Raw genomic sequence first — 1,153,433 nt, 5'->3', positions numbered from 1 at the left:
TCAGGTCCTGATGTTTGTGCAGCCAGCGATTTACTGGTTAAATCTTTTCCTTAGCCTTGTACTACGCCGTGTGTGTGTGTGTGTGTGTGTGTGTGTGTGTGTGTGTGTGTATGAAATAGAGAAAGAGAGAGGAAGAAAGAGAGTTTTGAGACAGTCTCACTATGTAGTCCCAGCTGTCCTAAAACTTGGTGTGTAGATGTATTAGTTATTTTTCTACTGCTATGATAAGACACCATGACAAGTGCAACTTATAAAAGAGTTTAGTTGGGGCCTATAGCTTCAGAGGGCTAGAATCAATGACGGCAGAATGTAGGTGGCAGGCAGCAGGTATTTGGAGGGGCAACTAAGAGCTCACATCTTGCAACACAATCAAGAGGCAAAGAGCTGACTGAAAATGGCTTGAGTCTTTGGAAATCTCAAAGCCCATCCCCAAGGCCACACCTTCTAATCTTTCCTAAACAGTTTTACCAACTGGGGACTAAGTATGCAAATATGAGTCTATGGGGGTCATTCTCATTCAAACCTCTATAGTAGACCAGTCTGGCCTTAAACTCACAGAGATCTGCCAGCCTCTGCCTCCTGAGTGCTGGGATTAAAGACATGTGCCCCCACTCTCGACTGTACCTCTTGTATATTATTATGGAGCCAGCCTTAATAATATACTTCCCAGGGGCCCAGAAGAGAAATTACGAATGGTGTGAATTATTTTCAGGTAAAGAATCTAAGTACACCAAGCTCTTTGTCCATCTACTTTATTCCTCTGGGATAAAATCCTATCTACACAGCTTCAGTTCTGTTCTGGTGCCTAGCTCCTTTCTTGCCTGATTTCTCTCTATATTTACCTACTGTCCCCTCTGAGTTCTATCTTAATTCTCTCATCTTAATTCTGCCTCAACTAGGTTCTTCTCATTTCTTTCTTACCCATCTAGTACTTCCCCATCTGGCTCTTCCTCATCTTCCATCTTGTCTTCAAGTTCTCCATCTAGTTCTCCTATTCTCTTCTCCATCTAGTCTTCTCTGAAAATAAAACTGCCTTTTTGTCGTTTTGACCCTTATCTCTCCAAGCTGTCTCTGCTCCTGCCGTTTCTGGTGAGTGTGCTCAGTTGCTAGGCAACTTGGCTAGGCAACTTCCATCATAGCTAGATGTACCTGTAAGTTGGAACCCTTTAGTTCTGAGTTAATTAAGGGTGGATCTAAAACTAGAGATAAGACTTTGGAAAGGAGAAAGTTAAGCTTAATTAGCACATCTGCCAGGCCTTCTCAAACAGGTAGCCTGGCCGTTTAAGTCTGTTCTTAATACAAAGGTATCTCTGATAAAATACTTTCCTCCATCTGGGGATGGACCTGGCAGGATGCTGCCAATGATGATAATTACAGGGAGGCTTGAACTGGGGTTCTGGCTGAGCGTAGCTGTCAGTGCACAAGGTTATGTAAATATTCCATTAGTAGAGGGGAAATGGTTGCCAGTAAAAGTTGTAAAAGCTGCAATAGCACCCAAGAAATTCATAGTAGGAAATGGCTGATAATCAAAAGCCAAATATCACCAAGGTTCCTTGAGTCTCAGCTTGAACTCTGGAAGGCCCTTGGCTTCTTCTAGGTGTTAGCTTGTCATAATCAGCTGAAACGCTACTTTGTATATTTTTGCGGCTTGTAGTTTCATTTAGTAAAAAAAGGAGAATGTTTAATTCTCTCTAGGGCAGCAAATATGTAGATAAACTTAAATTTGGAGATTACTTGTAAAATGATAAGCAATGATTAATTAATATTGATATTTAATCGATATTGTATCAATTATATATATTTATAATCAATAGTCTATATAGATGGCAGGCTGAGAATTAGTTTAATCATCTAACAGGTATAGTTGTATGTATTTAGAATATCTCTGTCCCAAAAAGGGAGCAGAGGAGTAACATAAAAATCCATCATTAGCTAGTATGGCATAATATGGTCAAATGTGTCTAAATACTATAATTGTGACTTATCAAAAAGAAATGGTTAGTTTTGAACATTAACTCTATTAATCTTTGATTAGTGGTATTAATTTGGTTAAACTGTTTTTTAAAGAGGCATTGTTAGATAGTTACCTGAGTTAGTCATGAGCACTTGTGTGACCAAGGCTGCAGCTGAACCTTACCTAATTTAAATTTGTAATCAACGCAATATTAAACCATCAGCTATGAGAGGACAGTAATAACCTGTGTCAGGGTATGCATAGCAAGACTTACATACAGAACAATTGTCATAAGTACATGAGGAGAATGTCTGGTAGTACACACAATTCAGGATCATGGGCAGAAATTATACAATTAATAATAGAACGTTTTTTAAGGGCAGTCCGGCCCCTGGGCTGGAGAGTTCAGTATAGAAAGAAGGGTACGTGACAAAGGGGCTGTAGAAATCATCCATGGTTACTTCCTGATGAGATGCGGGCAAAGCTGAGGGTCTTGAAGGCTGGAATGCAGTGGAAACCCAGGAAGAGCAGGCTGTTTCAGGCTCTGTGAGACATGTGCTTATAGCAGGATTTCTTGTCTCATGGGCTAGATGGCCGGATGCAAGGCTGAGCTGGACAGCACATCGGTGTGGACTGGGGGATGGGGTGCAGACCTGTAGCTAGACAGCATGTCTATGGTCCAGAGGATGACAACCTCTAACTCTTTAAATGGTTAGAATTTCTGATGGAAACAAATATATGTATTAGTGGTAGAACATGCAGTTGAGGAGTTTTAAGGAGGAAACTTTTTCTCTTAGGTGTACCTATGGAATATCAAATGCATGGTTAGCAGATGGAAGAGGGACTTTGGGGCCAGGGAGAGGGAGAAAGTTCCCCTCCCCACCCCAGAGAAGAAAAAGAAAATTTGCAAGTGAGAGAAACTGTAGTCAGGTTACATTCCTCCCGGTCCTTCGGTCCTTCTTGGCTTGTGAGCATTGGTGAATTTTGATCTCCTGAAGCTTATAAGAACCTTCTTAAAAAGACAAAATCTTTAGACATATTAGCAATATAACAGAGGTGAATTTTGTTAGAGCAAAATTATGAATCTTTGGAGTCTCAACAAAACATCAGGATAGCCAGAGAATGAAATCTGAAATGTTTCATTTATATATATCTCAAATCTTGTTTATCTTTTGACCAGAATTAATAAAATACATTTAGAACAGAATTATTATTTCTAATCATATTTCTATAAGTTTTATATCATTAATGAACAGTTCATCAAAAGGATCTGGAATTGTATCAATTTATTCATAAATCCAAAGCTCAATATTTAAGAATCTATGAGTAATTAATAGTCTGTAATCAGACTGGCAGTTATAGAGCACCTTTGTCCTGCAGCAGCCTAGCTGTAAGGTGTAACCAGGCAATCCAGGATTCAGAAGGTAATGCCTATAGTGGGTGATATGAAAAATTAAGCACCAGTACTTAAGAGCTCTTGAAGTATATGTAAGGCTTTTGTCCATATATGCACTCTAGGCATTCCTAAAATTGAAAAGAAGTGAAAAAAATATTGTAGTACCTCTTATAGCCATAAATCATAAGGATGTAGGCCTTGTGGGTGAGCTTCTGTAGGGAGAGACATAAGAAAGTACGAGTATATCCTGTAGACCTGTCAATCAATAGACTCCTAAGTTTTATAGTTTGATATAAATATAATATCACCTGTGCAATAAATGTATTGCAATATATATGTACATACACACACACACACACACACACATATATATATATATATATATATATATATATTATTGGGTTGGGGGACTGTGAGGAAAGTATAACTGACAGTACTGACAGTTAATCTGTACATATAATGAGGAACTCTGACCAATAAAATGAGTCCTGGATAAACAGAACTCGTAAAGAAGCAATCTTGTAAGTCTATGACAATTATATTTTTTGATTTCTAAGCATGGCTGTGGGAGATGGTAAGCCAGGCTGTGAGATTCCCCTTGCCTTCAATAAATTTTATTTAATTTCTTAGGTCTTGTAACAGTCTATAAGCCTGATTTTTCTTTTTTTTTTTCCGGTTTTTTTTTTTTTTTTTTTTTTTTTGAGACAGGGTTTCTCTGTGTAGCCTTGCGCCTTTCCTGAAACTCACTTGGTAGTCCAGGCTGGCCTCGAACTCATAGAGATCCGCCTGGCTCTGCCTCCCAAGTGATGGGATTAAAGGCGTGCGCCACCACCGCCCGGCAAGCCTGATTTTTCTAAATAACAAATATTTGGGTGATTTAAGGGCTGGTGGGGGGCCTTATATGCCCAATCTTTAAGTTTTTCCTCCACCAGACAGGTATCAGTTACAATTCTCTCAGCCTTTAAAGGTCATTGCTTAACCCAGATAGGAGCATCAGTTTTACAAGTAATGAGGTCACTCATTAACAGCATGTCTCTTCCCCACAGAGTGTTAGGTATAAAGGGATGACATATAGGCAGAATATACCATGATTTTATCTATCTGACAATCTTAATATTTTTGAGCTGCTGGCTACATTATTAGCTTGACCTAGGCCTGTAAGAGAGGGAGTAATAATCGTCTTAAGTATTTGGCCAATGTTTTCCTGAAATGTAAGAGATGTCCGTGCTTTTGTCTAGCAAGTCAATTATTTTCTTTCCCTGTATTTTAAGCATTTAGTTGGTCTAGAATATTTAATTTCCTGAACCCAGAAGGCCATATCAGTAGAATCCAAACCAGCAGCTCCCTTAGGTGCTGCCCTGCACGAATCTGAATTTGTTTTTGTAGTAAAGTCAGAATCTCACATCCATGGGGCAACATTAATACCTTGTACAGCAGAGAAGCTATGGCCTATAATTAGCCCCAGTGTCCCTTCTTGGGAGGTCCATAGACTCTTGTATTAAGGCATACATAAGTCCATTTCTAAGGCCTATATATCTCAGACCTCAATAAAAATTTTATCCATAGATATAACTTAGACGTACATTCTCAGTATCTCTAGGTCATTTACTGAGACTTAGGTATCATTTATAACATATCTAGATGTTCATATGTTATATTTCTCTATCCTAATGACTTGCACTACACATATAATAAATTATTTTTTAACGTTCTTTTTTTTTTTTTTTTCAGAGCTGAGGACTGAACCCAGGGCCTTGCACTTGCTAGGTAAGCGCTCTACCACTGAGCTAAATCCCCAACCCCTTCTTAACGTTCTTAAATATTCTTTATATCTAATCCTTCATATCCTTATAAAAACTTTACATCTAAAAGCATTTTTTAAAGATTTATTTATTTATTATATATACAATATTCTGCCTCCAAGTATGCCTGCACACCAGAAGAGGGTACCAGATCTCATTATAGATGACTGTGAGCCACCATGTAGTTGCTGGGAATTGAACTCAGGACCTCTGGAAGAGCAGCCAGTACTCTTAGCCTCTGAGCCATCTCTCCAGCTCCCTAAAAGCATTTTTGTATTTAATTCATCAGGAGATGTAGTGATTGATTATTGAGAGCAGCCAATGTGGTAAATTCCTTTAAACAAAAGAACAGTCAAAGATTATTTTGAAATCTGTTTGGCGAGCTATCTTTTATTTGAAGTTGGATAGCAAGGCAAATTATCTTTAGGCCTGGTAAATGGGGATATAATCTAAATGATCTCCATGATCTCAAAGTGCAGTTTGGACAAAACCCTGGCAGTAAGAGGCATGCCATAGTCTAAAGTGGGAAGCTTAAACATTTTTTAATATGCCAGGGGCTAAGTAAGAAATTTATTATATTAATATTCAGCATACTTAGCATGTATATAAATATGATTTTATATACGTTAGAGAATTTGATCATTATTAAGATGATCAAGCTTTAACTTGTATCCTAATAATTATTTTTAATAGCTTATAATTCACATATAACTTATCCTTAACAGTGTACAGTTTAGGTCAGCCAATCAATCAATAAATTGTATTTCTTAATTATATTTAACTAAAGTAAACTTATTCTTAACAATTTATAAGTTAGTTGTCCTTATAAACTTAGAACTTAAGTTTTATACCTGTCAAGTTTAGCCTTAAAAATAATGTTTGTGCCGGGCGGTGGTGGCGCACGCCTTTAATCCCAGCACTCGAGAGGCAGAGCCAGGTGGATCTCTGTGAGTTCGAGGCCAGCCTGGGCTACCAAGTGAGTTCCAGGAAAGGCGCAAAGCTACACAGAGAAACCCTGTCTCGAAAAACCAAGAAAAAAAAATGTTTGTACTGAAATTATTTTAATATAGAAATAAGAGCTCTTATTAAAAATATAGTATATAAAGAGAGTTACAATTTAATAAATTCTTTATGGTGTATCATGAATTAAGATAAGCACCGCAAAAAAACCTAAACTAAAACAGAGGAGGATTTTTTTTGTAGCAGCCCAGGCCGGTTTGTCCAGTCTGTATCAAGCCAGATAGCTGCTGGGAATGCCGAGGTGAGGGGAGGGGAGGGGATGAAGACACAGGCTGAAGTAAGCTGAGATGTAGACAGTTAGGATTAGAGAGAAAAAGAAGGCAGATGTTCAAAATGAAGTAAGCATGTATTTAGGTAGGATTTCTCAGTCCTTCAGATATCTCTGAACTCCAGGAAACCCATAAGATTTCCAGATTGTGGAAGGGCATCCCCTTTCCACAGGTCTGGTTCTGAATGAGTTAACTAGAAGTTCTTGTACTTGGCCAAGATTTTTGTAAATTACAAAGAACTTAATAGTCAACACTAGCAGAGCTCCTAGCTAGCTGCAGGACAATTGAGAAGTTTACAGCTCAAGTTAGCCCTTATATTTCAGTGGGTCATAGCAAAAAACAAAACAAAACAAAACAAAAAAAACAAAACAAAAAAAACCCAACAACAACAAAAAACAAAAACAAAAACAAAACACCAAAAAACAAAAAAAACCCAAAACAAACAAACAAACAAACAAAACTGTTTGTAGCAGGACGCTGCTGCTACAGAGAACATAGTGAACTTCATTAACTCTGGTTTATACTCTCAGGAGGTCTTGTAGTGTGATAATATTGTGTTATCTCTTTATAAGACCCTGAATGAAATAATGACTGGTTTCTCCTTAGAAGGGAGGGGGTTAGAATCTCTGCTGTTTATCATAGTCAGCCAGTAAATCCATTCCACAATGTTGGCGGCTTTCAGGGGTCCCCTAAAACTTTCCTTATGTTTTTTTAGAAGGCCTTATGGGATTAAGATAGTCTGTTGCTTCCTTATCTAAGCCTGTAAACCGACTGGAGCTGACTGAAATTTTTTTCATCTTAAGCTTGTATTCTGTAACTTCTATCAACAGCTGATTCTCTTTAGACTCCTTCTGACTCATGGTACAAGAAAGAGTCTTAGTTGGAAAAGGGTATTCAACTAAGAGGCATGGGGTTCATCCTGGTCTGCAGCACCTTTGGTGAGGTCTGTTGGTAGCCAGAACTTCAGGGGTCACCTTTTTGAGTCCCTGGGGAAACTGCCTCATCTCTGGACAGCCTCCGCCAAGTGACACCTTCCTTTTTGAGTGTGCTTGGTTGATTACTCTTCTGAGTCTGGGTACCCAAGGGCACCAGGTCTTATTAAGGCTGGCCCCATAATAATATATAATATACTTCCCAGGGGCCCAGAAGAGAAATTACGAACGGTGAGAATTATTTTCAGGTAAAGAATCTAAGTACACCAAGCTCTTTGTCCATCTACTTTATTCCTCTGGGATAAAATCCTATCTACACAGCTTCAGTTCTGTTCTGGTGCCTAGCTCCTTTCTTGCCTGATTTCTCTCTATATTTACCTACTGTCCCCTCTGAGTTCTATCTTAATTCTCTCATCTTAATTCTGCCTCAACTAGGTTCTTCTCATTTCTTTCTTACCCATCTAGTACTTCCCCATCTGGCTCTTCCTCATCTTCCATCTTGTCTTCAAGTTCTCCATCTAGTTCTCCTATTCTCTTCTCCATCTAGTCTTCTCTGAAAATAAAACTGCCTTTTTGTCGTTTTGACCCTTATCTCTCCAAGCTGTCTCTGCTCCTGCCGTTTCTGGTGAGTGTGCTCAGTTGCTAGGCAACTTGGCTAGGCAACTTCCATCATAGCTAGATGTACCTGTAAGTTGGAACCCTTTAGTTCTGAGTTAATTAAGGGTGGATCTAAAACTAGAGATAAGACTTTGGAAAGGAGAAAGTTAAGCTTAATTAGCACATCTGCCAGGCCTTCTCAAACAGGTAGCCTGGCCGCTTAAGTCTGTTCTTAGTACAGAGGTATCTCTGATAAAATACTTTCCTCCATCTGGGGATGGACCTGGCAGGATGCTGCCAATGATGATAATTACAGGGAGGCTTGAACTGGGGTTCTGGTTGAGCGTAGCTGTCAGTGCACAAGGTTATGTAAATATTCCATTAGTAGAGGGGAAATGGTTGCCAGTAAAAGATGGAAAAGCTGCAATAGCACCCAAGAAATTCATAGTAGGAAATGGCTAATAATCAAAAGCCAAATATCACCAAGGCTCCTTGAGTCTCAGCTTGAACTCTGGAAGGCCCTTGGCTTCTTCCAGGTATGAGGTTATCATAATCAGCTGAAATCCTACTTTATATATTTTTGTGGCTTGCAGCATGTACCTTTGTTTTTATCATCCAGTTGGAGAAGTTTATTGGCAGCTGAATGGCAGCTCTGGGCCTTAGAAGACACTGCTATACTTTTGATTGGGAACATTTTCCAAAGGGCACATTTAAAAGCATAAAGCAATTGGAAAGTGATAGAAATCTTTAAGAGGTGTGGATTCCAAACCAAAGCAAAACAAAGCAGGGCTTGTGAGAAGGCTCAACAGTTAAAGTGCTTCAGGCTCCCAGAAATCCACTAAAATGCCTCAGAAAGTGGCGACAAGGGATCCCTAGAATAAATTGCCTAGGAAGACTAGCTATATTGTCTAATTCTAGCCTCAGAAGGTGGAGACAAGGAATACCGATAGATCAAGTTGGATAGGAAGACTAGCCATATTGATGAACAATGGGTTTGGTTGAGAAACCCTGCCTCAATTACTGAAGTGGAAGGGCCATTGATTCCTGACATCAACCTGAGGTGTCCACATACACTCTCATATACCTATGAATAACACACACACACACACACACACACACACACACACACACACACACATAAGCAAAATAAACGATAAGAAAAAGTGAATAAGATAATTATGCTGATTTAATAAATGCACTCTGTGCACATGTATTGAAATAGCACATTCTGCCCCATTAATATTCACAGTGATTACGTGCTAATCAAAAACAAAAGCCAGGTATGGTAGGTAGGGCATGCCTGTAATACTAGTACTTTGGGGACTGAGATAGGAGGATCCCTGGGCCCAGGGAATTTGGAACCAGCTTGAACAACATAGTAAGACCCTATTTGAAGAAGTTAAAGGACTAGAGCGATAGCTTACTGGTTGAGAACACTTCCAGAGGACTCAGGTTTAATTCCAAACTACCACATGCTAGCTCACAACCTTCCGTGGCTCCAGTTCCAGAGATATCTAGTGCCCTCTTCTGGCCTTTGTGGACACCACGTGTGCAAGTGGCGCACAGACAAGTAGGCAAAACACTCACATACGTAAAAATAGACAAATTTTAAAAAGTTAAATTAAAAAGTAAACCAAATTTAAAAGAATATTGAAAATGTCTAGTGGCTGTTGTTAGTGTGTAGAGCCACAAACTCCAATATAAAGTGCCAAGTAAGCAATATTTATAGGTTGTCTTCCTTATCCAAACTGCTGAGGTGCAGAAGTATTTAAGATTTTTGTTTCTCAGATTTTGGAATATTTCTTTATAAATAATGAAATGTTTAGGGGGATAAGACAGAAGACTAGACATAAAGTTCATTTTTGCTTTCTACGTGTCTGATATATATAACTGAAGGTAATTTTATACAATTTTTGTGTGCTTGCATTTTGACTATAAGCAGTTATATATGGTAAGCTATAAAAATTTCCACTTACGTTATAACACCAGTATTCAAAAAGTTTGGATTTTGGAACAGTTTGTATTTTGCATTAGGAGTGCTCATACTGTGCGAAGAATGTAGGCCAGATCGATACTTGAGGTTTGAGGTCACTAGTTGGGCCTGCCTTGTAGCATGAATTGTTAGAAGGTCTTAATAAAAACAAACCTGGGACCAGGTATTGGGGTGAATGCTGAAAGATCAGAGAGACAGAACAGGTCACAGCCACCTCACCTCACCAATTCCTCAGCTGATCCTGTTTCCTCAGACTGGAAACCTCTGAGTCCTCATCCAGAATGGATCTTAGCTGAACTGCTGCTCAAAAGCCTAAAAGCTTAAAAAGGCTCTAGTTCCTGGTCCTCACGCCTTATATACCTTTCTGCTTCCTGCCATCACTTCCTAGGATTAAAGGCGTGTGTCATCATGCCTGGCTGTTTCCATTGTGGCTTTGAACTCACAGAGATCCGGATCTCTGTCTCTAGAATGCTAGGATTAAAGGTGTGTGTGCCACCATTTTCTGGCTTCCATGTCTATCCAGTGACTGTTCTGTCCTCTGACCCCAGATAAGTTTATTAGGATGCACAACATATTGGGGGACACAATATATCACCACACTGTCTACTTTAGCTGTATATTACTGCATGAAAACTGCATGGACTTTGAAGACCATCTGGGAATCTGGATTTTATTTTGAAATGTCCTGATTTTAAATGTTGGCTCAGTTTTTGAAAGTGACATTCTTCTACATAAAATAGATGTATTAATAGTGAACTACCTAGTTTCATTTAATAGTCTCTGTTGAAGGATGACAAGGGAAGGGTATATAGGACAAAGCTGTGAGAAGTCTGGTTGAAAGAATACATTCAAAGATCTGATCTGGCATGGTGATCCATGCATGTGATCCTAGCTCTCAGAAGGCAGAGGCTGAGATGCTGGAGAAGCATGTCTCAAAAGCAACAAATGAATGATGGAGTAGAAAGAGGGGTGGCCGTACAAGTAGACCAGAAGAGCAGAGTGTCCTGAAAGCCAGGGCAAGAGGGCATTCCATCATCCATACTCATGGTGGAAAATATCTGGCCAACGTCCATTTTTCTCTAATCTGGAAGACAGAGATTCAAGATTTTCAAACCTCGTGGCATTTATATGTATAGTCCTATAAACACTGTCACAAGTTCCATTCTTTCCATAGCCCAAACCTCACTATTATTTGTAAACTTATTTATTTATTTATTTATTTATTTATTTATTTATTTATTATTTATTTATTTATTATTTAGTATTGAAAGAGGTATTATTATGTTACCCAGGCTTGCCTGGAGCTCCATTATTTTTTTAATCACTCTTTTTTTTATTTTGTAATTTAATTTAATTTTACATATCAGCCACGGATTCCCTTGTTCTCCCCCCTCCCGCCCCTCCATTCTTTCCATAGCCCAAACCTCACTATTATTTGTAAACTTATTTATTTATTTATTATTGAAAGAGGTATTATTATGTTACCCAAGCTTGCCTGGAGCTCCATTCTTTCCATAGCCCAAACCCTTTGTAAACTTATTTATTTATTTATTTATTTATTTACTTATTTATTTATTATTTAGTATTAAAAGAGGTATTATTATGTTACCCAAGCTTGTCTGGAGCTCCATTCTTTCCATAGCCCAAACCCTTTGTAAACTTATTTATTTATTTATTTATTTATTTATTTACTTCTTTATTTATTATTTAGTATTGAAAGAGGTATTATTATGTTACCCAGGCTGGAGCTCCTGGGCTCAACCAACCCTTCTGTATAAGCCTCCAAAATAATTGGGAGTATAAGTGTATACCACTGTGTCTGGCTACCACTGACTTTATAATTTTAAAAGTGTTGTTTTTGTTTTGGGTTATAATTTTGTTTACTTCAAAGAGAGAAAGTTTAACTCTTAAGAAAAGGTTATTGAGCCGGGCGGTGGTGGCGCACGCCTTTAATCCCAGCACTCGGGAGGCAGAGCCAGGCAGATCTCTGTGAGTTCGAGGCCAGCCTGGGCTACCAAGTGAGTCCCAGGAAAGGCGCAAAGCTACACAGAGAAACCCTGTCTCGAAAAACCAAAAAAAAAAAAAAAAAAAAAAAGAAAAGGTTATGGCCCTACCCAAAGCTATATAGGCTGTGTTTCAAAGACTCCCTTGAATTAAACTGAAAGCAATAAAGGGAATAATGTGTTAAGAGTAGAGGAAATTGGTCATGGTAAGACACACCTGTGATCCTAGCACTTGGGAGGTGAAGGAAGGAGGGTCAGGTGTTCAAAGCCATTTTCAACTACATACTGTTATGCTATATTATGCTAGGACCCCGAGGGTATTCTGAGAATGCAGGGAAACATGCTGGCATGCTGGGCAGATGCAGTTGTGGGCTGGTAGGTGACTCATTCCTTGTGGGCATGGTGGCAGGGCAACAGGTGGACATTCACAACCCAGATGCTACATCTGCATGGAAATGGTTTATTTGGTTTTTTTTTTTTTTGTTTTTTTTGGTTTTGGTTTTGGTTTTTTTTGTGTGTTTTTTTTTTTTTTTTTTTTTTTTTTTTTTTTTTTTTTTGGTTTTTCGAGACAGGGTTTCTCTGTGTAGCTTTGCGCCTTTCCTGGAACTCACTTGGTAGCCCAGGCTGGCCTCGAACTCGCAGCGATCTGCCGGCCTCTGCCTCCCGAGTGCTGGGATTAAAGGTGTGCGCCACCACCGCCCAGCGGAAATGGTTTATTATAATAGAGAGACGGAGAGAAGATAGGAAAGAGGGAGAGAAGAGAAAAAGAGAGAGAGAGAGATCAAGGGCTACACACCTCATGGGAATGGAGAGAGAGAGAGAGAGAGAGAGAGAGAGAGAGAGAGAGAGAGAGAGAAGTGGAGGTTTTCCTTAAGAAGAAGCTTCTATATCAAGTCACAGGGTGGCCCCAAGGGGTGAGATTTCAAGGGGGTAGGCCAGAATATTAACATTCCTCCATTTTGATTATTATAAAAAGAGGTGAGTTATGGAAGCAAGTGGGGGAACAAGGGTGTTGAGTTTTTGAGGCTACTTCAAGCTGACGGGGGGCAAAGTGGGGAGGGGAGAACCTAGAGTCACACATGGCAGAAGATCTCAGGAATGTTCCTTGAGGGAGCTGAGCAGGCAGGTTGCAGCAGTGGTGTTCAGGAGCCTGGGGGGAAATGGCACAGCAAATCAGGAGTATAGAAGCCATGGCATCTGCTGTTTCTCTGGAGGTCAGGTGGGAACAATGAATCTGCAAAATATGCTCGAAAAATAGGCGGGGTCAGAAATGGGCTCTGGAGATTGTTAGTTTTCATCAGACCAAATTTCTGGATGCAGTAGCAAAACCTTTCCCAGGAGTCTGTAGGTATCTGTAAGACAGCTGGAATTTACATCATGGCAAAAGGGTTAAAAATCCATTTAAGGACTCTTAAGAACTCTTTGTAGTCAATGTTCTATCAGTTTATGAAAGCTGCATTTATCAGTATTAAAACTTTGAACCTCAGGAGTTATATCTGAAACCAGTCTATCCCGTACCATGAAGTCTGTAAATGAGGCATAGCTGTCTGTAATTTTAATAGGAAACTTATTAATGAGCTATCTTTGGATTGGGACTGATAAACCGATACCCTAGTCATCAAACATCATCAGTTCTGAGAAGGATAAATTTAAGAAGTGAGACAGCTTTCCAGCTACCTAGGCAGCAATCCCAAGTCTCTCCCTGGTCGTTGGGGACAGAAGCCCCAAAGGCAGCACTTGTTCAGCTGATAGGCCCAGAAGATCTGACAGATTTTATCTGTGGAGTAGAAATTTGGGGAGACTGACCCACCCTGACTTTGCAGTATGGGCAGTTGGTCTTCCATTGTTCCACTTATTCAGAGTCTGGACAGGATCTCAGCTTTTTGTTGCGTGTCCAGCCTTGGCCATAAGCTTCCAGGTGGAAGTTCTTCTGGGGCCATTCATCTTCTTGGAGGAGATACAGGATGCTGCCAGGAGCTGACATGTCTCTTTATCATAAAAAGGTTTTATAGTAAATGCCGTATTTTCAGATCTCTACAAGTATTTTTGGGGACTGGGGGAATAAAATATGTTAGATGTATTTATAACTTTGAGAGCATATATATGACTTAAATCTGAATATACAGGTTTCCCAGTTAGTTACACCTTAATGAAGTTAGCAAGGACAGGGGGGCTGATCTTTGAGTACAGCCAGATTATAATACCGAAATCCAGATCATAGAAAAGCAAGTAATGAGTAACCAAGAAAATTTAGAATCCTTTTAAAATCCTGAGCTTGTGACCCCAAGTGTATCAGACTTGTATTAATGTTAAAATCTGAAATTTGAAATCTTAATATAACAATACCGCCTGCATGTGATGCCCTGGAGGGGAGTGCATACCTCTCTGGATCTGCCCACACAAGCAGCTACGGAGGAATGAATGGCTGGCCATGACTGGACTTCCCTCTACCCAGATAGGCTGCAACTGGACTTCCCTCTGCCTGGATGGCTGGAGCCTGAAAGAGTCATATGGGAAATGCCAGGCCAAGGCCAGAGGACTTTTCCTCGGCCCATAAATCAATGATGAAACAGTGTGCAGCAGGAAGCGATTGATTCCCTAACCTCCCTCCATACCTACAGGCGCCCCGCCCATGCTACCCTTAGTGAAAATGGCAGTGAGGTCATATGACCTGGTTGTTTTGACCTTAGCCAAGATGTTGGCTAGACCACATGGTTGTCCTTAGTTTAGATGGTACCTTGATCATGTGGTTGCATTTAAGATGGTGCCACCTGGTCATGTGATCACCCCTATCAAATATGGCACCTGACCACATGTTTTTTTGTTTGTTTGTTTGTTTGTTTTTTGTTTTTGCCAAGACAAGCTGAACAGATAAGGAACAGGTAAAGTGAAGCATTTAAACGTTAGTCGAAAACAAGTTAATGAGGCCATCTCTCAAGCTCTGGTAGTGGCAGCAGTAGAGGAAAGGTGGGCTGCAGGAGGGAGGAGGGGCTTGGCTCTGAGCCGTGGCAGAGCAGCTGGTCGGGGCAGGGTTCGCAGCTGTGGCCAAAGTCCAGAGGGTGGAACAAGAGGTCCTGGCAACAGAGTTAAGTGAGAGGGAAAAGATTTAAGAGGTGCAATTACAGACAAGGAGAGGAATTTGAGGCAAGGGACAGGCAGAGAGAGTCTGCTTTTCCTGGAGGGCAATTTTAAATGTCACGGAAAGGCACCTGGGGACAGGTGATGATGTAATTGCTTAGTGGAGGCTGGAGGAGCATGGGGAGTTGGCGATGAGGAAAGAGCTGGGATAGGGTAGGCACATTTTTCCACAATGAGGTATAATGGAACAAGATAGCCAATGGACCATCCTCACAAAGACTATGGGCCGTGGAGGGCACAGGCTGCCTCCAATGCCGTTGCATAGTGGCAGGGGCTGAGGGGTTATGAGCCCAAAAGACACGTGGTGCCAGCACCACAATCGTGAGAGACAAGCGAATCCTCAGTTGTGGAAAAATGGCCAAAAGTGAGGCTTACCGAAGGGGGTGGGGCTTACGGATTATGCCAGTGTTGGATGAAGTGAGGGTTGAAGGTTCCAGGGTTCCTAGCATGTCTCAGGCTGACGGCAGGCAGGAGAAATGTGCCAGGAAGACCCCTGCTGAGTCACTAGCACCAATGTTATGATATATTACAAGGGGACCCCGAGGGTATCCCACGCGTGCAGGGAAACATGCTGGCATGCTGGGCAGATACAGCAGCGGGCTGGAGGGCAACCCACTCCATGTGGGCATGGCGGCAGGGCGGCGGGTGGATTTTCACAACCCAGACGCTACATCCATGTGGAAATGGTTTATTATAATAGAGAGACAGAGAGAAGGTAGGAAAGAGGGAGAGAAGAGAGAAAGATAGATAGATAGATAGATAGATAGAGGTAGAGCTTGAGGGGTACACACCTTGTGGGGAGAGAGAGAGAGAGACAGAGAGAGACAGAGAGAGAGACAGAGAGACAGAGAGAGAGACAGAGAGACAGAGAGAGACAGAGACACAGAGAGAGACAGAGACACAGAGAGAGACAGAGACACAGAGAGAGACAGAGACAGAGAGAGAGAGAGAGAGAGAGAGAGAGAGAGAGAAAGGGGTAGAGTTTTTCCTTAAGAAGAGGCTTCTACAACAGGATGTGGGGCAGCCCCAAGGGGTGAGGCAGGTCAGAATATCAACACATACTAAATTTGAGGCCAGCCATACATTGAGTTTGAGCCATCCTGGGTTGTATGAGGCCTTTTCTAACAAGAAAAGGGAAAAATCTCAAATATATTTTATAGACTTCTATTATGGTTTAATAGAAAAGGCATTTTTACAGAAAGGAATAAGAAAGCCTTACCATATCTTACCATATGCTTTTAGCTGACTTAGCTATGAGTAAGGGTGCTAATATCTCTACTCATACTGCATGGGCTTGTATGCATAAAAAACATGTAAGCACCCCAAAGTGAATGAAAAATGTTTTACCTCTTAAGTTAGTGTGTGAAGTGTTAGGCATCATTGTAACATTTTGCTTCTTTTTTGAGATAAGCTTTTACTTGAACTGATGGCTATTCTCCTGTCTCTGCCCCTGAGTGCTGGGCTTGTATGCATGCACCGCCACTCCTGGCAAAAACAGTTAAAATATCAGTTGGCTGTGGTGGCATACCCTTACTTTCCTAGATACCCAGGAGGCAGAAAGAGGACCACTTGATCCTGGGAGTTCAAGGCCAGCCTAGGCAATACAGTTGAGACTTCCTGTCAAAGAAAACAAATCAACAGGAAACAAGAAAGGGCTGGAGGGTGTGGCTCAGGCGTAGAGCCCTTACCTGGTATAAGGTCAGTGATAAGGAGAGACAGGGGAAAGCAAAGCAACTGAGTGACAACATAAGCTTTATTTGGGAAAAGACTGTGGAGGGAGGATCTCTACTGTAAAGAACCAGAGTCCACAGGCCGCTTGCAGGCTGGCCTAGGGTAGGTACAGGGTAGAAAATGAAAAGGGAGAAGGGACCTGACAATTCTCCAGTTTTTGACTCACGCATGATTAGCTGTCGATAGGCCAGCTAGGGAAATAAGGTCAGCATTGGACTGGGCACTACTGGGGTAAGGAAGGGAGGGCAAGAATCTAGAAAGATAGGTCACTTGAATTTAGAGAATTGCCATGATTTTACCAAAAGTGGAGGCACTTTACAACCTGGCATGACCATGGTTAACACCAAATACGTACGAGGCCCTGGGTTCCATGCCTGGTACTGCAAGATAAAAAGTAAAATAAAAAATTAATATGAACTAACAACATAAAGTATCAATACGAAAAGCTGATATGAGTATTAATCTAGCATAGCAATATAAAACGTAACTTTTAGAACTTGAGAACTCTTTTTTTTTTTTGGAGCTGAGGATCGAACCCAGGGCCTTGCGCTTGCTAGGCAAGTGCTCTACCACTGAGCTAAATCCCCAACCCTGAACTTGAGAACTCTTAATGCAGACATCCATAAATTATGTTGCCCAATACTTACTTATATACTAGTGATGTTAAATAGCTTCAGTGATCTCTATAATTTATTGTACAAACCAGAACATATTGGAATATGAAAACAGGTGCTTTTAATAGTCATTTCGAGACAACAGGCCAAACACAAGGCCATCCGGGTAATATGAGACACATGATCACCCCAAGTAGAGATAGCATATCCCTGGATATAGAATTACATTATCAGATTGGTATAATGACATAAGATATGTGTGTGTGAAATGACTTTTCCCACACAATCTCATTCAATTGGATGCACTGTAATTACGTCTCATTTTTACACCCTGGGCTAAGTGAGGGAAAAGAAAATAGGAAGTATAAAACTTACCATCTCCAGTTCTCTTCCTGGCTTTCAGAGCACTTTGAGAAATTCAACAGGATTTGCTTTGTCCCAGCCTTCCGAAGCTTGGCCAGGTAATTTTAGCTACAAGTCTTAGAGAAGAAGGTTCTGATGGGTGAAAAGAAGAATGGACAGGTCTTTGCTGAAAGCCAATGAAAATATTAACTAGAGGAATTAGCACACACAAGATGGTAGGTTCAGTAGCGTCATATCTCAAGCAAACTAATGTACAGTGCATTTATATTCTCATGCAAGCAGATGCCATTCAATGGGATGCAGAGAATTTGAATGTTTCCTATGACTCATTTGGAGCCTGGCTCCGAGCTCTAGCTAGCCCCTGTAGGCTGGAATGATTTGGGGAATTGGTGGGTGAGATTAACAGGACAATAATTTACATATGTTTTCAGTTTTCGTTTTTTTCTATCTTTGTAAGTTTGAGGTGGATTTCATACCTTTTTGAGAAGTCTCGCTGGAACGTGATTGAGTCACGGTGGCAGCTGATGGTACTCTTAGAAGATACTGCTACAGATGGGCATTTCGCAGTAATCAGGTAAGTAGGCAAGCTGGTCTTTGTTCTCTGCATAATCTCAAGCGCTCTCTGCTCCGCAGCACGGCACATGAAAAGCAGCACATCTGAATTGACAAAGAGATCTTTATTTCTCTCCCACAATGAGCAGAGAAAAGGGAGAAAGAGAATTGGGAGTGTGAATTTGTTTCTTTGGGAGTGTGCACTATCAGTTTGAGCAAAGGAAATGCTAATGGAACTTATGTTCCTGCCTGGAGACTGCATTTCCTGCCCGACTGTTGTATTATGTTTTGTGCTGGGTCCAGAAGCCCAGCCTCCCACTCAGTGGGCCTGGATGGGAAAGCAAAAAGAACAGCTGCTTGAGAGAGAGGAATCCATCTTCACTCTAGATCTACTCCTGGCTAAAAGTAATATTGCTCCTAGCTGGGTAGGACCAGAGTGTTCCTGTTTTGAAAATCTACATATATAGACAGTGGAGGCTGGAATAAAATGATTAACATGCCAAACTTTTGAGTTTGTTGAAAGTAGGTTGCTGTCTGAATATTGCCTTTGGATAAATCACATTAGAGTAGTATTTAGTTATTTATTTTCTGGACCCAAATCCTGTATTCTACATACAGGTGATCCTGCTGAAGTTAATGTCTATGTCTAGCATACATTCCCTTGCTGACTCTGGGCTGCATAACAGTGTGACCATCACTGTTTTATGCTGTTTTGGTAACTGAACAGTCAAAACAATTCTTGCTTCACTGGGAATGGGTTGGTTTTATTATTTTTCTAAGACAGGGTCTCATTATGTTGCCCAGACGGATTGTCCTGAACTCCTGGGCTCAAGCTTCCAGAGCATTAGGACGACAGGTATACACTCCCATGTCTGTCTTATTTTAGTTTGAAGCTTATTACTTATGGCTCAATTCTAACATTAGTACTTTAGTTTATGGATCCTGTGCAGTGATTCTTATGGGGGCATGCTAGAGGCCTATTTACTGCTACTTGTCTGTCCAGTTGGAAATTAATTTTTAAAGAAAATAAGCACATCAACTTATGGCCCCCCATACACAAACACTTTAATAGGGGCTTGTGTTGCTCAGTATGGTCTTCAAGTCCTGGGCTCAAAGGATTCTCTTGTCTTAGTCTCCCAAGTGCCGTCAATATTGGTGTGTACCACTGTCCTAGGGAAGCAGGACTTTCCATTAGCCTTCTATTCTTTAAGAAAAATGGTGTGTGTGTGTGTGCTCACGCGCATGCATGCCCAAACACACTTGTGCATGAACACTTGCACACAGCACACACTCATGCTTGATGTGTATATGTGGGTGTATATGGCATGGCATGCATGTGGAGGTCAGAGGGATACTTTGTGGAGTTGGTTCTTTCCAGCTACCTTTATGTGGTTTCTAGGGATCTAACTCAGGTTGCCATGCTTGGGTATCAAGTGCCTTTATCTGCTGAACTGGCCCTGGAGCCTTCATTCTTACGCTGGTTGAATGATGTGTTATATCAAATGTCTCTTAGACTCTAGTACCTAAAGTACTTGATGCCAACCAATTGAGACACTTAGAGAGGAGGGAAGCCACATGTGAGAGTGGTCATCTCTGACCTAGGATTTCTTGCTCAAGTATTTGATAAGTGAACATTGAATACTTTACTTGAATCATGTGTTTTCTAGGCTCTGGGAATGCCACAGGAATTTCAGAGCATCCTGTTCCATATGGGGTTGTCAGTTAAGTGTATCCTTCATTCAATGCTTGGTGGTATTTTGGAACTCTGAACAGGGAGTACCAACAGTTCATGAGGAACATGGGAAGGTTTAAAGCCATATGTCTTTCAGCGATGCTCTCTCTCTCTCTCTCTCTCTCTCTCTCTCTCTCTCTCTCTCTCTCTCTCTCTCTCTCTCTCTCTCTCGTGTGTGTGTGTGTGTGTGTGTGTGTGTGTGTGTGTGTGTGTGTGTGTGATATGCTACAGCACACATGTGAAGGTTAAAGGAAAACTTTGTGGAGTGACTTCTGTCCTTCCACCCTGGTTTCTGGGGATCAAACTTAGGTTGTAAGGCTTGCAGCAGGTGCTCCCAGGCTAAGCTGCCTCCCCTTACCAGTCTTCTCTTTTACTTAGCACAATGCTAGTTAAAAATCTCACTGGATATTCAGACAGGCAAATTCCTAGCAGATGCTTCTTATCTTTGACATCATGTGTGAGGGGTCAGAGTTAAACACCATGGAGTTAAGTTCGATTCCTGGGGCTTCCATTTTCCTCTGCCTTCTTTGGAAATCATTTCCTGGTGTTCTAATTATGTATCTTGCCAACGAGCAAAAACACTAGGAAAACTCCCGGAAGTAGCTTGTGGTTAAGTTTCAAGTTTTTTGGCTCTTATCCAAACACTCATGAGCTTCATTTGTGTTCACATATAAGAAAAGCCAACCCAGATCTCCTAATAATGCTTTATTTAGTGCTTAAACTTTAATTGCAGGGTATAAATGATACCATTAGGAACTGATATCAATACTAATGCCACCTATATTATTATTTACTCGGCTGAAAACTAAGCTTGTTGAAATATATTTATTAACGCTGCACCCTAGAACTACACATTTAAAGCTTAATTCTGTGGCTGTTCATGAATTCTCAGCATACTGCGGTGTTGAGGAGGCTTCTTAGCTTGAGATAAGTTCATTATTAATTTCGAGTGATGTGTTAGGGCTTTTCTTTCAGGTCACAAAAATAAACTATTTTATTCAAAGGATGAAACACTTTGTGAAATTCTGGCCCTTTTACCCAACAAACAGTTAAATTTGGCATCTATGATGTATCAACTTTGCTCCTTAGCATTCAAATGTACTTGTTTCATTCTGTAGATTTCTCTTTCAACCATGGCTATTGTTTGTCACTAACAGCTAGCTTTTGTGAAGTTAATAAATGTGCATAATAAGGACATAAAGGTATGGAGAAGTAATACTGTAATCCTTTTGTTTGGATAATCAGTCTAATGTATGCAAATTAAACCTTATTAGTACTAGGGTTTTGTGTCTGCTTATCAAAATGTGCCATTTTCATGAAAATTGGAAGTCCATTATATAAAGTTATTATTAACAATCATTTAGGAATTATATACGGTATGCAAATTAAAGTTGATTACAACTAATTAAGGGCTTTCTTTGTTATTTGACCTTGTCTGCTTTTTATGTAAATATGTTTCTTTTGGTCTGGCATATTTTTAGACTCAGAAAAGTATATTAAGACAAGTTACATTATGTATTTTTTAATATATCTTTGTGTTGCCATTGTCTGTGGCCCTCATTTTCCAGAGGCACATATGATATGTTAGAGCCATGCAGCTCACTGTTTGGTGCTAGTTCTCTAGGTGAGTAGGATTTCAGAAATAGAAAACAATCAAATCTCCAAGTCCCTTCAGTAAGATTAATGGAAAATGAGCACAAACCCAGTATAACATGTAAACAGTCTTCATGCCCCAATACCCCTTCTTTCCACTATTTATTGACTTCAGTCAGTCTTGAGTTATGGAGTTCTAAACAGAGCTAAGTAATACATGATCATTACTCGCTCCCAAGATATCCTTCAAACATGATTGTTTGTATCTGCGAAGGCACTCAACTCAAGATTAGTGACTTCATCACAGAAAGTATAACAAGTCAGTACCAATGGCTTTACAAAGAAGTATGTGTTCCCTATAACATGAGAAGTTTCTTACTAGGTGAAGAGGAAACATGTAGAGAGTAGAAAGGTTTTTTTTCCTTTACGTTTAGTGTGTGTGTGTGTGTGTGTGTGTGTGTGTGTGTGTGTGTGTGTGTGTACCATGACTTGTGTGTAGAGATCAGAGGACAACTTGTGGCAACTCTCTCCTACCATGTGGGTTTCAGAGATTGGACTGAGGCCATCAAGCTTGGTGGTTAGTGCCTTTACCTGGTAAATCATCTTGCTGGCTATAGATTGAGAAATCTTTTTAAAGATTTATTTATTTTATTTTAGGTGTAGGATTGTTTGGCCTGTCTGTGTGTCTGTGCACCATGTGCATGCCTGGTGTGTGTGGCAGTCAGAAGAGGGCATCAGATCCCCTGGATTTCGAGTTACAGATGGTTGTGAACCACCACGTGGGTTCTGGGAAATGAACCCCAGTCCTCTGCAACAAGTGCTCTTACCCCCTGAGCCATCTCTCCAACCCCAGGAATGGGACTTCTAAATACTTAAGTTATATCTTTTATTTAGTGCAATTGTTACAGTTGTTTATAGTGACTAATGAGGCTCAATGCTGTGGTTTAAGTAAAGGATCCCGAGGTACTTGTTTTGATTCTGGAATAGAAAAGGCCCACTAACTAATAGTTTTCAAGTGCCTTAAAGTATATGGGCAGGAAAAAAGAATAGGAAAATAAAGGACCCGAGGAAAGATGTCAGATGGGCTTAGGAGTGTTGCTCAGTGGTAGAGTGCTTGCCTAGCATGCACAAGGTCCTGGGTTGAATCCCCAACACCATAGAAATTGGGCATGGTGGCATGAGACAACGTTTAGCAGGCAAAGGCAGAAGGATCAAAAGTTCAAGGTTATCATTAACTACATAGTGAGTTCAAGGCCAGCTGGAGCTACCTGAGATTCTGTCTCAAAATATAATAAGATAAAACAAAATGTCAGCATTTTTTTCCAAGAGTAGGGGGAAAGACAGGTAGTATCTATATGTTTCAAAAAGGCAAACGGGCTGAGAAAATGGTTCAGCAGGTAAAGGTGTTGCCACCAAAGCTGACAACCTGAGTTCAATTCTTGTAATGTGCATGGAGGAAGGAGAGAACCAGCTTCTACAAGTTATCCTCTGATTTCCATTTGTTCTCCATGGAGCATGCATGTCTGGCCCACATACACATACACACACAAGATAAATTTTAAAATGAGAAAAAAAGGAAGACGAGAAACTAAGATTGTACTACCACTCATCTAAATTTTGAACATTTATTTTTTTCTATTTTGAAAATTGGTAATTTAATCTTTAAAAATACCATTTGAATTCTTACTTTATTTTTTTTTAATGTTAACACAGTTATCCACAATGATCTTACGGTTCCCCATACCTATTGCTAAGAAACATAAGGACCTAACTCGCCTTGGCTTACAGGGGAGTGACCCAAAGCATTGCTATGTGCCACTAGATGTTTCCAGGGTGAGCATACTTGCAAGTGTCCCTTCGTGCTGCTTCTTGGGCTCAACAAACTGCTTCCCACAGCCCTATTCTGCTGACGCCACGTAGTTGTGGAGTATCCAGTGTTAACAAAGTTCTCTGGCTGCTTCTCGGAAGTGTCAAGAGGAAACTGGCTTTTCCCAAGATCTTCCAGATGTGTTACAGTAAACATGAACCAGGAGAGTTAAGCTTCCTTTTGACCACAGCAGCTATGTAGAAGCAGCTGCAGCTTTGATAAGGGCTGCCGTTTGAACTGTTTTAAAGGGATTGAAAGCTACATTAAAAAAAACTTTTCTTTATCTCCTCATGTGCATGCACGTGTGTGTGTGTGTGTGTGTGTGTGTGTGTGTGTGTGTGTGTGTGTGCAAGCTCATGTGGAATTGAGAAGACAACTTTCAGGAATCAGTTCTGTCCTTCCACTATTTAGGTTTCCGGACTCGGTGGCAAGTGCTCTTCCCCACTTAGCCATCTCACCAGCCCCAAAAGCAGCCTTTCAATTTACACTTGAGGCCAGAGAGATGGCTTAGAGATTAAGAGCATTTACTGCTGTTGTAGAGGACCTGGCTTCAATTCCCAATACCCACATGGCAGCTCACAACTGTCTGTCCTTTCAGTTCCAGGGGATCTGACATCTCATCTGTGCACGTATGTATAAGACGGAAAAACCACTAATACACATAAAATAAAATAAATAAACTTAAAAATTTAAAGTGTTACATAAAGACAGAAAAGTACACATATGTAAGTGGGCAGCTCATTAAATTTTCAAAAACCCAACACTCTGATGTAACTATGATCCAGATCAAGAGGTGGTACATTAAGTCAGATGTGGTGGTACTCGTCTTTAATCTCAGCACTCAAGGCAGAATTCTGTGAATTCAAGGTCAGCCTGGTCCACACAGTGAGTTCCAGGACAGCCAGGACTACACAGAGAAATCCTGTCTTGAAAAAAAAAACCAAAGGAAAAAAAGAAAGAAAGTGATACACTAATAATATTACAGTAGTTCTTTGCTTTTTCATAAATTAGGTGACAGGATATATACAGGTCTTTTTCTGGTATCTCTTGAAGAAAACTGTCATCTGCACAACATTGAGAAGCCCAAAACCTCTACATGGTACAGTACCTCTCTTATAAAGGGAGGCTTTATGCTTCAAAGGTCTTTCTGGAAAGTGTAGGAAAACCAAGAAGAGGTTAAGTTCATGCCTTTCTCTGAGGCCATAAGAATCCCTGCATGGAATGGATGTTCCAGGTCACTATAACCTCTAGAAAGGATGCAGATGTGCCCCTGGGTTCCATCAAATGGTTAAAGCTTTCCCACAGAGTCTCCCATTTTCTAGGTATCGCATTCATTATCCTTCCCACTACAGGTGTCCATTGTCTTCATCCCTCCACAGGACGGCCTTCATCATTTCTTGCTTTGGCTTGAGTTCCCTTGTTCAGTATAACAGAACTCAGCACTTTGCCAGACTCCACTGTAGGTACAGTGTTTTTAATAAACGGTTTCTGTCCTGTGCCCCAAATAAGCAAAACTTGTCCTTTTCAGGGTCACAACACGTCCAGCCAAAGTTCACAAACCATTATGGAGTTCTCATGTTTTCTCAAGAACAAGGTTTTCTAATAGTTCCAGACATTTCTTTCCCGTAAGCAACATGGGGTTAGATACTGAAATTGCCAGCTCCAAAGATATTTAAAAAGACTCTCCATTTGCACCACAGCTCAGTAGGTGCGGGTGGAAAAAGGATCTCCCGATATTGGCCTCACAGATAATACCGGCAGTGTCTGTATTGTACCACAATAAAGGGGCTGCCGTGGGTGCAGCTTTCCGCCTTCTAAGAAGATCCTTTGCTCTGTAGGAGTTACTGGGTGTGCCTGGAGAAGCTCCAAGAAGGTTAATAAGTGCCTGTGAAAGCAAGAGGGGGAAGATTGAAAGAGAACCCAGGAAATTCTCACAATGATACACGGAAAAGGAGGCAAATGCCAACTCCTTAGTCAGGCTTCAGAACACTAAAGAGAAACATAAACATATGAAGAGGGATGGGCGCCGCCTCTTCTGTCAGGTGACTGGATATGTAATCAGCGTTTCCTTTCCCACGTGCTGACTGCTCCGAGCCTGGGAAGGGGAAACAGGGACAGAAAATGCTCAGTAAATGGTCCTCAGTAAACACTGAAGAACACCCTGGGATGCTCTCATGCCTGCCCAGTAAGAAAACACCGTCTTGCTTTAGAAGATTTATCACTTTATATTTCTCAAAATAACACAGTAGAATTATAGGCAATACAAGATTCAAGCTATGTGAGTCTTTTAATTCAGGCAGGATTGAATGTATAATTAAGATTAATTATAGCATGATGGAATTGGAGACATACGATTATTGCATCATATTCCTCGCAGACATGCATCTTGCATTCACATCATTTTGGTTTTTCAGGTTAAAAAGTATGCTGGGAGGAAGAGGCAATGGAGCTGAGCTGCATTTTGCTGCTAGGGTGTTGTAGAAGTTAATTTTTGCCAATGGCTGTCTCAGGGGTGTTGAAATGTACCCAGATACGATGGGGTTTAGAATATGCTGCCTTTATTTCACTTCCTTTGAGAAAAAGTCAACCTTAAAATATCTCCATCAGAAGATGAAAGCATTTGTATTAACAAGCTGACGGAGTCACCTGACTGCATGGGTTGTATGTTAAGGTGAAGTGAATTAATTTTTCAGTCATAAACCCAAAATAGGAGTGGGAGCCTGGAAATATTTGAGAGTAGGTCTCGCTTGAATCAAAGAAGACAGGCAGACCTTCATAGTTTTGACTCTCCTATTAGAGAAAAATAAAACCAAAGAAGGAAATTATATTGTAGATTATGGTATATTATTTCTTTGAGATTTTATTTATTTTGATGTGAATGAGTGTTTGCCTGAATGTGTATCTGTGCACCATATGTATACCTGGTACGTATACCTGGTACCTGTAGAAGAGACCAGAAGAGGGCATAGGATCCCCTGGGGCTGGAGTTATAGATAGTTGTGAGCTGCCTTGTGGGTGTTAGGAATTGAACTGGGTCCTCTGGGAAAGAAGCCAGTGTTCTTAACTGCTGAGCTATCTCTCCACTCCTTTGTATATTATTTAAATATTAAAATATATAGTGACAGGGCACTATTTAAGCCTGTCTGTGTATTAGACCTAAGAGAGCATTTTTAAACTATATTTTGGCAAGTTCATAATATATACAATGTATTGTGATCATATTCACCCTCCATTATCCTTCCTCATTCTCTTTTCACTCCTGCAAGACTCCCTTCTTCCCAACTAGACCTCCTCCTACTTACATGCTTTTATTTTTGTGACTGAGTTGAATTTGGCTTGCTTAGATGAGCATGATGAGGGGTTATTTAGTTGAGCACAGGCCACTTCCCATTGGCTATACCAGTGAAAAACCCTCTCCTAGCCGTTAACTGTCAATAATTCCTCAAGGAGGGGTGAGATTCCATGAGCTTCCACCCCATCATGATGGAACGTTGAAAGGCCAGATCTTCCCCAGGTCCAGGCAGCCACAGCTATGCTATGTAGAATCTCTCTCTCTCTCTCTCTCTCTCTCTCTCTCTCTCTCTCTCTCTCTGTCATCTATGTCTATCTATCTATCTATCTATCTATCTATCTATCTATCTATCTCTATTTATCATCTATCTATCAATCATCTATATCTATCTATCTATCGATCTATCTATCATCTGTGTTTATCTATCTATCATCTATCTATCATCTGTGTTTATCTATCTATCATCTATCTATCTATCTATCTATCTATCTATCTATCTATCTATCTATCATCTGTGTTTGTCTATCTATCTATCTATCTATCTATCTATCTATCTATCTATCTATCTCTATTTGTCATCTATCTATCAATCATCTATATCTATCTATCTATCTATCAATCATCTGTGTTTATCTATCTATCATCTATCTATCTATCATCTGTGTTTATCTATCTATCTATCTATCTATCTATCTATCTATCTATCTATCTATCATCTATCTATCGAGACATGGTCTCACCGTGTAGCTCTAGATGATCTGGAACTAGAACTCACAGAGATCCAGCTGCTGCTGCCTTCCAACTGCTGAGATTAAAGGCTATACTGTGCTTTTTGGTTTTTGTTTTTCCAGACAGAATTTCTCTGTTTAACAGCCCTGGCTGTCCTGGAACTTTCTTTGTAGACCAGGCTTGCCTCAAACTCACAGAGATCCACCTGCTTCTGCCTCCCAAGTGCTGGGATTTAAGGCATGTGTTCCCTTGCCTGGCAGGGCTATACAGTGGTTTAATTTCAGTTTTCTTGGGTACTATTGTAACACTAAAAGGGATGGTCCTCAAAATTGAGTAAATTACATATTTTAATTAATATATACTTTTTATTATGAAGATTTTTGAAATACACATTCAAACTCCTTTCAAAGAAAAAATTCTTGAACTCTATTATTGTCTTACATTATTTTATTTTTATTATGTGTTAATACAAGATCAGTTAAAACTCCTGCTTATAGCTCTTAATCAAGCTTAGGGTCAAATTAATGCATAGGAAACATAGGCAAATGTATAAACTATAACATTTAAATTCAAATACTCATTTAAGGTACAGGAGGATGTGATTTTTTTCCTAAAAGTACTCTTTAAATATATTTACAGTCTTTTTTCCCATTTGAATTACTTACAAATCATCCCGCTCTGGCCAAAATGGTCATAATTCTATCTGAAAACCAGAACACTGAAACAGGGTAATACTTTCCATCAAGGTGGAGCATTCATTAAGATGAACATCTATATTAGCTATTTTTGAGGCAGCTGCTTATTTTGTAGCCTCTTATCAGGGAACAGAGCATTCATGCCAGAAGTGGAGGTGGCCCAGAATGCAGAAGACTTACCACATCAGTGATCCACTTCCTTCAGCTAGGTACCACCTCCTAAAGGTTCCACAACTTCCAAGAGTAGTACCATCAACTGAAGACCAAGTGTTCAAACACATGAGCCTATGATGCCACATTGTCTTCTAAATAGTCACATCTATGCCCATAGATCAACTCTGGACATCCATTACTGAAGAGACTCCTAACACATCTAAGTGCAGAGAATAAGTTACTGTTGAATATATTAGAATTGCTTTTGATTTTTCAAGACAGGGGTTCTCTGTGTAACAGCCCTAGCTGTCTTGGAACTCACTTTGTAGATCAGGCTGGCCTTGAACTCACAGAGTTCACCTGCCTCTGCCTCCTGAGTGCTGGGATTAAAGGCATGCCCCCCACCTGGCAGAAATATTTATTTAATTTGAAATTTTTATTAGTTCTTTGAGCATTTCATACAATGTGTTTTGATCATAATCATATTTGCTCCTGGCCTCCAGTCATCCCAAATCCACATCCTCTTCCCTGCCCACCCAAGTCTGTGTCCATTTTTTTAAACCTATCAAGACCAATTTGTGTTGCTCAAATATTCTTGGATGTGCGGCCAACTTTCCAGAGGCTACAACCTTAACACTGTCTCTCCCTCTCCTAGGAGCTAAAAATTCCTAACAGTTCCCTGGTAGGATTTCATGCCTAACCCCCTTCTCCATGCTAGGATGTGGTCTAGCCTGGGTTTGCACAGACGTTATGCATGCTGTCACAACTGTTGTGAGTTCAGATGTGTAGCTGTGCTGCTATGTCTGGAAGACACTGTTTTCTTATAGTCAACTAGCATGTCTGGTTCTTAACACTATGTATTCTCTCTTTTCCACAGTGATCCTCGAGTCTTAGGAGGGGCTATAGTTGTTTTTAGGGCTGAAGGTTGAGAGATGCATTGATCTATGGGCATGAGGATAAGTCTTTAGGAGTTCATTTTTAGATTCTCCCCCAGGGCCTATGACCTGTCTTGCCATAGTGAAAATTTGGTATATTTCCATGGTGGAATATTATTCATGTATTAAGAAAAATGAAAATCATAGTAGAGTAGATGGAGCTGGAAACAGTCATTCTGAATGAGGCAACCCCAGAACCAGAAAGACAAATATCACATGTTTTCTCTCATTTGTTGCATGCTTTCTCTTATTTATGGATGTTATCTTTGGACCATCAGACATTTGTGTTTTATTTGGAATATCCATAGAAGTTAGTAATTATTAGGGGCATGGGGGGGGGGCTGAAGGAAGGGGAGATAGAATGCACTGATACAAAAGATTAAAAGGGACTGGGAACAGAAAAGGTTAAATTGGAATGGGGGAGCTGAGTGCAGCTTACAGGAAGGAGTATGGGGAGGGATAAATAATACTGAAGGACTTTCAAAATAGTCGTATGGAAGCCTACTGTAAAAGTGTATCTGTATGTGTGTGTGTGTGTGTGTGTGTGTGTGTGTGTGTGTGTGTGTGTGTAATTAAACTGGAGTTACCCTATAAGAGGCAACAATGCCCATACTAGACACTAGGGGCTAACAAATACCTTGGTTTGAGACCCAGCACCCACATCGTGGCTTACAATCTATAACTCTAGTTCCAGTGAATCCAGTGCTCTCTTCTGGCCTCCAGGAGCACCAGTCATGCACATACTGACTGCACAGACATATATTCAAGCAAAACACCCATACATATAAAATGAAAATGATAAAAATGAATCTGAAAAAAGTGTAAAGTCCAGTTCCAGGAATTGGTTACTTCTTTTGGAGTTGCTGGCCAGTGAGATCAAAACATTACAGTCTGTTGCCATTACTCTGGTTACCCTCCAGAACTTGACAGAAAGACCCTGTTAGTGAAGACAACATGTACTTCTGTAGCAGGAATCTTAAAAGGTCTTATTAATAAAAAACAAACCCGGTGCCAGTTATTGGGGTAAATGCTGGAAGATCAGAGAAGCAGAACAAGCCACAGCTTCCTCACCTCGCCAGTTCCTCAGCTGATCCTGTTTCCTCAGACTGGAAGCCTCTGAGTCCTCATCCGGAATGGATCTCAGCTGAACTGTGCTGCTCAAAAGCCTAAAAGCTGAGCCAGCCTAGTTTCTGGTCCTCACGCCTTATATACCTTTCTGCTTTCTGCCATTACTTCCTGGGATTAAAGGCGTGAGTCACCATGCCTGGCTATTTCCAGTGTGGCTTTGAACTCACAGAGATCCGGATGGATCTCTGCCTCCAGAAGGCTAGGATTAAAGGTGTGAGTGCCACCATTTTCTGGCCTCTATGTCTGTCTTGTGGCTGTTCCGTTCTCTGACCCCAAATAAGTTTATTAGGATGCACAATATATTGGGGGACACAATATCACCACATACTTCAGTCATAGAATACAGAGAAATCAAACTGACCTGGAAGCTTCATCCCTTCTGGCTAGCTTTCACAGTGCTTGAAAAATCACCTATCATACCCAGCTATGAACCTTGCCAGCTACAATGGCTGGCCTGGCAAAACATGCCCACTGGATAGTTGAACTCAGTTACACACACACAGTGAGTACTCTTACCTGCTGAGCTGTCTTTCCAGTTTCTTTCCCCCTTCAGTTTTTATTTTTTTGTGTGTGTGTGTATAGGTGTTTTGCCTGCATGTATGTCTGTGCAAAAGCTTGTGGAGGCCAAAAGAGGGCATCAGATTCTCTGGTACTGGAGTTCTAGACAGTTGTGAGCCACTCTGGGGATTCTGGGAATTGAATCCTAGTCCTCTGGAACAGCAGCCAGTGCAGAGCTATTTCTCCAGCCCTTGGTTTTTTGAAAGAATATCTTACATAGCCCAAGTTATATAGCTGAGACTAGACATGAATATCTGATTCCCCTGTCTCAACTCCCAAGGGCTGGGATTAGTATTATACATCATCAGACACAGGTAAGCATTAATTAAGAAAACTGTTTCATATACACATTTTTTTCCTTTTTTACCTCAGTGTTTCAATAAAATATGCTGCATCTTACATGTAGGAACATTTTATTCCAACCAAAACACCGTCTAAATTACGGAACATAAAATGTTTACTGTGAAAAACAGGACCTAATAGTAAAAACTCTGCACTTGTCAAGTCATATGTGGATGACTCAGCCCTGAAAGACTTGAGGGCCAGCTGGCCCAAACAAGTAAAAAAGATACTTTCTGAGAGCCAGCCTGGGTCTGCCTAAGGGTCTTAGCAACAGCAGCTGAGACATGATCTGGAGATGACCTGGACCAATGAGAGGCAGCCATGTCACACCAGCAGATGCATATTCATCAGACCTTCCCCCAGGGAGGGGTGGAGGGTATATAAGGCTTGCCTCTTCCTGAATAAACTGAGCTTGTTGTTTCCACATTCTCCCCATTCTCCCGGAGTCTGTGTGGTTTGACTCTGTGCCTACTTGGCCCCCTCCCCCAAAGGGAACAGCAGCACAGGACCCTGCCCCAGTCATATAGACACTTAGAACTGTTCAACTCTGCCACTGTGTTATGAAAGGGGACAGTGTGATTGATCTATAGAATGGAGCTTGTCAATCCTTGATCTAAATGAAGATTTAGCACTGAATATTCTCGGGGAAACCTTTGTTGGTGCCTATTTGAAAAATAATCTTTACCCCAAATTTCTAGTACATTGCGTGTAAGTATGTATGTAGAGTATTTAAAATCAGATTTAGGACTGCAGAGATGGCTCAGCAATTAAGAGCACTAGCTGCTCTTCCAGAGGACCCCAGTTCAGTTCCCAGCACCCACATGGTGGCTCATAACCGTCTGTAACTTCAGTACCAGGGTATCTGATGGCTTCTTCTGGCTTCCATAGACACTGCACTCATGTGGGACACAGACATACATGCTGGTAAAACATCCATACCCGCACAATAATAAAATAAAAATTAGATTAAAAAGCTATGTGAAACATTCATATTTTGACAAGTATAAGTAAGGTTACTTAATGTTAATCTTTACCCCACTTTCTCTGTTCTCACCGCAATCAATCGATAATAATGGCTTTATTCACAACTGGTGTTTTTTCATGATTGGGGATATCTATAAATGTATATAGGTTGTTCCTCTACTCCATCCATTTGGTAAGTCTCTTCTATATGTGTTTTTCAGCAGGTTTCAAAAAGCTAGACAAGGGACCATTAATATTTCATCATGGACTGGGGAGAGGCTTATGAGTCTCCACCCCTCCCTGAGGGCCAGTTGGTCCATATTGGCTGCCAGAAGAGGTGTACTACCTTCTCCAGTGGTGTAACTGCCAGTAAGTTGCTTACGTTCCAGGCAATAACCTCTTATCCACACTCATGAAAGCAGCCTTAACCTAGCTCAGTGTCTCGTGCTCCAAGAGGATATGAAAGGAAGAGGGAGACTTGTTGGAGAAGTGTCCCAGTGGGTGAAGGCGAGCAGATGAGAGGGCAATGGGATGAAAATGATCAGAATTTGTTATATACATGGATGAACTAGTCAAAGAATTAAGAAATAAAGATAATATTATCTCTCCATCTAGGTCAATATATACATATTTTTATTTTTCTTCAATTTTTATTGCAAAAAGTTGAAATAATAGTAAAATGAATTCCTATGCAACTGTTGCCTAGGTCCAATCATTGTTAAGTTTTTATGGTGTTTTTGCAGATGCTTTTCCCTGATTTGTTAGGCTAAATCATGTAAAATTGCCGATACTCAAAAACTGTTTTTGACTTACGAAATGGCAATTTGATTCAGCACAATCTAATGCAGTGGTTCTCAACCTTCCTAATGCTGTGACCCTTTAATACAGTTCCTCATGTTGTAGTGACCCCAACCATAAAATTATTTCATTGCTACATCATAATTGTAATTTTGCTACTGTTAAGAATTGTAAATATCTGATATGCAGGATATCTGATATGTGACCCCCAAAGGGGTCATGACCCACAAGTTGAGAACTGCTGATCTAATGGATTTTTTTCCTCTTGAAACATTTGAGACACAGTAAATTGGAGTTTATAATACTTCACCATGAAGAAATATGGTATCCATTGCCTAAAAAAAAAATAGGACCTTTTCATTTACACTCGCAATATCATCACCAAACTTTAGAAAATAAAAAAATCATAATATTTGAAAATTAATTGTATTACTGTTATTATAATTGTAGTGCTGGGAAGAAAGAAAAAAGAGAGAAAATAGTACTTATAGTGCTGGGGATTGACTGAACCTAAGGCCTCACCCTGTCAGGCAAACACTCTACGACTGAGTTATACTCCCAGTCACTAAAATTTATTTATTTTTAACTGAAAACGTAAAAATAAAAATCACACTTGGCGATGGGGTACCATGCAGTGTTTTTACACATGTATTCATTGTGTGATGCTTAAATCAGGTTAAACATATTTATCTCCTCAAACATTTGTCATTTCTTTACAGTGAAAGTTTTAAAAATCCTTTCTTGTAGCTTTTTGAAATGTAAAGTATATTATTGTTATCTGCAGTGCAATAAAATACCAGAACTAATTTATTTGTATTCTCTATTTTGTTTATATTCAAATTTATCTAACAAAAATCCTTTTATAGCTATTTTTAAAGAAAAAATGTGTATTGATGTATTAGTGTTTTCTCTGCATGCGTATCTGTATACCATGTGTGTGTGCCATGTCCTTGGAATGTAGAAGAGGGTATCAGTCCTCTGGGACTAGAGTGACAGATGATGGTTGAGAGCTGCCGTGTGGGTTCTGATAATTAAACCTAGAACCTGGGACCTGGAAAATCAGCTAGTGATCTTAACTTCTGAGTCATGTCTGCAGCCCAATAGTTATTTTTTAAAGAATCAAAATTTATTGAAAGTTCACATATAACAATTGTCTTATGTCTCTTTAATCTTTTATTTTATAATAGTTTCTCACTGTTTTGTTTCATTTTCTGATGCAGAGTCTTGCTTTTAGCCCACCCTGGCCTTGAACTTACTCCTGTCTCAGTCTCATGAACACTGAGATTACAGGCATGGGCCATCTTACTCTGACTCCCCACCTGTGGTGACTTGAATGAGTGTGGCTCCCATAGGCTCATATATTTGAATGCTTGGTCCCTAGTTGGTGGGACTGTTTGGGAAGGATTCAAATGTGTGGCCTTGTTGGAGGAGGTGTGTCACTAGGGGTGGGCTTTGAGGTTTCAACTGCCAATGCCAGGCTCAGTCTCTTTCTTTCTTTCTTTCTTTCTTTCTTTCTTTCTTTCTTTCTTTCTTTCTTTCTTTCTTTCTTTCTTTCTTTCGGCCTCCTGCTTGTATATCAAGATGTAATCTCTTGGCTACTGCTCCAGCACCATGACTGCCTACCTGCCTGTTTCCATTCCCCACACCACAATGGTCATGGACTCTAACCCTTTGAAACTATAAGTGCCCCCCCCAACCCTCTTTCTTCTATACATTACCTTGGTCATGGTGTCTTATCACAACAATCAAAAACTAACAAGACACCTTTTCTCCTTTGATCTCAACCCCTGGAAGCAGCCATATCAGTTATCTTGCAGAATAGCTCATATTTCTTTTTTGTGTGTTTATTTCCTCAGGGTTTAACTTTGTTCTTCTATTTCATGTATTTCTTGGAAATGAGAAGCTAAGCCTAAAGGTTTGGTCAGATTTAGGTTTGATCATATTTGGCAAGACCAGTTCATAGATGATTCTGTTTATTTCTATTTTTTTCATGTTAGAGGGATATAACATCCAAGTGTTCCATTGTAAGCAGTTTGATAATGTGGTTAACTAAAATTATGACCATCATATTTTCCATTGTGAAGATATGCCTTTTCCTGAACAGGCTTCAAAAATAACTGTAATGTTGTATTGTATGAATAAATATGAATAAGCAAATTACAGTTTATTCATGTACTCTTTCATTGGTAGAAATTCAATTTGTTTCTATTTCCTTTTGGCATTGAAATGTCTTACTGAGCAATTTTATGCTTAAATTTTCTTAAATATTAATGCTTTTATTTCGGTGGAATAGATTTCTCATTGTGGAACATGAAGTATGCGTATTTTTAATTTTGACATTTTTATTTGCCTGACATTTAAACTTTTTATTTGATATTATAAAAATTTCCTCCAAATTTATAACTTGGATTTGGAGAAATGGCTCAATGACTAAAAGCTTTTGATTCTCAGCATCCACTTGGCAGCTCAGAACAGTCTGTAACTTGAGTTCCAGAGGATTAATGTCCTCTACTGGCCTCTGTGGGAACCAGGCGCGCGCGCACACACACACACACACACACACACGTTCTGGCAAAACATCGATATACATAAAATAAAAACAAATTCTTATTTCTACCACTATTATATGAGACAACTTTTTCCCCAAATTCTCAGCAATATTCTTTATAATTATCTTTTAATTTTAATGCCCAGCTCTGATGAGTAAAAACTTGGATTTTATTTTGAATTTCTGTGACTACTAATGAGGCTGTGAAGTTTATTATACAGTCTCTGCCTGCATTTCTTGCTTGCTCTTTACTCATTTCCCTTCATGTCTCCTCGTCTGTGGCTTATTTTTGCCATACAAAAATTAAAACTTAAAAGACACAGTCAAGGTATGCCTTGTGGTTCACATCTGTGAACCTGACCAGTCTGAGGCAGGAGGAGTGCTATGAGTTTGAGGCCAACCTGGGGTACATAATGAGTTTGAGGTTAGCCTGGGCTACAGCCTGAGAACATGTCTTGAAAAAGAAAGCCCAATGTATTTATCTATGGCCCTTACCACTCCTCAGTTACCTATCTTATTCCAGAAAGTTTCCTATGTGGAATTAATATGCAATTATCTTGATATTTTATTATTCTACTTTTGATTTATTGTATGATACAAGGTAAAGGTCTAGTTTTGCTTTTTTGTTAACTAGTAGTATCCCAACTGTGGAATTTCTACTCATGTAGTGATGTTGTCCCCCACAACCCTTCCCTTTTGTTTGACATAGTGGTCTACTGTGTATCCCAGGCTGATCTCAAACTCCTGGAATTAAGTGACCCACCTGCCTCAGCCTTCTCAGTAGCTGGGAACACATGTACATGCCATGCTGCTGGCTCTTGTAGTTAGTTACAAGGTATGTTCGGATCTATTTCTGAATTCCTCATTCTCTTTCGTTACCTATTTCCATAACATCTTATCTTTGTTAAGTATTTTTAAAGTAATTAAAAAATGTGTGTGTGTGTGTGTGTGTGTGTGTGTGTGTGTGTGTGTGTGTGTATTTGCATGTGCATGAGGATGTCCACAAGAGCCCAGAAGAGGGTGGGTGTCAAATCTGGAGCTGGAGGTGCAGGGTGAGCTTCCCAGTGTAGGTGCTTGGGCTGAATTTGGCCCCTGTGGAAAAACAGGAAGCCCTCTTACCAACTGAGATGTCACTCTAGCCCCTTAAAAACGTTTTTTAGTAGCATATAAATCTTCACTCTATTTCCCCCTTAAGCATATGTAGGTAATCAGTTTGTAGCCATTTATTATTCTATATAAGCTTCTTTTTTAATTTTTAAAACATTTTTTATTAAGAAAGTTTTTATTCATTTTACATAACAACCACAGATTCCCCTCTCTTCCTTCCTCCCTTCCCCCCAGCCTTGTCCCCCAACCCACTCCCCATTCCCTCCTCTGAAAAGGTAAGGCCTCCCATAGGGAGTTAGTACAGCCTGGTACATTCAGCTGAGGCAGGTCCAAGCCACTCCCCCTGCGTCAAGGCTGTACAAGGTGTCCCACAATAGGTAATGGCTTCCAAAAAGCCAGCTCATGCACCAGGAATGAATCCTGATCCTACTGCCAGGGACCCTTAAACAGATCAACCTACACAACTGTTTTGCTTATGCAGAGGGCCTAGTCCAGTCCCATGGAGGCTCCACAGCTGTTGGTCTAAAGTTCATGAGTTCCCACTAGTTTGGTTTGGTTGTCTCTGTAGGTTTTCCCATCATGATCTTGTTGCCCCTTGCTCATAGAATCCTTCTTCTCTGTCTTCTACTGGACTCCGGGAGCTCAGACTGGTTCTTGGCTGTGGATCTCTCTGCATCTGCTTCCATCAGTTACTGGATGAAGGCTCTATGATGAGAGTTAGTGTATTCACCAATCTGATTACTGGAGTAAGCCAATTCAGGCATCTTCTCTACTATTGCTAGTAGTCTAAGGTGAGGTCATCCTTGTGGATTCCTGAGAACTTCCCAGCACCCTGTTTTCCCCTGTTCCCTTGATGTCTCCATCTATCATGGTATCTCTTTCATTGCTCTCCCACTCCATCTTTGTTCCAGCTTGACCACCCCATTCCCTTATGTTCTCATCCCCTACCCGCTTCCCTCTATTGCCCCCTCACCCCCAATTTACTCAGGAGATCTCATCTATTTCCCCTTCCCAGGGTGATCTATGTGTCCCTCTTAGCGTCCTCTTTGTTATCTTCTCTGGAGCTGTGGGTTGTAGTCTGGTTATCCTTTGCTTTACATCTAGCTAAGCAAGTGAAAGACCTATATGACAAGAACTTTAAGTCTCTGAAGAAAGAAATTGAAGAGGATATCAGAAAATGGAAAGATCTCCCATGCTCCTGGATAGGTAGGATTAACATAGTAAAAATGGCAATCTTAGCCGGGCGGTGGTGGCGCACGCCTTTAATCCCAGCACTTGGGAGGCAGAGCCTGGCAGATCTCTGTGAGTTCGAGGCCAGCCTGGGCTACCAAGTGAGTCCCAGGAAAGCCGCAAAGCTACACAGAGAAACCCTGTCTCGAAAAACCAAAAAAAAAAAAAAAAATGGCAATCTTACCAAAAGCAATCTACAGATTCAATGCAATCCCTATCAAAATCCCAACACCATTCTTCACAGACCTTCAAAGAACAGTACTCAACATCATTTGGAAAAACAGAAAACCCAGGATAGCTAAAAGAATCCTGTACAATAAAGCCACCTCTGGAGGCATCACCATCCCTGACCAAAAGCTCTACTATAGGGTTATAGTAATAAAAAACAGCTTGGTAGTGGCATAAAAACCAGCATGTGGATCAATGAAATCAAATTGAAGAACCTGACATTAATCTGCACACCTGTGAACACCTGATTTTTGACAAAGAAGCCAAAACTGTACAATGGATAAAAGAAAGTATCTTCAACAAATGGTGCTTTCATAACTGAATGTCAACATGTAGAAGATTGCAAATAAATCCATATCTATGGCCATGCAGAAGACTCAAGTCCAAGTGGATCAAAGACCTCAACATAAATCCAGTTACCCTGAATCTGAAAGAAGAGAAAGTAAGAAGTAGTCTTGAATGCATTGGCACAGGAGACTACTTCCTAAACATAACACCAGTAGCATAGATACTGAGGGCAACAATTAATAAATGGGACCTCCTGAAACTGAGAATCTTTTGTTAAGCAAAGGACACAGTAAATAAGACAAAATGACAACATACAGAATGGGAAAAGATCTTCACCAACCCCACAACTGACAGAGGGCTGATCTCCAAAATATATAAGGAACTCAAGAAACTAGACATCAAAATACCAAACAATTCAATTAAAAAATGGGCTACAGATCTAAACAGAGAATTCTCAACAGAAGAATCTCAAATAGTTGAAAGACATTTAAGGAATTGCTCAACATCCTTAATCATTAGGGAAATGCAAATCAAAATGACTCTGAGATACCATCTTACACCTGTCAGAGTGGCTAAGATAAAAATTACTGATGACAGCTTTTGCTGGAGAGGATGTGGAGCAAGGAGAACACTCCTCCACTGTTGGTGGGAGTGCAAACTTGTACAGACACTCTGGAAATCAATATGGTGGTTTCTCAAAAAATTGGGAATCAATCTACCCCAAGACCCAATGATACCACTCTTGGGCATATACCCAAGGAATGCTCAATCATACCACAAGGACACTTGCTCAACTATGTTCATAGTAATATTATTTGTAATAGCCAGTACCTGGGAACAATCTAGATGCCCCTCAACCAAAGACTGGATAAAGAAAATTATACACACACACACACACACACACACACAGACACACACACACACACACACACACAGACACACACACACAATGGAGGATTACTCAGTGGTAAAAAAAAAACCAATGACATCATGAAATTTGTAGGCAAATGAATGAAACTAGAAAATATCATCCTGAACCAGGTAACCCAGACTCAAAAAGACAAACATAGTATGTACTCACTCATAAGTGGATATATGAACTTCTTGCAATACATGCAGGCAAAATACTGTTTCAATATGATCTCTTATTCCCACACAGGTTCTTCATCAGAGGGCCACTAAATCTTGGACTTTCAGCCTCCAAAGTTATAAGCTAACTAAATGTCTTTTTTGGGTCTTTGTTTTATTTTGATATAGGGTCTCACTATGTTGTCAGGCTGGCCTTGAACCCACAATCCTTCTTTCTCAACCTTTTAAATGCTGGGATTTTAAGTATGTGTTACCAAACCTGTCTAATAATGAAAAGTAAACTAATAGAATATATATGCATGTATAATAATGAAATCTAAAAGTAAATAATATATATAATATTGGAGATGAATTTATTTTTAATAAGATGAATGCATGTTTATGACTGCATAAATGTGTACTGTATTTTGTAAAGAACAAAAATATGAATGTTTAGTCATGTGATAGTGATATATCAAAAGAGAGGATATCTCACCAAAAATGCTTTACCCTTGCTGATGATGTCCAAAACTCAAAAAAATTTAAAGTTTGAGTTCAGGACACAAAATTAGGAGATTTAGATGTCACTGCAATGAATGCAGTTTTCTTTTGAGTTGTGAAAGGTAGCATTTTTTTTTTTTTTTTTGCTGTGGGAATAACTGTGTATTGGTGTGTTCCTATAATGTGTCAGTAATGTATTCCCAGGTGTGCTTGAGAACCTGTCTAGATACTATTAATGTCTTAGTAAATCTATTTTCATCTGTCACACTATAATGTATCCTTTCTGTGTTTGCCCTCAACATACAAATACTCAGTTTAAAACTTCAAATTGGAGACTTTTTGCACAGGTCAAACACTATAGTGCACTCTGCAGGTTGTCAGAGGCCTTCTGAATCATTTGGTGTGGCGTGAGAATTGCCTTCTCAGTTCACACAGCCTGTTGCTCAGTGCTCAGGAGGTGGGATGGCACAGCATGGACATGGGGCCCTCCCATGGGGCCAATATTTCTGTAAGCAGCCACAGGGCTTCTCTGGTTGCAGTTTCTCCAGTCCTATCTTTTTATTCTTTAGGGTCATTGACCTTGGACAAAGCATTCAAGAGCCTTACATGGGAATTTAGCTAGCTGGGTGTACTAGCTAGATTTTTTTTTTATTTTTTATTTTTTGTCAACTTGACACAAGGTCATCTGGGAAGAAGGAACTTTAGTTGAGAAAATGCCTCCATTAGATTGGCTTGCAGGCAAGTCTGTAAGGCATTTTCTTGATTGATGATTAATGCAGAAGGGCCCGACCCACTGTAAGCCGTGCCATCCCTCAGTAGGTGATCTTGGGTAGTATAAGAAAGCAGGCTGAGCAAGCCATGGGGAGCAAACCTAGGAAGCCCCAATTTCCCATGGACTCTGCATCAATTCCTGTCTCTGGTTTCTGTCTTGACTTCCCTCAGTGATGGAGTGTGATCTGAAAATTGTAAGAGGTAGTAACCCCCTTCCTTCCCAAGTTGCTTTTAGTCATGGTGTTTTATCATAGCAGTAGAAACCCTAATTAAAATGGTAGGGTAAGCTGGATTTATTAGGAAGCAGTAGGAATGTTCTCTTTGTAAGAGATAGGTAGAAACAGCCAATATATAGAAAAAGCAAAAGAATCTAGAAACTCTGTACTCAAGACTGAGTCTCATTGGCAGTGTCAGCAGCCTGGGTTGTGCTTAGAGGTGTTTTTTTTTTTTTTTTTTTTTGTCAACTTGACACTAGCTAGAGTCATCTGGAAAAAGGAAACCTAAATTGAGAAAATGCCATCAGATTGCTTGTAGGCAAGTTTGTGTTGTATTTTCTTGGTTAGTGATTGATAAAGGAGAGCCTAGCCCACTGTGGGGAATGCTACAGTGGTCCTGAGTTGTATAAGAAAAGCAAATTGAGTGAGTCTTTGGAAACAAGCCAGTGAGCAGCATTCTCCCATGGTCTTTGCTTCAGCTTTTGCCCCCAGGTTCATGTCTTGACTTCCTATGGTAGTTTGAATGAGAATGGCCCCCATAGGCTCATATATTTGAATACTTGGTCCCCAGTTGGCAGAACTGTTTGGGAAGGATTAGGAGGTGTGACTTTCTTGGAGGAAGTGTGTTACTAGGGGTGGGCTTTGAGGTCTCAAATGTCCATGCCAGGTCCAATCTTGCTCTCTTTTTTCTGCATACTTGTGGATCAGATGTAAGCTCTCAGCTACTGCTCTAGCACCATGCCTTCCTGCCTGCTCCCATGTTCACTGCCATGATGATCATACACTTTGGTATGATGAGTCCTCAAATTAAATACATTCTTTTCTAAATTGCCTTGGTCATAATGTTTTGTCATGACAATAGAAAAGTAACTAAGACACTTACATAATGGTAAGCTGTAAGATATAGCAAACCTTTCCCTCCCCAAGTTGCCTTGGATCATGATATTTTATCACATCAACAGAAAAGTAATTAAAACAGTGATATACATCATCGAAAACCTCAGTTTTTCAAGTGCAAATTGGAGGTTAAAATGTCTCTGAAGTCAAGGCCAGTGTGAAGACTTAAAGGACCTGATGCATGTAATGCATTTGAAACCATGCTTACTTGGTATAAAACATGTACTTTGTAAGTATTTGCTGTATTATCATTTACCCTTATAAGAAAAACTTGATAATGAGTATGAGATGAGAGAAAAAAAGTAGGATGGTGACAGATTATGAAGGTTTTAGGTAGGTGGTCAGGGGTGTATTTCTTTGAAGTTCACTTTTGGTATTACTAACATTTTTATTATTATTTAAGACATTGTTTCACTGTATAGTCTAAGCTGGTATAGAACTGATCCTCCTGCCTCAGCATCCTCAGTGTTGGGATTATAGATGTGAGTCACCATATCTGACTAGAGTAGATTTGTAATCCTGTAGAGAGAGCTAAACTATGCAGCAAGAAATTGATTTTTTTTGCAGTGCTGGGGATTGAACCCAGGGTCTTGCATATACTAGGCAAGTGCTGTACCACTGAGCTTGACCATGGCCCCCAAAGCCAGCAATTGAGATTAAATTGCTCTTGTGTAGGTACTGCTTCAGGGCTTAGAGAAGAACTGAAAAATACCTAGTGACTGTGTGTGCCTAGGTGTCAACACTAGTCACTGTAGATACTGGGTCTGTCTATAGCAATGTAACCAACTCCAGACCTCACCTGCTGAGGTGCTGACCAAGAATGGCTGAGTTTCTTCAAAATGAAGAGCATCAATAAAATGGACCTTGTATGACAGAATGTCCCTTTCCTTCTTCCTATTTTTTTTTTGAGACAAGTTATCATATAGTCTAGGCTGGCCTCAAACTTACTACAAACAAGGCTTGCCTCAAACTTACTGTGAGCAAGGCTGGCCTTGAACTTCTGATCATCTTGCTTCCATCTCCCAAGTGCTGGGATTACAGGCATGAGCATCATTCCCACCTGTTCTTTCTTTTTTAGTGAAAAATTTCAGGTACATCTAAAAGTAGAGACAGCAACATAGTATGTTTTTCTGAACCCATCCATTATCAACTCCTGTTTTGTTCTTATCCTTATTCACTCTCCCACCCTGAATATTTTGAAACAAAGCTCAACACCACTATATCCATATTTCTAAAAAATACAGATTTTTATTTATTTATTTTATAAATTATTTTTATTGTGTAAATATAAGCTTGTCCATCTAAACTTTTTATTATTATTATTATTTTATTTTTTTGAGATCTCTCCCTTCCTTTTGCTGCCTCCAAACCCTCCCATATACCCCTCCTTGCTCTTTTTCATGTTTATGGTCTTTTTTCATTAATTATGTGTTATATAAATACATAAATATAACTTGGTCAGTCTGTATAAGTCACTCATAAGTATATGTGAGTGAGAAGCTACATTCATGAAGTCTCACCAACATGACTGCCTAAATTGAGCTGAACAAGGACAACAACAGAAAAGTCAAAGTGGATTGGAAAAGCCCAAGAGGCCTCCACCCTACACAAAGAACTACAGGCAACTAAGAAGTGCTGAGGGCAGGAAAAATAGTTTTCCCCAGGGAAGAGCACACCGATAGGCTATCCAATACCATTTGAACTATTTTTAAATTCAGTGGTGTAAGTACACATCTATGTTGTGTAGCTATCACTGTCATCTAACACTGTCCTCCCACAGACTCTGTACCCCTTAAGCATTAATACTGCCTTCCCATTCTCCAGCCTCTGGCACCTATGAATTTGACTGTCCTAGGTACCTCATATATATAGACATACACAATAGTCATACTTTTTATGTCTGACCTAATTTTACTTAGCATGGCATGTTCAAAGTTCATCCACACTGTAGCATGTAGCTAGAGTTTTCCTGCCTGGCCCACGGTCAGGGCAAATCTCTCTCACCTGCCAGTCCCACAGCCGTTCAGACCCAACCAAGTAAACACAGAGACTTTATATAGGTTACAAACTGTATGGCTGTGGCAGGCTTCTTGCTAACTGTTCTTACAGCTTAAATTAATCCATTTTTATAAATCTATACCTTGCCACATGGCTCGTGGCTTACCGGCATCTTCACAAACTGTTTGTCATCATGGCTGCTGGCAGTGTCTCTCTGCCTCAGCCTTCCACTTCCCAGCTTTATTCTCCTCCTCCCCCCTTGTCCCGCCTATACTTCCTGCCTAGCCAATGGCCAATCAGTGTTTTATTTATTGACCAATCAGAGCAACACATTTGACATACAGAACATCCCACAGTAGTAGCATGTATCGGAATTGTATTCATTTGTAAGGTTGGGATTACCAGAGTCTTGTGTATGCTGGGCAAGTAGTATATCAATGGAGCTACAGCCCTAACCCCTCCATTGTCATTCTTATTGCTATATAAGCAATCCTTTCATTGGTCAGTGGGGTATTTTTTAAGTTGGCTTCCTCATTCTTTGGACACAACACTAGCATGACAGCTCCCTTGCTTCCAGTTATAATCAGAAGATTCAGGTACATCTTGTATATTTCTTGCCCTTACCATTTTCCCAAAACATCCTGGTTCTTATTAATGGGAAGTAGTGTTTAGGAATCACAATCTGGGTCATGCAGTGCTCATCACTGTTGGATTAGCTCTTATTTTACAATACATCGTTTGAACTGGGAGTGTTCCTCAGCCTAACATGTTCAAGGACTTGGGTTCCATCCTTAATATCATATACAACTCTAAACCCAAATTAAACATTCTTCTTCCAGATTGTAAAGATGCTAATATTCATTGTATAACATTTGGAAAGAGATCAGTTTAAAATATATGGCAATATGTTAGTGAAGTTTTCTTCTAGAATTATCCATTAGATAGGAAGGTATCAGCTTATATGTGAGTTCTTATAAAAATCCCTTTCATCTGCTGGGTGAAGCCTCTCTGATGACAATTGGGCTAGGCAACAATCTATGAGTATAGCAGAATATCATTAGACATCATTACATTGACGTTTCTTTTGCCAGTCATGTTTGGTTCTATCCTAGGTCTCTGGGCTATCTAGCCTCTGAGTCCTGGTATTTCAGGCAGTGTCAGGGGTGGGCTCACTCTCATGGCATGGGTCTCATGGCATGGGTCTCAGGCTGGACCAGTCATTGGTTGGCCACTCCCACAATCTCTGAGTCACCCTTACCCCAGCATATCTTGTAGGCTTGACAAATTGTAGGTGGAAGGTTTTGTGGCTGGGTTGGTGTCCCAGTCCCTCCACTGGAAGTCTTGCCTTGTCACAGGAAATGGTCAGTTCAGGCTATGTATCCCCTATTGCTAGGAGTCTTAGCTGGGGTCGTCCTTGTAGATTCCTGGGGAGTTTCCCTTGCACCCGAGAAACCTCATCCTGAAATGGATTTCCAGATTTCTCTTCCAGTACTCTCCTCCTCCACCTCCACCTGATTATATTCCCATCCCCACATGCACCCAGTCCATCCACGAGAACTATTCTATTTCCTCTTCCCAGGGAGATTCCTGTGTCTACCCTTGAGCCCTCTTTGTTACTTAGCCTCTCTAGGGCTGTGGATTATAACATGGTTATCCTTTACTTTACAGCAAATATCTATCAAAAGTGAGTGCATACCATGTTTGTCTTTCTGGGTCTGAGTTACCTCACTCAGGATGATTTTTTTCTTGTACCATCTATTTGCCTTTGAATTTCATAATGTCATTGTTTTTAACAGCTGAGTAATACTCCATTGTGTAAATGCGTCACATTTTCTTTATGTGACGTATGCCTTTCGGTTGAAGGGCATCTAGGTTGTTTCCAGGTTCTGGCTATTGCAAATAAAGCTGCTATGAACATAGTTGAGCAAATGTCCTTATGGTAGGATGACATGTCCTTTGGGTATTTGCCCAGGAGTGCTATAGCTGGGTTTTGGGGTGAATCGATTCCCAATTTTCTGAGAAACTGCCATATTGATTTCCAAAGTGGCTATACTAGTTTGTACACCCACCAGCAATGGAGGAGTGTTCGCCTTGCTCCACATCCTCTCCAGTATGAGCTGTTGCTTGTGTTTTTGATCTTAGCCATTCTGACAGGTGTAAGATGAAATCTCAGAGTTGTTTTGATTTGCATTTTCCTAATCCTTGGCTAAGGATGTTGAACATTTCCTTAAGTGTTTCTCAGCCATTTGAGATTCCTCTGTTGAGAATTCTCTGTTTAGATCTGTACCCCATTTTTTTTTGAGACAGACAAGGTTTCTTTGTGTAACAGTCCTGATTATCCTGGAATTTGCTTTGTAGACCATACTGGCCTTGAACTCACTGAGATCCCCCTGCTTCTGTGAAAGGGCATGTAGACATGAGAATCTGTTCCTCTATCATGGATGTGCTTGGGAAAAGTTAATTTTAGAAAAGAGTAAATTTAGGGATTCCTTTCCATCTGCCTCCATGTACTTGCTTGGGAGGTGCTTACATTATTACACACACACACACACACACACACACACACACACACACGTATGTCACTTGTCTTGAGATTAAATGCTCTATTATCTCAAACGTAGACTCCAGAATCTCACTGTGAGAGGACCCAAAATATGATTCTGGTGGTCACAAGCACAGGAAAAGAGAGAGAGAATAAAATTGTTTTATGCAAAATTAAGAGTAAAAAAAAGCAGTATTGCCGGGCGATGGTGGCGCACGCCTTTAATCCCAGCACTCGGGAGGCAGAGCCAGGCGGATCTCTGTGAGTTCAAGGCCAGCCTGGGCTACCAAGTGAGTCCCAGGAAAGGCGCAAAGCTACACAGAGAAACCCTGTCTCGAAAAACCAAAAAAAAAAAAAAAAGCAGTATTTACTAATTAATATTTAGTTTATAATTTGTGGGATTTTAAGCACAAATATGTAACTAAATAATTACTGTAAGTTGATATTTTGCTGTGTTATCAACATCTATAATAGATGTCTTAGGGTTTCTGTTCCTATGATAAAACACCATGATCATAAGCAACTTGGAGAGGGAAGGGCTTATTTCCCTTCCACTTCCACATTATAGTCCACCATCGAGGGAAGTCAGGATAGGAGCTTAAATCAGGAAACTGGAGGCAGGAACTGATGCAGAGGAAATCTCAATTGTGAAAATGCACCCACCAAATTGACCTGTCAGTAAGCCTGTGTGCATTTTCTTGATTGATGATTGATATGGGGGGTGGGGCTAGCTCACTGTGGTCAGTACCATTCTTGGGCTGGTGGTCCTGGTTGGTAGAATAAAACACTCTGAGCAAGACATGAGGAATAAGCCATTAAGCACCATTCCTCCATGGTCTCTGCTTCAGTTCCAGCTGCCGAGTTCCTGCCCTGCTTGAGTTCCTGCCCTGACTCCCCTTCCTGATGGACACTAAACAGTAGCCTGAAATCAACCCTGTTGCTTTCCATCCCCGTGCTCTATGACAGCAATAGAAATGCTAAGACGGAGGAGAAGATGGGGGAGGAGAAGCAAGAACACCAAATTTTGTTTGAAAATGTCACAATCTAATACTGTGTACGCTAATTTGAAACTTTTAAAACAATAAAAAAAATTGATGTTGCCAGTTATCTCAGGTCCTCAGATTCAGTGAAGTCCTCTTGTAAGTCCTATCTCCTCCCCATTTTTCCTGAAGAATCATAATATAGTGTCCTTAAATGAATAACGAGGTTGGGTGTGATGATACATACTTATAATTCCAACTCTTAGGAGGCAGAGACAGGAAGATTATGAGTCATGGCTGTCCTGGGCTTACATAGCAAGATCCTGTCTCAAACAGACAAATCAACAAAGAAAACTGATTAAACTGTGATACTTCCATACCTGGACTACTACTCTAGAACCAAACACATACCACCTCCCCACAACTGTCATTATCTACAGCTTCAGTGAGTCTCAGAGGACGCGTACTAGGTGAAGAGACTGTCCTGAGGTGACAAAGTCAACTGTTCCATGTCTGTCACATTTTCGTCATGCCACAATGGCGGTAGTAAAGAAGAGTTTCCTGTGTTCCAGGAGCGGGGAAGGGAGGGGACTGTGTTTGCAATGGAGAAGCACAAGGGGCCCTTTGTGATGGACTTCTAAAAAGGAAGTCAGCAAATGTGGTCTCTTTACATATTCTCATTTTCCCCTCCTTTCTAGGTACCACTTCAGACTTAGGCCTAAATCAGTGAAACAAACTGTCAATGGAAGACATACATATTTGAGGAGTTGCACATTTTAGTTATGTAATTTGCTGACATTAAACTCAATCTTTTTTTTTCATTTTTTTTTTGAGACAGGGTTTCTCTCTATAACAGTCCTGGTTGTTCTGGAACTCACTTTGTAGACCAGGCTGGCCTTGAACTCACTGAGATCCTCCTGCCTCTGCCTCCCAAGTGCTGGGCCTAAAGGTGTGTGCCAGCACCGCCCCGCTTGAACTCTATCTTTTTAAAGAAGTTGTTCACTCTTATTCTTTTAGTGACATTTTCTTCAGTATCTACATGTGGCAAAGTGCATCCAACTCTACATATTTGAAGCATGCTCATTTTGTTGGTTTCTTTTTTTTTTTTTTTCAGAGCTGAGGACCGAACCCAGGGCCTCGCACTTGTTAGGCAAGTGCTCTACCACTGAGCTAAATCCCCAACCCCTCTGGTTTCTTTTTTAAGATGACACTACCTCCAGGGATGAAGAAAATTGGAAAAAGTAAAGGGTGAAGATATTTAGATGGGCAGACATATTATTTGAAAATCCCTTATAGAGTGTAGACCATGCTTCTTGCTTTATCGACAGCATTGGAGGCGGACCTGCAGCCTAACTCTAGCCCAAAGTCCAAACTTTTGAAGGGAGTGAGCTATCAGTGCTGCACTGTGGCTTCTAAACACTATTAGTTCCCTTGGGGTGCTATTAGTACTTTATTATTTTTATTTAGACAAGTTCTCATGTATCCAGGCTGGCCTGGAACTTGCTTTGTAGCCAAAAATGACCTTGAACCTTTGATCCCGGTTTCTACTTTCCAAGTGTATTTCTGGGATTCTAGACATGCACGCAGTTTATGCAGTGCTGGGGTTCAAACCTAGAGCTTCATGCATGCTAGGCAAGCTACATCCCCAGCATCTATCTACTAATACTTTTTATTAGGGTGATGTTTTTGGCCCTTCTGAGGGTCTTTAAAATGATTAATATAGAGTAGGGTATAAGAAACACCACTGGGAGGTAGGTATCTTTGATACTGACAACTCTATATCTCTCATTCTGTGGGTTCTACAGTTCATATTCTCAAGCAGTGTTCCTGCCCCCTGCCAGAACACACATAGCCCTGAGGGCTGGGAGAATGGCTCACTGGGTAAGACCATTTGCTGTACATACTTAAATACCTGAGTTTGAATCCCCAGCACCCACAAGCAGCATGTCTGTAACCTAGCATTGTGAGGTAGAGGCAGGTGAACCCCAAAGGTTGCTGGCCTAGATGAATTGGCTATGACCTATTCAGGCATGGACACAGGTGCCTGCCTATTCAAATGCATGTAACCTCCCCACTCAAGAAATGCCCATCCCTTTTCATCCTTCACCCATGGGATAAAGTATCAGGAAGGAATGTGTCTCTAGTGCTCCATGCTAGCTCAGTCTCAACCATCCAGTGTCCGCCAGACATTGCATTTGCTTGTCTGGCCCTCACCCCTGTAGGACCCAGTACTCCCCACTTCTTGTTTCTCCCTTCTTCCTTCTTCCCCTCCTCCGCCTTCCTTCCCCCTCCTTCTCCCCCCTTTCTTCCCCCCTCCTTCCTCTCTTCTCCTTCCTCTCCCCTTTCTTCCCCCTCCTTCCTTCCCTCCCTTCCTCCCCTCCTTCCCCCTCCTTCCCTCCCTTCCTCCCTCCTCCCTCCTTACTTGCCCTCCTCCCTCCTCCCTCCCTCCTCCTTCCTTGTCCTCCTCCCTCCTCCCCCTCCTTCCTTCCCCTCCTCCCTCTCCCTTCCTTCCCCTCCTCCCTCTCCCTTCCTTCCCCTCCTCCCTCCTCCCTCCCTCCTCCCTCCTTCCCCTCCTCCTTCTCCCGTCCTTCCTCCTCCCCTCCTTCCTCCCCCTCCTTCCTTCCCCTCCTCCCCCTTCTCCCTCCCCCTCCTTCCCTCCTTCCTCCCCCTCCTTCCTTCCCCCCTCCTTCCTCCCATGCTCCACCATTAGAGATTCTCAGTGATACATCGTTTTCATTTCAGATTGATTTTATTTTCATCAACATCGAAGTGTTGTGTAGGAAAATTCAGCCTACACAGTTCCACATTGCCTAGTTGCCAGACCTTTGCGCAGATGGCTAGGTCTCTTGTGGCATTCTGAGGCTATTGGCTTTCCAGGTCGCTTGTCGAGACGCTGCTGCTCTCCAAGCTGCTTTGCCCTGGATCAGTCTCGGTCCTGGCCATCTCTTCCATCAGGCGGTGGTAGTGACCAAACAGTGACTTCTTATTGGCTTTTTTGGTCTTTTTTGTAGAGGTTGTAGTTTTCTCAGAAGCCTTTCTCTTTGGGCTCCGAGGTCGGGTTTTCTTGACCTTGGTAATCACTTGCGCCTGGAACAGACAAGAGAGTAAAGTGACAAGGGCATGTGGGTCTTCGAGAAGATGGAATACATGAAGGGGACTGAAGGAGAAGGGCTGTGGGTTGAGGAAGGGGTTAACGCTAGGCCAAGAAAGGGTTAAGAGTGGAAATCACTGGAGAAAGGAGTACACTTAGCTTGGATCTTCTTACCACTTTACAGCTTCTGGAACTGGGTTCACCATCCTTCTTGCCAGCAGTTCTGGTTTTGGTCTCACGGCGAGTTTTGGCTTTCTTAGCCTTGGTACCCGAAGTTGATGGTTTGATATTTTTGGTAGGATCCTGTGACTTCTTAGTTGCCTTCGCCATACTGAAGCTTGGCTTGGTCTGAGCTCAGGGCTCCGAGGCACGGCCTTATGAAGCCACCGAGAACAATGGAAGGCCACACCCCTGAGTCCTGATAGGTCAGCTGCTTTGACATCACAAAGCCCAACTGTGGACACCTCCTAGCCCTGATCTGAGTAGGCACTGGACTGGAGATCATGGTGTGGCTCAAAATCAGAAAGTACCATCTTTGACAGTCCTGGTTGGGGGAGAGGCTATCAAGGCCGTAGAGTCTGGATCCAGACAGGAGGCTTTTCTTGAACTTCTCCAAGAGACTCATGCCATCCTCGTTAATATTCCCAATGTTGTGATAGAACATGTGGCAGAGGGTTTGGTCCAGTGAACTCTTCCGGAAACCCCCCACCCCACTTCAATGGTTCATTCTGCCATGTCCCTTCCTTAGTAAGTTAGCTAGAATTCAGTGTATTTTACCTTAAGTCCTTCCAAAATTAATATTGAAGTATCTGCATACGTGAATAACCCCATAAATAAAGACAAAAAGAATCTATTCATGAATGAATATCTCCCTACCTGGTGAATTTGGCATTAAAACCTGACAATTTTAGCCAGGGGTGGTGGCGCACACCTTTAATCAAAGCACTTGGGAGGCAGAGACAGGCAGGTCTCAGTGAATTCGAGGCCATCTGGTCTGCAAAGCAAGTTCCAGCACAGGATGGTTACACAGAAAAACCTCAAAAAACCACTTGCCCTGGCCGGGCGGTGGTGGCGCACGCCTTTAATCCCAGCACTCGGGAGGCAGAGGCAGGCGGATCTCTGTGAGTTCGAGGCCAGCCTGGTCTCCAAAGCGAGTTCCAGGAAAGGCGGAAAGCTACACAGAGAAAAACCCTGTCTTGAAAAACCAACAAAACAAAAAACAAAACAAAACAAAACAAAACCACCTGCCCCAAATTGAAAAAAAATTTGTTTACTTATTTATAAGTAAGCTTCTGTGTACACGTGTGCAGGTGCCTGAAGGATCTCCTGGTGAGCCACTTATGTGGGTGCTGGGAACTAAATTCTGGGTCCTCTACAAGAGCAATAACCACTCTTAACTGCTGAGCCATCTCTCTGGTCCCCAAGGAATGCTTTTTAATAAAATTGGCCTTTAATCCCAGCACTTGGGAGGCAGAGTGAGGCAGATCTCTGTAAGTTCGAGGCCAGCCTGGTCTACAGAGTGAGATCCAGGAAAGGCGCAAAGCTACACAGAGAAACCCTGTCTCGAAAAACAAACAAACAAACAAAAATTGGCAATTTGCATGCCGTTATTCAATCACAGTTTGAAAGTTGCTGACATGTGACTAATATTTACAGCTTGGCCAAATAGAATAAGGGCCATTATGGTTGAAAGTACTGTGGCTTCAGCTTTGATACAAGTTGTCACCTCTTCCGTTTATTGTATAAGGTGCTCACGACTACAGTATTTTGGTAATAAATTAAAGCATATTAACATACCTAGAGGGTGTATTGTTATTAAGTGCTAAGTGGCTTATATAAGAAAAGTCTTCATGGTCATCTGGGAGAACATATGTGAAAACAGGTAAATACCAGAAATAGCCAAACCACGCTGATTTGCTGGTAAACTGCAGATTCGACTTAAGCCCTTGAACAGATAAATATATGTGTTTTGGATTTGATTCCAGCTGTTTTAAATGGTGATGCTTAATGATATATTTGGAACAGTTTATTTTGACTCTTGTTCATTTAGTAAACATCAGCTGACTACCTGGTATGTACTGGGCATTGTTCTAGGTGCCTGGGGCAGACACATCAAGGAATAAAAGATAAACTCTTTTTTTCCCTTCACAGAATTTCAATTTGTGCGGCAACATCAGCAGGTCAGGATTTAATAAGCATTTAAAATTGTGATATTTTCTTTTTATTGTTATTGGAAAATAAAAACATTGTTTCTTTTATGTGTATGGGTGTTTTGCCTGCATGTATGCCTGTGTACTGCGTATGTATAATGAATCCAGAAGAGAGTGTCAGATCCCTGGGAACTGGAGTGACAGATGCTTGTAAGCCAACTTGTGAGTGCTGGGAACTGGACCCTGGTCTGCTGGAAAAGCAGCAAGTGCTGTTAAGTGCTCAGTCATCTCTCCAGCCCTGGAAAATACATCTTATATTTTTTTCATTTTCCATGGTGTGTGTGTGTGTGTGTGTGTGTGTGTGGTGAGCATATGCCTTTCTGTTCCAATGAGTGTGAGTGCCCATGTGTGTGCATATGAATGCCCAAAATGGTTATTTGGAGTCTTCCTTGATCACTTTCTGCCTTGCTTACTGAGGCTGTGTATCTCAGCTGAACCCACAGCTCATCCATGTGTCTAGTGTAGCCAGTCAGCTTGCTTCATGGATTCCTTGTCTTGGTCTTCCTAGTACTGGAGTTATGGCAGGTTGCTGTGCTCACCCAGCATTTATATGGATTCTGAGGACCTGACTCTGATCCTTATACTTTCTGCTTAGGACTTTAACCAGGGAGCCGTCTTCCTAGCCCACTTTTAAATATTTTAATTAAAACATACTAATCGTATGTATGTAGGAAGTCCAGCATGACATTTTAATACGTGCACACAATATATGGTGATCAGATCAAGGTAAATATGTGTTCTTTCTTTGCATTATGAACATTAAAAATTCTTTTTAAAGTCAGATATGTTTTTATTAGTTCTTTGAGAGTTTCATATATGTTTTGGTCAAAATCACCTCCTGCAAGTCTTTCCAGATCCATCTCCCCTTTCCTTACTGTGGCGGTATTGTGGTGGTTTGAATAAAAATGGCCCCCATAGGTCCATAGCGAGAGGCACTATTAGGAGGTGTGGCCTTGTTGGAGTAGGTGTGGCTTTATTGGAGGAGGTGTGTCACTAGGGGGTGGGCTTTGAGGTCTCAGAAGCTCAAGCCAGTTCTCTTCCTGCTGCCTGCCTATCCAGACGCAGAACCCTCAGCTCCTTCTCCAGCACCATGTCTGCCTGCACACTGCCACAATACCCACCATGGTGAAAATGGACTAAACCTCTGAACTGTAAGCCAGCCCCGATTAAATGTTTTCCTTTATAAGAGTTGCTGTGGTCCTGGTGTCTCTTCCCAGCAATAGAAACCCATACTCTAAGACACTTACTTATTCAACTTTGTGCCTTTTTTAAACCCATTAAGAGCAAGTTGTGCTGCTCAAATATTCTTGGATGTGTGACCTTCCACTAGAGAATAGTTAATTTACCAGGGGCTAAACTCTTAGAGAAAACTGTCTCTTCCTCTCCTAACAGCTAATGGTTGCTCATAGCTCCACAGTCATGGGTGCTATTTTCTTCCCAGTTTCTATCTCCATGCTGTGGTTTGGTCTGGCTTGGGCTTCCACAGGTTTGGTGCATGCTGCTCCAACTACTAAGAGATCATATGTGTAGCTGTCCTGATATGTCCAGATACTCTTTCCTTGTGGTCATCCATTGCCTTTGGCTCTTGCACTTTTTCTGCTCCCTCTTTTGCAATAATCCCTTAGCCTTGGGAGAAGAAGGTGTGGCTTATATGTTCAATTTAGGGTTGAGTGTTCTGCAGTCTCTTATTCTTTGCACCTTGGCCAGTTGTGGTCACTGTGCTAATCACCATCTAGTGCAAATAGAGGCTTCTCAAATGAGGGTTGAGCAATGCATTAATCTTTGTTTATAATGAAACTTCGTAAGGAGTCAGTTTAATGATAGTTTAGCAAGGTAATAGTAGTAGGTTCTCCCCTAGGGACTACCACCTGCCTAGCCCATAGGTTCTTGCTCGGATAATGGTGCCAAGTATGGGTTTCATCTTGTGGAGCAGGAGGGATTTCATTCCAATTAGGAAGAGGCTGGTTACTCCCCTGATGTTTATGCCACGATTGCACCAGTGAGCATGTCTTGCCAGGTCAGTCATTTTTTTTTTAGCTCTCAGGGTTCACAACTGGATGTGATTCATGGTTAATCTTCTCCTCTAGTAGTGTGCACCTTCCATCACAATGAAAGCTAGTCAGTAGAAATAAAACTTCCTGACCACTGCCAGCCTGATCTCTCCATTTTCTATGTAGTTTCTTCAGCAGCAGGCTCTTACCAAAAGCAATGGCAATAGCCTGTAAAATTTTGGGAGTCTATGGGACCTCATTGGCCAACGATTTCAAAAGAAGTAGTCCATTCCTGGCACTGGACTTATTTGTTAGCTTCTGGTGTCTAGTAGAGGCATTGCTATCTTGTTATAGGATAAGTCTATTTTAACTCGCCCCTCTTTCTCTCTCTGTATATGTGTGTGTTAAAAATTCTTTCTATTGCAGGGTGGTGGTGGCACACACCTTTGATCACAGTGTAGTGCCTGTGTCACGAGACCCCCCCCCCCAAAAAAAAAAACAAGGTCACCACAGAGCCGATATCCCATGCAAACACACAGGGATTTATTGATTACAAGCTTGAGCTTGGACTGTTCTCCAGCACTCTAACGCAGTGGGTGGAGGAGAACGGCCCTGAGCTCTTGGGTTTGGGGTTTTTAAAGGGAAAAACTGCAAGCAATGAGGTACAAGCCTTGATGTCTCAGGATTGGGTGAGGGTATGTAACCTTTGAATTCACTGGTTGGGGTCTGGAGGAATTTTTAACAATGGTTATCAGAAAGCCACAAGGCCATTTGGAGCCTGTAGATATTGTTTACCAAAGTTCCTCATCAGCCAGCCCACCCTGGTGGGGTCGCCTTGACTGGGGCCCTGGCTGTTTGGGATTTTTCTTGGAACTGTTTGTGGTTTTTACTGGAACCAGGTTCAGCCCCTGGTCAAGTCCTGTTTAAAATGGAGTTCTTTCTTAAAATGGAGTCTGTCTTGCTCTCTCAGCAGCACTCAGGAGGCAGAGGCAGGCAGATCTCTGAGTTTGAGACCAGCCTGGTCTACAGAGTGAGTTCCAGCACAGCCAGAGCTACACAGAGAAACTCGGCCTTGAACCCTCCCCATAATTCATTCATTCATTCATTCATTCTTTTTTCTTTTCTTTTCTTTTCTTTCTTTTTTTTTTTTTTGGTTTTTTGAGACAGGGTATCTCTGTGTAGCTTTGTGCCTTTCCTGGAACTCACTCTGTAGCAGGCTGTCCTCGAACTCACAGAGTGCTGGGATTAAAGGCGTGCACCACCACTACCCGGCCCCCAAAATTCTTTCTATTAATTTTCTTTTTGTATTTTGAGATAGAAGGTCATATAGCCCAGGTTGGCCTCAAGTTGGCCTCAAATTTACTACATAGCTAAGGATGACCTTGGCCTCTTAGTCCTCCAGCCTCTTCCTGTCAAGCACCAGGATTATAGTACTGAGCTGTCACTCTTAGTCTGTATGGTACTGGGTGGAGATTAATTAAGGCTTTGTGTATGTTGGGCAAGTACTCTAGCAACTGAGCTACATCCCCATTCCTCTACTAGGTACTTTGAATAGTCAATGATTTGCTGCCAACCATGTTTATTTTACTATGCTATAGAACATTAGAAGTTTTTCCTCCTATCTAGCCCCATTCCTGTATCCACTAGCCATCCTCTCTCTATCACCCCCCCCCCCCCCCGCAATGATGTCAACATTTTATTGGAACCTAACATATATACTTCCAAGTACACAATCATAATTGAAATCATGATACGTTTTCTTAGCATGAACAAGCCAGTGTACCTAGGGCCCCAGATGCTCTTTGTACTGCTGGGTTTCTATTAATCTCTTTCCTGCCTTCTAACATAGTAGAACATTTTCACCCGTTCTCAAACTTCATTTACGTGGAATTATGCACTAGTTGCTCTTCTTTTCTCTTAATTAAAAATTACATTTTTATTTGCTTTGTATGTGCATGTGTATATGTGTGCTGGTATGTTAGGGGGTCAACTTGCCAAGAGTCAGTTCTCACTTTACACCATGTAAGGAGAATTTAAGGGTCCTGGGAACCAAACTCAGGTCTTCAGGCTTGGCAGCAGGCACCTTTACCTGATGTGCCGTATCATTGGCACCTTAATTAATTAATTAATCAATTAAGTTTTTAATCTTTTTTTGAGACAGGATCTCTATATCTCAGGCTGGTATTGCAAGTGCCACAGCTCTGGAGGGAAAGGTATTCTCACTTATTGGAAAGTCAGGCTATACCTACAGCTGTGAAGGGAGGTGTCCTGGATACCCACAGCTCTGGAGGGAAAGGTATCCTGACTTCTCAGGAAGTCAGGCTATACCTACAGCTGTGAAGGGAGGTATCCTGGATACCTATAGCTTTGGAGAGAAAGGTATCCTGACTTGTTGGGAAGTCAGGCTATACCTACAGCTGTGAGGAGAAAGGTATCCTGACTTGTCAGAAAGTCAGGCTACACTTGAACCTGGGGTCCAGTGGGAGATGGTCTCCGTTCAGGAGGTGGCAATCCCTCTCCTCTCCAAGAGAGAGCAGTTACAGCTGAGCTCTGCTCCACCCCTCTAAGGGAGTTTCCCAGCAGAGGTATCCTTTTCTTCTCAGCTCCAACCGAAGATGTTACTTCTTCGGCTTCACTCTGCTAAGCGGGAAACCCCTGCAGAAATGTAGCAATCTGCTCCAGCTCCGGTGAAAAGTTGTTACTTCTGCTCCATCCCCAAGGGAGTTTCCCAGAAGAGGTGTCAGTGGCTTCTTCTACTCTGCTCCCCTAAGGGAGCTTCCCAGCAGAGATTGTGCTCTGCACCAGGGAAAGATCTTCACCCAAAACTCTTTCAAGAGATTTATTTGGGAAGGAGGAATCCAGGAAGGTGGCTGCCTCTGCCAGGGTGGAGAAGGACAGCGGCCAACTGAACAGGCACAGGGGCTTATATAGTGCTTCTTAGGGGTGGAGTTTTTCTAGGGAGAAGATTTTCAGGAAGGGAATTGGTCAAATTTTGATCCTCTTGAGCTTGGACAAGCTCAGATTGGCTAGATTTCCTGCTCAGGGATTTGTTGGTTTTCCTGCTCAGGGATTGGTTGATTTCATGTTCATTTGGTCAGGGGGCAGATTTGGCTCTAGATTCACACACAGCCAGCGTGTTTCTTTCAATGGCTCTGGTTCCAGGGCCAAAGTGTGTTTCTTTGGCTCTGGTTTCAGGGTCAGGGTGTGTTTCTTTGGTTCTGGTTTCAGGGCCAAAAGGTTTCTTTCACTGGCTCTGGGTTCAGGGACAGGGTGTGCTTCTTTGGCTGGCTCTGGTTTCAGGGTCAGGGTGGGTTTCTTTGGCTGGCCCTTTTACCCTAGAGGTCTTAAACTTGTGGAATGGACAGTGACCTTGAACTTCTGACCATCAAGGATGCACAAGCTTCCATGATGGGTTTGTGTAGTACTGGGGATGGAACTCAAAGCTTGGTCATGCTAGGCAAGCATTCTACCAGCTGAGCTACATCCAAGCACAAGTTATTCTGTGACTGGATTCTCTCTCTCAACACTTGGTCTATGAGATTCATCTGTTTGTTTTGTGTGTTCAAAGTTCACTTATTTTTCTTTCCTATCTAGTATTCCATTATGTGAGTATACTACATTGTTATTCTCCATTCTGCAGCTCATAGGCATTACATTGCCTCTGATTCTTGGCTTTTATGAGTAGTGTTGCTGTAAATATTCTGAAACTGGCCCTTTCAGTGGATATTTGTGTACATTTCCATTATGTTAAACATGAAGCATGGGAACATGGCCTTAGGAAATGCTTATGTTCAACTTTAGTAGATACTGACAGTTTTCCAAATTATTTGAACCAATCACTATTCTCCCTGCAATGTAGTTTTAGTTGCTCCATATTCCTATCAGCACCTGGTCCTGTTTGTAATTTTGATTCTAGCTATTCTGTGGCTGCAAAGTGGCAAGGAATTATTATTTGCATTTCCTCAATATAGAAATGGGGCCCCTTCCCTTTTTTTTGCACCCATTTGGATTTTCCCTTTTGTGTAGTGACTTATCAAGTTTTTCTTACCCATTTTTGTATTGAACTGTCTACTTCTTTCGAATAAGCTTTTCTCTTATGTACATCATAGCATCTTGCTTTGAAAGACCCTAGGTATACTTACATAATCTGATTTAAATTTTGTTTGCATAATTTCCCAATAACATTAGGCTGCTTAATTTATGCTGAAAGAACCAAGAGCCTTATTTTTATGCTCACTGTGTGTTGCTTTCAAAATGATGTTGTAAGTAACTTGGCAAGGAAAACAAGTATTTTGAAAAATTTCACCACTTCAACTGTGCTGATGGTGTGTGCTGTTTTAACATGCTAAAGCTTAGCAGCTAGAAGAGGTTCAGCCACCATTCCATTCTGCTTTAGCAGACATTGTGTGAGTGAGCATTTTAGGTCCGTCATTTTCAGTTTACGTCCTGCAGATTGCTAGAGAAAGATTCATTTGATCCCAATATGTGATTTTTGTTGTTTCATCTTCAGCCCAATCATTCCATTACCCCCATCACCGTGCTTTTGTTTCTAATGTCCTGTTTTTAATCTGTAACCCATCTCCAGCTTTACAGGTGATAATTTCAAGCAATCTGGTAAAATGTAAACAGTAATAGCTCAACAAGAGATTGCCAAGTACTAGGCATATTCTGGCTTTAGATTTTAACTCATTTAACCCATATGAATAAGGTAATGGTATCAGCTTCATTTTACAGATGGTAAAGCTGAAACCCAGGAGAAGTAATTTGGCAAAGTCATGAAGATGGTAAGTGGGGCATATAGAATTTGAGCCCTGATGCCTATCCCTCAGTACCTTTACCTGACATTGTCAGAGAGACATGGCAGACTTCCCACTACTAGAATGCTCATTGACATCTCACTTTGTGTGTGTGTGTGTGTGTTGTGTGTGTGTGTGTGTATGTGTGTGTGTGTGTGTGTGTGTGTGTGTGTGTGTGTGTGTGAGAGAGAGAGAGAGAGAGAGAGAGAGAGAGAGAGAGAGAGAGAGAGAGAGAGAGAGAGAAATCATTATTGGTTCTTACCATGAAGTCCAAATTGCCTTTGATGCCCAGGGTGGCCTTAAACTTGCTATCCTCTTGCTTTGGCTTACCAATTGCTGAGATTGCAGGCATGTACCACTACCTGTGGCCACACTTCACATATTTTCCCTCTATTGATACAATTGTCGGGTACAAGGAAACTCTAAGTGGTTGACTGTGAAAACTAGCAAGATTGGTCATGATGTTTCATGCATCCCAGTTGCTGGTACATGGCTCCATCTTCTTACTCTTTCTCTACAAGCTCAGGCAGGCCATTTGCACTCTTCTGCCTCTTCCTTCTGTGGACCAGAGCTTGGCCTTGGGGTAGATAGTAGCAAAATCCAGGCCATCTCTTTGCCTCCAGTCTTACATTTGGACTTGGGGCCTTCTGGATCTTAAACCCCAGCAATGCTTTCTACTCTGGGGATGAATGAGATGTCTATATCTGTATTTTGAACATCAACCCAGCTGATGACAAAGATGTATTGCAATTCCCCATTTGCTGCTATCCCTAATGTAAATCTCAATGGGATAGCAAGCTTGGCCCATACAAATGATGTTGGGGGTTATTAAATATGATTTTCATTTAGAAAGAAGATCCCCTGGGTGGCTCTTATCTTTGTTTTGGGAAACAAATTGGCCCTTCTCTAGCGTTCTGAATATTAAAATAGAATTGGATATGGAATTCTGCTTTGGACTTCATCCAAAAGATTCTAATTATTCAAGGCATACTAAGAACTAGATATAAAGTAGTCTTGCCTACAAGGTGGGCCCGACCCCAAGCATACTGTTAGTAAAGATTTGGCTGTTCACTTGTGTCTTCTTATACCTGTGAGTTCTTCTTTTAAAAATAAACACTTTTTTCTTATATGATAACATGACAAATATTTTAAAATATCTGTCTTCAGGGAGGGAAAGAAAAAAGAAAAAGAGGAATGCTTTGGCTTTTTGTTTTTCAGCTGTGGCCCCAATGGTCCCATTTAGAACTCTGCAAATAGGAGTTTTTCTAAATTATGTTTAGTGGAAATTATTAAGTGGAGGCCTTGAGAGTCAGACTCACTGTCTGGAATTTGCTCTCTAACCTGTAGCATTTTTTATGGAGTGATTAGTCCTTCAGGATCCACTTTGTGAGACCACATTTTAAAAATGTGTATCTGGCAGAGGCCACTGTGCTTGGGCACTAAGCAGAGGTCAATGTGGGTGGCTAATGTTCTGAGAAGCAAGGGATATACCCAGAGCTATTGCTTGTCTCTGGGGCTTGGCTCGCTCTTCTGCCTGAGCTTTGAGTCTTTCCACTTTGGCCAGGTGTTTCTCTTTCTTGCACGGCAGGGAGGAGTGTTCAACAACATAGTCATCCAATAGCGCACACCCTCCTTCCCGCAACTCAAGATATCTTTGCTTCTCATCTGCTCTGTCTTGATTCTGTCACTTTCTCTGCTTTTGGCGGAGGAAGACTTTATGATTTATTTGGCACTCAATCTAGAAGTTTCTGCTAGGTATTACAGTCATAAAACTGGGTTTTCTTGCTACACACAATGCAGATTAATTAATTCTGTTATGAGGAATTATGTATGGCCTTACGTTTGGCTTTCTTTCATTTATAGTTTATGGAGACAGGGTTTTACTATCTAACACTGTCTGGCCTGGAACTCCCTCTGTAGACAAGGCTGACTTGAGGTTACAGAAATCTGCCTGCCTCTGCCTCCTGAGTGCTAAGGTTAAAGGCATGTGGCTACCATTTCTGGCCTACATTTTTTTTTTAAACTCATCAAAATGAGACATTTTAAGAGAATATTTTTCTATGTTTTCTTTTTGGTGTTATGCAATAAATTATTATAATGTGAATGTCTCTGGTTCCCACTTACTCATGAGCACAGATGCAACCGACCTTCAGGGTCTCTCTGTGACCCCTTCAGTCCTGGGGTCTTCACTGCCACTGAAAGTGTGTCTTCTTCACCAATGGCCTCTCCTGGCCTCTCCCAGTACCATTTTTTTCTAGATGCTCTCCATGATCCCTTCAAATCCTGCAACATTCATTTCACCCAAACCAGTAAGTAACACATGGGAGACTCTTACACATTACCAAGTTCTGCTACCAACCTGAGATGCGGCCTTGGCCCCTTTTGGACCACAGGTTCTGTGCTCTGTGAAATACTCCCAGATTTCACCTCGGTGATGCTCTTCTCTTGTTAATCACAACTGGTTTTTCAGCCCCAGCTAACCAGTGTCAACTGTCCCAGTAAAGGAAAAGCTTCACTTCAGTGGTGCTGCTCTCTTGTTAATCACAGGTGATTTTTCAGTCCCAGCTGACCAGAAACAGATTCCCTTTATTATGATACAGGGTCTCATTATGTAGCCCTGGATGGTTTGGAGCTCTCTATGTAGATCAGGTTGGCCTTGAACTTACGTAGATCTGCCTGCCTTTGTCTCCTAAGTGCTAGGATTAAAGGTGTGAGTCACCACGCCCAGCCAACTACAGACTCTTAAGATGCACCCCAAGAACAACCCTGATAGTCTTTGAGGAACTCTCAAACTCCTCTCTGGGACTTCACAAGCCACCTCCATGATCTTCCTTTTGCTCACTGTTATCTTCCAAGCTTCCAGAGAGCAGCTCATTGAGCTCTGGGCACTTCTTCAGTTCTCTCAAAATCAACATTGTCACGTTTGTCACCTGATCTGGTACCAATTTCTTTCTTGGTTAGGTTTCTATTGCTGTCACAAAACACCATGACCAAAAGCAACTTGGAGAGGAAAGGGTTTATTTCAGCTTACGTCCTGCAGAGTCCACCATACTGGAAATCAGGCAGGAACCTGGAGGCAGGAACTGATGCAGAGACCATGGAGGGTTGCTGCTTACTGCTTTGCTCAGCCTGCTTTCTTATAGAACCCAGAATCACCTGCCCACAGTGGGCTAGGCCCACACCAACACTAGTCAAGAAAACACTCCACAAACTTGCTAATCTGATAGAGGCATTTTCTCAGTTGAAGTTCCCTCTTTCCAGATGACTCTGGTTTGTGTCAAGTTGACAAAAATGTAATCATTATGTAGAAAGGATCCAGATTTGCCACCTCAAAAAAGACATCCAGCTTTCGTGAATTCCCTCCTCAAAATTATTTCTGTCAGTCGGTAGGGGAAAGGATCATTCTGCAGCATCAGCCATAATATTTCTCTCATGCTCCAAATCTTCCTTGTTGACGTTTACTTAAACTGCTACTTTATGATACCTCCACTAGTTTTCATGTTGCCTCTGGTACCTCTTGTAGTAACACCGAAGTGACTATCTTTTCATGTACAATTTGTGTGTGTGTGTGTGTGTGTGTGTGTGTGTGTGTGTGTGTGTGTGCATTTGTGTACTTGTGTGTGCATGCACATGGAGGCCAGTGGTTGATGCTGGACATCTTCAATGCTCTCCCTCTTACTTGTCTTTTGAGACACACCTTCATATAGCCCAGGAAGTCCTTTAACTGACTTTGTAATCTTGAAGTCTTGATCTCCCTGCCTGTACCTCCCAAGAGCTGGAATTACAGGTTCTAGGCTTCTGTGTCTGGCCTTTTGTGTGAGTGTTGAGCTTCTACACTCAGGTCCTCATGCTTGGGAGATAAGCACTGTACTCACTGAGCCCTGTTTTTATGAGATAGGGTTTCACTGTATACCTGCCCATGCTGTAGCCCAGGTTGGCCTTGAATTCATAGTGATTCTCTTACCTCCCCCTCCAGAATGCTGGGATTATAGCCATGTGCCACCATGCTTGGCAAAGGGGCTTTGTTGATGCTCACTGGCTCTTTCATTCTCAGGAGTCATGGTGGCTTTACAGAGTGGCTTTTCATTCTGCCTTGTCACTAGAGAGATGAAAACAATGCTTTTGTTCCCATCAACTCATGCTTCCTAGAATCTTTATGGAGCATGGGCCTTTGTTTTCTCCTGTACCCTCTCCCTCCACACTCCTCCCTCCTTCCCCTTCCTCTTTCTACCCCTTTCCCTTCCCTTTTCCCTCTCTCATCCTTTTCTCCTTCTATTCCCTTCCTTCTTCCCCTCCCCTTCATTTATTTTTTCCTCTCTCCCCTCTGTTTTTGAGACAGGGTCTCTCTCTGTTGTTCAGGCTGCCCTTAAACTGATGTGCTCAAGTCATCCTTCTGCCTATGTGTCCTGAGTAGTTGGGACTCCAGGTGTGTCACCATTTCTAGTTCTGCTCTTCTTCTCTTCAGTTCTGGGAATGGGGCTCATGCTCTTCCTAGCCAATCGTTTGACTGAGCTCCATTCCCAGCCCCTGGACTCCCATTAAATGAACTTGGACTCTCTTTTCTGACCTTATTCAAAAGATAGTACTAGGGTAGTCTCCATTTCCCCTCCCATGTCTTACTCATGTCTCTGGTACTAGCATTGAAAGACGACTTCCCTACTTTATTAAAGAGTGTGTCAACACACAGACACAGACACACACACACAGACACACACACAGACACAGACACACACACACAGACACACACACAGACACAGACACACACACACAGACACACACACAGACACACACACACACACACACACACACACACACACAGACACTCAGACACAGAGGGGGTGGGGAGAGAGAGACAGGGAGAGGGAGAGTGGGAGAGAGAGAAAGATTGAGATTCCTTCCAAAGGGGGTGTGCTGATCTCTCAAGACACCCAGTCTCAGGCTGACCAGGCTCCATGCTAATCTGATCAGAACTCTTTCAGGTCTCTGTGTCAAAACCTTGGTACCTTGAGATGGTAATGAGCACTGGAAAGAGCTGCCAGCCTGGCTGCCCTGCCTGCCACTGTCACTCTCCTGACTGGATTCCCTTTCTTTTATCTCTGCGGTTCTTTGCATGTAGCAAACTTTGGTGAAATGCATTAGTGTTCAACCTGTTATGTGTTTTGCTTCAGTGAACATTTTGCCATTTTCCTGTCCTTTAATGAGTGCGTTTAAGAACCAGACAGATTACACTGGAAATATTTTCGACATGACTATCATAATTTAGGTGATGCTGCCTTCATCTTATTCCATGGTGAAGGCAGGTTGGGATGCAGCAGTCCCTTGTATCTGGCTGTGTGTTAGAATCTCCTGGAGAAAAAACAGGATGTAGCAGAACATTGTCTGATTCCAGCATTCAGGAGGCTGAAGCAAGAGGATTGCTATGGGTTGGAAGTTTGTCTAAGATACATTGTGAGACCCTGTATTTTATTTATATATATATAATATAATATACGTGTGTGTGTGTGTGTGTGTGTGTGTGTGTGTGTATGTATGTATGTATGTATGAGGCTGGAAAGAGGACCTAAGTTTGGTTTCCAGTACCCACATCACGTGGCTCACTACCCCTATAACTCTAGCACTGGCACATGTAGACACATACACACCAAAACAATTAATCTTTAAAAAGTCTCCTGGAGAGCTTGAAAAAACTGGTAAGGCTGAGCCCTTACAGAGCTTCTCGTTTAACTAGTTTGATTCCCAGTAAAGATTGTGTGTCAGACCAAGTCTGTTTCTTTAATATACATTTTTCTTAGCATATATTAATTGCACAAAGTAATGGGTTTCATTATGACATCTCTACACATGCATGCAATGTACTTTGATCATATTCACCCCCTCTATTACCCTTTCTCATCCCTCCTTCTCCTTTCCCCTTTCACATCCCTAATCGCCAGACTAAGTCTTGATGCTAAAGATGGAACATTGGAGGGAACCCTGACCTTTGATTCCAGGGACCACTTAAACTGTCAGAAATCTCCACATATATCCTTGGGTTAGCATTGCCTCCTGATGTGTTTTATCAAAAAATGTGGGAACAACAAATAGCTGGTCTAGACTGAAACTGCTGGCATCCAATTTAGCATACTTAAAACCATTTCATAAACATGTAAGTTTTCCAGCTTTCATTCTCATTATCTTATCTCGCCAGTTCTCTCCTATTTTCTGTGGAGGAGAATATTCTCTGACAGCTCACAAGAATGGAATGAAGATGAGGTTAGCAGCATTCATATGCACAAGAATATGACATTTCCCGAGGATTTTTAATGTTTAAATTAAGAACACACCTGCACAAATGTTAGTGATAGGCCCAAATACAATATAAATAGGTCATTAATACAGTTAGCTATGGTGCTTCACACATTAGCAATCTGTAGAGGGGGATGGTAGATGTAGCTTTAGTGGTAAAGTGAGTGCTTGCCTAGCGTGCACAAGGTCCTGGGTTTGATCTCCAGCATTGCACATGAGCATTCAGGCATTCATGCATACAGATAAAAACAGCAACTACTCAAACCCTGGAGATCTGGATAAGATAATGTGAGGCTAATGTGAGTGAAACTGTGATCAACGTGCAAGCACAGAGCGAGCTTGAGATGGTCTGTGTTGCAGCCGCTCTGTGGGTCTTCTTGATATGTACACGCACATGTTGACACGACAAGAGAAAGCATCCCAGCATTAACTCAGATTGTGAGATAATTATGACTTATTCATAGCACTGCAGGCCGATTACAATAATGATTACATTTCTCTAACAGTTTCCTCCCATCCTCCTTCCTGTCCCCGGGAAGCCTAAAGAACGTCACTCATTTATTTTCACTACACACCCATGGTTGAGTTAAATTTGTTTCTTTAAACCACAAAGGCGTGAATCAAAGGGAAAAAAAATGGTAACTCAAATTCATGAAATAAGGCAGAATTAAAGTGGACCTAAAATTATTTGCCTTAACCAGCATAGATTTTATAAGATCATGAGAAAATCATAAACACTCGCTATGAGTTCTTTTTAAAATGGTCAGAGCCAAAGAGAAAGGGAACAAACAATAGGGGAACATACAAGTTTGAGAAGTGGTTCAGCAGCATTTAGTACAGTTAAATAGCCACCGCATACCTGGTGATTCAGGAATTGCACTTCTGACCAGATGACTAAGAGAAATTATGGCACATGCCCACCAAAAGATGCTTTGCAAAGTTATTTCAACCAGAATTATTCATAATAGCCTCAAATTGGAGACAAATGCATATTGATGTGAGAATGGGTAAGCAATTTGTAATGTATGCATATGAGATAATCCTCAGCTCAAAACAAGGAAACGAAGAAACCAACTGTAGTTATATCATGTTCCCCAAAATATTGTGCACTCTAATAAACTTATCTGGGGTCAGAGAACAGAACAGCCACTAGATACACAGGCTAGAAAATGGTGGTATACACACCTTTAATCCTAGCATTCCAGAGGCAGAGATCTACCTGGATCTCTGTGTGTTCAAGGATACAGCCAAGCATGGTGACTCACGCCTTTAATCCCAGAAAGCGAGCCTTTAATCCCAGGGAGTGATGGCAGAAAGCAGAAAGATATATAAGGCGTGAAGACCAGAAACTAGAGTTCAGCTGAGATTCATTCTGGATGAGGACTGAGAGGCTTCCAGTCTGAGGAAACAGGATCAACTGAGGAACTGGTGAGGTGAGGAAGCTGTAGCTTGTTCTGCTTCTCTGATCTTCCAGCATTCATCCCAATATCTGGCTCCAGGTTTGTTTTTATTAATAAGACCCTTTAAGATTCATGCTACAACAAACTATTGATTTTCATAGGTATTATGGAAGATGCTAGTCATAAACAGAAAACAAAGCCCCAAATCCACCAAAGCACAAATTGTATGGCATATCACTAAGCTTAAGAATGGGCAACAGTGCCAGGTGTGGTGGACATACATGCCTGTGATCCCAGTACTCCTGAGAGTGAGGTGGGAGGATCATGAGGTTGAGCTACCCTGGACTATAAAGTTAGACTCTGCAGCAGCAGTAGCAACAACAAAAAATAGCTAAAATTAATATACAGAGGAATGGTTTTGTTTGTTTGAGACAGGGTCTCATGCAGGTCAGTCTGGTCTCTAACATGTGGTGTAAACAAGGATGACCTTGAACTTTTGATCCTCTTGTCTCCACATCCTAAGTGCTAGGTTTATAGGAAGGTACCATTCCTCCTCGTCTATGAGGTGTTGAGGATCCAATCCAGACCCCAACGATGTTAAGAAAGTACTCTACCAACTGAGCTATATTCATAGCTCTTGAGATTATTTTTATTACTTAAATATTGACTGAGATAAGACCTTCTGGATTATGGAAATATTCTAGATTACAATTTCATTGTGATGGTGCATGAATGTGTCAGAAACCATTGAAATTAGAGTACATTCTATACTGGACCTCAATAAAAACAAAGAGAAAACAAAGAATAATAGGGAGGGAAGTCAACAAGTGACAGTTAAAAAGTTAGGTACTATATATAGTAAAAAAAAGGAAAGTTGATTTTATTATTTTAACAGAACAGACTCAAAATTGTTTTCATATGCTAGTAAATTATTCAACTTCAAAGGGCCATCTGGTAGGCAATTAGCAAGGTGAATTTATATTTTCTTTCTCTCTTTATGAATGAGACAACCATTAGATTTTGTATTACTTGTAAGGGTAATTGTGGCAGACCACCTAGCAGTCATTTAAGACGAGATCTGGTGCATTCAGGGTGGTATGGCCATTTCAAATCTTTTGTCTTTTATAGGTTTATTATTTTTTTTAGATGTTGGAAAAACCAGAGAGACACTTTCTTAGCCTCCCCTTGAGTTTTGTTGCACATAATTGATTGTAGCTCTTGATGGGAGTTCCCTTGAAGAATCTGTGAGCACGTTTTATAACTGACACAACATCTACAAGTGATACAAATTACTCTACACTTTTGGCTTTCGGTGACTTAACTAGGAGAAACGGGAAACCAAGCACACCCCCCTAGGTTCCAACATGCCTCCATTGTATTCTTGGCTTATAGATAGTCATAGGAGGCTATAAGCAAAAACAGTGGGGGAGGGCTATGGCTAAGGCAAGTCAGCTGTGTCTGCCAGAGATTTTGTGCTCCTCTTTTGTTGGGCCAGACACTAATGGGCCAAGTAAGAAATTCTTTTCAAAAAGAGATAATGGACGGTATGTTGAATTTTGAACAAAGAAAACCACATCTTTCTATGGAGAATTAATGCACTCTTGCAATTAAATAGCCTTAGAATTTACCCAATTTAAAGGATAGATAAAATAAAAATAACTTAGATCTCTGAAATAATTGGATCATACCCATTGAGCTATTAAAAGAGAAGGGCCCCACATTCCTTCTCTTATTTTCTTGGCATAAAACAAGCCAGGGTGGCCTCATGGGTCTTATCACTTTGTGCGTGAAGAAAGCTTTGAACACAAGCTCTGTTTTAAAGCAGGATGAGAAAAAAAGCATTCATTAGAACATCTAACAAGATAGAAGAATTCCCGGTGAATGTGCAGGATTGTATGTCAGTGGCTCAAAACTGTTTTCATGTGCTAGTAAATTACTAGTCCCCAAATAGCCATCTGGTAGGCAAGTCTCTTCTTAAAATGAGAAAGGGAAACAGAAGTCTGGAAAGACAAGAACAAGAATTAGGTATTTCTAATTACCTTTAAGGTATATAGTACAGGGTCTCTCATATTTAGCAAGTATACAGAATTTAAATATTTATGACATTTGAGACTGAAGCAGCAAGCACAGGGCCTACATGGGTCTGTTTGCACCAGATCCTCTGTGTACAGCTATTAGCTTAGTAGTCTTATGGGACTCCCAACTGTGAGTGGGTCTGACTCTTATGCCTGCTCTTGGGACTCTTTTCCTCCTCTTGGGTTACTGTGTCAAGCTTCAATATGATATTTTATTATTCATTATATATTATTATTTCATCTTATTGTATTTTATTTGTCATGCTTGGCTGTTATCTCTTAGAAGCCTGTTCTTTTCTAATGAGCGACAAAGGGAGTAGATCCAGAGGAGAGGGGAGGTGGGGAGGAGCAGGGAAGAGTAGAGGGAGGGGAAACCATAATCAGGATATACTGTGTGAGAAAAGACTCTATTTCTAGTAAGAGAAAAACTTAAAAATTTGAAACTGAGTTAGAAAAAATATTTATGTATTTAATTTTGTAAGTTTTTGATTTGTTCTAATATTTATATTAATAAAACAGAAAAATTGTCCTGTCAATACCCACATGCCCAATTCTAGATTCTACACTGAGCTCTTTGGTGCATTCTATCACCTATCTATCTGTTGTGGCTCCTCCTCCATCAGTCCACCCTATTTTTCTGGTGCATTTTAAAATAAGCTGCAAGCAGAGCACACTCTCATGAATCCTTTGGCCATTTATTTTCATTTTTATGAAAAAGATAATTTGGGCAGAACTAGGTGCTTTCTCTTCTCTCACTTATCCATGTCTTACATTGAGCAATTTGTCATGGACTTATGCTAATAACTAACATGTATTGAAAACATCTTAGATTCTAGGCACATACTTTTTTTTTGGTAATAAATCCCTGAGGAAGGTATTATCATTCTTCCCTTATAGGTGACAAAACTGAGATGTGATGACTTAACTAACTTGTTTAGTAGTGGAGCTGGGATTTTGAGTTATGAGTCTAATTCCTGGCCCACCAATAAGAGTAACCATGCTGTAGATTTTATGCTCAGCTGGGAAGAGCCACTTTAGACTTACCCACTTGGTAAGGTTAACAGAGACTGTGCCTTGCTAATGCTTATCACTCTTTCCATTTCTTGTATGCAAGAGGGAACTGTAATGTTTCAATAAAGATTTTTTTTCATAGAAACTAAGTAAACTTTCTGTTTTTTTTCCTTTTTGTGTGCCTCTGTGTGTGTGTGTGTGTGTGTGTGTGTGTGTGTGTGTGTGTGTGTGTGTGTATCCTTGTTTGGTGGGAGGTAATTTTTCCTTTGTTTTTGACCACTGTATAGCTGCAGTGTAAGTACACCTACTCCCAAACTCTATGGATAAAAATCAATAGGTGTGTTAATCTCTTATTTGCCCTGTAGTTTTAATTTGAAAAGTCCCTTTCATCAAAGTATGCATAAAGGTGCTCTCCTAACAAACTGATCATACCCTTGTGTGATAGGAATAGAGAGATTGTGAATTGGACACACATACACATGCCCAGCCACATACGCATGGTGCTTCTGCAAAAGCCATAATAGCTACTTCTTTGCTGTGCTTACATTTTAAGTGGAGACCAAAGTAAATATTGGTTACACAGTCACTAGGCTTATTTATTAAATTGACAAATGGTATGCCAATAATATTTATAGATTAACATTACTTCAGGTGAGACATACACACTAGTCACAAGCAGATGTGAAAACTGAAACTCTCTAGGTAGAACTAAACCCATGTTTTTATTCAGTTCCTATTTTTTCCTTTGTCCTCATTTTTTTCTGTTCTTGACGTTCTCTATGTTATGTAAAACTGTTTTTACCCTTTTACTTTCTATATCTTGAAGAACGTTAATAAATAAAAGATGTGAAAACCAAATTGCTATTCAAATTCAATTGTTTCCAATTATACCAGCAACTAAACAGAACCCAGCAATTCACAGCTTCTGAGCGTGAAAGCAGCTCAATGTCATTCAATCTTCTGTAAGAGAAATATAGAGAGGAAAAGGGGAAAGGGGGAAGAATTCAGAGACGGGAAAACATGACAACAGCTTAATACTGAGGAGACCCCAACTTCAGCAGCAGCCTCTGGAATGTCATTGTCAAGATCCAGCATTCTCGGCCTGATTCCCAGCGTCTTCACGTCGACAGTCTTTTGGGAGCCTCGGGCACTTCTTGCTTTCTATTCATTTTTCTGTCTTCCTTTGATCAATTGGCAGTGTACACTATCCTACAGTGTGTACTTATTTCGAGACTGATGACAGCAGCTATAAATATTTCTCGTGTGCAGAGGGAGGTAAATAAATGACAGGTGAGCTTCAGTATGGAGAGATTCTGAACCACCCCCAAAACTCGAATGTGTCAAAAGGGTTCAGGAAATAAAACCGTTGACAGCCTTTCTTTCTATAGAGGCTTTAGTTAGTTAGTTACTTCTTTCTTTTATTGTGTGTGCATGGTGGGGGGCGCATGTGCATGGCAGGGGTCAGTGGACAATTTTGTGGAATTGTTTCTCTCCTTCCACCTTTTCAGAGACTCTGGGGATCAAAGTCAGGTGGTCAGACTTAGATTCTTGGATAGCAAGTGCCTTTATCTTCTGAGCCCTCTGCCGAGGTTTTAAGGAGGAAAATTTAAGCTAGTCATTTTGAAATGAGTGTCAAATATAGTTCTCTGCAGATACACAGGGCATGAATTGGAATGCCATTTTCAAAGGAAGTAATGTAGCATTGATATTTGGTAAGGATAATTTGTTGTCTCATTCAGACAGGAAACAGATGGGCAAGTGTCCTGTACCGTTACAAAGGTTTTGTTGCTTGTGAGTTGCAAAGCCGTCTATTGGCACAGTAGATTGGGAAGAAGTGCTAGGCATCATTACCTGCAGTAACAAATATCCTCCCTTTATATTTCAGTAGCTCACAAAAATACTTCTTTGTCTTATTGTTCAAGTGTCTGCTTGTTAGCTTGCTTTTGCTGGGTTCAGCTGGGCTGGCTTAGGGCTCGGAACCTGCCCCATAGCTGGGACTCAGGCTAAAGGGCAGCAGTTTATCTGAGGCCTCTTTTTCTTTTCTTTTTCTTTTTTTAAATTTTATTTTATAATTTAATTTAATTTTACATATCAGCCACGGATTCCCTTGTTCTCCCCCCTCCCGCCCCCCCCCCACTTCCCCCTAGCCCACCCCCATTCCCATCTCCTCCAGGGCAAAGACTCCCCTGGGGATTGAGTTCAACTTGGTAGATTCAGTCCAGGCAGGTCCAGTCCCCTCCTCCCAGGCTGAGTAAAGTGTCCCTGCATAGGCCCCAGGTTCCAAACAGCCAGTTCATGCACTGAGGACAGGACCCAGTCCCACTGCCTGGATGCCTCCCAAACAGATCAGGCTAATCAACTGTCTCACCCATTCAGAGGGCCTGATCCAGTTGGGGGCTCCTCAGCCATTGGTTCATAGTTCATGTGTTTCCGTTCCTTTGGCTGTTTGTCCCTGTGCTTTTTCCAATCTTGGTCTCAACAATTCTTGCTCATACAAACCCTCCTCTTTCTCGCCAATTGGACTCCCGGAGCTCCACCTGGGGCCTGGCCGTGGATCTCTCTCTGCATCCAGTTCCCTCAGTCATCGGATGTTTCTAGCACGACAATTAGGGTGTTTGGCTGAGGCCTGTTTTTCATCTGACAAATGACAGAAGCGTAGCAGTTGCTGGTGTAAGCTTTTCAGGCCTCTTAAAATTTCTGATGGGATTGTCTTCTCCATTAATGTATGCTCATTAATGTGAACACAGAGTGCATGGGTCAGAGGGCATCTTTCAGGAGTTTGTTCTCTCCTTTAACCATGAGGTTCAGGGACTGAACTAGGGTTTTCAGTCTTGTGTGGCAAGTGCTTTTTCCCCACTGAGCCATATAGCTGGCCCCTCTAGTCACATACTATTGGTTGAAACAAGTCACATGACTAGACATCTAGCTAGCTAGTTGGTTGGAAAGATTTACTTTGCAAACTTGATTGCAAAATCAAGCGGCAAAGGCTATGAACTTATAACATGATCACAGGAGGGGAATATTGAGCTAGGAAGAATAGCCCAAAGGATCACTGAAGGCCTATACTAGGGAAAGGCCTTAGGGTTAAGGTAGCATGAGTTTTACCTTTTCCCCATGTCAGAGATGATCCAAAGTAGACCAAGGGATGTCTCTAAGTTGCATTGAAAGCACACGTAGGAACACTAAGATGTAGGGATCTTTTTCATTTGTTTATAGTATTGGGGTTTGAACCTAGAACCTCACACATTCAAGGTAAGTGCTTTACTCCTGAGTTGTATCTCCAGTCTTTTTACTTCTTAAGTTTGATACAGGGTCTTGTTTAGTTGCTAAAGTGGCTGTGTAGATCAGGCAGGCCTTGAATTTTCAACTTTGTATCTCAGCCTACTAAGTAGCTGAGGTTATAGCCCTACCTAGAATGAATACCTACAGCAATTCACCCAATGGACAATGTGAGTGAATCAATAGGATTTAGTCTTTACTCCTGGTCACTGTCTAGCTCAGTGTGAACAGACCAAGTATTCAGACACACAGACGAATGGAGAGGAAGAGGGAACAGTGCTTTCTTTGTGCTCTTAGATAAGATCTGAGATTTCAGTCCTGAGCTGGGCTGTGGAGGCCCCGTCCTCCTACACTGCCATCACATGTCATACACTTGCGTCTGCCATTTAAGATTATAACATAAAGGTGAATGTGAGCTGAGTCATCCTTGTGTGGGCAGTGTCTGCATCTCCAGCTCACACACATGAGGCAGAGAAGAGATCAGTTTGAGCCTTCTTTTCCTTGCTTGTGTCAAAATATACAATGGGCTGCTCTCCTCACTTTAGAGAAAGGATCCTTGTGAAATGCTGTCCCCTGGGCATGACGTGACTTTTGCCTTCCTGAAATCCCGGAAGCTGTGATTACTCCCATGAGAAGTATACAAGACTGAACAATTAATGTTCCATCCATCATGGATGGGGGAGGGAATCATGATGCCCTGTGCCTGCCTGGGGATGTATAGGCAGTCAACAGTTGCTGGGCGTGGGGGGAGGCTCACAAGTCCCTGCGTCCTCCTGACAACATATAGGTATTAACAGTAGTGGAGGGGGATGTTCAAGAGGCTCTACTCCTACTGAGCATTTCTAGGTAGTTGACTATTGCTAGTGGAGAGGGCCTCAAGAGGCATGCTGCACCCCTACTGAGCGTTTCTAGGTAGTTGCTAGTTGCTAGAAGAGAGAGGCCCCAAAGGCTCTATTCCTCCCTGAGCATTAGCTGCTAGAGGAGGGAAGGGGCTCAAGAGAGATGCTCCGCCCATCGTGAGCATTCATAGGCAGTTGACAGTTGCTACAAGGGACGGGCTCAGAAGGGTTCACCCCTCCTTCCCTGAGCATCTATACATGGTTGCTGGGAGACAGAGGTTCTCTTTCTCTTTCCCTCCCTCCCTTCCTCCCTCCCTCCCTCCCCTCCTCCCATTAGACACATGTACATTTAACTCATACAAAGTGACCAATAAGTGTTATTTTAATACAAAATACCTTATGGCTAATGAAATCCTTTTAACATTTTTGCTGTGTTAATCAGATAAAATCTGTTTTTGTTGTGTCTTTCCTCTACTTCTTTCCCATCCCCTCTTCCTCCCTTGTATTGTCCCACCCTCAGAAGCTCCTTTTTTATTTCTATGTCACCACATGTGACTTTTTACATCCCCATTCCCTTTCTCAATACCTCTTAATCTCCCCCCATGGTGCCTATCTAGTTAGTTTCATGGTTCATACTAACTTTCACAACTCTTTATTTATCTATATATAAACATTAAAACTTAGAATCCCATATAAGAGAGAAGATGTCATTTTTACCTTTCTGAGACTGAGTCACCTCACTTAATACTTTCCAGTTCCATCCATTTTCCTGAAATTTTCATTCTTTCACTGTTCTTAACAGTCAAATAATATTCCATTTTGTATATATGCCACATTTTCATTGTCCATTGGTCGATGGACATCTAGACTGAATCCATTTCCTTGCTGTTGCAGAGAGTGCAGCAATAATCATTGGTGTGCAAGTACCTCTGTGGCAGAACATAGAATCCTTTTGGTATAGGCCTAGAAACGATGTACCTGGGTCAACTTTTTTTGGTAGAATTTCCATAGGGATTGCACTAGTTTATACCCACCAGCAGTGGATAAAGTTCCTATTTTTTCACAATCTCACCAGCATTTATTGTCCTTTTTTTTCCTGATTGTGGTCATTCTGACTGGGGTGACATGGACTTAACCCCCTGTCTGAGGTATACCTGGAAAAGATTTTCTCTCATTCTGTAGGCTGTTTCTTGACTTTGATGATAATTTCTTTTGTTGTGTGGATACTATAATTTCACATAGTCCTATTTTTTTTTATTCTTGGGACTATTTCCTGTGCTATTGGAGTCGTGTTCAGAAAGTTCTTGCCTATACCTATTGTTTCTAGTCTGTTTTTCTGTAACAGTTTCACCTCTACAATGAGAACTTTAGGACCTTGAGAAAAGAAATTAAAGAAAATTACAAATGATACAGGGAACTTCCATGTTTCTGGATTGGCAGAAATAATATTGTGAAAATGGCTATATTTCCAAAAGTAATCTACGGAATCATTAAAATTCCCATCAAAATTCCAATGTTGTTCTTCCTAGAACTAGGAGAAAATCATCCACAGGCCATGTGGAAACACAGAAGGCCAGGCATAGCTGAAGCAATCCTCAGCACAAAGAGCCCTGCTGCGGTTACCACGACACCTGACTTCAAATGATATATACTACGGCCTGCTAGTGGTGGGCAAGCAGACAAGCAGACTGGTCTAGAGGACCCAGACATAAACCCATGCAGCTATGGCCATCTTAGTTTTGACAAAGGCATCAAGAACATGGGCGAAAAAGAGCCTGTAGACAGTGAATGGTGCTAGCAAACTAGATACCAACATGCAGAACAATGAACTTAGATTCCCATCTCTCATAATGCATAAAAACCAATTCATAGTGGATTCAAAGTTAATTTAAAACCTGAAATGCTAAAACTGCTAGACGGAGAGACTTTTTTCCCCCGTGGTGTAGTCAGTCATTCATACGTTGCCTATGATCCTGTAAATAACTTTTCACTCATGTTCCTATAAGTAACATTAATTAAATTCTGGTTCACCAAACTGAACTTGAGTGGAATAGTTTCTGTGGTCTAGTGTGTGTGCCCTATCTGGGATAAATACACATTTGCTCATCTCCCCAGGAAAGTTTCATGAGTACCGTCTTTTCTCCATTGATATGAGTTTTTCAACCACAACTTGAATTCTTTCCCATGGTGAGTAGTGACTGTGGGCTGGAAAGAACAGTGACTTCAAGTGACAAGTTGATCATTCTGTAATGAGACTGAAAAGCAAGATCAAGCCATGAGCTTGCATGAGACTTGGAAATCTCCCTTGAATTCCTATTTGGAAAACACCCGGTTTGCCTAATGAATACATTTAAAGAAAGGTATTCCCGCCAGGTTTTCAGAAGTGGATAAATGACCTAATCTCTGCTTGGATCAGAATCAGAATCCAATCTGTCAGTAGAAAAATGAGCCTAGAAGAGTTCTACAGCAACTATCCGTTCGATTCCATGCTGCCTGCTAGTGCATCAAGATTGGGTTCATCCTGGCCATTCTGCAAGGCAGGCAGGCACCGCACAACTAACTTGCCCTGTAGCTGCTTCAAAATGGGTTTAGTGCCCCTTACAAAACGCAGCTGTGCTTTGTGGGCAGTAATTATACAGATAAAGAAATAGGTTCTTTCTGGAGGCAGTGAGTTTTAGAGGCATCTACTGTTGCAGTCACCAGTACATAGATGGGGACAGCCCCTGCTTGGATCTGTTATCATTCAGTTGGAACTGGGTTATTATGTTTTGTAGTATAGCATTACTTTTAATTAGAGTTTTAATCTTATTTGAAATCAAGGACTCCATGAAGACCAATAGAAGATCTAGTGTCTGGATTGGTAGGGAGGTAGTGGCAGGAAGATTTCTATGAGTTTCAGGACAGCCTGGTCTACATAGCAAGTTCCAGGCTAGACTAGACAGGACTATATATGGAGACCTTGTCTCAAACATAGAAAAAAAAGAAAAAAGAAAAAAGCTGTAGGCCTCCCCATGAAACATGTCCACACACATGCACATGCACACACATGTGCTTCTGACATTTGATTTTATGGGAACCCATGAAGCTAAATTGCAGATTAGGAGTACCTGCTTAAAATTCTTCTATTTAGCAGTATCTCTTTTTAGACTATTTAATGGATAGAAAGACACCACTTAGGGACAGGAACGGGACAAGATGTGGCTGCTAAGGCTTATTCAATTATTTGCTGGCCCCCAGGATCGTGATGAGCCTGCGTTTCTTAATTTGTAACTTGTAGAGGGCATTGTAGCACCTTTTTCAAGGGGCTGTTAAGAATGAGATGAGACTATTTTCCTGACTTTTGAGAAAGGAGGTGTTGAAATGACAGGAAGTGTTGTTATGGATATTGTTAACATGTTAGGGAACTGAGAAATGTAAAGGACCCCTCAGCATCTCACTTCAGAAGTTGGAATGAAATAATGTTTTTAAGGTTTCTGCCTTCTGTTAAGTTACTCAGTACACATACAGTTTTTTTTTTTTTAAATTTGACATCCATGGCACGTGACAAACCCTTATCATCTCCAAACACGGCTACCTAAGTATTTTGAAGAAAATTCAGGATAAATAGTAGGTGCTTAATCAAAATTAATCTCTTTGATTATTAGTATCACCACTGTTGTTATTATTACACTTGCCAAGTCATAGGGCATTTTCCAATGAAACTTTAGTTTCAGGAAAAAGAGATCCTTAACTGATGTTTTTCTTTTTTTTTTATTAAGACAATTTTTTCATTCATTTTACACACCAATCAAAGATCCCCCTCTTCCCTCCTCCCACTCTCCCAGCCTCCTCCCTCAACCTACCCCCTTCTCCCCTCCACAAGAAGGCAAGGCCTCCCATGGGGAGACACATCCAGTAGAGGCAAGTCCAAGCTCTTCTCCCTACCTCAAGGCTGCAGGAGGTGTCCCATCATAGGTAGTGGGCTCCAAAAAGCCTGCTCATGCACCTTAACTGATGTTTTTCAAGGAGAGGAGAATATTACAAAGTCATTGTGGTAAGAGGTACAACATTTATTCTACTCAAGATAGACTGGAATGCAGAAGCTTAGCAGCTCTTTGGGGACAAATGGTTGAGCTGTTTCTATAGTTTTTGCTGGAACATTCCACGACAAAATGAGGAAGTGTGTTGGTCAAATGTCCCCCACTACTGGATTGGGCTAACTCTAGGTTCTCCTGCCCCAAATTACTGTGTATTTAAGGTTTCTTTCCTCTTCCTTCAGTGAGTGATGTTTGGTCCATAGGTCCTTATTTCTCTTGAAGGTGAAAATGACTAAACACAGATAAAAGTGTGAGAACACATCTCATTTGTATTTTCACTGGAATTCAAGTTCAAGGTCATGTCTTCATACATCTAGTACCTGGCAAAGCCTCAACAAAGTTGAACAAAGTAAAGGAGTTGAAGCCAGTTGAATATCTGTTTATGGGAAGGAGGCATTTTGAGAGATGTGGAAGGCTTTTTAAGTGCCCTTGAAATCTCACTGTTTTCTCTTGCTCCAAACATTCTGGTTGTGATCTTTGAACACCACTCTGTTATTACTGCATTTTTGAACTTGGAATTCTATTCTCACTCCCACCTGGTGTTGCTAGGGTAGTCCAGATTTTTAGCACAGTAAGCTTTTTTCAAGGTGTGAGAGAGTGTGATTGAAGGCACTGTTCTGGTTAGTTATTACTCCCAAACACGGCCCCTTCAATCAATAACCATTAGTCTTTTGCTCAGGCTCTTGCTATCTGGACCAGGGTCAGTTGGGAAGTTCCTCTGCCAGCTTTCCAGTGTTTACTTGTCTGGCTGCAGTCAGTTGGTGAGTTCACTGAGGGCTGGGTTTAACTGGGAAGAATGGGATGCCAAGCTTCTTCCTCTCTCTCTCCACAGCCTCGTATTCTCTTTCACCTATTTTGCTTCTCTATGTGGTCCTTCCAGCAGGGTAATTAGACTCTTGCCTGGTGGCTTGGGATCACACGAACACACATATGGAAGCTGCCAGGCCTTCTTAACTCTTAGTTTGGAATTGGCTCAGCCACCATTGCTTGTGCATTTCATCAGTTACAGTATGGTATGAGAGCAATGGAGATTTCTCATCAAGATGAGTGGACTATATAGGGCAGTGTATATAACATAGAATGTTTCAGTGGGAACCACCTATGCACTGCATTGCTTTAGCCACCATGCCTGGTTTTCAAAAAATGTTAAAGGATTTATTTCATTTATATGTATATATGCTACATGTACACTGGTGTCCTCAGACACCAGAAAATGACATTAGATCTGTTAGAGCTGGAGTTATTTGTGGTTGTGAGCCACCTGATGTGGGTGCTGGGAATCTAACTTGGGTTCTCTGGAAGAGCAGCAAGTGCTCTTACTGCTGAGCCATCTTTCCCACTCCTGACTTATAAAATTTTAATGTGTTACATAACCTAACAGTGTACCACCTTTTGTAATTAGATTATGGAATTGTTCATCCTACATAACTGACTTACATCTCATCATTTGTGCCCCCTTATTACCCCTACTAACCACCTGTGGTTTGAATGAAAATGGTTTCCATAGGCTCATATGTTTGAATACTTGGTCCCCAGTTGGTAGAACTATTTGGGAAGGATTAAGAGTTATGGCCTTGTTGGACGAGGTGTGTCACTGGGGGCCAGCTTAGTTTTACGTCAACTAGACACAAAGTAGAGTAACTGGAGAAGAGGGACCCTCAATTGAGAAAATGTTTCCATAAGATTGGGCTGCAGGCAAACCTGTAGGGCATTTTCTTAATTAGTGACTGACAGGGTGGGCCCAGCCCACTGTGGGTGGAGTCTTCCCCAGGCTGGATCCGGTCCTGGATTCTATAAGGAAACAGTCTGAGCAAGCCATGGGGAGCACTCCTCCATGGCCTCTGCATCAGCTCCTGCCTCCCGGTTCCCGCCCTGTTTGAGTTCTTGTCCTGGCTTCCTTCAGTGATGTACTACAATGTGCAAGTGTAAGCTGAATAAATCTTTTCCTCCTTGATTTGCTTTTTGGTCATGGCGTTTCATCAGCAACAGAAACCTTAACCAAGACACTGCTGTCATTTCCACTGTGATCTCTACATCTTACTTGTAGCTCAAAATGTGAGCTCTTAGCTGTTCCTGCTGCCAAGCCTTCACTTCTTCATCACAGACTCTAACCCTCTGGGACTGTAAGCCCAATTAAATGCTTTCTTTTGCAAATTTCCCTTGCCAAGGTGTTTTATTACAGCAATAGAAAATTAACTAAAACACACTGTTTTCTCTGGTTCTATGTGTTTGTCTTTTCAAAGATTCCAGGTATCAGTGAAGCCATGTAACCTCTTCTCTCTTTTGTATTTGGCTTTTTTTTTCCTTTGTGAGTTTTTGGAATAGGGTCTTGTGATGTAGCCTGGACTGGTCTTAAACTTGAAATATTCCTATCTCAGTCAGCATCCCAAATGTTGGGATTTATAGGCATTGCTACCATGCCAAGCCTTGTCTGACTTATTTTACTGACCATAGTATTTTTGGGGGTGATTCATCTTAACACAAATTATAGTATCTTATTTTTTTCAGTACTAGGAACCTTGTGTGTGCTAGGCAAGTACTTTACCACAAAGCTATCTATATACCTAGCCCTCTTTTTAAAAAGGTTTATTTTTCAATTTTTATTTACATGTATCTATGTGTCTATGTGAGTATATGCCATGTGTGTAGGTATGCATGGAAGATAGAAGAGTGTGTTGGGTTTCCTGGAACTGGAGTTACAGGTAGTTGTGAGCCACCTTATACGGTTGCTGGAAACCGAATTTGGATCTTCTGGAAGGGAAGCAAGGGCTCTTAACTACCAAGACATCTCTTTAGCCCCACCTAACACTCTTTTCACTTTTTGTTTCGAGACAGGATCTCATTAATTTGCTCAGGCTAGCCTTGAACTCACATTGTAGCCAAGAAAGGCCTTGAACTTTTGATCCTCCTGCCTCAGTCTCCAGTGTAGCTGAGATTACAGGCCTGAGCCACGAGGCCTATCTGGAGCTCCTTGTTTTTATGGCTGACTAATATGCTGACATATACATTTGCGTATAATGCTGTAATGAGTACAGGGATGCAGTCATCCGTAAGGAAGAAGATGCTTAGTACGATTTCAGTCTTCAACTTTTAAGTCTTGTTTTGTGACATAACCCGTGATATATCCTGGAAGGGGATATGCATCCTAGTGAAGACTGTATAATATGCCCTTGGGTGAAAAGTTCTGAGAGTGTCTATTAAATCCATGAGGCCTGTATATTGTTCACAGTTACTTTCTTTAAAAATATTTGTAAGTTATCTTTTTGTCTTGATGCATAATATTTGTACATAGTTGTTGTGTATGGTATGGTAACCTGATACATTAATATAATTTATGATGATCAAACCATGGTTATCAGTGTTTCTATATCCTCAAACTTTTATGATTTCTGTGTTTGGGAAAACGCAGACTCTTCCTCTTATTTTGAAATATATTATGGATTGTTGTAGATTATAACCACCTTACTGTATTACATAGATCATCGAATTAATTCCTCCTATCTAAGTGTATTCTGGTAGCTGCTATCTAATTTTTCTTCATCCCCTCCCCTCCTCTTTCTAGTCTAATGACCACTATTCAACTCTCTTCTAGGAAAGTGACTTTCTAAGCTTTTGCAGATCTGTAAGCACATATGATATTAGACTTTCTGTGTTTGATTCAGTAACACATGCTTCCCAGTTCCAGCCACATTGCTGTAAATGGCAGCATTCTATTCTGTTGGTGACTAACTAGGGTTCCATTGTGCCTGTATCATAGTTTCTTTGTCCACTTATGTCAGTGAATCATTCCTGTCAAGCAAATCCACAGTCAAGCAAATCCTTTCATTTCACATTTCACATCCATTTCATTAAGCACACTTTCTAGAGATGAATCTTGTTCCTTTATTTAGAATACAATTCCTCGATCCTTCCTTTGCCTTGGCTCTCTGTGTTGGTTTCTGTGCATAAGATAAGCAAAATCCCTTTGCTTGTGTTGTCAGACTGTTGTCATTTAAGAGCTGGGCCTGCCAGTCAGCTTTGCTAGGTGTCTCTCAAGTCTCTGTGTTTTTCCTAACTGTTCTTGGGAGATAAGGGTGTATGAAGTCTTATCGGTATTCTGAGACAGAGTATTCAAGAGAGATCTGGAAAAGCTGGCTATTACATATGTTTCAGTTCCTTGTATCCTCAGGGAGCTGCTATAAGTGGGGTTTGTCTCCCCCTTACTCTGTCTTGTCTATGGAAAGTACCTGTATTCTCATTCAAACTGAGTACTATGCACTTAAGGGCTCAGGGAATATCCTGGAAGAGGGGGAAAAAGAATGTTTGAGTCAAAGGAAGGGGTAGAGTAGGGTGGTACTGTCTTCCAGGCACAACATGGCCATTTCATTCTTGAAATCTGAGCAGCTGTGGTTACCTGTACAAGATCATGGGGCCCCTATTCTATTTGATGATTTAGAGTTAGTTGTTCCTAGGCCCCAACTCCCTCTGAGGATGTATAAGCAGTTGGTTGCTTGCGAAGTGAGAGATATTTTCTTCAATGTTGCAGCCACTGGCAAGCTGCTCATGTTTCTGTAAGTAATTCTTTACCCGTGCTCCTGTAAGCAACTCTAATGAAATCCATTGGGGGGCACACACATAGACACATAAACACACACAGACACACTGACACACACACACACACACAGACACACAGACACACACAGATGTAAAAGTAGAAGGGAGTGTGGCAATACTGTGCAGCAGATAAAGGCATTTACCATGGAACACAAGAGAAACGATGACTCCACAGAGTTGTTCACTGGCCTCCACACATGTGCTGTGGCATGTATCCCTATCCGGCATACATACACACACAACAATGATAAGCGCTAAATTAGTTTTCAGAAAGTAGGAGAGGGCCTAGTTGGAAAGAAGGAGACCAGTGGTGGAGTGGGAGAGGAACACGAGAGGGTAATGGGGGATGAGTACAATCAAAATGTGTTATATGCATATATGAAAATGCTATAATGAAACACATTATTGTTCATAATTAATGCATGCTTATTGAAAATGTAATAAAAATAACAAATGTGACACAATTTCATAGATATTTTAAAAGCATAATTCAGAAATGAAAATTATTTTTCTATGATTAGAGCTCTAATTCTTAGAACTGTGGCAATGTTACACATAAACGCTTCCTATAAAGTGCATAATGAAAGTAAGGGGATGTATAGAAAATCCACAACCTAAGAAGTAGTAACAAAGTCATCTATTGTATAGCAAATAAATGACGTAGCTCCTCATAGGGTTGGAGAAGTCAAGAACTAAGCAAATGAGTTTAAAAAGTGTTATTTTGATGTTCTAAAGCAAAACCCAAAAACAACTAAATGAAATATTATACTCCAGTTCATAAATGTGCTTTTTACATGAATATGTGTTAACAATGTGGGACCACTTTATGCATATATTGAGTTTGAGCAAGAAGACAACAGATTATAGAGAATGAGAGGCAGGTTTCTCCTTGTAAGCCTTACATACAAGAAAAGAGGAAAGTCTAAAATGATCACCATGGGCCTGTATTGGAATTAGAGGGCCAGCATAAGCTAATACTCTTAATATAAATTCAGATATAATTTTCAGGTTGTGAATACACAGGACAATATATATGCACATATTGTTCATCTCTGTCTTTTGAGGGAGCTTAGACTTAATGATAATTCAGCACTAATGAATGCACATATAATGTATCATCATTATTCAATGAAAAGAATCAGATTTCCTTGGAGACAATGTTGATTCTAGAGCAAGTCTTAGAGAAAACAAGATTAGCCTGGAGCATCTAGTTGTCTCTAGAAATACTGAAGTGCTCATGAAGTGAAGGGAACATGTAGAAAGAATACAAGATCTGGCATTGTATGATTCCCCAAGTGGCCCAAATCTGGGACACACTGAATAACAAAATAAACAATGACAGCTAGATATTAGAATCTATAGAATAAATCAACACCTTTGAGTCTATAGTGATAGTAATTAGTTAATGGGAGAGGAGGGATATCTCTCCTTCCAGCAAATTTACAGTTAACAAATATGGAAAGAATGAAGGTGATTGCCAATTTGTCACCATTGGACATATGTCACAGTAATAATTCTTATAAACAAGAAGCATCATTAGATATTAAAATCACTGGGCAGAGCATGGTGTGAAACCAGATACTTGAATGTTCTTGCAGCATTTTCCTATAAGATATATATTGATTAAAAGGAAATAATGGTGTCTGAAGAGTGGAAAAAGCTAGCATGTACCACCTTAACCAAGTGATAAAGTTGATATACTAAATAAGGCACGTTGGCATCATTGTGCCTGATGCAATACGCTAAAAAGAGCATATCACTTCTGCATTTATTTTGCCTAAAATGCTTTTTTGTTTAAATGTATTTATTATGTTCATGCATGCTGTGGGGGAGGGACATGTATACATGTCCACAGTCTACATGGAGGTCAGAGGAAACCTCTGTGGAGTCGGTTGTCCCCTTTATGTGAGCCCTCTCACTGGCCCCTCAAATGCTTTTATTCTATCTGATCATGAAAAAAAATCAGACAAATCCAATTCACGGGACCTTCAACAAATCTCTGACCAATATTTTTCAAAAATGTCAAGGACATGAAAAGCGAGGAAAAACTATAAACTGTTATAGAGTGGAAGAGACAATTAAATGAAATAACAGCCCTAGATTAGATCGTGCATCAGAAATGTGTCCTGTGCTAGGGGACAAATAGGTCAAAACCAAAATTGTGTCTGAAATCCAGTGTTGTAGCAATATGTGGATGCCCTTTGCTCTTTTATGAGATTATATCTTAAAACTCGTTGTAAATTGAAAACATCATAAGCTCAAGATGAACGTATTGTACCAACTGGACTTCCAGCTGCAGCACAGGATACTATGGGGAGTCCAGTGTTTCCAGGAATGTCTGCATTGCCCACTGCTGCTCTCTAGAATCTAGAGAGAATATTTACTTATCATTAGCCTGGGCAAAGGTCAAACGTCAAAAGCTAAAGTGTAGCTTGTAGTGAATGTATACTGGTTTTGCGCCATTGTCAAGTTGACAAATCCCAAGTGAAAAAAAGACCTAAGTAGGGATTCTCCATGTAATTCTTCGCTGCAATAAATGAAATCACAGGTTATGTAAGTACTAATATTATAGGGAAGTTCCTAGTTTCCTCTGGTCTACACTTGAGCAGCAGTCTGAGCTCTTGTGCTCCTGAAAGAGAAGACTCTAGATGGGACACAGTGGTAGAGCAAGAAGTCTATCTTTTAAATAGAGCAAGTGAGGAAGCAAGAACCCACTCTTTGGAAAAATAGGCCAAGGTAAAAAGCAATGTAGCCTCTGCTTCTAGGAAACAGGCAGACTTTCACAGAAGCCTGTTTTACCCAGAATTCAGTTTGTTACAAGTAAATGTATAAGATGTAAAAATATGTATAGTTGCTTAAGTACACCGAAAGTTGAAAGATTTCCTGGGGGAAAGGGTAACAGCACTCTCTGCATGCTCCCCAGGAGAGGAAGTCTTGAAGTTACTTTAATGTGACCCAGTTAGTGACTACTATACCATTGTCCCTTGGATCTTGTTCTTTGGCCTCCGAGGTGGCCCATCTGGAGTCCACACTACCACTGCCTTCCTATCTTGATCAACAGTTGGCCACCACCACTATCTTCACAGCCTGTTTCAGGCCTTGAGTGGGCCAACCATTGTTCTTTAGGTCTTGTCTCTGGGGCCCTGCCGGTCATTCTTTCCTGGAGTTAATTTACTGCCTAACATGACTATTAAAGGTAGCCAGCTGAAGGGTAGATGGCAACTCTGTGCTCTTTTGCAGAAAAAGTTCAAAATAAAACACTAAAAATGAAGGTGTATATATGGAGCATGAAGTCTCTGGTGGCTCAAGGTCTGAAGTCAGAACCCATTTGGAGTTTTTTTCCAACCATCCAGGTGAAAAATGATGTTGTTATGCAGCAAAGTGATTGTAATCAAGGGATGAGCAATAGATTGCATTTATCTGGAGAATGTACGTAACAGGATTCACTGCTGTACTGTTTGTAGGAGGAAGAGAAAGAGAGGAGTTGAGGCCATATAGAGAGCTCTGAGAACATACTTCCCTTCTCCACTGTGTCTTAGGGTAGAAGACTTAAAAATCAAACAAAAATTTACTCTCAGAATAGGGCACCTTTATATCAAGTAACAGTAATGAAGGTTTGAGACATGAGGAACCTGCAAGCTGAGGACCTAGAGAAAATTGGTCCTGTTGGAGTGCAAATGTCCAGCAACCATCTTAATTTAGTTATCATCTTTGATAACTCATTGGTTTCCTCCCTCATATTAGACAGTGGATAGAATATAGAAATAAGAAAGTGTGAACTGAGAAAACAATGGATAGCCAAGCAGGAAAGGAACTTTTCGTCAGCAGTGTTATCACTGGCCTGTAATACTTAAATGTATTATAAGACCCCTAATATAAAAAGTTTTCCAAATCCTAGACTAGGCATTTGAGAGGTGTTGTGTGCACATGAGTGTGTTATATATGCTGCCTAACATGCTGTAGGAAAACTAACACCGTGACATATAAAATGGAGAAAGCTGACAATGAAAGCCCATTGTAATCCATAATTCACTTATGAACAATCCCCACCTGAAATCTCAGTCCACTGGCATCACTTTGTAATATCTCCTCTTATTCCCGGGCTAATCTCCCTGTGATGGAAGCAAGACATCCATCCCCACTGTTGAACCTGTCACACTGTGTTTATTTGCTCCTTATGCCTATTTTTGGCCCCCTTCTTAGTTCTTTTCTAGAAATTACCCCTCCTCTGTTCCTCTTAGTCTCTCCCCCTTAGATCCTCACCCGATTCTGACAGCGTGATTACTTAATGCTTACCTGCCAAATTAACTGACTTATTTTACCAACTGGGTGGATATACAATACCTTGACACTTGCTATTTGAGTATTTTACTGAATTTTTTGTATGTCCATGATGAATAAATAATGATGCAAGTATTCAAATATTGGTAATTGGCCTGTTTTGTATTAAAATATGCACCGCGGCATATATTATCTTTCTCACTGTTTGACTTCAGTTCAGCGAAGATTAATAGGTTAATATTAAAATCAGCAATGCCTTCCATACCTCTTTGCTTTCTAGATCCCCTTTCTATTTCTTTAAGTTGGAGTGTTTACAGCAAAAGAGGAAAAGGTGTTTAGCCAACTGAACAATGTGTATAACAGAATAGTCCAATTATTTGAAAAAAGAATACACTTCAGTAGTTCCCAAACACTGCAGTTTTAAATTTAATTTTTGTTTTTTTTTAAATGTATATAAGTGTTTTGCCTACATGGATATCTGTACACCACATGTGTATCTGGTGCCTATGGTAGCCAGAAGATAGTGTTAGATCCCTTGGAACTAGAGTTACAAATAGTTGTGAGCCACCATGTAGGTGCTGGGAATCTGAACCTGCGTCCTCTGCAAGAGCAGCCAGTGCTCTAAACCACTGAGCCATCTCTCCAGCCTAACATCATGGTTTTGAAATGGCCCTTACATGTATCGGCACCAAGCAGATGCTAAGGCAGTCATCTGTTGGTGCTGTTTGTTATTTAACTAGAAGACTGAATTGTATTTCCTAACATAAAACACATTGTCATCACTAAAATACATATGACTGTTCTTTATCTTCCTCCTTCCCTATCTTTTTTACTTATCTCCCCCCACTTTTTTTTTCAAGACAGGGTTTCTCTGTGTAGCTCTGGCTATCTTGGAACTCATGCTGTAGACCAGGCTGGCCTCGAACTCACAGAGATCCGCCTGCCTCTGCCTCCCGAGTGCTGGGATCAAAGGTGTGCACCACCACGCCTGGCTACTTCCTTCCCTTTTATTATCCTACATCCCTCACTCTTCCCTTTCCTTTCCTGTAATTTGTATCTTCAAATTTATATGTTCCACTATGGAATATGTAGTTGAGTGGTAGAGCACTTACCTAGCATAACTGAGCCTTTGAGTTTAATTTTTGCCAAAATAACATTTACGTTAATGGTTTGTTTCCAAGAATACTTTCTTTACTTAATAGTTTTTTTTCCCCCACTTGGGACCGTGTCATTAATATCAATCCATGTTGATGTGTGTCCAGCTACTTGGTTGTTTAAAACTTCACTATGCACTGGCTTTCACTTCCAGAGTCCCCCAGGACTGGTGGTTAAGTTGTTCTTTGTTTTCTTTTCAAAAATTTTAAACAGTCTTTTAACTTTTATTGACTCTTTGTGGATTTCACATCATGCATTCCCATCCCACTTATCTCCCTGTCACCTCATATCTGTCCTCGGCCCTTGCAACCTCCCCCCAAATCAAAACCAAATTTCAAAGAACAGTCAAAAACCAAACCAAACCAAACCAAACAAAAAGAGGGAGAAGAATCTTGCCGTGGAAGTTGCACTGTGGCCCAGTGAGTCACACAGTTTACCCTTTAGTCCACATATCTTTACTTGCGAGTGTTCATTGCTGTGAGTCAGTGGTCTGGTTTGAGGCTTCTGGCTTCAGCTGCACTACTGATAATGGGTTCTCCCTGGGGATCCTCTTGGATATCCTGTTGTCCCGTGTCAGGGAGATCCTGTATCTTTGGATCTGCAGGTCTGGCCCCTTCACATACTCCAGCAGTTCATAGATGAGGTGGATGTTGGGATGGGCCAACTCATAGCTCTGGTTTTGGGCTTAGATAGCAGCTGGGTTAATCATCCTGCCAGCTTTCCCTCATGGTCGTTATCTGGGTGAGCTATCTAGCGCTGTCCCAGCTCTAGCACTGTCCCAGCTAGCTCACCCAGTGTCTACGTTTTCTTAGAACAAATAATGCAAATTATGCTCCTTTTCAATGTCTCATTTGGGGCCGTATCTTGGATATATTCTGAGGTATATTCTCAGATTGAGCTTTGTAATAGCTGAGCATGCTTGTGTGTGTGTGTGTGTGTGTGTGTGTGTGTGTATGTGTGTGTGTGTTTGTGTGTGTGTGTGTGTGTGTGTGTGTGTGTAGACCTAAGGTAAAATACTATGTATTAGTTATTATTCTTGAAAATCCACAGTCATATTAGGGACCACTGTTTGGGACAGATAAAAATAGGGACCACACTAGCTTTTCTTCTGGAATTCAGTCTGTGTCTTTACTAATAACAAAAATAGCTTCTACAGGGTGAGTGAGGAGGCTAAGCAGGTAAAGGCATCTGCCACCAAGTTTGACCATGTGAGTTTGATGACCAGGCTCCACATGCTAGAATGGGAGAACTGACTCCTGCGAGTTGCCCTCAGACCTCCATACACATGCACACACCCAGTAAATACGTAAGTGTAATTTAAAAAATAGGTACCAAGCTAGCGGTGGTGGCACACACTTTTTTTTTTTTTTTGTTTGTGGGTTTTTTGTTTTTTGTTTTTTGTTTTTTTGAGACAGGGTTTCTCTGTGTAGCTTTGCGCCTTTCCTGGATCTCGCTCTGTAGACCAGGCTGGCCTCAAACTCACAGAGATCCGCCTGCCTCTGCCTCCCGAGTGCTGGGATTAAAGGCATGAGCCACCACTGCCCGGCCGGCATACTCTTTTAATTCCAGTACTCAGGAGGCAGAGAGAGGTAGATCTCTGTGAATTTAAGATCAGTGTGGTCTACAGAGCAAGTTCCAAGACAGCCAGGGCTGCTACACAGAGAAACCCTATTTTGAACAACAACAACAACAACAACAACAACAACAACAACAACAACAACAATAACAAAATAAGTGAGCATTTGATATGTGCCAGAAACTATGTTAGGTACTTTCCATTTTAAAAAATGTGTTTCTTCTTAACAAAATGTTATAAAGAAGCTGTTAGCATAATAACCTCTGTTTTACACATGTGAAAACCTAGGTTGAGAGGGTTTTAGTGACTAGTACATTTCAGATGGGATGGGCTCATGTCTGTTTCATGCAATCCTAATGCCATGATACCTCCCTGTCATCCCTTCAGCCCAAAGGACTTTTTGAAATACTTGACACCCTCCCGTCATTTCTCTGTGGACTGTAGGTGCTAGAGCATCGGCTTAATGGGTTGATGGTGACGTGTGCACAGAGCAGATTGAGCGATGCTGTAGAGCAGAACCGATTGCTGCTGCAGCCCTGCTCCTCTGTGTTCAACACATCCTGAGTGAGTAGCTTTGCATTCTGATTTATCTTGGTTATTGCCATGGTTAGCTTAGGTATCAGCTGGACTAGATTAAAGAATAACTGGAAAGCTGGGAAAGCACCACTTTGGGGTGTGCCGGAGAGGGTGCTTCTAAAGGAGACTAGTGTGGGAATTTGAATGGACTAACAAATCTGCTCTCAGTGTGAATGGATGTCATTCAAAAATGAACAAAAACAGAAATATCTTTCTATCTTACTGTTTCTCTCTGCTAATGTCTCAGAGGAAGTATTTTTAATTTAAAAATTATTTTATTTTTACTTATGTGAATGTGTCTTTCTGTGTGTGGGTATGCACAGATACCTATAGAGGCTTAGAGAGGGTGTCCAGTCACCTAGTGCTGGAGTTACAGGTGGTGTGAGCCATTCAATGTGAGTGCAGAGAACTAAGTCCAGTAGGCGCTTTTAACCATTCTCCAGCCCTAGAACCATTTTATAAAAATGTGTGCGTGTGTGTGTGTGTGTGTGTGTGTGTGTGTGTGTGTGTGTGTGAGAGAGAGAGAGAGAGCAACTTTGTGGAGCTGATTGTCTCCTTCCATCATTACTTGGGTTCTGGGGCTCAAACTCAGGTCGTCAGATAACAGAATACACATTTGCCTTCAGAGTCCTCTACCTGACCCTCAGAAGAACTCTTTCTCAAAACTCAAATCGTAACTTCACAGCAAGGAGCAGCAGCAGCCAATGGCAAGCACTCCCTACCTTTTTGAGATTGTAATTCTTAGTAGTTTTGGAGGTCACATGCCTTTTGAAAATCAAGGGACAGGGCTGTGGATGTGACTCAGTGGCAGAGCACATGTCTAATACACTGGCCCAGAATTCAATCTGTATAGCTCTGAGAAGAAAAATCAGTAAATGACTTCAAACCCTTCCTCCAAAAGATTCAATGCACACAGATTTTTATATACATATTTTGCAGAGTGGTTTTGGAGTTTTAAAAAGCCATCTGTAGATCCAGGCTTTTCCCAGCTCTACTTGATAGGACATAAGAAGGTAGAGGTCTAAGTTATTCTAAACCAGCTGTTCTCAACCTTTTGGTCACAATCCCTTTGGGGGGTCTCACATCAGATATCTTGCACATCAGACATTTGCATTACGATTCATAAGAGCAGCAAAATTACAGTTATGAATTAGCAACAAAATAATTTTATGGTTGCGGGTCACCACAACATGAGGAGCTGTATTAAAGGATGGCAGCATTAGGAAGGTTGAGAACCACTGATTTAAACTCTGTCATCAACTAGTTCGGTTACCTTAGCCTAACCAGTCAACTTTTGTGTGCCTCAGTCTCCTTATCAGTCAGACAAGAAGCTTGCCACATATTAGTCTTGGCAGTCCAGTTCTGTATAATTGTATTCTGACTCCCCAGTCTATTTTTATGAAGAGGAACTTGAGTTTAATTTCAGAAAAAGCTTGAAATATTTTTTTTTTCAGAAAAGAGAACCAACTGCAAGTGGCTAGGTCTAAAGACATTATGCTGTCTTTTGTTAACACAAACATGCATCGGAGAGCCTATTATGAGCCCAGGTCTGTGAGAAACACTGGTGTTCATAGACAAATAAGGCTCCGTCCTTGCAAGCCTCCCAGACTGGGGGAGGTTTCAGTGCATTTACACGTACATATTCTGTTTTGAGAAGTGAGAAAAAGGCCAAGTTATGTGAGTTTCCCTAGGCCTGAATAAAAACCTGCTTAAATGGTCTCTATTCAAGCTTTTCCTGGCAGCTATGCTTCTAATTCAGCTCCCTCCTTCAGGGGGAAAAGCTAATGTATGGAGAACCAGGCTTCTTTGCTATTCTGCAACTCTGTGCTTGCCAGAGACCAGATTTTAATTCTTAAAGGGACCAAGCCTTTCTTCTTAGAAACCTTTAAAAACACCTCTCAACAGCATCATTCACAAGCAGTCAGGCCATGGTTTCCTCACCCCACATTGCTCTCCAGACTTCCAAGACGGAGGAAAGAGTCCTGCAGGGTTGAACTGGTTCACGAGGGATACAATGGAGCATTGAGACGTTCTCATTTTTATTTACTCATTTGATAATCTGCTACTTATTTTATTTTTTCTCCTCTGTTCCTCTTAGTCTCTCCCCCTTAGATCCTCACCCGATTCTGACAGCGTGATTACTTAATGCTTACCTGCCAAATTAACTGACTTATTTTACCAACTGGGTGGATATACAATACCTTGACACTTGCTATTTGAGTATTTTACTGACTGTAAAAAAAAAAATGTCCCTGGTGATATCTTATCCAAAGGCAAACCCCAGGGCTCCCTTTATTAAAAAAAAAAACACCTTACATTTGTCGCTTTTATATTTATAAAGCACATTTGGTTATATACATATTCTGCTGTAAGATAAAATGAACTGGTATTCTCCTTCCAGTTATAAATGGTGAAACATACATACATACATATGTACATATGTACACACACACACACACACACACACACACACATATATATATATATATATATATGCATTCCAGTTGAATTTTGTAGAAATTACTCTGCCATCCCATAAGATAAGTATGGCTTTGTTCACAGACATGGATTGGGCCAATTAAGTTAGTTTTCTTGTTTGACATTTTTATTATGTACAGTCAGTGATGAATAAATAAAATATTTCCCAAATACCAAATAACTGTCTTCTTTCGTGAGAAGTGAGATTAGTGATTTTTTTTCTTGTCTTGTCTTTCTAGAAATGAAACCACTGCTGGTCTCTAGCATACAAATTTCTTCTACTAGATTAGTATAAAAGCGTAAAAGAAAAGGGTATAATAAGAAATAAAAAAAAGAAAAGGGTAAAATAAAATGTTTCTTCATTTTGTGTTTGTTCAAACAAACGTTGAGTCTTGAAACGTATCTTGGGGTGTAGGAGAGTGGCATGCTTTCTATTATTTTTTTTCCTAGGATATAGTTACATATTCTGACTAACATTTGTAGCCTCCTCTGAGAAGGTAGGATTTGGGTCTCAGAAAAGATCAAGTTATATGAATTTCCCTAGGACAGTATAAAAATGTCTAAATGGCCTGATAAATTGAAGCCTTCCTTGCCATATATGACATTGTCATAGTTACTGTTCTATTGCTATGAAGAGACAATATGACCAAGGCATCTTAGAACAGAAAAGAGGGGTCTTCCTTACAGTTTCCATGTCTTAGTCCATGATCATCATGGCAGGAGGCAAGCAAGACAGCATGGTGCTGAAGAAGGAGCTGAGAGCTACATTGTGATCTGCAGGCAGTGAGAGGAGGAGGGAGGGACAAAGGAAGGGGAGAGAGAGAGAGAGAGAGAGAGAGAGAGAGAGAGAGAGAGAGAGAGAGACTTGGCTTGTTGTGGGTTTTTGAAACCTCAAAGCCCACCCCTGGTGACACATCTATAACAAGGCCACACCTCCCAATTCTTTCCAAATAGTCTACCAACTGAGAATCAAACATTCAAAGATATGAATCCCTGGGGGGTCACTGTCATTCAAACCACCATAGATAGTTGTGGCCATTGTAGATGGTTTTTTATTCTTTGGGGGCCTGCCACCCAGCTCCCAAATAAATACATGGAGACTTGTTCTTACTTAGGAATGCCCAGCTTTAGCTTGGCTTGTTTCTAGCCAGCTTTTCTAACTTAAATTAACATGTTTCTCTTCTGTTTTGCCTCTGGGCTTTTTACCTGTATTTATTCTATATATCTTTCTTCCCTTCTTACTTTGTGGCTGGTTGTGTGGCTCAGTGGTTGGTCCCTGGTGTCTTCCTCTCTTTCTCCTCTTCTTGCTCTTCCCTCTATCGTTCTTCTCGAGCCTAGATTTCTTCCCCTATCTAATTTCTCTGTCTGTCAGCTCCACCTATCCTTTCTCCTTCCTTGCTATTGGCCATTCAGATCTTTATTAGCCCATCAGATGTTTTAAATAGGCACAGTAACACAGCTTCACAGAGTTAAACAAATGCAGCATAAAAGAAAGCAGCATATCTTTGCACATAAAACAAATATTCCAGCCGGGCGGTGGTGGCGCACGTCTTTAATCGCAGCACTTGGGAGGCAGAGCCAGGCGGATCTCTGTGAGTTCTAGGCCAGCCTGGGCTACCAAGTGAGTTCCAGGAGAGGCGCAAAGCTACACAGAGAAACCCTGTCTCGAAAAACCAAAAAACAAAAAAAAAAAAAAACAAAAAACAAAAACAAAAACAAATATTCCACAACATAAACGAATATAATACATCTTAAACTAATATTCCACAACAGGCCCTCTGTGTTTGGGCTTCTACAAACAGAGGAAAGGGGATAAAAAGTGCCAGAATACAGTAATCTGATGAGAGGCTGGAAGCCAGGTTGGATGCTTTCTGTTTACTTAATAAGCACTAACAATGAAGATGATGCTTAAATGGCATTTGGTGACCCTGGGGCCATCTTGCTAGGCTTTATTGACCTATGATTTAAAGCACAAGACAGTTAACAAACACCTGTTGTTTACTTTCCACTTGACCCACAGGCTTTGTCTTTACCCATTTTGATTTTCTAGAAATAATTTCAGTCTCTAAATTTGTCTAACAGTGGTTCTCAAAGTGGGGTGTACACCAGACAGGGTTTCTCTGTGTAGCTTTGCGCCTTTCCTGGGACTCACTTGGTAGTCCAGGCTGGCCTCGAACTCACAGAGATCCACCTGGCTCTGCCTCCCGAGTGCTGGGATTAAAGGCGTGCGCCACCACCGCCCGGCTAAAACTATTTTCATGCTAATAGTATAGAAGTTTTTTTTTTTTTTTTTTTTTTTTTTTTTTCAAACTCTCTCTCTTAATTTCATCCTTCCCACTCTGTATACTTTTTGTATCTTTTACATGTACAAGATTGAGCTCATTAACATTTCATCATGGAGTGTGGAAGGGGTTCATAATCCCCCCTCCATCTTGAGGATATATGAGGAATTAAGAGTTGCTAGGGGAAAGGGCTCACAAGCCCCCAGCCCTCCCTGAGGAAGTATTGGCAGTTAATAGTTGCTGGGACAAGGAAAGTCATTTTCTTCAGAAGTGTAGCCACTGATAATTTGCCTATGTTTCCATAAATAACCTTCCATCCATGCTAAGCAACTCTAATGAGGTTCACTGTGTCACCCCACAAAAGACATGAAAACAAAGTAGAAAGAAGTGTTTTGGAAGAGGAAGGGGATCAGGAAGAGTAGGAGTGGGACATGAGATGGTAATAATGGGCAAATATGGTCAAATAACAATGTCATAATGGAAATCCTTATTGTATAGTTAATATACACTACTAAAGCCCAGGGAGAAAGCAGTTGGTATGATATGAGTCCAATCCCAAGAACCCACATAAAGCCAGGTATGGTGACCTATGCTTGTAATACCTGTGCTGGGGAGAAAGAGACGGTGGACCCCTGAGGCTTGCTGGTCACCAAGCCGACCCTACTTTGTGAACGACACTGTGTCAAAACATGGTGGGACTGAGGAGATGGCTCAGTTGTTAAAGTGTCTGCTTTGCAAACAAGATGACTAAGTTCAGATTCCTAGAACCCACATGAGAAGCTGGGGGTGAGGTAGGAGGATCTCCTGGAACTTAGCACTGGGGTAATGGGGAGGCAGCTTAGATAAAGTCATGAACTTCAGATCGAAAGACTCAAAAATAAATGGTCCAGAGTGATCCTGTCCCGGACAGTCACATGTACACATACCCACAAACACACATGCTTACACCCACACTAATAAGTACATACATCACACACATTACATGCATACACAAAAAAAGGTAGGTGATACCTGGGAATGGACAACTCAGTTTATCTGCTGCCCCCCTCCCTGCACTTGCACACATGCACACACGTTAATAAAGTATTCAAAAAGAAAATGAATTCCCCCTTTGTTTGAGTCTATAGTAGTGTTTTCCCGAAGTTACCCGGTATGCATTACTGCAAGAGACTGAATGCAGAGGTACACATTTGAAGCAGCTGTCATTTGTTCAAGCACACATTAAACAGATTTGCAAAAATAGAGACGAGGCCACTCCTGTTGTGATTTGTTTTGTGAAGTAGTGTCCATCATGGCTGTTGCACAGATGGGCTCACAGCAGCAGTGGTTACCTCTGCAAGACCTGGAGAAGATCAAACCAGTTAAACATTTAGGCTGCAGAGGGTTCTCCCGTGCTCAGGGGGCACGCATGCATTCACAACAGGGCAGGGTACCCACCACCTTTCCAGTGGCACAAAGTGTGGCTATTGTCTGGCCCAAACATAGTGAACGCAGGCAGGACTAGCGCGGACCGACCGCTTCGGGATACAGAAACAAGAGTAAGACAGGGAACTGTGAAAATAGACGCATCATTCTTTAAGAGGGAGGCCCGAGTGAAAATATAGGAATGACAAATCGGTTAGAGGAGGATGTGAGGTGAGGGTCTGGCACAATTAGGGGCAAGTGGCATCCAAACTCAGTGTTGGGTGGGGCGGGATGGGGGGGTGGGGGGAGGGAGGCGTCGACAGGAATTTCACACCATTTAGGTTTCCTTTTAAAAAACACTTCACCACATGGGGTTTTGCTTTTGTTGTTGTTCTGTTTGTTGTTCCCCCCTCCACCTCCCCACCTCCCACCAACCCCCCAACCCCCCTTTCTCTCCACCCCTGCATTCTCAGACTAAATACAGAGTTAGAGCAATTTAGAACAACAGTGGAATACTTTAAATTTCTGTTTGTATTTTATTTTCAGGAATACTTCTTCATGGTGATGAAAATGCAATTTGGTCAGAAAAAAATTATTTAAAAAAACCTAGCATGAGAGTAGGAGGGACTCCCAAGGTCCCACCGCTAGCTGAGGAGCTATTGGCAGTTGATGGCTACTGGGGGAGGGAGAAACTTTTCTCCTCTTTTTCAATAACAATTTTTAAATGTGTATGGGTAGTTTGCTCATATATATGTCTGTATGAGGTGCCTAGGGCCCAAGGATACCAGAGGAGGACATCAGATGCTCTGGGACTGGAGTTACAGTTGTGAGCTGCCATGTGAATGCTGGGAGTTGAACCTGGGTCCTCAGGAAGAGTAGCTAGTGCTCTTAACCACTGAACCACCCCTAAAAGTCATTTTTCTTTAATTTCCCTGTGCTCTGGTGAATGACTCCATGCTCATGGGCATGTGGGCAACATTAACTGAACTCAAGGGGTTTAAAAGATAAAAAATAATTAAAAAATTACAAAAGGAAGATGTTAAATTAGGAGGGAGATGAGATAAGGGGTGAGTCCTGAAGGGAGATGAAATGGGGAATAGAGGAATGATCAAGATGCAGTGAATACATGTTGCTGTGTATATCGCTCTGTATAAATAAAATGCTGATTGGTCAGTAGCCAGGCAGGAAGTAGAGGCGGGACAAGCAGAAAAGAGAATTCTGGGAACAGGAAGGCTGAGTCAGGAGATGCCAGCCTGCCGCCCGGGGAGCAGCATGTAAAGGCAACAGGTAAAGCCACGGAACACATGGCGACATATAGATTAATAGAAATGGGCTGAGTTAAGTGTAAGAGCTAGTTAGCTAGAAGTCTGAGCCATTAGGCCAAACAATTTAAATAATATAAGCGTCTGTGTGTTTATTTTATAAGTGGGCTGCAGGACTGCCGGGGCTTGGGGGGAGCTGGAGAGAAGCTCTCTAGCTACAACATGTATGAAATATTCAAAGAATAAAAATTTTAAAATACAGTTGTTTTACATTCAACATATTGTTATTTATTACATAGTATGATACTATTAGCTTTATTCAAATTAATAGAAAAATTAAAACCTCAGTTTGCATTTATAACAAGGCAAATATCCATAGATATAACCATGCTAGTCAAAGGTTTTTCCGGTCCTCAGTAATATTTAAGAGTGCAGGAGGTTCTGAAATCAAAAAGCTTGGGACCTGCTGAGCCGTTGGCACATCCATGTTGACCACTGGAGAAAAAGCAAAAGGAACAGAGTACAAACAGCTCAGAAAAGCAGCTACTACGGAGCCTAAGGGCTTTTTCCTCCCGCAGAATGGCAATACCATCTAAATTTCAACACTGTCACAACTTCATGCTTTACAGCAAATTGCTGGTGTGACATTAACCATTCTCTGTCAAATGAGTCTGCTTAAATTCAGAAACGCAGGGGTAATTGCCACCACTCTTTGTAATTTGACCATTGTTCTACAGCTGACGTTTTCTTCATTTGTCACTGAATTGGAATATTTAACCATTGTTCCTCAGGTGAAGTTAGTGGCATTTACCATTTGTTCTGGTTTGTGCATATTTTGTTGGCTCTTGAAGATAAACAGTATTTGGCCAATTGTTTAGTGCAATTATCCGTGATCATCTGGAATTTATAACTACTGTGTATTTGTTAATTAACTTAAAAAGGTGCTAGCTTCAGAAAATAACTGCTAATGGTGTTGATGGAACTGTAAAATTTTGACATTTGAGTTGGCTCTCCTAATTATGTTTCCTTTACTCTGATCTTATATATTTTGTTCTTCCTATTCTTCAGTGAGGGCTGTGTCTAGTTCTGAATGATTTAAATAAGAGTAAGGAGCATTTAGAAGGAGATTTTATTGAAGAAAAGTGTCAATTAATTGAGACTGTTTAGCTTGAAGAAGAGGACTTAACAGAAATCTCCAAGTATAGAGTGCCTTATTTTGCAAAGGACAGAAACCAGCTGTCCTTCAACTCAAGGAGACTAGGATAAGAGGACACAGACTCCAAGTGTAATCAGAGGGATTTAGTTAAGATGCACTGAACGTATTTGCACACAGCAAAGGCTAGCAGATCCTGGAGTGGGCTCCTGAAGGCGGCTGTGGACTTTCTCCGGAGCCCTAGGAATTTGACGTTTTCATGTTGATCAGCTGTAGGCAGAAACTAGGCGACAGCTTCCTGGTGATTTAGACTCTGGCATTTTGATGTTTTCCAGTTCTCACTACAACATCTGAAAAGGGAAGATAGTCTTTTGTAGAATTATAACTGAGCATGATAATGAAGAATGAAAGAAAAAGAACAGACCACAAATGCATAGAATCCATGTAAAGAAACGCTTTCTGCCTGTCTGTTTGATTCTTTCCCCTACAGTTTATAGTCTACCCAGCAGGCTCACGGGATAGTTTATCTATGTATCTATCTGTCTGTCTGTCTATCATCTATCTATTTAATTTATCATTTGAGAATTTCACATATGTGAAATTTTAACCAAATAGGAAGTTTTCACCAAATCCAACATCTACTCTGTCTCCTCCAACTCCTCCCATATACTTACTCTTCCCCACCACTTTTCTCTCCCAATTTCATCTACTCTTTTTAAAAACCACTGAGTCTGCTAGGAGGTGCAAGTATGTGGATGGGTATAGCTAGGGCCATTCACTACACAGTGAGCAGCCTGTCTGGGGCTGGATTCTTGAAGAAAACTCCTTGTCCAGCATCCCAGCTGAGGAGCTATTTGTATTTATTTTAAATCTATTACACAAAATACATACTTTTATGTGTGTGTTTGTGTTTGTGTTTGTGTGTGTGTGTGTGTGTGTGTGTGTGTGTGTGTGTAGTGAGTTTAATTGGGACTGCCCACAGGAACGCGGGTGAGGAGTTACTTCCAGAAGTGTGGGTACCTTACCAGGAGCTATCCAACTGAATGAAATGTCTTTCTCTCCCAGCTACCATTAACTGCTTATAAATGGTTAAGGAGGGTTAAGGCATCCTGCTCCCTTCCCCCTAGCAACTGTTAACTGCCAATAAGTCCCAGGGAGGGGTAGGGCCTTGTGAGCCCTTCCCCCACTCCATAAAGGAATTTGACAGGCTCAGTCTTGGGGAGGTCTCATGTCGATAACCACAGCTGCTGAGTGCAAGGGCCAGGCTGAGCAGAGGACTCAGTGGGTAAAATGCTTGTCCTTCAAGCTTGATGGCCCAAGTTTGACTCCTAGAGTCCATGCGAAGTTGGAAGGAGAAAAATCACTCCACAAAGTTGTCCTCTGACCTCCACATGTGCACCATGGCATCTGCGCCCCCCCATCATGCACGCACATAATAATAAGTAATAAACAAAATAATAAAACAAAACAGAATGCGACTGTCATGCCATGCCCAGAAGACAGAACTCACTGCAGCGGATGAAGAGATGGCTCAGCAGTTAGGAGTACTCATTGCTCTTGCAAAGGACCTGGGATTAGTTCCCAGCTCCTACATGGCAGCTCACAACCTTCTGTTATTCCAGTCCCAGGGGATATGACACCTTCTTCTGGCCTTCACGAGTACCAGGAATGCTTATGGTACATAGACATTGATGCAAACAAGACATATAATAATTTTTTTAAAGAACCCACTGTGGTTCTACCTTCCTCTGTAAGCTGGATCAATCACTGTACCCTATTACTTTGCCTTCATTTTTCATATCCCCTAATGATTTTAAGTGAATTCTATGTCTGAGCCTTTTCCTTTCCTGGACTGGTTCTCCTTGGGTTTTTTCATATCTTCTTTCTTTTCAATACTATTTTGCCTCTGAAACGACCTATTAAGAAAGGCCTTCTCTTTCCTGTGTGCTATTTCCTGTTTCTTTCTACCACTTAACAACCACTTGGAATTATTTCATCTTCCTTTATGATATATGTAGAAGCCATACATGTGGCTGCAATCCCAGTACTCTAGAGGCAGGGGCAGCAAGTACGGTCAGACTGAGCTACATAGTGAGTTTGAGGACAGTTAGGGCTGCACATTGTCCCCCCCCAAAAAATGTTACAGAGTGTTTCAGCTTTTCACCCTCCACTTTGTCTTCCTGCTTAAGTGAGTGTCACCATGGCTGCAATGACTGCCTCTGAACTTGCTCTGCCCTCTGTGGTGTTTTCATCACCCAAAGGAATCTTCAAAACAGCAGTCAGATCACGTGAGTCTCCATTTCTCTCCCGATATGGCCCATGGTGACCTTTGTAACTGCAACTGATGCTGCACCTCCATTTCAGCCATTTTGTCTTTATAACACTGGCCTTTTTACTGGTTCTTCATTAAGTCAAACCCGCTCTTGACTTATTCTTTTTAACATTCTGTAGCATTCTTTTATTTGTCTATCATATTTATTGCTTCCTGATTATCTGTAGAATATTTGGCTATATTACCACAAGGTATGGTTTTTGTGTCTATTTTATTCTATACAACATATACAATACCTAGAACAGTACCTGCCATATGATACACACATATGAATTGAGATGTGTCTCCCCAAAAGATATATTGAAGTCCTAATCTCTGGTCACTGTGAATGTGGTCTTAGCTGTAAATAAGGGGCTTAATATAATCAGATTAGGATGAGGTTATTACAGTAACCCTTAGTCTAATAGGGACCAGTGTCCTGATAAAGAACAATAGGTATGTAATGACAGAGCAACACAGGCAATTTTATGCTGAAAACTATATTCATGTGATTTGCTTTGTATTTTATTGATATGGACCCAATTTAACAAAGAGCATCATTATCTTGGAACAATTCACGTTACTGCTTTTTCCTTGCCAGCATGCCTGGCCTATCATCATCATTATTATTATTATTACACTTGCAAGACAGGTGCAGTAAATAGGTGCCAATGAGATTATGGATCACACAAAAGTCTTGTCAACAGTAAAACAAAAGTAGAATGCAGCGCCTGTCACTTCAGGCTGAGAGTACTTTCAGATCCGGCTGAAATATTAACTGAGCTGGTTAGTAATTGGTTAGTTACCACTCGACTCATTCAGTCAAATCTCTTTTGTGTGTAGACACCATCTAGGAATCCCAGATTTCAATGTCTCCTCCCACTGGCACTATTGTATCCTAGGTTTTAGGAAGAAGGCTTGTGAACGAGTGATAGGTTCTCATGTCACCCAGTCTAGGAGAGAGAAAAGGAACCGCTAAATTGAATCCTATTAGGTCCTAAGACTTAGCCTAGAAATGGGCAATGTCACTGAGAATTCTCAGTGGCAAGAGGGGCAGGAGGAACATGGCTCTAGAGCCACTACTGATATGATCTTGCCCAGATAATCTGCATTCACTCATGTTCAAAGCAGGTAATGGAAGACGTGCTTTCCCCACTTTACACGGTTTTTTTATCACAGAGGAAACAATATTTGTTCTAGTGATTTGTAAGATATAACATATTATGCAAAGCTAGTTATAATTATGACTTATGTTATCATATGGACATAGTACAGGAAAAGTATTTACAGTGGACTTCATGATAGTTTGGGGTAATTGAGTAATTTAAAATGAATATGCATCAACAGTCTTGTGGCTTCATGGTGATTAGGGCTCCAGGGTAATCTCAGGTTTAATGGGGTGTTTAGAAAATTTATGACACTTTTCGTGGAACAAATGTTCCCTCACTTCCAGATGAAGAAATATATACTGTGTCCTTTGCCTTGACCTGTACAGCTTAAGGATTCACCTAACTAGGGCAACAGAGGATGAAGAAACAACAAACACAGACAGAGAAAAGCTAGGGTGTGATGGGCCGTGCACTCTGATGGAGATGTGGCAACAGTAACCCAGAAACTCATCTTGTTTGTTTTATACATGTGAAAAGAGGAGGTAGGTGTATTGTGTACTAGTGAACAAGGAGGTGAGTTTGCCTAGTCTTGGTAGGGGGTATTTATAGAGGATACATCTCAGGCTATAGACATCTGGGAGGAGGAACTTCTATGGACATGTTCTGCACACATTGCCAACGTGCACACATGGATCTAAGGCATTGGCATGCCCATGTCAGCACACATTTACTCAGGACTTCATCCTCTCCTTATACCATTCACTAAGGGCTTCCTCAAATCCCCAGTCTTTTGTCCTGTGTCTTTGCAGTGGACAAAATGGAATAGATGGAGCACATTTCTCCAACCCATTGATGTTGCTTTGGCTATGGACTTGCTTTGGCCAATGGAATGTTCTCTGGTAAGATACTCCAGTGTCCTTCAGATGCTTCCACTTGTTCAGCTTGTGTTGCCCGTTTGTCCGTAGAAAGGCATACTTTCCGTAGTCATTGACCTAAAGAGAATAGGAAGTATAACACAGACTTGGACTCCATCTATAGCCCAAGTCAAGCCTAGCCAGTTTGCAGCTTTGGGGACACCCCAGGTGATCAGAAGACCTATGAATAAGGAAAATAATTGTATCATTATACAAGGCTACTGAAATTGAAGCTGTTGGCTACCCATTATTTGTGCAGCAGAAACGTGACAAATATATAGGGAAATAACTCATTTTTCTTTTAGCACAAAGGAATCTCTATACAATTGCTTTCTTTGGCTTTATTTTCCAGTCAATTGCTCTGAATTTCTCCCTTCCTTCTTTCCTTTCTTCCCTCCTTCTCTCCATAGTCACAAGAAGATGCCATCACCAGGATTATCCCACTGATGACATAGTCATCGATACTCGTGGTCTTCTTTCCTCCTTGGTCTCTTGGGAGGGCTCATACTTTTTCAAACTTTGGCTGGCTCCTTTATTTTTGAAATTTAGATTCACATATAAATATTATATAATATTTAAGATGTGTGTGTGTGTGTGTGTGTGTGTGTGTGTGTGTGTGTGTAGTAGTAGTAGAACACAGTCCTAACTAATAATACAAATCCTTGTTAATTTAGGAAAATTGGCCATTTGAAAATATCTCCATGGGGTAGTATATGTATTTGTTCTGCTCTAATAGAAGTCATTAATCTCAAACACTTTATCAAAGAATAAATTCATTATGGGATTGAATTTAAGAGAACCAGAAAATAGGGGGTATTGAGACAGCACAGTGGGTAAAAGTTTCAGCGGCCAAACCAGGTGACCTATTTAAGTACCCAGGTCCTAGACAGTGCAAAGAGAGAAATTACTTCCACAAGTTTTTCTCTGACCTCTACATTTATACTATGGTGTACACACACACACATGCACACACACAAAAATAAATAAATTTTAAAATATAAAAATAAAAGTTTTAAAACAACCAGAAAAAAAAAGCTCATTAATGACCAGAACATTGGCTTAAGGCTAAAATTCAAAGGATAGCCAGGTTAATCCTGGCTAAGTGATAAATCTCATCACTTCCTCACACATACACAATATCCCTGGTAGCACCCCCTGCTCTTAAGCCAACAAAGCATTACCTAACAACAAGACTCCACATAGCTTTTTGGTCATTTAGGAAGGTTGTGCAAACCTGTCTATTTAATGAATGCTGCATACAGCTGTGCCCCAGGAAATGATCCCCAAACCTTTGGTTTATTTCAGAATTTCTGGAATCCTCTGAAGTCTATTTCAGGTTTATACCCAAATCAGAAATTTATACGGATCCAGCCCACAGGTCTCAACTGGCTGTGCTAGGACCTTCTAAGTCAATTTAGTTAATTTCCTTCTTCACTCCCCTGGCTGACTATGGGTAATTAAGAGGTTAACATAACAAAAGTAGAGAGTGTGCACTCCTGGTGGGAACCTGCACAAAGAGTGACCTTTGAGCCTTCCACCTGTCGCTGCCCATTCTGGCCACACACCAGTTTTCTTTGTAATCACAAAAAAAGCACTTTGGGGCCTCAGCAAAGGTGGCCAGCTGTCCTGAAATCCTAAAATTTCCTAACAGCGAGGGGATGGAAAGCTGTGGTGTGAATTGTTAATAAATATGAACTACACAAATTGTGCCAGTGTATAAATTAAAGATTAGTCAGAAACAATTCAGAAATGGGATTTTACAAGGGTTGAATTGTATTTGTTTATTGAAACATTCCTCACAGTAAGAATCAAAATTACACACACACACACACACACACACACACACACTCCTCTACCTCTCGCTCTTTTGTACTGAACAATTACATTTGACCAAAAGATGGCATTGATAAAAATGAATTTGGTGTCAATAGATACATTGTTAATTTAGAACAAACTCAAATTGACCAAGGATGGGGAAAAAAACCAAAGTGTTTTCCTGAAACAGCATCTCTGAAAATCACCTTTAGAGAAAAGCACATGTTTCCACGTGCTCATGTCTGGGTCCTGGCTCAAATAAGAACATATTCAGATATTTTATGTACATCTAGTATTTATCAGCAGAAAATTCACAGTTCCTGTACCTGTCCATTTTTCTGCTTGTTAAAGGAGAAATGGAAAGGTCGGCAGATAATTTCCTTTTAGGAAACAGACAGCGGCAATGCAAGTCCTAGCGCCTGCCATTTATTAGCTGTGTGGCGTTGGCAAGTAATTTGACCTCCCTGTGCCTTGGTTTTCTCATACAAAACTAAGTTTGAGAAAAACTGTGCCTTATGACTTTTCTTTTTATGAGGACCATGTGAATCCATGTACCAAAGTACTTAGACTGAAGATGGGTACATAGAAAGATATTATCTTGTTATCATCATACTATTATTCATGCTTTCAAAGATATGGTAGATACTGGAGTCACTAGAATGTAACTTTAATTTACCTGACAAGGTTAGAATGCACTATCAGAACACCAAGCTTTCATTGGACAGAACTAAAAAATAAAAATAAAAAAGGAATGACTCCCTCATCTCAGATCTTCTGTCTCCTGCCCTTCCTCCTCCTTTCCCTCCCCCTCCTCTTTTTCTTCCTCCCCTTTTTTTCCTCCTTCTTCAGCAGCTCTGGGGCTGGAACCCGGGACCTTATGTATGTTAGTGAAGTACTCCACAACAGAACTATATCATTTTTATTCCTTGATACCCTTTGAGAAAAATGAAAGGATCCACATAGGTATAAGAGTTGGCTTCAGTCGTCCTCCTGCAGCAGATGGGAATAAATGTGGAGACCCACAGCCAGACTTATGCAGAGAGTGAGAGACCTTGGAACGCTCAGCCCTAAATGGGGTGTCTCCATCAAATCCCTCCCCTCAGGGCTCAGAAAAGGAGAAAATAGTGTAAGAACCAGAAGGGATGGAGGACACCAAGAAAACAAGGTCCTCCAAACCACTGAGACTGAGACAGCATGCACAGGGTCTACACCAGGTCCTCTACATATACATTCTGGTTTCCAGTTTAGTGTTTCTTTGGGATCCTTAAGTGCGCAAACAGGTGGGTCTCTGATTCTTGTGTCTTCTCTTGGGCTCGTTTCCTTCTGTTTGTTTTTATTTTATCATATTTTATTATAATTTATTTTATTATTATCCTTTAGAAGCCTGTTTGTTTTATAATGAGAGACATACAGGGAGCAGACCTGGGCAGGAGGAGAGGTGGGGAGGAACTGGGAGGAGTAGAAGTTGGGATAACCATAAGCAGGATATATTATGTGAGAAAAAGATCCATTTTCAATAAAGGAAACAAAATTTAAAAAAAGATGGCTTCAAATGCTTTGCTACTTATCTTCACAATGGGGAGTTTGTATGTCTACTCGACTTGAGTCTGAGAAAGCTTTAGGACCATGTTGACTAACAGAATAGAGCAGAGGTAATATGTTACCCATTTCCTGTCCACACACTGAAACGCTGGCAGCTTTTTCTGTCTCTTTAAATGCTCTCTTGGGATATTTTCTCTGGGAATCCAGCCACCATGGTACTAGAAGCTCAGGCCACTAGGAGGGACCATATGTAGGCACTTTAGATGGCAGTACCAGCTCAACTTGAGCTGACAGACATCCATCCTTGCCTGTGTGCTGAACATGTGAGTGAAGCAGCCATTACGGAGCTCAACCATCACACCACAGCCACCCTAGCTGATGTCACGTAGATCAGGAATGAACTGCCCAGGAGGGTCCTTCCCGAATTTCTGGGCCACTAAGTTTCTAGGTAATTTGTTGCTCAGGAATAAATAACCGATACAATAGAATTGTATTATCATACTTTTTTTTCCGGCACTAAGTGAATGAATGGAGTTGTAATTTAAATTCTGCCTTAAGTTTCTTTCCTCCTTATCCCAAACCACACTTGGTCACATAAATTTCAGTTAAAATCAATTTTTTTGCAATGCTGGGATAAGTTATAATTTTAAATTATAAACAGTTTATATATAAATCTTCAAACTGCAAAAAGAATATTTGTTTCTATTGAACACATCTCAATTATAATTTTAAATTACATACAATATCTATATAGATCTCTCAAATTTGCCAAGCATGCTGGTGCATGCCTTTAATCCCAGCATCCAGGAGGCAGAGACAGGCAGATCTCTGTGAGTTTGAGGCCAGCCTGGTCTACAAAATGAGTTTCAGGATAGCCAGGACTGTTACACAGAGAAACCCTGTCTTGAAAAGCCAAAAAAAACAAAAAACAAAAACAAAGCAAAACAACAGCAAAACAACAACAACAAAACAAAAAACTCTCAAATTCAAAAAACTTGGGGGAGGTAGATAATAATTTTTTTCTTAAGTAGATGTCTCTGTAAGAAATACTAATACTCATAGGCTGGAGAAAATATAGTTTACAGGAAACTTCCAAATTTAAGAAAATATCTACAATATCAGAAATTGAGGTCAAAGAAAGAGATTTAGTAATATGTTCTAAGAGTAGGGATTCAGGAGAAGGGCAGCAAAATTAACATCTGAAAGAAGGCAATTGGCAGGAAGACTTGAAACCTCTCCCTATTAGGACTATAAGTGAAGGATAGAGCATGCAGTTGAAAATCCAAGGTCTCCAAATATGGGAAACAGTGGGTGGATGTTATGTATGATAAAAGATGAACAACAATGGTAGATAAAGAGAGGAAGTGGATACACATAATTTCTTTTAGAAGTATGGCATTTATTAGGAGAAAAGGCCTTTGGTGCCATGATTATGCTTGGAGATAGGAGGGAAAATGTGAGACAGAACCAAACAGTAGATGGAGATCTAAACATGGTGGGTCCTTAGAGGGAAGGAGAGGCCTGCCATTAAAGCCTGGAGAAGAGCTTCATTAAGAATAGGAATATGAATGAGAAAGAGAGAGACAGAGACAGAGACAGACAGAGACAGAGACAGACAGAGAGACAGAAAGAGAGAAAGGAATAAGAGACAGAGAGGGATGGAGAGAGGGAGAGAGAGGAAGAGACACACACAGAGACAGAGAGAGAAACAGAGAGAGAGAGACAGAGAGAAACAGAGCGAGGAATAAGAGGGAGTGAGGGACAGAGAGGGATGGAGGCAGGGAGAGAGGAAGACACACACACACACACACACACACACACAGACAGACAGACAGACAGAGAGACAGAGAGATGACATGAGGTTAGTAGGGAGGCCAGAAGAACTTCAAGAGGGCAGGCTTCAGAGATATCTCCCCGGCAGTCCTCCTGAGAAATCTTGGACCTAATTTCTTGAACAAAGGAGGTCTGACTTTTCCTGACATTTTAGGGGTTGTGGGAAGTTTCATATCAAACTTTAACAAAGCATACTTGACAAAGAACATGGAGGAACCAGGTACTGATTAGGACCATAAATCAAGGTCTACTGTTAGGTCACAGCACAAACAGCTTCTTAATTTTCTGGCCCAGAGAGAACTGCAGGGAAGTGTGGCCTGATTGAGGCTATGGAATCTGCCCTAAAGGTTCAGGCCTATGTCTAACCCTGTCTAAATGACCCATATAAGCCTACTACTTTCAGGAATGTGTCACTTGGAGTGTCTATCTTTTCCCAGCTCTTTGGCTACTACCTTTCTTAAGAATGTTAACTCTCTGTTTTCATCAGCAGCCATATGTCTGTGGCCTACTTCTTTATTAAGAGGCACATCAACACAGAAATCTCAATGGGTACCTTCTGATCTGCAATCCAGGGGCTAGAATAGCAGTAATTCATCTTAGGTCACAAAGCAAATAAAGGCTAGTGGTTTTCATATTCACTAGTGTTACCTGTTTTCTGTCTAATTTATCAATTTCCACTGTTTTTTATTGAGAGACGTATCTGGCTCCCAAGTATAAGGTAGAAAATAAATTTCAGAGAAGATTTCAGTAAGAGTTCATTGAATATGTTATCTGGAGAAAGCATTCCTTTATCCAGGTGAGGTAACACACATATAATTCTAGTACTGGGGAGGCTGAGGCAGGAGGATCTTAAGTTGGAGTTTGGCCTGTGCTACATACTGTCACCCTATCAGTAACAAAAATCAAAACCCAAATGACAACCAGTGGGCCCCTTTGTACTTTTGGGGTTTCTGTTGTGCTTAGTTGCTAGTTAGCTGGAGCATCTACCACCTTGGCACCACATATATTAATTACTACTATGAACATAGTGAATAAGTGACTCAATTAGGAAAGCTAAAGAAAATAGTTTCAGATATATTTAGTCATCCTTCCAATAAATAACTGTATGAACATGAACATAGACATGTAGATTGACCATTCCCCGAAGTACAATATGAACCGCGATGGCACAGTCTATGAAGGGCCATGATGGAGCAAGTCATCCTGTTAGGAGGGTTTATTGAGGGTTCCACAGGAAAGGTACTTTTGTGGAATCTTTAAAAGAGGAAGAGTTTCTTGGGTAGAGAAAGGGAGTAAACAGAGGGACTAGAACGCACAAATATACAGCATATGAAAGAACGTTTGCAGGTCTATGAATGGCTTCGTGTGGCTGAAACAGAATGTATGCATACACTGAGGACCTTGTAGCAGAACATGGAAAAATGAATTGGAATGAGACAGTAAAAGAGCTGTCAAGAAACATGAAACCATAGGAAAGATAGAGAAAAAGATATGCCCAGGGTTGTATGGAGAAAGGTAACTCCCTCTTTGGTGGGGGTGGGAGGAAGGGGGATAGCTCAGCAGGTGGGTCCTGCTGAGAACAGTGGTAGTGGTGTGGATGAGGACATTAGACACTCCAGGGACATCTTGGACATACTGCTTACTGTGTTTGAATTGTTTAGTGTAGCAAAGGGATGTGTGAGATAGATGGGAGGTTTGGGATTTTGTTTAGGCCTACTGATTGAAATGGTGAGTTCTAGAATAAGATGCAGGTTAGGGAGGGGAATGAAAAAGTCAGTTCTGCTATGCTGGCTGTGAAGAGTCTGAAATGGAGAGGTAGGGTTGGCTAGTGGGATGCTGTAGCTCAGGAGAAAGCAAGGATTAAAAGTAGAGATTTAGGATTCAGCACATAAAGAGGCCAATTAAACCTTCATGATCAGTGTGGTCACATGGAGGGAGATGGGCTACAACTGACTAAAGATCAGAGGGAACAAGGAAAGGAAGTTGCTTGGTGGACAGGGGAGAGAATCCCAAAGGAGTGCACAGTTGGCAAAGCCCAGTAATCCAGGGAGTCGGAGGAGAACAAAGATGGTTAAGAAACCTTAGGATTTAGCATTTAGGGAGCCATGAGTGACCAAGTTAATTAAAAAGCCGGTTTCAAATAATTTATGAACTGTACCCCCAGATGTTATACATTTTCTTAACAGTTTATCAGACATTGTGGTGGGACAGATTCCTAACTAGACTGCTTACATCCAGGTGATAGGACAGGGATAATTGTTATTACTCTTTTTTGTTGGGTTTGGGTATATGCACAGTCAAAATGGCCTGCAATGACTGTGGATTAGTGGTAAAGGAAAATGGTAAAAATACTTATCAAAGGAAGGCATCAGTGACCTTGGTGAGAGCACTTTCAGTGGAGTGACGGAAGCAAGCAAACATTGTGTTCTGATGGACAGAGGAGATCAATGGGGCTGAGGAAATGGGGGGGACTGACTCCCTGTTGGTGGCAACAAAAGAACAAAGGAGCCTGAGTAAGTGGCAGGGTGTAGAACAGAGGTTTTTGGTTTTCTTTCAGAGTAGCAGTTCTCAAACCTTCTGCTGTCAGGACACATTTCCACTTGGAAAATTTGTTGAGGAATCCTAGGAGCTCCTGTCTATAGAAATAACATCTGTTAATATTGGGCAATTTATACACAGAACTTAAAAATTGATTAATCCAAGAATAGTACACTCATTACTTCTTCATAATAGCCAAGACAGCTGTTGCTTAACGTAAAAAGTAATAGAGAAAAGAATAGCATTTTTGTTTCTACAAATCACTTTTAATGTCTGCCTTAGCAAAAGACAACTGGATTATTGTATTTATACTTTTCCATTTTACATCCAATCTGTTGCAATACATTGCCTTAGCCAAAGTAATAAGAACTATCAGAGCTGACACAGCTGTGGAGTTGGTAAAAGGAAGACCTTGGAGACCCCCTGAAAGTGCTTTGGAGACCCCAGCCCTGGTAGGAATTCTTACACCATGCTTTGAGACACATTAGTTTACATTTTGGGAGGAGGTTTGAATCTACTTACTAAATGAACATAAGGAAGTAACAACGAGGCAGAGAATAAAAATCCGGAGAAGGGGTGTAACTGTTAGAATATACAAATGCAGATAGAGGGGCAATCTTCTTCATGAGAGAGGCAGGCAGGATAGAGTTCTAAATGTGGGTACTTTCCCCTTCCTTGCTGTTTTTTGTTCTGTTTTGTTTTGTTTTTTAAGTCAGGGCATCATTTTTTTTTTTTAAGGCTGGTTTCAAATTCTGTATGCAGCCAAGAAAAACCTTGAACCTCTGATCCTCTTCCTTCTACTTCCAGAGAGTTTTAGATTGCAGGCATGTACTACTATGGCTAGTTTATGTAGCACTGAGGATTGAACCCTGGGCTTTGTGTATGCTAGGCAAGTATTCTACCACCTGTGCTGCATCTGCAACCCTTAAGATTTCTATAACCTTCTGTAGATGAGATGTGCACCATGGGAAGGTGTAAGTGTTCCTGCATCTCTCATGGAATATAAAGCATTCTCAAACTGTATATATTCACCCAGGAGCCTTCTCTGGCACAATTCTGTCAAAGTGAGTCAAGTTAACGTAAATATCAAGACTACTCTTGCTTGAAGAATTGTAAGAATGTCCTGAGCCTGAGGTCTATATGGGCACAATAGTGGCAACAGTAGAAAGATGTGTGTGTGTGTGTGTGTGTGTGTGTGTGTGAGAGAGAGAGAGAGAGAGAGAGAGAGAGAGAGAGAGAGAGAGAGAGAGAGAGAGAGAGAGAGAGAGAGGTGCCATGGCATGCATGCGGTGGTCAGAGAACAACTTGTAGGAGATAGCTCTCATAGTTCTCTCTTTCCATCATGTGGGTCCCCAGGTTCAAACTTAGGTCATCAGGCTTGGTGACAAGGGAACTTTACTTGCTCAGCCATTTTGCCAGACCTTTCCTTGTTTCAATAAGGGATTCTAGTTAAGTAGTCCAATGTATATATGAACCATGCACTTGAAACTTTAGTATCTGTAGCATAATTTACTGTACCATTAAAGGGGATGTCCTCCAATCCAGTGTGTTTATAGGGTAGGCTGGTCTCTGTATTGGTACTGTAGTAGATTTTATATATTTAGATTAGGATAGCTGGAGATACATTCATGTGCATTGGTTCATGAAAGGTAGACTCCTTATTTTGTTTAGCAACACTTTATTTTAAGTATCTTTGGTGTTCATGTATTTCTTTTTTTTGTATTTATTTATTTATTTATTTATTTTTGTTTTTTTGAGACAGGGTTTCTCTGTGTAGCTTTGTGCCTTTCCTGGAACTCACTTGGTAGCCCAGGCTGGCCTCGAACTCACAGAGATCCGCCTGGCTCTGCCTCCCGAGTGCGGGATTAAAGGCGTGCGCCACCACTGCCGCCTGGCTGTATTTCTTAAAATACTCCCAAGATTAAAGAAATGTAGAAGCTGGATGGTGGTAGCACACACCTTTAAGCCCAGCACTCAGGAGACAGAGGCAGTCTGATCTCTGTGAGTTTGAGGCCAGCCTGATCTACAGAGTACGTTCCAGGACAGCCAGGGCTACACAGAGAAACAAACAAGCAAGCAAACAAACACAAGAATTGTATAGGCAAAAAGGAAGATTAAGCCAGTAGTATACCTGCAGAAGAAATTTTAGTGTGACAATTAGAAGTGTAAATATTTTATACAGATTTTTTTTTGTTCATGTGCTTAAAACAAATTTAACTTATTTAATCAAAGCCATTTTGGATGAGTGATTTAAAAATATGCTCAGTTTTGAGACAGGGTTTCTCTGTGTAAGCCTGGCTGTCCTGGGACTCTCTCTGTAGATCAAGCTGGCCTCTAACTCAGCAACCTGCTTGCCTCTGCCTCCTGAGTACTAGGATCAAAGGCGTGCACCACCACTGCCCAGCCACTTTATATATTTGATCTTAGTTGAGTACTTAGTTAGTACTTAGTTGAGTTTGTGAACTAAAGCATTCCTAGTACTCTCAGAATCTCTCTTGATACCCTGTTTAATTCATGATATTGCAGTATTGTCTTTTCTCTTTCTGTTTTTGTAAATTATGCTAAAGTTTAACAACTTTGAATTTTGAAGAGGAGTTAGCCTTTTTTCTTTCATTATTTTCTTTATGCTTCTATTTTCAATTCCATTCATTTCTTTTCAAATCCTCTATTTGCTTTGTGTTTATTTCTCTTCTTTTTCTGCTTTCTCAGGCAGAATTATTGATCTGAGACGTCTCTTCTAATATAAACGATTGATTGGTATTACATATTTACCTTGCAGTATTACTTGGACTGTAACACACATACACAGATACACAGACACAGACACAGACACACACACACACACACACACACACACACACACACACACACACACATTTATAGTCCTGGGAATAGAGCCCAGGGTCTTTCTTCAGTGTGCTAGACAAATGCTCTACCACCAAACTAGACCTCTAGCCCCCATTTTTTTCATTTTTATTTAGTTGCAGATAAAATTTATTCTTCTTTTAGCTCCTCTTTGGTCTATGGATCATTTAGAAGTGCTTTTGTTAGTTTCTAACTTTTCAAAGATTTCCTTTCTTTCATTGTTATTTGTTTCTAGTTTTGACTCCATTGTCTTTAGAGAACATATTCCATGCAGTCCAGTGTTTGGTGAAGTCTAAGACAGTCTATCTTGGTTAATGTCCTATGGGAACTCAGAAAAAAATGTGTATTCTGTTACTATTGGGTGAATGTTCAAATCTTCTATATCCTTAACAATTTTGTGTCATGAGGTCCTATCAGGTGCTAATAGAAGGAGAGGTATTGTGATCTCATAATTGTAGATTTGTGTATACATACTTTCAGCTCTACTACTTTTTTTTTTCCGAGACAGGGTTTCTCTGTGTAGCTTTGGAGCCTGTCCTGGAGCTCTCTCTGTAGACCAGGCTGGCCTCGAACTCACAGAGATCCACCTGCCTCTGCCTCCCGAGTACTGGGATTAAAGATGTGTGCCACCACCACCTGGTACTCTACTACTTTCTGCTTCACATATTTTTGGTTTGTTTGTTTTCTGAGACAGGTTTTCTCTGTGTAGTCCTGGCTGTCTTGAAATTTACCTTGTAGATCAGGCTGGCCTCAAACTCACAGAGATCGGCCTGTCTCTGCCTCCCGAGTGGTGGGATTAAAGGTGTGAGCCACCACTGACCCGCTTGCTTCACATATTTTGAGTTGGTGTTATTTAAATATGTACACACTTATTATTGCTGGGTTGATGTCCAAACTTTATATGTTGAAGGCAGGGTCCAAAATGAAGCACAACTGGTATATAATTGGATCATGAAGGCTCTGACTGTGGATTTTTAACTCTATGAGTTATGAGCAGGTGGTAGAAACATCGGGAGATGAGGCCTAAGGTGTGAAACTCTTCCTAGGGAGACATGTATAGGCATCTTTTCCCTTAGAGAACGATCAACAGATCAAAGTACAACTTGGTGAACTAGTGAATTTGTTGGGATTACTTACTGGAATATGGGCAAGGGTTACTTAGGAGAGCAGAAAGGACAAAAAGCCAGCTGCACCACTAAAGCCCACCCCAGCACGAATGACGGCTCATGGAAGCCGAAAACCTGCAGTTTACTGAACAAACTCCAAGCAGCTTAACGGGCTGGAGGAGGTCTCTTCCAGACAACTCAGTTCATCTGAGCCGCTCTAGGCGGCTTATCTGGTCAGAACCCTCCCACCTTTATTTTAGAACATCCTGTGTCATCATGAGCTTTCCTCTGAGGTAGAATTTTATTTTTTTCGAGACAGAGTTTCTCTGTGTAGTTCCTGGCTGTCCTGGAACTTGCTCTGTAGACCAGGCGGTCCTCTAACTCACAGAGATCCACCTGCCTCTGCTTCCTGAGTGCTGAGATTAAAGGTGTGTGCCCCCCACACCCGGGCCAAGGCAGAATGTTTTATCTTGGGGGAAATTGCTACATACCACCTAGTTAATGGAAGAAGTTATGGGAGCCATGCCCATGAAGAACGTATTTCATCCCTAGCCTCTAATGGCCTCTTTCTCTTAGTTCCTGGCTAGCAGGAGGTGAACAATGTTGTGCTTCATCAAAGGCCCAGGAAAAATGGAGCCAAGTGACAAGAGACAGAATCTTTGGAAACTATGGTCAAAAGAAATCTTTCCTCCTTTTAAGTTGTTTTTCTCAGCTATTTTGCCACAGTGACAGGAAGTTAACACAGTTCTTCTAGCTTTGATTTACTTACAGTTTTGAATTTAAGGTGATTTTCTTGTATATAAGTTTTTTCACTCTGGCACTGCCAGTCTATAACTTTTAATAGGTCAATTTAGACCAATTTACTTTTAACATACTTCCCAGGCTGTAAGTCTTCCAATTATTCCTTGCTCTTTCTGTTTCATGGTCTACTTTTATTTTGTTTCCTTTTGGGGGGTTATAGGAACAATTTTAGCATGCTACCCTGTTTTATGTATGTCTTTGAATGTATTTCTTTGTATAATTTTCTTAGTGGTAACTTTGGATATACTGATGTGACACCACATTCTGCTCATATTAACAAATAGATGTGTCAATAGTTTTATTCTATCTAGATCCCTTTACTTTTTTCACTCTTAAATACCACTTTCTTTAGTTAGTGGTGTTACTGTATTGGATTCATTTACCATATAGGAAAAATAGGAAAAAGCTTGGGATGACAAGGATATTTTGTTGTATGATTCTATATTTCTGTCCCTTTTCATTGTATTTTTTCTTCCTTTACACCTTCTATTTTTAGATGTTCCTTTGACCATTCTTTAAGTATAGGTTTGCTACTGACAACTTATTTTTCCCCTCTGATAATGCTTTTATTTCCCCTTTGTTATTGATAGATTTTATTAGCTATAGAATTCATAGTCAACATTGCTTTTTTTTTTTTCTTTTGGTCTAGCACTTTAAAAATATTATGCCACTTTATTTTGGTCTCCCTGGATTCAGATGAGACATTTCTACCCTTTGAATTGATTTTCCACAATATGACACTTCTCTTAAGATGATTTTTAGGAGTATTTGCCATCAATTTTTAGAAGCTGAGTTGTTATGTTCCTTAGCACAAATTCATTTGGGTTTATCTTATTCAAGTTTTTTCCCAAGCCTTGAATATACAGATTTGTATTTGTCTCCAAATTTGGTAAGTTTTCGTCTGTTATTTTTTGAATACTCTTGCAGTTCTATGTTTTAGACCCCCCTTCTCTCCCCTCCTCCTCCTTCCCTCCCCCGCTTTGTCTTTTTTTTTTTTTTTCTCGGTAACACAGATTGAGTGAGCTCCATTGTTATGTCTTCAGGTTCGCTGCTTATTTCCTTTCTCTTCTCCAGTCTGCTGTCAAGCTCATTTATTACATTGAAAAATTTTGATATTATCATTACGTTGCATTACTGGGGCTCAAACCCAGGACTTCCCACACAATTGGCTGTAATTTTTGGCTCTACAGTTTCATTTGGTTCCATTTTATACCTTCCGTTTATTTACTGCTGTCTCCTACCTTTTCATGTTTCTCATGAGAGTTTTTCACAACTTGAAGAATTCTTATTAAATTTGCTTGAAAATTCTTGTCAGATGACTGTAACCTGATTCATTGGTATCAGTTGATCATTTTGCTTGACTCAAACTGTGATTTCCTTGTTTTCTATATGATGGGCAGTTTTTCTTTTGGTCTGTTTAAGTCAGGGTTTCTCTGTGTAGCCCTGGATGTCCTGGAACTTACTCTGTAGACCAGACTGGCCTCGAACTCACAGAGATCCGCATGCCTCTGCCTCCCGAGTGCTGGGATTAAAGGTGTTAGCAGCAGCTGCCACAGCTGATGGGGGATTTTTAATCTATCATGGGCATTTTGGTTATTGTGTTAGGAGACTGTTAGTCTTAGCTATTTATACACACAATCTCCCTTTTTATGTGTATTGTGAAGATTCTTCAGTTTTGTAGGATTTTTTTTTTGAGAAAGGGCTTTTCTGTATAGCTTTGGAGCCTGTCCTAGAACTCGCTCTGTAGACCAGGCTGGCCTCAAACTCACAGAAATCTGCCTGCCTCTGCCTCCCGAGTGCTGGGATTAAAGGCATGTGCCACCACCACTCAGCTGTGTTGTAGGATTTTAAAATGCTGCATATACACTGAAATATAACATTTCAAAACTTATACAAAATTGGTAAATTAAAAAATCCAAATTACCAAAAGCAATTCTTAAGGAATTTCCAAACATGAACAAGTCCATACTCATTTAAGAAATTGACTTAGTAGTAAAAAGTTTGACCACTACTGTGCTCCTAATATTTTACTGATCTCACCAAACAAGATACAGAAGTTTTATAAATTAAGTCTACCAATTTAGAGGCATATGCAATATCTATCTTATAAAAACTATTCTAGAGAATAGAGACCATGGGAAAATTCTCTAGTACATTTTACGTGGCTAGTGAGAAATGACGGGAAGTGATCTCAAGAGAAGTGACTTCAAAGCAGCACGTGTTGTGTTTTATCTTTGTTTCTCAGATGATACATACCCTACCCCCGCCCCTGTCTTGCAAAGTTAACTGAAATCATAGAACTCAAGCTTCTTCAGATGCCTGGAATCATGCTTCAGCCTCTTTTTTGGGCAACTGAGGAGACATCTAATGCTTGGACTGATAAGTGAGTAATCCTTCTAGTCCTGCAGAACTAATGCTTACACAAACAAAGAAATGTGATAGATTCTTCAGGACCATGGTGTCTTTTACAGAACTTAACATCTTCTAGCCAGGGGACTTTGACTTCTGTTTTCCCAGGCTTGGCTGCTCCTATCTTCAGTTAACAAAGTGGCTCTGTATTAGATATTGTGTCATTCTATGCTTCTGGGTTAAACAAACATACTTTCTCTTGTATGAGATTCAATGGTTAAGACTGTTAATTTTTGGTTTCAGCAAATACATTAAGATAAAATATATCTCATAACAAATATAAAGAGTTAGATTAAAAAATTAGAATTAGTAAATAACCAAAACAAGACAAAATTCTCAACAAAGTAAGACTGAGGATAGAATCAGTAAAGTTGAAAATAGAATTGGGGCGTGGGAAGCTGTAGAGGCATCTCAGTGCATAAGAGCACTGGTTGTCCTTCCAGAGGCCATGGATTGAGTTCCCAGCAACCACGTGGTGGCTCACAACTATCCATAACTCCAGTTCCAGGTGATCAAACTCCTTTTTCTGACCTCCACAGGCACAGGTACACACCTAGCACACATATGTACACACAGGCAAGACACTTGACACATAAGTAAATTTTTTTTGAATTAAAAATATTTTCATTCAAACAACAAACAGAAAGTAAATTAGAAGTTGAGAAATGACTCAGATGAGAAAAATCCTCTGTCTAACAGAAGCTCTCAAGAGGATAGAAGAACATGGGATGCAAAAGTGCTCAGCATAGTGCTTGAAAAGCCTCCAGATTTAGCAATGACACAAACCTACAGGCTCAAGAAGCAGAGAGAACACAAAACTTGATAGATATCAACAAATCCATATGAAGATACATTTAGTCAAACTTCCATAGAGAAATGATACTACAGGAGAAAAACAAAGTTTGGATGACAGAAATCACGGCGGCTGGAAAGAAATGTGTTGTTGGTTGTTTTTGCTCTTTTTTGAGGGGCCCATCACCCGGCTACCAAATAAATCACACACAAAGGCTTATTCTTAATTACAAATGCCTGGCCTTATCTTGGCTTGTTTCTTGCCAGCTTTTCTTAACTTTAAATTATCCCATCTACCTTTTGCCTCTGGGCCTTTATCTTTCTCTATTTCTGTATACCTTTTTTTTTTTAAACTTCTTTCTCCATGGCTTGCTGTGTAGCTAGGTGGCTGGCCCCTGAAGTCCTCCTCTCCTTGTTCTCTCTCTCTTTCTTCTTTTCCTCCCAGATTTCTCCTTCTGTTTATTCTCTCTGCCTGCCAACCCCACCTATTCTTTCTCTTGCTTCACTATTGGCCATTCAGCTCTTTATTAGACCATCAGGTGTTTGAGACAGGCAAAGTAACACAGATTCACAGAGTTAACAAATGCAACATAAAAGAATGCAACACATCTTTGCATCATTAAACAAATATTCCACAGCATAAACAAATGTAACATATCTTAAAATAATATTCTACAACAGAAATGGTTAAATTTTCAAGTACTGAAAGAAAAGACTTGCCAACCACACACTTAAAAAACAAACAAAAAGCATAAGAAAAACCCACTAAGGACAACAACAACAACAATCTATCCTTTAGAAATGAAGACATTCTCAGACTAAGAAAAAAATAAAATGATTTGTAGATAGCAGACCTATCCCTAAAAATGGTTTACAGAAATTCTTTAAACAGAAAAGAAATGGAAGAATCTTAAAGTATCAGGAAGGAAGGAAGAATAAAAATACATGAATGTATAATAGATTTCCTTTCTCCTGTTGAGTTTTCTTAATTTTATTTGACAGTTAAATCAAAAAGTGTGGAAACTTTTGATATGATTCTTAATGTACTAAAGGAAATATGTCAGGTAATTATATCGTGAGTATGGCATGATAAAGGGACTTAAAGGGGGTGGTTTCTAGATTTCACTTCAACTGGTACAATTTCAACACTAATTGACCAATGTATGTTATGTAATGAATGTAATACTCAGAGTATGTAATACCTAGAGTGACTGCTAACATTAAATGCATTCCATAACTTCATAGGGCATTATTCTAAGTAACAAGAGATACTTTAAAGGGTCACATATTGTATGACTCCATATATATGTATATATATATATATAAACATTCTTAAAGATTTATTTTATTATTATGCATGTGTGTGTATGTGTGTGTGAGAGAGAGAGAAAGAAGAAAGAAAGAAAGAAGGAAGGAGACAGAGAGAGAGAGAGAGAGAGAGAGAGAGAGAGAGAGAGAGACATGTGTCTACTCGTGGAGGTTAGAAGAGAAAGCTGGAGTCCAGGAGCTGGAGTTACAGGCAGTTTTGAGCTATCTGATAAGCTGCTTGGAACTGAGCCTGTATCCTTTTCAAGAGCAGAAATTACTCTTAACCACTGAGCCCTCTCTCCATCCTTCTATACAACATTCTTAAAATGACACTGAGTAACAACAACAAAGAAAAAGAGACCTTGAATTTGAGAGGAACTGTAAAAAGCACAGAAAAAGTTGGAGGGAGAAAAAAGACGGGGGGTGGGCGGATGATGTGATATATTTCAATTTTTAAAAAATTAAAAAAGAAATTAGTGGAGAGCAAATTAGTGAGTGTCAAGGACTGGGGGTAGTGAATGGATAGGACTGTAAAAGGGAACACAGTGGAGATCTTTGTGGTGATGGACTAGACTTCAGGATGTTTACATGAACTGACAGATGTGATAAAACCGCACAAAGCTATAGAGCAGGGGTTCTCAACCTTGCTAGTGCTATAACCCTTTAATATAGTTCCTCATGTTGTGACGACCCCCAACCATAAAATGATTTTTGGTGCTACTTCAGAACTGCAATTTTACTACTCTTATGAATCATAATGTAAGTATCTGTGATTTATGATGGTCTTAGATGACCCTTGTGAAAAGGTCCTTTGACCCCCAAAGGTTTGAGACCCACAGGCTGACAACCATTACTGTAGATGTGTATTAAACAAAAGTTTATTTTCTACTTTTAATATTATTATAGATATGTAGGATGTAACCATTGAGATAGAGTGTACCAGACTGCAACTCTTTGCAACGTCTTAGAAATTTTTTATTATTTTAAAATTAAAGGGAAACTAATTAAAAGGGAAAAAACTTTGGAGAAAATATTTTTGCTTTTATTTTAATTTTATTTAAGAATGTTTTACAAAATGGAACATACTATTTTATTTTTTACCATTGTAAAATTTGAGTGTCACATAGAAATATTAGATAACAGAAGCAAATCTTCTTTTAGAAGATTTTTTTCTCTCTTAAATGTGATTTTGCCATCTGACTCACCATACTTGAGATGGTATCAGTATTTGATAACACAGAAGGCTGTGACTGTCCTCTTCCTAATGTATTGCAGCTGGACCCCTTCTGCTCTGTGAGGTTACTTTTCAGTAAGAATATTAAAAGCAGCCCAACCCCTCTCTGCCTATCTTCCCCCGTGTCCTAGTTTTATGAGATTATTGCCTGTAGTCAGCCGTGTAGCAGCTGCTGGAGAATGGAGTTCTCCCTACATGAAGTTGTAACCTTGACTAACTGAACTTGGATTAGCTGCAAGATTTTTCTTATGACTATCATGCTTTCTTGTAATTAATCAAATTTTCCGGAAGCTCTATCTGTACAACTAACTAGACTAGATCTCTCTGCAGATGTGGACATTGAAATTACTATGGGAATCTTGATTGTGTTACTGATTTGCATAGTGCTAATGATTTTTATGTTAATAGAACTGGGAGGCCAAAGGACTGTATGTCAGTAGAATCTGTTTCCTGTTTCTAGTTCTGCAACTGTCACTGGTCAACTTCAACTTCTTTTCTGGAGACCTTTTTTCATTTTTTTGGTTATAGCCAGAATTTACTTATAGCTATTGCTTATTTGAAAGGTTACTTTGACCTCTCTGCTACCATTGAGGTGTTCCTATTGCCCCAAATAACGATCCTTTAACTAGAATATTAGAATTTCGGTATTCTATCATGGTAGAACTATATAAGATACCAAACTAAAATAAAAAATGGAAGAATGCTAAATACATTGTATATGACACACTGGACATTTAGCTTGACACAATAGAATTACTAAAGATATTTTTAGTTGATTTGATGTCATCTTAATGCACACAATAGAGGAAATTTGGGGACCATCTGTTGAAAAAGTTTCTACAAGCTAGAGTAAAGCCAGCATTAAAAAAACTCACCCTGCTATTTGCTTTCTTTATACCACCAGTGTTCATCTTGAGGAAGTTTCTAATTAAGTATTATTATAGATGTAAGAATAAAAGTGGATCTCTGCATCCGCTTCCATCAGTCATTGGATGAGAGTTTTATCATGACAGTTAGGGTGTTCGGCCATCCAATCCCCAGAGTAGGTCAGTTCGGGCTTTCTCTCAACCATTGCCAATAGTCTATTGTGGAGGTATCTTTGTGGATTTCTGGGGACCTCTCTAGCACTTTGCTTCTTCCTATTCTCATGGGGACTTAATTTATCATGGTGTCTCTTTCCTTGTTCTCCCTCTCTGTTCTTGATCCAGCTGGGATCTCCCACTCCCCTAAGTTCTCTTTCCCCTGACCCTTGCCCTTCATTACCCCCACTCACGTCCAGTTTGCTCATGTAGATCTCATCCATTTCTCTGTTGTTGGGCGATCCCTGTGTCTTTCTTAGGGTCCTCTTTACTAGGTAGACTCCCTGGAGTTGTGAGTAGCAGTCTAGTAATCCTTTGTTTTATATCTAGTATCCACCTATGAGTGAGTACATACCATGTTTGTCTTTCTGAGTCTGGGTTACCTCACTCAGGATGATTTTTTTTTTTAGATCCATCCATTTGCCTGCTAACCTCATGATGTCATTGTTTTTCTCTGCTGAGTAGTACTCCATTGTGTATATGTACCACATTTTATTTATCCCTTCTTCAGTTGAAGGGCATCTAGGTTGTTTCCAGGTTCTGGCTATTACAAACAACGCTGCTATGTACATAGCTGAGCATGTGCTCTTGTGGTATGATTGAGCATTCCTTGGCCAGGAGTGGGGTGGAGCTCTGGGAGTCCAATCGTCGAGAGAGAGGAGGGATTGTATGAGCGAAAGATGTGGAGACCATGATTGGAAAAAGCACAGGGACAAATAGCCAAACTAGTGGAAACACATGAACTATGAACCAATAGCTGAGGAACCCCCATGGAACTGGATCAGGCCCTCTGGATAAGTGAGACAGTTGATTAGCTTGAACTGTTTGGGAGGCCCCCAGGCAGTGGGACTGGGACCTGTCCTTAGTGCATGAGCTGGCTTTTTGGAGCCTGGGGCCTATGCTGGGATACTTTGCTCAGCCTGGGTAAAGGAAGGAGGGGACTGGATCTGAATCTACCAGGCTGAGCTGAATCCCCAGGGGAATCCTTGCCCTGGAGGAGATGGGAATGGAGGGTGGATTGGGGGGAGGGTGGGGCAGGGGGAGGAGGGAGGACAGGGGAATCCGTGGCTGATATGTAAAATTAAATTAATTATAAAATTAAAAAAATAAAATCCCACCTCTACTCATAAAAAAAAGAATAAAAGTGAAATGAGTTTTAGTATATTTCTGTGTACCCCTAGGCTAAATGACAATGAGTCACTACTAGTCATCACGATAAAGGAAATATACTTAGAAGTGATGTCTGCCTTATGGTATTCATGGCGTTAGATAATCCCCCACCCTTGAAATATGGGCTAGGCTTATTGACTTGGTTACAGTGAACAGAATACGGCAGAAGCAATGGGATACTAACTTGCAATGCTAAGCCATAAAAAGATTATGGCTTTCTGTCTTGGGCACACTCTCTTGTACTGCTCATTTTGAGATGTATTAGTCAACCCAGGCTACCTTAACAAAATACAGTGGTTCAGACAGGTTAAATCATAGAAACTAGTTTTCTCATAATTTTGAAGGCTGGAAATTCCAGGTCAATGTGACCAGTTTGTTTTCTGGTAAGAGTTGTAGGTGACTGCCATCTTGTATGTGTTCATAGGAACTTTTTTGGTGTGTTCTCTAAGGAGGAATTGAGGAAGGGAAAAAGAGAATGAGGGGGAGAGAGAGAAAGAAGTGGAAGAGGGAGGAGAGAGGGAGGGAGAGAGAGGAGGGAGACAGAGAGGGGAAGAGGGAGAGAGGGAGAGACTGAGACTCTTCAGTATCCCTTTTTATAAGAACATTAAAATCTTATCAGACCTGGGCTCCATCCTGTCACCCACTTAACTTTACTTCTTTTTTTTTTGTTGTTTTGTTTTTCTAGACAGGGTTTCTCTGTGTAGCTTTGCGCCTTTCCTGGAACTCACTTGGTAGTCCAGGCTGGCCTCGAACTCACAGAGATCCGCCTGACTCTGCCTCCCGAGTGCTGGGATTAATGGAATGTGCTACCACCACCCGGCTTAACTTGACTTCTTTAGAGCCCCTCTCACCAAATACAGGGGTTAGGCCTTCAACATAGGACGTATGAACACAAACATTCAATCCACAACATAGGAGGCAACCACGTAGAGTGGCTCCCACTAGTGAGCTAGAAACAGATCTTTTGTGGCTTAACCAACAGCCATGTGAATGATCTTTGAAATCAATGCTCCAGTAGTTGGCCAAGCGTCTGATTGCAGCCTCCTGAGGGACTGAAACACTGCCACCAGCTTTGCTGCTCTTGGATTGACGTTGGTTAATCATAGAAACTGGAGGTAATAACTGTTTGTTGTTTGCAGCTGCTCCACTTTGCCGAATGTATTACATATAACAACACATAATGAATATACATAGTATCAGTTAGCATTTGGCTCTTCAATTCCCATTTCACAAGCTTTAGAAGTAGGATATATTATTAGGAGAGTAATTATTAGCAAGGAATAGAAGAACAGGGCACGTGAAAAAGAACCAAAAACTTTCCTTTTGTATACAATCTTTTTTCCAGAAAGAATTCTTGTATTCTGTTCCTATCATGATAGGTATGATTTTTTTTTTGACTCAGGGAATTGGGTGTCTTATGGAAGCTACCTATAAGCCTTATGATTCTGCAGGTGCCTTCTGAATAGATTGTATGGAACTATGTGTTACTACAAGATTTTGCATGTGGAAATTCTTTGTCACTACAGGATTTTGAGGATGCAACTGTCACTGACTGTGTGTATGTGTATTTGTTTTAAATAAACCATCACCACACAATCTATAGAGATGGACATTTGATAGACAGCAGGAGGTAGAGGTTGGCAAAGAAATCATTTACATTTACTGTGCCACCAACTAATTCTCAAATTTCCTCAAATGTATGTCTATCATAAGGATCTTTTGCCTCGAGCCTCAAGGCCCAGCTCCATTGGCATGCGGGAGTAGTTACATTCGTAGCCAATTAGCAGGGTGGCACACACTCCGCCAAGAAGCCCTAGTCTCTATAGAGCCGGTATAGAGAGTGAAATTAGCTGAGACAAATACCTGTTAATCCTCGGTTCTTGGCTGGCATGGAACGCCTACTGTGCAGTGCTAATAGTTCTGGGAAATCCCAATTCCCAGTGTCAAGAGTTGAACAGACTAAGTCTGTTAAATGAAGAAATTTACAGCACATTAGCTTTGATCAAGAAATTCTAGGTGCAAGTCTCTTAAACAAATGAAGGCTGCTTGGGAATACAGGTCACTCTTTCTGGGAAGCCGTCCTTTGAGGGAGTTTATCTCCACTTTCTTTCCCATGCCAGAGCCGGGGGCAGAAGAGTGGCAGTTTGAGTGGCCGAAGGGGCCGTAGCATAGTCTTATTTAATCATGAGACGAGAACTGTGTGACTATACTAGAGTCCAGTCAAAGGGAGCTAGGATGCGGTTTATTTGAAACCGCGAAATCTTTAACAAAAACCGCAGGAGCCCTTACAGCTTCCGGGGACGGTTCCTTCATACTTCTATGTGTAAGCCGCGCCCTCTGCTGGCTACATTAAGCCATGTCCCTGTCCTCCTCCCTTCCTGGGAAAATCATGTTGTATTTTCCCATTTGAATTATGTTTTTAGTTGCATTCTATCAGCCCGTTGCTGTCTATGCAAAGAATGAGGCAAGCAGAATTTAAATCGTGGCTTGTACATGCTTCCTGTCACTCAAAGCTCTTCAGAGCGGTTCTCAGAGAAAGGCGAAGAATTTGGCAGTTCCTGGAGACACAACATGAATGTTCAGATTCCGCTTCTTTGGCTGAGTCCAGGTTCCTTTTTCTTTCTTTTTTTTTTTGGTATATCTTTTAATATTTGTTCCACTGTGGAAGGCATAAAAATACCAAGAAATGCTTTGAGCTCAGACAAGCTTTCAATTCTTGTTTGAAAAATATAAGGGAGTTTGGCCATTGCCTTCAAGCTCCAGGTGAAGGGGGGGGAGAGAGAGAGGAGAGGAGAGAGAGAGAGAGAGAGAGAGAGAGAGAGAGAGAGAGAGAGAGAGAGAGAGAGAGAGAGAGAGAGAGAGAGAGAGAGAGAGAGAGAGAGAGAGAATATAAAGAGAACGGCACTGAGAGGAGGGTGGGATGATGAGGCCAGTGAAGGGGAGGACAGGTGATAGTATGCTCCAGGGTCATGCTGCCTTGCCTGTAGAAGGAAAGATGATTTACATTTTGACGAGCCTGGGTAAAGAAACCAGAAGCCCTACAATTTGTTAAGAGCTTCTCCTTACAAGGCACTACCAATTTCTTTCTTCCAAACGACGACGACGAAGAAAGAATTATCCATTTCAGGGACGACACAGGAGCAAAATGCAGCTCTGTCTACTGGGCTGAGTTAAGCCTGCCATAAGGAGCCGAGGTAGTAGATGGTGCTGTAGAACTCCGTTTCTGGAAAGGCGTTTTCAAAATGACCAGGGTAAAAATGAAACTATATCATCCTAATCCCTGTGGACATTGCCATACAAAATTGACCCTTCTCCGCCTACCTCTCTGCACAGAGGTTGGCAGTGTTTGTTATAGTTGGCAGAACTAAGACGCATGACAAGTAATGCAGGTGCTTTTATAAATTAGAATTAAGTCACAATTAGCAGAGTCACACAGCTGGTCTGTTTGGCTAACCCTCTCTCCTTGGTCAGCTTTAGTTGATGAAAGCATTCCCTAATAATGATGGTCACTGTATGCTCATTCTGTTAATCCCAATTCATAAAAGTCAAATCTACAGCAAAGAAGTTTCTATTGATGTTAGGCCATAGAAAACTCGCTTTCAGGCTGAGGCCATGTGTGGAGGATGTTAAGCTTTTGCAACAATGGATTCCAGCTACTCATGTTTACCAAGGGCTAGGGATCAGGACCTATGCTGTTATTCTACAATAAAATATTATGGTGATTGCATGGGGACGCTCCACAGACAAGTTAAATCTGCAATTTGTATGCCATATAATATTGCTGAAACCTTTTAGCTGCTGTGATCCCCGAGTAATAAAATCTTAAGTGTTTTCCTTGCCATTTTGATTTTAAAGACTGTATTTTTGGCATTTTTTCCCCCGATATGTGCAATGTATTCAGGTTAGTGATTGTACGGTAAACTAAACCTCATAATCTGAGAATTGTTCCTTTTATACCAAAGTGTTTACCAATAAGTTACTATGGCAATGGTCAAAAGCACAAGTTGTGGAGTCCAACAGATCTGAATTTGACATTAATAGATGTATGGTGGTCTTAGTTCTGCTTCTGGATTTTAGTTTCTTTAATTATAAAGTGATTATGATGACAATATCTATCATGGCTTTGTAAGAATTTACTTATGTATAAGAAATTTAGCCCAATTCTTGACCCGTGTAATTTCCAGAAACATTAGCTGTGTATATCAAATGGACTAAAATCTTGGGATCAAATCAGAAGGCATCATTGTTTTGTGTCTCTCATTGTTCCTTCTCATTTTTAACTGGAAAAACCTTCTTTTCCAGCTATGCATAAAACCAGTTAGATCCCATGAGTTCTTGGCTTCCCAGAGAAAAAAGCAAATTTTACGGTGACTCTAATTCGCAAACCCAGTTTCAGACCAATTAATATTGTTAGCTCCCAGATATTCCAAGCCTGAGTTAGAGTTAAATTTCTTCCCCCCACTTATGGTTTTTCCCCAGATCTTTGCTTAGGCTTTCTGGCCCTTTTGGATTTGAATCATAGAAAGAGAGAGAGGGAAGAATGACCCATTTCAGGGTGATTTGTCACTACTGGTCAAATGTTACACAGGATGAGCCCCGAGCACTTTTGTGGATTCTATGCCTCATTCTTTGGGTTGAGCCAGTGTCTCTATTCCTTTTCCTTCTCTGTCTGGGTGACACACACAGCCTCTCAGTCCTGGAGGGCTCTGTAGTCGGCAGGCTGCTGTTGTGGGCAGTGTCGACATATGGTCGCTGAGATTTACACACATTTGAACTGTCACTGGAGGGGAGTGTATTTACTTCCTAGACACAGCCTTTTAATCTGATGTGTCCAGCTACATTGACTTTCTAAAGTGTGTCAACTACCAGTTCAGTGTGTGCCATCTGCCACTGAGCACACATTAAGCTCTTCAAGTGGTTCCTGTGAGGCCATGTCACCTGGCTTGGGGAGTGGAGTCAAATCTCCCTATCTTCTGTCCCCTTAGAGATCAACAACTGTGAGATTCAAAACTTAGCCTTCTTTAGAAGGGAAAAATGTATCCTTTTATGTGTTCTCGTACTTTCTAATACAAACCCTCTTTTTATGTGTGTGCATACATGTGTGATGTATATGTGAGTGTGTATGTGTATTTAAATGTGTGTGAGGGGAGTGCATGTCCAGAGGTTAACACTGGGTGTTTGCCTTAATTATTCTCTGCCTTATACATTGAGACAGAGTTCCTCACTTAAACCCAGAGTTTGCTGTCTGGAGCCATTCTAGCTAGACAGCTTGCTCTACTGGGATTACAGTCAGGCCAGGCCACCATTTGAATGGGTGTTGGGAATCTAAACTCCAGTTCTTCAATTTGCACAGCTGTGCCATCTCCACAGTCCCCCAAACTCTTCCTTTATAATCTTGACGTGGATGAAATATTGAACTGGATTTATTCTCTTACTATAAACTCTTCCCACAGTACTCTATCTCACATGTTCTTTTGAATCTGAAGACCTGGGTTCTCAGGTTAAAATCCCCACTTAATCATCTTATAGAGGTTGTGGCCTTTGAATTGCTTATGCCTTCCTCTCATATAGTTTCATTATGACCATGTGATATATGTTTAAAAGTAGAACCAGAATCTTATTCATTCTGAGAAATTTAGTTCTAATTAGTGACTCGAAATAATTTCTCCTAGAACTATTGATTGTAGAGCTGTTTAACGTCAGTCTCAGAGAAAATTATGTCTAAGATATCATTAATATGCTGTATTTTCTAGGAGTTTTAGAAAACTTGAGAGTCTTAGAAATATGGAAGCATACAAAAAATGTCTGAAAAGGTGTTTATTGCAGTGTTGTTTATAATAATGAAGCATTAAGACAATGTCAATGTCTATAAAAATATAGGTTAGGGTATTTCTGAATTGAACAATGGAATATTAAGCCATTCTTAAAATGATACTGTAGAAGAATATTTAATGGCTTGAATGATTGTCATTGTTCATAATACAGTATTACTAAAAATGAAAATATGGGAAATAAGAAATATCCATGTATAATTTTGTTTTGGTAAAAACATGCAAAGCTATATTTACAAAGAAGACCATATGGATATCCACCAAAACGTAAGTGGTGCGTTTCTGTGTGATTATATATTTCAATAAGATGTTTAAAGTGTAGCCATGGATCTCATATATTAATAATGCGATTTTTGTGTTTTCTTTATTCCTATGCACATCACTATATAAAAACAATATTTAGTTACTTCCATGATGACCTGTATATAGTTCCCAGGCTAAAAGGGCACTATGAGCAGAGAGATAACTTCATAAAGATACTGGTCTTGCTGTACATGCCTCTGGGTCTGTAGACACTGCTCAAAATCAAGATGTAGGATCTGGTTCTAGGTTCCACCATTCTAAGATAGGACTTTCATTTTGTTTTGTTTTTGTCTTTTGAGACAGGGTCTCACTATGTAGCTCTGGCTGTCATGTAACTCACTCTGTAGACTAGGCTGGCCTTGACCCCAAAATTCGCTTGCCTATGCCTCCTAGGCACTGGGATTAAAGGTGTGCGCCACTACTGCATGGCTTAAATAGAACTTTCTAAATGGTCTTGATTTGTGAAATTTGTTGTAGAGTGTTCCTAAATGTATGTAGGAAACAGAAGCTGCCCTGAGCAGGTGTAGTACTTCACAAGTCAATTCCTGACCCTTGACTTTCAGCCCAAGTGAAGCAGAGCCTGAGAATGTAGTCAATTCTTTTATCATTTGCCCAAGCTTGGTTCTGCAGCTTATGGAAACTAAACCTACTGTAATTATTGGCCAGCTGTCTCCAGCACCTAAGCTCCAGAGGATCTAAGGGAGATGATGAATAAGAGAGGTTTGTGGTAGGAGGATGCTGACATGTAACAAGCCTCTCTATGAATATTAATATCACATGGCTCATTCACCAAAGCCCTTCAGGTTTTCGCTCAGGGAAGAGCTCAAGACTTGTGGCAACAGGATATCTAGAGATGGGGATTTTGGACTGGGGAATGGCACAGTCATGTTTTTTTTTTTTTGATGGTCATTTTGAGTTGAAGGGGGAAAGATGAAGTCATGAAGATCTGCTAGGAGGTTGTAGTAAGTCCAAGGCCTAGATATAAGTGGTAGGAACAGAGATGGGAAGCAAGGGGGCAGAATGAAGTAGCTTGGGGACATAGGACTGATGAGACTTGGCTATGGACTGTGGGTTCTGAACATAGCTTATGGATATAGGAAGGCTTCATGGTGAATTATGTGAAAGGAAACATGTTAACTTGGGTAGATGTAAATTATAGTGTGAGTTTCATTCAATTTTTTGAAAATATGGAGTGACTGCCACTTAGCAGGCATTGGGTAAATATTTGTTGACTCACTGAATGAATTTTAGCTTAATAAAGGAACATAGCTGGGCTGTTCATATAAATAAGTTGCACAGCATAATTGTAACTTAGCTATAAAACCCAAAGGGCTATTTTAAAAAACAAATCCCCTTTTCATCACAGTGGGTTTGTGTGCTGCCTTAGCTGGTCATTGTAGGAGGGTCCCTTGAAGAAGAGGTAGTGCTACCCGTGGGTGGATGACAGGGAAACACAGTGAAAGGAGCTTGTTGAAGTGACCACATTCTTGGCTCACGTTTAGTTTCATCCTTTTGCAGTTATAGTCTGCCAGCAGTTTTCTGTGAAAATGTAATCATCTCTCTGAAACTGGCTCTGTGTGTGTTTGTGTGTGTGTGTGTGTGTGTGTGTGTGTGTGTGTGTGTGTGTGTGTGTGTTGCTGTGGGATAGAGAAATAGAAGACCTTTCTGGGATGCCATTTCAACCAAGCAAGTCAACACTTTTGTCCATGGACCTGGAATTTAAAGAGGGTTCTTCCCTTCTTTCTGCAGAGTTTCATGGGAATTAGGTTTGCAAAATAGAGGAATGAGTGGTTTGGGTCGATATGTCCTATCTCCAAGTGAGAATTCATGGCAGTGTCACTGGGTATCTAAGTTGAAGCCAGAATGATATATCTTGACTGTATGCATTTATCAAGCTAACCAGGTAACTATCAAACTGATGGGAATGATGACCTTTGCTATGTACACACAGTATATGTGTGTCAGCCTGAAGGAATACATGTCTACTTTTAAACAAATGATGGAGGATGTATTTACAGCAGCTGGAGGAGAGTAATGAGTTCGGTGTTTGGAGGACGACTGACTTTCTACAAGGAGCTACAAATACAAATGGGGCTCAATTAAAACATTAATCCAGCTGTAAGCTCTATTATTGAATATAAAAAGAAACAAATTGACAAGGTGGCTTGTTTTTGAACAAAGCAACTGGCCCATGATGATATTATTTTGATGTATCTGGAATTATCATAATAGCAAAGTCCAACAATAAATGGAAAAGTGAATGGCATTGAGAATCCAACAGAGACCGTTTCTCTAAGAATAGGAGTCAGAACATGCACCATTGTATTCACAGTATCATTAAAATATGAATAAACAGCAGCAACTTTTTATTATACAGTGAAAGAGCCTCCTACAGGGCACTGAAAATTGAGTGGTGTGTGTTTAATAAATTAAAACCAACAAGAAATGGCTATTTACCAGGATGCAGGAAGGACTCAGATAATAATGGAGGTTTCACCAGAGATGTAAATGGAACTCACTTATTATTAGGTGGGATTTTAAAGGTTTAAAAATTTTAATTATATGGCAAAAGTTGGGAGGGGAGGAGAGGGAACAGTGAGAGAGGAGATTGTAGCAGTTAGCTGGCATTAAATTATGAAGAACTGCATTATAGTACGCTAAGATATTTAGGCTTTATCTTGAGAGAATTCACTATGGGATTCTAAATAGGAGACAAAATGATTTGTTTGTTTTAGTATACAGCATAACAGCTGAAAAGAATAGTCTTTTATTATTTATCGTGAATATGTGGAGAGTTTATGCTAGCCCCTGGTGTAGGCCAGTTCAGCTGGGGCTGGCTGGTCCTTCATCTCTTCTGAATATCAGTTGATATGGCTGGCATCTCTCTCCAATATGATATTTCAGGCTTGTTTCCATGATGATGGAAGGATCACAAGCAGCAAGAGAGGACAAACCTCTCTTGGAACCTCTGCAAGTGGAGGGGATTTAGAATTCTGCCTATCCCATTAGAACTAAAGGTGTAGAATGCATACTGTGGAAAGTGAATCAATTTTAAGTTTGCTTTCTTTCCCTAGAAAAAGCTGATATGCTTGGGCTAAATTATGTTCATAAGTGAGTTATGAAAAAAGTCTTCTAATAAGTTTCTTTCTGTGTAAGGATGCTTTATTATGACCTCTTCTCATCCACCTAATCCTATATAAAGACTTACTTAATAATATTAAAATGTCTTTTACTTGTAGTACTTGTTTGTTTTAGTGAAAATATAGCCACTCACTCTTTTTATATAAATTATACAAAATGAAGTGGAGGACTCTAGCACCTTTATGGATAATTCAGCTTTTCATAACTTAGGTTTTAAAACATAGCTGAAAATTTAAAACTAAGGCACATATATTTGTATGTTTATATATATATATATAATATGTAAATGTAAATAAATACATTTCTCATTTGCTTTTTCTAGATAGTTTTTGTAAGGTTAGCATTTGGTTTAAGCTTTCCATGTGGGACTAGAGAGATGGCTTAGTGGTTAAGAGTACTTGTTCTTGCAGAGTTCTTGGATTCGATTCCCAGCAGCCATGTGATGGCTCACAATGTAACTCCAGTACAAGGGAATCTGATGCCTCCTTCTGACCTCCTCAGGCACCAGGCAGGCACGTGGCTCACAGACATACGTGTAAAGCAAACACACACACACATCTTTTTTTTTTTTCTTAAAGCAAGTACAATTTAATGGAAACATCAATGACAAAATATTTCTGTGGCCAAGGTGAAGATGTATAAATCATTAAAATTCTCCAAGGTTGTGAGGAATAGTAAAAACCCAATTTCAAAGAGTTTTTGGGTAAATGTGTTTGAAATAGTTGCTGCTTGAGGAGCACATAGGGCAGCTGGCCTTGTTCCTTTGGCAAGTATCCTGAGAATGTTCATCTCCCCCAGGGAGTGGAAAGCACCATCTTGACCTTTCACATTATCTGTTCTCATCATCTGGGTGCATTATACTTGCTGAAGTCAAGTGAAAATGTATAAAGTATAAAGGCAGATTTTTTAAAATTAATTAATCAATTAATTAATTTTTCTCAGTCCTATCACAGTTTTACCTCCCTTTCTCCTGTCTTCTCAGTCCCTCCTCCACCCTCCCATCCACTTCTCCCTTCCCTTCAGAAAAGTACAGGCCTTGATCAATGGAACCGAATTGAAGACCCAGATGTAAATCCACATACCTGTAGACATGTGATTTTTGATAAAAGAAGCTAGAAATATGCAATGGATAAAAGAAAGCATCTTCAACAAATGGTGCTGGTCTAACTTGATGTTGGCATGTAGAGGAATGCAAATAGGTCCATATCTATCACCCTGCACAAAATTCAAGTCCAAGTGGATCAAAGACCTCAACATAAATCCAGTTACCCTGAATCTGATAGAAGAGAAAGTAGGAAGTAGTCTTGAATGCATTGGCACAGGAGACTACTTCCTAAATATAACACCAGTAACACAGACACTGAGAGAAACAATTAATAAATGGGACCTCTTGAAACTGAGAACCTTCTGTAAGGCAAAGGACACTGTCAATAGGACAAAATGGCAGCCTACAGAATGGGAAAAGGTCTTCACCAACTCCACATCTGACAGAGCAATGATTTCCAAAATATATAAAGAACTCAAGAAACTAGACATCAAAAAAACAAATAATCCAATTTAAAAATGGAGTACAGCTCTAAACAAAGAATTCACAACAGAAGACTCTCAAATGGCTGAGAAACACCTAAAGAAATGTTCAACAACCTTAGCCACCAGGGAAATGCAAATCAAAACAACTCTGAGACACCATTATACACCTATCAGAATGTCTAAGATAAAAAGCACAAGTGACAGCTCATGCTGGAGAGGATGTGGAGTAAGGGGAACACTCCTCCACTGCTGGTGGGAATGCAAACTTATACAGCCACTTTGAAAATCAATATGGTGGTGTCTCACAAAATTGGGAATTGATGTACCTCAGATCCAGTTATACCACTCCTCGGCATATATACAAATAAATCTTTAAAAAAACTTTCCAAGGTGACTTTGGTTTTCTTTCTTTGATTTTCCACTGTATTTATGAGAAACTTTCCATATTGAAAAGAAGCTGGAGTCAAAGTAAAAATGTCTTTGTACTTACATTTGATGATCAGGGTACCTTTGTTTCACTTCCTAAAGAAAAACGTTAGTTTTGACATTCCTGAAACTGCTGATGGTGATGATAGAAAATAAAATAATAATGACCAACAATTTTCATGCATTTCTCTGCTTTTCTTTTCACACAACTCTGTCATCCTGGCACTAATTTTAATCACCATTTTATAGAATATTTAAGCAAGTTGTGCTTGTGAGATGACTCAGTAGTTAAGGATAGGTACTATTCTTGCAGAGGACCTGAGTTCAGTCCCCAGCACCCATATTGAGTGGCTCAAAACTGCTAGCAACTCCAGTTCCAAGGTTATTACTAACAGTGATGTGTTTGTGTGCCAAAGTAACAAGGGGTAGACTTGTGATAGCTAATCTTGGTTGCCAACTTGACACAGCTGGGAAGAGGGAAAGCTCAGCTGAACAATTGCCTTGGTCACGCTGGCCTGTAGCCATGGTTGTGAGGCATTGCTTAATTGTTAATGGATATAGTAGGACCTCGTCCACCATGGGTAGTGCCATCATCGGGCAGGTAGGCCTGGGCTGCATGGGAAATGTAGTTCACCATGAGCCTGGGAGTAAACCAGTAAGCAGCGTTCCTCCCTGGCCTCTGTTCAGTTCTTGCCTCTAGGTTCCTTCTTTGCACTCCTGCCATGGCTTTCCCAACAATGGATTGTAATCTCTAAGCCAAAGAAATCCTTTCCTTCCCAAGCTGATGTTAGTCATGGTGTTTATCATAGCAACTGAAGCCAGACTAGGACAGACGCCCTCTTCTGGTCTTCACTTGTGTGCACATACTCTTCTACCTCTATACATGTAGTTAAAAAAAATCCCTCTGGGGGGAAAAAAGTGTAACAAAGAAACAGTGTTTGAAACACTTGACCAAAGCTGCATGATAAACAGTAATATCTAGAACAGAGCCTGTGGAAGGCTAGATTATTGTTTAAAAATGTTCAGTACTCATACCTCCAGGGAAGTATATTTGGTCACCCCATTGCTGCTGGTCTTGGTATTGTGACTCACTTTAATCTCATGGTGGGTGGTGTAAACTTGATTTCCCATTACCATTGAGCTTGATCATGTACTTGAGTTGACAAGTGTGATTAAGCAGAAATGATGTAAGCCCGGATGTGAAATCTTCTCATGTGATTCATCATGAACTCATACATTTCTATTATGTCATAAGGGCATGTGCTAGTTAACCTGCTGACTCAAAGAAGATCTAGACCTAATCAGTAACTTGAAGCTAAGCCTGCTGACTCACTGCTGTTTTAATTTACTGAATTTGATACACTCTGTTATATATTGAGAGCTAACTAATAGTCTAAGCAGTATAAATCCAAGAACTTACTAGATTTAATGGGTTCTATTTGTTATTATCAGAGCATCACATTTAGAATTACTTCTGAGTCAACATATCTAAAAAAATGAAACCAAGAAGTGTCAGTCCAATGTATGCACGTGGGTGCAATGGTAGCAGAAATGTTATGTGGCAATCAACCAATTTCTGATTGGATTTAAGATATTCACTACAGGAGAAAACACATGATTAATACTGTAAATCTGCCTAAGAATAAATGGTTGTGGAGCTCATAGGCTCCAAGAGTGAATCTACTATAATTATTCTGCTAAATGGACATAGTACCAAACATCCCTCTAAATTCGCTATACCCATAGTTTAGTGTAGATCTCAGACATTATCAGAGAAGTTCCTTTGTGCAGTGCATGGTGGTTAACACAGAACCTCTTAACTGGTCAAAGTGTAGAGAATAATTGTTAGTGGAGTGCTCAGCCACATATGGGACATCTGTATCATACCTCCTCTCCAAGACTCGGGGACTATCACAGAAGAGGGACCAGAAATATTGTGAGAGCAAGGTCAGGAAGAATTAGTTAAATAGTGTCTCTGGATATGACAGGACAGCTGCACTCATGAACACACAGGAGCTGTGGTTACCTGCACAAGCACTGCACAAGTTCAAGGCACTCAACATTTTAGCACAGAGTGGGAAGAGGTTTATGAATCCCCAATCCCAAACCAAGGCGCTCCTGACAGTTGATGGCTTCTAAGGGAGGGAAAGTCAGTTTTCCTTAAAGTTCCTGGTAGGTCAACTCTGTTCCAGTGGATGGCCCCATATCAGGAGAATATGGGTAATGTAAATTGGAATGAATGGGTCATTAAAAAAAGAGGATATGAAGTCGGGGCAAGTTAGGGAGGTGGCCTAGATCTGGAAGATGTTAGGGGAAATGGGAGTGAATATGATCAAAATACATTGCATGAAGTTCTCATAGAATTAATAAAAAAGTTCTAGCTATCTGAAACGATTAACTCTGCAGTAGGATTTGATATAATTCTACAACTATTCTCCTTGGAAGTTATACATTTTTGTACTATTTCTCTCACATATTTAAAAATCAGAAATATAGTTACTTAGTTTTGTTCAATGTCAAGTTCACACAGCTTACATGTTCACTTCTTGCCCCTCAACTTCCAGATGTAATCCACTTAAGAGTTTGGGAACATGTCTGCCACTCTGAAACAATACCTGAGATGGATAAGTGAACATATTTTGAATGACACAAATGGTTCCCATCCACGGAAAGCAATGACAGGTAAGGAAATGGAAAACTGGATATTTGCAATAAAAATAACTAACGACACGAAGAGGTTTCTTCTGCACCAATGGGCCAGAGATGTAAAATTTAGATAGAGACGTGGACAATAGCTACCTGGGTAATGACAGACTTTGTTTTTACCCTTTTAAGGTGTTGATCTTCTGCATTTACAATAAGGCTGAGAAATGTGGAAAGCAGGTCAAGGTCTTGGGTTGAACTTGCCTGTGCTTCATTCTTGAAGCTTTAGGGCATAAAATCCATGGGAGATTATATCGCTTAGACACCCCTGGTGATTGTCTAGCTTCCTCCTGTGCACCCTACATTTATTTCACATGATATTTTCTAAAATGTGTTCTATGTGTTTATGATTTTCTGAGTATATAGGTTTTGCAAATGCATGATCATTCAAAAATTCATTTTATTGCAAGAATTCTCATGGACATCTATGTAGGAAGCTGTATTATAAAAATCTTCAGAGAGTGGTGGGGCATGCAGCATCTTTTAGACTATTTGTCTACATATACTGTTCAAGGAGTAACTTCTAGGGCCAAAGTGATACAGAACATATGTTGGGCAATTTTTTCTCTAACATGTTTCTCTAATGAAATTTGTGGTGCTTCAGGGAACCTTATTCTTATAACATTCAGTGAGATAAGTAGGAAATCTGTTTTATTGACCAGATTCTTCTTGATGGAGAAGGGGAAACTGCCTGCATAAATCTCCATGGCAGTGTGTAAGATGTATAAGTTCTGCCATCTAACTTGTTGAAATAAAATGCTAGGTTTAGCTGGGTGATGGTGGTGTACCCCTTTAATCCCAGCACTCGGGAGGCAGAGCCAGGCGGATCTCTGTGAATTCAAGGCCAGCCTGGTCTACAGAGCGAGATCTAGGACAGGAACCAAAACTACACAGAGAAATCCTGTCTCGAAAAACAACAACAACAAAAAATTCTAGCTTTACTACTTGTGAATGGTATGAGTTTGTGTGTCTGTGCTACACAGCTCAATCTTACAAGTTTGTTGTGAAAATTTAATGTTATAATAATTAGAAGACAGCATAATCCCTCATACATGGTAGGTTCTCAATACACATCATCTTAAATTATAATTCTTATACATCTTAACAAGGAGCTTGTATCCAGGATACATAGATAAAAATTGGAACTCAGTTATAAAAGACAACCTCACCTATTTCCCTGAAAAAGGACAAAATATCTAAATAGCAAAATGAAATGTATAAATGGCTTAAGAACACATGAAAAAATGTTCAACATTGTTAGTTACCAGAGAAATAAAGAACCACAATGAGATACTATTTTATCCCTACTAGGATGGCTACAAGACAAAAGAGGGGATGCTGGAGAGATGGATCAGTGATTAAAAGCACTGGCTGCTCTTCCAGAGGCAGCAGGTTCAATTCCTAACACCCACATGACAGCTCACAACAGTCTATAACGCTAGGTCCAGGAAATCTGATATCCTCTTCTAGCTTTTGCAGGCACCAGGAATGCATGTGGTGCACATGCATACACACAAGCAAAGCACCCATACACATAAGATAAACAAACAAACTAACAAAAGAAAACATGTAGTAAGCATTGAAGAGGATATAGAGACTCCAGAAGCTTTATATACTGGTATAAGAATGTTAATATGATATAGCTGCTTTGAAAGCAGTTTAGACATTCTTAAAATGGTTAATACTAGATTTAGTATGAGATGGCAATCCTACTTCTAAGTGTATACCCAAGAGAAATAAAAAAAAACACATAAAACTTGTACATTATTGGTCATAACAGTTTAATTCATAATAGACCCCAAGTGAAAATAATGTAAATGTCTAGCAACTCATGAATGAGTAAAGAAATTGTGGTATAGCCATTCAATGGAATTTTTTTTAGGAATAAAAGGACATGAGATACTGATACATGCTATAATGGATGAATTTGGAAAATAGTATCGCAACTGAAAGAAGCTAGTCACAGAAGTCCACTTGGTGTAAGGTGCATATGTATTAAATCTCCAGAATATGCAAATTATTATGTAGAACTGGCAGAAGAGAGAAGCTCTGAGAAGGATTGGGGAATGACTTCTAATGGCTACAGGAAAGGTAAAAATGTTATCAAATTAAATTTTAGTGACATTTGTACAACTCTGTAAACATACTAAAAAGCACTGAATTCTATGCTTTTTTTGTGCTGTGCTGGGATCAAAAGCAGTGCCTTATGAATGCTATGCAGGATCACACAACTTGAATGAGTAAATTGTGAGATATGTGAATTATTTTCTACAGGATTATTAAAATTATATTTAGTATTATTAAGCATGATTGCTAGTACAGGGTCTTGGGAATTCTTCCCAATTTATGGAATGCTTGGTAACAGTTGGATACTTTTCATAGCTGCTAATTGTGTTGTGGATTAAGCCATTTCCAGGGGAGTCTCACAAATGAGTTGGAAGAACTGGAAAATTGCTTCCTCCCTCTATGATTATGGTAGAGCTTTTTGTTGAGGCTTGTTTCATTATAGTCTTGCCTTCTGATTGCTAAATTGGTTGAGGCAAGGTGTAGAGAAGGCCAAAACCAAAGCCCATTGAGATGATCATGACTGCGTACCTTTGATTCCTACTGGCCAGAGAATTCCTTCTTATTTGCAGATTGGCTTTGGAGAATTTATCTTAGAGAGTTAGTCTTCAGCTGGGAAGTAATGATTTTATTCAGTTTGATTGATGTGCTCCTCTCTTCTTCATTTATGGAAGTGAGCTCATTATTTATGTTCTGTAAAACAGAGCATAAAAACCACTTCCTATGCCGGGCGGTGGTGGTGCACGCCTTTAATCCCAGCACTCCGGAGGCAGAGCCAGGCAGATCTCTGTGAGTTCGAGGCCAGCCTGGGCTACCAAGTGAGTTCCAGGAAAAGGTGCAAAGCTACACAGAGAAACCCTGTCTCGAAAAACCAAAAAAAACAAACAAACAAACAAAACAAAACAAAAAAAAACCCAAAAAACCCACTTCCGTTCAATCAGTACACAGCATATCTGGCAATGTGTAGTCTTAGATTTCACATTCAGGTTTAGATTGACAACCAATGTCTCTCCTGCCTCCTTCCCTACCTTTTCCCCATTTCTTCCCTATGTTATTTTGTACAGTACTGTTTGAGGGATTATTGCAGATGACATGAAGACATTCTACTACATAACCACAATAACGATTAGTCCCAGGAAACAACATTCATCAAACTACTATCCTATATATAGGATACACACACACACACACACACACACACACACACACACACACACACAATCTTCAGATGTCCTCAGTTATCATCCACTTTTGTTTTGGTAATCTTTCTGGAAATTCCATCTATTATTTAGGTAGGCTACTGTATTCATTTCTTGTTTTATTGCTGAGACAAAATACTCCACAAAATCAACTTAAAGAAGGGAGAATTTATTTTGGCTCACAGTTTGAAGGTATAATCCATCATGAAGGAGAAGACATGGTGGGAAGCCTTTGGCAGCTCGTCCCATCATATCTGCAGTCAGGAACAGAGGGAGAATGCTTGTGCTCAGCTCACTTGCTCCTTCTATTTAGTGGAGGACTCCACTCCATGGAATGGTGCTACCGCATTTAGGGTGGGTCTTCACACCTCAATTAACCTAATTTAGATAGTCCCTCACAGCATGCCCAGAGGCTAATGTAATCTAGATATTCTCTATTCTGTCAAGTTAACAATCAAGATTAGTCATCACATACACCTTTGTCTTTACCATGCAGTATTCTTCTCTTTTCACTTGCTGTCACTCTGCTGGTCTCAGTTTACAGCTTTGCTCACTGTTGAGTCTTTAGTACAAGTTTTCCCACACTTCTGCTCACACTATCCCACAGTATGCTGCTGATAGAAGACGCTCAATAAATGTTTGAGAAGTTAGATTGAGGTGAATATGACACTGTGAAATCCATGTACTGATGCCAGGAAAGGTGGAGGGTTGTGGAAGGCTGGGAGGTTGAAGAGATTTCTAGGACTCATAGGCAGTAAGATATGCTTTGTTCAGTCCAGGTGAAGGCTGCCAGGCTGGCAGCTGCCAGCAGGCACCCAGGTACATGCCAGCACATACAGGCCACACATAGGCAGGGACAGGCACATGTGTAGAGCAGCACATAGGCTTACAGTCAGGCTGGCTGGAGAATGAAAAGGTTCTGAACTAATGACTGTATTTATACCTACTCACACAAAAGTGGCACTCTGCCAAATCCAGTTATATAACAGATTGCCTCACTGTTTACTAGGGGTCCCTAGATATCTGGCATCAGCCATGTTTTAGGAGACCTATACCAGATATCCATATCAGTGTCATGTTGTCTAAACATAAACTGGCCCTTCTGGCCTTCTGTTGCCTACAGCCAGTCAGGGTCCATGTTGCAGACATAAATGTTGATTCTTCTGGTTGTCTACTTTCAAAGCTCAATGTGAGTTTCTAAGGAATGCCATTTTTTTTTCTTTACGTTTTTTTGGCACTGTTATTTGCCTTTTACATTCTGTTTTTACTATACTTGTATCAGCACAGGTCTATTTTTTTCAATGGGAAAAAAAGAAAGAAAAGTCTGTAAGAACTGGCACTGTTCTTCAAATTTGTAAGAGCTCTAAAATTTTGATTTTTACTGTAGACTTATCCTCCTGAGCTAGATTCCAAATTTTGCTTCTGTGCAATGATGCTAATTGTTCCTGGCTCTTTTGTGTGTGTATATATGCTTCTTGTATTATGTAAATCTTCTAAAAGGTAAAGCTAGGGAGAACATTTTACCAAGCTTGTATTCAGCAAACTGGAGTTGCTAATGATGCCCTTCAGTTTGTCAAGATTCAGAAAAAAAAATTCCAGGTGATGTTTTTTAAAAAATTAATTAATGTGTGTGTGTGTGTGTGTGTGTGTGTGTGTGTGTGTGTGTGTGTCCTCACACAGGTGTACAGGTCAGGATTCTCTTCTGCCACCTTTTTGGATTCAAACTCGGGTTCTCAGATCTGCCTGCTAGCATCTCTACCATCTGAATCATCTCACTGGCCCCTGGTGATATTTTTAGTGGAGTGATGCTCAATTTATAAATTAATCTAGAGAAAAGTAATGTATTTATCATGTTAATGTTTCCTAACTGAAAGCATAACTCATCACTTCATTAATTTTCCACGTTCTTTTCTTAACTGCTTTTACTTGTATATAAGAAGGTTATTGATTTTTATGTTAATTTTATAGTGTTCTACTTCATTAAACTGTCCCATTTGTTTGTAGTAGTTTTCCCATTGACTCTGGATTTTACAGATTTATTATAATATCATCTCTCAGTGAAGATAGTGTTATTTTTTCTTTTAAAATGTTTTCTGTTCCCAATTACTTTTTCCTGTATTCTTGCATTAATTAATGGCTACAACATAGTATCAATAGTAGTAGGAAGAGTGGGCATCCATGTCTTCTTATACCTGACCTTAGCAAGAAGGCATCTAGTATGTCTCCAGTAAATTCTACCTTGGCTTTTGTATGGATACTTACAAAGCTGGGAAAGTACTCACCATTGTATCATTTTTTATTTTTGTTTACATGCATAACTATTAAATTTGTTGAATACCTTTAACATCCATAAAAGCAAGTGAATGACTACCTTTTTGTGGCATTTTATAAAACTCTAAATTGGGCCACCTTTTTATTCCTGGTAAAACACCCGATTGTTATACACTATTTTAAAGGCATGTACTATTCGATTCTTCATGTTAATAGTTAATTTACAATTTTTTGAGACCATGTGGCCCAGGCTGACCTTGAACTCATAATCTTCTTGAATGCTGGGACCACAGGCATATGCTACATTCCTGGCTATCTGCTTCTTTCTTTTACATTTAATTTTAGCTACTTGGTTGTTTAAATTATTTTTCCTTTTTTCATATAGTTTGATGCTTTAAAATTTCCTTTTGTAGCTGGGCGGTGGTGGCACACGCCTTTAATCCCAGCACTCGGGAGGCAGAGGCAGGCGGATCTCTGTGAGTTCGAGGCCAGCCTGGGCTACAGAGTGAGATCGAGGAAAGGCGCAAAGCTACACAGAGAAACCCTGCCTTGAAAAACCAAAAAACAAACAAACAAACAAACAAACAAACAAACAAGCAAACAAAACTCCCCCCAAATTTCCTTTTGTAAAAGTTTTGCTTGTAGTCCACATATTTTATATGTTGTATCTTCATTAAAAATTATTTTCAATACATTTTATAATTTCCTTTTGTACTGCTGTTTTCTCTTACAAGTTTTTTTCACAAGTACATACGCGCGCGCACGCGCGTGCGTGTGTGTGTGTGTGTGTGTGTGTGTGTGTGTGTGCGCACATGTGTACGTGCATGTATGCACACATGGAGGTCAGACGTTGATATTGCTGTGCTCGACCCTGCTCCACTTTATTATTTTTGAGACACAGTTTCTCACTGACCATGGTGTTCATTGATTTGTCTAAACTGACTGGCCAGCAAGCCTCAGGGATCCTATTGTCTCCATTTCCTCAACCCTGGGATATCATCATTCACCGGTGCCATGCCCAGCTGGATCCAAACTCAGGTCTTCATGCATGCACATTAAACTCTTTACCCACTGAGCCATCTTCCTAGTCTCCATTAGTATGCCTTTTAAATTTCCGTTTGGTAAGGTCTTGTTTGAGTTTGTGATTAATTTCTATTTTTATTATATCACTGATTGAGAATGTTATGTGTATTAGTTATATTATTTGGAATTTAAAAATTTGTTATGGCTTAGATACAGTAAATGTTTATGAATGTCCAGGTAAGTTTTGATTTTTTTTTTCATTTTTGAGACAGGGTTTTTCTGTGTAGCCCTGCCTGGTATGGACCTTGCTCTGTAGACCAGGCTGGCCTCGAACTCACAGAGATCTGCCTGCCTCTTCCTCCCAAGTGCTAGGATTAAAGGCATATGCCACAACACTCAGCCAAACATGGTTTGGAAAGAACATCTACTCTCTGTTACCAGGGTTCAGTATTAAATATAAACATATGTAACATATATGAGTTATAATATATCATTATCACACTGATTTGATTATTTAGGTTTTTCTCTTTATTAACTTGCTAATTTTTCTCTAGAATGCAGTCCTAGAGATAATTGAGAATATGACATATGACTACTTTATGAGAAAAGTTTGTGCATGGTACATCTTTCATTAAGGATGTATAGCTTCTATTTTATAAACATATTCCTTATTGCTCAGTGTAAGCCTATATGCATTATGGGGCCAAAGGCTTGTTAGAACGTTTTAAAATGCAATTATAGAATTTAGTAAGAATGTGGCATATTATTCCATTCCATGTGAGATGCTTGCACACACCTTTTATCTCTAACCTGAATAGGTTCTGTTTTATAGGCACACATTTTCTGTGGCTCAGAATAGGCCTATCTGTATTGTGGAATAAGACACTTTGAACTTTCCATTTGATTGATTGTATATTGACAAAAGTGTAATCATGTGATAGAAATATCAGAGAACATGGAATTTACCAAAAAGTCAGGCTTAAACTAAAAGAACTTATGTCTATAAATGTTAAAAGAGAGCACAGAACACTAGAGGAACGGTAATTCATAAGTTGACATTAGGATATATACATGAAATCACTTATGCGGCTGTTCAATACACACTTAGTGATTATGCTATAGGCAAAAGATTAGGAATATGAAGGAACCAAATGTCAACTCTCATATTGAGCTAGAATATAATCCTCATAGATCACTACTTCTTTATCTTTTTAACTTTTCTCCTGGGGCCTTTTAACTCCAGCAGTGTTCAGCTCAGGTTTTTGGGACCAAAGATTACCCAAAGTAAGGAGAGTTTTAAATGAACTTAAGCTCATTAGCTGTGATGGCCAAACCTAAATCTGTCAGTTGGGCTCTCCCAATTCTCTGCTTAATGGAGACAACTGGGTCCAAGTTGCCATTCGGTGGAACTCTAGACTAGGTATGGCAGCCCTTGGAATTCTGGGTTGCCCAGCCTTTGCAGTTCAACATGACGGTTGTCTGTAGGAAGGAGTCTCATTCCCTTTTCCCTTCTAAGAAGTCTACACTATAGTGCTCTTATTTTAAGAGAATAAAAATACAAAAGCACTAAGACTTTTTGGTTTGCTACATTCCAGAGAATTCATCATTCTTTGAGGGACTCTTTGTGACCATCTACAGGACGTGTACTATATCTGAATTGCTTAGAAACTCTTTGATGATTGATGAAATTGACCTGGAATGAGAAATTAATCATTTCATGTCTCTTCATGTTGTTTCAAAGTTAAATTTAAGTCTAAAGTCCAAAGTTTTACCTTTTGACACAAAAGTAAACAGTGATAATAGTATTGTGAAAGTGAACCAAATTTTACATCATGTACCAAAAGATTGCAGAAATTTCTACTTGGTTTATTTGGATCTACAGCTTAGTCTTAGTCCACAATAACGAACACTGAAAACTCAGCAGTGTTCAGAAAGTTAAAGTGAAAAAAAAAATGGATGTATTATTCTATGCAAGTTTTTAGTGGCGGTAGAATAGTCAGACTTAATTTGAGCTGTGGTGATTCTGCTAGGGTTTTGGCCCAGTGATCAACTGTATGTTTGGCTAGGCCCTGTGTGTTATTTCCAACTGTAATAAAAATGCCACATAAAAGTCATCTAGTCCATGGAAACTTCGAGCAAGTGAGCAGAGCTTAATCTTAATGCTCAGCTCGGGTCGTATAGCGTTGTTAGGCATTGCTGTGTATTTCCCCAGTAACCCAGGCCTTTTAATGTGTATATACAGGCCAATGTGTTTTCTGTGTAAACCCACCTGTTTGTCCTATCTTCCTGTTTAGGTGTTAATCTTTGGAACCTTAGGAACTTCATCTTCATGTTTGGCTGTATGAGAGAAATATTAAATCCATATTAGGTACACAAGAAATATTAGAGACGCAAAAATTGTTCATGACATTTTGAATGTTTAAATCAGCATCTTCCTTTGCCTTCCAGTCACAAAATAGAAATGCTGAGCTAGTGAAATTGCTTGGACTTGACATGTACCTGATGGCCAGAGCAGTAGCGAATCTGCCGTCAGCCTTGGACAGGAGAAAAAAAAAAAAAAAACACGTTGAAATGTTTGTAATGCCGTTTCAGGGAAAAGATATTTTTAAAGAAGTGAAACATTATTTAGAGGCTGTGGATGTAATCCAGGCCTTTGAAGTGGGAAGAAGATCTTAATTAGTAAGAAATGGGAAGATTGAATGTCTTCCTGGAGAACCCAACTTGAAGAGGTGTGCTTATCATAGATGCAGATGATATATATTGCACACTGGCTGCAGCGCTGCTTTGACAGGACAGAAGCCTTTAAAGTTGTGCAGCACATCTGTCCTCAAGTTTGCTCAGCATCTAATGAGCACGCATTAATCATGTCCAACTTGGAGGCAGTTCATAAAGGGACAGGGAAGATGATTTAAAGCTTGGAAAATAAAGCCTGTAAGGAGAGGTTCAAACAAATCACATTATTAGCTTGGCAACGAGGGCTTGAGGAGTGAAGCCTCGCAGTCAGCCCATGCAAGGTTGGTTTTGTTAGGATGGCGTGCTTAATGAGAAGCTTTTTTGCAGGAATTCTAAAATTTCATTTTGTTGTTCTTATTATAAAGGCATATTCATACAAAAACTCAGGAAACATGTACGAGGAAAGAGAACATCTTTTAACCTTATCTTCCAGAAGAGCTCTTCAAAGCTGGTGTGGAGAGGCTGAGCACAATGTCTGGGACCAGGGTTTGCTTAGATGGAAATGGTTTTGCAGTATTTCTCTTGGTTTCAGTTAACAGATGACACATACACTTATTTATCTACTGTGCTTTCCCGACTAGACAAGCTCTACAGGGCTAGGAATTATATTCCTCTTTTCACTAATGTGCTCTCAGAACCTAACATAATGCTTAGGACATAAGAAGTACTTAATAACAATTTTAAAACCAGGCATAGTGGCTCATGGTTGTAATCCCAGTACCAGGGAGACTGAAGCAGGAGCATTATTGCAACCATGGAGCCAGTCTGGGCTATATAGTAAGTTTGAGGCCAGTCTGGGCTAAATCTCAGACTGTCTCAGAAAAAGGAAAGAAATACACAAAGTTTTACTATGAACATAAAGACTACAGACACACATAATATCCATATGAAAAAGATCACCCTGTACATGTTATTTTTGTACTTTTTATGAGTGTGACAATCTTTTCATGTTATTACTATTCAACATTATCTTGAATAACAGCAAGATGCCTTGCCATGTGGTTGTAGCCTCAAGTATTTAACCATTGCTCTACTTGGGGCCACTTAAGGTGTTTCTAGTTTGTTATTTCTAATAATACAGAAATAATTGTGATTATAACGAAATACTTCTTCATAGGAATTTTTCAAAAGGGGATTTTTACGAGACAGTGAGGTGTCCCTCCCTGAAGGTCTTGCTTTAGCCAATGTTGCTATAGTCTTGCATGGAGCTGGTGAACTCAGGATCAAATTGGACTTGAACTTTCAGTATGCGCATAGATTACTGTCTAAGCTACCCATGCCTCCAACACACAGCAGAATAGAGAGCTTGTAAAAGTTATGGAGGAAGGAAGAATATTCTCTGGAGATAGGAGAGAAATTATAATATTTAAAACAGGAATCGTGGTGTTAATTTTCTCTTGCCGTGTGTTATTTATCAGCATCAGAATGGCTGGTAAATTGAATCATAGCATAAAGGAAAATATTGACTGCTCGTGTTAGACTTAGCTGAGCATTCTTTCTTTTTTTTAAACACTGGAAAACTAAAGTTATTCACAGTGTCTATTGCTGTGATAAAACACCATGGCCAAAGCAACTTGGGAAGTAAAGGATTTATTTTATTTTATGACTTTTTGGTCATACTCCATTATTGAAAGAAATCAGGGCAGGAACCTAGAGGCAAGATTTGGTGCAGAGGCCACAGTGTGTGTGTGTGTGTGTGTGTGTGTGTGTGTGTGTGTGTGTGTGTGTGTGTGTTCCTTACTGGCTTGCTCCTCATGGCTTGTTCAGCCTGCTTTCTTATAAAACTTGATGCCCAGGGTTGGCACCACCCATAGTGGGTTGGGCCGTCTCTCTGCCCCTCCATCCATCACTCCCTTCTTTCCTTTCCTCTTTTTTTTCTTTCCCTCTTCCTTCCTATGGTATTTGGGGTTGAACCTAAAACCTTGTGTATGTATGATAGGTAGATTCTCTACCACCTTTATAAAACTTTCTGTTTGGATAAGGGTCTTACTAAGTGCCCCAGAGTAGTCTTGAAGTTGTTATCCTCCTGTCTCAGCATTCCAAATAGCAAGGATTACAGACCTGCACCACCAGACCTAGCTGATTTATGTTTCATGAAATTAATTATTTCTAAGGATTGTCTGTGTATAAAATTGTCTGTGTAAAAAGTTCTGTCTAACACTTCATTCATCCAATTGGAAGATGTGTTCTGGAAAACAGATTATGAAACTCATTCAAACATGGCCTTTAGAATCTATACACCAGATAATATTTTCTTCACCATACATGTTCTTTTATTAGCAAGGTTGTCCTATTATTTTGCCATTGTGAGCATGCCTGCCTTTGCTGTGGTTTGTTATGGACTTAATGCAAAAACTCTGAGCTGAGCATTCCAATTTGAGATTTATGACTGTACTCTCTAAACTTTTTTTTTCTATTTTCTCTTATCAGATCTACTATTGTGGCTGTTGCTTTGGGATATTGGTCCTTGTTTATCCGTGTTGTCCTTTACAATGTCTCTTCCGGGCATTGTATGTCATTCTTGGACTCTTTGCCTCAACCTCTGAGTTAGATAAATCCTGTGTGTCCTCAAATTTGCTATGATACCCTCTGGGAACAGGAGATGCTCCCTCTTTCCTCTTGTACAATCACTTTGTGATCTTGCTGAATGAGGTGGTATTGTTGCAAAAGTGAGACTTTGGCAGAACAAGTGGAGTAGAGTAAGTCAACTCCCATCACCACGAGGAAGGACAATCATGTCCTCCCTGGGGTGCACACTTGCCGATTCTGCTGCCTGCAGTGTTCATCTCTCATTCCTTCCCATGATTTTCCTGAACTCTGAGGGCATTTCTACCTTATCCTGCCTGCAGTTAGTCTGCCACAGCTCATGGCTGCTGGCAGAGCTGAGACTTCTGGGTAGGAGACAATGGACTTTATTATTCATGACAACAGTATTGTTTGGAGCATCACGATTTTCTTTTGCTGATTCTCTGAGACCCAGTTCCCACAAGGAGCTACAAAGAGGGCCAGGTGACACCAGAACATGTCATGGGTTTTCTAACTGGAGCTGGGCTCTGATGTTAGGAAACACGGGTTGCCTAAAATGACAAATGACTGTGACTGCCATTTTCTCCAGAGGGATGTGTTGTCTTTGTTATTTACTCATTGAGCAGTGAGTAAATGTGCTCTTTATTTTGGAAGGAGACATTATCTCTACTGTCTATGGACATTTGCTTCATACACGTCCTTGGAAAGCTATCCAGAGTAAAGGTAGTAAGGGCCTCTGCTTCCAAATTGTGCAAAAACACAGGACACCTGTGGAGAATCATTTCTCAGCTGGGACTTGCTCTCTCATTTTCTTTGGGTCTCTGTTCAAAGGTTACCTTATCACTGAAGTAGATACGAGCATCTAATATTAAGTAGCTACATATGAACACATGTCAAATAATTCTTTACCATCACTCCAATGCTAAACTGTTCATATTGTAGTTTTTATCACTGTCTTCTCATATGTTTGTTCTTCTATGTACTTGTCTGTTCACTTTGTTGGTTGTATAAGCTCTGTGTTGGTTGAGACTGTTTTCGTGACTGTTCTAACAACAGAGCCCAGTGTAGTTCCTGGTACGTGGTAGATATTCACTAAATATTTGATGGCCAAATGAATGAATCGTTGCACCACACTAGCTGAGGAGATTATACAATATTTTTATATCTATATCTATATCTTTCACTTTCCAAAAATAAAATTATATACATTAAATGCTTTGTTTTACAAAAAGAAGTCGGTCAGTACCATTTCTGGCTGGAAGCACTGTTCTAAGTATCAAGTTCTGTTTTAACTACCTAATTTCCAGGCTTTTCCTCAGACTGGGTTTCCCCTCTATGCACATTGCTTCCTACACTCCACTTTCAGAACCCAGCTCCGCGTCTGTCACTGCCTTATGCCCCGACGTAGATAAGGCAACCCTAAAAAACAAAAACAAGACCAGCAAGCTAGGACTGGCAGTTTATTTGCAGAGCAAGTGATACACAGTAATTGTTCGTTTTCGTGGTGTAAAGACTTTCATCATTGTTGTTTTTAAGATATCAAGTGGACAGATTGTTCAAGAGTTCTTCTATTTCCCCTTCCCAGGGAAATCCGCGCACCCCCTTTTGAGTGCTCCTTGTTACTTAGCCTCTCTGGGGCTGTGGATTGTAGCATAGTTATCCTTTATTTTATAGCTAATACCCACTTATGAGTTAGTACAGACCATGTTTGTCTTTCTGAGTCTGGGTTACCTCACTCAGGATGATTTTTTTCTAGTTCCATCCATTTGCCTTCGAATTTCCTGGTGTCCTTGTTTTTAACAGCTGAGTAAATCTCCATTGTGCAAATGTACCACATTTTCTTTATCCATTCTTCAAGAGCTTAGTCCTACCTCAACTTGATATGCCATGCTTTATTGACACTCATGGGAGGCCTGCCCTTTCTAAATAGAAACAGAGGAGGAATGGATTGGGGGGACAGGGGGAAGGTGGGGAAAGGGAATGGGAGGAGAGGATGGAGGGGAAACTGTGGTCTGGGTGTAAAATAAATGAATAACTTTAACTATTAATAATAAAAAAGAGTGTTTGCTGCTCTCAGAGTCAACTGGAGTTCAATTCCCAGCACCCACACTGGGTAGTTTACAACTGCCTGTAACTCTGGCACCAGAGGATCAGACTCCCTCTTCTGACTTCCTTGGGCACCTGCACGCCCAGAACACCCATTCTCTCTCTCTCTCTCTCTCTCTCTCTCTCTCTCTCTCTCTCTCTCTCTCTCTCTCTCTCACACACACACACACACACACACACACACACACACACACACACGCACACACACACACACACATACACACACATACATACACATAAATAATGAAAATAAATCTTCAAGAAAGATATTGAGTGGTTTGAAAATTCCTGGCTATTTAACAATGAGCTCTCCCAAGCTGATAAGGGTTGGCTCCAGTACCTCATCCTGGTAAGATCAGAATTAGATGGCATATTGTCACAAGAAGTAACTTACACAATAGAAAACTTGTATTTTTACTTGGTACAGTAGCATATTTATTTTCACTTGGTCCAGTAGCACAGAGGCTTAAAGAAAACACATCTGTTGGTCAAGATAACTCTGTACTCTTGAACCTGTGTTTTTGCAACTTCTTATTCTCACATCATCTGGTAGGATGCTGCTCACACTATAGCACACATCAGAATATTCAGGGGGAGTGCCTAAGGCAGATGGCTAGTCCATCCCCCTCCCTGAGGTTCTGAGCTAGCATCTGGGTGGAGCCTGAGAATCTGTATGTCTACCAAGTCTCCAGGTGATGCTGCTGTGAGTACAGACATCAACCTTGAGAGCTGTTACCCCAGTGTGATCACATGCAAAACCCTTTGCCCCAAGTTCTGCTCCTACATGCTGCATGGAAGAGGCAAGTTGTTGCTGATGTCGTTTTAAGTAAACAGTATACGTGGACCAAAGGGAGGAAGGAAAAGCCACAAAATCAAAGAAATAGGAAAACGTGCTAGAAAAGGCTGAACAGTGGCTAAATCTGATCACTACAGATCGCAAAGAGAAGGTGAATTTGGGTATATGGGAACACACAATCTCTTGATTCGTAACCCTGTTGTATGCTGGCTTCCTAAAGGAGGAGGCCTGGCTGGGAATAGTTTTGATGAGGGCACGAATCTCGAGGCTTGCTGGGTAACCTCTCCTTTAGATGACAGGGAGCAAAGATCACTTATTTGAGGGCCTGCATTTCAAACAACCTTGAAAAAAAAAATGATTCACCCATTACCATGTGGTACTCATGCAAATAAGAGGGCTTGGGCAAAGAGGGAACACTTACCCTTGATTAGATGGGACACATTAGCTTCCTGAAATTTTCTCACCTGTTTAAGCAGCTCTCAATCACAAAGCCTGACAGGATAGACACTCATGGTGGGAAGGATTAACAGGGCTCAGCTAAACCCAAGGGGTGTCACACTCATCCTAGATCTCCAGGGCAATATATGATTTTCTCTATCCCTCCAAAATTCCATTTGCATAGGTACTGGACAATAGCCTTTTCCTTTGCAAGTTCTCCAGGGGCCAGTGTTGTAGGCATGCTACTCAGCCTGGCATTTTTGCAATTGATTTAATACCAGGGCTGGTTAATTCACAGAAGACAGGGCAAAACAGGATAGGAATGTGATTTGACACAGGGAATCCTGGTAGAATGGGATGGCAGTAAAAGTCTGATTTTCCTGAGTTGAGCTATTTTGTCGTTTGCTGGGGAACCAAACCTGACCTTGGCGCTTATGCACAGCTTGTCTCGACAAGCTCTATTGGAAATCAGCAGAGGAGAAAGACAGTTGTTAGTTCATTATCAAACGTCTAGGCACAGTAGTTTGGAGGAAGAAAGAGGCTGAACCTCTATCTTACTAGGCTTTCTGTGCTCTGCTTCGAAAAAACCTTGCATTGCTCTGGGCCCAGGGATTTCTATGTGATAGCTATAAAGCAACAAGGCTGCTTTCCTCTTTGCGGCTTCACCAGCTTTTACCCAGCTCCATGGGTATCATTACCCTTCCTGGAGGGAATGAATATCAGGGGGTTGGAGGATGGCGGGTCCCTAGGAGGAAGCCTTTTGCCTGTGGATCTGTGGTCTTTATGACTAGATGACTCTTCAGGTCGAAGGATCCTGTTGTCCAAGCTACTTCCTTTTAGTCATCTTTTAGAGAACTGTAGGCAATGTTAGTGGGGCAGAGTCATCAATGCTTGCTATGGGGCTTTGCAAATTATAGTCCTGGGATCAGGAATATCAATACTAGCATCAGTATCCCTGGGCCGTGAAATGCCGGTTCTTGGGCCCCACACCTGGCCTGGGACTCAGTGACCTGGCTAGTACAAACCCTCCAGGGGGATCCTGACGCATGCCAAAGCTTGAGATCTGCATGCCTATATGAACATTGTCTCTTGCAGGCCTCCTGTGGTAGCAGACAGACAGCAAACAGCTTGAGGCATTTGGGATGAGCTGTTTCTTGGCAGCTCTCTTTCCTACTCTGGTTGCATTTAAAGTGCCATTTTGGCTATTTAAAAGGTAAGTGAAACTGCTTTTTGGTAAGTAGATCTGAAAAGGCATGTGCATAAAGGATGCTCTTTGCTTTACGATTCATTTTTTACCTACTGTGTGAGTATGGCTGGAACATTCACTCTAACTTATCCCTCTTCTCTGGACCAGATCATTTCAGGTCTATAATCATACATATTATAAATTGGTTTGGAATCTGTTTTACAGGATGCTTTATGACTGCAACATGGTAGCAGGGCTTTGTTCCTGACACATCCCTTAGACTTGGATTGACTTACTGCCCATATGGCAAGAATATAGGCTGTTAGAGTGAGGGGCTAACTAAGATCCGTGTGACAGTATTTTATTAAAGATCATACAATTGTTCATCTTGTGAACTTTAATGCACCCTGATGAAATGCAGGTCTTCATTGCAGGTTGAGCCAGCCTGGCATTTAGGATCCATTTGAAAATACATATAACTTCTCTTCCCCATCAAGGGCACCTAACAGATCAGGTCTATAATGAAGACATCAAAGTAAAATTTTCACGAGCTAGAAAATGGGTGAGGCAACTAAGGAAAAGGTAGTCTTTGAGAAACTTACTTTAAGCTGTAATTTACTTACCTGAAAAGTGGGTACAAAACAGGGCTTAGGGTCACTGCTGGAATTGTACATGCAATGTCCTCAGCTGAGTGTGCAACTCTGTGTGTGATCAGAGTTCCAGAGCCATTTAAGATGTTATACATGTGGATGTGGCTCTACACGTATGAATTCATGGATGCACTCATAATTCATAGTATATAATCTTGTCTTCATACAATGCATGTCTAATACAAACGCATAATGCATGGCTGAATAATAGGCTACTATGTGAGTTGGAGTGACTAGAACAAGGTACACCTCAACCTGTTCCATTCTTTCCCCCTTCATATGCTCTTCCCTATCATTGCCATATTACCATATTGCCATATTGCCATAATTATCTCTGGAAAAAAAAACACTCATGTGGCTAAGATCCATCACTGGCTGCCCTTCCAAAATTTACTGTGATTTGGGATGGGCTAGTGGAGAGGGATGTTCAGAAGGCCCAGAAGCTATAGGAAAAAAATTGAGAATGGGAATGAGATATAGATTCCGGCACTTACCTCCCTCACAGTGTGCTCAGGGATATCACAGAGTGAAGCTAAGGCCACTTTGTCTTTGTAGTATGTGCTGACTCTTAGCAAAATCTCTTCTCTGACTCTTAGAATGAAAGTTATCTTTGGACACTAGTGATCAATCAGTCATCCCAAGTGTGTGTATGTGAGGCATGCATGTGATGGCCACATAGCTCTGGCCTCTGCCTGACCCCACAGTCTTGGCAAACTCCACTCTCCCTTTTGTTTTCTGTGCTCCTATATCATAGGTCTAGTTCAGTGTACTCTATTTTCTCTATCCCTAGGGTCCTTGGATGTGCCTCCCTCCCTCCCTCCTTCCTTTCCTTTTCCTCCTCTCTTTCTCTCTTTCACTTTGTAGCCCTGGCTTGCCTGGAATCCATTATTAGACCAGGCTTGTCTCAGACCCACAGAGATCCTCCTGCCTCTGCCTCCTAAGTGCTGGGATCAAAAGTGTGCACACCATGCCTGGCTATACCTTTTCTTTTTGCAATGTTCTTTCACTCTTGGCTTAGTGATTATATCGCTTCTGATTTAGGTATTAGTTTAAATACTACTTCTTTAAGGAGATTTCTCTAATCTCTCCCAGACTAGGTTTTTATTTCAACTATGTGGCCTGTTTTCCAAACTCATATTCTGAGAGCATAACACAGTGATTACTATGTGGAGCACATTATTATTCACAGATGGACAAGCATATGAATGTTATGTGGATTCTGAGAGTTGAGAGAAAGGAAACTAATATGGATCTCCTTACCTCTTTCCTGTCTTGACTAAAATTCATTCTTGAACCTCTAAGATACAAGCTGTTCAAGCACAGGAAACTGCTACAGTTAGGAAAATGAAAAAAAAAATTCACAGCTCATGTGAATTTCTTTACCTTCCTTCAATTTTATGGCATGACAAACTCTTATTCTATAAGCTCTGGGGGCTCAACTGTTAGCTTGTGACTATGAGATGCACCTTCCCTCTGAGCTCAGTTGCAAAATGGGTACTTTATAAATCATAGAAATAAAAACGCATTTTACCTTTTCTATTTTGGTAGGTGGGAGCATCAAGAATTTCTGGGGATTTGAACATTTCTTTCACAACACTGTGCAGGAAGTGGTTTATCACTTCACTTTGAGTTGGTGTTCCTGGTAATAACATTCACATACCTAGGAGAGAGAGGCAATTGTTTAGCTGTCACCCCCAAACTTAGTCATTCCATTGATCTGACATCAGAAAGTGCTTATCCTATTGATCTAGTGTCAGATGGGTGGTATAATAGTAATAATGGGCTTTGATTGACAGCTTGAGTTGACAGATTATCAAGTCACAGTTTTCCTCAGCCAAGCTGCTGGCAGGTTTGGAACATTACCTTGCTGACACAGATCCACTTGACCTTTAGCTTTGTATTACATGTGCTAAATCCAGTCCTCATATGATGGCATTATAAATGCTTCCAATTCAGTTTATTTAAAACAAATAGGTGGAGAACTATCTAAACTTAGGGAGAGCATTAAGAATAAGATAAATAAATATTATTGATTTTCAGGTGTGGTGGTACATGCCTCAAATCCCAAGACTGCAGAGGCAGAGACAGGGCAATGGAGAGTATGAGGCCTGCCTGGGTTACAGGGTAAAATGTTACCTAAAAAAACACACTCCAAAGAAAAATAAGACTGCACAACAACAAATAAACGTGTTGAGTGCTTGAATAAGTGAATTGATGTCTATGGCTGTGTACTAGCACTTAGAAAGGTGCCCAGAGATGGTGAGGTTGCACTGGCCTTCCACTCTCAGGCTTCTAGAGAGAGCTTGTCATAGCAACCCCATCTATGTCACCAATGACAGTAACACGAATTGCTAAATGGTCTTATTAATAGAAAACCTGGAGCCAGATATTGGGGTAAAAACCTGAGAGATCAGAGGAATAGGAAAAGCCCCAGCTAACCTCACCTTGCAGTCTCCGAAGAAACCTGCTTCCTGTACACCCACACCTATATGCCTTTCTGTTCTTTCATCTCATTTCCTCTGTCTGCCCAGCTACACCACTTCCTCTTTCCGCCCAGCTCTATCACTTCCGGTCTGTCTGTACAGACCTCCAGACCTTTATGGTTAACTAGTGTGTTGGAATTTAAGGTGTGTGCCACCACACCTGGCTCTGTTCCCAGTGTGGCCTGGAACTCACAGAGATCCGGATGGATCCCTGCCTCCTGAATGACAGGACTAAAGGCGTGTGCTACCACTGTCTGACCTCTATGTTTAATATAGTGGCTGGCTTTGTCCTCTGATCCTCAGATAAGCTTTATTAGGGTGCACAAAGAAAATAGCACAAATGACAGATATTCCAGGTTCTGGGACACTGATTAGAAAAAGGAGGGTAACTTGAAATTAAGGGTGCCTGCAAGAATCCACACCTGAGTCTCCACTATTAGTTGTTTGGTTTTGTAGTTCTAAAATTTCCCCCATGGTATGCTCCTGGGCCAACAGCAGCAGCAGCAGCAGCCCCAGGGGGCTGTGAGAAATGTCAATTTTCTGCTTCTATTGAGTCCTAAGCAGTGAGGATCAGCAGTTTAACAAGATCCCCAGGTGATTCTCATTAAAGTTTGAGCAGCATTTGTTTAAGGGTTTCATCCTCTTCAGATGCAAATTTCCTTAAAGTAAAATCTTCCCGAGGACTGCAGGAGGTTAAACTCTAGGTTTTAGGTTCTTAACCTCCACAGTCGATCTTTAGAAGGTCAGGAGTTCTGAGCTTTAAGCAATAGAAATATGTTTGGGTTGAGCTAAATGACTTACTAGAAAGTATTGCGTAGTTCTCAGAAGGACCAAGAAAGAGCAGGCATAAGGCTGATAAATAAGGAATGCTAGTTAGCTGGGTCTGTAGCCAAAACTGCGCCAGATAATCATTTTGATGAGGTTGTTGCCGCCACTCTCGCCGAGGCCGCTGCTGCTACAACAAGCCACCTTGTGCCAGCTTGTGAGGGCCAATTGCCTGCCTCTCAGCATTCACTGAGGCCTTGTCCATTTGGATGCTTGAAATCAGCTGTACAGAGAGCTTTTCCACTGTAAAACTCAGCAAGTGCTACAAATCAGGGCGCTTTTTGAGAGCCGATTTGCCAGCACACTGCTGTCCTAAGTCCATTACTGGAACCGCTAGCCCTGCTTCCCTTGGAGACTGGATGCTATAGACCTAGCAGATGTCAACATGGATATTCACCTGCACTTTATTGTTTTTTCTTTTTATCATTAGCCCGAGGGAAGGGTCATGAAGGCCTTAACTCAGCAATTCCTACTTTTGGCTGTAGGAATTTGTGGAATTACGTGGAAAACCTGAAAAAAAAAAAAGACTAATGCTTAGCTTTCTTCCTCAAAATTCTGATTAGTTTATTTGGGTGAGAGATTATTGAAGTGTGGACCAGCTGTAACAGTAGAACTTAGAAACTCATGAGCAATAAATTCTGGAGCCCCACCCTAGATCTGGTAATAAATTCTAGAGGTGGGGACCACTGATTTGAGTTGTAGTAAGTCCTCTCGATGACTGTGATGGAGCTACAATTGAAGTTGATTTTTCTGCAGGGTGATAGATATGGGTCTAATTTCCTTCCAGTTTCCCCAGTACTGCTTGTATTTTTGTTAAATATCACATGGCAGTAATTTCACCCGCTTAGGTTTGGGTCTTCCTATTTTGCTCCATTGATCCACACGACTACTTTGGTACCAGTACAACTCTGGCAGCTACTAGATGCAACACTTTCCAACAGTAGTACTCTACTTACGATCAAAGAGGACCTTATACTTGCAGGTGCCCTTGGAGGCTGGAAGACAGTACCAGATGCCCTGAAGCTGGAGTTATATGCAGTTGTGACCTGACCAACATGGGTGCTGGGAACTGAACTCAGGTCTTCGGGAAGTACAGGATGTCCCCTTAACCACTAAGCTATTTTTCCAGCCCCAACACATGATTTAAATAAACCCAAGTGAAGCAGTTTTGGTCCATGGCTGATTCCGTGAAATGCTTATAAAATTCCAACAAAAATAGGTTCTGAGTTTGACATGTAGCTCAGTGGTAGAGTGTTTCTTTCATATGTGACAGATTGTTAAGTTCAACATTCACTACCTGAGTGTGTGTGTGTGTGTGTGTGTGTGTGTGTGTGTGTGTGTGTGTGTATGTGTGTGTGTGTTCTAATTTCAGAGATCATAGCAGTGTACTTGGGAATTTGCAATGAACACTCAAAATGCCTCGATCTTGAAAACAGTCCAAACTCTCATAACTGGGAGTCTTTTAGCTCTTTATTATGTGTGTTTGATTACGCTTAATTAAGAAGAAATAGAAAAGGAGATATACAAAGAAATAACCTTATTTCAGTTTTTATTAGTGTTTTTTTGTTTTGTTTTGTTTTTGTTTTTTGGGAGACAGAGTTTCTCTGTGTAACAGCCCTGGCTGTCCTAGAAATCCCTTTGTAGACCAGGCTGGCCTCAAACTCACAGAGATCCACCTACCTCTGCCTCCTACATGTTGGGATTAAAGGCATGTGCCATTACTGCCAAGCTCAGTTTTTATTAGATTTTTAAACACTTATTTATTTATTCTGTGTGTGTGCATGTGTAACATGATAGACTGAGCAGTTATATTTTGGAATACATATAATATATTATATGTATATGTATATATATATATATATATATATATATATATATATATATATATTATATATATGAGACCGGACCACACACACATTCATGTAACACAATTAATGAAAAAAGAAGCCATGAAAAGAGGGGCATATGGGAGGGTTTGTGGGGAGAAAAGGGAAGGGTGGGATGTTGCAAGTAATTATAAGAAAATAACAAAAAGAAATAATTTTAAAAATTAAGAAAGACCCTGATGGCTGACATTAGAAAAAGTAGTATTGTGGAGATCTCATGATTATTATTATTTCGAAATTAACTAATTAAGAGCTGGAGAGATGGCTCAGTGGTTAAGAGCATGTACTATTCTTGCAAAGGGCCCAAGTTCAGTTCCCAGCACCCATCTCTGGCAGCTCACAACTACCTGGAACTCCCACTCCAGGGAATCCATCATCTCATTATGGACTCCTTGGGCACTGCACATACAGGCACATATCCCCTCCTCTGCCACATTTTTAAGTTTAAAAATCTTAAACTTAACAACATAGCTCTAATTTCAAAGCCTTGTATGTGGGTACACACATACATTTGTGTATGTGTGTGTGTAGGCTAGAGATCAATCTTAGATGTTTTTTTTTTTTCCTCGGGTATGATCCACATTGTTTTTCAGGACAGGTTTCTTACTAGGCTGGAGCTCACGGACTTGGTTGTGTTGGTTGGCTAGTGAGCCCCAGCGATCCACCTATCTCCACCTTAGTTTTGAAAGCTTATATTCGCTCATTGATATTGCTTGACAGTTTGGGGAGATACATATATTTAACCCCAGCTCTCAGAGGAGGAAGTCAAGCGGTTGAGGAAATTGTCTATGCTCTTAAGTGGTAGACTTGAGAAATAAATGTAGAAGTTGTTTGTTCAAGATAAGTTTTAGGGCTGGGGATGAAGTTCCATGGTAGAGCAATTACCTAGCACATGCGAGACCTTGGGTTCAATCTCCAACTCCATAAAACAAAACAAAACAAAACAAAACAAAACAAATCAAAAGGCAAATCTTAAGTCCACAATTTGCTCTCTATGTTATTTTCTGATTGAGGAAAAAAAAAAACCCAAAGGAGGTTTTTTTTTTTATTATTGTTTTGTTTGTTTTTCATAGGAAAAATGTTGATGGAATCACACTACAGGAAAGAATAAAAGCAAAAGAAAGACAGGAACTGAGCCAGTTGCTCCTGAGGCTAAAGGAGGTGTTTTTGCTCACAAGTAGTTTTGCCAGAGGCTGGAAAAGAAGCATGCTGACAGCTGAGGAAAGACTTCTGGGTATAGTTTAAATGATAATTGGCTCCTGGTCCCTGGTGGTACAAAGTTCAGTGTGACTTAGATTAACTGTGGCTGAGGGAAGGCATTATGCCTAGTTTTAGCAGTGACTGGTTACAGTTTACAGGCCTGGGAACAAAAAGAAATGCTTACAACTTGAATAGTTTTGTTTGACATACTGCTTTCTCTTCAAGGAAAGACAAGTATGGTTTTATTTTATGAGGAGAAAACTGCAACATAGGAAGGTTCTGGAATTTACCCCAAATCGTAGAGATGATAGTGTAGCAGAGTTGATTGACATTTTCTGACTCTCATACTATGGTGCTTAGATCCAGGTGGGGATTTGTAAATAGTTATGTCTTATTAATTATAAAATATACATTTCTTTTGTATTCATTGATACTAGAGCAGATCAACACTTATGTTTATTGATTTAAATAAGCATTTATTGATTCCTGAGTACCAGCTCAAGAGATTTTGACTTAGTTGATGTATGGTGTGGCTTGTGATTTGGGATTTTAAAAAGTGTTCCTGATGTGCTAGAAAATTCTCTGTCTCTTGCTGTATTATCTTGCCCTTATCCACTTTTAGGGCATTTTTGAGAACATGAGGCCATAAACGAATCAACTCATTAATATGTTAGCATAACAGCCGGCCAGGAAGTAACCTGGCAAACTCATGCTCAGAAATGGGAAACATAAATTTGACACTCAGTCAAATTTGGAGAATAGCTTCATCTTTCATGCATCCAGAGACTGTCCCAAGTCTGTCAAAACTGAGGAGTAAATGCTGGCTAATTTCTAACATCATCAGGTGGGACTTTTTTTGTTTTTGTTTTTTGTTTTTCATTTTTAGAGACAGGGTTTCTCTGTGTAGCCCTGGCTGTCCTGGAACTCACTCTGTAGACCATGCTGGCCTTGAACTCAGAGATCCGCCTGCCTCTGCCTTCTGAGTGCTGGGATTAAAGGCGTGTGCTGCCACTGCCTGGCATCAGCTGGACTTTTATTTGTTCTTTGAATGCCATGGCAGTTGGTATGCAAGCCTGATAGATACAATAAGAAAATAGTTCTTGGATTTCTGCAAATATGTCTCTTTTTCATTCTAACATCTGTAAAGTTGAGGATGACAGAACCAGATTTCTAGGCCTAGGACTAGATTCTGTAAGTTTGTGTATAGCACCTAGAACCATTTTTGACACAAAAAATGGTTCTTATACTTCAGGTATTACAGTTTCCTGGCTTTATCTACCTTATTGTACTTAGAAGCTCAACTAAAGCATTTAGGAGCTGAGATACTAGCTAAATCATAAGTGATAGCACTTTGGAGGCTGAGGCAAGAGGGTCATGAGTTCAAGGCCATCCTAGGCTGTGTACTGAGATACTGTTTCCAAACATAGAACCCAAACCCAAAGCAAAGCAAAAACTAAACAAACAAACATACACCATAAGTGGATACTGTGAAAATAATGACAAAATCAGTGCTCGATTTCACATATGTGCAATTTTTTTTTCATTCCAGGAGAGGCATATTTTTTTTGAACTGAAATAACATTAGCCATAGTTTAGTTCACCCTAAGATCCTCAATACAAATTCTACTTGAGGTTTATATTTTAAAATAAAAACAATGCTAGATATTCATTTCATCATTGCAGGCTAAAATCTGTTGTGTAATTGAGCCGCATAGACATAAACTGAGAAGCCAAGAGTGTTTGCATTAACTTACATCTTGTTCCTTCTTCACGGGATTTTGTCCTTTTCCTGTGATCTCTGTTCATAGGTGTCACATGATGGTAGTCACTCTGCTTTGGGTGCATTGTTGTTATTATTTTTTTAAGTGTTCCTTTATCTTAGTAAAACATGCTTTGAGTGTTTGAGGAAAGTGGAATTTCCATCACTTAAAGGGAAGGGCAAAGAGAAATATAGAAATACTTTATTTTTGATGTATGTGCTTTTATTCTGAGACCTCATGGCGGTAAATAAAGAACATTGGAAGAACAGAAAAAAAGGCACCACAGCAACATGTCTTGTCACGTTCTGCTCACCCCTACACCTGATTTCAAATGTAAATTGCACGGCATTTAGCACTAATGAAAATACTCTAGTGAAGGAAATTGTTAAGATTTTCTGGTGCTCCCCTAGGGGTAATATTAAAACCCCTGTTACTAACATCTCACTCCAAGAAGACAAAAATGTGCACTGAGAATACAAAAGCCCTGTTGGCATCTAAATGTGGGCCAATTAATTTGCTGTTATCGACATGTGGCTTTGCGAGGAGATGCGAAAGTAAGGCCCAGGAACGCTATTGAGACCTCTGTATTGCAGGGCTCCTTGACCCTGGAATTTTCAATGCTTGCTTAATCATGACAGTCTGCTTTCTATTTATTTATACAGTTGCTTCAATGAACAAATTAATAATTATACAGCACATTGACAAACATGCCGGGTAATATTTGCCAGATTTTAAATTAATTTAATTCAAGGGCCACTTCATTTCCAGGGTTCATCCGCACATCAGGCATCAGCCTTACCTCGTTGCTATTCATGCTACACCAAGATTTGTCATCATTTTTTCCCTTCTTTTCTTCTTTGCAGACAAAGACAGCACAACTTGCCATGCCAAATAAATAGACACTAACAAGCAGGTGGAAGACAGATAGATGACAGACAAATAGGAATATAGATAAATGCACAGATGACATAAATTTAGAAGAGAGGATAATAGCTGCTCCTATAATATGTGGAAAACAATTAGAATCCACTAAGATCTTGTATTTATTTTCTCTTTAGCTCCAATTTGCAATTTATCTTCTCTTGTTTCATATCCACACGCCTTCTTCACAATTTACAGACTGGAAATTCAAACGAATAGCTCATAGTTTGAGAAATGATTACTTTTCTTGGAAACAATGACAGAAAAATCGTATGAAAATTTAGCTTCTTGGATTTGGGAAGCCAGGCAAGATTTCAGGTTGCTTTGCATATCAGGAAGGCGTGAGTCAAAGTTAATGAGGTTGGATTGTATAGAAGGGGCCAGCTGATTTTAGAGACATTGCAATTGACTTACCAACTATAATTGAATTTGTATTCTTAAGAAAAAGTTTTAATTGAAATGTGATGTATTATAATATATGCTGTCACAGGTAAAGATGAAACCTTGGCCCTTTAGAAGGACTAGTACCAAGCAAACTAATGAACCAGATTTCAAGGATATGTCTTTATTACTGATGCCAGTATGGAAAGATATTGACTGAGCTAGGGTTTCTGCCATTAAAAGAAGGTCTGGACACCAAGCACATTATCTCATGTTCATGGACAATAATAAAATGAATCAAATGGAGTATTAAGTGGTTACCTCAAACAAGAGAGCCATAAACTAGATGCCAGGTAATGACCTTGGAAGTTGTTTCTTATTCGGCTGGCATTCTAGGATTTGGAGCATTAGTTGGTCCTTGTTGGCATACGGCCTTTCTGAATGCATGGAAATCAATCATCAGCAGTTTATGTTTAGGGAGAGATGAGATATTTCTATAAATATTGCTCCCATATTGTTGTTTATCCCGTGTGTGGATCAATACCTATCTGAAGATTATGCTAAGATTGGTAACTATTTCAAGCAAACCCGTCACAGGATATGGTGATTATGGTGATATAATACCTACTACTGAAAATACAGATGCAAGTGTGTGTGTGTGTGTGTGTGTGTGTGTGTGTGTGTGTGTGTACTCTGTCATATCAAGAGATGCTTTTTCTCCTGAATGTGTTTCTTCCTTACACTTGGTTTAGGTTTTCCATGTTGGGATGGGGGTGGGGAAGCCACAGGGTAGTGTTGCTAAAGATAAACCTTTTCTTTTGGGGGAGATAAATACCAATGTATACACTATTTTGCCAATGGGAATAGTTGTTTGTCTGTCCAGGATAAATTATTCCTATAATGCTGTACTTTCATTTTCTAAACAGAGAAAGCTATTTATGTTTAGTGCTATAAGGTGGCTTTTTTTTTTATATGAGAAAATGGAGCAACCATTTAGCGAAAATCAGGCAAAGTCTAGGCTGATAATTTTAGTGCAAGCAGGCTTTTGCTTCAGTACCCAAGATAATTGTCTCAATCTCCTTTTTACTCTGCAGGGTCACAGATGTCAAAAGGCATTCCCACATGCAAGTGGAAATTGTACAATACATAGCCCAGAAATTATGTCTTTTGCTTTAAAAAATTCAGGTAGACCTATACGCCACAATAATTATAAAAATTATACTAGCATTTATTTGGTTATATTAATATGCTATTTGTATTAACTAGTTTTACTAATTACCTAATTACTGCCCGCTAGGGTAATTACTCATCTTGATTAAATGAATGTTGAAAGGTGAACTCACAGGCATGAATTTGGTAATCATTTTCCTATCTAGAATAATAATGCTGAGGGCAGATGCTCAATCCATTTAGTATTCTCATTGATTGTAGAGCTAGAAGGAGTTTTTAAGGTGTAGTTCATAAAACAAGTGCAACTAAATAGAAGATTGAAGAAAATCGGTGTACATTAGAAGCACTTACTGGTGTTTCCTTGGATAAAAATGGAACATTAAAATGAGTGATTTGAAAGTCACTTAAGAAAGCAAAGACACTGGCACCAGATGGACTTGAGATCGAATCTTCACTTTATATGGTCAAGAGCAACCTTGTCTCTGTTAGTCTTATTTTCTTAGTCTGTTCAATTTGGATATTGTATTCAATGTCAGCATCTGGTGCTGTAGGGATGAGGGAGTCAAATAATGATCGGAAAGTGTCTAGAACGAAGGAAGCATCTTGAAAATCTATATGTACTTCTCTAAGATTCAGGATTTATAAGCTTGACATACAATTTAACTACTAACAAGAAATCAACTTTTGAGATGGAAGTTATTAGAATGCTCACAGTGTGGAGAAAAGAGCATTCCCATAACACGTGTGTCATCACAACAACTAAATTTCAGTGTTGTCAGTCTTATGATATCCTGGTTATAGGACATAGGTATGCATTTCAACATACATGGCACCCATAGGAATATATGCATCCTGAAGGCAGAGATTTGGACCCTTTTGTCTAATTCTGCATTTTCAGGGTTTATAATAAACGAAGTGAAATCTGCTTAAGAAATACTGTTGAAAATGTATGGAATTAATGACTGATTATCTAAGAGTTAGAATAATACATGTGTGTATCTTTTGTGTCCCCCAGGGTCCTGAGTTCTGAACGTCATTTTAGGGAGTACAGTGGTGTTCCAAAACTGTAAGATGTTATCACTGTGGGCAGCTTTTTCTGTGTGTTAGCAGCTGCTGTGGACTGCTATGGATTATATGGCCCAGCTATTATCACATAGTATCCAAAGTGATAAGGAGCTGTATCTTCCCTCCATCCTCTTACCACAGGTATGCAGTTTGTTTCATATGAAGTTTCTTCTGCTCCCAGAGTGCTTCACCAGAAGGACTACCAAGGTCATCATGACTGATGTTGAGATTAGGCCAGCAATAGGGACACACTTATTTCATAAAGACATGAGTCTTTCCTAGTTGTTATAAGTGCAGTCTCTGCTCATATTAAAAAGCCAGCTGTGGTGATTCAGAGAGAGAAAAACAACAAATTCACTCCCTACAGGAGTCCAATGGACAAGACAACTGACCACCTAACTGACAGCAACAGTGCAATAAATGACCATGGATAGGATGTTCAAGTGCAGAAGAGGACTTGCTCAGTACTTCCTGAGATCATCTGTTTGGAGGCATGCCAGCTACCTTTGAATGGCTTGTAACATGGATGTAGTAGAGGGAAGGGCTAATCCAGCAAGTATCCTTGAGAGAGTCTACACAGTTTAAAACTCTCCCTGTTAGTTTTCTCAAGGATATACCTGAAGTGTTAGCCTTAGCGCTGTTGATAAGATTCAGGGTGATGGTATAAGTTAACCATGAATACCACCATCAACAGGGTTAATTATCTATCTATCTATCTATCTATCTATCTATCTATCTATCTATCTATCTCTGTTCCTCCTTCCAGGCCACTCTTATTTAAAAAGAATCGTCAAGAAAGCCCACAGCTGCCATCTCTACATTGTTGCCTCCTAGTCTCCTCTGCTTCTGTATCACTAGAACCGTTTCTGTTGAGAGCAGACTGGGTTGTTTAGTGGTTTGCTCTCAGATCCACTCTTTACATTCTTTGTTCAACTGGAGTTTGTAACGAACAGCTGCCGCTGATTTCTGACCTCCAGGCTGGGGTGCACCAGCAGATTATTGCAGAGTAGAAGAGAGAGGTCGGGAACAGTCTCTGGCTCTGGCTCTCTCTCTCCTCTTTCCCTCACCCTCTCATTGCTGCAAACTACTTTTCAGGAGCTGAACTCTCTAATAACCCCTGTTAAACTCTCTTTGCACTTTGCTTTTGTTTTTCTCTGCTTTTCCTATACCTCTCAGCTCAATCCTTTGTAGTTTTCCTCAGGCTGCTCTCCACTTACCCTGTCTTAAATGTTCTGTAGGTTGTAACCTTTTCATTGTAAATATTCTTCTTGGGCCACCTCATCAGATTGCATGATACATTAACCAAGTGATTCTCAAATCTGAGTTTCAGTTCGGGCCTTCTTTTCTCTGACTTTTAGACCTATATATGTCCTACTGTATTATGGGTATCCATCTATATGACATATTTCAAAATGATCACTAATCTTTCATACAAATCTTCACTATTTGTGTTTCATTTCCTGTGAATGCAACTTCACCAATCCCAGGAATTAAAATGTTGCACATGGCTCCCCAATCTTCTGTGCACCTATTCATGTTCTAGTGGGTCTTTCAATAGTGTCTTTTTCTTGTTCTGTGTGCTGATTGCTAATGAGCAAATTCAAACACACAACCTTCTTGCCTTCACTTATGGTTCTAATGTTTGTTTTATTACTCTGCTTCTCTTTCTATTCTTTTTTTTTTTCTTTTGGTTTTTTGAGACAGGGTTTCTCTGTGTAGTTTTGCGCCTTTTTTGGGACTCACTTGGTAGACCAGGCTGGCCTTGAACTCACAGAGATCCACCTGGCTCTGCCTCCCAAGTGCTGGGATTAAAGGCGTGCGCCACCACCGCCCGGCCTCTTTCTATTCTTGTCCCATCTCCCAATCTATGTTCCATATTGCCACCCGAGTCCTATTTCCCAAGTAAGAAACTGGTCATTTATTTTGTTGTATAAAGCCATTCAAAGATTACCCATTTGCCTCATAATTAAATTGTGAGTAGCAAAGTTTTGCATTGCCACTATTGTTTAGTTATCAGAATTATAACTATCTCTCAACACCCCTGACAACTGGGACTGGAGGATGCTCTGTCCAAAGATTCAGGGACCCTGGCTTCTACTATATGCTGGATCCACTAAGTCCTTGGAGTCTTTTCCATTCAGCCAGATGATGCATGGTGAAAGAGAATGAGTGTTGAGTGTGAGATTTTTTTTTCTGGGCCAGATTTGGAGGTGGTGCACATCACGTATGCTTATACTCACAACTAACGTGTGGTAACATTTTACTGTAATCTGCAGGGGAGACTTAGAAATTTCATGGGAACATGAGCAATCAGGTTGGGGGTACAGGGGGAGGGTACTGAAAGAGACTACTGGAAAGGGGTCATTTTGGGGTTAGATAAAAACTTGCTGCAAGGGAATCTCCCAAGAAGACCTCAGCTCAGACCCCTAGCAGTAAGCAGATACATAGCCTGAACTGGCCATCTCCTGTGACCAGATTGATGCCCAGCCTAATTGTCATCAGAGAGGCTTCATCCAGCAACTGATGGAAAGAGATGCAGACCCACAACCTTTTTTACTGGCCTTTGGGACTCTACTCCTCATACTGGGTCACCTCGCTCAGCCTTAACACATGGGGAGGTGCTTAGTCTTACTGCAACTTGATAGGCTATGTTTTGTTGATATCCATGGGAGACCTGCCCTTTCCTGAACAGAAACAGGAGGAGGAGTGGATTGGGGAATGTGTACAGAAGCGGGAGGGAGAGGTGCTAGGAGGAAGGGGAAACTGTGGCGGGGATGTAAAATAATTAAATAAATTTATTAAAAACATTTCACGTGCTCATGCTCCTCCAAAGAAAAGGAGTGATAATGGTTTTTGCCACAATGACCAAAAGGAAAACAGCATTCACCACATCACCCTTTATAAACTCCTAACTTCTCTAGCCCTAACTGGGAATGCTTTTTCTTAATGGCTGTACTTACCATGCTGCGTTTCAGTTATTTCATGAGTGGTAGTGAGGGACTTGGGTAAGCGACTTGTGGACTATGACAGTGCTCTACCTACAGCAGTGTCTGAACTACAGTTTATATTTGGTAGAAATTGCTTGAATTGATTATTAAATGAATTGTAGCTTTTCGAAAACAGTTTTAGTATTCTTCAACAGTAGGTATCTGCCTAAATCAATATATTTTGCCAATTTCCATCAGGATAAAAATGTTGATTTTGTTTTTATATTAAGTTCTCCTTTGGGGCCTCAGAGCCCATCAAGATAAAATGATGTCTCCCACTCTAGATTGCTTAATAATTAGGTTTCAGAGTGAAAGGGCAAATGCAAACACATTTTATCCCTCATGTAAGAAAGAAGGCAGTAATAAAGGCAGCCGTTGTCACTTGAGCAAGGCATGAGCTGGGTTTAAAGGAGGCACAAGCCCAGTTTTGAGTGGAGATCACTAGATGATAGGTCTTGCCTGTGTGCTTTGCACAGCCGGCAGCAAGCCTCCATCATGTCAGTGGGGCCAGAAGCTGGAGAGACAATCAGTAAGGTTGCTTAGGCCACAGCACTTCAGGTACTTTTTAAGAGCAATTCATCTAGTGCTCTTCAGAGAACCTTCTCTTGTATTCTGCACTGGAGGCACATGGCTTAATGTAGAGAACTGAATTGTTCTCTAATTACTTAATGAGCTTAATCTTTTCTAAGCCAAGAGGTTGGGAGTATGTCTATAAAGCATCTTCACAAAATATTTTCCTTTGGAAATCTTTGTCTATTTAGATGCTTAGGATACAAAGGATCCTGCAAATCAGTTTGTCCAGTGGTCATCGGCTGATGCCAGGAGTCAGTGGAGGTGGCTTAAAGGGACTTGGGTGGTGGGGAAGTGAGGGATAGGAAAGGGATAGTAGTGATGGATGTATGTGGCCTGCTGTGGGATGTATGGCAAATGTGTTGCTAATTAATCAATAAAACACTGATTGGCCGTTGGCTAGGCAGGAAGTATAGGCAGGGCAAGGAGGAGAATAAAGCTGGGAAGTGGAAGGCTGAGTCAGAGAGACACTGCCAGCCGCCATGATGAGAAACAGCTTGTGAAGATGCCGGTAAGCCACGAGCCATGTGGCAAGGTATAGATTAATGGAAATGGATTAATTTAAGCTGTAGGAACAGTTAGCAAGAAGCCTGCATGGCCATACAGTTTGTAACCAATATAAGTCTCTGTATTTACTTGGTTGGGTCTGAGGCTGTGGGACTGGCAGGTGAGAGAGATTTGCCCTGACCGTGGGCCAGGCAGAAAAACTTAAGCTACAGTGGCCTTTCTGCCTTTTGATGGCGTTGGTGCATGTAGGTTCTGGAAACTTTTTTTGAACATAAAAATAGATCCACTGTTAAAATAAATATGTGAAAACCTACCGATTTTGTTGCCTCTTGTTTTAGTCATAAGCAAACAGGAAGAAAGAGTTAAATTCGCACATCTAGTTGGTGATGAGTATAGTTGGTAGAAAGTCAATTTTTTTATTCCCCCAGACTAGTTCCTTTTTTACTGAGGCACAATCATTCTCTGTTTCTGACATTTAGAAGTTAATGAATTTATTTTAGGATGGCCACATTACACATTTGTACACAACATAATCTTATTTCAGACCATGAGCAAATCACTCATGGCTATTCTAGAATTTACATCCCTAGAGCTATGAGAAGGAAATTGAATTTGCTGTTAAACACTCCCCAGAGACTGCATCCAACACCATAAGCTATGAAACTTGAAGAAGGTAGCAACTGTGGAACTCTCCAAAGCCGAGCTGCTTCCCTACCTTGAATGATGGAGAGTACAGCTCTGCTCAGTCAATGCCCAATTACTGCACTCAGAGAGAAATTCAGAGTTAAGAAGCAAGTTTGCAGATGCCAGGGCCTGCAGGTCATTCCGCCTTTGTCCCTATAGCAATTAGCCACAAGGTGGCCACACTTCACCCCTCCACCTGCATAGACTGTCTCCATTGTGTGTTCCTCAACCCCCTTATGAAAAGAATTTTAAGTACATTAGGCAGTGTTTTTGGAAGACAAGAATATGTATGATTTCATCTTTAATCAGTGAATCTATGTTTTTTTTATGAAAGCTGAATGAAAGGCAACATAATACTTTCAGCTGAAAACGGATATAGCAAGATAAAAAAACAGCTCATAGGCAGTTTTATTGGCCATTTTTTTAAAAATACTGAAATGAGAAAAGAAGATGATGCTGATATCTTGAGATTATATACATCATAATTTTTTTGTAAGTAAACATTTCACTATGGTGAAGGAAAGGCAAATTCACTTCTATCCATGTAATGTATTTCTCTAGTGGCCACTTTGGCATTCTTGGTCTCTACAAAAATTTGTTGCATTCCTTCCTCACTGCCTTGTATATGAGATTAAATTGATAACTTATGTGAAAGCTTGAAGCACATTGGCATGTCACAGGCATTTTGTAATTGTAAGTTCCTCCTACTGAGTACACAGAAACAATTAGGTCAGGTTGTTTAGATGAATATAAAGTCCTTATCAATCAAAGTGGATACAAAGTACCCAAGAGAACAAGACTTGCTGGGCTTTTGGGTTAGCTCAAGTACTAAGACCCTGTACACATAGCAGTATTACAGTTCCTTTTCACAGTATAAAATGAAATTATAACTGAAAATGCAGGAAAGAGAGAGCGAGGGAGAAAGACAGAGAGAGAGAGAGAGAGAGAGAGAGAGAGAGAGAGAGAGAGAGAGAGAGAGAGAGAGAGAGAAAGAGAAATACCAACACTATTTTGCCTTGTAGGGCATATGGATAGGAAATAGGATCTGTCTAGCAAACAGCTGATGATCAGGTATTGTTGTCACTAAAAACTGCCCTGTGAGCAATGACTGAAGAGCCAACACAAGAAAATGGCTCCTGGAAGGAAGGAATGCTTAGTCCATTTCACAGGTAGTGAAACTGAGGCAGTTCAACATGATTAAGCAACCTTCAGCACCAGCATAATGAAAATAGTTTTTGTTGAACCACATGAAATTGCCCCTTTGAAGGCCCAAATTAATCAAATATTGGCAACTTCAAGTGATTCTGCTCAATATTTTATCCACAAAGAAGACATGTGTTGACATGAGTCGTTACAGGGAGGCTGTGGAGCTTTACTTTTTCTTCCTGAAGTTATCTGGTGGGAGCCTGGAGAGTTTTGTGTCCTGTGTTACTCATACATTTAGTTCCCTGAAATGCAGGGGAGTTCCCTGAAACACAGGGGTGAGTGAGATAATGTCAAGACAAATTCATCTGTCTCCTCTGTGATGCTTGGGGAAACCAAAGGGAAGAGTCCAGGATTTCATAGAAATGAAACCCATCAGGATTGTCCTCCTCCATTGTTCATGGGGGAGGCATTTCATAAAATCAGAGTTTCACAGTCCTGCCACTAATACCATGGGGCTGAATGGTCCTTTGTTGTGGAGTCATCCTGTTCCCTTCCCACTAGATAGTGGTAGCATCCTTCTACACTGAGATGCCTCTAAACATTGCCAAATGTCCCATGGCAGGCAAAATCAATCCCACAAACCACTGCTCTAGATAGCAGTTCCAACCTGAGAACTGGTTTGATTAGTTCTTGGGGAAAAAACAAAAACAAAACCCAAGACCTGACCTGATACTCCACCTGCAATGTCATGTCTTTTACCTGCCCAACATTCATTCCTTGACTGCCCTTGGGCATTTTCGCTGAAGCAGCATGCTTATATTTTTTGAAATGTTTGTTTAAGCTTCCTTTTTACATATTCATTAATTTTTGAGACAGGGTTTCTCTGTGTAGCCTTGGCTGGCCTAGAACTCACTATATAGACCAGGCTAGCCTCAACAGAGATCTGCCTGCCTTTGCTTCCTGAGTGCTAGGATTAAAGGCCTTAAAAGTATATCTCTGGCTGGCCTTGAATTCATGATCCTCCTGCCTCAGCCTCTTCAGCATATCCTACCACTGTGCCACCATAACCATCTTGAGCTTTTTTTTTTTTTTTGGTTTTTCGAGACAGGGTTTCTCTGTGTAGCTTTGTGCCTTTTCCTGGAACTCACTTGGCAGTCCAGGCTGGCCTCGAACTCACAGAGATCCGCCTGGCTCTGCCTCCCAAGTGCTGGGATTAAAGGCGTGCGCCACCACCGCCTGGCATCTTGAGCTTTTTAAAACCTGAAATTTCCAGTGGAAAACTTGTTCTGTCATCGTTGTCATCTATTATGTATTGCATCTCGAGTCTCTGGGATAAAGCATTATTGCTTGTTCCTAGGTGACTCTATCCAATGATGTCACCACTGGATCAGCTAGTGGTAGAGCAATCTCTATCTGGTATACCTGCAAAAGCCTGAAGTGTATATACAGAACTTGTAAGTTACACAGAGCTATGTATTCTAAGGTGTACTTGGGCTTGAACTTTCTTTTTTTTATTATTAAGAAATTTTCTGTTCATTTTACATACTAACCACAGGTGCCCCTCTCCTTCCTCCTCCCACCGCCCCCAGCCTTCCTCCCAACACACCCCCCATTCCCACCTCCTCCAAGGCAAGGCCTCCCATGGGGAGTCAGTAGAGCCTGGTGCATTCAGTTGAGGCAGGTCCAAGCCCCTCTCCCTGCATCAAGGCTGCACAAGGTGTCCCACCATAGGCACTGGGCTCCAAAAAGCCAGCTCATGCACCAGGGATGGGTCCTGATCCCACTGCCAGGGGCCCCTTAAGCACGTCAAGCTACACAACTGTTTTGCCTATACACAGGGCCTAGTCCAGTCCCATGGGGGCTCTGTAGGTATTGGTCCATAGTTCATGAGTTCCCACTATCGGTTGTCTCTGTAGATTTCCGCAGCATGATCTTGAAGCCCGCTTGCTCATAGAATCCCTCTTCTCTCTCTTCGACTGGACTCCTGGAGCTTGGCCTGGTGTTTGGTTGTGATCTCTGCATCTGTTTCCATCAGTTACTCTTTACTCACTAGCCCAAGCAAATTGTAGTTGTGTGGATGGTTAAATGACTATCACTGGGCTCTAGACACAGTGCTGATGTCCCAAACGGTTGAAAGCTGCATGTATTTAAAGTCTCTCCCAGCTGGACTTGATACAGTGTTGCCTTTCTCTCTAAGATCTTACATAGCAATGAAGTGTCTCCAAGCTGTTGAAGGGTTGTGTGGACCTTTTAGATTATCTGCCTGTGTATGCTAGGCCCTAAGGGAGGTTTGGAGGCCAAGTACGACAATGACCCTGTGATGACTGCTACAACTGTAAGTACAAGAAACTGCAGCTTTTCTTCCTCAGAGTTTCTCAGGAGCATTGCGAAGGCTGAGGTCAGGAAAGCAGAGTGCTGCTGCTGCATACACCAGCTCAGAGGGTGAGCAGGGACTGTGAAAAGGGCCAGCTGCTGCTGATTTTTTTTCTGTACTGCCAAAATAAAAGCAATTTCCTTGCCTTGTGCAAAAGCATAGCAGTGTTGACAGCTGAGAATGTATGTGCGAATACTTTGGAGGCAGTGGAACACCATATCAGGAAGAGTCCATTTTTTTAAGAGGTCATTTATATAGCACTCTTGAGTGATGTCCTCGCACTCCAACTCACCTTTTATATCATGGGTTCCAAACTCTGGCTTCACATTTGAATCATGCGGAGAGCTAGTAAATAATTTGGATGCCCGGCCCTACTTTACATGAACTAGGGTGGAATTTCTGATGAGGGGCCCACCTGAACATTTTCAGTGTTATAGTTTGGCAGCTGACTTTAATATGTGGTGTTAAGACTATTTGCTGTTCTTCCTTCTTTTATAATCTAACACCTTGAGATTGCTTCATTTGTCTACATACTTGGTCCTTGAAATCTATTGCTGGGCCCTTCCCCAGAATTTCTGATTCACTCTGGGGTAGTGAATTTACATCTCCAAGCAAAGTCCAGGTGTTGCTGCTATTGCTGGTCCTAGGGCCACATTTTGCGAACCACTGCTTTGTGGTTGCATTAACTCTTCTGGATTCTTGCATTAAGACTTTTTGTTACTGCCCCTCATCCTTGATTTGCATATAAAGTATACATCCCTCACATTTATTACTCCTTTGCGATGATAAACTCTTTCCTTATGACCCTCATTTATTTATTCATCCTTATGCAGGCAAATCCGGGCTACCCGATACACTGGGAACAGACTTCTTTCTTTCATTAAATCCTCATATAGTTGTGGATGCTGTGGTAGTTTGAATGAGAATGACCCTATAGGAATGCCTTGTTCCAGGTTGGTGGACTGTCTGGAAGGATTAGGAGGTGTGGTCTCATTGGAGTAGATGCGGCCTTGTTGGAAGAAGTGTGTCACTGGATGTGGGCTTTGAGGTTTCAAAAGTCCACACCAGGCTCTAGTCTGTCTCTCTGTCTGTCTTTCTCTCATCCCCACTTCTCAGTTGTCTACTGAGTTTATGACTTTACTTGTTTGGAGGCATATTTAGTTTCTTCCCGTCTTTGTATTTAAAGACTAGGCTGTACATGTGGGTTTTTCTTTTTGCAAGGAAGACACAGAATGGGGAGCTTGGACATGTAGCTCTCAGTTGGTAGAGTGCTTGCTCAGTATGCACAAAGCCCTGGGTTGGATCCCTGGCACTGGGTACAGTGATCCATTACTATAATCCCAGTATTGGGGAGGGGGAGGCAGGATGATCAGAAGCTGAAGGTCATCTCAGCTACGTAGTGAGTTTGGGGACAGCCTGAGATACATGAGATAGTGTCCTAAAAATGTTACAGAATGGTGGTTTATAGTCAGTGAGCAATGCTGGGTGGGGCAAACCATTCTGAAATGAATATAAGAGCTCCATTCTAGAGCCTTTGCTTTCAGTTCTGGAAAAGTGGAATGATAACGCTTGTTTTAACTTGTGTTAATTTTTGGTTTTATTGCCTCCATTACTTTCATGGGTTAAGATTTCCCCATTGTTGATTCTTCATGGCTATCTTTGCTTTTTGTTGCTGCATAACACATTTTCAGAGACTTAGAATCTTAAAACAAAAGTCATGCATTGTATTATAGTTTATGTGGATCAAAAGTTTTCATATAAAGTGAGTTGATTTTTTTTTTTTGCTCTGGGTCCTGTAAGGCTGAAATTGAAGCATTATCTAGGCTGACCTCTCATCTCAAGAACTCACTAGGGAAAGATATGTTCATTCTAAGATCACATGGTTATTGGCAGAATCCATTTCTTTTTTTTTTTTAAAGATTTATTTATTTATTATGTATACAGTGTTCTGTTTGCATGTATCCCTGCAGGCCAGAAGAGGCAGCCAGATCTCATTACAGATGGTTGTGAGCCACCATGTGAGTGCTAGGAATTGAACTCAGGACCTCTGGAAGAACAGCCAGTGTTCTTAAACTCTGAGCCATCTCTCCAGCCCCCAGAATCCATTTCTTTAAGTCCACTAATGGAAGGTTGCTTCTTCAAAGTCAGCCTTTGAAGTCTCCATTTCTTTAATTCTCCATCCAGACCCTTTTAAACACACCATGTAATTAGGTCAGGCACACTCAGGGTCTCCTCCACAGTTTTTCGGACAGGAGCTTGCTTATGCAGCCCTAGTTGGCCTCTAAATCATGATCCTCCTGTATTATCAGGGATTACAGAATGCAATATCACACTCAGATGTGATCTTTCTTTGCAACAATGAATTCAGCTGATTACGAACTTTTGTTACATCTGGAAAAGACTTCCACCATATTCCTTTGGTTAGATGGAATTTATAGGACCTACTCCTCAATCAAGTGTCAGGGTTTATAAAAGAGTGTGAGTTATTTTGTCTACCACAATGGCTATAATGGAATGTTTGTCAACAGGTACAGAATGCCATATGTAGTATAGAACTATAACTATGCAGTCATATTGCTATATTCAGATAAATGCCTTAGGGATGGAGATTCTTGATTATAGTGTGGGAGACAGAGTTTGTTCCTTGAGAAGCGGCACTATCACTCATGGAAAGAAATTGATTTGGCAGGAGCATCCTTTTCTCCTTCTACACCAAAATTCATTCTTGATTTATTCTTCTGTACTGCATTCCAGTTTTTATTTCCAGTATATTTTCTAAATAAACCAATAATAAGTTATATTCATGTCACTGAAGACAAAACAGTGAACTAACCTTTATCCATTTACTCCAAAATAAATGGGGGTCTTTAATCAGACAGAACTAAGCTAGCCAGAGTAAAACCCTTCATAAATCATATCCCTTTGACTATGTGTAACCAGTAGAGTGAGCTTAAAACTTGTCTACAAATTGCAGTCAAGATGAAGTGCAAGGGCAACTTGCCTTAAACCGGCTACAGAAGAATCAATGGCCCTGGAGTTTTGCTATTTTATGGTAGTTTAGGAATCCTCTTCTGTGTTCTAGACCCAAATGTAGCCTGATTGATACCAAGTATAATGGGCTTTCAAGCTATTGACACTGAGGGTAATCTTTCCTTAGCTTGTTGGGGAAATAACATTGTGAGGTCTGAGTGAGCATCAAATGCGGGGTGTGGAGAATAGATGAAAAGGAGGCAAGTCACGTAGTGTGAAGGATGTTGTGGGAGAATTGTGGTGATGCTGCTGGAATAGGTAGAGCTAATAAGCTACATCCTTTGCTCTAGCTCTCCAGTAACCTTCTTGAGATTTCCAGGCAGTCTGCTTTTCCAAAGACAATGCTAAAGTGAGCAACCTAAGCATCTTCTGTCGCAAGCAGATCAGCTGGTCAATTCAAATCACCTCTCTTTTACATTTAGTAGCATTGCTTTTTTATTTCATAATTGTTCCTATGGGCATAGAAGCCAAGGTCATCTTGAATCACATGACTCAGTGATATGAGCTATGTTTAGTAGTGTTTCCTCTAAGTGTCCGTACAAAATGATCTTCTGAATGCTATTAAAAAGGGGAATAAAGCCAGATGCCCTAAAAAGCACATAAAATAGGTTTAGAGATTTAATTACAGTAAAATTATTATAAAACTCTATGAAAGGCTACTGGAGTCTGTATACCGGTCTGCTTTATTTCAAGGAACCCTGATAAGCTTCTGATCTAATGATTATTTATAAATATTGCCGAAGTATCCTTTGTTGTTCAAAAGGATTCACTCAAGGGTTTCTTTAAATAGTGTCTTTAAATGTTTGTTTATAAACTATTAACTACTTGACAGAGAAGCAGGGAAACTTAAACTGTTGGGAGCCACTGCCAGTTGAAGATTAATCCAAAATGTAGATAAAGCCACTCTCTGATTATAATGTAAGTCAATGAGAAAATATAATTAAATTTATAAAAATTTAATCACCACAGAACTCTTCAGGAGCAGATCTTTTGCAAGGAAGGAGGTACACCTGTGGTCGGTTGGTCTCTCTCTCTCTCTCTCTCTCTCTCTCTCTCTCTCTCTCTCTCTCTCTCTCTCTCTCTCTCTGTCTTTCCCTCTCTGGTCCCCCTCCCCTATCCTGCAAATTCTTCTACAAGTCATTGTCTCACAAATCTCTTCTCAGCCTACGCACTCTCTTGGGCTTTGTTCACATGTGCCAAGACTTCACTGCTTTGCATTCTGCTCCCCTCATTGTGCCTGGCAGACGGCCTAGATCACAAGACTCCCTGGTAGGTATTTGTTGATTTGACATGAGACATCCCTTCAGGAGTAGGCCAAGAAATGGACATCACACATATGGCTTGTATTGGGTTGGAATAAGTCCGGCTATGACTTCCAAAGTCATTTTGGAAGCAGTGATGAGGATTTACACCTCCGGGCTGAGGGGACATAAACATCAACCTGAACTCTATAAATTCATAGTCCTTTTCTCAAGGACAGTTCTCACAGAAATCAAACCTAAGTGAAGTGGAAAGGAAGACAAATTCTTCTGTTTATTTATTATGTTTTCATTTACTTATGTATTTTTCACTGGAAAAACTTAGACATAGAGCAGAAGATAAGACAATCATAAAGCATAATTAATTATTATAAGGTCAGCATTCTTTTAAATGCCACCCAAGTCAAGAAATAGAATCTCGTCAGTCACCTAAGGAGCCCCAAGGCTAGCCAAGTGTCCCATATCAACTTCAACTACCCTCTCCTCCCTATTGGACTTTTACAGTAATTACTCTTTCCTATGTATTTATAGTTTTATCATACAGTGGCGCATCTTTAAATCCTATAGCTTAGGTTTTTTTTCAGTTAAAATATACATGTCTTCTAAGCATATTTTCATCTAAAACACCCCCTCCATTTCTGTCTTTTATCCCAGAAACTTAGTCATCAAAATGTATTCGTCAAATGCTGTGTATCATTTGATCTATGCAGATTCTCACAGTACATTTTGGTGATTGGATCCATGTGGCTTAATTTATCACATTCATCTGTCCTCTGTTTCTCATATGGAATGATAGTTGCATATAGACCAGTGGTTAACTAGGACTGATTTGCACAATTTTCTGTTCCATGAGAGACATTGGCAGTGCTTAGGAGAAATTTTTGATTTTTACAATGGAGTAAGTAGTATTATCAATATCTAGTTTAATAGGTACAGGCTAGTGATAGTGATGGACATCCTACCATGCACAGAACAACCCCAGTTGAAACCTCTTGAAAAGTTTTATCCACTTCCAAATGTCATCAGTGCCGAGTTTGAGAATCCCTAGTTTAGAGGTTTGCTCATATTCAGGTGTATGTATGGCATGTATGAGTGCATGTATGTATGTATGTATGTGTATATATATTTATGTATTTGGCAAAGTTGTTGGTGGTATGATCTTTATCAACAGTCACATAAAGTATAGATATCATTTAGAAGTCTGTGATATTCAATACTTATATTAATAGTTATAAAATGACTAATTCCTATTTTATTTATAAGTTGAAAAACTCCAGAAAAAGACCTTTTCCTTCATCTTTCATTTGGCTATTCACTGGTGCAGTTCACATATAGTTATATAAATACTTGATTCTTCAAGGTTATGAAATAAAAGACTTTGAAAGTGTTTATGTGTGTGTATGCTTAAATCTTGATATCTATATTCTCTAGATGTGATAGTGAGCAAGTTATTTAAACCACTTGAGTGCTACTTTCTGAATCAATAAAACAAGTATAGTATTTGTCTTGTAGTAGACTTAGATGAAAACAAAATGAGATAAATCTATTCTTCCATTAATTCTGCAATTATTGATAGTCCATTCTGTATTAGGCAGTGCTCTGGATCCTGGTTATTTTGTTTGGAGATTTTGTTCTGGTGAAGGTAGAAAGACAAATGTAAAATATATAGCATTCCTGATGATGAAATCAGTGAAAGAGCATGTTGGTTTATTTATTAATTTGAGTCTTTATATTTTTAAAAAATTAAAATAGGCTATTCAGAGAAAATTTCACTGGAAAGATGACATTTGAGCCAAGACCATAAAAGGATGAAGGAGCAGACAGAGCAGATCTGGGTAAAGATCACTCCAGGAAGAGGGGTTACCAAATGACAAGGCTTTGAGGTGGAAGGAGAAAGGTGGCATTTAAAGAAAAGGAGACTGGGTGTGGGGATCGCAACTTTAACCCCAGCACTCAGAGGCAGTGTAAAGGAGGTCTCTGTAAGGGCTTATGTAGTGAGCTCCAGGACAGACAAAGCTACATAATGAGACCCTGTCTCAAGAAAAAAAAAAAAGAAAGAAAGCAAAGGAATCTATCTACTGTGATTCAAGTGGAGGTATGAGGAGAGTATAAGAAGAGCTGAAGTTAGAGAGGCATCTATAGGGAGAGTATTATAGGGACTTGGCAAGACTAAATTTTATTTTAAATGAGATAGGAAGGCACTAAATTGTTAGTTCTCAACCTTTCTAATACTTTGACCCTTTAATATGGTTCCTCATGTTGTGGTGACCCCCCCCCCCCAATTACAAAATTATTTTCATTGCTACTTCATAACTGTAATTTTTCTACTGTTATGAATTGTAATGTAAACATCCGTACTTTCCAATGGTGTTAGGCAACCCTTGTGAAAGGCTCTTTCAACTCCCAAAGGGGTCACGACCCATGTCATTACACTAGAAGGTCTCAAGCAGGAGAATGACATGACATGAGGTTTTTTTTTTTTTTTTTTACAGGAATGTTCCTAGCCACTATGTCAAAGTAATACTGTAGTGGAGCTAAGGTTAGAGCAAAAATCCTGTGTGTCTAAGACTATGGATTAATGAATAGTCATTTTTGTAGTGGCTGGATTTAGATGTTAAAGTGAAGAGGATTTACTGCTCGATCAGGAATGAAAGGCTAGAGAATAAAGGATTCAAAGATGATGCTGAATTATTTTAATGAGCAATTATATTGATAGAGGCTGCTATTTACCAAGATAGAGAACAGTATGGGGATCTTGGGATTTGGGGAAATATGAGGAATTTAGTTTGAGACCTGAAAAGTCTGAGATACGTGCTGTGGAAGCATATTTCAGTGGAGTCCTGAATTGGCAAGTAAACATAGTTGTCTGGGTGCTAGTGGGAATGATTTAGTAGAAAGGGCTACTTGGAGATAAGAGAGAGGGCATGATTTATGGGGAGATGTCTTTGATTAATGAAGAGAGGTAGGATCTAATACAAAAGTGGAGAACTTGGTTTGTGACCACAGAATGAACAACCCATCCCTTGTATCATAAACAAAGGTAGAACATACAGAAAATGATGAAAGTAGGGGAGTGATGAAAGTAGATGGAGAGGCATAAAACGGAGTGAATTCCCTTCTGGTTGTTTCTATGTTTCCTATTAATCAGGGAATAGGGCCATCAATGGAGAGTAAGTAAGGAGGAAGAAACATAGGGGCTTGAAGACAGAAGAAGGAATGAGAAAAGTCTAGTGGAAGACTCTGGATAAAGGAAATATAGGACTGCCAATCTTACTAAGGACCTGATTGAGATAATCACTTGTGAATATGAGTAATCAGTTCTATGGCCATGTTCCTATTGCATGGCTACAGGCCTGCAGTGAACAGCCAACTGAGTTTATAATTACTAGGCAATTATGATGAATAAAGAAAGGAGCAATGGAACTGACAGCAGATGCAAGGGAGTGATTGACAAGTCAATAGGAGAGAGACCACGGTGTAGAGATGACAGACAGTGAAACCATGGAAAGTCTCAATAGCTTGGATATATTAGTGAGGTAAACAGGTTATTGGAAGGATGGGCACATGGTGGGGTAAACCAGAAAGATAAGACATGGTAGAGAGTTAAATCATTAAGATAACACAGGGGCACTGTTATTGATAATGATAAAAGTCTTTAATATGGCCATGGGAGCATATGGTTGAGGTAAGGCTAATACATTCAGTACTTGGCATATATCAAGCTATCAAAATGTTCAGTTCCTTTCTTATTCCTTTACTCCTATTCAGTTATAGCTCCATACATCTAAATCACTTCTTACCAATGAATTTTCTATTGAAATGAGCCAAACAACCCAATAGCACCTTTAAATCCATGACTCATATCTGGATTGAGGTCTTGTATTTCACTTTTAAGAAATTATGGCAGTTAATGAAAATTTTTTGATACCAATAGTTCCTCTTTCACACACATTGTTGATCTTGCTGATTGATCTAAACATGTTTTCTCTTGGATGTGGCCTCAGAATCTTTCTCAACACAGCATCCACATTTCTATTACCAACCAGCAGGTGTTGTTGTGTATGATTAAACCTATTTGTCATCCTTGAGCTACTGATAAGGTCACTTGGAAATTGTTTGAGTTTATTGATTTTGTGAAACTCAATTATTTTTAAGTAAAGGTCTTGAACCATATTTAATTTTTCAGCATGAGAATAACTGCTTTTGTAGGTGAGAAAGGAAAGTGACTTTCAATTTTGAGTAATGATTTTTCAGATGCACAGTTTCTACAGTGCCGTGCTTCCACTAGGACAGTCTCATGGACTCTCTCTCTCTCTCTCTCTCTCTCTCTCTCTCTCTCTCTCTCTCTCTCTCTCTCTCTCTCTCTCTCTCTTCTCTCTCTCTTCAGATTAGCTTAATAAAAAGAAAAAATGGTAGCAAATTAGTTTCTCCAGGATACTTTTATACCAGATCATTATTATTAGTTAGAGTTTGTCCTAAAGAGTGGCACTAATTTGAAATGTTAGGTTTTGAGCATGCATTTTAAATCTTTAAATTATAACCATTCAGATAATTGTATTGGATTATTTTAGTTTTATCAGAGAAAGCAAAATGAGTAATGCCTTAAAAAATATTCATGTTTCAGAGTAACTTTGGATTCTAAGTGACTAAAAACATGAGCTGTTTCTGAGTCACTTTGCTTTAACTATATTTTGGGGGTTGCTTGATTTATTTGATTGCTTTCAGCAGAACACATTTGTGTGCTAGTGATGGCTCACTCTCCCCCTGCTTTCATGGGGGTGAAACACTTTGGAGATGCAAAGTGATTATTTTTGGTTTCATCAGTCAAAAGGAATAGAATGAGATAAAAAGCATTAACATTTCTTTGCTCAACTTAAATTTTGAACAATCTCCAAAGATGACTGCTGCTTAGCAAAGGATGTTGGTAGAGTTCGTTTGATTGCAAAATTATTGGAATAGTTGTTTTGAAAGTTATCTCTTTGTTGAAGTTCCAATTAAATCTTATATAATGAGTAGGGAACAGTGATAAGTACTGTGGGGATTATAGAGAAGTATTATTTACAGTACTGTATGCAATGTTTTGTAGTCTAGTTCGGAAGACATTTTGTGCATCAAAATGCAACAAACATGGAAAAATGTAAGTGTTCAATATTAAAGATTAAGGAAGTGTAGAACCTTAGAGGACAGAACCACACTGTCTTGAGTAGGTGGAGCTGTATGTATATAGCAATAAAGGCCTGGGACTAGAAGCTCACAGGAGCACATCCTTGTTCTTCCTTCTTAGAATTGTCAAAGCTTATGCAAGCTACTTAACTAGTCAGCCTCATTTTCTCTCTTCTGTTCAAATGGCACAGTAGAAGTACTTATCCTATAAGGCAATCATAAGATTTATAGTCAATGCAAATATCTTACTATGTTCATTTATTCATTTACTAGTGACAGACATGATGATAACAGTCAATAAGTCTTAGTTGTTGGGGAATACCTCCTTCTAGAGTTGTCTTTGTCATATTAACTTCATTAAAAATAGAATACTTTGCTATTTCTACACTAATAATTTTGAGGAAACCGTGGTTCACTATTTCTTCTTTCTTTTTTTTCTTACTTAAATTTCTTGGATAGTTCTTCACCAATTTGCCTTTTTTTCTTTGGAGTTGTCTCTGGTTCTGTATAATTTTTCTGATACTCCTCCAACCACCAACCACTTACTTTCATTTTTAATATTTTATAAGAATTTGGCTGTGGTGGTTTGAGTGAGAATGCCCCCTCACAGTCTCATATGTATGAATACTTGGTCCCCAGTTGATGGAACTGCTTGGGAAGAATTAGGAGGTATGGTTTTTTTGGAGGAGGTGTGTCATTGGGAGTAGGCTTGAGACTTCAAAAGCTCAGGCCATTTCTCGGTAATCTCTCTGCCTCATACCTATGGATCAGATATAACTCTCAGCTACTGCTTCAATACCATGCCTGCCTGCCTGTTGCCATGCTTCCTGCCATGATGGTCATGGACTCCAACTCTGTAGAACCATGAACCCACAAATTAAATGCTTTCTTTTATGAGTTGCCTTGGTCATGATATCTCATTACAGCAATAGGAAATTAAAATAAAAGTTAGTACCAGGGAGTGGGCTATTTTTATGACAGGCCTGAACATGCTGTTTTTTTTTTTAAGAGAAATGTAGAAAACTGTGGGGCTTTGGATTAGGAAAGTGGGTGAACATTGTTAAGTGGGGCTTAGTGGAACATTCTAGTAGGAACTTGGAAGACAGTAGTGGTGGGAGCCATGTGGACTATGAAGGCCAGCTTAAGAGGTTTCAGAAGGAAACAATATTAGCAGCTGGGATAGAGACCATTCTTGTGATATTTTCCCAAAGAATGTGGCTTTTTGCCCTTGTGCTAAGAATCTGCCTGAAGCTAAATGGAAGTGTTTTGGACTAATTTCATTGCCAGAGGAGATTTTAAGATAGCCTACTGTGTCATATGATTATTAGTGATCACTCTTAGTGCAGATCTACATGAAAAGGAGCAAGCAGGACAAAAAGAAACACAAAATGTACAGGTTGAGGAGAAAAAGAACACCAGGAAATTTAATGTTGGAGCCTTGGTTTGTGCTTCAAGAGATAAGGAGAAATGGAAATAAAGGGAGTGGCACCCTCAGGGCAGTGCCCTACCCAGCTAACACTGCAAGTTGTGAAAAGAAAGGGACTAAGGAATTATCTGTTCATAAAACTTTCAAAAAAACCCCCAAAGCTTATACAAATGTAATTCAAGGGGAGGGCCAGGTTCCCACTCAAGTGAGCAACAGAACTTGGTAGCTTTGGCCATGTGGCTTTAGAGTCATGAAGGATACATGAGTGAAGAGGTTGTGTAACCTTCCTCCAAGATTAAGGAGAGCCACTGATACCATGTGTGTGGCAGGAGAGTCCCTATTTTGCGACCCTGAGAGGCCATTGGGTGAAGCTGTAAATGTGAAGCCTGGATTGCGTTGGAGACTCCAGGTTGTTGGAGTTGTGGGATATTTATTTGCCAAGGAAAGCTGCAGACAGGGAGTGGAACCAACCCAAGAAAGAGAAGTGTGTTGTAGTCAACAAAGGTGGAAGGGTGGAGCCATCTAACCCTTTGGTGTCAGACATAGAGCTACAGGATTTCGGGTTTATCCTACTAGGTTTCAGTCTTGATTTGGTCTAGTTTTTGTTTTACTACACCCTCTTTCCTCCCTTTTGGAATGGTATGTATATTCTGTATCATTCTATGTTTGAAGTATGTAATTAGATTTTTTTATCTTGATTTTATAGGGGTTACAGTTAAGAGATTGACTTCAGTCTCAGAAGAGACTTTGGACTTTTAAACTATATTGATATTGTGAGAGACTGGGGATTTTTGAAGTTGTGCTAAATGCATTTTGCATTATGATATGGCCATAAGCCAATGGAGGTCATAGAATAGAATGTGGTGGTTTGAATGAGAATGGCCCCTATAGGCTCACATGTTTGAATGCTTGGTCCCCAGTTAATGGAACTTCTTAGGAAGGATCAGGAGGTGTGGCCTTGTTGGAGGAGGTATGTCATTGGGAGTGGCCTTTGAAGTTCCAAAGGCCCATGCCATTTCTCAGTTGGTTCTCACTGCATTGTGTCTGTGGATCAGATATAATCTCTCAGCTACTGCTCCAGTACCATCTCTGCCTGCTAGTTGCCATGCTCCCTGACATGATGGTCATGGACTCCAGCCCTTTGGAACTGTGAGTCCCTGAATTAAGTGCTCTCTTTTCAAAGTTGCCTTGGTCATGGCGTCTCATCACAGCAAATAGAAAAGTAACTAAGACATCAGCTAAAAGTTAATAAGCATCCATTCAGTTGGTTCTTGACATCTATATAATACTAAATTTCAATAAACATATTATTTTTAATTAAAAATTAATTAAATTAAAAATGTATATGAGTGTTTTGCCTGCATTTATACCTGTGTACCACATGAAGACCTAGTGCCCAGTTGGATGCCCTGGAACTGGAGTTACAGGTTGTTAAGAGCCACCATATTAGTGCTGGGAACTGAACCTGGGTCCTCTGCAAGAGCAGCAAGTGTTCTTTTTTTTTTAAATTTATTTTATTTTTTTAAGTTATTTTTTTTTAAGATTTATTTATTTATTATGAATACAGAAGAGGGCACCAGATCTCATTACAGATGGCTGTGAGTCACCATGTAGGTGCTGGGAATTGAACTCAGGACCTCTGGAAGAGCAGTTGGTGCTCTTAACCTCTGAGCCATCTCTCCAGCCCGCAGCAAGTGTTCTTAACTGCTCAGCCAACTATTTGTTGACTTATTGTAGAAACATATAAAATTAGCAGAATTCAAATCCATCTTCTCCTTGTAATCTAATGTTTCTAGCTCTTAAACATTGAGCTGTTTCTTTTACTTCCACACTTACAAATGCAGTTTTATACCAGTAGATTCTTTATGGAACTGGCTTTAACAGAAGGTAAAGGATGGAGAGCCTTCTTATCATATAAAGAATAGATGGGGGCTCTTACTCTGCCCCCCTTTTCCATGTAATATGATCTAGTCATGTTTGAAGGACATGAACAAAGTTGGTTTCCTGTGTCCTTAAGGGATGATTCACCTCTTTTAGGCTCAGCACACATTTTCTCAACCTTTGTATCCTTAGGCTGAAAACTGCAGTTTAAACATGGCATCCCAATGAGTCAGGAAATGACTTCATTTCTTACCGAACTGCTTTTCACACTAATGGGAAGCCCTGAAATAGATGTGCCTCACATCCCTGCTGCAAGCCTTTGCTGTCATTTAGAGGAGCTATTGCTCTATCAGAATTCACACTGAAGCCTATTATTCCAGGGAGACAATTTTGTTATAAAGAAGTGATTTGTTATTTTAAGACTTGGCAAACAAGCATATGGGGGGGGGGAGTTTATTTGGAGAGATGGCAATAACTCTCAGCGAGGTGTGCTTTTTCCTTACTTTGTTCTGCTTTACAGAAAGGACCAGGATTTGGCACAAGCTAAAATTCTATAAAACTAATTTATCAGGCTCTGCCAGCGTCTGCTCATTGCCCTTGAAAATAAACTGCCTTTTCTTTTATACACCTACGTGTGGTACTCCTTCTGTTGCCTAAGTGGGACACAGTTGGGAGATATATTCAACAAAGCAGTACAAATGCCTAGTGATCATAATCAGGAATCGGTGAAATTGACACATGACAAAATAATGTGTACTAAGTTTTCCAAAGCCTTGCAATGTCTCTACCAGTGATTGCCCGTGCTGACTTATCATTTATTCAAAGTCTCATTGGCAGCAATTACAGACATTTTAGAATAGGCAGTCAAAATAACAAGTCATTTAGACCAGCAATTATGCATTATATGCAGTTGTCCTTTCTATTAGAAGATGACACTATTGATGCCACAACCTCCTCATGTTAAAAAAAATGTGGCTGAAAGATTGAAGTGTGACTGTCAGATTCTTCCCCTTGGATCACACATACTGCTTGTCATTTTGCTGTGAACTAAAGTGGCAGCCTGCAGGCGTCCTGGCTTTTCTTTTCCACCTCTTAGCCTCATGGTCAGGGCCTAATTAGGCATCACGAGCAGGCAAAGAACATACTCGCAAAGTCAGCTCATGTGGGAGATGGTTTAGAGGTCTCTGTGAGGGTTAGGGCTTCTGGGTGATTCTTATGCTTTGACCCACTGGAGGAGCAGTCTGCAGCAGTCTACTTGGCAGGCATTTTCCTTATTCTGTTAAAATAGAGATGCTTTTTTTTTTTTTTTTTTTTTGCCAAGCTTAGTGTCCTTCAGACCTTCACATTGTTCCTTGTCTTAACAGAGGCTAGGAACACAGAGAATTTATTTGTCAAATTTATATTTATGGAATGTTGCACTCTAACTGTGTTTAATGTGTTTGGTTGATTTGCAAAATGGGCTGTCTCCTTAAAAAAGTCAAGTTGTAAGACTGTATCTTTTGCCGAGAGGCTGAGTTAATAAGGAACAGCTGGGGCCGAGTGATGTCATGTGCCACCTGCATGAAAGGCCGCCCAGAGGCGCACACCAAAAGAGAGTGCTCCAGACAAGTGCCTTTCAAACCTATTATTATTTTTTGTCATTTTTTTTTTTTGCAGAGCAACATTTTCCCTATTGAAATCATTTCCCAAACCCCCAAATATATCAGAAAGACGCAGTCTGACTTGCCAGGAGTGAAGTTACAGTGGAGAGTCTGGGACCCATTCAACTTTCCCGTCACCAGCAACAGTCCTTGAAGTTCCTCCTTGGAATTTTAGGGAGCAGAGGGCTTTCAGTAATGGGATGTGTGTACTCAGAGAGTTACCAAGATGATTCATTTGGATATTGGAAGAATTACTGATGCTATTTACTTTTATTTTTTCTTATCTTTAAAACTTTGTTTTTGATTTTTTTTCTTGAGAAAAAGAAAGAACATGGAGTTGGGTGGGTAGGGAGGAGAGGGGTTTGTGAGATGGTTGGGGAGGGGAAAGTATGATCAAAATATATTGTATGAAAAATTTTAATTAAAACTAAAATTCTTACTTTTATATACCCAAATAATGGAACAATGCATTGATACGTTGTAGGATAAACATACTACATTAAGAATGAGGTACATTAGGGCTGGAGGGATGGCTCAGAGGTTAAGAGCACTGACTCCTCTTCCAGAGGTCCTGAGTTCAATTCCCAGCAACCACATGGTGGCTCACAACCACCTGTAATGAGATCTGGCGCCCTCTTCTGGCCTGCAGGCATACATGCTGTATACATAATAAATAAATAAAATCTTTAAAAAAAAAAAAAAAAAAAAAAAAAAAAAAAAAAGCCGGGCGGTGGTGGCGCACGCCTTTAATCCCAGCACTCGGGAGGCAGAGGCAGGCGGATCTCTGTGAGTTCGAGGCCAGCCTGGGCTACCAAGTGAGTTCCAGGAAAAGGCGCAAAGCTACACAGAGAAACCCTGTCTCGAAAAAAAAAAAAAAAAAAAAAAAAAAAAGAATGAGGTACATTAATATCAAGGATATATGGAGACTGATGCTGGTGTAGAAGTCCAAAAAATGATTTATTGGTGCATTGTAGGTGATTCATAGACACACTGCAAGAAAACTGGGTGACTTGTTGGCATTGTAAGCAGTAGGACAGTGTCACTGGGCATGGGTTGCTGTGGGATGTTCTGTATGGCAAATGTGTTGCTCTGATTGGTCAATAAATAAAACACTGATTGGCCAGTGCCTAGGCAGGAAGTATAGGCGGGACTAACAGAGAGGAGAAAAAAAGAGGACAGGAAGGCAGAAGGAGTCACTGCCAGCCGCCACCAGGACAAGCAGCATGTGAAGATCCTGGTAAGCCACGAGCCACGTGGCAAGGTATAGATTTATGGAAATTGATTAATTTAAGCTATAAGAACAGTTAGCAAGAAGCCTGCCACGGCAATACAGTTTGTAAGCAATATAAGTCTCTGCGTTTACTTGGTTGGGTCTGAGCGGCTGTGGGACTGGCAGGTGACAAAGATTTGTCCTGACTGTGGGCAAGGCAGGAAAACTCTAGCTACAATGGGTGGCTTTATATTTGGATATTGTGGTTGTACTAGATGGTGGTCCTAAAGACACCAGGCTATAACTCCTTGATCATATTAGGAAAATGTTTTAAATGTGAGGTAACACAGGGTCTGAAAGACAAATACTGTATGTTCTCTCTCATGCATGGATCCTAGCTTCACTTTGTAATATATTCGTATTTAATGTAGGTTTATGTATTGTGGCAGGAAACTAGGAATTGACCAATAATAGAAAAAGAAGCCTTAAAAGCAGAGGAATGATAATGCAGGGAGGGTAAAAGAACACATAGGATTTGAAAGTGGAATGGTAATATTGGAGGTAGAAGGGTTTAAGCAGCAATGGAGAGTAGAGAGATAAGGGAGAGGATGAGGGGAGATGAGGGGTCACCCAAAACTAAGTGTGCATGGAAATGCCTGCAGAAATCTGCTACTTTGTAAATTAATGGAAAAATTATAATTAAAAAGGAATCACCCAAGACTACCTGGATGGGCACTGAATGTCATTGCAAACTTCTTCAGAGGGGACATAGGGAGATTTCACACACACACACACACACACACACACACACACACACACACACACACACAGAGAGAGAGAGAGAGAGAGAGAGAGAGAGAGAGAGAGAGAGAGAGAGAGAGAGAGAGAGAAGATAATAAAATGAAGATATAGGCAGATATTGGTACAATGCAGCCATAAACCAGGGGATGATGGTGGCTGCCAAAACCTGGAAGAGGCAAGGAATGGATTGTTCCCTAGAGTCTGTAGGTTTTTATAACCCAATTTCTTTCTTTTTTTTAAAAATATTTTTATTTTATAATTAACTTAATTTCACATATCAGCCACGGATTCCCCCGTCCTCCCTCCTCCCACCCCCAGCCTTCCCCCCCAATCCATCCCCCATTCCCACCTCCTCCAAGGCAAGGTCTCCCCTGGGGAGTCAGTCCAGCCTGGTAGATTCAGTTGAGACAGGTCCAGTCCGCTCCTCCCTACACCAAGGCCAAGCAAAGAATCCCAGCATAGGCCCCAGGCTCCAAAAAGCCAGCCCATGCACCAAGGACAGGTCCCGGTCTCACTGCCTGGGGGCCTCCCAAACAGTTCAAGCTAATCAACTGTCCCACTTATCCAGAGGGCCTGGTCCAGTTCCATGGGGGCTCCTCAGCTATTGATTTATAGTTCATGTGTTTCCACTAGTTTGGCTATTTGTCCCTGTGCTTTTTCCAATCTTATAATCCAATTTCTTAACCTAGTCTTCCAGTCACAAGGACAAACCACAAAGTTAAAATAAAGTGGGTCTTGTTATGATTTTGATATTCCAAATAGGTCATAGCCAGATTTTTAGGCACCGTAGGCCAGAGATTTTAAATTCTGGAAAAGGTTTTGTGTTAGGCTATGTGTACCTATTAGCACTAAGAAGAGTTGAATCCTAGGTCTTAGCCAACTTGTTGTAAAGCAAGAAATTAGCAATTCCTAAAACAGTAAATTGCAATGGCTTCTTGGAGGAGATAAAGATGAAAGAGCAGTGATAAGTTTCTAGCCCACCAGGATTCACATCAATTTTGTTTAGAATCATCCTTTTAGGTTTCATACTAACACTCAATTTTAAATGGTTGTTTTGCCAGCATGGAGGACCTTTGTAGTATTAAAAGCCATCTTAGAGAAATGATATACAATTCATACATTTCTAGTTGTATATTTGTATTTTATAAAGCATATGCCCATGTTAATTGCCATCCATACAAATAAAGCATTAGTTGTATCTCAGAAGCTTCCCAAATGTCCCTTCCCATCAACTGCATTCCCTCCCTGACAGATATAGCTACCATCTTGATTTTGCATAGTAATCATAATTTTCATTATTCATTAGTTTAGTGTTTTTTATTTTAATTATTTTGCAGTGATGGGAAATGAACAGAGTTTCATGCATCCTAAGCAAGTTGTCTACCATCAAGTACAGCTCCAGTCCTTTTTGTAGTTCTGTTAACTATTAGCATCCCTAAAGAATGGTAGTTTTTACTCTTTGGAACTTTATTTTAATTATAAAATCATATTGTTTGTATTTGTTGTGCTTTCTCTGCTCCATATTGTGTTTCTGTGACTCATGTATACTCTTGTATAGTTCTCATTCAGGGGTTTTCATTGCCATGTAACATTTCATTGTACGGTAATGTCATAGTATATCCTTTCTATTGTTGAGACTATTTCTAGTTTGGGGTAATTATAACCAATGGACTTTTTTATGTGTGTCCATATATATCTATTTTTTGTGTGTATTCCTGATTAAAGAAACATATTTTTCTGCAAATTGGCAGATTGCACCAGACTGTTTCTCAAAATGGTGGTTGAGCCAGTTAATACTTCGGCATCAGTATGTGAGAGTTCTTGGTTCTCTTTGTCCTTGCAACACTAGGACTTTGTTTTGCCAAAATGATGTCATATCTCATCAAGACTTTAATTTCTGTTTTTTGAATTACTACTGACTTTAAGCTCTTTAAAGTACATATTGAAATATGTATATATGTGAAATATATTCTTTGGTTATTCAGTCTGCCTTTTATTACCACAGTGCTTGGGATTAAGCCTAGGGTCGCATGCTATGTAAGTGCTCTATCACTGAGATATATAATCAGTTCACAATTCCTCCTTTAAAAGTTGTTACTGAAACCCACTTTGTACTGTTTTACTTGTGTCTTATTGATTCGTGGGAGTTCCTTTTCTGTATGGCACAAGAACACTTGCAGATTTCCTTTTTACTGTTGAAATTATATCTCAGATGAACATTATTTTAATGTAGTCAAGTTACCTTATGGTGTCTTTTCCTGGTTACCAAAGTAGTACATGTTTATTATAGAAATTTTAGAAACACAGAAAGAATGGATAGCACATGATTCATTCCCTCAAGGATCATCATGATTAGCATGTCATATAACATTCTTTAATGATATTATCATATGACATTTCCTTTATGAAAGAAAATTAATAGTCACACACAAATATTTACTGATGCAGAGATGCTCACACATGCCATTACGATACATATAGCTTGTTAAGTCAGAAACAGACAAGATTGTAAGTGTGTGTGACACTGTGTTATATGGATTCTGATATAGAAGCCAAAGGAGGAATGCTTGCTTCTACCTGGATGGGCTAGGGAAGACGCTATCCCGGAGATTCTATAAGCCGAGCAGTGGGGAAGAAGTAGAGTATACAGTCAAGGGCCCTTAAGACCAGATACAATTTCACATGGCGTGATGTGGTTAGAATGTGATTACTGGGGGCTTAGGGGTGGGCAGAGAAGTTACTGAGACAAGCCCTACCTGACAGTTGGAGACTCGCCTATCTTCCTTGACTGCTTTCTCTGCTTTCTTCCAGTCGCTTTTGGTTTGATGGTATCCTCTCATAGCGATGCTATCAGGCAGGGCATTGGAAAGAACTCTCTGGATAGCACAAACAAAACATAAGAATTTGAAAACATTTCTTAGAGTTATTTTGTTTCCTTAATACTTGGCTGAAAATCTCCTGCTTAACTTTAAGGTTTGATCAAGAAGAAATGACAGGACCTAGCAAGAGTGGTTAGGTGATGCTTTGGAGACTGTAAGGTGGGGCTGTGTCTCTGAGACCTGGGATAGCATGGATGGTGAAGGCATAGGCTTCAGAGACAGACCATTCTACAAACCTGTATAGAATCTTAGCTCTGTCATTCCTTAGCTTTGTGGACAAGGATAAGTCATGTCATCTTTCCAAGTCATAGTTTCCCCTTTTGTCACAAAGAATGACAAATTTTACTTATTAAGTTATTGTCATGATTCCATGTAATAAGTAAATATACAACTTAGAAGAATGTTTTATATTTATACCATATAGTTTCTCTGCTACCATTGCCTACCTAAAACAAGAAACAGAAAGCAAAAGAAAAATGAAACTCAATCTAATCCTAGAAGTTACCATTTTCTGAAATGTATTATACACAATTCTTTTCTTCCTTAAGAAACTAAGTTGAAATGGAGTATATCTACTTTTTCTTTTGAATTATTTTTCAAATTAAACTTAAAAAGGCATTTATTTATTTTATGTGTATGAGTATGTTGCTTACATGTATGTATGTCTGTGTACCGCTTGCATGGCTGGTGTCCACTGAAGCCAGAAGAGGGCATTGTATCTCCTAGAACTGGAGTTATAGATGGTTGTGAGCCACTATGTGGGTGCTGGGAATTGAACCAAGGGCCTCTGCAAGAACAGCCATTGCTCTTAACTGCTGAGCTATCTCTCCAGCTCCCCGCTCTGATGAAGTTTTTGTTTTTAACATAATACACCCACATAGTTTATAAAACAAAGACTATTAAAGGGTTTATAATGAAAAAAGAAAAAAAAAACAATTGCAGCCTCCCTTTTCTCTCCTTATAGACTGGTATGTTGCCCACAGATGATCACTTCCAACAATTACAGCAGATTCTGATGGCCTGTATTTACAACTTAAAAAAAAAGATTTTTCTGGAAGAAGCAGCATCAGTTTTCTTTAAGAGTATTACCCCTGGTAGGTTGACTATACTTCAGAGGATGGCCCCATATCCAAAAGTATTTGGGTAACACAAATTATACTCCATAGCATAAAAAAAAATAAGCGGTCTGAATTCAGTTGATTAGGGAGGTTGAGGATGGATTGGGAGGAGTTTGGAGATAGAGGTGCATATGATCAAAATACAGTATGAAATTCTCAAGGAATTAATAAAATACTATTAAAAGTAACAAAATGTGCTGGGCGATGGTGGCATACACCTTTAATCCCAGGACTCAGGAGATAGAGGCAGGCAGCTCTCTGTGAGTTCGAGGCCAGCCTGGTCTACAGAGTGAGTTCCAGGATAGCTAGGGCTACACAGAGAAACCCTGTCTCAAAAAAAAAAACCCAACCAAACGAACAAAAAACAAAATGCAATTTCTGAGACAAAAGAGATTTTTAAAAATTCATTGCTTTTTATATGTCTGTTAATTTCTTGCTATGGTAACTGAAAATTTTGCCCTATCATTCACACAAATCTATATATGCACATACTCTACACAATCAACCTTCCCTCATTTGCATGTAGTTTTGCTACTATTTTCATAACTCAGGAGTATTTACATTATTATGATTATTCCAATATTGTTTACTACTAAGCCAAATTGTGTCTGTTGCTGCCTTTCATTATATGGCTGGTTGTTTCTTTTGAAGTTACAATTGATCTATTTTGTCACCTTTAAACTTTGTTTTTTTCTATATGCTCTATTGGATCTGTTATATACCTATTACAATTATCTTCTAAACAGAAAATTGGCTGTTGCTACCCCTGCTGTGGAGTTTCCTCCTGACGGCCATCATCTTGTTCTGTTGATCAGAGTCTCCTTCCCCTACCTGTCTGTTTTCCATCTACTGTCTCATGGATTCTATGCTTTTTTTAGTTTCTTTTTATTAGAAAAGATTTCCCCATGTAACTTTCCAAGAAAAGGAACATAAGAAAGAAATGGCTGAAAAGACATAATTCTAAATACAGAATTGATTTTTAATTTGGCTGCATTTAGAGTTATCTTTCATTACTGTAAATTGAAAAATAATTTTCCCCTTTGCATTTTGAAGACACTCCTTCATGTGTGTCTTGTTATAAAAGGTTATGCTATTCTGATCCCAATCTTTTAGAATCTTGTCTTTTTCTTGTTGTTCTGAATTTTCTTATAGTGCTTCCTACACTTGGCTGACCCTGGGGCTTCATATCTGTCCCTTCTGAACCAAGGCCTACGTGTATAGTGTAATTTGAGCAAATGCACTCTGGGAAGAAATAGCTTGGCACCACATTTCCACTTTACTCTTTGGATAGTCCTTCCTCCACAGTTTAGTCCATGCGTTTAGCTATTTGATGCTTTTAAGGTGATTAAAACAATTTTATCTAGTTGTAAAAATTCTTTTCTAAATGATGCCTTGATCTGCATCACTGGAAACTAGTATTTGTATTCTCTTTGAGTGTACCATATTGGTTAGTATATTCAGTGAATATATATTTAATTTTTAAGACATTACTATATATAATTCTTTAAATCTTGGTAAGTTTTATGAATCCAGTTTCTTCTCAGTTCCCTTTCCCATGTATTCAAAGAAACTCTTGTCTAATAGGCACATTAACTTCTCTGAGTGCTAGTAACACCCTCTTTACTACTGGCTTCTAGACATTGTTTTTTTTAATGTAATGCAAATTAATTTATGTGATGGGTAACTTTCTATGTTAACTTGCCTGAGGTAAGGGATAGCCAGAGAGCTGGCAAAACATTATGGCTTACTGTATCTGTGAAGGTATACCCCAAACAGATTGGTGCTTGAATCAGTAGATCCAGTAAAGAAGATATAGCTTCACTAGTATGCATGGGCAGCACACAATTTGATGAGGGAACAGACAGAAGAAAAAGGCAGAGGGATGACAGATTGCCTCTGTCCTCTTGTAGTGGAACATCTGTTTTGATCTACCTCTGGATGTTAAAGTCTGTGGTCCTCATCCTTTCAGACTGTGGTACTTCTGCCACTGTTCCTCCCCTCTCCCTTGTTTCTGAGGCTTCAAAATAGGATAGAATACCACCACCAGCACTCCTTATTATTCAGCATACAGATGTCATGGAACTGCTTGAACTCCACACACACACAAAGCCATTCCTGTAAGGCTCACCTTAGATAGCTACATAATACTATCAGTGCTATTTCTCCATGGACGCCTAATCTAATTACTGGATTACTTGGTGGTGTGTCAGAAAACAGTGAGTCTGTTCTTAAGAAGAAATAATATATAAAATAAAATATAAAAATAAATAACATATAAATAACATATAAATTGGATTTAAATGACACGTAAAGCAAGGTTGGAGCTGAGAAAGCAGTGGTCTTGATTGTAGACCTTCTAGGTCATGTAGCAAAAAGGAATAGATGTTCACAGCAAGGTTTGATGGTAGACTTGGGGAGAAGAACACAAAATGCATCTGTGAATATGAATTAATGTAAATCTGGTACTTGTTAGGTGCCACATCTCTGCTACAGTTACTGCATAGGCTATTCATGAAGTGCTAGAGGGAAAGAAAACTGAAGGCAGCAACAGTAAGCTATTTCCTAATTTTATACTGCTGGAGATAGCTAAGCTCCTTTAATATTTACACCTAAAACTGTTTCCAACAGCTAGGGTCAAGGGGAGTCATATGTAAAATTGCCAATCTGATATTTTGTGGTAACAGTCACATCTCAATTCATAAATGGAGCAAAGAAGAATTCAAGAAATAACTTTTATCAAACACCTCTTTGGAGCTGTCAATTGTTAGGGTCTGAGAGAAGCCCCCATGAAAGACCAACAATAGTCATGTATGGAATTTAGCAAGAGCATTTATTTCCAACAGGTTAGGGTGGCAAATAGTGACCCAGAAGGGGGGTGTCTCAAGCTCCTTTTAAGTGGAGTTAGGGGAATTCCAGGGAGGAGGGATTAATCTGGTGCTGATTGGTGGAGGAAAGATTAGTCTGGGAGCTGATTGGTTGGAGGCTGTAGTGTCTAGGGGCTTTTGATGGGAGGGTAGGAAAAGCTATCTTTAGCTAGCAGAAGGCTGGGAGGCATCTGCTAAGCCAGCAGAAGGTTGAAGGGTGCCTGCTGAGCCGGCAGAAGGGGTTTTGGGGTACATGCTGAGCCAGCAGAAGGCCGTGGGGCCTGCTGATTGGTTGCCCCTGAGTTGTGGTCTTCCCAGAACTGCTTGCTCAGCTCCGGCCAGTTCCAGTAAAACCGAAACTAAGCCGGGTGGTGGTGGCGCACGCCTTTAATCCCAGCACTCAGGAGGCAGAGCCAGGCGGATCTCTGTGAGTTCGAGGCCAGCCTGGACTACCAAGTGAGTTCCAGGAAAGGCACAAAGCTACACAGAGAAACCCTGTCTCGAAAAAACAAACAAACAAACAAACAAAACAAAACAAAACAAAACAAAACTGAAACTAAGGCCTGGTTCCCTGGCAGGGCTATTCGAAACCTGTCATGGCTCTGGTCTGGCTCCCGGGCCCTCTCATTAATAAGCACCAGAATGTATTCATTTGAACTTCATAGTTTGAGCCAATGTATAACCTCTATGAAGCCTGATAAAATGGTTAAATTACAGGCATGAGCAGTGGGGAGACTTGGATCATCCTCAAATTGGATAATTATCACCCATATTATTGTCAGTATATAGGATTCATTTTCATTGTGACAAAAGGGGGAGTTAAGGTCTACAGGCCGTTTCCTCTTGGAATCTCTGTAGTAATAAACACTTGTAATAACTTAGTGTAATCCCTCGTTCTGGCACCAGGCAGGATTTGCACCATAGAATCTGAGTGAAAGAAATGACAAACACAGAGCTAAGGATTTGTTAGTTCATCCTGCCTTTTAGCAATTGCTTGGCCTTCAAAGGCTAAAGACTTCAGCTGTTACAGCACTGCTTGGAGGTAAGGAGCTGGCTCTCAGGAGAATTCTTGCTGAAAACAAGGACTGTCTGGCTTGGCCTCTTTAAAAACGCTGCAGTTAAACCTTGGGCCACACTGCCTCCTCACTATTTCTGTTCATTGGCAATATCCTCTTGAAATGCTATCATCTAATCTCCCCCATGCTTTACTCAACCATGTGTTGAACTGCTAAATACTACTTCAACTAATGCTATCATTCAACATAGAATGATCTCTATGCAGTCTCCAGAGACTAGAAAAAAAAAAAAACCACAAAAACCAAAAAAACCTCAGCTCCAATCCAAACTCTGAAGCGAAGAGCCTCAATGATTTTGCTTGCGACAGTTTTAGGTAAAGTCAGAAATCATATGGGAAATGCTCAGGAAATCATTGTTGGCATATATTATGTCTTGCCAGAACTGTTTTCCTTCCATGGACTATAATAGTGAGAGTCTTTAGATTTGTGCTCAGACTTTTAGCATTGCCACACATAATTCTTGGTGCTTCATCTAAGTCCATTTAAAAAGCACAGCACCCTGTGAAGGAAGCAATAATCACTTCATTTCATGGAAAGAACCTATGACATAGACATTTTTAATTGCTATCAGTCAGCGTTTCATCAACCAAGTGCAATCTGGCTTCAGGCTCTGTGAATTCCCAACTTTAACTTGAAAATTTGGTGTCCATTTGAAAGAATTTCCCTCCCAGGAATATTGCAGGCTGAGATCATTAATGAAATAATTGACTCTCTTGAGAGTTTCCTTATGGGAAAACTGCTCCGGCAGTTGATGATTGGGGAACCAGCATAGTGCATATTTTCCCATTACAATGTCTCCTTTGCGAAGGACAAAAACAAACCAACCATGTTTATCAGTTGTGGTTCAAATGAGGAACTGAATACATAACAAAAAAAACTGTAGCCAAATTAAGAGTATTTTTTTAACTAGATGACTCCTGCTTGGAGATTGATTTCATTATTTGGAAAAATAATGACTTAATACTTGTTATATGCCAGGCATACTTACACCGTTAGCGATACAGTGGTGAGAAAAATAGATAACACCCTCACCCTCACAATGCTTCCCTTCTAACAGGAATATAGGAGAAGCATACCACACTCAAAATAAAGACATGAAAATATGCAGCATATTAAGCGGTTATAAAGGAGGCTGTAGTAGCATTTAGCTTCTGCTTCAATACTTGCTTCAAACTGACTTTGTCTTTGCCCTTTGGAACTCCTAAATAGCCAAATACTTATTTCAGTGTCATTTCTGGGACCCTTGACTATGTGATCAATTATGTTACCACTAAATATAATGAACATAACAGTAAAATTAAACAGGCACACTATTTGGACTTATTCTTAATATTTAGCTTTCCTGGCAACTTAGAAAATACAATTTGCTCCCTAAATTTGGTGCAGTATCTGTGTCCTGGTATTTCTCTAATGAAATTCCCCACACTAGATGGCCCGAATTGGCAGAAATACATAGTCTTACAGTTGTGTAAGTTAGAAGTCCCAAATTAAGTTGTCAGAATTGATTCTAAGTACTATGAGGAAGAATCAGCCCCATGGCTCTTTCCTAGCTTCTGCTGGTCTCCAGGCTACAAGTCTTGGCTTATAGAGAAACTTCCTTGCATCTTTATATCATTTTTCCTCTCTTGGTGTTTGTCTCTGTGTCCAAATTTTCCTTTTTAAAAATTAATCAGTTATAATGAAGTAAGACTCATAATGGCCTCATCTTAACTTCATTATCTGTAAAGACCCTATTTCCAAATAAACTCATATGATGGGTCTTGGGATTTAGGACTTTAACATATTTTTGAGGGCGGTTAAAATTGACCCATAACAGATGTTGATGTAATATTTGAATTATATTACCATCAGTTTAAATATATATTTAAAATCTTGAGAATAAGAAGGTCAGAGAAGCTTCCTCCTGCAGCAGATGGGAACAGACACAGAGACCCACAGTTAGACATTACACACACACAGAGATACAGACCTTTGAACACACAGCTCTTAATGGGATGTCTCCATCCAATCCTTACCCCCAGAGCGCAAGGAACCCCGTGGAAGAGGAGGCAGAAAGAGTGTAAGAGCCAGAGGGCATAGAGGACACCAGGAGAACAAGGCCCTCTGACTCAACATGATCAAAGTTCAAATGAACTCAGAGAGACTGAAGCATCAAGCACAGGTCCTACATGGGTCTGCACCAGTTCATCTGTGTATATATTGTAGTATTGCAGAATATTTGTTTAACTATGTAAAGATGTGTTGTATTTGTTTAATTATGTAAAGATGTGTTGCAGTTTTACCTTGCCTATCTAAGGCACCTGATTGGTCTAATAAAAACCTTAATGGCCAATAACAAGGGAGGAGGTATAGACAGACTTTCTGGGCAGGGAGACTAAGTAGGAGGAGGAATTTAGGCTTGGGAGAGAAAGAAGGGTAGAAAGAAAAAGAGACATCAGGGTCCAGCCAGCCATATACACAGGAAGCAGGGAAGTGCGATGTACAGAAAGAAAGAAAGGTTAAAAAACCCTGAGGCAAAACACAGATGAATAGAAATAGGTCAAATTAAGATAAAAGAGCGAGTGGGACAAGCCTAAGCTAAGGCCACACATTTATAATTAATAATAAGTCCCCATGTCTTTATTTGGGAGCTTGTTGAGGGCCTAAAAAAAATCCCAACTACATTATAGCTGTCAGCTTAGTATTTTTATGGGGCTCCTGAGTGTGTCAACGAGTGTGTCTCTGATTCTTGTACCTGATCTTGGGGACTTTTTCCCTCTGATGGTTTGACTCGTTTAACTTCAATATGAATATTTTTTCTTCATATTATATTTTATTTTGTCATGTTTGGTTGTTATCCCTTAGAAACCTGTTCTTTCCTAATGAGAGACAAAAAGGGAGTGGATCTGGATGAGAGGGGAAGTGAGGAAGAACTAGGAGGAGTAGAGGGAGAGGAAACTATAATTATGTATATCATATAAGAAAAGAATCTATTTTTAATAAAAGGAAAAAAGAAAAACAAAACACAAAAGTGTAAGATGGTATAGTAATTACTAATAAATTTAAATGTCTCATTTCTCTCATATAAGCTGATTATTAAAAATCTTCCAGCTATACCGTTCCTGGTCATATACCCAAAGGACCCTAATTTCTACTACAGAGACATGTTCATAGCTGCTTTATTCATAGTAGCCAGTGGAACAGAGTCCATCAAATAAGGAATAGATAATGAAAATATGGTATCTATACACACTGGAATTTTATTTAGCAGCAAAGAAAAATTAAAATTATGAAATTCGTAGATAAATGGATGGAACTGGAAAACATTATACTGAGTGAAGTAACTCAGATCAAGAAAGACCAAGCCTTTTGTAATCACTCAGATGTACCTTAGTGTCGAACATTTAAATTTGTGTGTTTAACGTGGTGTAACTGTAGATTCCAGGAAACTAGAAAGGGGCCATTGGTGGGGAAGAGGAAGGGAGCTCTGAAGGGAGGGGAGATGGTAGAACAGAGGTGATGTGAAGGCAAAGGGGGAATATTGGGGAGGAAAATTTCAGTGGAGAAAGTGATGAGGGTAGGGTAAAGAACAGGGTCTTGATAACTAACACTAACGATGTTTGAGAAGCTGTATAGAAACCCACTATTTTATATGATCATGGGTACAATGGCGGCATAAGCGCTGCAGGGGAAGCCTACTACTTTTCTGAATGGATTTAAGGCTGACTCCACAGAAGAAAACACATGCCTGGTACTGTAAATCTGACCGTGAACCCATGGGGGAGCTGACAGGTCCCAGGAAGAAACCTATTAAATGAACAAACTGCTCTTTACATTCACAAAATTTATATTCATAGATTAGTGCAGTTCTCAGATCTTATCAGAGAAGTTTCTGCAGTGCTAAGTGCTTATCATGGAAACTCACAACTGATCAAAGTGCTGAGAATAACTGTTTGTGGAGTGCTCAGCTACAAATGGGGCATTGCTATCACACTCCCTTCCCCCAAGACGCAGGAACCATCAGAGAAGAAGAGGCAGAAAGATTATAAGAGCCAGAGGTTATCAAGAACTGGAGCAAAACAACAGGGTCTTCTGAACATGACAGGCTGTCTCTGCTTATGAACACACAGCAGCTGTGATTGCTTCCACAAGACTCACACAAGACCAAGACAACCAATATTCTAGAATGGATGGTGGAGGGGCTCACAAGCCTCCACTTCTAGCTGAGGGAGTATGGGCAGTTGATGGCTTTTACGGGAGGGAGACTCAGTGTTGTTTAAGGGCATGGCCCTTGATTGATCAAACATGTTTCAGTTGCTGGCCCTACACTTTGAGTATATGGGCAGCACAAATTGGATTTGGTGGGTGAAGCTTCTTTGATGAGGGGTGAGAGCTACAGTTATATGAGGATAAAAGTTTTAGAATGTAGTTAGAAATTATGCTCTTATACCTTTTTTCCCCCTTATAACTTAATTTAACCTGTTTCTCTTCATCTATGTTTTGCCTTGGGGCTTTTTTACCTTTCTTTCATTCTATATGTCCTACTTTCACTGCTTCCTCCATGTATATCTGGATGGTGGCTGTCTGCTTGGCACCTGCCTGGCTGGTTGGCCCTGGGAATCTCCCTCTTTTTCTCCCTTTCTCTCTTGTCTCTTGAGAATAGATTCCTCCTCCTATTTATTTTCTCTGCCCTCCAGCCCTGCCTATCCCTCTACTACCTAGCTATTGGCCATTCAGCTTTTTATTAGACCAATCAGGTGCCTTTGGCAGGCAAGGTAAAACAGCAACACATCTTTACATAATTAAACAAATGCAACACACCTTTATGTAGTTAAAGTAATATTCTGCAACATAAACAAATCTTTACATAGACACATAAATACATCTTTACATGGTTAAAGTAATATTCCACAACAGAGTTACTTAGACTACTCTGACCAACAATTCAAATGGGGGATTTCTCACAACTGGTACTGGGCAAAGAAGCTTCTTTTTACAACTTCTCTTTCCATTACAGAAAATCACAACTGAACACATTGCAGAAATCAATGGATTTCGGGAAGCCTGGCCTATAATCCACAATGCAACTCCCATACCTAAGGCCCAAGGAATATCATGGAAGAGGGCATCAAAAGATTGTAAGAGCCAAAGGACCAAGACATCTGGTGTGAGACTGTGTCTCCTAGAAATGGCCACCTAAAGAATACCTGACAAATGACAGTATCAATATTCGTGCTAATGTGGAAGAAGGACACTATCATGGGGTCTTGCTCCCAGACAAAAAAACTACAGGCAACTAATGGCAGCTGAAAGATGGAAAATTAGCCTCTCCCAAGGATGAGCTTCCTATTGATTATTCAATCGAAAGTGGTCAGCCCTGAAACCATAAGCACACAAGTGACAAAAAATGGACTTGGTGGGTTGTATTTATATATTTGTACATATATATGTAACAAAAATAATCAAAGAAAAAGAGTATATCAATTTGAGAGTGGGGGCATGGGAGGGTTTGAAAGGAGTGGACATTGGAGAAGCTGGAGGCAGAAAAGAGAAGGGAGAAGTAATGTAATTATATTTTCACTAAAAATACAAAAAGTTCTTAAAGAATAAAGTATATTAAAAAGATCTTTCAAATCATGAAATAGGGATATTGACAGATAATTGTAAACTAAAAGTATATTGATAATTTTAGGAAGAACATTATATATCATTGGGCCAGCAATTTTTAAACATGTAAATAAAAATATAGAACAATATAGATTATACTACAATAGCATCATGATATTTATCAAATTGTTGGGCTTGCTAACATCATATTACCAAGTAAAATAGTCTTTAGAATGGCATGGGAAATCAGCTCTTGTGGCATCCTGAAGGACAAAATACTTTCTAAAGGATAGGGCTTTATTTGATTCATATATTCCAAAGGGAGTATGTCACTTTTAAGACTATAAAATCCCTGGGCTGACTTGACTCAATGGACTGAATCAGTAGTCTTACTTCTTCAGTGTTTAATTTTTGAGTTGGCAATAAATTTGTTTAGGTGAACAGGAAGTAAAGGAATTTGGAATATTCTGTCGCAGAACATTCTACAATGGCATAGAGTTATTTCGATTAGAAGGCAATTAAGAATCAACAGTTGGGAGAGGGAAAACTGTGACCAGAATATATTGTATGAAAACATTTATTTCCAGTTAAAAAGAAAAAAAAGTGTTAATAGTTGCAGGACAAGTTCTCTGCCTTTCCCTTAGATGCCTACAATTCTGGGTAAAATTTTCTCTGTGAAGGTGTTGTAAAAAAACAGCTCCCTTCCTAGATCACATTTCTTCAGTGGTGCTTCTTTTTCTTTGCAGCAGATGGAGGCTGTTACAGAGACACACAACTGGTCAAATTACAGAGAATAAGTGACTGCGGCATATCTATATGACGCTTACGGCTGGAGCTAGAGAGCCGGTGCTGAGATGAGTCTGTATAAACAAACTTTACCAATTAACCCTTCTCTTTATTTGTCTCCCTCATATATTTCCTAGTCATGCTCTCACAATTTACTGAAGTCCAATTCCTCTTTCCCTTGTCTTATTTCTTCTCCATAATTTATTGCCTTTTATTTAACTGCTATATGAGCCTCTGAATCAATTACTTTTTTGGTTTTCACTTATTTTCTATGAAGCCCTTGTGTACTTAAAAATTAAAAATTAACAAAATTTGTGTGTTTTTTTCCCCTTGCTTATCAGTCTATTGGCAGTTTAATTTGTGGTCCCCAGCACTGAATAAAATAGAGTAGAGGAAGTTCCCCAGCCTAGAGGTGTTAATGAAAATGATTCAAGAAAATATTTGAATATATTCAGATCATTTGTTTTGTCCTCTTTGAATTCTATTTCTCACCTTGAGAAGAATGTGTTTCAGGCAGGAAGGGCAGAGCCATGTGCAACAGAGTTGGACCTAATTTATAGCCATGAATAGAGATCTGAACCCAGTTTCTATCAGTGAAATGTTGCTGTTCTGGAGTTAGAAATAACACTATTGAGTGTCTTTGAATTTGCACAGGTGATTCTTCTGGAGCGCTGTTGTGGCGATGGCTACCTGACAGTATTATTTCTGAAGAACATTTAAGTATTGGGATAGAGAGATGGCTAGGTGGACTAAGTGCTTACTGAGTAACTGTGATGATCTGAGTTCAGAGCCTAAGAACCCAAACAAGAGTCAGGTGTGGTGGATGCATCTGTGGCCTCAGCGTTAGAAGGGTGGAAACAGGAGGAGCTCGGGGTTTTGGGTGGGGCGATTGCTGGCCAGCCACTTTAGCCAGAATAGTGAAAATCAGATTCTTTGAGAAATCTGTCGCAAAAAGGAAGGTGGAGACAATAGACAAAGGTATCTCATGGCAGTCTCTGGACCCAACAAACATGCACAATTATGTGTACAAACAAACTCATAACACACACACACACACACACACACACACACACACACACACACATCCATATAAGATTATTTAAGTATCACTGCAATAGTCCAACAAACTGAAGTCTTATCAGATAGACTTCTATAGTTGAACTTCTTGACTTCATCATTTCCAGGCCTCCAAGGTGACCATGAGAAAACTTTTATCTTTTGGAAAAAGAGAATGGTAAGTATTTTTAAAGCAACAGTGATTTTTTTTTTAACTTTGACTTTTTGTACTATTTCAAACGACATGTCTTTATTAGGGGTTTTACTTTTTCAGAGAGTGATCGTCATCAGCTACACATGGGTAGCTATTTTTTCAAAGGCTTGATCAAATACACTTGTGAGTTGTTCACAGTGTGCTAGATTCACTGCTTTTTAGACTTCAGGAGCTTTTTGCTCCTCAAGAGCACATCTTGATTACTTAAGAGTTGTGGTTCTCCACTTTTTCTGCGAAAGAAACCATTTCTGAGTGGAGTGCAAAATAAAAGAAGAAAATGTATCTTATTTCCTTTGATTCTTTAGGATGGGTTTGAACAACAAATTCCAGTCTTCATAAAAGAAGAAAAGATATTTTGTTAATCTATTTCAAATTCATGAGGAGTTGCAGTATCCCAAGCAAATCAAGAGCTATCTCTGTTACTGGCAGGGTATTGAATGGTGCAGATCCACGGGGCTTTAGTTTGCCAAATCATTCTGCATAACTGATAATTTTCTAATGTATTATGTGGAGATGATGAATTTCACTGTTGTATCAACACTTCTGTAATGCTGTTCTAAGACATTTAGACTCATTCTAGCAATATTACACATACCGTATCAATTTTGAAAACTACTTGGAAACCTACTACTCTATAAGCTCTCTTAAAACATGTACTTTGATTGGAGTCATCCCACATGGAGGGGAATAATGCTACCCACCAGAAGCCATAGCCTACCAAACAAAAAGCCCAGTGCCAGGAAAGGGACATCTTCAAGTTGTTGGTCAGGGAGGTCTAAGAGCCCCCCACCCCCAAACAATAATCCACTATTGTTATTGCTTTTGGTTACCTGCCAGAACTTGAGGGTAAGATGATATTGCTGAAGATACCACACATATTGGTTATAGGAATTGGAGAAATCAAGTTGGGACTGACCTGAAAGCTTCCCTGATGATGGCTAGCTCTCATAATGCTGGATAGTGCTATGTAAGCTGTCCATCAGTGTAATAGCTGCACTAGTATCTTGGGGATAGTCAATAGCTGTCTGATTATACTCAGATTCTACTCAATAGGAGAGAGCTCATGCCTGGTACTGGAAATCTAGCCAAGTACCCATAGCTGGAGAGATCAAAGACCCTAAAGGAAAACCTAGTACTACCATTTTACTAAATTGATATGCTATCTAACTGTCTTATAAATACTTATATGCAGAGATGAGTGAAGACCTCTCTCTCATCAAAGAAACTTCTTTTTTCAACTTGTGGAGGCTATTACTGAGAACCACAACTGGTCAAAGTGAAGAGAGTAAGCAACTGAGGAGTGCCTAGCCCTAAATGGGATATCTGTAACATAGTTACTACATCCAAGTCTGAGAGAACATAATGGAAGAGGGGCTAGAAAGATCCTAAGAGCCAGAGGACTGGAAGAACTGTAAGGACTGCCAACAAAATAGTGTCTTCTGGTTATGACCAGGCTTTTGTGTCCACAGACTCTCAAAATTATGATTGCTTGCATAAGACCTGCAAGACTACACCAATCACATTCTAGCATGGATGAAGGAAGGCTTTACAAGGCCTCACACCTAGTTGAGTATCTCCAAGTAGTGAACAGCTGATGAGGGATAGTTTTCTTTAGGGGCAAGCCCCTTGTTAGGTTACCAAGGCCCCAGTGGTCAGCCCTATACCTGTGTATGTGGAGGCACCTGTAATATGTAAGTTTACGTTAAAGAACTAGGCAAAGGACCCGAATGTCTCAAAATACAGTCTCAATTATTTTTCAATGTATTTTATCAACATAAATTCATTTTATGGTGTAGCTAGAGTTTTCCTGCCTGGCCCACAGTCAGGACAAATCTCTCTCACCTGCCAGTCCCACAGCCGCTCAGACCCGACCAAGTAAACACAGAGACTTATATTGCTTATAAACTGTATGGCCGTGGCAGGCTTCTTGCTAACTGTTCTTACAGCTTAAATTAATCCATTTCCATTAATCTATACCTTGCCACATGGCTCGTGGCTTAAAGGCATCTTCATATGCTGTTTGTCATCGTGGCGGCTGGCAGTGTCTCCGACTCAGCCTTCCACTTCCCAGCTTTATTCTCCTCCTTGTCCCTCCTATACTTCCTGCCTGGCCACTGGCCAATCAGTGATTTATTTATTGACCAATCAGAGCAACACATTTGCCATACAGAACATCCCACAGCATTATGGAATAATGGGTTTTCTTAGGACATTTTTATACATGTACATAATATATTTTAATCATATTCATCCTCCACTCCTTACCCTTCCTTGTTCCCCTCCACTGATGCTAATCTTCCCAAACTAGAGCATCCTCTACTTTCATGTCCATTTTTTTTTGTTTTGGGGATTATAATATAATTACATCATTTCTCCCTTCCTCTCAAACCCTCCAATATATCTCTTCTTGCTCTCTTTCAAATTCATGACCTCTTTATTCATTTATTGTTTTTACTTGTATATCTGTATATATATATATATATATATATATATATATATAGTAGTGCCATGGGATATCTGTATATATATATATATACATATATGTATATATATATACACATACACAGATGTATATACAGATCTATTTCTAAATACAACTTATTCAGTCTGTATAATATTACTTCTTGTAGTGGCTAGTTTTATGTCAACTTGACACAAATTAGAGTCATCAGAAAGGATGGAGCCTCAACTGAGAAAATGCCTTCATGAGATTTGGCTGTATGGCCTAAGATTAGTGATCAATGGGAAAGGGTCTGACCCATTGTGGGTGATGCTATTTGTGGGCTGGTGGTCCTGAGTTCTATAAGAAAGCAGGCTGAACAAGCCATGAGGAGCAAGCCAGTATAGGCAGCACCCCTCCAAGGTCTCTGCATCAGCTCCTGCCTGCAGGATCCTGCTCTGTGTGAGTTCCTACCCTCACTCTTTTGATGATGAACTGTGAGTGAAATAAACCCTTTACTCCCCAAGTTGCTTTTGGTCATGGTGCTTCATCACAGCAATAGTAACCCTAACTAAGACAGTTGGTATCTGGATAGTGGGGTATTGCTGTGACAGACCTGACCATGTTGTTTTTGGGAGGATTGTGGAAGGACTTTGGAACTTTGAGCTAGAAAAGCCATTGAGTGTTGAGAGCTCAGTGGGATGTTTTATAGGAGCTTGGAAGATAAGAATGTTGAGAGCAGAGCAGATGATGGAGGCCAGGCTTGTGAAGTTTCAGAGGGAACTTTGCAGACTCTGTTGGGGCCATTTGTTACTTTAAATTAAGATTTTGTGGTTTTGATTAGCTAGGACTGAATAATCATCTGTGATTAACAAGATACCAGAACTACTAAAGTGAAACCTTTGCTTTGCTGGGATACTCAATGCTGGTCAGCTGGAGCTAAGAAATTAGTGGTGATTAAGAAGAGACCAACATCACTGAGGGGAAATTTTCTGGGAAGTATTTCCTGAGAGTCAGCACACAGATGCTGTTGCAGACATGGCCAAGGATATACCTTGTGCTGGCAGCTGAACTTGGTAGTGTAAGAATCTCCCAGGTGGTACTGGCTTGGAAGTCATGAAGAAGTCATGGAGAGCAGCTGAGGCTTGGCACTGTGTGGCAGGGCTGGAGTCCCCAAAGATAGTCCAGGAGGGGCTATTGGTCAAAGTACAGCCAAGCTGCAATAGAAAACTCTAGCACTTTGGAGATGGTAGTGCCATGGGATGCCTGCCAAAAACAGCAGCAGCAGTGGAGTGAAGCTAGTCAAAGCTGTGTGTGCTACAGGGTGCAGAGCTGGAGCAGTGACCCAAGCCCCAGAAGACTGTAAATGAATCCCAGACAGTTGGATATTGAGTTATTTACACTGTTGGAGTTTGTTTTTGCTTGGTTCAGATTATGACTGTACCCTGGTTTTTCCCTCTCAAAGAAAGTATTTAAATGAATTTTTTATTTTTACAGGAGCCCACAGCTTAAAGACTTTAAATTTTTTAAAAGAGATTTTGAACTTTTAAAGAGATTGGATATTTTAAAGAGACTGAATTTTTCATGTGTTTGAATTTGTAGCGACTGTGGGACTTTTATTTATGTTCTATATCGTGATATCAATATTAATGTTCTATCGTGGGGATAAATGAGAAAGGAAAGGTTATAATTGAAAAGTGATGTGTTTGTGTGTCAAGTTGACAAGAGGTTAGTTGTTCTGGCTAGTTTTATGTCAAATCGACACAAGCTAGAGTTATCAGAGAGAAGGGAGCCTCAGCTGAGGAAATGCTTCCATACAATGGGGATGTAGGCAAGCCTGTAGGGCATTTTCTTAACTAGTGGTTGATAGAGGAATGCCCAGTCCATTGTGGGTGGGACTGTGCCTGGGATGATAGCCCTGGGTTCTATAAGAAAGCAGGCTGAGCAAGCCATGGAGAGCAAGCAAGTAAGCAGCACTCCTCTATGGGTCTCCACATCAGCTTCTGCCTCCAGTTTCCTACCCTCACTGCTTTTGATGATGAACTATTATAGCTATAGTTTTTCTCTCCAGATTCTGCCAATCCCCAGCAGTCCCGTAGCCCACTTATAAAATAAACATACAGATGCTTATATTATTTAAACTGCTCGGCCATTAGCTCAGGCCCACCATTGTCTAGCTCTTACTCTTATACTCAGCCCATTTCTGTTAATCTATATGTCGCCACATGTTCCATAGCTTTACCTGCTGCCTTTACGTGATGCTCCCTGGATGGCAGGCTGGCCTCTCCTCCTCTCCGCCTTTTTGTTCTCTCAATTCTCCTCTCTGATAGTCCCGCCTATACTTCCTGCCTGGCTACTGGCCAATCACTGTTTTATTTATCAATCAATCATCCACAGCAAACTATTATATGGAACTGTGAAGGAAATAAACCCTTTCCTCCCCAAATTGCTTTTGGTCATAGTGTTTTATCACAGCAATAATAACCCAAACTAACACACACACACACACACACACACACACACACACACACACACAGATGTTTTCTGGGCTAGCCATGTGGTATTGGATAAGCAGTTGTTGTGCTCTTCCCTCAGGAAGACTATTTCTCCCATTCTCAGCATTCCTTAGTTACCTGTGGCTCTTTGCGTAAGGTTGAGGCCTTGTGGTCTTATCCCTTCCACACGTCATGCTGGTGACACTTTATGGGTATAATTTCTGTCATTATTACAAAATTCAGTCTCACAGTAAACTCCCTGATCTGCTGGCTTTTACAAATTTCCACCCCTCTTCTATAATGTTCCCTAAGCTTCAGGTGTGGGAGTATTTTGTATATGTACCCATTGGGACTGGGATCCATAGCTCTGCAGTTTGATTGGTTATGGTATTCTGTAGTCATCTCCATCTGTTGCAAAGAGAAATTTCCTTGATGAGGGGAAAAGACTAACCTTATTTGTGGGTATATGTAGCTGGAAGTTTCTCCAGGCGAATCTTTCCCACCCACTGTCCTGCAGCTGCTTATAAAATAATCACTCAGAGGCTTATATTAATTATAAACTGTATGGCCTATGGCTCAGGCTTCTTGCTAACCAGCTCTTACAACTTAACTCACTCCATTCCTATTAATCTATGTATTACCACGTGGCTTCGTGGCATTACCTGTTCTCTCACATCTTGCTTCTCCTGGCAGCAGCTCGCAGCATTTCTCTGACTCCGCCTTTCTTCTTTCTCTATCTCTCTTGGATTTCCTGCCTGGCTCCATCCTGCCCTGCCATAGGCCAATGCAGCTTTATAGTTGCAGTTACAATCCTCTCATATCTTAGCTAAGAACATATTAGATACTAGAGTTAGATTCTTCTGGATAGGACAGCATTTGGAGTAATCTCTACAATTTGCCTTTTACCTATAGTCTGGATATTTAGCATGTTTCTTGCTTGACGTTCTTGTTGGTTGTAGTTCCATTTTTATTTATTTTATTACCCTTTCTTTCTCCTGACAATACTTAATAATCATTCTTATTGTATATAGTTTGAATTAGGTTTAGGACCTTCTTATTTAGACAAAAAGGGGAAATATAGTGGTATTTGCTCTGCCCTTGGGCTATATAGCTGAAAGAGGTGGTATTTCTTGCCTTCATACATGACCTCTTAAAAGGAAAGGGAGAGAGGTCATATGCTTCCTGCTTCCTTCTTCCTGGCATGATCGGACAGCCAGGTACATTTGCTCCAGGACAGAACAGAGGACGACTTCAGCTGTTTACTCAGTTCTATATTCATGAGTATATTTCCTCAATTTATATCTTAGTAAATCCCTATTATCCATTAAATAGACTCATGTGCATTCATCTTAACAGGTATAAGGACAAAAGTTTAGATTATTAGAAATTATGCTACTTTAGTAAAGTGGTAGTTGTGGGTTCTCCTCCAAGATCCATGACTTTACTAGCTCTGAGTAGTTGGCTAGGTTTCTAGTACCAGGTGTGGTTTCCCTCTCATTGAACAGGTAGTAAGTTAAAGTAGAGAGCTATTGGTTACTGCCAAGGTCTGTGTGCCACTATTGTAATCTTAGGGTTATTGTGCCATGCTGGTTGTTGATGTGGTTCACAGGCGTTATACCTGGGTGGGACTGTTGGTTGCCTCCCTCCTTTGGAAGCTTGTGCCTGGTACTATCTGGTACCATGAAAATCAATCCTTAGGGAAGAGGCCTGAGTTCCAGCTCAGGGGTTTCTTAGCCCTGTGTCTGAAAGGAATAGTATTTTTAGCATTAGGAACTTACTTTCCACCTCTGAGGAGCAACCAAGGGTAATAGCAGTAATCCATTTACCTTGAGAATCTCTTGGATAATCCTGACCAATATCTCAAAAGAGGACTTCTCATGCCTGGTGTTGGGAGTTTTGATCTTTGGCTCTTGGAGGGAACATTGTCAGCCCAGATGAGAAAATTTCATGTATATTTATTCGTAGACTTATTTGTATTACAGTCTTTTAGGTAAATAGTTAATAGTATGATTCCTTATGATTTTTTCAGATATCGTTTATTTAACCCTCTTCCCTCCTTCTGTATTTGTCTCCATCTCCCTCCCTAATTAAAGACCCCTTTTCCATTTTCATGATAGATCACTTGTATCCTACCATCCCTCTCTGTATTATCTCCTACCCCTACCCCAGAAATGATCCCTTTTTATTTCCTGGTTTTTGCAGTTACTCCAATATATGTACTCACCTCTGAAGATGTGGATCTAGGAGCCTATAATGAGAGAGAATGTATGATGTTTGTTTTTAAAAACTACATTAAAAACTAGGCAAAGGACATCAATTTCTCATACTACCCCTTGTTTATTGACTAATATTTAAAAAATGATAATTTTATATGTATGGGGTATTTTGCCTGTATGTATGGGTTCACATTCATACAGTACCACCAGAGGCCAGAAGAGTGCATCGGATCCCCTGGAACTGGAGATACACATAGTTGTGAGTTGCCATGTTAGTGCTGGGAATTGAACCTGGGTTCTCTGGAAGGGCAGCTAGTTGTTGAACCATCTCTCCAGCTTCTAGTTATTAGATTCTTATGACCTTATTTTAGAAGACAAATGTGTATATGTATATATATGATTAAGATAAAAATCTATATGAAAATGTCAACAGTGAGTATATTTGTGTTTTTGAACTACATGTGCTTTTTAGAACAGCTATGAACTTTGGACTTTGGAGACAGTTTCTGAGTCTTAAAGAAGTGAAGACCTATGGGTCAGTATCTTACATTTATATGACACTTTGCCTCATAATATATGGTTGGTAGATGTCTTAGTTTCTTCTATTGTTTTGATAAAATATCTCAACAAAGCAACTTAAGAGGGAAAAAGTTCATTTCAGCTCCCAGTTAAAGATTTTATATAGTCCCTGTGAGTTCATATGTGCATCAGTCCTGTGTCTCTATGTGTATGTGTGTCTCATGCTTTTTTTAATTTTTTGTTTATTTTATTCCAGTTATTTGTTTTTATCTGCCTATTTATTTTCTATAGAGAGAAAAAGAAGGTGTGGAGTTGGAGGGGTCATAGGGAGGATCTGGGAAGAGATGAGGGAGAGACAACCTCGATCAAAATATATTATAAATATAAAAATAAAGAAATAGTCTATTGTGGTGAGGAAGTCAATGCATTAAGGAACTGAAGCAACTGCTCACATCACATTCACAATCAGGAAGCAGAGAAGGATGAATGCATGCTCTTCCATAGTTCCCTTGCTCTACTTACATAGACCAAGAACCCAGCTAGGGAATGATGCTACTCACATTTGGAGAGTCCCCAGCACAATTAAAATAAAGCCCCATAAGCATGCCCAGAGGCTAACCTAACCTAGATAGTACCTCACAGTTATGCCTGGGGGAAACTTTTCTCCCAGGTGATCCTAGAGCCTGTCAGTTGAGAATTAACACCAAATATCACAATAGGTTTGTGAGCTGGGGTGTGGCTTATGTCATATAAATAAGGTTATTTTTCTTCTGTTCTATGTAATAATGAGTGGCGAAAGTTGGATCTTGGGAGGCCAAAGTGGTAGAGAATGTGGGATCTAAGTGACAAAAAAATATTGCTTATATTTATTTATTCAACCAGCACTTACAGTCTCCTTACAAATTTAGTAGTGTGATTGATACTGGAGTGCTTATTATGGCATGAAGGACATGCTTAATAGTTTGAATCAAAGCACAAGCATGTGACTAAATGAATTTTCTAGTTCCCTGATTTATGTCTCATGACATTCATTTCTCTGGTGATTTAAAAAAATATTTTTACTGAAAATAGATTTTTCCATACAATATATTCTAATTAAGGGTTCCCCTCCCCTTAGTCCTCCCAGTTTTTCCCCACCTCTCCTCCCCTCCCATTCAGATCCACCCCCTTTCTGTCTCACATTAGAAAACAGATAGGCATCTAAGAGATAGTAATAAAATATAAGATAAAAACAAGACAAAACAATCCAACAGGACAGAACAAGGCCTTGTTTCCTTTGTATCCTCCATCCTCTCTGGCTCCTGTACTCTTTTTTAAAGGACTTGTTTATTTATTTATTTTTATTTTCTGTGTAGGGGTGTTTTGCCTGCATATATGTTTGTGCACCACATGCATACAGAGGCCATCAGATCCTCTGGAACTACAATTACAGATGGCAGTAAGTCATGATGTGGGTACTGGGAGTCAAACCTGGATCCTCTAGAAGATCAGCCAGGGCTCTTAACCACTGAGCCATCTTTCCAGCCTCCTCTTGTACTTTTTCAGGCACCTCTTTCATAGGGTTCCCTGAGCCCTAAGGGGAGGAATTTGAGAGAGACATCCAGTTTAGGGCCTGAGTGTTCCAAGGTTTCTCACTCTCTGCATAATATTTGGCTGTGGGTCTCTATAAGTTTTCCCAAATGCTGCAGGAGGAAGCTTCTCTGATGATGGCTGAGCAAGACACTGATCTATGAGTATAGCAGAATATCATTAGGAGTCATTTTATTGCTATATTTCTTTAGTAGAACAGTAGTATTTGGTTTTCTTCTAGGCCCCTGGACTGTCTAGTCTCAGGTTCTTGGCCACCTAAGCAGCATTGGGTATAGGTTCCATCTTGAGTCAAACCAGATAGTGATTGGTTGCTCCCACAAGCTTTGTGCCATCATTTCCCTAGTGTGTATTGCAGGCAGGCCACCATTGTTGATCAAAGGGTTTATAAATGGGTTGGTGTTTCCCTTTCTCCCTCCTTTGATAGTATGCAGAATACCTTCCAGTACCATGAACATTAGCCAGTAGGGGTGAAGGCTCTGTGTGGGCACTAGCTCTACTTTTCCATGTTCAATGGGTTGTGTAGGTGTTATTTTCAGCTAGGAGGCCTTGGCAACAGTTTGTGGAGAGCCACCTATAGCTTTGGCAACAGATTGGGTTGTGTGGGGGTTCCCATGGGACCCCTTCAGCCAAAAACTCAATTAGCAGTAACCCATTCACAGTTCTGGAAGCTTCATTAGGTCATGAGAGATGTCCAGTTAGGGCTTTGTCTCTCTTATTATTTGAAGATTTTATTTAGAAGGCCTTCACATATGTATGTATTTTTAGGAAGCTTTTACTGTATTAGGTTTTCATACTGCCCTTCAAATGCCCCTTGATTTTAACTGTACCTTCCCTTATTCCCTTTGTCAGTCCCCCCTTCCTTCTCTCTCCCTGTTTGATAGTCCAATCCAGTCTCCCCCTCCTTGTTCATCCATAACTATTCTATTTCCCTTTCCTGATGAGATCTGTCTATACCCCCAATTCCTTATTTTACACCCACTCTTTTTAGTTCTATAGATTGTAGCTTGCTTATTATTGACTTGACAGCTAATATCCACATAAAAGCAAATACATACCATATTTATCTTTACGGGTCTGGGATACCTTGCTCAGGATGATTTTTTTTATTTCCATCCATTTAGCTATGAATTTCATGATTTCATTTTTTAATGGCTGAGTAATACTACATTTTGTAAATGTATCACACTTTCTTTATTCATTTATCTGTCGATGGATGTCTGGATTGCTTCAATTTCTGGCTTTTATGAATAGAGCAGCAATGAATATAATTGAGGAAGTGTCTCTACAGTAGGATGAAGTGTCCTTTATGTATATGTCTGTGTGGTAGAGATGGATCTTGAAGTAACTCGATTCCCATCTTCCTGAGGAATGCCACACTGATTTCCATAGTGGCTGTACAAGTTCGCACTCCCACCAGCAAATAGAAGAATGCTCCCCTTATTCAACATCTTCACCAACATGAGCTGTAACTTGTTTTATTGATCTTGGCCCTTCTGATGGATGTGAGATGAAATCTCATAGTTTTGACTTGTATTTCCCCAATGACTAACAATGTTGAACATTTCAGCCAGTTGAGTTTCTTCTTTTGAGAATGCTGTTTAGATCTGTATCCCATTTTTAATTGGGTTTGTGTTTTCTTGATATTGAGTTTTTGGGTACTTTTTATATTTGGATATTAGCCCTCTGTAGGATGTGTACTTGGTAAAAATCTTTTCCCGTTTTGTAGGCTGTTGCTTTGAATCACAGTGTCCTTTGTGGTGCAGACGCTTCTCAGTTTCATGAGGTCTCATTTATTGCTTGTGATCTTAGTGCCTGTGTTAATGGTGTTCTGTTCAGAAAGACGTTTTTAAAATTATTTTTTATTTCTTTAACTTTATTGACTCTTTGGGAGTTTCACATCATGCACCCCAATTCTGTTCACCTCTCGGTCCCTCCATATCCTCCCCTCATCCCTGCCACTTCCCCCCCCCCCATATAAGGAAACAAATCAAAGTATGCAAGCAAGTGAACTAAAGCAAGAGCAAAAGCAAAAACAAAACAAAAAACCCAAAATCAAAACAAAACAAAACCCACAACAACAGAAAAATCTTATTGCTTCTCTTTATTTCCTGCCTCTCCATCATCTCTTCATTTGTCCTGGTGGAAATAGAGGCTTCAGTCTGCCATATAGTATACCCCTTTGTCCCATCAGTTTTACTGGCAAATGTTTTTTGCAATGAGTCACTGGTCTGGTTCAAGGCCTCTGGCTTCTGGTTCACCATCATCACTGGATCCTCACCAGAACTCCTCTGGGATATCCTGTGGCTGCCATGAGTCTTAGAGATCTTGTGGGTATCATTCCACAGAACCAGTCCCTTCACCAGCTCCAGCAGATCCTAGATGGGGTAGTTGCTAGGGTGGGTCAACCCAAGGACTGGTTGTGGGCCTGGATGGTAACCAAGATAGTCAGTTTGGGCCCCTGAGCCAACCACCTTGGGCGAGGGGGTGGAGAAAGACTTTTCTTGTGTCAGGGAGTTCAAGGCTATTCCCCACTTTCTCTTCTATCGTGTTCAGTATATGTGATCTTATGTTGAGCTCTTTGATCTATTTGGAGTTGAGTTTTGTGCAGGGTAATAAGTATGGATCTATTTGCATTCTTCCATTTGTTGATGATGCTGTCTTTTTTTCCAGTGTGTATTTTTGGCTTCTTTATAAAAAATTATGTGACAATGGGTATGTGGACTTAATGTCTGGGTCTTTGATTTTATTCCATTGATCAACATGTCTGTTTTTGTGCTGTTTTTATTACTATATTTATTACTTTATTACCATAACTCTATAGCACAATTTGAGGTCAGTGATGGTAATGCCTCCAGCAGTTCTTTTATCATTCAGGACTGTTTTAGCTATCCCGTTGTGGGTTGTGTGTGTGTGTGTGTGTGTGTGTGTGTGTGTGTGTGTGTGTGTGTGTGTGTATGTGTGTGTGTGTTTCCATATGAAGCTGAAAATTGTCCTTTCAATTTCTGTGAAGAATCATGTTGGAATTTTGGTGAGGATTGTATTGAATTTGTAGATTGCTTTTAGTAAGATGGCCATTTTTACTATATTAATCCTACTGATCCATGTACATGGGAGATCTTTCCATCTTCTGATGGTCACATTGTCTCATTTTTTTTGGTATTTCAGATTCTGATTTTTATGTAAGCAGACAAGAAACATTAATTGGATGAATGAGAACTGTGAAGATTTGAAAAGGAGGACAAGGCAGGCTGAAGTGGATGGAGAGATTTGTGAGAGAGACAGGAAACTTGTACCAGAACTGAAAGGGGGTGTATGTGCTTAGGAAGGAGGAATGTTTTGGATCAGAAGGGAAATCAGGTAGGAACTGCATTTTAGACCTACATGGAATAGTGAGGGTTTAAATGGATGAGCTTTATATTTGAGTAGTGAGGATGGAAAATCTAGGTGTTATAAGAAAGCACTTAAAGGAAAGGGAAAAGATGACTTCATAGAAAAAAAGACTAGATTATAAATTTAGCCAAAATTGCAAATAATTTATTTCCTCAGGAAAGCTTATTATATAATTGTTATCTGAAGAGTGAACTAAAATTTGAAAGGTATGTATAGTCAATGCTTCTCAAAGTTCCCAGCACATTTGGAGGTATCACATGTTCATTGTTCATCTTTAAGCTGTCAACAAAGAATAAAGCAGATGTCTACTTAATAATGTTTTGTAATTGACAGCCTCTGTCATGATTTAATATGAGTAGTAATCCTCAACATGTTCACTTATTCAATTGTTATTTCCATTTTTCATTTAAGGAAACAGACACAAAAGACTTGAATAACTTACTTGTCATTGTCCAACTAGTAAAGGGCAGGCCTAGAACTGGATTTTGGTTACTTTTGCTTCGTGATCTGTATCTCTAACCATTGATTTATACCTCTCTATCTTGTACAGCAGAAATTGTATTTACTAATTTTAATTTTAAATATACTTAAATAATTCATGTGAAATTCAAAAGCAAGAAACATCCCCAGGGCAAGTGAGGAGAAGATAAATATATTAGATGATAACATTGTATTAATTATCTGTGAAGATTTTTTATGAACTAATATATATTCATTCATGTATATTACTTTGAGCAATGCTATCTAATAGAGGTATAACACACAGCACATCTGCATTTAAACAATTTTAGTAGCCACCTTAAAAATGAGAATAAATATATAATGTAATTTCTTTCCATGTTGGGTATTGAACCTGTGGTCTTGCATGTGCTGTTAAGTGCTCTACCACTGAACTGCATTCCCAGCCCCTGAAGTCATCTTGATAATGTATTTTATTTAACCAAGTACATCTGAAATCCTGTCATTTTATCATGTAATCAAGATATTAATTATTTTTGCATCTAAGTTTTATTTTTGTATTGACATAAAGTTGTTTCTATTTGCTGTGTACAACATCATCTTTTGAATGATGTGTGCATCATTAAATGACTAACTCCAGCTAATTAACATATGCATTTCCTCACATAGTTCTCATTTTTGTGGTAAAAACACTTTATAACCCATTTTCTTATCATTTCAAGTATGCAATATATTATTAACTATAATCACCATATTGTACACCAGATCTCCTGAACTTATCCCTTCTATTTAACTGAAAAATTTTAACCTTTGACTGACATCTCTCTACTCTCCATCTCAACCCTGCCTCTGGCAACCATCATTTTACTGTATGTTTATGAGATATTTTTTCAGATTCTACATGTGAGTGAGTTCATATGGTATTTGTTTTTTTGCACATTGTTTATTTCACCCTATTTAATGTTCTCGATGTGTTTAAGGGTACCGGGGCTTGTCTTCCCTTAGTGGTCCTGAGCAATGCACTATGATTCCTTTGCCAAGTCTTCTCTGAAAGTAGTCACTATATGGGTTTGAGTGTGAAGTCATGAGTTTGGGTCCAGTCTTTTCTTACCATGCTTTCTCTCTTACTATTTAATTGACTTACGAAGTTAGACAGCTCCTTGGCCAGCCCAAGGAACCCTCACTAAGAATGTCAGAGTCAAACCCCTTTGGTGTCAGACTTTTCTTAGCCAGGTGAGTGATAATATGTGGCTATGCCAATGACAAGAGTCAAGCTAAGATCTGGATTTTGAAGATACAGCGTTGTAGTGGTATTTGCTCACCCCATGACCTTGGGCTATATGGCCTGAAGGAGGAGGTACTTCTTGTACATGACCGTTGGGCATCAGATGAAGCAAGAAATCCATGGGAGTCTGCTTACGGAATATTAGGGAATTTATTAAGATATAATTTGAGGAAATACACTCATGAATACAGAACCGAGTAGACAGCAGTAGACTGAAGTCATCCTCTGATCTGACCTGGAGCAAATCCACTTGGCAGTTCATTCACACCAGGAAGCAGGAAGCAGGGAGAAAAGCCCTCATGACCCCTCTCCCTTTCCTTTTAAGAGGTCACATACAGTGGCAAGAAGCACCTCCTCTTTCAGGTGTATAGCCCAAGGCCATGGGCAGAGCAAATACCACTCCACAGCTCTTTACTTTTTGGGGACAGGGGCAACAGGGTTTAGATGATGCTAGCCTCATACTCACTGGGTAGCCCTGGATAGCCTGGAACTCATGTCAATCCCCATGCCTTAGTCTCCCAAGTGTTAAGTGTACAGGTATGCACCACCCCAGTTAATGTTCTTTTGATTACTATAGCTTTATGATATCTTTTGAACTAAAGTTGTATGATGCTTTCAACTCCCACCTTCTTCAAGGATGCTTTGGCTATTTAAGATCTATTATATATAGTTCCATAAGGATTTTAGATTTTTTTTAATGTATGTGAGGAATATCACTGATACTTTGGTAGGAATCATACTGGAACTACAGCTTGCTTTAGGTAGTATGAATATTTCAATAACGTTCTTTGAATCCAAGAGTGTGGGATGTATTTCCACTTTTCTTTCCTCACTTTTTCTTCAGTGTTTCATAGTTTAAAAGTGTATAGATCTTTTACTTAAAATTGCTTAATCAGTTTTTACATATTATGCACACACGTACATGCACAGGTCATTTCTCTACTTCTACCATGTGTATCCTGCAGATTAAACTCAGGTTGTCAGAGCTGGTGACACTTGGCTTTATGCACTACACTATCTTACAAACCCTCATTTTTTTTGTTAGACTTATTCTCAAGTTGTTTTTTGGAGTATGTACTTTGTTTCTTATGATTTATCAATTAATTTTTTGTTTTTGTTTTTTGAGACAGGGTTTCTCTGTATAGCCCTGGCTATCCTGGAACTTGCTTTATAGGCCAGACTGGCCTCTGCCTTCCAAGTGTTGGGATTAAAGGGATCTACTACCATGCCTAGTCAAAGAGAGTTTTGTTTGTGTGTGTGTATGTTGTTTATTTTTTAATGTAGTTCATCGTTAATATGTAGAAGGAATACTGATTGTTTTTAGTACTCAGCTACCTTACTGGATTTATTAGTTTTAGCATTTGGTTTTTAGAGAAGACACTAGGGTTTTTTTTGTGTGTGTGTATAGAAATCATATCATCTGTACACAGGGATGGTTTTGCTTTTTCCTTTCTGATTTGGATGTAATTTCTTTCTTTTGTGTAATTGCCATCTCTAGACCTTGCATACCATATTGAACAGAATTGATAAACTGGGCATCTTTGACTACTTTTGGCTCAAGTTTTTATTATTTACCCAGAGAATATAACGTTAGCTTCAGACATGTCATATATGGCTTTTATTTTGCTACATGATTTAATAATGTTATATTCTTTACTATTACCTTAAATCTGCTACACAGTTTACACTTAAAATACATCAGTCCAGAGTGACCATATTTCCCATGCTACATAGCTGGTAGCTATGATGCTAGGCAGGGTGACCTCAACAGATTAAATATCTTGGGAATGGCTCTCATTTTGTTTAATATTTTCATGCATTTTTCTAAGTTTATTTACCTTTAATTACACATATATCTTACAATGTTATTTAGTTTGTCTAAAAAACTTAGTGGGTCTATTCTAATGCTTTATAAAGAGTGTTGTGTTAATAGCAAAGCCCAAGAATTTGAGCCTTCCTACTGACTTTAAAATTACATAAAATTTGATAGTGTGTGTGGTAACTCTGATCTTATATTTGATGGATCACTTTTTTTGAGGTGTATCCAGATAAATTACTGAGAGTTTCTTATTTGTTTCAGAGTCCCTGCTCTCCCCTCCTCTACCATTTGGGCTGATGAAGTAAATTCATGGGAAAATGAAAGCCTGAGTATTTGACATTTTTGGTGCCATAACAGTGTTCTTCCACAGAACACCTTAAAATTTAATTCTACCCTCCAAGGAATTTCAGCGATGTCCATAGCTTTTCTGATAGCTTTCCAGGGTCTAGGCAATTAACCTCTTCCCAATAAGCCTGAAGAATTCGTATTTGGGAAACAACTATTTTCTCCAAAGTGATTAAACTTCTGTTTCCTGTTTCCTAGAAATTATATTGAAGTATATTTAGAGGCTTAACATTGAAATGGAAGCAATAGCTTGAGAGAGACTAAAACAAGATCTGAAAATCAATGTATTTGTTTTATATAACTCCATTAACTACCAACCCAACACAAAATGCAAGCTTATTATATATATAAGACACATGCAACATACATGCAAATATATGCTTATATATACAATACACATTTGTATATATATGCATAATGAATATATATATACTCAACATTTGAATTTCTTTCCTTAAACTTTAGGAAGTTTTTGGTAATTTGAAATATTTCAAGTGATCAAATGGTATAAATTAATAACTCACTAAGAAGCAAAGCAACTCACTTTGGAGACCAGGCCAAAATGAGTTCCAGGAAAGGCGCAAAGCTACACAGAGAAACCCTGTCTCAAAAAACCAAAAAAAAAAAAAAAAAGAAGCAAAGCAAATATTGAAACTATATTACTTACAAAATAAGAACTTTCTGAGTTTATTTATTTATTGTTGGAACAAGCGGCATTGACTCTGGATGAAACTGTAGCAATATCTTGGCCAGTTAGACAAGATGCAACTTTTCTTTCTCTACTAACTCCTGTCATGACAAAATGGATTGTTATCTCAAGGGAGTTAAAAAATGTATAATTCTCATATGGTACGGCCATGGTAGCCAGCAACAGTTTTGGGAATACACTAACCCTCTACTGAGTTTAGGAAGAATTTTGGGGTAATCTTGCTACCCACTGGATGTCACTGTTGCTGCACCAAAAATGTCAAGTATTCAGGCATTTTTCAGTTCCCCAAAAGGCAAATAAGAAAATTTCAGTTGGAATATCAGTGCTAATGTTGTGGGATAGGATAGAGAAGACCAATAGTTAGGTTTTCAGGTTGATAATTAAAATGTTGAGCTGTATCATTCTTGATTTTAACCACAATAACTGTCTTTAAAACACTTTTCTGTTTCCAGGAAAGTCTCATGGAGTGACCCAGAGCTGCCTTTGCTATCACAGTAGTGGTTTTATTACTATTATTTTGAACTAGGACAGATGTTTCTAACATCTGTTTCTTTTCATCCCAATGAAGGTTGAGAGGAGTCTTGCTTGATTGAGTCCCTCCTCTTAGATAAGGAATATGGAAATTATATTTTTTAACCTTGTGTGACTGGACTGCTAAGTAACAGTAAAAGAAAACATCTTTAGATGGATTGTTTCTAGAAGTTTTCCACTTCAGTGGTATAGAATGCATCTATATTACAGCTGTCAAATCTTCTCAAGAATTAAGAGTACGGTTTTTGTTATTTTCATTTTCCTCATTTGTTCATATGTGGTCATTTGATTTGCTGTCATTTATTTCTCTATAATAAACAGACTGAAGCAGTTTCAAAAGAATTTAAAAACTTGTACGGGCATAGGACATGCTTTGAATTTAAAAGACTAGAATTGAAATTAATATATTTATCTTTATATCACAAAATGATCATGCCTGCCCAGTGTTGTATTTATTTAGCTTTCTAAAACATGCTATGTCTAAGTGATTCATGGAGAACATTAGCCTTTCTGTTAAATTCTTTTTCTTATTTTTTTTTTTTTTTTAGCATCTCTGGGGCTCAGCATGGCATCAGTCATATGGTAGGTATTCAGAAATGTTGGTTGGATTATTTCTTGACAGCTTGATAAGCAAGGGACTAGTACATGATTCTTGTTGCTTTAGGGATCTTGTGAACTAGGTGAAAAGAAAGCATTCTGTAAACAAACACTAGAAGAACCCTCTTATGGCATTACCACTCATAAGGGCACTTCAGTATTTATTAGTTTGTGCACTTCCCTGACTGTGGGGTTATAGAATGTTGTAATATAAGGAGAAACAGTTGAGAGGCAATTCTAGATGGAAACATCCAATTCATCTATGTAAAATATTTTTAAAAGTTACCTTGTTTATATAGGCTTCTCTATTTATTACTTTTACATGATGAGCTGAAATTGCAAGGGCAGGGAGATGGCTTCCTGAAATGTTGCTTCTCAAAAAGAAGCCTGCAGATACCAGCATTGGCATTGCTTAGAGCTTGATAGGGATGCCAAATCTCAGATCAACTGAATCAGAATCAGAAGTACTGATCTAGGGCACATGTCATGCTAAGGATAGGTCAAGTAAATGTGGAGGCCTTTAAGTAAAGGAGAACAACCTTTTATTGTTAGAACAGTGAACCTTACAGTGATGTTTACTAGGGAATGATTAATGGAGGGAAATGGTAGAAATACTATGACTGAAGTCTTTTACAAAGGGGCATTTGGAAAAGACTTGCCAGCACATTGAGGGAGTCATTCTAAATTAGTGAAGAAATGGAAAAGTGAACAAATCCAGACTGATTTGTACCTTTCCCCAGATGCTTACTTTACATGGGAAGCTGCTCTGTTGATTCTCCAAGATCAATTGAGCCTTGTGGATTTTTCTACACCCCCTGCTTTAGACCTGAAGCAACAAAAGCTAGAATTCTGCTTCACAGCCAGCTGCTTCTTTGGGAAAAGAGGTTACTAACTTTGTATAATAATGTTTTATGGCTTACCTCGCCTCCTCCCACAAATTACTTCCATAATGAGAGGATGGAGGACCTGTGGATTCTGCAGAACCTTCAGTTGACAAGACGTCTGTGAATGGTGATGCACAGATGGGCTGGGATGAGCTTAATTCATTATTGCACACACACTACAGCTTTGTTTATTATTAATGACATGGCATACATTTTCCTTAGCTCTGGAACTGAATAAAGCAATAACCCCACCATAAGGGAGACAGGAATTGGGAGATAATAAATATTTATCACCAAATCTCTCACTTTCCTAGCAACCACAAATGGAGGAGGAAATGAGCATCTCATTTTTTTGAGAGCCAGTGCCAGAAAAACAAAAAGCTTAAAAAAAATCTCATTAATCAAGCAGATTGATTGCTGTGGGTTCTAGAAATCTCAATATGGTTTTTTAATCGAGGGAGATGCAATGATTGAACACAGTTAAGATACTCTTTGAGACCTGCAAATCTTGGCCAGATGCCACTTGCAAAAATGACTATCGTCTATCAGGAGTATTAAATAATACAATCTGCTAGCTATGTTCTCTGAAGAGCATTGTTTTGTTTTCCTAAACTCAATACACAGTGCAACAACAAAAGCATGGAACTAGTTTTCACATAGCAGGTTGAGTTCATTTCAGGAAATTTACTAATATATTAGAATTGTGTTTTCAAATTAGGAGTAAATAGAGATGTGTCATATTCATGGAATTTTAACTTTTTCTGGTATAAAATGGTACCTTTGAAGGAGTTGTCAGAGTGTTGAAGGGGTCAGAGTGTTTCAAATTATCAGAAGAGCTTGGCTTCTTCACGTGTAGGCAACAATACCCTCAGTTTATGCTTTTTCTTGCTGTTATTTAATGCCAAAGATAAAATTTTCGATATGAGCCTCTAGTCTACTCACTGTAACTGATCAACAGTGTGACTTTTTACAAGTTGTTTGGAGGCTCTGGATCACAGAATCCTCTTCCGCCCCCCCCCCCGAATCCTCATTTTATAAATGGTAGGAGTTCAAAAGTGAGCTCTTAAAGCCTTATCTTCCACTAGAATTGATCTGCACAGCTCTATCGCTAGCCTTGGTTTTGCTTATTTGGGTCACTATCCTCAGACTACCTTACAACCTTGCCATCAAAACTGTCACAAACATATTTTTACTCATCAGCTCATTTCCTTCTGTCTTTTTAATTCAGTGGATCTCTATTTGATCTTTATTTTATATTATCTTGTGCTCATTTACAAATCACAAGATAACTATGATTTGGCGTGTGACTCAATTTTAGCACGGGCAAGCAGAGAAACACCCACATAATTTTGTTTGTGGCTGTGTTTGTCAAGTGGTGTTTATATATAGTTTGTTCTTTCATTGTTGGGTCCAAATAAATGAAGAAATCCTGATCATGCATCTTTCTTCCCAAAAGATATAACTGATAGAGATAAGATAGAAAGAAAACCTATTAGTCTTGACCATTTCTTATTGAGCATTTGTGGTCTAATTGTTTGCCTCAGTGTGCCAAAGACATGTGTGTGTGCGCGCATATGTGTGTGTATGTGTGTGTGTCACACTTTTGGTTCCAAATTAGTAATTCTCAGTACTTAGTATTATATAATCATTGGGCCACATTTCATGGGAGTAACCACTTTGAACATAGCAGATAATGCACTTCTCATTTCTTGCTTTGTTCTTGTGCTATTTATTGGCCTGGGGATACAATTTGCTAAATGCTACACTAGTAGACTGAAGAAGTTAATATACCTCTAAAAATGTCTACCTTAAACCCAGGGAGCAACTCATTCCCCATATTATCATATCTTATATATTATAGAAACGGTAGTATAGTCATCACTATCACCATTTCACTTTCACAACTTCTTTTCAACTTTTTATCTAATTGAGATATAAACTTTCTCAACCCCAAAGGGGCCTCTATTCAGTAATAAAAGACATGTATCCTTATTAATCAACATGAATGGAGATAGATTTATGATTTTCAAAAACATACATGAATATCAAAATGATCTAGTAGTATGAGAGCATTCTAACCATATTAGTAATGGTGATCATTGCACCAAAATACACATCTTTAATAGTACTGGTAATTTTAAATGAATTTATTTTCCAGCATTCATTCAAATACCTGTACAATTCTGGGCCAGTATTCTGTGCAGCTCTTGAATTTTCAAGATTCATTTTCTAATCAGTGAAATCATTTACTGCTCTCAGATGCTAGGCCAGGAGTAATGGAGCAGAGAGAGTTGTTAGCTATGACACGCTGCCTTTTCTCTCATTTATCTGGGAAAAGCAAGAAAAAGAACACCTTAACATCCTCTTTCTTCTCCCCAAAAGGAAACAGACACTAATCAACATTCAATTCTGCCTCCAAATCCAGCAACTCAATTGTCCACAATGTCATCGTGCTGTCTGTTACCTCGGCTCCTAATCATGAAATCTTAGAAGAATGGCAAGTAGCCTTCGTGTATCCCAGGTGTAATCTGACATGATGCTCAGGACCATCAGAAGAGAAAAATGATAATGATCAGCAAAGTGGTGGTATTTCTTTTTAAAATTTCTACCACACAGTGTGACTTAAAGCATTGTAGAATGGCAGACAATGTGCTATGTTTTCACAATTGTAAAAATCAGAATGTTTAGAAAGATTTGCATTTTCTATAAGGAAAGGAATGTGATAGATTTAGGCTTCTATGAAGTTATTGCAAGTAACAGTGTTGACAGAAATGTTATAAGGACCTGAAAAACACCATCTCTTTAAAATGATTTAGGAGGAGCTATTTTTATGCAATGATAATATGTATTAATTTCTGGTTGTCTAGCATTTTGGATAGAAGTCAAAATTTTAGGCATCTTACTTTTAAGTCTATTTGAACATTGATGAAACATGTAGATTGGGAAAGACAGGACCATGAAATTGACAGTGGCTGCCTAACTGTATCTGAGATAAATTCAATCTTGTCTCGTCACATCCTTCCCATTAAACCTGACTGTTCCCAAATGCCTTTCACTAGGCTTTAGTGGTAGACAAATCAGTAAATGGGACACATCTTGCCAGGGACTGATTGGCTCACTAAAATCTTTATTTCTGATAGATTGTCTTCTCATTATTTCCCAGGTTAGAGTCAAAGTTTATTTTTCATTTTTGTTATTCAGAAAGACCATGAGAAGTCTTAGAGAAGGTTGTAAAATAGGTTTGTGATCTCACTGACATAGTCTTTCCAAAGGTTGATCATTATCTGATGCCATGGAACATTCAAACAAGTCTTTATTGTTGATCTTAAATGGAAGGGTATAGAGAGACAAACTGTAGAAAACTGTAGGTAACCCATAGACTCATGGATTACTACAATTTTGTTTTGATTGAAAGTTAAATCATTTTTATTTCAAATATTTTAGTTTTTTTACATTTGTTTAGTGTGTGTGTGTGTGTGTTTTTACATATATACAACTTATAGAAGTCTTTTCTCTTCTTCTACCATATGAGTTCTGGTGATTGAACTCAGGTTGTCAGGCTTGACAGCAGGTGCCTTTACCTATTACCCATCTCTCTTATCCAAAAATATTTTCTTTGCACTTATTTCTGTTTTCTGTATTTTTCCACTTGGAAGAGCCCATTACTCTGGTTGCCTATTCAAGGACATACCGAATAGTTTATATTTAGGGATATATATTTATATATATATAAAATGACTGCAATAGCACTTAGTAGAAAATGCCATGAATTTGAAGGAGAGAAGAGAGGGATACATGGGAAGGTTTAGAGGGAGGAAAAGGAAGGAAGAAATGTTGTAATCAAATAATAATTTAAAAAGAAAATCACAGAACTGCTCTTGGAGGTTTTGCTACCTGCTTTTCCTGCAGTTCTATAATTGATACTCAGAGATGGAGCTGAGAGGAAAATAATGTGGACATCTACTATCACATTGGTTGCTTTCTTAAACTTTAACTTCATTTCCTAGTTCTCCTACTATTATAGTCCTTGCAGAGTTCTCAGGATCTTGCCTTTTATATATAGTGTATTATTTTGGTTGTAGCTGATAGGATACATTCTAGTAGGCTTATTCCATTTTGGCCAGCCTTGGAAGTCCTGGTTTGTGCCTTGAAAAGATCAATCTATTGTGACAAATAAGAGGAAAGACACTACAGTTCATGTCTAGATCACTGTACTAGTCTAGGTAGGAGGTGGTGAGAGCTTTGACAAGGAAGATAGCAGGTGTGTGATGAAGAGTCTGAGTTCAAGAGACACACTCAAGGTGGAATTCATTGGATTCTAACAATCTAGAAGCAGGGAATGAGGGGGAATTGTAAAAGATGCTTCTTAGAATTCTGGCTTGAGAAAATGGATGAATGATAGTACCATTTGCCGAGATAGGAAATATTTGAAGAGCATTATTTTAAATGTGTAGTTATGTGTGTAAGGAAGATTGCAGATGGATATGAATTCAGGTTTGAAAAAACAGATTTTGAACTGTGTTTGAGACACCCAAACGAAATGCTAAGTAGGGAAATATGTATATACATAGCAATGAGACCCATAGGAGAACTCTTTGGGTTGAAGATATAAATTTATGCATTATTTACCTAAAATAGCAATCAAAGTCAGTGACGTAATTTTATATAGGAAGTAATGATTTTGCACCAAGAAAAGAGAAGAGTACCAAACCAACCACAGAGGAATTTAGACAATGACTTTCTATGAAAAAGAGAGTTAGAAAGAGCAAAGGTAAAAGTTAGAAGAAAGCTAGAGGTGGGTGTAAAGTCAAGCAAAGAATGTTAAAAATTGGTTGGCTCACAATAGTCAGTGCTTTTAGACATTAAAGAAGATGAAGATGGAAAACTGCCATTTTTAGTGCAGGAATATGGCTGTCATTGGTGACATTAGTATAAACTACACAGTGGGGAATGATTGGGCTGTGAGCAGGTGGAGGTCACAAATATGCATGAGTTGATTCAAGTTTTCTTGTGAGGAAGATGGAAATCACCATCTACTTGGAGGATATGTGGTAGGATTTTTTTTTAATGGGAGAAATTTGAGCATGTTTAAGATTTATGGGACCGAATTATTTGATAAGAGGAGATTGAATATATAAAAGAATATAAGTCTTCTGTGAAGCATTGGACTGGAGAAAGCACTCAGAACAGTTAGGACCGAATGATAGTTTCTGTGTTTGATAATGGGTGGGGGGAGTTTTGTTTGGTACCTTCTATTTTGTCTATAAATATTAGCTAAAGTTGTTTTCAGAAAAATAAGGATGTATAATGGATTTAGATAAGGATACACTGAAGTTTGAGGATGCAAATACTCTAAAGCAGAACAAGCTGTTTAAGGAAGTCTAGACACGTGGCTCCTTTTAACTCCATGCTTCAGACATACTGCACATTTTTCAATTACTAAAACCTGTCACCCCCCACCCCGCTGCCTGAAATGTGACCTAAGACATTATCTCTGACTGGAATACACCCTCATCTGATGATCTCTACTCATGTTTCGGGTCTTAATTTAGATGCTACTTCCTGTATAAAGCCCTTTTCTATGTTTAGAAGCCCTCACTGTATGTTTCTATCACCACCCTTACCTTCTCTATAGCCACTGCATAGGCCATGTTGTTGTTATTGCATGTTTAACTCACATTCTACCCACTAAAGGTAAGCTGTGAGAGGTCAGGGAGCAAATCAGTAGGGATATAATCTATACCATAGGGCCACCACATAATAGGTAGTGCTGAAGGTACAGCTGATGACTGGATGCTGTGAACTCACTGCTGTAAGATAACTGGTCAAATGGTTACAAAGATGGTAAAAGTTTTAATAGTGGTCTATCTAGATGAAAGATATAGTCTCTAAGACACACTAAGCCATCCATTAGCTGAAACATTGGCCACTGTGTAGTTGTGATATTAAGGAAAGAAATGAGTGAGATGTGAGTCTGGGATTCATCTCTACTGTCAGGGATTGCTAGGGGATGTACTGGCCTGCGTTGTCCCAGCTGCTTTAAAAACCTACTATTGCTGAAAGGGGGCACTGTGGGTACTGGAGGGTGGAGACACTGGTGGAAAGGGACCCCACCCTTCTGAATGACTCATTAATTTGCACTGAATCAAATGTGGTCATGAGCTACGGTGGTTCATTTCAAGACTGTTATTTAATGGTGCTCATTATTTCAGCAACCTGGGAATAACAGCTGGACTGTGTGGGATAAAAGCAACTTCTAGGTATAGGCAATCAGATCATGGTAGTTCTCTCGGAGAAATGTCAATTGTTAGCTAAAAAATTAAATCTCCACTTTTTGGTCCTCATTAAAAAAATGTCAAGATGTAGAGGTGTACCTGTGTGTAAGATAAGGGAAGGACAGATTTAAACTAGAAGAATAATTTCATGTTAGGCTGCCTCCTTCTCTCTCAAAGCCTGATAAATACAAATGCCAGTTAGGCACTGAATTTAAAGTTATTTTTGCACATGCCCCCAAAACTCACTAATCTTTGGGGAATTTTAGCTCATGGAGAAAACAAGTCAGTACTGAGAAGTTCAATTACTCTACTAAAATATCAAGAGCTTAACAGTAAAAAAGCCAAACAGCAGGCCTCTTTCCGTATCGAGTGTATTCTCAAGGTATCTATAAAGGCTTTCTACAAACAGCAAGAATGGACTAGCTGTAAATGTTACTCAGTGGGAAGGCTTGGGAATGGTGGGTTTGCCTCTGGGTCTCCAGTTTGGGATTGGGACTGGTGCTCTGCCACTTCCCAGCAGGAGAGGCTCCTCCTGTGCTTCCCTTGCCTTTGTTTTAATTAGGACCCACTTTTCACAGCAGCTGGACTACTTTGCAGGTCTTCTGTATGGAATTTCTGTTTGGTTTTGTTTCTGGAGTGACTAGTCTACTCTTGCAGGATCCAGTTTTGGCTTCTTCAGGTGTACCTGCTAAGCCAGGGGCTTCACTGTTTTCTGACCTGTCTCATACCTCTTCAGCAGTACCATAATGTAATCAGACCAGTGTCCTCCAGGGCCTCTACATTTTCAGGGCTTCTAGTTCAGTCTATGATATTTAATAAACACATTTTAGGGGTATAGAGTTGCTTATTGAAATGCTTTAATTGGAGATAGCTGCCTTTTCCGTACAGCTGAGATTATGATGGGAACTTGTGTCTTTGGATCACTTGCTTTATAGAAAGACAAAGTATCTGACAAGGAATTAGCTTTGGAGAAAGATTATTAGGTTATTCTCCATAGCTAAACCAAATAGATTCATAGTATTATATGCTGAGTGTTTCTATTGACTCTTTTCATGTGAAAACAAATCCACGACAAATAATATATATGTATTATATATATGTATGTGTGATATGTGTAACATATACATATACATACATATATACATATATTTATCTGATCTTCAGTTACATAAAAACCCTTACATTTAAAGACATCTTAACCTCAAAGAACATTTCAACACAGCAAATCCTTATTTATAACCTATATAGAAGTGGGGCATGATGTATCACAGTGGTTGAGAAATGTATTTAGGGGCTCAAGGATGTAGATTCTAGCTATTTGAGTTTAAGTTAGCCATTTTGCTCTCATAAGCCTCTTATTTGTAAATTGGACAAAACTATTGTTCATTTGACTATTTGTTGTTGTTCTGGGATGGGGTAGCTTGAGGCCCAAATAGGTCTCAAACTTATGATCCTTCTGCTTCAGTCTCTCTAGTTATGGTTTTACAGGCATACACCACCATGATCAGCTTGTTCACATAATTTAACAGAACATTCTATCACATAGATACATGCTCAGCCATGTTCTTTGCTACTCTAATCACACTAGCTACTAAGTGAAAACAATCTAATATAACTGACAAATGGAGAATGAAAATATGGTATATATACACTATGGAATACTACTCAGCTGTAAACAAAAAGGAAATGATTTTTGTTTACTTTCTTTTCTGACCATTTTTTCCCCAGAAAAATCAGATCCACCTCCAGCCAGAACATAGGTGCTATGACATACTTGGATAGTTTTGTGTAAGAAATTTTGCGAGTAGAGACCGAGAAGCTTCAATTCTTCTGCCTAGTCTTTTTTTCTTACTATCCTCCTACTTTGCTTTACGGGCTTTCTTGACATTTAATCACTATTGTGGGTTGAGTTACAGCCCTCCCAAAGTATATTGAAATGGATATTAGCTTTCCAAGCCTCCCATAACAAATAGCACAGACTGAGTGGCTGAAACATCAATCTATTTCCTTACACTTCTAGAGACTAGGAGGCCCCAGATCAAGGTGCCAGCAAGGTTCACTGCTTTTGAACTTCTCTCTATGGCTTATAGTGTTCTCTCTGTGTCATAATCTCCTCTTCACAGAACTAAACCATTTGTGCTACATTAGGGCCTCCCCAAATGGCTTCCTTTAACCTTAACTACCTCTTTAAAGACTGTGTGTCCAAATACAGCCATATTCTGGGATATCAATGGTAAGGACTTAAGCATATGACTTTTGGGGAGAAGGAGGAACACATGTCAGCTCAGCTCATAACAAAATCTTCACTTCTTAGTACTTATGAACGTGACTTTGTTTGGAAATTGGATTACAGATATAATCAAGTTAAGATGAAGTCACACTGAATTAAGATGAGTTTTAAATCTAAATGTTTCCTGACGTTAAAAGGAAAGCATGATATGGGGAGGTTTATAGAGAGGAAGGAGGAGGCAGTCCTGCTGACATAAGCCAAAGAATGCCAAGGTTCAAAAGCCACCATCAGAAGCTAGAAGCAAGGATGAATACTTTCTTAATGCCATGGGGGGATATCAACCTGAGAATAAATTTTGTTTGTTTGTTTGTTTGTTTGTTTGTTTGTTTTGAGACAAGGTTTCTCTGTATAGTTTTGGTGCCTGTCCTGAATCTCACTCTGTAGACCAGGCTGGCCTTGAACTCATAGAGATCACCTGGCTCTGCCTCCTGAGTGCTGGGATTAAAGGCGTGTGCCACCACCACCTGGCTCTGAGAATATCTTTATTTCAGACTTTTAGCTTCCAGAAAGTCACCCACCAAGTTTGTGGTAGTACGTCATGGAACCTTGGAGGACTAATATGCTACCTGGAATTATGTGTTTGTTAATTATCGTCTATATCTTCCACTAGAAGGACAGTTTTCTTAAGCTAAGGAGTTGGTTGCCTGCATCACTGTTTTATGTTCAGCCTAGTGGGTATTTACTAACTGAATGAGTACTAAATGAATGGGCAATACTGAAAGAAAGGGGGTTAGGAGCACTGGTAGGAAAAGGAAAAAATAGAGGAATACATTGAAAACTCAAAAATTAACTAATCTCGAATGTACTAACCTACTAAATAAGTGAACTTTCAAATGGGAGCTGGTGAAGGAATTGAGTTCCTTTATTGCCATGTCCAGTCTGATATGACAATAAAGAAAAGCAAAATATTGAAATTAGAGCAAAGGTTCCCTGAAAGCATAAATACCTAGTGGGAAGAAATGGAACAGAGTGCGTTGAACTTCTATAGGTCATAGAAGTAGCAGAATGTAAGCCACCAATTATACCTTGTTGCAAGGAGCAAGGTGACATTTCGCTTATATTTTAGGTATGTAGTCTCCTACATTCATACTCTGTGTTTCCTACACTTTTATCCTCTGAGTATAGAAAAAAATTCCCCAGCTTGTAATTGTATAGTTTGTTGTAGGAGCATATCTGATGCTAGTATATTTTTTCATCTGAACTCAGTCTTTTCTGACTTTAGGTAGCTTTGTTTTAGGAGAAAAATCATTTCACATTTTCTAATAAATCCAAATGATAGATTGTGGAGTTCCAAATTACTCAAGGTCAGAGAATCTGAGCTTGCTTTACTCAGCAGGGCTGCATAATAGGATGATTTGACCATGGGCATGTTTACCAGGTGTTTGGAAGGGTCTACACTTGGCTGTATGGTGTGCTTTGATCTTGCAAGGAGGAATTCTTTTGCCTCTCCCCTAGGTAGTGTATAAAAAGCCCTTTGAATAAATGTAAAAGGCCATTGGATAGTGATCCAGGCCCTCCTGAAGCTATCCTGTGTTTCTGTCTTTCTTCTCATCAACTAGGTCTCTCTTTCTACCTAACATTTTCCTATCCCCTCTTTTTTTTTTTTTTTTTTTTGGTTTTTCGAGACAGGGTTTCTCTGTGTAGCTTTGCGCCTTTTCCTGGAACTCACTTGGTAGCCCAGGCTGGCCTCGAACTCACAGAGATCCACCTGGCTCTGCCTCCCAAGTGCTGGGATTAAAGGCGTGCGCCACCACCGCCCGGCTCCTATCCCCTCTTATAAGAACCCTTGAAAATATGGGAGCTGGCCTCCCACAGATGGCACCTGAACAGGGACTTAGGTACGAAGGATAAGAGAGGGAGGGGACATCGTGGAAGCAGGGGGACATGTCTGGTTATGAATTAATGAATTAAGTTGAGGCAGTGGAATTCTAATCTTCTATTTACAATAAATCTTATATTTACAATCTTAATTATAAATATAAAGCAAAGTAAAGTTAGGCCGCAGCAGTTATCTGTCTCTATGTTTCTCTGTTTTTCTTTCTCTAAAGTTGTAAAAAAATTTGGTGAAGTTTAGTTTGAGAAGTGTAGGCTTAGGTTTATTAGGGTAGAATAAGCTGTAGGTCCAGGGATATGTTGAAGGTTTAATAAAAAAAAATCACTTAATGTTTCTCTGTTTTTCTTTCTCTAAAGTTGTAAAAAAATTTGGTGAAGTTTAGTTTGAGAAGTGTAGGCTTAGGTTTATTAGGGTAGAATAAGCTGTAGGTCCAGGGATATGGTGAAGGTTTAATAAAAAAAATCACTTAGGGTAAGAGCAGATTTTCCCAAGTGGGACCTGGGGCACACAGGACTGAGCAGACACTGCAAACCTGGCAGTCCAAAAATGAAAAGCCACTTTAGAAACTGCCAGCTTCAGAAAGCAGCAGCAGAACATGAGTGGCTGCCCCAGCCAGGTATCAGTGGCTGAGACCCATGCGGTGTCATAGCTTCCCAGGCAGCAGGTGCTAAGAGCCCGGGAAAGCAGAGGAGTTCTGCATGCTTTCTGCCATGAAAGAGCCACTCTATGAGAGTGGCGAACAGTAGGCAGTGGTCTGGAGAGTGCAACAGAGACTTCAGACTCCAGTGGCCAGAGCACTGAGAGCCAGAGTCCCTGGCAGTGAGTGCCCAGCAGAGACATCAGCAGCAAGAGCAGAAGCAGCCAGATGCACAGCTGAGACTGACACAGCCTGAGCTCCCAGCAACAGAGTGAGGCAGAAACAGAGCAGTGTGGCTACCCTGGGAGCTGTGTTTGGCCATGCAAGCAGAGTAGCACACAGAGGCTTCCAGGACTGGGGTACTAAGCTCAGGGCCACTGGCAGGGCAGGTAATGGGACCCATGGAAACTGCAGCTCATAGCAGCTGGGTTTCATCTGGGACCAGGGTACTAAACGAGAAGCAGCAGCTCATAGAAGTGGGGAGGAGCCTTGAGCCCCTGGGGTGAGAGGTGGTTGAGAGTCCTTGGCCCCAGGAACAGAACTTTGAAAAAAAAAAAGCAGACTGGGACAAAGGCTTTTGCTGCTATTTGAGCCAGCAGCCAAATCTATGCAGTTTTTGTTTGCTGACTGTAAGGAGGTTTCTTTTGAGAGGACTCTGTACCAGCCAGTTATCATGGAGCTAATAGCTTTTGCTCTGGAGCAAAAATTGCCCAAGGGAAGGCTACAGACTGCAAAGAACAGCTTTAGTTGAGCGTGAAAGTGCAGATACTCTGATTTGAATTGAGTTATTGAATTCAGGGGAACTGCAATAAGTTTTGGTAATGGGGTTCCTCATATTTGGAGTTGTTTGCTTCAGAGTCATTATGACTCTGACAGCTATACAAAGACTTCAGGGCAGCTGATGAACCAGGCCCTGATTTTGAGCACTCAGAGGAACTTTAAGACTGGTACCAGAACTGTCTTTTTGAACTTTTCAGACTTAAGAAATGGGATGGACAGGAGTGATTCAATTGCTATGGGACAGCTTTGAATTCACTAATGCATATAGACTTTATTAACTGTGTAGAAATGGAACTGTTTGTGTAAGAAATGAAAATCTTTTGTATAGAAATAGAGAAGTTTATTTTTCTACCCAGGCTCAAGATGTAGCTTAAAAAAAGAAAAGGGGAGTTAATATTCCTTAGTCTCTTTAATTAAAAAAAGTTTTTCTTGTCCCCTGAGTGGATTAATGCTAACTCATGTTAATGTACCCTATGTTTTGTTAGCAAGAAATTATAAATAGTTCTATTAAGAGATTGCTTTTGGACGTTTGTTAAAGTTTGTGAAGTGTAAGTAGTTCTATTGAGAGTTTGCTTTTGGATGTAAATTTGTAAGAATTGTAATTCTGTATGGTAATAGTCATACAAGAATTATGTTAACCTGTTAATGTTAATGTTAGTGGTGATGCTAAGGGAGTCTTTAGGTTTGATGTGGTTGAATCAGGAGTTCATTGATTTAAAAAAGGGCTTGGTGCAGCTAAGACTGCTATAGTCATCTTAGATTCATTAAAAAAGGACATTTTATCTTTATCATCCTCTACTTCTTTACTGGGAGCTGTGGCAGCCCTAGGGAGCAGGAGTATTGCTATGGTAATTGCAGCTATTTGCAAGCTCTTAGTGGGAAAGCTGATTTAGAGCTGCATAGAGTTAAGCTCTGTACCCCCACTTGAGATTTATATTACTAAGGAGGGGGAATTTGTGGAGGCCCAAATTACTCAGGGTCAGAGAATCTGAGCTTGCTTTACCCAGCGTGACTGCATAATGGGATGATTTGACCATGGGCATGTTTACCAGGTGTTTGGAAGGGTCTATGCTTGGCTGTACAGTGTACTTTGATCTTGCAAGGGGGAGGTCCTTTGCCTCACCCCTTTTCATATTATAAAAACCTTTTGAATAAATGTAAAAGACTGTTGGGTTGTGATCCAGACCCTCCTAAAGCTATCCTGTGTTTCTGTCTTTCTTCTCGTCAATTAGGTCTCTCTTTCTACCTAATATTTTCTTACCCTTCTCTCATAAGAACACTAGAAAAGGTGGGAGCTGGTCTCCCCTGACAGATTTTATATCTTTATGTTTTAAAACATTATTTGTGTGTCTGTGCCTGTGTGAATGTATGCCATATGTGTGCATGTGCCTGTGGAGGACAAAAGAGGGTGCCAGGTCCCCTGGGTCTGGGATTACAGGCTGTTTTGGGCATCTCATTCCTGGGAAATGTGGAAGGGTGACATGTTGGAAAGATGACAATAGATTAAGGAATGAATTTAACAGTACATGGGAAATAACAAATGGGACCACACATAATACTTTATGGTCAAAGCACATCTAGATAAGACTGGGTGAAGTAGAGGAAAAAGGAACTTAAAACATTTCAGGATGTTTATGAGTATTCATATACAGGACAGAGTGATACCAGCCTTAGCCTGGTAAGACAAACAGGCTGAGAAAAACAAGATTGCTCTAGCAGAATGTTAACAAGGACAATCTCATGGGTAAGTCCCAGAGAGATGGAGAATACAAGAGACATACCTCAACATGATAAAGGCAGTTTACAGCAAACCTATATTCAACATCATATTAAATGGAGAGAAACTCAAAGCAGTTCCACCAAACAAGTCTGTCCACTCTTTCCATACCTATTCAATATAGTACTTGAAGTCTTAGCTACAACAGTAAGACAACTGAAGGAAATCGAGGGAATATAAATAAGAAGGAAGAAGTCAAAGTATCATCATTTGCAGATGATACGATAGTATACATAAGTGACCCTAAAAACTCCACTAGAAAACTCCTACAGTTGACACTTTCAGCAAAGTGGCTGGATGCAAGATTAACTAAAAAAAAAAAACATCAGTAGCCCTACTTTATATAAGTGACAAACAGAGAAAGAAATCAGGGAAACAACATCCTTCACAATTAGCCTCAAATAATATAAAATATCTTGGGGTAAGTCTAACTAAGCAAAACAAAAAACATCAAGTCTTTGAGAAAGAAATTGAAGAGGATATCAGAAGATGGAAAGATTTTCCATGCTCATCAATCTGTAGATTAACACAGTAAAAATGTCCATCTTACCAAAAGCAATCTATAGATTCAATGCAATTCCTATGAAAATTCCAACACAATTTTTTACAGACCTTGAAAGTACAATTCTGAACTTCATGTGGAAAAACAAAAATCCAGGATATCTAAACAATCCCGTACAATAAAAGAACTTCTGGAGATATCACCATCTGTGATTTCAATTTGAACTCTAGACCTATAGTAATAGAAATTGCATGGTATTGGCATAAAAACAGATATATTAATCAATGAAATAAAATTGAAGATTCAGACATAAATCCAGACATCTTTGGACACCTGCATTTTGATAAAGAAGCCAGAGATACACACTGGAAAAAAAGCATCTTCAACAAATGGTGCTGGCCTAACTAGATGTCTACATGTAGAAGCATGCAAATTGATCCATATCTATCACCCTGCACAAACTCAAGTCCAAGTGGATTGAAGACCTCAACATAAAACCAGATATACTAAACCTGTCAGAAGAGAAAGTGAGAAATAATTTCAAATGCATTGGCATAGGAGACAACTTCCTGAACAGGACACCAATAGCACAGTCACTAAGATCAACAATTAATAAATGGGACCTCATGAAACTGAAAAGCAGAAGGCAAAGGACACCATCAATCAGACAAAGTGGCAGCCTACAGAATGGAAAAAGATCACATGATCAGGCAACCTGGTTTCTTCCCTTCCTCTTATGTCCCAGGGCATATCTTCAGCTAGGGCTTTGTCCTTAGGGTTACTCTTCTGCTGATAGCATTACATACAAACATGTACAGTGAAAAAAAGAGGCATTTCAGTTTAATTCTCATTGCAATATGAACCAGTTCATATAAGTCCCCACAATAGCCTTTCCTGACTCCCTGAGCACTAAACTGTTTGGTTGTATAAGAGCCTGGCAAATTAATAAATGGGACCACATGAAACTGAAAAGCTTCTGTAAGCCAAAGGACACTGTAATATGTACAAAATGGCAGCCTACAGAATGGGAAAAGATTTTCACCAACTGCTAATATCCAAAATATATCAAGAACTCAAGGAATCAGATCTCAAAAAACCAAATAATCCACTTAAAAATGATGAACAGATCTAAACAGATTTCTCAATTAGAGGAATCTCAAATGGCCCCAAAGGCAGTGTTCTTGTCTGCTCTAGTACTACCAGTTGTGTTGGCTGAATTTTGAGATGGAAGTTGGTGGCATTTAGATGTGTGATAATTGCTTAGCCAGAGAAGCCATTTAAGTGGGGAAACCTTTCTTTCCATCATAAACTTTGAATATATATATATATATATATATATATATATATATATATATATATATATATATATAAATGATCTATGTGATAGTCCTTTAGAAAGAAAACATAGTTTATTAAATTCTTAGCTGATCATGAAAATCTGTAAAATCAGGTCTCAGTTAAGCTAGTCTGATAATTTGAACTTTGGACTTAAAACAAATTAAATGTGTTTTCATTATACAAATATTTTCCAACAGTTTAAGTGTTAACTTTTATGGTGAACATTAAGATACAATTAAGATTCAATAGACTTTCCATCAGTACAATTATTTTGAAAAGTAAACTCCAACTGAAAAGAAAGTTATTTTCATGCTTGGTAAGAATACATTGTTCTAAATCATGATTATGATGGAGAAATTAGAAGAAACGTTGCTTTTGCCCAGCAGGGATTGTATCCTGAGAACTCAATAAATTTAGGCTAATTTGATTATTTTAAAAGCACAATTTCTTCTCTATACACAATTGCATCAGCTGGATACTCTATTTGGCAGGAAATTTCAGAAAAATCTAGAAATGCTGAGAAAATTAATGGATCACTTAATGTTTAAGCATATGGCAAAGAAATAAAAATTTCTTCTCTCTTTGCTATATTCCACCTTAACCAATGGCTATTTCACTTTGGGCATCATGTAACAGCCAGGCAAGATGAAAAAGGAAGAACACCAGTTAACTTTAACTGTGTCCCATGGTATAAGAAAAACTACTGATTTTTGTATGTTGTTTTTGTATCCTACAACTTCGCTGAAAAAAAAATGTACGTAGTTTTTGAGGTTTTTAGTGGCATCTTAGGAGTTATTTTAATGTACATGACTGCTTGTTAAGAATAAGAAGAGATTTTGTGGTGAGGATGATAGAAGATAATGGGGGAGAGTGAAAATATAATAAAATACACTATATATGTATAAATTGTGAAAGAATAAATAAAAAGACTTATCTGCAAACAATTTAATGTTCTCTTGCCTGATTGGGACTTTTAGTGATATATTGATGGTCTTGTTCTAGATCTTAGAGAGCTTTCAGATTTTTCTCACTGAGTATAATTGTAGCTGTTGACATGTTATATGTGGTCTATATTATACTGACATTTATTATTTATTTGCTTAATTAATTCAGCACTTTTATTAAAAAGGAAGATTTATTTTATCAAATGCTTTTAATGTTTCTGTTGAGATGTTTTTATGGCCTTTGTACTTGATTCTGCTGATATAGTGTATCTTAGTTACTGACTGCTTATGAACCATCTTTATATCTTTCAAATAAATCCCACTTATCATGGTAAACAATACTGTTGATATTCAATTGCATTTGGTTTGATGAAGATTTGAATGTTGTGTTGAAGTATTTGCATTCATATTCATTAGGAATTTAGCTTCATATAATGAGTTTGGAAGAATGCCTTTATTAATCTTTTGGAGTAATTGGAGAAAAATTGGTATTAGTTCTTCACAAGTTTGGTAGAATTCAGTATGAAACTATCTGGTCATAAGACATTTTTGTGATAGGAGGTGTTTTATTGATTTAGTCTTGTTTCTTATTATTGTTTGTTCAGACTTTTTTTTTTGGTTTTTCGAGACAGGGTTTTTCTGTGTAGCTTTGCGCCTTTCCTGGGACTCACTTGGTAGTCCAGGCTGGCCTCGAACTCACAGAGATCCGCCTGGCTCTGCCTCCCAAGTGCTGGGATTAAAGGCGTGCACCACCACCGCCCGGCTTTGTTCAGACTTTTTATGTCTTCATGATTCTGTCTTATTAAGGAGAATGTGTCCAACAACTTAGTAATTTGTGTAGGATCAAATATGTTGGCATATATATGTCTCTAATGTAGTCTAAGACCCTTTTGCCTTTGGTGGTATCATTTGTCTCCCTTTTTGTCTCCAATTTTGCATATTTGAGTATTCTATCTCTTTTTTCTAATATAACAAAGGTTTTAGTAATTTTGTTGATTTTGTTAAGAACTACTTATTTTCATTGAGTTTTATATTACTTTGAAAGTCTATTGAATTTCTTTCTATTGTGCTGTGGGATGGTCTGTATGTTGCTCTGTTTGGTCAATAAATAGAACACTGATTGGCCAGTGGCCAGGCAGGAAGTATAGGCGGGACTAACAGAGAGGAGAATTGAGAGAACAGGAAGGTGGAGGGAGACATTGCCAGCCGCCGCCATGACAAGCAGCATGTGAAGACGCCGGTAAGCCACGAGCCATGTGGCAAGGTATAGATTTATAGAAATAGATTAATTTAAGATGTAAAAACTAGATAGCTAGAAGCCTGAGCCATTAGGCCAAACAGTTTAAATAATATAAGCGTCTGTGTATTTATTTTATAAGTGGGCTCCGGAACTGGTGGGGTTTGGTGGGACCCGGAGAGAAAACTCTCCAGCTACACTATTGGCATATTTTAATCTGTCCATTTGCAACCTGAACAATTCACCCCTCTTTAGGCAACCTGATGGTTCCTTTTCTACAAAAGTTACCATATTGATGCCAAATATAGTGCATACACTGGTTGGAATAGCCCAAAAGTCCTGGGCCCAAATGGTCCTGTCTTAGCTTCCCAAGTAGGTAGGACTACAGGCATGTACCACCATGTCCAACCTATTTACATATTTTAATTGTACAAAAGAATGGGATTCATTGATATAATTCTACACATGCATATATTTTGGTCACATTTACCCGGTATTACCCTATATTATACTTCCTACCCTATAACCATTCTCTTCTTTACACAAATAATTTCACCTTCTACTTTCATGTCTTAGTATTTTTTAAAATCTAGATTCCTCCTAATATAGAAAATATGAAACTTGTATGAATATGGCTTATCTCACTTAACGTGATGATCTCAAGCTCCATTTCCCTGTAAATAGTGTCATTTCAGTCTTGATGAAATGTGATGAAAAATATGATGGGTGGACCTTTTAAATGTATTTACTGTCTATTTGTACATTTTTGGAAAATGTCCATTCAGTTCATTTGCCCATTTATTGATTCTATTATTTGCTTATTTGCTGTTTAATTTTTGAGGTATTTATATATCCTTGACTGGATAAATATCTACAAAGATTTCCTCCAACTGTAGTCTGTCTCTTTATTCTAATTTTTTCTTTTATTGTGCAGAAGCTTTGGAATTTGATTCAAGACCTTTTGTCATTCTCTGCTATTATTGTCTGAGCTATTGGTGTCCTGTTTTAGAAGGTCATTGCCCATCCCATATTTTGAAATATTTTCCTCTAGTAGTTTCAAAGTTTTGGACCTTACGTTACTATTTTTGGTTCATTTTTTAAAATTTATTTTTTATGTGTATGAGTGTTTTGCCCATGTTTATGTGGACCATATTCATATTCAGTGCCTGTGGAGGCCAGAAGAGGGCATCAGATCCTCTGGAAATGGGTTATGCATGGTTTTGAGCTGCCATGTATGTGCTGAAAACTAAAACTAGAACCTCTGCAGGAGTAATCAGCACTATCAATCACTGAACATCTTTCTAACATCTATATCTTTGACTTGGTTTTGTGCCAGGTAAGAGATAGGGATCTAAACTCAGTTTTCTATAAATAGATATCTTTTACCCCCCAGAACTACCTGTAAAAGAGGCAATCTATTTTCCAATGTATGTTTTGTTACTTAGCAGAGAGTTTATTCCACTCTATTCAATTCTATTCCATTCCACACTATGTCACACCATGCCATGCCATACCACTCCACTCCATCCATTAATTTGTCTTCTCTCTCTCTCTCTCTCTCTCTCTCTCTCTCTCTCTCTCTCTCTCTCTCTCTGTGTGTGTGTGCCAACACCATGTGGTTTTTATTACAATTGCTCTATAGTATAATTTGTGATACTTCCAACATTGCTTTGACTATTCAGGGTCATCAGAAAAAGTCTGATGATTCTTTGTCTAAAGTGAAGTAGCTCTTGGTGAACATTTTCAAGGAATTAGCACTTAAGTATCACTGGCCTACTTGGACTTTAGTCCAGATGTCTTTGCAGTCTTTGTTACCTTTAACCCTTTCCAGTGTCTTTCTGTCACTACAGATAAAAATGAAAACAGATTATTTAGGATCTACTAGCAACAATACTCTGTGTTAAAGGAAAAATGCTATAACTTTCTGCAGTGGATGTTTGACAGAAGAAATGAAGTACTATGTTAATTGTCAAAACCCTAAGCAGTGACCTTGGCTTCATTTTCAGCAAAGAGACTGTTTTAAAAATTGTAGCAAGTAGGAATTTCAAGTACCATGAAGAGCAGACCTCCATATTTTTGATTTATTAACATCTAAGTAGTTCATGTCCCAAGATTCACTTATAGAAGCATGTAGGTTTTGATTATTATTGATCTTAGTGAAGGTAAGATGAAATCTTATAAGATAGTTTTTTCTTTGTACATCAAGGTTATATAAAAGAAGGTAAATTTATCATCTGAAGAATTCTTTATAACTTTGTATAAAACATTCATTGCCTTCATCATATCACTATCTATATCTGAGGCAGACAGTGTAGATTCCATTCCCAACTTACTGATGACGAAATGAAAAAACGATAGATTAAAACATAGCTAATTACATATTAGTGAAGCTGGAGCAGAAATCCAGGCCTGTTGCCTTTTAATGTAATGTTCTTTGCACTAAACCACTTGACTACTTACTGTGTGCACAGCATTGTATGAAACAGTGGGAACTTACAGTGAAATAATACTTACAGTAGTACTTATATTTAAATGCCACTTTAAATTCCCCCTCCCACAAACATTTATTTTCTGTGCTGAAATTAGTATATATTAGATTACTCTTGTTCATGCTGTCTTGTTTAGTAGCTGTCAAGTGAATTTCTATACACTTGAGCTTTACATTGTAATCGATGTAACACAATTGGTATCTAGAGGAAAAGGCTTTTATCTATTAATGCCTCCTTTATTAGTTCCATGTTCCATAAGAAACAGAGCTAACACAAGAAACCCTTTTGAATTTCAGGCTTTTACTTATAATTCTATATGCAGAGGATGCCTTAGACACTTAAAAATTAAAATAAGGAGGTAATTCTTTATTTGACAGGTCATGTGGGGGGTTATTTATTTATTATTTATATTTTTCCATTTTTCTAAACAAGATTTCTCCATGTAGCCCTGGCTGTCCTGGAATTCACACAAAAAAATAACAAACAGAAGTTTTAGTGATACTATGAAAAGTGTGTTTCATTTCATGGGAGAGCTGTATGGTAGAAGTTGGTCTAATTTACTTAACTGAAAAATATAGAAACCAATGAAAAGAATTTATCTCTATAATATATCTTACCATTTAGAAGCATAGAAAGTATTTTTCCAATTATGAAGTTATATGGACATTGTGAAAATATGAGTACTTCGGAATGTTGATAAAGATTTATCCATGACTCACCTAAGGATATTTACCCTACATTAACATACTAGTACATTTGCTTCTGGGTAAAACTTCTCCACGAGTGATAATGTACATAGCTTATTATTGTTAAAATATGTTAGGACACGCTGATATAATTCACAACCTTCAAATCATGGGGGTTTAAGCAGTACACTCATGGTTCAAGTTGTCACAGACATGTTGAGTGCTTTGCTCCATAGTGCCTTTTTCTCAGCACTGTACTTAGCTAATGGGAAGTTGTTTTTTGGAAGTTGCTGTGACTGAATGGAAAAAAAGCACTGGAGGCTTTTATACCAGAAATCAAATGTTCTGGTCTGCAATGACAAATACCACTTCTACTTACAACTTATTGCCCAAAATTACTACTCATGTGGGCCATGAAGCACCATCATGCTATCTGGTGAGACAATGAGAAAACCACAAAAGTTTGGCAAATAGTACTACTAATGACTGATACACACATGCACTGAAATGACCTCTATCATTTGCTTTTCCATTCCACTAAGATACATCACAAATGTCATTGTATTAAGTGGATGAGCCAGAACATATATAAATACTTCCCAATTAGATTTAGATTGTTTCAAATATCTCAGTGTTACATGCATTTTATTTTTAAATGCCTTAGGATGAGCATGAATAATCAAGTGTGGTAAAACATGTCTATAATCCTAGCACTCTTCTAGTCTAAGAAACTGGGATCTGAGGGATACAAACTTGAGGCAAGCCTGCATGACTTCTACATAGACTGAGAGCCTGTTTAAAAGGCCATAAACAAACACACAAAAATACTGTAATCTGCTTCTCCCACACATACAAAAAAGAAAAAGAAAAAAATCTGAAGAAATTTTTCTTTTCTTTCTTTTTTTTTAACCAGTTGTCTTCAGTTCAGGGAAAGACAAAAAAGATTCTTTACTACTTCTAAACAAAACAAATAGGTAATTTCATTTAGTTGTGCAAAAGATGGAATTCAGGAAGGTGTATATCAAAATGATATTGTAAGAATCGCCTCCATGTTTATTGGAAATTCAATCACCTTAAATAGTCACCTGATGAGTATTTCAGATTTTGGGTCCCAGATTATAGCACATGAACTCAACTTGGATATTGGGAAGAGGCTTCTAAGTAGTTTGGTTCTTATCTAATTAGAAATACCAATTCACTGAGGACAGCTTTATATCATGTGCCATTAGAACATGCTTATGTATCATTATGTTTCTTTTCATTAGGGCTGTGAGTTCTATGTGATAACTAGAAAGGTATAGGAATACTTTTGATTGACAGCCTCCAAAGGAGATTAAAACCAGTCTTCTAATTTGCCTTTAATGCTGCTCACATAGTCTGTTGATGTGTTTTGAATATATTCTATTTTCATGATGAGTCACTTAAAAAAGAGTTTATCGTGGACTTTTCTAGAGTGAATAGCAAATCCTTGGTTTCACAGTAGCTTCCCTTTTAAACTATGAGTTATACTTTATTATCTCTTATAAGCATTTAATGTATTGAACTTTTTTGTGTGTGAATGTGGAAGTCTAAGTGAATTTTGTGGGATACAAACATATATCTTTACTACATTCTTTGCATAGTTTAGTGGCCAGATTTCTAAATGTTGAAATCTTGGAAGGATGTGTTCTTTTAATATGATTTTACTTCTTATTTTATGAACAAGTCCAATACATTTTCTCCCCACTACATACACTTCTCTGCAAACTTTTGTGTAGCCTAAAAATGCATTTTTTTTCTGTTTATGAGTACATTTATCACTGTAGGTCAATTCACCAATAGCATGGCAGTTATTCTACTTCAGAACAAAAAAAATATGGTGGCAAAGTTTGAAAAACTTGGGGTGTTAATTATGGATAATTACATATGAGGAAAGAACTCAAAATATGTCTTTAGGTCTTTGAGGTATAGATGGAAGGTCTCCAATAGTTTCTATTATACTACTGTAAGGCTTAGTGTCAGCATCACTCACAAGTACTCTTTTCTTTGGTTAACATTTCCTCCTCTTCTTGCTGGTGGTCCTTCCTCATACAGTCCCTATCACTGGGAAAGAAATGTAGAAAGACAAATGTTTGAATTCACATACTAATTTAGTGAAGCTTGATGAAGACTCAAATGAATGTTTGTTTTGATATTAGTCTTTTAGGGTTGCCAAGCCATCTGCCTCATTCAGCAATGGTTTCATTATTTTTCACGCTTATTCTGCATTTTGTTGATAGATTTATTTAATAGATTTTTAGGAGCCATTTGCCAATCTTACTATCTCTTTCAAAAAGCATCCAACATAACAAGAAATGATCTATGATGATCTTCTTGCACTTTGAAAATGTTAGTATGAGCAGTATGAAGTTGGTTGGGAAACTGAGATACCCTTTTAGTTGGAGATGTCTTTCAAGGGAGATAGTTGATAGTTTAGTTTGGGCCGGAGCTTTCCAAAGCTTGTGTGAGCTTCAATTGCTGGTGTGCCTAGTTCTATGGAGCAAGCTGGTAACAGTTTACTGACATAGTGGCTTGTTTTAAGCCCTGGGTTATCTCATTATGAACATCCAGATCAATGTTGAATCCTAGACTCAGAATAATTCTCTTTATTCTATAAAGGTCTTCAAAATATATTTAACTGACATTTACTTATAGATTATTTACTTCTAAAATTATTTAAGATAGATTACATGGAATAATACTAAAATACAGAATAATTATGTAGGAGAAACTATCACCAGAGTTAGAGGTTAATTAAGAAACAGTAATTTGAAAATGTGTAATTAGTAGCATAAATTTTGAGGTAAGGGATCTGTGATGAACATTTGATAAATGTCTACAAAATGATATTTCAATATAATTATTGAAATTAAATCAATGACTTAACTAGAACCTTCTTCATAGGTAGGAATGGGATAACATAAAATGGATGATAGCTTTTGGAAGGAGGGAACTTCCTGGAAGACATCAAACATAACTTTAGTTCTCCCATTGAGAAAGTTTGAAGTGATGGAGAGTTCCTTCTTCTCTACTGTCTTTGCTTTGAGAAACAATTTATTTTGTCAAGTGTGATACTATCGGGGTTTGACAACTTTTGCCTCAAATTCAGATATTTCTCAGTCATTTGCATCTTATGGGGCTATTAGAGAGAAATGATTTAGGCTTACAAGCAAAAAGATAAGACAATTGATTTTTAAACCAAGAACTAATTGTGGGAAGGCTAAGCTACCCGTGAGTATATTGCCAATTGATAATTTTTGAGAGCCACAGATCATTATAAGGGCAGGACAGGGAAGATAGGAAAAGAGTAGCTGGAGATGCAAGAGAAAGCAACTTAAAAAAAAGGGAATAGAGGTTGGTAATATGACTTAGTGGGCAAGAATGCTTAGTGTGAAGTCATGAGGACTTGATTTTGAAACCACAGGACTTGCATTTAAAAAGCCTAAAAATGTTAGGTGCGGTTGCCCATACCTTTATCTTCAGCACTGGGGCAGAGACAAAAGGATAATTTGGACTTCATAGCTATCATGTAGCTAAACAAAAAGCAACTATAAGTTCTGTAAGAGATCTGTCTTGAGATAGAGTGGAGAGTGATAGGAGACATCTAATATTTTCTCCACATGTGTACAGGAGTGTACACAGATGTAATCACATATGCACACATACGTACTACACACTCACTCACATACAAAAATGGTAATGCTTACAAGAACAGAATTGTAGTAATTTTTGTGATATTAACACCTGACTAGATATATTCAAAGAATTCTGTATCTTACTGTATCGATAGTTGCACATCCATGTTTGTTGCTGCTCTATTTACAATAGCTGGAGAATGGGATCAGCCCACATGTCTATCAAATGATGAGTAGAAAATGGAATTTCTTCTTTTTCTGAGACAGGGTTTCTCTGTGTAGTTTTGGAGCCTGTCCTGGAACTCGCTCTGTAGACCAGGCTGGCCTCAAATTCACAGAGATCTGCCTGCCCTTGTCTCCCAAGAGCTGGTATTAAAGATATGCACCAGCATGCCTCCTGGCTGAGTAGAAAATGGAAACATGGCACATAAGAAGTGGAATTCTATTCACCACTAAAGAAAAATGAAAGTATAAAAGTTTCAGGAAAATGGATAGATAGTATTATACTGAGCAAGGAAACCCAGGCACAGGAAAATATATGTTCTTTCGTATATGTGTATCCTAGTTTCTAAGTTTTGAATTTTGAGGGTAAGTTGGAGTGAGTGTCTGAAGAACTCAGGAAGCTTGAGAGAAGCCATCAGAGGAGGCATTAGTGCAGTGGGGTTATTGAAATACCTGGGTTATAACAGTATGGGGGACTATTATATATAGAAAGGTTTAAACAGAGATGGGGCAGGATAATGGGGGTGAGGTGGAGTAGGGAAGAAATAAGGATGTATGAAAAAACAATATAGAAACTTATTACTATGTAAGCTAAGAAAAATATAATTGGAAACCAGTTGGGAACATTCTTATCATGTATGGGTGTAAACTGCTGCTCTCAGAAACCATAGTTTGTAAGTGAAAATTTCAGTATTAGGTAAAAGATAATTCCTTATGAATTGTTGACCAGAGACTCCCCAAAATAATGCTGAGTATTGTCATTGTTCTTGTTTGTCCACAAGGCTGGAAAGGTAAGATCTTGTTGCTGAGGATATCACATACTTTGGTTACAGGATATTGAAAAAAATCAAGCTGGAATTGACAGCTCCAGTCCTGCTGGCTAGTGTTTTTGGCATCAGAAAGTGTTATTTAGTGTTGTTAGTGGAGAACAATCATTAACAATTTTATCCAGCTGTGGTCCCTGAGGCTCCTATACTAATATTCCAGAAAAGATATGCCCACTGGAAGAATAGTGACGTGACAGTTTTGGTAGTAACCAACTGTTTTCTGACTGGATTTGAAATCCATTCATTGACAGGGAATGAACACCTTAGGTACTGAAAACCCAGACAAAAGCCTATGGCTGGGGAGGTCATAGGCCCTAGGAATGAATCTGCTACTACAGTTTCCTAAATGGTCGTGATATCAAATTGCCTTCTAAGTAATTATGATCATACCCATAGACCAGGGAAGTTCTTAGCCTTGGACAGAGAAACTCTGTTTTGTAGCAGTCAATGATTACTCTGCTCAAAGTGCTGAGAAATGCGGGACTGCTTAGTGCTCTACCATGAATGGGATATCTATGTCACTTCTAATGCATGAACATAGCAGAAGAGGGGTTAGAATAAAATAATAGCTGAGGATGGGGATTAGTGCTTTGACGTTTTGCCAACTGGTTATGAAATGGTTGCTACAAACATGAACACACAGCGGTTATGGTTGTCTGAACAAGGCCTGTGTGACACTGACCTGGTTAATAGTCCATATTTCTGAGAACTATTGACAATTGATGGGTACCACAGGAGGGGCTTTCATTTTATTTAGTAGTGTGGCCACTGGAGGGCTCTACATACTCCACATATTTAGTAGGCCAAAAAAGAGAGAAAGGAATGGCATGTATGATCTTGGCTGGTAACTTGACTACATCTGGAATCAGCTAAAATCTAAGCAATTGGGAACACCCATGAATGATTTTCTTGATCAGATCTTTCGAGTGTGGAAGACCCACACTAAATTTGGATTATACCTTCTGGTATCAGCCTACGTAAAAGAACATGGAATAAAGAAGCTTTTGCTTTTTGCCTGCTTGCCCTCATTCTTTATGGCAAGTTCATCTACCCTGCTGCTGAGGCATTGATATTAGAACCTACTTCTTTAGGATTCCAACATATGCTGAAGACTGGCTGAGGTATCCAGCCTCATAGACTGAAAAACTACCAGATTCTTGGCCTTTCTGTTTGGAGACAGCCACTGTTGTACTATCCAGACTACAGTCATAGCCTGAAAGCTACTCTAATGAATCCCATTAATATATATTCAGGAACAGTGTTGTTCCACTAGAGAATGCACATGAAAGTGTGTGGGGGGACTGGTTGAGGAATAGGAGGAGTTCAGAGGGATGGTAATAGGGGTGGGAAATAAGATCACAATGCATTGCATTGTACGTAGTATGGAACTGTCTAAAAATAAAACAACAACATTGATAATAAACAAAAATCTATTCAATGTAGCTCTGTGAGCACTGCCACAGAACCTCTGCCATGCAATTGTGAGGCAAATAAACCAAATAGTTCCTTACACTATGGAACTAGCTTCTTAGAAGTCAGTGTGGCACAACACTAGCCATTGGTTATCTGTCTGTGTTTTAATTCTAGCAGTCTTTAAATTGTCAAGTAACATGAACATTGGTGGCCACCTAACCATTCAATGACTACATTGGTTATTTGATTCTATGTAATCCTGACAGCCCTTAAATTGGAAGAAGACCCCAATTGGAAAGGGTATCTACAATTCCACACCCTTTACCTCCTTCTTTTCTATGTGCACGTACTAGGTGACATGCTTAATGCACTGTTACTCTTGCAGATCAGCCTAAGAACACTCAATACCCAATGGATAGAGAGTGTTAAAGTTTTAACAGAATGGATAACCAGGTACTACTTTCATCCTCTCAAGAACTGCTCTGGACATGACCACCACTGTGAGCCCAGTGGGAGAGCTGGAGGGCTTATTGTTGGGCAGCAGCACCAGTGCCAAGCCAAATGTAGTTTGTGGACTTCTGAAGACAATAGAGGGCTACATTGCTTGAGGCTGCATTTGACATGCTCCCTCTTATAGTTCTCATTCTCACATTGTGGTGGTTTTTATTCCTATTGTAGCTGGAAATATATACAGATTAAAAAGAGTTGTCTCAGTTGAAGAGAAGAATAAAGAGTTTCACTTTGGAAATTGTGGGGAAAAATATAAAAGTAGGTGTGATAATTTGTCAGTCCTAAACAGTGCTTCAAGGATTGGAAACACTGTTCATCTGGAAACGATCCAGTTTGCCATGTAGTTTGTGGTTTAGCTCTGTTAAATATATACATAAAATATAATATATATATATATATATACTATTATGTAAGTGTAAATGTTTTTACTTATAGCTTCTTACAGAGTTATAGAGTCAAGAAAGGTATACATTATATACAGAGTGAATGATATTAAAATGATTGTAAACTTTTCTACTTCATGCTCTATTCTGTTTGTATCAATATCTATAATTCTATACCTGAGATGTTAGAGTAAGGAAGTAAGTAAGTCCTATCAGATGGCTGCAATCTTCTCTGGAATAAATATCTGGAATCCTCATCTCTGTAGCTCTAAAAGTAAAGATTCATTTATATGTTTATTCCTTTGTAGCATCTTGGTTAAAGCTTTGATATACGCCGGGCGGTGGTGGCGCACGCCTTTAATCCCAGCACTCGGGAGGCAGAGCCAGGCGGATCTCTGTGAGTTCGAGGCCAGCCTGGGCTACCAAGTGAGTTCCAGGAAAAGGCACAAAGCTACACATAGAAACCCTGTCTCAAAAAACCAAAAAAAAAAAAAAGCTTTGATATACAACCAATAATCCCTCTAAAAGATTATTTCAGCAATCTTCAAGTCCTTCTGATGCGGAGTACACACCCTGAGTAAAATTCAGTTTACCTGGATCAAAGACAAAGTTCAGTCCAGTGGGTGAAGCTAATCACATTTTTGAGGAATTATGAATTATTTCATGTAAAGGTGGGGTTCCTGAAGAATATGGAGGGGAAGTGCTTAACCAAAGAATTTTAAATGTTGTAAAACCACATGACTGATAAATAATAAGGCCTTGCTATTCTTAGTTAACCCTTCCCATTTTAAGCCGGGCGGTGGTGGTGCATGTCTTTAATCCCAGCACTCGGGAGGCAGAGCCAGGCGGATCTCTGTGAGTTCGAGGCCAGCCTGGGCTACCAAGTGAGTTCCAGGAAAAGGCACAAAGCTACACATAGAAACCCTGTCTCAAAAAACCAAAAAAAAAAAAAAGCTTTGATATACAACCAATAATCCCTCTAAAAGATTATTTCAGCAATCTTCAAGTCCTTCTGATGCGGAGTACACACCCTGAGTAAAATTCAGTTTACCTGGATCAAAGACAAAGTTCAGTCCAGTGGGTGAAGCTAATCACATTTTTGAGGAATTATGAATTATTTCATGTGAAGGTGGGGTTCCTGAAGAATATGGAGGGGAAGTGCTTAACCAAAGAATTTTAAATGTTGTAAAACCACATGACTGATAAGTAATAAGGCCTTGCTATTCTTAGTTAACCCTTCCCATTTTAAGCCGGGCGGTGGTGGTGCACGTCTTTAATCCCAGCACTCGGGAGGCAGAGCCAGGCGGATCTCTGTGAGTTCGAGGCCAGCCTGGACTACCAAGTGAGCTCCAGGAAAGGCGCAAAGCTACACAGAGAAACCCTGTCCCGAAAAACCAAAACAACAACAACAACAACAACAACAACAACAAAAACAAACAAACAAACAAACAAACAAACCCTTCCCATTTTATCCCTTCTAGTATCTGATCTCTTTCCCTTTCTGGTCTTGCTCCTAGAGCCTGACCACCAAGGCTATCATCATTAAAGCTTCCATTGCCAGCTGGTCTTATATTTGATTTGGCCAATTGGAAGAAACTGTAAGAACCTGGGGTAATACAGAAGAGAAATGGCAGATTTTTTATTTCCTGTTGTCTCCCAACTTGGACCTGTGATTTTGGCTTTGGGTCATCTTTCATGATCACAGTCCCTGCCAGGAAATCCTCCCTCTATAGCTCTATGTCTCACTGGATCCCAGGCAGAGGTACCACTTCATCCTCAAGTACCATCACCATTGCGTTAAAGGATTCCTATTGTTGCTAATGTCTGGTGTTTCATTAGTTCCTGTGAATTTCTTCATTGTGCCCACACTTTTAGAAGTCCCTTGAATCATTTGACATGGGTTTTGTTGTTTTTTTCCCTCCAGAGACCTTGATGATAGAAAATGTGAAGCATTTGTTGAAGATCATTCTGTGGAAGCAATGACAAATTTGGTAAAATTCCACCCAATTCCCAAAATTTTGCCCATCACTCTACACCACAGATCTGCCTGTATTTTTCTAACTTTTTCAGGAAGTTCTTAGGGGGAAAGTCTTTAAAACTTGAACAGCCATGAATTATTAATTTTTTTCTCTAGGTCCTGGCTGGACGTTCTGTCCACAGCAATAGAGGTCTGCAATGAGAAATACATTCTGGAGCATCCTGTCTGCTCCAGCTGCAGATGTGACAGGGAGAATGAGGCTAAGTAAAGATGATGAAACACAAGCTAAATGTACTGGGATGAGCAATAAAGTAGTTTAGTGCTGTAGATGAATTCCTTGAGTTCCTTTTAAAAATATGAAGATTCATGAATTTGCATGTCATGCTTGCACAAGGGCCATACTAATTTGTATAATCTTTCCAATTTTAGTATATGTCCTGCCAAAGTGAGCATTCCTGGAGTTCTTTTACCTACCTTAGTTTTTTTTTTTTCAATTAAGAAAACTGAAGTATACTTTATATATAGTAAAATTTGCTTTGCTAGGCTATATCTCTGTGGAGTTTCACAAACACATACAATCATAAACATCCACCACAATAAAGACACAAAACAGTTTTGTTTTAAATAGCTCCTGCCAGCTGCCCATTTGTACTCTGCCTCTTACTGCCCAGGCCTGCATTGCCTGTTAAGCAATAGTCTCTTTTCCATTCTTATAATTTTGGCTTATCAAGAATGTCATGTAAGTGGAATCAGAGAATATGTATCTTTTGAGTCTGCCCTTCATCTCTTAGTCTAGTACAGTGGTTCTCAATCTTCCTAGAGCTACAACCCTTTCATACAGTTACTCATAGTGTGGTGACCCCCAACCATAAAATTATTTTTGTTGCTACTTCATAAATGTAATTTTGCTACTGTCATGAATCGTAATGGAAATATATTTGGAGATAGAGGTTTGCCAAAGGGGTAACGACCCCTATATTAGAACTGCTGGGCTAATATATTAGATTCATTCATCCATTTGTCTGTATCAGGAGTTTTTTCCTAGTTATTACTGACCAATATTATAATCTGCTTATGCACAATATTTTATCCATTCCCCTATCCACTAGAGAGGGAAAATTTAGTTATTTACACTTTGGAGATATTATTAATAAAACTACTGTCATCAGCCATGCTCAGGTTTTTATGTGAACATTAATTTTCATTTCATCTGGGAGTGAGATGCCAATAACATGGTGAGGTTATACCTATGAGAAAATACCAAATGGTTTTATAAAATGTCTGTACTATTTTGTATCCCAACATTTTCCCACAAGGTGTTTTATTTATAAGTATCAGCAGACATTAGAACCATACAAATAAACACTTTTCTAAAATGCACTCCAAACATAAATAATCTGACTAAAGAAGATTTATAGTTCCTTGATCATGTGTTTTTGGAGCTTCTTAACCTAATCATGCTTGGTCTTTGAAAAGACAGCCTTACATACATAAAGAGGACTTTTTGAGCCAACAGGACATAAGACACTGAGAGGACATGGATGAAATAATGAAAAGCAGCTAATGGGCCTATTATAGTCCATTATTACTTTTTTAGCAGAAGTAATTTAGCAATTAGGAATGTCACAAACCTCTGGGTTCTTATCGCTTTAGGAGATACAATAGACATCTAATATGGAAGAGAACGGTGGTGAGATAAGGACCGATTGCCATTAGTACATGGCAGCATTGTTAGTTGTTATGCAGGTGGTGCTCAACCTCTTTTTTTTTTTTTTTTTTTTTTTTTGGTTTGGAGCAGCCTATTGATTTTGCTGTTGTTGAGCTCCAAGTCCAGAGAAATGGATAGTGCATGTTAACAACAAACCACAACAATCTCCCCTTCCTGCGACCTGCTGCTGCTTGCTGTGTAGGGGGCAGCTGCCTAGTAGATGTGAATAATTGATTTTTCAGCTGGCGCCCCAGCGTCAGTCATTTTCATCAGTCAGCAGGTGAAGACACTCTGCAGCTTCTCACTGTCCCTGGCTCTAAACATGTGACATCTTTGCTTAAGAAGGCCTGCAATGTGGTGACTGCTAATTGCCTGCACTTATGAAGTGACTTTTCTTGGGCTCTCATTGTCTCCCTCCAAACCCATTTTAAAGTATATATTACTGCGCTGATTTTATCTCCTGAATTGAATTGGCTGATGAGCTCTGGGCAGCTGTGATTTGTCATATCTATGTTTATCTTCAGCTCTCAGATGACTGGTGATTAGAAAGCAGACCAAGTAGGGGATATGGTGTTAGAGGTCATGAAGTCATGACCCGATGATCATGAGCAGCCCTTACTGGGTAACAGTTCATGTGCTCCCCGTATTTCTATCAAAATCAGTCATGTAAGTGTTTACTGAGATAGGGAACAAAAGGGCTCCTTGTTAAGATCTTCTTTGAAGGAATCATGTTATATAAGAAAGGTTTCAGTTCTCTAAACTTCTAGAAATGAGGCTACTGGTGTTTTACAAGATTAGAAAAGTGATATATGAATATATGATAAGTAATATGGAAACTAAAATATAACATTTATAAAAGTTTTAAAAGTTTCTAAACACTTAAAGAGTGTATATAATGTGTAAGCATATACAATATATATGTAAAATTTATAACTGGGATTATACTACTTATGCAGTTTTATAAACCTACTGTTTTCCTTAACAGTATCTTATGATTATTTTTCTATGTCATTAAATGGAAAGATATGTCTTTTATTTTGTCATATTTTGGCAAATACTATTAAACAATGGTTTAATAAGTTTCATTAGCCTACAACTACAAGTTCTCATCTGATTCTTTCTGGTTTTGTTTATTTGTTTGTTTTTGAGATGGGTCTCACTGTGTAGATCTGCTTGCCTGGAACTTGGTATGTAGCCCAGGCTGGCCTTGAACTCATGAAGATCTGCTTGCCTGTGCTTCCTGAGTGTTGGGATTAGAAGTGTGTACCACCACACCTACCCCTTATCTGATTTTTTTTATGGGAAAATTACTACAAGTAAAATTGGCTAAAACTGTATGCATATTTAAATACTTAAAATTGAATATATGTACATATTCAAATCACTTTGGAAGAGCATATAAACAATTTATCTTTCAACAAACAGGCACACAATACCAATAGACATGATCATTTTGTTTGTCTTTGCTATATTGGCTAGTAGTCAATCGCTCTCATCTTTTGTAGCTCATTTTATATTTTTTTCTTGTGGATTGTCTGTTCACAGACCTTGTCTAGTATAGTTTTATCTTTCTTTTTTTTATTTCCAAGTAAACTTAACCTGCTCAAGATATTAAATTTCCCTCATAAATATTTTCTCATGTTTTTCCAGTCTTCTGTAGAACTCAGTGATTAGGGAGTTAGATCCTGAAGAGAGGGATGCTTTGGTTCAAAAACTGGCTCTGCTGCTTAGAAACTAACATTGATTTCTGTTATAGCTATTTTGTACATTATTCTCCTCATCCTAAAATAGTATCAAATGACTTAAGTCATGTAAAATACTTAGAATGGCACTTGGTACTTAGTAAACACTATATATGGTTGTTATATTTTAATTACGTCCTCAGTGTGGTATGTCAGTAAGTCTTCCATTTAGTATAGGGATACCTGCAACCCCAATAGCTAGGAAGCTGAGATGGGGGCATGTCAAGTTTAAGGCCAGCCTGGACTAAGAAAGACAATCTCAAGACCAAACCAAACCCAAAGTCCCCCAAACTAAAACCATAGCAAAAAAAAAAAAAAAAACACCATCATATCTATCCATTTTTTATACCTGAGCTTTCTGTTTATAATTCATGTATAAAAAGATCTTCACCTAAAGTTTTTTTCCTTTAAAAAAATGACAACCCCTTTTGAGATTCAAATCTCAAATCTTGTAGATTGAAAAACTCTTAACACTTTTCTTTGGTTATATTTTTGATTATGCTGAGGTTTGAAACATCTTGGGATGAAGAAGCATCTTGTTTAGGAAGGTTATTGACACTTGACAATCACAACAAAGCAAATACAGTACTTCTGTAGAATAAAATAATAAGTTAGGTGCAGTTGAAGTATTTAGTTGTACAATTTCAGAGGATTCTCATTTCAGCTATATCAGAAAACTAGATAGTTGAACACAGATCAGAGTTGCTATTAGTAGGTTGAAAGGGTGGAGTAATCTGAGAATTAAGGGGAGATGAATGTAAAATTCTGGGCAGTTGTAGTGGTTGTTGACCAAATACTTGGGGAGAGCCTTTCTTATCTTTCGAGAGATAGTTTGTATTATTGTGTTTTGTTAGAGCTGTGTAGCCAGTAAAGGGGCCCTCATATGTGATTATTGCATGACAGTTGGAAAAATGTCACAGGCAAGGAGAACAGCTGTATAAGCAGGAAATTTGGCTAATGATATATGGTTTTAAGTAAATAGATCAATAAAGACTTTTTACTTGAAAAATATATACAATATGTGTCTATTCATAAAAAAGAAAAGGATGGCACAGAATTTTGCTTTTTTTTCCATCAAAAAATTGAGTATGAGTTGCCCATATAACTTTACTTGATAATAGTATGTGGTATGGGGCTTCCACAACCTCCATTCTCTTCATGTGCTGCCCTGGACTATCATTGTATAAGGAGGGCTTATATTAAGAGCCACAAGGAGGGACAAGTTAGCTATGTCATGTGTTCTGGCTGAACCAGTCCATAGCTGTGCTGCTCATCAAATATCAGTCCTATGGAGATCAGCAGAAGAACTACATAGTCAATGTATAGAATTGTGTGAAGTGATAAATTGTTGTTGTTTTAAGCCACTGAGTTTTGCGGTGGTTGGTTTATAGCAATAAACTGAATGCATAATTCTAGAGGATTTTCATCTCAGCTGTGCACATTTTTTTCCATTAGGAGTGCTTGGCACAGAAAAGAAATCTAAGGCTTTAACAAAGTTCTTTTTATCTCTGATTGCCAATAAGAATGCATCTATCCTCCCCACTTCCAAAATTGTGTCTACTTTAGTTTTTTTTGCTGTATTTCAGAGGAAGAGCATAAGGGTGCAATTTTGGAATTGAGCCCATGTTTATAGAGAGCTCCTTGGACTAGCTGTGAGATCATTACATCATTTAGCTCTTTGTGATTTTCATATGTTGAACTCTTACTAAGTGTCAGGCTGTTTTTTTGATTTAAAATTCCTAAACTCAATTTCCCCAAGGTTCTGAAATTGCCATATGATTGGGGGTTAGAATCAAGAGGCATTCACAGTGCAGTGGAACTTTTTTTTTAGAGTTGGTACAAGGCTGTAAAACATAGGAAAGCCATTCACCTTTCTGTCCCCGTTTCCTCAGCTGTAGAGCAAGGTGTATGAACCATATTAATTCTAAATTGATTTCTAATTCAGAACATCTCTGATTTCCTTTCCATTTTGTCTGTTGTGAGCATTTAAAAATGCTTTATGTATTTCTTGAATACATAAAGCATTTATTGAATACATAGTTATTTCTTCATAACTTTTAAAATATTTTATCATAGATCTCTGGGCTACCCAGCCTCCAATTTCTGGTCATCCAGATAGTGTCAGTTATGGGCTCCCTCTCATGGTGTGGGGCTCAAGTTAGACCACTCATTGGCTGGTTACTCCGACAAGTTCTGTGCCTCCATTGTCCTAGTATATCTTGAAGGTGGGATAGATTATAGGCCAAAAGTTTTGTGGGTGGGTTGGTGTCCCAGTCCCACCTTTGGAAGCCTTTCCTGGTTACAGAGGATGGCCAGTTCAGGTTCCAAATCCTGTTATTAGGAGTCCTTGCTACGATCACTCTTATAGATTCTTTGGAGTTTCCATTGCACTAGGTTTCTACATCCCCAAATGCCCTCTAATTTCAGTCATACCATCTACTACTCTCTCTTTTCCATCTCCCCCCATCCCTCCTATTCCCATCCCCACCTTCCCCAAGTCCACATGCAAAATCTATTCTATTTCCTCTTCCCAGGGAGATCCATGTGTCCCCCTTAGAGCCCTCCTTGTTACTTAGGCTTTCTTGGTTTGTGGATTTTAACATGATTATCATTTACGTAACAGTTAATATCCACTAATAAGTGAGTATATACCATGTTTGTCTTTCTGGGTCTGGATCACTTCATTCAGGATGATTTTTTTCTAGTACCATCCATTTGACAGCCAATTTAATGATGTCATTTTTTTAACAGCTGAGTAATATTTTACTGTGTAAATGTATCATATCTTCTTTATCCATTCTTCTGTTGAGGGACATCTAGTTTGTTTCCAGGTTCTGGCTATTATGAATAAAGCTGCTATGGACATAGTTGAGCAAGTGTCCATGTGGTATGATTGAGCATCCTTTGGGTATATGTCTAAGAGTGGTATAGCTGGGTCTTGAGATAGATCACTTCTCAGTTTTCTGAGGATCCACCATATTGATTTCCACAGTGGTTGTACAAGTTTGCATTCCTACCAGCAGTGGAGGAGTGTTCCCCTTGCTCCACATCCTTGCCATCATGAGATGTCACTTGTGTTATTGATCTTAGCCATCTTAACAGTTGTAAGATAGAATCTCAAAGTCATTTTGATTTGTATTTCCCTGATGGCTAAGGATGTTGAACATTTTTTTAGGTGTTTCTCAGCCATTTGCATTTACTCTATTGAGAATTCTCTGTTCAGATCTGTACCCCATTTAAAAAAATTGGATTATTTGTATTCTTGATATTTAGTTTTTTGATTTCTTTATATATTTTGGAAATAAGCCCTCTATCTGATATGAAGTTGGTGAAAATCTTTTCCCATTCTATAGGCTGTCGTTTTGTCCTATTGACAGTGTCCTTTGTCTTACAGATGCTTTTCAGTTTCACAAGGTCCCATTTATTAATTGTTGATCTTAGTGCCTGTGCTATTAGTGTTCTGTTCAGCAAGTTGTCTTCTGTGCCAATGTATTCAAGACTACTTTCCACTTTCTCTTCTATCAAGCTCAGTGTATCTGGATTTATATTGTTGATTTTGATCAATTTAGACTTTAGTTTTGTGCAGGGTAATAAATATGGACCTATTTGTATTCTTCTATATGCAGACATCCAGTTAGACCGACACCATTTGTTGAAGATGCCTTTTTTCCCCCCAGTGTGTATTTTTGGCTTTTTTAAAAATTAAAAAAATCAGGTGTCCATATGTGTGTGGATATACATTTGGGTCTTCAATTCGATTCTATTGATCAACATGTCTGTTTTCATGTCAATACCATGCTGTTTTTATTACTATAGCTCTGTAGTAGAACTTGAAATCTGGGATGGTGATACCTCTGAAAGTTCTTTTATTGTTCAGGATTGTTTTAGCTATCCCGGGTTTTTTGTTTTTCCATATGAAGTTGAGTATTGTCCTTTCAAGGTCTATAAAGAATTTTGATAGGGATTGTGTTAAATTTGTAGATTGCTCTTAGTAAGATGGTCATTTTTACTATGTTTATTCTACTGATCCGTGAGCATGGGAAATCTTTCCATCTTCTGATATCTTCCTCGGTTTCTTTCTTCAAAGACTTGAAGTTTTTGATGGGAAGAGCTGCAAAGTCACATTATGAAGGGAGCTTAGATGTTGAAGTCAGCAAAACTTGTCCTAATTTTTTTTTTTTGCAGTCTATCATGGGATCAAAGAGCATATGTTTGTTCACTGACCATTACTATGGCATCTTAATTTCCTAGACAGAATTCCCTTGGAAAAGCCATTTCCTTCTGTTTTATAAGATTGATAAAAAGCCTCTGTTTTACTTCAAACATAAGTTAATTTTAGAAAACTTATAATTAATAAAAATAGGAAGACAGAATAAAAATAACATCTAGTTTTATCAGCCAAGAATAACTATTATTCTGTTACTTGTGTAAGAATCTAATATAAGAAAGATGTTCTATTTTTAAATTTATTTTCTATTTTTTAAAAATTCATTTTTTGAAAATCTCATTCATGTATACAATGAAATATGGTCATATCTACTCCCAATTTTCTCCTTTAACTCACTCTATATCTTTCCCAACATGCCCCTCCCAAATTCACATCTTTTTTTTTATAACCTACTAAGTCTAGTTAGAGATTCCTATATGTGAATGGGTATGAAACCATCCACTAGAACATAAAAAATCCTATCAGTGGCTATATAGTCCATAATTAATGATTCTCACTCTTCCAGCAACTACCACTTGCCAATAGCTTCTCAGTATGAGGTGGAATGTGGAAATAATTTACCATATCATGCTGGGATTTTGGCTGATTTGATCTTGTATGGCTCTTGTGGAGGTAACCTCATATACTGTGAGATAATGATTGTAATAGCCATACTATGTTCAAAAGACTGCATTTTACTGCACTCCTCCTCATTTGATGGATCAAATATTCTTTCTACCTCCTCTTCTACAATGTTCCCTGAGTCTGGTAGTGGTAGAGCTATGTTCTGTTTAGGGTTGAACACTGAGTCTTAGATTAAGAAACATGTTCTTATTATATATCCCAATATTGTAGTTACACAAAATATATATGAACTCAGAAAGCTGTACAGTTCCATTATTTTAGCATACTTTTGTCATTTTCCTCTATAATTTTCCATATGGAGTCTTTTCATAATTATTTAGGGTACAGGTTAAGCAAAAAATGTACATCCCCCAATATAGTAGCTTAAATAAGACAGAAGATAGATATAAGATGTTCATTTCTCTCTCAGGTAAAATTCCAAAGGTAATTTAGATTGAAAGAAAATTTCTGTTTCACCATGTAGGGTGGGTAGTATTGACTGTTAATTTTCCAGGATCTGGACTCACCTAGGAGACAAAGCCCCAGAACCAGCAGTAAGGAATTATCTTGATTTTGTTAGCCTCTTGCCTTTTAGAGATTATTTTGCATAGTTGAATTGAGGTGAAAGAGACATCCTAAAAGTGGCCAGCACCATTCCCTGGGTTTGTGTCCTGGACTACATAAAAAGAGAAACCCAGCATTTGTTCACTAGTATTCATCATTCTCTGCTTCCTAACTTTTGATATGATGAGATCATCTACCTCAAGATCCTAACCATCAAGACTTCCTCAGCTCAATAGACTGCACCCTTGAACTGTGTTAGAAAATAATCACTTCCTTTCTTAGCTTGATTTTGTCAGGTTGTTTTGTCACATCAATGTGAAAAGAAAACACCAGCCATTCTATGACTCAGGCTACTGAATGAACCTTGCTGTCTTCAATATGTGGCTTCTGGATCTTGGTCCAAGGAGGAAGCTATATTGTGGCTATTTCTCAATGAGAAGGGAGATAGAAGTTATCCACAGAAACATCTTTATTTTGAGATGAATTGAGAGTTGCACGTAAGACTTTCTTTTATATCCATCAGCCCGATCTTGGTCAAACAGCTACACCTAGCTGTTAGGGTAGCCAGCCACACATCAGATAAAACTGTAGAAGACTGTTAGCTAAAGAAATAAAATAGACACTGGAAAGCATAGCATTTTCTGTTATTTTAGGAAAATTATGTATGTCTAGATGAATTTTTCCACTTAAATATGTAGTCCTACATGGTGGATATTTTTTGTTTTGTTTTTATTTGTGCCCTCTCCTTTCTGTTCAGGCCATGGTGCTTTGATTTTCCTTTGGAAAACTCTCAGACCATGTTTCTCTATACTTTCCTTTATGATAGGGAATTGTATGTGACCTCGCCCTGATGAGTAGAACATACACACCTTCATATTTCATTGCAAATATTGAAAAGATGAAACTTTATTTTTCTCCTGCCAGGATATATGTCCTGGTAGATTGAAGGATAGGAAAGGATTTCCAGAGGAAAACAGAAATGAAGAATGGAGACTGAGGGAGAAATGGAATCCTCAGGGCATTGTTTCAGCCTGCAGTTCAAACCACTACTAAAGCTATATTATCCATGAACTTTGAGTTGAAATATTAAAAAAACTCTCATTTGCTTCATTTGAGCCATATTGTATTGGATTCCTATCAGCTGCAATGAAAAGATGACATATCAATCTACTTATTCTTACTAAACTTCAATTCCTTTGGGTCTCTTGCTTTCCTATCTAGGAATGTGTGAATTTAAATCATGTCAAGTAAAGTCAAGACTATTTTATAGTGGGGTCTTATTGACAAATTTATTTCTGGGTCTTTGATGGAATGGTACCAGAGATTCTGGTATTGGGTGTTATTGACCACCAATTACTGGATTGTTCTCCTCTTCTTAGCCTTTCATTTCTCTTTAATTTTTTCTATACCTACTACATATATAGTAGAAAGGTGGATAAGAGTTAGGTAGTATGGAGGGGGAAAGTCATGATGATACAGGAAGAAGAACATATAAATAAAAAGCACTTGCTACTTTAAGCCACTGACTTACCTTTGTTCCAACTCTCAGTTAGAGTGATTGGATGGTAGAATTGGCCCAGAGTCAGGGCAAATTGAAAATTGTCAGTAAAAGTGATGCTACTGGTATTGTGAGTAGCATGAATAGGATGTTTAGAGTGAGGCCAGTGGTATCCAGCAGAGACCAAGCTATTTGAGTGTCATTAAATTCATTACATTGCTTCTTGTGTTGCTTTCACTTTTATTCCATCACCTAACAATTTGAGGGTTAAGGCCAGCCATCTCCCTATGCCTAGGTTTTTTTAAAAATTTTTTTTGTTATGTCTGTATCAGTACTAGTGACAGCTATTGATTAATTCCTATGATGTCAGGACAAATAACTACAAAATCTGCTGGGTCTTCCATTATGGTAGCTGATTACAAAATGATTTATAGACATAAAAATCACTATGGCTAATTAAGAAAATCCCAGATTAGGTCTTTCCTTTCCTTCTTCTACAGGTTATAGAACTTTAATCCTTGATAAAGAATCACACAAAATTAGTGCTTTTTCAGATGCGAAGGTCAGTTCTACATATGATATTGACTTGAGCCTACTGACAGGAAGTCTCATAAATTAATCAGAGATTGTGACCATTTCACAAAAGGGGAAGTGGTCATGATATACACAGGTCCTAAAATGACCATATTCATGTTATGCACAATATATCCATTATAAGCTGTGCCCATTTATGGCCAAATGACCTACTATAGCTTCCTCTAACAATACCCTGGAGGAGAGTGCTAGATAAGAAGGGTAGATAGAAGGGCTAGCATAGACAATCAGCATCTTCTTTAGACGGGAATCTATTATTTGACATGTGTACACCAGTGGAGTTCCCTGTGGGAATATTTTCAATAGTCTTGCAACTTCATCTTTATGAATTATTTTGAGGAGCCTGGCTGAATTTCAGCACTATATGAACATATTATAGTCTTATTTTAAAAAGGTGCTGCTCACCGTCCCCATAACGGATCTTTTAGCTGACTTTTTGTTATTTTCCCTTGTTATTGTGTCTCGGCAGGAACCATATCGGAGAAAATCAGCAGATCAACAGAATACTGCTGGTGTGCTGGAGCTTTTGTTTGTGCCTGTGTGCCAGTGTAAACATGAGCAGCATTTCAGCCACCCTCCCAGTGCTCGTTATTTGAAGCCATTTCCACAGCATGGTATCCCACAATACTAAGGAAAAGTTGAGTCCACTATTACTTGAATGAAACTGAGAATAAAAGAATCCATTCTTAGTGGAGAGAAAATTTGTCCATGCTCAAACTGAAGGAAATCACCAAAAATAGGCCATACTTTTTTTTATTGTTGTTAAACCCAAGAAGACTTATTCATTGGCCTATAATGTTCAATAAATCTCTAAATTTTTCTGTAATTATTAAATAGTTTTTTTAGAGATTTCCTTTCAATGTATCTATATTTTATGATGATTTTCAGAGTTAAAAAATAACATTAGCATTTTCTGAACCCTTAAATGGTGAATGTTACATAACATTTCTCTTTTATTTTATTTGCAAATTCTACTGTCCATTTTTTGTTGGAAAATGAGTTTTGTAGGTCAACTCATATATATCTGGTTTATTTTTTCCACTCGACCAATCAGAATCATAGCAGGTGGGAAATTCTTTGAATTACCCAATCAAAACCTTTAATGTCTGATACCATTACAACCCTTTAAAAGGGAAGACTGATATGGATTAACTGTGCTTGTGGATGGGCCTTAGTGATAAGAGTAAAAGTTACATCTGTGTTTGAAAGCTGTTAGCACTAAAAATAGTCCCAATAGAAGTTAACTATATCCTTTTCAGGAAAATAATAGCTATTATCATTGCAATGATGGTGTTCTTTTTCAGGGGTGTCTTCTGAGATTGACACTTTTACTATCTATCTATCTATCTATCTATCTATCTATCTATCTATCTATCTATCTATCTATCTGCAAACTTATTGTGACTATACTATGCTGTGGCACTGTAAATGAGTTACATAAACAATTAGAAAATTTCTGATTCTAACAGTTTTGCAAAAAAGATATTGTTGTCCTTATTTTATGGAGGAAAAACTCTATAACTCAGCTTTATGAACTGCTAAGTGACAAAGTCAGAATCTGGGATTGTGTCCACCCAATGTTAAGCCCATGGTTTTTCAACATAATATTGCCTCATCATACAAAATATACATTAACTATAAAGAGAAGCTCTTTTGGCAGTGACTAAGATGTCCATTTTAGTAGTGCTTTAGTGGAAAGAATTATGTGAAAGTCAAAAGAAGGCGAGAGAAACAAGCTACTCTACCATTGGTATTCTGCAGAGTTTCTCTGCTGATTTCACTCTCATTTTAGAATATTGCATTTAATTACCTGTCAAACATATATCTTTACTTTCTAGAGGCAGGAGGGTCAGCCCAATTAGTGTTGTTATTTTTCTGTTTAGTTTTCTGAATATACTTAGTGCATTTAAAGTCTGTTCTTAACAATAACAATTTCAGGTACAGAGTTTCTTATTAGTAAATCTTTTAACCCTGAGAATCTTGAAGTAAGTTTATTTGATTTTTATAACCAAACTGGAGACTCAGTATGAATGTCTAATTTGGGTGTTCAACCCTTTTTATAATGTGACTTCTAAATTTCTTAGATTGTGTTCTGTGTTCCCTTAGTAGAACCTGTGGATTTTTTTCCTTGAAAAGTTGAACTTTGAAACTTTTATTTTCAATGTTGACATTGATATTCTAGAAGACCTCTTCATAGAAGAAGTATATCCTAGTCTCCCTATACCATGCTTTCAGAAAAAGCAGAATCTTCTTGCATCCATCCTTGAAAGACAGGGAAAGAGCAAGGACCTTACCTTTGTTTAGAATGAAGCATTGATGAAGCCAATGCTATCCAATTACTTTTAAGGGATCATTCAAGACTTTTGGCTCAGTTAAAATAAATTGCTTCCAATTGAAATGTTCAGACTCCTAAATGATCATGAACGTTACCACAGTTTTCAGCAAGGAGAAAGATAGCATTAGATATTGGCAGTCTGAACTCAGAACAGTGTGTAGTTTATAAGGTACTAGCTTGTATACAACTTAATCTTTTTGATATCTTTATTATTTCTCACATTTTAAAAGTGAGGGTTTTAATTTTATTTCTAGAAAAGTATGTACCTCTCCTCTTATCTGTTGAATACATAAAAACTCTCTTCAAATATTTCCAAATCAAACCTTGATTATTTTGGTGTAATTTTTAAATATGCTTTAGGATTGGTCCAGACATATGGTTCTGTTTAATATCTTACTTACTTGCCTTAGAATTTAATGTGTTTACTGAGGTATGAATGCAGTTTCTTAAGGAAGTTGGACTATTTAATGAAAAAATTTTGTTGATGACTAACCTACTTATCTCTGTCTAGAATAAACTGCATTTAATTTTGAAATTAATATAATGTCAACATTATATTGTCAAATATTTTATAGGTTTTAGGATGAAGAGATGTCTCAGTGAATAGAGTGCTTGCCATATAAACATGAAGACCTCTGTTTGGATATATAGAGCTTCTGTAAAAGCTGGGTGTAGTAGTGTATGCCTATAATCTCTGTACTTCTCTGGTAAGATGGAAGGTGTAGATAGATGAATCCTCTGAAACTTGTGGGGAATCTAGCCTAGCATATCAGTGTCCAGTAAGAGACCTTGCCTCAGATAAGACAGAAGTTGAGGACCAACATCCAAGGTTGGCTTCTGACCTCCACATGCATATTGTGGCATGTCATACATGAGCATTAACACACACATGAACATCATATGCTCACATAAAGGTGAAAATAATTTACAGGTTTCAAAACTCACTTCCTTAGCTGATTCTCAACACCATTGTGAGGTAGGCAAGAAAGGTATTCTATATTCATTTCATACAAAGAAACTGAGAAATGTGTGGGTAGAAACATCATTAATGCTTGCTCAAAAATTTTCCCTGTTTCTTTACTTACTAATTCAAGTTGAAAATTCCTTCTCAAAAGTTATACTCACAGTCGTTAAAGATGAGATAAAAATAATTTATTTCATTTTATTAGTGTTTTATTGTAGCCCTTTAGTTGATGTCAGGGTCATAGGGGAGTTAGAAAATTGTCACTTGAGTAAAGTGTAGAAGAACAATGTTTTCAAGAATATTGTAGGTACCATTTCTCAGGTTCAAAGTTCTTATGAAGTTTTTTTTTTTTTGGTAGACATTGATCTCTTATGTACTTGATGTATGAATTCTTTATTGCTCTGCACCTTACAATTTTGAAAACAGCAAGCTAACAAAGGCTTGGGATTTTATATGCAGTATAGACTTCATGCAGCTAGTTCAATGCAGTATCTTAAAATGTGTTCAAATAATAAAACTTGCTGAGGAAGAACCTTTGAGAATTCAGAATGATTCACTGGTAAAAGTGTTCAAAAGGTATAAAATTCCTAACGTAAGCTAATGTGTACTGAAAAAAGTAAAACAAAACAGCCAAAGTCATGATTTGATTTGATTTGAATAAATTTAGTTTTAATTTTTTTCTTTTATTTGAGAAGGTCTCACTATGTAACCCTGGATGGCCTAGAACTCACTGTATTGATAAGGCTGGTATCATACTTGCGATGAATCCTGCTTCTGCCTCCCAAGTGCCCAGATTACAGGTATGAACCACTATGCCCCACAATGTAGGTTCTTTTGAGCCAGGGTAACAAGTAGACTGGCCTTGAACTTGCTGTGTAGCTGAGGATGACTTTGAATTCATGATCCTCTTGCCTCTGCCTCTTGAGTGCTGGGATTATAGAAATGCTACCATGTCTGGCCAAGTACAGTCACTTTAATAATTAGTTTGTAGTACTTACTATGTGTATAATTCTGGAGGGTATGAAGAATCAAGGCTGCAACAACATTGAATTTACCATCTGTACATATGTATTTACATACAAATCATTAAAAAGTCAACAATACTCAACTTCATATGGAAAAACAAAAAAACCCAGGATAGCCAAAAGAATCCTGTACAATAAAACAACCTCTGGAGGCATCACGATCCCTGACTTCAAGTTCTACTATAGAGCTACAGTAATAAAAACAGCTTGGTACTAGTATAAAAACCGACATGTGGACCAATGGAATTGAACTGAAGACCCTGACATTAATCCACACACCTATGAACATATGATTTTCGACAAAGAAGCCACAACTATACAATGGAAAAAAGAAAGCATCTTCAACAAATGGTGCTGGCATAACTGGATGTCAACATGTGGAAGACTGCAAATAGATCCATATCTGTCACCATGCACAAAACTTAAGTCCAGGTGGATCAAAGACCTCAACATAAATCCAGTTACTCTGAACCTGATAGAAGAGAAAGTAGGAAGTAGTCTTGAATGCATTGGCACCAGAGATCACTTCCTAAATATAACATCAGTAGCACAGACACTGAGAGAAACAATTAATAAATGGGACCTCTTGAAACTGAGAACCTTTTGTAGGGCAAAGGACACAGTTAACAAGACAAAATGACAGCCTACAGAATGGGAAAAGATCTTCACCAACCCTACATCTGACAGAGGGCTGATATCCAGAACATATAAAGAACTCAAGAAATTAGACATCAAAATACCCAACAGTCCAATTAAAAAATGGGCTATAGAGCTAAACAGATAATTATCAATAGAAGAATCTCAAATGGCCAAAAGACATTTAAGGAATTGTGCAACATCCTTAGTCATCAGGGAAATGCAAATCAAAACGACTATGAGATACCATCTTACACCTGTCAGAATGGCTAAGATCAAAAACACTGAAGACATCTTATGTTGGAGAGGATGTGGAGCAAGGGGAACACTCCTCCACTGTTGATGGGAATGCAAATTTGTACAGCCACTTTGGAAATCAATATGGCAGTTTCTTAGAAAATTGGGAATCAACCTCCCTCAAGAACCAGCTATACCACTTTTGGACATATACCCAAGGAATGCTCAATCATACCACACCACAAGGACACATGCTCAGCTATGTTCATAGCAGCATTATTTGTAATAGCCAGAACCTGGAAACAACCTAGATGCCCTTCAACTGAAGAATGGATAAATAAAATGTGGTACATATACACAGTGGAGTACTACTCAGAAGAGAAAAACAATGGCATCATGAGATTTGCAGGCAAATGGATGGAACTAGAAAATATCATCCTGAGTGAGGTAACCCAGACTCAGAAACACAAACATGGTATGTACTTACTCATAAGTGGATACTAGATGTAAAGCAAAGGATAACGAGACTGCAACTCACAATTCTAGGGAGGCTACCTAGTAAAGCGGACCCTGAGAAAGACAGAGGGATTGCCCAAGGACAGAGAAATGGATGAGATCTACATGAGCAAACTTGGGGTTGGGGAGTAATGGAGGGCAAGGGTCAGGGGAAAGACAGCTTAGGAGAGTGGGACGTCCCAGCTGGATCAGGAACAGAGTGGGAGAATGGGGAGGGAGATACCATGATGAATGTAGACCCCATGGGAATAGGAAGAAGCAGAGTGCTAGAGAGGTCCCCAGAAATCTACAAAGATACCTCCACTGTAGACTACTGGCAATGGTTGAGAGAATGCTTGAGCTGACCTGCTCTGGTGATCGGATGGCCGAACACCCTGTCATGATAGAACTCTCATCCAGCGTCTGATGGAAGCAGATGCAGAGATCCACGGCCGAGCCCCAGGTGGAGCTCTGGGAGTCCAATCGGCAAGAGAGAGGAGGGACTGTATAAGTAAGAGATATGGAGACCATGATTGGAAAAAGCACAGAGACAAATAGCCAAACTAGTGGAAACACATGAACTGTGAAACAATGGCTGAGGAGCCCCCATAGAACTGGACCAGGCCCTCTGGATAAGTGAGACAGTTGATTAGCTTGAACTGTTTGGGAGGCCCCCAGGCAGTGGAGCCGGGACAGGTCCTTGGTGCATGGGCTGGCTTTTTGGAGCCTGGGGCCTATGCTGGGACACTTTGCTCAGCCTTGGTGTAGGGAGGAGGAGACTGGACCTGCCTCGGCTGAGTCTGCCAGCCTGGGCTGACTCCTCAGGGGAGATCTTGCCTTGGAGGAGGTGGGAATGGGGGGTGGATTGGGGAGGAGGGCTGGGAGGTGGGAGGAGGGAGAATGGGGGAATCCATGGCTGATATGTGAAATTAAGTTAATTATAAAATAAAAATATTAAATAAAAAATAAATAAAAGTCAACCTCAACTACTGATATGTATCACTTACCAACAAATGATGGACTAGCTTGTGAAAATTGTTCTAATTGGTGGCAAAGAGCCATGGGATTCCTTTTTTTTTCTAGAAATATTTATCTTACTGTGCTAAAAATACAGAACAAAAGTTACTGTTTTAACTCTCTCTCTCTCTCTCTCTCTCTCTCTCTCTCTCTCTCTCTCTGTGTGTGTGTGTGTGTGTGTGTGTGTATGTGTGTGTGTGTATGTGTGTGTGTAGGGGTGCATGCTCTCATATATGCATGTGTGGAGGTCAGAGGTTGATGTTGGTTGTCTTCTTCATTTGGTCTCCACCTCATTTTTTTTTTTGAGGCAGAATCTCTCACTAAACCTGGAATTAGTTGTCTTGGTTAGACTGACTGGTCATCTAGTTCCACAGATATATCTTTGCCTGTATCCCCTCACCCCAGACATGCAAGGTCCACCTTTTGTGGGGAGGAGTGTGGAGATCCAAATTAATCTTTTTGTGCTCTTGCAGCAAGCACTGAAGCTATGGAACCATCTTCCCAGCATCCATTTAAACCATTTTAATTGTAAGCTCAGTGATCTCTCTCTCTCTCTCTCTCTCTCTCTCTCTCTCTCTCTCTCTCTCATCTATCTATTCTATGTATGTATATATGTATGTATGTATGTATGTATCTATCTATCTATCTATCCATCCATCTATCTAATCTCTCTGTCCCCCCAGTCCCTTACTCTATACCTAACTTCTTTTGTTCCAATGCATAGTGGATTGGTTATCACATTGACTTAACAGCTAATATCTACATATAAGTGAATACATACCATATTTGTATTTCTGGGTCTGGGATACCTCACTCAGGATGATTTTTTTCTCAGCCCGTAAATTTAGCTGTGAATTTCATTATTTTTTAATAGCTGAGTAATACTCCATTATATAAATGTACTGCATTTTCTTTTTCCATTCATTCATTAACAGATATCTGGATTGTTTCCAGTTTCTGTATATTATGAATAGAGCAGGAATGAACAATGAACAATGAAGCAAGTGTCTTTGTAGTAGGATGAAGCATCCATCCTTTGTGTATATACCTGAGTGGTATAGCTGGATCTTGGGGTCAATTGATTCCCATCCTCATGAAGAACAACCACACTGTTTTCCATAGTGGCTATTACAAGTTTGCACTCCCACCCACAATAGATGAGTGTTACCCTTACTACACATTTTCACTAGCATGAGCTGTCACTTGTTTTTATTGATCTTAGCCATTCTGATGGTTGTAAGATGAAATCTCAATGTAGTTTTGATTTTCATTTCCCCAGTGGCTAAGGATATTGAACATTTCTGTGTTTTTCAGCTATTTCAGTTTCCTCTTTTGAGAATTCTATTTATATCTGTACCCCATTTTAATTGGATTATTTGTTTTTTTGATATCTAGTTTTTTGAATTCTTTATATATTTTGTATATTTATTATACACCTATTGAATATGTTCTTGGCAAGAATATTTTCTCATTCCATAGGCTGCTGCTTTGTCCAAATGATGGTGTCCTTTGCTTTACAGAAGCTTCTCAGTTTAATGAAGTCCCATTTATTAATTGTTAATTTTAGTGCCTTTGTTAACAGTGTTCTGTTCAGAAAGTCTTTTCCTGTACAAAGGGATTCAAAGCTATTCCCTACTTTCTTTTCTATCATATTTAGTATATCTTAGTTCTTTGATCCATTTGGAGTTGAGTTTTGAACAGGGAAATGTGGATCTATTTGGATTATTCCTCTATGTGCAGCTATCCATTTTTTTGTGTGTTTACATATGACACCAAAAATTGTCCTTTCAAGATTCATGAAGAATTGTGTTGGAATTTTGATGGGGATTGTAATGGATCTGCAGATTGCTTTTGGTAGGGTGGCTATTTTTACTCTGTTAATCCATGAGCATGTGAGATCTTTCCATCTTCTCATATCTTCTTCAATTTCTTTCTTCAGTGTCTTAAAATTTTCATCATACAAGTCTTTCACTTGCTTGGTTAGAGTTACCTCAAGATAGTTTATATTATTTGAGGCTATTGTGACAGGTGTTTCTCTGATTTCTTTCTTAAACAATTTGCCATTTTTACATAGGAGGACTACTGATTTTCATGAGTTAATCTTGTACACAGCTACTTCGTTGAAAGTGTTTATTAGCTATAGGTATTGCCCAGTGGAATTTTTAAGGTTACTTATGTATACTCTCATATCATCTGCAATCAAAGATACTTTGACTTCTTCTTTTCTATTTGTACCTTCTTGATCTCCCTCAAGTGTCTTATTGCTCTAGCTAAAATTCATACAGTATTTTGAGTAGTATGAAGAGAGTGGACAGCCTTGTCTTGTTTCTAATTTTAGTGAAATTGCATTGTGTTTCTCTCCATTTAATTTGATATTGGCTATAGGCTTGCTGTAAACTGCCTTTATCATGTTAAAGTATATCTCATATCTCTAATCTCTCCAGGACTTTTATCATTGAAGAGGTGTTGAAGGGTGTTGGAATTTGTCAAAGACCTTTTCTGCATCCGGTGAGATGACCATGTGGCTTTTGTCTTTTAGTTTATTTATATGATGAGTTACATTTATCGAGATCCATTCATGGATCTCTGGAATGAAGCCTACTTGACCATGGTTGATGACATTTTCATGTGTTCTAGAATTCAGTTTGCAAATATTTTATTGCAGATTTTTGAATCTATATCCATAAGGGAAATTGGTCTGTAATTTTCTTTGTTTGTTGGGTCTTATGATTTGGGTATTGAGATAATTGTGGCATCATAAAATGAGTTAGCTAATGTTTCTTCTGTTCCTATTTTGTGGGATATTGATTTTAACTTTTTTTCAAAGTGTGGTAGAATCTTGTAGTTGGAATTGTCTTTGGGATGCCAACCAGCTCCCAAATAAAGAAATGGAGACTTATTATTTGTGAATACTTGGCCTTAGTTTTAGCTTGCTCTTCTAGCTCTTTTAACTTAATTTAACCTGCTTCTATTGATCTACATTTTGCTTTAGGGCTTTTACCTTTCTTTCATTCTGTATGCCCTACTTTCCTGCCTTCTCCATGTTGTAAACTTTCTGTTTGTGTTGTTGCTGTTGATATCCAGCTTTAATCTGCGGTAGTCAGATAGGATGTGGGGTGTTATTTTAATTTTCTTGTATCTACATACTTATGTTTGAGTATGTGGCCACTTTTAAGGACAGCTCCATGAGGTGCTGAGAAGAAGGTATATTCTTTTGTGTTTTGGTGAAATGTCCCATAAATATCTGTTAGGTCCATTTGATTAACATCAGTTAGCTCCAGTATTTATCTCTTTAGTTTTTGTCTGGATGACCTGTCTGTTGGTGAGAATTGGTATTGAAGTCTTCCACTATCAGTGTTTGAGGGTTAAGATGTGATTTCAACTGTAGTATTGTTTATTTTACAGAATTGGTACATAGATATTAAGAATTACAGTGTCTTCTTGGTGGATTTTCCTTTGATGAATATGTATTGTCCTTCCCTATCATTTCTGAGTAGTTTTGATTTGAAGTCTATTTTGTCTGATATTAAAATGACTACCCTAGCTTGCTTCTTTTTTTAAATTTATTTTTTGAGACAGGGTCTCCCTAGCTCAGGACAGTCCCAGCTGTCCTGGAACTTGCTTTGTAGACCAGGTTGGCCTCGAACTCACAGAGATCCATCTGCCTCTGTCTCCCAAGTGCTGGGATTAAAGGCATGCACCAACACGACCTGGCTCCCTAGCTTGCTTCATCTATTATGATTGGGTATAGTACACTGGGCTACTGAAAATTGTGCTAGATATAGTAGTCTGGTCTGGTATCTGTGGTCTCTTAGAGTCTGTATGACATCTGTCTAGGCCCTTCTGGCTTTTAAGAGTCTCCATTTAGAACATTAGTTGTTATTCTACTAGGTCTGCCTTTATGTCTTTTTCCATTGAAGCTTTTAATGTTCTTTCTTTCTTCTTTACATTTAATGTTTTGATTATTATGTGTGGAGGGGAATTTCTTTTCTGGTCCAGTGTATTTGATGTTCTGTATGTTTCTTGTACCTTTATAGGCATCTCCATCTTTTGGTTAGGGAAATTTTCTTCTATGATTTTTAAAAAATATTTTCTGCTTAATGTTTTTGCATCTGTTTGTGTCATGTTTTGTTGATACTCATGGGAGGCCTGCCCCTTTCTGAACAGAAACAGAGGAGGAGTGGATTGGAGGGTGGGTGGAGGGGAGGTTCAGGGAGAGAATGGGAGGAGAAGAGGGAGGGGGAAATGCTGTTGTGATGTAAAATAAATAAATAAATTTAATTAAAAATATTTTATGTGACTTTGACCTGAGTTTCTTTATTCCTATTACTCTTAGATTTGGTCTTTTAATAGTGGCGCAAATTTCCTGAATGTTTTGTCCCTGAATTTTTTTTTTTTTAGATTTCACATTTTCTTTGACTGGGGTATCTATTTCTTCTATCATGTCTTAAATGCCTGAATTCTCTCTTCCATCTTTTGTATTCTGTTGGTAAGGCTTACCTCTGAGGTTCCTGTTCAAGTTCCCAAGTTTTTCATTTCCAGATGTTTGGGTTTTCTTTATTAATCCTTTTTCCACTTTCAGGTTTTGAATGGTTTTATTCTTTTTTTCCCACACTGTGTTTTCATAGATCTCTCTCTCTCCTCTCTCTCTCTCTCTCTCTCTCTCTCTCTCTCTCTCTCTCTCTCTTTCTCTCTGTTTTTCGAGACATGGTTTCTCTGTGAAACAGTCCTGGCTGTCCTGGAACTCACTCTGTTTCTCACAGAGATCCACCAGCCACTGTCTCCCAAATTCTGGGATTAAAGGCATGGACCACCACCACCCGAACTTTCATAGATTTCTTTAAGGGGTTTATTCATTTCTTTTTTAAGGATCTCTATCATATGCAAAGAGACTATTTTAAGGTCTTTTTCTTATGCTTCAGCTATGTTGCAGTACTCAGGGCCTGCTGTGGTAGGGTGGCTGAGCTCTAGTGGAGACATACTGTTCTGACTGTAATTGTTTTTGTTTATACATTGGCATCTAAGCATCCGGATTTGGGAAGATTGTAATTCTAGGTGCTGCTATCTGGTCTTGTCGTTGTTGATTGGGTGTTTTGTTCCTTGATTTCTGTTGCCTTCTCAGATTCTTTGTTTTTTATTTATTTTATTTTATTATTTTATTTTATTTTTTAGTTTTTCGAGACAGGGTTTCTCTGTGTAGCTTTGCACCTTTCCTGGCACTTACTCTGTAGCCCAGGCTGGCCTCGAACTCATAGCGATCCGCCTGGCTTTGCCTCCCGAGTGCTGGGATTAAAGGTGTGCGCCACTACCGCCAGGCCCTTCTCAGATTCTTAGGAGAGTGTGATGGCTGTGTATTCCCTGGTAGGAAATTCTAGGATCCTGATAGGTGTGTTTCCAAGTAAAATGTGTTTCTAGGTACTGGGCTGGCACTTAGGAATGGGGATGGGTTAGGGGTGATAGTTTGGCTAAAGGATTCCACAGGAGAGAGGAAAGTGGGGTGTTTCACCAAGTTCTGGTTAGTTCCCTGGGAATGAGGGCAGAGAACGAGGAGATGGAATAACAGGTGGTCTGCTACAGATCTGGGAATGAGACTGAGGCCAAGGATGTTTCTCATTCCTTTCTCAACTCACCACCTAAATATTGACATATTTAGCTCTATAAAAAAAAAAAACCCGCAGATGATAATTTCTCCATCTACTATCCAAGCACAGCTCTCTCTAAACTTAATAGAGACAACAAATGAAGTACATTTCTGTCTTCTAATTGTGTGCTTGTACTCCGGTGGGAGCAGGGGCTGTTTCCAACTCTTTTACTGGCTTTTGGGACCCTATTCCTCATACTGGGTTGCCTTGCCCAGCCTTAATACATGGGGAGGTACTTAGTCTTACCGCAACTTGATATGCCATGTTTTGTGATACTCATGGGAGACCTGCCCTTTCCTGAACAGAAATGGAGGGGGAGTGGATTGAGGAGTGGGAACAGAGGGGCGTGGGAGGAGGGACTGGGAGGAGAGGAGGGAGAGGAAACTGGGGCCAGGATGTAAAATAAATAAATTTATTTTTAAGAAAGTTAAAACCAGGAATGTTTTCAAATCTTACTTGTTATTGTAGTTGGCTTCTCCTCGAAATAGGAGTGGTGAACACAAATCCAAGTGAAGACAACTCCCAAGGAGGACTGACATAAAACAAACAAACAAAAGGTATGGTAAAGATTGGAAAAAACCTGGGGGACACCCCATCCCAAAAGGTGTGCAAAACACAACACAGAAACATAAAATGTGAGCAATAATTCACTATGATACAAGCTCACGACTCCTCAACATTGGGAACAAAAGATAATGACAGCGAAATGCTAGGAAAAGGTTTCAGAATTCCACTGTAAATAGGATTAATGACCATATAGAGAGCTCAAATACGTAGATGAATGAAGGAAGAATATAAGTCCAAGAACTGGTCAATAAGGTTAAAAAATGAATGAAATGGTCAGTAACTTATAGGGAAAATTCAAAAATATGGAAGAAAAATTCAGCAAAGAAACTGAGACTCTGGAAAAGAGCCAAACATGTTCCAGAAATAATCAATCAATTAAATTAAACATATGTATATGGGAAAAATAATGAGCATAACAAAATCTGCAAGAACTCTGGGTACATTAAAGAGACAAAGCATAGCAATCCATGGAGGTACAAGAAGGAGCTAAGACAAAGTTAAAAAAGAAAGTCAATAAAAAGTATAGCAGAAAATGTTCAAAAGTCAGAGAAAAAAAGATAGACATTCAAACTCTAAAGACTCTAGAACTCTAAAGGAACATAACTAGAGAAGATCCTCTCACAATATATCATAGTTAAGATGTCAACAATACCCCACCTTGGACTGCTGACAGTGGTCCAGAGGGTGCCTGGTCTGGTCTACTCTGGTGACCAGTCTAGCAAATACCCTGTCATCATAGAGCCTTTGTCCAGTGATTGATCGAGGCAGATGCAGAAATCCACGGCCAGGCACCAGGCTGAGCTCCGGGAATCCAACCGATGAGAGAGAGGAGGGATTCTGCTGACATGATGGGAAGACCGACGTGCAGAGATGACCGGCCATACTAGAGGAAGCACATGAACTGTAGATTAGTGGCTGTGGAGGCCCCATGGGACTGGACTAGGTCCTTGGATATGGAAGACGGTTGTTTGGCTTGAACTGTTTGGGGGGCACCCAGGCAGGGGGATCCGGATCCATCCCTGGTGTATAGGCAGGCTTTTGGGAATCCGATGCCTGTGGTGTGATGCCTTGCTCAGCCTTGGTGCAGTGGGAAGGGACTTGGACCTGCCTAGGCTCAATGTGCTGGACTTTGCTGACTCCCCTTGGGAAACCTTGATTTGGGAGACATGGGGATGTGGGGTGGCTTGGGAGAGAGGGCTGGGGGGTGGGAGGAGGGAGAAGCTTAGATCTGTGGGTGGTATGTAGAGTGAGTAGAAAATTTCTTAATAAGGAAAAATGGAAAAAAAGATGTCAACAATACAAAGCAAACAAACAACATTAAAAACTTATAGGGAAAACAGCAACTCATATTCAAAGGCAGAAATATCAGCAGAATATTAGATCTCTTGTCAGCAATGCTGAAAACCAAGAGATCATAGAACAATATATTTCAAGCTTTGAAAGTAAATAACTGTCATGAAATTTACTATACCCAACAAAGCTATCTCTTAAAATTGATGAAGAAATAAGAACATTACAAAATAAACACAAGCTATAGCAACTCATGACAATCAATCCAACACTGCAGAAAATATATAAATGAATAATATACACAGTGGTAAAAGAAAGATGGTCCCATTCATGAAAACACAGGAAAGAATATATCTGATTAAGGTACTACATGAACATAGGATAGATGAGAAGGAATCCCTCATATCCAGCACAGTATATACTAAAGCCCCAATATTAACAGAAGGAGAAAAGAACTTTCCCAAACCTAACTAACCAGAACAGTAACCTACAAAATCATAGGGAATAAGAAAGCCCCTCAGCCAGACGGTGGTGGCACACGCCTTTAATCCCAGCACTCGGGAGGCAGAGCCAGGCGGATCTCTGTGAGTTCGAGGCCAGCCTGGACTACCAAGTGAGTCCCAGGAAAGGCACAAAGCTACACAGAGAAACCCTGTCTCGAAAAACCAAAAAAAAAAAAAAAAAGCCCCTCAATAATAACCCTAGATGGAAATGGTCTCAACCCACTAATTAAATGATGCAGCCTAACTGATTAGATTACAAATTGTGATCCAACTGTTATTTCCAAGAAGTTCACTGACAAAGATATCCAAAATCAGATTTGAAGGTGGCAATCAAACTACTAAGCAAATGGAAGCCATGGACAAACTGGCATAGCTATTCTCACATCTGATGAGGTAGAACTATTCAGAAGAGATAAGGACACTACATATTAAAAAGGCAACAGTTAAAAATATATGAGTTGTAAGCCAACACAAAATGTTGACTTTCTCAAGATCTCAGTTTCATAAAACAGACACTAAAAGTAATGAAATATCTACTAGATCTTGAAACAATAATAATATGAAACTTTCATGCCCAATTCTCATCTTTAGATGAGTCTTCCAATTGCAAACCATCAATGAAAGCTTAGTGTTAAATCATACCACAGATCAACTGGGTTTAAATTATATTTACATAATATTTCATCCAACAGATAGGGAATATACTCTTCTCAATAGCCATGGAAGCATTCCCTAAATCGATCACATTATAGGACAGAAAGCATGTCAACCAATCAATAAAACTTAATTAATTCCATGTATATAATCAGATCATGGGGGAATAAAACTAGCAATTAACAGCAAGAGAACCCACAGAAACTACACAAATACTCGGAACAGTACAATTTCGGATGAACAGTATGACATTGAAGAAAAGGAGAGTGGATAAAAAAATATAATCAAACGAAAATGGCAACAAAATTTACTAGCCCTTTGAGATTCAGCTAAGGCAGTTCTAAGAAGAAAGTTCATAGTATGAGTGCTTACATTAAAAAATATTAGAGACATCTCAAACAAACAATTGAATGAAGTACCTCAAGGTTCTAGGAAAACAAGAAGCCACCAAACTCAAATGTTGTAGATAGCAAAACATGATAAAATTAGAGTATAAATGAATGAAGACAAATAATAATAATATAATGTCAATCAAAGACTTAGTTCTTTTAAAAGATAATAAGATAAGATCCAAAAACCCTTGGTTAAACTAACAAAAAGAAGGAAAATAAGGATGAATTAAGATTAAATGTGAAAAGGAAGTTACAGCAGATTCCAGTAAAATCTAAAAGGTCATTAGCAACTACATTGGGAGCTTATATTCCATAAAACTGGAAAACCTATAAGAAATGCATATATTTCCAAATATGCATGACTTAGCAAAATTAAATCAGGAAGCCATAAGCAACTGAAATAGACCTGTAACTACCAACAACGATGAAACAATTATAGAAATACTTCCACAATGAGTCCATGAGTGTACAAATTTATTGCTGAATTCTGCCAAACACTTTTTTTTGTGTGTGGGGTGTGTGTGCATGCACATGTATGTGTATATGAGTGCATATTGAGGCCAGAGAACATCCTCAGGTATCATTTCTCAGGTTCTTTCTACCCCCTTTTTTGAGACTTGGTTTCTCACTGGCCTGGACTCACCGAATAGACTAAGCTAACTAGCCAGAGAATTTCAGGGACATGCTTGTTCAGTGCTGGTATAAGCTTGTGCCACTACACCTAGATTTTAAAAATATTGGTTCTGGGAAACAAACTCAAGTCCTTGTGCTCACAAGGCATGCATTTTGCTTACTTATAGCAAGCTTACAAAGATATTTAACCCAGAGATTTGTGGGTTTTTGTTTTGCTTGTTTTGAGATATGGTTTCTCTGTGTGGCTGTCCTGGAAATCACCGTAGATCATGCTGGCCTTGAACTGAGATCTGCCTGCCTCTACCTCCCAAGTGCTGGGATTGAAGGCATGCTCCATACAGCTGCAGAGACCCATAGTCAAACACTAGGCCAAGCTCAGGGAATCCTGCTGAAGAGAGGGAAGAAGGAGTGTAGGAGCCAGAGGGGTCAAGGACACCACAAGAAAATCCACAGAATAAAATAACCTTGGCTCATAGGTGCTCAAAGAGACTGAACCAACAACCAGGACCCTGCATGGGACTGACCTAGGCACTCTGCTTATATGTGATAGTTGTGTGGCTTGGTCTTCTTGTGGGAATCCTAACAATAGGAGCAGAGGCTGTCTCTGACATCTTTACTGTCTTCTGGAACCCTATTCCTCATACTAAGTTGCCTGGCCCAGCCATAATACTGCAACTCTGTTGACATCCATGGGAGGCCTGTCCTTTTGTGAATAGAAACAGAGAAGTGGACGGGGGGGGGGGGGTGAGGGGGCTGGAGAAAGAGGGGGAGGGACTTGGAGGAGAGGAGGTAGGGGAAACCGTAGTTGGGATGTAAAATAAATATTTGTACAAAAAAAGAAGAATGTCTAACCCTAATAATTCTCAAAATGTTTGACAAAATTGAAAAGGAAGGAATACCGAACACCCCTTTCTGTGAACCTAATATTACTTTAACACCCAAACCAGATGAAGATACAACAAAGAAAATTTCAGACTGATTTCTCAGAAGAATGTGAATGCTAAAATTCTCATGAAAATTCTTACAAACTCTATGAAAAGGTGTTAATTAAAAAGATCATATATTGTGACCAAGTTGGTTCCAATCCAGAGATGCAAAGTTGGTTCAATTATACACTAATAAATAAATGTAAAGCACCATTTAAATAGACTTTACAACAGAAATCATGTATAGAAGCAGAAAGGAAATTTGATGTTCAATATGGCTTACTGGAAGAATGTTCTGAAGAAACTAGGAATAGGAGGGAAATACTTCAACTTTCCGAAGGCTACATATAACAAACCTATAGTCAACATTATACTAAATGGGGGAAAATGACAGCATTTTTTTGAAGTCTCAAAAGATGCCCTCTCTCTCAAAGTCTTAGCAGTAAGACAAGAGAAAGAAGATACTATAAATATGAATGGAAGAGTTCAAATTAATTTGCAGATGATAAGTTCCCATGCTTAAAAGTTTCTACAGATGCCACTAGAAAATGCTTATATTTGAAATACACTGTGTGGTGGTTTGAATGAAAATGGCCCCCTACGTTCATAGGGTGTTGTACTATATTAGGAGGTGTGGCCTTGTTGGAGTAGGTGTGGCCTTATTGGAGGAAGTGAGTCACTGGTGGGGGGTGTCACTTTGAGGTTTCAGATGCTCCAGCCAGGCTCAGTGTCTCACTTTCTTCCTGCAGCCTGCCAATCTGGATGTAGAATTCTCAGCTACTTCTCCAGCACCATGTCTGCCTGCAGGCCACCATGCTTCCTGACACGACAATAATGAACTAAACCTCTGAACTCTAAACCAGTCACAATGGAATGTTTCCTTATAAGAGTTGTCATGGTCGTGGTGTCTCTTCACAGCACTACAACACTGACGAAGATACACTATCAGTTATAGCAATATATAAAAATAGTATGCAAAAATAAATAACCTTTGTATATACCAATACTAAACTTTCCAAGAAAGAAATTAGGAAAGATATTCCATCTGTAACAATTCAAAAAATATTATCCCTTGGAAGAAACCTACCAAGGAGGTGGGAGATCTTTACAGTGAAAACTTAGAGTCATTTAAGAAAGAAATTGAATATTTTATTGGATGTAAGACCTCCCGTTCTCATATACTGGCGGAATATTACAGAATGTCTGTTATTGAAAACAGCCTACAGATTCAACTCAAACCCATCAAAGTTCCAATGAGATTCTGCACCAACTAGAAAAACAATCCTAAAATTTGTATGGAGACACAAAAGACCCCAAATAACCACAGCAATCCACGTTTTTCTTAGCAATGCTAGAATCACTCTACACCATGAGCACAAATTATGCTACAGAGCTATAGGTGTCAAAGACAGTGTGATGCTGGCACAAAAGCAGATATATGTGCCAGTGGAGTAGAATGGAAGACACAGAGACACACAGCTACAGCCACCTAGTTTTTTTTGACAAAGGTAAAATAATGTATGTTGAAAAAAAGATACTCATTTGACAAATGGTGCTAGGTTAAGTTGAATATCCACATAATTACATCTTTATCTCTTACCTGCTGTGGGATGGTCTGTATGTCAAATGTGTTGCTGATTGGTCAATAAATAAATCCTGATTGGCCAGTGGCCAGGCAGGAAGTATAGGCGGGACTAACAGAGAGGAGAATTAAGAGAACAGGAAGCTGGGTGAGGGAGACACTGCCAGCCACCGCCATGACAAGCCGCATGTGAAGATCCCGGTAAGCCACGAGCCATGTGGCAAGATATAGATTTATAAAAATGGATTAATTTAAGCTGTAAGAACAGTTAGCAAGAAGCCTGCCATGGCCATACAGTTTGTAAGCAATATAAGTCTCTGTGTTTACTTGGTCGGGTCTGAGCAGCTGTGGGACTGGCAGGTGAGAGAGATTTATCCTGAGGTGGGCCAAGCAGGAAAACTCTAGCTACACTTACCCTGTACAAAAATAAATTCAAATGGATCTTAGTATAAAATCTGAAACACTGATATGGATAGAGCAGAGGAAAACATGAACAGAATGATCTGTGGAGGACTCTAATAGTATATGAAACAATCCCAAGAACTGACAAAGGAGATTACATGAAATTAAAAGTCTTCCAAAACAACTTTGACTATTGCTATTGCTGTTGACCTTGGTTAACTCTCAGAGGATGAAGGTAAGTTCCTATTGCTGAAGACAGTATACACTTTAGACACAGAACTCAGATGACTCAAACTGGATCTAATCTGAAAGCCTCCTGAAGCTAACTGGAAAGCCTCCTTCCTGCAGTCTAGCTTCCATAGTATGAGAAAGTACTATGCAATCTGTCAAGGGAGGGAAGCAATCAATAGTCCTATCCAGTTGTGATGCCTATGAGCCACATCAATGACCAGCATGGCAAGTTATCCCTAAAGGTGCGATAGTGGCTCTCTTTTGGGCAGTAACCAACAGCAGTCTAATTGGTCTTAAGGCCCATTCAACAGGAGGAAAATCATTCCTGGTTACCGGAAACCTAGCTAACTACTTGGAGCTAGTGAGATCGTGGTTCCTGAAGGAGAACTCACTACCACCACTCTACTAGGCCAGCATAATTCCTACCTGCATTCTGAATGCTCATCCTTATACCTACAGGTCTGTGTAGCTTTCACCCTTCATCAAAGAAGCTTCTCTTTTTCGCATATGGAAACCATTACAGAAAAGCACAACTGGTCAAACTACAGAGAACAGCTGATAATGGAGTGTAGGCCACTCCACGTAGTTAAAAGGAGATTTATTTAATGGCGTAACTTACAAATTAAGGGATAGGTAGGTCGCGGGGTCTGGGGAAGGTGTATCACAGTCCAGCGGTGTTCTCTGGAGCTCTGCTTTGTCCACCTCCACCATCCAGGCTCCTGGAACCAAGAGAGTGTTCCCCGATCCAGATCTCAGATCTCGGGTCCCCAGGCGCCTCCCTTGGCCCCGCCTTGTAGGCGTGACAGTTGCCGAAGTCTCAATGGGGGTTGGAACTTCCAGAACAAAGCTGGAATGGCTACCCACTCCTGCACCTTAGGCTCAAGGAAAATTGAGGAAGAGAGGGCAGAAACATTTAAGAGCCAGAGGATCAGGAAAGCTGCTGTGAGAATTGTATCTCTTATAAATGACAAAGAAATGGCATCCATGATACTGTAACAATATGGCTGCCTAAACAAAATCTAAACAATGACAATACCAACAGGCTTGCTAAAAAGGGTGGGGGCCTTGAGATGACCCACCCCTAGACAAAGAACTACAGGTAACTAACAACTGTTGAGAGAGGGAGAATTAGTCTTCCTCGGGGAAGCACTCCCTAATTGGTTATATATTACTAAAAGATCAGCCCTGAAATCGTGTACCTACAAACAATGCCAAATGGGCTCAACAGATTCCACTTATATACTTATGCATTTACATGTATGTGTAGCAGTAATAAAGAGAAAGGGGCCACAGATTTGAAGTTGAGACATGGAGCAGTTGCAGGTAGGAAAGGGAAGTGGGAAATTAGGTAATTATATTTTAATTAAAAATATTAAGACAAAGTCTGCATAAGAAGGAAAACTATCAGCAGAGTAAACAGCTTATAGAATAGGAATAGACCTTCCAGCTATACTTCAGACAGGAAGATAATATCTAGAATATATAAACAATAGCAAAATTTAAACACCACCCCCAAATCTTCCAGTCAATAAATGTGCCTATGAAATTAATAAACAGTGCCAAAAATACAAATGACCAAAAACATTTTAAAAGATATTCAGTATCTATAGACAATAGATAAATGCAAATTAAAACTACTTTGAGACTCTACCTCACCTCAGTCAGAACAGGTTATGTAAGTGAATGTATGACAGTTAAATAAATCTTAAACAAACAAGGATGTAGAGATTCCTTAGCAAGTAAGGGCACTTGCCTTCCCCCCCAATAAATATTTAAAATAATGAAATGTTGGGAATAGACATATATTTAAGATTGAGGACCTTCCTCTAGGGTTTTGGACTATTTGTATATACACAGTGAGATATCTTAGGGAAGTGATCCAGGTTTAAACACAACTGCCTGTAGCCCAAGCCCCAGGGTATCCGATACCTTCTTCTGGTGTCCATGGGCACATGCATGCATGTGGTATATACACAAACTTAAAAAAAGGAAGTCCTTCACCATGTCAAAGTTATAAACTAAATACTAACATGTTCTTTTAGTACTTTAGTGATTTAAGGTTTAGGGTTTAAACACATAACTTTGTATTTCATTTTGGTATATCACATGCTACATAGACTACACACACACACACACACACACACACACACACACACACGCACACACATATATACATACATATATGTATATCTATATATCTCTCTCTATATATATATCTATATATATCTACTAACACATCTTTTACTTCCAGTTCTCCATTCTTTGGACTTCTTTTTGTAGTCAGACCACAACAGCTTTTCCTGATTGTTCTTGCTCCATTTTCCCATATAGACTTTACAATCAGCCTGTAAATGTCAAGAATTAAATATTGGTACTTTTTAGAATTTATTTTTATTATATTTAACTCTTTGTATATGTGTGTGTATTTGTGTGTGAGTATGTGCATGTGAAAGCAGGTGTCCCTGGCACTGTAATTATAGTCAGTTGTGAACCACCCAACATGGGTGTTGGGAACTAATGGATCCTCTAGAAGAACAGTGAGTGCTCACCACGTGGGTTCAGAGGACTGAATTCATGTCCTCAGCCTTAGCAGCAAGCCCCTTACCTGCTGAGCTATCTTGCCAGCTCATCTGTTGTATTTTTTTTTAAAATGAGGATTATGGTAAATTTAAAGACTATTTTAGGACAAGTGATGTATTTATAATCAAGAATGTGGTATAGTCAGGTATGCTGGCATACATCTTTAATCGCAGCATTTGGGAGGCAGAGGCAGGTGGATCTTTGTGAGTTGGAGGCCAGCCCGGTCTACATAGTAAGACCCTGTTTCAAAACAAACAAACAAGCAAAGAAACCAAATCAAACTAAAAACAACATTGGTTTAGAATAATGTTAAATTTTCCAAGGTGATTTTTGTGTCTTTTGAGATGATTTATAAGTTTTTCTCATACAGGTTTTTTAATTTGTTAAATTACCTCCACAGTGTTTTATCTTCTCTGTTACTCTTGTATATAGGGTCTTATCCCCCATTGTACTGGCTTATATTTTGGGTTTGTATGTAGGATGACTTTGTTTCTGAGTATTAATTTTAATGCTCTATTTTGTACTTGTTTTTCAGTGGATTCTCTTAGATTATCCAGGTATATAATCATATCATCAGCAAGTTGAGATATATTGTGTTTCTTCTTTAGCTGAAATATGTAAAATTTCTTTCTCCTATTTAATTTAATTGTTTAACATCTCAAGCAAAACCATTTGGGTAATGCTAGTCTGGAGAAGTATAGTAATATCTAGAATCAAGTGATTTGAAGGCTTATTATTTCAAATATTTTCCCCTATTAGTGCCATAGTGAAGCTCTAAGACTGACATCGTAAGTGCCATGCTGCTAGGGCTTTAGACTCAACGCTAGCTTTGAAGTCTACTTAGCGCTATTGGGAACTTTGGGAGGATAGATGGATCCTCAAAACATTCTGAATGGCAGAGACACAAGACCTAGTGCCGAGTTGATTTGGGAACCCTGCCTGACCAACAGGGCCCAGACAGAGTTAGGCGGAGTCAGGCGGAGTCAGTCAGGCAGAGTCAGTCAGTCAGGCAGAGTCAGTCAGTCAGGCAGAGTCAGACAGAGTCAGTCAGTCAGGCAAAGTCAGTCAGGCAGAGTCAGGCGGAGTCAGGCGGAGTCAGGCGGAGTCAGTCAGGCAGAGTCAGGCGGAGTTAGGCGGAGTCAGGCAGAGTCAGTCAGGCGGAGTCAGTCAGTCAGGCAGAGTCAGGTGGAGTCAGGCGGAGTCAGTCAGGCGGAGTCAGGCGGAGTCAGGCGGAGTCAGTCAGGCAGAGTCAGGCGGAGTTAGGCGGAGTCAGGCAGAGTCAGTCAGGCGGAGTCAGTCAGTCAGGCAGAGTCAGGTGGAGTCAGGCGGAGTCAGTCAGGCGGAGTCAGGCGGAGTCAGGCAGAGTCAGGCAGAGTCAGTCAGTCAGGCAGAGTCAGGCAGAGTCAGGCGGAGTCAGTCAGTCAGGCAGAGTCAGGTGGAGTCAATCAGTCAGGCGGAGTCAGGCGGAGTCAGGCAGAGTCAGTCAGTCAGGTGGAGTCAGTCAGGCGGAGTCAGGCAGAGTCAGGCAGAGTCAGTCAGTCAGGCAGAGTCAGGCAGAGTCAGGCGGAGTCAGGCAGAGTCAGGCAGAGTCAGTCAGTCAGGCAGAGTCAGGCGGAGTCAGGCGGAGTCAGGCAGAGTCAGGCAGAGTCAGGCAGAGTCAGCCAGGCAGAGTCAGGCGGAGTCAGGCAGAGTCAGGCAGAGTCAGTCAGTCAGGCAGAGTCAGGCGGAGTCAGGCGGAGTCAGGCGGAGTCAGGCAGAGTCAGGCAGAGTCAGCCAGGCAGAGTCAGGCGGAGTCAGGCAGAGTCAGGCAGAGTCAGTCAGTCAGGCAAAGTCAGGCAGAGTCAGTCAGTCAGGCGGAATCAGGCGGAGTCAGTCAGTCAGGCGGAGTCAGGCGGAGTCAGGCAGAGTCAGTCAGTCAGGCGGAGTCAGTCAGGCGGAGTCAGGCAGAGTCAGGCAGAGTCAGTCAGTCAGGCAGAGTCAGGCGGAGTCAGTCAGTTAGGCGGAGTCAGTCAGTCAGGCGGAGTCAGGCAGAGTCAGGCAGAGTCAGTCAGTCAGGCAGAGTCAGGCGAAGTCAGTCAGTCAGGCAGAGTCAGGCAGAGTCAGGCGGAGTCAGGCAGAGTCAGGCGGAGTCAGGCGGAGTCAGGCAGAGTCAGGCGGAGTCAGTCAGGCGGGGTCAGTCAGGCGGGGTCAGGCGGAGTCAGGCGGAGTCAGTCAGTTAGGCGGAGTCAGGCGGAGTCAGTCAGGCGGAGTCAGGCAGAGTCAGGCGGAGTCAGGCGGAGTCAGGCAGAGTCAGTCAGTCAGGCAGAGTCAGGCGGAGTCAGTCAGTCAGGCGGAATCAGGCGGAGTCAGTCAGGCGGAGTCAGGCAGAGTCAGTCAGTCAGGCAGAGTCAGGCGGAGTCAGTCAGTCAGGTAGAGTCAGGTGGAGTCAGTCAGGCGGAGTCAGGCAGAGTCAGGCGGAGTCAGGCGGAGTCAGGCAGAGTCAGGCAGAGTCAGTCAGGTGGGGTCAGGCGGAGTCAGGCAGAGTCAGTCAGTTAGGCGGAGTCAGGCGGAGTCAGTCAGGCAGAGTCAGGCGGAGTCAGTCAGTCAGGCGGAGTCAGGCGGAGTCAGGCGGAGTCAGGTGGAGTCAGTCAGGCAGAGTCAGGCGGAGTCAGGCAGAGTCAGGCGGAGTCAGGCAGAGTCAGTCAGTCAGGCAGAGTCAGGCGGAGTCAGTCAGTCAGGCGGAATCAGGCGGAGTCAGTCAGGCGGAGTCAGGCAGAGTCAGTCAGTCAGGCGGAGTCAGTCAGTCAGGTAGAGTCAGGTGGAGTCAGTCAGGCGGAGTCAGGCAGAGTCAGGCGGAGTCAGGCGGAGTCAGGCAGAGTCAGGCGGAGTCAGTCAGGCGGGGTCAGGCGGAGTCAGGCAGAGTCAGGCAGAGTCAGTCAGTCAGGCAGAGTCAGGCAGAGTCAGTCAGTCAGGCAGAGTCAGGCGGAGTCAGGCAGAGTCAGGCAGAGTCAGTCAGTCAGGCAGAGTCAGGCGGAGTCAGGCGGAGTCAGTCAGTCAGGCAGAGTCAGGTGGAGTCAGTCAGTCAGGCGGAGTCAGGCGGAGTCAGGCGGAGTCAGTCAGTCAGGCGGAGTCAGGCGGAGTCAGTCAGGCGGAGTCAGGCAGAGTCAGGCAGAGTCAGTCAGTCAGGCAGAGTCAGGCGGAGTCAGGCAGAGTCAGGCAGAGTCAGCCAGGCAGAGTCAGGCAGAGTCAGTCAGTCAGGCAAAGTCAGGCAGAGTCAGTCAGTCAGGCGGAATCAGGCGGAGTCAGTCAGGCGGAGTCAGGCAGAGTCAGGCAGAGTCAGTCAGTCAGGCAGAGTCAGGCGGAGTCAGGCGGAGTCAGTCAGTCAGGCAGAGTCAGGCAGAGTCAGCCAGGCAGAGTCAGGCGGAGTCAGGCAGAGTCAGGCAGAGTCAGTCAGTCAGGCAAAGTCAGGCAGAGTCAGTCAGTCAGGCGGAATCAGGCGGAGTCAGTCAGTCAGGCGGAGTCAGGCGGAGTCAGGCAGAGTCAGTCAGTCAGGCGGAGTCAGTCAGGCGGAGTCAGGCAGAGTCAGGCAGAGTCAGTCAGTCAGGCAGAGTCAGGCGGAGTCAGTCAGTTAGGCGGAGTCAGTCAGTCAGGCGGAGTCAGGCAGAGTCAGGCAGAGTCAGTCAGTCAGGCAGAGTCAGGCGAAGTCAGTCAGTCAGGCAGAGTCAGGCAGAGTCAGGCGGAGTCAGGCAGAGTCAGGCGGAGTCAGGCGGAGTCAGGCAGAGTCAGGCGGAGTCAGTCAGGCGGGGTCAGTCAGGCGGGGTCAGGCGGAGTCAGGCGGAGTCAGTCAGTTAGGCGGAGTCAGGCGGAGTCAGTCAGGCGGAGTCAGGCAGAGTCAGGCGGAGTCAGGCGGAGTCAGGCAGAGTCAGTCAGTCAGGCAGAGTCAGGCGGAGTCAGTCAGTCAGGCGGAATCAGGCGGAGTCAGTCAGGCGGAGTCAGGCAGAGTCAGTCAGTCAGGCAGAGTCAGGCGGAGTCAGTCAGTCAGGTAGAGTCAGGTGGAGTCAGTCAGGCGGAGTCAGGCAGAGTCAGGCGGAGTCAGGCGGAGTCAGGCAGAGTCAGGCAGAGTCAGTCAGGTGGGGTCAGGCGGAGTCAGGCAGAGTCAGTCAGTTAGGCGGAGTCAGGCGGAGTCAGTCAGGCAGAGTCAGGCGGAGTCAGTCAGTCAGGCGGAGTCAGGCGGAGTCAGGCGGAGTCAGGTGGAGTCAGTCAGGCAGAGTCAGGCGGAGTCAGGCAGAGTCAGGCGGAGTCAGGCAGAGTCAGTCAGTCAGGCAGAGTCAGGCGGAGTCAGTCAGTCAGGCGGAATCAGGCGGAGTCAGTCAGGCGGAGTCAGGCAGAGTCAGTCAGTCAGGCGGAGTCAGTCAGTCAGGTAGAGTCAGGTGGAGTCAGTCAGGCGGAGTCAGGCAGAGTCAGGCGGAGTCAGGCGGAGTCAGGCAGAGTCAGGCGGAGTCAGTCAGGCGGGGTCAGGCGGAGTCAGGCAGAGTCAGGCAGAGTCAGTCAGTCAGGCAGAGTCAGGCAGAGTCAGTCAGTCAGGCAGAGTCAGGCGGAGTCAGGCAGAGTCAGGCAGAGTCAGTCAGTCAGGCAGAGTCAGGCGGAGTCAGGCGGAGTCAGTCAGTCAGGCAGAGTCAGGTGGAGTCAGTCAGTCAGGCGGAGTCAGGCGGAGTCAGGCGGAGTCAGTCAGTCAGGCGGAGTCAGGCGGAGTCAGTCAGGCGGAGTCAGGCAGAGTCAGGCAGAGTCAGTCAGTCAGGCAGAGTCAGGCGGAGTCAGGCAGAGTCAGGCAGAGTCAGCCAGGCAGAGTCAGGCAGAGTCAGTCAGTCAGGCAAAGTCAGGCAGAGTCAGTCAGTCAGGCGGAATCAGGCGGAGTCAGTCAGGCGGAGTCAGGCAGAGTCAGGCAGAGTCAGTCAGTCAGGCAGAGTCAGGCGGAGTCAGGCGGAGTCAGTCAGTCAGGCGGAGTCAGGCGGAGTCAGTCAGGCGGGGTCAGTCAGGCGGGGTCAGGCGGAGTCAGGCGGAGTCAGTCAGTTAGGCGGAGTCAGGCGGAGTCAGTCAGGCGGAGTCAGGCAGAGTCAGGCGGAGTCAGGCGGAGTCAGGCAGAGTCAGTCAGTCAGGCAGAGTCAGGCGGAGTCAGTCAGTCAGGCGGAATCAGGCGGAGTCAGTCAGGCGGAGTCAGGCAGAGTCAGTCAGTCAGGCAGAGTCAGGCGGAGTCAGTCAGTCAGGTAGAGTCAGGTGGAGTCAGTCAGGCGGAGTCAGGCAGAGTCAGGCGGAGTCAGGCGGAGTCAGGCAGAGTCAGGCAGAGTCAGTCAGGTGGGGTCAGGCGGAGTCAGGCAGAGTCAGTCAGTTAGGCGGAGTCAGGCGGAGTCAGTCAGGCAGAGTCAGGCGGAGTCAGTCAGTCAGGCGGAGTCAGGCGGAGTCAGGCGGAGTCAGGTGGAGTCAGTCAGGCAGAGTCAGGCGGAGTCAGGCAGAGTCAGGCGGAGTCAGGCAGAGTCAGTCAGTCAGGCAGAGTCAGGCGGAGTCAGTCAGTCAGGCGGAATCAGGCGGAGTCAGTCAGGCGGAGTCAGGCAGAGTCAGTCAGTCAGGCGGAGTCAGTCAGTCAGGTAGAGTCAGGTGGAGTCAGTCAGGCGGAGTCAGGCAGAGTCAGGCGGAGTCAGGCGGAGTCAGGCAGAGTCAGGCGGAGTCAGTCAGGCGGGGTCAGGCGGAGTCAGGCAGAGTCAGGCAGAGTCAGTCAGTCAGGCAGAGTCAGGCAGAGTCAGTCAGTCAGGCAGAGTCAGGCGGAGTCAGGCAGAGTCAGGCAGAGTCAGTCAGTCAGGCAGAGTCAGGCGGAGTCAGGCGGAGTCAGTCAGTCAGGCAGAGTCAGGTGGAGTCAGTCAGTCAGGCGGAGTCAGGCGGAGTCAGGCGGAGTCAGTCAGTCAGGCGGAGTCAGGCGGAGTCAGTCAGGCGGAGTCAGGCAGAGTCAGGCAGAGTCAGTCAGTCAGGCAGAGTCAGGCGGAGTCAGGCAGAGTCAGGCAGAGTCAGCCAGGCAGAGTCAGGCAGAGTCAGTCAGTCAGGCAAAGTCAGGCAGAGTCAGTCAGTCAGGCGGAATCAGGCGGAGTCAGTCAGGCGGAGTCAGGCAGAGTCAGGCAGAGTCAGTCAGTCAGGCAGAGTCAGGCGGAGTCAGGCGGAGTCAGTCAGTCAGGCGGAGTCAGGCGGAGTCAGTCAGTCAGGCGGAGTCAGGCGGAGTCAGTCAGGCGGAGTCAGGCAGAGTCAGGCAGAGTCAGTCAGTCAGGCAGAGTCAGGCGGAGTCAGGCGGAGTCAGGCAGAGTCAGCCAGGCAGAGTCAGGCGGAGTCAGGCAGAGTCAGGCAGAGTCAGTCAGTCAGGCAAAGTCAGGCAGAGTCAGTCAGTCAGGCGGAGTCAGGCAGAGTCAGGCAGAGTCAGTCAGTCAGGCAGAGTCAGGCGGAGTCAGTCAGTCAGGCAGAGTCAGGCAGAGTCAGGCGGAGTCAGGCGGAGTCAGGCGGAGTCAGGCGGAGTCAGGCAGAGTCAGGCGGAGTCAGGCGGAGTCAGGCAGAGTCAGGCGGAGTCAGTCAGGTGGAGTCAGTCAGGCGGAGTCAGTCAGGCGGTGTCAGGCGGAGTCAGGCAGAGTCAATCAGTTAGGCGGAGTCAGGCGGAGTCAGTCAGGCAGAGTCAGGCAGAGTCAGGCGGAGTCAGGCGGACTCAGGCAGAGTCAGGCGGAGTCAGTCAGGCGGGGTCAGGCGGAGTCAGGCAGAGTCAGTCAGTTAGGCGGAGTCAGGCGGAGTCAGTCAGGCGGAGTCAGGCAGAGTCAGGCAGAGTCAGTCAGTCAGGCAGAGTCAGGCGGAGTCAGGCGGAGTCAGGCGGAGTCAGTCAGTCAGGCGGAGTCAGTCAGTCAGGCAGAGTCAGTCAGTTAGGCGGAGTCAGGCGGAGTCAGTCAGGCGGAGTCAGGCAGAGTCAGGCAGAGTCAGGCAGAGTCAGTCAGTCAGGCAGAGTCAGGCGGAGTCAGGCGGAGTCAGTCAGTCAGGCGGAGTCAGGCGGAGTCAGTCAGTCAGGCGGAGTCAGGCGGAGTCAGTCAGGCGGAGTCAGGCAGAGTCAGGCAGAGTCAGTCAGTCAGGCAGAGTCAGGCGGAGTCAGGCGGAGTCAGGCAGAGTCAGCCAGGCAGAGTCAGGCGGAGTCAGGCAGAGTCAGGCAGAGTCAGTCAGTCAGGCAAAGTCAGGCAGAGTCAGTCAGTCAGGCGGAGTCAGGCAGAGTCAGGCAGAGTCAGTCAGTCAGGCAGAGTCAGGCGGAGTCAGTCAGTCAGGCAGAGTCAGGCAGAGTCAGGCGGAGTCAGGCGGAGTCAGGCGGAGTCAGGCGGAGTCAGGCAGAGTCAGGCGGAGTCAGGCGGAGTCAGGCAGAGTCAGGCGGAGTCAGTCAGGTGGAGTCAGTCAGGCGGAGTCAGTCAGGCGGTGTCAGGCGGAGTCAGGCAGAGTCAATCAGTTAGGCGGAGTCAGGCGGAGTCAGTCAGGCAGAGTCAGGCAGAGTCAGGCGGAGTCAGGCGGACTCAGGCAGAGTCAGGCGGAGTCAGTCAGGCGGGGTCAGGCGGAGTCAGGCAGAGTCAGTCAGTTAGGCGGAGTCAGGCGGAGTCAGTCAGGCGGAGTCAGGCAGAGTCAGGCAGAGTCAGTCAGTCAGGCAGAGTCAGGCGGAGTCAGGCGGAGTCAGGCGGAGTCAGTCAGTCAGGCGGAGTCAGTCAGTCAGGCAGAGTCAGTCAGTTAGGCGGAGTCAGGCGGAGTCAGTCAGGCGGAGTCAGGCAGAGTCAGGCAGAGTCAGGCAGAGTCAGTCAGTCAGGCAGAGTCAGGCGGAGTCAGGCGGAGTCAGTCAGTCAGGCGGAGTCAGGCGGAGTCAGGCGGAGTCAGTCAGGCAGAGTCAGGCGGAGTCAGGCGGAGTCAGTCAGAGTCAGGCAGAGTCAGTCAGTCAGGCAGAGTCAGTCAGTTAGGCGGAGTCAGGCAGAGTCAGTCAGGCGGAGTCAGTCAGTCAGGCAGAGTCAGGTGGAGTCAGTCAGTCAGGCAGAGTCAGGCGGAGTCAGGCGGAGTCAGGCAGAGTCAGTCAGTCAGGCGGAGTCAGGCGGAGTCAGTCAGTCAGGCAGAGTCAGGCGGAGTCAGGCGGAGTCAGTCAGGCGGAGTCAGGCGGAGTCAGGGTGCTATTGGGGTCACATTTCCTCCTTGCTTATTCCTGCTTTTTGCTTTACTCTGTTACATAGGACCCTTTTTCTTTTTCATTCTTATCTTTGCTGCCCTACTTGCCATTTTCCTTTTTATTACATTTTTTTTTTGCAGTTTAAAAAGTTTAAGGAGGTTTTCTGACAAAGAGATTGGGCTTAAATCCTATGCCACCTTGAAGAATGTTAAAACAGGGTGCTATGATAGACCAAGAGGAGCCCAGAAAATAGTGTGAAGAACTTTTATTTATTTTTAAATTATGCTTCTGAGAAGTTGTCTTCTGAAGTACACGACACTCAGGATGTGACCCATGAGGGGCCTATACCAGGGATTTACTCAACCAAAACACCCTTCTCAGAAGCTAGACTGTTGCTATATTACTTTGCTTGACCCCCATTTTGTTGGTTGGCCACTTTATTCTATAGTAAGGATCCAGTTTTTGTCGTAGTTTATTAACAGAAGTTGTACTTTGGACTAGGAGCAATTACCAGCACATTTGTGTCAGGATTCCTGTACCTCAAAGTCAGAAAAATATAGGCAGCAAAAAGCTTCTTCATGAAACACTGCTTTGGTAAGTTCACAGTACTTTCTCTTACACATAAAGTATATTCTCCAAATCTCCCAGTGAGTGCCTGAAAAATAAATAATTTTGAGTCCTGTATATTATGATTTTTTTCTTTTTTTTAGTTTAAGGAAGAAATTTTTGTTATTTTAAAAAGCTTTAAAAATTAACCAAATTTGTTCATTGACAATTTTTATATGTATATAATTCGGTCTGATTATTCTTATCCCTACCCTCTTTTGTATCCCTCCCACTTATACATCCATATCTATCATAATTTTCAATACATAAATTAGATATAGTAAGAAGTAGCAATTAATAAAGTGAGCAATAAACACAGTATGTGGTAATGAAATCCATTAAAACATGAATTTCTTTTTATGGATTAATTTTCTGTTCTTTGATAATTTCATACCATGTATAATATATCCTGAGTACTCTCTCCCCACCCTTTCTTATCTTTCTCCCACTCCTATCAATGCCCCCTACCAATCTCTTTCCCAGATTCATGACTTTGGATTTTGTTTTATGACCTTCTTAGTTTAACCATGGCAATTTGTGTGAGCACTGCAATGAAACTATCCAATGGAGCCTGGTGGAGTCATTAGGGAGTACCCAACTGAAGGTAATATTTCTGTTTCTCCCTGAATCTGTTAGAAGCAAATAATTTAGCAGTGAGGGCTGGGGCCCCCTGAATACTTCCTACACCAATGTCCGACTGTTGATGGGCTGATTCTTGTTCAGATCCAGCATAGGCATCTGCAGCTGCTGTGAGTTCATGATGGCTAGATCTTGCCCAGAAGATGGCATTTTATAGCCCTTCTCTCTATCTTCTGGTGCTTACACATATCCTGTCTTTTCTTCCACAGAGGGGATGGTGTAAATATCTTGTCAGGGCTGAATAATCACTTGTCACTAATTCTCAGAACAATATATAGCCATGACTCCCTGTATTTACCACTGTTTACTGGAAAGAGGGGCTTCTTTGTTTAAGGCTGAAAGTAGCAGTTGTCTATGGCTATAAACATAAATATCTGGAAGGCAGTTTGGCACTATGACAATTTAAACAGCAATATTCAGTTCCTTCTTAGGACCCATGCTCTCCCCCAGCATGGATTTTTGACTAGTTTTACAATACCAGGAATGGGTTCCTTCCTGGGGAGTGGGCCTTAAATTCATGTAGAGAGAAATTGGTTACTCCTATAACAGTAAATAGTACCATTATTTCACACTGGGCACATCTTGCTTACATCTTGTATTTCATAGAGTTCACAGCTGGGCAATAAAACACAAATTACTTTTTCTTTTTTGAGATTTTATTTATTTTTATTTTATGTGTATGAGTCTTTGTCTGAATTATGACTGTGCACCATGTGCATACACTGCCCACTGAGGCCAGAAAAGGGCATTGGGTCTCCTGGGACCAGAATTACAGATGGTTGTGAGCCTCTATGTGAGAGTAGGGAATTGAACCTGGGTCCTCTGGAAGAAGAGCCAGTGCTCTTAACCACTGAGCCATATCTCCAGTCTTCAAAACATGAATTATTTGTGTAATTTTCTACTTAATATTACTGAGGTTTAGTTGAACATGGTAACTGAAACCACAGAAAGGAAAAGCCTTAGATAAGAGTGGCTCCTACACTTATATTTTTTATTTTAGTGTCTCATAGGCCTTTAAAGGTATTTGCTAGGAAGAACAAGGGTTTGGGAACAAAATTGTGAAGTCATAGGAATTCTCCAATTTTCAGCTACTTAATTGCTATAATCCTAAAGTTTTTTCATCTGTGAACAGAAATGATAATGTATACCTCCTAGGAATTTTATGAAGGAATAGATAGATGATATATGTGAAGGGTTTTACTCCATATCTAAAGACTAGTAAGTATTCTACAAGTCTTAATTGTATCAACATTACTACATTAACATTTAATAATAAAATTCACCTTCAATATTTTAACTACTTATACTAAGACCTAGAGCAAAGTTACTTACAAACCCAGGTTTCTAAAATGCCTGTAGGATTTCAGAATAAAATCACAGTATCAAACTTCTGCTATAAATCAAATAACTATTGTTTGATTGCATCCCTTGACCTGATTCTGTTTGGATTTTTAATGTTGGGGATACCCCCCTTTGTCTGGGATTAAATTGAAGGATTGAAGAATAAATGCTTTTTATCTTTTGTAGCTATGAAACCTGCAGATTATATTCCCATCTTTGAGGAGAATTTTATAGGTTGACAATTTGGGGAACAACAGAGTTCCTTATAAAGCTCACATTATAATAAAACCAACTCACTCTCTCAAATGTTTTCCCTCTCTGTCACATTTTACTAATTTCCAACTCTTCCCTTTCAGACTATGTATAGCAAATCACTCTTTACTGGGCTGAATAGGTTATTCTCTTCTCTTGAGGGCTGGTAGTTGATAGTTTTAACCCTAAAGTGTACATGTCTAATCTATAAATTATTTTTATTCTCATTCATTTTATGTAACCTTCTGTTTTCTTGGTTTGTTCCCTGGTTCTTCTCAGACGTCTATGATTCTCAGTTCTCTTCTTGTCAGAGTAACATTAGAGGCCATAAAGAACACTGTCTTCAGGCTGATTCATTTAGTGGGAGATTCTTCAGATTGATTTAATCAGCAGTGGACAGGAGAAAGCAAAACTTTTCTAATGTTTCTACTTGTACCACATAAATTAAATTGGAAATAGTTAGACAACCATGTAAATGCACTCTCTTATCTCACAGGCTTTTAGCAAAATTTACAACATATAACATCTGTTCTCTTTGCCTGAGTAAATCAAATTTACTCTCTTTTATTATCATGTTTATCAATAGAAAAGTAGAGAAAAAGTAACAAGCAGTTAAGCTACTTTAAGTTCTTTGCCTCAAGGCTAATCAGAGCACAGTCTATACTTTTGTAATAATACCTTCCAATTTGGTGACTACAAACCTCTTATTATATGCCTTTAGTTACTTGTAATATAGCTATATTGAGTTTCATTTATCAAAAAGGTTAATGAGCTAATTTTCTTAGGTAATTTCTTAGTCCAAAAAAGAATTTGCTCTACTTGTAAATTTTTTTTTATTATCAGCTCGCATAGTTTAGAGATGTTTTGTAAATTTTATACCACCTTGATCATAGTGGAACTTATAATGATGTAAAAATCTATCTCAATAAGTTATGTTTTTGACAGAAAGTAGTTCAATTAAAACAGAATAATAGCAAACATTAGTTTTTACTGCACTGCATGCATTGTTCTGAATGATTTCTAGATTTTAAAACTTAAATATCCCCTTGTAACTCTAAACATTTATATCCTCCGTTTTCACAGGAAAAGAAATGGAAGTTCAAGTTAGACTCCCTAAGGCCTCACTGGCACTACGTGGTAAATCTGGTCTGACTTCCCATGTCGTCACTTTCTAGTACCAAGTCAACCTGTGGGAAATGTAAGCTGATTAAAGTGATATGATGCTGGAGTGAAATTGCTCCTATGTTTTGGGACATACATGTCTAGAATCATAATGTCTTCTTGATGGATTTCTTCCTTATCAGTAAGAAGTGACCCTATTTATTTTTTCTCACTGGTTTTGAACTGAAGTTTATTTTGTAGACATTAGAACCGTGATAATTTCTATGATGTTTATAAGTCACAATTTAAGTCCTGAAGGTTACAGGAAACTTAAGTGCAAAGTATGCTAGGGTATGCTGTTTGGTTTCATAATTCTGTTTCTTTCCTCTGTTTTCAATTCGTAGTTTGTAGCATTGAAATGTAATAGTTTACCAGGTTTTTACCATTTTGTTAAACATTAGAGAAATGATTTCCCAGAAATCTTTGTTTTTTCTAAATGTATTAGGCTGATATATTTCCATCTAGTTCTTAATTGTCACCAAATTTCAACATATATGGGAACAATTATCATAATATTTGTGGAGACAAGAAATAGGGGGAGAATTATTATTTAAATCTAGCCCACTTTTTATTGAATTTTATGTTTTTCAAAGGTTGACATGATGCTGGAAAATTTCCTTCAGTCTATGGCTGCCCTGGAGGGGGCAAAGCCCTCAAATAAATCTTATCCATCAATGCAACATAATTATCAATGTGTTATTTGTGGTTCATCACCCCAAAGGGTTACAGGTGAGTAGAAACTAAAGTATATGATAAAGATCATGCTTTGAGAATGGAGAGAAGACCTTTGAAAATTGAGCTTATGGGGTCGTGCCATTTCAAAGAGCCTTACTGTAGCAAGAGGACTGCCTACATTCTCAGCTTGCTTTTGCTCCCGGTCCCAGCTTTGTTTGCTTTGTAGCCATCAATCATTTATGAAGGGACAGGCTGCTGGTGCTGCTTCCGAATCACTAACAAGAGATGGTTAAAACAAAACAAAAACCAGTGGCCAGTTCAATGCAAATGAGAAGCACTGGAGAAGGGATTGTAACAAGGCAAAGGTGCTCTCAAATTCCTGTCAACCCTCTGGCCCTGGAAGCCAAGTCTGATCAACTATGAAATTAATGTTTCTATCTCATAATATCATTCCCCCAAAAGGAGGATTATAATAATAAATAAAAGTTGTGAAAGCTCCCAAAACAAACCCAACTAAGCCAGAAGCTGAACCCTGTGTTTCAGAAATACCTAGTATTTTGGGGTACTATTTAAACATTTTTTGATTTTACATTCCAGGTACAGTTTCAAGAATTAGCTTGAGATTCCTTCTTTCTCTTTCCTCACTTCATGAAATTTTTTAGTGGAAGCATAAATATTGCTATTGAGCATGTGAATCACTTCATAAGCAAATCAAATATGCTTTCCTTGTTTTATGTATTCAAAGGATCCTCTCATCCACAAATAAATGTATCTTAGCACAAATAGGTCCTTCAGCTGTGATCACATTATCAAGGATGCATATAGCTAAAAAGCTTTCTGTGGGTAAAATTTGGGGGCAACAACATCCACTGCTGATTTATTCCTCTTCCCCAGGAAATTAAGATGATGTGAGGGGATATTGTAGGTCCTAGCACGGTTATTCAGAAAAACTAAAAGAATGGGGTGCTGTCTTTTAATTGAAGTTATATGTTAGCTTTTCTAATGAAAAATGGATTTATAGGATACAGTAGAGAGTGGGGAGCGCTTATCACCCACAGAGCATAGAAAGTACATAGACCAAAACAATGACTGTACATCTTTAGCATGGTTCTGATGAGAGGTTGAATAACTCACCTGTGTGAGAGACACATGCACCTCAGCGTTACAGGGTTTTTTCTTTCTATAGGATGAATGACTGCTCATCCAACCTGGGCCATTATTGTGAGTGATTTTGGAAGTGATATAATTAATTCAGGGCATCAGTGCAAGTGGAGTTCCCCTGGAAAAATCCTAATTTCATTCCTTTAATCCCCATGCTGTGTTTGCTAAGCAAACTTTTGATCACAATCAGTAATTCTATGAAGTTATAGCTATAAAGAGAATTCAGTGGAAGTTCATTTATTTAACACATGAATATTATGTGTATCACTGACGCTAAAAAGAACTGGGAAGTACTATATATACTGATATTAATAGGTCTCTCAGATACATTCAGTAAAGAAAGGAAAAAATATGTCTGTAGTATAGGAAAGGTTGCTTTACCTGATCTAGATTCACAGCTGAGATTCCTATAATAAAGGACAGATTAACACGAGAAAGAGCTCAGATGTATTTATATGTTGTACTTTAATTTTCTTTTTATTTATATGGGCATTTTGCCTGCACGTGTGCCTATATATCATGTTCATGCAGTGCCCATAGAGGCCAGAAGAGAGCATCAGATCCCCTAGGACCGGAGTTATAGATGATTGTGAGCAGTATAGGTGCTGGGAATCTAACCCATATCATTTGGAAGCAGTCACTGCTCTTAACCGCTGAGCCAGCTCTCCAGCCCTGTATTGTACTTTTTGATAGCCTCTTTAAATTCCATTATTTAACCAAAAATATATTAGCTTCTTTAATGTATTAACTTGTTTCCTTTAATGATTATGTACATGTCTGGACTCTTATCAGTCACCACAATTTAAAACAGTGCTATAGTGAACAAAGCATACACACACACACACACACACACACACACACACACACACACACACACACAGAGGCACACACTCACTAAATATGAGCATTTAGAACTAATCCATTGACATCCTGAAGGGAGAGGAGGAAATAAGTTGACAAGCGTGAGATGATGCAGAGTTTATATAATGTGACAACTGATTGCAGACTACACATGAGGGAGAGGGAGAATTTTGCATTGCTCTGTGTTTCCAGTTCCTAAGAGAACACATATGCTTGACATGGATTTTCTGAATGCAACCCCAAGAGCAGTTTCAAAATTCTCATATCAACTACGAGTTACAGTAAATGAGCCATTCTAACACTTGTGCTTGTTTTGGTTGTCATCACCTCTCTCCTCTGGCATTCCTGGAGGAGTTGGAGGTTGATAGCTTACAGACAAGCAGTCAATGACATTTATCGAGCAACTCATTTTGCAACTCCATAGGATTTTTGTAGCGCACATTATGGGCAGTGCAGAGGTTAATAAATAATTACAGATCCAATTGTGGCATACTAATGTTCTTAAGCAGTATTCTGTGAATCAGAACAAACATAATATTTAGGTTTCCAGTTAATTTCAAGGTTAATGATATTTAAGAAAATTGAAATTTACAGCAGGTAATGGTTTTAATCAGCGGCTAGAAGATTTGCCATTTTCTCCATCTGTTTGTACCGTGGGATATTTCTGTATCTTGTCTCACTTTACAAACTTCAATTTATTTCTCAGAATTCTCTGCAAATCTCCTTTCCTCCCTAATTAAGCTATGATTTAAAGGCATGGTAAGATTATAATTAAGCTAGTGTTGACCCCCACACAATAAACACTCAGAATTTCAGTATATTCCTAATTTATGATAGAGTTTCACAACATTAGTGATTGATATAATCAAATCACTGTACTAACCAAGATATGTTTATTTAGGAAAATCTGCAATGAGATACTTGTTTCATGTTTATTGTGACTCTTTACACTCAGTAATCAGAAACAACTTGATTAGCACTGGTTAGCATAAACTTCCCTGTTAGCACCTAAAATCAATTAATCTCCCTTCTCTCTCTCTCTCTCTCTCTCTCTCTCTCTCTCTCTCTCTCTCTCTCTCTCTCTCTCTCATATATATATATGTGTGTGTGTGTGTGTGTGTGTGTGTGTGTGTGTGTGTGTGTGTGTGAGTGCACAAACATATATTATATATAGATATGCTTTTGGCAATAAAATATAAAATTTCTACTTGAGTAGTTTCCATTAACCTTACTAAGACCTTTTAAATTATTTGATTTAGACATGGAAAGCCAGATTTAGTCTCATGTAAAACTGCCCTCCAGCAACCTAGCAACACTTTGGCTGCAATTTAAGTAGAAATTAAATGTTACAGATTTTATAGGTAAACCTTATGGCTCAGTATATTTCCCGTTATATAAAACTTGAAAAGAACAGGTTTCATGCCAGCCTGGGCTACAAACTGAAACTAAGTGTCGACAAACAAAACAAAACACAACTCCCAAACCCAACCCAAACCCCAAACAAAACCACCAACACAACACAAAATCCGACTTGAAAGGAGACTCAATAAAGAAATAGGATAGCCTTGCATCTCCAGCCACACTGATTAGGAAATTAGCCATTTGATATGCTCTGAAACCAAAACAATTTTTCAAAAAGGATTACCAAAGCCTAATAAATTGACCCAGTCTCTTTCCTGTGCTTTCAATATCCATTGCAAAGTTATTTTGCTACAGATCATAGAAATTTATAGACTTATGAACATTTGAAAAGCTTCTTCATTATCCTAACAATATGTAGCACTATTTTACTTGCTTTATGCAAACTTTCTATAGCTCATATCTTTTCTTCGTGATTATTCTGGCTATAGACCACCGGTCAGAGAGCCCATTTTAATGCGCTGAATGAGGGAAGGACAAGTAAAAATACATTGTATAATGTGCAATGCACATTTATGTTTTTATGTTGTGTAGCCAACCTGGCTTCCTACTCACCATACTTCTTTTTTCTTGTTTTTCTTTTGTGAATTTCATATATGTATACAGTGAGATATGATCATATGCGCCCTGTTTTTTTTTAACCTCCAAATCTCCTCATATACTAAAATATCTTAGTTAGATTTCTATTGCTGTTAATAGAACATCATGACCAAAAGCAATTTGAGGAGAAAAGGATTTATTTCATCTTATAGCTTGTAGTCTATCATCCCTGAAACTCAGGGCAGAAATTCAAAGGAACCTTGGAGCAGTAACTGCTGCAGAGACCATGGAGGACTACTGTTTATTGCCTTGCTCCCCATGGCTTGCTCAACTTGCTTTCTTATACTGTCCAGGACTATCTGCCCAAAGGAGGCACTGCCCACAGTGAGTTGGGGACTTCTACATCAATTTTCAAACAAGAAAATGCCCTACAAATCTGGTGCCTGTGGTGTGATGCTTTGCACAGCCTTGGTGCAGTGGGAAGGGGCTTGGACCTGCCTAGGCTCAGTGTGCTGGGCTCTGCTGACTCCTCATGGGAGACCTTGATTTGGGGGATGTGGGGATGTGGGGATGCGGGGTGGCTTGGAAAAGAGGTCTGGGGGTGGGAGGAGGGAAGAGGGGGGAATCTGTAGATGGTATGTGGAGTGAGTAGAAAATTTCTTAATAAAGAAAAAAAAAAAAGAAAATGCCCTACAGACTTACCCATAGGCTATTACTATGGAAGTTAGTAAATTAAATTTCTCAATCAAAGTTCTTTCTTCCAAAATGACTCTAACTTATATTAAGTTGACATAATAACATCCAGCACACCCTATATGTTCACCTTCCAATTTCGCACTTGCTTGTTTGATTCCTTCCTGCCTGCCTGCCTTCCTTTCTCTCTCCCTCCCTCCCTTTCTCTCTTTCATTATTTACCTTCCTTTTTCTTTATTTTTTTGACAACCCACTACGTCCAGTTAGTGATACCCATATGTGCATGGGGATGGGGTCATAGACTGGAGCATGGGAAACCTGCCAGTAGCTACACTCTCAAAAGAAGAATGATTCTCCCTTTTCCAGCAACTATCAATTTCCAATAGCTCCTCAGTTAGGAGTTGGGCCATGGAGAAGCTCTTCTACCTATGCTAGAACATTAGACGGTTTAATCTTGTGCAGGTCTTGTGCAGGTAACCTTAGCTGCTATTAGTTCACAAGAGTGTTACCCATGTCATGTCCAGAAGACAGCATTTCCAATGTTCCTTCCAATCCCCAGACTCTTACAATCCTTCTGCCTCCTCTTCCAAGTTGTTCCCGGAGTCTTGGGGGTAGGAGTGATACAGATGTTCCATTTAGAGGTGAACACTCACAGTCTCTTGTTTTCAAAATTTTGATCAGTTATGCAACTAATCTCGTTTGCCTGCACTTCTCAGTACTAGAATTACAGGTACACACAACACCAGGCTTACAAATGTATTTTTGGAATGTATTTCAAGCATGTAAAAAGTATTAGAATGTTTAGACAAACATTCCTGTATAACACCATCCGCTGTGTTGCACCATATCTTTTATGTTGCAACACCTGGTTTAGATCCTTTCTTGGAACTGAAATACTACATGCATGTTTGAAGCTGCCTATATCCACCTTCCTGCCATCATTTACCTGCCTCATTCATCAGAAATATTATCCCAAGCACAGTTTATTTTCATAGTAAATATTATTTTGTGTGTTTCAGTGATACATTGTAAATTCTTCTTTGACAGGTTTCTTCATCAGCATGTATTTTAGATTTATTCACACTCATGTATCATTTACTTTATTGCCTTAGAGTTTCTGTGAATATATCATAATTCATTTATGCATTGTCTTGTGGATGTGCATTTGATTTGTTGCCAACTGTTTACCAATGCACACAGTGCTTCAATGAATATCCCTTAATAACAAGTCTATCTCTTTTTTTTAAACACAGATAAGAATATATGTAATTCCAAAACTTACTGTATCCCTTTAAAGAGACAGAATGAAAACAGTTTTATTGGGTAATGTGGTATAGAGAAACAATTCAGTGTTTCTAGAATAAAAAGATTCTTGCATTTTATGAGTGCGAATGATACAGATGGGAAGGCCATACCGTGAGTTTAGAGAGATAAGTGACAGATCTAGTATGTTAGAGCTTTGAGTGATTTTTAAATGGGAGAATTATTTGATTTTTCTCACTTCAAAGCTACTGTTCTGGTGAGTTTTATGGTAGACAGTTGGTGGTCTTTGTTATAAATAGAACATGGTGACTCGTGTGTCTATCTTGAATGATTGATAATATTAGTCAACATGTTAGAGATTATAAAGGCTAAAATTAAAATGTGTCTAGGTATATGCAGAGATGAATTTAAATGAAGATATCTTGAGTTTGATGTGCATATGAGCCATACAGTTGGAAATATGTAATTGGGAGATGGCTTTACCAGCCTGGTCTTTATGAACAGAAGTTGGGAATGTATGTAGAGGTTTGAAAGTCAACCATTATAAAAGGGTTGATCCCTTGCAATAATTTTTGCTTAGAAGTATTATCGTAAAGCTCACCTGCCTCTTTTTTGTATCCCACTCCTTCAATCATATGACATTTTTAGGCAGTTTTCCCCCAACCAGTTTGACAGTTCAATACTTGCAATAGCTTAATGTATTCTTTAAATCTGAAGACGTCTTTCTCTCACACATTGTTTATAAAAATGTCAAAATAATATCAGTGCTACATGATGGCTAGGGGATCCCATTGTTAGCATGATGCCAACTGGATAAGTGGTTTATAATCACTGCCTTTGATTGCCTGTCTTTAATTCAGCTCTCTGTGCTTGACAAAACAATTAAGATTTTAAAACAAATTATCTGTGAGTTGCCCCTTATTCATATAATTTCTTATGTTGGTTCTGTATGATTTTTCCTTAGAGAAATTGTATTTCCCTTTCTTTTAAAAACTTGTAACTGCCAGCAATTTCTCTGACCCTGTATTTGCAATTGAGTTCAAAGATATTACAGGTAAGAAATAGGACTCACAGTTGTGAAGCTTACCTCTACTAAACCCATTATGGAAGAGATTCCTATTTTAAGAAAACTCCTTCAAAAAGAGGAAATAGGGGCTGGTGAGTTAATAAGTGGTTAAGAGCACCAGCTGCTTCTCCAGAGGACGCAGGTTTAATTCCTAGCATACACATGGTGGTTCATAACTATCTATAACTATAGACCCAGGGCATTCAGTGCCCTCTTCTGAACTCCATGGGGCATCAGGCATACATGTGGTACACAGACACACATGTAGACAAAACACTCATACATATAAACTAAATTAATAATAATAATAAAATAAGTCATAAATACAATTAATAAAAAAGAAAGGAAATACTGCTGTATTATTTGACCTTGAGGAACATTTGTTTGTAATTAAAGAACTGTAATGTGTTTTCCAGATATTTTCATGTATTTATTAAAAGATATGTTAGAAATTATTCATAATTATCTATTCAGTGTGATGGCCCTTTTCCTAACCTGCCAGATAATCTTGTAAATTCATGGGATACTTTTATTATGAGGAACCTTAATACTTTCTAGGATGGAACAATTCTGTTTATTACTTATTCAATTGAGCTCAAATATGCCTGCTTCTGCTTGTATATCTCTAGAGAAGTAGGTATCGTTCCGGTTATATTCTTGTAGTCAACTGGCTATAATATGACTACATTTTTAGATCATTTAAGAAAGTGTCATATAGGGAGAAGAAGGTATAGAGGAGGAGAGAGAGAGAGAGAGAGAGAGAGAGAGAGAGAGAGAGAGAGAGAGAGAGAGAGAGAGAGAGAGAGAATGCCTCAGTACATCTTGGTAGCATGATAAAGAGACCCCTTTATAGCTTATATTAAAGTAAATCACTTGCAAATGTTCACATTTTAATCATTATAAATAAAAAATGGTGTGCCACTCATCTCCAGAATAAAATAAAATATAGAGTTCCTTAAGTTTTTTTAAAAGTAGCTGTAATATTCCACCCCTTGACTTCTCCTTATGGTTGTTCCATGTTCTTTTATCCCATTCATTTCTCATACTATGATTTCTAGACCCTTGCTGTTCTGTTCTCTTTCTGTACAAATGATTATTTGTTAGTGTCCTTAAATTGTAACATACCTAAGACTGGATACTTTTTCCATATATTGTCTTTACAATGTATAATCCGTCGCCTGGTGGGAGCTGCGTATGGTAAAATTCTAGAGGATAGAGAAGTAAGATGGCAGTATTTCCTCCAATATTTTAAATGCTAAGTGCAAAGAATTCTAGCTATGTATGTGTGTTCTTTGATTCAAAATATGTCTGCTGTTATCAAGAATCTGTTAAAAGTTTTGGCAAACTGATTATTTACTAATTTGTACCAGAGTTATTGAATTACTGAATCCACAGCAGAATTCATAATTAGTGTTCTACTTATATTATATTTAGTAAAAACATTTGTTAGTGTTAATTACAACCTATATATTGGTTACATGCGTCATCATTTTAATAGAGTCAGATTTAAACAGGTAAACACATTGTCTGATATATCTTATTTGTGAAAGTTTCTTACATATTTTCCTGCTCCTCTGGGAATTCAAAGACACTTTAGATTTTCCTGCAGCTTTATTTTGCTTTTTCAGCTGGAAGCAGTTTACTTTTTGTTTGAATAATGTTAGTTTTCTCTTTCTTTATCATACCTACTATGGATTTAATATGGTTTATATCCTCCAAGGGTCAATTGTGATAACATGTATGATCTCTACAGGGGTAGTGCTGGTAGGTGGTAAAACTTTTGGGTGGTGGGACCTACTAGAAGATACACATGTCACTTGCCTGTACATGTTCTCTTCCCTTTTGTTCAAGGTGTGATTGTGTGCTCCAACATATGTTCTTGCCATTGCCATCTAATATTTTCCATGAGATTCTCACCAGAACTGAGGCACGACAGATGCCATGCTTTTGAGTGTCCTGAATTATGAGCTATTGGCCTCTTTCATTTACAGAGTTCACTCAGGTATTTGAATGTAACAACACAAAGCTGCTGACTAATATAACACCCTACACCATATTATGGATATTTTTATATATGGTTAGTTTCTTATAAGAGAATATAGACTTAATGATAAAATAATATGTTCATCATTAAATGTCTCAAACAGTCTAGGCCAGTGGTTCTTAAACTTCCTAATGATGTGACCCTTTAATACAGTTTCCCATATTGTGGTGACCTCCCCAACCATAACATTATTTTTGTTGCTACTTCATAACTGTGATTTTACTACTGTTATGAATCATAACGTAATTAATTTTGGTGATAGAGGTTTGCCAAAGAGGTTGCAACCCATAGGCTGAGAGTCACTGGTCTAAGTCATTGCTTTCCTTGAATCTAATCTAATTTATGCTCAGTGGTCATTGAATTAAATGTGAATACATTCATGCATTGGGATTAAAGACATGTGCTAGTATGCCTCCATCAATTTACATGGTCACATGACTATTTTGGGGGCATTTAGAGCACATACTCTTAATCAAGATGCTTTCTTTTCTTATACGTGTGGTGATTTTTAGATATTACTATCAACGTAAAGGCACATAAAGCAAGAGGTACTGGAGAAGCATATGGTTCTACTGTTTTTATAGAACTTTCTGGAAAAACATCATTTCTACTTAATGGGATGCTAGTGTTATCTCTACCAGGTGGTAACTGAGTTACAATAGCATAGGGTTTTTTTTAATATAAATTTATGAAAAGGATTCACATCATGTCAGGAAGACTAGAATCTAGCTAATTCTTAAATGAAAACAGGATTCACATCAGCAGAGAGATGGAAGAGGACATTTCAGACTAGAGAAGGAGGCAGAAGAACAGAGCATGAAAAAACATAGATCTTCTCTAAAGAAGATCAAAATTTAGCTAAATTCTAAATGTTGGGTTTGAGTTACTGTAAATTCCAAGGAGTCATTTTATATTTACCTAAATTTATATTATCACATATATGTACACATATACATACACACATATACATACACACACATATATGGAAGTTAAGCTACTTGAGCTTACAATGTTTTAATATATTAATAAATATATATCTATTGATTTATTATCTTCGAGGGACAATATTTCCAGTATTTGAGGACAACTACTATGTTTTGACATTCATTTTTTCCAAGATAAACTTGTGAATTTCTTCAAATTCTCTAACAAGCTAGGATTTGGGGGCTTCTAACTATTTGGGATACTTTCTAGTAGACCAATAGCCTTCATAACCTGATTGTAGAGTTCCACTTACTGTCTGACCTCATATGGAAGCACTGTGGTTGTTCCCTTTCTTGATAGTGTATTCTGTTTTGTGAGCAGTCACACCACCTAAAACAGCATTTGTGTGAGTTTTCAACTTATTGCCTCAATTCTAGATCCAACTTTGTTTTTCCTGTTCTGTAAGAAGTTGAGTTGACTTGGTTTTATAGAGTACTTTTAAGTTTACAGGAAAACTGAGGAGAAAGCACCAAGAATCCCTATATATTACTTTTCTCTCCTCAAGTTTCCTGTGATTAACTTCTATTAGTGGAGAAATTTTTGTTAAGATCAATACAAGATTATTGATATACCATTAGCTAAAGTTTGTAGTCTACATGTAAGTTCAATCCTTGGTTTTGTATATTCCTTGTTTTTGATAGAATCTTAGTATCTAGACTGGCCTCCAACTTATGGCAATCCTTCTGTCTCAGCCTCCCAAGTGCTAGGATTACAGATGTCTACCATTATGCATGGATTAATTCAATGGATTTTGATGAATGCATACTGTATATGCCTAATAATATAGCATCATATAATTTCACTTCCCTGAAAGTGTCCTGCATTCCAGCTATTTATCTAGTCTTCTATCTTTTGCTTAGATCCTGGATAACCATTGACCTTTCCTCCGTTTCTATAGATTGCCTTTTCCATGCCATCTATAGTTGGAAGCATCTAGTATATACCCTTTTCACACTAGACATGGACATTTGTCCATGCTTTTTCATGGCCTAATAAGTCATTTCTTTTTATTGTGTAGCTAGCTGCACTATAGTTTTTCCACTCACCTACTGGAAGGTATCTTGGTTGTTTCCAAGTTTAAACAATCATTTAAAAAAGGTATTGTAAACATGTGCAAGTTTTTCATAGACATGTTTTGACCAATTAATTTAATTGTTGGATCATGTGGTAAGAGTGTTTAGCTTTGTAAGTGTGTGTCAAACTGCCTTTCAAAGTGACTTTTTCCTTTTCTCTTAACTCCCACCAGTAAGAATGTGAGGTCTGATTGCTTCATATCCTTGCCAGAATTTGGTGGTGTCTGTGTTCTGCACTTTAGCCATCTTAGTATATATTTAGTGGCATCCCATTGTTGACAATTTACAATTCTCTTATGATATATGGTATTGAAAACCCATTAATATGCTTATATACTCCCTGTAACACATGAAGTTTCCAAAATTTTGCCCATTTTTAAAATGGATGATTTTCTTACTGTTCTGTTTTGAGAATTATTTGCATATTTTGGATATATGTCTGGATCTGGTTATATCTATATGCATACAAATATAAACACATTGTCTTAGGTACTTTTCTCATGGCTGTGATTAAGTACCTAACCAAAGTAACTTAAGGAAAGAAGCTTATGGTTAGAAGATATCATCCATCTTGGCTGAGAGGGCATAGCCACAGGAGCACTAGGCAGCTAGTCACACTGTATGTGTAGTTAGAGGAGCAGAGAGAGAGAGATGAATATTATTAAGGTTGCTTTCTCCTTTTTATGATGTCCAATACCCTAGTCTGTGGAATGGTGTTGGCCATGTTTAAGGTATATCTTTCCACCTCAATTAATTAAATCTAGAAACTCATAGACATACCCAGAGGTTCATATCCTAGGCGGTCCTATGCTCTGTCAGCTTGACAATCAGTATTATCCTTAACATACACCCAAATACATCTTTGTCCAATAGATATTTTGCAGCTTTGTTTCTCTTAGTCTGTGGTGTATCTTTTCATTCTTTCCAGTGTCATTGGCAGAGGCTTTTAATTTTAATAAAGTTCAACTTACCAATGTATTCCTTTATGGATTGTGCTTTTAGTGTTGGTTCTAAAGACTTCTGCTAAACCCCAAGCCTGCATTTTCTATTATATTTTCTTCTAGAAATTTATGTTGCATTTTATATTTAAGGCTACAGTTCATTTTTTGCGAGAAGTGTAAGTTTTGTAAAATATGTAAAGTCAGGGTAAAAATGAATTTTATGGCATGGGGAAGTCTTTGACTGGAATGATTATCCTTTCATAATTGAACAGTGTTTTTTCCTTTGTCAAAGACTAGTTGAGTATATGAATCTATTTCTGGGATGTCTATTTTGACCCGTTGATCTCTTTGTCTATTCTTTTGCAGCATCACACAGTCGTTGTACCACAGTATTGATATATGGTGGTGTCAGTTCTCAACTGCTAATTTTTTCTTCAATATTGTGTGTTAAATCTTTTGTTGCCCACATAAAATCTTCAATAAGTTTCTTACCATACACAAAGTCACTTGGTATTTTGATTTCCTTTGGGTTGAATATATAAATCAAGCTGGACAGAACAAACACTTGTACTAATTGAGTTTTTATATCCATGAACATGAACTATTTTTTAAAATTCTAGGTTACTTTGGCTCATTTAATCAGTGCTTTATAGTTTTTCTTATGTGAATCATATATATATATATATATATATATATATATATGTATACATATATGTTTGTGCCCAAGTATTTCACTTTTAGGTGCTAATGTGAATAATATTGTATTTTGAGTTTCAAATTCCAGTTGTTAATTGAAATGTATAGGGAACCTGTTGGTTTTTATGTATTAAACTGGTATCCTGTACTTTTATATGTAAATTTTCATTAGTTCTAAAAGGTTTTATTTATGTATTTGTTATTTTGTGATTTTCCGTGTAGACAATCATATCCTAAAGGAACAAAGGCAGTTTTAATTTTTGATTCAACATTTAATTTATTGTCCAGGGCATCTAATATGATACTGAACAGGAATGTGAGAATGTATGCCTTGTTTGTAATCTGCAAGCTGGATCTTGTCATTTCATTTGCCGGCAGGCATAGCATAAACCTTGTCAGTAGAGGGCACTGTAGGTATACTGCAAGGTGTCACAGTGGCAAGGAATTGCTTCAGTTGGGGTGCTTTGCTCTGAATCTGTTGTTGCCAGTAGTGTGTAGGAGAATAAGTGGTATTCACCATCCGGGGGTTCTGTAGCACTTTGATGGGTAGATTTCTCTTCACTATCATGAACCAGCTCTGCCTGTGGCACCTCAGTGCTCTTCTCTACCAGTCAGCTGCCATCACACTGTTGAGATGGGAAAAACTTGGTCCTTCATATTTTCCTTCAGGCCCAGAGGGAAAGCCTGTTCTTCATCTTTCCCATGCTAGTACTCTTGAGTACCAGACTTAGACTTTAGAAGTCAACCTCTTTTACCTAGTTATCAGTTCTTATATTGTATTTTTCCTATTTGAAATTACTGGTTTGGTTTCTTAAAGTGACATTGCATCTTTTGAATTTCAGGTCAACTTAAACCCTCAAGTAGATGTCTTTTGTCCCTAGTCATAATTACAGTGGGTGGAGGAAGAAGAGAACATAGGAAAGGGAGGTCTAGCCATGGTAATAGGAACAATAATTTTTGTCTCTGTGAGAAACTCAGGTGTGTTAATGTATGGGGTGAGAGTGAGGGGTGGGCAAGACTACCAGCCAGTGGCTGGGTACTGGTATCCTTCAAAACCCTTCCATCATGACCCTATTTGGGTGATGTGGCAGGGATAGGAGATTTGTCCTGCTGGAGCAGAAGTAAGCAAGGCAGCCAAGCCTTTTTGCTTACTGTCTCAAAGAAAATGGAACAGACTACTGAGGCCATGAGGGGTTGGCATCTCTGGTTAAATCTTGAGAACTGGTCCAGGAATCTGTGATAGTCCATCTGTCCTGGCTTTTAAGCCGCTGGTGGCCTTGTTGATAGCCAGGGGAAAAAAACTCCACAACCTTGAGGGTTTGAATCCTTCTGCTGAGCAGACAACTTACAGATATTTATACAATGCTGTGTAGACATTCTAACAAAATACAAGGTGTCAGGGAATGGTTCATCTAAACTGTACACATTGGTTGTTAATAGCAACCATTTGCATCAGGAATTTGTTTTCCTTCCCGTGTACACTCTCCTGTCCCTGGGGATATGGATGAGCAAAGTGTTATGCTGTTCTGCCTCGCCCCTGCTGGCAGTGGCACAGGTGCAGAACTGTGGGCATGATGAATCAAACGCCAATTGCATCACTGACGCCTGTGCTTAGCTCCGATTGCCGTTAGTGAAGGAAATAGAATTCATTAGTTTTCTTTCAGGGCACATGCAAACACATGAGTTTCAAAGAATGCATAATGGTAACAAGGAGAAATGGGCAAGCCCAGCCTTTTCCTTTCCCCGAGAATCACTGGCAACAGAGGAACTGATGAGCATTTTGGAAGCACTCTGTAGATAATCGAGAAGACAGTATCACTGTGGCAGGATGCTCTGTTGATAACTGATGGCAAATTTTTTATTCTCTCCCAAGGCTATAGAGAAAAATCATATTGATTTGTTAAAGAATAAAAAAGTTACAAATGCTCACAGGAAAGATTACTGAATACTCAAATAACCATTTTAAAGAAGTTAGACAAAAATATAATGTGTGAAAATCACTTTTTTCCTGATATATACGAGGAGTTATCTATTGTGATGAGTTCAGAGTTTCTGTTGGTGTCTACTTTCCTTTTGGCATTTGCTGTACTAATGCCATTTGACAAGCCTGGGGTTTGAAGGGAAGACAGAACACTACATTTGCAGAAAAAAAAAAAACAGGCTTAAAAACCCTCCATCCCAGTCAGGGTTTTTGAGGTAGATGAAGGCTTGGAGAAAGCTTGCACCAGGATGCGGTTCCCTATCTGCCACACTAGACTGATCTTAAAGAGAATTCTGTGATGGGACTTAAGAATATGTGTTTTTAATAAGCACACAAGGATATAAATTTAATCCCAGCACTTTGAAAAACACTTTGTATATATACTGAAAGGGGAAGTTAATTTTTACCAAGTAGATTTCTTGCTTGTCCAGGTCTCAGTTCTCAGCATTTGGGGGAAATATTTTTAAAATGTCCACATTGAACTGAATTAACTGAAAGGCAAACATTTGGATTTTTCTTCACAGCTATGCTGCTTGGCTTGGTAGACTGCAATGAAATTTATTCACATCAAATTTAATCCTCATTCTCCTTAGTGAACCATGCCTCTTTTTCACCCCTTTAAAGCACAGGATTTATTCCTTTTTCCAATTGTAAAAATAATTAACACTCAATGCCAAAAGTTTGCAAGAGAAAACAAAACAAAACAAAAAACCACCCGGAGATAACCTCACTATATTTTCTAAAGAAGTAATGCTATGTGATTCTTGAGGCTTGTAATTACAATATATCATGAGTGTGTAATGAGAAAAAGTAATTCTAAGTTTATGAAGGAACCTTAAGGGTAACCTATAGGAAATGGAAATTTGCTCCTGCTCTATTTCCATGTTTTAAGAAATACTGATATTTCAAACTGCCTTCAGAATTCTGAATTTATATTTCTAGAATACATAAATTCTGCCTTCTAAAGTTGTTGTGTATTAGATATATGATTATTTTTAGATACATGATTCTTCAAAGATTTTTGTAATATTAGTCACTTCTTTCATTTTAATCTCTATCATTGTTGTTGAGCATTTATTATGTAAATGAAAATCTAATGAGCCCATCAGATTCCCTGCCTACAATGAGCTTTATATATAGTGTAAAGAAATGAGCAATTAAACAAATTAACAAGACTATTTTAGATTCTTTGGGTTGGGTAGAAAAGGAAATCTACTTTGAGGAAGTGACATCAGAGTTGATAATTAAAAGACTAAATAAAAGGGGTCCCAGCATTAGGAATATGAAAAGATCTGTTTCTTTAAAAATTCTAGCAACAGAGTAGGGTACTAAATAGCTTTGGCTTTTCTTTTTATTAATTCTTCAATTATCACACAAAATAATAAATTTTATCATGACATTTTCACACATGTATAATTGTACTTCTTTGTTCATATTCACCCCCATTACCATACTCTGTCCATCTTCCATTTTCCCTATGGTGCCCTTCATCTTCCAAATAATCTCTAGTCTGCTTATATCACACACACACACACACACACACACTCCAGATTCTGTATTTGAGAAACAAACATGCAATATAGTTTTGAATAACAAATATCCTAGTAAGTTGCAGTTTGTCTAGAGTGAACATTTCTTAATTCAGTGAAATGTTTTTTCTTTTGGTTTGTTTGAGACAGAGTCTTGGGAAGTCATGACAGCAGGAATGTGAGGTAGCTGCCCAGCATCCACACCCAGGAAGCACACAGAAATGAATGTGGGTATTCTGCTTGCTTTCTCTTTTTTTCAGCTCTGGGGCCCATTCCAAGGAGTGGTAGTGCCCACATTTAGAGCAAGTGCTCTTTTTAACTAAATCTCTATCTTTCTATTTTATCAATAATGACTCTGAAGCCAGATGCTGGAGTGAAACCCTGCTAGCTCAGAGAGGCAGAGAAGTTACTCAGCTGCTTCCTCTTCCACTGTCACTCCAGAAAGAGGGCTTCCTCCTACACCATCCTCTCAAGCAACAAAAAACTCCTACTGGATGTACCTCCTTTCTACTTCTCTCTCTCTCTCTCTCTCTCTCTCTCTCTCTCTCTCTCTCTCTCTCTCTCTCTCTCTCTCTCTCTCTCCCTCCCTCCCTCCCTCCCTCTCTCCTCCTGACTTCCTCCCACTCTCTATGGCTCTTTTCCTGTTGACTGGTTGCTTGCTCCACCTCTTGACCTAAGGTTGATTTTATTTAGTCCTGTTTACAATATCCAAGCAGACAGCTCTTGGATTAAAGGTTTGTTCTAGGTCTGGGGCACACCACAACTAGAAACAGGTTATCCAGTAAATAAGGCAGTCTCAGGGTTACAGTGTGATCAAATATACAACAGGCAAGTCAGTTAGCATAATCTAGAGACTCCCTCCTAAACATGCCCAGAGGCCTGCCTCCTAGGTGAATCTAGATCATGTCAAGTTGAGGTCAATTTTAACCATCACAGGGGTAATTAATGTCACCATATTGAATTGTCATTCTTTCCTTTTTCTTTCTTTTTTTTTTTTGGTTTTTTTGAAACAGGGTTTCTCTGTGTTGTTTTGGTGCCTGTCCTGGATCTCGCTCTGTAGAACAGGCTGGAGTCAGGAGGCAGAGCCAGGCATTGCCATTCTTTGAAAAGAGGCTGTTCCCCAGGGTTTCTAGCCCCAGGCTGGTGAGAGAACAACAGCAACAGCTCTGCACCATGCCTTGTGGCTGAGGAAGGCAGGATTCAAACAGGAGTCTGCCTGGCACTCCTGCCTTTTTCTTTTTATTTATTCTTCTCTCATACAGTGCATTCTGACTGCAGCTCCCCTTCCTCCACTCCTCCCAGCCCTTCCCATCTCCCTTCTCCTCCATACCCATTGCTCCTCTGTTTCCCTTCGGAAAGAGCAGGTATATATACATATATGTATATATACATATATATGTATAAAATACTAGAAATAAAAAAAATCTAATAGCTGAAATTGATAATTCAGTGGGTGAATATTGTGGCAGATTAGATACTGTGAAACAGAGAATTATAGTAGCTAAATCCGAATTACTTAAAAATACTCAAATGGAAGCATGAATAGACAAAAGAAAATACTTAGAAGAGTGTTAGAAATATTAAGTGGAAATTATATATATATATATATATATATATATATATATATATATATATATATAGTTTCAGAGGAGAGAAGGTACAGAATAGGGACAGAGATAGTATTTGGAGAGGACTTGGATAGAAAATTCAAATATTGAAAGAATGATGAAAGATATCAATCCTTGTACAAAGAAATGATACAAATGCCAGTAAATCTAAATATAAAGAAAACTACCTTAATGTATGTCATAGCAGAAGTTTCCATAAACAGAAAAAAATAACCATTGTTAAAAGTATCCAAAAAAAGAGCTATATAACCTTCAAGAAGAGCAAAGATAACATTGATATCTGGGTTTTGAACAGAACTAAAAGAACTAGAATGGGAACACAATGCAATGAGAAAGAAACCATCAATTCAAGATACTATATCAATTGTAGATATCCTCTAAAATGTGGATAACAGAAAACTATAGATATTGCTCCGTGGTAGAATGCTAGCCAGACTGTACAAGGTCCTGTGTTCCATTCCCAGCACCACAAAAAGTGTTACTAAATGTAGGTGATGGTACAAGCAAGCACTGTGAATAAAATATCAAAAATAAAATATGCATTTATTTCAGCAATCCTACTCTTGGGTTTTGTTTTGTTTTTTGTTTTGTTTTTCAAGACAGAGTTTCTCAGTATAGTTTTGGTGCCTGTCCTGGCTCTTGCTCTGTAGACCAGGCCTGGCTCTGCCTCCCAAGTGCTGAGATTAAAGGCGTGCACCACCGCTGCCCGGCTCTACTCTTGTTTTTTTTTTTTTTTTAGACAGAGTATCATTGTGTATTGGTAGCTGGCCTGGAGCTTGCTATGTAGACCAGACTGGCCTCAAACTGACACCTGCCTCTGCCTCAAGTTCTAGGATTAAAGGTATGCACCACTACACCCTGAAGCAAACTTACTCTTGAATAAATATCCAAAGAAATTGATACCAGGAACTGAAAGAGGTATTGTGGCACACTTGTGTTCATTGAAGTATTATTATTATTATTATTATTATTATTATTATTATTATTACTATTATTATTATTTTGGTTTTTTTCAAGACAGGATTTCTCTGTGTAGCTTTGCACCTTTCCTGGATCTCACTCTATAGACCAGGCTGGCCTCAAACTCACAAAGATCTGCCTACCTCTGCCTCCTGAGTGCTGGGATTAAAGGTGTGTGCCACCACTGCCTGGCGAAGTATTATTTTTTAAAAGCCAGATTTAGAAACAACCTAATTGTCCATCAACAGAAAAATGAACAAAGAAAATATGATACAGTGGATATTATCCATCTCTTAAAAGGAAATAAATCATGTTATTTATGACAACATGGATGGATCTGGGCAATACTATTTTAAGTGAAATGAGCCAGATATAAAAGGACAAATACTGCATTTTATTGTTCATCATAAAGAATTGAAGATAGTCAAATCCAAAGAAATAGGGTGTCTTAGTTATTGTTATATTGCTGTGAGGAGACACTATGACCAAGGAAACTTATAAAAACATTAATTGGGAGTTTGCTTACAGTTTCAGAAAGTCAGTCCATGATCATCATGGCATGGAGTATGGTGGCAGGCAGTCAGACATATGCTGCAGCAGTACCTGAGAGCTCACTTCTGATCTGCAAGTTGCAGAGAGAGAGAGAGAGAGAGACAGAGAGACAGAGAGACAGAGAGACAGAGAGACAGAGACAGAGAGACACTAGGCCTGACATGGGCTTTTGAAACCTCAAAGTCCAATCCCAGTGACACACTACAAGGCCACACTTCCTAATCCTTCACAAACAGCTCTACTAACTGGAGACCAACATTCAACATTCAAACATATGAGCCTATGGGGACCATTCTCATTCAAACCGCCACAGAAGGGTAAAGTAGTGGTTACTGCGATCTGAGTGGAGGCGTTTGCTCAATGAATATAAAGTTTGAGGCCAAAGGGATGGCTCAGCAGTCAAGAGCACTAGCGGGTTTTACAGAGGATCTGAATTTGATTCCCAGCACATACATGGCAACTCACAGCCATCTGTATCTCCAGTTGTAAGGTTTCTGACACCCTCTCTGGCCTCTGTGGACATCAGGCATGTACAAAGTACAAAGACATACATGCCAGCACAACACCCATATACATGAAATAAAAGTAAATAAAAAAATATAAAGTTCAGCTGTGAGAAAAGGTAAAGGAAACAAGTGTTTTAAAACATAGCAATGTATTTGAATTTTAATGTGTCCTGTTGCATAATATACTAAGTGGCTCATTCAGGCCAATAGCTTATACCAAATCACTCAGTTATAAAAAATTCATTAATGTGGAAATGGTAAGAATCCTTATCCTTTGCAAGGATTGATTTGTTATTTATCTTTACATGGTGAGGATGATAAAAGCAAAATTATTCCACTTCACCTTTCCTGGATTTTACTGTAAAAAAAATTAACCACAAATAAATAAAGTGCTTAAAAATACTTAGTGGGACTGGGAAGATGACTGTTGATAAAATATTTGCCAAGGGAGCATGGGGTCCTGAGTAAGAGCCAGGTGGTGGGCATGATCTAAAACACTAAAGTGGTGATCTTGTAATCCTTGTGCTAGGGAGGTAGAGACAGACTGATCTCTGGAGCTTACTGGTCACCCAGCCAATGTCGATGGCTGAGGAATGACACTCGAGGTTGACAGCTGGCCTACACACATGCACACAAATACTCTACATCTCAGATATTCTAAAAACTTTATTTTTCAACTCTTTCCTTTGCAGATAGAGTGTTGCCATATTGAGATGATCTTGCTATGTAGACCTTGGTGGCTTGGAACTCACAGAATTCTGCTTTCCTCTTCCCCCAGAGTGCTGGGATTAAAGGCATGTACCATCATGCCTTGCTTCCATCTTTGAAAAATGTCTGCAATTTCCTTAACATATTTTGTGTCATCTGAAAAAGGACAGTCATGCTTTGACTTATCAGAGGACTAGCAAATGTATATACTGATTGCTATCTCTTGTGAAACTCAATCAATTTTCCAATCCTGAGGAATAAAAAACAAGCCACTTGAAACATTTTTTTTGTTATTTTATTTTAAGCTTGGTATGAATAAGTGAATAGTAGTAAAATCAGAGTTAGTTGGAAATTTTTACATTAAATTAGTTTCAGGAGGTATCTATGTGAGTTAAAATATTTGAACTTTTAAGATCTTAGAGTAGTTAAGAGCACTGAGGTGTTCTGAATATAGGACAAAAATATCAATGTAATATATGGTTTAATAATTTTTCTCTTGATTAGACCAAAACTGTGTTTTATATTAATGTATATATAGAGGTTTCTTGGTGTAGTTAATTGGATGAAATTAAGAATTTATTTATAGCCTTGCTTATTTAAATTTTCGCTTTAAGTTTATCTTTGATAGTTCAGCCTAAATAATCAAAAATATGGAATTATGGATGGTGAAAATTTTGTCCTCATTATATATTGTTGCCTTGGTTTGAAGATTCTTTCATACAGCATTTTTACTATGTTTCTACATGAAATATTCCCTCCCTCCCTTCTTTTTTCCCTCCTCCCTTTTATCCTTCCTCTCTCCCTCCACTTCTGTCCTCTCCATACTCTTTTTGACACCATGTAAAATTTATAAAATAGTGATATGTATTTGTTTGCTTCTAGTTTTGGCTTAGGCAGTATTTTGAACTTGAATTGTTCAAAGGTCGATTAAAAACTGCCTGGCTTTTCGCAGTCTCTCAGACAGCCTGCATCTCTGGCAGTACTGCAGTAAGTCCACTTAGAATAGATCAGATAGAACTAGGTGGCACTACTGCTGTGGTACAGGCAGTTCTTGCACGTTCCCATTTACCCTAGCCTTATCACTTCTTGTTGGTTCTTGACATACAGGCCTAGTTTGTTGTCATTTATCATTGGACACTGGACCTCAAGTTCAAATCCATGTTATCAGTCACACAGAATACCACGGATTCTGGTTTAACAGTAATAACAATGAGGACAGTTGTAAAATAAAGAAATAAGTGATGGAAATTTGGCTCTTGCGGGAATTGTACTTTAGCCTCTGTAAGGATAATGTGCTTATTTGCAAATGGCCATTTCTTCAAGCTAGATGTAGTCATTGGTTGTTATCTGGCAACTCTTTGATTTTCCTTTTACTTTAAGCCAGAAAAAGATCATGCTGCCTCTGATTCTCTCTCTCTCTCTCTCTCTCTCTCTCTCTCTCTCTCTCTCTCTCTCTCTCTCTCTCTCTGTTTTTTGAGACAGGGTTTCTCTGTGTAGTTTTGGTGCCTGTCCTGGATCTCAATCTGTAGACCAGGCTGGCCTCTAACTCTCAGAGAGCCGTATGGCTCTGCCTCCCAAGTGCTGGGATTAAAGGCATGAGCCATCACCGCCCAACCTCTGATATCTCTTAATCAGCCTGTTTTGTGTATTTGTCTACTGTGCGCAATTTTCCAATTTCATGGAGCTGGACTAAATTGTGGAAAGCTATGCTATTGGATTCCTATGACTGTGTAAATACTGTGAGAGCTGAGTGTAAGGAGTCAAACAAGTGTGAGTTAAATGATGATACTATTTCCAATATCTTCTTCGCTATTCTCTTACATGGCCAAGCAGCCTAGCTTTGGAGTTCTGGTCATTAAAGTGACAGAATGAAGTTAATGTGACAAAATGACAGCTTTACTTTTGCTAGAACTGAATGATGCAAATGCCCTTAATTAGATTTGATTCTAATATGCCCAGAACGCTTCCTCAGAAAAGATAGAGTATTAATATCTTGCACTGATGAAGGGCCTTTTATCCAGTTTCTACACATGATCTAACAACCAATATGACACAGTAAAAGTAAAGTAAAAGTGTCTTTAATCACAAAAGGAATGTAACAACTGTTTAATGGTCTATAGCAAAACACTGTGTATCAGGAGTTATAAAAATCACTTAAAATTAGCATTCACATTTATCTTAAATAGCAAGTATTATTTAACAAGAAAAGTTGAAGTTTTTAAAAACTAAGTCTTTTGAGAGTGAGAACTACCTATTTTAAGTACTGAGGACAGATCACAAAGTGGTTTTCCAAAGTGTCATGATATGGTTATGCTTGTTAATTTCAGTATCCTTTCAAAATGGGTATGAGAGTAGGATTGACATAGTAAAAATGGCCATCTTACCAAAAGCAATCTACAGACTTAATGCAATTCTCATTAAGATCTCAACACAATTCTTTACAGACCTTGAAAGAACAATACTGGGCTTCACATGGAAAAACAAAAATCCCAGGATAGCTAAAACAATCCTGCATAATAAAAGAACTTTCAAGCTCTACTAAAGAGCTATCAAAATAAAAACCAAATGGTATTGTCATAAAAACACACAGGTGGATCAATGGAATTGAATTGAAGACCCAGGTGTAAATCCACATACCTATGGGCTCCTGATATTTGACAAAGAACCCAAAATTATACAATGGAAAAAATAAAGCATCTTCAACAAATCGTGGTGGCATCACTGGATGTCAGAATGTAGAAGATTGCAAATAGATCCATATATATCACCCTGAACAAAACTCAAGTCCAAGTGGATCAAAGACATCAATATAAATCCAGATAAACTGAACCTGATAGAAGAGAAAGTGGGAAATAGCCTTGAATGCATTGGCACAGGAGACAACTTCTTCAACAGGACACAAATAGCGCAGCCACTAAGATCAAACTTCATAAATGGAACCTCATGAAACTGAAAAGTTTCTGTAATGAAAGGATTCATCAATAAGACAAAACAGTAGCTTACAGAATGGGGAAAGATCTTCAGCAACCCTACATCTGACAGAGGGCTGATTTCAAAAATATATAAAGAACTCAAGAAACTATATAAAGAATCAACAAACCAGATAATCCAATTAGAAATAGAGTACAGGTCTAAACAGAGAACTCTCAACAGAGGAATCTCAAATGAGAAATACTTAAGGAAATGTTCAACATCCTTATCCATCAAGGAAATGCAAATCAAAATGACTGTGAGATTCCATCTTATAACTATAAGAATGGCTAAGATAAAAAACACAAGTGGCAGCTCATGCTGGATAGGATGTGGAGCAAGGAGAACACTCCTCCATTGCTGGTAGGAATGCAAACTTGTATAGTCACTTTGGAAATCAGTGTGGTGGTTTCTCAGGAAACTGGGAATCAATCTACCACAAGAGCCAACTATACTATTGAGAATATACAAAAAGGATGCTCAATCATACCACATGGACACTTGCTCAACTATGTTTATAGCAGCTTCATTTGTAATAGCCAGAAACTGGAGACAACCTAGATGTCCCTCAACCAAAAGATAGATAAAGAAGATATGGTACATTTGCACAATTGAGTATTACTCAGTTGTTGAAAAAATACATCATGAAATTTGAAGGCAAATGGATGAAACTAGAAAAAAAAACACCTTGAGTGAGGTAACTCAGATTAGTGGATATTAGCTGTTAAGTAAATAATAATCATGTTAGAATCCACACACAGAAAGCCTAAGTAACAAGGAAGGCTCTAAGGGGGACACATGGATCTCCCTAAGAAGGGGAAATAGAATAGATTTTGCAGGTGGACTTGGGGCAGGTGAGGATGGGAACATGAGTGGTCAGGTTTGGAACAGACAGAGGAGGAGAGTACTGAAAGAAATGACTGGAAAGGGTTGGGACATTTTGGAGTCAGGTAAAAATCTGGCGCAAGGAAATTTCCCAGGAATCTACAAGGATGGCCCCAGCTAAGACTCCTAGCAATAGTGGATACATATCTTGAACTGGCCATCTACTGTGACCAGATAAGACTTCAAGTGGTGGGAGTAGGAAGCTAACCCAGGTACATAACCTTCCATCTACAGTCTGTCCTGCCTATGGGATGTACTTGAGGTATGGGTGGCCAAGAGATTGAGGGCATGGCCAACCAATAACCAGTCTAGCCTAAAACCCATGCCAGGAGAGTAAGCCCACTCCTGAAACTGCCTGGAACACCAGGACCCACAGAATGGATGACCCAGAGACCTAGGATAAAACCAAACATGACTGGAGGAAAAGAATGTCAATGTAATGATGCCTAAGGATATTCTGTTATACTCATAGATGGGTGCCTAGCCCAATTGTCATCAGGGAGGCTTCATCTAGCAACTGATGGAAATAGACCCACAGCCAAACATTAGGCAGAACTCAGGGAATCCTGTAGAACTCAAGGTGGGGTCAAGAGCAAGTCAAGGTGGAGCAAGAGGGGTCAAGAACACTCCAAGAAAGCTCACAGAATCAACTAACTTAGGCTCATAGGGGTTCACAGAGACTGAACCAACAACCAGGGAGCCCGCATGGGACTGACATAGATCCTTTGCATATATGTTACAGTTGTGTAGCTTGGTCTTCTTGTGGGACTCCTAACAATGGGAACAGGGGCTTTCTCTGACTCTTTTACAGGCTTTTGGGACCCTACTCCTCATACTGGGTCACCTTGGCCAGCCTTAATACATGAGAAGCTTAGTCTTACTACAACTTGATATGCCATGTTTTGTTGATATTCATGGGAGACCTGCCCTTTCCTGAACAGAAACGGAGGAGGAGTGGATTGGGGGAACAGAGAAGTGGGTAGAGGTAGGGACTGGGAGAAAAGAAGGGAGGAGAAACTGTGTCCAGGATGTAAAATAAAAAAACAAATAAACAATGGGTATGGGAGGAGGGAAGACTTGGGTATGTGTGATACCACAGCATACTTTTGCTAACAAAGATATTGTAAATGTGTGTGTGTATGTATGTATGTATGTATGTATGTTTATGTGCATGTATGTGTGTGTATTTGAACTTGTAGAGAAAGGAAAATTAGAAGCTCATAGAAGGTGAGAAATTTATTTATAATTTAATTAACTCAAATTAAGTCTGTTCAGTTTTAAGCCCACATTTCTCCTATTCAGCCATTCAACCTTTAGCTGATGCTATTATTCTCTTGTGCTAAAAATATTAGAGATTGTTTTCTGTTGTAGAATATTATTTTAAGATGTGTTACATCTGCTTATGCTGTAGAACATTTGTTTAATGATGCAAAGATGTGCTGCATTCCTTTATGTTGCATTTGTTTAACTCTGTGAAACTGTATTATTTTGCCTGTCTAAAACACCTGATTGGTCTAAAAAGGAGCTGAACAGTCAATATCAAGGCAGGAGAAAGAATAGGCAGGGCTGGTAGGCAGAAAGAATAAATAGAAGGAGAAATCTGGGAGAAGAAGGAGCAAGAGAGGAAGGAGAAGAGAACGCTAGGGACCAGCCACCCAGCCACACAGCCAGCCACAGAGTGAAAGTAAGATGTACAGAAGTAAGAAAAAGAAAAAGTCCAGAGGCAAAAGTAGATGGGATAATTTGTTAAGAAAAGCTGGCAAGAAACAAGCCAAGCTAAGGCTGGGCATTCATAATAAGAAAACATCTCCATGTTGTGTGATTATTTGGGAACTGGGTGGCAGGCCCCTCAAAGGAGCAAAAACAACCAACAACATTTTTGTGCCCAATGTAGGGCTCTTGAATGTCTATAGTGCCTTAGAAAGCTTAAAAAAAAGGATATGGCTCCTTCAAGAGTTTCTGCCTACTGGTGAGCCCTTGAGCAGGCACTATGTTAAGTAGGAACAAAAAAGTAAGTAAAAATGTCTGCCACAGTGCAAGCACTGGCATTCTAGAACTCTGGGAAGGTTGAATGAAGTTCTCAGTCACGAACCTCCAACTGGGCTGTGAGCTTTAGACCTGACTTTCACAATTTTCATGACCCAGAAAGCAAAAAGTGAGCAGAGCCAGCTGAGAGCTTTGTGGAGGATCCAGGTGTAGGTTAGCAGTTTAAAGGTTTGCTCACATGGTCAAAAAAGGCTAAAAGATACACATTAATAGGGGTCCAGATGGAAAAAATCTCTTAACAGGTTCTAGTGTGTTTTACAATGTGTCTAGGCTTAAGAAAGAAAGAACATGGATATAGACAGTCATAAAAAGAAATAAATAGGTTAAAAATAAAAAAGTTTTTAAAGAGAGAAGTAAAGTAATGTTAAAAAAAAGAATAAGCCACACAGAGGTGAGAAATACACAGGGAGTCTGAATTCTGTATGTTATTGTGTTGATCTTGAATTTTTTGATTATTGATAAGCAAACAACAGCCGCTGGGAGACATGAGATTCTGAGAAGGACTGCAAAATTAAACAGACTTAGATACTTTAGTATATCTTAACTTTAAATAAGAAGACAAAAAATATATTTGTCCAATGGAAATCAAAAATGTTTTGGAGTTTTGTTCCCACAGGAGACGAGAGGCTGTGGATTCCTTCAGGTTAATACAGATCAGGTTTGATCAGGGGAGATCTGAATCTTGACAGGTGATATCTATCAACAAATGTTATAGCTGGTTGTCCCAGGATTTGGCCATTATCTCAAATTTTCTCTCTGGGACCCTATGGATGCTTAGTTCACATACAGCAGAAAGCAGTCTAGAGAACACTATGCCCACATTCCCAAGAGATGGGGTGAGTGGTCTTTGATTATTTGGAGGGTTATGGGTGTTTGTTATCATTTAGGGGAATATAGGAATGATAAGATAATGAAAGACCCCCGGAGGAGATCTTCTCTCAGGAGAGACCCCAAGTCCAAGGAACACACCGAAACCACGGATCAGATGCAAACAGCAAGAGGGTTTATTCAGATACACAGGTACCTGGGGCGACAAAGTCTCTCGGAGGACTTGCACGCCTTCCTAGGGTAAGGGGGACTTTTTATAGGATCCCAGGGGCAGAGGCGCGGTTACAGAAGCGAGAAGCATAGTTCCAGGGTTCCCATTGGTTGATTCAAATAAGGCCAGGGTGAACTTGGGGACATATTTTTAATTCTCGAAAATTTGATGTGTGTGGCTGACTTGGCCTTGTGGGTGTTTTCCCAGCCCAACTGTTTATTCCCCAAGGCCAGGTGGCCAACCACAGATATCTTATTTTGACTCAACGGTTTCTCTCCCAAGGCCGGGTGGCCGACCACAGTTATGAACTCCTGTTTTTCTGGTACTTGCCTTGCAGAATGGCGTTTCTTAGGCTAAGTAAAAGCCTGCTATAAGCGGGGTCTTTCATTCCCCCATTTTCTTATGGTCCCAAAATGGAATCTTTCATTTTAGGATGGAGAATAAGGGGTCATCTCCATCTCCGACTGTCTTAGCCTCTGATATTGTTGGGTCAGGACCAAAGCCTGGACAACAGAAACCCTGTCCTTGACGAATTGTATCAATCTATTGAAGATGCATGGCCCAAACATTAAAACGAGCAGGAGGATGATTAGGGGGCCCATAATGGTGGAGACAAGGGTGGTGAACCAGGGTGACCTTTGGAACCATCCTTCAAACCATCCCTGTTGCAACTCGAATAGTTGTTGTCTCTGTTTCAATCTCTCTCTCAATTTAGCCATGTTATCCCTGACTACTCCAGTATGATCTGCATAGAAGCAACATTCTTCTTTAAGGGCCGCACATAGGCCACCTTCTTGTAGGAAGAGGATGTCTAACCCTCTCCTGTTTTGTAAAACAACCTCAGATAGAGATGTAAGGGATTTTTCTAGGGCACTTATAGATTCCTCTAGGGCCTGGATATCAGTATGCATGGCTGCTTGAAGTTGTCTAAATTGACTGGTCTCCATGAGGGCTGCAGTCCCCGTACCTACCCCCGCAGCGATTCCCCCCATGGTGATCCCTCCCAACAACAGGGCTAGAGTTAGGGAAACAGGCTCTTTTTTAAATCGGGTGTTTCTCATTTCAAAGTGACTATAAATATATTCAGGTTCATGATAAGTAACCTTGGGCCATAATTCTATCAGCACGCAATAATCAGAGGTCTGGTTCAGCACCGTGGCAGAAACGCAGGGAGTGAGTCCTGTGTTACATGCCCAATATGTCCCGTTAGGGGCTGCAAGATAATAAGTTCCTGATGGAAGGGTCTGGATGGATTTGCAAAGACTCTCATGGGAGGAGGGAACGACCCCTAAGCAGAGCCCTTGTCCGGAGACCTCGGAGAGAGTTAGCTTGTGCTGGGGGGCGGAGATACAGCTCGCGGGAGAAGTCTGGTTAGTATAGTTGCCAGTCACTGCTATCCCTTCATAGTAAGGTGGAATGGAGATTAGGCACAGCCAGCATTCCTGGGTTTTATCTGGGTCGGTAAAGTTTAAAGCTAGGAAAGCACCCTTGACCAAATTGAGCAGCCTATCTCCAGTTCCTGGGTAGGGGGAAATCTCTGTGGCGGGAGCCTGTGAGGGTGGAGGGGAAGTGGTCGCTTCGCCAGCATTATTTTCTATTTTTAATCGTATTTTGAATGTAACCCCTGCATCCCAGCCGTCTAAATACCAGCAAAGGCCCCATGTCCTTCCCGTGGGCCAGCCTGTGAAGCCCTTGCCTTTTGGAGTGAATGAAATGTTTAATGGTAAGGACTTGCCGTACTGTGGTTGTAGTTCCTTTTGGGTAGCATAGCATTGGCCCCTTTTTACATAGCCCCGGGAAACCGTTATAAGGTCCCATGAGGAGGAAGGCTTCCAGTAAGCTGCCCCAGTAGTCTCGCAGGACCAGGCTTTGCAAAAAAAATTTTCATATCCCCCACATCTTGCCGTGAGGGCACGACTTCTGCCGTCTTTAGGGCAAACATAAAAATCATATAAGGACAGTAAACAGCGAGCGGCAGGGGTGGCACATCCGGGTCCTCGAGTGGGGGGGTTTCCAAAAGCGGGTTTAGGGGCTGGGCCAACAAGAGTATGTTCGGCTTCAGGTATATCCCAGGTGTCAAGTCCAGCTGCAAGCTCGCAAAAATCAGGGGTAAGGGATGGCCACCAAGTGTTAGGAGCATGGTCGGCAGTCGTTTGCCAAACTGTCTCCCCTGTCTGCGAGATAACCTGCCAAGTGAGAGTTTTTACAAGATGGGGGCTACTCTCTGCTGGCCCCTGCTCCATGACCAGGAGTATCCATACCAGGATTAGGGTCCCTCCCCTCTGATAAGTCTTATCTTTAGTGGGTTTGGAGAGCGTTGAACCTTCCATGTAGACGTCTCGGCGTTCTCCGCTTCGTCGGGTTCTTTGGCAGCCTTCACATGTGACGCGTGGACCCAAGCCGCTATCCTGTCAACCTTGAGTGAGGTGGGAGTTGTTAACAAGACGGTGTACGGTCCTTTCCATCTCGGCTCTAGGTTCTTGGATTGATGGCGTCGAACCCAGACAGAGTCCCCAATCTTGAATGGATGAGGCACCACCGGGCGGTTCAGTTGCTCCCGGTAGGCATCGGCCAGGGGTTTCCACACCGTCTTCTGTACCAGTTGGAGGGCTTGGAGGTGTGCCTCCAGGGTAGGGCTAGTGGCAAAAGAGGAGATATCAGGGTGAAGGAAATTTACAATTGGTGGGGGAGCCCCATATAGAATCTCAAACGGGGTTAGGCCGTGAGGCCCAGGAGTATTCCGGGCTCGGTAAAGGGCTAGTGGGAGTAGAAGCACCCAATCTCTAGTGCCAGTTGCAAGCGTTAATTTGGTTAAAGTCTCCTTAATGGTTCTATTCGCGCATTCTACCTGTCCTGAGCTCTGGGGGCGGTATGCACAATGGAGTTTCCAATCGATCCCCAATAGCCTGGCCACCTTCTGACTTACCTGGGAGACGAAGGCGGGCCCATTGTCTGACCCCAATATCTGGGGCATTCCATACCTGGGAAAGATGTCATCCAGGAGTTTCTTGGTTACCACATTAGCGGTCTCCTTCTTGGTAGGGAAGGCCTCTGTCCATCCTGAAAAGGTGTCTACAAAAACCAGAAGGTATCTGTATCCATACTGTCCGGGTTTTACCTCTGTGAAGTCAATTTCCCAATGGACTCTAGGGCGGTGGCCTCGCAGATGGCTCCCTCCGCTCAGACGGGCTTTTCCTGGATTAACTTGAGCACAAGCAGGGCAGCTGGAAGTCACCTGTTGGAGGACCTGTTCAGTAATACAGTGTCCGAAGCCTCATCAGCCAGAAGGGCTTTCATCTTGATTTTGCTTAAATGGGTTAGCGCGTGAAGGAACTTGACCAAGTATTTGGTGTGGGATGTTGGCATAACTAATTTGCCATCCATGATATAAGCTTGTCGCTCGGGGCTCCATTCCGCCCCCATTTTCTTTGCTAGTTCCTGGTCCTCCGGGCTGAAGGGCATGGGGTCCCTGCTTGGCTGTTGGTCCTGCAAGACCAACAGCTGGCCGCCCCTGGGGGTTTGTAAGGCGACTGTCCGGGCCGTCAGATCGGCCAGCCGATTTCCCCGAGCTATGACAGAGTCACCCTTTTGGTGCCCGGGACAATGTATAATGCTGAGCTGGTGTGGGAGGAACAATGCCCTTAAGAGGTCTAAAATTTCTTTTTTGTTTTTAATTTCCTTGCCCTCCGAGGTCAGGAGGCCTCTCCTTCTGTAGATTTCTCCATGAACATGGGCAGTGGCGAAGGCATATCTGCTATCGGTATAGACCGTGAGTCTCTTACCTTCCGCCATCCGGAGGGCCTGGGTTAGCGCAACCAGCTCTGCCTTTTGGGCCGATGTTCCGGGCGGCAGCGGCGAGGCCCAAATTACCTCTGATTCAGTGGTGACGGCTGCTCTGGCCCTCTGTTCTCCTTCTTGGAGGAAGCTGCTCCCATCCGTGAACCAGATGAAATCTGGGTTCGACAGCGGTTGATCTGTTAGGTCTGAGCGGGTGCCATGGGCCTCCGCCAGAATCTGGAGGCAGTTGTGCTCCTTGGATGGGTCTGGCAAGGGCATCAGGGTTGCGGGGTTGAGGGAGACAACTGGTCCGAACATCACTCGGTCTGTGTCTAACAATAGAGCCTGGTAGTGGGTCATCCTGGAATTTGAGAGCCATTTATCTGGGGGCTGCCGGACCAGAGCTTCTACCGCATGGGAGGATAACACAGTTAATGGCTGTCCCAAAGTCAGTTTCCCTGCGTCCTTGAGCAAGACAGCAATGGCGGCTACCATGCGCAGACAAGGGGGCCAACCTGCAGCTACCGGGTCTAATTTCTTGGATAGATAGGCTACAGGTCTCTTCCATGGCCCCAGTCTCTGTACCAGCACTCCTTTTGCAAAGCCTGAGTTCTCGTCCACGAACAGTTCAAAGGGCTTAGTCAGATCTGGTAGACCAAGGGCTGGTGACTCGAGTAAAGTTCTCTTAATTCGTTGAAAGGCCTGTTGTTGTTCCTCTCCCCAGTGGAACAGGACCACGGGCTTGGTGAGAGGGTACAGAGGGGCAGCCATCTCAGCAAAACCCGGGATCCAGAGGCGGCAGTAGCCGGCTGTACCTAGGAACTCCCGCACCTGGCGGGGGTTCCTTGGAGGGGGTATGGAGATTATGGCCTCCTTCCTTGCTTCCATGAGCCATCTCTGTCCTCCCTCCAGGGTGTAACCCAGGTAAATGACTCTGCTTTGGCAAATCTGGGCCTTCTTGGCCGAAGCCCGATAGCCCTTCTGTCCCAGTTTAGCCAAAAGGGCCCGAGTGCCTCTTAAACATTCAGCCTGGGTTCTGGCCGCTAGGAGGAGGTCATCCACATATTGAAGCAAGATTAAGGCTGGGTGTTCAACCCGGAACTCGGCCAGGTCTGAGTGTAGGGCTTCATCAAAGAGGGTTGGGCTGTTCTTAAACCCCTGGGGGAGCCGAGTCCAGGTCAACTGTCCTGAGAGTCCCATCTCTGGGTCCCTCCATTCAAAAGCAAACAGCAGCTGGCTCTGGGGATGCAATCTCAGACAGAAGAAGGCATCCTTTAAGTCCAGTATCGTATACCAAATGTGGGTTTGTGGAAGAGTGCTGAGGAGGTTGTAAGGGTTTGGCACTGTGGGGTGTATATCTTCAACTCGTTTATTAACCTCTCTCAAGTCTTGAACCGGTCTGTAATCCCCTGTCCCAGGCTTTTTTACAGGCAGGAGGGGGGTATTCCAAGGGGATCGACAGGGCACAAGTACCCCCTGGTCCAAGAGCCTCCGGATGTGTGGTTTAATGCCCTCGTGGGCTTCCCAGGACATGGGATACTGTTTGATTGAAATGGGAGTGGCGGAGGCTTTTAACTGAATAACAAGTGGGGGTTGGTCGTGAGCCATCCCCAAGCCGCCAGTCTCGGCCCATGCCGAGGGAAATTCTCTCAACCAGTCCTGCATCTCTTGTGGTGGCCCCTTAGGGGGCTCGGATTCAAATAGGCGGTATTCTTCTTCCAATTTTAGGGCTAGGACTTGTAGGGGGGTCCCTTTGGGTCCCGTAACGGTCGACCCCTTGTCATCAAAATAGATCTGAGCCTTGAGCTTAGTCAACAGGTCTCGGCCCAATAATGGGTGAGGGCAATCAGGTATATGCAAAAAAGAGTGGGTTACCTGTCCAGATGCCAGCTGAACCTTTCTCTCGGTGGTCCATCAATACCTTCTGCTACCCGTGGCCCCCTGCACCAAAGCTGTGCGGTCACTGAGAGAGCCTCCGGTATGAGTCAGGACTGAATGTTGAGCCCCGGTGTCCACTAAGAAGGTTACTGGCTGCCCCCCGATCTTGAGAGTTATCCTAGGCTCGGGGGGGGGGCTCCTGGCCTTGACTTCCCTAATCCTCCAGATTGAGGAGGTCCATGGCCCTTGGCTTAGTTCTCCGAGACCCTTGAGGTTTCCTTGGGCAATCACGAGCCCAATGTCCTCTCTCTTTGCAGTAAGCACACTGGTCTTTGTCAAGTGGTATCCTTCTTTGATCTCCCGTCCTAACTCCCTCTCTACCCTGTCCCTGAGATATTACAGCGGCCAGGACTTTACTTATTTCTCTGTGACGTTTCTTATCCCTTTCTTCCTGTTTCTGCCACATCCTCTCCTCCCGCTCTTCGGGAGTTTCTCTCTTATTAAACACTTTCTCAGCCTCTCTCAATAAATCTGACAAACTGAACGAATGCAATCCCTCTAGTCTCTGTAATTTGGCGCTTATATCTGGACTTGACTGATAGATGAAAGACAAGATGACGCCCGGCGCCTGTCCTGGATCTTCTGGATCGTACAGGGTATACATCCTATAGGCCTCTTTGAGTCTTTCCAAGAATGCTGCCGGCGTCTCATCCTTTCCCTGGACCACATTTCTAACCTGAGCCAAATTGGTAGGGCATCTAGCAGCCCGCCGGAGACCCGCTAAGAGCAACTGGCGATAGAGACGTAGGTGCTCCCTACATTCTGGGGTCATGAAGTCCCAGTTCGGGCGGGTGAGGGGAAAGGCTGCATCAATGATATTAGGCAATTGGGTGGGTCTTCCATCATCTCCAGGAACCTGCTTCCAAGCCTCCAAGAAGACTCGCTGCTTCTCCTCCACTGTCAGGAGGGTCTGCAATAACTGCTGACAGTCGTCCCACATAGGCTGGTGGGTCACTAAAATGGACTCAATCAGGTTAGTCAAGGCAACAGGGTCCTTAGAGAAAGGAGGATTATGTTACTTCCAGTTGTAAAGATCAGAGGCCGAAAATGGCCAGTATTGGAGCTGGTGATTGGGGCCCTCCCGGAGAGGGAAGGCCCTGGATTCTTTGGCTGGTTCGTCGCACCTTCCTCGGAGGTGACCGGCAATTGGGGAGGGAGCCAGAGCCTCATCCGCAATTGGGGAGGGAGCCGGAGCTTCATCCGCAATTGGGGAGGGAGCCGGAGCCTCATCTGCAATTGGGGAGGGAGCCGGAGCCTCATCCTCCCGCTCTCTCTGTAGCGGATGTTCGGGGGCCGCCGGTCCCTCTGGCCCCCGATTCCCTGGGTATGGCAGTGGGTCCTCTGTCAGGAGGTCAATAAGAGGTGTATTGGGGTCCGGGGGAAGGACAGGGGTCTTAGGGGGATCCTTTCGTGGGAGAACAGGGTAAAGGGAGGAGGCAGGAGGGGCGAGAGGGGGCGGCGGTGCCGTCGGGGGGCAGGCCTGGGGTGCTGGAGGGGAGAGGAACGGCCTAACCCGGGGGGGGGGTTCGGTTGCCAGGAGTCTCCATATGGCGATGTATGGGACCTGGTCTGGGTGACCATGGGGACTCGGAGCGAAAACTTTTCCCTCCACCTATGAAATAAGACTGAGGTTAAAGGTTCCCTCGCGAGGCCATCCTACATCCATCATGACCCATTCGGCCTCGCAAAGGGTGATCCATTTATTCTTTTTGACTACAACTCCTTTGTTGTTGGCTCGTGCCTTCACGTCTGACCAGTGGTCAAGCGTGAGGCTCAAGGGGGTGGTGACAGTCTGTCCCATGGCTGTTTCTAGGAGGAGAACGGTTAAACAGAAAACGAAAAACGACAGACAAATATAAATAAGACTAACATGCGCTGCGCGGCTTCGGTTCCAAACCAAAAGCAAAAACTCAGAAGGAGACTGCGAGGGTCCAGACCCCTCGTCTCCGACCAACACCACGTATCCCTCGGATACGTGAGTGGCCCCGAAAAACCGTGCCCCTGAGGGGACTTCAGACACCCGTGGAACGTCTTCCAGGGTTACGGTGGGCGAAGTCCGAGCTCGTCAGCTCCTTCAGCCCCCACCGCCACAGACAGATTACCAGATGCGTGCAGACAGACGAACAACACTCAGACAAGACAGGGATGACATATACCGAGGCTGGCCAGCTTACCTCCTGATGGTGGGTCGGTGGTCCCAGGGAGGGGTCTCAAATCTCGGTGGAACCTCCAAATGAAAGACCCCCGGAGGAGATCTTCCCTCAGGAGAGACCCCAAGTCCAAGGAACACACTGAAACCACAGATCAGATGCAAACAGCAAGAGGGTTTGTTCAGATACACAGATACCTGGGACGACAAAGTCTCTCGGAGGACTTGCGCACCTTCCTAGGGTAAGGGGGACTTTTTATAGGATCCCAGGGGCAGAGGCGCAGTTATAGAAGCGAGAAGCATAGTTCCAGGGTTCCCATTTGATTCAAATAAAGCCAGGGTGAACTTGGGGACATATTTTTAATTCTCGAAAATTTGATGTGTGTGGCTGACTTGGCCTTGTGGGTGTTTTCCCAGCCCAACTGTTTATTCCCCAAGGCCAGGTGGCCAACCACAGATATCTTATTTTGACTCAATGGTTTCTCTCCCAAGGCCGGGTGGCCGACCACAGTTATGAACTCCTATTTTTCTGGTACTTGCCTTGCAGAATGGCGTTTCTTAGGCTAAGTAAAAGCCTGCTATAAGCGGGGTCTTTCAATAAAAGGGTAGATTATTGAATCTACTTTAAATTAAAAAAACAACTATTAATCTCAAATATATTTTATTTGTAAGGACTTTTGTATATTGATACAAATTTAAGGTAATTTTTGTTACAATACACTGTATATATGTTTCTATTCTTGTTTAAAGGATTTTGGTATATTGATACAAATTTTAAAGTTATTTTTGTTATAGTGTATATATGTTTCTACACTTGTTTAAGGTATTGTACCTATGCAGTTCATTTTAAAATGTAAGTTAAAATTCTAGTTTTTGAAAGCTATTATAAACTATTTAGGGTAATCATGAGACATAGGTTAGTAGTTATTTATAACAATCAAATTTGTAGATAAATTACATATGTTTTCAAAATCAGACAAAGTTATATTTTAGATAGAGAAATGGTCTTCAAACACTTCAAAGATCTATAGAATATGACATTTAAAATGCTTTGTTAACTTAAGGTTTTTCATGACAATGAAACACATCTGCTCCTGGCAGCACCAATTCACTTCAGAGATGGTGAGCATTGAAGAAACTCCTTATGGGGTTTGCTTTCATTGTGACAGGTTTAGCCACTGGGCAAAGAAGTTGCTGTTGCTTTTGACTGCTGATAATGTGCTGTGCAGCCTAGACATACAGGACACACAGGGAAAATACTGTTGAATTTTGTCAAAACAAGTCAGGACAGTCCTTTGAGATTCCTGCGTCACAGAAGAGTCTGTCAGATATTCTGCAGGACACAGAAGAAAGCAACTGATGAACCTTGCCAATACAAGGCAGGACAGTTCTTCAAATTTCCTGTTCCACTGAAAAGTCTGCCTGATACTCTAGGCCTGTAGGCTGAAGAAGGATGCCACAACATTGCAAAGGAACTTTGAGTGACTGCCCAGGTTTTTCTATGTAACAGATCTTTTGTCTCCTCTGTAAATCTTTTATATTAAATCTCCTAGAAGCATATGGAAGACCTGGTCCTGTCACACTTCCATGTGCTTTCATAATAAACACTAGCTAATGGTCTCCTAATAGTTTACATACATTCTCTCGTTAGCATAGTGTGATTTCCTTGCTTCACCAATGGTACTTTTTCCATGTTGTTCAAGTGTTCTTGAGTTTGACTTGCTGACCTGGGTTGTGACTTAGAGAGTTCTGACCTTGTTGTTATGGTACTTTCAGAGGCTCTCAAGGTCATATGCAAATAGATCACTTCCTCTGTATTCCAGAAGTTTTGGCTTCTTCTCCAGGAGCAACTTTACATTAGCTAATAACATTGTTTTGCCTTCTTGTTTTCCTCCAGAATGTCAATTCTAAACTTATTTTCTTCTGTCCATATAAGGAAACCAACAAACTTCTTTAGCTTGTCTTATAGTTACCCTCCCTTCCTCCAGTGTTGATAGTTATATTGCATTTGTGTTCATGGAGCACAGGATTGCTATCACACCATGTTTATCTCTACCAGAGTGAGAAAAACACTGAATGTAGTATTTTATTTTTATGTCACATTGAAAACACTCTTTGCTGTACTTCACGTTTAGGTAAGATATATGTTATTGTGCCTGAGGATTGGACCTTGGTTGTTTTCCACCTCTAGCTTCTTTTTTTCTAGTGTGACTTTGGGACGATTGAAACCAACAAACAATAACAACAAGAAAACTGCAGCTTTGGTCCTAGCCATGCAGCTTAACAGTTCCAAAACTCTCCTGGTCAGAAAAGGATTACAGATACACAATAGGACGTATTCAGATGGAAAATACCTCTAAATGGTTTACAGTGTCTATAAAATATATGTAGGCTTGGAAGAGAGAGGAAAAGGAGTATAGGCAGTTTATAAAGAAATAAATAGTTTAAAAAATAAAGTCTTTAAAGAGACAGTAAAAGTAATATAAAAGAAATAAGCCATGTGAAGATGGAAAATACACAGAGAGTCTGGATTATGTATATTATTTATTATTGTGTTTACTTTGAATTTTTTGACTGTTAATGAGGTAACTGCAGAAAGACATTTGATTGTAAAGACTGCTAAGTTAAACCAACATATATATTTAAAGACCAAAATTTGAGTCTAAGAATATGTTACTTTGGAAAAGAGGTTCTGCTTTTGTTTCCACAGAATATGAGAACCAGTGGATTGCTTCCAGGTTAATATGGTTTGATTGAATAAGATCCCCTGAAAAATCTCCAATGGGAACAGAGGGCCTAGATGATCCAACATTTCAGAACACCTCTGTTGCAGTTTCCTCTGAGTTCTGCATCCATAAAGGCTTCAAGGCTGCTGGCTGAGATGATCCAGCCTCACAGACTACTCCACTCAGGATTTGATCATAATCCTACATTTTCTCAGGGTCCCCCAAAGATTACCAACACACCCAATCAGCAGGAAGTAGCCTAGAAAACTGTACCCACATTCCCCCAAAATGGATTATGGATGTTTGTCTTTATTTAGGAGGTTTGGTTACAAATTGTTATTGGTTATAGCCAATCTCTTTCTAAAAGAAGAAAGGAGGATATGATATAGAAATGATGAAAAAAGGTAGATTATTAAATCTACTTTAATCCAAAAAAACAACTATTAATCTCAAAATACTTTACAGTGGTATGGATTTTAGGTTATTGATACAAATTTAAGGTCAGTTTTGTTATACTTTATGTATATTTCTACTCCTGTTTAAGGTATTATGTTTATGCAGCTCATTTAAAAATGTAATGCATAGTTAAGAAATACAAATTAATAGTCATCTATATTAATCAAACTTAATTGTCATGTTAGTTAGGTTTTATAGATATGCAGAGATATATTTCAGATAGATAGGCAATCTTCAAACACTTCAAAGACCTACATAATATGGCATTTGAAATGTTTAAGAAACTTAGACTTTTCTGGACAATGAGACACATCTGCTCCTGGCAGCAGCAATTTACTTCAAAGAGGAAGATGAACATTGAAGACACTCCATGTGGAGTTTATCTTCTTTTTGGCAAAGTTAGCCATTTAAGCAAGAAACTGCTCTTGCCTGGACTGCATGACAGTATGTTGTATAAAGTGGACATACAGGACCCATTGGAAAATGACCACTGAATTTTGCCAAAACAAGGAGAGATTGTTCTTCAGGTTCCTGCTTCACAGAGGAGACTGACAGACATTCTGCAGGACACAGAGAGAAGCGATTGATGAACTTTGCCAATAGGCAAGACAATCCTTCAAATTTCCTGCTTCACTAAAAAATCTGCCAGAGACTCTAGGCCTGTAGGCTGAAGATGGATGCCCCAACATTGCAGAGGAAATTTGGGTGACTGTCCAGGTAACCAGATGTCTCTAGTCATTTCTAGAGTTTTGGAAGTTGCTTACAATATACTTCCTGTTTACTCAGGTAATATTATATTCTTCTGTGGTCTTTGATGAAGTTGAAGACTAGATAGTTATAGTTTTCCTTAATTATGACAAAAGGTAAATTAAATATAAAATTTTAGACTCCCCAAAATAGGATAGATGATAGAATATTTTCTTTATTTTTGCCAAATGCAAATAGACTAGATATTGTAACTGTATTTCTTACTTGATATCTGTTTTGTTATATGTAATTTTACTATGCTAAAGTTAAAACCTTCCTTTTTGATTAGATAGAAAAGGGGAAGTGCTGTGGGATATCTTTCTGTATGCTGTGAATATGTATTGCTACCATTGGTTAACAAAGAAGCTGCCTCGGCCGGCCTTTGGCAAGGCAGCTTTGAGGCAGGTGGGGAATCCAAGCAGAGAGACAGAGGAAGAAAGGCAGAGTCAGAGGAGATGCTGTGAGCAACCACCAGAAGCAAGATGTGAGAGAACAGGTAATACCACAGCCACAGCCAAACATAGATGAATAGAAATGGGTTAATTTAAGATGAAAGAGCTTGTTAGCAAGAAGCTTGAGCCATAGGCCATACAGTTTGTAATTAATATAAACTTCTGTGTGTTTACTTGGGACCCAGTGGTTACAGGACTAGGTGGGACACAAGAAAACTTCCCACTACACATGGTCTCTTGGTAGACCCCTCTCTTGTCTCTTCAGCTATTCCTGAAATGGAATCCATTGGCTTCTTATGCCACCACATTTCTTTCTCTATTTTGTTTCTTGTTTTATTCTTTAGTCTTGAGTTTCTTCCTTGGAGTTTGTCCTTAATGTAGAGTTCTTGGCTTTCTTGGGGGCCCTATAGGGCTTGAATATCCAGTACCTCAACCCCCCATGCACTCATCTCTAATGGGAGGACGAGAATTTTCCTCCTTTGCATGGTAATTATTATTGGCAATATCTGTGTTCCCTTGCTCCCAGAACTAATAGAAATCTCCATATCTTCCCTGATTTTCTGTGGAGCTTCTATCCTCCACATTTAACTTGCTGCCTCCCGATATTCTTGCCTAAGGGAAAGTCATTTCTCAAAATGTTAATGACATGGTCTTTGAATCAATCCATATCTTTCCTCTCTTTTCATATGCTATCCTGGTTGCTTTTTCTACTTTTGAAAGGAGCTCAAGAAGCTTTAAAATCTATGCAATTTCCATCAATGTCTTGATAAAGTATGATAATCTCTTGCCTCCTTCTTTCTGTATTCATATACCATAGTCTACTCTGGATATAGAATGACGCAGTAAAGCTATGTTAGACTACATTCGGGGAAAACTCTTCAATGACTCTCAATCTAATTCAGAGAAAAGCTGAGATCCTTACCAGGATCAATAAGGTTCTTCACAATCTTACCTCTTTTACCTCTTCTGCTATTCTTCTCCTCCCTTTCTCACTCTGATTCTCCATTATTCTACAACAAATGTAGAATGTTTCAAACTTTGGCATTTTGCACATGCTGTTTCCTCTGCCTTGAATGATCTTTTCTAAGACAGATATTTGTTCTGCTACCTCACTTGCATCTTGTCTTTTCTTAAATGTCATCTCTTCCATAAACCCCTTTGTGCCCATCTTTTCTGGAATGGTATACTTGGTGGCATTTTTCAGCCTCTTCTCTGTTTGCTTTTTCCTCTTTAGTAGCTATCACCATTTATCCTCCTATGCAGTGTACTTATCATTTTGTTCATTGTCTGTCTCTCCACTAGACAGCAGGTGATGCCTACTTGGTTTATTTCTGTATTTCCAGCTCTAAGAAAAAGTTCTAACACATGACGGTTAAACAATAGAAATAGTCAAATGCATTAATAAGGATAGGTAAATGGGGAAATTGTGCTATAAAAGTTCAGAGTGAGGCATGGCTTAATCTCGCAAGGTATAAAAGATGGAGCAAGGGCAAGAGCTGATGCTGAATTAGTTTTCAAAAGATGAATGAGATTTAAACAGGTTTGTCTGGTGCTGTAATTTCACAGAGATATGCATTTATTTCAGACAGGTGTTTGACATGTTAAAGAGATAGAAATGACAGGGTCGTAAGGAAGATGAAGTTGTAAAAGTGATGCCATGTTTGAGTGTTAATGGTTTGGAAGATGTTTGGTCTACAGGTGTTAAAGGAGGTTGTTACATTTGGGTTGTGCTTTGAATCATTAGGGTTCCTGGTTGCCTTAAATATGAAACAGGCCAGGCTATGATAAGGAAAAGGAATTTGCTGGAAGGATTTGGGTTCATAGAACTGATGGAAGGTTTGACAAGTTAAGAGCTGACCAATTCCTGAGCAAGTGGCACACATCTGCAATCCTAACAGGAGGTAGATACTGAATATTGTATATTCCACTCCATTATGGGCTATAAAATGAGACCTTATCTATAAGGAAAAAAAGAAGAGAAGGCTAACAGAACACTAATTGCTAAAAAAACCCAATTTCCACTTCCTCTAAAATTAATACTTAACCTATTGCCCATCTTCCAGATGAAGGTCATTTGGTGGTTTATTTTAGTGGTAATGAATAAAGATATTTTTAGTATTTGCATATACACAAAATTATACACACTTGGGTACATATTTAAAAGTTGTATGGTAACCTTATTTACAAGGAAGTGCTGATCTATTTTCTAGAATAAAAGTGCACCACTAATATAGACAGTGATGAGAATTCTAGCTACTCTGAATCCTTGTCTATACTCAGTTTCATTTTTAAGCTCATCCTAATAGACATGTGGTGATATGTCATTATGAATCTAATTTACACATCCCTAATGACACATGGTGTTGGACATCCTTTCATGTTTATTTGCCATTTGTGTGTCTTAGGCAAAGAGTTTTATACTATAAATATGAAACAAAAAATGGCAAACTGTACTTTTTAGAGATTAGTAAATATTTAAGTAGATATGAGAGGTATATAATAAAGTAAGAAAATCCAGGTTGAAACTAGTGGGAACTCATGAAATTTAGATCAACAGCTGTGGAGCCTGCATGGAACTAGACTAGACCCTCTGCATAGCAAGACAGTTATGTAGCTTGATCTGCTTAAGGGACCCCCTGGCAGTAGGATCAGGATCCATCCCCTGCTGCATGAGCTGGCTTTTTGGAGCCCACTACCTATGGTGGAACACCTAGAACAGCCTTGAGACAGGGGGAGGGGCTTGGATCTGTCTCTACTAAATGTACCTCCTCATGGGAGTCCTTACCTTCTTGTAGGAGGGAATGGGGGGTGAGTTGGGAGGGGGAGACTGGAGGGGCAAGAGGAGGGAAGAGGGGGATCTTTTGATTGGTATGGAAAATGAATAAAAATTTTTCTTAATAAAAAATAAATAAAAATTCAAATAAATAAATAAATAAATAAAACAAAAAGAAAATCCAAGTTCTAGTATGTACATTCATTAGGTATTTTAGTGGACTCTCTGAAGGATGACAAAATATTAGATACTGAAGAAGTTAAAGAAAAGTCAGGTATGACTGAGGGATAGAATGTGTCAAGGAACAGGAAAAGAAGGAAGTTACAGAGTTGCCATCAGTGAGTTAGAACAAAGTTTCAAGGGATGCCAGTTCCTGTGGCATGACCATGCTTGGGGTAAGTAAGGTGAGTGAAGATGAGGCTTTTTTAAAGACCCAGAGCTCTAAGGTCAGGGACAAAACAGTTAAATAATATAATGAAAAATTAAAAGTATGAACCAAAAGTGACAGGAGCAGATCATATGGCATTGGCAGATGTTGAAATCATCTAGGCTGGTGGGCTAGTGTTTCTGCCATGAATCAACAAGTACTTCCTACATCCAATTTGCATATCCTGCTTATCTTATTCTTACCTTCTTGCTGAATTGTTTCTTTTTTATTTATATGGACATTTTCCAATTAGCAACACGCAAAGAAACAAGACTAGGAAATATTAACCTACACCTGCTTCTTGATATTCTATAGGGTAGGAATTTAAATCTCTCCTAGGACTGACTCTGGGTAACATATTAGAAACTGAATACTGACATCTTGATAATAGAATATGGGTGCTATGGGCTCCCAGAGACTGAAGTGGCAAGCATGGGACCTGCATGGGTCTGCACCAAGTCCTATGCAGACATATTATGGCTGTTAGCTTGATGTTTTTGTGGGATTCCTAATAGTGGGAGTGGGGGTGTCTCTGACTCTTTGGCCTGCTCTTGGGACCCTTTTCCTTTTACTGGGCTGCAGCTATATTCATTTCTATGTACACAAAATTTTATGCTATTGATTCTTCCCCACTTTATCATTATACAAATAGTGATTCACTATTATTTTAATTAGGCTTTAAGACAGTGGTTCTCAACCTGTGGGTTGTGACCCTTTTGCTGGTCATACAACCCTTTCACGGGGGTCGCATATCAAGTATCCTGCATATTAGGTATTTACATTATGACTTATAACAGTAGATAAATTATAGTTATGAAGTAGCAACAAAATAATTTTATGGTTGGGATCACTATAATACAAGGAACTGTATTAAAGTATTAAAAACAGCATTACAAAGGTTGAGAACCACTGCTTTAAGATATATTGAAGGTAAATGTCTGTGTTCAACCTTCTGGTGGGAATCTCCTTGCTTTTTTCTTCTTTTGAATTCATATAGATTATTTTTTCAAGACAGGGTTTCTCTGTGTAACCCAGGCTGTCCTAAAACTCGCTCTAGAGACCAGGCTGACCTCAACCTCAGAGATCCACCTGCCTCTGACTCCTGAATGCTGGGATTAAAAGTGTGCACTGCCACCTCCCAGCTAAATTTAATACATCACATTAAAAACAACATTTGGAATATTATCCCATTTATGAGGTAGTCTCTATGGTGATATTTTAATTGTACTGAAATGTGATTTTATTTGTATGTTAAAAATAAAGTTGCCTGGGGGTCAGAGCTAATAGCAAGCCATAGCAGAGCTGGGCGTTCCTGGCGCACACCTTTAATCCCAGCACTTGGTAGGCAGAGCTAGGTAGATCTCTGTGTGTTCAAGGATACAGCCAGCATTGGAGACACACGCCTTTAATCTCAATACCATAGAAGACCTGGAGGGCTGTATATACAGGCAGTGACGAGGCAGTCATGTGTTTGGGTTTACAACCAATGAGAAGGCAGAACAGAAAGTCTATATAAAGACAAACAGACAGGAAGTAGGTCTCTTTTGGAGAGGTCTCTTGGCTTAAGAGGCTAGCTGCAGCAGGAGGGTAAGGCTCTTAGCTCCGATCTTTTGGCTTTCTTCTTTGCATTGGTTCTGTGTTTCTTGTTTAATAAGACGGTTGATTACATCTAGAAGTCTCTGTCAATATATCTTTTACTATTTAATGTTTCCTCACTGGTGTTTCTTTCTAACATTATATTTATCCATTTTTTCATCCTACTCTGTAAGCATAGCAAGAAGCTTGATATATTAACCACCTAATATTGACTATGTGATGTGGCTTAGAGTAATTCTTTGATTTCTAATTTTTTTATTACTTGTCTTTTAGAAATAATGCACAAGAGTCCATTTTACTTAAATGATAAAACAATCATGTAAATACTCACCAAATTAATGCCTTGGAAATTAAGGGTATAGGCTACCTCAAAGTCTACATGGGTGACATCAAACATAGAAAAAATGTTGAAGATGACAAAGACTAAAATTGGTTAATTGTCTCTCCGATGGAGAAGGATGTAGGTCTGGCATCCTCGTATCCATGTGGCAATTTGAATTTTGATCTCAGAGGGCAAGAAGTATATACTAACCCATACTATATCACAATTACAACCTCATGGGTTATAAGAAATTTATATATATATATATATATATATATATATATATATATATATATATATATGGAGTCATGCATAACTCTGATGTGAATGAAAACATTATTTCTAAAACTAAAGCTATAATCTGGTCTTTTCTTGAGTAGTATAAAAATAACATTAGCACGAAATTCTTATTTAAATATCTCTCAGCATCATCAGCATGAAAAATACCAATATAAATGCTCATTTCCTAAATATACAAGATCAATAGATGAATGTTACCTGGGAGGAGAAGCTCAACATTATATATCCAGGAAACTTACCATCCCAAGGGCAGGGTAAATGGACCATAATAGGAGAAAATAGCATGAGATCAGGGACATTTGCTCAGCATGAATATTACCCTTCAGTTTGGACTAGTGTGTAGGATCATAACTTCCTAGTTCTGAGTTCTGGGCTCAGGATAGCAAAGTAACCTTATCAGTTCCCAGCTGAAAGTCAAAAAGTAGGAACTCATGTCATGTGCACACGCTTGGAAGTCACATACCAGTATTGTTCACTATGAATAAGAGTGAAGGTCAGTTCTCCTTTTTATTTCTTTGCTTTTGTTTGTTCTGTATGTGAGCTTTGTCACCTTTAATTATATCTTTTTTCTATACAAATCAATGAAATAAACTGTCATTTGTGACATGGAAGAAAGGTTATTGTTAGAAGTAACAATGTCAACTGTACTTGGAATAGTTTACAAATGTATGTTGTGAGGATACACTCTAGATCCACAGAACTCATCCCCCAGTGGTTATGGCTCGAGTATACACATATTTATTGGTTTTCTAGCTGACAGTACCAAATAATAAGATACTTGAGCCACCTGGTAAAAGTCTCTTCCTTATACAGTTGATAGATAATTTTCTTTGAGTCTGTCATGATTTCCACAGCTTACACTGCTTATCATACAATTGAGATTCCCTGTGCTCAGTGTTCCTCAGCCATTCTGAATACCCATTGCAGGTGCTGAAGCACCATCTATGTCTCCCCTCTGTGTAACACTACGTGACTTGCCAATGAAGAGGAATTGTTGTAAACTTGACACTCACTTGTTGGCTAGGCTGAATTTGTCTCTGATCCAGGAGTCTCTTGTCTTCTGCCAGCATTTGAGAAACCATGACAAAACTGCTTGGTCAGCTTATAAATGGGTAAAAATCTCATACCTTTCATAGTTCTTGATAAATACTTCTTCACTGACTTGAGAGCTATGAGTTATTTGAAAAAAAATTATTAGAAACTCATTGTTTGTGTTTGGGATCCTGCAACCCCAGATGTTCTCTAACAAAGCATAACATTATCTGAAAGTGTGGCCTTAGTTATCCATCTTAAGTTTGTCTGATAAAGTAGCACAGAAGGCCTCAAGAAATGAAAGGTTATTTTTAAGAGTCGAGAGCTGGATATACATTGAACAAAAGTATTCATGAGATGGTCGCCCTCAAAGAGTTGCCCTAGAGTGAGAAAGGTCTTGAGGATACATATTTGTGCTCTAAAATATTTCCTGGAGTCTGCTCGGCTAGCATCCATCTCAGCTGGACACACAATACACACTGATTTCCTATAATTCCATTCCTCATTCACTGTGAATCAAGGGCATCTGCTGGCAATGTTGTGGATTCTGTTGTTTGCAAACAAGAAGTAAACATCATCCATTGTCTGAGCTTTTTGGAATGGAAGTTGTTATAACATGGGCAGTAAGAAGTTTTACCAGTGAGAGAAATGGAAGGAAAAAGAGCTAATAAGACGAAGAAAGACACTAGGGGTTATCTCCATCACCAATCTGTGCTGAAGAAATGTTGGCCTAAATCCATTGTTGAGAATTCCTGGAGTGACATACAGATGGCCCACAAATATTTGTTTTAAAAACACAAATCAGATTTTATGTTTAGAAGTACAATGTCAATAACTGGAAATAGAATTTCTGGTTCATTGCTTATTCTAGTTAACTGATGACTTGCAATTATGTATGAATATCCAAAGTTTTACATTCTAAATTGGAATATTTTATTTGAAAAGTACATTCCTACTTAGGCAATGACAGAACATGGCGAATTTAGACAGTCTTAGAAAAGCCACAATAGTTACCCTTCAGTTCAGCTATACACATTTTAATTACATTAATATTAGTATATGATTAAATACATTAGGTCTCAAAATACAGAACACAGTTTTTCTGGTGGTCTGAAGATTTTGGAGTCATATGATTAATATTTAAAATATTGTTTGAATTTTGGGATGTTTTAGTTTGTGTGATTCTGCATAAATTGTGTTTCAGTAGGTACAATTTTGAAAACAAACTTCAGTGCAGAGCCTGGGACTACAGCTTAGTGAAATAGTATGTTTTTGATGGTGTACAATATCCCAGGTTATATAGCCAGCACTAAAAACAAAATTTATTTTGCCCTAATTGCAGTTATACTTTCTGTCTAATTGATGAAGATTTTTTTTGAAGTTGCAAATTTTCCTTTTAAATTTACTATTTTTGAGAATTTCATACATACTCTATCTCTATTTCATTTCCATCCCTTTATCACCCCTTCCAACTCCTCCTATGTCCTTCTCAATCCCTCACATTCAAGCTCTTCTTCAGTTATTGTTTTACACACACACACACACACACACACACACACACACACACACACACACACACATTCTAGTGAGTCCATTCAGGAATATAACTGAAAAATATTAATTTTGTACTGAGTTATGTAATTCACACCAAGACAAACGAACACTCCATGTTCTCTCTTATTTGTAGATCCTACCTTGAAATCCTTAGATATAAACAGAAAAGCAAGGAAAGTAAAGAGAGCCATAGAGGTAGAAGGTAGGTTAATATAAAGGGAGAGGAAAGAAGCAGAGATAGTCACAAGTTCTTAATTTCTGATTTAGAGTTCATTCTATGGAATTCCAAGGTAACCTATAATGTGATAACAGTAACCATAATAATATAGTAAAAATAACATAAAATTGACTGTCACTGAAAACAGAATTATCCAGTATGTATGTTATTTATTTTGTTCATGTATTATCTTGCCTTATAGTAGTTACACTCACAAAATTGGACATTTTGAGGAAAGACATTAGCATGTAGGAAAGTCCTTTATTTAATTGCCTTAATGGTAGCAAATGTGAAAAACTTCAAGAGAATCCCGTTGACAGAGTCCTTTGCTGAGTTCACAAAGAATTCTAAAAGAAGCACAGTGCTCTGGGAAAAAACTTCTGAAATTTCTCGAGGTTAATCTACATTTTGTGTGTAGTTTAAGTTCTTGAATTTATGAGATTGTTATTATGAACTTCAGAAGATTTTAGTATTACAAAGAATGCATTTAATACTTATATATCTTTATATAGCACATTAATACATTTATCCATCCATTTCTTTACTCAATAAATATTGGATTTCTACTATGTGAAACAGCTGGTCAACATTAAGGACAAAAATATTACTAAGACAAAAATTCTTTCTCTTTAATAGTTCAAAAAATTGGCAGGAAAGCAGTGGTATGAAAAAACTATTACGCAAATCATGACAAAACCCTTCAGTAAAATATGCACCAAGTTCTATAAAGTAGAAGAGAGGGTGAATAATCCAGCCTGGAGGCAGAACACACAGAGAAGCTGATATCTGATATGTGACAAAGGAGCAATGCTCAGGATTATTCTAGGAAACATTACTGTTTTGTCACAGCAGGGGTAGACACAGTAAAAATAGCAACAGTAGCTATTTGCCAGGGGCAAAACACTGAATACTTGATGTGGACTATTTTCTTATCTACTAACCAGAATGATAGATGATGCTATTAGAAGTAGACTGAAATTTTCGGAAACAACTTTTACAGGACCATAGAGGCAGAAAACAGGAAATATCTGATGAATAGGATCATACAACATTCATAAAATGGGAGTTGAAGTATCTCACTATCAAATTATAATGCCTCAATATACTATGTAATTCATATTAGATTATCCAAGAACGTGGCCTAAGTAACTCCAACTTCTCTTTGAAAGGAATCAGAAGCTGTTCATCTAGTCTTCTTTCAGGAAAGCTATCCCTTAGCATTACAAAACTTTCTACCAGTTCCAGTAATTTCTCCTCAAAGGGCAGTTATCTACTAAGCAGAGTGAGACATGTTGACTTATTTCTATTGGCTAAAATCACACTGGTATTTTTAATGATCCCTCCCTTTGAGCCTGAATAACACTTTTATGCCTCAAAAAAAGTGGATAATTTTGTCATTTGTCTGAGACAGGATCTCATGTGGCCAAGGCTGGCCTGAAATCACTATCATTCTGAGGATGAGCTTGACTTCCTCATCGTCTTGCTTTCACCTCCTAAGTGCTGGGATCAAAGGCATGCACCACCATGCCTAGCTTAAAAACAGTGTTTTCGATGTATATAATTCCTTTTATCTGCATGTAGGCTTATAATGTGCATGATGTGTAATGGCTGCTTTCTTTCTCCTTACACAATTTCTTCTTAAGTGGTCTTATATATTTTTCTTTTATATTTCACTAAATGTTTGGCTACTTTCTAGGAGCCTCATTCAGTAAGTATCTATTGAACTCTTTCTTTTAGGCACATTTATTATGATTCTTCTAAAATCTTTAACAGTCTAAAGTGGATATCATGTATCTCATGTACAAATTAGAATGTGGAAAATTTGACGTATGGCTCAAGATCACACATGTTTAAAGTCATAGACCCAGCAAAATTATATTCAAATGTTGTTATACAATGATCATTATTTGCCCAACACAAATAGAAGATATTCTCATAAATAAGAGTATTTTTCCTATAGCATGGCTAAGATAAAATTGCCACACATGAGTTCAGCAGTTAAAAGCTCTGGCTGTTCTGGCAGAGGACCCAGGTTCAGTTCCCAGCACCAAGATGGTCACTTACAACTGTCTGCCACTCCACTTCCGGAGGATCTGATGCCCTCTTCTAGCCTCCATACATACCAGGCACACATGTGATGCAGACGCACATGCAGGCAAAGCACTCATATATATAAAATAAGCAGAAGCTGCCACACACTCAACAATTCAAGACAGTCACTATCTGCATTAAAAAGGTGACTCTTGTAAATAAGTGCTACAGCGTTAGAGTTGATATGATCAATGGTGACATGGGATTAGGTTGACTGTGGGTAGAACAAAACCAAAAAAGATCTTTCCTTGAGTGGAAGAAAACATCAGTAATGATATTGTTGGTGTTAAGCATGTGATTTGAAGACAAATAAAAAAAAACTTTCCCTGATTATAATGGTTTCACAAACAGAATTTTCAATGTTTCTTTTTAGCCTTGCCTTCAATATGGTTTTGGCTGAGATTGTATGGAAACATGAAAATAAAACCTGGAAGGAGAACCTGAATCCACTTTAAAACTCATATTAATGTGCAGAGAACCAGAATGGTGGCTGTTTAATTTGACAGAGTTGACAACACACACCCACACACAAAACAATGCAGGGTTAGGAACTTAATGCAGGTTAAACAAGGTATATTTGATGGCATATATGCAGAAAAACCACGATTTTGCTTTATTTTTATTTTATTTCAGTGAGTACAAGCATATTACATATTCCACTTGCAATCATTTTTCTCAGCAGTTCATCCATTGACATGCACACACACGCATGTGAGCAGATGTTTTCTAGTACCTTTGGCAGAAGAATTTAGTGCCTTGTACACATCACACCTGCCATGTCATGCTTATTGATTGAACGATTCAGCTCACTGAAAGGTACTGGGTGAGATATTAATTTTAAAATGAAAGCCTTCACATCTGCTAATGCCTGTCAGTCTCTGGAGTGAATATGTCATTCGAGCCAACGGAAGTGGGCAGAAGCAGCCCTCATGGGTAGGGCTGACAAGTTATTTTGAGTCTGCTGAATTACTTTTATTGTTACCCCATACTTATAGGCAGACCTCTCCTTCCGTTAAGCTCCAGTGCTCACAGTACTCCTGAAAATAGCTCTAGTCGCTTGGGACCCATCTTCCTAGGTTTTCACGTAAATGGAATATTTGTGGTAGTTGAGTGATAAATGGTGAGATAATGGTGTTTTACAGGCAGTGAAATGACAAGGTCAGTTTTAATTAAGCTGAGATCAACCTCAGTCTGTATTGCACACTTCTGATTAGGTTATTTCAAATTAACATAAGTTTTTGGAGACTTCGCTGAAGTCAGTGGTGTTAAACACCAGCTGTGCTGGCAAAGAAGCGTGGGATATGAGAAGGAGATAGCATTCACATTGAAATTAGCACTTGGCACAATATAATTCTCTGATTGCAAACTATGTGGAGTTGCCTGTGCTAATTGGTTGATTTTATTTGAAGCAGATGTTGTTAGCTTTCCCACTAATGATCTGGAGAGAAATTCTTTTGAAAGACATGCCATGTTAGGATCTCTGCAGTATAATAAGCTAATTACAACTTTAAGTACTTGCAGTAATTAGCACAATGTGTATAAAGTGCTCCTGATCTTTTCACCCTGCCGCATTATTGTCAGGGCAGCTTGAAAAACAAAAAGGAACGCTGCTAGCTGGATTGAGTCTCTCTGGTCTAGCCTCTTCATTTCCCAGACTTCTGCACTGAAGAGATAATAAACTCAACTTAAATCCTTCTCTATTAGGCATGCTAAAAAGGTCTAGGATCAACTGCTTACCCTGTATTACCCAAAGACTGGGAAGTGAAATTTTGCCTTCAACACATGTGCTGTTAAGGCCAGTGAAACTGGCCAACATTAGCAAGCCAAAGTACTTGAGGACATCATTAGTATATTTATCTCATGCTCATTTGACTCTTTATCTATTCAGACTAGGGATCGAAACTATCTTTTATCTGGGAATATTGCTCCAGAAGACTTCTAAGTTAAAGCTCTGACTCACATATAGAAAGCTTTATGTGCTTGATATTTCTGTAAGCCCCAAATTGAGTCTTTCCATATTCCTAAAAATCAGGTTGGTACAGACATGAATTTGGCTTATACTAATTCTGATAGTACAGACACAACATAAGTTGGTGTGGGAAGAGTGGGAAAGGTCAGATGGATGAATCAGAAAGAAAAGTCAACAGATTCTGAACAGCATAGCAGGCAAAGTCCATAAGGCAGAAAGTTCTAATAGTGGTAGTGAATCTGACATTTGAAGCAAATGACTTTTTAGTATCTATGAAGAGGTAAGCTTTTCAGTATAAAGTAAAGTAAAATGTCACTATTTCAATGTCTTCGTGGCCTTAAAAGGCCTACAGGGGCTGGCCGGCATGCCTGCCTGCCTGTCTTCCCTCCCTCCCTCCCTCTTTCCTTCTTTCCCTTCTTCCTTCTCTCATGTGATACATCCTGCCCACAGTTTCCCCTCCCTCCCCTCCTCCGAGCTCCTCTCCTCACCATCCCCTCTCCCCAGATCCAGTGCTCCTCTGTTTCCCTTCAGAAAGGAGCAGGCCTCCCTGGGATATCAACCAAACACGGCATAGCAAGTTACAATAAGACTAGGCATATACCCTCTTATCAAGGCTGGATGAGGCAACCCAGTAAGAGGAAAAGGGTTCCCAAAGCAGGCAAAACCCTTTTTGAAGATCCAGTGTTTGAGATTCCCAGCCATGACTAAGCCTTCTGGGACAGGCGAATGTGTTGAACTTTTGTGACTTCTGAAGTCCCCTTCTTTGGTTTTCTACTTTTAGGAAACTTCTTGAATGGGTGGAGACTAGTAAGCTTTCCATTTAAATTACCTTTAAAGAAATCTGGTGGCTCATTCCATTGGCTCTAATTTCTGATGTCATATTCTGAACTTGCTCCAGAAAGGGGGTGAAAAATTTCCCTCTATATATTTCAAGTGTGGGGTTCTCAGTTTGAGAATCAAAAGCTAACGTTCCTATGGTTACTCAGTTTGCATATATTTCTATTTGTGCAAAATTTCACAAGAGAAATAGCCAAGGTCTTGATAACTTCGACGGGATGGACTCTAAAGGGAGGAGAAGTGAAACAAAAGGATCACAGGTCTCCTAAAAGAGCTAAAACAAAGTGGTCTTGGAGAGATTAATCTTAAGAAATGATTGCAAAGAAGGAAGGTTGAAGGTTAAAGGGGTTCCTAATGCTGTAAATATTCTACATAAATAACTGATTATGAAACCTTACTGACATAAGTAATGACAAATCAAACAGAAAAATGTTATTTTTCTTTCATTATAATTCCACAGCTTCTCAAGTGCTCAGTGGAACCCAATAAGAAAAATAAATCAGTTTAATTAAAACATTCAAAGACAGAGTTTAGATCAAATATGGCATGACATACGTTTTAGGTATTAGAGAAAGGGTGAATGAATGAATGATTTTTTTGGTGAAGTTAATCTCTGTCACTGCCATGTAGTTTAATGTGTTTCTATAATATTATAATGTGTTTCTGAAAATATTGTAATTAATTAAATCTACTCAAAATGATACATACTTCTAAATGATCTCAAGCTACTTACTGGCGTTTTATGTAAAAGTTCAGTGTACACACTGGGCAGTTGAGGTTTTGGAATGTAGCATCTTTATTGATAGGAGTTAACCATCTTGTTTGTATATGGGAAGCCACTACTTATCTAGCAATGGAGCATTTGTTAGAATAACACAAAGCTCTCTGACAATAGGATTCTGTGTTGGTGTTGTTACCTTATTTTGTTTACCTAAATATAAAGTATCTCTTATTTACTCCTTATATAATACAAAGTCCATTCCCATAAGTGTTTTTTTGTGCTCACTAGAAATGATCTGCATAATTTTGTTATACTAAGGATGGAACCCACAGCCTCCTACATGCTAGTATTTACTCTTCCTCCAAGTTATACTTTAGTCATATTGTCACATAATTTAGTCTACATTTTCATACATTTGTGAAAATTGGAAAGTTTTCAATTATTGCTAGATGCTTGAAATGAAATTATGTTTATACATATATGAATAATGAATACCATGTTAGATATAGATATATACCTGTATATAACATATTTGCTATAAATTATCATGTAGGCAAATGTTTATGAGTACAAATATCTATATATGTATATATTTATATATTTGCACGTTTATCATCTTTCCAGGGAGGTTATTGTTGGAAAGACTGTAAGCAAATGATGCATTTTATAATATTGTTATGTTTTGATAACATTTCTTTGGAATGTGTCAATGACTAATCCAAGACTTTTTTCCTACAAAAAACCTAGTTTCACAGATGACAGAGCTAGATGACTTTTGAAACTTCCCAGCTTTCTAGGATTACAGAATTTTCCTAAAGAGAAGGCCTTGGCTTTTAGAGGAATCAGCAGGCTGATAGATGACCTTTCATAATGTTCATGCTCATTGCTGGCCTTCGGTGTTTCAACATGGCACTCCTCTGTTCTATCATGAATTTATGAAGCAAGTAGCTCTATGTGACTCACTCCTAGAAAGCCCACAAAAATAATTTCTTGTACATGCAATATGCAAAGTGGGGACAAAAAACTCTCATTTAGTTGTTGAGAAAAATTAAAAACTAATTTTTAGCATAAATAACTGTTATTTGATCTCTAGTAGATACAACAATTATACATGAAAGTCTTTCATATACCATTTTCTAAAAGTCAATCCCATGCCTTCACTTTTGTAGTATTACCAGTTGCTAGGATTGGACCAAATAATATCATTTTGCAAAATAGATTTCCCCTATTTCCAAATACATTTTTCTTTTTGCCACAAAAGCTTGAACAAAAAAAAACCCAAAACAAAACAAACTCCCTGAGGCACCAGAAACAGGAGTAAGTGGGGTGGTTTGGCTGCAGCCCAGAGCAGCACAATGGGTTTCTGCTTCCTTTCTGTTCATCGCTTTCCCTTCCCCTTCAAAGCACACACAAAACCCTGCATGACTTTCTGGTTTCAGGCTCCAGTTTTACAATTTTTCCACTGTGTGTTGGGAAGAAATTGAAATGCAAACATATCCTCTGAAACAATCATATTGTTTGGGGGTATAGGAGGAAGGAGTGGTATGGGGATGAGTTTCTCTCTCTCTTTTTAAAAAATGCTACTGTGTGCCACAATACCCATCTCTTGCTGATCAATGAAACACTCAGCTTTTTTTTTTTTTTATAAAAATCATAACTCTTATTTAATTTTGCAAAATAGTAGCTTAGCCACTGAGAAAATTGTGCAGAGGAAAGAAAATTTCTTCCTGATAAGGGATTATGCTCGGCAGAATTGCAATAGTATACCGTGTCACTGTTTCTATGTGCTATTTTCTCTCCTGTGGGCACACTCCATTTCACATGTATATCCAGTAAGTTATTGGGTTGAAAATTTGGCAGGCCAAGGAGTCAAGAAGGGATGATTTCAGTTCTAGTCATAGCAGGTAATGGATTTGGTAATGAAGGTTTCAGTATTGCTTCAAGGAAATTGGAAATGACTAATGTGGTGACTAACACTAAGATTTAAGACAAAAGCATCAGTGTCTGAACTATCATAAGAATGAGGGACCTTTTTGGCTTGGAAGAGAAGACAAGAAGGTGGAAGAATAATTGAGAGGAAGATTTCAGAATAAATGTACTGTTAGTATTTAAATGCAATCAATTCATCGGATAGGCTCTGGCAGGTGAAGTCTTAATACTCATGCCATCTATGGGCAAAGCCCAAATAATTATAAGCATTAATTAGTTTTAAATATTTTGAAAAAGATGGTTTTATTTAACATGACAGTTATCAAGTAAAAATTTAATGTAAACCTCTTTGTCTCTTATACAATAGTATATGCCCATAGGCTTTTGTTTGGGAGGGGGCAATAGACTTTCTTTTTAAGCAAGCAGTTTTTGATTGCCAGAAAATTGAATGCAAGTCAGAGACCCCATTGATCCCCTTCCTCAACATGCAGAACCTCCTCCTACTAACAACATTTCCCTACTAGAAAGATACATTATCGTAGTTGTCTGAACTTAAACTGATGCATCATTATCACCCATAGTTCTTGGTTTACATTAAGGCTTGCTCTTGATATGGCACATCTTTTGGGTTTGGACATGTGTGTACTATTATAGCACCACATAGAATAGTTTCACTGCTTTGAGCATCCTCTATGCCCTGCCAACACATGCATCCCACATGCTTTACAAAAGAAATGATGCAGTCATAGTAGTGGTTGCATCAGCATTGACTATATTTCTTCAAATGCTGGAAGCAAGAAAACTACAGTCCTTATGTCTATATGTGCTCACTTCTTGGCCATCCCTACTCAAATACCTGCCACCATGGCAGCATTTCTCAACCTGTAGGTCGCGATCCATTTGGAGGATGCATTTCAGATTTTTGCATTATGATTAATAACAGTAGTAAATTACAATTATGAAGTAGCAATGACTTAAAGTTCTTGTCATATAGGTCCTTCACTTGCTTGGTTAGTGTTGCCCCAAGGTATTTTATGTCATTTTTGGCTATTGTAAAGGGTGATGTGTCTCTGATTTCCTTCTCAGCCTCTTTGTCAATTGTATACAGGAGGGCTACTGATTTTTTTGAGTTGATCTTGTATCCTGCTATGTTGCTGAAGGTGTTTATAAGCTGTATCAGTTCCTTGGTTGAATCTTTGGGGTCACTCAAGTATACTATCATGTCATCTGCAAATAGGGAAAGCTTGACTTCTTCCTTTCCAATTTGTATCCCTTTAATCTCCTTATGTTGTCTTATTGCTCTGGCTAGAACTTCAAGTACTATATTGAATAAGTATGGGGAGAGCGGACAGCCTTGCCTCATTCCTGATTTTAGTTGGAATTGCTTTGAGTTTCTCTCCATTTAATTTGATGTTGGCTGTTGGCTTGCTGTAAATTGCCTTTATTATGTTTAGGTATGTTTCCTGTATTCCTGATCGCTCCAAGACCTTTATCATGAAGGGGTGTTGGATTTTGTCAAATGCCTTTTCTGCATCTAGTGAGATGATCATGTGTTTTTTTTCTTTGAGTTTGTTTATATGGTGTATTATGTTGATGGACTTTCGTATGTTGAACCACCCTTGCATCCCTGGGATGAAGCCTACTTGATCATGGTGGATAATTGTTTTGATGTGTTCTTGGGGTCTGTTTGCCAGTATTTTATTGAGTATTTTTGCATCAATGTTCATGAGAGAGATCGGTCTGTAGTTCTCTTTCTTTGTTGTATCCTTGTTTGGTTTAGGAATCAAAATTTTATGGTTGTGGGTCACTATACCATAATACCAACTGTATTAAAGGGTCAAAACATTAGGAAGGCTGAGAACCACTGCATGGTATGGGTTTGTAGAGCGGACATTTGATGGGTTATGTGAGTTTGGGATACAAACCTTTTACGGACCCATATCATTTTGTGATTTCACTTAATGGCAGACCTTCAGCAAGATGAGATAGGCCTCATCTTGCTTTGCTTTGCTTCCCTGGGAGCTTACTTCACTGAAATACTGTCAAACATTAAAAATGATAAGTTAATATTTTAGGACTATGAATGCGGAGACTCAAGAGTGAGAATTTCTATCAATAGTTAAAAATTATGCATATTATATACATTTTAATGAGAAAGAACTCATAACTCTTATCATATAATTTATGAATTCAGAATCACAGTTTTTGATTATGAGAATAACTCTGATATAAAGGTAATCATCAGTAGTATTTTATATCGTGACTTCACTCTGGTCCATAGTTTAGTCACAATTTTGAAGCCTATTTAGTTAATCTTTTTTACATTGTCAGGACTATTACTTTAATTGGCATTAGAAGTAGTTAGTTATAACAAATGACAGTTACTACCCCTTCAAGGAAGTGGATATTATTTACCTGCCATACCAAAAGCTAGCTCAAAATAAATTAAATGGTATTTTTGTAGACTTTTTGTCTCATTTTGCTTTATTTGGGTGCTTTTGTCTTACTGGTCTTTTGCTTGTTTACTTTGATTTTTGTTTTTGTGGGGTTCTTTGTGTGAATGTTTCTTTTGTTGTTTATTTGTTTTAAAGACACACACACACACACACACACACACACACACAGAGAGAGAGAGAGAGAGAGAGAGAGAGAGAGAGAGAGAGAGAGAGAGAGAGCACAAAATTGGTTCTAAAGGGAGGTGAGGAGGATCTAGGAGAAACTGGGGGAGAGAAAATCATGATCAAAATAGGGATGCACTGGTTGCCCTGGGAAGAGGAACTAGATGAGATCTCCATGAGTAAACTGGGGATGAGGGGGGCAATGGAGGGTAGCGGGTAGGGGATGAGAACATATGGGAATGGGATGGTTGAACTGGAACAGGGATAGAGTGGGAGAGCAATGAAAGAGATACCATGTTAGAGGGAGACATCATGGGGATAGGGAGAAACTGGGCACTAAGGTAGTTCCCAGGAATCCACAAGGATAACCCCAGCTTAGACTACTAGCAATAGTGGAGAGGGTGCCTGAACTGGCTTATGCCAGTAATCAGAGTGGTGAATACCCTAACTCTCGTCATAGAGCCTTCATCCAGTAACTGATGGAAGCAGATACAGAGATCCACAACCAAACACTAGGCCGAGCTCCAGGAGTCCAGTCAAAGAGAGAGAAAAGGGATTATATGAGCAAGGGCATCAAGATCATGATGGGGAAATCTACAGAGACAACCAAACCAAACTAGTGGGCACTCATGAACTTTAGACCAATACCTGTGGAGCCTCCACGGGACTAGACTAGGCCCTCTGCATAAGCAAGACAGTTGTGGAACTTGATCTGCTTAAGGGGCCCCCTGGCAGTAGGATCAGGATCCATCCCTGGTCCATGAACTGGCGTTTTGGAACCCGCTACCTATGGTGGGACATCTCGCACAGCCTTGATGCAGGGGGAGGGGCTTGGTCCTGCCTCTACTGTATGTACCAGGCTCTGCTGACTCCCTATGGGAGGCCATACCTTCTTGTTGGAGGGAATGAGGGGTGGGTTGGCGGGGTGGAAGGCTGGAGGAAGGAAGAGGGGGATCTGTGTTTGGTATGTAAAATGAATAAAAAATTTCTTAATAATAAAAAAGATTTTTCAATAAATTTTTTTTAAAAGTGACTTGTATATACTAGAGTAAAGGAAAAACTGTAAATTTTCTAAGAAATCTGACTAGCATTACATTAATCAGGTAATATGTAATAATTGGGGATGTCTAATATCCCCAATGTGATGTGATGAGAAAGTTACTCCATCTTTATGATTTTCCTCCTCCAAATACCTAACCGTAGTCTAGTCATGAGAGAGACAGACAACTCCACTTTGAAGTACTTTCTATAGGATATCAGGTCTATATGAAATGCAAGTAAAAAACAAAACAAAATAAAAAACCCAACCAGAAACTGGTAAGAGTTGACAAGTAATTAATTCAGCCTGGTATTATGGGAAGATCCTGGAAAAGAAAGATGCTATTACTGGAAATGGCAGTAAAACCTGAATAATTTTTTAATTTAACTTTTATTGATTCTTTGTGGATTTCACATCCTGCATCCCAGTCCCACTTATCTCCCTATCCCTCAAATCCACCCTCTGCCCATGCAACCTATCTCCTAAAACAAAACAAAAAAGAAAATCTAAAAAACCAAACCAAACAAACAAACCGAGAGAGAGAGAGAGAGAGAGAGAGAGAGAGAGAGAGAGAGAGAGAGAGAGAGAGAGAGAGAGAGAGAAGAATCTTATCATGGAAGCTATAGTGTGGCCCGCTGAGTCACACTGTTAACCCTTTAGTCCATTCATCTTTACTTGTTAGTGTTCATTGCTATGAGTCATTGGTCTGACTCCAGGCCTCTGGCCTCTGTTACACCATCAATGATGGGCTCTCACTGGGACTCCTCACTGGGATATCCTGTTGTCCTGTGTCATGGAGATCATGCAGTTTTGGATCTGTAGGTTCGTCCTCTTCACATGCCCCCACAGTTCATAGATGATGTGGGTGTATAAAGATTTTAATGACTAGTGGTGTTCCTATGTTGGTCTTTTAGTTTTGATGAATACATCATGGAAATGCAAAGTTAAGTTACCTGAATTGTTATAAAAGATTTATTATTTTTTCCTGTGTGTCTGGTGGTCAGAGGACAACTATTTTGGGAGTTGGTTCTCTCCTTCTACCTCAGCTTTGAGGCAGGATCTGTCTTATTTCTGGTGTAGCACTGCACATATGAGCTTCCCATTAATTTGCCTATCTCCACTTAGCACAACACAGGAGTGTTGGGATGACAGAAGCTTGCCACTACATCTAGGTTTTTTTTTTTTAATATGTGGGTTCCAGGGATCAATCTTGGACCATCAGGCTTGTACTTTTATTCACTGGCCTTCTTTCTGGAACTATCTGGATTTTTTATGAAGAAATATTTTTATTCTTCAAGAATTTCATACTTTGTATTTTAATTTCTTACCCATCTTTTCTCATATCCATACTCACCCAGTTTCCTGTCTTAATTTTAAAAAAATCTATTGAATCCTATGGGTGTTGCCTGCATACTCTTAGGTATGTGAACATCAACTGAGATATGTTAGATCTAATAGGGGCCACACCTTTTTTTTTTTTTTTTTGGTTTTTCGAGACAGGGTTCTCTGTGTAGTTTTGCGCCTCCCTGGAACTCACTTGGTAGCCCAGGCTGGCCTCGAACTCACAGAGATCCACCTGGCTCCGCCTCCCAAGTGCTGGGATTAAAGGCGTGCGCCACCACTGCCCGGCAGGGGCCACACCTTTAAAGAGAAACAACTCTCCCTTTTCTGGTGGCTATCAATTACCAATACTTCAGTTAGGGGTGGCACTTCGTGCCCACCTTAGCCCTCTATGCTGGTAGTGTTGTCTGGTTTGAACTTGCGCAGATCTTGTGCATGCTGTCACAACTGCTGTGAGTTCATATATCCAGCTGCTCCAGTGTGTCCAGAAAATACTGCTTCCTTGTAGTTATCCAGTGACTCTGACTCTTTTTTCCTCCCCTTCCACAATGATCCCTGAACCTTAGGAGGAGGATGGGGTATGATATAGATGTCCCATTTATATCTGAACACTCTTCAGTCATCATTTTCTGCACCTTTACCAGCTGTGGGTTTCTGTTTCAATCACCATCTACTCCAACAGGAAGCTTTTCTCATGAGGTTTGAGAGATGAATTAGTCTACAGGTGCAATATGAAGTCATTACAAGTCAGTCTAATACTATGTCTCATTTGCAGAATAGTTGTAGCAGGGTCTCCCCTACAACTTGTCTGGCCCCATGTTCTTGGTCTCAATAACTGTGTGATCTGTGGTTCCATATTGTGGAGCAGGTCTCAAAATCCAACCAGAAAGTTGTTGGTTACTCCCATGACATTCATGTCACTACTGTACCAGTGGTCACATCTTAGCAAACAGATTGTAATTGTTGCTCACAGTGTTCACATTTTGATAAGACTGATAATCCTTTTTCCCCCCTCTGGTAGCAAGCATAGTACTTTCCAGCAGTGTGAAAATTATCCAATAGGGATGAAACTTGGTTTCTCCATGTTCTAAGAATCAAGTATGTGGTGTCTTTAGCAATAGGGTCTTACTGTTCTGGAGAGTAAACAATAGTAATGGAGTGCATCAGGCATCACTGACCAACAACTCCAATAGAGGTAACCCATTTCTGATATCAGAAAATCTTGTTGCTGTTGTTAGCCTGTGACATCCAGTAGGGGAATTGTTGCCCCATTATAGGGTAACTCTAGTTTACGTTCTTTTTACATATGTATATGTTTATATTTTAGGATGTTTCTGCAGTAGTGGTTTTAAATGTGGTTTTATTTTAAAACAAGGAAAATGAAATGTAATTTCTAAGTCAAGTTAGCAATAGTTCTCTGTACAATAAAAACATTAAGCTACCACCGAACAGGTATTTGGAATTATTATTTTTAATATATGAAAAAGTGACATTAATTTTTTTAAATTAAGGATTAAAAACTCAGTTGATTAATAAGAAATCAAGAATAAGTTTAAGATAATCTTTACTAAAAGCTTACTGTATAATTTGCAGGGACCCTTCCTCTCCATTTTTCACCCTGAATTAGTTAACTCTTGCCAAGTAGGAATCCCTTCCTTCTAGAATTTAAATTATATTACTTTGCTGACACAGTAATCAGAAAGCAGTAAAGCAATTAATGCCTGTGATTTCAGGATGAATACAAATCATGTCCCAGATTTTCGACTGAGAAGAGAGTCTGAAGACAGACTCAGGCAAAGGGAATATTCCTGCAAGAACAGACAGGCGTGGAGACACATTTAAATATTAGACATCACAGTGGTCCAGCTGGGAAGGCATGTATAGAATTAAGGTGCACTGTTCTAAGTGTTCCCTCCTTAAATTATGTTGACTATGAATCCTCACATACTACTGTCATTTTTATTTAGTGGAGATTTCGTTTGGACAGCATACACCATGCTCCTTTCCTCCTCACACTTCTGTTCATTTATTTTTCTTCAGAAATAAATGAAGATGCCATATGACTTCTCCTTGATCTTGACTTCCTATCTAGATGTTTTAACCTTTAATTTTTAATGATATTGATAGTCCAAAAAATACAAAACAGAAATTAAATTTAAATAGTTAAATATAAAGATATGGCTGCAGATTCAAGGTACACTTTGTCCTTGAGTTACCATAACAAATATCATCTTTTCTGGAACTCTTTCATTTGGCCTTTTATCCTAAGTCACTAACAGAATTAATTGTGAGTTATGAGACACATTCTTGTCTAGTAGTTTTGAATCGGACTTTTAGAATCATTACTTTGAGAGTTTGAAGTCGGGCTCTAATGGAGGCATTACTTGTTCTTTCCCTTCTTTGTAAAATGTTAACCTATATCTATCTTAAGGCTAGAGTGAGCATGCAACTTAAAGTAGTAGAGTTACTGTTCTCAGACTAGTGCCTGGCATGCATTAAGGACTGAATATCTCATGGCAGCAATGATGACAGTGACATATCATCATTATGTTATGTCATAAATATCTAATTGTTTATACCTGCTACCTAGTTCTCTTTTGAATTGCTGAGTTACTTAAGGATAGAAACCATGTTTTATTTGTTTTCCTACTCCTAGCAAATTGAAACATTTAATATATATTATGTATTTGAATTTACATGAAAATGATAAAATTATAGATTGTTAAGGGCAAGTGTTTGAATTCTGAGAAGGTAGAAATCATAGCAAAACTGAGTAATGTAAAAGAATTTGAGATAATTCACTTATGTTGAACACCCAACATATCTAGCTTTCCTGCAAAGCCTAACAGAAAATTAGCTAGTTTTTTATTAAGAAAATTTTTTATTCATTTTATAGACCAAGGATCCCCCTCTTCCCTCCTCCTGCCCTTCCAGCCTCCCCCTCCCAACCCACCCCCCATTCCCTCCTACATGAAGGTAAGGCCTCTCCTGCCTCAAGGCTGTGTGAGGTTTTTATAAAATGTACACCAAAGCTTGTAAAGTATTCTTGGGAATTCTAGGAGTAGAGTTGTTTTTTTAGTTTTTTAATATAATACTATTATTTTATTATTGAGGGGAAATTTAATTTCAAAACATTTACTAACACATGAAAAGACCTTAATATTTTAATTTTTGAAATAAAAGTATAATTACCTCAAAGGACTTGTTTTTTAAAAAAGAAAATAGGTTGAGAAATTAGCTGTACTGGAATTGATGGTAGAGAGTGGAATTGAGGTAGGCTTTGACATGTGTATGACTGTCCCTAGCAAACAGACAGTGATAACAAGAGTTGGAAAAGGGGAGTTTGTTTGGGATTCTTATTCACTTTTTTGACATACATAAATACATTTATTTATTTATTCAGTGCGTTGTGTGCATGCATACACCTGTGTGTGTGTGTGTGTGTGTGTGTGTGTGTGTGTGTGTGTGACAGTATACCTGTGGTGGTCAGAGGACAACTTGCAGGAGTTGGGTCTTTGCTTCTAATATGTGGGCTCTAGGGATCAAACTCAGGTAACCAGCCTTGATGGCAAGCACCTGTACCCTCTGAGGCACATCGCAGAGCCTTTGTTCAGTTTGGACAGTAATGTGTTTTTTCCTTAAAATTATGCAGTAATCAGTTAACCACATGGAAAGCTTTTTAGTCATGCTATATTTGTGACATATATCAGTTATTTTTCCAAATTCTTTTCACAGTAACTAGAAAGAGTTATGCATAGAAAGAGTGTTCAAAATGAAACTATCTGGCCAGAAGCCTACCATATGTTTGACAACTTACCCCAGCTCCATGTTCATGACAAACTATAAGCCAAGCTCATATTCTTGCCATGCATTTGGAAGTCCACATTCCACTTACATAATTTAGGCACCCAAGTTATACTGCTTCATCTTACAGGGTGTAAAGTAATTCTTGTGTTTCATATATTATCACTGTACCCAAGGCTATACATGGTTTGGAAGAGAGGCTTGGGAATGTCATCTGTATTTGGGGGACAGAGCTATTTGGCAGTAGTTGCTATGGCCAATTTTTGAACCTTGCTTTTCAGATTGAATTTTCCAGGACTGTAACTGACTAAATTTGGTGCATGGAATTCCAGATGCTCTGGTAATTATAGTACTAGACTACATTTTTCTGTTCTCATTTGTCCTTTTAAAGTACTTTCATTTCTCATTTGGTCTCTTTCACCCAGTGTTTAGGGGTTATAACTTTTATGAGTAAAATTTAGTTTTAAATGGAAGACAATTTCACTGTTACAACTATGCTACTAGTTAATCATAAGTTCATAAAAAAAGCTAACATACTGGGTCAGAGAGCCAGCATTAAAATGTGATCCATTTGGGGAAAATAAATTAAAAAGGTCTGGTAGAAAGATTGCACTCTGGAGTTTCTTCCCTGCCATCTGTCATCAGAGGCATAAACCTGTGCCCTTGTGTGTACCCAATTGCAATGTATCTCTTCTATCTAAAGCCAGATAATTACAAGGTTCCATAGTCCCTTGGCAGATTGAATAAAGGGTTACTTTAATTTCTTTTCATAGGCTCTGGATGTACATTGTGTGCTATAAAGACACTGTACACAGTTATGTAGAAAGGAGGCTACAAGCAGTATATAAATTAGTATATATTTAGCTAATGGTAACTAGTTATTGGCTTAAGAACATGCAACATGTGGTTGACTTTAGGATATGGAATGGACATATAATTTTTATCATTACCTTCATTAAGAGGTGTCATTTACAAATCAAACAGTAGATACTTACTAGTTGTTTTTGGCTCAACATAAATGACATATAGTCATTGGAAGAAAGGGAAGACCATTAGCTCATTGTCATTATTTATGAGCTCATTATCATTAGCCCATTACCATTATTTATGGGAAAATATATTACAGAGCAGTGATAAATGTACTGGCAGGTAAAGAGATAGTCTCTTCAGTTAAGGGGCCTTTCATATAAAATAATAAACAGGAAAGAAAGAGATTAGGGAAAGGTTTGATTTCAAAAGGAAAGATAAGGTCTTTGTGAGCAAAGATTGCTTTTTCCTCTTAAATTTTTTTGTGCTGAACAAAAGAGCCCAACACTGGAAAAGGATCCAGAGATAGGAAGTATTTAACAGGAGACTGTTTAACAGGAGCTGGGGGTAGGTACCCAGGTACTGCACTGAGGACTTAGTTGCCTAGAGTGTAAGAGGCCTTGGGTTGGATTCCAGGGGTCTCAAAAACCCAAATCAACCAACTAAAATAGATTGTTTCCTTGGTGGAAGATGATATGAGGTTATTCCACAAAAATTGTGAATTTTAACTTAATATAAAATAATACGTGGTTTTAGACATGACAGAGAACAATATCTTAGCTGCCTCTTGGTACGTTTTTTAATATAATTTAAGATCATTTAAAAATTATAATGTGTTCATTTAAATAAATAATTTAAAATAAGATATCTACTTATGGTATGAAAAAAAACAATAGACAGAATTTTTCAAAGCACCCTGTGAGCTCCACAAATTTTAATTTATGGTGGTAATACAAAGAAAGCAATCAAAATAATCAAATAATTTAAGGGTTTGAAAAATGCAAACAAAGATTAATGTAACCCCCCTTACTTTACTTTAAGAGGAGAAGGGTGTGAGATTACTGGGTTGGTAGCTTTAAGTCTAGAAATCATTTGGTTGAGGAGAGATAAGCATTAGTGAAGAACAGTTTTTAAAAGGAAGAATAATATGAAATAATATTGCTTGATAAGATAGCCAATTTTAAATTTAAAATGTTCAGTATTCAATTCCCAACCCCTGCTTAAATGTTGTCCAAACACAATTTTAATTGTTAGGTTTTTTTTCTGTGCTGTAATAAACATGTATACTCTAATATATTCACCAACAAAGTAAGGTTGTAGAACATTTCTGTGACATAAAAGTATTTCCTTGTGTATGTTTTCTGCATCAAATTTCTGACTCTCTGCCCCCAAACAGTTACTTCTTGGCTTTTTGTTACTATAGATTAGATTAACCTCAGTAGCCTTTGAGTGGGTCTTCTTTAGCTCTGGGCACTAGGACCTTGGACTGAGCCTCTGTCTCCAGGCACTGGACAATTTTTTAAATACGTTAGTGCCTTGCCACAGTGTTGGACCCAATGAAAATAAGGCTTTTGTAGTAGAAATTATCCCTTAGGTGAGATATGATGCTAAAAGGGACTGGAATTAGAGAAATACCTTTTCCCAGGTGTGATAAAGATTTGGAAAGGCCTTTACATATGGAGAGTAGGCTTTCATTACTGGGAGTGCGATAGACATGATTTTCATGCTGACCTTGTCTGTAGTTCTGTTCTTCTGCCAGAGCCATGAGTGGGTTTATCTTGAATTTTCATTTATCATGGTATCTCTTTCCTTGTTCTCCCACTCTGTTCCTGATCCAGCTGGGACCTCCCACTCCCCTAAGCTTTCTTTCCCCCAACCCTTGCCCTCCATTACCCCGCCTCACGTCTAGTTTGCTCATGTAGATCTCATCCATTTCTCTGTCGTTGAGTGATCCCTATGTCTTTCTTAGGGTCCTCTTTACAAGGTAACCTCCCTGGAGTTGTGAGTAGCAGTCTAGTCATCCTTTGTTTTACAACTACTATCCACCTATGAGTGAGTACATACCATGTTTGTCTTTCTGAGTCTGGGTTACCTCACTCAGGATGATTTTTTCTAGTTCTATCAATTTGCTTGCAAACCTCATGATGTCATTGTTTTTCTCTGTTGAGTAGTATTCATTGTGTATATGTACCACATTTTATTTATCCATTCTTCAGTTGAAGGGCATCTAGGTTGTTTCCAGGTTCTGGCTATTACAAACAGTGCTGATATGAACATAGCTGAGCATGTGCCCTTGTGGTATGATTGAGCATTCCTTGGGTATATTCCCAGGAGTGATATGGCTGGGTCTTGGGGGAGATTGATTCCCAATTTTCTAAGAAAGCGCCATATTGATTTCCAAAGTGTCTGTACAAGCTTGCATTCCCACCAACAGTGGAGGAGAGTTCCCCTTGCTCCACATCCTCTGCAGCATAAGCTGTCTTCAGTGTTTTTGATCTTAGTCATTCTGGTGGGTGTAATGTAGTATCTCAGAGTTGAATTTTCATGTGAGAACTAGGTGAGCTTGGTGAAGGTAAAAATCTCACAAGAATGTAAGTTTCTCTAACTCCTGACTCCCAGAAATTTTTGCTCTCATCTCAGTCCAACACTCAATACTCCTTAACCTGTCAAAACTACCATTGTTCCTCTTAGTTTTGGGGTTCAATATCTCTTCGAGGTAAGTACATTTAGCTATGCAATTCCACATGTACCCCTTTCTCCATATTTCAAAGTGATGGCTTGCCCTTGTGACCTCAGCTCTCTGATGGAGCTACAAAGAGTCTTGACTTTTAATTTGTCCAACATTGTATTGTTGGAAGGACGGGAGCGATGACTTTTAAGCTCTTTACATGTTGGAGTTGAAACTAGATCCCTTCCATCTTGATTTTTGAAAGGTATTTTTATTAAGGGTATAATTCTAGATTGACATTTTTTTCTTCCAATGCTTTAAAGACATACTTCTATTGCCTAAAGTCTTGAATAGATTTTTAAAAATTTATTTTACATCCCAGCTGCAGTTTCCCCTCCCTCCTCTCCTCTCAGCCCCTCCTCCCCCACCTCCCCATCTGTTCCCACCCCCCAATCCGCTCCTCCTCCATTTCTGTTCAGGAAAGGGCAGGTCTCCCATGAATATCAACAAAACATGGCATATCAAGTTGCAGTAAGACTATGCATCTTCTCATGTATTAAGGCTGGCCAAGGCAACCCAGTATGAGAAGTAGGGTCCCAAAAGCCAGTAAGAGTCTGAGATAGCCCCTGTTCCCATTGTTAGGAGTTCCACAAGAAGACCAAGCTACACAACTGTAACATATATTCAGAGTGCCTAGGTCAGTCCCACAAAAATTGAATAATTTTTTATATTTATCCCTCTATGACTTTTCTTCTGGAATGACAATTAATATTAATGTATTAAGTGACATGACATTATCTGACAGATCATCAAATTTCAATTTGGTTTTCAGGTAGTTTTCTGGTTGAATAGTTTTTACTTTTTTGCACATTTGAATTTATCCATCAAATCTAATTTATATTCTATTTTGTCTATTTATGAGTTTTTGTCTTTTTTCAGTTTTATTTTTGACTTATTTTGCTGTATAAATTCCCATGTATTGTTGTTGTTTTTAAATATTTGAACAAAATGGTGCTGGTGATAAGAAATTTTAAAACCTTTAAGCAAGGAAACAAGTAAGGAAAACAGAGGGCATAAGGTCAAAACAAATGTGTAATTCTATTTCAACATTAATGTATTTAATATGCTAATTTAATGCATTTGCATATGGGTTATAAATATGATAACTGAGAAGCCTATGTTAGAAGGCATATGCATGGCGGATAGAGACAGGAAAATGGCAATGGCAGGAGGAAGGTGACAGACCCTAAAAGAAGTAGAAGACTGATGATTGATATTCAGAATTGAGACAGTTCTTCATCAAGACTAGATTAAATTCATTTCATTAATGTTTTATGTGAGAAAGCAGAAAAAGAGTAACTTTGTGTTTGGGACTGAAATGAAATTGCTTAATGCTCCAATTACTTTTACTATGATGTGAGCTCACATATCATAAAAAACAGGAAAAAAGTATTTTCTTTATCTGCTTGGCAGATGCATTTTAATTGCAGTTGATAGGGTGTGGTAACAAAAATGCCTTTAATGATCTGCTGCCTTTCAGGGTTCTGCAAAGAATGCTTTTTAATGTCACAGGTGCTAGAAGAAGAGTTTTTCATAGCACTCTTCCCAGTATTTGAGATGTGATTTTTAAAAATTATTACGTTTATTCTTTCTCTCTCCCCTCTCTCTTCCTTCTTTACTCCCTCCCTCTCTCATTTCCCCACCTACACACACACACACACACACACACACACACACACCCCACATGTGTGTGTGAAAGCCAGAGAACAACTTGTAGGAGGCTGTTTTTTTCCTTTTACCATGTAGGTCCTGAGGATAGAACTCATGTCTTCAGGCTTGAAAGCAATCACCTTTACTGTCCTCCCTTTCAGCTATCTCATAAGTCTAGAGATGTGATCTTATCTGTGCTGTGTGGCACATGTGTTGATGTACTTGGGTTTTCTGCCTATCCACACAGGTCCATTGTCTCTTGTGCCCTTTCTTGGATTTGAATGGACTTTTATCAGGATGAAATTTATATTACCGTATTGTGTAATGATTTTAATTCTCACCAGTGTCTAGCACTCTGTGCTATAGTGTGCTAGATGAGAGACCGTGCCCCCCCCCACCCCGTACCATCACTGGGTACAGGTGATCATTATCTATATTTTTAGAGACTCCAATCAGCAGGAACTGAGTTTTGGGACACTTTACAAAGTGACATTTCTACTCTCAGGGACATTTTGAGAGATCTTTGCTTCAACCAAGTCTTTTCTTTTCTGTTTTTGCATTAAAGACCTTGGCTCTAATGATTTACACAGTTAAGATGACCTATGTCTTATTTTAGCCTTAAGGTTCTCTCAGTCTTGTTTAAAAGGAGAGATACTCTCAGGATGAGAACTCCACCCTCCCTAAGTCTGTATAAACATTAAACTCTTAGGTCTTGAGCTCTACTTGAAGTATTTTTTTTTCAGTTGAGATAGCAAGAAAGATGATTTATTGTATACAAATTACACTTGGCCACAAGTGAGAACAGAAGTAGTCCAGAATGCCACAGGTCCAGGGCAGAGGGCTAGTGGGACTGTTTTGCTTGTACAGAAGGCAAACAGTCTCTCAGGAGGTCTTGGCGAGCAGATGGTGATGTCCCAGATCCACTGAGACGTATTACCAACAATAATATACAGTCCAACAACTTGTCCCAGTGCCCAGGCCTTCAGCATCCCTTATTTCTGCTCCTGCAGTCTTGATGGGCGCACAAGCTAATTTATTTGCACCTCTGCCTCATCTTTCTTCGCTTGCACTTCAGTCTGTGCAATTGCTTCTTCCTTTGCTTTACTCTCATGGGGCAGGAGTTTCAAGGAAGATGGCACTAAGGCAGAGAGCTACTTGCATTACTTGAATTCTTCATTTTGGGGCCTTTGTTTGAGATAAAGCCCTATAACATGGACAAAGTTTTCTTTGAATTTAACTTAATGAACGTTTTGATTCTGAAATCTATCTTAGATTCATTCTTTTGTGTCTCAAGGTTGAGCAGTTTGTTAATTTTTCCATTTTGCATTTATTAAGGCTTAATGCCTGCCAGAAACAATGAAATAATATTTATTTTGTTATGGGAAATGAAGTGATAAAATGAGTTTTATATTTCATATTCTGCCCATGCAATCATATCTTTAGGGTAATCACATTTATGTTTATGAAAATTCATGTTGTATGCAGGTAATATTTTTGAAATATCACAGTATACGTTTGGATCATGATATAATATAAATAATTAAAAATAAGGCCAAATGCAGTAATTTTTTCTTATAATTTAGAATTCCTTTAGGAGATTTTTTATTAGCTAAGGACAATTTAAACATCATTTATTATGTAATTATTGTGATGAGTATATGTTCTGTTTAAGAGATTTGTGGGAATATTGTCAGTTTCTTTAAGAAATGAACGTGTTTTGACATTGTTTTGGTTAAAATATATTCCTCTGTAGATATATGAGGAATATAGTAAAAAGAATGCACTCAGTTGGCATTTGGAAAAGAAATTATTTCCTTTTCTATTCTCTGCAGGCAAAGAACACAGATAAAAATAATCAGAATAATAATGTCCTTAGGTATCAAGAATTTATTACAATCAGAGCACTTACTAATTCAGAGCAAATGAGATCTCTATATTGTTAATTGTAGCTTGGCATCTTTTATAAGAAAGTCTCATGTAGCGAGCACATTGTCCCTTCAGTAAATGAGTAGCGATTATCAGGGAGATTACTGTGATTTATAAGCTCACTTTCTTCATTTTACTTTACACGTGCCAGACACTGACTCATACAATAGAAAAAACAAAACAAGCCAGAGTTTCAGAATTTAAATACTTCATTGATTATTGTTGTTCATAACAGAAAGATATAATATATGGGATTTTGAGTATATAGCATGTAAATTTTCAAAGTGGTAGGCAAACTACTTTATTTTAAAGTTAGATGATAAACTTTGACTTCAGTATACTCCATTCCTGCTAGAATTTAAAACTTCTACCCAGATAGAAGTAGTATTAACTTTATTGTAGGAGAAATTATTTTCTTGGAAGTGGTTCCACTTTATCCCCAAATACGTCCTCTTTAGATAAGTGTGACATCTACAGTAACATGCAGGATTTTCTATCTTCAATCTTTGTGAAGGAAAAGATCCAACATGATGAGTAATCAAGGAGCCTGACTGCAACCAACTTGCCACTTCTTAGCTTTCCATAAATGGTTTTTGGTAGCTTCAGTTATCAAAGGAATTGATTAGATCTCTACATTTTTTTTTCTACATGCAAAGTTAAGTGGAGAGTTTGGCACAATTATTCTGATTGTTGAGAGGCAGTAAAACATAGCTTGGGTCCTGTAGCTAGATTGCATGGATTCTGATCACATCTATACCAGTGTGGTCTTGAGTAATTTATTTAACCTTTCTGGGCTTGCTTTCTTCAACTGTAAAACAGGAATGCTAATATTATCTAGATAATCTAGGTAATTCTATGATTCATAGAATTAAATGAGTTCATACACATAAATAGAATGGTGCCAAACACATAATAACCTCTGAATAATTGCTAGTTATTACTATGGTTCAGGTAAATGACATTCAAGTTCACATTCTCGGAGTGATTTTCATTGATCAATTAAAGTAAATTACTCTTACAATTTAAACATTTAAAAACATTTGGAAACAGTCCACTGATTTATGTATACTGGTGAGGGAAATGTGCTCTGGGGAGAAAGAAACCCATCCTTTCAGAAGAAACATAGGCTTTGAAGGTGACAAATGAATTTGTATATCATTTCTGTCCTTTGCTCTTAATAGAAACTTTGGAATACAATTTAATAATATAAAGGCTAAGTTTTCCCATATGCTAACTAAAGGCAATGTTACCTTGACATGTTGTGAGAGTTTGTGACGTGCACATAAGGTTCATGTTATAACACTTGTAAATAAAAGGAAACAAGATATAATTTAGCTGGTAGTTCCAACCAGCTTACTGACTAGAATTCCATATGTTCTATCATTTCCTTTCCCCTCATTTCCCTCCTCCTATACTTTTCTCTTCACCCTAATACTGTTCCTTATCTTTCTTCTTCTGCTTCATGTAGCTCTGGAGCCAGAATGATATCTTGAGGGTACATCTGGATGGAAAATGTATCAATCCACTGTCTCACCAGCAGCAAGTTTACTTTGGAGGTCAATATTGGTCAAAGTCAGTTATATGAGTGGGAAGAAGCTGCTACTTAAATCTACAGGAGTGGGAGCTCAGCGTAACAAATAGAATTGTAAAAGCTAGGCATGTTTCCAGTTATATAAAATATTTATTTTATTTTATGTGTATGAGGGCTTTCCTTGACTGTGACTGTGCACAACACACATGCAGTGCCTGAAGAGTCCAGAAGAAGGAGCTGGAGCCCCAGATGCTTGTGAGCCACCACCATTCTTGGTGCTGAGAATCCAACCTGAGTCCTCTGCAAAAGCAGCCAGTGCTCTTAACCCTGAACCATCTCTCCAGGCCCTAGATTTCCAGTTTTGGAAGTTCCAAAATATTCTTCAGATTTTCAAAGTAAAACAAAATATGAGTGATAGAAAAAATAAAAACAGGATTTATTTTTCTGAATGTTAAAGTTAATCAAACTGAGATTTGGAGAAACTATAAAACTAAAGTAGAGTTAGCAAATGTAATAGAGATCTAAACTGGTCTGTCTAGTTTAGGTAGCTATATCAAGGACATTGACAGACACTCTGGTTTCTCTTCAGCTCATATAAGTCTTTTTCCTCTTCAAAGGACATGGACAGAAGTTGTTCTCGTGAAAATGGGAGAAGCTCAAATACCACATTGTCAGTAGAGGCCAGAGATCTAGGATGGCTTGATCCTGTGCCATGGTGCTGCTCTAGAGTACTGTAAATTTCCATAGGTTAAGGTCACTATCCACTGTAGCATGAATCTTAACTGGTCTTATCAATAAAAACAAACTTGAGGCCAATTATTGGGGTGAATGCTGGAAGATCAGAGAAGCAGAACAAGCCACAGCTACCTCACCTCGCCAGTTCCTCAGCTGGTCTGTTTCCTCAGACTGGAAGCTTCTGAGTCCTCATTCAGAATGAATCTCAGCTGAACTGTGCTGCTCAAAAGCCTAAAAGCTTAACTAGCCAAATGCTTCTAGTTTCTGGTCTTCACACCTTATATATCTTTCCCTTCTGCCATCACTCCCTGGGATTAAAGGCTCACTTCTTGAGATTAAAGGTGTTTGTCACCATGTCTGGTGTTTCCAATGTGGCCTTGACCTCTTAGAGATCCAGAGGGATTTCTATCTCTGAAATGCTAGGATTAAAGATGTGAGTGCCACCATTTTCTAGCCTTTGTATCTAGTGGCTGTTCTGTCTCTGACCCCAGATAAGTTTATTAGGGTGCACAATATTTTGGGGAACACAATACCACCACAATCTACCCATTACTGCAGTACTTTGAATGGTTACTTGGAGTCTGCAAAATGCAAAAAATTAGTGTGCAGCTCTAAGTACATTTGCGGTCCAATTTGTTATCATGGAGAGATAGAGTCATATTTATGGTGAACAATAAGAATATTTAAGTTAGGGATATGGAGGTATCTTGACAGTGTTTCATATGGAATCTTTTTGCTCTCTGAGTTTAATTAAATAAGGCAACACCAAAGCTTCTTGTTTTAAAGGAACTAGGAAAATGAAAGGAAGTATTATCGTTAAATTGCTAAGAGGGCCAAAACAGATGTCATCATCACTAAATTTTGTTTCTAAAGTTTCATATTTAATTCTCTTCCCATTAAAATATACTATATACCTAAAACCATGTACATTATATATGTAATTTACTATTTGAAGACTGGATTTTTTAGGATGGTAAGGTCAGGATATGGTTCCATCAAATTGGTCTTTCTCTGAGGCTGCCTCAAAGTCAAAGTATTTTACACTATAACCCATGACTTGATTTGCAACATTTAAAAAATGTAGATCAGATGATTTGTTTCACATCAAGCTAGATGAAAATGGTCTGTAAACAATTTCATATTCTCTATTATCAGACAGTAAGCTATTTGTTTGGTCTTTTAAAAAATCATCTTATTTAGTTTGAGGATGTTTCCTTGGACCCAGAAATAGTCTTAGGTCAGGGACAGGGCTCATTATATTGTCAAAATTTGTGGACAGCGATAGCTAAAGTTAAATTTGAAATACTCCAAAGAAAGGTTTATACTTTGTATGGGCTGTGCATTTGACAAAATTTGGAATGGAGGAGGATTTGTTTGTCACTCCTTTTCACATACTTTATTTTTACCTAATATATATATATATATATTATATAGTATATAAATATATATTTACCTAAAATGATTATATATATAATTATATATATTATATATTATATATATTATAATTATATATATTATATATATAATCATTTTAGGTAAAAATTAAGTATATATGTGTATCTGCATTATTATATATATTATATATATTATATATATTATATATATTATATATATATATAGTGGTGTTTTAGGTAAAAATAAAATATGATCCCTTAGGGCTTTATCAAACAACCTTGCTGTTACTTGCCCCTCCTCCTCCCCTCCTCCTTCTGTATTGACTTCTTTCCTTCCTCCTCAGTTGGAGCCCCCTCCTGGCTAGTCTGTTGTCTACTTCGTATTTCCTGTATCCTACTATTCCATTCCCAAAGAAAACCCCTCCAACTTTGGTCCCTTTATACTTTATACTTTCCTGATTTCTGTGGTTAGTTCACGTTATGTACTTACATCTGAAGATTTGGGCTAGGAAGCACAGATGAGTGGGAACATGTGGTATTTGTCTTTCTGGTTCTGGGTTATCTCACACAATATGCCATCCATTTACTTGCAAATTTCATGATTTTATCCTTCTTTGCTGCTGAATAATATTCTACATGAACCACATTTTCATTTCCCGTGAATCTGTTGAAGGACATTTAGGTTGTTTCCATTTCCTAGCTATTGTGAGTAGGGAAGCAATGAACTTGGCTGAGCAAATATCTGTGGACTAGGATGTCAAGTCCTTTGGGCATATGCTAAGGAGTGGTATGTAGCTAGAGTTTTCCTGCCTGGCCCACAGTCAGGACAAATCTCTCTCACCTGCCAGTCCCACAGCCGCTCAGACCCAACCAAGTAAACACAGAGACTTATATTGCTTACAAAATGTATGACCATGGCAGGCTTCTTGCTAACTGTTCTTATATCTTAAATTAATCCATTTCTATAAATCTATACCTTCCCACGTAGCTCGCGGCTTACCGGCATCTTCACATGCTGTTTGTCATGGTGGCGGCTGGCAGTGTCTCTCTCTGCCTTCCTGTTCTTTCTTTTCTCCTCTCTGTTAGTCCCGCCTATACTTCCTGCCTAGCCACTGGCCAATCAGTGTTTTATTTATTGACCAATCAGAGCAACACATTTGCCATACAGAACATCCCACAGCAGTGGTATAGCTGGATCACATGATCAATAGATCTACTTTTAGCTTTTTGAGGGTTCTCTGTACTGATTTCCGGAGTAGCTATACCAATTTGCATTCCCACTGACAGTGAATGAGAGTTCTTCTTTCCCTACATCCTTGCCATCCGTTTTGTTGATCTAGCCATTCTGACTGGGGTAAGATGAAATTTCAATATTGTTGTAGTCTGCCTTTCCCTAATTGTTAAGGATGATGAACACCTTTTGAGGTGTTTTTTTTTATCCATTTTATTACTTATATTGAAGAAATTACTTATATTGAAGAAATGAAAACCTACTTTATAACCGGGTCATTTGTTTTCTTGATTGTTTTTTTATTTTTTTATTTAATTAAAGTGTATCATAAATACATAATACCATAGAACCTTAAAACATAAACAAAGTTATAATTTTCTTTGTCAAAGTTTTTTTTGTTTCAGGCTCAATCCACATCTGTACATAATTGTTACATTTTATTCAATTAATTTTATCATCACAAAGGTTCTTTCTTTGATGTGTGTGTGGGTACCCATGTATGTTTGTTTGGAGGTATGCCTCTCCATGCCTGCCTATGTGGAGGCCAGAGATCTTTACTGAGTGTCTTCCTCTATCACTGACTTTATTTTTTTCAGACAGGATTTCTCAGTGAACCTGTAACTCACTGTTTTGGCTAGACTGACTGGTCGGTGAATTCCTGGGATTTACCTTTCTCTGCTACCCTCATTGTTGGAGTTACAGATGCATGCCACCATGCCCTACTTTTATGTGAGTACTAGGAATCTGAACTCAGGTCCTCAAACACCTTCTCGCTGAGCTTTTTCCTTAGATCACACTGAGATATTGTCTTAGTTAGGGTTTCTATTGCTGTGATGAAACACCATGACCAAAAGGCAAGTTGAGAAGGAAAGGGTTTATTTGACTTACACTTCTAGCATAATCCATTATTAGGGGAAGTCAGAACAAGAACTTAAGCAGGGCAGGCTGTGGTGGTATTGTGTTCCCCAAAATATTGTGCACCCTAATAAATTTATCTGGGGTCAGAGACAGAACAGCCACTAGATACAAAGGCTAGAAAATGGTGGCACTCACACCTTTAATCCTAGCATTCCAGAGGTAGAAATCCCTCTGGATCTCTATGAGGTCAAGGCCACATTGGAAACAGCCAGGCATGGTGACACATGCCTTTAATCCCAGAAAGTGAGCCTTTAATCCCAGGGAGTAATGGCAGAAGGGAAAGATATATAAGGTGTGAAGACCAGAAACTAGAAGCATTTGGCTGGCTAAGCTTTTAGGCTTTTGAGCAGCACAGTTCAGCTGAGAGCCATTCGGATATGAGGACACAGAGGCATCCAGTCTGAGGAAACAAGACCAGCTGAGAAGTTGGCCAGGTGAGGTTAGCTGTGGCTTGTTCTGTCTCTCTGACCATCCAGCATTTCACCCCAATAACTGTCTCTAGGTTTGATTTTATTAATAAGACTCTCTAAGATTCCTGCAAGAGCAGGCACCTGGAGGCAGGAGCTGAGGCCATTGTGGGGTGCTACTTACTGGCTTGCTTCCCCTTGCTTGCTCAGCTTGCTTTTTTATAGAACCCAGGACCACCAGCCCAGGGATGGCACCACTCACAATGGACTGGGCCCTTCCCCACTGATCACTAATTGAAAAAAAAATGCCTTACAGCTGGATCTCATGGAGGCATTTCCTCAACTGAGGCTACTTTCTCATAAAACTAGCCAGTACAGATATTTCAAAAGATTTTTTCACTTACTTTTTTCTCCTCAAACTTCACAATTATTAGTTCATCATTATTAAATTCTTTTTAAAATTTTTTTTATTTTATAATTAATTTAATTTTACATATCAGCCATGGATTCCCCTGTCCTCCCTCCTCCCTCCCAGCCTTCCCCTCCCCAATGCACCCCCCATTCCCACCTCCTCCAAGGCAAGGTCTCCCCTGGGGAGTCAGCCCAGCCTGGTAGATTCAGTTGAGGGAGGTCCAGTCCCCTCCTCCCTACACCAAGGCTGAGCAAAGTATCTCAGCATAGGTCCTAGGTTCCAAAAAGCCAGCTCATGCACCAAGGGACAGGTCCTGGTTCCACTGCCTGGGGGCTTTCTAAACAGCTAATTAGTTCAAGCTAATCAACTGTCTCACTTATCCGGAGGGCCTGGTCCAGTTCCATGGGGGCTCCTCAGCTACTGGTTCACAGTTCATGTGTTTTCACTAGTTTGGCTATTTGTCCCTGTGCTTTTTCCAATCATGGTCTTGATATCTCTTGCTCATAGAATCCCTCTTCTCTCTCGCCAATTGGACTCCTGGAGCTCCACCTGGGGCTTGGCCGTGGATCTCTGCATCTGCTTCCATCAGTCACTGGATGAGAGTTCTATCATGACAGGGTGTTCGGCCATCCGATCACCAGAGTAGGTCAGCTCAGGCACTCTCTCGACCATTGCCAGTAGTCTATAGTGGAGGTATCTTTGTGGATTTCTGGGGACCTCTCTAGCACTCTGCTTCTTCCTATTCCCATGGGGTCTTCATTTATTATGGTTTCTCTTTCCTTGTTCTCCCACTCTGTTCCTGATCCAGCTGGGACCTCCCACTCCCCTAAGCTCTCTTTCCCCTGACCCTTGCCCTCCATTACCCTCCCCTCACCCCCACTTTGCTCATGCAGCTCTCATCCATTTCTAAATTCTTAACATGCATGCATTTAATTATTTCAATGTAATTTAATACATTCATAAACAACTATAAAAATAAATATAGGTTTTAAACTATGTCACTTGGGCAACAAATATTTGTAATGTAACAATATCTTTTCACTAACGTCCCCTTTTCTTTAGAAACTGCTGCACTGTATTTCAATGAACAGTTTGAACATAATATAGTTGATCATTCTCATATAGATGGACATTTATATTGTTTCTCACTTTCTACTCTAATGAATAATATTAAAATTAACATATTTTTCTTTTCATCTTTCTTTTCTTGAAAATAGATTTTTATGTACTCAGTTATAGGTGGACATTAGCTGTAAAATAAAGGATAACTATGCTAAATCCACAGATGCGAAGAGGCCAAGTAAGGAGTGCTCAAAGATGAATGCGTGGATCTCCCTGGGAAGGAGAAATAGAATAGATGTTGTGGGTGGACTGGGAATGGTTGGGATGGGAACAGGAGGGATCAGAGAAGGGCGTGGAGGGAGAGAGTACTGGGAGAGATGGCTGGAACTGTGGGGTGCATTTCAGTGATGAGGTAGAAACCTAGTGCAATGGAAACTCCCAGGAATCAATGTGAGTGTCCCTAGGGAAGAGTCCTAGTAATGGGGGACATGGAGCCTGAACTGGCCATCTTCTGTAACCAGGGAAGGCTCACAGTGGAGGGATTGGGACACCAATCCAGCCACAAAACCTCCAAAGTACAATTTGTCCTGTCTGATGAGCTGGGGTAAAGGTGGCACAGAATTTGCGGGAGTGGCCACCCAATGATTGGTCCAACTTGAGACCCAGGTCACAAGAGGGAGGTCACGTCTGACACTGCCTGGATAGTCCAGAGATCTAGGATAGAACCAAATATAACTGACAAAAAATATACCAAAAGCAAACAACAACAAAACAAACAAACAAAAACCAAACCAAACAAAAACCAGTCAATGAAATGATTCCTAATGATAGTCTATACTTGAGCCTAGCATAATCATCACCAGAAGGGCTCCATCCAACAACTGATGGGAGCAGATGCAGAGACCCACAGCCAAACATTAGGCAGAGCTAGGGGAATCTACAGAAGAAAAGGAAGGATTATAGGAGCCAAATAGCTCCAGGATAGCACAAGAACACGGCCCATGGAATCAGTTAAGCAGAGCTCATAGGGGCTCACAGAGACTGAGGGGACAGTCAGGGAGCCTGTATGGGCTTGACCTAGGGCCTCTGAATATATGTTATGGTTGTATAGTTTAGTGTTCTTGTGGGACTCCAAACAGTGACAGTGGGGGCTGTCTCTGACTCTTTTGCCTGCTCTTGGGACCCTTTTCTTCCTGTTGGGTTGCCTTGTCTAGCTTGATAAGAGGGTTTGTGCCTAGTCTTATCTTGTTAAGCCACATTGGGTTGATATCCCTGGGAGGTCTGCCCTTTCCTGAAGGGAAAGGAGGAGGAGTAGATCTGGGGGAGAGAGGAAGTGGCAGGGACTGGGAGGAGAGGAGGGAGGGGAAATTGTGGTCAGGATGTAATATATGAGAGGAGAATAAATAAATAAAAAATAGATTTTTTTCATACAATATATTCTGATTACCATTTTCCCTCCCCCAACTCCTTCTAGATTCTCGCGATCTCCTCTTCCATTTAAATTCACACCCCCTTTTTCTCTCTCATTAGAAAACAAACAAGCATCTAAAAAATAAAATAGAATAAGATAAAACAAAGGAACAACAAAAAAAACAGAATAGGACAAAACAAACAGAAGAAAAAGAGCCACAGAAAAGCACAAAAAACATATATATACAGAGACGCATACACATTTGCACACACAGATATCCCATAAAAACACAAAACTGAGAACAGTGATACATATGCAAAAGACCTGTAAAGTTAAAAAAAAAGGAAAAAAAATGCCTCAATGAAGCAGTAGATAAACAACACAAAACAAACTTGATGGCATTTTTGGAGGTTCTTTGCCTCATAGAATGACTATCTTTGAATATGAAGTTACTGGGACAGAGAATGTCTTCATTTTATTTGACTTTGAATAGGACTCTTAAGTTTCTTTTATGGTTGTCAGGCTTTTAAAACATGATCTTTATTCAATTTTGGTAACTAATTTACTGTGTGGTTTAGGAGATCATTCAGATCATCTGGCTTATCAAATAATATAAAATGTTATATCATTTTTTGCAATTTTATTTAATATTATCTATCAACTCATGTGTCACTTAACCGTCTGAGTGTGTGGAGTATATGTGTGTATGTATATATATATATATGTTATATGTATATGTATGTATATGTCTATATACATATGTCTATCTATATGTGTTCTGTTGCTCATTCTGAGGTTTTCTTTTTTTATACTTTCCCAGTTTGTTTTAAGCTTCTTTTAAAATATATTTTATTAATTATTTGAGAATTTCATAGGCCCATACATATATTTGAATGCTTAGTCATCATGGAGTGGCACTATTTGAGAAGAATTACAAGGGATAGGAGATGTAGCACTACTGGAAAAAGTGTGTCACCAGGGGTGGGCTTTAAGGTTTCAAAAGCCCAAGACATACTCAGGGCTCTTCCTCTTTCTGCTGCCTGTGGATCCAGATAGTGAACTCTCGGCTACTTCTCCAGCACCACACCTGCCCGTCACCATGCTCACTGCCACAATGAGAATAGACTAAGCCTCTGAAACTGTAAGCAAGCCTGCAATTAAATGCTGTGTCTTATAAGTGTTGCCTTGGCTGTGGTATCTTGTCACAGCAATAGGACAGTGACTAAGACTGTATTTTGATCACATTCACCCTGCACTCCTCTTCCTAATTCCCCCTAGAGCAATCCCACCATTTCTCTACCCCCTCCCAACTTCATGACCTTTGTTATTTTTTAAATAATCCACTGTCATGGTTTGCTTTCTGATGCTATGATAAACAACACCATGACCGAAAACAACTTAGGAAGGATAGTTTATTTCATTTTATAGGTTACTGTACCTCATTGAAGGTACTTGAAGCAGAAAACATGGAGGAATCCTGCATTCTGGTTTGCTTGAGGCTCATTTTCAGCCACCTTTATTATATAGCCCAGGTCCAGCTGCCTAGAAACTGTACCACCCACAGAGGGCTGGATCCTCGTACACTAGCCAGCAATCAAGAAAATTCCTGAACAGACATGGTCACAGACTATCTGGTAGAGGCAATTTTGAGGCTCCCTCATCCCAGGAATATTCAATTTGACAGCTAACACCACCTATGAGATCCACCAAGTCCAAATTGTGCTGTCCATATACTCATTCATGGGTGTAGGGTATCCACTAGAACAGTATAGTATATTTTATTTTTACCCAGTTAAACAGATCTTTTATAGGTCATAGACCTCTCATTTTGTTGTAAAACTCTCCAACCATTAATTAATACATATATTCTAACTTTATTTAAACTTGCTAAATTTTTTGCTCTTCATTTAAGCATTCAGCTTATCTGCAGCTTATTTTTGTGCATGTGGTGAGGTAGGGATCCAACTTTGCTGTGGGATAATGTTTTTGTACATTGGTTTAATAAAATGCTGATTGGCCAGTAGCCAGGCAGGAAGTATAGGTGGGATAAGCAGACAAGGAGAATTATGGGAAGAGGAAGGCTGAGTGAGGAGACGCTAGCTCACTGTCCAGGGAGCAGCATGTAATGGCACACAGGTAAAGCCACGGAATGCGTGGCAACATACAGATTAACAGAAATGGGCTGAGTTTAAGTGTAAGAGCTAGTCAGTAGTAAGCCTGAACTAACGGTTGAGCAGTTTTAATTAATATAAGCCTCTATGTGTTTACTTGGGTCTGAGTGGCTTCGCACCAAGTGGGACACAGGAAAACTTTCAGCTACATAGCTTTATTTTTTACAGGTGAAAAGCCAGTTGTGATAGTACCATTTATTAATGTATAACACATTTTTCATATTGAAATGAAATACAAATGAGGTATATTGGGATTTATTTCTTCACCCTCTCATTCCAGTAATGTATTATTCATTCCTGTCAGGAAAATACTCTTGAATATAATCACAATATAGTATGTTTATTATCTAAAAATCATTTATAATTGGGTCTAATTATTCTCACAGACCTACTCTTCTAAAAGCAACTCAGTGAAAAGAAGCTCTTTGAGATTCTCAGTAGAGTTGCAAGAAATGTATACATTAACTTTGGGTGAATTGACTTTTTTATGATTTGTTTCTTCAAGGTTTTCTTAATTAGCTTTTTAAATAGCTAGTTAATTTCTACTTTGTTTTAGCTTTGATTTGTATTTTAATTTCCTTTTTAAAAGTTAGTCATACATGTATACAATTTATAGTCAAGCGTTTCTACAAAGCATGTTGTGAGAAATATTGAGCACCCTTCTGTTTTCTGTTTTTTCATGGACAACCACACTCAATTGTTTTAGATGAATCTAAACCTTTCGATCAGTCTGCATCTTGAAGGCTCAGCTTGGGGCACTTCAAACTGATTTCCTACCATAGAGGTAGAGACTTAGCTTTCTGTCTCACTGCTCCCCACCCTTACCCTACCACACACTTTTCTACTCTCTAAGCTTCCAATTTACTCTAGTTGGTGCTTACATCAATATTCAGTGTATTCTGAATAATCAGTGTCACACTGCCTGCCCATTTACAACACCTGGGGAGCTTAAAAATACCAATGCTGTTTCCGATGTGATGATCTATGTGTGGCTTGGGCATCTGGATTTTTAAAAAAAGCTTCTTAGGAAATTCTAATATTCAGCCAAGGTTGTGAACCAAGGAATAGTTATTCACAGCTGATTGCTCTGCTTTCCTCTTTAGAAAACCCTCTAATTTTCTTTAGAGCTAATAATTATCTTGTTTTTATATTTGCTTAATTTTCTATGTTCTTATCCCTAGTTTAACTTCAAAATCTTTTCAATATATACATGTACATTGAGTACTTGGTTTCTTCTTGGAAAAATCACTTATTTGACCCTTTGAAAAGTTTTTGTCTTCTTCGCTTGGTGGCTGTCTATTTTGTAAGTAGTCACTCCACCATCATCTGGGGAGCTCCATCTTTCTCCCTTTCCTGTTGGAGCTTAGTAGGCTGTGTCCTATTTGTTCCTCTCTCTTAGTGTACTCTCATCATTAGACCAACTCCCTTAATGACGTCTGTGTGAAGAACTTCTCAAACATGAAGTTTTAGATGTTATTTATACACTTTAATTTATCTGGCTATAGAGATATGTTTTAGACCAGGGTTACAGTATCTATTGGCAGTGGATAATTCCTGGGGTTGGGGTGGGAGAATCATTCCTTATTGAGGATATGGCCACTGGTAGTTCTCCCATGCTCCAATAGATGGCCCCATACTCATGAGAATATGGGTAGATTTAATTGAACTTAGTTTTATAGAAAAAAAAAGACATGAAGTTGAAAGGGGACATGTTGGAGAGGATGTAGAGAAGTTGGAAGGGGTAGATATTGACCATATTTCATTATATACATGTACTAAGTTTTCAAAAGTAAAGACAAAAATTAAATGTGGGTTAGAGGTCGTTCTTCAGAATTTAAAAGATAGTACCCTGCTTCATTGCCTTCTAATTTTCAGTAATATTGCTAGGAAGTCTGAAGTCACTTTCATTTCAAATGAAATCTACTTTTCCTGTCTGAAAACATTAAGAATTTTCCCTTTAGTGTTTCTGTTTTATAATTATGTGAATTGGGGGAACCTATTTTTATCTATTAATAGGTTATTTCTATCTAGACACTCAGGTGCTTTAGTTATATGAAATAATATAATATAGTTATATTTTATTTTATGTGTATGGGTGATTTTCCTGCATGTATGTTTGTGCATCCTGTGCATGCCTGTGGCTTCAGATCTCCTGGGACTGGAGTTACACATGGTTGTGAACTGCCTGTGGGTTCTGGGAATTCAATCTGGGTCCTCTGTACGAGCAGCCAGTGCTCTTAGCCACTGAGACACCTTTCTAGCCATATAGGGAATATTTTTGAATAATGTTTTAAATAGCTTCTTTCTTTATTTTCTCTTCTTGCTTTCTGCATTTTATGATGCTAAAATTCTTGAAAGAGCCCTATAATTTTCTTTTTCACCTTTTACTTTGATTCTTTTAAAATATCCACAACAGTATTTTTAATTCTTTGGCAAAAATTGTGAGTCTTTATATTATTTCTCTTTTATTTCCAAGAGTTCTTTAATTTATTTGATTCTTCTTTTCATAGTATCCCTGTGTCCTTTCATGAAATCAACAGCTTATTTCCTGTTTAGGTAAATAAGACTTTTATTTAAGCTTCCTTTGTTATGTATGATCTACTTCTTCCAATTTCCTTTTAGAATATCTAGGTGAGTGTATGAGCTCTACATTGTTGTTCATTTGCATATTTCAGTTTTACTGAAAAAACTCATTGGTAACTTGATTTCCAGGCTTGTGAATTGTAGTTTCTGGACAGACATGCTTGCAACAGACTATCATGTCAATTAAAAAAAAAAAAAACAGTTCTTTTCAGTGAGTTAAATTTTGTAGAAAAGTGTTCTTCACATTTTCTCCCTAGAGTGTATAAGTCTGGCCACTACATTTTGAGAACTTAGTGGAGAAAGATTAGAAATATTTTTATTATTATTATTAAGGATTTTTTTATTCATTTTACACACCGATCACAGATCCCCCTCTCCTACTTCCTCCTGCCCCCCAGCCTTCCCCCTCAACCCACACCCCATTCCCTCCTCCAACAAGGCAAGGTCTCCCATGGGGAGTCCTCAGCTTTTCTACTTTCTTCCAAGGCTGCCCTCTCAATTTGCATGGTGCTCTCTTTCAACTCTGCCTGAAATGGCAAAGCTCAAATAACCTGGGTCTTTTCCTCTGCAGAGGATATGTACTAGTTTCAGTGTTAGAGAGGGAGTTAACTTGGCTTTATGGAATGAGAGGGGAGAGCTTCATTTACATCACCGCATTTGACTTTATCCTCTTGTTTTAGCTGTTGTGTCTTCAGAAGTAGAACACATCTTAATCTTTCTGTGAGATAAGGTTCCTTCTGTGCTTTTTCCTAGGGATAAATGTTCTCAATTTTGATACACCATGAACTGACGGCTTATTTACTTTTCAGCTTCCACAATCTGTTTGGTCTTTTCTGGTTTCTGTAGCTGTGAAATATATAACTTTAATGAACTGTTTTGAAGAAATAAACAGGAACTAGATGTGTTCTACATAGAGTTTATAAATGGTTCAATTATTTTGTTCGCAGAGAATTTTATTTGCATGGTTTCAATTCCTTTAAATCTGTTAAATTTTGTTTCACGGTCTAGAAGATAGTCTGTCCTGGCATGCATTTGAAAAAAGATGTCCTATAAATGCCAATCAGATCAAGTGGGCTGCCAGTGTTGTTGAGGTCATATATATCCTGATAATTTTCTTTTCATTTTCTGTAAATGGGTGTTTAACTTTATTGTTGTAATTATTTTGTCTACTATTTAAAGCATTTAGGAGTGATGCTATTTTAAGCATTTTCACTTTCTAAAAAAAAAAAACCTTATAAAAGGCAGTGACAAGTCTTCCAAATATTATTTGGCTCTGGTAATACAATATTTCCTATGTGCTATCTGATTGTCAGTCAATGAATAATATTTTAAAATGGTTTTTGAGTGCATCTTAGCAAAGAAAATATTTTTTTTTTTTTTTTTTTTTTTGTTTTTCGAGACAGGGTTTCTCTGTGTAGCTTTGCGCCTTTCCTGGGACTCACTTGGTAGCCCAGGCTGGCCTCGAACTCACAGAGATCCGCCTGGCTCTGCCTCCCGAGTGCTGGGATTAAAGGCGTGCGCCACCACCGCCCGGCAAAGAAAATATTTTAAAACTTTACTTTCCAGACAGAACTGACAACAAAACCAGTCGTTCGGTTGTACTACATCTATAGATGTGTTGAAATTCATAGAAAAATAGTTTTTACTTTATGAACATTTTAGTGATGCTAGGGATTGTACCTAGTCCTTGTATATGTGAGACACACAATACCAGGAATTTGACCTTACAGCAAAAAAATTTTTAAATTTCCTATTTTTTAACACAGTAACCTCTCTGATAATTCATACAGGTAGGTATACAGTGTATTATGGTTAAAATACTTAATTACTCTCTTATCCTCCTCCTCCTCCTATTGAATCTTTTCTTTCCAAGTACTACCTCTTCCTAATTTTCTGCCTTTTTGTGTGTGCAGGTCCTGTGCAAATGGTTACAACTGCTATATGTTCATGCTTATAACAGCTATGACATACCTAGAGGACAATATTGTATAGCAGTCTTCCCCATTTTCCAGTTCTTACAATCTGTCTGCTCTCTCTTCCATTATGTACCTGAGCTTTGTAGGGTGGTAAAGATAACTCCATTTAAAGATAAGCACTTAACAGTTAGTTATTTTCATCATTTAGACAAGTAATGAGTCTCTGTTAACCATTGCCTACTGCTAAAAGAAGCTTCTCTGACCAAGGCTAAAAGTAGCATTAGTCTATGGGTAGAAATGTAAATACTTAAAAGGTAGTTTGACTACATGTCCATTTAGCAAAACAACAGAATTAGGGCCCTCTATGACCTGTGAACCTCAGCTATAGGCTTCTGGTCAGGTTTACAATAATAAGCATTTATTCTATTCTATGGGCAGGTCTTGAACTTAATAAGAAAGAGGTTTGTGGCCCCCCAAAAGTGATGCCATTATTTCTCAAGTGGGCCAGTCTTGACTGGCAGGTCAGTATTGTAGCATACAGGATCCACAGCTGGGTACAACTGTTAATTGTTTTTCTTCCCCAGTAGCCTGCATAGTACCTTACAGCACTATGAATGCTAGCCAGAAGAGAAGCTTCCAGATCAGTTCCAGCTTGATTTCTCTGTGTCCTGTATCTAAACTATGTGGTGTGGCATCTTAAACAACAGGGCCTTACCAACTAGTTACAGAGGGTAACCAAGAGCAATGGCTATAGGCTCTGTTGTTTTGTGAGGGTCTGGAGCCTCTTTAGCTAATAATTCATTAGGTGGTTATCTCACACATGACACTGGGATTTTCTTTAAAATCTCATGGTTTCTGGGAGGACCATTATACAGTCATGCAGGATACCTCTGTTTAAATTATTTTTAAAACAATATTTTCTAGTTAACTTACAAAGTGGTAGGATTCTGTATGGGTTTTTTATACATCCTTATTTTGGTTAACCACCCCCTTATCCCTACATCTTCCATAGGCCCAGCCCTATTCCAGTTTAAACTTTCCCACATTTAGTAAGTATAGTATACCAAACTGAAATCAGTGATCTGATGCTAACTTTTGGAATTTTCTTCCTGTGGTTTTGTACAAAGTTTTGCCTGTGGAATCTTTGTATTTATCTTAAATTTATTAAAACATATATGAAATAGCAAAATATATTAGGTTGATTATCTAATAAATGTTTTCCTGTTATCTCACTAAGTAACAAAATACTCCACTTTTCTATTGACTTGCATTTTGCCATTTCCTATTTAACTTGTTTTAAACATTTTTTAATAAGTTTAACTCTGCTTTTATAATAGTTCTTAATTTGCTAGTTTTCTTTGTGTTTCTAAACTCAGATTTGTTTTGTGATGTGGGGCTATCTTCACATAACATTTATTTATCTATCTGTCTATGTTGTTGTTTGTTTTTTATTCTTTACTCTTTTGGCTTTTTGGGAGCTCACCACCCAGCTCCCAAATAAATCACACACGGAGGCTTATTCTTAACCATAAATGCCCAGCCTTAGCTTGGCTTGTTTCTAGCCAGCTTTTCTTAACTTAAATTAGCCCATCTACCTTTTGCCTTTGGGCATTTTCCTTTTCTTACTTCTGTAATCTTACTTTCACTCTTACTCTGTGACTGACTAGTTGGCTGGGTGGCTGGCCCTTAGTGTCCTCTTCCTTCCTCTTTCATTCATTCTTCTCCCTTCTATTTATTCTTTCTGGATGCCAGTCCCACCTATCCTTTGTCCTGCCTCGCTATTGGCTATTCAGCTCTTTATTAGACCACCAGATATTTTAGACAGGCACACTAACACAGCTTCACAGAGTTAGACAAATGCAACATAAAAGAATGCAACATATTTTTGCATCCTTAAATAAATATTCCACAGCATAAACAAATATAACACACCTTAAAATAATATTCTACAACATATCTATCTATCTATCTATCTATCTATCTATCTATCTATCTATCTATCTATAGTGTGTATGCCTGTGTGTGTGTGTGTGTGTGTGTGTGTGTGTGAGCATCACAGCATTGTGTATGTGTGCAGGGAGGTTAGAGGGCAGCTGTGGTAGTAGGTTCTCTTCTACCATATGAATATAGGGATTGAACTCAGGTCTTCAGACTTGAGTTAAGGTTTACCCATTATGGCGTCAGGCTGATCCATTAAATATTGCTGGTCCAGCATGGTGCACTTTTTGCTTGTTGGATATCACAAATATAATTCGTCTAGTGTGTGGCACTTCTTTTATTTTTCAATTTCTTACTCTTACACCAAATTTCTGAAAATTCTGAAATTTATAGTTTTCCACTTTTGGTTTTGCTTATTTGCTTTAAAAAGTTCTGACTTACGTACTTAAATATAATGTTGTTACATCCCCAAATGTTTATGATAGGTGTACATTTGTTGGATTGTACTGTTTGTGAATATAAAAATCAATATAGGGATTAGCAAGCTGGCTTAGTAGCAAGTAAAATGACTTGCCACAAGGCCTGATGACTGCAGTTTGATTACCAGGACCCACATGGTGGAAGTACAGAACTGACTCAAACAAGTTATTCTCTCACCTCCATAAGCTCATCATGGCATGTGTGTGCATGTATGCGCGCACACGCTCATGCACACACACACACACACACACACACACACACACACACACACACGCATGCGCGCGCGCACACTTATTTCCCATCAATAAATAGTATAAATAAAAAGAGAAGGTATTTAAAAACACAAAATAAAATATTTTTACCCACTTTAATGCTTTGCTTTTTATTCTACTCTATATTTTCTTTATTATTGGCTAGGGTATTGTTTCTCATTTATTCATTTTTTTTCAAGTCAAGCAAGAACTCATTTATTGATAGGCAGTAAGCTTCTTTTATACCAGAAAACCTCCAAACCCTAGGAGGGAGTGAAGGAACAAACCAATCATTTTAAAGGGCACCCTATTTACAGGTTGTTTATGTCCTGACACTATCTCTTGATTTTAGTATCTTATCTTAGCATAAATAACTTGAGCTAACTTTCTTTCTCACCATTTGTATCCACTCTCTGCATAAACACCTTAAAGCTTAAGCTCTATTTTTTTGACTTTTTTATTTAATTTTTTTAATTTTTATTTTGCAATACAATTCAGTTCTACATATCAGCCACGGATTCCCTTATTCTTCCCCCTCCCGCCCCCCTCACCTTCCCCCCAGCCCACATCACCAGGGAGGCTACCTGGAAAACAGGACCCCCCAAAAAAACACAGGGATTGCCCAATGACAGAGAAATGGATGAGATCTACATGAACAGCCTGGATATGAGTGGGGGTAGTGAAGGGTGAGGGTCGAGAGAAAGAGAGCTTGGGGGATCGGGAGAACCCAGCTGGATCAACAGCAGAGAGGGAGAACAAGAAATAGGAGACCATGATAAATGAAGACCACATGAGAATAGGAAGAAGCAAAATGCTAGAGAGGCCCACAGAAACCCACAAAGATACCCCCACAACAGACTGCTGGCAATGGTCGAGATACAGCCCGAACTGACCTACTCTGGTGATGGGATGGCCAAACACCCTAATTGTCATGCTAGAAACCTCATCCAACTACTGAGGGATCTGGATGCAGAGATCCATGGCTAGGCCCCGGGTGGATCTCTGGGAGTCCAATTAGCGAGAATGAGGAGGGTTTATATGAGTGAGAATTGTTGAGACCAAGGTTGGATAAAGCACAGGGACAAATAGCCAAATAGATGGAAACACATGAACTATGAACCAATGGCTGAGGGGTCACCAACTGGTTCAGGCCCTCTGAATGGGTGAGACAGTTGATAGGCTTGATCTGTTTGGGAGGCATCCAGGCAGTGGGACCGGGCCCTGTGCTCATTGCATGAATCGGCTGTTTGAAACCTGGGGCCTATGCAGGATCGCTTGGCTCGGCCTGGGAGGAGGGGACTGGACCTACCTGGACTGAGTCTACCAGGTTGATCTCAATCCGCGGGGAAGGCTTTGCCCATTTATTCATTTTAAAGCATCACTTTAAGAATGTGTTGTATGGAATGGGACCTCATGAAACTGAAATGCTTCTGTAAGGCAAAGGACACTGTCGATAGGACAAAATGGCAGCCTACAGAATGGGAAAAGACCTTTAACAACCCCATAACCACTATCTAAAATATATAAGCAACTCAAGAAACCAGACATTGAAAAACTGAAAACCCAGTTGAAAAATGGGGTACAGATCTAAACAGATAATGCTCAACAAAGGAATCTCAAATGGCTGAAAAACACTTAAAGAAATGTTTGTCATCCTTCGTCATCAGGGAAATGCAAATTAAAATGACTCTGAGATTCCATCTTACACCTGTCAGAATGGCTATGATCAAAAACACTGATGACAGCTTATGCTGGAGAGGATGTGGAACAAGGGGAACACTCCTCCATTTCTGGTGGGAGTGAAAACTTGTACAGTCACTTTGGAAATAAATATGATAGTTTCTCAGAAAATTGGGAATTGATCTACCTCAAGACTCAGCTATACCAGTCTTGGGAATATATCCAAAGGAGTCTCCACCATACCACAAGGACACTTGCTAAACTATGTTCACAGCAGCTTTATTTGTAGTAGCCAGAAACTGGAAACAACCTAGATGTTCCTCAACCAAATGGGATAAAAAGAAAATGTGTTACATTTGCACAATGTACTGAGAGCCTTGCTCCAAATGGGTCTGATAACCTGGGATAGAGTGTGAAGTTGGCTCAACGAAGAAACTGTGACCACCTGTTTCAAACAAGTGGCACTGGGGAGCCTGGGCTGTTTTTATTTGTACAATTTCAATGGTTTGCATGAACAGTTTTTCAATCAATTTTTGTTTCCTTAAGTTTCTAAAAATGGTTACAATAATTTCCAGTTCGTTCCTTTACCTCATTACCCTACTGTCCCCCACTTTCCCACAGGTAACCATTACCTATTTGATTCATAGCTCTAATGTCAGAAGCATAAGCTAGGTTGCAAGTGACAAAGAAAATTTTCTAACTAGGCACACCTACAGGTAAAACAGTGTGCCCAGTTGGCAGCATTTACAATTACAGCATCATGCAAAATGAAGTACAGTTTTGCCTCAAGTGGTTAACATTTACTTCTGGTAAGGTATAAGTTCTCACAATCAACTCACCAGCCAAAGATGGATCAATTTATTCTTATTCTGTGCTACTCTGTCTCCTAAGGCAATATACCAGGATTTTTCCTATCATCTTGTAAGCAACATAACTTAAAAGCTTACTCAATAGTTGGCATTGCTTATCCCTTGTTCTCATGTCCTCTTCCTGTCAACTTTCTATAGTATTGGCACAGCTATTAGAAATGAGGGCATTGTGGATTTCTATGATTCTGCTTCATTCCTTGTTCTTAGTCTGTTCCAATTAACTCTTAATATCATCTATTTATTTGCATTTCTCCTAGACTCTTGTGGTTAAAATCATTCTCTCCAGAATAGTTATGCAAATATGTAATATTAAACTTTGAGCTACTCTGACTCTTTCAGGCTAGTTACAGGATGTGTTGGAAAGGCAACATCCTGTTCTTAAAAAGCCTGAATTCATGTCCATACCTAAAACATTAAAGGCTTTAGGAACTGAATCAGGTCCACTGCATATTTTTAACAACATTCCTCTGGGGATCTGTGGTTGTTATGTAAAATGAACAGAAAATTTCTTAATAATAAAACAAAAAATAAAAAGAAGAAAAAAATAATGACATCATGAAATTTGCTGGCAAATGGATGGAACTAGAAAATATCATCCTGAGTGAGGTAACCCAGACCCAGAAAGACAAACATGGTATGTACTCACTCATAAGTGGACATTAGCTGTAAAGTAAAGGATAACCATGTTACAATCCACAGACCCAGAGAAGCTAAGTAACAAGGAGGGCTCAAGGGGGAGTGGGGTAGAATGCATGAGTCTTGCTATGAAGTGAAAATAGAATAGGCATCACCATTGGATGTGGGGAGGGATCTGGATGGATGGGTAAAGATGGGAACAGGAAGAGTCAGATGAGGGGAAAATGGAGGGAGAGAGTACTGGGAGAGACAACTGGGATCTGGGGGCATCTCTGGGAAGAGCTAGAAACCTAGGGCAATGGAAACTCCCAGAAATCTATGAGGGTGACCCTAGCTAAGACTCCCAGAAAACATGAACCAGCCATCTCCTGTCACCAGGCAAGACTTCCAGTGCAGGGATTAGCACACCAACCCAGTCACAAAATCTTAGATCTACAGTTTGTCCTGCCTACAAGATATGCTGGACACAGAAATTGTGATAGTGACCAACCAATGAATGGTCCAGCCTGAGACCCATACCATGAGAAGGAGCACATCCCTGAGGGCCAGGACCCAGAGGCGGGATAGCCCAGAAACCCAGGATAGATCCAAACACAATTGCCAAACACGACTGTCAATGAAATAATTCCTAATGTCTAGCCCAATTATTATCAGAGAGACTTCATCCAGCATCTGATGGAAACAGATGCAGAGACTTACACCAAACAGTAGGCGGAGCTTGGGAAACCCTGCAGAATATATATATCTGTTTGCACTCACCTGCAGAACATGCTGTTTTCAGTTTAGATAAACTTCAACTTTCAAGAAGGACCCTGTTACTAGTTGAATTTTTTTACCCAAAAGATGGGTTTGAGGTCTGAACACTTAATACCTCAGGATATGGTTTTATTTGGAAACAGGGTCATTGCAGTTTTTATCAGTTAATATGAGGTCAGAATACCATATGGATCCTTAATTCAATGTGAAGGGGAGAGAGTTGGGCACAGAAACATGAGTGGAGAATGGCTACTATGTGATGATATGGCAAGTGTGGAAGTGCTGCACTTTAAAGTCAAGGATCGCCCAAGGCTTGACAGTCACCTCCAGAAACCAAGACGCGGCAAGGAAGTATTCCCTGAAGGGTCTCAGTGAGTATGGCCCCATAGACACTTTGATTTCAGACTTATAACTTCAGTACTTTAAAATAATAGATTTCTATTATTTTAAGCAAGTTTTTGGTATCTCATTATAACAGCCCTTTGAAACTATTGCAGAACATATTATGTTAGCCAGAGGGTTATGACTGAAGCATCCTAGCCAAATGGGCCACCTTATCCTAAGTGAAGCAGAAAATAGTATTTTCAGTGTGGAAGTGCTAATGTGACTAAGTAGAAACTGGCAAGTGGTGAAGGGCTATCAGGTTGGAGGGAGGGAGACTGCTGTCTCTCCCCTCAGAAATTGGGATTTTCTCATTCATTTGCTCAGTTTTCAGATAAGGATAATAAAGAAATTTGATTCTCTATTATGTACTATACAGTCTAGGAACCCTGGTGAATAATAAAATGACATTTATCATGATTGAATCATTTGAAATTGTTATTTTGTTAATTAATTTTTGGATAAAATTTGATTAAATACTGTTAATTTCATACCAATCTAAGGATTTGTACAACAATGTACATATATATATTTAAAACAATAGAAAAGTGCATTCAATAAACTTTGTAAATTATAGCAACTTTAAGGAGGGAATGAGTCAGGAAGACTCTGGAAAGTGATACCATAGGGTGGGTAACAAAGGGAATGATATCAGGAGGGGCATAGGTCTACATGCAGTGTACTTCAGTAGGAAAAAATGAAGGAAAATTATCTTGACAACTTATAAAGGAGAATTATTAATGCCTGATTAAGGACCTTCACTTCAGGTTTACAAAACTGGACAATGAATTGTCAGAGATTAACTGGATGGACAGAATTGCTATGAAATTGATGATTTAGGAAAATTACCTTGGCATGCATTTATTTAGTAACAATCTCCTTGTACAAAAAAGAGGGCTTTTATTTGTACAAGGAGATTGGAGAGTTATAGAACTGGACACCAACTGAGAGGGGGCTGTTGCACTTTAATACACACACACACACACACACACACACACACACACACACACACATATACTATATATGCTGGAACTGCATGGCAGGAGTGAACAGAGAGAAGTACACTGATTTCAGAGGATCTGTGGAAATTTGGTGACAGTTTTTCATTGTACAGAAGGAAACAGTGTCAAAGGTAACACCAGAGTTTTACGTTTGAATGAATGTAAGACTGGCACCTCAGAAATAGAGTAGGCAAGAGCTGTCTTGGGGATTCAGGTGGTAATTTTTGTATTATGCTAGAGCTGAAATAATGGTAGGACATCTTAGTAGAACTGTTTAAACATAAGGCAGAGAATAAGTGCTGTAATTGGAGTGTGCTTTGCCACTTTCATAGTCATATTGAAATTTGATTTCTGCTGCTGTGTTGGCAGATGAGAACTTTATGAGATATTAATGCCTTTCTTATGTGAGTGGCTTAATTCTAGAGAGAAGGAGCAAGTTCTTGCTGTCACAGGACTAGATTAGGTGCTATGTGAGTGCGTTGCTATAAAACAAAGCTGCCCCTTGTGAGTTCTGTCTCTTGAGCACAAGCCTGCTTTCTCCAGCCCTTTCCATGTTATGATGCAACATGGGGACTTTACCTTGGACCTCAATCCGGGATTTCCCTGTATTCAAAGCTTTGAGCCAAAATAAACCTTTCTTTTAGAAATTACTACCTCAAATAGTCTGTAACAGACTGTTATAATCTGAAGCAATAATGTTAATTCATCATCCCTGAGAGGGCGGTGATGGTTGAGGTCATGGTAGTGGAGCAGATCTCCAAGAGAGAAATCACATCAGAGAGAAGCAGGAGGCCATATCTTGCAGGATGACCATGAGTAAATTTAACTTTTATGTATTATTTCACTTTTGTGCTTTTGAATCATCAACCTTCTTTGACAGTTCTTTGTAGACTACAAAGTCATGCTGGTTTACATCCTAGATTAAAAGGCATCTCTACACCATTTTTAAAGTCACACTACATATTTTCTCTATTATCACCACATGACTTTGTAAAATGGCAGAATGATAGATATCTGGTTTAGTTTTCAGCACGTTCATGTTCTAGAAACTTAGGCCTCTAAAGGAGGAAGCCTATCTTATTTAACTTTGTATTTTGAACATTCAGCATAGCACTCACTACACAGTAGGTAGTTAATTCATGATTTGAAACACAAATGCATTTCAGAGAAACTGTAAATGAAAGATGCAAAAATGAATTAAAATGCTTAGTAAGACAGTGCAGTTCATCCAAACATCTGAAATCCTGTTTTTTTTTTTAATCATTCTGTTGACTCATAGCTTTTATGAAAACCAGGGAGTTAAGTGCACAAGGAAAGTTTGAAAAACACATCTCTACCTTTTATACATTAACTATTGTACAATGCCAGCTTTACTATTTGCTAAACTGTAACTGTTAAAATCACTTGTCAAAATTCCTTCTCAATCTCCAAAATAAAGTATATTAGGCCTGTTATAAAGTTTCCACCAGTTTGTACATTTTTTCTTGCTTATCAGCAGAGTTAAAGACCCTTTTCCCTTGGCACTTAAACCACAAGGAAGACAAGGATAAATTGGGTCCTTTTACAAGCTTGCAGACTGCTCTGCTCCAGGCAGCAAGCAGGAAGCATCAGGTAGCCTGATTGAATTCATTTCCTCCATGCACCAGCTGCCATCACATTCCAGATCTTGAAATTCCCAGGGATCATTTATCTTCACAATTTCTTACTTGACAGTGAGAAGAAGAGTACCAAGCTGATTCTGCATTTAATGTACTATAATGCCAATCTTGATGTATTGTTTTATGAATTATAGTTAAAAGAGCTTATACAGGTATTTGATAAAAAGACAATTTCCACTTGTTTGTGAAGACAGTTAATCATAAGAGTTAGGAGCAGGGCAAGCTATTCCCTTCTGGAAGTCAACTATGATTTTGTGATCAAGTTACATAGAATTGGAATCAGATAAAATTCAAGACAGAGTTGGCCATTGACTAAACTTAGTGGATAAAAGTTAATTTATTTGCTTTTTTCTCATTGTCACATGTAAGGGACATGGCAGGTAATCATTATTTAATAAACTTTTTGAGTATTTTATTTATTATAAGTCTATACTGTTAGTAGCTATAATTAAATTTCATTGTAAGTGTAATTGTTTTGTTCTGAGTTAAATATATATTATTTTAACAGAAAATAATAGTTGGTGAGTCTGAATTACATTGGTAGATCATCATCTTAATTATACCTCATTTTATTTCATGTCATTTGTTATTTTCAGAGATGAGGTCAGCATTTGGTTTGTAGCCATCTTAGAAGACGGGGAAAGATATAGGAGGCTGTGGCTGAGATACTTCATAAGGTATCTTACTAGTCTAAAGTCGTATATCCTGTGTTGAAAAGTGTCTTTATGGGACCCTGAGTTTGATCCTTGGTACTGCAAAAAATAGTCATACTTTCAATATTTTTGATGTGTTGTCTTTTCTGTTGGATAGAGACATCCTATCCATATCTATTAGTACAGTCCCTTAATAATGTTCAGAAACAAGCATTCAGACATTTGCCTTGGGTAATACACTGAAATTAAGTTTCATTTGCCTGCTGATTTACCTTAGAATGACTAATAAGAAATATTTTCTCTCCATTCTTCACATTGTGACATTTATTGTACATACTACTGGAGTAGTACATACCACAATTATTTTGGATTCACTAGAAAACAATATCCAATTCATCAATGTGATTCACAAAATATTCACTAAAGGAGTAAATGTTTCTTGGATGGCAGAAAAAACTATTGCTAAATATTAAATATGGATTTATCCCATCAAAAATCTAATGTTGTATCTTAATTTCTCAATGTGACAATGATGAGAGGTAAGGTCTACTATGAAGCATGTAATATGGTCAGAGGCCTTGGGAATGAGTTTATACCTTTTCTTTGGGAATGGGCTAACTCCTACAGTTCATCCTCCCTTTCTCCTTTCCATTTTCTTCCATGATGTTAGGCAGCACAAGACCCTCACCAGCAACCAAACAGTTGCTGGTGTTCATGTTCTTAGACTTCCCAGTCTCAATAACCATGAGGCAAAAGAATCATTTTTTCTTTATAAATTACTTAGTCTCAGACATTATATTATTTCAACAATAATAAAAACTAAGACAACTGGCAAGGTTTCTTAGCACAGCAGTCATGACAAGATTCAGCAATCTGTGGATTATTTGTGTGTTGGGACCATAGATAATAGGAAACAACCAGATGCCAATCAGTGTAGAAGAACATCTTGAATCAATTCCACCTCATTAGTCTCAGTAAGTAACTCTGGGAAATAAAATGCCATATTGATTTACCCTGCACCCAACATAGAGAGTTCAACAGGGGAAACGTGTACAGTGCATCTTACATTTTAGTGTCTGAGTCCTGGAAGTGATAAGATGTAGGAAATACTACAACTTTTCTTAACAGTAGCTATGATGGTTAATCTTCATTGTCAACTTGACTGGATTTGAAATCACCTAGGAGACACATCTCTGGGCATACATGTGAAGGATTATCTAGATCATATAAAATAAGGTGGCAAGACCCATTATGAATGTTGGCAGTGGGGCTGTGTTCCTAGACTGAAAAAAAATAAGAGAAAACACTACCATTCACCTCTATTTCCTGACTATGAACACAATTTGATCAGATGCTTTATACTCTCACTCATACACCTTCTCTGCAATGATGGAGCACACCTTCAAAATGTGAGGAAAAATAAACCTTTCTTCATTTAAACTGCTGGTTGTCGGGTCTTTCATCATAATAATGATAAACATCACTATTGTAGTAGCTAACTAAATTTCTCTTTATAGACTTATTCTGTGAGGCCAGCTCTTAATTTTAGTGGGCCTCTCCCTTCTCCTCACCTGTAGTAATCTTGAAGTCTGTGAGTAAACACCATATCACTATCACACACATTATCCTATAGTTGTATCAGTATAAATAGAAGACCTGTTACAGATAACACACACATGTTAGAGGAGAACACTCATCAGTAGACTAGGTTTACTTACTAAGTGACCTGCTCTTGCCTGTCCTCCTTGTTTACATTTGCACTTTAAGGTGATTTTCAGTTATTGCGTGTCATAGGTATGTAGCATATCTTAGGAAGAGTAGAAATTGTTCATTGAAAATCTGAGAATGTTGATTGTTTGCTGGAGTCTGTACATGTTGACAACCTAAAAGAGAAGAAAGGACATTCCCCTTCTACACTCATTTCACCACTGCTGATGCCAGGATGCTATTTTGTTCAAACAGAAACTGAAGGATTTTCACATTCTGTTTAGGCAGTATATTTTTTTATATCACTTCATATGTCCTTAGATACCTATACATGTACACATCCTTTAATGGCCTTGAGTACCAGTAAGTCTGAATTCAGAATTTTAAAATAATTTTAAGCTAACATGCAATGGTATTTTCATACCTATATGACATTATATTTTGTTCTCATCCATTCCCTTTCTCCACTGCCATCCTGCTCCTCCTCTTTGTCTCCCCTTTAATGGTTCCCTTCCTTCTCTCTCTCGATTATTTGAGAGAAATAATGTGGTATTTGTCTTTCTGAATCTGACTTACACTTAATATTATGATCCCCAATTACACCAATTTTCCTGGATATATCCTGATTTCACTTTTCTATATGGTGGAATAAAATTCCCTTTCATATATGTATCACATTTTCTTTACTCATTTATCTGTTAATAGACATGTAGGCTAGAGACCAAGATGAAGCTCATTTGATCTCTTGGCTATGCCACTTATTAGCTGTCTGACTTGTTGAGCTATTGGATCTTTCTTAGCCTAATTTATTCATCTAATTGTACCCTTTGTATATTGTAAAGATTTAATGATAAAGATCATAGTAAGACAGATTGAACATGGAATAAATTAGATGCTTACCAAATATTGGTTCATCTCTCCCTACTCTCCATATTGGTAAAGTAAGTTATAATTCACCAACATCATGGATATTTTGAAGATAATTTTAAAGATTGCTAAATGTGTACACATCTTTCAAAATTTCAGCATTCCTTTAATATAAACATTGCTAATTGTATGTGTCCACATGAAAGGTACATGTAAATTTATGTAAACTGGAAATACAATTGAAGTGGTAAATTGGTCAAGGTCCTATTTCACTTCATCATCTACAAGTTGGCTTTAAACCTGTAACTCCTGATAACCTAATTCTAGATGTCAGCAGAATTGGAGAAGTGGGATCAATATTCAGATAACACAAGCAAGAAACAGCCCAGGCAAGAAGGTAATTTTATCTTTTTTCTTAGGCATACTGTCACATAACATCATATTTTTAAAACATTTATTCACAGTAGGTATAAAGCTTAAAGTGAGTGAAGATGTATTTCCTTTAAAGGTTTTATAAATATCAATGATGAAGAATAGAATGCTGTTTATTGCAGCTCCAGTGTGCCATCTACTGTGAAAATGGAGCTGAGAGAAGAAAACACACATTTATGTCAATCATCAGGAGAAGAGTTTTGAGGCTGAATTATCCAGATAATTGCCCTAATTTTTCATCCTGTCCTGTGAGCATTACTTTTCTGCCTTACACAGGTTTTCCTTTTTTCTTTGCCCTCATCATTTCATACTTTCTGACATCTTCTGTGTCAGCTGGCCATGTTATTGACTTCTATTTTTGCTGGGGTCACTTCCATAGGAGCATCTCTTTAGCTCCTGATTGCCCTCAGTAGTGAGGAATTTGAATAAAAATGTAAGACAGATGTTAGTGCGATGGGGGAAGGGTTTTGCTGTGGAGAGGTGAATCATAATGTGAAAGCTGTATAACTCAATCCCCCAAACACCCACTCCAATTTTGGCTCTTTGACAATGCTGTCTCTTCAAGAAAGAAGAACAGTTTGATCTGAATTCTTATTAGGTTCTGAGCCACCAAATTAGAATCTAATAAGCTCATTTGGAAGGGTTTTGAATTAGCTTAAAACAGACCCACGCTGAGCTCATACAAGAGACCCTCCTACTCTTTTCAGGCAACCTGGAGTTTGTAGACTTAATTTTCAGTCTCTTCTTTGTGTCTTTTCTCATCTTATACTTGTGTTCTTTTCTCCTTTCAGACTGACTACGCGCAGATATGTCTTACTCTTTAGGGAGACATGTGACAGACCTTATTCATTCTATTTTTTAAAAAGAAGATCATATATTTAGTTGGGAGAAAGAAAAGATATATTTATTTAGTATGAAAAAAGTTTACTGTTTGGACTCTTCCAGGTTGGTATCCTCCACTATTGCTAGTTACCTTTGAATGAAAAATAGTTTGATGTACATGAAATATGCTCCTCAAATACTACAGCTTATAGTTACCTTATTTACAGATGTCAATAAATATTCACAAGCTTGGGAAAATTTGATATATATGGAAATGTGTTTGGGAGTCTAAGATGGATAGCTGGGGAAGAAATGATGATGTAGTTAGCTTGTTCGCTGTCTGAGGAAAGGAAGGAAGTGAAAGAGGGATTACTAGCTAACAGCAACTTGCACAGGTGTGTATGGGCCTACTCTAGTTAGCTAGGTCAGTATGATTCTATGTCTACGATTTGGATTGGTGTAAACTCACTAGCAGGATAAAATGCTGCTAGTAGAGCTGCACTGTTAAGGGATATTTAATTTTCACTTTTGTACCTATGACAAATCGATCACTGTAAATGTTATCGGATTAGATTTTTGAAGAAATGCACTAGGGCTACTTAGAGACTTTTTCTTTTAGTTTTCTCAAATTCTATGCTACTGGCAAGAACTATGAGACCAGTCCTATTGCCGCTACCTCTCAGATAGCTTTTATCATGGTTCAGAAATCTTTTTTTTTTTTTTTGTTTTGTTTTTTTTTTTTTTTTTTGAGACAGGGTTTCTTTGTGTAGCTTTGCGCCTTTCCTGGAACTCACTTGGTAGTCCAGGCTGGCCTCGAACTCACAGAGATCCGCCTGGCTCTGCCTCCTGAGTGCTGGGATTAAAGGCGTGCGCCACCGCCGCCCGGCATGGTTCAGAAATCTTATCAGTAATTGCCTATGTGTCATTTTTATTATTACTGCTTAACATTTGCTGGGTGTTACAATTTGAAGAGTCATCTTTCCTCAGCCTAACAAATATTTTCTCTACCCTGCACCTCCAGTAGATCTGATATTGGAACCAGTGAATTTACCCTACACACCTTTTAGGTTTTGCGTCATAGTTTTTATCACTCTGTATTGTACTCTGGGAAATGTCTTGATTTGATTTTCTTTTTGTTAACGTAACCTGAGCTAACTCATTGAGATTTTAAGAAGTAGCTGTAAGATTTTAAAATTTCAGATACTTTGTTGTTTCTTTGTCAGAGAAGATTTTTTTTTAATGGAGCAGTCTCACTAAACACTCTGTATTGATAGGTTATTTAAATGTTTCTTCTATTTGTGTTCTGTGGGGTATTATTTCTTCCTATTTGTATGTGTTTTTTTTCCATTTTTGTTCATTTTTCCTCAAATATTTGTGGGTTCTTGGTTGTCTGTTCAGACTTATAGTTGCTGGGATAGATTGGTCACTGTTCCTAGAGGCATAATTTCTACATATGAGGAGAGGTCCTAGTTCCTTGGCAATGAGTGAGCATTTTGATGATAGGGTACCGGAACCCAGCACTTAAGTGAAGGAGCCAGAGTTTATGCAGTGGTGCCCTTTCATTTTTAGACAGTGTGTGTATGTATGTTGTTTTCTGAGTGTGGGGGTCTTCCCTTCTCTCATAATAGCCTAACATGGTCTCCATGTTCTACTTTTCCCACCCCAATGGACACACCAGAGGTAGATGTTCCAAGTGCTTTAATGTATGGAGCAAATGCCAGGGCCATTTTCCCATAGTTAATGGGTACATCAAATTCTACCATTTTTTAACTGATAGCTCTTTCTCAGCCACTGTAGCTTCTACTGTTGCAATTATCTCAGGCTTCATCTGGGAAAATTCACATTTCAACCCCGTTGCCTTGCCATATTAATGAATTCTTTAACAGTTCTGTACTTTTCTGTGAATTTGAGATGCTTTATATCTTTGGGAATTTCTTTACTGTTCTGGATTTCCCAGCCTCCTAATACTAATACAGATTTGCATTGTTATTTTTTTCTGGATTTTCAATCATATCTGAGAATGGAGTTGTTTGTGTGTATTCTCTATTACTAGTAATAATTTTGTATTTTTAAGCTTGTAGCTATTTTAAGATAAATCTAACATTTTTAAGGCCTACCTGTTTCTCTTTGTAAATTACTAAGGTAATTAAAATTCTTTAGATTACCACTTAACATAAATTGAAATTAGTAATTGTGAAATTAATAATTATAGAGTGTCAGTGTCAGAATTTTCTCAAGATTTCTTTCTTTCACTTTTTATAATTTAATTACCATTGTTTAGATTCTCATTTCACAGCTGAGATGCCAAAATCCAAAAAATAATAGGTACTATAGTTTCAAACCATGATTTATGGAGGAAAACAGCTGCTTCCTTGTTTTTCATTACTTTTAGGTTTCTGCCATAGTTTAGACTGAGGGACAAAATGAAATCATGAACTCCTTGGTTTCTATTGTCTTGTGATAATATATCAGTCTAAGATTTGATTGCAGCTTTATTAATGCTCTTTTGAGGAATTGCTCCACTTTTCGTGAAGCATGTTAAACCTTTTAAATCTACAAGAGATGCTAAAATTATGATTGATTGTTATGCTTTTAAAATCTCCAATCTTTTTTCTCATTTTGAACTAGAAAAACATATTGACTTTTTTCAGTGGAACATTCATATTTATTTAGCTGGAGAGAGAAGATTATGAATTTAAAATTTGAAAGCCATTTCTTAGTCAAAGGGTAATGGAATTTTAGGGCTGCAAGGCATCTCCAGATAGCTTTATGAAGATGTGTGAAGAGCGGACATCTAAGTCAGAAAACTTAAGGTCAGACTCACACTTTCAACTTTCTGGCTGTGTGACCCGTCTTAAATTAAAGACACTCTATAAACTGCATTTCCTCACCTATGAAAGGAAGATAATCACTGCCTGGTTAATTTTATCACTTCATTGTTAGATTGAAATAACATAATATAAAAAAGTTTGTCAAGAACTGAGAGGTGCTATTCAAAAATATGCACAAAAATTCATTAAAATATATATAAAAGAAACTCCTGTTTATTATGAAATTTACCTAATTTTACCAGTTAATTAGTGGTAGATCCTCCTAAATGAGCCTGATAATCTTCCTACTAAAGTGTAAATTTTAAAATTTGCTGGCCAGGCTTAGCAGCACATACCTTTAATTACAGAATTTGGAAGCAGAGACAGGCAGATATCTATAAGTTCAAGGCCTGATCTACACAGGGAGTTCCAGGCCAACTAAGGCTACATGGTGTGATACTGCCTAAAATTATCTCACTCTGCAAAAAGACAAGACATGACTACTGAATCTTTTCCTGGAAGAGAGGGAACACTTGGTTTATCTTCCATAAGCTTGTTTCATCAGCAGTAGTAGAATAAAGAGCTAAAGCTGGTCCTCTTTTTACTGGTTGTACTATGACAAAAATTTCCATGACATATCTTCAGGGTTATTTGTCTGCCTTAAACCTGCCCCTTATCAAACTTTACCACATGTTTCTTCTATGGGCCTTTATTAATTCGGATCCCTAAACTGTAGAACTGGCTTTTATTTGATTTGATAAACTATACAGGAGTTCCCATCAGATTTTTCTTTGTGGAGTCTGTATGTCTTGCTTTGTTTTTCTTCCACAGCTGCTTCTACTAAGCATCAAATAGCCAGAATATGACTCTGCACCTCAGGCAGTCCAAGGTCAGTTGGAATAAAGCAGTCCCAATTTTCTGCCAGATTTCCAAAGACTATTAAAAGGAAGAGGAATGTCTTGTGTTCAATAGAATGGTTTTGGTGTATTTAAGTAAAAGTGACAAGGAAAAGGAGCTTGACTCTTCAGATTTAAAATATACCTAATTAAAACTTACATTGTTATTCATTCAAGCAGATATGGGAAACCAGAAAATAAGTCATTTCAAATATGGAAAAGTAAAGATTTGTGGATATCCAGAGAGACGATAAGTGGAGGGATACTTGAAAACTTTACAAAAATCACCAGATATTTTTCTGAAATATGCACTTTTTTGTTGTTATATTTGGAATGCACTTGAATTGGATAGCTACTTATTAAGACTAAAATTTTAAAATTAAAAATTAAGTTTAGAATAGTTTCAGATTTATAGGAAAGTTGCAGTAATAGTACAGAGATACCTCATCAGGAGTTTCCCCTATTTTTAATGTCATGGTGGTATGATTAATTTTCCACAATTGGTAAATCTGTATTTTTATATTAGAACTAATTGAAATCTGTATTCAGATTTCTTTACATTTTTGCTTTAACTCTGATATCCTTTTATCTCTTCCAAGGTTCTTTCTTTCCACAATACCAAATTGCACCTAGTCACCAGGTCTCCTCGGGCTCTTTTGGTCTGTGATAGTTGATTAGACTTGTTTCCAACAATCTCGACAGTTTTGAGGAGTACTGCTTGGGTATTTTATAGAATGTCTCTCTATTCTCATCTGTCCAACGGGAAGACTAGGGTTCCAGGCTCTTGGGAAGAAGAGCATAGGGATGAAATGCCATTTCTTTCACAACATTTCTAGAGGACACACAAGCATCCTGGCTTTTCACTGTTGACAGCAACCTTCATAACTTGCCTAAGGAAGTGCTTGCTTCTTAATTGACTCCCCCTTTCCTCCTTTCCATGCTACAGTCTATGGAGTCATTGCCTGAGGCTTGCATTTGTGGTTTGGGGAGGAAAAGATAGAATTTTAATTATAACAAAAAAATTCATTACTGTTGGTAAGCATTCTGTTCTCAGACTGAGCATTATAGGAATTGCATTTACCTAGCTCATTTGACCCATGACCACAGAGACGTGTATTTTGCAGCTAATGTATTAGTAGGAAAAGCAAGTGACCTTGTTTCCTCTAGGAGGACCATGTCTTTGAGCAGAGTTACAAGTTGCAAAAACTCAGTCTGCCACAGCTTCCTTTTCTCTGGCGTATTCCAGTTCCTACCTGCTTTTGAGTAAAGTGGAGTACTTCTCACTTGAGGGAGTATCCGAATCAGCTTTAAATCAGCAATTCAAATACGCCACGCCCACTTTCTGGTTTACTATGTCTAGATGGGGCCTTGCAATTTACATTCTTTCATGTTCTCAAGTGATTTTGATGCTGAGGGCCATACTTTGAGAGCCTTTTGTACCAAAGCTTCAAAACATGTGAACTACTTTATTTGCTGAAGTTTTCTGTAAGGCTGATTCTACAAACATTGTTATCTGACACTTTTTCTATTGATATCCTGTTCCTCTACTTCTAAAGCATCTGCTTTCACTAAGAAACCGACAGAGGCTCCACACATTGTAAAGAGAACATTCTACCTCAACATGTAGAGGGTGTATAATATCACTTAAAATTATGTTTACTCCTCCACTTGAAGTTTATTTTTTGTGTTGTTCTTTGCCCCAAATTTACAATCTATTTTTGTGTTTGTATCATACTAAGTGAAACATAATTCTTTTAAAATTTTTCATTATTTTTTCATACAATACATATTAATAATGTTTTTCCTCTCCATCCACCAACTCCTCCAAGATTCTCCCCATTTCCCTAACCACTTAAATTCATCTCTCTCTCTTCCTCAAAAACAAATAAAATGGCAAACACAAAACAAAAATTAAACTAAAAAATCAATAATACAAAAATGTCCAAATGAAACAAAGCTGTACAAAAAGCCCACAAACACAAAGCCTATGGAGTTCTTTTTGTGTTGGCCAACTACTCACGGACACAAGGTCTGCCCTGGAGTGTGGTTGATACACCTAGTGACACTCCATTACAGATCACTGATTTTCCCTTTCCCCACAGGTGTCAACTGCAAGTGGCTTGCTTCTTGGTTAAAGGTGGGACTTTCTACTCACTTCTCCTTTTCAGTGATGAAATTTTGTCTGCCTTGTAACATGCAGGTCTTGTGTATCTGCCACAATCTCTGGGAGTTCATATGTGCATCAGTAATATTGTATCAGGTGAATGACTCCTTGACTCTTATAGGCTTTCTACCTCCTTTTCTGAATAGATCTCTGAGCCTTGAGGGAAGGTGTTGTCTGATGAAGGCATCCCATTCGGGACTGAGTGCTCCAAAGTCTCTCACTCTCTGCATATTGTCCAGTTGTGGGTCTTTGTGTTAGTTTTCACCTACTCCAAGAAGAAGCGTCTGTGATAAGGGTTGAGCAAGGCACCACTTTATGAGTATAGCAGTATGTCCTTAGTAGTCATTTTATTTCCTGTGTTCCTTTAGTAGAATAATAATAGTGGATTTTCCCCTGGGCTCATGACCTATCTAGTCTTATGTTCTTGGCCACTTTAAGCAGTGTTAGATATAGGTTCCATCTCTTAGGGTTTTTCAGAAGATTTTGTGTTAGTTGTCTCTCCCCATGTTCTTTCTTTTACTCTGCTCTCCCATGCCCTTCCCCATTTAATCCTCCTATTATAGTTTCCTCTTTATCTCTTCATGATATTTTATTTTATTTTCCCTTCCTTGGGAGATCCTCTCCTCCCTGTTGTTATCTTACTAGGTACCTGTCCTTTGTGGTTATTCAGATTATAACACACATATTGAAAGTTTAAATCTAACATCCACTATAAGAGGGAATACGCAATGTTTGTCTTTTGATGTCTGCGTTAAATCACTTGGTGATTTTTTTCACCCAGCAACATCCATTTACCTGAAAATTTCATTTTTCTCAACAGCTGAATAATATTCCATTGTATAAATGTACCACATTTTAATCATCCATTTTTCAGCTGAACAACATCTAAGCTGTTTCCAATTTCTAGCTATTATGAATAGAGCAGAAATGAACATGGATGAGCAAATATCTCTGTAGTAGGATGTAAAGTCCTTTTTAAAAATGACAATATTGATTGCATATATTAATGTATACTCATTTAGCATTTGCATTCCTATTAAGTTTTAGATATGAAAAGTTACATCAATTACCTTAAAGGTTATAAGGTCACTCAACTATAAAATTGTGTATCAGGGCTGTGACTTATTTTTCTCACTCTAATTGCTGTCCCTCTCTTCTTTTGAATTTAGGAAGAGGATACTGTGGGATGAAATGGAGATCAGGTGGCTATTTGTTGCATGTGTTGTTTTCAAACTCAGCTTCTCCCTTCCTAATATGTGAGATATTTCTACTTTCCTCAGAGGGTTTTCTTGAGTATAGAAGCAAACCATGTATAGAAAGTAGGTAGTAGATTGTATTGTTCCTAGTAAGTACTCCATTCACTGTGCTCTTTCTCTCAAAGCCACTGGCTCACTTAAAACTATTTTATTTAATTGTTAATAAGAACCTTCTTTTATAAGGTAATGACGTGAATGAATAAAGAAAATATTGCCAGTTTGAGTACTACTGGCACTAGAGTTTGTAACCATACTTTAAAAATTCTCCTCTTATGAATTCTCCATTATTATACAAGTATTAAAAATAAACTTAAAAGGCTGTTATGACAATTTTAAAGCAATCTGCAACTTAGAATAGTGTTCTCATTTTATCTTTGGATAAAATAATTCTAGGGCCTGAGGACCATAATTGGAGTTTAAGATCCTCAGAATAAACTAGAAAACTGAGTATAGTACAACAGACTGAAATCAGTGAAGTGTTTCCCGTTATGGGAATCATGCAGTCACACCTGCACTGAGCTGTGTGTGGTTTTGTACAAAAATTTGTCTATAGAATTCTTTGTATCTATTTTTCATTTGCTATAATTACATATGGAATAACAAAATATATTAAATCTATAATCTAATAAAGATTTTCCTGTTAATTACCTCATTTAGGCTGCATAATACTCCACATTTTCCCATTGATTTTCATTTTGCCATTTCCCTTTTTCGTTATTTTAATTAATATATTTTAAGTGTACAAATTAATAAGGTCAACTATAATGATTTATCCAGTTTTACTTTGCTTATGTTTTATATTTCAAAAATCATATTTGTTTTGAGATGTGGAATTTTTAAAAGATCCATTTCATTTGGTTTGTGTATGCATGTAAGTGGAAGCCAGAGGACCATCTGTGGGAGTTACTTCTCTCCTTCCACCAGGAGGTTCCTGGGATGCACCTCTGGCTGTTCATTTGGCTGCAGGCACCATTACACACTGAGCCATTTCTGCAAGCCTCATATGTCCTCAAAGTCAGCATGTGGTCTGAGTGTAGTAGCTGAGGCTGGGATGGGAAATGCTATAGATGTTGGTGTCTGTTGCCTCTGAATCAGATAGATCTAGCCTGGAGCAAATGCTCCTTTAACAAAATGTTAATGTCTAGGATATAAGATTCAAATGAGAAAATAAGAAGTCCAAGGTCAAACATAATTTTTAAGAAGATTGTATTCCCAGATTGTCAGAATGTCTGCTCTTTTCTGTTAGTGTAAGCAATCCATAATTGATTAATGATGTTCAGCGTTCCTCTGCCTGTTTGTAAATCAGGCATTTGCATTCATCATTCCTTATCTTTCCTTCCTGATTGGGGGAACTGGCTCATTTCAATGCTAAATATTCCCGGAATTTAAAATGCCATCTCCTTTTTGCTGAGGTTCTTATTTAAAAGATTTTCTTGAAGTGTTGATAGTTGCAGAAAAAATAGCAGTACCGTAAGATGAGCATATGAGCTTTGAAGGCAGATAATATGCTGTGAATCTCTGACCAGATCACTCAAATACATTGTCTCCATTTCCATATGTGTGAAAAACGTATCATAACAATTTGGTACAATTGTGGTAAGGGTAAAATCAAATAACAGAAATTCATAGCCTGGGAGCAGGGGAGGTGGGGGTCGAAGGTATATTACATGCTCAAAATTTGTATTTCCTAGGATTCATATGGTTAAGTTTTGTATAAAAACACACAAAAGGAAAATGCTTTACACAATTTTCAATCTAAAAATATGGGGAAATGCAAATAAGTCAGTACCCTTTTGAAAGTCAAAACATCTCACTCCTCACCATCAGTCAGAAATGACAAATGTCATTAAATGATAAACTGATAAGTAAATTTCCCATTAGAGAAATTATACTATCTAGAGGATTTATAGTAACTTGAAGTCCAGTTGACACTCTTTGACTAATATTTAAAATAAATAACAGACAACAAAATTAATAGGTGGCATTTTAAGTGCTGCAAGTTGTCACCTAATACTGTAGCTCCTTGAACCATTAGCTGCCACCTCATGTAATTGGTAGAATAGCATGTGCTTCACCAGCATCACTGAAATGTTTTATAATACCCGCCGACAATTCTCTGGCCTATTTTTGGTGCTCCATTTAACTTTTTGCCAAATCTGAATTACTGGGGTGTGAACAGTTCAAATGCTACCTCATGCAGGCTTTTAGATTGATCCTAATTGCATTAATTGATAGTAATTTCCCCATCCAAAATTTTTGGGGAGTAATTTAGTCTTGGTAAGGTTTCTGAAGCCACTAATGTGCCACCACCTGATGACTCAGTGCAGTACAGTGACAAGAAATAAATGCGTGCTACACTTCAAGTTTGGAAAATAAGTTTAAGCCATATATTTTATGACAATTGGTCTCTGATCTATTGGCAAATAATAGTTCTATAGAAGTTAAAGAGAGAATTGAATAAAGCAAAAATAGAACAAAGAAGAAGGAATAAGCTTTCAAAGAGTATTGAGTTTCCCTAGGCACTCTTTGGTTGAGTGATACTGGGGGTTGAATCTGGAACATTTTACGTGATAGTCAAGTGTTCTACTATTAACTCATACACACAGCCATATAGATCTATTGTAGAAGTCACTTACTTCTCTCATTTTTCTAGAGCTTCCATTAGTTCCTCACAAAGTCAATAAATCTTGAGAGCTCCTATGGGAGAAACAGTGTGTGCACCTATCTATGTAAAAGAGTAGATAGGATAGGAAAGGTAATGATTTTGCATTTTAAAATTCTGCATTTTAATTTGAAACATAGCTTATATCCCTGAAATAGTAGTATAATACTAACAAAGTGAATGTGTAGTTTTTCTCATATAAAATGGACATGTTTTGCATATACACGACTTTAAATCATCTCTAGATATTTATGGAATAATGACAAGGAAGAAAGGCACCATTTATATCCATCCTTAGCCTAACTAAATAGTTCATGTCAGTAACAATTTATTTTTTGAATATTATCTATATGTAGTTCAATGAATCTATGTATCCTTCCCACATAAAGGACCAACTATATCATGGTTTTATATATATTTAATGTGGATGGAAATAACTGAACACACACAAATATATATACATATAATGTAAAATTTATAAAAAAAGTAACCTCTAAATTTTAGTACTATTTTGGTAACATGCCAGTAAGTAAGCATAGAAAGATGGAGTGCAAAATCTTTATTTTAGGCCCTTTATTGCTAAAATGTTTATGTAAATATTACCTTTGCATTCTAATAATATCCAAATAAGTACTTAACAAGAAAAATGGATAAGTTCCAAGAGTAGAATAAAAAAATGATGAAAATGACAGAGATATAATTATTAATGATAAGTACTGAAATATCCAGAGTACTTGCTGTTCCAAAAACTGAACCCTTGACATACATTATATTATTTGCATTTTTATGTTAGGAAAAGAACCGATTACTTTAAAGATACTTCTTTCTGAAAAAGCTGGTGTTTATGTCTTGAAAAGGAACTAAAACACGGTAAGATTAACTAAGTTGCTCCAAGTCCCAAACTAAGCAAGTAAGTGGTAGAACCTGGGCTGGGACTGCTGTTTACTAAGCTATGGTTTTCTTTAGCCTGTTGCACAGCATTTTCTGTGTTCTCAGTTGTTTAAGCAGTGAAGATTACTACTCTGTGCTAACCACAATCATATGATGGGGCTGGGAAAGTATAGAGGGGGGCTATTCTACTTTCAGGGTTGTTTTGGTATGAAACAGGAAGCTTAATTCCATAGTGTTTTCCATCTAAAGGCATCAATTTTTTAATAAGTATTCTTGTGTGTGCAAGAGAGTGTTGACATTTTCAGCAATTTGTAGTGATTTCTCAGCTTTCATAGGATTGATTTCTTGATCTGTTTGCTACACATACATGTCCATAACAGAATAAGAAAGGCAGCTTGGGAGGATTAGGTAACATTGGAGCTGAGGATGATCAACAGAATAACTGTGACCACTGTAGCATGACTATTATCACTTCACATAGATGTGTTAAGGTGGAGGAGGCAATTTTTTTTCCTTCTAACAGTTTCACTGTATTCTTGGATAATACATTGGAAATACAGAATCATTGACTTCCAGTCACTTTTCATTGCAGAGTGCCCTCTGCTGAAGAAGCAGGGAGGCTCGCTAAGAATTTTTCAAATGAATAGCACTCCTTAATTTTCTGTTCAGTTATTCCCATCCATATTGAATAATAATGAAACTTGTTAGCTTTTCACAGCACAAGCTTTTATGAGGCTTTAAAGTATATCGCACAGCCCCAACACACACACACACACACACACACACACACACACACACACACACACCAAACGAAGCAACACACAACTATCAAATCATTGCACTTCTTCTATAGTTTTTTTTTATCCTTGAAACATAAACATGTCTGCTTGTTAACATTCAAAAGACTATCAAAGTATCCACTTTCTTCAATGTGCCACAAGGTGTACAAATGTGCTTCTAATTTCAAGTAGGCTTTTGTGAATTCATTGTAGTCCTCTTGGTCTTCCTTGGTTCTTGTACTGGCTCAGAAACCTGTTTCATACCTTCTTTCCCAACTATTTAGAGTGTACAAACTTTCTTTACAAGTTTGTAAAAAGCTTTCATAGAGGGAATGGTATGTTGTAGTTTAGTCTATTCTGTTTCCAGTTTCTCATACAGAACTGTATGGAATTTCCTTTTTTTTTTAGTAATCTTTGTGAATTATGTGTGTAGATAATGAAATTAAAGTTTAGTTAAAATGAGCCATAATTTATCAAAAATTATAAAATGCTTATAAACTGCTATTCTCCAAGTCTTTGAAGAAAGAAATTGAAGAAGCTATGAGAAGATGGAAAGATCTCTTATGCTCATGGGTCAGTACAATCAACATAGTAAAAATGGCCATCCTACCAAAAACAATCTACAGATTCAACACAATGCCCATCAAAATTCCAACACAATTCTTATAGATCTTGAAAGAGCAATACTCAAGTTCATATGGAAAAACAAACAACTCAGGATAGCTGAAACAGTCCTGTACAGTAAAGGAACTGCTGGAAGCATCCCCGTCCCTGACTTCAAGCTCTACTCCACAGTTACAACAGAAAACTGATATTCTTACTGTTGTAAATTAAATAGAAACAGGTACACTTTAAAACGCGATGGTAAGAAAATACCTCAAGGACATTTCAGGGAACATGATTGCATTTCTTCAGGCAAGCATATTTTATAAAGCTAGGTAATGCTATGCACTGTATCTAAACAAAAGCAAAAATATAAACACAACATTTTAGTTCACTAAGAATAAAGCACAAGCCGGGCAGTGGTGGCGCACGCCTTTAATCCCAGCACTCGGGAGGCAGAGGCAGGCGGATCTCTGTGAGTTCGAGGCCAGCCTGGTCTCCAAAGCGAGTTCCAGGAAAGGCGCAAAGCTACACAGAGAAACCCTGTCTCGAAAAACCAAAAAAAAAAAAAAAAAAAAAAAAAAGAATAAAGCACAAGAAGGCCATGAATAATACGTTTTAATTTTTTATTTTGTATTTATATTTCTTATCAGTACAACATCTCAGATAATTAAAACTCTGACAAACATAATCTCTTTGAATGTCTAAGTAGGCCATGTAGTCCAAGAAACTATCAGAGCCTTTAACTATTACCTTATATGATTGTCGACCAATTTTTAATGTTTTTAGATTGTATTCTATTTATGTATTACAACACCAAAGTAGTTGACAGATACTTATAATTTGAAAGATACTCATTATCAAAACCCAGTATATGGGCATCAAAATCATTTGGTGTCGAATTTGATATACATAGCCCATGATTGCTCCAGGTGAATGAGAACTGACATTTGACTCAGAAGAGACCCAAATCCACCATCATATCATACTGACTCCCTTTAGCACTACAAAGACTTGTCTTCATGTTGGAGATCTAAAGCAGAACATAAAGCAAGTTTGGAGCAAGTCTGTGAACCAAGCCTGTGCCCTGTGTATTACACAGTGTGGCTTCCTCTCCTGGCATCATGTTACAAATGGAAATTGCAAGCAGCACTTTGGTCCAAAATAAGTGCTGAGCTGTAGGGGATGCTTTTCCTTTGAGACATGAGTTTGCTTCATTTCACAAGCATGTCTAGGCAACAGGTCAGACACAAAGTCTTTCCCTGGCTCCCTGCTGGGTGGGTACTTACATACTAAAAATGAACCAGCAAACGAATTAAAATAAACAAAGGAATTCAATGAACACTTCCTTTTAGGATATTCCCACAAGAGTCACAATTCAGTAATTCTATCTGCTGTTTCAAGATTTGTTGTAATTTATGATTGACATATAACACCCTCTGAGTCATGAACACACTGAGAAAATGTTACATGAAAGGTTTAGCATGTTGCTCAGTGTTGGAGTACTTGCCTAGTATGTGCATAATGCTGAGCTTAACCCTTATCACCAACCAACCAAACCAAACCAAACAAAAGCTGCACAAGGGTGTTGTGTTATGTTAATCCATTTGTAATACAGGAAACCTTTTTTATAAGGAGAATACTTTGATTCTATTTATTTTATAATAAGATTTGGGGGAAATTTGTTTCCTTTTATTGAAAACAGATTTTTTTTCTTACGTAATATATCCTGATTACAGGTCCTCCTATTCTATTCCAATCAGTTCCTCCCCACCTCCCCTCCCAGATTCATTCCCTTTCTGTCTCTCATTAGACAACAAACAAGCTTATCCCGTAGGATAATAATAAAATAAAATAAAACAAGAACCAACACACCAGAATTTGACAAGACAAACAGAAGGAAAAGAGCCCAAGAGAAGGTACAAGAATCAGAGACCCACTCTTTCTCATACTCTGGAATCCTATAGAAACCTGGCAGCCATACATATATACATACAGACATACACACACACACACACACACACACACACACACACACACACACACACACATATGCAGAGGATCTAAAGGAGACCCAGAGCCCTGTGCATGCTGCTTCAGTCTCGGAGTTCATAAAAACTTTGTTCATATTGATTTAAAGGGCCTTCTTTGCATGGTGTCCTTCTCCCCTTTTGTCTCTTTCATTCTTTCTGCCTCTTTTTCCATGCGGTTCCCTGAGCCCTGAAGGGAGGTATTTAATATAGTCATCCTATTTAGGACTGAGTGTTCCAAGGTTTCTCACTCTTTCAATAATGTCTGGCCGTTGGTCTCTGTGTTTGTTCCTATCTGCTGCAGCTGCAGGATGAAGGTTCTCTGATGATGGCTGAACAAGGCACTGATCTATGAGGATAGCAAAATGTCATTAGGAATCATTTTACAGTAATTTTATTGCTAAGGATTTGTTGTTGTTGTCGTTTAAGAACAGTAGTATATGATTGTACCTTAGGTCCCTGGGCTATCTAGTCTCAGGATCTTGGTCACCCAAGCAATGTTGGGTAAGGGTTCCATCTTGTAGACCTTACGTGAAATCATATATTGGTTGGTTGTTCCCCCAAGCTTTGGGCTACCATTACCTGAGCATATTTTGCAGGCAGGACAAATTGTAGATTGAAGGGTTTATGGTTGGGTTGGTGTTCATGTTTCTCCTTTGGCAGCCTGCAGTGCACCTTCCTGTACCAAAGACACTAGAACTTAGGAGCGAAGGCTCTATGTAGACACCAGCTCGGCTTCTCCATGTTCAATGAGTTGTGTGGGTGTTGCCTTCAGCAATAGGATCTTGCTGTCAGTTTGTGAAGAGCAAACCTATAGTCTTGGCAAGGCGATTTTTAATTTTCTAATACTTTGGAAGTAGTGTTGAATAAATGTAGGTAAAGGTATTCTTAAGCTTCTTTCCTGGGATACTGATTAATTGTATTAATTACTCAATACGTTTATTAATAATATGAGTGTAGAAAGAGGGTCAACTTCATTTATGGATACTTTGATTGTATGGGCCTTTGGGGATTTATTGAATACATGGCTATTATAGTAAGAACAAAACTGTTTGGGTCAGAATCTTTTGTTTCATTTTCTTTCTTTCTGTTTTTTGTTGTTTGTTTGTTTTGTTAGTTTCTAGTTCCATTTAGGGCTTAGTGCTAATGTTGGAAATATGCTGCTTGGTAGGGTATTAAAAGTATATCTGAAATGTTTTTGTTGTTTTCTCTCTTCATTTCACAAATACATTTACTCTAGTTTACAAATTTCCAAAAAGAGTGCTGTTGGTGGGGGGATGTCAAAATATCTTCAAATATATCCCATTATATTCTTTGTTGCTTAGCTATATTTTCATTTTTATTTCTGATTTACTATTAAATGGTTTTTTTTCTTACTTGAAGTATTTGAAGTCTGTCAAAACAGTGCATTTAACATCTCTGCATCATCATGATCTAATGTTTTATTTTCTCTTAGATGGGCAGCCTAAAATGCATAATTCATATGTAATTTTTGACACTACTACAACCTTCTCTATGAATCCTGACCAAGAATGAGCTCAATATTCTAGGTTTACTCTAGATCTTGGACTGAATAATTTGGGTAGGGTAAGTAAGTGTTCTCTGGAAAGCTCGTTACTTCTGATGTTTGTTTGGAAGCATGGCATTTGATTTGCATGTGTATTTTTGGCTTTGTGTACACAGAATATTGAATCCTGTTTTCACACTTGGCACACTCAAAATCTCCTTGTTTTCTGTTGGCTTGAAATCTTTCTGACAGGAAAAAAGCAACTGAAATGTCTATTTATAAAACTTCATTGATTTTCAATTCAAGTGAAAAACTTACTTTAAAGATATATAAATCAGAAAGGACTGTTTGCATTGCACCTCTTTGTTTTTGCAAAATTATTTGAAGTGGGGAAGTGCCAATTGGATTTTAGTCAATATAACTGGGCAAGCAATGATGCCAGTCCAACTACCTACCTTTTCCCATTAGAAAAAAATGTTACTGTGGAATTGGAAATCAGCTTTTATTGTTGGCATCCAATGGTGGCTATTCCCACCCCCTTGAATTGTACTTATGCAGCAGATGGTGTTGAATACATGCATACAATTTTGTGGTCAATGTCAAGATGAAGTCTGAATTAGTACAGTAGATAAGTATGTAATGGCAACATAGCTGAAAAGTGTTAGAGTTAGGTGTTAGATTAATTCCTTGCCATCTGTCTTTATTTTGTTAATCCACTTCTGTGGACAACACACAAGCATTGTAAATTTCTTTCCAAAACTTGAAGTGTGTATGTGTGTATGTTTCCTGGCACACAAATCCCAGAAACAGCTACAACACCCTTCCCTGACCTCAGGTTAAAATACAAAGCAAAATAAGAAACAGGGAAGTTTTTGTTTTTTTGTTTTTTTTTAAAAAAAATACATTTCTATTAGCATTGTAAATCTTTTTATAGACTTTATTTATATCTAAAGTGTTCTATAGATGGGGAGAAAATAAGTCAAATTGGTTTAAATACAGTATAAGAAGTTTATTTGAGACCTCAATAAAATAAACATTGGCAGTTTTAGGTGTTGCTGTGACAATGTTCGGTGTTTATTTGTGCCCTCAAGATTGAACTGTGTAATGTTAATATTGTAATTTCTGTAAATAATATTAGCTACTTTAGAGGAAAATATTTTAATACATTTAGTGCATATCAGAAATAACCAGTGGATTAAAAATATTTTCCCCTCCAAACTTCCCTAGCCCTGCTCATTTACCAGTTTCATCCCCAGCTCTATAGCAGACCAGCTCCCCAGTGTAGATGTAATTCTAAATGATCTTATTAAATAAGAAACACAGAGCCAAATAAAGAGTTAAAAGCCCAGAGATCCAGCAGTAGCCAAGAGCTAAGACCACCTTATCTTATCACTTGCTGCTGTCCTCCTGAGAGAGAGAGAGAGAGAGAGAGAGAGAGAGAGAGAGAGAGAGAGAGAGAGAGCTTCTTCCTGTGTCCTGTCTTTTTATTGCCTTTCTGTTCTGCCTTCTCATTGGCTGTAAACCCAACCACATGACTTCCTCGTCACTGCCTGTGTATACAGACCTCCAGGTCTCTATGGTTCGTACTGAGATTAGAGGTTTGGGTCACCACTTGCCTGTGTCCTTCAACAAACAGAGATTCTGCCTGCCATGTGATTGGATTAAGGGCATGTGCCACCACTGCCAGACTTCTGCTAAATGGCTTGCTCTTAGCTCTTATCTCCAGGCAACTTTATTAACATACAAATAAAATCACATTTCAGCATAAATAAAATATCACCATGTTTCCCTCTTCTATTCTAATAAAAAGAAAATGGAAAAAATTTATAACTAATATAAGAAAAATTATATACAGTAAGTACAATAACTATATACAGTATATATAGGCAATAAATACCTAAACAATGTCTAGTCCATTTGCATTTGACCTGATTCACTTTCTATGGTAACTTATATTACTAACAGAACTATCTTATAATATCTTTCAAATTTGTACACTTACAACTCTTTAGTGAGCTTCTTTTCTAAAATTCTTTTTTTGTTTGTTTTTTTAGTTTCTTTTTTTTAATTAATTATTTTTTATTTTTATTTTGCAATACAATTCAGTTTTACATATCAGCCACAGATTCCCTTGTTCTCCCCCCTCCCGCCACCCTCACCTTCCCCCCAGCCCACCCTCCATTCCCACCTCCTCCAGGGAAAAGCCTTCCCCGCAGACTGAGATCAACCTGGTAGACTCAGTGCAGGTAGGTCCAGTCCCCTCCTCCCAGGCCGAGCCAAGGGACCCTGCATAGGCCCCAGGTTTCAAACAGCCAACTCATGCAATGAGCACAGGACCTGGTCCCACTGCCTGGATGCCTCCCAAACAGATCAAGCCAATCAACTCTCTCACCCATTCAGAGGGCCTGATCTAGTTGGGGGCCCCTCAGCCATTGGTTCATAGTTCATGTGTTTCCATCTGTTTGGCTATTTGTCCCTGTGCTTTATCCAACCTTGGTCTCAACAATTCTCGCTCATATAAACCCTCCTCATTCTCGCTAATTGGACTCCCAGAGATCCACCCGGGGCCTAGCCATGGATCTCTGCATCCAGTTTCCTCAGTAGTTGGATGAGGTTTCTAGCACAACAATTAGGGTGTTTGGTCATCCCATCACCAGAGTAGGTCAGTTCGGGCTGTCTCTCAACCATTGCCAGCAGTCTGTTGTGAGGGTATCTTTGTGGATTTCTGTGGGCCTCTCTAGCACTTTGCTTCTTCCTATTCTCATGTGGTCTTCATTTACCATGGTCTCCTATTCCTTGTTCTCCCTCTCTGTTGTTGATCCAGCTGGGATCTCCCGCTCCCCCAAGCTCTCTTTCCCTCGACCCTCGCCCTTCACTACTCCCACTCATGTCCAGGCTGTTCATGTAGATCTCATTCCATTTCTCTGTCAATAGGCGATCCCCGTGTCTTTCTTGGGGTCCTGTTTTCCAGGTAGCCTCCCTGGTGATGTGAGTAGCAGTCCAGTCATCCTTGTTCCATCTAGTATCCTCCTATGAGTGAGTACATATCATGTTTGTCTTTCTGAGTCTGGGTTACCTCACTCAGGATGATTTTTTCTAGATCCATCCATTTGTCTGCAAACCTCATGATGTCGTTGTTTTGCTCTGCTGAGTAGTATTCCATTGTGTATATGTACCACATTTTGTTTATCCATTCTTCAGTTGAAGGGCATCTAGGTTGTTTCCATGTTCTGGCTATTACAAACAATGCTGATATGAACATAGCTGAACAAGTGCTCTTGTGGTGTGGTTGAGCATTCCTTGGGTATATGTCCAAGAGTGGTATAGCTGGATCTTGGGGGAGATGGATTCCCAATTTTCTAAGAAAGCACCATATTGATTTCCAAAGTGGTTGTACAAGCTTGCATTCCCACCAGCAGTGGAGGAGAGTTCCCCTAGCTCCACATCCTCTCCAGCATAAGGTGTCTTCAGTGTTTTTGATCTTAGCCATTCTGACAGGCGTAAGGTGGTATCTCAGAGTTGTTTTGATTTGCATTTCCCTGATGATTAGGGATGTTGAGCAATTCCTTAAATGTCTTTCAGCCTTTTGAGTTTCCTCTCTTGAGAATTCTCTGTTTAGTTCTGTAGCCCATTTCTTAATTGGACTGTTGGGCATTTTAAGGTCTAATTTCTTGAGTTCCTTATATATTCTGGATATCAGTCCTCTGTCAGATGTGGGGTTGGTGAAGATCTTTTCCCATTATCTAGGCTGTCGCTTTGCCTTGTTGACCGTATCCTTTGCTCTACAAAAGCTTCTCAGTTTTAAGAGGTCCCAATGATTGATTGTTTCTCTCAGTGTCTGTGCTACTGGTGTTCTATTTAGGAAGTGGTCTCCTATGCCAATGCGTTCAAGACTACTTCCTACTTTCTCTTCTAGCAGGTTCAGAGTAGCTGAATTTATGTTAAGGTCCTTGATCCACTTGGACTTAAGTTTTGTGCATGGTGATAGATATGGATCTATTTGCAGCCTTCTACATGTTGATATCCAGTTTTGCCAGCACCATTTGTTGAAGATGCTTTCTTTTTTCCATTGTGCACTTTTGGCTTCTTTGTCAAAAATTATATGTTCATAGGTGTGTGGATTAATGTCAGGGTCTTCAATTCGATTCCATTGGTCCACATGTTGGTTTTTATGCCAGTACCAAGCTGTTTTTATTACTGTAGCTCTATAGTAGAGCTTGCAGTCAGAGATCGTGATGCCTCCAGAGGTTGTGTTATTGTACAGGATTCTTTTGGCTATCCTGGGTTTTTTGTTTTTCCATATGAAGTTGAGTATTATTCTTTTCAGGTCTGTGAAGAATTGTGTTGGTATTTTGATGGGGATTGCATTGAATCTGTAGATTGCTTTTGGTAAGATTGCCATTTTTGCTATGTTAGTCCTGCCTATCCATGAGCATGGGAGATCTTTCCATTTTCTGACATCTTCTTCAATTTCTTTTTTCAGGGACTTGAAGTTCTTGTCATATAGGTCCTTCACTTGCTTGGTTAGTGTTACCCCAAGGCATTTTATGTCATTTGTGGCTATAGTAAAGGGTGATGTATCTCTGATTTCCTTCTTCACTTCTTTGTCTATTGTATATAGGAGGGCTACTGATTTTTTTGAGTTGATCTTGTATCCTGCTATGTTGCTGAAGGTGTTTATAAGCTGTATCAGTTCCTTGGTGGAATCTTTGGGGTTGTTCAAGTATACTATCATGTCATCTGCAAATAGGGAAAGCTTGACTTCTTCCTTTCCAGTTTGTATCCCTTAATCTCCTTATGTTGTCTTATTGCTCTGGCTAGAACTTCAAGTACTATATTGAATAAGTATGGGGAGAGCAGACAGCCTTGCCTCGTTCCTGATTTTAGTGGCATTGCTTTGAGTTTCTCTCCATTTAATTTGATGTTGGCTGTTGGCTTGCTGTAAATTGCCTTTATTATGTTTAGGTATGTTCTCTGTATTCCTCATCGCTCCAAGACCTTTATCGTGAAGGGGTGTTGGATTTTGTCAAATGCCTTTTCTGCATCTAGTGAGATGATCATGTGATTTTTTTTCTTTGAGTTTGTTTATATGGTGTATTACATTGACGGACTTTCGTATGTTGAACCACGCTTGCATCGCTGGAATGAAGCCTACTTGATCATGGTGGATAATTGTTTTGATGTGTTCTTGGAGTCTGTTTGCCAGTATTTTATTGAGTATTTTTGCATCAATGTTCATGAGGGAGATCGGTCTGTAGTTCTCTTTCTTTGTTGTATCCTTGTTTGGTTTAGGAATCAGGGTAATTGTAGCCTCATAGAAGGAGTTTGGTAATGTTCCTTCTGTTTCTATTGTGTGGAACAATTTTGAGAGTATTGGTATTAACTCTTCTTTGAAGATCTGGTAGAATTCTGTGCTGAAACCATCTGGTCCTGGGCTTTTTTTGGTTGGGAGACTTTTTTTTTTTAATTTTTATTTTGCAATACAATTCAGTTCTACATATCAGCCACAGATTCCCTTGTTCTCCCCCCTCCCTCCCCCCTCACCTTCCCCCCAGACTGCCCCCATTCCAATCTCCTCCAGGGCAAAGCCTTCCCCACAGACTGAGATCAACTTGGTGGACTCACTCCAGGTAGGTCCAGTCCCCTCCAACCAGGCCGAGCCAAGGGACCCTGCATAGGCCCCAGGTTTCAAACAGCCGACTCATGCAATGAGCACAGGACCCGGTGCCACTGCGTGGATGGTTGGGAGACTTTTAATGACTGTTTCTATTTCGTTAGGGGTTATTGGACTATTTAAATAGTTTATCTGGTCTTGATTTAACTTAGGTATGTGGTACCTATCCAGAAAGTTATCCATTTCTCTTAGATTTTCCAGTTTTGTGGAATAGAGGTTTTTGAAGTATGACCTGATGATTCTCTGGATTTCCTCAATGTCTGTTGTTATGTCCCCCTTTTCATTTCTAATTTTGTTGATTTGGATGCTCTCTCTCTGTCTTTTGGTTAGTTTGGATAAGGGCTTGTCTATCTTGTTGATTTTCTCAAAGAACCAACTCTTTGTTTCATTAATTTTTTGTATTGTTCTCTTTTTTTCTATTTTATTGATTTCAGCTCTCACTTTGATAATTTCCTGGCGTCTATTTTTTTCTGGGAGACTTTGCTTCTTCTTATTCTAGAGCTTTCAGGTGTGCTGTTAAGTCACTATTGTGAGATTTCTCCAGCTTATTTATGTGGGCATTTAGTGCTATGAATTTCCTTCTTAGCACTGCTTTCATAGTGTCCCATAGGTATGGATATGTGGTGTCTTCATTTTCGTTGATCTCTAGGAAGTCTTTAATTTCTTTATTTCTTCCTTAACCCATTGGTGATTCAGTTGGGTATTATTCAGTTTCCATGAGATTGTAGGTTTTCTGTAGTTTTTTTTGTTGTTGAAATCCAACTTTAGACCATGGTGGTCTGATAGAACACAGGAGGTTATTCCAATTGTTTTGTGTCTGTTTAGATTTGTTTTGTGGCCAAGTATATGGTCGATTTTAGAGAAGGTTCCATGGGGTGCTGAGAAGAAGGTATATTCTTTTTTGTTAGGATGGAATGTTCTGTAGATATTGATTAAGTCCATTTGAGTCATGACATCAGTTAAGTCCTTTATTTCTCTGTTAAGTTTCGATTTGGGAGATCTGTCCAGTGGTGAAAGTGGGGTGTTGAGGTCTCCCACTATTAATGTGTAGGGTTTTATATGTGGTTTAAGCTTTAATAATGTTTCTTTTACATATGTGGGTGCCCTTGTGTTTGGGGCATAAATGTTCAGAATTGAAACTTCATCTTGGTGGATCTTTCCTGTGATGAGTATGTAATGCCCTTCTTGATCTCTTTTGATTGATTTTAGTTTGAAGTCTATTTTGCTGGATATCAGGATGGCTACACCCGCTTGTTTCTTAAGACCGTTTGATTGGAAAGTCTTTTCCCAGCCTCTTATTTTTAGGTAGTGTCTATCTTTGAATTTGAGATGTGTTTCTTGTATGCAGCAGAAAGATGGGTCCTGCTTTCGTATCCATTCTGTAAGCCTATGTCTTTTTATAGGTGAATTAAGTCCATTGATATTGAGGGATATTAATGACCAGTGATTGTTCATTCCTTTTATTTTTTGGTGGTGATGTGTGTGTACTTCTCTTCGTTGGGGTTTACTGCTGTGGCTTTATCTATTGCCTGTGTTTTCGAGGTTGTATCTGACTTCCTTAGGTTGGAATTTTCCTTCTAATGCTTTCTGTAGGGCTGGGTTTGTGGTTAAGTATTGTTTAAATCTGGCTTTGTCATGGAATGTCTTGTTCACTCCATCTATGATGATGGAAAGTTTTGCTGGGTATATTAGTCTAGGCTGGCATCCATGGTCTCTTAGTGTCTGCATTACATCTGTCTAGGTCCTTCTGGCTTTCAAAGTCTCCATTGAGAAATCGGGTGTTATTGTGATGGGTTTGCCTTTATATGTCACTTGGCCTTTTTCCTTTGCTGTTCTTAATATTCTTTCTTTATTCTGTACGTTTAGTTGTTTAATTATTATGTGGCGAGGGGACTTTTTTGGGGGGTCTAGTCTGTTTGGTGTTCTATAGGCTTCTTGTATCTTCATAGGCATTTACTTCTTTAAGTTGGGAAAGTTTTCTTCTATGATCTTGTTGAATATATTTTCTGTGCCCTTGAGTTGGTATTCTTCTCCTTCTTCTACCCCTATTATTTGTAGGTTTGGTCTTTTCATGGTGTCCCAAATTTCTTGGACATTTTGGGTCATGACTTTGTTGGCTTTTGTGTTTTCTTTGACTAATGAATCTATTTCTTCTACTGTATCTTCAATGCCAGAGATCCTCTCTTCCATCTCTTGCATTCTGTTGATTATACTTGCATCTGAAGTTCCCAATCATTTACTCAGATTTTCTATTTCCAGCATTCCCTCTGTTTGTGTCTTCTTCATTTTTTCTATTTCCTTTTTCAGGTCTTGGACTGTTTCTTTCATTTGTTTCATTGATTTTTCTTGATTTTCTTTCAGTACTTTATTGTTTTCTTCCAGGACTTTATTGATTTCTTCTAATTTGTTTGCCCTTTCCTCTAGTTGTTTACAGCATTCTTCCCATTTTTTGTCTTTTCCTCTACACAAGCCTCTATCTTCTTCATGATGTCATTCATAAGGCTGTTTTCTTCTGCTTCTTCCAATTTCTGATGTTCAGGTGTTGGAGGAGGGCTAGGTCCTGGTGATGCTGTATTGCTATTCATTTTGTTGTATGTGTTTCTGCCTTGACATCTGCCCATCTCCTTGTGGTTCGTTCTTGGTCTTATCCGCACACTTGGTTCAGACAGAGCTGACAGATTCAGGAAGTCTCCCTCTCTTGTCTAGATGGGAGCTCTCTTGTTCAAATTGGACATCTGGGGCAGGATAGGAGCTCTTCTCTCTCTCTCTCTCTCTCTCTCTCTCTCTCTCTCTCTCTCTCTCTGCTCCAGAAGGGAAGTCTGGGGCAGGATGGGAGCTGGGGGCCAGTCTCTAAGTCTCAGGAAGTGGCTGGGGTCTGTGCTCCAGAAGGGAAGTCTGGGGCAAGATGGGAGCTGGGGGCCAGCCTCTAAGTCTCAGGAAGAGGCTGTGTGCTAAGGCAGATGGGCGTGGGGGCAGGGTGTGGAGATTGCAGGGTCTGCTGGGGGTCTTGGAGAAGGGGATCCTTCCTGGTGGGGCTAGAAGGGAACCTGCCCAGTGGCAAGAACCTGGGGCCAAGTTGGGCAGGTCTTCCCCAGAGTGGCTGGTGCCCAGGGATGGGGTCCGGGCCCAGCTAGGGCACTCACCTGTGTTCCAGAAGGGAAGTCCATGGCAGGATGGGAGCTGGGGGCCGGCCTCTAACTCTCAGGAAGAGGCTGGGGGCTAGGGCAGATGGGCGTGGGGGCAAGGCGTAGAGATTGCAGGGTCTGCCAGGGGTCTTGGAGAAGGGGATCCTTCCAGGTGGGGCTAGAAGGGAACCTGCCCGGTGGCCAGAACCTGGGGCCAAGTTGGGCAGGTCTTCCCCAGAGTAGCTGGTGCCCAGGGATGGGGTCCGGGCCCTGCTAGGGCACTCATCTGTGCTCCAGAAGGGAAGTCCCTTTTCTAAAATTCTTAAAAGAAACCAAGAAAGACTATAAGACAAGTGGCATATATGCTGATCCCTCTACTATGGGAACAACTCTGAGACTGGATGAAACATGATAAATCTTATTGGCTGTGGAATCCACATGACTTATTATTATATGCCATCCTTTCATATGGCATGGATAGAGGTTTGGTTATACAGTACAAACAAATGTATAAAGTTAACAGAAGACTTTGACATGTTCAAATATAAAACAAAAAATCATCTTTAACTGACTTGTCTATACCACAAATTCCATACTTGTGTTAATGCAGATATATATGTTACCTTGAAAAGCTTGTGTGTTTTCAGAAAAAAAAAGGATCAGACATCAGTGAAAACAAGTAACCCAGGTAATCTAACCTCAGAATGCACCTGTTTCAGTTTCCTCAAAATTCTGCATCAGAACAACTTCAAAGCTGCCAGCTGAGATGGTTCAACCTTACAGAGTGTCCAGCCAAAACTTCAGATAAGCTCTACACTTTCCCATCACACAGAAACTATATTAAAAAAACACAACTAGCTCTCCCAGGACTTGAACATTATCCCAATTTTCTCAGGGTCCCATAAAGATGCTATTGCCACCAGACAACAGGAAGCAGTCTAGAGAACATGTTGGCCACATTCCCGAGAGTTGGAGGTAGATGGCTTTTGCTCATTTGGTGGGTTATGGATGTTTGTCATTGTTTGGGGGGGTTGGTTACAAGTTATTATTGGTCATGGTCAGGAAAAAAGCTGAACAAAAGAGATTAGATTCAGGGATCTCTTTCTGAATGGAAAAAGGGGGGATATAGTGTAGAGAGCTGAGTGCAGCCGTGCCTCAAAGATGACGCTGGCTTCTGCCTTCCACCCTCCTGACAGTGAGTGCTCTCTGTGATAAACAACTCCTTATTTGGCTAAGGCTAGGATCTGGCTTGCTTCCGCGTACCTGGACCTATCCGCAATACCCACGTGGCAGACTGGGGTTGGCTACCCAGAGGCTATTTAGGTTGTGGGTTGGCTCTCCCCGGGGTCAGAAGATTGTCTCAAGGTTCCTGAATAAACTGCTTGGAGAAGAGCCTGGTGTTGCGTCTTCCTTGCTGGTCGAGGCGGACGCGACATAAATGTGTGGATTTGTTGAGTCTACTTTTGAACAACCACTAGTCTCAAATATTTTACGCTAGTATGGATTTTTATATATTGATACAAATTTAAGGTTATTTTTGTTATACTGTATAGATATTTCTATTCTTGTTTAAGTTATTGTAACTATGCAGCTCATTGAAAAATGTAAAGTTTTAGTCCTTGAAAACTATTTAGAATAATAACGAAATACAGGTTAATAGTTATTACATTAGTTATAATAATCAAACTTATAGTCATGTTAGGTATGCTTTCAGGGTCACACAGAGATATAGAGATATATTTTAGACAGATAGGCAATCTTCAAACACTTTAAAGACCTAAAGAATAAGGCATTTTAAATGTTTAAATAAAATAAGGCTTTTCATGACAGTGAGACACGTCTGCTCCTGGCAGCACCAAAAAAAAAAAAAAAAAAAAAAGGATGATGGACATTGAAGAACTTCCATATGGAGTTTGCTTTCAATGTGGCAAAACTAGCCATTTGGGCAAGAAACTGCTTTTGCCTCGGCTCCTGACAGTATGCTGTCCAAACTGGACAAGCAGGGCACAAAAGAAAGCAACTGTCAAGCTTTGCCAAGACAAGGTAGGACAGTCCTTCAAATTTACTGCTTTACAGAAAAGTCTGTTAGATATTCTAGGCTTGTGGGCCAAAGATGGATGCCTCAATGTTGCAGAGGAACCTTGGGGGACTGTCCAGGCAGCCAGCTGTTTCTGCCACTTCTATAGTTTTGGAAGTTGCTTGCTCTGCACCTCCTGCTTACTCAAGTAATATTATATCCTTTTTGGGTCTTTGATGGGGTTGAAGATCAGATAGTTATAGTTAAAGTTTTTCTTATTACTAAATTCAGAATAGAAACTTACATAAGAGATGTAAAGATTATAAGTTGAGAAACATAAAAGCTTACATTGTTTATCTAAGAAGATGTTTTAAGGTCTAAAAAGATATATTAGGATGGTAATACAAGTTATGATAAAAATAGTCTAAGTATAAAACTTTGGGCTCACTAAGATAAGATAGATAATATAGTACTTTCTCTAAATTTGCCAAAACAAATGGACTGGATGTTGTAAATGTAATTCTTATCTGATAATTGTCTTTATTGTATATAGTTTTACTGGGTTAGAGTAAAAAAGTTTTCATTTTTATTTAGACAAAAAAGGGAAAATGTTGTGGGATATTTTTATACTGTGGGATGTGTGTAATGCTGTGATTGGTATAATAAAAAGTTAAATGGGCAATAACTAGGCAGGAGATATAGGCAGGATTTCCAGGTGCAAAGGAGTTGCCAGAAGACACAGGTAGGTAACAGGAGATACAAGATGGAAAAGAGGTAATGCCACATAATAGAACACAGATTAATATAAACATGTTAATTTAAGTTATAAGAGCTAGTTAGGAACAAGCCTAAGCTATTAGCTGAGCTTCCATAATTAATAATAAGTCTCATCTGGGTGGCGACAGCACATGCCTTTAAGCCCAGCACTTGGGAGGCAAAGGCAGGCAGATCTCTATGAGTTCAAGGCCACCCTGGTCTACAGAGTGAGTTCCAGGACAGCCAGGACTATTTCACAGAGAAACCCTGTCTCAAAAAACAAAAAAAAAATATAATTCTCAGTCTTAGCCATTTTTCCTTTGTATGGGATGGCAGACCCCAGCATGCTGGAATAAAAGTGCTCTTGATGATGGCATACATGGATGGTGATCTTTTATGGGACTTCTCTAGGACCCTAACAGCAAGCAGCAGAACTTGGCAGCTTCAGCCACATGATTCTGGCTTTAGAATCAAGGATTGAAGAAAGGGGCTATGGAGTCTCCCTCTTTGACTAAGGAAAGCCACTGAGGCCAGGTATGTGTCAGAGTGTCCCTGAATGGAGACCTAAAAAAAACCTTGTGTGAAGCTGTGAAGGTGAAGCCTGGATTGCCTTAGAGACTCTAAGATGTTGGAGATGCCAGAGCTGTGGGATACCTGCAAAGGAGAGCTGCTAACAGGGAGTGCAACCAGCCTGAGAGAAAGAAATGTGTTGCAGTCAACAAAGATGAAACGAGTTGGAGATCTGAAGAACATTTTGATATTAGACATGGAGATGCAGAGTTTGGAGTTTGGGCAGCTAGTTGTCAGTCTTGCTTTGGTCCAGTATTTCCTCACTCCACTCCCTTCCCTATGTTTTGGAATTGTAGTATATATCTGTGCTGCTATAGGTTGGAAGTATGTGATCTGTTTTTTAATTTTGGTTTTACAGGGGTTACAGTTAACAGATTGCCATTAGTCTCTGAAGAGACGTTTTGGATTTTGGACTTTTTAAACAGGATTGAGACTGTAAAAGACTATGAGGACTTCTGAAGTTGGACTAAATGCATTTGGTGTTATGGTATGTCTACAAGCATATGGGGTTCAGGGAGTAGAATGTGGTAGTTTTAATAAAAATGGCCCCCACAAAAATTATAATTATCTGTGTCATTATTTGTGAGATGACAGTACAAATAAAAATCTGACTACATTGTGGTTCCTCAGGAATATGGGAATCGATCTGTCTCAAGATCAGGCTATAATACTCTTGGGCATAAACCCAAAGGATGCTTCACACTACCACAAGGACACTTAATTAACCATATTCATTGCTGTTCTATTCATAATTTTGCCTTCATCCACTGCTATCTCTGCCAGCAACTGCAACTCTGCAGTTACCAACCTGCTTCTCTAGCTGTGGCCTGGCCACTCAGGCCACAGCCTGGTGAGAATTCTGCTCCCACAAGCACTGGCACTGTTGCTGCTGCTAAAAGTAGCTTTAACTAAATCCCTATCTTTCTAATTATGAATGAAAATCAAGATTGAAAAGCTAGGGTGAAAACCCAAGAGCTCAAAGAGGCTAAATAGCAACTATGCTAACCCCTTCTCCCTGCTGGCATCCACTGAAGACTCATGCTTCTGCTTCACCAAACCTGAAAAACCTACACTACTCCAAATCCCACCCTACTATCTCCTGTGTCTTCTATCTCTCCCAGATGCCCTTTGAGGCTCTATGATTACTTCCTGTCAACTAGTTGCTAATGCAGCTTCCTGACCCAAGGTTAATTTTATTTAATGCAAATGCAAACTCAGAGTTCACAGTGTGATCTAATATCCCACCACAAGCCAGAAATTGGAAACAACCTAGATGTCCCTCAACAGAATGGACTAAGAGAGTAAGATACATTAACACAATGAAGTATTACCCAGCCATTAAAAAGAATGAAATTTGCAGGTACCCAGACCCAGAAATCCAAAATGTTATGTATACACTTATATGTGGGTATTAGCTGTTATATCACTGATAACCTAGCTACAATCTACAGAACCACAGAGTATGGAACTGGGGGGTGGAAGATGGATTTCCCTAGGAAAGGCAACTAGAATAGATATTTATGGATGGATGGAGGAGTTAGAACAGCAGAATCAAGTGGACACAGTGAGTGAAGAGGGAGACAAGAGAGGAAATATGGAAGAGACAGCTAAATCAAGGGCAATTTGAGGGCTACTATGCAAATGTAATGTAATAGAAGCTTCCTAAAATGTATACATATATGGAGGGATTCTGAATGAAATTGCCAAATAATGGGACTTCTAATTGAGTTATTGGCCAAAGGGATCCCAGGCTGTTGCTACAACTAAGGTTTGATCCACCTTCCAAACTGACAGCAAGACTATATTGCTAAGGACAACAACCACATAACTCATGGAACGTGGAGAAGTTGAGCTGATACCTACATAGAGCCTTCACACATACATTCTAGCATCTTTGCTATAGGAAGGTATACTGCAGGCTACCAAAAGAAAAACATAAACATCAGCCCAGCCAGAAACCCTTTCATCTACAATGATATCCTGTCTGCAAGACATGCTAGGGTAATGGTGGCACAAAGCTGGTGGGAGCAACCAACCAATATCTGATTTCACTTAAGGCTCACTTCATGCGTTGGAACCATACCAGACATTGCTTGGGCAACGAAGAACCTGAGACTACATAGCCCAAGGATCTGGGGTAAAACCAAATACTACTGTTCTTTAAAAAGGAAACAAGCAAGCAAACAAACAACAATAAAATGTAGCAATAAAATTACTTTGAATGACATTCTGCCATACTCATAAATCAGTGCCTCTTTCACCAGTCTTTGGAGAAACTTCCTCTTGCAGCAGATGGGAACAAACACAGAGACCCACAGCCAGATATTATGCAGAGAGTGAGACCTTGAAACATAACAGCTCTACATGGGATGTTTGCATCAAATCATTCCTGTTAGAGCTCAGGGAACCCCAAGGAAAAGGAAGCAGCTAAGAGTATAAGCTCCAGAGGGCATAGAGGACACCAAGAAAACAAGCCCTCTAAATCAGCTGAGCCAAGGTCATATGAACTCACAGAGATTGAAGCAGCATGGACAGGGCTTGCATGGATCTGCACCAAATGGGGTACTAGATCTGAAAGGAGTAGACAGATGCCCCATCTCTAACACAGAAGCTCTCTCCAGTTGATAACTACTTGCAAATGAAAATTTACTTTATTCTTAGGAAGGTTACTTGCAGAAAGAGATCAGGAGAATGTGCTCAGGGATCAACTTAAAACATATATGTGTGTGTGTGTGTGTGTGTGTGTGTGTGTGTGTATGTGTGTGTATGTGTGTGTGTGTGTATGTGTGTGTGTGTGTGTGTGTGTGTGTGTGTGTGTGTATGTGTGTGTGTGTGTGTATCAAAATGTCACAATGAAGCTTCTTACTCTGTATTCTAGTTTCAAAAACTAGTAAGAAGCCTATTTATCATTTGTCTGTTTAAAAACGTTGATCATAAATTTTATCTAAAAGTTATAAATATTGCAGTAAGTAAAATTAGTATTTTAATATTAATGATACACCTAATTGCTTTAGGTCTGAGGTTTACTCATATTTTATTTTATTAAGTTTTTATTTTACTTTTGCAATTTTTGTTACTGTTTGGTTAATTGCTTACTAAATCTTATATTCTTTTATATTTAGTATTTATAATGGTGATACACATAGATGACTCTGTGGTGTATGTGTGTGTGTGTGTGTGTGTGTGTGTGTGTGTGTGTGTGTGTGTATGTATGTATGTATGTATGTATGTATGTGTGTTGTAAGATTTTTTTCAGAAACAGTACCAAAATGAAGCAGTCTCTTACTGTGGCTTTTAATGTCCAAAAATGCCAAGCTATCCCCCCTTAGGAAACATATTTTGTAGTTTATGATTTCTGCTGATTGACGTGAAGGTCACAGCTCCTAGCCATACTCACTATCCTGCTTGTCATACTCTAATATTCTAGTATTACTTGATTTTAAGCAGATTAATATCAGTTAGTTTGTGTAGGGGACTAGATAGAATTTTAAGGACCTTGGTTGACAATATTTCTACATGATAAGACAACTCACATTTTCTTGTTTTCTCTGTTGCAATTGTGTGTTGCAAATACTCTGAAATACTTGCTTCTTAACCCACATTAATATTGTTAGGAAAGTATACTTTATATCTGCAAAGTTTCTTGATTATTCTTAGAATGAAAGATGCCATCGAAATGCCAGATTTTACATATATTGATTGCTTAGTACAGTGTACTTTGTGTGCATCCTGTCCAACATAATTTTCTCACTAAAAACTTTGCCCTCTTTCCTGCTGAGAGTTTCCTTTCACTACTTCATGTCGGCTTCTCTCCCTTTTCTGCCCATGCTGTGATAAAAATCACTATGGTTACAGCCAAAGTCAAACCTTTTAGGTATCTAATTATTTTTTCCTATCTATGATAAAATATCACTGATCAGAAATCTAAAGTGTGTCAGGGGAAGAAAGGCTTAAATAACTCGTCCAAAATGCAAGTACACACAACAGTAAAAAGAAAAAAAAAACAACTCCTTGAATTGTGCCATCATGCTGGGGCACTTTCATGAGGCTTATGTATAGAGAGGCACTTTCATAGCCACTGGTCAGGTCTTTAATTGGAATCGCTGTAGCTGGTAGAACTGCTGTTATTGACAGCATCTCTTTTTTTTCCCTCTTTACTATAACTTATATATGGTAAAGATTTACAGATATGACAGGAAATAATGGATTTATTAATAAATTCCACAGGTTGAGAAAGACTTCAAGCTGAAAGCTGATCAGTTTTAGTTCTAAAAGCTGTAAGTACTGAGCATTTTAGAAAAAAGCTTTTCCAGAAGTTTAGACAATTTTAGTGAATTGTGAAGTCCTTGAACTATTGTTGAATCTATATTTTTTCAGCAGGCTGGAAAACCACCAAGAAAATGACTAAGAAGTCGTTTAATGCATTGCCATATAGTTTCTAAAGTTCAAGTGGTAAACAAATAAAGGATGGAAATGTCATTCTGGTTTCTAAAAATACCATAATTTCTTTATGAGATTCCTCTTATCAGGAAACTTCCGCCCTTAGGACTTTTTGACATCTAATTTGTTGAACTGTTTATAAAACACAGAAATGTGAAGATGCATTAGATGTTATTTACAAAATATTCATGGACCAAACTAGCAAAAATCTACTTTGAAGTTGTAAGTGTTGATTGTATAGACTGTCCCAGAAATGGAATAGTTCAACTGGTGATTTATTTTTTAACATTTTTTTTATTGATTATTTGGAAATTCCACATCATACACCTCAATTTCACTCATTTCCCACTCCCTCCTTATCCATCCTTCACCCTTGCAGTGCCCCCCAAAAAGGCATAAAAATAAAAATACTAGTTAAAAAGCAAAAGCAAAATTACTTCACTTCTCCTTTCCCACCTCTCCATCCCCTCTTTAATTGTCTTGGTGGCATTGGGAGCTGCTTTGTCTCGTGCAGTATATCTCTTTGTCCAAACAACTATAGTTACAAATGTTCATTGTGTATTGTGTTGTTTCTCTGGTTCAAGGCCTCTGGCTTCTGGTACACCATCAAACTTAACCCTCACCAAAACTCCTCTTGGATATCCTGCTGTTGCCCTAAGTCATGGAGATTCTGTTGCTATGGTTCCGCAGGACCAGTCCCTTCTCCTCCAGCAGGTCATAGATGGTGTTGATGTTGGGGTGGGTCAATCAAAAGCACTGGATATGGGCTTGGGTGGTAGCTGCATTGATCATTCTGAGCTTCAAGGCAATAACAAGAAAACATAACAAAATAAAATATAATAAGATATTATTATATAAATGATAACCGTCCTACTGAAGTTGGACAAGACAAGCCAACAGAAAAATAAAAGAGCTCAAAGAGAAGGCACAAGAATCAGATACACACTCATTTACACATTCAGGAGTCCCATAAAAGTACTGAGCTGAAAGTTGCAGTATATATGCAGAGGACCTGGTGCAGATTCATGCGCATACTGCTTCAGTCTCTGTGAGTTCATAAGAGCTTTGCTCAGTTGTTTTAGAGGGCCTTGTTCTCCTGGTGTTCTCTGTTCCCTCTGTCTCCTCCATTCCTTCTGCTTCTTCTTCTAAGGGTTCCCTCAGCTCTTGGAGGAGGGCTTTGATTAGAGCTGTGTGTTCCAAGATCTCACTCTCTGTGTAATGTCTTGCTCTGGGTCTATTTGTTCCCATTTGCTGTAAAAGGAATCCTCTCTGATGATGGCTGCATAAGGCATGGATTTGTTGAGTACAATGGAATATCATTAGGAGTCATCTTATTGTTACAGTCTTTTAGACCAGTAGTATTTGGTTTTATCCTAGGTCTCTGGGCTATCTAGACTCTGGTTCTTGGTCACTCCATCAGTGTCCAGTGTGGGTTCCATCTCATCAAGTGTGCTTTAAGTCAAGGTTTGTGCTGCTGTTGCCCTAGCATATTTTGCAGGCAGAATAGATTGTAGATCAAAGGTTTTGTGGTTAGGTTGGGAACACAGGTACAATTATTCTTTGTCTGGAAGTTCTTCTAAATTACTCTAATTTGGAGCCATTATTATGTGGTTAGTAATTTTGGTGGAAGACATGTTATCTTGGTTCTGTTTCTGTGCTGGAACTTGCACATCTGGAATTAGTTTGGTGCTGATTTTTGATTTCATTTTGTATATTTTTTAAAAATTCAATTTCCCCTTTTTTCTTTAGTGGTGGTATTTGTAATGTTCAGGAGAGTACTGGGTTGTAGTATGGGTGAGATGTCATTTCCTGAGTATCTGTAGCCTTTCTCTGAGGGTCAAGTGAAAACAAGAAGAGTGAGAAAAAAAGCTCAGTAGAAAGCCTCACCAACAGGATATCAGAGCTGGAAGACAAAATAGAGGAACTATATCATTCAGTAATGATCAATTGTACACTTTAGAAAATATATGAGTGGAACATGGGACAGCCTGGGATGCCACAAGCAGGCAGAAGAATACTGCATCCAAATCATAGAAAATAATTTCAATAAAATCATAGAAGAAAACTTCCCAAATTCAGAGAAAGCTATCTCCAACCAGGTGTATAAAACCTGCAGAACACCAAAGTAGACAGGACAAGAAAATAAACTCACCACAAACTCTCTGTCAGCCCACACCTCCTGACTGGGTCTGTAATTTGCCCTGTGTGTTATAGAACTCCATGCATGCCTGTGGGCCTCATGGTCAGTCAGTTTTGGTATCCACACTGGGTCCTAAGCATCCTCTGGATCCACTGGGAGATGTGGAGCTTCCCTTGTGCTTTCTGTCCTAATCCAGATGTCCGTCTAACATCTGCTGCTTCTGCTGAAGCCAGTATAAGATGTGGAACTTACTGTGGCACCAATAGGCCAGTTCAGTTCCAGTCCCTTTACTTACTTACTTACTTACTTACTTACTTACTTACTTACTTACTTACTTATATAGGGTGTTGGAAATAGGGTCTTATTCTGTAGATTAGGCTGACCTGAACTTGCAGCAATTCTACTCTGCCTTTTATATGCTAGGATTCCAGTCATGACCCACCATGTCCAGTTTTGTGATTCATTTTTGGAGACTGTATACAGTGGCTGAGGTTATGGCTCACCTTTTAAGAGCACATGCTATTCCATCATGAGTTTGAATCCCTAGTGACCACATAAAAACCTGGGCATGGCCACACATTAGAGAAGCCAGCATTGGAGAACAGAGACTGGCAGATCCCAGGAGATTTCTGGCAAGCTTATGGTTCAGTGTGAGACCCTGCCACAAGGAAATAGATGTAAAGTGATGGAGGAAGAAACTTCATGCCCTCTTGTCTCTGCATGTTCCTACATAGGCATGTGCACCTACACACTCATGCACATCTATTTAGGTTTCATCTACATATTTTAGGAAATGGCTTTTCTTAGAGAATAGGTTCACATTCATTTTCTACTGGTATTGCTCTTTCTGAAGTGCCTCCATGACTTCATATACACTGACATTAACATTTGCTATTAAAATTTCTCATCTTCTATGCCATGCCTCTATGGTGTTTTGAGTACTCCAAAATCCACTCTGCATGCATTCATATAGATCACAAATTTGGTAGAGAGACTACGGGATCAAATAACAATTCTATTATCTTTTTGTCTTACTATGCACACAATTATTTTTGAACCAGTAAGTAACTTGGCTGACTCATTCAAGCAAATGTGGTGTTAATTCTTTAAAAGCTCCTGGAATTTCATCAGCTGGAAGGAATACCAGTGCAGACAAATGACACATTTTTAAATGAAGTTTTCACTTTGCTGAGTCGTAGAGGCAATCCTTTCCCCAGATTTTGCTTTCTGCCTCTCTTATTTTTGTTAAAATGATAATTGAAGTTTTCATTTGGAGTTTTAATTTTGAGGGATTATGATTTGAGATGTTTTAGGCTTTAAGGATTTCAATATTTGAGGTTGTGGTGTTTGAGATTATGTTCAGAAGGATTGTAGAAGGAACTGGAATAAACTGAGTCTGAGAGTTGTTGCCCAGACTAGGGAATAGGAAGAAAGGATTTCCAGAGAGGTAGAACGGAGTGGTTAAAGGCTATAGTCTGTCTCCCTTATGGCTGTTTACTTGTGGTTTATGACAGTAACAGGAGTGCCCACCTAGAGTTTGAGCTACCTCTTCTAAACCATGCTCAAGGTATTTGTGGCTTAGGAATTTTCTTCCCAGATGATCTTATTTCCAGGTCCTATACAAATTTCTTCCAAATATATATTTTCCCAATAGAGGATTACAATTGGTGTTTGCACCTCTAGATCTCAGGGATGGCCAAGAGGTATCTGTTTGGGTATGTGGGTGGTACTTACACAAAGTTGTGGTGTCCATACATTTGTTAGAGAAGCCTCTCATAGGATGGGACTAAATTTGGTCTTGGTAGAAAAAAAAAGGAAGGAACATAGCTTGCATTGCCCTAGGTTATATAAGAATTGGGCATAAACATGCATAGGAACTCTAATTGTAATCGTATCAGGAGGAAAAAATGTTCTCCGAAATGGTTAAAAATAACAAGGGTTTCAAAGAGAGCAGTACATGTCTAGAAAAGCCTCTTAAAATTAATTTTGTTTTTTCTAACTTCATATACAAACAGTGCATCTATATCAATCCACCTGCTGCCTCTCTCCTCCAACTCCTCCCTCCTCCTGTTGCCCACCCCCGTTCATAATTTCTCCTTTGTGATTGTCATCCCGATCTCTGTCTCTGTCTCTGTCTCTCTCTTTGTGTGTGTACAACCTACTGAATTCATTTAGAATTTCCCTGTATACATTTGTCTAGGGCTGACCACTTGGAATTAGAGAACCTATGTGGGAGCTCATCCCTAGAGGAAACTGATTCTCCCTCTCTTAGCAGCCACTGATCATCTATAGCTCTTCAGCCAGAAGTAAAAACCATGTGGAATTTCCCTGTTAACATTGCTATATCAGCTGATGTTGCCATTATGCCAGTTTTGTTCAGACAATCATATTGTAGAGAGTGCATGTGTGCATTTCCCTTGTTTTGTCTATCTAGAAGCAAAGCATCTTGTGCTTCTGGATCTTATGATCCTTCTTTCCCCTCTTCTGCAATATTCCCTGAGCCTTAGGTGTAGGAGTGATGTTGCAGACATATCAGTTGGGGTTGGTCACCTCATAGTCACTCTGAATTTTGACCAGTTGTGAAAAGAAGCTCTTTTTTTTATGAGGCATAAGAGCTCATTTATCTGTGGTACAAAGATAAATATTTAGAATATATTCCAAAATTATATTGGTTTAAGAAAATGACAATAGTAGGTTCTTCTCTCAGGACCCATGACCTTTCCAGCCATGGGTAATTGTCTCTATTTATAGTACTAGGCATGAATTCCCTTTTATTGAGTGAGACTTAAGTCCAATTGGACAACTACTGGTTGCACACAAGATAAAAGTGCCATTACTGCACCACTGTGGATGTCTTGCCAGTCCAGTCATTAAGTCCTATGTGTGAAGTATGTGGTATCTTTAGCAATAGGGTCTTAGCTTCAAGTTCTGGAAAGCAATAAAGGACAATGTCAATACTCAACATTGTTTCAGAAATGCTTGTAATCCTCTAACCAACTCCATGAAGAGTGGTTTCCCATGCCTTGCACTACAGTTTTTTTTTTTTTAGATAATTCACAGCTCTTTGGGGGAGCATTATTACCTCATGGGGCATAAATCAATTTAAAAATATATGTGTGCACATACATATATATGCATACATATGTGTATTGTTTTAAGTGTATATAATAATATGTTATATACCTTTTCATACATCCTTAGTGTTATTTATCCCTTGCTTTCCCTTAACCCTTGTATCACCTCTCTCCCCAGTCACCAATTAAAGTTCCCACAATTATTTTGATTATTTCCTCATAGCACGTGTATCTTACTTTCTGGAGCTTCCTTTTTACCCATCCCTCCAGAGTCTCCTTTTGCCTTTCTGGCTTTTTTTAATACTTCAGGTTATATATTAAAATCTAAAGACTTGAAACTGGCTAATAATAATAAGGGTTTCAAAGAGAGTTGTATATGTTCAGAAAAGCTTTTTCAAAATTTAATGCAACATACTAAAATAATAAATAATGTACATGTCTTACTACAACAATAAAAGCAAGAACATTAGAGTGTTTCAAACAGGGGGACAACCTGTAGTTAGAAATCATGGTTCTGCCATGAAACTTCTCTGAACAAAGAATTTTCTCTTTCTCTCAGCAGAGTCCATAGGCCAGATATATGAGGAGGGAAGTACTTTCTAGTTCCTATTATAAGGTGAGTGATATCAAGGTAAATGCTACTGAAGCATAGAAAATTGACTTGTCTGGAAGTGTTGGTAAGAATACTTAAAATGATTCTTCAGGAAGTTTAAATTCAGTGAAGAAATGTGTGGCTCTAATCTGGGGGAAAAAAAGAAGGATGTAATCTCAGTTGTGTGGTACATTAGTGGTAATGATGACTGTTAATCGTCAGTTTGACAGAATCTGGAATCACATGGGAGACAGGCCTCTGCTAATGTGTGTATGTGTGTAAAGAATCATCTTGATTGCATTAATTGAGGTGGGAAGAGATACCTACAATAAATGACATCATTCCTTGACTGTAATCCTGTATTGAATAAATACAACAAGGAGTTGGGCATCAGTATTCATTCATTACTCTCTATTCATGATTATGAATGCACCATGACTAGCTGCTTCAAATTCCTGCCACCTTGACCTTCCCACTATGATGAATAGCACTAGTGAATTGTGAGCCAAAGCAAACATTTCTCTCTTAAGTTCCTCTTGTTACTATATCTGATTACAGCAATGAGAAAATTGAACCTAGAAGTGGGACCATCGCTGTGATTAACCTGATCATTTGGTTCTTAGGCCCTGTTTTGTGGCTGGAATGTGGAAGAATTGGGAATTTTGGTTTAGAAAAGTCCTTGAATGCTCTAATTAGAGCATAATGGACCTTTCTGGTCAGAACTTTGAAGAAAAGCATGCTGTGAGAAATGGAGACAGTGGGACCCAGCTCATGGAGTTTCACTGCTTCTGAGAGTTAATAGTACACATGGCCCAGAGCTGGAGATGAATTACCTCTGCCATGTTGAAAAGCTGAAGTGGGCAGAGTCAGCAGCTAAGGCTGCTGCTTTTCATTCTGGCCATGCAGTTTAGCAGTTTAGCAGTTTAAAATCTCTCCTGGTCAGAGAAGGATTATAGATCCACAATAAGGCAGATTCAAATGGAATAAAACTTTAAACAGTTTACAATGTGTGTAAAAATGTACATAGGCTTAAAAGAAAGAGGAAAAGGAAGACAGGCAGTTAAATGAAGAAATACATAGTTTTAAAAAATGAAATCTTTAAAGAGACAGTAAAAGTGATATAAAAATAAGCCACGTAAAGATGGAAATCCAGAGAGAGTCTGGATTATATTGTCTTTGGGATTTTTTAACTGCAGAAAGACATTTGATTGTAAAGGCTGCTAAGTTAAACCAATGTATATATTTTAAAGATATCTTGATTTCAAAATCTATGTCTAAGGATATATTGCTTTGGAAAAGAGGTTCTGCTTTTGTTTCCATAGAAGATGAAAACCTGTGGGTTGATTCCAGGCTAATATGGTTTGACTAAGACCCCCTGAGGGGCTCAGATGATCCAACATCCAAGAACAACTTTAAGGCAACTGGCTTAGGGAATACAACATCACAGACTATTCCAGTCAGGACTTGACTATAATTCTTAATTTTCTCAGGATCCCCATAAGAATACAGCACCCTCTACCAGCAGGAGGTAGCCTAGAAAACTATGCCCACATTCCCAAAAAATAGATTATGGATGTTTGTCTTTGTTTAGGTAGTTGGTTACAAAATGTTGTTGGTCATTATCAATATTTTTCTAAAAGAAGAAAGGGGGATATGATATGGAAATATAAGATATAGATATGATAGGATAAAAGGGTGGATTGTTGAACTTACTTTTAAAGAGCAACTAGTTTAAAATGTTTTACATTGGTATAAATTTTAGTTTATTGATACAAATTTAGAGTTGATTTTGTTATACTATATATTTATTTCTACTCTCCTTTAAGGTATTATGTTTATGTAACTCATTTAAATTGTAATGGATAATTAAGAAATACAGATTAATAATTAGTCTTCTATGATAGTCAAACTTATAGTTATGTTAAGTTTTCTAAGTATACATAGCTATAATTCAGTTAGGAAGGTAATCTTCAAACGCTTCAAAGACCTACAGAATATGACATTTAAAATGTTTTAAAAACTTAGACTTTTCTGGACAGTGAGACACGTCTGCTCCTGGCAGCACTGGTTTACTTCAAAGAGAAAGATGGGCATTGAAGACACTCTATATGGAGTTTATCTTCTTGGCAAAAGTTAGCCATTTGGGCAAGAAACTGTTCTTGCCTAGACTGCTTGACAATATGTTGTATTGACTGGCCATGCAGGACCCATAGGAAGGTGACCACTGAACTTTGCAAGATGAAATGGTCCTTCAGGTTCCTGCTTAACAGAAGAAACTGCCAGATATTCTTCAGGATACAGAGAGAAGCAACTGAGAGACTCTAGACCTGTAGGCTGAAGAATGGATGCCCCAATGTTGCAGAATAACTTTGGGTAACTGTCCAGGCAGCCTGCTGTCTCTGTCATTCTAGATTTTTGGAAGTTGTTTACAATGTATTTCCTGTTTACTTAGGTAATATTATATCCTTCTGGGGTCTTTGATGTAGTTGAAGAGTAGATAGTTATAATTTTCCTTGGTTATGATAAAAGGTAAATTAAATATGAAACTTTAGATTCACAAATATAGGATAGATAAAATATTTTCTTTAATTTTGCCAAATACAAATAGACTAGATATTGTACTGTAATTCTTGTTTGATAACTGTTTTGTTATATGTAATTTTACTATGTTGAAGTTAAAACCTTCCTTTTGAATATAAAGAAAAGGGGAAGTGATGGGTGATGTCGTTCTGTATGCTGTGAATATATGTTGCTCTGATTGGTTGATAAATAAAGCTGCTTGGCCAATGGTGAGGCAGGATAAGGTTAAGAGGGACTTTCTAACTAGAGAGAGAGGAAGGAGAAAAAAAGAGCAGGCAGACACTGCTAGCCGCCACCAGGAAAAGCAAGATGTCAAGGTATTGGTAAGCCACAAGCCACATGGCAAAACATAGATTTATAGAAATGGGTTAACTTAAGATATAAGAGCTAGCTAGCAAGAAGCCTGCCATGGCCATAGTTTAAAAATAATATAAGCCTGTGTGTGTTTATTTGTGTCTGAGCAGCTGCAGACTGGGAGGGACACAGGAAAACTTTCAACAACAAATGTCTTGATCAGGAAATGACCTAGAAGCCATTCATGCTTAATTTTGGCCAAGAATTTTGATCTTGTCCTGAGAACGTCAGTGAAACTGACTATGAAGATAATGGACTAATGTATTTGGTGCAGGAATGGTGTGTGAGCAAGGTGAATGTTTTATATGAGAAGAGGACAGACAACAAAGGAGCTGTGCCTGTTGAGAGGCTAGCACTATTAAAGAGAAACCTAACACTGCACTGTGAAAATAGAAAATGTGTCCTGAGGGCAAGTTCACACTTATTAAAAGTTCCCACTTTTAAAGATGCAAATTTATATGAAAGGAGAAATCTGGAACTGAGAATTCAGCTGAGGGTATTCCATGCTTCTCAAAAGTAGTACCTAAAAGAGTGTTCTCTCAGATTCAGTACCTAGAATCGGATACAATTATGATCCAAGGAGCCTAGGCTCCATCCTAAGCTGACAGCATATCTTGACTGTATTATCCAGGTGGTACTGGTTTTGTAAGCATGAGAGGTGGAAGACTGAGGTGGCACTGAGTTTTACTTCTGGATTTCAGAGAGGGCCTAATGCCAGGCAATGTATGGTAGAGCCATAGTCCCCGAAAAGAAGCCCTGAGCAGCCATTTCATGAAGCTGTGAAGGTGAAGCTTAAGTTACAGTGGAGACCCCAGAATATTGTTGATACTAGAACCATGGTGACCCTCCAAGGAAAATTACAGGAACAGAAGTGGAGCTGTATGAGACATCCTCAAGGATGTTGAAGTTGCACAGTGTGAGATCAGGGTTCAGGGTTGAAAGGAAGACTGTAAGGAGCTACCAGAAATATGCATTTGGCTATAAGGAAGAGACATAGATTAAGTAGAGCCAGATTATAAAAAAATTTATAGTAGGCAGATGTGAACACCTTTAATCCCAGCACCCCAGAGGTAGAGGCAGGCAGATCTCTGAGTTCTAGGTCAGCCTGGTCCACAGAGCAAGTTCCAGGAGCTATACAAAGAAACCATGTATTGAAAAAAATGATAGCAAAAACATTTCTTTAGGAGAATGAATGAAAACAATGGTTTCCAAAAACAATGAAAGCAAGGTGCAGCTACTGGATGTTCAAAAGTTACTTAACATGGCTCTTTCCCTCAAGTCACTTTCAGGAAGTCAGGGAGGTTAATGCATAATGTTATATGTGGAGAGAAATTATAATAAGAGCACTCATTGAATGTTATAGAGAAAAAGGATCCCTCAAATGTAGTACTTTTAAAGAATACCTGGAATTTGTTGTTGTGTGTGTGTTATAAAATAGCACGCTTCCATTTGAAGGACTGTGTAAGTGGTAAAATCTTGAAAGAACCAAATTTTAGCTGATTAAAACTTCTATTTCTAGAAATACGGTGGACTATTCAACACAGCTTTTCCTACATGTGAAGTATTGAAAAATTAAAGCAAAAGGCAGCTGAATAAAAAGTAGTAAGTTCTGATAAGAAATTTCTTTTGTGTGAGAGTAGAGACTTATTTGAAAAATTTTGAGTCAGAACAATTGTGTGCCAGTTAATGTTTAAAAACTGGCTCTTTGTTTGAAGAAACCTTGATGTGCTATGCTCCCCAATTCCCATTGTATAAATACTCCTGTTGTGGCTGCAATTTATCAACATAATGTAACAAAATTCGAAGTTGGTAGGACATGCATACAATGAGTAACAAGCTTGTATAAGGTAATTCTCGCATACTACTGAATCAAAACTGCAGAAATAAAATCTTAGATAAGAATTTGCAGGATAATAGTTGCTTGGTGTAGGAAATTCTAGTGAAAACTAAAGAAGCTTACTCGACTTGAAGTGTTTCCTTTTGAGGGCAGCCATCAAGGGTGTTAGAAACGAGGTTTTGTTGGATAAAATGCCCTTGACACAAGGCAGGTTCAGTTAAATTATGATCAATTTCCCCAGGATGGCTAATCAGATACTGATGGAATTTCATTTTGGGGTCTCTCAAGAAGGTTTGGCCTAGCGTAAAGAGGAGATTAGTTTTTGATAGCATCAACAAGAATGTGGATACGTTGAACGAAATATGAGCCAAGTTTATTGACTATCAGCATGCAAATTCATATTGCTGTGCATAGATAATGCAGACTTTGGGGATTGCTGATAGGTGACGGCTAACCCAGAGGTATTGCTTGGATCCAATGGTACTGTATCTACTAAACAGTATACATTTTTAAAAAAAACAACACAAAATCTCATCACATATGGGATCTGCATCCACATAGAATGCTTTACATCTTCAGGAATATTTGCATTCTTATGAAAATATCTGGCACTCTGACCAGGGAAGCATATAAGGAAATCTTCACCTCTCTCTGAACTTTCCCAAATCCAATCTCACAGTCTCATCCCTAGCTCTGCAGCAGACCACTGGTTGTGACCTACCCCTTCCTCTTTGACCCCTTCTCTAGTGGATCACATAGATCTTCCCTTAAAACTTCCTTCCCTGTACTCTTTGCTTTACCCCAGACCCAAATCCAACAGGCATTCCCTGGGCCACCAAGGCTGGGGAAGAAGGTAGACCAGCTTCAGAACTTCATTCTCCCTCCTCTCCTTCAAATCCAATACCCTAGTCTCAACCACAGCTCTGTAGCAGACCACGTGCTGCTGCCTCTCCTCATTCTCTGTCCCCATTCCAGGGGACCAAGCAGATCCTGGTGGAACATCCTGCATTCCTCCCATACCTAGCCCATCCCAATTCTTAAGTGTCAGCTCCCAATTCCTAGAAACACATTTTTACCTGGACCCCTTGATGGCCACACCAGGATTCCAGAAGAATTTCTTACCAGGCAACAGCAACATGTAGCTACCACACTCTCCAAAGAACCAGAGAGAGCAACAGAAACCAACCACCCACCAATGAGGTGGGTGGAACAAACACCCACCCAATAATGACAAGACCAGATATCAGCACTAGAATTACTATCTTCCCAAACCCAGATGCCTAGATTCCAGCAAAAAACAAAAACAAGCAAACAAACAACAAAAACAATCCAAAACAGCCAGGACAATGTCTTCATTAGAGCCCAGCAACACTACTACAGCAGGCCCTGACTATTGTAACATAGCTGAAGCACAAGAAAAATACCTTAAAATGGCCTTTCTGAATAGGGATCTTTAATATGATAGAGGCACTTAAAGAAGAAGCGAATAAACCCCTTAAAGAAATCTTTATAAAGAAAAAACAAATAGCAGAAGGAAAGGAATAAAACAGTTTAAGACCTGTAAGTGGAACAGAATCAGTAAAGAAGACCCAAAGTGAGGCAAATCTGGAACGAAAAATTTAAAGATGAACAGGAACCTCAGAGGCAAGCCTCACCACAGTACAAGAGATGGAAGAAATAATTTCGGACACTGAAGACATGATAAAAAAATTTTATACCTCAGTCAAAGAGAATGTTAAAATCTAAAAAAAATCTGGCACAAAACATTCAGGAAATCTGAGTCACTATGAAAAGACCAAATTTAAGAACAAAAGGAATAGAGGAAGAAAAAGAAACCCAAGTCAAAGGCAATGAAAATATTTCAACAAAATAATGAAAGACAATGTCCCTAACTTAAAGAAGGAGATGCCTATCAGGGTACAAGAAGCATACAGAACACCAAATAGACTGGGCCAGAAAAGAAAGCCCCTTTGGCACATAATAATACAGAACAAAGAAAGACTATTAAAAACTTCGAGGGTTTAAAAAGACCAAGTAGCATATAAAGGCAGACTTATTAGAATTACACATGACCTCTCAGTGGAGACTCTAAATGCCAGAACAGTATGGACACATGTTCTAAAGACGCTACAAGACCAGATGCCAGCCCAGACTTTATATCACAATAGATTGACTCAGTCTAGGAGAGAAACAGAGCCAGGCAGTGGTGACACACACCTTTAATCCTAGCACTTGAGATCTCACACCTTTAATCCCAGTATTTAGGAAGTCACATGCCTTTAATCCCAGCAATAGGAAGTAAGTAATAATGGTGGGCTGAGAAAGGTATATAAGGTGTGAGGAGACAGAAACTAAGGCTTTTCAGCTGAGGGAGCTCATTTGGCTAGACACCTAATGGCTGAGGCTTTTTCAGGCTGAGGAGTCCTAGAGGTAAGACAGGGCTTGTTCCTTTGTCTCTCTGATCTTTCAGCATTTACCCCAATATCTATCACCTGGGTTTTTTATTAAAAGATCATTTAGCAATTCGTGTTACAAGCACACTATAAAATTATAAGAATAATCAACTTAAAGTAGTTACAGATATAAATCACTGCAATTACTTTTAATCAACAGTGCTAAGATAGCAACAATAAATTTCCTGGTGGGGGAGGGTTGAAAAATTGGTAGGTTGCAAAGAGAGTTGGAAGGCACCATGAAAAATGGATGACCCCAAAGCTTGTTGCTTTTGTTCTTTGGCTGAGAAATGTGAGTCCCTGCCATGATAAATTCCATAGCTTCTGGAAAAATACATATGAAAGAAGAAAGAACCACCTGCAAAACAGATTTACCAAATCAACCCTTGTGATCTATCGAGTGGCACACAGGGTGGCCAAGTTGTTCTCAAATACAAGCTGGCTGCTTCAGGCCCTTGGCCCCGCTAGTTATACGGACTAAAATTTGTGTATAATCTTGTATTGTATATACTTTGTGTATAAACAAAAGATTTGCTCACATCATCATATACTTGCCAATGTTCCTTTATTTAAAGGCTCTGAAGAGTTCCAAGTACGATACGTAGTCTCTTCCCTTCCAAATCTGATTCTCCAGTGGGATTCTTTTTATGTATTTATTGTATAATAGAACTATGTTTTTTGTTTTTGTATTAAGACATTTTTTATTCATTTTACATACCAATCACAGATCCCCCTATCTTCCCTCCTCTCGCCCCCCCCATCCTTCCCCCCCACAGCAACCCATCCCCCATTCCCTCCTCAAACAAGGTAAGGCAGAGCCTGGTACATTCAGTTGAGAACTATGCTTTTAATGAAACAAAATTAACCAATTTCAGGGAAACATCTTCTAGACCTCTTTCAAGTCCATTCCCCATCTTAGCTTTTGCTAGGCTTATTCTAAGAAGCTCTGGGTGTGGGAGGAGGAATTATTATTTAGTCTCACCTTAAAGGAATTGTAAAATCAAGCCATATTGTGTACCTAGATTTCTTAGGTAACTAATTTGTTATGTAGCTCCTGCATTAAAAATACATGAAGGTTTTAATTACATAAATACTGTTCTAGAAATTCTTTAGTTCTCTAATTCCACTATTGTTTAGACAGGGTGGTATGACCTCATAAACACTGGCTGGGGGTATTATATGGATTTTTATGTGTATAATAAAACTTGTATTGTAAGATTGATGGATGTTTTTCATTCTAAGAAAGTCAATTTCCTGTTATATGGGGAAAGCAGACCTTTAGTGGCAGTAAATAATTGAATGACATAAAATTCCACAGGCTCATGATAGTTCATTTAACTGTCGATCATGTTTTAACCTGTTAGCAGAGAGGATATTTTCGATTGAAACCATTTCCTGTTTAACTAAAAGTGGATAAATACATGACGTCTTGGGAAAATAGGCAAAGTAGGCATTTTTCTTTCTATTTTAGAATTTCTAGATACATGCAGCATAGTCTTGTTTTTCTGCTCCTAGCCACATCTGTCCTAACAGCATTACATTTTAAAGTATAATGTTCCCTTTCCATCACTGTGGCTGCTAACTTTATCATCTGTGAAAACTTCCTTAGAAGCTGAGTCTCTTCAGAAATAGTGCTTTTTTTCCTTAACTGGTCTATCAAGCTTTTCTTTTTCTTTCTTTTTTTTTTTGATCAGGGTATTTGTCTAATAATAGAGGTTTTGCATATTTTTTCTTACACACTCTATAAGCAGAATGTATTATGCTTCAATTTATTCCTTACCCTTGGATAGTCATAAGAGAGGTACAGCATCCTCAGGAGGATTCCAAGGACTCAGAGCCAGTGTAAGCTGCTTTTGTTATTTATATCATAAAATGATTATTAAAAGTCAGTTCTAGAGGAAAAAATGCTCTCCTGATTGTATTGCAATTCTGCCATTACCTTGAAGAAAAAGTGCACAGCTGGGGTGATTTTTGATGCCTTAAGGCCTTGATTTTTTGATAGATGAGAAGGCATCTGTATAGTGGGGTTTATTGATAAATTTAGTTTTCTCCATGAAAGAGCAGTATAATGAATGGGCAGGAATTTTTAATAAGTAGAGCAGCACTGAAAAAACAGTTCAAAGGGGCTGGGTGGGGCAATCATAACTCCAAGCCGATGTATTGTTGTTACTGTGGTACCTCTTTGAAGATGAACATCTGTATTATTTGCCATGGACAGAAGATGACTGTCTTAGTTAAGGTTTCTATTGCTGTGAAGAGACATCATGACCACGGCAACTCTTATAAAGAAAAATATTTAATTGAGGCTGGCTTACAGTTCAGAAGTTTAGTCCATTATCATCATGGTGGGAAACATGGCAGCATGCAGGCAGACATAGTGCTGGAGAAGGAGCTGAGATTCACAGGCAGCAGGGAAAGACTATGAGCCACATTGTGCATATCTTGAGCATCTGAGCCCTCAAAGCCTGCCTCCACAGTGACACATTTCCAACACTCTTCCTCCAACGAAGTCACACCTACTCCGACAAGGCCACACCTATTAATAGTGCCACTCTCTATGGGCCAAGCATTCAAGCCCATGTGTCTATGGGTGTCATTCCTATTCAAACCATCACGACTAAGGTTTACGAGCCTCATTTTCATCCCTCTGAAATTGGAAGCACTCTCTACAATTACAATTGAACAATACAATGAAATATTAAATTATTCCACATTAATTGTAACCACTCTGAGGTTACTTACTTTTTCAACCATCTCCATCTTTATTCTTGTCATCCAGCTTTATATGTCTCTTTACTTCCCCATGTATTCCTAATACATTATAAACTCTTTTGGGCACTATAACCAAATTCTTATTGTTCCGTTCTACCACTTAGTACAATACTATGTACCTGCTATGTGTTAAATAAGGAACTGGGTTGTGAATCTAGCCTTTCAATGTCTGACACATCTCTCCTGCCCTCAATAATTTTTAAAAGAGCATATAAAATGGGAATACTCTTATAATGTTAGGAAATTATATGGGTAATGAACTGTTATAGTGATACATATTTTATGAATGACTGAAAAATGTCATAGTTGTTCATTAAATGCAGACCTTTGTTGTCTTCATAGTCTCATTCTCTTGCACTTCTGTATTTTTTTTCCTCTTGGAGAACTCATTGTCTTGTATAACCTCCATGAATCATGCAAGTGGTGATGTCTCTTTTAACTTAAAATGTAAGGCATGATTTCTCTTCCAACTTCTGCTTGCACTTATTGCTGAATCTTGTCATTCAACCATGTTCTGAGTTCTTCTTAGAGTAAGTTTCTCCTCTTAAAAATTTAATATTAATATTTATCAGTTTGTAAATATGTTATTTTGTTCCTTATTTACTACTGCCTGTTTGACTAATTCACTGTATTTTGTACACCAATTTCTTGAATGAATTTACTTTCTCTTCTCATTTTAAACCAGTCAAGACATGATTGTGAGCCATACTTACTTTGCAGAATCTTTATTTGCCTTTCTGACTTGATTCAGTTATTTTTCCAGATAAATATTTTGGCAATCTTTTACAAAAGACAACATAGTGGGTATTAGTTTCTGTAGGCTGTACAGTTCCTACTGAGACTACTCAACTGCCTCTGCAATAGGTATATTTATACTTAGATTACCTATGCATATATGTTTATGTATAATAAGTAATAAATAAATCAGTAAGTTTTCTAGCAACAGGGAACTTGAATTAATAGTCTCACCTCTAACACTAAAGCTAGCCCCTAGTAACTTCAATTTACTCATCCACAAATTGGGCATAATTATGAACTCGGAGTTGTGGAAGGTTTTAGTGAGTTAAAAAATCTTGGCCTAATAAATTTATATTACATTCATTGAATACTAGATGTTACTAAATTCGACAATAAAACCAAGTGCATTTATTGAAGAGCTTTGTATACCAGAAATTTTTTTTTCCAATTTTAGGGTCTAGAAAGATGCTTACTCCGGGCGGTGGTGGCGCACGCCTTTAATCCCAGCACTCGGGAGGCAGAGCCAGGCGGATCTCTGTGAGTTCGAGGCCAGCCTGGGCTACCAAGTGAGTTCCAGGAAAGGCGCAAAGCTACACGGAGAAACCCTGTCTCGAAAAACCAAAAAAAAAGAAAGATGCTTACACATTCCTTGCCTTCGAAAATCCTATAGTCTGTGAGGAAAGGCCAACCTTTGGTGGTTACTTATAGAGAAATGAGAAATAAGTGCACTTATAGTTACACACACATACACATACATACATACTACACACATTTCTGGGAGCCAGAGAATTCTTGCTCTTGATGTATGTGGCAGATTTTAAGCTGGATCATGAGGAGTTAGTAGGAGCTAGTCACCAGGAAGAGAAAATGGAAACAGATTTCCAGGTGGAAGCAAGTACAAACAATGACATGTTATTAGTCCAAGTATGCTTGGGGACACTAACAGTAAGTCCAGTCTGATAACAGGAAAACTTGGTAGTGAGGGGCTTCTCAAAGGGATTTATTTGCATATGGAGTTGTGGTATATATTAATGTTTCATTTTGAAAACATTTTTATTTATTTTATGAATACTTTGCTTGCATATTTGTGCATGCACCATGTGCATGCCTATGCCTACAGAAGTCAGAAGAGGACATTAGGTACCGTGAAACTGGAGTTACTGTATAGGTGCTGGAAACAGAACAGAAGTCCTCTTAAAGTGACAAGTGCTCTTAGCCACTGAGCCATTTCCCCAGTTCCTTTTAACATTGTTTAAAACATACGTCAAATAATTTTTTCTTTTTGTTTTTTTGGGAAAGGGTTTCTCTGTGTAACAGCCCTGGCTGTTCTGGAACTTGCTTTGTAGACCAGGCTGGCCTCAAACTCACAGAGATCTGCCTGCCTCTGCCTCCTGAGTGCTGGATTAAAGGCATGTGACACCACACTGGCTTGTGTCAAATAATTTATCAAGGAACTGGAGAGATATCTCAGTTGGTAAAGTGCTTTCCACTGAAGCATGAGGAACTGACTTCAGATCCCCAGCAACCATGTCAACAGTGAGACTCAGTGGCACATCTATAATCTAAGCACTGGGCAGGCAGAGACAGGTGGATTCCTGATGTTCATGGGTCAGCCAACTTAATTCATTTGGTGAGCTCCAGACTCAGTAACAGATAGCCCCAAACAATAATGTAGAGGTTGACTGAGGAACAGACATCTGATGTTGACCTCTGGCCACATATATGTGCATCCACATGCAAACATCCACACAAACACCATACACATATACATAGAAATCCTTGTGTGTGTGCACACACTTCAAATTATCAATATTTTATTTAGATTGTCAGTTCTGAACCTTGCTAGTTTATTTGCAGTCTTTTTATTTTCTTAGTGTTCATTGACCAGCACCTAGGAACAAAATGCAGGAAAGTACAAAGAAACTATGGGGAAGAAAAATACAAATTGATCATTTAGAAGTACAGTGATTACAGATACAATTTTGCAGAAAGAAACTTTTGGGTATCAAAATGGCACAATAGAATTTAGATATTTGTACACAGAAGATCATGTCATCTGTGAACAGAAATAATTACATTTCTTTGTTAATGACTTGCAGGACTGTTTTCTTTTTATATCTGCCTTTTTGCTAGGGCTGAGACTCTCAATGCTATGTTGAATAGGGGTGGCAGAAACAGACCATGTTGTCTTTGTTCTGATCTTAAAGGGGAATCCTTCAATTTCTCCACATTAAGTGTGATGTTAGTGATGTGCCTCATATATGCCTTTTAGTGTGTCATAGCTATAACTTCCTTAATTTTTTAGTTTGTTGTCTTACTGTGACTCAATGTTGAACCTTTTTGTTCATTTTTTAGATGATTGTGTAATTTTTATCTTCCATTTGGCTAATGTGATAGATAGCACCAATTATCATGTGTCTAATGATACTTGCATTCCAGGTACAGCATCTTACTTGGTCATGGTGTGTAATCTTCTTTATATGCTGCTCAATTCAGTTTGCTAATAATATGTTGAGGATTTTTGCAAGAATATTCATCAGGGCTATCCACTGTAGTTGCCTTCCACTGTCAATGTAGTGGAGGTATTCCCTAATGTTTTCATTCTGTAGTTTTTTCTTAGTTTCTGGTCATATTTAAGCCTCTGGTTTATTTTTGGCTTGATTTCTGTATACGAGGTGAGACAATGATCTAATTTCATTGTTCTGCACAAAGATACCCACTTTCCCCACCACTATATTATATAGACTGCCCTTTCTCCATTGTGTGTTCTTGGGACCCTTGTCAAAGCCTTGTCTAAAGTATGTAGTTTTTATTTCTGTATTGTCTATTCTTGTAGCTGGCATTCTAGTCACAGTAAGTGACAATTGATAGGTTGGCTAGGTAGATGTTTATGGCAAATATTGATCTCAGTTCTTCTATGCCAGGAGTTCAAGTGCAGGTTTACCTAAAATAGCTAAAGCCAATCACTCATAGATGATCAATATGTAAAGTGGATACATGCTGAAAGATGGCTTTGAAAATGGCAGGTAGTGGGAAACTTTCTTGCAGAAAATAAATGTTTTTAATATTGAATGACCTGTTTAGAATTTAATAAACTTCCCATTTTTAATAATGGTGTATTTTTAAATTTAATTTTTTTCTAGATAATAGAATGATGATAGTTTTGCTAAGAAATTATTTATAGATAAAAATAAAATGGTAATGGAAAGATCTTTTTTTGAATATAAAGAAGACAACTGATCTCTGGAGAAATAAAGTGTCCAAGGCTTATTCCTATGAGAATGAAGTTTTTGTCTCCTGAAAAACGTGTTTATGGGTTTAGAAACAAAATGGAGCTGCACTGATAATTAATCCTTGTTGTCCTCACCATTCTACATTTCTTGAAAATGTTTATTTTACACAACAAGATTACCATTCTCTTAGCTATTAACCTAGATTCCTGAATGTTTGTCTTCTCCCTGTCTCTGTCCCTATCAAGGCCTGTTTCTCCTGCTTCCTAGAGGTTTTTTTTTTTTTTCTGTTCTCTCCTCTCCAACTGGATAGAAGCAGTCAGAATTTCAAACCTCCATAATCTCTAATGCAAACTCACTTTTTCTTAATTGCTAGATTGCCTTCAACTCCGCCACCATCCAATTAACCTTCCCTGTGCCATCAGTCGCCTTTCTCAGGAATAACTGTCCTAACAGTCTTCTGTTTGTCAGCCTTCACAATGAAACTTACTATGTGCTAGACTGCTGTGTAGCAATTGAAACACTCCCTCCTGGAGGAGGGAGGGAGTCGCCTAAGACCCAGGAAGTAACAAGTTTCAGAAAGCCCCAGAACTTATAAGATTCACAAGGCCCCTTTCCAAGGTTATCTAAACAGTAACACTTGCTGGGCAAAGGAGACTCTCCAGCCGACAGAGCTGCCTGCAAGCCATGCAGGGAGCTCCAGAGACTCAGCGTTGGTGAGTCATCACCCATGCTGTAGTGGGATTTTTGGTGATTCCGCTGGCTGTGAGACATCCATGCTGTATGGGTAAGTAACTCCTCACCCATACTCCGTAAGTAATCCCAACAACTGTTCGTCTGCTAAGCTAGACCTGGGTGCAATCATTTCTTCACTGTTATTGGTGCCCTATCTAAGGTGAACAGACTTTTGTTCACATCTTCCCAGGAAAAGTCCCACAACACAGGTTAAAATTCTTTAGCACTTGAGTCATTGGGCAGTGGGGTTCTGTGCTCTGTTCTGTTGCATATGGGTGGACTTTGTGAGAGTTTTCACTAAAAAATAAATATGACTAATGTAAAGCTGTTCATGTTTCTTGGCTTAGGAGTTACGACACCGGCTGTTTGTAATTTTTGTTTCTTGGACCACTTTCTCTTAGGATACTCCCTCCTGTAACATAGTTAGGCAAACTCCAGGCCACTTGGAAAAGTCATGCATACCGTGTTCCAATCGACAGCTCCAGATGTGCTCTCAGCACCAACTGATAGCCATGGGATTGAGGAAAGTTGAATCTCTAGGCCAGTTGATGCAGTTGATGGAGGTTTCATATGAACTGTATTCTCAGCCAACATTTGATTGCAACATCCTAGCATACAAAAGTTCAGAAAAGAAGCAGCAGTGAGACTGGTCCAAAAAAAGAAAAAGCAGGGCATGTTAAAAAATGAACTAGAAATAGGACAAATAACACTGAGCTATTGTTTTACACCACAGTTCTGAGCTGACTTGTTTTGCAGTAATAGATAACTGAAAGAACTTGGCTTAAAATGTGCCTTTTGTTCTCTGTTGACCTGCTTTTAACTATCATTTTACGATTATAGGTGTCTTTGAACACTTAGTGAGTTCTTTTGACACTGGATGTTGCTTGTACCTTTTCCTAAATATACCTTTATTTTTTTACCCAGAAAATTCTTAGTCTTCATAACTCAGCTTTGGTCACTTCTGTGAGGCTGCCTTCATCTTCCTCTGGATAGAAGTAGTTTTTGTCTTCCGTTCAGCTCCCATAGTACTTTCAAACCACAGTTCTTACTACCTGACCTGTTCTGTGGTATTTTCCCTTATTCCTCCTGGAGGGCAGAGTCAAGTTTTATTATTTATTTCTTTATATAGTCTAAGATTTATTTTTAATTATGCATATGTGTTTGTGTGTGTGTGTGTGTGTGTGTGTGTGTGTGTGTGTGTGTGTGTGTGTTCAGTGCCCATGGAAGCCAGAAGAGGAGAGGGCATCAGATACCCAGGAGCTGAAGTTACAGGTGGTTTTGAGCCACTGTGTGGGTGCTGGGAATTGAACCCAAGTACTCTGAAGAGCAGCCAATACACTTAATCCCTGAGCCATCTCTCCAGCCCTGATCATGTTTTATTTAATCCGTGTTTCTTGAATGTAGTTCTTGACAGGGAGTCCATAGCATATCCCTTCCTGAGTCTATGTGTGTCTATGCATGAACACACAAGTGAAATGGAAACATGTATTTGTGGGTCTAATGCAGGTCTAATATATTAGGGTATCTGATACTTTGCTCTTTTCTTTTTAAGTAAAATAAAATTCAATGATTTGATTTATGATGCCCGCAATTCTAAGGAGTAGGTCCTCTAAGTAAAATGTCAAAGTAAAGAAATTCCATAGATTTTTAGAGACTTGTTTTGGATTAGGCATATCAAAAATAGTTATACATACATATATATGTATAACTATATATACTGTCAAATAAACTCTGATTTATTAGTCTAGTGATTTCTTTTACCTCTCAGTACCATACTATTTTTGTCACATAAGGTCTGCTGTACTTTAAGAGATTCTTCTTGGAAGCTTTCTTTTAGCAGACAGTGCCTCAAGAACCCAAGTAAGATCATGTTGTGATTTTAACTTTCTAACGTAAGGCGTCCATAGTTGCTAAGGACAGACACAAGGGTAAAGGGATAATGTAAGTTTTTTGAAGTGGGAAAGCAGAGTATGCCTTTCCCATTCCCTTCAACATACAGTTCATTTTCCAGAACTTATCCTATGGTCCTGCTTAACTCTAAGAGGACCAGGTACATAGGAAGAATAAATAAAATAAAACAAGTTTGGTGAGTACCAGTAATTTCTCTTTCTCTTCATCCCTGAAGATTATTCTGAACTTTACATTGTAAATACTCTCATATCAGATATTTGGTATGAACTTTTGACACAATGTAATAAAATTTGATGCCAATTCTAGATAGGTTGGATAACTTCTAACATTTGTTAACCAAGATTATATTGTGGGCAGGAAATTTATTCTCTTAAGAAAATGGAAGTGATGTGTGAAAGAAGATATGATTGACCAGTAAGATCCTAAAAGTTTATAAAATACGTATTATCTCTATAGAGTTGTCTATGACTTTATGGTGCATGACTGTGCCCTATAGTTGAATGTGCATTTCTCATCAACCTTTGGCCTTTTAAATAATTGCCACATTGACCATATTTATTCATAAACAATATAAATACATTCAAATTAGCTTTCATTTTGTTAAATGAGGCATAGATTTAGGCACAAGAGTGTTATTAAACTCCAAATGATCAAACCACTCTCAGTAATGATGGCAATGAGGAACTGCAGTGTGCTGATGTCAAAGTTGCTTTCTTTTGATTGTGACATAATTCATCATCACTGCATCCGTCTCCTCCCTATCCTTCAGTTTTCTGTTTTTCTCTAATTGTCTATGCATAACAATAAAAATGTTTGCTCCGCCGGGCGGTGGTGGCACACGCCTTTAATCCCAGCACTCGGGAGGCAGAGCCAGGCGGATCTCTGTGAGTTCGAGGCCAGCCTGGGCTACCAAGTGAGTTCCAGGAAAGGCGCAAAGCTACACAGAGAAACCCTGTCTCGAAAAAAAAAAAAATGTTTGCTCCATGCAATCATGTTTTCTCATGTAGCAGAATAATAGAAACTATCCATACATACTTGTGAAACAAGTCCAGTAATAAAATATGGAGACATTTTAGAAATTAGATATGGAGAGGAAAATTTCATAAGTAGGGGCAAAATTGAGAACAGTGTAAGAAATTTTCTCATTCAGGAGGTGACAACATGGATGGAGCCTGTTATACAGCTTTAAAAAGTACTTGCTCCTGCCAGGCGGTGGTGGCACACACCTTTAATCCCTGTACTCAGGTGATCTCTGTGAGTTCGAGGTCAGCCTGGTCTACAGAGCGAGATCCAGGACAGGCACCAAAAACTACATGGAGAAACCCTGTCTCAAAAAACTAAAAAAAAAAAAAAAAAAAAAAAAGTACATGCTCCCAAAATATGAACTGACAGGAAGCACCTAAACAGTGTAATTTAATAAGACTAAGGTTAACATAAAATGGTGGTCTTATTAGTTTTTTTAAAATTATTTGTATTATTTGGGGGGATTATAATTATATATTTACCCCTTCCCTTCCCTCCTTCCAAATGCTCCCATATACCTCTCCTTGGTCTCTTTGAAATTCATGGCCTCTTTTTATATTATTTATTTTACACACACACACACACACACACACACACACACACACACACACACACATTCCTAAATACATAAATATACCCTGATCAATATATGGTTACTTGTTGTATGTGTTTTCAGGGTTGACCATTTGGTATTGGATAACAAACTGGTGTGCTCTTCCCTAGCTCTCATCATTCCTTAGTTGCATGGCTTTAATGTCACATAATTATGCATGCTCAGTGTGTCTTCAGTTTTACCTGTTCCCACAAATGTCAAATATGGATATTTTCTTCCTTTTCGTATTTCTGATATGGTGTTCTGTAGCTTATTAAATCAGAGTTTATGACAAAGTTTTGTCAAAAGTTTATCCCCTCACCACCTTAGTAGTTCAGTTTACTGGATGCCATATTTGTGTTTTCTCTGTAGTAATTGTAGGAAAGAGGGTCAAGGAGAGGAAGTAGTAAGTACAGAAACATCTGGGTCTCATTGTGTAGCTGCAATCAGTGCCATCATTAATCTTTGAGATCTTCACCCCTATTTACTAATAAACAGTGAGTTCACCAAGAGTAACACAGCAATCAGAGTTAAGTGGCGAAGTTAATTGGAATCCAACAGTCTCTCACATTTCCAGACTTTCGCTATTGCTTTGTGTTAAGCACAGAAGTGCTTAATAATCCTGTTTATTTTTTTTTAATTTTTTACTTAATAGGAGAGATGTGGAGTCAGCAAGTGTAGGAGAAGGGCAGGTGAGGGTAATGGGGACTGAATACGATCAAAATACATTCTAAACATGTATGTAATTATCAAAAATAAATTTTAAATGCTACCAGAATATAAAATGGGAGATTTAAAGAAGATTTTTAAAAGCAGTTTTAAGAAGATGGATTTATATCTTGTAATTAGTTTTATTTTCCTTTAAGATATGGTACTTCAAACCTGTAACTTGGGAGGAAGGAGGAGGAGAGTTCCTTTGCTCTTTGTGGCCTTCTTTACAGCAGTCCCTACTGAAAAACAAAAGGAAGCAGGAGAAACAAGCGTAAAGGACTGAAGCCCAATATTCCTCCCCAGCTTTCCCCCCATTCATGCATATATTTAAGTTTTTCACTTTCTTTGAAGGTCAGAGCTAATGCCTCCAAAGTGGGAAACAGAGATGGGGCTCAAAGTTGTTCAGGTCTAAGGGGAATACTAATAAGTACATACTTTGAGTCACCTCAGCTAGAATTAGCAGGTACTAATTAAATAGGTAAAGATGATAAGGGAAAAATATTCTAATTTTATTTTATTTCTAATTTTCAATAATATAATGCCTTATTAATTCTTTGAGACTATTGTACAATGTATTTTGATCATATTCACCTCCACTTCTCTCTCTTTTTTTTAAAAAAGAAAGACTATCTCTCAGGAGATGTCCTGGTCTTCCCACTCCTGCAATCTTTCTCCCTCTTTCTCTGCAATGTTTCCTGAGCCTTTGGTGTAGGTGTAGCATTGTGGATGTATCAGTTGGTGTCGGGCATCCTATGGTCAGTTGTACTCTGCATTTTGAGCAGTTGTGGGTCTCCATTTGCTGCAAAAAGAAGCTGCTTTGATGAAAGGTGGCTATAAGGGTACATTTAGAATGCAGCTACAAATTATACTGGTTTAGGAAGCTGGTAGTAGTAGGTCACCTCTCTAGAGTCCATGACTCTTATCAGCCATGGATAGCTGGCTAGGTTTACAGTACCAGGCACGAATTCCCTCCCATTGGGTAAGTCTTAAATCCAGTTAGGTGACTGTTGGTCACACCCAGAGTATTGCACCATTCAGAATATCTTGCCATTTTGATATTGTTGAAGTTCATATGCATTACAGTTAGACAAGACTATTGATTGCTTTTCTTCCTTGGTAGTTTGTATAGCTCCCGCTGAAACTATAAGAAGCAGTTGTCAGTGATGAGGCTTCCTGGTGTGATCCAGATTGATTCCTCCAAGTCTTATGTCTGAAGTGTGTGGTGTCTTCATCCGTAGGAGCTTACCTTCTTTTCTGGAAGGCATTATTACTGTTTTAACTTCTAAAAAAATTTTCTTTGAGAATTTTATGCAAGCATTTTATGAAATATGAGCATGTCCACTCCTCATTTCCTCCTTGTAACTCTCCTCCAACCTCTCTCAAAACATCCTCCTCCCTACTTCATGTCCTCTCCTCAAGAAAAAAAATGCCATTATATCTAGTTAGTATGGCCCATATGTGCATGGCTATGGGACTATTCACCAGAGCAGGGATGGCCACACCACCAAAAGAAAAATTATTCTCTCTCCCTTAGTAGCTATTAACTGTCAGTAGCTGCTTAGTTAGGTGTGAGACCTTATGAGTACCTTCCTTATCTACATTGAAACTTGGGCTGACTTGATCTTATGAAGGTCTTGTGTAGGTAACAGTAGCATGTTGTAAGCTCATGGGTAGTAGTGGTGTCATGTTCAGAAGGCAGCAGTTTATGGTTGGGAGCAGTCTTCTAATTTTAGTTAATATTTTAAAGACTTATTTTATTTATTTATGTGTATGTGCATGTGGATGCCTACAGAGGCCAAAAGAGGACATCAGATTTCCTAGAGCTGAAGTTACAGCCAATTGTGAGATGTGGGTGCTGGGAATCAACAGAGGCCTTCTACAAGAATAGTAAATGCTCGTAACCTTTGAGCCATCTCTTTAGCCCCTTATAACTTTATATAAGTTGAATTTCAAAAATAATATGGACATAACCTACATAGAAGTTTACTCTATTACTTTATATAATGAAAAGTTGCTAATTTTCTAGCATTTCATGCTGCTAGAATTGACATATATTTACTTACAATTTGAGAAACTCCAGAATAATAGCATTTGCTGTGTCTTACACATGGAATTACAAATCAAATCACCCAGAAGAAAATTGGATAGGGTTAGGTAGGTAGGAGAAGATATTCATAAGGTGCTCTAAGCAACTCTTTGAAAGTTTAACATGTTCTAGCCTTGTAATTTCCCCTGCCTCTAAGGAACACAAAAGGTAACTCAAAAGCAGGGGACTATAAACATCTACCTGATCTTTATTGTTGGCTATCTCTGGTAAAGACAGTAAGATAAAGGTATTGCAAAAACTTCTTACTTAATGACTCAGTTTCATGTACTGTGGTCCACAGGAGATGAAGAGAATGAGCCTGAGTTGAGAGTGTTGGCCTTCCTGAGATGCTCCTAAAATGGAAAACCATTCCATCATATTACCAATATACTTCTCTTACATTGCTGAAGAAGTAATCACCACCCCATTCATTTTTTTTGCATTTAGCCATTAGTTTTAATATGATGATGTAACAGTTTTGCTATTCTGTTGCAAAAATATCTTTTCTATAGTATTTCAATAATTATTCCTTCAGAGTTGTGCATAAATCCACTCACTGATTGTTAGAGTTGAAAGGAACTTTTGTTATTACCTTGTTCAACACCTTAACCAATACAACTTTCATTAGAGATGGATATTTACTTTTACTCCTTGTTTACTTATAATAATGGATCTTCTTGGTCACAAAATGTAGATGATTCAAGAGAAAACTGGGAATTTTCTGGACTTAGGGATTTCAGTGCACCAAGAGGGATATGTACTCATCTATTTAAAAGCAAGTGTCACATCTTTACACAACTTTATACAGGTGGTAAATCCATTCTAATTTTCACTTCCTATTGTCTGCATAAAGATGTAGGGTAGAGTAAGGGAAGAGAGATTGCTGTATAGACAGGACCTAACTGTAGTCAGAAGTTTTCCTGTGTTCCTGCCCAGTCCCATGCAGTCCAGACAAATTTCTCTCACCTGGAGTCCCACAGCCACTCATAAAATAATAATTCAGAGGCTCATTATTAATTATCAACTGTATGGCTGTGGCCCATGCCTCAAGCTTCTTGGTAGCTAGCTCTTATAACTAAACTCAGCCCATTTCTTTTAATCTATATGTCGCCACGTGTTCCATGGCTTTACTTGTGTGCCATTACATGCTGCTCCCTGGATGGTGGGATGGTGTCTCTTCCGCCTCTCCTTTCCTTTTCTTCTCTCTCTCTCAAGCCTACATACATTTTTACACACATTGTAAACCATTTAGAGTTTTATTTTATCTGAATCTGTCTCATTGTGAATCTATAATCCCTCTCTGACAAGAAGAGATTTTAAACTGCTAAACCATGTTCAGGACTGAAATGGCAGTCTTGGCTGCTGATTCCTCCCATTTCAACTTATCAACATGGTGGAGGTAATTCACCTCCAGCTCTGGGAGCCACGCTTTCCATTAACTCTGGGAGGCAGTGGGTCCATGCCTCCATCCAGCAGCGTGTAGCCCAGAAACTTTTTTTTTGTACTTACAAACTGTCTCATGCTCTACCAACTGAGCTAGCTGGGTGAGACTGAAGAAACCTTCTGACTACATTTGGTACCCTCCTAGTGTGTCTCTCAGGCCAACTTTCCAACTACACCTAACAGATCCAAAGAGGGCTCATTTCACATCTGATTAGTGATTACTACATGACTGTGATGAGTCACTTGAAAGGATGAGAAAGAAAAACTACTAGTGCTCACTCAAGTCTAGGAAAATGTATTGTTCTCACAAAGCAGTGTGCAAGATATCACAGTTCCTGAACACTGAGTAGAATGTCCTGAACCAAGAAAGCTTAAAATTCTGGTATAGAAAGCATAAAACAAAGAAGAAATTATATAAAGAAGAACAAGTAAAACAAAAAATAAGTATATGAAACAAATATGATTCAGAACAGAAATATGGGAACCAATGGCCTGGAACACAGAAAAATCCACAAAACTGAGTCACTTCTTTGATATCAATTCCACTGATGAAACTCTGCCTGGACCATGAGAGAAACAGCAGACACAAATTGCCAGTATCAGGAGTGAGAGATTATCTCATGACAGACACTGCAGATAGCAAAACGATGACAAGATTGCCATAAAGAACTTTATCAGGCCGGGCGGTGGTGGCGCACACCTTTAATCCCAGCACTTGGGAGGCAGAGGCAGGTGGATCTTCGTGAGTTCAAGGCCGGCCTGGTCTATAGAGCGAGATCCAGGAAAGGCGCGAAGCTACACAGAGAAACCCTGTCTCGAAAAACCAAAAAAAAAAAAAAAAAAAAGAACTTTATCAGTATATTTGATGTCAGTATATTATAACAATAAACAGTTCAACTCTCTTCATGGTCAATCTTTATTAAGATTCTGACTCCTAAATATCTTTAAAAAATTTTAATCTTTCTTCTCCTTCTAGCATTGTATTCTAGCTTAGGTTGCAATCCCACATTACTGTATGGCATTCCTTGCTGAATCCATTCAATTTCTCCTAATCTTCCTATTTTTAAAATATAGAAACTTGGTTCTATCAGCTGCTTTGTTCATGATCAATTGGGTTTTTTTATTACCTTAAGAAATCCAAGGTGTGTGTTTGTGTGTGTGGAGGGGTGGTAGCGGTCAAAAGACAGCTCAGCAGTTAAGAGAAGTGGCTGCTGCTTTTGCAAAGGACCCTGGTTTACTTCCCAGCATCCACTTCGTTGCTTACGACTGTTCAAAACTCCACTTTCCATGGTCTCTTCTTACCTCTGAGGGCCCCAGACATGCACATGGTTCACAGATGTACATGCAAGCAAAACACTCATATATGTAAAATGAATTTTACAAAGAAGGAGGAGGAGACAGAGGAGGAGGAAGAGGAGGAGGAGGAGAAGGAGGAGAAGGAGGAGGAGGAGGAGGAGGAGGAGGAGGAGGAGGAGAAGGAGGAGAAGGAGAAGGAGAAGGAGAAGGAGAAGGAGAAGGAGAAGGAGAAGGAGAAGGAGAAGGAGAAGGAGAAGGAGAAGGAGAAGGAGAAGGAGAAGGAGAAGGAGAAGGAGAAGGAGAAGAAGAAGAAGAAGAAGAAGAAGAAGAAGAAGAAGAAGAAGAAGAAGAAGAAGAAGAAGAAGAAGAAGAAGAAGAAGAAGAAAGTCATCCAGGAATTGGAGAGTTGGCTCAGCAAACCAGAGTTTGATTCCCAGCATGCACATGGGGCAGTTCACAACAGTGTGTAACTTCAGTTTCAAGGGATCTGACTCTCTCTTCCAGCTTCCATGAGCACCCAAACACACATGCGCGCGCACACACACACACACACACACACACACACACACACACACACACACGAGAAAAAAAATTAAATCCTCTTTAAAAATAAATCCATCTTGCCTTCATTAAACTCTTCCTTCTATTTTTCTCACCAATCATTCTGCACATTCTTATACTCCATTAATGAGCTGTGTGTTTTCGTGTTATGCTTTGCATACATTAATATTTTTCTACCTATAGTTCTTTTCTTCATAATAATTGGTTAACATTTTAGCTCCTGTTGTAGCTTGGATGTGAAATGCTTCCCCCCAAAGTTCTGTTTAGGTCTTGATTCCAGCTGGAGGCACTGGGGAGAGGTGATTGGATCACATGGATCCACTGGCGAATTCCTGCTGACTTCATACACAATAGGCTATTCATTTGAAGGTCAGGCCTGGTGGGAGGCGATAAGGAACTGTGGCTTAGCCTGTGGATACATTTTGTACCTAGTCTCACTCATCCTTGGGCTTTATCTCTGCCTCTTGCTTACTACAAAGTGAGCCTTTGCTCCATCCTGCCATGGTGTTCTGCATCACCACACAGGAGAGCAGAAGCAATGAAACCAAGTAACCATGCACTAAGACTCCTCAAATTGACAGCCCAAATGAACATTTCTTCCTTTAAATTGTTATTTCAGGTATTTGTCCCGTCAGCACAAAATCCAACTAAGACAATCTGTTGCAGGTCTCAGCTTAAACATATATTCTTTCAGAAAAGCTGTCTTGACCACTTGTATCTGAGATAAATGGCCCTTATGTGCCATCAAAGCTTTATGTGCTCATCCTAGCACATATCTATGCCATAACTGCTTGTTTACTTCTCTGTGACACTTAACAGGCTGAGGAACTTAACACAATGGGGGAATACTTAATTTTTTTTCATTGTATTGACGTCACCATCTGAAAGAGGTACAAGGTAGTCTGTTTATAACTGTTAGAATGGTGACTTAAATTTTACTCAATTCTCAAAACCCAAATTCAGTGACAGTTTAATTTTCAGCACAGGTTATTTAAGGTAGGATACAAACAACGGGGCTTTTAATTCTACCTTCTGATTGCCTGCTGATACTCAGTACATATTGAATATGTGATTTTCTTCCTTTTAAAATTCCTTGATTTTATATGTGTTTGCATTATCAGTCTATTATCCAAAAATGAATTCTGGTTTAGTAATTTAATGATAGACTTTAGTGAGTATTCATAAAATGTGAAACAGAGTGAAGATTTTTAATTGGATCATGGCATTTTATTCTATCAAAGAGTATAAAATTGATTGAACAGCATATTATACCTTATGAAATTGTTTTTCTTTCAGTCTTATTTCAAAGTTCCTTTTCTTTGTCTTTGTGCTTTTGGCTAGAGCCACTTCCATAATGAAGATTCTAAGTAACTCCCATTCCAGAGGAGACTAATTCTTTTATTAGTTCCTCCCATTAAAAAAAAAACTTTGGTAAATTTTATACCAACAGCAACCTATGTCTGCTAACCAGAGAACCTTCATGGTAGTTTATTCTCTCATTCATATTTTCCTTCTTCATCTCAGTTTTTCTGAATTACAAAAGTCCTTTTGCTTATTGCCAAATTTCTGAAATGGAAATAACTTTAGAAGGGAGAAATGACATGCAGCGATGAAGGTCTGCTTTGAACACACTTGAATGTATTTTTCATGCTAGTACACTATCTACTTTTGAGTTCTTCTTTTGCTATAATTGCTACAAATAATTTCCTCTTATTTGGTTTTAATTTTGTCTATGAATTTTGGTCCAAATATTTTGAATATGGACACTTTTATCTTTTGTGTAAGCAAATCTATTCTTTTATTTATCTCGCTGCTTTATGAATAGAAGTGACTTTTTCTCACGAAATGTGCCTATTTACATATTTTAATCCTTTATTTTAGGATTTCCAGGACTGGAGACTAAATCTAGGGCTTTGTGCATGCTAGGCAACACTTGTATCACAGAGCTGTACTCCAGCCCTCTTTTTGCTTGTTTTTTTTTGTTTGTTTATTTTGTTTTTGTTTTTGTTTTGAGAAAGGATCTAAGTTGCCCAGATTTTCCTTGAGCTTGCTGTACAGTCCGGGCTGTCCTTGGCCTTACAATCCTCCTGCCTTAACTTCCTGAACAGCTTGGAATGGATTGCAGGCCTGTGCCATGAGCTTCTCTCTCTCTTTCCCTCCTTCCTTCCCTCTGTCCCTCCCTTGCTTTCCACTCACCACTACCTCTTACTGTCTCCTGCCTTCCCTGCTCCATTCCCATGTAGCACAGACTAGCCTAGAACTTGTTATGTAGTTCATGCTGTCTTAAAACTTAGAGTCTTTGAATAAGTATTTTTGAATCCCCGGTAGTGGGGTTTCTCTGCCGATGCAATAAGTCAAATCAGGCATAATTAAAAGGTAAGACTAGTTTTAATCTGGGCAAAGCACTTCCAGATGATCTTGGGGGAAGGGAGGAGGAGAAATCACATGGCAGGTCTATGGACCAGAGCTTAAATACCCTGTATTTTTCTGCTAATGCATGTTCTTGAAATAAAAGTATCAATTTTATTTATTTATTATTTGATTTATTTGTGTATATGTCTGTATGTGCACATTTGTGTATGGGTGCATGTGCCTGTGTATGCACATGGAGGACAGAAGAGGGCATCTGATGTCCTCCTCTGTTGCTCTCAGAGTGGTTTCTATGGTTCTCTGCCTGAACCTGGAGCTGGTGTTTTCTCAGTTAGGCTGGAAGCCAAGAAGCTCCAGAAATCCTGTTTTTTCCCCTCAGAGTTGGGTTTTCAGGTGTAAATGGGATGCCCAGCTTGGTACATGGGTCCAAGATTCCAAACTCCAGCCCTTGTAATTATACAGCAAACATTATTAACACTGAACTATTTTTAACCATGCTCCAGCCCCCAAAGTGCCACTTTTTTTTTGTTTTGTTTTTTTTGGTTTTTTTTTTTTTTTTTTTGTTTTTTTTTTTGGTTTTTCGAGACAGGGTTTCTCTGTGTAGCTTTGCGCCTTTCCTGGAACTCATTTGGTAGCCCACGCTGGCCTCGAACTCACAGAGATCCACCTGGCTCTGCCTCCCGCATGCTGGGATTAAAGGCGTGCGCCACCACCGCCCGGCGGTGCCACTTTTAAAAGCTTTGTATGTATTGATTTGTTCTAGTCAGTACAACAAAACACAAGAAAATGTGAAGTATACACAGCAAAAATGTAGTTTCCTCACAATTCTGACAGGTGGAAATCTATGACCAGGACTTCAAAAGATTTGGTTCCCAGTGACGCCTCTTTTCCTGGTTTATAGATGGCATTTTCTTACTGTGTACTCACATGACCTCTTGTTTTGTGTATGAGAAGAGAGACAACCCTAGTCTCTCTCTCTCTTATAAAGGACACCAGTTCTACAGGACTAGGACACTGTTCTCATGCCCTTATTTAACTTTTACATTTTCTTATAGACTCAGTATCGAAACATGCCACGTTGTAGAGAGATTAAGACTTCAGTGTATCATTGTAGATGACTGAAACTTTCAAACTGAAACATTTGATTTGCAAAAGGCTCAGCCTGGAACAATATTAGCTAGATCAGCAGAACAGTGTACATGGGAATGCATGGGACATTTTGCAGGGCATGTGAAAAACAAAAGAGCATCAAAGGTAACTGTTAAGTCTTCACCCCAGAAAGTCAGCTGAGGGAACGTGATTTTCAGGCTTTGAAGTATTACTGTGGATATGCTTATTGTAACATCTCAGTGAAGCTGGTTGAGTGTTAGGAATCCACTAGATGAAAGTCTGTTGCATCCTGCTATAACATGTCTTATTCATCACTTCATATTATGTTTGCATCCTTTCTGTTTAGTTCAGAGTATGAGAGTTTAGAGAGTGCTCCTATATCTTGTTTAAAGTGATGTTTACAACTCAAACAGCAGTATCTTCTATTTATATATGCTTACTACTTGATGAATAAACCTTTTGGCATCGATAACTTAAGATATTTTTATTACAATTTTTTGACACAAGTTCTCAAGTCAATGCTCGCCTGAAACTGGAAATCCTTCTGCATTACAACATCTGGCTTAAAAATTTTTTTTTGAAGACAAACAAATACAGAAACAGATAGACAAACAGTAGACTTATAGGTGAATATAAAATGCTATTGATCTCACTTTGTTGTTTTTACTTTACTTGGCAAATGAGTGTATAGTTTTCTGGCACTGTTTTAACTATTATAGGATTCTTGGTATAGAATCATGAAGACATGTTTTAATAGGAATGACAAGATTTTCATGAAGTAAGGTAAACATTCTAAATCCTCTTATAATCCAAGGGTAAGAAAAAAGTTTCCATAAAGGGATACATAGTAAATATCAGAGGATTTGCAGGCTACATGATCTTTACTGCAACAGCAGGGTCCTGCCATTGTGCTTCACAAAAGCCAGGTAGTACATAGATGGATGCATATGGCCATGTTCCAATGAAACATTATTTATAAAATAGTCTTAAGGTTGGATTTAGTTCATGGACTGTAACTTGATGATTCCTGGTGTAACACATTATGAAGAGTACTTTTTAAATGCAATTAGTGTTAGGAACAGTATGTTGAGGTAGATAAATGGTATATGTGGTTACTATGCTCAGAGAAGTTGAAGTGCTACAATTTTTAAAGGCCTCAGAACCTTTAATGTATTTTTTCAGTAACTCAAAATATTTGTATGGGAAGGGAGATGGGGAGGAACTAGAAGGAGTAGAGTGAGGGAAAACCATAATCAGGATATATTATATGAGAAAAGAATCTATTTCAAGGGGAAAATTGCTCTAAATTATTAGGAGTTTGGTATGTTTAACAAGCAGGATTGGGTGGTATATAACTTAGAAAAGTTTCTAAATGTTAGTTTTAGTCACCGCCTTCATTTTTATCCAATTAATGAGACCCGAGTTACATATTTATGGGATATAACCTATCATGTTGTTTTAATATAAGTATACACTGTGAAAGTCACTTCTCTTTCTGTCTTGTTGACTGCAAATGGAGCATGCAAATATTCAACATATGGGGACTAATTATTAATATTAATAGTCTCATCTGACCTAATCAATCATGAATTTTGTTAAATCTAATTTTTAATCTCTTCCTTGGTTATTCCTTGGAGAAGAGTTAGATTGCAATACAGTTCACAGTAGAGAGGCAAATACTATAATAGAGGAATATTGAAAGGAACCTTACAAATTGGCTAAATGATCTGTGTGTATTTGACAAGAATAATTCATGAATCTGAGGGAAGGAGAAGCATCCAACAGAGCTATCTCAAAGCCTTTTTATTAGTCAGTGTTTTATGGGCATTATTTTTCATTTATTTTCTTGTTGAGTGTGATCCATGTGTTTGTGTGGGTGCATATATGAGTGCATGCTTGTGCTCATGTGGCCATCAGAAGTCAAAGTTTGATGTCCTCCTCAGTAATTTCCTATTTTATTTTAGAGACAACTCTCTCATTAAACCTAGAGCTCATTGACTGACTAGATTGATTGGACAATCTAGCTCCAGGGATCCTCCTTTCTCTGTCTCTCCAGTACTGAGATTGCAGAGGCTGGACAGCACTCCCGGGTTTTTACATGGATTCTGGGGATCTGAACTCAAGTCCTGATACTTGCATAGCAAGCACTTTATCAACTGAGCCAACTCAGCCTGCACTAACAGTTGTAATTCCCACTAAAGAGCAAAGTCTAAAGAGCAATGAGTAGCTTTATTTATGCTAACTAGAGTCAAGATGTCTGATAATGGAAATTTGTTAAATAATCTCAGCATTCATCAATCCATTTTCCCTTCCCCTTGTTGTTGGCCTTCCTGCACGCAGACTTACTACTATCTCTGATATCTGTCATTTGTAGTTACAGCTTGGCCTTCTACTCAGTTCGCCATGGCAATTTCCTGGTGAAATCACCGAAGCCATTTTATTTGTCCTTTGACAATTTTTTTATGAAAAATAAAATATTCACTGGGTTGTTCCTAAAAATTAGGAAACAAACATCCAAAAGCAAGCAAGCAAGAAAACAAACAAGAGCAGTATTATTAACCAGGAAATTGCACAGATTCTAAAAATCTTGTTGGTAAGGGAATTTCAGAAATTCTGCAATAAACATAACCTTACTAATGAAGTTTTTAAGAGACACCTTGCTTTTATCACTCACTGATTTTTTAAAAATCTCTCTACTTGATTGATAAACTTAGAAATGAGCTTTGAATAAACAGAGGTACGTGCCGGGCGGTGGTGGCGCACACCTTTAATCCCAGCACTCAGGAGGCAGAGGCAGGCGGATCTCTGTGAGTTCGAGGCCAGCCTGGTCTCCAAAGCGAGTTCCAGGAAAGGCGCAAAGCTACACAGAGAAACCCTGTCTCGAAAAACCAAAAAAAAAAAAAAAAACAAAAAAACAAACAAACAAAAAAACCCAGAGGTACTAGGGCTCAGTCTATTTTCTTGTCAAGATCTTTAGTAGTTTGTGTGTTCCTGTGTGTGTGTACATATGTGTGAGTGTAGTTGACTATCATGATAAAAATCCATCTAATTAGCCATCAATATTTGACAGAGTACTTTTTAGCAGTGCCGTTCATTCAGCTCAACAGAGCAGTCATTTCAATCAAGGAAAGCATACCAGCCATTCAAATGAGAGAATGCTGACAGAGCTGGATTTCATCTTAATGGGCTCAACAAAGGATACAAAACCTCAAGGTTTCTATTAGCCAATATATTTTATTAATATTGTGACTGAGACTGTCAGTATCCATTCTCAAAGCCATCAGTGTTTAGAACTCATCTTGAATAGATAAGACAAAAGGGAAACAGGCTTTATGTTATTTCTCATTCAGCAACACATAGATTTCTTCATCATGCCATCAAAAGTATATGAAAAACATGTATCATGTATAGCATCATAAATGTCATTGGCTCTTTATTTTCTTTTCCTATTCCTTTAAAAATTGTTATTATGGCATGTGTTATAGTAATAGAAATATAATAAGTGAGAAAAGAAGGAGGAGGAGGAAAGAGTGTGAATACATGTCACAGCATGAATATGGAGGTCAGAGAACAAATTTGTGGAGTCTGGTCTCTCCTTCCATCCTTAAATTGGTTCATTTGTTCTAGGGACTAAACTTAGGTCTCTAGATTTGCGCTTGTACAGCAGCGCCTTTACCCTCTCAGCCATCTTGGGTGACTATAGCTATGCTACTTAATTTCCAGGAGACTCTGATTGTTCTACTTTACTTTTCTGAATGATCCTCTCACTTATTATAAAGTAAGAATGATAATGTCATGAATATCAGATTATATTCTATAATAGCCAAAGTATTTCTGAGGCTTACAAGAACATGCATAATTCTAATGTATATGTTAATGTATCTTCAGGGTTATATGGACTTTACTGTAATTGCCTCCTGCCTCAGGTTGGGTCTGGGTCAATGACACAGGCTCCTTATTCTGATACCAGCATTCTGGGACATGTTCTTTTTTGGTGGTAGCAAAAGCATAATTATATAAGCCCTCTTCATGTCTTCGCTAGCATCCTACTATACAAAGCAGGCCATATATTCATATTAATGGGATGAAGAAATATACTTTATATGACATGTGTGAAGTAGGGAGTGAATACTTTATGAAAGATAATCTAGTATAATCTACCATAACCAACACCTCCCTACATCTGAGAATTTTATGAAATTAGGTATCTGAGAGCACTTCATCTGTTTTAAATCATACTATGTAACTATGGCATTTATGAATTCTGTTACAAATTACTAACATGATTTCCTTTAATATCAACCTACTAAGCATCCCATAACCTTATAATAAGAAAAGACACATACACTGCTTATTAGCAGCTGTTGACTTAGATTACCAAGGTATTATTGCACATTATTATAGTAGAGGCCAAAAAGCAGGATTATCTATTACAGTCTAGGATGTTTAAACTACTTCTTGGCTTTCCATAGACTTTAAATTCAAGGAGAAAGCAAGCCAAGGAAAGAGGGTTACGCTTGAACAGTCTTCATGATAAAATAGTAGTAATTAGTTTGAGTAAAATCCCATAATAGTTTTCCCCCTCACTTTGCAAGGAACCAAATGGCAGACAGATAAAACAAATTACTTTATTCGGCATAATTAGCGAGCGATTATAAGGTTCTGCCTCTGTTCTCCCAAGAGCACAAAGATCATGCCCTGTTTTTCGAAGAACTTTATGTGGCTTAATACCTAATCTATCTAAACTCACTGCAAACTGTGACAGCAACCTTGTGATGAACACTCATCCACACAAAGTAGTTGAGGCACTAGGAATTCTCACTGAATTAAGAGAGGGAGGTGGGGAGCAAAACTATGATGCCTTTCTTTCATTTTCTTACCCTTTTCCCACTTTTGTTAGTCCCCCACACTGCATTTTCCTTAATGTAGGTGTGATGGTCATTCCTAAGATTTAAGGTCTGCATGGCACTAAAGCCTAGGATTATGAACTAAAATATTATTGTACATTTAAGTTCAGGGCATTTCATTTGAAAACAGTAGCATCAATGAGAGAATTGTCCTCTTGATAGAGGTCACAGGGAATTCAAATTAATTTCTAATCACAGATGACTCAGGAAAACAGTTCACATAATGTTTTGATTGAAGGACATTGAGACCTTCAGAATAAGGTTGCTGCCAATTAATAAAAATGGAGGCATCTGACTTTTTATACGGGGGAAAATAACACAGGAATAAATTAAATATAGGTTCTCTTTGGACACAGAGGCCATAAGACCTAGCCACATTAAATATGGTAGACCCTTATGACAAGGAAACACATCTGTTAACACACATCACTAAAAGTCTTCTCTGTTCACATATTCACAGCAAAGGAAAATACACATATGGAGTTTCACCTTGTGATGAGATTGATTTTTTTTCCTCTTTAATTTATAAAGTCGTTTTTAATGTGTAAAGTCAAATCTTTCTAAGTTGTTCATTGTGTTTTCATTTTCTACACACAGTTATATTTGGGAATGGTTTGTAATACATTTTGGATATATAAGTATCTACAAAGATACAAAGCTTGTTTTCATTCCAAACCTGGCTCTTAAAGGCTTTGGTATTAGAGATGTGCTAATTTGCTTGTTTTATTGAAGAAGACCCAGAAGTATTAGATACACACCATAACCAAACAAATTGAGAAAAAAAAAAGAAATGTCCAATAGGATTACACAGCACTGGATATGTTTATCTCATGTTTATAGAGTGAATCTATAAAGAGAGCATGAGTCACTGCCAGACAGATGCAGTTTATGTAATGGTAAGGCTGGAATTCAAGGTCAAGCTCTCTTGCCATGCTTGTGCTGTATAAGCTACCTGGTCCTTTTATTTGATCTTACTGTGATACAGCTATTCAATTTACAAAACGAAAGTGGAAGTTCTACTTATTGAATGTGGCTCTTGTAAGAATAAAGTGGGATAGTGTTAATAAAATTGCACCAATGCAATGTGTGATGACAATAGCAAGTTCCAGGCCTGCCAGAGCTACATAGTAAGACCTATCAGAAAACAAGGAACAAAGAAACAAAACCCAAGGAATTGTATTGTTACTAGAGCAAAATGTATTAGTAGGCTATCAGCAAATCTCAAATGGCATGGTAATGAAGGAGAGGAGCCATTGTAAAATGAGAAGAAAGTAAAAGTCCTGAGTCCTATGACTTAATAGGGTACCAGAAATAGAAAAACATTTTCTTAGTCAAATAAATGAATGCTATTAACCCCCTTTGAAGAGTTAGAGTTGTGAGTAGATTTATTGTTCTTTAAAGTTAATAGATTCCCTGTGTCACATTGTGTAACATTGAAATTCAAGTTGTTCTTTTTCATTTTTTTTGGATATTTTGGTGCAAATCAATTGATTATATTATAGGCCCAAATTTTTCTTGCTTCTGTGTATCTGTGCTTTGTGGTAGTGCCACCAACATTTCCATGGGCTTGGCCTAGGGAATGCCTGGTCTGATGTTGAGATCAGCTGAGACAATTAGGTTTTCTGCTGTACTTCTTTTGCATTCTTCCCACAGCCTGGCCCAGGTGCACCTCAGATTAGAGACCGGAGGTCCGGAAGAGCAAAGAGACATGCACAATTGCTTTTTCAAGTCTCTGCCAACATCGGACTTGCTATTATTTATTTGTCAGTCCTCTTATTTCTCCTTGTAGTATTTTCCTTGAAATAATTTTATGCAAAATGTCTTTAGAAAGTAGATCATATTTCCCTACGGGAACAATGCTGCACTTAGCAGGGATGACTTTGACTTTTCTTCATCCACTTCATCGCCAGCCTATTAATTGTGTAGCATTCATCTAAACCATTTGCACCAGATCCTTCATTTAACCTAACTAAACAGCCCCTTTTCAATCTTACTCTTCTGTTCCACCAGCACCGTCTGTCACTACTAATTTTACATTCTACATTCTTGCCATGTGTTAGAACAAAAATTTCCCGAGTATCAGTATGCAATGTTCTTCTTTAGCTCTCTGCAAATTTATGTACTTTTATTTACGGGGAAAACTCCTATTGCATCTCCAAACCCCAATTTACATATTCTCTCCTATTTTGCTCTCCCCTGTGTAACCCTCATTGTAGTTTGACTAAATATTATAACAATTACTAGAGATACTTGTGCTATTTATTGAAATTGTATAAATACTAATATAATCATCTGTCTCTTTCTACAAAATGATCACAAATATGTGAGGTTCTAAATCATTGTTTTACTTTTCTTTCACTCCAAGTAGCAAAGACAATGCCTGGTACAAAGAATGTTTTATAAATACAATTAAATATTAACTAAATAAATGGATGATGATAACATGGTTTTTAAAGAGGGAGTGGAGGGAGGAAAGGGAGAGTACAAAGTGATGTAATTCTGTTCAATTAAATATTTCTTTCAAAAAGATAATAAGCAAACCACATGCTAGCAGGAAATAAAAGGTGATATGAAAGAATTTTAAGCTTCTAGTTGATTGAAATCTGAAAAATTTAGAGAAACATGGCTCAGAATTTAATACCCCTTGATGCTCTTTCAGAAGACCTGCATTTGGTTCCCCGTACACACATGTTGGCTCACCATCATCTGTAACTCTGGTTTTCAAGGATCTGTCACCATCTTCTGGCCTCTGCAGGTACCAAGCATGCATACACAGTGCACATACATGCTCGCAGGCAAAATACTCAACACATAAAATTAAAATAAATAAATCTTTTGATAGATCAAAATCTGAAATATTCAAATAAAAATTAAGATTGAAGGCCAGTACAGTAGCCATTATTTTATACTTGAGGTATCAGTTATTGACTATTCTGTGTTTAGATTAATTCAGTGATCCCTGCTAGAACTTCCATGCCATGGCTTTTTTGGTGTGGCACTTGATTATCAGAATTTTAGCTTTGAGACTGAATTTTATGATTCTAGCAAGAGTTTGTGAAAATATTTTGAAGTAAGTTTTTGCTGTATTCTGCCCCCACCCCCAACCACTACACCCCAAACAGACAGGATCACATGTAGCACAGGCTGACCTCACATTCACTATGTAGCTACAGATGATATCGAACTTTCGGGTCTATTGCTTTCATCTCCCCAAATGTATATATTAAGGCTGTATTCCACCAAACTTGGTTTTATGGTGTGATGGGCATTGACCCAGTGCTTCATACATGCCTGGCAAATACTCTACCATCTAAGCTACATCTGTAGCCTGAAAACTTACATTCCTTTCATTCAGTGTTTATTTCCATGTACTGTTCTACTATTTATTTGTAGAATTGAAGCAAAAACTTACTTCAAAATATTTTTACAATATTTTTCATTTTCTGTACTCATGTCCTTGCTAAATTTAACCACTTGATTATGTCATTGGACCATAGTTGTAGTAACTTTTGTGTGCATTTCTTGCAGATCCTGGGGAAACACTTTGTTAGGTCATTGGTTTTGAGCAGTTGCTGAACCCTTTCAGTGGCATCCTTGCTTTTAGGCTCTATCCTTTAAATTAATTCGCACTAAGTTTCTCCTTGATGATGTTAATTTCTAACAATTTTTACTGCCTTTTCAGCTGCTTTGTCTACAACCTTAAATCCACGACTTTCTTTATCAAATGACACATTTATTAATATTTTTTGGTTCCACTTGTACTCCCTCATTGTAAGCAGAAAGTAATAACCACGACACTGTTTTGAAATTTCTCCCAGCAAATAAATTAGTCCATTACTTTTGAAATCAGCCTAACTCAAGTTCTCAGGTCATGGACAAAATGCATCCAGATTCTCTGCCATGAGGCAACATGAGTGGCCTCTAGCCCACTCTCCAATAAGATTCTCATTCCCTTCTGAACCCTCATGAGCTGGGTCACAATTGTTGGTGTTTTTTTTCTTTTTCATTCTGATCTTCCAAAGTGCTACCAGAGTGAGCAATTAATATCTGTTTGCAACATCCTAAGGCTTATGGAGCTCAAAGTGTCAACCAAAAGACTGGATTCTCACAGCTATTGCCCACTCGCCCCCAGTTCATGGAATACGTTTTCTTACCTACTTTTGTTGTTGTGTCCAAATACCTAGTGAGAAGCTACTTAAGGGAGGAAAGACTTATTTGGGCTTACAGTTTAAGAAGGAACACAATTTCTCATGGTGGGGAAGGCTTGGTGGTAGCAACGTGAGGTAGTTCTTGTCACATTGTGGGTCTAGCCAGAAGGCAGAGAGAAGATAAGATGAGCCAAGCTATAAAATCACAAGGATCATTCTGAAATGACTCACTTATTCTTTTAGTGAGGCTCTACCTCCGGAAGCTTCCATAACATTCCCAAATAGGGCCACCTGCTGGGAAACAAGTTTTGAAGCAAATGAACCTATGGATGTTATTTTACATTCAAACTACAACACAAAGCTGCTAAATATCACAAAGGATTTAAATCTGGTTCTACAATCTGCTTGTAACTGCCACATCACTCTACCTTTAGCATTACTACATGGTTCTACTAAAGATGAAAAGTGTGTGTGTGTGTGTGTGTGTGTGTGTGTGTTTATGTGCAGTTTTTTTTGTTGTTGTTTAAATGTATGTGTCTGGAGACCAGAGGTGGTTGTTGGATATTCCCCTCTAACACTTTCTTCCTTACCCACTTGAGATAGGCTCTCTCACTGAAGCTGGAGCTTGCTGTCTTGTGACTAGGCTGGCAGCCCACAAGCTCCCGTGATCTTCTTTCCCTGCCTTTCCTCTCTGCGTTGGGGTTACCGGTGTGTAGCACATGGTGTTTTATGTGAGTGCTAGTGATCTGAACTCAGGTCTTTATACTTGGGCTGTAAGTATTCTTACCCATTGAGCTGACCCCCAACCCTAAAGAGGACAGTTTTTAATTTCCAATATCATAAATGTTCTACTGTTTGGTTGGTTAAAATGTCACAAAGATGGAAAAAAAGGATACTGTAATCAGAAAACCCAGTCAAGTGGTTGATAGAAGAGTGGTTTGTTGTATTGGGTGATGTGGAGCAAGTAGAACTATTTGATTTTGTCGTGTGTGTGTGTCTCATCCTTCAGTCAAAGGCAGAGGTCTTCTGAGGTCTTGGAAAATCTCCCTTGCACATTTTCTATGGTGGTTTTTCTGATCAAAAGAGTTATTCATACTTTGTGGAGTGAAGAAAATCAGCTCCCAAAACACTGAAGACCCCTGAAATTCAATATTGATGTAGCAACTTAGTGGAATTGACTCAAATATTATATTAAATATGTCTTATTGCTCTGAAGTAGTAGTGGATACTAGAGATCTCTCCAGAAGACACAGGACATGCTGGAATAAAGGCAAGTCAGGAGAAAAAAAGCAGATTGTCTAAAACCTCAACTGTCTGTACTTCACTGGGGAAAGGTCAGAAATTCTCTCCTGTGCTAATGTTGTACTCATCCTTTCTGCAAACCCTTTCAAAAGAGATTAGGTTCCTATTACTTTACAACTGTAATAAAATGTACAGCCAAACTTCTGGACTGAAAGGACTTGCTGCTATAGAAGCCACAATAGAAGGAGCTATCAGTTAAGTGTCAGCTTGAAAAATTGCCATACAGGCAATCTTTCCCAGAGAAAATCCGCTCTAATGTCTTGCTGCAGAATATGCACTATCAGATGTGTAATGACATCGATATGCACTACTCGATACGTCATGACATAGGTTTCAAGAGTCCTTAATTTTTAAATACAACACAGAGCATCATTAGCTATGGTTGATATTTTACTGATGATAGAACTGTTAGTTAACCAGCTAGTCTTAGGTAAATTCATTGCTTAATTAATGAGCGTCTTAGTTAGGGTGTCTATTATTATGATTAAACACCATGACTTACAATTTTGGGCGGAAAGTGTTTGTTTAGTCTTACAGCTTGTAATCCATCATTGAAGGGAAGTCAGGGCAAGAACTCAAGGCAGGAATTGATGGAGGGGCCATGAAGGAGTAAGTGCTGCTTACTGGCTTGTTCCCCATGGCTCACTCAGCTTGTTTTCTTAGACAACCCAGGCCCAACCACCGGCCTAAGGGTGGGAACCATCCACAGTGAGCTGGGCTCTCTCATATCAATCATCATCAATCAAGAAAATGCCCTACAGACTTGCCTATAGGTAAATACCATGGAGGCATTTTCTCTATTAAGATTCCTTATTACCAAATGACTAGGGTGTATCAAATTGACATAAAACAAGCTAACATGACAAGCATTATTTTTAAGTTTGTGCTATTAAACATCAAAAAGTTTCTAATCATACCTCTGTTTGTCTCTTTTGCTTCTTCCCATGTCCTATCCTCTTTTGTTTTAGAGTTAACTACAAACAGAAGTTTCTATCCTGCCCAGTCCCGTAGCCTTTCAGTCCCAAATAAACACACCAAGGCTTATATTGATTATAAATTGTTCAGTCTATGGCTCAGGCTTATCGTTACCTAGCTCTTACAAATTAATTCAACCCATTTCTATTAATCTTTGCTTTGCTATGTGTCTTCGTAGCATTATCTGTGTTCCATTACATCTTGCTCCCCCGTCAGTGCTCTGCATCTCTCCTCCCACCTTGCCTTTCTTCTCCTTGTCTCTCTGCTTGGGTTCCCTGCCTGGCTCTATTCTGACTTGCCATAGGCCATAGCAGCTTGTTTATTAACCAATGGTAGCAACACATATTCACAGTGTACAGAAAGACCATCCCACAGCAGTGGACTTTTCCTTTTCTATGACTGCTCAGATGAAACAAGCATGGTGACTTCTCAGTCATTTCTCAAAGAATAAACTGTGTTCTCATTACATGCAGTGTAGGTCCAGGGTTACTTTGGGATAGAAGGTCACAATCAGGGCCATGTGTCTGAATTTTCATAGTAGAGCAAGGGATTTTTTTTGTAATGTGATCCACGGATTTCTTTCAACAGATGCTGTCTTTGCAAGCAAGCAAGAGACACTCAACACACACATTTTTATGCCTACTTTCTTTGTCTACAGAAGCCTCGGTGAAATAAATAACAGAAGAGCTTTTGCAAACACAAGATACATTGTTTTAGTTTCAATGAAAGGAACCATGAGATATTACACAAAAGTCAATATTGTATTTTAATGTGACTAACATAATATTTATATTGATGTACTTTGAGAGTAATCCACAGTTTCAAGCCATGTGAATCTTTTAATATGCTATTAAACAATTTTATGGCACAATAACAGCATTATGATGATATGCTGCTGAGAATTTGTAAGGGAGATATGTTTATCTTACTCTCCATTTCATTCTCCTAAGTCATGTCTCTGACTTGAGTAACCCATTACTTATCCTACCTAGTGCTTTCATTGATATTACCTATCTTGTTCTTCAGAGCAATTTAGCATATGGGAAAGGCAGATAAGGCTGTTTCCAGTTTGCTAATATGACAAAGGGATCTCATAGAAGCTAAGTGACCTAGGAAGTAAAAGTTAGAAACCAGAGTTTCTTTATTATACTCCAAAAAAATGGTAGTCTGATAGCAAGAGTCTGACTACTGAGTAACGGTCTTATCATGAAGGTTACCACAAGTGGATAAGAAACAGCTTTCTCTTTTTAATTATTTTTTCATACGCTATATTTTTTATCATAGTCTTTCCCCTCCCCATACTCCTCCCAGATCCTCCCTACCTCGAAACCCACCCAACTTCATGTTTTTCTCTCTTCTTGTCTCTCTTTCAAAGGGAAAAAAAACCCAAAGGTTGGAACAAACTTAAAAAGTAGGACAACAAATACCAACAAAACAAAAATTGCACACATACAAAAAAAAAATCCCAGAATTTCTTTTTTATTGGCCAACTGCTCCTGGGTATGCAGCCTGCCCTGGAGTGTGGTTGATATGTCCAGTGACACTTCATTAGAAAGAACTAATTGTTCCTTTGCCAGCTGCTATCAATTGCAAATAGCTTCTTATTTAGGGGTGGGACTTGTGTCCACTTCCCCCTCTCATCTGACTTGAACCTGTGCAGGTCTTGTGTGTGCTGCCAGTCTCTGTGAGTTCACGTGTGCTTTGGTACTGTTGTGTCTGGAAGATGCTGTTTCGTCGGAGTCCTCCACCACCTCAGGCTCTTACAGTCTTTCTGTCTCTTCTTCCACATAGATCCCTGAGCCTTGAGGGGAGGGATTTGGTGAAGATATCCCATTTAGGACTGAATGCTCCAAAGTGTCTTGTTCTCTGCACACTGTCCAGTTGTAGATTTCCATATGGCTTTTCTAAAGGCATTTAGTATGAGTTGTCCCTCCCCATATTACCTCCTTTACCCTACTCACTTGCCTATCCCCCTTCCCATTTACTCCTCCTATTCTAGTTTCCTTTTATCTGTTTACAACACTATATTTTATTTCCCCTTCCTTTTCTTTTCTTTTCTTTTCTTTTCTTTTCTTTTCTTTTCTTTTCTTTCTTTTCTTTTCTTTTCTCTCCCATCTCTTCCACTTCTGTCCCTTTTCCACTCATTTCAGATCCTCCTGCTCCTCCTCCTCCTCCTCCAGGCAGGCTGGCCTATAAGTCAGTAAGTAGAACAGGATGACCTTGAACTAGTGATATCCTTGCCTATTCTTCATGAATACTAGGATTACAAACTATGGCTGATACCGGAGCTTTAGCTGGCACCTCTGCTTCTTCTATGGGGTGTGGTGTAAGAGGGACTTGTATATTATACAAAAGACTAACTTTTCATTTGAACATAAGCTATGTCTTTTGTGATAATTGAGAAAAACATTTGCTCAGAGACTTTCTTTTCAAAAACCAGTGTAAACTTTAGAACAAATTATTTTGTATCTCAGTATGTTCTTTTGGGTATCTGATAACTGACAGTGGATTCCACTAATAAGTATCATTGTTTCTTGAGCTGCATGTCCTCTCAGAATCAGCCCCGGGACACCTTGTTCCCTGTGGGTATAATTGGCACGTTGCCTGAAGCAGATAGGATGGTTCATACCAGCATTTCAATCATGAATTTACTTCCTCTCTGGAGGTCTTTGAAGCCAGATGAACCTGTTAACCATCATTGGAAGTGCCATCATTAAATAATTTAACAAAGGAAAAAAACTTGATTATCTGGCAGTGACTTGGTAAGTAGGTGGTTCATGGAAAGATAAAGTAAGATTATTTGCTACTTGATCTGAAATGTCTTGCATCTTCTTGCAATTTAATTATTCCTTTGCAAAAGCATTCTTTTGTTTGCAAGTTTTGCAACATTTCACAAAATTTTGCTTTCGTTTTCCTACTTGCTGTCATTTGAATTTCAATTAATGATCCTAAACCTGTGTAGAAAAAACTTCGTTCCATCATTCTGGCTTGCTGTGGGATGTTCTGTATGTCAAATATGTTGCTCTGATTGGTTAGTAAATAAAACACTGATTGGCCAGTAGCCAGGCAGGAAGGATAGGCAGGACAAGCAGAGAAGAGAATTCTGGGAAGTGGAAGGCTGAGTCAGAGAGACACTGCCAGCTGCCACCATGACAAACAGCATGTGAAGATGCCGGTAAGCCATGAGCCACGTGGCAAGGTATAGATTTATAGAAATGGATTAATTTAAGATATAAGAACAGTTAGCAAGAAGCCTGCCACGGCCATACAGTTTGTAAGCAATATAAGTCTCTGTGTTTACTTGGTTGGGTCTGAGCGGCTGTGGGACTGGAGGGTGAGAGAGATTTGTCCTGACTGTGGGCCAGGCAGGAAAACTCTAGCAACACTGGCTTTTTGTCTTCTTGAAGCAAATCCTATCAGGGCAAATTTCTGGCATCTAAAGTAGCAAAATTAGTAAGCTACATTAAGGCTTCTAGGGAATTGATTTCAACTTAGGCCTGTTGATATATATCATGGTAGAGAAAACAATTTTTAGTTTATAGAACTTTGGAATAAAAATATATTATAATGATGCATTATATTTCATACACTTCAATTATTATGAAGTCATACACTTCAATTATTATGAAGTCATGCACTTCAATTATTCCTTTGAAAAAGCATAGTTTTTGACCTCAGCGTGCTAAAGCATATTGAAAACTCCCAAAGTACAGTAAATATATAAAATTATTATTGTCAATTAAAAATATTTAAAAGTTTCCAGGCTGCTGAAGATAAAAATTATAAATTTTATTTACTTATTTATAAGCACATAAAACATTATCTTTTTGTGTCTTCATTTGAATTTAAGTTATACTTCTAGGAAGGAAGTTGTTAAATTGAGAGAATTATACCAAGACGTCAGAAGGAGAATGATAGAAATAATTGATGGAGTACTCTGACTTAAATATTTATTGATTTTACTTCAATTAATGGTAGTTATTTTCTTAGTACCTCCACTTATTTGGCACATGTATGGAAGAAAGAGGGGGTAGATTTTTGCTAACACTTTGCTTTATTTTCTCGTGACTTGGCACTTTGTCCTTTATCAATCACATTTTGTTTTCCATCAACTCCTTGTAATTTGTTCTTGTCTCTTCTAAGAATTTGTGGATTCAGTAGTAAGAAGACTTACAAATGAGATTTACTTTTGAGTTCCAAATGTCTATTTCATCTCTGTGTAAGACATCACTCATTTTTCAACTTTTAGACCATTCAGAATATTTTTTTTCTTTTTTTATGAGAGCTTTATAACTAGGATATGGTGATATTTCATTGAAGTTTTGATTTGAATGTCCATGTTGATTAGTGATGTTGAACGTTTTTCATGTTCTTTTTGGTCACTTGTATGTTGTAGAATATTAGTTGAAGATATGCTACATTTGTTTATGCTGTGGAATATTGTTTGATGATGCAAAGATGTATTGCATTCTTTTATGTTGCATTTGTTTAACTCTGTGAAGCTGTGTTTGCCTGTCTAAAACACCTGATTGATCTAATAAAGAGCTGAATGGCCAATAGCTAGGCAGGAGAAAGGATAGTTGGGGCTGACAGACAGAGAGAATAAAATGGTGGAGAAATCTGGGAGGAAAAGAAGAAAGAGCGAGAGAACAAGGAGAGGACTTCAGGGGCCAGTCACCCAGCTACACAGCAAGCCATGGAATAAGAAGTAAAAAAAAAGCCGGGCGATGGTGGCGCACACCTTTAATCCCAGCACTCGGGAGGCAGAGGCAGATGGATCTCTGTGAGTTCGAGGCCAGCCTGGTCTACAGAGAGTTCGAGGCCAGCCTGGTCTACAGAGCGAGATCCAGGAAAGGCACAAAGCTACACAGAGAAACCCTGTCTCGAAAAACCAAAAAAAAAAAAAAAAAAGTAAAGAAAAGTATATAGAAAGGTAAAAGCCCAGAGGCAAAAGATAGATGGTATAATTTAAGTTAAGAAAAGCTGGCTAGAAATAAACCAAGCTAAGGCCAGGCATTCATAAGCAAGAATATATCTCTGTGCATTTATTTGGGAGCTGGGTGGCAGACCCCCCAAAGAGTAAAAAGTAAAAACAACCAACTACACTTGTAATCCCCTTTTGAGAGTGCCTAGTAAGTCCATTGCCCACATTTAAATTAATCAAATGCTGTGCAGATATTTTTAGTTTAATGTAATCCCATTTTGTTTATTTTTGGATTTTTAACATATATATGCTTCTTACACACTATCAGAATAGTAAATTAGTAAAGATATCATGGAAACAATATGAAGGTTCCTCAAAGAAGGAAAATATTAGGCAACACGTAATGGTACATGACTCTAATGCCAAAACTTGGCTGACTAAAGCAGGAGGATTATTGGATTGATACAAGTCTGAGCTACATAATGAGTTGCAGACCATCTTAGAGTATATAGCAAAACTCTGTCTCAAAACTCTAAAAATTGAATTACCATCATATAATCCGTATTATTCATTACATGCATTTAAAGAAATGCCTAAAATGGTGTTTTATTTACAATTAGAATTAAAATTGTTGAGAAGAATAGTGTCAGTGGGACAGGGTAGGATAAGTGAGGAAAATGGGAAGTGAAAGTGGCTGAGATTCAATTGGGAGAGAGGGCCCTGTACCTTGCCTGGGCAAAACAGTAGAGCTAGTCCTGGTGATATGAGTGAGGGAGACCAGGATCTGAGTGCTCCAAGAGAGCAGAAGAACTGGTCCTTCTTCCTTCTGGAGGCTGCATTGTGTGAGCTAGCTGAGGTAGTGTTGGAGAGCTCATCAGGATAGTGATGATGAGGGAAAGCTGGAGGTCTGAACAAATCAACTATCACCCAGGCCCAGAGCCAGGGCTGAGTTAGGCCACCCCAACATCCACCTCATCTATGAACTGTTGGAGCTGTGAAGGGGACAAAACTATAGATCCAAAACAGTAGGATCTCCAGGACACAGGACAGCAACAGGATATCCAAGAGGATCCCCAGTGAGAGAGCTCATTATCTGTGGTATAGCAGAAACCAGAGGCCTGGAGCCAGGCTAATGACTTCTGGCAGTGAACACTTGCAAGTAAAGATGAATGAATAAAAGGTAAACTGTGTCACTCAACGGGCCACAGTATAGCTTCCACAAGAAGATTCTTCTTCTCTTTCTGTTTGTTTTGTTTTGTTTTTTCTTTGAAATTTGGTTTTGTTTTTGGAGGGAGATTGGAAGGGCAGAGGGTGGATGTGAGGGAACAGGGACATAAGTGGAATCAGAATGCTTGATGTGAAATCCACAAAGAATCAATAAAAGTAAAAGATAAGAAAGAAAATGGCTGAAATTCATCATATAAATGTGTTAATATTTCCAGAAAAATAGAAATGGAAGGAAAATTTATATTGATCTTACTTTATTTTTTAAGTATTCCTAGGATTTTGGAAATGTTAAGCTACTGCAAGATAATCTCATCTAAAAAAAGAGGACATGAACAGGGGATGAGGGCATGGATCTGGGAAGAGTAAGAGGTGACTACGATCAAGATATATTTTGAAATTCTCTAAGAATTAATAAAAATACTATACTTTTAAAAGTCTAATTTGATTAGGACTTTCAGAATGAGATGTTGCTCAATTTTATTTCAAATCAGTATGATTAAAATTCAATTTTCATAAATTAGATAATTTTTTTTAGTAACAAATCAATTCCGTTATTTTTTGAGCATTTACTAGTTATTCTGTATATTGTGAGGACATAGACACAATAACACAAAATACAAATTAACAGATCTAGTTGCTGGAAAAAGTTATAGCTTTATGAGAATATAAATAATGATTCATTTTATGCTTTGTCCAAGTGAATCAGGAAGTGATGAGTCAGAATGCTCAGGATGGATTCTAGAGGGATATTCAGTTTGAACTGACAGGAAGTAAGAGCTAAGTTGCAAGAGACTAGTAGGGTTCATGATAATGAGCAAGCATGATAGGGAACAGTATCATATCAGTTGCTTCCTAGTGTCTTTCTTCTTCCTGTCCATAAGTTGAATACAATTTTGAAATTGATTTATTGCTTTGATTGCTTGAAGTATATATCGGAGGAATTAGTAAATACTGTCAGGTCTTTTCCTTATGGGAAAGATGGATCTCTTCTATGATAGATAAAAGTCTTCTTAGTTTATTATAGCAGCCATCCATGCAATGAAAACTTCTTACTTCTTAATTATTTTTTGTTTAAAATGTTTTTCATGCAATATATTTTGATCATGTTCTTTCCTTTCCCTCAATTCTCCCCCATCTTCTCCATCTTCCTAGCCACCCAACTTAATGTCCTCTTTCTCTCAAAAAAAGAAAAACAGTATGTTTGCTTGTAATTTTTTATTTTGATAATGATTGACTGTTAGAATTAAGTGAAACAAGTATAGCTTTATTCAGGATTCACAAATAAGAGGCATGATGTAGTTATTAGTATATGACAATTTTTTATATTTACCCCACGTCTTCTATGATGAAATAGTTGACTTGATGTTACTGGGCCTTATGTATTGTAGCCATATTTTTTTAATTGATTTATTTTTTGAGATTATAATGTAGTTATATCATATCTCACTAACCTTTCTTCCCTTCAAACCCTCCCATATGTCCCTCCTTGCTCTTTCATATTCTTGGCCTCTTTTTTCACTAATTGTTGTTATATACATTTATGTATACATACTTCTAAATACACAAGTGCAACCTCCTCAGTCTGAATAGTATTACTTGTATGTAACACAGACACATTTTATATTATCTTCTATGTATTGGTCCTTGAAGGTGATCAAGGTTGTTTAAGTATCCAAAGTTGCTAGATGTCTCTCAATGGGACCTGGCTAGTACTAAAAAGGATGGCAGGCAAATAAAGAAATACAGCTCAGTGAGCAGTTAAATCAATAGTGTAAATGGACTCTTAGCACCTCATTGACTTTTATTGGTCATTGACTGTCCATGCTGTTTGTTGAGGATCAGTAAAGTAATTTTTTCCCTCTTTTTATCATCTGCTTAGTATTGTTCCTTTTTGAGGCCACAGCTACACACACACACACACACACACACACACACACACACACACACATGCGCGCGCGCGTGCGCGCGCAAACAAACACACACACACACTTTCTTGAGGTGTAAAAGTACTTTTCAAATTTGGATAATCATTGCAATTAGTCAGAGTGTTTTTATAAAATATAGTTGCCTGAAATTCTGTCTGTACCATTTAGATAAAGATCTCCATGCTGAGCTGGCACACCGATATATGCCTTCAAAGCTGCCAGTACTGCTGGAGTTCCATGAGATTTGAGAGCTTCTAACATCTCGTGAGCAGCACCAAGAGGATACAATGCATTCATTTGTATATGTTCTCTTTTGTCAGATGCTTTAAATGAAGACATCAACCAAAATGCATTTCCAGACTTTGGATCATTGAGTTTTTTTTTTTTGTTTTTTTTTTTTGTTTTTTTTTTTTTTTTTTTTGGTTTTTCAAGACAGGGTTTCTCTGTGTAGCTTTGTGCCTTTCCTGGGACTCACTTGGTAGACCAGGCTGGCCTCGAACTCACTGAGATCCACCTGGCTCTGCCTCCCAAGTGCTGGGATTAAAGGCGTGCGCCACCACCGCCCGGCTGGATCATTGAGTTTTAAGTAAGATGAAGTGCATGACAGAATAGCAAGGATGTGAAGAGAGCCAGGACAGGTGGAGGTGTCTCTGATGCAGCAGATGCTGACCCAAAGAAATGAACACCAAGGTCACAGTTGTAGCAGTGTCTCTAGAAGGATCAGCTATGGGCTGGAGAGAGGGCTCAGCTGCCAAAGTCTAGGCTCACAACCAAACATATAAGGATTAGTGACTCTACAGTGCCTTTATGCCAGGGATAAGTAGGTATCAAAATTCTAATTCCTGCTGGTGACTGAGTGGATGTTATCATCCACTAGATCCTCATTGGGAAAACAAAGCTAATTCAGCTATACCAACCTATTACATATGGGGAGTAAGAAGTGAGGACCCAAGGAGAGAAACTAGTCCTTATTCCTTGGAAGGATAAAGAATGAGCAGGAGGAGAGGGGGCGAAGAAACTAAAAAGTCCGCATACAAAATCTTTTCTATGTGTAAGATGCTGTGTAATAGCCAGGAATCATTGTCCTCCCATCTCATTGCAGCATGGTGGCTGTATATAATCTCCTTCTCAGATTGCTTCTCATAGGTTTAGATTTTGAATGTCTCCCCAAAATCTGTTTTTAATGCTTGGTTTCCAGCACATGCCATCATTGTGAGGGGATAAGACCATTAAGGGCCTAGTGTAAGGAAGTTAGGTCACATAAGTATGTCTCCACTGCTCCTGTCTCTTGGGCTCTCTATGTGTTACCTCTTCCTTTCTCTGTCTTTCGCCTTGCTATTCTCAGTGAGATGAGAAGCTTTCTTCTATAATATACAACCATATGATGTGCATCTTTACCCAAACCTCAAAAGTGATGTAGCTCACCAATCATAAACTGAAATCTATGAAACCATGAATAATATTAATCTTTTCTTTTTAGTTGGTTTATCTCACATATTGGTTATGGTAATGGAATGCTAACTACTACACTATAAGCAGGAAATCAGTCACAAAGCATTTAGAATTTAGACTCCAATTCAAATTTAACCAATTATTAATATTTTATTATTGTGCTTATTAGTTTTTTGTCAACTTGACAGAATCTAGAGTCATCTGAGAAAATGCCTCTGTCAGACTGGCCTGGCCTGTAGGCACAGCTGTGGGGAGTTTTTTTAAATGTAGTTTAAAAAAGTTATTCTTTTTAATTAATTAATTAATTAATTAATTATTTTTATTAAGAGATTTTCTATTCAATTTGCATATCAACCTCAGATCCCCCTGTCCTCCCTCCTCCCACCCCCCAGCCTTACCTCCCAACCCACCCCCCATTCCCACCTCCTCCAAGGCAGGGTCTCCCATGGGGAGTCAACAGAGCCTTGTACATTCAGTTGAGGCAGGTCCAAGCCCCTCCTCCCTGCATCAAGGCTGAGTAAAGTGTCTCAGCATAGGCCCTAGGTTCCAAAAAGCCAGCTCATGCACTATGGACAGGTCCCAGTCCCACTGCCTGGCCCCCCCCAAACAGTTCTAGCTAAATAACTGTCTCACTTATCCAGAGGGCCTAGTCCAGTACCATGGGGGCTCCTCAGCTATTGGTCCACAGTTCATGTGTTTCCACTAGTTTGGCTATTTGTCCCTGTGCTTTTTCCAATCATTGTCTCGATATCTCTTGCTCATAGAATCCCTCCTCTCTCTTGCCAGTTGGACTCCTGGAGCTCCACCTGGGGCTTGGCCGTGGATCTCTTCATCTGCTTCCATCAGTCACTGATGAGAGTTCTATCATGGCAGTTAGGATGTTCAGCCATCTGATCTCCAGTATAGGTCAGCTCTGGCACCCTCTTGACCATTGCCAGTAGTCTATGGTTTATTTTTTAAAATTATAATATAATTCCATTATTCTCCCTTTCCTGTTCCTCCTTCCAAAACCTTCTATAGTATACCTTCTTGCTCTTTTTCAAACTTATGGCCTAATTTTTCATTAATTGTAATAACATTTCATTATATGTTATTTCATATATATACATACACACACACATATATATATATATATATATATATATATATATATATATATATATATATATACCTGCTCAGTCTGTATAATGCTACTTGTATGTATGTTTTCAGGGATGACAATTTGGTATTGGATAACCAATCAGTGTGCTCTTCCTTGAGGAATACTATTTATCCCACTGTCAGTGTTCCTTAACACTGCTCTTTGTACAGGATTGAGGCCTCAAGGGCTTTCCCATGTCCACTTTAGCATGTGTATTGTTGTTCAGCTCATGTTTAGATAGTTATATTGGTGAGACTTTGTGGGTATAGCTTCTGACATTCCTAAGAGACACAGTCTTACAGTAAACTACCTGTTCTTCTGTCTCTTAAAACCAGTCTTTCTTCTTCTATAATGTTCCCTTAGCATTAGGTGTGGAAGCTGTAGTTGTATGCATTGGGACTGGCCTCCACACCTTGGCCTTTTGATTGGTTGTAGTTTTCTGTACTCATCTCCCTCTGTTGCAAGGAGAAGTTTCTTATCTGTGGGTATGAGGACAAATATTTTGAATGTGGTTAGGGGTTGCTATGTTGTTTTATTAATGTGGCTGCTGTAGGTTTTTCTCCAAGACTCATGACTTCACTAGCCTTAGGTAATTGGCAAAGTTTCCACAATCAAATCTGATCTCCTTCTTGTCTTAAGCAGGTCTTAAGCCCAATTAGAAAGCTGGTGGTTAGTGCCAATGTATGTGTGCCACAACTACACCCTTGGGGTTATTGTGCAGAGGTTATTTTTTAATTTGATTGTGTTATAAACCATTGCTGTTGTTATTCTGATGGTCAAATTTTCTTTCAGTGAGAACCCATTTAATCTGATTTGTGTGTTCTTTTGAGTTTCTGGGTGCTTCCATTCTTGCTTTCTTTTTAAAGTTGTCCAGGCTCACCTCTGTGTGTGTGTGCATGCGTGAGTGTGTGTGTGTGTGTGTGTGTGTGTGTGTGTATGTGTGGTGTGTGTGTGTGTGTGTGTGTGTAGCTGAAAGTTTTTTTTTGTTCTGCATGGTCCCATAGCCACTCAGACCCAAATAAACACACAGAGGCTTATATTAATTACAAACTGTATGATCATGGCCTACGGCTCAAGCTTCTTGCTAGCTAGCTCTTATAACTAAACTCAGTCCATTTCTATTAATATATATGTTGCTACATGTTCCATGGCTTTACCTGTGTGCCATTACATGCTGCTCTCTGGATGGTGGGATGGCATCTCATCCACCTCTGCCTTTCCTCTTACAGTCTATCTGCTTGTATTGCCTGCTTGCCTCTGAGCTGCCTTGCCATAGGCCAATATAGCTTTCTTTATTAACCAGTCAAAGCAACACATATTCACAGCATACAGAAAGACATCCCACAGCATGTGTGTGTGAGAGACCTTCTTCAATATTGTATCAGCTATTTCTCCCAAGAGCTTTATTCCTTTCCCAGAGAACTTATATACATATCATTTTTTAAGTTTATGAAATCAAGTGGCAGGTGGCTAGAAAGATGGCTCAGTGGTTAAGAGCACTGCCTGCTCTTACAGAGGACCAGGGTTCAATTCCCAGTGCTCACAAGGTGGCTTACCACAGTCTGTAATTCCACTTACAGGGTATTTGACACCCTTTTTCGGCATCTGTGGGCACCAGACACATGTGGTACGCATAAACACATGCAGGCAAAACATTCATACACATAAAATAAAAATAAATACAACTTTAAAAAATACTGTCAAATAATAACAGTATCCAAATTGTCTGAGAGTCAAATGAGAAAATTTATATGAAAGGCTTTGAGTAATACTTGAAACAGAATATGATGAATACATTGATTTTTTTCCTAATGATTATTAAGGGAGTATAAATAAATTATGGCTGGATACCTTTTAACAAAAATTAGATAAATTAGATGAAACATACAGATTTTTCACAATAGGTCTAGATCTATGTACTTTTCTTCTCACTGCACAGAGAAAAACAAGTTTGCAATCACGTGTAGTATTTTAGCATAAACAGTTCCCAATCTTGTTCTCAAGTTCTTATGCAAATAACATTAAAAATAAGTCATACTCTCAAGGAAATGAATTCTTAGTTTTGATGATTTGGGAAGAGATTTTACATAAAATGTTCAATCCTAAAGCATTTCACTTAAAATTATTTGCAAAAAATCTGCAAGAAAAAAGTATCATATGTAACAAGATTGATCTCATTTAGATCTACATCTAGATCCAAGCAACATTTAATCCCAGAATCTTATGGCAAAGAGATTATATTGCTTCACCATTTCTAAGTTCTTATCATTTGATTGGATGCTTGGTCTTCATGTGTTTTATTTTTTCTTATAATTACTAAAGTTTTTCTTTTTAAAACAAGCAATCCATGCTAATTATGGGTAAATTAGGATATGTGAGTAAGCAAAAGGGGAAAAGGCTATTATCACTTCAGCAGTGAGGGGTAACTAAGGCACCGAGGAGCTGGTTCAGGCAATCAAGTGCTTGCCATGCAAGTGTGAGTACCTGAATTCAGAGCCCAAGCACCCAAGTAAAAATCTAGGTGTGATGGGATGGATGCTTGTAATCCTAGAGCTGGGGTGACAGAAAAAGATCCCTGAGGCTCTCTGGCCAAGTCAGTCTAGTTGAATCAGTGAGCCTTGGATTCAGTGAGAGATTCTGACTATAAAAAAAGATTAAGATATAGAGTGGTTGAGAAAGACACTTGATGCCAACCTTTAGCCTTTATATCAATGTGCATATGTTATGCACATTACGCATATATGCATGCACACAGAGAGAGAGAGAGACAGAGAGACAGAGAGACAGAGAGACAGAGAGAGAGAGGAACATATACATACACGAAATAAAGGTGACTATAATTAACATTTTAGTCAATAATATATTTATCGGTGTTTATATCATTTTCACATAACAAGTATGTGCTGATGCTACAGTATTGTATCTACCTACCTTTAAAAAAGAATTCTATTTTATTTTTAATTATGTGTATAACTGTGTCAGTTTGTGTATGTGAATGTGCTTGCCACAGAAACCAGAAGAGGGTGTCAGATCCTCTGGAGTTGGAGTTACAGGCAGTTGGGAGCCACCCAGTGTTGGTGCTGAGAACCCAACTGGGGTCCTCTGCAAGAGTAGTGTGCACTCTTCATTGCTGAGCCATCTCCACAGCCACCCCCTTGCTGAAAACTATACCAGAAACATAATTTCATGTTGATACATATTATGTTAAATCATTTTCAAGGACAGAAAAAAGTTAAATGACGCTATAAAGATTTATTTAGCAACCTGTTTCTGAGCATTATTTTTAATACTTCTCTTATAGACAGTAGCCTTTTCCATATTCATCTCTCATGCTAGAGAGGAGATGGGGGAGCTTAAAGACTTGGGGAATATCTTGTTTATTTGAGTTTTCCTAGCACACAGTAATATGTCTGGATCCATTTAGGAGTCAATAAATATTTTTTCAAGGCATGCATAGTTCAAAAATATCTCAAGTTCATTCCTATCTTGGGAATTTTGTGTTCCTGGTAGCATGCTTGGTAAGACAGAATCTAAAAACAGTTTTAGCAAAAGAAATTTCAAATTGCTTCTCCCAGGGTACAGGAATACATAGCTTGAGGAGGGATGTTATCTGAATCTTTCTTAAACCTCTATATAACATTTTAATTATAGAAATAGAAGGTAAAGGGACACCACAGTCATTATGATTTGATGGATAGTTTTATGATACTCCTTAATATGTATAGTTATTTCCTGGAGAGAAGGGAAACTTTCACATTAGGGCAAGGGGCTCCGTGTGAGCAAAGATGGTGATGTCTGTTCATTTGGATAGCCTCTCTCTCACTTTGGTAGATCAGTACAGATACTTATTACAGAAAAAGTGAGAATAATCTTTTCCCCTAAGGATTGATCTAGAAGGTCTTGGGGAGGGCTGGATTTTGTTGTTTGTGGTTGAGACTTTGAGGTGTTCTGTTTCAGCTAGTTGAGAGCAAGTGATAAGCATGTAAGTAGATGTCTCTGAAAGTGTTCTAGCTTTGAGAATTCTAGGGGTGGTACTCAGTCCTGCAAAGGCATCGAAACTAGTTTGGCTGTCATCACAGTGAAGACTGAGAGACACTTAAAACACATAAGTGATGGGAGCAGGGAAAGCTGACAAGTGGGAACTATCATTTGTGTCGGGGCCACTGTTGGCCTCTTCTGGTTTGATTTCAGCTGAGTTAGTGATCACATTTCTTGACTGTATGAGAGGAATATTAGTTTTGACAGGGCACTTCAGAAACCCTGGAAATACGGACTTGTAGAGTGATGAGTAATTGGTGAAGTAAAGGAAATGTGAAACATTTGCATTTAAAGCTGGCCAGGCATATTTTGTTAGAAACAGTTGCATTTTTTTTTAATTTAGTTTTTTTTTTTTGAGAATTGAATAGCTGCATTCTTGTTTTACCCTTAACTTATTCAAATTATAGCCTGTCTCCAAGTGTATAAACTTAGCCATTGTTATGTAACAATACTCATTGACAGAATCCTTTGGCATCTCTGAAGGTGTCTAACCTATATTGGCCATGGTTGGATAGCTCCACTTCACACTGTGTCACTGAATTTGGCTCCATGCAGAAAACTAGGATAAGGTCTGGTCTAGATATGTTCCTTCTTGGACTGTATTAGCTGGGGTTCTCTGAAGGATCAGAACAGATAGAATAAGTATATATTAAAAGGGGTGGTTTTTAGAGTCAGGCTAGTCACAGCAATGGCTATTTCTCAAAGGAAAAACCAAGAGTCAGGTAGCTGTCAATCCATAAGGCTGAATGTTTCAGCTAGTCTTCAGTCCATGGTGGAATCCCAAAGAAGTAGGTTCTAATGCTAGTGAAGGAATGCCTCAGCAGCAGGATACATGAACTTGCCAGTCAGAGTGAGCGCAAGCAGAAGAAAAGCAAAAGCTGCCTTTTTCCTTGTCCTTCTATGTGGACTACCACCAAGATGTGGCCCAGATTTACGGTGAATTTTCCCATAACAAATGATTCAAACAAACAAACAAACAAAAATCCCTCACAATTGTGCCCAGCTCCTTGAGTTTTAGTTGATTCCAGATGTACTCCAGTTAACAACCAAGATTAGTCATTACAGGGACCAAGCCAGGGAGAGCAGCAGCTATTTGTGGGAGATGCTTCCTTCTCAAATGGATATGTGAAGCACAAAAATACCTTATCATGATAAGTGACTTATCTTAGGAGCACATTTTAAGTCTTTGCTTGCTAATGCTCCATTTGTCAAAGCAAGCATAATATCCAGAGCAACACAGTTTCTATTGGAGGAACTGTGCAGTTACATGCCAGTCCCTGTGGATGGAGGCTAGAGTGAATAATGGAGGCAATAAGTCTATCTAAATATTTTTATTACAACTTCATTTTACTTATTGATTGTGTATGCACATGATGTGGACATATACATGGATGCCATACCATGCATGTGGAGATCAGGGACAGCTTCTGAAAGTCAGTTCTCTCCTTAAACCATGTGAGTCTCAGGAACCAAATTCAGGCTTTCAGGCTTGGTGGCAAGTGCCCTTACCTATTGAGTCATTTCACTGGCTTCAATTAACCAATTAATCACTTCAAAGATCACAGTGTCTTCCACTCTGAGCTTTTCTTTGCCAATTCTTTTATGTCCTTTAAAAATACTTATTTATTAAAATACAATTACATCATTTTCCCTCTCTCTCCTTCCCTCCATCCCCTCTTGCCCCTCTTGAAATTATGGTCTCTTTTTCTTTAACTGTTATTATTACACACATGTCACACATATACACATACCTAAATATATAAATATAATCTGCTCAATCCTTTTAGTGTTGTTTGTATATATATGATTTCAGGACTGAACAGTTGGTATTGAATAACTAATTAGGGGGTCTCATCCCTGGAGAAAACTTTCTTCCATTCTTAGCATTCCTTAGTTGCTTACAGTTCTTTGTCTAGAAGTGTGGCCCCATGAGATTTCCCCCTTCCATGTTAGCATGTTTATTGATGTTGTTGTTGAGGTCTTGTTTAGGCAGCCATATTGTTAAGGCTTCATGGGTTCAGCTTCACTGTCATCATCTATGAGATTCAATCTTGCAACAGATTTCCCAGTTCTCTGGCTTTTACAATGTTTCTCTCTCCCTTTCCCCCAATATTCCCTGAGCAGGAGTTCTGTTGTAGATGTATCAATTGGCATTGGACATCTCACGGTCACTCATTCTCTGCATTTTGATCAGTTGTGGTTTTTTTTGTAATGGTCTCCTTCTGTTGCAAAAAGAAGTTTTTCTGTTGATGAATGAGAGCTATATTTATGTGTGGGAATGAGGATAAATATTTAGAATGCAGTTAAGACTTATGCTAATTTAGTAAAGTGGCAGTTATAGGTTTTTCTCTCAGATCTATGACCTCACTAGCTATGAGTAGTTGACTAACATTCTTCTAGTACCAGGCATGATTTCCCTCTTGTTGAATGGGTGTTAAGTCCAATTAGAGAGCTTTGGTTACTGGCAAGATATGAATGCCATTATTTAGGCATATCTTATGGAGATCTTGCCATATCATGTTAGTTCATAGATACCATAGCTGGGTAGTACTATTTTGGTTGCTTCCTTCCTTTGGAAGCTTGCATAGCTCCATCTGGTGCTATAAAAGCTAGTACTCAGGGAGAGGATTTCACATCAGTTCATTCTCAGAGCCTCTGGATCTTCAGTGTGTGGTGTCTTCAGCAATAGGGACTTAGCATCATCCTTTGGGGGGCAGCCAAGGGCAATAGTGATAGCTTATGTCTCTTGGACTCTCCTGACCAACAACTGAAAATTGAATTTCTCATGCCTGGTATGGGAATTTTGTTAGTCTATAGATCTTGAAGGGAGTCTCCAAGGTCAACTCAAGTGGTATAAGTTCATTAAAACTCTTTATGTACATGTATACACCCAAACTTATATGTATTATACACAATTTTAGTAAATAAATAATAATATGGTTCTTTATGGCTTTCAAGATACCATTAGTATGATTTTCCCCTCCCATCTCCTTCTCCTTCTGTATTGACCTTCTTTCCCTCTCCTCAATTAAGGCACCTCCTTTTCACTCATTTCCCCCTTCAAATCACTTATATCTTGCCATTCCCTTCCCTAGTGATCTCCCATAGTTCCCTTCATATTTTCCTGGTTTTTGCAGTTACTCCATGTTCTATACTCAATCTGAACACTTTGGAGTCAGAAACAACAGATTAAAGAGAACATGTGGTGTTTGTCTTTCTGTGGCTGTGTTTTTTTCAGTCAATAAAATCTTTTCTAGTTCTATCCATCTACCTGCAAATTTTATGATTTCATTTTTTTACAGCTATATGTACCATATTTTCATTATCCAGTAGTCAGTTGATGAACATTGAGGTTGTTTCCATTTCCTAAGTATTGTGAACACAGTGGCAATGAATGTGGCTGATCAAGTATCTGTGTAGTGGGAGGTCAAGTCCTTTCGTATATGGCAGGGAGTGGTATAGCTGGGCCATTTGATAGATTTATTTTTAGCTTTTGGAGGATTCTCTAACTCTTACTTCCGTAGTGGCTTCACCAGTTTGCATTCCTACCAACAGTGAGTGAGGGTTGCCTTTTCCCAAGAACCTCTCTGGCATTTGTTCTTAGTTGTTTTGTTTACTTTAGTCATTCTGACTGGGGTGAGATGAAATATCAAAGTTCGTTTGACTTCCATCTCCCCTAGTTGCTAAGAACAATGAACAGTTTTTGAGATACATCTTGGCTACTTTATTCATTCTCCTGAGAGCTCTCTATTCAGATCTGTAGTCTGTTCTTTTTAAATAGGTGGTTTGTTCTTCTCTCTCTCTCTCTCTCTCTCTCTCTCTCTCTCTCTCTCTCTCTCTCTCTCTGTTTTTGTTCTTTATGGATTCTGGATACTAATCTTCTGTGAGATGCACAAGTGGCGAAGAACTCATGTCTTCAGGCTTGGTGAAAGGGCCTTTATCCACTGAGTCACTTCACCAGCTCCAATAAGTCAATCTATCACTTCACATCAAATATCACAATATCCCCTAATATGAGTGCTTCTTTACAAGTTTCCAAATTTCTACATTTTTTTTTGCTGAAGTTGTTCCTTTTAAAACCCATATACAAGTAACTTTATTTTAGGATTTAGTTGTATATGATACCAATAACACCCAAGTATATATTTATGAAAATCACATTAGAAATACTTCCTGGAGGAAAATAATCCTTATAAGTGCTAAGATTTTAATCTACATTCTCATAAAAGCTAGGCTGTAAGCATATAAAACCTTAAAGAATTTGGCATGAACTCACTGCCTAGACCTTTCCAAATAAATATAAATCTGAAAGCAGAAGGAGTTGTATATTTCTAGGCTGCCTACTGATGTAATATTAATTATTTCTGGTATAATGGCAGGCTGTCTCCTCTATAATCAAAGAGTATATACAGATTGTCAATGCTTCAAACTATTCAAATATCTTTTAAAAATAAGGCTGGTGATAAGTAGTAGGCATTTTGCATATGCTGGTTATTTTGATCTGATAGATTTTCAAATTTCTTGTATGGAAAGAACATTAAAAAATCAACTGCAGTCTATTTTTAAGTACAAGACTTGTGTGCAGCAAATGAAGTCACTTTATTTATTTATTTATTTATTTATTTATTTATTTATTTATTTATTTATTTATTCATTTATTTGTTTGTGCTGTTGGAAAACCACTTAGTAGTGAGTATGAGGGAGAATGCTAATTAGACTAATAACAAGAATAGTAGAAATGAAGCATATAGATAAATCTGCTTCTAGAAAATAATGTGGAGTTACAGAAGGCTAGGAATCTGCAAAGATCAGTGGATGCCAAGAGCTAAAAGTAGATAAGTAAAACAGAGGAAAATGAAAATGAATGACAGTGTTTAGGATGACTGTTTTGTCTTTATTCCACATTGAAATTTCTGGAATTTCATTAGAAATTTAGATATTCCTTCAAATCGGTTATTTGTATTCTGCACATGTTGATATAATTTCCTATGGGTGTCATTCTCTACTATGTTAGACATAGTCATGTGTGTGTACACACAAGTTACACACACACATACACACACACATACACACTCACACTACCTTTGATTTATATAGTGAAATACACTGTCAGTAGAAGGTATTGGTATGGGAAATAAATAAATGAGTATGTTTGTAACAAGTAATTCAGGTTCTTAAACATAATTCTTCCTATAGCCACATATGATTTTGTAACTGCTGTTATCGTAGTTGAAACACCCTCCTGTAACATAAGAGATAATATGTTATGCTTTCCTTAACAGAAATGCAGATGTTTCAATATACTGGTTCTGGCTTCCTTTCAGTTTTCAATGCAGTATCATGAAACATGTTTTCTCTTTGTGAAGATGTTTATTCACAGTGAAACCAGAAGATATTGGCATAAAGGAAGCTGTTTTGTCTACACATACTTTTTTATTTCTCTCTCCTTCATCAGCCAAAGGAATTTCCAAGTCCTATGTTCAAGAGGGGATGAAGATTTGAAAAAAGGTTCATTTTTTTTTTGTTTCTAGTTGTCTTGTATTCATAACATTGTTGATCCAAGCCTATACTTCACAGTCCATTCTGAAACATTGAAAGAAAATAGTTAAATATGGTACATTCCATTTATTTGTGCATTACCTCTGTTTTTCAATTATAATTTTGGAGTTCTTCTCATATCCTTACTAGATACAAGGGCCAACAGCTCCAATTTCTGACCTGTGGTCTTTAGAAACCTGAAAAGGGATTATGGGATATTTTGTTGTTCATTGTGTTTTTTGCTTTTAGACGATGTCTCACTATGTGTCCCTGGCTAGCCTGGCAATTCACTATATAGACCAGATTGGCTTCACACTTGCAGCAAATTCTCCTGAATGCAAAGATTACAGGTGTAGGTCACCACATCCAGCTTGATGCTTGGAGTCTATATAATGTTGACTTCTTAGGACTATCAAAGCATCAGTCTGGTTTGCCAAGCATTTCCATATAATTTTACATGCTATCATTCCCAAATTGTAACAGTGGCAGAACTGACTTTTCTTCATGCCTCTTGATATGGTTTGTAGGTGGTCACCTTTCCTCATGACTTTGTGTGTACACAGAAAGAAATACCATATTCCAAATTAGCGAGGACCAGAATTTTAATATGTGACTAGGAGGATAAATTTATAAAATACTTTTATTAACATAATGTAAGAATGTTTTATGTCACTTCTACCTGCTTCAACCCCTATCATTTTGAATCAATGCAAATATTTGCAGTTCAGCATATGTTTGGCAAGCCAAAAGTGCTTCAGGGCATTCAAAAATGTTGTAGCTATTCCAGCACATTTGGTAGATAATCCAGTCATATTGGGCAGACTGCCTGACTTTCATATCTACATGTACACTGAATTGAGGCCAAAATGTATTTTTCTACCTTCTGCTGTCCTCCTATCCCAAATGAGATGGAATTACTTGGGAAAAAAATGTTGAAAGTAAAAGAATCTAGAAGACACTGAAAGCACTTCCTGAATGTATATATGCTTTAGAAGAGTCTGTTCATATAAACAAAGATATGTGTTTTATATGCACACATATTTTTTTCAAATATATTATGGTGGGAATGGTATAATGTAACTCTTTATATAATCTCTGTTAGGTGCTTTTCTACAAATATCTGAGGTGCCATATTACCCTCCCCCCTTATTCCGCCCTCCCTCCCTGTTTCCTTTGTCTCTTTCTTTCTCTTCTTTCTCTCTTTCCTTGATCCACTAACTCTGCAATTCTCACATACAAGGAGAAGGGCCCACCTCCAGTAAACTGATTGCTAATGTCATTCATTTACCACCCGTCCCTGTGATCACTCCAAGTCATCTGAGGAGGACAATGAAGCTAATAATGACATGGAAAAGAAGAGAAGCAGGGAAGGTTAGTGACAAGTACAGGGTTGCACAGCCTAGGGGAAGAGGGCAGACTCTAACCTTTGTGAGGGACACCAGGCAGGTAGGAGCAAGAGGGTACCTCTCCTTGTGACCCTCAGTGGAATAAAATGCAGCTGATCACATTACCCACATAGATTGCCTGCCAAAAAACTTAAATGAAGCAAAGGTGGTGTTCTTTTTTTTTAAGTTTACTTATTTTATATCCCTATCACAAAACCCCTCCCTTCTCTCCTCTTATTCCCTCTCCTACCTCCCCTCTGCTGCTCTCCCCACCCCGACCTCTCTTCTGTTTCTGTTCAGGAAGGGGCAGGCCTCCCAGGGGTATCAGCAAAGCATGGTATATCAAGTTGCCATAAGATTAAGCACTTCCCCTTGTATTTAGGCTGGGCAAGACAATCCAGTATGAAAAATAGGTTCCCAAGAGTAAGCCAAAGCTTTAGGGATAGCTCCTGCTCCCATTGTTAGGAGTTCCACAAATAGACCAAGCTACACAACTGTCACATATGTGTAGAGGGCTTAGGTCAGTCACATGCAGGCTCCCTGGTTGTTGGTTCAGACTCTGTGAGTTCCTATGAGCCAGGTTAGTTGTTTCTGTGGGTTTCCTTATGATGTCCTTGACCCTTCTGGCTCCTACAATACTTCCTCCCTCTCTTTAGCAGGATTCCCCAAGCTCAGCCTAATGTTTGGCTGTGGGACTCTACCTCTTTTCATCCATTACTGGATGAAGACTTTCTGATGACAATTAGGGTAATCACCAGTTTGATCACAGGGGATGGCCAGTTCAGGCTACTATCCACTGTTGCTAGGAGTCTTAGCTGGGGTCATCCTTGTAAATTCACAGGGTTTTTCCATGCATACGGTTTCTATGTGACCCCCAAAAGCCCCCTTTCCAGTCATCTCTTTCAGTACTCTCCCCCCTCCACCCACCCTCAACCAGATTCCTCAAGTTCCCATGCTCACCTGCCCCAAATCCACCCAGGAGATCTCTTCTATTTCCCCTTCCCAGGGAGATCTATGTGTTCCCTCTTGGGCTTTTCTTGTTACCTAGCCTCTCTGGGTCTGTGGATTGTAGCATGGTTATCCCTTACTTTACAGTTAATATCCATTTATGAGTGAGTACATACCATGTTTTCTTTCTGGGTCTGGGTTATCTTACTGAGGATTATTTTTTTTTTCTAGTTCCATCCATTTGCCTTCAAATTTCCTGATGTCTTTGTTTTTTTAACAGCTGAGTAATACTCAATTGTGTAAATGTACCACAATTTCTTTATCCATTCTTTGGTTGAGGGGCATCTAGGTTGTTTCAAAGTTCTGACTATAAAGCTGCTATGAACACAGCTGAGCAAGTGTCCTTGTAGTATGATTGAGGATTCTTTGAGTATATGCCCAAGAGTGGTATTGTGGGATCATGAGGTAGATTGATTCCCCATTTTCTGGGAACTGCTATACTGATTTCCAAAGTGGTTGTACAAGTTTGCACTCCCACCAGCAATGGGGGAGTGCTCCCCTTGCTCCACATTCTCTGCAACATAAGCTGTCATTTGTGTTTTTTTATCTTAGCCATTCTGACAGGTGTAAAATGGAGTGCCAGAGTCATTTTGGTTTTCATTTCCCTGATGGCTAAATATTTCTTTAAGTGTATCTCAGCCATCTGAGATGCTTCTGTTGAGAATTCTCTGTTTAGAACTGTACCCCATTTTAAAATTGGATTATTTGTTTTTTTTATGTGTAGTTTCTTGGGTTCTTTATATATTATGGAGATTAGCCCTCTGTCAGATGTGGCGTTGGTGAAGATCTTTTCCCATTCTGTAGGCTGCTGCTTTGTCCTACTGACAGTGTCCTTTGCCTTATAGAAACTTTTCAGTTTCATGAGGTCCCATTTATCAATTGTCTATCTTAGTGCCTATGCTACTGGCATTCTAGTTAGGAAGTTGTTTCCTGTGCCAATGCATTCACAACTATTCTCTACTTTCTCTTCTATTGGGTGCAGTGCATCTGGATTTATGTTGAGGACTTTGATCTACATGCACTTGAGTTTTGTGTAGGGTGACAGATATGGATCTACTTAAATTCTTCTACATGCCAACATCCAGTTATGCCAGCACCATTTGTTGGAAATGCTTTCTTTTCTCCATTGTATATTTTTTGGCTTCTTTGTCAAAAACCAAGTGTCCATAGGAGTGTGGATTTATGTCTAGGATTTCTGTTTGGAGATGACATGATAGCATACATAAGCAACCCCAAAATTCTACCAGGGAACTCCTATAGCTAATAAACACCGTTAGCAAAGTGGCAAGATAGAAGATTAACTCAAAAATATCAGTAACCCTATCATATACAAATGATGAATGAGCTGAGAAAGAAATCAGGGAAACAACACCCTCCATAATATCCACAAATCATATAAAATATCTTGGTGCAACTCTAACCAAGCAAGTTAAACCTCTGCATGACAAGAACTTTAAGTCTTTGAAGAAGAAATTGGAGAAAATATCAGAAGATGGAAAGCTCTCCCATGCTCATAGATAGGTAGAATTAATATAGTAAAAATGGCAGTCTTACCAAAAGCTGTCTACAGATTCAATGTAATCCCCATCAAAATTCCAAAACATTTTTCACAGACCTTGAAATAACAATACTCAACCTTATATGGAAAAACAAATAAACAAACAAAAACCCAGGATAGCTAAAACAGTCTTGTATAATAAAAGAACTTCTGGAGGTATCACCTTCCCTGATCTCAAGCTTTACTACAGAGCTATAGTAATAACAACATCATAGTATTGACATAAAAATAGACAGGTGGATCAATGGAATCAAATCAATGACTAGACAAAAATCCAAAGGTGTTATTCTGAAGAGAATATGCACATAAGAATGATTGGCTTTGGGATATTATTTCTTTGTTCTACAGAATAATATATTCTTTATAGAAGTGTTACCAGACTCACACATTTTCTACAGGTATGAAAGAATAATTTACCAACAAATATCAAAATCTACCAATGTAAAAAGCATCAAGGTTGTAACAAAGAAGATCTTCCTTCCTTCTTTTCATGGAATCGAAAGAGCTAATTTGTTTCTTGGTAAACTGGTCCAGTGTTATAAGAAAGAATTACAAAGAGCACATTTGATTTTCTGCTTGATTGTCAGAAGTAACTTCAATAGATTCCTGACTTTTGTCACTAGAAAAACCAGGAACATATGGAAGTTATTTGCATTTGTTAATATGTTTTTGCTGAAAGTAATTGTAAAGAGGATTTATCTTAACCATTTTAGGATTTACTAATTAGACAGTTACAGATGAGAACTGGGAGGATTGATTACTTCAGGTGCATTTACTAACAGGCCATTGTGAAAGTAGGATTTTATCTGGCAGAGAACACTATATTCATTCCATCTGTCCAAATGGCACAGTTGTTAAAGGATCCTGGGACCCAAGCCAAGGTCAGAAGGCAACACCTGGTGATAGATCAATAAATACTTTTAAGAATCTCTTATGGTTGAACATTTCCCTAGCAAAGAGAAACATGCTTAAAACAGTGTGGGTCATAGGTTCAGTGTGGGAAGTTATCAATTCCACAATCCTAGTTAAACTCACTCCCCACCCCCCACCCCCCACCCCCCCACCCCCTCGCTTTGGTAAGTTTATCTACAAAAGTTAAGGTAACAATAACAATGGTATCTACCTACCTATAAAGGTGTTTGAAGGTCCAGTAAGACTGTATAGGCAAGCCTGATACAATATTGATCACACAGCAAATAATAATTTTTCTTATTAGTCTTGTTATTGTTATATTTAAAATATGCATAAACTTCATTACACATGTTAGAAAGGAAAAATTGTAGTTGGACTTTCTGTGGACTGCCAGCTCCCAAATAGTGACAAGGAGACTTATTAATTATGAAAGCTTGGCCTCAGCTTAGGTTTGTTCCCAACCAGCTCTTAAAAATTAAATTAACCCATTTCTATTAACCTACTTTCTGCCACATGGCTCCTTACCTCTCCTCCATACTGTATGTCTGATTTGCCCTGTGTTTTGCTGGTAAATTCTGCCTTTCTGATTCTTTCCTTGAGTTATTCTCTCTCTCTGGAAGTTCTGCTTATCCTCTCCTGCCTATCTATTGGCTATTCAGCTCTTTATTAAACCAATCAGAAGGTACCTTAAGCAGATGAGGTAAAATAAACATATCTTCACAGTGTACAAAAAGATTATCCCCCAACAGAAAACCCAAACTTAAAAGTATTGAAGGAAGAGTAGTACTCAGCCTTGAAAATTTTGATGGTATTCATTGCAAAATAGTGTGTCTAAGTTAGGAAAATATAATGAAAATGTTTTCTGTATGTGAAAATTTTTTTGGCAGGGAATAGTATCTGTCATGGGATCTCTGTACGTAGCTCAGGCTGACCTCAAACTTGCCATCATCCCACCTCAGCCTACTCAGTTCAGAAATTACAGATATCTGCCACCATCTGCCATCTGAGATCCACCTGCCATCTGCCTGTTTAGGAAAATTCTTCTCTTTTTGAGATTATAATAAAGTTTTTTTTTTTTTTTACATATAACCAAAAGTGTATTAAGCTGTGCTTTGGTTTATTTTATTTTTCCTGCTTCTTTGCCACTCAACAATATTGTTCCTATCTGAATAATAGTTTATATTGTTTTCTTTGGTTATAATGCTTTCCTAAAATTACACAATTGTAACATTTTGATTGAATAAGTAGGCTTCATTGGATGTATTTATAAAGTAATTTAATTTTGCCTATACATATCTATCTCCTGAAGTTTATTCCATAGGGTTGAATTTTTTGTTGTTGGCCTCCAATCAAATTTAAATAAAGTCCCATGATTTTGTTGTTGTTTGTTTGTTTGTTTTTCAAGACAGGGCTTCTCTGTGTCACCGTGGCTGTCCTGGAACTCACTCTATTTGACTATGTGCCTCAAAGTCACAGAGATCCACCTGCCTCTGCCTCCTGAGTGCTGGGGTTAAAGAAAGGCGTGTGCCACTAGCATCTGGGCATGTCCCATGATTTTGATGATTATTCTCAGGCAAGAAAATAACCTTCAGTGCATAGTTCTGTCTTGTGAAAATAATAAATTTTATTGCAAGCTTTATTGTTTGTTCTGTTCTGTTTTGTTGTCGTCTGTTTGTTGCAGGCTCGTTTCTAGTCAGTGGGTGGTGTATGGTCAATCCTGATTGCCTTTCTTTTCCTTCTTCCTCTTGTATATTAACCCCTTCACCGAGAAATATTTTCAAAACATGATAGGTTTTGTGCTGCAGGGGCCAGATGAGTAAAAGACAAGAAAATTCTGCCTTGTCTGCCATTGCTTACTGACCTACTACTGATTCTCTCTGGAGTCGGTAGGTGTTTAAAATTAAGTCTTGCGATGGGACATCTAGTTCAGTGATATAAAAAATCTAGTATATAAGGGGTCCTGGTCCCATACTTACCACTACAAAAATGAATACATGACTAAATACATAATTAAAAATTAAAGCAAACAATCTTTAAGAAATATCTTATTGGTTCACGAAAGACCTCTGGCCATTTGCTTCACTTCATTACTCAGTCTCTTTCTCCTACTCAGTGTTCCCTTGGTAGAGCCAAATGTATCTATGATTTCTTTTGGCTGATTGCTAACTCCTTTAGCTCCTAGTCATCTGGTGGCACTTTCAAATTCTACTTGTCCCTTCAGCAAAATCTCTTAGATAAAACCTGAGATGAAGGAAGCCACACTAACTCTGTTGTGTGCATCAGAATGCCTCTCCCAAATTGTTCCAGGGATGCACATGACCCTCTAATGAAGCAGTATTTTGTGCACTACTGTTTTACAGCAGTCTGTTGGCTAGATCCTGGACACTTGCATTACTTAGGGATGAGTCTGACCCTTATCCAGTATGCATTTCCACCTGCATGAGAAATACATGTAACTTTTCAGACAGTCTCATCAGAGTTCTTTCCCCAGTGTGGGGAAGTAGGCTCAATAAATCATTAGTTTTTCCAAACTTCCTCTTCTAGTTTCAACTACTTTTAGTCTTTTTATATCTTTAACTTTAGTGTGAAGTTAAGGGTAAAATAATAGGTTATTTTTCTTTGAATCTTAACTGAAGGGTAACAGTCTACTATTGTTGAAAATACAATTATTATGTAGTGTGTCACAATACAGGATCAATTATTATAAAGTCTTGTGCAGCTATGTACTATGTACTGTTCTTTACTCTCCTTTATGAAGTTTCATTTAAAGATATACAGATTTGAATTAATATGGTACATAACATACATTTATTATATGCAAAATTGTGATAAAAACATATAACACAATTTACCTCGCACATCTTTTTAAGTATGCAATTTAGTAATGTTTATTCACACTGTAGTTGAACATAGACCTTATTTTAAATATCTCCCTGTGTATTAAAGAATTCCAGCTATCTGTGATCAAGTTTTAAAAGAATTTTGATTCTATTGTTGGTTGTGAAGCCTTACCTAAGCTGATTAACAGAGGATGAAGCAATATCATGACAGGCATGGTCAATAAGGAGATGGAATCTCAAGACAATTCAAGCTCTTACAGTAGCAAGACTCATGAGAATTATTGTTGCAAGACAAGGTAGGAATAGAGGGATGACTTCTGAAACCTCAGCTACATGAGTATCCATTCTATAGCCACCCTGTTTATAGGATTTGGGTGTTCCTAACATGTTTACTTCTTTTTAAACTGACCATATCTGATTATTGTTTCTTTTTATTTTATATATAATCTTTAATGTTGCATTTTTTTATTTTCCCACAGTTTATGGTTCATAAGATTTTCTTTCTACTGACTTTATGGTCCTGACAAATTGTTCATAACTCTAGCTTATCCTCATAGCAAAACTCATTTATTTGATACTGATATTTCCTGACTTAAATTTTCAAGAGAAGAAATGGAATTTCCCATGCTTATCTTTTAATACTATGTGAGGATGTCCGGCTCAAGGACTGGCTGCCCGTGGGTCAAAATATGGCTCATATGGCTCCTCCTTGAACAGAGGTTGAAGTGGACATTTGTTTCTGAGAATAAACCCTGAGTATGGCAGATGACATGATTCATTTCATGTGTAGTTGGTAGAAAGAAGGAAGGAAATAAAGAAAAGAGAAAAAGGAAGAAATGAAGGAAGGAAAGAAGGAAGGAATCCTCTTTGTACATTCTTAAGTAAGAATGACCACTTCTCTGTATATTCATGTTGTCAATATTTGTCTGAAAACAGGACTTTTTTTTAATTTTTATTTTGCAATACAATTCAGTTCTACATATCAGCCACAGATTCCCTTGTTCTCCCCCCTCCCCCCCCCCCTCACCTTCCCCCCAGCCCGCCGCCCATTCCAATCTCCTCCAGGGCAAAGCCTTCCCCGCAGACTGAGATCAACCTGGTGGACTCAATAGGAGAAGGGTATGAAAGATGCTTTCCAAGAACAGTTTATTTTAAATGTACTTTGAGTTTCTGATTGCAGGGATTTGTTTTGAAGAGTGGGTGAGTCATTTTCCTGATTTGGGTTACCCCAAGAAAAGAATGCTACTACAAACTTTTTGTTTGGGAGATGACAGCAGGAAACAAAGGCAGGAGAAGGGAAGAATGAGATAAAGAGAGGGCAGCCAATGAAAATATATTATTATGTAATTCACACTATAGCTTATTATAATTAACTCTAAAAAATACAGAACATGCTTCAGAGTTATCCCACATGAGAATACAGGATGCTAGGTATTTCTCCAGCAGAATCCTGTCCATTAATAACTTAAAAATGCTTCTGGGAGTATCAATTTTCTGGTAATTTTGACTCACCCTGGACACATATAGCTTCCTGCCCAGGAGTCGATAGCATGGAGACTGCCAGTGGGGCACTGGATCATCTACTCCCATGTTCTTGAGTAAGCCTAACCTCACCTAGGCATTTATTTCTTAAGCTAGGTGGCCTTACCAAAATTCTAAGAATAAATTTTGAAGTTTAGCCAGTTGTGGGAATTCTATTCTCTGTGTGTTGTTATGTAAGATAGGCTATGCTGGGCAAAGGCCTCTCCATTCTTAGAAAGAGGCAGGAAAAGGCAGCTTCTTATTTTGCACTAGAATTGCCACATATTAGTATATCACCTGCAGATGTTAGAGCCATCAGTGTACCACAAACCCTAAAGTAGCTAAACCCAAAGATGGCTTACCTTATAATTTCTCCTTTTGAGAGAAGATACCTTTTACTGATAGCTGAAATACTTTTTATGTACAACTTACTGTTACCTGCGGTGAGAGATATCCTAGTTGGTACAAGGACAAAATAAGTACAAGATGACAAATCTCATTTTATAATGCTTGCAAAAATGGCTATTGAAAGATTATAACATAATGCTAATATGCTGTAACAACTCCTAACTCCCTTTGTGCAACAACTATACCCCTCCTATGTACAAATCAAATTTGGTCTTACTGTGTTTATTCAGTCTCAATCCTTTGTGGCTGTACCTTTTAAATCTTTTGTATCATTAAATTGGAATTGTGCATCAAACACTACTTCTACATGATGAGATGCAATAGCTATCTTAAAGAAGATCACCTGTTGAGTACTGGTTGAGGTATGAGCTGAACTAATCACATTCCCCCTGGAATATTTTCTTTACCCAAAAGAAAGACTGACAAAAAAAAAATTCATGACCCAAGTTTAAATAGCAGTAGACATTTTCTCCAAATTGAGCAAGGTAAACCTGTAATTTCAAGCAAAAAGACTGACAATATGTGTTGTCAATGATAGCTTTAAGCTTTCAAGTAAAATTAAGATTTGGGGAACATTTTATATGCCAAAGAAACAACTGTCAATGCTTAAAATACTTTTGATTAGATTAGTGGTGAGATTAACAAATTGAGTCTCCTGATATTGTGTAATAAAATGTTTCATCATTTAGAACTCAGTAAAGCACTAATTTTTTCAAACTGCAGAGGCATGGTATTATTGTACACATAAGTATATGGTGAATTATTACATATATAGGTATAGGGCAGATTAACAGACCATAGTATAACAAAATATAAATGTATTTATTAATGTACTTTTACATTCCACATTGTAACTAATTTTTAAAGCTACAATTTTCTAAGTTTTGTTAGAGTGTCGAAAGAGAATAGCCACAATTATCTATGAAGATTCTTAAAATATTCCTCTTTTCCTAATCACATATCCAGAAAAGGCTGAGTTTTCCTTATATACTTCAACTAAAATAGCATATCACAACAGATTGAATGCAAAAACAGATATGAGTTCAGCTGTCTATTAAGCCAGGCTTTTGAGAGACTTATGAAATGTAAAATAATGTCTCTCTTCCCACTATATTTTTGCTTTAAATATTAGATCATTCAGTAAAATAATATTTTATGTCAATGTGTATTGCATTTAATATTTAAATGAATATATGTTAATTTTTAAACTTCTATTAAAGCAAGTATCAATAACTATAATCCACACACACAAAACTCTTTGGTATCTTTAATAATGGTGAAAATTTTCCAGGAGTCTTGTGACCCCCAAAAATGTTTAAATACTAGTTACGGGGGTTGTAGAAGAGGAAGAGTAGGAGTTGCAGAGGAATGAGAGGTAGAACCAGAAAAGAGATGTGCAGAGCCTGTGGTAAAGAAGTCTCAGAGCACTGAGAATAAACCATGAACACTTGTTTGATGAATGACACAAACAGAAGTGTAGAGCAACTCATTAGACTTAATGTTCCTGAAATGAAGATAAGTAGAGAAGCTGAGATGTTAGGTTAGAAGGAATGTGTCAAGAAATTAGCAAAAGCAAGGCATTTCTGTACTCCCTCTTGAACCCTGTAGATTGAGGAATGGAGATCAATGGAAGAGAAAAAGAGAACTGGAGTAATACATTACATGGTCCTTGGTGTTCATTATATCTACATTAAACAAGCAAACAAAAGTAAAAGGCAGTTTTGGAAGTTCTTTCGTTAGAAATGAGTACATTTGATGTCTTCATTTTGTGGAGATTTGGAGTTAATAAAATTGTGGCTCTTTCTAATGTGAATGATGGGGACCCCTCAGCATGAAGAAGAACATAGAAATCCTCAGAGAACCACAATTTTCACCTTGCTCCTTGAAATTACATCAATTTTTATCATGAAGTTCCTTATCCTTGAGTTTTAGGTGAAAGGACTTGTCTACTCGATACCTAAACTTCAAAATATATGTACTCCTTAGAATAAATCTTGTTAATAATTTGCAAAGCAGAAAAGGAGTAAATGTAATCTGTCAAGCTGCCAATTATTTAATGTTATTATATACAAGGAATAATCCATGTCAAATTGCTCTGAAGAAATTGGACAGAGAAACCTTGTTAAAGTACCCATTTTGCATTTTTCTACTTGTTGCTAAATACCGGAGAAAAAGTAATCTAAGGAAGTTAAGAGTTGATTTTGGCTCACAGTTTGAGGGTACAGTCCATCCTGGTGGGTGGAGAAGGTGTGGAGGGGAATGTGGCTCTAGTTATGGCTAAGAGAATCTAGTTAAGAGCATTGAACAGATGGTCCCAATGCATCTGCACTCAGAAAACAGAAAGAGATGAATTCTAATTATTCACTTGCTTTAAAAAATAATTCAGTCCAGGTCTCTAGTCCACATGATAGTGTTACTCACATTCAGGGTGAGTCTTTCCACCTCACTTAAGCCTCTCTAGAAACATGCTCACAGACACAGCCAGAGTTTCGTCTCCTAGATAACTCTAAATCCTGTCAAGTTAATATTGAAGATTAATCACCACAAATTTAAAACTTGCCAACTTGGCACCCAAACATAAGTCTCATCTTCATCTTATTCCAAAATGTATTTAATAGACACCTAAAAGTCCCAGTGTCTTAAAAGTTCCAACATTATTCATACATGTAAGTGCAGAATCTCTTCTGATACGCAGGCAATCTCTTATCTCTGAGCCACATAAAATCAAAGCTGTAAGGCACATACTTCCAATGTACCATGGCACAGGGTAAATTGTCCTATTCCAAAAGGAAAGAATAGGAGGATAGTGAGGAACGATCAAGACTGAGGCTTGACAAGGCAAATACAAACCTCTGCAACTCCTTGTCTGGTATCTGGGGCTTTTGGTGGCATTATTTTTGTTCTAATTGCTTTGGATAGCTCCACTCTTCTAGTTCTGCCACCTACAACCCACAGGCTCTTGTGCTGGCTCTAATCTCTGCCTGCAGCTTCCCTTAGTGGTTAACTCATTGTCCTGACACTTGCAACATCCTGGGGATTTTATTGCAATTTAAGAATCACCCTGACAGTTTCATTCAGTGTCCTTTTGATCCCTGCTTGTAGAGAAACAATCACACAATGCTCTGCTTTGGTGGCTGTCTAGAATCTTGGTGCAGGCCTCTATGACTCTTTACACCTTGCAAAGTGTATGCCTCCAAAACAAAGTGAATGATGCTGCAAGTTGTACCAAATGAAAGTATAGAATGGTTCCCCCTTCTAACTATGCCTGTAGTGGCCTCTATGCACTTTTGTGCATGAACTGAGGAAAACAGTTCTGTAGGCAGTTGTTCTCATCTATGTAATTGCAGATGCTATGCATCCTCCTTGTATGCAACTTTAAATTAGTTGACATTACACTCCTTGCCAAATTTCAGGTTTTTCATGTCTTTCTGCCACATACATGTTCTCTCTTAGTTCTAAAAATCTATGACACAACCTGAATACTATTGTCTTGAAATTTTCTCTGCCAAACAAATTTGCCCACTACTTTTGAACTTATTGTCACCCAAGTTCTCAGGATATGGGCACAACACAGTCTGATTCTTTGAGAATATGATATGAATGGCCACTAGCTTCATTCCCAAATGAAGACTCCCAAAGGAGTCTGCTCCCCACTAAAACCTCATGAGAACCATCTTTATTGTCAGGATTTCTGTTAGCATTCTTGTCTTGTCTTAATGGAGCATTAGAATGACTCATTAAGCTCTATTTACAGTACTCAAAGGCTTTTCTAGCCTGTAGCTCCAAAACTCCACATTCCTCCAGCAAAGAAAATGTAGAGATCTACAAATCACGTGACCAGGTTTATCACACCATGAACTCCTTGTACCAACTTTCTATATTACCTTTCTTATTTATGTGACAAAATTCTTGACAAAACAACTTAAGGACTAACAGTTCATTTTACCTCACAATTTGAGGGTGCAGTCCATTATGATGTGGAAGGCATAGTGGTATGAGCATGAATCTGTCATCATTGCATCTATAGTCTGGAAGCAGAGAGAGAGATGATTTGCTCTGTTTTTTTTTTTTTTATTCAGTCTCTAGAATGTTGCCACTCACAGTCAGTGTAAGTCTCCCCTCCTTGTTTAAACTACTCTGGAAACACTCACACAGATACAAACTTTGGTCTCCTGATTCTAAATTCTATCAGGTTTTCATCTAAGATCAACTCTTTTTTTCACTTTCACACGTATGTGTGTGTGTATGTGTATGTGTGTGTGTGTGTGTGTGTGTGTGTGTACGTTTGGGAAAAAGAAATGGGTAGAACAAACATCACAGTCCAATTCAAAAGTAAAGGTATATGTGAACCAGATTTGAGCAGTAGTGTTTATTTTTAAAAGTTGGAACATTGAGAATGGAGGGAGATTTACTCAAGGAAGGAGGATTTATTCAATTATCAAACATTTATAAATGCCACTGTGGTTTCAAACCTTCTGTAACTTAGCTCATTTTATTCTTCAACAACTTCTGATGTACATTTTGCTCTGTTTTACTTATGAAGTAACAAGAGTAAAGAAAAGATTAGATAAACTGCCTAACATCAAAGACTAAAAGGTTTCACCATCGTTTTTATGGCTTCTTGTATATCTCCACCTTAGGTCTTATAATAAATATGCCTGTTAACTATATGGAAATATGAAAAGATAACACATTGCTGAAATAACTGTTCCTATTTATGTCACTTAGTATTACTTCTTATTTTTATTGTTCTCTTGAGCATTTGAGAAGCAAGTAGGGGAGAATTTTAGGAACAGAGTTAGGAATGTACTTAATGCTCAGTCTTTTGACCATTGAACCAAAACTTTTGCCCAGATATAGCACTGGGTCAGAAGGACTAATTTTTGCTGCCCCAAATAGATAAAGTATATAAATTCTCTGTTTCTGTTTTCTAAGTGTTGAGCAAGGAGTTACAAAACCACTCTGACAATGGTCATCTGCAGTATACAAAGTGGTGTGGTCTTCAAAGGAAAGATTCCTTTTTTCTTTTTTCGTTTTAGCTACTAATTTAGAAGGAATTTAAAATCAATACCTTTAACACAGTGGCACTTTTAGATGAAATTATATCTTCATTTTTATCTTTAAAATATCATTTTTATTAAAAATAGATACATTCTCATACAATATATCCTGATTATACTTTCCCTCCCTCCACTCCTCCCAGTTCCTTCCCACTTTCCCTCCCCTCCAGATCCACTCCTTTCCTTTTTCTCATTAAAGAAGAACAGTCTTCTAAGAGATAACAATCAAACATTGCTGTGGGATATCTTTCTGTATGCTGTGAATATGTGTTGCTCTGATTGGTTGATAAATAAAGCTGTTTGATCGGCCGGGCGGTGGTGGCGCACGCCTTTAATCCCAGCACTCAGGAGGCAGAGCCAGGCGGATCTCTGTGAGTTCGAGGCCAGCCTGGTCTCCAAAGTGAGTTCCAGGAAAGGCGCAAAGCTACACAGAGAAACCCTGTCTCGAAAAACAAAAAAACAAACAAACAAAAAAAAAAAACAAAAAAAAACCCCAAAAGCTGTTTGATCAATGGTGAGGCAGAATAAGAAGAGGTGGTATATTTGAACTGGGGAGAGAGGAGAAGGGAAGGAGAGTGGGGCAGACACTGTGAGCCACCACCAGGAGAAGCAAGATGTGAAAGTACCAGTGAGCCATGAAGCTACGTGGCAATGCATAGATTAATAGAAATGAGCTGAGTTAAGTTGTAAGAGCTAGATAGATAGAATCCTGAGCCATTAGGCCTCGCAGTTTGTAAATAATATAAGCCTCTGTATGTTTACTTGGGACCAAGTGACTGAGGGATGCGGGTGGGAGAGATTTGTCCTGACCATGGGGCTGGGCAGGACTGGAGAAACTTACAACTACAAAACATTACAAAATAAAATATAGTAAGATGAAGCAAAACTATCATATCAAATTTGGATATGGCAACCCAAGAGGAATGGAAGATTCCCAAGAGCAGGCAAGCAAAAGAATCAGAGACCCACTCATTTTCACTGTCAGGAGTCCCATAAAAACACTAAGTTAATAGCTATTGTTGTACGAGTCCTAAATGGTTTTATAATAAAAACTCGGAGCCAGATATTGGGGTAAATGCTGAAAGATCAGAGCAAACAAGCCACAGTCATTTATCACCTCGCCAACTCCTCAGCCAACCCTGCTTCTACGAATCTTCAGACTGAATGCCTTTGAGTCCTCAGCCAAAAGGCTCTCTAGTTCCTATCTCCTCACACCTTATATGCCCTTCTATGCCCAGCCATTTCACTTCCTATCTCAGCCTTTCTAGTGCTGAGATTAATGGCATGTGTGCTTCTTAAATACTGGGATTAAAGGCGTGTGCCACCACAGCCTGACCTCTATGTTTAACTCTGGGGCTTTTTAAAAATAATATATATGTAGAGGACCTGGTGTAGACCCTAATGTAGACCCTGTGCTTGCTGCTTCAGTCTCTGTGAGCTCATATGCACCTTGATTAGCTGATTCAGAGGGTCTTGTTCTCCTGGTGTTTATCCATCCCCTCTGGCTCTTATAATCTTTCTGCTTCCTCTTCTTCAGGATTCCCTGAGCAGAAGGATGGATACTGTTTTTGTTAGCCTGTGTCTTTTTATTAGGAAATTGAGACTATTGATATTGAGAGATATCAATGACCAGTGATTGCTGATTTGATTCCTGGGGCTTTTTTTTTTTTGGTGGTGGTATTTGTGGTGGTGGTAATGTGTGTGTGTTTCCATTCTTTTGATTTACCTGGTGTGGGATTATTTATTTTTTGTGTTTTCATTGATATAGTTAACCTTCTTAGGTTGGAGTTTTCCCTCTAGCAACTTTTGTAGGGCAGGATTTGTAGATTGATATTGTTTAGTTTTTACTTTATCATGGAATATCTTATTTTCTCCATCTATTGTGGTTAAAAGTTTTGCTGGATCTGGGCTGGCATCTGTGATCTCTTATAGTCTGCATAACATCTATCCAGGCCATTCTGTCTTTTAGAGTCTCCATTGAGAATTCAGATGAAATTCTAAAAGGTCTGCCTTTGTATGTTACTTGGTCTTTTTCCCTTGTAGCTTTTAATGTTCTCTATGTTTAGTGTTTTGATTATTATGTGTTGAGTGGACTTTCTTTTCTGGTCCCATTTATTTGGTGTTCTGTGTGCTTCTTGTACCTTTATAGGCATGCCCTTCTTTAGGTTAGAAAATTTTTCTTCTATGATTTTGTTAAAAACATTTTTTGGGCCTTTGAGCTGGGTTTCTTCTCCTTCCTTAATTCTTATTACTGTTAGGTTCTGTCTTTTCATAGTGCCCCAGATATCCTGGATGTCTTATTTCAGGAGTATTTTAGATTTAACAATTTTATTTGACAGATGTTTCCCTTTCTTTAATCTTATCTTTAATGCCTGAGTTTTACTCTTCTTCCTCTTATATTCTGTTTGTGAAGCTGACCTCTGTAGTCCCTGTTCAAATTCATAAATTTTTCCTTTCCAAAATGCCCTCAGTTTGGGTTTTCTTTTCTTATTCTATTTCCAATTTCAGGTCTTGACCGGTTTTATTTATTTCTTTATACTGTTTGTTTGTGTTTTCCTGGATTTCTGTAAGGGATTTATTCATTTCCTCTTTAAGGACCTCTATCATATTCATAAAGGCTTTTTTAAGGTCTTCTTCTTGTGCTTCAGCTATGTTGGAATATTCAGGGTCTGCTGTGGTAAGATATCTGGGCTCTAGTGGAGACATACTACCCTAGGTGCTATTGATTGTGATTTTATGCTGCCATCTAGGCATCTGGGTTGGGGATGGTTATAGATCTAGGTACTGATTTCTGGATTTGTCTTTTGCTGGGTGGGTGCTTTGTTCCTTGGTTTTTGTTTCTTCTCTAGTTTTTCAGAGAGCTTGATGGCTGTGTGTGTGTGTCTCCTGTTTTGCTGACCTGTTCACCTTATGTGTTCATAGAAAATACCTCTTGGTGTTGGAGGCTAAGTAATTGGGATGAATTGGGGGAAAAAAGGTTGGAAGAGCAGGGCTTTGTCATCTTTTGGGGATGGGGTCAGATATGAAAGGGAGACCACAGCATGTTTTCAGCTGCAGAGCTAGGGATGCGACTGACTGGGGCAAGAGGTTGGATCTCAGGAGCAGTAGGAGTAATGTGGGTCTGCCTTCAGCCTACTTGTTGCCCTGGGAGCAGTAGCCCTTAGTTTAGCAGGGGATGCCCACTGGAGTTAGGGAGGGAGGTTGGGAGAGGATGGTCTGTGGAATCTACAGGAGATATGGGCAAGAGGGATGGAAGGCTGCAGCTGGTGCTCTGTTAGAAAGCAAGGGATGACACTGGGGGATTGGGAAAGAGTCCTTTTCAAGCTCTCTGAGTTTTGTGGAAGAAGGCTCCCAAAACTAACTTTGCACTGTCAGTTTAATACTGTCGTGATTCTGTTTCTGGACTGTATTGTTCTAGAGTTAAGCAGAAACTTCATAATCATGTTTTCTATTATCATTCCATCAGCCTTTACTCAAAGTTATCTAATTCATTTTCAGTTTTTGTACTGTCCTGCTTTGCTATGTCTTTGTAAATTTTTTTCCTAAGTGACCTCGACCAGGTTTTAGAGTTCAAAAACTAAACACTATGTACCATGCATCAGAAGCTACTCAACTTAAGTTTTAGTTTAATTTTTCAAAATTTGGAAATAAAAATACTATCTCCTACAGTTTTCTGAAGTAAATGAAGTAATTAATATTTTTAAAGCCATTAACCAAAGAATTTATACCCATTATTCCAACTAGCAACTTGGTAACATTTAGTATGAAATTAAGCTGTCTGATGAGATGCCTCAAAGCCAAAAGTTTGTCTTGTGTAAAGCATTGGTATTCAGAGATATCATTCTCAGAACTGCACGTGAGAGACTATTTGGAAATATGTACATGAACTCTCCCCTCTGATAATCCGAATTTTGTTAGAAAAATCTCAACAAAGAGATATTTTTAAAAATATTTATTCTTTTATAATTTAATACATAGAGGTAATGTTCTTTGATTGAAGTACTCCGTCACCATCCTCTTTTCTCTCCTTCTCCCTCTCACCAAATCCCTTCCTTGTTCCAAATCCCCCTTCTAATTTCATGTCCTTTTTTGTATGTGACCCACTGTATTTAAGTAGGGTTGGCTGAATGAACATGGGAGGGGGATTATGTGCTTGTGTGGAGACAATCCACCACTGTCTGCTCTACTAAGGAATATGGTGCTCTCTCCCTCTGCAACCTTTAACTGTACATAGCTCCTCTGGGAGGGGTGAGGCACCATGGAATGTTGATGGGCTCAGTCTTGTGCAAGTCTTGTGCAATTAGTCACTGCTGCCGCTTGAATTTGTAAAAGTTCATACGAATGTGGGGAAAACACTGTAGAAAAATTAAGGGTGAGGATTATCAGTTTCATGAGGTATTATTCATTTGCATACACAATGAGAGAAAAATAGAATTTAAGAAAGTGCCTCAAATTTCATATTTTAAAAATGAGTTATATGTGGCTCCTTATTTAAGATCTTGAAATTATAAACATAGGAATTCATAGATAAAATTGGCAGCATGTCTAGGAGGCTAGCCATGACCTTGTTAACATTTGGGGAGTGAATGTGCACAAGATTGAGACAGACACTAGGATGCCAACTGATTAAGATCCCACGAGATTTGTCAAAGTTCGGTGTCTGCACAAGTGCTTCCTTGTCTGTAGTCCATTCAGCACATAACCCAAAGTTTGCCTTGTTGAGTAAGAAAGAGGATGCCATGAAAATTCCCAGCTAAAATAGATGAACAAATCTTCTGAATGAGAAGTTGCTTTGCTACTAGAACCAGGATATTTTAAGTTACTTGGTAAGAATGTTCTTTGTCAGAGTTGTGTGTGCCCAGTGTTTGGTATTTCCTATGTATTTGTCCCCTTTTTTTGTGATTCATCATGAGTTTCTGTAAATACCCACTTTCTCCTTATCTCCCTCAGCACCATAGTTTCTATTGCTGTTTTGGCACACTGATATTCCTGATTTGCCTGGGCTCAGTGCTTCTCAATGCTGGATGCACATTAGAGTCACGTTTTGAATTTATCAGTTTAATCAATTATATCAGAAAGCCTCATTGCTAGATCTTATGTGCTGGAAAGTTTAAAAACCTCCCCAGGCAATTACAATGCATATTTAGGGTTAGAACACTGGATGGGATCTTCGGAGAAGGCTATTTATTTATGTTTTTAAAATTTATTTATTTAAAAGAGGTTGTTTTTTTTTTCATTTTACATACCAATCCCAGTTCCCCCTCCCTCCCCTTCTCTCCACCACCTCCTAATTTATTTTCTTCCCTTTCAGGATGGCTAAATTATGTGTCTAGGTAGTCCCTTTCTGTGTTTTCTTTCAGAAGGCAGTATCTGTTTCTGTATTTCTAGGTTTGGGGAGATATCTTTTTGTAGCCTCAAAGTGCAGTAAAAAAATAAGCATATGTTGCACATTAAAATGATATTGTTCTGTCAGGTTAAGGATATTTTAAATTGTTCCTTCTCAGTATTTGAAAGTACAATGTTATTCAACTTTGACTGCATTTTGAAATCACCTGAGGAATTTTTTTAAAATATTGATGGCATGGAAGGGATAGAGAAATTCTGTTGAAATTGGTCTCAGGTGCAGCTAGGGTACTGGAATAAAAAAACAGTCTCCACATAATGCTATAATAGAGTATTAGCAATAACACATGTATGTTTAAGTTATGTAAATAATGTTAGGTAAATGATATGCTAATCCATCATTGAACCAGTTAAGCACAATTCCTCATGGGAATTGCTTAGAATCAGGGAGCTTTGAAAAATACTGATGCCTGTGCATTATGTTCTAGTAATTATGATACTATTAGTCTGGGTGGCCAGCTACATTTAGAGACTCTTAGGAGATGCCTAGTGATTCTGATTTGTAGTGAAGTTAGGGGGCTACAGTACATCTATCCAATTTCAATAGTTGGTGTCATAGTAAGGGTGTTTTGAAGGGGCTGTATGTGAAACTGAGTCTTTGGTGGCTTAATATATGTATATATATATATATATATATATATATATATATATATATATATATTAGTATATTCTCCCTTCATCCCCTTATTTATTTCCAAATAAAAGTTTCATGTTGTGAAAATTGATTATAGTAGAGGACCCTACACTTCATTATTTTGAGTTACTGTTCAAATTGCTATTATTGAATTGGGGCTTTATTTGGTCTGTGTTTGAATATAAGTTTCAGTGGGAAGGCCAATATCTTTAACTGTTTTTAAGTATTGATCACACATCTTTCCAGTGTTCAGATGAATGTCAGTGATTGTTCCAGAGTTCAATGGGACTTATATAAGTGGCTGCCTATTAAATTCTCTATAAGGTGGATTTTCCGAAACCTAACAGATACTCAGGGTATGGGTGGACATGTTTTTTTTTTTCCTTAACCTCTCTTTTGGAGAAAAGAAAAACATGATAGCACCGGTTTTTAGCAGGACTTCCCAGAAACTGTGCTTTTTACTTCGAAAGGAAACTCGTGTATTTAACTGGTGACAATAACATGGAGGAGAAGGTATTGATTTTTTGCAGCAAATATGTGGTTCATTTTTATTAAAGTTCAACGCAATTGCCAATATCCTTTATATAGAAAGCATTTAAATAAAGTTGACATCCTTGGTAGAGAAACAGAGCAAGGCTTTCATTTGCAAGCTGTTGCCACTGGGGGTCACCATTACAATTGCTAAGTGTTGCCTGTGGCTCAGGAGCAACTGCTGCAACTTGGCTGAAATGAGGAGGAAGGTGGGCGGAGGACTGATGCCTTTAAGCAGCTTCTTTTCCTTAGTGTCACAGAGAAGCATTTTCAGATATTAAGATAAATATTTGTGTTTTGTGGGTAGGATACTCACCTGTGATAAGAAGGGACTCAATAAGTTGTCTTGTCTGTGTAACAGATAAAATGATTCTTCATGGTTATAGCTCATTCAGAGCTCTGTGCTGTCCTTCAGAGAGGGTGATCAATATATACTTTTCTGCCCTTCTACATTTTTCAAACATTTAACTGGGATTGGTCTGCAATGTGTTTTCAAATAACTCATCCTTGTTTGCTTTATGAGTACCAACCCCTCCTGTCTTATGTCATTAGTCAATACATTGTTTCTGTCTAGAAAAATCCCTTCAGCTATTTGCTTTCTTACTCATTACACCACTGCTGTTGCCGTTACATCAGAGGAAATGAAGAAAGGAGGAAAGCAAAGCCAGAGTCTCCTAAAGTGTGAGCCATCCCAGAACAAACAAGGCTTTTGGATGAAGTGAGGTTATATACACATCTTGCAATACAGATGGTCAGGGAGAAGACGCTGAGACAGGGCAAAATGACAGCAGATGACATTCACTCCTCGATGTGTGCTTAGCAGGCTATCTTACTATGCAGCAGACTCCACTTACGTTAGACTTTGCCCAGGTAAACCTTCCCTTTTCACACAACTCTCCTGACCTTCATTGTTTGCTTGGTACATTTAATTAACATCTCTCCAACATTCCCATGGTAAGAATCATGGCTAAAACAATATTTTTGCCCTCAAGGCCAGCTCCTGAAGTTAAGACTTGTACGTACAGGGCCTGCTACTCAGAAGCATCCTTCCACTCAACATTGTCTTAAAATTCTTAATACTTTTAAAATGAGGGCCCTGCATTTTCATTATCCTTTGGGGTTCAAAAATTATGTATTTGAACCTGACTGCCCCCAAAGGATTCCCATTGTAAGGGAGAGACAAAGAAAGTATAATCAGTAGTTATTATGCTAAGATTTAAAGTCTGATCTGTTAGCTTTTTGAACAAAATATTATGGAAAGGGTATTATTCTGTCTGCAGAGAAGTGGAGAGAATTTAGGAGGGTTTTATTCATGATTCACATATTATTGAATACTTACTATGTGCAAAGCACTGTGCTAAATGACTCGGGGATTCAAAAACGAATTAACTGTGAGTCTTGCCATCCATCTCAAGTTAACTCAGTGTATGAAAAGCATACACAGAGCATAGTGGGTTTGATGTGATTAGATAGTCCGTGGAGCTGGAATGGGACATCTGGTGAATGCTACATTTTTTTTTCATTTTCATGTTTTCTTTTTCTTATCTATCTCACATGGGCTTGCTGAACTGTTTTTTTTTTTTAACACATCCCTTTGAAAATACCCCTATCCGCTACCTCTTGAAATAAATTCTGGACCCCTTATCATATCATCCAAGATATACTACAGTATACATCTAACTTTCTTTGTATGTGTGTGTGTTTGCATTGTGGCATCATTGCATATTGACTGTGATATTAGATGGGTCATTTATTTTTTTTCAAGCCTCAGCTTTTTTAATTATACTAAGAGAAATTTAAATTGACCTTGTAGGTTTTCTGTGGTTTAAAATGAGATTATGTATTTATATACAGTAGGCCACTATTTGAATTTTAGCATATATCACTGAAGAATTTTGCTGGAATGTAGAGTCCAATACAACAGGTGTATAGTATAGGTAAAGTATAGCCCAAGACTCCTTTGTTCTAAAATAGCTCTTAATACATGAATGTTTAAAATAAAATTTAACAAAAATATACAATTTACCAAGTTAAACATTTCTCCTTATAAATTTGTGTGTCAGAATGAAAAGTTTTAGGACAAATCACCAATGAGCATAGAATTCTGCTTTGTTGAAGGGTTTAATATTAATAATGTTTGTACCTCTTTTTTTTTAAACACTGTCTCTCATCAGATAAAGAAAGAGGGTTCTAGTGAAAAATAAAATTGAGAGGGATTACAGCATTCACCTGGAAAATATTTCAGGGAGTTTTCCTTCCTTGGGTAGTTTGTACAAAGCTGGAGGTTTTGCTCAAGTTCTCTTTGCATGGGAAGATATTCTGAGCTGCATTGTCATACCTGTTAACTTGTGGTTTGAAGATCTGGAAATTATATCACTGTTATAATGAACTAGGTTCAGTCTAGTTTATAACCATTTCGGGAACTCCTGTAACATAGCATGACGAAGTTTTATGGGAAGCAGATGCTTATAGTCTATCATGGGAGAAGGATATGCCAAATCCATTCATTCATTGTGGCATAAGACACACAAAAGTTACAGAGATAATAGATGGGAAGTAGGTAGGCTATAGGCTAAAGTGGGAATTGGGCAGGAATGTCTTTATAACTGAGGCCTCATTTCTTATTTGTAAAGATGAAGTTAAAGTCTTGTTTCTGCTGTTTAACATTGAAGACAAGCAAACTTGGAAAACTAGACTCCTTTCATCTATAATGGATAATTCTCTTCTCTCTGAAGTTCTTGAGGAAACTATGTGCCTGAGAACAGAGCACTGTGAACATTAAAGGTTTAATCACCCTTTCATCCACTGGGTAACTGTTTACTACCCAAACTCTGGCCTCCCTAAGTGATGCAGGAGCAAGTGTCTCTCCTTTTCCCCTCAGTCCTCAGATCTTTAGACTGTCTAAACGGATCATGTGTTTCCCAGACTGCTGTTGCTGTGGTGAAACGCCTGAGAAAAACTATTTGAATGTGGGAAATAGCTTTTTTTGGGCTCTTGGTTTAGAGGTTTCTGTACAAGATCAGCTATCTCTATCATCTTTAGGCTTAAGTCAGGAGAGGTGAGGAGCACATGGTGCTCAAAACTGCCTATAACTCTAGTTTCTAGGGGATTCAAGCTCTTTTTGCTTGTGTGAGCCTGCACACACATGGTGCACATATATACACTCAGACAGATAGACAGACAGACAGACAGACACACACACATTTTTAAAGGAGGTAGTGAGGGTTTTGGAGGAGTGAAGAAAAAACTCATAAATCATAAATATGGAGCTGTATTCAAGTCAAAGAACAAATGAGGAAAGATTTTGCTAATAGTTATAGCTCTACCATTCATTTTCAGTAGTGTATTTGGTGTTTAGTTCCTCTTATTTAGTAGATAAAACTGTACTGGGAAAGGGGGCACATGTACTAGCTCAACTTCTTTTTTTTTTAATTTTTATTTTGCAATACAATTCAGTTCTACATATCAGCCACGGATTCCCTTGTTCTCCCCTCTCCCGCCCCCCCTCACCTTCCCCCCCAGCCTGCCCCCCATTCCAATCTCCTCCAGGGCAAAGCCTTCCCCGCAGACTGAGATCAACCTGGTAGACTCAGTGCAGGTAGGTCCAGTCCCCTCCTCCCAGGCCGAGCCAAGGGACCCTGCATAGGCCCCAGGTTTCAAACAGCCTATTCATGCAATGAGCACAGGACCCGGTCCCACTGCCTGGATGCCTCCCAAACAGATCAGGCCAATCAACTGTCTCACCCACTCAGAGGGCCTGATCCAGTTGGTGACCCCTCAGCCATTGGTTCATATTTCATGTGTTTCCGTTCGTTTGGCTATTTGTTCCTGTGCTTTATCCAACCTTGGTCTCAACAATTCTCGCTCATATAAACTCTCCTCATTCTCGCTAATTGGACTCCCAGAGATCCACCCGGGGCCTAGTCATGGATCTCTGCATCCAGATCCCTCAGTAGTTGGATGAGGTTTCTAGCACAACAATTAGGGTGTTTGGCCATCCCATCCCCAGAGTAGGTCAGTTCGGGCTGTCTCTCGACCATTGCCAGCAGTCTGTTGTATGGGTATCTTTGTGGATTTCTCTGGGCCTCTCTAGCACTTTGCTTCTTCCTATTCTCATGTGGTCTTCATTTACCATGGTCTCCTATTCCTTGTTCGCCCTCTCTGTTGTTGATCCAGCTGGGATCTCCCGCTCCCCCAAACTCTCTTTCCCTCAACCCTTGCCCTTCACTACCCCCACTCATGTCCAGGCTGTTCATGTAGATCTCATTCCATTTCTCTGTCATTGGGCGATCCCTGTGTCTTTCTTGGGGTCCTGTTTTCCAGGTAGCCTCCCTGGTGATGTGAGTTAGCTCAACTTCTTAATTATTGACCATTCCCAATTTTAAAACTATGTCATGAATTAATACATGCCAAAGAAGCACACATAGTATATCTAATTTTATCTAATAACTTGATAATCTTTCTCTAGCTTTCTGTGTTATCATTCCTCTTCTTTTGATGCAAACAATGAGTGATAAACTATACGTATGTTATTTAAGGCCATATGATTAATATATTTGTTAAGATAGGATGAATATTATAAAGGGAGTATCAACAGTGAAATTTAAGTGGTTTAATGCAGATAAAAGCTTATTTGAACTTACTGTATTTATTATCCTTCATGCTACATATCCAGTGTGGGCTCATGGGGGAGGCTGTATTACATACAGTTATTAAGAGATCCAAGATGATGGATGTTATGCCACCTTGTACTTATGTCATATAGGATAAGTTTCAGTGAAAGTAAAGAGAAAAGCAATGCATGAAACATATTATTCTTAACTGCTTGCCCATTCGCCAGAGCAGTCATGTGAAGCTACACAACTAAAAGGAAGGCTAGTTAAATGTTTGTACAAAAATGTAAACTTATATCTGTTTCAATTAAAAATTCTTTGTCATGTGTACATCAAACCCTCTGCCACGTTTCCCTAAGAGCAGAGAGGGTTTCTGGAATCAATATTAAGGTGTTAGAAAATTCTAGGACTAGAGCATCAAACAAAATTGAATTGAAGAGATCAAATGGAAGCAGTCATTCCAAGAATTAAGGAATACAAGGTAAGCCATGAAAAGAAAGAAGTACGACAGTTTTGAGACAGAAAAAATGTAATCAATACAGATGTCAAAGCATTAAGGCTAGCGTAAACAAGGAATTGGAGACATCAAGCAGCAATCAATATAGAGCAAGCAAAGGTGGTTTGTAGTTGTGGGTAGATGAAAGGCAGTTTAAGACCCAGCCAGGGACATATCCTGCTTACACTGACAGCAGGCCTCTGTTCTTATTTTTGTATCCTTTCAGTGTGCCAATTGTAAAAACCCATGCTAGGCAGCCAGTGTCCTATGAAGACTATTGTTTAAAAATCCATCAGTGGCCCCAAGTGCCTTCACCAGTTGAACCAGGTCTATCTGTTTGCTGCATGCTAGCCTTGTGACGGCCAGATAATATTTGCAAATCTTCAAGCATGGTATATATTTTCATATTTCTATGCCCTTAATCTTCAAGAGATATTTTATAGAATATGTCTTTATACTTTCTCTATCAATCTAAAATCATCTCAATATTGTTGAAGCAATAGGTACAAGAGAAAGTGGTCTGAACAAACAAAAGATGCCTTTTGTTTCTATGGCAACCTGGACATGTTTCTATCGTTGCATTTATCACATGATCTTTTAACTACTGGTTTTCTTCTAGTTAAGAGATTTGTGTCTCTTCACAAAGCACAGAGTTTGGCCACATAGAAGGTACTCTTACTATTTGTTGAACGTGTGTTCAGGGGCCATTTGATGACATGGAGCCCCAGACAAGGTGCATGTATTATTTTGAGAGTGAACATAAACATTAACATCAATCAAAAATCAAATGTACCTTATTTAGCACAAAGCAGCATTGTATAAGAGTCAGAAATTTTGTTTTCTCCTGAAAATAAAAACATTTTGGTTAATTATTTGTAGTTTCTGTCAATTATTTTCTTTCACTCATCTGTCTATTGTCAACAAGACTTGATGTATTTTCTTGCTTTTGATTTATAAGATAATATAATACAATAGAGTAGCTTATCAATCCAAGTTTGCTCAGGAGAATGTTTCACATCAAGTGTTTTAACTGACATAACTTAGTAAAAACACACACCCACACCACTACCACCCACCCTCCCCTGCCCACACAAAACAAACTGTGTTGTGGAACACTGTCCTCTGAATGTAACAGCCGTTATCATCTTAATTAGATCAGCAGTTATTGCCTACAAAAAACCTTCAAGATTGTGCCCACTGATGTTTTCTCATATAAGGGAAAGGTAGGAAAGGCCATTAGATGCTCACCAGGGATTCCAGCCTCTGTAACTCATCCCAGTTACATGTAATTCTGACTCTGCTGCATGTGGTCTTGGAAGCTACTAGAGTATATAAGGAGTGGAAAGTTAACTGGGCGGGCTTCTTCTATGCAGCTATAAGAAAGTTCATATGCCCACTAGGTGAGACTTTTTTGGTGATGCAGCTGTCCTAAGCTAGATGGGTGAGGTCATTACTTTGGTCTGTTGTTGGTACTCAATGTGTGGCAAAGGGGTGATTTTGTCTTCCCAGGAAAAGTTAACACATGAAAAAATGTAATCGGGTATTAGAGAATGGAAAATGCAAAGTGGAGATGTGGCAGTCTACTAGTGATAGTGACAGTATGAAACTATTAAGGCTTTCCAGGACTGCAAGCACAAAGAAATAAGGTTGAAGGGATTAAGAAACACACTTAAAAGGAGACTTGAGGAACTAGGACTTAGATGGGTGGAGATAGGGTGCCAGTTATGAGGTGCTGGAATCTGTGAAGTTAAAATGAGATAGGTTCTGTGTATGTGTAAAAAAAAAAAAAAAGTCCTACAAATTAGAACTAAATGCTGCTTCTGGCGTAAAGAGTCATGTTGGGCTGATGAACAACTGAGAACAAGTATAAAAAGCAAGTCTTTTTCTTCCTTCTCCAGTTTTATAATCTCTGTCATGTAAACTCTCATGGTATTGAATAAAAGAACATGAAGCTGAACTGTAATGGGATACACACAGGTATAACATTACTAGTAACTAGTAATAGAAAAGAAGCATATTACCATAAGACATCTATTGTGATATTTTGAATTTCAATGTGAATTTTCTTTATATAGTTTCAACATTATTCTTTGATACTGCATTAAAATAATTATTGGTTTTCTATATTATATTAACAATCATCATGTTAATGGTTAGCAATTGTCTTGGTCATCCATTGGTTATACCAAATTTATTAAATTGTTCTTTGAAAGTTCAATATTTATGTAGTCTAATTTATTGCTAATATAGATGACTTTTTAACAACTTTATGCATATATCATTTTCCTTCTGTTTAATATCCCTTGGAGTAGAATTGTTATTTTAAAAAACATGAGCATTTTTATGTGTTGTTTTCTTGCAGTAGATGAGTCCACCTGTTTTAACAGTAAACAGTGATTTTAAAGCTCTCCTGTGAAATCACAGAAAAACAAAAGGCACATATTTGGAGGCAATGATAAAATACATTATGGGATGGGGGCATTTAAAATTTGGCTTTTAAAACCTACAGTTTTCTCTTTAAACAGAAAATATGGCCGCAATATAAAGCTGACATAGTTCTTAGCTTGGTTTAGGCTTTCCAGTTAACTGATTACTTAAGATGGTTCTTAAGTGTGATACCTGGGCCAGCAGCATTGGCACAAAAGTAAACTATTGGCCTGTATTTCAGTTCTACTGAGTTAGGAATCCTGAGGGAGGGGGATTCAGGGATTTGAGATTTCAGAGTTTCTCTGCTACATACTGAATTTGGTGACCAACCAATGTTATGCATATTCTGAAAGACAGCATATGAGTATTAGCTCTACTTTATATATGAATCATATCTAAAAACATTTTGATTTTGTATTAGGAAATAATAAAAAGGGAAAATCTAGACACATGGTTATGTTAACATTAAAATACTTCTTTCTTCTCAGCTTGAACTTGATATGTGTCAGAAAAATCTTTTTACAGTGAGAATATGGAGCTCACTACATGGATCCAGTTTTATCCCATGTTTATGAGTAGACTGTTTAACTTTTAGTTGTTTGTAATGGCGCCTCAAACACAGAGGCACATATTTTAAACTATCTGAGAAGAAAACTCAGAGGTTTATACGTACTATCCTGAACCTAAATAATTATGTTCTTGATCTGTATTGGACTTGAAATTCTTTCAGCTCTTTTATGTTCATGTTTATTGTGTTAATATTTTTTTTTTGAGACAGGGCTTCTCTGTGTAGCCCTTGCTCTCCTGAAACTCACTTTTGTAGACTAGGCTGGCCTTAAACTGAGATCCACTTACTTCTGCTTCCTGAGTGCTGGAATTAAAGGTGGGCACCACCACATAAGAAACAAAAATCTGACTCAAATCAGTTAAGCCAAAAGGAGACGTTTGGGAATTGTATTCCCCTAAGCGTTGGCAGCTGGGGCTTAGGACAGAAACCCAAGAATGATCACACTTAAGCAGTCTTTCCAGTTTTGGTCTGTGTTTTTCTACTTACTTCTTTTCTACAGTCAGGAACACGGCTGTCTAAACCACTGACTCAGATGATGACAATAGTGGTATAAAGTAGCAACTGACTCATGACGAATGTTTAGTATCTTTTAGTTACTATGGTGAATCACAGTAAATGGTTTAAGTAAAATGTATATGATTATATGGATTTGAAATATGAGAAGACACAGTTGGTAGTTTATTCAAAGTCATAGAATGTTTTTTAAATGGAAAGAGGACCCAAATTTAGAAAGTCCAATTGTAGACTCCAGGTTATAATGCATAGGCAATACTGAACTAGTGAAGAGTGGCCAACATAGTTATTCATAAAGAATTAGGACTTTCTTATTGAACCACGTAATTAAAATTGGAAAAGTATTTTCCCAGAGACAAAGTGCCTTGTTTGTTCGTTTGTTTGTTTGTTTTTCAGTAGAGAGTATAATATCAGGCCACCAAATCCAATGTGGACACATAACATTGTATGAATTGTGTTGATAGCTCCATTTTAGAGCTTTAAGGGGCTTAAGTAATTTGCCACAGGGAAGTTGGAACTAAAATAGATCTTTGAACTGTGAGATTTGTGTTTCCTTCATTGTACATTTTTATCTCAATTATAGTCTCTCTGTATTTTGACCAATTGTGGAGAAGCTACAACCACCATTTCCCCAAACTAATATAATTTCTAACTATATTCTGTTTCTATTTTGTGTTTTGAGATAGGGTCTCTCTATGCAGTCCTGGCTGTCCTGGAACTTGCTATGTAGACCAGGCTAAACTCTAACTCACTGTTATCTCCCTGCTTCTTCCTCCAGAGTGCTGAGATTAAAGGAATGTGTCAGCATGTCTGGCTCTAACTATATTCTAAGTACTTATCCTCATATCAACATATAAGTGTAACTCTCACCCCTCATTGAGAAGATTCCATGGGCAACAGATGAACACTACTACAGAGATCCACAATTGTTCATATGATTTTTTTTTTTTTTTGGTTTTTCGAGACAGGGTTTCTCTGTGTAGCTTTGCGCCTCTCTTGGGACTCACTTGGTAGCCCAGGCTGGCCTCGAACTAACAGAGATCCGCCTGGCTCTGCCTCCCGAGTGCTGGGATTAAAGGCGTGTGCCACCACCGCCCGGCTTCATATGAATTTTTATGTGTTGATGTTTTATTTATATTTTCGGTTCATATACACATATTTGGATAGCCTTAAAGAAATTTTTGATAAATAATACCATAGGCTTCTGTTTCTTCTTTTACCCTAGCTAATTTTCTCTGGGTAAAGTCACATTGAGGAGATCAAGGTGATGTTTTTAAATGTGATATAAGATACAAAATATGAAGAAGATAGTTGTAGAAATAGATGTAGGAGGAAAGATAATTCCATCAAAGTTGTTCTTTTTATTCTCATTAGTTGAAGAGGGTTTTGTTTGAGAAGTGCTTTCTTTGGAGCTCCATAACCAATAATCTTTACAGGGGCTAAAGTTTGCATTAAAGATGTGATGTTAAGGAACTAGTAGACCTATTGTCCTAAACTCTGTCCACTTACGTATAGTCTATCAGCATCATGTTCCATGTCTTTCTGTTCTATCTGCTCCTCCTTTCCCTGTTTCCTCCCCATTCCTTTTCTTGTTTTCTTCATAGATGAGAGTGACTCGTAGTTTCTGAAGTTATGTGCTCTTTTTCCACACTGTCTCTCTTCATTTAAATATTTTGATACAATCTGTTTTGATCATATTCTTTCTGCTATCCCAACTCCTTCCTAATACTACTTCATGCTCTCTCCCTCTCTCTCTCTCTCTCTCTCTCTCTCTCTCTCTCTCTCTCTCTCTCTCTCTCTCCCTCTCTCTGAGTGTGTGTGTGTGTGTGTAAGAAAAAATAAAACTCAAAACAAATAATCCAACAAGTCAAAAACAATGAAATGAAACAAAAATCACACAAGAACATGGAGTCTGTTTTGTGCTAGCCAGTTACTACTGGGCATGGGGCCTGCCCTGGGGTGTGGTTTATATACTCAGTACCACTCCATTGGAGAAAATTGATTTTCCCTTTCCCCGCAGGTATTAATTGCAAATAGCTTCTTGGTTAGGGGTAGGATTTTGTGTCTACTTCCCCTTCTCAGTGCTGGGATTTTGTCTGGTTTAAACCTGTGTAGGTCTTCTACATGCTGTCACAGCTTCTGTGAGCTCATATTCTACACTGTCTCTTTAAAATTGCTGTTTGTAATACCAACTTGGAGAGCACAGTGACTTTCACAGTGACTTAGTTAATGCCTCAAAAATCTAAGGAGTGATACATTTCCTCTTAATTTGTCAAAGGCAGTAGGACTTAGCAGTTAAAATGTGATAAACAAAGAGGAATCCCAATCTAACATGCCTCTTAATAGAGGAGATGATTGCACTGTGCTTTTTTTCTCACAGATGCAGGCTGACATTTCATTGTGTGGGCGATGCAGACAGACCTAATGCATGTGTAACTGTAGAAGAGATGAGCTCTGCTCTTCACTATTGTCTATGGGCTCTTAAACATTGCAGCAGTAATTCCCCGTTTGTGCTGGCTGCTCTTTAGACAGTTTTATGAACCTCAGCACTTTTACTGTCAAAAGGGTAAAGATTTCCTGAAGACTGAGGGGAAAAGGTCCTGAAACTTCCACCTTGCCTTTTGTCTTTGAAGGTGTTTGTGTGACATGATGATGTGGGTGGGGGGGGGGAGAGTGAGCCGGCGAAATTCTGCATAACAAAATAATGACAAATAGTGTCTGGCTTCTGTGATTACAATTGAAGGCATTCAGGCATACTACAAGCTTTCAGAAAGTCAATAGTTTAAAAAGTGTATTGATTGTTACCAGGACTCTTAGAGAATGGCTTGGAAATTTCTAGCTGATCAAAGGTGGCATTGTGAGAACAGCAAACTTTTCTAGATAGGAATTAAAAATGAGTAATGTTAAACTTGGCCACATTTAATGCTTTCATTTGGAAAAAAATAGAAAAGTAATCGAAATTTGCATATGTACTCACAACTGCCACAAAATTATTCTCCCACTCCTCAAATTAATTTATTTATGATTAAGAATGATTCTATAAAGTGATATAATGAGAATGGCAAAATTTAAAATTCTTAATGCAATCCAATCCACTAAAAATGTTTCATTCTGAATGCATTTTAAAGAAAAGAAGAGTTCTGAAGGTCCAAGCTGAGATTGTAGTTCTCAGGATATTAGTGATGGCATGTGGGAAATGTAACCTTTTTAATCTCTCTTCTTCTCTGCAAGGTGGGGATGGTATCTGATGTGGCATTTAGTGAGTACTTAATAAAAAGTCATACTCCTTTGTTTTCCCTATGCATTGGATTGTTAGATATTGGAATAATTAGCAGACTTATTTGTTTGTTGTACGTACACATCCCTTATGACGTCTGACTTAAGAACATACCTACTAGTTTCAGTGCTTCTGGAGTACTAGGATTTGGTTTTCCATGGGAAGCATATAGATGAACTATCTTCTTGAGGCTTCTTGGAAGAGTGATTTAGTCACTGCAAGCAACTGAAGTATCTATTTTTAAAAGAATGTCTGTACCTCTCCTTTCTGCTTTGTGTTTCTACTTTGGTTTCTGTCTCATGCCCAGTCTTTGCTTTCACTGAATCACTACCTGGTTAAAGAGCTGCTGTGGACTGTCAGGACTTATCAACATGCCACTTAGGATTACAGTAAGCTTCTGTGGTCTATAAAGTGTACATGTAGTTGAAACTCCCACTTTAATAATTGCTCTCCACCAATATCCCTACAAAATATTATCCCTAAAAGAAACGGAAGAAAGGAATTAGTTCATCAAGTGTGACCAAGTGTTTGGTTCTGGATTTTGTCTCTAACATGTTGGCAATTCTGAGAGATTAACTTATTTTTGTTCCCTAGGTTGTAGGTTATGCAAGTACAAAATGGAAGTATTTACCCTTTCCTAAATTTGAATAATAGTGAAGAATGATCAAATATATTGCAAATAAAAATTACTATTGCATAAAATAAAACTAAAGGCTTTTTAAACTCTTATTCGAGGCTTTATTAGTTAGTTTATATATCCTCACTCGGGCACCAAAAGGTCATAAGATCATTGCTTCCACTGTTGCATATTGTGAACTTGTACAGACTCTTCACTCTGCCTTGACGTCTTTTTGCAATTCATCACCACAGAGTGAAATGGAGTAATAGCTAAAGGTTTTAGTCATGTGTGGGTTGCTGAAATTAACATTCTTTGATCATGCAATTATGTGCCTGATGCTGAGTAAATGGCCCTGTTTCTCAGTTGAATGTTGGTTTTGTGTTTTTTTTTTCCTTTGGAGGCAAAGCAAGTATACATTAAATGTGGGTTTCTAGAGAAGTTACCTGACCTGTCTTTTGTCAAGCAGGACACAAATGGAGAAGGATAGACTCTGAAGTGATTTGTTGTAGCAAGAACAATTTCCTGCTATAGACAGTAGGAAATACTGCCTTCATTTGGGAGAGGGTTCCGGAGGCCTTGAGAAGGACATAAGGAGGCTATAGTTTATTGAGCTCTGCTGTGTTTAAGGCACTGAACATTCTTATTCATATAGGTCACATTGTTTAATTAGTTCCCCAAGTAGCATATTCTTTCCTCATAGGCAAGTTGCACACAAAATCAAATTACAATCCCAGAGTTCTGTATTAGCATGAAATCTGAATGAAAGACTTTATTATTTAATATGAATATTTAATATTTGTGAAAACGTTTGTATTACATCTATATGCCTGCACGTATAGATGAGAGAAGTTTTGTACTTTGGTCTAATCTGCCTCACTCTTGAATAGATCTTAGACAGGTAAAACATTTTTCATACTTTCTCTTGTCTGTTTTCTGTATCTTACTATTCCTATTGTAGTGGACATAGGCCTCAGAGGTTGCTGCATTATTTTCAAATAACATATTTTCAAAGCCTGTATTTTCAAACTCGAGGACTGTAGCTCAGGTAGGATTCAGCTGAGCTAGGCTCTATTTCACTGGATCAGATTAGACATCATACTTGTGGGCAGGTTCAGATCTGATTCTTGTGTCTTCTAGAGGCAAGGTTTGAGGGGACATGGCTACTTGGGGATGCTCTTCTAATAGCAGATGGCAGGAGCACAAGAGGCAAGCTCAAATAGGTGATGTTTCTGGAGGCCTTGGTTTTGAGCTGTCACATTGTAATTTCTTCCAAACCAACAACTGTCTAGTCACAAGGCCAAGCGTTGCTAGAGCGCAGAAGTGTACTCTTCTAAAAGGGAGGCTTAAAGGGAAAAGAGCACAGATGCCAACTCTCTAAAGAAAGAGAGGGAGAGTGCAGAACTGAGAACAACCGTCTAATCCACCAGGATAACTCTGAAGTTGTGTATTCTAATTCACCATGTGTTGGTTCAATAGATTCATTCTCAGAATACTAATTTCTTTAGAGTCTTGGCAGTGGCAGCGGAGTGTGGCATCTCAATTTTGCTTTCTGTTCTCATGGTCGGGGAAGGGCCATGCCTGAATCATCCTCTATTTTCAAATTTTTTTAAATTCATTTTACATACCAACCACAGATTCCCCCTCTTATCCCTCCTCCTGACCCTCCCCCCCCCCACGCCTTCCCTCTTACTCCTTATCCCCTCCTCCCATGGCAGGACAGCTAAGCCTGGTACATTCAGTTGAGGCAGGAAAAAGTACCTCCCCACTTTATGGGGGTGAGCAAGGTGTCCAACCATAGGTAGTGGGCTCCAAAAAGCCAGCTCATGCACCAGGGATGAATCTTATTCCCACTGCCAGGGGCCCCTCAAACAGACACAGCTACATAACTGTCTTCAGAATGCAGAGGGTCTAGTCCGGTCCCATGCAGGTTCTACAGCTGTCAGTCTAAAGTTCGTGAGTTCCTTTGAGCTTGGTTCAGTTGTCTCTGTGGATTTCCCCATCATGATCTTGATCCCCCTTGCTCATACAATCCCTCTTCCCTCTCTTTGACTGGACTCCCAGAGCTCGGGCCTAGTGCTTGATTATGGATCTATGCATCTGCTTCCATATTTGAACATTTGCTTTGAGCCAAACTGACTCTTATCCTTGTTATCAAGTACATTAATGGTGTAAACAATTGTGCAAGGGACCACAAACCTGGGGAATGCCTTGCTTGGCTTGATGTCAAGGCAGGTGACAGACTCTATTAAATCTTCACCTTTATCCCTTCATGATAAATAGGCCTCATCTATCTTTGTTGAAACTAATTTTCAGGCTTTCTCAAGGGCATTGTTGCTATCTGCTTTACTGGTTACTCGTGAGAACTAAATTGCTCATGTATTTCAATAAATCTAATGATTATTATTTTCATTTGAAAAGACTGTGAAATATATCACATTGGTAGGGAGTGTATACACAGATTAAGAGTAATTATAAAACTATAGTCTATGTCATGAATATAGCACCCCTTTAATAATCAATTTTTGTTGATGGATATTTGATTTTTCTCTATTTGGAACTATTATGATCAATGCATCTATGAGCATTTTGATACAGGTATTCTGGGGCAGTTGTATTTTTCTTAAGAGTTTTCCTAAGACATGTAACAGTCAACTCTGAGCCAGAGGATATGAACAATCAATTACCAATCTCTGTGTAAAAAGACATCATAAACATATTAACTTCAAACAGCCACCATTTTATTTGCTTATAAATTCTATGGATCAGAAATCTGGGCTGGTTTCTGCTAAGCAGTTAATTTGCTGGTCTCTCCAAGGCTCATTTATATTATTGCCATCATCTGGCAGCTCTGCTAGAATGAGATGGTCCAAGCTTGCCTTATCCATGTGTCTGGCATGCAGTGCTGGCTGTCAATCAGATGTTTCTCTTCCTTTATATTCTAGTCTTTAAAGTCTAGCTTTGTTTCTTAGCAACTTCATGGCAGCAAGGGGACAGGTTAAAAGCTGCAAGGTCTCTTGAGGTCTGCACTTCATATCTTCCTATGCTAACACCTAAGTTTTCTAGTCAAAGCCTGTCATAAATTCTACCTAGAATAAAGAAAAGAGATGGTAGGAGCATCAAGACCATACTGGAAAGGGGATGTACTTACAGGAATGGGAAGAATTATAGAATATTTTGCAGAAGACACATTTCTGACTTTACCTGATGTAGCGGTTTGAATGAAGTATATCCACTATAGGCTCACGTATTTGAATACTTGTTCCCCAGCTGGTGGTGCTGTTTGGGAGGTTATGGAACCTTTAGAAGGTGCAGGAGAAAGCACATGGCTGGAGGCAGGTTTTGAGACTTTATAGCCTTGCCCAACTTCCAGTTTGCTTTCTGCCTCCTGCACATAAATGAAATGTGATCAGCCAGCTTTCTGCTCCAGTCACCTGCTGCCATGCCTCTCCCACCATCATATTCTCTTTCTCTCTCTCTCTCTCTCTCTCTCTCTCTCTCTCTCTCTCTCTCTCTCTCTCTCTCTCTCTCTCTCTCTGTGTGTGTGTATGTCTCTGTGTCTCTGTCTCTGTCTCTCTCTCTCTCTCTCTCTCTCTCTCTCTCTCTCTCTCTCTCTCTCATAATAAGCCAAAATAATATGTTTCTATTATAAGCTGGGTTTGGTCATGGAATTTCATCATAGCAACAGAAAAGTAACTAATATACTAGGTAATGATGAATCACTTTTCAATGTGTTTTTTTCTTTAAAGTTTATATATTCATTATTGATGAGTTATGTTTTTATGCTATCTTTCCTTTCCCAATCTTGATAACATTAAATTGTTAAGTTTTATTTGTTTGCTGAATCTTTAATTGCATGGTTTTTAATTTTAAACTTCATAATTAGTAAATAAGCTGAACATGTTATGTTTGTCATTTGGATTTCATGTTTTATAAAGTGTCTCTTTCTGAAGAGTTGAAAATTTTGAATCAAATTTAATTTTTCATCAAAAGTTATATATTGTCCTTAATCATAGTAGTTTTTCTTCTTTCAATTTTCAGACCTTCCTTGTATTTGGTTGCTTTTGGGTTTTTTGATTTAAGGAAGTTTTTCCTATGTTCCACATATTGATCCTTTGTTGGTTATAAGAACTCTGAATTATTTTCCTTATTTTATCTTTTTCTTCAGTGCTATGGCCATAACACAGGGCATTGAACTTGCTATATAGTGTCTTTTCATGAACCTTATCATTGTCCTTGTTCTCTTCCTCCTCCTCATCCTTTCCCTTACCTCCCTCCATTTCATTGCCTTCTTTCTCCTCCTCCTGATAAATTCCAAATCTTTTTCTTCATACTGGGAAATGAATCCAAAGCCACGCACATGCTAAACATGTATCCTGCCACTGAGCTGTACCCAGGCCTCAAGAATACTTCTTATATTTTAGTCAAATTTAATATTTTCCTTTTGTTTAGTACTATTTATAATTTTCTAGATTCCTCTTTGAAGTTTCTGACTTTTCTGAATGCTATGAAGATATCTCCTCATTCTCACCGAGATTATGGCCCCTTTGACAAACCTCTATCTCCAAAAGTATTTATATTACAATTCATAACAGTAGAAAAATTATAGTTATGAAGTAGCAATGAAAAGAATTTTATGGTTGGGGATCACCACAACATGAGGAACTGTATTAAAGGTTCACATCATTGGGAAGGTTGAGAACCACTGCTGTAGCTGCTTTAAGTTTTCTTTCATGATTAGGTTTTTTATTAGTCCGTAACCAATTTTTGTTGTATAAGTCATTCTCATTTTGGTTGTTATAGCTGAATTTCCAACAGGTGAAAAAAGGTTTTCCTTAATACAATTTTTAAATTGACAGATGAATATATAACTTTCCTGTATACAGAAAGTTTTGAAACATACATGCATTGTAGAATAGCTAAATGAGGTGAATTAGCATGTATAATACCTTATATAGGTACAATTTGATCTAGTCTCACACTTCTAAAAATGTAAGTTGTTATCAACTTTAGTCACCAATTGTATCTCTTAAATATATCGTTCTTGTCTGAGATTTGATAATCCCAACTTACCCCTCACTGCCTGAGCTCTTAGTAACTATCATTCTGCGTCCTACTTCTAAACACAACTGTGTTTAGACTATGAGTGAGAACCTGTAGTATTTGTGCTTTCTGAGGTGCAAAAGAAGTTTCTGTCAGCTGCTTTCCTAACCAAAAGACAGGGTGTAGGTAAGTGGAAACAAAATCGTTTGCTTAAATGAGGTATTTATGAGATACTGCTTTTTTAAAGAAGCAAGCCTGAAATAAACAAAGGCTATATGTACCTCCCAATCCTGTCACTTCACTCCCTTGGGGAAACAACCTTTTTTTGTTAGGGTTTTTACTGGTGAGATAAAATACCATGACCAAAAGAAACTTGCGGAGAAGGGGGCTTATTTCACTTTAGAGTTCCACATCACACTCTCACTGAGGGAAGTCATGGGAGGAACTCAAATAGGGTAGGGATCTGGAGGCAGGAGTTGATGTAGAAGCCATAAAGGATCATTGCTTACTGGCTTGCTCTTTATGACTTGCTCAGCCTGCTTTCCTATACAACCCAGGACCCTCACCCACAGTGAGCTGGTCCCTTCCACAACAATCACCAAATCACCAATAAAGAAAATACTGTACAGACTTTTCTATGGGCAAATCTTTTTTTTTTTTTTTTTTTTTTATCTTTTTTTTTTTTTTTAAGATTTATTTATTTATTTTGTATACAGCATGTATGACCAGAAGAGGGCACCAGATCTCATTACAGATGGTTGTGAGCCACCATGTGGTTGCTGGGAATTGAACTCAGGACCTCTGGAAGAGCAGTCAGTGCTCTTAACCTCTGAGCCATCTCTCCAGCCCTCTATGGGCAAATCTTATAGAGTCATTTCCTCAATAGAGTCCCTCTTCCCAAATGACTCCACCTTGTGTCAAGTTGACATAAAACTAGCTAGGACAATTGACTCCTTGTCAACCTGACACACCAATATAACACTATTAAGTAATAACCTTTCCATTGTTTTCATCCCCAAGAGCTCATATTACTATCACAATGTAAACATAGTATGACTTTAAAAGTTGCATTGTCTTTCAATTTTCAATACTTTAAAAATTCAGTTTTTTTAAAAACTAAAGTCTTTCTAAAAATATAAAGCCCCTCTATATCTAAGTGTATCTAAAACTCCAAAATCTCCCTAAAATATTTGAAGTCTCTCTAAAATTTCAGTCTCTCAGGAAGGAAGAACCAGGGCACAGTCACAATCAGAACAAAGCAAAACCAAACTCCAACACTGTAAATAACTGAATTCCCAATGTCTAGAATTCATTCAGGATCTTCTGGGCTACCCCCAAAGAGCCTGGGCTACTTATCCAGCTCCATTGTTGGCAGTACACATTGCTTGTCTCTTGGGCTTCAGCCAGCTCCATGTCACATCCACGGTTATTGGCATCTTCAAAATGCTGAGATCTTCACTGCAACTGGACTTCACCTTCACCAGTAGTCTCGTCTGGGCTGTTTGCAGGGACTCTGACCCTGCCAAATGGTACCAAGTCTCAAGACTCCTCCAACCACGGGGTTTCTACCTCAAATGGGGCTGCACATTCACTAATAGCCTCTTATGTTGCCAAGCCTCAGGTGCTCTCTATGACGATGTCACACCTTTGAAACCAGAGCCACCTGGGAAATTCTCACACATTACCAAGTTTTGCTTTCAGTAAAGGTACAGCCTTGGCACCCTCTGGGACAGAGCTTCTGTATGTATGCTGACTCCCAGAAATTTTGCCTCAATGATGACATTCTAGTCTTAATCACATCTGATTCTTCAATCCCAGCCATCAATTGTCCCAGCAAAGATTTCACTTTCTGGTTCTTCAAAATATCATTTGAATTCTCCGATAGAATCTTTGCTTCCCTCTGAAACTCCAGAAGCCAAGCCTCCATTTTCTTCACTGCTATCAGCATTACATTCTAAGTTTCCACAACAGCTCAAGTTTCAAACACCCAATGGCTTTTCTAGCCCGAAGTTCCAAAGTCCTTCTACAATCCTCCCCAAAACACGTGGTCTTGTCTGTTACAGCAATATCCCACAACCTGGTACCAATTTCTGACTTAGTTGGGGTTTGTCTTGCTGTGAATGAACACATGACAAAAATAACCTGAGGAGAAATGGATTTATTTTAGCTTACAGTTCCTCATCATATTTTATCACTGAGGGACACCAGGGCAGGAACTCAAACAGGGCAGGAACTTGAAGGCAGGAGCTGATGCAGAGGCCCTGGATGGGTGCTGCTTACTGAATTGCTCTCCATGGCTTGCTCAGCCTGCTTTCTTATAGAATCCAGGACCACCAGCCCAGAGATGGCACCACCTAGGATGACGTGGGTCCTCCCTCATCAATCATCAATCAGGAAAATGCCCCACAGGCTTGCTTATAGGCTAATTTGGAGGGGACATTTTCTCAGCTGAGGTTCCCTCTTCCCAAATGGCCCTAACTTATGTCAAGTTTACTAAAACTCACTAGCACACATGCCTGAGGGAATGTGGTCAAATAAGCTAAATGGATTATATTACACTATAGAAACAGACTGTTTCTCTCTTCTAAAGAAATGGGGTTAAAGGAGTGTGCCACCACCGCCTGGCTACACAGCCAGAGGCAGGCAGATCTTTGTGAGTTCAAGGCCAGCCTGGTCTACAGAGTGAGATCCAGGCGCAAAGCTACACAGAGAAACCCTGTGTCTAAAAACAAACAAACAAACAAAGAAATGGAGAACTAAAATTTGGATGTTCTACTACCTTCAAACATTTCTGTTCTTTACTAAAGAGGTGAGCCAGGTAAAAACTCTAGCCCTGTTTTGTTTCTGTGAATGAATTATCTTTAGAACCCTTGAGCCAGGAAAGGAAATAATGAATTGTACCAAAATTTTAGAGGACACTACAAGGTGAGCTCAACTAGTTATAAATTAGGACACTGGTATGTCAGGTATTGCTGCCAATCAAGATATCTAGGAACAAGTTACTTTCATTTTCAAGGCTTCAGACTCATTCCCAGCAAGAAAATTTAACTAGGTGATCATGAAGGCTCTTTCTGTCTCTGGTAATTGTTAGTTTCATTATAGTAGTTTATTAAGGGGGCAGCATATTCAAAAATCGCATCTACAGTGTCAGTGTAGTAAACCTTACCTGTTGGTCAGTTCTGTTTTTTATGTCTTCTTTATTTCTCAATGTTAGCATTGCATTCTTTGCTTCCTCCTTCTTTATATGTATATAGCACACATGGATACTATATGCAGTATGTCTGGCATAATAGAGATAATCATGCGTTGATTTTTCACAGCATCAAATTAAATGGAAAGTAGCCATATACTTTTTATATTCAAATATTAAAGATCAGATAAGTTCTTACAAAATTTAAGAAAAGAATAGATCCTTCTGTATTATCATAATCTTTTTAAGACTCTAATAAAATGTCAACCTGATCTTATTGCTTTAAAATAAATGAGAATTTGTTTCTCAACGCTGAGGATCAAACCCAGTTCCATGTTCATGCTAGGAAAACACACCACCTCTAAGTTCCATTTCCAGACAACAATAGTAATAATTAAATCATGACAGTAATTAGTATTTTAAACAATAACAATTATAAAATTATAACACTAAGTTTAAAGTATAAATATGACTGTCAGATATTGGCTCATTTACCTCTTTCCATATGCTGGAAGATGATTCATGATATCTCAGTTACGTATAAGGTTTCCTGATGGTTTGCCCAAGGAAACATTTGGGGGTTGTAGTCTAGTCTCTTTCCTATAAGAGAAAGACAGGGCAATAGAAACTGATGGGTATTTCTAGATTGTTTTATCTCATGCTAAAGACAAGTGAGCCTATCATGCCTATTAAAAACGTAGACAGGCTTTGCAAATAAAGCTTTGTGGTCAGTATTTATTGAATTATTTTCAAACGCTGGTATTATATTATTTTGAGACCAATTTAGTTTCACTACCTATAAGAAATAAGGCTTAGAATAAGGGCTCAGTTTCAGTTTTTTTAGTCATTGGACATGGGTAGACTCTTGTAAATTTATTTTAACAGAAGCAAATGTGAACTTCTTATATTATAATATTTTAATAGTTAACTAATATTTGGAGAAGACTTAATTGTTTTATGTCACTTTTTTCATAAATTTTTACTCACTAGTTTCAAAAAGAAAAACAAATAGGATCCATCAGGCTTACCACTTTATTTAGACAATGTCCACGAGGACTTGTTAACTTGCCACATGATCATTATGACATAATATTAAGAGAGTGACTTTTCTGAAAGTGTCATCAGCTGTAGAAGTTTCCTGTTTGAGTCTTTGTGTGGTTTTTGATTCCAGGGTAATAGTGGCTTTATAAAGAGAGTTAGGAAATATTCCTTTTGTTTCTATTTTTTCAGAATAACTTGAGTATTAGCTGCTTCTTTGAAGGTTTGGTAGAACTCTGCACTGAGAAAGGGAAGCGATTACAAAGTCCCAACCCTAATGAAGAAGCTGTTTGCAATTGATACCCGCTGAGAAAGGAATTTTTCTTATAAGGACTCTTTTCTGCTTCTCTTTCACCTAATGCAGACCCATTGCTCAACGTATTTCCAGATAATCAGCATTAACATCATGTGGGAAACTGTCAGAAACTAAACAAAACAAACAAACAAACAAAAAAACCATGTAGGCTCTACCCTAGACTTACTGAATTAGAAACTGTATTTAAAAAAAAAATCCTCATGGGATTTGTGATGCCATTATGGATTGAGAAGCACAAGTATATGCATAATATGTTTCCATTCATGTGATGGATGTTTTGGAACAAGCTAAAATAATCCTTGATGACTAAAACTTCAAGCAGTAACTACCTTGTGGAGGTAGTGGGGTTGAGGAGTTATCATAAAGGAGCTTGAAGGAACTTCTAGGCTGGTAGGAATTTTCCATATTGTGAGGAGGAGGTAGGTCACATAGGTATATAAATTTACCATGTGATATCAAAGATTTGCATCTTTAATAGTGTGTAAAATATAATTTAACTGACAATGTAAGAAAAGATTCTGTGCTTGGGTCCTACTGTAGAAATTCTGATTTACCTGGCTTGAGGGTGCAACCAAGTCATCTGGGGATTTTTAAGTATTCCTAGGGGATTCTAATGGGTAGCTCTGTTTGACCCAGTGCTCTGTTGAATGTAGAAAGTAGCTGTGAACTATCCTATAGGCATGAGAACGAGGCAGGGGAGAGGTGGAAGGGCAGACTACAGGAAACAGAAGGCAAACAGAAAAGATTCATGTTAAGAAACGGGATAGTTTAAAAGACAATTGTTTTAAAGAATGCCCTGGAGCCGACTAGAACAAAAATGAAGCTTTAAAAAATGTCTATTCTTGGGCTGGAGAGATGGCTCAGCCGTTAAAGGCTAGGCTCACAACCAAAAATATAAAAAAATGTCTATTCTTTTAAAAATATTTTTATTTTATAATTAATTTAACTTTACACATCAGCCACAGATTCCCCTGTCCTCCCTCCTCCCATCCCCCAGCCTCCCCCCCAATCCACCCCCCATTCCCACCTCCTCCAAGGCAAAGTCTCCCCTGGGGAGTCAGCCCAGCCTGATAGATTCAGTTGAGGCAGGTCCAGTCCCATCCTCCCTACACCAAGGCTGAGCAAAGTGTTCCAGCATAGGCCCTAGGTTCCAAAAAGCCAGCTCATACACCAAGGACAGGTCCTGGTCCCACTGCCTGGGGGCCTCCTAAATAGTTCAAACTAATCAACTGTCTCACTTATCCAGAGGGCCTGGTCCAGTTCCATGGGGGCTCCTCAGCTACTGGTTCACAGTTCATGTGTTTTCACTAGTTTGGCTATTTGTCCCTTTGCTTTTTCCAATCATGGTCTAGATATCTCTTGCTCATATAATCCCTCCTCTCTCTCGCCAATTGGACTCCTGGAGCTCCACCTGGGGCTTGGTTGTGGATCTCTGCATCTGCTTCCATCAGTCACTGGATGAGAGTTCTATCATGACAGCCAGGGTGTTCGGCCATCTGATCACCAGAGTAGGTCAGCTCAGGCACTCTCTTGACCATTGCCAGTAGTCTATAGTGGGGGTATCTTTGTGGATTTCTGGGGACCTCTCTAGCACTCTGCTTCTTCCTATTCCCATGGGGTCTTCATTTACCATGGTATCTCTTTCCTTGTTCTCCCACTCTGTTCCTGATCCAGCTGGGACCTCCCACTCCCCTAAGCTTTCTTTTCCCCGACCCTTGCCCTCCATTACCCCCCTTCACCCCCAGTTTCCTCATGTAGATCTCATCCATTTCTCTGTCACTGGGTGATCCCTGTGTCTTTCTTAGGGTCCTCTTTACTAGGTAGCCTCCCTGGAGTTGTGAGTTGCAGTCTGGTTATCCTTTGCTTTATATCTAGTATCCATTTATGAGTGAATACATACCATGTTTGTCTTTCTGAGTCTGAGTTACCTCACTCATGATGATTTTTTTCTAGATCCATCCATTTGTCTGTAACCTCATGATGTCATTGTTTTTCTCTGCTGAGTAGTACTCAACATTGTATATATGTACCACATTTTATTTATCCATTCTTCAATTGAAGGGCATCTAGGTTGTTTCCAGGTTCTGGCTATTACAAATAATGCTGCTATGAACATAGTTGAGCATGTGTCCTTGTATGACTGAGCATTCCTTGGGTATAAGCCCAAGAGTGGTATAACTGGGTCTTGAGGGAGGTTGATTCCCAATTTTCTAAGAAAGCGCCATATTGATTTCCAAAGTGGCTGTACAAGTTTGCATTCCCACCAACAGTGGAGGAGTGTTCCCCTTGCTCTATATCCAACATAAGCTGTCCTCAGTGTTTTTGATCTTAGCCATTCTGACAGGTGTAACATGTTATCTCAGAGTTGTTTTGATTTGCATTTCCCTGATGACTAGGGATGTTGAGCAATTCCTTAAACATCTTTCAGCAATTTGAGCTTCTTCTGTTGAGAATTCTCTGTTTGGCTCTAGAGCCCATTTTCTAATTGGACTGTTTGGTATTTTGATGTCTAATTTCTTGAGTTCTTTATATGTTCTGGATATCAGCCCTCTGTCAGGTGTGGGGTTGGTGAAGATCTTTTCCCATTCTGTAGGCTGTCGTTTGAACATATGATTTTCAACAAAGAAGCCACAACTATACAATGGAAAAAAGAAAGCATCTTCAACAAATGGTACTGGCATAACTGGATGTCAACATGTAGAAGACTGCAAATAGATCCATATCTATCACCATGCACAAAACTTAAGTCCAAGTGGATCAAAGACCTCAGCATAAATCCAGTTACTCTGAACCTGATAGAAGAGAAAGTAGGATGTAGTCTTGAATGCACTGGCACCAGAGAATCACTTCCTAAATATAACACCAGTAGCATAGACACTGAGAGAAACAATTAAGAAATGGGACCTCTTGAAACTGAGAAGCTTTTGTAAGGCAAAGGACATGGTCAACAAGACAAAAAGTCTATTCTTATGAGTTGGTCTGAGTAGAAATCTGGAGACTGAAATAGATTGCAGTGTGTCATTGAAGAAATTTGTAGAAAAAAAGAAGATAACAAGTGTATCATTAACTTGGATGACCTTTAAAAGCATATGCCAATCACACCCAAATCTGACTTTTACCCTTATGTGAGTAATAAAATATTCCTGTGGATTTCAGATATCCTGAAAATATTTGTTAGACTGTTATTCTTGCAGAACAGTTTATGTCCCTTCAAGGAGAATTGAAGCAGAGAGCCTTCCTTTTTGGGTAGTTGGAAGTGACATAACCATTTTGTTTATTCTGCTGCTGTTATCCAAGTGCAAAATGTTTCTGTTGTTGCACAGTTTCCAACTGTGAGTTAATCCTATAGCAAGGACTCTTGGAAGAGAGTTGTTATAAAGGTTTAGGAAAAGTTTGTGACTGTATAATATATGAAACACTTCATCCTCCTTCCTAGTGCACAAATCACTCTCCCAGTCCATAGAGAGCTGAACTATAAACATGAAGACTTTCCCTCCATAAGCATCCATAGAGTCTTCCTGCATGGATAGAGCGAAGAATCACTGTAGAAAACTGTAACATTGTAAATTTTGGCTTCTGTCAACTTTTAACTGTATACTGTTACATCATCTGTGAGAGTTAAGTCATTTTCCCCAAAGTCTTTTGGGAAACCACAGGAACATTCCATCCTAGTATTATTGTTCAGAGAAAAAATTAAATTCAAACATTAACTTGGGGGTGGATATGCATGACAGAAAGAGCTTTGAGCCTAAGCTTTTTTCCATATTTGCCTACTAGCTAATCCAAAGTCTGTTGAATTAGATGTAAGTGAAGGACCTTCAAAACCTGGAGTGGAGTTTTCTACAGTGATTCTTTGCTCTATCCATACAGGAAGACTCTATGGATGCTTATGGAGGGAAAGTCTTTATGTTTATAGTTCAGCTCTCTATGGACTGGAAGAGTGATTTGTGCACTAGGAATGAGGATGAAGTGTTTCATATATTATGAATTAGTGTGTCACATTCAATATTGAGTGTCAGAGAAACAGATACCTGCTCATCAGCATCCTCTCCTGAAGGAATCACAGCAAAAATCATAGAAACCTTCGGACTGTCTGTGCCCTCTCAAATAAAAATACCCTTACCTGAATCACATCACTCTTGCTAGAACAGTTAGCACAGTAATAAGCTCTGTTTGATGTCACTCAAGTTGACCTCTAGCATGCTTTCTGTATTGGTAATCTGCTGTGTCTAGAGACAGTCGAGGGGAACAACAATAATCAGACCTTAAAGAAATTGGCCTGCTTGACAGTGACAAATTAAGGTACTGTCACCTCTGGCAGAAAAGTGGACCTTGAAGCAATATTAGCTCAAAAGCTTTGGTTTTCAGAAGTTTGTGAAGCAGCGCTCTGTCTTTTGGCAGGGGTGGCATTTTCACACAAGGGGATGATTTTGTGGATAAGAGTCAATGATTCCTCCTGTATCCTGCTCTCTTGCTCCAGTTCCCAGAGTGCTTACTTCTCTCCACCTGATAGCTACAGAAGAGGTGGGGAATTTTGTTTTATGAGCTACTACTTATTTGCATCATATTCATTACCTTTCTGTGATTAATACTTTCAGAAAGCATAAATACTTGGGAATTGAGTCTCAGTACTGAAGCATTAGATGTTTTATGTATAATACGAAAATAAGAAAGGGAAGCTGCTGGCTTAAAGCTATATCTATGAAGTTTTAAATTTTGTTTTATTTTTTTCAGATCTTGAAAGGTAATGTCAGGTTATTTGGTGCCTAATAAAATCTAACATTGGTATGAGGGCCAACCTCATTGCAAATTCTGTTCGTGATTCTTGCTAGGTGGTATCCTCTGTTCATTTGTGTGATTCTATTTCTGGAAGACAAGAAATATAACAGTTTTATGGGAATCAAAGCTATGACAGAGATTGGTGTTAGGAGAAATTGAAAAGGGAAGCTTGAAGTTTAATGACCTTGGGAAAGTCATGTATGTTATGGCTTGTCACTCATTTATCTTATTAAAATACTCTTCCTAGTTCTGCTTCATGAGAGCAGTATTTCATAATATAAGGAAATCCCCATGTTTCTAAATCAAGAGACTGAAAACTTATCTGAAGGACATTAATTTTCATATGTGTGATTGGGATAAGATTAATACTTTTCCATAGTCTACAAAGGTGTTATTCTGTAGAAGGAGGAGGGCCCAGCAAGTGTCACCCTCACCTTTAGGAGTCACATAAATCTGAGACAAAACTCCAGAGCCCCCACATGCTGTGGGATGTATGGCAAATGTGTTGCTAATTAATCAATAAAACACTGATTGGCCGTTGGCTAGGCAGGAAGTATAGGCGGGGCAAGGAGGAGAATAAAGCTGGGAAGTGGAAGGCTGAGTCAGAGAGACACTGCCAGCCGCCATGATGAGAAACAGCTTGTGAAGATGCCGGTAAGCCACGAGCCATGTGGCAAGGTATAGATTAAAGGAAATGGATTAATTTAAGCTATAAGAACAGTTAGCAAGAAGCCTGCCACGGCCATACAGTTTGAAAGCAACATAAGTCTCTGTGTGTTTACTTGGTCGGGTCTGAGAGGCTGTGGGACTGGCAGGTGAAAGAGATATATCCTGACTGTGGGCCAGGCAGGAAAACTCAAGCAACACCCACATGCTAGGTTTATAAGTCATGACATTTTCAGTCTATTTTCCTTTTAATTATTTGAAAATCAATGCAAAAATCCCAAACCTTTAAATTTTCTGTAAGGATGTAATACAAGCAAGTATCTGAGGAAGGTTTACTGTTTGCAAAAGATTTTGGCCCGGGAAAGTGTCAGGAAGATGCAAGGTATGTATTACTGAGTGTCAACCAAGATGAACAGAACAATCTAAGAATGCCTACACAAATGAAAGGACTATAGACAACTTTTGCTTTCAATTCATTCATCAAACATTTCATAATCACCCACTGTATAGAACTCTTCAGTTTTGAACTAAAACAGCCAGTATAATGACAGTAACTTGTATAGCAGACAGACTGTAGTATACAAATTAGGGGACTTGGATTTTGGTCTCAGTTGTTCGCTGGCTTTGTCACCTGGAGAATGCCTTTTAAGTGCTCTGATTTTTATTTTCTTGAATACTTTACTAGCCGCATTACATAATAGGATTGTATGCTTTTTTTCATTTCTAGTATTGAACAAATAGGACTATTTGGCCTAATTCAACTTGATTTCAGATATCTACCTGCATTCTATGGTATTAACAGAAGTAGTAAGATAACAGCTCTCTCCACAAATACAGAGAAGTTTATTGATAAACAAATGAAGAACTTTTCAATGTGCTAGACCTAAAAATTGTTAGATTAATCCCAGAGGCTGATGGTATGCTGAATAATAAGCCAATTTTCCCCAAAGTAGAATTATTTCATTAGATTTGGTTCTTCCATCTTAAGAAAATACTCACTAACTAATATATACTAAGTGCCATAAGCTTGATAGAATTGTGTTAAAATTTTTATGGAAATTGTAGTGATATGGAAATATAAAGGTGTATTTGGCCTTTTTCCAATTTCTTTTGCTTATGAGTCATCTTAATACTATCATCTTGGTTATGCACCTCTATGGAAGATAAAGAAATATTCTTTTACAGTATGAAATGAAGGATCTTATTACCTTAAAAGAAGATTTAGTAAGGGCAAAATGAAGACTGCTTCCATGGATATAGTAGTATCATAAAAGTACATATAACCATGGATACCTTTAGAAACTTGTCCAATAATACTTGCTTTATTTCCTCTGATGTGCTTTCATCATTTTAGATGCTCTATTCACCTTTGTGGTAGCCTTTGCTTAAGTGCACTCATGTCGTTGACAAAATTTCCCTTTAGTATGTTAATGTACTCCAGTGTCATCTCTTTCAGTGATCAGTGTGAAAATATTTCTTCCAGGTAGTTTTGAACACTGTATCAATTATTGATATGTCACAAATCACAGTGGAACTCAGTGATTAAGATTGAAATCCTTTTTAATTTTCAATCTGTCATTCATATTGGAAGGTGGCTGACTTGAGCAGGTTTTGACTGAGGTCACTTAGTTATCTTTGCCAGAGCCTGGACTGTGACCAGTCCCAACTGAACTTGAATAGGAGGATCTTGTCCATGTGTCTAAATCTGTACTTGAATCAGTGAAGAAGCCCTTCTTTGTTTTAGCAGTAGCAGAGTGTAGGTGGAGTTATCTCCAGTCCTGCCTGGCAGCCACTCAGACTCAAATAAACACACAGATGCTTATATTATTTAAACTGTTTGGCCTAATGGCTCAGGCTTCTTGCTATCTAGTTCTTATATCTTAAACCAACCCATTTTTATAAATCTATACCTTGCCACGTGGCTTGTGGCTTACTGGTACTTTACATCCTGCTCCCCATGCTGGTAGCTCTCACTTAGCCTTCCAATTCCCAGACTTCTCCTCTCTCTTTGTCCTGCCTATACTTCCTGCGTAGCTACTGGCCAATCAGCGTTTTATTTATCAATCATCCATAGCAGCAGAGATTCATGAGACCAAGACCACTTTGCAAAAAAATTTCCAAGTATCTGCTCGTGTCACTTCTGTTTACATGCTAATGTCAAAACAAAACATTGTAGTTGAACCAAAAATTGGATGGCAGGAAATCATTCTCCATTTGTTATGGAAACTACAAAGTCACATAGCAAAGGACACAGATAATGAAGTATGAATAATTGGGGCCATTGATTAAATATACTAAAGCTAACACCCATTTTGCCTCTATTGAAATGTATTAATCTTTTTTTTTTGTAAATTCCAAATTGTTTACCCAGTGTCGTTTTTTACCAAAATATGTTTCCTTAAGGTAAGGATTAGTGGATTTACAATAAACCAACTTCCAAGAAAGTAGATGGCCTGTATGTAAAGTCTCTGAAAATTATTTATGTTACAGAGTATGCGATGGTCAATTCAGAAGGCTTGCTTAGATTGTGACCAAGCTACAGCAGTCATGTAAGGAGAGAGTGTTCATTGCTTCCACAAACCCATGGTTGAGGAACTGAATGTTGTTGCTAGCTTGCTGTGTCATGTAGCTGTAAATACAAGCATTAGATCCCAGCATCCTGATCCAGTCAGTGAAGAACCCAATGCTGTTCCCAAGTATTGGTGAGTTGACAGGACAGAGCTGGATACAAGGTTTTGAATGTCAGATTAAAATTATACTCTATTCTCCTTATTACACCAAGGCAGAGGCTGATGGCTCTTTTAGATCTCTGTAGGTGTCTCAGGATTGAATGACTAAAGGAGGACATGCACATCTACCACTGGTATTTTCTTTGGGAATGCTTCCCTAAATGTTCTTGTATATCTGATGTGATGTACATTCCAATACTAACATTCCTACTTTATTATTAAGATAGAATAGTTATAAAAATTTGAGACCATATAATTTAATACCTGTAAAAAATGTGTGAAAATGAAATCAGAGTAATTAGCATATTTTGTGCCTTAAACATTTATTATTTCTTTGGATTGGAAATCTTCAATATCTCCTTTTTCTAGTTACTTATAAAATATGTAACAAATTACTGTGTACTGTTGTGTGATAAAACATTAGAACTCATTCCTACCTCGGTGCTTGTTATTTAATTTCCTTCTATTCCTCCCCCCTCCCTGTTAACTACCCTAGTTTCTAGTAACTTCTGTTCTCTATTTCTATGAAACTAATGGTTTTAGCTTCCACATTTGAATGGGAACATGTGATATTTATCTTATGTGCCTAGTTTATTTCACTTAAGATAATGACTTCCAGTTTCATCTCTGTTGCTGCAAATGAGAAAGTTTCATTCTCTTTTGTGTTTGAATATCCCTCATTTTCAGATGTAAACCTGCAGATGATATGGACTGTATATGTGGCTATTTTATCACTCTGTCCATACACATGAATATCATTTGAGGAAGCTGAGAAAAGTTAGAAATGTACTGAGTTTCTGACACTCAATTTTATTTTTATCTGGGTAAATTTTCTGATTTTGATATATATGAGTTGGGGTCAAATTAGGAAGGATGAATTGAGAAATTGCTCTTGAGAAACAGTGGTATAGCCTTAGAAACCGTAAAATTTTATTGATTCTGATAAGATTGTGCTGGACTTGAAGAGCCTTTTCCTGGAAACTTCACATTAGATCTCTCTACTTTACTGCTCAGGCATTGTGGGTTTCAGGGCATGAGCACAAATCCCCTCATTCTGTTGCATTGCTGGTGCCTTAAATGACATTTTCTCAAGAAGGTTACAAAGTTACTGAGGGATAAAAACTCCTATGGTGATGCCCTATTTGTCCTTATCTAAGTACCATATCACATATAGCATAGTAAGTATTTGAATACTTCATTATAAATGAAATGGATTAATGAAACAGAAGAAATATAATAGAATAAGCTCATGATATAAAAAGGGATGCTACTATCCAAGGCAATCATATTTTTCTCAAACTTTAATAAAATCCATCTTTGTCTCCCAGGAACTCTCTCAAAAGTCTTCTCTTACTGTTTCCAGCTCAAATCCCTTGTAGCTCAGGGCTATTACACAGAATGAGACTCTGAGGGAGAGTATTTGGGTATTTATTGATTCTTTTAATGACAGCCACTTTCTTTTATAGACCACAAAGTAGAATACTCCTCTCTTGCTCTCTTGCAGATTTACCTTGTCTCATGGAAAGAAAATCTGTGGGTCCAAAGGAATGTACCTATCCCAATACTGTACTCCCTCTTGTATACCATGTTCTGGTTAACTACTATTCCAGAATGTTTCTACAAAGAATTTATTCTTGCATTAAGGGCCATTTTGGTCCTCTCCAAGTCAATCCAAGGTGCACTCAGTAGGTCCAAGAAGTGGTCAGACCATAACGCTTTACAGAACTTTGGGGCACAGTTGAAGTGTTCAATCTAAAATGCCTGTGTATGTCTATAAATTTAATGTGTTGAATGTAGAGAAAGAGAAGGGAATAGCTCACAGGCCACATACTTTTCTCATATGGCCATGTTCTTACTCAGAACATCAGACTCCTGAAATTCTTTTATTAGTTTTTAAACATTAACATATAAAATAATGTATTTCATTATGCCATTTTCTCTTTTTAAAAAGACTTTGTGTGTGTGTGTGTGTGTATGTTTCTGCATAAATATATGTACACATGTGTGCATGCACCTATGTGCATCAAGGCCAGAAGAGGATATCAGATCATGTGGAGCTGGAGTTACTGGCATTGGCTTATCATACAGGTGCGAGAATCTTACCTCCAGTACTCACGATTGAGCAGCAAGCACTCTTAACCCCCAATCCATTTCTCCAGCAGCTTCATTATGTCATTTTCATACATACTTGGTTATGTCTGGTCCTTGATCCTTCCCCCTGCTGTTGACTTTCTTCCTCCATAGCCTCAACCTCCCTCCTGCTTCCATTTATTCCAATTATCTTAATTTCTGTTCCCAACCTTCCCTTAGGGCCTATATTTCCCTTCTTATATCCCTTCTGGTTTCATGACCTATATCCACATAAACATATATAAATACATATATACACATAACACTTAAAATATACTATCTATAAATGAAAAAAAATGTGGTATTTGTGCTTTTGAGTCTAGGACACTTGGCTTATAATTTCCAGCAAATGCCATGATTTTCTCTTTATAACTAAATAAAATTTCATTAGGTACATATACTATAATTTTCATCAGTTTATGGAAATCTATACTCTTTTCATTTCTTAACTATTGTGACTACAGTAGCAATAAACATGGATACTTAAGTATCTTTGTGGTATAGTATTCTCAGAATTCTAAATTCAAACCTTGATTTCTAGGTTGTTAGAAAGACATCTGATGTGTGGGGCTTTGTATGTATTTGTGACAATCCCACAAATATTAAGGAAGGATCTTTCAACAAAACAGAATGTTTCAGTGTATTTTTCCTTTTATCTGTCTGTGTTTTTATTCTTGCTAAATGATGGCCACAAATACATTGTTCCTTGTATGGCTTTTCTCTAATGAGATATATAGATACCTCAGCCAATTGTAAAATCCATGGTAAGGTAAATTATCTTTTACTTTACACAACTTATGAATGTAATGAGTTTTTGTGACTTAGATGGTCATGAAATATTTGTAATCTGATCAATAGTGAACTGTGATCAAGAACAACAAATACACAAGTTATTTTTAGAATTTTAGACAGTATATTAATTCAGACTTCTATAATAAAGTACCAGAGATGGCTAGAGAGATGGCTCAGTGAGTAAGAGAACCTGCTGCTTTTGCAGAGGTTCTGGGTTTGGTTCCCAGCACCCACATGGCACCAACAGCTGCCCATAACCCCAGCTCCAGGGGATCTCGTGCTCTCTAGTAGAACCTGCACTCATATGAACATACCCCCCCCACAGACACATAAATTCACAATTCAATAATAATAAAAATAAATCTTAAAAAAAATTATGGACAGGATGGCTTAAATAACACTGATTTTTTTTTTACAGTTCTAGAGAAAAAAGTTCAAGGTCAAGATGGATGCATATTGAGGTTGGATTTGCAGATAGCTGTTTCTGGCATAAAAACTATTTTGTCCTTCTCTTTCTACATACATTAATAACTTCATGAATGGCTCACTCTTGTGACTTCCTCAAACTCCAATCACCTACCACAGGGACTTAACAATCAAATATCATCACACTGGGGATTGGACTACATTTTCTTAAACATTCAGTACACAACAGATTATTTAGTTTAGCTGGAATTTCCTGCATGTATTAAAGATTAAGCTTTTTTGTATGTGCAAAAGAAACCATATCTATAATTGGGTGCTGGGAATCAAACTGGGGGTCTCATACATACTAGGAAAACACCCCACTACTGCACAAGCCCAGTCCTTATTCTGTTACAAAGTTAGACTCATTCAATTGAATTATTATTATTATCTTTTCCTCAACTTTTTGAGAAAGGTTTTTTTAGTCTTGCATTTAATCAGTTTTCCCCTAGAACATTTAGTTCTCAGGGAGTTTCATGATATTCTCATTCTCAAATGGAGATCATTGTGGTTGATTCATCTTCTTTATCTTGTCAAATATTTCACTCATCTTGACATTTGCAGAAGGCCTTGAAGGTGTGTCTTCTATTAGTAATATTAAGTTCCAATTGCTCTCATAATTTTCAGTAGAGTGTGAATAGAACACAGAAAATTACCAGAATATCTGATTTTGGCATTTGTTAACTGAATGATGCATTGTCGACAACCTTGGCTTTTTGTTCTGCTATGTTCAATTGAGAAAGTAAAGCCCTCTGAAAATAATACCATTTTATTTCTTTACAACAAACATGAATAGACAGCACTTGTGGTGTTGGCTTTCATTTCAGTCCAGCTCGGGGTTTTGTATGATAGGCTGTGCACCAAGTGGTTCAGGCAGTCTCTGGACCCTTCCCAATGCCTCAGCCTGGATGTCCTTATGAAATACTATTTAAATCAGCCTAGAACAACGGTCTAGAGAAAATCTGAATTATGTATCCCAAATGATCACAGCAATATTGTTAGTTATGACAGAAATTAAAAATAACCTAAAACACCTTCAGCAGGAAAAAACAGCAGCCGTGAGAATGAATCAACTAAATCGACATTTATTAACATGGATAGATCTCAGGAGCACACTGAGAGAAAAAGAAAGTTCACAGGAAGGCATGTGACATGTGTAGCTGCCTTCGTTCCTTTTCCCATATATCTAGTTTCTCTTTCTGATGGGGAACACAAGGTTATTTTATATCCTGTTCCCTTGAAGTTAGGTGTTATCAGAGACATGGCTTAGCTAATAAAGCGTGGGTAATAGTGATATCCATCACATCATGGGAGCATATAAATGCTGCCTACTGCATCAGGCCTGTATACTTCTCTCGCAAACACTGGGGATTAGTGGAGACACACTGTGTTATGTGTCATGTAGAATTTTGTGGCATTTCCTCAACCTGCATCAGCCCTGGAGTAAGTAAGAAATCAGCCTTGGTTGTTTGAAGTCACTGAATTGTTCTGCTGAGGTTTTTTAATTTATTTTATTTTTTTTGAGAAGTTGGAATGTTTATCCCCTAACTTCTGTTCCTTTTCAGTAGAAGACATCCTGAAACTGCAAGGTGTTTCATCTGTCAGCAGAAAATTCTTCATGCAGAAAGACAGGAATGTGGGTGTTTTTTTTCTTTGAGATTGTAATATAATTACAACATTTTCCCCCTTCCCTTTCATCCCTCCAAACCCTCTCATATTATCCTCCCCACTTCTTCAAATTCATATCCTTTTTTCACTAATTGTTATTGCATTCATAGATGTATATGTATATATATATGTGTGTGTGTGTGTGTGTGTGTGTGTGTGTGTAATGTATAATATACATTCCTAAATATAGCCTGCTCTGCCCATATAATATTACTTGTACATATGTTTTCAGGGCTGGCCATGTGGCACTGGACAAGCAATTGGTGTGTTTTTCCTGAGGAAGACCACCCCTCTGGCTCTCAGCTTTCCTCAGTTACCAATAGTTCTTTGTGTAGGGCTGAGTTCTTGTGGACATTTCTCCATCCAGTTTGGCATGTCTGTTTGTGTCATCCTTGCTCAGCTCATGTTTGGGCAGCTATGTTTGTGTGAATTTGTAGGTGTTGCTTCTGATGTTACTAGGAGACACAGTCTCACACTGTACTCCTTGATCCTCTTACTCTTCCACAATGTTCCCTGAGCCTTAGGTGTAGGGGTGTTTTGTGAATGTATCCATGGGGACTGGGCTCCACAACTCATTTTGTTTTGTGGTTTTCTGTAGTGATCTCCATCTGTTGCAAAGAGAAATTTCCTTGATGAGGGGTGAAAACTACACTAATCTGTGGGTATAAGAAAAAAATGTTTATAGATTGTTGTTGTGGATTATGCTGACTTGGTAAATTAGAAGTTGTAGATTAAGGGGAAAATCTCAGCATACACATGGATTATCAGTTGCAACTTCACATGAAGGCAAAGGTGAAATGCAATGTTCTCAGTCTCTGCTATGGTTCAGACAATCAAATACACACTTGTTCTAGCTATTGGCAGCAGAAGATGCACTTTTTGTCTTAAATATTCATGGAGGGTGTTGCTATATTTTGGAAATCTCAGAGAACAACAGATAATATGTTATATAAGAAACAAAATCATACACGTAAAAGAGATCAAATGTTAGAAAGAAGGAAAGCAAAAAATATATGCAGTGATGATTCATAGAAATAAAAGAAAGTATGAGGGTGAGAGTTCTCCAAAGGTAAAGTTTATTCAATTACCAAAAGATCAAGTAATTTTTTATTAAAAAAAATTCTTCCCTTTTACATACCAGCCCCTGTTCTGCCTCCTTCTTCTTCTCTGGCTCCCCCCACCTACCCCTATCCCACCCCCATCCTCTCCTCATAGAGGGTAAGGCCTCCCTTGAGTAGTCAACACAGGCTGGCATACCATGTTGGGGCTGAACCTAGCCCCTCCTCCTTGCATCAAGGCTGAGTAAGGCAAATGAGTCCTTTCCTCCCCAGTTTGCTTTTTGGTCATGGAGTTTCATCACAGCAATAGAAACCCTAACTATGACAGAGTTTGGAACCAGAATAGTGGAGTATTTCTGTGACAGACATCATCATGTTGTTTTGGGGAGGACTGTGGAAGGACTTTGGAACTTTGGGCTAGAAAAGCCGTTGAGTGTTGAGAGCTCAGTGAGCTGTTCTATGGGGGCTTGGAAGATAAAATTATTGAGAGTTGTGAAGACAATGGAGGCCTGGCTCATGAAGTTTCAGAGGAAAGTTTAAAGACTCTATGTGGCCATTTGCTATTTTAAGTTGAGAATCTGTGGTTCTGGTTAGCTGAGACTGAAGAATCAGCTGTGATTAACAAGAGACCAGAATTACTATAGTGAAATCTTCACTTTACTGGGACAATTGATTCTGGTCACCTGGTGCTAAGAAATTAGTGGTGATTAATTAGAGACCTGCATCACTGATGTGAAATCTGGGAAGTGTTTTGTCAGAGGCAGCACACACTTCCAGATCATAGTCTAGAACTACGTTGAAAGTTGAATGCCATACTGTATTTCTCACTTCATTTTTTCATTATAGTAATTTTTAAAGGTAGATATATATAGACATTCATCTTTATAAAACCCATAAAACCCCAAAAGTAAATATTTTTCTTACAACTCTATTGGCAATTCAGTTTTACCCCACCTGAAATTTTCTGCCAGCAAGTACTGGTATAAGATGTCAAGGAGCTATTTAGTCTCAATCTTGCATGGTGTGAACATTTCTATATTTTACTGCCTAAATGCATTTTATTGGATAGTGTGATCCTGAACATCATGAAGTATTGAGTAATATAAAAACAAAAACTGTACTATTTTTCAAACTCTAAAAAGTTATAAAGTCCAAAAGATAACTAGACATTGTGGTGTGGGACAAAACCTAATAAAGCTGTGTTCCAAAGGCATGGCTATGCTTCAATAAAGTTTTTTTTTCTAAAAAAAAATCTCATAGTAGGTTGTATTTAATCCATGGGCTACAGATGGACAATTTCTTTCTTTTTTTTTTTTTTTGTGTGTGTGTGTATGTGTGTGTGTGTGTGTGTGTGTGTGTGTGTGTGTGTGTGAGAGAGAGAGAGAGAGAGAGAGAGAGAGAGAGAGAGAGAGAGAGAGAGAGAGAAAGAGAAAGAGAGAGAGAGAGAAGTTAAATTAATCCCTTCCTTAAAATTTTTTTTAAAGCAAGGTCTTACTATGTAACCTCAAGCTCACTATGTAGTTCAGGTTGATACTGAAACTGCAGTCCTCCTGAGTGTTGGAATTTTATATATGCACTACCATTGTTGGCTCAAGATTTTGTAGCTATCTAATTCACTAAGTTTATAATGTCTTTAGTATACATCATATGTTATATTTTAGGAATAATTTACTACTTTATGATATACACATAATGCTGAAACCTTGCAAAGTGTGTTTTTACTTTCTTTTCATCGTGTTTATGTGTGCACGCATATGTGTACATGTGTGTTTGGAGATGAGTGGCTGATATTGAGTGCCTTGTTCAATCATTCCTTGATTTTACTTTTGAGACAATGACTCTCATGGAACCTGGAACTCACTGACTGAACTAGACTCCCTGGCCAGCAAACCCCAGGAGTCCTCCATCTCTCCTTGCCTGCACTGGAATTATCGATGTATGTTACTGTTACTAGCTTTTACATGGATACTGGGGATCTGAACTCAGATCGTCATTCTTGTGTGCTTGTGTGTCAAGCACATTATTGACTGAGTCTCCTTCCCAGCCATGCCAAGTGTGTTTGAAGGACAAGTTTAATATAGAAAATAGATAGAATGATACTGGATACTTAATGAATTCCCTTCACATTTTAATTTTCATCACTCAGCTAAAAGGGCACTCAGTGAATGACTCTGACTCTTTGAGACTTAAGCCATGGACAATTTTTTTTGCTAGGTGTAGTGGCTCATGTCTGTAATCCTAAGAAGCTGAAGCTGAAGGATTGCAAATTCAAGGCCAGCTCAAGTTATCTCACAAGATCTTTCTCACAAAACAAATCCAACACCCTTGTACCCCAAACTGTATCTTTCCAAATATCCAGTAAATTTAGACTTGTAGGTTTACCTTTGTAAAGAATACTATAGGTCAAGTTAAAAATCATTTGCAAAAAATCACTTGATCTTAAAAGCTGACAAGATAGTAAAACTTCATATTTAAATACATTTTCAAGTTTTACAAAATAATTTCATTTCCACTAACCATCAAAATCTGTCTCAAAGGAAACAAAAACTAAAAATCAGGAAGAAAATAAATTTTCCTATTCCTTCCTTTATACCTAGGGGTGATAGATTTGAGTAAAATAAGATTTGAGTAAAATAAGATAAGTAGAAAAAAACCCTACCCACTGAATGTTGTATTCTGATCAAGAGAAATTGTAGTGACCCTAGTGCCTTCAAGCTCAAAAGCAAAAATAAGTTCTGCTTAGTGCAGTACCAGAGTTTCAACCTGTCACTCTAGCAAGTCACTCTGATCTAAGAAAGATTCAACTTCTGACCTGTGAAAAAGAGGTCTCAAAGGTTTTGATGAAAGTTATTTTCAATGGCATCCAATTTAGAATGTGCTGAAACAAGCCCAAACAGACATATGGGGGAAAATAACAACCACTAAAGCGTATAAAGACACTCACCAATAAATTAGCAAAATATAGTGATAGGGGGATATTTCAAACTGGTTAGTCCTAGAACAGACTTTAGTCATATAATAGAAATACAGCAACAACATTTTAAGGGTGGACACAGCATGTGTTACTGTTCTTTCTAGACATTTGAAAATATATGTACAAATTCACACAGATACATACATATAAATGATTATGGTTAGAAAATGAATGCAGTAAGCAATGGTTTTCTCCAGCAGAGATGTTAAACTTCAGAAATCAAAAACATACATGAGCTAGGAAACCTGTGACTGATTTTTTTATGCCAGTTTCTGCCTTGGCAGCAGTGGCCAGATTAATGCTGTAAACACAGAACTTTGACAACAAGATCCTGCACATAGACAATGAGTACAAGTAGATGTTGGAAGTGAAAAAGCATGGTGATTTGTGGTTCATTTTATCTCTATCAATCCAATGATATTTAATCAGTTTTGATCTTTTCACAGCTGGGAATGGAAAGACAGATCAAATATTTCATATCTGTGAAATCACCTCATAAATTAGAAGGGGATTAAGATCTGTTTGACTTATTTTCAGAATAATGATGGTGTAAAATATATAATTTCCTTCATAATGTGTATATTGAATACTAATGCCTGGCTTCTGCTGATAACAAAAGAAAACATGTTCCTCCATGGCAAGCATATGAACTAAATAAAAAGAAAGAACCATAGAAGAAAGTTAGTAATACAGAAAGAAAACAACAGGGGGCGGAAAAACTACTACTGATACTTCACTATAAACCCAGGAGAAGTTAGCAAAAGAAGGATCAAATAATGAAGTGGGGTCCTAATTAATGTGGAACTTACAGCAAAGGAAATAGGAAACCAACAGAGATGCCAAAGTAACAGTTACATAATTATTGAAAACATTAGAATAAAACTGGGAATGAGAAGGGGCTACAAGTGATGAGTTGAAACAAACAATCAAAAGCAGATAAGTAAGACTGAGTAAAGAAATGTCCAATAATTTCATATTTTCAGTAAGTTTTAAAAAAGAGTTAGTGTATTTTAAATTGTCTGCATTGCGCACATGTACACATGCACAAGCGCGCGCGCACACACACACACACACACACACACACACACACACTCACACGTGCACTCTTAAATGCCTTTGGCATTCAGAAGAGGGCATCAGATTTCCTGGAGCTGGAGTTAACAGGTGGTTGTGAGCTATTTGATGTGAGTTCTAGGAACTAAACTTGTGACCTCTGCAAGAGCCATATGTAACCACTGCTCCATGTCTCCAGCCTCCCATTTCAGTATATTTGTATTTTATTTTATTGATTGATTGATTGATATTGGCTTTTCAAGACAGGGTTTCTCTGTGTCGTTTTGGTGACTGTCCTGGAACTCACTCTGTAGACCAGGCTGGCCTTGAACTTCCAGAGATCCACCTGGCTCTGCCTCCTGAGTGCTGGGATTAAAGGCATGTGCCACCACCCCCCAGCCTCAGTATATTTTTAAAAATATAAAACAAAACGGCATTTGCAGAAGTTCACTGGAAATGTGTTGTATTTTTTCCACCCCCCTCAGTGTTATGGAACATGTACACAGGGCATATGTATTATATTCACAATATGTCAAGGACAGATTTATTATTTTCCTTATTTTAAAAATAAAGAAAAAAGAAAAAAAATGCCGGGTGGTGGTGGCGCACGCCTTTAATCCCAGCACTTGGGAGGCAGAGACAGGTGGATCTCTGTGAGTTCGAGGCCAGCCTGGGCTACCAAGTGAGTTCCAGGAAAGGCGCAAAGCTACACAGAGAAACCCTGTCTCGAAAAACCAAAAAAAAAAAAAAATAAAAAATAAATAAAAATAAAGAAATGGGGGCATAGCAAGGTGAGGTATCTTTTCCAAAGCTAATTTGAAATCAGGAGTTCTTTCTCCAGAGAGTTCACATTTAATTTTTGATCTTTACTTATCTTGGCCTTTTGGTATTGGTAGTTTACTTTTAAATATTTATTTATTTTTATTTTATATATATGTCTATGTTTGCCTGCATGTATGTCTGTACACCACAGGCATGCTTGCTGTCTGTGGATGCCTCTATGAAGGTGTCAAATCCCCTGAAGTTACACATAGAATTGTATGTTAGCCTCTGGTTCCATCCACAGCATTATCAAATTTTGAAACTTTTCTCAACTAGTATGATTTAAATATAAAGTGTCCCCTTGAAAGTTTCATGTATTAAAAGCTTCATCCCCAACTGGTGGTGTTATTTTGGAGTGTGTGGAACAAAACTTGGTGTGGTGGTTTTAAAGAAAATGGCCCCCATAAACCCATAGGGAGTGGCACTATGAAGAGGTGTGTCCTTGTTGAAGGAAGTGTGTCACTGGGAGGTAGACTTTGAGATTTCAGATGCTCAAGCCAGGCCCAGGATTTTTCTCTCTTCATGCTGCCTGAGGATCCAGATGTAGAACTCCCAGCTTCCTCTCCAGTACCATTTCTACCTGCATGCCAACCATTGCTTTCCACCATGATGATAATGTACTAAACTTCTGAACTGTATACGAGAACTAATTAAGTGCTTTTCTTTATAAGAGTTGTTGTATTCATGGTATCTCTTCTTAGCAATAGAAACCCTAACTAAGACACCTGGGGAGATGTGATGTAGCTGGAAGAGTTGAGTCACTGGGTCAGGTCTTTCATGATATATTATCACTGGTCTCTTTCTATCTCCTTCTGTGCTTCCTGTTCTGTAGAGGTGAAGTACCTCTTCTATCACTTGCTCACACTGATATTATGTTCTGCCAAAACACATGGAGCTGAGTAATAATGGACTGACGACCTTGAAACTGTGAGCCACATAAATTTATCCTCTTATAAGGTATTTTGTAATAGAAGTAAAAATTATGACTAATACAGAATCTTGAACTTAGTTATATCCTTATATTTAGCATCTTATTTAACTATTCGGTGTAATAATTTCTTAATATGTCAAAATGAATATTATAGAATCTGCTTATCTTGTTTATTGTTTGTCTAAGAGTATATATATTTTACTTATCTTTTGGTTTATTTGTCTAATAGGATGCCAAATCTGCTAGGATGGAGTTTTCCATCTATTCTGTTCATTCTTTCATATTATCACATGTATAACAGTACCTGTAGACACACTGAGAAACATAAAGAAGAGGGGTTACAAGATGAATTTGGGAAAATCTTCAGGAAAATAAAGCAAAAAGAGTAAGTGACAGAAATAAGGAGATATAAAGAGTTATGAAAATTCCAGGTCAAATCTGGATGATCTAATAACCAAACAGTGGGAGTTCCAGAAAGAGAAAATGGAAAATAGAGGGGATAGTATTATATCATATAAGCAACTCAGAAAAATCTCCCTATGAAATTGCTCAGCTAGGTCAATTGTTAAAATGATATCCATACCAAACAACACCATTATGGCTTTATGGAATGCTGGAGATAGATATTTTAAAAGTATGAAGAATTAAAAAAAATCAAATTATAAAGAAGGAGTAATAGTAATCCTGAGACTTTTTCAACAGCAAGACTAGAATCTAGAATTCATGCTTTCAAATTTAAGGAAGAAAATAAATAGTAGCCTCAAATTCTAAAACATATCAGCCCGTTAATTAAATGTATTTATATTATGCATATGTGTTCAGATTGCCTGGGAATCATAATATTAACTTCTCACACATTCTTTCTTAGAAAACTGGTAAACAAGACTTCAAAATATATGAAAGTTAGCACAGAAAATGGGATATCTATGATTTGTGAAGAGTTACCATGAGAGAATTGAAAAAAAATTTGAGGCTCATGGCCATGCAGTTTGCCTAGAGAGCCACCAGTTTTGACTAGGGCAGGACAGAAGTTTTGAGAGATGTCTCCATGGAAAAGAGAGTGATAAATATCTGAAAATGGAATATATTGACAAGAATGTACATAATTTAGGAATAATTTAATAAATAATATGCAGAAAGCTAAGGAAAACAGCATTATTATGAACTCCAAGAAGGAAAAGTTATTCAAGAAAATCAAAGAGTAACCCTAAGTCAATCTGTCATCCAAATGTGAATATAATATATTAGCCAAAATAATGCAATTATTGATTACCATATATCAAAGCTATGTGTGTTTGTGTCACTAGTGGATACTTCTTGAAGGAACCAGAGAGCAAGTGATCCAAATGGTTTGCTTTCATCAATAAATAATGCCCACAATGGTAACAAACCTAGAAAGAGTAAAATAAACATGTTATTTAGGCTTATGTAGTTAGTAAAAAAAGTAAGTATTCTAGCTAGAATGATTGGAAGTACTTGCTTCTATGGCCCATGAAAGGTCATGGGAGAACTGCCATCTTTGTAATATAATTTGTAGATCTTTTTGATCATTTGCATTATATTATAGACCACCTCACTAAACATCAATACAACACAACTTTTATAGTAAGAATTATAAAACAGATAGGAACAACAGAACTACTATTGTATGTCTTATTAGTTAGTTAATAAGATATTTTCCTTAGTTGAAAAGCCACAAGATCCTTTTTGACTCAAAAGCAGTCACTTCTACCTCAGAGGTGTGAATATTGAAAAGCTTAGCAGTCATCTTTAGCCCTGCTTAGAATTGTTCTGTGGCACTCATTTGAAGTGCCACAGCTCTTTACTTAGTTCTTGTCCTATATTCATAGGACTCTTGATGGCAATCTTAGATAGCCCCATATCAGCCTCTAATATTTTCTCCTTTTAGAAATCATGTTTTAAAACAGTGAAGCATCTTCAACTGGACTTAGAAAAAGAAAATTGGGAGGTCTTATGGGTGGTAAATATTTTGAAAGGTCTGGATGTGATGCCACAGTGGCTGTCCTTTTAGAAACTACTTTCCCATCATCAAGTTATATTTTATATGAAGCAATGTATGAGTCTTATTTTTTTCAAGTAGCTGCAAGTGTACTTGTCATAAAAATAGCTGGGTTCTAATGATCATAATGATTCTTAAGCTTTGGATTGAAAGCATAATACAGTAGCACTAGTACCATTGACTGCACTAAATTGTGGCTTGAATTTTCTTTAAACTTTCTGAGATTTATATGAATTTATTTTCTGTATATTTATCTAGCTGAATTTAACACAAAGCTAACACAAATACCTTATTTTAAAATATACTGCTGAATTATCTGTTTCATGCTTGTCTGGGTTATATTTCCAAGGGTTCTCTGGAGTTTAGAGAAGGTACTGTGAATCGGATACAATTTAAATTTTAGAGAAATAATTAATGACATTTTATAACATTTACTTGGCATCACTCACTACTGGTTTTCTCTAGGCTATGTTGACTGTGACGTGGAATACAACACGTTCTTGATGGTCTCCACATCTTTTCCCATTAATGGGCAGCATTGGCATTGCATCTCCATGTTTAGCCTCACTGAATCACTTAATCTAGCTGCAGTGATAACATTCACCATTAGAATAACCTTTCAGCTTGTTAATTTGAGAGGCTAACACAGCATCCAGGATTTAATATGTGTACTTTGTCTATTTGTAGTTTACAAATTAGAAGTGCTGTGAGATATGGGATATAGAAGATTCAAACATAATCTAACTGGAGCAGGTAGAAGAGAAGAGTAGCAATGAGTAGGGTGCCATGAGTGAGCAGATTCCAATATAGGTAAAACACATTTGTAAAGTTTCTCAAAGAAATAATGTTCTTGATAATATTTTTGTTACACTGTCAGTCCAATGTCTACATAGAAATCTATAAAGCTGAAATATTTTCCTAAGAAAAATTTCTCTGCTAGCATCAAAAATAAAGAAACATGCAGAGCTTTATTGTTTTTAAATGACATTAAGTCAACCTAGAATCAATATATTGAGTTATGTCTTTATAGGACTGAATCAGAAATTCTTTTTTAAGAAGCCAGTTTTTGGTCTACTCCCTATAAAAGCCAGAAGGCAAAAATCATCCACTGAGAACAGTTTTGGAGTCACTTGGAGAGGGGAGCTTGGTAAATAGGATGCAAGTGTGGCCATAAAGAAAAAAAGATCATGAATTAGTTCATGCAGCTGTGGGGCAATTTATACTATACTCTTCATTGTTATCTGGCCCTTGTTTCCTGTTACATGCGATTATTATTAATATAAGCATTTATAAAAATAAACCTTAAAAATACAAGAAAAGAAAAATCATGATGAATAAATACATGGCTTATCATAGAAGCATGCTCCTTTGTGCTCACGCATGTGTGCATGGTCTGTATGGGTATGTGCATGCACACCTAATAATGAACATGTGAGCACCTGTATTTGGTTAGCAATGCCACTGAGATTTTATTGTTTGGGGCTAGGGTTTTCACTTTCTGTGATGAGTTCTTGAACTTGCTTCCTCACCTAAGCTCTAGAGTTTTTCTATTACATTGGGCATTCTTTGGACCACTCTAATATCCAAAATCAAGAGAAATGAAGAGTTGTTAAGAGAGCTGCTTCCTGGGGACAGGAAACAGAATAGGAGTGGGACCTTGATTTGGAATCAGTGGGGTTCTTAGGTAGGAGTACTTATGTATCTTGTTTACTATGGTAGACTTACTTCAAGAGTCAAAGAATGGATAGAGAAATACAGATAACTTTTCTCTTTTTTTGTTTAAAAATTTTTTTCATTTTACATACCAACCACAGTTCCCCCTCCTGACCCTCCTCCCGACCACTCCCCACTTCCCTTTCACCCCCTCCACTCATCAGAGAGGGTAAGGCCTCCCATGGGTAGTCAACAAAGTCTAGCATATCAAGTTGAGGCAGGACCAAGCTTCTCCTCCCTGTGTCGAGGCTAAGCAAGGTATCCCTCCATAGGGAAAGGGCTCCAAAAAGCCAGTTCATGCACTAGGGATAAATCCTGGTCCCACTGCAAGGGGCCCCTCAAACTGCCCAAGCCACACAACTGTCACCCATACTCAGAGTGTCTAGTTCAGTTCCATGCAGGTTCCCTAGCTGATAACTTTTAAGAGGCTTGATGATGATGGTTAGATATAGAGATCAAAGTAAGAAAAAGTAGGGTTAACTTTCCTAGTTATCAAGCAATTTACACAGTAGACCTTTTCTTTGATGTATGAAAAACTAGACCTTTCCCATACATTTTAGTTCAATGTTTGTTTACTTGTAATTTGACTGGGTTCCTCAAAAGTTTGCTTTTGAGTGGGAGGGTCTACAGTATTTCTCATATCCCAGATGCTTATTCTTTCCATTTGTTTTAATTTCCTGAGGGTTGTGGCAGTGTTTTGATTTTTTGTCATCTTTTCAGAGGATGGAATTGTGTGTGCATAGTGGGAAACATCACAATATAAAATCTCTGGAAAAACTGTAAAAATACAGTAATGTATTATTTATTCTCCTAATAATATTTCTCATTTACAGTTTGCTACAATAAATCAGTGAAACAGACAAATGATATTTCTGCCCTTGTGGATATTATAGTCTCAGGCAATCTGTGGATATAATGAGGGCCAAGGCTATATAGACACAGATGAGAGGATGCTCATATATAATAAGAAAAATAATAGATATCGCATACATCAAGTGCCATTTAGTAGAGATTGATTACTTCCAAAGGTGAGAGAGAAATTATTCCATGAATGAGTTATGTGTGCAAAAGTATGAATACAAGAATGCAATGAACAATGGATTTATTATTTGTCTGGCATTCAGAGATGGTATATGGGAGTAGTAGGCTACAACACTTGAAGGGTAGATAAAGAACCACTGAAATTTTGTGAACAAAAAGATAACATAATAAAGTTGATGATACTGGAACAGATATAGAAATCAAGTTAAGAAGCAGCACAGTGAAATAGATGAAGGAGTTACTTACCCAAATTGATCATATGACACTGAGTACTGGAAGGATATACCAATACTATGTCCTGTTCTATATAATGAGAGCCATATTATTGTGACATTATAGGAGCTTCTTGGTCCCTATAAATTCAAAAGAGTGTTGCTATATTTGACTGCTTTGTTAATGGTTTATTATTTCCCTTCATATCAGCCTTGACTTAAATAATTTTTGTCTCCTCTGTAGAGTTCTGTCTCTTTTAGCCCCTTTTGTGATTATGACTATGAAATAATATTCCTCATATAACTTAACCTTGGATAAGCCTCTACTCTTCTGCCATCTTGCTTCTACAGCAATTGTAGATAGCATATACTTTTGGTTCAAGTCTAGATTCTAAGTTTATTTAATAACAGTGCTGCTGGATGCTGGTCTTAGTTCAGAAATTCTGACTGAGCTTTCAAATATAACCTGCCTGTATATTTTTTTCTTTATTCAATGGGGCTGACATTATTAGGGTTTGCCCCAATCCTGATATCGAATGCCCCTTTTCTGCTTTCTACAATAAAGCCAAACACATGAGGCATATCATGGAAACATTTAGCTCTTGAAATTAGGTAAGGAATAACTCAAGCATTTATTGTAAAAAACAGTCATCAATACTGACTGATACTTTTGTCTCTTCTGTAAGAATTTTCCAGCTTCTACCTAGTCAGCTGAGGTGTGTGTGTGTGTGTGTGTGTGTGTGTGTGTGTGTGTGTGTGTGTGTGTGTACTCTTTCCCTAGGGTGCCTAGTCTGATTCTACTACTATTCTGTTGAGGTTTATCCCTTGTTCCTATTCTTCCCTGTTGAATATTTTTGCTGCTGTTATTGTTCTTTTGGGACAATGTCTCACTATATAGCCCTGGCTGTCCTGGAACTCACTATGTTGACTAGGCTGTCCTTGAATTCACAGAGATCTACCTGCCTCTGCCTCCTGGGTGCTGGATAAAGGAATGCACTATCACACTCAGCCTTTCTGTTGAATATTAACTATGCTATCTCCCTGTTAACAGAGAGAACAATTCCAGCCAAACCTAGTTTCCAAATGTTCACATGGCTTATTATGATGACTAAGTTTTTCTTCTGAAGCCGCTACACTATGTCCTCTAATCACTTTTACACAATGCCAACAACTTTTCTGAGAGATACCACACTGTATTAGCTTATGTATCAAGTTTGTTTTACTTTGGTAATATGCAGAGTAGGTTTTAAAATCCAGAGAGTGCTGGCACATGAATTTGATCCAGCCTTCATTATACACTGCCAATACACTAAAGGAGGAGAATAAACTTTTCAAAGATGTGACCCAGGAGAGTCCAAACCAGCTATCTTTATGAGTTATCATACTAATTACTCTGCAATTGGTCTTTGATCATCTAATATAAAAGAAACTCTAGATCCCTGGTCTTTCTTACAACAGTATAAAATTATGATTTCTTAATGACTTCTGATTAGTAAATAGTAGTCCTCTTTCATTCAAGTAGTCCAATTTTGTTCTCAGTGAAAGATGGCCAGGAATAGTCACCTTCTGCAGTTAGATGGTACCTTGCAAAGCATAGATTAATGCTAGTTATTGCTATTTCCTACAGCACTGACTGTAGGTAAACCTTTGCTTTGGTACCTGAGCTGATATGTGTTGGTTTTGTAGATTGACTGGGCCACTTTTAACCATTATGCAGTGTCTGGTATTTGCTTTTAGTTTCTCTATTACAGCCATGTGGCTTCACCGTAAAATTGCTTTCATTATACCCTAGAATTTGCCATCTGCTGACTATGGGTGATACAGGCTCAAGTAACTGTGGAGAGGTTTTAAGCGAGCACAGATTTAAAGCAGAGAATCTTCTTGTGCCATTTTCTACTGCTGGGCTGCTATGTAATCTTTGAAACTTAAGTTTTTTCCCCCAGTAGCAGTCCTTCCAGATACTTAGTCCTTGAAAACAATTGGGCAAAAGTAGAATTTGGTGACTTTTGATTTTTAAGGTCATGCCAGTTTGCTGTGACCTCCTGCCAAACTTCCTAAAGGCTCCACAATTTTTACTTCTCTAATCTGGTGCTTGACCTCCTAATCCATATGGTAATTCAGGGAGAATATCCAGCCAAATGACCATTTAGTAATTGCAAGCCACCTTTAAAGTTTATTATGAATGGCTTAAATGGTAACATAATTTATGCATTACTCAGTTTAAGTGAGTGTGTCTCTTGTATTGATGAAAAATTAGTATTTACTGAGCACAAAGTGCCACGACCCTATTCTGTATATTTACAGATTATTGGATATTGCTTTGTCAACTTTGCCCAATAGAAACAGTATTCAGGAAAACCACATTCTAACTATAGAGGTGAAAAATGACTAGAAGGGAAATGACCTCATATGAACAAGCAGATGATCCAATAAGCCTATAAAACCAATGAGATGGAACCACTCCAACTGTGACAGTGAATCAAATGGACAACACACACTTTCCTAGACGATTACACTCCCTCTCTGACATATGAACAAGCGTAGCCACACCTGTTCTGGTCCCTTCTGTACTATCTAAGTCACCTTTCCTGGCTGCCTCCAAAGACAGCTATGGCATTCAGATATTCTTCCTCCATATCCCAGCTTACTGTGAAAGAAAGGGCACAGGCTTCAGAAGAAAAAAATTGTGCTGTCACTACAGCTCCAATTATGATTATGAAACTTTTCTGGAATTCAGTTTTCTCATCTGTGAAAGGAAGCATTCCATTAAATAAATGGCACAATGCTTGCCATGCAATGGCCAGTTAATATTTTCACCTCTTCCATTCTTCACTCTTTTTTTTTGTTTTCCTTTTTCTATAAACTCAAAACTTTCACCTCAGGTCTCTGAGATAGACTGTCATGCATTTGCTTCCTGGTTTGATCCATTCTTATCTTCATCTGCAAAGGTATATATATTTTACTTATGCCTCACTGTCCCTTAAGATACTTTTGGTAGGCTGAAACAAGTACTGTCTAATGTGTTCTGAATATGCTGTCTGTTGTAACAAATTAGTTGCCCCATGAGATATGACTCTTGGCTTAGGCCTTTGGGTCATACATTCTTATGAACCTAGAGCAATATCCATATATTATATATAATGCTACACATTGTATAATGTTAAATATATATAAAGTATCACAAAATATGTTACATAATGGCTATTGTGGAATATATAACATAACATACATTATATATTATATCATATATAATGCATGATATATATTATGTGATATCTATTACAAATTAGACATTATATAGTTGTATTATGTATTGCACATTATATAAAGTATGTTGTATGTTATATAACAATCATACGAAGTATATTGTACCTGATATTATACAATATACACAAGCATTATAAATTATGTGTTATAGTATACATTGTATAATATATACCATACATTTATCACTATGTAGTATATATTGCCCATTATGTATTATATATTACATATTATATATGTATGTTATATATTATGCATTCAATATTAAATAATATATAATATTTTATAGATAATATATGTAGTGTTTTGATAATTGAAGGCTGTAGGGAGCATCAACAACACCATTGGAGCTATGGTTTATATGTGGAGGCACAGTATATAAGGCAATAATAAAACAAGTTACAGGCCAGTGAGATGGCTTAACAGGTAATGATGCTAATATTAAAGCCTGATGACCCTTGTTAAATCTTGAGAATCCACATGATTGAATCCCACAGACTGTCCATTGGTCTCCACATGGTTTCTGTGGCAAGCATGGACACACATACATATACACACATAATAAATAAATATAAAATTAAAAAATAAATCAAAGTGCAAATAACAGCTTCCCTAGTCAGTAGGCCCTGTAAATTCAAAGGGATTTGCAACATTCAACTCCATATTCCTAATATGTCAAAAAAGCATAATAGTGGTTGGAGATTATTGGTTGACGTTAAGTGAGTTAATAGCCATAGAATTACTAATTTAGTTTCTGGAACTTATTCACTGAAGAATGTTTGTCAAAGTACTAAACAGCAATAAGCATGTTCATAGAGATGTGCTAGAACTGGAGTCTGATTGGATTCACATTTGATCATTTTTATCTGCCAAAATCGTCTCAATTTGTTGCTGATTGTGATTATTGGTTTAAGACAATTAGATTCTAACCAGATTTTGTACTATAAGAGAGGAATATTCCACATTAAGCATTGAGCCATTTTATAATTATTAAAATGTTAAAATTTATTTAAAATTGAAAGGAGAATAAACTAAATGCATATCTTTTACATTTGGTATAAGAGTGCAAGTTTTGAATATACTGTGTGTCCAAAAATACTTTCAGTTTGTGATTCAGGATCTGAAATTGGGTATATAACAGCTTCTAGATCATTACTTCAAATATTTACGAGGTAACAACACTTTTCTCAAGTGTGTGAACTTCATGCTGTTTTTCAGTTTTTATACGTCATTGTTTTGTGTTTGAATTAGCTTTTTTACTGTTACAACTAATTGCTTTCATTCAAAGGCTGACTAGCAAATGCCATGTGAAAGAGGAAGTTTTTTTTTTTTTTTGTGTGTGTGTGTGTGTGTGTGTGTGTATGTTCAGACTGATGACTGTTTATTTGTCCTTAGTAAAGGCTTTTTTACATGAATGCAATAATGGTAAACTTTATTTACATTGCTCAACCAAAACAAATAAAAGAACGTCTTAAAACAGCATAGTGATCTCAAAGCTTGTCATATCTTCCATATCTGAGATATAATTGGACTTTAGGGGATGTGGCATAGTCAGTAAGAGTTCACGGCCTAGAGGTTTAATCATTCTCTAAAAATAGTAGACATTAGAATAGTCCAAAGATGCATCCTTGTAATGAGAAGTTAGGTGGATGGTGAATTTCTTACTAGGCTTCTCTACTTTAAGAATACTTGAGGTGATTTAAAAAGAAACCTCAATCTCTCACTCTCACTTTCACCTTCCCAGAGTCCTTTAGTCATTTACACACTCTCCTGCTCTCTCCCATCCCCTTTGCTTTCCTCCAGCCCATATGAATTAGAAGTTTTCTACAAAAATGTAGACTGAAATGTTTCTGCCCTGGCTTGATCTTATGGTATCTTCCACTTTTGCATGGAAAAGTGGGGCTAGGAGCTTCAAAGGATCTTCAGAGTAAGAACTTCATAGCAGTATGAGACAATGAACTTTGAAAATATGAATACCTCTCTGAATGACCTTAAACAAGCAAAAAATGGCTGCAGTGGATAAGTGAGCCTTGACTACAGGAAGCAGGAGGGTAGTGGTGCTAGAAGTGAGCAAAAATCACAGCAAACTTTATTAAGGAGACATGCTCTATCTCAGTTGAGGAAAACAGCTACTGTGTCCCTGGACCAGTAGAGAAGCCTTCTGAAGTTAAATACCTGAGTCACTGCTCTAAATCTTTGTAATTCCAAGGTGATTCCACTGCAAAGTCTTTTATAATTAATTGCATGTATATTGCCATTCACTTGAGAGATAGGTGATTACTTGCCTCGGTGTTACTGTAACACATTACAATATCAATAATGCTACTGATTTTAATTAAAACCTCCAAATGTGTACCTGTTGAAATATTCATTATTGCACCCTTGATTGTGTGTGAGAATTCAAAGTCTTCTGTGCTCATTTTTTTCATATAATAATACCAAGGCCAATTAACAGAAGACTGCAAAATGTTTCTTTTTCTTTTTTTGAAGGGAGAATTAACATCGTTATTGAGAAATAGCATTATTTTTTCTTCGAATTGATAATCTTTTATTATGTCCATTTATGTTTTCTAGTTTTTTTTCTTACTTTTGAAAATTGTTTTTTTTCTCACATAGTATATTCTGATTAAGGTTTCCCTTGTCTCTACTCCTCCCAGTTCCTCCCCTCTTCCCCTCCATTCCAGATCCACTCCCTTTCTGCCTTTTATTAGAAGACAAACAGGCTTCTAAGGAACAGTAATAAAATAAAACAAAATGCAATATAATATGATAAGACAAAAACACATAGGAATTGGACAAAACAAACAGAAGGGAAAGAGCTCTCAGATAAAGCACATTTCCATTTTTAATAGCATAATGTATTTGTGTATGTGTGTGCATGCATGCACACACATGCCCACATGTGTGAGTGTGTACATGTGTGTGTCCCTTTCTGATTTTGTTTATATTACTCTAAAATTGTCTTTTGGTGTAGCTGAAGTTTTCCTGTGTCCTGCCTGGGCTGTAGTCAGGACAAATCTCTCTCACCTGCCCATCTCACAGCCACTCAGACCCAAGTAAACACATAGAGGCTTATATTAATTAAAACTGCTCAGGCTTACTACTGACTCGCTCTTACACTTAAACTCAGCCCATTTTTGTTAATCTTTATGTTGCCACATGTTCCATGGCTTTACCTGTGTGCCATTACATGTTGCTCCCTGGACAGCAGGCTAGTGTCTCCTGACTCAGCCTTCCTCTTCCCAGAATTCTCCTTGTCTGCTTATCCCGCCTATACTTCCTGCCTGGCTACTGGCCAATTAGCATTTTATTAAACCAGTGTACAAAAGCATTATCCCATAGCACTTTGGCCTCCAAAAGTAATTGTCCATTGTTAAAGTCAGTAGATGAAGTGAAACCAAAGGTTAAAGGACAGCATGAATGAATAATCCTTCCCTGGCTCACTTAGTGTTTCTATTGCTGTGAAGAGACACCATGACACAGCAACTCTTATAAGGAAAACATTTAGTTGAGGGGGCTCACTTACAATTTCAGAGGTTCAGTCCATTATCATAATGATTTGTGACAATGAGCAAAGCTTAAGCAAAAGAGACTTCAAAGCGTGCCCCCACATATGGTGATATTTTGTTTGTGCTGAAATGTGATTTTATTTGTATGTTAATAAATAAAGTTGCCTGGAGATCAGATGTCAAAGTGAGCCATAAGCAGAGTCAGGCGGTAGTAGCACACACCCTTAATCCGATCACATGGCAGGCAGAGTCTCTGTGTGGTCAAGGACACAGGCAAGCGTGGTGACACAAACATTTAATCCCAGTACCAACCATAGAGACCTGGAGGTCTGTATAGACAGGTAGTGACGAGGAAGTCATGTGCCAATGAGAAGGCAGACCAGAAAGGCAATAAAAAGACAAGTCAGACAGGAACAAACTCTCTCTCTCTGGGGAAGCTACTGCTGGTGGTAAGATAAGGTAGTCATGGCTCTTGCTCTGATCTCTTTGGCTATTAACTCTGTATTTGGCTCTGTGTTTCTTATTTAATAAGATTGTTTAGAAATTCATCTACACCCACAGTGACACACTTCCCTCAACAAGGCCACACCTACTTCAACAAGGCCACACCTCCCAATAGTGCCACTCCGTATGAGGTTATGGAGGCCAATTAAATTCCAACTACCACATTCCCTAACCAGTTACTTGTATTTGGATTTCAGTTTATGTGTAAGAATAATAATAATAATTCTCATCTCTCTTTAAGGCATATAGACCTGTATTTTGAAGCCATATACTTAAGGTACTCAGAGAAAAGGCTGCATGGAATAGGCAGGCAATCTGTTGATGGGGCTGTCTGCTTTCTCCATGTCATACTCTGTGGCTCATAGGGCCAGGTTTACCAAGGACAACTCATAAGGGACAGTAGGGATGATCCAAGGTCATATCTTTATTTTATACACTGTAATTGTAAAAATCATTTCTGGTGAGTGTTGTTTGGTACAGTAATGAAGAAATATTCATGCCAGATGGTGGTGGTACAGGCCTTTAATCCAAGAACTTGGAAGGCAGACACAAGCAGTTCTCTGAGTTCAAGGCCAGCCTGGTCTACAAAGTGAGTCCCAGGACAGCCAGAGATGTTACACAGAGAAACCTTGTCTTGAACAACAAACAAACAAACAAACAAACAAACAAATAAATAAATAAGAAGAGGAAGAAGAAATCTTCCCTATGGTAGATGGTCCCAATTTTTGTAATCCAAATTTTTTCATTCTCACAGTTGAAATATAGAGGTGTACGTGTGTGTGTGTGTGTGTGTGTGTGTGTGTGTGTGTGTGTGTGTGTGTGTTCATAGCATGTCTACAGTCTTTGTGTCCCAGTGTTGTTTTCTGACATGGAAAATAGTGTTCTGAAACTTGTTGAGAAATCACTGTTGCTGTTTTTGAAGAAAGTTCATTACAGTATAGTTTTCTTTCTCTTGGAATCTTAATATAAGGTTACATTTTATATGATTTTGAAGCATTGAGTGACTCCATTAGAAACGTTTGTAGTGAAGGTGAGTCATATTCAGGATATCACTTCCTTATGTGAGAAAGCATGATAAGGCAACTGCAGTACAGGCAGGACACTGCAGAACAACAGGTAGTTTTATTCAGTTGGATATTCAGGGCATACACAGACTGAACTGGAACAGGTAGGCTGCTAAGCTACAGATTTCTTTACAAGAGAGAAAAGCTAGTCTTGATTGCTTCAACTTTGTGCTGACTCTGGAGAGTAGTTTCAATTAAAACTTTCCCTCTAGCTTTAGAGACAGATCTCTTCCTTCTTTATTAAAGTTGGTTTGGGGATGAAACTTTGAAAACTAGACAGAGTCGTAACATTAAGAGTTTAGATTCAGTATGTGGGGGAAAAAGATAAAAATCCAGATGTCCTTTGTAGATTTCAAGTGAAAACAATACTTTAATTATAGCTGTATTTGTAGGTAAGCAAATCCCCAAAGCACTGGAACCTGCTTTGCAACATCAGAGAAGAGCTGTGGCTTGGTTATGATGTCTTTAGTGATGTGGGCAAATACAACTCATCTTTTTACTCCAGTCTCTTAACTTAATTGGTGGTCATCTTTCTTCTGTTTTAAAAATCTCTTATTTTCACCTTCCATGCCAGAATTTCTTTTACTCTATGACTTGTTTTCAGAATGACACTAGATATTAAGAAAGCTCTTGATCCCTTACTTTGCCCTGAGCTTGAACCACACTGAAAATTTGCTATTCATCCAAATTTTTCCCAGTAGATGTTCCTGACGTTTTGTCTTTAGACTTTTAATTTTTCATTTATTTTTGGAAGATTTCTAAAGAAGTAATAATTTTCTCATCCTTTTATACTCATCCTACTATTCATTTTTTCTTTCTTTTTGAATTTTACTATGCATTCAAATTTTAAGGAAATATATGCAAACACATTTGCAGATCCTAAGTGTATTACCATTTTTTTGAGGTTTGACACATCTATGCAACTGTGTAATTGATATTCTAAGAAGGATATAAAATATTTTCATCACCCCAGAAAGCTTGCTCATGGGTCTTTTTTTTTCAGAATTGTTAGCGAAAGAAATATCCATTTTCCTGATTAATTCTTCCTACTTAAAATTTTATGTAAAGGTATAGCAGTATGATCTTTTGAGTCCAGCTTCCTTTGTTCAGTATAATATCTGTAGGATTCATTATGTTGTTGCATAAACCAGTAAGTAGTTTGTTACTTTTTTTTCCCAGTAGTTCACTGGTATGTGGATGTATCTTTCTCTTGCTTATAGCTGGATTATTTCTAGTTTTGGCTGTTGCATATGAAGCTACTCTGAATATTCCTATATGGCTTTCTTTTTAGTTTCTTTTCCCTTTGCTTTTGGTCAGCATTGGTAGACAGTCTCTAAAACAGTCTTTAAGGACCACTTCTTGGGAGAAGGCTCAGTGGTTAAATAAATTTGATATGCAAGCAGGAGAACCTGAGTCTGAATCCCCAAAACTCATATAGAAGACATAGGGCATGCCTGTAATCCAAGTTCCCCTATAGAGAAATGGGTGGAGTGACAGAAAAATCTTCAGAAGCTTTTGGGCCAACTCACTTCATATATTCCATAGAAAACAACAAAGACATCTTATTTCAAACAACGTGGAAGGTGAGGATCCATACCTGGATTGGTCCCTAACCTGAACATGTGTGTGTGTGCACGCGCGCGCACACACACACACACACACACACACACACACACACACACACACACACACAGAGAGAGAGAGAGAGAGAGAGAGAGAGAGAGAGAGAGAGAGAGAGAGAGAGAGAGAGAATCTTCACCTCGTAGATCTTCACCTCGTAGCATTAATGCCATTGAATGTCAGCTAAGATAGCTGTTTTAGTTCTAGTGAATGGAATATTGGCGGCATCAAGGGGACTGCTAATTTGGAGACTGAGTGCTGTCTGTCTCTCATTTTTTTGCCTTGTTAACTCTAGGGAAACCATCTTTCAAATTGTGAGGTAAGCCCAGAGAAAGGCCTCCATGGGTCAGTTTGGAAGGTGAGCTGATGAGGTCTTGTCAAGTTATGTGAAAGCAGAAGTGGCTTCTTTGCCAATTGAGTCTTGAGATGGCTAGAGTTCTGGCAAGCCTTTTTTATTGCAGTGCTGTAAAAGACTACATTCAAAGCATCTAGCTGATTTTAGGATTCCTGACACCCAAAATGGTGAGATAACAGATGTTTGTTGTTTCTGTCCATTAAATGTCAGGGTGATTTCTTATAGAGAGTAGGTAGCTAGGTATATTCCATGTGTAGTTCTTTGCTGATTCTTTAGTAGAGGAAAATTCAGTAGGAGTTCTGTGTTGTTCAGATCTATGGTTGAAAATAGAATTTAGGTTCTTCATGACAGAGAAAAGTTTATGTAATTTCTTCATGCATTTTCAAAAGACAGCTGAAGAACTTAATTTTTCCCTCAAAATAAGTTTTATTCTTTATTGTGAAAAACAGAAACTCATTTTAAAAAGCCCAGTGAATAAGGAAGAAATGATGTAGAAATTATATAAAATCACCATTACAACATAATCACTGTTAAAATTATGCTGTTCACTTCCCTAGATTTTTACCCTAAAACACACATACAAATGAGCTTGCTTACATTTAAAGAGCTAAAGTCACATGAGACTGTAGCTCGAGTTTTCCTGCGTGGCCCACAGTCAGGACAAATCGCTATCACCTGCCAGTCCCACAGCCACTCAGACCCAACCAAGTAAACACAGAGACTTATATTGGTTACAAACTGTATGGCCGTGGCAGGCTTCTTGCTAACTGTTCTTACAGCTTAAATTAATCCATTTCCATTAATCTATACCTTGCCACGTGGCTCGTGGCTTACCGGCATCTTCACATGCTGGTTGTCATCGTGGCGGCTGGCAGTGCTTCTCTGACTCAGCCTTCCACTTCCCAGCTTTATTCTCCTCCTTGTCCTGCCCATACTTCCTGCCTAGCCAATGGCCAATCAGTGTTTTATTTAATGACCAATCAGCAACACATTTGACATATAGACCATCCCACAGCATGAGACCTGCTTTTTACATTTCCTTTCCCCGGACAGCATATTTTGATATTAATTCAATGCCAATAAAGACACACATATACACTTATTTTAATTGTTTCTTATACTCATTATGTATTCATAGTTTACCTATTCTGTACCTCTGATCAGTCATTCAAAACTTTCCACTGTTTATTTCATAGTTGACAATAGTCATATATAAACATTTTTGGTCATTCATCATTTGCACATACCAAACATTTCCTTAGCCTACTCTATCAAGGAACTATTTCTTGATGAGTATGTACATTTAAGGGACTTGAATGAAAATTATAAAATGCCATTCAGACAGAAGAGACTCAGTTGTAGAATGTGAGACTTTTTTTCCCCAAAGCTGGCTGAATAACACTGAGCATATTAAATTTTTAAATATCTAGCATTGTGACAAGCCATTTTAAACTGCAATGAAAGTTTAAACTGTGATTCAATATTTTGTTTTTCTCTTCTAGGCTCAGAATTAAACCCAGGGCCTCACATATATTAAGGATATATTCTACCACTGAGTTATACCACATTTCCTAGGCATCTTTTATACTTTTTTTGAGCCATAATGTATTGGAGCATTTTCATTTACTCTCTTACTCTTTCTTCTACCAGTCCCATTTTGCCCCCAGGTCATCCCTCATTTATGTCCATCTCATTATTTCCTCCATAAGTTCATTATATGAGAGTTTGCAGTATGAGTTAATGTTATGATCTCTATTTCTTTCCATTTCCCTATAAATGACACAACTTAATTCTTTTTAAGTGAATAAAACTTGATTATATTAAAATACAATACATTTTCTTTACTCATCCATCTCTTAGCAAACACCTAGACTGATTTCAAAAGCTGTTAACTGTAAATATCAGTGTGATAAATATGAGTATATGTTATCTATATAATAGGATAGCTTTGACTCTCTTGGGTTTATTCCCAGGAATGGTATAGGCAGATTATATCATAATGTCATAATTCTCTATTTCCTTTTATTGAAAGTAGATTTTTTTCATACAATATACTCTTGATTATGGCTTCCCCTTCCCCAACTAATTCCAGTTCTTCCCCACCTCCCCTCCCATCTGGATCTACAGATTGTTTCTGTCTATCAGTAGAAAACTAACAGTTATCTAAGGAATAATAATAAAATAAAATACATAATACTATATTTAATTCATTAAGGAATATTCACACTGATTTCCATAGTGGTTGGGTCAATTTACATTTCCATCAACAACTAATTAAGGATTCACTGCCTGACCCAATCTTTCCAAAATTTATTGTTTAATTTTTTTCCTCACAATTTGCATGCTATCTGGAATAAGATAGAATTTTAATGCAGTTATATTTTCATTTCCATGATGGCTATGACTATTGAACAATTTTCATGTATTCAATAGCTATTTGTACTTCTTTTGAGGACTATCTGCTAGCTCACTTTCTTATTTATTGATTGGATTATTTATTCTGTTGGTGCTTGATTATTTGAGTTCTTTATATATTCTGGTATTAATATTTCATTGAACAAAGAGCTGGCAAAGATTTTCTCCTATTTTATATGCCATGTCTTCCATCTGATACTTCCTTTGCTTTTTAATTTAATGTATTCCCATTTGTCAGTTTTTGCTATTATGCAACTCCTCTAACATATCCCTCTAAACACTAACTAGCCTTTTGCAGGCGTTAAAGCAAAGTATAAAGCCCAATAGTAGTTAAAGTCATGAAAGCAGATTCAATAAGAAACTGTTAAATGAGGAGAAAGGAGACTTCAGTATAGAACTGGGTTCAACTCTGAATACAAGAAAAGGAGGGGGTGTATAGTCAATGGGGGAATCAATGAAAGGAAACAATTAAGAAAGTAGGGCAATTCTTTGCTAAATTGACCTAATAGGATTCTTGTTGAAAACAAGCCAAGGAAGTCAAATACTGAGGGTGGACTTCTCTCTTAAGATGATGCAGAACAATCTTTTCTAAAATGTGATAAGCCTCTCAACAGCCATTTAGTGGTACTTCCCTACATGTAACAGAGGGATTCCAGACCATTATTGTGAAGTAGAAAGGAATTTTTAAGAAAATTTCCAAAAACTACATGCTAGTTAATTTTATGTGAAAAAAAAGTTTAAATATTTTCTTTAGAAACTTCTTTGAAGATATTTCAGTGAATTTAAGTTTCAAGCACAAGGTAGAGATGAACCTCATTTTTCAGATATTTGACTTTTTAGCCACGTATACTTTATACATTAGATATTGACTACCTCACTGTGTGTTGGTAATGAAATTCATACTTTCATACATGAATTGATGAAAAACATTTCAATCTATTGAATGATAACTCAGCTTGCAAGGCAGTATTTTCCATCACATCATCTTTGTCTGTTATTTTAAAAGCAATTATTTCAATATTATTCTTCATTGCAGTACTGCATTACTATTTTAAATTGAGAAGAAAAAGTTTGAAATAAATGTATGAACACTATTGAAAAATGCTTTGGTCTCATAAACTTCATACAACTGAGGCAACAAAAGAAATCTGCTGAAAATGGTGTGGTGTTTCTTAAGCCCCAACCATTTGTTCACAGCCTTATGCCAGTAGACTGTCTGTAAAGAAAGTAATATAAGGAATATATAGATATATGAGAAGACTGTATCCAAGAGGCAAAATGTAACTAATGCTATTCTATTTTTAGTTTTCAAATGTTGGTTAAAAATTATAGGAGGCCATTGTTTTCTACCCTGAGCCCTGGTAGAATACACTGCAAATGAAGTTTCATGTCAACTAACAGAAACTCAGTTGTTTCCTAGTCTTACTACCTGGCATGCACATGATCCCTTGAAAAACTAAGTTGTGGTAATTTTTTTTCCTTTGAAGTAGGGTCTTGGTTTGCAGGCCAGACTGACCTCAAACTGGGATCCTTTTGTCTCAGGCTTCTGAGTAGTTGGATTATAGGTGTGTGTCAGTAAACCTTGAACTAAACTATTATCTGATTTTTCTAGCTAACGAGGAGGTAGAGAAAGCAAAGATAACAGCCAAATTTTTCAAACAGGCTAGTTATGACTAGCATGGTAGTGGGTATTCTTTATGCCTAAATCATTACACAAAAAAGGCAACCTGTGTTGGGCATCATAGAGTAGGGTAGTGTAATCCTGTAATCCCAGTACTAGGGAGGCTGAAGTGGGAAGATAGAGAATTTGAAGCTAGCCTGGGCTATAAAGATTCTGTCTCAGAAAACACAACAAACAAAAAAGTGATCTGAAATAATATGATATTAACCAATACGTTTTTTTTTTCTGTTCTGTCTTTTATCATCCTCTTATGGGGAAAGTTACTTTGAAATAACCAATCAAAGTTTTTTTCTTTCTTTCTGCTTTCTATAGCCTTTCTCTGTCTGTAAATCTAAGCTCCTCCATTCATCTCATTGAAAAGCTTATTCTGTTTTTTAAATGAAGTATTTCCTCACTCTAGAATGTCAAATGAAGCCAGTTACTATCTTTAAACAAAAGTAACAACAGTGATCTTGCCCTTTGACACATCCAAAACATTCCTTTAAAGTGGGCTGCTAAATTCACCTGACATGCTTCTATTGATATTCACTTGGCTTATTTGCATCAGATACTACTTAAATCCTTCTCTTCCTTTGGATTTTATTCTTCATATCATCTTGCTCGCTGACTTTTTCTTTTCAGGTTTTATATACTAGAGTTCTTTTATGCCCAAATATAGCCATTTCCTCATACCACTTTTTTATACCACTCTATTTCTCCTCCCTTTGTTATCAAGGCTTGCAGCACAGTGTACAGTTGCAGTAAGTGCTAAAAATGTTTTTATTTTTTTAATAATATGAGTGTATTATATGAGTAATGACCAGTGTACTGGCTGAGTTTGTATGTGAACTTGACATCATCATCATCAGAGAGCAAGGAGCCTCAGTTGAGAAAATGCCTCCTTGAGATCCAGCTGTTTGGTATTTTCTCAATTAGTGATCAATTAGAGAGGGCTCAGTCCATGGTGAGTGGTGCTATCCATGGGCCGGGTGCTATCCCTGCTTTTTTTAAATTTTATTTTATAATTTAATTTAATTTTACAGATCAGCCATGGACTCCCCCTCCTGCCCCCCTTGCCTTCCCCCCAGCCTACCCCCCATTCCCATCTCCTCCATGGCAAAGACTCCCCTGAGGATTGAGTCAACTTGGTAGATTCAATCCAGGAAGGTCCAGTCCCCTCCTCCCAGGCTGAGCCAAGTGTCCCTGTATAAGCCCCAGGTTCCAAACAGCCAGCACATGCACTGAGGACAGGTCCCAGTCCCACTGCCTGGATGCCTCCCAAACATATCAAGCGAATCAACTGTCTCACTTATCCAGAGGACCTGATCCAGTTGGGGGCTCCTCAGCTATTGGTTCATAGTTCATGTGTTTCCATTCTTTGGCTATTTGTCCCTGTGCTTTTTCCAACCTTGGTCTCAACAATTCTCGCTCATACAAACCCTCCTCTTTCTCGCCAATTGGACTCCTGGAGCTCCACCTGGCACCTGGCCATGGATCTCTGCATCCGGTTCCCTCAGTCATTGGATGAGGTTTCTAGCATGACAATTAGAGTGTTTGGCCATCCTATCACCAGAGTAGGTCATTTTGGGCTGTCTCTTGACCATTGCCAGTAGTCTATTGTGGAGGTATCCTTGTGGATTTCTGTGGACCTCTCTAGCACCCTGCTTCTTTCTATTCTCATGTGGTTTCCATTTACCATGGTCTCTTATTCCTTGTTCTCCCCCTCTGTTCTTGATCCAGCTGGGATCTCCCGCTACCCCAAGATCTCTTTCCCTCGACCCTTGCCCTTCATTACCCCCACTCACGTCCAGGTTGTCCATGTAGATCTCATCCATTTCTCTGTCACTAGGTGATCCCTGTGTCTTTCCCAGGGTCCTGCTCTCTAGGTAGCCTCCCTGGAGTTGTGAGTAGCAGTCCAGTTATCCCTGCTTTACATCTAGTATCCTCCTATGAGTGAGTACATACCATGTTTTTCTTTCTGAGTCTGGGTTACCTCACTCAGGATGATTTTTTCTAGATCCATCCATTTGCCTGCAAACCTCATGATGTCATTGTTTTTCTCTGCTGAGTAGTATTGCATTGTGTATATGTACCACATTTTATTTATCTATTCTTCAGTTGAAGGGCATCTAGGTTGTTTCCAGGTTCTGGCTATTACAAACAATGCTGATATGAACATAGCTGAGCAAGTGCCCTTGTGGTATGATTGAGCATTCCTTGGGTATATGCCCAAGAGTGGTATAGCTGGATCTTGGGGGAGATTGATTCCCAATTTTCTAAGAAAGCACCATATTGATTTCCAAAGTGGTTGTACAAGCTTGCATTCCCACCAGCAGTGGAGGAGAGTTCCCCTAGCTCCACATCCTCTGCAGCATAAGCTGTCTTCAGTGTTTTTGATCTTAGCCATTCTGATAGGTGCAAGGTGGTATCTCAGAGTCGTTTTGATTTGCATTTCCCTGATAATTAGGGATGTTGAGCAATTCATTAAATATCTTTCAGCCATTTGAGTTTCCACTGTTGAGAATTCTCTGTTTAGTTCTATAGACCATTTCTTAATTGGACTGTTGCGCTATCCCTGGTTTTATAAGAAGGTAGGCTGAGCAAGCCATGACAAGCAAGCTACTAAGCAGCTCCCCTCCATGGCCTCTGCATCAGCTTCTGCCTCCAGGCTCCTGTCTTGTTTGAGTTCCTGTCCTATCCAATGACATCTTCAGATACCCTCCATTTGCAGTCAGCAAGTCTCCCTATGATTCCTGGTATTTTTTCAGCAATTTCTATGATGATTATATAATGTCAATGTCATTTCTTCCCTAGCTTAAGCTACTTTTAACTTCCTGTTTCCTCATTCAGAATTATGCTCAAATTGTATCTTCTTCAATAAATTCTTTTCAAATACTTTAACTTGTAATGAATTCCACTGTTCAATGTAGTATTTGTGTCCCCTTTCCACTGCTAGGACGGTCATGGACTACTTGGTTAAATGATGTCTCCACTAGTGAAAAGTATTTTCTATGTTTTCTGAGATGGTGTCTCACTATATAGCCTAGGTTGACCTGGAATTCTTGATCCTCAGGCTTCTGAGTGATGGGATCGTAGGTGTGCACCACTATTCCCAGCCAATGGGTAACCAGTGAGCAGAAACACATTTTTTGATATGGGATAGTTACACAACCTAAGTAGGCTATAAATTTTTGTTGGCAGGTTATAGGTAGTGCAATATCTATCTATGACAATTTAATATTCACATGAGAAGAGAGGAAAAAGCACTGTGACAATGTACTGTTAGTATACAGTGAATCAATTTACCTTTCTCCCTCCCTTAAAACAAGGTCTTGCTGCACTTAAAGCTGTTTGCCTAGGCTGGATGGCCAGTTAGCTCCTGCATCCACCTGTCTCTGTCCCTGGACAGTGGAGTGAAATGCACTTGGGGACATGATTGGTTTTACATGGGTGCTGTGGGTTTGAACTTAGGCCCTCTTGCTTTCACAGAAAACACTCTTATCCACTAAGTTATTCCTGAAGCCCTCGGCTTTTTAATACCGAAAATCATTTTGATTTTCATTAGTTGATAATAAAAACGTAAGTAGGCCTTATATAAAGAAGTATATTTTTCTTCTGCTACATTAGTCACTTGCCTAATATTGCATGTTTTCAAAAACATTTCTATGTAGTATTGACTGTATGCTAAATAAACAATAGATGGTATGCAGCACCACTTTTTTCTTCCTCTATGCCTTCTTTTATTCCTATTCTTCTCTCCTGCAGAGTACCCTTAAAAAAACTGCCATTTCCTCTTTAGGAAGAGATAAGTACATTTGATGTTCTGCTAACTAAAAATTCATCGTTCTTGTCTCAATGCATGTCCTTACTTAGTTCCATTCTCCTTAGAAAATATTCATATACTAAAATATTTCACAATAAAATAAAAGGTTAAAAGCATTACTTGTACAGTAATGTTCTTATATGTACATACCATGTGTTGCTATAAGAAATGATAAACTTTGTAAGGCTTTGAAATAGTCATTTTGGAATATTAACTTAGCTCAGTTAAATAGTGAACTTTAGAATATCAGTAGCAATTTATTTCAAGACATATGTAGGAAGCAAATAGTTCACAGATACCATTCCATAGCATAAACAATTACTATGGAAGAAGACAAGAGAATTTTAGTGTTTATTACATCAATATTTTCTCCTATTTGGTTTTTCTAGCACTCCCTCACAAACTTATCTCTATTTACATGATGATGAATAATCTTATGTACTCAGCACCCTTAAGACTAATGTCAGTAGTAAAAATTGCAAACCACAGACTATGCAAATTCTCCTCAGTATCTCAAACATTAAAAGAATGAGGAGTGCTTCCTTTCTTTAGAAATTCATTTTCTGCCGTCAGAGCCAAGGCTCAAATGACCTTGCAGCTCACAATTAGAACTGCAAAAGAACTGGCTTTGACAGCCAGTGCCATAAAAGAAAAGAAAGCAATTCCAAAATTTAAAAAATGGGCTGTTAAAGCCAGGCCTGTGACGAGAATATGGTTCTTGCTTACAAGCTAAACTCATTACAGAACTGCACCTTTCAGGTCTTAAACTTAAAACATAGGGGAAAAAAAAAACCGAAGAAGGTGAATTGCCCAACAAAAATGGGCCTCTCATGCAAATGTCTTTGGTAATTAAGGGGAGGGTGCTAAATGTGCAATATTCTTTCAAAGCAGAATTGTTTCTAAATGCAGGGGTAGGTTAACACTGTAGTCTACCAGGCAACAGCTGTTCTTAAGAGAACGCTGTCAATGTTGATAAGTAACTTTTAAAACTAAATCTGTTTGCTGAGCTCATGTAGTTTGGAAAACCATGAAGAATGAAATCTTTAATGATTTTTTTCTTGGAAAAAAAAAACTGGGGACAAATCCTATCAATTGCAAGCCAAGGCAGAATTCTACAAGCTGCACAACCTGGTAAGATCCTAGGGTGAGCTCCTTTATAGGAGGAGAGAGGAAAACACTAGGCAGATGGGAATTTGGAGCCTCTCATCTGAATAACAATTTTACACTCTGAACATGCACTGATCGCATTCTTTCAGTCCTTTTTACGGAATGGCTTAGTGGAGGAGCAAAGGCTATTTTCAAAGTTTCCTTTTTGTTTGTTTCCCAGGGTCCATTTGTTGTTCAAGATGTCCTGGCCAAAATTAGCTTCAGTCATCATTCCTCACTTTATTTTATGTGCTACTCTGGGCATTGTTTAACCACCCAAAGTAGGAGAAAGCCTATTGTCTAGTGACATTTAGGAAGTACTGTGAAAAATTAGGAGAATGTGAAGAATTGTGGAAATGTGATTGTATGAGGAAATGTGAGAAATTATTTTCTCTCTTCAGTATGATAACTATTCTAAACCCCAATCAGTGCCATAATTATTCAGTTTCTTTCTAGGCCTCAGTATGAAGCCTAAGAGTCTTGGTGAACTACATTTCAGATTTTTTTTTTTGTAATTTTGGGGTATGGGGTGTTGCTTTGTATTCTTGGCTGGCTTGGGAATTGCAGTCCCCCCCCCCCAGTCTCCTGAGCTCTGGGATTACAGATGCAAACCACCATGCCTGGTTATCATTTTGGTTCTTTTGTTGTGGAGCTGCTTTTCTGTTTTTGAGACAGGCTATTTCTAGGAAGAAACTATGCAACCTAGGATGACCTCAAACTCATTCTCCTTTCACTTTGGCCTCCAAAGTACTAAGACTGCCAGTGTGTGCTAGCAGGCTTAGTTATTGTGATTTTAATTTTCATCTCCCTAGTGTACAACGATGTACATATTTTCCAAGTGCTCATTGGCTATTGTATGTCTTCTTTCACAAAGTTATAATACCACTCTTCCTTTCATGTGTTGTGCACAGTGAAAGGCATAACAGCAGCATGACATTTTTATTATCTCCAGCAAGGTCAACAAACATTTTCTGTAAAGGGCCTGATTGTAAATATTTCCAGCTTTGTGGTCCATATGGTCTCTGTCTCAATCACTCAAGTCTGTCATTGTAGTCTGATAGCAGCCATAAACAGTGTACTCCTGTGTTCTGATAAAACATTATTTACAGAGAGCATGTCAGGTGGCAGATGTAGGTCACCCCTGATTTAGAGAACCGTTCTGGAGGAAGTTGTGTGTCTGCTTATAACATTACCTTCTAAAGTTAGCAGCAGACCTGAGAAGAGATGCGACTTTGGATTTAATTCTTTCAAATCAGTGGGCATTGGCAATAGAGGGAGCTAAGAAAGAGAGACTGGGAATTTTTTAACTACTAGAATTTTTAAAATGCAGTAGTTCTGAGAAGTCCTAAAACTTAGCAGGAACACCTGGAAGTTGTCCTTCTGGGTCAATCTGAGGGAAGAGTCCAAAGACAGGGGCTAGTTTTCCCTTTTGTCCTACAGTGAAGAGAGTTCTGCTCTCCTCTTCAGGTCAAGTGTGTTACAGTTCTACGTTCTGCTCCTGATTCGTTCACAACATTTATTACAAACTGCAAGAGTTGCTAATGTGAGTTTGGATCATAAGTGTTTACCTTAAGAATCTAGTCAATTCTTAATCTGGATTGGATAAGACATACTTTCTCTTGAAAGGAAGATCTATATTATTTCCTTCATCCTTCAGGGAATAAACCATATTTTTTCCTAGTTATCTCCTAACAGCTTTTTATCTTCCCTGTTTGTTAGTTTCATAATTTTTAAAATAAATACCAAGCAAAGGTAGAGTAATCATAATGAAAGCAGTGAGAAGGGAGATAAGATGGGAGACTCAGACTTCGAAGGAAGCTGTGCATAGAGGTGGTTATAAGTGGGGAAGAGTGGCTCCAATTCCTCTGGTGATTTCTGCAGGACAGGTTTTGAAATAAACTCTTGGTTTTGTACTGCAGATTCTTGTAGAGTGGGCTCCTGAGTCTGGGCTGCCACTTTCTTGAAGACACTTGTACCAACTAGGAGAGCTTGGCTGACCTGCCTGCTCTGGATCATGAATACTCTCATCCAGGGAGGCGGGACAGAAGTGGCCTTGTGCCAGGACAAAATATATCCAACTTGATTCCGTTGGCCATGATTCCCATGGATGATATTTACTATTACCCAGTGCCCTCAGGGGGCCAAGTTGACCCCAAACTTGGGCCACTCAAGCTCACAAAACATTCTCAGCCAGCTCCTAGTGATAGGATAGTCAACATTTTCCTTAACTATAGAGGGTATATTTGTTAAAGTTTTTTAGAACACAAGTCAGAGGGCTGTCTAGTTTACCAATCATGTTTCCCATGTTGTTCATCTAATTTAGTAACACCAAGTGGTAACACATAAAGACAGACCAGACTCAAAACATGACCCAAAGCAAGGATAACAACAAAGAAGACAGTAACAAGTGGTGTCCCACAGGTTTCAACAGTCGGACCAACAGAATGTAACAGGAGGCTCTTTTAGTTGTCTCCTTGTACAACCTCTAGACTGCCTAATGTCCTCACACTGGACCTCTCCAAATTCTAGGTCTGGCCCCCCAGTGTCCTTGGCTTTGTTGGGCAGCCTATTGGTTGGAACTCTGATGATGGTGCCAAAGTGCTGGGCCTCTCTAAGTTTCTAAACCCGGTCCCCAATGTCACCAGGGCATCCTCAGTGCACCAAGGCAGGTCAGACTCTGACCAAACTCCCAATTAGCCAGAAATAACCAGTGGGCTATTGAACATCTCTCTTTGCCCTGGACAAAGGATTGGTGGCCCTCATCAGGTCCCCCACATCCCCAGACTAGGATCCCACAGAACCATTGACTTACCAGACGGAAGCTTCCTCAAAAAAAAAAAAAAAGGAAAAAATGCTTGCTGTTTTCCTTTCAAGTATAGCCATTCACCAGGGAGTTTGCATAGTGGAAGGCACTTCTCAGGGCCTTGGATCAGCTAGGTTATCTATCCTAAGGTGAATGCACCCTTGGGGTGGCTCACCAGCTTCTCAAGGATCCTGGAATGAAAACCCCTGCCCCAGCTTCAGCAAAGTTTGGGTGGACAGTCTATCTTGCTGGGGCCTCCATATATTAATCCTGAGAGTCACAACAAAGAAAAGACCTATTCCACAACTGTCCAAATTAAAGTAAGCTGTATTGGGGTGTACCTGGAACTGACTAGCAAGCTGTCTCCCCCTAAGTTGGGGTTTGAGAGTGCAGCCCTCACAGGCCTCTTGAAGTCCCTCTTATAGGAGAGATAGGTGTTCACAGGGTTAAGAGGGTTGGTGATTATTCACTGTTAAAAGAATACAATGAAAATGGGAGGAACAAAAGCAAGGATATACATCAAGTAAATGGAGGTAAATACAATGAAAAGGGGAGGAACAAAGGCAAGGATATACATCAACTGAGTGGGGTTTACATGCAGTTTACATCAGACCAGGAACTTACCCTTGATTACAAACAAAAACCATAATTGGCAGGGACTTAACACAGGACAAATGAACTTGTCTTAGTTAGGATTTAGCACCAAACAAGCAGGAACTTTTTAAAAACTGTTTTGGCTGTAAATAGAACTCTTAATCTGTAAAGGTATATTTTTGGCTTTGGTCTTCCATCAACCTGTGAGGCATTTGTTCCTGTTGTGGTTTTACAATAGTCCTATAAATAGATTCTATGATAAGCTTAAATCAACTCAGACAATTTCCCTGTCCCGAAAAAGTTTGCCTGGCCACATGTCTGCCTATTGGCCAGGCTTTCTTCCTGCCTGCCATATTTACTATTTTCTTTTGTAAGGCTAGAAGAATACTTTTATTTCATTGTAGAAAAATGCTTTCTGGTACTGCTCTAGCATTCTGTTTGAAGCTACAAAGTTTTGAAAAATCAAAACTAAAGCCTGAGGTTATGGCTCAGTGGTCGAATGCTTGCCTGGCATGAAGTCCTGGGTTTGAACCCTGTCATTGCATAATCCAGGTGTGATAATAGAAATAACCTTTAATACCAGCATTCAGGAGGTGAAGGCAAGTTCAAGGTCATTCTGTGCTACTTATTTTGAGGCCAGCCTGGGCTATGAAACCTTGCTTCAATGGGAAAAAATATGATGTTCTTGGACTTCTCAACTTAGAATTGTTTGTCAGATCCTTACTATGTAACTATCAGATTCTATGTGATAAAGGGAGATCATATAACATTTAGTCATTACTTTCTCAGTTAGAATCTAATAAGACATGAAATGCAGGAAGATTATTTAGCTATTAGTTTTATAATATATATTGATTAGTTTTGCTTTAGACTTGTAATTTTCTTTACTTACACAATGTTTAAATTTGATTGGTTTAAGAACTGCCTTGAGTTCTGGGTATATCTATGAAGGTGTTTTTGGAATATCATCTGAGAGAGGAAGACCCATCGTTAATGTGGACAACACCATCTCATGACCTAGGGACAAACTGAGGAAAAAGGGATAAAGGAAAAAGCAAGCTCTAAGCATGGCCAGTCCCTTTTCTCTACTTTCTGGTTAGCCACATAGTGAACAACTCTTTTCTGCAACATATTGTGGCTGCCATGATGCTCTGACAAGCCAATCGAACCAAACAACCATAAATGGCGATCTCTAAAACTGTGAGAAAAAAATCATCCCTTTAAGGTGTTTCTGATAGGTATTTTGGTGACAGTACCATAAAATAACTAGTACAGTTTATATGTGTTCATTTGAAAGTTTTGAATTCCACACATTTTTTTTAAATCCTGATAAATAGTTTTTAAATTCACCAGGAAAAGGTATAAATCATATTCCACTTCAAGGTGAAATCATGTTTTATAGAGCTTTATACACCAAGTGCTTGGTGCATAGCATAATCTCAATATATATTTCTTGAGTTAAATATAGTTGGTAGAAATGCCAATGAAAGGAGAATTTAGACTTTAAAACTATTTTACAATCAATTTATTTGTTAAAACAGGGAAAAACTTTTCTTTTATGTGTAATATATCTATCATAAAAACATTATGGGAAACATCAGGTATTAACATATTTTGAATGTTTGGAGGACATAGAAGATAAAGCACTAAGTGCAGACACAGTACATATAGACAGTGGTAAATATAGAGAGATGTTATACTGTGATCTGAAAAAAGTATCCAGGTGGAGCAAAAGAATGTAAAACAAATTGAAAAACTTCCAGCCAGGTGAGATGGCTCATGCCCATAATTCTAGCATTTGGAAGGCTGAGGCAAGTGGATCATTGAATTTGAGACCAGCCTGAGCTACATAATGAGTTCTAGGATACTCTGGGATACAGGACAAGAACTGTGTCTCAAACCAAACCTGATAAACAAACAAATACAGGAAAAGAGAAGCATCCTTGTCACTAATACTATAGTCTCACTCTGGTCTCCCTTTTGCTCCCCATTTCAAGCATTCAGAAGAGAAACATGGAGCATAATGTGATAGATTGGTGGCATTTATTATAAGGTAAAGTAGTGGCACTCTCAAAGGTAAAAGTGGGCAATGGCCAAAGTGACCATTTTCTAGAGACAGAAATACTGCCATGTGGGGAGAGTGGGCTGTGGTCCCAGAGACCATTCTGTCAACCCACATTTTAGGCTAGCTTTATACTGTTTCTTAAAGTTTTGAGAAAACTTCTTGAGGGGCATTTCCCTTCCCAGATGATCGACAGCGTTGTTTGTTTGGATTAACTTTTGAGGGAGAAGATAATGTTATGTCTTGTTCTTTACAAGAAAGCCTCTTGCTAGACAGAGTGTAATCTTATTATCTTTCTGGCAGTAGAATCTCATGTCTCTATTCAGGTCCAGAAATACAATTAAGTACTCATTCTGTTGACTAGTAATCAAAGTCCTACCTATTTCATTTCTGCTTTTACAAGCCACTGCGTGTGAGGAATGGAGGTCTATCCTCAACGACATCCAAACCTGCTAGTATGTGACTATTCATCTAACTGTACTGTCCTAAAAGGGTTAGAGTCAGTTGCTAATATTAAGTGTCAGAACCCAACGTAAGTACCTTCTGCCCACAAGACCAGTATGAATGGGTTAAAAGAACATCTCCATGAACATCCCGAGTAAGACTTCTTTAAGTGTATAATACCCAAGGTTCAGAATACTGAAATTTTCTTTTATTCTTATCATATTGATTCTGAACACATCAGTTTGCAGTACTAGGCTTCTACCTATTGTTTGCGTAGTTTAAGTTAGCAAATAAATAAGAGATCACATGGAGTTTTCCAGTGTGCATATTTACTCCTTAAATGGACTAATGGAAGCACCTCTTATTTACTCCCATCCCTTGCACTGTCGCACTCCCCAGAGCCCCAGTTCACCAATGCTGTGAGCACAGAGGGCTTTGTCCTCCTAACTCATTCTTTGTCTCCATTCTCCTCATTCATCCATACCCTCACAAGTTAGAAAAAGGCATATACTTATCTCCATTTATTTGCTCATTCACTCATTTTATCTTTAAAACTGTTAGTTTGACATTGGCATGTCAATAGGGGCCATTTTATATTGGAGTGTAGAACATATAATGCTTTTTAATTACATTTTCTCCTCTAATTCTACATGGAAGGTCAATGTTATAATGCAGATACATAAACACAAGTAAAGGAATGCACATAATCACTTTAACAATTCCACAAGCATTATATTTGCATGCCTTTGAGGTTGAATGTACTTGAAATTGTCATTGAGTTTTGGGTGACCTTTCATGGTGATATTCTCTGCCTGAGAAACATTTATAACTTTATGTCTTTATTTATTCTACTTTAGTGAAATTAATATAAATAATCTCTTCTAATGTGTTGCCCTTTATCCAACGAGTACACATGGCAGGAGTGGAAAGGGTGTGGAAAACAATCCCATTTACACTCTGATAAGCACACACAAAAGTAAATCTTTATTAGGAAGTTCCCTTGAATAAGGGTAGTTTCAACATTAACTATTGTATCTAACTTTCCAACCAAATACATTAGCATATGTATATGCTCTGAAGATCATTATGAGATGTGTAGTCAAAAATGCTTCAAAAATGGCAGTATGTTTGGCCTTAATAGATATTTAAGTTATTTGGATTATAAAAGAGTGTTTTGGGGAACCACAGACAGTGTTTATTCCTATATTAATAATGCAGGTGTTAATAAAGTATGACTGTGCATATTGAAATATCTGAAAATACATTAAAGACATTTTTCAGGGTGAAAAAATACATTTTTCTTTAATAGTTTATTATTAGTTTTAAGACTTTGCATGTGTTATATAGCTGAAGCAATGGAATTGTTGACAAACTTTATTGAAAACATTGCACTCAGAGTACTTGGGAAGCATGAATTTGATTTATGTTCAGAAATCTTATGCAGTTGGGAGGTATAATTGTCAAAATCCTGAATTCAAGATGAACTAAAACTGAAATAATCTGGAAATCAGAACTAGGTAGTAAATACATGCCAAGTGGCTAGAGATCATGAATTCTACTCTGACACCTAAGAAAGATGAAAGATGGATTTATGTGTAGAATTGGAGAAGGTGGCTAGAAACCCATTCCTGCTATGTTATTTCTCTAAGGGCATTGGGCAAGCTTTAGAGTACTTGTCCCCACAACTTCATTGTGCTTCTGTGTCACTAGGGATATAGAAAAAAATGTAGATTCTGGTATACAGTATTCTTGCATTGATGGTACATAAAAGATAGTGGTTTCATCATCAATCCTGTGCAAGAAATATTTCTTATTTTATTTCACAGGAGAATATATTTCATGGCTAGAAAAGAACAGTTGTCAAACATTGACAAAATATGAACTCTCACCATTTCTTCTTGGAAATAAATCTTTTCAAAATCTTTTAAATAAATGTAGACTCTGAACCACTAAGTGTGGGATGGAGACTGAAGGGATACATTTCTAAGCAGTTGCCAGATGATGCTGGTCCAAATTTGAGCAGCAGAGGTCTAGACATGTAACAAAGAGTTAGAAAATGGTTAAAAGCATAGTTCCTATAGTTATATAATTTTCTAACCACTCACAGAAGAGGTCTATAGAAATTGGAAGCCAGCTAGTGTTTATGTTCCTAAGCCACAAGTGCATTTCTTGGCTATGATGTTTTATTTAAATGTCTTATCTTATTCTGCACCGACTCTGTGAGAGGTACTGTTATTATCTACACTTTACAGATGAGTAAGTGAACTTAAGAGATGTTAAGTAATATATCCACAACACATAGAATTACTGAGAGTTCAAATTAGAATTACACGGCTACATAAGCTGTACTTTCAACAATCTTATAACTGCCAGCTATGTGCCAGAGCCATCTAGTTAAGTCCAACATTTATGATGAGAATGAGGGAGTCTGTCAAGAATGATAGAAACTGAGTTCCAAAGAGAGAAAACAACTTAACCTACTTGAGTTATTTGTGTTAGAGCAGGGATACAGACTAAAGCTATTTGACTCCAAAGAGGAGAGAACTTGGGGTAATGTCTGTGGAGAAAAAAGAACAACCAAATCTCAAATAGTTGCAAGGGTATGGTTGCAAGTAATTTAAAAATGGAGAAGATGTTTCCAGAACTTAAAGTGCAAGTCATATCATTTGCACGAGGATAGGAGGGATGGATCAGAAACTGAAGATATATTGACTGCCATTTAAGTCCTCAGCTTCTAACTTCTATACCCTACTACTTAGAAAAATACTTATATATTTCAACATTAATTTAAAATATCATCATTCTATCTACCAGGTGTGTCTAACATTTCTACATTATGACATGCATGACATTGTCATCTGCAAAGTTCATACTTAACAACTATGCAATTAAGTTACAAAAAATGCCACAAATTTTAATGTTTTAAGCAAGTTTATGAGTTTGTATCAATTTCATAACTATCCTCAACAGCATATGGTCTGTGGGCTATGGACTGGGCATGCCTGAACTTTACTTAAGAATTGAATATTGAAAGATAACTAGTATTCTAGGGATACAGCTTGTTGGTCAGTTAAATGAGTATGTTCTATAAATGGAGCCCATTTAAAGTGACTTTAAGCTGGGCGGTGGTGGTGCACGCCTTTAATCCCAGCACTCGGGAGGCAGAGCCAGGCGGATCTCTGTGAGTTCGAGGCCAGCCTGGGCTACCAAGTGAGTTCCAGGAAAAAGGCGCAAAGCTACACAGAGAAACCCTGTCTCACAGAGAAACTCTGTCTTGAAAAATCAAAAAAAAATAAAAAAAAAATAGTTACTTAATTTTTTTCTCTAAATCACTACCCAAATAGTTTGTATTTAAAGTAATTAATTCTTTCTTCTTTAGGTTTGTAAGTATTTTATTGAGAATTTTTTGCATCTATGTTCCATCAGAGATACCAGCATAATTTTCTATTCCTCCTTTTATTTAAAATAGATTCTTTTCTCATACGATATATCCTGATTATAGTTTCCCCTCTCTCTAATCCTGAGTTCCTCCCTCCCTCCTCTTCCCTTCAGATACACTTCCTTTTTGTCTTTCATTAGAAAGGAACAGGCTTCTAAGACATAATAATAAAATATAATTAAATAAAATATAATATGATAAAAGAAAAACTATCATATTAAAGTTGGACATAGCAACCCAACAGGATGTAAAGTGTCCCAAGAGCAGGCACAAGAGTCAGAGACCTACTCGTTCTTATAGTCAGGAGTCCCATAAAAATACTAAGCTGAAAGTTATATACACAGAGGACTTGGTGCAGACCCATGTAGACCCCGTGCTTGTTGCTTCAGTCCCTGTGACTTCATATGAGCTTTGCTTAGTTGATTCAGAAGGCCTTGTTCTCCTAGTGTCCTCCACCCCTCTGGCTCTTACAATCATTCTTCCTCATCTTCCATGGGATTCCCTGAGCTCTGAAGGGAGGGATTTGATAGAGACCTCCCATTTAGACTCTCTCTCCACATAATGTTGGCTGTGGGTTTCTGCAGCTATGTTCCCATATGCTGCTAGAGGAAGCTTCTCTGATGATGACTGGATAAGGCACTGATCTACGAGTATAGCAGAATATCATAGGGAGTCATTTTATTGACACTTTTGTTTTGGACCAGTAATATTTGTTTTTTTCCTAGGTCTCGGTGTTATCTAATCTCTGGTTCTTGATCACCCAACAGTGGAAGGTATGGGTTCCATCTCATGTAATGGGCCTTAAGTCAAATCAGACATTGGTTGGCTACTCCCACAAGTTCTGTGCCACCATTGTCCTAGCACATCTTGCAGACAGGACAGACTGTAGGTCAAAGGGTTAGTGGCTGGGTTGGTGTTCATGTTTTTCTTTTGGTAGGCTGCTGAGTACGTTCTTATACCAAAGACACCTGAACTTAGGGGTGAAGGTTCCATGTAGGCACCACCTTGACCTTCCCATGCAACTTTGTAAGCAATTTTTGCTTAAATCAATGTATGTCTATTTCTTCTGGCCCACAGAACAGTGAGACAATAGAGTTTTGGTGTTTACATCAATCAATTTGTAATATTTGTATGACATTACTAAAAAAATAATACATTTTCTGTGCTTGAGAAATTGGTTGAAGCTCAAGTCTTTTTTTTTTCTAGGTGTTGTGCTGTTTGTTCTTACTGTGGCCATGAAAAAGCACCTATGGAAGTAACTGGTCCAGCAGATGTAAGCAACTGAAAAAACTTGTAAGTAGATATGACCATGGTCTGGGAACAAACATAAAAGCATAAGGAGAAATCATACTGAAGGACAATTGGTCTGTATGTGCATCAATTGATGATCAAGTGTAGATCATGTAGAGATGGGTGCAGCTTGGGTGGAGTCTACCAGGAGGGAAGCTGAGTCCATCTGCTAGCCTGTACTTTGCCTCTAGTATGGTAATCACCTTGATGGTAGCAATATAGCTACTTAACCATCCCCATGAGAGAGACTTTTATAATAGATATATTGTATTGTCTCTAAACTATTGGAGAACTGAGAGTAACCCTAGGTTGTTTATAGTATACAAGGATATTTCAAAGGATCTACAAATATGAGATCATATCAATAAAAGAATTTTAAAAATGTTTAGCACAAATGAAATATAACTTGAATAGAGATACTAATTCTCAAAGCAACTACTTGGAACCAGTCAACAAAACTGGGTATATGTCAGGTCTTAGGTCTGGCTGTTGACTACTTATAATGCTTCTCAAAACTCAAGATCTTATGGTATAACTAAGTGAAAAATCAATTACATTACTGTAGAGCAGCATGTTCTATCAGTCACCTACTAGATGTTTTCAATTGTCTTCTCAGGCAGGTTCTAAGTTGACAAATGTACATATCCCAGTACCTGAGCATTTCAACAAAGTACCTTTCCTATTAAAACAAATGAACAAATCAAAATAAAAACTCAATAAGGGGCTACAAAGAAGCTGAAATTCCTATTGTGAGGTGATTAGTGGATCAAAATATCAGATATTAATCCGTAATGGGCATCATTTCTTTTCACAAAATTATACTGGAAAAGAGGAGATTTGTTTTACGATGATAGATTGTATAGATTATGCTCTGCTCTAACTGTATAACTTGTAAGATATAAGTCCGTGGGGAGCTGGGTTCATAGATAGTATTTCAGAACCAGCCAGTATTATCTCAACTTGTCCCTTGATAGGAAAGGATGTAAAAAAAAAAAAAACTGATGTAGTTGTGTTTGCGAAGCTGTCATGTGAATGGTATTATTATTTTTTACAACGATAACCCTGGATTTTACTAAAATGGAGCCTTTAAGTAGTTTTACTGTCTTTCTGCCACTTTGGGTACTGGAAGATTTCCCAATGCAATAGTGTTCTTCTAGGAAGAGAGACTGAATTCCACACACACTTTTACCTCCTTGGGGCCTAGTGAATTGTCTTGAGAGTAGCAGTTGAGCGGTAGTCAGTAAGGCTTTTGGAATCACCATGATTCTGTAGTGTCTGGAAACTTTTAATTGGGTGTATTCTTTGTGGATGACTAAAGGAATGTAAGCATGTGTCGATGTAAACTTGTATATATAAGGCCTGGGCATGTTGTATGGGAAAACTTGGTTCTTTCTAGACCCTGATAGAGTCAACTGGAATTGAACCAGCTTGGAGACAGAAACAAGTCTAACAGCTGTTTGACTTCCTGTGTTCAGCCAGCTGTGAAGCTTCTAATTTACCTGGCAGTGCATGTTGAATAAATAGGAAACTTTTGTCCAAAATTTTTGTCTCTGAGTTAAAATTCCCAGAGAAATAGTTAGCTTTCCAGGAATTCTCTCCAAGTTGTAATAAACCACCTGCCTTCTGTAAGCATAACCCACAGAAGTAGAATATGGGCCAGCATTACTATTCACATTTAACTTAATCACACTAGCCTTGTCTCAAAACTCCTTATATAGTGAAATTGTTCACTCCATACTTACTTGTTAAGATGTTAGCGTTAGAATTACTTATTTTTGGAAAAGATCTGATAAACTCAATTGGGATTGATTGGAAGTAAAAATTCCCAAAATCCACTCACAAACATTTTATTACAGTTGGGATTGCTAGTACACACCTGTTATCCCAGCACTTTGGAGGCAGAAGCAGTATGAACAGCATTTCAAGACCAGCCTCAGCCATATAACTAGTTATATGTCAGCTGGGGCTACATGAGGCCCTGTCTGAAAAAAACAAAAAATAAATCAGCTCATATAGAAAATAATTAGAGAGATTGTATGTGGTTGAATATCTATACTGATGACTAGTTTTAAAGGAATCCAAATTTTATATAACAGGGTTTTAATATCCTAACCAAAATTGAAAAAAAATTAAGCAGACTAGAAGGACACTTTCATATCTGCCTTATAATTTGTCAGAATGATCTGACATCATCTGCAGCAGGATGCTCTGATTATCAGGCTTCTGCAGCACACATGTTTCCTATTACTATTACTTCTGAGTTTCCAGCTATTGGTTTGAGAATGTTGCTGCTATCTTCTCATTTTTCATTTACTTATGGATGTGGGTGACCAAGGATCAGCAAGTTTGAAATGCCACAGTTCAGAACTGCACTGGCACATATTGCCCACAATGGTAGATCACAGAAGTGGTCACTCTCTCCCATCCCCACAAGACAGACAATAGATTCTTTCCCCCTGCTATTCCATGTGGAGAGCTCTGTGATATTTCATGAATCTGAGCCCAAACGCACTCTTTGGAAGTAACTTTGAGCCATCCCATTTGTTCTCTCCAGCACTGATTGAGATTTCTCTTCGATTTTATGGTGCAGCAGATACATTTTTATGTGCTGTCTTTAGTGTACAAAACATTGACTATACTTTTCTCTTAGTGTTTTTCCTTTTCACTTTTAAGACCCCCCCTATCATCCAGGCAGTGGCACCGGGTCCTGTGCTCATTGCATGAGTCGGCTGTTTGAAACCTGGGGCCTATGCAGGGTCCCTTGGCTCGGCCTGGGAGGAGGGGACTGGACCTATCTGGACTGAGTCCACCAGGTTGATCTCAGTCTGTGGGGAAGGCTTTGCCCTGGAGGAGATTGGAATGGGGGGCGGGCTGGGGGGAAGGTGAGGGGGGCGGGAGGGGGGAGAACAAGGGAATCTGTGGCTGATATGTAGAACTGAATTCTATTGCAAAATAAAAATTTTAAAAAAAAAGACCCCCCCTATCTTTCAAGTGGTAGGAAATAAAAATATAGTAAGTTCTGGAAACCTAGTTACTTAAGATTTAAATGCATTCAATTAAGAATAACTTACCTCCTCTCTTCTCAATATAGCAAGTACATTACATGCTTTACATAGCATTATAGTTTTGGTGTACTTTTTGTGGTGATTGGAGGTGACTTGGGAATGACGAGAAGTGGAGGTTGGTACTAGATGTCAGCAATCATGGAACCTACATTGGTATATGTCCTAATTAGCTTCAGCTGTCAACTTGACACAGTACAGAGTATCTGAAGATGTCTAAATTGGGGGATTTCCCAAATCATATTGGCCTGTGGCCATGTCTGTGAGAGGTTGTCTCTTTTTTTTCCTTTGATAATTTGTTAGGAGGGCCAAGCCTGCACATGGCAGTATCCCTGGGCATATGGTCCTGGGATGTATAAGAAAGCCATGTGAACATGAGCCAACAGAGCCAGCCAGGAAGTAGCATTGCTTTGTGGTCTCCTATTCTTTTTCTGCTCCAGGTTCTTGAGATGAGCTCATTCCCTGGCTTTCTTCAGTGATGAACTGTTACCTGGAAGTGAAAGCTGAACTAAACCCTTTCCTTTGCAAGTTGCTTTAGGTCATAGTGTTTAATCACAGCAACAGACAGCAAACCAGAGCGGTATCTACCAAGGCGGATTGTACTATATTTCTCCTTGGAACCAGACAAAGTATCTCTGTTCCCATTATCCCTGTGGGTCTCATTAGTGCTGCCTTAATATATGTCTGGCTTTTCCCCAGATGTGCAGTGGTGGAAGGGAGCAGCTGCAAGACTACTTTCAGGCCTTTTGCTCCTTATGAAATAGTGGCTTAGGAAGTAAGGGAAGCTCTGTGGACCACCTCCCTTTTCTTCTTAGTTAGCAAAATCTTGACTGTCAATTTTCTTATCCTCTGCATAGATTAAATGACTACTTCTGTGATGAAAAATCCCTTTCAGGGTAATGGTGGTCTCAAACCATGATGACACGTTTTCTAGAGGAAGTACAGGATAAATACACATCACTTAATGCTTAAAAATAAACCATCCTACATAGGTTACACAAGCAAACTTAACTGCTATGGGGAAAATTTTGGTTACCAGAAATAAAAGTTAGTACAATGGGATATGTATGACTATATAGTGGATCTCCTGTGGGTCTGGAATTAAAGGGAAATGTTAAATGTATATAGGTAATGTGGGGAATGGTTTAGCACTGCACAGGGATGAAAAGCAGTTAATGTGCAGATTTAGATGGTTTTCATTACTTGTAGGTATGATACAAAGAGACAAATATGTATGTTCAGTATTATACCTACTAAGCATATGTTGTTTTACATGCATAAGTACACACATACGTATATATGTATACACACTTGCTCTTTGATACTGTAAATTGTTACTTTGTCCTTATATTTTGTAGCTGCTTACTGTTGGTCTACATGGGAAGTAGTACTTTTTTATGTGTGTATAATAAAATGACCACTTACTCAACTTCATTTTTCATTTCATAAAATTTAATGTGTATACATGTGCACAAATGCATCTGTACATCACATTAAGCATGTAGAGGTTAGAGAATAACTTTCTTTAAAAAGATTTATTTAATTGATCATGGTACTACATGCCTTTAATCCTAGCAATTGGGAGCCAGAAGAAGATAGATCTCTGTGAGTTCAAGGCCAGCCTGGTCTACATAGGGAGTTCCAGGACAGCCAGCGCCACATAGAAAGACCCTGTCTAAAAAAATAATTTACTTATTTTTATTTTACATATACGGATGTTTTGTCTGCATGTATATATGTGCACCAGATGCAAGCCAGTGCCTACAGAGGCCAGAAGATGGCATTAGATTCCCTGGAACTGGAGATATAGATAGTTGTTAGCCATAATGTGGATATTGGAAATTGAACCTAGGTCTTCTAAAAGAGCAGCAAGAACTTTCCACCACTGAATCATCTTTTCAGTGCCTCAACTTTACTTTTATGATATAGTTTCTCAGTAGACGATTCTGCAAATAATTGTAATTTTTAAAAAATTTTCCTAATTTATCAAAACTCCCTTTGTTGTTGTTGTTTCTTTTTTCGATAAAAAATAAGGTACTCATACTTAACATTGGCATGGTATTTATGCACAAACAGTTTTATTCTGGATGATCATACTGCGCAATTCTTGAACTCTTAGAATTGTTTTGGAGTGTCTTCCTTATAAAATCAATGCTTAGTTTAATATGGGGCTAGTTTAGACCTGACTTGGTAACTATTTGCAGTAATTTTTACTGAGTCAGTTATTAATCAGTTAATAATTTATTAGAGTACATTGTAAGAGCATGTATTTGTATTAATTTATTAGGGCACATTGTACATAAGAGTATGTATTTTTTATTTGTTTGTTTGTTTCGAGACAGGGTTTCTCTGTGTAGCTCTGGCTGTCCTGGAACTCACTCTGTAGACCAGGCTGACCTCCAACCCACAGAGATCTGCCTGGCTCTGCCTCCCGAGTGCTGGGATTAAAGGTGTGTGCCACCACCACCTGGACAGTATATATTTTTATGTGTACTACTTTTGCAAAGCTTGAGAACCAGATATGGAGCTGGTTCATGAAGTGTGTGTGTACATGTACATGTAGGAGTGTACACTTGTGTGATATAGAGGTCAGTGCTAGCATGTTTGCCTCAATTACGTTCCACCTTATTTTTTGAGGCAGGGTTTCTATACTGAATCTATAGCTCACTATTTAGGCTAAGCTAAATGGCCAGAAAGCCCCAGGAATTTGCTTTTCTTGGTCTTCCTGCACTGGAGTTACAGATGTTTAAAGGTACATCTGGCTTTTTATGTGGGTGCTGGGGATTCTAACTCAGGTCCTCATGTCTGCACAGCCATATCCTCAGCCCCATGTTTATTAATTTTTGTTTGTTGAATATTGGACACTTGGCCCTTTGTCCTTCATCTTTGTGTGTACTAATATTTGCATTTTTCTCTTAAGGTGACTCTGATTTTCTTCCACGTTGTAATATGTGCTGTTATCTCACTAGTCTTTGTAACTAAATTAAATAGTAATTTCTGTTTGATCTTTTCTTTAACAAAAGTTATTTAGAAGAACATTTGAGTTTACCAATGCATAGACGTCTCTACCTTCTGTTTGTAAATTTCTTGTTTGGCTTTGCTGTAAGTGAATGAGGTCTGCATAATTTCTATTTCAATGACTTTTGGTGACATACTGAAATTTTGTAATCATTCCATGTTGACTTGACAAATTCACTTTCAGTTTTGAAGAATGAAAGCTGTGTATCATTTATTAAAGCTCTTATCTATTCAAAAATAATAAGTGATGCTCATCAATTAAACAAAAGGTACATTTTTATTATAAAGTCTCCCCATTCTCTAATAATGCCTCAGTTTGCCTGTTGTATTATGATATAGGCCACACCCTAGAATTCATAAGTTCCAGATTTGATTACCCAAGAAAAATCAGGCATGTTCTGTGAAAAGCATTTCAAATTCTGTTAGCAAATAGTACTAAAATATGAAGTACTTTGACCAAATTCCATAGTCTTTTCCTCAGGAAAGGAATAATGAGATTCAGGTGAGTTGTAACATTTTTCTTCCTAATTGTTATGAAACAATTCCATGTAGGCAAAGAGAAAATGTTTATAATCAGGAAATCAAATCCCAGGTGCTTTCAAACAAAATTGAAAACAAGAATGAATGAAATAAAGGAGAATAAAAAGTAGACATACAATTATGTGATATATATCTGCTATTTCTAATCTCATTCTTCCCCATACTCTCTATCCTCTTGCCACCAAGGTTTACTTTTCATTACTCAAATACATTGTATTTGTTCTATCTTAGCTTTTGTGTTGTCCAATCCCTCCCCTGGAAACATCTTCCAAGTCTTGAGGGATCTAATTCTTTCTTGGAAAGCTTTTATAGTGTACTTATTGAGACTCTATTCTAAATCTAGATTTGTGTATGTTTGAGTTCCATCTCTATCATTAATGAACAAGGTGGTGTTAACTCTCTGAGCCTTAGTTTCACCATGTATTAAATGGGAATAATAACCTTACCTCTTTCAATTCTGATTATTAAATAAGCCAAACCATAATGATAATAATTATTTCTCATGATCATAATTCATGTCTTAGTTACTTGTTCACTGTCTCATTCATTGTGAAATTTAAATAGTAAAACAATTATTCACCTCTATGAATTGAGAGGTCCTTTTATTTTTCTAAATTGGAAGTGAATTAACCTCACCATTGGCGTGCCCACCAAATAGATTAGATGTTGATGTTTACAGGACCTATACAATACAATTTCACTATTTTGGTAGTTAAAAACATTCTGAAACAAGCTAATACTATTATTGCTAAGTGCTATATCAGCATATCTTTGATTGTATCTATGCATGCATTCAATGGTTTTCTTTGCAAGTGAATGTCAACAGTAATATGCTATTACCTAAAGCTTTATTTTTACTCTTAGTGGCAATGCTCCTTAACAAAAGACATAGCTTATAGCTTATTGCAAGCTTCATTACTCTCGACCCTGCTGATCTTTATAATTTGGATCAACATTTATTGACCAACATGATCCAACAGACTCGTTTGAATTCAGTCAATATAATCAACCTGCTGTGAATCTCAATATAGGTCAATAAATTTATATTCGGACATTAATGACTTATTGAAAACTTTATGAAGCAATACAAGACAGTATCTTGTTAGGTACATTAGTTCTGTCATTCATTTGACTTGCAGGTCTGGCTTTGGTGAGAAGAAGGTTGTAGGAGTGTTTAAGTAAAATTTTAAGAATCAAATTGTATTAATAGATATTCATATATAACCTTATAAACCACAGAATGGAAAGAGATCTACAGAATAACACTTTAAAATAACAGGTCTTTCATCAAACACATTTTGGGAGATGTGACAGAGTAAAGGCATTTGTGTTCAATTACATTCTTGTGCCGTTTTGCTTGCTCCTAGCACATTTTAATCAGAATTTCAGATTTTGTTCCTCCTAAATCGGCCTCATTTATGCATTGTTTATGATTGCGAGTATATATTTTTCTCAGCAGGGCTTTGTGATTTGAATAGTTGCCTGCATTCAATATTAATAAACAGTTGGACTTTATTAGGCCTCTCTACCTTTCTATTCTAGAACACTACATACAACGTCTGTTAAGATACTAACAGGAAAAAAAATCACAAGAGTTTAGGCATTTGTCTGTAATTCTTTTTGTTATCCTGCTATGTTTATGTATTATTTTCTGCAACTCTATATGATCAGAAATAGAATCCAGGACTACTTGTAGTTTTTCTTCGTGGTGGTGGGTTTGGTAGGAAAGGCTGTAAGAGTAACAAAATGACATTCCTTGGGATTCATGTTTGGATCTAGGAAAGAAAGTAAATTGTACCAACATTGAATTAGAAGTGTAAATAATGCTACCATTTGAATTTGTAATGTTTCCATGAAGTCTAGCTTCATTTTAATTTCATTCTTTTTTCAAGGCAGGGTCTCACCATATAATAGACGCTATTCTGGAACTTTCTACATAACCTGGGACAGTCTTGACCTCACGATTTCCTTGCCTTAACTTCTTGAGTGCTATAATTTCATCATACCGGTTTTATGTCCATTAGACCAATAGTTGTCAATCAGGAATGATTTTACTTCCCTGAGGAACATGTGACAATATCTTGGACCTTATAATTGACATAACTGGTATGCAAGGGTAGGGATTCTTACTGGGACCTAGTGCATTAAACTTTCTTCATTGCATAGTACAGCCTCTACCTACGAGTTATCTCGTCTTAACAGTCACAATGCCATATTGAAAAACCTTGATTTTGCAGAGGTATCACACCTTTTGCTTTAGCTCTAGTCATCAGAAGAAGACTCCAAATAATCCATTATTCATTCCCACATCTAGTTCATATTATACAACTCTATTTCTAAATTGCAATTTACTTGTGTCAAATGCACAGTAGTGAATTGCCTTCTCCATATGAGGGAAATTGTTTTCTGCTAACTGATGACCTCAACTTAGCAGTTCCTTTCTCAGCACATCAAAGCTCACAGTGAGACTTGCTGCAGCAAGTGCACTTTTGAATAGCTTTATGACATCTAAAGACCTTCTTTGGCTTTCATACTGTGCTGTTCTATTGTTTATAAGCTAGCAGTAAATTATTTATGGAGATTGGACTCATATGTGCTTGCTCACTTTCTCCTTCTCACTCTTCTCTCTCTCTTTCTGATCTTCATTTTCTCTCTTCCTCTCCCATCCCCTCCCTCTGTTTCTTACTTTTCCCTAAAATTATATAACTATATTTTATCTGGAAGCAAGATTTTAAGTGAAAGCCACCCTGCTCTTCTCTCTCTCTCTCTCTCTCTCTCTCTCTCTCTCTCTCTCTCTCTCTGTCTGTCCTCTTGGTATTTACATGACAATTTATATTACTAATGTCACCTCCTTTTGATTTTTAAAAACCTGTTTTGTAAGTAATTATTAACTATCTCACACATACAGCAAATCATATGTTTTGTTTGTCCTTAGAATTCCTGTTTTCATGTAATTTCAAGAAGGTCCTTCCTGAATCAGTTTAGAGTAGCACTGTGAACAAAACGTCATTTTGGATCTAAACTCTTTATGTTTCTATAAACTGCTAATGTATAGAATTGACAAATACCATGGACACCAAAGGATGACTATGTATATGAATATAGATGTATGTATATCTATTTGTATGCTGGCCATAAGGACTCTGCTCCAACTACTCAAGTTATAAATGAATGAGTATGGCTGTACTCCAATAAAACTGTATTCATTGACACTGAAAGTTCTGAATATATAATCCTTTGGCATCCACATGATTTGTTTCCAAGACTCTAATGACTACCAACATCTTCATATGGTGAAGTCCTCTATATAAAATAGCGTATCATTTGCATATAACCTATATAATCCTATTTACATTAATTCTTTTCTAGATAACTCAAGGCACAAATCATAATATGAATATTATGTAAAATTGTTATTCTATATTATTTAAAATATTAATCTAAAAAGTCTGTACATAGTATAGTTGATTTTCTTGAATATTTTATTTTTTAAGATTTATTTTTATTTTACATGCATGAGTGTTTACCTGTATGTTTGTATGTGTACCATGTGTTTGCTGGGTACCTGTGGAGGTCAGAAGAGGGTGTCAGAGCTCCTGAAACACGAGTTACCAAGGGCTGTGAGCTGAAATACAGGCACAGAGAACCAAAACCCAGTCCTATATATAAACATTAAGTGCACTACTTTTATCCACTGAGCCACCTCTGCTGACCCATTTTTCTTGGATATTTTCAATCTATTGTTGGTTGAATCTGCAGGTTCTGTAGATAAGGAACCCATGCAAACAGGTGGATAATTGTGCATTAGTTGATCTCTAAAGAACTCACCCAGGGTATTGTCTTCATTACTTTCCCTGTTGCTATGATAAAAAAGAAACCTAAAAGAAAAACAGTTCATTTTGTCTCACAGTTCAAGGGTACAGGCCATCACTGCAGGGAAGTCATGGTAACAGGAGCTCAAGGCAGATGCTCACTTATACCCATATAAGCTCACTTATACCCAAGAAGCAGAGAACATCAAATGTTTGTGCTTATCTCATTTTCTTCTTTTTATGTAATATAGGATCTCTCCTCAATTAGGTCAGTCAAAATGGTAGCCCATGCACAGAGGTCCATCTTCCAAGTGATTCTACATCTTATCAAGTTAACAACTGAGATTAACCATCACATATATACAGCCATTTTTGCCAACATGAATTTCCTTTTAAAAATGTACATAATTCTAGGTATGGTGGTACACATCTTTAATTCTAACAGTTGGGAGGCAGATAGATTTCTGTGAATTCAAGGCTAGCCTGGTCTAAAAGAGAGTTCTAGGCCAGCCAGGGATATACAGTAAGGCCCTGTTTTGTGTGTGTGTGTGTGTGTGTGTGTGTGTGTACATGCACACATTATTTCTAGCTGAGTTTTTGCTGATACATTTCCAACCAAAATTTTGATTTTTTTTCTTATTCCTGTCTCTCCATATCCTTATCTGGCAAATTTTTCTTCATTGTCAGGCATTTTTATATTGACTGTATAATATTGAATATATATAGATATCAGTACTAATAAAATGCATAGGTCAACCAAAATCTCCATAGCTTTCTCAGTAAATGTTTACATTTAGACTAGTAAATTATCTATTGAGACAAAAAAGAGACTGCTGTACATCAGCAAGAATAAGCTTCCTCGAGAATTTCATTGGGACATAGAAAATACATGATGAGAGTTTACGTTCTAAACAGTTTCTAAGATCTTATTAAAATTAAGGGACAAAAGATTAAAGTTTACTTGGAATAAAGTCATTGTTCCCCAGGTTGGTTGAAAATATAGGCAAAAAGAATATTCAAATGTAATATTATTTTTAAAATGTATTTCTTTGTCTTATAAACACATCATATCAAGGTCTTGAGGGCTCATAGTTTAGAAGTGGTATTAGTTTAAAACACAACATGACTATATGTGTGTTTCTGCTATAGAGAAGCTGGAAAACACATTAGCTCACCTGAAATGTCAGATACCGTAACACTCTATCTTTTGGGTGATTGTATTTTATTGGTTGGATTAATTAGTTGATGAGAAAGTAGCATTAGCAGGTAAATACTTTAGAAAAAATCAATCTCAATGGATATGGTATTTTCAGAGTTGTACATGTCATTATACATTCATATGTCTATGTATGATATGAATTTGGTTTATATATGATTGGAAGGCAGATGAAATAAGGAAAACTAGCACTGTAATAACAAAAAACTCCAGTTAAATACTTTAAATGTATTGAACAACATTAAGTTGTTGGCATATCCTGGTTTATGACTTGTTTTATTTCTCAAAAATGTCCCTGTTGTGTAATTTAGCCTTGCTGTGGCTGAATAGTACCCCATTCTGTGTATTTATACATTTGCTCCCTGATAGACACTTAGGTGGTTTCCATATCTTGGCTATTGTGAATTGTACTACAGTGGACACAGGAGTGCAGAAGGATTTACAATGCAGTAACTTCACTTCTTTTATTTGTATACCCAGAATACTGATTGCTAGGTCATCTGGTAGTTGTGATTTTCAATTTCTTTAGGAACTTCTATAATGTTCACTGCAGTGATTGTACCAATATGCATTCTTACTAACAATATGCTGAGGTTTCATATTCTATATATTGCCAACATTTCTTACTAGACTAAAAGCTTTAAATGAATACAGGTAGATTTTAAAATAGTGGTTGCCAAGGGTAGAGGTGTTGGGGACAAAATGACAATATGTATGCCAGAAGACACCACATGAGTTAATGAAATTATACTGCTTTGAGGATTTCATCTAAATGAGTAGATTTTAGCTGTCCCTGCCAGAAATAAAGTTGGTATCTGTTTTACTATATATTATTTCATGGCATCATGTTGTATACTTACAGTTATACACAGTGGAATTTAGTTTTTTGAAATGTTCCTTAGATGAAAATGTTTGTGGATATCTCTGGAGGTTTGAATTAGAATGCCCCCCAGAGGCTCATATGTTTGAAAACACGGTCCCTAGTTTTTTTTTTTTTTTTAACTGCTTGAGAAAGATTAGGAAGTGTGGCCTTGTTGATGGAGGTGTGCCACTGTGAGGGGACTTTGAGGTTTCAAAAGACTCATGCTGGTCCTGTTGTGCTCTCTGCCTCCTGCTGTAGTTGAGATGTGAGCTCTCAGCTGTTCCTGCCCCCATGCCTTTGCTCCCCTATCATGGACTTTAACCCTATGGAACCAGAAGATGAATTCAGTGCTTTCTTTTCCAATTGCCATGGTCGTGTTGTTCTATCACAGCAATAGAAAAGTAAATAATATAGCACCTGAAAGAACATAAGTGAACCCTGTGTTTGAACTTATTAAATTGGTACACTTCACATTTCTAAAGGTAGTTTGGTTTCATCATACCTTTATTTTTTCCTCACACAGAGAAGGTATCTTAATTTCTTAACTGTTATTTGTGATCATTTCATGAAATCCATTTCACATTTAAATGATTGTCATTATTTGGATTCTATTCAACATAAGCTTGTAATGTACTTCTTAATAAATCATGATTTCTTACATCTTCTTAAATATTTGTACAGTCTTCCTGTATTAGGAACATAGTAACTTATAAATTGTTGGTCAGTTGATTTTGAGGAATTTATCCTTTAAAAAGCCTAGATGGAAAAAAATTATATTTAAGATTTCTGACACTAGCTACTACTGAGTATACAGTTGTATTTGAATCAGTGATTCTTTGCTTATTTTAAATCTCACACCGCTTTTTCCTATGACGATCTAATCAAAGTTGATTCTTTTCCATGAAAAAATACACTCATAAAAACTTCCAAAAATTTAGTGGGTTCAAGTACCCCTTTGTGTCCATAAAAGCATTTTAATTTCAAAAATACAGTCCTAGAACACAGACAAGACATAATTTCCATCAAAATAATACTTTCTGGCTTCTTATCCTCCTTTAAAAGGCATAAATCTCAAATTGTTAGTAATAGGTAAAAAATACTTCCATGTTAAATGTTGTATTTATCTTTAAAAATTAATATTTTGTTTTTATTAGTGTATATTGATTTATATATTATATATAGTATGTATTGTTAGTTTTCATAAGGATAGTATCTTTCAAAATACACCAAATACTTTGACCATATTTACCTCACATATCCTCTTTATCCTTTTTCCACCTTTCCCCTGCATTGTAATATCTCTCCTTTTTCCAGTTTCCTTTCTGTTTTCATGTCACATACATATATATATATATATGTGTGTGTGTGTGTGTGTGTGTGTGTGTGTGTGTGTGTGTGTGTGTGTATGTTTTTATGTCTCAACATAAAATCCAGAATCTGCATGTGGGAGAAAATATGTAATTTTGTCTTTCTGAACCTGCTTTATTTAACTTAATGTGGTGATCTCCAGATGTATCTATTTCCCAGTAAATGGTAAAATGTCACTCTTCTTTATGCCTGTATATAATCTCACATTGATATATTATGTAATAATATAGTATACCATATTATGTATTATATGGCATTATATATATGTATATACAGACACCATTTTCTTTATTCCTCTGTTAATGGACATATAAGTTAATTCTATAACTTAGTTACTGTGACTAGTGTTGCAATAAAGTTCTAATTTTAACTAGGGAATTATGTATTAACTGATTCCGTGGCCTAAAGCCCCCTAAATTTCTGTAATTATGCTCCTGGAAATTCTACCAAGTTCTCTCTCACCCTGAATTTCTAGTCTGTCCTACAATCATTTCGAAATAAAAATGAACTTAACTATTTACTACTATCTCTACTACTAGTGTTCTATGCATCTGAGATGTTTCATTTATGATCTGTCAATTTCAGACTCCACAGGTAATAAACAGCCCTCTTTATCATTGTTATCTATTCCAATGATCATGTTAAGCTATAAATACCATTCATAATCAGATGCCATTGGCTCTTTCAGAAGCACATGGGTTTATATAATTTAATAGACATGTGTCATGTGTGATTACTTATGCAAATTCTTTCTCTTTCTAACCCTTCTTCTTTGAGACAGTCTCTCTGTGTTACTAAGGATGGCCTTAAGCTCACATTACCCCTGCCTCACAGCATCAGGAGTGCTAGGATTACTAGTACCACCATGCCCATTAAGTGGACATTATTGTTAAGAGAATCAAAGGAAGATCTTTCATTCTTCATCTCCTCTTCCTCTTCCTCCTCATCTTTCCTGTGTAGTCCTGGCTGTCTTGGAATCTGCTCTGTAGACTAGGCTAGCCTCAAACTTACAGAGATCTGCATGCTTCTAACCCCAAGTACTGGGATTAAAGGCATGAGCCAACACTATCCACCCTTTGCCTTTTTCTTAAGAGATTTTCTAAGCTTAACACAATGGAGGATCAGAGAGTTAGTTACAAAATATTGTGTTTTCTCTTATATGGTAGTGTAGCTAAACTATTACAAAAGTACACTCTGTGGAAAAACAATGCAATTTTCTATTATATATATGAATGATTAGCTGGCTCTATAAAAGAGCAAGTATGAATTCATAAAGATTGGTGGAAATAGAATTAAACATAAGAGAAAGGTATTAAATGAATCTATTAGGTACTTAACATCTTTTATTGTTTTCATTTGATCTATTTACATACGATTACATTTGCTTTGTTTTGTACTTGTTTGGTTTATTATTATTTTTATTGTAGATTTATAGGTAAATAACATAATAATTTTAAAGTATAGTTATTTAAAAAGACCTATTTGTTGTAGAATTTTTAAAACCTGCTCAGAAGTAGAGAAAATAATGTAATAAAATCCAGTCATGACTTAACAAGATTCTACTAGTTAGTATGTTGTTTTTAATATATTCCCTCCTATTCTTTAGTTTCTTTAAATTTCAGCCCTTGAGCTATTTCACCCATAAATACCTCAGTACATAACTATTTCATTATTGACTGTTGCATAATAATCCATCTTAACCTAGAATGTGTGATTCTGTGCCTTGGTGTTGGCTGAGCTGTGTGACATGTCTGTATTCCAGTGATGTTATCTGGGTTTCTTCTAACATTTTCAGTCATATACTATTTAATCTGAGGCTGAAGGATGGAAAGGACTTCACTCAAATGCCTGCCATTTGCTGATGGCTGTACAAAGAAGCATCTTGAATTTTCTTCACAAGACTTTACCCTCCAATAAGCTAAATCTGGCTTTTTCACAGCAAGATGGTCTAAGGGTTCTAAGACTGAGAGAAGAGGCCTCAAAGTTACAACATCATTTTATTCTGCATTGTAATGATCACAGCAAGTCATAGAGGTATTCTAGAAATACCAGAAGATAAATATAACCTGCCTCTGGATGGAAGGAGGGCCAAGGTCAAGTTACACAGAGACATAAAAGAGGTGGCTGCTATTTTTAGATGTTTTGGTATTTTGTGTCATCTTCCTACCACTAACAGATGTAACAAATTCAGCAATATTTTACTGTTGAAATTAATTTCAACTTCCTTTTCATTTTCTTTTATGTATGTTGCTGGGTATCAAACCCCAAGTGTTATACATACTAAGTAAGGACTCTATCACTGAACTACATGCCCCGCCCTTAAAATTAATTCTTTTGAATTTGGACAAAACTGCTGTTTTGAGCTAATGTCATGATAACCATCCAAAGACAGCCAAAGATTGAAGAAAACTTAAGAAGAAACGAATGTGAAAATTTAAGGACACATATAAATATGTTGAAAATGATAGGGGATGAGTCTGAAACAAAACTATCAGAGTTTAGAAGAGCAAAATAATAATGATAACATAAATTTATTTTTATTCCTGATGCCAAGCTTTATTGCACCATGGTTGAACAGGATACATGGGGTTATATGAATTTTTCTGCGTTTTTTTTTTTTTTGAGAATTGTATTGTGTCTCAATGTGTGGTTTATTTTAGAAAAAATCCCACAGGCTGCTGAATAGAATCCATATTCTCTGGTGTTGGGGTGAAATATTCCTTAGGTACTTGTTAGGTTCATTTTGTGTGTGATGTCATTTAATTCTGGTATTTCTGTTTATATTTCATTCAGATTTGCTGTTTATTGGAAAAAGTGGGGTACTGAAATTACTTACTATCACTGAGTTGAGGTTATTACCTGTGTTGATATGCTGAAGTACACATTTTATGCAATGGGTGTGTCAGAATTTGGTACATACACATTTAGGATTGTAATGTCTTCTCAGTTAGTTGTTTCTTTGATCAGAATGAAATGTTATCTCTTTAGATTAATTCTAGTTTGGAGTCTATTTTCTCAGATATTAGGAGAGTGATGCCTGCTTGTTTCCTTGTTCCATTTGCCTGAAATATTTTTTCTATCCTTTCATTCTGAGATGATGAGTTTCTTGTAAACAAACAAAAGCAAAAAAAATGTTTTTTCTTAATCTATTCAACTCATTTGTGCCTTTAATTGGAGTTTTTGTTGTTGTTGTTGTTTTTGTTTTTTGTTTTTTTGAGACAGGGTTTCTCTGTGTAGCTTTGTGCCTGGAACTCACTCTGTAGCCCAGGCTGGCCTCGAACTCACAGAGATCTGCCTGGCTCTGCCTCCCGAGTGCTGGGATTAAAGGAATTTTGAGGCCAGTAATGCTTCAAATTATTGAAAAGTGTATGTTTGATTTTCATTCTTTTTTCTGTTTGTGTTCTTAGTTGTATTTTGAATTTCATTTGTTTTCTTTCTATAGTCTCTTGGCTATGTTTATTCTTCTCTTTGGTCCAAAGTATTGTTTCCAGTGTTCTTTTTAGGGATGGTTTTGTGGGCATGAATTAATTTTACCTATTTACATAGTGGAATGTTGTTCTTTATCCTTGAACTATGCGTATTGTTCTGTTGTGTAAAATAATCTGGCATTTGTGGTCTTAGAATTTGGAGTGCATTACTCCAGGCTCTTCCGGTTTTTTATGTTTCCGTTGGGTGAAAAAAAAAAAACCCAGCTTCTGTTGTGTTGGATTTTGCTTTATATGGGACTTCTTTTTCTCTTGCACTTTTGGTGCCTTATTTTAGTTCTGTATAATTAGTGTTTTAACTAGAATATGCTGTGAGGAGGTTCTTTTCTGGTCCTGACTATTTGATGTTCTATGTGCTTCTTGTATCTCTATGGGTATGTCTTTTCTTAGTTTGGGGAAATTTTCTTCTATGATCCTGTTGAAGATCTGGTCTGTGCCACTGACCTGGAATTCTTCTCCTTGTTTTATCCCTATAATTCATAGAATTGGTCTTTTCATCATGTCTCAGAGTTCCTGCATATCCTTTGGAGTTTTTTTTAAACATTAGTCATATTCTCTGATTGATTAATCTAATTCCTCTACTTTATCTTCAAGTCCTAATAGTCTATCTTTTACTTGATTCATTCTATTTTAAGGCTTTCTGCCGAGTTTTCTGATTGAGTTACTGAGTTTTTCAATTTCAGCCTCTGTTTTCTTTAGTATTTCTGTCTTCTTAGTGGATCCAGTTTTCAAATACTGAATTGTCTTTATCATTTCTCTCGACAACATATTTTTTGTTTTCTTGGACTTCACTCAGTTTATTCATACCTCATGGTTACTGAGTTGTTTGTTAGTATCCTCTTTAAATACAAATACTTTGATCATATTTATGATTGTTCTTTTTAAATTCTGTATCCTGGGAGTCATCTAGGTAATTACCACTGGATAAGGTTTCTATAGTTATAGTGGGTTGGTGGGGGAGAAGAAATTATCTTGGCTTTTCATATTATTTGTGTTTTTGAAATGTGACCTGTGCATGTGGAATTCTTTTATTGGTTGAATGTCTGATATGAGATTCTAGCCTGCCTCTGTTAAGTATTTGTTTTTGCTATTGATGGAGTTTGGTTGATTTCAGACAGAAGAGTTGGTAGTCATCTGACCTGGCTGGTTCACAGACCAGAAGACTTAAAATAGGCATTCTGGGAGTATGGAAATGGTATGGATTGGTGGGGATCCGAGACATTCACCTGACTGGACCGGTGTACAGGCTTCATGAGCCAAACAGCCTTGGTGTATTTACCTGGTATGGGCTAATAGGTATGAAGCACTAACTTAGATGGGATGGTGAGCAGGCTGCATGGCTGAAAGTAGGCCTGGGGATATAGGGAAGGTAGGGGTAGGTGGTGGTCTGAGCATTACATTTGGCTCTTTTTGTTTTGTTTTGTTTTGTTTTACTTTTAAGCATTAAAATTCTTTAACTCCAGGATCTTGATGCTTTTCTCTCTTATTTTCTTCTCTAAAAGTTTGATCATTTTAAAATTTATATTTGTATGCGTGGTACACTTAATTATGTGTAAGGTTTGTGTTATGCAGAGAAGTTGTCCAACTGTCCATCAACATTTCTTGAAAAGACGCTTTTCTTCATTGAATTTGAAATTTATCTGCATTTCTGTACACTTATTACTGTGTTTCTAATTTTTTCAACTGATCTATGTACCCATCTTTTCATTATTATTATACTATCTTGATTATAGCAACTTTATAGTAAGTTTTAAACAAGAAGTGTGAATTTCTAACTTTAGTGTTTGAATAGTAGCTCATAAATATAATTTAATATCCATTCCATATTTAGTTTTTTCCCAAACATTATAAACGTTATCTCTATCTAATTGTTTTATTTGATTAGGATCAAGAGCTGAGGATATCGCTCAGTAGTGGAACCCTTGTAGCATGCTTAGGCAGGCCCTTGGCTTGATCTAAAGAAAATAAACATGATGTAACAAAGTATATATACTGGATTAGATTGTCTCTTAACTGTATTCTATAAGAGTGTCTTCTCTCCCAGCTTACCATGCCATAAAAACTATGTCATTTGGCAATAATATGCCACATACTCATTTTGGCTAATTTCCCCATTTGTGCTGTCATTATTGCAAATGTTACCATTCTGGAGAGAAAGGTATCCTGAATGTTGTAAGTCAGGCTATACCTACATCTGTGAAGGGAAGGAATCCTGGATACCTACAGCTCTGGAGAGAAAGGTATTCTGACTTCTCAGGAAGTCAGGCTATACCTACAGCTGTGAAGGGAAGGCATCCTGGATACCTACAGCTCTGGAGAGAAAGGTATCTTGACTTCTCAGGAAGTCAGGCTATACCTACAGCTGTGAAGGGAAGGCATCCTGGATACCTACATCTCTGAAGAGAAAGATTTCCTGACTATCAGGGGGTCAGGGTAAGCTTATAGCTGTGTTTTGGTAGGGGTTGGTCTCCCCGCAGGATGTAACAGTCCTGATCCTCTCCAAGAGAGCCATTGCTCCACTCTGCTAAAGGAGTTTCTCAGCAGAGATGTCCATTGGTTCTCTGCTCCGCTCTGGCAAAAGAAGGTCTTCACCCAAAACTCATTCGAGAGATTTATTGGGAGGACGAATCCAGGAGAGTGGCTGCCTCTGCCAGGGTGGAAAAAGGCAGCTCCCAACAAAGCAGGTAGAGGGGCTTATATATGGCTTCTTAGGGGTGCAGTTTTTCCAGGGGGAAAATTTTCAGGGTGAGAATTGGTGGAATTTCAGTCCCTGAGCTTGAACAAGCTCAAGAGACTGGCTGGATTTCGTGCTGAGGGATTGGTTGGTTTTCCTGCTCAGGGATTGCTTGCTTTGGGGCTCAGTTGGTCAGGGGCTGAGTGTTTGGCTCTGGTTTCAGGGCCAGGGTGTGTTTCCTTCTTTGGCTCTGGTTTCAGGGACAAAGTGTGTTTCTGTCACTGACTCTGGTTTCAAGGTCAGGGTGTGTTTCTTTCACTGGCTCTGGTTTCAGAGTCAGGGTGGGTTTTTTTTTTTTTGTTTGTTTGTTTTGATTTTTTGTTTTTTGTTTTGTTTTGTTTTGTTTTTCCACTGGCTCTGGTTTCAGGGTTAGGGTGTGTGTGTGTGTGTGTGTGTGTGTGTGTGTGTGTGTGTGTGTGTGTATATATATATCTTTGGCTGGCCTTTTTGCCCTACAATTATTTTATTTTATTTTTGTGACATATTCCCATTCTGCTGGCATGGAATTTACATGTATCCCATGGTTGGCATGAGTTCATTGCAGTCTTCCTGCTTCAGCCTGGAATCATGCTGTGATTCTAGGTATGTGTACTTATGGTATCATTTAAGGTATTTTGTATTCTGCAGGTGTCTTATAAAGAGGTGATTGAATACTGTTTGAATGCATATCTAAATTTTCGATAGGCTACTTTTCAGATTGCTTTTAAACTAACATGACTGACCTAATACCTAGTTATCCTGGTTTAAGTGCTACTTTATTTGACTGGTGACTTCAGAAAATTTTGGCTTTTATCCAGTCCCTATAAAATTCTCCATTAACCTATCATCTAATGGAATTATCAGAGACTGATGCTGTTTCTCTATATTCATTATTTTCCCGAAAAATTTTTTCCCTTATTTTTATTTTGTGAGTATGGGTATTTTGCTTACATGTTTTTCTGTGCACGAGCTGCATAGAGCGCCCATGGAAGCCATAGGAGGTCCTTGGATTCACCAACTGGAGTTTCAGGCAGCTCTGAGCTACCATAGGACTGGGAATCGAACTCAGGCCCCGGCAAAGCACTCGGTGCTCTTTCCTGCTTGAGTCGTTACTCCAGCTCCTAGAGTCATTATGGAATTAATGGTTGTACAATGGTAACATTCTGAGATATGCTTCTCCCTTAATCAACTGGGAAGTTTATATACAGAAAGACTTGCCACTGTTAACTCTTTGGTTCTCTTCAAATATGTTTAGCAAGGGGAAAGGAAGGACAAATGTTCAATTTTTTATTTTTTCGTGTTCAGAATAACAAGTGTGCCCCTAGTTGTACCAGTAATTATTGTTACTCTTATTATGAATTTATATGCACCTCATACATTTAAATTTACTGGTCATGATTATTTCTGATGCTTAAATTATCTTTCAGTGAATTCTAGGTTCCTTTATCTCATAATTAACCAATTGGTCTTCAATAGCTTTCTTGCTGTTCAGCATAGCCATTTTTCCAAGGATTCCTTAGAACTTTGAAATAAAAAGTAGGATTTAGAAGTCATATTTTTTGAACCATGGTAAAATACACACATTTCAACTATTACTTGTCATTTTTTAGTTTTTGGTGTCTAAAGATGTCTAAAACCTTCATGGAAATTTTTATAATTATAGTTTTCTCATAACCTATGGTGAATTGTCAGTATAAGAGACTGGCCCTATCATAGGAATTTATTAACTGTAAGTCCTAAATTCCTGTAGCAATTCATTAGTTTGTCTATGGTTGGAAGGGACTGGAACATTCAGGAGGGAACCAATTTACTGAAGGATTTCTTTGAGGCAACAATTCACAACTGTGTAAATACCTGTGACCTGCCAATAGGGCTGAATTGTTGTTATGTTTATAAGGAGGGCCAATTTTAACCATATATCAAGTTTTAGTTTGTCAGGTCACCAATTTCCCTTTCACTACTGTCAAACTTACTTTCCTGTCATATTTGCTTACTCAAAATGGAGGAAAAAGACATGCTCCAGGATTAAATCTGGTGTGTGTATACACAATTTTATTAAACTAGACAATTCTCAGAATGTGTGGATTTTAAATTGACAAATTTTGTATGGAACTAGCTAGACATCTTGATTTCATTATCTTGAATAAAGTTATGTTCTACTTTGCATAAATGTGTTTATTCTGTTATTCGCATCTGAAAATGACTTTTGCTCATTAGTGATGCCTGCTGCAATATAAAAAATGCTATATAATTTAGCGGTCCTATGACAATACTCAGACAGGTACTGTTTATTGCCTCAGTCTGTCCATTTTTCATTTTCAAGAAAAGCCAAATGATAAACTTTCTTGTGATCAGAATGTTCTTCCCCTACTTTTCCCTAAGTCTTATTTGTACAGAGTATTCAAATAAACAAAGATGTACATGAGAAGGATCCTAAGTATTTGACTCTCTGTATGTCTATAGTATGCCTATGTGCTGTGGGATGGTCTGTATGTCAAATGGCCATACAGTTTGTAAGCAATATAAGTCTCTGTGTTTACTTGGTTGGGTCTGAGTGGCTGTGGGACTGGTGGGTGCCAGAGATTTGTCCTGACTATGGGCCAGGCAGGAAAACTCTAGCTACAAATGGCGCCCAACGTGTTGGCAAGAGTTTCCACCTAAAACCTAAGAAAAAAGATTCTAAAACGGAGCTAAAAACAGCTTCTTAATTGTCTCTCTCAAATGAGCAGCAGCCTACTGGTTTGAGCTACTGGTGGGTTCCTAGCGTGTGTGCTCGATCTGCAGTATGGCGGGAATGAGGCCTCTGCAAGTGGCACATTAAGCTGCGTGGTGGATTTATCCTTTGCTAGTACAAAACAAAAAAAGAAGTTTCTGGGCTACACACTGCTTTGATAGAAGCATAGACCCACTATTTCTGAGAGTTGATGATCCCCAGAGCTGGCAGAAAACATACCACCGCCATGTTGGGAAGCTGAAGTGGGCGGAGCCAGCAGCCACAGTGCCCTTTCAATCTTAGAAGGCTGCAGTTTAAAGCAATAGGCTCAAGGTAATATAAAAAATAAGCCACGTAAAGATGGCTACCACACAGAGAATCTGGATTATGTTCTATTTGATATTCATAACTGAAGAAAAACATCTGATTGCAAAAGCTGTTGAGTTATGCCAAAATGTATATTTTAAAGGTACCTTGACTTCAAAATTTGGATGTAAGGATATGTTGCTTTGGAAAGGAGGCTCTGCTTTTGTTTCCACAGAAAGCCAGAGGCTATGGATTTGTTCCAGATTAAGATACATCAGTTTTGACCAGCCAAGACCCCCTGAAAGGTCTCTGATGACACCATGGCCTGGATGATCCAACATCCAGAATGGTTTGAAGGCAACTGGCTCAGACGATACACCCTCATGGACTACTCCATAATCCTAAAATTTTCTTTGTGTCCCCATAAGATACAGCGCCCCCCTCCAGCAGGAAGTAGTAAGAGAAGCTATGCCCAAATTCCCAAATTATATGTAATTTTACTATGTTAAGGTCAAAACCTTCCTTTTTGAAAAAAAAAAAGAAAAAGGGAAGTGCTGTGGGATGGTCTGTATGTCAAATGCTCTGATTGGTCAATAAATAAAACACTGATTGGCCAGTAGCCAGGCAGGAAGTATAGACAGGACTAACAGAGAGGAGAAAGGAGAGAACAGGAAGGCAGAAGGGAGACACTGCTAGCCGCCACCATGACAAGAAGCATGTGAAGACGCCGGTAAGCCACAAGCCATGTGGCAAGGTATAGATTTATAAAAATGGATTCATTTAAGATATATGAACAGTTAGCAAGAAGCCTGCCACGGACATACAGTTTATAAGCAATATAAGTCTCTGTGTTTACTTGGTTGGGTCTGAGCAGCTGTGGGACTGGCGGGTGCAAGAGATTTGTCCTGACTGTGGTGGGCCAGGCAGGAAAACTCTAGCTACACCTATGTTTATAGCTTTATATCGCTATCTACTTCTATCAAGTTACATGGTTCAACTTGTAAGAACTGGCTGACATTTTAGTATGTTTTCTTTGTCTTTGCTTGCTGGAATTTTATCAGCCAACATCCCAGAATAAGCAAAGCTGGTGCTATATTTTTTATTATCCTGGGACTTGGGAGACAATAGGCAGGAGGATCCAGGGTTCAGAATCATCATAGTACTTGGGAAGTGAGAGGCAGTAGGAACAGGAACTCAAGGCCATGCTTAAATACAAAAATAACTCCCCCTCCAAAATACAGAGTAATGATAATGAAAAATGTTTAGACATCTGACTTCTGATATGCATGTATTTGGTATTGATTCAAACCCAAAAAAGTTTTGCCCAAGTATTTTAGTAGTGCAGTCTCTATGCAGTCCTCCAACAGGAACTTGATTACTGGCCTGAGGATCTTACACTGATGATGACATCACTCTAGCTATTTTGTAGAAAGAATAGGGCATATCTGTTTATTGTGCTGCGAAGAGTCAGGGGGTCTTTACAAATATTTTGGCTCTACTTGTATTCCATCTGAAATAAAATGGACTGTAGTTAAGGCTTTAAAAACAGCACCATTTATGTATCCTTCATACTGCATGACAGTCCATTGTGTAGCACTGGGGCAAGCCATTCCCCTTGTCTTTGCATTTTATTTATGAATTTTACATGAAATCATTACCATTTTTGTATTCAGTTCTTTTTCAGTAGCGGAAGCAGGAATCTAAACAGGCTGTTACATCTCAAAGACACATTCATTAGGCCTGAATTATGAGTTCAGCACATCCTGAAAATAGGAACTGCTCAGAACCTCCTCACAGCTGTCGCTTTGCTTCTCCCTTACAACTGCCATCGTCCCACACAGAATGACGACGCCATTCCACACCCACCAGATGTTTTTGCCCCCATTTTAGGGCATCAGCCTTGAATACAGAAATCTTGGTTTTCTTCACAATCAAAATAGGCTGTTTTTAAGAAAGATGGGGGAATGAAAAGAGAAGGTTGTTGACATTAGTGTGGAGCAGCTAGAAAAAATATCTACTGGCTTTAGTCATTCTTCAGAAGGTAGGAAAACCTGAATATGTTGTATAAAGATAAAAGACCTGGCCAACATCTCTAAAAGAAGGGTGTCTTATCCCTACAAAATATAACCTGATTTAATCCAAAAAGGAAGGCAATAAATACCAACATCAATATTGTTTTTAACTAACAAATTAATATACTTATTTTATTATAATAGTAACATATTTAATGTAAAGTCATACAATTCTATGAGAATCTCATCTAATAGAAATATCAGTTATACACCTTTGTGTGTATAATATACTAATCAACTTTCCCAATTCTTTTATGTGAAAAATATCTTGGCAGAAATGGAATGAAAAGAGTTCAGGGTTCCCTAAAAATAAGAAGAGAAGTAAAAGCTGCAAGGAAATTTTAATTGTACATCCACGTTCATTCATATTAACATATCCATTTCATATTTAGCATTCGTAAAACATTCTGGTAGATGTTGGAGGTAATTATATTAGGTTGTGACGAAAGCTGAAATATCCCATGTGTTTTAAGTTGTTATGTAATTTATTTGGTTTAACCCTTTCAATTCTCATGTAAAGGAAGAGTTCATACCCCAACACTACAATGCAGATATTAGATTGAAGATCATTATCTGATTTTTTTCCACGATGCAGAGTGAAAAATATGGTAGAATAATTGCTTAATATCTGTTTCAATAAAATGATGCTATATCACTTGTGCAAGGTCATGAGTTTCTAAGTACACCAAGAATGAAGGGCATTTAAGGTTCAGCTTCTGAGAATGAAAGAACTTCTCTTGTTTTGGCAATTACTGAGAGTGAAGGAAGGTTAGGGTCTGAAATCAATGAGTGGTAATAGAAAGACAAACCCTTATATATTGGCCTACAACTTAGAAAGTATTTATTTTTAATTTATTGTTTGAGAATTTTATACATAATATAATGTGTGTTGATCAAATCCACTCCATACTACTACCATTATAGTTCCTTCTATACCTATGCCTACAACTTTTCTGTCCCAACTTCATGTATTTTTTTTAAAACCAACGAGACCATTTAGTGCTCCCAGTATGTGCATGGGTATAGGACCACCTACTAGAGCACAGATAGCCACTGATATGTTAATCCCGGAAGAAAACTGACTCATCTTTAGTAGTCATGAATTGCCAATAGCTTTTCAACATGGGGTGGGACTTCTTGAGCCCTTCCCCCATCCATGCAGAGATTTTGTCTGCTATGATTTCATACAGGTCTTGTGTATACAGTCAAGCCACTTAAGCTCATGTATATAATGACCATGTCATGTCCAGAAAACACTATTATAACACTTTGTGGAACAATCCTCCAATAACTCTGGCTCTTATAATCTTTCACTCCTTCCTTCATTCCTTCCTTCCTTCCTTCCTTCCTTCCTTCCTTCCTTCCTCCCTCCCTCCCTCCCTCCCTCCCTCCTCTCTCTTTTTCCTTCTTTCTTCCTTTTTGATTTTTTGAGACAGGGTTTCTCTGTGTAGTTTTGGTGCCTGTCCTGGATCTCGATCTGTAGACCAGGCTGGCCTTGAACTCACAGCGATCCACCTGGTTCTGCCTCCTGAGTGCTGGGATTAAAGATGTGTACCACCACGCCCAGCTCACTCCTTCATAGTGATCTCTAAGCCTTGGGGTAAAGTGTGACAATCAGTGATGCATTTAGAGCTGAGAAATCAATTCTATTAATTAAGAATTCAAAGATACCTTCCTAGGATGTTGTGTAACTTTAATCATATGGTGGGTACGCTTCATTGTTTGATTTACTTTCCTCATTATAGTGAATGGCAATCATGAATCCATAGTTCAATTTGTTAGTAGATCCCATCATGTAGACATATTACAAGCTCTACATTCAATTACTGATAAAAATAGAGACTATCATAGTTTTGATCCTTATAAATAAAGACTCTAATTTGCAATTGATACCTACTAGCAAAGGAAAAATTCAGTTTTCTCCAATGGAATGTCACTGAGTATAGCAACAACATTCCAGGGCAAACACCTGTAGTTGGTCAATACAAAATAAACTAAATAATTGTGTGTGTGTGTGTGTGTGTGTGTGTGTGTACTTTTTGTTTTGTCTTGTTTGGTTTTGGCATATTTGTCTTGTTAGTCTTTCCTCTTGTTTTTAGTTTTTTTGTGTTTTGTTGTTGTTTTGAGACAGACAGACAGACAGACAGAGACAGAGAAAAAAGTTAGATGGGTAAGGATGTAGGGAGGATCTGGAGTGAGTTGAGAGAGGGAAAAGATAAAAAATGTAATTTAAAAAAGAATGCATTAAAAATAAATGAAGCTTCTATAGACTTACAAATACTTTAAAGGATGTATGTTTACATTTTCTTGAGTAGATTTCTAGCTACACTTGAATAGCATTTTTAAACCCTTTAAATATCTGTGTTTTAAAGTAGATTCCTTTATAGAAAGCACAGCACTACTGGTTGAATTTTTAATCAATTCTGACAATTTATGTCTTTTGATTGGAATAGTCAGATCATTTTTTGGAACCTGACTACAGAATTAACAAGTTTATTCTGCCTTTTTCTGCATCTATCTTTCCCATATGCTCTTTGTTCTTTATTGTCTAGTCTTCATATCTTCATTTAGATAATTTGATTATGTGTTGTTTTATTTCTTCTATGTAGATTTTATGTAGTTTCTTTCTCAGACATTGATCTAGATCATGTAGTATTAATTTTAATTTATCCATTTTCACAGTCTACTTTCCAACAATATTACACATTCTTGCAAATCACATTAAAACTGCTATGGTAGTAATCCTTATTTCTTCTATTGTCCTTTGTGCATTCTAAGGCATAAGGAAAATCAATGTACACAGCGAAATCCTGTAAACTGTGAAGTTCTGTATGATAATGAGTCAATGTAACAGAGCCATGAAGATTTTGTTTAATTTCTCATTTTGAGAAAAACAAGATAGTAAAGTACATTGACTTTTTAATTGAAAACAACTGAAAACTAATGATAAGTGAAAACGGAAACTTAAAAATATTAAAAAGGTAACAAGATTGTGAGAAAGTACAAGGCTAAGATGATGCTGCATGAAATGGGCTTAAAGTATGCTTTTGTATTGAGACCAGTACCTAATACGAGAGAGTTATTGTGAATTTGAATATGGTTTGGGTGATCTTATATCATAAACAAAATATTAGTTAGCAAATGATATAAAATGAACAGATGGCTTAATAGGTACTTCAGCGAGAGGAAATTCAAGCAGCTGCCAAATATATGAAAACCTGTTCTAGTTTATTGGTGATTAGCATAAAACAAATTAAAACCACAAAGCAATAATAGTACATAGCTACTAAAAAAAGTAAAATGCATAATGATTACAAATTTTGTCAAGGAAGACAAGCAATATGGACACATACTTTACTGGCAGTAGTATTATTTGCTTATAACTTCTTAGAGACTTTTATATTTAATAATTGAATACACCTAATTACATCACTTCACTGATAAAGATGTGCACACATCTTCCAGTACACATGTACAAAATTGTTCACAGTGTATTTTGTAGAGGCAAGACATAATATCCTCTGGAATTAATTCATATCTACACATAAGAAAATTGATATGGAGTACACAGTACAGCTAAACAGTAGCACCTTATGTAATATGGAAATGTACACTACCTTGCATGTTTAACAGAAAGCCAACAGGATTGCACAGAGTTTAATTTTGTTTCTATGAAAGAAATAGTCATTGATATGTTTGTCATGTTGCCTCATTACTTCATATAACTGAAATGGTAACATCAATATTGGACTAATGGAAAAGGCTATGGAACATTTTAACCATTTTGATGTTGAATTTTAGGGCCCTGATCAGTAACTTCTCTTCAGTCTTCTGAGAGTACTGTATGTTCAGCTCAGATGCAACTCTCCAATATTACTCATCTAAATGATAAATTTTGATAATGCAAGGGATTATTGGGAATGCATATTTTTCTCAGTCGTTATTTTCCCATATGTAGCTAGATGTCTGGTGAAATTTATCATTGTATTTTTTCTTTTATGATGTGGATTTACAAGTATTTTATTATTATTGCCCTATTTGACTGAAGGTTTAGTTGTCTCCTTTGTTATATATGGTATTAACGTATTTTATGAGTCATTTTTGTATATTCCTCTGTTGAAATATTTATTGTAAAAATTAACCCACAGGAATTATCTGTATAAGAATGTTTTTTTTCTGCTTGTCTGTTATGTATATTGCAAGTATGCTTCCCAGATTATCATTTTTTTACATTTATGTGATAATGTTTTCATAAATCATCCTAAGATTGTAGATGATCAAGCTTGACTATTTTTCCTTATGACTTTGAGTCATTATTGTTAGATTCTTCCTAGAAGCCTTCTCCCATTTATATTATATTGTACATGTTACTGCTTGAAAATGTGTTTTAAGCATTGGCAATCATTGGCTTATCGAGGATGGCTTGTTGGGGCACAAGCTGTGCCCCCCAAATTTGGAAAAACTAGAAATGTTAATAGATCCCAGAATTGGAATGTAATTTAAAGAAAAGTTCCATCAGTAAAGATTTGCAATTAATTATTGTAATTGAAAAATTATAAATATAGTCTATACAGAATAATATTTTTGAATATGCATGGTTAAATAAAAATCTTCATTACCTCAAATTTATCATTCTTCATGGTGAGAATGTTAAAACTCTTAGGTGTTTTAAAAAATGAAATATAGCTATAACAATTATTAATTTATGGCATATGAAGAAGTCTGTCACAAAGGTTAAAATATGCTCATGATACCACAAAATCATAACATAATCAATCTTGCTCATCACCAAAATAAATAATTCATAGGACACAATCCAGCATCACTCAAAAGTGATGCTTTATAGCCTTCTGGGACACCAAAACATATTCTTTTGTCGTTCATATAACCAGTTTGTGATTTCAGACAAATAGGTAAGAATAGGCCAACATAGCCCATAGAAAGAACGCAGCAGGGTTTAGAAATTGTATTAATTACACACAGCTTATTTAATTATACTTCACTTACAGGCAGTATATCCCACAAATATACAAATTCTATGTTTATGTGTACACAAAAAATCTTGTATGAATACCATTAGCATGTTTACAGGAAGGTCTGCTTAAAGTAATTCATCCAGCTAATAGGTCAGGAATAAGTCAGGTTTGTTGCTTAACTATTCCTTCCCAAGACTTGTCCTATTGTGTCTTTAGATCAGTTTTTTTTTCAGGGCTGGGGATGTGGTTTAGGATTAGAGTACTTGCCCAACATCTGAGAGAACCTTGGCTCAATAGCCAACTCTATAAAAATCAACAACCCAAATCTTTTCTTCAGTACCTTTCTTGCACACAGCATGTGATTTCAGGCTAGAAAGAGCATAATATATGTTGTTTAATATGAAATTTTATCTTTGAAGGCTTTTTCCTAGAGATGATTTTGATAGTTAATTTTTGAGTAGCCCATTTATTTTATTGTCTATGTCCAGTATTTTTCTTTTCACCTGAGAGCCTAATGTGTTCTAGGCAGTATGCTAAGTACTTTCCAAAGTCATCCCAGTATCAAATTGCATATTCAACACTTGCAACCTTTAAGTTAGTGAGTTATCAAAGTCTTTAGAGAAGTAAAATAGGTGGCGATAACTTTTACTTGATATTATACAGAAAAGTGATTTTTCTTTTGAGCACATCTACTGCAATTAATAATTCTGAAATTTGAAACGTAAGAAAAATATTATTATTTTGCATTATCTAACACTTTTAAGCAACAAAAGTCAAATGTTCTTGTATAAATTACCTTTTGCTGTGTAACAAACCATCCCAAAATTAAGTGACCTAAGACTCAAAATTCTGTAGCTTGGCAATTAGGACAAGGATCAGCTGGGAAATTAGTTTTTTGAGATATGTGTGGGTTTTGTGTTTCTTAGCTTGGCATTATATCTCTGTTAAGATGCAGGTTAACATGATGGCTCTACCTCTAGAATTTATGGGTTGTCAGTCACAATGATGGGGACAACTAGGCTTTATACATGGCCTCTTGCAGAGTAGTAGTAGCATGTCACATGGCAGAAGTTTCTAAGCAAAGGAAAGGAATCTCAGATCCTGAAAGAGAGTTTTAAATCTCACAAGCACCAAAGCAAGTTGTAGAGCACAGTCTTGAATGAGTGAGGGAGAGGACTTCCCAAAGAAAAGGGCTCGGGCTGGGAGGGGTACACTTGGGAGGTGGTATGGAAACCTAGTGCAGTGGAAACCTCCTGGAATCTATGAGGGTGATCCTAGTGAGGACTCCTAATTTTGGAGGATACAGAGTCTCAACTGGCCATCTTTCATAACCAGGCAAGACTTCCAGTGGTGGGGACTGGTTTGAGTTGTTGGTCGAAGCTGGTCCCATGGAGATTTCTAAACAACCCAGACTGATGCTATGACAAATGATCTCTCTGAAAACTCAGAGTGGGGCCCCATTGCAGTCAATGCTAGAGAAGTCAAGCTAGTGCAGGCATGGAGTCTTCATCCCTACCTTCTAATCTCTTGGGCATGAGAAAATACTCTGAAGGCTACAGAAAGAGAAACATGGACACCTGCAAATTTTTCTGGGGCAATGGTGACACAGAACTTTTGGGAGTGAGCAGCCAATGTTTGATTTGACTTGAGGCCCATAGCACAAAAGGAATCTTATAACCTATACTATCTGGATGGCCAGCAACTGGAGACTGGATAGTACAGAGACCTAGGTCTGAGCCTTATCCAATCATCATCAGAGAGGTTTCTTTGGCAGCAGATGGGAGTGGGTAAAGATACCCACAGCCAGACATTATACAGAGAGAGATTATAAATTGGATGTCTTCATCAGGTCCCTCCTCTAGGAGATCAGGGAACCCCATAGAAGAGGAGGAGGAAAGACTTTGTTGGAGTCAGAGAGGAAGAAAGACTCCAGAACATGTCCCACTGAATCAACTAAGCAGGGCTCACAGGGGCTCACAGAGACTGAAGCAACAAGCATAGGGCCTACATGAATCTGCACCAGGTCCTCTGTGTATATGCTATGGCTGTTAGCTTGGTGTTCTTATAGGACTCCTAACAGTGGGAGCTGGTGTGTCTCTGACTCCTCTGCCTGTTCTTGGGAGTCTTTTCCTCCTATTGGATTGCCTTGTCCAGAATCAATATCAGGGTTTCTGCCTTATCTTATTGTATCTTGTTTTGTCCTGTTTAGCTGTCATCTCTTGAAGGCCTGCTCTTTTCTGAAGAGTAAATGGAGGGGGAGTAGAAGTGGGGGAAAGGGGAAGTGGGGTAGAGCTAGGAGGAGTGGAGGAAGGGGAAACTGTGGTTGGGAGGTATTTTATGAGAGAAGAATCTATTTAATAAGAGAAAGAAGAAAAGAAAAGAAAAATCACCCAACCAACATACTTAGATTCAAAATATTTAGAGTGTAAAGGAGAAAAAGCTATTTTGGAATGGGCAGCAAAAATTACCAGGGACTTTAAGGAGATGCAGCTCTCTTGAGAGACAATTCACTTATCAGGAAGCAATCCTCACCTGGACCCAAACCTTCCTGGGACAGAGATCATAGATGGAGCGAATCCAGTTGCATCCAACTCTGGGCTCGCATCTCATCTCTTAAGAAGTTTTTATGCAACTGAGTTAAATCATTATTGAAAATCGAAGTGTTTTGAATTAAAGGGATCTCCTTACCTAAATGTAAAACTCCCAAAATGTTAGAAATCCATTTAATAAATAATGTCCCATTAAACAATGAAGAAAAAGAAAAGGAGAAAAGTACATGCAAGCAAATTATGGACCATCACTGCTATAGTCTGCCTCAAGAAATATACTTTGTTTTAATAACATTTCATTTTCCAAATTTTCCCCAAGTCCTCCAATTAACAGCTTGCCTATCTCATCCAATTACCTCACAGCTCAATGTCTCTCCTCTCTCCTTTCCCCCTCTCAACGCGCGCGCACGCACACACACACACACACACACACACACACACACACACACACACAATTTGTCTTCTGTCAATATTCTTGATGGAGAACATTAGGCCAGTAGCATGGTTCAGAATGAAGACAAGATTTTCATTTTTGTCTCACTCTAGGTCTCTGAAACATCCATAGGTAGGTTTTGGAGACTATACAAGTAGATTGCTATCAAAAATAAAAACCCTTAAATTAGCTTTTGAAAGCAAACAAAACTGACTATGGACTAGACATCACCAGAGAAGTGCTGAACACAGCAGCTAGAGCAGTGAAAGACTGTTGGAAAAGAGCAGCATACCAAATTGCCTTGCCAACCTTGCTGCAGTCGCTGTTCAACAGGGTTCCCAGGCTGTGTTCAAGTCTTAGTTTCTATTTGTGCTCTGCTTCAGTGTTAACTTCCAATTTAGGCTTTTTAAATGGAAACTCAATCTTAAAATCAGCTTGGATGCCAGAAAAGCACTTTTTGAAAAGGCAAGAAAAAGAAGGCATTATGTTTACATAAAAAGTGGGCAGATTGAGAAACTGTAATAAGAATTTCAAGAGTGACTTTTATTCTAGGGTGTCCTTTTTCTGCTACTTCAATATAGTCTGTACCTCTAGATAACTTACAAGATTTGATTAAAAAGTTTTACTGGTCAATTAAAATACATATTTAGAAAAATGCATAACCCTTTTATGTTTTCAAAAGACACTTAATAAACAAAACATGAAAACCATGAGCTAAAATAATATATGGAACTATTAATATTCAAGTTATAGTCTTTTATAATTCACAACTAAATGATATTTTTCTTGATTTATTCAAGAAAGTTCTACACCTCAACAAAGTGTGAGCCCTTAGGTAATAAAGTGGCATTGCCGAAATTTGAACATGTAATTCCATCTCTGACTTTAAAACCCATATTCTTTTCACTGCCTTTTCCTACTTTCCCTTAAAAATCAAAATAGGTAGCCAGGCATGGTGGTGTGTACCTTTAATCCCAGCACTCAGGAGGCAGGGGTGCGGGGCATTTACCCACCAACCCCACAGTTCTCCAAAGTATTCTTGAGTGCAAGCAGCAGGAAATATTAGATAGAAGGATTTAGATTGTGGAGATAAAAAGATAGAAAATAAAGGATAGCCTCAAGAGGGCCTGGAACCTTTTCCGATGGGCCTTGACTGTCTCTGCCCCAGGTTATTTATAGAAACGCCAAGGGGTGGAGCAAAAGACCTCCCTCCCCAGCACAGCCAAGTGCAGACCATCTCAGACACCTGCATTCAGGCCTGTGGTCCAATCATCTTCTCTATGCAGACCTGCTGAGTAAAGCCACTAGGAACCTAAAAGTGGGCTCCCACACAGGAGCAGGCAGATCTCTGAGTTCAAGGCCAGCCTGAACTACAGAATGAGTTCCAGGACATCCAGGGTTACACAGAGAAACCCTGTCTCGAAAAACGAAAACAGACAAAAATCAACATAGTTATCCTATTTCTTAAAATGTGTATAAATACTTTCCTTCATGTAGGTCTGGGTACCATGTGTATGTATGGTGCCCATGGAGGCCAGAAGAGGGCATCAGATCTCCTGCAACAAGAGTTACAGACAACTATAAGGCATTCTATGGGTTGGAGTTAAACCCAGTGCCTATAGGAGAGCAGTCAGTGCTCTTAACTGCTGAGGCATCTCTCAACACTGCCCCCCCACCTCCATGCCTTAAACTCTGCTTTATTGTATCTTTTTAAAGATTTATTTCATGTGTATGAGTGTTTTGTCTACATGTATATCTGTACACTGTAGTGGGTAGCTGTTCCAGCCTTGACCTTGAAACACTGCCCCCTAGTGTGACAGCAAGTAATGGCCACACCTGCCTATGACCTGCCCCTGGGGTGTGGCTGAGAGGAGACCCCTTAAGACCCAAGGTGTGTACATGCTTGGGTCTCTCACTCTCTCTTGATCCCTCATGGTCCTGGAGGCTGGACTGTACCTCATCTCTCCTTGATCCTGTAACAGACCCCTTATTGGCTGTAAGTTACCCCAGAAATAAACCTCTCTTGATTACCAGATAAACTTCGTGGAATTGCCTCGTTAATTATAGTGATAGTACACCATGAGTATGCCATCGCATGGAGGCCAGAAGAGGGTGTGAGATCTCTTGGAACTTGAATTAGTGATGGCTGTTAACAACCATGTGGGTACTGGAAATCAAACTCAGGCCCACTTGGATGAGCAGCCAATACTGTTAACTACTGAGTGATATCTCCATCCCTTGCATCCTTTCTTTTATAGACAGAAAATATATAGCAGGTATTCATTAAGTTGAATTAAATGTTTACATTTATAGCATTTATGCTCAGGCCTAATTCGATTATTTTGCTACTTTCTACTAAGACTATTCATGATTATAATTTTGGACTTAAAAAAAATCCAGTGATGCCTCTCATGAACAGTAACAAAAACATAGTTTTTATTTTGAAATTTCATATCCATTGTGGATGTATCATTTTGGGAATATTATACCAATTGCTTATCCCATACCAAATGGTCAGTGCTGAAAACATACACACACAAGTAACATTATGTAGACTTAGTAGATTGTATTTATTCATTTAGGAATAACAATTTATATATAAATTGTATTTATATAATAATTTTTTAAAGATGCCATATTTGGAAGAGAGCAAGAGAGTACAACAGGGGGCTTCTAGGGAAGAAAGATAAGGGAGAAATGATGTAATCATATTATAATCTCAAAAATTTTAAAACTGAGAATAAAAAGCACAAAAATAAGAAAAAATGAGATGAAGGTGAAATGACCAAGAGATACAATCCAAGTATTTTCGTTGTTTCTCCTGACTGTTTAAGAAAACCTCTCAAGCACAATTATTCCCACAGTTTATATTTAACTCTTTTAGGACTGGCACAGTTTGAGAATGCATAGTTGGTGAACTTACATACTTTAGTAGTCCATGGTGCTATTTAAACAATGTTATTATACTAAACTGTTGGCCTTACATGAAACAACTTGTTGTTGCTCTCTCTCTTTCTCTTTCAATACTTGTATGTTTGTGAACTGTTATGAAGTAGCCTCTAACATCTGTTGTAATGTGAAAACAAAAGGAAAATAAGAATGGATAGAGGAAAAATAAGAAAAAAATTAAACAAGTGTGTAACTGGAGTATTCCTGTGTCCACCTGGCTCCTGTAGCCACTCAGACCCAATTAAACACACAGAGACTTATATTGTTTACAAACTGTATGGCCGTGGAAGGCTTCTTGTTATCTGTTCTTATATCTTAAATTAACTCATTTCTATTAATCTATAAGTTGCCACGTGTCTCATGGCTTACTGGTATCTTAACATCTGCTTCTCATTGTGGCAGCTGGAAGCGTTTCTCTGCCTCAGCCTTCCACTTCCCAGAATTCTCCTCTCTCTTTATCCCAGCTATAATTCCTGCCTGGCTACTGGCCAATCAGCATTTTATTTATCAATCAATTATAGCAATATATATTCACAGTATACAGGACATCCATCCCACAGCACAAGTGTCTGCCTATTCATCTAAAAGCTTACCTAGAAAAGATTCAGAAACTATAATTATATACAGTGGAGAATAACGGGGACATGTGGCAAAATTCAGGAACAGATACTATATTAAGTACAAATATTTAGTAAAATTGTTTTCCATTTAATTGGACTGTAGTCACGTAATGATATGTTCTTGGTCTTAAGAATAAACACTGAAGGCATTTACCTGAACAATGACCTGCTAACTGTTATGCATTCTCCAAATATTTAGGAAAACAGTGTTAGTAATTGATGCATCTCACTAAGTACTATACTGAAGGATTTTTCTTTTTAATTTAAAATAGACAAAAGACACTTGAATTTACAGTGTGTTTTCTGAATTTGAAAAGGGAGAAACAGAAACTACAGCAACTTGCTGTTAGATCAAGTCCACCATCTTTCTATACTTACTAGTACATTTTGACATAATTTTAACCTGTAGACCTTGAAGTGTAGTACATTATTTTTAAGCCTGTATTTACCCTGGCAGAATTGTATACAATATTTAAAAATAATGCACTAGATGCTGAATATAATGAATCTCTTGCCAGATGCTTAATCTCCTGTGAAATCCAGCTGCTGTGGAAATAATTTGATAAAATGGTTTCATTGTTAAAGTATTTGAATGTGTGGACTGAATTATAGCTGTCCCAGTCTTTAGCTCAGAGGTGGCCTACAAAGCAAAACTAGCATCCAGGAGTTGGCAATTTTGATTTCTTTGGATTTGTTATTTTAGAAAGTACCTGACAATGGCATCTGTTATTAAATATGAACAGTTTTATATATATATATATATAGTCTTTAAGAGTATTTCATATCTTTAAATTCTTTAATGCTTTTATTAAAATAAATAAAACTATAAGACATATTATATGCTTTCCACCAGCACATTAATTGGCAATCAGATAAAATCAAGAATTTCTAAACATGGAAATTGGGCATTTAGAAATACTCTATTTTTTTGTTGGGCTCTTAGGGCTCAGATGAGGGCAGGGGACACACTGTCAATCAACCATGAGGTTGTTTTCAGGAATAAAGTAAGATGCCCTTTGTGTACTTAATAATAAAGTAAGCTAAAAGCTGAAAACAAGAAAACATGCACAAATGAAGCCCACACACACACACACACACACACACACACACACACACACACACACACACATATATATATATATATATATATATATATATATATATATATATATATCGAATTATTTATTTTGCAGATAGGGGCAAAAGTTAAGACCCCCAAACTGAGAAAGGTATGTTTTGTACAGTCTAGGAAAAAGCAGAATGTATGAAAATCATGAAGTTATTTATATTATTAAAGAATATGAGGCCATGGGGATCTATAGTTGGAGAAACTGCCTTTGGAGTCAGAAATGGTTCCTCAAATGGCTCTTTGCAGCTCATGAGATGTCAGTATACAGTTGACAGCATTTTTTATTTTAGTCTTGGAGCAGGAGGTCCTTCCATGATGTACAGAGAACACTCATGAGATTGAGAGGACAACAACATTCCTTTTTGGCTTATTTTTTTAAAAATCTGATTTTACATGTTTACAAAGGCTTATGTCTGAAAAAAAATCTCTGCCCAACTTCGAGTCTAACAGAAGGGGCCTTTAACAATTTAACCAAATTTTACCTTTAACATTCAAACTGTCTCAGTTTTGCATATTCAGTATAATTTAAAATAAATATTATCCAAAGTTTTAATTAACTAGCTCAAATTATTTCCCCACTCATACATCCACTAGAATTCTTCCAATATAGTATATTGTTTCTACTACTAGCTTCAGGAAGCATACTATTTTGGAGATACTGATCCAACCCATTTTCTATCTCCATAACCTTTAATTCTCAGTCTTCATATAAAATATAGGCCAGGAACTATCTTACAATGTAAACTTAAATAAATAAAAGACAAATAAATTTCAAAATTCATTTTCTCAGTTGCACTAGTGATATCTCACAGACTCAGTAGCCTATATGAGCCTAGTGGTAAGTACATTGGTCAGTAAACACAGAACACTTCAGTGGTTGTGAAAAATTCTCTTAGATATCATTAACAAAGAATTTGCTGATTTGTGGTATAATTGATTTCTACATTGTTTAGAGCACTGGCTATGTATGTTATGATCGACTCTTCAATCTCCTTCACTGATTATTGGATTTCTTTACAAAGAATTTCCAGTAACTATGTATAAATCTAACATTCTTGTAGGAACCAAATATCTTTGGGGGTTCAAAGTTCCAGAAGAACTATTCCTGTTATTAAGTAGAAGAAAAGACAAGAAATGAGATGACATGCCTATTTACTGACAATATTCACTGTTCCTTCAGTTACAAAATATTGTGGCCCCACGGTTTTTGCAGAACTACAAACTGACACTATTTTTTGTTAGACTCTACATGTGTCTCCTTAGCACTTTGGAGAGAGTGAACAGCACAAATCATTCTTCTTGACTTAAATAGTTTCATTCCATTGTCTCTTTGTAACCACCAGACAATAGAGTTTGATTTCCAGTAGAAAGCTTGTATTTGAGTCATGTACTATAAACAGTTTCAGTTCAGGCATCTCATAATCAATGCTATCCAAAGAAGGCTGATCCTGCCAATAGCCATCCTCCAGGAGGATCAGAGTAAATGAAACTTGATGTGCTAGTTCTTTAGAGAGTCAGAAAGTCAAGCTTGTGTATTTCTTGCTTGCAGAAAATACAAAATTGTCCAACAAATGGCAGACTTTTCTGGATGATCAGCCAGACCACGTTCCTTCCTCACTTCATTCCTTCTGGAAATACATTTTTACAACTTAATACAGAAATGATACATTATTAACTAATGATGTTAGCATAATGCCATCAGCTATCAGTTTTTTAAAGTACCTTAGTAGTTTAAGCAATACCTCTCAATGTAGAATAGAAGTGTTCTAGTTTGTGTGTTAAATGATTCAAGCAAAAGTAAGTATAGCAGTTCATTTGTCTCTACTGTTTCCTGTATGTTTTATAGCATTCATTTTTAACTTTAACTTTCTGCTCCTTAACTTCTTAATAGTGAAGACTTCTCATAGAATTTCATAATTTGATATGATATCTGAACTACAATTTAAATGAAGATTACCTTTCTGATGGATACCTTGGGGTCTTAAATTTCTTTAATGTCTCATAAGCTTTTAATAGATTCTTCTTCCCTCCTGCTTTTCCTTCAAACTCTGTCTTCTTCTCTTTCAGCTGCTCATCATTTTTTTTCAAGCTTGTGCTTATATTCTTGGCTTTTTCTTTTTATTTCTTTCATCTTTAATTTTTTCTTTATTTTTTAAATTTCAAAAATGTATATGATGAGATATCATAAAGTTCCCCCATCTCCTCCTGCAACTCCTCAGGTTTCACTATGTAGCCCAGCCTTATCCTTAATTAATTCCCTCAAGTGCTAGGGTGGAATATTGATTTTATTTTACTAAGTCAAATATGTAAAAACCTTTATTGTTTTCATGTGTGGATATTAAAATGAGACTGAGTAAAATATGGCATGGAAGTCCAGAGAGACCTATTGTGGTGATATTTTATTTGTACTCTAATAAATAAAACTTACTTAAAGATCAGAGGAAAAAGCCAGCCACTATATTAAACATAGAAGTCAGGCAATGATAGTACATGCCTTTAAACCTAGCATTAGGGAGGCAGAGATTCATCCGGATTTCTGCGAGTTCAAGGCCACACTGGGGACAGAACTAGGTGTGGTGTCACATACCTTTAATTCCCAGCACTAGTTAACCATAGAGGTCTGGAGGTCTGTACAGACAGACAGGAAGTGATAGAGCTAGGAAGAAAGAGGAAGTGATGTAGCTGGGTGGAGAGAGAAAATGAGATGGCAGGGCACAGAAAGGTTATGGGTACAGGAAGTAACTCTCTTTGGAGGCTGAGGAGTTGGTGAGGTGAGGTTGGCTGTGGCTTGTCCTATTCCTCTGATCTTTCAGTTTTTACCCCATTATCTGGCTCCAGGGTTCTTATTAATAAGACTGTTTAGCAATTTGTCTTACAACCTAACATGACTCTACCCAAAATTCTTCTGATTTGATGGTCTTTACCTACTATAACTCTTTGAGCAAACCCATTAAAATTTTCAACCTTAGTATCTTTCTTAGCAAAAGAGGAAATAACAACTTCAAGGATTTGAACTAAGATGAAATGAGATATTGCCTATAAAGTTCTAAGGGTTACAGGCATGTAGTAAGTAGTTAATAACATTGACAATTATTAACATGATGGGAATGCAAATTTCAGGTGCTATTGAGTTCCTTCAGAAATATGGAAACATCACCTAGTGTGTCAAAGTACCTGACCCAAATTAATCATACACCATTGAATTCTAGTTCTTGTGCTGCTTGTTTCTACTCAATTGATTTTAGAGCACATTAGCTCATCATAGAGTAGTTATGGGAAGACTATATAGGTAAAAACACATATGCATGTGTGCATGGGGACACATACACACACATGCAGAGGAACATACTGATTTAATTAAAAAGCTGTTTGTGACAGACAATCCCCAAGTTGACTGATTATGTGTCTTTAAATTCATTGATAATAGGTTATAGATTCTGGGAAATAAAAATAAATGAAAAACTACATATATTTAGTGGATATTATTATTGCCATAAAATTTGAGTCCTGAATAAATTTAATGATTGAAATTGGTCAGATATCTATCGGGGCAATTCCAAGGTAATCTCAGTATCTTCAAGAATTCCATAGTTAATGTACTAATATTTATAACAGTTTTTAGTGTTACAAAGATTTCTGTTTCTATGCCCTATCTTCTTTTTTGTCCAAAGAAACTCTAACATAAAATCTTCAAACTTCTATGCCAAGAGTAGTACTTAGTTTGTTGCTACACAGGTAATTTCTTAGTTGCATGTTCTGCATTGGGCAGTGATTCCTGACTAGGAATGGTTTTGCCCCCATACATAGGGAACAGATGGCAAGGTCTGGCAACAATTTTATTTCTCATGTCTGAAGTCATGGGGAAAAGGATATTGGTATCTAGCAAATAGAATTCAAGCATTCTGCTAATTATCCTATAATGCTCAAGATACCTTCCCCATCAACACTAATTATTTGTCCCCCAGTGCTATTGAGATGTAGTGGAGAAACCCTGACATTTCATTTATTTCAAAACCTGGTGGTCCAGAGCAGAAATTTAAGTGGCATCCTTTATTTCTTTCTGGCTCCATTTTATATAAAATATGTATAAGTCAATCCATCAAAAGTAATTTGTTTCTGTCTAAAACTTCTCTTCTATCACTACTTCAAAACAAAATGGATTTTGCTTCAATTTTTTAGGTATCGCTAACAATAAATTTATTTTCTTTTTTAAAAATTTTCTTCTTATTTATTCTTTGTGTCTTTCACATCATGCATCTTGATGCCAATCATTTTCCATCCCTTCATATCTGCCCTCTGCCCTTGCAACCTCCTCCACAAATAACGTAAAACAAAATAAAATTTAAGAGAAAAATAAAAGAAAAATAGGAAGAAATCTCATCACGGAAGCTGTAATGTGACATAGTTGGTCATGCAGTAAACATTTTTATCCATATATCTTTACGTACAAGTGTTCATTGCTATGAGTCATTGTAACATGAATCTTAAAAGGTCTTATAATAAAAAACCCAATACCAGATATTAGGGTAAAAGCTGAAAGATCAGAGAAGCAGAACAGCCAGCCACTAGCTTACCTCTATGAAATCCTCAGCCTCAAGAGAGTTCCTGTTTCCTTGTGCCATATATACCTTTCTGTGTCATGCCATATTATTTCCTGGGATTAAAGACTTATGTTACCACTTCCTGGTTCTGTTTCTCTCATGTAGCCCAGTGTGGCTTTGAACTCACAGAGAGAACTCTGCCTCCCGGAGTCATAGGATTAAAGGTGTGTGCCACCGCTGCCTGACCTCTATGTTTAATTTAGTGGCTGGCTCTGTCCTCTGATCCCCAGGTAAGCTTTATTGGTGTACACAATGTATCATCACATTTCCCCTTTTTTTGTCTAACATACTAAAGATTATAACTAATATAAGAAGAACGATATGCAACAAGTACAACAAGTATATACAATATATACAGGCAATAAATACATCACCAAGTCATTGGTCTGGTTTGAGGCCTCTGGCTTCTGCTACACTATGGATTCTGGGCCCTCACTGGAACTCCTCTTGGTTATCCTGCTATTTCCCTGTGTCATGGAGATGTTGCAGCTTTGGGTCTGCAAGACTGGGCACTTCACATGCTCCAGGAGATGATTTTTCTATTGCTCCAATATTTTCCTCTCAGAAAGCACAGGTCTTAGAACTGGATCACTTGGCCCTTTCTCTTCTTGTCTCCTCCCAGTTCAAAATGCTTGCATCTCTTAATGGCCAGCATCCTCCTGGAGCTGCAGTTGGGCTCAAAACACTCAAGCCTGAGCACAATCTTCTTTCTGGTTTTGGCATTTCAGAAAACTGGCTTTGTTTGCCCAACTGTAACCACTCTGCTTCCGATCATAGCATCACTTTCCTTGGGCGTATAGGGAATCATTCATTGCCCTTGTTATACTGGGTCACTTTGTTAAGCTGATGCTTGCCACATTTCTTACAGAAAGTCCTTTGGGTTTTAGGTACATTGACCATCTTTGCAGTAGAGGTGTCTACTTGATAAACATGAGAGACCCAGCATCCAAGATCACTGCCTCAACCGCACACCTCCTTCAAATTTTTATAATTTCTTCAGAAATAGTTCATATGTTTATGTTTTCAGAATTTTCTAAAATGCAAGATTTGACATATACCATTTATAATGCTCTAAGAATTAAACAAAAACAAAAAATAGATTAGAAATCCTTTAAATATTAGAATTACTACTCTACCTCTCCAGGATCACATCTTGTTAAAACCCGATTTGCACTACCAGCTCTTGGTGTGTGGAAAGACCTGCCATATTTGAATCTCTCCCTCTGCCACATCTTTTGATTTCTCAAACCTCTGTGCTTTTGTCATCCTGGGTGGTTTGATTAAAATGTTTTTCAAGCAAATTCCACACCATCTCAGCAACTCCTCATTAATGCATTAGTTATTTTTCTGTTGCAGTAATAAAATACCATGACCAAAGCTACCTAAAAAAGAAATGAATCTTTTGGATTATGGTTCCAAAGGGATAGTCATTATGGTGAGGAAGGTATGGCAACAGAAGTAAAAAGTGAAAAGTTATATTTTGTCCAAACATAGGAGAGAAAGGGGTAGGGAAGAATAACATGAAGTCGAGTGAGTCTATAAACCCTCAAAGGCTAACCCCAGTGACATACGTCTTCTAGTGAGGCTGTACCTCCTAAATGTTCTGTAACCTCCCCAAACAGCATCAGCAACTGTGGACCAAATGTTCAAATACATGAGCCTATGGAAGACATTTCTCATTTAAACCACTAGAAGAAGTGCTATGATTTTTGTGTGTGTCCAAGAAGTTTATGCACTAGAACCTTAGTCTTTGGTGTAACAGTTGTAGGAGGTTAGGGGCTAGTAGGAATTACTGGGAACATGGGGATTAGAGCTGTGATGAATAGTTAACTACATTGGTAAATCAGACGTTTCTACTTTCTTGGGACTGGCTTAGTTTCCAGGAGAGTCCATTGTTATAAATCAAGGTGGCATTTTCCCATATTTTAATTCCATTGTGTGTGTCTGCTTGCCTCCATTTTTTTCTGCCATGAGTTGTTGTAGCAGCATAAGGCCCTCACCAAATGGCCCTTCTTCATGGACTTCCCACCTATTAGAACCCTGAATCAAATGAGTGTCTCTTCCTTATAAATTACAAGGCTCAGATACTCTATTACAGCATCAGAAAATGTACTAAGCCATGAAAGCTCTTTCTGACTCTTGGTTTTTGAATTAAGCTACCTTCCCTTGTAATATCCTCTATAATACTATTATATATATAATATATATGATATACAAAACATAATATATATATATGTATATATATTTATATATACACAAGAACTTTTTGTTATTGAAAGACCAGAGTTGAACTAAGTTTTACAGACTATTGCCTTATGACAAATATAATAAGCCCCAACTAAACAATTAAATACCCGGATTAACAATATAGAGATTATGTAGTATGAGACATCTTTTTTGCAGAAGTGGGAACCAGAAGAGAATGCACAGGGAACTGTGGCTACTCATCTAAAGAACCTGTTGTCATCCAGGGGTAAATGAACCAAGACAGTTTGAGGTGGCGGGGCACAGAGACAGGCTTAGAGAGATGAATGAATGAAGAATGAGGCAGCTTCCAGATATAGCTGACAGTTCCCTTGCTGGTATTAACTTGGCTGAAGCCAACTGCAAATAATACAGCAGGAGAGCATGTCAATGGAGCTCATATAAATTAGGATCCCTCAATAGAATGTAAATCTGAATGGAACAAACAAAAAGCACCCACCACAGAAACGGGATAGCATAAAACATGTTCTTGAACTCTAACAGATCTTAGTTTCAAATGCAAGTGTTCCTAGTCTCTAGTTGTGTGGTCTTTGACAAACTTGTTCAGTATCTGTGTTTTGTTTGGAGTAATAGCAGAAAATCCTTTGCATGACAATCATTAGGTTGGAAGAAGATAGTGTATAGATATGACTTAGGCATTGCTAGCTTGTAGTTGGGCTAAAAAGATCAAGATCAGAATTTCAGTGTTATTTTTAAAAGGTTAAATTTACTCTGTAATTTCTTAACAAAATAAAATTGTGCTTTTCATCCTTGCCAATCATCTCACAACTGGTAGGACTATAGCAGAACTAGTTACATTAATGGAAAGTTTCCCAGCTCATCCTGAGTCAGTATTATTCTCATGAGCTTTTGTATATATGTACATACAAAATGAGGAGGCTCAAAACTGCCTGCATCTGTAATTTCAGTATCTGTTTATTTTACAGTGAAGTGAAATTTGCTTGAGAAGTATTTATATATTCCTCATATAGACTATATCTGCGTTCAGATGTAGTCCGGTTTAAATAGCAAGAATTAATCCATTGAAGAGAGACACAATTAGGCTGAAACATCTGTTTGATATTCTGTGCAACTAACTCTATCTTTTCTCCATACAAAAAGAACACAATCTTACTTATAATAAACATCTTTTGTAACAGCAATCATGCAGCTGCAGGAAACATGGCTTATCATTAGATAATCACATCCTTGGGGGATTGGATGCACCCAACTGTGTCTCAGGCTTTCTATGTTTGAAATTTAATTTTCTTATCAATGTCAGAAATGTTGCTTTCCACATATTGCTTAATTAATAACTGAACCATAATTCCATCCTCATAAACTATATTTAAATCTATATACTATATGTATGTATGTACAATACAAGTATGACTAAATATAGATAATGCAGAATTTTGCATATCAGATAAGTGTATTTACATTTTATGCCCTAGTATTAAGTTGCTCTAGTGGGTATATTTCTTCCATCCATGAAAACATCAACTCATAAAACTGGTTTAATTGAAAAGACCTAGAACAGTTGTTAAAGTCTTGCTCATCCCTGCCCTGATAACATATCATCAGTTCAAATTTAAGAAAATCAAGGTAATGGTAAAAATAAAGGTGAATAAGAAATGAAAGCTGATGACTTTAAAAACTGAACCTGAATCCTAATCGTCACTTGTAATCAACCAGATATATTTTGGTAACTGAGAGAAGATTGGCCATTTCTGGCATTATAGTAAGAGGTATGTACATTTGCATTCTTTTTCTTTTAGTGTTTAAAATAAAAATTGTCCCTCATTGCAAATCCTCCATCTTCTGCAATGATATAGCTAAATTGCTGGTAGCATAAAGATCTGTGATGGCTCATATCACTTGGAATGTAATTCAGGTTTGAACAGGCTAGCCTTTGAGCAATTGCCTCTGGAAGGAATCCCTTCCTCTAGAAGGCAGCATTGAGAGAACTAGGGGACTGAGAAATGGATTTCTAAGGCTGCTTCAGTTTAGCAATCCTTTCAATTAGTATAAAACCAAGTGAAATATTGCAGCAATTACTCAACTAGTCAGGATACCTCTTGAATTTCTTTAACAACTATTGAACAAATACATTGATCCCCAGAGGAGGATGAAAGCCACATGGAGCAGAGCCACTCCCAGTTGATGCTGCCTGAAATCAATTTTGTTTCTGGCTTGTGGTCCACTCATGAGTAAGCAAAGCCCAGTTCAGATCAAATAATCGGACAGCCACTAAATACATGTTTGTTTTTGTATGCCATTGTGATTTTATAACTTTTGTTTTGCAGTGTGATGATCATCATTAACTAGTCATTTGCCCTGTTTTCTTCTTATCTCCCCTACTGACATTAGTAAACCTCTGCTGTGTAGGGATGGTGGTTGCCACTCACTTACTTGATCACCTACCATGTGGCATGTGTTTTTCATGATTTTGAACTTATATATATTAAAGATAGTTATACAGGTAAGATATAGGTAAGTAAAACCAAGTCCAAGAACGTGAAGTTCATGTAATTACTTCCTTAGCTTTCCTGTCTTGAATTCTTAGGCATAGCCAACATTTAATTAAAATGGGGGGGGGCTTAACTTCCCCCTAGTTAATAACAATCCTATTTTTCTGGTTTCTCTGAAACAAAACATAAGACTTGTATTGGCTTTTCTATCATTCCTTGAATTCTGTTCATCAATAAATTCTATTGAAAATAGAGTCAACATACTTACAGAATCAGACTACTTCTCACCACATTCACAGCTAATATTCTAGTATGACCATCACGTCTTGACTGGATTCTTTGTGACAGTCATTTACCTGAATACTCTACCTTACTTTTCTTCTTTTTATTCCTGATTCTTAACATAAAATCTAGAGTAATCATCTAAAAATGTTAGATAATGTCATTCTATTGCTAGTGATATTTTCAGAATAAAAGACAGAGTCACTGAAATAACATCTAATCCTTATCAATAAACTTCATGAGGGCAGAGGCTGTTATGTTTTATTTATTGATGTTTCTCTGGAAGCCTGCAGTAGTACCTGCACTATATAGGGTGCTTGCCTAATATTCGATGATTGAATTAATAAAAATGAACTTGAGTAAAAGTCATTCTATCAAACAAGTGGTTGTCTCTGCCTATTGTGGTGTTATACAAATAACTGAATGTAGATAATTTACAAAGAACATTATCCCAGTTCTGGAGTCCTGGAAGCCCATGATCAGGGTGTCAGTAGTTCAGGACTCAGGTTTTCTGCTTCTGCATCCTCTGGAAGGGAAGACTTTGTACCTCTTCTCATGGTAGAAAAGCTGGGGAGAGAGAAGCTCACTTCTACAAGTCCTTTTTTTTTATAGTGATACCATTTTTATAGTAGTGCCATTTATGAGGTAGAGCTCTCATTACCCATGTATCTCCCAGCAGGCCTCACTTCTCACTTCCCAACACTGTTGCATTGGTGATTACACATCTACTATGAATTTGGAAATGATTCATTCAGAACACAGAAGTGGCTGAGTTTAAATCATTTTTTATCTAACTTCAATGACTTTCTATTTCAACACTTGCGCAGCATTTAACTTTTGGGAAATAACAATTCAGAATGTTTGATTCTTTCCCTATTATCTCATATTCTTCCTTCCTTTAACTGTTCTTTATGGAAGTTTTCTTGGATAAAAAGTTTGATTGGGGGCTGGGACATAGCTCATTGGGTGTTCTTATTGTACAAGCCTGGGAACCTGAGTTTGAATTCTAAGCACCTATGTAAAAGCAGAATGTGGAGTACATACCTATAATATTTTCAGCACTGCAGGTTTGGAAACAGATAGGTTCCAGGGGTTCACTGGTCAGGCAGTCTAGAAAAAACATTGAAATTTAGGTTTAGTGAAAAATTATGTTTCAAAACAGAATAGAATGGGGAAGCAATTTATAAAGATATCCTGGTGTCCATCTACAGTATTTAAACACACACACTATCAAATACACTCCCTGCCCCACATCTCCCATACATACATGCAAAATAAGTAGGTTGGTGGTTGTGGTAGTAGAGAGTGATTACTAAGGCAAATATTTGGATTGCATGAGGTTATCTTAGAAGATTGAAGAGAGATTCTGACACTTCCCTGTTGGCCTAGTGTTAGAAGAAGTTATGCATACCAAGGTGAGACTGGAAGGGGCTCTTAAAAAGGCTCTTGCCTCTCTTTTGATAGCAAACTTTATGTAATTTTAAAACATTTGCATCTATAACCTGAGACTCGTGTTTTGTAAGCCTGCGGTGGAATGCATCACAGCGTTCCTCAGAAAATAGTAATTCTAGATATTTTTCATTGTTTCTTTTTACTCTGTCAGTGCCAGAGATAGACACTCATTTCTTGAGATAAACACTCATTTCTTTTCACATAAGCCTTCATGTTTTGGAGATCATTATTAAAACACCTCCTGCCTTTCTATTCTTTAGTTTTTGATAATTTCCTAAATCCTGTTTCTAAAACTTAAATCATTTTTATTACTTTTCTGTAAGTCCTCTTCACATTTTTCCTGTATTAAAAGTTGAAAGTATTCTATTCCCATCCTCCACCGTGGGATTTTTCTATTTTGTTGTTGAATATATAAGCACAGTAGGATTTAAATACACAGCCTCTTTTGAGCCTTATGCTTGACCAAAATATACATGTAATATATATCTTATATGGACATTATTATACTGCTGCTTTATGTATTAGTGACATATTTGTTTTGATAGTATTATTCAGTCAATTTCAGATGATTTTAAGCAATTCTCCTTTGTGTACAAATCATATTCTAAACCATTTATAGTTCCTGTTTTCCAAGGACTTATGATCACGTACCTTTGTGATTTTTATATTTAGAGCATTATTCTTTTAATTTATGACAGAAATAGTACTGAAATACTACAAAATACTACTACAAAATACTCTTACCCAAAAAAGAACTTTGGCCCCACCAAAAGAATTGAATTGCATGATATGTGCCTTATTCTTTATGTGTTACCAAAGCATTCTCTTTCCATGGGGCTAAAAGGCTGATCTGGAGTTTCCAAATTTTCTTTATAATCATAGCTTCTTCCTAAGATTACTGACAGCAAGATGACTATTTGTTTCTGCTTGTTGTCTGACCAACATTATACAAATGAGAAAGTTCACTGGTAGAAACTTCTAGTCTAATGCAATATCTTTTACATAGATTTAACCAATAAAACAATTCTTGTCTTAACCTTCAAATTCAATAAGATGCACTGGCATAGCTGCTGATGTTTGTAACTTTCATTAATGGCAAGAACTTAACTCAGATCCAATCACATAGTAAAGTGATAAGGTGCCTATCAGTGTAATTTTAATCTGACATCTACATTATACTCTATTTTGAAATTAGTAATTGTAAAGCAAGCTAAGGCCTTCTATCATCAAAGTTTAACTGAAAAGTTTTTAAAAGTAAAGATACAGATATTTATGGTTAACATTACACCAGTAATGTTACAGTGATATTCAGAGGAAACTTACACAAAGATGGAAATTTAACCCTCTGTCTACAGAAAGTACCAGTGTAGCCTTGGATCACATGTAGCTATTGAACTTTTGAAATACAGCTATTGAAATGAATTTGTAACTTTATAAACTCAATAAAGTAAATTTAATTCAATTCAGTGCACTGAGCTGAGTAATTGAACTTATAATTTAACTTTAATTTAAAAGTATCTAGTCCTTTGTGGGTTAAATGCCTATTGCTATTGGTGTTACTTGTTTACCAGCTTCCTTTCTGCCCAGAAGAGAAAGTTATGTCATCCATGACAACATTGAATGGGCAGTTTTAGACCTCTGTTCTGGTTATCAGTTGATTAATAACAAGTCAGCCCAAATTTTAGCAATTTTTATGAACATTATAGCAAATATTGCAACCACATTATTTAGAGACATCTTCCAAATTTTATCTATTGTTATCCAGCCATTTGTTTGTATTGAATCATTATTCCTGATTTGGTTCCAAGTTTTATTAACTGATTTGCTTCTAACTTCTAACATTGGGAAATGCCATTTGAAACCTAGTATGCTCCCCATGGCTGCTAGGTCTGGTTCTTTTATGAAAGTTTTCAGTTGAGGGAAAGAGTTACTTTAATATTATTTGAATAAATAATGACAAATGTGCATACTGTTTTTTTAGTAGTGCTGAGAACTGGATCCAGTGCTTCACACATGCTAAGCACACCCTCCACCATTGAGCCCTAAAGGCTTTTTTTTTTTTCAACCTCTACATTTGATCACGTACATGGAAGTGATGAAGAAATCAGTAGCATTCTTGATGTTTTTATAGTCTATGTGATCTTCATTATATTCTACAGTTAATTTTACATTTTTTTCTTTTTGGATGCTATCCAATGTATATGTAAAGAATAACATCCCTTAAAATTAAATAAAAGTTATGAAAACAACAGTTATAGATTTCTTGAAGTAATTACTTTTTGGTTTAGAATTGTGAGGTATACCAGGTGCTATGGCCCTTGAAATTCATAGCTATTTAGTGACAACATTGACTTCTCTGGAGCAGGTGTCTCACTAGAAAAATTCAAATTATTATAGCAGCAGTGTAACTGGTTTTTAACTTACAATTGTGACTCAGATGTTTGTGAATTTTTATCTTTCATATTGAACTTTAGTTCACAAAAATTTCATTTGATGATATTATAGTTAAGATCATGTAGCCTACTGTCAACTCAGAATTCAAAGTCAAATAATTCCGTACTTTCTATCTCCTTATTCTTCACTGTGCAGAGAGGGATTTGAAGGTCCTTTATAACTTACACCGAATGCATACATTTTCATAGATGTGTGTTATTTGTCACTGCATAACAAGCCATCTCAGAAATAAATGGCTTAAAAATGAAACTTGTTATTATTGTTCACAAGTACTCAGGCAGGTGTTCTTCATTGCTCTTGCTGGGTTAATTTGGGTATCTAAAGAACTACTGATTTGTCTGGTGAGTCATATGCCAAGAGTCTGGTCCATGTTTGCTTTTTCTGAGGTAACTGTATTTTCCTGTAAGTTATCTTTCATTCTTCAGTAGGATAGTCTCAGCTTGTTTATGTGGTTATGGAAAGGCTCCAAAAGACTATACAAAAGGAAAAATAGTCTATCAAGGTTCAAGTCAGAGCTGGCATACCAACACTGTGTTTCATTCTGTTGGTCAAAAATCATTGCAAGACTAGATCAGTTTCACAAGTTGGGAGAATAGATCCCGTCTTGTGATTGGGATGTGTGGATTAGGGTAATTATTTTGGTATCAGGTTGGTACAGTGATATAAGCAGAAAAGACTCAGGGTGGTGTGCAGGGCTTCATCTTTGATCACCCCCTCTGGAGAACTTTCATCCATCTGACTGTTGGATGTCATTCTTGTTGCTTGGCTCCACCATGAAGTATCTGAATTTCTATGATGTCCTCTGATCATGATGGCTATGAACTTATGTTCTCCTTATCGCAATATGTGGTTAACTAAAGTGTCCATTATATTCTAACTAATTTTGATCTTCTACTGGATTATCTCTATTAAGCATATATTTATTGCCATATACCAGCTTAAACATTTTACAGTGTTATCCTAGGTTTTCATACTCTACTAGTTAGTATATCTCTAAGAGAGAGAGAGAGAGAGAGAGAGAGAGAGAGAGAGAGAGAGAGAGAGAGAGAGAGAGAGAATTATCTTGTTTGAATCATTGCTATACTCCTAGCACTCAAAGCAGTGAGAAATTAGTTACATCAACAAATGTTTTAACTCCTCATACCTATCTGCTTACAAATCTCCCTCAATTTTTATTCTTTACTATTCAAGTCTAAGTCTGTTAAATGTCTGGATATTAATATGTATGAAAAGTCTTTATAATAAAAAACAGAGGAAAATAATTTGTGTACCTATTGTGGCTTCTTTGATTGAAACCATCGTTTTTCAGAAATACCATGTCTGCTATTTATTTTTGTTTCTCTGAGGAAATTATTTAACTGTGATAGTTAATTTATCTTCTCCTTGAGGATATTGAGTAGTAAGAAGCAGAATAATGGGATCACAGAAACTTATAAAGAGGAAAAAAACTCATCAATGTCTTGAAATATTGTCCTGCTTCACAAGTTAAAATTATTTCTCGCACATTCCAATAACATTGATTCCTTAGAAGATTGAAAGCTTAGCTAAGGTGTATAAATTTATTGAATTAATTTCATTGTTCAGAATTTAAGGCAGAAAATCTTCTCTAAATTAATTTATAATGGATGAGATTATCCTAAATTGTGTCTCAAGAAACAAACAAAAAAAAAAACCCAAACAAACCTCGTGTAGCTATTCTGAAAAACACCTTTATAAAGCTTCATTAATCCTAAAGAAACAAAAAACCCAGCTAAGGTACTATGGAAAAAAGGAAAAAAATCAATAATTTATAAAAAAAAGAAGCCAAGATATACTTAAAGAATACATTAAATTATTGTGAAATTCCGGTCTTCAGATGATTATGCTCCCCTCCATTCTTTGTTTTTTTTTTCCTTTCTGATGTATTTGGAAGGATATCAGTCTTGTGTAACATAAGGCAATGCTTCAAAGCTAGATGTAGCTCACTGTTACAGAATAGATAGAACTCAGATATCTTCAGTTGGTGTTTCAGATTTGCTACAGGCTCAAAAGGACTCTAAACACCTTTTCCTGTTTTATTTTAACCACTGACTTGTGAAATCTGTTTATGAAGAAACGAGGAGCTGGAATTCAGTCCACAATGATGTTAACTGCTCTGGGGTTAGATGATTATTTTTTTGAACCAAGTCAAAATTGACCTACCAGTGGAGGAAAGACTCTACTCACAATCTGTGAAAGCAGTAGATAGGCATATTGCTGAGGTCATGTTAACAGCCAGTCAGATGTGTGAGTGAGCTCTGCCTTCATTGTCTCAAGTTCATCAATGCTTCCAGTTCCAAGTGTGGCACTAGACATCTTATTTACTCTGGACCCTATATATGAACCTGATAAACCAATCAGATAGTTCTTTCTATCAGAAGTACTCTTATTTATACTAAAAGGGAAAGGGACTGGCAGTTTTTAAGAAGCTACATAATGCCAGTTTTTAAATAAATATTGTTATTTTATAATTAATTTAATTTTACATATCAGGCACAGATTCCCCTGTCCTCCCTCCTCCAATCCTCCAGCGTTCTCCCCCAATCCATCCCCCATTCCCACCTCCTCCAAGGCAAGGTCTCCCCTGGGGAGTCAGCTCAGCCTGGTAGATTCAGTTGAGGCAGGTCCAGTCCCCTCCTCCCTGTGGTTTGCCAGAAACTATGCCAAATATATTTAATCTTAGAAGTAGAAAGCTTGATTATTTTTCCCCTTATTTATCTTTTCTGTTTTCAGTATCATCAACATAGATGAGCTATGGGTTTTAAGATAAATGTCATTTAAAATTGAGATTGTATAATACCAATTTATATTCAGATGAGCTTCAAACTCTTAGAAAATATACATAAATTGTTCAGGGAATTGTTTGTGTTTGTATAAATAAACATGACAAATAAGACTTTCGTTTTTTACCATGTAATTGTTTCAGTATGAGGGAGGGGGAAAGTTTTGTGCCACTTTACTACATTTCATATATTTTTTTGCTAATCATTATGCACATTATGTATTTGCTGATGGAAAGCAAATAGTTAACTGCTAGATTCACTGAGAGATTAGTGTCTTCTTTGTGGAAGATTTTGGTTGTTCTTATTTCTGGTAAGATGCAGTGGAAATGACAGAAAAATGTAAGAATGATAGGGGGAAGTAATTCTAGTTGTTAGGTACATATAAACAGTAGGAAGGGCGATACTTTTCAAATTGAATTCTCTATACTCAAGGATGATAGAAAGCAGTAAAATCTAAAAGAAGACAGTATTTGAGGGAATTATGGACAAAGAAACATCTCCTTGTATATCATTTGGAGCATGGGAGAAGAATCACACTGAGTACATAATGTTGTTAGAACTATAATGTGTGCTCTGTTTCAGAAAGAAGAATTGATTTGTATCATAGCTCCTGAAATGAAACTTGTAGCTTACAAAAAATTACATTTTTTGAAGCTAGGCTTCTAATATGGACTGAATGTTTGTGCCTCCTCAAAGTCCATGTGTTGAATCCTAGGTCTCAAAGTAATTGTATTAGTAAGAGCACCTTTGAGAAGTCATAATGCCGGTCATAATGGTGGGCCACTCCTGAAATTATGAGATTGTGAAAGAAGACATGAAGATGGTGGAGTAGAATGTGTGTTTAGTGTGCATAAGGCTAGATTCTCTTTCATGTTATGTGTATGACTGTTTTGCCTACATGTATGTCTGTGTACTGCATGCATACCAACAATCACAGAGGCCAGAAAAGATCATCAGATGCCTGAACTAGAGTTAAAGACAGTTGTGAGCCATCATTTAGGTTCTGGAAATTGAACCCAGGCCCTCTGGAAGAGAAGCCAATACTCTTAACCACTGAGCAATCTTTCCAGTCCCCACAAGGCTGGTTTCTATCCCCAGCATAAAGAAATGAGTAGTCACTAGAGATAATACATTCATATTCCCTCTCTTCTCTCTCTTCTCCCCTCCTTCCCTCTGCCACATGGGGATACTGGAAGAAGCTATCCATCTACAGAACAGGAATAGTGCCCTTATAGGAAGAGAATAACCATATACCTTGATCTGTACTTTTACAGTGTAAGGAATGAATTTATTTAGTGTAAGCTACATAGTCTATGGAATTTTTGTTTTAAAAGTCTTGAAGTAACTAAGATACTTTTTGCAAGAATTTTTGGTTTTAGCAACAGAAGTTGCTTATTTCAAATCCTTATGAGAAATTTATTGAGTAATTTTCTACATGGTGGGTATTTTAGTACACACTGTCTCTCTGAGTTCAGTAAAAATTGATTTTCTTCTTGAGTTCTATACTCTTTTAGAGGAAATTTCTTAGGCAAACCTCCTTTGATTTCCAGAATAATATTCTGTATTAGTCTTCCCCTGTCTAGATATATTCCACACACACACATCCTCCTCTTCTAGCTTTTTCTTTGTGTTGTCATTTCCTACTCTCCATTAGAATAATCTCATCCTTTAACTCTGCATACTGATACCAAAAAAAGCAAAAAACAAAAGAAAACAAAAAACTCTTATCTCTAGCTTGAACACAAGCCCAAAAATGTCACGTTTTATAACAGGGTGACCACAGAATTCATTGCAAAAGCATAATAGCAGAGGAGAGGGAAAGCTGATACTATCACCTTGCTGAGTGTTTTGTACCAAGGTCCCTTCAAAGTCCATAAGGTAAAATATTACTCTTTAGCATGAGCATGATGTTGGTAGGTGGTAGATCTCATAAGAGATGGGACCTAGTGAGAGTGCTTCTAGTAATTGAGGGTATCCCACTGAAAGAGAGTGGAACCTGAGGTTCTTTGTCTTCTCTTTTTTACTTTCTATCCAGGAAGTGAGTGGTTATAATCTTCCATTCATTCATGTCATGATTTGTTGCTTTACCACAAGCCCAAAGCAACAACCATGGGCTAAACTATCTAAAACTGAGCCAAAGTAAACCTTTATTGTTATAGCTTAAATCTTTTTTTTTGTTACAATTTGACCATCACACATATTTTTGCAGTAACAGAAAGCTAACCTATGGGGCAACAATCCTAAGTAATAAATATTCTGGGCAAATCTATAACTATGGTCACCTTATATATATCCTCCAGTCTATTGATAAAAGCAGATAGTATATTTGACCAGTCAAAGGGCTTAGAAGTGATGACTATAGTTTATTGGATAGCTGTAAAGGTGTGTTTTATGTATGTGTTTGTGCACACACATGGGATGGTTACAGCTTAATCTTTGGTGTTTTTCAGTTGTTATCCTTTTAAATTCATATTTAATTAATTTCTTTAGATGGAGCCTTTCACTGTCCTGGAACTTTTCAAGTAGGCTAGGATTGCTGGACAATGAGTCTTGGGGTTCTACCTGATTCCACCTCCCCAGTGTGGGGATTCCAAGGGCATTCTATCTTCTCTGGATTGTGATGTGTGTGTGTGTGTGTGTGTGTGTGTGTGTGTGTGTGTGTGTGTGTGTGTGTTAGTCTATGTGCATATTCCCATTTTGTTGGGTGTCTTTGGGAATCTAAAACAGTGGAGGCTGAGAGAATTCAATTTGCTTGCCTTCTGTCTTGCTCCTCTTACATTCTCTATTTCAACATCATTGCCCAGGCCAGAAATATAAATAGTATCCAAAACTTAAATCTCAACACCTTCTCTTCTACAGGTTACAAGATTCTGTTAAAATGTTTTCCTTAATGATGCCTTCTATTATTGCCCAATGTTTCTGTGTCTCTATGCTTAGATTACCAGATAGCCTTCAAACGGATTCTCTCTCTCTCTCTCTCTCTCTCTCTCTCTCTCTCTCTCTCTCTCTCTCTCTCTCTCTGTGTGTGTGTGTGTGTGTGTGTGTGTGTGTGTGTGTGTGTGAGAGAGAGAGAGAGAGAGAGAGAGAGAGAGAGAGAGAGAGAGAGAGAGAGAGAATTTCATTTGAAAAACTTTCATGCTTCCCCAAATTTTTCTTTTAAAGATAAAACTCTACATAACCACACAGTTTGGCTATTTGAGATTTTATCATAATTACTTACTGTTGCATAACACTATTCCTGGAGAGACAAGAACAAATGCTACTCACTCCAGATAGGGAACTGACGACATACCAAATTAACAGTTGTTACAGTTGAGTTTTATTGGGGTTACTTACTAGAATGTAGATCCAGGTTTACTTACACAGCAGAAATTACTTAGTTGCATCATCAAATACTACCTCTGAATGCATAGTAGCTCACAAAAGCTGGAAACCTAGAGTATACAACACAACTTGCAGGCAGCTCAATGGGTTGGAGGATGTCTACTTTATGGAGTTCAGTTCATTTGAGCTCTTCCAGGCAGCTTAGCTGGTTTCTGCTTCTTCCAAGCAGCTTGGCTAATGTATGTTTCTTCTAGAAATTTTGGCTGGTCTGAGCCTCTTTTAGGCAGCTTGGTTGGTCTGAGCCTTTTCTAGGCAGCTAGTCTTGTCTGAGAATGATTTTTAGCAGTCTTCTTAAATATGGTCAGAAAGGGAGGAGCCTAGTGATTTTGGTTAGTTTCAGGGACTTCCTAAAGCTACTTTGAATTGTTTACTTCCTGAGCTTAACAAGTTTCCTTGTAAAATGGAGTGATTTACCTCCTCTTAGAATATCCTGTTGTTTTATCTTCCTATAAACCTCCTGTATCTTACTGAGCTTCCTTCTGCGATGGAAGGTTTTAATCTCGGAGGAAACAGCTATATAACACTTTCCCCAAAGGTACGTATTTTTCTGATCCTGCTCTAGCAGTTTTATTCTCTGACTATAATTATCATTCTTCAAGGCTACTATTGGATACTAATTCTCCTTGAAAATTTTGACAGATTTTTCTTGAATTTCTGAATTTTTCTTTGTTGCAGAGTAATTTTTGTTCATTTCCACCCAAAATATTTTTTCTACTTAGTATAATTCTTTTAAAAATTTTATCAAATTTACATACAGTACAATACACAGATGTTCACTGAATTACCAGACAAATTTTGACAAATGTATGCACACATTTTCCCAGCCAACCGAGATATCAAACCTTTATGCCATCCTAGAATAGCCTATCATGTGTACTTCTAATCCACTTCTGTGACCCGAGAACAGCCACTCTTCTGATTGTTATACTTAAAGATTCATTTCTCCTCTGTGATTTCATTTATTTTACCCATTTAAACTGAACTGCAAACCAGTGGTTATCCTGACAAATGCCATTACATAATTAGATTTTTATTGAGCACAGTCAATTTAAATGCTTGTAGTTGGTAAATTTCTTTGAACTATTTCAAAATATATTTTGTTTCAGAGTCCAAAATTATGTTCACTTTTGTAGACTGGCCTATAGCTTGTATTTCAAGAATTCAGTATTATCTCCTTTTCTCTTTTATAAAAATGAGGGTCTGCTTCATTCAGCAAAATTCTGCTTAATAAGGCACACTTACAATGTTAGAAATATGCCAACTATGAACAATAATGCATGTAACTTGAGCAAGAGTCCTAATGAGCTCTGCAGGGGCAATTGTGCTTTAGAGTTCCAAATAAAGAGAAGCTAATTGTTAGCCAAATTCAGTAAAAGGAGAAGGATCAGTGACTATATTAATGCTGGGATTGGGAACTATATTGCACATTAGAAAAAAAATCAGCCTTTCTTATATAATACTTACTGGTTGAGACTACTTTTTATAACAGTAGTTACTGCCTGGAAAATGGGAGAAGAGGTTTATTAGACAATAGCAAGGCAAAAATAAGGGCAGTAATTTATCTAATTTACCAGTGTAGACACCAGTTCTGATAAGAAAAGTCTAGACTAAAAATATAATTAGTAAAATTTTAATAAATAAGCTAGGCACTGGTAGCACATGCCTTTAATTCCAGCACTTGGGAGGCAGAGCCAGGCAGATCTCTGTGAGTTCGAGGCCAGCCTGGTCTACAGAGCAAGATCTAGGACAGGCACCAAAAACTACAGGGAGAAATTTTGTCTCAAAAAACAACAAAAAATTAAACAAATGAATAAGTGATCATATCGTTGCATTTTTGGCTATGGTATATTACATAGTCTAAGGAAAGGAAGAACTTTCATTTCTTTAAATCATGTATGTTCAATTCTCACATGGAATGCTGTGCATAGAAAATGGAATAGTCGAGACTTTTGAAGGACCTAGTGATACTGCTGACAATGTTATATTGTTTCATAGGATCTACAGTTGAGGCCAGGCTGCATCCACATGGCACAGAGGTTAAAACAGTGGGCTATTTTGTAACTTTTGGCTAGAGCATTGCATTTTTACCTAAGTAGAGTTCAAACCTCTTTCAGCAGCCATCTCTTTCAGCAGCCATCTCCATATACACTGTCTTTTGATTGTTAGCTGCTGAAGGGCTTGACTTTTGGAAAAAAACATTTTTCACTTTCTCTGATCTAACGTATAAACTGTATATATACCCCATACTTTTATGAGATTGCTGTAGAACTGAGAAAATGGGTATTGACTGAGAGAAGTGACTAATCCTGGAACTTCCCTTAAAAGAAAAAAGACAAGAAGCTTGTAAGATAACATGGAGCTATAGTTAAGCTGGTAAATGTTGCTGTCTGCAAGTCACTTTGACTCTATGCATTTAAAAACAATAAGGTCTGCATTAATTGATGTCATTGTTAATTGTTTATCTTAGTAAATAAGTATTTTGTACATCTGTTACCCTTAAATTAATGATTGCATCTCTTCATTGAATATAAGAAATTTGTCTTTGAGAGTTTGAAAAGGGATGCAGGAAAATGACATCAATTCTTTGAATGAATGAAGGAAGAAAAATAAGGAGTATGATGAGTTCTTGAGTCACCTTGATAAAGTCATTTAATTTTCTTTATCATGAAGCCCCTGGTTTTTGTGTTTGTGTATTTAGTGTTAGGACATTTAGTCTTTGAAATATCTGTATCCTGAACTGTCTATAGTAGCTTATGAAGTTTATCCATTTTGATGAAAAAAGTATGAAAATAGTGTTTTAGAGGGAATTATCAATCTACTTAAGAATCTAATGAGATTAAACACGAGTGAATGGGAGTCAGGGAAAAAGCAATAATAATAAAAACAACACATACTCTCTTCTTGATGAAAACTTGAAAGCCTTTTGTAATAATAATCAAAAGGGTTAATTCCTTAAATCCTGTGTAGTTGTAAGATGAAGTTCTGCTTAAATATCAGTGATTGATAAATTACTCTAAATGTGTTTTTGAAATGTGTATTGGATAATTACATATGCTACTATTACATCTCTCCAGTGGGGAAGTCATCAGAAGGGGAGACACCGTGGGGAAGAAGGCTGGAGAAAAGAATAGAGACTCAGTGATTAAAACCAACAAGTTCACATCAAAATTCTAAGGGATCATTTTTAGGGCAACCCAAGTTCTGAAAGCACTTTAAATACAGTATACAGCAACCCGTCACTTTCTAATTATAAATTCTTTTTGGCTGGGGAAATGAAGTGTTCTTATGGAGATCTTTTATGTTCAGCAAGCAGAGTTGAATTGTAGGAAAACAGAGCAATGAAAGAAACCCATGCTGTGAGGAGGACTAAAGCACTGCCATTACTGAGCACTATGGGCCCCATGGGCTGGAGTAGATGACTCTTAAGCATTAGTTCATGTTTTCCCAATTAAGCATAAGTTGTGTTTCTTTATGTGCTATGGAAGTGTTAGTCATTTAGTTCCCATAAGGAGCATTTTGTCAAGAGCAACAATTATAGCCAGAGACAAAGGAGCTTGTAACAGGATTATAGGCCTCCCCTGACTCTAGCTGGACTCAACTCCTTACATAGCTAATTGTGATGTAATAGTGATAGCTTTTGGAACAAAAACAGTTGTCAGTAAAAGAATAAGGCAGCAAGATATTATGAATGTAATGATGGTGAGGAAATAAAATACGTTAAGACTTACAGAATTACATGAATAAGTATAAGAGAAATGAGCATATATATAACATTTAACTTGTGTTTATTTTAGTATTTTATTGGTTCTGGTTATATGGATATGTTTTCTGGATCTTAATTTGTATTTTCAGGCCTGAGATCTATTTGAAAGTGGTTGGACATCTTCATGTTTTAAATTTGGATTTAAATTAAAGATGGTTTATCATTTCACAATATGTTTGAGTCAGAAATCTTTGTTTTGTGCCTACTAAAGTTTATATAATATTCAATCACCCTTAAAAGGAAAAGGAGCCTCCCATATACACCATTAAAAGATTATATAGGTTCTTCCAGGTTATACAAATGGTACATCAAATGACACTATTCTTCTAGGCATGTGAAGTATGCTTATCCAGTTGATTCACATAGGTCTTGCTCATGTAGGGTACAACAAATGTGTTCCAATTCCAACTTAATCAGAGGACACATCAGTTGTGGCATTTACTTCTCTCTTGCTTTGCAATAGAATGGGGTGATTGTGAAGTGAATTTAATTTTGGATTTCAGAAACATCTGCTTACTTCTTCCACTTCTAAAAACTAGTTCTATTTCTCATAGGAAAAAGTAAGGAAATAATAATACACTCATGGGTTCTTGTGGGACAATAAAGGAAAACAACAAAAGGATCAGTAGAGTATTTGCCATGTCACTGATACTCAAAAATACCAGCTCTTGTTACTGCCAAGATTAATTGGACAAACCAGAGGGAAGTTTTACTTTCAGGTTCCTCTCACTGATAATGTGTGTGAACTTTTCAGATTAGAAGGTCTTGCTTACTGAAACCTTAATGAAGGGCACCAAGGAAACAAAGGTTTGTCTGTTTCTTTGGAAGGCAAATTAAATAATTGCTGGCATTGTAGAATCAGTTTGGAATTGTGGCTTATGCTTCCTCATTTTATCTGATGGTGTAAACAAGCCCCTGTCATGTCATTATTGTTGCTTTTCATTGTAGCTGGAGGTGGGATGAAAAGGTAGACAATTCCATAGTATTTAAATATGCAGCAGAATAACATTTTTAGTATTTTTCCAATGTTAATATGCATAGAATTCTCGTGTAGTTCCTCCTGCCATTACACATCCTGTGTTTGGGTAGCTAGGTTCAATGACTTACTTAACTCTGAATTTATGGCATAAGGAAGAAGTGACTGAGTTCTTAGTGTTTGGACTCCAAAAGGTTATACTTTAGAGAGGAATGGAAAAGCCTAGAACATAAAAAATAGTTTTGGAGAAATTAATAAGTATCAGTAAATTTTACTGCCCTTAACTGTAGACATATGCTAAAAATGAGTCAGGGAGAGTCAAGAAGCTACCACAAAGTGGGTGTGGGTACTCCCAGGGAAAAGGTCTTTGGAACATGCTAGTGCCCTGTTTTTGCTAGTATCCCAAGCAGAAATCTCATGTAGATATACAAGAATAGAGGACACTGGTGATTCATATCTATTTCTTCCCTTTCAAGATGAGAACACAGGAAGTCAGAAGCTGTTTCTCTATAATAAGAATGGTGGGTTTGAGACCCTGTCACAGAATTTTATGGTAGGAGCATCAGAATATGTTTCATACACTTGAAAGTGGAATGGGCCTGACATAAACAGCTAAGATATTTGGTGATGGTTTGTTTTGGAGGCATGTGGTTCAGTGTAGATGAATTTCTAAACAGTCTTATTAAATAAGAAACACAGAGCCAAATACAGAGGCCAAAGAGATCAGAGAACTAGCAAAGAGCCACAACTACCTTATCTTACCACCTCGCCACCATCGCTTCCCCAGAGAGAGCTTCTTCCCGTCTAACTTGTGTTTTTATTGACTTCCTGTTCTGCCTTCTCATTTACTCTAAGCCCAGCCACATGACTTCCTTGTCACTGCCTGTCTATACAAACCTCAAGGTCTCTATGGTTCGTACTAGGATTAAAGGCTCATGTTACCATGCTTGGCTGTGTCCTTGACCACACAGAGACTCTGCCTGCCATGTGATCAGATTAAGGGAATGTGCTACCACTGTCTGACTCCTGTTTATGGCTATGTGACCTCTGATCTCCAGGTAAACTATTTATTAACATACAAATAAAATCACATTTCAGCAAAATTAAAATATCACTACATTTCCCCTTTTATTCTAATAAAAAGAAAAAAGGAAAAAAGTTATAACTAATATAAGAAAAACTATATACAATAAGTAAAATAACTATATACAATATATACAAGCAATAAATACCTCAACAATGTCTATTCCATTTGCATTTGACAGACTCAGAGAAAATATTCCATTATCTCTCCTATTTTGGTAAGCCCAAAATGTACCTGTTTCACTTTCTATCCTATCTTATATTACTAACAGAGAACTACCTTATAATGTCTTTCAAATTTATACACTTATACCATTTTAGTGAGTTTCAAAAAAAAAGAAAAGGGCAATTGCTGGGCATGTCTTTCTGTATGCTGTGAATGTGTGCTGCTCTGATTGGTTAATAAATAAAATGCTGATTGGCCAGTAGCCAGGCAGGAAGTATAGTATAGGTGAGATAAGCAGAGAGAATTCTGGGAACAGGAAGGCTGAGTCAGGAGTTGCCAGCCAAACACAGAGGAAGCAAGACATAAAAGTACTGGTAAGCCATAAGCCACATGGCCACATATAGATTAATAGAAATGGGCTAATTTAAGATATAAGAACTAGATAGCAAGAAGTCTGCCAAGGCCATACAGTTTATAAGTAATATAAGTCTATGTGTGTTTACTTGGGTCCAAGTGGCTGTGGGACTGGCTGGTAAGAGAGCTTTGTCCTGACTACCCACAGGCTGGGACACAGGAAATCTTCTAGCTACAGTTCAGTGTATTGTGAAACCCTGAAAAATAAGTGCTGACAACCAGGTAATGTGCATAGAGTGAGAGACTTTGGCACACTCAGCACTAAATGGAATCTTTAGTAAACCCCTCTCCTCAAGGCTCAAGGATCTATGAGGAAAAGGAGGTGGAATGATTGTAAGAGCCAGAGATGGTAAATGACTCCAAGGAAACAGCACATTCCAGGAACAACAGGCCTGATAAATATATGAACTCACAGAGACCATGACAGCATTCAGAAGATCTGCAGTGATTAAAACCAGAAAACAATCTCCACACTTTGAGGGAAGTAGACAAAGTCCTACCACTAACCAAGAAGCTGTTTGCAGCTGATGCCTACTGGGAATGGGAAAATCAGTTTTCTTTAATGGAGTGTCACTGGGTATATCTACCACACTCTAGGGCAGGCCCCATGCTCAAGAGTAGTTGGCCAACACAAAATAGATCAAAAGTTTTTTGTGTGCTTTTTGTTGTTGTTGTTGTTTTGCTTTTGTTTTAGTATTTTTTGTCTTCTTGTTTTTTCTAAATGGTTTTGATTTGGGGATTTTTTTAAAACATGAATTTGGGTGGGTAAGGAGGTGGGGAGGATCTGTGAGGAGTTTGGGGAAGGGATAGAACAAAATCAAAATATACTGTATGGGAAAATGATAAAACTTATTAATAAATACAAAAAATGTTTTAAAATTTTTTTATCCAAATCAGTAAGTGGTAAAGTGAATATAGAAGTGGAAACAAGCAGATAAGAGAAGAACATCTCCACAGGCCATACCTGCCCATGTGGATTGCCTGGCACTATACTTTCCTTCAAAAATTTTATATTATTTTAAAATGTGTGTGTGTGTGTGTGTGTGTGTGTGTGTGTGTGTGTATGTGTGTGTGTGTCTTGCAATATGTATATCTGAGTGAAGTTGCCCACAAGTGCCAGAAGAGAGTGTCAGTTCCCTTGGAGCTGGAGTTACAGGTGGTTGTGAACTACCCATGTGGGTGCTAGGAAATGAACCTGGCTCCTCTTTAAGAGCACTAAGTGATCTTTAACTCCTGAGTGATCTCTCCAGCCCTAGTATTGCAATTTCTACTTAATGGGAAATTGAGAACAAAAAACATCATGTTGGTCCAGATACAGCAATTCCTACATTTGTGGTATAAAACGGATACCTTTTCACATACAGTTTGGGGATCTAAGTACCAAGTATATGCCAGAAATATAACTAGACATGCAAGTTTTCATTTCAGAGAAGGAATAATAATAAAGGGAACAGGTGATAAGTGTCATTTTCCAGAGTACTTCCATTTCAAGTGTGTGTGGGAGAGAAGACAGATTTGTCTTGATGGCTGTGCACCACTTAAGAGTGAGACGTGAGTAGGTGCACTAAGGAAATCATGAGGTGTAATGAGATTCTGCTGTGAGTCCAGCTAGAGCTCAGCTCTGTATTTTTTGCACCAGGTTCATTCAAATGTGTGGGTACAGGTGTGACTTGTGATTCTACCAACATGCTGTAGGCTTGAAGCAATAGCTTGTTCTGAGGGAGTGCCTAAATTTACAAAGTATTTTTCCAAACTGAGGAAATAATTCCTTGAAAGCCCTCTCCATTATACCAGTATCTCAAGGAAGGAACATCATATTCATCTTTTTGTATAAGCTTATCAGATTTGCATAAAAATATTTTTCTCTGTATCAGTTTGATGTCTCTGAGAACAGTTGTCTGGTTTCTGTCTCCTATCAAATGAGCACAGTAAACTTTTTTTAAATAATGAAATATAACATAAAACAAAAACTAACCCTTTGAAATTGGACAAAACAAATAGAAATAAGAAAAGGAGCATAAGAGGAGGCATAAAAATTAGAGATGTACTTGTTAACACTCAGCAATTCCATAAAACACTAAACTGGAAGCTATGATATATATGCAGAGGACCTGGTGAAAACCTGTGCAGAGGTCAATAAAATTTACCTCAGGAAGTTGTGTAGGGTTCTAGATGAGTACCTGACACGTGGTAATCATCTTATAAATGTTAAGTATCTTTGTTACACTTTATTTTCTCTTTTCATACAGGACCATGCCATACAACTCAGGCTGCTCTTGAATTCATGACCCTCCTGCCTCAGTCTTTAAAGTGCTAGGAATAATCATTTGTATCACCATGTCCATCTCTCTCTCTCTCTCTCTCTCTCTCTCTCTCTCTCTCTCTCTCTCTCTCTCTCCCTCCCTCCCTCCCTCCCTCCCTCCCTCTCTCTCTCTCTCTCTTTCTCTCTCTCAATTCTGCCAGGAATAAAAAGGTGAGGTCAGAGTCACCAAAAAGCAAAAGCAGTTAACATTCTGTAGGTAGACCCCATATCATTTTCAAATGTATGATTATTTATTATTAATAACTTTGGGACCTAGATCTTTGGGACCTAGATGTTGGGTAATTCATGTAATCACAAAAGTCTTCCTCAGGAGGCTGAAGTTATTTATCTAAGCTATCCAGCTACAGATTCTAGAGGGATATTACTGCTCCTTGAATGTTTCTTTTTATGAATCAGAATTTTGGTATACAGCTAAGGCTCTCCTCAAACTTGTAGTCATCCTGCCTCAGCCTCTCCAGTGCTGAGGGTATAGGCATGTGCCACAAGACACTTCTTCAATTTCAATATGTGTGGGAATAACCAGAAGGAGAACTTGAGTGAACAAAATACAAATTCTGGTTTGGAGGGCCTGTGGTAGGCCTGAGGGTCTCCATTTCTGAGAATTTCCAGGTCATGCTGATGCTAATATGCTACAGAACACACCTTTTTCTTATGAAGCATTGTTTTCAGGGCACACTAATGTTTCTAAAGGCTAGTAAGTATGTCAGGCTTCAGTTAGGATTATGTGGACTCCTTATAGGGGGCGTGTCTTTGCTTCCCGTGAGTAAACATAAATGATCACTTGAGACAATATAGTCCCTAAACTGCATACACTTGTGAGAGAATGCCCATTTTGTTCTAGTTATGCATGTGAAATAGTGCTGTGCTCATCATACATGATATTCTGATGTTAGAAGGACTGAAATTCAGAAATACTCATGTAGCACCAAAATTACACTAAATATAATTTAATAGTGCAAGCCAGGAGGCATTTGAGGACCTTGTAGATGTGCTACAATCATCAACCTGGCAAAGAGAAGCGGAGCTAGTTGATAGAGATTCAATATTGCTAGAATACTGCTTAAATTGGCTTTTGGGGTACTTTTGATGGTAATACCAAATGAACTTGGAGAAATGGCACACCAGAAATACATGGACCATTATCCATTAACAGTCTTCGAGCCATTCAGTTTGATTTACAGTTTATCTCTTCTCTGTCATCGGAGACAAATTAACAAATACAAGCGATTGCCTCAGTTTAAAACTGAAAGGTTGTGTGACATTGGGATTTACTAGGTATCTGTTAGAGTATTAATAATACTTTTAAAAGGTTCAACTATATGCACTCTTAGCAAGTGTACTGGAAATAGAAATCAAACTGCAAAGGTGTTTATGTATGTTAAAGCTTTCACATATTCCACGAAGTATGTCTGAGTGTGAGAGAATTGAACTTCAGTTCACTGGCCTTTAATAAAGTTATTTAGCTATAATCCTTTGGTGGATATAAGAAAATCACAAGTGCTTGATTCAGATAGACACCAGGTGAAATGAAAAGAAAACTAAAGCCTGGAACTCAGGGAAAACTAATGCTACACAAGCTTTATCAAATCCTCCCACCAGCACTATAATACTCAGTAAAGCTCAGCATGACAGTTCCAAATAAAACAGGGGCATGACAAGGCAATAACTCTGGGAGCATTAGAGCAAGGTACAATAAGTTTTCTTTCTCCTACTCCTTCCACTTGAATTCTCCTAAAATAGCCGAGGGAGTCAAAGGAGCATTGTAATTTATTCTTGCATGTACAGAAACATTTTCCCTTTCTTTTTGTGGCTTCTTAACCAGCTAGCCCTTGTGGTTATTGAACTTTTCTTTAGAGACCTTAATCGTGAGTAAAAAGGGAAGTGTGAGTTAGCAATGATAACAACAGTGCTGTCTAACAACAAGCCACAAAATCTCCTAGGCAAACAGCAATCAATAAGGATTGATTCCAATCATGAGTGTGGTGACTGGCTGGGACTAAACTGGTATGCACTAAGTTTTCCTGGAGTGGCTGCATGTCTGTCTCATCCTGTGACAGGTCATGACACAGAAGCACAAGTGAGCCATGGAAAAGCAAGCTAATTTCCTTGATTCTCAACATTGGAAATGGCAGACCATCATGGCAGCCCCCAAATTTGGTTTAGGAAAGTGTTGAAATGGAGAGTTACAGTGCGTAGATACAGAAGTGGTGTGAATTTTGGTTGTTAACACGACAAACTTGAAAAAGACGAGGACTAGAAGTTTGTATCTATTTTAAGTAAAATTGTTGCAGAAGAAAGGAAAAATGAACAAAGGTGAATCCAAATAGGGATACTTAGTTGAATCTGGCCTTCAGATGAATGATTTCTTTTCTACAGAAGAGTTATGGATCATGCAGTATTTGGTGAATGGCTCAGAGTAACTGATCTCTATTGGGACCATGACATATTTGGGGCATACAAAATAATTATTCATTATTTGTCTTAAATTCAGTTTTCCTTATTATTCTTTCCTTGAGTTTTACAACAGAGTGAAGCTGTTTAGAGTGATGAGCTCACAACTAAAAATACGTGAGTGATAATTACAAACTAAAAGTAAAGGCACGATGAGGCTTAGAAAAAATAAACTTTATAAAACTTATTTCCTACTTCCCAGTAGAATAGTCTACCAATTTAAAATGTTTGATCATACCTGTTTCCCTTCAGGAACACCATTTTTGTTTGTTTCTTTGTTTTGGCAGATCTGATATTTGGTTAGTGGATGGCTATATAGTAAACAGTTAATATTCTCTCTGATAGATTGGGCATGGAAGTGATTGGTCCATGCCCATATATTATCAGTTCAATACTCAGATTATTGCCCTTAGCTACTGGAAAATAAGAAGGTACCTGAATATAAGATGGTGATATAATTCCTTTGAAAAATCTGATCATTAGTACCTCAGAAAACATTAATCTTTTAATGTGTCCAAAGCCTTTATTTAAAATCAAGACTGAGCATTACAAGAAGAAAGGACAGATTGCATAACCCTCTCAGCAAATATGAGCTCGATAGTTTCAAAAAATTCTTTCCTTAGAAAGCAATTTCAAGCCTGTCTGCTCTTATCTGACTGTTAATTTCCTATTGCTACATAACACATTTTCACAAACATAGTAGTTTAAATCAACACCTAGATAAGGGCTCACAATTCTATGGTTTAAATATATAGCATCGGCCAGGTGTAGTGTTGCACACCTTTAATCTCAGCACTCAGAGGCAGAAGCAGGTGGATCTCTGTGAATTCAATGCCACCCCGTCTAAACAAAGAGTTCAAGGCCAGACAGCTATATAGTGAGATCATTTATAAAAAAAATACAGCATGGTCTGGTGTGGTGGTATTGTGTTCCCCGAAATATTGTGCACCCTAATAAACTTATCTGGGGTCAGAGACAAAACAGCCACAATATTAAACATAGAGGATAGGCAGTGGTAGCACACACCATTAATCCCAGCACTTGGGAGGCAGAGTTAAGCAGAAATCCATGTGTTCAAGGATACAGCCAAGCATGGTGACTCACGCCTTTAATCCCAGAAAGCGAGCCTTTAATCTCAGGGAGTGATGGTAGAAGGCAGAAAGATATATAAGGCGTGAGGACCAGGAACTAGAAGCATTTGGCCTGGTTAGGCATTTGGCCTGGTTAAGCATTCAGGCTTTTGAGCAGTTCAGTTGAGACCCATTCTGGATGAGGACTCAGAGGCCTCCAGTCTGAGGAAACAAGACCAGCTAAGGATCCGGCGAGGTGAGGTAGCTGTGGCCTGTTCTGGTTCTCTGATCTTCCAGTTCACCCCAATACCTGGCTCAGGTTTGATTTTATTAATAAGAACTTTTAAGATTCCTACTACATCTGGCACGCAACGTTCGTGGTACGAATTCATGAAAAAGCTGCTTGTCTGTGGCCTTGTGGGCCCCAACTCAGGCCCGAGCTACACTCGGCCAGTTGTGGTGGCACATGCCAGTAGGTTTTACTGAAGGAGAGGCAGGAGGATCCCGAGTTTGAGGCCAGCCTAGGAGACTTGGGAGAAGCTTCGGCCAGGACCGAACCACAAACAGTGGTGGGACCCTGGAGGCAGTGGCTGCTACTCCAAGTTGCTGGCTTCTTCTCATCTTGTTGGTGACTACGGTGATGCTGGTACCTGGGACAAACGGTTTACCACTGTTTATTCAGAGAAGAATTGCCGGGACCATCATGTTACAAGAAAGCATCGACAAAGGTCAGTTTGGAAAAGTTTGGCAAGACAAATGGTGGGGAGAAATTGCTGTGAAGATATTCTCTTCTAGGGAAGAACATTTGTGGTTCCAAGAGACAGACATTTATTAGACTGTGATTGCTCCAAACCTCAGAGGAGGAAAAAAAAATCTGCAGGGAACCATGACCATGCCTAACAGCGACTTTGAAATGTTCAAAAAGATGACAGAATTCCACAACGATGATTCTACATGGACTATGATAAAACCATTAAGCTGATTAACACCACGAAAAGATCGACTTTGGACTACAAACTGGTCAAGACAATTTCAAGATGACTAGCTGAGATGATTCAGCCTGACAGACTACTCGAACAAGGACTTGTGACAAGCCCTAAAATTTCCTATTATACAGTGACTGGATGAATGATACAGGACTTGACAATTAACCCCAAAATTTTCTTTTCAGGATTCCCTAAAGATGTCTTCACCCCTAGAAAGCAGAAAGTAATTTTAAGAAAACGACACCCACATTCCCAAGAGGTGGGATGGGAGGTTTTTGGTCGTTTGAGTTATGGATATTGTCAATGTTTATGATGGTTGTTTACAAGTTGTTAATTGTTAATGGTCAGGAAAAATGCTGAACAAGGAGATTAGATTCAGAGTTTTTGTTTAAAAAAAGATAAAGAAATAATAGGAAAAATGGGTAGATCACTGAATCTACACTAAAAAGAAAAAGGGGAAGATATAAAAATGACAAAAGGTAGATTACTGAATCTATTATGAAAAGAAAAATACTTTTAAAAAGGAGCTACTTGTTTTAAATAAGATAAGTAATGAAAATTTTTTGTCTGAGTTTATCAAATGTTACTGGACTGGACATTGTTATATATATAAAATGGATTTTTTTGTCTGAATCTGTCAAATGTTAATGGACTAGACATCGTTAATGTAATCTTGACTGTGTATATTGTATATACTTATTGGATATAATTTTTCTTGTATTAGTTATAATCTTTTTTTAATTTTAGACAAAAAAAGGGAAATGTGGTGGTATTGTGTTCCCCGAAATATTGTGCACCCTAATAAACTTACCTGGGGTCAGAGACAAAACAGCCACAATAATAAACAAAGAGGATAGGCAGTGGTAGCACACGCCTTTAATCCCAGCACTTGGGAGGCAGAGCTAAGCAGAAATCCACGTGTTCAAGGATACAGCCAAGCATGGTGACTCACGCCTTTAATCCCAGAAAGCGAGCCTTTAATCCCAAAGAGTGATGGTAGAAGGCAGAAAGATATATAAGGCATGAGGACCAGGAACTAGAAGCATTTGGCCTGGTTAAGTATTCAGGCTTTTGAGAAGCAGTTCAGCTGAGACCCATTCTGGATGAGGACTCAGAAGCCTCCAGTCTGAGGAAACAAGACCAGCTGAGGATCCGGCGAGGTGAGGTAGCTGTGGCCTGTTCTGGTTCTCTGATCTTCCAGTTCACCCCAATACCTGGCTCAGGTTTGATTTTATTAATAAGAACTTTTAAGATTCCTGCTACAGTCTGGCCAAAGTTTAAGTATAAAGGTATCACAGACTAAAATCAAGGTGTCATCCAGGCAGAATTCTCAGAATTAGGCTCTAGAGGAAAATCTGCTTCTAAGTGATTTTTGTGTTGCTAGCATAATTCAGTTATTTACAGATGTGACACTGAGGTCTCTGTACCCATGGTGGCTATGAGCAGGGGCTACTTCTCAACGCTGGGGTTCCTTTTCATCTTCAAGCCAACAACTGTAAAGCAATACTTCAGATTTCTGAGTCCCTCTTTTTTAACCAGCATTAATACACCTCTCTCTTAAAGGACTCATGTGTTTAAGTCAGGACCATACCAATGCTCTTTGTATCTCAAAGTAAACTTAATGCATTTGATTGAATAACTGGGCAAAAGTAAATATGTACCAGGGCTTTAGAATCTTAAATGGGGCATCTTAGAATTCTGCTTGCCATACTAATTATGTCCCTGGGACACTTCACATCTTTTGCCCTACTCTAGGATTCTCCTCTTCTACCATCAAGTCCATGCATTCCATTTAGCTATGTCCATCAAAACTTTTTTGAGAAAAAAAATTGTTTCTTCATAAACTTTCTTTTTCAAGACTGTTTTCAGTGCCCCACATACCCTGAATGAACCTATCTGTGATTCCAGTCTGTGCAATCATTTATTGACTGTGTATGATCTGCCGCGGCACTTTTCTTCCGTAAATTTCTCAGTTCCATTTTGTGTTACATTCATGTGTAGTGACAGGTAGAAAGACTTACAGCTTTTATTTAATTCTGTTTAATTTTTATATTTTTAAGTGACACGAGCTGCTGGAAAAGAGGTTGCTGTTCTTGTGCAGTTGCTGGTTAACACCAGAAACTAGCTCCCTCTTATTTCTTCCTAGTGATTAGCAACTAACATGCATCTTCAGACTTTTGTTTTGGTGCACAAATACATAATCTCTTTTCCTCAGGATTCTGACATTTTAAAATATCGTAATTATTTCTTATTCCACTTATTCCAGAAGATGGCGCTGCTGCTTCTGAAGTGAAACAACATGGGAGGGGGGGTTGCAGCCCGATATTTTAGTGTTTCAAAATAACACACCAAGCATCCATATTGGCAAACACATACTTTTAATTGACATTTGAAATACATACTACATTATTTTTCATCCTTATGCTGAGTTTAGTTTTATAGAAAAAAATAATCACAAACACAGTTTTATAGAAAAGATAATTAAATATGTTGAGGCAGAAGGAGTAGAGAGCCTCTAAGCTTCTCTGGTGTCAGAATCAGGACTCCAGTAATGCCTGAATTGAAAGGACAGTGCTTGGAGCAGATGCTGGCGGTGCTGATACTGCAGTGAGGCCTTTTTCACTGATTCTGCTTTTGTCACCAGAGCTGTTCATTTGCAGCATGTGCTGTACACATTGTCACCGATAGAAACTGGAGCTCTTACTATTGAATTAAGGGAGGTGTGTGTGTGTGTGTGTGTGTGTGTGTGTGTGTGTGTGCATGTGCGTGTGCATGTGCTGTCGAGCACAAATACGTTTGCAGAATTCAGTAAGTGTCAGAGATCAACCACTATTTTATACCTGGAAACGTCATGTTGAATTTAAAATTTGCCAGTCAGGTATTTAAACGCTGAATGCCTTACACCTGGGTCACATCTTACTTAGCAATTAGTACCATTGTGCTGTGTTTTCTCCTACTGAGGCTTATTGCAGAAGACAAATCCAGAAAAATGGGATCTAAATCTTTACCAGCAACAGGAAACCTAGGAGTAAAGTTATTGTCTGCCTAGAATAAGAGGACTGAAAACAATTGTGTGCCACTGAATTCCTCAGGAAGTAATACATTACCTTTTGAAATACATTCATTCCAAGACAATTCTGAAGTAATGGTCACTTCTTCATCTATGGTTTGTAGAATAGTACCTGGCATATATTAGGATTTAATAAGTAATTAATGAAAATTATATTCCTGACATATTATGAAGTGTTATTGTACCCCATTTCACTTTATTTTAAATTGATAACATGTTATCCATATTTTATAACTTTCAAAATAGAGACTGAATGGTTAAGTAAATTTCACCAAGTTATAAAATATACAAATGGCACAGCTGGAGCTCAAATGTAAGTGACCTATCGCCCAAATCTGACTTTTCTCCTCTCCCTTCTTCCCCTCCCTCTCTCCACTTCTGCTCTATTATGAATACTGCTACCATTAAAATGGCTCTGCAGCTGTGCAGTGGTGCACACTTTTAATCGCAGTACTTGGGAGGCAGAGGCAGGTGGATCTCTATGAGTTCAAGGCCAGCCTGGTCTACAGAGCAACTTCCAGGACAGGAACCAAAACTACACAAAGAAACCTTGCCTTGAAAAAAAAAAGAAAGAAAGAAAGAAAGAAAGAAAGAAAGAAAGAAAGAAAGAAAGAAAGAAAGAAAGAAAGAAAGAAAGAAATTAAATGGCTGTGCAAATATTTCTTTGATATTCTTTGATATCCTGTTTGAATTTCTTTGGATATGAATTGTAGTCATACATTACTGATTATTTTGAAGGGCTTGTTTGAGAAATTATTAATGGGATTTCATAGTTGCTGTTTTCAACCTTGAATTTAGAATGTATTTTATCTAAGTTTTCTCATTTCTGTACAATAATGACATACTTCTCTTTAGGTATTAACAGTTAAGTAGTTGAAACAGCTAAGATACCAAGCAAATCTAACCATCATTTATTTTCAAGGAAAAGAGAATCACTCCGAATTTACTTTGTGGGACAGGCGAGACAGCACAGTTGGTAATGTATTCAAGCACAAAGACCTGAGTTTGACCTCAGAACCTATCTCAAATAGCCATTGGTGGTGGCACATACTTGTAATTCCAGCACTGGGAAGGTGTAGAAACCCTGAAGCTCAATGGCTGGGCAGCCTAGTGGAACTGTGGATTGCAAGGCCAGCCAGAGACCCTGTCTCACAAAACAAAATCAATGACACCTAAAGAGTGACCACTGAAGTTGATGTCTGGCTTCGAAATAACATGTGCACACATGTGCACCCACATAAACATGAATCACATGTGCATACACACACAATTATTTTGCATTTTATTGGTGTGTCTGCTTAGTTATTTAGTGATAAGTCCAGTGGGATATTCTGCATTTGTTTTTACCCTAAACTATATTGCTTTCATAATTTTATTAGAATAACTTTAGAAATCTGACATAAAATTCCTTAGTATTTTTTTTCTGCCTGTGGCAATATTAGAAACAAATTGGGAGCTGGAAGGAATTTTTTCAAATGCTTGTAGGAAAGGGAGCATGGCCTGTGACAACTCTTGTAACAATAGAGTTTTTAAATACACTGACACCCAAAGTTGAAGCAGGCTATTTGCAAAGATCTTGTTGAAGAACACCAAGTTAGGAAGGATGATTGAGGAGTTGAGACTGCTTTAAAAACGCTGAGCTTGAGACAGTTTTGAAAGCTCTAAGTAGTGATACCAAATAAGCATTTGGATGAGCTCAGAGAAGAGAGGGCAAAATAAGCCTTTTATGAACTTACTCATTCCCTAAATGAATTTTTGATCACTTATATATTGGGCTATTAGGTACTCTACCATATTCTAGCAATATTTAGCTAAATCATAATTTTCTCAGACTTAGCTGGGTCAATGTCTGAAAATTCATATTTGAAAATATGAAATATGCTATGACCTAAATGAGTTGACTGTAATCACCAAGTATGATAGACAAATGAGAAAAAAAGTCAAATTAAGTGTTGCTAACTGAAAGCACACATAGAATACAGATGCTGAGGCATTCAAGCACTTTTCAGTAAAGTGTGATATTTAATTGAAGTGAAAATATTGGTTCATATAAAGAGATGAATAGCACCAAATGAAAACAATATTAAGATATGATTAAGTAAAGAAAAGGGTGGTTTCTAGAGCAAAAATGTGACAGAAAATGATACAGAGATAATTGAAGGAGCAGGCTTTAAATATTTTATTTATTCTTTGGTAGTTTCATACTTGAATACAATGTATCTGGATCATATTCACTCCCTACTCCCCCCTCCTCCTCTTCTCTTTATAATTTTGAGAGTCCAATTAGTGCTGCCCAAGGGTATAGGGCCATCTATGTGAGAATGAGAAAACTATCATGGACCATACCTTTACAGGAGACTGACTCTCCCTCCCCAAGCAGCCACCAACACTCAACTGCTTCTAAGTTCAGATTCCCAGCGTGCACATAAACACCCAGTAGTGCAGTACACGCCTATAATCCCAGCATGGGGGGAGGCAAAGACAAGAAGATCCTTGTGGCTTGCTAGCAATCCAGTCTAATCAATGAGAGACCCCATATGTAAATATATATTTATATAGACTATATATATATTTTTTTTCTTTTTTCCCAAACAGGGCCTTACTATGCAGCTCTGGCTTTCCTGAAGCTCACTATGTAAATCAGGCTGGCTTTGAACTCACAGAGATCCTCTTTATTCTGCCTCTCCATTGCTAGGATTTGTAGCACGAATCTTAAAAGTTCTTAGTAATAAAAACAAACCTGGAGCCAGGTACTGGGGTCAATGCTGGAAGATCAGAGAAGCAGAACAAGCCACAGCTTCCTCACCTTGCCAATTCCTCAGCTGATCCTGTTTCCTCAGACTGGAAGCCTCTGTGTCTTCATCCAAATGGATCTCAGCTGAACTGCTTCTCAAAAGCCTGATAGCTTAACCAGGCTCTAGTTCCTGGTCCTCATGCCTTAAATACATTTCTGCTTCCTGTCACCAATTCCTGGGATTAAAGGCATGTGTCCCTATGCCTGGCTGTTTCCAGTGTGGCTTTGAACTCACAGGGATCCAGACAGATCTCTGCCTTTGAAATGCTAGGATTAAAGGCGTGTGTGCCACCATTTTCTGGCCTCTATGTCTATCTAGTGGCTGTTCTGTTCTCTGACCCCAGATAAGTTTATTAGGGTCACAATATTTTGGGGAACACAATATCACCACAAGGATTAAAGATGAACGCCACCACACCCAGGTGTAAATATATTAAAGTAGAGAACAATTAAAGAAAACAGTGACGCCGGGCGGTGGTGGCCCACGCCTTTAATCCCAGCACTCGGGAGGCAGAGCCAGGCGGATCTCTGTGAGTTCGAGGCCAGCCTGGGCTACTAAGTGAGTTCTAGGAGAGGCGCAAAGCTACACAGAGAAACCCTGTCTCGAAACACCCCCCCCAAAAAAAGAAGAAGACAGTGACAATGACATTTCATACTTTTGTACACACGTGAGCACTTTACCAACTGAGCCATTTCTCCATCTCTCACCTTTCAGGAAATTTTCATATAAATGCTATATGCCATAAAAACATATAATTTATCTTTCCTATTCTCTAGAACAGTAAAGTGGCTTTAGTTAATTTAGCCTTTGATATGTTGGGTATATATTTTTTTGGTAACTTTGTATATTTCTTTTATAGACATTGGTATATTAACATTTCTCTTTCTATTAGAATTAGTTTGTGTAAGTTATATTTCTCAGGAAATTACCAGTTTTATTATTTATTTTGTGCTTTTCTTATATGTTTATAATAAATAGAATATGACTTTTTAAAATCAGTCAAAATTCTGCTAGGTAACAGCTATCATATTCAATATGGTAATTTGGAGGAAAGTTAGTAAAAGGGTAATGAATACTGATGCATGGAATGCCAGAAGAAGCCGGAAAGAAATGATAAAGAATCCGAGGCCGGGAAAAGGGAAGGCATGATGACTGAAACTGAGCGGGAAGGAGCTGTGGCTTTTGGAGAGGAATGTAGCTGATTCAAAGCAGTCTGGTGAAAGAGCTTTTTGGGAGCAGGGAGCTAAATATCCCAGTCTCATTACCTGGCCTTTCATCAGTCTTTTGTTTGGAGAAGCCCAAAAGGAAGCCAGAGGACTAAGACCACTCTAACATGTGTGAGTCAGCCTTCTACAGTGACAGGGAGCGGCAAATGGAAGGTGTCTATCACAATTTCTTCATTTGAACATTTTTGTACAAAGAAGGATTATGTCAGGATTAGTTCTTTGTGGTGAAATAATTTTCTTACTTTGCAGTTTATTCTTAGCTTAGTTTACACTTTGGCCCTTATAAAATATTTATTTTCATTTATGTGAATGTATTTCTGCCTACTTGTCTATGTATGTGCCATATGCATGCAGGTGCCCTTGGAAATCAGAAGAGTCTGTGTGATATCCCTGGAACTGGAGTCACAGGCACTTGTAAATGGCCCAATGGGGAGCTGGGGACCAAACCTGGGTCTTCTGCAAGAGCAGCAAGTATTTTTTCTCATGGCATTAAGGTTAGGTCAGGTGATCGGCTAATTGCCTGTCCTGAATTTTATATGATTGTTTCCTCATGGTATTAACATTTTTATCTACTCTCATGTTTCTTGAGGTTATAAGGTCAATTTGATTCATATTGTTTACACATATTTAGTGAGAAGGCTATACAAGTGACATATAGTGCAACCCATCATCATACGATGTAAGTTATTCCACAACGATGTTAAACTTGATAATTGATGAAAATTATCAAGTGATTGCCAGGTCACGCTGTAATTATGGCTAAATTTTAATTGTAATGAACAATCTGTAGAATGAGGTTTTAGCCTTACAAATATTCATTTTGCCAATATTTTATCCACATCATTTCTTCTGTATATCTCGTGCTTCCTTTTCCTGATTATGTGTTAGTAGTTGGTCTGTTTTCTGGTTTTCAGGATGTTTCCTCTCCCCACTTCCTCTCTCCTTTAGCTCATTAAAATAATAGCTTCCTTATTTCCTTCCCACTTTCTTTTTGTTTCTTTTTCTCACCTCTCTGGTTGGTTGACTGATTTATGTTAATTTTTGTTCCAGTTTTTCAGTGTTTACAATAATAGGCTTTGTTGTGCTGGAACTGCATCCTTTACCACTTTTGTTCTTTCCAAGACTTTTGTTTTGGGTTCCTGAGTTCCTAATTTATACCTGCAGATATGAATTGTAAATAAGCTTTTTAAGGAGCACTAACAATCAGCAATACTTTCCCATATATCAACAAATACCCATTTGCAGGACAATTCAAAGAAAATAACAGTCCAATGACCATAGAAACTGGTGCATGTAAGTCTCAATAATTTTACCAGCCACAGCATTTTATGTGGAATTAAAAGGTGTTATTGCTGAAACAATCTTTGTCAGAGTAGCAACATGCTGTTCAATAGTCTACATTAGCTGGCTATACTCTGGCATTAGTACGGTGAAGATGCTTTACTAAACTATCCAAGTGTGTCAATAAAAACTGTCTCCCAAAATGAGAAAATTAGAAAATTAAATGTCATATTTTATCTACTATGTCATAAAATTTTATTTTTTACACTATTCCTATGTATTATCAAAGTATTAAGTCAAAAATTAAAATGAGATATTTAAATATATTACTTTTAATTCTAATAAATTTTAAAGATACATCCTGTTCAAAGAATTATTTTTGTTTGTGTATGGTGCTGTGTGAGTATTTTCTAATTAGGGAAGGAAGATAGTCCTTTTAATTTAGGATTCATTTAGGAACATGACTTTAAATATGATTTTTATCTCTTACAAATTGATTTATTTGAGATACTTAACTCTTACTATAGTTAACAAGTTGGGAATATTTAATTATTTCTATATGCTAAGCAGGCTGTCTGAAATGGTTTTACATGTAAAGAATGTATTTCAGCTTTTAACATGGAAGTTAATTAGTATATTAATGAGAGGTTAATGACTATAAGATTATTGCATATTTGTTTCTGCCTTCAGCCTTTCATAGACTGTGTTTCAGGATTTATTCTATCCTTTAATGGTAGCAAACATAGAGTGTTATTTCCATAATTATTTCCTTTGAATGATTCCTTTGTCCATAGCAACAAAAACAATGTAAGGCACACATTCAAGGGGAGTTGGGGAAAAAAGCAGAATAAGTGATATTATTAAAATTGAAATGGGAACATAAACAAATTAAATGCCTTCCAGGTAGCAACTAATGCAGGAATTAGTGTGATTTATTACAGGAGCAACAATGTTGGACACAAACATGCATTCCAGTTTTCCTCTGAAAACCATTTAAGCTGTATATTCTTAGGGGAGTTCTTTGACATCTCAACTTACACATCTAGTACAATGTTAAAAAATGATATTAAAATGGCTGAAAATTGGGGGAGAGATGGGGAGGGAGAGCAATGAAAGAGATATCTTGACAGAGTGTACCATTAAAGGAGATGGGGAGAAATCTGCAGCTTGGGAAAACCCCAGGAACTCACAAGATTGTCCCCAGCTAAGACTCATAACAGTGGTGGAGAGGGTTCTTGAACTAGCCTTCCCCTGCACTCAGATTGTGTCTACCTTTAATTGTTATCATGGAAGCTACATCCAGTGACTGATGCAAGCAGATGCAGAGACCCACAGCCAAGCACTTGGCCAAGATCCTGGAGTTCAGTTGAAGAGAGGGAGGAAAGAGTATAAGAGCAAGGGGGCAGAGTCAGAATCATGATGGAAATAGCTGACCCAAGCTGGTGGGAGCTCATGGACTCTGGACTGACAGCTGGGGAGCCTGCATGGGACCAAACTAGGCCCTCTGAATGGGAGTGAAAGTTGCATGGCTTGATGTGTTTGTGGGTCCTCTGGTAATGGGACCAGGACTTACCCCGGGTACACAAACTGGCTTTTTAGAGCCCCTTCCCTGTGGTGCAATGCCTTACTCAGCCTCGATGCAGGAGGGAGGGGCTAGGTCTGGCCCCAACATGGTATAATAATAGCCTGTGTTGACTACCCAAGGGAGGCCTTACTCTCTATGAGGAAGTGATGGGGATGGGGTGGGCGTAGGTAGGGGGAGTGGGAGAAAAGGAGGGAGAGGGAATAGCGGTTGGTATATAAAAGGAAAGAAAATCTTTTTTTAATAAAAAATTATACATAAAAATTAATTTTCTAGATCATAGCATTGTTCTGTGGATTACTTTGAGCTTTTGTGGTTGTGTCTATATGTTGTACTCATAGTATTACCTTGTCTATATTAACATCCATACGTTGGCATTTTTGGTTCATTCAGGAAGAAGGATAGCTTGTCCCTAAATAGCATAGACAACATATTTCTCATATATTCCATACTTTATATATTTTTTTCTTGGTTTATCTCTGTTAATTGGATTAGATATATAAGTAGTTGCCAGTATAGCCTTTCTTTTTAAATTTCTTTTACTTTGGGGGATTATAATATAATTAAATCATTATTGTCCCTACCGATCCCTCCCTACAGACTCCCTTCTTGATCTCTTTCACATTCATGACTTCTTTTTTCATTAATTGTTACACACATATATGTATATTCCTAAATAGAACTTTCTCAGTCTGTATAATGTTACTTGTATGCATGTTTTCAGGGCTGACCATTTGGTATTGGATAAACAATTAGTGTGCTTTTCCCTGAGGAAGACCATTTCTCCTGGCCTCAGTGATCTTTAGCTGCCTTTAGTTCTTTAGTATAGGATTTCTAATGAAATAGTTAAACACTGATGCCATTCTGGAAAAAAATAGTTGGATTCTTCTTTTAATGTAGACAAAATGTCCCAACTGAACAATGACAATAAACCCCTGTATTCATAGCTTGGCAATTATTTCTTACTTGTGAAGTAATTATGCTGAAAAACAATGGAGAAAATGAACTATCTTTTTTTTTGTAATGGAATCAATGTGCTACAAAACAAATCCTTCACAATTAAGTTCTGCTACACAGGTTTGTGTCAAAGAAAGAATGTTCCTGGAGCTGAATCTTAGCTGCTTGTTTTCCCTGTCCTAGACATTTCTTTTTCTCTTCTGGAATTTTTTTTTTTTACATTGCAGAATAAAACTACCATATTCTATATTGTCAGTAATGCTATTTGTTAACAATTGAATTCACTTCCTAATATTGATTATTTTGAAGGGACATACTAAGATTCTAAAATTCTGTTCTTTGTTCTTAAGTCTTAGTCTTTTAAGAAATAATGAAGCCTATTTCAGACTTAGTAAAGAAAAGAACACAGCCAATGTCTTGGATGCAGAAAAGTTTGAGAAACTTACAGAACTACTGAGAAATCAGTGCATGTTGATTGAATGAAAGCATGTATCTCTGTTCTTTGAAATAGTGAAAGAGAAAAATAATGAATGCATACAAGGGACAAAATGAGTGATAATGCATATTGAATTACAGTGTACAGTAGTTCTCAAAAAACAAAATGTAATTGTGAAGTACAAGACAATATAATCTGAGGTTGCAATATCATTTCATAATTTAATTAAAATGAAGTTTTGCTAAGTTGAAAACAATTCAGGGAAATGGATAAACTTCTCAACTTAAGCACAATGGGAGATATATATTAGAGAACCGTGTGTGTGTGTGTGTGTGTGTGTGTGTGTGTGTGTGTGTGTGTGTATGTGTGTATGTGTTCCAGTATAATTAAATTTGGGTAGTATTTCTTAGATATTGGCTGGCCTAATAAAATCCTGATAGTCCAGTCTCTAATGCTAGTGTAGACTCTAGATTGATAGGCTGTGCTCTTATTTTTTCAGCTGTTTCATGTAAATCTTCTCTCCATGACTTCTTGCTTTCATTAATACCATACCAGAGTATTTCACTAAAAATTATTATCTAGCTTTCTTTTTCTACAATGACATACCTTCCAACCCAGTCATTTTATTCTTTGACTGGTAGTTTACTATTGTTTTGAGACAGGATCTCAATATTTAGGCTATTCTGGCCATTAACTTGCTATGTAGTCCAAGCTATCCTAAAACCCCTGATTGTTGTCTCCACCTTCTGTGTTAAGACTACAGGCATATGACACAATATATAACTATTGAAATATTTGTTGTTTTTATTTATTAGTGTGCATTAAGCACACAAAATAATAGGTTTTGTCATGCCATTTTGTGTGTGTATATAATGTACTTTGATCATTTACTTTTGTTTTAAACCCTGTGGTGATTTTGTATCCACCAATATATTTTGCACCCTAATAAATTTATCTGGAGTCAGAGAACAAAACAGCCACTAGATAGACATAGAGGCCAGAAAATGGTGGCACATACACCTTTAATCCTATCACTTGGGAGGCAGAGATCCATCTGGATCTCTGTGAGTTCAAGGCCACACTGGAAACAGCCAGTCATAGTGACACACACCTTTAATCCCAGGAAGTGATGGCAGGAAGCAGAAAGGTATATAAGGCATGAAGACCAGGAACTAGAGGCTTTTAAGCTTTTAGGCTTTTAGCAATTTATAATACAAACCACAATGGACTTCTGAGTTATAGCACATGTTTCACAACTTTGAGTGTTGGATAGACAAAAGGAGTTGACATGTACAACCAGACATTTTAGGACGGGAGCCCTCCTCAATCCCCAAGACTGTTGAATTCCAAATGAAGGCTGACTGAAGAAACTCAGCAAAATATTTACTAACTCTCTGAAAGACTGCTCAGGCTCTTGTAATAGGTTCACTCAAATGTAGAGCAAGACATAGACAAAGAAAGAGCATAAGCCGACAGTTTCTGAAAGTCTTTGGCTTTTATCTGGGGTACAGATTTGTGTCTATTTCCTTCTCACGTTTACCAGGCATGATCCTCTTCAATGATTTTGTTCCTGTGGTTTGTGTAAGAAACAGCATTAAAATGGTCCTACATGTTTTCTGGCTCTACACCACTAGTTATAAACCCACAGAGACAAGAATTGTATTTAACATCCAGCACTGTGTTTACTGATGGATCTCCTACATGGGCAAGCCTATGGCAACTTACCTCACAGATAAAAACCACTATTGGAGATGCATACACATTTTGATGTTAAACAAATGAATGAAGCCCAACAATGCATCACAACAATGTGACACATTCCTGTGATTCCTGTGAAAGGAAAGCCAGGGTTAAAAAAATTAAAAGATCGCATCCAAGTATTTGGAAATCGAACCTGAGCTTTTATCTCATAACTCCAAATCTTGGAGATTTTACTACATATACTACTTCTATTCTGAGGTCAGAATATTAATTTGGGTACACTGGCTCACAAATCACTTCATTAATGCTGCTACTAATTTTTATAAAACACTCTATGACAGGGTTTTATGATTTCTTTACATTTAAGCTACGTCAATCTTCAGACAAACTCCAAAGTAGATGTCATTACAATGCCCATTTTATAGATGATGACATTTAAGTTGAAAGGATTAAATAACACACTTAAGATTGTAGTGCAAATATTAATAAACTAATGTTCTTAAACATGTAGATATCCTGCTCTGGTTAAGATTTTATGGAAGACTTTTTATAAAGATTATTTTTATTTAATGTTTTACCTTATTTTATATATTTTAATGTATTTTACCTAGATTTATAAATGTATGCATCGTGTGCATGCAGTGCTCATGGAGAGCAGAAGAGGATATAGATAGTTTTGAGTGGCCATGTGGGTGTTGGGAACTGAACCCTGACCCCAACCCTGGGTCTTTTACAAAATCAGTAAGTGCTTTTAACCAATGAGCCATCTCTCCAGTCCTATGATAGACTTTTGATCTTTGTCTTTATTTTATTTAACCTCTACCTCACTGTCTTGCTCTCAAACTCCCTCCAAATACCACATCAGACAGACTGACAGACATACAATCATGTATGTTCTATGTGACTCAGACTGTTTAAGTATGACAGTTCTTCTATCTCCAACAACTTGAACAGAAAATTTCTCTGGTGAGCAGGATTGTGTAATTGGCATAATGGTTTAAGCATGTGTGTTGTTATTAACTTACATTTATGTGTCTGCATTTCTCAATGTTGGAAGTGGAACCCAGGGATTTGCAGACTCTAGGCAAGTGGTCTTCGTGGACTGTCTTCCAGAGCCAGGTTATTTTTTCACACTTCGTATTATTTATTTTTCACTGCCTTCCTCTTTGGCCCTCCCCTCCCCTACTTCTGCTAGAGCCTGCTGTTTCTACATTTTTCTCCTCTGGTGTCATTTCCTTAAAAATATTTTTATTAACTCTTTGAGAATTCCACTGTTATTTCTTATTTTCTTTTCTTGTACAGTTCTTATGATCCTTCCTTCTAAATACTAAATATTTCATTTAAAATTGTCTGGTTCATTTGATTCTTTTCCCCACGAGTTCATTTCACAGATCTTTTTTCTTTCTCACTGGAGCTGTGAGAACCAAAATGCTGAATCAGTCTTTCAAAGAACTTGGTAAGTTTTTTTTTTTTAATGTTGACATTAATTACAGTAGTCAATGCCCTCTTTTTACTTTTAATGAACACAGACAAAACACTTCATACTTACCTGCTCAAATCATGCCTTCTGAAGATTAGAGAATTTGTTCACAGTGCTGAAAAGCACATGTGGTTGTTTTTTGCCCTTTCTCTGTTTTGTTTTGTTTTCTTTTTTTTTTTTTTGCCTTACTCTGTTTCAGTATTTACTGACCTTAAGAAAGTCAAAATATATGCATCATGAAAAGGATATAAGTGAAAAAGTATTTCCAAGGGAATGATGACAAGAAATAAAATTACTTAGAGGGAGATAACTCTTACTATATTTATGATAGCTTACAAATATTTTGATAGGCTTTAGGGTTGGATGGGGTAGATAGTAACTCAAGGAAGTTCTAGTAAATAAATGAAACAGAGGAAAGAGTATGTATTTTTTTAAATTAGTAATCATGATATAATTCTCTAGGGAGCTCAAGGCATATATGTTTGTAAAGTGGCAACAGAAGTGAGGCATTCATTTGCCTGTGTCCTCTTTCAGATTTGCTTTCCTATAACTGAAGTATTAAAAGATGTCCAAAAAGAGAAGATGAAATTGTTCTTCAAATGAATGCCATCAATCACTTTAAAAGATTTAAAAATTAGATGAAAATTACTCAGATGATTATGATAAAGAGAACAGAGGATGGGATAATTTGTCTTGAAATGATGCCAACACTTCAAGACAGAGAGAGAATGAGAAAGTGGAGCCATTAGTGGAGGCTAAACTGGCTTGACCTTTTGGAACAGGGTTGAGTAAGGTTAAACATCCTGAGGTATTTGGGGGGAACTTGGTGAACAGAAGTTCCTAGTGTCAATTGGGAAATGTAAAGCTCAACTTTTTCTTTATTTTATTTTATTTTTTTATTCTTTTTTTTAATTAAGAGATTTTCTATTCATTTTACATACCAACCACAGATTCCCCTGTCCTCCCTCCTCCTGCCCCCCAACCTTCCCCCCCAACACACCCCCCATTTCCACTTCCTCCAAGGCAAAGGTCTCCCATGGGGAGTCAGCAGAGCCTGGTACATTCAGTTGAGGCAGGTCCAAGCCCCTCCTCCCAAGAACAATACTCAACTTCATATGGAAAAACAAAAAACCCAGGACAGCTAAAAGAATCTTGTACAACAAAGCAACCTCTGGAGGCATCACAATCCCTGACTTCAAGCTCTATTATAGAGCTACAGTAATAAAGCTCAACTTCTAAGAGCCAAGACAGGCAGCATGGTGACAGAGAAACAGAAGTAGCTACTGTCTACCCTCATCCCAAGTAAATTTGCATACACATCTGCAAGTGTTTGTCAATTAGTGACCATCACTCAAATGTTGACAGTGATGCAAAGGAGAACTAGTAATTGCTGCCATTGCTGCTGGTGCAAGAAGAACAAGAAGCAATATTTTCTGTTGGTTCAGGACAGAGATTTAAAATAATAAATCTGTTAAAAGCATAATATTTAAAACTTTGTGTTTAGAATTTAACCGTGAGTGAGGGACTTGTTAGTTAGGATTAAAACAAAACAAAACAAAACAAAATCTCTAAAGATATTCATAAGAAAGATAATACTATCAAAATGTATAAATACGATTTCTGTACTAATAATTGTCATCAAACATATGCACTAAATAGAGAAATTGTGTATCTATATATGGAAAATACTGAGATTTTATATCAGTAAATGTCTCACGTGATGATAATATAACATTGAATTTACAATATTTTTCAAAGTAAGTGGGTTCCGATGGATTACTTACTTTATTCAAGAAGAGAGTCACTGACTCCTTAAATCAGTGGAAAAATTGACTGTTGTAGCTCAAACTTTCTCCACTCTCACATTCCTTTACAACACTATTTGTCAGGGTTTTGTTGAACCATCTTAGGTTCAGAGGCTTTTGACAAATTCAAAGATGAAAGAGGTGTGGTAAAAGTGGTCTGAGCATCTAGTATTGTTTAAAATGAAGAGGTGAACTATAAAAATAAAACTGAAATTATAAAAACTTGAAAAAGCTTATTAAACTAGCTAAGAACCTGTTACATTGTGTTTTCCAAGGCTTATGAGTCATGCTTTAGAAATAAGAGGATATGTGGTTAAGCAGAATTAATATATGATAACAATGACACTAAAACTCAATGGAGAAAATGCAGTTTGGGCAGTGGATGGTGGTAATAAGATGAACTTATTTTATATAAAACATCAGTTTATATGTCCAAAACTCATCAGATTATTTATTAAATATACAAGTTTCTATGTGTTAGTAATACCTCAATAAAGCTGTTGAAACTATAAATGTATTATTATATCACTGTGCATTTTATGTACATAAACACAATACATATATATCTATATAAAGTTGAAATGGTTTAATATCTGATATGAGATTCAAAACTATAAAATCAATGCAAAAAAATTAAGAGTATTTGGGGAGACTAAGGTATGGGGAGAACTTCTTGATAGACTCTTCAAAGTACAAATGTGCTAATAGTTATTCTAAAAAAGAATCTGATGGCATGCCATTAAATATACGTATTTCTAGTGACCTTGCATCATTATCCAAGGTAAATATCTCAAAGACTATCACACAGGTGCATTAGGGGGATCTGTGGATAGTATGTGGAGTGAGTAGAAAATTTCTTAATAAAGAAAAATGAAAGAAAACATTTAAGTGGACATTTGTCGTAGAGTTGTTTTTGAGAGCAAAAGTAGGAGACAGGGTTCAACCTCAGAGGAAAGTTATACATGAAACATAGTTGATAAATAGTATGGACTCCTATGCATAAGTTAAAAGCAACAAACTATGCAGGTCTATGTAGTTAGGAGTAACTAGTCATAAAACATAGTGCTAAGTTTACACAGCAAGAGAAAAATTAAAACGCATACATAGAGTACAATTTAAATACAGAGAATAATGAATATCCAGCAATTTAGGAAAGTAGTCAGTGACAGTATGAGAATAGAGAATGGGAGTAGGAGATACTTAATATATATTTTTTATGAAAATGGAGCATGAAAATAAAAAATAATACATAAAACAGGAGATTGGCTTTCAAAGGATGAATGATGTTTTTGTTCTGTGTACTAAGGTGTATGATTAATTCAAAACTACACACAAAAAATAAAGCAAAGCAATGAACTCATAATTAATGACTTAGAAATACAAATTAGCTGGATGTTATTTAGACAAAGGGGAAATTTGTTTATTCTAGTGACTTTGGGTAAAGCCGATGGCTAAATGGAAAAGAAAAATCCTGGTCTACTCAAGGAAAACCCTAAAAGATATATTATAAGAGACTGGGATTGAGTCTTGAGTTTTAGTAAAATGATGTCACTTTTAAAAATTATTAAACTCTTTGAGCCTCATTTTTCTTTTTATTAGGATATATAATTACACAAAATATCATTTCGTTGTGCCATTTGTATATATCTATAAAATGTATTTTGGTTCTATTTCTTTCCAATGCCATCTTTTGTCCACTACTCACTTCTGCCACTCTCTTTCTACTACCCAAATAGCCATTTATATTTCGGTATTTTGAAAAATTTATATGCCACATAACATTTATCTTTCTGAGTCTAGTTTATTTCACTTATCATGCTTTGCATTTCTGTTTTCCTGCCTGTATGTTATGATTTGATTTATTTTATGCCTGAGTAAAATTCAAATATGAATATGTTCTACATTTTCTTTATTTATTCATCGATTGATGGACATCCAGGCTGATTCTGTTTCTTAGCTATTATGGCTATTGCTGAAATAAGCACAAGTTTGCAGGAATCTTTGTTGTGTGGTGACTTCAAGTCTTTCACATATTAGATCATATGGTAGTTCTATTTTCAATCTTTTGATAAATCTCTGTCCTGCTCTCCATGGTGACTGGACTAATTTATATCCCGACCAAAAGTTTTTAAGTGTCTTTCTTCATTGCATCTTCTTTGGCATCTGTTGGTCTTTGTTTTTCGTGATGATAGCCATTTTGACTGAAGCGAGATGAAATCTCAGTGTAGTTTCATCTGTGTTGCCTTATGACTAAAGATGTTGAACACTTTTTCATGCATTTATTGACCATTTGTATCTTTATTTTTTAGAACTGTTTAGTTCACCCGATTATGTGAGGTTTGGATTTTTTTATTATTATTTTTATATTTAATTTTGTGAGTTATTTATATACTCTTGTTATAAGTCTTGTTAGATGAATGGCTATCAACAATTTTCTACATTCCATAAGCTGTCTCTTCACTTTAGTAACTGATTTGCTGTACGGAAGTTTTTAATTTGATGCAATCTCGTGATTCAGTTCTTAAGATTATTTCCTGGACTATTAGAGTCTTTTTCAGAAAGCCTCAAATACTTCATCAAAGTCTAAGTTTTTTTCTAATGGTTTCAAAGTTTTGGCTCTCGTGTTAAAGTGTATGATCCAGGTTTTGTTATTTTTTCTTTTGTTTTTCTCTACAAGTTAAAAAATAGGAGCCTGTTTCATGCTTTTACATATGGATATCCAATTTTCACAACATTATTTGTTGAAGAAGCTATCTTTTTTTCAGCTTGTGTTTTAGAGATCTGTGTCAAGAATATTTCTAGTCTTGCATACTATATTAATGGTCTCTATGTGTTTATGCTCTAGTACCAGGATGTTATATGAGAGCCTAAGTTTCCTAACATGTACATAAGAATGCTAATTATTTTGAGTTTATAGCACTGTTTTATACATGTTTAAATCTAGAAAGTACTATTAATATTATAAATATTCTGGGCTGTAGAGATGGCTCATTGTTTAAGAGTGCTTATTGCTCTTACAGAGGACATTGGTTTGGTTCTCAGTACCAATGTGGTGGCACATAACCATCTGTAACTTTAATTACAGGGGATCCAATGCCCTCTTCTGACCTCTGTGAATACCAGTCATGCACATGATGTACACACATAATACACAGGAAGCACACACACACACACACACACACATATGTATATATAAAATTATTAAGTCTTTACAAATTGAAAATATATTATAAATATTCATGGTGCCTGCATAGGTTTTAGATGTCAGCCTCAATTACTTTGTGTATACTACTATCTCCCAGACCTTTTGTTCCTTCCTACTTGGAATCACAGTCTCTGGCTTAACATCTCTATTTGAATATCTAGCACAAACATATCAAAACTGAGTCTTTATTCTCATCTTTTTTCCTATTTTTTCCTTTCCTCAGTGAATGGTATCATTATCCACATGCTTCCTAAGACAAACATCTCAAAAATCTCAACACTTCATTTTCCTTTCATTTACTTGTTCTAATAATGAAGTTCCATTCATTGCAACTTAGGAATTTGCTCTTTACTATTCTCAAGCAATTGTCTTCATTTTGGCATCATTAGCAATTGCTTAAATTATTCCCAAACAGAACAAAAACAAACGAAACTCTTGAAATTGCCCTTATATCCCAAAGCCTTTCTCATGCTTTCTGGAATCATTTAGAGTATTTTTTTCTAAATATAAATGAGAGTAACTTACACCTATGCCCCTGCTCAAATCTTTTCACACACACCACATTTTCTAATGTATCATGTCTAATCTGAATGTTTTATCATAATGTGATCCCTGCTTCTTGCCTCTCAACCATTGCAAAGTGCAGGTCATTGCACTTTAATAGGTCAAGTCCTATGTGGCAGTGGACATTCACAAATACTTCTAAATGAAACATTAAATACAGAAAATAGAACACATCACCTGCAGTATTTTATGGGGTTTTTTTGGTTATAGCTGATTCATACATCCATATGTGTACATGCATATATGTGTATATATGCACATATAAAAGTACACATACATATTATATATGGATGCAAAATTTGCTAAGTATTCTCACACCCAGGTCTTCATCTTACTGCCTATTCTACGTGATAATTGATATTAGTATACTGTTTGTAGATCCTTCAAGTGCACATTGAGTTTTCTTTCTTCTTGGGATATTGTTGGAATACAGTCCAAGAATGTAGTTGTACAAGAATTCTGAGTACTTGTGAGAAAACGCCAAGAAAACAAGACAAGAGTCTTGTGACTTCAGTCTCTTCAAAAACATGTAATTGTTCTTGGAATATGTTTTTGCTCCAAGAGTAGCAGATAGGCGTGAGTTTACTTCAGATTATTCATTACAACTGGTTATTGTTATTTGTTTACAAATACCTCTATGGAAAAACATGTTTTTGCCACACACAGTTTGTCATTGTGATTTTACAATTTACTCATGTGACTCTTCTTAAAAATCAGAATATAAGTTGCCTGATGCCCTGAATAAAGTTGGCTATTACATGAGACTTTAGTCTGCCTCATGTTTAGGCTTCATTCTCCCAGGTTCAACACCTTTGGAGTGATAAACAGAATAGCTAGTCCCATTTCTTAATATACCTTTACTTTATGTGGACTGTATATGTCTTAATCTGTATGGATTTAACTTACCAGTAACATCCTCAGGAAAGTTATTTTGATCCTAACAGCCTTCAAATCAAGAGATAATGCCATATTTGTAGCTCTATAATCTTCCATATTAATATCTATTTGCCCTTTGTTTTACTATATTGTAATTTCTTGGTTGGATATTCTCATTAAACTGGAAGCTCCTTAGGACAAAAATATATATTGCTATCATGTTCAATTTACCTTCCATAAACTGATGGAACATGCAAGATAATCTCCCAAATCCCCCCACCAGGAAATTTGTAGACACATATAATTCTTGTTGTTGACATTTCAGAGAAGATTTATGGGAAAGCATGTGAGAGAGTTGACTGCTACAGTGTAGTCATCAATGTGCTCATTTCAAAGTGCTTCTGTCTGTTATTGATTAAATCTCAACAATTGTGGCATGGTATAATTCTACAATTGGTGCCAATATCTAAGAAAGAAAATATTACACATTGAGGTTTGAGTGGTTTCTTTTAGGCTCTGGCTGTGCCCATGAAAGCCTATCAAAATATATTTAAAAATCTAACTATTTAGTTATGTCTTCAAATATTCAGTTGTCTGCCATAATGATATCATACAATTTCACATTGCTATTTTATTTTAATCCATGTGTTTCAACATTTTGTATATTATACACTTGTGTTGGCCTTACATCAGAAAATTTAAATGATAAATGATATCTTTATTAACATGTAATCATCAAAATACATAGTAAAGTACCCCTCCTTTGGCATTTTCAATAAACTAAAGTTATCATTCTTCTCTAAGGGAATGTTGACACATGGAAATAATGACAGTACCAAAACAGCCAATTTTGTTAGGGCCAAAAGCGAAAGAGGAGAAAAAAATCAACAACCTAACTATTTACCTAATGAAAACAAATCAATGGTAAGAAAAAGGACATTGTTATAAATGCGCTAGCTCTGCTGATTAACCATCTCATTTTTCTTTTTAGAGTAAAAAAATAAATCTCAAGAAAATCCTTTGGGCAAATGGTTTTCTGAATGCTGTTAATGCATGATTTTAAATCTAAATTTACATTGCCAGACACTGTTAGAAATTCCTTCACTTTGACTATTCTAGTTTTAAAATCCCTTTAGAGTTCAGTTATCACTTTATATCTTCAATTTATTCAGAGAGCTGTAGGAGCTTTAAATTAGTGCCCCTTCCTGCTCTCTTGTCTCCTGCAGTTGCTATCAACTACCCTGCACTTTTCCTGATCAAACTCCCTCCTCCTTCCTTCTCAAAGAACTGCATTGTCTTTTTCTTTCTTTCTTTCTTTCTTTCTTTCTTTCTTTCTTTCTTTCTTTCTTTCTTCCTTCCTTCCTTCCTTCCTTCCTTCCTTCCTTTCTTTCTTTTCTTTTCTTTTCTTTCTTTTTTTTGGCTTTTTTGAGACAGGGTTTCTCTGTATAGCCTTGGTTGTCCCGGAACTCTCTCTGTAGACCAGGCTGGCCTCAGACTCACAGAGATCCACCTGCCTCTGCCTCCCAAGTGCTCGGATTAAAAGCATGCACTACCACAGCTTCTTTGCTGTGAAAGAGATTCATTCCTTCTCCTGAAGAAATTAGGATACAAAGAATGTTTTATTTCACTTTGTCTCAATCATTTTACATTGATTCATTTATGAAACAATTTTTGAACCATTACTAAGTGATAGTCTGGTTTATATGTACTTGGGAGAACAGAAACACGAACATTCCTGGAGTCTGCTCTTGCAAAATCTAAATAGTCTATTTTAATGGATGTTCTTGAATATGAATATCTTCTACCTGTGGCATAACTCCAGAAGACAGTTCACTCATAAAGACAAGATTTAATGCACTCTCTAAACGCTGTATTAAAATTGGATGATATAATACTCAGATACAGGAAGGTAAAATAAAAACTCTTCTTTTATATGTATACCCATGACATTCAATAGTTTAACATTATATCATTGAAGAATAGTACATCTATAGATATATTTAGTTGATGAGACAGCATATGGTATTTAGAAGGCAGACCATTGCCATTCCTAAAGGACCACTTCTGAAACACCTTTACTTATGTAGCTGGTTCCTAAAATAACCATTGACCACTAAGATAAAAAGTGAAAAAAAAAGAGCTCAAATCTCCTTTGCATTTTAAAAAGTTGATTTCAAGTTTTGATGTGATTAGTTTACTGTCTTCTATAAAAGGTGAAGTACTTAATATTCTTTAAGAATTATTCCACACTTTGATTTTGTGGTGCTTATGTTTTTGTCAACATTTACAGAAGAATCTTTAACATACACATCTAATTTACAAGCAAGCTTTTAATCTTCACAATCACATGTAAATTTATTAGCATTTAGTATGTTGACAGATGTTTGGCATTTAAACAAATTAGAGTAAATTTTGTAGGCAAGAATGAACTCTTCATAATTCTTGATCACATTTCCATTCACCGCTGGATTTTTTTTTAATTCATAGAGAGGTGTATAGTGAATAAATCCATAATATTAAGACAGAATGGAATCAAATCTGCCAGAGAGCAAAACTGGTTTTGAGTTTTCCAACCACCCCCATGCACATCAAGTATTTGTTAATTCTCTTAAAAGTAGAGTTGTTTGCATGCTAAATACCTGCATAAAGATTTCCTTCTGTTTCTTCTGTTTGTCAAAGAAGTGACAAAGTAATGGGTTTTATTGTGATATTTTCAGACATACATGCCATTCTACTTTGTCCTCATCTGCCCTCCCTCACTCATCCCCCTTCACTGATCTCAATCCCTTCTGCCACAGTCCTGTTTTTTCCCTTCCCCTGCCCTTTGCTGCCACACTATTTTCCTCCAATTTCGCCTTCTCTCTCCTGCTTTAAGATCTCTTCTTCCCTTTCCATGGTCCCACATTTAGATCCATGACCTATACACACATTATCTAGAAAACAGAATTAGATGTCAGTTGACAGATAAATGGATAAAGAAAATGCACACAATGCAAATTTCATTCAGCCATATATAAAGATGAAATCATAATATTTGCAGGAAAATGGATGGAACTTGAGATGATTATGTTAAGTGAAAGAAAAAACAGACTCAGAAAGACAAACACCTCACATTTTCTGTCATACGTGGAAGCTAGATTTAAAGTAGTTTTTCAGTAAGTGAAGTATTTATAACATTTAACATACTAGGCCACTAACAGAACCATGTATTAGATTCCATTAGTTTTTCTAATGGAATTCTTTTGATGAATTTTTGGGGTAGACTTACAATAATATGACTTTTATATACATCTTAACTTGTAAGCAAATAATTCATAATCCCATATAACATTTGATATGCATATAAATATTCATATTTCAAATTATGTTATGTGCTTGTATATATGTAGGATATGTTGCAGTTGTTCTTGCTTTTTAAGTTCGGTTATTTATAGTTTCATTATTCCCCCACCATCCTTTTTATCCTCTCACAGGTATTTGACTCATGAGTTATTTTGTTTTATCCCTTGGCTTCCTGAACTTTTTTGTAGAGTAGATTTTCAAAAAAAGTATCTTGAGGAGCTGACTTCTTTAATGTTTAAAAATCTCTCCCTGTTACTGATCTTCTTAAACAACAATGCGTCTAACAGCCTAGACCTGGTCCTCAGAACTCATAGACAATATTCTACTGCCCTCTGGCACTAACTACTCATGTGGAGACTTTGAGGCCCATCTACAACTCCCCTTTGATAGGTGACTTGCTTTTTCTGCTTTGATGCCTGAAGAATTATTCATTTATATTTAAAAACCTATTAAGTCTTTACATTAGAACTTCAACAAATTTTTGCTAGTGGATCTTTTGATTTTAAGATTATCATCTTTACTCATTTACTTAATATTTCCAAACAGTTATCACTCCTAGAAATAGTTTTATGCTTGAGTACAGTTTCATATTTGAATTGTTGGATCACCTATTTGGGGATCATTAATTATGCATATGATTTTCTTTTCAGACAGGGAATTTTAGTTACCTTGTAAATATCAGATGTTGAAATCTTCTTTTTGTTGTTATTGTAATATAAGAGTGGCAATTTGGTGAGATATATATTGCTTTTTTTTTTTTGCTAAATGGAAACAACCATATAGAGTAGTAAAGAAATGAACAATACAATATTTCTAAAGTTCATCTAATTTTTTCTATATAGTTTTCCAACATGATTGTTAGTTTCTTTTGTTTTATATTATTTTTATTTGTTTTATTTTTGAGATTATAATCTCCCTTCCCTTTACTCCCACAAAACCCTCACATGTATTTCTCTCTAATGTCCTTCAAATTCAAAGCCCCTTTTAAAATAATTTTTATTTGCATGTATCTATATATGTATGTGTATATATATATATATTAATAAATATAACCTCTCCTGTCCATATACTATTACTTGTATGTATGTTTTCAGGTTCATCATGACATTAACCATGGTTATAATCAATAGTGAAGGATAGTTATAACCATAATGAAGGATGATGAAGGAAGAGAGGCTACATTTATGGTTTTCTAAATAACCTCTGTGAAAAGAGAAAGAAATGAGTTGGACCCTGTGATTTCTCTGGCCTGTTGCTTGAAACCATGTGCTGTTCCCTCTATAGGAAAAGGAATTCCAAGTTGAGCTGGGAAGTTTCTCTGACTCAAACTAACAAATGAACAAAACCAAAAAAACCAAACCCTAGGAAAGCCAAGGAGCCCAATCTTGAAAGGTGGAATTTGATGCTAAAGATAACACATGTGGAGAAAACGCACCGCAAGCCTGAACAGGAATACTCTTGGTTTCTTTCATAACACTAAGTCAGTCATGTATATGGAAAAGTATTAGCAATATAGACTTTTCACCAAAAAAAAAAAGGAATAGCAAGAAAGTTGTAAACTCAGTAGTCTTTAGAAATTGTTTATGACTAAAACAGTCCCTAATAGAAATAATATAACTCGGCAAATAGTCCCTAATTGTTTTGGTGTTTTTTAATGAGATAAATTGTTTCTATCAGCACACAGTTCAATGCTTAGTCCATTATGACAGAAAAGTTAAGGTAGCAGGAGCTTGGGGGAACTTGTCATGTTGCGTCCACTATGAGCAAGCAGAGATGTTAGTGATCAGCTCACTTTCTCCATCTTATACAACCACACAGGGAATGACTTCACCACAATGAAAGCAGCTCTTCCTATATCAATTAACATAATCATTATAACACTACTCACAGACGTAGTCAGAGGCCCATCTTCCAGGTGATTCTTGATTCTGTCAAATTGGAAATATTAACCATCACAATAGTCACTCTACTTTTCACTTTCTGCACTGAGTTCAAAATATCTCATGAGATATTCAACACTTTTAAAATATGTTTTATGTTCTATATGACTTTGCCTAACTCTGAGCCAATGTAAATGTAACCTAAGATTCTCCTATCATATCTTTTCTCTTCAGAGAGAAGTGCTTCTGATAGCAGAATTCTGCTTTTCTCCATGCAATGTTGCTAGGGTAGTCCTTACTCATTTTCTACCATGAAGCAATTTCCTTTGGCAAGGGTGGCACTGGCCCTAGTTAACTTTTCCTTTGTCTGAAATTCCCACCATCTATTTGGAACTACTTCCTATTTCAAGTTCTGAGGAATAAAATTTCCTTAATTTTTCTCTTATGCTTATTAGTCACCTTTTCTCGCCCTATTATTATGCTAGTTCATCCATAATAGGTGTCTTCTATGTCCCAGTTCATTGATTATGTCCACATGGTATTCTTACAATGTAAAAAGTTAACACCCACATAAAAACTGTGTGGAAAATTTTATGTACTTTCAGAATTTTCTAGAGAGAAAATTTAAGTTTAAGATAAGCTGGGAAAGTATTTCTTACAAATATGATGGATTTAGAATAGTCCCCAATCTGTGCAATATTAATATTCCAATCATTTTTTACTTTTGCTTGAGAGCCTATTGTGCATGTTACAGACTATCTAGCATTATCCTTGGTGTCTACCATCCAAATGTCTCACTTATGATGACCAAAAAGTTTTCCACACAATGTCAATATTTCTTATTAAGAAATCAGACACCTAAAATTTATATGAAATGATTCTATTTACAAGTAATTTAATAGTACTAAATATTAGAAAAATATATGTTATAGAATGGGTAAATAAAAACTCTCATCCTTTTATCACTCTCAAGACATAATCAATTTAAAATAGCCATGGGGTGGGGTAGTCAAAGTGTGTAATCATTCTCAGTTTTACTGTAGGTAAAACTGAAATAGAGACAGAACAATCACTCTAGCATCTGATTTCTATCTTCTAACCCAAGATCTTGAAAAGTTTATATATCTTGAAAATGAGAGGGACTTCTGACTTACTTAGGGTTCCTATTTCTGTGAAGAGACACTATGACCACAGAAACTCTTATAAATGAAAACATTTAATTGGGACTAGCTTATAGTTTCAGAGGTTTAGTCCATTATCATTATGGTGGAAAGTACAGCAGCATGCAGGCAGACATAGTGCTAGAGAAGGAGCTGAGAGTTCTACATCTGGATTGGCAGGCAGCAGGAAGAGAGACTGAGACACACTTTGTAGTGGGTAGCCATTCCAGCTTTGATCTGGAAGTTTCAACCCCCATTGAGGCTTCGGTAACTGTCACGCCTACAAGGCGGGGCCAAGACTGGACGCTGAAGGTAGACCGAGTAGAATTCTCCAGAGAACACCACCGGACTGCACCTTTCCCAGACCCTGTAGCCTATCCCTTCACTTGTAAGTTACCTCACAAAATAAACCTCCCTTTTAACTACGTGGAATGGCCTTAATAATTTCACCAATAACACTTCCTCCAACAAAGCCACACCTACTCCAGCAAGGCCACACCTTCTAATAGTGCCACAACCTGTGAGCTTATGGGGGCCATTTTCTTTTAAACCACCACAGATGGGGAATGGTTGATAAAGATCAGAAGACAACTTTCAGGAGTCTGTTCTCTCCTTTCACCATATGGATCCTGTGGATTGAACTCAGGTCATGGGGGTTAATGGCAAATGAGTTTACCTACTGAGTTATCTTGCTGGAACCTAGCCTGTGATGCTATCAAGATGGCAAATGCATTTACATACTGAGCTTTCTTGCTGGAACCTAGCCTGTGATGCTATCAGGAGGCAATAGAATTTTTTAAAAGGTCTAGGAGGGAGGTATTCCAGTCACTGGAGACACGACCTTTAAAGGGATATTGGAACCCTCAGCCTATGTTGACTATCTGTCTTTGGTTCATGACTGATATGATGTGAATGAGTTGTATCCTCTTTAATGGTTTTTTGGCCATGATGCTCTGCCTTGAAATGGGTACTTAAAATACAGGGCCAACCAACCATGGAATGAAAGTAAATGTTATTTTTTTTTTTTACTTCTTCTAAATTGATTATTTCAACTACTCTGTAATAGTGCTTGAAAGTCCACAAAGTTTCTTGATGAGGTAAGTAAAAATAAAGATTACAATTGTATACACAGTATTAAGTCAATTTACTTTGATCAACAATATAGATTATCTCTGTGAAAAGAGGTACAGAATAATGAAAAAGGTTTTGTTTTGTACATATGGTTTTCCCCCTCTAGTTTATAAAATACATATGACAACAAATTAAAATATTTGCTAGCTCTTTTATGGAAAAGTTGCTGCTAGCACAATTTGGGATTGATGCATTTGATCACTGGCATAATTAGATGGCATGCCTTATTCCTACATGTACAAATTATTTGGAGACAGACCTTATACCAGCTTGACAATGGCATAAGATAGAAAGAATAAGAGAACAATCAATGGGTAAGGAAATGGTCATGTGGTACATAAACTTCTGTATTATTTACTTTTTTCTTGCTGAGATAAAACACCATGACTAAGTCAGCTTGTAGGAGAAAGGGTTTATTCGTGCTTATAGCTTCAAAGGAGTGATGTCCATCATGTAAGGGAAGCATAGTAGCAAGCAACAGGCACAGAGGCAGGAGCAGGACGTTGAGAGAGCACATCTTTTTTTTTTTAAAGGAAAGCAAACTTCTTTATTGTACACAGTACAGAATATAATGCAGCTCGGCAGGATGTACACAGCCCTGTGCAGGGGGGAGTATCTCAAATCAACTGGCAAGCCAAAGCCTTTCTGCACTGTACTCTTTCTACACTCTGGAAAAGAAGCAAATGAAGGAAAGAACTCCTACACCCTGAAGGAAACAGCTATCTGGGGGGTACATGAGTCGAATGGGAATGCAAAGTGACGCTGCTGCTGTCCTATGCCCCTTACAGCGCACGCTGTGCAGTCACAGCAGGGCAGGGGCAGCTCAGGTCACAGAAGGTTCTTCTCATACTCAGTAAAACAGCATAAATTCATTAAAAAACAGAACAACAAAAAACCCCAAACCAGTATAAGTAAAGAGAGGAAGCACATCTTTAACCTTGAGCACAAAGCAGAGAGAGAAAGATGGGGAAGGGCACAAGGGCACTGGGAATGGCACCAGGCTTTGAAACTTCAAAACTCATCCATAGTGCTGTTCTTCCTTCAGCAAGGCCACACCACCAAGACCTCCCCAAACAGTGCCACCAAATGGGGACCATGTGTTTAAATAAATGAGCCCATGAGAGACATTCTGATCCAAACCATCACACAACATCTATTTAGTTATGATTCAACTATGTAAGTAAATTAAAATGAAGACAATTCATATGTGGTTGGGAGCTTGAGTTGGCAGAAAGTGTGTTCAGAATTGACCTTCAAGATTCAGGTGGTCAGCATTTGACTGATACATAATAGAAACCAAGATAACTAATATTGACCAACTAGCTCATGTTCTAAGAATTCTGCATTTAAAAAAATGTCACTTAGGCAGGTAAAACATCTGTAAGCTCCTAGCCGAAAAGAAGACCCTGCTTGCCATTCATGCCTGTCTAAATTTTATTGAGAATCTGCTCTGAGCAAGCTTGATGTAGGTATCCAAAGGCTGTTGGTAATTGAGAACAGTTGGCTGCATAGTGAATGAGGCCAGGGGACCGATTATCTTGGCAGAGATATTTCATCAACACCTGTTGTGCTTTATAAGTTCCACATTTGCTTCTTAATATTTCTGCTCCTCCTTTGCTGCTGATCTGACACCTTTCATAGCATATTTACAGCAGAGCATTAACTTTGCTTCATATTTGAAGCTCTTACTTCATGTGCATAGCAAACAGATAACTCAACATTTTCAAAATATATTGAGTGTGCTAACATGTTTCATTTGGTTCCTGCTTTACTATATTACTTTCTGAGAGTGAGGTTTGTGTTTTAAATGACTTTACTTTTGTGTCTGATAGGGCTTAGATGGTGAGGAGCAGTAGCTCTTTAAGTCTGTGGTTCAATCAGCCTTATCAGCACCACCTGGGAATGCAAATTCTTTTGCCTCAATGCAGAGTTAATGAATCAAGACCTCTGGGGTAGTACTCAGCTTTCTGTGTTTTAAGCGTGCCAGTGGACTCTGGCACACTTTCAAATCTGAGAACCACTGAACTTGAGCCTTGCTATTGAAAGCATGGTTAGTGGAAGACCATACAAATTATGAGAAGGCTTATTGGAAATCCAGGATATTGGGCCAAGCCCCAGAATGAATTATTCATCCTTTGCACATGAATCACTTGGTTTCCAGTTAAAGTTTAAGAAGCTCTGTTTGAGACTCATACTTGAGTTCTGTTTATTGGCATTTCTTAAGCTTTATTTGAGGCCTAGACCTCTTGTTATGATTCTTTAAGAATTTATGAAACATAATATGAATATAGTATATACACTAAATAGCAACTTGTGCCTTGGTATTTTATTTATTTATTGTTTTAAATATTGTGTGTATGTGTATGGGTGTTTTGCTTGCATATATATATATATATATATATATATATATATATATATATATATATATGTGCACCATGTGTGTGCAGTGCCCAAGGAGGCCAGAAAAGGGCATCAGATTCCCTGAGATTGGAGTTACAGATAGTTGTAAACTGTCATGTGGGTGCTGGGAATCAAACCCTGGTCCCCTGGAAGAGCAGACAGTGCTGTTAACCAGTGAACCATCTCTCCAGTTCCAAGCCTTGGTATTTTTAAAGCTCTCTCAAATAACTGTAATATGAGAGCAGAGCTGAGTTCCCATATTGAGAAGGGAAAATAATAAAAAATAAAAAACAAAGCCAAAACAACAACAAAATCTCTTGTGTTTTTAAGAACTTTCATTTCTTACTCACTGAAATCACATTTTAATTTGTTGTTGTTCTTATGAGGCTGTCTGCAATTGTTGTTAATTATGCATGCCTTCTTCCGACAATATGGACACTAACCACATTTACAATTAGGATACTCTCAGTGTGTTATCTTTTCAGAAGATTCTCTGAGCGTTCCTTTCTTGAAGATGCCAAGGATTTGAAAAATTTGCTCTGCTCAACTTCATTAATATTTAGTGAAGTGCTTAGATTAAATTGGGCTGATCATCAAACAGGTGCAAAGGGACCTGATTAATAAACAGAGTATTTCTATAACATCAACATAGTCATATTCTTTGTAGAAAAATAAATATGATTTGGTTTGTATTCATGAAGCACAATTTCTCTGTTGGCCCAGATGTTGATTACCAACACTAAAATTGAGGAGGACAATCTAAATCTGGATGGAGATCTAAAGTGTTTGTTGAAAATGAAAAATATTTGTGGCTCCAACTGTAAGAAATGCTATACTGTTTAGCCCCTTGCCATGGATAATTAGTATCAGAGTAACAGTCCAGATTATGCTGCTTAGGCAAAGTAAACAAACAACATCAATAATTCAATTTATGTGGTTATAAAACTGTGCCATTGATATCTTTACTCTTGTAGGCTGTTGGGCTAAAAATGAACTGCAGAAGGGTAAGGGGATGATGGCTCAGTGAAATGTTTATTATGCAACAGTAAGACTCTGAGTTTGGGTCTCCAATACACATTTAAAAACCAAATGTGGTGGTGTCCATCTGTAACTCCAGTGCTCTGGGGAAGATAGGCAGATCCCAGGGGTTCAATTGTCAGCCAGTGTGTAACCAATTGATGAGCTATGCTTTGATTGATCAGGTAATAAGAAATAGAGGCTGCAAATGTTGGACTCTGACCTCCACATGTACACACATACATTGGAGCATACAAAACAGATACAAACACCACACACACACACACACACACACACACACACACACACACACACACACACATTTTAAATAAATGAAAAGGCTACCCTGCGGGGTGGTGGTGGCACATGCCTTTAATCCCAGCACTAGGGAGGCAGAGACAGGCAGATCTCTGTGCGTTCGAGGCCAGCCTGGTATACAGAGTGAGTTCCAGGACAGGCTCCAAAGCTATACAGAGAAACCCTGTCTCAAAAAACTAAAAGAAAAAAAAAGGGAAAAAGAAATGGAATGTCAAACTACAAAATTAACATTGGCCTTTAAGCGTTTCCACCTTCACTATTAAACAAAAAAAGAAGGACCCCCCCATTGGTGAAACTATTAAGGCCACTCCACGGAGTTAAAAGGGAAGTTTATTTTGTGGGGTAACTTACAAGTGAAGGGATAGGCTACAGGGTCTGGGAAAGGTATGGCACAGTCCGGCGGTGTTCTCTGGAGAACTCTGCACGGGCTAGCTCTAGCGTCCAGGGTCCAGGAACCAAGAGAGCCCACGCCTCCGAGTCTCGGGTCTTCAGAGTCCTCTCTCAGCCCCGCCTTGTAGGCGTGACCATTACTGAAGCCTCAATGGGGGTTGGAACTTCCAGGTCAAAGCTGGAATGGCTACCCACTACACCCCTGCAATGGCTGTTATTTCTATGAGTAGCTTTAGTTTTATAATAATAAGAAAAAGGTACCTCAAACAAGAGGAACAATTGTTATTAAGGTTGGTCTAAGTTATCACATAACATGTGAGCAAAAGCATCCATAAATGAGACATATTGACAGAATGTAATTTAAACTACCACTCCTGTGCACAGTTCCAGTGATTTGGAATCCATCTCTAATTGAAAAAAAAAACCAACAACAACAACACTGCTCTGTCTTATGACTTATGCAGGTTCTAAAAGCCCAACATGGATAAGCATATGAGCTCTATAGTATTGTTATTACTTTAAATGAACAATAGTAAGGAGATTTAAGAAGGAGAAGTACAAGGTTATTGGGATTTGCAGATATATCATGGGTAGGAGAAGCAACAAAAGTCAGAATACTCACATTAGACATTGTGCATTAAAACCAGGAGTTTATTTTTATGTTACTGAAACCAAAAAGGTCATGAAGAAAATATAATCCCAAGAAAAAGGGAAAGATGGGTATTTTGATTGTAATGATAACAGTTATGAGAAAAATAATCTGTTGTAATCTTGTAATTAAAGATGAATTAAGGATTGAAGCCCTCAGGCAATGCTGATAGAAATGTAAAATGATATAGTCCATTTAGAAAAGTTTTACATTTACTCAAAATATTAAACATACAACCATGTAATTCTACTCCCAATAGAACTGAACACATAACCATAAGGCTGAGGATATAAACCAGTGTTACAGTGTTTGTCTAATGTTTGTGAGGCCACAGATTCAACTTCCCAGCAATCTAGCACTGGGAGAAAGAAGAAGGATGATGGGAAGGAGAGGAGGAAGAGGAGTGAGAGACGGAGAGAAAAAAAGACCACAAAAATTTATTGCATAGATATTCACAACAGCAATGTTCATATTGTCTGTATAAATGTTTTGCCTGTTTGTATGTTTGTGCACTATGTGTGTGCAGTACCATTGGAGGCCAGAAGATGGTATCAGATGCCCTGGAACTGGTGCTACAGATGATTGTACGCCTCCAGGTGGGTGCTGGGAAATGAACCCGGGTCTTCCAGTGGACCAGTTAGTGCTCTTAACTGCTGAGCCATTTGTCTAGTCCCCAGAACCACATTCATAATGGCCCAAACATAGTAAAATCAGAATGTACGCCTGCATAATCAAAATCGGTATATCCATACAATGAAAGATTATTTAATAATAAAAGCATAAATTATTGCTGTATATTACAACATAGGTAAGGTCTTTAAATATGAAGAGACTATAGTACATTGCTTAATTTATACAACATGTCCAGAATAGGGAAATTCATACCATAAAATATTAACTACACAGTGATAATCAAACACTAATTACTTCATGGAAGCTGTGACTTGAGGAAGACTGGAAGTGATAGAGAGTTCGTTTTCTATACTAGGGATATTGTGAAGTTGATGTACATAGCTGGCAGAAACACGAACTTTTTATGTCAAATTTTAAACAACGAATAAGAGTAATTCATGTTGTGTTTGTAAGGTTCAGGTCGTGTGTAAATTGAAGTGAGGGGGGAAATAACCGAATTTAACAATTCACTGACATCAACGAAATAATTCTTTTGAGGCCACTGTTTGAAATTACTGATTTGTTAATTGGACTCCCAGAGATCCACCTGGGGCCTAGTCATGGATCTCTGCATCCAGATCCCTCAGTAGTTGGGTGAGGTTTCTAGCACGACAATTAGGGTGTTTGGCCATCCCATCACCAGAGTAGGTCAGTTCGGACTGTCTCTCGACCATTGCCAGCAGTCTGTTGTGGGGGTATCTTTGTGGATTTCTGTGGGCCTCTCTAGCACTTTGTTTCTTCCTATTCTCATGTGGTCTTCATTTACCATGGTCTCCTATTCCTTGTTCTCCCTCTCTGTTGTTGATCCAGCTGGGATCTCCCACTCACCCAAGCTCTCTTTCCCTCGACCCTCGCCCTTCACTACCCCCACTCATGTCCAGGCTGTTCATGTAGATCTCATTCCATTTCTCTGTCATTGGGCGATCCCTGTGTCTTTCTTGGGGTCCTTTTTTCCAGGTAGCCTGCCTGGTGATGTGAGTAGCAGTCCAGTCATCCTTGTTCCACATCTAGTATCCTGTTATGAGTGAGTACATACCATGTTTGTCTTTCTGAGTCTGGAATACCTCACTCAGGATGATTTTTTCTAGATCCATCCATTTGTCTGCAAACCTCATGATGTCATTGTTTTTCTCTGCTGAGTAGTATTCCATTGTGTATATGTACCACATTTTGTTTATCCATTCTTCAGTTGAAGGGCATCTAGGTTGTTTCCATGTTCTGGCTATTACAAACAACGCTGATATGAACATAGCTGAACAAGTGCTCTTGTGGTGTGGTTGAGCATTCCTTGGGTATATGCCCAAGAGTGGTATAGCTGGATCTTGGGGGAGATGGATTCCCAATTTTCTAAGAAATCGCCATATTGATTTCCAAAGTGGTTGTAGAATGAGGAGGGTTTATATGAGCGAGAATTGTTGAGACCAAGGTCGGATAAAGCACAGAGACAAATAGCCAAACAAATGGAAACACATGAAATATGAACCAATGGCTGAGGGGTCACCAACTGGATCAGGCCCTCTGAGTGGGCGAGACAGTTGATTGGCCTGATCTGTTTGGGAGGCATCCAGGCAGTGGCACCGGGTCCTGTGCTCACTGCATGAGTCGGCTGTTTGAAACCTGGGGCCTATGCAGGGTCCCTTGGCTCGGCCTGGGAGGAGGGGACTGGACCTACCTGGACTGAGTCCACCAGGTTGATCTCAGTCTGTGGGGAAGGCTTTGCCCTGGAGGAGATTGGAATGGGGGGCGGGTTGGGGGGAAGGTGAGGGGGGGAGGGGGGAGAACAAGGGAATCTGTGGCTGATATGTAGAACTGAATTGTATTACAAAATAAAAATTAAAAAAAAAAGAAATTACTGATTTGAACTGTAATTAGTAACATTTCTTTGTATTTTCTACATTTGTTGAACTGAGATTCTGGGGTTTTTTTTTGTTTGTTTGTTTGTTTGTTTTGGCATGCTTAAATGTTCCAAGTAAAACCAATTGTGTGAAGTAATGAAATATTATTCTACAAGAAACTGTGAAGTTATATGATTTGCTTTGTGAATTATCATAGTCAAGACTAATTAAATTTCACAGAAAACATTCAACTTAGTAAATCCAAAATATATTTTTCTAGCATTTTTGTACTTTAGAAACTTTAGATTTTAATGTTGAATCCCTAGCATCACTCCAGGCATGATAGTTACAGAACTGAAATTTGGGTTGTGAAAAGAGAAGCACAAACATTACTTTTCCTCTTGCTACTTTACCATTTAGCTTGGTCCTCAAATTGCCTATTTGGATTAGTCCACCAGTGAGCTATCAATTGGATTACATGTTACAGTGATGGAATTAAATTATAGATAAGTATATAAAAGTAACACAAGGATTTATCAGAGGACCACCTAGCTTATTCTGTTTACAGTCTGTAGAGAAGTCTACAGAAATGTGTGCAATGAGTTTATGTTGTAAACAAATTGGTGAGAAAGAGAGGAATGTAATAAGCCATGTATTAAAGGATTTACTTGAGCTGCTGTGTTTTTGAGAATTTTAAGTTACTGATGATATACTGGTCAAATGTTATATATGATATTGTAGATTTTCTACAGTTTTTGAGACAGAGTCTCACTGTGTAGCCCTAACTGGCCTGAAACTCATGATGTAGACCAGGCTGGCCTCAAACTCACAGAAATTCTTTTCTTCTGCCTCCTGATTGCTGAGATTAAAAGGTGTGCTCCACTACACCTGACAGATTTTCTGTATTTTCTCACTTCTAGATGACAGAATTCTGGAAACCCAAAGCTGGTTATGTAGTAAGTAGTCCTGGGCATGTAGCGCTTTTGGTGCTAGGTGTTAGTTTAATGGAGCTTAAAACAATTTCTGCAGATGGAGCAATGGAATTGGGATCATTTATATAGTTATAATTAAAATGTATATAATAAATTATGGTTTTGAATTTTATGAGTTGAATTTAGTGGAGCACAGCCATGGAGAATAGAAATTGTGAGTGTTTTCTGCATAGCTAATATCTCAACTTTGATATTGGGACATAAGCATTTATAAGTTACAGTACTTTGCATATTTATTTTGTATTCTCAATATTACTTTGGATTTATGTTCAAGTATCTTTCATTTGGCTTGGGGAATTGGAGCTATAACATAATAGCTAAGAGCTTCCACAAAAAATAAGAGTTCACCAGAGTTTATGCAACAGCAATGAACGTGGGTAAAGGAGAATGAACAAAGAAGGTGCTTAAGTAGTAGATCTCACATACAGTATTTCTTGTGCATACATTTAGATACATGGTATTGAAAACTGGATAATGTTATATAAAACTGGATAATTTTATATAATAACTTTAAATTCAGTATATTAGTTATTTTTGTTGCTGTAATAAAGTAACACAAACAAAAGCTTATTCGGAAGGAGTTTATTTAATGTTATTGTTACAAAGGGATAAGAATCCGGTTGTTATTGAAAACTGCCTTTTGAATGAATCGGCTGTTTCTTGTTGTAAACTTCTTGTGCAATAACAGCTATGATATCTTCACATTACCATGCATCTTCATGTAATGTATATATCTAATATCATTATTACATCTCAGTCTTATGGGCACATACATCTGTGGTTGGTCAGGAAGATGACTTTTTATTTAGCTGTATACTTTTGATATATAAAAAATATACTAGGATATGCTTCATAACCAGATCCATTGTCCCATGAGACTGCAGACACTTTTGCTCAGACTAACACAGAAAATAATAATCTCTCCTCAGTTTAACACAAACTGCAGGCATTTAGCTCATTTTTACCTCAGAGCAAGTTCAATCTATGTAAATAGATCATAAGTTTAAAACTTTATAGTTATGCACACGGTCAGAGTCACAGGTGTGTCACCAAGGTTACTAACACAAAACACCCTAAGAAAAGCCTGCTAATTCTTCATTTGCCAAGTCTGTTGAAAAAAGCTATGTCTCAGAGTTTGTGGCACTGGGCACTGCACCCCCTCCCTCTGGTCCTGAGACCTTGGAACCTTGTGTTACCATGGTAATGGCTGTGCTCCTTATAGTCTATTCTAGGAATGTGCTATGACCTTGAGGCTTTTGAAAATTTCTCAGGATTGCAAGGAGTCTCCTGTGAGAAATGTGAGAAGTCAGGCAACAGAGAGGAGGAGAGAGAAAAGAGGCTGTTGTAGACCTAGAGAAAGAAGAAAGAGAACAGAAAAGAGATCAGAGAATTGACTTAGAAGAATAAAGTGAATGGACTGAAAGAGCTCAGTGTTCGTAGATTCATTTGATATCCCTCAGATTAGATATCCAGCCTCTTGTAAGTGTTTTCTCCAGAACTCTGGGAGAAAACCCCATGGGGCAGGTACTTGCGGGGCTTTTGTTACATTGTGGTGAGGAAGCATGGCAGTAAGCAACAGGTATGGTAACAAGAGCAGTAAGGTGAGAGCTCAAGTCTTCAAATGGCAGAGAGTGAACTGCAAATGATACAAGGCTTTAAACTCTCAAAGCCAACCTCTAGTGACACAGTTCCTCCAGCACAATCTTAACAATGAATCTATTCAGTTTGACCTTGGCTATGCTTTTCACTACCTTAATTACTATGTCCAAAAGAATGCAAACCAAAACTGGCAAGATGGCTCAGGGGTAAAGGCATTTGTAGGACATACCTGATGACCTGAGTTTGATTCTTGAAACCCACAGGGTAGATGGAGACAACCGACAGCACAAAGCTGTCTTGTGACCTTCACATGTGCACACTGGCATGTGCATGTGTATGCATATGTGCACACATACACACAAACCAATAATAATAATAATAAACCACTTCATAGTTTTGTGGATCTTTTTTCTTTGTATTATAAACCTCTCCCATGTGTTGCCTGATTTTTAAATTCAATTTTAAATGTATAAAGCCATTCCATTTATTTCTTTAGGTACCATTTATGTTATTCCTTTTTCTTATTAAAATGGGTTGCAATCTTTGAAGTCTTTCTTTATTAGTACTCACATTGCATTTTCAACAACAAACTTTTCATTATATTTCAAAACTCTTTATTTATAGGATAATGGATTATTAGCAGCCTAGTGTAGGAATTATCTAATTCACATTAACTAATATTTAGCACATTTTATAGACATTATTTTAAAAATCCATGTAATACAATACCAAGTTTTGAATTCTCTTCCTCACTGTAGTACTGATATAAAATGAGGACATCATTTTAATTCATTGTCATAATTCATCTTAATAATTCTATCACATTTTAAAGTACATTTGTGACCAATTGTAAGCCCTCTTTCTATGGTGGCCACTTTGTCCTTTCAAACATTAACTCATTTCCCTGAGTCTGTCTCTTTCATACAATAACACAATTTCTCTGTCTCTTTAATACAATGACACATTTCAAGATTATCTTTATTTTATTGCCAAAATAAGAGATGTTTCTCTTTAAAAAAATAAAATGAAGGAGTTCCCTTTAAGAAAGAAGAAGGAAGCTCAGTGGTAGAACATTTGTATTGCAAGCACAAGACCCAGCACTAAAAAATAAAATGGAGAATTAATAGTTCATATTAATTTTTCAGTTTATCTTTCTCTTTACTGAACTCCCTTTATCTACTTTTCTATTTTTTCTGTGTTTACCCCCTTTATTGAAAATAGCATTTTCCCCCTCCTCACATAATATATCCTGATTATGGGTCCCCTTGCTCTACTCCTCCAAGTACCTTCCACCTTCCCTTACATCTGGATCTACCCTCTTTCTGTCTCTCATTAGAAAACAAATGGCTGGGCAGTGTGGTGCACGCCTTTAATCCCAGCACTTGGGAGACAGAGCCAGGTGAATGTCTGTGAGTTCGAGGCCAACCTGGTCTACAGAGCGAGATCCAGGACAGGCACCAAAGCTACACAGAGAAACCCTGTCTCAAAAAAAAAAAGGATGAGCTTCTGGGGGATAATGATAAAATACAATATAATAAGTGAAAACAAAAGCTAATATATCAGAATAGGACAAAACAAACAGAAGGAAAAGAGTCCTCAAAAAGGCACATGAAAGAGATATAGATGCAGATAGATGCAGAGATCCACTTGGTTGCACATTCAGAAATTCCATAAAAACACTAAACTGGAAGCCATAATATATATGCAAAGGATCTGTAGGATAGAAAGAGGGAATATATATATATATATATATATATATATATATATATATATATATATATGAATATATATATGTAGTGAAAATAATAAAAATAGCCCTTCCATGACATTATGACATAAGGAACCTCCAATGATGCCATTGAGTTAATTTTGTGTTGGCCATCTACTGCTAGGCATGAGGCTTGGAATTATGAGTGAGATTCCATTGGAGAATACTAAATTTTTATTTGCAAATGTTTATCAATTGGAGATAGCTTCTGGGTTGGGGTTGGGTGCAGGGCGTTTACCCACCAACCCCACAGTTCCCCCAGAGTTTTCTTGAGTGCGAGCAGCAGGAAATATTAGATAGAAGGATTTAGATTGGGAGATAAACAGAAAATGAAGGATAACCTCGAGAGGGCCTGGAACCTATTCCAATGAGCCCTGACTGTCTCTGCCCTAAGGCATTTATAGAAACACCAAGGGGTGGAGCAAAAGACCTCCCCCTCCCCCAGCACAGCCAAGTGCAGACCATCTCAGGCCTATGGTCCAATCATCCTCTCTTTGCAGACCTGCTGGGTAAAGCCACGAGGAACCTGAAAATGGGCTTCCACAGTTGGGGTTAGGTGTCCAGTTCTCCTTTCAGCCCTAGGACTCAATCTGGTCCAGACTCATGCAGGCCCTGTGCATGCTGCCTCAGTCTCTGAGTTCATATGTCCATCAACCATACTGATTTAGATGGTCTTATTTTCTTGGTGTACTCCATGCAATTTGGCTCTTACATTCTTTCTACTTCTGCTTCTGCAGGGTTCCCTGTGCCTTGAGGGGAGGGATTTGATGGAGAGATCCCATTTATGGCTGAGTGCTTGCAAGGTCTTTCATTCTCTGTGTAATGTCTGACTGTGTCTGTTTTTGCTCCCATCTGCTGCAGGAGGAAGTTTCTCTGATGATGGATGAGGGAGGTACTGATCTATGAGTATAGCAGAATGTCATTAAGAGTCATTTTATTGCTACCTGTTTTGGACAGTAGTATTTATTTGGTTTTACCCTAGATCCCTGGACTCTCCAGTCTCAGGTTTTTGATCATTCAAGCAGTATGGTATGGGTTCCATCTCATGGCATGGCCTTCAGTCAAATCACAAACTTTGTGACATCATTGTACTATTATATTTTGCAGACAGGACACAACTGTAGATCAAAGATCAAAGGGTTTGTAGCTGGCTTCCTGTTTATGTTTCTCCTTGGTAGCATGCAGAGTACCTTCTTGTACCAAGGACACTAGCATGTAGATGTGAAGCTCTATACAGGCAACAACTCTATTTCTCCATAGTCAATGAGTTTTATAGGTGTTATTTTCAACATGAGGCCTTACCTTCAGTTTGGGGGGAGCAATGTATAGTCTTGGCAGCATCCTTATTGTTTGGGAGTTCCTTTGGGTCACCTTTGGCTAATATGTCAATTAGATGTAAACCAATTCCGGTAATGGAAGCTTCATTTCTACTGTATCAGGTTTACATACTATCCCTCAAATGGCCCTTAATTTAATTTCTTTCCTTGCATTTTCTTCCTCATCCTCCTCTTTTCTTCCCCTCCACACTTGATCCTCTCATTCTAGCTCCCCCACTTCTATCCATAACTATCTATTCCATTTCCCTTTCCCAGGGAGATCTATCTGCCCACCTTCCCCCAGCCCCTCACTCTGTACCTAACTTCTGTGTTTTCACTGACTGTAGTTTGGTTATCATTGTCTTAACAGCTAATATCCATATATAAGTAAATATATGCCACATTTATCTTTCTGGATCTGAGATACCTCACTTGGGATGCTTTTCTTTTTTAGTTCTATTTATTTGCCTGCAATTTTCATGATTTCAGTTTTTAATGGCTCTTTAATATTCCATTGTGTAAATGTACCAAATTTTCTTTATCCATTACTCTATTGGGGGATATCTAGATTGTTTCCAATTTCTGGCTATTATGAATAGATCTTTCAGCAAGTGTTTCTGTGGTAGAATGAAGTAGTCTTTGGGTATATGCCCAAGAATGGTATAGCTGGATCTTGAGGTAGATGAAATCCCATCTTCTTGAGGAAACACCACATTGATTTCCATAGTGTTATACTAGTTTATACTCTCATCAGCAATGGACCAGGGTTCCCCTTACTCCACATTCTCTCCAGCTTTAACTGTCACTTATTTTACTGCTCTTAGCCATTAGGACAGGTGTAAGATCAAATCTCAAAGCAGTTTTGATTTTCAATTCCCTGATGATTAAGGATGTTGCTCATTTCCTTAAGAGTTTCTCTCTCTCTCTCTCTCTCTCTCTCTCTCTCTCTCTCTCTCTCTCTCTCTCTCTCACTCTTTTACTTAACATAGCTTTATTTGAACATTCTTAGATATTTTCCTTTCATTTTTTTTTAAAAATTGAAATTCTCTTTTGCTTATTCTTTTTTTTATTTTTTTTATTTTACAATACAATTCAGTTCTACATATCAGCCACGGATTCCCTTGTTCTCCCTCCTCCCGCCTCCCTCACCTTCCCCCCAGCCCATGCCCTATTCCCACCTCCTCCAGCGCAAAGCCTCCCCTGAGGACTGAGATCAACCTGGTAGGCAGGTCCAGTCCCCTCCTCCCAGGCTGAGCCAAGGGACCCTGCATAGGCCCCAGGTTTCAAACAGCCAACTCATGCAATGAGCACAGGACCTGGTCCCACTGCCTGGATGCCTCCCAAACAGATCAAGCCAATCAACTGTCTCACCCATTCAGAGGGCCTGATCCAGTTGGTGACACCTCAGCCATTGGTTCATAGTTCATGTGTTTCCATTCGTTTGGCTATTTGTCCCTGTGCTTTATCCAACCTTGGTCTCAACAATTCTCGCTCATATAAACCCTCCTCATTCTCGCTAATTGGACTCCCAGAGCTCCACCCGGGGCCTAGCCTTAAGAGTTTCTCAGCCATTTGAGTTTCCTCTATTTATTACTCTGTTTTGATCTGTACTCTGTTTTTAATTGGGTTATTTGTTTTCTTTTTTTTTGTTTTTTGTTTTTTGGGTTTTGTTTGTTTGTTTGTTTTTTGTTTTTTTTCGAGACAGGGTTTCTCTGTGTAGCTTTGCGCCTTTCCTGGAACTCACTTGGTAGCCCAGGCTGGCCTCGAACTCACAGAGATCCGCCTGGCTCTGCCTCCCGAGTGCTAGGATTAAAGGCGTGTGCCACCACCGCCTGGCTGTTTTCTTGATATCTAGTTTTTGAGTTCTTAAAATATTTTGGACATTAGCTGTATATAAAATGTGTAGTTGATAAAAATCCTTTTCTTTCTGTAGGCTGCCACTTTGTCCAATTGATGGTGTCCTTTTCCTTATAAAAGCTTTTCAATTTCATGAGGACCCATTATTAATTGATGATCTTAGTGCGTGTGCTATGTGCTATCAGTGTTCAGTTCAGAAAGTCTATTCCTGTGCCAATGAGTTCAAGACTATTACCACTTTCTCTTCTATTAGGTTCAGTGTATTTTGGTTTTATGTTGAGATTTTTGATTCATTTGGACTTGAGTTTGATTCTTATGTGGGAAAATTTTACACAACAGCCAAAAAGTTTATTTTGTGTCTTATCTACCATATTTACGTGAAAATAATAATGCTCTATTAATTTTAATTATGTATTATAAATCAGACTTTCTATTTACAGAATTAAAATTTGAATCATTTGAGTATTTTTTACACATCATTAATATGGTGAATTGGACTAACTAGCAAAATGCAGACAAATTAGTCTGTGCATGTTTCAAATAAAAGTCACAATATTTTTACTCTTTCCCCCAATTGACTTACTCATTTTCTTCCTAGGTATTTGTTTGTATTTATATTAAATGTGTGCAGCTTATCTGTGTGAAATTTTCGTTTGCTATTGGAAATGCCATCTTCTGATCATCCACTATGTTGCTTGTTTTTTTTCCTCAACACCAAAAAAGACCATTACAGGGTGTAGAACACTGAACTCAAAAGACAAAGGGCATACTCTGTCTTTAAACATCTGAAAAAAGTTGAGCAAACTGCTTTATCACAACAAGCCTCAGTGATCTCATACTAAAATAGAGAGATAAAACTTTTGCCAACTGATGTTTACAGTGCCTATACATCTATTTTAGATAGCCTTTTGTTTATTGTGTTTAAGCCATTATAATTATTCTTTTCACCATACTCAGTTTTTTTGTTTAAGTATATGGATTTAATGTGGTTATTATGTGACTTTAATATTTTGGTGTCCTTCTGGGATTGGTTTGGATTTCTTTTCTTTCTAGGGAGACTGGGTTCAGGTGAAGTCAACAGAATAGGAGGTATAAAATATTCTGGCAGGAATATCATTGTAATTTAGTCATTTACAGATTTTTAGTATGACAAATATAAGAGTTGTTAACTAAGAATTATAGGCAGGAAAAAAATTGAGGAAATGCTCAGAGAAGAAAAGTAGGGTAAGGGCTGTTGTGTAAAATTTACTGACATAATTATCATTTCCACTTATTTTTCCATGTTAAAATTCTCAATATAATTTTATATTATTTATGGCACAGTGGCTTCCATATATTATGATATATTATATATACACCTACTGTTATTTTATTGCTTCAGAAGCCCATTTATCACTGTATCAGAAGAGTACATGTATGCTTTACAACTTTCTATGTGTGTTTTTCTCAGCTAAGTCCTAAAATGGGATGAGACACTCATTCTCAGATTGGGAATGAGTCAGAAAAAATCCTTTGTCACTTATCTTCCTAGTAGATATTGTTGACTTCCCCTCTAAGTAAACTAGAATATAACCACCATACAATGACGAGGAAATTGAAGTTTTCTAAGTAAGTTATCAGATGGAAGTGATTGTTTTCACAGATCTCTTGAACACTATTGAAATGGTTAAAATTGTTACAGTTTTTTTTTTTTTTGGTTTTTTGAGACAAGATTTTGTAGCTGGAGAATTTTTCTCCGGCTCCTGCCACCAAGTCCCGCCAGTCCCAGAGCCCACTTATAAAATAAACACACAAACTCTTATATTATTTAAACTGCTTGGCCATTAGCTCAGGCCTGTTATTGTCTAGCTCTTACTCTTATATTTAGCCCATTTCTATTAATCTTTACTTTGCCACATGGCTCATGGCTTACTGGTACCTTACATCTTCCTTGTCCTGGCGGCGGCTCCAGGCAGTCTCCCTCTCAGCCTTCCACTTCCCAGAATTCTTCTCCTTGTCCCGCCTATACTTTCTGCCTAGCCAATGGCCAATCAGTGATTTATTTACTGACCAATCAGCAACACACTTGACATACAGACCATCCCACAGCACTTCCCCTTTTCTTTTCTTAAAAAGGAAGGTTTTAACCTTTACATATCTCCAAAGTCAGCTTGGTATATTTGGGAATTTGGGCGTAGTTTCTCTTACTACTTCCTGCTGGAGGGGGGCGCTGTATCTTATGGGGATACAAAGAAAATTTTAGAATTATGGAATAGTCCATGAGGGTATGTCGTCTGAGCCAGTTGCCTTGAAACCATTCTGGATGTTGGATCATCAGGGCCATGGTGTCATTGGAGACCTTTCAGGTGGTCTTGGCTGGTCAAACCTGATGTATCTTAATCTGGAACAAATCCATAGCCTCTGGCTTTCTGTGGAAACAAAAGAGACTCTTTTCCAAAGCAACATATCCTTATATCCAAATTTTGAAGTCAAGGTATCTTTAAAATATACATTTTGGCATAGCTCTATAGCTTTTACAATCAAATGTTTTTCTGCAGTTAAAAATCCCAAAGACAACACAATCCAGATTCTCTGTGTAATATCCATTTTTACGTGGCTTATTTTTTATACTACCTTTACTGTCTCTTTAATGACTTTATTTTTTAAAACTATGTATTTGTTTCTATAACTCTATATATCACCTTTTTTGTCTCTTTCAAGCCTAAGTATCTTTTACACACATTGTAAACTATTACATCTGAATCTGTCTTATTGTGAATCTCTTGCCTTAAACTGCAGCAGCTGTGGCTGCTGGCTCCGCCCACCTCAGCTTCCCAACATGGCTACATTTACCGCCAGCTCTGGGAGCTATCGTGGGTCAATGCTTTTATCCAAGCAGCGTGTAGCCCAGAAACCTCTTTTTTTGTTTTGTACCTGCAAAGGCTAAATCCACCACGCAGCTTAATGTGCCACTTGCAGAGGCCTGATTCCCGCCATACTGCAGGTTGAGCGCACACGCCAGGAACCCGCCAGTAGCTCAAACCGGCAGCTGCTGCTCATTTGAGAGAGACAATTAGGAAGCTGTTTTTAGCTCCGTTTTAGAATCTTTTTTCTCAGTTTTTAGGTGGAAACTCTTGCCCCACGTTGGGCACCATTTGTAGCTGGAGAATTTTTCTCCGGCTCCTGCCACCAAGTCCCGCCAGTCCCAGAGCCCACTTATAAAATAAACACACAAACTCTTATATTATTTAAACTGCTTGGCCATTAGCTCAGGCCTGTTATTGTCTAGCTCTTACTCTTATATTTAGCCCATTTCTATTAATCTTTACTTTGCCACATGGCTCATGGCTTACTGGTACCTTACATCTTCCTTGTCCTGGCGGCGGCTCCAGGCAGTCTCCCTCTCAGCCTTCCACTTCCCAGAATTCTTCTCCTTGTCCCGCCTATACTTTCTGCCTAGCCAATGGCCAATCAGTGATTTATTTACTGACCAATCAGCAACACACTTGACATACAGACCATCCCACAGCAAGATTTCTCTATGTAGCTTTGCTCCTTTCCTGGAACTCACTTTGAAGACCAGGCCAGCCTTGAACTCATAGAGATCTGCCTGCCTCTGCCTCCCAAGTGCTGGGATTAAAGGAGTGCATCACCACTGCCCCGCTTAAAATGGTTACAATTTCTTATGCATTTAAAATGTGTTATGATAGGCTGGCTCAGCAGTTAAGAACTCTTGTTGCTCTTGCAAAGGACCTGGGTTCAGTTCTTAGCACCCTCATAGTGGCCAAAAACCATCTGTAACTCTAGTTCCAAAGGATCTGATATCTTCTGGCCTCTGAGGACACTGCAAATGGTGCACTGATACACAAGTAGACAAAACACCCATACACATAAAATTAAAAAAATCTTTAAAATGCATTGTGCAGTGACCATCTTTAGAGTAATATGTACTTGCCATTTGCAGTGGGAGTATGTGGGCTTGTATAAAAATATAATAAAATTATTATGGGTTTGGTTTCATGAAGACTGAGACAAATGAGTCAGAATTTGTACAAAGAGGACATAAGATTGACAGACAAAATTTGGTAGCTGTTTATTAATTATCTGTGATGTATGTGAACTTAATGGCCAAGTTGTAGAAAAGTCTGTTGAACTCAAATGTTAGTAAACTTATGGAGGTATTAGTAGAAATGTGACACCAAAGACATGGTCTTCTGTTTCTTGTTGTTTGAAATAAAGGGCAAGGCAATATACCTCATTAGTAATGAAATGTAATAGGAGGAAAAAAAACATACCAGATTCCATGATGATAAGCAAGATACTATGTATATTTATGAATAATTCTCTAATGAGTTTGGTCTTAAAATGTAATATATTTGATTATTCCAAAAGTAATGTCAGGCAAAAATTCTGGACTCATATTCTCATTCTGTACTGCTGACACTGTTCAATTTTCTGTGGCCAAATAAATGATTCCAGCAATGAGTTAGCTCACCAGAGGTTTCTTGGCCTTCTAATCCTGGCAAGTTGATAACACTGTTATTAATTCACTTGGTTATCATGTACTAACAGTTTTAGGGATCCTGAGTCCCTGTGGTTCTCTAAACCTTCCATTTTACTTAGAGCTGCCCCCATTATATTAAAACTTAAAAGATCTTCTGTAGTTAGAAGTTTCTCTGTGTCCCACCAGGTCCCTCAGATGTTAGGTCCCAAGTAAACACACAGAGGCTTATATTAATTACAAAATGTATGGACTATGGCTCAGGCTCATTTCTAACTAACTCTTATGACTTAACTCAACCCATTCCTATTAATCTATGTATTGCCATGTGACTTTGTGGAATTACCTGTTCTCCCACATCTTTATTCTCCTGATGGCAGCTCACAGCATCTCTCTGACTCTGCCTTTCTTCTCTCTCTATTTCTCTTGGATTTCCTGACTGGCTCCATTCTGCTCTGCTATAAGCCAATGCAGCTTTATTTATTAACCAATGGGAGAAAACACATATTCACAGTATACACAAAGACATCCACTGTAAACCTCAGTACTTTCATGGTTCTCTAAGACATCTCTAAGACAGATCATTTTTAACTCCGTGTTTAATTTTCATAAGGAAGTTGACTCTGAACCAGTTTGAAGGGTAGTAAAAGAGAATAAAGATGATGATGCAATTTAAAATCATGCAAAATGACTTTTATCATCAATTGGAAACATGCTTATTTTTTGACTTTTAAAAATTCTTTTCAAGATAGTAAAACTTATTTTCATCTATAAATACATGAGGAAAAATAGAGTAAAACTTATGTTTAGTACTTTGTAATTTAAGCATTGAAAATTAAAACACTTTATTTATAAACAAATTTGAGAAGTTTGTACAATGCTTGCCTTCTTTTTATTCTATCATATAACTTAGGAAACAGAATTTCTTTGTTTTGATGAATTGCTATACTTCTCTTCTAGTACTTGATAGAATTTCAGCATCATACCTATCCATTCAATGTCATGAACTAACTCCAATGGTTCATTTAATGTTAAGATTTTCTATAAGCATAAAAAATTAACAGCATAACTTCTTCTGAGGTGAGTGTCATCTTTTTGTCATAATCAGTTCTCTATACTATGTCACTAAGTCCATCTTTAACAAGTTCCTCTGGAATGTATCTCTGGAGTCCCTCAAATGATAGTGATGTTAACATTTCTTTGGCCAGCTATTTCTTTCATAAATCTACTGATGACCTATTTGAATTTCTTTTCTGGCACTGTCACTTTTTGTGTGTTTCTGGATGGTTTTGTGAAGTGCCACATAGGTTTACAATAGAGACACTAGGAGGCCACAAAACTATAAACTTTTCTGTCTGTGTGAATGGAATAATAAATACCAAGTAATCACTAATTAGATTTTGAAAGGGATGTGATTTGTTGCTAGCCACGATGCACACTGTTATTTATAGTCTCATCAGTAGGCTAAGGAGCCAACAACACATAATGTGTTTTAAAGGATTACTCAGAGTTAAAATATAGTGATAATTGAAATTTGAATGGTGTTGTCCAGGACTGGTGGTTTTTGACTAAATCATGTCAACAGGAGTTTGCAAATCAGAGCTATGTGCGATGATAACATTATAAACATTTTCAACTTGATGAAAAGTAACACTAGTAAAGTCACCATGAAGAGGTACTGTTTCCAGAATCTTGAGCAAACATTTCCCCAGACAGCACATTCAATAATTCAACTTGTGGAGCTTGCTAATATCTTAATGTTTAGAGTCTTTTTGAGTAATTAAAGATTCCTTTATTCATCAAACACTTAGCAAGGTACTGCATGTAGAGTGATGTAGTAGGATATGAAAAAATAATCAGAAGCTCACAGATCCTGAGTGTGAAAAGAATTGTGAGTGTTAATAGGATGAAAGCTTTCACTTGCTGACTGGACCAAAAGTAAAAAGGAAGTGAGCCAGATAGAAAGTTGTCAAGAAAATAATCCTGGGCTCTGGCAGGTGGCAGTGGCACTACACTGAAAGAGAGGACAGTACAGCACTATGCCAGGTGTGGTGCTCCTGAAATGAGCCCTCTGAACTGCCAGTGTTTCGTAGTTTTCACCTGGTTCGTTCATTACTAATAATTACCAAATTAACTTTTAATATTTTTGCTCAAGGAGAGTGTTAATGCTACAGATGCAAGGAGAAAGACCACCAACCCAAATCATCATGGCAAAATTAATTAAAGCAAGCAATTAATTAAGGCAAGTCTTTAAATTTGTGTACATGGGCTAAGTGGGGTTCAGCATTGGATATGGGTAAGATAAGAGTTTTTATACTTTAGGGATAGGGGGTTTCCAAATGAGGAACTTGTCAGATAAGTAGGCAGGGTTACATGTGGTAATATTTTGTTGTACCCTAATAAAATTGGCCTGAAGATCAGAAGACAGAACAAGCCACCTGATTAAACATGTAGGCCAGGCAGTGGTGGCAGACACCTTTAATCCTTGCACTCGGGAGGCAGAGCTTTGGATCTCTGTGAGTTCAAAGCCACCCTGGATTACATGAGATTGATTCAGTCTAGGAGAGAAACAGAGCCAGGCAGTGGTGGCACACACCTTTAATCCCAGCAGTTTGGAATCACACGCCTTTAATCCCAGCACTTGAGATCTCATGCCTCTGCTACCAGTATTTGGGAAGCACACATGCCTTTAATCCTAGTACTAGGAAGAAAGTAATATGGCTGGGCAGAGAAAGGTATGTAAGGCGTGAGGAGCCCTTTTCAGGTGACTCCTTTCGGCTGAGGAAGCCTTTCTGGCTGGGGACTCAGAGTCATTCAGTCAGAGGATTCGGGGAGCTGACGAGGTGAGAAGTGGCTGTGGCTTGCTTCCTCTGATCTTGCAGCATTTACCCCAATATCTGGCTCCTGGAATTTTATTAAAAGACCATTTAGGTATTTGTGCTACAGTTACAGGAATAGAACATAAGCATAGAAAGTTGGTCATAACAATTTCCTGAAACAAAGACATGGTTGCAAGGTGGTCATAACAAGGTAGTCATAATCAGGTGGTCAAAATAACCTTTTGAAATAAAGACATAGTTGCCATGTCCTGGAACAGGCAGTACAGAAACAACGATTTGTAGTTAAGATTATAGGTATGATATAGCACAATCCTTAAGAAACAGAGATTAAATCATAAATAATAATGAATTTAGTTTGTCTTTACTATAAAATGGCTTTCAAGCCCAAGATGGAGGCAGTCAGGGTCATCAAGAGTAGTATTGGATGAATTTAAAGTAGGGAATCCAAATAAAACATGTCCCCTGATATGACATTATGAATTTGACAAAGTGGCAAAAAAAGAATGATTTTCCATATCTCTATTGTTACTATCAGTTCTGACTCATTAATGACGACAGAAAGCCACTTTATTTATTAGTTTCCAAGCTGTTTAAGAGTATTTATAAGCAGCTGGGCATGGTGGTGCACAACTTTAATCACAGCACTTGGGAGGCAGAGGCAGGAGGGTCTCAGAGTTCAAAGCCATCCTGGTCTACAGAGCAAGTTCCAGGACAGGCTCCAAAGCTACACAGAGAAATCTGGTCTCAATAAAATAAAATAAGATAAAATAAAAGAAAAGAAAAGAAAAGAAAAGAACTTCATATTGTCTTACAAAGTAAAAGGCCAGCAATAAATTCTATTTCTTTCCCTTATTCTGGCGACAGCTTTTAACCTCTGTTGGGAGCAGAGGAAGCCCTAAGTGAATGAAGTCCTGAGTGAATGTGTATTTTGGCATGGACATGGCCTGTCAAGGACTCCAAGGTCAATTGACACATGGGAAATTGGCAAAGCCATTACCCATATGGGCCTGGCTCAAGAGGAATAGTAAAGCTTTTCTTGGGAGCCTGAGTATAAGAGTTTATGAATAATTGATCAGCGTGTAAAAACACAAGCAACTGCAGCTTCCTTCTTCAGGATATTTACAGACTGAGACTGCTCACCTACAGACACCTCCTTCAGAGAGTAGCTAAACCCTCTCCCTGTGCTGTATGTAATATGCACGCTGAGGTTTCAGGTTGTGGCAGTGTGCATTTCAGTGCCCCACCTCATTCAACTTCACTACACATGTGTCTGTCTGCCTTTTCTTCATTTCCTCTCCTAAGGTTATAAATCAGCACTCACTATGCCCTTTAAGGCTCTAAATGCTTTTCCTCATCACATCTTTCTTTCTATTTATATATGCCCCTTTTCTGCTTTTTTATTCATTTTCAAAAAAATGGGTGAGTTTCTTGACAATTCTAAATCTCCACTCTCAAATATGAAACTGATAATGGTAGTAAATACTGTAAATGAGTGTTACAGCTCTGGAGGGGGAAAGGTAACCTGACTGCTCGGGAAGTCAGGCTATACCTGGAGCTGCTAGGACAGCTCTGGTGGCTGGAGCTGCAATGGGACAGCTCACCTCTGAAGAGAAAGGTATCCTGACTGTTCGGGGAGTCAGGCTGTACCTGGAGCTGGGGTGCAGTGGGGGGGGGGGTCTCCCTGCCCAATATAGCAATCCTGCACCTCTCCTGGAGAGCTGTTATAGCTGAACTTTGCTCAGTCCCCACTTAAAGGGGCTTCCCAGTAGAGCTCTGCTTCTCCAGTCCAAGATGTTGCTTCTTTTGCTTCACTCTGCTAAAGGGGAAACCCCTGCAGAAATGGAGCAATCTCCTCCAGCTCGGTGAAAAGTTGTTGCTTTTTCTGCTCCACCTTGCTCAGCCCCCTAAGGGAATGTCTCTACAAGTTTTTTTCTGCTCAGTCCTCCAAGGGATGTATCAGCAAGGTTCCTCTTCTCCGTGCCGGTGAATGAGTGAATGAAGATCTTTACACCCAAGACTCTTTTGAGAAAGAGATTTATTTGAGAAGGAGGAGCCCAGGAGAGTAGCTGCCTCTACCAGGGAGGGAAAGTACAGCCAACAACTGAACAGAGAGGGTGGTTGATGTAGGTTTCCTTAGGAGTGGAGCTTCTCCAGTGAGAAGGTTTTTATGTTCAGAGATTGGTTAGTTTCATTGGCCAGGGACAGAGATGGCCCTGATTGCAGTCAAACTGTTTCTTTCACCGGTCTTTCTTAGCTTTTTGGCTCTAATTCTAAAGCCAGAGCATATTTCTTTCACTGTCTCTGATTCTAGGGACAAAATGTGTTTCTTTAGCACTGGTTTTGAAGAGGCAAAACCAGCAACCATCTTGAGAATAGGCCTCCATCTTGAGGCATCTGTTGACTGGGGGCTGAACTCAAGGCCCAGGAAATGGTAACTGAGGGCTGAACTCATGTGGGAATGTGCTGAAATAATAAAGCTAAAAATGTATATATCCTGGACCCAGCAAAACAGGATACAGGCAGTAAAAAATTAACAAAGACCAGATGTCTCTGCAGATGTCCTGCATCCTGTCAGCATCTTGATATTTCCTACAGATATCATGTCAGCTGTTAGCAATTTTGCACTTATAGCCCAACCAATAATTTCAAAGGATTACTTCCTTCCTAGTTCCCTCATCCAATCCTGAGACACCAAGACATGTAACCCACTGCTTGTAAGCTTTTTCCTATATAAACCCCTTGTAATAGATGCTCTGGGCCTTCCTCTCTCACTTGCTGTGTGGGAGTGTTGGATGAGGTCCTTGCCTGTGCTCGAATAAATAAACCTTTTGTTCTTGCATCAGAAAGTCAGCTCTGTGGTGGTCTTGTTGGGGGACTGGAGCTGTGGGCCTAACAGTTTCAAAGTCAGGGCATGTTTCTTTGGTTCTCGGTTCAGGGATAAAGTATTTCTTTCACTGGCTTAGGTTCCAGATCCAGGCTGTTTCTTTCTCTGGTTCTGGGTTCCAGGGTCAGGGTGCTCAGGGATTGGTTGGTTTCCTGCTCTGTGATTGGTTGGTTTCATTGGTTTGTTGTCAGGGGCAGAGATGGCTCTGATCTCAGAGCCAAACTATGTTTCTTTCACTGGTCTTTTTAGCTTTTTTTGGCTCTAATACTAAGGCCAGGGCACATTTCTTTCACTGGCTCTGATTCTAGGGACAAAATGTGTTTCTTTGGCACTGGTTTCAGAGTCAGGGCATGTTCCTTTGGTTCTGGGTTCAGGGATAAAGTGTTTCTCTCATTGGCTCCGGTCCCAGATCTAGTCTATGTTTCTTTCACTGGTTCTGGGCTCTGGGTCAGGGTGAGCTTCTTTAGCTGGTCTCCTTTCCCTACAAATACTATCCCATTATGGTTCAAATTAAGAAAAGAAAATATTTCAAGTATTTAAAATAGAATCTGGCAAATAGTATGTGTTTAATAATTTCAAGTATCATTGCTGAAAGAATTTACTATTGCTTCTCATATTCAGTAGTTCACTATTTTGTACTCAAAAACTTCCCTTTATCTGGCATTATCTTGGTATGATTAATAAGATATTTTGATGAAAAGTATTCTGTCTTGATTGCACATAATAAGGAGGAAGTTAAAGTCTTTAATTGAATTAATTTCCCATTTAAGAAAAAAATAGATTACATTTGACTTCCAAACCATTCAAACTATAATTTGTTCATCAATTACTGAGGAAGTACTTAAGAGTAATGTAGAACCTGAGGGTCTTTCTTAGAGCCATCTGTTATAATTGCATTATGGGTATGTAGTTGATCCAATTAATATACAATGTTAGTCAACAGAGTCTTGAATAAAGTCGATCATATTATAAGGTTAGAGCAATGGCTCAGGGATAAAGAGCAAAGGATCTAGGGTCAGTTCTCAGCATGTGCGGGGCAGATCACAACTATCCTTAAGTCCAATTCCAGGGGATATAAAACCCTCTTCAGACCTCCAAGGGCGCTAAGCACATACAGCATCTGTGATGCACATACATACATGCAGGCAAAACGCTTGTACACATAAAACAAAAATAAATAAACCTTTAAAAACTGATCACAGTGTATTGTCTAGTTTATCCATTTATTTTCTTTACTTTTTAATTTTTATTTTTCAGTTAACAATTATTTCATTTTTAATTGACACACAATTGCCCATACTTATGGTGTGATGTTTTATTTCATTAAACGGAGTATTTTTACTTCCATTATTGGCAGACACAGTTTTTGTTTTCTGTTGGCAAACTGTTCAAAAATGATGAGCTACATGTAATGACATATTGGAAGGTATGACTATAAATTCTCTTCTAAAAATTATCTGTGATAATAAGTGGAAGAGCCCTGGTTGTCTGCTTGATCTTCCTCCCTCTGAAAAGCAGTTGTTCCAAAGCTCATTTATTTGCCCTCATTTGGCCAGACTCAAATCCATCTGGTTTCTGATGCTTGGCTTCATCCCTGTTAACACTGACCCTGGCTCTCTCATTGGACCTGATGTTTCTCTCTTCTTTTCCTGGCTTTCACTCTTAGCTTTTCTCAAGGACATTGGCCTAGATTTGCATCAGGAGCTCTTTAGAGGGCCCACAGTATGATGACATCCTCAGAAAGAGTTCCCTTGGCTTTAATAGGCAAGCCAAGCAACAGACTGGGCTAGACTGTTCAAAGGACTCCTCTAATCAAAGAGAGCGTTGAAACATGAGGCTTTTCATCAAGCTCTTTGGAAGCTTTGAACTATGTGAAATTATTTTCCTTAATAGTCTTCAATTACTCTTGGAGGGATAGGATTTGCAAGTCAAAATAAATTCTTGAAGGAGAAACATCATTATAATAGGTAATTCCACTTAAAACCTTCTGGTCACATGTTGATCTGTTTCTCTTCTGCAATGCTAAGAATATTAAATATGTAGCCATGTCTTTTCATTTCTGCTTTCAAAAGTCTTTTCTAAACAGCATTGGGTATCAACCTTCACATGGAGAAGAAAACGCAAGTACCCAAAATCTAAAGCCAGAGAGAGTTCATGATATCTGAGGTTAGTTTTTCAACATGCATTCCTGCAGGCATAATTAAATTCTGTGTGGTTTTTAAACTATGATCTTAGAAATGAAGAGTTCCTCATTGTTTTATTTATCTGTCTGACATAAACACTGGTGGTTTCAAATAATAAAACAATGAAAATTGTTGACATTTTCAGCTTGCAATTAGCAAGCAATGTTGCTTTAAGCACTTACTTTGAAGTAAGAATTTGCACATTTATGACATTTATAAATGAAAACATTTGGCTGGTTGATTTTAATGGTAGGATTGTGTGAGATATATTTCAGAAAAGTGAAAACTGCTTTTCTTTCTTTTTGGTTCATGTTTCAGTGTAGCAGTTTGCTATAAATATGTCAACTTTCTCTAATTGTTCAATATAGCAATCAGTAACAGAGATTCTGTATTCAAGATATGTGTGGACATCTACAGGCTAAAGTCAAGACCAGTAATCTGAACATGAAAGTAAGAATTGATTATTTTTCCCAAGGTCAAATAAAGTAGTATGAGATTGACTTGCAGGTGGTAAAAGACATGTTAGTAAAAGTTCAACCCAATGGGCTATATCTTAGCTGATGGGTACAAGGTAAAGGCTAAAGCACTTTAGAAGTGTGGAGGGTAACAGTGGGGATTTCTTTGGTATCATATATGGGATGATGTATGGAATCAGACATTAAGAAGGTAGGATGTAAGCAAAGATAACTTCAAAGAGAAGCTACAAGGCCTGTGGTGCAACATAACATAGTTTGATTAGAGAAGTGGAGAGGATTTAGTTATGCAGGATTCAGGAGTAACAAAGGGCTAATCCAAGTTTGAGGCAGTTTTCCTGGGCTAACTATTAGCATTGCAGATGGAAAAATTTAGGGATAGAGAATGGAATAAAGACCTACATGATAGTAAGTAAAATATTAATTTTCTGAGCTAAAGTATTATGATTAAGGAAAACAGGCTACTGTAACTTGATTCTTTTATTTTTGTTTTATGTATATGGGTGTTTTGCCTGCATGTCAAGTCTGTGCATCATATGCATGAAGTGCCTATAGAGGCCAGAAGAGGGCACCAGATCTCCTTGGACTAGAGTTATAGATTGTTAGCACCCATGTGAGTTTTGAGAGTTGAACCCTGGTCCTCTGGAAGAGCAGCCAGTATTCTTAACCATTGGCCCATATCTCCAGGCCTCTATAATATGATTTTTTTCCTAAGATTGTGTCAGTAAAAGAGGAAATTAAAAAAAATACTGGAAATAAAGAATTAACTAATTTCAAAGGTTAGCTGGAGGTATTTAGGGTACCTGGAAATAGTTAATATAAAAGCAATGAGTCAGTAGGAGATGCACTTTGGGATGAGGAGAATGGTTCAATGTATGCATGCTGAGTTTAATATAACTGTTGATTGTGGAAACAATTATGCAAATAAATGAGCCATTGAAGGAAAAATTCCATGTTTCGCCACTGTGGATGTTGTTCATTTAGGGAGAGACTCTTCCTGTAAGCCTTGGCTTACCTGGTACTCATGGTGTAGCCTGGGCTAACTCAGAACTTTGGGCAAATCTCCAGCTTCATCTTGAGATTACAGACATGGACCCTCACTTCTAGCTTATTTATGTCAGCCATGGCAAGCTAACACAACACCTAATCTAGCAATACAGGAAAAAGGACAATAAACTCTAAAAATGATGATTTATTAATAGATTGCTGAATTGGAAGTATATTTAAAAATTCATCAATGTAATTTAGTCATTAACATACAAAGGGAGAAAAATCTTGGGGCTGGAACTCAGGCTAGGCAGTTCTGCAATGTTCTTGACACATGCAATAATAATAATTTGAAAAGCTCAACTACCATTTATAATTTTAATAAATTTTCATAATTATGAAAACAAGGATATTCAATAATTTGGTAAAGAACAGCTACAAAACTAGACCAGTCCTTGTAGATGAAAAAGCATGAAAAGGTTTCCTCCAGAGACAAGTGAGATAAGGCTTCATGCTGTCATTGTCTCTATTAAACACAATAATGGGAATTTGATGTAGGATATTGTGTTAAAGAAATGAAGTACAACTGTGAAAAAATGTCACTCTGATTGGTGTAATAAAAATCTGAACAGCCAATAGCTAGGCAAGATTTCCAGGCACAGAGGATGCTAGGAAGAAGAAGGGAGGAGACATTAGGAGACACGGAGGAAGCAGGAAAACAGGATAGAAAGTATACAGATGAGGTAAACGAGCCCCAGGGCAGCACACAGATTAATCGAAATGGGATAATTTAAGTTATAAGAGCTAGCTAAAAACAAGCTTAAGCTATTGGCCAAGCTTTCATAATAAAAAAGAAAGAAAGAAATGAAGTACAATGTACATGCCTTAGAATGGAAGAGATAAAAGTCATGTAGCCTGAAATGGAAGAAATGAAACTGAAATAAAAGTGAGAGAAACTAAAATACACCCAGAATTAAGCTAATGGAATTGTACTGTTTCATTACAAATCCGTAAAAATCAGCTATACACAGAAGAAACAAATAGAACGCATAGGAAATGATATGTTAAAAGATAAATTTTATGATGCCATCAAATATATAGGAATAAATCTAACAAAGTATGTGTAAGTCTGATATGGGATTGTGTCTCCTAGAAATGCCAGTGAAGCTACACCTATGAAATCTCACATTTCCTAAAAAACATCTGAACAAGGATGATACCAACAGACATGTATGGTGATATTTTATTTGTGCTGAAATGTGATTTTATTTGTATGTTAATAAATAAAGTTGCCTGGAGATCAGAGGTCATAGCCATTAAGCAGAAGCCTGGCAGTGGTAGCACATGCCCTTAATCTGATCACATGGCAGGCAGTCTCTGTGTTCAAGGACACAGCATGGTGACACACACCTTTATTTTATTTATTTTTTATTTATTTATTTTTTTTGAGACAGGGTTTCTCTGTGTAGCTTTGCGCCTTTCCTGGAACTCGCTTTGGATACCAGGCTGGCCTCGAACTCACAGAGATCCGCCTGCCTCTGCCTCCCGAGTGCTGGGACTAAAGGCGTGTGCCACCACCGCCCGGCAGACACACACCTTTAATCCCAGTACCAACCATAGAGACCTGGAGTGACAGGCAGTGATGAGGAAGTCATATGGTTGGGTTTAGAGCCAATGAGAAGGTAGAACAGAAAGGCAATAAAAAGACAGGACATAGGAAGAAGGTCTCTCTCTCTCTCAGGGGAAGAGTCGGCAGCGACTGGTAAGCTAAAGGTAGTCCTAGGCTTTGCTAGTGCTCTGATCTCTTAGGCTGTAACTCTGTATTTGGCTCTGTGTTTCTTATTTACTAAGACTGTTTAGAATTTCATCTACAGACATGCTAACATGCAAAGGGAAAAACTCTTGGGCCTCAACCCTAGCAAAAGAACTGCAGGCAATAAGGTATTCTGAAAGAGGAAAAAAAATGTTTTCCTCAGGGAAGAACACAGCAATTGATTATACAATACCAACTGGTCAGCCCTGAAAACATATATACAAGTAACACTATATAGAGCAAAAAATTGTATCTATATATTATATATTTAGGAATATATATGTATCTACATATACATACATGTATATATTAACAATTAATAAAAAAAGAGGCCATGAATTTAAAGAAAGCAGGGAGGGTTTATGGAAAGGCTGTAGGGAAGAAAGGAAAGGGGGAAATGATATATTATTATCTCAACAAATTTACAAAACTATAACTAGAAAAAAAACAAAATACTCTTAAAGTTTTTTTTTTTTGCTTTTATGTAGTTTTGGTGCCTGTCCTGGATCTCGCTCTGTAGGTCAGGCTGGCCTTGAACTCACAGGGATCTGCCTGGCTCTGCCTCCCAAGTGCTGGGATTAAAGGCATGCACCACCGCCGCCCATCCAACAAAATACTCTTAATACACATATCTAATAGAGTATCACAGCCTGGAGGCCAGCCTCCAAGCAGTGCAAGGCTCAAAGGGAATCCACAGAGTTGGCATGTACTGTGACTTTTTTGTATGAGGGGGTTGAGGGAAAAAACATACACTCTTAATGTTTTCCTTCTTTATTATTCTGTATTCTTCATTCTGTGTTCTATATTCTCTTTTCTTATCTCTATTCAGAAATGTCCCTTCTGTCTTTCTAGATCTTTTCCTTTTCCTTCTAACTCTCTTGATGTTATCCTTCTAACTCTCTCATTCTTGATGTTTTCCTTCTAACTCATTTTAACTCTATTTTTATTCTTTCCCTTACAGCTTTTATACCCCAGCAAAACTTTCAGGTAATATAAAAATTACAAAGTGGCCGGGCGGTGGTGGCGCACGCCTTTAATCCCAGCACTCAGGAGGCAGAGGCAGGTGGATCTTTGTGAGTTCGAGGCCAGCCTGGTCTACAGAGTGAGATCCAGGAAAAGGCCCAAAGCTACACAGAGAAACCCTGTCTCAAAAAATTTAAAAAAAAAATTACAAAGTGGTTACATTCTGTTTTTCAAGTAAATTATTACAATGGATACAAGTAAAAAACAGCACGATTTACATATCCCTAACATAATTAAACATTTTACCTACTACACATGAAAAACAAATATCCCAAGAACCCATGTACATTCCTACCCAAGCAACTGTTGTATATTAACATTGTAAGCAAGCAATTATTTTACTGGCAGGCTGCATTTTGCAGTTACAAACAAAGGACCAATTACCTTATTACTTATCTTGAAAAGTAATCTTATAAGGAATCTTAAAGTAATCACAAACCTAAACTTTTATACATGGAAAAAAAAATCAGTCATCTATTTTAAATCTTTATGGTGCATACCCACTCATCAATAGTTTTTTTTATATATATCAGGATATTGAGGGCAAAATAAAGAGTTAATTATCACCTTTGCTCATCAACCAATCCTAGCAAGAAAGGCACATCAGCTAATGATAATTGGGCTGCTTTTTATTCTTGTTCCCTGACCTTAAAGAGTTCCTCATTCAGCTATGTACCTTTCTAAAACTTTAGATTGTCTTCTTGGGTTTTTCACCTCAAAGCTATTTGACAAAAACATCTCAATCTAAGTTTAAGTTATTTTCAAAGCTTTGTTTCGGCTATGATACACTCCAAAAACCTGTGAACACATCTCCCGACATTAAGATTAGAAGAACTTAAACTAGCTGGGCTACTGGTACTCAATTGTTTTCCTTAATCATTAACCTAAGCCACAGTCTATAATGCTCCTCAATAGAAACTCATGTGTTCTAGCTGTGTGACACTTCCTTGTTTTGCTTTTTATCATCACAACTCTATTTAAACTAATATTATTATTATCAATTAGACAGTACAGCTTAGAAAGAAATCATATTCATAGTAATACACAGGTAAAAAAATGCCCAGTAGAACAGGATATTTTCATGAGATAATCATACTACATTATAGGCAGTGGGGATCTCCCCACATCCATTCACACCATGCCAGAGAAAGCTGGCAGTGGTAAACATGTAATGGCGCAACAGAAGCAAAAGACATTCTGGAGTCTATGGTGTGGGTGATATAGTGTGCACCCCAATAAACTTATCTGAGGATCAGAGAACAGAACAGCCACTATATTAAACATAGAGGTTAGGCAGTGGTAGCACATGCCTTTAATCCTAGCATTCTGGAGTCAGTGATCCATCTGGATCTCTGTAAGTTCAAGGCTACACTGGAAACAGCCAGGCATGGTGACACATACCTTTAATCCCACCACTTGAGATCTCATGTCTTGCTTGGGAAAGACACATGCCTTTAATCCCAGGAAGTGATGGCAAGAAGCAGAAAGGTATATAAGGCATGAGGACCAGGAACTTTAGTTTTTAAGCTTTTAGACTTTTTAGCAGCAGTTCAGCTGAGATCCATTTGAATGAGGACTCAGAGGCTTTCAGTCGGAGGAAACAAGATCAGCTGAGAAGTTGGCAAGCTGAGGTTGAATGTGCCTTGTTCTGTTTCTCTGATCTTTCAGCATTCACCCCAATACCTGGCTTCAGGTTTGTTTTTATTAATAAGACCTTTTAAGATTCGTGCTACACTGTGGTCTCAGGGCCTTGCCTATATGAGATTCATCCATCAGTGATTTTCCTCCTGGTAGGCTGACACCTGAATTTCAATTGCCACCTGCTGCTCCTCTGACATATCCACCAGCAACAGAGGCTTGTATTAGACTCCTACAGATCATTTAAAACTCAACTGTAATGGCAAATAAAGAGTTGGGAAATAGTTCATAAAAGGAGACATCCAAATGGGTAAGAAATATATGAAAACATAGTAAATCACAATTAAGCATTAGAACAAAATTGGGACAGAGAACATCCAAGTTTTGCTTTCCCAGAAGCTCTTGCACAAGTGATATTATATCACTTGGTAAACTTTATCTCTGAGAGGGATGAAAGCATTTACCTTTAACTTGTGTAAGTGGCCAAATGAAAAGGGGTGCATATTGATAGGGAACAGGTCTCTAACACCGTGTAATAGTCAAGGGGAATGGCTAGGTTGTAAGGAAGGTGGACTGGATATAAAAGTTCAGAAGCTGGTCATCATGGCTCATGCTTGTAATTCTAGCACTTGGGAGCCTACAGCCTGAGAATCATTGCAAGTTTGAGGTGAGGGTGGGCTATATAGTGAGTAACAGGCTATTCAGGGCTACTTAGTATGACACAGTATCTAAAGAACCGAAAGAAAAAAAAATAAAGCTGGAATTTGGCAGAGAAGATAGTCTGGAAATGAAAATGGAGGTCCATAAAATACAGTGGGCAATTAAAAGCCATGGGTATCAATATAATCACTGAAGAAGAATGAAGAGTCGCCAAATTGAGTACATCACCGAGTCAACAATCTCGCTGTGGACAAGAATTTGTGGAGGCAGAAATCACACATGAGCTTGAAAGGTAATCAGAAAGGAAAAACATCAAGAGAGAATAAAACTAGAAGAGTATTAGGTGTAAGAAGCAAGTAGAAGCGGCTTTCAAGTAGAAATTTGGCAACACTTCAAGCCTAATGCTCTATCAGGCTAGGTAAAGTCTGAAAGAGTCTTACTTAAACCCAAGAAGATGCAAAAATTCTAACAGGTCTATCAGAAAATACTTACCTGAGGCCATTTCACTTTAGGTCTCTAAAATACTGTTTTGTTGTTGTTGTTCAGCATAATTCAGAATCAGTATTCTGATTTATTTAACACCTCTCATGATTATTCTCTGAGCTCTAGCACTGAGTGCCTCATTCACAGCCCCTAAAAATCACTAATGCAATTGATTGAGAAAATTTACTTTCTAAATGTATAATCTCGATGCTAGTTGTTTTTTTTTTTTGTATTTTTGTTGTTGTTGTTCTTTTTGTTAGCCTGATGAGAACTGGGGTGAATATTGCAGCATGTTTTTCATTTTCTTTTAACTGAGAGGGACAATAGTCCCCCATATTTCTTTTCTTTTTTTTTCTTTTCTTTCTTTTTTTTTTTTTCCTTTTTTTCGAGACAGGGTTTCTCTGTGTAGCTTTGCGTCTTTCCTGGAACTCACTTGGTAGCCCAAGCTGGCCTTGAACTCACAGAGATTCGCCTGGCTCTGCCTCCCAAGTGCTGGGATTAAAGGCGTGCGCCACCACCGCCCGGCTCCCCCATATTTCTTAATGTCCACAAAGCACTCGGTTATGCATGTTAGCCACTCCCATGCTGAAAAAGATTGAAAGAAAAGCAGTCATTTCCTTTGTTAAAGCAGTCATCAAATTATACTCAGATTCTTGATATGCACTATCCAATGTGCTATCAATGACCTAAATGGAAGTGAGAAAATAAAACCTGTGAGTTAAATAAATTACTTTTCATCAGATTTTGTAAGATCAAACTTTCCTGCATCTTTTGCTAAACAAACTAGTTGTGAGTACTGGATGCTAATTTCCAGCAGAAAAGGTTATCAGCAGGTTGCATGTTGAGCATTCCTTTCCAACTATATATAAGAAAATGAATACTAGAAGCTTATGTGTCTCAAAGAGAATCAGCTACTTCCTTGTGTTATATTTTAGGTTGTACTGTGTTGTAGGTTGACTTATCCCAGTTGTTAAATGTGGAGCCTGCATTTTTGCAAGTTGCATGCATCAGATAGATAAAACTCTTGTGAATCCCCATAGACATGTCCGCAGAAACCTGCCTGATATTCTACCACCATGCTGACAAGTTTAGTTCATGGACTGCTTCTTTTACTAAAACACTGATCATTTACCTCTGACAGGTTTTGTACCCCTCTCACAATGCCTTTACTTCCCCTTTAAATATTCTGGATGAATTTGTATTTGTGATTTTTTTTGGATAATAAATCATTAAGATTTTTCCTCTTTCAGAGAGATTCCTCACACATTAGTACAACTTGTTTAAAAAAAAGCACTAGCTCTACATAGTAGCTTATTCATTGATCATATTCTATGACATGTAGAAGCATGGGCGATGATTTTGCTTTTGATTTGTATATTTTATCAACACGAAGATTAGTCAAACATATGCTTCGAAGTCATCTTTTTAATCACTGTGGTTTACTGCTACAGTGGTACAACTTAGAAAAGTAGCATGCTCCTGAAAGACAACCTAATTTGGTTTCTCTGGTGACAATATTTCCCACTTAATATAGCCACTAAACAGATGTGTTATACATGCCTTTCCCTTACTCTAATCAGTTTCTGAGGTAGATTTATTTCTGTCTTTATTTTGGGAGAGACACAAGTATTTCCTGTAAACACTTGGCTCCAAATGAAAACAGAAGTAAATAAAGAACATTCCTGGCCTGAAAGGTACTTGAGTCTCCTTTCTTCAAAAGATACCATAAAGTTTCAGGAAGGAGCCTCAGGAAATCCAAATAGACTCATGTAGTAGGTTGTCCACCTTCATTGTGATTTTAAGACAGGTGTGTGTGCAAAAATCAAAGATTTCCAGAGTATTTTTGTAAAAATACATTTAGGTATGATTGTTATGCTTATAAATAATTTCCACCTTAAGACTAGATAGGTAGAAGGTGAGTGAATTTCATAAACTTGGTTTGCTTTCTTCCTTATAATTATTTTGAAATGTACAGAGTCATGTGATTATTCTGCAGTTCATATTTTGGTAGCCAGCCTCATCTTTACCTGTGTTTTACTGCATTTTTGCCTCCCAATTACAGTTACACTGTGACTCCTTTCCCCCTGTGCATCTTGGCAAGGGATAAAAGTAGAAATTCTCAGAGTTGAATGTTCCATCTAAAAGAGTTAGTTTTCTAGTCAAACCTCTTTTGTCCTTAATGCATTAATTATTTGAAGAAATTTGGTGGTATTAATTCTGTGCCAATATCAAGATGTTCTAAGTTATCAATATATGCTTTGTAGTCACCTGCCTAATAGAGTGACATAGAGCTTAATGATGGCAGAGAGTAGATTGGTTCAATTTATAAAGTCAAACAGTATGTCCTTGTAAAATTTAGTTTGACTGTCAGTCATGTTTATTTTTTTCCCCTAGAAGCTTGAAATGGCAACTAAGTGCTTTGCTAGTATTCTAAAGAGCCTTTTATTGCTATCATGGTTACTGGTCCATCTAACTAGCAAAAGAGCTACCATTTGGCAAAATAGTCACTATATGAGAGTAGGCAGTTGAAATGTCCATTCTTGCTGTGCTCTGGGCAATATTGCAGTCATAATAGGTTTATTCTCTTGTAAGATGGTGTAGGGATCATTGTTGGGAAAAAATACCATATGTTCTATTAATATGTTAATAGTTTCATGTGCCTCATGAAGAAATCCACTGCAGTCTCAGAATATAAGTCCACAGCAAGTGATCTTTGCCGATATGTAGGAGTGGAAAAATGATAGGCCCTCATATGATTCTCTTGTCTTGTAGTACCCTAGATCAGAAGTCAGAGATCCAACCCAATATAATTTTGAATAAAAATTATTACATTAAATATAATTTAAACTCAACAGGATACAGAAGGTGAAATAGCTCCACTCTTCAAAGGTAATAGTTTGTTTTTAATATTTCACATATTTCTTAGCAACTCTGAAAGATCCATACCCTTCCATTTTCTGATTGATTATCTTCAAGCAATAGAGACTGACTCTGTTATGGAAAAAAAGATTGTCTACCTCTTATAACATATCCTCCTCTCCCATGTGGTTCACAAAATCATTTTTATTACCTATATTTTATTTCATAATTACATAAGGTTATATTTCTTTATCAGTTTTAGAAAGTTATTTCTCAATCTCCACAATGTAAAGTGATGACTCTAGACCCCTCCACTTCCCTCGGGCTCTATCTTTTCATTTTTTACCTTTTATCAGTTACAAATTTTTTTATTTTCAAAGTAAAAATATCAAAAATCACATGTTGAAGAAAATTAAATGATGAAAAATTGTATCTCAGGATGCTTTAATTTGCATTTCTTCTATTTTGAGTGATGTTGAAGAGCTTTAGCAAGTTGAATTTTAACTTTTTCTGTGCATTGCCTGATTGCATCTTCTGCCTACTTTAAAAATTTAAAGTTCAAATTTTTGAGAATTTCATATGTAACTACTATATTTGCAGTACTTCTACCACTCCCTCTCCCCCTCCAACTCCTTCCATGTGCTTTTCTTACTCCCTCTCAAGTTCATGACCTCTTCCTTAATTATTGCTACATGTATATATATATATATATATAACTTGCTGAGTCCATTTAGTGTTGTTTATAATGTGTATGTGTTTAGGGCTAACTGCTTAGGACTGAATAATCTATCATGGGCCTTATACCTAGAGAAGACTGATTCTCCGTTTTTCAGCACCTGTTGCTTTCAGCTCTTCATCTAGAGGTTGGGAGGGTCTTGTCACATTTTCCTAATCCGTATTGGAATGTCAACTGGTGTCATTGTTCAGGTCTTATGGAAGTAGCCATGTTTTTGATGATTCCATAGGTACAGCTTCCTTGTCATACATAGATAACTCTATCTCACAGTAGACTGTCTGATCCTCTGGTTCTTAGAGTCTTTCTGTCCCATCTTCTGCAATGTTCCCTGAGCTTTAGGTGCAGGAGTTTTGTTGTAGAGGTATCAAATGGGATTGGGCATCCCTTGGTAATTGCTCTCTGAATTTTGACCAGTTGTGGCTCTTTATTGTTTCTTTCATCTGCTGTAAAAAGAAGTTGATTGTGTATGGTTATGAGTATGTGCCCATGTAAGCCAGAAGAAAGTTTGGGATTCCCTGGAGCTAGAATTACAGGTGGTTGTGAACCACCTGACATGAGTGCTGGGAACCAAACATGGGGCCTCTACAAGAGAAGTAGGTACTTCTAACTCTTGAGCCATCCTCTAGCCCCCTTTTCATATGTTTACATTAAATATTTATTTATTTATTATTTATTTATTTTTTGTACCTGTGTATGTGTATAGGTGTTCCTGTGTGGACATCAGGGCACAACTGTGAGAGTTGGTTCTCTCATTCCATCACATTAATTCTGGGAGACTAAATTGATTTCTTCAGGATTGCTTGCAGGCACCTTTATCTGTATCCATCTTGCTGGCCCAGCATTCTTTTTTTTTAAATGGACTGTTGACTTCTTGCTTAATTTCAGATCACAGCTCATATGGAAAATATATAAGTTAATACATACTTCATGGTATTTGTCAGCAGTGAATTAGGGACTTACACACTTATGGCCTTACGTGGACAATAGCCCATTTTAAGACAATGGTATTTTTATTGGAGATTTAAAAAATTGTTTGTAATTGGAATATCATATCTGTGTCTTACATAAGGATACATTTGGGGAATAGAAGACCCACATTTATGGACAGAAATTGCCCAAGATAGTAGGAAAAAGTTTCTCACTTAATTATTTCTGTTCTCCCTCTGTGTTTCATCAAAGACCACATTTGTGGTCTCCTCTTCATGCATGGACTGGAAACAGGGTGTGCTAAAACACACTGAAAGTGTTTCTAGCTTTCCATTGAGGACATATCTTTGAAATTGGTATTTTACACACTGAAAAACATAATATTGCTTCAAAATTTAGAAAAATAATATCAATCAAGATCTAATAGGAGTCAGAGGGGCTACATAGGTGATCCCAGATGCAGACATGAATCTAATAGTAATGAGAATTATAAGCATTCCTGGAGAAATATGAATTACCACATTTTACTCTAGATTTTCTAGTTTAGGTTTATTTTTCTTACTTATTAAAAGTTAACATGAAGGGTAATCATGGAGATTTTTAAGAATTTAATTTAAAAATTAGTGATAAAGATGACCAAGTCATTGAAATATTATTTCACATCTTACAATTCATTTTTGTCATATTCTATTTACTTTGACAGAACTTCTAGTTAGTGTCACTTCAGAACAGAATAATTTAAATGGATTTTATTTGCTCTTATATCATTAAGGGAAATGAACTTATCATAGTCTACATAAGAAGTTGAAGACAAGTCTAGGCTACATAGAGATAACATGCCACAAAAAATCTATGATATGTATATATATTCTTCCTTTTTTAGACAGACAAAATTGCCCTCTGTAGCCCACACTGACCTTGAGATTCCAATTCTCCTGCCTTCACCTCTTGAGTGTTGGGATTATTGGCATGTGCCACCACACCTGATATTTAAAAAGTGCACTGCTCACTTGAGGGAAGGACCTTTATAGTTTTGAATGGTACTATGTTTAAACATCTCTCATAATTTGTTTTGTATTCTGCCATATGTCTTACTCAGTTGTAATTTTCCTATCTTTATTATTAAATTATAAATTCACTTTCAAATATACTATGCTTTAAATGCTTTTTTCTTTTTTTATTATTAAGAAAATTTCTATTCATTTTACATACCAACCATAGATCCTCCTCTCCTCCCTCCCCTCACCCACCAGCCTTCCCCCGCAACCCACCACTCATTCCCACCTCCTCCAAGGCAAGGTCTCCCATGGGGAGTCAGCAGAGCCTGGTACATTCAGTTGAGGCAGGTCCAAGCCCCTTCCCCTGAACCAAGGCTGCACAGGTGTCCCACCATAGGCACTGGACTCCAAAAAGCCGGCTCATGCACCAGGGATGGATTCTGATCCCACTGCCAGGGGGCCCCTTATACAGTTCAAGCTAGACAACTGTCTCGCCTATGAAGAGGGCCTAGTCCAGTCCCATGGGGGCTCCACAGGTGTTGGTCTAAATTTCATGAGTTTCCACTAGCTTAGGAACTAGTTTCTGCCATATGTCTGACTCATTTGTAATTTTCCTATCTTTATTATTAAATTATAAATTTTATATATATATATGTATATATATACATATATATATATATATAATCTGTTTTAAATACTTTTTAACAGCTGCCAAATACACCATAACAGGTTGCCTATAATGGAAGCTCAAATGGGATTTCTTCACTTGTGTTATTGAAAATATTTCCTTATTGTTCATATTTCTTCCTAAAGTTCTAATTATCACTATATTTATAATAGGATGCTTAAATAGCCTCAGGAATTACTATTTGTTAAAGAGACTGTTGCATAATTTTGAGTTTATTAACTTTATTTCCATTCTTTGTTTTTCTTGAGATATCAAGGAGTAAAATATGCAAAAACAGAACAACATGGAATTTTAGTGTAGAGTGTGTGTATGTGTGTGTGTGTGTGTGTGTGTGTGTGTGTGTGTGTGTGTATTAGCATGTGAATATGGAAGGCAGAATTTAACCTTCAATGGTTAAAAAACTTCCACCTTTTAATTGTTTTGTTTTTGTGGGGAGGAATGGTTGCAGATCTCTATTTAGCCTAGAGCTGGACAATTGGGCTCAAGTGGGTGGCTAGGGAGGCCAGGTATTTTCCTGTATCTGTCTTTCCAGTGCTTGGGATAACAATCACTCACTACAATGCCTAGCTTTTTTATATAAGTCCTGGGAATGAAACTCAGATCTTCATGTTTGCAAGGCAAGCACATTACTAACTGAGCTATCTCTGCAGCCTTGGTTATGATAAGAGAAAAGGTAGATATAAAACTTTAGACTCACAAATAAAGGATAGATGATAAAATATTTTCTTTAATTTTGCCAAATACAAATAGACTAGATATTATAACTGTAATTCTTGCTTGATAACTGTTTTATTATATGTAATTTTAGTATGTTGAAGTTAAAACCTTCCTTTTAAATAGAAAGGAAAGGGGAAATGATGGATGATGTCGCTCTGTATGCTGTGAATGTGTTGCTCTGATTGGTTGATAAATAAATTACTTATTGGCTAGTAGCCAGGCAGGAAGTATAGGCAGGATGAGCTGACAAGGAGAATTCTGGGAAGAAGAAGGCTGAGTCAGGAGTCACCAGCCAGACACAGAGGAAGCAAGATGTGAAGGCAGAACTGAGAAAAGGTACCAAGCCATGTGGCTAAACATAAATAAAAATTATGGGTTAGTTTAAGTGTAACAGCTAGTCAATAGTTAGCCTGAGCTAATGGCCGAGCAGTTTTAATTAATATAAGCTTCTGTGTGTTTACTTGGGTCCAAGCACCTGCAGGGCCATGGGAGCCTGGTAGGACCAGGAAAACTTCAGCTACAACCTAATGTGTTTTCTTTATTTTGTTTTTTTTTTTTTGGGGGGGGCATAGAGTCTCAGTATGTAGCTCTGGCTGGCTTGGAACTCACTATATAGACCAGGCTAACCTTGAACTCATACAGATCCACCTGCTTCTGTGCCCTGAATGCTGGGATTAAATACATATACTTTTCTTCTCCCTAGTATATTTTCAATATATGCAAGTAGAGTTTTTACAATTACAATTTGGATAATCAAATTCAGAATTAAAACCTACTGATTTAATTCATTCATCATTTATACAAATAGGGACCTTAGATTTTAATCTATAAGAGTGGTTCGCAATCTGTTGGCCACTACCCACTAGACAAAACTCTATCTCTAAAAATATTTACATTATGATTCATAATGGTAGCAAAATTATAGTTATGAAATAGCAATGAAAATAGTTTTATGGTTGGGGGTCACCAAAGCATGAAGAACTATATTAAAAGGTTACAGTGTTAGGAAGGTTGAGACCCACTGCTCTAGAAGGAAAGGCAAATTAATGAATAATAATCAAATAAATTAGTAGGAAATATTTATTTGGAAATTGAGAAGTTTTCTATGAAAATCATAAATAGGAAGATGTGATATAAACTAAGCTGGGAATTTTCATTCAGTATGATCAGAGAAGGCTTGACTTAGAAGATGTTCAAATGAAGACTTCAAAGATCAAACAAGCCAACTCTAGGAAGGAAAAGGCAGGCAAAGTACCTAGACAAACAGAAGACCATGTGAAAAACCCCTAGGGAAGAACTGGTTATTCAATTGAAAGATTAGTTATTCTACTTCAAGTTTTGCTTGTATATATTTGATATCTTAGCTAGTTATACTTGGTATAAAAATAAGGTAAATTATAATTTATTAGTTTTTATATGTCAGTTTTTTCTAGATGTTTTCAATTTCCAAATGAATGCCCCATAAACACCTCATATTCCAGAAGCTTAATATTAAGCTCGTCATGTTCTCATTTCTACCTGTTACTTTTGAAATTTCTTATCTTGATAAACCAGAGTTGCCAGCCATTCTATTTTCCACATCCCAAAACTAAAACTACTCCTAGATTGCCTGCCCCATGCTTAGTACATTCACATATTTACTCATTCAAACACATAGGTTAAGTTTTGATCTCTATGCTTAGTATTGATCCCTATTGAAATTCTCAGCAGTTTATACCTATGCTATTTAATCCATCTTTACTCTTCTCTCTCCCTTAATTTTACCCATCTGAAAGCTCATCTTCAAATTCATGAAAGCCAGAATGAGCCTTCTGGAATAAAAATGACTTAGTTTCTTGCTCAAAATATTTGGCTCTTGTCATCAATAGGAAAAAAATTCAAATTCTTGGCAAGGCATACCATCTTAATATAATATTCTAAAGCTGTTCTCTCTTTTTAAAAATTTTGTAATAAATTTATTTATTTATTTGTTTGTTTATTTTACATCCTGGCTACAGTTTTCCCTCCCTTCTTTCCTCCCAGCCCCCTCCTCTGTTCCCACTCCCTCAATTCACTTTTCCTCCATTTCTGTTCAGGAAAGGGCAGGCCTCCCACGGATATCAACAAAACATGACAAATCAAGTTGCAGTAAGACTAGCACCTCTGCATGTATTAAGGCTGGGCAAGGAGACCCAGTATGAGGAATAGGGTCCCAAAAGCCAGTAAAAGAGTCAGAGACAGTGTCTGCTCCCACTATTAGGAGTCCCACAAGTAAACCAAACTATTCAACTGCCACATATATGTAGAGGGCCTAGGTTAGTATCATGCAGGTCCCTGGTTGTTGATTCAGTCTCTGTGAGCCCTTATGAGCCAGGTTAGTTGATTCTGTGAGTTTTCCTGTGGTTACATTCTCCTATCACAAGTATTTTGTCTCAAACTACTATTTCTTCTTCAGTTCATCTATATCATTTTTTATTCTGTGTAGAATATGATCTCTAATAAACTTTTATTTGATATCTTAATTTCAGTGCAAAATGGCCTTCCTTATGAGGAATTTCCTTCTTTATCTAGGAAATCTATATTTCCTTCCCATGTCCATCCACCATACATGGCAATGACAGCAACTGCCATACTCTATTACAGTAGTTTTCATTTCAGCACCCCAAACATCATCTACTCCCCTTGAAGATCTGCTTTTCATCTTCAGCTTCTTGATCCTTGCATCTTACTTGAACTAGTAAATAGTCTATAAAAATAAAGGTGTGGAATATCAGTCAAATCAAAGTACTTCTTGGTCTTTTCAATAGTTCCTTTATGTTTTTTCTCACAATAAGCTGAGATATAGCAGAGTTAAACCGTGATTACATAGTAGCATTTCCATTTGGTGCCAGGATTATTTGACAGTAATGTCATCATTTCTTTTTTGTATGAGGTTGTTTCATATACTTGCATTTACTATACACATGCTTACAGATATTGCTGAGCTTAGTTTAAGGAGTTCCTGACATAGGCCCAGCCAAATCTACAGTAAATTGGGCACATTTGGAATAAATGGACCTTTCTACAATTCAGTCTTATTATCTTGGTCACGTTCTAGGTATTTTGAAACAAAGAAAGACTCTCCATGTAGACAAACATGTTTTTAACTATCCTTATCACATGACTTTGCCATCATTTATGAGCAACAACAGCCATGGTAAAGTGCATATAGACAATAGAGACTTTAAATGCAATATTAGAATGACAGCTACACCAAGCAATTTATAAATACTGCTTTTACAACATAGTGTTTTTGGCTTTTCTGGAGTATTGGATTGTTGGTCAGAATAAAATAAAATTTTTGTGAGATATAATTTAAAGCATTTGATTTGTTTTTGTGTTTTTGAATCAAGGTCTTGGTATATAGCCCAGGCTGTTAACAAATTTTTGTATAGACCAGGTTGATATTAAGTTTGCAATGTTCTAGCATCAGTTTCTTTCCTGATTTTACACACACACACACACACACACACACACACACACACACACACACACATACACACATATATCAGGATTTGAAGTTTTTGTATAATTGATTTAATTTGCTGTGTTTATTGAGCAACTACAGCAGTTAATTTTCCTGAAAATGTATCTTTTTTAACATCCTCTACACCATTACTAGTAGCTAAAATGGTAATTGTCAACATTACTGTATCTTTGATAGCTTTTTAAATATCTCAATTTCCAGATCTTACTCCAGGTAAATGTAATAATTAATAGAATTCAGGCACCCACATTTTCTCTAGTTCCTCTGGTTATTTCAACATACAGTACACAAGCAGTGATAAATGCTTCTCTTTTATTTATAATTTCTAAATATAATGCTGACATCTCATTTTAGAGTTGCATCATTTATTGTATGTTGGTGTCAATGTTTAGGCTTCCATTTTAGCATGGTGTTAAAAAAAGGATCTAATTTTATTTTTTCTTCTCTGACTTTTCAGAGATCATAAGAGTCGGAAAAACTTACTCCCAAAGTTTATAGGCTGGATCTAAAGTATGTGTTATATCGAGTTTAACAGCTATTTGAAATCTGTACTCTGCCTCAGAATACGGAAAATGAAAGCTGAAAATAGTGTTAGCCTCAGAAGTGGAATTCAAATCCATAGTTGAAAACAGAGGATGCTACATCACACAAAAAGAAGCTAATGTCTTTACCCTACACATTTATCAATGTTTCATACAGGATGTATCATGAGAAAATAGCAGTGAAAAAAAGTACTGGAAAGAAAGCAAGACCTAATGGAACTGGAATGGGAAGTTTAACAGCCTGAAAGAGAAATCCTAACACTCACAGTGTAGTTTTTCTCATCAATTTATTGTACTGTGTTCTTTGCTTGCACTCCATGAAGGGAATGACTGTAAATTCATGTTGTTGCAGTTAAGTGTTCAGAACTTGCTGGAAAACAGAATGATGTAGAGGCACCTGCTACTCAGATGGAAGTTGCTTTCTTTCTTGTCTGTCCTCATCAGTGAATCTGGCCATGAGTGTCTTCTCCAAAAACGTTCTTTAAGTTCACTTAAATCTTGTAATTCCTGCATTTTAGAGTAAATCCTAAAAGTAGTTTGCTCATATTAACTACACATGATTTTGTGAAACATCTTCCATGGAGGAGAATACATTTACCTTATGCTTATTACCCCTCAAGATGTCTCATAAAAATAAGATTGAAATTCTTATTTGTCCTATTGGCCTTATTAGGTCTCTACAAGAGGAAAAAGAAAATGTGTGAATCAGAATCTGGGTTAGAATCATTAGATATTTATTCTTTGTCCATTAACAAATAACCTAAGAATATGTAATATTTGGAACTTCCCTAGATATTTAAAATAATATTGCATAACCCACGCCATTTCCCATCATCCTTACAAGTAACCAGATATCATTAAACCTGCACTTTTCCCACAGAATAATATTTTGAATATGACGTATGTTCTTTGAGAAAAGGATTAATTTTAATTCTGAAATTTTCAATAAAACACGTCACATACTATACAATCATAATTGTTAAAATCAATAAGTCAAACATTGTGGTAAGTATAGCTTTGCATATCTTTGACCATACTTTTCAAAAGAAATGTATGTATAACTATTTTGAATCAATATATTTTCAAGATTAGTTTATTTTTTGTATGTGTGAGCTTGTGTTTTTATGTGCATTACATTTGTTCAGGTGCCCACAGATAACAGAAGAGAATGTGGATTCTCTGGAATTGGAGTTATAGGAAGTAGTGAGCAGCCAGATGTGGGTTCTGGGAACCCAATCTGGTTCCTCTGCAAGAGCAGTAAGTGCTCTTAACTACTGTACCATCACCTCTCCTCCCTTGACATCAAAATTTGAAATATATTGAATTGTATTTAAAATGCATTTGTATTTTAAGATCAATAGAAAACTGGCAACTAGGCTCTGATCTGAAAATTGCCCATCACCTCAGTACATTACTATGCCAGTCTACCTTTCATTTACTGTGTGTCAATCATGCTCAGTGGGTTTGCATTTTCTCTAGTGATGCAAAAATCCATCTACCTCACCCTTTTTGCATATACTGCCTCCCAGAAATAATCTTCTCCCACCCCTGTTTTCTCACTTTGAAGACACAATTTTTCCTTCGTCTTTTCCTGCTTTGAATTTTTAATGCAGGTACTTGCTATTTAGACCTGGCTGTCCTAGAACTTGTGACGGTGGTCCCCCTTTGCCTACCATGTGTTTGTGTTACAGGAGAGTGCTACTATGCCTAGAAAAATTTACTCTATTTTAGAAGATTTGATAGTCTCCATGCTCTTGGCACTTCTTTGTAACATTTATCATGAGTAAAAGTATTCATATTGTTATTTAATAGGTTTCTTCTAGCAAACCCTAAGTTCAATCAGGACAAAAACTATAGTATGCATGCCAATTAGAAATGACAATATGAATGTTCCTGTTCCATAGCACATTTCAATTTCCTAAATGTGGACTCCACTAAGAGAAGATCTTTGTCTTTTTCATTTATTACTTTGGTTTCATTTGGTTTCAGCCTCTTGCTACAGGATCTAGTATATGGTGTTCATTCACAAATTGTTGATAAATTAATTGGCAAGTGAAACATTTTTTTTTTATGCAGTGAAAGGTTATGTACTCACTTTTATCTGTCACGGAAATTTTCTAATTCTTTTAGGTTTTTTTCTTTTATATATTCATTCAGTAGCCAACATTTTAAGAAACCGAGATTTTATTTTTCACATGTATAGGTATTTTTTGCTGCATGTAAATCTGTGCACCATATGCATGCCTGGTACCTGAAGAGGTCAGAAGACCATGTGAGATCCCTGGAACTGGAGTTAGAGATGGTTGTATCCCACCATGTGGGTGCTAGAAACTGTACCTGTGTCCTTTGTAAGAGCAACAAGGGCTCCTAACCACTGCCTGACTATTAATTTTGATTTTGTATCCTGAAATTTCAAATTTTTTCAGTCAGTTCTAATAGTATTAGTGGGGTCTTTATGGTCTTAGCTGCATAAAATCATGTCATCTGTGAAAAAAATACTATTGGTGTATATTTTGTTTCTTTCCTTTGCTCAGTTGCACTAGGATTTCTAGTCTTATGTTGGGTAAATGAATTGTCTGGTAAATCTGTCTCTCTCTCAATCATTAACTCTTCCAATATCTATCCCTACCCTCTATCTCCCCACCTCCTTTTCATTTCAATGTAGTCTTAGCTGGCTTTGAACTCAAAATGTTCCTGCCTCAGCCTCCTGAGTGTCCACTGCCATCGGCAGCTATAAATATGTGTTAAGTCCATTAAGCTTAGGGTATAGTTTAAATGAGAGATATTACATTCACATTCTCCTACTGTTACTACACCAAAGCTTCTTGTTATATTTGCTCTAGTAATATCTGTTTTATAAACTTAGGTAATCTTAAGTTCAAGTCCCTCTACTTACTCTCCCACATGCATGTGCACACGCACACACACGCACACACACACACACACACACACACACACACACACACACACATCACAAAAAAATGAAAAAAATATGGCATTATGTGAGTTAAAATTATTTTATTTTGTTTTTGACTGATCATTTCTTCATAACACAGTGGCCTTTTGTCTCTATTTTGCTGTATTTTTTTTTGTTTTTTTTCCATCCCGTCTATTTTGTCTGATAGAAGAATAGCTACGTCAGTGTGCTTGTGCTGTGGAGTGGCATGGGCTGTCTCTTACCAGCATTTCACTTTTGGTCTCTGTGCATTTTTGCTAGGGAAGTGATTTTCTTGGAAATATCCTGTGTCTTCTTTTTATATCCATTTAGCCACTCTGCATTTTTAATTGGAGAATTTAGTTCATTTACAGTCAAGGTTTTTATTGGTCAGTAAGTGTTTATACCTATCATTTTATTCATTTTTTTTCATTTGTTTTGGATATCATTTGTTGCTCATTTTGTGGTCTGATAATTATATGGATAGTCTCTTTGGTGCATCTTTAATTTAAACAACTTTCTTAGTTTCATGTGGTTGTTTCATGATGGTAGTTATCTTTTTTCTGTTGTTGAATGTAGGCTTTCTTTAAGCATCTTTTATAAAACCAGTCAGGGTTGATGAATTTTCTGTAGTACTTTTGGATTACAATCATTTTCTCTTGGACTTTAAAATAGTCATTCTATTTCTTTCTGTCCTATCAGGTTCCTACTTAGAAATATACTGTTCATGTAATATGCATTTGCTTACATGTGACTTGGTGCATTTAGTATTTGGGATTCTCTATATGCTCTTTATTTTTGACAATTATGCAATGAGTACGTCATGATATGACCTCTTGTCATATGTCTATTTTATTTAGTTCATAAGGGCTCCCTATACTTAGATGGCCAGATCTTTCCCAAGACAAGTTTCCAGGTGTTATTCCATTGAATAGATTTTCTTTGTGTCTTGAATTGTCTTTCACTTTGGGAAACTCCAAAATGGTTAATATTTGTTTAATGACCCAGTCTTTCTTACTTTTAACAAGTTTTGTTTTTGTTTTATTGTTACATTTGAAAATAGTCATCATCAAGTTGGTATGCTCTTTCTCCTGTTTGATCTGGCCTTTGTAGAGGCATTGCATTTTTTTTTTTTTTTTTTTTGGTTTTTCGAGACAGGGTTTCTCTGTGTAGCTTTGCGCCTTTCCTGGAACTCACTTGGTAGTCCAGGCTGGCCTCGAACTCACAGAGATCCGCCTGGCTCTGCCTCCCGAGTGCTGGGATTAAAGGCGTGCGCCACCACCGCCCGGCGCATTGTATTTTTTGATAACTAAATTCATTTCCTTTTCTGTTCTGTTCTTTTTCAAGAGCTCTCTCTCTTTGATGAATTTCTCAGTGTTTTCTAACTATCAGTATTTTTAAGTATCTGTATCATGTCAGATTCCACTGAACTTTAAAAAAATTTTTTTTTGGTTTGTACCAGGCATTTTCATTAATATTCATTTTCTTCATAGCCTATTAGTAGTTAGTGTGTTCTTCTGAGTGTTTCATGTTACTTTTTTTCATGTATCTCATGATCCTGCATTAAGATTTGCATGTGTGGTGGATTAGTTATATCTATCATTTTTATAAGATGGCTTCAGAGTAAATGAATTTCTCGGGAAAATGTGTCTTAGAGTATTAATTTGTTGTGCCGTTTTGTTTCCAGCTGGGTGCCAGAATGTATTACCTCTGTAGCTTCCTTTGCTGTAGTTAATGGCTTTGGATTTAGCACATGCCATGGCATTGTCTAAGAGACCCACTTTCTAGGAACTATACAATGTTAGTGATGAGATTGATAACTGTATGTTCACTATGACAATAGGAGCCAATGATGGACATTTCTTTATGCACTTAAGGTTTGAGCTCTGATGATAGTGAGGGACCTCTAGGATACTCAGTCCAAGTAGCATAGGTGGGCTTAATGGAGGAGGCTGAATACTTTCTTACTCCTGGTGGTGATATCAGCCTTGTGAGGTATGAGAAGAGGAGGCAATACCTTGGTCTCACAGTGGCATATGCCTATATTTGTGGTCAGGCATCAGCAGGTAAATTCAAGGCGCTTTTGGTACCTGCTCTTAGTTCTGGCAGTGGCACACAACCTACATGCTTTATGAGGGGTAGGTTATGGTGAAAAACTGTGTCACAACCCTAACATGTGTCATTGGTCACAGAAATAGCATGACACATATCTGTGCTGGTGCATATCAGTACTGGTGGTGACCATATGTGGTACCCATTTTTGGTGGCTATTTTAATTCCAGGGAGTGACATGAGCCCAGAGGCATCTGCCCATGTGACTTCTCTTTCTGCTTTACCATCTCAGTATCAATGATTATGAAACTAACAGAATTTTTCTTTGTGGGTGGATGTGTACTCAGAAGGCTAGAAAGCCCTTTTAGTAAGCAAACACAGCTCCTAGTTAAAAGACCAAAGAACCTTCAATCATGTTTGTTATTATGTTGTGTCCAAAACTGCTAAATTATTATTATTTCTATATTAAAATGTGTAACTTGCCTCTGTCTTATTGCCAACTTGTCATATGTATCTTTATGAGTGATGTGCCTGGTAGCCCTGAAAATGACTAGCTCCCTGGTTGGTTGGTTCTTTTGTGGCAAAATCAGAAACTTGCCTTTCCAGTCTTGACTCACAGAATGTAGCTGAATAATGTAAGTTACTTATATTCAGTTCTACTGGAACTAGAGATCAATTTTGATTCATGTGCTTGGTCAGCCATGAATTGAACTGACTTGGCACTTTAGATTCGGTGAGATCTTTGACAGAAAGCACAAAAGGAAACAGAGGCAATATAAGTCAAATTAGAAATAACTCAAAGTTAGTATTTTAAAACTTTGGAATTTTCTTATTAGACAGAATTGTATTAGCTATTAAAATCCAAAATTGTCAGGTGGCAACACCACAACATTTGAAAAGGTTTGGGGAAATGTTGAGAAAATTGAAAATTCAGTGAGACGTGTTTTAGAAACAGACATCTCAAAATCTCTTGAATATGAATTACAATACTATGTATAACATGCACAATCTCTATTATGCTTGAACACATTTTCACTCATTTTCCCCAACTATTAATGGAAATTTATACAGCCAAATCAGAGAGAGGGTATTGTTGAACAGGTTAAAAAAAAGCTTTAATAAAATTTGAATGGGCACTGTGTCATAACGTCTAAAGGTGTGCAATATCACTCACTGCCATTAAAAGAAATCTAAATTATTGGGAGAATACCATAATTGGAAGGAAAATGCAAATCCTACTCTGAGAAAACTATTGATTCTCTTCCTTCAGAGTGTTCATTTATTTAAGACCAAATGCACAAGCTCCACCACAGAGCCCCAAATCACCTTGGAGCTGCTGTCTCAGGAATGCTTCTGCAGCTAATAGAGACAGGCTTGCATTTTCTCCTGAAGTCTTCTATCTTCTGTTAGTGTCATTGAGCAAGGGCTGCTGAAGTGTCAGGAAAAATTGATTGCTCTTCCATATGTCACTGCCCTCCTGCCATTGACATGTGTACTCATCAGTCAAACGGAAACTACCCACCATCTCTGATTTACTGCAGTTGAAGGAAATCAGTTTGTGGGTTCCTATAACATAAACCATTTTGCTAGAGATTAATGCTCTGATTTGCATGCAGTTCTGGAAGTTATATCATTAGTTTTCACGATCTATCAGGACTAAATGTAAGAATTGCATCTGTTTTTCTCCATGTGTCTTGCATTTCTTTCCCCTCCCTAACATATTCAGTAACTTTCCTCTTATTCCGTAAAGTGCTAGGTCTGAAGTCCTCTGAAGAATAAGTGATTAAGTTTTATCAACACAGAAACCAAAAATAAAGTCCCTTTTTAAGAGACATGGTAAATGATACGAACAGCAACATACTTTCTCATTGTTTTTTTAATAATCCAAAATGGTAAATCTGCAGAAAATAAAACTGAGTTGTCTTCCTGACATCTATATTCCATTTACAGTATGCAAGGGACATGGAAAGGAAAGATTTTCAGAGCTTCTTAATGATAAGAAAAATTTCTAACATCCTCCAATTCTGTGTAGACTTCAAAATGTATCTGTCTAAACTGACATTTCTGTTTTATGAGTAAATGCTCCATGGGTCCATAAAACTGAATCTACTTTGATTAGCTACACTTGGTTGCTACATGGTATCTGTGATGATGGATAGACAGATGACCAGACAGCTTCATTTATTCAGGCACAGATTCAGAAATGGATAACCATTGAGTTCTTGCATATCTCACCATCCTCAACAAAATTCCTGAATTGCTAAAAGAAAACATCACAGTAAATTCAAAAGGACTTTACTGTAATGCATATAAACAGTGCTTTGCATTTTTAGAAATTAGTCAGTAGATTATAAAGATTACATAAGCAGGTATCACAAACTGTTCAAATTAGTAAAATTTAGTTGAATTTAGAATATATCAAACCAGCATCCAAAGTTGCTTTTTATACATTGACAGTGAGTCACACACAAAAAGGAAATGAATAATGTTTGCAATAGCATCAACAATAATGAAATCCTTAGGAATAAAATGACTGTAACTGATGTACAAAACATATGAAAGAAATTAAAAGATACTCAAATAAATAATAAAGACCCAATGTTTATGGATTGGTGAACTCAAGACTGGTATAATGCCTGTAACCACACAAAGCAATATACAGCATAATACTATCCTCATCAGAATTCCATTGGTGCATGCTTGTGATGCATTGCACCATTTAGGAAACCAAGGTAAAGATTGTGAGTTTGAGATCAGTCTGAGCTTCATGATGAGTTCCAGGGTAGCCTGGATTATGAAACACCCTTTCTCCAATGCAAAAATGGCAATACTAAAACTAAGCTAAGAGAGACAAAAGAACAAATTTCCACCGGAGTCCTAGAACTTGTTTGAACTAAGCTAACCCAGGATAGTCAAAATGATCTTGAGAAAGTAGAGTTAAACTGGACAATAACTGAAACCATGTGATACTAGTTTAAGAAAGGTAGAAATACAAAGCAGTGGAATACAAACCCATATATTCAGCATTTGCTGAACTTTGTAAACAGTGTCAAGAATATACAAGAAGAGAGGATAATCTTCAACAGATCCTGCTGATAAACCTCATTGTCAACGTGTAAAAGAGTGAAATTAGAGTTCTATGTTATACTGTTCCCCAAATTTGATAGAAAATTGTCTGACAACTTAAATGTGACACCTGAATCCATAAATTTTTTAGAAGAAATTGATGTTGGCAGTATTTCCTTAGATTAGGAAAAACTGGCACAAAATAAGAAAAAATAGACAGGTAGTACTACATCAGACTAAAATGGTCTACACACTGAAAGATAAATTATCCAGAATAGAAAATAGATAACCTATGGAACAGGTGGAACAGGGGAAGATACTTTCAAACCATACATCAGATTAGAAGTTTTACCAAATACACAAATAACTGCACAACTCAGTAGAAACAAACCATATTAGAAAATGAACAGAGGACTTGGCAAGACATTTTTTTTCCAAAGAGGAAAGATGGCTAACAGGTATATGAAAATATGCTAACCGTAATTATCAGGAAAATTGTGGTGATATATTGTGTACTCTAATAAAATTTGCCTGAAGATCAAAGGACAGAACAAGCCACTAGATTAAACATAGAGGCCAGACAGTGGTGGCACACACCTTTAATCCCAGCACTCATGAGGCAGAGATCCATCTGGATCTCTGTGAGTTCAAAGCCATCCTGGACTACCTGAGACTGACTCAGTCTAGGAGAGAAAAGAGAGCTGGGCGGTGGTGGCACACACATTTAATCCCAAGAAGTGATGGCTGGGCAAGAAAGGTATATAAGGCGTGAGAGACAGAAACTAAAGGCTTTTCGGCAGAAGCATCCCTTTCAGCTAGAAGCCCTTTTGGCTGGAGCTTTTTCAGGCTAAGGAAGCTCATTCTGCTAGAGGCCTATCGGCTGAGGCTTTTTTCAGGCTGAGGAGTCCTAGAGGTCCGATGTGGCTTATTCCTTTGTCTCTCTGATCTTTCAACATTTACCCCAATATCTGGTTCTGGGTTTTTATTATAAGACCATTTAAAATAAGAGTTACAAAAATTCAAACAAAATCTATAATGAGATACCTACTGAGGCCTGTTAGGATAGATACCATCAGACAATGGAAGATAATAAGTGTCTACAAGGATGTGGAGAAAGGTAATATACTTACATACTTTTGTAGAAAATGTAAACCAGTATGGTCAATATGGGGCACAGTATGAGAATCTCCTAAGAACTAAAATAGAATTACTATATAACTCGCGGTTTGACTTCTGCACATGTATACACAAGAAATGAAATCAGTATGTTGAAAGAAAAATGTAGTACCATGTTCATTATAGTGTCTATGATTATGGAATTTACCTATATGGTGATGAATGGCTTAGTAAAATGTAGTGTGTATAAACAAAATATTTGAGCTTGAAAAATAAGTCAATCTTTCATTTGCCATATCTATTTTTTATGTGTGTGTTTTGGGGATGTATCAGAAGAGAACTTTGTGGGAACTGGTTCTCTCCTTCTAATATGGAGATTCTTGGGACTGAACTCAGGTGGTCAGTCTTAGTGGCAGGTAACTTTACCTGCTGAACATCTTGCTAATTGTGATAACATGTGTGAACATGTAAGGGCATTATGTTACATGAAATGTGACAAAACTGTGAAACACATACTACTTGATTCTACAAACACAGCATTTCTATAATAAACTCATACAAGTGCAGGAGACAGAAGAGAGTGTCCTGGCTTGAGTCATCCTTAGTATGTCCTGTCTAACCTCATGCTACAATAAGTGAACAATAATCTGTATCTCTATAGCTACATTTGAAGAAGGCAGTGCAGGAGTAATTAAAGATTTGTTTCAGTTTCAGCCCTTCTCTTCTTTGACTATGTCATTTTGGACAAAGTAATCTGTCTTTGAAACCTCCGATTTTTCTTCAAATATGATTGGAAAAATATGTGAAAGAGTGAAGCCCCAAGTGTTCAGAAGACAGAAATAAGTGAAGAAATTTTAGCTAGTATTGCTCATATGAATAATATTTAACCCCGTAGAAACTACGCAATACCAGACCACCACTGTTATTATTTATGTATTTATTTAGTGGTTCTAGCAATTATACCTAGGTCTTTCAAATGATACACAAGTAGTCTACCACTGATTTGTATCATTGCCCTTTAATTAAAGGATGCCCTTTGAGATGTGGGCATGCAGGGTGGCTTGGGAGAGAGGACTGGGGGTGGGAGGAGGGAGGAGGGAGGCTCTGTGGGTGGTATGTGATGTGAGTAGAAAATTTCTTAATAAAGAAAAAAGAAAAAAAAGAAGGAAAAAAGTCACAAATGAACTTTCTAATGGAAGTGGACATTAGAGAATCAAGGGCATGATGCAGAGAAGATTTAATTAATCCCTTTGGTAAACTGACATTGCTACTTTTTTCAACTTTGCTGTGAAAAAACCCCACTGCTTATATAAGAAATTATATCTACAATAAAGACTCAAACACACACCCAAGTACTAGGAATGCTGAAGCATATATGCTCATTGAAATGACTGGAGTTACCACTCTCTAACTGAAAGGATTACCCCCATCATTGCTCTTTATTCTAGTAGAATGTCCATGAGCATGTATTTTGGGGTAGATTCTGCATTATGCCATCTTCTGTAATTGTCAAATTTATTTTTTAGCTTCACTGATTACACTGCCAGCACATCACTGTAACTGTGCTCCCTCTATGAGTAAACATTCTTTCACACTTTCAAATTTATGACAATGCTTATGCAGAACAAAGAAGAAAGATGATATTGATAAAAAATTTTTCTCAATTTCATGTTGAAAAAAAAGAATAATTTTACATTAGCTGGGTTATGCATTCCAGAGTGTATATAACAGGTTTTAAAACCTTCTATGTTTATTACTATTTCCTGTCATGGTGGTGCAGCTACATTGACTGTATATTTCATTTCTGGTGGCAATCTAGATCAGGTTTCCATGTGATTTCATTTATTCTGTTTAGTATTCACTTGCATGTGAAGCTTGTTCATAGTTGTATAACAAATATTTGTATGAAGATGATAGTTTATCATCCTTTTATGGACAATTTATCAGAGAACAAAGAAAAATTTCCCTGGAAGAATCAGACAGAAGCACAACAAGCATTTTACTATAAGAAGCAACAATTGTGACTGCACAATCCTTTGCATAAGAAATTTCAGAGAGTAAATTTAAATGCATATAAAAAGCAAACTTTCCACTTAAACTTGCATGATTAAGACTAAAACCTTAAAGTAACTCAAGTATATTTCTCCTGTCCACTTCCTATCCTACTCACACACAAACATCCATATACAGTATGGGGTTAGGTTCTATGTTGTCACTTTTGTGGATGATTATTCCTATGTTGCTTTGGAGTGATAAGCATCTATTCGTGAAAGATTTAACTGGTAGGATTAAATAGTAGGCAGCTTGGGATAGACCACCTCAATGATCATGAATTCCAACCTAGAGCCATTTTATTGTTAAAATTTGCATTTGCTATCTCTTCCTACTTTTCACTAGTTTAGTTTCTAATGACTCTGAGAGCATAATTAATGACTTTGTGAACTAATTGCACTCAGATCAGCCATATCTTCTAACTACATTTGCTTATTTCTTTTGTTCATGAGACAAAGTTGTGTTGTGTTTTCTAGGCTGGCCTTGAACCCCTGAGCTCAACCAGTTTTCCTGCCTCAACCTCTTAAGTAGTCAAGATTACCAAAAACACAGGCATCTTGGTTATAGTTTTTAAAACACTATGCTGTAGGCCGGGCAGTGGTGGCACACACCTTTAATCCCAGCTCTCGGGAGGTAGAGCCAGGCAGATTTCTGTGAGTTCAAGGCCAGCCTGGTCTACAGAGTGAGATCCAGGACAGGCACCAAAACTACACAGAGAAACCCTGTCTCAAAAAAAAAAAAGACTATGCTGTCATTACTAGGTGCAAAAATCGATCAGGTCCCACTGTCCCTTGTCACAACAAAGATAACAGCACCTAGGCATAGCCACCAGCTCTAGAATGGAAGGAAGGGGGAATCTGATCATTTTGCATGGACTATACCTAAACTTCTATTAATAAAGCTATTTATATGGCACTGTGTTAGAGGGTAGGAAGTTCCTAGCTTTCAGAGACAAATCTGTCCTTTTAGATTCATTGCTAAACACATTGACTCATTTAAGACCTTTTAAGCACTAAGGAAAGTCTACTTCAATAAAATTACCAGTATTCTGCTTCAGATTTTTCACAGTTCTGAGTACAGCTTCTTTAAACACAATTCGGGTAAATGAGTATCTATAATCTAAATCTCATCACAAAATAGTGTTGTTTTCTTTGCTGGTGTCTCACTGAAATTCTGTGGGCAATTAAGCATCACACATTTCTCCCAAGATTCCTCGTTAGTATCTTCTTTCTGTCTAATATAAGAACCCAACATGTGATCCTAGACTCTGCTTTGACTTCCTCTTCCTCTAATTTCAAACTTGTTTTGACACTTGGCCAGAACTTAAAGAATCCTATCTTTGTTTACAAAATTCATGTGTTTTATTCAATAAATTGAGTTTTTCAGATTTAGTTCTTGGCTAGTTATCTTTTTTATTCTGGCCTCAGAAAACTGAAACTTTGCCACTTCAATCAATAATAAAGATTGCAGTGAATTTGTTTGCCACATTTCTGGCTCGATGTAAATCTATACAATCATTCCTGTTTACTTCCTTTTGTACTGAGATCATTTGTGCTCCTTGCCATTGCCATCCAGTCATTGATCCATTCATGCTAAAAAAAAAAAAAAAAAGAAAGAAAGCATCATCTTATAATTACCGTGTTTCCCACATAACTGATCTCACGTCATTGCTCCCTCCTTTGCCTTTTTCTCTCTCATGCACACACTTTCACCATCTAAAAGCTTAAGTAACTTGAATCTTGGATGAATGGCTTCTTGTTTGATCCATAGACTGTGACATTAAGTGCACTTTGAATTGATATTTAGTGATAATACTGTTAAAAAACCCGAAGTGAAAAAGATTTGTCTCATGAAAAATGGTGCATTATCTCCGTAAATTGAAAGAATTGACTTCTCAGTTGGAAGTCGATGACATTTGGACCAGTTTCTTAAAGGAGTCTAGGATTAAATCTTACAAGTGCACTTATTTCTCTATGGACAAAACAAATAAGAATGTGCAATTCACTTTCTCGGCTTTCAGTTTTATGGGCCCACTAGGCAATTATTAATGGATTAGGGAAAAGGCAAGCTATATAAAATAAACTCTTCAATGGTTACCACCACTTTTCCTGTAAAGACACCACACAGATTTAAAGGCACTCCAGAGGTGGGTAAATAAACTGAAGATCTGAAGGGGCTAAGATGGATACAGGTGAAGTAAAACTTTCTCAAATGCAAAAAGAAGTTAAAAGCTTTGATATCAAGAAAGCCAAGAATGATGGGACAAACAGGAGCTGATAAAGTCCCTACTATTGAAGTTTGAATTGATACGTTCCACATGGGAAATTTTAGCAGTTGTTCCTTTATTATTAGAAAGGGAAAAGGCTCTGTATGCATTATGATCTTAATCACTGTTTAATCTTCCATTCATATGTGAAAATCATACTTGTAATTGTTCATCGAGAAAGTATATCAGATAGGAGAAATAGCTGTTAATATAAAGTGAACAGAGTATTGAAAATATGCAAATTAATTCAGTGTTTTGAGAAACACAGGCGAGGAACAGGTGGGAAGAAGGAAGACTTAATATTTCTGCTGGAAATGCAGCCTTCAGATTAAATAATATTTGCAAGAATGTTAGAACTCAGTGACACTAGGAAGTCTTGGAGCTAATTCCCATCTTTTTAAGAGACTTGCTTGCAGTCTTTTAAAGGATGACTCTCAACACTTGTGTGCGAGCTTAGTGGTACCATGGGATTGTCCTACAGTATATCCCAAAGAAGTTTCTTTCCTACCAACTGAGTTTTGAGTGCTCCTCTTTGGAGCTTTGCAAAAAGCAGCTTTCATGTTCACAGAGGAAAAAGGACTAATTAGCTTTTGAACAAGTTGTGGTCGTTGCAGCCCTAGTAGAAACTTTAGCAATCAATTTAAATGGCTTGAGTGACTATACTGGAAAAAATCTGCCACTATCATAAAGTACCACATGGGATAAGGCTTAAAATGTGCATGGACACATGTGTACATGGATGAGTATGCACACACAGGTAGTCTTATATATTTTTTTTCCTTTTCTTTAAAAGTCCAGAAGAATGTCACTGCTAGAGAAGAAGGAATAACAAGGGAAGATTTACCTTTCTGCCTGAAACAATAAAATGTAGATGAATTGCTAAACAGTCTTATTATAAAAAATTTGGAGCCAGAAATTGGGGTTAAAGCCTGAGAGAGATCAGAGGAATAGGAAAAGCCACAGCTAACCTCACTTCACCAACTCCACAGCTTCCAAAGCGAGCTATTTCCTGTCTACCCACACCTATATGCTTTTCTGTTCTGTTCTCTCATTTGTTCTCTCAGCCCAGCTACATCACTTCCTCTTCCTGCCCAGCTGTGTCATTTCCTGTCTGTCTGTACAGATCTCCAGACCTCTATGGTTGGTGCTGGGATTAAAGGCGTGTGTCACCATGCCTGGCTCTGTTCCCCAGTGTGGCCTTAAACTCACAGAGACCCAGACAGATTCCTGCCTGACAAGTGATAGGATTAAAGGCATGTGCTACCATTGCCTGACTTCTGTTTAATACAATGGCTGGCTTTTTCCTCTGATCTCCAGGCAAGTTTTATTTATTAGCGCACAAATGAAATATCACCACAATAAAAAGCAAAAATATGAATGAAATCCTTGACATCAAGAAATAAAGAAGTCCCTGAGAGAGAACAAAGCCATGTGATTGAGAGTTGATTACCACAGGGTGTTTCTTGGCTCTGATCCTGGTGTATTGGGGAGGGGAGTGACAACCCAGATGAGTTCAGTAAAGTCACTAATTAGAGGAGAAAAAGTGGAGAGACCTGAAAGACAAAGGTGACTAAAGCTAGTGGGACAGAAGAGCATACTTCAGAACTGGAGTACTTCACAAGCAGAACACCCCAAAGATCTGGAAAGAATTCCACTCAACCTAATTACTGATCTGCAGTGTATGCTGGGAAAGCAACAAAAGCATGGGAAAGAAAAATCTAAAAGAATTAAAGGCAAAGTATGGAGAATGTAGACAGGTCTAACAAAAGTGCTTAATCCCACCAGTCAGAAAGTAGGAGTTTATGACTAAGGAAGCATTCCATAGAATTCTTTTGTCAGTGGTGAACACTACTCTGGTATTTCTGAATGTTGATAAAAGAAGGAAGAGAAAGAAGAGGAAGAAGAAGGAGAAGGAGGAGGAGGAGAAGGAAGAGGAGAAGGAGGAGAAGAAGGAGAAGAAGAAGAAAATGATTTCTGGTAGCTTAATGGCATTTCAGGATAAAGCTAAATATTTTAGTAATACAAAATACCCAGCACCCATCAAAGTAAAAATTAATGTCTGAAATATTGTAAAATTTTGTCTTTGGCCATACACCTTTAATATGATCTCCTGAAATACTGTAAAACCACACCAGGAATGTCAATGCACAATAAAATAGCATCCATCATGTAGGAAGAAATTTGTCAAAAGTGACCCAGTATTGATAAAAGTTATTTAACTCATTAGTGTCCATAGATGGTTGGAAACCATCCTTCTATACACTATCATATGTCTGTAGGATATACATGTGCCCACAGTGCCTGGATATAGTGGATCTTAGCCTTTCTTGGAGATTTATTTAGAGAAAATAAAAAATTAGAAAATTTGCTAATCAATCAATAGATATACACCTGGACTGTTTCCCACCCCATAAATTATTTTCTCCTTAACATTGGGGTATTTCCTGTTAGATTGGAGGTATGGCCTCTCCCTGATTGTTGCAAGTTGCAAGAAAAACTGACACAGCACTTTAAAAAGTATGGCATAAATAACTTAAATGACAAATGTTTCTGTGGTGCCTAGTTTTATGTCAACCTGACACAAGCTAGAATCATCTTATAGGAGGAAATCCCAATTGTGTAAATGTCTCCATATGATCAGGCTGAAGGCCCTACAGTGTAGGCCACTTTCTTAATTAGTGATTGATGGAGAAGGGCCCAGACCACTCTGGGTGGGGATACATGTGAGCTGGTGGTCCTGGGTTCAATAGAATGAGCTATGAAGAGAAAGCCAATAAGTAGCACTCTTCTATGGTTTCTGCATCAATTCCTGCCTCCTCCAGGCTCCGTCCTGCCCTGACTTCTTTCTACAATGAGCTGTGATATGAAAATATAAGAGAATTGGTGGTCCATTACAGCAACAGAAACTTTTACTAAGACAGAAATTGATACCAGGATCATGAGGTACTGCTCTGATGGACCTGACCATGTGTTGTTGGGAGAATTGTGGAAGAACTTTGGAACTTTGGTCTGGAAAAGCATTGAGTATTCAAAGTTTGGTGAACTCTTGTGAGAACTTGCAAGATTCCAGGCTAATTTTGAAAGCAGTACATGGGTCCCAATGATAGGAGCCTAGCTTGTGAAGTTTCAGAGCAGAGAAAAGACTATCGGGCTGTTTGATATTTTGAATTAAGAATCTGTGGTTCTGATCAGTTGGGGCTGAAGAACCAGTGGTGGTTAACAAGAGACCAGCATCACTGAAGTTAATCTGATGCTTTACTGGGACAGTTGATGCTGGTTAGCTGGAGCTAAGAAATTAGTGGTGATTAAGAAGAAAGCATCATAGCCATGTGATGGTGCATACCTTTAATCTCAGCACTCAAGATGGGGAGGCAGGTGGATCTCTGAGTTTGAGGCCACCCTAGTCTACAGAGTATAGTGTCCTAAGTTCTAGAACAGCCAGGACTATACAGAGAAACCTCGTCCCAAAAAACAAACAAACAAAAAGAAACCACCATCAATGAGGTGAAATCTAGGAAGTGTTTTTTCGGGGTCATTTATGTTCTAGAGCTAACATTGTACCTTATGCTGGCAGCCAAACTTGGTCATGTGCAAGAATCTCCCAGGGAGTACCAGTTTTTAAAGCGTGAAACTGTGAGAGGCCAGAAGAGGCCATTGGTGTGGAAGTGCAGCCTCTGTGGCAGCTGAAGCCCTGGGATTGAAGGCGTCATGCAGAGAGTTGAGATTTAGCACCATGAAGAGAGCCAATTAGAGGCTCTCTACTGGTGAAAGTGCAGTCCAGTTGCATCAGAGGACCCCAGCATTTTAGAGATGCCAGTGCCATGGGATGACCATCAGGGACAGCAGCGGCCATAGAGTGGAACTGGCTTGAACCAAGGAGACAATCTGGGCTGCAGAGGTTGTAGCCTGAGACATGACCTTTAGCCTTTGCAGGAGCCCATGAAACCCATCCATCATAGGTGAATCATAGACAGTGGACACTGAGTTATTTACACTGTTAGGGTTTAGTTTTACTTTGATTGTGACTGTGCCCTGGCTTTTCCCTCTTGGAATAAGAAATTATTTAATTTTGATTTTACAGGAGCCCACAGTTGAGAGGCTTTGAACTTTTAAGGAGATTTTAGACTTTTAAGGAGACTGAATTTTAAAGTGTCTGAATTTGTAAAGATTATGGGACTTTTAGATTTGTAATATATTGGGGTATTTATTAATTTGAGGTTTGGGGGATGAACAAGAAAGGAAACATTATGGCTTAACAGTTATGTACTTGTGTATCAAGGTGAGAAGGGGTTGATAGTGATGGCTAGTTTTATGTCGGCTTGACATAGCTAGAGTCATCTGAGAGGAGGGAACCCCAACTGAGAAAACATCATCATAAGATCCAGCTGAAGGCAGGCAAGCCTATAAGGCATTTTCTTCATTAGTGATTGATGGGGAGGGCCCAGGCACTGTAGGTGGGGATACTCCTGACCTTATGGTCCTAGGTTCTATTAGAAAGCAGGCTGCATAATCCACGTGAAGCAAGCCAGTAAGCAGCACTCCTTCATGTCCTCTGCATCAGTTCCTGCCTCCAGGTTCCTGCCCTGACTTCTTTGGATGATAAACATATGGAACTGTAAGAGAAATAAATAAACCCTTTCTTCCCTACATTGCTTTTGGTCATGGTGTTCCATCACTACAGTAGAAACCCTAACTAATACAGTTTCATAAGTGAGATTGAAAGGATAAAAGCTCTCAATGTTTTGTTTGTTTGTTTGGTTGCTTTACAGTGCAATCTTTTTTAAATTAGAGGGCTACCTAAAGCCAAAAATGAGGTGGAAGATTTCTTATGATACATATTTCTGTTGGAAATAGTAATATATATATATATATATATATATATATATATATATATATATTCAACTTGACTCACTCTTCTTTTATTCTAATAGGATTGTGTGTAAGTTCTGCATATATAGAAAGTGTATTTAAGCCGGGCAGTGGTGGCACACGCCTTTAATCCCAGCACTCGGGAGGCAGAGGCAGGCGGATCTCTGTGAGTTCGAGGCCAGCCTGGGCTACCAAGTGAGTTCCAGGAAAGGCGCAAAGCTACACAGAGAAACCCTGTCTCGAAAAACCAAAAAAAAAAAAAAAAAGAAGAAGAAAAAAAAGAAAGTGTATTTATATATAAAAAGTATATTTCAGTGACATTTCATTAATGTGAATTCTAAAAGAAAGGACTGATTTCTGATGTTTGGTGTTTCTTCTTTAATTCTAACCTTAAGTAGTGATTGTAAAAGTGTTGGTGTTTTGTTTTATTTGAAGCATGCTGTTAATTCATGCCACTGAGGAAAAGATATACAGAGATTCTGTTTTATCCCACCACAGGTGAGATGACTTTTGACATTTGACAGAAACATCCTGAGAGCTTGACTTGTGTTCCTTGATATGTAGGGACAGATGTGATTGGATTATATGTGGGTCAGCTAAAGAGACATCTTACTTGAGCCTTTATATCTTGCCCAAAGGGCTAACTTCAAACAGCCACAGGACAATAGAAAATTTGTGTGGAATGGCCTGTCTTTAAGGGGAGTTTCTTATATCATAGGAAGTATAAATGACTCTACTCCCTGGTAGAGTCTCTAAGAAAAATATTAAAGATGCCTACAGGAGAAAGAATCAATAGAACACATTTTCTAAGCCTAGAGTGCATGATAACCTATGCACCAATGGCAGTTAATTCAGTTTGACTTTTCTGTCTTCACTCAGCCCTCCTCACTTCATATTGGCCCAGCTAGGGGAGTGTTGGGTGTTGAACTATAAATATAGCTCAGTTTTTATATTCCATTTTTTTGAAATTGGGTTATTTCTGTGTGCTATATGTGTGTACATAAGATTTCAAGGGACTTTCTGACTGATTTCCTGTCCTGATTGAGTTTTTAATGGGGGACAGGAGAAAACACTATGCTTTGAATACATTTGAAGGCTAACTAGAGCTAAGTGTGTAGCTCTGTGATAGTATACTTGCTTAAAACGCACAAGATTCTGATTCTGAACTTCAACATGGCTGAAAATTTACTTAATACAAAACTGGGAGCTTTAGTGCATGCCTATAATTTTCAGCTGATGGGATTCTGAGCCAGGAGAACAGAGAGCCCAAGGCCAGCCTGGACTGAATTGAGGAACCATGTATGAAATAAATGGTTGATTTGACTCTGGTTCTCATGGCTGAAAAATACCAAGAGCATAGTGCCAAAATGCTGCTTGCACACTACAGCATGACAGATGACCTCCTATAGCAAGTAAAGAGGGAAAGGAGGAAGAGACAGGGGAAGGGCCCAGCTTGCCCTTTTCAAGCTACTTGTTTAGAAACTACCCCAGTCTTGTGCAAACGTCCACATGTAGTGCCTGCATAATCAAACCTTACCTCTTTGAGGCTCTGTCACCTCAGTTTCATGATATTGTGCATCTAGCTCATGAACATTCGGGAGACACACTTGTATAGGCTATCATAACGATTTCAATGCTTTTGCCGCTTTTTGAGCAATTTTGACAGAATTTTACCAAATTGCTGATTTCATTGAAGTTGTTTTCACACTGAAGTTACTTTTAGTGTTTTCATAAAAGTTTAAAGATATTGTGTTTTCATTTGTGACACGGTGATTTTAGCTTTTCTCCTTCACTTTTTGTTTGTTTTTTGTTTGTGGGTTTATTTTCTAATGTCTACTATCCTAGTTCAGGGCACAGGAATGGAAGGTTATGAAGAGTAAAAAAAAAAAAAATAAGAGAATGGATCCCCCTTAGTAAATCACAAATAGAAGGGAATCTTCCATGGCTCTGAATTAAAAACTATATAGAACATCCATTCTCATACAAAGGAAGTGAGGAACATTCATGAACTACCCCTAATTTCCTATTTGTCTAACAATGATCCTGTGACACATTAACAAACTTGTATATTCAGTTTGTTCATCATAAGGGTGAAATTCCTTGCTATAGTTGCTCAGTGCCAAGTATTTAAATAAATGTAGAAAGCATGACATATACATTGCAATGCAATTCATATTTGCAGTTGACTTCTAGATATCTAGAGTTAAAGTTTGGCCTAGAAATTGTGGGACATGTCTTTAAGATCCCAATATATCTTATTCATCTTTGTAAACACTGAGATTTAGGTTTTTAGGATAATCTTTTAAGACCCTATCCTATTTTTTCTTTTTTTATCATTAAGAAATTTTTTGTTCATTTTACATACCAACCACAGATGCCCATTTCCTCCCACCTCCTGCCCCCCAACCCACCCACCCCCATTCCCACCTCTTCCAAGGCAAGGACTCCCATGGGGAGTCGGCAGAGCCTGGTACATTCAGGTAAAGCAGGTCCAAGCCCCTCCCCCTGCACCCAGGCTGTGTAAGGTGTTCCATCATGGGCACTGGGCTTCAAAAAGCCGGCTCATTCACCAGGGATGGATCCTGATCCCACTGCCAGGGGCCCCTTAAGCAGGTCAAGCTACACAACTGTCTCACCTATGCAGAGGACCTAGTCCAGGCCCATGGAGGCTCCACAGCTATTGGTCCACAGTTCATAAGTTCCCACTAGTTTGGTTTGGTTGTCTTTGTACATTTCCCCATCATGATCTTGATGCCCTTGCTCATAGAATCCCTCTTCTCTCTTTGACTGGACTCCTGAAGCTCAACCTGGTGCTTGGCTGTGGATCTTTGCATCTGCTTCCATCAGTTACTGAATGGAGGCTCCATGATGGCAGTTAGGGTAATCCCCAATCTGATTACCAGAGTAGGCCAGTTCAGGCACCTTCTCCACCATTGCTAATAGTCTAAAGTGGGGTCATCCTAGTGGACTCCTGGGAACTTCTCTAGCACCTTGTTTCTCCCTGTTTCCATGATTTTTCCTTCTATCATGGTATCTCTTTCATTGCTCTCCCACTCTATGCCTGTTCCAATTGAACCATCCCGTTCCCTCATGTTCTCATCCTCCATCCCCTATCCTCATTGCCCCCCCCACCCCCAGTTTGCTCCTGGAGATCTCATCTATTTCCCCTTCCCAGGGCAATCCATGCATCCCTCTTAGGGCTCTCTGTAGCTAGAATATTCCTGCCTGGCCCACGGTTAGGACAAATCTCTCTCACTCGCCAGTCCCACAACTGCTCAGACCCAACCAAGTAAACACACAGAGACTTATATTGCTTACAAACTGTATGGCCATGGCAGGCTTCTTGCTAACTGTTCTTATATCTTAAATTAACCTATTTCTATAAATCTATACCTTGCCACATGGCTCGTGGCTTACCAGTATCTTACATGTTGGTACTCATGGCGGCAGCTGGCAGCGTGTCCCTGCCTCAGCCTTCCACTTTCCAGAATTCTGTTCTCTGCTTGTCCCGCCTATACGCCTATACTTCCTGCCTGGCTACTGGCCAATCATCATTTTATTTATACAGAGCGATATCCATAGCAATTCTCCTTCTTAGCTAGCTTCTCTGGAGCTGTGGGTTGTAGTCTGGTTATCCTTTGCTTTACATCTAGTATCCACTTATGAGTGAGTATATACCATGTTTGTCCTTCTGAGTCTGGGTTACCTCACTCAGGATGATATTTTCTAGTTCCATCCATTTGCCTGCAAATTTCATAATGTCATTGCTTTTTACTGCTGAGTAGTACTCCATTGTGTACATTCACCACATTTTCTTTATCCATTCTTCAGGAGAGGGGCATCTAGGTTGTTTCCAGGTTCTGGTTATTACAAATAATGCTGCTATGAACATAGTTGAGCATGTGTCCTTGTGGTATGATTGAGCATTCCTTGGGTATACGCCCAAGAGTGGTATAGCTGGGTCTTGAGGTAGATTGATTCCCAATTTTCTGAAAAACCGCCATACTGATTTCCAAAGTGGCTGTTTAAGTTTGCATTCCCACCAACAGTATAGGAGTGTTTCCCTTGCTCTACATCCTCTCCAACATAAGCTGTCATCAGTGTTTTTTAACTCAACCATTCTGACAGGTATAAGAATGTATCTCAGAGTCATTTTGATTTGCATTTCCCTGATGACTAAAGATGCTGAGCAATTCCTTAAATGTTTTTCAGCCATTTGAGATTCTTCTGTTGAGAATTCTCTGTTCAGCAATGTAGCCCATTTTTTAATTGGATTATTTGGTATTTAATGTCTAGTTTCTTGAATTCTTACATATTTTGGAGATCAGCCCTCTGTCAGATGTGGGGTTGTTGAAGATCTTTTCCCATTCTGTAGGCTGTCGTTTTGTCTTAGTAACTGTGTCCTTTGCCCTACAAAAGCTTCTCAGTTTCAGGAGGTCCCATTTATTAATTGTAAATCCCTATTCTGAAAACGTGTATTTTACTTTCTTTGTTTCTTTCCTTTTATTTGTCCTATGATTTTTTTAAACTTTTGGAATTAGTAAATATCGATTTTCTTTAAGTGTTGAGTATATATGGACATATAGATACAGCTATAGAGTTCCCTATTTATTGAGCTACACCTGAACATTTTGTATATATCTTATTTTGTTATAATTTGACTGTAAATAAGTTTAAATTTCCACAATCAATTTTCTTAAATAATTGAAAAGGACACTATTACATTCATAATCATATTAGTTTTGGCCACCAGGCAAGTAATTGGTTTTTATTGTCTGATAGTTATTTCTCTTGACTTTTGATTTCTTTTTTAGTTTAGTACAGAGTCCCATCTTGTCAATACCCATATATGCATGAGAATGGTATGAGGTTTGAGAAGAGAAATCTATAAACATATGAATATTCAAATTTACTGGGTTTTATATTTTTACTTATCAAACTTCCTTGATTTTTATAATCCTGACTGAATGATACCTGATTAAAGCTTTGTTAAAGTTATCCTCAAATATTTGGGAGATTTTATTAAGTAACCCATGTAGTTTTATAAACATTAACTTTATTTTTCATCAAAAAAGGAATGTGACTATTATTTTCTAGGTAGGTGCCCTTCTGAAGTGACACATTGTCTTTTGTAGTCTTTTGCTTGTTATATACATTATTTTTAATCATTTTTGAATATATTTTGTATTCTTTTGATTTTAAGTTTCCAAAGTTGTTTCCCCTTATTTATTTTTCTTTCATAAAATGTAAAGACTAAAATAGTTACAGTGAAGCAAAATAACATGTCTAATATTCCCCATAGTTAACTTTTGTGTGTGGTAATAGCTAACATATGCAACTAAGTTAAGTGTCCATAGATCAGTGAATAGATATATCTAATATATACATATATATATATATATGTATTACAAATGTAATGTAGCACATTATCCAGTCTTAAAAACAATGTTCCTTCTATTTCTCACATGGATTAACTTGAAAGACAATGCACTGAATGAAATCTCATATCTATAGAAAAAAGGTCCACCATTTGCTTTAAATTTGGTGTGAAGGTCTTGCATTTGGAGAATTTGAAACCTTGACATATACTAATATTTATGTTTATTCATGCCAACCTCTGTTATTTTGTTATGTGCTGTATGCTATTTTCTTTTATTCTTCTGGCTTTGTGTTGGGTTGTGAAAATATTTCTTTTTTCATTTATATCTTCTGTTTTCAAATTTACAATCTTTAATCCATTGTAATTTTCAAATATTCTAATTTTTATGAGTCTGTAAACCATTGTTAAATATTTAATAGGCATACTTAACCTGTTAAAATTTTCTATGAAGTCTGTGATTATAAGTCTCCAAACCAAAATGAAAACTTGACCACACTCTTCCTTTTGTCAGCTCTTCTCATTTCAAGTATCATTTCTTCCATTATTGGGGACTTTGTTTTTAGATTTGTTTTTTCATTTTTATCATTTGAGAATTTTATACATACACATAATATATTTGATCAAACCATCCCCAGTTCTCTCCCCTCCAATTTCTCCCCTATTTCCCCAACCCCTTCTTTTGTGTCAAATTTGTATGTTCATTTTTTTAAACCCCACTGAGTACACTTAGTGCTGCCTATATGTGAAAGGTGTAAGGCCATCTACAGGAACAAGGGTAGCCTTCTGGGGTCTGTGTCCCTGAAGAAAATGGATTTTCCCTCCCCCAGCAACCATCAATTGTCAGTAGCTCCTCAATTAGGCGTGGGAGTTCATGCACATCTCGCCTACACATGCTGACATTTTTGCTGTCTTGGTTCTTGCGTACAGGTCTTGTGCATGCACTCACAACTACTGTGACTTCATTTGTACAATGGGTCTGTCATGTCTGGCAAATACTGTTTTATAAGGATTTTAGTTACATATTTGCAAGACTGGAGAGTCTGGCATCATGTGGTGACAAGCAACAAGATTCAATACTTTGTAAGCACAATACTTTATAATAAATCATTAGTTTTAAGGAGTTCCTGATTTTGCCACTTTGTTTACCATTGCTTCTTATGTCTCAGACCTTCCTTCTAGTGTTATTTTCCTTTGGCTGGAATATGTCTTTTGGTAGCCCTTTTCTGAAGTGTGCTCATGCATGGTAATATCTCTGAGTTTTTGTATGTATGAAAATGTAGTATGTTCATATTTTTTTCTTTTTCTATTTCTTCCCCCTTTTTAAGATTTCTCACAGTCTTTATGTTTCTAATGTTGCTTATTAGATGTGTGATGCTATTTGTTTAATTATAGGTTATCTGGCTTTCCCCTACCATTAATTTGAAATTCTTCTCATACATGCCAGGAATAGGCTTATAAAAAGCCTGGTTTTCATGGAAGGTTTTAGCTTCAGTGTAAAAAATACAGCCCATTCTTAGTTTGGAGAAATGGTGAAGCATTATACTTAGATTCTTTATTATCTTTTACATGTACTGAATGCTGCAATACATTTTATGGATTCAAAAAATTGTTCCGGATTCGTTATTTGCATCACTTAACAATTTTTACTAAACTATAACTTGGTTATATATTTTCGAGGAACTTTCTGTTTCCTATTTCATAGTTTAAATTTAGTATTTAAAAATGAAATACCTTTGATTCTACATCCTCACATATATTTGTTATATATTAGCACATATTCTTATTTTGATAAATTTATATTTGGATGAAGCCATTTTGTAGCTGGAGAATTTCTCTCCAACTCCCGCCACCAAGTCCGGCCAGTCTCAGAGCCCACTTATAAAATAAACACACAGACTCTTACATTATTTAAACTGCTTGGCCATTAGCTCAGGCCTGTTATTGTCTAGCTCTTACTCTTATATTTAGCCCATTTCTATTAATCTTTACTTTGCCACGTGGCTTGTGGCTTACCGGTACTTTACATCTTCCTTGTCCTGATGGCGGCTGGCAGTGTCTCTCCCTCAGCCTTCCACTTCCCAGAATTCTTCTCCTTGTCCCGCCTATACTTTCTGCCTAGCCAATGGCCAATCAGTGATTTATTTACTGACCAATCAGCAACACACTTGACATACAGACCATCCCACAGCACTTCCCCTTTTCTTTTCTTAAAAAGGAAGGTTTTAACTTTAACATAGTAAAATTACATATAACAAAACAATTATCAAGCAAGAATTATAGTTACAATATTAAAGAAGAGATCCTATCTATCTTCTATTTATAAGTTTAAGGTTTTATATCTAACTTATCTTTTATTATAACTAAGGAAAATTGTAAGTATCTAGTCTTTAACCACATCAAAGACCTCAGAAGGATATACTACTACCTGAGAAATGGAGAAGGATATAAGCAACTTTTAGGAGTCTTGTAGGGTAGACAGAGACAGCTGGCAGCCTGGACAGTCATTCAAAGTTCTCTTGTAAAGTTGGGGCATCTGTCTTCAGCCCACAGGCCTAGAGTCTCTTATTCATTTTTCTCTGTGTCCTGTAGAATGTCTGGCAGTTTTCTCTGCAAAGCAGGAACCTGAAGGACCATTTTGTCAAGCAAAGTTCAGTGGTCACCTTTGTATGGGTCCTGCATGTCCAGTTGATCAGGCAGTCCAGGCAAGAACAGTTTCTTGCCCAAATGGCTATTTTTGTCAAGGTGAGGATAAACTCCATATGGAGTGTCTTCGATGCCCATCCTCCTCTCTGAAGTAAATCGGTGCTGTCAGGAGCAGACATGTCTCACTGTCCAAAGTCTAAACTTTTAAAACATTTTAAATGCCATATTCTGTAGGTCTTTGAAGTGTTTGAAGACTACCTATCTATCTGAAATATATCTATGTATACCTAGAGGACTTAACTAACATGGCTACAAATATGATTATCATAGATGACTAATTATTAATCTATTTTTTAATTATCCATTATAATTTTAAATGAGTTACATAAACATAATACCTCAAACAAGAATAGAAATATATATATACAGTATAACAAAATTAAGTTTAAATTTGTATCAATAAACTAAAATCTATAGCAATGTAAAACATTTTAAACAAGTTGTTACTCTTTAAAAGTAGGTTCATTAATCTACCCTTTCATCCTATCATATCTAAACTATCCCCCTTTTTGTTTTAGAAAGAGATTGTATTTATAATCAACCTGATTTAAATAAAAATATTGTTTTTTCTCTGTCCCACACCAGAGGGCTCTTCTGATTTGGGACACAAGAATCTCTTAACCATTTTTTTTTTTTTGAGCAATATGTCTGGGTTTAGAGGGGGAGTGAGCCAATTCCATCTCTAAAGCCAGCTTGGTATATTTGGGAATTTGGGCGTAGCTTCTCTTACTACTTCCTGCTGGAGGGGGGCGCTGTATCTTATGGGGACACGAAGAAAATTTTAGGATCATGGAGTAGTCCATGAGGCTGTATCGTCTGAGCCAGTTGCCTTGGAACCATTCTGGATGTTGAGTCATCTGGGCCATGGTGTCATTGGAGACCTTTCAGGGGGTCTTGGCTGGTCAAACCTGATGTATCTTAATCTGGAACAAATCCATAGTCTCTGGCTTTCTGTGGAAACAAAAGCAGAGACTCTTTTCCAAAGCAACATATCCTTATATCCAAATTTTGAAGTCAAGGTACCTTTAAAATATACATTTTGGCATAACTCAACAGCTTTTACAATCAAATGTTTTTCTTCAGTTACAAATATCAAAGACAACATAATCCAGATTCTCTGTGTGATAGCCATTCTTTACATGGCTTATTACCTTTAATGTTTCCTTAAAGACTTATTTTTAAAAACTATCTATTTGTTTATATAACTGTATATATTTCTTTTTTCTCTCTTTTAAGCCTACGTACATTTTACACACATTGTGAACTATTCCATCTGAATCAGTCTTATTGTGAACCTTTTGATTTAAATAAACTGCAGCCTTCTAAGACTGAAATGGTGCTGTGGCTGTTGGCTCCGCCCACTTCAGTTTCCCAACATGGCGGTGGTCCGCTTTCCGCCAGCTCTGGGAGCCGTAACTCTCAGAAATAGTGGGTCTACACTTTTACCAAAGTAGCGTGTAGCCCAGAAACCTCTTTTTTTGTTTTGTACTAGCAAAGGCTAAATCCACCACACAGTTTAATGTGCTACTTGCAGAGGTCTCATTCCCACCATACTGCAGGTCGAGAGCGCACACTAGGAACCCGCCAGTAGCTCAAACCGGCAGCTGCCGCTCATTTGAGAGAGACAATTAGGAAGCTGTTTTTAGGTCCGTTTTTGAATCTTTTTTCTAAGTTTTTAGGTGGAAACTCTTGCCACCACGTTGGACGCCATTTGTAGCTGGAGAATTTCTCTCCAACTCCCGCCACCAAGTCCGGCCAGTCTCAGAGCCCACTTATAAAATAAACACACAGACTCTTACATTATTTAAACTGCTTGGCCATTAGCTCAGGCCTGTTATTGTCTAGCTCTTACTCTTATATTTAGCCCATTTCTATTAATCTTTACTTTGCCACGTGGCTTGTGGCTTACCGGTACTTTACATCTTCCTTGTCCTGATGGCGGCTGGCAGTGTCTCTCCCTCAGCCTTCCACTTCCCAGAATTCTTCTCCTTGTCCCGCCTATACTTTCTGCCTAGCCAATGGCCAATCAGTGATTTATTTACTGACCAATCAGCAACACACTTGACATACAGACCATCCCACAGCACCATTTTATTAGCTCTGGGCAATATGTTATACTACATTTCAGGCTTGAATCCCTACCTTTTCCTATTTGCTCCCAACATGCTCTTTCCTTCTGTTCATCGGGTAGCCAGGTGCATAAAACTAAATGGTTAAGGGTTAGACCCCTGAGTCTCTACTGGAAGGAGAAACCCCTGATCAGGAACATATGTATTGAACTCTGAATGAGAAAGAAATGCATTTTGAGTAAGCCACTCAGTGTTTGCAGTTTCTAGGTTTCCACAGGGTGAGAAAGCCTCTTCTCCACCCTGACTTTAACTGTTTATTTTATTTATTCATTTATCTATTTATTTATTTATTTACATATTTACATATTTATTTACATATTTATTTACTTATTTACTTATTTACTTATTTATTTATTTATTTATTTATTTATTTATTTATTTATTTAGTTAGTTAGTTAGTTAGTTAGTTAGTTATTTTTGGGTTTTTGAGACAGGGTTTCTCCCTGTAGTTTTGGTGCCTGTCCTGGATCTCACTCTGTAGACCAGGCTGGCCTTGAACTCACAGAGATTCACCTGGCTCTGCCTCCCGAGTGCTGGGATTAAAGACAGGCACCACCATTGCCTGGCTGCAGTTGTATTTTTAAGCATGTGATTCTTTTAAATTTTTATTTATTTTTATGTGTATGGGTGTTTTGTATGCATGTATGTCTATGCATCACATGTGTGCCTGGTGCCCACAGAGACCAGAAGAGGGGATTTTGATCCCCTGGAACTGAAGTTGCAGATTGTTTTGAGCTTCCATGTGGGTGCTGGGAACTGAATCAAAGTCCTCTACAAAAGCAGAAAGTGCTCTTAACCATTGAGCCAACTCTCCGGCTCCAAGCATATGATGTTATTTACTCTAGTACAGACATAAAACAACAGTATCAAATATAATCCTGGCATTTGAGAAGATTACACAAAATAAAAAAGACAATTTAATTTATTTGAATCTTGTTGCTTGTCACCACATGATGCCAGACTCTCCAGTCTTGCAAAGAATGTTACTCTGTTTACTTGTCTGTTCCTTTACCATACTCTTGATTGTATAATTCATCACTTACTATAATTCATCACTCATACTAGCCCTTCAGAAGCTTCCTTGAAATTAAATTAATTTAGTCCTATATCTTAACAGTAGATTTTTCACCATATTTAAAATCAGTATTTTGAAAAAATTCTCAATTTTAGAATTTGCCACATTACACATTTTGCACACTTTAAAAAATACTTTCATAAATTTTTTATTTCATTTTAAGAGTTTGAATGTTTTGCTTGCATGGATGTCTATGCACCACACACATATAACACCCATGGAAACCAGAGGAGGGTATCAGGTCTCCTGCAACTGGAGTTACAGATAGATGGTTGTGAGCTACCATGTAGATGCAAGGAACCAAACCTGGGTCCTCTCGATCAACAGCCAGTGCTCTTACCCACCAAGCCATCTCTTCAGCCCCATCAGAGCTTTTTCTATTAGTATCTTCATTTTGTTTTTCTGTTATTAGTATTCCCAATTTCTAATTATCATCAATTTATATGTGATTATTAAACCACAGTATTTAGCTTTTGTTCAGTTTATTGTGGGAATGTACTTTAGATATTTGTCATAAATTTTGGTTATTATCTGAAAATTCTCCATTTTGTTTTTTAATTTCATGGCAAAAGAAGTGAGAACCAGAGATGAATCAGCACTTAAAAAGATATCTAAGATAGCTAACAGGTACAGACAGTGCATTACATATTATTAATTTTCAGACTTCCTTTACTAAGTACCTACCTTTAAGTATCATTTTTTTTTACAGATGAGGAATGTTAACCCTAAATGTATTAAATGACTGAGATAATAAGTAGAAATTTCAGAATTTAAAACCATGCATATGCAAGGGCCATGTTATTATTTACTGTTTATCTTCTTATCCATTACGTTAATTTCCCCCACATAAAGGAGTATAGGATTATAGAAACACTTGGTAGCATTTAGGGAGGTTAAAAATGATGAGACTGTTCCCTTCGTGGTTGGTTCTGAAACCATGGCATCTACAATATGAGTGATCCTTGTGTTAGCCACTGAGGCTAAATGGGATCTCTACCACTAACAGAATCAGCCCTGTGATAGCCCTTCTTTTCGTTCTTATGTCAAAATCCCTTGCTTCTACTGTAAACATAACATAATATTGTAGAAAGAATGTAGGCTTTTGCTAGCTGTTCATCATGGACTTGATTTCAAGTTTTAACATTTACTAGATCTGTGACTTTGAAAATTATTTTACATGCTATATTGCTGCATTTTTAAATTTATAAAATAGAAACCTTAATCAAATGTATACTACTATTTGGGGGACACTTACTTTATTACTGTCACTGTAGTGAATATTTTAGCTTAAGAGACTACGATTCCTGTTAGGACTTTTTTTTTTTTTTTTTTTTTTTTTTTGGTTTTTTGAGACAGGGTTTCTCTGTGTGTAGCTTTGTGCCTTTTCCTGGAACTCACTTGGTAGCCCAGGCTGGCCTCGAACTCACAGAGATCCGCCTGGCTCTGCCTCTCGAGTGCTGGGATTAAAGGCGTGCGCCACCACCGCCTGGCTCTGTTAGGACTTTTGTAATCTCTGTGATAGACTATCTTCTAGAAGCAGTTTAAGGGCAGGAGCACTGAGTTTGGTTAACAGTTAAAGAATATACTCTATCGTGGTTGGGGAGGGATAGTAGCTAAAATGGCTTGATTCATGGTGTCAGGACCTTGGAGGATCAGCTTCTTAATACAGCTCACAACAAGGAAATGAAGAACAGAACCATAAGAAGGGCTGAATTGTCACCTCTACTATCCACCCCTGTTTCCCATAAATTCCACAACCTCCCAAAGCACTGCCACCAGCTTGGAAATCTGTGATCAAACACATGAATTTCTGGGGGATATTTCACACCTAAACTGTAACAGCCTGCCCATTATGCCCATGAAATAGGTACTATTACCCTTGATAGTATACATGAGAATTTAGAAAATTTGTCAAGATTAATCTCCGTAAAATGAACTGAAGATTCAAACCTAGATTTTGCAGATGGCAGAACCAAATTCAGTATCACTTTTGTTATTTTGAAAAGGATACAAGGCGGCTGGAGAGATGGCTCAATGGTTAAGAATACTTTTTCTTCCAGAGGACCCAGATTTGGTTCCCAGCACCACAAGGCTGGCTCACAAACATCTGTAACTCCAGTTCCAGGGGATTTGACTCTGTCTTCTGCTCATCATGGGCACTGGACATGTGCATGGTGCACATACCTACCATATATACATACAGACAAAATACTCATAAGATGTGTGAACCCACAAAAGTCTATTAAATAATTTATTAAGGGGTACAATGGAAATACAGAGTCACTAATACAAGGAATAAGGAAGATGCCACTGCTGATTCTACTGCGACTGTCCTGTCATTTTGCCCAAGGGCACTGGGGACCAACAGCAAGGCTTGCTTCTTCTCAGACCACCCAAGAGAGCGCATGCCACTGCCTCCTGAATGCTGGGATTAAAGGCATGTACCACCACCACCCGGCTCTTCCTCTGCTCCTAAGCAGTCACATACACAAGCAAGACCACACCCTAGGGCTTCCTACCCCAAAGCCATTGCCTGAATGGAACAAATTCCCACAATCCATACACTTAAAAATAAGTAAATCTAAAGAAAAATAAAAACTATGCACAAATTCACTTTTTCTTTCATTTTTCCTGATAATTTGACATATGGTAAACCCAGTGTAATGTCTCATGCTAAAGTCTTATGTTCTTAGGCTAACCTCAAACTCACAAAAGATCCACCTGCTTCTGCCCACTGAGTGCTGGAATTAAAGGCATGTGCCGTCAATCCTCTTGTATTTTCATGAACATAGTCTACTTGTTTGGTCCTTCTACCATTTCTAAAGGCTTTTTCTTTTTCCTCTACTGTTCTGAGTTAACATCTATTGCCTGCTTTGAATTCATCTAGCTCTTTATGTTTTTTCATGGACCTCACTGTCTGTGAGTAGTGCTTTCTGTTAGAGTTATCAATAAATATTTACTAAATACCAACAATCAAAGATACTTATACACATGCATATATTATTTTGCTCTTACTGTGATTGCATGTAAGTAAGAGGTAAGCTACAAATAGAACTAAATATAACACACAAAGAACTAACTAATATGCAGTAGAGGAAGTAAATTAAGCTTCAGGAAAGGCAGAAAATCTGTGTGAATTTTAAGGAATGAGAATGAGTCAACCAAAGTCTTTGAGTACCTAAAATACAATAGGTACTGTCATATGTCTTATTTCAATTTGTTATAATCCTGGGAAGAATCCATTGCTATATCTATTTTACCAAATAAGAAATTATGGGAACAAATTACAAAGTACAGTGCTTCAGAACATTGTGCAGTGTGGACAAAAATGATCAGCTGGTTTGAACAGATGAAGTCCTCACATATTTGTGCATGTCTAATCTCTGTAGTCCAGTCTTCTTCTATTATGCCATTTTATGAACAGTGTCCAGGAATTCAATTTCTCCACTTTAAAAAAACTCTATTCATATTTTTGCCTCCTGGTTTAGGACAAAGAAGAGAGTGAGAAATGTCAACAGGGGTGGAAAAGCAAGTTATTTAAAGATATACATTCATTTTTGAAAAATACATGTTTTAGATTTAGTTCATGCTGGAGAATTTTTCTCACATATATGTGAGTTTCTGGTGCCCATGGAAGTCAGAAGAGGGTGTGTGATGCCCTGGTACTGGTTATGTATGGTTGTGAGCTACCCTCTGAGTATTGAACTCAGGTACTCTGAAAGAGTAAGTGCTTTTAACCACTAAGCTATCTCTCCAACCCCAAAGATATATGTCCTTAAACCTTATAAAATCTTACTAATGTTACATCTCACTATTTTTTTTATTTCACAATGCAACAAAGCTAAATAGACTAGCCTGTTCCTAGTCTTTACCTAGATTATCTCTTACTCTCAAACTTGTGTCTCTTCACATATAGAGGTTCCCCCCAAATATTTACAGGGTTTACCTGTTAATCTGACACTAGGAAAATGTCTTCCTTAATGGGATTAGTTCCCTGCCCATACATGCCAACAGTATGTGATTATCTGCTATCCATTTCAAGGCAGGCTGGCTCAGCATTGATGCTCAGAAGTTGATCACGTAGAATAAGTATTGTATGTAGTATAAGCAAACATCAATCTGAACTGCAAGTACTGATTTTGTGTTCAGAATGTTACTTGTTTTCTTTGCTTCAAATCCTCTCATTCTTGTGCATTTCCTCCTTGGATCTAGGACACACTTGTTTTTCCACTGCCATGCACCTCTGCAAACCTTTATTCATACATTACAGATGTTTAGGTGGTTCTGTCTTCCTTGTGTATCTTTCTACAAGTTCACTGGTCATAAGAGACTCACCTGGGATGCATGGTCCACATCTTAGTTATTGACAAATCACTGTCTAGGGCAGCAACAGCTTCCTTGAAGTAATTATTTTAGGTCTTGGGAGATTGATGATATTTTGTACTATTATTGAGAGTTATATATGAAAGCAGTAGAAGAATGAAAAATCTTTTAATATAGATATCTCCATGAGCTGAGTAGACACCATAGTCTTGATAGGTGGATGGATTTGGTTTTTTTGCTGCTTGGTATCAGATTTTGACTACAATAATATTAATGTTAGAAACTGGCATTTCTTTTAGGGGTAAAGACTGAGATTACTCACACACACACACACATACACACACATATGTAAGTACTCCAACTAGGATATCACATATGTAAATAGAGAACAAATGTTAGATATAAAGTAAAAGTGTGCTTTTCTTAAAATGTTGTTTAATTAATATCTGGTGGTTTTATCTTTGTCACTGAGATACTTTAAAGCTAAGTTGGAGAGCCACATTTACATAATAAAATAATTTATGAATAGGTCAGCCACACTCTGAGAGTGAAAGGTCACACATCAAAAAGTATATTGGACTTGATATGAGGGTTTGTGCCTAGTCTTATTGTAACTTGTTAGGCCATTTTTGGTTGATATCACTGGGAGGCCTTCTCTTTTTTTTAATGGAAATGGAGGAGAAGTCAATTAAGGCGAGAGAGGAGGTTGAGGGTCTGGGAGGAGTAGAGGGAGGGAAAACTGTGATCAGGATGTAATGTACGAGAAAAGAATAATCAAAAAGATAAACATACAAAACAAATATTCAAAACTAGGCTCCACGTACATGAGAGAACTTGAAACATTTTTCATTCTAGGCCATGGTGACCTCAATCACTATGATTTTTTTTCATGTTCCATCCAGTTACCTGTAAATTTCATTTTTCTTTACCGCTTAGTACATGCTCCACATTTTCCTTATCCATTAATTAAATGATAGAGATTTAGGTTAATGGAATTTCCTGACTTTTATGAATAAAGCAGCACTGAACATGAAAAACAATTTTAAAGGACATAAAGTTGAGTGGGTAGGGAAGAAAAGTAGATCTGGAGCAGTGACACACTTCCTTGAACAAGATCATACCCACTCCAACAAAGCCACACCTCCTAATAGTGCCACTCCTTATGAGATTCCAAATTACCATATATAGAAGTGTGGTTTATTTTACTTGTTCTTTGCTGATCATAATACATATGTATTATTTTTAAAAAACCTTACATTTGTAAAACTTTAGAGATGTTATCTTAGCTAGGGTTTTTATTGCTGTAAAGAGACACCATGACCATGGCAACTCTTATAAAGGAAAACATTTAATTGGGGTGGCTTACAGTTAAGAGGTTTAGTCCATTGTGGTATATAGGCAGACATGATGCAGGAGAAGGAGTTAAGAGTTCTACATCTTGATCTTCAAGCAACAGGAAGTGAACTGTGACACTGGCCATAGATTGAGCATAACAAAGCCCACCCCCACAGTGACACACTTCCTCCAAAAGGGCCACACCTACACCAGCAAGGCCACAGCTACCCTATGGGGACTATTTTCTTTCAAACCACCACAGATAGTATACAAATTAAAGACATAAAGATGATGGATTTGAGCCTCTTTTTCTGGTGATGGATATCTGTCAGAATATGAACAAAAGTTCTTTCAAGTGTTATATGGATTTGTAAAATGTAAACACTACTACAACCAGCTGAAATCATAGTTGAGTGCCTTTATTTTGAACTGCTGTCATAAGATAAAATGGCAAAAAAAATGTTGGAGAAGAAAGGATTTGTTGTATTTTGCACTTACAGGTAACAACGGTCCGTCACTGAGGGAAGTTAAGGCAGGAATTGAAGCAGGACAGGAACCTGGACTCAGGAAATGTTGCAGAGGCCATGAAGGAGTGCTGCTTACAGGATTGCTCCTCCTAGTGTGCTCAGTTTGCTTTTTTACAGCACCCAGGTTCACCTGCTCAGGTTGGCACCATTCATAGTGTGCTAGGCCCTCCCACATTAATCATCAATCAAGAATATGTACCATAGGCCAATCTGGTGAGAAGATTTTCTCAATTGAGGTTTGCTCTTCCTAAATGACTTCTGCTTGTGTCATGTTGACATAAAACTACACAGCACAAGTGCCATTAGAGTTAAGAGATCATTAAAATCACCCAAAAATGTCAGCAAAGTCATTTAGTGAGTACTGGCTATCTACTGGTGTAGATAATTGCTTCTCAATCTCACATTATGCTTCTTAGTTCAATTACTGTGACATGGTTAAGAAAGATGTCTGCTTATTAGTGATGATATATTTTTGAAATGGGAATTAACATTCCTATGCTTATGTTTGACTACTGTTCCTCATTTTAATGCCTTTATTAATTTTTCCTAGTATATAAAAATTACAGATGAGCATACAATAGTAAATATAGTGAGTGGAAAAATCTATTTATATATACTTACACATAAATGTGTATTATATGTGTTTGTGTGTGTATGTATGTATGTATGCATGAGAATGAGAAACTAATTCATTGCATTTTTCAATTTTGAAAATGTACTTACAAATTAATAATGACATTACCTAGCAATTCCATTCTTAGCTATATAAAGGCATGTTTACCCAAAGCACATATCAGGATGTCCCATGTATCACTGCTTGTGATTGTGATAACCCTACAGTAAAACATTCACATTCCAGAAATAAGAAAAAATATACACTGGATCTATAGTTGCATAAAAGAATACTACTTAGTAACAAACACTAACAGCAACTGCAGTACATGAAGCAATGTGGATGAATCCCTCAAATATGACTTTGAAAGATGAAACCAGTCAAAAATGAGTCTATTCTGTGTGATTCTATGACATAAACTTTAATGTCAGGCAAAAAATTATTTATGCTCTTGGAAAGCAGGGTAAGAGCTGCTTTCCAATAGCATATAGAGGTGGCATGACAGGCTCCTGTAATGCTGTCTTTCTTAATTTGGCTATGAGTTCTATTATTATACGCTTTGCAAAGATTTACTGAGATAGATACTTGTAAAATCCAATTATATCATAATATGATTTCATCACAAATTTTCCAAAAGAATAAAGTCTCTTGACTTCTACCCTAAGAAGTTTTTTTCTAAAGCATGATAAATAACTTATTGTTCAGAGAAAGAAAGAACAAATTTCAGGCTTCAGATACAAAAGAGCTTTTAACAGTATATTACACATTATAGTTGATGGACCAGTGTGTTTTATTCTATTGATCATTTTGAAGCAGGTTAACATGCCAGGGTAAATATTTGTAATAAGTGTAGGTAAGACAAATCATCCTTTAGATAACTCCTTAAAGGTTTACCCTTGGAGTATTGAGTGGTGCCTAATGTATCTTTTTTAAAAGTACAGAAGCTCCTAATGTCTATTAAAGTACACATACTCAGTTTCAAAGGATGATGCTAACTACCTGATTTATCTCTATTAGTAATTTCTGTTTGGCTTCACCTCTCCTTTTAAATGGTGTTTATTGAATTTACCAAGGACAGTAATTTGTTTATCATTATGATGATTCATTGCTGTAACAGATTGTTAGCTTGATTTTTTTTCACAAAGAGGTTATTTCTTATATTGATTGAATAGTTTTTGACATTTAGGAAAATATGTATTTAGAAAATGGACCGTCACTATTAAATTAGGATGAAGAGAGATAGAGTTAAGTACTTCAGAAGAGTTTGTTAAATGTATCATTTTCTATAGTAAATATTGGAATAAAAATAATCTAGCTCACACATGTTGAAGTTTTGAAAAACTGAAGTACATATTAAAAAGTATTCAATCACTACAATGCAGTCTGATTACCAACTTCCAATTTAAGTTGGCATTGAAGGGTAAATTGAGCTCTAGAGGACTCTGCTTAGACTTATCTTGAATTAGTCTATGTTAAAGTCTGATAACTACCTATCTATCTATTATATACAGAGAGAGGGAGAGAAAGAAAGAAAAGGAAGGAAACAAGTAAGAAAAGGAAGGAGGGAAGGAAGGAAAGAAGGGAGAGAGAGTACATTTTCTTATATAGGACAAGTTATTTTGATTTTTATTAGATTTACTCATTTTATGTGTATGGGAATTTTCCCTGCAGAAATTCATATGCACCACATGTGTGTATGCCTATGGATGGTTACAAGCCACCATATGGGTGGCGGGAACCAAACCCAGGTCTTCTACCAAAATAGCAAGTGTTCCTAACTGCTAGGCCATCTCTTCAGCCCCCAAAAGTGAGTATATTTGCCAAATGCTGTATTTTTATTATTTCAGCATCAGATAGGAATTTTAAAAATTACCTTCCATCTTTTCTTTATCTTCATATGTAATTCTCATGTATTACCTTAAAAGCATTTTCTGTCCTTCATTTTTGGACTCAGTTGTTTCATATAAATCTAACTCCAATTTCTTCTCAATGGACTTGTCAGTAAAAGTTTATGTGTCTTCTTGAGCTGCAATGCCAGTGCAAAGTCTTGAGCTATTCTGTTTTATGAGAACGTCTTCTGCATGGATCCCGGGAGGTGCTGGAAGTCTTTGTTGAGGAAAGCTCTGCAGCAATAGGCTAGCTTTAAGAATCTGGTTGCATTTTAAAGACATGAACTACCAGCCTCTGAAAAATACACAAGGGAAAGCTGAATAAATGAGAGATGGGAGGAAATAAAAGTTGCAGAGGTTGAGGCTAGAGCTATTGGGCTCTTTAGATGCAGTCCTACACATGCTGAATCTCAGGGAAGTTTGGAGATGTTACAGAAATGAATGAAAAAAAATAAATTTGAGGTGATTCAAGAATTCTTTATTGAAAGCAAAATGCCACTTTATAAAAACACAAGAGTAAAAGCAGCATTGAGTTAAAGATCGATTAATTTAAAAAAGGTAATACCTCTACTATCTTTGCCATACAGATTAAACTATTTGGGTTTGGTAGAGAAGCTGGTTTCTCATTAAACTAAGGACCGCTGGTTTCTCATTAAACTAAGGACCGGAAACAAAAACGTCTTGATAGTCTTACATACTTTCCTTCATTGTCTTCTACTGCAGCATTCTGACCTTGTACTTGTATAAAATTACATAACAATGAAGCCTAGTCAAAATTCACACATATTTTAATATGTTTTTATTATTTTAAATTATGTGTAGTGTGTGTGTGTCTGCATGTGGGTAAGTGCACCTGAGTGCAGGTGCCCGCAGAGCCTAGAGGAATCAGATTCCCCACAGCGGCAGTTGCAGGTAGTTATGAACTGCCAGATGTGGCTGCTGGGAACTGAGTTCTAGTCCTCTGGAAGAGCAATAAATGTTCTTAACTACTGAGCCACCCCTCCAGCCCCCAAATGCCTACAGGTTTTAAAACATTACTAGCATTTAACCTTCTCTAACCTCCTTCCATCTTTGTGTCAAACTTTTGAGGGCAGGACCCACTCAGTTTGTATTATCAATAGCCAGGTATGATTCTGAAGGGTAACATTATACATTTGGCTTTTACCATGACTTAAATTTTTTTCCTACGTTTTTCTTTTGTACGTGTGTGTGTGTGTGTGTGTGTGTGTGTGTGTGTGTGTGTGTGTGCCAATGCATGCCACAGTACACATGTGGGGGTCGGAGGACAGTTTGAGGGAGGCAGTTTTCTCTTATACCAGCCAGGTCCAAGGGGATCAAACACAGGTTATTTAGCTTGGTGCCAAGTGCCTTTACCTACTGAGCCATCTTGCCAGCACTGTTTTACCATAATGTTAATATGTATTTTCTAGTTATATATAGATGATCAAGAATTTATATCACCTGTACCACTGGTTTGCAATGCACCTGAGAAAAATTGTACATTTAAAACTGTCTACCTCTGGTTATAATGATTTTTAGTTCTGTACTAACATAGAAATTACTATTACAATGCTTGGTCAAAACCCAAGCAACACAATATTTACTTTCAAAGTAGTGGTGTTTGTATAATTTCATTAAAAAATTATACTTCATCACTTCAGGGATTCTGACATAGTAATCCACAAGTCTTATCAAATATTCAAACTTCCTGTAGTAATCCACAAGTCTTATCAAATATTCAAACTTCCTGTAGGTATTAGAAAAAGTAGGCATTCAAAACTGAAAAACCTAGCAGTTATATTTCTTGGCAGTTTTAATACTCTATAATATTACACTTTCATGTTAATTTTCATATAACTTAACAAATTTTGACATGCAATAAAATATTTAGGCAAGTCCTTTGTTAAAGTTGGAAAGTGCAACACATTCTTTGAATATACTTTTTGTGAAATTTTGCAAATGTACATACACATTCTTTTATCAGCAATTTTTTTATTATTTTTGCTGCTGTATGAATTTGTTAATACAATGCCTTAGTTAGGGTTTCTATTGCTGTGAAAAAACACCATGACCAAAGCAACTTGGGGGAGGAAAGGGTTCCTTTTAGCTTACACTTCCACATCACAGTTCATCAGTGAGAAAAGTCAGAGCAAGAACTCAAACAGAGCAGAAACCTGGAGGCAGGAGCTGATGCAGAGGCCATGGAGGAGTGCTGCTTACTTGGCTTGCTCCACATGGATTGATTAGAGTGGGTTCAGTTCCTAGCACATGTAGTAGCTCAAAACTGCCTAAAACTTCAGTTCAAGGTGATATGATGCTCTCTTCTGGCCTCCGCAGGTACCAGACACACATGTAGTGCATATACATACATGTGCACTCCTATACATGAACCAAAAATAAATCTTTTTAAAGAGTTTAAAGAAGTACTCAAACTAGAAAATGGACAATTTATTCATCAACCTTCACATTTGATCCTGCTGCATGAGATTAACCTTTGCTTTTTACTTATAGTCTATAACCATGATATAACTTATAATATTTCCTGTTTTGTTGTGTGAGTATGAAAGCATGATTCTAAAGACACTTGGCAAACAAAGTGAGCACAGGGTCCTCTAAATAGTCTGCTCCATTTGGATTCCTCCAAGATCTCCCTGCTTTTAATTTTCAGAGCTTCAGGCATTTCTATAATTTAGAAAACTTTATTTATTATTGTGTGTCTGTGTGTGTCCGGGGCGGGGTGCATGCATGCATACCACAGTGTGTGTTTGGAGGACAACTTTTAGAGTCAGTTCTCTCCTCCCCCCTTTATGTGTGTTCTGGGGATCAAACTCAGCTCACCAGGCTTGAGTGGCAAGCGCCTCTAGTCATTAAGCCACTCACCAGCTTGACTTTTACATTTTATTCAGAGATTTTGCTGAAAGCAGCAGAAAGATGAGCTTCCAGAGCCAACCAAAAAGTGCAAGTTTTGATATATGTTCAAAGATAAAAGAAATAGGAACAGTGCCTAGAACTCGCCCCAAAATCTTTACCAACTTCACACTTATTTCCATGCTACTTTTGTACTTCATCATTCCTTCTCTCTTTATCTATAGATGTATTTGCATGCACACATTTTCTCAAGTCCATTAAAGTACTCTCTGCTGCAGTTAACTCATGGAAAATAGCTATATTTTTACACATAATTCTTAAGTTTGGAGTAATGGCATACATTTATTTATTCATTTTTTAGACAGGGTCTTACTATGTAACTCTGCTGTCCTGGAATTCCCCATGTAGACTAGGCCTTGCAATTTGGAGTAATGTTTGAGTCTTTAGAAGCACACTTTCTCATCCATTTTTCTCTAACCACATTTATCTTCCATTCACACTTGTTCTGTGCATTCTCCTATAAGGGAGAGCTTTCCTTTATCCTTCATTTATCTAGTTAAACATGGAAACACAGATGACCTGATTCTTACATTTCATGGTGGGTAAAACCTCATTTTCCCATTTCCTTTGATGACTGTGTTTTTGCAGACTTAGGCTGTGTAAGTCTTTCCACCTGGCTATGGTATGTTCTAATGTGTATCTCACCATTATTACCCTAGTTAAGTAAACATAGATTTCAGTTGCATAGCTATATTTTTATTATTAATGGACATTTAGGTTTTGCTTGTATTTTAGTTGTTATGAATAAACCATTTTAGACATTCTTACAATTCTTGTGGTCATACTTGCATCCCCCCAAACAATTTTCATTCAAGCATATATTGCATTGTACATTAAGCATATTTCCCCTATCCTCCTACCCTATTTTGTGTACCCCCTTCCCAACAATTCCCCTTTGTTTCTCAAGACAGTTTCACTTCTATCTCCATGTCATATATACATATATGATTTTATGTAATGACAGAAAACACATACAGTAAAAGACTGGATTGATTTGTTTGATATCATTATCTCCATTTGCATACTTTTTTTCATTCCAAGTATATAAGCTAGTGTACTGTTCCACATGCTCTTCATTTTTTGTTCTTTTGTTTTTGTTTCTTTTTTTTAAAAAATTTTTATTTTGCAATGCAATTAAGTTCTACATACAGGCACAGATTCCCTTGTTCTCCCCCCTCCCGCCCCCCTCACCTTCCCCCCAGCCCGCCCCCCATTCCAATCTCCTCCAGGGCAAAGCCTTCCTCACAGACTGAGATCAACCTGGTGGACTCAGTCCAGGTAGGTCCAGTCCCCTCCTCCCAGGCCGAGCCAAGGGACCCTGCATAGGCCCCAGGTTTCAAACAGCCAACTCATGCAATGAGCACAGGACCCGGTCCCACTGCCTGGATGCCTCCCAAACAGATCAGGCCAATCAACTGTCTCACCCACTCAGAGGGCCTGATCCAGTTGGTGACCTCTCAGCCATTGGTTCATATTTCATGTGTTTCAGTTTGTTTGGCTATTTGTCTCTGTGCTTTATCCGACCTTGGTCTCAACAATTCTCTCTCATATAAACCCTCCTCATTCTCGCTAATTGGACTCCCAGAGATCCACCTGGGGCCTAGTCATGGATCTCTGCATCCAGATCCCTCAGTAGTTGGATGAGGTTTCTAGCACGACAATGAGGGTGTTTGGCCATCCCGTCACCAGAGTAGGTCAATTCGGACTGTCTCTCGACCATTGCCAGCAGTCTGTTGCGGGGGTATCTTTGTGGATTTCTGTGGGCCTCTCTAGTACTTTGTTTCTTCCTATTCTCATGTGGTCTTCATTTACCATGGTCTCCTATTCCTTGTTCTCCCTCTCTGTTGTTGATCCAGCTGGGATCTCCCACTCACCCAAGCTCTCTTTCCCTCGACCCTCGCCCTTCACTACCCCCACTCATGTCCAGGCTGTTCATGTAGATCTCATTCCATTTCTCTGTCATTGGGCGATCCCTGTGTCTTTCTTGGGGTCCTGTTTTCCAGGTAGCCTCCCTGGTGATGTGAGTAGCAGTCCAGTCATCCTTGTTCCTTAAGTTTCATGTGTATGGGTGTCTTACCTGCATGAATGTCTTTGAACTCACATATGTGCCTGGTACCCAGGGATCTCTGGAAATAGAGTTAGTTACAGGCAGTTCTGAGCTGCTGTGTGGGTGCTAGGAATCAAACCCTGGTCCTCTGGAGGAGTAGCAGCTGCCCTTAACTGATGAGCTTCTCTCCAGCCCCTCTCTCATGGTTTTGGGTATATGGGGCAAGAGGATTGAAAGTTGTGCATGCTACAACTTTAATGTGAATGTTCTCTCTCTCTCTCTCTCTCTCTCTCTCTCTCTCTCTCTCTCTCTCTCTCTTCTCCTTTCCTCCCTCCATCCTTCCCTTCCTCCCTCCTTCCCTTCCACCAACCCCCATTTTGACAGGGTATCACTGTGCATACAGCCTTGGCTGGATGGAGCTCCCTTTGCTCTCTTTGTATATTTCCTTCTAAGACAAGGTATCACTGTCTTACCCAGGTTGGCTTGAACTTGCTCTGGAGACCAAGGTGGATTCTACAATTTAAGAATAATGTTTCATATTTTCCAATTAAATCATCTTGGTTGATTTTATTACACAGAGTCTTTGTGGTTTTCAATAAACCCTTTTGGTATATTTGTTCCATCGATTGCCAAGCAATAGATATTAAAATATTCAATTATTGTAACAGGTCTGGCAGAAATGAAGATATTCTAAAGAGAATCTGACTATCAGTCTCTTGAAACAATGAACCCCAAAGAAATGGTAACTTCTCCAAGATCTCATGCTAGGAGGAAGAAAAGGCACCAGCCATGGCAGAGTGTGGGGAGCTTATATCCAAGAAAGAGATTTCCCACAGTTCTAACAATTTGTCAGAGCACCTTACAGGCTGAGACTGATGCCCAGACAATGATGGGACATAGGTGGGCAGGAGCATGCCCTGGCCTTGATTGCTTAGATGTGCATATCCTTAGTCCTCTATTTCAGCTTTAATCTCACTTCAGAATCCCAAGGATGAACTTGGCAGTGGTGGTGGTGGGGTGTCGCTGAAACTTTATGTCTTTCTTTCCGATGTGGCCACATTCAGTATGTCTCCTTTTCCTGCTTCCACTTTTAATTTGACTCTTTAAATTGGCTTATTAAGGACAGGTGACCAGAACTGGCTTGGGGCATCTTCAAGTTTATAACAAAATGGTGACACATTTTTGATAAGAAAATAGTAACCATAAGTTTGATAACAAAATGGATTGAGACACATTTTTGGAATGTCTGCCACTGGCAGTGAGCTAACCCTAAGTGGAGAGGAAAGATGTTCCCAGCAGCTTCTCAAATCATTTTTTCTCCAGGGACATTTTTGTAACTTTCCACTTCAGCAGCATCAGCTGCTTTTTACCTGTACTTGGTGCCATAGAAAAACAATTTTGGACTTTGTTTGGATTCCTGAGAATATCTGACCCTTGGTAAGTCTCCCTAATTGGGTGTACCTCAAGCTTTACTTTCCTGTTTGCCTTTGGACTCTTGAGCAATTTGGTTCTTTTGAATTTGGGGCAGTCCCAATTTGATGAATGAATTTGTCTTTTGGGGATTCTTCTGTTGAACAATATTGGGGTATTATTATTAAATAGAGATACACAGTGACCATGACCATGAAAGAGAGAGAGAGAGAGAGAGAGAGAGAGAGAGAGAGAGAGAGAGAGAGAGAGAGAGAGAGAGAGAGAACACTCTAGAAGGCATTCAGAACCTGAACATAACTCAAGGTCAAGGACTGTAGCAGCTTTCTCTGTACTGCCAGCCCCCAAAATAACTACACAAAGACTTTTTATTAATTATGAAAGCTCGGCCTTAGCTTAGACTTGTTTCTAACTAGCTCTTATAACTTATAACCCATTTCTATTCATCTACATGCTGCCACGTGGATCTTGGCTTTTATCTCTCTTCCTGCAAGTCCTGCTTCCTCTCAGTCCTCTCTGGCGTATCTTGAACCTATGCACCTGGATTCATCTCTTTTTCTTCTCTCTGTGCCAAGAAGTCCCGCCTAACCTCTCGCTGCCCAGTTATTGACCATTCAGCTCTTTATTAAACCAATCAGAAGGCGCCTTGGCAAAGACACATCTTCATAGTATACAAAAAGATTATTCCACAACAAGGAATAACAGAGACAGAGAAATGGCTCCTGCCATTCTTGCAATTCAAGGCTTCAGGGATGTAGTTAGGTCTCCTTTGTCTTGTGTTTACTGCCCCCTGGTTGAATCCTTACTGTGGGGGTCTGTCACCTCTAAGGGGAATGTAGCTAGATTTCTTCAGTCTAAGAAGTCTGACATTGTAGTATAAAGAGACAGGTCCATTATCTAACAAATGTCATTTGTAGGACAGGTCTTGACAATTTGGAAGCTCTTTTGAGCAAATCTTGGGTTCTGTTGAATTATTTGGGGCATCTGCCAGGGAATAGGAAAGGTTTGTGCCATTGGGGTTCTCTATTGAGCCATTTAGAATAGAGAGCCAAGGATGTTGGGACAATCTGCCATGACATGGGTAACCATGAAAATACTTTTATTACTTTGCTGCCTGCCAGTCTTTTATAAATCCAGGATGATGCCTAAGACAATAATGAGGTGAATAACCATTTTTGCCCCTGGAACTCGTGGAGAGAAAACTGTGGCCACTTCAGTTTTTCATGTCTTTACTCATTATGTGCTGATAATCATGATTGGAATGCCTTTTAAAAAATGTTTGTGTGTGTGAATATATACACATATTATTTTGGACTATACAAGAGCAGTTGCTGCTGTGTCTTTAAAAAAAAAGACAAAATAAAGCCAAAATCTAAGGATTCAGGAAGTGTAAATTTAAGAAAAAAGAGACTGGTTTTGGAGTTTACCTCTGGCAGGCTTATCTAAATTTAATTGAAATGTTAATTTTAAGCTTACTCATTAAAATTAAGTGGGTCTGTTCCTTTTGAATGTTAATTATGAAAATTTGGGTTGAGAGAAAATCTTCTTAACAGAATTTAGGGGAGATAACCTAAAGATAGCTAAAAAAATATACCATTTTATTAAATTCAAAAATTATGGAACAGATTTTGTTAGACAAACTTAAAATGTAAAATTAAAGGATGAGTTTCAGGATTGATCTGTATACAGAGAACCATTAGACTTCATCCTTTTGAAATGTGCATATACTGACCATGTTAAGATGGGATAACTTTGGCATTAGAATTGTTACTAAAATTATATTTTAATGCATCAATATATTTCTGGAGCTCCCTTTTCTTGGTTCTTAGTCTCCTTGGGGTTCAGGACCATTTAGATTTTTTAAAAGGACAAAGCAGGTGTGTTACCAGGGCCCTGAGGACCTACTACCCACCACCTCTACGAAAACAAATAACAAGATCATAATTGGTAGAGGTAGTATTCGTGTCTGGGCTTGGAAACATGGTGTAGAACCATATGTCACACAGAAAATCAGACCCAATTTTAAAAATGGGAAGTGGTCTCAGGGGCTTTTAAGACACAGTAAATGAAAAAAAAAAATCCACATTCAGTAAGCTCCATCTTCTCTGGTGGAAGCTCCATGGATGACAGAGACTTGCTCTGAATCTTTGGGAGTTTTTCAGGCTGTGGAAAAATCTTGCATCTGAATTAACATACTAATTGTTAATTGCAAAGGGAGTGGTCTACAAAAGTTAAAGAACCAAGTGGGAAAAGTTTACAAGTGAGGAAAGGTCTCTGGTGAGTCCAGGTATGAGGAGGCAAGGCTTCCTTACCAGGCATATCAAAGCTTCACAAAAAAAAAAAAAAAAAAAAAAAAAAGCTCCCTGCTTCCTGGGAAGACACAGCTCCTCCTTTGTAAATCCCTGTGGCGCCTATCATTTTAGTCTTCTCTGTTACAAGAAAAGCCACAAATATGTCCAGTGTCAGAACAGGCATTGCAATTTGGGTCAGCATCCAATTGTTTTTAAGTTATGTGTTTTTTAAAAAGAAAGAGCTTAATCTTATGCTTAACATATAGATCTGGTAAACAAAACAGTTTGATGTAAACATAGATAGTAAACCAACATAAAAATATCATCCACAAAAGGGTGTTAGAATAATATGTCACCCCAAAAATAAAACCCAGTTTAAGAACTAATTTAAAAATGACTAATGTTCTAATATAAAGATACAAATGTAAAACTTAAACCAATGTCCAAAACAAGCCATTGTTTCAAGTCTAACAGATGGAGAAAACATCTTAGAATAGGTTCATCTCTGCCATGCCTATTTCCATTGAGTTCTAATCTCAATCCATGTAGAGTGTAGGAGAGTTCAGTAAAAATACCAGTTTTGTAAGCTTTCACCTTACCAAATTGTGTAAAAAGACTGTCACTCAGCTGAGATCATCACCTACTTATCATTAGAAAAGGGAACATTTGTTCTTTTCTTTTCAGATAGTTTTCCAATGTAGCCTCTGCCTACCTGGAACCTATGATGTAGACTAGGAACTCAGGGCTCTTCCTGTTTTCACCTCCAGACAGATCTTTTTAGCTTGACTTACTTAGTTCCTCAAATGCAGAAGGGGTAAATCCAAGTAGTTGTTTACAAATAAAGTCTGTATGTTTTGTAGGGCATTTGTGTGCTGGGGATCAAAACCAATAAAGTAATTAATTTAAAAAACTTCACGATAACCATACATGCACACACACACACATGTATATGTATGTAAACAGCCTGTAGATGGCTGCCTTCTAACAATGTAAAACTTAAATCTTGAATTGGTACTTAATGTGGTCCAGCATGGCTAATAGACATGCGATTGGAGATTTAGAGAATAGTCAATTTTTGGAACGTTCTTCTAATGAGACAGTTGCTGTGAGTCTATAAGTTCATGAAAGCCTGTCTGTCCTCCTCTGGTTTCCCATTCAGCCCAATTACTAAATGTTTCCTTTAAGATATTGTACTTAATATTTCTGGACTTTCTATCTCCTCCTGAAATTCTCCATTATTTCTTTCTATATTTTATTTTTAATTATGTGTACATGTTTTAGTGGTAGGCAGCAGAGGAAGGGTATGTGTGTTTGTGCATGTGAGTATAGTACCTTCAGTGGCCAGCAGAAGACGACAGAGCCCGTGGACAGAAGCTGCCAGGTGGTTGTGAAATGCCTGAGCTGGTTTCTGGAGAATGAACACGGGTCCTCTGCCAGAGCAGTATAGGTTCCTAACTGATGAACCATATTTTTCAGCCTCATTCACTATGACTAGTTTTTCTCACAGTCTTGAATATAGTTTAATAGCTGATTTTTAAATTGTTGCCTCCTAGTTTTATCACTAGGCAATTTTACGGTTGCTTTCATATTAATTCTTAGTATTAGGTCATATATACTACTTCACATTTACCAACTCATCACTGAGTAGAGATTAATTGATAATTAATTTTTAAATTATTTCTTTTATTTTTTGAGATTAGAATTACATCATTTTCCCCCTTCCCTTTCCTCCCTCAAAGCTCTCTCACATACCCCTTGTTGCTCTTTTTAAAATTTATGGTCTTTTTTTTCATTAATTGTTGTTAGTACATACAAGAATTCTTGTTAAAGGTTGTGAGCAAAATATAAAGCAAACAAACATAAAGTAATTTTAGTCTTGAAATAAGAGAATTCATGGTATCATTAAAAATACCTCTAACAGAGAGGTGATGGTATTAGAATTCATTAACATATGTACTAATCAAATAAAATTGGTGACAAAATTTCCATGACATTAAAAATTATAGTTGAACCTGAAAATTCAAACTATGAATTATCTTTTGCAGTAACTCAGAAGCTATCATTATAGGTGATATTTTAGTTCAGAAAAACATAAATTTAAAAACTTAATATTCTGTTATTTTATTTAGCTTTAGTAACAGAAGTATGTCCACAGTGCTACCTGATATGTGCTTTGTACTTTTAAGTGGATTTACACATCAGCGTAATCTGGCCATACTAATTTAATTATTCAATGGACAGATTGGAGATAGGTAATCTTTGTAAGTCCTTGCAACTGTTTCTACTGAATATAAATTATATACAATCTCTAAAAATCATCTGTGTTGCTTGCTACGACTAAATGAAGACAAATTAACTTCAAATATCATTTACATTTAATTTAAACTGATTTATAAAGTAGCACAATGCAAACAAGAAAGGAAATTCAGAAATTCATAGTTTTTATTATAGTTCAAGGAATGTATTTGGCTCCTTTTGTTAACATGGATGAAAGTAGAAACATTCAGATTTATTCATTACTTATTTATTGGATCTCTGACTGCCATAGAAAACTTACCATGGGGCTTTACCTTGGACCTATTAATTTATTTTCTCATTAGGTTGAATGGCAAATCATGACTAATGAAGTTTTAAAAAATTTCTAAGATCCAATTTGTGGCTCAAATGCATATAGTCATTTATCAGACATAGTTATTGGAAGTGCTTATCCTTGTAAGTACTCTGTATTAGTCAACAGATGGCATGCCTTGCACATTAAGTACTCCACCCTATTAACACATATACTTTAGCATAGAAAACATCTGTTTCCTCAAGAAAAGAATCTCAAATATTATCTCCTTATTTGCAGGTTAATGTTCATTTGTGAACTACTTAGTGATAATCAAAGAAGGTGATATTTTATCTTGATTTAGTTTAGAGTAGATTCAATCAAGTATAAAATGAGATGAAAATATATTCAACAATTCCATTGTAAGGGTTCGGGAAAAGAGCAGTTAGCGCTGGGCAATGGTGGCATACCCCTTTAATCCCAAAACTTGGGAGGCAGAGGTGGGCGGATCTCTATGAGGCCAGCCTGGTCTATAGAGCATGTTCCTGGATAGCCAGGACTACACAGAGAAACCTTGTCTTAAAACAAACAAACAAAAAGCAACAACAACAACAACAAACCCAACAGTCATAATCAGGAACAACTGCTTTCCTGCTTTGGCTAGAGGATTGCACAGGGGATAGAAGCCTTTCAGAGACAGTTTGCCTTCCATGAAATTTAGAAGAGTAAATATCATTTCTTGTTGCATGTGGGTAAGTGCAGCAATTCAAACTCTAATGTTCTGAGTCATCTATATAAGATAGCTCTCTACTAGCCTAATTGGGGAACTTCTTCATGTATAAAAACATTTTCACATTTACAGGCTTTTCTTTGAGTGGTTTCAAAGGATAATTTGCCTGGTGATGCTCTAACACGATGTATAGCCTAGCATATTTTATGTCAAACTGGTACCCATCTGTCAGCGTGGCATGATGCCTATTCCCAGGGTATCAGGTCACTCTGCAGGGCCGAGTTGTATATGTGAAGGCTCTCTCCAGAGAGCAGAGAGCTAACTTACGCTGTATATGAGAGTGAGCACATAATGGAAACAGAAGTACACACTAAGTAAACTGCATCAGTCAAAATGGAGAGAAGAGGTATTTGCCTCCCTATACATCTGACTCTCCCATAGAATGGTTCTTTGGCTGAAATAATGGCCTTTTAACTGTGAGTTTGAATAAGGGCCAATTCTATTTGGAAGAACTAGAATAACTTTGTAGATTTTATTTTTATTAAAAGTCCCCCACTCCTACATATAACAACTAATTAAATAGCTATTTGCAAACTACACAAACCTTAGCATTAATATTATGAAGAAATAAATTGAAATATATTTCCCCAAGGAAATAGATGCATACAGACCTAAATAGTTTATTTATTGTATTCCTTACCATTTCAGTAGCTCTATTTTCCTTCTGCTGAGAAAGATTGCTTCCTTTGTGTTCAAAGAACAAAATCTTTCAAACAGAAACTGCTACTTCGGTGTTTAATTTATTCACGGTCTGTCTGGAGTTGTATTGGGTCAGGGACATTAATGACAAGGCCACTCATTTAACTTGTTTGATATTCTTCAAAATTACTTTTGAGAAAGGGAAATGATCAGCCAAGACAATGCCTGAGGATTTTACCCTGTTGCTAAGTCCTGGGTGTGGATGTGGGAGATTTGAGTAGGGTTACTATTTTAGCTGCTGGCTTTTAAAGTAGCACAGTGTGTCTGTCACTGATCGATGACTGCATTTTTTGCTTCCAGTTTCTTCTGTATTCCAGACTCCCAGAGCATTTCACTAGGATGGGTATGTAAGTAACACTGTTTCCTTGGGAAAATTGATGAAGGTACACATCACAGGCAGAAGAAAAGTAGGAAGCATGTCAAATAGTAGTTATCTTGTATATCTGCTAGACCTGCTGTGTTTTAAACAATGAGTTCTCTGCACTTGATGGTTATGCCCCAAATCTTCATTGTTTAGTTGGCTTACATTATGTTTCATTTTACCTAAGGTAGCACTAATTCGACACCTTGAAAAGAAATGATGGCCTGTATTTTCATAGGGATTTGTTCCATCTAGGCACTCTGAAGTTATTAAGTGATCCAGGAGAACTTTTTTTCATTGGAAAGAATGAAAATGACTTAAAAAAGAAGAATACCAATTCCCTTTCTCAGTGACAGGAAATTGATGCCACAAGTTAGTGTGTGTCTACTTTACTGTAATGACAAGAGATATAAAAATCAAATTGTCACTTCTGCCTGGTAGATGTAGGTGACCTGCGGCCACAGGCAAATCATTATACCTGTAGGTGCCAGATACTCCAGGAATTGGCATCCGGCCTACCTTATGCTCAGAAGCCAGCTGGCCAGGCATTAGGGAAAAGTAGAGTGGTTCCTGCTGATTGGGGGTTAAAATATCGTTTGTGAAAGATGCATACAAGAGCAGGATGTCGTTTTATGATTAAACAATACTTTTGATTAGGATAATGAGTAAAAGCAATGTGAATTTCCTCCTTACTCCTCACATTGTTTCCCATCTCCAAACTTGCCTTTGTCCTGCTCCCCCAGCACCAATGCTCAGTAAACACACCAGGCAACATGTAATCATGTCACTCTGTCACCAGATCTCCTTCTCAATGGAATTCAGGTGTCCAAACAGAAAGGAGCAATGGCAGATTTCCCCTGTCTTCCAGCTGAAAACTAAGGAAATGCTTTCAGGAAGATGAAAAGGACATTTTTTGTGTCATCATAAATCATCTGTATAACACTCAGCATACAAATATTGAACCTCTTGGCGTCGACTGTTTATTGCTAGGGTTAGGACAGGAATACATTTTCTGTCAATACTTGATTAGGTGAAAAATTCCCTGCAACTTGAAGCTGAATTGCTTGTGAAAAGATGGTTTATACTGAAGAAAGAATAAAAGCCCTCATGAGATAATTAATTTTACAAAGGACAAATCAGTCTTTCACAATGAAACAGTAGTATTAGTCTTGAAATTCATATGTAAAATGGCTTCAAAAAACTTCAAATAATTTTAGGTAGTCATTTAGACAGTATTGGTAAATGCACATCAAGAAATATATTTAAGTGATAGAAATACAAACATTATAATAAATTTAGAACCTTATTGTACTTTTATAGTTTACTTAAATTATTTCTATTATCAGTTATTTATTCACATATATATATAAATACATAAACATATATCATATATATTGATATATCAATTCATTGATTCTTTGGGAATTTCACATCATATACCCTGATCTTGCTTACTTCCCAGTTCTTCCATATCTGCCCCTCACCCCTGCAGCATCAGCCCAAAGAACCTCCTCTAAAAAAATTAATTAAAAATAAAACAAAAAACCACCATGCTTTTCCATTTTTCCTGTCTCTCCAACACTTCTTCATTTATCCTAGTGGCATTGGGAGCTGTGGTGTGTCATGCAGTACACCCTTTTGTCCAATCAGCCTCACCCACAAATGTTCATTGCAAAGAGTCATTGGTCTGGTTCAAAGCTTCTGGCACACCATCATCACTGGACCTTTACTGAAACTCCTCTCGGATATCCTGCTGTTGCCCTGAGTCATGGGGATCCTGCTGCAGGACCAGTCCCTTCACATCCTCCAGCAGGTCATAGATGGAATAGATGTTGAAGTGGGCCGAAACAAGGCCCAGGATGTGGTTCTGGGTGGTAGTTGAGCTGGTCAGTTTGGGCCCCTAGGACTGCCCCCCTCAGGCAAGGGGCTGAACCAGCTCTCCTAGGCCCGTGCCATCTGGGCCAGCTCTCCCACAACCATGGTGAAGAGTAGGGTTATCTCTTCAGAGTGGAGGGTTGAGTACTGGGGGCCAGCTCTTCTTCCATGGGGGTGAGGCCAGCTCTCCTGCTGCAGTGACCAGCGAGAAGTAGGGTCAGTTATCCCAGAGCCAGTGAGGAAAGGGGATAGCTCACAGGCCAAGAGCATCATCATGGACCTCAGCTATAGCCAGGACACAGACCGAGGCGCAGTCCTAGGCAGCAGCTCAGGCCCATATGTTACTATGGCCCCCAGTGGCAGCACAGGCCACCCAGATCACTATGGCCCCAATTACAGCATGGCCCTCGGACATCAACATGTTCTCAGGTGGCTGACCAGACCCCAGGCACCTGCAGAGCCTTCGGTGATAACAGGAGGATGGACATTAACTCAGACCCTGGCTGGTGTAGGGCCAAGGACCCAGACATGCATAGCTATGCATCTTAATCAGATTACATGTGCTTAACCTGAAGGCAGAAACTAATTAAAAGAAATGGCTTCCTGTTGAAAACTAGAGAATGTCTCTACCCCTTTACTACTAAACTCAGATAACATGCACTGTGTTTAAGTCACTTTGTTTCTTTCTTAGAAACAAGATCTGGCTATGTAAGCCAGACTGTTTTGGAGTGTAATTTCTAGCTAGCCTCAAATTCAATATCCTCCTGTCTCAGCCTCTAGAGTCCTGGAATTACAGGTATACCACCACCATACTTAGCTTGAGTCCATTTTTTATTTGAGAATTTCATATATAAGCACACTGTATTTGCATTGTTTCCACCTCTCCCTCTACCCCCTACTTCTCCTGAGTTATCACCACCATCCCCACAACAATTTATGGCCTCTTCTATACTTATTGTTTATGTATATGTGCTAAAAATTGTGGCTGAGTTTTCGACGTCTTTAATATCATTGTTTACGTTATACCTAAGCTGTTAAAATATCCAGCAGTTTACCTGTGAGAATATACTAGTATGTTTTTTCAACTGCTCAGAAAAAAAAACAGTGTTTGTTTTACCGTAGAAACATAATGCAATGAAATGAATTTATTCACATACCAACTGTCATGTTCAATTCTGCACTTGGTAACAGCATCTCGATATTAAAAAATAGTAGTGGGTGATACTGTTTGAAATTCTGAGACTTTCACTGAAATTTTAATTTAAAGAAGATACACATGCTAAAAATCCAGTAATTAGTATGTAAGAGCTATCAACACCACTGACTCTCATCACTTTTTCCACCTGTCTGCCTACCAGGCTGACAGTTTCTAAAATAGAACATCCACACTACAAAGTATCACAAGACCCAAGGCATGTTAAAAATGAGTACCCAAAACCTTCAAGTGGGGCCAGTGACATGGACTGGTAGATAAGAATGCTTTCTGGCAGACCTGACTCAGTGGGTAAGCTGCAGCCAAGCCTGAAAACCTGAGTTCCATCCTCAGGACCCACACTGTAGAAAGAGAACTGACTCCTAAAAGTGGTACTCTAACTTCTATATGAGTTCTGTAGTATGTGAGCAGCACCCTCTCCCCCACACCTATGCCCCCAAACACATAGGTAAACAAATAAAATGTAAAAAAATAATATTAAAAGGCTTGGAGTATGCTTAGTGGCTGAGTGCTTGCCTAGCATCCATAAAGACCTAAGTTCAATGCTGAGGATCTGAAAAAAAAAAAACATATAAAACAAAACAATCCTTAAAGTATGTAGGTTGTGTTGAAGTGCCAACATGGAGTCCTTCAGTAGGTAAAGAGGTGAGAAATCTTCTTTACAGTAAAGGATCCACGATGCATTAAAATTTGTAACAATTTCTCAGGGGTGGCACAACTTGTCTTCAATATTGGATTGGTTGGGACAGTCAATCACAAAAAGAAACTTTCAAGTTTTTCATTATTAAAAATGCTGTTTTGAAATTGAAAAAAAATACAGGTCCATATTAAGCTTTGCATTCAAGGTAACCTAGCATTGGCTGACAGTGTTATTGCTAGGGGAAATATGGTCTACCCATGTAACACGTGTACCAGATCTGCTATTGTCCCAACATAACGGGTACATTCTTCTTTCTCAGCCCCGTTTCTCCCATTACCTGACATGTCCTACTCACCAGCCTACTCAGCTTCTGCTCCCTTCCCCCATATTAATATGTTTCCCACTTTCCTTGTTCAAAGCCAACTCTGTCAAGAGCCTTTTGTTTAGCCTCACAAGCTGCTATGAGCACATTTTCCTCTTCTAGTCTCCCACAAGTACAGATAATCTTTAGATAGTACTACAGCTAACAATTTAATTTGATATTACAATTCATGCTGGCGTTATCTTTCCTAGAGTCTATAGTTTCCATTTTTAATAAAAATTAACTAAAGTGATTTCCCCATAATTAACTTTTCTAGCATATTTTTCATTTATATAAAAAGACTCAAAGAATTACATTGGCTGAGTTTCGGTAGTTCTTTCTGTGACCAGGGAATTGTTTATGCTTTGAAAGAGTTGTTTTTTTTTTTCTCTTGTCACCTCTTGCAGACTTCAGATAACTCTTGACCATGCTGTTTAGTTTGAAGATCATGGTCTTTGATAGGAAGTCTTCAAAGCCAATGTTGAGAGCTTCTGCATTCTTAGATTAAATTTCATACTTACTGATATCATGTTCTGTTCTATTCTTGTTCATAGGGTTCTAGTTTTACCTCATATGTTTTTGTTCTGTTTTAAAGTCAAATAAATTTTCAGCTTTATGTTTTCTATGTATCTCGCAGCTTCCATATGTACCCTGTGTTCGTAATCGGTATCATTTTGGTACTGGTTCTCACTATAAACATTCTTTTTTTTTAACGATCTGTTTTATTTTTAGTCATGGCTATTTTTGTGGGGTATATGCTTGGGAGCTCGGGTACATTTAGAGGTTAAGAAGAGGGCATGGAATCTGCTGGAGTTGCAGGTGGTTTTGAGACACTAATATGGGTGTTGGGAAGCACACTGCAGTCCTGTGGAAAAGCACTCCTAACTACTAGCCATCTTTCTAGCTCCTTATTGTCAATTTCTAGTCTTCTTTGTGCCTGTAAGCACATTTCAAGCTACAAGAATTTCCTTAATTCTAGTTGGATAATTTCATCTGGTTCACTGTGATTGTTCCAGGGATTTTAACCCTTTCTACTTGACCCTTAACTTTCTAATGGATAGGACTTAATACTTCTTACTGGATCATAAACTGTTGGAGTAAGAATATGTTGTTTGATCTATGTTCAAAAGAATGTTACTTCTAGCAGATGACCAAGAACTGTTAGGGTGTATCTCTCTGATACTTTGCAAATTTGCCTTAGTATAATCTTTTCCTGATTATTTCCTAGAGTCACAGGGAATCACATCTTTTTGGAGTTTAGTTTGTTCTTTTGTTATATATACAATTTTTTATTAAAAATTTTTCTTTCCTTTTACATGCCAACCCCTGTTCCCCCTCCCTCCTCTTCTCCCGCTCCCCCCCACCTACCCCCATCCCCTCTTCATAGAGGGTAAGGCCTCCCTCGGATAGTCAACATAGGCTGGCAAACATGTTGAGGATGGACCTAGCCCCTCTCCCCTGCATCAAGGCTGAGTAAGGCATCACACCACACTCTAAAAAAGCCAGTTTGTGTACCAGGATAAGTTCTGATCCCATTGCCAGAGGACCCACAAACACATCAAGCCATGCATCTTTCACCCACATTCAGATGGCCTAGTTTGGTCCCATGCAGGCTCCCCAGCTGTCAGTCCAGAGTCTATGAGCTCCCATTGGCTTGGGTCAGCTATGAAATTTGTAGGCAAATGGATGGAACTAGAAAAAAATCATCCTGAGTGAGGTAACCCAGACCCAGAAAGACAAACAAGGTATGTACTCACTTTTAAGTGAATGTTAGACACAAAGCAAAGGATAAGCAGGCTACAATCCACAACCCCAGAGAAGCTAGGTAAAGGAGAGGACACTAAGAGGGACATGCATGGATCATCCTGGGAAGGGAAAATGGTTAAAATGTCCTAGGTAAACTGAAAGGGAGGAATAGAGGGGAGGGAAGGGGAGGTGGGAACATGGGGGGAGATGGGGAGGGAGAGCAATGAAAGAGATATCTTGACAGTGTGTACCATTAAGGGGATGGGGAGAAATCTGCGGCTAGGGAAAACTCCAGGAACTCACAAGATTGTCCCCAGCTAAGATTCATAGTAATGGTGGAGAGGGTTCTTGAACTAGCCTTCCCCTGCACTCAGATTGGTGTCTACCCTAATCATCATCATAGAACCTACATCCAGTGACTGATAGAAGCAGATACAGAGACCCATAGCCAAGCACTTGGCCAAGATCCTGGAGTTCAGTTGAAGAGAAGGAGAAAGGGTTATAAGAGCAAGAGGGGGGGGGGCGTTAAAATCATGATGGGAAAAACCACAGAAATAGCTGACTCAAGCTAGTGGAAGCTCATAGTTTGTTCTTTAAGAGGCATTTCCACTCTCTTTTTATACTGCCTATCTTCTCCCTTGTATTTGACTATCTTTTCCTTTTCTATACTGAATGTTTTCTAGGCTTAAGAAATAGTCAGGAAATATATTTACAGCCAGTGTTCCTGAACAACTGAAACTGTCATGAGATATGTTACACTTACTGCTCCCACAGTTACTTTGTAATTTATTCCTCACAAAGAGAAAAACAACCACTCTCACTTTTGAAAATAAAATAAACCAGCAAATCCAGTCCAATTGTTACCTTTTTATTATAGCCTATTAAAATCCTGTTTTCCTAAGATTTAAAGAAAACTACTCGTGCGTTTTCTGTATATCTGTATATTCTTTATAACCATTGTTGCTGACCTATGATCCTAACTTTGATCCATGTCTCTTTTTCTCATCCAGTATATACTACTAGAGTAACTCAGCCCACACAAATGGCTTCAACTAGCTTCTAAATGCGTTGGAACTCCTGATTTATGTGACTGAAAGCTCATTTTATGAGCTTCACATGCTTAGATCCACTGTCAACTTGCTTTGGTGCCTCAAAATTCTCTTGAAAGTGCTGAGGGAACAGTCATAAAACCATTGGTCAACCAATTCTCTTGTAATTTTTATTTTGTATTTTTACCTCTTTGGTTTCATGTTCTTCAGTTTTAGATCTTTGCCTAGGTTATCTTTCTTAATGCCATGTAAATTATATTTTCAATTATTCAATTTGAAAATATTTGTCATGCTTATAATAAGAGCACCTTGCTTTTGAGTGGTGGAGAAGCTATACGGTACATGTTGGAGATGGAGACTATGTAACATTGATTATATGCCTGTAAAAATAACTTCCTGTGTACTGGATATCATCTGACACTGAATTTTGCCCTTTAATCATCTCTTATAATCACATGATTGAGTAAATAATTTCTGGGGTTAGCACCATATTGGCAGTGAATTAGTTTTTCTCATGGTAATACCATATATGTGATAGGTAAATATTTAATCCCAAACAATTGTGAAATAGAAGTGAAGGTCGCTGTTGTAAAGATGAAAGAATATTGTCTCAAAGGGTCCTAAAGAAAGCTAGGATTAGAAGAAAGAACTCTGGACTCCTGGGTCTACTCTCTTGTTACTGAAACATAGAACTTACTTACATCTTCTCAACAATATTGCTGTAAACAACATGTATGTTCCTTATTGGATCTGACTAGTCACACCATTGTGAGAGAGCCAGAAACATTAACCTCAAAAATCTTCATCTGAATTCACAGACAAATGTTAGCATCTGTAAATATGAGGAAAAATGGAGCAATTGTACTCTAGCTCTGTGACTTTGTGATCTTAAAGATCAAAGGTTTTATTCAGGGATATGTAAGATTCATTCAGGGAAGGTTAATGATCCCCCTCCCACCATACCTGCCCACCAGTGAGTATTACCAAAGCTTCTCTATAATTAGATACCAAGTGAAGTGGAAATTTGAATCCCCTTCAGGCTTTCAAGTGTCCTTACAATTTTGGAAGTCAGCAGATTTCTTACAAAGATATAAGATGACTGGTGGGGAAATGGCAGAAATTATAGTAACATTTAGAAATGGAATTGGATTTAGAAATTTCAGAGAGGAAAAAGTCTTGCATAACATTTACAGATAGGACTATTATAACAAATGTGTAGTGTTTTGTTCACTAAAATAAAACAGCCACACAAATGTTGCAATTGGAAATCAAAAGAAGAAAGGCTTGCTTTCACTGGCAGATGATCATTATGTGTGCATCTTCCTAACAGTCATCACAAATTAATGTTTAGCAACATCAATTGTTTCAGTGGATTGCTCAGTTTATGTCAAAAATCAAATTGTTGTTCTGAAATAAATTGCTGTTTGGTGCAGAGAGAGTATTTCACAATGCTTTGGGGAACTGGTATGGCTATTTCTCCAGTAAAGCTTTAGTGTTTCCTAAATTGAATTAGAGATGCATTTAACCTGCTATGAAGGAAAGATGCTCTTGATGGCAGTAGAATTCTTGTCATAGAGTTTCCAAGTACATGACATTATTTCCCTTTCTGCTTTTTATACTGTATACCTCTGCTGTGTGGGCAGCTGAACAACACCTATAAGATTAGTGCCTGTTAGGGAGCATCTAGTTTGAAGCTGTACTTTATAACAGTAACAACTGATAAACCTCTTTTAGGCAAAGTGCCGTCAGCCTGTGTTAATTTTAATAACGTTGAAAGGGTGACATTCACGTTTCCATTTCTGAGAGTACTCACTCCCAGTCCACCCTCACACGTGGAATTCTTCTAAATAAATTCAATGCTGGTAATCATCTGACTCATTAGCAAGTGTTCTCTCCCTGCCCGAAACTAAGTGGGTGCAATGGAGGATAGATTAATCTTTAAATCCCGTGGAATACACATCTGTTCTCTTTGCTTTTTGGTTTTTATGTCGGTAGCATAATTAGAAATAAAAAATGTGTTGCTATGTCAGTAGAGACAAGCTGGAAAATACACATGAAACAGAGTATAATCATCCAATAATTAATAATCATGCTGATGTAATCTTTCAATTTATGTATAATATGGGCTTTAGATGGAAGGTGAAAAGCTGCATACAAACTCAGCAAAAATCCTTGAAGTTTTAGACTTCTTGCTACATAGAATTTTTCCTCCCTTTGGTACTGGCTGCCCTCATTGTTTCCATGCTACCCCCTCGGTTGGAGCACAGTTATTTATCTCTCCTGACACTGGAGGTATGAAAGTGTATCACAGTCTTCATGCCCATTTAAATACAGCTTTACAGTGATCTTATTATCATTCACTTTTATAAAACAATGGATTAACAGAACTCTCAGTCATGTACCTTAGATTTTCAACCAAATGATCCTTTTCACTATGCTATGTTTTGTATCTTGTTATCCTTATTAGTGTTGTTCTTTACCTGTTGATCCCCAACAGTGCTTAGGAAATGGATTTCTACTTTATTATAATTAAGAAAACTATTTTAAATGGCACAAAAAACAATTCTACACATTAGTAGGATACCACTTAATGATTTGATAATGTATGCACTGAATGATGCTTAAAATTAGACTGAACATTTATTTATTTATTTATTTGTTTGTTTGTTTATTTATTTATAGTTTTTTAAACAACATCTCTCCTCATAGCTCCGGCTATCCTGGAACTCAGTATGTACACCAGGCTATCCTCAAACTCACAGAAATCCTGTTGCATCTCCTTCCCTAGTGCTACAATTAAAGCATGGGCCACTGTGCCTGGCTAACATTTCTCTTCTTAAGCATTGGTTATTTCATTTTGGTGAATACTTTTAAAATATTTCTTTAGGCTTTTAAAAATATATACTATTGGCTGGGCATAGTGGTGTGCACTTTGAATCTCAGTGCTGGAGGCAGAGACAGATAAATCTCTATGAGTTGGAGTCCACCATTATCTATGCAGTGAATTACTATGTAGGGCTACATAGTGAGACCTTGTCTTAAAAACCATATACTATATTATTTTATGTTATTAGTTGATCTATTATGCATTAATATACCTAAAATTTTTATTTCTATGATACTGTATCATAGTACCCACTGATTAACCTTTCTCCACCCTCTGCCTTCTACTATTCTCATTTTTCAGGTAAAGGTTGATCATTTGTATGTCTTACTTTGAGAAATGTGTATTTGGCCTTATTGCTCATTTAAGTTAGTTTCTCATTTTGTAATTGAGCTTTGAACTTCCTTTATATTCTAGATATCAACTACCTCTCACATGTATATTTTGGAAGCATCTTTTCCTCATTCTACACTATCTCTCTACTGTTTGTCTGCTTTTTGTACAGAAGCTTTAAGTTTGATGTCATCTAATTTGTCTATTTTTGCTCCCATTTCCTGTACTTTGGGATGTTTCCCAACACATTCTTGTCCATTCCTTGGCCCTAAAGCAACTCTTCTATACTTTCCTTTGATGATTTTATAGTTTGAGACTTCCCATTTAAATCTTTTATCAACTTTAATTTGATTCTGGTAAGTGGTGAGAGTCATCTCCCCAGCCCCATCTTACTGCTCTGTTACTGTTTCTGCTTTTTCATTGTTTCATCTTTAAGAGGACTATATGTCCACGAAGCTATCAGTTTCTTCCTTATCAAATCTTGTGGCACAGAGTTGTCATAACATAATGTTTTGCATTTCCATGGTGCTATTTGCCATGTTGTAGTATTCTCTCTCCTTTTCTTAGTTAAGGGCTTGTTTCTGCCTCTTAGGCTGGTGTGAAAGTTAGCACACTTAAGTCAAAATGCTTCAAGGACCTGCACAGACTGACCCATGATAAAGTAGCTAGTGATGCAGGTCAAAACAAACACTAGTCTGTGCCTGGTGAAAGGAATGGTCTTGAAACCATCTTCAAACACTGGACTTGTGGTGGGTGTGCTTCTTGAGTTTAGGTGCTATGGTAGAGAGAATCCCTCATTTACTAAGGCCTGCTTCTTTAGTGCAATTAGGATGTCCTCTATAGCTGAAAGTTTTCCCGTGTCCTACCCAGTCCTCAGCCACTCAGACCCAAGTAAACACACAGAGGTGTATAATAATTAAAACTGCTTGGCCATTAGCTCAGGCTTCCCAATGACAAGCTCTTACACTTAAACTCAGCCCATTTTTGTTAATCTATATGTCGCCATGTTTTTTTGTGGCTTTACCTGTGTGCCATTACATGCTGCTCCCTGGATGGCAGGCTGGCATCTCCTCACTCAGCCTTCCTCTTCCTAGAATTCTCCTTGTCTGCTTATCCTGCCTATACTTCCTGCCTGGCTACTGGCCAATCAGCATTTTATTAAACCAGTGTACAAAATCATTATCCCACAGCAGTCCTCACTGTAAAGATGGCAGATACTGAAACACATAATCCAGATAGAGTATACTTACATGCATAATGAGACACAATGTAGGACACACAGACCTTCCCAAACAGTTTGTTTTATATATTTGTTATAATTTAAAAGGGGACAAAGTATTTTGGCCAAAAAGTTGCAAGTACTTTCTTAGATAAGACGATTTTTTTGTTTATTTGTTTGTTTGTTTGTTTTTGAGACAGGGTTTCTCTGTGTAGCTTTGTAGCCTGTCTTAGAACTCACTCTGTAGACTAGGCTGGCCTCAAACTCACAGAGACTCACCTGTCTCTTCCTCCCAAGTGCTGGGATGAAAGGCATGCACCACCACCACCTGGCGACAAGACAATTTTTAAATTAAAAAATAGTTTGACACATCCATGGATATACATCACAATTTTTGTCATTTTCACCCCTTTCATGCCTTTCCTTCTCTACTGGATACTTGTCTTCTTCCCTATAAATTCCTCCTCTGCTACTTTCATGTCATTTTTTACAGCACAAATGTTTTACTTAGTGGTCCTTGAATGAACATGTATAATGGATAACTTACCAGTGGCTACACTACTGATAAAATGACACTCCCCCTACTTTTGCAACCATTAATTCTCAATAGTTCAACAAGGAGGACTGGGGCAGCATGAGCCACTCCCCAGTCCATGATGGAATGTTGACTGGCTCTTAATGTATAGGTAATCTATCACTGCTGAGAGTTCATAAGTATAGTAGCCATGTCATACTCAAAAGATAGCATTTCTCAGGTCTACTCTCCATCCTGAAACTTTTTCATTTAGTCTTCTTCTGTGATGTGCCCTGTGCCTTAGATGGAGTTATAACAATGTTCAATTTATGGCTGTTCAGACAATTTCTTGACATATGTTTAGATTTTTATTTTCAGAACATCTATCTAATCAATTATATATAGATACAAATTTTATTATTTATTTATCTAATCAATTATATATAGATACAAATTTATTTATTTAGTTATTTAGTTATTTAGTTTTTTTGAGACAGGGTTTCTCTGTGTAGCTTTGGAGCCTGTCCTGGAACTCTCTTTGTAGACCAGGCTGGCCTCGAACTCACAGAGCTCTGCCTCCCGAGTGCCAGGATCAAAGGTGTGCACCACCACCACCGGCAAGATACAAATTTTAAAGTGTGGTCAGGATGAAACCTATATGCTAACTGCTCAAATCTTGTGGGATTAAACTGTGGATACTTGAAGAATAGCTAGCCTATGAGGTAGCAAAGAAAGAACAGAAACTTTAGGAAGCTAAACAGAATGGGCAGGACTAGAGGGTTCTGCATTACATTTGAATTAGGTGCACATGAGGAAGACTGTGGCTTAAGAAAAAAAAATCTCAAAATCTGCACTGTAATTTCAGCACTAAATAAAGAGTGGAGAGATTGGGGAGACAGAAGTTGCACAAGGCATCCCAAAAAAGAGACTGAGGAAGGATTTTTGGAGCTAGAGGTGTCAAGGACACCACTGAGAACATGGGCCACAGAATCAACTCAGCGGAGCTCACGGGGGCTCACAGAGACTGAAGCAACAACCAGGGAGCCTGCATGAGACTGCTCTAGACCCTCTGTGTATATGTTACAGTTGTATAGCTTGATCTTCTTGTGGTATTCTCAACTATGGGAGTTGAGTGTGCCTCTGACTCTTTTGCCTGCTCTTGGGACCATTTCCTTCCTACTGGGTTGCCTCATCCAGTCTTAATATGAGGGTTTGTGCCTAGTCTTAGTGCATCTTGTTATGCCTTGTTTGGTTAATATCACTGGGAGGCCTGCTCTTTTTTCTAATGGGAAATGGAGGACAAATGGATTTAGAGGAGGTGGGAGTTGTAGGGGGAGAGGTTAGGAGGGTAGAGGGAGAAGGACTGCAGTTAGGATATAATGTATGTGAAGAATAAAAATAAAACATGCTGCAGCCACATCAGATGTTAGAACATAGAAAGCAGGATGCATGGATTTAAAATAAATGATTTTTTTTTACAAGAATAAGTAAGAGCACTTGCAGTTCAAGCATGAGAACCTGAGTTAGAATCCCAAGTGTGCACATAGAAAGAGGGCCATGGTTATGTATGTTTGTAACTTCAGCACTGGGAGTGGGAGACAGGCTGATCCCAGGAGCTCTCTGGCTAGCCAGCCGGGACCAAAGGCAAGCCTTGGGTTCAGCAGAAAGACAGACAGGGATAGAGGAAGACATATGATATCCTCCTCTAGAGTCCACATGCAGGTGCATGGGCACACCGACCTCCGTCCAAAGTAAAAAAAAAAAAAATTACAATATCATGATAGATGCATGCACAGAAAAGAAAAGTCTGGCTTTCTAAATCATCCTGAGTAAGACAGCTGGGCCATCTAATCACAAGATAACTAAAGTTATCTTATAATGAATTTAATTTAAATTTTACTTGATTATGAAGTTATGAAAGCTTTACATATTAATAATAGAAATATAGAAGATGAAGAAAACTAATGTAAATTATGTAATTTTTTAGCTGAAGGTATATTGATACTAGATTTGCAAGTATCCTTGGATATAGGTGTACATATATTTTAGGTATTTTGGTTCTTAGTGCATGTATAGTTATGCATCTTTTAAAAATTAATTTGATAGTAGAAAACAAGTATAAATAACATATCTGTAAGAGTTGTTAGGCCAAGAACTAAGTTACAATAATATGATGGAAAGTCAGTGAACAGATTTTCAGATTAAGTGATCCAAGAGCTTTTGTGGAGATTCTCTGGAACATTACAGTACATAAGAGCTATAGTTAGTTTCAAAAAAAAAAAGCAGGTACAAATCATTGTGTGTTATAGAAACAGTAGTGTACAGAAATTTTAATAGGCTTGAACTTGGCATGTTGTGGGAGCAGGAATAGCTCAACTGAACAATAGAGGTAAACTTAGAGGTCCTATGAAATTAGACGATAGAAAAGTTAGTGGAGACAGGACCATGCTTGGCCTGACGTTCAGTGGTAGTTTTGTAAACCGGCAGTTCTGAAGGATTACATTCCAGCATGCATCATAGTAATGCATGTAAGGGATGATGTTTTCTTTACCAACTATGGTTTGAGTCCAGGGGTGTTTCTCCTAGTGGAAACTTAAATATTAACTGGTGGTTTATTTTGTGAGAATTCAGGAAAGCAAAAATCAAGGGTGACTCCAAGATTTTTTGTTTAAACAACATGGATGATAGCCTAGGATAACTTCCTCATCTTGGTGTGGCTGAGATTTTCCTAGTTTGGCTACTGAAATTTGTGTGTTCCAGAAAAGAAGCCTTAGTTGTAGGCAAATTGGTACAGTTGTTTAAAATAAATGTGATTATATGTAGAACAGCTTCATTACTGTGGGTAAGAACAGGAGCCAACAGTTACGGTTTGGTCTTTTTAAAGTAGGAGAAGACTGTGCATATCAGAGTTGAAGGGGGAGGATTACAGGACTTGCAAAAAATAATGAGGAACTGCTTAAATCATATCAGAAAATAGTTATGGAGGGAAACATTTATTACAAATATGTTATAGCTCACTTTTCTTACAGTACTGAAAACATTGCATAATCATGATCTGTTTAATATATTCAGACATAAATTAACTTTGGAATATAGATGTATATCTATCTGTATAGTATGTTTAAACTGCTGAATTGTTATTGAATTACTCCAGATATTCCTGTTTAAATCAAGTGCTAACAGTATCAGATCCAGGAAAAGAGACTTACTGACTCAATAAAAAACTGTGTATGCTCATTTGCATAAAACCTTACATATTCATTAAAAGTCAAGATGTTCAAGAATCTCTCCTATAAATCCCATATGATTTGTCTTCAGTATTTCCTTATCTTCTTCTTAACAAAGTCTTCAGGCACTTTGGATGTCAGTTTGCATAATTTATTCTGATGTAGAGAACTAAAACAAGGTCCATATTATGTTAAGTTTCAGTCACTGATTAAATAATCCAAATGTGAAAGAGGTAAAAGAGTGGAAGAAAACAAACTGAAGGATTTTGGGAGAACAAAATTCTTTGGAGAGAACAAATGTTCTTTGTGATATCTAGTTACATTTGCACTGATTTGTCTTACTGAAAAATAGAAAAATAAAAACATGGAAAGTAGTTGAGAGCCTTAGAGTCAGGCAGCACAGATGAACATTCTATCTTAACTGATATGTACAGACACATTTATATTGAAGAACAGCTATCTACACAGCTATTCAGCCATCTGTATTCAGGTTCATACTTTACATATTTTGCCACTCATTTCATTTGAAGAAAAAAACCATAACTGTATGCACCAGAATGCTTTTCACTGGAGTAAATGATGGGATTCTGCAAATTCCTCCAGGTCCAAATATTTCTCCTATCTTTACTGAATCTTTCAACTAAACCTGTGATTTTCCATGGCTATATACTTGAATACATTTATTACGGTCATTGTACATAAAAATTTTTCATGTTTTCATATGCCTAATACACTAAAAAGAAATCATTAGACTGTTTTTGAGAAATTGTTTACTAGCATTGTAGCCAGAGAATAAGCTAGGCTTGGATTTCATATGTGATGGGAAATGTATAATATGATAGTCATAGTTTAATAGAGGTGTAATGAACAGGAATTAAGTCAGTCTGAGCCATTTAAGGGTTAAAGCTAGGTAATTTTCAGTTGTTCATCCATTGATCAGAGAGAGCTGACAAATAACATTTTATTATTTAGGAGCATTACAAAGAACAATCATCTCAGTTAATTCTTATCTCCTCTGCAACCCTTTATCAGTTATCTTTGGTATAATATGTTAATTTATATACAACTCTTGACATTTTCTACTTAAGTATTTTCCTGTAAAGATGGAAATTGGGGTTGGATAAATGTCTCTATGGTTAAAAGCACATACATCTCTTGCAGAAGTCCTGAGTTCAGTTTCCAGCACCCACATCAGGAGGTTCACAGCTACCCATAACTCCAGCTCCTGGGAGGTGGTGGTGGATCCAGTTACCTTTTCTGGCCTCTTGAAGTACCCGCATCTAAATGCACATGCCCACATGCATACACCTATACACATATATGGTTTTAAAAATAATAAAAATAAATCATTAAAACACATTGAAACTATTAACAGCAGGGACTTTGTGTCAGGTGTTTGGTGATCCTCCCTCACTTCTCAGTGCTAGAGTTCCTACATGCTTGTCCTTTGCCATCACCAGTGAAGCTTAAACTCAGTGGCACAGAGGTAATATTGTCTCCCCTTTCATTTTTCATAACGTATTTGGGAAACAACTTCTCTTATGCAGCATTTTTTACTTACCAATCCAGAAATATTTTGCTTTCTGAGAATTAAAAAAAAATAAATAATTTGATCCCAGTAGTCCTACTATAGAAGCAGAAATGGAGTCTTGAATTACATGGGTTGGTACTTACAGACAGGTTTTGCTAACTTCCCTTCATCAACCAAATATTCTTTATATTACAGGAGATTATTTTAAAAATAGTAAGCCAGTGGTTGCTGAAAGGGGCTACCAGATGATGTCATCTCTCTTTTCCTCCTATGCAAAATGTGAAGAGAGGTCTTCATTTCTCTTTATAACTACTATTGTGGAAATAAAACAATTAAGCCTGTCAGGAAAAAAAATCTGCTGAATTTTAATATATATTTTCATGCACCGTTTTCCCTTTTCTCTGGCTACTTAAAGGAATGTCTTTTTTCTTCTCCTTTTGTTAAAGGTCAGGAAATACACACCAGGGAACCAACCTCAAACTGCAAACTCAGCTTCCAATTCCCTCAATGAGCCTGGGGTTTAGCTTGAGTGACAGTGGAATCCCCAGCTAGCCAATTAGAGAGTGGTCGAATTGAAGGAAGGCTGAGAGATGCAAGACACAGAGTCATGCTGGACTGTATGGGTGGGTGAGGCACGCCAGGAAGTGCCCTGCAGCTGGCAGCAGTGATTAGTTTTGATTTAAATTGAGTTTTCTAACGCTGGTACTAGAGCAGAGAGCAGCGAGATTTGCATGGATGAAATGGACTTTGCTGAAAAGTAGTGCCATAAGGCAGTCAGAAATGAGCATGATGCCAACCATTGTGAAGGGCTCATTAGCCGTGTTTCAGTTTCATGACATCCTGTAAATGACATTCCAGATAGCTTTTTCCTCGCTTTCTTGCAACCTGAAATCAGTGTTTCTCTGTGTGGTAAATATGCCCTTTTATAATTAGTCTGAAAGACTAATTATATTTAAGTCCTCTAATATTTCTGAGAATTTGTACAGTTTGTAATAATGGACTATCAGTACTGAAACAGCATATTTGCTGGGTATTTCTTGTCTTAAAGGCTATCAAGGCAGAGATTGCTAGTATGAGGGAACTCTGTCCTTGGGTGACTATAAGGAAAATGGTTTATAATTGTTTTTGTAATTCAAGTACTGAGTTGCTGACTGACTATGCAGACAGAGACTTGAGTTTTTAAAAATTTGTATTACTTTATTGTTCATGAATGCATATGTGCCACAATACATGTTTGGGGGCAGTCGGAGTAAAACTGGCAGCTCTCTCTCCACAATGTGGGTCCTAGAGGTTGTGCTAAAGTCATTAAGCTTGGTGGCAAGTGCCCTTACCCACTGAGCCATCTCACTGAGCCAGATACTAGGTTTTTGTTTATTAAGTAGTAGTAATCTTGTTTTACTATCTTACGAAGTATATTTCCCTTTCTGCTTTCTGGAAGCTATCATTTTCTTCATCTCAAGCTTTTTTTATTATATTTTTATTCATTTATTTTGTGTGCATGTGTGCATGGAGGTCAGAACATAACTTGCAGTAGTCAGTTCTCTTCTTCCACCATGTCAGTCCCAGGGATTGGACTCCTGTGATCAGGCTGGGTGTCAAGTGCCTTCCCATTTTGCAGGACTCTAGGCTGACATTTCAAAATGCCATGTGGGTACTGTTGGTTTTTCTTCTCTATAACACCTGTCTGATAGATTTCTCGGTAATCAATCCAACTGCTATGACTCACCTAATGAAAAAAAAAGCAAAGCAAAACATTTTTTCCCTGGAATTTATTATTTCATTTTCTCTTTACTGATCTCTGCTGCAGTTTTCTATACAAACAGAGGCAATACTTAACTTGGCACAAATTATACCCAAGTATTATATTTTATGTTTATGCATAACTTGAAATCCGGTTTCTATATTTGAAAAGATAAACATTTTCAAAGCATTCAAAGATATCTTATTAGAAAATTTTAAAATAATTAACTTAAAAAACAAGTGATTCATGTAGTCAACAAAATGTTATTTGATTGATTTTCTTTGACAAAAACATATAATTAATTTTTCATATTATCATAATTAATATTAATAAACTTATAGATTTCTCCACTGATTTCTTTTTGCCAACAACCAAGAAAGTAGGTTAAGCTGTTCCAGCTGTTGGGACAATTATTTTGTGCAACAAACAGAACACATTATATTCAAATTTAAAGAATCAAGGAGTAACCACAAAACATGAAGGAAAACCCAGCAATGTGCTTCTGTAGGCACTACTCATTCCTTCAGAATTCCTCTTGAAAATTAATGCTCATTGTTGTAGTGTGAAGAGGCCAGGCCTTTGAGAAGTAAACCATGAGAGTTTTACCCTCGAAAATGAGATTAATACATCTGATTGGATTTAAGGTGCACATCATGAGATGGAACCCATCCCTAACACTACTGACTCAGTTGGCCAAGAATCTGAGACTAGATAGGTCGGGACTTAGGAGAGAACCAAATATTACTGTTCTGCTAAAGGAACATTTTGATAAAATGAGTCCTAACAACATTTTGCTATACTCATAGATCAGTGCCTTGTTCTGCCATCATCAGAGAAGTTTCCTCCTGCAACAAATAAAGAACAAATACAGAACCCCACAGCTAGACAATGTGCAGAGAGTGAGAGGTCTTGGATCACTCAGCCCGAAATGGGAAGTCTCCATCAATCCCTCCCCTCAGGGCTCAGGGAACCCTCTGGAAGAGTAGGCAGAAAGAGTGTAAGAGCCAGAGGGGATAGAAGACACCAAGGAAATAATAAGACCTTGTAAATACAGCACCCCTGAAGCACATATGAATTTACAGAGACTGTGGCAGCATGTACAGGGCCTGCAATGGTCTGCACCAGATGGGGTCCCAGCACTGAGAGAGGAAGTCAGCATAAGTCCCAATCCCCGATCCAGAGGTTATCTCTAATTGATAACCTCTGGCAGATGAAAAATTAGTTTTCTCCAACAAAGTCTCACTATGGATACAAACCACTCTTAAGAGCAGTCCCCATGCCCAGTAGTAGATGGGCACAAGATGAAGAATTCAGTGGTAGCATCTTTAGAGGTTCTTGGTTTCATAAGGTTTTATCAAGCCGTTTTTTGTTTGTTTGTTTGTTTGTTTTTCCCAATATAGGTCCTTTGTGTATATATTATGACTTCTGGTTTGGTGTTTTTATGGGATTCCTGTGTGTACAAACATGTGTATCTCTGCATCTATATGTGTTTATTGGGCTTTTCTTTGTTTTTCTTCCCTTCTGTTTGTATGTTTTTGTTTTATCTTATTATATTATCCTTTAGATACCTGTTTTCTAAGGAGAGACAGAAAGGGTGTGGATTTGGATAGACAGGGAAGTGGGGTGGATCTTGGAAGTATTGGGGAAGGGGAAGCCATAATTAGAATATATTGTATGAAAACATCTATTTTTAAAATATTTATTAAACACTGAAATCATAAAGAGGGGAAAACTAGGCAAAAAAACAATAAATAAAATTTCAAACACACCTCATCTGTGAAATATTGCTAATGACAGTCTCTTAAACTTACATTAAGTGGGCAGCAAAAGCTGGATTTTCAGAGAAGATGAATCACTAACTCGTCTTTAATTACCCTAGAAATACTCCAGTTACAGAAATTATTAGCCCTGAAAGACTAATTTCTCTGTTTATTTTCAGGATGAAATATACCTTGGATTTGCATATTACTTTTACTTTGAAGTTTGGGTTTAAGTATAAATGATTGTCTATAGCCTACATAAGCTAAATAGGTTTAAATAAAAAAAAAACTGGTCAAATTCTGAATAAACAGATGCAAGTGGTAATAGCCATGCCAGCATGTTGAGTTTCAAATGAAAAGTTTTAATTGTGCTTGGGACAATTAAATTGACTTTGAGAGAAATTCCTTAAACCTGGAAATGATTGTATTTCACATGAACATAAGAAGGTCAGGGGAATCTGTGCCTGATATGTAAAACGACTAGAAAATCTCTTATATAAAATTAAAAAAAAAAGAAGATCAGTGCAATGTCTATTAGATCAGGTTCCTCAGTTTGTCATTTTGGATATTCACTAACAAACTAGAAGATGAGATGTATCCTGATAAACATTATTCTTTGGAGCTATAAAAAATTGTATTTTCATGCCGGGTGGTGGTGGCACACGCCTTTAATCCCAGCACTCGGGAGGCAGAGCCAGGCGGATCTCTGTGAGTTGGAGGCCAGCCTGGGCTACCAAGTGAGTCCCAGGAAAGGCCCAAAGCTACACAGAGAAACCCTGTCTCGAAAAAAAACAAAAAAAAAAAATCTATTTTCATTGGGTGGTAGTGGTGCATGCCTTTAATCCCAGCACAATAGAGGCAGAGGCAGTCAGATTTCTGAGTTTGAGGCTAGCCCGTTCTACAGAGAGAGTTCCAGGACAGCCAGGGCTACACAGAGAAACGCTGTCATGAAAAGAAAAAACAAGCAAACAACAAAACAAGATCTATTTTCAACAAAAAAAGGAAAAGATAAGATTAAAACCCTTATAAAGAGAGGCTTCCGCCGGGCGGTGGTGGCGCACGCCTTTAATCCCAGCACTCGGGAGGCAGAGCCAGGCGGATCTCTGTGAGTTGGAGGCCAGCCTGGGCTACCAAGTGAGTCCCAGGAAAGGCACAAAGCTACACAGAGAAACCCTGTCTCAAAAAACCAAAAAAAAAAAAAAAAAAAAAAAGAGAGGCTTTCATGGCTAGTTGACCTTAATCTTTATTGCCTTTGTGAGGGCGCTTCAAGAAGCAGGCTATCTATGGGACAAGCCTCCACTACCCACTAAATCTGCTAGCATTGCCTTGGACTTTACACACTCTAGACCTTAGAAAAATAAATTTCTATAATTTACAAATTACTTAAGCTGAGAGTTTTTCTAATAGGGACATGATTGGACTAAGACAGACATATATCATTTTTATTGCTTAATCATGTACTGCTCACATACACTAGGGTATTCTCACTAAAACTACATTAACACATAATGTGCAAGTAGTATTTGGTGTGGGGATATAATAGATATATAGTGTGAGTTCTGAGTTAAACAATAAATAGTATTACCCAGTTTATATGTTATGGTTGTTTATGTTTGTTTTTTTGTGGGATTCCTAACAGTGGGAGCAGGGACTGTCTCTGACTCTTTTGCCTGCTTTTGAGGTTGCCTTGTCCAAACCTAATTTGAGGGTCTGTGCCTAGTCTTATTGTATCTTGTCATGCCACGTTCAGTTGATATCTCTGGGAGGCCTGCTCTTTTTTGAAGGGAAATGGAGTAGCAGTGCATCTGGGGAAGAGGGAAGGTGGGAGGAAGGCTGTGAGGAGAGGAGGGAGGGGAAACCGCAGGTCAGATGTATGTATGAGAGAAAAATAAAAAAGAGAGAAATATCATATCCTAAGAAAACACACAAAATGAATGGTCCCACTGCTAAGCCTCATGAACTGAGTTTGATCCCTGGATCCCACAAAGTAGAAGGAGAGAATCAATTCTTGGAAGTTGTCCACTGACAACTTCCACCTGTAAATTATGAGGTGTCATGTGTGCATACACACTCACACACACACACACACACTCACACACACACACACACATGCATATAGGCACATATTCACATGCCAAATAGATGTAAATAAAATAAATTCCTTATTTTCTCATCTCAAAATTTTCACACTTAAATTAATCCATAATTTGTAGCTATTGAATAAAAGCAGAAGTTGCCAATCTATCTCATTTAACTGAGTACTCCTGTTTATGCTAAAAAATGTGTTGTTTTTCTTTCCTCTTTTGAGTTCTAGTAATCTTTGTTTCAAAGTGTTTGTTTACCTTTTTCATTTTATATTTAAGGTAGAAACTTCCTAAAATAAGCAAATATGTTAAATCAAAAAAAAACCCTTTTCATACTGAAAAATATGTCTAATACTTTCATGTAAGTAGGAGTAGGAATTAATGAATAAATAAGTTCTGGTATATCTATAAAATAGAATTCTGCTTAGTCAGCAAAAAGAAAGAATTGATAACATATAATAACATGGATAAATCAGAAAGATTATTTTACTCAATGAAAAAAGCCATGCTCAGAAGAATACACATTACATGATTCTTTTAAAATAAAGACTAGATGAGACAAATTTAAATTATGATGAGGAAAGATAACTAGTTCTCTCTGATAAAAATATGAATTAAACTATTTGTATTGTATCAGTATAGGTAATGTTAAGCTTTGAAAATAGTTTCTCATTATATTTCATGTGTATGGGTGTTTTCCTTGATACATATCTGAGCAGCACATGCTTGCAGAGGCCAGCAAAGAAAGTCAGAGCCCCTGGAACAGCAGTTACAGACAGCTATGAGCTGCCGTGTGAGTGCTGGGAATTGAACCTGGGTCCTTTAGAAGAACAGCTACTGCTCTTACCACTAAAAATCCTCTTCAGACCCCAAACAACTATTTGTGTTAAAAGCCAGTGGTTTTACAAATTTCAAGCATACAATATTATATTACTATTAATACTCTTCCTACTGTAAAAAGCCCACAAGAAAGTCATGCTCCTACCTATCTATAAATTAATACTCTTCAATTGCTCTTTCTTTTTTTAAAATTTTTTTTCAAGACAGGGTTTCTCTATGTAATAGTCCTAGCTGTCCTGAAACTAGCTCTGTAGTACAGGCTGGCCTTGAACTCACAGAGATCTGCCTGCTTCTGCCTCCCAAGTGCTGGGATTAAATGTGTGCACCATCACTGCCTGGATGGATTACTCGTTCTTTATTCCCTCTCCAATGTAATCCTGTCCCATCTCTAGTAACCACCATTCTCTCAACTTCTATGAAATCAACTTTTTTTTTTTTTTTTTTTTATTTATTTATAAACTGTTTGGCTGTGGCAGGCTTCTTGCTATCTAGCTCTTCTATCTTAAATTAACCCATTTCTGTAGATCTATACCTTGATACGTGACCTGTGGCTTACTGGTATCTTTACATCTCATGGGGGTGGCAACTGGCAGCATCTCCTGACTTCCACTTCCCAGAATTCTCCCCTTTCTTTGTCCCACCTATACTTGCTGCCTGGCTACTGGCCAATCAGCATTTTATTTATCAATCAATCAGAGCAACACATTTACAGTATACAGAAAGACATCCCCAGCGTGCTTTCTTACACAACCCTTGACCAATGCCCAGGAAAGGCACTGCCTACGTTGGGATGAGTACCCTCACATTAATTATTAATTATGAAAATGCCCTACAAACATGCTCTCAGGCCAATCTAATGCATGCAATTTCTTATTTGAAGTTTCCTCTTTCTAGAACTCTACTTTGTAGCAAAAGACAAAATGAACCAGCATGCTCTGTCTCAAAATAAATAAAATTAAGTTAAAATAAAGTAGACCTCCAAAAGGCTGCTAAAGAGAAGCTAATATTCCTACATACAAGAGTGTGGTATACTTTGGAGAGAAAAATCTATGTGGGAGATTGTAGCTGGAGTGTTCTCCAGTTACGCCCAGGCCTGCAGCCACTCAGACTCAAATAAACACACAGAGGTTTATATTAATTAAAACTGTATGGCCTAATCACTCAGGCTTCTTGCTAGCTAGGCCTTATATCTTAAATTAACCTATTTCTATAAATCTATACCTTGTCACATGGCTCATGGCTAACCTGTATCTTTATATCTTGCTTCCTCTGTATCTAGCTGGTGACTCCTGACTCAGCCTTCCTGTTCCCAGAGTTCTCCTCTCTCTTTGTCCTGCCTATACTTCCTGCCTTGTTACTGGCCAATCAGCACTTTATTTATTAACCAATCAGAGCAACACATTCACAGTATACAGCAGGAGATACACTTCATTCAGGCACAAGATAAAACACCCTTTGTCCTGAGTTCAATGTGAATGAATCAGTAATACTTATCGTAAGGTAGCTTTAAACACAAGCCTACATAAAGCAAGGTTATATATTGTTCATTTTCAGATATTTCAGACACTTCAGACTAGGACATTTCAAAATCTTTGTTCCCCTAGTAACAGTGGATCAGTGATTCTTAATTCAGTGTTTTGAGTCTTAAAAAAGAAAAACTAGAGAAATTAACAGAGATTATTTGAGAAAGAATGATTCATAAAGAATGGTATTCAATCAGAAAAATTTTAGAAAGCTCCTTGTGAAATGTGAGTAGTGAGTAATTGTAGATAGCAGAGAGCTGAGTGTAGTCACAGTTTAAGTAGTCAAAGCTAGGAGACCACCTTATGTGGACATTGGTCAGTTGCTACCTATTGTGCTTACCTCTTCAACTGAAGAATGGATAAACAAATTGTGGTACATATACACAATGGAATACTACTCAGCAGAGAAAAACAATGACATCATGAGGTTTGCAGACAAATGGATGGATCTAGAAAAAATCATCCTGAGTGAGGTATCCCAGACTCAGAAAGACAAACATGGTATGTACTCACTCATAACAGGATACTAGATGTGGAACAAGGATGACTGGACTGCTACTCACATCACCAGGCAGGCTACCTGGAAAACAGGACCCCAAGAAAGACACAGGGATCGCCCAATGACAGAGAAATGGAATGAGATCTACATGAACAGCCTGGACAGGAGTGGGGGTAGTGAAGGGCGAGGGTCGAGGGAAAGAGAGCTTGGGTGAGTGGGAGATCCCAGCTGGATCAAAAACAGAGAGGGAGAACAAGGAATAGGAAACCATGGTAAATGAAGACCACATGAGAATAGGAAGAAACAAAGTGCTAGAGAGGCCCACAGAAATCCACAAAGATACCCCCACAACAGACTGCTGGCAATGGTCGAGCGACAATCCGAACTGACCTACTCTGGTGATGGGATGGCCAAACACCCTAATTGTCGTGCTAGAAACCTCATCCAACTACTGATGGACCTGGAGGCAGAGATCCATGACTAGGCCCCAGGTGGATCTCTGGGAGTCCAATTAGCGAGAATGAGGAGGGTTTATATGAGAGAGAATTGTTGAGACCAAGGTCGGATAAAGCACAGAGACAAATAGCCAAACAAACGGAAACACATGAAATATGAACCAATGGCTGAGGGGTCACCAACTGGATCAGGCCCTCTGAGTGGGTGAGACAGTTGATTGGCCTGATCTGTTTGGGAGGCATCCAGGCAGTGGGACCGGGTCCTGTGCTCATTGCATGAGTTGGCTGTTTGAAACCTGGGGCCTATGCAGGGTCCCTTGGCTCAGCATGGGAGGAGGGGACTGGACCTACCTGGACTGAGTCCACCAGGTTGATCTCAGTCTGTGGGGAAGGCTTTGCCCTGGAGGAGATTGGAATGGGGGGCGGGCTGGGGGGAAGGTGAGGGGGGCGGGAGGGGGGAGAACAAGGGAATCTGTGGCTGATATGTAGAACTGAATTGTATTGCAAAATAAAAATTAAAAAAAAAAAAGAAATCAACTTTTTAAAGTCCACATGCGAGTGATATCATTTGGTATGTGTCTTTCTGTGCTTGGTTTATTTTACTTAACATTATGGCTCAATTTCTCTCCATTTTGATACAAATATTAGACCATTACTTAAGTCATTAACATTCCTGTTGTGTGATATTTGTTTATGTTCTGACAAATAAAGCTTTCCTGGAGATCAGAGGCTGGAGCTAGCCACTAGTTAACCATAGAGGGTGGTGGCACACACCTTTAATCCCAGCACTTAGGAGGAGGAAGCAGGAAGATCAAGAGTTCAAGGCCACCTTGGGCTACATGAGATTGAACCAGTCTAAAAGAGAAACAGAGCTGGGTAGTGGTGGTGCATGCCTTTAATCCCAGCCCTAGGGAGGTAGAGACAGGACTATAAGGCAGGTGGATACAGGATCTCGGTGGCCCATTCAGTCTGAGGATTCATAGAGGCAGAAGGCCCACCATTTGGTCTGAGGATTCAGAGAGGTAAGAAGTGATTATGGCTGCACCTTTGCTTCTCTGATCTTTCAGCTTATTACCCTGATATTTGACTCTGGGTTTTTACTGTTAAGACTTAATTAGGATCACGCTTCACATTGCACATTTTCCTTATTCATTTACCCATTGATGAGTAACTGCTGGTAGGAATACAAATTAATATGGTGAACAATCCAGAAGATTTTTTTAAAAAAATAAAAGTTCTACCACAGGATTGACCCATCATACAGCTCAAAAAATTGGGCATATGAATAGTGAAAATTATATCACTCTATCTGTAACAAAAAGCTAGTTTGTGGAACTTTGGAATTACAACCCTAGCAAACTAATATAGAAATAACTGGAAGCAATGTAGGTATCTAATAAACAGATGATAATAAATTAAAATAAAATTAAGCAAAGAACTAACAAAATTTATAAACAAGATATTATATATAATGTTAACTATATTACTGATGTGAAAAACTATTCAGAATACATTAAGTATATGTGTGCGTACTGTTGTGTGTGTGTGTGTATGTGTGTGTGTGTGTGTGTGTGTGTGTGTGTGTGTGTGTGTCTAGATTTCTGTATATAAGGAAACAATAGGGATATCACTAGTAGAATTTCTATAACCAGAAAATGGAGAAATGAGAGAAATTATGGTTTAATTTATTTTACAAGGATTGAGTAGTTTTCTTTTCTTCCTTCCTCCTTCCTTCCTTTCCTTCTCTGTCTCTCTGTTTCCATCTCTGTCTCTGTCTCTGTCTCTCTCTGTCTCTCTGTCTCTCTCTCTCTCTCTCTCTCTCTCTCTCTCTCTCTCTCTCTCCCTCTCCCTCTATCTTTCTTTCTCTCTTTATCTTTCTGAGGAGAGCATTGTTTCATTCTAGAGCACATGCTATACTTTTTTCTCTTATTGAAACAGGATTTTTTTAAGAAGTTTTCATTCCCTACTTAACTCTAGCTTACTCCTGAGCAAAACAGTTACAAGTAAAGTTGCCTATTTAATATTTTCTAAGTTTAAGATTTTTTTATTTTCCATAACTTTAAACTTTTAAGTAACTGGAACACATCTATCATATCCTTATCTATCCAGTTCCTCAAGTGTCAGTATCTTATAATTGTTTTTACATGCTTTTTCTTTCTTAAATTAGAAAATTCCATTGATTTTAGCTGCAAAATGTACTCAAAATTTGTCTGATTTTCTGCTTCTTCTCTTTTTCTTGATATACTTTTGCTATAACCAAACATACGGTAATAGCTTCTTGATCATTCACTCTTTATTGAAGTAAAATCTATTTACTATATATCACCCAAGGCAATGCTTTACAAATAAGTTGTTGTTATAGCCCAAAAATAAACTGTAAGAAAATATATCCATGATTCCTGTTTCTTTCTGCAAATTTTGTTTGCAATCCTATACTTAACTTGCTCGTATGTTTGTTTGTTTATTAGTTTGTATTTCTTTTCTCTGAAATGGACTTTTTCCTGATTTTCCTAAAGGAAATAAAATGCAGTGGTTCATTTACTGGACACCACTCATGGTTCCTGACTACTTTCAGCAAGTTAAGCTAGTCCTTTTTGCCTGAGTTCTAAATTCCTGTAGAAAAGACTAACCAAGCTGAGTCGGATTTCTGATCCAGTGCTGATTATCTTCACCTTCCAGGGTACACCAGAAGCAAAGTTTGTGTGCAACATTTAACTTATTTGATTGCCTGTATTTTTCTCCACACAGCATGATGTGCTGCAAAGAAGAGAGGGGAGAGTGTCAGTCTGAATTTTTGAAACCATACTTAGCTCTTTCTTTGTGTGTGCTTTTACTATTTCCAGAGACAGAATATTGCAACTTGATGCTAATATTTCCTAGAGCAATGTAATTTCTCTGATTATGGAAACTATCTCTTCAGCTGTGAAAAAGGCTGAATGATGAAAACTAATGTCTGTCTTAGTAACTGAATGAGATAACTGTAAGCAGTGCTGTGTTACAAGAGAACTTTTGACTTATGGATACGGATATCTTAGCACCAGTAAAGAAGTACAGCTTTAGGTATTGGTGCCTGAAATCATCTTTCACAGAGCTACTACTTTCATTTTTAGAATAATAGTTTTAAGGGCTCTGTTAGTCACATCACAGGTTGCTACACGGGTCACACATCTCTGTAAACTGTGTCAGATATTCTCCCACACTAAGCTATGCTGGTCTCAGGGATGTCATATTTCTCTACATCTAGTCATGGCAGGCACTTCTGCTGATCAGAGCTGTGTCAGAGCTGGTATCACTTTCCTATGGTGATAAGAATGCATTTCTAACAAAGACAATCACAAAGTGACCCAACCTTTCAAAAGTAGAATCAGTATGACAGAATTTGCTTTTGCTGCCTCATTTGACAGCAATATAAGAATCTTACACACACAATTACCAAAGGAATCTTTGCTCTTTTACTGTTTGGTTCCTAAAGATACTTGACTCTTGTCTCAGGGCAAGTCAAAAGAAAGTTCATACGGGGTATAAGCTTTAGTCTTTTAAGCCAAAGAAGACTTAGGTCAGTACTTCTCAAATAACATTCTATTCCTTCCACTCTGCTTGCTTGATGCTAATTTTCCATGGTGCCTTATCTCAGTAATATCTTTCAACCAGGGAGACCAAAATGACCAGAGTGAACAAAATCTTCACTTTAGATTCTGCTGCAAAACTAAGGTGTTTATTGCACATCAACAAATTAAGCCTTGTGTTTACTTTCCCTTTTTAAAGTGATGATGGTCACCTTCCTGTGGTTGTTTGTAATGGGTTTTCTGAACAGATTTTGAAAGAATCACTGCTACCAAAATTCTCTCATCTAAAATCATATACCTGGGAGCTTGAGAAGTAAATTGGTTATCAATTTTTGAATGATAGAAAAGTGCCAAAAATTCCTTTCTTTGGATGTTTCAGATATTTTTCATAGTGGGAAATTCTTTTGAATACCTGACCTAAATGTCTAATGGTCCATAGGTTACAAATAAAATCTTCTATGTGTCAAAGTAAGCCACAGTTGGCAGGAGAGGTAAAAGGCAGAAAAATGTCTCCCCATTCTTGGGGTACCAGTGTTTCCTAGGCTTCTGTAATTTTGTAGGATAAACAGAGCTCCTCTTATTCATAGTTGATAATTCTAGGATCTAGGCAGTAGAGCAAAGAGAAAATGCTTTCATGTTGATTAAGAATTAATTTTTCATGTAGCACTTTACTCACCAATTTATTGTGGTGGCCCAAGAGCTAATCCTGTTTGCCATTTTTAACCATCATCCAATGTTCTACCCTTCTTTCAGGTTTGGCTCAATTCTAATTCCCATGATTATAGCTCTTAATTTGAAAAAGCCCATAAAAGTCAATAATTTGAAATGTCCAGAGCAATAGGGCAAAGCACAGAGGATTCTGATGATATAGCCCTTGAAGCTATAGCTCTGTATATAAACAATGAAACAACAGCTAAAATTCCTGAGATAACATACAGGGAGGATTTAGGATACTCCAGCTCATTAAGTCTTCACTTGTCATGGTAAGTTCTATAATATTCCTGACATGGTAATGTCTTAAATAAAACCAATAATCAGATGCCTGTGGCCAAACTGCTATTGGGCAGACAGCTCCCTGAATTTAGAGAGCACCAGGCTTATAAGTTACCAAAGTAAGCTGGGTAGTGGTGGCGCACGTCTTTAACCCCAGCACTCAGGAAGGCAAAGGCAGGACGATCTCCATGAGTTCCAGGCCAGCCTGGCCTACAGAGTGAGTTCCAGGAAAGGCTCCAAAGTTACACAGAGAAACCCTGTCTCAAAAAACAAAAACAAACGAACAAAAAGTTACCAAAGTAGTGTGGTTTTTGTGATTCAAGTTGGATAGAGTTGTTTGTAAAGAAAAGGGACTCAAAGGCATACTGGAAAGGGAGGCAGTATGACCTACAAGAAGAAAAGGCTGGTGTCAATCTGGCAATGGATTGCTGGGATAAGTTGAACATCAAAACACTGCATAGGGTAGGTTACAGCTAAATCAGACATAGGTTTAGGATGACTTTCTTATTACACCTCTCTCCATTTTATGTAACCTTCACTCGTTACTGCTCATACTTTTCAGACCATTTTATTTTCATCATCTTTTAGAGTCACTGCAAAGATAAATCCCAAAACACAGCTCTGTTAGGCTCCTGACAATGCTTTAGGAATGAAAACAATCATTTGTATGAGGCAATATATTCACAATTTTCATTTTAAATCAGCCAAAGATTAGAAAAACTAGATTCCAGTGAGAAGACATAGTGAAGGAGATAACAGTCCTGTTCTCCCCACAGAAAAAAGAAGTGTTGTCACATGCAGGTGGGACATAGCCAGGCCCTACCGTGCTGCGTGATTCTTCTTCCCACAGTGCTATCTGGGAGACATCTTTGGCATATCTCCTTCCAAAGCTTCTTTATTGTAAAGAATGCTCTTTTCCAAAACCAAATAGGAAAAAAAGGATAATAATTAGCCCTGTTTAATCATGTTGGCAAGTACTGACTGTGTATTGCAGAATGGTCATTTCCCCACATCCCTTTTTGCCCCTTGGAGAGTTAAGTTTGACTGATATATCAAACTATAGCTAAAAATATGAGCACATTAATTTAGATCGAGAATTGTCTTATTCTCAGTCAGGAAAAACTTGACTCTTTGTAAAATTATCTTTAACTTTCTATAGCACCATACCTTAGAGTTTTAAATAAATAAGAATTTTTAAAAAGTTAGCAAAGTAGCTTTAAATATTTATATTTCAATATCTTAGACAAAAGCAGATTCACAGACACAATATATTCTGATTCAGTAGGTCTCTAGAAGGACCAAGTAGCCCCATTTATAGAGAAAGAAGCCTGGGCAATTTTAATATGACTTGTGAAAGCACACTAAGGAACTCTGGCCTCATGAGGTATAATGTGTCTTAAAATCTAAGGCATCAGGTAAGAAGAGAGTTGCTCATAGTTGGAAACCAGATAAAACCAGATAATAACTGTCACATTTGTTACTAGTAATCACACAAGTGCTGAGTGTAGCAATTTAATACATTCATTTATTTTTCCTTTGGCTTCATCTGTTGGTGAGCATGTATGTGTACTATTCTCGGACATAAACCCAGCCACAAAACCTTCAACTTACATTCAGTCCTGGGACAATAATGGCACAGAACTTGTGAGAGTAGCCAACCTATTACTGGTCCAACTTGGGGCCCACTCCACATGTGACTCTGCCTGAATGTCCAGGAACCAGAGAAAGTACAGCCCACAGACCCAGGATAGAACCAAACATGACTGGCAAAAAAAAAAAGTCAATGAAATGATTCCTCATGATAGTCTGTTATACTCATAGATCAGTCCCTAGCCAAATTGTCATCAGAGGGGTGTCACCTAGCAACCAATGGGATCAGATACTGAGACCCAGAGCCAAGCACTAGCCGGAGCCAGGGTAACCCCACAGAAGAGGTGGAGAAAAGATTGTAGGAGCCACAGGGGACAAGGATACCTGAAAACATGGCCTACAGAATTAACTAAGCAGGGCTTATAGGAGCTCACAGAGACTAAGCAGACAATTAGGGAGCCTGTATGGGTCTGAGGTTGGCCCTCTGCATATATGTTATGCCTGTGTAGCTTGATATTCTTGTGGGACTCCCAACAATCTGAGTGGAGGCTGTCTCTGACTCTTCTGTCTGTGCGTGGGACCCTTTTCCTCCTACTAGGTTTCCATGCCTTAGTGTATCTTGCTAGTCTATGTTCAGTGGATATTCCTGGGATGCCGGCTCTTTCTTTTTTGGAGGGAAACAGAACAGGGGATGATCTGGGGGGAGGGGAGGTAAGTGGAGGGGCTGGGAGGAGGGGAGGGAAGAGAAAATGTGGTTGGGAATGTAATGTATGAGAGAAGAATAAAAGTTTAGAAAATTGTATAATTGCCAAAGTAATTTTGAGTTCTCTGGTTTTCTCAATTTTGTAGGCCTAACTTTAATAACTTTAGGTTGAATAGTGGAAATATCTCTTTCTAAGTAGGATGGAGTTACTGATGATCCTGTCATTAGTTTCTAAGTCTAACTTATTTCAATCTGTTAAGCCCCAGTTGCAAACAGCATTACCCACACAGGGATTCAACAAAGCAGCCCATGAAGTAGACTAGAAAATAAGTTCCTGAAATTGTACAACAGTCTACTTCTGTATCAGTGAGAAACTCTGAATGCTCACATACAAAAATGCCTGAATAAAATAATTTAGAAAACAGCAAGACCATGGTTCTCAGCTATTCTCAAATGATAGACTTCTCACTACATGCTGGCTCTGGTGATGTCTAAAAGTCAGGGGACAATTTCTTGCATGAGTAACAACTCAGGAATCACAGCATCATGAACACACAGAGCCTCTATGTGCTGCTTCTTTGCAGGCAAAATAATATATTAAGGGAACTTAGTCTCTAAATCTTCAGTCTTACTGAACTTTGAATAAAGACTTTGCAAGCTAGACTAGTCCAACAGGCATTGTCCACTTGGACTATCAAATATTAGATTATTTAATAATCCCTATGTGGTTTCTTAATGGTAGGTAGAATTACTTCATCCTTATAGCTTATAATGCCTGTTAGGGGGAAACTAGGCAGCACAGCTCCCTGGAGACTGCTTTTAAAGAAACACTGAATTGGCCACCTTGCTACATTGTTAGTGATGTTTTCATTTTCAGTCACGGTTTTCATCATGCCACTACCATTTGCAGACTCCTATGGTGGTTCTCAATTGACTCTCAAGTTGAATTCAATTTCTTGATCCTGGGTGGTAAGGTTCTCAACTTCTTCATTCACCGTTTATCTAAAAGTTTCTATTTTCTACTCTGTCCTGTGCACGGCTCTGTGGCATTACAAACCTAATTACTTCAGTGAGTTTTCTTTCAGTTGCTTCTGAGTTTTCATATTTCTTGGAAAATACTCCCCCCAAAATTTGCTATGCCGATTAATATTTTCTTCATTTTTTTTCTGAAGAAGAAAACGACCTTTAAAACATATTTGTAAATTTTTTCACTAATCAATAAAATACCACTCTGAGTCTAGTGATCCTCACCCTCCACTGAACATAGCAATCACTTGTGGAACAACAGAAGAATATTCCAGACCAACTCTATCAAATTACTGGGGCTGCAATCTATCTTACAGCACTTATTCATGCTCCCAAGATAATTCTAACGTAATGAAAAGGTTGGCAGCAATCACCTGAAGTTGTTTCTCAGATGTTGATATGCATAAATGTTAAAGATGCAGATCCTTGGGCAAGCACTGGGGACCACTGATGTTGCCTTTTTCTTGCTATGTTTGTAGTCTTAAAAAGCACAAGCATCTGAAAATGCCATTTAAGATCTTAATGCTCTTAGCTAGAGAAACGATCTCCTTTCTTCTCTTAGCTCCTGTCTTTATGTTTAGTCATGAAAGTTTGCCATGGAATTCTATTACTATGGTGAAATTTATAAGTGACCAGGTTAGAAGTGATGACTGACTGTTTCTGTGTTACATTAATTCTGGGGTAGAAACAGTACCATGCTTGCTTCTGTGTGAAGACCTGGTATCTCTGCTCTTTTTCTTTAAATTCTCTGACTAGAATACTGGGTCAAATAGAAGGAAATAAGTCATTTTATTAGAAGTATCCTAAAGCTTAACACTAAAGTGAAGGCTCATTAACTCAGTGATAATGCTGGTTTGCCAGTTACTTTGATGAAAGTGGTGATATAAAAATACTGGGTGTATTAGTTAGGGTTACTATTGCTGTGATGAAGCACCATGACCAAAAGCAACATGAGGAGGAAAGGGTTTATTTGGCTTATATATCACAGTCCATTGAGGGGAGCTAAGGCAGGAACTCAAACTGGATAGAACCTGGAGGCAGGAGCTGATGCAGAGATCATGAAGGATTGGTGCTTACTGGCTTGCTCCTTATGGCTTACTCAAGCTACTTTCTTAAAGAACCCAGAATCACTAGCCCAGGGTGATGTTTATATAATGACCCCTTTTCAGTTTCCCTGTTATATAGAAACCTTAACAAGAATATACCCCAGAATGTTTACTTGTATCAAATCAAAACTTGTAGTGATGGATATAGAATTCAGGGAATTGCACATCCACCAAGCTAGTTTAAATTTGTACCATACTTTTACTCATTCATTTATTGATTGTTTTCAAATTTTGACCATTGTCAACAACATTGCAATATATAGGAAAGTCTCAATATCTCCTGGATTTCAATTCTTTAGACAAATACCCAGAAATGCTACTAGTTGCATGCATGTTTTGCTTATAATTTCTTTGAGGAACTGCGACATTATTTTCCATGGTGGATTCATCATTGTTCATCCCCACTAACTGTACTAAGTACTTTAATTTATCTGTAACCTTCCAACTCTTACTATACTTTTTATCCTAGAGTTTCTTTTTTTAATAACTATCCTAACAAGTATGGCATGACATCTTTTTTGTGGTTTTTATTTGTTTTCATATAACTGTTGAACCCTGGTATGTCTCCTTGGGGGAAAAACAGTACATTAAAATCCCTGAGTAGAGGCTGGGAAGATGGCTCAGTCAATAGAGCATTTACCATACAAGCATAAGGACTTGAGTTCAGATCCCCTCAACCCACATGTTTAAAAAGAGGTGTTGTGCTGCATGCCTGTAAACCTAGTGCCTAGGCGGGGACTTGGTGGCAGAATCCTTGAACTACAGGCTCAATCTTATGTATTTTGAAAACATGCTTTCTTTTTGGAACACGTTCACAAATATTTCCTCAAACTTCTTAGGTTGCTCTTCCTCATTCTCTATATATTCATTTTAGGGCCAGGAATATAGCTCAGAAGTTCAGTGCTTTTTTTTCTAATTTGATCCTTAGCACTACCAAACAAGTGCTTCTTTGGCTGTGCTTACCTGTTGTTGTTGTTGTTTTTCTGATGCTGTCCCATTTGTCTACTATGCTTTTGTTGTCCGTAATTTTGATGTCAAATCCATGAAGTCATTACTAATAACAGTGTCACAAGGATTTACTCCTATTGAAAGATTCTCACAATTTCCAGTGTTACCTTTAAATCTTTTTTATATTTTCAGCTGAATATTAAGTATAAAGTTCAGTTTAATTGTTTTTCATGTTTCTGGGTAATTGCTTCCATTCCCCTGACATATATGCCTGCATTAATGTCAGTGTTATATTGTTTTATTATTACTGAAATCAAGAACTGTAATATCTAATCTTGATTTTCATCATCAACATGGTTGGCTATTTGTGGCGTTTTGTAGTACCACATGAATATTAAGGTAGTTTTTCTTTTTTCTTTAGAAGATACCATTGAGGTTTAGAAAGTGATCACATTGAATGTGTTGATTGTTTTTGGTAGTAGGGTCATTTTGAATGCATCACTTCCTCCTGTGCATAAAGGCAAAATGTCTTTTAAAATTTATTTCATTAAAAACTGAAATGTATTTCATTATTGTGTACAAATCCTTTATCTTAGTTTACTCTTATTTTACTGGTTTTGATGCAGACCATTAGAATGACAAGGACTTGAAATCTTTAACATTGCTGGCCTTGTATTTCTTCAAATAGTAATATTGGAAAACAACTCATTTCTGTTTTCCCCATAATATAAATTAGCAAGGTCTGCTCCATATGAATGGCAGCCAAGATATCAGTCATGATACTCCTTCATCACTGGGATTACTAATGGTATCACAGCAGAATCCAAGAGTAACTTCTCTTTGTAATATGTACCTACCTAGCTATTCGGTAGAAACTTATACTTTGATATATGGAGTTTGTTTTTTTTTTCCTTTGTTTTATTGGGAGGGGGTGGTCTGTCTGTTTCAGTCTCTTAGAAGAGAATTTCTTTCTCTATATTGACTTCTATGTTTCAAAGTCATTCATAGGCATCTTCATGCTCACATCCCAGAAGGGTAATGAGGCAAACGCATCCTTGTATTTGGACAGATTCAGGGCCTGCTAATTAGGTGCTATTCTATAAGTTTTATCATCTTCTTTGTGTTGTTCAATGAACATTATAAATGTAGTCTTCTAATTTGATCCCATTTTGTCCTATGAATCTTGCTATATTTTAAAAATAACTTTATTTTTTTTTTCAGTTTTCACACAATATAATTTGAGCATATTCTTTGCCCTCGCCCAAGTCCTTCTAGATCATCCCCACTTCCCTACACCATCCAACTTCATGTTCTTTCTCTTTCCCAAAAAGAAAAAGGCAAGATAAATAAATGAATAAGTAAAAAACAAAAAAACTATAACAAACCACAATATTAACAACAAAAGCAGCACACAAAAAACATGTGGAATCCTTTTGATGTTGTTGTTCTACTAATTCTGAGTATGGTTGATAAATCCAGTGCCCCCCTTTTGAAAAAAACTGATTTTCCCTCCCCCAGCTATCTACTGCAAAGAGCTTCTTGGTTAGGGATAGGACTTTGTACCAGTTTCCCCTTTTCAAGCTGGGATTTTGTTTGGCTTGCATCTGTGTAGTTCTTGTGCATACTCACAGTCTAGAAGACTCTTTCATTAGAGTCATCTACCACCTTTAGCTCTTAAATTTTCTCACTTCCTCTTCTGAGTTCATAGCCGAACCTTGAGAGGAGGGGGAAGGGTTTGATGAAAACATCACATTTAGGGCTGAGTGCTTCAAGGTCCCTTACTGTCTACATATTATGTAGTTGTGAGTCTCTGTGAAAATAACAATCTACTTCAAGAAGAAGCTTCTCTGATGAGGGCTGAGTGATATAGTCAGTGATCTGGGTCCCACCTGAGAGACTCTCATTGCTTGCTAGCTTAAATCCACAACTACAGTGCAGCATATGTGTTCTTTTTGAGATTTATACAGCTCTCTCTCTCTCTCTCTCTCTCTCTCTCTCTCTCTCTCTCTCTCGTGAAAAAAATCTATTAATTTGGAATTATATTAAGATGATGAAACTGAGACATCTGAAGCGCTACCATACAAGTTACATGGAGAAGAACCAAGATCATTTAGGTCCTAGATTCTAGGAAGTCCAGGCCCAAACTCTATACCCTCAGCCAACATGCTATGCTAGTTTCTACATCTCTTCTATATTACCTTTAACCTCTTTGCAATAATGGTTTCAATGTTGCTGCAAATTTCTTTCCCTTTGTCCATTCTTCAGTTGTGGGACATCTAGGTTGTTTCCAGGTTCTTGCTATTATGAATAATGCTGATATGAACATAGTTGAGCATGTGTCCTTGTGGTATGATTGAGCATTCCTTGGGTATATGCCCAAGAGTGGTATAGCTGGGTCTTGAGGTAGATTCCCAATTTTCTGAGAAACCACCATACTAATTTCCAAAGTGGCTGTACAAGTTTGTACTCAACACCAACAGTGGAAGAGTGTTCCCCTTGCTCCACATCCTCTCCAACAAGCTGTTATCAGTGTTTTTGATCATAGCCATTTTGAAAGGTGTAAGATGGTATCTCAGGAGCCGGGCGGTGGTGGCGCACGCCTTTAATCCCAGCACTCGGGAGGCAGAGCCAGGCGGATCTCTGTGAGTTCGAGGCCAGCCCGGGCTACCAAGTGAGTTCCAGGAGAGGCACAAAGCTACACAGAGAAACCCTGTCTCGAAAAACCAAAAAAAAAAAAAAAAAAAAAAGATGGTATCTCAGAGTCATTTTGATTTGCATTTCCCTGATGACTAAGGATGTTGAGCAATTCCTTAAATGTCTTTTGGCCATTTGAGATTTTTTTTGTTGAAAATTCTCTGTTTAGCTCTGTAGCTCATTTTTAATTGAATTATTCAGTATTTTGATGTCTAGTTTCTCGAATTGTTTATATATTTTGGAGATCAGCCCTCTGTCAGATGTGTGGCACATATACATAATGGAATACTCCTCAGCAGTAAAAACAATGACATCATGAAATTTGCAGGCAAATGGGTGAAACTAGAAAATATCATCCTGAGTGAGGTAACCCAGACTCAGAGGAACAAACATGGTATGTGCTCACTCATAAGCAGATATTAGATGTAAAGCAAAGGATAACCAGACTACAATCCACAGCTCCAGAGAAGCTAGCTAAGGAGGAGAACCCTAAGAGGGATGCATGGATTGCCCTGGGAAGGAGAAATAGATGAGATCTCCATGAGTAAACTGGGGGTGAAGGGGGCAATGGAGGGTAGGGGATGGGGGATGAGAACATAAGGGAATGGGATGGTTGAGCTGGGGGAGGGACAGAGTGGGAGAGCAAGGAAAGAGATACCTTGATAGAGGGAGACATTATGGGAATAGGAAGAAACAGGGTACTAGGGAAGTTCCCAGGAATCCACAAGGATAACCCCACCTTATGAATAGTGGAGAGGGTGCCTGAATTGGCCTACTCTGGTAATCACATTGGTGAATACCCTAACTGTCATCATAGAGCATCCATCCAGTAATTGATGGACACAGACGCAGAGATCCACAGCCAAGCATCAGGCCAAGCTCTAAGAGTCCAGTTGAAGAGAGAGAAGAGGGATTCTATGGGCAAGGGACATCAATATCATGATGGGGAAACCTCCAGGGACTACCAAACCAAACTAGTGGGAACTCATGAACTTTAGACCAACAGCTGTGGAGCCTCCATGGAACTGGACTAGGTCCTTTGCATAGGCAAGACAGTTGTTTAGCTTGACCTGCTTAAGGGGCCCCCTGGTAGTGGGATCAGGATCCATCCCTGGTGCATGAGCGGGCTTTTTGGAGCCCAGTGCCTATGGTGGGAAACCTTGTGCAGCCTTGGTTCATGAGGAGGGGCTTGGACCTGCCTCACCTGAATGTACCAGCCTCTGCTGACTCCTCATGGGAGGCCTTGCCTTGGAGGAGGTGGAAATGGGGGGGTGGGTTGAGGGGGAAGTCTGAGGGGGGCGGGAGGAGGGAGGAGAGGGGCATCTGTGTTTAGTATGTAAAATTAACAGAAATTACTTAATAGTAAAAAAAAAGTTAAAAAAAGAAACAAAAAGAACATTTTTTTTCACTCTCATCTGGTCCTTCAGTCAGTCTTCATTCTACTGACAAAGTCCATATCACATCAACAGTATTTTACATTGTGTTTTAAGGCAATTTTTCATAGGCGCATATGGTCTGTTTTGCCCTATTAGTCTGGTTATTCAAATTTGTTTGAGTGACTTTTCAAAAAGTTACTGTACTTACACTTCCTACAGCATTAAGAAATAGAAAAGTTTGTTCTTTTCTCTTTAACATCTGTAAGAGATTTTTTTCCCTCTTGACTGAGATTTTCACCCACATAGGATTAACTAAAATCCTTTGTTAGGCGCTTTTCTTACTACCTACAAAAGCATTGTATTCTCTCTCTTCCTAATTGGAAACTATCCATCTGGAAGTTTTGAAACTTGAATATTTTAATGGTGAAAGCTTCTTTTTCAAGTGTATCTTTGCTGATATAGGCGATTGGTTATTTTAGGCACAGACAATTTGCAAAGCAAGCAGTTGAAGTAGGTAGAATTCAACCCATTAAAGTAGTACTTTTACCTAATATCCAGATTATATTTAATGCATTCTAACTGCTTATTCTAATTAAGGAGAAGGGTATTGTGTTGGGTTTTTAACGTTTATAAGGGAAATCCTAGAATTACCAAATGTCAAGGGTGGGACTAGGAATAAGATAAAAATACATATGTCTTATTCAACTTGTTTATGAGGAACAAAACACACCCTCAATACCTGCCTCCAGACTTCACTTGGTTGTGTTAATCTTACTGAGATTTTCTAAGTATGTTTTAAAGCTAAAAAGTGGTAGAAGTTGTGAGGGATTCACTGGAATCTCTAGGTTGTGTTAAAGCGGCCCAAATAACACCTTAAGATTCACTGGAATTTTGGATGTCAATATGATTCTTTAAAACACTAGTCATAGATCATGTTTGAAAGTCAGAAAATCCACATGTAAAGTGATTTGGGATTTAGGGATATTTGTTCGTGTGGTACTATTCATTATTCACAGATATTTATTGAGTGGCTATAAGTGCTCAATCATGGGAATAGAATGACAGCAGAGAAGAAGACAAAACACCCCAAAAGGAAAAAAAATAGGAACTAGATGGAACTATTTTTGTATTATAATAGGTACTGACAAATACAGATTTATTAAAACTTAGAAAATATAGAAATACATCCACTTGTTTATGTATCAGAAACAAATGATTTATTTGTTCTTTTATAAATAATTGACATGGTATAGGCCCGTTTTACAGACCCTTTACAGAGGTGCCCAACTTTGTCACTGCCAAGGATACTAAACTGCAATAGTGATGTTTCTAGGTCAACTCTTATTATAAATGGTTCAAGAAATATTTTAAATGTTAATGATAATTTTTTGAAAAACTATCATGCTTTTTAAAAATCTGTATCTTTCTTCATGAAAATATTTGTGATAATATGGTGATTTTAATTTTGGAGACAGGGTCCCTTTACATAATCCTGGCTGTCCTGGAATTCATAGACCAGGCTGGTTTCAAACTCACAAAGATCTCCTGCCTCTCTGCTTCCTAAATCCTGGGATTAAAGGCATATACCAGCATGCTCGGCTCAAGTGATTTTTTTTAACTTGTAAAACTCTTATTGATACTAATTCAAAGGAATTAGTATTTTTGTAAAGTTTCTTTTCTTTCTCTTTCTCTGTCTTCCTCCTTCCCTCCCTTCTTCTCTCTTGGTGGTACTGAGGTTTCAAACAAGAGCCTTGTTCATGCTAAGCAGCAAATGGTCTATCACACAACTATATACTGCAGCATCCAAAGAATATAATTCTTAAAAGATAGTTGATATTTAGAATCCAATTTGTGCATTTAAAAAAAATCCCATGTACCAACCAACATGGCAAAAAGAAGAACTTTTCTGTATAATATATATTGTTGATGTCATGTAATTACATTAAGAAGTATAATGAAAGAATTGTATTCACATACTCTGGAACCATCCTGCCTGTATTCAAATTCCAGCACAGACACTAGCAGTATGCATTTATCTGTAAAAAGAACAGAAAAATAATAACTACCTCAGATTCCTTTAAAAAATCAATAAATATTAGCACCAAAGAATGATGTAATATTTTCTTTTGACTTCACATTTTTCCAAGTCTATCTTCAAAATTTCATGTAATAAATAAGATTACTTTCTTATCAGATTAGAAATCACTGGTAGTCATAGCAATTATGTCAAACTGCTGCCTCTTTTTTAATTTGAGAATTTAATACATGAATAAAAAGTTTTTATTTTTTGTTTTGTTTTTAAGTCAATTTAACCTATACTTCCTCTCTATTGTGTTCCTGGGATCAAATTCAGGTTGTCAGCATTGGTGGCAATGGCCTTACCCATTGAGGCATTTGCTGCCCCTCTACTGCTAGTTTCTGCAGTTTCTTTTTATTGTTTTGTTTTGTTCTTCATTAAGAATGCTGACTGCGGCCAAAGGTATCTTTGGGGCCTAATGGCATGAGCAAGTGATTTCAGTATGGAAATATTTGTGTGCTGTGTTATGCCTATAAATTGGGCTGTGTTGAATTGTTCTTGTATCACTGGAAGGAAAACAACATGGCCATGATGTATGATCTTCTGTAGTTTTTTAAAAAAATATATGTTTGTAAAAATTCTACTAGAGGTCAGGCGGTGGTAGCACATGCCTTTAATCCCACCACTCAGGAGGCAGAGCCAGGCAGATCTGTGTGAGTTCGAGGCCAGCCTGGTCTACAAAGTGAGATCCAGGACAGGCACCAAAGCTACACAGAGAAACCCTGTCTTGAAAAATTTAAAAAAAAAATCTACTAGGATATGTAGTTATGTTCATGAGGGAAACTGACATAATTTCAGCTAGAGGTATAGAAGAAAATGAAAATACAAGGATCAAAGAAAAAGGAAATAAAAATGGATAAAGTACTGGAACTTCTTTCTGAGTCCTTACAAAGTGAAAACTGCTGGTTATAGGCAGTTTTAGGGTCCCCTTTCTTTGTGGTTTTTATTGTTGCTGAGTTTGTATTGGACCAAGCATCTAATGTCCACCAGAGCTGTCTTCAGGTTAGCAGCTTCTCTGTATGTGCACCACAGCATCTGGTGGGCACACTCAGCATTAGAATCCATAGGCAGAACAGGTTCTCTCATCTTCTCTAGACTTCCCAGGTCATACACCCTGGAATGACTAATGTTGTAGGTAGGTAGTACATTGGAAATGTGGGATGCAACCACAGCACTGAGATCTATAAAGGTGGAAAACCTGCTTTCATATTCTCAAGACCATTTTAGAAATAATTACCCTACTGGAAGGTTGCAGTTGTGGTTATCAAGACCAGTACTGGAACTCCAGAGTTCTCAGGCTCTGCAGCCTGAACACCAGTTGGGTATCTGCATAGGTTGAGCCACCCACTGATACTAAGGCTGTTTTCAGTTGATCAGATATGCTCCAGGTCACAAGAGTGGGGCTGTCTTTGCCCAAGCTGAACCTCCTCCTGCTTGACTTTATAGCTTGCACTCTTTCTGCTCTCCACAGTTTCCTCACCCTGGGCCTTCTGTTACTCAGGCCAAACTGAGGCTCTTAGATTTTTAGTTATTCCCTCTTCCCAGGCATCCAGGGTAGCTCAGCTTTTTTTTTTTTAAATTTAAGAATTATTTTATTCATTTCACATACCAGCCACAGATCCTCCACTTATCCCCCCTCCTGCTCCCTTCCAGTCTTCCACCCAACCCTCTCATCCCCTCCCCCAAAAGGGTAAGGGCTCCCATGGGGAGTCAGCAAAGCCTTGTACATTCAGTTGAGGCAGAACCAAGCCCCTCCTCCCTGCATCTAGGCTCAGCAAGGCATCGCACCATAGGGAATGGGCTCCAAAAAGCCAGCTCATGCACCAGGGATAGCTCTTGATCCCACTGGCAGGGGCCCCTCAAACAGACCCAGCTACACAACTGTCTCCCATATACAGAGGGCCTAGTCTAGCCCCATGGAGGCTCCACAGCTGTTGGTCTAAAGTTCATGAGTTCCCATTAGCTTGGTTCGGTTGTATCTGTAGATTTCCCCATCATGATCTTGATGCCCCTTGCTCATATAATCCCTCTTCCCTCTCTTTGACTGGACTCCTGGAGCTCAGCCTAGTGTTTGGCTGTGGATCTCTGCATCTGTTTCCATCAGTTACTGGGTGAAGGTTCTATGATGACAGTTAGGGTATTCACCAATCTGATTACTGGAGTAGGCCTCTTCACTATTGCTAGTAGTCCAAGCTGGGGTCATCCTTGTGGATTCCCGGGAATTTACCTAGCACCAGGTTTCTCCCTAACCCCATGATGTCTCCCTCTATCAAGATATCTCTTTCATTGTTCTCCCACTCTGTCCCTCCCCCAGCTCATCCATCCCATTTCCTCATGTTCTCATTCCCCCATCCCCTACCCTCCATTGCCCCCCTTCACCCCCAGTTTACTCATGGAGATCTCATCTATTTCCCCTTCCCAAGGCGATCCATGGGTCTTCCCATGGATCTCAGGATCTTCCTTGTTACCTAGCTTCTCTGGAGCTGTGGGTTATAGTCTGATTATCCTTTGTTTTACATCTAGTATCAGCTTATGAGTGAGTACATACCATGTTTGTCTTTCTGAGTCTGGTTTACCTCACTCAGGATGATATTTTCTAGTTCCATCCATTTGCCTGCAAATTTCATGATGTCATTGTTTTGTACAGCTCAGTAATGCTCCATTGTGTAAATGTACTACATTTTCTTTATCCATTCTTTGGTTGAGGGGCATCTAGCTTGTTTCCAGGTTATGACTATTAGGAATAATGTTGCTATGAACATAGTTGTGTAGCCCCATTGTTAACAACAATTTCTGTCTAAATACATTATCTGGCCATGATGTTCTGTATTTGGTAGTATGATAAAATGGTATTCCTCTACATTTCTGACCATCCAGTGAGAGGAATCACTGTCTCAAAAAACAAAAACAAAACAAAAAAACTAACCAAACACACACAACACACACACACACACACACACACACACACACACACACACACACACACATTCACCCCTAACTGGATTTGAGGATTTGAGGATTGTGGGGGCTGTGTGCTTGTTCTGAAGGTTTGGTTACTTATCTCTCCCTGGCTAACCTTTTGGATGTGCCTTATAATTCTCTCTTCCCACCAGGGAACTATCAGCTGTACTTTGTGTTAATCATCTTTTTTAATTTTTATGTTTACAGATATTTTACATATATGTATATCTGTGCACCACACTCATGCTTGGTGCCGGTAAAGTTAACAGATGGTTGTAAACTGCCATGTGGTTTCTTAGAATTGATCCCAGGTCCACTGGAAAAGCATCCATTTCTCTTAACTGCTGAGCCATGATTCCATCACCATTCTTTTTTTTCTTTTCCTTTTTTCTACCCCACCCATATTTTTGCTTACTTTTCATGCATAATTTTGCTACCTGAACTTATCTGAGGCAAAGATGGCACTACTCTTGATGGCCTCAATTTCTCTCTTTGAAATTCAGCATTATATCTTTTCTTTTCTGTTCTTTCCTTCCTTCCTTCCTTCCTTCCTTCCTTCCTTCCTTCCTTCTTGTCATTTTTAGTACTAATCCTTTACAAATGATGTTTATTGAATGAAAAATATTTGAAATGTCTTTGATAAGGTTTATGTACAAGTTTTATATCTATTTAACAAATTGAAAGTTAAGATATTTATTGTAAATCATGCATATTATGGAAGAAACCGATTTTGGTATATTAGCTTGCCTTTTGAATAATAACAAATAGTATACCTTATCATACTTCTAAATTCAAATGCACATACTTGATTTGGTATTGAATTTAAAGTTGCATAAATTTTTCTTTTCCTTCCTTATTTTTGAGAACTTCATATATGATCACTGCATTTGTTTCATTTACTGTGTGTGTATAAGTAATAATGATTAAAGAGAACGAGGTCATGAATTTGGGAATGAGTTGTGGAACATGGGAGGATTTGGAGAGATAAGAGGAGCATTCTCCTGTTCCATCACCCCCATCCATATACAACTATCTCTACCTTTCCCATTCTTAGTAAGATCTATCTGCCCCACCACCCCCAGTCCCTTACTCTGCGTATAACCTCTGTGGTTCTACAGATTGTAATTCAGTTATCATTGACTTAACAGCTAATAACATCTGAATATAGTCCATAATTTTGTTTCAGGGATTGGGTTACCTTACTCAAGATGATTTTTTCAGGTTCTATCCATTTACCTGTGAATTTCATGTTTTCATTTTTTTAATGGCTAAGTAATACTCCATTGTGTAAATGTGCTATGTTTTCTTTAGTCATTCTTCTGTTGAGGGATATCTAGATTTGTTTCCAAATTCTGTTTATTATAAATACAGTAGCAGTGAACATGGTTGAGCAAGTGTTCTTGTAGTAGGATGAAGTTTCCTTTGAATATGTACTCAAGAGTGATATAGCTGGATCTTGAGGTGGATCAATTCCCATCTTCCCAAGGAACAGCCACACTGACAGTGGCTGTACAAGGTTGCACTCCCACCAGCAATGGAGGAGTCTTGCCCTTGTTCCACATCCTCATCAGCATGAACTGTCCCTTGTGTTACTGATCTTATCCATTCTAACAAATGTAAGATGAAATCTCAAAGTAGTTTTGATTTGGTTTTCCCTGATGGATAAGGATGTTTCTCAATCATTTGAGATTCCTTTATTGAGAATTCTGTTTAGATCTGTACCCCATTTTTAATCGGGTAATTTGTTTTCTTGATATCTAATTATGTGAGTTCTTTATATATTCTGGGTATTAGATCTCTATCAGATGTGGTTGGTAATCCTTTCCCATTTTTTTTCTGAAAGATGGTGCCCTTTGTGTTACAGGATGTTTACAGTTTCATGAGGTCTCATTTATTAATTGTCTATCTTAGTACCTGTGCTATCAGTGTTATGTTGAGGAAGTTGTCTCCTGTGCTAATGTGTTCAAGGCTATTCCCCACTTTCTCTTCTGTCAGGTACAGTGTATCTGGTTTTATGTTGGGGTCTTTGATCCATTTGGAGTTGTGTTTTGTGCAGAGTACGGGTATATTTGGATTCTACATCTAGCCATCCAGTTTGACCAGCACTATTTGTTGAAGATGCTGTTTTTTCCCAGTGTGTATTTCTGGCTTATTTATCAAAAAGCAGGTGTCTATAGGTGTGTGGATTTATGCTTGGGTCTTCAATTTAATTCCATTGACCAATGTATCTGTTTATAATGCCAATATCATGCTGTTTTTATTACTGTAGCTCTGTAGTACAGCTTGAAATTGGGAATGCTGATACTAGCAGTTATTTCATTATTCAGCATTGTTTTATCTATCCTCCTGGTTTTGTTGTTGTTTTTGTGTTTTTTGTATTTTTATATGACACTGAAGATTGACCTTCCAAGATCTGTGAAGAATTGTGTTGGGATTTTTATGGGGATTGTACTGAATCTGTAGATTGCTTTTTGGTAGGTTGTGTGTTTTTGCTATATTAATCCTACTGATCCATGAGCATGGGAAATCTTTCCATCTTATAACATCTTCTTTAGTTTCTTTCTCCAATGTCTTAAAGTTTCTACCACACATGTTTTTCACTTGTTTAGTTAGAGTTACCTGGAGACATGTCTTTTTTTTAAAATTATATGCATGCTGATATTAAAGTAGTTTGTACATCCTTTTGTTCTTAAATTCTTATATACATAGTGTTCAGTTATTCTGTCTTCCTGCTAAAATTCCTTTTCATCTCTGCTAGTGATGCCTTCTGACATGTTTTTAATCTCATGATTTTATTTTGGTAAAATACTTTTTGCATTTTAGCTTATGTGTTAAAGTGTTGAAGCTTTCTCTGTGTTTTCTTCACTCTTAGAGTTTAAAATAAGGAAATCCCAAAAGTTTAGTAAATTTCTGTTCTGGTCACAGGCAGCTGTAGAACCCTATCTTTATGGCATAATCTTTTTTTTTTTTGTTTTTGTTTTGTTTTGTTTTTGTTTTTCGAGACAGGGTTTCTCTGTGTAGCTTTGCGCCTTTTCCTGGAACTCACTTGGTAGCCCAGGCTGGCCTCGAACTCACAGAGATCCACCTGGCTCTGCCTCCCGAGTGCTGGGATTAAAGGCGTGTGCCACCACCGCCTGGCTATGGCATAATCTTGTATGAAGAGTATTTGGCCTTTATTTGGGGCCTTTAATTTCTCCTGGGTCCTGGTCGTCACTAGGTTCTGACACAAAGACCTATATTAGCTTTTCTATAAACATGGGCCTGACAGTGGGGGTTGTGTGGCTCTACCCAGCACATTATGTTGGGCCTTGCACTGGATTCATGCTTAAGGTCTGGGCATAATTCTGTCTTGTTCTGCAATTAACCACCTGCCCCTGAAAAATGAAGCATATCTCTGTGCATTGGGCTACTTGGAATTAGGGTGATTAGGTAATGTATCTTTCCTGCATTTCTCAAAGTGTTGTTTCATTCATTCATTTATTCTTATACTAAAAGTAAGCCCTACATTTTCTGACCTGATTTCCTTAGTGTTTCTCACTCCATTTTCTTAGTTCTTGTTCTTTCAATTTGGTGCTTTAATAGACATACAAATCATTGTATTTTGGAGAGCTCTCCAAAGGGTCTTCTTAAGTGCCATCATCTTGTTCCAGCCTTACACTGTAGAGTGCAATTCTTGACAAAGCAGATAAAATATTAATATATAGTAAGAATGGATTACTTCATTCATTTAAAGGGTAATTAAATATTATTGATTCTAACCTGTGAGCCTGCTTTTTAATGATTTTAACCTTAGGTCATTTGAGAACAGCACAGATTAATCCACCTTAATAGCAGTCTAGACTGTAACAATGAATAACTATACAAAAAATATTTACTAAGCCCCATTGTTTTGAGATTATTTTCTAGATATTTAGAAACAGGTTTTATTGATAGCTATCTCCTTTCGCTCAGGAGGGGTCTAGTGGCAGTGAAACATGAGGACATTTTAGTTTGGGTGTCAACTACTTCTTTAGCAGGAAATCTATAAATTTTAAATTGAAATCTTTTTTATCTAAACAATATTTAGGAACAAATTAAATTTTGTATTTGTTTTAATGAGAGACTTACAATCATTATGAGTATAACATTGTATCAACATTGAAGGAAATAAATAAAAATTTTATGATTAAAATAATGCGGGAGTGTAAAATCTTCATTGCTGAGAGAACTTTAAAACTCTTTTAAGTCATTAGCTGTTCCACAATGTCCCAGCTCTTTACACAGAAAGGGAAATAAATAAGCTTCAACAAAAGTTTGTCATGGAGACCAGGTGTGCATTATTAATTTAAAGTATTTCTTCCAGGATTTGATTACATTTTATGATATAACCAATTCAGTGGAATGGAAATATAGAAATGTTTCATTTGGTACCTAAATAAGGGATAATGAAGGTCCTAAAATATATTTTAAATAGAATAAATTGTTACATATGTAAATATTTCATCAACTAAAATGTGTCTTGAGAGAAAACAAGTATTTATTATCTATAATGATTGTTCATAGTTGACTTCATATGATTAAATTTATTGTCCTTAGTTCACCTAAGGCTTAAACTATCTTTATAAGTTTAAAGACTAATTTATATAAGAATTTAAGAACAAAAGGATGTACAAACTACTTTAATATCAGCATGCATATAATTTAACTGCTTCTAAGTTTCAAGGACTGTTTAAGATAAAGAGAAGAGAGAATCTTCATCTCTTATAATTGACAGTTTTTATTGGTATAACTCTTTTGGAAATCTTTTTTGATATTATCTTGTCAGTCTAAAGATACATATGTTCTCTGATGGAGAAATTTAACTTTAATTGTATAATCCTCAAATATAATGTATGTATGGGGCAAATCATGGAGGCAGTTGAGTAAGAAGAGTCTGCACATTTCTCTCCATGGGCATGCCTACTTCAATAGCACATGCACTGAATTACCAGCCCACGAGATAAGAAAATAAGGCAAGAAGTTACAGGGCTTGCTTTCAGTAAACAGGATAAAGCCTTCCCTGTATTACTAGCCTTCCCCAATATGGAAAGGAGGGACAATTGAGTCTAGGCCTACCACAGTAAAATCTGTTGCTGCAGGGCAGATCTCACTGACTACTCCTTCCCCCAACCAGGTCCATAGCTAAGGACAGTGCTAAGCTGTCTTTAAACTACTTCTCTAGCACTGGGAGTAGAATGAGGAGGTAGGGTAGAAAGAGACACAACTTTGGCTTTAAACTAAGTGCTAGACTCTATTGATGCACTGTGACCCAACATTTCTCTAGATTCTGAAGGTTCTGCACATATACCAGAGCTTATAGACAGAGATTGTAGAACAACTTTGAAAGACGAAACCTGAGATCTTTTGGGAAGTTTCCAGTTTCAGTCAGCATCAAGTTCAGGATTGGACAAGATGCAGGGAATACCCACCCTCCTCATTTGACTGACTTTGTAAGACCATATAGCTATGAGATTCAGATGTAATCCAGCTTAATGCCATCCTTGGCAACCAAGGGACTACCTCTATCACTATTCTACCAACTTGGTAGTTGGTAATTTAAGAACACGATTACTTTGGATTGGAGTGTAGTAAGCATAAGATGTTGCCCAGGACTGGACTCCTGTTCACAGGCTTACCTGGATAAGGTGCCACTCAGATTCTGTGGAAGGGAAATATATACAGTCCTGCTTTATTAGAATTCTTTCCAGTTAGTTAATGTCACCTGCGTCTGGTTAAAGCTGCTTTGGGATCATAAATTAACTTCAACAATAGGTAACCTATAACACAGTGCTCCTTAATGGGATGTGGTTTTAAGGTGTGACATGAGTAAGGACCTGATTCATCAAGATGACTGCACAGATCTGAGAGGATTTTTCAGTGCCAATAATTTTTAATGAGGCATGGGACCTACCCTGATCCCAGAAGAAAGACTGCCATGACATTCTACTCTTTCTAGGTACTATCTTAGTATCCTAGTTCTTTTTAAACAGTGCACCAACAGCAAATATTTGGAAAATTTGAACATATTTGATGTGCTGACATAACAAAAGTAACTATAGGTTCAGGGAAAATGAATTTCTGGAAAGAATGACTCAAGTAAAGCTAGATTAGGAACTGAAATCAATGATTCATCTGTCAACATCCACCAAGCTTGACAACATGAGTTCAATCCTGAAAACCTACTTGGTGGAAGGAGAAAACTGACTCCCCAAAGATGTGCTCTGACTATTACATGCATACTCCAACACAGACACAAAGTAAAAAAGTGATGTTATAAAGAAAGATCCTATTTCCACCAGATATATTATGTAAGAAATGTTAAAGGAAGTGATTCTGAGTAGAAGAAAATGATACTAATTAGTAAAAATAAAATATAGGAAGGCATAAAATTCATTAGTTTTATATGCATATAACTTGAGAATTGTGTACAATTATAAGCATGGTGAGTAAATTATTCATGTACTTAATATGATGAATGAAGACAAAACACTAACGATATCGATATTATAATATAATAGGCAACATCATACTGTAAAATGGGCCATCAAATTTCAAAAGTGAGGAATGGAGTATAGAAATATACTTTTATATTTTTGTCTGATTTGTTTCTATGATCATGGTAAGTTACTATTATTTCAAAATAACTAGTAATCATCAAAAGATTATTTTGAATTGTCTTCATAACACAAGTTAGCAATCTAAACTCCCCCAACCAAAACAATAGTCAAAGAACCAAAATATCCTACTAGATTAATCCAGCAGACCATGAAGGGGTAGGGAAGAACTATTTTAAGGGGTAGGGAAGAACTATGACAGAATTAGAAATCAGTTACATGTAGCCGTTATAATAATTTATCTCATTAATGAACTAAATTCTCCACATAAAAGAGTTGATGAACCAGGCAGTGATGACACACACCTTTAATCTCAGCACTAGGGAATCAGAGGCAGGTGGATTTGAGTTTGAGGCCAGCCTGGGCTACAGAGCTAGTTTCAGGACAGCCAGGGCTACACAGAGAAACCCTGTCTTGAAAAACAAAAACAAAACAACACAACAACAAAAGAGTTGATGAATAAAAAAAGAAACACTTAACTGGGCATTATTAACAGGACTCCTCCAAAGGACATACAAATAAAAGCAGGTGTGACCACATCAGTATCAGATTAAAGTAGATTTGAAGTAAAAAACAATGCAGGGGACTAGAGAAAAATGTCAACATAGCAGTTAATGAAAGAAGACATACTGAGACTACACATTGTTTAATTCCATGTATGTTAAGTTCCAGATAATACTAGACAAAGATGTTAGAAATCACAATGGTCATTACTTCGACATTTAGCTTCTGGAAGTGGGCATGAGGGCTGTGTCAAAAGAACTAGTAACATTCTACATCTTGATCTTTGAAATAGTAATAAGGGTGTGTTTTATAAAAAATGCACCAAGGTATCTCCTTATATATTTTATTATATATATATATATATATATATATATATTTCTTACATATATTTTCTGCAAACATGTTATATCTTTGTAAAATGTTTAGACATAAATATGACTGGATTCTCACTGTGAAGATTTTCTATCACCCCATTTTTCATGATTTCCAAAAGACCTGCTTAATGACACTAACATATTGTTACAAATTCTCATTAGTTTTATTTTTCAAATAATGGAGGGATTATGCTAATCTTTTTCATTCCCTCAGTCTATTCATTTATAATTAATTGCTTGTGAAGGCATCAGGCAGGAGACAGAGAATTTATAGAGGTTCTCTATTTGATTGTATCAGGCAAAAGACATTTTTGTTACAAACCTTACTGATTCTATGACATTTAAAATGATACTTTCACGGAACTTTGCTACCACTTTTCTGCCCAGAGTAATTCACAGCAACCATGGAAATTTTGAAATTAGATTGGGGATGTTCTGTCCCACACCACATGCTTCTTGTAATAGTTTTTGAATAGTGTAAGGATATTCCTAATCTTAACAATAATAGCTAAGAACAACAAAAGACTGAATAAGTTCACATATTATATTCCATTTTTCAAATAAAAAACAAGATCTAGCCCCTCACCAAAATCAAGGTTAGGTCTGTCTCCAGGTATGCATTAGGCATGAACTTGAGTTCCTAGTAAAGGGAGGCCCCTTATGGTAAGCAAAGGGCATATTCACTCAGGTAGAAAGCCTTTTAAAAAAGGAATTGCCACCTCATGAGTAATATTAGTGCAACCTTCCATTACTAGCACATGTTAGAATATCTCCTGGATATTTTGCTAATCTTTAAGCTGCATTACAGGCTTTTTATATGAAATGTGCTTTTCTCTGAAGTGGTTCAAATATGCTCTTCTTATGCTTCCCCCACCCTTCGATTCCTTATAGACAACATCAAAGATATTAAGCTTCAAATATTAATTTCTTCTGTTGCTCTCTGGAAAGAAAGCTTATACAGGAAGACACTAAGAAGCTAGAAATCTGATGATGTAGCAGAGGTCATTTGTGACCAAAGTGATGAGACCCCTGTAAATGCAGAAATATTGGGAAATTATTCTTTTTTTTCTTATACTAAATTATAGCTTGTGGAATAAAGAAAACACATGCACAGATAATCATTATTATTTAGGCTCAAAGCAAACTTAATCCTGAATACATGGAAATCACTCATTTAAATACTATTATAGATTCAATGGTACTAAATAGCCAGATGGGATATGTAGAGTCATAATGCATTTGACTGATTATTGTTCCCTCTAAGTCTGTTGTACTATTCTCCCTTGTTATACAGCCCAACAAAACACAACTGTGAACCTGAGTGGTAGTCTACGTGTTTCTACTGAACAGAATGGTTGGCAAGAAAATATTATATCCAGTACTGTACATTTATAATCCCTTGTCCTCAAGTGGTTTACTTTGAGCTCTATTCAATTCTGTTCATTTATAACCAAATATAATTTAAGATTATTCATTGTCTAGAATGTTATGTACATATTAAATTAAAATATTTCATTTTAACATGAAGTTTTATCCTCCATTATAGCTCCCATTACAGTATGGAACTATGTAAGAACCATCATATGCAGTGTTTATCCTGCTTCATTCCCAAGTTTTCAGCTTGTTGGATTGCTTATTTTCCCACACAGATACCCTCTGTAATTATCAAAACTACTGTTAAAAGTTTCCATAAGGTAGTGCATGGTGTATGCCTTTGATTCCATCACTCGGGAGGCAGAGACAGGTAGATCTTTGAGGCTGAGGCCAGCTTGGTCTACATAGTAACCCATAGATCCAAGACTGATCGGGTTACAGAGTGAGACCCATTTAAAAACAAAGAATACATGCTCCTATAATATTTTTGAACTATTGCTCCATAACCATGAACAGCTAACCTACTAACCCTATAAAAGAATTAATTATGTAACTCCACTTTAACTTTTCATGTTCTATGCAGTAATAGTAAGATAGCACAAAATATAAAATAACTGTTAGTATACAATTCTACTGTTTCTCTCATTCTCATTTTTACTTGATTATTTTGAATTACTTGTAAATGATCATGTTATTTGTGTGTAATAAATACTTCATTTTTTCAACTTGCTATACCTATCCATTTTATTTTTCTCTTGTTTTATTGTAGTATCTAGGGCCTTTATTAAAACATCATAATAAAAATATTTTAATTCCCACCTTGAAGGTAAAGGTAAATTACACTGAAATGTTAAGATTTCATACTGTATATATATATATATATATATATATATATATATATATATATATATATATATGATAGATAATCCTGTGAAGTTACTGTTTCTAAAATTACATAAATAATTTCTGTATTGTATTTGATGTTATACTAGTGCCTAGTGCTGAGGACCTATTGCTCCTCTTTAGTTGTTTTAGTGCATCAATTATGCTGATAAATTTTCTAACTTGCTGTTGTGTGTATCTTTGCAATCTGGAGCTTAGCACTTCATCATGTAATGTGTGTGTGTGTGTGTATGTGTGTGTGTGTGTGTGTGTGTTATGAATATGTGTATGCACATGTGGGTGAACTCACCAGTGCAGATACAGTGGCCACATGAAAACACTGGGAATCCTGGTCTATCACTCTCCACAATTTTCCCTTGATACCAGCTCTCTCATTAAACCTGGAGCTAGCTAGACTCTAGCAAGAAAGATCTACCAATTTTCCTGTCAGTGTCCCCATCATAGACACTCATACCACTAAACTATATCCCTACCCAAGATTTTAATTCTATAATTTCTAATGTATGTGCTTATACTTTCTTGTGATTTTAATATTCATTTGCTAATGACTACTGATGATCAGTATCTGTGCATGTCTTACATCCATTTATATTTTTTGCTGAAGTTCATACTCTCTTGTCCATTTTATTTTCACTGGTTTGTTTTATGTGTATGTATGTATATATAATTTACATATATCATGGATTAAAATCACTTATTATTATAAATGTCATAGAAAGTTTTAGTTATATCTTAATTTGATGAGGTCTAATCAGACACTCAACAACCACAATAAAGAGAAGCTACTTAGTTGATGAGCTTTTGCCTTGAAAAACGATTTTTTTGAACAAACTTATGGATATAAAATGAAATATTTAAGTATTTACATTTTTGAAACAAAAATAAATAAACTTGTGTATATTGTCTGGTTTGTCATAATTATCTTGAGCTTACTAAGCACTTTAATACCTGCACAGAGTGTTACTGTTAATTAAATGACTAAAGTCTAACCACGAGAACACAACCCACAGAATCAACTAAGCAGGGCTCATAGGGGCTCACAGAGCCTGAAGCAGCAAGCATGTAGTCTACACTAGGTCCTCTGCATGCATGCTGTAGTTTGGGGTGTTTGTGGGACTCCAAACAGTGGGAGTGGAGGTGTCTCTGACATTTTTTCCTCCTCTTGGGACCCTTTTCCTCCTACTGGGTTGCCTCATCCAGCCTTGATATGAGAGTTTGTACCTAGTCTTATTGTATCTTGTTATGCCATGTTTAGTTGATATCCCTGGGAGACCTGCTCTTCTTTTGAAGAGAAATGGAGGGGAGGAGGAGTGGATCTGGGGGAGACTGGAGATGGGAGGGAGGAAGTGAGAGGAGTGAGAGAAGGGGAAACTGTGGTCAAGATGTAATGTATGAGCGAAGAATAAACTTTAAAAATAAGTAAAGTCGGGGTTGGGGATTTAGCTCAGTGGTAGAGCGCTTGCCTCGTAAGCGCAAGGCCCTGGGTTCAGTCCTCAGCTCCAGGAAAAATAAAAAATAAAAATAAAAATGAGTAAAGTCTACAGAAATGTAATGTTTGAAACTATTAACAGCTTATAAGGATCCAAATATAATGTTAAAGAAATTGCACATAATTTGGGGAGAAATTAAAATGTTGGAAATGACATACTATTAGGCACGCATTTAAAATATATGAGGATTGGGATCAAAATGGCTTCTAGGTAAAATGCTCCAGCAATCACCCCAGCACATCAATACCAATTGGAACAGCTATTTATTTCCTAACCTTCACCAAAGCTAAGAAGTCAGATGAGAGACCACAGTTTCTGGTTTTTGTAGAAAAACTAAAGGATGCATTGAAAAAAGTAAGATGTATTGTTTGGGGATAGATACCTTTCACTACAGAGAGGCTAAAGGAAGTTAGTTCAGAACTTGGACTTGAATTTCAGTACTAAGCCTGCGATGGTGAATACTAGTGCCATGCAGATCCCCTTGACTCATTCAAGTATCACCAGTTTGAGGCTCTGGATCAATTTTAGCTATGACTTGGGCTGCTGGTATCACTCCTTCCTCAATTTAAACTAGCAGGGTGCCAGGCCCAGGAATATGCTCCAAGGGCAGGCAGTTCTGTACTTACATTCCTGCCAGTCAAAGCCTAATCCTCCAATTGGAGCTCACAGATGGAGCCTTTAGACTATCTGCATGAAGAAGCAACTGGAAACTCAGTGAAACGGGTGGAGATTTCAAACCATATCATGGCCAGCCATTGCATGTGTATAACCTGAGGCTATACAGGTACTTATAGATGTGAAACTAAAGCACAACATAGAATCAGCTGGGAAAGCCAAGGCACTGTTTCACTTGAAGACAGAAAGAACAGTAAGCATAACACTGAGTCTTGGGTCTCAGGGACGTTCTGGTGAGCCCTAACAATAAGCAGATGGTAATGACTTCTGTCGTCATGCCAGAGCCCCCAGACACAGCTTCTGGACCACTTGTGGTGCCATGTGGAAACCCTGGCTCAAAGAGACTGCATTTCTGTTGCAGAAAGCATCATCTTTATTGGTTTTAGCAGTTTTAGTAAAATATTCTACCTTAGCAGCAGATAGACAATACTATTATGGCCCTTGGCCCTTCCCATGAAGCAACTGATGTAGAGCCAGATGGAATCCCATGGTACCTGTCCACAAGTCAGTAAGTACAGATGAGGCATCTAGGTGTACCCAGTTCACAGGTAAAGGACTACCCTTTGTATGTATGTATTCTCCGACTTCATTCTGAATGACATGGCAACTGTAGATTTGTGTCAAATTGGGAGTTTGAGTAGTACCTTTTAGAACTGAAGTTGTGTCAACACTACAGCCGTGGCCTTGCTACAGATATGGAGATAGGTCATTTTCTAATGTGAAAATACTGTTAAATGTACAAAGACTCAGAAGAAATAAATACATTGGTGAGAATTTCTGGAAGAATAGGAAAAAATTGAACCAGATTACTAAAAATAAAACAAATATTTATCCCTTCATTGTACAAATTATGATACATGTAAGTAGGCATAAAAAATTTTCAGGGAATCATGACCTAACTTGTATTAGTCAGGTTTCTACTGCTGTGAAAAAAAAAATGCCATGACCAAAAGGAACTTGAGGAGGAAAGGGTTTATTTTATCTTAAAACTCTCAGGTCATAGTCCAATGAGGAAAGTGAGGGCAGGAACTAAAACAGGGCAGAAATACGGAGGAAGGAGCTGAAGCAGAGCCATGATAGAATGCTGTTTACTAGATGGCTTGCTCCTCATGGCTTGTTCACTCTACCTTCTTATAGTACTGATAACCACCAGCTCAGGCGTAACACCTCCCACATTGAACTGGTGCCCACATCAATTATCAATCAAGAAAATGCAGCACAGTCTTGCTTACAGGCCAATAGGGCTAGCACATTTTTTCAATTGAGGTTCCCTCTTCTGAAATGAATCCAGGTTGTGTCACGCTGCCATGAAAACTAGCTGGTACCTAACCTAAGGTAACAACTCATACAGCATAAACTGACCATAGAGCAATTGGTATCTGTGAAGTTGTGAAACAACTACCATCAGGAATGTCAAGTAGCTTCAAGAAACACAATAGCACAAACCGATACTTCCAATTAAATGAACAGAGAAATGGAAGTCATGAAAAAAATCAAATCCTTGAGATGAAAGGGATACAAAAAATTTAAAATGCAACACAAGGCATTACAAACATAAGAGATAAAAATTCGGAAAGCATCACTAAGCTCAATTGTGGTCTATGGAAAATACAGTCAGAGAGCCAAATGAATGCACTGGAATGAAGAAAGCTTTAGGAAACATTGAGACATCATTAAATGTACAATTTGCAAATTACCTGAGATGAGGAGGGACTTTTGAGTGACAAAGGGATTAAACAACAACAACAACAACAAAAACCTCAGTAAAGGAAATAATAACAGAAAATTTCCGAAGTCTAGGAAAAGCTTAAAGGCCAGCATCTCGAACCAATGAAGTCTGAGAGAAGATACAATTATCTTCTCACAATTATGTCAAAGAATAATGATAAGGAAAATATGTTCAAAATATGTTCAAGCAGCAAAAGAAAAGACATTGCATGTAAAGGTATCGCAGTTCACTTTATAGCCACATTTTTCTTTTTTTTAATTAAGAAATTTTTTCATTCATTTTACACACCAATCAGAGATCCCCCTCTTCCCTCCTCCTGCCCTCCCAGTCTCCCCCCCCTCAACCCACCTCCCACTCCCCCCCCAAGAAGGCAAGGCCTCCCATGGGGAGGCACACCCAGTAGACGCAAGTCCAAGCCCTTCCCCTGCCTCAAGCCTGCACGAGGTGTCCCATTTAGGTAGTGTGGTCCAAAAGCCCCCTTATGCACCAGGGATGGATTCTTATCCTACCACCAGGGAGCCTCTTAAGCAGATCAAGCTACACAGCTGTCTCACTATGCAGAGGGCCTAGTCCAGTTCCATGCAGGCTCCACAGCCATTGATCTAACTTTCATGAGATCCCACTAGTTTGGTTTGGTCGTCTCTGCAGGTTTCCCCATCATGATCCTGATACACTTGCTCCTAGAATCCCTCTTCTCTTTCTTTGACTGGACTCCTGGAGCTCTGCCTGGTGTTTGGCTGTGGATATCTGCATCTGCTTCCATCAGTCACTGGAGGGAGGCTCTGTGATGACAGAGTATTCACCAGTCTGATCACTGAGGTAAGCCAGGTCAGTTCAGGCACCCTCTCCACTATTTCTAGTATTATAGCCACATTTTTTCACTGAAACCTGTTGCTGGAGAATTTCTCTCCAGCTCCCTCCAACAAGTCCCGCCAGTCCCAGAGCCCACTTATAAAATAAACACACAGACTCTTACATTATTTAAACTGCTTGGCCATTAGCTCAGGCCTGTCATTGTCTAGCTCTTACTCTTATATTTATCCCATTTCTATTAATCTTTACTTTGCCACGTGGCTCATGGCTTACTGGTACTTTACATCTTCCTTGTCCTGGCAGCAGCTCCAGGCAGTCTCTCCCTTCCCTTCCTGTTCCCTCAATTCTCTTCTCTGTTAGTCCTGCCTATACTTCTTGTCTGGCTATTGGCCAATCAGAGTTTATTTACATGTAGCGATATCCACAGCACTTCCCCTTTTCTTCTTTTTTTTTAAAAACGAAGGTTTTAACTTTAACATAGTAAAATTACATATAACAAAACAATTATCAAGCAAGAATTACAGTTACAATATTAAAGAAGAGATCCTATCTATCTTATATTTGTGAGTTTAAGGTTTTATATCTAACTTATCTTTTATTATAACTAAGGAAAATTGTAAGTATCTAGTCTTTAACCACATCAAAGACCTCAGAAGGATATAATACTGCCTGAGAAATGGGAGAAGGATGCAAGCAACTTTTGGGAGTCTTGTAGGGTAGACAGAGACAGCTGAGCCTGGACAGTCATCCAAAGTTCTCTTGTAAAGTTGGGGCATCTGTCTTCAGCCCACAGGCCTAGAGTCTCTTATTCACTTTTTTCTGTGTCCTGTAGAATGTCTGGCAGTTTCCTCTGCAAAGCAGGAACCTGAAGGACCATTTTGTCAAGCAAAGTTCAGTGGTCACCTTTTTATGGGTCCTGCATGTCCAGTTGATCAAGCAGTCCAGGCAAGAACAGTTTCTTGCCCAAATGGCTATTTTTGTCAAGGTGAAGATAAACTCCATATGGAGTGTCTTCGATGCCCATACTCCTCTCTGAAGTAAATCGGTGCTGTCAGGAGCAGACATGTCTCACTGTCCAAAAAGTCTAAATTTTTAAAACATTTTAAATGCCATATTCTGTAGGTCTTTGAAGTGTTTGAAGACTACTTATCTATCTGAAATATATCTATGTATACCTAGAAGACTTAACTAACATGGCTACAAATATGATTATCATAGATGACTAACTATTAATCTGTTTTTTAATTATCCATTAAATTTAAAATGAGTTATATAAACATAATACCTCAAACAAGAATAGAAATATATATACAGTATAACAAAATTAAGTTTAAATTTGTATCAATAAACTAAAATCTATAGTAATGTAAAATATTTTAAACAAGTTGTTACTCTTTAAAAGTAGGTTTATTAATCTACTCTTTCATCCTATCATATCTAAACTATCCCCTTTTTTTTCTTTAGAAAGAGATTGTATTTATAATCAACCTGTTTTAAATAAAAATATTGTTTTTTCTCTGTCCCACACCAGAGGGCTCTTCTGATTTGGGACACAAAAATCTCTTAACCATTTTTTTTAAGCGATATGTCTGGGTTTAGAGGGGGAGTGAGCCAATTCCATCTCTAAAGCCAGCTTGGTATATTTGGGAATTTGGGCGTAGCTTCTCTTACTACTTCCTGCTGGAGGGGGGCGCTGTATCTTATGGGGAAACAAAGAATATTTTAGGATTACGGAATAGTCCATGAGGGTGTATCATCTGAGCCAGTTGCCTTCAAACCATTCTGGATGTTGGATCATCTGGGCCATGGTGTCATTGGAGACCTTTCAGGCAGTCTTAGCTGGTCAAATCTGATGTATCTTAATCTGGAACAAATCCATAGCCTCTGGCTTTCTGTGGAAACAAAAGCAGAGACTCTTTTCCAAAGCAACATATCCTTATATCCAAATTTTGAAGTCAAGGTACCTTTAAAATTTACATTTTGGTATAACTCAACAGCTTTTACAATCAAATGTTTTTTTTCAATTACGAATATCAAAGACAACATAATCCAGATTTTCTGTGTGATAGCCATCTTTACATGGCTTATTACCTTTAATGTTTTTTTTAAAGACCTTATTTTTAAAAACTATCTATTTGTTTATATAACTGTATATATTTCTTTTTTTGTCTTTTAAGCCTACGTACATTTTACACACATTGTAAACTATTCTATCTGAATCAGTCTTATTGTGAACCTATTGTTTTAAACTGCAGCATTCTAAGACTGAAACAGCCCTGTGGCTATTGGCTCCGCCCACTTTAGTTTCCCAACATGGTGGTGGGCCTTTTTCCACCAGCTCTGGGAGCTGTAACTCTCAGAAATAGTGGGTCTACGCTTTTATCAAAGTAGCATGTAGCACAGAAACCTCTTTTTTTTTTTAATATATATTAGTAAAGACTAAATCTACCACACAGCGTAATGTGCTGCTGGCAGACACCTTATTCCTGCCATACTGCCGGTCAAACGCGCAGGCCAGGAACCCGCCAGTAGTTCAAACCTGCGTTTTGCGGCATCTAGCTGCCAGTATGAGACATGAAGCAGGAACCTGGTTTTGGCTCTGTTTAGAATTGGTTATTAAATATTCTCAGGTTTAAGGTGGAAACTCGAGCCGTTGGGCGCCATTTGTTGCTGGAGAAATTCTCTCCAGCTCCCTCCAACAAGTCCCGCCAGTCCCAGAGCCCACTTATAAAATAAACACACAGACTCTTACATTATTTAAACTGCTTGGCCATTAGCTCAGGCCTGTCATTGTCTAGCTCTTACTCTTATATTTATCCCATTTCTATTAATCTTTACTTTGCCACGTGGCTCATGGCTTACTGGTACTTTACATCTTCCTTGTCCTGGCGGCAGCTCCAGGCAGTCTCTCCCTTCCCTTCCTGTTCCCTCAATTCTCTTCTCTGTTAGTCCTGCCTATACTTCCTGTCTGGCTATTGGCCAATCAGAGTTTATTTACATGTAGCGATATCCACAGCAGAAACCTTATAGGTTAGAAGCTAACTAGATGAGATTTCCACCATTCTAATGTTAATAAAAACCAACTAAGAATTCATTACCCCAAAAAGCTATCCTTTAGTTATGAAAAGGAGAGAATCACATTCATAGAGAAATAGAAGCTTAGAGAATATATAACTATCAGACTGGTTCTTCACAAAAGAACAAAGGGAGGAGCTGGAGAGATGGATTAGCAGTGAAAAGCAGTTAGTGCTATTGCAGAGGACCCAGGTTCAGCTTGCAGAAGTCATTTACTATGGCTCACAACCACTTTTAACTCCATCCCCAGGGCAACCACTGCCTTCTTCTTGCCTCTGAACTCATCACACACACATGCTTCCACACAGAGACACATGCATACATATGGTGAAAAATTAAGATTTACTAATATTATAAAACAGAAATGATGGGGCTGGTGAGATGGCTCAGTGGTTAAGAACACTGGCTGCTCTTCCAGAGAACCCAGGTTCAATTTCCTTCACCCACAACAAGTAACCAACTGTAACTTCCTCTTCTGGCCTCTGTGTGCATACCTACATGACATACACCCACCCATACATACATATATGCATAAATAGAATATTAAAATAAATAAAGAGAAATGGAAGACAAAGTGAATTTTGCCAAACTGCAGGAGAAGCCAAAAGGTAAAAGTAAGAAGAAAACACCAAAAAGTATTTAAAAAATTGTCAAGACTGCTGAAGAAAACAGTAGTCCAGGAGTTTCCCTTCTGTTTACTTCTACAGTGCTTATGGTTTCAGATCTTACATTTAAATTTTCAATATATTTTTTGTTAGATCTTGCATTCTGTGTAAGACAGGGAATTAATATCCTGTGTTTGCCTGTAGGTATGTATTTTTGCAACACTAATTATTAAATAGGCTCTCCCTTCTCATCATGTATTCAAGACATTTTCAAAGATTAAACATGGGAAGAAGGGTTTATATTCATTTCATAGGTTTGACTGTGTCCCACATTATTATCTTCAACATATATACAATGATTTTTAAATGTAGATCCTTCTCATGAACTCAAGTGAACTTGTGATTACTAAATCCAAATGCTTATTCATATCTCTGCTTGAATATTTTAAAGAGATCATACATTAGATGTGGAAATTAAATTATTGTCTTTTCACAACTCCCATCCTTTACCTAACCCATCTGAAGTCTTCTAATTGCTAGGGCCAACATCACCACCAGAATATTTTCCCCTTTATTTTAGTTTCTGTGTTCACTTTATCATACCATCCTGTTGGTTCTACCTTCTCACTGTATTTCATATAACATCCAGAGTTAATACACTGTATTATATCATCTGTCCTGTTATTATATTGTTTTCTTTTCTTCTATCCTAGTCCTCAAAGATGTGGTTTTTTAACCAACCAAGCAAATATCCTCCCAAAGTATAAGCTACATAGTGATTTATTATCTTCTGCTAATTTTCTCTATATTCCAAATAGACTGAATTAATAGTTCCTGAATTATTAATGTGAAGAAAAAAATAACCCAAGAGAGGAGCTCTGTTTCAATTAATACCAGTATTTAGAAATTTTACAATTTGACCAAAAGAAAAACTCACCAGGAAACAAATATATATATCATATACTCTATTAATGAAAAACAAAAATAAACCTTATCTTATTATACAAGCCAATGATTGTGCACCTTATTATTTCAAAAGGTGAACTGAAAATTATTTCCACAAAAATCTACACATGAACATTTATAGCAGCTTTATTAAGACAAAATGCACAAATTTTAAAGCAACAGGAGACTTTTTTAATTAATTAATTACTTTACTAAGATTTTTTTTTTTTTTTGGTTTTTTGAGATAGGGGTTCTCTGTGGAGTTTTGGTGCCTGTCCTGGATCTCGCTCTGTAGACCAGGCTGGCCTCAAACTCAGAGTTCCACCTGGCTCTCCCTCCTGAGTGCTGTGATTGAAGGCGTCTGCCGCCACTGCCTGGCCTTATTAAGAAATTTTTTGTTCATTTTACATACTAACCACAGATCCCCCTTTTCCCTCTTCCTGCCCCTCCAGCCTTCTCCCCCCCAAACCACCCCCCATTTCCTCCTACAAGAAGGTAAGGCTTCCCATGGTGAGTCAGCAAACAAAGGTAATGGGCTCCAAAAAGCCTGCTCATGCACCAGGGATGGATCCTGATCCTACTGCCAGGGGCCCCTTAAGCAGATCCAGAGAAGCTAGCTAACAAGGAGGACCCAAAGAAGGACACATGGATCGCCCTGGGAAGAGGAAATAGATGAGATCTCCATAGGTAAAATGGGGATGAGGGGTGGCCAACAAAGACAGTTAAGAGGTGAATGGAAAAACGAATTGGTGCGTTTATACACAGGAACATTATTCACTGATAAAAAGGAACTGAGCTATGAGAGCATGAAACGACCTGGCAGAACCTTGTGTAGTTACTGCTAGCTAAAGAATGGAGAATTGTAGAATGCCTATAAATTTAAATTATATGACATCCCCAAAAAAGACAAAATTATAGACATGCTAATAATACTGGTGGTTACCAGAAGTTCCCACAGAGGGAGCAGGGTGTGTGGGTGAACAGATTGAGCACAGAGGAAATTTAGGACATTGAAGCTATTCTACATAATACTGTAATGGTGGATATGTGGCATTTTACACTTATAAAAACCCATAAAATACATAATGCTAAGAGTGAACTCTAGTACAAACTGTGGAAATTTAGCTTTAAGTTATATAAATATTTGCTCATGAATTTTAACAAATTAACTCCATCATGATACTAATAACAGTGAGAAAATTTATTTCATGTCCTTTACAAAATGGTCAAGTGTGTTCTTCAGCAAAGTTAATATTAAACTATAATATTTGATTTGTGGGGAGGAGGTTATAGAAATGAGAGTAGTGAGAAATTTTGCATACATTAATTTAGTCCCTCACCAATTCAGAAGTGATACATTATAGTAGCCTAGTTTTTTTTGCCTTAGAAACCTCACATTTTTTGGCTTGTATAAATAGCACAGATAATAAAATTTCCTAAACAATTACTTTTCAAGTGTATGTCTTTCTATGGCTTATATAATGAAGTTCTTTAGTCTAAAATTAATTGCTTCTACTGCCTTTGTAGCTAAGGAAACCAAAGAAATGGGCTTGCTTATTCTCATCCAATATTTGCTTCCTGTGGGTGAAATTTGAGCTAAGAAAATGTTTAGAGGAAAAGGATTATTGATTATAACTTGTGAGAGTGATTAACATTTTTATAGCATCTGTTTCCTCATGAAAATGTAAAGGAGGATATGTACTCTCGTGTGTAATCCCACTCCAAGGTCAAACCTGACATTCAACTTCTGTACAGTCTTACAATTTATTCTGCTAGCTCAGAGAATTTTGAGCTTCTGTGGTGTTGCTGTATGTACCAAGGTTGACATGTAAGTTTAGTTGTCTGCATTTGTAAATTTATCCTACAAATTCAAGATGATAAATTCATCTGAAAGTGCACATGAAGACACAAATATGGTATGTCTACTGATCTAAGGTATTTGCCACTTCATATTATAGGGTAAACTCTTTGATGGAAGGGCATTGTTTGCTTATCCTAACAGTTTTCATCATGCTTTGTATATACTTAACTCTTAAGATAGACTTGCTTATCAGTATATACAGATGTATCATAGGGAACTATTAAAGGAGCTGGATTCATAGTTAATAAAATAAATGCATTTGCCATTTTAATATAAGACTAAACAGTTTTGGAGGATATAATTAATTTGCTCTTTGCCTTGCAGTAAAATCCATATTTTTATTTTCATTTATGAAACAATAACCAAATTATAATATCTACAGAAACAAAGAAAACAGATTGAAAGTTTAAAGAACAGTCCATTGTTGGTGATGTGCTTATCAGCTAGCCATATCTTGCGAATAATGTCTTGAATTTATTCATTGCTAATGGTTTATGAAATAATTTTACATCTTATACTTGAAATAACCATTATATCTACTTTGTATAATTATTTCTGAGGCAGTGATAGGCTGCTGGACAATTTTTTTTCCAGTTTCCTCAGGGTCACTGATTATATCCCAATACAGACTAAAGGCATTTAACAATGCTTGATCTCAAACTCATGAACATCATGGTTGACAATTATCAAATATTATCCAAATTGTTTAGTGTTGTTTCAAAATCAGTATGTAAAATAATAATGAGATAAATAAATAGGTGATTTAATCATCAAATGGTGTGTGTTTAATTTTTTTGTTACTAAAATTCTTAATTAGAATCTTTTTTAACTACAAAGAAAAGAGAAGCTCTAGAGAATGGGAGGAAAATCAGAAAATATACATTTGACAGAATATATAAAGAACTACAACAATTCAATAGCAAAAAGAACTGTAAGAACAAATAATCTGTTTAAAAATGCACACAGGACCTGAATCGACTCTTTCCAAACAAGGCATAAAAATAGACAAATAGCTGTAGACACATTTTCAGTGTCACTAATTACCAGGGAAATATACATCAGAAACATAGTGAAGTATTTCCCCAATGGCTGTCATAAAACAGACAACTGAAAAAGAATGTTGGTGAGGAAATATAGAAAAGGCAAATCTTTTACATTGTTGGTGTAAATGTAAATTAGTACAGTTACTATTGGAATACAGAACAGAGGTGCCTTAAAATATAAACAAGAGAACTATCATGTGATCTAGCAAATCCAGTACATGTTATATATTCAAGGAAAATGAAATCAATATATCACTGATATACCTATGCCCCACATGTTTACTGAAACACTATTCATCATAGCTAAGGTATATAAACAATCTAAGTGCCCATAAACTGAAAGATGATAAAGAAAATGTTGTGTGATTGTGTGTATGTGTAATAAAATATCATTCAGCCCTAAAAAGAATGAAGTCTACTAATTTTCAACAAAATGTATAAATATGGAGAAAATAATGTTAAGCAAAATATGCCAGCATCAGAAAGGAAAGTATTGCATGACATTCCTCATGCATACAATCTACATAAGTTGATTTCATAGAAGTTGAGAAAAGAACAGTGATTATTAGAGAATAGGTTGGATGACAGGAAGATCAGGAAGATGGAGAAATAGTGGTCGAGATACACAATTACAGTAAGCCAGGAAGAATAGGTTTCAAAGATTTTATATCATAGTGACTACATCAAATTATCATGTACTGAAAACATGTAAAAAGAGGACTTTATGAATTCTCACACCAATTTATAATTATGTGAATTAACATTTGTTAATTAGCTAGATTTAATCATGCTACAATGTGGATATACTTTAAGATATCACACCATGTGTAATAGATATACAATATTTTATCTTCAAAACAATCACAGTATATCACTTCTTTTCCCTATTCCCACAAACAAAAGAGCTTCTTACCTTAGTTTTATATAAAATCAGCTTCCCCTAATACGATACACAATTCTTGATGTAAGAGTTCCACATCTAGCTACAAACATTTTTCAACCTTATCCTTCACAATTTCCAGCCACGCCAACTTAATTTCTTTTATTGAGAATACTGAAATTACTATACTGGAACACTATTTTCCTCAGATAACCTTGTGGTGTTCTAAACTACTTTATGTAGTCTCTAAAATGTCACCCCATCAGGGGATACATCCATTAGAGGATCTCTGAAATCACCCATGCTAAATAGTAAATAAGTAGGTGTAGGTCTTCATCAAACACTTAGTGAAGAAAGATTTAGTTGAAAACCTTTGTTCAAAAAAATATTATCCCTCTACAGTTGTGTTTCTTCCTTTGAGGATTTATTAAGAATCATTTCTGTGTTAACAGATCTATATGCTGTGTATGGAAATAAAACAGTGACAAGAGTCTTGTGGATTAGAATTAATATGTTTAAATTAGAAAGCAATGATTTAAATTTAAGTTAGTTGCGAGTAATTTAACCCAAGCCTCTTTATATTGATTCATAAGATATTGTGAAGCCCAGTGAGAAAACTGTGCAGGTCAGTGGTTCTCAAAGCACTTGTTCTGCACCCTAATCCCCTAGGGACCATTTCACACAGTGATTACTACTGGGCTTGCTGCTGTGTGCCTGTAATCCTAGCACTCAGGAGAATCTTGAGTTGAGGTTAGCCTGGTCTATATGGAGAGACTGAAGCTAGAATGGACAACACAAGGCAACTCTATCTAAAATAAAAGATAACAAACATTAAAGACAAGAAAGAAAAACAAAACAAAAGTTTCCTTTAAAAGCAGATGGTTATTAGGTTTTAGATTCTGCTCTGGCAGTTCTGGGAACAGGACTTGATAACCTGTATTTCTAACAACTTGAATAATGATGATGTTATTGGTCTGGGGAATCATACCTTGAGAAACATAGTCACTGAGTCATAGTTTTCTGACAGTTGGCAAAGTGTTCTTTAAAATGTTAGAATTTAAATCCAAATTTTATATATATATGTCTGTGAGACCAAGATACTCCTTCATCCCTGCCATTGCCAGTAGGGCAATTTTATACTCTCTTGAACCTGTAAGAGATGTAATTCTCTTGTGAATTGTTAAAAACAAAATCTCTAGTGAGACAGGGAAAATAAGGAAAGTAGAAACAAAGAAATGTGGTTTCCAAATCTGTATCCCAGAAACACGATTTAAGCTTCTATGAGAAGAATATTTTTAGACACACAACTAATCTCTTATTCTCTACATCTAGTATCAGTCTCTAAAATGGTCAGGTCAGGCTTGATTGTTCAGCCTTAGGGAATCAGGCTAAGAGGAGGGAAAAACTGTCTACAGGCATTTTCTCCAAATGTTTATGCTAATAATGCACTACCTTCCTTCACATTTAAATGTAATTTCAAGTCCAACTTTTTTTCAAATACTTTTTTTAAGAAAAATATAATAGGAAAGCAAATCTCAAAACTTGCCCCCTTTTTGTTGCCTACTGAATGTTTTAAAATGAAGTGATGTTTCCAAAAGCTAGCAAAGATTGCTTTTGATTTAAAAACACCAATAATAAATTTGTAAACACCATGTCCACAAACAAAGTACAATAAACTGTCATCTGTCCCCAGAAAACTCTGAAAATGAGATATTTCTGAGTCCTGTGTCAGTACCAAGAGTAGTGAATGGAACACAGTAAGTATCTCATATTCTTGCTCAGTAATCAGCTACATGGATCTAGATTAAACATTATTCATCTCATACTTGAAATTTTTTGCTTCCCAGAAGGACTGCATGAATTAAAGTAAATTATGTATTAGGAAACTAGCTATTTAAAGTGGTTGAATAATTGCTGAGCATAACAGCACATTATAACTTTAAGTGGCATAGGTAGTGTTCGTACAGTTAGAAATAAAAAAAATATTAGTTCTACCCACAAAAGAATACTGCCCAAGCTGAGAATGATAAGCCTGTAACCACAGCCTTTAGGAGGCTAAGACACAAGAGAAAAGATCCTAAGAAATATATTACTTTAGCATTATTATAGATCACCAGAATTCAACCTTAAAGTGGTCATGAGATCTTTTTCAATATTGTGTTTGGGCTTACCCACTGTTGATGAGAGTGTAGATTAATGCAGCCATTGTGGGAACCAGTGGGAAACTAATGCACTTCTGGACTGATGCCCAAAGGATGAGACACAGTCTACCACGGTGATATCTGCACATCAACATTCATTGCTGCTCTAGTCATGCCAGCCAGGAAAGGAAAACAGCGTAGATATCCATCAACTGATGAATATAAAATGAAAATGTGCTACATACACAGATTTGGAATATTTTTTATTGATTCTTTGGGAATTTCACATCCTGCACCCCAATCCCACTCACCTCCAGTCCTTCCGTTTCTGCCCCTCCTTCTGACTCCTCCTTCCCCCTTAAATAGAACAGAGTCCTTTCCCTCCCACATCTCCACCAGAAGCCATCAACTGGGGAGAACTACACTTCAGCATCCTTCTCACACTTTTTAAGAGTTTTCTTTAACGGCCTCCTGTTTAGGCTGTTAATTTTGGAGAGGTGTTGGGGGAAGGGAGGGTTTGTCACAGAAGCCCTCCATGTCCCTCTTTCTCAATATGTGTCTGCAGTCATCTATGTCACTGCAAAAGTAGCTGCCTTGCTCTTACAGTCAGTGGGAGCACAGATCATGGGCTTCCACATGGTTTCTGGTGACAGCACAGACAACACATACAGCTCCTGGCTGCGGCAGGGCCACGGACCCAGACAAGGCCCGCAGAGGCAGCCTGGACCCCAGATATCAACATGGCCTCAGGTGGCAGTTCAGACCACTCATGTCAACATGGCCCCCAGTGGCTGCACTGCCCACAGATATCAACAGGGCCTCAGGCTGCAGCACAGATCACAGATATCCACATGGCCCTTGGTGGCAACAAGGCTCCAGATATAACCATGGCCTCAGGTGGCAGCGCAGACTATTCAGATCATTATGGCCCACCGTGGCAACACATTCCAAGGATATCAACATGGCTTCTGGTGCCACCCAGACCATGGTCATCTGCATGGCTTCAGTTTTAACATGGGCCACACACATCAACACAGACCCTGGCCATATCAGGACCACTGACCCACTCATGACCCTCAGTGGAAGCATGGACCATAGTCCTCAACATGATATCAGGTGGCTCCCCAGGACACTCACATCCACATGGTCCCCCAAGGCAGTAAAGCCTGAGGACATCACCAAGGCTTCAATCAGTGGCACAGACTGAGTACATCAACACGGATCTCAGGATTTATCACAGCCTGAGGTAGCAGTATGGACCATAGACACCAACATGGCCTCCAGAGGCATCAAGAAACACAGTGGTCATTAGAGGAGGTCCAATCCATAAAGTGGACCATTCCTCGTCTTGGGCCTCCATCGCTGCCCAGAGCCAGGCAATCCTGCAGGGCAGTGTGTTCAGGGCTGAGCCTGCATCTGCATCTGTGTAAGCCCCAGGCTGCTGCATACCACCCTGCTAGCCCTACTAGGCAATGGCAACCTCTCCACCTCAGCCCTCTCCCATCTGTCACTACTGTCTTGTCTCCAGTCTCACCTCTCTCCACAGGGTGCACATACCACTCCGTTTTTCTATATTTCCCACCTCTCCATCACATATTTGTTTCCGTAGTGGTGCCTGACACCCACACTGTGAGCCAGAGAGTGGCCTCCACATTTGGAATTTTATTCAACTGTAGCGAAAATTAAAATTATGCAATTAACAGGAAAATAGATGGAACCGGAAAATACTACAGTGAATGAGGTAACATAATGCATATGGATTATCAAGGTGTTTTGTTTTGTTTTGTTTTTGTCAAAGACTGAGTATGTGGGTGAATGGTTAAAACAATAAAAGCAAAACAAAAACAAGACCTTTGGTGCTTACAAGGGTCTTACTTCACGTATTAAAAAAAAAATCACACATCAGACTGAAAATGCAATGATAGAAAAATATGTCACCCAGATGGAATTCAAAACAATCAAGATTGGATGTGTCACCTGATTTGGATATAGATTAACTAATGTAAAAGGATACTAGTAAGTCTTTATCTAATGATAAAGGGGTCAAGACAGAGGGAAAAAATAATACTGACTCTTTGAGTACTTAAAATATATAAGGGAAATATTAATAAACATGAAAAGAGATAGGTTGCAACATAATAAGAGCAGAATACCTTAATCATCTACTTTTAGCCATGATCAGAAATATCTAGATCAGTGGTTCTCAACCTTCCTAATTGTGGCAACCCTTTAATACAGTTCTTCATGCTGTGGTGACTCCAAATCATAAAATTATTTTTGTTGCTACTTCATAATTGTAATTTTGCTATTGTCATAGATCATAATGTAAATATCTGTGTTTTCTGATGTTCTTAGGTAACCCCTGTGAAAGGGCCATTCAACCCTCTTAAGAGGTCCTGACCCACAGGCTGAGAACCAATTATCTAGACCAAAACAAACAAAAACGATAAGAAAATAGAAGGCTTGAAGTAGACCAAATCACTTGTTGTGGTTTGAATATGAAATATGCCCCAAAGGGATTAGTTTAGGAGGTATTGGAAACTCTGGGAGAAGAGGTCTAGATAAAGGAAGTATATTATGGGGATTTGGTCAGGGGTGTGTATCTGTATCTTTGAAGGGTATCTTGACCCCGGCACCTTCCTCACCTTTCCTGTTCTGTTTGCTTCCTGACTGTAATAAGGTGAATAATTTTGCTATACACCTCAGTTCCAAAGCAATGAATTCAGCCAACTGCTGACTAAAATCTCTAAATAAAAGGTGATATTATTTATTAATCTTTCTTCCATTATTTATTTCAGGTATGTGTTATAGCAACAAAACACCAACACAGGGCTGAATAAATGTATATAGAACACCCCATCCAAATGCAGAATATACTATTTTCTAACGGGCACTAGGACCATTCTCTAGAATAGATATATATTAAGCCAAATACATATTTAACAAATTAAGGAAAGATGAAATATCAAGGTTTTTTTTCCCTTTTTAAAGCCCACAATGGTAAGAAACTGGAAATCAGTCACTGAAATATATTTTTTAAAGTTCCAAATAAATGAATATTAAATACATTCTTGAATGCACAACAGTACAGTGAGGAAACTATTCAAGAAATTTCAGTCTATAGCTTCAGAAAATGTATTACATGCAGCAAAAGTAGGTTTAAGGGAGAAGTTTTATTGTGTTGTTCACATATTTAAACACACACACAGAAGAATTAAATGGGGTACTTACTGACCACTATATGTAAAATTCATATATATATATATATATATATATATATATATATATAAAACTGAAATGTATGATATGGAATTGTAATGATAATATTACTAGAAGAAATTTATCCCTGTACTCCATGGGATTGATGTTGTGATTTTGTTATATTCTTGAATTTTTGGTTGTGAGTCTAGCCTTTAACAGTTGAGCCATCTCTTCAGACCAGTTGTTATATTCTCAAAGACTGCAGTATGCACTTCCATGAACATTTCTAGGAAACCTCATTAAAAAATAAGTTATTCTAGCCGGGCGGTGGTGGCGCACGCCTTTAATCCCAGCACTCAGGAGGGAGAGCCAGGCAGATCTCTGTGAGTTCGAGGCCAGCCTGGGCTACCAAGTGAGTTCCAGGATAGGCACAAAGCTACACAGAGAAACCCTGTCTCGAAAAAAAAAAAGTTATTTTATTTTATATGTATTCATGTTTTGCTAGCATGTATGTCTGTATACCACTTTCATGTCTGGTGCCTTACAGAGACCAGAAGAGGGCATCAGATCCCCTGGAACTGCATTCACAGATGGTTGTAAGTCTATGGGTGCTAGGAACTGAACCTCTGTCTTCTAGAAGACAAACAGTGCTCTTAACCAGACCCATCTTTCCAGTCCCCTACATAAATTAAAAATAGAGCGCACTCATCATTAAAACTAACTTAGAGTGAAATCCTTATATTTAGTCTGAATATTTTATATTATATTGATGTAAACATTTAAGTTAATCTATTTTATGTGTACACTTATGGAATTCAATTTCATTTGTTAAAAAAAATCTTGCTCAGGGGCTAGGGAGATGGCTTAGTGGTTTAGAACACTTGTTCTTTCAGAGAACTCAGGTTCAATTCCCAGCACCCACATAGTGGCTCACAACCATTTATAACTATAGTTCCAGGGGATTCCACCCCCTCTTCTGGCCTCTGTAGGCACTGCATACAGGTGTTGTACAGATACACACAGGAAAAACACTCATAAACATAAAATGCATAAATCTTTAAAAATACCTTGTTTAAAGCACTAGAGAGATGGCTCAGTCTGTAAAGAGCTTCCTGTGCAAGCCCAGGAATCCACGTTTGGATCCCCAGTGCCTATAAAAGGTGGGTACAGTGGCATGTACATGGAGCCCTGGCACTGGTGTGGGGGAATACAGACAATGCCTAAGCTCACTGTCCAGCCAGTATTGCAGAGTCAGTGAGTTCCAGGTTTAGTGAGATATCCTATCTCAAGAAGCAAGATGGAATGTGCCTACAGAAGACCGCTGATATTGACCTCTGAACTCCACATGTGTGCATACATAGGTGCACATGCATACAGACATGTACTATATACAAGCACATACACAATATTGTTTCATTCTTTAGTGTGTTTACCTTTGGACTATTTGAGTTTTCTTTTTTTTTTCCATATACTTAGCACTGTCAGTCATAAAGTGAACTCTTTAGAGTATCACAGTTCAAATTACTCATCCCTTTCTGACTAAAAGATATGACTAGCAGTGATTATTCATATGTGGTATAGTTATGAAAAGTTCCAGGAAACAGATATACAGCTAGGTACTGTTTCTTATGCTGTAAAAAATTATCTCCAAAGATAACTGCACAGATAAATGCAGAAATTCCTTTAACAACTGATCAAACCAGACTTTATTTATTTGTTGCAAAACTATGTTGCTAGGAGAGTAGAAAGAACTGAGGTAGCAATGAAAGTCAGATTCTTTGTATACCAATGAATTAAAAAGACAGTTATATAGAAAACTCCATGATTATTTGGTTATGCACACTGGACTGACTTCAGGTACAGTGTCCTACAAGTGTCCTGTTTGCAAGAACTATGTTAAAGTGTTCTGTTCAAGAAATTAGCATCCTAAAGCAATAGTTCTGTTATCTTTTCCCTCTATTTAACCACCAAGCCTCTTTCCTGTCTTAACTCCTCGTCCTAATATTGAACAAACCTACTTGCTGCCACACAATACTGGTACATTTACTGACTTATTTATTTGACTTTCTCTACATCTAAAATGTATACTTCCTAAGATTAATTGCTGTTACATCAAGAGCACATCATAAGCATCACATCAATGTTTATTGAATAAGGGTATCTTGGATAATCTGAGAATAAACATATATTCTAATAATTCAATTACTACTTTTTGAGTGCACAGAGTTGTAGCTAGACATTAAGATACAAATATACATAATAGGGATATATTTCCATCCTTTTATTGTGGTCTTGTTTGAGAGGCAGATTTTTTAAAAAAGAAGTGTCTTTAGTGCAGCCTATTAATTGATGGATAAAGCCATGCTTAGGGCAATATAGGTACAATACTCAGACATATTCCTTTGGATAGACTCAGATAAAAATATGTAGGTCTATGTTTAAGAAACAGTCTTTTTTTTACTGAAATTTTTCTGATTTTTTTGGAAGAACAACTTGTTTGGTATTTTTCAAGAGCCTCCTCTCTTAGCCATCAGTGTCTCACACCTTTATCAAATAAAACTCAGTTAATGATTTGGTATCTGCTTCTTCTTTCTAGCATTTATACTGTCTTCTTCAATATTTAAGATAATAGATTCAGAAGACCACCTCTGTGCTTACAAAGAGTGGTGCATAATTCTTTAGTTTTCCACTTCCTATAAGCAATTGATAATTTACAAAATAATCTCTTTAAGATTAAATACATTGATTCATAATGTAACTTTAGTGAAATACATATTCAATATATATGTATGTGATTTAGTGTAAGAAACTGGTTCATGCAGTTATAGAGGCTTCAAAGTCTTAAAATCTGCAGTGAGTCAGCAAGCTCCAGATTGGGTTGGAAGGGCTCAGAATATGAAGAGCTAATACTGTGCTTCTTGTCTGAATTTTGTCAGAGTCAAGACCCAGAAAGAGCCAAATTTTCAATTTCAGTAAGAGTGCCAGAAAAATTCCCCCACCTCACTAAACAGTCCTTGGAATAAGATGAGTTTTCTCTTCTTCAGGTAAAAAGGTCTACCTTTTCAGTCTATTAATGCCATAAATTGATTAGATAAGGCCCAGCAACAATATGGAGAACAACACGCTTTATTTTTTTTAAAAAATAGTTGACCACATATATGAGTGTACCTTATATCCCTGTCAAGTTGGACCTAAAATTAATCATTGTATTTGCTGAGGAAACTCAGATAGCATTTCAATGGTATAGTCATCACGTCCTGGAGGAAGGCCCACACAGGAAGACCTCAGATAATATTAATAGCAACTTGCTAGTTGTGTGAGTGAGCTGGCTCAGAGCAAGATGAAGGCCCAATCAAGCTTTCAGCTAGCTGCAGCACTGGCCAAAATTTTGACAGCCACCAAGCTAGAACCTATCACATAGCTCCTCCACAGGTCTCATGCTGTGAGACATAATACATGTTTATTTTTATTTTAAGCTACTCAACTTTTAGAGAGTATAATCTGATATGCATCTTCAGCTAACAGCTTATTGATTACCACTGAACTAGCATGTCCAACGTCTCAGCACTTATGATACTTGGTTAGGTAAGTTTTAGCATCAGATGTCAAGGGATTAATTTTTCAATCTAGAAAATTCTGTTCATATTTATCCATATTTTATAAATATTAAACATTCATTTTTATTTCATTTTCTCTGTCACCCAGGGACTTCTATGTTTCTGTTCCTGATGGGCCTGACTCTTTTCTCACAACAATTAAGCATTTACCTTACCAACCTTTCTTCTACTGATTTCCTGGGAATTTGGTAAATCAAAATTTGTAGGAAAACAAATAATCCCCAGATATTTCTAGTAGTCTCTGAAGAGTGGTTATATCAAGTGGTGTATTTTAGAAAACAAGTTGAATGTTTTGATTGACTCTTAACCAGTAACTCATCAGACAAGGTGGTTAGTACCTGTAGTCCTGGCACACATGAAGCTGAGGCAGCAGGGTCACCGCAGATATGAGGCCAGCCCTGGGATACAGTGTGCAACTCATGCCAAAGTGTCTCCCCATTCCAATAATGAGAACAAAGGAAAAAACTAAGCTGGTACTAGATCATGGAACCATTTCAATGCACAGTTGAAAGTATATGGACTCTGTTTGGACTGCTAGGGCTTGAATGCTAATCTTTTCTTTTTAGTAATGGAATCCCGCCTTTAAACTAGGATGTGGCCATACAGCTAAGTACAGGTCAATGGACTCTGAATACAAATACATAACTTGAAATTCATTTGGGACATGTTTAATTTACAACACCTATAATTATCTAAGTATAAGCTTTGGATTGTTATTTTTTGTTTAAATTCCTAGAAGTACAACTGAGGTTTTAGCAAGAGACCACACTAAACAGAAATAGCAAATAAATCTTCCCTAAGCTCGGCGATGTTCAATATTTAACAGTTCCTTACAAAGTTTGGTTGTCAGAAAAAATTGAATTGAGCTTTCTTTGTCATGGCATTGCTTTATTGAAAGCTATTTTTGAAGGCCCACATTAAAGTGCTACAACAGAGTTTTCCTCAAATTTGACAGCTCAAATAGAATTATTTTGCTCTTTTACACAGAAAAATCTTAAGCAAATGAATGAGAACGGCTACACATTGCACGAATCCTAAATGGTCTTATAATAAAAACCTGGAGCCAGATATTGGGGTAAATGCTGAAAGAGCAGAGAGACAAAGAAATAAGCCACAGCCACTTCTCACCTCACCAACTCCTCAGCTGATCCTGTATCCAGGAATCCTCAGACTGACTGAATGCCTCTGAGTCCTCAGCCAAAAGGCCTCTAGTTCCTGTCTCCTCATGCTTTAAATGCCTTTCTCCACCCAGCCATATCATTTCTTATCTCAACCTTCCTAGGGCTGGGATTAATGGCATGTGTGCTTCCCAAATACTGGGGTTAAAGGTGTGTGCCACCACTACCTGGCTCTGTTTCTCTCCTAGACTGGATCAATCTCATGTAGCCCAGTGTGGCCTTAAATTCACAAAGGTCCAGATGGATCTCTGACTCCTGAGTGCTAGGATTAAAGACGTGTGCCACCACTGCCTGATCTCTATGTTTAACTCTGTGGCTAGCTCTGTCCTCTGATCTTCAGGTAAGTTTTACTAGAGTACAACAAAATATCACCACAGCTACAAAGAAGGCATCCAGGACTTAGGAATGTGAGGAAGCACAGCCATTCTTAGCCCCAATTTACAAGGCCCCAGGGGTAATAATTACTATTGACAGACAGCAGAAAGGATATTTGAGGTAAATATCTAAGTTATTGCTTAGATATCCCTTAAATTGCACTTATCATTTACATTCTGTGTCATTTAAAGAAAACAGATAAAAAGTATGAAATCTGGAATGACTATTACTAAAAAAAGGTAAATATGGCAATGGAATTTCCAGATACATAGACTAGTATGCCTCTACACAGTAAGTAATTGTAGCACTTCAACAGTAGTACTATAAGAAAAGGGAACATTTGAAAACATATTGCACTAAAATTTTTGGTAAAGAAAAATTATATGTCTCTTTGGAATTTAAAAATCCAATGCTTGAGAAGGTGCTACTGAGTTGATTTATGGAGAAAATTAGTGCCATATAATTTTGAATTGATATTTCATAAGTAAAATTTATCTCTAGAGAACAGATCTGATTTTCATAAAATTCCATGCTCATTCTTACTTGTTAATAAAAATAATTCAAAGATAGTTTTCTTTTTTCTCCTTCTTCTTGGTTTTTCTATTAATTAAACTCTTGTAGCAAATACTTATTGGAAACTCACATTTGACCCCATGGCTTATTTTTATTTTTGTAAAAATGCTTCTTCTTAAAATTCATTTATTCTTTTGAGATTTTTTATTAAAATTTTTTATTCATTTTACATACCAGTCACAAATCCCCCTCTTCCCCCCTCATGCCCCTCCAGCCTCTCCCCAACCCATCCCTCCATTCTCTCCTACAAGAAGGTAAGGTCTCCCCATGGGGAGTCAGCCAAGCCTGGTACATTCAGTAGAAGCAGGTCCAAGCACCTCCCCATGCCTCAAGGCTGTGCGAGGTGTCCTACCATAGGTAGTGGGTTCTAAAAAGCCAGCTCACACCGAAGGGATGGATCCTGATCCTACTGCCAGGGGGCCCCTAAAGCAGATCAAGCTATATAACTGTCTCGCTTATGCAGGGGCCTAGTCCAGTCCCATGGAGGTTCCACAGCTGTTGGTCTAAATTTCAAGAGTTCCCCCTAGTTTGGTTTGGTTGTCTCTGTAGGAGAGCAATAAAAGAGATACCATGATAGAGGGAGACATGACAGGGATAGGAAGAAACCGGGTGCTAGGGAAGTTCCCAGGATCCATAAGGATGACCCCACCTTAGACTATTAGCAATAGTGGAGAGGGTGCATGAACTGGTTTACCCCAGTAATCAGACTGGTGAGTACCCTAACTGTCATCATAGAACCTTTCTCCAGTAACTGATGGAAGCAGATGCAGAGATCCACAGCCAAACATTGGGCTGAGCTCCAAGAGTCCAGTTGAAGAGAGAGAAGAGTGATTCTATGAGCAAGGGGCATCAAGATCGTTTGAGATTTTTTTTTTTATATTATATGAGATTGAGAAGAAATCCTTGCATCTTGTTCTCTCAGTCACTGTTTATGAGAGGAGCAAAAATCAGACACAACCTTTTGTAAAATGGGCACTGAAGAACACAGGACACCTCTCAAACATGCAGCATTAAAAAGAACACAAAACAGACAGCTCTGTAGTATTTCTCAGAGTGAATTTGATATATATTGGTGACTTTGCTGACAAACTTCCAAGATTCTGCACTTAGAGACCTACTCATATCTATTGATTATCCTCATTTGTCTGTCTGACTGACAGTCTCTAGTATTAATTTATTCTCTTTTTAGTCCTTTAGTACCTGCCAGAACTGTTACCTGCCTCCTGAGCTACATCACTGATCATTTTATTGAAAGACAAAGTATTTTATCACTGAAATTTTCAAATATACTCTAACAAAAAATAGAAGGATCATCATATATCAACCAACTAACTTCAACATTTATGAATATTAGACCAATTTTTCTTCACTGCTTTATTTACTTGCTTTCTTCATTTATTGTGGAGACTCAAAGAGGTTTCCTAGTGAGAACTTACTCAGGGCCAGAGAATCTGGGCTTGCTTTACCCAGCAGGACTGCATAACAGGATGATTTGACCAAGGGTGTGGTTACTAGGTGTTTGGAAGGGTCTGCACTTGGCTGTGTGGTGTACTTTGATCTTGCAAGGGGGAGGTCTTTTGCCCCACCCCTTGGCATTGTTATAAAAAGCCCTTAAGTGGCTGTTGGGTATTGACCTAAGCCCTCCCAAAGCTATCCTGTGTTTCTGTTTTTCTTCTTGTCATCTAGGTCTGTCTTTCTATCTGATATTTCCTCATTCTCCTCTCCTCCACCTAAGAACCCTTCAAAAGGTGGGAGCAGGCTCCCAAAACTTATTAGTTTATCTGATACCTTTTAAAGCAAGTCATAGATCATTTTACTTATGAATAATTTATTATAGTATATATCTCTCATACATACAGATATCTGTATGTATTATTATATTCTCCATGTGATTGCATCTAATATATTTGTCAATAACTTCTTAAAAGTTCTTCATATTGGATTTACATTTTTTATTTTTATGATTATTTCTAATCTATATTTTTATCAGCATATTAAGTAATAGGTGTTACTATGGCATTTTCATACATGATTTTTCTTGATATTAATCTCCATATCCTCTTCCTCAACCTCATATTTTTCCCTACTTGTACCCTACCATCCCCAATTGTTTCCTTTCACCCTTCATGCCTAAGTATTCTTTCACTTCCCTCATACCCTAAAACATTGTTAACCCCTATAATGGTCCCCTTCCTAGTTATGTGACCTACATCTATACTCACACTCACATAAATATGAATATATGAAACTTAAAACATAGAATGAATGTTTCATATATGAGAAAGAACATAGGGTATCAATATTTCCGAGCCTGGGTTATCTCTATTAATAAATCTCAATTCCATCCATTTTCCTTCAGATTTTGTTTTTCTTTACAACCAAATGAATTTCCATTCTGTTTATGTACCACATTTTCATTATCCCTTAATATGTTGATGGACATGTAGACTGACTCCATTTCCTTGCTATTGAAAATAGAGCAACAATAAATATGGATATGCAAGCATTGCTGTGGGGTGGGATTTAGAAACCTTAGATTATAAGCTCAGGAATGGTATAGCTGAGTCCTAAAATAGTTCTATTTATAGTCTTTATCAAAACTCCACAGTGACTTCTATAGTGGGAGCACGAGTTTATATTTCCATGACCAGTGTACAAGTTTTTTTTTACACATATCCTCATCAGCATTTGCTATTTGTTCCATTGATGATAGCTGTATTGCCTGAGGTAAGATAGAATCCTTAAGTAGTTGTAATATGCATTTCTTTGATTGCTAAGTTTATTGAGCACATTTTTGTTTCTTATATTAACATGTATTAATTATACATAATTGGTTTTGTTTTGGCATTTTTCTGCATCTATATAATGTGTTTTCATCATATTCATGGCTGTTATAACCCTTCTCCCCCTACAACTCATCTCCTTCCCCTTTCTAACTCCTCTCCCTTCTTATTTTGTGTCTTTAGTTTTCCTTGATGACACAATGAGTTTCATTTGGATTTCTTACAGAAGCCTGATTGAGTAGAGGTCAGTTACAGGCATCTTACCAGGGGCCACACCACAGAAGAAAATATCAATCCCTCTGCAGTACTTAAATACAATATATTTATTATCCATTAATGACTCTGGTCAAGCACTACCTGTTCAGTTGACTAGCATATTTATTGCTGAGTAGAAGTTTTGGTGTTTAATTTTTATATGCATACAAACACACCAAGATTTCTTTCCCAGTCTTCAGGCTTCCTAATCACTAATAGCTTCTTTTGTTGTGCAGACACCTTCTAATCCCATGCAATCTTATGTGTCAGTTCTCGGATTTATTTTCCTGTGCTATTAGAGCTCTATTCAGAAAGTTCTAACTTGTGCCTATATCTTGAACTCGGTTTTCCTTTTGACACTTCAACATTTCAAGCTTGAAATTAAGGACTTTGATTCATTTTGAATTGCTTTTTTTGTGTGGGGTAAGAGATACAGAGATACAGGTCTAAATTTATTTCCTCTGCAGTTGAATAACCAGGTTTTCCTGCACTATCTGTGCAAACCAGGTTGTATTTTTTTCCAGTGTAGGTTTTTGAAAATTTGTAAAAATCCAGGGGACTTAGTTGTTTGGATTCATTTCTGCCTCTTTCCATTGGTATACATGTCTATTTGGCAGCCAGCACTGTGTTATTATTGTCACTACGGCTTGATAATACAACTTTAGGTCAAAAGATGTGATACCCCCAGCAATCAGTTTTTGACATGATAAGTACTTTTTATTAAAAAGTTATAGGACATAAAACCAAAATACAAAAATTAATAGCCCATAGTTTGCTAAGAAGGTAGAGAAAATATCCCATTAATAATAGTTTAAAATACTAAGGAATAAACTCAATGAAGGAGGTAAAATAGTTTAACAATGAAAATATTAAGACACCAAACACTAAATTGTAGGAGACAGTTGATTTAGGAGAAGCCTCTATGCTACAGAATTAGCAGATTTAATATCATGAAAACAGTAATATTATCAAAATAATCTACAGGTTTAATTAAATTAACATTAAAAATTCCAATGACAACAATGTAAACTAACTTCTAAATCACAAACTGAAATTAACTTCATAGAAATCACTTCTCTGGACTATGCTTAAAGCCATTTCTTGCAATTGAAACATGTCATAGATGAAATTACACCCATTTTTAAAAATGCTGTCAGGAATGAACAAGTTCATACCGTGACACATCAGCTTGTAAATTAAGTAGTGCTCACTTTATACAGCAAATTATAAGTAGCAGTAGGCTCACCCAAACCTATCAGGAAACATCATTCAGGTGCCCAGCGACCTGCAGCTCTGAGAGAACATTCAAAAACTGATTAAGGCATTACACCTACAGCCAATCTACTAGGAAGTTGAAAAGTGCCATTACCCTAATTAGAGTTCGTGTGGTTTTCCCATCACAACTGATGTACGCCATTTCCCTGGCTTGTCAGGTCCTCAGACTTTTCAAGAGCATGCATTTTGTTCGATATACATTTTGGACAGGGATATGGCCATGGACTTGACAAGTTCTTCATAACGTTTCCTCTGCCTTTGGGTTTGCTTGCACCAATTGTCTTACTCTGGGTTAGGATAGGAAAGGTCAAAAACAGCATCATAGTGTCCATTGCTGAGCCAACTGAGCCAAATACAAGGCCTTAGAGAATCCTCTGGGCCCAGATAGTGGATCATAGTAGACATTGACACATTATGTTACCGGATGATTAGCCCATTCCACTTTGAAAATGTTACTTTTTTAGAACTAGTCTGCTTTGAAGACAGTTAACGAAGGGATCACTTTGGGACGATTTTTTTTTTATTAATAAGACAGTACCAGGCCTTACTTGAATAGAAGTCTGCTGTTGCTGTGGCAGAATGATGATTCTGTACTCTGATGTTTAGATTGTCTGCCGCTCTCGATTGTTTTCTTCTTATTCATCAACTTCTTAGGAAAGACATTTAACATTAACATGTACGAAATTTTGTGAGAAGTTCAGCCTCCTGCATTATACAGCTTCTTGGTTTCAACTGAGATTTTAAAAAATAAGCCTAAGTAGCTGGGCCTGACAGAATAGCCATTATTTTTCAGCAGGAGGCTACTGTCTTAATATTCTGTCATATTAAAGTTCTTCCAAAAAACAAGTTCTTTCAAAAGGTAAAATAGAATTTACCTTGTATTATGTAAAATTGTAAACAGCTTGTATGGTTTACGGGGTCAAACAGTGTTTCCAAAACAAAAAACAAACAAACAAAAAAACCCCACAATCTATATGTCGCTACTTTTAACTACCTTTAGTGCATTTTATTAAGCAATGAAGTTTGTACTTTTTAATTTTGTAACATTTTGTGATATTTTTCTTCAATAATGTATTTGTACAATATGGCAGTTCTCAGCTGATGGAATTAATGTATACTTTTTTTTTTTGGTTTTTCGAGACAGGGTTTCTCTGTGTAGCTTTGTGCCTTTCCTGGATCTTGCTCCCGTAGACCAGGCTGGCCTTGAACTCACAAAGATCTGCCTGCCTCTGACTCCTGAGTGCTGGGATTAAAGGCGTGTGCCACCACCGCCCGGCAAAATGTATACTTTTACTTTTACACAAAAATTCCAATGACATTCTTCACAGAAATAGAAAAAATTAAGATTCAAATGGAAATGGAAAAGACCACAGCTATCTCAAGCATTTATATTTACAGTCTGTGTGAATCCTTCCAAAGCCCACGGTAAATGTTGGAATTCAATGCATAGTATCTTATCCTTCTGTCCTCCACTCTTTATGCTTTTGAGAGAAATGTCTTACTTGTGTGTATGGTACTGATAGACATTTACTTGTATTTCTGGAACTTTCTTGAGTTAAATTCTTGCTCAGTCATCTTGTTGTGAAAGAACTTAGGTTTCTTAGTTGGCATATACATACTGCTGCTGCTTTAAAACTAAACACAGCTATAAAGTTTTTATTAGAAAAGGTAAGGAAATATCATTGCATCAATGTTCAATTTCCTTAGTGGATAATTGTGTGGTTACATAGGAATGTGTCCTTAAATACAGAAGACAGAGAGATAAATTTATGGATGGAGGAACAGGATGTTCAGGAGTATATCTACACAAAGAGAAGGAGACAAACAAAAATATGATACAATGTTAATTACTTGAGTCAATAAATAAGTGTACCCTTTTGCAATATTTCTACAAATTAAAGTTCTAAGTAAAAAGTGTGGGGACATGACCATCATACTAAAGTTTTTGTCAGGATTAAATGATAAAATCATGTAAATCTCTTTAAACATAATGTGACAAGTAGCTGAAACCTCATTAATCTGAGTCATTCACTATGTGATCCTAGGGAATTCACCCAACATGTCTACAGCCTCATCATTATGAGTGAAACAGATAATTCTACTTGATCTAACATTCTACAGCTTTTATATGTATCTCCTTTCAAAACAAGTGGTTGGGGCTGGAGAGATGGTTCAGGGGTTTAGAACACCTGTTGCCCTTCCAGAGAACCTGAGTTCAATCTCAGTACCAACATGGCAGCTAACAGCTGTCTGTAACTAGAGTTCCAGAGAATGCATCGCGCTTTTCGACCTTGCCTGGCAACAGGCATGCCCATGGTTCACATACATACATGCAGGCAAACATCTGTATACATAAAATAATTTTTTAAAAGTAATTGAGATCAAAAGACTTAGTCTTGTCAATGACCATAAGTGGCAGCCAAAGTGATCTGCAGATTTAATGCAACCACAAAGAAAGTCCCAATGGTATTTTTCTAAGTAATAGAAAAACTATCCTAAAACTCACAAGGAAACACAGGGCCCCATGTAGCTAAAGCTAATCATAGATATAAGGCATAAGACTCCTACACCGGAAGAGTACTCCCTACTCTCTGGTGTGTTTTGTTTTAGTACAAGTGTTAGAGATTTATTTTTTTAATTTACTTGCCTTCATTTTTGAAATTTTATTTACTTGAAAAAGTTTTTTTCATTTTACATACCAAACACAGTTCCCCCTCCCTTACCTTCTCCCACCCCCCTCCCATCTCCCCTAATCCCACCCCATCCACTTCTCAGAGAGGGTAAAGCTTCCCTTGGGGAGTCAACAAAGTCTGACATACTAAATTAGGCAGGACCAAGCCCCTCTCCCCTGGGTCAAGGCTGAGCAAGGTATCTAGCCCTAGGGAATGGGCTCCAAAAAGCCTTTTCATGGACTGGGGATAAGTCCTGGTCCCCAGCCAAGGGCTCCCCAAACAGATCTAGCCACATAACTGTCACCTATATTCAGAGGGCCTAGTTTGGTCCCATGCATATTCTCCATCTAAACACTCTCAGACAAGGATAAGTGTTAACTATGTATCATGACCTTTCACACAACTATTGAAATATTCTGTATTAACAATATTAGAAATTAAAAAATTTGTACCACCTCATTGAAAAGCTACTATTAAACTAAAAAGACTGAAAAATACAAACAGAAAATCAGATAATTATGAAAGGTTCAAAGATACCTATCAATATTTAAAACTAGGCTATCTAATTTTATTTCTTGAAGTGATGTTTGTACCACCAAAATGTTTTCAGGATAAGCTCAAATAGGTTTTGTACTAGAAATCTAAATTACATCACTGTACATCAAGATACATATATGTCTAATAAAGTCCTCCACTTTAATACTGATCTTTGTGTTCTGCTACTTAGTCACGGCTTCATTTCTCCTTATTTCTCTAAAAAATATGTGCTTACATTTGTTCAGTTATTTCTCATTTTCCAAAATCTCTAGTTATGAAACAACAGCAGGTTAGTGTTTTAAATAGAGCACTTTCCTAGCATCTACGTGGCTAGAATAGCAGTATTACTTTCAGGTGACCTTGCAACTACTATATAAAGTCATACAGTAGTTGAACATATGTTGAGAGCAGAGACCTGGTTTCAGGGGGAGAGTTTTGAAATTAGCAACAAGAGCCTATTTATTCCTTCAAATGTATCTATTATGTGACAAATTTTCAGTGTCACTTGAGTCTATAACATCATTGAAACCGAGAATATTCTCAAAATGACAACTTAAACTAGAAAAAATAACTCATGGTTTCAAAGAGGTTCGGATTATTTTCTAGATGGATGTGCCATATATTATAAATGTTTACTAACACAGGAAGAAATACAGTTCCCTTAATATGAACCAAAGAACACCATTTTAAAACACATACTCTGTTTTTGCATGTGTGTCTGGTCTCAAGTGTGATGTGGAGGAAAGCCAAGAAAAAACCTTCTGTTAGATGCCTTCTCTTGGTTCCTTGATGTAAAATAAAAGTGGCCTGGCTGCAAATGGAGAGCATCATTGGGCATGTAGGCTAGGGAACATTCCCATGGGTGAGTGTAAGGCATTCATGAATGTAAGCATGCATATTTGTGGGCACATGTGTATATATGGGTGTGCATCCACTTAGAGACCCAAAGTTGACATCCAGTGTGTTCAATCACTCTTCATTTTGTTTACTTAGAGAGAGTCTCTCACTGTACCTAGATCTCATGGATACTGGATACTATACTCGGCCCGATTGCCCTAGGAGATAGATACCCTATCTCTTCCTCTCAAGTGCTGATATTACAGGGGATACATATATATGGCTGGATTTTTACATGGGTTCTGAGATCTGAACTTACACGCTTCAAACTTGCAAGTCCAAGCTTTACTCACTGAGCCATGTCCTTAGCCTCTTAAATGTATACATTTTAGTCAATGAATAATTTATCTACTGTGTATGCTTTTACAGAATCTGTAGATATGAAAAATGAACTCATTTCTCCTCATGGTCTTTAGGAGGAAATATTACTAAAATATAGAATGACAGATGTTCTGGTTCCATATTCTATGGACTCAAAGTAAGGGTAATTGTGCTACACCATACTGGAATGGAATAATGTTTACTACGAGAAGCATGTATTTTTCTTATTTAATTTCATAGGTATAAAAGTGACCAAATGGGTAATTCATGGGCAAAGTGTCTCTTCCATTTCAAGTACTCCTCTGTAAGGAAAATGAACATTCTAGAAACTAGACAGATTTAGGTTGTACTTATGATTCTTTAACTTTGCACCAAGACAAACTATATCTACATCTGTTTGTTTGCTTTGTTTCCCCTTTTGAGTGTAAAATGATGCAGTTTCTAAGCTTCTTTCCAAATAAGTGTTTTATTGACCTTTCACACAAATAATGAGCTCAAATTCCCATGACAAATGCAGGAGATATTCCTTCAGAAAAACATTCATCATAGTTTCTCATTCTGCAGCATGGAAATTAAAGTAAAACTATTAAGGTAAAACAAATTTTCCATTAAAGATTAATTTACATTTTCACCACAGAAACATGGAAATGAAAGGAATAAACGTCAACTTCCACTCAGAATTTATCTACATCATTGATAGGAATGAGAGACATTTCTCTTTCAAAAAGTAAAGAATATATCCCAGTGAGCTTGATGACGCAATATTCATTTTTCCTTATGAAAACAAATCTAAATTGCAATACATTAAGTTCCCTGATGTGTCCACAGTATGGCAAACCTTTCCAAGTGAATGGGAAAATGGAGATAAGACACAATTTATACAATAATCATTTTTTTCTGGTAGGCACATGCATGATAAATTTCTGTAGTTTTACACTGTTCCTTAAATCTCCCTAATAAAATACTTTCTGGACCTGATTCTAAATTTTAGTATCAATTTGTTCTAGATGTTGTATTTCTGAAAATACTTCTGAAAATGTCACATACATGTAACTGTCTATGAGGGGGTGGATTTTCCTTTGATAGAATATCCAAAATGACAGGTCTCTTTTTTAAACATTTGTTATTTACTTATTGTGTGTTCGCATACATGGAGGTTAGAGGATACCTTGTGTGAGTCAGTTTTCTTTTTCCACCGTGTGGGTTTTGGGGATTGTCAGGCTTAGCAGCAAGTTCCTTAAATCTCTGAGCCCTCTCATTGGCCTGACAGACACTTTGCTACTTTTTTTTTTTTACAGTATTTTGAATTAACAGGAAAATAAGGAAGCAGGAACAAATAATTTCCATATACTCTATCACCATACATGCATTGTTTTCCCTTTTAATGACATTTGCCAAGTGAATGCATTTTTTAAACAGTGAGTGAACCTAGATGATACAATGTAATCACTCCAAATCCATGGTTAACACTAGAGTTCACTTTGGTGTTATACATTTTATGGATTTGGACAAAGTATAACACGTGTCTATCATTAAATAGCACAGAGAATATTTTCTCTTCCCCAAGAAGTCTGTATTCTATGGTTTAATCCATCCCCATTCTAACCTCTGACCACCTCTAATCTTTTAATTATCTCTGTAGTTTTGTCTTTTCTTCAATATTGATGGTAGGGGTCATATTATAGGCAGCCTTTTCAGTTTGGATTCTCTTCAACTTTCATTCTGTTGCTGTGATAAAAAATACTCTGACCAAAAGCAACTTAAGGAAGGAAAAAGGTTATTTCAGCTTAAATGTTGCAGTCCATCATTGAAGGAATTCAAGTGAGTGACTTGAAGCAGAAACCATAGAGGAATGTTGCTTGTTGGCTTGCTCATAGACTTATACTTAGCTAGCTTTCTTATACAGCCCAGAATCATCTGTCTGGAGAATGCTGCCTCCCACAGTGGGCTGAGCCCCATATATCAACTATTAATCAAGACAGTTCCCCACAGACATGCTCACAGGCCACTCTGATCTGGACAATTCCTCCATTGAGACTCCCTTTTCAGGTGACTCTAGGTTGCTTCAACTTGACAGTTTAAGCTAGGTAGGGTAGGTTCATTTGTTTAAGAACACACATTTAAGGTTCCTCAATGTCTTTCCATGGCTTGGTAGCTCACTATGTTAGCATTAAATAATATGGAACTGTTTGGGTATGCTACACTTTATTCACCTGCTAGACAGTTGCTTGGTCATTTTTAACTTGGAGCATTATAAATAAAGCTGCTGTAAACATTTGTGTGTAGTTTTCATATGTACGAATCACTGTTAGATCCTTTGGATAACTACCAAAGACTATGGCAGCTGGATCATTTAGTAAGAGTATGTTTAGTTTTAGAAAAAATCACTACACAGTTGTACCATTTTTCATTCCCAGTATAGCATATGAGAGCTCTCATTGTTCTACATTCTTGGTAGCATTGGTGTTGTCAAATGTTTCAGTTTTTGGCTGCTCTTTGAGGTTTACAGTAGTATTTTATTATTCTTTAAAGTTGCATTTCCTTGATGACATATAATGTGGAGGACTTTTTATATGCTTGTCATTGTATATATGGGGAAATGGTTGCCAAGGTCTTTGGCTCATTTTAATTTACTTTGGGCTTTTTGTATTGTTACAAGTTCTTTTTATACTTTAGATAACACTTTATCATACATAATATTGTAAATATTTTTCTCTAAGTTTATGCTTCGTGTTATTCTGCTATTATCTTTGATATAGCAGACATTCAAAATGTTAGTGAAGCCCAGATTATCAGTAATTTATTATACAAATGACTTTTGTATTGTATCAAAAAATCATATCTACAGACTAGGGTTTCTCTTATGTTATCATTAATGACTTTTATAGTTTTAGAATTTTACTGCTTGTCTTAAATTACTGTTTTATTGCTGTGAAGAGATGCCATGAACAAGGCAACTCTTATAAAACAAAGCCTTTAGTCAGAGACTTGCTAACAGTTTTATAGGGTTAGGCCATAATCATCATGGTGGGAAGCAAACAGGCATGGTGTTGGAACAGTAGACTGAGCCAAAATAAACTATTCCTTTCCTTTTTTTTTTTTTTAATTTGGTTTTTCGAGACAGAGTTTCTCTGTGTAGCTTTGCGCCTTTTCCTGGAACTCACTTGGTAGCCCAGGCTGGCCTCGAACTCACAAAGATCCGCCTGGCTCTGCCTCCCGAATGCTGGGATTAAAGGCGTGCACCACCACCACCCGGCAAACTATTCCTTTCTTAAACTTCTTTCTTTCCTTGAATATTTTCTCACAGCAGCAAGGAAATAAATGAATTTAGAAACCTGGTATAGAGGAGTGGGATCACTTGTGTGAGAAACCTGACCAGGTGGTTCAAAGGCCTTGAGATCTAGATTGTAAGAAGAATTTAGAAGAATTTGAAGCTGTGGGATATGGAAGCTCGAAAATGAAGTAAGAAGAGCTTAATAGACTATTGTGGTGGGAGTTTAGAAGATCAGAATGAAGAGAAATATAGAGCATGGAGGAGTGGCTCGTGAGGTTTTACAGGGGAGACCAGTACTCACTGGGAACTGTTGTAGAGGATATTATCTTTACCCTGCATCTGTGTTCTGCCTATGTTGTTGAAATTTTAGAGAGGCCAAACTAAAAAGGAGTGGACTAAATTGTTTGACATTTCCAGATCAAGTAACAAACATGCTATAGTACAGATATGTCTTACTGTTTTTATTGAAGTTTGTAATATTTATTCAAAGTAGAACATACTGAAGATGCACAAGTACAGTAGAAAGGGAAGCAGACTAAATCTTAAGCCAGCATCAGAACCTGGCAGCATTGTCCATATAATGATTATTTTGCAGGTTTGAAAAATTCAAGAATTATTGCATCTCGAAGGCTTATACCATTGTTCTGGAAAGTAGATGTGGCCAGGTAATACACTGTAGAATAGCCCAGGCACTCAAAGGCTGATGTGTGAAGCTATCAAGTTGTAACATAAACTGTGATAGAGATGTTGGAGAAGCCCGTAAAATAGAGCATCCACTGAGTTATGCTGAATGTATGGGGCAGAGCCACCTCTAGTAAAAGGTTCTATGTTCTGCAAGTGGCATAACAGGAAGGGCAATACTTCTCAATCCTGTTTTAGGTAAGATGATACCTTCAAAGGCCCAGACATCAGGGCTGGAACTTTATATCATCTTTGCCCTGATGGGTTTAGATCTTGTTTGGGATGATCTTTTCTTATTTTGCCACCATTTCTACCTTGCAGAATGGGAACATTTACTCTGTGACATTGCATATTTAAAGCATGAAAACTTTTATTGTTTTTCTATCAAGAAAATAATTATTTTAGATTCAAAATATAAGGAAAATAAAATTAAAATATCAGTGTAAAGAATCTATTTCACAAAATTTGGTACTCTGAATATAAAAAGGATATTGACAAAGTTTTATCTAAATAAGCCAAATAAGAAAAGAAGGAAATAAATAACATTTGACATCTCACAGTTAAAAAAGTGTCATCTTAAATCTCAGAAGAGACTTTGACCTTTGGGCTTTTGAACAGTGTTAGAGCTGTTAAAATACTGAGATGAACTAAATGTATTTTTCATTATAAGTTGGGTAAAAGCCTTTCGGGAACAATGTGAAATATTATAGATTATGTGACACATCCTAGTGTCAAGTTGACAAGGGATAAGCTTGTGATTTTTATTTTCATTGTTAACTGGGCTGGATTTAGAATCACGTAGGAGACAAGTCTGATGTATCTATGATATTTCCAGGGAGGATCATGTGAGAGAAAAACTAACCTAAATATGAGTGGCCTCATTCCATGGCCTGGGGTCTCAGATTAAATTAAAAGTATAAAAGGAGAAAGCATGATCACAACATTCATCCCTTTCTGCTTCGTGTGTACAAATTCAACACAATCAGCTACTTTCTACTCCTGGTACCATAATTTTCTTAGTATGATGGACTGTATCTTATCATGAGTCAAAAAATCTCTCCTTCCTTAAGTTGCTTATGCCTGCCATTTGTCACAGCAATAAGAGAGGTTAATGCACTTTAAGTATATATAACAATTTGGAAATATCTAACATCTCGATAATACTTACTCTCCCTATATAAGACCACTGGAAGCCTGCTCATTTATTTGTCTTTTCTGATTACATTTAAACTTTTGTAGTTTTCCTCATGGTGTGTGTGTGTGTGTGTGTGTGTGTGTGTGTGTGTGTGTGTGTGTAAAAGATTTACTTTTATTTTATATATAAGTGTTTTGTCTAAATGTTTGTAAATGTACTGCATACATGTCTAGAGCCTATAGAGGTCAGAAGAAGGCATCATCTCTCCTGTAACTGGAGTGACAGGTGGTTATAAGCCACCATGTGGGTTCTAGAAGTGGAACCCAGTTCCTTCAAGGACAACGAGTGCATCCAACTATTAAAACATATCTCCAGCCCCATTAAAATGTATTTTAAAAATATAATGTCTAGCCGGGCGTTGGTGGTGCACGCCTTTAATCCCAGCACTCGGGAGGCAGAAGCAGGTGGATCTTTGTGAGTTCGAGGCCAGCCTGGGCTATCAAGTGAGTTGCAGGAAAGGCGCAAAGCCACACAGAGAAACCCTGTCTCGAAAAACCAAAAAGAAAAAAAATATAATGTCTAAATGCTTTATTTTCTACTTTAAGGTAGAGTAATAGGATGCACTAAATATAATAAATGAAAAGGCAAAATATAGAAGCCTGGATATGGCCCCCCTGTTACAAATTATTTTTAATTACATTCCCTATATGATTCTTCCCAGAAACTGTTAGTGCCCTCATTTTAAGAGAAGAAATACTTCCAAATTGTACTCTCTAGAGCATTGATATTTTCTGATAAGAGTCCTTGAAGATTTTCCTGGAGTATATCTTACTTTCAAGGAAGTATAGTAGAAAAAGCATGAATCAGCTGAACTTTTACTTCTGTATCATATATAACCTTTGTTTTCTCATCTCTGAGGAATAAGGAATGACATTCACAAAAATAAAATCAGGGTATGTATATGGTAAACATAATACATAAAATTATCATAAAATTTGAATTTTAAGTGGGGTCTAAACTTTTAGCCAGATAATTTACAGAATTTATAGAGTAGTGCTATAAAACAGAAATATCTGTTGTGATATAAATGATGTGCACATTCTAAATATGTTAGCCACAATCTATAAATAAGGAAAAGTTGAAATGTGACCACTGCAACTGAACAACTGATTTTAAATTATATTGAATTAATTTAAACCTGAGTAGATAATGTTGCTATTAGATACTGCAATGAACCAACACAGTTCTAAAGAATGTCTGTGCTTTTGCTATCTAAACAATGTTTATTTTCATAACAATGTAAATTTCTAAGTTAGTAAATCCAAGGTCTCACCATGAAAACACATGGAATTACTCTGGGCTTTAAAGAACTACTTGAAAAATCTCAACCATATATATATATATATTACTTCTCCACATAAGGCTGCCATTGACCTTATAAACATAACTAACTAAGCCATCTGATCTTATTACAGTCATAATATATTCCCCAATTATGTCAATTCTCTATAAAAATGTAATACATGACTAGTTTATTGCAAATCCAGTGCTAAGCATCTTTTAAAATTCTCTTCCCCAGAGCTAAGTATCTTAATGAACCAACTTTGGTCTAGTGAATATAAAACCACATTATCAAAAATTGAAAAATGTTAAATAAGTTTTAGCTATAATGAGCTTTGACAAGGCATTGGAATTGTTGCTCTACTTGCTCAGTGAGGCATTCTCTTAAATAAAACTGATGAAAGAGATTTAGTTTTCTTCATTGAGAAGATCATAAGAGGGGTAATATTTGAACTTAATTGCCAATAAGATGTATAGGTAATGGATTAAAATATTAACCTTATTATAGTGTTTTACTTGCATATCTAAAACAAATTCATTGTACAATTCATGTCTAGTAATATTACTTAGACAATTATGTTTAGAAGTGTAAGAAATAATCTCTAGATTTCAGTTGTATCATTATTATAATGCTGTCTATTCATAATTCTAGTTGACAAAAGTATAGGCAAACTTAGCCACTATTTCATATAGTGTAAAATTATTTGGATTTGTGAAATTTGCATTTATAGTAAAGTTTTGCTACCTCTGTTAGCTTCTGATGATGAGTTTTAAATTACTGATTCTAAATTTATTGATAGTTGAAATTATAATACAGGTTATCAGTGAAAGGGGAAATTTACCTAATTCCTTACTTTTGATAGTATTTTAAACATAAATATGAAAGATTAACTTCAGAACAATTTGCTACTTTTCTCATTATTAATGTTCTACATTATTATCTGATACTTTTAAAAGAATGAATTACAAAGTCCCTCTTAGTATGGTAGAAAAATAATGGATACTCAACAGACCTAAATTCTGCTTCCAGCAGTAAATAGCCATATTATTTAAATCAAACTGATTTCAAAATTAAAAATAAAGACAGAAGGTATATAAAGAATTTGCCAGTGTGTTTTGACTGCAATAATCCCTAAACAATTTTGTTGTTTTAATAACAGTAGTGACAGTAGTTGTAGTCTGCTTTCCTTATTGTTTTCTCTGAAGAACAGTTTTAAAAAAATCGTGCTAGATTATTTTGACATTCACACACATACAATTTGAATTCTTCACTCAAAAGAAAAGCCATGAGAATAATGGAATAGCTAGCTAGCCCCAAAATCATCTGTTTAGAAGTTGATCTGTGTGGCAACAATGTAGACTCTTGTAACTCTAGAGGTGTGCCTAAAAGCCCCATTCCTAATACTCTGAGCCTCTGGTGAACATGAACTTGTCAGAGTCAGGTTGGCAGACAGGGAGTTTCATAAGCTACAGAACAGCCCCTCTGGTTCTTTCACTGAACATTTGTTTCTTATCTACTCTAAACTTCTCATTATTGAGGAATTTGCAGAGTTACTTGTCAATATAACTCAGCAGTAATTAGCCAACTCTACTTTCCTCACGTGGATTTCTCCTCTCATACTTTCCAAGTGCTTCAATCACTGTTCCAGCAAGGTTGCTGCCTTAGACTGAGGCATCACCTCACCACAGGTCAACATTTTAACTTTTTGCCCAGGATTAAATATGCCTCATGAAGTATTAGGCATTATGTCAATACCAGTTGGGCAATGCATTATTCAGTCCCCAGAGCTTATTTATCCTATTTTCCCTACCCATTGTGATAGAAAAAAAAGTATCAAATTGATTATCTTGTAAGTGTGCCACATGGTATAATTACATGGTATTTATTAGAGGGATTCATTTTGAAAGATAAGGGGAATGGGAGCAGAGAAGGCAAGGAGAAATGAAACAATGCCCCAAGTCTGGATTCTGTAGAGAGAGAAGGAAGGATGGATGGAAAGCAGCAGAGATTTTACTGAGAAAGCTTACGCCCAGTTATGGTAGAGAGTCTTAGAGCAAAAATTTGTCCAAGGAGCAGTCTCTAATGCAGAATGATTGTTTCTAACCACTGCTCTGATGGTTAGTTTCATAAGCCAAGTTGGATAGACTCCAGATATTATTCAAACACAAATATAGTGTGATGATGTGAAAATATATCATAGATATGACTGACATCTAACATCACACGAACTTTTATAAATGAAATTAGCCTCAATAATCTTGGTGGGTTTCATTTTATCAAGTTAAAATATTTTAAGTCCAGAACCAATGTTTCTAGTGGTTAAAGAAGGTCCACCTATAAAAGTTCAGCTAGACCCAGCCTTCCAGCCTTCCTTTTTTTGCCAGCTTACTGTACTGGTTTTGAAATTGCCTTGTTAGCCCCCAGAATGTGAGCCCATTCCTTCTGAGTCTGTTCCTCCAGTGTAATGCCTGTCCTGGTTAGTCACTGCCAGCAACAAGCACTGCAATCAAAGCGATGGCCAATGCTGCTGTCGGTCAACTGCTCATTCCAGCGGCATCTCACTTGAAAGGATATCTGAGCAGTGAGGCGTCATAGCTGCCACATGCAGTTATAAGAATTTGTAAAGAACACAGAAGTGCTAAATCAAGGAATTACATATAGGACTTAAGTTATTTAATCTTCTGGTAAAACGTATCATCCTTCTATTTCAGAATCCTTGTTTTCTCCTAATCATCGACTACTATTTCTATATCATTAATTGGGATAATTTGCCTTAGTTGTTTTTAGTTTTTATCTCAGTTTGAGATGACCCAGATAGGGATGTTGTGGTATTGTGTTCCCCAAAATATTGTGCACCCTAATAAACTTATCTGGGGTCAGAGAACAGAACAGCCACTAGATACAGAGGCTAGAAAATGGTGGCACTCAGGCCTTTAATCCTAGCATCCCAGAGGCAGAAATCTGTCTGGATCTCTGTGAGTTCAAGGCCACACTGGAAACAGCCAGGCATGGTGACACATGCCTTTAATCCCAGGAAGTGAGTCTTTAATCCCAGGGAGTGATGGCAGAAAGCAGAAAGGTATATAAGGCATGAAGACCAGAAACTAGAAGCTTTTAGCTGGTTAAGCTTTTAGGCTTTTGAGCAACAGCTCAGCTGAGATTCATTCTGGATGAGGACTAAGAGGTTTCCAATCTGAGGAAACAGGATCATCTGAGGAACTGGCAAGGCGAGGTAGCTGTGGCTTGTTCTGCTTCGCTGATCTTCCAGCATTCACCCCAATAACTGGCCTCAGGTTTGATTTTATTAATAAGTACCTTTAAGATTCATGCTACATAGGGATGTGAGTGAAAGCAGCTCATTTGGGAGGTGAGCAGAGACAACAACCACTAGCAAAATATAAAAGTGAAACATAGATGAAGGATTTAAAAAAACAAAACAAAACAATAAAAGGCAAAACAGGTAGATTTTAAACCCAGTTATTAAAGTGGATAAAAGCAGTTTCATCTAGTTGTAAAACCCTGAGACTATGAAAGATAATGCCTCAGAGCTATTTTAACCAGAAATTAGGGTAAATGGAGACATTATCCACCAGTTCCTGGCAGTCATACTAAATGATGCTTATAGGGTGGCTTGTGGGGGTTGGCATCAATGCCCTTGGAACCTCTATCATGGCCTACATGCAGGCAGAGTAGCATCCAGCATCCAGAGAGAGCTCTCACAGTTACTGGCAACTGAAAGCATTATAATACAGAAATGTCACATGCCAAAAGGATGTGGATGGGATAGTTCCACAAGACCAACACATGACACAGAGTAGATGCTAGAGTTTTTCAATTATTGAACTGCTATGGAATCTTGGAAGATAGATTTTTTTAATTGGTCTGTGGGTTTACTTGTGTTCCCAAATAGAATGGACTGTAACTCTTATTCTTGGTCATTTGACCTTCAATTTGAACAAAGATGCAGATACGGTTTTCTTAGCCGTAAATCTCCCACGGTAGCCTAGTTTACAATCACCCTCAAATTCGCCTCACTTGAAGAAAACAGTACTTTCTGTTCCTAAGTTTGTAATTCTTTAGAGAATATGAAATGAAATATTAAACTTTTAATGTTTTAGGACAGCAATAATCAAAATAAGAAGGTACAGTCTGTGGATGATCCTAGTAAGTATAAGCCATTTTAGAAGAACACTGTAGAAAAAGGAAAAACAAGCATTTTTATTAATGTTTTCCAAGGTTTTTCAAAAGGAGAATAATGCCTAGACCAATTACTGAATATTTTTAAAAGTACAGAGCTCTTTCAATGCACATTCATACTACCTTGTCATCATACTGACAAATTTGGTAAACAAGTACTACTTAAGAGGATTTCATGAAGAGAGGCAACCGGTTACAGAAAGCATTAAACTGCCAGAGAAATTGGACTGTTGTTAAAGCTTAGAAAATGGATTCATATTGCCTGAGATGCCAGAGGCAATAGGAAAAGTTCATAGCACTGAGCTACAAAATTATCCTTTTATCTGACTACTCTACTTGTTTTCTTCTGTAGGGCACACAGAGCTCCTTTGAAGAATCAAGGCTTCACAATTTTACAACATACAGACATATTAGTAGATTAAATAAAGTGTTCAAAAATATCTATTACTGTGATTACTATTATCTTTACTATAAATTTATGGGATCTGCTTTTAAACTTCAGAAATAATAATAGCACACCAGAATTGTGGTCACGGTGAAATCAATAAGTCAGATTGTTGGTATCAACAATCAACCATGCAAAAAGCAATGATGAGGACCGCTCCCTTCTTTTTTTTTAATTTAAGAATTTTTTTATTCATTTTACATTCCAACCATAGATCCTCCACTCATCCCTCCTCCTGCTTCCCATCCCAGCCTTCCCCCCACAACCCCCTCATCCCTTCCTTCAAAACGGTAAGGTCTCCCATGAGGAGTCAGCAAAGCCTGGTACATTCAGTTGACTCAGGACCAAGCCCCTCCCGCTGCATCAAGGCTGAGCAAGGCGTCCCACCATAGGTGGGATCCAAAAGGCTAGTTCATGCACCAGGCATAGATCCTGATCCCACTGCCAGGGTTTCCTCAAACAGACCAAGCTACACAACTGTCTCCCATATGCAGAGGGCCTAGTCCAGTCTCATGCTGGCTCCACAGCTGTCAGTCTAAAGTTCCTGAGTTCTCATGAACTTAGTCCAGTTGTCTCTGTGGGTTTCCCTGTCATGATCTTGACCCCAATCCCCACCCCCCTTGCTCATATAATCCCTCTTCCCTCTCTTCAACTGGACGCCTGGAGCTTAGCCTGGTGCTTGGCTGTGGATCTCTGCATCTGCTTCCATCAGTTACTGGATAAAGGCTCTTTGATGACAGGGTATTCACCAATCTGATTACTGGGGGTAAGCCAGCTCAGGCACCCTCTCCACTATTGCTAGTAGTCTAAGCTGGGGTCATCCTTGTGAATTCATGGGAATTTCCCTAGCACCAGGTTTCTCCCTAACCCCATGATGTCTTCCTCTACCATGATATCTCTTTTATTGCTCTCCCACTTCGTCCAGCACCCAGCTCAACCTTCCTGTTCCCTTGTGTTCCTATGTCCCACCCTCTCCCCTTTCTCTATTGTCCCTCTCACCCCCAGACTTTATGGGTGTAACTTCTGACATTACTAGGAGACACAACCTCACAGCAAAACTCCCTATCCTCTGGCTCATATACACTTTCTACACCCTCCTACACAATGTTCCATGAGCTTTAGGTGCAGGAGTGGTTTGTAACTGTATTCACTGGGACCAGGCTCCATGACTCTGCAGTTTGATTGGTTGTGGTTTTCTGTAGTGGTCTCTGTCCATTGCAAAGAGAAGTTTCCTTTATGAGGAACGAAGACTATACTTACCTGTGAATGTAAGGACAGATGTTTATAGATTGTTCTTAGGGATTATGCTGGGTTAGTAAATTCGAGGTGGTACATTCTCCTTCAATAACCATCACTTCACTAGCACTGCAGCCAAGCAGGACTCTGTAGTTTCCTCCTTTGGAAGTTTGCAGGAAGCCTTCTGGGACCTTGCAAGCTTGTCCTCCTGGAGGGTGCATTCAGGTCAGTTCCAGCTCAGCAGTCTCTCTGGGTTTTGTTTCTGAAATGCATGGTATCTTCAGCAATAGGGACTTACTTTCCTTTCACCTCTGGGGGGTCACCCAAGAGCAATAGCAACAGGCTGTATGTTTTGGGATTCTCTGGGATAGCACTGGCCAACAACTCAAGAAGCCTTCTCAACTCAAAAGAGGGCTTCTCAACTCAAAAGAGGGCTTCTTAACTCAAAAGAGGCATTCTCATGTCTGGTATTGTGGCATTTTTTAGGTAGTATATTAGAGGCAGCACTGTCAGCCCAGATGAGAAAAGTTCATTAAAACCATGTATACATGCACGGAATTGCATTTATTATAAAGCTTATTTTATTTTGGTAACTAGTTAATTGATTCCCTGTGGCTTTTTTCAGACTTACTTGTTGTTATTTTACCCTCCTCCCTCCTCCTGTACTTACCTCCCTCACTACTCCCTAAACAGAGATTACTTGTACCCTACTATTACCGTCTGTATTGTTCCCCAACTCCTTGTTCCAGTAATGGTCTTGTTTTCATTTCCTGGTGTCTGAGTTAGTACAGGCTATGTACTCACATCTGAACATTTGGAGCTAGGAGCCTCCAATGAGAGAGAACATGTGAGACAGGAGGTGGTGGTGGTGGTGGCGGCGGTGGCGGCGGCGGCGGCGCGGCGGCGGCGGCGGCGGCGGCGGTGGCGGCGGCAGCGGCAGCGGCGGCAACCGCGCACGCCTTTAATCCCAGCACTGGGGAGGCAGAGCCAGGTGGATCTCTGTGAGTTCAAGGCCAGCCTGGTCTACAGAGTGAGTTCCAGGAAAGGCTTCAAAGCTACACAGAGAAACCCTGTCTCAAAAAACCAAAAAAAAAAAAAAAAGTTCCATCATTTACCTGTACATTTCATAGTTTCATTTTTCTTTACAGCTGAATAGAATTTCATAGTGTATATGTACCATATTTATTGAAAAAAATTTTAAAGAAGTAGTAAGTTTAGGAAAATGATGCAAATCACTTTCCTGTAATTTTACGAACCACACTAATATTAATTTCCTCCAAGGAAACTTACCTAAAAAGTATCTAATACATAGTCTATGACTCAACATATCTTTTTGGATATCATAGTCTGTTATCAAGAAATATTTTCTGTTAAGGTGAGAAATTTAAACATATTATCTTTTAATATTCTTCACTATTCATTTCTAAAATCTTTATCTTATTTAACAGTAAAACTCTTGCAATGACTATTGTGAAATATTTATTTTCATGTCTACTCAAAAGAAAATATTACAGATCTAGTGCCAGGGTCCTGTCTTGGCTTGCGTTCAGGTCCTGAGGCAGGGAAGGAGTGTCAGCCCAAGGAAAACTTCTGACCACCAAGTTGATTGCACTGAAGTGGCCCTGAAGAGTTCAAGCCATCTTTATTTATACTTAAACAGTATTTCTTACTAGGGTTACACAAACAGCTTTATTATTGGCTTCTATTTTTGACTTTAAGAAATACATCACAATTTAAGGAATACATCATGATCATTATGAAAGCACTATTGTTCCCCTTTATGCTTCCCCAAATCCAGTTTCCCACCCCTTGCATAACCTTTTCTAGACACAGAGTTCAGCATTTTTGCAGGCTTGAGTAAATAGCGAGCCAGACACATCCTGCTCTCGTAGCACTTACGTCAGCTGGCAGCTACTTGCGGTTACCAAGTTAAAAAGTAATAGATACAGATACAGTGATATAAGGAAAACAATATTCAAACCCAAACAATCCTTTCATGTCTGCAAGATATGCTTTTATACAGTTCCCTTTTCTACAAGAGGGTCCCATGTCTCAATCTCTCTGTAAAAGGCAGACTTTGGTAAGGCACTCTTTTTCCCATCCCACCATATTTCTTCCACCAGTATAAGCTCCTGTGTATGGTAAAAGATGGATCTTTCCATCCCATATTTTATACTACATTTTTCCTTTGGAATATAATAAATCTTATCATTGACTCCAGGTGTCCAGGGAACTCACTTTTTTATTATTTTATTTGATAATTAATTTAATTTTACATATCAGCCACGGATTCCCGTGTCCTCCCTCCTCCCACCCCCCAGCCTTCCTCCCCATTCACCCCCCCCATTCCCACCTCCTCCAAGGCAAGGTCTCCCCTAGGGATTCAGCTCAGCCTGGTAGGTCAGTTGAGGCAGGTCCAGTCCCCTCCTCCCTACACCCAGGCTGAGCAAAATGTCCCAGCATAGGCCCTAGGTTCCAAAAAGCCAGCTCATGCACTAAAGACAGGTCCCGGTCCCACTGCCTGGGGGCCTCCTAAATAGTTCAAGCTAATCAACTGTCTCACTTATCCAGAGGGCCTAATCCAGTTCCATGGGGGATCCTCGGCTATTGGTTCATAGTTCATGTGTTTCCACTAGTTTGGCTATTTTGTCCCTGTGCTTTTTCCAGTCATGGTCTCAACATTTCTTGCTCACATAATCCCTCTTCTCCCTCGCCAATTGGACTCCTGGAGTTCCACCTGGAGCTTGGCCATGGATCTCTGATTCTGCTTCTATCAGACACTGGATGAGAGTTCTATCATGACAGTTAGGGTGTTCGGCCATCCGATCACCAGAGTAAGTCAGTTCGGGCTTTCTCTCAACCATTGCCAGTAGTCTATTGTGGAGGTATCTTTGTGGATTTCTGAGGACCTCTCTAACACTCTGCTTCTTCCTATTCCCATGGGGTCTTCATTTATCATGGTATCTCTTTCCTTTTTCTCCCACTCTGTTCCTGATCCAGCTGGGACCTCCCTCTCCCCTAAGCTCTCTTTCCCCCGACCCTTCAACAGTTGGCACTATGTCTATTCCTGAGGCTTTTCCCCTATTCTGTGTATGCATGACTTATTCTCCTTGCCAGAACTATGAGACTTTGTTAATGTTCCAAGTGTTGTTTTCTCATATGTACCTAACTGACTCTCTTGAATCAGAAAAGTTCCCAGGGTTAGGAGTTGTAGTTAATAATTCCAGATAAGAGATTAGAGAAGCATTTGTCCCCTGCTGAATCTTAGGTGAAAATATTTGAAGAACAGAATTTCCATGGAAAATTATAGCTGTTGCATGTATGACTGACAAAGTAAAACTAAAAACTGCTCAAAGAATCAACAATGTATGCTGCAAGCTGCAAAAATATACAAAGTAGGATTTCTGCTGATCATGACAAAGCTAATACCTGGAAGAAGCCAAGGGCCTTCCAGAGGTCAAGCTGAGGCTCAAGGAGCTTTGGTGATATTTGGCTTTTGATTATCAGCCATTTCCTGCTATGAGTTTCTTGTGTGCTATTGCAACTTTTCCATCATTTACTGGGCACCATTTCCCCTCTAGTAAAGGAATGTTTAGATGACCTGCGCTGATAGGTATGCACAGCCAGAACCCCAGTTCAAGCCTCCCTGTAATTATCATCATTGGCAGCATCCGGCCAGGTCCATCCCCAGGCGGAGGAAAGCACCTTATCAGAGATACCTCTGTACTCTCTAAGAACAGACTTAAGTGGCCAGACTACTCGTTCGAGAAGGCCTGGCGGTTGTGCAAATTAAGCTTTACTTCCTCCTTTCCCAAATCTTACCTCTAGTTCCAGATCTCCCTTTATCTATCACCAGAGGCATCTAGCTATCCACAGGTTGCCTAGCGACCAAGCACACTTTCCCCTACCCTGCAGAAAAACAGCAGATAGCTTGGACAGATAGGAGCCACAGGAAAAAAGAAGACAGTTTTATTTTCTCCCACTGACCTAGCAAGTTATAGATTCTTAACATTTTCTACCAATCACGTTTAAGGTTATAGTTGAGCACATAAGATGCCTCTTAGATATTACCCGAATTTAGCCTTTAGTTAATTCATTAGTCACTTCCCTTTAGGGTTGCGAATGATAATTAACAATTACTGCCCCTCTATGTGATTCTTATCATCCTTCCGTTTGACCCTGGAAGCCTGGTGGTCACTGCTTGAGGAAAATTCTTACCTGCCTTTATGACCTCACAGAATTCAAGCCTGGTGACTTTGCTCAACCAGGGGACTGATAATGCTTGGGTTTATAACTGGATTTCTGGGAGACTTAGGGGGAACATGGAGAACTTAGGGACGGAGAACAGAGAGGGATAAGGAGAATTTTGACCAGAGAGTATGTGTGGACGAGATGGAAGATGAGGAAGAATCAGATGGGGAAGTCCTAGCTGGGTAATAACAAGGTGAAAAGGACCTAGATGAGGCAGAATTAAGAGGAGAGAATTAAGATAGAACTTAGAGGGAGTAATAGATAAATATAGCAAGAAACCAGGCAAGAAAGGAGCTAGGCACGAGAACAGAACTGAAGCTGTATAAATAGCATGTTATTCCAGAGAATTAAAACGAATGGACTAAGGAGCTCGGTGTGCTGAGATTCTATTTCCCGAAAATAGTCCTCACCGTTTGTAGCTCTCTCTCTCTCTCCTGAGCCTCTTGGATGTGTAATAGTAAGGCTGGTCCCGCTAATATTATACAAGAAATGTAATAAGAGAGAAAAGAGCCTGCAAGCCACATGAATTTTGCAAATTCCTACAATGTCCCATGGACTAGTGGTCCTTGCCAAGTGAGAGTCCATTTCCACAGGTGCCTTCCCCCAAGGAAACCCATTGGTCAGGTAGTCATATGCTGATCCAAGACTAGGCTGCATGGCTCCCAACAATCTAGTAGACATAAAGCCTTCTTAAACTCTGACATTAAACCTCAGAATGCACAAATGAGCTTAATCCCATCTCCATGGTATTTTCATCTTTAAATGTCTTTAGAGTGGAATATATATATACTAATATATGACTTTGGATGAGAATAGGCAATAGTAAGTAAATCATGAGATGGTGTATTAATATATTAATCTAATGACCTCCATTTTTCCAGTCATATATCTTCTTATATCCCACACTGTAGCTCGAGTTTTCCTGCCTGATCCACAGTCAGGACAAATCTCTCTCACCTGCCAGTCCCACAGCCACTCAGACCCGACCAAGTAAACACAGAGACTTATATTGGTTACAAACTGTGTGGCCGTGGCAGGCTTCTTGCTAACTGTTCTTACAGCTTAAATTAATCCATTTCTATAAATCTATACCTTGCCACGTGGCTCGTGGCTTACCAGCATCTTCACATGCTGTCTGTCATCGTGGCGGCTGGCAGTGTCTCTCTGACTCAGCCTTCCACTTCCCAGCTTTATTCTCCTCCTTGTCCCGCCTATACTTCCTGCCTAGCCAATGGCCAATCAGTGTTTTATTTATTGACTAATTAGCAACACATTTGCCATACAGAACATCCCACAGCACCACACACCCTACACTTCCTCTGCCCCATAGCCTTCTAAATTGCTCTATCTCACTCTTGGTGTCTAAGTAGTTGAGAGCATACTACAAAATTGGTACCACAAACTTTTGTTGTAAGATATAGAAAATCAAGCTGGAACTGAACTTGGAAGGTTCTCCCTGATGCTTCGTGATGGAAGGTTCCATGCAGGCTGCTGGGGAAGAAAAGGCAATAGTCTTAACTAGCTCTTAAGCCTATAAACGATAGTAGCAATCTACCAGGAAAGATGAGCCCATTTGGGCAATAGTGGTCAGAGTGGTATGGATGTAATGAACCACTCTTGGGCTGGATTTGAGAACCATTCCACAGGAGAGAATCTATAAGCCCAGTCAAAACCATATTATAGGAAAAAATCTTAAGCCCTGTGGTGGAGATTCCTACTATTGTTTAGCTCAATTGGCAGCGTCAGATTGCCTTTATAAAAACCTACGTTTCTACCCATAGACAAATGTTACTTTCAGTCTCAATAGGAAAAACCTGTCTTTGCAAGGAACAGCAGTTCAGTCAGTGCAGGGACTCATGGTTGCTCATGGTTCCGAGAATAAGTGTTGGTCAAACGTTAACCCTAAATAAGGCAGTTCATGCTATCCATGCTAAGGCTTAGGGGACATTGTGAAAGAATTTAAGAGCTGGAAGCTAGGCGGATTGGCAGATAACCACAGCTACAAAACGCCATCTTGTTTGTATGTCACAGCCATGGCAATCATGAGCTGACAGCCGTGTGGTTACCTGCACAGGACTCGATCATCAGTCAGTCCCAGATGGCGAAGAGGCTCATGGTGCTTTGCCAGTCCCGGATGAAGCTTTGCCTACAGATGAGCAATGCGAGTAGAGGAGTCACTGTTTTTGGTTGTGTACTCATTTATTAGCCCATCAGGCTCCCAACAGTAGATAGTGTCAAACTCATTTTTACACAGACACCCCTGGTTAATCCCAAAGGTAACAAAACAAAAAACCGTGAACATGACAAAGAAATTGGGTGGTGGTGGTGGTAGGTTGATAGGTGTCGGGAAGATTAGAAAAGGTTGATGAGAGTAATCAGAATGCATTAGATGCATCTATGTAATTGCCAAAAAAAAAAAAAACAAATTTAAGTTTTCAAAAACCTATAAAATTAGCCACTGAGATCAATGTTACAATGAAACAGAACAGATAAGAGTTTGTGATGTATGAATGTATTTTCCTTAAAGACCTCCCTACTCAGTTTACTGATACTCATAAAATGTAATTTCTTTAACACCCATAACAAAGGTTATCATTTATACCATACTAAAAGCATGAGGGACACTCTATGATGGGATTTACATATATTGACTTAGGTCATCCCCACATTACTCACTGAACAGATACTATTATTTTCCCCTCCTTACATATTTGGAATCACAGGTAATAAGAGAGTTAGTCCTTGGAGACTGTAAAAATATAATAAGAATAAAGATGAACAAAATTAGTAAAAGAAATGTGCTTATCATTACCACATAGTGCATACTTACATATGGATTCTGTATTAAATATTGCATTGAATTCTGACAAGATTGTTATAAAACAGACCTTACTTACTATTCTAGAAAACTAGCAAACAAGTTCAGAAGTATAAAGTTTCTCATGTTCCAACAGCTAATTAAGTTGTATAGCTAGTATTTAAATGCATATCTTTCTAAGGCTTTCAACCATGAAGCATTATATCTCAGCAAATACCAAGAATGACAACAAACTGACTAAGCTCATTCTACATTGTTAGTTATTTCCTTCTTGCCTCATTTTAAATAGCAAAAGAATGAATGAAGTGTGTAAAAAGGAAGGCAACTCATAAAATGGTGACACCTTTTTTCCCCTGTAAGCATAAAAACTCCACATATTTGCCATTGATATTTAGTTATAGTCTCCAGCCTAATACACATATTTAAGAATTGTTTCTCAAAATAGAGCAAATACTAACTTTTAACATTTACTTTCTTGTTTATTTTCGCAGACTTCTTATTTTCTTTAAAAGAATTTAATGTGTGTGATTGTTTTGCCTGCATATATACCCGTGCACCATGTGTGTTCCTAGTGCCCACAGAGATCACAAGAGGGTATCAGATCCCCTGGAACTGGATTTACAGATGGTTGTGAGGCACCACTTGTGTGCTGGGAATCAAACTCAGGTCATCTTCAGGCTCTTAACCACTGGGCCATCTCTTTTCTCTTTAGCCCTCTTTTTCTATTTTTTTAATGTGGAAGGAATGTCTTTATTTCTTCAAAATAATTATCATAATTATGTTTTAGATTTTGTGTTACTTAATGCTATTGTTGGTAGCTTTGAACTTGGAGTGAAGGTTCAAATGGTCTATTGACCACAATTGACTTAAGAGTTGCACAGTGTCAACATAATCAAAAGAAAATAATTAATTGGTATTTGAGATAGTAAAACAAACCACAAGAGATAGATTTACAAATAAAGTTTTTAAAATGATGTTTGGCTCAAAGATGCCAGATAAATATAAATGTGATTATGGCTTACTGTAAATATTCTAAACATATGTATTTATCAAGTTAAAGTACATGCCTAAACAGGAGTAATGTATTAATTCAGTACAGACAAAAATGATATTGCCTTGAGTTTTAACTTTCAATCTGTGTTCATAGGACTCCAGCTCTTAAGATGGTCAATAATTATTCAATGAGTCATATTTTTATTATCTAGAACAGGACACAAAATGAAAAAAAATTATAATTTTCCTGTAAGACTTATTTATGTCACTTTTAAATTATTTTTTTTCTCATGCCATATAGTCTTTTTTTATTTTTTTAATTTTTATTTTTATTTTGCAATACAATTCAGATCTACATATCAGCCACGGATTCCCTTGTTCTCCCCCCTCCCGCCCCCCTCACCTTCCCCCCAGTCCACCCCCCATTCCAATCTCCTCCAGGGCAAAGCCTTCCCCACAGACTGAGATCAGCCTGGTAGACTCAGTCCAGGCAGGTCCAGTCCCCTCCTCCCAGGCCAAGCCAAGTGATCCTGCATAGGCCCCAGGTTTCAAACAGCCGACTCATGCAATGAGCACAGGACCCGGTCCCACTGCCTGGATGCCTCCCAAACAGTTCAAGCTGATCAACTGTCTCACTTATCCAGAGGGCCTGATCCAGTTGCGGGCTCCTCAGCTATTGGTTCATAGTTCATGTGTTTCCATTCATTTGGCTATTTGTTCCTGTGATTTATCCAACCTTGGTCTTAACAATTCTTGCTCATATAAACCCTCCTCATTCTCGCTAATTGGACTCCCAGAGATCTACCCGGGGCCTAGCCATGGACCTCTGCATCCAGATCCCTCAGTAGTTGAGATGGCCCAGAGGTTAAATAATTATTTTTAAGTCATCTAATCTCCTTTTTCAACTTACCTTTACATGCTCTAATCAACAAAGTTCTCCAAATTCTAAAATGATCTCCCCTTTTAACATGTGACAGAATATCTCCTTCTGAGGGCAGGGCAGCCTTGACATTTTGATTAGTACTCATAGAGGTCAGGAATTCATTTTCTCCTCCATTTCACTTGTTAGAATAAATCCTGATACATTATTGGTGCCATTCATATTAATAACATAATGGGCATTTAAGATGAAGTTATCACTTGAAGGTTCAATTCTCCTTCAGAATCATGTAGGGAAAAAATGTCTCTTAGAGGAGAGGATTTCAGGTAGTTATATCTTGTTAAAAATAAAACAAAAAAAGCACTAAGAAAATTTAATTAAATGTTTAAAAAGAAATATTTTAAAAGATATAAAAAGCAGCAAGTCTATACTTATACCATCAGAAATAAGTAATTATACTTAATAAACTTCTTAATAAATAGATACCACATGTACGCTCTGTTTTTTCTAAATATATGGCTTTGAGAGTATTAATCAAACCATAATGACTTATAAACTTTTTTCACCCCTGGAAGCAAAGACTGACCAGTTACACATCAGAGGATAAAGAGAGTATTCATTCTTCTCCTTCTCCCTTCTATTAAATTTTACACCAAACTCCCCAGTAGACTACCTTGAGCAAGGAGAAGCTCATTACTTCTCCAAATGACACCTGATGACTAAAGTCTATGACTTGGATACTTGCGGTTTTAGAGGATCTGGGGTTGGGCACCAGTATTAAATCATTTCATGATGTGAGCAAACTAATTGAACTAACTTTAAGATGTAGGCTAATGACCATCTGGTAGAACTGACAGTTATAAAGTACCTCTCCAGACAGATCAGTTCAAAAAATGTTTATTGGCATTAGAAGTAATAAACAGATAATTAAAGATGAGCTTTAATGTAGTTATGGAGGGTATTTGATACAAATATACAAAACCAATAACTGCTCTATTATTACGTTTGAAATTTGACAACTACAAATAATCTAAAATTAACAAGCTTGAATTGACTTTAGTAGAATGTCAATTTAACCAGATATGTTGTAAATACAGGCTATTAATAACTTAAACTCCTTATGCCATCTAACCTAAAAAATTCTCAAGTGATACAGGCATAGGCATCTTTGTGGGGGAGCCATCTACTAGTTTCAATTGTATTAGAATTAAATTTAATATTATAAATGTAGTATTTTATTGCAGTCAATTCTACTGGATGGAAAATAAAGTGTTTCTGTAGAAGCCTGTTCTTTATGAATAATAGTCCTACTGGCGAGGAAAAACCATTCTTCTTAAAGAACCTCAGGTTCCTCTGATGTTCTGTGTGGGGAATAGAACTTCAACATAAAAATTATCTTGGTAATTCACTGATATACTACTGCTCAGGGAACATTCATTCAGCTTAAATCATGTGAATGGGTGTGTGTGCACATTCTATAATTCAGTTTTATTTATTTATAAAATCATTATCTTAAAATGACACCAAGTTTCAAATGAGTATAAAATAAATAAAATTAATTTTTAAAATTTAAAAATTACCAACATATACTACAAAGCTCTTTTGGTTATTATGAAATAAACATACTTATTAAATATATAATTTGAAATATCACCATAAAATTGTTCATATAATAACTTCTAATGAAAATATATATGTTTGAGCTGAGATTCCATTATAACTTTAAAGATGTGTTTTACAAGGTGATATGATGAGTTTTGAACTGGGTCGTCTTTCATGTGAGATTACCAAAATGGGCAAATAAAAAAAGCAACCCACAAACACACGAAAAACCTCAAATAGTTATTTAGTGGATGAGACTCAGCTCTGTTTGGATTTTCCTAAAGGGAAATTTTGTCAGTTTCTCATGGGTCTGAAGTCTTGGTCCATAACACATACATAACAACATAATATATAATACATAACATAATACATAATGCATAACATAATACATTAACAATATACACTTACTGAAGAGTTCATCTGCTGTTTACATATTAACTCAAGGCTTCCATGGCTCCCCCAAATTAATGAAGAAGGAAGAAAATGTCTTTTTACTACTACTATATAGATATGACCCAGAAGCGTAACAGTGCTGTTTGGGCTGAACCCTTGTAAGTTGTAAGAATAGAGGTTCCACCTAGTGGGCATGGTAGTGCTTGCTGTATAATGTCTGCACTTGGGAGGAGAAGGCAGGAGATTGGGAGTTTAAGGTCATCCATGGCTGCATAGGATGTTTAAAGCCAGCCTACAGCATGTGAGACCCTGTCTTACAGAAATAAAAGCTCAAGTTGTAATCTTAGCTCTGCTGTTTTCTGGCTGTATTCTTAGGTTCACTATGCTTTTGTCTTCCTCTCTGTACATTGAGCTAATAATGACACCATCCTTCTTGACGGATTGTAGCTGGAAGTTTTCCTGTGTCTCACCCGGTCCTGTAGCCGCTCAGACCCAAGTAAACACACACAGAGGATTATATTAATTAAAACTGCTCAGCCATTAGCTCAGGCTTTCCACTGACTAGCTCTTATAATTAAACTCAGCCCATTTCTGTTAATCTATATGTTGCCACATGTTCTGTGGCTTTACCTGTGTGCCATTACATGCTGCTCCCTGGACGGCGGGCTGGTGTCTCCTGACTCAGCCTTCCTGTTCCCAGAATTCTCCTCATCTGCCTATCCTGCCTATACTTCCTGCCTGGCTACTGACCAATCAGCATTTTATTAAACCAGTGTACAAAAGCATTATTCCACAGCACAGAATTATGATGATTAAATAGCATAATTCATTTGAAGAATTTAATACTGCCTAGAACAAAGTAAAGTTCAACAAACTAGTTATTGCTATTAAAATTAATTTTATGACTACTATTGAAGGGGGTATTAGATAAGTTCTGTCACATGTTTCCTGAGAAATATTTACAGAAAAGTTCTGCTTTTTCTTCTGAACTATGCCTTTATATTGGTAGTTTGCAAACAAATTTTCCTCCATAGTGAGCTTTCATGTGAGTATAAACTGAAATACTGAAATTAAAACATGGCTTTGTTTGTGTCTGTCTCTAATAAATTATTAAAAGAACTACTTGATGATAAAATTATTGAGTCAGTTAAATATCTTATTCATAATAAAATTCCAAATTGTAACATAAATATGTATTGTTGTTTTAAAGGAAAAATTTATGGTCCCATCCTCTTGTACCTTGCACAGAAAGTAGATGTGATACAAAGGAATGTGTCACACATATACAATGTATAATATATAGAAATACATATGTAGGGGTTACTCATACCATCAGTTGTTATGACAATATACTGTAACATCTCAGAATCATGGCACAAGTGTTAGAAACTCACATGTTGGCTAATTCAAGTAAATTTTTTGGCTATAAGCATAGCATTCATCGCTTTATTTGCATGAATGGACTTCTAGACACCTTTATACTTCATTTTTCTTGAAAATTAAGCCAGGTGAATAAATTATTGCAAAGATGCACAGCAAGTCAGACTTCTCTTTTTTTCTATTACACACAATGTGTATAGAGTAACATTTTACACAGAAAGCAAAAAATGAACACATACCTTACCCTATGTGAAGTGTATTTTTGAAATTTATGTATAAACAAAATCATTAATAATCCCAGATTCAAAAATCAGTTGTTCATCAAAAGAAAAGCATTTTCACTTAGAACTTTGAAAAGGTGTCTTCAAATTAGTGCTTGTGGACAAATTGTGTGTGTGTGTGTGTGTGTGTGTGTGTGTGTGTGAGAGAGAGAGAGAGAGAGAGAGAGAGAGAGAGAGAGAGAGAGAGAGTCCTAAAACCCTTATAATGAACAAAAGATGTCGATTTTTGCCTTTCATGTGACTTACTCTGTTTTTGTCCACTAATGCTTGTGCATTCTTAATTGCTTGAAAAGTACAGATATAAGCCGGGCGGTGGTGGCGCACGCCTTTAATCCCAGCACTCGGGAGGCAGAGCCAGGCGGATCTCTGTGAGTTCGAGGCCAGCCTGGGCTACCAAGTGAGTCCCAGGAAAGGCACAAAGCTACATAGAGAAACCCTGTCTCGAAAAACCAAAAAAAAAAAAAAAAAAAAAAAGAAAAGTACAGATATAGACCTAAATCCATTCTTTCCTTGGCACTTCCTGACAGGAGTGGAATCGTGCTTCTTCACTTCTGCTGGCTCTACAGTGGTACGAAGATATTTCCCCCCTCCCCTATTCCACCAGGCCAAAATACTCCACATATTCTCAGGCTTACTGCAGGCCACCCGCCACAGTCATATTCAACATTCTCCATGCCCTCAAGAACTCTTGCTCAGCCAAATACCACTTCCCAACCAACAGATCTTAGACTGTTGGCATTATGGGCTATAAATGTAGAAGTCTAATTTGGAAAGTTGTGCATGAACTTTATTTAAAAGATATGCTCATTGAAAAATGAAGTCTTAATAAAGGGTAAATTTTCTGTGGAGAAACCAATACAACTTGACCAAGAAATATAAATTCTCCAAACATAAAAATCACAAAGTAAGCCAGGCAGTGGTGGCGCACGTCTTTTATCCCAGCACTCGGGAGGCAGAGGCAGGCGGATCTCTGTGAGTTCAAGGCCAGCCTGGCCTACCAAGTGAGTTCCAGGAGAGGTGCAAAGCTACACAGAGAAACCCTGTCTCGAAAAAACCAAAAAAAAAAAAAATCACAAAGTAGTGATATAAGAATGAAGTGACTCTTCTAGATAGCTCACATACTCAAAGGGTATGCTTATATATGCTTGTATAGTATACCTTCTGATTTATTTAATAAAAAGGAAATACTTTAAGGACAAATTTAATATTGAATTATGCGTATTTTTATTGAAAACAGAATTTTCATATAAAATATTATGAATAGGTTCATCTCCCCTACCTATTCCCAGATCTTCCCCACCCACCCAAAGGCCACGCCTCCTTTTTCTCTTTCTCATTAGAAAATGAACATCTAAATAATAAAATAAAATAAGATTATAAAAGAATAGAAAAAAACAAATAGAATAAAAGGGTCAAATAAAAAGCACAAGAAGGGGCTGGGTAGATGGCTCAGAGGTTAAGAGCACTGACTGCTCTTCCAGAGGTCCTGAGTTCAATTCCCAGCAACCACATGGTGGCTCACGACCATCCGTAATGAGATCTGGTGCCCTCTTCTGGCCTGCAGACATAACACTGTGTACATAATAAATAAATAAATCTTTAAAAAAAAGATATTAAAAAAAAAGCACAAGAAACATTCAGATGCAGAGCCACACACATTCATACAAACAGAAATCCTAAGCAAACACAAAATCAGAAACCATAATATATAAGCAAAAGATCTGTAAGGTATAAAATAAATAACCAGACAATGCATTATGAGACAAAAACTACAAAAATCATCGAGTTAATTTTGTGCATACTTTTAAATTATAAAGCATTTCAGACATACCAATAACATAAGAAAATATAACCCAAATCTGTGAATAACCAGAATTATAGATTGAACAGATGCCATCTTGCCATATAGATTTTAAATCTTTGAAGTATAAGTGCTTCTGATTTTAATAGTCATTGATGATGATAAAATTTTGGGGAAAAAGTTCTTATTCTGATGTATGCTTATCTGTATATCATTTTAATACTGGATAATATTGCGAATATTTTTCACATGTAAATACAATTTAAACTATGACTTTAAATATTTTATCATGTTCTTTCAACTGTTGGTAATATAAAATTACATTACATTTTTATTTTGTAATACAAATTACATTAGTTACAGCTTTTTTTTAAAACTGTTTTACTCAAAGTTAATATATATACTAGAGCATTGATACACAAAAACTAAGGTTTATGGGGACTGGACAGATGGCACAGATAGTTCCCAGCAACAACATGACAGAGACCATCAGACCATAGACCACTGAGCCCACCTCACCCAGGTGTACCCACTACAGGGCACTCTACACCAGCAGCTGGGCACCACTCCCAGTACTTGTTAAGGACATAGGCCCAAAAGTTCCCACTGCCCAGAAATCCCTGCAGTACCCCTTCTGGTTCACAGTGGCTTGTAACTCCAATTCCTGAGGATCTGGCTCCCTCTTCTGGTCTAAACGGGTACTACATGCACATGGTGTAACATACATACACATGCATATATAGGTACATGCTAGCATTATTATGATACATGAGGCTACACATAAAATATGAATACGTTTTTAAAGAGTAGTGTTTATAAAACCACATTATCCCTTTCACCTGAAGTCCTATAAAAAATTGGAAATCCCAGTGCCTCTCTCAAACATGTAAAACTGGAATTCAAACATCAACATAATTCATGAGAATAGAATTGGAGGAGTGCTGTGGTGAAAATCACCATCTTTGTACTCATTAGCCCCCTAGCTAGCCTCTCTCCTATTTCCTCCACATTTGCCAGAGTAAGTTTTCTAGTTAGCTAAATCAGTTCTTACTAGTTTCCTGCTTTAAATTCCCCCAGTGTTTTGCATTAGGTGGGTACAAATTTCAAATTACTTTAAAAGACTTAAAAATCTCCCTGTTCAACGTTCTCTTCATGTTCTTCACATTTGCTTCTTCACTGTGATCAGACTGGTCTTAGATATATTCTTTCCTGTATTACTCAGATATTCCAATTTCCTTTCCCAATTCCCTTGTTCTTGCTCCCCATTTAAATGATTCTCTCTCTCAAGCCATAATATTTCTTTACAACAGGCTTATAGGGTATGACTGTCCTTGGGAACTCTTTTTTTTCCTCTTGTTTAACAAGATAATAAAGCCTTTATATGCATTGTCATGACTACACTGACAAGGTATTTTTGCCATCCTAATTTAAAAGAGGGTATAGTTGAATAATAAATATAACTTACAAACATCATGAAAACTATTACAAAATAAACCACAATTCTAGAGTTATGAACTCTTTAGTCATTATACCTTTCTTGCTGACAAAGGAAAATAAAGCCAGATTATTAGCCCAAAATTAGCCCAGACAAGTCTTTGTAAAACTTTTAATGATTTTTTTTAACCATGAAAGGAAAAGGACAATAATTTAAACACATTTCTCTAAGATAGAGAGAATGAGAATTTATTAAGGGAATATCACATAAGGAGGGAAGGCGAGACTTATAAGAGGTTATGGCAATAATTTCAGGAATTAGTTGTATTTAATGGTGCATGGCAATATGTGGCAAAGTGAGAGAGGACTTCAAACCTTCCAAGTTTCTAATTTAAGTGATCAGACAGCTAAAAATTGTATGTATTGAAAGGCAACCATCTCACAGGAAAAGAAACTGCTTTAGAAGGTGTACTTAATGAATGTAAGTAAACAATATATTATACTGTGGAGTAGAATGCACTAAAATTGGGAAAGCGTGGAGACACTGGAGATACATTTTCCATGTTACTCAGCCCAATGACATAATCATTGAAAACAAAAGAACTGAGCATATAGCCTAGAGGTATAGTGTTTGCTTAGCTTTCAAGAGGGTCTAACAGTCCATTTCCAGCACCAAAAGAGTTATCCAGTGTTAGATATGAATAATTTAGGGGTGGTCCTGTATCCCCCTATTTCTGTTCATATCTAAACTACATATTTTAAGCAAGCAGATCATCTTTTGTTAGCATTTAAGTTTCAAAAATCTAGTGTCATTTAGTATTTAAAGTCAAAGGCTCTATTCACCCCCAAAATCTCTAGATAGCATTTAATCTATAGAATGGAATAATATCTACTGTGATTATCCATCTTTCTCTCTTCTTTTCCCTTTACTACTAATTTTATAAGTACAAGATTAAAAGTTGAAGTATTTGTCAAATATAGACGAATATCAAGTAAAAACCTCTAAAAGGTTATTAAGTCACAGGAAGTAGCAGCTTTGAGTATGCTATTAATGCTAGGTGGGACATTTATAGTTTATTCCTGGAGTCACTATTACACATTGATTTATATATATATAATTTTTCATTCATGAAGTATGTATCCAAATAGTAATTTCAGGACCTGGGCTTTGTTGGTCTAGAGCAGTGTTTTCAATCTTCCTAATACTGATACCCTTTAATACAGTTCCTTATATTGTGATGACCCCAACCATAAAATTATTTTGGTTGCTAGTTCATAACTGTAATATTGCTACTGTGATGAATTGTAAATATCTGATATGCAGGACATCTTATATGTGACCCTGTGAAAGGGTCTTTCAACCCCCAAAGGGGTCACAACTCATAGGTTGAGGACTACTGGTCTAGAGGAAGTCCTAAATGCCAGATCAGTGAGAGGATTTCTATATATGTTTATACAATGATAGACCAAGATATTCATTAGGATCAGGCCCATTATATGATAAATTTCAGCCATGGCCACCTCTAGAACAAAATATCTTTCAAAATTCATACTTTAAGATTTGTTATTGTCAGTTCTGACTCAGATCACTTTTAAATGTCAGTCATGGCAAACTGAATAATGTATCTCCAAAGATGGCTTGATACCTAATACCTAATACCAAATGTCCACAAATTTCTTACCTCAAATGGCAAGGATTTGGAAGAAGAACCCAAGATAAGGAGATAATCCTTATCCTAAGATAATCCTGGAATCCAATTAAAAGCACAAATGTAAGAGAGAGTGAAGAGGTTCAGAATAGGAGAGAGAAAATATGAAGGAGAAAGCTAAGGTCAGAAGGAAGATGCCAAAATGCTCATTTTGAAGATAGAGAAAAGGATTGGCAACTATAGTGACCCCTACCTAGTAGCTATAAAAGACAAATAGTGGATTTTCTGCCAGGGACTCCACTTTTTGACATCTTGACTTTAATTTAATGAATCAGATCTCAGACTCCTGACTTTCAAAAACTACTGGGGAATAAATCTGTATTGTTTTATGCCACTAAAATTTTGGTAATATTTTACAATAATAATAGTAAACTAATTCAAATAGGAAACAGCACTATCATTTATGACAGACAATACAATTTTGAAGAAAGTTCTTTTGTCTCAAAGAATATCCTGATTCTTAAATACAGTCAATCAAATATTAAAGACTTTAATTCCACATAATTTATCACAATTTTCAATATTTTTTTCTGGATGGAGGAACAAAAATGTAACAAGTGTACTCAATAAATTTACAGAAGTGTATCTTCTAGTGTTACAGCTGTTCTATTCAACATATAGGTCATATATGTCTTTGTCTATTCAAATTTAAATGAATAACAAAATTTGAGTTGCTGAATTATATGCATGAGCAACATACAGGGAATCAGTATCTCTATGTAGCTAATGGCTCTACTATGTTATCAACACATATTGCAGAATATTTCCATTGTACTGCTCCTAAATATTCCCTCATCACTACCTCCTACCCAAACACAAACATTTCTCTGTCTTTGGGGAAGAGTGTAGCTGAAGATTTCCTGTGTCCTGGCCTGCTGGCAGTTGGGACAAATCTCTCCCACTCATGTCCCCACAAGTAAACACACACAGACTTATATTAATTAAAACTGATTGGCCATTAGCTCAGGCCTACCACTGACTAGCTCCTACATTTAAACACAGCCCATTTCTTTTAATCTTTATGTTGCCACATGTTCCGTGGCTTTACCTGTGTGCCATTACATGCTGTTCCCTAGACGGCAGGCTGGCATCTCCTGAATCAGTCTTCCTCTTCACAGAATTCTCCTTGTCTGCTTATCCCGTCTATACTTCCTGCCTGGCTACTGGCCAATCAGCATTTTATTTATCAACCAATCAGAGCAACATATTTACAGCATACAGAGTGACATCACCATCAAAAGAGGGCAGCATACTCATCGCAGAGTGCATTAAAAAACAGCTTTGAAGCCGAGTGGTGGTGGTGCGTGCCTTTAATCCCGGCACTCAGGAGGCAGAGGCAGGAGGATCTCTGTAAGTTTGAGACCAACCTGGTCTATAGAGTGAGTTCCAGGACAGCTAAGGCTACACAGAGAAACCTTGTCTCAGAAAAAAAAAAAAGAAAAAAAAAAGCTATGAAATCTTTTTCAAAATCAACTAGCTATATTTTATAGGAAACTTGACTCATAATTAATAATCAAGCAAATGTAGGACCTCTGTAGGTATAAAGGAATGACTAATGACTTCTGAAATTACATTATCAGATCTTAAACATGAGGCCTATGCTAGTGTTTTTACAGAAAAGATTAGTGTTGAAATTACATGTAGGAGAATCTCATTAAAATGATGGAGAAATGTGCAGATTTAATACTCTGTGTAGGCAAAGTTCTCGGCAGCATAATAATATTGATATTAAGGAAGAGTATGCATTGAACTAATCCAGAAACCTTATTACCAGCTTTAGAGGAAATAAAGGAGGCACACAAAGTACTTCAGGCTGTCAGAAATGCAAGATGATGATAGAAATATTCAACACATGGCTCAAACTGATGACTACAATGTCTTGAGAAGGAAATAGAATTTCTCTCCCTCCTTTGCCTCAGCAGAACTTTATGCTTTCTTTCCCTGAATCCCGAAAATGTAAGATAGGTATATTTGCAAGACAATCAAAAGATATAATACAAAAGCAGCCCAACACCTGTGCTGTACAAACTTTCAATGTCTTCTGCAGAAGCCATAAACATCCTGTTGCATTGATGACTCATCTCATAGAGCTGTGCAGGGCCAGAATACTTCAACTCATAGGACACTACAGGATACTAAACTAGCCCATGTCTGATTTCCTTTTGTCCTAGATAGTATCTCACTCAAGTAGGCATGGCTGACTTGGAACTCATTATGCAACCTAGGCTGAAGCTCAAGTCATCATTAGTGCAGATATTATAGATATGAGCTACCACGCATGGCTAGAAACTACTTGTTTTTTGTTCTATGCAGTGCTGGACATCAGCTCCAGGGCTGTTTACATGCTAGTCAAGCACTCCACCATTGATCTGAAGGCCCTATCCTCTCTTTTGTTTTAAATCTTATTTGTAACTATCATAGATGAGATAACATATAGTAAGTTTCATTTGTATACAAATATATTACCGTGCTAACAAGTATATATTTTGTTGACAAGAGGTATGTGGTAGGTTGGAGAGTTTAGAACAAATCTTTGGCTCATGGGGTCTGCATTACAGCAGGAAGCACTCCAGATCCTTGAAGGAGATGGGTATAATCCTCTCTAGTTATGGAGCCTTGTATATTAGGCCTTTAACTCTTTATGTTCCTGTTAAAGTTGAGTGTAGAGCTTATATGGAAGCAGGCAGCTTACAGTTTCATTACTTTCAAAAGATAAAATCAGGATTTATTTGTACACTGAAATGCATTCTCCAATACATTTCAAAAAATAACATTTTGTTACAGAATTCTTTAGATTTACTATGAAGTGCAAATGTATCTCCATTTGCCTTACACTAGTGCCTACGCTATTATCATCTCATTTTAGCATATAGGTTTTACAATTAGTTAAGCAAGACTGATAAATCATTATGCTTCACTGATGATCCTACTCTGTCAGATTTCATACTCGTTGTCTAACATCATGTTTACACTCCAGGATACCAGATTTCATTTGATCATAATATAGTCTTACAAATGTTCTTGGCTGTGGTAGTTTTCTCAGACACTAATGTTTTAGGTGACTCCATAGTTTAAAGATTATTAGCCAGAGATTTTAGAGAAATGTCCCTTATTCTGGTATAGTATTTTTTTGTGACCAAACTGAGTTTGTGTATATGAGGGAGAAAGACCAATTAAAGAAAATGTTCTTTTCACCACATCTCACATGTTACCATGAGTCATCACTGTTGATGCAAAACTTGACCAATTGTTTGAGGCATTTTTCAGGTTTCGCTACTGGAATGTTACTCTTTTCTTTCAATTTCCATATGGTATTTTAGAAGGGTACGCACTAGGCCAATCTAGCTATAAATTATGGTAGTTTTGTTCTATCTACTTGGAAAAATATGAACAGAATTTACTTGAAATTTTTCAACATAGAATCGTCTATCACTTTTTTTTAAACTCGTTTACTTATAAAAATAGACACTGACCATGTTTATATAATACTTTGGATTATAGCTTGACAGTTACTTAGTTGTTCAAACTGTTCAGGTTTAGGCTGTAAGGAAAACTTTTCACTACCATTATTAGGTTATAGTTGGTTACTTTTATTAAGCAATCTCTTATAATTTACTCCATGAAAATTCTTTACAATTATTTTGTTTATTTCCTGCCTAAATATTAGAAGTGTTCATTTTAAAAACTGAAAATAGATTCTTCTCTCATATAATATATCCCCAACCACAGGTTGCCCTCCCTCCACTCCTCCCAGTCACCCCTACCTCCCCTCTCCCCCAGATCCACTCCCCCTCTGTTTCCCTTCAGAAAAGAGCAGGCCTCCAAGATCCAACAACCAAACACAAAAAATCAAACTATATATAATAAGTCAAGGCAAAAGTCCTCACAAGAAGGCTAGACAAGGCAAACAAACAGGAGGTAAAGAGTCTCAAGAGCAGGCAAAAGAGTCAGAGATATACTCACTTCCACTGTTAGGAGTCCCACAGAATCACAAAGCTAACAGCCATAACAAATATGCAGACCTATGCAGACCCATGCAGGCTCCATGCTTGCTGTTTCAGTCTCTGTGAGCTTGTATGAGGCCTGCTTAGTTGATTATGTGGGCCATGTTCTCTCCTAGAGTCCTCCATCCCTGACTCTTACAGTCTTTCCTCCCCTCTTCTGTGGAGTTCCCTGATCTCCCAGAGATTTCCCATTTAGACTTTTTCTCTGCATAATGTCTGGCTGTGGGTCTCTGCACCTGCTCCCATCTGCTGTTGGAGGAAGCCTCTCTGATGATGATTGGACAAGGCACTGATCTATGTGTATAGCAGAATATCATTAGGAGTCATTTCATTGATTTATTTCCCAGTTGTGTTTGGTTATACCTTAGGTCTCTAGTTATCCAGTTTCCAGCTACTGACCATCCAGACAGTGTAGGACATGAGCCTCAAGTTAAACCAGACATTGGTTGGCCACAAGTTCTGTACCACCATTGCCCCAGCATACCTTGCAAGCAGGACAGAAGGTAGGTGGAAGGTTTTGTGGTTGGGGTGGTGTACAGGTTTCTCTTTCCATAGCCTGCATAGTACCTTTTTCTGCCAAAGAGACTAGAACATAGAGGTGAAGGCTCCACACAGGCACCATATTGACCTTTCTACATTCAATGAGCTATTTGGGTGCCAGCTGTCAGTTTCTTTTTTTTTTTTTTTTTTTTTGTTTTGTTTTTTTTGTTTTTTTTGTTTTTTTTGTTTTTCGAGACAGGGTTTCTCTGTGTAGCTTTGCTCCTTTCCTGGAACTCACTTGGTAGCCCAGGCTGGCCTCGAACTCACAGAGATCCGCCTGGCTCTGCCTCCCGAGTGCTGGGATTAAAGGCGTGCGCCACCACCGCCCGGCTAGCTGTCAGTTTCAAAGAGCAACTTTCTGTCCTACCATCAGCCAGGGTTGTTCAGGGATCTCCACAGGACCCTCTCAGCCAACAAGTCAACTGGAAGTAACCCAGTCCTGTCGCGTCCGCCTCGACCAGCAAGGAAGACGCAACACCAGGCTCTTCTCCAAGCAGTTTATTCAGGAACCTTGAGACAATCTTCTGACCCCGGAGAAAGCCATCTTCTCACTCTCACTCCTCCTTCTTCTTGGGGGAAGCCAGCCCACGCCCACTGGGCAATCAACCCCGTAGTGCCACGTGGACAATGCCCATAGGGTCAGACATACGCAAGCAAGCCAGATTAGGTCCAGGTGTGCGGAAGCAAGCCAGATCCTAGCCTTAGCCAAATAAGGAGCACCTGCCATCGGGAAGGCGGAAGCCGGACGCCGGACGCCGGCGATATCTTTGCAGCACGGCCGTGCATGGCTCTCTACACAGTCCCACCACTGAAAGCCTTACCTGGCTACAAGAGACAGCTAGTTCTGAATCTATATCCTCTCTTACTAGGAGTCCTCACTAGGGCCACTCTCATAAATTCTAGGAAGTTTACACTGCACTAGGTTTCCATATTGTCCCTCAAGATCCCCCTAATTCCAGCTGTCCATCCCCCTCAATTGATCCCTCCTGCTCCAGTCCTCATCCACTCCCAGTGTGCCCACAAAATCTATTCTAATTCCCCTTCTCAGGGTGGTCTATGCATTTCCTCCCAGACCCTTCCTCTTTACCTATAACCTTTCTGGGTCTGCAGAATGTAGATTGGTTATCACCTGCACAATGGGTAATATCCACTTATAAGTGAATATATACCATATTAGTCTTTCTGGGTCTGAGTTACCTCTCTCAGGATAATTTTTTTCGTTCTATTCATTTGCCTGTGTATTTCATGTCATTTAAACAGCTGAGTAACACACCATTATGTAAATGTACCACATTTTCTTTATCCACTCTTTGGTTGAATGGCATCTAAGTTGTTTTTGTAACCCAAAGTTCCCTAATCTTTCCTTGGAATACGGTATAAGAAACTAAGTTTTGAATATTTAAATTAATTTACTGCTTGTAGATTATCGTTGCTTAGGCTTTCTCAGCTAACAGAGCAAAGGTATATAAGTATATACATATATAATATACAGCTACATATGTTTCTATACTTAAACGTCTGTGTACATTAGAGTAGACATTAATTAGTTCAGGCTGATTTCTCTGATACTATGAAGTTAACCAGCTTAGCTTTGTTCTTTGCTCATCTGCAACTTCTTACTCCCTAAACTAAGAGATCTGGTTGTTACCTTCTGTGACTGATTCTTAGTTGTTCAGTTCCAGTATATATGTACAGCCCTATCAGAATGGCTAACACAAAGGGCCTCAAGGAAATAGCATTAGGAATGAGAATGATATGTTTATGAGTAGTTTCCTCTGCTTTTAGTATTGCCTATTAGGGTCATTTCCAACATTACTTAGGCCTACCACCTTTTGCCATTTGCTCACTTCAGTGATCTTTTTTAATATACTTTTAGTACAATTGTTTCCTCATATTTGAGATCTAATACACCACACACATTATATGTCCACAGTTAATTTCCCTTGTTTGTAGTGTACACCATCATTTTATATACCTTGAACTTCTTATGGTTTTAACATACGTATTCATGAGAAATGTTAGATTGTAATACATTCCATTTCTACTATCTTCACCTTGTTTATTTAAAATGTACGCTATCACGTAACCCCAATGTTCACAAGAAAAAGTCTTAACAAAAAATCAAAAAGATGTCTGATGTGAGATTGCTTTGAAGAGCAATGTCAGCAAAGCTACACCCATGAAATCTCAGCAACATGGCTACATAAACAAGACCTGAGCAAGGACAGCACCAACAGCCATGCTAAACCTCATGAGGTCCCAGTCCTAGACAAAGAACTACAAGCAACTAAGGGAGGCTGAGAGTGAGAGAAAATAGTCTTCCCTAAGGAAGAGCACACTGATTAGTTATCCAGTACCAAGTGGTAAGCCATGAAATCATGTCTGTATAAATAACACCAAACAGACTGAGCAGTGTGTGTGTGTGTGTGTGTGTGTGTGTGTGTGTGTGTGTGTGTATCAACAAAGTAAAGAAGCCAGAAGTTATGGAAGAAGAGATCAAGATTGGGAACACTGGGGGCAGGGAGTACAGCATAGGGGTTAGTTAGAGAGAGGAAAGGGAAAGGCAAAATTATGCAGTTATATTTTAATTTCAAAAATAAAATTAAAAAATCTATTAAGATATAAATATAAAACTAATCCTTGAAATATATTTAAAATGCAGAAATATATATTTGTGAATTTAGACTAGGAATAAATTTACTAAGATAAACAAAAAATAAATTTATTCAATTCAACTAAGCCAGATTTAAAAGTTTCTGTTAATGACTAGAAGCAGTATCCCCCTCCCCCAATAAAAAGAAATGAAAATACAAGCAGCAAACAGAAAGGGGAAAACACACAAATTCCAAGGAGTAGTCATTAGAATGCATAAAATTCTACTATTTCATGAGACAATAATAAACATCCTACTTTTCTTCAACAAAAACAAAAGATCACAGTTTTAGGTGTTATATTCTACAAAACCAATACAATGGAGATTAAGATGACACCTTAGTCTGGATTTCAAACAACAACAACAACCCTAATTTGAAAAGGCAATCCCAAGCAGCAATACTTAGGGACAGGTTGAATGCAGCAGGAAGGAGAGTGAATATGTGCTTGCATTTAACTCCAGCTAAGTTTACTGACTGCTTTGTTTTATAGATTTGTCTTCAATAAAGGTATTTAATTGTATCTCAGGTCAGTCTAATTTTAGGAATAAGTAGTAGAGGTTGTTTATATCCTCTAGCTAACGCTCATCCCGTGTAACCAATACCTGGCCATAGAATCAGTGTGCCATAACATTACACATCTTGGCATTAATGTGAATGGTCAGGCTATACAGCAATGTTGTAAGGCAAAGTTCTATTTTATTTGTTTGCTTGAGAAACCTAGAAACTTGTACTGTGAAGCAGCTAGGACAAGAAATAGTGATCAAGTTGTGAGGTTCTAAAATGTTTCAATAGAAGTGTTCCATAAAGTCTCTTTTATACCTACTATATTAGCAAAATCAAGATACCTGGCCATAGCAACTACTGGTTAGGATATAACATCATATTTTATAACACATTGATGGGGAGATCACATATTACTTACATGCTTGAGAATTTTTCTCATCTAGTTGAACATTTGTATTACCATGACCCTACTTTTAGTTGTAGCTCTCCAGACAGACTTGGGAAAGATCTTTCATATGTTAATGGAGACACCTGAAGGAATGTTCATAGAAATAAATTGACAGTAGGAAAACCTGAATAAATCTTAGTGTCTAAGAGACAAAATACATTTTTGAGAGCCATGCCACTGCAAGGGTCATGCTGATCTGTGTGGCCTGCACTGCTACCCAGGGCCATGTAACATCAGGACCCAGGCTCTGCCAGGGGCTATGTCTGGGTTCATGATCCTACAGCAGTCAGGGTCTATGTTGATGTCTGTGGCGCCTGTTACCACCCAAGGCCATGTGGATGCCTGCGGTCTAGGCAGCCACCGGGAGCTATGTTGATATCTGAGAGTCATGCTGCTGCTGGGGCCATACTAATTGGAGTGGCCTGCCCTGCCACCTGGGGCCATGTGTCATCCAGGCCTAAGCTGCTGAGGGCCATGTCTGGGTCCATGGCCCTACAGCAGCCAGAGTCTATGTTGTCTGTGTCTCCTGTTACCACCCAAGGCCATAGGAATGCTTAAAGAATGGGCTGCCACTTGAGGCCATGTTGGTGTCTGAGGGCCATGTTGCAGCTGGGGCCATACTGATCTGAGTGGCCTGCACTGCCAACCAGGACCATGGTGACGTCCAAGTCTGAGCTACTGTTGAGGGTCATGTCTATGTCTGTGGTCCTGCTGCATCTAGGGGCTGTGTTTATGTCCATGTCCCATGTTACCACTTGGGGCCATGCTGAGCCTGCCCTGCCCTTCACTGTGACTGGGAGATGTGGCTCTGCCCTGCACTGGCTGCTGGAGTGGGAGAGCTGGTCCCACTCAACACAGGAGAGCTGGCCAAACCCCTCACCACGGGTGTAGGACAGCTGACCCCAATGGTATGGGTGCAGGAGAGCTGGCTCTGTGCCTCACCTGAGGGGAGTGGTCCCAGTGGAGGCCCAAACTGAGCAACTCAGCTACTACCCAGGCCTATATCCAGTGCTTTGAATTAGCCCACCCCAACATCTACCCCATCCATGACATGCTAGAGCATGTGAAGGAACTGGTCCTATGGAACTAGAGCTGCAGGATCTCCATGACTCAGGACAACAGCAGGATACCCTATTTGATGGTGTACCAGAAGCCAGAGGCCTTGAACAAGACCAACAACCTATTACACAATGAACATTTTCAAGTAAAGTGGTTTGAACGAAAGGGTCTACTGCATGATACACAGCAGCACCCAATACCACTGAGATGGATGAAGAGGAGATGGACAAGCGGGAAACATGGAGGAGTGACGGTTTTGTTTTAAATTTTCTTTTTTGGGGGGACGCTGCAAGGGTGAGGGGTAGATATGGTAGGACTGGGAAATGAGTAGAATTGGGGTGCATGATGTGAATTTCCCAAAGAATCAATAAAAGTTATGTTTAAAAATACATTTTTGACGACATACCAATATGGAATATATAGCAATAAAAAGCAGTGTCTTCTAGCTGTACAGACTACATAAATGTAGCTTAAAACCCTACTATTAAATAATTATAAATCAAGTTTCAAAATTTTTTAATTTAAGCATGGATATATTACATATTCTCTCTCATATAAAGATTCTTGCATTTAATATTTCTATAGATGCATAAAAGATTATAGGTATTGGTCATGAAACTAGAAAAAGAACCATGAGAGGAGAAAAAGATATAGATGAAGAGGATGTAATCAAAACAAGTGAGATGGAAGGTGAAGAGAAGTGGAAGGACAGAGGGACCAACAGAGGATGTGGTGAGGCAATGATCAACAAGAACAAATTATGACTAAAAACAATCCCATAATAAAACTTAATATCTGCACACTAATAAAAAGATTGACAACAAACATTATATGGAAAATATGAATTATTTTTATTTTTAACGTTTTAAAATAAGTTTATTTATTCTTCTCTCATATATTGCATCCTGACTTTAGTTTCCCCTCCCTCCTCCTCTCCTCTTTCCACAATCCATTCCTCCTCTGTTTCCCTTAAGAAAAGGTCAGACCTCCCAGGGATATCAGCCAAACACGGCATAACAAGTTAAATAAGACAAGGCACCTCACCCTCATATTAAGGCTGGGCAGGGCAGCCCAGTATGAGGAACAGGGTCCCCAAACCCAGCCAAAGCCTTAAGGATGGCTCCTGCTCCCACTGTTAGGAGTCCCACAAGACTTGCCAAGCTACATAACTGTAACATATATGCAGAGGGCCTAGGTCAGAGCCATATAGGATCCCTGACTTTAAACACAAAATTCAGCCTTAATTTCATGATTTTTGTGTGGATGTATGGTATGCATGTATTTATATGTGAATTCACGTGTATGCTAGAGCAAGTGCATTTGTGTTTAGATGCATCTGAAGACCACTATCATCTCTACCTTATTTTTTGGGTCAGTCCTCTCACATGATCCTAGGGCTGGAAGATTGGCTACAGTGGCTGTCCAGCAAGCCCCAGAGACCCTCCTTTCTCCTGTTCCATGTCACTAGGATTACTAATTGTTATTGTTCTGCATAACCATGCAGACTTCAATGTCAAATGACCAACTTGAAGTAACTGGTTATATTTTTAAAAGTAAATATAAATAAAAGTAGATATTAAGTTTCTGTGATGCAAAAAGGAAAAGAACTCTGAGCAGCAGCGGCACACGCCTTTAATCCCAGCACTCCAGAGGCAGAGCCAGGTGAATCTCTGTGAATTTGAGGCCAGCCTGGTCTACAGAGTGAGATCCAGGACAGGCTCCAAAGCTACACAGAGAAAACTCCCTGTCTCGAAAAACCAAAACGAAAAAAAAAAAGGAAATGAACTTCTTACATAGAAAAAAAATTGTAATTGTGAATCTCTATATTTGAGATATATACCAACATTTTGAAAATATAAATAAAACTTTCTAGCTTTATAATTCAAAGTATATCTTTTTCAAAATCCTGGGGGCCAGGTCTTTGCTCATTAAGGAACATAGTGTCCCTGCCTGCGTCTCACATTTTGTTGTTGTTGCTGTTGGATAGTAGCATCCTTAGATGAGAAGTTGATTTTCCTTTACATAAAGTAACTAACTGGAAAAAATAGCCGGCACCTACCAAGAGAACTTAAGATGAACTGTATGTGACATATGTTTCCACCAAGTTCTCTTACTTGAAGATTATTTCTTGTGAGGACATATTTATGAAGTCAATTGTATGTACCTGATTATATAGAAGACTGAGATTTCTTTCTTTGTAACCTCTGTAGCAGGTTGTGATACACACCACACTGTAGTTGAATGACTACTCTGTGGTGGAGCTGTTTTCTTTTTCTTATGCCTTTGGTGAAGAACGCTTCTAGAGAGCAGCAAATGTTTTATTAATCCGAATTACATTTACATTTAGGATATGTATCTGTTATTCATTAGTATTACCTTATTTTAATATACAAATACATGGAAACATTCAATATTTCTACTATTTAAAATATATTTAAATATATTAAAGTAAAAATCAGACACTGGTTGTAAGATTTTGAAAACAAACAGGCTTAATATATCAATTTCATATATGATAGTTTACAAAAATGTTTCTAGGGACATCAAGTTGGCCTCAGTACCTTCCTTTAGCCTGTGACAGGTCCCAGGGATGGAAGAGCTCTAACCTGAATTGTCAGGAAGTCCCAGTCCCAGAGTGAATGAGTATGGTCGGAAAACAAATTATGGCAGGGGGAGCAACTGCACTCCTTTTTGAGAAAATAGCAAAGCAACATCTGTCTTGGTTCCCATAGCTCAGTTTAGGATTTACTATAGAAAGAAAGATGACAAGTCAGAGAAAAAAACATTAAAAAAGGCACAGTATGATTTTGTAAATTATAAAATTAAATTCAGAGGAAAAACATCACATAAATAGAAATAATTAAATAAAATGATCCAAGCAATCCAAATATCCACCTCACTGGCTTCAGAATGAATTCTTAATACAATAAAAATATACATTTATGTGTTAGTTATGACTTAATTATGTTAACTCTTTTCTAAGAAGAATATACTATATCAACAATGAGGCTCATTGCAAAGATATTATAATCAGCATAAATAAGGCCCAGAATATTTAAGGAACTGTTGAATTTCAACAGGAAAATTAGCACAGAGCAGGTAATTCAAATATAAATAAATCATCATATTCATTGTCAGTAAACAAAAATGAAAATTAAAAAGAAGACATTATTATTGGATTAGTGAAATTGTAAATTAGATAGATAAAATTTTTATTAAGATAAGAAGAAATCACCACCTGTTGGGATTTTAGTGAAGGCTCTCTGGAGAGAAATCTGGTAGTAATTAATGGAATTAACTATGAATATGTATTTTCTGTGGAAGTGGAAATAGGAATAGGAAAATGGTGCTTTTGTCTTGGTATGCTTGGCTATCCTTGGTAAAGCCAAGTCTTTTTGATCTGTTCTAGTAAACTTATCAAAATCACCTAATAAGTAGCCCTTTCCATTATGCATTCTGTTTTGAGAAATATTTTTAAGGAAACTCAGCTAAGTATAGTGCCTTTGCCAAATAATAAGCATCTTTCTTTTCATTCTCTCAGGTCCCAGTTTTGTAAAGCATGGGAGCAATGAAGAGGGGACACCTTTATAACATTAAGATCAATCAAATTAACCCTGTTAATAAATAGAGTGACATTTGTATTTTTGTTTCTTTCTCATGTGGCTATGTAAATCATTAATATAATTGAACAGTTGCTGTAATCATGAATTGAAAGTGTACTTTGGGGACTAGATTGGCTGACAACAAGATTTACTTTGACACGGTAATATGTATCATAGATAATACTGAGTAGAAGGTATTTTTATAAAAGGAAAATAATATCACGGCTTATTGTTGTTTTAGTACTCTTCAAATGTTCTCTGGAGAATACCCAGTAAAATGCATTTGAAGTTACATAATTTGATAGTGAGTTTTATATTTTAATTGACAGAGCAATCAGAAGTTTTGTTAACTTACATTTGCCATGCCATTGTGTTTCTAACAAGGAAGAATAATTTTCTTTTATTAGATGATTTATAATAACGAGTGACCCTACATAATAGATTTCTCTAATGCAGAAATAAAATTCAGAGTAAAGTATTTCCCACTATCTACTCATTTTAAAATAAATGTTATACATTGAAAACAAAAGCATTTGCTGTGGTTATCACCAGGCTCACTCCAGAGTAAATGAATCTAATATGTCCCTGTCATGAAAACAGTTCCTGAGAAATTAAAAATTTCAATGAAAACAGTACGCTTACATTTTATGTACTGACCTCTTGGAGATACGTCAAAATTCTTATGGATAACAGAATGCCTATGCTTACATGTTCAACATGACCAACTTCTAGAAAAATTATAATGCCTTCACTTCACTCCTGAACAACCAACATTGGGTATCATATTTAAATGGTAAAATTAGATTACAAATATAGGATAAAATGGTAACATACTTCTAGTTTGTCTAACTATTATACTTGTGACAGACACGCTACATTTAGCATTCTAGTTCAATTTGAATAATCATCTAGTCCAGCTAAGAAACTGCAGTTGGGAACTATGTGATAAATACTGTGTGATACATTGTATTCAGTCCATTATAGTGATAACTATTTTCTTTATGCATTCAAATTAACTACACTTGGGGTTGGAGAGATGATTCAGTCTTATTAGCATTACTGTTCTTGCAGAGAATCAGGATTCTGTTCCCAGAACCCCCATGGCAACTCAAAATCCATTTCCAGGGCATCCAGCGCCCTCTTCTAGCCTCTGTGTGTACTAGGCATGCACATTGTACACATACACATGCATGAAAAAGTATTTCGCATGAAATACAAATAAGTTTGTTCAACAAGTCCCTTATATTTAAAAAGGTAGTTTAAATCTAGAAGGAAAGGTAAAACATACCTGTTGTTCACAAGTCAAACTACTCTAGTATACATAACTAGGCAAACGAGTATGCAGTTAATTCTAGCTACAATATACTTATTGGTTACCAATAGCACAAATCTTATGCTCCCCCCAAAAAATAAAGCAATGTGGTCGTATTTCTTCTTAACCAGGTGAACTAAAATAAAGGAAGAACTAGTTTTTATTGACATTTTATCTCCAAATTACTGATATGACTTAACCAGAGAAATATTTCCCAACATTAAATAATATAAAAAAAGTTTCCAAGGTGTTATTTATTCAATTTTGTAAAATAAATGCTTTGCAACTGAAATCTTTTACATTTGTAGCTCTCTAAAGCAAACACCTAAAAGAATGTAAAGCTGTTCTCTTTCAGCTTTTGAAAAGCTCACTTACAGAAAGTATTTTCTTTCCAACACTTTCTCACATTCAAAACCTATTTAATCCCTGAGAACATGACAAACTGTTTTGATTTCATTCTGTTTCCACAGTAACATAATGGGATTCCTTGGCCACCACAAGCCACAATAGTTGATGGTGTAATTTCTCAATCTTTACATCTTGAGTTTGGTCTCTTCAATACACTCACCAAAATAAATCATTTGTCCCATCGACACACAAACCCCACCACCATGCCTACATTTGAGAGCTGCACATACCTCTATGGCATTAGTGAGTTACAGGCTCTGGGCAAAACTAACTCCTGAGGTCTGAAACTTGGTCATTCTGGCCTCAAGAGGAATGACAGCTAGAGGCAAGGCTGTGGAACAGGACAGGCATAACGACCAGCTCCTCATCTCCCTTCCACAAACACTCACCAACGCCAGGCCACAAATGCATTCAATGTAGAGAGATTTATGGAATTTTTGCTGAATAGTAATTCAGAAAGTCATTTATAGTTTATTCTATTTAAGTATATATCTGACGAGCAACTAAAAATGACATCAACTTTTCTTATATTACTAGCCTTCATTTATTTCCTCAACACTGAGAGAAAAGGATAGCTAGGCATATTGACGGAACTTCATGACAGAAAGGAAAAAACTGTTTTCCATAAGAAAAACAAAAGAACTAACATTTACAATGCTCCAGAGATTTCCTTCAAGAACCTAAGCAGAGATTCAAATATTAGAAGGAGGAACAAGATTGTGTAAGTTATTTGAATTTCACCCCATTCTCACATGCTTGTTACATTTTTGTAGTTCAAAATTTATCTTGTAATATCTATGATTGTGTACCATAAAGTGTCAGCATTATAGAACTAGCAAGCTGAAACACTACAGAGATTTTCATTTCTGTGCTTTAAACTGAGAGAAGCAAAAGATTCAGGTGTTTTATTTGGTTTTTATAGAAGGTGCCTTGTCCAGTCATCATCAGAGAGGCTTCCTCTGACAACAGATGGGAGCAGGTGCAGACCCACAGCCAGACATTATGAGGAAAGAGTATAAACTGAAGGTCTCCATTGGGTTCCTCTGAGCTTCGGGAATCCCGTGGAAGGGGAGGGGTAAGATTGTAGAAGTTAGAGGGTATGTAGGACACCAGGAGAACATGGCCCACAGAATCAATTAAGCAGGGCTCATATGGGCTCACAGAGACTGAAGCAGCAAGCACAGGACTTTTGGAAGGGTCTGTGCTAGGACCTCTGTGTACATATCACTGCTATTAGCTTGGTGGTTTTGTGGGAATCCTAACAGTGGGAGCAGGTGTGTCTCTGACTCTTTTGCTTGCTCTTGGGCCTATTTTCCTTCTATTGGGTTGCCCTTTCCAGCCTTGATATGAGAGTGTTTGCCTTGTCTTCCTGTATCTTGTTTTGTTGTGTTTGGTTGTTGTCTCTTGGAGGCATCTTCTTTTCTGAAGTGAGACATGGAGGGCAGTAGATCTGGAGGAGAGAGGAGGTGGTAGGGAGCAGAATGGAGTGGAAGGAGGGAAAACTGTGGTCTGGGTGTATTGTATGAGAAAATATTCTATTTTCAGTAAAATAGGCTTCTAAAGGCTTAAATAAAACTTTTCTTACTTTAATAGTTTCAGATAAAACATAAACATTCAGTCTCAAGGAGTGAAACCTATTGAAACAAAATTACACACAGTGCTGATGCGTTCACATAAAATGCTGATATTGATTGCTGTTCATGGTTGCTTTTATAAATGCAAGATATCCCACAGTATTCTCTAGCTCATTGTAGTCTACCGTTGATATTTACTTTCTGGACTTATTATTTGGCCAGGTCGATAAATGATTAACTGCAGCTTATTTTCCTTTAGCTGTGGCATCGAATAGGGTGCATTTCTCACTTTGTCTTCTCAGCAGTTGTGTGGATTATGGAGATGAGCTGTGGCTGGAGCAGAGAATGCATCATTTATATATGTCAGTTGGATGGCATCATGTGCCTGCTCCAGACTGTTTTTCAGAGTCTGTGAGATTTATGAGCATCATAAAGATTTTTCCCCCATAGATCATGTTTGTAGAATGCACGTTTCTCTGCTGGTCTTCCTGTTTCAGATAATCAGACAAAATAAGGGAGAAGAAGAAGATTTTGGAATAATTTTTCGCCAAAAATAAGAGAAAATTATCCCATCCTCTTAAAATTTTGTTGTACTTTCAAACCACTAATTAATCAGGACAAAATAAAAAAAAATAGTGGGAGAATTACTTAAAGCAAAAGAAAAAATAGAAAGCATATTTCCTTTTTAACATGTTCTTTTTGTGGAAAAAACATACATGCATTTTTTGAATACATATTTAGAGTCAAATGTATGAAATTGTGCACCCTAAATTGAGCCACAGTAAAATCCATTCCATCATACATCAATAGTTTTGTTAATGTTCTTCCAACTTGTGTGTGTGTTTGTGTGTGTGTGTGTGTGTGTGTGTGTGTGTGTGTGTGTGTGTGTGGTTTCATCTATCTGTGCAAATTGAAGCTATTATTAGGTGGTGTATTAATATGAACTGGTTTTGGTAGGCATAACTTGGTGAGGCACTCATATGACTGAAGGAAATGCACAAGTGAAAACTCTTATTTATAAAACGACCACTGAGGAAGGAGGAGGTAGTACTGGATCTTTCCTCTGTCACTCCTCCAGCAAAGCAAAGAAGAATAGAGCCTGATTCCTAGCTTTAAAAATGGCACTAAATTACCACAACCCAAACCAAACAATACATCATACCATACATAGAAGATGAATTGTTCTGTATGTTTATATGAAGAAAAATATATTTAATTGTCTAACACAGTGATTTTCAACCTGTGGGTCTTGACTCCTTTGAAGGTAGAATGACCCTTTTACAAGGGTCTCATATCAGGTATCCTGAATATCAGATATTTACATTATGATTCATAACAGTGGCAAAATTACAGTTATGAAGTAGCAACGAAATAATCTTATGGTTGGTGGTCCCCACAACATGAGGAACTGTATTAAATGGTCACAGCATTTTCCCTAAAAAACCTCTTTCTCTACTGATTTCCATCTTTTCAATTTAATCCTTATTGATTTTTATGATTTTTCTTGTCTCAAACTTAGTGAAATTAATAAAAATGCTGTTTTCTTATACACTGCTATATTTACCTAATAAGCATGCTCCAGAGGCTGTGTGTTGGATAAGGAAATATAGCTTTGAAGGTTTAGTTAGAATACATTCCAATTTTAGGAAAAACAAAATTAGCAACAAAGTAAAATTCCTGATATAAACTGCTTTCTTTTTGGTGATTTTCCCTTTTGCCTAACAGATTAGCTCATTAAAAGTGGATTATACTGAACCGTGGTGTCTTGAAAATGGCACTTGTGTGTTCTTATATTATAATCAATAAAAGCTCATGTATTCACCAAATTATGTAATTGGAAGTCAATGTGTTATACTAATAGCACAGGAGAAAGTACCTAAATTTACATATTCAAGAAAATTTCAATATACAAAAAGAACATAGAATTATTTGAAAATATCTCAGTCTTAAACAGGTAAAAATTGAGATGTAAAGGGAAATGTGGTAGTCTGGCTATTTGACATGTTGCTCATTACATTAGTCTAATAATATATCTTCTGAAATAAATTATTTTAGAAAATTTCAAGTGTGACTAGTAGATCTTAACATTTCAATTTATAAATAAGTTCTTTAGTACTATTTATCCATTACCTGTTTAAAATATCTCCTAGACAACTAATAGAAAGATTTCACCCTATTAGTTCACATTCTTTGTTATTTTTGTGAGGTATTTGATAGGTGTCTGCATATTCTGTTTTACAAATTAATTCAGAAGGCCCCAATTTGACCTTTTCACATTATAGTGTAATGGAACTGATCCATCCTCGGGAAAAAAAAAATAGCCTTTTATTTAAATGCCTGCCTACTTTTGACAGGAAAGGAAGCTAGAGATGTGTGAGCTTTCACAGCTGGGATATTCTCCCATCACAAAATGCCAGAATATCTGCAAAGAAAACTCCTTTGTCAAAATCAATTTTATATGAAGCTTGATTTAATAAGCAGTTTTTATGGGGCATAGAAAATGCTGGCACTTTTCTTTGTTGTGGCCAAGCAGTTATATTAATCACAGCACACCTAGACTTCAGGACCAACTTCCTCTCCCTTAGAGTTGATTGCCAGAACTTAAGCAAGTTTTACAACCCAAATTTTCCACAGCACAGAGTATATTTCTCTAAGAACATAATGTATTGAACTTCCAATTCTGCAAAACAAAACAAACACTCTCATTAATAGGGGTTGGTGATGAAATATATTTTGTATTACCTAATCCTAACCAAAACAAAATGTCATGCTACTATTATTTTCGCACAAAGTTTACCATAAACTTTTATTACCTCCTCAGTAGTAGAGGATCAGTGATAATTTGGCGTTAATCACAAAAGATTGAACATGTCTACAAAAGCTTCCTGAAATCAGAGCAAATGGCAGCAATCCAAAAGCTGAATTTGAGATTTGTTGAAAATGGTTACCTCATGGTCTGTTCTAGAAGTTCTTGCCATGCTGTTACTTCTTACATCATCAATTTTGACTTTTTTGGTTCTAACTGTCATAGATATACTTCATATTTTTTTCTCACTCTCCCTGGAACCAGAAAGCACCTTCATGGTCTAGGAGGAGCTGAAAACAATATCATATTTTCTGTAGGGTTCACAAATTCATCCCTAGACCATGTCAAATAAACTATTTTACAATAGATCTTGGGAGCAATTGTAATTTGTAAATGTTAGTATTTCAAAATTGAAGTATGACTTAGAGACCCAGTGAAAAATTATATTTGCAAAATAAAATGTAACACTTCAAAGCTATGTAAGTTTCTGGCTATATGATAGATTTGATACCCTGCACAGCCCTGTTTAGATAAAGAAAGGAAAAAACATGAAAAAGATGAATGAAAGCATTGAGTACATTCCTGAAATGGTCAGACAAAAGTATTTCATTTACAAATCAAACTGAAATGTTAAAACTGGAAGATAAAGGTAAATGTTGCGACAAGTTTCTGGAATGAGGACATTTGTAGAAATACAGAACTTAACTTAGCTTCTGTTTTTGGATCACAACTAGAACACAACCTTGAAATACTATGCATATATGGTATTATAAAACAAAAATTATACTCATTTTCTTTTAAGAATTCATGAGATATTAAAGGGAGCTGATGATGTTCTACTTGACAAAGTAAGTTTCCACAGACTGCAAGGGAATGATACATTACAGGTTATACACTTTAATCACAATTCATTTGCACTTTAAATTATGAAAGTAATTTAAAAATCTGTATGTTTGAATTTAAAAAATACTTTGAATAGCCCATGCATCAAACAAAAATAAGAAAGGTTATTAGGGAGGCAGGCAGATCTCTGTGAGTTCGAGGCCAGCCTGGTCTACAGAGCGAGATCCAGGAAAAGGCACAAAACTACACAGAAAGAAACCCTGTCTCGAAAAGCCAAAAAAAAAAAGGTTATTAGGAAATACTCAGAAATAAAATTTTAAATGCCATTACATATTAAATTTATAAGTGCTTTTAAATTCCTTTATAGAATGCAGAACCTTAAATGAATGTTAGGGCAAAACAACAAGGCAAGCATTATATCCTACCCACCCAACATAACAAGGTGGGAAATACAATTAATGCCAAATATTAGAAGATAATAAATAACAAGAGTGGAAATTAAATAGACATAAGGATCATCAGGGTGTCTGAAAAGGAATAAGTACTAGTTTCCTATTGGGATAGCTAAATATCTTTCTATACTACCATTTTCTGAAAAGCTAAGTTTCAAATAAAGGGTGCAAGTACAAGAATTCTGTATTTAAGAAAATCCAATTCAAAATAATGAAGATAGATTCAGAACTAGAAAATTCTCATGGCTATTTATAACAAAAAAGATACTAGTCTTTATGGAATAATGCACTCTCACAAATAAAGGGGTGTCAGAGTACTCACACAATTATACTATATTCATGGTATGGAAGGTTGAATTGGATTTAAATAAAAACGTAAATTAATCTTTATAATTATACTAATAAAAGTTCCAACAGAAATTTTCAATGCAAAGTACAAACTAATTGCAGCATTATCAGAGAAAAGGACAATAATCACAAGAAATACAAAATTGAGGTTTGGCCTGAAAAAATCTGAGCACATTAAAGCCCTGATAATTAAGACAAAGATTTACTATTATAATACACTCTGATTAAAAGAATATGAAATAGAAAAATTCCAGAGGAGTAAGTTATAGGACAATTGGTAATCTATACGGAAAAGCAAATTAGGTCTATTCATGTCCTATTTTAAAAAATGAGTTACATTAGGTGTCGAGATACAAAAATAAAAAATAGACAGCATAACAAAAAACTATTTTAAAACTCTATGGAAAAACTTGTAAATAAGATGCAAAATTCACAGCCATGAAGCAAATCTGATTAACAAATTATGCTGTATAGAAAATATGAAAAATTTGGTTTCCCTTTCCAGCACTGAGAAACGAGAAAGAGACAGAGACAGAGAGACAAACAGAGGAGAGGAATGGAGGGAAGGAGGAAAGGTGAGGGAAAGAGGGGGGACACAAAGCAAAAGGCAGACAGAACACAAAGAGGGAAAAGAGGAGAACACAGAGTGACAGGAGAGAGACGGAGGAGAGAGACATGGAGGAATTAATCCCAATTTTCATGTCTGAAAAACAATTGTCTATCCTTATATCTATATAAATTCATGCTTGCAGTGATTAAGAAAAACACCAAAATAAACAAAAAGAACCATGAACAATGGAGAACAATGGTTCTCCAAGGAAGAAAATTTAAAAAGTACTTGATTCAAACTTACTATAAATAAGGTAAATTGTGAGAAACCCAGTGCTATTAAAGATGACAAAAAGTTAAAGATGATAAAAGAAAGTGCCAAACACTGGTGATTGGAGTACTCAGTCACAAAAGCATATGACACTATGAAGCAATTTTGATAGTACAAAAAGTGATGACACAGCAATTTAGTTCCTTGCTATTATATGTCAAATGAAGAAACTCTTTTTCTTTTGCTGCAGAAAGTTCACAGTAAATCAATAAACATCTGTCTTCTCCATATTATATATAAGGAGTATGGATATATATATATGTATACATATATACACATTATATATCTATACATGCATATATATGTATATGTCTAGGGATATGTACCCATACACACACACACACACACACACACACACACACACGGAGAGCTAAATAACTAATTTTACCATCATATCTGTTCTCCTTTTTCCATTTTTCCCTGTGCTTTTGGAAAGGTGAATAAGTTTAGTCTTCATTAGTCAGCTCTTTTGACTTCTAGTTGTTCTTAATTTTTTTGATGATAGGAGAGACCTTTAGGCCTCAAAAATTGTTGAAGGGTAGAGGGGAAAACTTCTCAGCTCCCTTCAAGGTCATCCAAAGTTAGCTGCAATTCCCTTCCTTGAAAAGCACATTTTTTTTTCTTTTTTTAATTAAGAAATATTTTATTCATTCCACATAACAACCACATACTCACCCCTCCTCCTGCTCCCCCCACTAGCCTTCCCCCCACCAGACCACCCCCCCATCCCCTCCTCCAAAAATGTATGGCCTCCCATAGGGAGTCAGTAAAGCCTGGCACATTCGGTTGAGGCAGGTTCAAGTCCCTCCCCCTGCATCAAGACTGTGCAAGGTGTCCCACCATAGGCAATGGGATCCAAAAGGCCAGTTCATGCATCAAGGGTAGATCCTATTCCCACTGTCAGGGGCCCGTCAAACAGACTAAGCTACACAACTGTCTCACCCATGCAGGGGGCTGAGTCAATCCCATGCAGGCTCCACAGCTGTTGGTCCACAGTTCATGAGTTCCCACTAGCTTGGTTTGGTTGTCTCTGTAAGTTTCCCCATCATGATCTTGGTGCCCCTTGCTCATAGAATCCCTCTTCCCTCTCTTCGACTGAACTCCTGGAGCTCAGCCTGGTTCTTGGTTGTAGCTTCTGCATCTGTTTCCATCAGTTACTGGGTGAAGACTCTATGATGACAGTTAGGGCATTAACCAATTTGATCACCAGGGTAGGCCAGCTCAGGCATCCCCTCCATCACTGCTAGTAGTCAAAGGTGGAGTCATTCTTGTGGATTCTTGAGAACTTCCTTTGCACCAGATTTCTGCCTATTCCTATGATGTCTCCATCTATCAAGATATCTCCCAGCCAGGCGGTGGTGGCGCACGCCTTTAATCCCAGCACTCGGGAGGCAGAGCCAGGTGGATCTCTGTGAGTTCGAGGCCAGCCTGGGCTACCAAGTGAGTTCCAGGACAGGCGCAAAGCTACACAGAGAAACCCTGTCTCGAAAAACCAAAAAAAAAAAAAAACAAAACAAAACAAAAAAAAAACCTCCCTAATTGCTCTCCCACTCTGCCCCTGTTCCAGCTCAATCATCCCATTCCCCCATGCTCCTATCCCCCATCCCCTATCCTCCATTGCCCCCATCTCACCATAGTTTACTCAGGAGATCTCATCTATTTCCCCTCCCCAGGTCGTTCCATGTGTCCATCTTAGGATCTTCCTTGTTACCTAGCTTCTCTGGAGCTGTGGGTTGTAGTGTGGTTAACATTTGCTTTACTTCTAGTATCCACTTATGAGTGAGTACACACCATGTTTGTCTTTCTGAGTATAGGTTACCTCACTCAGGATCGTATTTTCTAGTTTCACCCTTTTGCCTGCAAATTTCATGATGTCATTGTTTTTTACTGCCGAGTAGTATTCCACTGTGTATATGTACCACATTTTTTAAACCATTCTTCGGTTGAGGAGCATCTAGGTTGTTTCTAGGTTCTGGCTATTAGGAATTGTAGCTGGAGTTTTTTTGGTCCTGCCTGGCTCACAGTCAGGACAAATCTCTCTCACCTGCCAGTCCCACAGCCGCTCAGACTCAACCAAGTAAACACACAGAGACTTATATTGCTTACAAACTGTATGGCCGTGGCAGGCTTTTTGTTATCTGTTTTTTTTTTTTATCTTAAATTAACCCATGTCTATTAGTCTATAAGTTGTCACATGGCTTGTGGCTTACCGGTATCTTTTATATGTTATTTGTCATGGCGGCGCCTGGCAGTGTCTCTCTCTGTCTCAGTCTTTTATTTTCCAGAATTCTCTTCTCTCCTTGTCTTGCCTATACTTTTTGTCTGGCTACTGGCCAATCAATGTTTTATTTATTAACCAATCAGAGCAACACATTTAACAGACAGAACATCCCACAGCAAGGAATAATGCTGCTATGAACATAGTTGAGCATATGTCCTTGTGGTATGATTGAGCATTCCTTGGGTATATGCCCAAGAGTGGTATAGCTGGATCTTGGGGGAGATGGATTCCCAATTTTCTGAGAAACCACCATAGTGATTTCCAAAATGGCTGTACAAGTTTGCACTCCCACCAACAGTGAAGGAGTATTCCCTTTGCTCCACATCCTCTCCAACATAAGCTGTATTCAGTGATTTTAATCTTAGCCATTCTGACAGGTGTAAGATGGTATCTAAGAGTTGTTTTGATTTGCATTTCCCTGATGACTAAGGATGTTGAGCAATTCCTTAAATGTCTTTCAGCCATTTGAGATTCTTCTGTTGATAATTCTCTGTTTAGCTCTGTAGCCCATTTTTAACTGGACTGTTTGGTATTTTTAATGTTTAGTTTCTTGAATTCTTTATATATTTTGGAGATCAGCCCTCTGTCAGATGTGGGATTGGTGAAGATCTTTTATCATTCTGTAGGCTGTTGTTTTGTCTTATTGACCATGTCCTTCACCCTACAAAAGCTTCTCAGTTTCAGGAGGTCCCATTTATTAATTGTTGCGATCAGTGTCTGTGCTATTGGTGTTATATTTAGGAAGTGGTCTCCTGTGCCAATGCATTCAGAAATACTTTCTACTTTCTCATCTATTAAGTTCAGTGTAACTGGATTTATATTGAGGTCTTTCATCCACTTGGACTTGAATTTTGTGCATGGTGATAGATATGGATCTATTTGCATTCTTCTACATGTTGACACTCAGTTATGCCAGAATCATTTGTTGAAGATGCTTTCTTTCTTTCATTGTGCAGTTTTGGCTTCTTTATAAAAAATCAGGTGTTCATAGGTGTGTGGATTAATATCAGGGTCTTCAATTTGATTCTATTGGTCCACATGTTGGTTTTTATGCCAATACCAAGCTGTTTTTATCACTATAGCTCTATAGTAGAGCTTGAGATCAAGGATGGTGATGCCTCCAGAGGTTGCTTTATTGTACAGGATTGTTTTGGCTATCCTGGGGTTTTGCTTTATTGTACAGGATTGTTTTGGCTATCCTGGGGTTTTTTTGTTTTTCCATATGAAGTTGAGCAATGTTCTTTCAAGGTCTGTGAGGAATTGTGTTGGTATTTTGATGGGGATTGCATTGACTCTGTAGATTGCTTTTGGTAAAATTGCCATTTTTATTATGTTGATTCTACCTCTCCATGAGCATGGGAGATCTTTTAAAGTTCTTGTCATACTGGTTTTTCACTTGCTTAGTCAGAGTTACCCCAAGGTATTTTATATTACCTGTGGCTATTGTAAAGGATGATGTTTCTCTGATTTCTTTCTCAGCCCATTTATTGTTTGTATATAGGAGAGCTACTGAGTATTTTTAGGTAATCTTGTATCCCTCCACATTGCTGAAGGTGTTTATTACCTGTAAGAATTCCCTGGTAGAATTTTTTTGTGATTAGTTACATATACTATCATATCATCTGCAAATAGGGAAAGTGTGGCTTCTTCCTTTCTAATTTGTATCCCTTTGATCTCCTTTTGTTGTCTTATTGCTCTAGCTAGAACTTCGAGTACTGTATTTAATAGATATCAGGAGAGTGGACAGCCTTGTCTTTTTCCTGATTTCAGTGCAATCGAAAAGCATGTTTTTTAAAAGATAGTCCATCATCTTATACCTAAGCTTTATTGTGTCAAAGTTTGGGTAATTGATTTTTTTTTCTCTTCAGGTCTGTGACAGTGTAGAGTTCTTCACTGTTCCCAGCCATGGGATATTACATTATCCCATGTAATTTCAAAGTATAGCTTTAGTAATTTCTATTCAACTTAATAAATCCTGAGTCTGTCATCTCGCTCTTGTGGGGATTCATAATAATACAAGTTCAATCACAAAATTCTAATGAAATGGAAAAACAATCTTGAATAGCACTTATATGACTGGATGATGTTATAGAATTAAAATGGAGTAGTAAACAGAAAATTTACAGATGCATGAATCTTATTACTAATTAAAAATAGGCAATAATATCTAAATATTACTTAGAACATAGTATAAAAATAGAATCGTAAAATGTGTACATATATACAAATATTTGGGTGTGTATAATTTTGTCATAAAGCTACAAATAAAAGATAAGAAATAAAAAGTTTTGTTTGGATGGAGATTTGATAGAGTAAAAGAATTCAGAGTGTTTTGAAGTAACTGGTAGAATTCTATTTTCAAATCAATGGGGGATATACTTTTGCCTTGAAAATACATGCATGCAGGGGCTTTAGACTTGGCTCAGTGGTTAAGAGTACTTGCTGCTCTTGCAGAAGAACTGATTTTGTTCACAGCACCCATATTAGGAAGCTTACAACTACCTGAAACTTCAGCCTTAGGGGATCTGATACACTCTTTAAGATCTGTGGGTTCCTATATACATATGTACACACACACACACACACACACACACACACACACACACACACACACAAAATAAATATAAAATAAAATTATTCTCAAAAATATATACGTGTCTCCTGTCACATAAATTGTATATATTATTAAAAAACGTTAAACCATATCATTTTAATTTAATTAAACTCCTGTTTTTTATTACTAATTCATTATTTTTATTACATATAAAGAGACATTTCATGGTTTTTATCCTGTTTTGCTACTTACTACTCATGGAAAAACAGAGTTTAGAAGTTTATGGTAATTCATATATTATAGCAATTATTTTCACATTCAATTGGATTCTTGTGACTATGTAAAAATCTCATAAATATTCTTGTTAAACTGAAACTAATTTTATACTTACTTATCTTTTTGTAGAATTTTAAAATAATGTCTTAAGGTAGTAAATAAGCCAGGTAATGAGTAAATGAAAAAAATATTCATGTTCTCACTCTCATGTGGAAGCCAGAGGACTGATTTCATAGAAGTTGACTAGAACACTGATCAGTGAAGATTATTACTAAAGGGAGATGAGAGGGGATAAATGATTTCTTTGACTCCTTCCAATCTGATAATTGAGCATGAAGGCTTACATTTAATGTGTGGCATTCTAACATTACATCTATATTTTGCATCCTCAGTAGAATATTAATTACAGTTATAAAATAGGTCAAAGTTATTTTGTGAGACTAGAACTGTGTCTCAGAAATCAATTATCAAATGAAATTAAAATCCACCACTATCATCCCAATTTAGTAAAGAGAACAAATCTTATAAAGTATTCAATGTTAAACACTTTGTTAATATTAGAGATCCTCTGACTTTAGACAAAAAGCAGAATAGCTTCCTAAACCTGCTGCCTTCTGCTCTTCTATTTCCCAGGAGCTCACTTGGTATGGACAATGTCACAGACTACCAATGAGTTGATCTAGTGAAAGACATTTTGTTGTTAGATATTTTATTACTCTAAGCTCACAATAGATCTAAAGAATAATATGTAAGAGTACTCAAAATATTTTTCTTTTATATTCTTAATTTAAAAATATTTTCCATATAATACATTTTGATCATACTTTTTCCTCTCCCTCAATTCCTCTTGTATCTTCCCCTTCTACCCACCCAGGTTCTAGTTCTTTCTATCTTTTAGAAAAATCAAAATCAAAACCCAAACCAAACCCTCAAAAGCAAAAGGGGGCAGAAAATAAACTACGGCTTCTGTTTTTTGTCGGTTAACAATTTCTGAGCATTGAGCCTGCCCAGGAATATGGTTGATATATATAGTGTTACTCTATTAAAGAAAACCCATTTTCTCTCTCACAGAAGCTATTAATAGCAAATAGCTTCTTGAGTAGAGGTTGAGATTTTGTTTTTCTCTTTCTCCATGCTGGGATTTTGTCAGGCTTCAACTTAATGCAGGTCTCGTGCATGCTGTCAGTCTCCATGAGTTCATATAAGTGTCAGCCCTGTTGTTTCTAGACAACAAAGCTGGTTTAAGAAAGATTTTTTTATAACCTATAGAACAGGGAAATTACTTTTCAGGGAACTATGGCATCTTGAAGCTCTTAGCACCCGGTTTGTGCACTTTCTGATTTCCTGGTTTGTTTGTATGTTTTTTTCCCTTTTCTGTTTTTCTCTATATAATCATGAGAATATATCAGATGGGAATAATGGAAAACTATACATTGAGAGTCACAGGCAAGTAAGGGCATTAGGTGATCTTGCTACTTACTTCCTTCATAATCCCTCAAAACATGGCTTAACATATTCCAAGTCCAATATGTGTCCTACTTCAGTCCAAGTATTGGACACTCTAGTTCCAATCACAGCACTTAGCAAGTATTACCATTGGCATTAGAAATGGATGTTCTCAACACAATGCACTTGCATTATGAAACTGAAGGAATCAAGAGGATTGCTATGAGAAAGCAAAGAATGAACACAATGATATGTTAGGAGAGACACGTGATACTGAGTGGTGAGAATTTCCAATTTTGCTTTCTTTTCTTCTGGCTCTGTTATCTGTTCTAAAGCAATGTTTCTTCTTTCTGAGTTTCACTGAGATGAACAATATTCCCTCTGGGACCAAAAACTGTGCAGCTGTTCAGCCAACTATGTGATTTCTCACCATATTGCTTCTAGGGTGGATATATTAAGTTATAGTATAGTTTTTTTTTTCCTGTGTAGATAGTTGAGCTATGGGTGTATTGAGACAGTAGGCACTAAGGATGTGAATTAGCCTAGATTGAAAACTGATTAGTATTTTTAAGTTACTGCAAAAAGGGACAAAAGAATCTTAATTTCTTCTTTCTTAATTTTTAAAACATTTTAGATATTTTTAGTTTCAGACTTATGATTATATTTATGTCATAATATTCATACTCATATGCTTAAAATTCCTAGTTTTAGGAATTGGGTTTTTCTTGTTATTCACCTGTATTTATATATATTCCATATCTTGGTTCCCTTTTGAAACTAAAGGGAACATACTCAATTTAGCTTCCGTGTGACTTTCCCATAAACGATCCATGCTTGCAACAACTTTATTTAGCTCCTCAATCTTAATCCTCAATTTGATTGGATTGGAATCACCAAAGAAACTTATCTCTGGATGAGTCGGTGAAGGTATTTTCAGAAAGGTTTACTCAAGGGGGGAGGCTCATCATGAAGGTGGTGGCCCCAACCCATGGACTTGGCTCACAGACTAAGCACAAAGGAGAAACTAAGCTTTAGCAGTAGCGTTCATGTCTTTCTACTTCCTGATTGTATCAATGTGTGGAGGGGAGAGGGGAGGGACAGAGGAAGGGGAAATGGAGAGAGGGAGAGAGGGAGAAAGAGAGGGAGAGGGAGAGATTGGACAAGAACACAAGCAGAACAGAAAGATGAAAAGTGAAGTGTTCAGTTTGGCAAGGAAAGGAGTGCAAGCAAGTTCAAAGTTGCAGACAAGGAGGATGTAAAATTAATTTCCCTCTCAAATAGATTAGGCCCATTAAACGGAAGCCTAGGGCTTCGTAATGAGACAATAGGAAGGGTTTTCTAAGAGGAAGACCCACTCAAGGAAGGCTCTAACTTCTGCAAACGCAGTCATTGAAAGGAGAAAACCTAAGCTAAGAAAGCTGCTGAACGAGTTCCATGCTTTGCTAGAAACTCAATGCCTAGGCACACAGAGGCCAATGCAATTGTGGTCCAAGAAGGTGATACTACATTTTTAGCCTGCAACAGAACTTGTCAGCATCACCTATTTGTTGATGGTTTCACAATCATGAAAGATGCAAGAATAAGGGGCTACAGAGGTGTTTGTCAAGGATCCTAAAGGTGGCAGGCAAGGTGTATAGGGTTGGATTCTCTATAAGGAGGCACTGAGAGTCTATTATGTAAAGATGTAAATGTGAAACTTAAGTTTCAATGGAGACACAATGATGTTACAAGTGCCAAGACCATGGGATAGCTGCCAAACAAATTTCAGACATGAAGTTGAGCTTGCCCAAGAGAGAGGTTATGTGTGCTTCCAGTCACTGTTGGAGCTCCGACAATTCCATCATGATCCTCAGATGCCAGATATGGAGTTACAAGACTTGGTGTTTACCCTTCTGGATTTTGGTCTCACTTAGGTTAGATGTTTCTTTATCATGCCTTTGTTCCATTCCTCCCTTTTGGAATGGGGAAGTTTACTCTGTTGGACTTTTGTATGAATGTTTACAAGTATAACAACTTTTAGAGATGGACTAATTAAATTTGTATTATGAGAAGAAAATGGGACTAGGTAGCAGGGATTGAATAGTATGTTTTAAATTTGCTTGTCTGGGTGTCACATTGACAAGTTGTGGATTTGTGATAATTAATCTTAATTGTTACCCTGACTGGATCTAGAATTGCAATAGAAACATACCTCTGGGTGTGCCATTAAAAGTGATTACATAAAAGTTGAAGAAAACAGGAAAGATCTACCATGAATGTGGGGTATCTTGGGATCCTGGAAGAAAAAGAATAAATCAAGAGAGGTAGTATCCACACCTATCTCTCTCTGTATGCAATCTATTCAGGTACTCAATCACAAATTAAGCCACATTTCAAGTTTAGTTTTTTCTATCATATTGTATAACCTTATTAGTTAGTTTAGTAACAGTTGATTCATTTTCATGTTAACAATGAATACAACTTGATTATTTTAGTTTATAACTTATTTTTCTCCAAAATTGACTTCATAATACTCTTTCCATTATAGGTGCATTTAATAAAATAAAATAGGTTTAATTCTGTTTCTGGTACTATTTAATTTCTATTTTTCTCAGTGGAAACAATAATAGATCCTTACTTATAAAGTTGCTGCAAGACGTGTATATGCATGTGTGGGGAGAGCAAAAGACAGTCCTCAGGAATGCTATCAATCTCCTTTGAGTAAAGCTGTCTCATAGGCCTGGAGCTCACCAATTTAGGCTACAACAGTTGGCCGATGAGCCCCAGGGATATTCCTGTTTCAGAACACCCATAACTTTTATGCAGGTTCTGGGATTGAGTTCAGTTCCTTGTGCTTACAAAGCTAGTACTTTACTAAATGAGCCATCCACAAGCCTACAGTATATGATTTTATTTCATTATTTTCTCCGTAATATTTGAATAAACTCCTCCATGAGGAATCTTTTTTATCACTGACTTCCTGCTATATCTGTTACTAATATAACTTGCCAGTATGAAAACTTATGCAAAGTAATTTTGATCTCCATTTAGTTTTTAAAAATCATGTATTTGTGGGTTTTTTTCAGTTTTTCCATACTTTCAGTTTCCATATAAAAGCTCTGTGGTGATTTTTAACATCTTTCTTAATGGTATTTAGAAGTAAAATTCACTTAACCTTTTATTCTATTGGGATGCATAATATTTCCAGTATTTATCTTGAAATTTTAAGGTGTTTCTGAAGTTTAACTATATTTAAATGTGCTGAGATTTATCTATCTTTAATCTTAGCAATTTAAAAATACCGTAACTAGTTTTGTGGTTTAGAATTAACTTACAATTGCTACTTCTGTAATTCTTAACTGTGTTTTCTTATCATTGCAATTAATATTAAGTGAGATCACATAATCTCGTAAAGAAAGGAAAAACCCACAGGTTCTCTCTCATATGTAGGATCTTGCATATACATGCATCTATCTATCTATCTATCTATCTATCTATCTATCTATCTAGATAGATAGATAGATAGATAGATAGATGATATCTAGATAGATAGATATATGCAACTATACGTGTGGGTACAGTATAACATATATGAAAGAGATGAAAGGCTAAATTTTATGGACGAGGAAGGACTGAACATAGATATCAGACATGAGTTATTACTGGGCTTCAACCCTTGTATTTACTACTAAGAATATTCCATGCAGTTCTTTCCTTGTTGTCGAAATTAATTTGGAAATGAAGAAAAACATTCTTTTTCTACATTTCTATTTTAGTAAGCAAATCGGAATACTCGACTAGTAACACTACAATTGTTATTATAGTTTAAATACCACTGGATTTGTGTAACTGAAAATGATTATTTGATGTTGAGGATGTAGCTTAGTGGTAGAATTCTTTACTAGGTGCAAAACCCTAGGATCAATCCACAGCATTGCTGAAGAAAATGAAGACAGAAGAGACAATGATGTTTTTAGAAGGAATTTCTCTGAGGACAATGCTCTTTCTTAATTACCCCCCAGTAAAATGAATCTTTACAGAGTATCTGATAAAACTGTCTAGTACAATACAATTTAATTGAATTAAAAGTTTAAAATACCATCATTATCTATTATACAATGTACATTCTGCAAACTTCCAAGAAAACAATATACCATAAACAATTGTTTCTGAAAGGGGCTTAACTGGCTAAAATACCATTGAACAAGAACAACCTGGATATACAACACATATCAGTTGCATTATTTTTCACACAGAAACAGTAATTACATCAATATGGTTAGGGCATAAAGACAAATGAAACAGAGCACAGAGCAAAAAAAGAATAACTGATGTATATATACACAAAAATGTTTTGCACCAAGGGTGCCAAGAATACATAGTTTGCTAAGTATGTGGAGAAACTGAGACTAGACCCTACACATGATGTTGGTAGAATGAAACATTATATAGCTATTATAAAAACTTTATGAAGGATCCTAAAATAATTAAAAATAGGTTAATGGAATCATCATATCCAATATGCAAATGTAGTATACTTAAATAATGGATTCAATAAAAAATATGCTATAATTAGCAACAACATAGGTGAGCCTGGAGGACATTATGTTAGGTCAAAGACATCAGACACTAACAACATGATTTCATTTGTAAGTAGAATCATATAGATAAAGCAAATACTATGAGACAGGCCAATTTACACACATGAAAGCAAGTGTGCACACGCATACACACACACACACACACACACACACACATAATGGTATTGTTTGATGGAGGTAATGTTCTGATAGCTTATGACATATAATGTTGAGTATAGTAAACAATAATGTACTGTATATATCAAAATAGAGAATAGCCTAAATGTATTCACCATAAAGAAATGTTAAGGTTTTAGATAGGCTAGGGAGATGGCTAAGTTGTTAAAGTGATTGCATTGTAAATGTGAGGACCTGAGTTAGGTACCCAAAGCCCCCATGTAAAATAGTCTATTATGGTGCTGCCATGTTTGTAACCCAGTGTTGGGGAGGTACAGATAGTTGGACACCTGGGGCTCACTGACCAGGCTGTCTAACCTACAGGCAATCTCCAGGCCAGTCAGAAACCCTGTTTCAAAAATAAGCAAGTTGTATGGTATATTAGTTACTTTTCTGTTGTCACAATAAAACACCAGGTATGAAAGTGACCTATAGCAGAAAGATTGGATTTGGCTACATTTTCAGAGGGATAAGCATCAGTCATGATGGGGAGGTGTGATAGTAAGTAGCGGGCATGCTGGCAGAAGTAGGAAGCTGAGAGATTGTATCTCTACTACAGTCATGAAGTAGAAAGAGCAAACAGGAAATAGGAAGAGATCATATCTCAAAGCCTTCCCCCAGTGATATACTTCCTCTAGCAAGGCTTCACCTTCTAAACCTCTTCAAATAATGCCACCAACTGAAAACTAAATATTCAAATACCTGAGCCTATTGGGGTAATTTCTCATTCATACTGTCACAATGGCACTAGAGTTGTCCTCTATCTTATATGCACACATCCCTCTATACACACACACAAAAAAAAAATAAATAAATTTGACATGTACACAAATTATCTTGAGTTGATTTCTATCCAGTGTATAAATAAATCAAAACTTCACACTGCACCTTTACTTAATGTATACAAATAATATATATTTAGAGCTCATGTCAAACTTATTAGCATAAGATAAAAGGCTGTTTTGTGAGCTCAGTTTCAGAAACTGAAAAGTTTGGATAGAATTATAAAATGTCTATTTGCTAAATAAATTTAGTGAAGAAAATATTTAAAGTTCTGTTTTCTGCCAGGTGTGGTGGCATACACCTTTAATCCCAGCACTTGGGAGGCAGAGGCAGGTGGATCTTTGTGAGTTCATGGCCAGCTTGGTCTACAAAGTGAGCTCCAGGACATCCAGGGCCCCACAGAGGAACCCTGTCATGCAAAAAAAAAAATCTAGGCATCATTGTACTGTCTACTTATGTGCTTATTACATGACTTATTAAAATTTATGCAATGTGCTTTATCCCTGCAAAGATATATATATATATATATATATATATATATATATATATATATATATATATATGAGTTCTAATTATCATTATTACCACAGCTACTATCATTAGTAATATTTTTGATACCACTATAACTGTGATTGTCACTATATTTAAAAAGTACAAGTCGGGCAGTGGTGGTGCATGCCTTTAATCCCAGCACTCAGGAGGCAGAGCAGGCGGATCTCTGTGAGTTCGAGGCCAGCCTTGTCTCCAAAGCGAGTTCCAGGAAAGGTGCAAAGCTACACAGAGAAACTCTGTCTCGAAAAAAAAAAGTACACATATAAGGCCATTATGTTGTTTGTATATGTAGTTTTAAGATTCAGGAATAAATTTTTCAAATTTCAAGTTATGAAAATAAATGTCCAGAACATTAAACACTGGGTCATGTAATCACATAGAATTCTAGTTTTGAAACGGAAATACCTGTTGAGAACTGAGCTCACGAAGCTCAACCATCAGTCTAAAATGTCAGATACAGCTGGGGTGGAATAATATATAGCTCAAGACAATATTGAATCATTTTAATATCCCCACAAAAAGTGAAGACAGTTACATGTCCCATAAAACTTCAAGATGACTAAATTTTATCACTGGTATATCCCTCCACAGTAAAGAATATGTAGCTGCTATCAAACTGCATGAAATTTAAAGTATATAAATTTATCCTCATGGCAAACACAGGCTTTGTAATTTAAACAACTCCTATTTCTGGATTTGCACTATAATTTTCTTTCCCAACTTACCACTAAAAATAAATACCCAGATTTCTGCTTCATTTATCATAGTAAAAGAAGAAAGAAATGTAATTTTGAAAAAGAAAAAAAAATGAAGATATAAAATGAAAAACATTTCCAAATAAAACCATAGAATTAACTGTGTGTGGTTAACAATTTAAAATCCACCAGAAGAAACTGTGCTACAAAGATGCTGAATGGTTCTAGTCCTTACTATGTAAACTTAATGTTAAATATCAGTGTGGTATGAATTTCTTATAGAAGAGAATATAAAGTATGCTATGGTAAATACACACACACACATACATATGTGAATAGATGCAGAAATTCTCTGAGCCCATTATACTTCTAAAAGTGACAGAAAGCTTCTATTCATTGCATATTTGTCATTAGGTGGCAAAATATGCTTCATTTATTGAGACTTTAGAATGAAGTTGAATAACTTAAATCATGTTAAACAAATATCAAGAGATAATTACTTATTCAACAAGAACTAAAGGTCAAACATGCCTAATTTTAATTATGGATAAAAGAGGCTGGTTAAGGGAATGTTGTAAAGAATTCTTTCACAGCAAATGGACACTTAAAACACAGTTTAGAACCGCCTAAGAACAACTACTGATGTAAAAATCAAAAGATCACTGGGATGAATTCCAGGAAGATATCAAGGTATATCATACCCCCCCCCCACACACACACAGAACCCCCTGCCACACCCACACAGAATTTTCTGCCTGTGCTAGGGGAGGCATTTGATCTTGTGTGAACTTTCGATTCTTGCCTCCTCTGAAGGGAGGAGTTCTAGAACTCTAGTCTGGAAGTGCAGATTCATCACTCAATACTGAGCAGGCAACATTTGTATCCTCAGGAACAAATTATTTCTGAAATGAAATTACTTTTTATCTTAAACTGGTATCTGGACTGCTGGTTTGCTCCCGAGACATACTGTGCTTTCCACAGGCCAGTTCTCGAATTCTTATCTTACTTTTGTCACAGTTTTGTGACAGGGAGCAGTTTGATTGCATTCCTGTGATTTCTGAGTTTTTTGTTTGTGTGTTTTGTTCTGTTTTGCTTTTTCCCATCTTCAACAAAAGCAAGTATATAAAGAAAAGCTTGTTCCTGCTTTCACACAGTCAGTATATGAAGTTATGATTCATGTGGAAAAGATCCTCCAAGAAATAGTTCTATGGAAATGATCCTTGATGAACTAATTCTACCCAACCAGATGACTTCTGGAAAGTACAGCAGAGCACATCCTTGGAGCGTAAAGTCTACTTTACTGACTAATGCTTCAGATACTTTGCTCTGCTGGTCTCCCTCATGGCCAGGTTAATTGATAGCTTTAAATTATAGAAATATGTGCTTTTATTGGTGAAAAATGAAAACACATCGGAACTAAAAGGCTCGATCTCACTCTCATAGCAATTTCTAGATTTATCATTTCACTCCCAACTTTTCAGATCACATTTTCTTTATCAATAATTTGAAATTTAGATTTGAAAATGCTTGATGAGACAGGAGAAATATGAATGAAACCTAAAGCAATGCAATTAATTTTCTTTACTATTTTAAATTAGAAAGGACTTGGGGGTACTGTAATGTACAATAAATCAATTTTGCTTTTGATTTGATTGTAGCACAATCTTTGAAAACTGAGTTATTTCTTTTATCTTTTTATCTGCAACAACAGGATTCACATTCTTTTACATTTGCCAGTCACCGACTTTACGACATGCTCTTATTTTCCCCAATGCCTCAGTGTCATGATGTTTCAAATTAATAGTGCAAAATTACTTCCTGCCTATTATTTTGGGGAAAAGTCCAGGGTAGGAAATTCGGGCTAATTCTAAGATTTTATTTGTGTATGGCTGTTCTGAAATTTTATTATGATGTGCTTATGGGCTTTTGTTTGTCTTTCTGATGTATTTGTAACTCACTGAAGTTACTGCAAATATCTGCTGACAGTGTCCCAAATCCCGAATATTTGCTAGCATTTCCATAGGATTTTTCTACCATCTTAGTCTTTTATTGAGAGTCCACACACACACACACACACACACACACATACACACACACACACACACACACTACTACTACTACTTCCCCACATTGTATTGTTCACAAATCATTGTTCCTATTCTGTTTCATTTTTCATGATCAATACTTGCGCTATATGCTTTGAAAATCTCTTAATATTTTCTTATGTAAGAATATTCTTCTATAATCCAAGACTGTGTAAGTTTTATTTTATTTATTATTATTATTATTATTATTATTATTATTAATTATTTTAGTTTTTCGAGACAGGGTTTCTCTGTGTAGTTTTGGTGCCTGTCCTGGAGCTCGCTCTGTAGACCAGGCTGGCCTCAAACTCACAGAAATCCGCTTGCCTCTGCCTCCCGAGTGCTGGGATTAAAGGTATGCACCACCACTACCCGGCGTAAGTTTTATTTTTAAATTGGGTGACTTTCTGTTCTCTAAATTTGATTTGAGTATTTCATAATCTTCCATTTTCTCCCATTTGTTCCTGTTTCCCTTTATATCATTGAACATTTACATGTTATCAGTAAAGGTATAGTAGAGGATAATTAGTTTACTAAGCTGATTTAATATAAATTGAATCTGAAAAGCAGTAGACAGTTTTTTGTAATGATTTATGAGAAAATAAGGACTGGCAGCACACAGGGGAAAAAATAACACACTGGGAATTAGATAATATATAATAATAATGTTGAGAGCAACTGAGAAGAAAACAAAAATTGCCACAAATTCAGAGGACTTGGACATGGATAACAACAAATGAGATGCTTTAATTTAGTTGTTTAATTACTTAAGAAAGACAAGAGAAACTCAACTTCAATAGAAAATATATTAATTCTTAGAAGTTAGAAAAGATATCGATTCTTAACTTTTGACATGTTGCTCAAGAAACAGACATAAAATAAGCCTTTAGAAAGTTGAGTCAAGATATTTAGTGAAGAGATCACAGTTATTTTTATTAATAGGACATGGTATGTTTTTAGAAATTATAGACCAAATAGGTACTTTTTGGGTGGGGAGGGGAGAGGGAGCTGGGCAGAGAGGAGGGAGGGGAAACTGTGGTCAGGATGTAGCTTATGAGAAGAAAAAAATTAAAATAAAATAAAATAAAATACTTCCAAACATGAAGAAATTATTTTTTCCAACAACGTCTGGAGTTAGTTTCCATATGACTCTTTTGACAGGTTTTTAGTGTTTTTTTCCCTCTCCATTTTCTCCTCTACCCTGACTTCCCACCCACCACTCCAACTCAACCCCTCTTGTTCCATTATTCCCATTTAAACCATTATACTACTGTGTTACATCTCTCATTCCTTGAAACTGTTCCCTCCACCTCCAGCCACAGCCTTTTCCTAATTTCCTGACCTGTATTGGTATAGCGAGTGAAACATGAATAGTCAAAGCTAACACCCACGAAGAGAGAAAATGAGACAGTTGTCTTTCTGCGGTATGGGTTACCTCACTCAGAATGATTGTTTCCAGCTCCATCCATGATAATGTCATGATTTCAGATTTTTAACAGCTGAGCAATATTAAATTGTGTAAACATACCCCATTTTGTTTTCCAGTCGTCAGTTGATGGACATCTAGGCTGTTTCTATTTCTTGGATATTTTGAATACAGCAGTAATGAACATAAATGAGCAAGTACCTCTATAGTTGGATTATAGTGTCATTTGATTATATACCCAAGTATGTTATAGCTGGATCCTGTGATAGATCTATTTCTAGCTTTTTGAGGAATTTCCACACTGACTTCAGTAAATAATAAATTGTAATAATGTCAAGAAAGAGAAAAAATCTTAAGAAAAATTATGCTATGTTCTTTTGTTTCTAATTTTGTTAATCATGTAACAGGTGGGTATATTTTTCAAACACAGATTTTATTATTCACTGCCATTGGGAGAGAAAACACATGTTAATCAGAAAGCACTATGTTTGAAACATTTACAATACTACACCAAGTAACTTATTATTCAATAGTTAATTTTGTCCTTAAAAACTTATTTAGCTACTTGGCAGAAATGTAATAATATATTATTTTTAATCTATGTATTCAAAATATTTTTCAATTATTATTCATTCAAAGTAGAGTTATAAAATAATATAAAATTTGGGGATACAGCAAATAAACAAAATAAACACATATTTTTACTCATGATCTTTGCTCAGAAAAGAGGAAGATAAATATCCCTGGCCAATGAACATGTAAGAAAGAGGCATATAGATCTTGACTTTTAAGTCTGCTTAAGGAATTAGTCTAAAATGTTTTTACAAAAGATGGTTCTAGATATGCTCAAGTAATTGTCTTGAAATCATTTTGAAGATACTCAGTGATTTTCTATTGCAAAACACAGTTGAAATGGCTTTGAGTCATATTAAAACAAATACTCAAAATTGGAAAATTGCAAAGAGTAGACAGGTTATAGTGTGTCAAATATTAATGCAAGATGATTATTTGATTGAAGGATGAGAAGTAATACATTTTAGTGTTCTTTGATATTTCAGAGACCCTCATATTGAATAAAACTGAAAACAGACTATGTATGAGAGGAATAAATAGCAATGTCTTAGTTCCTGGGAAAGGAGTTCCAATACAGAAAGCCAAGGAATGTTGGAGAGATTAGGAGAAACCTAGTTAGGAATTCCCTTTGCCCGACTCTGGAACATCACATTGTTTAATATGCAAAATTCTTAACCTTCACATTTCTAATTACTCACCACCTTCTATTTTTGATAAATAAGGTACAGAACAAGAATGAATGTACTTATTTGAAAACTATAAATGAAAATAGAAATTCAAAGATTGTAATAATATTGTAATAAAATTGACTCCGACAGGAAGTCAATTATTTTGAAGCAAGCCATCATCTTACCTAGTGTCCCATTTATTTGCTTGCATATTTTAACTTTGTCTTTGAGATAAAAATATTCCCATGTGTAAAGTTGAAGTTGTGTGTGTGTGTGTGTACACAATTTTCACAATAGAGTTCTGCCTCAGTCTGCATTAGAATGTGATATTTGGCTTACATGTGAGCACTTTGAAGATCACCTACTAAACTTCTAGAAATAAGCCAGATCAGAAAGACAATTATTTCTGTTTTCTCTTATACACAGAATCCAGATTTGTTCACACATAAACACGCACATGCAGAGAAACAAACATGGGGGTGGCAGAGGAAAGAGACAGACAGAGAAAGAGAGAAAAAGTGAACAGAAAGAATAGAGACCACGTCATTTGGTCAGGGCCTCAGATCTAAGCTATTATGAGCAATTTTATACATTTTGGTTACTAAATTTCATTGATTCATAAGTTGCAGCATTGAAAAGTGGTTTTGGCATTTAGTTTGAGAGCTCTTAAATTCCTTTTCATTCTACTGCCCATTATTTTTGTAATGGCTGGTGATCCTAAGTGATTGTCTGACCTTTTATTAAAAGATATATTTTCTTAGTCTATTCAAGTTTAAATAATCCAGCACTTGAGTAATATGAACCAGAAAGTTCTTATTTCATTTTAACATCAAGTCCACAGACAATAAACAACTGTAATGTTTATAGACACACTTAGCTGAAGCAAAGCTTATTTTTTCAGAGGGGTTCATCTAACCAGCAAGTGGCTTAAAAATGTGCAAATAGTTCTAAAATTACTGAGCAATTTAAACCAATGTCACGGATGCAGTCAAAGTCCTTAACAGGCTAGTACTTTTTCCTTCTAAACTCTGAGTTTAAATATTTCTATACTTATTTGTTTTTATTTAGGTTTGTTTTGTTTGTTTTGATTGCTTTACTTTAGAAGCAGAAAGAAGAAGCATGAGGTTGCAGTTAAGGAAAGAGTGTATCGATGATTGTCAGAAATAATAATTACATAAGAAATCAGGAACAAATTCTATCATCTTTAGGAAAAACAAGATAGAAAAGAAATTAGTCTATTTATGGTACAGATGATAAACCATGCCTATTGCAACCCATCTATAAAGTTACAACTACCTCTTAATATAATAAGTAATGGATGTTCACCCTTTTGACTTCACTTTTTATAAATATGGTACGTGTAATATTTTCATGTTTATGTGTGGCAGGGTCCTGTGCTGTTGTTCCCTTTGGGAGAGGGGGCCAAGTAGACGCAGAGTCAAACCACACAGACTCCGGGAGAATGTCAAAACAACAAGCTCAGTTTATTCAGGAAGAGGCAAGCAAGCCTTATATACCCTCCACCCCACCCTGGGGGAAGGTCTGATGAATATGCATCTGCTGGTGTGACATGACTGCCTCTCATTGGTCCAGGTTATCTCCAGATCATGTTTCAGCTGCTGTTGCTAAAGCCCTTAGGCAGACCCAGGCTGGCTCTCAGAAGGTATCTTTTTCACTTGTTTGGGCTGCCTAGCCCTCAAAACTCTTAGGGCTGAGTCATCCCACATAATATTTGGTTGAAGTCACAGTAGTTAGTGTTAAAAATGTCTCAGGTTTTCTTCAATCTAAATTTTGTGTATTTAAAGAATACATTTTAAAGTTACTTTTTTTTTTAAAAAAACTTGGTCAAGAATTAAATCATTCCTTTTTTTGTGGCTTTGGGATTAAATCATGTTTTTTTTCTTCATTACCTCTGACAAATATTACATGATTGCATCATTATATATCTGCCACAGAGTTCACTAAAGGAGTAGCCTGTGAAAGACCAATACCAACAATGCCAGCAGCTCGGAAATACTTTAATCCTCATAGCTTTTCTTCTTCATAAAAGAAACAAAAACAGCAAAGCTTCTGAAAGCCAGTGTGTGTGTGTGTGTGTGTGTGTGTGTGTGTGTGTGTGTGTGTGTGTGTGTGTGTGCCCGCACGTGCGCTTGTCAGATGACATGTTGTTTGGGGCCTTCATTCTCTCATGTAAGAGATGCTATAAAATCACTTAATGATATGTATTGATGCTTTCTAGATCTACCTGCTGATCAGACAGATGAGAAAAAGACCTAGGTAGCTCTTACCATTTGTTCTGTCACCTCCGGAGCTCAGATTGAAATTCTTCATTTCCAGCTCACTGGGTTTTGTCTTTCATAGTAGTTGTAAGTAAAACATGAATCTTTGAAAAAATATATATTTTTTTAACTAGGCAAAGAATTTTATTAACCCTTTTCCAAACTTTATTCCCAGGCTTCTTCAGCTTAATTTGCTTCAAAGAATGAATTGTGTTTAAGCAAAAACTGAAAGAGCTGTAGTGTCCAAGGGGTTTGGGCTTAAAAATATTAGCGATCTAGATTTTATCAGATCCATGAGCAAGAGAATTTTAAAAAGCAGTCATGATATAAAATAGCAGCTCCTGTAACTTCTGCAAGTGTCACCATCTTCAGAAGTCGCCTCAGTTTAGTTTGCCTCGTTCTTAGACGCCTCATCAAAATTCTCCACCAGATCTGGGACTTCATCATCATCCTCTCCAGTAGCAAGTGGTGCTTTTCCATCCACAGATTGTTTGGGCAGAGCTTCAGCCAGTCTCCTTAAACTAGTCAGACTGTCCTCTCCGAGCTGGTTTAGGATGCTGGGAAGCATTTCTGTCAGCTGCTTTGTCTCAGAGTGCCCTGTAATGGTGAAGGTGTTTGCTGCCAGAGAAACCTGAACTTTAGGGTTGTTAAAACGGATCACTGTTCCTTGGTTTGTAAACATGTTCACCTCTTCAATACCAGAGATATTGTTCACCCCTAACTTCTTTAAGGAGAACTGCAGTTTTTTTTATCATCTGCTGTGGCTGTTCTGTGAACCACCTTCTTCTTTCTGCGAGCAGTGCCTTTTCCACCAATGCGCACTTGTGCCTGAAGTTTGGCCAGTTTCTCCTGGTTCATGATCGTTTCTTTCATCTTGTCGGAGTGGAAATGGGGCCGCGCGGGGGACTAGGGTTCGTGCTCAGGGGGTCTTGCGCAGACCAGCTGAGATAAGGCCCACACATGCGGGGACGCCTTGAAAATATTCTTAAAGACAATACAGATCCACTGCGCTAAAATAATCCAGATTCTTTGATTTCCCTGGGTTAAAGGTAAAGGTTTTCTTTTCCTTCCTTCCTTCCTCCCTCCCTTCCTTTGTTCCTTCCTTCCTTTCTCATTTCTTTATTTCTTTTTACCTATTCCAGATTAGATTTGACTTCTTTGCTTTACTCCAATTAAGACTAATTTTAGATATTGCACAGCTAGGTAGGAGTTCTTACTGATAATTTACGTTGCCAGGAACAGAACTGTTTATTGATATAGCAGCACAATTTAGAACAACAATTCCATCATTATCTGGCATTAAACATTTTATCTGGATTTTACAGATTAAGGCATTTTAATCATACTACTTGGGACTATCATTGCATTTTTACTGCTGTAGAAACTGGGGCGCACTATTACTCTTAGGGGGAGAAACTTATGATGTACATACATTCAAATAGGTAGGTTTCAATGATCAAATATTTTAAACATTATCAAAAATACCATTTAAACACTTTTGGGATAAGTCTTTAATTGGTCTTACTAGAAATAGGAAACAAATTTTATATTTTATTAGAAAAACCTATTAAGCTAAGTGTTATGGGAAGGAAGAAAGTACATTTTGAGAATAAAATTCTAGCCTCTCTGTCTAGTCAGTAGTAAATTCAGTCAAACAAGTATGGAAAAAATAGAACTAAATTGGACAATCCCCACTATTGTGAATACCACCCAATAGAAACACCTAAATAATTAACTATTTATACCAGGTAGTGAGAAGCACCATTAAGGATGGTGTGAAATTTAGTTAATTAATCATAGGGGTCCTATAAACATTTCAGGATGGAAACATAGTGACTTTATGGTATTGACTAAGTATACTAATAACTGTGTCGGTATGTACTTAGTACAGAACCTACTGACTACATTAATATTACACAGCCATAGTTGGCCACATAGAAGGAGTCACACTACTCTGCTCATCTTAAAATGGTAATTGTTTATCCCTTCTGAATTGGCTGTAATCACCTCCTCTTTGAAAAAAAATTCATACCATGCAGTGAGCTACTGAAAAATGATCACATCATTTCTAAAGATATCAATCCTTTATACTGTGCTTTAAAAGATTTACTTTAATTTTTATTTATGTACATATGTGTGTCTGTGTATATGCCTGTTATATGTGTATAGGTTCTGGTAAAGGCAAGAAGAGGGCATCAGATTCTCTAGAGCTGAAATTATAGGTGTTTATGAGTTGTCTAACATGGGTGCTGGTGACCATATTCAGATCATCTGGGAGAGTAGCACATACTCTTAACTAGTAAATCTATCTCTCCAGTCCTTATCCTGTACTTTTAAAATAACTAGTTCTAGATTTCCAGTACCAGCACGGTTTCCCTCTTGTTGAACAGACTTTAAGTCCCAATTAGGAGGTTTTGGTTACCACCAAGTATGCATGCCATCCTGCACCCTTATACTTATATATAAGTAGAGTCTTCGCACCTTATCAAGGAAACTTCTCTTTGCCACAGACAGAGATCACTACAGAAAACCACAACCAATCAAAATGCAGAGTTGTGGAGCCCAGTCACAAATAGATACAGCTATAAAACACTTCTGCATCTAAGACTCAAGAATAATGATCAGAAGAGGGGGCAGAAAGATTGTAAGAGCCAGAGGATCAGGGAGTTTAGTATGAGAATATCTCCTAGGAATGCTAGAAGTGACATCCATAAAGTCTCACCAACATGATTACCTAAATGTGAGCTGAACAAGGAAGACAGCAATAGATATGCTTAAGTGTACAGGAAAACCCCCTAGGACTGAACTCTATAGAAAGAACTATAGGCAACTAAGGAATGCTGAGAGTAGGAGAAATAATCTTCCCCAGGGAAGAGAATACCATTTAGTTATCCAATGCTAAATGGTCAGCCCAGAAAACATATATACACATATATACACACAACATCATATGTACCTAGCAGGATATATTTATGAATATATATGTATAAATATATATAAATACACACACATATATATATATATATACATATATATACATATATAACATATATTCTTGTAACAACAATTATTGAAAAATGATGCCATGAATTTGAAAGCTCAAGTGGGGAGGTATATGGGAGGGTTTGGAAGGAGGAAATGGGAGGATGAAATGATGTAATTATGCTATAATCTCAAAAAAAATCTCCAAAACAACAACCAACAAATAAACAAACAACATCAAAAAGAAAACCCCACTGAATTAGTTTTCGTCAGGGAGGCAGTCCCTTGTAGGCTGCCCATGCAGATGGTCCTAGACCCATATGTATACCAGCAGCACTAAGTGCACAGAGTTTTTAAAGGTTTATTTTGTTTTAATTTATATGTATGTGTGTGTTTGTATATATGTACATGGGGATACACAGATACAGAGGTGGGTGCTTATTCCCTCAGAAATGGAATTACAGGTGGTTGTGAGCTACCTGACATGGGTGCTGTGAACCCAACTCTGGTTCTCTAAAAGAGCAGGAAGGACTCTAACCTTTGAGCCAACTCTTCAGCCTTAGGAGTTATTAAAGTCTCTGGAGATCATGATAAAAAGTGGAGTAAAACAAATTGGAAACCACGTTCAGCTAACTCTTTCTGTCCCGTGTTAAATGTGTCACCACAGAGAAGGTGAATTTTTGTGGAAGATTTGCCACATTTCTAGTCTAGGTCTGACTGTGACAGTCCTGAGCCTTAGTGTTCAAAAGTAATATCGTTAGACATAGAACTCATTTAATTTTCTCTGTTCATTTCGTCTCATGCAGTACTTAAAGGGTACACACTAAAAGATAATTAACCATGTAAAGTTGCAATTTAACTAGGCATCCTGCATTTGGGCTGGTTGACCTGCTTGTAAAACCCGGAAGTGTCCCTGTAGATACCAAACCAAGAAATATAATCCACATTGTGTGACATGAACATGAAATTAGAAAGAACTCTTATTAAGCAGATGTTCAAGTTTGTACTGGTAGTCGTTATTTTCAGTTCCCAAGTCATGCAGATTTAATGCAGATGGTATTTCTTAGAACCTATTCACTACATCAGAATAGAGGGTTGCAGTTACAGAATTCATTGTATTTATTCTCTCCTTTGAACATCAGAAGATGGCTCAGAGTGGGCATTTTCTCCCTGGTTTAGAAGATAGGCTATGGAGATTTCAAAACTCAATTAAGCTTGCCATAATTGACACGATTATTAGTTGCCACAGGCAGGAATATAACCTAAATATGTCTGATTCATGTTTTTTGCTATATATTAAAATGTTTCACATGGCAAGACAGAAAATAGGAGAAGCAGAACCCATTATACTAGATGTGTTAGAGACTTTTATATTTTACTGGAGGGAAAATAGGGAAGAGTTTAAAAATATTTACAATTGTGTAGTTCCCCTGGAGGTAAAGCAATCAAAATCAAATAGCATCTTTTGTTTCAATAGCAAATCAGATTATATTGACAAAGCAATGTTTTCCCCCAGCACTAGAAACTGCTGTGAGCGATATGGCAAAAATCAACAAAGATAAAAATGTGTGCAAGGTTGTTTTTTAAATTAAACATGATTAAAACATCAAAAGCTTCAACACAGCAGAGGATGAGAAATTCTATTGTTTGGCAGACAGCAGAAAGCTTTTGATTATGAGAGAAAAGCAAATAACACACTCAAGACAATAAGCAAATCCAGATGATGCTGTTTTTCCAATGAGACAGACACATAGCTGAATTACTGTATATGCAATTGCTTCAATGTTTAGGAGAAAATATGAGCTCTATCTACTTTTATGGTGAAATATTTTTTATTAAGATTTTTTTCATTCATTTTACATACCAATCAAAGATCCCCCCTTACCTCCTCCCAGCCCTCCCAGCCTCCCCCTCCTACCCCACTCCTCACTCCTCCCCACAAGAAGGCAGGGGCCTCCCATAGGGAGGCACACCTAGGAGAGGCAAGTCCAAGCCCTTCCCCTGCCTCAAGGCTGCACGAGGTGTCCCTAACTGTCATCACAGAGCTTCCCTCCAGTGACTGATGGAAGCAGATGCAGATATCCACAGCCAAACACCAGGGTGAGCTCCAGGAGTCCAGTCAAAGAGGGAGAAGAGGGATTCTAGGAGCAAGTGCATCAGGATCATGATGGGGAAACCTGCTCTATCTACTTTTAAATATGTCCTGGTATATGTGCCACTGGTGTACTTAAAGGAAATATTAGTGAAACAAAGGATAATTATGTTTGCTAAACAGAGCATCAATAAATTTGCATTTTATTGTGCTATTATAGTATTCACATAAATTTTGCTTAAGAGAAGGAACATTCCTAGAGATTAAAGGATTTTTTAAAAAAAAAACACATTGCAACTACAAACAATATTCCCATGTGTATCCTTACAGTAGGCAATGTAGATACTGGCTGGCTATTGTTATTAATAGTTGGATACCCATTGGTGTGTGTGTGTGTGTGTGTGTGTGTGTGTGTGTGTGTGTGTGTGAATTCAATGTTTTATATTAATAAGCAAGTGTCTTTAAAGTAACTACTTATACCTAGTCAAAATTTTATCACTTTTTCAGAATATTAATGAACAACTGTTTTTGCATTTTACTAACTGCCTTTTCAAAGTTTAAGGCAACTCTATAACAACACAGGCCTTTAGTTTTTCTTTGTGTTAATCCCTTTATGAGGAATATCACAAATGTGAATGAAACAGTTAAAGCAGTTCATAAAAAGGAGCAAGCTGTAGTATTATGTCATGACTATATTGTTATTAGTTATGTATAATTTATTATAGAGGTATAAGTAAACAATCAGATGGCCTCATTTTTATGGATAATACCCCTTTCCTTCCATTCTAAATGGCAGAAAATTCACAGCTGTTCTTCCTATATTTGTTTTGCTGTGTTGAATCTTGATATGGCAACCATTTTCTCAGGTTATTAGATATGTACAAAGCCTAACAAAATATTGAAAATGAAAAATAGTCACCTCCACAACTTTTTTATTTTTCTTCTACACGTGAAAGAATATATTTCACCTTGGTACTGATCAATTTATGAACTCCTTGAGATCTTTCTTCTACCTGGTCCTTCTGTCTCGGTGAACTGACTTTGATACCTCTCACTGAACCATTGTTAATTCTGACTGAATCTCTGTTCTCCTGTGCTAATGACTGGCTTTTGTAGATCATTAATGGGATATGCTGATAAACATAAGAAGTTAAATTAATACTTTATTCATTTTACTCTTATTAATATGCATCAAATTACATATGAATTGTCATTTTTAGCATTCTGTGACTTAGGTGCCAAAATGTCAAATTATAAAGTAATTTAAAAATTCTCAAGATGGGCTATAAATAGAAAAGAACACGCAATGCTTTCTTTTATACAAATGGAAAGAAAAGTCTAGGGATGTAGTTATGGTTAAATAACAAACAACTCCACAGGTATCCCATGATTTAGAAGTGGCTCTGAACTTTTTGTTCATTTTCTTTCTCTGCATATCCCCTGAGAGATATTAAGGATAGTCTTAGGTAGAAGTTTAAGGCACAATGCCTGGGCATGGACAAGAAACAACGATGCTATTCAGGTGTGGTCCCAGTACATTTAAATCCCAAGGCATGGCTCATATTATTGAATCACTGTTCCAAAAGCATAAAAATGCATTCAATATTTAAAAACATCAATATTTTATTTTTTCCTTCAAGCTAAAACATTTCTCCTACCACTGTGCCTCATAAAGTCATGCTGATAAAGGGTGGACAGGTGTAGGCATATTATTCGGTTCACTTATTCCTAGTTAATTACCTTTATGGCTCAAATACCAAGTGATAATAGAAAAACATGATAAATAGCTCTCCAGTAAAATGCTTGGAATATTATAAAAAATGACTTGCTTTCTGCCAGCCAACTGTCAGCATATTATTTATCCCATAATATGTTGTATTCAGAACAAGACACAGATACTTTTTTTTTTCCTTTTTAGAGGGATATATGATAATACCTCAACTAGTTAGGGCATCATAATAAAATATCTGACACTGTAAACATTTGAAGACTTAATTTTCATTTATTTAAGAAAATATTGTTAAGATTTGATTTCTGTGTTCTCATCACTGTTTATGTGATATAAGAACATACAAAATATGTATCAGGTAAACTTTACGAAAACTGACAAAATGATTGTAAACATTTATACATTGAAACATTTGAGACTACTTTTACCTTTGGTAGAGATTTTTTTGGAATCGCCATAATGGTTTTTGCAAGAACAGAATGAAAGTTAGTCACAGTATGCATAATTTTTCAAGAATTAGAATGCCTTTTTGGAGAAAGTATACCAATTTCTGAGAAGTTTGAAGGACAGAGATACTGATTGCTTTGTTAGAGAAAACAATTCTCCCCTCCAATATATATCCAAGTTTGAGTCCCCAAAACTTGTCAGTATGGTATGTTTCATGAATGGAGAACTGAAGCTGGAAATGTAATCAATCACTAGTCTTTAATATACCTTTGCTGGTTTGCTATTCAGGTGGGCCCAGCATAATTACAGGAATTCTTATAAATGAAAAAGATGCAGAAGGGGTGTTGTGGAAAGGTAAATGTGCCAATGTGAATCAGTATTAAAGAAATGAAGAATTACTGGCTTTGTGGATAGAGAAAAGAGAGCATAACCCAAGAGATATAAGTTGCCTCCAAAATTCGAGATAAAATTAAGGAAATATGATCTCTGGAGATTTCAGAAGAAACATAGTTCTCCTCATACCTTATTTTCAGCCCACAGAGTCTTGTTTCAGACTTATAGTGATTTCAGCCCACTGATAGCTGTATCAGATTTACTACCTATTATAAGATATATTTTCATTTTAAAGCCAAGTTTGTTCTATCTATCATCATAGCAATAGAAAACTAATAGAGATGTGTTCTTCTCTTAAAAAGATACCATTATTCTGCTTTCTGTTAGCCATTGAGTCAGAAATATTTCCATGGAAATTCATTTTAAGGTTATGTACAAAGATATACTTTAAAACTTGGAAAAAGTTGATAGTTATATGAGTGATAGCTGTTAAAAGAGGCCATTATTAATTGAAAGGCACAACATATTTTATTCTATAGATATATTTATAGAAACATTGGAGAATTCCATTTCTGAGTAGTATATAGAAATTCTTAAGAAATAATTACTCAATAAAAATTAAGAATCAACTGAAGAAATTAGATATGCATAATTTGTGAACTTGAGAGCTGAGAATTCAAATATATGCGGACAGATCAAATTTCATAGAGGGTTTTTTTTTGAGTCAGGGTTCTTTTTTTTGTATTTGCTCTGTAAACCAGGCTGGCCTAGAACTCAGAGATCTGCTTGCCTCTGTCTCTCAAGTACTATGATTAAAGGTGTATGCTACCATGCTCAGCTGATAATTTCTTATAAAAGCAGGAACATGCTTGCTTTTATCCTGATGAAGCTTTGGACAGAGAAGGTATCCTTCACAGATGGAATTAACAGAGAAATCAGGCAGATCATTAAAATACTTTTAATGGTTGTGGTTAAGATAATGTGATGTATTAAAGTTCTGAGGAATTTGAGTCAGAGTGTATGTAAACTTTCCTTACAAACTTTTAATGAATGCACAGAAGTAAAATATGGATATCTGGGAGTAAAAAAAAAAAAGAATTGAGAGTGATAATCCCTGAAGTGTGCAGAGTTTTCCCAATGTCCCAGGGTTAGTTGAAAGCAGAAAAAAATCAGAAAATGTCCTCCAAGGCAAAAATAAATTTTCATTAGCTGAACTGAATCTGACTTCCCTGAGTAGTTTTCATAGAGGGAAAAAACTCCTCATTAAAGGCTTTGTAAGTCTATGTTATTCCTCCACTAGACCATCAAGTATCTTTATCACTAATATTTATTTTACTATCCCCAAACTTTGCAGATTTCTGTTTTGACTATTCTTCCTACTGGAGAACAAAATATCCAAGACAGTTAGATTCAACATTACCCTCTGAGCAAGCAGGCTCTGCATGAGAATCTTGAGATGCCATTCCTCTACTGGCATATAAAAAAACCTATTCATTTTGAAATCATTTCTTTATCATGGCATTTTCCCTTAAATCTCTATATGTTCTGTTGTATTCAAAATAGTTGAGATTCTGCTCTTATTATCGAAGTACTGGCCACAGAACTACAACACACTTTACAATTTTCACATGTGTACATATAAATTATTGTGTTTTTTTTCTTTTTGAGATAGGGTCTCTGGTAGCGTAGGTTGACCTGGAACCCACTATGTAACCAAAGATAGCCTTCAATTTTGATCCTCTTCCCTCTAGAGTATTGGATTGATTACAGGAATGAACCAACATTCTAGATTTATGTAGTGTTGGGATAGAACATAGGGTTTCATATGTATACGAGGTAGGTACTCTACCAACTGAGCTATATCCCCAACCCCATATAAAAATGCTGAACACCATAGATATTTTCTATGTTCAAAGATGAGGTTAAACTAAAATATGAAAAAGTTCTCAAAGACAAATATACAGTAAGTATAAATAGTAACAAACTATAGATAACAAGGAATCCAAAATATTTACAATGGAAGAGCAGTTGCACTTCAGTGTTTGACATTAACATGACAGAAAATCTACCAACACACATTTATTTGTCAAAAGGAAATATATTTTTTTTTGTGATAGCATGTCTACTGTGAGACGAGAACAAATGTATACCAGCATATGTCTTCACAGTAAAGGATGACCCAGGCCTGGGTGTATGGTTCCATGGTCCAACACTTGCAAAGCATGTACAGGACCCTGGCTTCCAGACCCAGAACTGCAAATAAATAAACATAAACATGGATATTTATTTGTTGATTTGGATGACACTAAATTTGCAGTATCAGAGAGTAATACATGCAGAATTACATAAGAATTTACAATCTGAAATGTCTTCCCAGAATCATAGAACCTGGAACCTTCCCAGAACCTAGAAGGCACAGATTAAAACCACTGTGAAGTATGATTATTAACAGGAGAGCATGAATGAATAGATAATAGACAATTGAACAAATTTTGGGGCAATATTCATGAAATTACCAAAAATATTATCAGTTAGCTATATTTTTCATTATTTGTGTTATACAAGTAATTTAAATATGTTTGAAATTGCTTCATAATTCAACTCATTTGCTCCCTCTTTCTTATGTTATACCATCCATTTATGTAGTATAATTTCCACTTCTTATCCAATATTATAATTTATTTTTATTATACTATAAATCATGTGATGCATACAAAATTATATATACTTCATGTATAAAAATGATAATGTAATGAAAATCTCATGAAACTATAACACATAATATTCTTTTTCTACCTGTCTTTTGAAACTTCAAAGATCATTCTCAGTGATACACCTCCTCCAACAAGGCCATACCTCCAAATTCTTCCCAACCAGGGACCAAGCATTCAAATGTATGAATGTATGGGGCCATTCTCTTTCATACAACCACTACTACAAGATTAACGCCACCATGACCACTACTGCTACTAATACCACTTCTATTACTACTACTACTACTATTACTCATCATCATCCTACTACTACTACTACTACTACTACTACTACTACCACTAAACACACACACACACACACACACACACACACACACACACACACACACACACAGAGGAATGCAGGTAGCATTTAAAAACACATGTATGTTCTCCTGTGGTATGGATGTGACGAATTTAAGTTAAAAAACAAATGGACTAAGTCATTTTATTATTCTGAATTCCATTGCAATTAGATGTCTTCTTTCTGAGGGCTTTCAATCTTCTTTTCTTTTTCTCTCTCATATATTACATCTGGAATGCAGCCCCCACACACATCCCCTTTCCCTGAGATTCACATCTCTTCTGTTTCCCTTCAGAAAAGGGCAGGCCTCCTCCCAGGATATCCACCAAACATGGCATATCAAGTTGCAATAAGACTAGGCACCTTCCCTCATATTAAGACTGGACAAGGCAACCCAATAAGAGTAATACAATAACACCAAGCTATATAACCAGTGTGTGTGTGTGTGTGTGTGTGTGTGTGTGTGTGTGTGTGTGTGTGTGTGTGTGTATATGCAGAGGATCTAAGTCAGAAGCATACAGGCTCCCTGATTGTTGGTTTAGTCTCTTTGAGCCCCTATGAGCTGAGGTTAGTTGATTTTGTGGGTTTTCTTGTGATGTCCTTGACCCGTCTGGCTCCTACAATGCAACCCCCTCCCACACATTATACTGGATTTCCTAAGATCTGACTAATGTTTGGATATGGTTCTCTGCATCTATTCCCATAAGTTGCTGGATGAAGACTCTGTGATGACAATTATGCTAAGCTCCTGTCTACAAGTATAGCAGAGTATTATTAGGAATAATTTCATAGACTTTTTTGCCAGTTATATTTACTTCCATCCTAGGTCTCTGGGACATCCACCTTCTGGATCCTGGCACTCCAGGAAGTGTCAGGTATGAGCTCCCTCTTGTGGCAGGGTATTCAAGCTATATCAGTAAATGGTTGGCTACTCCCACAATTTCTGCACCACCTTTACCCCAGCACATGTTGCAGGATGGACAAATTTTAGGTTGAAGGTTTTGTGCCTGGGTTGGTGTCCCAATCCCTTCTCTTTGGAAGCCTTGCACAGTTACAGAAGGCCAGTTCAGGCTTTGTATCCCCCATTACTATGAGTCTTGGCTACAGTCACCCTTGTAGATTCCTGGGGGTTTCCATTGAACTAGGTTTCCATCTCACCCCCAAAATGATGCCTAATTCCAGTTGTCTCTCCCAGTACTCTCTCCCTCCATCCTTCTCCCACCTGATCTCTCCTGTTCCCATCTTGACCCCCCACAGTCCACCCATGATATCTATTCTATTCTTCCTTGGAAGATTCATGTGTCCCATGTCCCACCTTGATCCCTCCTTGTTATACAGCCTTTCTGGGTCTGTGGAGTATAACATGATTATCCTTAACTTTAGAGCTAATATCCACAATAAGTGAGTATATGCCATGTTGTCTTTCTTGGTCTGGGTTACCTCACTCAGGAAATTTTTTTTCTAATTCCATCCATTTGCCTGTAAATTTCACGATTTTTTTAAAGAGCTGAGTAATGTTCCATTGTACATATGTGCTACAATTTCTTTATGGATTCTTCAGTTTGGGGACATCTAGTTTGTTTACAGTTTCTAGCTATTAGGAATAAAGTTTCTATGAACATAGTCAAACAAATGTCCTTAGAGTAGGATGGAGTATCCTTTGGGTATATGCCCAAGAGTGGTATAGCTGGGTCTTGAGGTATATTGATTCCCAACTTTCTGAGAAACCACCATATTGATTTCCATAGTTGGCCCTACAAGTTTGCACCTGACTAGCAATGGAGGAGTGGTCCCCTTGCTCTACACCCTCACCAGCGTGAGTTTTATGTTGAGGTCTTTGATCAACTTGGATTTTAGTTTGGGATGATAGATATGGATCTATTTGCATTCTTCTACATGCTAACATCCAGTTAGAACAGCAACATTTGTTGAAGACACTTTCTTTTTTCCATTGTACAATTCTTGTTTCATTTTTTCTATGGTACAATCAAAAAATCAGGTGTACACTGTGGTGATATTGTGTTCACCAAAATATTGTGCACCCTAATAAACTTATCTGGGGTCAGAGAACAGAACAGCCACTAGATACAGAGGCCAGAAAATGGTAGCACACACGCCTTTAATCCTAGCATTCCAGATCCATCTGTCTGGATCTCTGTGAGTTCAAAGCCACGTTGGAAACAGCCAGGCATGGTGACTCACGCCTTTAATCCCAGGAAGTGATGGCAGAAAGGTATATAAGGCATGAGGACCTGGAACTAGAGCTGGTTAAGCTTTTAGGCTTTTGAGAAGCACAGTTCAGCTGAGATCAATTTGGATGAGGACTCAGAGGCTTCCAGTCTGAGGAAACAGGATCAGTTGAGGAATTGGTGAGGTGAGGTGGCTGTGGCTTGTTCTGCTTCTCTATCTTCCAGTATTGACCCCAGTACCTGGCTTCAGGTTTGTTTTTATTAATAAGAGCTTTTAAGATTCATGCTACAGTACATAGGCATATGGATTTTATTCTGGGTCACTGAATCAATTCCATTGATCAACCTGTCTGTTTTTATGCAAATACCATGCAGTTTTTATTACTATAGCTCTATAGTAGTGCTTGAAATCAAGGATGGTGATATCTCCAGATGTTCTTTTATCATATAGTGTTATTTTAGCTATCCAGGGTTTTTTGTTTGTTTTTCCATATGAGGTTGAGTATTATTCTTTCAAGCTCTGTAAAGAATTGTGTTGGAATTTTGATGGGGATTGCGTTCACTCTGTAGATTGCTTTTGGTTGGATGGCCATTTTTACTATGTTAATCCTACTGATCCATGACCATGGAAGATCTTTTCATCTTCTGATATCTTCTTCAATTTCCTTCTTCAATGACTTAAAGTTATTGTCATACAAGTCTTTCACCTGCTTGGATAGTTACACCAAGATATTTTATGTTACTTGTGGCTACTGTGAAGGGTGTCATTTCTCTGATTTCTTTCTCAGCCCATTTGTTGTTTGTATATAGGAGGGCTACTGATTTTCTTTTTAGTTTATCTTGTATCCAGCATTTATCAACTGTATGAGCTACCTTGCAGAACTTTTGGGGTCACTTATGCATATAACTATCATATCATCAGCAAATAATGACGCTTTGACTTCTTCCTTTCCAATTTGTATCCCCTTGATGGCCTTCTGTTGTCTTATTGCTCTAGCTAGAACTTCAAGTACTATATTGAATAGGTACAGGAGAGTAGACAGCCTTGTCTTGTTCCTGATTTTAGTGTAATTGCTTTGAGTTTCTCTCCAGTTAATTTGACATTATCTATGGGCTTTCTGTAAATTGTCTTTATTATGTTTAGGTCTGTCCCTTGTATCCTTCCTTGATCTCTCCAAGACTTCTATCATTAAATGGTGCTAGGTTTTGTCAAAGTTTTTTCTCCATCTAATGAGATGAATCATGTATTTTTTTCTTTCAGTTTGTTATGTGGTGGATTACATTGACAGATTTTCATTATTTTGAACCATACCTGCATTTCTGGGTTGAAGCCTATTTGATCATGGTAGATGATATTTTGATGTGTTCTTGAATTTGATTTTTTTAGTATTTTATAGAGTATTTTTGCATCAATGTTCATGAGGGAATTTCATCTATAATTCTCTTTGTTAAGTCTTTGTGTGTTTAGGATATCAGGGTGACTGTGACCTCATAAAATGAATTTGGCAATGTTCTTTCTGTTTCTATTTTGTGGAATGTTTTAAAATGTATCAGTATTAGATATCTTGAAAGTCTGGTTGAATTCTGCGCTAAAACCATCTGGCCCTGGGCTTTTTTTAGTTGGGACAGTTTTAATGACTGCTTCTATTTCCTTAGGGGTTATATGTTTGTTTAAACTGTTTATCTGATCTTGATATAACTTTGCTAAGTAGTGTCTGTCAAGGAAATGTTCCATATCTTTTAGATTTTCCAGTTTTGTGTAGTGCAGGTTTTTGAGGTATGACCTAACGATTCTCTGGATTTCCTCAGTGTCAGTTGTTATGCCCACCTTTTCATTTCTGATTTTGTTGATTTGGATATTCTCTCTCTGTTTTTTTAGTTAGTTTGGATAAGGGCTTGTCTATCTTGTTGATTTTCTCAATGAACAAACTCTTCCTTTCATTGATTCTTTGTCTTGTTCTCTTTGTTTCTATGTTACTGATTTCAGCCCTAGGTTTGATTATTTCTTGCCCTCTACTCCTTTTGTGTGTTTGCTTCTTTGTGTTCTACAGCTTTCAGGTGTGCTGTTAAGTTGCTACTACGATATCACTTTAATTTCTTTATGCAGGCACTTAGTGCTATGGACTTTCCTCTTAGTACTGCTTTTATTGTGTCCCATAAGTTTGGGTATGTTGTGTATATTTTTCATTGAATTCTGGGAAGTCTTTAATTTCTTTCTTTATTTCTGTCTTGACTTGGTAGTCATTAGGTAGAGTTGTACAGTTTCCATGAATTTACAGGCTTTCTGTTGTTGTTGAAATCCAGATTTAATCCATGGTGGTCTGATAAGATACGGGGCGGGGGGGGGGGGTCTTTCAAATTGGAGACTTGCTTTGTGATGGAGTATGTGGTCAATTTTGGACAAAGTTCTTCCAATGTGCTGAGAAGAAGGTATATTCTTTTCTGTTTGGGTAAAATGTTCTGTATATATCTGTTAGGTCCATTTGAGTAAAAATATCTGTTAACTTGATTATTTCTCTTTTTAGTCTTTGTCTGGATGACCTGTCCATTGCAGAAAGTGGGGGTATTTAAGTCTCCCACTATTATTGTGTGGAGTTTAATGTGTCATTTAAGTTTTATTAATGTTCCTTTTATAAATTTGGGTGCCCTTTCTTCAGGGCATAGATGTTCAGAATTCAGACATCATCTTGGTGGCATTTTCCTTTGATGATTATGAATTGTTCTGCCCCATCTCTTTTGATTACTTTCCATTGGAAGTATATTTTGTTAGATATTACAAAGGCCACATTAGCTTGCTTCTTCAGTCCATTTGCTTAGCAAACCTTTGTTCAACCCTTTATTCTGAGGTAATGTCTATTTTTAATGTTGAGGTGTGTTTCTTGTATGCAGCAGAAGGTTGAATTCTGTTTTCACATCCATTCTGTTAGCCTGTGTCATTTCACTGGAGAATTTAATTCATTGATACTGAGAGATAGTAATGTAAATGATTGTTAATTCCTGTTATTTTGTTGTTGTTGTTGTTGTTGGTGGTGGTGGTGGTGGTGGTGGTGGTGGTGGTGTGTGTGTCTCTGTGTGTGTGTGTGTGTGTGTGTGTGTGTGTGTGTGTGTGTGTGTGGGAGAGAGAGAGAGAGAGAGAGAGAGAGAGAGAGAGAGAGAGAGAGAGAGAGAGAGAATATGTTTGTGTTTCCTTTCTTTTGGTTTTGCTAGTACAAGATTATTTCCTATGTTTTCATTGGTGTACTTAGCCTCCTTGGGATGGAGTTTTCCTTCTAGTACCTTTTGTATGGCTGGATTTCTGGATAGCTATTATTTAAGTTTGAGTTTGTCATGGAATATCTTGTTTTCTCTAATTATGGTGATTGAAAGTTTTGGTGGGTATGGTAGCCTGGCCTAGCATCTGTAGCTTCTTGGAGTCTGTAAGACATCTGTCCAGGTCCTTCTGGCTTTTAGATTCTCCTCTGAAAATTTGGATATAATTTTAATATGCCTGCCTTTACATGTTATTTGGACTTTTTCCCTTCCAGCTTTTAAATTTTTTCTTTGTTCTATATATTTAGTGTTTTGATTATTATGTAGCAGGGGGACTTTCCTTTTCCAGTCTAATCATTTTAGTGTTCTGCAAGCTTCTTATACATTTATAGGCATATCCTTTAAGTTAGAAAATTTTTTTCTATGATTTTTGTTAAAAATATGTTCTGGGTCTTTTAGACAGGATTCTTCTCCTTATATTCCTATTATTCTTAGGCTTGGTTTTTTTCATAGTGTTCCCGATTTCCTGGATGTTTTGTGTCAGGAATTTTTTAGATTTAACATTTTCTTTGACTGATGTATCAATTTCTTCTATCATATCTTCCACTCTTGAAATTCTCTCCTCCACCTCTTGCATTCTCTTGGCAATGCTCATGTCTGCAGTTCCTGTTAGATTACCTAAACTTTCCATCTCCAGTATTCCCTCACTGGTGTTTTCTTATTTCTTCTATTTCCATTTTCTGGTCTTAAATATTTTTGTTTCCTTCAACTACTGTCTTTTTCTTGACCTTCTTTAAGGGATTTCTTCATTTCCACCATTTTTTGTTTGTCTTTTCCTTGATTTGTTTAAGTGCTATATTCTCTTCTTTAAGTACCTCTATCATCTTCATAAAGTTGATTTTAAGGTCTTTTTCTCATGTGTCAGCTGAGTTATTTAAGTGTGAGTTTGTCATGGAATATCTTGTTTTCTCTAATTATGGTGATATTCAGAGCTTGCTGTAATAGGATAGCTGGGCTCTGGAATGACACATTGTCCTTTGTGTTGTTGTGAACTTAACTCTGACCTTTATGCAACTGGGTTTAGGTGCTGATTCCTGAGTTTGTTTTTTGTTGAATGGGTGCTTTTCCCCTTAGTTTCTGTTTGCTCTTTGGTCTTCTGACCTGAGTAGCCTGTGGTTCTGGTGACCAGTGAGTCCTCAGGTCCAGTAGGGTACCTCCCCTAGGGTTTTGTCTGCCTGCATGACCTCTGGGATTCTGGGGTTCTGGGGTTCCAGGTACTGGTGTGTCCTTTGGGAGAACAGGGGGCTTCTGCTGGAGTTGTGGGCTGGGATATGGAGACAAGGGGAGGGGTGCTGTTGGGGAAAACTGAGCAGCCTCTGAGTACCTGCTGGATAAGTGCTTGTGAGGTCTCATTAGAAGATTTTGAAAGTCTCGTTGTGCCTGTTAAACTGTGATGTGTCTATGCACACATGTGTGTTTCATTCTGGTAGAAATAGAATAGTTTGCTTCAATTTGAGGAATGGTGTCTTCCATCTTTTTAAAACAGTTTTATACAGTTACCTCTTTAAATACAATCTTCAGTTTTAATTGTTTTTTGTTTTATTATACATTTTTGTATTCTTTTAATTTTATTCTCTTCTAGTTTTTTTTGAGTTTTGTTTTCCTGTATCATAAATAGGTTTATGACCTATATTATGGTTATTTTTCTGTGTTTGCCTCTAGTTCACTAATTCTCTCTTAAGCTCTTTTAACATGAAGTTAAAAACAAGTATTAAATTATAAATTTTACGTCTCTGTCCCAGTAATTCTATTATTTTTAATACAGGCTATGTAGTATTTATAGTGATATATTCCTTGACAGGCATTGTGTAGCAATAAGATTTAAGCCACATTTTAAAGCCCCTTTTAAACTATTTTATGAAAACTTTTATCACTAGGATCCAAAATATCTGAGACTAAAACTATAATATTTTAGACAATTTTCTTTGTGTTCATATATTTATTATTGAAGGACAACTATAAAATACTTTTAAATCTGGCCTCCACAGTCAGGAAATTATTACAAAGAAATGTTATTCAATAGTTTTTTGGTGTTTTTTAATTCAATTGCATTTTGATCCTTGTAAAACTAAAGATCTACATTGTAAACCAAGTGTTCAAGTTGTGTATTAATAGCTTTTAGTTTGTTTTCTGGGATAAGAATGAAAGCTTTGTAATAATAAAAGAAAACTAGTAATGCTGCTCTTAAATTTAATACAGGGCACATGCTTTCTGGAGGAAACATTTTCTTTTTTAATACCATATGCAGTCTATGTTACAACTACTCATCTCTGCTCTTAGGTCTGACACTATCCACAAATAGTACATTTACAAATGTACATGATGACTGTTCCATTAAGGCTTCTAAAAAACAGGAGGAGTGCTGACACCTCATCTAAAGCACAGAATATAGGCCAACAGAAGTAAAATGGTTTTATTTTTCATAAAAGTATATGAAGCAGGAATGCACAGTCTACGTTGCCACCCACTAGCAATACCACTTAATTGACAAAAATTCTGTGGTAAAAGTAAATATCTTTTATCTTCTATTATTTACCATACTTTTAAAATCCTTCAACATCAGCAAACTTTAGCACCCTTATGGCCTAAGAATCATCAAAATATCTGTATGTTGCCAACTAATAATTTAAAGTATAACTTACCAATCAATCACTCCTACAGAAATTGGGGGGCTGGGGGGACTGAAATGGGTAGATCAAACAAGAAATGGGATAAAGAGGAGAGTAAGGCAGGGAGAACTTGGAGAGCCAGATAAAAATAAAGGGCATTTGAGGGGTCATCTGGAAACCTAATACAGTAGAAGAGAGGGATTTGATGGAGACATCCCAATTTATACATACATACATACATACATACATACATACACAAGTGTGTATATATGTATATGGTACATATATATGAATGTATGTAAGTATGTGTGTATGTATGTATAAATTGGAATCACCAAAAAACAGGCGAGATAAAGTCCCAACTAGACATCTCTCACCATCAAATGAAACCTCCAGTGTCAGCAATGAGTTACATCTAATTGAACTGTTAGCCAAAGGAGTCCCATGGAAACTTCCAAACAACCCAAGCTATTGCCAAGGATATTGTTTGCTCTCCATAAACTAATGGTAAGGCCCTATTGCTGAAGATGTTACTTAAATAACTCACAGGACATAGAGAAGTTGAGCTGGAGCCTACCTAGAGCCTTTACCCCACTGACACTGCCAGGTGGCCAAGAACCTGAGACTAGATATATCAAAAAAAAAAAAAAAAACCCAAAAAAACAAAAACAAAAAAACAAAAACAGGAGAAAACCAAATGTTACTGCTCTGGTAAAGGAATACAAAAATAAAATAACTCCCAATGACATTCCGTTATACCAAGAGATTAGTGTCTTGCTCAGCAATTATCAGAGAAGCTTCCTCCAGCAGTAGATGGTAGCAAAAACAGATACCAACAATGGGATAATATTCAGAGAGTAAGAAACTTTGGAATAGTCAGTCCTAAATGGGATGTTTCCATCAAATCCCTCCACTCAGGACTCATGGAACCCTGTGAAAGAGGATGAGAAAAAAACTTGTAAGGGCCAGAGGGGATGGAGGACACCAAGAAAACAAGGCTTTTTAGACACAATAGGACTGACATACACATCAGTTCACAGAGACTGTGGCAGCATACACAAGGCCTCTACATATCTAAGCCAGATGGGGTCCCAATGTTGAAAGAGGAAGTGGATACAAGCTCACATCCCTAACATAGAAGCTTTCTCCAATTGATAACTGCTTCCAAATGAAAAGTTAGTTTTCTCCAAAGGAGTCTCACTGGGTACACAAATCACACTGAAGGACAGGCCCCTTACCCAGCAGTAGATTTAGATAGCCAAGAGCCAACACAAAATGAACTCAATGGCAGTTTTGGAGGATTCTTTTTTGAGGGGTGTCACACAATATTTGTTTTTGTTTTTTCCCTTACAGATATTTTGCTTATGTATTATTGTTTCTGATTTTATTTTTATGGGTTTACTGTGCGTGCACGCATGCTTGTGTGTGTGTGTGTGTGTGTGTGTGTGTGTGTGTGTGTGTATGTGTGTGTGTGTGTGTTGCCTCAGTGTCTATATGCGTTTCCTATGCTTTTCCTTTGTGGATTTATTTCTTTCGTCCTATTCTGGTATGTTTGTTGCTATTGTTATTGTTATTTTAGAAGCCTGTTTGTATTGAGAGAGAGAGAAAGAGAGGATGTAGATTATAAAACATCTAAAGAAATTCCAACATTCTCTTAGTCACACAGAGGCCTAAGAATGATAAGGCCACAAGATCACGTGATTAGAGTGAGGTTTGACTGGACTTGTGTCTACGAGACAAGGTTTTTATGTCTTAAGTATATTAATGAAGGATAAATGAATTTTCAAGCACATGCTTTTCCTGGACATAATTCAGCATGACACAGATTCTTACATATACAATACTTATATTTGTATGTGCATTTGTAAGCATATGTATACATATATGTATGCATTATGTGTTTATATTTTGTATATAAATATATAATATATAATTTATAATTTGTATTTTGAGTAAGTTTTAAATTACAATTCAGGGAACAGATATCAGTTTACCCTTATTATATGTTTACATGGAATTCTTAAATTTTGATGGATTCTACTCCTATCTTCTTCAGTTTTTGGTAAACTTTTTCTTCCTAATTATAAATGTGTTTGATAAAGGGGGAATTCTTTTTGCTATTTAAATTTTTTCTGAGGGCTGGCAAAATGCCTTTGCATTCTCAAACTTACATGTGCTTTAAATAATGCCTAGCAGAGTGCAGCTTAAGTGGAATGTATTGAGATGTTACATTTCTACTACAATCAGATGTTTTAAAATAAGACATTAACATTTTATTATTTCCAAATACTTAAAATATAATAGTTTGAATTGTTCATACAAAATGATCTTATATAAAAAGATTAACTCAACTAAATATAAAATGTAAAAAAATAGTATTTCAATTTTGAAAATCCTTTATATTTTATATCTTATTAATTTGATTTGAATTTTAATGTAATATTATTTTAGCTTATAGTAAAATATACAACAAAATATACACACACATTAAAATGGCCACTCTATTTAAACAAATTGACATCCATCATCTCATAAGTATCTATGTATTTAATCACTGAGTCACCTTTAAGTATATAATAGTTAATATGAATTTTAACATCACACCAAAGAGGGTGGAGAGATGGCTCAGTAATTAAGACAACTTGTTGCTCTTTCACAGGAGCCAAGTTTAGTTTCTAGCACCCACCAAAATCAATGGTTCATAATGACTTGTTACTCCTGCTCAAGAGGATCCGACACCCTCATCTGGCATTTGTGGGTATTTGAAAGCATATGCTCATGTACTCACAGGCACATCCTCATAAACATGAATTATAAATCTATTTTTAATTGACTGAGAATTCCATACATGCATTGATCAAGTCCACTCCCTTTCCCTCCCTTCCAACTCCTTCCCATCTCCATCACCACTATTCCCTCTCAATGTCATGTGTTCTCACTTTCCTCTCTAAAACCACAGAGCCCACTTAATACTGTAAGTATAAGCATGGGTGTGGAGCGATGCACTGGAACATGGGTAGTCTCTTGGGAATCTCATTTCTGAAGAAAACTGCCCCTCTTTCTCCCAGAAGTCATTAATTTCCAATAGCTTCTCAACGAGGGGTAGGAACTTCCTGATCACCTCCCTACTCCATGCTGGAATTGTGTCTGTCTTGATCTTGTGCAGGTCTTGTGCATGCACTAAGTCACAGTAAAACAAAAAGATTAAAATCCAATTGTCTAAGTTAGGATTTCTATTGCTGTGAAGAGACATTATGACAACAGCAACTCTTATAAAGGAAAACATTTAATTGAGGTGACAGCTTACAGTTCAGAGGTTCAGTCTATTATCATCATGGTGGGGAGCATAGCTGTGTGCAGGCACACATGGCACTAGCTACATCTTAATCAGAGGACAATTGGAAGTGGACTAAAAGTCACACTAAGGGAAGCCTGAGCAAAAGAAACCACAAAGCCCACCACACAGTGACACACTTCCTGCAACAAGGCTACACCTACTTCAATAAGGCCATATCTCCTAATCATGCCATTCTCTATGAGCTTATGGAGGCAAATTACATTAAAACTACCACACTGCCGGGCGGTGGTGGTGCACGCCTTTAATCCCAGCACTCGGGAGGCAGAGCCAGGCGAATCTCTGTGAGTTCGAGGCCAGCCTGGGCTACCAAGTGAGTTCCAGGAGAGGCGCAAAGCTACACAGAGAAACCCTGTCTTGAAAAACAAAACAAAACAAAACAAAACAAAAAAAACAAAAAACTACCACACTGATATAGTATCAAGTCAGAAAAGTACATTATAGTTGAAAATGACATAAAATTAATGCAAACTTAATTCATGTCTGGGTTTGTTGATGTTATACATGAAATCCAAACCTATTGTTACATTTTACTTGGTATGTTTGTATTTGGAGATTTATGATACTGATTTTTAATTGTACATATGCAATCCTAATAATATTTATGTTTTAATTATTTTAATGTTCATTTTCTCTTATGGATAGAGTTTTGTGACCTTCAAAATACAGAGATTACCATCATTTGTCTGGACTTGGAGATAGGACCTTTAGGAAATTAGGAGAGTAGTTCACTTTAGATGAGTCCTTACATGTGGGATCCCAACACAATAGGATTAGTATCTTCTAAAGAGAGACAGCAGTATTCTATTTTCCTCACATTTTCTCCAGGTATCCACTGAGGAAATTCCCAGGAAGGACACAGAGAGAATGAGATCATCTGCAAAGTATGAAGAGAACCCTATTTTACACTGAGCATTCTGGCACATTTGTCTTAGAAAGTCAATCTGTGGTCCCAAAGGAAAATAAAATAGTTTAAGACATCCGGTTTTACGATATTGCTTTATGGCTCCATGAATGAACTAAAAGAGTAGTGTCTCAGTTATCAAAGTCTGAGTGCATACTTACAATCACAGGTAGCACAAAATGCTATGCTATGATGCTATGCTTTCCTCTGTCTAAATACCTATGGTCAAGTTAAATTTGTAAATTAGACATAGCAGGAAATTATTAATAATAAAAGCATCAGTTTTTACCAATATACTATAATAAAGTCGTGTAAATACAGTCTTTCTCAACGCATAACACATTCTAAAGTGTTCTCATTCTTCTTGTGATGATGTAAGATAATAAATTTCCTATATAACAGGACAAAGCAAAACATATTGGAAAATAAGCACTGTTACTAGAGCAGCAGTTTGTCTGGGAAACTAGCAAACTACTAGGTGGGTAACGTATATGATGTGCATATGCTGGAAAATGGAATGGTTCAAATTCTGGGTTAGATGTGGTGGGATAGTATGTAATTTTACCACATTACAAAGATCAGCATGCAATTTAAAGTTTAGGAATTGTTTGTTTCTAGAATTTTTCTGTAAGTGATTCTGCTGAAAGTAAAATCATGGACAATAGAGATCAGCCATACATTGTCTTTGAAAACCAAAATTTTATTCCTGAGTCAATAACATTGAGTCCATTCTCACAGGGAAAGTACTTTTGCCAGAAAGAATGCTGTGGTAATAATGGCTGTGAGTCCTTTTATCCAAAAAAAAAAGAGTTATATGTGCACTAACATGTTAACATTAAATGGATTTATATCAGGTAGAAAAATAGTGTCAGATAGTTTTTCTCCAAAATGTAGGGTTTTTTTATTTATCATCACAGAAAAAAGTACTGAAAGGATTTCAGTTAATTTTCTTTATGTATGTAACTTAGTATTACTGTTGAGTGTCCATATGGTATTTCTTGTTCATCTTTGAAGTAAAGACTAACCAGGCTCTGTGTGTGTGTGTGTGTGTGTGTGTGTGTGTGTGTGTGTATGGACACACACATGTGTGTCTGTATGCATGTTTGCACACATTAGCCAATTTTCAATAATTTCATCAGGGACAGTATGTCAGATTACATATTTTTATCATTATGTTTTTAATTGAGATTGTACAGATTGCTGTACTAAATTATTCATTATTTTGCTACTCATCATTATCTTTAGAAACAACTGTCAGTTCTGTTGGTTCCATTTTCTCATCATCTGTAACATTTATTTCTCACATTATTTCTGTCTGTTTCATCTGTACTTTTAAGAGTTTCTCACATGTGCTTTATATATTTTACTGCTGTGTGCTACACAGATGCAGAAGTCATCATGAAAGTTCTTTTTTCTTAAAGAAGTAAGCCATTGGGGGAATTTGTTGAATCTTTTTTCAGTTCTGTCCTCATCTGACCCTGAGTGTCATTTTATTTCATATTTATATTTCTGCTATTGCTTGTTTCCTTTTTCATATGTTTTATATGTAATTGTCTCTGCATTTTCAATCTTTACCATCATTTTAGCTTAAGAGTTGCTATTGTAAATAAACTGTAGCTGAGTTTGCTTGTTTGAAATACCAATCTGAGAATCTATATTTTAAATACACAAATTAGCTTATACATATTCAGAGTAATCACAGATATGTTTAGAGATATTTTTGTCATCCTCATTTTTCCTACTTTACATGATTTCTTATTGTCTCTTTCTGCTTCATTTTTGCCATTCATTAGTTTGTTCTAGTTTTATTTTTGTTCCATTTATTTCCTGTTATGTTTCATACAGTTTTATATGAATACCTCTGAGATTCAATGATTATCACATTTTATCTAATGAAATATTTCATTCTAGAAAGATGGTATACAAACTCCATTTCAACATACTCAGGTTCAACCAATGAAGTTTAGAAATAGATTACTGCAGATAAAAATTTTTATATAATTTTCCCATATAATAGTCCCCTCAGTTTCACCAAAGGACTGATTACTTTTGAACATTTATGTTTATCATCCTACTATTTTCTTGATAATTCTCAGACTATGGGTGTTAGTATGTTTTTCACTGCTATAAAAAATTCCCAGGAGAAATAGTTACAAAGGAGGAAATATTTATGTTGCCTTTTGGTTTCAGGAGTTTAAGTCACTGATTTTAGCAGTTTAAGTCACCGATTAGGTAGCTCCATGGTTTCTTGGCCATGGTGAAAAAGAATAACTTGCAAAAAAAAGGGGGGGTTGTCATAGCGAAGTGGCTCTCTCTATCAAGTACAGAGAGACAGGCAATATACAGCCTCTAGAAACATTCTCCCAATAACCTACTTCCTCTAGTTATGTAGTTACCACCTCCTAAATATTCTTGTACCACCAGCAAGTGATCAGGTCTTTAACATATACACCTGTGTAGGATATTTTCTGTTCATACTAAACACTATGCATCCAGTTTTAAAAGGTTCCATTGGTTTGCTATTTTAAACTTTATGAAAATTATATTTATTTTTTCCAGTTGTTTTTATTTTCACAAAACTTTGAGGCTTTCAGATTGTCCCTTGTTGTTGAAACATCACGTTGGACACAAATCTTATGAGCCCCCTCACATTCCCTCCACTGCCCTCTTATTTCCAAGTGTGCACACAACCATTTGAACCACATCACCACATCACATTTGGTAAATGGTAGCCACTAGCACAAAATTTGTTTCAGTTCTTTGCTTACTTTTGTTTTACCTTTCCTCATCAAAACGTCCTTGATTTCCTGCCTCCCAAATAATGTGTGAGCTCTTTCATAATATCTCAGTTTGTTTACTGGAGACTTAGGCAAAGAACAATGTAACCCTATCCATTTCTGTCATTTCACTTACCAGGTGCTATCTCTATAAAACTATACTTTAAGGATTCCATGATGAAACTCTTGTATTTTAATAGTGTTTTTGCTCCTATATCAGCTTAGAATATTTTTCTTCTAACATTACTGAGGTATAGCTGATTACTTAAATTTGTATATATTTAAGTAAAAAAAAAGAAAATTTGATCACTTAATGCACTCATTTTCAAGGAACTTCAACCAATACCTTGCTCTAAAACTCTTCAGTAATTCTGACTGCAAAAAGATGTAACCCAAACTCTCAGCATCACAAATATTGACTCCATGGTAACATGGTCCCTATGCAGTTATCTGAGGATAGATGTTTCTACTCTTCAGCCTTGTAATACAATTTCCATCAATCTTGAAGGAGCAGCTCACAGTATGATGTACTGTAATAAGCACTATACTACTACTTCCCTTCTTAGGTCCTTCCTGGTATCCACATTACTTCTCAAATGCATGAATCATTTTCCTCCATGGTTCTTTTGTATATTTTGGATATTCATGGTCTCATGATAAAGGCAGATAAGCAGACAGAAAGGGAAAATGTATAAAATAAATGTCTTTGTACACTTTTGTTTATGAGTTGGATCAAGTCTTCAATCACTATATTATTCTAAGCAAGTCACCAGAATAAATTGGGGGGCACTAAATAAACTCAAGATTAAAACACTGCAAGATTCTATAACAAAGAAGCAATAATGTAAGTAGGAAGAATTGATGCTGTTAATTAGCTTGTTATGTCACACACTAAGAATATTATTTCCTGAAATCCTGTCCTTTATTTCTTAAAGTAGACCTACAAGTTTATCTATACCAGTAAACTCAACCAGTCCTCTACCTGAGAATGCACTGTAAGAAAAAGTATAAAAAGACAAGGGAAACTGAAAACCATGAGCTTATATAAGCTGTGTTTATTTTAAATACTATTACAGAAAGATCTCCTTGTCAGTTGATGCCATAATATTGGTCTATTTTTTATTTTATCACTACTTTTACCAAGTGTAGTTTTCAAGATCTGGATGTTAATTCAGTGTATATGAAGAGTATAAAGAAGAAGTTAATATCAAATGGCTATTATAAACTAGTAATTGTTGCTGCCTCCTGACAAGAATATTTGCTGTGATTTTTACCACTCTTCTGAATATATTCCAAGTTCAATAGACAGAATAAATATAACTTTAATATTGTTTTCCTTTTGAATTATAGTAAAATAAAACACAGCATCACTAAAGTTGTTATAAAATTTACTTAAGAGCCTGAATTAATATATAATGAGTATATATTAACACTAAAGCCACAACCATGTGAAAGCCATAAGTGTCTAGCCAGTTTATTCACTTCTGTTCTAACTAGGTAAAAAGATAGTTCTGACAAAATGACTTTGTTGAACCTAAGTTGAAAATGCAATATATCATACTGAAATATACTAAGACCTAGCTTTAAATGAAACTTTAAAGCTAATCATAAATTGCTACAGCATTAACAAAAAACTATTGGGCCGAATGAACCCATGGTTTTACCTATCTTTGTTTTCCAGGATATCATTATTGGCACTGACATTTCTATTCTTTCTTATTCTTAATGGCTGAATATATGTAATATCATATCAGCCATATGTATATATATATATATATATATATACATATATGTGTGTTTGTGTGTGTGTGTGTGTGTGTGTGTGTATGCTCGTGTGCATTGCATATGAGAGATGACCTAATTTTTTATGGTAGGAGGAGCAGGTTATAGAAAGTGACACATTACTGTAGTAGGGAAGAGATACAGCTTAAGATCTAGGCAAACAGATAATTAAACTAAGAATAACATATAGAGAAAATGTAGTGTTCTTGATGTCACAATGACAAAATTAATAATATAAAGAGTAATAAATATTTTTCAGTTTTATTGCCTCTGTTTTATGAATGTGGAAACAGATTTATAGACATCATATTAATAGTTAGGCAGAACTCAAATTTAAATCCAGTTTTGTAACATTTTTTTTGCTTTTTATTAGTAAGAATATTAGTTTCTAAGTGGATTAGGTAACTAAACAGGATACCAAGTAAATTGACTAAAAACAAAACAATTACAAGAGTTTAGTTGAAGTTTTTCTGAGAATTACTTGTCAGAATTGAAATGAGTATATAATGCTGAGCCATATGTTATTGAGAAAGGCCAAAACATTCAGATGTATTTGTGTTCAATATTCAAATATTTGTGTTTTGTTTGTTTTTCTTTTGAATGAATTTTCATGGCTTTTTTTAAACCCCACTCCAACCTTGATCAAGGATGAACTGACAAATATTATGGGCAGTCATTTAAGATATACAGAGTGATATTTTAGTACACAAATGCATGGTAAAATGACTATCACAATCATGCAAATTAACATAGCCTATTACTTTGTCACCTGACATTGCTTTCTCTAGTTTTTGTTGATGATATAAAATTTTTGAGGCTGCTTAAAAGGACAAGAGGGAGTAAAGAGACATGAGTCTGACTTTCAACAAACAGGGCTGTGTTTACTAGTGTGGGGCATGGCGGGTGCGACGAAGCCTCTCTTCAGCAGGAAGTTGCGGAGTATGCCATGTCGGGGGAAAATATGACTGAGGCCCTTAATAGGGATGAGTGAGGGACTTACAGATGAGGAAATTGTTGCAGCATGTTGCCCACATTCCTCTACTGCAGTTTCTCCTTCCTGAAGTTGTGGACACAGGCTGTCCCATCAAACTTTCTGTATCTATGATGATCAAGCATAGTCCAGCAAGGGCAAACAAGGTTATCTGTAACATTGTAGGAATACTGTTTTATGGGCAACCTCTATCAGTTGTTAGTGCTATTATTTGGTGATGAGAATGCTTCAGATGTTTTTTATTTTAAAATAGTTCATATGATCTATTATTATTATTCTGTTATCTTCCTTAAAATTCATTCCTTGTCCTTTCTGCTCTGTTCTAGGTGCAGATTCAAAGGAGAAGTAACAGACAAGGGGGAGTGAGCAGACAGAGGATAAGGAAGGTATTCCTGTCTGGGTCTCATCTCAATCCTGACAATCACTACCTTCCTTCATTCCTACAATTCTGAAAAGTACTCAAGCAGTTGTTTTGTGCTGATGACTGCAGCTTTCACATGGCTCTCATTAAAACTAATCTGATTTAGCCTTCTCAAACCTATTGTTGCTAATCCACATGTATCTACAGTCCTTAAAAGATAATGTATATTATCCATTGCATGCTTTTCAATTAAAACCCTTCCCTCTTGATATGTCATCGATTTTCTACCTAAAACATTACTGCCTACATGATTCAGGTTACATGTAACTTTTAAATCAATATTTATGTGCCCATCTTTCGGTGTACATGTATGGGTATATGTTTTCCTGTGTTCCTTATGTGAGGAAATCAGAAGGGAACACTTCCTCTTTTACTCTCTGTTTTATTTGAGACAAGGTCTCTCCTCAAACCCAAGACTCACATTTTCTCAGTCTGTTAATCAGAAAACCTCAGGAATCATCCTTTTTTATTTTGCCTCTTGGAGCTAGGGTTACAGATGTGCACAGGATACCTAGCTTATTATGTGGGCATGGGGATCTGAACCTGGTCCTGGTAATTGTACATTTTATTAATTTATTTAAACCTACATCATTATATGCGAAGGAAGTACAGAAGAAGCCACTGGGCAGTATCTTTTAAGGAGCATGAGAATATTTAAGGCATCCAGAAAATAGTAAGTACTTAGTATTACACATTTTAAAAAATATTATTATCATTGGAAGGTGACTATTTATCTTTAAGCTCTTGGAATGGTCCTTGATTAAAAAAAACACATATTCAATGTTTAATGAAATGATTTGATGATTTTAGAATGGCAATCAATCGTAATCTAAAACTGGAATCATTTAAATATGTTGCTAAAAGAAGTAGGACCATCAATTCAATTTTCAAGTTCGATTATAAATGTATTCAAGCCTGTTATCTTGCCTACTGTCAACACGGGCAAACTGACCTTACCTCAGTTTTTTTTTTCAGCCAAATAGTTGATGTGTTCTAGACAAAGATATAGACTAGGGGTTTTCTTTCTTACTTTCAGGCCAAAGTTCTAAGGAAAAGAGATAAGGATGCCCTTGCATATCATGGTCAGTTACTGTTCCTATGGGTTGATAAAATTTAAGACTAGTGTGGTGTGCCATAATAAGCTGAAAAGTACCTGGCTTTCCAACCACTCCTATTTCTTGTATGTCTCATCTCTATTGCCATATATGAATAGTTTGTATCCAATGGGGCTTTTCAGCTCTTTGTTATAACAAATGCAGTAACTAGATGGTTTAGGCTTTTAACAAAAATTGTACATTAAACTACCTCAGGGAAAAATACAACTAAAATATTGTAGACCAATCATGTCCAGTACATAATACATAGGTAAACTTAGCAGGCACATAATTTAGGAAGAGAAAAGTTGTGATTTAAATAATGTTTCCTCACAGGTGAAATAGAATGTGCTCTAAAAAAGGAATAAAAAGATGGAGGGTGATATAGAGTAGAATTCAATATTCATTAACCACAAGTCAATATTCATTAACTTCTTTGTTTTGACCCTTTGCTCATATCAATTTATCAAAGTATCTTAAGTCTATGATACAAATAGTTAATGGTTGTTCCTTTGTTTATTGGTATCAAGCATGATTCATTGTCTATATACAGGGAAATAAAAAGTGGTTCTTTTAACTTTCCTGTATATAATAAATAAGAATAATTTTCCTTGATATTTTCTAATCATTTTCTCTTATTAACTATATAAGTATAACCTTAATCTCAAATTGAATTTAATCATCTTTTCTGTCTCTGTTACAGGCTTGACACAAGATATGTGAGGAATATGATTTCTTTTTACAACCCCCCACCCATCTTTTCGATTTCCTTTTTTGTTTGTTTGTTTCTTGTCAGGAATGTGGTGAGGTAGAATCACAAGAAAAATGCAAATGATTTGTATTTACCTGGGTATTGTATATACCTAATCTGCTGAGATTGACTAGTTTGGGCTCTATTATGGAAAGCAACAGAATACTAGGCCTTTGGCTGGACTTATTTTAGATTTCTTTGATTATTCTGTCCTTGGAGTTCTCTCAGGTGTGTTCAAAGCTTTCATGAGCCAGGTGCCTTTTGCTTTTTTGTGATTCTCTAACTTTTACTGAGTTTTTAATACTGTGCTCCTTCAAAGCCTTACAGATAAACACATTCCAAAGAAAGGAGAATATGGTCAATTTTCCACAGATTTTTCACATTACTGTTCCCCTCAATACACACATCCTGTCTACCTCCAAATTATATGCAAATAAAAAATTAAACTTTGCTGGGCGGTGGTGGTGCACACCTTTAATCCCAGCACTTAGGAGGTAGAGGCAGGCAGATCTCTGTGAGTTTGAGGCCAACGTGGTCTCCAAAGCGAGTTCCAGGAAAGGCGCAAAGCTACACAGAGAAACCCTGTCTCAAAAAATAAATAAATAAATAAACTTTGAGTTTTGTTCCATTTTAAAAGATGTACATAATTGTGACACATGTAAAATGTATGGATATTTATATTTATTTTTAACATATATGCATTTTTACCCACTGCAGATTGGAATTATATACCAACATAGATTGCCACAAACAATAGTTTCAAGTATAGCACATGCTCTTATTTTGTTTTTATACTTTACCAATTATTATTTGCATATGAGTTTTTTTTGAAAGGTAGACCCAGTGCCTAGTAACCCTTGTTATTGTTAGTAGCCTCTGTTTCATCTATAATCACTAGTACTGTCAAAGCTGTGTATTATAGCTATAGAGTTGAAGGCTGTAAATTTTGAAAGATGTCAAAACAGATAAACAAGTTGACTATAAAAAGAAGTTAATAGTTCTTTTAAAAACATAAAGAACCTACCAGAAAAAGAGGGGTAACTTGAGAATCTTTTCTTCCAAATCTATTGGACTCTAAACACTTAATTTTCAAAATCAGGTAAATGCAATATAAAATACTAAATAGTCTATTTTATATAGTAATATGATTTCAAGTTTCCAACAAAAGAGAAACTATAAAGCTGGCAGAGTTTGTGTTTTACTATGACATCCTCTTTCTATGCTTAACTTCTAACCAGAATGATTACTTTGCTCTGTCAGTAAGTACTTTGATGTTTTTGCTGGTTCTCTCCCTAAACAAACAATGGTAACTATAAATTTACATACACTGAGATAAAAAAGATAATTACTTCTCAATATGAATTCAATGGAACACCCAAGTGGGCATAAAGTACCCATTTTTGTCAGAGGTTCCTCATATGTTTTGCTTACGTTTTAATAAGAATCACAAGAACTTTTAAATTTTTTAAATTGTGAGTTACTGATAGAGACTTTGCTGTTTCCCCCAAACACAGGATCTTAAAGTTTATTCCCTAGATGGGCAAGGCAGCATCACCATGATCTAGGATTTTATCAGAAATATTCTTAGTCCTTCCTCCCAATCTACTGTTTTGGCTTTATGTAGTTTGATAGCTTCCCTTATATATGTTAAAATGTGAAAACTATAGTGAAGTATTAAGATATTTGAGTCTTAACCCATTATAGGATTTATAGGAGAGGCCTTTTAAAGATGATTGCAATTACATAAACATTACCATAAAGACTCCACAATTGAATTATGTGGCTTTATAAAAAGAGAGAGGTCTAAAAAGCACTCCTAATAGCCCCTGTCTGTTGGAAGGTAATGCCCTCTGTGACCCTGGGGCAAAACCAGCCAAACAGCCGTCACCACACATAGCCCCCTGACTTTAGGTCTTCAAAAATTAGCCAAAATAAACCTCTTTCTTCATAATTTACTTACTCCAGAGTACTGTGTTATTTGCAACAGAATATACACACATACACTCCAGTCAGAAATTCCTCTGATAGGACCCAGGCATTTGTGTTTTAACAAGCTTTCCAGGGGATTCAGATAAACAGAAAAAAAAATTAAAGACCACTGTTCCAAAGTACCTACACATAAAGAAGGACTAATTTCAGAATTAAGTTGCTGAGTGCAACATAAAACGTGGGAAGAGGTAGGAATTGTATTCCATAGGGTCTACTGACTATCCTCCAGCTTGCACGATTCTGACATTCCAAAGTTTTCCAAACTTGCCTTATATGTACATTTCAAATTAGGCCATTAACTTGTTTCATGTATTCTGACAGCAAATCTCTTGATATCAACTGGCTTAAATCAAGAATTCTGCTCCACTACATTAGCTATAACAACACACTACCAGCACATCAGTTTGTGCAACAATTTTAATTAGTAGCCTATAATATGGAAAAAAATCAACTAACTAGAATTGCTTCTGTGAAAGTAAAATCTGTGTCTTCTCCTTCAACCTTCAACTCACTGCCCAGATGCTCCTAAGTCATATAAACACTGTGAATTTTAATGTGAATTGTTATCTGCTCAACTTCTGGGAGGAAAAAAAAACACACTTTGCTTCTCTGTGTGTCAGTGTGTATGGATTAGCTTTACTACAGACTACTGCTATTATCACTGCAAGGAAGTACTCTCCACTAGTTTTAAGTGTGTTTTCCAATTCCAGAACAAGCAGTGATGAATGCAATCAATGCCAAAATAGACAAAAATATATGAAAGTCAAGAATGATTAGCCACACTATTGGTAATATTGGAAAATGAGTTGCTAGGATTTTTAAATTTATTTTATCATGGCCTGTAGTGGCCTGTGCTGTGTTCTAAGGCTAAGCAATGGATTAAGGGACTGGCTAGGCAAGAATGTACTACTCTAATGATTTATCTGATTTAAGGCCTCCCCCTGGCATTTAACAAAATAAAAATTTTCTGAAATATTTTTCTAATAGTATGTATGAAGCTTAGTTCATCCCACTATCATAATATTAAATTAGTTGTTTACAGTTTCAATCATTTTGGCTTAAACAATTAAATACTACTTTTACCTTATGTACAGGTGTTAGGGTAATAGTATGCCCAAGGTTTTGGGCATAGTAATGAAATCATTAAGCATATTCAACCTCATGAACATATATAAACAGCATATTAATTGCTATGTACTTGCTATTTTTAACATGGAAGACTATTAATGTAAATGTAGCAAGCTTATACCTTTATATATGGTCTGATGATGTGTCAAGCCTTCCCTGGAATTTTTCCAAACTAAGTGAAAATAATACAGAACAAAGGAAACAATTTCTCTGTTAATTTTTTGTGTCATATTAAAAATTATTTTTGACAGTTTCTCAGCATATGAAAACAATACGTTCAAACTGACATTGGAATGAATTAATGGTTACAAAAGAAGAGTTACCAATTAATACCCTTTCACAACACTAGAGTGTAGAGAATCATTAAGCCAGCTGAGATCTACCTTTGCAGAAACTATTACATAATAATAGAAATATTGACTGATTCAAAGAGTTTACTAGAAATTAAAGGATTAGTGCTATTACATTTTAGAAAGACTCAGGAAATGAAACCAGTTTACCTCTCAGGCATGCAGTAATGATAGTCATAAAGTAAGAAACATACACACTGTAAATAATAAAAGTTTAGTAAGTTCAAATTTTATAATTTAGTATTTTACACCATATTTTAAATAAAATTTAAATTCACTAAATGCTTACGTTTCACATTCACCATCTGTCATCAATTATCCATCAATCTCATTTCATTGATAAGACTAAAATATTATGTTTTAACCATTAGTAGAGATCATGAAGTTTTAGAACCTATTTTCTAGAGTATAGCACACATGCATCATTACTGGTGGAAAGAAAATATTGAAACTTGCTTTCTTTTTTATTATTAAGATCCAGGCATGGAACTAGCATCCCTATGAAGAAACAATCCTAGTCTTATTGCCTCTCTCTCCAATCAAGAAGCACTACCCTGTCTTTTTTTTTTTTTTGGTGTTTTGAGACAGGGTTTCTCACTATAGCTTTAGAGCCTGTCCTAGATCTCTATCTGTAGACCAGGCTAGCCTTGAACTCACAGAGACCCACCTGTCTATGCCTCCTGAGTGCTGGGATTAAAGGCATGCGCCACTACCGCTCGGCTACTATCCTGTCTTTTGAGATTAGCCAGTTTCACTTTATTTTATGCTACATTAAAATTTTTAAATGGAAAAGTATCAAAGCAATCAATCAAACAAACTCATGTTTCTCTAAATAGCATGATACATTGTTGCAGTGGCAATATCTTCATGTTTTGTTTGTGGTTTGGTCAAATTATGAAAATATATTAGATATAAGTATTCACCATTTTTTGCTCTAACAGTTCTCTCAGTATGAGCCAAGGACTCAAAGAAAGTGGCTGAGAAAAATTCATGGTACACAAGGTCAAATATATTTTCAAAATAACATATTATGTACCTTTGTAGTCACTTTCAAAAATGCTTATTGACATTTTTCAGAGGCCACATGAATTGTGATATCAGCCAGCTGAATACAATGCAATATATGATAAGCTAGTTAAAGCTTGGTATTATGCAGATTCACCAAAATGGCAAACTTTCACAATTTTCTTTTATTGGAAAATATGTTTTATAATAAAACATTATTAAAATGTAATAAATTTATTATTTTTACCTTACAATGGTTAATAATTGAATGCTTTTTAAAATGTCTGTGTTAATTTCTAAGGCATGAATACAGGCAAATATATAGATATATGCCACATAGGATTTTGGAGTTCTCAGCATGAGTTTTTAGCTTGAGAGATAGAGTATTTGAGATTCATTGTCCTAGACATTCCTAAGTCTGCATCCACACCATTCCTGATTCATCTTCCATCAAAGCCTCTAATAAATGAGTTATCAAATTCATTTATCATTTTTCTATCATTATTTACTCAAATTCTTTAAGTGATTAGAATTATCTTCTTTCCTCTTTTTTAACTTAAGATTCTTCATATCCTTTGGTTCTATAATTTTTTCTATTTAATAATTTATGATTATGTACATGGTTATATACATATATATCAATGCCCAACTTTAATCGCTCATTTTGATATTCTTTTTATCTAATTTTTAGAACCATTTTCCAAATAAGTTTCTTTTTTGACAATTCACAAATGTATATAATGTATACTAAACACTCATCTAAACCCTCTCCCATTTCCCTACTACCCGTATCTACTCTTCTTTCTCTATAAATCTGTTTCACATTCAAGTCTATTAATTATTTTTATATATGATATTCTGTTTTAAAAATCTTTACAACCTATTGCTCAGTCTAGATTTGATTTCAGTTCATTCAAAAGCTAAAAATTATTAAGCTTGCTTGTTATTTTATTTCATTGATGCTTAGCAATCAGATGGACAGATCTAATAGTTTTGCATTAAAGGTATTGCATAATGAATGGTTTTTATAGCAAATAATAAGCTTGCTTGTGCCTCAAGATTGTTCCATTTAAACCCACTCTGAAAATGGCCTGTGGTAAAAGCAATCAGAGCTTCGCATTCTTGACATTCTCAGCAAAAACTTACAGAAGCACTCAGTCTACAGAAGCTGCCTCTGTCAACACTCATTAGACAAGTGAAACCTGAGGACCCATTACAGAACAGAAGGCAATCCCACCTCCAATATCACAAAACATTTAAATATTCATTCATCCATCCCTCAGAGTGCAACAAGGGCTCCTACTTTAAATATTCGTCTTTCTTATTTTACCACCCCATGTATTCTATTCATAATCAGTTACCAACAGTGCAAAGTAACAGACCCTTTTCATCAGCTTCAGGTATTTTTTATGCAACAGGATGTTTTATATATCAACATAATTGCCAAGTAACTACTTCAAATACACCCAAAGCAGCACTAATCAAATTATCATTTTGTTCTTTCCCCAGCCAGAGTTGGAAGGCTGTGTCCATTGTTTCAAACCTTGATTTAAAGAAAAAAAAAAACACCTGCTATTTCAGTACCCAAGTTGAAATCTGATGCCACTTTCTCTGTTTCTGATACTCCAATATCAAACATTCTAGAAGCCTGGTGACATGGCCCCCTTAGATATTACTTAAACCTGTTCTCTCACTAGCTACCAGTGCAACTTAGTACAGTAACACAACATCCTTTGGTCTAACAATAGCCCATTAATGAATTTCCACATATTCTGCTTCATTCTCCTTCACTGCATTCTCCTTAACAATCTAAAATTATATAGAGGTGGGGTAAAAATAGGTTGTTGCATCAGACATACTCTAGGCTGCAATTTATTATAGACATTATGTCTAATTCATGTTTGAAAACTTCCATGAAGGAGACTAAGGGGACTGAGGAGTAAATATATGTAGGATCTTTAATTGGATGCTGAAACAGAAAAGGCCGTCAGTGAAACAACTCCACTTCTGTCTCAATTGCGTTCTATTTTTCTCTCTGTAACTGCATAGGATGTAGATTTCTCCATTTAAATAATTTTCATTATTTTTTTGAAAAATATGTACTTCACAACTCTTATAAGCCTGAAGCTTTGAAAGCAATGTAAACAAATGAGACAATATTTAGGTTCATCACTAGACTAGACAGATATGCAAGTACTAATAACTACAACATAACATAGAGAAAAGAAGCATTCCTAAAAAGATGGCTCAGTTGGTAACGTGCTTACCATGAGGGCCTGATTTCAGATCGCCAGAGCACACACAAAAACCTGGGCACAGTAGTACATACACACCTGCAATCCTAGCACTAGGAAGGAAGAAGCAGGATCATCTATAGAGCTCACTAACCAGTTGAATCAGTGAACTCCAGGGTTAATAAGAGATCCTGGTTTTTTTTTAAGGTAGAAAGACATGCAATATTGACTTCTAGTTGCCACGTTTGTGCATATACACATTCATGCATGTGCATGTGCACACACACACACACACACACACACACACCATATACAGACTCAAATGCTATGATAAAAATCCTTAGGATCATTATTATATGTGCTTCTACCATTCTGAGTTAGAACACTTGTATAATCAAAGTAAAAATATTAAAATTTTAAATATTCTATATTTATGTATGTATCCCTGCCATCTTTTCTTTCAATCTCTCTCTCCATGAAACCCTTTTCTGAAGTCAATAATTGGCTGTTTACTTTGGTATATGATAGAAATGATCTTTTAACAGTATATTCTATGAAACAATTACAGCACACAATGCTAGAGTCTGCATTTGGTTTTAATGTCTATGTTATCTTTGTAGAATGCAAAATTATAAAGCAGTATTCCATAAACCATGAAAATATTAAAATATCTCATTGAAATTTTTTGTGACTATTAGAATGGAAATATGCAGAAGATATTTAATGAATAAAAAAGTGGGATTTGGAGAATTATGTGTATTGTGAACAAGTGAGTTCTTAACGAGCAGAATTTCTAAAAGCTTCTCCACTCTAACCTGCCTTAACCCTGGAACCTGTGAATAAGGTGAAATATGTGTCATTCTCTCAGGTATGTTATTCTATATATGGATACTATCCAGGTTAGCCTTCTAGTAAGGTGAGAACTGTCCACAGTAGATGGCAGAAGAAGCTAGAGATTCAAACACAAAAAGAGCTTGAAAGAAAGTACCATTGTCAATTTGAAAATGAAAGGCTAGTGAGATGGCTCAGGGGGTAAAGGCATTTGCCACACATACCTGTGGAAGGAGAATCCAACTCCCAAATTTTTTTCTTCTGATTTCTACTCATGTGCCATGGCATATACGTGCTGACATATGTGTAACCACATGTACATACACATAATAATAATAATAATAATAATAATAATAATAATAATAATAAATGAAGAATTGTTTTAAAGATGAAATGATCACATGAAATAGGATTAAACTGCTATAATGAGGTGAGAATGGTCTCTAGCAAGTAAACAGGGATCACAGCCCTGTAACTATAAGGAACTCAATTCTGCCAAAAGAATTGACAGCAAGCAGAAGACACTTGGAAGACATTTTGGACTTGTGAAGCTCTAAATAGAGCAGCTATTGTTTTTGCGCCAGATTGCTGGCCTATAGAAATCTGAGCTAATATTACTGAAATTACTAAGTTTGATGTAGAAAGTGAATTAACAAGCTTAATTTTAAAGAATCTTGGGGTTTTCCTATTCATTCAGAACTCTTCATATGGTTTATACAAACAGTCAAAAATAATGAAATTATGGTTATTATGAGCCTGACAGTGTTAGTCCCTGAGTATAGAGTAGGGAATAAAATATTATCTCTGACCTGATACAGGTCAGTATGTCAAGGAAGATATAAAATTAAGGCAAGTTTGTTAAGTTCTATTGGTTAAAGGACTAAGAGTAAGGTGCTGAGCAGACAGAAAATGTCACACATCCAGAGACAAAACAAGAGAAGTTCAACAGAGTCCAGGGCAAGAAGAGTAATATGAGGAATGCTCTAGAGTATGAACGTTATTTAAGCACAAAGGGAAGCTTCTGGATATTAAAATGCATGACAGCATAATCTTGCACTTAACTGTAAAGCTATCTCTCCAGCCCCAGCACTGCACTTCTAACTATGGCTGAATATTACTCTCTGACTACTACTGAGTTAGAGTCAATTGGACTGCCACTCCAAAACAAATATGTTTTGGCTACTATGGGGAGAACAGAGGCTTTTATTTTTATATTTATTTTTTTCGTTTGTGTTCTAGTCACATCACATGAAAATTCAGGCTCTATCTTCTTTGATTACTGAAGTATGTGGAACAATTGTGGCAACTGATACTTTAATAAATGGACAAATAAATGTCCCTAATTTCTCATTTTCTGCAGATCCCTTATCATCATGATTCCATTTTAATTTTAAAAATCATAATTTACTTTTCCAAGGCCCTAAAATAATTCATGAAAAATTTGTTCTAAGGTACATGAACTGATTTAGAATGGATAGAAATTTAGACGTGGCAGTACAATTTCTTGGCTCTATATTCTATATCTCTTACCTTATATGTTGTATATATGCCAGAGTTGAACTTTAATATAAATTTGAAGAATATTTCAAATATTACTTAAATAATTCAGAAGTCATATTTGAAACCAGAAATGTGCATTTCAATTAAAGTATAGAAACATGGGCACTGTTAGACTATGGTAGTATTTGGTCTCCAACCATGTAGCTTATATACTAAATATACCCTTGTATTTCTTTCTTATATCCATGCTTAGATTAAAAATTTCCCAGAGTATATTCTCTCATATATTCAAACAGATAAATAAAAAAATTTTAGGAATATGTTAGGCTTTGCAAATCAGTGGAAAATATTTCTCATGTGCATCTGTCTTCACTGTTTGTGAGATATACTGATGGCTAAAACATTTGCTTCTGCATCTAGCAGTTGACTAAGTCAGGTGTATTTCTGCAATAGGTTCAAGATACAACCCTCAAGCTTCTCCTAAAACTAGCAAGCCAAGAACACAAGTTTTATCAAGATGTACACATTATTAATGATTTTGCAAATTAAACAATGCTGTGCAGATTTAAAGAAAAACTGCAATGAAAGGTGACTACATAAAAATGGTGCTAAGTCTATTTATCTTCACATTGTATTTTCTCAATTAAATACTTAAAATAATTATCATAATTGTCACAAAATTATTGTTAAAGATTCCAAAATTACTATTTTTTTTTTTTTGGTTTTTCAAGACAGGGTTTCTCTGTGTAGTTTTGTGCCTTTCCTGGATCTCTCTCTGTAGACCAGGCTAGCCTCAAACTCACAAAGGTCCGCCTGCCTCTGCCTCCCGAGTGCTGGGATTAAAGGCGTGCGCCAGCACCGCCTGGCCAAAATAACTATTTAAGATGAAAAACTACTGATGTTTAAAGTCAAAGTCATCACACAGTACTGCATTGAGCTAGTAACTTAATGCAAGTGTAACACCACATAAAAATGCACAGGATGCAATACAATATCTAGTAAAATATATTACTCATCTTTAAAATGCAGTGTTTTTATTTCCCCTCTGTCTAGAATTTCCAAAGTTTGATGTAAGTACCATATTCTCCAAATTTTGGATCCATTTCTTGGACTCTCTGGTAGCTAAATAAGCTCAAGGAAATGGCATGAAACCACGTCATATCCTTAGAGTTAAAGCTACTGTTGTGAAAACTGGAATTTGGATGTGCTAGTAGCCAATCACTACCACAAAAAGAGGAATTTTGCCTAGTAGACAGTGCAACAAACAGGAAAGGCCTTCAATCCCTTAATGTGTTTACAGAACAGTTCTATCCTGTCCTCCTGGACATTTAACTTCTGGCCCATTTTCACATGAAAAAGAGTTAACAGTTGACCTTACTTCATGCAGTTAAAGTTATCATCTTTCGGTTTAAAAGATGAATGCTCACTAGCATGAATGAGTTATTTCCTCTTCACTGGAACTCTACCCATGCCTAGGGCTTTAATTTCAATCCTGACCAAGATGGCAAGTTTTTGCTTGAATTTCCAAAAGCTTTAGAAACACTGAATATATATAACAATGTTTAAAATGGCAGAAATCAATCACATTATATTGTGAGACAACAGAACACGTGTACATTGTACAGGTTAATATAATGTATGGAAATTATTGCTCTTATTCTTTTATGTTTGGTTTATATAATTAGTTCTGATGTATGTATCATAATTTTAGTAGCACCTAACCTCTTGAGAAATGCCATATTATGGTGGTTAGAACAAAGCCTAAACTCTTCCTTGTTCTTAATCCAGTGGAAAGTTAGACGTGCATAGAAACAAATATCAGTGTATTCAATAGTAGAGAAAGGAGCCAAATCTTATGGGAGACTGTAGAAAACAATGGTTATTTATGCTAAGGATTTCAGAAAAGCTTTTCCAGATAATACAAAAATGTGAACTGAGTATGAATGATTCACTAATTTGTAATTCTACACTCTTGTTTGTTTTAGTGTTCTTTGGTTTTGTTTTCTGTTTTGGCTTTATATTTTCTTAGAAGAATATTTGTTTTTAAGGCTAGATGATGCTAGAAATATTGTGTCTTACCACTTTATGGATGCTGTGATTATTTGGTATATTTTATCTAAAATTATATAAAACAAACAACCCCCTGTCCTACATAAAGCTGTTAATAACTACATCAAATACCATCCTTTATTAGATGAACTTTTCATTGGATTTAAAACTTTAAATTCTGAAATTATTATTTTAATATCTCAAAGAAATGATATAATAATGATATAATAATGCACAACATGGACTAAGAAAAGCATAAACCATAAACAAAAAAGAAAATAGAAGAAAGGAAACAATAAAAATCAGAGCACAGATATAAATCTAAACTTAACAAAAATACAAAAGCTAAAGGTAACAAAGAGTTACTTCCAGCAATAATACTAAAGATTGAGCCAAGGACCTTGTACATAAAACACACCAACAGAATGACAAACCCAATTTATGATCATTTCAACATCTAAAATAAAAAGCATTTAGTGATACTTCACATAATTTCATGATGAAAATTCTCAACAATTTAGTTATATAAGTACCATATCTCAAAACAGTAAAAGTGACAGGTGAAAAACTCTCATCCAATGTCATGTACTACTGAGATAGCTGAAAGGGTTAAAACCATGAAGAAGATGAGGATGCTGAATTTGACCATTCTTATTAAATAGAGTACCAGTTTAGCAAGAACAATTAGAAAAGGGGAAGAAATATAGACCATCCTGTAAGATGAATCTTAAATGGTCTTATTAATAAAAAACACCTGGAGCCAGATATTGTGGTGACAACTGGAAGATCAGAGAAACAGAACAAGCCACGGCCAACCTCACCTTGAAAACTCCTCATCTGATCCTGTTTCCATGAATCTTCAGACTGAAAGCCTCTGAGCCCTCATCCCTGAGGGTCTCAGTTGAACTGCTGCTAAAAAGTGTAAAAGCTTAAAAGCTCTAGTTTCTGGTCTCCACACCTTATATACCTTTCTGCTTCCTGCCATCACTTCCTGGGATTAAAGATGTGTGTCTTTCTCAAGCAAGCATGAGATCTCAAGTCCTGGCATTAAAGGTGTGTGCCACCGTGCTTGGCTCTGTTCCTAATGTGGCCTTGAACTTACAGAGATCCAGATAGATCTTTGCCTCTCAAATGCTAGGATTAAAGGCATGTGCTACTACTGCCTGACCTCTATGTTTAATATAGTGTCTGGCTTTGTTCTCTGATCCCCAGATAACTTTACTGGGGTTCACAATATATTGGAGGATGGAATATATAACTATACTATACCATCCTAACTGGAAATGAAGAAGTTAAAATATACATATTCATAGATGGAGACACATAGAAAAATATAAATATTCCATTAAAAAATAAAATATACTAGAACTTATAAAAACTTATAAAAACTATTATAAAAAGTCTTGTAGTATAAAATTAACACAACTGCTTTTTATGCAACATCATGAACTTCCTCTAAAAGTAAGTTATTCATTCACAATATCTACAAAACCATAAACTATTAAGCAACAAATTTAACCTAAGAATTGAAACTTCTCTACAGTGACAATTATAAAACACCAATGAAAGAAATTATACAGGACACACACACACACACACACACAAAACTGAGATAGAAGCAACAGCTAAAATGAACATACAATCAAACCAATCTATGGTTTCCTGTAAGTCCTATCAAAATACCAATTACCTTCTTCACAGGGATAGAAAAATCAATCTTAAACCCACATAGAAGGCTACCAAAGAAAAGCATAGCCAAAAAAAGCAATGCTGAGCTAATAAAAAAAATTAACAAATTGAAAATTATACAATGACTGACTTCACAATGTACTACAGATTTGGAATAACCCAAAAACTACAGCAGAAAGCATACACAAAACCAAGGCCATAGCATGATGGACTCCAAATTTTATCAGTATGTATATAGTCAGCTGACTTTTGACACCTGAGTCGAGAGCACACAATGGAAAAACACAGTCTGTTATGGTTGGTGCCTGTAAAATTGTTTCTGGTGAGCACTGTTGTACCAGGTTACAGTGGTGAACTGGCAATGGATATTTATCTTACCTTTGATGCAAAAGATAAGGCAGTTTCCTTTCTAATAATGTATGGCAAGGTCATCAGGGCTGAGGGACAGATGTGCTCTTGCTGAGAAAGTAAAAGAACAACAAATGAATATCTCTTGACTTATTCAAAACAGTTACCACATCTGAGAACAAGCATCAAATGGATTCTACTCAATACCAAAACTGAAAGTCCACAATTTCTTAACTAATACACAAATATATATTTAAATAATCTTAGGTTTGGAAAAACTTCAAAGCATCATAGTGAAATTGAAATAAAAGATCAAAACATTTTTCAGGAGTACATACTAAAAAATTTGAAAACCTTTTGGATAAAATAAATGTTTAATAATTTAACAGTAAGAAATAGAAAATTTTATTTGTGGCATAGTGGAAACATACATACATATATATGCACAATATGTAAATACAACCTCCTGAATTATTTTCTTCAATGTTTTCTCAGTGAATAAGAGTGTTTACACTGTAAGCATAAAGACCTGAGTTCAAATCTCCAGCACCCAAATTAAGAACTGGATGTGGCTTGTTCTTGTTCCTGTAACTCCAGCTCTGTTAGAAGCACGGAAAGACAGGACTTTTAGGCTTGCTGGCTGCCAGCCTACTTCCAGAGTCAGGGAGAGACCCTATCTCAAGAGAATAAGCCAGATAATAAGCAGGACACTCAATGTCTTCCTATGTCCTCTGTGCATGTGCATGGGTGCTCACACCCAAACAATCATGAATATACTCCACATCTACATACAAATACAAACAAGCAAGCAAATAACACATTCATCACTTTCACATGGTGCTGGGGATAGAAACCTATGGCCTTATGCTTTCAACTCAAGTACTTTACTATTTAGCCACAGTTCCAGCCCCCAGAATTAACATCAATTACCTGTCAAAATAAAGCACTAAAGAGGCAAATTAAAATGCACAAGTTATAACAGATTGGAAGTGAATATATTTATGGTTTCTTGAACTCCATGTTTATTTTATTACTTACACGATTTTTTAGGAATATTATCTCGTTTGACATCCAAACAATTCTAGGAGCTATGTGTTGTCTTATTTAAAATAAAATATTAGGATAAAGAGGGGTTGGAAATTAAATTAATAAATTGATTAATCATCAAAGAAGTAAACTAACTTGAATTTATTAACTAGTGTTTAAGTACAGCATGAGATAATCATTACAGGGACATCCTATCACTTTGATTTTGTTTCCCTATGAAACATACTCAATTCTTGTGTGCTCACTTCTGTCTAGTGAGAGGTTATGAGCTGATGGAACCTACCAAGTTAGGTTATGAAGTCAAGGGATATTGAATATGCCACATCTGGAAAACTATTATATGTGAAATAATTAGTTTTATTTTTAATTGATAAATAATTATATAGACTATGTATTTATGGACAACAATGAAACTTTTCTATTTGTTTACATGGTAGAATGATTAAAGCAAGAAATCCATCAGTGAACACCTGTAATTGGATATGTAATGGTTCTACAGATGCACTCTGAAGACTTAAATTTATACTCCTCCAGATTTCAAAACTATGCATGCAATTAATCACAAATATTTCCTGTTTTAGAAATCAAAACACAACAACACATGTAGACACATGCATCTGTGTACATTAACACAAAAATAAAACACATTAAGAAAAGCTTTTAGCTACACTTATTTGTGGATATAAGAATAGGTATTTAGAGCACAGTTACTTGTAAATACAAGCATAGGCATTTAAAATGTAGTTAGGAATCATGGTTTTAAATTACTATCTTATATTACACATCAGAATGCTCACATTTTACAGATGATAAAATCAGGACTTCGTAAGAGTCCTTGACTAATACTGTCAGTGACTTACTCAGCTTGAATATATATTCACGTCTCCTGATTCACAAAGGAAATAGTAGACCTCAAGTGATAGAATCAGGTTCAGTGTGAGCCCACTATAGTAATTATGTCTATATGTTTACCATGATTGCTCCTCAGTAATCCCATAACTGCAAATCATAATCTCTAATTCATTACAACATGGTTAGCATAAACATATTTTCAAATATGCTCAAGTATGAATATTGTTTTTTTTTACTGTTGACAATCTTCCTGCTGTACCACTGAAATAAACTTGCAAAAGAATATAACTAACTTGGTAAAGAGCACAGCTATTAGACAAAGTTTGTATTATAAATATTTTGTATTAACATTTTTATTGTACAAAATAATGGATCTTTAATGATACTTTCATGAAAGCAGACATATGTGCAAACACACAAACAAGCAGACATATATATGTAAAGTACTTTATTCCACGGCAAATTTTCTGAGTCTATCTGGCACCAAAACTTTTGGATATTTTTTCAGCAGAGAACCAAGACACTGTTACTGTCCCAAGTTTTTTGATAACATACTTAATGTAGTATAAAGTTTCTTGAGGTAAAACTTCATTTCTGAATTCCCATTTTCCCTGTGTGTTCTCCTGCAAAACTCTGAGTAGATATATAACACTTTACTAGTACTATAGTGCTCATATGAGGAGCCAGGGACTTTTTCAAACTCCCAGGTTTCATCATAAAGAGGATTACAATAGATTTATTGTACATAGGAAGTGAGTTATGAAGTGTTTTCTGTTAGGTATCATTTTAACGCAGAATCTTTCCTGAAAATTTGGTGTTGGTGGAAAAGAACACTCTTGCTTGAATGAACAAATTATTTTTCTGAGCCCAGGTTTTCCCATAAACTCAGTATTCCTTGAAGAGTTATCGATTTATCTCTTGGCTTATGAATCACTAGTAAGACTAAAAGAATCAAAGGAAAAATTAAAAGCATATACTTCAAAGTGAGCAATAAGCTAAATGTTTTTTTAAATCCTCTGTGATTGACTATGCTTGAAGTCCAGGAAGAGCTCTGTAGCCATTATTTGAATAATATCAAATCCTTCCCCTGAAAATACCAATTATTAATAACAAGCTAAAATATGAACATAAATTTTGTAGGCATTCATGTACATTATAGTTCTGAGAACCTATATTTATATATTATAATGTTTTCATAATTGAGCCAGTAAATACATATATTTAGTCTCAAGGTCATGCTACTGTGCAACCCAGATAAATTTCCTGGTATCTTAAGGAATGAAAGAAACAAGAATCAATATCTGCTACCTAGAATAACTGTATAATTAATTTTTAATTTTTCTTATGTGTATGGGTGTTTTGCCTACATGTATGTCTGTGTACCACAGGCCTGGTGTCCATGAAGGCCAGAAGAAGGTGCTGGATCCCCTGAAACTGAGATTACAGGGAGTTGTGAACGAACAGGTGGGTACTAGGATTGAAACCCAGGTACTCTGGAAGAATATTCAGTGCTCTTTACTGCTAAGCTGTTTCTCTACCCCAATTTTTAATAATAATAATGATAATAATAATAATAATAATAATAATAAACTTAATGGAAAGCATACTGGTTGTTGTGTTTCTTATATACCCTTGCCTACTTCAATCCAGATGATTGAATACAGTTCCCCTACCAGGAAAGTTTTTGTCCTAAAATCATGAAAAAGAAGAATCCCTTCCAAAAGTACTCTCTGACTCAGTTTCCATAAATCCCTCAATGCCAACAGTCTCATATTTGTTTTCCCTCATTTTTTCTTGAAATTGTTGTGAATATTCTAATTACTTATTTCCTTATTTAATTTTTGTGGCTCTACTATGTCTCAAGTGCCGGTTGATATACTATGAAGCTAATAAATTTTAAGTTTCAGCAAGGCCCGCCTGAATTCCACTTAATTTTATGTTATTTTTGCTTTCCTAAGAATGACTCCACAGTTTAATAAATATTAGGCCCCAAATCCTAAATTTGCTTTGACCACAGATATGATTGTCCTGGTAAAATCATGCCACTCTTGACTACCCAAATGTGATCTGAACAGGGGTGACACCAATGCACATGTCAAACTGGACAAGAAAATTTCCATGAGGCCCCTTCCATGAGGACAAGCACACCAATTGGTTTTCCAGTGCCACATGGTCAGCCCTGAAAACATACAGAGAGGTAAAATTATATGGACTCAACAGGTTATGCTTCTAAATATGTAATATGCATATATTCATGCAATAACAATTACTGAAAAAGGCATGTTTTTGAAGGAGTATAGGGAGGAGTATATGGGAGGGTTTGGATGGAGGAAAAGAAAAAAAGATATGTTGTAATTAAATTATTATTGCAAAAATAAATTATGTATTTGTTGTAATTAATTTATGATTGCATAAATAAATTATTTTTTAAAAGATGTATTTATTTATTTATTATGTATACAGTGTTCTGCCTGCATGTACGCCTGCATGCCAGAAGAGGGCACCAGATCTCATTATAGATGGTTTTGAGCCACCATGTGGTTGCTGGGAATTGAACTCAGGACCTCTGGAAGAGCAGACAGTGCTCTTGACCCCTGAGCCATCTCTCCAGCCTGAAAAAAAAAACTTAAAGCTGTATAAGCACATATAGACAATGCAGGAATGTATGCTTGAATGGGTCTAAAACTGAATCATTTTCACAAATCTTCTCAGTAGAGTTATTGCAATAAAATTCATCCTTGGCATTGGTTTTCAAATTTAAAAACTGGAGGATATTATTATTTTAGGTAGTCATAAGAATTAGAAACAGGTGAGGCAGCAAGTATTTTCTGCCAATCCTGATTGCCTGAATTCAATCCCCAGGACCCACTTAGTGGAAAAGATACCTGACTCTGCATGTTGTCCTCTGACCTCCCCGACACATGCTTTAGTGCATATGCACCCACACAGATAAAATAAATAAATGTAATACTATTTTAATTATAAACATGAATAAAAGCATAGCCTACATTACGTCCTTATAGGCATTGCTATTATTATTTTTATGCGAGTGTGAATAGCTATAAAACATTTAGTCTATTCAGAAAATGAATTTAATGACAATAAGAAAACTGATATTTTCCTGAAAGATTTCAAATAACTTCAACAAACTTAGTGTCATGTCAGGAAACTCTTAAATAAAAGAATTACTACGAATCATATAGCCTGACTTAAAACATACTAGTGTGGTTGTAGGCTAAGCTCGTTTTCGTGAATGTTTTACCACTTCCATAAAAATCATGTCCTAAGTACCCCCTGTTGCAAAGAGAAGGACAGACACATAGAGAAGATTTGTGCCCTTATTGAAAACAACTAGGTTAAAATATATCATAAATAAAATAGTCCTAAGAGCCTCAGAACATTCCATCCAAACACCAAAAATTACACAATCTTTTTGGCAACACATGAGGCTTTCTCTAAACTAGGTAATATACAGAACAACAACAAAAAGAAGCATTGAGAAATATAGAAAAATGAAATAATTTATTGTATTTTATCAGACCACAATGGGGTAAAACTAGAAATCAATAGTAAGAGAAACTAGAGAACATACACAAACTCATGAACAATGACCAACACCTTATTGAATGATGAATGGGTCATGGATAAAAAAAATGAGAGCTGAGAAGATGGCTCCCTGGTAAAAGTGCTTGCTGCACCAACACAAGGACCTGAGTTTGAATCCCCTAGTACTTATTTAAAAAGCCAGGCATGGTTACATCTGTAACCCCAACACTAGAGACTGTAGAGAACAGTGGTCCTCAGAGCTCTGTGGTTGGCCTGTGTAGACAAAGCAGTGAGCTCCAGATTAAGGTAAAGACCTTGTCTCAAAAAGTAACCTAGACCAGGTGTGGTGGTGCATGCCTTTAATCCCAGGGCTTGGGAGTCAGAGACAGGAGGATCACTGTGAGTTTGAGGCCAGACTGTGTCTACAAAACAAGTTCCAGGACATCCAGAGCTACACAGAGAAACCCTTGACTCCAAAAACTAAAAAAAAACAATGAAAGTAATGTAGAAACTAATAGAGTGAGACACCTGATATTAATCTCTGGCTTCCACTTGCACATGCATAGCCAAGTATAGCTGCAGATACATATGCATATGCATGTATCACATATAAAGAACATGTGCACAGCACACACAAACACACACACAAACACACACACATACACACACACACACACACACACACACACGTGGATTAGGGTGGAGGGGGAGGAAGGGGAAGGAGAAAAGGAGAAGAGGGAGGGGGAAAAAGAGAGAGAGAAAGCAGGTGCTGGAGAAATTCAAAAGCAGAGACAAATCAAAAAGAATAATCTTTTTAAGAAGATAGAATAAAATGAAAACACAAAATCAATGAGATAGAATGAAGGCAGTGGTAAAAGGACAACTGAGAGCTCTAAGTGCTTATATTAAAATCTTAGAGATTTCAAGTAACAATGCTCCTTTGAGGCATGGAACACCAAAAAACAAGCCAAATGTAAAAATCCACAGATGAAGTAATTAAAGTCAGGGCACAAATCAATTAAATGGAATGAAAAAAATATATACAACAAATCAATGAAACCAAGAGTTAGTTCTTTGAAAAGATAATAATGAGAAAAACAAAACCAAGCTTACCCAAAGAATAAGAGTTCAGTTTTTGCAGATGTTGTCACAGTCTTCATGATTTCAAATGTACGTAAACAAACCCTTTTACGTCTGGAAATAGCTGTTTCTTTGGAGTAACCCCATACATCTGGTCCTTTCAATCATTCTGCCTCCTATTCCCATATAGATACCCTGAAATCTGAGGAGAGTAGTATGGTAAAAATTTCCTATTTAGGGCTGATTGCTCCAAAGTCTCTTACTCTCTGCATGTTTTCCTGTTGTTGTTCTCTGTGTTAGTGAAGAAGCTGTTCTGATGAGCGTTTAGCTGTAGATATCACCATGAGTGAAGTAACTCAGACCTAGAAAGACAACCTTTTGCATAGTTTTTCTTATTTTAATTTTTTCAAATTTACTCTTCTGTCATATATTACATTCCAACCACAGTTTCCCCTCCCTCCTCTCCTCCCAGTTTCCTCCACTTCTCCCTTCCCCCCAATCCACTCTTTCTCCATTTCCCTTCAGAAAAGGCCAGGCCTCCCAGGGATATCAACTAAACATGGTATATCAAGTTACAATAAGACTAGGCACCTCCTCCCCTATTAATGCTGGACAAGGCAACACAATAGGAGGAAAAGGGTCCCCAAAACAGTAAAAGAGTCAGAGACAGCCTCTGCTTCCACTGTTAGGAGCTCCACAAGAAGACCAAGCTATCCGACTATAACATACATGAAGAGTACCTTAGGTCAGACCCATGGAGGCTCTCTGATTATTGGTTCAGTCTCTGTGAGGCCCTATGAGCCCAGGTTAGTTGTTTCTGTGGGTTTTCTTGTGATGTCATTGACCCTTATGGCTCCTACAATCCTTCCTCCCCGTCTTCCACAGGATTCTCAAGTTCTGCCTAATGTTTGGCTGTGAAATTCTCAATCTGTTTCCATCAGTTGCTGGATGAGACCTCTCTAATGACAATTATGCTATGCTGCTGTCTATGAGTATAGCAGAGTATCATTAGGAATCATTTCATTTGACTTTATTTTGCCAGTTATGCTTGTTTCCATCCTAGGTCTCTGGGGTATCTAATTTCTGGTTCCAGGCAGTATCAAGGCCTCCTTCTCATGGTATGGATCTCAATCTGGACCAGTTATTAGTTGGTCACTCTCTCAATTTTTGTGCCACCTTTATCCCAGTACATGTTGAAGGCAGGACAAACTATAGGTTGAAGGTTTTGTGGCTAGGTTGGTGTCTCAGTACCTCCATTGGAAGCCTTGTCTGGTTACAGAAGATGGCCTGTTCAGGTTCCATGTCTCCCATTACTAGGAGTCTTAGCTAGGGTGGTGGTGACATGATTTTTCTTATATGTAGATGTTAGCTTTTAAGCCTTAGATGGTGTGATTCCTTCAGAATATCTACAGAGGTTAGATGACCAAGGGGAAGGAGATCTTTCAAGGAAGGGAAAACAAAAAAGATGTTATTAAGGTAACAAAGGAAAAATTAGAATAAGGGAATTAGCCAGGCGGTGGTGGCACATGCCTTTAATCCCAGCACTTGGGAGGCAGAGCCAGGTGGATCTCTGTGAGTTTGAGGCCAGCCTGGTCTCCAAAGTGAGTTCCAGGAAAGGCACAAAGCTACACAGAGAAACCCTGTCTCAAAAAAAAAAAAAGAGAGAGAATTAAGTTTGATAACTGATACTGATACTAAAGGCCTTTTGAAAAGCCATATGGAAACTTGCTACTTTTGAAGCTTCCTAAATCTTATACATATGTAAATTGAATTTAAATGAAATTATCATATAATGGAGGGGACAGTGCCCCAACTAGACATCATGTACTACCAAATAAACTCTCAGTACTAGGAAATAGGTTACATCCTTTTTGAGCTATTGTCACACCCTCCCCCCCCAAAAAAAAATTACAGGCTATTGTCAACGTTATTGGTAACCCTCCACAAACTGACAGTAAAACCCCATCGCTGAAGATACCATAAACTTCTATCATCAGATATGGAAAAATTGAGGTGGTGCTCAGCTAGAAGGTTCACCCCTACCAACTAGTGTTCATATACTGAATGATGCTATACATGCTATCAGAGGAGAAAAGTTATCTCCAAATTCACCTATCCATAAATCTTGTGATCTAAAATAGCAAGTTGCCTGCAAGATATCCCCATTGGTGCAACAGTGGTACAAATGTCATGAGAGTAACTAACCACTTTCTTACTGGATGTAAGGCCAACTCCATGATATGGAACTCATATCTAACACTGTTAAGAGGCTAAAAACATAAGAGCAGATATATCATGGTCCTTAAAGGAAAATGTACTACTAGTATTCTTACAAACATAGAAACAAAATGACTCCTAATGCCATATAGCTACAACTTTATAGATCAGTACATGGATCTACAATGAAAAATTTAAAACACCATAGGAAATTAACTGAATAAGTCATCCTATACTCATGAATTGAGTTTTCAAAATAGCTATATACTTCAAAGAACAATCTATAGATTCAATGCATTCCTAAGAAATATCCATGTACCATTATACACTAATAAGAAAACCAATTTTAAGATTCATGTGGCCGGGCAGTGGTGGTGCATGCCTTTAATCCCAGCACTCGGGAGGCAGAGCCAGGTGGATCTCTGTGAGTTCGAGGCCAGCTTGGGCTACCAAGTGAGTTCCAGGAAAGGCGCAAAGCTACACAGAGAAACCCTGCCTCGAAAAACCAAAAAAAAAAAAAAAAAAAAAAAAAGATTCATGTGGAAGCACAAAATACAATACCCCAATAGCAATAGCAAACTTTAGTAAAAAAGAATATTGCTAGAGATATCAACATAGTTGGATTTTGAATTATATTACAAATCCATATGAACAAAAACTGATTTGTAGGCAAATGAAATAGAATAGAAGGCCAAAAATATATAGCTACCTTTATTTTGTCAAAAATACATATCAAAGAAAAGAAATGAAAGCCTTTTCAATTGGTGATAGGAAAACTAAAAGAATAAAATTAGATTCCAAAAAATCAACTCCAAATTAGGTCAAAGGAGTTTTTTGTTTGTTTGTTTTTGTTTTTTCTTTCTAAGATTTTAATTTTTTTCTAATGATGTGTGTGTGTGTGTGTGTGTGTGTGTGTGTGTGTGTGTGTGTGTATTATTTGCATGTGAGTGCAGATTCCCACAGAGGTTAGGAGCATAGGAGCCCCTGGAAATGAAGTTAGGAGATTGTTATCTGATTGACATGGTTGATATAAAATTAACTCAAATCCTCTTAACCACGATCTTTTCAAGCCCCTCAAAGACGTATGATCTGAAATTCTAAAAAGGTTAGAAGAAAAATTAGAAAAATATTTCAATATGGTTTCAAGAACATTCTGAATAGGGCTTCATTCACTCAGAAAATAAGGACAGGTATTGATAAATGTGATCTCATGAAATTAGAAAGCTCTTCATATCAAAAGAAACAAATAATTGAGCCTTTCAACTGGGAAAATCTCTTTTGGTATCTGTGCATCTGACAGAGGATTAATATCTAGAATACATAAAGAACTCAAAAACTAAATTTTAAAAAACAGATCAATCCAGTTAATTAATGGACTGATGAAAAGGACAAGTCTAAAAAATTGAAACATAACCAATAAATATATGAAAATATATTCATCCTCACTGGCCATATGAGAATTGCAAATTTAAACTATATTACTTTTTCTATCCCACACTAGTCAGAATGGCAGTCCTTAAGAAAACAGTTAACAAAATATATTGGCATGTATTCAGACAAAAATGAACCCTAACATACTAATGGTTGGAATACAAACTAGTCCATACAAAACAGCCATACCACTCCTGGATATTTATCCCATGGATTCCAGGTCAGCACATCACAGAGATACTTGCCCATAAATGTTTATATATAATTGATAAGCTATAGGATGAATTTATGTACCCATTAACAAAGCAAGGGGAAAGGGAAATGGACATATACATAATGGAAATTTTTTTTAGCCACAGGGAAGTATGAAATTATGTCACTTTCACCAAAATGGATGCAGCTGGAGATGATCATGTTAAGTGAAGTCAGCCACAGAATGACAAATATCATGTGTTTCTTTTATTTGTGATTCCTAGATTTTATATAAAATCAAGTACAACAGGAACATATAAGTAGAACTACATAGGGGGAAAAAAGGACAAATGGGAAGAAAGATGGGTAAGAAAGGTAAGGATACAGGAAGATTGTATTCAAATATTCATTATACATTGTATGTCTGTGGGAAATAACATTATTGAATGTTACATAAATATTAATTATATATATCATATATTTGTGTAAAAATGTTCTTATATAACTTATGAGCAATTAATATAAATTAAAAACAATATTGAAAAAGTAATATAGTATGAATTTAACAATGGCCAAGTGCTTCATAATAAATCTCATTAATTAATAGGTTGCTAGTTTTTTTGCACCAAGGTTATAAAATAAATAATGGAATTTTCTTTATAACTGTTTTGAAGTAGATGTATCTGACTTAGCTCCAGTGTGGTTATTATTACATGGTCTTCTTTCATCTTGATGTTTATCATTTGGTTGTTTATCTCACCAATCTACAAACCATGGAGAGAAAACAAAAGTAATTTCATTCAAACATTTTTAAATCTAAATTAGCTTTTGTTTTTGTTGGTGCTGTTGTTTTTGAGGCAGTATCTTGCTCTATATCCCATGCAGGACTTCAATTGCTATCCTCTTGATCTACAGTCATGCATCAGCACACTCTGATAGATTTATTTTCAACTTACAAATAGAATTGTGAATTATTAATTGGGTAATGTGGGTTTTTTATATATAAATGTTGCATAGTGTCCAAATAAGGATAAACATACCTATGTTCACTACAACTGTATAATGTTGGTGAAAAGTTTTAATGTTTTGATATATAAGTTTAAAATGAAAGGTTAAAGCCACTTATGAAGTTTGGCAACATTATAAAGAAATTTGTATACTTCTATGTATTTTTTTATCCTTTATGATATACTTCACTGCCATGAATATCTCAGAGATTTGTTTTATAGTTATACTCACGTAAAAGCATCATATAAAAATTCAGGTTAATATTTACCTAGCAACTAATTAAAAAGTTATATTTGAACCTTCAGATTATATCTAAAGTTTAAAAGCCAATGTTTCTCCTCACTTAATCCAACATTTCTTAGGAATAATAAATAACAACAAATATATTCTTGCCTCATCAGATATCTTAACTAACTAAATAGAGATGCAACAGAACTTGAATTTAATAACTCTGGCAAGGTTTTCTTAAATTCTGAAAAAAAAGATCATGTCTAAGCAATGAATAAGTTAATTAATTCAAAGATTGTTTACTTATTCTGAGGAAATAAAATTTTAATATCCTATGCATCCTAAGGCTCAGTGGTTCTTTTAAATCACATACAACACTATTGCAATAGAAACCATAAACTATATACAATGGAAAGTACAAGGGAACTCTTTGATGTAAATGCCAAGCTATATACATGAATAACAATAAGATTATATTAATAAAAATAAAAGTGTCATAAACTTGATATTTGTGTATTGCAAAAAGACATTTTCTTTTCTCTTAAATAAATTCTAGGGCATTAAAATTATATTTGTAAATGCTGACACTTTTAAATGGTGTACAAACTGAAATCAAATTAGAACTAATCAGTGAATAGTCAACTTAATAAGAATACAAATGACTTAGTTTAGAAAAATCCAATAATGCAATTTTTTGAAGATAGGATTTTACCATGTAGCCTAAGATGCCCTGCATCTCAGTATGTAGACCAGGATGGCACTGAACTTGCAACAGTTTCTCTGTCTCTGTGGCCCGGATGCTGAACTTATTGGCATGTGTGGCTTGATAACAACTTTCAGTTTGTATTCTAACCTTCGTTCTGTGGTTTTTCTTTACATAGCACTGTGATGCCACTCTCAACAGAATATATGCTTTATGCTGCTTGTTATCTATACATCTGACAGAGGATTAAGATCTAGAATATACAAAGAACTCAGAAAACTAAAGGTAGTAAATTAAGCAATCCAATGATGCTATAATGAAAACTCTTGATAATGAAGTGTTAAATTTTTATAGAATATATTTCTATAATATTCACCCTTCTATTGTGCTTCAGACTTAATATTTCATACAAATTAATTCATCTATTAACGTTTAATGAGTATTCACTACTTTTGCTAATTAAGGATGAAATGTATATTACATTTTCATGGGAACTACACACTCTGGGAAAGCATGTGTTTTACATACTCTACTAGAATATATTTCTCTGCTCATTCTTTAAATACAGAATTCCTTTCATATATCTTTTTTCACTCTGTACTTTCTTCCTTACCAATCCCATTCAGATAATTTCTTCCACTTTCAAATGCTCGCACATGACTTCTAGTGCATATCTCAAGCCCAAACTTCTCTTCCAATGTTCAGGTGTGTGTTTCTACTTATCTGATATCTTCACCTGAATATTTATCAAAATATAAGTGTGATTTTAATATAACATTTTCCTATTGAATTTAAAATCATATTTCTACATTAAATCCATTCTCATCATTCCCACCTTCTGTGTTTACTGAACACTTAGAGAACTCTCAGTTTTAGTAGGTGATTCAACTGTGAATAAAGTTGCATATGCTGCAGATAAAAATAGATGCTCTTGACATGGTCCCCTCATACACCATTCTTATTTAAACTAATACATAATTCTTGCAAATGCTACTCAACATTTTGCCTCCAAATCTATTCAAATTATTCCATCTCAAATTCCAGCACGCTGAAATAATGTAAGCATATCTAAATCTGTTTCTTACAATATTGTGTACATTTGTGTGTGTGTGTGTGTGTGTGTGTGTGTGTGTGTGTGTACGCGCATCCTACAAATGTTTATTTTTACATTATGGCCACAGTAGTCTTTTTTTTTTTTTTAAATCAAAATACGCATCGTATCAGACTGTCCCCTTGCTTTAAAATCTTTACTGGATTTTTATTGATTTTGTTTCTTGTTGTTAGTATAGAGTGGCCTCACTGACTTTGCATTCATGCTGCTGACTGTACGAGGTGGATCCTTCTACCAGGCTTCTGCCCAGGCAATTCCTTAAAAGAAAGAGTCCTCAAACTTCACCCCATTGTTTGCAATCTAGACAATATTCATCATTTTTCCAATTGTAAATGCTAATTTTCCAGGATAGCCTTCCCAAACCCGTTGGATCACATAGTATTTTATGGTTCTGTTTCCATATACATTTCTTCAAACATTCAACAATTTGTAGTATGTATATAAATGTGTTTCTCTTGGATTTATATCTATCTTGTCTTTCCTTGATAAAATTAGTAAGCTCCATGAGGCAGGATCTGCTCACTTTTCACTTACATTTTTATATTCAGCCCTTTGTCTATTATATGGTCAAATTATAATGCCAAACAATAACCTTAGACTGAAATATGCATTATATATTCTGTAGACCAGAAAATATTAAAATGGGAAGACATTTTATAAGGTTAAATTATTTATTTATTTATTTATTTATTTATTGTTTTTCGGAGACAGAGTTTCTCTGTGCAACAGCTCTGGTTGTCCTGGAAATCACCAAGCTGGCCTCGAACTCACAGAGATCCCCCTGCCTCTGCCTACTGAGTGCTGGGATTAAAGGCATGCACCACCATAGTTTGGCATGAGGTTGAAGTTTTTATTCAAGGTGCTTAGACTAAGATCATATCCTTGCTCTAAAATACATAAATCTGACTCTGAGAATCCTATCTGACTTGAATAAAAAATATAGTTAATTTTCCACCTGATAAAAGCCGTGGGGTTTCTAAAAGCACTAAGCCAAAATAATATTTCCTGTGGGATTTTCAAGTTTATTCTTATAACAATTCTGTCATTGACAGAAATCTTATAATAATTCATTAATTGCTTTCATCATAGTGACTATAATATTGATTTAATAATTGGGACTAATGTCTAGCAATTATTTAATTATTAAAATGATATGTAACAACAGTAAGTATTGACCAAAGCTAAATGCAGTATATGAAACTAAAGTTTCTTAGCTATAAATAAAGGAATCTTTCTCACTTCTCACAATCCTCTTTTCTAGCTCTTTTTCATTCATCCTTTGCTGCTTTCATAACTTTGGTAAAGTTCTCCCTTCAATGTCTGCATTGCTCAACTGTAAGCATATATTTTAGTACAAAGAATAGCGATCATTATGAGCCTCATTCTATAATCCAGTTATACTTTATATCTACAAACCAGTCTGGGAAACTAGTCTGATTAAAATTTTCTTTCTTAGGACTTACATAAACATACGGCAATTAGTAATTTAACCTGCCCTCTAAGTAGCCAATGCATCCTAAGAGGCCAAGCTTTAAATATCCCATTAAAAGTGAAAACACAAGCGAACAACAAATTCAAACACTTAATTTGATCGGATTTTAACTGTCTCAACACCATAACACACAAACAATATTTGTAAATGAATTAAACTTTTATCTTTGTTCTTTCTGTCCTCTTTTTCTTCTTTCACTGTGTACTAGAAATTGTACCCAGGGCTTCTCACATGGTAAGCAAGTATTGTATTACTGAGCTACATCCCTAGCTATATCCCTTGCTGGTACAAGTCATTACACTATTCTTAAGATTTTTTAAATACGACTTTATAGGTAATATGCAAAAGCCTCTAGTGTTTGAAATAATTAACTTTGTTTCTTTTCCCCTTTTTAAATCCCTACAATTTTCACTTCCTTAACAAAGGGAAACTTTACCACTAGTTAGTTACAACATATTATATTATTATTAGTTACAATTTATTCCCTCTCAACAAAATTAGTATCATTGTTCTTGAACTTTTTGTATAATTTATGTGTTACCTACAGAATGTAAGTTTCTTCTTTTGTTTTAATAAGTATCACTGTTATGGTTTGGATAAAGAACACTCCTTTAATGACCTAAGAGGATATCATCTTATCCTCACACAGTTTCCCTCTCTTTATGTTTCCTGGCTACCATGAGATGAGCAGCACTCTCTTACCGTGACCTTCAGTTTCTATGTTTACATGTCATCGAAGACAGAGAAACAATAGAACCAGATGTCAAAGTGTGAGCCAAAATAAACATTTTCTCATTTAACTTGTTTATTTTGACTATTTTCTCACAGTGACAAAGTTGATTAATATAAGCAGTGACAAAAATAAATATTATATAACAAACTAACATAACAGATACTGAGGCCCACGCAGGTTTTGGCAGGTTCAGAGGTATGCTGCATTATCACTAAAAGCCAGATGTTCTAGTTGAACATGCCATGGAGTGCTCTTCATTGTGTTATATTATCATTGCTCTACTTGTGAAAATACTGTCAGATAAACGTTAGCTTACTGCTTTTACATTTAAGCTATTCCAATAGAAAAATGAATGAATGAGCTGCATACCCCATTGATTTCTATTTAATATGCTGAATACAGATAGGCAGGCTCATTCATTTTTATAAAAGCTGACATATAGAACTTAGGAGTAGAATAATGGTTGGCAAAACCTGGGGAGACTCAGAGACAGAGAGATGAACACAGGCCAATCAGTGGACACTAAAATTAAAAAAAATAAAATAAAAATTTATGCTGTTCTAGTGCACAGTATAGTGACCATCACCCAAAACTACACTGTGTTTTAATAAGCTAGAATTAAAATACATTTTACTACAAGTAATGTTTACTAAGATAAATATATTTGTCTTAAATATTACTTAATACATACATGTATTGAACCTTTACCTCATATCCTATAAGTATACATATTTGTTTCATATATCAGCTTTAATTTTTAAAAAAACACCTAAAATATTTATAAGAAGAGACTTAACAAAAACACATAAAATCTTTATCAAAGCCAGTTTGAATTTTTTTTTTTTTTTTTTTTTTTTTTTGGTTTTTCGAAACAGGGTTTCTCTGTGTAGCTTTGCGCCTTTCCTGGAACTTGCTCTGTAGCCCAGGCTGGCCTTGAACTCACAAAGATCCACCTGGCTCTGCCTCCCAAGTGCTGGGATTAAAGTTGTGACAGACTAAGTAAAGTGCATTCCAATTCATGTCATAAGATACGTCTATTTGTGTTGAATAGAGTATTATTGTTCAGATACCACTTAAATTGTTTGTATATTTAATGTCTTACCTGGTGCAAAGGTTCTACAGTCAGCAGATTGGGAATATCTCAGCACTTATAATGGGTCATGGTAAGATACTGAATGAGGACTGATAACACTCGTCATCCACACGAGACGCCCCACAAAACTCCACTTCTGTCGTCTGTTGTGAAACGTATCAGGAATGGCCACTAAATTTAGGCTTCTAATTTCATAGTCAGTACTCCAGTGAAATGAGATTCTGGATCTGAGGCAGGTGGACTCTGCTCATGAGAGTGAAAAATTCAAGCCACAGTGAAAAGTCAAAGAAAAAAAACTACTAGATTCCTGTGAAGCACCAACCTTCGGAACAATGATTGACTGATACAGCCCCCTACTTCCGTCTGCGCCTGCGTGGTTTTTTTTAAAAGGGCTGTGTGGGCGTGACCGGAAATGGATAACTAATATCCGCTTTTCTTCAACTGCCGTTATTCTCTGGTTTTCTTCGAGGCCCGTGAAGCCTTCAGGAAGCTGGTTTGAGCGTCTGGTGAGGAATCTTAGGAACGTCCGAGTGTCAAGGTATCTTCTGGAACCCTCTCCCCCCAAACCAGAGGCCTTCTCAAAGAGACCTGCTCCAAATTACCCTATCCTACCCCTGCTGTTTAATTCGGGTGTCTCGGACTACTGCCATTGCGCTCCGATACTTCCACTTGGGAATCGGGGATGCAGTGTGTATAGAAGAGAGAAACAGTACTGGTCAGGAAGAAAGTTAATATTTTGAGTTGAAACTGAGATGACAAGGTCTAAATCTCCCCTTCCCTTTTGGGTTGCTAAGTCAGTACGAGGGAACCCGGCGAGGCGGCCTTTCATGGAGTAATGGCAGCATCTACCAACAGAGGTTATATAATTATCTCATCCTCTGTTTTCCAGGGTGACCTCTTCCTTAACCTGTTTGCAGCACTATCTGTGTTCCTTGCTACGAACATCATGCCTCGTGGCCAGAAGAGCAAGCTCCGTGCCCGGGAGAAGCGTCGCCAGGTCCGTGCTCAAAACGCACTGGAGGAACAGGCCTCTCCAGGTCCTTTCTATGAGTATCCACATCAGTCTATTTCTGATGCTGGTATACCTACACCTCCCGACATGCTGCAGGGAGCGCACTGTACCATTTCAGACACTACAGGTGCCCAAAACCAAGATGAGAAAAGTTCAGATGACTCTGATGACACTGTGGCCTGGAATAAAGATCCTATAAACCGCAAAGTAGTCTTACTGGTGCAGTTCCTGATGGATAAGTATCAAAAGAAAGAGGTTATTACAAAGGCAGATATGCTGAAATCTGTTGTCAAAGCATCGAAAAATGACTTCAGTGAGATCCTAAAGAGAGCCTCAGAGCACATGGAACTAGCTTTTGGTGTTGATCTGAAGGAAGTGGATCCTATCAGGCACTGCTATGCCCTTTTCAACAAACTAGAACATACCTTTGATGGAGTGAAGGGTGAGGAAAATATGCCCAATACTGGCCTATTAATGATGGTGCTGGGTGTGATCTTCGTGAAAAATAACTGTGCCTCTGAAAAGGATATCTGGGATGTGCTGAATATGATGGGTGTATATGCTAACAGAAAACACTTCATCTACGGAGAGCCTAAGAAAGTTATCACTGAAGATTTGGTAAGGCTGAAGTACTTGGAGTCCCGAAAAGTGCCCAACAGCAATCCTCCATCCTTTGAATTCACATGGGGTTCCAGAGCCCAGGCTGAAATCAGCAAGATGAAAATCCTGGAGTTCTGGGCCAAGATCCATGATACTACACCAGATGCCTTTGAAGCCTTGTATGAAATAGCTGTGAAAGATGAGGAAGAAAGAGCTCGAGCCAGGTCTGCAGCCAGGGCTCGCACTGCTGCTATGGCCAGTTCACATTCAAAAGCCATCACCAGCAGCTCCTCTCAGGCTAAGTAATAGCTAAGGCTATTTCCTCACTATTTGTTTGTAATGGTCTGTCAGCTAACTAATAGTGAAGGGTTAATATGGGATGAAAGGAACAAGTGATTGTATTTCTTTTCTGTTGTATATTAGTAACTTCCAGTTTTACCTTTTTCTCTCTTTTAATTCTAGGTTATATTTTATACATTGAAGTCCGAGGAAAATTTCCTGTGTGGAAATTAAGGACAGTGAATATTTTAAGTAGTAGATGGGCAGCATAGGTATAGAAGGAGCACAATGAATATCATCATTGCATTCCTCTGCCATATTTGTTACTTTAAATTTCATTTTGCTTTTTGTGTAATATTTCAGATGTTTTTTCAATTAACTTCAATGCCTTTAAATGTAAAATTATTAATGAGTTTGCTTATACATTTTCTGCCCTTTAATAGTTTGAAGCTATTCTGGGGAGAGAGGGTCACTATTATTTAGGGGTGTGGCCACTAGTGAGTTCTCCATGTTCCAGTGGATGAACCCACACCTATGCCCACATGGGTAGCACTAACTGGACTTAATTTTTTTTTAAATAAAAGATGTATGAGAAGAAAGGGAGAAGTCTACATCAGTTTGAATTTATTAGTCTGTTCAATCTTAGGATTTTGTTGGCTCAGTGACTAAAATCTGAGTCAAAACATAGTCAATGGCAAGTTAAATAACGAGATAGCAAAAATGGAAAAGAAAATACTTAGAGGATAAATACTTAGCTTTTTGGTTTTCTTTATTTCACTTTGTTTCATACAAATAAAGTGTATGTATTTTTATTTGTTTATCTTACTGAAGAGTATAAGTGTTAATAAAGTATTTTAAACTGTAATTCATGCTCATCAGTTTATTCATTATCCAAAGTTAATTAGCATCTAGCCTTTGAAAGTCATTCTGTTAGAAATGGGGAGTTTATGCATGATGAGAGAGGCAAAATCAGTTTTCTCCAATAGAGTAACACTGGGTATATCAACCATTCCTGCACAGTCTTCATGTTCAAAAGTAGTTGAAATATACATAATGGATCCCACTGTTGTTGGGGTTTTTTGTTTGTTTGGTTGGTTTGGTTTGTGTAATCAGAGGTAGAGCTTTCTGTCCTGTATGCCCAATTATACCCAACAGTTACTTCCCAAATTATCACTCAGAGGCTTATATTAATTATCAATGCTTGGCCAATAGCTCAGGCTTATTACTGACTAGTTCTTACATTTAAATTAACCCATTTCTTGGCATTTTGGAACATATTCCCTAGGGATGGTTACCTTGTTCAGCCTTGACACAGGGGGGAGGGGCTTGGTCCTGCCTCAACTTGGTATGGCAGACTTTGTTGACTCCCCAAGAGAGGTCTTACCCTCTCTGAGGAGGGGGTGGGGGTGGGATGGGGGTAAGAGGGGGTGATAGAAGAGGAGGGAGGGGAAACTGGGATTGGTATGTAAAATGAAAAAAAAAACTTTTTTAAAACTAAAGAAGTCTCCTCACCAAAAAAATTAACCCATTTCTATTAATCTATGCATTGGCCCATGGCTTTCAGGTCCTTTGGCATCCTGCTCCATGGGTGGCTCACAGCGTCTGCCCTGACTTCACCATTCTTCACCTCTGTCTTCAATTTGGTTGTACTGCCTAACCTTATTCTGCATCACCATTGGCCAAACAGCTTTATTATCAACCAATGAGGGCAATACATATTCACAGTGTACAGAAGGATATCCCACAGCATTTCTCCCTTTCTGTCTAATCAAAATGAAAGGTTTTTAACCTTAACATAGTAAAATTATATATAACAAAAGTGTTATCAAGCAAGAATTACAGTTACAATATTTAGACTATTTTTATTTGATAAAATTAGAGAAAACATTCAATTATCTATTTTATTTTGGTAGGTCTAAAGTTTTATATCTAATTTACCATTTATCACAACTAAGAAAAACTATAATTATAACTATCTAGTCTTCAACTCCATCAAAGACTCCAGAAGGATATAATGTTACCTAATGACAGGTACATCATGCTGCCTGGATATTCACCCAAAGTTTCTCTGTAGCATTGGGGCATCCATCTTTGGCCTACAGGCCTAGCATATCTGAAAGACTTTTTTCAGAAACAGGAAAATTTGAAGGACTGTCCTACCTTGTCTTGGCAAAGTTTGGTAGTTGCTTTCCTTTGTGTCTTGCTTCTCTAGATTGGACAGCGTACTTACTGTCAGCAGTTGAGGCAAGGGCAGTTTCTTGCCTGATATGCCAGTTTTGCCAAAAAGAAAATAAACTCCATATGGAGTGTCTTCAGTGCCCATCATCCTATCAGGAACAGATTGTTGCTGCCAGGAACAGACATATCTCACTGTCATGAAAAGCCTTAGGTTATTAAAACATTTTAAATGCCATATTCTGTAGATCTTTGAAGTATTTGAACTTAACTAACTGAACCTAACTGAAATGTATCTTTGTATACCTAGAAAACCAAACTAACATGACTATAAGTTTGACTATTATAGATGACTATTAATCTGTATTTTTATTATACATTACATTGTTTTAATGAGCTGTATAAACATAATACCTTAAACAATAGTAGAAATATACATACAGTGTAACAAAATTAACTTTAAATTTGTATCAATAAATTTAAATCCCTACCAATATAAAATATTTTGAGATTAACAGTTGTTTTTTGGATTAAAGTAGATTCAATAATCTACACTTTTTATCATTTTTATATCACATCCCCCTTTCTTCTTTAGAAAGAGATTGACTATGACCAATTTATAAACAACCCCCCACTAAAATGAAAGCAAACATTCATAAAAAAATATTTTGGGAGTTTGGGTGTAGTTCTCTAGACTACTTCCTGTTGATTGGGGGGCACTGGTAATCTTATGGGGACCCTGAGAAAATTTAGAAATATGGTCAAATCCTGACTAAGGTATTTTGTGTGGCTGGTCCATCTCAGCCAGCACTCTTTTTTTTTTTTTTTATTTTGCAATACAATTCAGTTCTACATATCAGCCAAGGATTCCCTTGTTCTCCCCACTCCCGCCCCCCTCACCTTCACCCCAGCCCACCCCCCCCATTCCCACCTCCTCCAGGGCAAAGCCTCCCCCGAGGACTGAGATCAACCTGCTAGAGTCAGTCCAGGCAGGTCCAGTCCCCTCCTCCCAGGCCGAGCCAAGCGATCCTGCATAGGCCCCAGGTTTCAAACAGCCAACTCATGCTATGAGCACAGGACCCGGTCCCACTGCCTGGATGCCTCCCAAACAGATCAAGCCAATCAACTGTCTCACCCATTCAGAGGGCCTGATCCAGTTGGGGACCCCTCAGCCATTGGTTCATAGTTCATGTGTTCGGGCAGTGGTGGTGGCGCACGCCTTTAATCCCAGCACTTGGGAGGCAGAGGCAGGCGGATCTTTCTGAGTTCGAGGCCAGCCTGGTCTACAGAGCAAGATCCAGGAAAAGAGCAAAGCTACACAGAGAAATCCTGTCTCGGAAAAAAAAGAAAGAAAGAAAGAAAGAAAGAGAGAGAGAGAGAGAGAGAGAGAGAGAGAGAGAGAGAGAGAGAGAGAGAGAAAGAAAGAAAGAAAGAAAGAAAAGAAAGAAAGAAAGAAAGAAAGAAAGGACTCAGCCAGCACTCTTGAAGCTGTTTTGGATGCAGAACTCAGAAGAAACTATAACAAAGGTATATTGAAATGTTGAATCATCTGGGCCATATAATTTTATTTGTGTCTGGTCCCTTGTTCTGAAAATACACAAACTTTTAAAGGTAACATATATATCTCTATAAATACAAATTTAAACTGTGTATTACACACAAACCAGTCAAAAGTAATTTTTTGTTTTATGTTTGAGCAGGTAAAATACATGTCATGTGTCTTGTAGTTACTTTAGGTTTATTTTACCACATCTGTAGGCAGGATTTCAGGGGCTCTTCCTTGATCAAACCTGATTTTCCTTAACCCAGAATGGATCCATAGCCTCTCATTTTCTGTGGAAATAAAAACATAAGCTCTCCCCCAAAATGACATACCTTTTGACTTAAATTTTGAAATCAAGATGTTTTTAAAATATATAGGTTAGTTTAATCCAGCAGCTTCCATAATCAAATTTCTCATAGCAGTCAAAAAATTTAAATACAACAAAATAATATACATAATCCAGACTCTCTGTGCATTTTCTGTCTTTACATGGCTTATCATAGTTTTTTTATTATTCTATTTCTCTCTCAAGGACTTTCTTTAAATTATTTTTTAAATTTATGTATGTCTATACCCTTTCTCCTCTCTCCTCCAAGCCTATGCACATCTTTCGAATATACTGTGACCTGTTTAGAGGACTTTTTGTCTGAATTTGTTTTTATTTTGTATCTTTAACTCCTTTTAGCTGTATGAGCAAACCCTAAATCTGCCACGCAGCTCATACTTGTACTGTGGCTTGTGTGAGACTGCAGGAATCCTCTATGCTGTAGCTAAAGCCAGAATGCCACGGCATCTCTATACTATGGCCCACATGAGAAACTTAACTAGGAAGATGTTTTTGGCTCCATTTCTGTGTTTTAGAACCCTTTTTTTCTAAGCTTTCTCAGGCTTTATGTTGACATATGTGTGGCATGTTGGAGTGCCATATGTAATTGGAGGCAGAGCTTTCTGTCCCATATACCCAATTATACCTGGCAGTCACTTCCCAAATGACCATTAAGAGGCTTATATTAATTATAAATGATTGGCCGATGGCTCAGGCCTATTACTGACTAGCTTTTACATTTAAATTAACCCATTTCTATTAATCTATGCATTGCCACATGGCCTGTGGCTTACCAGTCCTTTGGCATCTTGCTCCTTGGGTAGCTCGCAGCGTCTGCCCTGACTTTACCCTTCTTCATCTGTCTTCAGTTTGATTGTACTGCCTAACTTCATTTTGCCTCACCATTGGCTAAACAGCTTTATTATAACCAATGAGAGCAACACATATTTACAGCATACAAAAGGACATCCCACAGCAGGTTTTTTTTTTTTTTTTTTTTTTTTTTTTTTTTTTTTTTTTGTGTGTGTGTGTGTGTGTGTGTGTGTGTCGCGTGAGCGTGTTTTTATTTGGTTACTTTGATGTTTTTTGTTTTGTTTCTTTTGGGCAGGATTTATTTTGTTTTCTTGCTGTTTAGAAGGATTGTTTTTACATTTGTTTTTTGCTTGTTTTTTTGAGAAAGAACTTAAAGTAGGGGGAATAAGGATGAAGAGGGGAACTGGAAGGACTTGGGGAAACAATATGATCAAAATATATTTAAATGTAAAAATTGTTTTAAATTATATAAGTATTTTAAGAAAAGAATTAGTGAAAGCAAGATACAAGATACCCAGCCTCTCTGTTTAGAATTTTCTAGTTAAATAACAATAATGGTATGGGGAAGAAAATGAAATGGCTTTTAAAACCTAAGGACAAATAATACAAAGGAATAAGGAGGTGAAAAGATAGGAAGGGATTCAACAAATGTGTCAGGGGACATGTAGCTAAAAACAATTCGGAAAAATGTATTTGAGGAAAGGCTTTTTGTGATTGTCAGACTCTACAGTGATCTGTGATTGGGCCTTCTCTGAGTGGGTTTCACATACATGCATGCAACTAAACACAGATAATGATATTTAGAAAAGTGCATTTGCACTGAACAAGTACAGAATTTTTCTTATCTTTATTCCATAAACAATGCAGTATAATTGGTATAAGGAGGATGTCCATAGGACATGCAAATACCATACTATTTTATATAAAACACACAAGTGAGTATCAGCATTAGGTATCAAGAATTCATGTTATATAATTAGTCCCTCAAGCACATGAGAGATTGTTATACTTTTAATTTCAGTAAAGTAGCCAACTACCTGAAATTGGTGACCAAAGCCAAGATGATAACACTGTGTCTCATCATCCTGAAATATAAATGCCACCACTCTTTTAAGAGTTATCTGAGAGTGCTCCTGGGGAGATGGCCCAGGAGTTGAGAACACATACTCCTCTTGCAAAGGACCGAAGTTCAGTCCCCAGCACCCACATCAATAACATTCCACCTGTAACTCTAGATCCAGGGGATCCAAATATGAACACATAAACAAAACCTTTCTTAAAAATTATTTGTGATAAATGAGTTTGATTAATATAATCCACCTTAAAATGCTGAGCCTGCTGATGGTGTGTGCCAGTTATCTCATCACTAAGGAAGCAGAGACAGGCATGGTCTCACTGGCCAGCTAGTCTTGTCTAATGACGAGATCCAGGCTAGTTAGCAACCCTGTCTCAAAAAATAAGGTGGACAATGCCTAAGAAACTGGACACAAGGATGATTTGGGCCTCTACATTCACACACATGAAATTACATGTGTATCCACAAACATGGGCACACACATACATATATGAACACACAACACACAGTATTATCACTAAACCAGAGAAAATATTTGTCATAAATAGATGGTGGCCTGGGCTACTGTTTCAATTCAGATGCAAACACAGCACTATCTTGTTTTATGCACAGCATCTCCTAGGAATTTATGAGAAATAAGGATAAAAGTATCTTGAATGAGATGCTCTTATTGGCTTGCTTCATCCTGAAGTAAGAGACACAGTTCCAATGCTTTAAAAAAGACACTTTTAACTAACTAAATTTAATTTGGTAATGAAATGAGTGAAAATAAGGGTGGTTTAGATAGAAATATAAAGTAATTTGCTGATCCTTGACACAAATTCTAGGCAACCCTGACATGTTTCCAAATAGGAAGACATCATTTCATTGCAAATTAAGTAACTTACTCCCTAATGAGGAAAATTGTATATGTGTTTCCTGAAAAGAATTATGAGGTAATTTTGGCACTAATTTTCTTTGAATGTACAGGCTGTCCTTAATTTAAAAAAAAAAAAAACAAATTTTATCAGAGGGGAGGATGGCATTATCTGTTGTAAAAGTGGTAACTTTTATAACTGTCATTCTTCAAAGACATAACTTCTATAATCTCTTTGCCAAGTTAATTGCTTCATATCCATTACATGCATTCCAAAAGCCCCTAGCAAGATGTAATTATAGAACTTGGAATTTTCTTTTTTTTCTGTCTTAAAAAAACTATTGCCTCTACTGTCCTAGAACTCACTAGGGTAGCCCAAGCTAGCCTGAAACATATAAATCTTCTTCCTTCACCCACTAAGTGCTATCATGAGAGGATTATGCCATAATTCTAGGAAGAATTTGTTGTCTTTTCTTTTTAAAATATTTTTATTATTTGAGAATTTCATATATGAATCTTTCATATACATAAATATTATATGTAATGTATTTTCATCATATTTACTCCTTTTCCAGTTCCTTCACTGAGTTCCCCTTCTCACTTCATGTCCTCTTAATTATTTTTATAACCCAGTGAATCCAATTATCGCTACCTATGTGTGTGTGTATGGGTGTAAGACAATCCACTGAAGCTTGAGTGATGTATCAGGGGCTAGATCCCCAAAGAAAACCAACTCCCTCCAACAAGGTAGCAACTGCCAATAGTTCCTCATCTATAGGCGGGGACTCATGAAGCCCTCTCCAATCCATGCTGGAATGCCAACTAGCTTTATCTTGTATAGGTCTAGTGCAGCCAGGCAAAGCTGTTGGAAGCTCGTGAATGTGAAGATCCTATCACGTCCAGGAGACATTCTTTAACATCAGTCATTTCTAGCCTCTTCTAAACTTTCTGCCTCTCTTTCTCAGTGTTTCTTGAGCACTGTGGGGAGGTGGTATGACACAAATGTCAAATTTAGGGCCAAGAACTGCACCATCATAAAAATTTGAATATAAAACTGAACAAACTTAATTCTCAAAAAGAAATACAAGTATAAGCTCTGAGGAGAATGTGAACCAATAGGAAGGTCTGGGTAGGATATTTTGTTGACTGACTTTGTAAAAATATGCAACCATTTGTTAAGACATGAATTTTTATATTTTCATTATTACCAATAAAAATTAAATACTATTATTATTCCATGGAGGAAAATAAATTCTCATTTGCATGTGGTTATCAATCTTCTGTAACTCCAGTTATAATGGATCCAGTACCTTTTTATGGCCTCTACAGGAACCAGGCATGCATGCAGTGCACATAAATGCATGCAGACACAACATTCATGCACATGTAATAAAAATTTTAAATTATTTTTAAAGGTATTTCTGTTCATCTGCTGAAATGGCATTTCTAAAATTGGAAGTATTAAAATATTTATTAACTATTTTAAAGTACTCAAGTATTCATTTACATGTCATCAAATATAGTTACTTATAACTCTATAGAATCTTGAAAGTTTTTTTACAGTGAAGTGTAAACAGAGCAAGAAAGAACAAGGTATACGAGACAATAGGATGAAAAGTTCATATGGTTTCATACAGAAGCCCTTCTACACTCAGAAGGGACTGTATGATAACTGAGAAGAGACTGTGGCAAATTTCAGGGCTATGGATAGAGAAAACAAGCTTGACCAATGTTTGATCAGCCAGCATTTTCTTTTCATTGATCATCTGGGACAAGCAGTTCAGTTAATTATGTACAAAGCAAAGCAAAGGAATATTGAGAGACTGGAGTTCTATCACAGAGAAACAGGGAAGTTATCCTTGCCCTTATTTAATTCATGTAAGCAAGACAGGCTTACTGCAGGAAGACATTTTCTAGAACACAAAGTTGAGTCCAGGAAGATTTCTTAATCTTTACTGTTTTCCAGTATTAGAGGGTTTAAATAAAATTAAATAATGTATAAAAGAGAAAAAAAGATTAATACTGAAAAATTTCCTATGTAAATATGATACACATTACAGGGTAATCTGTTAAAGAGATAGCACAAACAGGAATTTCTTGCAGTTATATAGCCAACAGTCAAACCTATTAAATGCATATTCTTAAGATAAAAGATAACTAGCTACTCCTTATATAACAAGGACTACATGATAAGGCCCTAACACAGGAAGGAGAAGTATTGTCTGGGATATTTTTTTGGTTCTAAGATGGATTTCCACTGAACATTTATAATCTGTGTATAAGGAGGCATCAAGAAGTTCCCTGCTGGCGGGGCGGTGGTGGCGCACGCCTTTAATCCCAGCACTCGGGAGGCAGAGCCAGGTGGATCTCTGTGAGTTCGAGGCCAGCCTGGGCTACCAAGTGAGTTCCAGGAAAGTCGCAAAGCTACACAGAGAAACCTTGTCTCGAAAAACCAAAAAAAAAAAAAAAAAAAAAAAAAAAAAAAAAAAAAAAGAAGTTCCCTGCCATGAGACTAAGTGTAGGGAATTTACCCTGGGCATCTGACGGTTCTACTTGCAAAGCATGTATCATCAATGTGCACTGCTCATAAACCACCAAGACTCTAGGAAAGAACTGCATTATGCTCACTGATATCATACCACTACAGTAATATGTGTCTCACTGTGGCCCTTCTATGATCTGCAAGCAAAAATGGGTCTAAATATATATATCTGAGGAAGAAAACTAATCTATCAATGGCAATTCAAAAGAAATATTATTAAACAAAAACAAATATAAAAATTTACAGTCTTGTGGAGTAACAATTTCAACAAATAAAGTTCTAGCCTATATGACATCAAAAGCATGCAGGTGACTTTCCAATAAGATGTCAGATTAGAAACTGCCTTAGTGTGATGGTATAAAAGGGAAGAGTCAGGGTAATATGAGATAACTGTATTCCAAAAGAGAACAAGAAGATGAGCTTCAGAAATTATAAAAAAAAGGTGATAGAGAATGTGAACAGCACAGAGAAACAGAAAGGCTGTACAGTAAAAAATAAGTATGCAATCTATAGTTGGTAGGGGATGGAAAGCTGAACCTTTATCTACAAGGTAATCTGGTGGCCCTGGTTAAAAAAAAAGACTCACAGTCATAACTACAGTTCTTATAAATCTAAATCCAGTTGAAAGATTTGGTATAATGATGACTCTTCTTGCTTGGCAAGTCATCATTAGAGAAGAAATTTATTTAGTTACTCTCCATATCTCTGAGTGCTATAGTTATGAACCACTTTGAGAGGTATCTACTGTCTGAGAAAGTTATTACAGGAAACTGAAAATAAGGACCAAACACAAGTCAGAAAGTCTAGGATGTGGGGTCATAGGGCCTGGGTAGGTGATAGTTACATAAGGCAGTTGTGGTTATAGTAAGTGCCAGATGCAAATACACTGGGAAGTCAGGCAACAGAAAGCTCAGATTTTTGAGAGATTCCAGGCTTTGGACAAGGAGAAAGGAAAACTCCTTTATCTTAGCATAACTGTGGAAACTAATAGGTCCATGTCCAGTGTCATTGGAGGTGTTTGGCCTTTGATGTTACCCCTTTGCAACATGGTTTTTGTAAATGGGAACAGGGAAGTATTCAATTACAGCAGGCTCCTCCTTCTAGCAAGCAAGGAGTTGACTACTATGGAGGTCCTAAAAGCCCAGACACAAATCCTTCAGATGTTTTCTTGGTGCTCTATTTGCTTCCTTAACTCCAAACACACTCAAGAGACATCAAATGGCTTAAAGTCTACACAATCCAGGTATTACTAACTAGGAAGTCTCAGGAAATTAAGAATCTATCCCACACAGAGGTTGCCAAGTGGAGTGCACATTTAGGTGACTCAGTATGCAAGGATGGGAATCTACTGAAGTTAATGTGCCCCTGACAAACAACTGATACTTAACTTGTCCTAGCTAAGCACTAGAATGAACAGTGGGAAAAATGAGAGATTCTAACCCCAATTAACCACCTTCTCATCATGGAAAACTGTAATGTTAGAATTCCTAGACAGAATTTATACCAAAATTTTGTCTTTTAAAATTTATTAATTTTTCTCATATTTGTAGGTTATTTATCACATTATTATAATTACTTGGATAATATTTTGTTCTTTAAAAGTCCTTGTCCTTATTTCTTTTCTTGTGTCTATCTAATTCACTTTCTTATGCTTTTTATTGTGCAAGTAGAATATTTTATCTTTCATTTTTCTGTCTGTTTGCGTGGGAGCTCCACCTCAAGCCCTGGCACCCTGGTATCCCTACACCCAAAGAGTCTGGAATGTTTTGGGTGGCAGCTCCACCTCAATCCCTGGCATCCTGGCATCCTATACCCAAAGAGTCTGGAATGTTCTGGTGCAAAATCCACCTCAACTCCCCTCCCCCATCTCTTTCCCCAAACCTGCCCCTTCAAAGCCTGTCAAACATAGCTCTGCCCCCAGAGAGACTCAAGACCACTCCCTCAGGGTATTTAAGCTGCATCCCAGAAAGCAGACAGGTAGTTTTCTGGTCTCTCATCCCTTTCTCCTCTCTGAGGCGGGGTGGGGGCAGAGAATCACCCAGGAATGCTTTTACCCATTAAACCAGGGCTTTTTCTAATTCGGTCTGATTTGGTCTGATTTGGATTGCTACGTTGGTAAAGAGGCTTATTGGGGTGCAAAAACTTATCACTGTCATTGTTAACATTATTTATGTTTCATTCCTTTACTTAATACTGCTTCATTTACTTCCTTGACGTTGTCCTTTATTTCATGTATATACTAAAATTTACTTTTAGCCTAATTAATTGCTAAATTAACCTAGATTGTCTTTGAGTATTCTTTTCTATGGTATTTGGTGATGAAAGACTTGACTTCATATAATTTTAAGCATACTTCTATATCAGGTTTGTTGGTCTGTTCTGGTGGAGTTACTGTTACAGTAATTATTCCCCTCTATGAGTAGTAGTGGGGGATAAACCCTGTAAAGAAGACTGTTTATTAAGTCTATTCAATAAAAGTGGAATATAAATACCCATAACAACAGATGGACATATAACAACATACAAACATCAGAAACATAAAAACCCTAGATGAAATGATTTCTTTAACAGATCATAATCTCTAATAACAGAACCTAAATGTACTGAAATAGTTAAAATTCTGTCAAAGAATATAAACTCAAATGGTAAAAAATATGAATTGTCTCAGACAAGATACAAATTGGAGAAATCATTTCTCCTTTTATAATACATTTTTTCTATTCTCTCCTAGAAGTTTCAAAAATTAGCATACCATATTTAAAGGCAAGTTTAAATTCTCTGTGTAATTTGCCTTGTGTCTCCTGTGAAGAAATGTTATAGTTGCAAGTATCACTCAGTTTTGCTAGCTAATTGTTTGTCTGTTACATTTTAGTAAAAGGCCTGTTCTTTATTTAGTATTTTAAAAGGACATTTTGAAATTATCAGGAGTTCAAGTATAGGTAAGCCTGTTTTAGATCATTTACTCATTTCTTAAGCTCTACTTGATTACTTCTACAACTATACCTACAAATCCTTGAATACTGTAGATCTTAATTGCTCTTAATATCTACTAGGGTATGATTTCACATATTTTTTCTTAATCATGAGCATATTGACACTTTCTGTACATTTAAAATAACATTAAATTTTAAAATCAGCTTGCCAATTTTCAGACATAAAATCTATTATTTTTTGAGAAGAATGAGGATTATCATACATTATAGAGTAAATTTGGGGAAAATGAATCTATTTATAATATTGAATACTATTCCTTTGTTCAAACATATCACAATTTTCTACTCATATTTACATTAACTTCTCTAAATAATAGTTTCATATCTCAATATATTAATATTCATTATCAGTAAATGTTAGCACATATGTTTGTATATTTTCTATTATATATAAAACTATATTATTATATAGTAAAATATGCTTGTGCCTATCTCTTAAGTAACAGTATTCTTCTATAGTAGTTTATAATTTATATTTTACTTTCATCTTTATTTTATTTGCTGCTAAAATAGCAAATGTTTTTATCTTGATTTTATAAGCATTAATTTTAAAAATAATTTTGATTATACTGTTTATCTTTAGAAATATCTATACAGTCTACTGTCTATCTTTAGAAATATTCATACACATTTTAATTTTCTGTTAATGATAGTAGCTGGCTTTTAATTTTCAATCTCTATTCCTTCATTGCAGTATTTTTTAGTCACTTCTTCAAAATATTGAATAGATACAGTGATAATAGGCATCTTTTTTTATTTCCCAGTTTTAAAGTAAAGCTTTCAAATTAAGTATGGCACTATTGCTATTGATTTTGTAGATATCCTTTACTCTTTTACCACTATGGTAACCTATTCTTTCATCATTAATAAATATTAATTGTATAAAGCATTATTCTATACCACTTTAGGTATGAGGTTTTCTCTTCTACTGTGTCCATGAGACATGTTAGGCCTAGACTTAATTGCATTTATTGGGTCCATTCTTCCATTGCTTTCTTCTGTTATCAACTATAAAACTTGACCAATAACTCATTACCCAATGAACATTTTCAAGTGATGCTGTTTGGACAAGAGCACATACTGTGTGATACGCAGCAGCTCCCAGTGCCACCAGGATGAATGAAGAAGCGATGGAGATGTGGGAAAAACAGGAGTGAAGAGTTTTTCCTTTTTAAAATTGTTTATTTTTATCTTGTTTTTATTCATTTTTAGCCTTCCTTGTGGGGAGATGCTACAGGGCGTGGGGACAGATACAGAGGCATTGGAGGATGAGCAAGATCAGGATCAGGGTGCATGAAGTGGAATTACCGAAGGGTCAATTAAAAATAAAATAGGAAAAGTTAAAAGCAAAGTAAAATAAAAAATCTTCTTAACTTGCATTTTTTTGAGACAGGGTTTCTCTGTGTAGCATTAGCTGTCTTGGAATTTGCTCTATAGACCAGGCTGGCCTCAAACTCAGAGATGCCCCTGCCTCTGCCTCCTGAGTGCTGGGATTAAAGGCATGTGCCACCACTGCCCAGCTTTAATTTGCATTTTTTAATACTCTGTGCTCTTCAATATCTGGATGTTGGTATAATCCAGCTAGTAGTTGACAACAACTGTACATTAGAGCCAAGAAGTTCTAAAAAATTTTCACCCTCCTTTATGTAGCAAGCAGGTTCTTCTATATCTTTGTGGCTCCAACTTCTTCCTTATTGATCAACTATGTTTCCCCATGTGACTAACTGCAAATCCTAGTCTCAAATAACAGTATCTTTTCTCTTTGTTCTTTTATTCTACAGGAAAGAGTTATGTATCACTGTGTTTATTACCCTGGATTGGCTCATTAAGTAAATAACTTCTTACAATAAACTCATTAGTTACATATGTGGGAGTATGTGTAAAAAAGCTGTGAACTTACTGTGATCTATGAATGGAACAGAGTGTAAAATGTAAAGGACACCCAAAAGGTGTCCTTCTAAAAAACAATTACACAGTCTATAAGTGGATGCACTTGAAAACAAGGACATGCAGAGAGTTCCCTGACATGTCCACATTGTCTCTGTGGGAAAAGTAAGGCCTGGGAGGAACATTTGTGGCTCTTTCACATGACTAAAGATAATAAGACATAATACCAGGTCTATTCCCTCTGCTGTACTTTGCATTAGTTTAAGCTAACTGTAAACATCACCTCATGTACTGCTTGCTTTAGTAATAAAAATGAGAAGTGTTCTGTTTGCACTGCTCTTCAGTCAAATGCCTTAAGCCTCCTGATTCCTCCATTCAGGTCTTTGGCATTTCCTTCAACCCATGGAGAGTTACATCACTGGCCGGTGTGGATCAATGTATTTAGAGAGGATTTTGCTTCCCTGATAATCTCCATTTGACTATATATTGAACTAATTATATTGACTTGTTTTTCTCATGTTAGATCTTTCAGTTCTAGAAATAAAAGCAAGTCTGCCACATTTATATGTGTCTGGGTATATAATCTTTTCCATATGTATGCATATCACATCTATTCAAAAGTTCTATAATACAGATACTTATCCATCTTTAGAAAACTTTAAACATTTAATGTAAAGCTATACAATGTGATGTAGGAAAAACAGCATAAGTGTTTCCCTGAAGGATATTACTGCCTTTAATAGATTTATAAGAAAAAAATGCTTGCAATATCCAAACAGTTCAAGAGTTATGAAAACAATGACAAATTACACCTAAGTAATTACAAGGTAATGTTTAAGTGCAGGAATGAATTAGATAATAAAGCCAACACATTTTGTAGGTATTATCAATCATAACAGAAAGAAGCAGAAAAGCATGGTACTAGTTAAATAAAATTAGTGTATACTAGGACTGGAGAGATGCCTCAGTGGTTAAGAGTACTTGTTGCTCTTTCAGATGATCCAGGTTAGGTTCTCAGTACACACACGGTAGCTCACAACCATCTGTAACTCCACCTACAGGGTACCCAATGCTTTCTTTGGACCTCCAATGGAACCAGACATGCAAATTATACACATATATACATGAAGCAAAACACTCATAAACATAAAATTAATATTTAAAAATAGTAAATACATATCTTCAAGAGAATATTGATAGCTATGATAGAATTGTAAATATGCTTACTCTTAAATCATATTATCAACAGTGAACCAGGGAAATGTTCTACCTATAGAATTATTTATGCTAATAGATAAAAACAAACATTAGAATTATCATTTTTTTCATCCCCCAGCAGACTAACAGAAGAGGCTGACGAACCTTAATGATTGTTAACATCAACAGAAAGGAATCATATTCTGTGTTATGGTTTGGATATAAAATAGCCTCAAAGTCTCATGTGTAAAAGACTTGTTCCCCTGTTGGTGGCACTGTTGAGATGTGATTGGATAATGAGAGAATGTCATCCTCATTTATTGATAACTTCACAGCTTAATGGCTACTAGGAGATAGGACCTGCTTTGTAGAAGTAGGTCACAGTGGCGGGGGGCGCTATGCCTTTGAGGGCTATATCTTGTCCTTTGCCTCTTCCTGTCTCTCTCTTCCTCTACTTCCTTACTCTATGTCTGTCTGCCTGGCTCTTCCTCCCCTCACACCTTCTGGATCTCATAATAGAAGTACCAAATATTATTTTAAGAGTAGTCTTGCCAATAAACCCACTTTTGTCTGGCCAAGATTATAATAGCTACTGAGAAGTGTTAATGCTTGGTGCCAGGTATAGTGAGCTCATGATTATTTTGTTGTATGTATTTAGGTATTTTAATAACAAAATATTTTCTTAGAAATATTATGCTATGTTTTTACATGTAAAAACCCAAGTAATTTAGAAAACAACTAGCATATTGGCTCATAAAAATAGAAGATATCATTGAACAGCATAAAGTAAAACTGTAATGAAAATTCAAGGCATCCACAAAATGTTTCCAGACCAGCCAAATTTAAGTGTTCATTATGCTAAATGGTGAAAGACAACTTTATCACCATATTAGGTAAAGTCTTCCAAACCCTATAAAAAGTGTGAATTTATTTCTCGTCTGTTACTGGTTAGTTCTCCTTGATACAAACACTAGATAAGGGTGCTCCCCAAAAGAACACTATCAAACTCAGACACAAACAGAGACAAACATATTATTTAATAAAATATCAAATATAGTGATGAATTAATAAATTCGCTGGGCCCAAGGAATACAAAGAAATCATATTAGAATGAAACTGTAGTTGAACATGTTGGTTTCCATTTGTAAACCATGACTGTGGAGGTTGAGACAGAAAAAAGCATTTGATCACAATCTAGGAAGAAAAAAAGCTTTTAGTGTCAATTTAATACTAACCTTGTTGTTAACTTTCAGCAAACTTATAGGAGAATTGAATGTCCACATCACAAAATCATCAACAAACATGTAAATGTGAAATGTTAGAAAGATACTTAATAAAGTATGGAAAAACATATGAAAACCATGCACAAACATGAAATAAATGTGAAGAATAGACAGAGGTAACAGCATCAATATAATTCTATAATCAGAATATCAAAGTGCTGTTATTTGCATGTAATATAAACTCATTCAGATACAGCATCAAATATAAGATCATTCATTATATATTCATATATATGGTACTTTCACATGTAGGATATTCAGACATATATAAGTATAGTTATATTGTGTTCCCCAATATATTGTGCACGCTAAAAAACTTATCTGGAGTCAGAGGACAGAACAGACCCTAGATAGACATAGAGGCCAGAAAATGGTGGCACAAACACCTTTAATCCTATCACTTGGGAGACAGAGATCCATCTGAATCTCTGTCAGTTCAAAGCCACACTGGAAAAAGCCAGGCATGGTGACACATGCCTTTAATCCCAGGAAGTAATGGCAAGAAGCAAAAAGGTATATAAAGCGTGAGGACCAGGAACTAGGCTGGTTAAGCTTTTAGGTTTTTAGCAGCAGTTCAGCTGAGATCCATTTGGACTCAGAGGCTTCCAGTCTGAGGAAACAGGATCAGCTGAAGAATTGGCAAGGAGAGGTAGCTGTGGCTTGTTCTGTTTCTCTGATCTTCCAGCGTTTACCCCAATAACTGGCACTGGGTTTGATTTTATCAATAAGACCTTTTAAGATTCATGCTACATATAAGTAGATACAGAAATTAAAACTAACATAGCCTAAAAAAAATCATTATAGCCTAATCTATAGCCTACCCATAGCCACATATCAAGATTCCAAGTTGCTGTGTAATGTGTATGTATGTGGTGGGAGTACTCACACAAAGCCAAAACTAGTATGCACTTCAGCTTCAGTGGGCCAGCATGTGTACCCTGGTTGTGATGAATCTAGAGGAATACAGGTATTATTTAGGGACTGTCGTCTAGAGCTTTCAAAGGTGAGAGCTGAGAGCTGGTGGGAACCAAAATGTTACACATACCAGAGAGCTTTCTTGCTGAGCACTACTAAGACCTATGGAAGAAGCCCTAATAAACAACTCTCACCAGCAAGATGAACTCTAAGTCAGGGTGACCATGGTCTTTCTAATGGTCTGAGAAGTATACAATGCAGCCTGCATCTCATCCTCAAGGACCATGATAGGACACACCTAGAGAGAGGCTGGGAGATTTTAGCAACATTAGCAGGAACATCATACCATCTGTACCAGCAGTTCTTTGGAAGGTGCCCAGAAATAGCTCTATCTATAGTTTGGAGCAGTGAGCTAGTGAACTGGGTAGACGCAGGCTATCATAGCAGCAGCTACTCAGCCTGAGGGCTCCTGTTGCACTCAAATGTTAACTAATATTAATAATAGACAATTTGTTTTTTTTTCTATTAGTTAACTAGTGTCAACAATAACTAATTAGAACACATTACAGAAAATACACCATTCTTGACTGTAGTAATATCTAAAATGAACCTTAACCCAATACCAACTACCTCCATCAATAAGAACTCAAGTCCACTTCCTCTCTTGTCTCTCTCAAACCACACTTCTGTGTTCATCTTCTGTCCAATGACTGGACCTTGAACAGAGGTTAATCTCATCTTTAAACACTGAAGACAGCACAACATCCAACTAAATCCATCTTTACCAAACTGCTAAACAAGAGATACTGAAATTTACTATTTAGAAAACAACTGATTAAAGCATGTAACAGAAAATATGCCATTCTTTACTGTAACAATATCTAAAGTGAACCTAAAATGAAATTTACAAGATCCTTTTGTCAGTAACTATAAAAATTTACCCATAAACTTAGCAGAATAAGCCCAAGAGCCTATGTGCATTCAAGGAAAAGTCTATTGTAAATGTATCAGATCCAAATTTGCAGATACAATTTCTTATCAATAGCTTCCAAGATATCAATCAAGATTTGGCTGCTGTTTCCAATGCCCAAAACCAAATACACAAAAATTTTAAAGGAATAAATGAATAACATCATGTAGATTAACAAAATGAGAGAGCCCTGAGGCACACCCAGGGTCTTTTGAATTGGTTCCTGTGTGAAGGAAAGCTGTGGAGTGGAAACAACTTTGTACCTTTAATATACACCAGATGACAGGGTCAGGTAGAAGAATAATTTTAGATTCAGCCTTGCTTCTCTTTCATTGTTCCTTGGAGGAGAAAAGTCATCCTACCCCACTGATAGAGTGTGAAGTACTACTTAGGAGCCCATGGGAACAGGATAGGATAAACCTTCGTGTTGACCCAGTCAGTATATCTAGATATCCTAATAACAACCACCTGAAAGCTCATTAGTGGCCGAATGCTGAGCACCAAATGAGGATTATATGTTACGCTATTGTTCCCACCTTCATAGAACACCAAGGATGGGCTCAAATGGAATAGAAAAAATGAAAGTGAATCATATGTGACAAGGGTATGAATTCATTCCTGAAACATTTGGCAATGCCCGTGATGTAAGTGAAGGAGGACTTCAACTATAGTTTTCAGGATCCTCATTTTTCTTCTCGGAATTTTGGATGCCATGGTTTAAGGAAGGATAATTAAAATCAGAAAAGACAGGAACACCAGGCCCTGTCAGCAATCCACATGACAATATGAGTTAAAACAGAGGGGTTCCAAAACACAAAGCAGACAGGACCTCAAAAACCTCCCAGAAGCTGTTAGGTCTTGGAGGCCCCAAAAGTTGTGACCAAATGAAGTGTATGCAATCAATTTGATATCTTGGGGCTTACAGGCTGCCTCCAATCTTTAGAAAAAAGGTGAACAAGTTCCTAGGAAAAGTCATTTCCTACTTAGTCAGAATTCACAGGGAAGAAAGAGTACTGATCTGAGATCTTTAGACTCATTCCAGAAGATGGGAAAGGCTTTGAGCAAATGATTAATCAGTTAGTATTTGAGTTATTTGGGAACTCTCACCTTCAGGAGCATAACAGGACTGATAAAGCCCCATGGTTTCTGTTCCAAAGGATAGGTCTACTACATCCCAGAAATCAAAGATCCTGACTTCAGCTTTGCCTTTAGTATTACTGGTGTGGGCTCTGTTCAGCTGAATAAAACATCTTAAGTATTGTCAGGTGAGTAGGTGTATAACAGGAAAAATCTGTGAGAACCCTTTAAAGGCCTCTGAAAACTTTTGTCTCCCACGCTCTGAACGAATGATCACAAAGGAATAAGGTAAGGAGACTCAATGTTGTGATGATTCAGAGTCCCAACAGACCCCATAGAGCCCTAACCATAATCAGAACTGCTCCATCTCACTTCCTTATCAGGGCACTTATGGCATATCATGGAAATTATGAAAGCATGAGCAATCATTGTGCAAGCTCAAGCCAGACCAAATTCTAGCATGGAGAGGGAAGGTAAATATGACTTCCCGCCCCTAGCAGAGGCACTATAGACAATTCATGGCTACTGAGAGAGGGAGAGTGTTGGCCCTGGCAAGTCTTTCATGCTCCACTGGAAGGCCACAGATCCAGGAATACATGAGCAGTGAAACTGAACTTGAGGAGTGGGAAAAAAATGAGGACATGGAGTTGTGTAAGGAGGAAAGAGGGGGTGCATTTGGGCAGAGTTGGGAGGGGAGTAAAATATGATCAAGGCATAGTATATGAAAATTTCAAAGGAATAATTTTTTTTTTTTTGGTTTTTGGTTTTTCGAGACAGGGTCTCTCTGTGTAGCTTTGCGCCTTTCCTGGAACTCACTTGGTAGCCCAGGCTGGCCTCGAACTCACAGAGATCCACCTGGCTCTGCCTCCCGAGTGCTGGGATTAAAGGCGTGCGCCACCACCGCCCGGCCAAAGGAATAATTTTAAAGGAAGTGAGATCTTTTGTCTGGGACCCATTGGCTTATTTCAAGAAGGACAAAACCCACCCTGGGCAAAATAAACACAATTTGAGTTGTTTGGCAACTCTCTTGCCTGGAATAAGAGAGAGGGCTAGCATACTTCCAACTCTGGGGTTCTATTCAGAGGACCAAATAGATTCACAGTAAAGGGAGGAAGGGTGGACATGGTGAGACCTTAACTTCTGCTTCAGGATCCTGAGGCAGTAAGGCCTTGCTTTAGCTGAGAGGTACAGCCCCTGTCAGACATGCTATCCACTGGTGTCAGATGCCTTACAGGATAATCAGAATTCAAAGTAAAATTCACTGTGAATCCTCCAAGCAATAATCCACCTGAAAAGGAGGCCACAAAGGCCTTGCCTCTATTTTGGTCTCCAGAATCCCAAAATGTAACAGGCAGCTAGGCTCAGTGGCAATTGATTTCCTTGCTCTTCTCAGGAATGAAATCCTACCCGGGAAACTGTAGGGCTCAGAGAAGGGGAAAGCTCTATCCCAATTACTATAAAGTCGTAAAAATTAAGGGGTATTTCAAGCGGGGTGGGGCAGAGTGGCATGCAGAACTACACTCCTCTATGGTGGCCTGATTGTGTTCAAGGGCAAGCCTACAGACTGAGTTGCCCCTGATATTTGTCATTAGAAAAACAGGGAAGTGAGATACTTTTTCTGAGAAGCCTGCCATTACCTACTGGATGAAAGGCTCATAGTGAGGACTTTGATCATTGTCAGAACTACATTCCTGGTAACAATGGGGATCCTCAAATATCCCCCTCTTTATCTGCACTAGTAATCTGTGTTTGCTTCTTAATATTCCTATCATGCTCTTTTTAAATTTTCTTCTGTATAATACTAGGAGGCACTGCACTGTTAACATTAGAACAGCAGAGGGATGTGTAGGTATCCAGACTCTGCCAAAAAACCTTTAGCAAATGGGGATCAATATTAGTCCTTACTCTTACCCAGGATGTCCCAAACCTGGTTGTCATGCAGTCATCTAACTAGAATTGATTTCCTCCACAGATTTCTCAGGACACAGATTACCTAGGACAATAGAAGCACAGTGAGTTCCCAGAAACTTGTTTAGGAAAGCAGCAGAGTGGGGACCTTGTTAAAGGAAAGTTACTTTCTAATATAGTGAAAGTATGGTGCTCACACAGTGTCATTTTGCCCTTCCAGATTTCGGCATTGCCAGGTCTCCTGCCTACATCTTGTCCTGCTGCCCTTGAGCCAAGTCATCATGCCTAGGGGCCACAAGAGTAAGGGGCGCTCTCATGCCAAATGTCAAAATGTAAGGGAGAAGAGTCAAAGTCTGCATGATGCTCAGCCCGCTGCTGCAAAGGAGGAAGCAACATCTTCTGTTGGTCAAGGGGATCCTCCCAGGTCCCCTGACACCTACATTCCCCAGGATACTCAGGAGGATGTAGCCTCTGTTGCTGATGATTTAAGTGTGTTATCGATAGGTGCTGTAGGTGGTGAGGCTTCTGATACAAATGCTGAGTTTTCTGTTATAGATGCAGAGAGACCTTCAAGTACCTCTATAATAGCCTCTACTATTGGCTCTGCACACAGATCTTATTTACAGGCACAGAGTATATTGATGGACTTCATCCTGGAGAAGTTTAAGGTGAAAGAGCCATTTACACAGAAAGATATGTTGAAGGTGATTAACAAAAAGTGCAAAGAAAAGTTCACTGATATCATTAAAAGAGTCTCTGAGTGGCTGGAGTTTGTCTTTGGCCTGGAGTTGAAGGAAGTTGATCCCAGTTCTCAGTCATATATGCTAGTGGGCAAGCTGGGTCTCTCCACTGAGGGAAGTCTGAGTAGCAATAGTGGGTTGCCCAAGACAGGGCTCCTGATGGCCCTCCTGGCTGTGATCTTCATGAGTGGCAATAGTGTCAGTGAGCAAGAAGTCTGGGAATTCCTGAAAGCACTGGAGATGTATCCTGGACAGAATCATTCAATCTTTGGGGACCCTGAAAAGTTCATTAAAAAAGATCTGGTGGAGGAAAATTACCTCGAGTACTGCCAGGTGCCTAGCACTGATCCCCCCACCTATGAATTCCTGTGGGGTCCCAGAGCCTATGCTGAAACCACCAAGATGAAAGTCCTAGAAGTTTTTGCTAAGATCAACGATGATGTTCCCAGTTCCTACCCTAGTCTGTATGAGGAGGTTCTGAGTGATGAGGCTAATAGAGCAGCAAGGAGAGTTACAGCTGTGCCTGGCAATGATGTGAATTCTCAGGTGCACAGCCCACAGATCCTCCCACAGCTAGCTGGTTTTGAGAGTTTTCCAGGCTGTTGAAGAGTAGTCAGCCTTCTATGTAGTAGAATGTATTATATGCTAAAAGTGATGAAGTTTGTATCTTATTGTCCTGTTATACATGAGCAAATTACAGATATTTTATTGTTATATTGCAAATGTTCTTTTAACCAAAGTTAAATGTCTCACAGTCTATGCTTCTTAATATTTTGTCTGACATGTTTATTGCTATTTGTTTAGTTTAAGATAGAGTTTGATAATTTTAAACAACTTACTACAGCATAAATAATTGCTTTTTAACACACCACAATATAAGATGGTTTTGGAAAAGTGATTTTATATACCTGTAGTATTAATAAAGGTGTAACAAATATAGAATGTTCATATCATAGTTTGATGTATGTTTTTTCCTTTGCTTATTGTGTTAATTGAAATAAATTTGGAATTAAGTTTTCTCCAAGTGTATGAGAGAAATTGATTTGTAATAATTCAAAACTTTCACTCTTTTCAATACTTTGTTTTTACATGAAAATTAATTAAGCAACTGCTCTAAATAGCAGTCTCCCTTAATAGTACCAGAGATGGTACAAGAAAATTTATCTGTCACTCAAAAATATTGAAGCCTGACAGCAAGTACATGTAAGGAAGAAGGTGAGATAGTATATAAGCTATGAAGACAAAGACAAAAACATGAAGAAGAGGGGACAAGAGTGTGTGTGTGTGTGTGTTATATATATATATGGTATATGCCCACCAGTATGTGCAGATATGTGCCTGTGCACACATGAGGAATCCAGAGGAGAGCACTGGCTACCCCGCTTTATCATTTTATGGTTTATTACTTTGACAGGAGTCTATCACTGAGGTTGGAGCCAAGATGATGGCCAGCAAGCTTTAAGGATCCTCCTGTCTCTGTCTTTATAGAACCGGGGGAACTGGCCCCTATGTGACCATGTATAAATTTGTACATGGACACCAAAACCCAGGTTCATAGGTATACACAGCAAGTATCCTTACCTGTTGAGCTACTTCCTGAGCTCTCTAAAATTTACTAAGAATATTTTGTGGTTTTATCAGTTAAAAATACATTTGAATAATGTGAGGAGGGAAAGCCTGGGCCTGCCAAGAGTCTCTGGAATGAAGAAGACTGAGTGAGTGCTGTGTATAGGAAGAGGACACTGATTTTTAGGAAGTTAGTTCTCGTTATCTCTCATATTTGCATATATCAAATGAGTATCTACTCTTTGGGAAGTTCTGTGGTAGTACTGCTGATGCTCAGAAAAAGATCAAACTTCATCCCATAGAATTTCAGAAGCAAGGAAATAAAACCTTATGAGGAAAAAGAGTGCAATGCCCTATGGGGATTACAGGAAAGTAAGAATAGATAAAAGTGAGAGTCAAGTTCCCGAGGCAAGACATTTTGGATTTTGAAAATTTCAAGTCAATATAATGTAATATATTTTAAAGTAAGTTGCGTGGTCGGTTATATGAACCTGTGATAAGGATGAACAGTATACAGGTCTCCATATGATATATCAGAATATTGAAAGATTACTGAATGTAAAACTAGTTTTTAAAGAGGTTGTAAAATTAGGCTTTAATATGACACACTGCCTTGACATTTGGTGGAACAGGCAAGACATCAAATGACCTCAGCATTTGTTTACTCTGTTTCAGAATACAACCTCATATGTACTGTCATTGCAGAAGGAATGATGTTCTTCCTTAATTATTATAACCTGACTTCTAGTGACCTTCTCATTTATCATGTATGACCAACCCTGTGTGGCCTTGTATTTCAAGTAATACAAGACTCTCGTGACTATGAGTATAATAAACATGTGAATAGTTAATCAATTCCCATCTTTTCTATATGCTATGAAGTGTTGTGTGTTTAAATATCACATAATCCTATTATAGAAATTCCTCTTTAACCCACCTGCAGATTAAATGGGTCGTTAAAACATGACTATGAAGAATGTTGTGGTCAGAGACAATCCAGAAAGAATAGTATGCAGGAAAATCTGTTAACTTGTGTGGATACTATGAAAGTACCACATTGACTTAAATAAGATAAATATATTTATTTTCCCACAATTCTGGAAGCCAGAAGTCCAATATTCAGATGTCAGCAAATGTGATTTCCTGTGAGGCTTCTGTCATCAACATAAGTGGCATCATCGTGCTGTCTATTCAAAGGGCAGGCTCTTTATATGTGCAGAGTGGGAATTCAATAAAAATTATAATGGGTGTGTGGATTATAGCATGATTATCCTTTACTTAATAGCTAAGATACAGTTATAAGTGAGTACAAATCATGTATGCTTTCTGGGTCTGGATTGCCTCACTCAGAAAGGCTAAATAACAAGGAGGCCTTGGGGGGGGCACATGGATCTTTTTGGGAAGGGGAAATAGAATTGATTTTGTAGATGGCTTGGGGGTGGGTGGGAATGGGATTAGGAGAGAGTGGGGTTAGAGGCAGCTGGAATTGGTTGCAGGCAAAGCACAATGTGGAAATCTAATGCAGCGGAAAATTCCTGGATGGTTCAGAAACCTAGGGTAGAACAAAACACAACTGACAAAAAGCAATGAAATGATTCCTAATGATATTCTACTATTTATCAGTCCCTATCCCAATTGTCATCACAGAGGCTTCCTCCAACAGCTGATGGGTGCAGATGCAGAGGCCCACAGCCCAACGTTAGATGGAGCTCAGGAAACCCTGCAGAAGAGGTGGAGGAAGGATTGTAGGAGCCAGAGGGGTCAAGGACACCAGGAGAACACGGCCCAGAGAATCACCTAAGCTGGGCTCATAGGTTATCACAGAGACCAAAGTGGTAATCACAGCCTGCATGGATCTAAGTTATGTCCTCTGCACTTATGTTATGATTTTTTAGCTTGGGGTTTTTGTGCAACTCCTAAGAATGGGAATAGGGGTGTCCCTGAGTCTTTTGCCTGTTCTTGGGAACATTTTCCTTCTACTGGGTTGCCGCCTCCTGCCTTGATATGAGTGTTTGTGCCTTGTCTTATTGCATCTTGTTATGCCATGTTCAGGTGAAATCACTGGAGGCCTGCTCTTTCTGAAGGAAAATAGAGGGGAAAGCATCTGGGGAAGACGGGAGATGGGGTGTGTGTGACTGGGATGAGTGGAGGGAAGGAAGGCTGTGGTCAGAATGTATTGTATGAAAGAAGAATAAATAAAAAAAAGAAAAATTATATTGGACAGGAATGAGAAATATTTTGCTTCCCCCATTTACTAGAATACAATGCTCAAATAGACATTCTTTGTGTATTGCTGGATAGTTACTGAAAAGTAAGAGTAATATCCCCCTAAGGTGAGAGGTGCAGACGCCATTGTGTTACTATGGTTAGCCCAGAACTGTACTGATTTGCTTACCTATTAGAGTATATTAAATGTATTTTGGCTAAACATAAGGGAAGTTTTTTGTGGGATGAAATGAATGAGAAAAGAATGTAGATGGAAGGCTAGTTGAGAGGCACTGAAGGATTTGATGCTTCACAAAACTCTAGGAGCTTTGAAGTATAGCTAGGTCGAGAACAAGCCCAATATCCAAATTAAATAACATGGGTTACCATAGTGAAGAATCTAATTCTACTTGCTAAAGCAAAATTTTAGCTGTTATTTGAAAGCATTTCCTTTTCTCTCATATGACTCATAGAAGATGGTGGTATTCTACAGTACAAAATTACTATACTTGCCATTCATTAACTACTAAATATTTGGCAGTTACCTTGACAGGTATTTTATACATGACACATATTCAATTATTATATAAAACTTTTAATTTAGTTGGGGTCAATAACAGAATAGCATAGACTAGGTAGCTTTAACAACAACAACAAAATATCTACTACTTTATATCCTGGAGGACAGAATGTCCAAGAACAAATAGCTGCCAGTTGGGTACCTGGTGTGCCCCTCACCCCTTCACATACTTTCTTTCTTGCTTCATCCTCATAGGGTGTAGATTGGGACACAATATTTCTGGTCTTTTTGCATGAAGGGTCGTAATCTACTATAAAGTTTCTATAATCATTATTCAATCTAAATATAATTATTGCCAAGAGTAGTGTCACATATCTTTAATTCTAACACTCAGAAGGCAAAGGCAGGTGGATTTCTTTGAGTTCATGGCCAGCCTGGTCTATGTGATAAGTTCCAGGCCATCCAAGGATATACAGTGAGACCCTGTTTCAAAAGTAAATAAATGGACAAAAAAAAACAAAATCAGCTTCCTAAGGCCCTGGTCACTTCTACTGTTACATTAGCAGTTATTTTTCAACTTATGAGCTGTGTGTGGTGCTATGTAATTTAAGCTGTACATGAAGATAAGGCTGGAGGATTGCAAGTTCAAGGCCTATCTAAGCTACAAAATGTCTTCACTATCAACTATCAACCTGAGCAATTTAACCTGATGCTGTCTAAAAATAAAAAATTAAAGCAAAATGCTAGGGAAGTTACTCAGTGATACTGTGTTTTCCTGTTTTTCACATGTTCCTGGATATTATACTGCTGTGGATATCACTCTGTATAAATGAAACACTGATTGGCCAGTGGCCAGGCAGAAAGTATAGTCGGGACAAGAATACAGGAGAATTCTGGGAAGTTGAAGGCGGAGGAATGAGACGCTGCCAGCCGCCGCCATGACAAACCGCATGTGAAGATGCTGGTAAGCCACGAGCCACGTGGCAAGGTATAGATTTATAGAAATGGGTTAATTTAAGATATAAGAACAGTTAGCAAGAAGCCTGCCTCGGCCATACAGTTTGTAAATAATATAAGCATCTGTGTGTTTATTTTATAAGTGGGCTGTCAGACTGCCAGCGCTTGGCAGGACCTGGACAGAAAACTCCAGCTACATTATACCCCTGTATCTCTCTTACACACACATACACACAAAATAAAAAATAAAGTACCACATATGAAGTTTGGAAAAAAAACCCATGAATACTGAGTCCATAACAAAGTTTAATAGTCTCAATTGTACGATAAATAACCAACACAATTTTCAAGGTTCAGAACTGGAGAGAAGGGTCAGCAGTTAAGAGCACTGTATGAGCAAGAATTGTTGAGACCAAGATTGGAAAAAGTACAGGGACGAATAGCCAAACTAGTGGAAACACATGCACTATGAACCAATAGCTGAGGAGCCCGCAACTGGATCAGGCCCTCTGGATAAGTGAGACAGTTGTTCAGCTTGAATTGTTTGGGAGGCACCCAGGCAGTGGGACTGGGACCTGTCCTTAGTGCATGAGCTGGCTGTTTGGAACCTGGGACCTATGCAGGGACATTTGCTCAGCCTGGAAAGAGGTGACTGGACCTGCCTGGACTGAATCTACCAGGTTGAGCTGAATCCCCAGGGGAGTCCTTGCCCTGGAGTAGATAGGAATGGGGGGTTGGGCTAGGGGGAAGGGGGGAGGACAGGGGAATGCATGACTGATATGTAATATTAAATCAAATTTTAAAAAAAGATTAAAAAAAAACAGTGACTGTTTTTTCCAGAAGCCCTGGATTCAATTTTTAACACCCACAAGGTAGTTCATAACCTTCTGTAACTCCAGTTCCAGGAGATCTGATGCCTCTAGCAGCACCACACACACAGAGGTGGTGAAGATGCATACATACAAGCATGCACACACACACACACACACACACACACACACACACACACACACTACAGATATATATATATATATATACGAATAAATATATATACATAAATATATACATATATATATAAATAAATTTAAATATTCTCAAGATTCTTAAAGTATTAAATATTGGAGCATGGACAGACTGTTGATCCATCTAGCATGTGCTATTCTACTCTTCCCTCAGTAAAGCTGACCTTTTGGGGTTTTATGCATTTTTTTTCTTCACTACTTTTTTTTTTGAACTTGATATGTTTTTATTAACATTCATCTATTTTTTTTTTGAGACAGGGTTTCTCTGTGTAGTTTGGGTGCTTACGCTGGATCTCACTCTGTAGACCAGGCTTGGCCTCGAACTCACAAAGATCTGCCTGGCTCTGCCTCCTGAGTGCTGGGATTAAAGGCATGTGCCACAGCTGCCTGACGACTTTCTTGTATTTTTAAATCATTCCATTATTTGTAGAAGTTCATGGAGATAATCTCAAGGTGGTGGGATAGATCAGATATGTGGAAGTTTTGTAACTACATACATAAATGAAATGCAAACTATAGCTATTTCCTTAGCCTAATATCCTTAAAATGGAGACATTTCTGTAAACGCAAAGAGTACACTATACATTCCATTGGCCTTTTTCATATATTCTTTTCTATTGAAACACTTTTTTATACAATAAATTCTTATCACGGTTTCCCTTCCCATGAAAGGATCTTCCCAGATCTTTCCCATCTACTCACCTACCCAGCTTCTCGATTCTCTCTCTCTCTCTCTCTCTCTTTCTCTCTCTCTCTCTCTCTCTCTCTCTCTCTCTCTCTCTCTCTCTCTCTCTTCTCTGTCTCTTTCTGTCTCTCTTTAGAAAACAAACCAAAAACTAGAATTTAAAAAAATAAAAAAAGCACAAGAAATACACCCCCTTCCCATAATAACACAAAATTGTATCCCAGATGATTTGAAAAGAGATTTTATGCTCAAAATACTGGATTGAATCCACTGCCAGAGTAAAACGAATATGAACATAAATGAAGGGTTTGATTAATAAAGGGGGAAACTGGTAAGAACGTAAATATGTCTATGTAAAGTGTAACTTCAACAGATTGGGATCTACAAACTCACATGGCTTAGTCTCTTCCCTGTACTAATCAAATACCTTGAAAACTTGAGTTTGCATAATAAAGAGAAGGAATACATATTTTCTCTTCAAGTTACTTCCTCCTATTCTAAGCCCTCTTCCTGATGTTCAACTTGACCTTCTCCCAACACTCCGAAGACACACGCCTGCTTTTCCCGGTGTTTGCAGGGGGTACCACTCGTGAATATTTACAGATTGACATCTGCCGTGAAATTTAAAAGAGACGGGAGCCATGGCAGAGGTCGGGATAATTACAGACATAAGAAAAACAAATTGTGCAGAAACTTCCTTTCTCGGTGCTGAAACCTGAGGTTTAAAGAGAGTTAGCTCGGAGAGGGTGACTTGTGGAAGGAGGATTTCAGAGGCAGACGTCCAGGAAGGTGGAGCCGCAGAAGCAATCGAGTCAAAGCGCTGGAGTATCCGACGGCCGCTGGTCTATGAGACTGAGAAAGTACCCCCCCCACGCCAGAGGGGGCGCCAGAGAGCCGAGGCTTCCCGCGGCGTCTCTCCGGGTTCTTCCCCCAGCGAGGGCGTGATTTCCTTCTCCACAGTTCGAGACCGGGCGGCGTGAGGAGCGCTGTCCGCGGCCGCCGGCTCAACAGGACCAGGAAACAAGCCCCAGACTGTGTGGTTCGAGGTGAGGAGGTTGAGAAACAGCCATCTCAGAGTCGAGTTTCCCCTGCTCTTGAACCCGTGCCTTCGGTCTCGGTTTCTGTCCTCTAGACCTCGCTTCGCACCAACCGCCCCTTGTTTACGTAAAGCCCCACGTCGTCGAAGCCAGGGACCGTCTCCCCGCCCGGCCCGTGGGCCCCTGTTCCCAGAGGTGGTCCATCTCAGAATAAACCCCTTCACCTCCCTCCGGACAGCTTCCCTCCCTCTCACCGCCACCTCCTCCCGCCTTCCAGCTGCCACCCCCCCTTCTCGGCTTTTCTACCGGTCGCCGCCATTTCGAAAGACACCATGAGTCTGGCCGTGGCGGTGGCCTTGGTGCGGGCCTTTACTGTCATCACTGGGAGGCTGAGGCAGGGGGATTTAATCCTGTCACTCGGGGGCAGAGGCAGGGGGATTTAATCCTGTCACTCCGGGGCAGAGGCAGGGGGATTTAATCCTGTCACTCGGGGTCAGAGGCAGGAGGATTTAATCTCATCACTGGGAGGCTGAGGCAGGGGGATTTAATCCTGTCACTCGGGGGCAGAGTCAGGGGGATTTAATCCCATCACTGGGAGGCAGAGGCAGAGGGATTTAATCCTGTCACTCGGGGGCAGAGGCAGAGGGATTTAATCCTGTCACTCGGGGGCAGAGGCAGCAGTATTTAATCCCATCACTGGGAGGCAGAGGCAGGGGGATTTAATCCTGTCACTCAGGGGTAGAGGCAGTGGGATTTAATCCTGTCACTCAGGGGCAGAGGCAGAGGCATTTAATCCTGTCACTCGGGGGCAGAGGCAGCAGTATTTAATCCCAGCACTGGGAGGCAGAGGCAGGGGAATTTAATCCTGTTACTCCGGGGCAGAGGCAGGGGGATTTAATCCCATCACTGGGAGGCAGAGGCAGGGGGATTTAATCCTGTCACTCGGGGGCAGAGGCAGGGGGATTTAATCCTGTCACTCGGGGGCAGAGGCAGGGGAATTTAATCCTGTCACTAAGGGGGCAGAGGCAGGGGTATTTTATTCCCAGCACTGGGAGACAGACGCAGGGGGATTTAATCCTGTCACTTGGAGGCAGAGGCAGAGGGATTTATTCCCAGCACTGGGAGACAGAGGCAGGGGGATTTAATCCTGTCACTCGGGGGCAGAGGCAGCAGTATTTAATCCCAGCACTGGGAGGCAGAGGCAGGGGAATTTAATCCTGTTACTCGGGGGCAGAGGCAGGGGAATTTAATCCTGTCACTAAGGGGGCAGAGGCAGGGGTATTTTATTCCCAGCACTGGGAGACAGAGGCAGGGGGATTTAATCCTGTCACTTGGAGGCAGAGGCAGAGGGATTTATTCCCAGCACTGGGAGGCAGAAGCTGGAGGATTTAATTTCAGCAATTGGGAGGCAGAGGCAGGGGGATTTAATCCCAGCATTGGGAGGCAGAGGCAGGGGGATTAAATCCCATCACTTGGGGGCAGAAGCAGGGGGATTTAATCTCAGCACGGGGAGGCAGAGGCAAGGGGATTTAATCCTGTCACTTGGGAGGCAGAGGCAGGGGGATTTAATCCCAGCATTGGGAGGCAGAGGCAGGGGATTAAATCCCATTACTTGGAGGCAGAGTCAGGGGGATTTAATCCTGTCACTTGGGAGGCAGAGGCAGGGGGATTTAATTCCAGCGCTGGGAGGCAGAGGCAGGGGGATTTAATTTCAGCTCTTGGGAGGCAGAGGCAGGGGGATTTTTTTCCCGTCACTCTGGGGCAGAGGTAAGGGGATTTAATCCCAGCACTGGGAGGCAGAGAGAGGGGGATTTATTCCCAGCACTGGGAGACAGAGGCAGGGGGATTTAATCCTGTCACTTGGGAGGCAGAGGCAAGGGGATTTAATCCCAGCACTGGGAGGCAGAGGCAGGGGGATTTAATCCTGTCACTCGGGGGCAGAAGCAAGGGGATTTAATCACAGCACTGGGAGGCAAAGGCAGGGGGATTTATTCCCAGCACTGGGAGACAGAGGCAGGGGGATTTAATCCTGTCACTTGGGAGGCAGAGGCACGGGGATTTAATCCCAGCACTGGGAGGCAGAGGCAGGGGGATTTAATCCTGTCACTCGGGGTCAGATGCTGGGGAATTAAATCCCATCACTTGGGGGAGAGGCAGGATGATTTAATCATGTCACTCAGGGACAGAGGCAGGGGTATTTAATCCCAGCACTGGGAGACAGAGGCAGGGGGATTTAATCCCATCACTGGGAGGCAGAGGCAGGGGGATTCATTCCCAGCACTGGGAGGCAGAGGCAGGGGAATTTAATCCTGTCACTCAGGGGCAGAGGCAGAGGGATTTAATCCTGTCACTTGGGGGCAGAGGAAGCGATATTTAATCCCAGCACTGGGAGGCAGAGGCAGGGGAATTTAATCCTGTTACTCGGGGGCAGAGGCAGGGGGATTTTATCCCAGCACTGGGAGGCAGAGGCAGGGGGATTCATTCCCAGCACTGGGAGACAGAGGCAGCGGAATTTAATCCTGTCACTCTGGGGCAGAGGTAGGGGGATTTAATCCTGTCACTCGGGGGCAGAGGCAGGGGGATTTAATCCTGTCACTTGGGGGCAGAGGCAGGGGGATTTAATTCCAGCACTGGGAGGCAGAGCCAGGGGGATTTAACTTGAGCTCTTGGGAGACAGAGGCAGGGGGATTTATTCCCAGCACTGGGAGGCAGAGGCAGGGGGATTTAATCCTGTCACTCGGGGCGCAGGCAGGGGGATTTAATCCTGTCACTCGGGGCTGAGACAGGGGGATTTAATCCTGTCACTCGGGGCGCAGGCAGGGGGATTTAATCCTGTCACTCGGAGGCAGAGACAGGAGGATTTAATCCTGTCACTAGGGGGCAGAGGCAGGGGGATTTAGTTCCAGCACTGGGAGGCTGAGGCAGGGGGATTTAATCCTGTCACTGGGAGGCAGAGGCAGGGGGATTTAATCCTGTTACTCGGGGGCAGAGGCAGGGGAATTTAATCCTGTCACTAAGGGGGCAGAGGCAGGGGTATTTTATTCCCAGCACTGGGAGACAGAGGCAGGGGGATTTAATCCTGTCACTTGGAGGCAGAGGCAGAGGGATTTATTCCCAGCACTGGGAGGCAGAAGCTGGAGGATTTAATTTCAGCAATTGGGAGGCAGAGGCAGGGGGATTTAATCCCAGCATTGGGAGGCAGAGGCAGGGGGATTAAATCCTGTCACTGGGAGGCAGAGGCAGGGGGATTTAATCCTGTCACTCAGGGGCAGAGGCAGAGGGATTTAATCCTGTCACTCAGGGGTAGAGGCAGTGGGATTTAATCCTGTCACTCAGGGGCAGAAGCAGGGGGATTTAATCCTGTCACTCAGGGGCAGAGGCAGAGGGATTTAATCCTGTCACTCAGGGGTAGAGGCAGTGGGATTTAATCCTGTCACTCAGGGGCAGAGGCAGCAGTATTTAATCCCAGCACTAGGAGGCAGAGGCAGGGGAATTTAATCCTGTTACTCGGGGGCAGAGGCAGGGGGATTTAATCCCATCACTGGGAGGCAGAGGCAGGGGGATTTAATCCTGTCACTCGGGGGCAGAGGCAGGGGGATTTAATCCTGTCACTCGGGGGCAGAGACAGGGGGATTTAATCCTGTCACTCGGGGGCAGAGGCAGGGGAATTTAATCCTGTCACTAAGGGGGCAGAGGCAGGGGTATTTTATTCCCAGCACTGGGAGACAGAGGCAGGGGGATTTAATCCTGTCACTTGGAGGCAGAGGCAGAGGGATTTATTCCCAGCACTGGGAGACAGAGGCAGGGGGATTTAATCCTGTCACTCGGGGGCAGAGGCAGCAGTATTTAATCCCAGCACTGGGAGGCAGAGGCAGGGGAATTTAATCCTGTTACTCGGAGGCAGAGGCAGGGGAATTTAATCCTGTCACTAAGGGGGCAGAGGCAGGGGTATTTTATTCCCAGCACTGGGAGACAGAGGCAGGGGGATTTAATCCTGTCACTTGGAGGCAGAGGCAGAGGGATTTATTCCCAGCACTGGGAGGCAGAAGCTGGAGGATTTAATTTCAGCAATTGGGAGGCAGAGGCAGGGGGATTTAATCCCAGCATTGGGAGGCAGAGGCAGGGGGATTAAATCCCATTACTTGGAGGCAGAGGCAGGGGGATTTAATCCTGTCACTTGGGAGGCAGAGGCAGGGGGATTTAATTCCAGCACTGGGAGGCAGAGGCAGGGGGATTTAATTTCAGCTCTTGGGAGGCAGAGGCAGGGGGATTTTTTCCCGTCACTCTGGGGCAGAGGTAAGGGGATTTAATCCTGTCACTTGGGAGGCAGAGGCAGGGGGATTTAATCCTGTCACTTGGGAGGCAGAGGCAGGGGGATTTAATTCCAGCACTGGGAGGCAGAGGCAGGGGGATTTAATCCTGTCACTCAGGGGCAGAGGCAGAGGGATTTAATCCTGTCACTCAGGGGTAGAGGCAGTGGGATTTAATCCTGTCACTCAGGGGCAGAAGCAGGGGGATTTAATCCTGTCACTCAGGGGCAGAGGCAGAGGGATTTAATCCTGTCACTCAGGGGTAGAGGCAGTGGGATTTAATCCTGTCACTCAGGGGCAGAGGCAGCAGTATTTAATCCCAGCACTAGGAGGCAGAGGCAGGGGAATTTAATCCTGTCACTCGGGGGCAGAGGCAGGGGGATTTAATCCCATCACTGGGAGGCAGAGGCAGGGGGATTTAATCCTGTCACTTGGGGGCAGAGGCAGGGGGATTTAATCCTGTCACTCGGGGGCAGAGAGAGGGGGATTTAATCCTGTCACTCGGGGGCAGAGGCAGGGGAATTTAATCCTGTCACTAAGGGGGCAGAGGCAGGGGTATTTTATTCCCAGCACTGGGAGACAGAGGCAGGGGGATTTAATCCTGTCACTTGGAGGCAGAGGCAGAGGGATTTATTCCCAGCACTGGGAGACAGAGGCAGGGGGATTTAATCCTGTCACTCGGGGGCAGAGGCAGCAGTTTTAATCCCAGCACTGGGAGGCAGAGGCAGGGGAATTTAATCCTGTTACTCGGAGGCAGAGGCAGGGGAATTTAATCCTGTCACTAAGGGGGCAGAGGCAGGGGTATTTTATTCCCAGCACTGGGAGACAGAGGCAGGGGGATTTAATCCTGTCACTTGGAGGCAGAGGCAGAGGGATTTATTCCCAGCACTGGGAGGCAGAAGCTGGAGGATTTAATTTCAGCAATTGGGAGGCAGAGGCAGGGGGATTTAATCCCAGCATTGGGAGGCAGAGGCAGGGGGATTAAATCCCATTACTTGGAGGCAGAGGCAGGGGGATTTAATCCTGTCACTTGGGAGGCAGAGGCAGGGGGATTTAATTCCAGCACTGGGAGGCAGAGGCAGGGGGATTTAATTTCAGCTCTTGGGAGGCAGAGGCAGGGGGATTTTTTCCCGTCACTCTGGGGCAGAGGTAAGGGGATTTAATCCTGTCACTTGGGAGGCAGAGGCAGGGGGATTTAATCCTGTCACTTGGGAGGCAGAGGCAGGGGGATTTAATTCCAGCACTGGGAGGCAGAGGCAGGGGGATTTAATTTCAGCTCTTGGGAGGCAGAGGCAGGGGGATTTTTTCCCGTCACTCTGGGGCAGAGGCAGGGGGATTCATTCCCAGCACTGGGAGACAGAGGCAGGTGGATTTAATCCCATCACTGGGAGGCAGAGGCACGGGGATTTAATCCTGTCACTCGGGGGCAGAGGCAGGGGGATTTAATCCTGTCACTCGGGGGCAGAGACAGGGGGATTTAATCCCAGCATTGGGAGGCAGAAGCCAGAGGATTTAATTTCAGCAATTGGGAGGCAGAGGCAGGGGGAATTAATCCCAGCATTGGGAGGCAGAGGCAGGGGGAATTAATCCCATTACTTGGAGGCAGAGGCAGGGGGATTTAATCCTGTCACTCGGGGGCAGAGGCAGGGGGATTTAATCCTGTCACTTGGGAGGCAGAGGCAGGGGGATTTAATGCTGTCACTCAGGGGCAGAGGCAGGGGGATTTAATCCTGTCACTAGGGGTCAGATGCTGGGGAATTAAATCCCATCACTTGGGGGCAGAGGCAGGGGGATTTAATCCTGTCACTCAGGGGCAGAGGAAGAGGGATTTAATCCTGTCACTTGGGAGGCAGAGGCAAGGGGATTTAATCCCAGCACTGGGAGGCAGAGGCAGGGGGATTTAATCCAACACTGGGAGGAAGAGGCAGGGCGATTTAATCCCATCACTGGGAGGCAGAGGCAGGGGGATTTAATCCTGTCACTCAGGGGCAGAGGCAGGGGGATTTAATCCTGTCACTTGGAGGCAGAGGCAGAGGGATTTAATCCCAGCACTGGGAGGCAGAAGCTGGAGGATTTAATCTCAGCATTGGGAGGCAGAGGCAGGGGATTAAATCCCATTACTTGGAGGAAGAGGCAGGGGGATTTAATCCTGTCACTCAGGGGCAGAGGCAGGGGGATTTAATCCCATCACTGGGAGGTAGAGGCAGGGGGATTTAATCCCAGCACTGGGAGGCAGAGGCAGAGGGATTTAATACTGTCACTCAGGGGCAGAGGGAGAGGCATTTAATCCTGTCACTCGGGGGCAGAGGCAGCAGTATTTAATCCCAGCACTGGGAGGCAGAGGAAGGGGAATTTAATCCTGTTACTCGGGGGCAGAGGCAGGGGGATTTAATCCCATCACTGGGAGGCAGAGGCAGGGGGATTTAATCCTGTCACTCGGGGGGCAGAGGCAGGGGGATTTAATCCTGTCACTCGGGTAGAGAGACAGGGGGATTTAATCCTGTCACTAAGGGGGCAGAGGCAGGGGTATTTTATTCCCAGCACTGGGAGACAGAGGCAGGGGGATTTAATCCTGTCACTTGGAGGCAGAGGCAGAGGGATTTATTCCCAGCTCTGGGAGGCAGAAGCTGGAGGATTTAATTTCAGCAATTGGGAGGCAGAGGCAGGGGGATTTAATCCCAGCATTGGGAGGCAGAGGCAGGGGGATTAAATCCCATTACTTGGAGGCAGAGGCAGGGGGATTTAATCCTGTCACTTGGGAGGCAGAGGCAGGGGGATTTAATTCCAGCACTGGGAGGCAGAGGCAGGGGGATTTAATTTCAGCTCTTGGGAGGCAGAGGCAGGGGGATTTTTTCCCATCACTCTGGGGCAGAGGCAGGGGGATTCATTCCCAGCACTGGGAGACAGAGGCAGGTGGATTTAATCCCATCACTGGGAGGCAGAGGCACGGGGATTTAATCCTGTCACTCAGGGGCAGAGGCAGAGGCATTTAATCCTGTCACTCGGGGGCAGAGGCAGCGGTATTTAATCCCAGCACTGGGAGGCAGAGAAGGGGAATTTAATCCTGTTACTCGGGGGCAGAGGCAGGGGGATTTAATCCCATCACTGGGAGGCAGAGGCAGGGGGATTCATTCCCAGCACTGGGAGACAGAGGCAGGGGAATTTAATCCTGTCACTCTGGGGCAGAGGTAGGGGGATTTAATCCCAGCACTGGGATGCAGAGGCAGGGGGATTTAATCCTGTCACTGGGAGGCAGAGGCAGGGGGATTTAATCCTGTCACTGGGAGGCAGAGGCAGGGGGATTTAATCCTGTCACTCAGGGGTAGAGGCAGGGGGATTTAATCCCAGCACTCGGGGGCAGAGGCAGGGGGATTTCATCCTGTCACTCTGGGGCAGAGACAGGGGGATTTAATTCCAGCACTGGGGAGGCAGAGGCAGGGGGATTTAATCCTGTCACTCTGGGGCCGAGACTGGGGAATTAAATCCCATCACTTGGGGGCAGAAGCAGGGGGATTTAATCTCAGCACAGGGAGGCAGAGGCAAGGGGATTTAATCCTGTCACTTGGGAGGCAGAGGCAGGGGGATTTAATCCTGTCACTTGGGAGGCAGAGACAAGGGGATTTAATCCCAGCACTGGGAGCCAGAGGCAGGGGGATTTAATCCTGTCACTTGGAGGCAGAGGCAGAGGGATTTAATCCCAGCACTTGGAGGCAGAAGATGGAGGATTTAATTTCAGCAATTGGGAGGCAGAGGCAGGGGGATTTAATCCCAGCATTGGGAGGCAGAGACAGGGGATTAAATCCCATTACTTGGAGGCAGAGGCAGGGGGATTTAATCCTGTCACTTGGGAGGCAGAGGCAGGGGGATTTAATTCCAGCGCTGGGAGGCAGAGGCAGGGGGATTTAATTTCAGCTCTTGGGAGGCAGAGGCAGGGGGATTTAATCCTGTCACTCGGGGGCAGAAGCAAGGGGATTTAATCACAGCACTGGGAGGCAGAGGCAGGGGGATTCATTCCCAGCACTGGGAGGCAGAGGCAGGGATATTTAATTCTAGCACTGGGTAGGCTGATGCAGGGGGATTTAATCCCAGCACTGGGAGGCTGAGGCAGGGGGATTTAATCCCAGCACTTGGGGACAGAGGCAGGGGTATTTAATCCCAGCACTGGGAGACAGAGGCAGGGGGATTTAATCCCATCACTGGGAGGCAGAGGCAGGGGGATTCATTCCCAGCACTGGGAGGCAGAGGCAGGGGAATTTAATCCTGTCACTCAGGGGCAGAGGCAGAGGGATTTAATCCTGTCACTCGGGGGCAGAGGCAGCGATATTTAATCCCAGCACTGGGAGGCAGAGGCAGGGGAATTTAATCCTGTCACTCTGGGGGCAGAGGTAGGGGGATTTAATCCTGTCACTCGGGGGCAGAGGCAGGGGGGGGATTTAATCCTGTCACTGGGAGGCAGAGTCAGAGGGATATAATCCTGTCACTCAGGGGCAGAGGCAGGGGGATTTTAATCCCATCACTGGGAGGCAGAGGCAGGGGGATTCATTCCCAGCACTGGGAGACAGAGGCAGTGGGATTTAATCCCATCACTGGGAGGCAGAGGCAGGGGGATTTAATCCTGTCACTCAGGGGCAGAGGCAGAGGGATTTAATCCTGTCACTCGGGGGCAGAGGCAGGGGTATTTTATTCCAGCACTGGAAGGCAGAGGCAGGGGGATTTAATCCTTTCACTTGGGAGGCAGAGCCAAGGGGATTTAATCCTGTCACTTGGGAGGCAGAGGCAAGGGGATTTAATCCCAGCACTGGGAGGCAGAGCAGGGGGATTTAATCCCAGCACTGGGAGGAAGAGGCAGGGGGATTTATTCCCAGCACTGGGAGACAGAGGCAGGGGGATTTAATCCTGTAACTTGGAGGCAGAGGCAGAGGGATTTAATCCCAGCACTGGGAGGCAGAAGCTGGAGGATTTAATTTCAGCAATTGTGAGGCAGAGGCAGGGGGATTTAATCCCAGCATTGGGAGGCAGAGGCAGGAGATTAAATCCCATTACTTGGAGGCAGAGGCAGGGGGATTTAATCCCAGCACTGGGAGGAAGATGCAGGGGGATATATTCCCAGCACTGGGAGACAGAGGTAGGGGGATTTAATCATGTAACTTGGAGGCAGAGGCAGAGGGATTTAATCCCAGCACTGGGAGGCAGAAACTGGAGGATTTAATTTCAGCAATTGGGAGGCAGAGGCAGGGGGATTTAATCCCAGCATTGGGAGGCAGAGGCAGGGGATTAAATCCCATTACTTGGAGGCAGAGGCAGGGGGATTTAATTTTAGCTCTTGGGAGGCAGAGGCAGGGGGATTTAATTCCAGCACTGGGAGGCAGAGGCAGGGGGATTTAATCCTGTCACTGGGAGGCAGAGGTAGGGGAATTTAATCCTGTCACTCAGGGGTAGAGGCAGGGGGATTTAATCCTGTCACTCGGGGGCAGAGGCTGAGGAATTAAATCCCATCACTTGGGGGCAGAAGCAGGGGGATTTAATCTCAGCACGGGGAGGCAGAGGCAAAGAGATTTAATCCTGTCACTTGGGAGGCAGAGGCATGGGGATTTAATCCTGTCACTTGGGAGGCAGAGGCAGGGGGATTTAATCCTGTCACTTGGGAGGCAGAGGCAAGGGGATTTAATCCCAGCACTGGGAGGCAGAGGCGGGGGGATTTAATCCCAGCACTGGGAGGAAGAGGCAGGGGGATTTATTCCCAGCACTGGGAGGCAGAGGCAGGGGAATTTAATCCTGTTACTCGGGGGCAGAGGCAGGGGGATTTAATCCCATCACTGGGAGGCAGAGGCAGGGGGATTTAATCCTGTCACTCGGGGGCCTGGGCAAGGGGATTTAATCCCAGCACTGGGAGGCAGAGACAGGGGTATTTATTCCCAGCACTGGGAGACAGAGGCAGGGGGATTTAATCCCATCACTGGGAGGCAGAGGCAGAGGGATTTAATCCTGTCACTCAGGGGCAGAGGCAGAGGGATTTAATCCTGTCACTCGGGGGCAGAGGCAGCAGTATTTAATCCCAGCACTGGGAGGCAGAGGCAGGGGAATTTAATCCTGTTACTCGGGTGCAGAGGCAGGGGGATTTAATCCCATCACTGGGAGGCAGAGGCAGGGGAATTTAATCCTGTCACTTGGGAGGCAGAGGCAGGGGGATTTAATTCCAGCACTGGGAGACAGAGGCAGGGCGATTTAATTTCAGCTCTTGGGAGGCAGAGGCAGGGGGATTTTTTTTCCCGTCACTCTGGGGCAGAGGTAGGGGGATTTAATCCCAGTACTGGGAGGCAGAGGCAGGGGGTTTTAATCCTGTCACTCGTGGGCAGAGGCAAGGGGATTTAATCCTAGCAGTGGGAGGGAGAGGCAGGGGAATTTAATCCTGTCACTTAGAGGCAGAGGCATAGGGTTTTAATCCCAGTACTGGGAAGCAGAAGCTGGAGAATTTAATTTCAGCAATTGGGAAGCAGAAGCAGGGGGATTTAATCCCAGCATTGGGAGGCAGAGGCAGAGGGATTAAATCCCATTACTTGGAGGCAGAGGCAGGGGGATTTAATCCTGTCACTTGGGAGGCAGAGGCAGTGGGATTTAATTCCAGCACTGGGAGTCAGAGGCAGGGTGTTTTAATTCCAACTTTGGGAGCCTCGTGCAGTGGGATTTAATCCCAGCTCTTGCGGGAAGAGGCTGGGGGATTTAATCTCAGCACTGGGAGTCAGAGGCAGCATGATTTAATCCTAGCACTTGGGGAGGCAGAGGCAGAGGGTTTTAGTCCCAGCAGTGGGAGGCACAGGCACGGAAATTTAATTCCAGCACTTGGAGGCAGAGGCAGGGGGATTTAATCCCAGCGCTGGGAGGCAGAGGCAGGGGGATTTAATCCTGTCACTCGGGGCAGAGGCAGGGAGATTTAATCCTGTCACTCGGGGGCAGAGGCAGGGGGATTTAATCCTGTCACTCGGGGGCAGAGGCAGGGGAATTTAATCCTGTCACTCAGGGGGCAGAGGCAGGGGTATTTTATTCCCAGCACTGGGAGACAGAGGCAGGTGGATTTAATACTGTCACTTGGAGGCAGAGGCAGAGGGATTTATTCCCAGCACTGGGAGGCAGAAGCTGGAGGATTTAATTTCAGCAATTGGGAGGCAGAGGCAGGGGGATTTAATCCCAGCATTGGGAGGCAGAGGCAGGGGGATTAAATCCCATTACTTGGAGGCAGAGGCAGGGCGATTTAATCCTGTCACTTGGGAGGCAGAGGCAGGGGGATTTAATTCCAGCACTGGGAGGCAGAGGCAGGGGGATTTAATATCAGCTCTTGGGAGGCAGAGGCAGGGGGATTTTTTCCCGTCACTCTGGGGCAGAGGCAGGGGGATTCATTCCCAGCACTGGGAGACAGAGGCAGGTGGATTTAATCCCATCACTGGGAGGCAGAGGCACGGGGATTTAATCCTGTCACTCGGGGGCAGAGGCAGGGGGATTTAATCCTGTCACTCGGGGGCAGAGACAGGGGGATTTAATCCCAGCATTGGGAGGCAGAAGCCAGAGGATTTAATTTCAGCAATTGGGAGGCAGAGGCAGGGGGAATTAATCCCAGCATTGGGAGGCAGAGGCAGGGGGAATTAATCCCATTACTTGGAGGCAGAGGCAGGGGGATTTAATCCTGTCACTCGGGGGCAGAGGCAGGGGGATTTAATCCTGTCACTTGGGAGGCAGAGGCAGGGGGATTTAATGCTGTCACTCAGGGGCAGAGGCAGGGGGATTTAATCCTGTCACTAGGGGTCAGATGCTGGGGAATTAAATCCCATCACTTGGGGGCAGAGGCAGGGGGATTTAATCCTGTCACTCAGGGGCAGAGGAAGAGGGATTTAATCCTGTCACTTGGGAGGCAGAGGCAAGGGGATTTAATCCCAGCACTGGGAGGCAGAGGCAGGGGGATTTAATCCAACACTGGGAGGAAGAGGCAGGGCGATTTAATCCCATCACTGGGAGGCAGAGGCAGGGGGATTTAATCCTGTCACTCAGGGGCAGAGGCAGGGGGATTTAATCCTGTCACTTGGAGGCAGAGGCAGAGGGATTTAATCCCAGCACTGGGAGGCAGAAGCTGGAGGATTTAATCTCAGCATTGGGAGGCAGAGGCAGGGGATTAAATCCCATTACTTGGAGGAAGAGGCAGGGGGATTTAATCCTGTCACTCAGGGGCAGAGGCAGGGGGATTTAATCCCATCACTGGGAGGTAGAGGCAGGGGGATTTAATCCCAGCACTGGGAGGCAGAGGCAGAGGGATTTAATACTGTCACTCAGGGGCAGAGGGAGAGGCATTTAATCCTGTCACTCGGGGGCAGAGGCAGCAGTATTTAATCCCAGCACTGGGAGGCAGAGGAAGGGGAATTTAATCCTGTTACTCGGGGGCAGAGGCAGGGGGATTTAATCCCATCACTGGGAGGCAGAGGCAGGGGGATTTAATCCTGTCACTCGGGGGGCAGAGGCAGGGGGATTTAATCCTGTCACTCGGGTAGAGAGACAGGGGGATTTAATCCTGTCACTAAGGGGGCAGAGGCAGGGGTATTTTATTCCCAGCACTGGGAGACAGAGGCAGGGGGATTTAATCCTGTCACTTGGAGGCAGAGGCAGAGGGATTTATTCCCAGCTCTGGGAGGCAGAAGCTGGAGGATTTAATTTCAGCAATTGGGAGGCAGAGGCAGGGGGATTTAATCCCAGCATTGGGAGGCAGAGGCAGGGGGATTAAATCCCATTACTTGGAGGCAGAGGCAGGGGGATTTAATCCTGTCACTTGGGAGGCAGAGGCAGGGGGATTTAATTCCAGCACTGGGAGGCAGAGGCAGGGGGATTTAATTTCAGCTCTTGGGAGGCAGAGGCAGGGGGATTTTTTCCCGTCACTCTGGGGCAGAGGCAGGGGGATTCATTCCCAGCACTGGGAGACAGAGGCAGGTGGATTTAATCCCATCACTGGGAGGCAGAGGCACGGGGATTTAATCCTGTCACTCGGGGGCAGAGGCAGGGGGATTTAATCCTGTCACTCGGGGGCAGAGGCAGCGGTATTTAATCCCAGCACTGGGAGGCAGAGAAGGGGAATTTAATCCTGTTACTCGGGGGCAGATGCAGGGGGATTTAATCCCATCACTGGGAGGCAGAGGCAGGGGGATTCATTCCCAGCACTGGGAGACAGAGGCAGGGGAATTTAATCCTGTCACTCTGGGGCAGAGGTAGGGGGATTTAATCCCAGCACTGGGATGCAGAGGCAGGGGGATTTAATCCTGTCACTGGGAGGCAGAGGCAGGGGGATTTAATCCTGTCACTGGGAGGCAGAGGCAGGGGGATTTAATCCTGTCACTCAGGGGTAGAGGCAGGGGGATTTAATCCCAGCACTCGGGGGCAGAGGCAGGGGGATTTCATCCTGTCACTCTGGGGCAGAGACAGGGGGATTTAATTCCAGCACTGGGGAGGCAGAGGCAGGGGGATTTAATCCTGTCACTCTGGGGCCGAGACTGGGGAATTAAATCCCATCACTTGGGGGCAGAAGCAGGGGGATTTAATCTCAGCACAGGGAGGCAGAGGCAAGGGGATTTAATCCTGTCACTTGGGAGGCAGAGGCAGGGGGATTTAATCCTGTCACTTGGGAGGCAGAGACAAGGGGATTTAATCCCAGCACTGGGAGACAGAGGCAGGGGGATTTAATCCTGTCACTTGGAGGCAGAGGCAGAGGGATTTAATCCCAGCACTTGGAGGCAGAAGATGGAGGATTTAATTTCAGCAATTGGGAGGCAGAGGCAGGGGGATTTAATCCCAGCATTGGGAGGCAGAGACAGGGGATTAAATCCCATTACTTGGAGGCAGAGGCAGGGGGATTTAATCCTGTCACTTGGGAGGCAGAGGCAGGGGGATTTAATTCCAGCGCTGGGAGGCAGAGGCAGGGGGATTTAATTTCAGCTCTTGGGAGGCAGAGGCAGGGGGATTTAATCCTGTCACTCGGGGGCAGAAGCAAGGGGATTTAATCACAGCACTGGGAGGCAGAGGCAGGGGGATTCATTCCCAGCACTGGGAGGCAGAGGCAGGGATATTTAATTCTAGCACTGGGTAGGCTGATGCAGGGGGATTTAATCCCAGCACTGGGAGGCTGAGGCAGGGGGATTTAATCCCAGCACTTGGGGACAGAGGCAGGGGTATTTAATCCCAGCACTGGGAGACAGAGGCAGGGGGATTTAATCCCATCACTGGGAGGCAGAGGCAGGGGGATTCATTCCCAGCACTGGGAGGCAGAGGCAGGGGAATTTAATCCTGTCACTCAGGGGCAGAGGCAGGGGGATTTAATCCTGTCACTTGGAGGCAGAGGCAGAGGGATTTAATCCCAGCACTGGGAGGCAGAAGCTGGAGGATTTAATCTCAGCATTGGGAGGCAGAGGCAGGGGATTAAATCCCATTACTTGGAGGAAGAGGCAGGGGGATTTAATCCTGTCACTCAGGGGCAGAGGCAGGGGGATTTAATCCCATCACTGGGAGGTAGAGGCAGGGGGATTTAATCCCAGCACTGGGAGGCAGAGGCAGAGGGATTTAATACTGTCACTCAGGGGCAGAGGGAGAGGCATTTAATCCTGTCACTCGGGGGCAGAGGCAGCAGTATTTAATCCCAGCACTGGGAGGCAGAGGAAGGGGAATTTAATCCTGTTACTCGGGGGCAGAGGCAGGGGGATTTAATCCCATCACTGGGAGGCAGAGGCAGGGGGATTTAATCCTGTCACTCGGGGGGCAGAGGCAGGGGGATTTAATCCTGTCACTCGGGTAGAGAGACAGGGGGATTTAATCCTGTCACTAAGGGGGCAGAGGCAGGGGTATTTTATTCCCAGCACTGGGAGACAGAGGCAGGGGGATTTAATCCTGTCACTTGGAGGCAGAGGCAGAGGGATTTATTCCCAGCACTGGGAGGCAGAAGCTGGAGGATTTAATTTCAGCAATTGGGAGGCAGAGGCAGGGGGATTTAATCCCAGCATTGGGAGGCAGAGGCAGGGGGATTAAATCCCATTACTTGGAGGCAGAGGCAGGGCGATTTAATCCTGTCACTTGGGAGGCAGAGGCAGGGGGATTTAATTCCAGCACTGGGAGGCAGAGGCAGGGGGATTTAATTTCAGCTCTTGGGAGGCAGAGGCAGGGGGATTTTTTCCCGTCACTCTGGGGCAGAGGCAGGGGGATTCATTCCCAGCACTGGGAGACAGAGGCAGGTGGATTTAATCCCATCACTGGGAGGCAGAGGCACGGGGATTTAATCCTGTCACTCAGGGGCAGAGGCAGAGGCATTTAATCCTGTCACTCGGGGGCAGAGGCAGCGGTATTTAATCCCAGCACTGGGAGGCAGAGAAGGGGAATTTAATCCTGTTACTCGGGGCAGAGGCAGGGGGATTTAATCCCATCACTGGGAGGCAGAGGCAGGGGGATTCATTCCCAGCACTGGGAGACAGAGGCAGGGGAATTTAATCCTGTCACTCTGGGGCAGAGGTAGGGGGATTTAATCCCAGCACTGGGATGCAGAGGCAGGGGGATTTAATCCTGTCACTGGGAGGCAGAGGCAGGGGGATTTAATCCTGTCACTGGGAGGCAGAGGCAGGGGGATTTAATCCTGTCACTCAGGGGTAGAGGCAGGGGGATTTAATCCCAGCACTCGGGGGCAGAGGCAGGGGGATTTCATCCTGTCACTCTGGGGCAGAGACAGGGGGATTTAATTCCAGCACTGGGGAGGCAGAGGCAGGGGGATTTAATCCTGTCACTCTGGGGCCGAGACTGGGGAATTAAATCCCATCACTTGGGGGCAGAAGCAGGGGGATTTAATCTCAGCACAGGGAGGCAGAGGCAAGGGGATTTAATCCTGTCACTTGGGAGGCAGAGGCAGGGGGATTTAATCCTGTCACTTGGGAGGCAGAGACAAGGGGATTTAATCCCAGCACTGGGAGACAGAGGCAGGGGGATTTAATCCTGTCACTTGGAGGCAGAGGCAGAGGGATTTAATCCCAGCACTTGGAGGCAGAAGATGGAGGATTTAATTTCAGCAATTGGGAGGCAGAGGCAGGGGGATTTAATCCCAGCATTGGGAGGCAGAGACAGGGGATTAAATCCCATTACTTGGAGGCAGAGGCAGGGGGATTTAATCCTGTCACTTGGGAGGCAGAGGCAGGGGGATTTAATTCCAGCGCTGGGAGGCAGAGGCAGGGGGATTTAATTTCAGCTCTTGGGAGGCAGAGGCAGGGGGATTTAATCCTGTCACTCGGGGGCAGAAGCAAGGGGATTTAATCACAGCACTGGGAGGCAGAGGCAGGGGGATTCATTCCCAGCACTGGGAGGCAGAGGCAGGGATATTTAATTCTAGCACTGGGTAGGCTGATGCAGGGGGATTTAATCCCAGCACTGGGAGGCTGAGGCAGGGGGATTTAATCCCAGCACTTGGGGACAGAGGCAGGGGTATTTAATCCCAGCACTGGGAGACAGAGGCAGGGGGATTTAATCCCATCACTGGGAGGCAGAGGCAGGGGGATTCATTCCCAGCACTGGGAGGCAGAGGCAGGGGAATTTAATCCTGTCACTCAGGGGCAGAGGCAGAGGGATTTAATCCTGTCACTCGGGGGCAGAGGCAGCGATATTTAATCCCAGCACTGGGAGGCAGAGGCAGGGGAATTTAATCCTGTCACTCTGGGGCAGAGGTAGGGGGATTTAATCCTGTCACTCGGGGGCAGAGGCAGGGGGATTTAATCCTGTCACTGGGAGGCAGAGTCAGAGGGATATAATCCTGTCACTCAGGGGCAGAGGCAGGGGGATTTAATCCCATCACTGGGAGGCAGAGGCAGGGGGATTCATTCCCAGCACTGGGAGACAGAGGCAGTGGGATTTAATCCCATCACTGGGAGGCAGAGGCAGGGGGATTTAATCCTGTCACTCAGGGGCAGAGGCAGAGGGATTTAATCCTGTCACTCGGGGGCAGAGGCAGGGGTATTTTATTCCAGCACTGGAAGGCAGAGGCAGGGGGATTTAATCCTTTCACTTGGGAGGCAGAGCCAAGGGGATTTAATCCTGTCACTTGGGAGGCAGAGGCAAGGGGATTTAATCCCAGCACTGGGAGGCAGAGCAGGGGGATTTAATCCCAGCACTGGGAGGAAGAGGCAGGGGGATTTATTCCCAGCACTGGGAGACAGAGGCAGGGGGATTTAATCCTGTAACTTGGAGGCAGAGGCAGAGGGATTTAATCCCAGCACTGGGAGGCAGAAGCTGGAGGATTTAATTTCAGCAATTGTGAGGCAGAGGCAGGGGGATTTAATCCCAGCATTGGGAGGCAGAGGCAGGAGATTAAATCCCATTACTTGGAGGCAGAGGCAGGGGGATTTAATCCCAGCACTGGGAGGAAGATGCAGGGGGATATATTCCCAGCACTGGGAGACAGAGGTAGGGGGATTTAATCATGTAACTTGGAGGCAGAGGCAGAGGGATTTAATCCCAGCACTGGGAGGCAGAAACTGGAGGATTTAATTTCAGCAATTGGGAGGCAGAGGCAGGGGGATTTAATCCCAGCATTGGGAGGCAGAGGCAGGGGATTAAATCCCATTACTTGGAGGCAGAGGCAGGGGGATTTAATTTTAGCTCTTGGGAGGCAGAGGCAGGGGGATTTAATTCCAGCACTGGGAGGCAGAGGCAGGGGGATTTAATCCTGTCACTGGGAGGCAGAGGTAGGGGAATTTAATCCTGTCACTCAGGGGTAGAGGCAGGGGGATTTAATCCTGTCACTCGGGGGCAGAGGCTGAGGAATTAAATCCCATCACTTGGGGGCAGAAGCAGGGGGATTTAATCTCAGCACGGGGAGGCAGAGGCAAAGAGATTTAATCCTGTCACTTGGAGGCAGAGGCATGGGGATTTAATCCTGTCACTTGGGAGGCAGAGGCAGGGGGATTTAATCCTGTCACTTGGGAGGCAGAGGCAAGGGGATTTAATCCCAGCACTGGGAGGCAGAGGCGGGGGGATTTAATCCCAGCACTGGGAGGAAGAGGCAGGGGGATTTATTCCCAGCACTGGGAGGCAGAGGCAGGGGAATTTAATCCTGTTACTCGGGGGCAGAGGCAGGGGGATTTAATCCCATCACTGGGAGGCAGAGGCAGGGGGATTTAATCCTGTCACTCGGGGGCCTGGGCAAGGGGATTTAATCCCAGCACTGGGAGGCAGAGACAGGGGTATTTATTCCCAGCACTGGGAGACAGAGGCAGGGGGATTTAATCCCATCACTGGGAGGCAGAGGCAGAGGGATTTAATCCTGTCACTCAGGGGCAGAGGCAGAGGGATTTAATCCTGTCACTCGGGGGCAGAGGCAGCAGTATTTAATCCCAGCACTGGGAGGCAGAGGCAGGGGAATTTAATCCTGTTACTCGGGTGCAGAGGCAGGGGGATTTAATCCCATCACTGGGAGGCAGAGGCAGGGGAATTTAATCCTGTCACTTGGGAGGCAGAGGCAGGGGGATTTAATTCCAGCACTGGGAGACAGAGGCAGGGCGATTTAATTTCAGCTCTTGGGAGGCAGAGGCAGGGGGATTTTTTTTCCCGTCACTCTGGGGCAGAGGTAGGGGGATTTAATCCCAGTACTGGGAGGCAGAGGCAGGGGGTTTTAATCCTGTCACTCGTGGGCAGAGGCAAGGGGATTTAATCCTAGCAGTGGGAGGGAGAGGCAGGGGAATTTAATCCTGTCACTTAGAGGCAGAGGCATAGGGTTTTAATCCCAGTACTGGGAAGCAGAAGCTGGAGAATTTAATTTCAGCAATTGGGAAGCAGAAGCAGGGGGATTTAATCCCAGCATTGGGAGGCAGAGGCAGAGGGATTAAATCCCATTACTTGGAGGCAGAGGCAGGGGGATTTAATCCTGTCACTTGGGAGGCAGAGGCAGTGGGATTTAATTCCAGCACTGGGAGTCAGAGGCAGGGTGTTTTAATTCCAACTTTGGGAGCCTCGTGCAGTGGGATTTAATCCCAGCTCTTGCGGGAAGAGGCTGGGGGATTTAATCTCAGCACTGGGAGTCAGAGGCAGCATGATTTAATCCTAGCACTTGGGGAGGCAGAGGCAGAGGGTTTTAGTCCCAGCAGTGGGAGGCACAGGCACGGAAATTTAATTCCAGCACTTGGAGGCAGAGGCAGGGGGATTTAATCCCAGCGCTGGGAGGCAGAGGCAGGGGGATTTAATCCTGTCACTCGGGGCAGAGGCAGGGAGATTTAATCCTGTCACTCGGGGGCAGAGGCAGGGGGATTTAATCCTGTCACTCGGGGGCAGAGGCAGGGGAATTTAATCCTGTCACTCAGGGGGCAGAGGCAGGGGTATTTTATTCCCAGCACTGGGAGACAGAGGCAGGGGGATTTAATCCTGTCACTTGGAGGCAGAGGCAGAGGGATTTATTCCCAGCACTGGGAGGCAGAAGCTGGAGGATTTAATTTCAGCAATTGGGAGGCAGAGGCAGGGGGATTTAATCCCAGCATTGGGAGGCAGAGGCAGGGGGATTAAATCCCATTACTTGGAGGCAGAGGCAGGGCGATTTAATCCTGTCACTTGGGAGGCAGAGGCAGGGGGATTTAATTCCAGCACTGGGAGGCAGAGGCAGGGGGATTTAATATCAGCTCTTGGGAGGCAGAGGCAGGGGGATTTTTTCCCGTCACTCTGGGGCAGAGGCAGGGGGATTCATTCCCAGCACTGGGAGACAGAGGCAGGTGGATTTAATCCCATCACTGGGAGGCAGAGGCACGGGGATTTAATCCTGTCACTCAGGGGCAGAGGCAGAGGCATTTAATCCTGTCACTCGGGGGCAGAGGCAGCGGTATTTAATCCCAGCACTGGGAGGCAGAGGAAGGGGAATTTAATCCTGTTACTCGGGGGCAGAGGCAGGGGGATTTAATCCCATCACTGGGAGGCAGAGGCAGGGGGATTCATTCCCAGCACTGGGAGACAGAGGCAGGGGAATTTAATCCTGTCATTCTGGGGCAGAGGCAGAGGCATTTAATCCTGTCACTCGGGGGCAGAGACAGGGGGATTTAATCCTGTCACTCAGGGGCAGAGGCAGTGGGATTTAATCCTGTCGCTAGGGGTCAGATGCTGGGGAATTAAATCCCATCACTTGGGGGCAGAGGCAGGGGGATTTAATCCTGTCACTTGGAGGCAGAGGCAGGGGGATTTAATCCCAGCACAGGGAGGCAGAGGCAGGGAGATTTAGTCTCAGCACTGGGAGGTAGAGGCAGGGTGTTTTAATTCCAACACTTGGGAGCCTGGTGCAGTTGGATTTATTCCCAGCACTTGGGGGAGAGGCTGGGGGATTTAATCTCAGCACTGGGAGTCAGAGGCAGCATGATTTAATCCTAGCACTTGGGGAGGCAGAGGCAGAGGGTTTTAGTCCCAGCAGTTGGAGGCACAGGCAGGGAAATTTAATTCCAGCACTTGGAGGCAGAAGTTGGAGTACTTAATTACAGCACTTGGGAGGCTGATGCAGGGGGATTTAATCTCCGCTTTGGGAGAGAGATGCAGAGGGTTTTAACCCCAGCACAGGGAGCCAGATGCAGGTGTATTAAATCCTATCATTTGGGGGCAGAGGCAGGGATATTTAATTCTAGCACTGGGTAGGCTAATGCAGGGGGATTTAATCCCAGCACTGGGAGGGAAAATAAGGGACATTTACTTCTAGCACTGGGAGGCAGAAGCCAGAGAATTTAATTTCAGCACTTGGGAGGCAGAGGTAGATGGATTTAATCCCGTCACTCTGGGGCAGAGGTAGGGGGATTAAATCCCATCACTTGGAAGCAGAGGCAGGGGGATTTAATCCTAGCACTGGGAGGCAGAAGCTGGAGGATTAAATCCCATTGCTTGGAGGCAGAGGCAGAGGGATTTGATCCCAACACTGGGAGGCAGAGGCAGGGGAATAAAATCCTATCACTTGGGGACAGAGGCAGGTGGATTTAATCCCAGCACTGGGAGGCTGAGGCAGGGTGATATAATCCCAGCACTGGGAGGCAGAGGCAGGGGTATTTAATCTCAGCACTTGGAGTCAGATGCAGGGGTATGAAATCGCAGTACTGGGAGGAAGAGGCAGGGGGATTTAATCCTAGCACTTGGAAGGCAGATACAGGGGGATTTAATCCTGTCACCCCAGGGCAGAGGCAGGGGGATTTAATAACAGTACTCGGTGGCAGAGGCAAGGGAATTTAATCCCAGTGCTGTGATGGAGAAGAAGGAGGATTTAATCCCAACACTTGGGGGCAGAGGCGGAGGGGATTTAATCCCATCACTTGGGGACAGAGGCAGGGGAATTTAATCCTAGAAATGGTGGTCAGAGGCAAGGGAATTTAATCCAAGCACTGGTAGGGGAAGAAGGGGCATTTAGTTCTAGCACTCGGGAGGCTGATGTAGGGGGATTCAATCCCAGCACTGGAAGGGAGAGCCAGAGGGATTTAATTGCAGCACATGGAGACAGAGGCAGGAGGATTTAATGTCAGCACTGGGAGGCAGAAGCTTGGGGATTTAATTCCAGCACTCAGAGGCAGAAGCCTGATGGTTCGACGGTTTAATTTCAGCACTTGGGAGGCTGATGCAGGGGTATTTGATCCCAATACTGGGAGGCAGAGGCAGGGGAATTAAATCCTATCACTTGGGGACAGAGGCAGGTGGATTTAATTCCAGCACTGGGAGGCAGAGGCAGGTAGAATTAATCCCAGCACTGGGAGGCAGAGGCAGGGTGATATAATCCCAGCACTGAGAGGCAGAGGCAGGGGGATTTAATCCTGTCATTCCTGGGTGGAGCAAGGTGGATTTAATCCCAAAACTGGGAGGCAAAGGCAGGGGGGATTTAATCAGCACTGTGAGGGAGAGGCAGGGGGTTTTAATTCCAACCTTCGGAGCCTGGTACAGGGGGATTTATTTGTAGCACTTGGGGGAAGAGACAGGGGGATTTAATCCAAGCGCTGGGAGGTAGAGGCAGCGTGATTTAATTCTGTCACTCCAGGGCAGAGGCAGGGGGATTCAATCTCAGCACTTGGAGCAAAGACAAGGGGATTAATCCCAGCACTGGGAGGGAGATGTAAGGGGGTTTAATTCCAACACTCGGGAGCCTGGTGCAGAGTATTTAATCCCAGCACTTGGGAGAATAGACAGGGGGATTAAATCTCAGCATTGGGATGCAAAGGCTGTGATATTTAATTCCGTCAGTCAGGGGCAGAGGCAGGGGGATTTCATCTCACCACTTGGGGGGCAGAAGAGGGTTTTAGTCTCAGCAGTGGGAGGCAGAGGCAGGGGCATTTAATTCCAGCACTTGGAGGCAGAAGTTTGAGGATGTAATACAGCACTTGGGAGGCTGATGCAGGGGATTTAATCCCAGCTTTGGGAGTGAGAACCAGAGGGATTTAACAGCAGCACACAGAGCCAGAGGAAGGTGGATTAAATCCTATCACTTGAGGGCAGAAGCAGGGAGATATAATCCCATTACTTGGAGGCAGAGGCAGGGGAATTAATACCAGCACTGGAGGCAGAAGCAGGCAGATTTAATCCCATTACTTGGAGGCAGAGGCAGGGGAATTAATCCCAGCACTGGGAGGCAGAGGGATTTAATATCAGCGCTGTGATGAGGAAGAAGGGGGATATATTTCCAGCACTGGGAGGCTGATACTGGGGGATTTAATCCCATCATTGGGGATAGAGGCAGGGGGATTTAATCCCATCACTGGGGGGGGCAGAGGCAAGGGAATTTAATCCCATCACTGGGAGGGAGAAGAAGGGGCATTTAGTTCTAGCACTTGGGAGGCTGATGTAGGGGGATTCAATCCCAGCACTGGGAAGGAGAGCCAGAGGGATTTAATCGCAGCACTCAGAGGCAGAGGCAGGAGGATATAATGTCAGCACTGGGAGGCAGAAGCTCGGGGATTCAATTCCAGCACTCAGAGTCAGAAGCCAGAGGGTTTAATTTCAGCACTTGGGAGGCTGATGCAGGGGGATTTAATCCCAACACTGGGAGGCAGAGGCAGGGGAATTAAATCCTATCACTTGCGGACAGAGGCAGGGGGATTTGATCCCAGCACTGGGAGGCAGAGTCAGGTGGATTTATTTCCAGCACTGGGAGACAGAGGCAGGTGGATTTAATCCCAACACTGGGAGGCAGAGGCAGGTGGATTTAATCAGCACTGTGAGGCAGAGGCAGGGAGTTTTAATTCCAACACTCAGGAGCCTGGTACAGGGGGATTTAATCCCTTCCCTTGGGGGAAGAATCAGGGGGATTTAATCTCAGCACTGGGAGGAAGAGTCTGCGTGAATTAATCCCGTCACTCAGGAGCAGAGGCAGGGGGATTTAATTCCAGTACTGGGAGGGAGAGGTAGGGCGATTTAATCCTAGCACTTGGGAGGCAGAGGTAAGGGTTTTAGTCCCAGCAGTGGGAGGCAGAAGCAGGGAAATTTAATTCCAGCACTTGGAGGCAGAAGTTGGAGGATGTAATACAGCACTTGGGAGGCTGATACAGGGGGATTTAATCCCAGCACTGGGAGGCAGAGGCAGGGAGATTTAATCACAGCACTGGGAGGCAGAAGCAGGCAGATTTAATCCCATTACTCATAGGCAGACGCAAGGGATTAATTCCCAGCACTGGGAGGCAGAGGCAGGTGGTTTTAATCCCAGCACTGGTAGGGAGAGACAGGGGGATTTAATCTCAGCACTGGGAGGGAGAGTCAGGGGGTTTTAATTCTAACACTGGGAGGCAGACGCAAGGGAATTTAATCCCAGAACTGAGAGTGAGAGGAAGGGGTAAAGGATGTTGGTTAGAGGACTTGGCCTAAATATTTCTACATGGATGTTTAAGTAATGTCTGAAGAAAACACATACAACAGAGTATATCACAGGGAGACAATTGGCAAGTGGTAGAGGAGAGAGGTTCATGATTTCTAAAAACTTGCTTGAAGATTCTCACTGGAAACTGAGAGGGCTCCCACAACTCTAAGGAGCTAGAAGGCATTAGTGCCACTCTGCTGCATTCAGCCAAGTAGACTTAATGTGCTTCTTCCTTAGGGAACAGGCAGTTGAGAACAGAAGACCAGTAGGTTTCTAAAATCGGTGCTCTCATGGAAACATGCAGAGGCTATCTTAGATAAATAACAAAGGGTGGATTCTACTGGATGAAAGGGCTCACATAATTTCATTCTCCCCTTGGCAGGTGTCTGCATCACCAGCATCCTGCCCACACAAGAGTCATCATGCCTCGTGGTCATAAGAGTAAGCGCCATGCCCGGAAGAAACGCCACCAGAACCAAGGTGAGGCTCAGGCTTGTGGAGGTGTTCAGGAAATAGCAGAGGAACCACAAGAGGCAGCAGAAAAGTCCTCTGCTGCTTCCCAGAGTCTGCCTGGGGCTGAGTCTTCCAGCACTCCCGAGGCTCCTCAGAGAGCAACATCATCTGCCTCAAGCACTCTGAGTATTTCTTCCTCCGAATCACGTGAGAGTTCCTATGGGGAAAGTGATGAATTCCAGGAAAAGGAATGCCCTGTTGAGGACAAGCCCTGCACCATCCGTACTCACCAAGATATGGTTGCAAGAAAGGTAATGGTGCTCCTACAGCACCTGCTCCACAACTTCAGTCTGAAGCAGCTTACTACTAAGGAAGACATGCTGAAGCTTATCACCAAGAAGTATGAAGACGACTTCCCTGAGATCTTCAGGAAAGCCTCTCAGAAGCTCGAAGATGCCTTTGCAGTGGAAGTGAGGGAAGTCAACTCCAGTGAGCCCTCATACAACCTCATCAGCAAGCTGAAGCTCCCCAACAATGGGAGGATTCGTGCTGGCAGAGGCTTTCCCAAGACTGCTTTCGTGATGTGTGTCCTAGGTATTATCCTCATTAGGGGCAATTGTGCCAGTGAAGAAGACATCTGGAAAGTCCTGAAGATGAAGCGAATCTATCCAGGAAAGAAGCACCGCATCTTTGGTGAGCCCCGGAAGCTCATGACCCATTATTTGGTGAAGCTGAAGTACCTGGAGTACAGGCAGGTGGCCGGCAGTGATCCTCCACGCTATGAGTTCCTGTGGGGTCCCCAAGCCTATGCTGAAACAACCAAGATGAAAGTCCTGGAATATTTGGCCAAGATAAACCAAACAACACCTAGTGCCATGTCTGCCATTTACGAAGAGGTTTTGAAAGGTGACCAAGAACAAACAGAAGCCAGAGATGAAGATGACTCTGATGCCACTGACCAAACTGGTGAAGATTCCTCAGTAAAATTACCAGCAAATTCCACCGTCCCCGTTGACCCTTAAAGTTTTCCTGTCGTTGAGATAAGGACATAAAGCATGGAACAAAAAGGTTTTCTTGACAATATGAAATAATCTTAGAGTTAGTAGGTCAGTACACTGGGAATAACAGGGGATTAGAACACAGTTAAGTCTAGTTTCCTTTAATTGCATTTGTTATGTGGTTTGGCAAAGTTAAATGCAATAAATGTAATTAAATATTTCCCCTGGTTTGTAAAACAAGTCAATAAAAGTCAAATGTTTATGAATTAGACTTTGTGTTTATTTACTGATATTGTACAAATCTATATCAAATATATTATCTTTAGGAGCCCATGTGAAAGTATTAGAATGATAATATAATATTCCAGCCTCCAATTTTAGAAATTTTGAGCCAGTATCTGCAGTTTTACCAGTAAGATTGGATTTCCTCTTTTTGACTTAAGGTAAAGTAAAAAGGAATAAGGACAATGGTGTTTTCTTATGAGGGCAATCAAGTTGAAATTCATTGAGCAAGGCATGTGGAGAAGTAAAATTCCCAAAACTTGGAAAACAGATGCAATTTTCATTCGTTGGTCATGAAGGTGTTGGGCTGACTGGACTTTAAAAGTAATGAATAAATGCCATCCCCTTAGATGGTATGCCTTACAGTTTTTTGAGGAAAATCCTGTAAGTCTTTGCTAGCAACACAGAGAAAATACACACTGCAGGTTGGGGTCGGATGGAGGTGTGTCACCTTAATTGTGGTTTAATTTTTATAGTTCTGGATGCTGAAAATTGTAAGATCAAGGTGACAGCTGACCCAGTTCTAAATAACAGTATTCTTATTTAAAACTTTGAGAGAGGAAAAGAACAGGGGAGTAAAGGATGGACAAAAGGAAAGGAAAGGCAAAGTGAAGACAGGAAAAGGTGTAAGTGATGATTGGGTTGGTGGGCAAATGGAACACAAATCTCCATTTGGGCAGGAAGGAAAGGTGTCCTAGTTTCTTTTCCAGTGCAGGTAAGTCAGTTTTAAAATCAGGTGATTGGTGCACATTCTGTCAACATTTTGAGAGATCCCTCATGTAATATGAGATCCATAGAAACCACTACATCATCACCATTTGACTTGCACTGAAAAGTAGATCCTAAGTGATGAAAAGAGCATTTAATATTTAGTTATCTTAATTTTCATTTCACAAACACTTATCAAGGGCTACATTTTGTTCAGTCAATAATGATTAAAGTGAGGCAGCTGGACAGAAGGACATCATGGGGCAGTGAAAAGATTTGACCTTGTCAAATATTCTAAGACCTTGAATTGTAGTCATCTGGTACAGCGCACCCCACACTCAAATTAGAGGGGTCATGCTGAAATTTAACATAGTTGTACTCATTATTTTGCCCTCTGTACTATAATTTTTATGAGACTATTCTATATGCTCTAATACTTTCAAGACATGAGAACAAGATGTATGACAATTAGATGTATCACCTGTGACCAATACAATAACAGTAACTTTACGAAGACTGAGCATTGTTTTCCAGCTGTGTCCTCCAACCAGATAGAGCCCACATAAGACTCACTTGGTTGATGTTGAGCTTGTGGTTTTCTTTTTAAGGCTGATAGATAGAATAGTAAGACTAAATCCTGATATACATTTGTCTGGTGCACTCTTCCATTCCTACTATTTGAATATGCTCTGCCTCTAATTCAGTATTTTTTCTCTCACTATTCTAAAGTGGCTCTCAGACAAGAAAAAATGATACTAGTATTCAGAGTAATGAAAACAAGTCGATAAAAGGCAAATGGATAGATTAAAAAATCTTTAGATACTGGCCCTAAGCTTTTGTTTCCTGAAAGGGAACATGATACAGGAGTTGGTATTCCTGGTATGGTAAAACTTAGGCCTTAGCAAAGTACAGCATCCTTTGCCAGACTCTTCTCAGTATACACTCCTTCCTCTTCTGGGGCCTGACCATATCATAGTTTGTTCATAATATAGTTTTATGTACATTTTATCCTTTGCTTATTATGTTAATTGAATTTGGAATTAAGTTTTCTCCAAGTGTATGAGAGAAATTGATTTGTAATAATTCAAAATTTTAACTCTTTTTAATACTTTGTTTTTACATGAACATTATTTAAGCAACTGCTCTACCCCTATTATTCGTAGGTTTGGTCTTTTCATGGTGTCCCAAATTTCTTGGACATTTTGGTTCATGACTTTGTTGACTTTAGTGTTTTCTTTGACTGATGAATCTATTTCTTCTATTGTATCTTCAACGCTAGAGATTCTCTCTTCCATCTCTTGCATTCTGTTGATTATACTTGCATCTGAAGTTCCCAATCGTTTTGTCAGATTTTCTATTTCCAGCATTCCCTCTGTTTGTGTCTTCTTCATTTTTTCTATTTCCCTTTTCAGGTCTTGGACTGTTTCCTTCATTTGTTTCATTGATTTTTCTTGATTTTCTTTCAGTATTTTATTGTTCTCTTCCAGGACTTTTTTGATTTCTTCTAATTTGTTTGCCCTTTCCTCTAGTTGTTTACAGCGTTCTTCACATTTTTTTGTCTTTTCCTCTACACGAGCCTCTAGCTTCTTCATGATGACATTCATAAGGCTATTTTCTTCTGCTTCTTCCACTTTCTGATGTTCAGGTCTAGGTGTTGGAGGAGGGCTAGGGCCTGGTGATGGTGTATTGCTATTCATTTTGTTGTATGGGTTTCTGCCTTGACTTCTGCCCATCTCCTTGTGGTTCGTTCTTGGCGATATCCACACACTTGGTTCAGACAGAGCTGACAGATTCAGGAAGTCTCTCTCTCTTGTCCAGATGGGAGCTCTCTGTGCTTCAGAAGGGAAGTCCGGGGCAAGATGGGAGCTGGGAGCTGGGGGCTGGCCTCTAAGTCTCAGGAAGAGGCTTGGGGCTCAGGCGGATGGGGATGGGGGCAGGGCGTGGAGACTGCAGGGTCTGTCAGGGGTCTTGGAGAAGGGGATCCTTCCCAGTGGGGCTAGAAGGGAACCTGCCCGGTGAGCAGAACCTGGGGCCAAGTTGGGCAGGTCTTCCCCAGAGTGGCTGGTGCCCAGGGATGGAGTTGGGGGCAAGTTAGGGGACTCACCTGTGCTTCAGAAGGGAAGTCTGGGGCAAGATGGGAGCTGGGAGCTGGGGGCCGGCCTCTAAGTCTCAGGAAGAGGCTTGGGGCTCAGGCGGATGGGGGTGGGGGCAGGGCGTGGAGACTGCAGGGTCTGCCAGGGGTCTTGGAGAAGGGGATCCTTCCCAGTGGGGCTAGAAGTGAACCTGCCCTGTGACCAGAACCTGGGGCCAAGTTGGGCAGGTCTTCCCGGAGTGGCTGGTGCCTAGGGATGGGGTTGGGGGCAAGTCAGGGGACTCACCTGTGCTTCAGAAGGGAAGTCCGGGGCAAGATGGGAGCTGGGAGCTGGGGGCTGGCCTCTAAGTCTCAGGAAGAGGCTTGGGGCTCAGGCGGATGAGGGTGGGGGCAGGGCATGTAGACTGCAGGGTCTGCCAGGGTTCTTGGAGAAGGGGATCCTTCCCGGTGGGGCTAGAAGGGAGCCTGCCCGGTGAGCAGAACCTGGGGCCAAGTTGGGCAGGTCTTCCCCGGAGTGGCTGGTGCCCAGAGATGGGGTCGGGGGCAAGCTAGGGCACTCACCTGTGCTTCAGAAGGGAAGTCCGGGGCAAGATGGGAGCTGGGGGCCGGCCTCTAAGTCTCAGGAAGAGGCTTGGGGCTCAGGTGGATGGGCTTGGGGGCAGGGCATGGAGACTGCAGGGTCTGCCAGGGGTCTTAGAGAAGGGGATCCTTCCCGGTGGGGCTAGAAGGGAACCTGCCCTGTGACCAGAACCTGGGGCCAAGTTGGGCAGGTCTTCCCCGGAGTGGCTGGTGCCCAGGGATGGGGTTGGGGGCAAGTTAGGGGACTCACCTGTGCTTCAGAAGGGAAGTCCGGGGCAAGATGGGAGCTGGGAGCTGGGGGCCGGCCTCTAAGTCTCAGGAAGAGGCTTGGGGCTCAGGCGGATGGGGATGGGGGCAGGGCGCGTAGACTGCAGGGTCTGCCAGGGGTCTTGGAAAAGGGGATCCTTCCAGGTGGGACTGTGCTTCAGAAGGGAAGTCCAGGGCAAGATGGGAGCTGGGGGCTGGCCTCTAAGTCTCAGGAAGAGGCTTGGAGCTCAGGCGGATGGGCGTGGGGGCAGGGCGTGGAGACTGCAGTGTCTGCCAGGGGTCTTGGAGAAGGGGATCCTTCCCGGTGGGGCTAGAAGGGAACCTGCCCTGTGACCAGAATCTGGGGCCAAGTTGGGCAGGTCTTCCCCGGAGTGGCTGGTGCCCAGGGATCAAGCAACTGCTCTAAATAACAGTCTCCCTTAATAGTACCAGAGATGGTACAAGAAAAATTATCTACCAGTCCCTCAAAAGTTTTGAAGCCTGACAACAAGTACAAGTAAGAAAGAAGGTGAGATAGTATATAAGCTATGAAGACCAAGACAAAAACATGAAAAAGGGGGGACGAGAGTGTGTGTGTGTATGATAGATATATGTGGTATATGCCCACCAGTATGTGCAGATATGTGCCTGTGCACACATGAGGAATCCAGAGGAGAGCACTGGCTACCCCGCTTTATCATTTTATGGTTTATTACTTTGACAGGAGTCTATCACTGAGGTTGGAGCCAAGATGATGGCCAGCAAGCTTTAAGGATCCTCCTGTCTCTGTCTTTATAGAACCGGGGGAACTGGCCCCTATGTGACCATGTATAAATTTGTACATGGACACCAAAACCCAGGTTCATAGGCATACACAGCAAGTATCCTTACCTGTTGAGCTACCTCCTGAGCTCTTTAAAATTTACTAAGAATAATATTTTGTGGCTTTATCAGTTAAAAATACATTTGAATAATGTGAGGAGGGAAAGCTTGGGCCTGCCAAGATTCTCTGGAATGAAGAAGACTGAGTGAGTGCTATGTATAGGAAGAGGACACTGATTTTTAGGAAGTTAGTTCTCGTTATCTCTCATATTTGCATATATCAACTGAGTATCTGCTCTTTGGGAAGTTCTGTGGTAGTACTGCTGATGCTCAGAAAAAGATCAAACTTCATCCCATAGAATTTCAGAAACAAGGAAATAATACCTTATGAGGAAAATACTACAATGCCCTATGGGGATTACAGCAAAGTAAGAATAGATAAAAGTGAGAGTGAAGTTCCTGAGGCAAGGCACTTTGGATTTTGAAAATCTCAAGTCAATACATTGTAATATATTTTAAAGTAAGTTGTGTGGTCAGTTATTTGAGCCTATGATATGGATGAACAGTATACAGGTCTCCATATGATATATCAGAATATTGAAAGATTACTGAATGTAAAACTAGTTTTTAAAGAGGTTATAAAATTAGGCTTTAATATGATACACTGCCTTGACATTTGGTGGAACCAGCAGGACATCAAATGACCTCAGCATTTGTTTACTCTGTTTCAGAATACAGCCTCACATTTATTGGCATTGCATAGAGTATGATGTTCTTCCTTGATTATTATAATCTGACTTCTAGTGACCTTGCTTATTTATCATGTATGACCAACCCTGTGTGGCCTTGTATTTCAAGTAATACAAGACTCTCATGACTATGAGTATAGTAAACATGTGAATGGTTAATCAATTCCCATCATTTCTATATACAATCTAGTGTTTTGTGTTTAAATATCACATAGTCCTATAATAGAAATTCCTTTTTAAACCACATGCAGATTAAATGGGTCATTAAAACATGATTATGAAGTATGTTGTGGTCAGAGACAATCCAGAAAGAATAGTATGCAGGAAAATCTGTAAACTTATGTGGGATACTATGAAAGTAACACATTGACTTAAATAGGATAAATGTATTTATTTTCTCACAATTCTGGAAGCCAGAAGTCCAATATTCAGATGTCAGCAAATTTGATTTGCTGTGAGGCTTCTGTCCTTCACTTAAGTGGCATCTTCTTGCTGTCAATTCATAGGGCAGTCTCTCTGCATGTGCACAGTGGGAATTCAATAAAATTATAATGGGCCTGTGGATTGTATCATGATTTTCATTTACTTAACAGCTAAGTTACATTTATAAGTGAGTACATATCATGTTTGCTTTCTGGGTCTGGGTTGCCTCACTCAGAAAGGCTAAGTAACCAGGAGGCCTTGGAGGGGGGGGGGCGGCAGCACATGGATCTTTTTGGGAAGGGGAAATAGAATTGATTTTGTAGATGGCTTGGGGGTGGGTGGGAATGGGATTAGGAGAGAGTGGGATTAGAGGCAGCTGGAATTGGTGGCAGGCAAAGCACAATGTGGAAATCTAATGCAACGGAAAATTCCTGGATGGTTCAGAAACCTAGGGTAGAACAAAACACAACTGGCAAAAAACAATGAAATGATTCCTAATGATATTTTGCTATTTCTCAGTCCCTTTCCCAATTGTCATCAGAGAGGCTTCCTCCAGCAGCTGATAGGTGCAGATGCAGAGGGCCACAGCCCAACATTAGATGGAGCTCAGGAAACCCTGCAGAAGAGGTGGAGGAAGGATTGTAGGAGCCAGAGGGGTCAAGGACACCAGGAGAACACCGCCCAGAAAATCACCTAAGCTGGGCTCATAGGGTATTACAGAGACCCAAGTGGCAATCACAGAGCCTGCATGGATCTAAGTTATGCCCTCTGCATATACGTTGTGATTGTTTAGTTTGGGTTTTTTTTTTGTGACTCCTAAGAATGGGAATAGGGGTATCCCTGAGTCTTTTGCCTGTTCTTGGGAACATTTTCCTTCTACTGGGTTGCCTCCTCCTGCCTTGATATGAGTGTTTGTGCCTTGTCTTATTGCATCTTGTTATGCCATGTTCAGGTGAAATCACTGGAGGCCTGCTCTTTCTGAAGGAAAATAGAGGGGAAAGCATCTGGGGAAGAAGGGAGATGGGGTGTGTGTGACTGGGATGAGTGGAGGGAAGGCAGGCTGTGGTCAGAATGTATTGTATGAAAGAAGAATAAATGAAAAAAAAAAGAAAAATTATAATGGACAAGAATGAGAAATATTTGGTTCCCCCATTTACTAGAACACAATGCTCAAATAGACATTCTTTGTGTATTGCTGGATAGTTACTGAAAAGTAAGAGTAATATCCCCCTAAGGTGAGAGGTGCAGATGCCATTGTGTTACTATGGTTAGCCCAGAACTGTACTGATTTGCTTACCTATTAGAGTATATTAAATGTATTTTGGCTAAACATAAGGGAAGTTTTTTGTGGGATGAAATGAATGAGAAAAGAATGTAGATGGAAGGCTAGTTGAGAGGCACTGAAGGATTTGATGCTTCACAAAACTCTAGGAGCTTTGAAGTGTAGCTTGGTGGAGAACAAGCCCAATATCCAAATTAAATAACATGGGTTACCATAGTGAAGAATCTAATTGTACTTGCTAAAGCAAAATTTTAGCTGTTATTTGAAAGCATTTCCTTTTCTCTCATATGACTCATAGAAGATGGTGACATTCTACAGTACAAAATTACTATACCTGCCATTCATTAACTACTAAATATTTGGCAGTTACCTTGCCAGGTATTTTATACATGTCACATATTCAATTATTATATAAAACTTTTAATTTAGTTGGGGTCAATAACAGAATAGCATAGACTAGGCAGCTTTAACAACAACAACAAAATATTTACTACTTTATATCCTGGAGGACAGAATGTCCAAGAACAAATAGCTGCCAGTTGGGTACCTGGTGTGCCCCTCACCCCTTCACATACTTTCTTTCTTGCTTCATCCTCATAGGGTGTAGATTGGGACACAATATTTCTGGTCTTTTTGCATGAAGGGTCGTAATCTACTATAAAGTTGCTATAATCATTATTCAATCTAAATATAATTATTGCCAAGAGTAGTGTCAAATATCTTTAATTCTAACACTCAGAAGGCAAAGTCAGGTGGATTTCTTTGAGTTCATGGCCAGCCTGGTCTATGTGATAAGTTCCAGGCCATCCAAGGATATACAGTGAGATCCTGTTTCAAAAGTAAATAAATGGACAAAAAAACAAAATCAGCTTCCTAAGGACCTGGTTACTTCTACTGTTACATTAGCAGTTATTTTTCAACTTATGAGCTGTGTGTGGTGCTCTGTAATTTAAGCTGTACATAAAGATAAGGCTGGAGGAATGCAAGTTCAAGGCCTATCTAAGCTACAAAATGTCTTCACTATCAACTATCAACCTGAGCAATTTAACCTGATGCTATCTAAAAGTAAAAAATTAAAGCAAATGCTAGGGAAGTTACTCAGTGATACTGTGTTTTCCTGTTTTTCACATGTTCCTGGATATTATACTGCTGTGGATATCATACTGTATAAATAAAACACTGATTGGCCAGTGGCCAGGCAGGAAGTATAGTCGGGACAAGAATACAGGAGAATTCTGGGAAGTTGAAGGCGGAGGAAGGAGACACTGCCAGCCGCCGCCATGACAAGCTGCATGTGAAGATGCTGGTAAGCCACCAGCCACGTGGCAAGGTATAGATTTATAGAAATGGGTTAATTTAAGATATAAGAACAGTTAGCAAGAAGCCTGCCTCGGCCATACAGTTTGTAAGTAATATAAGCGTCTGTGTGTTTATTTTATAAGTGGGCTGTGAGACTGCCAGGGCTTGGCAGGACCTGGACAGAAAACTCCAGCTACATTATACCCCTGTATCTCTCTCACACACACATACACACAAAAGAAAAAATAAAGTACTACATATGAAGTTTGGAAAAAAAACCATAAATACTGAGTCCATAACAAAATTTAATAGTCTCAATTGTACAATAAATAACCAACATAATTCTCAAGGTTCAGAACTGGAGAGAAGGGTCAGCAGTTAAGAGCACTGTATGAGCAAGGATTGTTGAGACCAAGATTGGAAAAAGCACAGAACGAATAGCCAAACTAGTGGAAATACATGCACTATGAACCAATAGCTGAGGAGCCCACAACTGGAGCAGGCCCTCTGGATAAGTGAGACAGTTGATCAGCTTGAACTGTTTGGGAGGTAGCCAGGCAGTGGGACCGGGACCTGTCCTTAGTGCATGAGCTGGCTGTTTGGAACCTGGGGCCTATGCAGGGACATTTGCTCAGCCTGGAAAGAGGTGACTGGACCTGCCTGGACTGAATCTACCAGGTTGAGCTGAATCCCCAGGGGAGTCCTTGCCCTGGAGGAGATGGGAATGGCGGGGTGGGCTGGGGGGAAGGGGGGAGGAGGGAGGACAGGGGAATGCATAGCTGATATGTAATATTAAATCAAATTAAAAAAAATTAAAAAAAGATTAAAAAAAACAGTGACTGTTTTTTCCAGAAGCCCTGGATTCAATTTTTAACACCCACAAGGTAGTTCACAACCTTCTTTAACTCCAGTTCCAGGAGATCTAATGCCTCTAGGAGCACCACACACACAGAGGTGGTGAAGATGCATACATACAAGCATGCACAAACAACCACACACACACACACACACACAGTACAGATATATATACATATATAATGAATAAATATATATATATATATATACATAAATATATCATATATATACAAATAAATTTAAATATTCTCAAGCTTCTTAAGGTATTAAATATTGGAGCAAGGACAGACTGTTGACCCATCTAGCATGTGCTATTCTACTCTTCCCACAGTAAAGCTGACCTTTTGGGGTTTTATGCGTTTTTTTTTCTTCACTACTTTTTTTTTTTGAACTTGATATCTTTTTATTAACATTCATCTATTTTTTTTTTTGAGACAGGGTTTCTCTGTGTAGTTTGGGTTCTTATGCTGGATCTCACTCTGTAGACCAGGCTTGGCCTCGAACTCACAGAGATCTGCCTGGCTCTGCCTCCTGAGTGCTGGGAATAAAAGGCATGTGTCACAGCTGCCTGACGACTTTCTTGTATTTTTAAATCATTCCATTATTTGTAGAAGTTCATGGAGATAATCTCAAGGTGGTGGGATAGATCAGATATGTGGAAGTTTTGTAACTACATACATAAATGAAATGCAAACTATAGCTATTTCCTTAGCCTAGTATCCTTAATATGGAGACATTTTTGTAAACGCAAAGAGTACACTATACATTCCACTGGCCTTTTCCATATATTCTTTTCTATTGAAACACTTTTTCATACAATAAATTCTGATCATGGTTTCCCTTCCCATGAAAGGATCTTCCCAGATCTTTCCCATCTACTCACCTACCCAGCTTCTCGATTCTCTCTCTCTCTCTCTCTCTCTCTCTCTCTCTCTCTCTCTCTTTCTCTCTCTCTCTCTCTCTTCTCTGTCTCTTTCTGTCTCTCTTTAGAAAACAAACCAAAAACTAGAATTAAAAAAAATAAAAAAAGCACAAGAAATACACCCCCCTCCCATAATAACACAAAATTGTATCCCAGGTGATTTGAAAAGAGATTTTATGCTCAAAATACTGGATTGAATCCACTGCCAGAGTAAAATGAATATGAACATAAATGAAGGGTTTGATTAATAAAGGGGGAAACTGGTAAGAACGTAAATATGTCTATGTAAAGTGTAACTTCAACAGATTGGGATATACAAACTCACATGGCTTAGTCTCTTTCCTGTACTAATCAAATACCTTGAAAACTTGAGTCTGCATAATAAAGAGAAGGAATACATATTTTCTCTTCAAGTTACTTCCTCCTATTCTAAGCCCTCTTCCTGATGTTCAACTTGACCTTCTCCCAACACTCCGAAGACACACGCCTGCTTTTCCCGGTGTTTGCAGGGGGTACCACTCGTGAATATTTACAGATTGACATCTGCCGTGAAATTTAAAAGAGACGGGAGCCATGGCAGAGGTCGGGATAATTACAGACATAAGAAAAACAAATTGTGCAGAAACTTCCTTTCTCGGTGCTGAAACCTGAGGTTTAAAGAGAGTTAGCTCGGAGAGGGTGACTTGTGGAAGGAGGATTTCAGAGGCAGACGTCCAGGAAGGTGGAGCCGCAGAAGCAATCGAGTCAAAGCGCTGGAGTATCCGACGGCCGCTGGTCTATGAGACTGAGAAAGTACCCCCCCACGCCAGAGGGGGCGCCAGAGAGCCGAGGCTTCCCGCGGCGTCTCTCCGGGTTCTTCCCCCAGCGAGGGCGTGATTTCCTTCTCCACAGTTCGAGACCGGGCGGCGTGAGGAGCGCTGTCCGCGGCCGCCTGCTCAACAGGACCAGGAAACAAGCCCCAGACTGTGTGGTTCGAGGTGAGGAGGTTGAGAAACAGCCATCTCAGAGTCGAGTTTCCCCTGCTCTTGAACCCGTGCCTTCGGTCTCGGTTTCTGTCCTCTAGACCTCGCTTCGCACCAACCGCCCCCTTGTTTACGTAAAGCCCCACGTCGTCGAAGCCGGGGACCGTCTCCCCGCCCGGCCCGTGGGCCCCTGTTCCCAGAGGTGGTCCATCTCAGAATAAAACCCTTCACCTCCCTCCGGACAGCTTCCCTCCCTCTCACCGCCACCTCCTCCCGCCTTCCAGCTGCCACCCCCCCTTCTCGCCTTTTCTACCGGTCGCCGCCATTTCGAAAGACACCATGAGTCTGGCCGTGGCGGTGGCCTTGGTGCGGGCCTTTACTGTCATCACTGGGAGGCTGAGGCAGGGGGATTTAATCCTGTCACTCTGGGGCAGAGGCAGGGGGATTTAATCCTGTCACTCCGGGGCAGAGGCAGGGGGATTTAATCCTGTCACTCGGGGGAAGAGGCAGGGGTATTTAATCCTGTCACTCGGGGGAAGAGGCAGGGGGATTTAATCCCATCACTGGGAGGCAGAGGCAGAGGGATTTAATCCTGTCACTCAGGGGCAGAGGCAGAGGCAGGGGGATTTAATCCTGTCACTCGGGGGCAGAGGCAGCAGTATTTAATCCCAGCACTGGGAGGCAGAGGCAGGGGAATTTAATCCTGTTACTCTGGGGCAGAGGCAGGGGGATTTAATCCCATCACTGGGAGGCAGAGGCAGGGGGATTTAATCCTGTCACTCCGGGGCAGAGGCAGGGGGATTTAATCCTGTCACTCACTCGGGGGCAGAGGCAGGGGTATTTAATCCTGTCACTCGGGGGAAGAGGCAGGGGGATTTAATCCTGTCACTCCGGGGCAGAGGCAGGGGGATTTAATCCTGTCACTCGGGGGAAGAGGCAGGGGGATTTAATCCTGTCACTCGGGGGAAGAGGCAGGGGGATTTAATCCCATCACTGGGAGGCAGAGGCAGAGGGATTTAATCCTGTCACTCAGGGGCAGAGGCAGGGGGACTTAATCCTGTCACTCAGGGGCAGAGGCAGAGGCATTTAATCCTGTCACTCGGGGGAAGAGGCAGGGGGATTTAATCCTGTCACTCGGGGCAGAGGCAGGGGGATTTAATCCTGTCACTCGGGGGCAGAGACAGGGGGATTTAATCCTGTCACTCGGGGGCAGAGGCAGGGGGATTTAATCCTGTCACTCGGGGGCAGAGACAGGGGGATTTAATCCTGTCACTCGGGGGCAGAGGCAGGGGGATTTAATCCCAGCATTGGGAGGCAGAAGCCAGAGGATTTAATTTCAGCAATTGGGAGGCAGAGGCAGGGGGAATTAATCCCAGCATTGGGAGGCAGAGGCACGGGGAATTAATCCCATTACTTGGAGGCAGAGGCAGGGGGATTTAATCCTGTCACTCGGGGGCAGAGGCAGGGGGATTTAATCCTGTCACTAGGGGTCAGATGCTGGGGAATTAAATCCCATCACTTGGGGGCAGAGGCAGGGGGATTTAATCCTGTCACTCAGGGGCAGAGGAAGAGGGATTTAATCCTGTCACTTGGGAGGCAGAGGCAAGGGGATTTAATCCCAGCACTGGGAGGCAGAGGCAGGGGGATTTAATCCAACACTGGGAGGAAAAGGCAGGGGGATTTAATCCAATCACTGGGGGTAAGAGGCAGGGGGATTTAATCCTGTCACTCAGGGGCAGAGGCAGGGGGATTTAATCCTGTCACTGGGAAGCAGAGGCAGGGGGATTCATTCCCAGCACTGAGAGACAGAGGCAGGGGGATTTAATCCTGTCACTTGGGAGGCAGAGGCAAGGGGATTTAATCCCAGCACTGGGAGGCAGAGGCAGGGGGATTTAATCCTGTCACTCAGGGGCAGAGGCAGGGGGATTTAATCCTGTCACTTGGAGGCAGAGGCAGAGGGATTTAATCCCAGCACTGGGAGGCAGAAGCTGGAGGATTTAATCTCAGCATTGGGAGGCAGAGGCAGGGGATTAAATCCCATTACTTGGAGGAAGAGGCAGGGGGATTTAATCCTGTCACTCGGGGGCAGAGGCAGGGGGATTTAATCCCATCACTGGGAAGCAGAGGCAGGGGGATTTAATCCCAGCACTGGGAGGCAGAGGCAGAGGGGTTTAATCCTGTCACTCAGGGGCAGAGGCAGAGGCATTTAATCCTGTCACTCGGGGGCAGAGGCAGCAGTATTTAATCCCAGCACTGGGAGGCAGAGGCAGGGGAATTTAATCCTGTTACTCTGGGGCAGAGGCAGGGGGATTTAATCCCATCACTGGGAGGCAGAGGCAGGGGGATTTAATCCTGTCACTCGGGGGCAGAGGCAGGGGGATTTAATCCCAGCATTGGGAGGCAGAAGCCAGAGGATTTAATTTCAGCAATTGGGAGGCAGAGGCAGGGGGAATTAATCCCAGCATTGGGAGGCAGAGGCAGGGGGAATTAATCCCATTACTTGGAGGCAGAGGCAGGGGGATTTAATCCTGTCACTCGGGGGCAGAGGCAGGGGGATTTAATCCTGTCACTTGGGAGGCAGAGGCAGGGGGATTTAATGCTGTCACTCAGGGGCAGAGGCAGGGGGATTTAATCCTGTCACTCGGGGGCAGAGGCAGCAGTATTTAATCCCAGCACTGGGAGGCAGAGGCAGGGGAATTTAATCCTGTTACTCTGGGGCAGAGGCAGGGGGATTTAATCCCATCACTGGGAGGCAGAGGCAGGGGGATTTAATACTGTCACTCGGGGGCAGAGGCAGGGGGATTTAATCCCAGCATTGGGAGGCAGAAGCCAGAGGATTTAATTTCAGCAATTGGGAGGCAGAGGCAGGGGGAATTAATCCCAGCATTGGGAGGCAGAGGCAGGGGGATTTAATCCTGTCACTCGGGGGCAGAGGCAGGGGGATTTAATCCTGTCACTCGGGGGCAGAGACAGGGGGATTTAATCCTGTCACTCGGGGGCAGAGGCAGGGGGATTTAATCCCAGCATTGGGAGGCAGAAGCAGGGGGATTTAATGCTGTCACTCAGGGGCAGAGGCAGGGGGATTTAATCCTGTCACTAGGGGTCAGATGCTGGGGAATTAAATCCCATCACTTGGGGGCAGAGGCAGGGGGATTTAATCCTGTCACTCAGGGGCAGAGGAAGAGGGATTTAATCCTGTCACTTGGGAGGCAGAGGCAAGGGGATTTAATCCCAGCACTGGGAGGCAGAGGCAGGGGGATTTAATCCAACACTGGGAGGAAGAGGCAGGGGGATTTAATCCAATCACTGGGAGTAAGAGGCAGGGGGATTTAATCCTGTCACTCAGGGGCAGAGGCAGGGGGATTTAATCCTGTCACTCTGGGGCAGAGACAGGGGGATTTAATTACAGCACTGGGGAGGCAGAGGCAGGGGGATTTAATCCTGTCACTCTGGGGCAGAGACTGGGGAATTAAATCCCATCACTTGGGGGCAGAAGCAGGGGGATTTAATCTCAGCACGGGGAGGCAGAGGCAAGGGGATTTAATCCTGTCACTTGGGAGGCAGAGGCAAGGGGATTTAATCCCAGCTCTGGGAGACAGAGGCAGGGGGATTTAATCCTGTAACTTGGAGGCAGAGGCAGAGGGATTTAATCCCAGTACTTGGAGGCAGAAGATGGAGGATTTAATTTCAGCAATTGGGAGGCAGAGGCCGGGGGATTTAATCCCAGCATTGGGAGGCAGAGGCAGGGGATTAAATCCCATTACTTGGAGGCAGAGGCAGGGGGATTTAATCCTGTCACTTGGGAGGCAGAGGCAGGGGGATTTAATTCCAGCGCTGGGAGGCAGAGGCAGGGGGATTTAATTTCAGCTCTTGGGAGGCAGAGGCAGGGGGATTTTTTTCCCGTCACTCTGGGGCAGAGGTAAGGGGATTTAATCCCAGCACTGGGAGGCAGAGAGAGGGGGATTTATTCCCAGCACTGGGAGACAGAGGCAGGGGGATTTTATCCTGTCACTTGGGAGGCAGAGGCAAGGGGATTTAATCCCAGCACTGGGAGGCAGAGGCAGGGGGATTTAATCCTGTCCCTCGGGGGCAGAAGCAAGGGGATTTAATCACAGCACTGGGAGGCAGAGGCAGGGGGATTTATTCCCAGCACTGGGAGGCAGAGGCAGGGGGATTTAATCCTGTCACTTGGGAGGCAGAGGCACGGGGATTTAATCTCAGCACTGGGAGGCAGAGGCAGGGGGATTTAATCCTGTCACTCGGGGTCAGATGCTGGGGAATTAAATCCCATCACTTGGGGGAGAGGCAGGATGATTTAATCCTGTCACTCAGGGACAGAGGCAGGGGTATTTAATCCCAGCACTGGGAGACAGAGGCAGGGGGATTTAATCCCATCACTGGGAGGCAGAGGCAGGGGGATTCATTCCCAGCACTGGGAGGCAGAGGCAGGGGAATTTAATCCTGTCACTCAGGGGCAGAGGCAGAGGGATTTAATCCTGTCACTCGGGGGCAGAGGCAGCGATATTTAATCCCAGCACTGGGAGGCAGAGGCAGGGGAATTTAATCCTGTTACTCAGGGGCAGAGGCAGGGGGATTTCATCCCAGCACTGGGAGGCAGAGGCAGGGGGATTCATTCCCAGCACTGGGAGACAGAGGCAGGGGAATTTAATCCTGTCACTCTGGGGCAGAGGTAGGGGGATTTAATCCTGTCACTCGGGGTCAGAGGCAGGGGGATTTAATCCTGTCACTCGGGGGCAGAGGCAGGGGGATTTAGTTCCAGCACTGGGAGGCAGAGGCAGGGGGATTTAACTTGAGCTCTTGGGAGACAGAGGCAGGGGGATTTATTCCCAGCACTGGGAGGCAGAGGCAGGGGGATTTAATCCTGTCACTCGGGGCGCAGGCAGGGGGATTTAATCCTGTCACTCGGGGGCTGAGACAGGGGGATTTAATCCTGTCACTCGGGGCGCAGGCAGGGGGATTTAATCCTGTCACTCGGGGACAGAGGCAGTGGGATTTAATCCCATCACTGGGAGGCAGAGGCAGGGGGATTTAATCCTGTCACTCAGGGGCAGAGGCAGAGGGATTTAATCCTGTCACTCGGGGGCAGAGGCAGGGGTATTTTATTCCAGCACTGGAAGGCAGAGGCAGGGGGATTTAATCCTGTCACTTGGGAGGCAGAGGCAGGGGAATTTAATCCTGTCACTTGGGAGGCATAGCAGGGGGATTTAATCCCAGCACTGGGAGGAAGAGGCAGGGGGATTTATTCCCAGCACTGGGAGACAGAGGCAGGGGGATTTAATCCTGTAACTTGGAGGCAGAGGCAGAGGGATTTAATCCCAGCACTGGGAGGCAGAAGCTGGAGGATTTAATTTCAGCAATTGTGAGGCAGAGGCAGGGGGATTTAATCCCAGCATTGGGAGGCAGAGGCAGGAGATTAAATCGCATTACTTGGAGGCAGAGGCAGGGGGATTTAATTCCAGCACTGGGAGGAAGATGCAGGGGGATATATTCCCAGCACTGGGAGAGAGAAGTAGGGGGATTTAATCCTGTCACTCAGGGGCAGAGACAGGGGAATTTAATCATGTAACTTGGAGGCAGAGGCAGAGGGATTTAATCCCAGCACTGGGAGGCAGAAGCTGGAGGATTTAATTTCAGCAATTGGGAGGCAGAGGCAGGGGGATTTAATCCCAGCATTGGGAGGCAGAGGCAGGGGATTAAATCCCATTACTTGGAGGCAGAGGCAGGGGGATTTAATCCTGTCACTTGGGAGGCAGAGGCAGGGGGATTTAATTCCAGCACTGGGAGGCAGAGTCAGGGGGATTTAATCCTGTCACTGGGAGGCAGAGGCAGGGGGATTTAATCCTGTCACTCAGGGGTAGAGGCAGGGGGATTTAATCCTGTCACTCGGGGTCAGATGCTGGGGAATTAAATCCCATCACTTGGGGGAGAGGCAGGATGATTTAATCCTGTCACTCAGGGACAGAGGCAGGGGTATTTAATCCCAGCACTGGGAGACAGAGGCAGGGGGATTTAATCCCATTACTGGGAGGCAGAGGCAGGGGGATTTAGTTCCAGCACTGGGAGGCAGAGGCAGGGGGATTTAACTTGAGCTCTTGGGAGACAGAGGCAGGGGGATTTATTCCCAGCACTGGGAGGCAGAGGCAGGGGGATTTAATCCTGTCACTCGGGGCGCAGGCAGGGGGATTTAATCCTGTCACTCGGGGGCTGAGACAGGGGGCTTTAATCCTGTCACTCGGGGGCAGAGGCAGGGGTATTTTATTCCAGCACTGGAAGGCAGAGGCAGGAGGATTTAATCTCATCACTCGGAGGCAGAGGCAAGGGGATTTAATCCCATCACTGGGAGGCAGAGGCAGGGGGATTTAATCCTGTCACTCAGGGGCAGAGGCAGAGGGATTTAATCCTGTCACTCGGGGGCAGAGGCAGGGGTATTTTATTCCAGCACTGGAAGGCAGAGGCAGGGGGATTTAATCCTTTCACTTGGGAGGCAGAGGCAAGGGGATTTAATCCCAGCACTGGGAGGAAGAGGCAGGGGGATTTATTCCCAGCACTGGGAGACAGAGGCAGGGGGATTTAATCCTGTAACTTGGAGGCAGAGGCAGAGGGATTTATTCCCAGCACTGGGAGGCAGAAGCTGGAGGATTTAATTTCAGCAATTGGGAGGCAGATGCAGGGGGATTTAATCCCAGCATTGGGAGGCAGAGGCAGGGGATTAAATCCCATTACTTGGAGGCAGAGGCAGGGGGATTTAATCCTGTCACTTGGGAGGCAGAGGCAGGGGGATTTAATTCCAGCACTGGGAGGCAGAAGCAGGGGGATTTAATCCTGTCACTGGGAGGCAGAGGCAGGGGGATTTTATCCTGTCACTCAGGGGTAGAGGCAGGGGGATTTAATCCTGTCACTCGGGGGCAGAGGCTGGGGAATTAAATCCCATCACTTGGGGGCAGAAGCAGGGGGATTTAATCTCAGCACGGGGAGGCAGAGGCAAAGGGATTTAATCCTGTCACTTGAGAGGCAGAGGCAGGGGGATTTAATCCTGTCACTTGGGAGGCAGAGGCAGGGGGATTTAATCCTTTCACTTGGGAGGCAGAGGCAAGGGATTTCATCCGAGCACTGGGAGGCAGAGGCAGGGGGATTTAATCCCAGCACTGGGACGAAGAGGCAGGCCGATTTATTCCCAGCACTGGGACTCAGAGGCAGGGGGATTTAATCTTGTAACTTGGCGGCAGAGGTAGAGGGATTTAATCCCAGCACTGGGAGGCAGAAGCTGGAGAATTTAATTTCAGCAATTGGGAGGCAGATGCAGGGGGATTTAATCCCAGCATTGAGAGGCAGAGGCAGGGGATTAAATCCCATTACTTGGAAGCAGGGGCAGGGCGATTTAATCCTGTCACTTGGGAGGCAGAGGCAGGGGGATTTATTCCCAGCACTGGGAGGCAGAGGCAGGGGGATTTAATCCTTTCACTCGGGGCACAGGCAGGGGGATTTAATCCTGTCACTCGGGGGCAGAGGCAGGGGGATTTAATCCTGTCACTCGGGGGCAGAGGCAGGGGAATTTAATCCTGTCACTCGGGGGCAGTGGCAGGGGTATTTTATTCCAGCACTGGAAGGCAGAGGCAGGGGGATTTAATCCTTTCACTTGGGAGGCAGAGCCAAGGGGATTTAATCCCAGCACTGGGAGGCAGAGGCAGGGGGATTTAATCCCAGCACTGGGAGGAAGAGGCAGGGGGATTTATTCCCAGCACTGGGAGACAGAGGCAGGGGGATTTAATCCTGTAACTTGGAGGCAGAGGCACAGGCAGAGGGATTTAATCCCAGCACTGGGAGGCAGAAGCTGGAGGATTTAATTTCAGCAATTGTGAGGCAGAGGCAGGGGGATTTAATCCCAGCATTGGGAGGCAGAGGCAGGAGATTAAATCCCATTACTTGGAGGCAGAGGCAGGGGGATTTAATCCCAGCACTGGGAGGAAGATGCAGGGGGATATATTCCCAGCACTGGGAGAGAGAGGTAGGGGGATTTAATCCTGTCACTCGGGGGCAGAGACAGGGGGATTTAATCATGTAACTTGGAGGCAGAGGCAGAGGGATTTAATCCCAGCACTGGGAGGCAGAAGCTGGAGGATTTAATTTCAGCAATTGGGAGGCAGAGGCAGGGGGATTTAATCCCAGCATTGGGAGGCAGAGGCAGGGGATTAAATCCCATTACTTGGAGGCAGAGGCAGGGGGATTTAATCCTGTCACTTGGGAGGCAGAGGCAGGGGGATTTAATTCCAGCACTGGGAGGCAGAGGCAGGGGGATTTAATCCTGTCACTGGGAGGCAGAGGCAGGGGGATTTAATCCTGTCACTCAGGGGTAGAGGCAGGGGGATTTAATCCTGTCACTCGGGGTCAGATGCTGGGGAATTAAATCCCATCACTTGGGGGAGAGGCAGGATGATTTAATCCTGTCACTCAGGGACAGAGGCAGGGGTATTTAATCCCAGCACTGGGAGACAGAGGCAGGGGTATTTAATCCCATTACTGGGAGGCAGAGGCAGGGGGATTCATTCCCAGCACTGGGAGGCAGAGGCAGGTGGATTTAATCCCAGCACTGGGAGGCAGAGGCAGGGGGATTTAATCCCAGCACTGGGAGGAAGAGGCAGGGGGATTTATTCCCAGCACTGGGAGACAGAGGCAGGGGGATTTAATCCTGTAACTTGGAGGCAGAGGCAGAGGCAGAGGGATTTAATCCCAGCACTGGGAGGCAGAAGCTGGAGGATTTAATTTCAGCAATTGTGAGGCAGAGGCAGGGGGATTTAATCCCAGCATTGGGAGGCAGAGCCAGGAGATTAAATCCCATTACTTGGAGGCAGAGGCAGGGGGATTTAATCCCAGCACTGGGAGGAAGATGCAGGGGGATATATTCCCAGCACTGGGAGAGAGAGGTAGGGGGATTTAATCATGTAACTTGGAGGCAGAGGCAGAGGGATTTAATCCCAGCACTGGGAGGCAGAAGCTGGAGGATTTAATTTCAGCAATTGGGAGTCAGAGGCAGGGGGATTTAATCCCAGCATTGGGAGGCAGAGGCAGGGGATTAAATCCCATTACTTGGAGGCAGAGGCAGGGGGATTTAATCCTGTCACTTGGGAGGCAGAGGCAGGGGGATTTAATTCCAGCACTGGGAGGCAGAGGCAGGGGGATTTAATCCTGTTACTGGGAGGCAGAGGCAGGGGGATTTAATCCTGTCACTCAGGGGTAGAGGCAGGGGAATTTAATCCTGTCACTCGGGGGCAGAGGCTGGGGAATTAAATCCCATCACTTGGGGGCAGAAGCAGGGGGATTTAATCTCAGCACGGGGAGGCAGAGGCAAAGGGATTTAATCCTGTCACTTGGGAGGCAGAGGCAGGGGGATTTAATCCTGTCACTTGGGAGGCAGAGGCAGGGGGATTTAATCCTGTCACTTGGGAGGCAGAGGCAAGGGATTTAATCCGAGCACTGGGAGGCAGAGGCAGGGGGATTTAATCCCAGCACTGGGAGGAAGAGGCAGGCCGATTTATTCCCAGCACTGGGACTCAGAGGCAGGGGGATTTAATCCTGTAACTTGGCGGCAGAGGTAGAGGGATTTAATCCCAGCACTGGGAGGCAGAAGCTGGAGGATTTAATTTCAGCAATTGGGAGGCAGATGCAGGGGGATTTAATCCCAGCATTGAGAGGCAGAGGCAGGGGATTAAATCCCATTACTTGGAAGCAGGGGCAGGGCGATTTAATCCTGTCACTTGGGAGGCAGAGGCAGGGGGATTTATTCCCAGCACTGGGAGGCAGAGGCAGGGGGATTTAATCCTGTCACTCGGGGCGCAGGCAGGGGGATTTAAACCTGTCACTCAGGGGCAGAGACAGGGGGATTTAATCCTGTCACTCGGGGCGCAGGCAGGGGGATTTAATCCTGTCACTTGGGAGGCAGAGGATGGGGGATTTAATCCCAGCACTGGGAGGCAGAGGCAGAGGGATTTAATCCCAGCACTGGGAGGCAAAAGCAGGGGGATTTAATCCTGTCTCTTGGGAGGCAGAGTCAAGGGGATTTAATCCCAGCACTGGGAGGCAGAGACAGGGGGATTTATTCCCAGCACTGGGAGATAGAGGCAGGGGGATTTAATCCTGTCACTTGGAGGCAGAGGTAAAGGGATTTAATCCCAGCACTGGGAGGCAGAAGCTGGAGGATTTAATTTCAGCAATTGGGAGGCAGAGGCAGGGGGATTTAATCCCAGCATAGGGAGGCAGAGGCAGGGGGATTAAATCCCATTACTTGGAGGCAGAGGCAGGGGGATTCAATCCTGTCACTTGGGAGGCAGAGGCAGGGGGATTTAATTCCAGCACTGGGAGGCAGAGGCAGGGGGATTTAATCCTGTCACTGGGAGGCAGAGGCAGGGGGATTTAATCCTGTCACTGGGAGATAGAGGCAGAGGGATTTAATCCTGTCACTCGGGGGCAGAGGCAGCAGTATTTAATCCCAGGACTGGGAGGCAGAGGCAGGGGAATTTAATCCTGTTACTCTGGGGCAGAGGCAGGGGGATTTAATCCCATCACTGGGAGGCAGAGGCAGGGGGATTTAATCCTGTCACTCGGGGCAGAGGCAGGGGGATTTAATCCTGTCACTCGGGGGCAGAGGCAGGGGGATTTAATCCCAGCATTGGGAGGCAGAAGCCAGAGGATTTAATTTCAGCAATTGGGAGGCAGAGGCAGGGGGATTTAATCCTGTCACTGGGAGGCAGAGGCAGGGGGATTTAATCCTGTCACTCGGGGGCAGAGGCAGGGGGATTTAATCCCATCACTGGGAGGTAGAGGCAGGGGGATTTAATCCCAGCACTGAGAGGCAGAGGCAGAGGGATTTAATCCTGTCACTCAGGGGCAGAGGCTAAGGCATTTAATCCTGTCACTCGGGGGCAGAGGCAGCAGTATTTAATCCCAGCACTGGGAGGCAGAGGCAGGGGAATTTAATCCTGTCACTCGGGGGCAGAGGCAGGGGGATTTAATCCCATCACTGGGAGGCAGAGGCAGGGGGATTTAATCCTGTCACTCGGGGGCAGAGGCAGGGGGATTTAATCCTGTCACTCGGGGGCAGAGACAGGGGGATTTAATCCTGTCACTCAGGGGCAGAGGCAGGGGAATTTAATCCTGTCACTCGGGGGCAGAGGCAGCAGTATTTAATCCCAGCACTGGGAGGCAGAGGCAGGGGAATTTAATCCTGTTACTCGGGGGCAGAGGCAGGGGGATTTAATCCTGTTACTCGGGGGCAGAGGCAGGGGGATTTAATCCCATCACTTGGAGGCAGAGGCAGGGGGATTTAATCCTGTCACTCGGGGGCAGAGGCAGGGGGATTTAATCCTGTCACTCGGGTACAGAGACAGGGGGATTTAATCCTGTCACTCGGGGGCAGAGGCAGGGGGATTTAATCCTGTCACTCGGGGGCAGAGGCAGGGGGATTTAATCCTGTCACTCGGGGGCAGAGGCAGGGGAATTTAATCCTGTCACTAAGGGGACAGAGGCAGGGGTATTTTATTCCCAGCACTGGGAGACAGAGGCAGGGGGATTTAATCCTGTCACTTGGAGGCAGAGGCAGAGGCATTTATTCCCAGCACTGGGAGGCAGAAGCTGGAGGATTTAATTTCAGCAATTGGGAGGCAGAGGCAGGGGGATTTAATCCCAGCATTGGGATTCAGAGGCAGGGGGATTAAATCCCATTACTTGGAGGCAGAGGCAGGGGGATTTAATCCTGTCACTTGGGAGGCAGAGGCAGGGGGATTTAATTCCAGCACTGGGAGGCAGAGGGAGGGGGATTTAATTTCAGCTCTTGGGAGGCAGAGGCAGGGGGATTTTTTCCCGTCACTCTGGGGCAGAGGTAAGGGGATTTAATCCTGTCACTTGGGAGGCAGAGGCAGGGGGATTTAATTCCAGCACTGGGAGGCAGAGGCAGGGGGATTTAATTTCAGCTCTTGGGAGGCAGAGGCAGGGGGATTTTTTCCCGTCACTCTGGGGCAGAGGCAGGGGGATTCATTCCCAGCACTGGGAGACAGAGGCAGGTGGATTTAATCCCATCACTGGGAGGCAGAGGCACGGGGATTTAATCCTGTCACTCAGGGGCAGAGGCAGAGGCATTTAATCCTGTCACTCGGGGGCAGAGGCAGCGGTATTTAATCCCAGCACTGGGAGACAGTGGAAGGGGAATTTAATCCTGTTACTCGGGGGCAGAGGCAGGGGGATTTAATCCCATCACTGGGAGGCAGAGGCAGGGGGATTCATTCCCAGCACTGGGAGACAGAGGTAGGGGAATTTAATCCTGTCACTCTGGGGCAGAGGTAGGGGGATTTAATCCCAGCACTGGGAGGCAGAGGCAGGGGGATTTAATCCTGTCACTGGGAGGCAGAGGCAGGGGGATTTAATCCTGTCACTCAGGGGTTGAGGCAGGGGGATTTAATCCCAGCACTCGGGGGCAGAGGCAGGGGGATTTCATCCTGTCACTCTGGGGCAGAGACAGGGGATTTAATTCCAGCACTGGGGAGGCAGAGGCAGGGGGATTTAATCCTGTCACTCTGGGGCAGAGACTGGGGAATTAAATCCCATCACTTGGGGGCAGAAGCAGGGGGATTTAATCTCAGCACGGGGAGGCAGAGGCAAGGGGATTTAATCCTGTCACTTGGGAGGCAGAGGCAGGGGGATTTAATCCTGTCACTTGGGAGGCAGAGGCAGGGGGATTTAATCCTGTCACTTGGGAGGCAGAGGCAAGGGGATTTAATCCCAGCTCTGGGAGACAGAGGCAGGGGGATTTAATCCTGTAACTTGGAGGCAGAGGCAGAGGGATTTAATCCCAGCACTTGGAGGCAGAAGATGGAGGATTTAATTTCAGCAATTGGGAGGCAGAGGCAGGGGGATTTAATCCCAGCATTGGGAGGCAGAGGCAGGGGATTAAATCCCATTACTTGGAGGCAGAGGCAGGGGGATTTAATCCTGTCACTTGGGAGGCAGAGGCAGGGGGATTTAATTCCAGCGCTGGGAGGCAGAGGCAGGGGGATTTAATTTCAGCTCTTGGGAGGCAGAGGCAGGGGGATATTTTTCCCGTCACTCTGGGGCAGAGGTAAGGGGATTTAATCCCAGCACTGGGAGGCAGAGAGAGGGGGATTTATTCCCAGCACTGGGAGACAGAGGCAGGGGGATTTAATCCTGTCACTTGGGAGGCAGAGGCAAGGGGATTTAATCCCAGCACTGGGAGGCAGAGGCAGGGGGATTTAATCCTGTCCCTCGGGGGCAGAAGCAAGGGGATTTAATCACAGCACTGGGAGGCAGAGGCAGGGGGATTTATTCCCAGCACTGGGAGGCAGAGGCAGGGGGATTTAATCCTGTCACTTGGGAGGCAGAGGCACGGGGATTTAATCCCAGCACTGGGAGGCAGAGGCAGGGGGATTTAATCCTGTCACTCGGGGTCAGATGCTGGGGAATTAAATCCCATCACTTGGGGGAGAGGCAGGATGATTTAATCCTGTCACTCAGGGACAGAGGCAGGGGTATTTAATCCCAGCACTGGGAGACAGAGGCAGGGGGATTTAATCCCATCACTGGGAGGCAGAGGCAGGGGGATTCATTCCCAGCACTGGGAGGCAGAGGCAGGGGAATTTAATCCTGTCACTCAGGGGCAGAGGCAGAGGGATTTAATCCTGTCACTCGGGGGCAGAGGCAGCGATATTTAATCCCAGCACTGGGAGGCAGAGGCAGGGGAATTTAATCCTGTTACTCAGGGGCAGAGGCAGGGGGATTTCATCCCAGCACTGGGAGGCAGAGGCAGGGGGATTCATTCCCAGCACTGGGAGACAGAGGCAGGGGAATTTAATCCTGTCACTCTGGGGCAGAGGTAGGGGGATTTAATCCTGTCACTCGGGGGCAGAGGCAGGGGGATTTAATCCTGTCACTCGGGGGCAGAGGCAGGGGGATTTAGTTCCAGCACTGGGAGGCAGAGGCAGGGGGATTTAACTTGAGCTCTTGGGAGACAGAGGCAGGGGGATTTATTCCCAGCACTGGGAGGCAGAGGCAGGGGGATTTAATCCTGTCACTCGGGGCGCAGGCAGGGGGATTTAATCCTGTCACTCGGGGGCTGAGACAGGGGGCTTTAATCCTGTCACTCGGGGCGCAGGCAGGGGGATTTAATCCTGTCACTCGGGGGCAGAGACAGGAGGATTTAATCCTGTCACTGGGAGGCAGAGGCAGGGGGATTCATTCCCAGCACTGGGAGACAGATTCAGGGGGATTTAATCCTGTCACTCGGGGGCAGAGGCAGGGGGATTTAATCCTGTCACTGGGAGGCAGAGTCAGAGGGATTTAATCCTGTCACTCAGGGGCAGAGGCAGGGGGATTTAATCCCATCACTGGGAGGCAGAGGCAGGGGGATTCATTCCCAGCACTGGGAGACAGAGGCAGTGGGATTTAATCCTGTCACTTGGGAGGCAGAGGCAAGGGGATTTAATACCAGCTCTGGGAGGCAGAGGCAGTGGGATTTAATCCCATCACTGGGAGGCAGAGGCAGGGGGATTTAATCCTGTCACTCAGGGGCAGAGGCATAGGGATTTAATCCTGTCACTCGGGGGCAGAGGCAGGGGTATTTTATTCCAGCACTGGAAGGCAGAGGCAGGGGGATTTAATCCTTTCACTTGGGAGGCAGAGCCAAGGGGATTTAATCCTGTCACTTGGGAGGCAGAGGCAAGGGGATTTAATCCTGTCACTTGGGAGGCAGAGGCAGGGGGATTTAATCCTGTCACTTGGGAGGCAGAGGCAAGGGGATTTAATCCCAGCACTGGAAGACAGAGGCAGGGGGATTTAATCACAGCACTGGGAGGAAGAGGCAGGCCGATTTATTCCCAGCACTGGGAGACAGAGGCAGGGGGATTTAATCCTGTCACTCGGGGGTAGAGGCAGGGGGATTTAATCTTGTCACTGGGAGGCAGAGTCAGAGGGATTTAATCCTGTCACTCAGGGGCAGAGGCAGGGGGATTTAATCCCATCACTGGGAGGCAGAGGCAGGGGGATTCATTCCCAGCACTGGGAGACAGAGGCAGGGGGATTTAATCCTGTCACTCAGGGGCAGAGGCAGAGGGATTTAATCCTGTCACTCGGGGGCAGAGGCAGGGGGATTTAATCCTGTCACTCGGGGCGCAGGCAGGGGGATTTAATCCTGTCACTTGGGAGGCAGAGGATGGGGGATTTAATCCCAGCACTGGGAGGCAGAGGCAGAGGGATTTAATCCCAGCACTGGGAGGCAAAAGCAGGGGGATTTAATCCTGTCTCTTGGGAGGCAGAGTCAAGGGGATTTAATCCCAGCACTGGGAGGCAGAGACAGGGGGATTTATTCCCAGCACTTGGAGATAGAGGCAGGGGGATTTAATCCTGTCACTTGGAGGCAGAGGTAGAGGGATTTAATCCCAGCACTGGGAGGCAGAAGCTGGAGGATTTAATTTCAGCAATTGGGAGGCAGAGGCAGGGGGATTTAATCCCAGCATTGGGAGGCAGAGGCAAGGGGATTAAATCCCATTACTTGGAGGCAGAGGCAGGGGGATTTAATTTTAGCTCTTGGGAGGCAGAGGCAGGGGGATTTTTTTCCCATCACTCTGGGGCATAGGTAGGGGGATTTAATCCCAGCACTGGGAGGCAGAGACAGGGGGATTTAATCCCATCACTGGCAGGCAGAGGCAGGGGGATTTAATCCTGTCACTCGGGGGCAGAGACAGGGGGATTTAATCCTGTCACTCGGGGCCAGAGCCTGGGGAATTAAATCCCATCACTGGGAGGAAGAGGCAGGGGGATTTAGTCCCATCACTTGGGGGCAGAAGCAGGGGGATTTAATCCTGTCACTCAGGAGCAGAGGCAGGCGGATTTAATCCCATCACTGGGAGGCAGAGGCAGGGGGATTTAATCCTGTCACTCGGGAGCTAGGGTGGGGAATTAAATCCCATCACTTGGGAGGCAGAGGCAGGGGGATTTAATCCTGTCACTCAGGGGCAGAAGCAGGGGGATTTAATCCCAGCACTGGGAGGCAGAGGCAAGGGGATTTAATCCCAGCACTGGCAGGCAGAGGCAGGGAGATTTAATCCTGTCACTGGGAAACAGAGGCAGGGGGATTTAATCCTGTCACTCAGGGGTAGAGGCAGTGGGATATAATCCTGTCACTCGGGGGCAGAGGCAGGGGGATTTAATCCTGTCACTCAGGGGCAGAGGCAGGGGTATTTAATTCCAGCATTGCGGAGGCAGAGGCAGGGAGATTTAATCCTGTCACTTGGGAGGCAGAGGCAGGGGGACTTAATCCCAGCCCTGGGAGGCAGAAGCCAGAGAATTTAATTCCAGCAGTCAGAGGCAGAAACGGGAGGATTTAATTTCAGCACTTGGGAGGCAGAGGCAGGGGGATTTAATCCTTTCACTTGGGAAGCAGAGGCAGGGGGATTTAATTCCAGCACTGGGAGGCAGAGGCAGGGGGATTTAATCCTGTCACTCGGGTGCAGAGGCTGGGGAATTAAATCCCATCACTTGGGGGCAGAAGCAGGGGGATTTAATCTCAGCACTGGGAGGCAGAGGCAAAGGGATTTAATCCTGTCACTTGGGAGGCAGAGGCAGGGGGATTTAATCCTGTCACTTGGGAGGCAGAGGCAGGGGGATTTAATCCTGTCACTTGGGAGGCAGAGGCAAGGGGATTTAATCCCAGCACTGGGAGGCAGAGGCAGGGGGATTTAATCCCAGCACTGGGAGGAAGAGGCAGGGGGATTTATTCCCAGCACTGGGACTCAGAGGCAGGGGGATTTAATCCTGTAACTTGGAGGCAGAGGCAGAGGGATTTAATCCCAGCACTGGGAGGCAGAACCTGGAGGATTTAATTTCAGCAATTGGGAGGCAGAGGCAGGGGGATTTAATCCCAGCATTGAGAGGCAGAGGCAGGGGATTAAATCCCATTACTTGGAGGCAGAGGCAGGGTGATTTAATCCTGTCACTTGGGAGGCAGAGGCAGGGGGATTTATTCCCAGCACTGGGAGGCAGAGGCAGGGGGATTTAATCCTGTCACTCTGGGGCAGAGACAGGGGGATTTAATCCTGTCACTCGGGGCGCAGTCAGGGGGATTTAATCCTGTCACTTGGGAGGCAGAGGCAGGGGGATTTATTCCCTGCACTGGGAGGCAGAGGCAGGGGGATTTAAACCTGTCACTCAGGGCAGAGACAGGGGGATTTAATCCTGTCACTCGGGGCGCAGGCAGGGGGATTTAATCCTGTCACTTGGGAGGCAGAGGTAGGGGGATTTAATCCCAGCACTGGGAGGCAGAGGCAGGGGGATTTAATCCCAGCACTGGGAGGCAAAAGCAGGGGGATTTAATCCTGTCTCTTGGGAGGCAGAGTCAAGGGGATTTAATCCCAGCACTGGGAGGCAGAGACAGGGGGATTTATTCCCAGCACTGGGAGACAGAGGCAGGGGGATTTAATCCTGTCACTTGGAGGCAGAGGTAGAGGGATTTAATCCCAGCACTGGGAGGCAGAAGCTGGAGGATTTAATTTCAGCAATTGGGAGGCAGAGGCAGGGGGATTTAATCCCAGCATTGGGAGGCAGAGGCAAGGGGATTAAATCCCATTACTTGGAGGCAGAGGCAGGGGGATTTAATTTTAGCTCTTGGGAGGCAGAGGCAGGGGGATTTTTTTCCCATCACTCTGGGGCATAGGTAGGGGGATTTAATCCCAGCACTGGGAGGCAGAGGCAGGGGGATTTAATTCCAGCACTGGGAGGCAGAGGCAGGGGGATTTAATCCTGTCACTCGGGGGCAGAGGCAGGGGAATTTAATCCTGTCACTAAGGGGGCAGAGGCAGGGGTATTTTATTCCCAGCACTGGGAGACAGAGGCAGGGGGATTTAATCCTGTCACTTGGAGGCAGAGGCAGAGGGATTTATTCCCAGCACTGGGAGACAGAGGCAGGGGGATTTAATCCTGTCACTCGGGGGCAGAGGCAGCAGTATGTAATCCCAGCACTGGGAGGCAGAGGCAGGGGAATTTAAGCCTGTTACTCGGGGGCAGAGGCAGGGGGATTTAATCCCATCACTGGGAGGCAGAGGCAGGGGGATTTAATCCTGTCACTCGGGGGCAGAGGCAGGGGGATTTAATCCTGTCACTCGGGTACAGAGACAGGGGGATTTAATCCTGTCACTCGGGGGCAGAGGCAGGGGGATTTAATCCCATCACTGGGAGGCAGAGGCAGGGGGATTTAATCCTCTCACTGGGGGGGGGCAGAGGCAGGGGGACTTAATCCTGTCACTCGGGGGCAGAGGCAGGGGGATTTAATCCTGTCACTCGGGAGCAGAGGAAGGGGGATTTAATCCTGTCACTCGGGGTCAGAGGCAGGGGGATTTAATCCTGTCACTCAGGGGCAGAGGCAGGGGGATTTAATCTTGTCACTGGGAGGCAGAGGCAGGGGGATTTAATCCTGTCACTGGGAGGCAGAGGCAGGGGGATTTAATCCCATCACTGGGAGGCAGAGGCAGGGGGATTTAATCCTGTCACTCAGGGGCAGAGGCAGTGGGATTTAATCCTGTCACTAGGGGTCAGATGCTGGGGAATTAAATCCCATCACTTGGGGGCAGAGGCAGGGGGATTTAATCCTGTCACTTGGAGGCAGAGGCAGGGGGATTTAATCCCAGCACAGGGAGGCAGAGGCAGGGAGATTTAGTCTCAGCACTGGGAGGTAGAGGCAGGGTGTTTTAATTCCAACACTTGGGAGCCTGGTGCATTGGGATTTATTCCCAGCACTTGGGGGAAGAGGCTGGGGGATTTAATCTCAGCACTGGGAGTCAGAGGCAGCATGATTTAATCCTAGCACTTGGGGAGGCAGAGGCAGAGGGTTTTAGTCCCAGCAGTGGGAGGCAGAGGCAGGGAAATTTAATTCCAGCACTTGGAGGCAGAAGTTGGAGTACTTAATTACAGCACTTGGGAGGCTGATGCAGGGGGATTTAATCTCAGCTTTGGGAGAGAGATGCAGAGGGTTTTAATCCCATCACTGGGAGGCAGAGGCAGGGGGATTTAATCCTGTCACTCGGGGGCAGAGACAGAGGGATTTAATCCTGTCACTTGGAGGCAGAAGCAGGAGGTTTTAATCCCAGCACTAGGAGGCAGAGGCAGGGGGATTTAATCCTGTCACTTGGAGGCAGAGGCAAGGGGATTTAATCCCAGCACTGGGAGGCAGAGGCAGGGAGATTTAATCTCAGCACTGGGAGGTAGAGGCAGGGTGTTTTAATTCCAATGCTTGGGAGCCTGGTGCAGTGGGATTTATTCCCAGCACTTGGGGGAAGAGGCTGGGGGATTTAATCTCAGCACTGGGAGTCAGAGGCAGCATGATTTAATCCTAGCACTTGGGGAGGCAGAGGCAGAGGGTTTTAGTCCCAGCAGTGGGAGGCCGAGGCAGGGAAATTTAATTCCAGCACTGGGAGGCAGAGGCAGGGGGATTTAATTTCAGCTCTTGGGAGGCAGAGGCAGGAGGATTTAATCCTGTCACTCGGGGGCAGAGGCTGGGGAATTAAATCCTATCACTTGGGGCCAGAAGCAGGGGGATTTAATCCCAGCACTGGGAGGCAGAGGCAGGGGGATTTAATCCTGTCACTTGGAGGCAGAGGCAGGGGGATTTAATCCTAGCACTGGGAGGCAGAAGCTGGAGGATTAAATCCCATTACTTGGAGGCAGAGGCAGGGGGATTTAATCCTGTCACTTGGGAGGCAGAGGCAGGGGGATTTAATTCCAGCACTGGGAGGCAGAGGCAGGGGGATTTAATTTTAGCTCTTGGGAGGCAGAGGCAGGGGGATTTTTTCCCGTCACTCTGGGGCAGAGGTAGGGGGATTTAATCCCAGCACTGGGAGGCAGAGGCAGGGGGATTTATTCCCAGCACTGGGAGACAGAGGCAGGTGGATTTAATCCTGTCACTTGGGAGGCAGAGGCAGGGGGATTTGATCCCAACACTGGGAGGCAGAGGCAGGGGAATAAAATCCTATCACTTGGGGACAGAGGCAGGTGGATTTAATCCCAGCACTGGGAGGCTGAGGCAGGGGTATTTAATCTCAGCACTTGGAGGCAGAGGCAGGGGTATGAAATCGCAGTACTGGGAGGAAGAGGCAGGGGTATTTAATCCTAGCACTTGGAAGGCAGATACGGGGGGATTTAATCCTGTCACCCCAGGGCAGAGGCAGGGGGATTTAATAACAGTACTCGGTGGCAGAGGCAAGGGAATTTAATCCCAGTGCTGTGATGGAGAAGAAGGAGGATTTAATCCCAACACTTGGGGGCAGAGGCGGAGGGGATTTAATCCCATCACTTGGGGACAGAGGCAGGGGAATTTAATCCTAGAACTGGTGGTCAGAGGCAAGGGAATTTAATCCAAGCACTGGTAGGGAGAAGAAGGGGCATTTACTTCTAGCACTCGGGAGGCTGATGTAGGGGGATTCAATCCCAGCACTGGAAGGGAGAGCCAGAGGGATTTAATTGCAGCACATGGAGACAGAGGCAGGAGGATTTAATGTCAGCACTGGGAGGCAGAAGCTTGGGGATTTAATTCCAGCACTCAGAGGCAGAAGCCGGATGGTTGGACGGTTTAATTTCAGCACTTGGGAGGCTGATGCAGGGGTATTTGATCCCAATACTGGGAGGCAGAGGCAGGGGAATTAAATCCTATCACTTGGGGACAGAGGCAGGTGGATTTAATCCCAGCACTGGGAGGCAGAGGCAGGTAGAATTAATCCCAGCACTGGGAGGCAGAGGCAGGGTGATATAATCCCAGCACTGAGAGGCAGAGGCAGGGGGATTTTAATCCTGTCATTCCTGGGTGGAGCAAGGTGGATTTAATCCCAAAACTGGGAGGCAAAGGCAGGGGGGATTTAATCAGCACTGTGAGGGAGAGGCAGGGGGTTTTAATTCCAACCTTCGGAGCCTGGTACAGGGGGATTTATTTGTAGCACTTGGGGGAAGAGACAGGGGGATTTAATCCAAGCACTGGGAGGTAGAGGCAGCGTGATTTAATTCTGTCACTCCAGGGCAGAGGCAGGGGGATTCAATCTCAGCACTTGGAGCAAAGACAAGGGGATTAATCCCAGCACTGGGAGGGAGATGTAAGGGGGTTTAATTCCAACACTCGGGAGCCTGGTGCAGAGTATTTAATCCCAGCACTTGGGAGAATAGACAGGGGGATTAAATCTCAGCATTGGGATGCAAAGGCTGTGATATTTAATTCCGTCAGTCAGGGACAGAGGCAGGGGGATTTCATCTCACCACTTGGGGGGCAGAAGAGGGTTTTAGTCTCAGCAGTGGGAGGCAGAGGCAGGGGCATTTAATTCCAGCACTTGGAGGCAGAAGTTTGAGGATGTAATACAGCACTTGGGAGGCTGATGCAGGGGATTTAATCCCAGCTTTGGGAGTGAGAACCAGAGGGATTTAACCGCAGCACACAGAGCCAGAGGAAGGTGGATTAATCCTATCACTTGAGGGCAGAAGCAGGGAGATTTAATCACAGCACTGGGAGGCAGAAGCAGGCAGATTTAATCCCATTACTTGGAGGCAGAGGCAGGGGAATTAATACCAGCACTGGAGGCAGAAGCAGGCAGATTTAATCCCATTACTTGGAGGCAGAGGCAGGGGAATTAATCCCAGCACTGGGAGGCAGAGAGATTTAATCCCAGCGCTGTGATGAGGAAGAAGGGGGATATATTTCCAGCACTGTGAGGCTGATACTGGGGGATTTAATCCCATCATTGGGGATAGAGGCAGGGGGATTTAATCCCATCACTGGGGGGGGGCAGAGGCAAGGGAATTTAATCCCATCACTGGGAGGGAGAAGAAGGGGCATTTAGTTCTAGCACTTGGGAGGCTGATGTAGGGGGATTCAATCCCAGCACTGGGAAGGAGAGCCAGAGGGATTTAATCGCAGCACTCAGAGGCAGAGGCAGGAGGATATAATGTCAGCACTGGGAGGCAGAAGCTCGGGGATTCAATTCCAGCACTCAGAGTCAGAAGCCAGAGGGTTTAATTTCAGCACTTGGGAGGCTGATGCAGGGGGATTTCATCCCAACACTGGGAGGCAGAGGCAGGGGAATTAAATCCTATCACTTGCGGACAGAGGCAGGGGGATTTAATCCCAGCACTGGGAGGCAGAGTCAGGTGGATTTATTTCCAGCACTGGGAGACAGAGGCAGGTGGATTTAATCCCAGCACTGGGAGGCAGAGGCAGGGGGTTTTAATTCCAACACTCAGGAGCCTGGTACAGGGGGATTTAATCCCTTCCCTTGGGGGAAAAATCAGGGGGATTTAATCTCAGCACTGGGAGGAAGAGTCTGCGTGAATTAATCCCGTCACTCAGGAGCAGAGGCAGGGGGATTTAATTCCAGTACTGGGAGGGAGAGGTAGGGCGATTTAATCCTAGCACTTGGGAGGCAGAGGCAAGGGTTTTAGTCCCAGCAGTGGGAGGCAGAAGCAGGGAAATTTAATTCCAGCACTTGGAGGCAGAAGTTGGAGGATGTAATACAGCACTTGGGAGGCTGATACAGGGGGATTTAATCCCAGCACTGGGAGGCAGAGGCAGGGAGATTTAATCACAGCACTGGGAGGCAGAAGCAGGCAGATTTAATCCCATTACTCATAGGCAGAGGCAAGGGATTAATTCCCAGCACTGGGAGGCAGAGGCAGGTGGATTTAATCCCAGCACTGATAGGGAGAGACAGGGGGATTTAATCTCAGCACTGGGAGGGAGAGTCAGGGGGTTTTAATTCTAACACTGCGAGGAAGTGGCAAGGGAATTTAATCCCAGAACTGAGAGTGAGAGGAAGGGGTAAAGGATGTTGGTTAGAGGACTTGGCCTAAATATTTCTACATGGATGTTTAAGTAATGTCTGAAGAAAACACATACAACAGAGTATATCACAGGGAGACAATTGGCAAGTGGTAGAGGAGAGAGGTTCATGATTTCTAAAAACTTGCTTGAAGATTCTCACTGGAAACTGAGAGGGCTCCCACAACTCTAAGGAGCTAGAAGGCATTAGTGCCACCCTGCTGCATTCAGCCAAGTAGACTTAATTGCTTCTTCCTTAGGGAACAGGCAGTTGAGAACAGAAGACCAGTAGGTTTCTAAAATCGGTGCTCTCATGGAAACATGCAGAGGCTATCTTAGATAAATAACAAAGGGTGGATTCCCCTGGATGAAAGGGCTCACATAATTTCATTCTCCCATTGGCAGGTGTCTGCAACACCAGCATCCACACATCTTGCTGTTGCCCCTAGCCAAGAGTCATCATGCCTCGTGGTCAGAAGAGTAAGCGCCATGCCCGGAAGAAACGCCACCAGACCCAAGGTGAGGCTCAGGCTTGTGGAGGTGTTCAGGAAATAGCAGAGGAACCACAAGAGGCAGCAGAAAAGTCCTCTGCTGCTTCCCAGAGTCTGCCTGGGGCTGAGTCTTCCAGCACTCCCGAGGCTCCTCAGAGAGCAACATCATCTGCCTCAAGCACTCTGAGTATTTCTTCCTCCGAATCACTTGAGAGTTCCTATGGGGAAAGTGATGAATTCCAAGAAAAGGAATGCCCTGTTGAGGACAAGCCCTGCACCATCCGTACTCACCAAGATATGGTAGCAAGAAAGGTAATGGTGCTCCTACAGCACCTGCTCCACAACTTCAATCTGAAGCAGCTTACTACTAAGGAAGACATGCTGAAGCTTATCACCAAGAAGTATGAAGACGACTTCCCTGAGATCTTCAGGAAAGCCTCTCAGAAGCTCGAAGATGCCTTTGCAGTGGAAGTGAGGGAAGTCAACTCCAGTGAGCCCTCATACAACCTCATCAGCAAGCTGAAGCTCCCCAACAATGGGAGGATTCGTGCTGGCAGAGGCTTTCCCAAGACTGCTTTCGTGATGTGTGTCCTAGGTATTATCCTCATTAGGGGCAATTGTGCCAGTGAAGAAGACATCTGGAAAGTCCTGAAGATGAAGCGAATCTATCCAGGAAAGAAGCACCGCATCTTTGGTGAGCCCCGGAAGCTCATGACCCATTATTTGGTGAAGCTGAAGTACCTGGAGTACAGGCAGGTGGCCGGCAGTGATCCTCCACGCTATGAGTTCCTGTGGGGTCCCCAAGCCTATGCTGAAACAAGCAAGATGAAAGTCCTGGAATATTTGGCCAAGATAAACCAAACAACACCTAGTGCCATGTCTGCCATTTACGAAGAGGCTTTGAAATATGACCAAGGACAAACAGAAGCCAGAGATGAAGATGACTCTGATGCCACTGACCAAACTGGTGAAGATTCCTCAGTAAAATTACCAGCAAATTCCACCGTCCCCGTTGACCCTTAAAGTTTTCCTGTCGTTGAGATAAGGACATAAAGCATGGAAAAAAAGGTTTTCTTGAAAATATGAAATAATCTTAGAGTTAGTAGGTCAGTACACTGGGAATAGCAGGGGATTAGAACACAGTTAAGTCTAGTTTCCTTTAATTGCATTCGTTATGTGGTTTGGCAAAGTTAAATGCAATAAATGTAATTAAACATTTCCCCTGGCTTGTAAAACAAGTCAATAAAAGTCAAATGTTTATGAATTAGACATTGTGTTTATTTACTGATATTGTACAAATCTATATCAAATATATTATCTTTAGGAGCCCATGTGAAAGTATTAGAATGATAATATAATATTCCAGCCTCCAATTTTAGAAATTTTGAGCCAGTATCTGCAGTTTTACCAGTAAGATTGGATTTCCTCTTTTTGACTTAAGGTAAAGTAAAAAGGAATAAGGACAATGGTGTTTTCTTATGAGGGCAATCAAGTTGAAATTCATTGAGCAAGGCATGTGGAGAAGTAAAATTCCCAAAACTTGGAAAACAGATGCAATTTTCATTCGTTAGTCATGAAGGTGTTGGGCTGACTGGACTTTAAAAGTAATGAATAAATGCCATCCCCTTAGATGGTATGCCTTACAGTTTTTTGAGGAAAATCCTGTAAGTCTTTGCTAGCAACACAGAGAAAATACACACTGCAGGTTGGGGTCGGATGGAGGTGTGTCACCTTAATTGTGGTTTAATTTTTATAGTTCTGGATGCTGAAAATTGTAAGATCAAGGTTACAGCTGACCCAGTTCTAAATAACGCTATTCTTCTTTAAAACTTTGAGAGAGGAAAAGAACAGGGGAGTAAGGGATGGAAAAAAGGAAAGGAAAGGCAAAGTGAAGACAGGGAAAGGTGTAAGTGATTGGGTTGGTGGGCAAATGGAACACAAATCTCCATTTGGGCAGGAAGGAAATATGTCCTAGATTCTCTTCTCAGTGCAGGTAGGTCAGTTTGAAAATCGTGATTGGTGCACATTCTGTCAACATTTTGAGAGATCCCTCATGTAATATGAGATCCATAGAAACCACTACATCATCACCATTTGACTTGCACTGAAAAGTAGATCCTAAGTGATGAAAAGAGCATTTAATATTTAGTTATCTTAATTTTCATTTCACAAACACTTATCAAGGGCTACATTTTGTTCAGTCAATAATGATTAAAGTGAGGCAGCTGGACAGAAGGACATCATGGGGCAGTGAAAAGATTTGACCTTGTCACAAATTCTAAGACCTTGAATTGTAGTCATCTGGTACAGCGCACCCCACACTCAAATTAGAGTGGTCATTCTGAAATTTAACATAGTTGTACTCATTATTTTGCCCTCTGTACTATAATTTTTATGAGACTATTCTATATGCTCTAATACTTTCAAGATATGAGAACAAGATGTACGACAATTAGATGTATCACCTGTGACCAATATTATAACAGTAACTTTACAAAGACTGAGCATTGTTTTCCAGCTGTTTCCTCCAACCAGATAGAGCCCACATAAGACTCACTTGGTTGATGTTGAGCTTGTGGTTTTCTTTTTAAGGCTGGTAGATAGAATAGTAAGACTAAATCCTGATATACATTTGTCTGGTGCACTCTTCCACTCCTACTATTTGAATATGCTCTGCCTCTAATTCAGTATTTTTTCTCTCACTATTCTAAAGTGGCTCTCAGACAAGAAAAAAATGATACTAGTATTCAGAGTAAAGAAAACAAGTCGATAAAAGGCAAATGAATAGATTAAAAAATCTTTAGATACTGGCCCTAAGCTTTTGTTTCCTGAAAGGCAACATGATACAGGAGTTGGTATTCCTGGTATGATAAAACGTAGGCCTTAGCAAAGTACAGCATCCTTTGCCAGACTCTTCTCAGTATACACTCCTTCCTCTTCTGGGGCCTGACCATATCATAGTTTGTTCATAACATAGTTTTATGTACATTTTATCCTTTGCTTATTATGTTAATTGAATTTGGAATTAAGTTTTCTCCAAGTGTATGAGAGAAATTGATTTGTAATAATTCAAAATTTTAACTCTTTTTAATACTTTGTTTTTACATGTACATTAATTAAGCAACTGCTCTAAATAACAGTCTCCCTTAATAGTACCAGAGATGGTACAAGAAAAATTATCTACCAGTCCCTCAAAAGTATTGAAGCCTGACAACAAGTACAAGTAAGAAAGAAGGTGAGATAGTATATAAGCTATGAAGACCAAGACAAAAACATGAAGAAGGGGGGACGAGAGTGTGTGTGTGTATGATAGATATGTGTGGTACATGCCCACCAGTATGTGCAGATACGTGCCTGTGCACACATGAGGAATCCAGATGAGAGCACTGGTTACCCCGCTTTATCATTTTATGGTTTATTACTTTGACAGGAGTCTATCACTGAGGTTGGAGCCAAGATGATGGCCAGCAAGCTTTAAGGATCCTCCTGTCTCTGTCTTTATAGAACCGGGGGAACTGGCCCCTATGTGACCATGTATAAATTTGTACATGGACACCAAAACCCAGGTTCATAGGCATACACAGCAAGTATCCTTACCTTTTGAGCTACCTCCTGAGCTCTTTAAAATTTACTAAGAATAATATTTTGTGGTTTTATCAGTTAAAAATACATTTGAATAATGTGAGGAGGGAAAGCTTGGGCCTGCCAAGATTCTCTGGAATGAAGAAGACTGAGTGAGTGCTGTATATAGGAAGAGGACACTGATTTTTAGGAAGTTAGTTCTCGTTATCTCTCATATTTGCATATATCAACTGAGTATCTGCTCTTTGGGAAGTTCTGTGGTAGTACTGCTGATGCTCAGAAAAAGATCAAACTTCATCCCATAGAATTTCAGAAACAAGGAAATAATACCTTATGAGGAAAATATTACAATGCCCTATGGGGATTACAGCAAAGTAAGAATAGATAAAAGTGAGAGTGAAGTTCCTGAGGCAAGGCACTTTGGATTTTGAAAATCTCAAGTCAATATAATGTAATATATTTTAAAGTAAGTTGTGTGGTCAGTTATTTGAGCCTATGATATGGATGAACAGTATACAGGTCTCCATACGATATATCAGAATATTGAAAGATTACTGAATGTAAAACTAGTTTTTTAAAGAGGTTATAAAATTAGGCTTTAATATGATACACTGTCTTGACATTCGGTGGAACCAGCAGGACATCAAATGACCTCAGCATTTGTTTACTCTGTTTCAGAATACAGCTTCACATTTATTGGCATTGCATAGAGTATGATGTTCTTCCTTGATTATTATAATCTGACTTCTAGTGACCTTGCTTATTTATCATGTATGACCAACCCTGTGTGGCCTTGTATTTCAAGTAATACAAGACTCTCATGACTATGAGTATAATAAACATGTGAATGGTTAATCAATTCCCATCATTTCTATATACAATCTAGTGTTTTGTGTTTAAATATCACATAGTCCTATAATAGAAATTCCTTTTTAAACCACATGCAGATTAAATGGGTCATTAAAACATGATTATGAAGTATGTTGTGGTCAGAGACAATCCAGAAAGAATAGTATGCAGGAAAATCTGTAAACTTATGTGGGATACTATGAAAGTAACACATTGACTTAAATAGGATAAATGTATTTATTTTCTCACAATTCTGGAAGCCAGAAGTCCAATATTCAGATGTCAGCAAATTTGATTTGCTGTGAGGCTTCTGTCCTTCACTTAAGTGGCATCTTCTTGCTGTCAATTCATAGGGCAGTCTCTCTGCATGTGCACAGTGGGAATTCAATAAAATTATAATGGGCCTGTGGATTGTATCATGATTTTCATTTACTTAACAGCTAAGTTACATTTATAAGTGAGTACATATCATGTTTGCTTTCTGGGTCTGGGTTGCCTCACTCAGAAAGGCTAAGTAACGAGGAGGCCTTGGAGGGGGGGCGATGGCACATGGATCTTTTTGGGAAGGGGAAATAGAATTGATTTTGTAGATGGCTTGGGGGTGGGTGGGAATGGGATTAGGAGAGAGTGGGGTTAGAGGCAGCTGGAATTGGTGGCAGGCAAAGCACAATGTGGAAATCTAATGCAGCGGAAAATTCCTGGATGGTTCAGAAACCTAGGGTAGAACAAAACACAACTGACAAAAAGCAATGAAATGATTCCTAATGATATTCTACTATTTATCAGTCCCTATCCCAATTGTCATCACAGAGGCTTCCTCCAACAGCTGATGGGTGCAGATGCAGAGGCCCACAGCCCAACGTTAGATGGAGCTCAGGAAACCCTGCAGAAGAGGTGGAGGAAGGATTGTAGGAGCCAGAGGGGTCAAGGACACCAGGAGAACACGGCCCAGAGAATCACCTAAGCTGGGCTCATAGGTTATCACAGAGACCAAAGTGGTAATCACAGCCTGCATGGATCTAAGTTATGTCCTCTGCACTTATGTTATGATTTTTTAGCTTGGGGTTTTTGTGCAACTCCTAAGAATGGGAATAGGGGTGTCCCTGAGTCTTTTGCCTGTTCTTGAGAACATTTTGTTTCTACTGGGTTGCCGCCTCCTGCCTTGATATGAGTGTTTGTGCCTTGTCTTATTGCATCTTGTTATGCCATGTTCAGGTGAAATCACTGGAGGCCTGCTCTTTCTGAAGGAAAATAGAGGGAAAAGCATCTGGGGAAGACGGGAGATGGGGTGTGTGTGACTGGGATGAGTGGAGGGAAGGAAGGCTGTGGTCAGAATGTATTGTATGAAAGAAGAATAAATAAAAAAAAAGAAAAATTATATTGGACAGGAATGAGAAATATTTTGCTTCCCCCATTTACTAGAATACAATGCTCAAATAGACATTCTTTGTGTATTGCTGGATAGTTACTGAAAAGTAAGAGTAATATCCCCCTAAGGTGAGAGGTGCAGACGCCATTGTGTTACTATGGTTAGCCCAGAACTGTACTGATTTGCTTACCTATTAGAGTATATTAAATGTATTTTGGCTAAACATAAGGGAAGTTTTTTGTGGGATGAAATGAATGAGAAAAGAATGTAGATGGAAGGCTAGTTGAGAGGCACTGAAGGATTTGATGCTTCACAAAACTCTAGGAGCTTTGAAGTGTAGCTAGGTGGAGAACAATCCCAATATCCAAATTAAATAACATGGGTTACCATAGTGAAGAATCTAATTCTACTTGCTAAAGCAAAATTTTAGCTGTTATTTGAAAGCATTTCCTTTTCTCTCATATGACTCATAGAAGATGGTGGTATTCTACAGTACAAAATTACTATACTTGCCATTCATTAACTACTAAATATTTGGCAGTTACCTTGACAGGTATTTTATACATGACACATATTCAATTATTATATAAAACTTTTAATTTAGTTGGGGTCAATAACAGAATAGCATAGACTAGGTAGCTTTAACAACAACAACAAAATATCTACTACTTTATATCCTGGAGGACAGAATGTCCAAGAACAAATAGCTGCCAGTTGGGTACCTGGTGTGCCCCTCACCCCTTCACATACTTTCTTTCTTGCTTCATCCTCATAGGGTGTAGATTGGGACACAATATTTCTGGTCTTTTTGCATGAAGGGTCGTAATCTACTATAAAGTTTCTATAATCATTATTCAATCTAAATATAATTATTGCCAAGAGTAGTGTCACATATCTTTAATTCTAACACTCAGAAGGCAAAGGCAGGTGGATTTCTTTGAGTTCATGGCCAGCCTGGTCTATGTGATAAGTTCCAGGCCATCCAAGGATATACAGTGAGACCCTGTTTCAAAAGTAAATAAATGAACAAAAAAAACAAAATCATCTTCCTAAGGCCCTGGTCACTTCTACTGTTACATTAGCAGTTATTTTTCAACTTATGAGCTGTGTGTGGTGCTATGTAATTTAAGCTGTACATGAAGATAAGGCTGGAGGATTGCAAGTTCAAGGCCTATCTAAGCTACAAAATGTCTTCACTATCAACTATCAACCTGAGCAATTTAACCTGATGCTGTCTAAAAATAAAAAATTAAAGCAAAATGCTAGGGAAGTTACTCAGTGATACTGTGTTTTCCTGTTTTTCACATGTTCCTGGATATTATACTGCTGTCGATATCATTCTGTATAAATAAAACACTGATTGGCCAGTGGCCAGGCAGAAAGTATAGTCGGGACAAGAATACAGGAGAATTCTGGGAAGTTGAAGGCAGAGGAATGAGACGCTGCCAGCCGCCGCCATGACAAACCGCATGTGAAGATGCTGGTAAGCCACCAGCCACGTGGCAAGGTATAGATTTATAGAAATGGGTTAATTTAAGATATAAGAACAGTTAGCAAGAAGCCTGCCTCGGCCATACAGTTTGTAAATAATATAAGCATCTGTGTGTTTATTTTATAAGTGGGCTGTCAGACTGCCAGCGCTTGGCAGGACCTGGACAGAAAACTCCAGCTACATTATACCCCTGTATCTCTCTTACACACACATACACACAAAAGAAAAAATAAAGTACCACATATGAAGTTTGGAAAAAAAAACCCATGAATACTGAGTCCATAACAAAGTTTAATAGTCTCAATTGTACGATAAATAACCAACACAATTATCAAGGTTCAGAACTGGAGAGATGGGTCAGCAGTTAAGAGCACTGTATGAGCAAGAATTGTTGAGACCAAGATTGGAAAAAGTACAGGGACGAATAGCCAAACTAGTGGAAACACATGCACTATGAACCAATAGCTGAGGAGCCCGCAACTGGATCAGGCCCTCTGGATAAGTGAGACAGTTGTTCAGCTTGAATTGTTTGGGAGGCACCCAGGCAGTGGGACTGGGACCTGTCCTTAGTGCATGAGCTGGCTGTTTGGAACCTGGGACCTATGCAGGGACATTTGCTCAGCCTGGGAGGAGGTGACTGGACCTGCCTGGACTGAATCTACCAGGTTGAGCTGAATCCCCAGGGGAGTCCTTGCCCTGGAGTAGATAGGAATGGGGGGTTGGGCTAGGGGGAAGGGGGGAGGACAGGGGAATGCATGACTGATATGTAATATTAAATCAAATTTTAAAAAAAGATAAAAAAAAACAGTGACTGTTTTTTCCAGAAGCCCTGGATTCAATTTTTAACACCCACAAGGTAGTTCATAACCTTCTGTAACTCCAGTTCCAGGAGATCTGATGCCTCTAGCGGCACCACACACACACAGAGGTGGTGAAGATGCATACATACAAGCATGCACACACACACACACACACACACACACACACACACACACTACAGATATATATATATATACACGAATAAATATATATACATAAATATATACATATATATATAAATAAATTTAAATATTCTCAAGATTCTTAAAGTATTAAATATTGGAGCATGGACAGACTGTTGATCCATCTAGCATGTGCTATTCTACTCTTCCCTCAGTAAAGCTGACCTTTTGGGGTTTTATGCATTTTTTTTCTTCACTACTTTTTTTTTGAACTTGATATGTCTTTATTAACATTCATCTATTTTTTTTTTTTTTTGAGACAGGGTTTCTCTGTGTAGTTTGGGTGCTTACGCTGGATCTCACTCTGTAGACCAGGCTTGGCCTCGAACTCACAAAGATCTGCCTGGCTCTGCCTCCTGAGTGCTGGGATTAAAGGCATGTGCCACAGCTGCCTGACGACTTTCTTGTATTTTTAAATCATTCCATTATTTGTAGAAGTTCATGGAGATAATCTCAAGGTGGTGGGATAGATCAGATATGTGGAAGTTTTGTAACTACATACATAAATGAAATGCAAACTATAGCTATTTCCTTAGCCTAATATCCTTAAAATGGAGACATTTCTGTAAACGCAAAGAGTACACTATACATTCCATTGGCCTTTTCCATATATTCTTTTCTATTGAAACACTTTTTTATACAATAAATTCTGATCATGGTTTCCCTTCCCATGAAAGGATCTTCCCAGATCTTTCCCATCTACTCACCTACCCAGCTTCTCGATTCTCTCTCTCTCTCTCTCTGTCTCTCTCTCTCTCTCTCTCTCTCTCTCTCTCTCTCTCTCTCTCTCTCTCTCTCTTCTCTGTCTCTTTCTGTCTCTCTTTAGAAAACAAACCAAAAACTAGAATTAAAAAAAAATTAAAAAAGCACAAGAAATACACCCCCCTCCCATAATAACACAAAATTGTATCCCAGGTGATTTGAAAAGAGATTTTATGCTCAAAATACTGGATTGAATCCACTGCCAGAGTAAAACGAATATGAACATAAATGAAGGATTTGATTAATAAAGGGGGGAAACTGGTAAAAACGTAAATATGTCTATGTAAAGTGTAACTTCAACAGATTGGGATCTACAAACTCACATGGCTTAGTCTCTTTCCTGTACTGATCAAATACCTTGAAAACTTGAGTCTGCATAATAAAGAGAAGGAATACATATTTTCTCTTCAAGTTACTTCCTCCTATTCTAAGCCCTCTTCCTGATGTTCAACTTGACCTTCTCCCAACACTCCGAAGACACACGCCTGCTTTTCCCGGTGTTTGCAGGGGGTACCACTCGTGAATATTTACAGATTGACATCTGCCGTGAAATTTAAAAGAGACGGGAGCCATGGCAGAGGTCGGGATAATTACAGACATAAGAAAAACAAATTGTGCAGAAACTTCCTTTCTCGGTGCTGAAACCTGAGGTTTAAAGAGAGTTAGCTCGGAGAGGGTGACTTGTGGAAGGAGGATTTCAGAGGCAGACGTCCAGGAAGGTGGAGCCGCAGAAGCAATCGAGTCAAAGCGCTGGAGTATCCGACGGCCGCTGGTCTATGAGACTGAGAAAGTACCCCCCCACGCCAGAGGGGGCGCCAGAGAGCCGAGGCTTCCCGCGGCGTCTCTCCGGGTTCTTCCCCCAGCGAGGGCGTGATTTCCTTCTCCACAGTTCGAGACCGGGCGGCGTGAGGAGCGCTGTCCGCGGCCGCCTGCTCAACAGGACCAGGAAACAAGCCCCAGACTGTGTGGTTCGAGGTGAGGAGGTTGAGAAACAGCCATCTCAGAGTCGAGTTTCCCCTGCTCTTGAACCCGTGCCTTCGGTCTCGGTTTCTGTCCTCTAGACCTCGCTTCGCACCAACCGCCCCCTTGTTTACGTAAAGCCCCACGTCGTCGAAGCCGGGGACCGTCTCCCCGCCCGGCCCGTGGGCCCCTGTTCCCAGAGGTGGTCCATCTCAGAATAAACCCCTTCACCTCCCTCCGGACAGCTTCCCTCCCTCTCACCGCCACCTCCTCCCGCCTTCCAGCTGCCACCCCCCCTTCTCGCCTTTTCTACCGGTCGCCGCCATTTCGAAAGACACCATGAGTCTGGCCGTGGCGGTGGCCTTGGTGCGGGCCTTTACTGTCATCACTGGGAGGCTGAGGCAGGGGGATTTAATCCTGTCACTCTGGGGCAGAGGCAGGGGGATTTAATCCTGTCACTCCGGGGCAGAGGCAGGGGGATTTAATCCTGTCACTCGGGGGAAGAGGCAGGGGTATTTAATCCTGTCACTCGGGGGAAGAGGCAGGGGGATTTAATCCCATCACTGGGAGGCAGAGGCAGGGGGATTAAATCCTGTCACTCAGGGGCAGAGGCAGAGGCAGGGGGATTTAATCCTGTCACTCGGGGGCAGAGGCAGCAGTATTTAATCCCAGCACTGGGAGGCAGAGGCAGGGGAATTTAATCCTGTTACTCTGGGGCAGAGGCAGGGGGATTTAATCCCATCACTGGGAGGCAGAGGCAGGGGGATTTAATCCTGTCACTCGGGGGCAGAGGCAGGGGGATTTAATCCCAGCATTGGGAGGCAGAAGCCAGAGGATTTAATTTCAGCAATTGGGAGGCAGAGGCAGGGGGAATTAATCCCAGCATTGGGAGGCAGAGGCAGGGGGAATTAATCCCATTACTTGGAGGCAGAGGCAGGGGGATTTAATCCTGTCACTCAGGGGCAGAGGCAGGGGGATTTAATCCTGTCACTTGGGAGGCAGAGGCACGGGGATTTAATGCTGTCACTCAGGGGCAGAGGCAGGGGGATTTAATCCTGTCACTCGGGGGCAGAGGCAGCAGTATTTAATCCCAGCACTGGGAGGCAGAGGCAGGGGAATTTAATCCTGTTACTCTGGGGCAGAGGCAGGGGGATTTAATCCCATCACTGGGAGGCAGAGGCAGGGGGATTTAATCCTGTCACTCGGGGGCAGAGGCAGGGGGATTTAATCCTGTCACTCGGGGGCAGAGACAGGGGGATTTAATCCTGTCACTCGGGGGCAGAGGCAGGGGGATTTAATCCCAGCATTGGGAGGCAGAAGCCAGAGGATTTAATTTCAGCAATTGGGAGGCAGAGGCAGGGGGAATTAATCCCAGCATTGGGAGGCAGAGGCAGGGGGAATTAATCCCATTACTTGGAGGCAGAGGCAGGGGGATTTAATCCTGTCACTCGGGGGCAGAGGCAGGGGGATTTAATCCTGTCACTTGGGAGGCAGAGGCAGGGGGATTTAATGCTGTCACTCAGGGGCAGAGGCAGGGGAATTTAATCCTGTCACTAGGGGTCAGATGCTGGGGAATTAAATCCCATCACTTGGGGGCAGAGGCAGGGGGATTTAATCATGTCACTCAGGGGCAGAGGAAGAGGGATTTAATCCTGTCACTTGGGAGGCAGAGGCAAGGGGATTTAATCCCAGCACTGGGAGGCAGAGGCAGGGGGATTTAATCCTGTCACTCAGGGGCAGAGGCAGGGGGATTTAATCCTGTCACTTGGAGGCAGAGGCAGAGGGATTTAATCCCAGCACTGGGAGGCAGAAGCTGGAGGATTTAATCTCAGCATTGGGAGGCAGAGGCAGGGGATTAAATCCCATTACTTGGAGGAAGAGGCAGGGGGATTTAATCCTGTCACTCGGGGGCAGAGGCAGGGGGATTTAATCCCATCACTGGGAGGCAGAGGCAGGGGGATTTAATCCCAGCACTGGGAGGCAGAGGCAGAGGGATTGAATCCTGTCACTCAGGGGCAGAGGCAGAGGCATTTAATCCTGTCACTCGGGGGCAGAGGCAGCAGTATTTAATCCCAGCACTGGGAGGCAGAGGCAGGGGAATTTAATCCTGTTACTCGGGGGCAGAGGATGGGGGATTTAATCCCAGCACTGGGAGGCAGAGGCAGAGGGATTTAATCCCAGCACTGGGAGGCAAAAGCAGGGGGATTTAATCCTGTCTCTTGGGAGGCAGAGTCAAGGGGATTTAATCCCAGCACTGGGAGGCAGAGACAGGGGGATTTATTCCCAGCACTTGGAGATAGAGGCAGGGGGATTTAATCCTGTCACTTGGAGGCAGAGGTAGAGGGATTTAATCCCAGCACTGGGAGGCAGAAGCTGGAGGGTTTAATTTCAGCAATTGGGAGGCAGAGGCAGGGGGATTTAATCCCAGCATTGGGAGGCAGAGGCAAGGGGATTAAATCCCATTACTTGGAGGCAGAGGCAGGGGGATTTAATTTTAGCTCTTGGGAGGCAGAGGCAGGGGGATTTTTTTCCCATCACTCTGGGGCATAGGTAGGGGGATTTAATCCCAGCACTGGGAGGCAGAGGCAGGGGGATTTAATTCCAGCACTGGGAGGCAGAGGCAGGGGGATTCATTCCCAGCACTGGGAGACAGAGACAGGGGGATTTAATCCTGTCACTCGGGGGCAGAGACAGGGGGATTTAATCCTGTCACTCGGGGGCAGAGCCTGGGGAATTAAATCCCATCACTGGGAGGAAGAGGCAGGGGGATTTAGTCCCATCACTTGGGGGCAGAAGCAGGGGGATTTAATCCTGTCACTCAGGGGCAGAGGCAGGGGGATTTAATCCCATCACTGGGAGGCAGAGGCAGGGGGATTTAATCCTGTCACTCGGGAGCTAGGGTGGGGAATTAAATCCCATCACTTGGGAGGCAGAGGCAGGGGGATTTAATCCTGTCACTCAGGGGCAGAGGCAGGGGGATTTAATCCCATCACTGGGAGGCAGAGGCAGGGGGATTTAATCCTGTCACTCGGGAGCTAGGGTGGGGAATTAAATCCCAGCACTGGGAGGCAGAGGCAGGGGGATTTAATCCTGTCACTCAGGGGCAGAGGCAGGGGGATTTAATCCTGTCGCTTGGAGGCAGAGGCAGGGGGATTTAATCCCAGCCCTGGGAGGCAGAAGCCAGAGAATTTAATTCCAGCAGTCAGAGGCAGAAACCGGAGGATTTAATTTCAGCACTTGGGAGGCAGAGGCAGGGGGATTTAATCCTTTCACTTGGGAAGCAGAGGCAGGGGGATTTAATTCCAGCACTGGGAGGCAGAGGCAGGGGGATTTAATCCTGTCACTCGGGGGCAGAGACTGGGGAATTAAATCCCATCACTTGGGGGCAAAAGCAGGGGGATTTAATCTCAGCACTGGGAGGCAGAGGCAAAGGGATTTAATCCTGTCACTTGGGAGGCAGAGGCAGGGGGATTTAATCCTGTCACTTGGGAGGCAGAGGCAGGGGGATTTAATCCTGTCACTTGGGAGGCAGAGGCAAGGGGATTTAATCCCAGCACTGGGAGGCAGAGGCAGGGGGATTTAATCCCAGCACTGGGAGGAAGAGGCAGGGGGATTTATTCCCAGCACTGGGACTCAGAGGCAGGGGGATTTAATCCTGTAACTTGGAGGCAGAGGCAGAGGGATTTAATCCCAGCACTGGGAGGCAGAAGCTGGAGGATTTAATTTCAGCAATTGGGAGGCAGAGGCAGGTGGATTTAATCCCAGCATTGAGAGGCAGAGGCAGGGGATTAAATCCCATTACTTGGAGGCAGAGGCAGGGTGATTTAATCCTGTCACTTGGGAGGCAGAGGCAGGAGGATTTATTCCCAGCACTGGGAGGCAGAGGCAGGGGGATTTAATCCTGTCACTCTGGGGCAGAGACAGGGGGATTTAATCCTGTCACTCGGGGCGCAGGCAGGGGGATTTAATCCTGTCACTTGGGAGGCAGAGGCAGGGGGATTTATTCCCTGCACTGGGAGGCAGAGGCAGGGGGATTTAAACCTGTCACTCAGGGGCAGAGACAGGGGGATTTAATCCTGTCACTCGGGGCGCAGGCAGGGGGATTTAATCCTGTCACTTGGGAGGCAGAGGTAGGGGGATTTAATCCCAGCACTGGGAGGCAGAGGCAGGGGGATTTAATCCCAGCACTGGGAGGCAAAAGCAGGGGGATTTAATCCTGTCTCTTGCGAGGCAGAGTCAAGGGGATTTAATCCCAGCACTGGGAGGCAGAGACAGGGGGATTTATTCCCAGCACTGGGAGACAGAGGCAGGGGGATTTAATCCTGTCACTTGGAGGCAGAGGTAGAGGGATTTAATCCCAGCACTGGGAGGCAGAAGCTGGAGGATTTAATTTCAGCAATTGGGAGGCAGAGGCAGGGGGATTTAATCCCAGCATTGGGAGGCAGAGGCAAGGGGATTAAATCCCATTACTTGGAGGCAGAGGCAGGGGGATTTAATTTTAGCTCTTGGGAGGCAGAGGCAGGGGGATTTTTTTCCCATCACTCTGGGGCATAGGTAGGGGGATTTAATCCCAGCACTGGGAGGCAGAGGCAGGGGGATTTAATTCCAGCACTGGGAGGCAGAGGCAGGGGGATTCATTCCCAGCACTGGGAGACAGAGACAGGGGGATTTAATCCCATCACTGGCAGGCAGAGGCAGGGGGATTTAATCCTGTCACTCGGGGGCAGAGACAGGGGGATTTAATCCTGTCACTCGGGGGCAGAGGCTGGGGAATTAAATCCCATCACTGGGAGGAAGAGGCAGGGGGATTTAGTCCCATCACTTGGGGGCAGAAGCAGGGGGATTTAATCCTGTCACTCAGGGGCAGAGGCAGGGGGATTTAATCCCATCACTGGGAGGCAGAGGCAGGGGGATTTAATCCTGTCACTCGGGAGCTAGGGTGGGGAATTAAATCCCATCACTTGGGAGGCAGAGGCAGGGGGATTTAATCCTGTCACTCAGGGGCAGAAGCAGGGGGATTTAATCCCAGCACTGGGAGGCAGAGGCAAGGGGATTTAATCCCAGCACTGGCAGGCAGAGGCAGGGAGATTTAATCCTGTCACTGGGAGACAGAGGCAGGGGGATTTAATCCTGTCACTCAGGGGTAGAGGCAGTGGGATATAATTCTGTCACTCGGGGGCAGAGGCAGGGGGATTTAATCCTGTCACTCAGGGGCAGAGGCACGGGTATTTAATTCCACCATTGGGGAGGCAGAGGCAGGGGGATTTAATCCTGTCGCTTGGAGACAGAGGCAGGGGGATTTAATCCCAGCCCTGGGAGGCAGAAGCCAGAGAATTTAATTCCAGCAGTCAGAGGCAGAAACCGGAGGATTTAATTTCAGCACTTGGGAGTCAGAGGCAGGGGGATTTAATCCTTTCACTTGGGAAGCAGAGGCAGGGACATTTAATCCCAGCACTGGGAGGCAGACGCAGGGGGATTTAATCCCAGCACTGTGAGGCAGAGGCAGGAGGATTTAATTCCATCACTCTGGGGCAGAGACAGGGGTATTTAATCTCAGTTCTTGGAGGCAGATGCAGGGGTATTAAATCCCAGTACTGAGAGGAAGAGGCAGGGGGATTTAATCGCAGCACTCAGAGGCAGAAATTGGAGGGTTTAATTTCAGCACTTGGGAGGCTGGTGCAGGAGAATTCAATCCCAACACTGGGAGGCAAAGGCAGGGCAATTAAATCTTATCACTTGTGGACAGAGGCAGGGTGATATAATCCCAGCACTGGGATGGGGGGGAGGGGGTGTGTGGGGTGGTGGTAGTGGTGGTGGTGTTAATCCTGTCACTGCTAGGCGGAGAAAGGGGGATTTAATCCCAAAACTGGGAGGCAAAGGCAGGGGGAATTTAATCAGCACTGTGAGGGAGAGTCAGGGGGTTTTAATTCTAACACTCGGGAGCCTGGTGCAGGGGGATTTAATCCCAGCACTTGGGGAAAGAGGCAAGGGGGATTAAATCTCAGCACTGGGAGGCAGAGGCTGTCATATTTAATTCCGTCACTCAGGGTCAGAAGCAGGGTTGTTTCATCTCACCATTTGGAGGCAGGGGCAGGGAGATTTAAGCCCAGTACTGTGAGGAAGAGGTAGGGGATTTAATCCTAGGACTTGGGAGGCAGAGGCCGAGGGTTTTAGCTCCAGCAGTGGGAGGCAGAGGCAGGGGCATTTAATTCCAGCACTTGGAGGCAGAATTTGGAGGATGTAATACAGCACTTGTGAGGCTGATGCAAGGGATTTAATCCCAGCTTTGGGAGTGAGAACCAGAGGGATTTAACCACAGCACAAGAAGCCAGAGGCAGGTGGAATAAATCCTGTCACTTGAGGGCAGAAGCAGAGAAATATAATCCCAGCACTGGGAGGCAGAGGCAGGGAGATTTATTCACAGCACTGGGAGGCAGAAGCAGGCAGATTTAATCCCATTACTTGGAGGCAGAGGCAGGGGATTTAATCCCATCACTGGGAGGCAGAGGCAGGGTGATTTAATCCTGTCACTGGGGGCAGAGGTAGGGGGATTTAATCCCAGCACTGGGAGGCAGAGGCAGGGGGATCTAATCCTGTCACTTGGAGGCAGAGGCAGGGGGATTTAATCCCAGCACTGGGAGGCAGAAACCAGAGGATTTATTTTCAGCCATTGGGAGGCAGAGGCAGGGGGATTAATCCCAGCATTGGGAGGCAGAGGCGGGGGGATTAAATCCCATTACTTGCAGGCAGAGGCAGGGGGATTTAATGATGTCTCTTGGAAGGCAGAAGCAGGGGGATTTAATTCCAGCACTGGGAGGCAGAGGCAGTGGGATTTAATTTCAGCTCTTGGGAGGCAGAGGCAGGGGGATTTTAATACTGTCACTTGGGAGGCAGAGGCAGGGGGATTTAATTCCAGCACTTGGGAGGCAGAGGCAGGGGGATTTAATCCCATCATTCTGGGGCAGAGGCTGGGGAATTTAATCTCAGTACTTGGAGGCAGATGCAGGGGTATTAAATCGCAGTACTGAGAGGAAGAGGCAGGGGGATTTAATCCTAGCACTTGGAAGGCAGATGCAGGGAGACTTAATCCTGTCACTCAGGGGCAGAGACAGGGGGATTTAATCCCAACAATGGGTGGCAGAGGCAAGGGAATTTAATCCCAGCGCTGTGATGGAGAAGAAGAGGATTTAATTCCAGCACTGGGAGGCTGATACAGGGGGATTTAATCCGATCACTTGGGGGCAGAGGCAGGGGGATTTAATCCCAGCACTGGGAGGGAGAAGAAGGGGCATTTAATTCTAGCACTCGGGAGACTGATGCAGGGGGATTTAATCCCAGCACTGGGAGGGAGAGCCAGAGGGATTTAATCGCAGCACTCGGGAGGCAGAAGCAGGAGGATTTAATGTCAGCACTGGGAGGCAGAAGCTCCGGGATTTAATTCCAGCACTCAGAGGCAGAAGTCGGAGGGTTTAATTTTAGCACTTGGGAGGCTGATGCAGGGGGATTTAATCCCAACACTGGGAGGCAGAGGCAGGGCAATTTAATCTTATCACTTGTGGACAGAGGCAGGTGGATTTAATCCCAGCACTGGGAGGCAGAGGCAGGGTGATATAATCCCAGCACTGGGAGACAGGGTGGGGGGTGGGGGTGGGGGGTGAGGAGGTGTTAATCCTGTCACTCCTGGGCGGAGTAAGGGGGATTTAATCCCAAAACTGGGAGGCAAAGGCAGGGGGAATTTAATCAGCACTGTGAGGGAGAGGCAGGGGGTTTTAATTCGAACACTCGGGAGCCTGGTGAAGGGGGATTTAATCCCAGCACTTGCGGGAAGAGGCAGGGGGATTAAATCTCAGCACTGGGAGGCAGAGGCTGCCATATTTAATTCTGTCACTCTGGCAGAAGCAGGGGTGTTTCATCTCACCACTTGGAGGCAGAGGCAGGGAGATTTAAGCCCAGTACTGTGAGGAAGAGGTAAGGGGATTTAATCCTAGGACTTGGGAAGCAGAGGCAGAGGGTTTTAGTCCCAGCAGTGGGAGGCAGAGGCAGGGGCATTTAATTCCAGCACTTGGAGGCAGAATTTGGAGGATGTAATACAGCACTTGGGAGGCTGATGCATGGGATTTAATCCCAGCTTTGGGAGTGAGAACCAGAGGGATTTAACCACAGCACAAGGAGCCAGAGGCAGGTGGATTAAATCCTATCACTTGACGGCAGAAGCAGGGAAATATAATCCCAGCACTGGGAGGCAGAGGCAGGCAGATTTAATCCCATTACTTGGAGGCAGAGGCAGGGGAATTAATACCAGCACTGGAGGCAAAGGCAGGGGATTTAATCCCAGCACTGGGAGGCAGAAGCAGGGGGATTTAATCCCAGCACTGGCAGGCAGAGGCAGGGGGTTTTAATTCCAGCACTAGGAGGCAGAGGCAGGGGGATTTAATCCTATCACGTGGAGGCAGAGACAGGAGGATTTAATCCCAGCACTAGGAGGCAGAGGCAGGGGGATTTAATCCCATCACGTGGAGGCAGAGACAGGAGGATTTAATCCCAGCACTAGGAGGCAGAGGCAGGGGGATTTAATCTTAGCACTTGGGGAAGCAGAGGCAGAGGGTTTTAGTCCCAGCAGTGGGAGGCAGAGGCAGGGAAATTTAATTCCAGCACTTGGAGGCAGAAGTTGGAGTACTTAATTACAGCACTTGGGAGGCTGATGCAGGGGGATTTAATCTCAGTTTTGGGAGAGAGATGCAGAGGGTTTTAACCCCAGCACAGGGAGCCACAGGCAGGTGGATTAAATCCCATCACTTGGGGGCAGAGGCAGGGGGATTTAATTCCAAAACTTGGAGGCAGAGGCAGGGGGATTTATTCCCAGCACAGGGAGGCGGAGGCAGGGAGATTTAGTCTCAGCACTGGGAGTCAGAGGCAGCATGATTTAATCCTAGCACTTGGGGAGGCAGAGGCAGAGGGTTTTAGTCCTAGCAGTGGGAGGCAGAGGCAGGGAAATTTAATTCCAGCACTTGGAGGCAGAAGTTGGAGTACTTAATTACAGCACTTGGGAGGCTGATGCAGGGGGATTTAATCTCAGTTTTGGGAGAGAGATGCAGAGGATTTTAATCCCAGCACAGGGAGCCAGAGGCAGGTGGATTAAATCCTATCATTTGGGGGCAGAAGCAGGGGTATTTAATTCCAGCACTGGGGAGGCTGATGCAGGGGGATTTAATCCCAGCACTGGGAGGGAGAGACAGAGGGATTTAATCCCAGCACTGGGAGGCAGAAGCAGGCAGATTTTATCCCATCACTCGGAGGCAGAGGCAGGTAATTTAATCCCAGCACTGGGAGGCAGAGACAGGTGGTTTTAATCCCAGTACTGTGAGGGAGAGGAATGGGGATTTAATATTAGCACTGGCAGGCAGAGGCAGGGGTTTTAATTCCAGCACTCGGGAGGCTGATGCAGGGGGATTTAATCCCATCACTTGGAGAAAGAGGCAGGGGGCCTTAATCCCAGCAGAGGGGCAGAAGCCGGGGGATTTAATTTCAACACTTAGGAAGCAGAGGCAGGAGCATTTAATCCCGTAACTCTAGGGCAGAGGGAGGTGGATTTAATCTCAGCACTTGGAGTCAGAGGCAGGGGGATTTAATCCCAGTACTGGGAGGAAGAGGCAGGGTGATTTAATCCCGTCACTCTGGGGCAGAGGCAGGTGTATTTAATCTTAGCACTTGCAGGCAGAGGTAGGGGTATTAAATTGCAGTATTGGGAAGAAGAGTCAGGGGGATTTAATCCTAGCACTTGGAAGCCAGATGTAGGGAGATTTAATCTCAGCTCTGGGAGGCAGAGGCAGGGGTATTTAATGCCAGCACTGGGAGGCAGAGGCAGGTGGATTAAATCCAGTCAATTTGTGGCAGAGGCATGGGGATTTAATCCCAGCACTGGGCGGCAGAGGCAAGGGAATTAAGTCCCATCACTTGGGATCAGAGGCAGGGGGATTTAGTCTTAGCACTGGGAGGCCAAGGCAGGAGAATGTAATCCCTGCACTGGGAGTCAGAGGCCCGTGGATTCAATCCCAGCACGGGGAGGCAGATACAGGGGGATTTAATTCCAGCACGAGAGGCAGAGGCAGGGGAATTAAATACTTTCACTTGGAGGCAGAGGCAGGGGCATTTAATCCCAGCACTGGGAGGCAGAGGCAGGGAGATGTAGTCCCAGCACTGAGAGGCAAAGGCAGGGGGATTTAATCTCAGCACTGGGAAGGAGAGGCAGGGGGTTTTAATTCCAACACTTGGGAGCCTGGTGCAGGGAGATTTAATCCCTGCACTTGGGGGAAGAGGCAGGGGCCTTTACTCCTGACACTGGGAGGCAGAGGCAGGGGTATTTTTATCTCAATACTTGGAGGCAGAAGCTGTGGGAATTAATCCCTGTAATGGGAGGCAGATGCAGGGGGTTTTAATCCTAGCACTTGTGAGACAGAGTCAGTGGATTTTCTTCCCAGCCCTGGGAGGCAGAGGCAGGGAAATTTAATTCCAGCACTTGTAGGCAGAGCCGGAGGATTTAATTACAGCACTTGAGAGGCTGATGCAGGGGGATTTAATCTCAGCACTGGGAGGCAGAGGCAGGGGGATTTAATCCCATCACTCGGGTGCAGATGCAGGGGGATTTAATCCCAGCACTGGGAGACAGAGGCAGGGGAATTAAATCCTATCACTTGGGGGCAGAGGCAGGGGCATTTAATCCCAGCACTGGGAGGCAGAGGCAGGGGGATTTAATCTCAGCACTTGGAGGGAGAGGAATGGGGATTTCATTCCAGCACTTGGGAGACTGATGCAAGGGGATTTAATCCCATCACTTGGGGACAGAGGCAAGGGGATTTAACCCCATCATTCAGGGACAAAGGCAGGTGAATTTAATCCCAGCACTGAGAGGCAGAGGCAGGGGGATTTAATCCCAGCACTGGGAGGGAGAAGATGGCAGATTTAATTCCAGTACTCAGGAGGCTGATTCAGGGAGATTTAATCCCAGCACTTGGGAGACAGAGCTAGAGGGTGGAGGATTTAATTACAGCACTCAGAGGCAGAGGCAGGGCGATTTAATGCCAGCACTGGGAGCGAGAGGACTTCGGATTTATTCCAGCACTCGGGAGGCTGGTTCAGGGGGATTTAATCTCAGCTCTTGAGAGACAAAAGCCAGAGGCTGGAGGATTTAATTCCAGCACTCAGAGGCAGAAGTTTGGGGATTTAATTTCAGCACTTGGGAGGCTGATGCAGGAGGATTTATTCCCAACACTGGGAGTCAGAGGCAGGGGGATTTAATCCCAACACTCTGGGGCAGAGGTAGGGGAATTTAATCCCAGCACTGGGAGGGAGAGGAAGGGGGATTTAATTCCAGCACTCGGGAAGCTGATGCAGTGGGATTTAATCCCTGCACTGGTCAAGAGAGTGAGAGGGATTTAATTGCAGTACCTGCAGGCAGAGGCATGGGCATTTAATGCCAGCACTGGGCGACAGAAGCTCGGGGATTTAATTCCAGCACTCAGAGGCATTCAGGTTATACAAAAAAAAAAAAAAAAAAAAAATCCATGAATTCGGTGAGGGCTTAGGAAAAATTCTTATCTACCTGAGGGTTAGATTTTATCTGAGGGGGAAAATAAGGAAACATATATGCTTTCTGATGGTAACTTTTTCTTTTACTTCATCTTAAAAAAATCTCTTTCTCTGAAAATCTGTCTCCCAGTTGTATAGCTTGATCTGCTTAAGGGGCCCCCTAGCAATAGGGTCAGAATCCATCCCTGGTGCATGAGCTGGCTTTCTGAAGCCCACTACCTATGGTGGGACACCTTGCACAGCCTTGAGCCAGAAGGAGGGGCTTAGACATGCCTCAACTTAATATACCTTCCCACGGGAGGCCTTACCTTCTTGTAGGAGTGATTGGGGTTGGGTTGGGAGGGGGTGACTGGAAGGGTGGGAGGAGGGAAGAGGGGGATCTTTGATTGCTGTGTAAAATAAATAAAAATATTTATTAATAAAAACCAAACAAAATAGGAAAATCTGACTCCATATAATTATATCTCTTAACATACATCTCTCAGTATATATATATGTGTATATATATATATATATATATATATATATATATATATATATATATATTTCTCTTTTTGAAAGTCTCTCTTGTTCTCACTCTCCTGCCTAGTTTCATTCTCTTTCCTCATCTCCCTCTGCATACCCACATTCTTTCATTCCTCTTTCTTCCTCTCATGGCCAAACTCTGCAAAATTATATGTTACATTTTCAGGGTCTGACCCATTCTCATAACAAATGATAAGTCACATAGTTTTTCTCAGGCTAGGAAGGTCACACTGACTGGCCAGTGGGTAACACTTGGCCAAGCATGTAGCCTGAGTGGTTAGTGTTCCCAGACACAGAATAACATTGAAATTCAGGACTTAACAATAACAGTAGTTGGCTAAACCTTGAGTGGTTGGAGTACATGCAGAAAGAGAATTATTGCAGGGGGTTATGTCTACCAATGTTGCTTCAGTTCTGACCTTGATTTAGCAATTAACAAATGGAATTAATGTCTGTGTGTTCTCTGCAAGGGCAGATAGTCTGTTTTGAATTTGTCCTGAAATCTAAACTTAGCTGTCTTTTGTGAATGAGAATACTATTACTTTCCTGTGTCAGTTATGAAAAATATTCCAGTACTATTTTTATTGATCAGAATTACACAGCTTAAACAGACTTTCTGACCATGCATAGCTATATGTGCCCAAAGATGGAATTTTTTTTACTAGATAAACACATAAGCAGTGGGGAAAATACCCATAGCTGTTATTAGGGAAGAAATGAAGTGGCACATGAGAAAAATTACAGACAGAAACAACCAGGCTTTTACAGTCAATGACTCCACAGCATTGAAAGATGGGGCTCCCCATCAGGTGGGGCTGGTGAGTGGACCTGTTAAACACTTGTTGTCATCTGCTTTATACTCCCATGTTCTCCTGCAAGGGGGCTTCAACCCTAGACAAGAACTACAGTCTGTGACCACCATTTTAATCTGTTTCCGTGCAGTTTTTATAATAGCTGTTGCTCCCCTGCCACACACACCCTTGTTCTCAGTCTCTGTTACTTTCAGAGAAGGACTCACATCACACCTCAGGATGTGAGGTCCATGTTTGCAGTAGTGGAACACCCCAGAGGAAAAAGATACCCTTAACAATTTAGAGAAGCCCCAAGAAGAATGGGACAATTGAAATACGCACTCAATTATGCTTTTATGGCTTCAAAAAATGGCACAGTCAATAAAAATGTGGGCCACACTTTAGTAGAGGAAAGAAGCCCACACTGACAATAGAAAATGCAGAAAAACACAGGTGGAGATACTCACAAAGGCCAATCATGGGTATCTCACAGACATATGCCCTCTGTTCCTACAGAATTAGAGAACTGAGGCTCTTGACATGAGGGGAAAAGATCCTCATGTTGGCCAAAGAAGCAACACCATGTTTTGTAAGGAATTAAGAATGTATTCTAAGGGAAGTCCCCATCCCAATACACTCAGGAGGTTCACAGCCTGCCCCTACCATCAATTCTTTGAGGTATATGCAGGGTTATTATGTTAATTACTATCAGAAGAGTCTTAAGAGTAATGAGATTCTTAGGGTGAATGGAGGGTCCTTTAGCCAGATAAGTCCTCTGAGTACGGTCAGAAATCAGATAAGGACTCCATGGGGGAATCAGAGTACTTCTCCCCTGCTGAGAGCCAAGATTTTCTGTGCAGTAGTAATGGGTCAGGCCCCCGTTTGCTCCCATGCTATGAGGCTGTAGTTGAAATAGTGGTACAGATTTTGGTTAGAGGACATGGCCTAAATATTTCAACAAGGAAGTTTAAGCCATGTCTGAGGAAAAAACATACAACAGAGTGTCAGCCTGCTGTATTCAGCCAAGCACTGCAGAGGCAGGAATGATAGGCTGCAACCCTAGACTTAACTGATTCTTCCTTAGGGAACAGGCAGTTGAGAACCAGTTGAGACCAGTAGGTTCCTAAAATCGGTGCTCTCATGGGAACATGCAGAGGCTATCTTAGATAAAAAACAAAGGGTGGATTCCCCTGGATGAAAGGGCTCACATAATTTCATTCTCCCCTTGGCAGGTGTCTGCATCACCAGCATCCTGCCCACACATCTTGCTGTTGCCCCTAGCCAAGAGTCATCATGCCTCGTGGTCAGAAGAGTAAGCGCCATGCCCGGAAGAAACGCCACCAGGCCCGAGGTGAGGCTCAGGCTTGTGGAGGTGTTCAGGAAATAGTAGAGGAACCACAAGAGGCAGCAGAAAAGTCCTCTGCTGCTTCCCAGAGCCAGCCTGGGGCTGAGTCTTCCAGCACTCCCGAGGCTCCTCAGAGAGCAACATCATCTGCCTCAAGCACTCTGAGTATTTCTTCCTCCGAATCACTTGAGAGTTCCTATGAGGAAAGTGATGAATTCAAGGAAAAGGAATCCCCTGTTGAGGACAAGCCCTGCACCATCCGTACTCACCAAGATATGGTAGCAAGAAAGGTAATGGTGCTCTTACAGCACCTGCTCCACAACTTCAATCTGAAGCAGCTTACTACTAAGGAAGACATGCTGAAGCTTATCACCAAGAAGTATGAAGACGACTTCCCTGAGATCTTCAGGAAAGCCTCTCAGAAGCTCGAAGATGCCTTTGCAGTGGAAGTGAGGGAAGTCAACTCCAGTGAGCCCTCATACAACCTCATCAGCAAGCTGAAGCTCCCCAACAATGGGAGGATTCGTGCTGGCAGAGGCTTTCCCAAGACTGCTTTCGTGATGTGTGTCCTAGGTATTATCCTCATTAGGGGCAATTGTGCCAGTGAAGAAGACATCTGGAAAGTCCTGAAGATGAAGCGAATCTATCCAGGAAAGAAGCACCGCATCTTTGGTGAGCCCCGGAAGCTCATGACCCATTATTTGGTGAAGCTGAAGTACCTGGAGTACAGGCAGGTGGCCGGCAGTGATCCTCCACGCTATGAGTTCCTGTGGGGTCCCCAAGCCTATGCTGAAACAAGCAAGATGAAAGTCCTGGAATATTTGGCCAAGATAAACCAAACAACACCTAGTGCCATGTCTGCCATTTACGAAGAGGCTTTGAAAGATGACCAAGGACAAACAGAAGCCAGAGATGAAGATGACTCTGATGCCACTGACCAAACTGGTGAAGATTCCTCAGTAAAATTACCAGCAAATTCCACCGTCCCCGTTGACCCTTAAAGTTTTCCTGTCGTTGAGATAAGGACATAAAGCATGGAAAAAAAGGTTTTCTTGAAAATATGAAATAATCTTAGAGTTAGTAGGTCAGTACACTGGGAATAGCAGGGGATTAGAACACAGTTAAGTCTAGTTTCCTTTAATTGCATTCGTTATGTGGTTTGGCAAAGTTAAATGCAATAAATGTAATTAAACATTTCCCCTGGCTTGTAAAACAAGTCAATAAAAGTCAAATGTTTATGAATTAGACATTGTGTTTATTTACTGATATTGTACAAATCTATATCAAATATATTATCTTTAGGAGCCCATGTGAAAGTATTAGAATGATAATATAATATTCCAGCCTCCAATTTTAGAAATTTTGAGCCAGTATCTGCAGTTTTACCAGTAAGATTGGATTTCCTCTTTTTGACTTAAGGTAAAGTAAAAAGGAATAAGGACAATGGTGTTTTCTTATGAGGGCAATCAAGTTGAAATTCATTGAGCAAGGCATGTGGAGAAGTAAAATTCCCAAAACTTGGAAAACAGATGCAATTTTCATTCGTTGGTCATGAAGGTGTTGGGCTGACTGGACTTTAAAAGTAATGAATAAATGCCATCCCCTTAGATGGTATGCCTTACAGTTTTTTGAGGAAAATCCTGTAAGTCTTTGCTAGCAACACAGAGAAAATACACACTGCAGGTTGGGGTCGGATGGAGGTGTGTCACCTTAATTGTGGTTTAATTTTTATAGTTCTGGATGCTGAAAATTGTAAGATCAAGGTGACAGCTGACCCAGTTCTAAATAACAGTATTCTTATTTAAAACTTTGAGAGAGGAAAAGAACAGGGGAGTAAAGGATGGACAAAAGGAAAGGAAAGGCAAAGTGAAGACAGGAAAAGGTGTAAGTGATGATTGGGTTGGTGGGCAAATGGAACACAAATCTCCATTTGGGCAGGAAGGAAAGGTGTCCTAGTTTCTTTTCCAGTGCAGGTAAGTCAGTTTTAAAATCAGGTGATTGGTGCACATTCTGTCAACATTTTGAGAGATCCCTCATGTAAGATGAAATCCATAGAAACCACTACATCATCACCATTTGACTTGCACTGAAAAGTAGATCCTAGCTGATGAGAAGAGCATTTAATATTAAATTATCTTAATTTTCATTTCACAAATATTTATCAAGGGCTACACATTGTTAAGTCAATAATGACTAAAATGAGGCAGCTGGACAGAAGGACATCATGGGACAGTGAAAAGATTTGACCTTGTCACAAATTCTAAGACCTTGAATTGTAGTCATCTGGGACAAGCCACCCCACATTCAAATTAGAGCATTCATGTTGAAATTTAACATAGTTGTACTCATTACTTTTGCCCTTTGTACTATAATTTTATGAGACTATTCTACATGCTTTAATACCTTCAAGATATGAGAACAAGTAGTACAATAAGTGGATGTATCACTGACCTGGTCCTGGGCGTTTTGGGATGTCACCTCTCCGCGTTTCTCTATTGTCAGGGTAGGTAGGACAGCTTTACCCACCTCACCAGATTTAATTGCACTTTCAGGATCACTTAATGGGAAAAGATTTCCAGGTAAGATAGGAGCTTTCATTTCATTGCTCTCTTCCATGTGCCTCACTCCAGACTCACCTGCCTGTGCTTCTGGTGCACACAGACAGGGCCCTGATCTTTGCCTTGAACCTAATTCCAAAGAAATAAGTTCTTATGCACCACAAGCTTTTCTCTTCCCAGTTCCCTGTTATAACTCACTGCTAAGCTGATGGTTACAGGATCACCACAGAACTGAAATCCAGAGATCATCAAGTAAGAAACTGCAAGAGCTAAAGGTATTTACACCCCCAGACCCAAAAGTGTCTGGGCTCTACAAAAACAGACTTTAATCTGGGCTCTTCAAAAACAGACTTTAATATTACTGTTAAATGCCTCTAACAATTGATCACCTGTCTCCTGGATGCCAAATTAGTAAAGGAAACAGGTGCCTTAAAATAATCTGTCTCTGATAAAGCTTAACATGTTCCAATCTCTCTGTCTCTCCCATTAACACTAACCAATATAAGCAGAGTACTAAACACCACAAATGGTCACTAGTTTTCTCATGGATGCTTCTTAACATGTTCAAAATTTTATTCCAAGCTCCAGAAAACAGCTTAAAACCATCTGGACAGGTCGGATCTACTTCAGGCTTTTCCTGTCTCATCAGCATCCTGTCAGACACAAAAGCAGCCAGAGTGCCAAGCCAAGAGGGATGCCTGTCTCCAGAGCAACAGATGACGGACAGCCCATCATCCCACAGTGCCTGTCTACCTTGGAAGACACCCTACTCTACCCCCACCACGAGCCAACCGACGCCCACCAAGTCAGCTGGAAGCAGGTTTTCCGGGAGAAATGCCGCCCCTATTCCTATTCACTTGCTTTTTTATAATAAGCTGAGGGGGGCGGGAGGGGGGAGAACAAGGGCATCTGTGGTTGATATGTAGAACTGAATTGTATTGCAAAATAAAAATATAAATAAATAAATAAATAAATAAATAAATAAATAAATAAATAAGAGAAAAAAATCTTTAGATAGTGGCGCTAGGCTTTTGTTTCCTGAAAGGCAACATGATACAGGAGCTGATATTCCTGGTATGATACACCTGCAGGTCTTTGCAAAGTACAGCACCCTTCCCCAGGATCTTCCCAGTATGCACTCCTTCCACCTCTGGAGCCTGACCTGATGGATAGCTCTGGACTTCATCTTACTCTGAAGGTTACATTCTGCTCTCATTGGAGTGAATAGCCTCTTCCACATAACCCTGACAGAACATTCCAACTCCATGGTGGTGTCACCTTTGCCATGGATGTCTATCATCTTCAAATTCTACTTTATACAACATATTAGAAATCTCTCTCTCTCTCTCTCTCTCTCTCTCTCTCTCTCTCTCTCTCTCTCTCTCTCTCGTCTTATACTCCACTCCTTTTCTTTTTTCTATGACTTTTCAAACATTTCATTTTTTATAGATAATTTAAATACTTTCTCGGTATTTTTCCAAATCTTTGGTTTATACACTTATTGTTATGTGTTAAGCATAAAGTAGATTTTATATTTGTGAATTAAATTGAGAAGCTTTGTTTCTGGCGTTCTTGATACACAACAGGAGAAATGTTAACTTTTGCTATTCTAATGTTTTTCACTAGATTTTTTTATTCCATATACTCCAAATACAGTTAGTAAAAGGCATCAATATTGCTGGCTTAAGGGAAAATATTCTTAAATATTACTCTGCAAATACTAGAATTTTAAACAACAATAGAAGTAATTATTTCTCATTTTATGATATTAACCCTTTAAAAATTATATTTTTCTTACAACTTACAGAATTTTGTCCACAGTTGCACCAAATAGTGCAAATTGCCTAGAAGTAGAAATTCTTGTCCTTCTGTGACCAAAGTGCTGGCATCACATGTTCTTTGGTGGGAAGAACTACTTTATGTTTGAGAAATAAAAAGCTAATTAGCAAAGATTTGGTGCCAAGATGTGCCTGGTGACTGTCAAACATCTGGTGCTGATCCTTCAGTCTATGAGTCCCTATGAGGTCCCAGAACTTAAACTGAAACAACCAAGATTGATATCCAGGATGGTTTCATCTAGGACTAGTAATATTCTACCTTTTGCATTCCATAATACCTTATGAGGAAATTCTGAGTAATCAGGCAGAAGGAACAGCAAAGATAGCTACAGACTGGCCTGTTGTTTCTGACAATTCTATCTTTCAACCCAAGGCCATGTCCAGCAGCTCATCCCTCATCTAGGTGGGGTAGTGGGACGTACAGTTTTTACTTTCTGTTTGGAAGGAACATGCAGTCATCTCAGCAGTGGAGACTTTACTGGATGGAGGACAAAAATGCATGTGTTCTTAAGCTCTTTCTGCTTAAATAAGTAACCGTTTTAGTGTTTGTACTTTTAAGTCAAGAAGTTACTTAGTTTCAGATAATCTTATCAATTATTTTGTTCTCACATAAACTACTGCGCAGTTTTAGTATTAAAAAAAACAAATTCGACCGGGCGGTGGTGGCGCATGCCTTTAATCCCAGCACTCAGGAGGCAGAGCCAGGCGGATCTTTGTGAGTTCGAGGCCAGCCTGGTCTCCAAAGCGAGTTCCAGGAAAGGCGCAAAGCTACACAGAGAAACCCTGTCTCGAAAAACCAAAAAAAAAAAAAAAAATGCTTTGTTTTTTTTTTTTTTTTTTTTTTTTGGTTTTTTGAGACAGGGTTTCTCTGTGTAGCTTTGCGCCTTTCCTGGAACTCACTTGGTAGCCTTCCAAACATTTTTTTGTTTATGACTTAGTATTGGGTGGAGTAAAAAGCCAAAGGAACCCCATTGTAAAGGAATTGTTACACACTGTAAATGACAGTGTGAAAAAACTAAAAATGTGCGGCTGGAGAGAAAGCTCAGTTATTAGGAGCACTTGCTGCTCTTGCAGAGGATTCAGGTTTGGTTCCAAATGCCCACATTGGGTGGATCACAACAACCCATAGCTCCAGTTCTAGGGGATCTGGCACCCTCTTCTGTCCTCAGAGGGTACCATGTATGTACATGGTGCACATTAATACATGTAACCATTCACACATACACATAAAAAAGCAGTATGTTTAGTGGCTGCTATGGAAACCAGTGTGGAGGTTCCTGAAAAAGTTGAAAATTGATTTACCCCAACATCCTGCTATACCACTCTTGTGCATATACCCAAAGGACTTTACATCTTACCTGTCTTTATATTTTATAATGTACATTATAAAATATACATATGTAAAATAACACTTGCTCATCCATGTTCATTGCTAATCTGTTCAAAATAGCAAGACATTAGAAAGTCTAGATAGCCACCAAATTAAAATAATAAAAATGTGGCACAGTTACACAATGGAAAAACGAAATTATGAAATTTTCCGAGAAATGAGTGGAACTAGAATCAATCATCCCGAGTAAGGTAGCCCAGATCAAAAAGACAAATATAGCATGTTTTCTCTAATATGTAGATGTTAACTTTTAAGCTTTCAATATGTGTGCTTCAATCTAAATAACTACAAAGGGTAGGTACATGGTAAATGATGGGGGGGGAGGTACAGAGGGGAGGGAATTTTCTAAGTTATAGAATATAGTATTATAAGGATTTAAAGTGGAAACTAGAATAGAAGGATTAAATGGTGAAGGGGTTGGGAAAGTATGGTAAAGGAGGGACCTTTGGAGGGCCATCTAACACAAAAGTCTTTTGAAAAACTGTATGGGAACCTACTGCAGTAGATGTTTTCCTAATACATACATATGTGATAGGAATTTAAATGGAGTTTTCATACAATGGGGGAGACAATGTCCCAACTAGACATTTTATGCCACCAAGTAAAACATCCAGTGCCAGAAATGGAATACATCCTGTTGAATTGTTGGCCAGAGTAGTTACAGGTCCTCTCAAACATCATCATAGGATATTGCCAAAAGTACCTGGTGGTGTGAGGCCACTTACTTATATAATATTGGACATGGAGAAGTCAAAAATGGTGCCCAAATAGAAGCTTCACCCCCTACTGAGTAGCATTCATGATTCTGGAAGGTATTCTGTACACTACCAGAGGAGAAAAGCAATCATCAATATTGCCCAGCTACCAAACTCTGACCTACAACCTTGACCTGCCTGCAAGATACACAGGTTATCCCTAAATGGGATGTCTCAATTAAATTCCTTCCCTCAGGGCTTAGAGAACCCTGTGGAAGAGGAGGCAGGAAAGGGGTAAAAGCCAGAGGGGATAGAGAGCACCAAGAAAACAAAGCCCTCTAAATCAACATGAGCAAAGCTCATAACAACCCACATAAACTGAGGCAGCATGCGAAAAGACTTGCACAGGTCTGCATCAGGTCCTCTGCGAATATTATAGGCATCCAGTTTATTTTTATATGGGATTACTAAATGTGCTAATGAGTAGTTCTCTGATTCTTGCGCCTTCTCTTGGGCTCTTTTTCTTGATTGTTCTTTTTAATTCTGATGTGTCAGTTTTTCTTTTATCATTATATTACATTATATTATATTATCACTTAGAAGCCTACCTGTTTTGTAATGGGACAGAAAGGGAGTGGGTCCAGATAGGAGAGGAGGTAGGGAGGAACTAGGAGGAACAGAAAGAGGGGGAACTCTAATCAGGATATATTATGTGAGAAATTTTAATAAAAGGAAAGAAAAAAAAGAAGAAATAATAAGAAAAAGCAAAATTAAAAATAGTTTTAAAATAAAATAATCATATAACAATTAATATTTATTACACAATATTTCTTAATCCATATTCTATTTACTTATATAATATATTATATACATACTTATACATACACATTATAAATATTCCAATATAATTTGAAGTTACAGCTTAGCAGATGTACTCCACAGATGAAAAATACCTGAAAATTTCTCAAGTTCACTAGCATGCAGTTAACAAACCTGGACTCAATCTCTAGTCTGGGTTTAGCATAGCTTTTGTGAGTTCTCACTCCACATAGAGTTGTATAAGTGTAAGTTCTTACTCCACATAGGATTGTATATTTGAATTTTGGGATTGTTTATGAGTTGAAACAAGCTTAAGAAGTACTTGTCTGTGGTATACAGTCTTCCAGTGCTCCCAGCCCAAGGTGGACTTTATATTTTATAATTCATTTTTCTTCTCACCACTCCTAATACTACAAGATAAATGAGAACCCATATCCCATTTTTTGGAAACACAAATCCAGAATAATAATAGTTTTGAATAAATGTATAATGTTTGTGAATAAAATAGCATTCATTTGCAAAACTATCATCTACATATACAATGCCAGATAACATGAAACTATCAATAGCTCTCAAAGTCATTTTGTTCTGCTTTTTCTCTAGAAAGGAAATTGATACATTGTAAAATTTCAGAATGGGATACATCTAGTAAGGGAAGCAAACGAAAGGTTTTTTTTTTTTCTCTGACAGTACAAATGTCCTGAGCCTGAATTACGGTAAAATTTCTTCCACTGAGTTTGGAACCAGTAGCCACTATGGGAATAGAAAGAAACAGAGTGCTAGGGAGGTCCCCAGGAATCCACAACGATGACTCCACCATAGACTATTGGAAATGGTTGAGAGGTGCCTGAGCTGACCTACTCTGGTGATTGGATGGCTGAATACCCTAACTGTTATGATAGAACCCTCATCCAGTGACTGATGGAAGCAGACGCAGAGATCCACAGCCGGGTCCCAGGTGGAGCTCCAGGAGTCCAATCAACGAGAGAGAGGAGGGATTCTATGAGCAAGAGATATTGAGACCATGATTGGAAAAAGTACAGAGACAACTAGCCAAACTAGTGGAAACACATGAACTCTGAGCCAATAGCTGAGGAGCCCCCATGGTACTGGACTAGGCCCTCTGGATAAGTAAGACAGTTGTTTAGCTTGAACTGTTTAGGGGGCCCCCAGGCAGTGGGACCGGGACCTGTCCCTAGTACATGAGCTGACTTTTTGGAACCTAGTGCCTATGCTGAGACACTTTGCTCAGCCTTGGGGCAGGGAGGAGGGGTTTGTACCTACCTCAACTGAATGTACCAGGCTGGGCTGACTCCCTAGGGGAGACCTTGCCTTGGAGGAGGTGGGAATGGGGGGTGGGTGGGGAGGGAAGGCTGAGTGGTGGGAGGAGGGAGGACAGGGGAATCCGTGGCTGATATGTAAAGTGAATACAAAATCTCTTAATAAAAAAAGAATTACAGTAGTGAACCAGATCAATTGTTTGTAGAAGGGGTGTGATATTTCCTATCATATTTTTAGTTAAAGGGAAAGGAAGCATGATGATGAAGATCCTATAAGTGTGGCTCTATAAGTAAATGTCCCTGAAAATAGGATTCAGTGAAAGAGCAATTGACATCTACTGCCAGACCCAGAGTCTTCCAGAAAGGCCTACAAAAGAAGGTTGCCATTAATTTTTCAACACTTTCAGGGACATAATAGCTAAATAGTAAATCTTAATATGTCCTATTGAATTTCATATTAGATCATCAAATGCTGATACGTGGAGACATTCCCACAAAAAGAAGCTAAACAAATATTCCAGAAAAGGGTGCCATATGAGTAGTACATGTGTTTTCTCCCTTGTTTCTTTTGTATGAGGCTAGCAATCTCATCTCAGTAGAAGTACAAGTCCCACCTTGTAATGAAAGGACTGAAAGAGCCATCAACACCAAAAGATAGTCTCATAGAATTCTGACCCTGCTGTCATTCCTTAGAAAAGCCCAAATGCTCATGGTTAGATGTAGTTCCTGATATTTCTAACTCTGAGATTCCAGAAAGATGATGACCTCAGTCTGAGAGTGGCCTTAGGGTGATATACAATGTTCAGGTATGATTAGCAGAAAATATGAGGGCCTATAGTGAAAATTAACAGTCCACTCAGACAAAATGGAGTATACAGTACCTAAAAGCTTCAGTCAAACTGGGAAAAGCTCTCAGGAAGAAGTGTACCTTTATTTTTTATGAGCAGGTGAGGGCCTTTTGATAATTAGAGCAGGCACACTGAAAATAGAAAACTAGCTCCTAACAGGAGTCAAGTAAATGACCGTGAGGATGACAGTGCATACCTAAAATAACTGCTGTCAGATAATGGTGCTAGCCACTGACAAACCAGGCAACATTGGCATAATGGGTTTTTCTCAACATTTTGTGGCCTCTCAAAGAGGTCAAGTGTTTAGCCTAAGGGGACAGTATCATTTATTTTATTTAAATATGTGGTATGTGTGAGTGCGTGCATGCATGCGTGTGTGTGCATGTGTGTGTGTGTGTGTGTGTGTGTGTGTGTGTATGGGTTTATATGTATTTGGGTGTTTGTACATGTGTATTTTGAGAGCCAAGGTTAACATCAAGAGACTTCTTCTATCACTTCCCACCTTATTCACTAAAGCCAGGTGTATTTTCTTTAATTTTGCCAAATACAAATACACTACATATTAAAACTGTAATTCCTGCTTGATAACTGTTCTATTATATGTAATTTTACTATGTTAAAGTTAAAACCTTCCTTTTTGAAAAAAAGAAAAGGGGAAGTACTGTGGAATGTCGTTCTGTATGCTGTGAATGTGTATTGCTCTGATTGGCTGATAAATAAAATGCTGATTGGCCAATAGCCAGGAAGGAAGTATAAGCAGGAGAAAACAGACAAGGAGAATTCTGGGAAGAGGAAGGCTGATTCAGGAATCGTCAGTCAGACACAGAGGAAGCAAGATGTCAAGGCAGAACTGAGAAAAGGTACCAAGCCACATGGCTAAACATAGATAAAAATTATGGGTTAATTTAAATGCAAGAGCTAGTTAGTAATAAGCCTGAGCTAATGGCCAAGCCATTATAATTAAAATAAGCCTCTGTGTGTTTACTTGGTGGACACGAGTAGGAGAGATTCTCTGGACCACTGGCCAGCTGGAACACAGGAAAACTTCCAACTACATTTGGTGTCCAACTTTTGGGGCACGGAATTACGAAAAAGCCGCTTGCCTGTGACCTTGCATTCCCCAACTCAGGCCCAAGCTGCACTCAGTTGGTTGTGGTGGTACATGCCGGTAGGATTTGCTGAATGAGGCAGGGGCAGGAGGGTCCCAAGTTCTAGGCTAGCCTGGGAGGCTTGCTGAGGAGAAGCTGCGGCCAGGGCCAGACTGGGCCACAAATGGTGGAGGCTGGACCATGGAGACAGCACCTGCTGCTCCACATTGCTGGCTGATTCTCATCATGTTGATGGCGGCATCGACACTGTTACCAGGGATGAAAGGTTTACCACTGCTTGTTCAGAGAACAATTGCCAGGACCATTGTGTTACAAGAAAGCATTGGCAAAGGTCAGTTTGGAGAAGTTTGGCAAGGCAAGTGGCACGGAGAAGAAGTTGCTGTGAAGATATTCTCTTTTAGGGAAGAATGTTTGTGGTTTTTGAGAGGCAGAGACTTATCAGACTATGATGTTATACCATTAAAACATCCTAGAAATTATAGCAGCAGACCACAAATACAATGGCAAATGGATTCAGCTGTGGCTGGTGTTGGATTAACATGAGCATGGATCCCTTTTTGATTACTTGAATAGATACACTGTTACAGTGGAAGGGATGATCAAACTCTCTCTGTCCGGGGTAAGTGGTCTTGCCTATCTTCACATGGAGATGGTTGGTACACAAGGAAAGCAAGCCATTGCTCACAGAGATTTGAAATCAAAGAATATCTTGGCGAAGAAGAATGGAACCTGTTGTATTGCAAACTTGGGACTGGCTGTGTGACACAATTCTGCACAGATACAATAGCTATTCCTCCAAACCACAGAGGCAGCACACACACACACACACAAATTCTCCAGGGAACCATAACCATGCCTAACAGCGACTTTGAAATCTTAAAAAAGATGATAGGGTCCCACAATGAAAATTCCACATGGACTATGATAAAGCCTTTAAGCTGATTAACACCATGGAAAAATCGACTTTGGACTACAAACTACTCAGGACAATTTTGAGATGACTAGCTGAGATGATCCAGCCTGACAGACTACTCGAACAAGGACTTGAGATAAGTCTTCCACTTTTGCATTATGAAGAGACTGGACAACAAATGATACAGCTACCTCTTACAGGACTTGACATTTAACTCAAAATGTAACTTTTCAGGATACCCTAAAGATGCCTTCGCCTCCAAACAGTAGGGAATAATTTTAAGAACATGATGCCAACATTCCCAAGAGGTGGGGTGGGTGTTTTTTGGTTGTTTAATGAGTTGTGGACATTGTCATTGTTTACGATCGTTGGTTACAAGTTGTTAATTGTTAATGGTCAGAAAAAAAAGCTAAACAAATGAGATTAGACACAGGGGTCTTGTTTAAAAAAAAAGAAAAAAGAGGATATAGAAAAGGGTAGATTATTGAATCTACTCTGAAGAGGAAAAAAAGGTAAGATATAGAAAATATAAGATAAAAGGTAGATTTTTGAATCTACTCAGAAAAGAAAAAAGAGAGAATATGGATATAAGATAAAAAGGTAGATTATTGAACCTACTTTAAAAAGGAACTACTTGTTTCAAATAGGATCAGTAATGAAAATTTTTTGTCTGAATTTGTCAAATGTTAATGGAATGGACATTGTTAATGTAATTCTTTTTTTAATTTAATTTTATTACAATATAATTTAGTTCTACATATCAGCCATGGATTCTCCCCCCTCCCCTTCCCACCAGCCCATCCCCCATTCCCACCTCCTCCAGGGCAAAGCCTCCCCCAAGGATTGAGATCAACCTGGTAGACTCAGTCCAGGCAGGTCCAGTCCCCTCCTCCCAGGCTGAGCCAAGCATCCCTGCATAAGCCCCAGGTTTCAAACAGCCAACTCATGCACTGAGCACAGGACCCAGTCCCACTGCCTGGATGCCTCCCAAACAGATCAAGCCAATCAACTGTCTCACCTATTCAGAGGGCCTGATCCAGTTGGGGGCCCCTCAGCCATTTGTTCATAGTTCATGTGTTTCCATTCCTTTGGCTATTTATCCCTGTGCTTTATCCAACCTTGGTCTCAACAATTCTTGCTCATATAAACCCTCCTCTTTCTCGCTAATTGGACTCCCGGAGCTCTACCCAGGGCCTAGCCGTGGATCTCTGCATCCAGTTCCCTCAGTCATTGGATGGGGTTTCTAGCACGACAAGTAGGGTGTTTGGCCATCCTATCACCAGAGTAGGTCAGTTCAGGCTGTCTCTTGACCATTGCCAGCAGTCTATTGTTGGGGTATCTTTGTGGATTTCTGTGGGCCTCTCTAGCACTGCTTCTTCCTATTCTCATGTGGTCTTCATTCACCATGGTCTCCTATTCCTTGTTCTCCTTCTCTGTTCTTGATCCAGCTGGCATCTCCTGCTCCCCAAGCTCTCTTTCCCTCTACCCTCGCCCTTCATTACCCCCGCTCATGTCCAGGCTGTTCATGTAGATCTCATCCATTTCTCGGTCATTGGGCGATCCTTGTGTCTTTCTTGGGGTCCTGTTTTCCAGGTACTACTCCCTGGTGATGTGAGTAGCAGTCCAGTCATCCTTGTTCCACATCTAGTATCCTCCTATGAGTGAGTACATACCATGTTTGTCTTTCTGAGTCTGGGTTACCTCACTCAGGATGATTTTTTCTAGATCCATCCATTTGCCTGCAAACCTCATGATGTCATTGTTTTTTCTCTGCTGAGTAGTATTCCATTGTGTATATGTACCACATTTTATTTATCTATTCTTCAGTTGAAGGGCATCTAGGTTGTTTCCAGGTTCTGGCTATTACAAACAATGCTGCTATGAACATAGCTGAGCAAGTGCCCTTGTGGTATGATTGAGCATTCCTTGGGTATATGCCCAAGAGTGGTATAGCTGGATCTTGGTGGAGATTGATTCCCAATTTTCTAAGAAAGCACCATATTGATTTCCAAAGTGGCTGTACAAGCTTGCATTCCCACCAGCAGTGGAGGAGAGTTCCCCTAGCTCCACATCCTCTCCAGCATAAGGTATCTTCAGTGTTTTTGATCTTAGCCATTCTGACAGACGTAAGGTGGTATCTCAGAGTTATTTTGATTTGCATTTCCCTGATAATTAGGGATGTTGAGCAATTCCTTAAATGTCTTTCAGCCATTTGTTTCCTCTGTTGAGAATTCTCTGTTTAGCTCTATAGCCCATTTCTTAATTGGACTGTTGGGCATTTTGATGTCTAATTTCTTGAGTTCTTTATATATTCTGGATATTAGCCTTCTGTCAGATTTGGGATTGGTGTCTGTAGGCTGTCACTTTGCTTTGTTGACCATATCCTTTGCTCTACAAAAGCTTGTCAGTTTCAAGAGGTCCCATTGATTGATTGTTTCTCTCAGTGTCTGTGCTATTGGTGTTATATTTAAGAAGTGATCTCCTATGCAAATGCATTCAAGACTACTTCCTACTTTCTCTTCTAGCAGGTTCAGAGTAGCTGGATTTTTGTTGAGGTCTTTGATCCACTTGGACTTAAGTTTTGTGCACGGTGATAGATATGGATCTATTTGCAGCCTTCTACACGTTGATACCCAGTTATACCAACAGCATTTGTTGAAGATGCTTTCTTTTTTCCATTGTGCACTTTTGGCTTCTTTGTCAAAAATTGTATGTTCATAGGTGTGAGGATTAATGTCAGGGTCTTCATTTCGATTCCATTGGTCCACAAGTCGGTTTTTATGCCAGTACCAAGCTGTTTTTATTACTGTAGCTCTATAGTAGAGCTTGAAGTCAGGGATCATGATGCCTCCAGATGTTGTGTTATTGTACAGGATTCTTTTGGCTATCCTGGGTTTTTTGTTTTTCCATATGAAGTTGAGTATTATTCTTTCCAGGTCTGTGAAGAATTGTATTGGTATTTTGATGGGGATTGCATTGAATCTGTAGATTGCTTTTGGTAAGATTGCCATTTTTACTATGTTAATCCTGCCTATCAATGAGCATGGGAGATCCTTCCATTTTCTGACATCTTCTTCGATTTCTTTTTTCAGGGACTTAAAGTTCTTGTAATGTAGGTCTTTCACTTGCTTGGTTAGTGTTACCCCAGGGTATTTTATATCATTTGTGGCTATTGTAAAGGGTGATGTATCTCTGATTTCTGTCTCAGCCTGTTTGTCAATTGTATATAGGAGGGCTACTTTTTTTTTTTTAGTTGATCTTGTATCCTGCTATGTTGCTGAAGGTGTTTATAAGCTGTATCAGTTCCTTGGTTGAATCTTTGGGGTCACTCAAGTATACTATCATGTCATCTACAAATAGGGAAAGCTTCACTTCATCCTTTCCAATTTGTATCCCCTTAATCTCCTTATGTTGTCTTATTGCTCTGGCTAGAACTTCAAGTACTATATTGAATAAGTATGGGGAGAGCGGACAGCCTTGCCTCGTTCCTGATTTTAGTGGAATTGCTTTGAGTTTCTCTCCATTTAATTTGATGTTGGCTGTTGGCTTGCTGTAAATTGCCTTTATTATGTTTAGGTATGTTCCCTGTATTCTTGATCGCTCCAAGACCTTTATCATGAAAGGGTGTTGGATTTTGTCAAATGTCTTTTCTGCATCTAGTGAGATGATCATGTGGTTTTTTTCTTTGAGTTTGTTTATATGGTGTATTACATTGACAGACTTTTGTATGTTGAACCACACTTGCATCCCTGGGATGAAGCCTACTTGATCATGGTGGATAATTGTTTTGATGTGTTCTTGGAGTCTGTTTGCCAGTATTTTATTGAGTATTTTTGTATCAATGTTCATGAGAGAGATCGGTCTGAAGTTCTCTTTCTTTGTTGTATCCTTGTTTGGTTTAGGAATCAGGGTAATTGTAGCCTCATAGAAGGAGTTTGGTAATGTTCCTTCTGTTTCTATTGTGTGGAACAATTTTGAGATTATTGGTATTAACTCTTCTTTGAAGATCTGGTAGAATTCTGCACTGAAACCATCTGGTCCTGGGCTTTTTTTGGTTGGGAGACTTTTAATGACTCTATTTCGTTAGGGGTTATTGGACTATTTAAATAGTTTATCTGGTCTTGATTTAACTTAGGTATGTGGTATCTATCCAGGAAATTATCCATTTCTTTTAGATTTTCCAGTTTTGTGGAGTAGAGGTTTTTGAAGTATGACCTGATGATTCTCTGGATTTCCTCAATGTCTGTTGTTGTGTCCCCCTTTTTATTTCTGATTTTGTTAATTTGGATGCTCTCTGTCTTTTGGTTCGTTTGGATAGGGGCTTGTCTATCTTGTTGATTTTCTCAAAGAACCAACTCTTTGTTTCATTAATTTCTTGTATTGTTCTCTTTGTTTCTATTTTATTGATTTCAGCTCTCACTTTGATAATTTCCTGGAGTCTATTCTTCCTGGGAGACTTTGCTTCTTCTTGTTCTAGAGCTTTTAGGTGTGCTGTTAAGTCACTAGTGTGAGATTTCTCCAACTTCTTTATGTGGGCGTTTAGTGCTATGAATTTCTCTCTTAGCACTGCTTTCATAGTGTCCCATACGTTTGGGTATGTGGTGTCTTCATTTTCATTGATCTCTAGGAAATCTTTAATCTCTTTCTTTATTTCTTCCTTAACCCATTGGTGATTCAGTTGAGCATTATTCAGTTTCCATGAGATTGTAGGTTTTCTGTAGTTTTTGTTGTTGTTGAAATCTAACTTTAAACCATGGTGGTCTGATAGAACACAGGAGGTTATTCCAATTGTTTTGTATCTGTTGAGATTTGCTTTGTGGCCAAGTAAGTGGTCTATTTAAGAGAAGGTTCCCTGGGGTGCTGAGAAGAAGGTATATTCTTTTTTGTTAGGATGGAATGTTCTGTAGATATCGATTAAGTCCATTTGAGTCATGACATCAGTTATTTCTCTGTTAAGTTTCAATTTGGGAGATCTGTCCAGTGGTGAAAGTGGGGTGTTGAAGTCTCCAACTATTAATGTGTGGGGTTTTATATGTGGTTTAAGCTTTAGTAATGTTTCTTTTACATATGTGGGTGCCCTTGTGTTTGGGGCATAAATGTTCAGAATTGAAACTTCATCTTGGTGTATCTTTCCTGTGATGAGTATGTAATGCCCTTCTTGATCTCTTTTGATTGATTTTAATTTGAAGTATATTTTGCTGGATATCAGGATGGCTACACCCACTTGTTTCTTAAGACCGTTTGATTGGAAAGTCTTTTCCCAGCCTTTTATTCTTAGGTAGTGTCTATCTTTGAATTTGAGATGTGTTTCTTGTATGCAGCAGAAAGATTGGTCCTGCTTTTGTATCCATTCTGTAAGCCTATGTCTTTTTATAGGTGAATTAAGTCCACTGATATTAAGGGATATTAATGACCAGTGAATGTTCATTCCTGCTACTTTTTGGTGGTAGTGTGTGTGTACTTCTCTTCTTTGGGGTTTACTGCTGTGCTTTATCTATTGCCTGTGTTTTCAAGGGTATATCTGACTTCCTTAGGTTGGAATTTTCCTTCTAGTGCTTTCTGTAGGGCTGGGTTTGTGGATAAGTATTGTTTAAATCTGGCTTTGTCTTGGAATGTCTTGTTCACTCCGCCTGTGATGATTGAAAGTTTTGCTGGGTATATTAGTCTAGGCTGGCATCCATGGTCTCTTAGTGTCTGCATTACATCTGTCTAGGTCCTTCTGGCTTTCAAAGTCTCTATTGAGAAATCAGGTGTTATTCTGATGGGTTTGCCTTTATAAGTCACTTGGCCTTTTTCCTTAGCTGCTCTTAATATTCTTTCTTTATTCTGTATGTTTAGTTGTTTAATTATTATGTGGTAAGGGGACTTTTTGGGGGGTCTAGTCTGTTTGGTGTTCTATAGGCTTCTTGTATCTTTATAGGCATTTCCTTCTTTAAGTTGGGAAAGTTTTCTTCTATGATCTTGTTGAATATATTTTATGTGCCTTTGAGTTGGTATTATTAATGTAATTCTTGACTGTAAATGTTGTATATACTTATTGGATATAGTTTTTCTTGTATTAGTTACAAGCTATTTTTAATTTAGACAAAAAAGGGGTAAATGTGGTTGATATATTGTGCACCCCAATGAACTTATCTGGGGGTCAGAGAACAGAACAGCCATAATATTAAACATAGAGGTTAGGCAGTGGTAGCACACACCTTTAATCCTAGCATTCTGGAGGCAGAGATCCATCCGTATCTCTGTGAGTTCAAGGCCACAGTGGAAACAGACAGGCATGGTGACACACACCTTTAATCCTAGCACTTGAGATCTCATGTCTTGCTTAGGAAAGACACATGATTTAATACCAGGAAGTGATGGCAGGAAGTATAAAGGTATATAAAGCATGAGGACTAGGAACTAGAGGCTTTTAGGTGTTTAGGCTTTTAGCAGCAATTCAGCTGAGATCCATTTGGAGGAGGACTCAGAGGCTTCCAATTTGAGGAAACAGGATCTACTGAGAAGTTGTCAAGGTGAGGTTGGCTGTGGCTTGTTCTGCTTCTCTGATCTTTCAGCATTCACCCCAATACCTGGCTCCTGAGGGTTTTTTTTTAATTTAATAAGACCTTTTAAGATTCATGTCACAGTCTACAGAGTGAGTTCCAGGACAGGCTCCAAAACTACACAGAGAAACCTTGTCTCTAAAAACAAAACAAAAACAACAACAACAACAACAACAAAAACTAAAAATGCTACTTGGTCCCATGGGTGCTCAGGCCACAGCACACAAGCAAGACATTTTATCCTCATTTATGTTTGGGGGCACATCTTAGACATCATCTACTGCTCACAGGCCCAATACGTTTCACAGAGCTTTGATCCATTTGTTATTTGATCCATACTGTTACTTCAGGTATTTCAAGTGCAACATCTAATATAGAGGCCAAGTTCAGAAAAGAAAATATCAGGTTCTTTTCAAGCAACACCTTCCATTCAGAGCTCAAGTAGAGATCCTGTTGTCAAGAATGAAGTAATTTCTATTGGAATTATACAAAATGAAAGAGTACTTTTAACAGTAACATTACTAAAAGTTGTCACCAAACATGTATAAGACCATTTTCTTAGGTTTTCAGAGAACAACTTATGAGCACATGCGCATGATCTCTGGCCTTGAATCAAAGAAAGTTGATAGCTGTGACCAATTTGATGCTGTGGAAAGTTAAAAATAAATCGAACCTCCCCAATAATGGAAGTTTGAGTATACTAAAACAATATTGCCTAAGAGCTGGTGTTGCTCCTGGGTATAGTCCCTCATCAGTGAAAACTGTATCACAGAAAAGATCTGAAACCTTTTGAATCAGATTTCAATATTTGCTTGGATACCAATACCCTACAGTAAAAGCTGGAAATCTCTTCAGGATAGACATGAAGTAGCAAAAGTCCCCAGAACACAGGCAGGCACCCACCAGTTGTCTTCCATGTTATGAGTTCTTGTGGGTTCCCAGTGCTCATGCTTTTATCAGCATTATGCAATGCCAATGGAAATGCCTAATGCCCGTGATAAGATCAAAATTTTTAGTCACTTTTCTTCACTATGACAGAATACTTAATACAAGAATCTTTAAATAGTAAGCATTTATTTGGGGTCAAAATTTCAGGGGCTATCAGTCAGTATTACCATGACAAGGAAGCATATGACCTGCTTTGTCTCATTGGAAAATGTCTGTTTTTCCTGTTCCACAATCCTAAACAAAACTTCTAACACCTATATCATGAGTGTCAGGAAGGCACTTCTCAGAACTCAACTACTAATGACATTCTCCAAGAATCATAGAGAGATCTTAGGATTGACTTAAGTCTTTTCCATAGAAAAACGGACAGTGATATACATTTAACAAAGCCATAGATAGCTAAAATTTGATGTTTCAAAAGGAAAGGCAGAGAGATTGTATGTACCTAGTAGTTTGTATGCTATGTACAATTTTCATTTAAGATGAACAAAAGGCCCAGGAAAGCTTGGTTAGTTTGGAAATAGCTGCCATGTATACACTTAAATGATCCAGGTATAACAGCGATTTAATACAACTTGTTACATTAAATGGGGGTTGAAGCAATTTTCAGAAACTACTGTTTACCCCTTTCTTATGTCTCAACTCACACAGTTTAGACATAGAGGAAATGAATAACTCATTCACTCAGGTATCTTCAATGCAACTGAAGCATCATTCATTTCTAACTTTATTGCAACGATCATAATAAGACATTGGAGACAGTGGGAGCCTGCATTAAAGAATCAGTTCTTAGACTACAGATTAAGTTAAAGGATTAAGAAGTTTCTCCATGTGAGTCTTCCAGTAAAGACAGGGACACAATGGAGAGAAAATAATTCTTATGAGGGAAAGAGAAGTTGAGATCAGGAGTCAAGATAGAGGAGTCAGGAACTAAAAAATATGGAGAATTAGAAAGTCAGCCCACAGAGAAGTGGAAAACAATATCTAGCTAGAATCCCAGCTTCCTATTAGTTAAGGGGAAAGCAATGCCTCATGCATAAGGTTATTTGGGAAAGTATACATCCTTGGTGAAAAAGAACTATTGGTCTTAGTCTGAGAAAAATGCTTGGTTCTTCCAGGTCTTGAATTAAGAGCTTTGATTTGGTGTGACAGTGATTCTTGTGGTCTGGAAGGATAGCATTTGAGAATTATATTGAATTATTCTCCAAGTCTGAGAGTATAATTGCCAGGAGACATCTTGAAAGGAAGCCTACTGTGTGAACCTAAGTCACTTTGAGAACCTATATACATGGAATTCTTACAAGCCAAGAATACTGGCAACATCCTGTCACAGTATCTGGTATGGATAATGAAAACAAAGACAGTCATGGAAAGGGTAAGGCTCTAACACAGACTTGCCAAAAAATTTAAGAAATCAAGTAGTGGAATCTCAAGGGGCACTGAGGTTAGTGAATCATAGCCTCTATTGTAAAAAGATATACTGATCCCCTTTACATTACCACTGGGGCTAGGTCTGCGTTCCTGGAGACATATCAGAGTATCTCTAGGTTGTCAGCATTCACAAGCCACAGTGTAAAACTCACTGCTCCTTTTACTTCCCCTACTGTCTAATGCATGCGCATAGACACCTTGGTTTGTATGTTTGATATGTTCATACTTGTACAAAGTAGAGGCTTCTGAATCTATTGGGACTCTACAAGCTTCAAAAGCCATACCTATGTCAACAATATACATTCACTCAGGACTTCATCCATTCTTTACACACTCACTCAAGGTTTCCTCAGTTCCCCACAAAACATGAAATCCAAAATTATCAAAGAGAGATTATTTTCCACTAGATTTGGAAATATATGAACAACAAATCATTTGCAAGTAGTGCCAAACTTCCAAACACAGAGGCAATAAACTCATAGGCAGAGACAAGTGGGATGACAGCATCCCATACCTGCCCTCCAGCACTCAAATCTCTATCAACAGGATTCAGCATGGGGGAAACTGTTGTTCCTGTCTGCAGTGATGAAAGACAACCCCTGACTATGGCTGTTTACTGAAAGAGACAGAGGTTTGCTGTCCATCTCAACATCACCCTTAATACAAGAAAGAAATAGTATATGAATATATGGATAGTATATAAAAGATAGAGAAAGAAATAGAGAGACAAATAGAGACCATTGCAAACGTGACCAAGGTAAAGAAAGGGATGTTTTGAAACCACCTGGCAACAATGCATTCCACAAGAATGCATTATGCCTCTTTGCAAGTCATGATGGGTGCTATGTGCCCCTACTTCCATACGTAGCCAGTGTTCTGTGGGCCTACTAGGAAATTTGATCTTAGGAGCCCTCAATGATCAAAGAATGCCCTATAAACTACCAAAACAGTATTCTCGCCTATAAGACAGACTGTCTCAGGCAAGGTCGGCAAGAATTTTATGGTTACCAAGCTGACAAGTGGTCAGCTAAGCATATTGAAGATGATTACTACAACCCTAAGCTTCAGAGGTGAAGGGGGCATGTATTAAGCATTTCCCCAAAGACAAAGTACCATAGCTTTCAAGTTTCCCAAAAATGGGTTTATATTATTACAGGACATAAGGGATAAGTAACAAATCAAGTTTATAAATTCTACCTGAAGGGAAAAAAGAGTAATGTACAAACATGTCATTAAAAAAAATATTTTCAAGAAGGTAAAATTTGCGCAATATTCATGATTAACTTTAATAGTATTGTGTCACACTGAAAGAGACAGACTAAGATACATCAAGTTAAACAAAATTTTTAAAAATATTATTTTATCAAGATTTTTTTTAGATTAGTAGTACTTTGTTTTGGTTTGGGTCCCTGAAATATCTAGTCTCCGGTTCTTGGTTACCCAAGCAGTGTTGGGTATGGTTTTCATCTCATGTAGTGGCCTTTAGGTCAAATCAGATATTGGTTTGTTACTTCCTCAAGCTTCATGGCACCGTTTCCCAGCATATCTTGCAGGCAGGACACTATTCTTAAGAACTGTAGAGCTTCCATAAAGAGCAGAGTTGCACTTGTGCCACATAGGTCAAAAGGGCCAATCTTAAGCTGACTAACTCATTTTAGAGATGAAGAAACAAGACAAAACAAGATGAGTTACCTAATTTAAGGGTTGAGGGAATCATCATTTCTGTTTTCAAACCACCATGCTGAAATACTTTCCAGTGTGCCAAGCTATCCTTACTCTAGGACTTTGATCTTCCTTTTGAAATTACTTATGTCATC

General features: G+C 38.9%; 6 protein-coding genes, 1 non-coding gene and 3 pseudogenes across 9 annotated transcripts; 5 read left to right on the top strand and 5 right to left on the bottom strand.

Annotated features, from left to right (window-relative positions):
* Positions 1–23,668: 23,668 nt before the first annotated feature.
* LOC131900289 (small nucleolar RNA SNORA16B/SNORA16A family) lies at positions 23,669–23,786 on the bottom strand. The gene has a single exon (XR_009376191.1). It is a non-coding gene; the product is annotated as a small nucleolar RNA SNORA16B/SNORA16A family (small nucleolar RNA).
* A 26,466-nt stretch (positions 23,787–50,252) lies between these two features.
* LOC131899483 (histone H1.0-B-like) lies at positions 50,253–50,999 on the bottom strand. The gene is made up of 2 exons (XM_059250964.1): positions 50,788–50,999; positions 50,253–50,609 (listed from the first exon to the last, which is right to left on the bottom strand). The coding sequence occupies exons 1-2, from the start codon at positions 50,941–50,943 to the stop codon at positions 50,385–50,387; spliced, it is 381 nt and encodes a 126-aa protein (XP_059106947.1). The 5' UTR covers positions 50,944–50,999; the 3' UTR covers positions 50,253–50,384.
* A 205,440-nt stretch (positions 51,000–256,439) lies between these two features.
* On the bottom strand, positions 256,440–256,540 carry LOC131900275 (U6 spliceosomal RNA; annotated as a pseudogene).
* Positions 256,541–455,953: 199,413 nt separating this feature from the next.
* Positions 455,954–1,017,377, top strand: LOC131899949 (melanoma-associated antigen B18-like). 3 transcript variants are annotated; one of them, XM_059251429.1, is made up of 5 exons: positions 455,954–456,106; positions 599,053–599,139; positions 982,826–982,885; positions 1,001,176–1,001,251; positions 1,015,511–1,017,377. In XM_059251429.1, the coding sequence occupies exon 5, from the start codon at positions 1,015,568–1,015,570 to the stop codon at positions 1,016,537–1,016,539; it is 972 nt and encodes a 323-aa protein (XP_059107412.1). In that variant the 5' UTR covers positions 455,954–456,106; positions 599,053–599,139; positions 982,826–982,885; positions 1,001,176–1,001,251; positions 1,015,511–1,015,567; the 3' UTR covers positions 1,016,540–1,017,377. The 3 variants fall into 3 exon arrangements, with proteins under 3 accessions (XP_059107412.1, XP_059107411.1, XP_059107413.1); XM_059251428.1 differs by lacking the exons at positions 455,954–456,106; positions 599,053–599,139; positions 982,826–982,885 and having other exon boundaries at positions 998,239–1,001,251; XM_059251430.1 differs by lacking the exons at positions 455,954–456,106; positions 599,053–599,139; positions 982,826–982,885; positions 1,001,176–1,001,251 and adding an exon at positions 1,014,532–1,015,159.
* On the bottom strand, positions 642,138–642,460 carry LOC131899951 (large ribosomal subunit protein eL42-like; annotated as a pseudogene).
* Positions 954,252–954,909, bottom strand: LOC131899950 (transcription factor BTF3-like; annotated as a pseudogene).
* Positions 1,017,378–1,038,352: 20,975 nt separating the features above from the next.
* On the top strand, positions 1,038,353–1,039,417 carry LOC131900026 (melanoma-associated antigen B4-like). Its single transcript, XM_059251469.1, has one exon. It carries the CDS (start codon positions 1,038,353–1,038,355, stop codon positions 1,039,415–1,039,417), a length of 1,065 nt encoding a protein of 354 aa, XP_059107452.1.
* Positions 1,039,418–1,071,370: 31,953 nt separating this feature from the next.
* Positions 1,071,371–1,072,670, top strand: LOC131899406 (melanoma-associated antigen B5-like). Its single transcript, XM_059250848.1, has one exon. The coding sequence runs from the start codon at positions 1,071,376–1,071,378 to the stop codon at positions 1,072,426–1,072,428; it is 1,053 nt and encodes a 350-aa protein (XP_059106831.1). The 5' UTR covers positions 1,071,371–1,071,375; the 3' UTR covers positions 1,072,429–1,072,670.
* A 34,228-nt stretch (positions 1,072,671–1,106,898) lies between these two features.
* On the top strand, positions 1,106,899–1,108,247 carry LOC131899388 (melanoma-associated antigen B3-like). Its single transcript, XM_059250825.1, has one exon. It carries the CDS (start codon positions 1,106,951–1,106,953, stop codon positions 1,108,001–1,108,003), a length of 1,053 nt encoding a protein of 350 aa, XP_059106808.1. The 5' UTR covers positions 1,106,899–1,106,950; the 3' UTR covers positions 1,108,004–1,108,247.
* Positions 1,108,248–1,116,859: 8,612 nt separating this feature from the next.
* On the top strand, positions 1,116,860–1,132,487 carry LOC131899230 (melanoma-associated antigen B3-like). The gene is made up of 2 exons (XM_059250649.1): positions 1,116,860–1,117,010; positions 1,131,130–1,132,487. Exon 2 carries the CDS (start codon positions 1,131,191–1,131,193, stop codon positions 1,132,241–1,132,243), a length of 1,053 nt encoding a protein of 350 aa, XP_059106632.1. The 5' UTR covers positions 1,116,860–1,117,010; positions 1,131,130–1,131,190; the 3' UTR covers positions 1,132,244–1,132,487.
* The last annotated feature ends 20,946 nt before the right edge of the window (positions 1,132,488–1,153,433 follow it).

The sequence above is a fragment of the Peromyscus eremicus genome, chromosome X (genome assembly GCF_949786415.1).
Source record: "Peromyscus eremicus chromosome X, PerEre_H2_v1, whole genome shotgun sequence".
NCBI classification, from domain to species: Eukaryota; Metazoa; Chordata; class Mammalia; order Rodentia; family Cricetidae; genus Peromyscus; species Peromyscus eremicus.
Note: the sequence above shows the minus strand (reverse complement) of the source record. Positions and strands in the feature narration are given on the sequence as shown.

Bases quoted from the DNA above. Each gene is read 5' to 3' on its own strand.
- LOC131899483 (XM_059250964.1), bottom strand. From the start codon at position 50,943: ATGGCGAAGGCAACTAAGAAGTCACAGGATCCTACCAAAAATATCAAA. The intron at 50,610-50,787 runs GTAAGAAGATCC...TGTCTGTTCCAG, and splicing joins GTTCCAGAAGCTGTAAAGTG to GCGCAAGTGATTACCAAGGT.
- LOC131899949 (XM_059251428.1), top strand. From the start codon at position 1,001,132: ATGTGTATGGGTGTTTTGCCTACATGTATGTCTGTGTACCACAGGCCT. The intron at 1,001,252-1,015,510 runs GTGGGTACTAGG...TCTGTTTTCCAG, and splicing joins AGGGAGTTGTGAACGAACAG to GGTGACCTCTTCCTTAACCT.
- LOC131900026 (XM_059251469.1), top strand. From the start codon at position 1,038,353: ATGCCTAGGGGCCACAAGAGTAAGGGGCGCTCTCATGCCAAATGTCAA.
- LOC131899406 (XM_059250848.1), top strand. From the start codon at position 1,071,376: ATGCCTCGTGGTCATAAGAGTAAGCGCCATGCCCGGAAGAAACGCCAC.
- LOC131899388 (XM_059250825.1), top strand. From the start codon at position 1,106,951: ATGCCTCGTGGTCAGAAGAGTAAGCGCCATGCCCGGAAGAAACGCCAC.
- LOC131899230 (XM_059250649.1), top strand. From the start codon at position 1,131,191: ATGCCTCGTGGTCAGAAGAGTAAGCGCCATGCCCGGAAGAAACGCCAC.